Below are 1,120,733 nucleotides of genomic sequence, written 5' to 3' on the forward strand. Positions count from 1 at the left end.
TTACTTTTTGATAAAATATTAATGTTATTAATTATACACACAAATTAATAATAAAGTAGTACGTACATAATAAAAACGATGTCTCCACGACTGGACTGAATATATAAATATTTCATAAGAATTGTATTTGACATAAATTTCTTTTTAATTCCTCATCATATTTAATATTTATGTTAAATTAAGGTTCATAACAAAATTCTTAATTCAATAAAATTTAATTTAAATTAAATATTTTATTGTTTTTTCAGTTTTACATTAAATATATTAATTCCATATTAATTTAAAATAAATATTTTTATTGTTTTTTTTTTTTTAATTTTAGATCAAATATATTATTATTATTATTTTAATTTAAATTAAATATTTATTGTTTTTTCAATTTTAAATTAAATATATTAATTATTATTATATATATTTTTTAATTTTAGATTAAATTTATTATTTTTTCATTTAAATTAATTTAAATTAACAAATTATTTTATTTTACAAAATAAATTAAACACAAATTAATATATTCCATTTTTATTTAATTTTTCCAAATTTTTTTTTTTATAATTTAATAATTAATGAAATTTTATATTATAAACAAATCTTTAGCACAACTTTGTCCCAATAATGATTTAAATAAAATTCCATTTTTTGAATTTTCTATTTTAATTTGAAAACATATTTTATTGTTTTTTTTTTTTTAATTTTAGATGAAATATTTTATTACTTTTTCAGTTTTAAATTAAATATATTAGTTTAAATTAATTTAAATTACATATTATTATTTTTATTTAAATTAATTTTAATTAAATATTCTATTGCTGCTTTAATTTTAAATTAAATATTTTATATTAATATTATATTAATTTAAATTATATATATATATATATATATATATATATATATATATATATATATATATATATGAATATTTCAAAAGAATTGTATTTGACATAAGTTTCTTTTTAATTTCTCATCATATTTAATATTTATCTTAAACTAAAGTTCATAAAAATTTCTTAATTCAATAAAATTTGTTAATTTTTTTTGTTTTGACTGTATTCACTTGATATAAAAAATTATCATTTTTTACTACATATATTATTGTTATTTTGTTATTATTATTATTGTTATTAATATTATACTATACAGCAAAATTTTGTATATGGAAAACTGCCAGCATTACCATAGTATTCAAAAGAGATGATAAGTCTAATTTTAATAATTACAGACTCTATCTCTATTTTATTTGTTTTTGTGTCTATTTAAAGTCAATTCTGTAGGACATTTATTATTATTATTTGTAGTTATTAGTTCAACACATCAAGAGTGTAATTTAAAATATAAAATATTTAAATTAAATTTATTTAATTACAAGCACTAGTACAATTGAAAGAAAACGAGTAACACAGCATGAAATGGGAATTGTATTATCCCAAGTACGATTATACACAAGCGATGTTTCTAATTACATCCACCTCAAAATTATAAATACACAATTTAAATTAAGTTTACTAAGAAATATTATTATAACTTTATAAAAACACCGTACATTTAATGTTTATGTTTACTGAAATGGTTAATATAAACATGCTTAATGAGAATTTCTGTATTTGAATATTCAGATATAGGTCATTTCTAACTACACCTAGACGTTCAACTAAATAAAACTTGGCTGCACGTTTCAGAAGTTATTAAAGTCGTGCATTTAAGATCGTTAATAATTAAATTAATTTCCACACAGACTACTTACAGTTAGTTAAAATCAATACACATGTAAAATAAATAGAATTTGAACGCAAAATTAAATTACGTTTACTTGGCAATAAAAGTCTGTTCATTTTCACACCAATATTGTGTGCATTTGACAAATCTAAATTAGTGCCTGTGTGCGGTTTCACAATAAACTAGGCAAAAATAAATTGTCGGAGTAAAGTAATATGTCTACGTATATGCATTACGTTTACGACCATCGTAAACTTTTATGTTTGACATTCATACACGTTCCTTACAAACAAACTGTAAAACACACACATCACATCGAAAGCCAAATTGTCTAATCTGACTTTCTAAATGCACTCCAATGAGTTGAAATAAAATTTTGTTAGATGTAATGGTGAGAATTACTTTATGTTTAAATAAGTATAATATAAATTAAGGATCTCTGATTTAATTATAATTTTAAATTGATTTTTAATCACTTAATTTTAAAATATTAAGTTTAATGGTTATGTGAAATTGATGTTCTAATTTTTAATTTTTCAAGAATTTTTGTATAAAAAAATATAATATCAAAAGAATGGGAAATACTTTGGTATCACTTTCTTATTTAAATTAAACAATTTTTAATTATTTTAATAGTATTATTGTTTTCATCTATATATCCAATATGGTAACTAACAAGTTATAAATTAGACTTTACTGCCATCTTGCTGTTTGGTATAAAATCTATTTTGACGTGTATGTGTATAAAAGAATAGTCGAAAAGTCGAATGCTTTGAACAATTTTCTTTTTATCAATTTTCATATTTTGTTATAATTTGTGTGCCCATAAAATTTATATGGATTTCTCCGTTTTGATGTTGAACCTATTATAATTTAAATGACTAACGATAAAATCAAATAAAATTTAATTTTTTTATTTCATAATGCAATTATGTATTTGTTAATTATTAAATATTTGACGTCTATTAAATAATTAGTAAAATAAACATTAATATTGTCAATATATTTTTTCGTTTATTCTTTATTCAAGTCATTTAATTTAATAAATTTAATAAATTAATTAATTTAAAATGTACCAGAAATATCGCCATTAAAATAAATGTGTGCTCCTATTGTATTTTAAACTTAATTACATGTTAATTTTTTACTAATTTCCATGTAAAATAATTTTGATTTAAACAAGAAAATTTTCATTTAATTTAAACCACCTAAAAGTTACCCAAACTTGCTACAATGGGCTTTGAAAGACTAAATGGATTAAAAAATATTTATTTGGTTATAATAAATGAGTACTTCCATTGTTTTTTAAACTTAATTGCATGTTTATTTTTTACTAATTTCCATGTAAAATAATTTTGCTTTAAATAAGAAAATTTTTATTTAATTTAAACCACCTAAAAGTTACCCAAACTTGCTACAATGGACCTTTAAAAATTAAATGTATTAAAAGGTATTTATTAGGTTAAAATAAATGAGTACTTCTATTGCTTTTTTAAAGTAAATTGTATGTTTATTTTTTACTACTTTCCATATAAAATAATTTTTATTTAAGTAAACAAATTATCATTTAATTTGAACCACCTAAAAGTTACCCAAACTTGCTACAATGGGCTTTGAAAGATTAAATGTATTAAAAGGTATTTATTAGGTAAAATAAATGAGTATTTCTATTGTTTTTGAAACTTAATTGCATGTTTATTTTTTACTACTTTCCATGTAAAATAATTTTTATTTAAGTAAAAAAATTTTCATTTAATTTGAACCACCTAAAATTTACCCAAACTTGCTACAATGGGCTTTGAAAGACTAAATATATTAAAAGATATTTTTTAGGTTAAAATAAAAGAGTACTTCTGTTGTTTTTAAACTTAATTGCATGTTTGTTTCTTATCAATTTTCGTGTAAAATAAATTTGATGTAAGTAAGAAATTTTTCATTTACTTTAAACCACTTAAAAGTTACCCAAACTTGCTACAATGGACTTTGAAAGACTAAATAGATTGAAAGTTTATTTTAAATTATTTTACACTATTTAATAGTTAAATAACTGACTAACTAATTAAGTTTAAAACGTTTATTTCAAAAAATATTTTTAATTAATTAATTCATCCTTAGGTGAAAAAACAGTTTTTTAAATAACAAAAAAGATGATGATTTATTTTGTACTGGAATATAATATTCACATTATAATACGTATTAAGTAGTTGAGCCAATTGATCTATCAAATTTGATAAAGGCCTTGTAAACCCAATACCCCCGTAGTTTGTGAATATAAATTACACCACCGCCAAGAAATAAATAACATCATGTTCGCTTACCATAACAATATCTCAACAAGTTAATAAAATATCAACAGTTTGTCTACAAATTTTAGAAGACGCGCTTAAATATAATTTACAAAGCGTTAGCCTGGTGGTAGTTTTGAACCATTACATGGATAATTTAACACTGCATTATACTGCGAGATAATGACCGGTATCAAGCACTTAGTGAGAGATTATTCGGGAATATATACGGGCTTTTATTGTCGGTCTTTGTAATTTAAATATTATGACCACTAGGTCTACCGCAACACCTGTAAATAATAATTTATGATATTACCACCACGGCTAACTGGAATCAGTTGCTCATTGCTTTAACCTTAGCGAAATGCAGTACAGTGACTGCACTCAACTAATATTTTAAATTTTTAATAAATTTTATTTTAATTTTAACCGCATTGTTTTTTATTTAATAATAGTATTAGTAATAGTAATAGTAATAGTAAAAGTAATAGTAACGGTACTAGTAATAGTAATAGTAATAGTAATAGTAACGGTAATAGTAATAGTAATAGTAATAGTAATAGTAATAGTAATAGTAGTAGTAGTACTAGTAGTAGTAATAGAAATAGTAATAGTAATATTAATAGTAATAGTTATAGTAATAGTAATAGTAATAGTAGTAGTAATAGTAGTAGTAATAGTAATAGTAAATAAATAGTAAATAGCAAACAATTTTTTTATCAATTCTCATATTTTGTTATAATTTGTATGCCCATAAAATTTATATGAATTTCTCTATTTTGATGTTGCTAAATGAATCCATTATAAATTAAATGAGTAACGTCAAAATCAAATAAAATTTAATTTGTTTATTTGCATTGCAATTATGAATTTGTAAATAATTAAATATTTAACATCTATTAAATAAGTTGTAAAATAAACATTAATATTGTCAATATATTTTTTTGATTATTCTTTATTTAAATCGAGTTAAATATAAAAAAGTTACAGGGGAGTCCCCATATTGAATCCATTCTGTATAAACAGTGTCAATTAATTTTTGCATGGACGTGCAAGAATATTAAATTTAATAAATTAATTAATTTGAAATGTACCAGAAATATTGTCAAATTGCTACAATTTACTATAAAAGAGTAAATAAATTAAAATGTATTTATTAGATTAAAATAAATGAGTGCCCCTATTGTGTTTTAAACTTAATTACATGTTAATTTTTTACTAATTTCTATGTAAAATAAATATAGTAAATAAATAGTAAATTTTGGTTTAAGTAATAACATTTTCATTTATTTCAAACCACCTATAAGTTATCCAAACTTGCTACAATGGACTTTGGAAGAATAAAATTATTAAAAGATATTTATTAGGTTAAAATAAATAAGTACTTCTATTGTTTTTTAAACTTAATAGCATGTTTGTTTTTTATTAATTTCCATGTAAAATAATTTTGATTTAAGTAAGAAAATTTTCATTTATTTTGAACCACCTAAAAGTTACCTAAACTTGCTGCAATGGACTTTGAAAGACTAAATGGATTAAAGATAGTAATAGTAACGGTACTAGTAATAGTACTAGTAATAGTAATAGTAATAGTAATAGTAATAGTAATAGTAATAATAATAGTAATAGTATTAGTAATAGTAATAGTAATAGTAATAGTAATAGTAATAGTAATCGTAATAGTAATAGTAATAGTAATAGTAATAGTAATAGTAATAGTAATAGTAACAGTGACAGTGACAGTGACAGTGACAGTGACAGTGACAGTGACAGTGACAGTGACAGTGACAGTGACAGTGATAGTGACAGTGACAGTGACAGTGACTGTGGTAGTGACAGTGACAGTAACAGTGACAGTGACAGTGACAGTAACAGGAACAGAACAGAACAGGAACAGGAACAGTTACAGTAACAGTAACAGTAATAGAAATAGTAATAAAACAAAGATTAAACAGTAAACAGTACTTAAGGTACCGCCATTGAGTAGATTCCAAGATAGCAAGTGTAAAAGGGATTCCAAACTATATTGCAATACAATTCGCCAATGACATAAAATTGAATACCTTTGTAAAGAACGTGGAAAAATGACAACGAAATACGACTATATTGAAAATAAATTAAATTTCAGAAATTCTGTTGATGTGGAGCAACACGGGTCAGTTTGGAACTGCTAATAAATATGGTGTCAATAGGTCAAACGTGACTCTATTCGGAGGTCGCTTCCGTAACCAAAGTATTGCGATAACTCAGACTGCCGACTATTGAGGTGTGCACTATATATTAAAGTCGTGATTTGATTTTATATAATTCCATTTTATTTTACGTCCCTCCTTTAAATTAACGGGAAGTGGTTCGATTCATTTTATAACCGTCACTATTGAATTTTATTACGCGTTTTAATTGGCCTCAAATTTTTATTGTCGAATCTCGATTCGTATTCAGTTTTTCTATTTTAATAGTAGTGTTATGTATAACCGTAAAAGGAGGAGGAGTGGGAATGAAATAACTTCCAACAGTCACCTCATTTTATTAGTCCGTCTACGGCACAACCTGGTGTCGTCAATTTCTGATTTCTTCTTGGCATTAAAACTAAATATTTTATGTGATCAGTAAATGTCCTAAAGCTCAACTAATAAATTGCCAAAAAATGCTCCAGAAGTTCTTAAACTAGATCTTATAATACGACAGTTGTGTTTGCTTTTTGTGTGGAGTTAAAAAGTTTTTCGTACGCATGTAACAAAAAAGAAAAGAAATTTTATCCTTGTACCGGTAATTTATTGCAGCATATTTTTTCCTCTCAAGTCTCGGTATTCCCATAGTCTGCCTTTAGGTTCAGGTATGGGAAAGATACATTGTTTAATTCCTCGGGGAAATTGAGCATAGAATTGTGTTTACACCCGCCACATTTAAAACTCAATCGATACATCAAATTGACAAAATTTTATGTAAATTAAGTACTTTTACCGTATTTTTCAACTACTTAATATTTTTTATGTATTATTCACCTTATTTAGGAAAATATGCTTAATATTTAAGCTTAAATAAAACCTTTACTCGTGAGGTAATAATATTTAAGCCGATTAAAAAGCTGTAGAAGTTAATTTTGTTATTTTGAGGCCAACAGCATTGAGTAAATAAGTAAATAATTCAGATAAATTCCACTAATAATAATAACCATCTCTAGAATTTAAAACTGATTTTATTTAAATAAAGAAACAGTTAAATTTTAGCAATAATTCGTGCAGAAAATTCAGCTGCAGGAGATATATGGATTGTGGATCTAAAACATTTCATGAATAAATGGTTTAAAGCAAAAGAAACTATCTAGAGACTAAGTCCAAATCTGTTCGTCTCACCCAGGGGAGTGGTGCGGCTTACAAAATCTCCAAACAAGTAAGAGTAAGAGAGTAACAGGAGAATATAAAGCGATACGACATTTTCAAGATTTGCACAAGAGCCCTTAAGTAAACAAAATCCATATAAACGTCTTGTTATATCCGAAAGAGCCGGTTAGTAGAGGTGAATCACCTTAGCACGGCCTCGAAGGATCTACTGCGTAAACATGCATATGCATAACATAATATACTAATATAATACTCTTCTATAAGGCAATAGTAACGGGAAGCTTCTTATTACGTCGCGTATCGTGGATGAATGGAAACATTTCTTTTTTGCATGTTTGCGCACACATAAGCTCGCTTATGAAAGATAATTCTCAAAAGCCTCTAGGTAAGTTACTAACTTGACTGGTAAAAATACGCTCAAAATGTGGATGAAAGTGTTGTTGTGAAATTCAGCTTTGCTCTTATGTAGCTCGGTTTTAGTTAATTATACGAAATACTAAAGGATTTTGAACCACATGTGACTGAGGAAGATTAATTTCTCTGATAAACTTTTTAGTTATACAATAATTATTGACATGTTATATGATTTATTGTTGGTGTATGTTTTTCAAAAATATAATATACATAGATAGGGTGTTTTAAAACATATCCGATATTTTTTAACCAGACCTAAATAATAAAACTTATTAGAAAACCAAATAAAAATGTTAAAGTTTGATTGTTTGGGTTACATTAATTGAAAATGTTAAGAAGCAAATACTGCATAAAAAAGAACAAAAGTAAGGTTTGTTACAAACTTATCCCATGTTCTGTTGGACTTTTTTTAAAAAATTGACTTATTATTGGAAATTTGGAAAAGTGGAGAATTGGAAAATTTAAAAATTGGAAAAATGATAAAAGAGAAAATTGGAAAAATGGAAAACTGGAAAAATAGAGAAATGGAAAATTGAAAAAATGGAATGATATAAAAAGGAAAAATGGAAAATTGGAAAATTTATAAAAAGGGAAAAAGGAAAAATGCAAAATTAGAAAATTTCTAAATAAGGAGAAAGGAAACAAACAAATAAACCTTAACATTTTTTATCTCGTTTTCTGTTGGATGTTTTCTTAAGAAATCGACTCATTATTTAGAATTGGAAATTTGGAAAAATGGAGAATTGGAAAATTGAAAAATATTAAAAATTAAAAAATGGAAAATTTCTAAAAAAGGAAAAATAGAAAATTAGAAAATTTCTAAAAAAGTTGAAAAAAAAGGAAAATCGACTTATTATTTAGAATTGGAAATTTAGTGGAGAACTCGAAAATTGAAAAATTGGTAAAATGATAAAATTCAAAATTGAAAAATTAGAAAATTTGAAAATTTTAAAAAAAGAAAAATGGAAAATTAGAAAATTATTAGAAAGGAAAAAAGTAGAAAGAAAAAAAGAAACAAATTTTAACATTTTTTTTCTTGTTTTCTGTTGGATTTTTATTAGATTTTTTTTTTAAGAATCGAATTTTAGAATTGGAAATTTGGAAAAATGTAGAATTGGAAAATTGAAAAAATGATAAAATGGAAAATTGGAAAAATAGAAAATTGAAAAATGAAAAATTAAAAAATTTCCAAGAAAGGAAAAAAGTAGAAAGAATAAAGAAAAAAGAAAACAAACAAACTTTAATATTTCTAATCTCGTTTTCTGTTGGACTTTTATGAGAATTTTTTTTGAGAAATCGACTTTTTATTTATAATTGGAAATTTGGAAAAATTGAGAATTGGAAAATAGAAAAATTGGAAAAACGATAAAATGTAAAATTGGAAAAATTGAAAAATGGAAAAATATAAAAAACAAAAAATAGAAAATTAAAATATTTCTAAAAAAAGAAAAAGAAAAAAAATAAACAAACAATCGAACATTAACATTTTTATCTCGTTTTCTGTTGGTATTTATTTTTAGTTAAAAAAGAAGTTATAAAACACCCTGTACAATATATTTTAGAATTAATAAAATTTTAAGTGGAATATTTATATTTCTTTTTATTAATATAATTAATGTATAATATAATTTAATTGATTTGAAAATAAGTGTTAATTTCTGTACTTAGTTTAATACTCTATTAACAAAATATTTTGTTTTTCTTTATCATACCAAGACAGTAAGAAACAGCCACCCTTGTATAAATATACCACTATATATATATGTTCGTTCGTAATTTATCATTGAAAAAGTATAAATAAACTCAAATCTAATAACGTTTTCGAGTGTGAATTAAAAACTAATAAAAAAATATTCTGAGATGACAAACTTTTATTCAAATACCACAAATCAACTCAATAATATACATTTGAAAGGAAAACCTAAAAATTTTTTGTACTTGTTTAATTTGAAATACATTTTTTAACGGATTTAAAATGTTTAAAATTTTCCACATGTCCACATACATTTACAATTTTTAATCCTGTTAATACTAAAAAATATTAAAAGTTTTATATGTAGTATTATTTTACATATTTTTCATACAGGGGCGCATCCACCATTTATTCGATAACGTAATCAGATCAAATTATATATTTTTAATTTAAAAAAATACGTAATAATAATGTGATGATGAATTATAATTAAAATTTTGTATAAATATTAATTATATAAAAAAATTATTCAAAAACAATTTAAATAGTTTAACTCAAAACAAGTTTTTTAACGTGATGTTTAAAATTTATTAAATACACAGAAATTTATAATTTTCCAACCTGATAATTCTAAAAAATATTATAAGATAAATAAAAAATTTAAAAACAAGTTAAATAATTTTTCTTATTGTTAATGGCAATAATAGAGTGATGAATAATTATGAAAATATGTCGCCCCAAATTGATAGGCAGCACTGGATGTCTACAGGTGTAATTAACATCTCAGTTTGCTCCGAATTAATGAAAATTGTAAACATGAACTGAATAATAATTCCAAATTGAAAAATCTAACACAATGAGAGATACTGGAAACACGAAAAACAAATTTACTGATATGTCCAATCCACTATTTTAAAATTTAGTAAATATTTTGATCTGCAATTGAAGTTTAACAAGGAAATATTTTAATTTTTCGAACATTCAACATATAAACTGTTTCTATCAACTAATGCAATTACTATTAACATAAATAATAAAATAATAATCAGTTGCTACTTAATTTATTATTATAATTTACATATAATTCTAGTCAAAGATGATTACTGAATTAAAGAACTTTTACATAACATTGTAAAATGACAATGTCTAAAGTAATTGCACTGTCTGGTGAATATACCAGCTGTCAATAAGAAGTAATGGTTTTTATATGCAAATCTTCCAATACCTCTCTAATTGGGACTAGCAAATGTCAATTAATATTCATCGAGTTACCCTTGACCAACCCCTTAGGCTATCCCCAAACCCAATCTTGAGTGAGCAGTATCGAGCGACACGGAGGACAGAATTAATGATATAAACACATAACCGCATCCCATAAATTACAAATTTAATCATACTAATAGATACTCCCATGTCTTGTGTCCAAGTGTATTTACATGTATCTTAAGGTAATGCATTGGTCTGTTTTCTTCAAATGAAAATTACCATATCGATATAAGAGTAACGCTTAATAAATTTGTAATAATGTGGGCTCATTTTTGGTTATTTTATCGGTTTTTATAAAGGAATTGTATTAAAAAAGCATATGTTACTTTTTCTAAATAATGTATAACATTTCACGTTACGTAATTACCATAAAAACATTGCATATGCAAACAAAACGTTGCACAGAAAATATTATTGTTTCATACATTTAAATTTTATCAGGACAGAATAATCTTTAAAAGATATTTGCACAGAAATTAAAGTATTTTATATGTAAATTATTTTTTGATTTAAATACAAGCTTCATACATACAGACGAGTTCTTTTAAATTGTTACATCTATTATAATTCTAAACTATCTTAATAGAGTTTATGCACATGATGTTATCCAAATATTTATTCGCTGCTGTTTAACACTTGCTATGATAATTTTATTGTGATTTTGTGAAGTTAATTTAAAATTATGACCCTTATCTCAAACTATATGTTGCCGTTTAACTGTCAAGTTTACAAAATATGTGAATCCAGATAATTTTTAATTGAATCTAAATTTTCAAGTACAACATTCATGTCTCTCAGTCTTTTATCTTGACAATTATAAAGAGTAATTAGGAAATATTTGTAATTTTTAAATAAACGTAATTTATTTTATTACTTTCATAATTAGAGGCAAATCAAATTATCAAAATCAAGTGGTAACTTGGGAGGCGGTGACATGCTTTTATACGAGTAAATGTTAAATCCAGCCCATAAGTGGTGTATTTAATATAATTTTCGTGCAGACAATTTAATATCGTTACTGTGTAGTTCAGTATTACGTAATTAGCAAAGTAAAAGTTGGCACACAAATTAGCTCGCAAGTTTCCCTGCGACAAAAAGCATGCGGGCTGAAAACTCTTTGAAAAAAATTAAACACTCATGTTAAAGTAATTACCCTCAAAGCAAAAGTTTAGATTACTTTTCTCGGTGGAAAGTTATTGTTTTTCAAGACTATCAAATAAAACGGTAAAATCAGACATAAAAGTATATAAGGAGATGAGCAACAGTTCGGAGACAAATGTTGACATAAGTTTTAAAAATATTTCTCTTTTCCTTAACAACACATTTAAAGTTAAAGATATTTATGTATTTCTTTTGTCTCATCATTTTTATCTTAATTAAATTAATAATTTGAAATAATAATACAATTGGTATGTTATACAGGAAGGGACAGAGGATATCTTTGAACTCTTATTTTTATTGAAGTGAGTCTAAAACATTTATCTCGTTTCATAATAGAAATAATGCTGTGCTGGAGGAAATTATTTTTTTCGATTTTATTAGCTATCACAATGAAACACTGAAGACTCTTAGAAGCACTTAGAAGATTCATATAAACAAAAGTTTACATGAGTCTTCTATGCTCATCAATTACTAACTTCAAAATATTTAAATATTTCTTTTGTCTCATTAATTTTATCTTAATTAAATTAGTATGTTAAGTAATAATACAGATATTATATATTTTTTATTATATTATACTATATTATAGATATTATACAATGAGTCTGAGCCATTTATCTCGATTAATAATAGAAATAATGCTGTGCTGGAGGAAATTATTTTTTTAGATTTTATTACCTATCACAGTTAAACACTAAAGACTCTTAGAAGCACTTACAAGATTCATATAAACAAAAGTTTACATGAGTCTTCCAAGCTCATCAATTACTACCTTCAAAATATTTAAATATTTCTTTCGTCTCATTATTTTTATCTTAATTAAATTAATATGTTAAGTAATAATACAGATATTATATATTTTATATTATATTATACTATATTATAGATATTATACAACGAGTCTGAACCATTTATCTCGATTAATAATAGAAATAATGCTGTGCTGGAGGAAATTATTTTTTTCGATTTTATTACCTATCACAGTGAAACAGAAGACTCTTAAAAGCACTTAGAAGATTCATATAAACAAAAGTTTACATGAGTTTTCTAAGCACATCAATTACTGCATTAAAAATATTTAAGTGTTTCTTTTGTCGCATTATCATTATCATTATTATTAGAATGATTAGATTTTTGCTGTGCTTATTATTGGATATATATGAAAATTTCAGGTCAAAAGAAATCACCTCGTATATTTAACTATAAATATATGTATAGTAAATATATTTAAATTCATAAAACTACATTCTTTTCTGTCGCGGGTGAAAAGATATCCCCTTCAATTTACGAAATTTAAGAGTTATTCCCGAATTTAGTACAGATACGTATACATAATCTATGTAAATTTTGTCATATTGCGTAAAGCTACGAGCGAATTTTATGCGTTTTAGCTACACGTATAGCGTACGTTTGTACACGAGTGTAAATACCTACGCGAAAACAAGTTTAGCATTGCATTTATATTTTTTTTTTATTTCGGAGAATATGAGAAAATGGAAGAAATGTGTTTATTGCATAATATGCAAGAACGTAACAGCAAATTTAGATATTTTTCGTGTGTGTTTAACAAATTTTCTACTACATTATTTAATATTTTTAAAATAATTTTTAACTTTAAGGAACATTAAGATTAAATGTGAATGAATATCTTTTAGACATAATGTGAACTATATTTAAAGAAAACTATAGTGTTTTATAATAAGATAAGGATAGATTTTTTAGATTTTTTAGATTCTTTGGATTCTTTAGAGTCTTTAGATTCTTTAGATTCTTTAGATTCTTTAGATTCTTTAGATTCTTTAGATTCTTTAGATTCTTTAGATTCTTTAGATTCTTTAGATTCTTTAGATTCTTTAGATTCTTTAGATTCTTTAGATTCATTAGATTCTTTAGATTCTTTAGATTCTTTAGATTCTTTAGATTCTTTAGATTCTTTAGATTCTTTAGATTCTTTAGATTCTTTAGATTCTTTAGATTCTTTAGATTCTTTAGATTCTTTAGATTCTTTAGATTCTTTAGATTCTTTAGATTCTTTAGATTCTTTAGATTCTTTAGATTCTTTAAATTCTTTAGATTCTTTAGATTCTTTAGATTCTTTAGATCCTTTAGATCCTTTAGATTCTTTAGATTTTTTAGATTTTTTAGATTATTTAGATTCTTTAGATTCTCTAGATTCTTTAGATTCTTTAGATTTATATTTACACATGCAGTTGAATGTGTGGATAATGGTCAAGGCAGCAGATATCGACTACAGTGAGTAAACTTCCTCACAATTTAAGATCATTTACTTTTTTACTCTTGATGTTTAATGCAATACTTGATTGATTAATAAATACATATTTACTGGTCATTAAAAACCTACATTACATTACATAAACGTGATAACATTGGGGAAAAATTTAGAGAAGTATGGTAATCAAATGAATAAATAAAGGAATTAATCTATTTTCCGAATCTGGTGACATAAGAAAGCCATTTTACGAAAGACTGCACATAGATATTCTCTAGTAATTTCCTCCACAAACACGATTTGTGCAATTCATGAAATGTAGTCTTTGTGAAAAATCGCATTGAGAAAGTTCAATATCTTTGTAAAATCACCCCGGGGTAATAAATTCTCGGTTGATGTTCTGTACGACGTTAAATCGTTTTATAATTTTACGCTTTATGCCATTTATATTATATTATTTTATTTATTATTTATTATTTAAGCCGTTCATTTATGTGGGTGTACACAGACATTATAAATTAAACGGAGCATCATAAGTGTTGATACTAAATAGAAATGTTTTTCACATGTGCCTCCGAAAATTGATTTGTGAAATTTCATTCGTTCAAAGTTCCACACAAAATGAACGCCGCCTAAAATCCAAAATTCCACTATATTAAACCATCTGCTGTTTTATTTGCGACTGCGGATGCACACGATATCTAATAAAAGTTTTTTCACGCTCCAGTTAAACACTGCTGTTAACGATTTGCGAACGTGATCTGGTTACCAAATTTATATACAAAACTATTGATATTTTATGTGAGGGCTGTCTTTACGGATTTATTTATGGCTTGTATCTGATCGAGGTCAAATTCAACTTCCGGAGATTCTATAAATTATTATATATTTCACAGTGACAGATTAATTGCCTTAAATATGAATTTGCAAAATATTAATACATGGAATCTATAAATAAATGAAATATATTTTATTAAAATATCTGGCTGTTACTGTGCGACTAACAGTACTGACCGACTTGGTACAACATTTATCAAGAGAAAACCTTAAATTATTTATTTTTGAAAAGAATATTTTTTACAGCTCCTAATTACTTCAAACAAATATTAAATAAAATAATATGTATTAAAGTTTTAAATAAATTAATGTATTCAATTAATAAATTACTACAAATAACACAACAACACTCGGGGCGTTTCTTTTCGATTTTTGTATTTCGTTTTTGTGATTGCTTAAAAAATGGTTCGTCTGTATCAGCGCTGTATCCATCAATTACAACTCGTTGAAAAGTCTTAGGACTTGTGGGCTTAGGTTCTGCTTGTACAAATACTGGAGGTGAACCTGGTTTCATTTTCGGTGGCGAAATTGGCCTCTTAACATCTCTTACATGTTTTGTAAATTTTGTTATTTGTTTCGTTTTGTCTTTAATCCCGACCTGAAAATCTATTCGTGGTCTAGGTAGACCTTGAAACTGTGGTGGATGGTCAAATTTGGACGGTGGTAATGTTTCAGGTTCAGTGGAACGAGATCTACCAGAAGATGTTGCTTTCGGGGCCTTAACTCTTTTGTAGTTAGGTTCTTCTGTGTCATTGGCACATGATCTCCATTTAGTGGATATTCGGACAGACTCGAAATCACTTTCATTATCACTGTCTGTAAGTTTCCCTTTAATAAACTTAGAAGGCGTAGGTGGTGGGGCAAATCTTGCGTATCTAGGTTTCTCCGGATCAGGTTTGAATTGGAAAGGTTCTAATTCAGGGAATCTTTCAAACGGTTTGGAGGGAATTTCTTTTATTTTTTGGTGGGCTCAACATGTTTAATATGTTTAAGTGGTAATGGAGAAGCTTGTCGGAATTCTTCTTTAGGTGGAAGAGGTGGAGGGATAGAATCTTAAGGAGGTGGTGCATATGCTATTTCTGCCGGAGGCCCTGGTTCCAAGTACACTTCATCAGTTGTGTCTTGTACAGATACTGGTCTTATTGAGAGGTAGTTTAAAGAGTCTAAAGTCTTAGGCTCAGGCGCCACATAAGGATGTATTTCAGGTACTGGTGGAGGTATAACTTGTTGTTTAACAGGTGTCGGTGGCCAAGATTTAATTATTTCTGAAGGATTGACATTCCTGTCTTCAATTACTTGTTCCTTCCCATATCCAGATGTATGTATTTCGTAGTGTTCGGTTTTATCTGAAGAGCTTTGTAAAGTTTGTTCTTTCATCATATTGCTTTCGTGATGAAGTCCGGTAACTTGACCAATATAATGTTGTACGTACTGTGGAGAATCTACAACAACAGTTTTGGATTCTTTACTATTGTTGTGTGATTTAATTTCAGGAGTCCACTTATTTTCTAAAGTACTATGAACAGAATATTATGATGACATTTGGTCTCTTCTGGAATCCAAATTTTTGCTTTGGAAACTGGAATATGTTGATGATGATCGGTAGTGGAAGTTATTACTGAGGGAGGTTTGTCAATTTCTACTTTTGGTGTCCACATTTTTTCCATGTGAATTGCTTCTGGTCTTGGAGATAGTGGCCTACCACTTGACTCAACATGTGATTGAGTATGTGATGAAGAAGATGAATTAAAAGTGGCTAGATAAGATTTTTCAGTTTTTTCTGAAAATGTCTGAACAGGTGCTTGGTATGTAGATGGAAAAATTTTTACACCACCCTTGAGGTACCTCATGTGGAGGTAATTCTTTTTGACACATGTTCCGTCTTCGTACTTTCAACTTTAGGAGAATAATATAACTCCGCTGGTGGTTCATGTTTTAAATTGTATGTTTCAATAGATGAGTAATATGATAAATATTACTGAGGAATTTATTGGCCTTGTATAATTTCTTGAGAAGAGAAATAAATGGAAAGTTTTGTGGATGGAGAAGCTTCAATTCAATTATGTTTTGAGCTGAAGATATATTTTAGATTGTGTTACTTCAGAAACTGACTGTAATTTCATTGGTACAGAAATTTCTTTCTGAGAGTGAGTTTCCTGACATTGAAATTCCTGATAAACTTCCGGCTTTATTGGTTCCGGAATGGATATTTCTTTTGCAGGCATTTCAGGCTCTCCCCCTTTAATCTTTTTAACAAAGTATTGCAAAGATGATTGCGTCGAAATTGAACTTGTTTCAATTCCGGTATCTTGAATCTCAATTTTCTTCTCTTCCAATACTTCTTGAGCTGGTTGTGGAGGATGAAAAATTTGATATTCCGTTTCTCGTTAAGTTTTTCTTCTCTCAACTGGTTTCGGCATTGGTACATCTAAGATATTTGGTTCAAGTTTAATTGTTTTAATATGTTGAGAAGTTTTCTGTTCGGTAACAGTTTGCGTTTCATATTTTGATGACATTGATTGAAAGATTTCACTTGTAAGAATTGGTGAAGAATCTATGGAACAAAAACGTTTCATTAATTACTATCTCAATATAATTTAAAATAAAAATAACATCTAAAAATCCAGAGTATGCAACATTAATGTATTTTTTAATCATCATTATTCTGATAAAACTATCCTTGAACAGTATAAAAAATAATTTACTTAAATGCGCTTCAGGTAAAACAATTTTATTGAGGACAGTAAAAGTTGCGATTCCGGCTCGTTTCTTCGGCATCTCATTGTTTTAAGAGATTTATGTAACATGAAGTAACAGTTTCTGTTATTTAAAATGAAATTGGACAAGACTGGATGAAAATTGAATTAAAAAATCTCCCGGCTAATGCAAACTAGATTCAAAGGGAACTTCGTCGGTATCGTATAAGTTTTCAGAATCTATAAAGGTAGATAGAGATTTCGAACGTTCATTAATTTAATTGGGTTAAGTGAAAGGTCTGAAAGGGGCTGAGGCGGTATGCAGTTCATTCCACCTATTGTATTTTTAAATTACATTCCTCTACGTTTCTTAATAATTGCTGATATAATTAAAGTCGTTCATTAAAATTCCCTGAGAAATATTAATCCCCAGTTATATTAAATGAATGTGCACAATTAGATACCAGATCAAGAATTGTGTGTCTCCCAACGGGACTGTTAAGGAAATTTTATAAAATCAACAATTATTAAATCGTTCAAAGAATTATTTACCCTCATTAATGATAATTTACAGGAAAATATAAGTAAAATTTATATTTCATTTGCTTAATAAATTACCATAGGGATATCGTAAAGGATAAAAAGGTTTAAAGAAAACGCCGAATACATCGAATTCTTCTAGTATATTTGCTTTTTAGACCTTCTTTATGTACATTCACATACATGATGAAAATATCCACTATTTAAGCATGGGTCCGCTATAAATCCGCTTGCGATTACTTTTCTCATCAGTAGAAAACATTTTGTGGCAAACTCAATTCGATTTTCCTTTAAATATAAAAGCACCCTGGAAACCGCTGACCAACCGGACTCCCTTTTAACAAAGTATAAAATTCGATTAATCTGAACAACATTTCAGCAGCAACGACCGCCGGTTGCATAAAAGCTCTGATCTTCACCAATAACCCTCTCTTTAGCGCCCCACGAAAAATCCCTGTTGGCTGAATGTTATTTGCCCAACTGGCTGGAAAATAAGAGAAATTAGTTCTGATATATTTAGGAAGGTCTAGTAATATAAAGTGTTTTATCCGAACACTTTATTTCAAAATTAAAGTAGTTTCTGATTTGTTTTATGGTCTCGTACTGGAGTTTTTGTATTAGTTTAAGTATTTTAATTCTATTTCATTTAATAATTTAATTTTCATATTAAATTAAATTTATACCATTGCTTTTTTCTATTTTTTTCCCGTCAATAATGTACTACTTATCAATAAAATTGTCCAGAAATAAACCTATATCACTACAACTTACCATTTATTTGTAAATTATTGTTCATCATTCTATTATAAATATTTAATGAAATTTGAGTTGAGGTTCAGTTGGCTTCATACAAAAGGATCATACTGATATATACAGTTATCAGGTAATTGAAGTTCATAGTCTATAGAAACAGGAGAAGGTCGTACCAGAATCTTAGGACGACCATAGTGTACTAAAAAAATTAAATTTATCAACATCAATCTAGTTTTCATATCTATTGACACTCCGAACAACAATTTGTTTATGTTCACATGTTTATATATTTTTTATTATTCAGATATATCATAGGTTGTACAAAATCATGACAAAATATAAATTATATATATATATATATATATATATATATATATATATATATATATACAATTCAATTGGAATAAAAATTAATATACAATCATATTATTTATGGATAGTATTTGTATTTACTTAAATTTCAATGTTCTTGATTTTTAACATTATTTTAATTGTTTGCACACCTTTGTTGAGGTTATACAAAATAAGTATGTTTTACTTTTGCTTAATAAACATCTCTTATTCGATTGTAATTGGATCCAATGTTTCACGAAAAATGAAGAGCAATTACAATACTTATTGCTAGTTAGAAGTGAATACAGAAAAAAATTGCCAAATTGTAGTAATAGTCTGTTAGTGTAACGATATATACTACTTTGATTATAATAAACAATCATTTTTTTAGTAAAAATCTATTTATTTAAATAAAATGCTTAATTTTAAGCAGTAAAATAACATTTATTTAATAAAATTTTTAGTTTTCAGCAGGTAACTTATGATCTGTATAAAATATCAAAAACTTTTTCGGAGATAAATTATAGGAAATTGAATTCTCTACAAAAAATGTCATATAAAATTTTCCCAAGTTGATGGTTGCGTCAGAAAATGAGAAAAATGTCAAAATTTTAAATCAATCCAACTTTAATGTTAAATAACTTTAAAAAAAATGAATATATCAAAAAACTGTAAGAGATATTTTTTGTAGAACGTTAAATTTTCTATAAAAATCTGTTTTGATCATTTTGAAATATTATCTCTAACGAGAGTTAAAAACACCGTACTCATGTTATTTAAACGGGAAATTAAAATTTAATATTAATATTAAGAGCTGTAACTTTCACAGTATTTTTTTACCATTTCCAACAAGATTTTCGATATAAAGAAAAAAAAATGTCGATTTTTTTAAACAGTCCGGCTTAGCTGGAGGTCTTTAACGAAACCATTGCATTAGTAAAATTTTACCTGATTTCAAAATACTCTCAAATGTACAGCTGTAACTCACCCTCTAGTTCCTGGATTTTATTCTTAAGGTTGTTTGGCATAATATAGGAAGTAAATCAATTATTGAACAGTTAACACTGAAAGATAAGAATGTCATGATCATGATTTGGAGATGTACAGAAACTGTTAAGATGTCCAAGAATTTTACCACCTTGCTTTGATCACCTCTTGTATAATACATATATGGCATTCCCCAAACTCTGGAACAATTGTAGCCCAAAATTCAAGTAATATAGAATTATTTGTGCCTGGAATAAATTAATAACCTGATCCAGAATATGCCGAAACAAGTAGTTAAGTTGCATATTATATAATACCTATGGAGCTCTATTTTTAACAATAAAAATTGTCAGGTTTTTATATTTAAGCAGTGTAATTATTCAAAAACGAAACCAATTAAATACATACATATTTTTTATACAGTCCCATCTTTCGACGCTTTTTTTTTTTTGACGGATGGCGATATATAATTGTCTGCGTGTGCTTTTTCAGTTATCGTCGCAGGAGTAAACTTCCACTAAAGTAAATGAGTCACCGTCGAAATGCGACAGGTCCATTTTTCTTCGAACGCACTTTTCCCGGGAACAGGAAACACTTGCCCTTCTGACATCCAATGTCAAGACTACAGAGATATCGCATTCTTTAGGAAGAGTTATCGATGATACGTCATTGCCTTCCACACTCCACGTTTACGAAATCCCTCCTAAAAAATACACTCAATCTGTTGTACACCATTATTATAAATAATGGTCCTTTCACCATCGCCGTGTAACATTTAATTTCGCTGACAGTTTACACACCAAATGCATTTTAAGAATACAAACGCACTATGCCATTTTTATCGAAAAGGGATTTGTTATTTGTAATCAGGATGTAATCAATCATTTGCTCACGCATCATGTGTTTGGATAATTTGCATCTTACTACGTGACACGTGTTGTTTTGGTAATAAAATAAAGGTTGTTATAATAATATATTTCAACTAAACTGACATCATAAGCATTCTTCATTTATATATTGTATCAGTAATCACTGACTCCTGTTTTCAGGTCATTTATAAAAAAATAAATACAATAATAAATTATATATACATTTTAATTTTTGTTCCTTGCACATCAATTTTATTCATTTCTTTTAATATTTAGATGATGTTGTGTTTCCGAATATAATTTATAATTGTAAGTTATTTATAAAAAGTAATGTTGAATATTTATTTACATATTTTATACTTCTTCTCTTACAATACTTAAAGAAAATAGAGTTTTAAGAACGAAAGTGTTGAGAACTTTGAAAATATAAGAATTGTGTTGAATGCAACATTGAACCAACCTGTGATTTTAATTTTTGATTTTAATTAAATGATTAACTCAATATTTCAAACATATAATTTCTCTGCCCATCTCATCTGTTATAAAATTACGGTATAATTATTTGAACATATTTCCACAAATACCCTTCCAAATATTACTGTTATCAATTAAAAACTAAATGCATCTCCCTTTTTATCGAATTTCATAAATATTAATAAAATAATCATTACGTATAAGTACGATCAAGTACAATTAAATTGGACCAATTTTAATTCATAAAACATTTCAAACTCATCATTAAAATAATGAAATTACAATTCATTATAAAATAAAAATTAAATATTAAATATTTATAATTTGAATATATTTATTACTGTTAAAACTCATAAAATATATAATTTTTATTCCTATTTGTTGTTATCCAATATTCTGAATTGTGGGAGTTAGACATAAATATTTGGGACTCCAAATTAATCGAGTCTAATAAAATTATAATTCATTATAAAAAAAATAAATATTAATTATTTATAATTTTAATAATATTTATTACTAAATGTATTTTACAGCTAATCAATCTTTTTCTAAAACTCATAAAATATATAATTTTTATTTCTATTAAGGGAATTTTTTTCATAGAATTGATCAATAAATATTTGTTTGTCTGAGACTCGGTTATCCCATATTCTGAATTGTGGGAGTTCGACATAAATATTTGGAACTACAAATTAATCAAATCTAAATAATTATAATTCATTATAAAATAAAAATTAAATATTAAATATTTACAATTTGAATATATTTATTACTAAATGTTTTTTACAGCTGATCAATATTTTTCTAAAACTCATAAAATATATAATTTGTATTACTATTAAGGGAATTTTTTTCATAAAGTTGATCAATCAATATTTGTTTGTCTGAGTCTGGGTTATCCTATGTTCTGAATTGTGGGAGTTCAACATAAATATTTGTTACTCGAAATGAGTCAAGTTTAATAAAATTATATTTATTATAAAATAAAAATTAATTATTAAATATTTTTAATTTCAATATATTTATTACTAAATGTTTTTTATAACAGATCATTTTTTTATAAAATTCATAAAATATGTAATTTTTATTCCTATTAAGGGACTTTTTTCATAGAATTGATCAATTAATATTTGTTTGTCTGAGCCTCGGTTATCCGATATTCTGAATTGTGGGAGTTCGACATCAATATTTGGAACTCCAAATTAATCCAGCCTTTATGTGTATTTAGGATATTCCGTTCTATCCAATGGTAGTTTGAAGGAATTTTTTTAATATTAAATTAAATGGACTCAACTGTAATGATTATTAAAAGCTTATAACAAAGGTTTATTAATATTTTTTACAATAATTTAACACTTTTCCTAATAGTTAGAATTATATATTATTGGGAAATATTTTAAAAAAAGTAAAAAATTAAAAATAAAAATATAAATTCAAAATTAATACGACATAGAAGTTCGGCCGTCACATAAAATTATTATCAAAAAAGTAACGTTTAAACCGTGGGGGAAAGCAAAAATAAAAATGCGAAAGTAAAATTTAAATCAATTTTGAAAGGTGCAATTTGTTCGAGGCGAAATTGAAATTGGTGTGTGCGATTCTGTGCTGACATATGGAAATAGATGCGATATGTTTGTGAGATTGTTCGGCACTAGACGCCTCAAACTCGCCGCCCGTTATGCCGGTCACGCGCCCAGACGTCACGTGGCCAACACACATGACTAATGTCTTTCAGTATCAACCATGTAAATCATACTACCTTCCTGATCGCACACATTTTATATTTCACTGCGATGTTCGCCTGGCCGCGGAAAACGGAATGAACAAACGTTTTCTTTTTACACGACATGCAAAATATTTTGTACAAGACTCGAAGAGGACAAAAATACTTATTTATATTATTACACGTGGCGATTAACTTAACTTATTGAAGTGAAAACGTCTTTAGCCGCGTTGGGTACTTTTTGGTAGGGGAAAATCTTATGGGTTCGCGTCACCAACATGCAAGTCCTCCTTTTGTTTATAAATTCAGACAAAAGAAAAAAGTTGTTGATTTGGCTGGTAACTTCGGTTACTAGACCAACAAACTACGTGTCTGCCGTCGTTTCAAGCGGTACCCGAAAATTAGACCTTAAGAATAAAATCTCGGAACTAGAGGGTAAATTACAGCTGTACATTTGAAAGCATTTTGAAATCAGGTAAAATCTTACTAATGCAGTGGTTTTGTTAAAGGCCTCCAGCTAAGCCGGAAATGAGTTTGACGCTAATATCTATTACTGTTTTGAAAGTAGAGGGTTCATAGAGGAGAATGCCGTCTGAAAGGAATCTCAATATAGAAATATTTGAAATTTTCAGGATCATCTTTATTTCTGATGTACTTTTCGTCGAAAAGTAATGCATCATATATATATATATATATATATATATATATATATATGTCGCAACGCGGTCAGGATTATCGGCCATTTCGAATATTAAATAACACGCAAATAGTCCTTACAATGTAATTGAACTAACAGGCACAGGATTATAACTAATAGTCAAACAATTAGGAGTCGTATGAAACGCGGTGATCCCGACGGCTATGCCAAGCCAAGCCAAGACTTCTACACAGCTTCCCTGAGCTTAACTGTCCGCCCTCGCAGGTTTCCTCTACCGTCACCCTCGGTTCGAGTACCATCCCCTGCTTAGCACTTCCGCTGATTCCACCCAAGTACTATAAGTATGCAACCCATAGTACTACTTGCGTTTCACATGAACCCTCCGATATATATATATATATATATATATATATATAATATATATTAGACTGTTTCAAAAAAATCGAGGTGCCGCATCGTAAATTTTAATTTCCCGTTTCTCTTGGATTTTGAAATTTTTTAACTCTCGTTAGAGATAATATTTCAAAATGATCAAAACAAATTTTTATAGAAAATTTAACGCTCTACAAAAAATGTCTCTTACAGTTTTTTGGTATATTCATTTTTTCAAAAGTTATTTAACATTAATGTTGGATTGATTTAAAATTTTGACATTTTTCTCATTTTCTGACGCAACCATCAACTTTATGGGAAAATTTTATATGACATTTTTTGTAGAGAATTCAATTTCCTATAATATCCGAAAAAGTTTTTGAAATTTTTTGCAGATCATAAGTTACCTGCTGAAAACTAAAAATTTTATTAAATAAATGTTATTTTACTGCTTAATATTAAGCATTTAATTTAAATAAATATATTTTTACTAAAAAAATTGATTGTTTATTATAATCAAAGTAGTATATATCGTTACACTAACAGACTTTTACTACAATTTGGCAATTTTTTTTCTGTATTCACTTATAACTAGCAATAAGTATTCCACGAAAAACGAAGAGCACCGGTTGTACATATTTTGGTTCCAATTGCAATCGATGGAGGGATGTTTATTAATCAAAAGTAAAACATACTTGTTTTTTATACCATCAACAAAAGTGTGTAAACTGAAAATTAGCTTTTCCTAATAAATAATTATAGATTTCGTGTATTTTTAGAAGTGAAAACTTCTTCAGTCGCGTTGGCCACTTTTTGATAGTGAAATATTATGCGTTGGCGTCATTGACATGCTCATGGCTGGCGCACGCGCAGTGTGATGTGCGCCTCAGACACTTTTTGGATGGGTGAAATAGCTATACAGTTGACGTATAGTGCTGTGTATATCTTATAAGTGAAATTGAATGGATTTAGTGAAAAATTTATTTAAATATGCCCATTGGTCGAAAACTCAGTACTGCAAAACATAAAATGACAATCGCTGCCGCTTTTACGCCATACTTAGATAAATTTGAATCAAACATTTTCATTTCTTACTTTAGTTACCATAAGTCCATTGTATCTTTTTTAGAACAAAATGAAATAATTGAAAGTACAAAAAGTCTAAGTATTGTTGAAATTAATGATGACAATGATGCAAACAATTTAAATAATGTTAAAAATCAAGTACATAATAAAAAACCACATGAACATGCATAAAATTGTTGCTTAGAGTGTTAATAGATGTGAAAACCAGATGATGCTGTTGATAATTTTAATTCAAACATTATGAAATTTCAAATTTTAATACTAAAAGTTCACTTCTATCGGTAGTCTCTATAACTGTCAATTTTATTTTTTTATTATTATTATTAAGCCTTTCGTATTCATTGCACAATTTAGAAGAAAGTTACTTTACTCAAGGCTGCTTTTGAGATATTTCAGATATAATGTTTGAAGAAAGTTAAAGTGTCGTAATCATAATTATGGCACTTGCGATTAATGAATAAGCTACACAATAATATTTTATTTAAAAAATGTCCATGAACATTTTTTACTTGTAACTATGTACTTTTAGGGAAAAAATGGGACATTTTTTATTGTGTGATTAACCTGATTTAGACTCCGCATGTATCCATGGATACATAAAGGGACCGTGACCAAACGTATTACATGAGGTCCATTTGAATGACAGTTATTGTTAAAAAAGATTTCTCAAATTTGACATATGGATCAATGATTTCTGGATAAAGCTTTCATAAAAACAAACGTTACTATGATTGTATATTAATCGTTATTTCAATTGAATTGTATTTATATTTTATCATAATCTTGTACACCCTGTAATATATTTAAATAATAAAAAACCTTATAAACTTGCATAAAATTGTTGCTCGGCGTGTCAATAGATGTGAAAACCAGATTGATGTTGATAAATTTAATTCAAACATTATGAAGTTTTTACTTCTATCCTCATCCTCTTTAACTGCCAACTTTAAATTTTTTTAATCAATTGTTACTCTGTAATAGATTAATAGTTATCTAAAAAAATTTGGAATAAATTAATTATTTTTATTATAAGCAAAATGTACGACGATGTATATGATAACCTAAACCCTAGATCTTAATTATCTTCTCCATAATAATCTAAATTTATGAGCCGAACGAAAGGAAATGAAACTCAATTGACTGGGACATAAAATCGAGTAAAACGGTGTAAGCCATGTAACACATTTCCCCGTCTCCGAAGTGGGTATCTCATGCACTCCTTAAGTGACGACATGGCGAAAATAACAAAGTATCGGAACTATTAACACGTTGACAAGGATTTTCACTTCAACAAGGAGCACTGGACTATTCCCACGCCTCACTCTTCACCGTTTTCCGACGAAGGATGCGCCTAGAAGCACACAAAGAACCGAATTAGATTTCACCCAATTAATGTCAAACGGTTTTTACAATTTTATACCATGTTTGCTTTAAAACTCGTGTGATTGAACGTAGTAACTCTAAACTATCGAGGATTTGTTTGGATCTTCGTGAGAGACTGGTCTCTAATTGTGTTTGAATTGTTTAGATCGATCCGTTCCGTTTTTAACGTAATTGAATTTTAAATCAACGTGATACGTTGCATTTTTAGATTGCGTTAGATGGTGTCTAATATCTTTTGAACTACTATGCTTAACCTCAGATACATTTTTTTTATTTTTAATTATATATATTTTTCTATAATTAAAACTATTTTTAAATAATGAGAGATTCCCACAAATTAATTGATACACTGAATTTTTCCAAATTGTGAAGTTGTTTTTATTAATTATTCTTAAAACCTTATGTAATTATGCACAGCTCACTTTTTCTCAATTGTCCGAAAAATAACTAATTTGAATATTTTAGTCAAACTTAAAACAAGAATAATAATAAAAAGATTGAAATGATTATGATATGATGGAAATTCAACAAATTTCACACATTATATTAACAAAGATATGAAAGATTCAAAATAAAATAGAAAACTTGACATTTAAACAAATAGAACAAATACAGATATTATTAGAACAGGATAATTTTCAAACAAGAAACATAATAAACATAAATTTTCATACCAGTTCAACGGATGAAACCAAAGGGATTGAATCGTACTAGTCAAGGGTCGACCTACCCTTTGCTATTACCTACTTGAACAAAGGAGGGAAACAATGACAACAAAGAAGAGTAATATTACATTAATTAACTCAAATCCCTAAACAGTATACAATAAAAAACAATCGTGTAAAATTGTAAATATTTTTTGGTGGCATCTTATGTTTTTAGCGGTATTAACAATATTTAGACCTTAATGTTTCATGACAATCATTATTTCCTTCTCTTTTGGAATCCATTATTTGTTTCTTCACATTGAAGGTGTATTATTTAATAAATAATAAATTCTTAAATTTTTGTTGTTAATTTTATTCTATTTCCCTTACAACCGCTGTATAAAGAGGTACCACCTCCTTTTATATTTTAATAACATACAAAATATTTTTGATTTGATAATGTGGAAGGAAAAAATAAAACTGAAAGACCAAGAAAAACCAACGTCTCGTCAAATGGATTAATAAAAAAGTAAAATGGACCTTATTACAATTATGCCAAAGGTATGTTTTTAAATAATATCAATCATATTTTTTATAGTAGTATAAATAGTACCAGTTAAAAATGGATCTAACAGTATATAAAATAAATTACTTTTAATATAATCAACTTATTCTTAGAATTTGTTTAATAATAATTATTGGATTGGAGGCGCATTCGCCATTTTTTTAATAAGCGTTGTAAAAATGGTGGATGCGAAACAAAAAACTTAATTAAAATATTCAAATGAATTAGGATAAAATATTTGAAAACATAATTAATTAAATTAAATTAATTGCCTTTTGGATGTAGTTGTAATTATATAATTTGTTTGCGCATTCACGATATTTAAACATTTATTAAACATCAAAATCATATTTTTATAGTATTTCAAAGGTTACTTTACTGATTAATTAAAAAAAAAAAATTAAATAGTACCTGTTAAAAATGGATCTAACAGTGGATAATATAAATTACTTTTAATATAATCAACTTATTCTTAGAATTTGTTTAATAATAATTAATTATTGGATTGGTTGCGCATCCACCATTTTTAACAACAGTTGTAAAAATGGTGGATGCGAAACAAAAAACTTAATTAAAATATTCACATGAATTAGAATAAAATATTTGAAAACATAAAATTAATTGCCTTTTGGATGTAGTTGTAATTATACAATTTGTTTGCGCATTCACGATATTTAAACATTTATTAAACATCAAAATCATATTTTTTATAGAATTTTAAAGGTAACTTCACTGATTAATTAAAAAAAATTAAATAGTACCTGTTAAAAATTGATCTAACTGTGGATAAAATAAATTACTTTTAATATAATCAACTTATTCTTAGAAATTGTTTAATAATAATTAATTATTGGATTGGTTGCGCATCGACCATTTTTAACAACAGTTGTAAAAATGGTGGATGCGAAACAAAAAACTTTATTAAAATATTCAAATGAATTAGGATAAAGTATTTGAAAACATAAAATTAATTGCCTTTTGGATGTAGTTGTAATTATACAATTTGTTTGCGCATTCACGATATATAAACTTTAATTAAACACCAAAATCATATTTTTTATAGTACTTTAAAAGTTACTTTACTGATTAATTAAAAAAAGTTAAATAGTAACAGTGGATAAAATAAATTATGTTTAATAATTATATTAATTAATAGATACAGTAAGCCTGAAGATAATAATTAACCAATATGGTTATTGATTTTTTTTATATAGTTCTTTATTTTGTCAACTAGGAACATATAACCCGCGAATAAAGAGCTTTTGCTGTATTAACATAAAAGATTTTATTAATCAATAAAAACTGAAAGATTAATAATTAGAACGGTATTGAAATTTTTGTTATTAAATTCTGAATTGTGTTTTCATTTTAAATTAGTAGTGCAGAGCTTGCAAAATCAAAATAGAGAATTGAATATTTATTATCTGAACGAATCGGCGACGAACGAATGTCTTCAAGTGGAAAAGCCTGGCGGCTTACCTCTTTAAACTTCAACTGCACTTGAGACTGTTTTCGACGTACCGTGTTTAATGTATATTCATTCAAGTTTCGTTTTATTAAATTTCAGTTGCAATTATTTCTAACTAATTTTAAACTTAAAATGTCTCATCAATTTTATTATTCTTCATAGGTTGAGAATTAATTCATTTTAATTGTATTCAATAAACACAATATTTAGTTAGTAAGTTAGTTAGTTAGTTAGTTAGTTATTCAATGGTTATTTATAACATATAGGAAACGTAGGTGTGCTTGCATTTCACAAACACCTGTAAATATATTACCATTATGTTCATTAGATTAGATGCATTATTACAATAAATCCTAATAACCGCCGTTGGTCCTTTTAATTAAGTGTTTAACACGCAACACTAATATCGATAGTTTGTTAACCTTCTACAAATAGACACAATGTGTAAGCACTCAGGTAATAAACTCCATTAACATGTAATTGTGATGTATGTGCAATAAAGCAAATAAGTTGTTAATTAAATTTATTGTAATGCTTTGGTGGCCATTTGCGTTCGTCCCGTACGTTCGCAAACAAAATATCCGGATTTATGAGCGCGTCGGAGATTTATGCATACAACTGCAGGAATTATATTGCGTCTTCATGTGTTTGACCAGTTGTATATGTAATGTAATGCGATTACCACATCTGTTACTACCATCCCCATTTATTTTACACGAAATGCCCAAATATTAAAAATATAACTCTTTGTTATACACATAGGATTATAATTAAACAGAATTATGTTAATTAAAAAAATTTTACTCATTAATATATCAGGCACAATTTTTAACAAGGAGCGGAATTATTACATAACACAATTATTTTTATCTGATGTGAATATTACAGGGGAGGGGCCTTTGCTGCATTAATGAGCTTAATAAATTTAATTTTGTCGTTTTGAGTTAATTAATTATATTGCTCACTTTTTTCTGTCAACATCAATTATTTTTATAATGTGAATCTAGGAATAGCTCACTGGGGAGATATTTTCATACAATTACTCCAATTTTGGCAACTAAATAGTAAATAAAGTTTCCAATTTAATAAAGAACAATATGTGACGTGCTCTCTAAAAACTATTTTGTTCATGTAAAGGTTGATGGGACTTTCGTGACCATTGTTCCTATGTCTATAGTTGTTTGGGTTTATTGGTCGACGATTGTTGGAATTATTTCCTAACGTTTCACTAGCACGAGTGGCTGGCATCTTCAGAGGTCTGATTTGGTTCGTGTCTCTTTGAAATCAGATTGACAACTAAATGGCAACATAGACAACTGATGTTCTAGAAATTATGTACTGTTCATTGGCCGTTCTTATCTGCTTAGAGATTTTGGTGTTTTTGAGCACAGGTGTTCATATTTTATCAAGCTTCAATGCTTCTTCTTTTCTGTTAAAGTTGTTTCCGTGTTTATGGATTTCAATTGCTTCCCTAATCATTCTCTTGTGCTATCCAGTTGTCGAGGCAAGCAATTGTGTATCTTGGAATTTTATCTTGTCATTTCTATCTAACAGTGCATGTTCAGCTACAGCAGACTTGTCTGATTGTCCTAGGATGCAGTTTCGTTTGTGTTCCTTAATCCTAGTCCTTATTGAACGTTTTGTCATACCGATGTATACTTTTCTTCAAGAGGATGGTATGCGGTATATCCCAGAAGCTGTTGATGGTCTCTCCTATCTTTGACAGATCTGAGACTGTGTTGAATCTTCCTTGTTAGCATAAAAACAATATGAAAGTTAAGTTTTAATAAGATTTTTCCAATTCTATTGGTAACTTTACATATTTATGGGAGAAAAGCTTTACCAATCGTGGGCTCACTAGGTGGTACTTTATTATTAGTATGAGGTCTCATTGTACGTCTTATTTCTGAGCATTTGTATCCGTTGGCCTATGGTGATTTTTCTAAGTGTTCTTGTTCTTCAGCGAGGTGGAGTGTGGCACATATCCTTTTGGCTCATTCGGTTAGTGTTTTGATGACTCCTTGTTTTTGACTAGGATGATGGTTAGATAGTTCACGTAGATACCAATAGGTGTGTGTAGGTTTTCGGTATACTGTATGGTCTAAATGTTCAGCCACTCATTTTACTAAGACATCCAAAAAAGGTATTTGGTTCTCCTTCTCCAATTCCATTGTGAATTTGATATTGTTATGTTGAGAGTTTAGGTGTTTTAGAAACCGATCTAGTTTTTCTTGTCCATGTTTCCATATCACGAAAGTATCAACCATGTAACTATACCAAACAGAAGGTTTGTGTTTGGAAGTTTCAATCGCTTTTTGTTCAAACCTTTCCAGAAAGAAATTGGCGATCACTGGACTAAGAGAACTGCCCATTGCTAATCCTTCAGTTTGTTCGTAGAATTTGTTGTTCCAAACAAAATAGCTTTCAGTAAGGCACGTACGGAAAAGATCCACTATATCTGGAGAGAATATTTCTGATATCATGTTTAAGGAATCATTGACAGGAACTTTAGTGAAAAGTGATACTACGTCGGAACTGACCAGACTATCTTCTACATCAAGATGTAATCCTTTTAATATCTCAACAAAATGATCCTATATCTTTGATAAAGGTTGAGGTGTTTCCAACATGAGGTTGTAGCAATTTGGTAAGATACTTAGCTAAGTTATATATTGGTGACCAATTACTAACGGTGGCTTGAAGTGGTACATTATCCTAATGATTTTGGGCAGACCATATAAGCGAGGTGGATGTGCTTTTGATTTGACTAATTGTATTTGGTATAGATGATTTCTTTATTAGGAGATTGGTTTCTTATCTTTATCTGTGTTGGATCGATAGTTTGTCGACTTTAGCAGTTCTTCCATCTTGCTTTTGTAATCCTGATAAAGTTGTAATGCAGCCTCAGTGTTGGTAATACATAAATCAAATTAAAAGCTTTTCCATGCTAACAGATTATTGTAATATAATAATATATGCTAAATGAAATTGTAACAGGTTTAATTATTTATAGGACAGAAATTTGTTATTAATGTGTTATGACTAATTAAATTACAATTGAAAATTGTTAAGAATATCAGATTTTCAGCACTTTTAATGATGATGCCAAAAAAATTTGAAACTTCTAATATTTAATACATTTTTCGACGATACACAAAGAAATTTAACGGTCATCCAAAGATGAAAATAACAATAATATGAAAATTGGATAAATTTGATAGTGAATTTATAAAATAATAAATGGAATGGAAACATATTTACAGTAACATATACATATAGTTTTTTGAAAAAAAAAGAGTAAGGTTTTAAAACGTCATCTATTAAGCATTATTTAGATAGTAAGTAATAAACTTGATGATACAACATCAAGTTAAGCCTTAAAAAATAACCGAGTATAAAATGGTTTACAATCATCATTGGGAATTAAAACAGAAAATAGCGATTTAATGCTTGAATATGTAGTTATTTCCAAACTAACTAAACCTTTACATAACAAATATTGGAATTCACTCCAGAGTAGAAAATCGCGATCAGTAATGGAGTTTTTAAAAACCTGTCGGCATTTTGCAGATTTATTAATTTTATAATCCCTTTTCCCATTCCAATTGTTGGTTATTTATTTATTCTACATTACAAAATTCACATTTTAATATCAATATTATATTTTTTGGTGGAATTAATTTAATTATTTATAAAAATATTTATTTAGAATAAATTGTTCTTAATAGATTCCCCAATAAAATCAAAAACGTTTTTATTGCACCCCTACAAGGTAATTTATCAAAGCAGACATACAGATATGAAAGGAATGTCGGATATTAAGAGTTCAGTATGTAGAGGTAAAGCACCTTCCCTCACATAATAAAAGAGCCGGTTTCTAGTAACGGAACCAGTTGCATTTTCCGCTTAGGGACAACTAAAGAAATTTAGTCGTTCACACTAAACGACTATTCATACCATTTTACACCAACTCAAATCCCCAAAGACAACTTCTTTTCATTTGTACCGGGACTCCATCTCGATATTTAAGTTGCGATAGAACATTTGTTAGTCAGCTAAATACATCAATTGTGATGGACTTTTTCCTTGAAAGTTGTTATAGGATTTACCCGAAAGTGACAATGTTTAGAAACTATTCAGGTTCAGACTTTTTCTCGTAATGGTCTTAGAATTTTGTCAGTAGTTAACTAGTTTTAGGTTTTTAATTTAAATATCCATATATAAGAATAATTTTCTATGATATTATTCAGCGGAACAACGATTCCAATTTGAAAGAAACGAAAACGCACACAATAAGTCAAAAATATGCTTTATGTCACGTTTTCATCCCTCATTTACAAACTTTTTATCGAAAACCAATATTTCACGAAGTAAAATAATTATCCGGATTACAGTGTTTCTTTTATTCGTCGTCAAAGACGAATAATAAAATCTATTATTTGTTGGTGCGTCTTTGTAAAAGTGTATAGCCTCGGGACATGAATTGAGAGAATTAAATATAGGTGAAGCTGAGGAAGGAATAGGGAAGAATGGGAGCCTGTACATATCGGGAATTCAATTTCGATTGGTGCCCCTGGCAAGTAGTTAGCTTGAACGTCTGCTCCATTCGAGTCGTGGTGATCAACGTTGTCGATAAAACGAAATTTAACGTTTGTTTTTATGAAAGCTTTATCCAGAAAGCATTGATCCATATGTCAAATTTGAGAAATCTGTTTTAACAATAAATGTCATTCAAATGGACCTCATGTAATACATACATACGGAGACTAAATCAGATTATCCACACAATAACAAAAATCTCTGATGAAACAATATCCCATTTTTTTACTAAAAAAGTACATAGTTTATATTCAAACTTGAAAAAAACAAGTAAAAATGTTCATGAACATTTTTTAAATAATATATTATTGTGTACCTTATTATTCATTAATCACAAGTGCCATAATTGTGATTAGGAGACTTTAACTGTCTTCAAACATTAAATCAGAAATATCTCAAAAGCAGCTTTGACTAAAGTAACTTTCTTCTAAATTGTTCAACGAATACGAAAAGCTTAATAATTTAAAAAATAAAATAAAATTGGCAGTTATACAGACTGCTGACTGATTAAATTTATTAACATCAATCTGGTTTTCACATCTATTGACACTTCGAGCAACAATTATATACATGTTTAAGTTTTTTATTATTCAAATACATTACGGGCTATACAAGATGATGACAAAATATAAATATAATTCAATTGAAATAATAATTAATATATAACCATATTATTTATGGATAATATTTGTATTTACGTAAATTTCAATGTACTTATGGCTTATGGTAACTAACATAAGAAATGAAAATGTTTGAAGTATCAGCTAGAAACAGCATCGATTGTCATTTTAAATTTTGTAGTTTTCGATCATTGGACATATTTAAATAAACTTTTCACTAAATCCATTCAATTTCACTTATAAGATATACATAGTCAACTGTATAGCTACAGATATACTAGGATAATCATGTCGGTGACGCGAACGCATGAGATTTCACTCATCCAATATATATATATATATATATATATATATATATATATATGTATAATATCTCTGAGAATTTTAACACATTACAATTGCAGTAATTATAATGCAAATTTGATTAAAATTAAATAATGATCTTCTAATAAGCATACACTTTAGTAATAGATGTAAAGTTTCATTAAAATTTAAATTATAAGATCATTACAAATATTAGAATAGTCAAAAGTGCTTCATATGCATATAGACGTACTTTATCACAAATCTTAGCGTTGAGATGCCTTGTAAAAAATGTGTTTGCTCATTAAGGGTGTAAAAAACTCTTTACAGCTTAGACTGGCTAATGAAATGCAAAGATTCAACTTTAATGTTCCTATTGCATTCATTATACATGTAACTTTCCTAAAAAAAATATCACTTAACTACGGCCATCGTTTGCTCCTTTATCACGCGGCTGTTTATTTAATTTTTAAATTAAATTATACGTAATTATAACGGGTTTTTTTTATTAAAGTTCCCGTTTCGGTGGTCTTTAAATTTTATGTGGACATGATTAATTATATTAAAAGCGTCTTAATGGATACAATACGTTTTTTTTTTTGGTCGTTCGTATTTAAGAGTTTCCTTTCAACATTATTGACCGTTCTTCTTTTCATTTATACTGGTCTCATGTCGGGAAATATTGCAAAGAACCCATTCTCCCCAGTGGTTATTTACAATTTACTAATGCAGATATTTTCCTTTAAGAAAACCTCAATGATATCTGGAGCTTTTGTACAAATTAATAATTCTTTGGGTATGGAAAACCGAAAACGAATTATTAGAGTTACAACCGAAGCGTACAGTGATCCCTACACAGAGCTTTTAGATACAGACATTTATTTAACTGAATATGACACAATTATTCGATCATCATGACTTTGTTCTTTAATAAAACTGAAACTGGAGGACTGTCTAGAACAATGTATGTATACTTGTTTGGCCAAATTGTTATTAAATTTCACTTCCTGTTTGCCAAGTAAAACTAAAAGTTGTTTCCAGCTTCAGCCTCTCAAAACGGCCTTTTAATTCGAGGTGCTTGATTTTCACTTTTCCAGAAACAGCAATTAAAATTTCACCATCCAATTTTATTAAACCAAATGGTAATTTTATAGCAATTTCTAACGATTATACAGAGTATTAATAAAGCTCATCTTGAAACTTTAATTGAAATCAAAATTCAAAGTGGAATAATTAAGAAATAGAAATGCAAAAGAGAAAAGGGTAAAAGCGCAAGGATGAGAAATGACCGTCTGAAATCTGGAAATATAAAGACCGTGGAAACGCCGTAGAAGTAAAATTAAAATACAGCTGAAATATGCGAAGCTAGAATTTAAAGTAGATACGTATGTTGAGTTCGTGTTACAATGAAAAATATTCAGCCCCAAATTTTTAATTCGGTCTGAAAATTTTGAGTACTGTGTGCTTTACATATTTAAATATTAATATGTGTGCCATTATTACATTTATGGTGTATTGTTAACATAATCATGTTTCATCTATATGTATAGGCTATTAGATTAATGTTACGCATAATATATTTAAGTCAATTAATTTAACTGCGTCAAAGCTAGTAGTAACTGGTGAACTAATTGCATTCAATTATTATACCTAACAAAGTTATGCATCACAACGTAATGTTAAAAATCAACGAGACTTTGTAACGTCCTGTAACAAATTTAATCGAATAATTCGAATTATTTTGGATGTTACGTCAAAAACAAATATAAAAACTAAATTGTAAAATAGACCTGAAAGCCCTTATTGTTTTTTTTTGCCAATTATTTCAGCTGCACATGTTTTTCACTGTAAATTGTGATTTTTGTTGAGTTTCAATTATTTTTTAGCATGTGCCTCTAAAGTGTACTTTAGCAAAAGTGTAAAGAAGCAAAGTCTAACGATGCAATGAATATTTGATTAATGTGCTCCTTTGACATCAGCTTTCAAGTTCTGATGAGTTAGTGAGTTCTCCATATGAGAATCTTATTTCTGAGAATATAAAATGCGACGTCTAAAACCCCTTTTAAAACTTATTACTTTTTATCAGAAAATCCATTGATCCCGAATACATTATGCTACGTCCCTTGTTATCGTTATTTTCGAAAACATTAAAATAACGTTAACACTAATTAAGTCAGCGCAAAGTTTGATATTTCACGTGGATGTAATTTAAATTATGTTACATAGTAATAGAATCAAACCTTAACAACAACTTGTGTTATTTGATTACGAAACAGAACAGTTTAATTTGCATAAACTCATAAGGTGAAATGTTTAGTCTGACTGAATTTATAGACATGTTAATGTATTAAAACACTCATTGTGTAAAGCTGTCTGCTGCAAATCCGTTCGAGTGAATGTCTTGAAGAGATAATATTTCTTCGGTGCGCTGCTCCGCTGAAAGCCAGCAGGCTGTGCCGACGGCGAAGGTGTCACTGGAAAACCGGGCGGCGTATGTAAATGGTGCGGTGCAAGACGCAACCCTAGATAATGGACTCCTTAATCCGCACCACTACCGGTCCAGAATAAACACTTCCAGATTTACATTTGCCGGTTTCCTAGCGTCAAATTAAATACGTCATCTTGTTAGCCGTTCTAAATCTCTCGGGCTAATTAAAAGGGTGCATTCGGCGACGACAAAAATTAAGTGATTTAAACTGTCTTTCAGGAGATCCAGATTAATTAAACTGAATATTATAAAAATAATATAATACTGTATTATATTATTTTTGTTAAAAATTAATTGACTAAATGTCTGTATGTACACCATGTGCTTCAGATTCTGTAGGTGATAATTGTCACCAGATTAACCACAATATTGCTAATGGCAGCATTAATGCCGTATATTATCAATCAATTGAACTCATTCAACAGCTAAAATCAATTAGAATGCCCTAGGCATACATTTCCGTAACCGTTATCTTCCAGTTAGCATTGTAACATAATAAATGATCCAATAATACCAATATCAACATGGGATCATCCCCTATTTAATAATTACGTATGTAGTATTCAATTTTAAATCACTCCAGAACACAAAAACTGAGATATATTTGGATATTTGAATATTATAAGCTCCACGCAAATATTTTAAGGTGTGGTTCTTTCGATATGTTTGTCTTAATAATTACATAACAGATTAGCAATGAAAACAGCAATGTTATTCGTGATAATAAACAAGAATTTCCGGGATGGTGTACTCTATGTACATCAGACATAAAGTAAACATTTGTGGGAGTCTAACAAAACAAGATTAACAGTGTTTAATTATATACCCAGAATTAGGTAGTTACTCAAACAAATCGAAAATTACTAAGTTTTAATTGTGTGATTGTACAACCGAAAAAAAAATATATATTCAAGGTCTTATAATTAATATAATAAGAAGCATTTTGCATAGGAGGTTTCTTGGTAGTACATTATGTTAAGGGTTGAATAAAAATTCTATAAAATTAAATGAGCCAATTGTAAATCAAGCAGTAAGCAATTTACTCTTGATTGGTATCCGATGAAGTGGAAGGGCATCGATGACTAGGACAATCCAAGCGTAAGGGAAGGTCAATTGGTGGTTTTACAGTGAAATATAACTTATTTAGTTAAAGGCCTTCTTTGACACTTAAGCCTCTCAATATTTTCAAATTCAGTAGTGTAACATACTTTTCATCAGAATTATGTCAAAAAAAAATTAATGATAAAATAAGTTGAATTATATTTTACTTTATACTGGTATAAACAAATTTATAAGGAATAAACTCCCTTTATGTTCTTCGTTTTGTATTATTTATAAATTTACAATGATTACTTTAATTTACTGTATAATGGGAAAATTTATTATATATAAAAGTGAACATTTATTGTTCAAGCCAGTGTAATAAAATAGTTGTAATAAAAATCTCAAAAAGCCAATACTAGGAAAGTAAAGTTTCCGTTATAATAAGAATCTTAAATATCCACATTAAATGGTTTCGCAGTAAACATTTTATTACCAAAAGTCGTTAAAGGTTAAAATTATGACACGATTCATTTTTTATTATATATCTAACTCTAACTTAACTTTGATCTCTAATACATGGGAAGATAAAAAGGGCATTAAATTAATAATAAAACAATAAATAAATCACCAACATCTATAACAATAAATATCATTTGTGAGATATCTAAGATATAAAAACTATAAATTAGTAATTTTGACTTTATAAATATTAATTTAAATGTAATTCAATTTTAATAGTCTATTGTACTAATGAAATGTATTTTTAACAAGTATTATAAATGGACAACATTTTATGCAAATGTTTTAATGAAGTCTGAACTTAAATAAGATAATCAAATTGGAACAAGGAATGTGTGGAATCAAGAATAACTTGAATTTAATTGTATTTGCCTCGTTATAAACTTTTCATTGTCACCTGCTTCTTAAATATATGTATATAACAGTTGTTCCCAACCTATTAATATTTCCTTAATAAAGTAAAATACAATATTATGTTGACAAATATAAATACTTTTATCTCAATTTGAATTGTTTTATAACCCAGAAATATGAATCAACTTCCACAAAATAATATGATCAATTAACTAACAGCTGTAACGTATATTTATCATTCATGAATTATTAAATTGTGGGTAAAAATATTCGAAGTAATTTTGGATCAAGGATTTATAGAATTAAGAACACAACTTGAATTGTATTTACCTCATAATAAAATTTTCCTTTTCACCAGCTTCTTAAATATAATTATAAAGCAGTTGTTCCTAATTTAATAATATTTTCTTAATGAAGTAAAATAAAATATTTGTATAACATAAATACAATACAGTGTATCTAACTATATTATGTTTGAATAGTAAATAAATAAATATATACAATTAAAATAATATATAATATATAATGTATAATGTATAATGTATAATGTATAATGTATAATGTATAATGTATAATGTATAATGTATAATGTATAATGTATAATGTATAATGTATAATGTATAATGTATAATGTATAATGTATAATGTATAATGTATAATGTATAATGTATAATGTATAATGTATAATGTATAATGTATAATGTATAATGTATAATGTATAATGTATAATGTATAATGTATAATGTATAATGTATAATGTATAATGTATAATGTATAATGTATAATGTATAATGTATAATGTATAATGTATAATGTATAATGTATAATGTATAATGTATAATGTATAATGTATAATGTATAATGTATAATGTATAATGTATAATGTATAATGTATAATGTATAATGTATAATGTATAATGTATAATGTATAATGTATAATGTATAATGTATAATGTATAATGTATAATGTATAATGTATAATGTATAATGTATAATGTATAATGTATAATGTATAATGTATAATGTATAATGTATAATGTATAATGTATAATGTATAATGTATAATGTATAATGTATAATGTATAATGTATAATGTATAATGTATAATGTATAATGTATAATGTATAATGTATAATGTATAATGTATAATGTATAATGTATAATGTATAATGTATAATGTATAATGTATAATGTATAATGTATAATGTATAATGTATAATGTATAATGTATAATGTATAATGTATAATGTATAATGTATAATGTATAATGTATAATGTATAATGTATAATGTATAATGTATAATGTATAATGTATAATGTATAATGTATAATGTATAATGTATAATGTATAATGTATAATGTATAATGTATAATGTATAATGTATAATGTATAATGTATAATGTATAATGTATAATGTATAATGTATAATGTATAATGTATAATGTATAATGTATAATGTATAATGTATAATGTATAATGTATAATGTACAATGTACAATGTATAATGTATAATGTATAATGTATAATGTATAATATAAATAAAGGACACATTCTATAATTAAAAAAAAAAAACAAAATAATTTTATTTTACTAGTTTATTCTAATTTAAATTTCAAAATCTAACTTTTCGTCCAATTCTGTTTAAGTTTAAATGTTACAAGAAACTTAATGATTTTCATACGATACAAAATCAAGTAGACAATCAAAATTAAACAAGATTACGTACCTGTTTTCTTAATTGGAAAAGATATGGAAAGCTTTTTTAAAATAAAACCTCTTCCTTGGGTTAATAAATCAGGAATAAACAATATTTTACTGTTCTAAGTCAAATAGGTACATACTTATTTGTAATTTAAATATTATTCAAGAGATCGGACAGGCGAGGAATCCTAAATAAATTAATTGTAAAATAATGTAAATTATGTGGCATCTTAATGATTTCTTTAATTAACCCTAAATTAATTTAATTCCTTACTTCCTTTAATTTCAATAATTAGTGTTAGGGTTCATCAGTTCCCTTTCGCTACTCCTTCCTTCTTATCAGCTTCGAGTGAAATGTATTATCAACTTCATTTAATTTCAATTACAAATTTCAAAACACAGAATTATAAATAAATATATTAACGTAATTAAATATAGAATTTGTTATAAATTAATAAAACACATAACATAAATGTATGTATTTTTTAAACCCACCATTGTTTAACAAAATTTACGAATAATATTATTTTCTGAATGAATATGTATAAGATCGTTTAAATATTATGTAATATTTTGTTTAATTATTAAATCAAGCTATCAAGTATATATTTATACATATATTGAGCCAACAGTTGTGTAAATAAACTGTAACTTTATACAAATAAGAGAACCTGACCTAAACATATTTATTTAATTATAAAACAACATACCTTATTTACGAAATAATGTTATATAAAAATTGATGATGCAATTTAACATATTTAAACAAATATTTCCCTTGAATATAAAATACGACAGATCCGAATAAATCATGAACTAAGCCCAAGTTAATATGTTAATGGATACATATTAACCGGTGTGAAAGACATCATACCTGTCCTGATAAACGCACATACTCACACGTATATTTAATTACAAAAGGACAAGTTTCAGCATTAAATGGGATATGAATTTTAATAATGGGGTTAAAATATGCGGATAAAATATCTTGCAGTCTTAATGAGCCTGGTGGCTGACCGTGGTCACAGCAAAACCGTTCTGTGCCGTGATGTATGGAGGTGATAATGTGGCTGCCCAAAGCGGTTGTTAATCGTGGCTGGTACGTACTTGACCGCCCGGGCGCTGTCTTTCCGGCTCTCCGGGCCTCTCCCCATGGACGCCGTGCATTCCTGGGCAACATCCGGATTACATGGCTAACTTTCAACTTTGCGTGTCGATAACATCTGTCTAATCTTGTTTTCGCTTTCGAAAATGCACTAATTGGTCCCTGACCAAAGGAACAAACGCTAAAAATACATTACTTAACCTTTCATATTAAATTCATAAACATTGTCAATTGATAATGTTGGATAGGTGGTGGCAGGTTGTTTTAGTAAAAAGAGGTTAAGCAAACAACATTTCGTGCTTAAATGTGGCGCATCCACCATTTTTATAGGCCATAAGTTGCCCAATAAACATATGAAATTTAAACTTAAGCATTTTTGATTAAATGGTATAAAAATATTATTTTAGGTATAGTTAAATAAATATATAGTTAAAGTTTAATTATTCCTTCTAATTTAGGATGTTAATGTGCACTTTACGCCTTCTGTAAAATTATACAGCTTTAAACAACATATTTTTTTCATCTGGTTCATAATTGGTATTAATTATTAACTAATTATTGATGAAAAATTTAGTATGTAACTATGTTTAATGTATTTAATTAATTATTTATAAATCATAAATTATTGAATTTATTTCTTCCTGTCAATAGTATTTGACACCTATAAATTATATTTGATTCATGTAGAATGTAATAAGTTGTTAAACATATGAAATTTAACATCAATCATTTTATGTATAGTTAAATGAATATATAGTAAAAGTTTAATCATTCCTTCTTATGTAGAATGTTATTCCTAACTTCATGTGTACTTTACCCCTCTTGTAAAATTATATAGTTTCAAACAACACACATTTTTTTCATCTGGTTCATAATTGCTGTTAATTAATAGCTAATTAGTGATGAAAAATTTAGTATATTTCGTGTTAAATGTGTTTAAACATTTGTGCATCCACCATTTTATCGGAGATAAGTTACCAAATAAAATAACGATGTTGAATATATTTAATTAATTATTTATAAATCATAAATTATTGAAATTATTTCTTCCTGTCAATAGTATTTGACACCTACAAATTATAAATTACATTGTATTCATGTAGAATGTAATAACTTGTTAAACATGTGAAATTTAACATCAATCATTATTGATTAAATAGTATAACAATATTAGTTTATGTATAGTTAAATGAATATGTACTTAGGGTTTAATCATTCCTTCTAATGTTGGATGTTTTCCCATCTTAATGTGCACTTTACAACTACTGTAAAATTATATAATTTTAAACTACACAATTTTTATAAGTTAATAAAATATCTATATAATCAATTATTTATAATTCATAAATTATGGAAATTATTACTTCCTGTCAATATTAGTAATATTTATCGTACTATTTAAATCACAACACAAATTTTTGATTAAATGGTATAAAAATATTAGTTTAGGTATAGTTAAATAAATATATAGTCAAGATTTAATTATTCCTTCCAATTTAGGATGTTTTTCTAACTTAATGTGCACTTTACAGCTCCTGTAAAATTATATAGATTTAAACAAAACAATTTTATTTCATCTGGTCATCTTTGTTATTTTTATCGGATCACCCGGTATATTTTTAGAATTTTAAATTCCACATATATATAGAATGCAAATAAATGATTATATTATATCTAAATCCAATTGTATCTAAGTTTCTTCCTTTTTTTTAATTTTTTAGAAATTTATTGTATAATTAAATGTCTATAAAATCTCTATTTTTGATGCTAGAAAGTCCATTTTTGGCATATAAATTAACCAATGACTATTCTATAAGGAGTTAATATTAGTATCTCTAAATTTGAAACAGGGTGTTCATTATTTACATTTCATTTTATGCCTCTCAAAACTTTGTTATTTTCGATTAATCGCCATGTATATTTTAGCATAATTAAAATGATCATTTTCCTATGTGTTCATTACATATAATATTGCATTACATTTTTGGTAATATTCATTTTATGTATAGAGAATAAAGTCGAAAAGTTTATTCAATTTTATTATACACACATATCATATTTCAATAAATTGTAAATAAATTTTATTAAAAAAATATTTTATATATAACCTTTCCTCGAATGAAAAGTTTTATTAGAGTCGAGTACATCGATTTCTGTTTGATAAAAGTTCAAACAATGTACTTAGTATGAAGTTAGCAAAGCACCTAAAAATTAAAAAAAAATGAGTGACAAAATTTGTTCACAACTAATTAACAACTAATTTAAGTCATTTCATCATTTTTTCACGTGGTTGATTTCTAAGTTCATTTCTTAGGGAACTTATTTTATATTTAAATATCAATAATTTTAAATATAGAAGACAAAAATTGTACTTAGGTTAAACGTGTGCTCAATCCAGAAACAATTCAGAAGCAATTAATCGTTTGTCGTATCTGATTTACCAAAATGAATTCGAAATAAGCGGTGCGTAGGTAAGTTACACCATATATATCAACTTGATATATTAATACCGAGTGTTCGTGCCACGATATCATTTGAACATATCTAACCAAATGACTGGTATGTTATTTCTCCTGTTCCCTTTTAGATATGTCCTAAATATTCCAATTAGTAAGCATGCAGTAAATTATAAACTTTTTAGATTACGCATTCAGCATTCCTCGTATGCGTGTACCACAGGATATCTTATGGGCCGAATGTAACGCAGTATTGTTTGTATAACAGTTTGCACGAAAAATATTTACTAAACTAAACAGTAAATTTAATGAATTTTGAATATTAAGGCGTATAAATGTGACCTTTCTTTTACAGTAATAATGTTTATGAATCTCTGTATTTTGTAAAAGAACCAAATCAAAACGGGACATGACTTAATCGACAAAACTGCGTTCAAACCTGTGGACTTTGATCAAATAAATTTTATTAAATACGCCAATAGCTTGAATTTTACTTGTTTATATGCGGGTTACCCCGAAAGAGGCATGACAGAATTACTCGGCGGGGCAGTTTAGTCACCCCAGGAGAGCCTGCGACCCATTTCAGCTTAGTTACTTATGCAAATGCTCACAGCCAACGCCGAATGACGGTCACTTGAGCTTTCATTTTTGGCACTTACTTTCTGACTTTGCATGTATATTTTAGGCCCGGACCAACATAATTTCATTAGGTACCAGTCCTGTTGTATATAATTCAGTTTGAACGTTTTGGATTTTCATTATTTGCATACATATAAATGAAGAAATAAAAATGTTGTGCTTGGAAATGTATGTAATTAATGTAATTCACAAGGTAAATGTCAGATGTTGGAATAATAACTCTTTGTATTAAAACCACTTAATTCTTTCTGTCTTCTCTACTCTGCTTCTAGGTTTTAATGATATTTGAAAAATAGAAATACTTAAATATAGTAAGCAAAATCATACTAAAAATTTATAATAAAAAAATTTAAAATTGGCAGTATTTAAATTTGAAATTTCATGTTTGAATTAAATTTATCAACATCAATATGATTTTCACTTCTATTGACACTCCGACCAACAATTTTATGCATGTTTATATGGTTTTTTATTATCTAAATATATTACGGGCTGTACAAGAACATGACAAAATATAAAAAATGTTTAAAAAATTTTTTCTTATTTATATCGAAAATCTTATTGGAAATGGTAAAAAAAATGCTGTGAAAGTTACAGCTCTTAATATTAATATTAAGAGGTGCCGCATCGTAAATTTTAATTTCCGTTTAAATAACACGGGAACGGTGTTCTCTTGGATTTTGAATTTTTTTAACTCTCGTTAGAGATAATATTTCAAAATGATCAAAACAAATTTTTATAGAAAATTTAACGCTCTACAAAAGTGTCTCTCACAGTTTTTTGATGTATTCATTTTTTCAAAAGTTATTTAATATTAAAGTTAGATTGATTTAAAATTTTGACATTTTTCTTATTTTCTGACGCAACCATCAACTTTATAGGAAAATTTTATATGACATTTTTTGTAGACAATTTCCTATAATTTATCTCCGAAAAAGTTTTTGATATTTTTTACAGATCATAAGTTATCTGCAGAAAATTAAAAATTTTATTAAATAAATGTTATTTTACTGCTTAAAATTAAATATTTTATTTAAATAAATAGATTTTTACTAAAAAAATTGTTTATTATAATCAAAGTAGTATATATCGTTACACTATATATATATATATATATATATATATATATATATATATATATATATATATATATATGTATATATATATATGTATATAAATTTATTTAAATTAAAATAAAATTATTATATTATATTTAATTTAAATTAATTTAGGTAATAAAAAATAATAAAATTAAAAAAAATTAATTTAAAATTGAAAAAAACAAAAATTAAAATGTTATTATATATGTTATTTAAATTAAAATAAAATTAATATATTTGATTTAAAATTTAAAATACAGTAAAATGAGTAATTTAAGTTAATTTAGATTAAAATTAATATATTTAATTATAAATTGAAAAAAACAATGAAATATTTTTAATTACGAATATATATATATATATATATATATATATATATATATATATATATATATATATATATATATATATTATATGAAAAGGTTACTCGGTTTTCAAACATCCATAGTGAGAATCACGAACATTCTATTTCGTGGTCACCATTTTACATCCAAAATGGATTGGGAATTTCCTTGGCCAACGTCCACACCTTCCAACTATAAATTTGAGATAAAGGTATCAACCTACATTAATAATATTAAAGCTGCTTATCGATTATTTGCTTCCCACAGTTATGGATTTTAAATAAGTCAGTTTAGAAAATTTATTACCAAATCGAAGCAGCAGCATTTTACAATGTTATCCGGTAGTGATAAAAAATACTGGTGCTTGAAGGGTAATTAACAAATTAATAGACGCAAATGAGTAAGTTTCATCATTAAATTAATGCATGCTTAATGAATAATGTAATAACGCTAAGTGAATGTGATTTTAATTTAAGAATAATAAAATGAGTAATTAGCCCGGGTCATTTATTTTACCGTGTCACATTAGCACCTAGTGACATTATCTAATGTACACAGAAAATAAACAGTGTGATTCAATTATATCATAGAAACTGTGCATATATTTAATAAGTGTTCGAACAGTAAAACACCAAATGGGGTGTGGGGTGGGTATTATGTAATATTAATATTAACTTAACGCTTCCAGACAATATGTCATTTAATTATCGAGTACCTACACCACTGTATCAGGTTTACTTACTTATTTCAACACGGTTGCGGTTATTTTCCATATGAGGAAATCTAAAAGCCTTTATGCCTTGCTTCATATATTCACCACATGTGCCTCGGTCTTACGAGCTTTCTCCTAAATTTCAGAGACATATCCATTATGCACTAGAGAACGGAATGACGATTAGACGCAACGTGTGCTGTAGGTATGAATAATAAATTTCTTAAAAACGGTTTACCAGTTTTTTATTATATGAAGTGCCCCGAATTGTAACCTTTGTCAAATAAAACGACCAAACACTGCATTATAATTTTATAATTTCAATCTCTACATTTTTTGAAGAATTTTCTTGTATTTTTTTAGAGACAAAATGTTAAATGTCACATGTTGTTAATATTCGTACAATGAATGTTAATATTCGTACAATGAATTATTCTTTTTAAATTAACAGGTGTGAAGATTAAAATTTACAAATTAATTTAACATTTTCTTCATACGTAATAATATATTGGATATTTTCATAAAAAAATTACCTTAATTTACTTTTTATCTTATTTGTTGTGGTGTCTTGTCACAAAGTATTCATTCAATCCTGCTGGTTCTACATTAATAAAAATAGACACTTCATTGAGCTGAACACATTGATGATTAGAAAACCCAGACTCAGCTCGACTATCAGACGAGGCAATAAATACCTTACCAAATTCATGAGCAAATTGATCCAAGATATCTTGAGGACTAATATATGTTAAGTAACGCGATCATCCCTCATTGCTGGACATATTCTAGTAATGCCTTGTTTTCGGTGAACGAAATTTCAGAATGACTTGTTGGGATCAGTGGCAATTCCAGCCTCAGAAAGACGAAGATAATGCTGGTAGGATTCTTCAGTAATAAACTTTAAGATGGACACTATCCACTAAAAAGTTGTCAATTATGTTGTACACTCTAAAAATTGTTTTACATTATCAGTTGAGTTGGCAAAATTATTTTTACAACAGTGAATTTTTATGGCAGTTATTAAGGAACTGAAAATTTAATGTACATTTTTAATTGGAATTTGGTAAATTAGACTGCGAGAAAATGAGATTAAAAAACTTTAAGAATCTGAATAAAGCCCTTACTTTATGCGTTTCTTAAAATTTCATTTTAATAACGCTATGCTATACTAATTGAAATTAAATGCTTCTGGTGAAGGATTTTAAAAGTTTGTAATTTACAGCTTTGGATACAAAAATAAATTTACATTTTATAGGCATTGATATCAAAACTGTATCAAACAAGATTAAACAGTTTTGTCGACTTATCGGTAAAAAGCTCTCCTGCTTATTTACAGATTAATATTCTAAAAATAGCTTTAATATGCTACACTGTTAAGTTATTTAAATAATTTTAAACAAATGCTTTTCCAAGTAAAGTTTTTTATACAAATTTTTTTTGAGACTTGACATTTTATTAAATACTGAAATATTAAATAAATTAACAAATTATTAACATAATTATTCGATAAAACACACGGGTCTAGTAAATAAAAACTTTCTAGTCTTATTGCAGTTAGTTGTCTCAACTAGATTCGCTGAAATTTATACAGTTATAATGAAGGATCTGTAAAACTGTTTCTGCAATGCACATTTTAACCCATAATTTTCACATTACAATACGTCGTTAGAATGCGCGGAGCTTAGCACTATATGACATTCACATATACTGCATATATTATTTTAACGATTTCCCCATAATGCCGGAGAATAATTTTACTCATTGGATCTGCCAACATTCTGAAAGATAAAAATATGGTAATTTAAGTGTAATATAAAATTTCTTACATCTGAAAAATAAAAAACTAAAATCGTTATAATGTATAAATATTCTAATTTTAATTAAAATTTACTTACTATTTACATATTTACATAATTTACAATTTTACAATTTTGATGATATATTTAATTACTAATTTATGTTTATTTTATTTCGTAAAAAAATTAATTTGTATTAATTTCAAATAAAAAACACTAATAATAAATAATATATTGAATTTAAATTAATTTAAATAAAAAAACTAATATATTTGATCTAAAATTAAAAAAAAAAACAATAAAATATGTAATTTAAATTAAAATAATAATATATTTGATCTAAGATTAAAAAAAAACAACAAAAATTTTTATGTAAAATTGATTTAATTAATTTTTTTTTTTTATTTAAAATAAAAATTACTGTTTTTTGTTATTTAAATTAAAATAGTTTACAAAATTACAACAAAAGTTATTATTATTGGGACAAAGTTGTGCTAAATATTTTTTATAATATAAAATTTCATTAATTATTAAATTAAAAATAAAAAACTTGGAAAAATTAAACAAAAATGAAATTTATTAATTTATGATTATTTTATTTCGTAAAAAAATTAATTTAAATTAAAAAAATAATAATAATATACTGAATTTAAATTAATTTAAATTAATATATTTAATTTAAATTAAAATAATATATATGACATAAAATTAAAAAAAAACAATAAAAATATTTATTTAAAATTAAAAAACAATAAAATATGTTATTTAAATTAAAATAAACCTAATATATTTAATTTAAAATTTAAAATACAATAAAATGAGTAATTTAAATTAAAATAAAATTAATTATTTTTAATTTAAAATTGAAAAAACAATAAAATATTTAATTTAAATTAAAATAATAATAATAATATATGTCATCTATGACAAAAGTTTATGAGAAAATTTAAAAAATGAAACTTTATTTTAATAATTATTGGGACAAAGTTGTGCTAAATATTTTTTTGTAATATAAAATTTCATTAATTATTAAATTATAAACAAAAAATTTGGAAAAATTAAACAAAAATGGAATTTATTAATTTATATTATTTATTATATTTATATTATTCATTATATTTATTTAATTTTCTAAAAAAAATAATTTAAATTTAAAAAAATAATAAATAATATATAATATTTAATTTAAAATTGAAACAGCAACAGAATATTTAATTTAAATTAATTTAAATAAAAAGAAAATAATAAATTTAATCTAAAATTAAAAAAATCAATAAAATATGTAATTTAAATTAAAATAATAATAATAATAATAATATATTTGATCTACAATTAAAAAAAAACAATAAAAATATTTATTTAAAATTAATTTAAATTTAAAAAATAATAATATATTTATTTAAAATTAAAAAACAATAAGTTATATTATTTAAATTAAAACAATTAAAAAAATCACAAAATTCATAAAAGAAAATTTAAAAAATGACATTTTATTTTAATCATTATTGGGACAAAGTTGTGCTAAATATTTTTATAATATAAAAATTTATTAATTATTAAATTATAAATAAAAAATTTGGAAAAATTAAACAAAAATGGAATTTATTTATTTATGTTTATTTTATTTCGTAAAAAAATAATTTATGATAATTTAAATTAAAATAAAAATACTAATAATAAATAATATATTGAATATAAATTAATTTAAAATTGAAACAGCAATAGAATATTTAATTTAAATTAATTTATTTAATTTAAAATGCATTAATATGAGTAAGTTAAATTAAAATAAAATTAATATATTTAATTTAAAATTGAAAAAAACAATAAAATATTGAATTTTCAAGCATATTTATATTGTTTCAAAATAAAGATGATACTGCTAAGCACATAATTCTTTCCTCTGTTTAATTGTTTAATACTCGAATCTAGGAAACAACCCTAAAATAATAAGTGGCTAAACCCCTTGATTAAATTTTGTGTGGCGTCTGCAGACGTCCTCGCGCCAAAACGAATTATTGTTTGGGGTTGTTGTTTCTTCCGCTAATAAATAAAATTTAACAGGAACACTTCATGTCTCAAAGTGAAACAGACAGTTGTAAATAAGATTATTGATGAAGAACACTTCAAGTCGGGACCAGACATCTTCTCTTCCACGGTGCTCTGACATGGCTTTGTTTTCTTTGATTTGGCGCCTGGGGCATCCATCGTTCAATCCGAGGAGGCCACGAATTTACGATGTTGCGAGGAGAACAAGCGTTTTGTTTGGACGTCAATTGTTTTATTGTTCGCTGAATTATTAACTAAAACTTAGAAAAGCGATAGTTGACGAAAGAGTAAAAACGTTTCCATTAAAACCTTATTGTTTCCTTGCCGAATTTAATTAATATATGATTCGCAAACGGAGATATACTATATTGAATATTCTGCCTATACAGAAGTAGAACTTTTATTGTATTGTACTGGTTAACAAATTTCATCCTTTTACTTTACATTTTTCCTTGTAATTTGTGTTTTGTGGCATACAGAATAAACGACAAGATTGATAGTGATGAATAATGGGGTTGGAAACTAACTGGGAGGTCAAGTTTCATCCAATTTTTGAAGAATTTCAGTTAGTTTTACTCTTTGGATTTATTGAAGTGAAAAATTCTTTAGCCGCGTTGGGCACTTTTTGGATGGGTGCGTTCGCGTCACCAACATGCTTATACCAGTATATCTGTAGCTATACAGTTAACTATACAAATACTATTCATAAATAATATGATTGTATATTAAATGTTATTTCAATTGAATTGTATTTATATTTTGTCATGATCTTGTACAGCCCATAATATATTTAAATAATAAAAAACCATATAAACATGCATAAAATTGTTGCTCGGAGTGTCAATAGATGTGAAACATTATGAAATTTCAAATTTTAATACTAAAATATTCGTTAATATTCGTACAATGAAAAGCTTATTCTTTTTAAATCAACTGTTGTGAAGATTTAAATTGAACATTTTCTCCATACCCATTAATATATTGGACATTTGAATTAAACACCTACTTACAAAAAAACTTAGCTTAATTTACTTTTTATCTGACTTGTCGTGGTGTCTTGTTATAAAGTTTTCATTCAACACCGAAAATAGTAGATAAATAAATTTAATATCTTGAAATTGTCACAGGATTTTGTTATTTCAAAACTCTTATACATTTATACCATATTTTCGGCTTAATATATGTGTGCAAAGACACTGCTGACACGGGAATCGTAGCTAATGCATTTTTGGCACCACTTCTATATATATATAAATTCTGATCTCCTGCAAGCGTATATTAAAAATCTCCTGCGTATTCTTTGCATTACTATATTACGACTGGAGGAAATGTGATTATATCTCTCTTCTTCCGTTCATGTTCACTCTATTAAATTCATCAACTTGAATATCATTGAGAAACTTAATTTATTTTAAAAGCGAATTTTTTCTTCTCCTTTATGGAATAGAAATAATTTTTACATATACAGGATGGACTTTTTTCAATATTTTAACACGTGAAGATTGAAACAGTCATTCTTGATATATACTTTAATAGAGTATCAAGAGTTATTATTAATCCTGCTTCCAAATAAAACATGAAACATGATGATTTAACTCAAATTCTCAAATATTTCCATCTCTTTCCGGTCATCTTTAATAAGATTGTATCAGTCTGTATAGTATTATAGTGACAAATAAAAAAATAAATAATTTCTATGTTCATGGTGACAGAATTAACCAGAATAAGCTTTATCATTGACAAGTAACATTTTAATCACCCTGTGCTACGTAGGCTCCTATAAAAAAATGGAAAACTTTTGGAGGTGTTGACATTGAGACAAACCATTCAATTGAACATCCCTCCAATTTATATTTGAAATAAATCCGAAATGCTTGTAGCCAAGCATTTAATAAAAATATATCCCGGTGAATAGGCGGATTCCTGGTGAAAAGGGGTTAGAAGTTGGCGGGGTATTGCTAAGACTCGTGACGGAAGTTAGTTTTAGAATCTGGCGGGAACTGATTATGCGGATCATTGTATATAGGTGGAGCGACTGAACCAGCAATTGGGCTGCTTGAAGGCGATAACAGCCCCGTGATGTTACAAAGGAACGTCTAGATGGGTGTCACACTCTCAATAACCATGAACACTATTTCAGTAAGGGTGAATAGAATGAATTCAATTAACATTGGGTCTAGTCTTAAAGGTGGTAGTTGGATTAATTATGCAGATACTTTGAGTTTATTTGGAAATGAGGAAGTACTAAATGTAGTATGGAAGATTAAAGACAACAATATGCGGCTCTATTCATTCTCAGTTTCTTTAAGGAGTCATGGAATTATTTACAAACAACATTTGCTCCACGTTCAGTGCTTTCAATAGATTTTTTAATATCCTAAGCTGATATCATTTATTCACCCTAAATTAAAATGGAAATGAGGACAAATACAACATACTGATTAAAGTAGAAATGCATACGTTGAATCTCAAAATAGAGAAAGAGAGTTAATAGAAGTATGTGATGGTCTTGAAGCTAATCAAGTATGCAATGGTTTGAAGTGGGTCACTACTCGAGTATGATTATGAGTCCCCGTCTAAGAAGCTTGAAAATTAACAGATGATTTCATTCAGCTCGTCTATTAGCTTTGTACACAGAGAGTGTCTATTTTGTATGGTTGGCTTATTATTGAAACGATTAAGTAATTGATTACCCCCTTTCAAATCAGTATTCCTGTGTGAAATTTCTATGCGTTCTCCATCACAAGGTGCCTGTCACCCATTCAGTTCCACACACTGGAAAATTTAATTCCATTTGATACATTTACTTGAAAATGTATTTTTCAACCTTCAAATGGAAACCTTGACAATACATATTTATTAAGAACAATTTGGAACCATATAGGAAATAGATATATTTCGAATTATTCTATTATAATATTGGATATTTTCACCTATATTTTGAATTGTCTAACCGTCAGTTCATACTCAAAATCAGTGTTTTGTTTTGATTCAGATTATTCCAAATTTCGACAAGAAAGCTTTGCTCTTCCCCCAGGTTCTTTGAAAGGTTTGTATTGTCACTTAATCATCTCCCAAGCATATCCATGGCCAGACCAGCCAGATATTTTTGGACCACATTGGGTCAATATAAGGTGCATATTACACAACATATTCTTCCAGAATGTCTAAAATTTAAAGAGTTCAGCATTAAGGTTGCATATAATTGAATATATTTTTCAACCTACAAATGAAAACCTTAACAAAACATATTTTTTACGAAGAATTTAGAACAAAATAGGAAATAAAATATATTTCGAATTATTCTAGTATAATATTGGATATTTCCACCTACATTTCAAATTATCTAACTGTCAGTTCATATTCAAAATTAGTGTTTTGTTTTGACTCAGATTCCAAATTTCGCCAAGAAAACTTTGTTTTTCCCCCAGGTTCTTGGGACTCACTTAATCGTCTCCCAAGCATGTCCCAGTTACGTTCGATGGAATTAAGATCTGAATGGCAACATGGCCAGTCAGATAATTTTGGACCACATTAGGCCAATATAAGGTGCATATTGCACAACATATTCTTCCAGAATGTCTAAAATTTAACGCTGAGCATTACAATTGCATTTACTTGAAAATGTATTTTTCAACCTACAAATAAAAACCTTAACAATACATATTTATCACGAAGAATTTGAAAGAAAATAGGAAATAAGATATATTTCGAATTATTCTATTATAATATTGGATTTTTCCACCTATATTTTGAATTGTCTAACCGTCAGTTCATACTCAAAATCAGTGTTCTGTTTTGATTCAAATTATTCCAAATTTCGACAAGAAAGCTTTACTCTTCCTTCAGGTTCTTGGAAAGGTTTGTATTGTCACTTAATCATCTCCCAAGCATATCCCAGATACGTTCAATGGAATTAAGATATGAATGGGTACATGGCCAGGCCAGCCAGATATTTTTGGACCACATTGGGCCAATATAAGGTGCATATTGCACAACATATTCTTCCTGAATGTCCAAAATTTAAGGCATATATTTTTTTATCATGCTGTAATTCTAACCTTCGTCCTCTAACGAAACACACATTACGAGTTTTAATTTCTTGACTGGTATACAATAATTTAAATTTTTCAAAATTAAAAGATCAGTTTATATACATATATACATATATTTAATTATTTATTTTATGTTAATTATAGTTTGACTTCGTGAAAATATATTTCAACATTATTTATAATATATTAAATTTTGTGACATAATAAAGAGAAGTTTACTTAGTTATAAACATTAATTTAATTATTTGGAAAACACAATAACACTACTATGAAAAGGATTAATTGTATACCTACTGCTACCCATTGTTCACATGAAACTTTCTATGGAATTTAATTCAGCTAAAATAAACATTTTAATACAAAAATAAGTTATAATTAAAATAATGATTTTAATATAAGAAAGTATAATTTTAATTATTAGAAAATACAAAAATTTTACTGTTATGAAATAAATTCCGCTTCGCTGAGCAATTAAGAAAACCGATGTGTAAATATATCTGTTAGAATTTAATCAACTTTTGACTGATATTCAGTGCAGCTAATTAAACTTCCATAGTCTACTATCTTCCCGAGCCTGCTTCGCAGACTTGAGAAATTGTTAGACATTTGTTTTGGATGGTAGAGTGTTCTACTTTGCTCAGTGAAATTTGTATAAAGTGCTTAATTAATGCTTAAAAACTGTAATTTGTAATTAAATAATTGGATTAGCTTAAATTTGTTCGTGCATTTATGGAAGACGATTCCCTAAGAATTTTGTTGATAATTAACACTGTAAAGAATATTACATTAAAACAGATTTATTATTATTACAAAATTTAATAATAAATTACTCGTTACAGATTTATCACTGATTCTATTTTTTATATCTTAATTCCAAAAAATAATTAATCAATTATACAGTTAAAAATACAAACTTTTAATTTGAGATTTTTCTCTTCGTATTGAGAATATATTATTCGTATATTTTTTGTTTAGATTCGTGTATTTCCACCATCCAGGGATATGTAACCTCTCAGCTATTAAGAATCAAAAAATAGTGTGCACATTATCTCCGTTCGGAGCTTTGTATGCGGTGTCCCAGAGCTTTACAAAGTGTGAGTTGTGGATCTTATATCGATTTGAAAGCAGCCTTAATCACTAGCTTTTAGCAACACTCAATTGTTTAGATATCTTATACATTCTACATACAAATGGGATAATAGTGTATTGGTCATTAATTTATATTAAATTATTAGTTATTGATTTAGTAAGTCATCCATTTCACTAATTACTAAAATCTACACACGAAAGTTTTCATAACTGATTCAAATGTGTAGATTCCTAAACTTAAAACTTTCAAATGAATGTTAATTGTGTAAATGTCCTCAATTATCAGGAAAGGAAATATCAAATCTACAGCAAAACAGAAAACAATCATGTTTTAGATGAGTTTAATGCGTTGGTCAAAGTTCGGAAGTCTATTTTAGACGAAACTGTTTGCTTCTAACATGACAAACTCACTTTGGAAACGATGACCAAATATAATGAGTCAGTGTGAACGAGGCAACTTGTTTAATCTTACTAAGTTGGTAACAGAGTAGTTAGTGATGCAGTAACGAGATTGCTCCTCTCTGAGGTCCCACTCTTACTTCGCATCTTCCTTTCTTGTCTATAAATACATCATGTGCTGCACCAGTTCAACTAATTTGAATTTCAATACGAATTATTCGGCTCCCCGTTATCACCTTCCACATGAAAGAATACTCTCCTCTTTGGTAATCTGGGGGACTTGTAACTCCATCTTAGATTTAATTCGATGTAATTATTTAAATTTCAATTTGCATTTTGATTTGTTGACGACAAATAAATTTTCAATTGAATATTTTTACGTAACTATTACTACTATACTATTAATAAAATATTTAATAGAGGAACACTGATGTTGCAGGTTACAAATGAGATTACTTTATAAACTACATAGGTTTATAACAATAGTCCGGAAAGACTGCATAAGCCAGTTAAGCTATCACGTTCCTTAACGGCTTATTTATAATGTGTGCAATATTACGAATACAGAAAACCTTATTTGCTGTTACAAGTTTCGCATTATCATAACTTACTTATATTCTCTTACAATTGCTATAATGGTGTTTGTCAAACGAACAGTGAAAGTAACAATAAATCTATAAAATGTATTTAAAGACATTACATACATCTGGCGATGGGCCACAACAATGATGTCATATTTACCCGACAAAAAATAACTAAAATTCAATTACCTTGTTTAAAAAAAAGTACTTACACTAGTTACAATAAAATGGTGGTAAATGGGGTGCGTATATACGAATTAAAGGTGGCCATTGGACAACTCGAAATTATAAAAGTAGTAATTTATGCCATTTGAACGGGGATTTAAAATGCTAATCCGGTGTCAATTTTTGCTTTCGGAATTGAAAATTTGCAAACGCTGCTACAAATGTTAAATGGAAACGCATTAAATATACTCAACCTGACTGTGGTGTATATTTTCATTTTTCGTCGGGTAATCCCTTTTATTTTGCTTTTTATTGCGATTGTGTGAAACACCTAGCTGCGACACCTGCTTTCGTTTTTATTATTCAGTCCCCTTTTTAAAACGTTCGTATTGAAGAAGGGATGTGCTGATTTTATAATTATTAGAATTAATTGAATGTATGTTAGGGACTTGATATTATTATTATATATAAACATTATAAAATATTTTAGGTAATATCTACATATATTCCTATATTAGTATGCATACATGTTTCTGGTGGCTTTTTCATACAAGTTTACTGAAATATTTTTTCTATGAGTAAATAATTATAAATTGACGTCCACTTATTTAAGTTAAATCGAGTCACTGATACAACCTTAACCGGATTTATCTAAAATACATCAATGGTTGACTCGATTGTTAATTTGGATCGATTGCGATTCATTCGATTGTTTCGAACATCTCGGGATCGTCCATCACTAAATAAAAACATTGAAATCAATGAACTTTATATTTTTAAAGTCAAAAATAATAATAATTTTACAACAATTATCTTAAAAAAAAAATTCAGAAAGATCTTAGAAACTATTTCTTGCCTCCTTCTAAAAACTACGAAATGTTTAGACAACATGATTTGAGGTGAAAATAAAATAAAATATATTTTAATTATACAGATTTCTCAGATAAAAGTTCGAATATAATAACTATAATTAAAAATCAAGTAGATTTTGTTTATTAAATTTAATTTTAGAAAATATAAATCAATATAACTTAGCATAAGACACTGTTCTTCCTTCCCTAAATATAATTTGTTAGATTTTTTGAAGAATATGTTTTATTTTTATACGTTTAATATATATGAAATAATTTTTAATAACAAAAGTACTTTTAATTGACATGAGGTTTTTGAACAAACAGTTATTACATTTTTTATACAACTTTTAGATGAATAAAATAATTTTTGATTAATATTTAATTGTATGATTATCACCTAATTGTGTAATAATTTATCCCATACCAATTTCTGAATAAAAACGAAGGCAAATTAAAGTAACAACTCTACGTTTTCATATAATAAAATTAATAATTAAAAGAATTATATGAGGGGCTGTGACTTACAAACAGTGTAAAAAAGTATATTATGTGTACAAGTAATTGTTCACTCATTTATATAGAATAGAAAAATTATAATTCTAAACAAAAACTGTAAAGAAAATATATACTTATAAATTTTAATTTAGTAGTGTAGTTTTATGTACATAAGAACACTTTATGATACTAACATTTACATTACTAGGTTATTAGAAATAAAACTATTGTAATCATTAATGTTTACTTCTATTGAATTGAATAAGCAATAAATATACATAGAAATGTCATTATAAACCACACATAAACGTAACTGCAGCTCAAGGTACAAATATTAATATTGTAATCTATCATAGTTCACTTTGGATAATATTAACAGAGTTATCATTTATTCCTACATATCCATTACTCCAAAGGAATGTTCTTGTTGTATAGGAGACCAGCCCCACAATCACAGTTGTATTAAATAAAGATAATGCTGTTAGGATTATAAATAATACAATATCTAGGTTTAGTTAAGGATTCAACTAAATGCTTTCAAATTAAAATAAAAATAAGATATCAACAAATAATATAAACAACGTAATAATAAAAATATTTAACGTATTGGTTTTTATTTCAAAGGATACGAAACATGGCTCTTTCCCATTTTTCTACCATAAATAATTCGGTAATTAATAGGTACCTAAAATACCAGTAGCTTAAAATATTATTTGGTTTCTCCATGTTCGTTGAATTAAACACAATTAACACAATTAATAAATTCACACCCAAAATCTAAATGTAAACAAATGATATGAGGTCACAGAACAGTAAAATGGTTAAGGTTATGTCGCCAGGGAGCCAACCTATTCAAGAAAAAATACCAACGTATTCACTAGTCTTTCTACACGAAAAATAGTTAATTATATTATTTTAAAACATTACCCATTAATTGTTTGTACATATACAATTACAGCCTAGATATACATGTAGACAAAACCACCAAATCTGACTCACGTTACAATAATACGCACACACTATTAGAATCATTTATACATCCGACACGCACAGAGTATATTACAAAATCATAAAGGCCGGGTAAATAAAAATGGAGTCTGTTCAAAGTGAAAACGCATGTTCGCCAGCCAAAAAGTTAAAAGTGGATGACTGTGTGAAAGAATACGTGCATGACGATATTAAAGACTTATCGGAGTTTAAATTAGACAAAATCATTAACAACAATACCAACAGAAAAAGTGTATGCTTAAAAGGAACTTTTGCTTCAAAAACGGGTGATGCCCTAGTACTTTTAGAGAAAACTGCTTTTGCAGAAGAAAGTTTACTAAAAGACAACAGTTACTTCTCCAAAGATTGTTCTTTAGAAAAAATATTTCATAATGATATTTATGGCGATTACAGATATTTTCCCAAAGTGGAGCTAAATGGTATATTTTTTTTTTTTAAAATCTAATTAAATTATTACAACTAAATTGTTTCAGGGATTAAAGCCACAATCATTCATCCCGCAACCGAGAAGCATATTGTAAAATTCTCAGCACAAAAATTATATATTGTTGATGAGACTCCTAAAATATATAACGAAATTGTCCAACCATTTTTGATGAAAGAACAATTTAATTTACAGGTTAATATTAAATTTCTTGTTACTGTTAGAAAAACTCTATTATATATAATTTTGATTTTAGTGGGTGTTTAATATTTTGGAGCATAAATCTGAAGCAGACAGGATTGTGTTTGAAGATACTGATCCAGAAACTGGTTTTGTTCTTATACCTGATTTAAAATGGAGTGGTGAATTAGATACGTTTTACCTTTTAGCTATTGTAAATAAGAGGAATATTAAATCACTTCGTGATCTTACTCCAGAACACCTTCCTTTGTTAAAAAATATTCAAGAAAAAGCATGTGTAAGTAATGTATTATTTCATGTTTGTAAAGTTAATTACATATATATTTTTCTTTTAGAAAATCATTGAAGAAAAGTATAAATTGGAAGCTTCGCAACTGAGGATATACTTACATTATCAGCCATCATTTTATCATTTACATATTCATTTTTGCTATCTGAGGCATGAAGCTCCTGGTATATTGGCTGAAAAAGCCCATTTACTAAGTAATGTAATAAGCAATATTGAAATAGCACCTGATTACTACAAGAAGGTCACATTGCCATTTACTGTCAGAGAGAATGATAACTTATTTACAGAACTAGTAAAGGCTGGAATTGTTAAGAAATTTTCTTTAAACAATGACTAACAAAACAGATAAGAGATTTTATAATTTTCTAGTTATAGAAATAAGACCAAAGTTGCAAAGTGTCAATGTTTTTATATCTTTACAAAAGCCTTTAGTTAACCCAATTGTAAAATTAAATGAAAATAATTTCCAATTTTGTATTGGTGATGATATTTATACTGTAAATTGCAAGGACCTAAAACTTAAAACAGGAAGCTTAACTTCACTGAGGATCGACTCAAATTTCCTATCGTTTCGATGTGCCACTGAAACTACAGAACGAAATCAAGGTTCATTTAACCAAGAGGTGTTGCAGAATGTTAGTGAAAGTATGAAACCGTCGGTATTACCACCAGTTCTCACCAATTCAAGCTGTGTTATGAAATGTGGCAATTGTGACAAGATCATATCTAAAGTAAACACAAAATTCAATCGAGTGTTACCATTACCTTCAGAGAATTCAGATCCATCTGACTGGTTTTGCCATGGCCATGGCTCAACTCAAAAAGTGAATTTAGATCCAGGAAGTTTTGATGCCTTCACATCATGTTGTTATGTGCATTTAAATAAAGGTAATTTGGTTCATGTACGGATTAATAGTAAAATGATGGTGTGTGATTATTGTTTAAATTGGTTAGGACTGAATTTGAATGACAATTCAGTCAGGTTGTGGTTCAATACTGTTAAATTTTTACAGAATCAATCAGAAGTATTTACCAACCCTATAACTGATGTCTTCATATCCATAAATGAATTATTTCGTAACGTTTTCTTTGGCACCATGAAAGTTATATTTTCTTGTCAGATAACAGAATCTGTAAACAATTATATATTAATATGGATTTTAGAGAAACAATTGAACATTTTCTATGACCACTCCAAATTGGAGAATCATAATGTTGCAAAAGTTCTTTTCAAATTCATAGAAGGCAGTGATCCATTGTTGGAAAGTTGGGAATCTGATCAATTGACTCAAAGCATTCAAATTTCAAAACCAATGGCCATTGCAATTTTACATCATTTACATAAATTTAATAAAGTGTTTCCACCGGAGTTTAGAAATTCCAATTCTATGAATGTGTCTTATTTGTTTATGTACAATTAGAAATATATATTTTTAAGAAAAATTTGTATTTATATGTTTTATATACCCGAAATAGATTGCAAAGTAATTAGTTATACCTCATTATATTTTTTGTAATAATATATCCATTTAATGAACTATTTCTAATAATTTTAATTTTGCCAAGACTTGTTTACATTCATTACTTTGTTTACACGTGAATTTAGACTAAATTAATACATACCACCAACATAATTTCAGGCCGCTATAATGCAATTTTCCAATTAACTAATCAAGTAATTAATTCAATTAAATAATTCATTATTAGGTATTATTAATTTTATGGATTCTATATATTTTCTACAAAAATTTTGGTTCTAAAATTCAGTTGTGCCAATCGCAACTGTGACAAACTAAAAATTCCCTAGTTGAATTTGTGTTTTGACATAAAAGGATTTTATGAGTGTTTTTGTCAATTATTAGTGCTGTGTTGTCATCTTAAAGGAATTTAATATTTCTCACAGTTACTCGTTACAATGGTGATTGACGAGAGTCGTATTAAATATTGGTTATCTAGGGTATTGTGATTTGCAAATTTTATGTAACAATAATAATAATATCCAATTTATTCTTTCAGTATCAAAATCCCAGTGCTGTCTTTAGAGACATACAAACTGTTACTACGTATTATCAAAGTCTCGTACCAGGACAAGAAACGTACAGTAAGTATTCCATTAATTATCAAATATTTTATCATAAATAAGTAACATAATTTCAGTGTTTAACGATGGAAGCACAAAAGAATTGGTAAATCTAAGTGGTACAATTCCTGTTAGATATAAAGGAGCAACATACAACATACCAATTTGCATTTGGTTGGTTGACACATACCCATGCAATGCCCCGATTTGCTATGTAAAACCTACTTCTGATATGTCAATTAAAGTCTCAAAATATGTGGATCACAGTGGCAAAGTATATATGCCTTATCTTAGTGACTGGGCTCCAGTAAGATTCATAATGTTTTTATTTATTAATTTTTTGGCTAATCAATAATCTTTTAGGCATCTGAGCTGCTTGGTTTAATTCAGATAATGATTGTTACATTTGGGGAACAACCACCAGTATTTGCAAAGTCAAAGGATAATGAACCACCATATCCCACAAACTGTAAGTTAAATTACACTTAATTATTATTTATTTTTCATTTGAAAATCTTTGGGATACAAATTCAGTAAATGTGTCTGAGGCACATTTTAATGAGTCTGTATAATCCCAGCCTCACAGAGACACTGCCTTATAGGGTGTTCTCCTAACTTCATTCATTCTTTTTTTATTCTTTAAGTTACATGTAGTATTAAAGATTTTGTTTTGTCTATATGTTGCTTGTTATTAAAGAATCATTATGTGCTTCAAATTATTGAGGTTTTTGAGTTAGTTTGAAATGCTAAAATTCAAGAACATCAGACAAAACGTGTTGGGAACAATAATGAACTTTAAGTTACAGAAGTTTGACTGAAGAGTGTTTTAATTTCAGCTTTCATGCCACCAATGGGAGGAAACTTTATGCCTCCATATCCTCCTAGTGCTTACCATTCATCCACGACAGGCTACACTGGATATCCACCATATCCACAAGGTTCAAACACTGGCTACCCACCTTATCCAACTCCTTATCCTCCATATCCAACACCTGGAGGTTATGGACAACAACCATCTATGACACCTGATATGACTGCCACTGGTACAATTAAAGATGAACATATAAGAGAGTCACTTCTCACTGCTATTGAGGAAAAATTATTGCGAAAAATGCGAGAACAATTTCAGCAAAATCAAGCGGAACTGGATACTCTGAAAAGGACTCAAGAAGAACTTAAACAGGGAAAAGTCAAACTTGAGGGAATACTCAATAAAATGGAAAGGGAACAAGTATGTTTCATTAATTGCTTTTAAAACAATAGCCAATATGTTAATATAATTCGAACACAAAGAAATTGATGGTGCGAGTTGGTGCTAACTAAATATTTACTAAAATCTAATTGTAGAATGAATTGGACAAGAACATCACCATTCTTAAAGATAAAGAACAGGAATTGGACAAAGCTATTGAAAAACTGAGCAATCAAGAATCAATAGATGTTGATGATGCTGTTACTACCACAGCTCCACTTTACAAACAGTGAGTTAATTTGTGATAAAATTAGTAGTTCTTTAATATTAAAGCGTGTTTGCCATATATTTATATTTATATTTTATACTTCATATTTTATATTTATATTTTATGTTTTATATTTATTCTTTATATTATTAGTTGACTATAAATTTTAAGCTTATCATTCTTCCAGATTACTGAATGCTTTTGCCGAGGAAGCTGCCTTAGAAGATGCAATTTATTATATGGGAGAAGCATTACGTTGCGGTGTTATCGACTTAGATATATTTCTCAAGCAGGTGAGAACATTGTCAAGAAAGCAGTTTACGCTCAGAGCTATTATGCAAAAATGCCGTCAAAAAGCCGGTTTATCTTGCTAATTAATTTATGCAGTTTATATATTTAAATATGTAAGTGATATTTAATGTTTTTAGATTATATATTCACCAATATTTTAAAAAATCAATATTTTAATAGTAATAAAGTTCTATAATCTTCACTGTTATATATTAAAATAATAAAATAATTGAAAGTAAAGTTTAGTTTATTCATTTTTAAAAATATTTTAGTTGTAAAAGTTTCCTTAACAGCTAGAATTTGTCTTCCAAGGTTAGGTAGCACTTCTTGGTAAATCCTGCTGTCTGTAGATTAGTTAAGAAGTTCAATTAAGTCAGTTTAAAAAGGGCTTAAATATTCCGAAGTAAATAGGCCAATATGAATTTTTATCGTTTATTGAATAACTGAACAATAACAATGGTCTATAAACAATTTTTTTAAAAATATATTTTATTTGCACCTATATTTTCTCTCTCGATTATTTTTAAAAATTTTGTCCATGACCATTGAAAATATTATATAATTATTATAACGACTTTAAAATAAATATAGCACTGCACAAACAAACAAATAAGTCAATGAGTAAATATATTTCGTATACAATTAAATTTACTGCAAAGCAAATATTCTTCATATTTTTCGTATTCGTATTTTTGAGGCACAATCCTCACTCTAAATAGGTACATTCTTAATCAGTATCACAGTACGTATCCTTTTTATAAGAATTCATGTTCCTGTTGTTTGTATTAGAGCCATGTTATTACAGTGGATTATTCTTGTTTAGCTCGCAATTCGCAAATCGTCATAACAACACTCTAATACGAAACAACTTTTTGTAAGTCCATTATCGAGTAAAAAATATATCTAAAATTATGTACATCTAATATAGTATTTATAGTAAGTCTATTTAAATAGCTTGGTGGCATAACACCATATACGGAAGAAGTACTCATCCTTCTTGAGTAAGTTTCCTTTTGCGTATGAACGAATATCTGCATCCATATTTGCTTCACGTAACCAAGACGATGTTGGCAAACTTTCTGAGCTGTATGATGTGGGTTCGTGTTCGGTAACTTCTTTGAATTCTTCTTGATCGGCATCTAGAATATTTAAAAAAATACTTGGATATTGTTCACTCACAAACGTGGATATATTCCGTAATTTAACATTTTAATACTTTTGAAGAATATAATATTTTAAACTCACCTCCTGATGGTAGAACCTTAAATGGCTCATCTGATTCCAGCGGTTCACTTAAGCCGATCTCATTCTTGGCGAATATTCTTATCATGTAGTCATGGTCCTCCTGAAGATCTCGAATGGTGTATTTCAGAACACCCTTGGAAACCCTACCGATTTCCATCCACATAGTCTTTCTGGTATCTCTAATGGCAATATTGTAGCCAGTTAATGGGGAACCACCATCCGATTCTGGTACTCCCCATTCAACAACAATTGCGTTTGGTCCAATCGTTCTGATCTCTAGAGGAGGTGTTGGAGGCGACGGCACAGCTAAAATAACACATGTTGTACTTCTGGGTTTTGTTTTTAATTGGATGTACTTACTTGCTAGAGATCGCATCTTAACAACTTGTGAGGTAGCCGGAGGACTTAATCCAACAGCATTTTCTGCGAAGACTCTAAACACATAGTCGCTCTTCTCTTTCAAGTTTTCGAAGGTGTATTTAAGCGTATACGCCTCCAGCGTAGCAACTTTTTCCCATTTTGGCATGAATTCAAGTTTCTTTTCTACGACATATCCTATTATCTCAGATCCACCATCGTGTAAAGGTGGTTCCCAAGTCAATGTGGCACTTCTGCTTGTTATATCAATTACTCTAACATTTTCTGGTGGAGATGGTGGGGCTGCAATTTGATCATCACAGTTAAAATATGTCAATAAAGTGTTTCAGACTTACTCTTAGATTCAAGCTTAGCTGGAGGAAATATGCCTAATAAGCAATAAAGCGAATCATCCGATACCTCAAAGTGGTAGTTAATCCCTAAATAATGTTAAGCATTTATTAAGCCACAATCAGCATTTTATTAGTTGTATTAAAGTAAATAATAAGAAAAAACCTATATACTTACTAATTCGTGATCCTGCAACAACAGTCTCTTCGGGTAAGTACGGGTCACTAACACCAATGGCATTTCTTGCAGTAATCCTGAAGTTATAACCTTTATCTTTTTCTAAATAATTAATTGGAATGTTTGTAACGTCTCCCTTTGTGGCGCCGAATTTCTTAAACTCCTTCTTAGATTTGGCTTCCTTTATTTCAACAATATATTCTATTATCGGAGCTCCGCCATCACTTTCTGAAGGCTGCCATTGTATGGTGAATGATGTAGCTGACATACCGGAAACTTCCAGAGGACCTCTTGGTGGTGATGGTTTATTTGCCACCTTCAGTTTAGAAGATGTTGATATTGTCTCCACGGTACACGTGTACTCAGCTTCATCATCAGTCGTTGATTTATTTACAACCAGTTTTCTGAATGTACGCTCGGATGTTATTGTGTATTTAGAAGATGATTCCAAGACCTTGCGATTACGCAACCATTTAACTTCAGCATCTTCTCGAGATATTTCTACTGTAAACTCGGCGTTAGTGTTTGTAGGGACAATTGTCCATTCGGGCAGTTCTGAGAGGAAGAGGATAGTTGGAATTCTAACTTTCAGATTTGCAGTGGAATTTTGTTGTCCAACCTAAAATATTACGTTAAAAATGTTTGTTTATTTTAATAGTAAATGTAAAATACAAATATATTACCTGTACTTTATAAACCCCTTCGTCCTCTGGTGTACTGTCATATATCTTGAGTTTTTGTCTCTTACCGTCTATTGACAATTGAATGTGTTCAGAAAATTGTATTTCAACGTCATCCTTGTACCATTTGGTTAAAGCATCCCCTTTAGAAATTTCAACCTCAAATACAGCTTTCTCTCCTTTCTTGACAGTCTGATCTTGCAATGGTGTAATTATTTCGGGTGCAAGTTCGATTACTGTTAATTCGCATCTGCATTCTTGCTTCTCTAAAGTACATGTGTACTCTCCTTCATCATGGATATTTGTTTTCCTAATAATAAGTTTCCTTATACCTCCATCCTTTTCAAATGTATATTTATCATCTAAGTTATTCAAGGCTATTCCATCTTTACGCCAGACAACATCAGCTGTGTCTGAAGAAATTTCAACTTCTAAAATAGCCAGTTCCTTTTCAGTCACTTCTAAGTCTTGTAGTTTGCGAATAAATTCGAGTTTCACTTGTTCGACGTTGACGGTCGTTTCAGTTTTCTGCTTTTTAACAGTACATTTGTAACTTCCCTCGTCATTCTTAGTGATTTTCTTGATTATTAATTTATGTGTCCTGCCATCTTGAATTACAACTCTGTGATCTAACCCAGTAATCTCGGTATCATTGTACCACCACTTCGTCCTCACCGAATGCGAAGTCTCACATTCCAATTCAACAGTCTCTCGTTCGATGGTTTCGTAAACGCGTTTCAATTTCTTCGTGAATTTAACCTCGTCCACTTCAATTGAGACTTTAGCTCCGTGAGATGCTCGGCCTAGTGGATTTGTGGCGATGCATTTGTAATCACCAGAATCCAATTCGGAATTGGTTTCGTGGATGATTAGTTCAATGTTGGTACCATTAAAATGAATCTTTACTCGGTCTGATGGTTCTATTTTCTTGTTGTTTCTTAACCATGTTATTTCTGGAGTTGGATTACCTGTTACTTTGGCGCTTAACCTTAGAACACCCTTTTCTGGAACGTTTTGTTCTTCGAAACGCTCAACAAATAGAGGTGGTTCAGCATCTTCTGGGTAATCTAAAGAAGAAAAAGATTTAACCAACTTATATACACATGCTCTTTTTAGGGAAAAATTAAAAGTACCAATTAAATTATGCTTTATTAAAAAATATACAACAGAAAATAAGTAACAATAATAAGCTTCGTCGACTAATTACTAAAAAAATATCTGCAAAAAGCTTAAGCAAATATATATTAGCATAGCAAGCCTCAAAAAAAAAAAAAAATAATAATAAAATTAATATAAATATATAATAATGTATAATATACTTAGATAATTACCTTCAACAGTCACTGATGCAGTGGTAACTACAGTACCATTTCTGTTTGTAGCTTTAATGGTATATTCTGCGGTATCATCCAATGTTGCACGATTAATATTATAGTAGTACGTATCACCATCTCTTTTCGCATTTTCTTCTGGAAGTGGCTTATTATTTTTAAACCACTTGATTGTAGGAATAGGTGAACCACAAATGGTGGCCTTGAGAGTTACATTATCTGATTTCTTCACCGTAGTTGATCGTAAGGGTTTAAGAATTTGTGGTGCCTCATCTTCACCTGTTTCTACTTTTATGATGAACTTAACAGACGCTTCACCAACTTTATTTTTGGCAACTACTTTATAAATTCCTTCTTGAGTCTTTTTGGTCTTACTAATTTTAAGAATACTTGTGTATTCGTGATGGCGTGTTGTTGTAGTTTCAATCGTAATATTTTCCTTTGTAGTTATTCTCTTACCGTTTCGGTACCACTTAACTTCTGGTTTGGGCGAAGCTAATAATTTAGTTACAACTGTGGTTTCACTACCTTCATTAATAATGATAGATTTGGGCTCTTCTGTGAATGTTGGGGGTAAACCTTCGACGATATCACTGAATGACGCTTGTCGATTTAATGATTTTCTTGTAAACACGGTTAAATCTGTTCCATGATTTGATAGTGGATATTCTACAGTAAGTTCAGTTGAACAAGAAGCAAAACCTGCTGAATTCTTAGCAACACACGTAAAAGTGCCTGCATCTTCTGGGAATACCTCTTTTATAATTAATGTAGCTACATTTTCTTCGTCGTAGTACATTTGGTAATCCGTTGACGATTTGATTACTGAAGTTTGTTTGAACCACGTTATTTGAGGTCGTGGGAAACCTTTAACTTTAGTTTTGAATACTACGGTATAACCATCGGGAGATGAAATAGGTTTCAACTTCTCAACAAATTTAGGTGCCTGAGGTGTTTCTTCCAGTTTTGGCTCTGAAATTAAATAAGAATTATATTTTTATTATATAATTATCTATTTAATCTTTGTATTTATCTAAATTTTTAGGTCACTTACTTTCTAATATGGGCAGTTTGTCTATTTTTTCATTTAGTTTCTTTTGAACATATTCGATATATTTTTCCTCCTCCATGAGTATTTGAGCTGGAACCCATCCAGACTCATCAGTTAGATGTTTCTTGACGAACCACCAATCTGTACTGTGAGCTTCAATGACATATACTTTCTCTCCTTCAACCATGTCAATAGCTTGACCAGCTTCTGCTTCGTAAATGTAAATGGCATAATAAATGTCTCCCTTATGAACTTCTTCAATTATTTTTTCCGTTTCCTTAATTATTTCAACTTCTTTTGTAATCTCCAAAGACGCTGCTTCTGTAATATACACGTTAGTATTCGTTAAAAATTGTATGATTTAAATACAATCGAACTTCTATAAGTTGAACTTATGTTACTTACCTTGATCAAATGATGGTTGTGAAGGTTTGCGTTTAGGTTTCAATGTAACAGTCTGTTCTTGGTACTCTGTAGATACATCCTCTTGTTTTACGGGTTTCTTCAAATTCAAACTAACGTCTTCTTCATTTTCTTCCACAACGGAATATTTACGAGATGGTTTTCTCTTAAATACAAGGTGGAAATTTTCCGATACTTGGTCGTCATCATAAGGAAGTTCCTCGGCATCACTACCCTCATCAATAATTTCTTCAATAATAGGTCCCTCATCTTCAATTTCCTTTGTAATTTTGATGGAAGCTTCTCCACTTTCTTCTGCATATGTTGATGGCCTTCTTGAGGGTAATTTAATTTTGCTAGAAAGAGATATTTCTTCTTCTTGATATTGATCCAAAGAAATTTTAAATTCTTGTTCAACTTCTTCTTTGGTTTTCTTTGAACGTGGTTTAAATGTAACTGTAACAGGTTCGTCTTCTTTCTCTTCTGGCTTTGATGGTCTTCTGACTGGTTTCAGTCGTTGTATCGTGATTTCTTCCGATTCTTCTGCAATTGAAGGTTTTCTTTCGGGTTTCTTAGAAATTGACAGTTCTTCCGAGGGCTCTGGTCCTTTAGAAGGTTTTCTAATAGTTACATCAGCACTTGGTTCTTCTGGTTCTTCAGATTTCTCCGGTTTCTTTTTAATAGTGACAACTGCGTCTTCAACTTCTTCTTCCTTTTCAGTTGGAACAAATTTCTTAATAGATATTTCGTCACTACCCTCCTCTGGGATCTTTTCTTTAGATTTCTTTAGACTTAAATCAGCAGATTCATCTTCAAGTTTGGGTTGGGGAACAACTTTTGTTATAGTCTCTTCATCATCTTGAGGTTCTGGTTTCTTTACTTTCTTTTTCTTAATTGTAATTTTTTCTTCTACGTTGTCCTCATCCGATTTCTGAGGCACAAGTTTCTTTACTGTTATTTCATCTTCAGCTTCATTATCTGGTTTTTCCTTAGGTTTTTTCAATACTAATTTTTCTTCTACCTCATCTTCTTCTCCCTTTGGTTGTATAATTACTTCGGTGTCTTCTTCTGTTGTTTCAGGAACAACTTTTTTAATAGTTATTTCCTCAGCAGCATCTTCTGCTGGTTTACCTTTCGGCTTCTTCAATTGAATAGTTTCTTCCACAGAATCCTCACATACCTTGGATATAGGAGCAGACTCTGTGTCTTCAGGATGTGGTTTTTTCTTTTTCGGGATACTAACACTGATTTCTTCAGTTTCTGGTGATTCTACTGGTATTATTTTTTGCACAGTAATTTCGTCTGAAGCTTCTTCTGTAGGGGGCTCTTGCGGCTTTTTAATTTCAATAGTCTCTTCAACCTCGTCTTCTGTTTTCTTCGGTTTTGGGAGAATTTTTGTTTCTTCTTCCTCTGTTACTTTGGGAGTCTTTTTCTTTTTTGGTACCTTTACTTTAACTTCATCTTTATTTGGCTCTTCTTCTGGTTCAACTGGTACAATTTTCTTAATGTTAATTTCGTCTGCTGCTTCATCAGTTAATGGTTCTTGAGGTCTCTTTATTTCAATTGTTTCTTCGGTTTCATCTTCTTCTTTTGGTTTAGGAAGTACTTCTATTTGTTCTTCTTCTGTTTCCTTCTTGGGTATTTTAAATTGAACTTCAACATCTTCTTCAGGTTTTTCTTGTGGTTCTTCAGGTACAATTTTTTTAATAGTAATTTCTTCAGAAGCCTCCTCTGTTGGTGCTTTTTTAGGTTTCTTTATTTTAATTGTTTCTTGAACCTCATCTTCTTTTTTCATTGTTTTAGGAGGAACTTGTACTTCTTCCTCTTCTTCAACTTTAGGAGATGTTTTCTTTTTAGGTATTTTAAATTTGAGTTCCACATCTTCAGTCGTTTCTTCATCCTTTTGTTTTTCTGGTTCAAGTTTTTTAATAGTAATTTCATCCGCAGCTTCTTCAGAGACTTTTTTGACAGGCTTCTTTAATTTAATTTCCTCAGCTGTCTCATCTGGAATAGGTATTTTTATTTCCTCTTCGGTTTCCTTTTTAGGCTTTTTACGTTTTTTAACGGTGATTTCTGTTTCTTCTTCTACAGTTGGCGCTTCTGGGATTTGTTCTTGAATAGTAAACTCTGCTTCTACTTCATCAAATTCTTTTTGAATTGTAGGTTGTGGTAGTTCCTCTTTTATCGTAATTTCTGCTGCGACTTCATTGTCTTCGGTAACAGGTGGCTTCTTCTTTTTAATAATTACGGCAACTTCTTCTTCTTCTTCTACTTCTGGAGTTACTATTTTCTTTGCAGGTTTTTTCTTCATTACAAATTCTGCGGGAATATCATCGGGAATATCTTCTGACGGAATCTTTTCTTCAACCGATTCCGGAATTTCTTTCTTAGGTGTTTCTTCCTGTGCAATGGGTTTTTCTTCTTCATCCGGAATTTCTTTTTCAGGTATTTCTGGTTCAGGAACTTTTTTAGGCTCTTCAGATTCAACCACAGATACTTCTGGTTTAGTATCTTCTGGAGTTTCCAAACGTTTTACTTTCGGTTTCTTTTTAATTTTCTTCTTTGCACTTGTATCGTCAGGAATTGGAATCTCTATTGACAAATCCTCATCATCTTTTCTTTCAACAACTTTAGCTTCCTGTGGTTCAGGTCTATATTCAGTAACTACAAACGTTTTCTCTTCTTTAGATGGTCTTCTAAACGGTTTTAATTTAATTTCTTCAGGTAGTTCCTCAGGTTTGGGTTTCTTGGGTATTTTAAATTTCACTTCTTCTTCTTCCTCTGGTTGTGGTTCTTTAGGTTTGCCTTTAACTAATGGAATTTCTATATTTTCAGGAGTAGGTTCCTCTTTTGGCTTCTTTTTTAATTTTGATTTTGGTTTTTCTGGTTTTTCTTTATCTGGTATCTCCTTTTCTGGAGATTCCAATTTTTCTCTTTCAAAATCATCTCTTTCAATTTCAAATGGTTCAAAAGGTGGAACTTTTTCACTTTCTTTTTCAGATTTTTCTTTAGTTAAAGGTATGTCTGGTTTAACGATCTTTTCTTTAACTGTGTCTTCTGTTACCTTTTCCTCCGGTTTTTGAGGAGTTTTCTTGAGTTTAACTGTGTCATCAACATCTACAGGTGTATCTTTCTTCTGACCTTTACCTATTTTCAAAGTTGTATCTTCTTTGGTTGTTTCAGGTTTTTCTTTAGGTTTCTTTTCATATTTAAAAGTATCATCGACCTTTTCTAGTTCTCTTTTCTTCAATTCCTCCATTTCTAAATCTAATTTTTCTAAATCTGTAAGTACTTTTTCATCATCTTTAATTTTTTTGCGTTTTGGTTTTTTCAATTTCTCAGCTTCGGCAACATTGCGGGATATTATACCATTTTCGACCGTTACCGGTTTTAAAGTTGTTAAAATAGGCTTTCTTTCAGCTTCTGAAATAGGTGGAAAATCTACATGAACAATCCTGCTCTTAAGCTTAGGTAATTTTGCTTTCTCTTCTTTTTTGGGTGGAATTACTTTCTTCTTTAAAGGCTTTTTCTCTTCAGGTGTCGGTTGAATTTCTTCTACTTTAGGTTCCTGTTTAGTTATTTCTTCTACTGTTGGTTTTAGTTCTTCAATAGGTTCTTCAACTGATGACGGTGTTGATGGTTTTGGTTTCTCTACTTCTTTTTTAGGTTTTTCCTTAGGTTTCTTTACATATTTAAAAGCATCATCCACTTCTTCCAGATCCTTTTTCTTTAATTCAGCCAGCTCTAAATCTAATTTTTCTAAATTATCAACCTCCTTTACCTTTTTCTTTTTTGGCTTTGGTACTTTATCTGCCTCTTTAATATTTCTTGATAGGACTCCAGCTTCAGTGTAAACTGGTGGTAATTCACTAATATTTGGTTTTCTTTGAGATTCAGAGGCAGGAGGAAATTCTATATGAGTAATTCTACTCTTAAGTTTTGGTATTTTGTCTTTCTTTTCTTTTGTCAATGGAATTTTAGGTCTTTTAATTGATTTTTTCTCTTCTTCTTTATCTTTAATTTTAGGTTCCAATTTAGTTGTGAATTCAACTTCTACTTGTCGTTCTTCCTCAGGCTGTTCAGGTTTCTTGAATGGTTTGAGTGTTATTTCATCTGGTTCCTCTTCGGGTTTCTCTTTTTTAGGAATTTTAAATTTAACATCATCTTCCTCAGTTTCAGGTGGTTGTTTTGGTTGTCCTTTTATCAATGGAATTTCTATGTTTTCTGGTGTAGGTTCTGTTTTCTTCTTCCTCTTATATTTTGGCTTTTCTTTCTCTGGTTTTTCTTCAGTTTCACTTTCAGCTTCCGGTTTTTTGTATTCAAGATTCTCTTGTTCATCTCTATCAATATCGTAGGGTTCATAAGGAGGAACGGTGACAGTTTCGTCTTCTTTTTTCGGTTTTTCATCTTCATTTTCTTTTTTAAGTTTTTCCGGCACTTTGGTTGGCTCAAGAATTTCTTCATCTACTTTTGTAGGACGTTTCTTCAAAACGATGACTTCATCAGCATCATCAGGCTTAGTTGGTTTTTTACCTTTTCCAATTTTGATAGTAACGGATTCATCAGGCTTTTCTTCCTTTTCCGGCTTTTGTTTTCTTTGATACTTTGGTTGTTCCTCTGTTACATCTTCTACTTCAGTCTTTTCGGGTTCTTCGATCTCAAATTCTGGTTTTTCTAGAGGTATTTTTTGTTTTTTAATCACCTTCATTTTTCGTTTCTTTGTCTTTATTACGTCTAAAGCATCCTCAACGTTTCTTGAAATCACTCCATTATCCTTAATCACAGGTTCTAGTATTGTAATAATTGGCTTTTGCTCACTTTCTGAAAGAGGTGGGAAATCAACATGGACAATTCTGCTTTTTAAAGTAAACTTTGGTAGTTTTACACTTTCTGGTTGTGCTCTGTCAGTTTTAGTGGGTTTTCTTAACTTTATCTCAGCGAAGTTAATCACATCAGTAGTAACATCTACAATTTTTGGTTTTTGTGGTGCAATAGAAATGCGTACGATTTTCATAAGAACAGGTTTCGCTTTTACTTTCTTTTTAGGCTCAGGTTTCTTTCTAAACTCTTCATCTACTTTTTCTGGTTCATATTTATATTCTTCTACTTCTTTATCTAGTTTTTCTAATTCTAATGATTTTTTAACCTTACGTTTCTTCGGTTTTATAGATTCAGCTTCTTGTATATTCCTTGAAAGAATACCATTATCACGGACTACTGGTTCAAGAATTGTGATTACAGCCTTTTGTTCTCTTTCGCTGTGTGGTGGGAAACCTAATGGTTCTATTCGACTTTTCAGCATAATTTTAGGCACCTTAGTTGTTTCTACTGTTACAGATTCCTTAGGTTTTGATTTCTTAAGTTTTATTTCAGCAAAATTAATTTTTTCTGGTTCTGTAATAAGTAATTTTGTAGGTTTATGGCTAATCCTGTCTCTCTTTATTTTCATTAAAACTGGTTTTTCATCTTTTACTTCTTCTAAAGGTTTTTCGAGTTCTTGACTTTTAACTTTTTTGGGTTTCTTTTTCATTGGCTCAGCTTCTTTAATTACTGTAACCTCGTCTGGCTGAGGAGTGATTGATTCTTCTGTTTGCATCTCAGGAACTACAATTTCTTCCGGTTTTTCTTCTATAATTTCCTCTGTAATATCTTTGTGTTCTTCTGATATTTCCGGCTTTTCCTCAACTATTTTTGGTTTTTTAATAATCTTTTTCTTAATGATTTTCTTTTTATCTTTTTCTTCTATTGGTTCCTCAGTATCCACCAAACTAATAATTATAGATTGAGGAGTTGGTGCTTCTTCTACAGTAACTTTAAATTCTGTATCTTCTGAAGTTTTCTTGAAGGGTTTAAGCTTCATATCGTCAACATCTTTATCGGGACGTTCCTTTTGTTTGTATTTTGGTTTTATTTCTTCACTAGGCTCTTCTATTTTCTGTTTAGGTTTACCTTTTTCAAGAATAGATTCAGTAGTTTCAGGTACAGGTTTTTTACTCTTTTTCTTCGGTTTATCTGAGGTTGGTTTTTCTTTTTCATCCTCCTTATCGTCATATTGACCTGGTTTATATTCATCTAATTCAGTTTCTGGGCGATCAATGTCATATAATTCTGGAAGGGGAACTTTGACTGTATCTTTATCAGGTTTAGTTGGTTTTTCTGTGTCTAACTCACTCTTTTCAGGTTTATTCTTTTCTTTAGGAATATCTACATTTTGTTTGTCTTCTGGAACTTTTTTCAGTTTAATCTCCTCATTATCCTCAGTTTCTTTAGGAACTTTACCTTTGCCAATTTTTAATTTGGAATCTTCTTCTGTTGGTTTGTCTGGTTTCTTTTTTGGTATTTTCTTTTTATATTCATCATCAACTTTCTCTTTTCCTTTCTTCTTTGCTTCTTCTACTTCCAAATCTAATTTTTCCAAATTCTTCAAATCTCTTTCGTAGTCTTTTACTCTGATTGGTTTCTTCTTTTTAATTTTATCTGCCTCAGCTACATTTCGAGAAAGTTCGCCATTATCTCGGTACACAGGAGGAAGTTGCGTTACTTTGGGTATTTGTTCCACTTCATTTATAGGTGGAAATTGAACGTGAATAATTCTACTCTTTAACAAGAATTTAGGTTTTTTGTCCACTTTGTCCATTTTGGGAGGTATTACTTTTTTCTTAGGTTTAATATCAATTACTTTAGCTGGTTCTTTCTCCAATTTTTCTATATTTTCCTCAGTTACTTTCAGCAGCTCCTCCGGCTCTGTAATTGGAGGTTCTTCTTCTGTAATTTCTTGAATTACCGGCTTTTCCTCTTGTTCTGCAATTTCATTATTTTCAATATCAACTTGCGTTTTCTTAATGACTTTTTTACGTTTCTTTTTAATAATTGATTCTTCTGAAATACTTTCTTGTGGAAGTTCTTCAATGGGCTCCTCAATAAGAGGTTCAGGTGATTCATCTTCTTCTAAAACAATATCTACTACTTTACACTCTTGACTTTCTAATTCTTCAAATTCTATTTGCAATTGTTCTTCGGATATTTCTTCTTCAACACTTGTTTTTGGTTTTTTTATCTTTACTACTTTCTTGATTTTCTTTTTCGTTACTTCTGGTTGTACGGAGTCTTCCTTTAGTTCATCATCATCATCATAAACCTTTAAAACAACAGCTTCTTGTTTTTCTGTATCTTCTACATGTACTTGGTAAGTTAGTTCTGGGCTTTTTTCTTTCTTTATTGGTTTTAATTTAATTTCATCATCTGGTTCCTTATCTTTTGGCTTTTGTTTCTTTTTCAATGTTATTTTTAACTCTTCTTCGTCTGGAGTTGGTTTTGGAGTACCTTTTTCCAAATTTATTTCAATTGTTTCTGGTTCCGGTTTTTCTTTCTTTTTCTTCGGAATCTTTTTCTTTTTAGGTTCCTCTTGTTCATTTAATTCTTTTTCTGGAGGAATAGGTACATATTCCTCTTTTTCAGGTTCTTCACGTTCTATATCAAATGGCTCAAATTTAATTGGCTCCTTTTCTTCATTATCCTTTAATGGCACTTTTTTGACTTCTGAAGGTTGTATTTTTTTTAGTTTTGCTGTTTCATCATCTTCTTCTGGGACTTTACTGGATTTAACTGGCTTTAGCTTAATGTTGTCAGGTTCTTCAGGTATTTCAGGAATTTTGCCTTTGCCAATTTTAACTTTCTGAGGAGAATCTTCGGCTATTGACTTCTTTCTAGGTTCAGGCTTTGATCTGTAATGATCATCAACCTTTTCTAGCTCCGGTTTCTTTAATTCTTCAAATTCAATATCCAATTTTTCTAAATCCTTTAGTGATCTATGAATGTCTTTTAGTTTCCTTCTTTTTGTTTTTGGTGCCTTCTCTGCTTCTTGAATATTTCTCGATAAAACACCATTGTCTTTATAAACCGGCTCCAAAATTGAAATTCTTGGTAAAGTTTCTTTTTCATTAATAGGTGGGAAGTCAACATACCTAATCCTACTTTTCAACAAAAATTTGGGAAATACTTTCTCTGCCTCTTTCTTAATAGTAACTTTTGGTTTCTTTAGTTTAACTTGGGGTAAATCTTTAGTTTCAACAACTTTTACCATTTGTGGTTTCATTTCTATCCTTTCAATCGGCATTAAGACTGACACTTCAGCGCGTTGGTCAACTTTCTCTGGCTTTGGCTTTTTAATTGTTTTCTTTTTCGGAACTTCCTCAATTGTAATACTATATTGTGGTTCTTTACCTTCTTCTTCTACCGTCATTATCTCCATTTCCTCCTGTTTGCTACCCTTACGTTTGGTAATAATTTTCTTTTTTATTAATTTCTTTTTCGGTGTACCTTTTTCATTTGTTTCAATGATTTCTACATTTTCTGGTATTTCTTCTATTAATGGTTTAGATTCGAAATCATCTTTAGGTAGTTCTATTTCTTCTATGGTTACAGATGTTTGTGGCTGCTTACCTTCTTCTTCAATCGTCACAATTTCTGTTATTTCTTGTTTATCACCTTTTGGTTTTTGAATTACTCGCTTTTTAATGACTTTTTTAGATGGTTTCTTATTTTCATCCAAAACTTCTATGATCTTTACTTCTTCAGGTTGTTCTTCAACATAATAAGGTGTAAACTGAGGAGCACTGTCTTCTTCTGGAATATCTAATTCTTGAACAGTGACAGACACTTGAGGTACTTTTCCCTTCTCTTCTACTGTTAATAATTCTGTTATTTCCTGCTTACTACCTTTCCTTCTTTTAATTGTTCTTTTCTTGACAGTTTGTTCAGAGCGTTCCCCATCTTTTAATGTTTCTATAACTTGCACTTCCTCTGGGAATTCTTCAGTAATTTGTGGCTTGAAAGTGATTTCTTCCTCGGGTATATCCATTTCTTGTACAACAACAGCAGTTTCTGGTTTTTTACCAGTTTCCTCCACAGTTACAACTTCCGTCATTTCCTGTTTACTACCTTTTCGCTTTTTGATTATCCTCTTTTTAATTGTTTTTGTAATTGGTTCTCCTTCATCTGTAATTGTTTGTATGATATTTATTTCTTGTGGTAATTCTTCTATATATTCTGGCGTTTCAAAATGAGGTTCAATAATTTCCTCAATCATTACAGATGTTTTTGGTTCCTTTCCAGGTTCTTCAGTGGTAATTAGTTCAGTTATTTCTTCCTTACTTCCTTTGCGTTTTTTAATTACCCGTTTCTTAATCAGTTTTTTCTCAGGTAGTCCCTTTTCAGAAATTACTTCCACTACTTTGACTTCTTCAGGATATTCTTCTACTATTTGTGGTTTAAACACCTCAGAAATTTCTTCTACTACAACTGATTTTTGAGGTTTCTTACCTTCTTCTTCCACCACAACAATTTTTGTAATTTCTTGTTTGTGTCCCTTAGGTTTTTTAAATGCTTTTTGTTTGATTACAGTTTGTTTAGGTTTACCATCCTCTATGGTTTCAATTACATGCACTTCTTCAGGAAGTTCTTCGATATTACTTACTTTATATATAGGTAATGGTTCTGAAGATTCAATTTCTTCTATTGTTACTGTAGTCTCCGGTTCCTTGCCAGGTTCTTCAACTGTAGTGAATTTGATTATTTCTTTTTTATCTCCTTTGTGTTTTTTTACTGTCCTCTTTTTGACAGTTCTTTCTTCTGTTATATTTATCTCTTCAGGTAATTCTTCTATGTAAATGGGTTTAAATTCTTCATCTACTGTGGTAACTGTTACAGCTGTTTCTGGTTTTTTACCCTCTTCTTCAGTGCATATGAGTTCCGTTATTTCTTGTTTATCACCTTTAGATTTCTTAATTATCCTTTTCTTAATTCTTTTTTGTCTAGATACACCATCTTCATCTTTAGTTTCTATAATTTGAATTTCTTCAGGAAGTTCTTGAACAACACATGGTTGATACTCCCGTGGAAGTTCCTCCTCTTCTATGATGACACTAGTTTGAGGTTTTTTATCATCTTCTTCGACAGTCACAAATTCAACAAATTCTTGTTTACTGCCCCTACGTTTCTTTAATATTTTTTTCTTAATCACAGTCTTTTTAGGAATTCCTTCCTCAGTCACAGTTTCAATAACTTCAACTTGTTCTGGCAACTCTTCGATAAAACTTGGTTTAAATTCGGGAAGATCCTTTGGAAGAGGTTCTGTTACATCTATTTCTTCCACAGTTACTGAAGTTAAAGGTTTTTTACCTTCTTCTTCTACTGTGATTAACTCTGTTATTTCGTGTTTACTACCTTTACGTTTCTTTAGAACCTTTTTCTTTATTATTTGCTTCTTTGGTAAACCCCTTTCATCTATGGTTTCAACAACTTCTACCTGTTCAGGTGTCTCTTCTATGTCAGTAGGTTTGAATTGTAAGTCTCCTTTAGGTTTTTTAATATCATCGATTATATAAGACACTTGTGGTAGTTTGCCTTTTTCTTCTCTCACTTTTTCTATTATTTCTTGAGTAACTTCTTTTTTAATAACTTTTTTCTTTAATTGCTTCTTTTCTTCTTGTAATGGTTTCAACTTTTCGAGAGGTAACTTTTCTGGTAATTCAATTTCCTCTATTGTTACTGTTGTTTCCGGTTTCTTTCCTTCTTCTTCGACTGTTGTAAACTCGGTAACTTCTTGCTTACTACCCTTTCGTTTCTTTACTATTCTCTTTTTAATTACTTTCTTTCTTGCTTCATCTCCTTCAACAATAGTCTCAGTAACTTCTTCATGTTCAGCTTCATCAGTATCAAAAGGTTCAAATTCAATGATTCCCTCAGGTTTTTTAATGTCATCCACGACATAAGATTTCTGTGGTTTTTTACCCTTTTCTTCTGACACTTTATGTATTATATCTTCTACTTCTGGTTTTTTAATTACTTTTTTCTTTAGTGGTTTCTTTTCTTCAGGAATTAATTCAACTTTGTCTTTTTGAATTGGTTTAGGCAATTCAATTTCGTCTATTAATACTGTTGTTTGAGGTTCCTTACCATCTTCTTCAACTGTTACAAATTGAGTGATTTCTTGTTTACTTCCTTTTCGTTTCTTGACAATTTTCTTTTTAATAACCCTTTTTCTAGGTTCGCCTTTTTCATCAATTGTTTCAGTGACTTCCACCTGTTCAGCCTCTTCAGTCTCAAGCGGTTCAAATTGAATGCCACCTTCTGGTAATTTAATATCTTCAATTACATAGCACATCTCTGGTTTCTTTCCTTCTTCACCTCTGACTTTACCTATAATTTCCGGTTTTTGTTCCTTAGGTTTTTTACTTTTAACTTTTTTCTTTTCAGATGGTTCACTTGGTGTAGGCTCTTCCTTAGGAATTTCTATTTCTTCAATAACAGCAACTGTTTCAGGTTCCTTTCCTTCCTCTTCGACAGTCACCAATTGTGTTATTTCATGTTTACTGCCTTTTCTTTTTTTAAGTATCTTAGTTTTAACTACTGTCTTTTTAGGAGAACCTTTTTCATCTACAGTTTCAATAATTTTAACCTGTTCTGGGAGTTGTTCTATAGATTCTAGTTTTGGAATTTCTATTTCTTCTATTGTTACACTAGTCTGAGGTTTTTTACCTTCCTCTTCTACAGTCACCAATTCTGTAATTTCTTGTTTACTACCCTTCCGTTTTTTGAGAATTTTCTTTTTGATAACTGTTTTTTGAGGTACACCCTCGTTATTAATTGTTTCTATTATTTGTACTTGTTCTGGAAGTTCCTCCACAATTTGAGGTTGATATTCAGGTTCTTCTTCGGATAACTCAATTTCTTCTATTGTTACCGATGTTTCTGGTTTCTTACCTTTTTCTTCTACTGTTAATAACTCAGTAATTTCTTGTTTACTTCCTTTTCTTTTCTTCAAAACTTTTTTCTTTATTGTCTTTTGATCCTTTACTATTACTTCTTCTGGCAACTCTTCTACGTACGTTGGTTCAAACTCGGGAATATCAATTTCTTCAATTGTTACTGACGTTTGTGGTTCTTTACCTTCTTCTTCTAAAGTAGTAAATTTCATAATTTCTTGTGTGCTGCCTTTCCTCTTTTTAAAAATTTTCTTTTTAATAATTTTCTTTTCGGGAATGCCATATTCATTTATTGTTTCTATTACATTTACTTGTTCAGGCAATTCTTCTATGTAACTTGGTGTATATTCAGATATTTCTTCAGGTTCAGTAATCTCTTCTATTGTTACAGATGTTTCAGGTTGTTTACCTTCTTCTTCGACTGTCACGATTTTTGTTACTTCTTGTTTATCTTCTTTAGTTTTTCTAAGAATTTTCTTTTTAATGGTTTTTTGTTTTGGTATACCTTGTCGATCAATTTCATTAATTATTGTTATTTCTTCAGGTAACTCTTGTATAAAGTCAGTTGTGTATTCTGGTGTTTTAATTTCTTCAACTGTTACAGTTGTCTGGGGCTTTTGTCCTTCTTCCTCAACGGTTAAGATTTGAGTAATTTCTTCCTTACTTCCTTTACGTTTCTTCAGGAGCTTCTTTTTCAGTACCTTCTTCTTGGATTTTCCTTCCTTATCTATTGTTTCAATTATTTGTACTTCTTCAGGTAATTCTTCTACCAGGTTAGGTTCATAAATTGGTTCATTTTCTGATACATCTATTTCTTGAATTGTTACACTAGTTTGAGGTTTCTTTCCATCCTCTTCTACTGTTACCAGTTCAGTTATTTCATGCTTACTGCCTTTACGTTTTTTCAATATCTTTTTCTTCACTAATTTCTGCTTCTTTTCTCCGCTATCACTTAAAACTTCTACTATTTGTACTTCTTCAGGCAGTTCTTCAATATAAGTTGGCTTAAATTGTGGGACTTCAATTTCATCTATAGTTACTGATATTTGAGGTTCCTTATCATCTTCTTGCACAGAAAGTACTTGGGTTATTTCTTGAGTACTACCTTTTCGTTTTTTAAGAACCTTTCGTTTAGTTATTTTTTTATGAACTCCTTTTTCATCTTCAATGTCTTCTACTTCAATTTCTTCTGGAACTTCTTCTATTAAAGTAGGTTTGAATTCAATGCTACCATCCAATGATTTAATTGTTTCTATGACATACGATATTTGAGGCTTCTTAAGCTCTTCAAGAATGACCTTGCGAAATACTTCCTCAGTTTCCTGTGGCTTTCTCCTTACAGTTTTCTTTTTAACAGTGACCTCTTTAGTTGTAATTTCTTCTTTTTCCGGAATAGCGACTTCTTCGATAACAACACTTGTTTGTGGTTTATTACCTATTTCTTCAGTTGTTACTAGATGTGTAATTTCCGTTTTACTACCTTTGCGTTTCTTAATAGTTCGAGTACGTATTATTTTATTACCCTTTTCTTCAATAACTTTTTCTGGAAGTTCTTCAATGTAAGGACCTTCATCTTCTGGAATTTCTTCTATAACTACAGTAGTCTCTGGTTTCTTTCCTTCTTCTTCAGTTGTTACCAACTCAGTAATTTCTTGTTTATCTCCCTTTTTCTTTTTAATAACCCTTTTTGTGACAATTGTCTTTTTAGAACCTGTACTATCAATAGTCTCAATGATCTTAACTTCCTTAGGAAGTTCCTCAATGTCACTTGGTTTAAATATTTCAATTTCCTCTGGAACATCGTATTCTTGAACTGTTACACAAACTTGAGGCTCCTGACCTTCTTCTTTCGTGGTTAGAATTTCAGTTACTTCTTGTTTGTTACCTACCTGCTTCTTTATTACCCTCTTCTTTATTAATTTTTTATGTATTTTTCCCGACTTGTCTTTTATTTCATCCTCCAGTATTTCTTCGGGTAATTCTTCGATATATACCGGTTTTTCTTCTAATTTTTCCGGTGCTTCTATTTCATCTATAGTCACGGTAAATTGAGGTTCTTTTCCTTCTTCTTCAACAGTGAGAATTTGAGTAGATTCTTGTTTGCCACCACTTGTTTTTTTGATGACACGTTTTTTGACAATTTTTTTGTGAGGCGTGCCTTGATCCGAAATAACTTCGGTTATTTTAATTTCTTCTGGTAATTCTTCAATGACTACTGGCTCTTCAGTTGTTATTTTCGCTAGTTTAGGTGTAATTTTTTTATCTGCTATGTCTTTCTTGGGAACCTTTTTTGGACTCACGTCTGCGGCTCTTTGTGATTCCACTTGTTCAATGATGACATGTTCATTTAATTCTTGAACTCTACTTCCCTTGGCTTTTACAGCTTTTTCAGTAAGTTTACCTAAAAAATTATATAAATTTATGTTTGAAAATAAAATAAATAAAAAGGAACAAACATATTTTTATATATTTTAATCTTACCTAAAGGTGTTCCTTGTGTTTGTTCAGTGGCGTGTACTTCTGTAACTGTTTTTGTGGATGTTAAAGGTGATGTGGAAGTAGGTGTTATAGATATAGAAGGTGAAGTAAAATCGAAAGGTGTTAAGAGCTCTTCTAAAAGAGGCTCCAGCTCATTAACGTCAGTGGTAAAAATGTTCACAAGTGTTTTAGGTTCCTTATCGTCTTCAGTAATTGTAATTACTTCTGTTATTTCAGGTTTATTGTCCTTTTGTTTCTTAAAAAGTCGTTTCTTTATAGATTTTTTAGTAACTTTTCCATGTTTAATTTCTTCGATTTCGTCAATTTTTTCAGGTAATGATTCCAATATTTCACCTTCACAAATTTCGGGCGACTCTTCCGTAATTTCATTCACAGTTACTTCAGGGCTTTGTCCCTCCCTTTCTATTATTTCAATAATTTCTTGGGGATGGCTTATCTTTTTAATTTTTCGTTTTTTCGTTATTGATTCTTGAGGTCCTTCTTCAGTATTAATTTCTGTAATTACAACTTCTTCGGGTAGTTCAACAACAGATGGTTTAATAGCTTTCAATTTAGGTTTTTTAACATGTAAGGTTTCTGTTTCTTCATCTGGTTCAGCTTCAGAAATCGTACATTTTTGAGTAACAATAGAAATATCTGATGGGGATTCCTGTATTTCAATAATTTCAGTTTTATTTCCAACCTTCTTTTTATATGTTCTTTTCTTTTTCTTGGTATCAGTAGATGGTATTGAAGGAATTTCTTCAAGAACAGTACCTTCCAGAATATCAGCAATATCCGAATCAACCTCTTCTATGGTGACTTGTGCCGTGGGTTCTTCTCCTTCTTCATAAGTTGTGACAATGTTAATATTTTCTTGTTTCGGAACTGACAACTTTTTAATTATTCTAGTTTTTGTTGTTTTCTTAACAGGATGACCATCTTCGGTTTTGATTTCTGTAATTTTAACTTCTTCTGGATACTCTACAGTAAGAATTTCTGGTCTCTCAGTCTTATGTTTCTTTGACTTGAACGGTTTACATGTCTCTGTGAAATCTTCTAATGTCACATTTACTTCCACTTTTGGAATTCCATTTTCATCTTTAGTTAATATTTCAGTTATTTCTTGTTTGTCACCCACTCGTTTTTTTAGTACCCGTTTACTTATTTTCTTTCGTTTTACTCTGTCTTCATGTTCTTCCTCTAACAAATTGGTCTCTTCTGGCAACTCTTCTATTGGTTGTTGTTCGATAATATCTGCCAAATCTGGAACTTCGTCCAATACTGTCACAGTTGTTACGGGTTCTTTGCCTTCTTCCTCAACAGTTTCAATTTTAGTTACTTCCTGTTTAGGTGATATTAATTTCTTTATTTTTCTCGTTTTGATGACTTTATTTGATTTCGTTTGAACTTCCTCTTCTGGTAATTCAATAATAATAGCTTCATCCTCTCTGGGCATCTCACATGTTGTTACTAATATTTGAGGTTCCTTTCCATCCTCTTCAATTGTAACTATTTCTGTAATTTCTTCTTTAGGTCCTCGTCTCTTCTTTAATACTCGCTTCTTAATTTTTCTTATTACAATCTCATTATCAATTACGTCTTCTTTTATTTCACTTTCTTCTGGATATTCAAGGATTTCAACAGCCTCCGTCGGTTCCTGTTTATCAGGTACCTGTTCAACAATGGTTACTCTTGTTTCAGGTTCACCTTCCTCAGGTATGATTTCTTCTATTGTCGTAACTTCATCTAATGGACCCTTTTTCTTTTTAATAACCCTTTTCTTTATAGTGGTTTTTGATGGTTTACCAGTAGGAGATAGATCAATAATTTTTCGTACTTCTACAGGAAGTTCATATAAAACAGTAGGAATTGAACATGGTATTTTTACCGTGCCTCCCATTTTGTAAATGATATCTTCTGAAGGAGTCTTTTTGAATGGCTTCAGTTTAATATCATCTTTGGGTTCTTCAGGTCGCTTTTTCTGTTTAGGCTTGAATTGTTTTTCTTCCGGTGTGTCTTCGGACTCAGGTTTAGGTGTTCCCTTAATTAATTCTGTTACATCTGATTCAGGTTCTTTTTTAGATTTCGGTTTTCTTTTATACTTATCTTTTGGCTTTTGCGCAATGTCTTCCTCCTTTTCATAATCAAATTTCTCTGGTGACATTGTCTCTCTTTCTGGTCTTTCTATGTCATAAGGTTCAAATTTAATTTTATCTGTTTCTTTTTCCAATTTTTTCGAAATTGGACTCTCTTTTGGTGTTTGTTTTGGTTTAGTTTTATCTTCATCCACAATATCTTCGTCTACTAATTTCTTAGGAATCTTTTTCAGTTTCACCGATTCAATTCCATCTGTTTGTTCGGGAATTTTTCCTTTGCCTATAATAATATTTTTCTGTTCTTCAGGTATTTTTTCAATTTTCTTTGGAGTCCTTTGATGTTTTGGTTCGTTAATGTCTTTTTCTAATTTAGTTTTTTCAGGCACATCAATTTTCTCTACTTTTTCCAACTCCGGACTCTCTCTTTCTGGAATAGTCTTCGGTTTATACTTCTTCCTTTTTAATATTTCTTGCGCATCTTTAACATTTCTGGACAGAACTCCGTTATCTTTGACTGATGGATACATTGTAGTAATAACAGGTTTCCTTTCTGTCTCACTATCTGGTGGGAACGTGATGAATCGAATGCGACTAGTCAAACGTATTTTAGGAAATTTGGGTGTTGTATCTTTCTTTTGAGGAACTTTTGGTTTTCTAAGTTTAATTTGCGATAATAATGGTAATTCTTCTTTGGTTACAATTTTGGGTTTAGAAGGTTTTACTTCTACAATTTGAAGCGGCTGTTTAATTTTCTTCAGTTTTTGCTTTAGTTCTTTTTCTGGGTATTCCTTAAGTGTTACTATTTGTTCAGGTTCTTTGCCATCTTCCAAGACAGTTTTAATTTCTGTAGCCTCTAGATTAGGACCAACTTTCTTCAAAAGAGTTCGTTTTTTGGTAATTTTCTTTTTAGGAGTCTTTCCGGCTGTACTGATTTCAATTGTTTCGATTTCTTCAGGAAGTTCAATCATAGGTATTTCTGGCAATTGTTCTAGTGTGTCTAAGGGATTTACTTCTTCCACAGTAACTTTTACTTCAGGTGGTACTCCAGGCTTTGAAGTAGTTGTAATTGTAATTATTTCATCCTTGCCTTTTTGCTTCCTTTTAATTTTTCTTTTTCGTACCTCTTCTTCTCCTGACGGAGTTTGAACGACTGTAGTTTCTTCTGGAAGTTCAGAAATATATGATTCTTTTACCATTTGTGATAAGTCAAGTTCATCAGGGTATTGTGGCGTAGGGTGATCTAATGCTTTCTTCACAACCACTAATCTAACTAGATCTAAAACTTCTTCAACACTAGGAGCTTCTTCTTTTTCAGATAAAGAAGGAATAAATAATATCTCAGGTTCATGAGAAACAATTGTTTCCTTTGAAGGTTTCTTTGTTTTCTTTTTGGTAATTTTCTTAGATGGCTTTGGAATTTTTTCTATTGAAACTGAAATCTGGGGTTCTTTTCCTTCTTCCTCTACTGTTAATATTTCCATTATTTCTTTTTCTTTTTCCTTTTGATGTGCTATTTTTCTCTTTTTAATAATTTGTTGTTTTGATGTTCCTTCTGAATCTATTGTTTCTATAATATGAGTTTCAGTAGGCAACTCCTCAATTTCGGGTAGGTCTGTAACTTCTTCATCTGATATTTCGACTTCTTCAACGGTAACAGTAGTTGTTGGTACTTTACCATTTTCTTCAACAGTTACTATATTAGTAAGTTCTAGTTTATCTCCTTTTCGCTTTTTTAATGTTTTCTTCTTTAGAACTTTCTTTGATGGTATTCCTTTCTCATCTACTGTTTCAAAAATTTCTATCTTACTTGGAAGTTCTTCAATTTCTTGAGGAGTGTGAATGATTTCTGTTGATTCTATAGGCAATTCTTCAACTGTAACAGTTGTTTGAGGTTCTTTATCATCTTCTTCCACAGTTTTAATTGTGGTAACTTCTAACTTATCACCTCTTCTCGTTTTGATTACTTTCTTTTTAATTTTACCTAATACTGGTCTACCTTCTGGAGTAACAGATTCAAATGGTGTTTCTTCTTCCTGAATCTGTTCAACAATAACAGGGGTCGGTTGGTAATCATCAGGCGTTATTTCTTCAACATTTACAACTGTAACAGGTTGCTTTCCTTCCTCTTCTGTTGTTAATATACTTGTTACTTCTTCTTTATCTCCTTTTGGTTTTTTGATAACCCTTTTCTTTATTGTAGTCTTTTTTGTTTCGCCTTCCGGCGTCTTTATTTCGATAGTTTTAATTTCTTCTGGTAACTCATGAATTTTTAAAGACAAATCCTGAACAGTCTTCTTTTTCTTTTTCTGTTTTCTGGTTACTTTTTCATCCACTACAGTACTTTCTTGTTCTTGCTCTCTTGGTGCGTCTTCAGGTTTTAACAATTTTTTTAACATTTCAATTTTAATAAGGTCCATGACTTCTTCCGCATCATCTTTTTTCGCCAAAGAAGGTACGTATAGAATATTTTCCTTTTCTTTTTCTACCGACTTCTTGGGTTTCTTCTTTTTCTCAGTTGATTTCTTTTCTACATCTTTTACTACAACTGTGGTTTTCGGTTCTTTACCTTCTTCTTCTGTTGTATGTATTTCCGTAATTTCAGTTGAGTCACCTTTGGGTTTCTTTATCACTCTTTTTCTAATAACTTTTTTCACTATTTGTCCATCTTTGATATGTTCTACAACTTGCACCTCTTCTGGCATTTCTTCAATTTCTTGCGGTTTAAGTGGTATAATTTCGTCTTTAGGTACCTCACTAATGGTTACAGTGGTTTCCGGTTTTTTGTTATCTTCTTCTACAGTGACTATTACTGTTGCCTCTTGTTTGTCACCCTTCTGTTTCTTAATGACTCTCTTTTTAATAACCTTCTTTTTGCCCTTATTGTCTTCAATTATCTGAACCTCTTCGGGCAATTCTTCTATAAGTTCCGGTTTATACGACAAAATTGTCTCAGGAATCTCTTCGACAGTCACTGTAGTTTCCGGTTCTTTTCCTTCTTCTTGTGTTGTTATTATTTGTGTTGATTCGACTTTGTCACCTTTTTGTTTCTTTATAACCTTTTTCTTAATAACTTTTTTGATTTTCTTACCATCTTTAATATGTTCTACAACTTGCACCTCTTCTGGCATTTCTTCAATTTCTTGCGGCTTAAGTGGTATAATTTCCTCTTTAGGTATCTCACTTATGGTTACAGTAGTTTCTGGTTTTTTACCATCCTCTTCGACAGTAACAATTTCTGTTGCCTCTTGTTTGTCACCCTTTTGTTTTTTAATTACCCTCTTTTTCACAACCTTCTTTTTACCTTTAATGTCTTCAATAATCTGAACCTCTTCCGGCATTTCTTCAATGAGTTCCGGTTTATAAGAAATCATTTTTTCAGGAATTTCTTCAATTGTAACTGTTGTTTCAGGCTCTTTACCTTCTTCTTGTGTCGTTATTATGTGTGTTGATTCGACTTTGTCACCCTTTTGTTTCTTAATGACCTTTTTCTTAATAACTTTTTTGATTTTCTTGCCATCTTTAATATGTTCAACAACCTGCACCTCTTCTGGCATTTCTTCAATTTCTTGTGGTTTGAGTGGTATAATTTCCTCTTTAGGTATCTCACTGATGGTTACTGTAGTTTCTGGATTTTTACCTTCTTCTTCTACAGTAACAATTTCTGTTGCCTCTTGTTTGTCACCCTTTTGTTTTTTAATTACTCTCTTTTTCACAATCTTCTTTTTACCTTTATGGTCTTCAATAATTTGAACTTCTTCCGGCAATTCTTCAATGAGTTCCGGTTTATAAGAAATCATTTTTTCAGGAATTTCTTCAATTGTAACTGTTGTTTCAGGCTCTTTACCTTCTTCTTGTGTCGTTATTATGTGTGTTGATTCGACTTTGTCACCCTTTTGTTTATTAATGACCTTTTTCTTAATAACTTTTTTGATTTTCTTACCATCTTTAATATGTTCTACAATTTTCACCTCTTCTGGCATTTCTTCAATTTCTTGTGGTTTGAGTGGTATAATTTCCTCTTTAGGTATTTCACTGATGGTTACTGTAGTTTCTGGCTTTTTACCTTCTTCTTCTACAGTAACAATTTCTGTTGCCTCTTGTTTGTCACCCTTTTGTTTTTTAATTACTCTCTTTTTCACAATCTTCTTTTTACCTTTATGGTCTTCAATAATTTGAACTTCTTCCGGTAATTCTTCAATGAGTTCCGGTTTATAAGACATCATTTTTTCAGGAATTTCTTCAATTGTAACTGTTGTTTCAGGTTCTTTACCTTCTTCTTGTGTCGTTATTATTTGGGTTGATTCGACTTTGTCACCCTTTTGTTTCTTTATGACCTTTTTCTTAATAACTTTTTTGATTTTCTTGCCATCTTTAATATGTTCAACAACCTGCACCTCTTCTGGCATTTCTTCAATTTCTTGTGGTTTGAGTGGTATAATTTCCTCTTTAGGTATCTCACTGATGGTTACTGTAGTTTCTGGCTTTTTACCTTCTTCTTCTACAGTAACAATTTCTGTTGCCTCTTGTTTGTCACCCTTTTGTTTTTTAATTACTCTCTTTTTCACAACCTTCTTTTTACCTTTAATGTCCTCAATAATCTGAACCTCTTCCGGCATTTCTTCAATGAGTTCCGGTTTATAAGAAATCATTTTTTCAGGAATTTCTTCAATTGTAACTGTTGTTTCAGGTTCTTTACCTTCTTCTTGTGTCGTTATTATTTGTGTTGATTCGACTTTGTCACCTTTTTGTTTCTTTATAACCTTTTTCTTAATAACTTTTTTGATTTTCTTGCCATCTTTAATATGTTCAACAACCTGCACCTCTTCTGGCATTTCTTCAATTTCTTGTGGTTTGAGTGGTATAATTTCCTCTTTAGGTATCTCACTGATGGTTACTGTAGTTTCTGGCTTTTTACCTTCTTCTTCTACAGTAACAATTTCGGTTGCCTCTTGTTTGTCACCCTTTTGTTTTTTAATTACTCTCTTTTTCACAACCTTCTTTTTACCTTTATGGTCTTCAATAATTTGAACTTCTTCCGGCAATTCTTCAATGAGTTCCGGTTTATAAGAAATCATTTTTTCAGGAGTTTCTTCAATTGTAACTGTTGTTTCAGGCTCTTTACCTTCTTCTTGTGTCGTTATTATGTGTGTTGATTCGACTTTGTCACCCTTTTGTTTCTTAATGACCTTTTTCTTAATAACTTTTTTGATTTTCTTGCCATCTTTAATATGTTCTACAATTTTCACCTCTTCTGGCATTTCTTCAATTTCTTGTGGTTTGAGTGGTATAATTTCCTCTTTAGGTATTTCACTGATGGTTACTGTAGTTTCTGGCTTTTTACCTTCTTCTTCTACAGTAACAATTTCTGTTGCCTCTTGTTTGTCACCCTTTTGTTTTTTAATTACTCTCTTTTTCACAACCTTCTTTTTACCTTTAATGTCCTCAATAATCTGAACCTCTTCCGGCATTTCTTCAATGAGTTCCGGTTTATAAGAAATCATTTTTTCAGGAATTTCTTCAATTGTAACTGTTGTTTCAGGTTCTTTACCTTCTTCTTGTGTCGTTATTATTTGTGTTGATTCGACTTTGTCACTTTTTTGTTTCTTAATTACCTTTTTCTTAATAACCTTTTTGATTTTTTTACCATCTTTAATATGTTCAACAACTTGCACCTCTTCTGGCAATTCTTTAATTTCTTGCGGTTTAAGTGGTATGATTTCCTCTGTTGGTATCTCACTGATGGTTACTGTAGTTTCTGGCTTTTTACCTTCTTCTTCTACAGTAACAATTTCTGTTGCCTCTTGTTTGTCACCCTTTTGTTTTTTAATGACTCTCTTTTTCACCACCTTCTTTTTACCTTTAGTATCTTCAATAATCTGAACCTCTTCCGGCAATTCTTCAATGAGTTCCGGTTTATACGAAATCAGTTTTTCAGGAATTTCTTCAATTGTAACTGTTGTTTCAGGCTCTTTACCTTCTTCTTGTGTCGTTATTATTTGTGTTGATTCGACTTTGTCACCCTTTTGTTTCTTTATGACCTTTTTCTTAATAACTTTTTTAATTTTCTTACCATCTTTAATATGTTCTACAACTTGCACCTCTTCTGGCATTTCTTCAATTTCTTGCGGTTTAAGTGGTATAAGTTCCTCTTCAGGTATCTCACTGATGGTTACTGTAGTTTCTGGTTTTTTACCTTCTTCTTCTACAGTAACAATTTCTGTTGCTTCTTGTTTATCACCCTTTTGTTTTTTAATTACCCTCTTTTTCACAACCTTCTTTTTACCTTTAGTGTCTTCAATAATCTGAACCTCTTCCGGCAATTCTTCAATGAGTTCCGGTTTATAAGAAATAATTTTTTCAGGAATTTCCTCAATTGTAACTATTGTTTCAGGTTCTTTACCTTCTTCTTGTGTCGTTATTATTTGGGTTGATTCCACTTTGTCACCCTTTTGTTTCTTTATGACCTTTTTCTTAATAACTTTTTTGATTTTCTTGCCATCTTTAATATGTTCAACAACCTGCACCTCTTCTGGCATTTCTTCAATTTCTTGTGGTTTGAGTGGTATAATTTCCTCCTTAGGTATCTCACTGATTGTTACTGTAGTTTCTGGCTTTTTACCTTCTTCTTCTACAGTAACAATTTCTGTTGCCTCTTGTTTGTCACCCTTTTGTTTTTTAATTACTCTCTTTTTCACAACCTTCTTTTTACCTTTAATGTCTTCAATAATCTGAACCTCTTCCGGCATTTCCTCAATGAGTTCCGGTTTATAAGAAATCATTTTTTCGGGAATTTCTTCAATTGTAACAGTTGTTTCAGGTTCTTTACCTTCTTCTTGTGTCGTTATTATTTGTGTCGTTTCAACTTTGTCACCTTTTTGTTTCTTTATAACCTTTTTCTTAATAACTTTTTTAATTTTCTTACCATCTTTAATATGTTCTACAACTTGCACCTCTTCTGGCATTTCTTCAATTTCTTGTGGTTTGAGTGGTATAATTTCCTCTTTAGGTATATCACTGATGGTTACTGTAGTTTCTGGTTTTTTACCTTCTTCTTCTATAGTAACAATTTCTGTTGCTTCTTGTTTATCACCCTTTTGTTTTTTAATTACCCTCTTTTTCACAACCTTCTTTTTAGCTTTAGTGTCTTCAATAATCTGAACCTCTTCCGGCAATTCTTCAATGAGTTCCGGTTTATAAGAAATGATTTTTTCAGGAATTTCCTCAATTGTAACTGTTGTTTCAGGTTCTTTACCTTCTTCTTGTGTCGTTATTATTTGAGTTGATTCGACTTTGTCACCCTTTTGTTTCTTTATGACCTTTTTCTTAATAACTTTTTTGATTTTCTTGCCATCTTTAATATGTTCAACAACCTGCACCTCTTCTGGCATTTCTTCAATTTCTTGTGGTTTGAGTGGTATAATTTCCTCCTTAGGTATCTCACTGATTGTTACTGTAGTTTCTGGCTTTTTACCTTCTTCTTCTACAGTAACAATTTCTGTTGCCTCTTGTTTGTCACCCTTTTGTTTTTTAATTACTCTCTTTTTCACAACCTTCTTTTTACCTTTAATGTCTTCAATAATCTGAACCTCTTCCGGCATTTCCTCAATGAGTTCCGGTTTATAAGAAATCATTTTTTCGGGAATTTCTTCAATTGTAACAGTTGTTTCAGGTTCTTTACCTTCTTCTTGTGTCGTTATTATTTGGGTTGATTCGACTTTGTCACCTTTTTGTTTCTTTATGACCTTTTTCTTAATAACTTTTTTGATTTTCTTACCATCTTTAATATGTTCAACAACTTGCACCTCTTCAGGCAATTCTTCAATTTCTTGTGGTTTGAGTGGTATAATTTCCTCTTTAGGTATATCACTGATGGTTACTGTAGTTTCTGGTTTTTTACCTTCTTCTTCTACAGTAACAATTTCTGTTGCTTCTTGTTTATCACCCTTTTGTTTTTTAATTACCCTCTTTTTCACAACCTTCTTTTTACCTTTAGTGTCTTCAATAATCTGAACCTCTTCCGGCAATTCTTCAATGAGTTCCGGTTTATAAGAAATGATTTTTTCAGGAATTTCCTCAATTGTAACTGTTGTTTCAGGTTCTTTACCTTCTTCTTGTGTCGTTATTATTTGAGTTGATTCGACTTTGTCACCCTTTTGTTTCTTTATGACCTTTTTCTTAATAACTTTTTTGATTTTCTTGCCATCTTTAATATGTTCAACAACCTGCACCTCTTCTGGCATTTCTTCAATTTCTTGTGGTTTGAGTGGTATAATTTCCTCTTTGGGTATCTCACTGATGGTTACTGTAGTTTCTGGCTTTTTACCTTCTTCTTCTACAGTAACAATTTCTGTTGCCTCTTGTTTGTCACCCTTTTGTTTTTTAATTACCCTCTTTTTCACAACCTTCTTTTTACCTTTAATGTCTTCAATAATCTGAACCTCTTCCGGCATTTCTTCAATGAGTTCCGGTTTATAAGAAATGATTTTTTCAGGAATTTCTTCAATTGTAACTGTTGTTTCAGGTTCTTTACCTTCTTCTTGTGTCGTTATTATTTGTGTTGATTCGACTTTGTCACCTTTTTGTTTCTTAATGACCTTTTTCTTAATAACCTTTTTGATTTTCTTACCATCTTTAATATGTTCAACAACTTGCACCTCTTCTGGCAATTCTTCAATTTCTTGCGGTTTAAGTGGTATGATTTCCTCTTTTGGTATCTCACTGATGGTTACTGTAATTTCTGGCTTTTTACCTTCTTCTTCTACAGTAATAATTTCTGTTGCCTCTTGTTTGTCACCCTTTTGTTTTTTAATGACTCTCTTTTTCACAACCTTCTTTTTACCTTTAATGTCTTCAATAATCTGAACCTCTTCCGGCATTTCCTCAATGAGTTCCGGTTTATAAGAAATCATTTTTTCGGGAATTTCTTCAATTGTAACTGTTGTTTCAGGTTCTTTACCTTCTTCTTGTGTCGTTATTATTTGGGTTGATTCGACTTTGTCACCTTTTTGTTTCTTTATGACCTTTTTCTTAATAACTTTTTTGATTTTCTTACCATCTTTAATATGTTCAACAACCTGCACCTCTTCTGGCATTTCTTCAATTTCTTGTGGTTTGAGTGGTATAATTTCCTCTTTAGGTATCTCACTGATGGTTACTGTGGTTTCTGGCTTTTTACCTTCTTCTTCTACAGTAACAATTTCCGTTGCCTCTTGTTTGTCACCCTTTTGTTTTTTAATTACTCTCTTTTTCATCACCTTCTTTTTACCTTTAATGTCTTCAATAATCTGAATCTCTTCCGGCATTTCTTCAATGACTTCCGGTTTATAAGAAATCATTTTTTCGGGAATTTCTTCAATTGTAACTGTTGTTTCAGGTTCTTTACCTTCTTCTTGTGTCGTTATTATTTGGGTTGATTCGACTTTGTCACCTTTTTGTTTCTTTATGACCTTTTTCTTAATAACTTTTTTGATTTTCTTACCATCTTTAATATGTTCAACAACCTGCACCTCTTCTGGCATTTCTTCAATTTCTTGTGGTTTGAGTGGTATAATTTCCTCTTTGGGTATCTCACTGATGGTTACTGTAGTTTCTGGCTTTTTACCTTCTTCTTCTACAGTAACAATTTCTGTTGCCTCTTGTTTGTCACTCTTTTGTTTCTTAATAACTCTCTTTTTCACAACCTTCCTTTTACCTTTAGTGTCTTCAATAATCTGAACCTCTTCCGGCAACTCTTCAATGAGTTCCGGTTTATAAGAAATGATTTTTTCAGGAATTTCTTCAATTGTAACTGTTGTTTCAGGTTCTTTACCTTCTTCTTGTGTCGTTATTATTTGGGTTGATTCGACTTTGTCACCTTTTTGTTTCTTTATGACCTTTTTCTTAATAACTTTTTTGATTTTCTTACCATCTTTAATATGTTCAACAACCTGCACCTCTTCTGGCATTTCTTCAATTTCTTGTGGTTTGAGTGGTATAATTTCCTCTTTGGGTATCTCACTGATGGTTACTGTAGTTTCTGGCTTTTTACCTTCTTCTTCTACAGTAACAATTTCTGTTGCCTCTTGTTTGTCACCCTTTTGTTTTTTAATTACCCTCTTTTTCACAACCTTCTTTTTACCTTTAATGTCTTCAATAATCTGAACCTCTTCCGGCATTTCTTCAATGAGTTCCGGTTTATAAGAAATGATTTTTTCAGGAATTTCTTCAATTGTAACTGTTGTTTCAGGTTCTTTACCTTCTTCTTGTGTCGTTATTATTTGAGTTGATTCGACTTTGTCACCTTTTTGTTTCTTAATGATCTTTTTCTTAATAACCTTTTTGATTTTTTTACCATCTTTAATATGTTCAACAACTTGCACCTCTTCTGGCAATTCTTCAATTTCTTGCGGTTTAATTGGTATGATTTCCTCTGTTGGTATCTCACTGATGGTTACTGTGGTTTCTGGCTTTTTACCTTCTTCTTCTACAGTAACAATTTCTGTTGCCTCTTGTTTGTCACCCTTTTGTTTTTTAATTACTCTCTTTTTCACAACCTTCTTTTTACCTTTAATGTCCTCAATAATCTGAACCTCTTCCGGCATTTCTTCAATGAGTTCCGGTTTATAAGAAATCATTTTTTCAGGAATTTCTTCAATTGTAACTGTTGTTTCAGGTTCTTTACCTTCTTCTTGTGTCGTTATTATTTGGGTTGATTCGACTTTGTCACCTTTTTGTTTCTTAATGATCTTTTTCTTAATAACCTTTTTGATTTTTTTACCATCTTTAATATGTTCAACAACTTGCACCTCTTCTGGCAATTCTTCAATTTCTTGCGGTTTAATTGGTATGATTTCCTCTGTTGGTATCTCACTGATGGTTACTGTAGTTTCTGGCTTTTTACCTTCTTCTTCTACAGTAACAATTTCTGTTGCCTCTTGTTTGTCACCCTTTTGTTTTTTAATTACTCTCTTTTTCACAACCTTCTTTTTACCTTTAATGTCCTCAATAATCTGAACCTCTTCCGGCATTTCTTCAATGAGTTCCGGTTTATAAGAAATCATTTTTTCAGGAATTTCTTCAATTGTAACTGTTGTTTCAGGTTCTTTAGCTTCTTCTTGTGTCGTTATTATTTGGGTTGATTCGACTTTGTCACCTTTTCGTTTCTTTATGACCTTTTTCTTAATAACTTTTTTGATTTTCTTACCATCTTTAATATGTTCAACAACTTGCACCTCTTCTGGCAATTCTTCAATTTCTTGCGGTTTAAGTGGTATGATTTCCTCCTTTGGTATCTCACTGATGGTTACTGTAGTTTCTGGCTTTTTACCTTCTTCTTCTACAGTAACAATTTCTGTTGCCTCTTGTTTGTCACCCTTTTGTTTCTTAATAACTCTCTTTTTCACAACTTTCCTTTTACCTTTAGTGTCTTCAATAATCTGAACCTCTTCCGGCAATTCTTCAATGAGTTCCGGTTTATAAGAAATGATTTTTTCAGGAATTTCTTCAATTGTAACTGTTGTTTCAGGTTCTTTACCTTCTTCTTGTGTCGTTATTATTTGGGTTGATTCGACTTTGTCACCTTTTTGTTTCTTTATGACCTTTTTCTTAATAACTTTTTTGATTTTCTTACCATCTTTAATATGTTCAACAACTTGCACCTCTTCTGGCAATTCTTCAATTTCTTGCGGTTTAAGTGGTATGATTTCCTCCTTTGGTATCTCACTGATGGTTACTGTAGTTTCTGGCTTTTTACCTTCTTCTTCTACAGTAACAATTTCTGTTGCCTCTTGTTTGTCACCCTTTTGTTTCTTAATAACTCTCTTTTTCACAACTTTCCTTTTACCTTTAGTGTCTTCAATAATCTGAACCTCTTCCGGCAATTCTTCAATGAGTTCCGGTTTATAAGAAATGATTTTTTCAGGAATTTCTTCAATTGTAACTGTTGTTTCAGGTTCTTTACCTTCTTCTTGTGTCGTTATTATTTGGGTTGATTCGATTTTGTCACCCTTTTGTCTCTTTATGACTTTTTTCTTAATAACCTTTTTGATTTTCTTACCATCTTTAATATGTTCTACAACTTGCACCTCTTCTGGCATTTCTTCAATTTGTTGAGGTTTTACTAATGTTATCTCTTCATCTGGCAAATCTTGAACAGTTAGAGCAACTTCAGGTATCTTTCCTTCCTCTTCTACTGTGACAATTTCTGTTTTTTCAACTTTATCCCCTTTCTTTTTATGAATAACCCGTTTTTTAACTGTTTTCTTTATAGTTTTACCGTCTTCATTAGTTTCAATAATCTTAATTTGTTCTGGCATTTCTAATATTTCTTCTGGTTTTTCATGTTTAATTTCTTTAATTGTAACTGTCGTTTCCGGACTCTTTCCATCTTCTTTAACGGTTACTATTTCTGTAGATTCTTTTTTTCCATCTTTTGTTTTTTGTAATACTCGTTTCTTAATAATCCTCTTACTTGTTTTACCATCTGGTTTGACTTCTTCAATCACTTTTACTTCTTCGGGCAATTCTTCTATATTTTGAGGATATAGAGGTTCTCCATTATCTACAATTTCTTCTATGACAATAGATGTCTCCGGTTGTTTTCCTTCTTCCTCAATAGTTACTATTTCAGTTGCTTCCTTTTTACCATCTTTACGTTTAAGTATAACTCGACGTTTAATAAGTTTTTGTACTTTTTTGCCATCTGGTTTAATTTCCTCTAGAATTTTTATCTCTTCAGGCAATTCTTGAATTTCTTGTGGTTGGAAAGACTCATGTTCAAGTTCTTGTACGGTGATAGTTGTTTGTGGTTCTTTACCTGTCTCTTCAACTGTAATAATTTCTGTAGCTTCTTGACGATCACCTTTGGGTTTTTTAATAACTCGCTTTTTAACAATTTTTTTAATCACTTCACCCGAGGGTTTTATTTTTTCTGTGATTTTAATTTCCTCGGGCAATTCTTCAATTACGTCAGGCAAATTCTGAGTTGGAATTTCTTCCACAATAATTGTTTGTTTGGGCTTTTTACCCTCTTCTTCAACAGTTACAATCTCGGTTACTTTTTGGTTCTCTCCAGATTGTTTCTTACTGATACGCTTTTGAGTAGTTTTCTTAATTTTGCGTCCATCTTTTATTTCTTCAACTATTTCAACTTTTTCTGGAGATTCATATGTTATTTCTGGTTGTTCATTTTTTATTTCTTCCACTGTAACAGTCATTTCTGGTGTCTTCCCTTCTTCTTCTACGGTTGTAATTTCAGTTGCTTCTTGTTTATCACCCTTATGTTTTTTAATGACACGCTTTTTTATTAATTTCTTAGTTTTCTCTCCACTTAATTTGGTTTCCTCTATAATTTGAACTTGTTCGGGTGACTCTTCAATTATTTCAGGAACATCTTCTGTGATTTCTTCGACTGAAACGGTCGTTTCGGGCTCCTTTCCTTCTTCCTCCACAGTTACTATTTTTGTTTCTTCATGTTTATCACCAAGGCGTTTTTTAATTACTCTCTTTTTAATAGTCTTCATTACTTTCTGGCCATCTGGCTTGACTTGTTCAATTACATGCACATGTTCCGGTAATTCTTCAATTTCCTGGGGTTCAAATGGAAAACTGTCTTCTTTAATTTCTTTCGTGGTTACAGTTGTTTGTGGCTCTTTCCCACTTTCTTCAACTGTCACTATCTCTGTTGCTTCATGTTTATCTCCCTTACGTTTTCTAATGACACGTTTCTTAATTTTCTTTTGAATTTTTGTTCCTTCATCCGACTCTTCTTCGATAACTTGAACTTCTTCTGGTAATTCTTGAATTTCTGTGGGTTTATCTTCATCTTCAAGCAATTCTTGAATTGTTACTGTAGATTTTGGTTCTTTACCCTCTTCTTGAACTGTAACAATTTCTGTCTTTTCTTGTTTTCCACCTTTATGTTTCTTTATGACACGTTTTTTAATAATTTGCTTTTCACTTTTTCCATCTTCTGATACCTTTTCCAAAACATGTACTTCTTCGGGCAGTTCTTCAATATGTTCAGGCAGCAATGGTAAAGTTTCTATTTCTTCAATCATTGGACTGGACTTTTCTGGTATTTCAGTTGGTGTTTCCTCAAGTATTTCATCAATAATAACATCATTTACTGATTTGTCTTTGCTTTTAACTATTGTACGTTTGGTTGTTTGAGAACTTATGTCACTATCCGGGCTACTTTTAAACTTTGTAATAATTTCATGTGTCACTTCAGTGTCTGTATCTTGTCGAATATTGGGTATGTGTTTTTCTACGTTGTGGGATGACGTGCTTGTTTGTGTTATTCGGGCTTGTGTTTTGTGTGGTTCTGTTTCATCCAGTGGTCCTGTAATTTTATTGTGTTAGTTTATTATAGTAATTTTTGGTAACGTATGTATTTTGTTTGCATATGTGTATCTTGTGGTGTGATTTGTAGGGGTGATGTGATGTGCAGTGAATGTTCGTTCATTCATACCTACTACTGTAGTTATAATTATGAACATGTAAAACTTACCTGCGAGCTCGTGTAGTTGTACTTCACTTATCTGCAAACTTGGAGAAATATCCAGTAACACATTTACGGTCTTGGACTTTGGTTTCTCCAAAAGTGGTTCAATATCTTTTAAATTACCTGTCGATTTTTGTTCAGTTACTAGAAGTCCATGCTTTTCCAAACCAGATATATCTTTCTTTGCAAAAGATGTCTTTTGCGATTCATCTTTCAATAGTTCAGGCCTCTCTAAAACTAACGTTTCCTCATGTAGACCAACAGACATGGTTTGAAGACTTTTTTCAGCAATATTTTCTTTTGCTGTTAACTCAGTCACTCTCTTTCCAGTTGTACCTTCTATATTTGTTTCAGTTACTTTTAATCCTTCATTTAATATCAGTAATATATTAGCTGTCTTCGGTTCTGCCTCATCCTTTGGCAATACATCTGTAGAACCATGTAAAAATGTGTCTGTGCTTAATACTGATTCCCGAGAAGATGTTTTTATATTCGCCGTTTTTAAACCTTCCTGTTTAATATTTAAATTTTCCACCAATTCAAATGCAGTTGGTTGAAACTTTTCAATGCCTTTTAGATCATCTATAAAACTATTGGCTTTTGTGACATTTATCTTTTCTTCTTTGAGTTCCGTTTCTACTTGGGATGTAAATGTTTCCGAAGTTACAGCCGTTTGTCTAGGTTGCTCAATTGATTTTTCAACGCTAGTAAATGAGGGAACTTCGTCACGTTTTAAATGACGTTCCGATTCGTTTGTAATAATTTCCGAAACCTCCAATGGATTCACTGGCACTTGTTCAATATTTGCTTCAGTTAAATTGGTTTCCTCCTGTTTTAAAGGCTCGATACCTTGATGAGACTTAACTTCGGTGATTTCTTGTGCATATTGTGGCAATAATGTTACATCTACATTTGATTTGAAAGGCTCTTTCTTCAAAATGGGCTGTTCAATCTCTGTAGATTTGGTTTCCGTTATTATAAGATGACTTTTAGGGAGCAAACTGAAATCAGCTTTCTCTGTCGTAACAGGAGTTTCGGAGAAACTTTTCTCCTTTTCTTGTACCTGGTCAGTGGTCACAATAATTGATTCAAAGTTACTTTGAGTAGTTTCAGCTTGCTCTTTAAGTGGTAATACAGTTTTTATTTTATTAATGCCTTCTTCCGTTTTGATTTGAGTTTGTAAAGCCACAGGTAAACCTGTAATAAGATCTTTATTGGCCGTTTTTGTTACAGGTTTTACTTCAGCTTCGTCGCTTGTTACCTCTTGTTCATCGTGAACTTCCGTAACACTGAGTGGTGTAATCTGGTCGATAACTGTTTCTGCAATTTTTTTATCAACAGATGGTTGACCATCAAAGAGTGTTTCGCGTTCACCGGTTATTGGCTGACTACAAATTAGAACTTTGTGAGTATCTTGTAAAAATTCTGCTTTTACAGATTTGGTCTTATCTTCATCGCTTAAATTAACAATCCCTTCCGAAGGGAATACTTCTGAAGTCTCTAAAGATTCCAAATTATTAACAGAAGATTCAGCAGTAGTAGATTGGAATTTGAACTCTTCTAAGTTCACTGGATTTATTTCAGATTTTACTTCTGAGATATTAACATGCGTCATCACGTCTATTTTCGATTCCGCTGAAGTTTGAGACGGCTTTACTTCTCCTAAAATCTCCTGAATACTTTCAACTGCTATTTGCTGATTAACTTTAATGCTTTGTAGCACATCTTGGGATGCAGTTGATTCTGCAAATGTGAATCCTTCAGTTTTTAAAGCTTCCACATTCATTATGGACATTACTTCACTGGTTTCCGTTGATATATTACTTGTTAAGCTTTTAAGTGCTAAAGCTTCTTCTGGCTTTTTAGAAATCAACAATTTAGATTCGCTTTCCGCAGCAATTGTTTCGCTCAGTGAAGGAACCTTGATTTCCTCCACAGTTCCTTGAGCAACTTGTGAAGTTCTATCTATACTGCCTTCAAAGACATCCTCTTTTTCCATTATATCAGGGACTGATTGAATAACTTCGTCAAATCTTGGGTGCTTAATTGTGGCATTTACGTTCTTTATTTCTGATTCAGATGTTTCTTTAACTGAAGTTTGTGAAAATATTTCAGTAATCTGTGGAACATTTACAGGTTCTATGTCTATAGATGCTTTATGATCATCAAACTTATCGATAGAAGTGAAACTTGTTTCCTTTTCTTGACTAGTAATTTCCTCTATATTTATTACTTTCTTTCCTTCTTCCAGTGAAGATTGTGCCGTACTGGTAATAGGTTTAAACTTATCAGTGAACAATATTTCCTTTTCTTCTGAAATATTTTCGCTTATAACCAAAGGAATTAATGTTGTGTCTAAGGGAGTTGCCACTTTTCCTTCAGGAATATTGGTAACAATTTTGTTTAGATGTTCCGAAGTTTCAGTTAAAATAATTTCTGCGATTTTATGGAAATTGTCTATAGAGGGCTGAGCATTTTTCTCTTGAGGATATTTTAATTGCTCTAAAGCATCTTCTTTTTGAGCTACTACTGATTCTTCAGTTATTATTCCAACTGAATGTTCAAAGTCAACTGAAGCTGTTACTGATGTTGGTTTGGCACTTCCTTCCAACTCCTTTTCTTTTTCACCCGCCACCTGTTCTAAATTTATTACACCACTATGTGGAATCGTTGAACCTTCAGCTAAGCTATGTTCTGGTTTCTTTTGCTTGAAGTCTGTGACATTATCAATGGCTTCAGTAAGTGTTGAAATCGGTACTTCATTAAAGTCATTCAGGACTAAGTTTGCCATAGTTAGATCAAGTGACTTTTCAGAAAATTTGTCTTCCCGTTCATGTGGTAATACTGATTCTATCACGATTCCTTGCTCCTCGTTAATTATTATATTACCTACTTTACCTTCTACAGGCTCTTGATATGAAAGCCGCTCAGATTCGTGTGTAATAGTCTCTTCAACTAGTAGTGAATTTATAGGTACATAATCTCCAAATGCATAATTATCTTGGGGTTTAGTAACGGACAAATCTTTCAGTGCTTCCTGAGAAGTTACTATTAAACTTGTTGGTGCCTCTTGTTTTTCAAAGTCAACATTAACTTTTTTATTCGCTTCCGTAACTGGAGTATCAAACGTATGTTCTTTCTCTTCCGTATTAATTTCAGTGATAGACACACTCACTCCTTCTTCGAAAACTACAGCGGCAGCTTTTTTATCAACAGGTGTATCTTCAAACGGCTTCTCGCTGTCATGTACTTGGGATTGGGTAAGACTAATACTTTCTAATGGAATTTGTTCGAGTTGTGCATTTACACCTTGTGGTGTTTCTGTAGGAACCTTAGTTACATTGTCATTAACAATTGCTTCAGTTGTTTCAGCCACGAATTGGGCGTCAACATTAACATTTGCAGTCTTGTTTTCCACTTTTTCAGTTGATTCCCTTTGAGTCTCCTTTTCCGAAGCTGTAACTTCCGATATTTGTGTGGCTGTCGCTTTTTCAAATTCAACAGCAACATTTTGAAGCGATGGAAGTTCCTTTTTACCTAGAATTTGTTCAGTTTCTCCTAGTACAGTTTCAATATTTGTCAAAGCTTGTTGTTCAATGTGCGATTTAACTGCAGATCCAGTTGGGTGCTCTGCTTCTTCTATATTTTTAGTGCTGTACTGAGTAAATGTTTCGTTTACTTGAAGCTCATCTTTAGGCAAAACATTTATGAGAGCATTTCTATAATCAACAGTATCTTTGTCTAAAGTACTTTCTTTGTAAGCAGGTGTTACGCTTGTAATGGATACTCCTTCTCCAATTTCAATATCCTTGACTGCAAAGTTTTCTGAAGGTTTCACCTCTATTAAAGCTGACTCACTCTCAGAAGGGAGCATTTCTGATGTAACCAAACTTTGTAGGTGTTCAAAATTGGACACTGCATTTCCAGTTTTATGATCAAAATCCGTTAAGGGTCCTAGTGAATTTTCAGATAAAGTTTCCTGTTTTATGGCGATGGTATGAGGAATAATAGAGACATTACCGAGTGTGCCTTCTGGCATCACAGTGTCCGGCAAGGTGTTCTCAGTCTCATTTGATTTTACTTCTAAAACATTAATACTTTGCGATTCTAAATAGGTGACATCAACTTGTTTTAAGTCAGGTTTAACATCCGCCATCTTTTCACCTTCCTTTTCACCAGGTGTGAAACAAGTTTGTACCAATGAGTGCAGTACGTCGTGGTGCTCAGAAGCATTGAATTTTTGAGCATCTTGTTTTTGATACTGTTGCGGCTGATCACTGGGTATTATTACTTCGTTAATTGCCACTTGATTTTCACTTATGTTCACATTTGCTTGGGTTGTATCAGGAACAGAAACATCCAATCGTTCCTCTTTTTGATTAGCTGTTATTTCTGTGACAGATATTCCTTGGTCAGGTAAAATCTCTACGTTTACTTGTTTAGAATTGGGGAAAGTATCTGGTGCTAATGTCTTTTCTACTTCCACGACATTAGTTTCAGTAACAATTAATTCATCTTGTGGTCGTGTATACTTCTTGGCACGACCTGTTAAAGGTTCAGTTTGTTCGATGTTATCAGCATGTACTAGTGTTTCAATTTCAGATTGAACGACTACATCTTGCATAACAATATTCGGTAGTGCAGTTATTTTTGTGGGCTTAGCATCTTCAATAAGATTTTGTTCTTTTTCATTTATTAGTACTTGGGATATGTTTGCCCCTAGGTGTGTTCCAGTTAGTTCTATAATGGCATTCTTTTTATTTACATCATCAATAATGTATTCTTTTTCTTTTTCAGCAGCATTGCACTGACTAATTTCCACACTTTCCAGAACATCTTGTTGTGTATTGGCTTGCATCTTCTCAACTTGTGGAATTTTGAGGTTATCAGTTGATATCTGTGAATCAGCTATTGATTGACTTGCTATAGTCTGTCCGTCAATATTTACAACAGCTTGCTGCCCAGAAGGAACTAATTTTGGATTATAGTCTTGCTCTTTTTGATTCAATATAATTTCTGAGACATTCAGCCCCTGAATTTCTGATAAAGTTAAAACAGCTTCTTTAGTATCTGGTTTAATCTGTTCAACTGTACTTGTATTTTCCAAAGGAATAGTGTCACTGATTATGGTTTCAGTCTGATAATTTTGCGACATTTCAGCAGTGCAAATATCTTCAGAACCCAATTTCAGCTCTGCAGTCTCCGACGTAATATTAGTTTGTTCTGTTATTCCTGTTGTCAACATATGTGTAATAACCGATTTACTTTTATGACTTTCCGGAATTTCAAATTGTTTTAAACTCTTTTCACTTTCTAAAATGTGCATTTCTGATACTTCAATTTCTTGTTGTGGTTTTGTAAGACCTGCATCAACAGTTTGTGTAGTGGGTTGCTCAGTTATAAATTTGCTTTCTGATTCCCCAATGGTCAATTCCGTAACATTTTTAGCTTCAGTACTTATTATATCAAGAGTAGCTTTATCAGTTTTAAATTTAATCTTGTCTGAGAACACATCAACGGTATCGCTGGATAATGTCTCAGATATATTAACATATTCGTTTGGTTTAATATTAACATTTGCCAAAACCTGCAAAGGTTTAGAGTCAGGTACAAATTGATCCTCAGTTTCTTGAACATTCACCTCTAAATGCGAGCCTATGTCTAAACACGAAATATTAGTTTGAGCCTTTAATGTGTTTGGTTGAGGTGCACCTTCATACAAGTTTTCAGACTCCGCAGGAATAACACTTTGTGTGATAACAGATTCTCTAGATATATAATCTATATTTGCCTTTTGTTTATTTAATTCTTCTTTGGTCATATCTGTGTGAGCCTGTTGTGAATCAACACTTGTAACATATACGCCCTCTGAAAGAATCAAATCTGAAGATACGTTCATTTTTTCAGGACTTTTCTCTTTTTCCAATATGTTTTCTTTTTCTTGTATTTGAGTTTGCTCAATAGTAATACTTTGGCCGGTAGTAAACTCCACGTTTGCACTTTGAGAAGGTGGCAATCTCCCAGGAGAATAGTCACCCTCTTGTTCAGGTGCCACAATTTCCGATTGCGTCAGTGATTTTTGAGGAATCACTTTTTCGGTTGCTACCTCGGTGGGTACAAAGGCTTCTGGTAGATGTTTTTCGGGCTTAACTTCAGGCAAAACTTCTTCCACAATGACTGATTCATTGGTATCGATTTTCATTTTAGGTTGTGCTGTCTGTGGTTTTTTAGTAACCAGTGTTTCTTCCGACAATTTGGGATATTGTTCTTCAACATTTATACTTTCATTAGTTGTGAATGTGCCACTAATTTTTACACCTCCGGGTAGTTCAAATTCATTCATTACATTCTCTTTGTTGGATACCTGAATTTCAGAAACTTCGGTGGCTTGTAATTCATTTACGGACACCTTAGCCTGAGAATTAATTATATTTTGCTTAATAATATCGGACGTTTTATCATCTGCATTAACTTGTTGTACAATCAAACCCTCTTGAGGAATGATATTCTTAGTTGCATTCGATGTATTTGGTCTGAAGCTGGCGTCAAATTCGCCGGGATTATTCTCAACATTTTGTTCCATTATTTGTAAAGCCTCCAATTCACTAAAGGTTTTGGAAGCTGATTCAAACGTTGTGCTTTGTTTCGAATGTTGACCTTCTTTTTCCTGTAACAACGTTTCCTCTTGAATAAGAGCGGAATGGGGATGCACGTCTATTACAACATTTTCCTTTACAATATTTTCATTCATTTGAACCACATTATTTTGAATAAAGGGCTCGGCGTTCAAAATTGGAGTGTTAACTAATGAACCGGTTTTTAATGTTTTTTGGAACTGCTCTAACTGATCTTCTTTTTGGGACGGAATAACCTCTGAAATAACTTTAGCAGTTTCAGGCAACCATGAAGATTCAGCGACGGATTTACTAGTTTCTACTTCAGTTAATTGACTAGAACTCTGTTGTATATGAACTTCTTGTACCACCAAATGTTCTTGTTCTGAAATATTTTTTTCAGCCGTAGATGTTTTTGGAATAAATTCTTTGTCGAATGTTACTGGAACTTCATGCGATTGTCTTTGTGACGTTTCATAAGCTTCCAGCATATTTAGAGTAGGTTCTGCAGTGACAGGTTTCATTGAGAATGGAAGAGTCTCACCCTCTTTTTCTTGACAAACTGTCTGTTCTTGAGTAATAGCCGTTTGTGAAGATAAATGTTTGTCAGCAGTTTGTGGTGAAATGTCTTGGTCTACATGCGTTATTTCTAAGGTAGACAAAGCCTCAGAATATTGTTGTGCCAAATTAGTAGGAAACTCTTTACGCGAAGAATCTTCAATCGGAGACATTTCCGTAACATTTTCAACATCCGTTGGTTTTACTGCGTGCGTAGTCGCAGACAAAATTTTCTCAGTTTCTTTGAGTGTAATTTGTTTGTGTTTTTTGACTTTTTTAATTTTAGCAATGGACTCTGTTTCAGTATCTGATTTATCAACAGGTAATTTCGTAATATCTTTTACTTCCTTTACAGATTCTGTAGACTCAGGATGTGCAGATTCTCTCTTTTTCACTGTAGAACGCTCTTCTTCAACTTGAAGGGTTTCTGTGAAAGTGTAGGTATGATAGTTTTGTGTGGAGTTTAATACAAGATTAATGTAAAGGTTTCGTGGCTAAAGCATAGCTTAAGCCTAATTTCTGTGTTCTAGTTGTACAAGCATAGAGTTTGAGAAAAATTCCAAAAATATAACAAATAAACTCACCTTAAAGCTAAGCCGAAGCACTAAAAAGCCATGCTCATGAAACAACACTGCTCTAATAAATAAAAAAATAACGCAAATAATAATATGCGTTTAATTGCACAATAAATAAATTTTGTAACCGAAAATTAGCGATTGTTATGGCGTAATATATGCGGAAATAATAATTATATTTGGTCCTATTATGTAAGGACATTCATATTTCAGAAGTGTACTTACCAACACTTTGAAATATAATAAATTTATAATATTTTAAGCTTATCTCACAAAAAATCATGAAATTAATGATAGCTTACCACTAGTTTCTTCTTTCTTTTTGATTTTCTTCTTCACAATTTTGCCCGTATCTGGTTACGAAAGAAAAAATAAATTCAATATTTTATTTAAGCCATTTATTAGTACAAACAAAACAACTATTTTATGTTTCAGGTATATCACATTAAAAACATTGACCGGCAATACAATTGTTCTCGATTTGGCATAAAGCAAAACACACACGGACTCACCTTCTAGCACCTCAACTTCTTCGCTGATAGTGACCATTTCTTTAAATGTTGGTTTAATAGTCTGAAAATGAATATTCGTTAGGATTTTTACTAATACTATTCTAATTTCAAGTTACCTCTAAGACTTCAGTTGATTCCCAAGGACTTTGCATAAAGTCTTCCGGCTTAAAGTCAGTAATAACCTCTTCGATAGTGACGTAGTTGAGTTCTACCATCTTCATAAATGCTCTGAACCCAACTGTAGCAGCCAATTTGGTTTCATCTATTGTCGTTTCTTCCGTAAGAACTTCCGTTATAAGAGGCCCATATCCTTTTCTTTCAACAACGTTCACCAAAGCTGATTGCACATGTGGTGTCTTTAGAGAAGGAAATTTGTCTTCGTCATACAAAATCGTGACTTCCTTTATGGTGATTCCGTTCCTTAATAAATATCCAATTTCGGCGATTTCACGCAAAGGTTTTTCGCCAGGGCCAAACTCCTTTGCTTTAATCAAGTCCAGAAGTTGTGAAACTTCTTTGGCCATTTTCAGTTCTCCTTTCTTGACTATAGTTTCGCATTTGGTGACGATTTCTTCAAGTCTTACTTGAGCAAAATCGGCGAATTCCTCTACAACCTTTTGTATATCTGTCTTGGCAATTTGATCTTTGGGAATGAACTTCTCAAGGTCTTTCAGGGTTTCTTCTAGAATTACTTGCTCCGAATATGTCGGTTCTTGTGGTGAAATCAGCTCAGTGGCTTTTTCTTCTGGTTTGTCTGGGGAAGGTTGATCTATCTTTTTGGACGAGGCAACAGCTTCCACTTGGACTGGTTCTTGCAATTCAAGCGTCGGCTTTACCTTTTCTTCTTCGACTACCGATTTGGTGAACTCCTCCACTGTTTCGGTGGACTGTACGCTGGTTACTTGTAACGGTTTTGATTCCTCCACAGTTATTGATCCGCGTTTCTTTCTTCTTTCTTCGCGTTTCTTCTCAACCTTTACTTTTTCTTTGATTGTTATTTCTTCTTTCTCTTTGGCTATTCTCTGGAGAATTTCTTTCTTCTTGGTTTCGGGTATTTCTTGGACGTACAGTTTTGCTTTCGTGGTAGCCACACCGAGGTCACTTACGGCCTTGCAGACGTAAGTGCCAACATGCTCAGTGTCTACCTCTGATATTGTGCAGCTTGTTTTATTGTCTTCTATGCGAATCTTCACTTTGTCTGTGTTTCTTATAATTTTGTCATCATGATACCAAATAACATCTAAAATGAAATTTAAAGTAAGTATAGAAGTTTTACTTAAATTGAGACAAATATATTACCTGGTTTAGGTGTTCCAGAGAATTGACATTCAAATTTAATAGTCTCAGCTTGAGTAGTTCGAATATCTGTGAATTCTTGAACAAATGTTGGAGCACTTTGTGCAGCTGTAACATTTGATGATATTTAATGTATTTCTTACGCACAATACATTAATGAATACATTCCTTGCAGTCAGAGAGGGATAATGATTATAGGTCATGATGCAGTCATATTAACCAATTAAATTTAACGTGCACATGATTAATTACTGAAAAGAACGAGTAGTGATGTTTTAGGAAGTTTCAGGAAGAAGTTTCGACAAAATATTTAAAAAAATATTACTCTTCATAATAGTTTAAAAATTGGGGAATGAAAACAAAAATTAATGCACCAACAATCTTGCAAGGAAGGCATTCCATTCATTTTAAAATGATCAATTGATTAAAAAAACTGACTTTTGCTGATCATTTTAATAAATATTGTTGTTTAATTTTACCTGGATATAAAAATATTGCCTGGCCATGCTCTCGGGGGTATTTATTGGTCTGTTCAAAGCAGAAAACATTGCAAAAGTATTAGTAAGCACGTCACACAATGCGGGTTAGATTACCTTTGGTTAATGAAAAATTTGATCCGAGGTCGCCAACTTTTGGCAGAAAAGCTGTGGCCAAACCTCTGCTCCTGTTGTCATTCATGCATTCACTTTCTAGAAGCAAGAACTCCTGTAATTCTTCCTGACTGTCTGCCGTGTGTAATTGGAAAAATGCACTCGGATCTAATTCTCGAGGCTCCAGAGGATACATGGTATTTTCATTGTAATAATTCTTGTACGGATTATTGGATCCTAGTTCATTTTTAACGCGTGGGAATGTTTGACACTTTTCTGGGTAATAGCTACTGTTATCATATTCTCGAGGAATGGCGTTACAAGAATTAGAAAGCTTAGTAAGATTCCCATCATGGTTGTGTCTTCGTTTATCTGACCCGTTGCTTCCTCTAAAACTGCTACTCCTGGTTGAAGGTTCACTTTTTTCTTCTATCGGAGATAATATATAATATGGTTCCATACTCTCATTTGGTTCACTTTGCTCATATATTTCAACATCATTATCGACAAGATTATACTCATGTTTTATTTCGTGATCATCTTCTTGATCACCTTTGTATACGTAGTTTATATCTAACAGACTTTCATATTTACAATGACCAGACCCAGATCTGTTTCGGTCTGGTAAATCAATGAGTTCCATCACGGAACTTAACGAATGTCTGTGAGAATTTAAATAATCCGACATGGCAGACTGAATAAAATCGTTTTTCGACTTTGAGTATTGAATTGGGTCACTTTGAATGGACATGTTCGAAAGTGTCGGCGACTCTTCTCTTCTCATATTTTCATTGATGTAAAAAGATTTCTTCTTTTCTTCGGTGAAATTCGTAGATGCATCTATCTTACCTTTAATACTATGTTTGGGGTTCTCGGATACAATTATTTCTAAACTATCCGTTGACATATCAAACGAGTAAGCATGCGGCACATTGCGTTCTTCATTTGATTTACCTGATAGTGCTTCTTTCAATTCTTCCATGTGAGTTACCCATTCTGGCTTCCTGTATTCTTTGGTACCCAGAATACCTATAACACAGTAATAAAAATTAACACATTGATATAAATGAAATGAAATAAGTGGACTAGGTTTTAAAATATAGTGTTTGATTGTATATGAGGTAATTATATAAAGGAAGGGAAGGGTTCAACTTAAGTACTACAAATGCTGAAAAAAAGATTAACTTATTTTTTACATATTAATTAATATACTTTAATCCACATACCTTCAGTTGTCTCTACTAATAATTGAGTAGTAGTTACAGCGACTCCTAGTGAGTTTTGTGCCTCATATGTAATATCTCCCGTATCATCAGGGTAGACTTCAGAAATTGTGAGTACAGAAGTACCATCCTCATAGTTTTCTATAATGAATTCACTGGATGGGACGATTTCCTCTCCTTGCTTTAACCATTTGCCTTCTGGCTTTGGTTTGCCTGTTACCTGTACCTCCAATCTGTAAAACAGTAGAAAATATTGTTTTCCCTTTTTTTCTTATGTTGTTTTGAACATACCTCGTAACATCTCCATCTTTGGTGGTAATAGTTTCTGGTAGTTTCTTAATAATTTTAGGTGCAGTCTCAATTTCTGTATCTGATGTAATATCAAGTACTTCTTCACTTATTGTCTACAATAACAAAATATACAGTTAAATAAAAAACAAAAAATTTTCAAATGTACCTTATCAGCTAATAGATCCTCCTCTGAGCCAGTCAAGTGACCCAATTCCGAGTCGGGGACGTACTCATAAGCTTCTACTATTAAGGATGATTTACAAATAGCTTCGCCAACTTTATTCACAGCTTGACAAGTGTATTCGCCAGCATTTTCAGGGAATACTTCCGAAATAGCTAAACTGCATACACCTTCAGAGTCTTGGTAAATTACGACATCTTTAGCATCAACAACAGGCTTGTCGTTGTGGTACCATTGAACCTTTGGAATTGGTTTTCCAGTGACCACACAGTTAAATGTGACCTTTTCTCCATCCATAACGCGTACAGGTTTTATACGTTGAACAAATCTGGGATATTCTACCTCTCCTGCTTCCTCCCAAACAGTTTCATCAACTAAACTCAACGTAGCTGTGCATGTGACAGAGCCCACGGCGTTTTCAGCTCTGCAAGTTATGGGTCCTGCAAATTCTGGAGACACTTCACTGATGAGCAATATTGATTTGTTATCCATCGTCACAATTCTTGTGTCAGGTGTTGAAGTAATTGGCGTCGATTGACAGTACCATTCAAAAGTGGCGGTGGGGTACGATTCCACAGTGGCTTCTAGTATTACCACATCACCTATGCTTACTATTTGAGGTTTGATAGGTTGAATGAATTGAGGAGGTCTGGCATCAGTTTTTTCATCTGAAATTATTACGGTTCCTGATGAACGAGCCTCACCCTTTTCGTTTTTAATGACAATTTCATATTTTCCTGATTTCTGTTTCGTTTTTGTTTTCTTGTTTATTTTCAACGTGCTCTTCTTATCGTCAACAATTATGTTATAGTTATCATCTGTTTTAATGGGTTTACCATTTCTAAGCCATGCAATTTGTGGCTTTGGTTGACCTTCTTCAAAAACAGTTTCTAATACAACATCCTCACTTGATGTAGCTACAGTGGCTTTTACAGGTTTCACTATGGAAGGTGCATACATTACAGTTGGTTGAGAAACTAATACAGATTTTGAAATAACCAAGTTGGCCCGACATTCTGCCTTTCCGAATTTATTATCAGCAGTAACTTTGAAGATAGTTTCATCTTCAGGCGTAGGCTCTAAAATTTCCAATGTGGCAACGCCAGTTTCTGGATTGAAGCTTACTCTTCTGGACTCATTGGGCTTAATTTCTTCATTTCCTTTATACCATTTCACGTTAGGCGTTGGTGTTCCTATTACTGTACACTCCAAAATGGCCATTTCTGTTTCTTTTACAATTTGAGGTTTCAATGGTTGAATAAATTTAGGAGCAACTCCTGTTTCTTCTTTTTCTGTAATTAAAACATATATTAGTTTTGTATACATAATTTGATGAAACATACAACAACAAAAAAAGAAAGCAAATCATAAATTATATATTTTCAAATTACAAGCAAAAAAACAATGTCAATTCATATGCCAGGTAATAAAAATTAAACCCTCCTCGCCTAAAAATCCTAAATATAATAATTAAATAGTATATTTTAACATTACAAGCAATAAAAAGTCACAAACAATGTTAATTCATACGCCAGATAATAAAAATTACAAACTCCACACGTAAGTATACCTAATATGACAAGGTTGGCTGTAGAAGTCGCAACACCTGCCGGATTGCTTGCCTTGCAAGAATAAATTGCTACATCTTGAGGCTCTACTTTGGAGAACTCTAATGTAACTGTGTCTTCGTAAACATTTATAGTTACTCTTTCGTTTCCATGGAAAACAGCTTCGTTTTTGTACCATGTAATTTCAGGAATTGGTGTACCAATAACTTTACATATTAGTTTTGCAGGTTTGTCTGGTTCAGCAACAACTGGCTCGACACGTTGGGTAAATTTAGGTGCGACATTCTTTTTCCTAATTTTTTCTCCAATGGTAGTTTGTATTAATGATTTCGTAACTGTTTTGCTTTCTTCTATATTCACATCTTCTTTCATATCTTCTTCTGGTAACTTATCAGTAGTTTCCACTACTCTCTTTTGTGAAATTATTTCTAATTCAGGAATAGGTTGACTGTCATCAAAAGGTAATGGATGAAATGGTTCGGTTTTAACCTTCTTTGATGTAATTTTAACATCGATTTCCTTTTGGAATTCTTGGGTCTCTTCTTCTTTGGGCATCTCGTCTGATTTTGTAATCGTTTTTGTAACCTTCTTTTTCTTGTCCTTTAATGTAATTTGTGTTACAACTTCTACTGGTTCTTCTGCAATCTTTTGTTCTGTAGTATCTACTAGTTGTGTTGGAATGAGTTCTGGAGCTTCCTCTTCAGCTAATTTTTCAGGAACTTCTTCCTTTTCTTTTAGTGGTTTCTTACCTCTTCGCCATCCTCTGACTTCTGGAGCAGGTTGCTCGTCAGGATATTTTATTTTTATAGTGTCATCAGTTTCTTTTGAAGGAATTTCCTGAGGTGTTTGATATTTAATTTCTTCTATAACCACCTTTTCAGTAGGCGTTTTATCTTCTTCCTTTTTAATTGGTTTGAGAGTCACAGGTTCGGTTACTTTTTCCTCTTTGGGCAAACGTTTGCCTCTAGGCCAATCCTTTTCTTGAGGAATTTCCTCTTCCTTCAATTTGGGTGTTCGTCTCCATGGAGCACGAGGTGCAGACACCTTTTCTTCTTCTTCAGGTTCTTTTTTAGGAACAGTTTCATCCTCGTCTTCTTTGACCGGAACATTTTCTGGTTTATCTTTAACGGATGGCTTAACTTGGATTGGTTCAAAATCTTTAAACTTCAATTCGGAGTCTTCTAATTTAATAGGCTTTGATTTATCTACACCTTTTGTTTCATGAGGCTCATCTTTTCTAACTGGTTTAAGGGTAACCTTCTCTGGTACTTCCTCATCTTTGGGAATAATACCTTTGCCTATTTTAAGTTTCGGTTCCTCTGGCTTAATATCTTCAGGTTTAGGTTTGACTTCCCGACGCCACGGAACTGCAGGTTTATCCTCAACATCTTTAGTTTTTTCTTCAAATTCAATCTTTTCTGGTTCTTCGGGAACATATTTTTCTGCATCTGGAATTTCTGGAAGGTCTACTTCTTTCTTCTTTATATGTTTGGTTTTTGGTGTCTGTTTTAATTCTTTAGCTTCTTGAGATGTATCTTGTAAATGCTTAAGCGTGACGGTTTCTATCTCTTCTGATGATTCTGGTATTTTATGTTTTGGCGTAGGCTTAAGTTTTATTTTATCAAATGCAATAGTTTCCTCAATAATTTTTGGAGTAGGTTTTATTTTTGTTTCTTTTGGCGTCTTTGGTTTTAATTCTTCCTCCATAGGTTTTAGAACAATGGTGTCTTCAACTTCAGTTACAGTCTCCACAATAACAGTTTTTGGTTCCTCCCCAATTTCTTTAGTTACATCAATATTTTCTACATCTGTTTCTTTAGTAGTTTTGGATATTTTCGTTCTCTTAGGTTTCTGAATTTTATCTTTCTCAGTAACTTTTTCTAACTCTTTAATTTCAACCTCCTCTTCACTTTCAACTGTGATTTGATCAACAGATTTTTTAACAGGTTTCAGATCTACTGTTTCAATTTCTGATTTTTCAGCAACTTTTACAGACTTGGTAGTCTTTTTAAGTTTTACTGCCTCTTGAGTCCAAGGAACAACAGTTTCATCTACACGACTCTCTGGTTTTTTCTTGTCTATTGGCTTAAGTGGCTCAATAGTCTCGGACTGTGGTTCCGACGGACGGAACTCTTCTTCTTCAGTCTTATAAACAACTTCCTGAGGCTGCTTTGGTTTACCTCTGCGCCATCCTCTTTCTTCTAACAGTTGTTCCTCTATTTTTGTAGGTTTTACATCTTCAAATGTTTGTGGTGTGTCAATTTCTGATTTTCCAGTAACTTTTGGATGTTCAGTTGCCTTTTTGGGCTGTATTGTCTCGGATTGTGGTTCTGACTGGCGGAATTCTTCTTCTTCAGTCTTATAAATAACTTCCTGAGGCTGCTTTGGTTTACCTCTACGCCATCCTCTTTCTTCTAATTTTTGTTCCTCTATTTTTGTTGTTTTTACATCCTCAATTGTTTGTGTTGTGTCGATTTGTGATTTTTCGGTAACTTTTTGACGTTCAGTTGCCTTTTTGAGCTGTATTGTTTCTTGAGTCCATGGAATAACAGTTTCATCTACACGACTCTCTGGTTTTTTCTTGTCTATTGGCTTAAGTGGCTCAATAGTCTCGGACTGTGGTTCCGATGGACGGAACTCTTCTTCTTCAGTCTTATAAATAACTTCTTGTGGCTGCTTTGATTTACCTCTACGCCATCCTCTTTCTTCTAATTTTTGTTCCTCTATTTTTGTTGTTTTTACATCATCAATTGTTTGTGTTGTGTCGATTTCTGATTTTTCGGTAACTTTTGGATGTTCAGTTGCCTTTTTGGGCTGTATTGTCTCGGATTGTGGTTCTGACGGGCGGAACTCTTCTTCTTCAGTCTTATAAATAACTTCGTGAGGCTGCTTTGGTTTACCTCTACGCCATCCTCTTTCTTTTAATTTTTGTTCCTCTATTTTTGTTGTTTTTACATCCTCAATTGTTTGTGTTGTGTCGATTTGTGATTTTTCGGTAACTTTTTGACGTTCAGTTGCCTTTTTAAGCTGTACTGTTTCTTGAGTCCATGGAATAACAGTTTCATCTACACGACTCTCTGGTTTTTTCTTGTCTATTGGTTTAAGGGGCTCAATTGTTTCGGACTGTGGTTCTGATGGACGGAATTCTTCCTCTTCAGTCTTATAAATAACTTCTTGTGGCTGCTTTGGTTTACCTCTGCGCCATCCTCGTTCTTCTAGCGGTTTTTCTTCTGCTTTGGCAGGCTTCACATCTTCTAATACTTGTGCCTGCTCAGTTATTGTTTTTTGGACAACTTCTTTAGTCGTCTTTTTGAGTTGAATTGATTCTTCAGTCCATGGAACAACAGTTTCAAGTTTTTTCTTATCTACCGGCTTAAGAGTCTCAACTACTCCAGATTGTGGAATGAACTCTTCTTCTCCAGCTTTATGAATAACTTCTGGTTGTTGTTTTGGCTTACCTCTGCGCCAACCTCTTTCTTCTAATGGCTGATCTTCTGTTGTAGGTTCCGACGGAGTTAAGTCTATTTCTTCAATTTTATGAGTATCATCTTGAGGTTGCTTTGGTTCACCTCTACGCCATCCCTTTTCTATTAGAGTTTCTTTTTTAGTTTCATCAAGAGTAGATTTATCTTCTTCATATTTTTTAACTGGTTTTAATTGAACATCTTCAATCTTTTCAGTAATTATCGCCTTCTGTTGTTTAGTTGTTCGTTTTAATTGGATTTGTTGTTTATTCCATGGAATAGGTTCTTCTTTGTCCTTTTCTGGAATTATTTCTTCTAATTTTTTATGTTCAACTTCTTGTTCTTTTGATTTTGGTTTACGCCAAGATTTTGATTCCACAGTTTGTTCAACGACAGTTTGCTCAGTTGAATCAACAACACTTTGGAGAGGCACAACTGATTCTATTTGGTCCTTAATTAGTTTAGAATCCTCAGTTGTAGATTTTAATTGAATGCTTTCCACATTTTCTTTCTCCACCTGCTTTCGTTGTATTTCAGTTTTCTTTAATTTAATTTCTTGTTTATTCCAAGGTATAGGTTCTGAGGGTTTAACTTGTTCTATAGCAGGTTTGTCTATAGATTTAGGTTGTTCTTCTGTCTCTTCAACAATATGTTTCTGAGGCTGTAATGGTTTTTCCTTTTCATCCCTTGGCTTACGCCAACCTTTTGGTTGAAGTTGCTCAGTTCTATCTTCAGTTTGAGTTACTTTTAAAGATTCACTTTCTTCAGTATGTTGAACTGATGACTTAAGAGGCTGTTCCGGTTTTTGCAAAGGTTTTTTAGTTTCTTTATGTTGTGTAATTTCCTCTTTTTCAGATATAGTTAAGGTTGTTTCGTCTTCGGTGAATCGCTTTCCTATTTTTTGAGACTTTAGTGTCGTCTCTTCCAATGTCTGCGAAGGTATTACTTTTTGTTCACGTGTAGTTTTCTTAAGGACAATTTCTTGTTTATTCCACGGTATTTGTTCAGGTTTGGTTTCTTGTGGTTTCTCAGGTTGCTCAACGGTTTCTGTTTTAGGTTTACGCCATCCTCTAACTTCTGCTTTCTCTTGACGGACTTCTTTCTCGTCTTCAGACAATTGTAGCATAGTTTGATCTTCTGTAAACTGTTTTCGTTCTAACTGCTCCGATTTTTTACCTCTTGCCCAACCTTTAGTAATCAACTTTTCGGTTTGTTGTGTATTTTCTCTTTCATCTAAGGTTAATAGGGTTTTATCTTCAACGTGTACTCTTTTGTCAACATCAGCCTGTTGCTTTGTTTCTTGCCTGTCATCAACTTTTAATCTCTGCGTTTCATCTATTTGACTAGTTTCAATTATTAAATCTTTTCTTTCTTCACCAGTTAAATTACTAACCGAAGTGTGAGTGGTTTTTATTTGATCAGTAACTTTCCTAAGTGAAACACTCTCCAGTGTTTCTTTAGGTATTACGGATTGTTGGGGTTGACTGGGTTTCAAATCCACCTCTTCCAATTTTTCTTTAGTCACTTCTTTCCTCTCTATCTGCGTTTTCTTTAATACAATCTTTTCATTCGTCCAAGGTTGAGCCTGTTGTTGCTTTTGAACCCGCTCATCTGTTGTTATCTTTTGTACACCCAATGAGCTCTTTCTTGATTTAACTTTCAGAGTAACTTGACGCCATGGTAGTGATTCATCGCCCACGGGTAATTCATCCTGATCTAAAGGCTGACCACCGCCTTTTGATCCATCTTCTGATATTAATTTTTTGGTACCTACTCCCGCAGGTCCATGGTCAGATTGTTGTTTTGTAATAGTTTGAGTTTTATCGGTGCTAGATGCATCTATTTTCGACGATTTACGGTACGTCCCTGGTCGTTCTGAAATAGTATTATAAGCAAAAACATTTAACTTAAATCAATTGCCAAGTCAAAAACTATTTTATGCGAATATATATATTTATATCGTATAATCAACAAGTAACTTATAATTTATTTTATAATTCCTACGAATTCAATGTATTGAAGAAATATGAACTAATTTTCTAGTTATTTATTATTATTTTGATATAATAAATATAATTTTAATTATAATAAAACAATTAATAAAAAATAAATAAATAATAATATAAAATTATAATTCCTTCTAATTCAATTTATTAAAAGAAATATAAAGTAGTTTTATAGTTATTTATTATTTTTGATATAATAAATATAATTTTAATTATTATAAAATAATTAATAAAAAATTAATAAATAATACAAAAAAATTTATAATTCCTTCTAATTTAATTTATTGAAAGAAATATAAACTAGTTTTCTAGTTATTATAATTTTTGATATAATAAATATAATTTAAATTATAATAAAACAATTATTAAAAAGTAAATAAATAATAAAAAAAATATAATTCTTTCTAATTTAATTTGTTCAAAGAAATATAAACTAGTTTTCTAGTTATTTATTATTATTTTGATATAATAACTTATTAACTTATTTTGATATATAACTATAATAAAACAAAAAATTAATAAAATAAATTAATTAATAAAAAATAAATAAGAAATTAAAAAATAAATAAAAAAATATATAATAAATAAATAATTAATAAAATGTAATTAATTAAATTAAAAAATTAAAAATAAATAAATAATAAAAAATAAATAAATAATAAAATATAATTCCTTCTAGTTTAATTTATTGAAAAAAATATAAACTAGTATTCTAGTTATTTATTATTACTTTTACTTAATTACTTATTAATTATAATAAAACAGTTAATAAAAAAATGTATAATTCCTTCTAATTTAATTTATTCAAATAAATATAAACTAGTTATTTATTATTATTTTGATATAATAAATATAATTTTAATTATAATAAAAGATTTAATAAAAAAATAAATAATAAAAAAAAATATAATTCCTTCTAATTTAATATATTGAAAGAAATATAAATTTGTTTTCTTGATATTTATTATTATTTTTGATATAATAAATATAATTTTAATTATAATAAAACAATTAATAAAAAATAAAATAATAAAAAAATGTATAATTCCTTCCAATTTAATTTATTGAAAGAAATATAAACTAGTTTTCTAGTTATTTATTATTATTTTTGATATAATAAATATAATTTGAATTATAATAAAAGAATTAATAAAAAAATAAATAATAAAAAAAAATATATAATTCCTTCTAATTTAATTTATTCAAAGAAATATAAACTAGTTTTCTAGTTATTTATTATTATTTTTGATATAATAAATATAATTTGAATTATAATAAAAGAATTAATAAAAAAATAAATAATAAAAAAAATATATAATTCCTTCTAATTTAATTTATTCAAAGAAATATAAACTAGTTATTTATTATTATTTTGATATAATAAATATAATTTTAATTATCACAAAATAATTTATAAAAAATAAATACAAAATAAAAAAATATAATTCCTTCTAATTTAATAAATTGAAAGAAAAATAAATTTGTTTTCTTGTTATTTATTATTATTTTTGATATAATAAATATAATTTTAATTAAAATAAAACAATTAATAGAAAAAAATAAATAATAAAAATAATGTATAATATAATTTAATTTTTTGAAAGAAATATAAACTAGTTTTCTAGTTATTTATTATTATTTCTGATATAATAAATATAATTTAAATTATAATAAAACAATTGGTGAAAAATAAATAAATAATAAAAAAAAATATAATTCCTTCTAATTTAATTTATTGAAAGAAATATAAATTAGTTTTCTAGTTATTTATCATTATTTTTGATATAATAAATATAATTTTAATCATAATTAAACAAAAAATTAATAAAATAAATTATTTAATAAAAAATTAAAAAGAAAAATAATTAAAAAAATAAGTAATAAATAATTAATTAATAAAAAATAATAAGTAATTAATAAAAAAATAAATTAAAATAATAAATAATAAAAAAATTAATAATTAAATAATTAGTAAATATAATTTTAATTATAATAAAATAAATGTGTATATATGTAATGTAAACATAGAGAGGTTGTTGGACAAATTTATCAGATTTAGAAATATTAGAAAATATTATTTTATTATATAAAAATTGATATTATAAAAAGAACTAGGTACAACTAGAAATTGATGTTCATCACAATTAAATAACGAATTGAACATTAATAATTTAAAAGGTAATTAAATTGAAATTCAATTCGAATTTTGTAGAATTATTTTTACAATAATGATTAAGCTGTTCCAAATCGAGTCATCAGTCAGTCACTGGCAAAGTTGCCATAAAATTTTGAACAAGTTTAATTAAAGCTTTATTGTTCATAGGTGTCCAAGGACGCATCCGTCAATGAGCCACACGCTCGAAAATAATACACAAGAACAATGTTTACTGTGTAAGTTCTATTTCGGGCGTTACGCGGGAGATAATAATCACGTTGGTAAACGTACTATTTTGGTATTCCCTCCAAGAGGCTAAATTTAACAGGTGAGTCACTTAACAATACGTTGAGGGAACACACGCAATGCGTATCACGCATTGCTTTTGCTTTTTTCTCGGAGACGGACGCGTTACCCCACCACAGGTTTGCTCTGCATAGGGAACCACGTCTGGTCCACGCTCATTACTCAAAAGACCTGCAGTTTGGACGGTAGTGAGGTGTGTGTGTGTGTACACGGTGTTGGTGGCTTTGTGACTGTGTTGTTTACTTAGTGACACTGTTTTAGTAAACTAAGCCGGGTACAATAGGAAAGTCGAAAGCTTTTTCTACTTTTGTTTATTGTACCCGGCTTTAATGAAACCCTCCAGGGGGATTTTTGAATTTAAAATTTTTGTTAAAGTTCCAAGCTTTGATTTTTGTTAAATGTAGTCCGGAGTCAGAGCTAGTTACTTACTTTTTATTTGTAACCATTTTACCCACCTGTATTCTCTTTAATAAAACTTCTATTTTAATTTATTGTAATTGATATTTCAGTGTTATCCTTTTAAGCCGACAATGTATTCTCTTGTATTTATATTTATAAAAGAAATTCAGGTGAAAAATGTTTGGACTGTCTCCAAACTATCAGATTCTCCTCGTTAAAATTCTGACTCAGACTACGTGAGACCCCGAGTCGCCTTTTTATTTTGATATTACATCGATAACGGATAATCCGTGCCAATGAAACTGCTTATTAATAAAATTGTCGGCCTTCCACCATTTTATTTTTGGATATTCACCAAGGATTGTATTAATAAATATATGATAGATCTACCGAAAACTGTTTGTTTTATTTAACCACACCTAGAGATTGAAAGTTTATTAAAATATGTTAGTAAAAAGACACATCTGGCAAGGTGCGGAAAGTTCAGAGAGGTCTCCAAATTTAGATCGGTAATGTTATACACACGTAAGTTTAAAATAGTTCGGCATGTGTCATACTGCACACGAACCCAAGCCCGTTAATATTCTTTAAAATAAGTTTATCTTTCATTTAAATGTGGAGCATGAAGATGATATATTCGGAGATAATAATATCTGAACCATTTAATTTATTTATGAATTTAATTGGTATAACAGGTGTAATAGGCACAGGTGCATTGTGCACTTCATTTATTTTTAGATTCAAAAACACTCAAAAATTACTGCTAAAAAATGCAGTGACTTATAAAAAAATATCAGGTGTAATATACTTGAAACTCAGGTGTTTATCGTAACAGCATTTTATTAATAAATTATTGCATTTTTGGTACATTTTTTATGACAAATATAATAAATAAACAAAAGCCAGCATTTAGCTTATTAGTGCCAAAGCTGTGTTCAATCCTAAAAATATCATCACTTGGAACTTGAACAATAAGACTGTAAATCCACCACCAACAATCTACATCTAATGGCTGCAGTTTTAGATGACCACTAAGTCAAGTGATAAGTAATTGTTAAAATTTTTCAATATATCGCGGTAATATTAAAGCTATGAAATTACAATTGCTAGACTAGAATAAACAAAAAATAAGTATATAACAAAAATTTTGAGAGACTAATTAGATCGTCATCTCGTCACAGTTTGTACAAAAATCAAATATGGAAGTGGGTTTATTTCTTACTTTTAACGATCAACTTTGCTGATTGCTCTACTTGACCGGCGGATGAGGTGGCTCTGCAGCTAAAAGTGCCAGTGTCTTCTTCATAAGTCGTAGAAATCAGTAAAATGGCATTATTTCCCTCTTGGATCATCTGGAATGAAAATAAATATTTTTAGTATTGTTTAGTTTTTACTTTATAGTTTTCTAATTAAAATCTACTATATATAAACTTACTTTTATATGTAATAAATAATTATCACGAATATTGCTCATGTGTTCAGATCATATAGAATTTCAACAATTAAGTTTTTATTTGTATATAATAAAAAAGCTATATAATCTAAATTTGTATAATTCTGTCTTACATGTATATTGGTAAGTTCAATGGACGAACTCAGATGTCTGATTGTTACAATGTTATTATAAATAAATAAAAATAACATATGCAGATGTATTTATTATGAGTCCTTCTTAATTTCACCCCCTTCTTTTTAATTATCAGTGTAAATGGAATAAAATCTATAAAAAATTTCCCTCACTGGATAAAATAAAATAATTATTATATTTATTTTTAAAATTCAGCTATTCTCGGTCTATTTAATTGAAATTTACCAATTAAAAAGTGGAAGATAATTTATATATCATGAATCAGATACCATAAGTCAGATTTTTAAAAATAGCTAAATCTAACGTGTACAATGTTTTTGTAAGTCACAGTTGATAAATATATATATTACGATTGTGTGATTACTGATAAAAATATACATAATAACATAATTTTTATAAAAATAATTAGTATTTTTTATGAAATTAAAACGTTTATAATTGTAAAATATTTGTATTTTCAGAACAAAGTAAATTATCTTTCACCATACTATAATTAATTTAATATTCATAAAATTCAGCAGCCAAAATACTCCTTTAAAAGACAACAAGTTGTGTGAAATAAATATTCTGAACTTATAATTAAATAATCTTTTTATTAAATTAAGACGCTTATAATTTTAAAATATTTGTTACATTTTCAGAACAAAGTAAATTATATCTCATCATACTATAATTAAATTAATATTCATAAAATTCAGCAGCCAAAATACTCATTTAAAAGACAACAACTTGTGTGAAATAAATATTCTGAACTTACAATTAAATAATCTTTTTATGAAATTAAGACGTTTATAATTTTAAAATATTTGTATTTTCAGGACAAAGTAAATTATCTCTCACCATAATATAATTAAATTAAAATGTATAAAATTCAGCAGCCAAATACTCATTTAAAAGACAACAAGTTGTGTGAAATAAATATTCTGAACTTATAATTAAATAATCTTTTTATGAAATTAAGACGTTTATAATATTAAAATATTTGTATTTTTAGGACAAAGTAAATTATCTCTCACTATACTATAATTAAATTAAAATTCATAAAATTCAGTAGCCAAAATACTCATTTAAAAGACAACAACTTGTGTGAAATAAATATTCCAAACTTATAATTAAATAAGCTTAAAAATAATAATAATTTAATTGATAAAAGACAAGTTGGCACCTTTCTGTGTAATTTTTTAGTCTCAAACAAAAATAGAGTAAATTTGATGTGACTAGACCTATGGTAAGTGGGTAAACATTCGAATAATGTTTGTGATATTTGTATTTATAGTCCAAAGATAGTTTATAAGTAATATTAATATTCTGTTGTATAAAACCATAGATTCATAAAAACAAAAGTAGTTGGTAACAATTCTAGGAATCATTTCAGGCCCTCAGATAAATTTCCTGATACCATTAACAGTTTGATAATCTCAAGATAATTAGTGACAGAAAATTTGCCTCTAATGAAGCTTTCCTATACTTATTGAATAAAATGATATTTATATATAGATTATAATTAAATAATTTTATATTTATTTATAATATTTACCTGAAAATCTGGTGATTCTGGTATGAGGAAACCTTCTCTTAACCATTGGATGGTGGGTTTCGGTTTTCCAGAAATAGTGGTTTTGAATTGAGCGGGACTTCCTTCAGGTACAATAACGTCTTTCATAGGAGTCAATGAAGGGGCGACGTCCTGCGATTCCGGAGCAAGAACTTTAAGTTTACTTTGAGCACTTGTCTTTCCAGCCGGATTTTCCGCCAGACATTTGTAAACACCTTCATCTTCTGGGAATGCTTCGGATATTCTAAGTGTGTAGTAGTCCCCATCTTTGGTCATTTGGAAATACTTTGACGGTTTAATAACTTTGTCTCCTTTCTGCCATTTCACGGTGGGTGCTGGTTTGCCGGAAATCTTGCATTTGAAAGCGACAGCTTGACCTTCTCTGATGGTCTGGTCTTTAAGTGGTTCTACAACAGTTGGTGCCTTCTCGCTTCCGGGTGTTGTGGGTTTGGCTGGCTGAGACGCTGTTTTCGGCTGAACAACTGTACATTCAGCTTCGCAACGGGCCTCTCCAGCATTATTCATGGCGACACATTCATACTTTCCGGTGTCTTCAGGTACTATTTCTAAAATTATCAAGGTGTACACTTCATCTTCTTCTAAGGTCTTATATCTAATATCAGATGTAATTTTCTTTCCGTTCTTTAACCACATAACATCGATGGGTTTGGTACCATTAATTCTGGCGTCGAATCTTACTAATTGGCCAACGTTAGCCGTAGTACTTTGAATGGTAGTTACGAAGCTTGGTGGAATTAATCCCCCACGAGCTGAACGCCTTCTTTCTTGAACAACCAAGTTGGCACTACACTTAGCGGTACCTCCTCGGTTTTCAGCAATTACACTGAAGACTCCTGAATCTTCCATAAACACTTGCCTTAAGACAAGAATGGATTTTGTACTAAACGTATAAATTTTCAAATCAGGTGAACTGGTTATTGGAAAATCTTCTCTGTACCACGTAACACTTGGAAGTGGATCTCCATCGAATTCTACTTCAAATCTGGCTGAATCATTTTCAAAAGCACGGCATGGCTTGATTTTTTTGGTAAAGAACGGAGGGTTTGATGGAAGTACTTGACCCTGAACGACACGTTCCTGAGTCTTTGCTTTGTGCTCAACGTCAGTTGTTTCAGTGGTGGTGATGTTTCTGGTTATTTCCACATCACCACGTTGTTCTTTCTGGGTTTGTTTCTGTTTCGTGACAAAGATTTCACGACCGTGCACACCGGATTCAGTTGGTTGCGGCGGGAAAGCTCCTTTTTTGGAATCGATTTGGACGTCGCGTTCAATTTGCAGTTCACGTCCCTTTTCCGTCTTTCTTAGTTGTACATGATGTGGATGGTCTTCCGGTTTTTGTTCCCTGAAATGAACAATGAAATTTTATTAATTATATTATAAACTTAATCAAAGAATCTTTGTTAAAATAATGAATGGAAACTTACAAGCTTTCTTGATATTTCTGTGCCATTCCCTTTGCAATCGAACTGCTCACAATCTTTTCACCAGGAATGGCAAACTGGTGGCTTGCTTCACGGAGTTTGACTTCTTTTGTTACTTGATCATTTTCAAGTTCTTGCAGTTTAGTATAATATTCCTGTCCTTTCTTGGTCTTAACTGTTTGTTGCCATTCTGTGTCAGGTTCTTTGTACTCTTTGCTCTGAATATGTACGCCAGGAACTTGAAGTCCACCTTCACGGAGAGCAGTGTTACGCTCATCGAATACTCGTTCGAGTTCGGTTTCATTACGCTCTTTCTGATATTGGGATAATTCGAGATCATACCAAGCTAACAAACATTAACGAAATGAGTAAACTTTTCAAATTCATCGCAACACATGAAAAACCTTGAATAAAAAATAATATTTCTTTACATCCTACCAGTTGTAATTTTTTATTTAATATCAATATTTGATATTCAAGGTATCAATGAAAACAAACAAATACTTTGACAATACAGATGACAATACAATACACATAATGCACAAAGGATGGGTACATCATGCACTACACATTACCATAAACAGCATACCTGAATTTTATTTCCTTCAGAGGAAAGCATGAAAACATCCGTTGATAAAGACTTCGAAGCAAAATGATGAATTGGTTTGGGACAAAGGGATAAAGTGTAGATGGGTCTGGGGTCAGTTTAATTACAGTGAATGTGCATATATGCTTTGCTTGTAATTAATTGTGCATTGTGTATAGTACCTTAGTAAATGTAATTTAATTGAGTCTTTAGAGTAGGTATGTAACTTACGTCTAGGCGAATTTTTAAGAACTCCTCTATAGTCATCGTGCCTGGGAATAATTTTCAGTTCTGTTTCAGCAATAGCTTCACCCACGGAACTACGTGCGATTACTTCTATTTTACCAGTGTCGTACTGGCGAGTTTTGGGTATGTCCAAGTGATACATTCCATCGTAAGTGAGTTTGTAGCGGGAACCACTGACTACAGTATGTCCATTGATGAGCCACATAACACGTGGTTTTGGATGACCAGTAACACGGCAACAGAATCTCGCCCATTCACCTTCTTCCACTTGTACAGGTTCAGGTTTGCTAACAAAAGCGGGGGCGGTTCTTGGTTTTGATTCTTCTTCAATTTCTTCTGGTACCCTATAAGGTAATTTTAACTCAATTTTATTCAAAAATCATTATAATATGAACTTACGTTTGCCAAGCAGCTTCTAATTCACGGATTTTCTCGATACTCTTCATGCCTTTAGGCAATTGAGAGTCGTAGATAATTCCTGGTTTGCCTGCAGTCTTTATGACTGCTCTTGTTTCATCCATGCCGTATAAATTGGTGGCACGGCATACATATTCTCCACTGTCTTCTGGGTAAACCCAACCAAAGTTCATTGCGACATAGCCAAAATCGTAAATAGGTGTAAATCTATTCTCTGTAAAATAAAATAAAACTCAGATAAATAAGTTCAATAAATGTCACCAATAAAACTTACTGTGAGGCAGTGGTTTTCCATTCAAGAACCACTCTACCTTCATGTTAGGGTCACCAACAGGTGCCAGTTGACATTCAAATTTGGTCGTTTGCATTTCTACCAGCTCAGTTTGGTTCTGTATTTGTGTCACGAATCTTGGAGGTTGCTTCTTTTCGATGTCGTAGAGATCATCTTCCGTCAAATACACCTCAGAAGTGTATTTTTTAATGGCCGCCTCCATCTGCATTAAGGTTTCAGATTTCTTCATGCCCTTCGGTACTTGATTCTGTAAGATGATATTGGGTAGCTTTTTGCATGACACACTTGCTTTAGTGAAGTCTTCGCCGTAATCGTTTACAGCCCTGCAAACATATTCACCGGAATCCTCGGAGTAAACATTGAGAATTTCCAATGACACAAAGCCCATGTCATAAAGTGTTCTGTAGCGGTGTCCAGCTGGTAATAATTTTCCGTTTCTGTACCATTCAATGCGCAGTTTTGGATCATCTTTGGGTTCCACCTTACATTCGAATCTGACTGATTCCGATTCTTCCACTGTACATGACTCAATGTGGGTAATGAATTTGGGTGGAGAGTACACTTTATCTTCTTGTGGCGCCTGAGAGACAGGTCCACGTTCTAGCTCCTTCAATTTTTCTGCGCTCATGCCCGCAGGTAACTGGGACTCGAAATCGATGTTACGTTTAGATTTGGATGTAACGGTTGCTTTGGTCGTACAAGATCCCCATTTATTCGTGGCTCTGCAAATATATTCACCTGCATCACGGGCATAAGTATAGTCAATGTCCATGGAAATAAATCCGAAATCATTAACTTGATGTACTCTTGATCCAGTAGCGAACGGACGTCCATTATGGAACCAGTCAATACGCATTGATGAGTCGTTGGTAGGTTCAACTCTGCAATCAAAGTGAACTGGGCCGCCTTCAGGAACGTCAATGTTATCCTTGATTTCAACAATGAATCGGGGAGGGTTTGGAGTTTCTTCTTCAGCTGTGATTTCATCCTTTTTGTATAGTTGTTCTTCCAATTTTTGAATACTTTCAGTGCCAGTACGGAAGTTAGACGGCAATTGTGGTTCAAGTATAATTCCTTGTCTTCCTTTAACTTGGAGTTTGCATGATACACTAGCTTCGCCATGCCTGTTGGTGGCTTTGCAAGTATATAATCCGGAGTCACGTTGATAGACTCCGGCGACTTCAAGGATTACAAAACCAAAATCATTAATTGTCTTAATTCTTGAGCCAGCCCAAAGTGGTTTACCATTGTGGAACCATTCGACTCTCATACTTTGATCATTTACAGGTTGCAACCTGCATTCAAAGTGAGCGAGAGAATTTTCTCCAAGTATTAAATCAGAGGGTTGTGTAATAAATTCTGGTGGTTTGCCGATGTCATCATCAGGGCTGACTGGGGCTGGTATAGCACCAAGACCCTCCAATTCAGCAATGCGGTCAATTGTTCCTTCCATACCCTTTGGTAGTTGAGAATCAAGGATAATGCTTCTCTTTCCTTGAACTTTCATTGTAGATGTTGTAACAGCCTCTCCATATTCATTAAAAGCTCTACAGGAATATTCACCAGAATCTTCCGGATATACTGGAGATATTTCAAGGATGACAAATCCAAAATCGTGGAAAGTTCTAAATCTGGAGCCAGTTCTTAATGGTTTTCCATTCCAGTACCATTCAACTTTGAGTTTCGGATCATCAGTTGGAATCAAACGTGCTTCGAAGTGTGCGCTTTCACCCTCTCTTAAGCTGTCAATATTTGAAAGTGGTGTTGTGAACACGGGAGCTCTTCCCTTTTCTTCAACTTCTTTTTCGTCTCTTGTTCTGATTAGAGAGTCTTCCAGATTTTGTATTTTCTCTAATCCACCTTCCATGCCCTAGAAATGAATAAAAATTATATTTATATTTATCTTTGCATTAAATTGTATTATCTTACCCGCGGGAGTTGCGAGTCCAGGATCAAATTAGTCTTCGAGACACATTTCAATGTTGCTTTCGTTGTATCTTCCCCATATTTATTGTAAGCCCTACATTCATATATTCCAGAATTTTCTTCGTAACAATAGAGAATGTCAAGGATAACGATTCCGAAGTCGTGGAAAGTACGGTACCTGTGTCCGTGTGGTAGTTTCTTACCGTTGTAATACCATTCTACCACCAGGTCAGGGTCAGTGACTGGAGTAAGTCTAGCTTCAAAGTGAGCACTTTGCCCTTCAACAAGTTTTGTAATATCTTGAATCTGAGTAATAAACTTGGGTGGTTCCGTGACTGGAGTGGATGGGGCTTGAGCTTGTTGCCCTTGTAAGCTTTCCAGTTCTCTAATTTTAGCCAATGACTCAGGTTGCAAACTATCATAGAACACACCACCTTTTCCTTGAGCGTTAATGGTAGCTCTGGTAAAGTCTTCGCCGTATTTGTTCCAAGCTCTGCATACGTATTCTCCAGAATCGTGGTCTTGTATATAAGATATATCCATTACAACGAAACCAAAGTCGGAAACAGATTTAATGCGATTTTTGTCCAAAAGAAGTTTTCCATTGTGATACCATTCCACTTTAAGGTCTGGATCATTTACTGGAATCAATGTACATTCAAAGTGGGCAGATTGTCCATCTTTAAGACCCACAATGTCTTGAATATGAGTGGTAAATTTAGGTGGTTGACCTTTCAATTTTTCAACACACTCTAAGGTCACACTTTGCTCAGCCATACCCCATTTGTTAGTTGCTCTGCATGTGTAGGTGCCTGAATCTTCAATCTTAACGCCCAAAACATCCAAGACAACCATTCCAAAGGCATGTACAGTTCTAAATCTGTGTGATGCTTCAATAGATTTACCATTGTAGAACCATTCAACTCGCATTGTTTGATCCCCGATTGGTGTAAGACCTGCTTCGAAGTGAGCGATTTCTCCTTCGGTCATGTTGACCAAAGCGGTGAATTCTGAGGTGAAGACAGGTGCATGACCTTCTTCTCCTTCAGCTAATGGCATTTCTGGTCTGTGAAGAGAATCTTCAAGATTTTGAATCTTTTCAAGTCCTTCTTGTCCCTTAGGATGTTGAGTTCTTTCAATTAAGTTAGACTTAGATGTGCAATATATTGTGGTTGATGTAAAGGCTTCTCCATGTTTATTGGAAGCCTTGCATGTGTAGACACCTTGATCACGTTCATAAATATCAGTCAAATCAAGAGTGACAAATCCAAAGTCGTTCGTGAATTTAAATCTGGAACCGTGTTCTAATGATTTACCATTAAAGAACCACTCAATCTTGAGATTAGGATCTTCTTTAGGTATTACAGTACCTTCCAAATGTAGAGGTTGGCCCTCAACAAGTTTAAATTCTGGATTAAGTGGCACAATCCAAACTGGTTTACCATATTCTTTATCCATTCCAATTTCTTTAGGTCTATTCTTAGCAGCGAAAGCTTCTTCAACGTCTTGTACAGCTTCTAAACCAGCCTTGCCTTGAGGATGTTGAGTATCCAGATATATACTTTGTTTAGCTGTGCAACGCAATGTACCTGATGTTGAGGCTGATCCCTTGCTGTTGGTAGCTTTGCAAGTTATTATACCAGAATCTTCTTCATAAGTATGAGAAATATCTAAAGCTACATAACCGAAGTCATATGTGGACTTATATTTGGCTCCGGTAGGCATAGGTTTGCCGTTAATGAACCATTCAATTTTCATAGTAGGATCTTTGGATGGTTCAACATTGCATTCAAAGTGGGCGCTATCCCCTTCCATACATTCAACATTGTTGAGATGACTGATGAATAATGGAACTTCGTAAGTTGGTTCCGCCTTTTCAGGACGACCTTCTGGTGGTTTCTCAAGAGCTTCCAATTTGGGAATTGCATCAGGGTGAAGGGATTGACCCAAAAGCCAATGACGATCTTCAATTTTAAGGGAACATGTGGAAATAGCTTCGCCAAGTTTATTTGTTGCTTTGCATGTGTAAATTGCGGAGTCATCATCTCTTAGACCGTTAATTGATAAAGTCACAAGGCCAAAATCGAAAGTGCTTCTCAAACGGGTTCCAGTATTCAGTGAAATGCCATTTTTGAACCATTCAATTCTTAAGTTGGGATCTGCCCTAGGTTCAACTTGGGCTTCTAAGTAGACATGTTGTCCTTCAATCAGGTTGTCGTAACTCTTGAGGTGGGTGGTAAATACTGGTGGTTGTTGAGGAGTAGTGTCAATGAACATTTCAGGAACTTTATTCATTTCAGCTTCTTTCAACTGAATCTTCTGCCAAGCATCAGGATGCAACGGCTCACCAATAATATTAGATTTAGATTTAACTTTCATTGAAATCGATGAAACGGCTTCTCCTGAGTTGTTGATTGCTTTGCAGGTGTATACACCAGAATCATTGGGAACAGTAGACATGATGTCGAGTGTGACAAATCCAAAGTCATGAGTTACTTTAAATCTAGATCCAAGTTTAAGTTCTACTCCGTTTACATACCATTCGAAACGCAAACTTGGGTCACCAACCGGGACAACTCTGGCTTCAAAGTGAGCATGTTGTCCTTCCCACAACTCTGTGGGGCCCGTAAGCAATTGGGTAAATATTGGTTTTTCAAAAAGTCGTTCTGGTTCTTCAGGTCTTGGTGCCAATGGTTGTTCAAGTTGAGCAATTTTCCTTTGAGCTTCTGGATGTTGAGTGTCCAATTGAATGCTGGCTTTGGCTACAAAGAAAAATAGAATAAATAGATTGAAATTGGAAAAAAGAAATTGATATAACTTACTTCTAATTTTCATAGATGCAGTCGTAACAGCTTCTCCAAGTGGATTAGATGCTCTGCACATGTACACACCTTCATCTCCTTCTCTAACGTGCTGAATATCAAGAGATACAAAGCCAAAATCGTGTACTTTGGTGATACGTGAGCTATCTTCTAATGGTTTTTCATTTCTGAACCATTCAACCTTCAAAGTTGGATCACCAACTGGGATAAGGCGGCATTCAAAGTGAGCTGTTTGAGCTTCAAGAATTGAGTCAATATTTTGAAGTGGTTGAGTAAATACTGGGCGTTGTCTAGTGACTTGATCTTCCACTTCTGGGCGTTTGTAAGGTTGATGTTCTTCAAGTTGTCTGATTTTATCCAAACCTTCTGGTCTTTGAGAATCCAAGATAATATTGCTTCTTGGAATTACTTTAAGTTTAATAGATGATGTACATTGACCGAGGTTATTAATTGCTTTAACTGAATATTCGCCAGCATCTTCTGGTACAGCTTGACCAATGTCAAGTGCAACGTACCCGAAATCAAAAGTAATATGGAATCTGTTTCCATGGGGCAATGGCTTACCGTTATGATAGAATTCAATTCTAAGATTTGGATCATGAATAGGTTCGATTTGTGCTTCAAAGTGAGCAGTTTGACCCTCATAAATTTCAGTAGTACCACGAAGTTCAGTGACAAATCTTGGTGGAGTAGGAACTGGTTCTTCAATTTCTAGTCTAGCAGGGTGACCCTGAGCTTCAAGTTCTCTGATTTTAGCGAGACCTTCGGGGTGATGTGTATCTAATAAAATACCACTTCGTCCGCCAACTTTAATGGTGCATGTATTAACGGCCTCTCCAACCAAGTTGGTTGCTTTGCACATATATGTGCCACTATCTTCTGGATAAGCATACAAAATGTCTAAGGCGACATATCCAAAATCGTGGGTTGTTCTAAATCTGTGTCCAGCGCGTAATTTTACGCCATTTACATACCAGTCAATTTTCAAATTTGGATCGTTGATTGGTTCCACTCTGCATTCTAAATGAGCATGTTCAGCCTCTTTTAGATTTTCTAAACTGGTGAGAGGTGTCAAAAATACTGGTCGTTGAGGGGCAGCTTCCACTTCTTCACGTTTTGGTCTTTCATATGTTTCTAACTCCTTTAGTTTCTTAAGACGTTGTTCATCCATGGTATCTAAGTAAAGACTCTGACTTTTAACAACGGATACAGCAGCTGTAGTAACAGCTTCGCCAGCTGCATTTCTAGCTCTGCACATGTAAGTGCCTGAATCTTCGGCATAAGCATACAGAATATCCAGGGCAACATAGCCAAAGTCATAAGTTGTTTTAAATCTGTGTCCGGTTTGGATAGGTCTTCCATTACAGAACCATTCTACTCTCATTGTAGGGTCATTAACTGGAGTTAATGTAGCTTCTAAATGAGCACTTTGACCTTCAGGAAGATTTTCAATTGTTTTCAGACCACGACCAAATTGTGGCTTTTCTAAAATAATAGCATCTTCCGTAGCTACCTTCTTGTATTTAGAATCATCTTCTAAGTACTGAATCTTTTGTAGGGCTTCTTCGTGTTGAGTTTCACGAATAATAGCTGATTTTGCTATATAAATACATAAAATATTGATTATAAAATATAATATAATATTAAATATTAACTAAAATGTTTATACTTACATTTAACGTTAGTTACTACAGAAGATTGAGCCTGGCCAATTCTGTTGGTGGCTCTGCACGTGTATTCTCCGGAATCTTCAGCATAAACAGACAAAATGTCAAGACTGGCGAATCCAAAGTCATAGGCTGTACGGAATCTGTGTCCTGTTGTTAATGGTTTTCCGTTATGGAACCATTCTACTTTGAGGTTAGAATCTGGATACGGCTCAATTCTGCACTCGTAGTGAGCACTTTGTCCTTCAATTAATTCGGAAGGTCCATTTAAGTGAGTTGTGAATATGGGGGCTTGTGTAACTTCATATTCAGTCTCTTCACGACGTTGGTACTTGCTAGAATCTTCCAATTGTCGTAGTTTTTGAAGAGCTCCTTCGTGTTGACTTTCAAATTGAAGAGAAGCTTTAGCTAGAATTGTAAATGTTTTATTATAAAAGTCAGTTTATAACTACAACTACTTACATTGAACAGCAAGTGTTGCAGATGTAACAGCTTCTCCCAATTCATTAACCGCTCTGCATGTATAGGTACCAGAATCTTCTGGGTTAACATACTTCATATTAAGGGCGACATAACCAAAGTCGTGCATTGTTGTAACGCGATTTGCTGTAAAAATTAAATATAATTAGTTTAATGTTAATGAACAATAAATAGCAATATTTACAGGCTTGAATTGGTACTCCATTCCTAAACCATTCTACTTTCAGTCTTGAGTCGCCAACTGGAATTAATCTTGCTTCGAAGTGGGCGGCCTGATTTTCAGCTACCCTTACGTCCTTGATTGGCAATGTGAATACTGGGGCTTGGTTAATAATTTCTTCTTGGACTGCATGTCGTTGATAACGAGATGTGTCCTCCAACTCAGTGATACGTTCCATGGCTCCTTCATGTACGGAATCCAAATAAATAGATTTCTTGGATTGAACGGCACATACAGATGATGTAACCGCTTCTCCAATAGCGTTTGTGGCTCTACAGGTGTAGGTTCCTGAATCTTCTGGGTAAGTATATAAGATGTCAAGGGCTACGAAGCCAAAGTTGTTAGTTTCGGTAAACCTGGAGCCAGATTTTAAAGGTTGTCCATTGTGGAACCATTCCACTTTCATTGTAGGATCTGATACTGGAATCAATCTACATTCAAAGTGAGCTCTTTGTCCTTCTTTGATGTCAATATTTTTCAATGACGTTGTGAAAACTGGGGCTTGTGTAGTTGTTTCTTCTACTTGCTGAGAACGTTGGTAACGTGAACGGTCTTCAAGATGTTGTATTTGTTGAATACTTTGTTCATTTTGTGTGCTAGTAATAATTTGACCTGAAGCACGACAGCGGAGAGAGCAGGTTACTTCATCAGAACCAATAAGATTGGTTGCACGGCAAGTGTAGGTGCCTGAATCTTCAGCAATTAAATCAACAACATCTAATGCTACATATCCAAAATCGTGAATTGGTCTAAATCTGTGACCAATAGTTACGGGACGACCGTTTTTAAACCATTCAACTTTAAGGTTGGGATCAGTTACTGGTTCAATTTTACATTCGAAGTGGGCATGACGTCCTTCAATCAGGTTATCCAGGCTCTTAGGCTTGGTAACAAATCTAGGTTTCACTGTAACTTGTTCATCAACGAATTCGGTTCGTTTGTACCTAGATGCATCCTCAAGGTGTTGAATCTTTTCTAGACCACCTGGATGTTGGGATTCAAAGAGCAGGTCTTTCTTGGCAATAACTTTAACGGAACATGATGTCACAGCCTCGCCAAGCTGATTTCTGGCTTGGCAGGTGTACACACCGGAGTCGGTTGGGTAAACTCCAAGTAAATCAAGAGCTACATAATCGAAGTCATAAGCTGGTCGGAAACGGTGACCTGTTTTAACTGGAATACCATTTACGAACCAGTCTACTCTCATGGTTGGATCACCAACTGGTTGAAGACGACATTCCATATGTACATTAGTTCCTTCAACAGTTTCGATGTTGTGCAAGGGCCTAGTGAATTGTGGAGCTTGAAGCACAGTTACATCTTCAACAACGTGCTTGCGATAACGAGAAGAGTCTTCTAGTTGTTGGATTTGTTCCAACGATTGTTCATGTTGTGTATCGGTGATGATGTCTGATTTGCCGATGACTCTTACGCAGGCTGAGGTGTGTGCAGATCCAAGATGATTTACAGCACGAACTGTATATTCACCAGAGTCCATTGCAGTAGCATGAATGATGTCTAAAGCTACAAATCCAAAATCGTTGTATGTCCTAAATCTTGATCCTACTGTTACAGGTCTTCCGTTACAGAACCATTCAACTCTCATTGTTGGGTCACCCATAGGTTCCAAACGACATTCCAAATGTACATTTCTACCTTCCGTTAATGGTTGTGGATCAGAAAGGGGAACAACAAATATTGGCTTTGATTTGGATATTTCTTCAATGTGATATTGTGGTTCCACGAATTTCGAGTCCTCAATATGTTTAGTTTTATCGTAAGCTCCACGGTGCATACTTCTAGTATCAATACTTGCACGGGCTAAAAATAAATTAAGATTACTTATTTATTTAATTACTAAATAAAATAATGACTTACTTTCAACAACCATGCTGGCCGAAACTTGTGCTTCACCTAAGGCATTCCTTGCAACTACAGTGTAAGTACCGGCATCTTCTTCACGAACACTGAGGATATCAAGTGCTACATATCCAAAGTCGTAATAGGTTTGAATTCTGTTCGCTGTTGCTACTGGTTTTCCATTGAAATACCATTCAATTTTCAGTGTGGTGTCGCTTTGAGGTTCGACTCGTGCTTCGAAATGAGCTCGTTGTCCCTCAACAATTCTGTTGGTGCCTTTAAGTGGTCCTAAAAATCTTGGTTTTTGTCTTACAGTTTCTTCTTCTTTAGATTGGCGATTGTATCTGCTGGAATCTTCAAGGTGTTGAATCTTTTCCAAACCACCAGGATGTTGAGAATCAAAGACAATGTCTTTTTTGCTAACAACGCTAAGTTGTGCTGTAGTGGTGGCTTGTCCCATTGCGTTCCACGCACGGCAGGTGTAGTTTCCAACATCGTGAATGGTGACATCCTTAATTGTAAGAGCTACATAACCGAAGTTAAAGAAACTGGTTATTCTGGAACTAGCTTCCACTGGACGTCCGTCCTTAAGCCATTCCACTCTAAGTGTTGAATCGCCAACGGGTTCTAATCTAGCTTCAAAGTGGGCGAAACCACCTTCGCGCACTCCTTGTTGGTCTTTGATGGGAGTTTTAAATTCTGGTGGTTGTGAACTTTCTGGGGTTTCTACCACGTATTTTTGGTGCTGTTGCTGTTGGTATGCTTCTAGTTCCTCGACTTTTTCGATGTATCTTTGTTGTTCTGGAATACCCAAATCTCCAGTTACAGTTGAGCGACTGAATACGTTAATGGTGGCAGTGCTTATCGCTTCCCCTAAGTGGTTAACAGCCCGCACAGTGTACGATCCTGCATCTTCGGCCCGTAGGTGCATGATGTTGAGAGAAACGTAGCCGAAGTTGAAGATGGTGGTGATTCGTGAACTGGCGGTGATCGGTCGGCCATCTTTGTACCACTCCACTCTCATGGTTGGATCACTTACGGGGGTAAGTTGGGCTTCGAAATGAGCATTCCTACCTTCTTGTAATTCTCCAAGGTCTTGGAGTGGTCGGATGAAGTGGGGTTTTTGGTTACTCTTTTCCTCAATGCTATCGGTTCTTTGATATTTGGAGTAGTCCTCCAACTGTTGAATGTATTGCAAACTATCTGGATGTTGGCTAGTTTGTTCGATAGAAGCGCGGAGTTTGACGGTAAGCATTGCTCTGGATTCAACACATCCAGTCGCACTGGTGACACGACAGACGTATTCACCAGTGTCATTAACGATCAGACTAATGAGATCCAAGGCAATAAAACCGAAACGGAAAATGGATGTGGCTCGTGAACCTAAAATAACAAATTATGTTATATGTAAATTTTCAGACTATATAGCATACTAATTTCAGTCGTTTTCAGATACTTACTGGCTGCCATGAGTCTTCCATTGAAAAACCATTCTACACGCATGGTTGGATCGCCAACTGGTTCAATTCTAGCTTCGAAGTGCACTTTACCTCCTTCAAATTGAACAGCGTCTTGTAAAGGAACAATGAACTGAGGTGGTGGATAAACCCTATCTTCCTCAGATGGGGGCAAATGTGGTCGTGCACGTTCAACATGACGCAGGTAAATTACTTCTGGGCCAGGTTCGGGTCTAAAAAAAAATATTAACTATTCAACTCAACAAATTAAAAGGTATTTAAGACGTACTCAGGTTCGATGACTTTCGTTGGTCTAGGCAGATGCAGGCGTCTTGGTTCGGGTGTTGGTCCTTGAGGTCTTTCGACAAACAGTCTTCCACGGGTTGCGGTGGAACCGGCTACATTTTGAGCAGTACACTGATACCAGGCGGCATCAGAAGCTTTGGCACGTGGAATATCTAAAGTGGATTCTCCACCGTCGAGACTAATGCGAATATCGGGGCTACTGATAAGTGGAACACCGTCCTTCTGCCAAGTGATTCGTGGTGTTGGGGTACCAACAGCTCTTGCATGTAATACCACAGGTTCTCCTTCTTTAACGTTGACCGTTGTGAATCGTTCTACGAATTTGGGCGCAACCACTTGTTCTTTTTCGATTACGTTCAGGTTACACTGGAAGGAGGTCTCTCCTGTTTTATTTCTAGCAACGCATGTTACTACACCAGAGTCGTTTCGGCTTACGTTTGTGATCATGAGGGCATGATTACCGGATTCATTTACGAGAATTTTATGGTTATGGTCATCAGTGACTTGTTGGCCGTTAATGTACCATTGCACTTCTGGATAAGGGCGACCGGTGACGCGGCAATCAAACCGGGTCATCTTGCCCTCCGTGACGTCTCTGTCGCCACAAACTTTAACAAAGTTGGGAGCTAAATTTTTCCCAGTATCTGTCGATTCTACTTCCGTCAGCTGTTGTGATTTAAAGGTGGATTCATGGATCAAACCTTCTTGAGTGGATACGGGTTCGATAGCTAGGAACGCGGAAGACACCACACATCCCTGTGGATTTTCAGCAAGAAGAGTGTAATGACCTGAGTCATCGGAGCTGGTCTGCTTAACACGCAGGGATGCCTGATTGTTTGTGAAAGTGGTTTCGAATTTTTGAGAATCTGTAATTCTTTGTCCATTCTTGAACCATGATAGTCTAGGTCTAGGATTAGCAGATACGTTAGCAGTGAAAACAGCATCGGAGCCTTCCAGCAACTTGGAATTGCGAGGCTTTTGTGAGATTTGTGGCGGTGCAGCTGGGCCGAGAGACCTCTCAACTGTGGTTGAAATTTGAGAGTCTTTTTCGTAGGCAGTTCTTCTGGTTATCGATTCTCTGAAGGATGTCTCCCTAAGGAGTCTGTACTCGAACGTTTCTATCCTAAATTCTTCGGTGATTGTACCGTTGGAATATGAAGTAGACGTCGTCTCTTGGATGCTTTGTTGGAAACCCTTTTGCATCTGTGGCATTGGCATTCCTTCTGGTTGGATGAATACTGAGCAGATTGCTGCTCCATATTGATTTTTTGCAGTGCACACGTATTCCCCTTCATCACCGGGTCCAATTTGGCTTATCTGAAGTTTGATGTCTCCAGTCGATTCGTTGTATGAGAGCTGATGCTTTTGAGAATTTAGTAATGGTGCACCTTTTCTGGTCCACGATACTTGTGGCTGTGGTTTACCAGTGACTCGGCCTTCAAACGCAGCTACACCTCCTTGGGCGAACCTTGCGTTACTGAACACTTTCTCGAAGACTGGTGGTTGAGCATTCGGTCCAAAGCCAGAGATTTGTTGGAAAGCTTGCTGGCTTATTTGACCGCCTGAAATAAAGCCATTGATTAGAAATTTAATTTAATAATCATACTACTTTAGACTTGTTAGTAAATTTAACTTTAAAATATTAATATATTTCATTATTATAAACGGATAAATATTTAAATAATATGTTTCTTGTTAAATTCATATAACACTAAATTTCGTAGTTTCACAAACATATACAGTTTTAGCATTCCTAATATTTCTACTAAAATACAATGTCGGTTACAAATATGTAATAAAATTGCTCCCATAAAATAATTTTAATAATCAGGTCAAATGCTCTCTTCTCGGTGCATTTTTCTTAATTGTGGGTAACGAAGCGTAGACAATTACGAACAAATAGAAATCATGAAAATGAAAAAATTGGAATATTAAAAGAAGTCTTATAATTTTACTTCTTATCATTAAAATAGTAGTGACTGTATTAATTAATTAGTATCGTCGTTAAAAAAAATAATATTATTTTAAAATATGTTTACTGAATTAAATTTTAAAAATGAAATATCAATTAAAAGTGTGTCAGAATAATTAGAAGAATATAAGATCCCTGAAATAATTTTTATAATCAGTTAAATTATATATTTTTTTAATTGATTGTGTGTTATTAAATTTATTAATTTAAATGTTAATTTATTTTATATAAAAAATTTCACAAAAGTTAAATGTGTCAGGTCAAATGGTTTTCATTTTAAAATATTTTTCTTAATTAAATATTTTTAATTGTGTATTTATTAACATATTTCTTTATTTATTGATTAAATTTTTTATATAAAAATAAAAAAATAACTGCATATAATATCAAATACTTCTAATGCCCAAAATATTATGTCTAAAAATAAATGCCTTTTTTACTAATATTTTTTATTAATATTTTAAATTATACAACATATTAAATATTTTGTTAGTTACTGATTACCCATTCGGAGACATGTGAAGAATTTTTTAGTTAAATATGTTAAAATATTTTTTATTAAATTTATTTATTAAATTATAAAATTAATTTATATAAAAAATATCACAAAAGTTAAATGAACTCAGTGTCAGGTCAAAAGGTTTTTATTTTATAACAATTTCTTAAATAAATATTTTTAATTGTATATATATATATATATGACATATTTTATTTGTTAACATATTTCTTTATTATATTTAAAATAACTACATATGATATTAAATACTTCTGATGGGAATTATATGCCCAAAATATTAGGGCTAAAAATGAATGCCTTTTTTACTAATATTTTTAATTAATATTTAAAATTATATCAACTTATTAAATATTTTGTTAGTTACTGACTACCTTCACGAAGCCAGGTGAGGAATTTTTTAGCTAAATTATGTTAAAATATTTTTTATTAAATTTATTTATTTAATTATAAAATTGTTGTATATAAAAATATCACAAAAGTTAAATGAATTCAGTGTCAGGTCAAAAGGTTTATATTTTATAACATTTTTTTAATTAAATATTTTTAATTGTGTATATATGTCATATATTATTTGTTAACATATTTCTTTATTTATTGATTAAATTATTTTATATAAAAATAAAAAAATAACTACATATGATATCAAATACTTCTGATGGGAATTATTTGCCCAAAATATTAGGGCTAAAAATAAATGCCTTTTCTACTAATATTTATAATTAATAATTAAAATTATACCAACTAATTAAATATTTTGTTAGTTACTACCTACACGGAGCTACATTAGGAATTTTTTAACTAAATATTTATATATTTTTTATTAAATTTATTTATTTAAATATAAAATTATTTTATGTAAAAAATATCACAAAAGTTAAATTAATTCAGTGTCAAGTCAAAAGGTTTATATTTTATAACATTTTCTTAATTAAATATTTTTAATTGTATATATATGACATATTATTTGTTAACATATTTCTTTATTAAATTTAATTATTGTTTAAATTATTTTATATAAAAATAAAAAAGTAACTACATATGATATCAAATACTTCTAATGGGAAATATTTTCCCAAAATATTATGGCTAAAAATAAATACCTTTTTACTAATATTTTTTATTAATATTTCAAATTATACAACATATTAAATATTTTGTTAGTTACTAACTACCCATACGGAGCCACGTGAGAAATTTTTTAGTTAAATATGTTAAAATATTTTTATTAAATTTATTTATTTAATTATAAAATTATTGTATATAAAAATATCACAAAAGTTAGATGAATTCAGTGTCAGGTCAAAAGGTTTATATTTTATAACATTTTCTTAATTAAATATTTTTAATTGTGTATATATGACATATATTATTTGTTAACATATTTCTTTATTAGATTTATTTATTGTTAAAATTATTTTATATAAAAATAAAAAATTATCTACACATGATATCAAATACTTCTGATGGGAAGAATTTGCCCAAAATATTGGGGCTAAAAATAAATGCCTTTTTTACTATTACTTTTTATTAATATTATAAATTATACTTATAACATATTAAATATTTTGTTAGTTACTGACTACCTACACGGAGCTACGTGAGGAATTTTTTAGCTGGCGTTCATGAGAGATTGGGATCCGGGAGTGTTACAATTTTAGATTCTTGGATCGCGTTACAGTCTCCCATTTTAGGAGCAACTATTTTTACTGAGCCAATGGTAGGCAGCTCTTTCTGTCGTGCACTTCGCTGCTATTTAACATTATTCTTATTCTATGCATATTTTTTTCATCTCCAAATTCATTGGAATCAAGCTGCAATGACTTATTTTATTAAAAGTTCCAAAAATTTCAAATTTATATGTATTATAATTATATGTACATTAACCCCTAATAAATTAATATTTATTGTAAAATTTTTAATTTAAATGTATATTATTTATTTTATTCTGAGAATGACATAGACTAAGATGAACAATACTTAATTATATTGACATAATTTAATATATATTTTAGAGTTCAATTCATATTCTGACAAGTAATTACAAAATCATTTTAAGACCAATATTATTTATATTGACGTCAAAATAGCAAAACAAAATAATGCTAAGTTAAGCAGGTTAACAATATTTCATCATATCATTTTAAATAATATTGCTATAGTCTTTAGTCAGAATTTATTATTTACAATATGTAGTAAACTGTGACTATAAATTTTTGTTTTAAATCGGTTATCAACAGTTTTCTCTAAATAATAAGTAATAAAATTTAACTGTACTGGTAGAGGTAAAAATGTCAGAAATTAGAATTTAATTAGTTTACGGTAAGTTACATGATGGTAACTGGAGTATATAAAAACACGTAATTCTCTTCGCTTCAGTTCAACTTGTTAGTACCTAACACAACATTCAATGAATACGTAGTTTCTTTATTTTCCATATTAAATTGCACCAGAATCGAATATTTAAAAGACACTTTATAACAGTTGGTTAAATTAAATAAAAACAAAGACTATTTTTTAATTAATTTATTTAATGTTTAATAAAATTCTTAAAAATTAAGAAATTAATAAACCAAATTATATTTTAACACCATAGGTGCATTTTTGGCAATAGTAAAACTAATTCGTCCATGATTTAATTTAATACAATCCACAGATTTTTTCGACAAAAAAATTATAATATTTAATTAATACAAAAACTTACTAATGATATTAAAGCTTATTTTCTTTAGAAACATAAAATAATTTAAGAGGAACAAATTGTTTCCTTTTCAAATATAAATATTTTCAAAAATTTATTTTGGAATTAGACTCATGCTAAATTAGTCAGCTGTTATTTAAAGGTGGGGGAAAGGTATCAGTTTCCCCCCTCTTTAAATATATAGGTGCCATCTATCGGTAAATATTTACAAAAAATGCCCGTCATACTTAATTTTTGAAAATTTATTATAACTACCAATTTTGAAGTACAATATTAGTACCCTGAAATATTTATGTTTACTAGCTGATTATGATTTCATGCGTAAGGTTAATTATGATTTTTTTAACTTGAGTAGTAAACATGCAGCGATTATAATATAATAAGCGTATTTTGACAACGTTTGGACCATGCACAATCGAACGCTCCTAAATAAACTGATGGGTGGTTAGAAGCGTGAAATAAAAATGAAAATCTCCTAACCTGTCGAATGGCCAGTAACTTGACGAGTTACATGTTGCTCAGTACGGGTTACCCTCTGTGTCGAAGTTTGCTGAGACTGACTCTGCTGAGTCTGGGAAGACTGAAGCTGCTGTTGACGATTCATCTTATCACCACAATACTTCCACAAATCGAAAAAATATTATTGCGTATAGCACAAAAACACAAAATCCACAACACGGCTATATAAAAATTAGTCTATAGAAAAAAAATTAACGAACTAGTCTCTCTGTATATGTACGATATTTCGTTGCCATCCACGGCTTCAGTTAGCAGAAGTTCAAGTCATAATCCCCGATATCTACCAAGACGTCGGTCGTTTGCGAATTGCGAGCGAAGAATGATGGGAGCACGGTCTCCCGCGGCGGACGCCCCTGAAAAAAGCCGTGGTGGGGCCGCGAAACGAGCGTCCCCGAAGCGTTTTTGGGGTTATTTTGGGACGCGCATTCGATTTGTTACGCGACACCGACGCCTTCGGACCGTCGAGACGCTGCGCTGCGCTTGAGTGACTCACGGGCGCAGAACGGTGATCAAGAAACATCACTTTATTTTATTACTAATTATTTATTTAATCTGACCTGTTTAATTATCTTATTAAATTTAGATTAAAAAAATCGATATTTAGGCATTTGGGATACTTTAGAAAAACACAGTCCATCAGTTATAGTTAATAATGATGGGATTCTTTCAATTTGTCAAGTAAGATGACAAAAAATAATATTTGTTGGTTATAATCATCACGAGTTAGAAATGAAAGACAGAAATGTATACCATCAGACAAACTGTTCTTAGCTTGTGGTAAATTATGGTGTTGATATTTTCACCTTAACAAAATCAAACAACTATTGAATCACTCAAAAAAATAGACAGTATATAATTCATATGGCGATGTGCCAAGTGATTTTGTTCCTCTTATTTACTTTTCGTTACTAGATGATGATCTAGCACCAAAGCAAGTAAGGATTATCATATTACAATGCTATATCTGGAAGGGTTCACGAAGTCCTAACGATATCAAAGACTTCCCAATATTCATTTTTATAATCCAAGTTAACAATGTAGATTTACAACAATATATTCTCATACTTAACATGTAACATCATGAATAATTGGAGAATAGGTTGAATTATAAGTTATTTTTATAATGTAATGAACAAATATTGTTTTGTTTAACAATCAATATGATGTGAATCATATTTAATCAAGATTGATATGCATATATTAATTTTCTTATATTTCAATTAACAAATAAATTATTTATAACACTCGACTTACCTATAACATTATTTATTATATTATAAGAGATTATAATCAATAAATTATTGAAAAATATGTTATTAACAGATTTTTGAATCAAAACTAGACCTATTTTTAAATTATTTCCAAGTTATCTGAAACCTTAAAAGATATAAAAACCGTAACTAAAAATATAATTTCTACATCTCAGTCTTCATGAAAAAATTTACTTTGTAATTTATTTTCGAAAGGCATTTTGTTATTTTCGTAATTTAAAAAAGAAACTAAATATTTCAATTATTTTAATATTATTCATATATTTCTATATAGTTTCCTATTATAATAAATAAATTTAATTATAATATCTATTAGTATAATACTGAGTATTGACAACAATATACTCTCATACTTAACATGTAACATCAGGAATAATTGGAAAATAGGTTGAATTTAAGTAATTTTTGTAACGTAATGAACAAATATTGTTTTATTTAACAATTAATATGATATGAATCATATTTTATCAAAATTGATATGCATATATTACCTTTTGTTATATTTCAATTACTAAATTATTTATAACAGTCCACTTACCTATAATACTATTTGTTATATTATAAGAGATTACATCAACAAATTATTGAAAAATATCTTGTTAGAAGAGTTTTAAATCAAAACTTGAACAATTATTACAAGTACCTTAAAAGATACAAAAATGTTACTAAAAATATAATTCGTAAAATGATTATTTTGAAAAACATTAATTTGAAAAATATGCTATCAATATTTTTAAAAATATTTTACCAATATCTATCATAAATTATGAGATAAAGACCCCTCAATTTTTCTATAATTTTAATATACTATTTAAAATGTAATAATATTGTACAGTGCACAAATAAAAATCTTGAATACTAAAATTGTAACATTAAAAGTTAAAATTAATATAATAATAGGATAGGATCAAATATAAGACATAATTTGTCCCCACATTTTATAAATCTACTTCCTTCATCTCAGCAAAGTCTTCATGAAAAACTTACTTGGTAATTTATTTTCGAAATGCATGTTTTTACTATTTTCATAGTTTAAAATATATATTCTCTATAGTTTCTTATTATAATAAATAAAATAAATTATAATATCTATTAGTATAATGCTGTTACCCTTATGTTAACTGTTCTTTACATATTTACAACTTCAGAATCGTAAGTAATTAAAGTCATTTTAATATTATCAAATGTTTATTAGTTCATTCCTTATACAGTTTACCATATTAATGTATTATTTCTGTTTTTAATTTTAGTAATAGTAGTAGTATTTGTTGTTCAGTTGCAATTTTCTAGACGGTAGCGTAGACCATTTAACTTACCGACTTGTTGATGCCTATTTTCAGGTGAATTTGGTCGGGTGTAAAATTGCATTTCCGGGGATGAACTCCTTCTGGTTGTGTTTAGTTGTCTGTAGGTACCATACATATGCGAGGGAACTCCTGTTAATAATAAACTTATTATAGAACGAACTTTTAACTCTTGTATATAACAAAATTTATAATTATATTGGTTAAAATACTGTAGTAAAATGACTTAATCGATACAGATTAATGTCATAATAAAAACATGTTAAAGACATTGTTATTTGCTTTAGAATAATTTTGTGCTTGACCGTATAAATCCGTTTAATGCTGTGTAATTTACTGTTTCCACTTCTATTTTGGTACCAAAAGTCACACCAAAATATATATTTATGGTAGCTAAATATATGTATATACGCCACATTTCATCCTGTTTTTAATATGGCGAAGTTTGGGTTATTATGACATGGGATTATTTTGGCATAACACCACGTGTTCTAAAATGGAAAAATATATGAAGTTAAATTGTTCTTAAAATGGCTGTTATTTTTTCACTAATAAAGATTATTAAAAGTGCTATTAAGTTGAATGAACGGTAATGATAATTAAAGAAATAAGTTTAAAGATTTTTAATCATGATGAGTTTTTTGTAAATAATAATAATAATGATGATAATAGTAACAAAAAATAAAAGAAGGCTAAATTTGAAAAATTTCAACTTAAATAATAAATTTTTAAAAGCGTTTTCCATGTTTAGTTATACTAAAATTAAGCTAAATCGTAATCTAATCTTTGTTTAAAATCAGAAATTTTTTTCGTAATCATAATTTTGCATATTTCTCATAGAATGGATAAGGGGTACCATTGTAACTGCTTTTTTTCACATTTTAAAGTTATTTTTATTTTATTTGAAACGTCCCTTTTATTGGTTGTAGTGAGATTTTGGAAAAAAATCAAATAAAATTCTCCGCAGAGGAGACAAATAAATATACGTCATTTCTTATTCTAGAACTTTTATTTATAAATTCACAAGAATTCAAACACAAACGCCATCTTTTTTCCTTTGTAATTCGATATTTTACCGATAATTGGTGTTAAAAATGTCAGGAAACTCCATTGTCGTATGTCATAGAAAAACAATCTATTCTGAATTCATTCGTAACACCTCAACTGAAATATTTCATAAATGAGTATATGTTCGTCATATTCAAAAAAATTTCAAGTATGACTTATCAATTAAATATATCTAAACCTAATTTTTTATTTTTAGTTAACCTACGCTGCTCTGCAACGGATTTCAAATATTTATTTCTTACATTTTTATTAAGAATCCAATCATGTTTTTCAACACAAAATTGTTATTCATCTAACTTCAGGAAAAAATTGTTTGTTTTATGAGCCATTTGGAACAAATTAGGATACATTGACGTTAAAATCATCATTTTTTAATTTAAAAAGATTTAAAATTAACTACTCACTTTCATTTCAAAATTACAAAAAGAGAAATTATAATAGTTTAAAATTTAATATTTTAAAAATACACATCGAAACAAAATGTTTATTTTTATTTTTTTATTTAATATTTCCTATGGACAATCACTGTATTGTGTTAATGAAATTATATATTATTAGATTATCGATTAATTTAAATCGATTTTATAAATAAAAGGACCTTTTCAAATTATTTAATTTAAATACCTTTATACACAAATTATTTTAATCAAAATATGTTACCTATATACCTATAGAAAAGGGTTTGATTCAACTGAATTATGAGAGAAACGACAGAGACAGTAAAGGTCTGAAAGTGTGCCCCTTAGTGGGAAACTTTAACTATCTCTGTCATTCATGATGTCTCTTTCAAAATTCAGTCGGATCAGACACTTCGATCGGTATCTAATAATAATATAATTTAGAAAAAATTACAAAAAGAGATTTTATTTATTATATACAATTTATATTTTTGGCCTTGAATTTAATTTTAACCTCCAAAATGAATTAAGTTACATATTTGTATATTTTAAATTATGTAAAATTGTTTAAATTCATTTTTTTATTAAATCATTTTTTGTATATAATTTGAACAAGAATTATCTACATAATATACTATAATATTTTCTAGAAAACAATATTACAGCCAATAGACTGTACCACTTTATTATTAGGACGCGCTCACCTGGTGATTCATTTAGAGATTGATACTATGAGTTGTCTCTCATAAATATAGATATAACGTATTTGATTTCGAAACTGTTTTTCGGTACTCCGTTGGAAAATCTTTTATTCTGTAATAGTATTACATTTAAATGAGACAAAATTTATATAAACTAGATAATTTTACACGAAAATATTAAGTATAATTTTTTAACATATTTTCTGTTATTGTTTGTATTATTAAGTAATAAAAACAGTGTTTTCTATGAAAAAAGGTTTAATTACATTTATCTAAATGTGTTTTTTTTTTGTGTATAATCAGTAACATTTTAAAATTTGCAGTGTTCTACCAAAGGCGAAACTACCATAAATATGTTCACAGTTTATGCTGTTAGAGTGTGTGGAATTAGATATGAATGCCTCACGAAGTCTATTTTAAGAATTACTTTGGGCAATCTTCCATAATATGTGGGGATAAAGAATTTACTCTTAATTGTTTACCGGTCTACTTTTGTTCTGAAAAATATTATCGTTATGTCGGCCAAAACTCTTAAATTCGATAAGGTAATTGTTTTACTTAGTTTGATTTTTGACATTTCATTGAAACACTGAATTTTGCCAAACTTTTCTGTTGCCTTAAACTGAAAAATGATTTCAACAGTTGTATAGCATATTGCCAATTTCCGTTTTCGAAATTGTCCTTTTATTGATAATTTCGAGAAATTGGTTTTGGCAAAATTACTGCAAAAATGAAGTTTAAATGAGTTTTGGTAATTTTAGAAATTTTATTACACAGTTCATCTTATAAACACAAATAAATTTATTTATTTATTTAAATAAACTATATATAACATTTTTTATTTAGACGATATAAATACTAGCAAATATGCCATTAGTCATGACTACTTCAGTTACATACACACCATAAAAACTATATCGATAGAAATAGTAACGAATGAAATAGTTTTCATTAATTTATTCGTATAAATTGATTTGATACTTGGGTGTATAATAAAACCATGAGTTTGGAAAAATATATATGAACTGCCTTATTTGAGAATTTTAAAAACGTAATTAAAATGATACATGTGTGCCCCTATAACTTTATTAACATATATTGATACGTTCAGTACTCTCATACATACATATCGTGAATATTTCTTGTATTAAAAATAATTCTGTAGCTAACAGAATTATTTTTAATAATTAATTAATTTTCAATATATATTTTTTTAACATAATAGCCAAGACAAAAATTATTTGAATTTTAAAAAAGTTGCTCTACTTTCTTCCTATACTGTATGTGGGAACAAACACTGTTATAATAAATTATTTTTAGAGCAGGATAATGACTTGTGTTTTTTCGTTTAGTTATAAAAAGTCATTTTATATCATTTTCATGACCCTTTCATCCCACTAAATGTTTATTATCCATATTTTCGCAGTCTCACATTCCACTGAATTTTTAAACACTTTAGCTACATTTTTGTGATACAAAATCAGGCCTTAATTAATAATTTTGGGTGAAAATTATAGTTTGAAGCACTACAAATTTAATAAATATATAAAACAATAATTTGTTTAATATGACAATACCTATGTAAGTGGTTCAAATAAACAACAATTTTGAAATTATTCAAAAATAGTAAAATTTATTTGTATGCTCATCTGGCAAAGTAGGCCAACATATCTTGAACAAAAATAATAGCATGTGTGTTTATATCTACTCTTAGATATTGCTTCTGCCAACTGATCAATTTTGATTTTTTAAATAGTTAACTTTAACTTATTTTAATAACAATTTACAGCAGACGACATTTAAAATAAAAATTAAACGATGTATTAATTCTAAATAGAATTAACTTCGATATTACTGTGAGTACATTAATTTTCTTTACAAATTAAAATATGATTTTAGTTACTAGTTTGTGGTACCGATTACAAGTACTAAGTTTCACAACTTAACACAAAATTGAAAAATAAAACTAATGTAAAAAAGTCCAACAGGATAAAAAGTAATGTTTAAAACTCAGTAAATTTAAAATTTTGTTACTTGATGACTATTTGGATACTCATCCTAACCGATAAAAGATTATACTACACCATGATAAAAATATAATTGCTTACGTGGCTATCTATAAACAGAAGTGGGTAATCCCATCATCCGATAGCTGGCAAATTTGGGCATTACACATGCAGAATAAACTCTGATTTTATTTGTGGAAAAAAATCTACAAAATCAAATGTAGTATTAAAACTAATTTTGATAATTTCAAGAATATAATAATGTAATAATTTCCTTACTTAAACAAAAAGCATATAAACGAATGTTTATTTATAAGTTTATTAAACTAGGCCAATTAATAGCAGATTGGTACCCACATATTATATAATTTGTATACATATCCAACTAAAAAATAAAACCAAACCTTAGACTCCCTTATAATAGGCATAAATTAAATGTGCAAGTGAATGATATTTTCCAAAAAGATTTGGAAATTTAGTTTTGTTTACTATAAATTATTTATAGTACAAGAAAAGTTAATATTAACTCAAGAAATATTTAAATAGTGTGTTCCGCGTAGCTCACATATTTCGTCTACTATGCGTGAGTGCGTAGTCACGTGCCCACTTTCCAAGCCAACTATTGGTTTATTTATGATAAATTGTGAGTTGATTTCTGACTCCGACATTCATTCATACGCAAAATGTGCTGTGCGTATGTTTTGTCGTTTCGTGCCGCAATTACGAGTTCCAAAAAACAAATGTTGGGTGAACCAAATCATTTGACAAGCAGGTTTTTTAACAGGTACAAAGAAATTGAAATTTTAATTGTTTAAATAGTTTTCTATCACTTCAATATTATTTATTTATATGAATATTATGAACAACTCATTTAAGGGACAATGTTTCTCTCATTTCTTTCAGTGCTATGGAGTTGGCCAATCTAACCAATTTATAACTTCAGTGTCAAATAATTGAAGTGCTTCATCAAGTTTGTCTGCCTTAACATGTCACTGTATAAAGTTTTAAGATACGAATTTCTATATAGGTTCTCCAATTTGATTGTTAACTTTTGGAAATCACCTCCCGGCGCATTCACCATTTCGCATATACCAATCGAAAATCGTTTGATCTGACTGAATTGTGAGAGTGACAGTAAAACTCTGCAATTTACTTCGTAGTGAGAATCTTTTACTGTCTCTGCCATTCATGATGTCTCCCTCAAAATTCAAAAACTTTCCAAATCTTCATGATGATGCACCACAATCACCATTTACCTTAACCATTATTTTTTTATTCAACGGACCAAAAATAGACATTTTAAAACAAAGAAATAATACTCATGTTTCAAGTCATAAAATTGTACACACCTACAAATTTGTAATTTCTTGGCAATTTCTAACATTTGATGTTACTCACACGTTGGCATCTATTTTTGTGTGATCAATTGAGGTGTTCCGAAAATATATATTTAACTTAGCACTTAGTATGTGTGTTTATCAAATAATATAAAATAATATTTTAATTGAGGACAGTGATGTAACTTACTTATATTCAGAGAATCTGAACAAGTAACTTAATTAATAAACAATATTTGTATAAAATATGTGTCTGTAATTTAATGAATCATCTTTAAAAATACTTACTTAAATATATGGAATATATGGAGTATATGTAATATATGGAATATATGGAATATATGGAATATATGGAATATATGGAATAAATGGAATATATGGAACATATGGAACATATGGAACATATGGAACATATGGAACATATGGAACATATGGAATATGTGGAACATATGGAACGTATGGAATATATGGAATATATGGAATATATGGAATATATGGAATATATGGAATATATGGAATATATGGAATATATGGAATATATGGAATATATGGAATATATGGAATATATGGAATATATGGAATATATGGAATATATGGAATATATGGAATATATGGAATATATGGAATATATGGAATATATGGAATATATGGAATATATGGAATATAAAGTTTGTATGTTAATGTATTTTGCTTTACTAAGTTTCAACAAGTTTTATTGATGATAATCAGCGTCAGATTTTACTTTCACATTTCACTTGCAATGTATGAAACATTTGGTGATACCCAAGCGGATATTGGGTGGAATTCGCAACGTCTTATACATTTAGAAATTAAAACATATTATTACAAATTATTTCTTTCTTCTACTTATTCATCGAAGAGTACTTCTTATAGTTATGATGTATATTAATAAAAAGAAATAAACAAATTTCAGTAAAAATATAAATGAATATCAAAAAATATATTTTGTTACAAAATGTTCAAAAAGGCTCTATAATACAAAATGCTATACTAGATACTAGTACAATTAGTTGAAGTAGAATATTATTACTATCGTTATCAAAAAAGCATTGCTAATATCTATTGTCTTTAGTAGAATAGTGTAAAAGGATATTCAATATAATATTAGTAGTACTGTATTATGATATATTTAATATTAGCAATATACAACTAATATTTTTCATTTCACATGAGAATAAAAATTGAAACAGAGTAGAGAGTGGTGTAAATATTTATTTACATCTAATTTAGATGTGGATACGGAATAAATCTTACTGTTCTATACTACATTCTAACGTGAAATGAACATTATATAACTATAGGTACTTACCGATAAACCACACCACATTAATAGTATTAAAATAAGACAAGGAAAAGGAAAGGAAACCCCACACAAGAAAGAAAGTTTAAATGCACAAAAGCTTTAATTATTTGTAATAGTAACACAATAAATAAATATAATAAATTACAGTAACAAATATAAATATATGTTTTTATAAACTAATTGCTAATTGACCAGAATAATTTGATACAATACACATCAAAATAATAAAATACACAGAAAAAATTGTATTCGATTATTTTTATTTTTATATTTTTCGATTTAAAGCAAAAACTAAACTAAACACTTCTTAAAAAGACATTTCGAGTTTCGTTAGACTGCTTAATTATAATGGCAGTGCAATTGAGTTTTAGTCATTTTGCATAGACTAGAATTAATTCCAACCTTCACCAATAGTCTATTTTAGTTTATGTACATTGACCGACGCTCACCTGGGACTTGTAGAGTTGCGGTCGTACTAGCAGTACCGACTGAATTAGTGGCAGTGCAAGAGTATGTACCAGCATCCTCTGAAACAAGAATATTCGTTTAATATAAAACTATAATGCTTGTAGTAGTAACCACATCAACCTTGATTGAAATGTGGATCACCTAAATAAACAACGTTATAACCTTTGCCTGTTTAAAAATATTACACTGGAGTGCCAACGAATAATCTTACCTGGATACGCTTGCGAAATAGTTAGGCGGCAGACCCCATTTCTGTAATGCAGTTGATGGTCATTGGAGTTATCAATTATGCGACCGTTCTTTGACCACAAGACATTTGGTGAAGGTTCGGACTGAACTATGCATTCAAATTTGGCCGACTGGCCGCTTACTACTGCAATATCTCGCAAGGGCTGTAAATAAATAAACATTATTGTTATTATATTTTTGTCCTTATGTGGTATTATAACGTACCGTAATAAAAACAGGTGCTTTAGCTTGAGCAGGATTCACCACACGTCCATGAGCACTACCGGGGGTGCTTGGGCAACTAGGAGGTGTTTCGGCCCCTTTAGCTCTGCCTAGAAGACCAACAACATTTTAATTATACATGATTATGTACGGATTACATAAACTTAATACATTTTTAATGCTCACGACATTTAACAAAGCTAAAATTATGCTTCACCTGGATACCACACCAATAAGAAGCACCACTTCATGTTAATAAGCAGAAAGTAAGTTTAGCATTAAAATGTCAAAGTCAAACCACACCAAGTACCTGCGAAAGTATTATTAAAAGCTGGAGAAGTGCTAGGCAAACTAGGCGACAACGACATAGGACTACATGAAGATGGTTCCCATCTCGAACCTTGTACGTTGCTCCTTTTTTTAAACTCCCCTTCATATTCGGACATTTCACTTTCAGACGTGGGTTCCCACTTACCCCCCGCTACGAACTTCTTGGGTTTAAACTGGGGTGTGGGGGCTTGTTGGGTTTTTTGGGAGGATTCGTGGTAAACGGGCATCTCTATGTCGTGGGTTCGTTTAGGTGGTTCGATTATGGTTTTCTTGGGCACAGGAATTTCACCTTTTTTACTTTCACCAGGTAAGATGATACCAAATTCATAGCCAAAATCATACTTAAAGTATATTAGGCCTGTATCTGGATCGACATGTTTGGTGCCTGAAGAATAATTAGTTGTGGGTAAAGGGTTAGAAGTCCCAGTATTAGAGATAAGTTTGATGTTAAAATATAAATTTATAATTATTAATTTATCTTAGGAGAGTATAAATTATAATTTATTAAATTTCAATGTATTAATGTGTATATATGTGTATAAATGTTTAAAATAATTCTTACCATATTGTGCGGCTCTGGATTCTTCCCTGTAAACTTGTGCGTCTCCATCGCCTGACTTCAGAATAGGCTTCTCACTGGCTTTCTTATTAACATCGTTCATTATGTCTTGTGCAAATCTAGATGTTTTAGATTTGAACGTATCTGTCATGCTGTCCATATACTGCGAAGCTATTTTTGTTGCAGAGGATCGGGTCAATTTTTGATCAGCAACATAGCCGTATGTAGCTGGAGGACCAGGTTGAATATATGTCTTTACTGGAGGTTCATATGAATGGCTCCTCTTCATGATTTGTCCAGATCTGCTCTCCGAGAAGCTTTTGTACGATGTAGATTGTTCCCTTCTTGTTTCACCGTCAGTGTAATCTCTTGAAACACTCATAACAGGTGGCTGAGTATCAAATTCCATTGGAGTCATCACCCTTTCAGATGGAGGTGGGACACTAGATGAACGTGTCGAAGATGGTGGTCTCACTCTTCTATATTGAGAATTTTCTACTGGTCCACTAGGAGTCCATTTCTGTTTAATTCTAGTACTCTCCACTTCGCTTTCGTAGTCACTCTCCCTAAATTCTCCAGGCACAAACTTACTGGGTGTAGGTGGTGGGGGAACACTTCTTCCCCTAGGTCTTTGAGGTTCAGGTTGATAGGGGAATGGTTCCAATTTTTGTTCCTTTTTCGTGTATTGATCTCCAAATTTAATAACTTTGTGTGTTTGTTGGAAGCTAGCCGTTCTGTGACAGTGTTCAGTGGATTCATCGAAGTGTACAATATTCGAAGTTTCTGTTTGAATGGCGTTATGGTACGGGGCACTTGTTGTAGATCGATAAAACTGAGTTTTTTTTGGTCCTGGAGCATAGGCAATTTCAGGCGGTGAACCAGGTTGAATTACTATTGTTTGAGGAGGAACTTCTCTAGGAACTATGTAATTGGAGGGTGCTGGTTGAATTGGTTTAGGTTTGAACATAACAGGCTTTGGAGCAGGCTGAACTTTTTCAATTGGTTCGAATTTTGGTCTTGGTGGTCCGGTACTTACAGGAATTTTATCGAATTCAGAAGGTGGGGGTGGAGTTGGTCCGGTGTGTGGACCAGCATGAGATGAAGTAAAAACGGGTTGAACGTGTTTATAAGAAGTTGATTCATTCAAACCCCATACAGTTTGGGTTCTTCCCTCATAATCACTTTCATAATCGCTTTCACGAAATTCGCCTTTGACGAACTTGGAAGGAGTAGGTGGTGGTGGGCATTTTGGTTTATGGGGTTTAGGTGTTAAATCAGGTTGGTATGGGAAGCTTTCCAATTTTATATGTTTATCCTGGTTTTCAATAACTTGTTCAGATGAAACGCTTGTGATTATTGGCGTTGATACAAGTTCCTGGAAAAGATATTATGAATTAATAGATATTTCGTAACATTATTTTCAAAATTCAAACAATTATTGTTATACAATATCTACATTTAATTTGTTAGATAAAGGAAATATTAGTATGGTATGTGTATCTAGTCAATTGGTGATTTGGCTTTTAATATTATGAACATACATTTTGTCAACTTTTATTTTTTCACATAACTCCAATAGAATAGAAAAACATAATTTTAATAAATTGACTAGTTTTAATTGTACATGCTGACTTGGTACAACATTTAATCAAGAGAAAACCTTAAATTATTATAGAATATTTTTTAAAGCTCCTAATTACTTCAAACAAATATTAAATAAAATAATATGTATTAAAGTTTTCTCCGAATACCATATACAATAAATTAATATATTCAATTAATAAATTACTACAAATAACACAACAACACTCGGGGCAATAAATCAAGCGAACCTTCTTTGATGAAGAAAACGTCGATATACGTTTCTTTTCGATTTTTGTATTTCGTTTTTGTTGTTGCGTAAAAAATGGCTCGTCAGTATCAGCGCTGTATCCATCAATTACTACTCGTTGAACAGTCTTAGGACTTGTGGGCTTAGGTTCTGCTTGTACAAATACCGGAGGTGAACCTGGTTTCAATTTCGGTGGCGAAATTGGCCTCTTAACATCTCTTACATGTTTCGTAAATTTTTTTATTTGTTGCGTCTTGTCTTTAATTCCGGCTTGAAAATCTATTTGTGGTCTAGGTGGACCTTGAAACTGTGGTGGATGGTCAAATTTAGATGGTGGTAATGGTTCAGGTTCGGTCGAACGAGATCTACCAGAAGAAGTTGCTTTCGGTGCCTTAACTCTTTTGTAACTAGGTTCTTCCGTGTCACTGGCACAAGGTCTCCATTTGGCGGGTATTCGGACAGACTCGAAATCACTTTCGTAATCACTGTCTGTGAATTTCCCTTTAATAAACTTAGAAGGTGTAGGTGGTGGGCCAGATCTTGCGTGCCTGGGTTTCTCCGGATCAGGTTTGAATGGGAAAGGTTCTAAATCAGGGAATCTTTCGAATGGTTTGGAGGGAATTTCCTTTATCTTTTTGGGGGGCTCAACATGTTTCATAGGTTTAAGTGGTAATGGAGGAGCTTGTCGGAATTCCTTTTTAGGTGGAAGTGGTGGAGGGACAGACTCTTGAGGAGGTGGTGCATATGCTATTTCTGCCGGAGGCCCTGGTTCCAAGTACACTTCATCAGTTATGTCCTGTACAGATACTGGTCTTATTGAGAGGTAGTCTAAAGAGTCTAAAGTCTTAGGTTCAGGCGCCACATAAGGATGTATTTCTGGTGTTGGTGGAGGTATAACTTCTTGTTTAACAGATGCAGGTGGCCAAGATTTAATGATCTCTGAAGGTTTGACATTCCTATCTTCAATTACTTGTTCCTTTCCATATCCAGATGTGTGTATTTCGTAGTGTTCGGTTTTACCTGAAGAGCTTTGTAAAGTTTGTTCTTTCATCATATTGCTTTCGTGATGAAGTCCGGTAACCTGACCAATATAATGTTGTACGTACTGTGGAGAATCTACAACAACAGTTTTAGATTCTTTACTAATACTGTGTGATTTAATTTCAGGAGTCCACTTCTTTTCTAAAGTACTATGAACAGAATATGACGATTGACTTTTGGTCTCTTCTGGAATCCAAATTTTTTCTTTGGAAACTGGAATATGTTGATGATGCTCCGTAGTGGAAGTTGTTACTGAGAGAGGTTTGTCAATTTCTACCTTTGGCGTCCACATTTTTTCCATTTGAATTGCTTCTGGTCTCGGAGATAGTGGCCTACCACTTGACTCAACATGTAACTGAGTATGTGATGAAGAAGATGATTGATAAGAGGCTAGATAAGATTTTTCAGTTTTTTCTGAAAATGTCTGAATAGGTGCTTGGTATGTAGACGGAAAAATTTTTACACCACCTTGAGGTACCTCATGTGGAGGTAATTCCTTTTGTGATTCAGAAATCTTTTTAATTCTTTCTGACACATGTTCCGTCTTCGTACTTTCAACTTTAGGAGAATAACATATCTCCGCTGGTGGTTCAGGTTTTAAATTGTATGTTTCAGTAGATGACGAATACGCCGAATATTGCTGAGGAATTGATTGGCCTTGTATAATTTCATGAGAAGAGGAATAAGTTGAAACTTTGGTGGATGGAGAAGCTTCAATTATGTTTTGAGTTGAAGACATTGTCATTTTAGATTGTGTTACTTCAGAAACTGGCTGCAATTTCATTGGCACAGAAATTTCTTTCTGAGAATGAGTTTCTTGAGATTGAAATTTCTGATAAACTTCAGGTTTTATCGGTTCCGGAATGGATATTTCTTTCGCAGGAATTTCAGGCTCTCCCCCTTTAATCTTTTTAACAAAGTATTGCAAAGACGATTGCTTCGAAATTGAACTTGTTTCAATTCCGGTATCTTGAATCTCAGTTTTCCTCTCTTCCAATACTTCTTGAGCTGGTTGTGGAGGATGGAAAATTTGATATTCCTCTTCTCGTTTAGTTTCTCTTCGCTCAACTGGTTTCGGCATTGGTACATCTAAGATATTTGGTTCAAGTTTAATTGTTTTAATTTGCTGAGAAGTTTGCTGTTCAGTAACAGTTTGCATTTCAGATTTTGATGACATTGATTGAGAGATTTCACTTGTAAGAATTGGTGAAGGCTGAATGAATTCAGGCTTATGAGGTTGAATGGATATAGGTTGTTGGGTAGTAGAAGTAGTCGATACCTTATCAGCAGCTGATGTCTATGTATGCATGAAATAAAGAGTAATACAAGACAAAGATCAGATTAAATATACTACAGAGACTTCAGAATATAATAATAATAATATATGAGTAAAATAACATCTTACCAATGTTTCGTGTTTGCGGACATCCTCAAACACAACAGTTTTGACAACTTCCACCATTGTATCAGGTGTTGGTTCAAAAACAGCAATATCAGCAATACTTTGAGCCTCACCGCCTTCATTGATTGCTCGTACCATGTATTTACCCTTATGATGCATATCAGCTAGAAATACATAAAATTAATATTCATATCGATACTTGAAGTGATTAATTTACCTTTTTCAATTACCAAAGTATGTGATAAGCCGATTGAATTTATTTTATGATCACCCTTAAGGCACTGTTCAATGGGAATTCCATCTTTGTACCATGTTACAGCTGGCTCTGGAGTACCTGTTACTTCAACGCTCATAATAATTCTTTCTCCTTTTTGTATTACTTGAGCTTGTAGTCTCCTACCAAAGACTGGTGGGAATATTTTCTCTGAAAATTGACAAGTGAATAAATTTGCATCTTATTTTTAATAAACAACATACTTCGAACAACTAAATCGGCAGTACTAACAGCAGTTCCAGCCTCATTCTTTGCGGTACAAGAATAGCGGCCAGCGTCGTTAACATTAGAGTTTTTAATTTCTACACTGGTGCGATTGTTTTCCCATGTAATCTTAATACGATCTGACGGTAATAAATCTTCTCCATTTTTGGTCCATTTAACGTCTGGTGTTGGTTGGCCATCAAGTATTCCTTCCAGCACTACGTCAACTTCCTGATCAATAATTTTTCCCATAACAGGTGTCATGAATTTTGGAGGACGAGTTTTAATGGTGATGATGGGTCGTTGAACTTCCTGAAGTGACTTAGATTGAGTCTCTGACAGAATGCTACTCGAGAAGGTGGATGAGGATTTTTCACTGATTACTGGCGGTTGGTTACCAACTTGATGATATTCGTTGACCTTGTGTACTTCTTGAATATTGGGAGGTTGTTGATTGATCTGACTAATTATTTGCGAGTCGTGTGCCGTATAACTATGTACTTCAGATTGTGGTTGAATGACTTCTCCTGATGATGAAATAATTCTGCTGGACGTGGATGTGGAAGATTTTGTTTCAACTTGTCTGTTTACATTATATGATGATTCAACGTGTTGGGTAATTTCTTTGCCAAACTGAGCATCAGGTAGTGTTATAGATGCGGCTGATTGTACACACAAATTGGCAGCACAACTTGCTTTCCCAACTTCATTTTCGGCAACACAAGTGATTGTTCCTTGATGTTCCTTTTTGAGTTCTGGTATGGATAGAACTTCACGATCACCCGAAGTAGAAATTAAGAAGTCTTTGCCAGAGATCATATTTCCATTAAACAGCCATTTGACTTTGGGTTTAGGTTTTCCAGTAACGATGCATTCAAATTTAGTGGGAGTATTTTCGAAAGCAACACGATCGTGGAACAGTTCTTTAAATACCGGAGCACTTTTAGCTTCTTCGTGTTTAACGGTTTCTTGTGGCTTGAATGACTTGACAATTAATTGTGCGAAACATTTAGCTTCCCCTGAAGGATTCGTTGCTTTTACTGTGTATACCCCTTTATCTTCGGGTTTGACACTGTCTATTTCTAATTTGAAACTGCCGTCATCGTCGTAACTAATTTTAAAATGTTCTGGATTAGAAATTGGCAAATTGTTTAGTAACACTTTAATTTCTGGCTTTGGCTCTCCAGTTACGTTTCCTTCTAAAATAACTCTATCTCCTTCCGACACGAGGACGTCAGTGAGAAGTTTGCTGAACTTTGGCGGCGATCCAACAGGTTCGGCTTTTTGTTCTTGCGGTTTCGAATCTGCGTCTGACTCACCAGCTGGAGTAACACTTAATATACATTTACTGGACGCCTCTCCGGCTGAATTTAGAGCTATGACCTTATATTCACCCGCGTCTTCGGGCAGTGCTTCTTGTATTACAAGTGAACACCGATCGCCTTGGAACAGTAACTGAAAATCGGCCGATTCTTTCACCGGTTTTCCGTCGTGGTACCATATCACTTCCGGTTCGGGTTGACCCACAATTACACAATCGAGACGTATACGATTTCCTTCGGCAATGGTAATATTTTGAAGAGGCAATTGGATTGATGGTTTAATTGGTTCTAAGTCACTGGCCATTTCTGAATCAGACGTTTCGTTCGGCAAACGTCCCTTCACGGAAACACTACAAGAACTGACGGCTTCACCCACAATATTTTTTGCTGTTACGGAATAAGTACCAGCATCTTTTGGGAATGCTTCATTAATAATGAGAGTGGTTGTGTTGCCCTCGAAGAGAAGCTAAAATCAAACAAATTCATGCTTAGTGTAATTATAGAAAAGGCGTGAGTGTTATTTACACATGCAATTTGATTGAATTTTTGGGTTAAGTGTAAAAATAAAGTTCATAATTAATGAAATGGGAAGCATGCCAAACGTACATTTAACACTCATATTTGTTGAAACAATCAAATTACTCACATATTATACTTAATTAGAGGTAATTAAATGAACTTATATATAATAAAATTGCAACATACGTTATATTTATCTCAAACGATTATGCTCACCTTAAGTTCGCGCGTTTCCTTCACTGGTTTGCCGTTATGTGTCCACGTTAATATTGGAAGGGGCAATCCTGAAACCTCACATTCTAATTTTATTTTCTGTCCTGCTCTCGCCATTATATTAGACAACGGCACCACAAATGCTGGAATTTCCGTAGGTTCAGAAGCTAAAAATTATCACGTAAATATTTAATAATTATAAACATAAAAATCATCAATACTTACGTGTTATTACTAAATTGGCACTTGTTTGGGCAACACCAACTTCATTCGTCGCTCTACAAGAATATTCAGATTTATCAGCCAAACTAACTCTTTCAAATTTAAGAATGGCTTCTCCATTATTATAGGTTATGACGTAATCCGGTGAATTATCAATACATTCAGAGTTTTTGAACCACTGAACGGTCGGCAGAGGGTTTCCTTCAACTTTGCATTCGAATTGGAATACAGAACCTTCTTTCACAACTGCCGGTTGTAATAGTTTGGTAAAGGATGGTGCTATTAATTGTTCTTCGGGTTCCGCCTCTTTAACGGACAGAGAAGCCGACGTTTCAGCCAAACCTGCGATGTTTGTAGCTTTGCACGTGTATCTAGCAGAATCTTCGGCGAAAGTTTCCTCTATGGTTAAGGTACACAATCCATTATCGAAAGTTGTTAAATAGTCAGGATTATTTTGAATGGACATGCCATCCTTGTACCACGTAACCACCGGAAGCGGGTTTCCGATTACGCGACAAATGAAAGTGAATTTTCCGCCTTCCTGTATCACCGCATCACTTAAAGGTGAACTGAATTCTGGAGGTTCCAGGGATTCTTCGATGATTGGTTCGGGGGTCTTTCCAGTTTGAATATGTTCGATGTTGGTGACTTCTGTAATTTGCACTGTTTGAATTTTTTGTATTTCTTCTTTTCTAGCTTTTTCTTCTTCAACTTTTTTGGCTTCTTCTGCCTTTCTTGCTTCTTCGATTAGTCTTGCCTCTTCAGCTTTTCTGGCTTCCTCAGCTCTTCTTGCCTCTTCAGCTTTCCTTGCTTCCTCAGCTTTCCTTGCTTCCTCAGCCTTCCTTGCTTCCTCAGCCTTCCTTACTTCCTCAGCCTTCCTTGCTTCCTCAGCTTTTCTTGCTTCCTCAGCTTTCCTTGCTTCTTCAGCTTTCCTTGCTTCCTCAGCTTTCCTTGCTTCTTCAGCTTTCCTTGCTTCCTCAGCTCTTCTTGCTTCTTCTGCTAGCCTTGCCTCTTCCGCTAATCTTGCTTCTTCTGCTAGACGTGCTTCTTCTGCTTTTCTTGCTTCCTCTTCCCGAGCTGTACGTAAGTCATGTACCAAAATGTCGATGTCATGTCTCACCGACGAAAATGATGAAATCAATTCGTTGTTTTCGTTTATAAGAGAAGTATACGTCGTGTGTTCTTGATTATATAATTTCTGTGAAAGTTCAGATACTTTACTAATTCTTTCAGACTGTTCAGTTTCAGTGCGAAGGAAATGATTGATTTCATTGAGCAATTCATTAGCTTCCTCTGGATGTTTGGCGGAAGATGATTTTCTTGCAATGTTAACCAATTCGCGATTTCCCTCTCGAATCCATTCCTTGCTCTACAAAATATGTACTCATAAAAGGCTGATTTAAATTTAAACACGATTTACAGGTATTTTAAATTGTACGGTGACTGGGTAGTGTGGGCGCTCTTGTTTATATTTAGATCCTAATCTTTTAATAGATGTGTCAAATGTGGTTAAAAACTATATGCACTCAATGTTTTATATATACTTATTGTTGTAGTAATAAATGTGAAATAATTTAAAAAATATGTGGTAATGCATAAATTGTTTAATATTCTTATACCACAAGGGCAAATATAATTTTAAAATTAGATTCGCATCTATAAATCTGTCGGCGTTGACTATTAAAATTTTTGTTCCTTACAAAATTGAATAATCACATATTTATATTAACTTAACAATTACTTAAAAAATTGGATGGTCCATTTCTGATTCGTCATCAATTAAAATATATTTGAAAATTACCTGCTCTATTAATTGGAAGTATGGGAGGCTCATATCAATAAGACCTCTAGTTATTTCAACTTCCTTCAAGACGCTGGCCCACATATCTTGAACGTCGGTTATTTTTTGTTTGATTTGTGAAGACTCTGGATGGCGATCTGCCAACAATTTCTCCCCGGTATTCACAAACGTTTGGATGCGTTGCTCCAAAGTCTGAAATAAAGATTATTATCGGTATAGCGCATTATTAGCTGCATGTGGCCTGCTTATTACAACACGCTTGCCAAGTTGGAAGATGATGAAGAGAATAAACGCCTAATTGTGTGATATGTGCAGATTTATAAAAATTATTAATGGGATAATATAACGAAATATGAATGGAAGAGTATATATTTATACATTTATCAAATTATCATAAATCTCATTTAGAGGAAGATTTGTAGAATTAATTACAAATGTAACAATTAGCAATTTTTTGTGTTAGTTGTATTTATAAAATTCTTCTAGATTGTCTGAAGTTTAATAGTTATAATAGCTTTATTTTCTCTTCAGTTGTAAAAACTAAACAATTTATATATTGGTAATTTAAATAGGTTGGAAAATCATGTGAGACCAAAAAATATGTCTATTTCTAAATAGTATTTTAGATTACATCAACGAAATCAGATACATTATATTTACTTTTTTAGATATTTTTAAAAACATAAACATAGTGTATAAAACTTTCTGATGAAGCATTATTCAGAAGTTAGATATTACGAATACACAAATAACTATCGAAAAACAGTAAAAAATATTATGGAATTCGTCAAGTATTAATTTTTTATTATATTAATAAAATTTTTATTACACAAATAATGATTTGGAATTTACGATAGGACTCTAAGATAAATTCTGTAATTTCAAAAAAATTTTGATGTCCACAATATTTTCTTTTAATAAAATAAGGGGGACGGAATTAAATTAAATGTTAGAGAGTTTCATACTGTATTACAAAATATATGCTAACTATTTATCAGATCTAAAAAAACATTTTTTAAACTAATAATTAGTTGAACTTCACGATGAGCCAGGCAATCACTGTCTCGCCTTGACTTTGATCTAATGAGGTGGTGAAGGCAAGGCTGAATTACAAAACATCTTGTTTCCTGTCAGGATGTTTAATCGGTGATTAGTTTGAAGATCTTATTGGCCATGGCAAAAAAAAAATACATCGAAATATTCTAAAATTCTCTAAAGTAATTTGCAGGTCGAGCATTGTCCTGTTGGCAAAATGAATTTTAAAGGAACCCAGTGTAAGCCACACAATTTTCTCTGTGTACTTTTGAGGGGTCAAATTAATCAGCTTACCATCAGCTTCCACACGACGATTTAAACTTTTCTCGTGTAAGCTTTAGCACAACCAAACAAAAGTGAGATACACTACTCCAATATATGACGATGATATTAATGTAAGAGGAAGCGCAAAACGTAGACGTTAAAAAAGAATTCCAAATGACTGTATTATACGTTAAACACTGATTGCAATTTTACGAGTGATCACTAAGTGATCTTGTAAATTTTTACTAGTTTTAGACGCTTCCGCAATTTAAGTTTTTTAACTTCAAGGTAACAAATATACACAACATTTACAATTTTCTTGCTGATTCGTCCAAAAGCAAATAGTAATAATAATAATTTAGTCCGAAATAATATATATATATATATATATATATATATATATATATGAAGAGTTTTTTGGGGTAAACAAGTTTAATGAATATGCAAACCTAATATAATTTATACCAATTATAAACAAACTGTATACAAACATATCGGTGAATATTTCTTGTATTAAAAATAATTCTCTTCTCTACAAATCAAAAAACTAAATATTCGACTGGCAAAAAGTAGAGCAATTTTTTACAAAATGTCACTATTCTCTACAAAATCCACAATAATTTTTAGTTTCATAGTATACACCAAAATAAACTTAATATAGTGGAAAGGAAAAAGAAAAAGTGGTGTGGAAGGAAAAAATAAAACTGAACGACCAAGGAAAACCAATAGATTTCAGGATAAACAAATTTTATCCTACTCCAACAAGATCCGTTCTTGAGTTCCATCACAATAAAAGGTCTACTTGGACTTTAAATGATTGGAAACGAGCGATCTGGAGTGATAAAATCAAGTTTATCTGGTTAGTAGTGATGGGATTGTATATGTAAGGTGACCTATTTATGAAAAGTTTAACCCAAAGTGTACCATACTCATTATTAAACATGGCGACAGGTTGGTAATGGTATGGGGCTGCTTTTCAAGATTTGGAATGGGTCCCCTTCTTTGAATAGAGGGTATCATGGATCGTTTTATATATAAAGAAATATTAAGAAACAACATGGTACCGTATTCAGATAAAAATATGCCACTAAAACTTTATTTTCAACAAGATAATGACCCGAAGCACACTTCAAAATATTTGAAGCAGTGTTTTTTAAGGGAAAAAATTAATGTTATGAACTGGCCATCCCAATTTCCCTATCTAAACTTCATTTAAAACTTATGGAAGATAGTGAACAACAAAAAAGACACAAGAGTATAGTAATCAACAAGATTTTTTCACGATTCTGCAAGAATCCTGACAAAATATGGGTCCAAATATTATTGACCATCTGTTGCTTTCCAATTAAAAAAGTGTTTGGAAATAATTCATAATAAAGGAAATTTTACAATATGTTAGTATAGAATTAATTAAAATACTAATTACAAATTATTTGTAGTAATTATACTTTAAATAGCATAAGTTGCTCTACTTTTTGCCAATCCAAAACAAATAATCCTCAGTAAAATTAAACTCTTTATTTTTTTATTGTTTAATCCTGTAATTGTTAAATTTATAAAGGGAAGTTAATTTTTAATGTACATTTTTTAACATATATAACCAGGAGAAAAATTATTTGTAACCTGAGGATAATTCAATCGAGTGTTTTATCATGTTTCACCAAACCAAAGAAAAGAAAGTTCGATGTTTTTCATTATAAACATAGTATGAAACTATTGAACATCGCTGAGAAAAGTATAGCTCTCGTATTTTTAAAATGCATTATTTTGCAGATCATTGTGAAGAATATTTCACTATTGTCAGTTAGAAGTAATTTATAAAATAATACACAGTTGGACGAAGTAATAATCGTAAAATTCGGTCAGGGAAAAATTGTTACGAAAAACACATTTACTTGATTAACATTATTCCCCGCTAAACGCATTCTATCTCATGAGGATTTAAGTTACCTATTTAATTTGTTATGTTATTATTATTTTTTCTGTTTGTAAACACACTGAGTTCAACACAGACTCAGATCTGCCAAAGATAGGAGAGACCATCAAACAGCTTCTGGGATGTACCGCATACCATGCTCTTCAGGAAAAGTATTCATCGGTACCACAAAACGTTCAATAGGGACTAAGATTAAGGAAGACAAACGAAACTGCATCCTTGGACAATCAGACAAGTCTGCTGCAGCTGAACATGCACTGTTAGATGGAAATCGTAAGATAAAATTCCAATACAATTGTTGCCTCATCAACTGGATATCACAAGTGAATGATTAAATCGATAAACACGGAAACAACTTCAACAGAAAAGAAGAAGCATTGAAACTTGATAAAATATGGACACCGGTGCTCAAAAACATTGAATTAGTTTAGCAATTCAAAACAAGTTCAAATAAAATAGAGTCGTGGTGATTTTTTGTTTGTAACCGCATATTTTCACCATTTAAAAAGCAAAGATTCGTTAAACTAGTTTTCAGGTCCAATTGTTTACAGTTAATAGTTTTGGTATTTTGAAATAGAAAGGTAATATTTACCTTAACTACAGTTTCTACTTGTTCAAAGACTTGGGAAATATTCTTAGATGTAGTAACGGATTCGCCATAATTTCCTTTGTGATCGTCCAATTTCTTATGAAGGTCGACAAGTGTCGAACTGATTTTATCATATTCATTAGTAAACTGGGATAGCTTCTGTTGCAGCAAGATATCATTATGTTGTTGGTTCCACTGGGACTCGTATGCCTCTCTTCTCAGTTCCAAAATGTGTTGCAGTTTCTGGATGTCATGACTAGCTGCTTCTTCAGGTTCCTTAAATAGAAAAAATAAATCGTAAAATATGACGTAAAAAGGAAATATTCTAAAATAGTAACAGAATTTTAGAATGAAAATTAAAATTACTTATGAATTATCATATAAATTAATTTTTTTAACTATAAATTTATAAAGTTTTAATTTATAGTTAGAATGTCCTTTGTTAACTAATAACTAATATCTGTGAAGGATAATCTTATTTTTGTTTTAAATATTAATGGAAAATTAAAACATCCTAAAAATTGGCATATAAATGATTATTTACTGTCTAATTTTAATTTCTATTTTCGAATCAATCCTACACAATAAATATTTCTGATATTTATATAGGTCACCCACAATTTCATGTGTAGACATCAATTTGTATCAATGAAATTTTGTTGTTTACGTTAAAATAATTAACTATTATTCCAATTACCTGTTTGCTAATCCTTTCACTGATTTGTTGACACTCGCTCTGGGCAAACCTAAACAGCTCCGTGATCGTTTCCTTTGACAGTTCATGTTCCCTCAAAATATTTTCCACTTCACCAGCAGACCTCAGATTCTTATCAAACTGGGCATTCAAGTTTTCAGCCTTCTTGTCAATTTCCGCCAAGTTTTTGAAGTAACCAATCAAAACTTGTAGTAAAATTTGGTATTCGGAATTTGTTTCGATGAGTCGCTGTTGCACTTCGTTTAATTTACTTTTGACGGCCACAGTTTGATCATCGGAGGCTTGAGCCTTGGTTATCAGTTCTTCGGTTTTGTGGATCTTTTCTTCGAGTTCGTGTTGGGCTTTTTTGATTTCAGGAAGAACTGTTACCAGTTTGTTCTCTAATAATTCGATTATTTCGGATGGCTTCGTCGAATTGGTGGTTATTATCGGGTATAACTGCGAGTCCAGTTTGGATACCCAAGAAATTGTCTGGAAAGTAAAAATAAATATTAAATCTTTTTTTATAAACATTAATTCAGAAAAAGTTTTTATGAAGAAAATTGGTATTTAGTGAGAGGTTAATAAAAAGTGGCATCCTAATATAAAATATGAAAGGAAGAAGTAAATTATGTGTTTATGGTCTAGTGAGGCATATGTTGGGTTAGACAACCCTAAACTCTATTTTTGACCACGATCTAATAATAAAACGAAGAAGTAATGTTTTAAACATACGTTTCACATTTATTCAAGGAAGTTTAAATGAACTTCTCCTAGTAAGAGGAAGAAGTTAGTCTTGCTTGTAACACACTTCATTGTTTTAAACTTCCATCTTATTATTTATTTTTATTTAAAAATAGTTTAGAAAAATTGATGTACACAATTATATATTTACATATGTTTTCAAAATTTAAAATGCAATAAATAAATAAGATACTTAAAAATATTTATAAAAGTGTCTAATTAATCTGAAACTTTTATTTTTTATTTCGTAACTATGAAGACAAAAACCCACTTAAAAATGTAGTTATTTTTACATGATAAAACAGCTGCATTTGAACATTTCAATTGTGTTGGACAAATTAGACACCATGCCAAAAACTATTTAAAGTGTGAAAATTAGAAAATAACGAAAAAGAATTAAATGTGTTGTGGTACTGAACTGTGAAATTTCGCTGGTTAAATGTAATAAAACAATAAGCCAAAATTAACTATGATCGTTGTTTCAAAAATAAACGAGCCTACACAAAAACTACATTTATTTCTTGCCATATGCGAAACTTTTAATTTATTTTATCACGTTCCTGATAGAAAACTAATGCACCGGTTAAATTAGAATGGACCATTCAACAGGTGTATTCGCAACAGGTTAGCAGGTTGGCTAATATTCAGGACGGTACGGTCACGTGAAACTGAATTATCGCTGACAAGATAAGTGCGGACTGACAAAGTCAATCTGTTAATTAAAGGCAAGAAAAGTAATTAAAAAATTACTGACCTGCGTACACTCCTCCATGGTCTTCTCGAGGCGTACTAATAATTCCCGTTTTTCGGTCACTTCGGTGTTGAAGGTTTGCCAGTTTCTCGTCACTACTAGTTGTCTTCCCGACAATCTCTCCAGAATGGATTCCACGCACGCACAAGCACGCTTGGTATCGAGATGTGGTTCGGATACCTAGAAGATAAATATAGCACTTAAGAGAATCTCGACAAGTAAATCTTTTACGATCTGATTGACTGGGCTTATTGTTATTTGAATTTATTGGTATCGTCGGTGTGTGTATGTATTTATAACTATTAAATATAAAACATGTTGAGCAAAAGCGTTTTTTATATTTATCTACGTATACCGTCGCATTCACCAATTTTTGATATGAAAAAGACAGTATATGTCAAAAGATTCCTGTCGGGACATTGCATAAGACAGAAATTGTGGAGTTATTTATTTTGTTTGAGCAAGTGAAAATACATAGAAAAAATCAGACTATTATTTTGACTGGTTGTACACTTTAACTGGACTATTTTATCGAATTTTGTTCCTATTATATAAAAATTAAATGAATTAAAAGTATTTTTTAAAAATTATATAATATAGTATTTTATTATTATATAATAATAAAGAAAACAATTTAGCAAGTTATTAGTTTCAATATTATCTGTGATTTAGTGACCCTGTTTGATCCATTATAAAAGAATATAAAAATCACTGCCTTATAATATTTTCACAATCAGCATATTGTGTATAAAATTAATAGACAATTTATTTTGTCCTTCAAAGCATCATTAAAATGTTACCACAGATTTGTGGTGTTACTTTCAAATCCATTGACTGATTCCACTAAGTTTGCAAATAGAAAAATTGATTACTCGTCTATTTATAGAAAATCTTGACTGACTGTAATCTGTATAGTAGCAAGTGTTGGATATAAATCTATAAATATATATAAATAGCATTGGCGGCATGGAGATGTTATGTGTTATTGTACACAACCATATTTATAAATATGGTTTACCCGGGCATTGACAATATATTCTAACATTGTTTTTTTTAATTTTCTATTCAATATACACAGTATCTGCTTCAAGAAAACCACTTTAATATTATTTTGTTATTGAGCTGTAGAGAATAAAACTTTCTGGAAGTAATAGTTTAAAATTGTTTTTATTTAAACTTGAAATGGAAATAAGGACGATTTTTTGGAAAGAAAAATTCAATAAATTTTTACAATACAATAACAAACTAAGAGCTTCTTAAAATTTTTAATTAGTTTCCTCAAAAATTTTGGTACTGCTGATAGATTTTAATTTAAAATATTATTCTTTTATGACAACCATAAAATTGTTATTGGTTAAAATTATCGACCACTGACATATGATTCTGATAATTAAATGTTTTAAAGTCATGAATATTGAAACATTCAATTGGAAATAAGGATGATTTTTTGGTAGAAAGAAAAATTCGTTAAAATTTATAATACTATAAAAAACTGAGTGCTTAAAACTTTTAATTAGTTTCCTCGAAAATTTTGGTACTGCTGATAGATTTTAACTTAAAATATTATGACTATCATGAAATTGTTTTTGGTTAAAATTATCGACCACTGATATATGATTCTGTTAATTGAATGTTTTTATTTTTTATTTAACATTAATATATAAAATTTTTACCTTTCCTACATTATTTCCTCCAAATGGTAAAATTAGAATTATTAACATTTTCTTGATGATTCTTAAATATTGCCAAAACTTTGTATTTACAGGAATATTTATGTTTTGTACTTTTTCCTGATTAATATAATTCATTACACGATTTATTTAACTTTTTTTTAAATTTATAAATATTGATAAATAATAAAATAAAAATAATTAATTGACAGATTCATATCAAAACAATTTTAAATAATTTAAAAGTTTGTGCTAGTCATTAAACAATAATATTTTAAGAATTATCATGAATATAAAAAACATTTAGAAAAATAAAACAAAAACTTTTTTTATTGTAAATTCAAAAAATTTCGTTGGTGGTGGAATCTAATTTTAAAATGTTAAAATCCCACTTACATATATTATAAATATTGAATAAAACATTAATGATGTTATGGCCATATGAATAATAAATAAATCATCCATATGTATCCATTTGGGTCTTGATTGTCAGTTATTTATTTTCGTTTATATGTAATATCTATTATTACATAGACTATTTAACATTTCAATATATATTTTATGAAATGTCCCCTTTTTATAAAATTTTAATTGCTATAATTAAATTTCCATTATAAACGTAATTTTATACATATTTTTTACTTTTTTATTTAATTATTTAAAAGTGACATATGATGATAAAGATATGCTATTAAATTATTTATATTTTGCTCTTAATTTTAATATTTGTAATTTATTAATACTATGTTTAAGGTGTGTAAGTATTTATCGTAAATAATATTTGGACTTTTATAAAAATGTTTTTAGTTCTTCAATAATATTTGATCTTTTTAGAGATGTGTCAAATGTTATTTAAATATAAATTATCAGTTTCGATTTTAAGAATGTGTTTTGAAATCATGTTATTGAATCCCTTTCTGTGGTTTTAGTGTCTATATCATCTTTAAAATGTGACATTTAAAGTTTAAAAATATCCCCCGATTTTTTTTATTTTTTCAATCGGAAGGAATGACCGAAATTTCAAGAGTTTATTAATATTATATGGATAATTAAATCTATTATATATTGTTCTTATCCAAACAAAATTACTTATATTAATGTAATCTTTATCTTCGCCATCTTCAGACGTAATAAATAAAAAATGAATATAGGGGCTGTATAGTAGATTCTTACAAATAATAAATTCTCCAAATACCCAATCATTTTACCTTTAGAAATAAGTACTCACCCTTTGAGCCAAATTGATGAAAGTTAAGCCGGTATTCTTCGCTGAATTATATAACGGAACAACGGATTCAAATTTCTCAGATATGCTGTTAAGCATTCTGTCGTCGATGCGGTCACTATTTTGTCGCAAAATAGACTCCAACTGGTCCATTTCTTTATTGACAATGTCAGCCTCCATTTGGAATTTAACGTACACTTTAGATAAATCTAGCCTAGTTTCCAAAACATTCTTCAAATGCATCCAGCGATTGTGAAGCTCCTCCACTTTCGAGTCCACATCTCTTCGTTGGTTATCTTCTAAATATTCCAAAATTGGAGGGAGGGTTAGTAGAAGCGAGTTAATTTCGTTTCCTTTGGTCTGAAACAAAATAATGCCAATAACAACCAACTTGAAACATAATAAAGTTAATTGTTGTTTTACCTGTAAATCATTTTGCAATTGGTTATGCAGATCTAAGAAATCCTTTGACTGGGTCGAATCGCTGCCCATGTTACTGCGCCCCTGAAGAAACGCTTCCGCAATGGTGACTAGCCAAGTGTATATTTCGTTGTGCTTTTCAAGGAAGTTATTAAGTGCCGTATTAATTCTTATGTTCTCTTCTCTATGAGCCACACACAGACCGTCCAGTATAATTTTCTTGTTTTCCAGTTCCTCCACCATACGCTTGACGCCTTCGGTACCGGGACTTCCACGTCCCGCTAGGTCGATGATTGCGTAACCTTCTTGGATGGGGACTGCGGTGGCAGCCTCCACCGTGCTGGCGCATTGTGCATGCAGTTGGGCGAGTTGGGGTGATGTTCTTGACAGGTCTGTGGTCTGCAGTTGGATTTCGATTTGGTCTAGTTTATTAAGAACCTGTAAAACGAACGATATCCTTAATTCATTCTAGAGTTAAGATGTGTCTAATTGTCCAGTATTAAAGGAATGAACTCGACTCATCTTTTTATGAAACACAAAATCTAAAATGTATTAGGTAGTTGACACTTCATATTACTACAACAGAGGGAAATTCATTATTTAGTGTTTCATAAATTTAACAGAGCACAAACAATACTGTTTTATTGAATAGATAGTCATCAATTCCACCTTTACAGCTAAACAACGCTATTACTCAGCCTACCATGCAATTTCAATATCCTTCATTTAAAAATAATTGGTACAGTTATTATCTAAGATCAGTTATGTAACCTGAACAAAACAAACCAATACTTAAGGATGCGATAGTGTCTAACTAAAAATATGATTTTGGTTCTTGTATTCGATTATTATTTAAAAATCTGGTGGATTATCAACTTCATGACTTGACTTATAAGTGCTGTCACTTAACCTACCGTTTGTGCTGTGCGGAAGAAGTTGATCACTCTCTCCAGTAAAGCCTCCCTATTTTGCAAATCTTCGAGGTAATCAGTCGTGGCTGATAAAACTGTGTATGACTGTTGAGTTGCCTGTTCGCCTGCGAAGCATCCTGAAGCCACCAACTGCTCAGTAGCTTTCGTTATTTTTAGAGCCTTCTCCTGTAATTGCTGTGCTTCTGGTAATAACTTCTTATGCTCGTGCAGAAGCAATTCAGCACTTGACGAAGAATCACCTAAAATTAGACAGATGATAATTTATAATCTGTTGTGAAATTACAGAACATGTTTCCGCGTCTGTTTTGTTTCAAACATTCGAATGATGAAAAGTTGAGTCACATAAATTAAAGGGGTCAGTAATAATAAACTAAGACAGGTGAGATTAACGTTTAAAGGAAAGTGGATTGCCAAATTCTTGTAATACAGTACATGAGATGATGTGTAATCCTTACCTAGTTGATTACTGTTTAATAACATATCCCTCCTGTGATGTACTGTTTCCTCCAGTTCTCGTAAATCAGCGGCTAATATTGCTAAAGCTAAGCATTGCTCCAACTGCGCCTTTCTTCTATTGAACATGGTTTCGAGGACCTGTCTTCTTATATGCAGCTGATCCATCCAACCCTGTACTTGTGATATTGCTACAACAACAAATTAAAAATAAACAAATGCACGAATGCTTAAGAAGTTAATAATTACCTTGATTAACAGAAATTCGAATTCGGTCGGGTCTCGAATCGAGTGTGCCATCGGCTCCAAGTTCCTTGAGTTTGCCAAGAAGAGAATTTCCTGTTTGGAGGGCGCTCATCAACGATTCTAACAGTGCCCTCCTAAGATCGTGTATTACGGTCAGGAAAGTTTTAACAGCTTCGATGTCGGCTGGTACCACGCTATCTGTGCAAGAAGATTCCAGTTTGTTCATGTTGTCGAAGAACTCATCTGCTTTGGTGTGATATTGTACGTTCAAATCGAGAATTATCTTTCTCAGTTCAAGCAATGAATTTATATCTTTCCATGCCCTTCCAAGAGATTCTGCCATTGCGGCATAGACTTCCGCTCTCGGTCTTTGTGTTGCTATCAATTGATCTGCTTGTCGGAGAAGTTCTTCAACCGGACTTTGTTTATTCTAGAATAAAATAAATATGTTATTCTTAATGCAAGAGACAAATATACTAAAAAAGATATTTTTAATGAGTTTAGGTTTTTGCAATCATTAAACATTTGCGTTTCGTAACGTTTCTGCATAATTAATGTATGTCGACGTTTCAGCTTTTCTGTTGAGATGATTATTCTAGACATGGATTTGTATTTTTCTGTTACAAATTAACTGTCAGTAGTTAGACTTCAAATACATGTCAATCTGCTGTTCACACGATCTTCTGTTTAGGAGGTCCAAAAGTATAAAATAACATAATTTTTTTAAGTGTGTAAAATTAAATTTTTATATGTACTTTATAAATTAAATACTGGTTGTTTTAATGATAAAATCTAAAAGCAATAAAGTTCAATGCTAAACTGAAATAGAATTGTGTCATATATATTTTATTCATATATGAATAAAAAATGTTTACAGAATCTTGTTTTTTTAATTACCGAGGATAGTCCACAGAAATATTCTAAGGTCAAAAATTTTCTTCATTCAATTTTCAAATTATTCGATTCTTCTCAGTATGTGTAACATGTTGCGTTTAGATTACACATACATTCCAAACATATTGAATTCTAATAACCAATAATGGAGCCACTGGAAATTTTAAACCACAGCTGGTACGTATTTATAGTTATACAAATGTTTCTGTTCGAATATAAATAAATACTCTGTTAATTCAAATAAACTATGTTGATGCTATTGAAATGAATTAATATTGACGTAAATTTCGTAGACATCATCTGGGAGTCCATAATTTTGGAATTTATTTACAAAATTATAAAATAAATAAAGTATAAATATGTCAATATCCTGTTTTATACTGAATATCTAAATTATATTAATAAAATTATAAATAATTGTAACACCTATTTTGTTAAAAGAATACATACCTGTAATTGTCTAAGGACTTCATCGTGTGCTTTTTGTAATTCCAATGCCTCCGGAAGAGTGTCTCCCAATGAAGTTAATTCTGGAGTTATTTCTAAAACCTTGAGGTTGATCCAATCACCACACTGAAAAAATACCAAATATTAATTTGATTTTAATATATTCCGCACTTGAAACATAGAAAAAAGTTTATAAAAAGATAAACAGATTAAGTAAAATTACTTTTAAGCAATTGTCGAATTTTATCTAGTTAATATAAAATATAATATGAATATGCTTCAAAAATGTACATTTGATTGAACATACAAACATTTCGAGAATACTAAACATCCTGTAAGTGATATTAATATTGCTGCAACATATGTATTTATGAGAAACAGTATCAAAATTTAGTGGTAGGTAGTTTATCAATTAAATATATTCTTTTTAATGCTTTTAATATGTAATATTCTGTGAACTATATTTTAATTTTAAGCATCATTCCAATTATAATTTATTAACGATTTTAACCCAAATACAACAACGATCAATGTATTATAATTTGGCATTGTTGTCTATGGAGCCATTAAATTGTTTAACTGGATATTTATTGTCATTAAAAGAACGTCTAAGACTATGTATAATAAGTAAATATTGATACAGCTTTTGAATATTATATCAATATACTTTATGACCAAAAGTAATTTAATCTTTTTCTTTTAATTTACTGTTTGTTTGTGAATTACTTATTAGGTTTTACAATGTATTTGTCACGTACCATTTTAAAGACTAGTCAAGGTATCAATTACAATAATTTATTACAACACACTTTTATTAAAAATGCATTAAAACACTTAATGAATTCTGTTTTTTAAGCATTCTTCTGCTGTTTGAACTTCAAGTATAGTAAGAAATATTAATTTTTAATAAGCATATTCCAGTAATTGCACTAATTGATTTAATATTAGTATTTATAGTGTGTAGGCCGGGTAAAATGTGCCACAATCCATTGCCAGGTACTATAAATAGTGACTGATCTTACGTTTATATGTATGGTATAAAATGTATACATTCGGAATATTATTGGCCTTTACTTTCTATCTTATGCAATAATCCAATGGGGACTGCACAATGTGACGGGCACATGTAACACCATATTAAAATTTTGATTCATATTTTTAATACACGAACATGAATCAAATTTATTGGCAAAGCCAATTTATTTTAACATTTAAATGGCATTACACAAAAACAATATTGGTTGCACATGGTAAATATATAAAATATTAATTTTTTCCTTTGCATCCTACGCTTGTCTGCTAAAAATATGTAGGTGATGGTTTAACGACGTCAGGTCAACAAGTACGTAACTGCAAATAAATCTATTCCTGTGTAAAGTACTTTGTTTAAAAATAGAAAATATTAATGTAAACACCATAATGTAAAATTTTATCCAAATTAATTAGCTAAACCATAGTTAATATACGAAATTACATTTATCAATATAATTAATAAAGTGAAAACTTCTTTAGCCGCGTGGTAGGGGAAGATCTTATGGGTTTGCGTCACCGACATGCTCGTCCTTAATATGAATGTATATTAATTATTATTTCAATTGAATTGTATTTATATTTTGTTATGATCTTGTATATATTTAAATAATAAAAAATTACGTTCTTATGAATTTTCTTCTTCTACTTTATTGATCCAACAAGATGATAAATTGAAATATTCACCGTGTCTGAATTAAAAATATTAAGCACATTAACGTAAGTATGTCACGTACGTTTGCTAACACTAATTAAGTGATAATATGACATACCCTTTGTATAATTTTTTACAAAGTTAGAAAATTATTCCATGAATTTATTAGGCATTTTTTAAATTTGTCGTAAAAAAGGAGAGTTGAAGGTGTCTACAATATATGAATAGGCAAACGAATTTCCTAAAAAGGAAACTAGTCTGGTGAATTCACGAGTTGCTATTCAAATTAATTTTGAAGGCGATTTTATTGTAGCAAATGTTGGCACGAATGTCTAAATTTATTTAGGAATTTCTTTATATTAAAATAATGAAATTTATTATGATAATTTGTATGACTGAACTATTAGTAAAATGTGTTGCATCACAACAGATTCCAATTTAACCAGAAGTCCATTGAACTAATGTAATTTTAACATTAATGAAATATAAATATTTGCAGATTGCTCTTTTGCTTTAATGTAAGTAATTGTGCTCAGTATTAGTATTGGCTTAGTTTCAATAACAATATAATAACATGTGTTTCACACAAGTAATGGCTGTTATAGCATATGGTATGTTGGATAATATACAATCCTATTACATAACTTTTTAAAAGAATATTTCAATTTTATCATTAAAAATAATTGATAAATACGTCTACGTAAGTGCACCTATAGTTTTGCTTATTACCTTTGCCTATCACATATACGCAATAAATATTTATAATTATCTACAACATGAAATGTTTTTCGTATATTTTTAATACCAATGACGATATTGGTTATAAAAGAATTCTGGAATATATTATACAATAAAATTATATTCAATATCTTAAAAGTGGTTAGTAAGTACAATACAAAAATTTCTAATATTCATATAAATTAAAAGTAGACAATTCTATAATTGTTTCTAATTTTTTAAATTAATTATAAACGTGTTTAAGTTTAAAGTTTAAGATGGCGATTGTTGGGTTCATCACAAGAACAAAATAAAAAACAAATGAATGTAAACATCCTCAGTTTCAAAAAATTATCTTCTCATAATATCTGTGATACCACTCTAGATATTTCAATGAAATTTTACCTTACTTTTGAAGCACCCTATACGTATATACACACATGAACAAATTAAGGAAAATGAAACTTCGCATTTTCATTAACAAATTTTCCCTTTAGCGTACGGTCTTAATTCATTTTCACCTTATGTCGAATACTAAATTACGAAAGTTATCCTGGCCATGTATGTACCTGAATAATTTTCTCTTTAAAAGTAAATGGATATCCCTAATGCCTGAGGCGACGTCTTTAAAAGAACCAAATTAACATAATCATCTGATTTCACATGGAAAAACGAGAAATAATCTACACGCTTCCACCAGGAGTATTAGAGACAATTAAAATTGCAACACAGTGTTGTAATATAGAATTTTAGCACCATAAAAATATTGTTAAAAACAATATTTTAATTTATGGGTAAACAAAACGTTTTTATCTCTGAGCAATGTCATATATTGAGCTAATAAATCCAGTCCCAAAAATAACATTTTTGTAACCTTGCAATTCTATTTAAAGCATTAAATTTAATAACTTGAATTAAACAAATTATATGTCATTTTATTGCCATGCCTTATTTTTGAATAAAACAAGATTAATTTAGAAATATTATATATTTAATGTAAGTAATCTTATTTAATTATTATTTAGTACATTTTTCAAAACTAATTTTGTGACAAATACAGATAAGTCTGTAGATTGTACAAGTAAAATTCACTGTCCCATTAACAACCAATATTTAATTATGCATTGTTCCATTTTCATGCCTACGACTTGTTAGATTATCAAGATTCGTTACAGATTACCATAACAAATTAGGTTCAATGATTTAAGTACATATTTTGTAAATTATTAGATAGTGATTTTAAGGAACATTGAAAATTATAAGTAAACAATGACAGTATACAAGACTCCATTAATTTTGTTTTATATTTAACTTGTCAAATTAACCTTGACCACATTTTGCAATAATAACGTTTTGACCGAGTGTCGGCTACAGATTTATCTATTTATGGCGAATTTAAGACAACGACAATTTTTACGTGTAAACATCTTTTTAAATTATTACTTTTATACAATTTATCCTAAATTATGTCTTACGACAATTAAATTATTGAGTAGATACTTAATTAATTTAATAATAAATTTAAAAATAAATAAATAAGCAAAATCGTAGACCCGACTCCCACAATTTTAACTAATCTATTATTTTGTATCACTTATTCGAATACTCATTCATCCGCCCATATGATGCGATAAAAGTTGGGTGTAGCTCTTGAAATCCGTTCAGTTCTTGTTTCATTACAATGAACGTGATTTAACACACTTATTTTTATTTTGAGGTTGGCCCCGACGAAAACCAAAACCATTTATCTTGCGGTTCGTGTTAACCCGAAAATACCTATGATGAACACCGGTGGTAATTGATTTCCTAATGAAATAATTTGAGATAAGTGCACTTCTATTGGGGTCATTGCCAGCATCTTCTCGTCCATTTACATAAAATACAATTTCAAGTGTGATTTATAACATTTTAATTCAATTATTTCGGTAAAGCCTACGACAATTTTGTTTAATAGGACGAAATATGCAATTGGATTATTATAACAATCACGAATAAGATTAACAAGTATGCTCGTTAAAGATATGCATATCTCCAATTGGTTACGAAATTTGCATAACCTAAAAATTAGTAACATGCCCACGTTTGTACATAATACAACATCACAAAACCTGTCAGGCATTCAAGTGTTACGTAAATTTTTCTCTGTTAAAAAATAATCGAACACATGGTCGATAAAATGTTAAACATTCATTTCGTCTTTTGTTTTAATGTTTTATGTACACAATTCTCGATTACTAATATTGTCAATAATCGTAGAAAAAGTACATTGAAAATTCTGACAAATATTTATTCAATTCCAGTATAAGTATTTTTTGATTAAAAATTAAATAATAATTAATTTGTAAACATACCCTGAAATCTTGTAAGTTTAAGATAGTTCTTATTTTTGCAAATGTTAATAAAGAAAAAAAATGTATAATAAAATCGGAAGTATACATAAATTAAAACTACTTCGTCAATTTGCAGAATGATTTGTATCAAAATTAGCTATAAAAATAAGAGCAATGTTTTTTAATAATTGTTTGTCATGTTTAGAGCCTTCAAATTCTGTCAATATTTTTACACCTTTTCAGTGTACCGGTTAGACCATAGTCCTTTCATAATTATTCTGTATAATTATAGCGTTTTGTTATAATTACAGAAATAATGTTATTCTAGGAAAGACCGATGACACCAAATTATACGAAAGTATATCGTGGAAACGCTAACTTTACATTTGAAAGTAACAATGAATAACAGTTATTTCATCTTTCACGTATGTACATTTTGGTGGCACTTGAGAGAAGGCTGTTATTAAATCTCTATTATCTTTTAAACTGGGCTAGTTTAAGAGTAGATGATAATCATTTGTGTATACACATATATGTATTTAAGTATGTGTTAAGTAGTAGTGTTTGTTTTCATATTCTGAATATTTTGTTGCAGTAATTTAAAATAATAATTTATTTCAAAATTTTTAATAGTTCCTATCTTTCTCCTCAAAACATGTACATTTTTTTTACCATCGAGGAAGTCATATTGCTTCTCAAAATAATAAGCTTTGACAAATTTTAAGTAAGTAAATGTTATTGTTGGGCGCTAATTGATATTCACTTAAAAATATGTCAGAGTATTCAATGAGATTACAATTTGTTGAACTATTTTTACAAGGAAAGTCTATTTCTTTATAATTAGTGAAATAACATTATTTCTCAGAATAAAAAGCTATAATTATGTAACGTTATTGTTGGGCGCCATTTGAGACAAATTAAAATTCACTTATAAATATCGTATGTTGGAGTATTTAATGAAATTACAATTTCGTGAATTATTTTTACATGAAGAGACTACTTTTTTGTAATCAATGGACTCACATTGTTTCTCTGAATAATAAACTTTAACAAATAAATTCTGAGTAACCAATATTAATGTTGGGCGCCATTTGAGACAAATTGAAATTCATTTATAAATATCGTATGTCGGAGTATTTAATGAAATTACAATTTCTTGAATTATTTTTACAGAGAGAGACTAATTTTTTTATAATCAGTGGACTTACATTATTTCTCAGAATAAAAAGCTTTAATAAATTTTGAATAAGAAATGATATTGTTGGGCGCCATTTGAGACAAATTGAAATTCACTTATAAATATCATTATCAGAATAGTTAATGAAATTACAATTCTCAAACTATTTTTACAAAAAGAGACTACTTTTTTATAAACAATGGACTCATATTGTTTCTCAGAATAATAAACTTTGACAAATAAATTTTGAGTAACCAATGGTAATTTTGGGCGCCATTTGAGACAAATTGAAATTCACTTATAAATATCGTATGTCGGAGTATTTAATGAAATTACAATTCTCGAACTATTTTTACAAAAAGAGACTACTTTTTTATAGTCAATGGACTCACATAGTTTCTCAGAATAATAAACTTTGACAAATACATTTTGAGTAACCAATGTAAATGTTGGGCGCCATTTGAGACAAAATGAAATTCACTTATAAATATCGTATGTCGGAGAATTTAATGAAATTACAATTTCTTGAATTATTTTTACAAGAAAAGACTATTTATAATAATCAGTGAACTCACATTATTTCTCAAAATAAAAAGATTTGACAAATTTTGAGTAAGTGACGTTATTGTTGGGCGCCATTTGAGACAAATTTAAATTCACTTATAAATTTCATGTGTCTGAACATTTGATGAAATTGGGTTGTAATGTTTACAATTTCTTGAACTGTTTGTACAAGGAGAGACTATTTAAAGAACATAAGACGTATGACTTTAACACGTTCATCTCTACATTCATTTCAGTCAATAATATAAACTCATTCTTGATATAATTTATAATAAAAAATCAATAGAATTTATTTATATATTTATTTATTTAATTTTGTATTTGAGGAGGTTATTTGTCAAATTATTACTGAATTCTATAGAAAATAAAAATACAGCTAGCATTATAAATATTAATAAATTTGAATACAACTTATTTTAAATAATTTCAAGGGTATATGACGGTAGACAAATATTTTAAGTACACGTCAAAAAATAAAGATTTATGGAACAAGGACTAAAATAGTAAAACAAAAGATGTACACGTAAATAAGGAAATACTTAAACATATAAATAAAGAAACCGATTGATTGAATCAGATGTTAAAATTAGAAATATTCACGTATGAGTGTAGATTTAAATAAGAACTGCATTGGTGTGATGAGTGGGGATGTCAAATTGGAGAAAAAACACCTACGTGCAAAAGAGCAATAACGATCCTAGTTTTTCCACTTTGGACTGCTATGGTGCTTATGGTGGTGGTTTTAGCCATAGCTGCAGAAGACGAAATGTCACCTTCCAAAGTGCCATTGTGAACAGAACCTTTATCCATTTCGAAATAATGTGTGGGGTACAATCACAATAAATTACAAAAAACAGCACATAATCACAGTCATGAGGAACTAAATGAACACAACGATTTGTAATCGGAAACACAACATAAAAAATATATAAATCGGATGAATTGAGTTTTTGGCAAGTTTTTATTGTTGCGTGGTATTTATTTTTGTCGGTCAAGTCTACGCGGACTTGTTTCTTGCTCGAAACCTGCTCGGGGGAGCCGCGGTACACACTGATTCAAGTTTCGCGTTCGGCCTCATGCTAGTTTTACAACATTCAGATGACCACATCATCAGCAGGTTTGTCGAGTGCTTCTGCTGGTCGGGTCGGGCTCGGTGAGTCTGTCTAATGTTCGTCGCGCACCGTTCAAGATAAACGTTTTTACGTGATATTTGCTAATTGCTCAACGTAATTAATGACACATGCAAAGTGTTTTTAAAAAATTACCACGTATCGCGAAAGGAATCAGTTATCTGATAATAAATTTACTGTAATTTTTATTGCACACAATACATTTTAAATATTTTTTTCATCAAATGAAACATTGAAGCATATCGTTTAATTGTGTAATTCATGAACTTATATTATAACATAATTAAGAAAAAAAGTATAATAATACAATAGTAAAACATTTCATTTAATTGCAACTTCTAAGTATCAATATTAATGAATAATTGAAAAAATGTTGTTTATTTAGAATATTCATAAATCTCAATAAATGAATATGCTAGTAAGTTCAATTAGATAGTTCTTTTTAATATATTTTTTAAAAATTATGTTTCCTCATCATCAGAATTTTTCACTAATAATTTTTGATGCCAAACAATATTTATTTCATACTCAGTTTTATGGTTTATCATGAATGCAACCTATTTACGTCCGTCTGTTCTCTATTTTGTTTCTGAAAATAAATTTCGGCAACTGTGTTTATTACAGTTTTAACTTAGGATGTGTAAATTCACACTGTGCTTTATTTTTGGCATACGTATCATTCTTATTTATAGACTGTTCTGATTACAGTTCAGGGTAATTGAACAATTTTATAAATCGAAACTTGCTTTATTAATTTCATAAAAATTGAACATTTTACTATTAATGTATGTATTTATCTAACAACAAAATATAATTGAAGATTTTTCACTTCTAATTTTAATTGAAGAAGTTTCTTCAATAATTTGATAATTATATCAAAATATTGAGATATATAAATATTTCAAATATAATATTGTATCTAGTAGAGAAGATAGAGACACATTCAAATTAAATTCTACCACTTAATTCTCTATTCATTTTTTATTTTCAAAACACGTTGAGGAAAAATTATTTTTTTTTTATCTAAAGTAACCTTTTAATTTTCATATATTTCGTCTGTAAGTAATTTATGTTTATAAACTAAAATACGAAGAAATAAATTTCCTTTAACCCAGCAAGTTTGATAGAAGGCGAAGAATGAGTTTAAGGGAAGCTAGTTTCTTATTCAGATGAACTGGTACAAGATGAATAGGAATGTCGATACCGTGGTACATTATTGTATGGTTTCAGAAGGGTTGAATTCAAAGATCAAGGACAGGACGTTAACTTAGAATAACAAACTGTGAAAATCATAAATTTTGATTTTATGGAACCACTTCATAACCACAATAAAGCAGAATTTGAAAAAGATATTTAGAACCATTTTTAGGTATTCTTGATGACAAGGGTGAGGAGGCGACATGGTGAAAGGCAAAATGATCGTTAGTTTCAACAACACAGCTGCATTTTGAAAATAACCAAATTGATTTGTTGCCTTGACTGTCAAGAACTGGTGATCTAACTCCCATTGAATATGTGGAATATGATGGGTAGACAATTACAAAGTCTACTCATTCCTCTACAAACTCCAGCTGCACTTCGTCACTAGATACAGTTAGCTTGGGTTGATATTGCTCAAAAGGAAATTGATCATCTATTATTATTATTTTTCAACATTTAACTATCCTTCAAAATTTAATCGTTTAGTTAATTTACACATATACATAAGAATTTATTGTTTTTGACTAAATACTTGTGAATATTCAGATTTCTGTGTCACTTAATAAATTTTCCTCAATAATATTGACTAGTTTTTAATTGTTTTATTACTACTAAAATTGTCATCACATCTAATCAGAATAAATTATGATAAAAATTGAATCTGTTTTTTATGACTTTTCCTAGATAGACAAAAAATAATAGTTTATATCAACTACATATTTAACAAATTATTAATATTTTTTTCTCTTAGTTTTTTACTTAATTTGTTATGTTAGCCCCATCGCCCTGAGAATGTTGAATAGAAAGGTATATTATAGGCAACCCAGATTACACACATGGGAGTTCATTGGATTTATTATTTATATTTAATAAATTTTACACAAGAATTCGAATATATATTACTTTTATTATACTTGGTGATATATCCAACATATTTAAACTGGAGGCAGATCATCGTATATGGTTTTAATGAATATGCTATTTCTGTTTAAATTCGCCTCCAATGTAAAGTTGCCAAATTTCATATTAGGATTTTATTTTTTTTAATTTTATTCATAGTTATACGTATATATTTTAAAATTAAAAATAATATACAAAGGGAAACATGAACAGAAATCTAGAATAATATATTTTAATATACAAATATTTCAATTAATATTTATATGTTATGGTATACAGTCTACTGCCCACATACACAAAAATATGCGAAGTATAAATAGATAAACCAAACATACAAATTCTATTTATAAAATATTGCACTAAATTATATAATTATTGTACCTATTAATCCAAATGAATTGGTTTATTAAGTCTTTTTACATATAAATGAGTAGTAAATATTATACAAAACTATATTTTATTACAATATATAAAAATGTTTTTTTTTTTATAAATTTGTCTAAAAGTCATCCAAATAATTATAATTATTTCTGGAGATTTAAACTGAACATAGACGTTTAATATCTCACTCAAACATACTTACCTTAATATTAAAAAGTAAGTCACACACATGTTAATTCAAACAAGACAAAATAAAAAATAAAACATATATTCAAATAAAATACAAATAAAAACAAAATTAAAATAAAAACAAATATTAATTACACAAAACAGACATATAATAAAAATAAAACATTAATAATCGAAACTTTAAATAAAAATAAAATATAAATATTTAATTAAAATCATAAACATTATGTAATTGTGTAAGTGACACCAGAGCAGCTTGTGCACGTGCGGCAAGCTTTCTATATCAAAATATACAGATTATAGTTAGTAAGCATAAAAAAACAAGACAATAAATATCGTGTTCACTTTCTTCTACGCAATGTACCTACTTAACTAATAAGTTAATTAGTCTTATTACTGAATATATGAACGATTTGTTTTGTTTTACTGTTTGATAAAATGTAATGCATGTTTATTATAATTCGAATTCTTATATTACATAATCTCAGATTTCTTAAGTTGTCATAAGTATTAAGTGCATATTTATGTAAACAAAATATTATCACAATTTTTTATCCGAATGCACTTAAAATTTAATCCGATCATTTGTAAATAACAATCAATTTTTAGAGATTATGTCGAGGAGATCATCAGATCGATTTGCTGATAATTTATTTGCTATTGATGTTTACAATATAAAAAGTGTACAGCATTTATTAGTCGATAGGTCATACTCATATGCATTTAAAATTTGACTGAACCTTGGCACATAAGATCACATCTTTCCAGATTTAAATTTTGTCCACGTAAAATTAAATAAATCCCTTTATAGCTTGTTTAGTAACTTTGTGATACGTTTTCCATGCTCCATCATCACAATAGCCTACCTCTTTAATTCGTCTCTTGTATTCTTCTTCGTCAACACTTTTATCGGTTGATATAACTTGTTCGTTTCCCTCATCCGTCCCTACTCTTATGATTTCCTCTCTACTGGTTGAACCAACCGCATTTTTATCCTTGACAGTTTCAGAAGACAGCACAAATGACTTCACACCCATCGTGTGAGAATGTTGTACCTTCAAATGGGTGGTTTCGATAACTTCATGAACAATTTTGCCAGGTGGAACTTCAGGTGATGGTTTTAGCACAGTCTTGGGCAACGGCAATTGGGGAAGACCCACTGCAAGTACCATTTTTTCCTTAGATATGTTGTCGCGTTTGTCTTCTTTATCGTACTCCCACCAAGGAGCATAATGTTCACACTCTGAGGCTGTGTTATATGAAGACGATCGTGAATGCTGTATCGTGCATTCTGAGGCTGTGTTGAATTCCTCATCTGATTTTAAATCTTCGGATTTTTGAGTCTTCTAAAACAAAAACAAGAAAAGTTTGTATTATTATATTCTCCCGTTAGTTGTCATTAGGTTTGTGGTATTTAAACCTTAATTATTTTAAATTTTTGTTATTTAATTATTAACTTATTTCATATTTATTTATATATTATATAACATGTTTTCAATTTCTGGAATATTAATTTTATAAAAATAACACTTGACATTTGACACACGTACACATTTTTATTTAATATTTGTTGCATTGATAAAATATATAGATTATTATTGATAAGGGCATTTGATTTTTGAATTGGATTTGCAACATGACACAATTTCAGTTTATAACTGTGTTAATATTACTATCTTTTACCATTTTGCATATTATTACCAATAATAAGGCGTGCAATTTATTTCTAAACTTGTCCCCTTCAATCTATTAATTACCTATATCTATAATTGTAATTAGAATTTAATGTCGCATTACCATATTATTTAACGTTAACATAACTCCTAAAAAATAGAGCTGTTGTAGTAAACGAAAGCAATTTACTGAAAATAGTCTAATTTATGTAATAAGTAGAGACAAATAATTATATATTCAAAACCTTTCACGCAAATTTTACTTTATATACCACCAACGAATCAATTATAGTCAGTCAATTTTCAGTACTCAACAAATACACATAGGTACCAGATAATCATGATTGGTAGAATTGTAAGTAAAATATTTAAATAATAATTTTAAATTTAATTAAATAATTATTAAATCATAATTCATAGAAGAAATTATATTAACGGTATTGTTAATAATTTTTTAAGCTACCCCTTTTTTGAATTTCTTAATATATTCATTATCGAAACCAAAAATAAATTTGTTTTCTTTTGGCAAGATTTATAATTAAATTAAGTAACAGTAAAGTTTTATTTATTGACACATTACATTTGCAAAGCCATTACATAAAATTAATAACTTAAAAGGTATGTAAATTTAAATAAACAAAATAATATCTGTGTCATTTACTTTTAATAAATTATAACTTTCCATTAATTAGCATGCATTCAAAATATTTTATTTTTGATGTGATTATCAAAATAAAATGTTAGTTTATAAAGTATTTACTTTCATATTTGTTTTGTTTGGTGTATCTCTATAACTCCGATTATATCTCAAATAATTTAAGTTCGTTACTTTACAATAAATATTTTAAATATTAATTTTATACCAAATTACAATAAAATAATGAAAAGTGGTATTAATGTCATATTTACATTTTTCAGGTCCTAGCTTTTCTAGTCATAGCCGTAGTCGCTGTAAATGCTCAATTAGGCGGACATGGATTTGAACTAGAAGGATTAGGAGGAGGTGGAGGCGGAGGTGGTGAACACCACCACCACGCTCAAGAATATATCGACTACAGGGTATGAAAATAAATAGTATATCATAATTTTAATTATTTACAAATATTGTTCGATTTCATAATCATTTTAAGATGAAGGATATCGTTTAAAAAGTTTACACATTGTGACCCTTTTTGAATATTTCAGGCACCACCTCATTACCACTGGGATTACGCAGTCCACGACTTGAAACACCACGACATCAAGAACCAATGGGAAGTCAGAAAGGGCAAGGAAGTAAAGGGACGTTACGAACTTGTCCAACCTGATGGTAGGAAAAGAATCGTAGAATACGTCGCCGGTAAACACGGAGTTGACTACAAAGTAAGATACGAAGGTCATGGTATCCATGGAGGCGGAATCGGAGGACTCTCCGGAGGCGGTGGTCTCTAAATTCAGTATTATGCTCTGTGGTTGATTTCTATCATCTTTGACTATGCTACCTATGTCGTATTTTGTTATTTAATTTTATTTCGCAATAAAACAAGTTGACGTTAAGTGATGTTTTTATACCATGCCATTAAAATGATCTTCAGAAATAATTAAAATTAACAATTTAACTTCGACAAAACTTACATCTCCTCCTGATGTTGATGGCTCGGTGTCCATGATTCTCCTTAGAAAGCTTCCTGTGCTTAAGTCTTCAGACAGATCGTCACGGGAATTACTTAGAATGGAACAGTCTTGTTGTGCACTTTGCAAAGTCTGATCAAGTTCCTCGGCTAATCCGGTAACCTCACTCAGTCGTTCGGATATGGCCTCAACAGCTATATCATTATCTTCCACCGAGTCAAAGGATTCTTCTTCTGAACATGGAAATCTGCAGGAAATCACAACATTTTTTAAACCAAATATATAAAAATATGATATATGTTAATAAAATCAAAATATATGTAAATATTTTATTTAAAAAATATTTTTTATTTTGTTAGTGGTTTTATTTACGGTTAGATCAAAATATTTAACGTTTAATCTAGTTGAATCAAACAATCAGAAAGATAAAAAATTCAAAAATAACAGGATATCATTATTTTTTTTTTGTACGAAAACATAATCAATGTTTTTAATAAATTTTGTAAGTACCTAAATGTATTAATTGGAATATTTTAAAGTAGTCGAAATATAATTTATCATGCCCACCTGGAGAACACCTGAGAAAACAATTAAGAATACTTATTGATATTATCTATAAAGTGATTTTTAAAAATTAACTTAAAAATATTAATAAATATCAATGTACTTTTTGGATGAATATATAATATGTGCATAATTAATGAAATGGTAATCCTCAACTATTTAAACATTAAAATTCTTCACTGTTTATAATCTCCCATATTTTAAATAAATTTAACGTTGTTTAAAGTTGTCCTACTGAGCATTATAATACGATTCAATCCAAGATGACATAAATGTGATTGTTCTAGAATTTTCGCCTAAGCTCACGGTTTGAATATCGTATTATTTTGATTCGTTTCATATCAAAATAACATGAGATTACAAACAAGTTCAGATAGAACTTGAGATATTGACCCTAAAACACAAACTAAAGTACTTTTTTAATTTAAAGGTTCAAGTTATTTAAACAAATAAATGTTGTGCCTTTGTAATAGAATGTAGATTAAATATTATTTTATTAAAACTAGTTTGTCGATACAGTCAAATGTTTGAAGTATTATTTTAAGTAGTAGCATTCGCCATAATAAATAGTCAATGTACTATACTAAGTACTTTAAAAGTTATTTAATTGAAACCAATGAAGATCATATTTTCTTAGATGAATTTTCAGAAAACTTTTATTAATGCTTGTTATAAACTGTTTCTTTTTTAACCATTTTTGATAATATATTAGTTAAATTAAAGGAATTTAAATCATTAGTGGTTAATAAGAGTAACTAAATTATTGTAATAGTAAGGAAACAATAATTTTTTATCTGATTAACATCCAGGATGCATTTGACGAGACAATAATAATTTGCAGTGTGTTTCTAATGAATAACAATTTAAATTGAACCTTTAATTTATATAATAGTCAATGTACTATGCTAAGTATTTAAAAGTTATTTGATTGAAACCAATGAAAATCATTTTTCTTAGGTGAATTTTCAGGAAACTTTTTCACAATATTATGAGATATTCTATTTAAATAGGGAAGGCAATGAATAATCTATTAATACTTGTTATAAACTGTTTCTTTTTTATCCATGTTAGATAATATATTAATTAAATTAAAGGAATTTAAATCATTAGTGGTTGGTAAGAGTAAATAAATTATTGTATTAGCAAGGACACAATTTTTTATCAAATTAACATCCAGGATGCGTTTAACGAAACAATAATAATTTGCAATGTGTTTCTAATGAATAACAATTAAATTGAATTTGTATACTTAATAATATAGGATATATAAAGTAAATATTCTTTCATATGATTTACTACAGGAAAATGAAACATTTTTTAATAACAGTCAAGAGCATGGAAATTTGCCAAAGTGCATCTGTTAAATAAATACATATTTATAATTTGTAATCTTCTCAAAGTTTCCCATAAAAGTTATTAATCTTATTAAGACACAACAAGTGGTTAATTATGATTATTTTTTATCGGTAAATCTAAATCGTACCATATTCTAATTAAGACATATTAATGTATTATTCTTAATAAAGAAACGGATCATTATTAGAATTACATTTAGAATTAAAAATATTTAGTCATCTCATTTATAATTATGAGTTAATAGTTTTTATTCCATTCATTTGAAAACATATTTTACTTACACTCTTACGTGTTGGAGTTTAACTTGGGCCGGTCTAGTCGCCACTGCCACATTTATCCACCCCACCACATTCAGTTTCAAAATTAGATTCAAAAGTATATGAACTCAGACATGTACTTTACGTAAAACGAATACTATTGCCTTTAAGTTGGTTTCAACCATTTCAACTACAAATTCAATTTGAATGAATAGAGGCGCGTCTTTATTTACTACAGTTTTATTTTTATACGATAAAAAATGTAAATGTAAGATGACATCCCAAAATTCAACACAATCTTAACAATCATGTGATGAGTGATTGTAAATTTATTAGAAAAATGATTACTTGCATATTGTTGTTAATGTTCCAATTTATTTTGTGACCCTTCAAAAAATTTTCATAGAGTAATTTTTAAGGGGTAAACACTTAAATTTATCAGTTATTTTAATATCAGTAATAGAAAATTTTCAATTTTATTTTTAAAAATTCCATTGCAAACATTACAGATAAAAAATATCTAGTAGTATTTTGTTTATTTATTTTTTTAATAAATTAGATTTTTCCTATTTCATGTTAATGGGAACAAAGTTTTACACTTGACTTAAAGATTTAACGTAAAGTAAATAAATCACATTTGCTTTATATGAAAATTGGTGCTACATAATACAATACGATATAATTTAATAAATAATATTTAAAATATAAATTAGAAAATTTGGATTTAAAAGTACAAATTGTTATTGTTATGTAAAATATGTAATACTCACTGCTCTTTAAGTCTGGTTCTCAACAATCTTCCAAGTCTGACCATTCTGCCAACTTCAACTAACAGTTTTTCTCTACAATTAAAATAGTGAGCAACCCTTGATTTTTTCTTCGTTAAATCCATTAAAGGAATTGTGGCAACAGCTTCGCGAAGATCCCTCAATTGGTTGCACTGTTCTTCAACAGACCGATGAAAAACAGCGGACACTCTTAATCTTGTCATTTGTTCTTGACTCACGCTGAGAAGTCTTTGCCAAGAATTTTTGAGTTTTTGATAAAGATTATTGTGTTCCTCTAAGGGTAGTTTACATGACTGTCTCAAAACTAAAGAAGCGTTAAGTAATTGACATCCATAGTGAAAAGTATCCTGTAAACATACAAATTATAATTATAAATTATCTATGATTTCTTTAACAAATAGATTAATAATTTTGTATTTTTGTAGTTATTTTCATCGATCGATTAGAATAACTTTCTAATAATTCTCCCAAAGTCCAAAGATATAAATTATAAACAAAAATTCAATATTAAATGGTTGTTTACAAGTTAAAGTTCAATTGTCAATTTTAATATTTTTATTATCAACTGACATATGCATCTATATTTTATTTATTTATTTCGCATAAAAAATTTATATTTTAAATATTGTCTCACCTTTGCGGTCTCTTGAAAAACTTGATGTTCTTCCTTCTGAGATTGAATTTCATAAACGGAGCATCCCACATGACAGTGATATTTAAGCATAACTTGCAACAAATCATCCAACCATTGGACGGCTTGATTTGCATCCTTTTCGTAACAGTCGATGTGTGTGATTTGTTCCAGAGTTAATTTCTGTAATTCGACACTGTCGCTAAAAATATTTTTTCTTGCTGTGGTCGCGTCCAAGATGTCTCGAATGTTTACTATGTCTTCGCTGTAATCAACTGTTATTTCTCTGCCCAAGGCGTCCTTAACCGGCATAGACAACATATCCGACAACTTTTCTCCTTCTTTTAGTAATTCTCTTTCTATTGAATCTAAAAATATGTACAGACAAATTATTAATATGTACTTACTAGCAATTACTAAAATGTGTAAAATAGCTTACCTAAATTTGCTTGACTGTCTTGAAGTTCTTTTAATTTAAGACCTGCCGTTTGAAACTCGATAACTTTATTGCCCATAACTAAAGAGTCAAATACTTCTCCGGTTTTGTCGAAGTATTTTGCCACCAGCCTAAAGAATCTCAAAGAGGTAATCAAAATATTTCTTCTACGTTCCAATCTTAAAGCAAAGCTTCTACATACAAAATCCATGAAATCTTTCTGAGACAGTAAATCCTTGTGTTGTTCAGTTAAGTTGTCTTTAGAGAAACAATTAATTTTGTGAATGATTTCAGCATAAGCCCCATATGTGTTCCAACACTGCAGCTCTATGGCTTCATGTTCTCGACGTAATTCCTCCGCAGACGAAACGTCATATCCAACTTTGTGACGTGAATTGAGCAAAGTTTCTGCATGCCCCAAAATCCAATTCGTTACCCTAACAACTCCCTCCTCTAAGTGACTTAAATCTTTGGCATTGACAAAAGTTCGCTCCATACTGGACCAGGCTTGTTCAATGGTTTGTTGTTTCTTTCTAATCGTATCTAAGACATCATCTATTCTTTCTATTGTGTCTAGCACGTCTTGTGGCGTGGAAATTGACTCGAAATCTTCCGTCGCAAATTTTCTAGTGCGAATTTCGTACTCGATATTTTGAATCAGTTCTCGACCTAGAATTATAAATTAAAACTCTAAAAAAATTGGTTGAACCATTACAGAGAATATTTTTTACATGCACATAGTTCTACACACTCCTTTCAGTCCATATATGTACAATAGTTAACTGCAAAATTTTCACAATTTGTTACACTTGATGGAAACTTGAATGATTATATTTCAATACCAATTTCACTGTCTGAGTCTTAAATCTCACTTTCTTCGCCCGAAGCAATGAACACCGTTATGTATCTTTCCAGAGACTATCATACCGAAGTGGGTTCTTCAATTATCCATATTAATAGAATAAATAAATCGTTTTAATAATTATTCAATAAAATTCACATTTTGCAGTAACGTAAATTATAAATAAGACAAAACGGGAAACTTTCTTAGCTACTTTCGTTGTTAGAACAATCTGGGCGTGTTAATTTGAATTATTTTATTTTAAACTGTTGATGTTCATCTGGGTCATTTTACGTTCTCAAAAGTTAACGGTTTTATCAAGTTTTTATTAACAATTAAACTAAAGACAGTTAAACGTAACTTCCCAAACTTGTTCCGTCGGCGATTCTTGTTCTCACAATTATAGTGCAAAATACTTCAGATTTTTTATTAGATTTTTTTAATGTGACTTGGTAGTTAAATTGTTTATGATCTAACTATTTTCTTCATTATGGAAAAATCTAAAGTTAAAAAATTAAAAATTATTGTGGCGCCCAACAAATTGGCAAAATTTATAAAATCCATAAATATAAAGTGAGCAAGACACAGATAACAACAAACTTAAACTGCCTCTGATTGTCTCCATAAATCAGTAGATATCAGGGTAGTTTTATCATTTGGAAATTACTCCAACTGGCAATATCCTTTTACACAACCTTTTTTAAAGTTCACAACATAAAGTCTAAAACGACTTACTTGTAAGAATATTTTATTAGAATTTTTTAATGTGACTTGGTAGTTAAATTATTTATGATCTAAACTATTTTCATCATTAGGAAAATTCGAAAATTATTTATTAAAAATTATTGTGGCGCCCAACTAATTGGCAAAATTTATAAAAACCATAAATATAAAATGAGTAAGACACAGATAACAGCAATTTTAAACTGCCTCTGATTGTCCCTATAAATCAGTAGATATCAGCGGTAGTTTTATCATTTGGAAATTACTCCAACTGGCAACATCCTTTTACACAACCTTTTATAAAGTTCACAAGATAATGTTTAAAACGACATACTTGTAACAGTATTTTTTCCATTCATACTTTATTGCCTACCTGTTTCCGTGGCATTGTGGACAAGCATTTTAGCCGACTCGGCCATATCGGCACTGGTATTTATTGCATCCTCAAATTGACTAGCTCTTAACGTTTGACTTCTAAGTAAATATTGATGCAGCTCCTCGAGATCTTTTAAGGTCGTTTCAACGTCCGCGTAGAAATCTTCCACTTTCTAGACAAACATCAGAAAACAAATTAATGCTTGATAATGTGGATACTTAACATTTAATCGTATTATTCTAATAATAATCATATAATTGGATTAGTTATTTATCTCATAATTTACATTTTTATAAAACTTTTCTCCAAGAAAAATATAGTCCAGTTTTTAAGTATTAGTAATATTTATTATATTTTTACTATAATAATTAAATTCAATTTTTAATTAATTTTATCAATAAAATATTTGTTTTATTTTGGAAATTAATAGGTTTGTTAAATTAACTATTTTCATTGTAAACTGACAACAACTCTTATTTTATGGTTATCAAGTTAAGTAAAAAATTTCTGTAATATTACAATATTGTATTGGCAAGTCTCTACAGTTAAGTAAATCTTCAATTGAAACAGTAAAATAAATTCTAACCAGATCAGATCAATTATTATAGCTTTGTCCATTATACCGGAACAAATTTCTCATTTTATTTCACATGGGAATACGCATTTTAATTTAATCAGTTTCTGTGGTAATTGTCGTTTACATTTGAACAAATTTTGAATGAAACATACAATAGTTACATATGTGGAATGTGGCGCAACTGTATTGAATTGAACACAATATTGAGAGTGAACGTCCGCTGGAAATTAAATAAAATGGATTTACAAAGGACGTGCAACATATTAAAAAAGGTCACCACATTAAACCCACGCAGTGTGTTGACTTTATTTGTGGTAAATATTCAGTGATGATATCAACTTCCGAAACAACTATGATCACATTTTTAAAATGCTAATTATGTATAAAAAATATAATTAGAAAAGTCATTTTTTATAATATTTATTATTAATTTATAATTAAAAATGTTACATACATTGTTATTAATTATTTTTGAATAATGAAATTATATTTTATTTTAAATTTAGTTTCTTCCCAATAAATTAAATGATAGAATTAAAACTTATATATTATATTCTATAAATATTTATGAAGCTGGAAACACAAACTAAGAAAATTTCTGGGGGTTATCAACATATAAAGTTATAAATTAATTATGTAGAATAAAAGTTTTAATTTTATCAACTAGTCTCAATGAAAATTAAATTTAAAATTATATAATATGCATGTAGATTAATTATTTGAATTAATTGACCTGCCTAAATATTAAAGTGGAAATAAATAGTATCATTGTCAGAAAATTTCAGACCTAATAAATATAATTAATCAACGGATGTAATTTTTAACTAATATATTATGTATAAAATAATTTCCGCAATTTCTATGTATGCATCCGGAACATTGGCTGATTCGACTTAAAACATTATGGGTCATACCTGTCTGTTTTCGATCCACTTGTCGTGATTATAGATGAAATTGCCGCCAAGTTCGTGTAGAAGCTGTGACTGGTCCACAAACTTGTTTAAGCGGGATCGTGGAATGAAGATAACCTGAAAATGAACCATTAATTATGTTAAAAGGAACCAGATAATTTAAAATAAATTGAGAATTTTTGCTTTAATATGTAGTGAACAAGACAAACAGGATTAAAATTCTTGAGTAGAAAAAGATTAAGTAACCATTTTTATTATATTCTTGCATTTGATATGTGGGTCATGATATCATAATAATTTGTAATTTTTCCCTGCTGAATTAAAGCAAAATTCTCAGTTGAGAAACTGATAAGAATCCACATTGAACTCATATCTAGGCCACGATAAATTCAACAATATGCACACAATGGTCACGTAGATGCAGTTAAATATTATTGCCTAGGTGTAGGTTTGATAATGACACTATAATATGTGTAAATTAGTAATTACAAATTATGATTTTAAGATTTAAAATTCAAATAATGACTATTTGTTATTTACTTAGTGAGCAACATTTAATTTAACCTGATTCTCCTTTTTAGGTAACGATGTGCAATTTTCCACTCTTTGTTTGTCCCAGAAAGCATCGGGCCTTAAAACAATTAACTGGGCTAGTTCGTCGGCTTCAAAGACAGCCGTTACTTGTTTTATACACGATCTAGCAACTTTCCAAGGTCCTTTTCTTGCATCTAGGATTGTTGTAATTCCTCGTGAACGACTCGTTTTACTGTTAAAGTTAAATCCATTAATATTTACATTAGAATTAAGCAAAAACTAATTTTAATACATGTATTACGTCCAGCAAAATTTTAAGCACGTACCTAAATATGGATAGTAAATAGTGGAGTGGACGAACAATATCCAGGGGTGGTGTCTCCGACGGTATTGTAATGGAAATTATTGGTCTTCCTTCCTTATCATGTACCCCTGGTAAAATGACGGTTTTACCATGGAGACATGATAAGTCGAGGCGGTTTTCCATCACCTGGAACAAAATATAATATGAATTTATTTATTACATAACAATATTATCGAGTAAGGGTGTTATTTTGCTTATAATTAACAGCCGCAAGACGCGAAGAATGCATATGCAAAATTGTATCACCTATTATTTAAATCTACAAGTCACTATTTATTACAGACATATGCAAATCTGTCGTGAAAGCCTCAAAAGTATAATCGGTCTCTCCACTCCCAATATGTCAAGTCGCGACAATATCTGAGGTCATATGCGGGGTGCGGCGAAAATGTCAATATATTTCTTTAATATTGGGTATCATCAGTTTATTATTTTATACATGTGTCTCAAGGAAAATATTCGATTTGGTTTATCTCAAAAATGATCTGTTTTTGTGTGATTTTGGTCGAATACATCGAGAAGACTTTAATTGGGCAGAAAGATCCAAGCACAATATTTGATATTTAAATACACATATTTATGGAAAATCACGTAGATACTCGAATTGAGAATGCATACAAGTTACGTGAATTTGTACACGTGTCATGTATGGAATATTGAATTAAATTTTTGTGGAATTTTAAAACGACAAAACGTGTTTCAACTTAAATTAGGATAAAATTAAAATTACCCTAATTATTAATTTTTATTATTATGAGTGATTTAAATATTAAAATTTAATAAACACAAAGTTGTGGGACACTAGAAATATTTTTTTTTAGATTTTAATAATTTGAGAAACATTCAGATTGGAAATGAACAAGTTGAGACATTTTATTAAAACTAAATAAAAATTATTAAATACTGATACTAAATAATTTCAATTAAATATTTTAATAGTTTATATCAATTTTGTTTTGTATTTTATGCACGTTTTATGTAATGTAAATCATGAGATTTCCTATAAAACTATAAATAGTTGGATGTACTCATCATTGTTTTTTCAAATATTTCAATAAAAGATTAAACATTTTCCACATGTTCTAAAAATAATTAATGACAAAAACATTCATTGCATAATTTTACTTTAATTAATATTTATGTAAACTAATTTGAATTTTCCCCCAAAAAAATAGGTAAGCATTTTGATAAATTAGAGTTCGTAAGTTTTTAGAGATTATAATTAAAAGCAACGTGACCACCACAAAATTATAAATAAAAATGATTAAAAAATATCGTAATTCAAGGCTGACTTGCAAAACTTTAAAAATTGCAAATAACTAAAATTTCCTTCCCTTTGATTACTAACAATTAGACTAACGACAAATAAATTAAATTATATATAAAAACCAAACGAATAATTAACGACTTTGACCTTACCTACAGTATTAATTGGGTATCCAAATACTATAGCCTAACACACATGGTATACCGACACAGAGACTCATGCACTGGCACTCACGTGGTACCTTCACCGGTACCATCATGGTACTGAGTTGGTAGTGTCGGCAAGAATTGGCCACACGACCTACCTATCGATAGGTTCTGGGCTTGGAGTGTGTCAACACAACACAGCCTTTGCTACTTGATGTTTGGTTTTTCAATAATAATCTGCCATCAATGAACATGACTATTGTTTTTATTATCGCTTTGCTTTGTTACATATAAAATTATGTTACAAGTTGTTGTTTATACCTCTAATATTGTCTATATACTAATTCAAAAATGTGTTTTTAAGAGAAAGATAAAAGTAACATTTAAAACAAATCTTTATTAATAATAAAAGTTCTATTTCATATTTTATGAACTGATTTGATGAATAAATTTCTTACAATAAAATAGTCTGTGAGAGACAAATATTTTAAAATATATATATATATATATATATATATATATATATATATATTATTATAAGTATCTAATATTTATATTCATGTTATTTAATGGAAATATCACTAAAATCTAAATCTGTTTTCTCTGTATTAACAAAAAGAAATGATAAGATATAATAATTTAAAGAACCAAATATACTAAACAAAAATATAAAATAAATCTTATTATCTTAAAATAAGCAGTAACAACAAATTAATTTTATCGCTTTTAGTAGAACATTTTAAATAAAAACAATTTAATAAAGTCGTGTGAAATCTGAGAGAAACATTTATGAATCGAAAACAGCGGTCTAAGAAATGAACAAATGTCCGCAGGCTACATTCCAACGGTACTCTGGCACCGATCACTTCGCACTTGTACTCAATGTGGTCGGTGCATATGAGAAATTTCGTAAATTTATTTATCAGGATGGAAAATTTATAAAAGAATGTTATGCATGAAATTTTTGTAAATGTATGGTTCCAGCAATTCAGTATACGAATGTTTATGCATAAAAATAATAATTTTTTGTGTACCAGAAATTTGTAATATTGATCCTGCAATATTGTACAATTAATTTTTTTATTGATAAAAGTTAACAAAAGTTCTTTGTTACTATATTCTAAATTTTTTTCATTCTTTACTTGCTTTACAATTTTAAATTAATTTTGAAATGCAAATAAGATTATTGTTGTTAGTATAAACATAGAGAGTTAGTTTATACCGAAAATCTGTAAGCATAAATTCAATTCAAATCAAGTCTACCCTCCAGTCTTTCTATCAACCTCAATATTAGAGACAAATGTATAGAAACTCAAGGAAAAACTATTTTGTGGCTGTATAGAAAAAAGACAAGAATGTCAACTTTGAATGTGTAAATAATTATAATGCAAAATATTTGGAATAAAAATTAAATTTAATCCCTAATAAGAATACGAAAATAAATGAGTAATCCAAATTTACAAGGGAGTTGGAAATTATTTTACTCATGCATGAAATTATGAACAATTATGAAAAAAACTTCACTGGAATCTTCAATGAATGTTATGACACTGGATGTTAAATGGCACATATGTTCTAGGGTAATCTAACTAATAATCTACTACCATCTGATATTTAAGAATTAACAGAATATTTACTTATAAATCAACAAACTAATCGATCAATGTATTGATTTATAGTAAGTGAGTATTTTATCTTTATGAAAGATGCAATAGTTGATAAGCACCATTATCTAATAATCTAGCACAAGCCATTTTATAAAATATTATTTTAAGTGTTATTTATTATCTTGAAATAAACACTTGAATAACTTATACTTTTATAAGGAAAATTTAATTAAAGGATACAAAAAAATAAATGCTTTTGTATCCTTTAATTAAATGCCACTTTTCTTTATACAGGAGGTGGGCTATAGTTGTTTGGGAACAGATAATTTAACCCAAAGAATATATGAAAATGTAACTTCTTTATAGTAAAGTAATTTCATATTAAACTTGTCTATTAATTTTTTAAATTTATCACCTATAAGATGACCTTTGTTAAAATACAGTCCTTGAAGTAGTCGATGATGAATTTCTCAAGTTTTCCCACCTCTACAGTAAAAAGTGGAAAGTTATTAAATTAGTTTATGACTCAATTCAAGATCCCTCCACAAGGAGCTGAAAAATTTATCAATACTGACTACGTTGAAAGACATAGATTCTGTAGACATAAAGCAACACTATTATATGACAGTGAATTAGTACAACATTTTATGTCTTTTAGATAATGAGTAAAAAATATTTAATTAGGACTTATTAAATTATAACACTAATCTAAAATTCTTAGTATTATTTTTTTACATTACTTCATGGCATTGTTAACCGAAAGCGAAGGGCTAAATAAAATTTATAAATATAAATAAAAATATTGAAAGCTAAAAAAAATACTAAAAATACATTATTTTTAATAATTTATCTAAAAAGTTATATTTAAGTTAAGTAATCATCTTGATAGCATCAGATAAAGACAATCAATTTACTATATAAGCGAAAGCATTTTAACTAAAAAACATATTCAGTTGAATATTCATCTAGAAATCAAGGCAAGTATTAAGAATTTACTTAAAATTTTTGATTAATAGTATTTTTATATATGACTGTATCAAAATATTATCTTTATATTAATAATGTTATTCATTAATTTCAGATGAAAATCTTACTAATCCTCTCACTCGTTTGTGTGTCTGCTTATGCAGCACCAAGGTCTCAAACAAAACATGTTGAGCATGTTAAATTGAAATCTTTAGTTGACGATCTTATTGAATTCTTGGCTCTTATCCCTCTTGATAAACTCAAGGAAATTAGTGACGAATATTTGAAAAACGACAAAGAATTCTGTGATGTCGTCAGGTACCTTCAAGGAGATGACTGGGCTGCTTTGGTAAAGGAAGTAGGAAGCAAACCAGCTGTACAAGATTTTGAAAAGTACCTCACCGATGCCGGAATCCCAGTTGACCTCATTATCGCACTCATCCATGAATTGATCCAGAATGCCGACCCACAAGCCGTTACCCTTAAGCCTGTCAGATCTTTGAGAAGTTACTTGGACGAAATTGAAGCAGCTCTTCCAATTGATGACCTCATAGCACTGTTGAACGACAAAATGAAAAACAGTGCCGACTTCCAAGCCCTTTACGCTGAAGTCTCCAGTGAAAAAGCTCACGCACTGGTAGAAGAAGTCCGTGCTTTGGATGAAGTACAACGTTTGGCTGCAGAATTGAGATCCATGGGCGTCAAAGTTGATGAAGTTTTGGCTGTCGTCTACGAGTTCCTTGGATGGGGAGCACCCGTTAAATCCGTGAAATCCCTAGTTGATGACCTTCTCCAGTTCCTTGCCCTTATTCCTTTGGATAAGCTGAAAGAAATCACTGATGAATACTTGAAAAACGACAAAGAATTCTGCGATGTCATCAGGTACCTTCAAGGAGATGACTGGGCTGCTTTGGTAAAGGAAGTAGGAAGCAAACCAGCTGTACAAGATTTCGAAAAGTACCTCACCGATGCCGGAATCCCAGTTGACCTCATTATCGCACTCATCCATGAATTGATCCAGAATGCCGACCCACAAGCCGTTACCCTTAAGCCTGTCAGATCTTTGAGAAGTTACTTGGACGAAATTGAAGCAGCTCTTCCAATTGCTGACCTCATAGCTCTGTTGAACGACAAAATGGAAAACAGTGCTGATTTCCAAGCTCTTTACGCCGAAGTCTCCAGTGAAAAAGCTCACGCACTGGTAGAAGAAGTCCGTGCTTTGGATGAAGTACAACGTTTGGCTGCAGAATTGAGATCCATGGGCGTCAAAGTTGATGAAGTTTTGGCTGTTGTCTACGAGTTCCTTGGATGGGGAGCACCTGTTAAAACCGTAAAGTCCTTGGTTGATGACCTTCTACAGTTTCTTGCTCTTATTCCTTTGGATAAGCTGAAAGAAATCACCGACGAATACTTGAAAAACGATAAAGAATTCTGCGATGTCATCAGGTACCTTCAAGGAGATGACTGGGCTGCTTTGGTAAAGGAAGTAGGAAGCAAACCAGCTGTACAAGATTTCGAAAAGTACCTCACCGATGCCGGAATCCCAGTTGACCTCATTATCGCACTAATCCATGAATTGATCCAGAATGCCGACCCACAAGCCGTTACCCTTAAGCCCGTCAGATCTTTAAGAAGTTACTTGGACGAAATTGAAGCAGCTCTTCCAATTGCTGACCTCATAGCTCTGTTGAACGACAAAATGGAAAACAGTGCTGATTTCCAAGCTCTTTACGCCGAAGTCTCCAGTGAAAAAGCTCACGCACTGGTAGAAGAAGTCCGTGCTTTGGATGAAGTACAACGTTTGGCTGCAGAATTGAGATCCATGGGCGTCAAAGTTGATGAAGTTTTGGCTGTCGTCTACGAGTTCCTTGGATGGGGAGCACCTGTTAAAACCGTAAAGTCCTTGGTTGATGACCTTCTCCAGTTTCTTGCTCTTATTCCTTTGGATAAGCTGAAAGAAATCACCGACGAATACTTGAAAAACGATAAAGAATTCTGCGATGTCATCAGGTACCTTCAAGGAGATGACTGGGCTGCTTTGGTTAAGGAAGTAGGAAGCAAACCAGCTGTACAAGATTTCGAAAAGTACCTCACCGATGCCGGAATCCCAGTTGACCTCATTATCGCACTCATCCATGAATTGATCCAGAATGCCGACCCACAAGCCGTTACTCTTAAGCCTGTCAGATCTTTGAGAAGTTACTTGGACGAAATTGAAGCAGCTCTTCCAATTGCTGACCTCATAGCTCTGTTGAACGACAAAATGGAAAACAGTGCTGACTTCCAAGCTCTTTACGCCGAAGTCTCCAGTGAAAAAGCTCACGCACTGGTAGAAGAAGTCCGTGCTTTGGATGAAGTACAACGTTTGGCTGCAGAATTGAGATCCATGGGTGTCAAAGTTGATGAAGTTTTGGCTATTGTCTACGAGTTCCTTGGATGGGGAGCACCAGTCAAACGAGTCTAATTTACCATTATTAATGTATAAACTAAATGTAATTTGTTTTATATTTTTTCATATTTTTTTAATATTTCAATAAAATTTTAACTTTAAAAATTTATTGTAGTTTGACTAAAATGAATTTAACAAACCAGAAAATCATTTGACGGGAATATCACAAAAAGTATTTTTTTGATACTTTATGTAGATATGAATTTTTGAATGGAATCAGGTAGTTAACATAAGCTATCTGCCCAAAAATGTTCATGCAGTATTTTTAGATTAAACTAGAAACATATATTTCACAAATTCACATTGAAAATTCTAATTAATTGGAAATTTCCATTTTCAATATTTTTTATGGTAAGCATATATTTTTATTGCATATATTTCGAATCAAATTATAAAAAAAATTGTTCTGAAGATGGATTATATTGGACATTTTTCAGAAAACTGTTACAGTTAAAATAAAGAGAAAGTAGAAAAATTTCTGAAACAAACAAATGTAACCGGACCTTACAAAAAACGTAGAAATTCAATTAAAAGCTCCTCATACATTTTAAATTAAATAAAATAAAGAAGTTTATCAACAATTTTAAATATTAACTTTTTATTCTTTCTTCAAACCTAAGATACTGCAATTATTTCTGGTTGAAAAAAAATTATCAATCATGGCTGAATAAGACGGAATTAAAATTCTTACAAACACAAAACACTGTACAACATTAACATAATAACAATAAAACAAATTCGTTTAAAAAACTAAATGTTTTAATTTGGTTCTCAAAACTAACCATCAGTTATATATGAAAATAAATGTTCAACAATTGAAAAAATATGCGAAAACTTATATTAACATTAAGAAAACCACAATCAATATTGTCTTCTATAATTATTTTATAAAGTTCTTCAGGAATCTTCTTTTAACCTCTTCTTATACAATGAACTTCTAAATGGGGAAAATATGGAATACTTTGGGGGGTCAATATGGTTATTGGTTAAATTGTTTTCTATCTTGTGGGTAACTTATTTTTAGTACAAAGTTAGTCAGGGTGTTTCAATCAAAACCTTTATTATTTTTATGTTAAATTTAATGTAGTAGATAAAACGTATATTTTTTATTATTTTGTTTTCTGTAATCAACTACAGATCATAACCAAATTACTCATCTCGTTCTAAATAAGTGCAAATTCTAGATTAAATATTGTAACAATTGTTACTATTTTACATCAAATAAAGGTGTTCTAATTTAAATTCATATTCCCGGTATGGTAGTCACCTAAGTGTTACCATGGGATTCACGTACCAAAAGAGGATCAAACGATCATTCTGTATAGGACCATCGCTATATTCACATGTTAACGACTTTTGATTACAAATTCCTTTTTAAAAACATTTTATTAAGATTACTAACATTTGTTTGCAGTTGTAATTTCTTCCCATAAATTTGACTATGGAGAATTTATGTGATGCCCTTTGATTTTTGATACCGTAGGCCCCTTATTACCTTGTTTAATGACTAATCAGCCATGTATATCGGAGGACAAAAGCTAACTCATTCTAATTATATTTTTTTGTGTTTCATAATTATTATTCGATATTATTTCTCATGAAAGGCGTAGAAAATGGTTGTTATTAAGAAATAGTCAAATAAAAACAAAAAAGATAAGAAAATGTAACTTTTTTTTATAATAAAGTAATTTTCTATTAAACTAATTTCTGTTAAGAATAATTATTTGAAAATCTCGTCAATGAACTCTTAAATTCCTTCTTTGAAATTGCCATAGTCGTTTCTTATTTTGTGAAATTGTTGCTGCTTAATTTTCATTAGTGAGTAATTCAAGTGGAAAGTTATCAAATTATGAGAACTTCAAAACTGAATATGTCTAACTCAATATATCTCAATAAAACCTTTAATTGAAGAAATAACAAACCAGTCACGAGTTTATCAGTACTAGCTACAAAAGTCTACATTTTCTAGACTATAAGTAATACTAAAACAGAAAAGCATGCCAATTTAACTGATGTAATTTGTGATACTTAAAATAATATGAAAATTCAAAACAATTAAATTTTACTACAAATCTCATTAAGCCAGAGAATAAATAAATAGCCATAAATCTAGAACCTTCAACTGACAGGTCAAGTGGCTATAACAAAAATTTAAATAAAAAATATTAAATGCTACTTGAAATTTTAAAAACAAATTATTTATAATAATTTATCTAAATATTCAAATTAATATTGATTGATAGTATTAGATAAAGTCAATAAATTTACTATATATACGGAAGAATTTCAACTGAAAAACATATCCAGTTGAGTATTCATCTAGGAATCAAGGCAAGTATTAATAATAATTTACATATATTTTTTGAATAAATAGTGCCTTTGCATATGAGTGTATCATAATATTATCTATATATTAATACATATTTATATTTTTTCCAGATGAAAATCTTACTAATCCTCTCACTCGTTTGTGTGTCTGCTTATGCAGCACCAAGGTCTCAAACAAAACATGTTGAGCATGTTAAATTGAAATCTTTAGTTGACGATCTTATTGAATTCTTGGCTCTTATCCCTCTTGATAAACTCAAGGAAATTAGTGACGAATATTTGAAAAACGACAAAGAATTCTGTGATGTCGTCAGGTACCTTCAAGGAGATGACTGGGCTGCTTTGGTAAAGGAAGTAGGAAGCAAACCAGCTGTACAAGATTTTGAAAAGTACCTCACCGATGCCGGAATCCCAGTTGACCTCATTATCGCACTCATCCATGAATTGATCCAGAATGCCGACCCACAAGCCGTTACCCTTAAGCCTGTCAGATCTTTGAGAAGTTACTTGGACGAAATTGAAGCAGCTCTTCCAATTGATGACCTCATAGCACTGTTGAACGACAAAATGAAAAACAGTGCCGACTTCCAAGCCCTTTACGCTGAAGTCTCCAGTGAAAAAGCTCACGCACTGGTAGAAGAAGTCCGTGCTTTGGATGAAGTACAACGTTTGGCTGCAGAATTGAGATCCATGGGCGTCAAAGTTGATGAAGTTTTGGCTGTCGTCTACGAGTTCCTTGGATGGGGAGCACCCGTTAAATCCGTGAAATCCCTAGTTGATGACCTTCTCCAGTTCCTTGCCCTTATTCCTTTGGATAAGCTGAAAGAAATCACTGATGAATACTTGAAAAACGACAAAGAATTCTGCGATGTCATCAGGTACCTTCAAGGAGATGACTGGGCTGCTTTGGTAAAGGAAGTAGGAAGCAAACCAGCTGTACAAGATTTCGAAAAGTACCTCACCGATGCCGGAATCCCAGTTGACCTCATTATCGCACTCATCCATGAATTGATCCAGAATGCCGACCCACAAGCCGTTACCCTTAAGCCTGTCAGATCTTTGAGGAGTTACTTGGACGAAATTGAAGCAGCTCTTCCAATTGATGACCTCATAGCACTGTTGAACGACAAAATGAAAAACAGTGCCGACTTCCAAGCCCTTTACGCTGAAGTCTCCAGTGAAAAAGCTCACGCACTGGTAGAAGAAGTCCGTGCTTTGGATGAAGTACAACGTTTGGCTGCAGAATTGAGATCCATGGGCGTCAAAGTTGATGAAGTTTTGGCTGTTGTCTACGAGTTTCTTGGATGGGGAGCACCTGTTAAAACCGTAAAGTCCTTGGTTGATGACCTTCTCCAGTTTCTTGCTCTTATTCCTTTGGATAAGCTGAAAGAAATCACTGACGAATACTTGAAAAATGACAAAGAATTCTGCGATGTTATCAGGTACCTTCAAGGAGATGACTGGGCTGCTTTGGTTAAGGAAGTAGGAAGCAAACCAGCTGTACAAGATTTTGAAAAATACCTCACCGATGCTGGAATCCCAGTTGACCTCATTATCGCACTCATCCATGAATTGATCCAGAATGCCGACCCACAAGCCGTTACCCTTAAGCCTGTCAGATCTTTGAGAAGTTACTTGGACGAAATTGAAGCAGCTCTTCCAATTGCTGACCTCATAGCTCTGTTGAACGACAAAATGGAAAACAGTGCTGATTTCCAAGCTCTTTACGCCGAAGTCTCCAGTGAAAAAGCTCACGCACTGGTAGAAGAAGTCCGTGCTTTGGATGAAGTACAACGTTTGGCTGCAGAATTGAGATCCATGGGCGTCAAAGTTGATGAAGTTTTGGCTATTGTCTACGAGTTCCTTGGATGGGGAGCACCAGTCAAACGGGCCTAATCTACGACTACGCCTAAAGAAAATATAATATGTTTTATACTGTTTTATATATATTTTAATAAAGTTTAAATAGAAAAAAAAGATGTTTAATTATTGTATACGTGTATTTATTGACCAAGGCGTATAAAACCATTTTTGAGAAAAACTTTTTTTTTTAATATTGTCAGAAGAGAACTATTTGATTCATATGATATATATCAAAAATAAACGTCATTGTCGAGAAGAACATATTGCAATTTATTTCATAAATAGATAAATAATAATAAAGGAACCACCCAATATAGTTACTAGTTATTTGTTTGTTTCCGAAACTAAGTAATCAGAATTTTTGTCATATCATTTAAAAAAATAATTAATACAATATTAAAAGAGGTAATAACAAATAATTAAACGTAGAAAATTACTGCTCTCCCGATACTTATATAAAGTGACTCCTCCAAGCAGTTGCAGTTTAGTTGTTGCTGTGTTCACTTAACAGTAAAAAAGTAAGTCCACTAAGTCCATTACTTACATAATGCAATTATTTGTTCACATATTTGTTAAATGAAATAATAAATAGACAAATCTAAGAGGATTATTTAATAGTTTATTGGTATTAGACATTTTTATATGTTATATTTTAAAATAATTATTCTATAATTAGAATCTAATTGTGAGCATAAATGTTACAAATGTGCAATTATAAGGAAGGTTAAGCAAAGTCAAGCATTTTAATATTTATATTTCACTAGAATTAAAATAAAATAAATAAAAATGTATATATTTTCTTGTTGTAGATGAAAGTGTTACTAACATTCGCAGCATTTGTTGGCATAGCATCTTGTCAAGTCAACAGAGGAGGAATTTTGGTAGAATTTCTAGATTTTATGCAAGTAATCCCTACTGCCACCGTCATGGAGGTTGTCCAAGATCATTTGGATAATGATCCGGAATTTGGAGCAGGTGTAAAATATCTACAAAGCAAGGAATGGCTCGATTTAAACGACAGATTATTCGCAACACCAGAATTCCAAGACTTGAAAAAACATCTAACCACAATCGGAATTCCTATAGATTTTCTGCTAAGGTTTACAAGAAACATGATGATGAGAGCCAAGCCAAGTGTTGTTGGTGATACTATCAACTTTGAACCATTTATTGAAGATATAGGTAATGCCATTCCCTTCGATAAGATTTTAGCGGTGGCTAATGATAAGCTCCATAACAGTGATGTTTTCAAAAGCTTCTACGATGCAATTTCCAGCAAAGAAACCTATAAGCTGGTTGAAAAAGTAAGGCAATTACCTGAAGCTAAGTTAATAATGAGTCAACTTATGAAAATGGGCGTGAGAGTTGACGAATACATCAGATTCATTTACACTTTCTTCAATTGGGGAACACCATAAAACAATGTATTTTGAATATTACTTTGTTCAATATACTTTCATACACACAACTTGTCTTTTATTTTATATATATATTGGATGACTTTTTACAAATATTACAATGTATTAATAGTTATAATTATTTGTTAAATAATTATAACATAAAAATACATACATTTCAAAATTTGACAGTGAATTGAACTTAAATACAAACTTGTGTCACAAATTAGTTATGCAATCAAATTACTAGATTTATTTCAATTATGAAAAATATAGGTTTCATGTGGGAATTTGAGAAGAGAAGTCATGCTTTAATTATGGTGTAATAAAATAACCTGTAATTTTATATTTCCTTTATATTCAAGGGCATCTAATTATAAAATAATTAAACCATTAGAAATCTTTTCACTATATTTATCACATTTATTGTAATTTTATTTAGATAGGACGTCTACATTAATTTGTATATGTATGAAATAATTGCAGTTTGTCACATTTATTATTGCATTACCATGTATGCAATATATAATGCCTTTGCATTAAATTTTCTTACAAAACATCATTAATAACATAATTAAAAATGTTTCAACATTGACATAAATCGTCACAATTGACATTTAGCGAAATATAAAACATAAAAAAATGTAAATTATTGGTTTATTTTCAAGAGTATATAAATTAACAACATAGCAAAAAAATGTGCTATAAATATACTTTTGTTGTTAATGTAAAAAATAATTAAAAATAAATATCAAAATTCCTGTTAGACCTGTTAAAATTAATTATATAAAATTAAAAGTTAACATTATTTCCACCCAAGGAACATGTAGAGACCATTTACAGATTGATCTAGTTGCAGACCCATTTCGCTTAATATTTTTATTATATTTTTGATTTCTGGAATTGCCAGAACCTTCTCAATCAAGCTGCGAGTTTCCGTACTAGCCAGTTTGTCATACAATTCACGAAACTTGGGATTATTGGTGGTGCTTTCTCTCAGTTTACTAAGAATCATGTCCGTTGGCAGATTCTTCTCCAAATCAACAATGAACGGCTTAAGGTCCTTCTTGGTTCCAACTGGAACATCGGGGATTTCTAATGTGGTGAATTGATTTTCAACGCAATGAACGTAAAGGTCAATATCGATGTCAATGGTTTTTAGAAATTGTGTAAATTCGATAAAATCTCTATTTTGTTTTAATTTCTCTATTATGGTTTTCCACTCGTCACTTCTTAAATAGGTGACGGCTGCCTGAAATCCTGTATCGTTTATTAAGTGATTATTGATGATTTCCTGAAATTTGCCTTTGGGAATTAATTCCAAAAGCTGAAAACCGAATTTTGGTTGCTTAATTTGTCTATAAATTAAATAGTGGAGCTTACATTATTCATGTCGCTTTTGATTTTATCCAACTTTCTTGAATCAATCGGCGGCGTAGGTAAAACGATACGAATTACAATGAGCAAAATATATAAATACCCATTCTTAATCATTTTCATTATCACTGTCGAAGCTTTTAATTCAAATCGGATATTCCAGTCAACTATTTGTTTGTGTTTAGGGGTTGCTATAGAGATTACACGAGTGCTGGATTTTAAAAATTTAAAAAGTAATATACAAGGTGTTAAAAAAATATTTGAGGACTTTTTTAACGCCCTGAATAAATTTCTCCAGTTTTTCGAAAATATGTTTTGAATTATTATTCATTAAAATCGACTTATAAATAAAAAATTGCGTGGGTGTTTCCAATTTAAAGGAGCCACTTTATGTGTCCACAGTGCCAAACATTTTTATTGGGTACATTTAAATTTCATCGAAAACAAAACATAATAATACCTACGTTTAGTTCTTAGACTACGCGACAACTTTGAGTGTAAAAACAAAACAAAATAACCTGCGCATCCTCCATTTAGGATGGAAGTAAATAAGTCATTTCTAATATAAAACTGCCGGAGATAAAATTTTCGGCCGGCAATGTTGGCACAGTTCTAAAATTATACATCGGGCTGGGTTAGTAGTGACGTTTTTTCAGCATGACAGTGTGCTATGGGGAACACACATGTCAAACCCCATCCCCGAACAAGAAAAAAACAAGTACATTGGAAAGCGGCAGGTAAGACTTTTTCCTATTGTTTAACCAGTCGTTTTCTATTAGTTTGTTTCTTGCAATGTCTGAATGTGAACTATGCGTGTTATTTTCGTTCGGTCAGTGTGTTGAAATATATTTATATCGTGTCATGTAGGAAATATACTCGTATTTTATACACAGTTAAAATATATATATAATTTTTTGAAGTTTTGATTTTTGATGTAAAAATAATTTTCTCAGATATTAAGCTATCAGATCATAAACAAATAATATTTTTCTTACATTTCGTTGGATTTTCTAATAATGGATAAAAATTAAAAAAAAATATTGTATTATATTTAAATGTATGTTTGCAACATATCGAATAAACATAATTTTAAAGTATACGACTTCTTATTAACTCACTTGTTAAAATAAAAATAACATGAAATTTGATATTTTTTACATCACAAATGCAATATGACATAACAAAAATTGGATGAGTTTAACTTTCTCATTTACATGAGGATAATTAAACACAATATTTAAAAACAAATGAATATTCTAACAATAGAACTGGAGAAGCTCCCAAAAATAGAATTCAACGCAATACGACGAATAGGTTTTATAAATGAATACATGTCAGAATCTTGTCTAAAAAATCTCATTATATTATCTAATTATCAATTTTTCTTAATATTATTAAAATTTAAATGATAGGTTAAGTATGTAATTTATATGGTACAGTCAACATCATTTATTTATATATAATAACCACCCAACTCAACTTTCTCAAATTGGGGTACCACTTGGGGAACGTCAGTTAACCGTAGTAGGTAGATTTTGTTTCACAAAAGCTTCAGTAAGCTTCTATCCATCCATCACATTAATTATTAAAAATAATATGTCTGTCCATTAATATTTCTGTTTTGATAAAATGTTTGTTATATGGTCAGTTTTTTTTAAAAGCATTCGTCGTTGCTTTGAATTTATTTATGTTAAAATTTAAATAATAGGTTCAAGTATGTAATTTATATGGTACAGTTAACATCATTTATTTATATAATATAATAACCACCCAACTCAAACTTTCTCAAATTGGAGTACCACTTGGGGAACGTCATTTAATCGTAGTCTTTGTTTCAGTAAGCTTCAATCCATTCATCACATTATTTATTAAAAATAAGGCCCTTTTATAATTATTTATGGATAGTATTTGTATTTACTAAATTTCAATGTACTTGAATTTGAACACTATTTCAACCATGTACAGTATATACACATTGAACTTTTCACTAAATTCATTCAATTTCACTTATAAGATATACACAGCACTATACGTCAGCTGTATAACTACAGATACGCTGCTATACGCATGTCGGTGACGCGAACGCACGAGATTTCACCCATCCAAAGTGTTTAAGACGCACAGAACAGTGCGCGTGCGCCAGTCATGAGCATGTCAGTGATGCGAACCCACCAAAAAATGCCCAACGCGGCTAAAGAAGTTTCCACTTCAACAATATTTATTAACTAAATTACAGATCGACCGTCACCGCCTGGTAAACCGCATCTGGTCACAGAAAATGAGGCCACCCCCGATTTAATAACAATCCGCTGGAGCAAACCAGTTAAAGATGGCGGATCTCCAATTTCGGGTTATCTGGTTGAGCATCGTCGAACAGGTTCCCCGCACTGGGTACGGGCAACGCCATTAATGGTACCGTTTCCCGAGCTAACGGTCAGCGGTTTGGAACCAGGATGGCGATACCAATTCAGGATCAGCGCAGAGAACGCAGTTGGCTTATCAGATCCAGGGGAACTCTCAGAACCTATCACCGTAACACTACAAAGGTATCAATAATACCAATAAATTTTCATTTATTGCCAAGGTTTGACCTCCTCCATAGATATTTAAGTAATATATTTTAGATCGGCTATTACGGCACCACGATTCACCGAGGAACTTAAGGATGCCACAGCACTTGAAAATGAAAAAATCGAGTTCGCCGTCCACTTTCTCGGGCAACCCGCTCCGAAGGTGTGCTGGTTCAAAGATGGCTTTGAAATATTTAGTAGCAGGCGAATTAGAATTTTAACGGAACATGACAAAAGCATTTTAACTATTCACCAGTGCGCTCTGGCTGACGAAGGTGAAATTAAATGCACAGCCACGAACAGAGCCGGTCATGTTTCCACCAAAGCCAAACTCACATTAGAGGCTCCTCCAGCCATTCGACTTCCCAGGCAGTACGAAGAAGGTTTATTATTCGAAATTGGCGAAGCGATACGATTAAAGGTATTTATTTGTTCGAGTTACTCATACCTATTGTGTATGTAAAATGTTTTCTGTTAGGTATCAGTCGCCGGACGTCCGACTCCGTTGGTCTTTTGGAGCCACAATGGAGAATCAATTCAGAATAACGATCGACAAGAAGTTGAATATATCGACAAATCTTCTGTTTTAAAAATAAATGAAGCAAAACGATCGGATCGCGGCGAATATCAAATTAAGGCTGTCAACAAACTGGGTGAGGACCACACCTCGTTCCTAGTCACAGTAACTGATAAACCTTCCCCTCCTGGTAAAGCAAGAGTAATAATGACTTTAGGTAGATCAGTTACTTTGTCGTGGTCTACACCTAACGATGATGGAGGATGTAAGATTGGGAATTACATTATAGAATATTACAGACTAGGCTGGAACGTATGGCTTAAAGCCGCAACGAGTAGACAACTAACTACCATGCTTGGTGATTTGATTGAAGGTAGTGAATACAAATTTAGAGTCAAAGCAGAAAGTCCTTATGGGATCAGCGAACCCAGTGAGGAAACGGACGTTGTTTTTATTCCCGATCCTAAAAGAGGCATTACGCAACCTAATCAAACCAGAGGGCGCAGTCAACCAAGAGATATTTTAGATGATATATCCACGCCTGTAGCAGTAAAACGTAAAAAGCCAAGGTCACAATCTTCTGGGAGAGCGGAAGAGAAACATACTGAATCAAATATACAATCATCCATTTTTAATGCCGGAATACCTAAGAGGCCTGAACGAACAAAAATTAAAAGCCCTCCCAAAACACCAGAAGTATCTCCTATGCCCACTAAAAAAAGTGTGGCAAATAATATTAACAAAAATATATTTGACAGATCATCAATGACAAGGGAACTTTCTTATGGAAGCCCTGAGATAAAAGTAAAAAAAGAGTTAGATTTGCCGGATAATTATTTATTGAATTATTCAAGTTCTGAAAAATCAAAAACACCTAGTCCTATATTAATGAAAGATGACTCTGAGCAACGACCTTCTAGATCTAGATCTGTCAGCTTCTCATCGCAGAAGAGCCTATCTCCAAGTCCAGAACCACCAAAAAATAAATCACCTAGGGAAAATAATGAAAATATTACTGGTAGTTCAGAATTTATGTTGGTACTTTATCCAGATGGAAACCAAAAAGGTAATAATTACTGAAAAGGAAAGTGTAATCTTTAACTAAATTCTATAAATCACTTTTAATCCACTAATTTGGTAATTTAGTCTGACACTACAAATTTGATAATACTGATAAAAATGTTAAAAACATTTATGAACGAACACACTTGTAAATTATTTACACACTTCATAGTTTTATCACGATTACAATTAAAGATAAATTAGATATTTTTTTAATTTTCATTTAAAAATAGGTGTGATTAAATTGTTTAATTATACTTTCAGGTCACGGTGATGAATACTCTATAGATTTTGACGAAAATTCGGTTCCCCCTCCAATATCCCTTTCTGCGCCAGAACTGAGTAAGGAACCTCCTGAAATGTTGCATTCGTTGAGAAATTCAGCTAGTTCCTCAGAACTTCTTCACGAAAGAGCCATGATGAGATTCTACCAGGCTGCTGAAGCTGAAGAGGCCGAACTCGAAAAGAAACGGAAACTAAATGAAAAAAGAAATAGTGTAGATATACCAAAGATACAAATTAATTCACTAGATGATGCCAATATAGTCGGATTGGAAAGAAAACACTCCCTAAGGAGAAGATTGTCGTCTGGTGGAATATCCCATTGGCAAGCGATGGAAACTCAAAGACGTCAAAGTTTGAAAACTCCCAAAGAATTAGCCGAAGAGTTGTTGCAAAGTAAATTGCAGAAGTTTAGTCCGCCGGAAAAACGTGAACTAATGATGTTACGTCAACGATCAGAGTCTGAAGAAAAAGAAGAAATTGAATTTGAGAAAGTCCGCAAGAAAATGCAAGATAAAGTTAAGTTTGAGAAAAAAGTTATAAAAGTGGCTGATATGGAGAAATGGAGTGACGATTACGAAGAAAGTACTGAAGAGGAAACTGAATCTTCCGAAGATGAACGACGTAACTCCCAGACTATACATCACTATGACTTAACTGATGAGGAAGAAGTTACGTATCATCCATCGACCGTGGTGAACAATGACAACGAACCGTTTGAGATACTGACTAAACGTAAAAATTTGCCTGATCCAAATTTCGTACCAAAGCCAATTTTAAAGAAAAAAGATTACGAAGACATTAAATTTGTGGAGACCATTGCTGTTCCAGTAAAGGATAAAAAGAAACAAAGGTCCCATTCACCAATGCCTGCTGATGTAATGCAGCGGGAGAGATCCCATTCTTTGGTAGAACAACTAATAGATCCAATAACGGAGAAAATGTTTGGCAAGAAGCAGGACAAGAAAAAAGAAACCAATTCTAGACCAAGATCATTTTCTTTAATTCCTAATAAAGGTGGAGAAAAATTTCCCTCTTTAGAAAAAATTAAAGAGGAAGATAAGGTTTCACCGACACACAATTTAAAAATAGCAGCTGAATTGACTGGTATTACTGCCGCAAGTATTGTTATTCCAGAGAGATTGTTAAACAAGAAAAAAGATAACGAGGAGGCTAAAGTCGTAATTGATCATTATGGGGATATTCTTAAAAATTACAGTCAAAAAAAGAAATTAAACAAGGAAACTGCAAAGAGTTATACGGAAACCGAAACTGTATACACTGTCACAGAAGCAGTTGAACCATCAATTGAAAGTTTGTCCCAGATTGTGGAGATTATTGATGTTATACCACCAAAGCCAAATGTAATAAAGGAGCCACATAACACATTTGAAGAAAAAAAGGTGTATAGCAGAAGTGCTATAACTAATGACGAACAAAAAGATTGTGAACCTCTCAATGAGAAGAAGCGAGATTTTAACAAATCTCCGAAAAAATCAAGAAGAACTCCAAGCCAAAGTCCAGGTAGGCGTAACCACAGTAGAAGATCGGCTTCAAAATCTCCATCAAGGAACGAGAACTATTTGAAAATGGGCTCTGAGAAACGTCGTGGGAAAACATCTCCTTCACCAATGAGACATCCACAAAGAAATGTATCTCAATCACCCGCTACGAGTAGGAGAAACTCATCTAAATCGCCCTCGCCCGTGAATTCAAAAACGTATGAATATTCACGTCACCGGCCCCTGTTAAAAGAAATTATGACCCAAACATCTGTTGGTCTAGAGTCATTTTCTGCCGAGTCAAGAACATCTACGCCAACTGGAAGGTCTTCGAAACAAGAGGAGTTGATCGCCAGAGCAGAAATTAAAGTAAAAAGTGTTATCGACTATGTTACAGATTTAACTATGTTTTTGGTAGCTTGTTGGTTGTACGTATTCAAAAATGAACTATTGGCTATACCATTTTTATTGATAATGATTTATAGACAATTAACCAGTGAGATCAAACGAAGGATACCGAATTGGTTAGTCAAAAGGTTTTCAAAAAAGAAAGTATAACATTAGAATATATATTTAATATTTATAAACGTAGGAAATATTGATTATATCAAATATATTTTTTGATATTTCATAATATCATACCCCTAAATGAAATCTATGATTTCTGATAAAGAATAAGTTCGATGTATATATTATAAGTACATATTTACTGAATAAATTTTGTTTTAATTTCCCCGATTGTTTTTACTAATTTGAACTTTAATAGAATATTAAATGCAAAATTTTAGATATTTACCTTTTTAATGTTAAGGTGTTTTACATCAAAGGATTTTTATCAATCTACTTACATTAATTTTGTTTTTATTTAATGTTCTACATTTAAGGGACGAAAGCTTAGAACAGTACAATTTCTTATTCGTAAAACAAGAACGAATTCTATGTTTGTTGTAGCAACCAAATACTTCAATATTTGTAAACTTTTTTAGTTTGTAAACTAAATCTACCAAAGGCCATCTATTGTTAATAAGTGGAAACTCAAACATTACAAATCATAGCTCTCATAGTAAACTGTAAGCTGTAATTCATAATGTCTAAGAGTTTTAGTAAATATTTATTAATAAGAAATTAAATATTGTATTGGACACCTTTTTCTAAACGAATAATTTTACAAATATAAAATAAATAAAAGTTGTATTTGTTTGTAAACGATGCTAAGCGTCATCTATTGACAATAAACTGAAACATAATTTACTAGCTTTGGGAAACTATACACTACAAATGATTTATGAACTTTAGCAACAATTTATTAGTAACAAATTAAAAACTATAAAGAATACGTTTGTTATAGCCTTATAGCCTATAGTAGGATAATTTAAATAATTCTGAACCATTACTCTTTGATTTTTGCACATTTTGAGATAATTGGAATTTATTGGTCGAGTAAGGACCAAAATTACAAAAACAAACAAAAACAACATAGTGACAGTATTAAACATATTAAAATTTAATATTTCATTAAATATAAAATTTTAAACTTTAATATTCCAAAATTTAAAATTTAATAAACATAAATTTTAACATTTAATATTTCAATATTTAAAATTTATTAAATTTAAATTTTAAAATTTCACAATTTAAAATTTAATAAACATAAATTTTAAAATTCAAAATTTCTAAATTTATTTAATTTAACAAATATAATTTTTAAAATTTACTTTTATATGCCACAGAGTTCTTAAGTTCAATTTTAGTAGTAAATAAATTTTGTTTATTGAACCTCTTGTTTAACTAATTTTTAAAGAAAATTTCTTAAACGTCTGAACATTTTTTAGTTGCATAGAACAATTTCTTATTGCCTTTATGTTTTGTAAAATTTAAAAATAGCAGTTTTATATCTAATAGTTCAAAGAAATCTGCAGTTGTGTATATAAAATTTACATTGCAGACAAAAGTTTACGATCAGAAATATTTGCTTCTTGACGTACGGAGAGAATCGTCTATTTTTAAATCTGATTGGTACGTACACCCTTGATTTGCTAGAACAATTTGAATGAACCAAAGTGCTATAGCTGACCTGAATTATATTTTCGTAAAAGTGCAACCTGTTTTCAAGTTCATGTTTTAAAAATTAGTTTTCAAACACGATGAACTGCGGGAATTGTGCTGAAGGTGCTGTCGAGCCATTAGAAGTTTTATCTAAAATTAGTGGAATTTATAAATATTCCTATGAGGTAAGTGCTATTATTGCGGAGAATTTCCGTTTTAACAAAAATCCGTTTTTAATATTTGTTTTTATTGTCATATAAGCATATTAATATGTTACAAATTAATGCATAATTTTTAATATGTTCCTACTTACTAATTTTCAAAACAACATTCACATTGAAACGTTCTTAAAATAAACTTACCACAGTGTCTGTACAGTTTGTTAGGGGCAGACATCGCTCCTAAAAACTATCGATTATTTCATAAAGGGGCGTTTACTCGTCAATAAATTATTGACAGATAGGAATTATCTTTGCACGCACTAGAACATACACGTATAACCTTTTGCAAAACAGTTAGAAACCTCCAGTTTTAACGTATTAAAAGTCACTATTTTGTTTAAATTCTTATATTATTAATTAATTGTATTATTTACATGTTTTGACCTTAATAAACTAATTTGCTTCAAATAAATTATATAGTAAATTGGTTTAATCTTGAATTACCTGGAATGAAAAATATTATTATTATTATTGTTATTTAAAATAACATAAAATTTATTAGGAAAGAATATAAAAAAACAATGATCAAAAAAGACTAAGCGAAAAATACTTATTTCAGAAATATATTAAAATCATGCTCCTTTAACCTCCTAAATTGTATTGTAAAAGTGAAGGAATTCTTTCATCATTAACTCCGAGGGTCGGTCAGTCTTTTTTGATCACGTGATGTAATAAACTAATATGATATTCGTTTACAAATGTAACCGAAAAAGTAATATATTTTACATTCATATGGAATTTTGCATCATTTTATGAAACTTTTAGCAAAAGTTATTATATTAAGTAAATGTTAAAATACGTAATAGGATGCTCACTAATAAAATAATAAAAATTATAATATTAGCCAGCTATTTTATTTAACACTCATTCAAAACGATATTTTTTTAAATTATTTTGCACAGGAATATCAATATATTTTTACTGTTGATTATTGTTAAAAATTTTGATAAACATTTTTACACAAAATAGCCAGTCTAAAATACCACGAGTTATGTTAAATTTATCAAAATCCACTCGTTTAGAAAATTATTGGGCTTTGAAATACTAACAATACGTTTGATTAAAATTTCGATTTTTGTGTCGTGTATATTTCAGAGGTATATATACTTTCTTCTTGAATGGTTTAATGAATCTTTACAATTGTTGTTAATGGGCTATTCACATTCCAAGTATTTTCCATGAGACAGACACGCAAAAGTTCCAGAATTTGAACGTATGGGTTGGCATTTATGGAAATTCCATTGTAGGTCTTTTTTTTCCCTTTCATTAATAGATTTTCTTAAAAGAATTCCTCCGTAAATATTTAATTTTTTTTAATATTTCATGTATTAAAAATAATTGTGTTAGCTACATATGAAAAAACTACATATTCGGGTAATGTGGAAGGAAAAAATAAAACTGGAAGACCAAGAAAAACTAATAGATTTCAGGATAAACATATTTTATCCTACTAAAAAGATCCTTTCCTAAGTTCCAGCAAAATAAAAGCTCTACTTGAAACACAAGTTGGTATTAATTTTTCTTCAAGAACTGTAAGAGATAGATTACTACAAGGAGGTCTTCATGCGAGAAGCCTAAACTAAAAAAGCACTTCTATCAGAGAAGAAGAGACGAGCCAGAGTTGAGTTTACCAGGTCCCTTTTACCATGGACTTTAAATGATTGAAAACGAGTGACCTGAAGCTATAGAATCAAGTTTAATCTGGTTAGTAGTGATAGGATTTTATATGTAAGACGACCTATTCTTGAAAAGAGAAAAAAATTAATGTGATGAACAGGCCATCGCAATTTCCCGATCTAAACTTCACTGAAAACTTATGGGAGATCATGAACAACAAAAAAAGACACAATTACAAATTATTTATAGTAATAAAACTGTAAATAGCATAAGCTCTACTTTTTGCCAGTCCAAAACAAATAATCATCAGTAAAATTAAACTCTCTGTTTTTCTATTGTTTAACTATGTAATTGTTAAATTTAAGTTAATTTTCAATATAACCGGGACAAAAATTATTTGAATTTTAAAAAATTTACTGTACTTTTTGCTAATGTTGTACGTTGGCAAACAACAGTTTGGCTAATGCATTTTAAGTAAAATTAAATTGATTTTTGAATTTTTCATCAAACCTTTGTTATTTCAAAGTTCTATAATTTTCTAAACGGGTGGTTGGATATTTAATTTAAAAAGCAGCAACATATAGGAAATTAAAGGCCCTTTTAAATGACTTATCATTTGAAATAAAATTGAGGATGTGTACGTATTTGAAAAATATATTTGAATGGCACATTACCGCATCTTTCAATAGAGCGGCATATCGTTTTTTCGTAAACTCCATAAGATTTTCAACAAGTTCAGGATATGGCAACAAACTCTCCATAAAATCACTTCGAGACAATTTATACAGCTTACACTCTGTTATGGCCACAACAGTGGCAGTTCGTGGAAGTCCCAGAATAACACTGAATTCACCAAAGTACGATCCTTGCCCAAAGTGCGCTAATTCGTCACCATTTTTTGAAAATATTGCGACTGTTCCGGTGTGAATAAAGTATAAGAAATCGTCGGTGCTGCCTATTGTAAATACGATATCGTGTTTAAGGCATATATGTAGTTGCATCTTGTTAATCATGCTATAAAGACATTGCTTCGTGAGTAAATGATAGAACGCCGTGTTTTTCATAAGTCGCATTGTCAAATTCTCTTTGATGGATGTTTGTAACGACGGAGGCAAAATTGAAAGGAACTCCGTCTCCTGAATAAATTCTCCATTATATTTGAAGTCCACAAATTGCGTCACCCTCTTCTTCAACTTGAGGGGCGCTCCTTCCTTTTTTAAATAGCTGTTAATAGAATTCTGTAAGTTTTTGTGGGATGCATAAGTGTTGGTTAGTAACTTATATATTCTGACTACAGTTACACCAATCGCAATTTGTAAAACAACTCCAATAAACATTCCAAGAACTTTCACTAACATAAATCCTATCGTTTCTTGAGATAGGTGAAACTCCTGATTTACCAAAAATATTAACACAGTTACTTTTTTTAAAGTTGTCAAGAAGTTCAGTGGCTTCCTTTCTCTGCCGATTAAAATTTGAGGGCCGAAAACACTAACAAAGAAAGTACCCCACATTAGGCAAATTAACACAAGTAAAAATAGCTTTATGGAAGTGGCAATGTGATAAGGGACATTACACCATTCTTGAATTTCGTTTAAGTACATTATGAATGTTGGTAGTCTTATAAGTCTCATGACCATGAAAAAATCAGGAATGAATAGTAATTTTCTGTAATCATTTACGCAATATCCATAGGTATCAATTAATATTTCGGCCAAATCTGACCAAAAATAAGTTTTCATATAATGAAAAGTGATTTTTTTATAACTTAAGATTATTATTTTTTTCTTCGATAAATAGTATCCTGAGAAAAAGTTGGCAACTATATATAATATCGTAGAAACGTTTACAAGATGATCACCAAAGTATAATACGTACTCAGGTTGTTCTCGTCTATCAACATATGTGAGAGTATTAAATGTAAACATAAAAAAGAAAACCATTGTAACCATTAAGTTTATCAGCAACCTTAAAATACTGAAATTAATGAGAGTTAATTGGATTAATAATAAATATATTCAGTGTGATCCATTAAAGATTGAAATAGGAAATGGTGTATACCCATTTTATATCATGCATGGAGTTTTTTATTTTTTAACTTTTGAGCTATTACTGATTAAAATCTAGTTACTAATATAAAAGTTACAAGGAATTTCCATCTTAAGTAGCCACACTGTATATGGAATGACTGTAATTTAATATTAACTGACAATAAGCCCTTCTTGATTTAAATGTCAAATTAACTTTATTACAAGAAACAAAACTGTCATTTTGATGTTTAATTAAGTTAATACCTCATAAACAATCTAAATAAAAACAAACTTACCTGAATGGATGAATTATAAAATAAAAATGCATTAAATGACGTTCCCTTTCTAATTGTATGCCTTTTGAGGATGAAAACATTTCTTTTGTTAACGGATGATTTGGTGATATAAGTGCAAGTTTTTTTAATTTTCTTCTGGTATTTATGAACAATCCATAACATATATATTTTGATAACACATCATCTTCGGCTTGTAATTTACATTGATGACCTTTTATTTTCATACTTGAGTTACTCCATTCTATAAACTTAATGACATGGTTTCCAGGACAATATGTCAATTGACACTATCAACACTTAGTTAGAATAAAAGACAACGAAGATAATGGAAGTGTTAATATCTCTAAGTATAACAATTATTAATATACTGACGAGAGATAATCAAAGGTTATTGGTTGGTGGTTAACCAAATTTTTGCCCGTTTCCACTATTGTTAAGTATTTCTGCAGGATCTGCAAATTGTCATCTAGGTGTGCCCCTTATGAGTAACCATAAAGTGAAATCGTTAAAAAATATTAAATTAATTTTTGCAACTGTTAAATTTAATTAAACTGTGTAATAAAACTCTAAGGAGAGTTACCAAACAACCATAAATGACAGCTAAAACAATTCAATTAATTTTACATAAGTTTCGTTACCCAATGAAGTCTTTCTAATTTATTACCCGTCTTCTGTTACATCTTATACAGTATCAAAAATGATGAACGTGTCTACTCGCGTATTGAGACGGAACATCAATACCCCTTTGTAAACAAAAAAGAAAGATATACATGCAATTATGTGGGCGGGCCGGACTGACTGGAGGGGATCATTTGGTTTTGCTGCGTTTAGCATGCAGTTCGTCTCCGCAGACGAGACGGTGTCTTTGAACACTTTATTTAATTGTTTTTAGTTTTTTTATTTATGCATTTATTTATTTTATTTAATTTTTGGGATACATTTTTATTTTGAAAAAAGAAGTTTATTTTTAGAATACTTATTTTTGTTTTTGATATACCTAACCTACGGATATGGAGAGTTACTAAATGCATTCGCAAATTTATATTGTGCGCAAGCGCGCACTAGCACGGCGCATTTTCTCTTAGAGTGGGGATTCCTACTACCGGGCAAAATTTTACTCTCTTTGTCGTGCATCCATCTCTTACAATATCTAGACACGGAGAGTATTTTTCGTACTGTATACGTAGAACTTTAATATAAGTACGGGGTCCTTCGAAAATAATTAGTTTTATTTATTTCCACACTTAATGGAGAAACCTAGACGCTGGAAGCCAGTTTTTTTAGTTTCTCTGATTTTTCTGGTTTTTTTGATTTTTGAAAAATCGTTCCATAATCCAAATTTTGATATTTTTGATAGTTCCTGAATTATCTAAGAAAATTAAAAAAAAAAAACAATATTTGATAAAATCTCCAGATAATATATTTTCAAACGAAATACGGTGAAACACCAACTTTCATAATTTGAATTATTCTCTCGAATTTGTCATCAAATACATTGGATTTAACGCGCCAAAACTTCAAAAAGATTCAAGAAGCAGCGTTTCTCTCATCTTACCAAGACGTAGAACCAATATTCTAAGCCCAGTTTTCAATGTATCAATCGGAAACCTTTTGATCTTACAAAATTTTAAGAGACCATGTTAATTTTTAGACATCATGCACGATATGACCAGTAAATGCAAATTTTCAATATATATATATATATATATATATATATATATATATATTGAAATATTACTTCAAGAAAAAAAAAACGATACATTGATTTCTATAAAAAAATTATAAATATAAAAATTATTATTAATAATAACTACTAAAATTATAAAATTGTACTATAAGAAATATTGTGTATATTAATGTTGTGGTTTTTTATTCATTTAAAAACGTATTAAAATTTTTAAAATAATACAAGAGAAACAAAAAAATAAATTTATAGAAAACGAATTTTTTTTTACTTAGTTTTAGAAAACATACACACCAGTATTTTTAAAATTCTAATTTTTTGTATTTAGAACATAAAATTAATTAAAAATATTGTAAATAAAAGTGAAGAGAAACAAAAAAATTATAAAAAACGAAATTTGTTTAATTTTAGAAAATTCACACACCAGTATTTTATATTGTAATTTTTTGTATTTAGAACATAAAATTAATCTTAAGCATTGAAATATTGCGTCAAGAAAAAAATATAAATTTATATATACATATCGGTGAATATTTCTTGTATTAAAAATAATTTTTAGCCACAAAAAATATTATTAATAATAATTATTAAGATTATAAAATTAATTTAAAACAATTTTACAAGAAATATTGTGTACATTAATGTCGTGGTTTCCTATTCATTTAAAAAAATATTAAAATGTTTGAAATAATACAAGAAATATAAATTTGATTAAAGAATTATAAATTTTGTAAAAAAAGTTAAGATAAACAAAAAAATAAATTTATAAAAAACGAAATTTTTTTACTTAATTTTAGAAAATTTTTCACACCAGCATTTTTTATTTTAATTTTTTGTATTTAGAACATAAAATTAATCTTAAACATTGAAATATTGCGTCAAGAAAAAAATATAAATTTATATATACATATCGGTGAATATTTCTTGTATTAAAAATAATTCTATTAGCTATAAAAAACTAAGTATTCGACTGGCAAAACTTTTTATTAACTGTCACTAATCTCTACAAAATTCACAATAATTTTTTGTTTTATAGTATGCGCCAAAGTAAACTAAGTTAATATAGTATCTCGTGAAAAGAAATTATTTTCCAAATTATTAATTGTATCGTTCTTTCAAATCGATGAGAGAAACATCAATATCACTGGATTGTAACGCGTGTTTTACATTTTTCAAGAGTTGGTGATGTGGAATGAAAAAATAAAACTGGACGACCAAGAAATACCAATAGTTTTCAGGATAAACAAATTTTATCCTACTCTAAAAAAGATCCTTGCCTGAGTTCAAGCAAAATAAAAAGTCTACTTGAGCCACAACTTGGAATTAATGATTCTTCAATAGCTGTAAGAGATAGATTACTACAAACGGGATCTTCATGTGAAAAAGCCAGACTAAAAAACCACTACTATCAGAAAAGGACAGACGAACCATGTTGAGCTTACCAGGTACCTTTTACACTGGACTTTAAATTTAAAATGGAATAGGTCCTCTCCTTTGAAATATTGAGGAACAATATGGTACCATATTCAGATAAAAATGTGTACAATAATTAAACTAAATAATAAAGTTAAAAAAGGAGACTGGTTATTCATAATAATGGGAATTTTACAACAAATTAGTAAAAAATTAATTAAAATACTGAAGGCCATGAGACGATAAATATACCGAATCGGTCCCAGAAAGTGATCGGGCTCATAATTTCAGGGAATCTTAGTACTAATAAGATACTTCGATAGTGCGAGTTTCAGGTCTTTATCTATAACCGTTTCTGAGTAAATCGAAAATACTGAAAATTAGAAAAAAATAATTTTCTCAGCGCTGTGTGAATCGATTGATCTAGATGCCGGATATGTTTTGGGGGACGATGGTAGTTTTTCGAAAAAAAAATATATATCTCGCTATATCGGTTCACAAGGACCTTAAAAAAAAATGAGTTTATTTTCTTAATTTCATTTTTTAACCATCTTACGATTACGAAACAATTATGAAACTATTTTTTTTGAATTCCTCGTCCAATTTCCGATGAATATTTTGATATGAGTGTATCTAATTTTTTCTGTGGTGTTCACAGCTCAGTAATCAAATAAGTTCCGTATCATATCAATTCAAGAGTAAAATTATTAAAATCCCGATTTTTGAGCAAAAAAATGTATTTTATTTTTTTCCAATATGGCGTACCGTTTTTAAATATTCCAAAAGCTCATATATTCATCGGAAATTGGACGAGGAATTCAAAAAAAAAATAGTTTCATAATTGTGTCGTAATCGTAAGATGGTTAAAAAATGAAATTAAGAAAATAAACTCATTTTTTTTTAGGTCCTTGTGAACCGATATAGCTGTCATTTTTTTTCCAAAAAGCTATCATCGTCCCCCAAAACATATCCGGCATCTAGATCAATCGATTCACACAGCGCTGAAAAAATTAATTTTTCCTAATTTTCAGTATTTTTTGATTTACTCAGAAACGGTTATAGATAAAGACGTGAAACTCGCGCTATCGAATTATCTTATTAGTAACTAAGATTCCCTGAAATTATGAGCCCGATCTCTTTCTGGGGCCGACTCGGTATATTTATCGTCTCATGGCCTTTATAAAGGGAAGTTAATTTTCAGTACACTTTTTTAACATAATAACCAGGACAAAAATTATTAAGCCAATAGTAGTGTATATATATATATATATATGACCAAGCCAAGTAATCCCTTGGTTGGCAATCGACCACACCTCCAGACGAGCCACATCAAATAATTAATGAATTAAATTATTCCCTCTACTTTTGCGTGAAGAACCACGAGGAACACAGCAGCGCAGACAAAACATTGCGGCCCGTGTCGTTGCGAACACGCTATGATGACTATTTCCCCATGGCGTTGTCGGTGACTACCGAGCAATACGAAAAAGCACGTGTGTTCACAGTCGATTGTTTCGCGCGCGCCTTACTGGATGCATTACCAGCATTTGATAAGTTTATTGTTAATTACGGTGCTGGAAACCATTTGCAGTAAAATTCGCTAAACTGCCCTCGGAACGGCCTATACGAGCTGTGTGCGCCACACGATGGTTCTTGCAGTAGTTTCGACGTTTGTGCAACGGTGGATGTGATTTTGCCCACTTTTGTTGAGACGCACCGATTCAACCGACTTATTTGGTGTATAAATAAATACTAATGTTTTGTGTCTATATTGACGATGGCTTACGTCATTTGGCGAGTTGTTATGAAAAAATATTCCAGGGTTCGCTTAGGACTAACTGGACGCTCGGTAAGAAATATTATATATATAATATATACACTTTTGTGCTGTTTAATTTTTACACGGGTAGCTTCATATATAAATTAGTCAAATGTGACCAAATAAGGTCATGGACACTATATTAGCAGCGTATTTGCATTTTGCCAATAATTACTTATTTAATTTACAGACCTTGAAACATATACACTATAGTATTGGATTTTCACATGTAAATGAAGCAAAATTTTCCAATCATTTATATTCCAGGTGAATTTTGCCAATCTTCTATTTCTCCCCTTTTTAAAAAATGTTTAATTTCTACTGAATTCATGTGAAAATATAAAATTATTGAAGATCTAACAAAAAATGTATTTTATTGTTAAGATCGATAAAAATTGGTTTTATTTGTCTGTTGTTTTCTATAAATTAAATTATAATACCAAAACTAACCAATACAACAAATAAACTAAATAATAAAGTTATAGTTTCAAGAAGAAAATGGTCATTTTTGAAAATATCTGACATAATATTTTATTTTATTAATCAAAACTCAAAACAGTTTGTCACCAAATCAGTGACTTTTCGTCTATTTTTTCGTATGCATACAATAAATAGAGAAAACAAGAAGAAAATTCAAAACAGTTTGTCGCCAAATCAGTGTCTTTTCGTCTATTTTTTTATGTGTATATAATAAATAAACTAAATAATAAAGTTGTAGTTTCAAGAAGAAAATGGTCATTTTTGAAATTATCTGACATAATATTTCATTTTATTAATAAGATCAACTCAAAACAGTTTGTTATCAAATCAGTGACTTTTCTTCTATTTTTCATATGTATACAATAAATAAACTAAATAATAAAGTTGTAGTTTCAAGAAGAAAATGGTGATTTTTGAAAATATCTGAAATAATATTTTATTTTATTAGTAAGATCAATTCAAAACAGTTTGTCGTCAAATCAGTGTCTTTTCGTCTATTTTTTTATGTGTATACAATAAATAAACTAAATAATAAAGTTGTAGTATCAAGAAGAAAATGGTCATTTTTGAAATTATCTGACATATTATTTTATTTTATTAGTAATAATCAATTCAAAACAGTTTGTCATCAAATCAGTGACTTTTCTCCTATATTTTCATATGTATACAATAAATAAACTAAATGATAAAGTTGTAGTTTCAAGAAGAAAATGGTCATTTTTGAAAATATCTGACATATTATTTTATTTTATTAGTAATATCAATTCAAAACAGTTTGTCATCAAATCAGTGACTTTTCTCCTATATTTTCATATGTATACAATAAATAAACTAAATGATAAAGTTGTGGTTTCAAGAAGAAAATGGTCATTTTTGAAAATATCTGACATATTATTTTATTTTATTAGTAATATCAATTCAAAACATATGTCACCAAATCAGTGACTTTTCGTCTATTTTTTCATATGTACACAATAAATAAACTAAATAATAAAGTTGTAGTTTATTTTTGAAAATATCTGATATAATATTTTATTTTATTAATAAAATCAACTTAAAATAGTTTTGTTTTACAAACTGAACTACAATACCAAAATTAATCAATGTATCAAATAAAATAAACATTAAAATTGTATGTGCAAGAAAAAATGGTAATTTTTGAAAATATAAAATGTTTTTTAATATTTTAATTATAAAATCAATTCAAAATGGTTTAGTTTAATAACTATTCTCTAAAAACTAAACGACAATACAAAAATTGATCAAAAAATAAAATATATAGTAAAATTGTAGAAGCAAGAAGAAGAAAATGGTATTTTTTTAATACATCAATTGAATGAATTAGTAAAATATTAGTAAAATATCGTAAAGTTCAGTTTCACATATTAATTGTTTAAAAACAAATTAAATTTCGATTTTGAATTTGTAACCTTTTTTCTAGTCATTATACATTAATATTACATCCATTATAATTCCCAAAATACACGTTGTGCGTTGTTATATGATTAAAACTGTATTTAATTAACAATGTAATATCACCTTATCTTAATGATATTCTCCTGACTGTACATCAAACACCTCTCTTTAAAATTTCATAGGCTGGTATTTAATTTGCATATCTGTAAACATATCTAACACTTTAAATTATATTTAATATACGTTAATCGTTAATTGCAATTTATAAATTGTATTCTTGTTAGTAATCATCTCCTTTCAATACATTCAATAAAATCTAACATTTGATATTATATCTGCTCTAATTATTATGATAATGCCATGAGCAATTGATTGGCTGCGAAAGGTTAATCGAATCAATAAATTCCATTTTACTAATCAAATTATTACTTACCTGCAAACCTTACGATTACAAACATAAATGAAGCACAGCTACATAATAAAGTGGAATAATCACATTTATTTGTGAAATTTAATCTGCTTTTATAAATATATATATAACACGTATGTTATGTGAGTGGATGAGTCTGGAGTTTCATCCGGAAATGCTTTAGGACTGACATTTCACTTATTTTTTATACTATTCTGATTCAAAATTTAAAAATAAACGAAATATGTTCTAAAATCAGAATATTAGTACTTTTTTAAACATAAAAATCAACAAAATAAAATAAAATTATTGTTGAAGGAGAAATGTTTGTACCAATAAAATATTTTTGAACATAATACTGCCACATTTAAATGAGAAAAGTAACATACAGGTTATAATTTAGTAATTATTACTTATCTAATTAATTATTAATTAGTGAAATTCAAGTGTGAAGAATTTCTTACGATAAACCAAAGTAAATCAAGTTATATTACTTCATGTGAAATAATCGTTAGACAGATATTTATTTGCCCATATGTAGATAAATTAAATAGCTGAGAGTGAAACTTCGAGCATATACCTCCAGTATGACAACTATGGTGATAATAACGGTTATTATCTCCAGTATAATGGTAAATTAGCTCTTATTGCATGAAAGTAAAACATTGTGTGAATTTTCTTAAATAAATTGCCAGAGGAAAGTTACACGAATTAATTCTCTTTTAATTCTTCTTAATATTTATTAATCCACACTCTATTATACTACCATTGTGTGAAACGCATTCAATTCTTCAAAATAATTTCACTAAATCTTTGATGGTGAAGTGCGTTTTAATTTATATGATTTTTCGCACGCACATAAATTGTTAATTATGTATAATTACATAGGCGTCTAATTGTCATTTAATTTTTTAAACTTCTTTCATTAATTTAGTGTTTAAGTTGTTGTATGTTATTATTTTCAGTTCCATTGTGTTAAGTGAATATAACAAATGTTTACATACCAAGAGTGGTCGATATTATTTCGGGCGTCGTTTCTGTCTTCTGCTTATAAAATTGGATTTATTTACACTTCATCAATCCATCAAATATCTTTTGATTTATTTTATAGGAATAGGATGGAAATGTGTGGTGCAAAATAAACAGGTTTCATGTTCTAAATTTAGTACCGGACGCTCTGTAACGTAGAAAGGTTGTCCATTTTACTTTTAAATGAACTTTTATTTAGTCAACCACTACAATTTTAGTGTCTAATTAGTTTCTCTCATGATGATAGTTCAAATCGTGTAAGTAAGTAATGCAGCGTATATTAACATTATCTTCTTGTTTGTGCGTGATTTTTCAAAATAGAAAGTGTTTTAATTATGTAATCAAAACATAATATAATGTCATTGTTTCACCTAATTATAAAAGTATTACTTTTATTACATTCACATGAGTAAATTACTGATGAAAAAACATTCTTTATACATATATATTTTAGGTAAAAATACTTTCCTTTTTAATCTGTTTTCTTATAAGTTTGTTTAATTACACAGGGAATAGTAAAAATATATGCAAATACATTAGAAACTAAAAATGTGTAAAACAAAAATTACCGTTAAATTGTAACATTACAAGTAACGTTAACGCCACAGAGAATTTACAAATATACAATAATATTTAATTTTTTGCTAAAAACGTTTATTTTTTCAATACACTATAAATAAATAACTATAATCCATTCAAACTACGTACGGAGTAACTAATTTAATTGCTTGATAAGCTCATGATCTCAGCGATCCAGATTACTAGTTCCTTATTGATCAGTTTGGAAGGGTTGGCTTGTATTGATACTTATATTATAAATTTATTTAATTTATTATCATTATTATTTTAAATTAAACAAAATCAATTGCAATGTTCAATCCAGTTTAAAATTAATTATATAAATAATATTTGTTGTGTTGGCGGTTAAGCCATTATGTATTACATAAGTATTACAAAGTAATATAACAATTTAATTTTATATTTATGTTTATATAAAATTAAGCTGTCTTGTGCATAATCGTAATTGTAACTAGTTTAGCCAAAGTTTGTCATTTGTTGTAACATTTTATATTAATTTTGGTGATTTTCCTCACTCATTTTTGATATTTCTTCTTTTAAAGATTTGTTCAATTGGACAATGAACTACTATTAAATATAAATAACATTTGCATCAAAATGTAAAAATAAATAAAACACAAAAATAATTAAAATATATTTTAAATATACTATAAGTAAATAACTAGATAGGAAAATTAATAAGAATAATATTTTCAATTTTTTGAAGAGCTTTATCATTTATCTCATACCACATATAATTACAGTTTAAACTATCTTATGCATCGTTATTGTAACTATAATTTGGTCAAAGTAGTATTTTTATTTTTATAACAAAACTAGGAATACAGTTATAAAATTATGCATGAAAAGAAATGCACCTATTTCTGTCTAATTAGAATTAGAATACCCCAATATGCAAACTCAAACATCTAACTGTCCTAGTTTGCTATTCGTGCAGATTGCAGCTATTACATAATAGCAGTGTCACATTGTATACAACAAATAGTCCCGACTTTTCATTAATTAGTATAATGCAAGGCCACTGTCGGCAACAGAATTATACGTCATCATGACTTATCTTCAACAAATATACGGTTTTAGTAAGCTACTAAATTATGGTATAAAACCAGCCACTTTTTATTTACCCAACGTTTAATTTTATTAATAGACTAAATCTTAATTATGTCTCTAGAAAGGAAGTGATCGTTTTCATTATTTCCTCATTTTGATCAATTGACAAGAATTAACCGTGATAAATCAAATTACGTATATTACATATATCGAAGTCAATCTCTTCAGGTGAAAATTATTTGAAATATGATATTTGCTCATTATCTGGAACCGAAAAACCCACATGCATAGTTAATACACCGGAATAAACAATTTATGAAAGCAGAAAAATTTAACAAGAATATAATCCATGCACCTTTCAGCAATATATTTATTTCATATTAATAACACTTTCATTATTTCTTGGTTAGTCAAGTATGTATAGGTATACATAATTAATTGTGTTTTTATTAAATGATTTTGTAATTTTTGCCATAAACTAACGACGAGGAAAATTTACGTTTTTAATATAACTTAATTTATTGTATACATTATTGTGATACTTCTTATCAATAAGTACACAGTGCATTTGTTTAACTTGTGAAACATAATTGAGGTTAAGAGTATTGAACACAACCATACAGAAGCAAAATATTTTAAGTTGTTTTTCTAGCTTATTTTTATAATATTATAATAAGGCAATCTGTTATTGAATTATGATTAGCGATTTCATGCGAATACTCATCTAAATGCTACAATATTAATAAAATTGTGTGAACTATTATTAATATAATTAACGTGGCCGTAATATGTTTCAACATTAACAAAATATAACAGTGTTATTGCAATATAAAATTATTCCACAGGTAAATGCACCACATATCCGTTATGTTATCAAAATAAATTAAAATGAATGTTATATTGATATTAAAATAACCACAGTATGTACTGTTAAAATCTGATTATTATTTATGAAATAAATAAATAGCTATAATCATTTAACTGCTTGGTCATTGGCTGTTTGGAAAAAGTTTTTAAAAATAAGATAAAAAATTGAAGATGTCGACCCTTGTGTTGTTTAAAGAAAGTTTTTTAGATATGTGTCCGAAATTCCTGCTTTTCTTAGGAGTTCCCTAAGGAGTTTTAGTATTTGAGTAGGAAACCATTTTATGTTTTTTATTTTTTATAAGAAAACCGTTGTCAGTGGAAGAATAAACTCGAGATCAACTTTACTCAGTTGCAAATAAGAATTATAAATTAATTTTTATTATAAAAAATGCAAATCTCCACCGTAAAACCACTGGAAGATATATAAATACAGTATTGGCAGAAAACAGAGTAACTTTAAAAAAATATAAATTGCTATCGCCCTGTATAAGCAAATCTAATATAATTATTATCAATTATGAACACTTTGTATACAAACATGTAGGTGAATAATTCTTGTATTAAAAATAATTCTGTTAGTTACAAATCAAAATACTAAATATTCGGCTGGCAAAAAGTAGAGCAACTTTTTACTGAACGTCACTAATCTGGTAATGTGGAAGGAAAATATAAATCTGGAAGAAAAATCAGAAGGTTTCAGCATAAACAAATTTTATCGTACTCCAAAAAAGATCCTTTCCTGAGTTCCAGCAAAATAAAGACACAACTTGAAATTAGTCGGTAATGGTATGGGGCTGCTTTTCGTGATTTGGAATGGGTCCTCTTCTTTGAATAGAGGGTATCATGGATCGTTTTGTATATAAAGAAATATTGAGGAACAATATGGTGCCATATTCAGATAAAAATATGCCACTAAAACACCCGAAGTACACTTCAAAATATTTGAAGCAGTGGCTTTTAGGGGAAAGAATTAATGTTATGAACTGGCCATCTCAATTTCCCGATCTAAACTTCATTGAAAACTTATGGGAGATCAGAGTATAGTAATCAGCAAGGCTTATTCACGGTTCTGCAAGAGTTCTGGCAAAATATGGATTCAAATATTATTGGCCATCTGTTTATTATATATATATATATATATATATATATATATATATATATATATATATATATATATATATATATATATATAATAAACTCTTTATTTTTTATTGTTTAACTATGTAATCTAATTCTGTGTATACTTTTTTAACATAATAACTAGGACAAAATTTATATGAATTTTAAAAGAGTTGCTCTACTTTATGCCCCTTAAATATATGCCTCTCTTTTGAAATACCCTGTCTATATAGTTTAAGAGAGAGAAGTAAATTCACCGTTCTCCATGACGTAGTAAAGCTACATACAATACAATACTATTGTGGCAAGTTAACTTGGTGAACTAAGTGATATTCGTCAACACACCCTATTTTCGGTTTCATTAAAATTATTCATTGGTATATGATGTTTGTATGGTAATTAACGAAATTTGCAAGATGTCATGAATCACATCTTACGTAATATCCGATTGTTAATGTATTTCAACATTCAGTGTTTCTTCCTACATGGATATTTAATGTTATGTTTAACAATAGAACTACCTATAGGAAGCACATAAAATATTTTTTTACCATAAATACATTTTATTAAAAGTATAGATATGTTTTGTGAACATTTCCATTATAATAAATTGAATTTGAATTCGATCTTACACACGAGAAAAAATTAATGGAAAAAATATTCTCTCAAACCGCAAGAAAAATATTTTTATAATTAACATTTAAAACAACAATATTTACATTGTTATTAATGTTATTAAAAAGCATGTAATGAAAAATTTAGATGATAAATTGAAAAATACTTACCAGTGAAAATATCATGAGAAAGTAATGAAGAATGAATGGCATTATATGTTAATGTTATTTTAAATAATATATCTAAACAATTTTCAAGTAAAATGAGCCTACTGCGCCTGAGAACATTAAAAATAAAACACTCCAGTAATTAAGTATGTGGTGTCAAATTTAAAACAATGATCATTTTACTTCTGGTGAATGAATCTATATAAATATTCCTTCAGGTTTTGTACAATATACAAAATATATGTTCAACTAAAACATATCTTGGGTTTAAGTGTATATTAAGTAAATAGGGCCAATGTTATATAATAGTAACAATACTGATTAGAAAATATGCAATTTACACAATTATTTTTAATTCAATTTCTAATTAATGTATGTAATAATGGCCAGAGGCATAATTTTCTTGTGAAGAAACTGTAAAATTTGAGTATGCTGATTAAGCACAGAATGCAAGTTAACTATTCAATCAGATTAACATCCTTGATGTGTTAAAATATTGAACGCTTGGATAAATTTACTTTTAATTAAAAAATGCCTACACCCAAGTAGGCCATATATAGTACAACACGTTTCTTAGGTCAGTTTTTATATTTACAAAAACATTTTTAGTATACAGAATAATACTTTCAGTCACCAATAACTCCAGTTCACCCAAGTTCAAGTGGCAGCCCCCAAGTTTTAAAATCAATTTCGGTTACGTAGACATGGCTTAAATTCAACCCCGATAGGACAAGACTTCGTCGTAAACTTTAATGCTTTTATCGTCAAAGCAAAGTAGTAAAAGTCATATAATTCAAGTGTTACATTAAAGTTGATTACGACTACCTCCTGACCGCTCCTTTGTTTGGATGTCAGTGAAGCCGCCGCCGCCATGTGGGCGGTCAAATTGTTCCTAGAACAAGAGCCTAGCGCCGCGCCTTTTTAGGTTCATACATGAACTCCGACTATCGCATAGGTCAGTGTTAATGTAATTTTTATGCGCGATTAGATAAACGAAAAAGCCATTAAGGGGGGTATTACGTTCGTCCGTAACCAACGTTTTAAATTTTGTCACACACGCCAGTTGGTTATGTTGTATTATTTTATCACGGTCTAACTATGTTACAAAGGTTAATATTATTCGACGTTTCCTCTATGACTCGCAACACTCTCAATATAGCAAATGTTAATAAACATTCATCTGGCAAGGAGTGTGATAATAATAGACAAAGTTAGATTTATCAATTTTTATATTTACATGTCTCATGAAAATAATACATAAAATGAAGAATATAAATTAAACAGGACCAATCTTATGGCTGAAAATATCATTTCCATTATCATATTCGTTTTTACAACATTCCACACGAAATCCAGTAGAGATCCAAAGTACCAGCACTAATAATTTCGTTTTAACACGCTAACAGTTAACAAATAAGATTCTTTCTAAATTGAGCAAGCAAATTTGGCAATACAAACTTTGGAAATAAAATATTAGAATGATATTTAAAAAAACGTCCTTAATGATACAGCAAGATTTTATAGACCATGCCATGCACTTTTCTGCAAGCATTTAAAAAATGGAGGTTAATACTATATTATGTAAAAGTAAACTTTTTTATAATTAAATTATTATGTTTTTTTCCTCCACACTTTCGATTTTTTAATTCTTGATCAATTTCAAAAATGTTATGATTTTTTTCCTCCAAACTTTTCATTTTAAATTTTGATAAATTCATTAATAAAATGTATTAATAATTTTAAATAAAAAATTATAATAAATTAATGGTAAATAATTATAATTTTATGTGAATTATTTTTCTAAAAACATTTTTTTTCTAAACATTTCTGTACTTTCGATTTGAATAATTTCAAAAACGTTAAAAATGTTTTTAACTAAATATTCTGATTCATTTATTAATAAAATTTATTAATTTAAATTAATTTTTAAACAAGCAATTAATAAATTAATGATAATAATTTTATTATAATAAATTAAAGATTATTACGTTCTTTTCATTTTCAAATCAAAAACATTTCTTTGTAAATTATATTTACATATATTTGGATATATTCTGATTCGTTTACACTTTACCTAAGGTATAATGAATTAATTAACAGCAGAAAATATTAAAAGTAATTTTTAAACCGAATACAAATAAAATTATAAATATATCTAACAAATCCCTTTCGCTTATTAGTTTTAATATTAATTTATCTATATATCTATCTATTAATTTAAGAAAAATGCTATCACAAGTTTAAATTAAGTATAGTTAGTGTTTAAGTGAATCATTGAAACTCTCTTACTAATTGTAATTATAGAAGAAATTTTGCAAAAGGAATTTTAAATTTTTTTCCATAATAACGTAACGGAATGCAAATTATTACGGTCATTATTACTAAAGTCCCATTAACTCATTAAACAAGGTGTTCGTTTTCATCGAAATCAGTTTTCTTAGTCACGAAAACATGCAATTACCTGGTGCGATACAAACCAACTAGAGCAAAACATCTGCGACGCTACCGTTCTAGTTTCCTGCAGTTGCTACGTAGAATGCTCACAAAAAGCTTTCTAACACAATATTGTATACACATACAACACTGATATTTTCATTCTAGTTCAGCTACTGCCTTACAGATGTCACTGTATGTACAGACGCGTCCTTCTAAAAGTATTTGGGACGCCATTTAAATATCTAATACGGTTTCTAGACAAATATGCTCTTCTAAATAATTTATAAGATTCTTCGACTATAATAATATTAAAATTACGTAAATTAATTTGCATAAAATCTTGTTTTAATATCAGAATATTGATATTTCTTAAATATGATCCCATGAATGAAACGCGCAATTTCAAGTCAAGTTTATTAATACGTAAGTTGAAGAGAATTTAGTCATTAACATTTATAATAATACTTTTATTCACGGATGCGATTCAGAACCAGTTCGGAACCATTAAGCTTGAGCATTGAAGAAAACGACGTTCGCGGTCAATAAAATTCTGAATTTGTAGTAACAGTTCTGTATTCACGGATCACATCGGTTCTCACAGTCCTAGAATTTTTGTTAGGACTGATTCCGTTCTACAGTTGTCAGCTGTTAACTGTGTTTCAGACGTATTTATTTTTAGTTTACTTACTTGGTTTAAAAATTAAAAAATTAACTCTTTTGACATTTATTCTGTGAAGTCGTTAGATACAGTTAAATTTTTTTATTAGTTTTCTTAGTGATGAGGACATGAAAAATGTATTAGGATTATTGGCTAAAGTTCCTAGAAGTACTGCCTATTCTAAAGGTGGTTTATTTTACCTGAAGAAGCCTGAAAATTTATTAAAAAAATTTATAAATTAAAGACATCTAAATTTTCATTAGAGGGAAAATAAAATCCTGAACTGACTCAGAACCGGACATAAATTCTTTGAACTGCTTTTGAACCAATTTGGAATAGTTAAATAAAGTTAATATTGTATGACCTTATTATTCACATGCAAAGAAAGGGGAGATTAACAAAAGAAAAATACAGAACACCCGTTTTCCTCTTTACCTGCCGGTTAAACAAAGACACAAATTGTACGCTTTCAAAATAATGTCAGTCGAATCAAGGCTCACTGACAAAAGAGCTTGAGACTGGAACGATTGTTAAAAAAATAGTGTGAATGATAGTTCTAGAACGAATTAAAGGTACCGACGAAACTGTGATGCAATAATAACGCCGTGTCATGTCAAAGGGTATTTATCTGTGTGATGTTAGGTGTGGTTTAAAGAACACTACACCCAGACGTTGCAAAATGCAGTTTGCCCAGTGGTGTTCGCTCCAGTGGCATATTTACTATAAATCCTGACACTTACTGTTGCAGCAAATACTGCTTCGTCACTCATTATTGAAAAGTTAAACGGTAACTATAATTATATCCAAATATAGGTCGCCTACATTATCATTATTTGGCCCACTATTTTATTTCTTAAAAAAATTTAAAGTTGAGAGTAATAGAGACTGTCGATAGAAGTGAAAACTTTAAATATTAAAATTTGAAATTTCATAATGTTTGAATTAAATTTATCAACATCAATCTAGTTTTCATATCTATTGACACTCCAAGCAACAATTTTATGCATGTTTATATGGTTTTTTATTATTTAAATATATTACGGGCTGTACAAGATCATGATAAAATATAAATACAATTCAATTGAAATAACAATTAATTTACAATCATATTATTTATATTTACTTAAATTTTAACATTATTTTAATTGTTTGCATCATTGTCATCATTAATTTCAGCAATACTTAGACTTTTTATACTTTCTATTATTTCATTTTGTTCTAAAAAAGATACAATAGGCTTATGACAACTAAAGTAAGAAGTGAAAATGTTTGACAGGTATAAGCATGTCGGAGACGCGAACGCATAATGTTTCTCTACCAAAAGCTGCCGAAGATGATCCTGAAAATTTCGAAGATTTCCATATAGAGGTTTCTTTCAGACGGCATTCTATTCTGTGAACCCTCCACTTTCAAAACAGTAATAGATATTGGTGTCAAATTCATTTGCCAGATTTTCCCCTACCAAAAAGTGCCCAACGCGGCTAAAGAAGTTTTCACATAAAGTTTACGTACTTGACGCAAATTCAAAATTAAAATTATATTAACTACTGATTAAAGAAAAAATTGTTCTCAAAATCAACCTATTATGATTTTTTAATATTCCCATGGTGCGGTTGATTGTTAACATGTTACATTTGACATAAAACGAATGCAATATACCGCGATAGAATAAATTTAGTCTCTATAAGGATATGAACATAAGTATATGTTAATCTAACATTACGTTTTAATAGTAGATCGTATCTGATAAATCATTTGTTTATTGATTTATAAAATAACAGAGAAATGCGATCCATATCAGATATTACATTTTAATTAAAACGTTACCCAATTAAAAATTAATAAACCATTCTATTACAAAAGAGGTTATTTATTAATGAAAGATCATTTGAAAATAATTAAAACCGCTTGAATGAGCTTGAACATAATAAATATTATAATAATTATTGTTTAGATTATAAATTAACCGTTTCTCATAAAGGCATATTAGTGGGTAACTATTTAAATGTTAAAATTATGATTTTAATCCCATAATTTTGGATAATTAAATCGTGGCAGGAGAAAATTGAAAAACGTTATTAATTTTAGGAAACTTTTTTGACAGGTACCATTGTCAATTATATAATTTAAATAACCACTAAAGGTATTGACTTTAATATATAAATTAATTATTAATATTATTGAACGTAAGACAATAAAAATAGGTTAGGCTAGTTACTCAGTATTTTAAAGAAATTTAGAAAGATCGATAAGAAATAGGATAATTAAATTCATGCACTGGCAATTGTATTCTATAAATAGACAAATAGCGCACAACGTATGAAAATATCATTGTCAAACCTTTAGAACAAACACTGAAAGTGAATAACTTATTCTCATTCTCATTAGTCGGCACGAACAACGGCCTGAACACGATAAAACTTATTAATTATTTCAAAGCAGACCTAATTGTTGTAACGCAACGTATAAAATATACGGCCGTCCGTACGACAACCCATGGGAAATATTCTAACACTGCATTAAATCAATGGCGTTCACTAATCATTTCAATAGGCGTTTCTTATTGGTACACTTTATTATGTGTGTTTGGAAGAGATTGCAAGTGATAGTAAGTTTACAAAGCAAATTTTTGTTTTGTTGTAATCTTGCGTCAACATTATATGCATGCTAATTGTTGCAGGAATATTTAAATTTACATTGAATAGATTTTTGATTGAACTTTAAGAGACAATTTGAAAAATTACATGAATACAACAGTTTTGGATAGGTTCTCTTAATATTCTGTCATTTCAGATTTGGTTATAAGAGTGACCTCTCCATGTTTTCTATACGATTGATGTCTGAGATTGGGACGGTTCAGACGAAACATCGAGGATGTCTCTTATAATCAATCCATCACAATTTTGGATTGTGTTTTAGACCGTTTTCATGTTTACACATTTATTAAGAGAATCATTTCTTCAATATATGGAAGCAAATTGTTATTTAGTATATCCTTGTAGATGAATCAGTTGAAGGGGGCCTATGCCAGAAGAATTGTAGCATCAACATAGCCTAAGGGGGCCTCCACCATGTCTCTCTCGGGGTAAAACAATCTATTTATGTGGTTTTGTCTCTGTAGGATGTTTAACATAAACAGAATCATCATTTTTTATAAAAGAAATTTAGACTCAACCACACTGTTCTGTGGTTTACTTAGTGTAATCCTAGGCAAGTCAAAAAATAGTACTGATTGACTGATTGATTTAAATTCGTAGAGAGCAATGAAAGTAAAATGTTTTTATATTGTGTTAATTGAAAAGTGAAAAAGTATAGTACACACAACAATAACATAAAAAACGATTAATTAGAATTAATATACAATCATATTATTTATGTATAGTATTTGTATTTACTTAAATTTCACTTATAAGATATACACAACATTATATATAGCTGTATAGATGGATATAGATATACTGCTGGAAGCATGTCGGTGACGCGAACCCATAGTAAGTGTCAATATAAATCAATAACAATCTATTATTGAAAATCAATCACTCAATTGTCAGTTTTATTATTTCCCACCGCTGTATATTAAAAAAAAAACAAATTGTTACCCTTAGACATACAAAATACATCTGTAACATGCAGATAAATTATGATAATGTGTCCTTGTAAGGAAAACAGAATCGCCATCCTTTGAAGCGGCATAAAGCACAATACGTGAAGAAACAACTTTCTCTTTTACATTATGTCCATGCGGCTGAATATAAGAAAGTGTTTAACCAAGCAACTACTCAACATGCATAGAATCACGACTAGTCATTCTAATTGCATATGAACGACTGTTGAAGTGGAATATTTATCTATGATCGGTTCAAGTTCGTGGTCGCGGTCACACCTATTCCGTAATTTTTTCTTCTATGTCAATCGTGACAAATAAAAGTGCGGCTCTTTTTAAGTTTCCGCTAAATAAATGATCGACAAAATTTTTAATTTTATTATATCGACGTAAATTTAAATAATTAAATTCTTAACTTAACTTATTTCTGGACTGACTAAGGTTATTTTTTAATTAAACTGTTAATATACATACATGTGATTATCAGTAATCTTTTAAATAAAAAATAATGGATTTCACAAAATTTAATCGGCCATAAATATATTAAAATTATAAGGAATGTTTTAATTAGAACGTTTCTTGAAATTCAAAGATACAACGATACAATAATAAATAGTAATATTTTATATTTTTAATTTGGGCATATATTTTTATGGCCTTGTAAATTATACATCTAATTTAACACAGTGTCGTGACATATGTCTGAAATCTGATTCGTAGATACCACTAGAGGGTCAACAAATTAGTTCTTTGTGTTCACATACCTAAGAGTAAAGTCTGGGTAAGTAAACTTGCAGTGTCATTCACTGATACGTTCCTCAATGATTCTAACGGTATATCTTTTAAAACAAATTAAAAGATTCATTTCTGACTATGGTTTCACTTTTTATATTCTACACGTGGCTAGAAAGTGAATATTATGACGATATTTTATTGTAAATCTATAATTTAATTTTGCCTTTTTGTTGAAAAAATTAACAGATTTTAAACTCCACTCAATTTGCATATACGTAAACGTAGGAAAAGTCATTAATTACATCATTTAAATGCAATCAATTACTTATAAATGACAGAGGTTCCCTTATCAAACAAGGGTGTTAACGAATTTCGTTAAGCTGCTTTTAATACCATAGATAGGGGAATAATACAGTTGTTTGCATAAAGTGGACTCCCTTTCTCATTTAAAATTTTGGGGATGGGAATTGCATAATAGATATTGAGGGTATTAAATCATTCTTGATTAATTTTTCTGTACTTTTGTTTTAGTTTTATAATTTTAACGTAAATTTGCTTTTTATTGTTAAATATATTTGATATGATGTAACTGACATATGTTTAAATGCCTGATAAATAAATAATTGCGATAATAATAACGGTATAAGCCTCGTCTGAAAAGGTAAAGATTAAAATCGAAAGTCGATTCAGATTATAAAGTCATTGGATTCGGTTAAGATGCATTTAATATGTTGCAGATCATGCAATGACTAATCAAACACCTTCTAAGCTGATTAGGAATTTATCAGACGGTTATCTCTGATGAGTACATAATCTGAAGCATAAAATACAGTGTGTTATATTATCATTATCACCATTTTATTTTCCAAAATAAGTTTTATTAGAGATTAGAAATAGGAAACTCCAATTAGTTAATTCAATGATTTAGGTTACAGTAGTTAATGGCAAAAAATATTATCCTTTATTTCTACATTAAACAACAATCGAATGCAATTATTGTTTTATGTAGTATATAAATTAAACAATCAAGTAAATGAAAACGTGTCTGGCTGCACAACAAGTAAATGATTCGACTTCAAGAAAACCATAAAACGTTTTCCCAATATTGACTTTTACAACGTATTGTACATTATACAAAATGCAATTTACACGTTCACGCTGTATACATTAGAACTAACTTATTAAAATCGAAAGTTCGAACTTGAACGGCCATGAAAAAAACTGAATTATGAAAGTGGAAGCATTTGATTGACAAGAGATCGATTGTCGGGAATTCTTCTAATGCATTATAGTTAAGCCAACGTAATGTTACGCAAAGTTTCATTTAAGACAAAAGCATTTACTGTTTGAAGTATCTCTGTTAGCATATATAATCCTCTTAAAAGGTGGATCTGTTAAATGGTTTTTATGTTGTAATTAGTTTTATGAAATTGAATGTCTAATACTTCCGTTTTTGTAAAGTTACATTTAAATACGCTGCACAACTTTATTATTACATAGTAACTTTTAATTAAGAAGACCATATTTATATATCAAATGAACTGTATTTGGTGGCGACTGATGAAATCTTAATTTACTTTAAATACAACTATTACTGTTGTGTATTTCTTCTTATACGTTTAGTATTCTAGCTACTTATAATTTTGTCACTTTTGTTAAAGTAATAATATTTATTTACTACTTACAAATATTTTGTTTTGAAACTGATACTTAATTTTATACCGCACAGCAAATTAATAACCAGATAAATTATTTATACCATTAAAACTTCAACTGTATCGTTCGTCTAACCCCTCGAATCGTTACGTGTATTTATATTCTTGAAATCGGAAAACAGGCAATTAATTTCAACTCCATTCACAGCAAATAAAAACATTTACGTAGCTTGCGGCCAGTAATTAATCTTGAAACCTCTCTGTTTCCTCTTAAACTAATTCGCAAACGATTCTTACAGTCTTTGCACTTTCTGGGAGTCTCATTTGAGATTTGTGTAATAAAATGATTCATGTGACTGCGCAATATTCCCCATAAATTGACAAATTAGTTTTTGTCAAACTATTGAAATTATAGCCATGGATTTATTAAATACAAAACTAATTCAAGTTTTATATAAATTTATTCATTGGTCACAAAATTGGCGGATGCGCCAGTTATACATATACTTATTAACCAAGATTTTTAGAAATTGTAAATTGTATAAATTAAAATAAAATTTATAACTAGTTTCTTTGACAACAAAAGAAAGTTTTATCATTAAAAATTCTGAATATTGTTATAATAACTGTTTCATTATGAAAAGAAACTTATAATGAATAATTTTGTACAACTACGAGAATATTAATTTAAAAAATTAAATAACCAGAGTTGATTGAAAAAATAAAAATTGAATTAAAACAATTCACTCAAAATTGGCTGATTATTAGAATTCCTGCATATAGTTATAATGGATCTTCATGTTGTATAAGAATCTTATACCTGATATTTACCATTATGTGAAGAAACTTATAATGAATAATTGTGTACAACTTTGAGAATAATAATTTAAAAAATTAATTAACCAGAACTGATTGAAAAGATAAAAATTGAATTAAAACAATTCACTCAAAATTGACTGATTATTAAAAATCCTGTTTTATTATAACTTTAGGTTGTATAAGAATGTTATATCTGATATTTACCATCATGTGAAGAAACTTATAATGAATAATTTTATACAACTACGAGAATAATAATTTAAAAAATCAAATAACCAGAGCTGATTAAAAACATAAAAATTAAATTAAAACAATTTACTCAAAATTGGATGATTATTAAAAATCCTGAATATAATTATAATAGAACTTTAGATTGTATAAGAATCTTATAATGAATAATTTTGTACAACTACGAGAATAATAATTTAAAAAATTAAATATTCAGAGCTGATTGAAAAGATAAAAATTAAATTAAAACAATTCGCTCAAAATTGACTGATTATTAAAAATCCCGTTTCATTATAACTTTAGGTTGTATAAGAATGTTATATCTGATATTTATAATCATGTGAATAAACTTATAATGAATAATTTTGTACAACTACGAGAATAATAATTTAAAAAATTAAATATTCAAAGCTGATTGAAAAGATAAAAATTGAATTAAAACAATTCACTCAAAATTGGCTGCTTATTAAAAATCCTGAATAGAGTTATAATAGAACTTAAGATTGTATAAGAACCTTATACCTGATATTTACCATTTTGTGAAGAAACTTATAATGAATAATTTTGAACAACTTCGAGAATAATAGTTAAAAAAATTAAATAACCAGAGCTGATTAAAAAGTAAAAAATTGAATCAAAACAATTCACTCAAAATTGACTGATTATTAAGAATCCTGAATCTTATGCCTGATATTTACCATTTTGTGAAGAAACTTATAATATATAATTTTGTATCACTACAAGAATAATAATTTAAATAAGCAGTGATATTGAATTGAAATGAAAATATTAATTCAATTAAAAGATTCATTTTATTAAGGCGAGTGTCGCCTAAAATTAATTGCTGCAACAACAGAACGACATGAAAAACAAAAATAAAACTAAAGTTTACCATTAAAAAATTCTGAATATGGTTATAATAGATTATTCCGATTACAGTAATCTTTAAACCATTATGTAAAGAAATTTATAATGAACTATAAAAATAATAAATTAAAAATTAAAAAGATGAGCAACTAGAGCTGAAAAAAACATGAATAAAATTAAAACTAATTAGTTGATTAAGGCGAATATAAATCAAAGTTGACGGTCATAACATAACTGTATGAGAAATAATGGTCATAACAATAAAAATAAAGTTTATCATTAAACATTCTGAATATGGTGGAAATAGAAGATTCCAATTAAAAGAACCTTCAAATATGTACTATTATGTCAAGATATGTATAACGAATGTACCAAGATTAGAATAATAATTTAAAAATTAGAAAATAACTAACCAGAGTTAAGAAATTATTACAATTGTTCTTAAGGTGTATCCAAGATTGATTGCCATAAAAGGACGACACGAAAAGCAATTGTCATAACAATAAAAATAAATTTATAATTGAACCTGTTTATAATAGAAAATTATGATTAAAATATAATAATAATAATTTTGTTGAAGTTGTTGAAAACGTGAATTATGTTAAAACAATTCTCCTTAATAAGGTTAATGTTACCCAAAATTGATCGCCCCAACAAAACGACACGAAAACCAATTGGCACAACAATTATTCAAGCGCCGTCGGTGAAAGTGCAAAACAGCCAATTGAACGGCGACGCTTGCCCAGAGCGTCGGGGCGCTTGCCGCCGTCTTGAAGTCTACGCAGTGCGTGAAATTTATCAGAAAGCTCCGGTTCCGGATTATAACGCCGGCGACTATATTCCGTACCCATAAGGGACGTCGTAGCGGTGCCGGTGTGGTAAACTATCGCCGTCGTTCCCGGTATTTTCATTTCATCGGCCAAATCACTGCTTCGCGTGCTTTTGTAATGGGCGTGTGACTTCCAGTTATCTACGTTTTGGAATTGTTTACTGTGACAGTTAAACTAAATGAGTGTATGTGCAATTTATATGTGGTACTGGCGAATTTATGTGTTCTAGGGCCCTGTGCAAAAGTGAATCAGTTTAATTCTGCTTATTGAAGCTTAAGAATTTTTTTGTTAGTTATTGGCTAAGAAAAATATATTAAATATTGCTCTACATAAACATAAAATACTTAATAAAATAAAAGTATTGCTAACAGTGATTTCATATCAAATCATGTTTTATTCACATTGATTTCATAAATCTTTCATTGTATGGTTTGGGTCAATGTCAAAGTGTTTACTTACTTGGAGGTCTTCCAAGGTGTTTTGAAGAACTTCTCTTTCTTAAAAAAAATAAATACTTATTGTTAGCAATTAAATATTTATCAAAAAATAATAAAAAGTATAAGGTTTACTTTAAAAAAAAAAACGATATGACGCTATAATTAAGTGTGATATAAAAAATTTAAAATTATGGGAGTATTAATAAAATCAATGACGTAATAAAATTGTATTGTTTCGATTAGTATTCTATAATTTCATATTTTACATTAAATTTACATATGTTCATGTCACCTAACATAACTGAATTTCACTTTTACCATTAATTAGTCACATGATTTATTACGCCCCCAAGTTTCATTTGTATTTTAAAATTACCATTTAATTGAATCTTGAAAATGGGTTTTCTGTGTTGTAGATATAATTTGAGTCTGCCTGAATTTACCTAAAATTAATTAACTGAATTCAATAATTAATTAAATTGTATTAACTTAATTTATGTCTTAAACAATAAGAATATTGGAAATTTAAAATGTTATTAATGTAAAGATTATTGTACTCAAACAGTCAGCCAAATAATTAATTGAAATTACCTTGTGGGGATTTGACGTAAGTCTTAATTAAATCTTAAATATGTACCCCTACTAAAACTATTGATTTTGAATTTGAAGTCCAATCACCTAGGTCATATTTGGCTTGAACTCTAGAAAATTTAAAATAATGCTAAATTAATAAATAAAATAAGAAAGTTTATATCTGGCCATTAAAGTAATTATCGAAATTATTGATTTAACCTAAAACTTTTTAAGTGCTGCATTAAATCTTTTTAGATTAAATGGTTGCATTAGAATTATGTATAAGAACTATTATTTTTCAATTAACATGATGTTTGTAAGGTAATGTCCACACTACCAAAATATCGACCGACCTACCTAAAACTTGGCCAAGTAATGCGGTCACAGGCTATTGTTGAATCAATATTAGAAAAAGAGTAACTTGTGAATTATCAGGAAAAACATGCGAGCTACATATTTGTGTCAAACAACTTGAGTTATTGTACTTGATTTTGTAATTTATAGTTGAATTTCAGTGCATTTTCGTGATAATTTTTTGGTAATGTTTGTTCCTGAGGCCCATAAATTAAATAGATAACACGAATAACCTTGTTTACATATTGTGTAATAATTTAAGTGCACAATTCGATGTGTCTTCAGGCGAAGTTGAAAAAGGACTGACACTGATTTATATAAAAAATTGCCGGTACGGTTATAAGGGCAATAATGGTCACAATTTAAAGTTAATTGACTAGTGATGATGATCGAACTCTAATTTATTGCCGTACACACGTGTAATGTGTGCAAACGTTGTAAAATTCAACAGGCCTAAACATAATTATATGAATTATTGATTATTGAATGGACCTGGGCAATAAATTGTTCCCATAAATGTTTTAAAAATAATGCAACATAAATATAATCGATAGAATCTTGTGAACATGTTTTATGTTTATGGTAGGACAATATAGCAAACATAATTGAAATTATTCATTCTCTGCACGCAGTAGGGCCTAAATAATGGTTACGGATGTGCTCGGTGAAATGAAGTGTAACTAAAAGTGTGTAAACGCAGTATGGGATGTAGTTTTATCTACCTTCGCCACATAATATGATCAGGAGAAATAGAAAGGTAACTATAATTAAATTTAAATGCACATCCAAATGGCCGCATTTATACAACATAATAGCAAAGTGATTAAATATAAAATAATTTCCATAATCCTAATAAGGTGATGATGTTGTCTATCAACTGGGATCCTAAATTAGTAAATTTTTCTAGTAATTCAGTGGTATTTTTTCCACTTTCGATGTGCTACCCTTGTAGAATATATATCATAAAAAAACCCTCGCAAAAATAAAGCACAACATTTGGGAGTTTAGTGCACAGCAATAAGTTCATCAACCCCAATACCCGGTCACGAAACTCACAAGGAAAGAGAGATATTCGTACCACCATTAGGTCTTCGAAAAGTTTAAGTTAATTTATAACAGTATTATTTCTTATGTATTTTTAATGTATTAAATTCAAAAGTTTTAAATTTTGAGGTAGTAATAAATTTTCAAAAAATTATTTTTTCTTTCTTATTTGAGCCGTATATAAATAAATTTATAATAGTATATAAGTCTATTGTATAATAATGAACAAGGAACCACCATTAGATCTTCGAAAAGTTTAAAATAATTTCAATGTTCCAGAATCACAAATAAAAAAAAAAATAGTACCTTTTTCCTATTTGAGCTGTACTGTCCTTATATTAATAAATTTATAGTAGTATTATTTCTTATGTATTTTTAATTTATTAAATTCAGAAGTCTTAAATTTTGAGATAAAGAGTAATAAATTTTCAAAAAAATATTTTTTCTATCATACATGGTATAATAATGAACAAGGAAAGAGAGATATTCGTACCACCATTAGATCTTCGAAAAGTTTAAGTTAATTTCAATGTTTCCAGTATCACAAATTAAAGAAACAATTGTACCTTTTTCCTATTTGAGCCGAACTGTCCATATATAAATAAATTTCTAATAGTCTTATTAGATGTATTTTTAATCTATTAAATTCAAAAATCTTAAATTTTGAGATAGAGAGTAATAAATTTTCAAAAAAATATTTTTTCTATCATACATGGTATAGTAATGAACAAGGAAAGAGAGATATTCGTACCACCATTAGATCTTCGAAAAGTTTAAGTTAATTTCAATGTTTCTAGTATCACAAACTAAAGAAAAAATAGTACCTTTTTCCTATTTGAGTCGTACTATCCATATATAAATAAATTTCTAATAGTATTATTAGATGTATTTTTAATCTATTAAATTTAGAAGTCTTAAATTTTGAGATAGAGAGTAACAAATTTTCAAAAAATTATTTTTTTTTTCAATCATATATATGGTAATATAATAATGAACCATTTTTTTAATGCACATAAGGTCTGATTTCTTCAAATCTTTTACCTTACTTTTAAAATACTTTTTATTAGAGGGTTTCCAAAATTACAAAAGGCATTTTCGTAAGATTCCATCAAAACGGTAAGTCGGTGGAAAAAAAAACAGGCATCAAATTTGTTAAGAAGAGAATAAAAATTGAAAAAACCTTTGTTTAAAAATATTTATTTTGAGTCTCCCACTAATGTCACTTTAAGAAATACCATAAAAGAAAATACCTCTTGATGCTCAGTAACTATGTACCAAATTCAATTAAAATATCTAGAATAGTATCATAGATATTATAAAAATTTATATATTTTTTTAAAGTTACTACACAGTGTCCCAAAATTTAAAAATGAACGCAAAACGCAATAATCGTTCTTTCGTTTGAAAGAACGATTATTGCGTTTTGTAGTAAAATACTTTTTTCGCATTCCTAATTTTTATATTCATGCTATTAAACATCGATTATTTACTCCCAAATAACCCCGATACATTTCTGGGGTGTTTCCATGTTTACCACCGTTATTGTCAATAAATAAGTTCAAAAACTTCCTTTTTGTGTCACTTCTAAATTTGAAAACTCATTCCTATAATATCTGTAATACAAGGCTAGGGGCGGTGCATTGTGACGTGTACACTGGGGATGCAACATAATAGATGGCGTGATTAGAAGGAGTGATGGATGGATAACATAATAATGACTCGACGGATATTTAAAATCACGGATAGATAAGATCGTTGATTTCATACACAACGTTGAGTCGAATTAGTGGCGGATCATCCTAATCACTTATAGCTACCCCACAAAATAAAAATTACACTCTATGACTGTGCGTATCTTATGTTATACGAAAGAATCTGTAAAAAACAAACAGGAGTGCATCTTTTATCTTACCAATTGAATCGAAACATGCTTGTGCAAGGAAATTATGCATGTTTAAGGTGTCAAAATCGAAAGATTCACAATGATTAAAGTTGTTTTATATTAACACACGTTCATTGAGTCGGCTATTAAAAAAATGTTCTTAGTCTTTTTACTTCTATATATGGCAGGCCGAAGTTATCAACCACAAAATTAATTAACAGCTTTGATTGATTGTCGGTCGGAATGAAAGCATTGAAGGAACCGTTAGGCTACCCTTAGTAACCCAATACAAATTTGATGTTACGTTACATTATTTAATGTAATATTAATATATTATTTAAGGTAATTTATTATTAAATAATAATTTCATATTACATGTAAATATTAGGCACCAGAAAGAGTAATTTATGTATTTGAATAAGGATTTATTTGAATAAATATTCATATTTCTAACTATGCCATTTATTCTTTTTCTACTTAAAACAGATTTTGGGTTAATAATGATTTATTCCAGTGTAATCCGTGGATATGTGATTTATGGGAGCAAAATTCAGCTTAAAGTATCAGAAGATGCTATAAGTGATGAAGTTGATTAAAAAGTGGAGAGCCTTGAACAAATATATTACACATATATTACATGAGGATCACAAAATAAGATGTTTAATAATTGTTAACTTTATTGATTGTATTTCTTACTTATTCTTGCCAGTCTAGACAATTGATTCAAACTTGGAACCTATTTGGAACAGTAACTAAAGTCTTATCCTAAAATGAATTTTTATTATATATCCTTATATTTTTTAATATTTAAAGGTTATATTTTTTTCTATATTATTCCTCAGGATTAGAGTATGTGAAGGAGGATTAGGTTTTTCTATTCTTGTTTTTATAATTCGATTAGTTGATAATAACTATATTATGTTATCTTCAATATTATGATTATTATTTAGAATTTTTTTAATTCCTTTATGTTTTATGAGAGAATTTTGATTAGTTCAAATTATTCTTTTAATTATATCTTTAATTATTTATCTTTATTTTTAGGTTTAGATATATTGTCTTTTTTTTCGTTTTACTGAGATTTTGAATTTTATGCTTTATTAGTATTAGCTAGAGAAAGAAAAAAATAAAACTAATGAGTATTCTAATTTATTTTTAATAGTAATATTAGTTTTAATAATCAGATTATATATTACATTTAGAAGGATAAATTTTCTAATTTTTTATTTATTCTTGGAAAGGAAGTTAGTTTAAGGCAGGAATATATTTATTATTTTATTTTTTATTATTTTCTTTACCTTTAATAATTTCTATTTTTTGTTATTATTATAGAAATAGCAATAGATTAGAATTTATTTAAAAAAATTTGGATATTACGTATTTATCTGTTTTTATAATTATAATTTTTAAAGTTAAAATACCGTATATAAATAAGTTTTTAATAGTATAATTAGATGTATTTTTAATCTATTAAATTCAGAATTTTGAGATAGAGAGTAACAAATTTTCAAAAATATATTTTTTTTCAATCATATATATGGTAATATTATAATGAACCATTTTTTTAAAGCACATAAGGTCTGATTTCTTCAAATCTTTACCTTACTTTTAAAATACTTTTTATTAGAGAGTTTCCAAAATTCCAAAAGGCATCTTCGTAAGAGAATTGTTCCTTCCATTTTTTTGAATTTTATGCTTTATTAGTATTAGCTAGAGAAGAAAAAAATACTAAACTAATGAGTATTCTAATTTATTTTTAATAGTAATATTAGTTTTAATAATCAGATTATATATTACATTTAGAAGAATAAATTTACTAATTTTTTATTTATTCTTTGAAGTTAGTTTAAGGCAGGAATATATTTATTATTTTATTCTTTATTATTTTCTTTACCTATAATAATTTCTATTTTTTGTTATTATAGAAATAGGAATAGATTAGAATTTATTTAAAAAAATTTGGATATTACGTATTTATCTGTTTTTATAATTATAATTTTTAAAGTTAAAGTTAAAGTTAAGTTTATTCATATTTGATTACCCAAGACCCATGTAGAAGCAGCTGTAGCTGGATCAATAATTTTAGCAGGAATTATATTAAAGTTGGGAGATATGATCTTTGTCGTTTTATAGTTATATTTGTAAGAGTTGAATAAAGTATAATATTATTTTTATATTAATTTAGTTGGTGGATTAATTGTTTCATTTATTTGTAAAGGTCTTTAATAGCTATATATATATAAAATCTTTAATTGATTATTCTTCAGTATTTCATATGGGGATGGTTTTAAGAGGTATTGCTTTATATTTTATCATCACAATATATTTTTACTTGTATTGATGTTCCTATTAATTTGACGTACTGTCAGATACAATCACCTTTTCTATTTTGATATGTCAATGCTTCTACATGAAAACAAATTGTTTTTCTCTCCCTGCTTTTTTAATATATTACTGTATGATTTAATGGTGTGTGATATTTTCTGTCAGACTGTTTTATTAGATGTTTGTTGTTTGGTCGCTTACTTTACCAGAAATATTTTTATTATTTATTATAACATATTAAAAATGATACCAGATAATCAATTTTAAAATATTTTATATCATTTGAAAATGAAATTGCAGAATTATAAACTAGAGCGCTTAAAATTATTTTTCATTAGATATATAATTTTTATAGACAAATTGTTTCTCTTCGTTGCCTGTTTTTTCAATATCATATATCACTGCATGATTTAATGGCGTGTGACATTTTCTCGCAGACCGTTTAACTCGGTCCTGTGTGGTCCATAAATTAAATAATCACATAATTTACCTGTTATCATTTGGCCTTCTTTAAAAATAATCTCGTCTTACAAATGCAATATTTTAATCTCGATGTAATCATTATTTAACTAAAGAGGCCACGCATGGCGAAAAAAGACTTTACTTACACCACATTTGTCACCATCCTCCTTACAATTACGGCATAAGATGCGACTCTCCGCTTAAGCCTTATTGACATAATTAGGCCAAATCCTCTTTAATTCATTTAAATAAAATCTCGTGCAGCAAATGAAAAGAAATAAAAAAAGTACAAGGCATTTTAATCACCTGCTGACCCAATGGTCTTCATTTTCGAAGCATAAAATATTGCCGCCATTGCTTTAATAACTTTAGCCGTACCGAGGAATCAAATTTCAAACAGGTTATATCCGTTATGCCTGTAATTGAAATTAAGGCATCTCTGGGGGATATTCGAACGTACCTTTGCACCGCGTCATTAGTATGCGAGAAACGGCCGTCACATCCATGCATATTCATTTTAATCAAAGATCGGTTTTAAAATTTGTTCAATTATTTATTATATATTTTTACTCATATAAAAAAACAGATGTGTTTTGTTGAACTTGTCCAAAAGTCAGACATATTAAACTTCTTAAAATAAAAATCCATTTTAATTGTATTAATTTTTATAAAAATATATATATAGTAATGGCAAAAAGTAGTGCAACTTTAAAAATATATAAATTGCTACCGCCCTGTATATGCAAATCTAATATAATGAGCACACAAATATATCGGTGAATATTTCTTGTATTAAAAATAATTCTGTTAGCTACAAATCAAAATTAAATATTCGTCTGGCAAAAAGTAGAGTAAATTTTTATCACTAATCTCTATAAAATCGACAATAATTTTTAGTTTTACAGTATACGCCAAATTAAACTGAGTTAATATAATGTCTCGTGGAAAAAAATTGTCTTCCGGATTAAGATTACGGATTGTGTGTATCGTTCTTTCAATCCGATGAAAGAAAAATCAATATCTCTCGATTGTAACGCGTATTTTACAATAATTTTCAAGCTTTGGTAATGTGTAAGGAAATAATAAAACTGGAAGACCAAGAAAAACCAATAGGTTTGAGGATAAACAAATTTTATCCTACTCCAAAAAAGATCCTTTCCTGAGTTCCAGCAAAATAAAAGGTCTACTTGAGACACAACTTGTAATTAATGTTTCCTCAAGAACTGTAAGAGATAGATTACTACAAGGGGTCTTCATGCGAGAAGGCCAGACTAAAAAACCACTACTATCAGAGAAGAACAGATGAGCCAGAGTTGAGTTTACCAGGTCCCTTTTACTCTGGACTAAATGATTGGAAACCAGCGATTTGGAGAGATGAAATCAAGTTTAATCTGGTTAGGCCACCTATTCATGAAAAGTTTAACCCAAAGTTTACCATACTCACTGTTAAACATGGCAACAGGTCAGTAATAGTATGGTGCTGATTTTCGTGATTTGTAATGGATCGTTTTATGTATTGAAAACAAATATTGAGGAACAATATGGTACCGTATTCAGATAAAAATTTGTCTGTGGCTTTTAAGGGAAAAAATGTCATTGACTGATCATGTCAATTTTCCCACCTAAACTCTTTTGAAAATTTATGGGAGATAGTGACTAACAAAATGAGACACAATATATTAGTGTAGAATTAATTAAAATACTGATTACAAGTAGTAAAAAAACTTTAAATACTATTAACTATGTAATTGTTAAATTTATAAAGGGAAGTTAATTTTTAATATATATTTTTTGACCATAATAACCAGGACAAAAATTATTTTTTCTATACTGTATATATAAATTTTTAAAGTTTTTTAAAGAAGACAATACAATGTGCTGTTAGTTTATAATTACTAATACTAATTATAATTAGTATTTACCAAAATTCGTTCGGATAATTATGCCTCGGTGTATAATAACTCGAAATGAGACCTGTAGAACAATTGGAATGTTGGAATCTGGGATCAATCAGATTGATATCAAAGGTAGACTCAACAGTTGCGTAATGTATTTTGTACTCGATTTTATCAAACACAGAAAGATTACGAGCCCTAGAGCGTCCTCCATGCAAGTGGCCGGTCAGCTAGAGAACGCCATAGGAACTCGTATCGCTCCAGTTACGGTACAGGACGCTTGGCAACTGCATGTTTTCGTTTCCAAGGACTATTGTGGCGCTTACATTTGACCCTCGACCTTAACCAACAATGATTAGAGTGGACAAGGTCTCATGGTCACTGGATGGAAAAATAGAAAGCTGTGTTTTTCACAAATGAAAATAAGTTTGGGCTCTACAACGAGTTCCTGTTTAGTCCAGACGAGGTGTTCCACAAAATCATTGATGAGTTGAGGAAGTTCATTATGATATGGGGAGGAATTTTTTAGAATGCCTTCCAGACCTTCTAGCTCCATAATTTCGCTGACAGAGGAATCTATAGAGAGCATGCAAAAGAAACACTAATGTCCAAGGAGGACATAGAATGATCTAAATTTTATTTTATTTTAATTATAAACTAATTAAAAATATTACTGACAAAGTTAAAATTAAAATATATTTTATTCATAAGAATCCAATTTTAATTTAAAAAAGAATACTGAATCGGTTCCAGAAAGATATCGGGCTCGTAATTTCAGGAAATGTTGATACTATACTGTATTTGTTCATAAGAACCAAGAGTTAAATAACAAAAAGAAATCGATATTTGAATAAAAAATCGATTTTTAATTTTTCTCAATGTGACGTACCGTTCTAAAAAAATCCCGAACTTATAATTTCATCGAAAATTGAATGAGGAATTAAAAAAAAATAGTTTCATATTTTGGTTAAAAATCAAAATTAAGAAAATAATCCCGTTTTTTTAAGGTTCTTATGAACAGATATAGCTCTTATTTTTTTTTCCTAGAAGCTACCACCATTCCCCAAAATATATCCGGTATTTAGACGATTCGATTCACAAGGTGCTGATTTATTCAGAAACGGTAACAGATAAAGATTTGAAACTTGCGGCATCGAAGAATCTTATGAGTACCAACATATCCTGAAATTATGAGCCCGATACCTTTCTGGAGCCTTTAAAGGTAAAATAACAAAAAGTCAAAGATAACATAATTTTTACATAGTTTTTTTTTCAATTTTTGAACACGCCTATTGTGATTGAGAATTTTTCTTACATTTTTGCAAAATGTGGCAAGATTTTTCGGTGATAATTAGATTAAAAAAGGGAGAGGATTCATTAAAAAAAAATATGTGTAAATTGAGTTTTTGTTCGTGTTATTCGAATGTCACGCCGTAGACTCTAATAAGCACTTTCGATCTAGATCGTATGGTATTCCATTTCGTAATGACTTCATAAATATTTTTTTTTGAAATAAACATTCTCATGTCCAATTACCTTGCTCGAGATTAAATAAACAGCCGCTTCATAATTATCAAGATGTTTAAGGTATAATCAATATTATAGTATCTCCGTTTTTTCCATAATAAAATGAGCTTGTTCCGCAAAGACTCATGAAATGTTACGATAGATTTAAGTAACAGATAAACTTCCATCATGTCGATATTTGCAAACTAAAGTAGGTTTGCAATCAACTACAAATATCAAACCGAAATTAAAATTCCCCCTTTTATTATCGTCGCTGCGAAATTACATAACGCAATAGTAAATTGAAATTGTAGTAACGAAACAACAGTGCATTCTTTTTTAATTAATATTATAGTATTTAAATTTAGTGATATCCATTACTCGAATCATCACAATGACTGTGTAGTAAATGAAAGTTAACGCAAAGAAGTTTTTTACAATAGATATTCACTGACAGTAATAGAAGTAATAGGATAAACGTCAATCAATCTGGCAGTGTTTCTGAATAGTTAAAGGCATTCCAGCCAATTTCCACGATACGTTTCGCAACTGTTGTGAATGCCTTAGCCGACTTCTTACTGAGAATGGGATTGAAAATTTCAATTTATAGAATTTGAGTTCAGAAAGAAATTAAATACCACATTGTAAAATATGAGCCAGATTTAATTTGATTTAATTTATGCATTTTAGTTTTATAATCACAATCTCACAAGAGAAATAAATCGTCTACCAAGTTTCATAATTCAAGCAAGCTTTTAATGCATAATAAGACAAATGAATAAATTAGATTTACTCCAAGAAATATATTATTTTGTAGACTCATGAGCTGGTGCATAACTGCAATGAAATAATATGTCATAAACATAATAAATTAAGTTTCACTTGTACTGCCATGTAATTTGCCGGCGGCCCCCCGATTGCCACTCAGGGGGGATACAATTTTACTAAACTGCATAATAAGATTTATCTCTGTGTAAATATTTCCGACAATGGACAAAGAACGGGATCCGTTGACATATTTAGTATTTCACGTTTACTACAGTTCCTAAGGATTTTAATTTTTACTCATCTTTATGAAAATAGTGTATTTAATTTAAATCATCATAAAACACTTCTTTCCACTTGTGTGCGGCCCTTGTGAAGTCCGCAAGTAAAATTATTACTCGATAATTAGTATTTATTGAATGTGGAATATTTAACGGATGAATAGTACGTAGGTAGTTGCATCGGGCAATTACAGAATTCAGTCCAATCAGCTCTCCGGCATCGAAATAGTATTCCTTACATTCGTTAATTATCATTTTAGTTTCTCCGTTTATAATAAATAATATAAAAAAATTACCTAATAAACAAAGAAAGCTGTTTTCAGGAGCTAAGAATAGTTTTTGGATACGTAAAAGACATACAGTTAATTAATAATTACATTGCACATACTAATAAATACGGTAGAACAGCAACATAAAAGTTGTTTTTAGTATTTGAGGTAATTGTTATTAATAATAAACTAGAATCAGTTAAATTAATTCGCAATTAAAAACACATTGTTTAAAAAATAATAATTTCGAGAAAGCTCTCTATGCAGAGAAAGCAACGTGTCTGTCCACGTTATGCAAAATTTGCTGATTTACATAATATTGTAATTACAATTACTCACTTTAATACGCATTTTATGATCCATGCTTATAGTTTTATATTAATTTATTTGCTGCAATTATTCAATGTTTTTACTATTATAATATCTGCACAATTTAATAAAATTAATGTGTTTATTAATCTAATAATTCATTAGATATTTATGGAAACTATAGATGTTATTTCTGGCTCAAGTTTTTTAATATAATCCTATAAATATAATAATGAATTTGATTTTGAGTTATTTATTTTTTTCAAAAAGTTTTACAATTGTAATGATTTAAACTTCATTCATGGGTTTCATACATTCTTTACATTTTTTGCATTCTATACTTTATTTACATTATTTACATTACTTATATTATTTACATAATAATATAAAATAAATATATTATTTACATTATTTACTAAAACACATTAAAAAAAGCCTTTTAGAAGTAATTAATAGTATTCCACAATATTATATAGAGTGTTGGCATTTCCGCTCACTTTTTTTCTATTTCAATTGATAATAACTAAATGTAGAGAGTGTTCGGTGTATTCATTAACTTTAAATACCAATAACATTCTTATTTCAAATGAAAACGTCGTAAAATTTTCACGCTATTCGAATCATTTATTCTCTTTAGATTTATTGAAAAATACTTTATGTCTTTAAATATGTATTGTCACAAACATGATTGGAATAAATTTCAAATTTCATATTTATCAAAAAAAAATACATTAATAAAAATAATTATATATAGGTATTTCTGAATATTTTTAAATTAAAAGTTAAGAGGATGATATTAAAACAAAAAATTGATATATGCAATAAATATAATATATAAAAAGAATAATATATTAATATTATAATAAAGATCATTCTGATTTTTTTTTACATTTTTGATAAAAAATATGAACATGTGAATATAATATATAATTATAAAGAATAAAAATAATATAATATTAATAGTCTAACATATATACAGAAAATATTTACATTACAAATTAACAATAAGAAATTAAAATAATTAATTACTTGTCAAAAAATATGAATATGTAATTATATAAAATAAAATTAATGTAATATTATTATTATAATAAAATATTGACCTCTTTAACAAAAAATATAAATATATATTAAATTAAAATTAATTTTTGATAAAAAATATAAACATATGATAATATAATATTTAATTATAAAAAATAAAAATAATTCTGAAAATTTTTACATTAAAAATTAATAATAAGAAATTTAAATAATAAACCTATTTGATAATAAATATAAATATGTATTAGTATAATATTTAATTATATACAATAAAAATAATATAATACTGAACTTTTTAATATTATAAACAGATAAATTTGAAACTATTTAGAAAATCATTTTTGTTTTAATATCTTAGTAAATATTCATTTTAGCTATGGGATATGCTGCAACATATTAATAGGTAATGAAATTCTGCGTCAAGTGACATGAAAATTTTATTGCTATTTTATGTGAAATAAGAAAATTATTGACACTTAAAGTGAAAAAAAAAAATAATAAAAATAATAATAAAAATACACACATGTTTAAAATTTTAAAATACTATATATATATTTTTTTTTTAATTTTGAATTAAACATTTTTATTAGGTAACAATGTAATATTTTTTAAAAGAAATTAAATGTCTCAGAAACAAAAGAAACTGTCCCCAAAAAAATTAATGGTACAAAAGATACCACAGAGTTTAATAATGATATTCAACATACAAGTATATTAAACAGGCAATATTGCAAAACAAAAATCTTCAAAAGAAGAAAAGTCAATTGTTATTAATTAGTTTACAAAACAGTAGAGAATATCTATGAATCACATGAATTGTTATAAATGAATAAGCATAAACTACGAATGATATTAAATTAATTATAATTATAAACGATTTACTAAAGTTCTAACAAACCATAATTTCCTTATTCGGAGATCTTTGACAACTTGAGGTATGATACACTATTGTTTTGTTTTTGGGTTAATTCAAGAAGTCGTTTTGCGATTTCTAACGTTTCTATTAGTGGGTCGTGGGATTTTCTTTGATTCCGGATCAAGTTTAAAAATATCTCGGTATAAATATCTGGTTGTGATACAACAACAAGCTGTTATGCAAACAATAACATTGTTAACGATAAGGAAAACCATAACATGAAATTGAAAACGATTAATTTTAATACTTTCCTGTTTCGATTGTTTGTGAATTTTCCACAAAAATTATTTATTATTACATTAACATGGATATTATTGTTTGGATTATAAATCATTTCGTATAATAAGGAACTGGTTAAGTCATAAATTAGGGTGGTTCATAGTGAGCATTTATCTCCATTTATAATTGAACATAAATTTATTAAAACAACTAAAAATTTTAATATCTATTTTTATTATTCCATTTTATCAACATAAAAATATAATGTAAGTATTGCTCTTATCAAATAAAGAGTAAATGGTCATGTAGCTATGTTAAATACTTAAATTGCAAACAATCTCAGGAATGTCTCCCTGTAAATATTTTAGAATTATCTTGAAGATGTTAAATGGATATTATTTGTCATAAAATTGTATGTGCTGATAATTGCTAGTTTAATTTATGACCAGTTTTACATCTCTTACTTTAGAATTTGCGGTATACACTTATATCTCAATTAGCAATAGAATTTTGAAATAGTAATTTATCGTATGCATTTATTTTCATTTTAATATTATAGGATTAAGTAATTAATCTTATAGGAAGTCGTATGGGACTCATTAATTACATTAATTATCATGATAAAATATTTAACACTCACATTTTGCATTACTTTTTCAGGTGACGCCAACGGGTCGTCATGCCCTCGCATATGACGAAGAATCATGGAAACCCAACTCGGAGGACAAGCCCAAAGAAACCGACCTAACCCGTAACTCAGACATACGACAAAGCAAAACAAAACGCGTTAAAAACTACTTAAAAAAATGCAAACACGCACTCGGAAGTCGGTCAAACAGTTCAGAACAGAGCTCCAATGGAGAACCACCCGAAAGGTCGTCGTGGTATTTGGACAAACAATTAGAGGCGATCATTAATGAGGGGGAAGTTAACGAACTTGAAGATGTGTTCGAGGATGCACAGAGCAGTATTGACTTGGACGTCCGCGATGGTTTGCCTCAAGTGGCGAGTGTGATTGAAGTTAAAAGCAACCGTGATAGTAACGAATCGGAAGAAATCGACGATGTGGTAAAAGCTGTTCCTTTAGACGAAGAGACTTTCTCGCCTCCCTTGGTCCCAGTGCAAGAGACGGTTGATGAAAGTGGCAAAATTCCCGTTGATGTGGAGACAGCCGAGGAAGTGAATGATTCGGTATGTTATAATTTTTATATAGTTTTGCTCCTCCAACATTTTATCGAAGATGTTTTCAAACAATTAAATTTAAGAGTATAATAAGCTTTATATATATATATATATATATATATATATATATATATATATATATATACATATATACAGTATCAAAAATGATGAAAGTGTCTACTCGCGTATTGAGACGGAACATCAATACCTCTTTGTAAACAAAAGAGAAAGATATACATGCAATTATGTGGGCGGGTCGGACTGACTGGAGGGGATTCATTTGGTTTTGCTGCTTTTAGCATACGGTTCGTCTCCGCAGACGAGTCGGTGTCTTTGAACATTTTATTTAATTGTTTTTAGTTTTTTTTACTTATACATTTATTTATTTTATTTAATTTTTGGGATACATTTTTATTTTGAAAAAAGAACTTTATTTTTAGAATACTTATTTTTGTTTTTGATGTCGCATATGGAGAGTTACTAAATGCATTCGCAAAGATTAATTTTTATTGTGCGCAAGCGCGCACTTGCACGGCGCATTGTCTCTGAGAGTGGGGATTCCTACTACCGGGCAAAATTTTTCTCTCTTTGTCGTGCATCCATCTCTTACAACATCCAGACACGAAGAGCATTTTTCGCACTGTATATTGATTATCAAAAATTTGCATATATTTTAAACGAATTATATCAATTAAAAATTATAATTCAAAATTCGAATAATTCGAAAAAAAAAATATATATTTAAATATAACTTTTTCAAAAGTAATTTATGTTTCGATAATATATTTTTTCAATTTTTTCCCCTCAAAAATTTGGATTTTTTGACCGAGTTCAACATTTTTTTTTCAATTGTAAAACATGAAAATATGTACTTATAGTTTTTTGAACCAAAACCAAAACCAAACCAAGAGTGCACCCTTGATTTTTCGATAATTATCGAGGATTGCCTGTGAAATTGACGATATATTATATCTATTAATAATTATAGATATGTCTGAAAGATAAATAAATTTCTAAAATAAAACATTCGCGAAATTCTTTCAAATTAGCAGAAATCAGTCAAAGGAAACGCGTAACACCACACATTTAGAAAGTCATCAAAACAAAAAAAATCGAGAAAAATATTGAAAAATCTAATTAAAACCGCAGACTCGTCATTTCTTTGACGCCATTACAAATTCATAGCCACCTTTAAAAATAATTTCCAATGTAACATACCCCTCTATAGCTTAATTGTCACCATAACAAATTTATAGATAAATATAAAAATATAAAATTTCTGTTTAAACAATAAAAAATTAAATATTGTTTAATACAATAGTAATGAGATCGAAATTGACTCCTAAGCTAACTTAATAATCAGTTCTATTAAACATACCTGGAATTTTGATTAATTTTGGTGAAATCGTTTTAAAATCACATAAATCAAACGAAAAACAGCGTAAAAGACGCGAAATATGACAGAACACCTTTACAAAGTTAACACATCAGAAACATTTGATAATTGTCGAAAATTATAGTAAAAATCGTGGACGTGTCTTTTCTCTGCAAAATTCACAAAACTGCAATGATTCAAATATTTGCCACCGACGCCGCTACTAATTCATAGTCAACTATAAAAATATGTAGCAATACAAGATACCCCTATCTAATGTAATTGCCGTCATCCCAAATTCATAGCCAACTACGAAAATACATAAAATTTATAAATTTTATTTAATTTATTGGATATAAAATTATTATTAGATAATATGTTTAAAGGATAAACAAGTACATTTTGCTTAATACAATTGTAATAACACCGCATTTAATTTTAGTGATATTAATATTTTAAAATATATTTTAAAATATGAAAATTACATTTAACTATATAGACTAATTCAAATAAATAAAAAAAATCTTAAATACGTAAAATTTATAAATTGTGTATAATTTATTGGATATATAATTATTATTAGATAATATGTTTAAAAATAAACAAGTAAATTTTGCTTAATACAATTGCAATAATACCGCATTTAATTTTAGTGATATTAATAGTTTATAATATATTTTAAAATATGAAATTTACATTTAACTATATTGACTAATTCAAATAAACAAAAAAATTCTTTTAAATAGTTTATTATTAAGTTAAATAACTTTTATTATACAGTTAAATGCCTTTTTATAGTTTTGTGATAAACAATTTTAATATAACATACCGAAAATGTCTTCAAATTCGCAGGAAATTCTTGAAAATTATCGAAAAATCGAGCGAAAACCGCGGACGCGTCTATTCTATTTCGCCATTACAAATTCATAACCAACTTCGAAAATAATTTCCAATATAAGGTACCCCTGCCTAGCTTAATTGCCGCCATAACAAATTTACAGCCAAATATAAAAATATCTAATATTTCTGTTTCAACAATAAAAAAGTAAGTATTTAATGCAATAATAATGAGATCAATGCGTCTTAAAATAAAATTAATTCCTAAAATAACTTAATAATCAGTTCTATTAAACATACCTGGAAATTTGATTAATTTTGGTAAAACCGCTTTAAAGTCACACAAATCAAATGAAAAACACCGTGAGAGACGCGAAACATGACAGAACATCTTTACAAAGTTAACACATCAGAAATATTTATGAAAATTGTCGAAAATTTTAGTAAAAATCGCGGACGCGTTTCCTCTCTTCGAAATCCACAAAACTGCAATGATTCAAACATTTGCCACCGACGCCGCTACTAATTCATAGCCGGCTATAGAAATATATAGCAATATAAGATACCCCTATCTAATGCAATTCCACCATCCTAAATTCATAGCCAACTATGAAAAAGGTAAAATTTGTATATATGTATATTATAAAATCAGTATTCGAAAGTAATTAATTTTTCAATATACATTACATTAATATTTTTTCAATCTATTATTAGAATATAAGTTAAATAAATTATGTGAGCAATATAGATTAGATGACATCCTCCTGTCTTAAAATTTAATGTAACTTTTATAGTTAATATATGATTAAATTAATTTATTAAAATACTACCTGAATTAATAATTTCCATTTGGTCTATTTATAAAGGTGGAAAAAGGTGAACTAATCTGAAACGTGTTAAATAATCATTTTTAAGTAGTACAATCGATAATAATTACGCTCTACCGTAAACTATTATCGATTGGCTGCATAAAAATAATTATTTATGACGTTTCCGTGTAAAATGCGAGTGACCCAAAATACGATTCGCGTTTGTACGTTACCAATCTATACACATTCAGTCAATAGCCAAAGCACGCGTATCTAAACCAATGACTTTCTTGAATAGAGCAGTTTGCATGCAACAAACTAAACACAATGCATATGTATAAATTATCTTAAAACTTGCTACAAAATACTCCGATGACAAAATCTGGTTATACAACTACACGTTTGTCAATTTGCAAGTTCACACTTTCATCCTGGCATAAATTAAGTCAAGTTACTAGAAATTAAAATCAATACAAATAAAGGAAATACTGAATTGACTTTTTCGTGTCATAACTGGTAAAGTATACGGTTTGTTAGGAATTTATGTCGTTTTCAATATAATTTATTCCGATGATGGCTGAAGGATATAAATACACCCCTGCGCAATCCGCAAGGCAATTTCAGTTACTCAACATCTCTGTCACGTTGGGAGCCGTCGAAAGCAGACATAATTAATAAAAAGTTTGAAATTAAATGTATGGCTGTGTCACGTGAATCACGTTTATTGAAAATTCCCGCAATATTGCACTGCAGCCACACGTATTTAAAATCGTTGTTTAATTTCGCATTTGTTTCCTTATTAATAAACCCTTATAGGGCAATGTTGCTTCGAGTCTAATGACTGTTTGGCTTGTTCATGCATATATGGCGTAATTACTGGGGGTGTCGTTTAATAAAATGGTCCGTACCTTATGTAACATAAGTTTATTTTAATTGGTTTAATTACTAACACAACTACTAAAACTTGTAGTTCACAAATAAATAAATAAATTGCTTTTTATTGAACCATAGTTGAGAGTTGAGAAAATTATTGACTTCTTTGTTTTCTAATGGTGTTCAAAAAAGTGTTTCTACCGAGGTGTAAGTACTACCGCGAAAGTCGTAATTGCAAAATGATTTCTAATGAACAAGGAAGATCTGTGCGGGTGTTTGTAGCAGAGCTGTCTGCTTATGTAGTGGCAATGCAATAATATTTACATATGTGTTAATTTTCTCCAACACCAATGAATCTTCCAGCAATTTATTTACATAAAATTATTTCTAGTTGTTTTCATATACTTAATGTCAAAGTGAATTGATGAATTTGATTTATTTCGGCTTCCTCAACGGTAATTTTCAATTTAATAAAGATAAATGAGATGTTGTTTTAATGCTAAACAATAAATCACCAATTGTTTTTGTATTTTTATTTACTTGAACAGTTATTTAATACCATATATGTGGGTCCGTGCACACATTTATTCCAAATTACTGTTCCTCGGAGGCTTAAAAGGAGTTGGTCTAATCTTGCCTAATCAAATTTCCTATTTCGTACTGGAAATTAAGATATAAACAATACAGTATAATATTTTAGGTGGACACGAATAACATGTAATCAAAGTTAAACTGAATTTAAATAATAAATTGGGGAGATGAATGAAAATGGAATGACTCTGTACTCTGTATTATAGCAATTCAACTGTGCAACTGACAGTCCAGGAAACAATTATTTAAATTGAAATTATACTAATAAAGAATGAGCATAGTAAAAAAGCGGCATCGTCTACAGCGAGTAACCCAGTAAGCGGGGTCTAAGGTCGTATGGAGTGAGCCCGGAAGCTGAACCTGGGTCCTTTGGTGCAAGCACGAGCTCAGTGCACTTTCACCTCCTGGAGCCATCAACCATCCACTCATAAACATCGTCGGAGCAATAACTATATCTCAGTTAGAACATTTAAACGGCATTTTCCACGAATAATATATTTAATGCATATTTTATTTACATCGGTCTTATGTTTGGTGGTCTCAGGTCTGAGAATGTGACGTCTTTAACGTCGGTTTCATAATATGTGTATTACATTTTTTAACGTTGGTCAAAATTTGTCCAAATAAACTATTGGCAAAGTATAAATTTAATAAACACATTGACTTTGAAATGAGAGGAATTTATCTGGAGCCACGCAGCATATGTCATAATCAACCTGTCAGGAGAGCACCACAATAGTGTTTTAGAGAAATGTATGATAGTAAAAGTGATATATCGTATAGTCCAAGTCACGATGATCATTATTATTTAGTGTATCAGTTGTGCCATTTTCAAATGTCTTTGTGTATGTTCCTTTGCCGCAAGTGCAATTTTTAGTTCCGGCAGATGATTAATGTTTTCATTCATTTGTTTTATAAAAGACAGAACGATTTTTATCAACGTTGCCACAAGGGCTTTCCATTAAACATTAATTTCATTCGAGCTACCATAATAGTAAGCAGCAAAGATGATATGTGTATTAGTTCGTTCAACTTAACTAATATATTCAGTATTATTTCAATTATAGTAATACTATATGTTAAGGCACCACTAATAAAATTAATATCACTAAATAGGTTGAGAAATTAATCTAATAAAATTAATTAAAATGAAAATAAAAAACAGAATTTTAATTTAATTTAATTTTCCAATCAAACCTCTTTAATATACTCAAACTTAGTAAACGAAAAAATTCTTCACTAAGAGTCACAGAATCTAAGTAATGTTATGATTTTGCAATCATAGTTTCTCTGTTTTAATATGAACAACTCTGTGTATGTCTCTAAAGAAATTACAGGACCACCGCCAAAAGCAACAGTTGGAGTCATGTTTTGCTCATAATATATCCCATACCCATACAGTTATCTGAGTTATATAATGAGACTCATCTTCTCATCAATCTTTAACAGAGTATAGAAAATATTCTTTGGGGCATTTTATGGTGCTTAACAATAGACAAAATTAAGAAAGAACCAAATAAAATGTGTCCAAATTCAAGAAATGGGCTTTTTAGAAATGAAAATTCTACAAGAAATCAAATTTTTATTTTTATGTTATCAGTCGTCTCTAAATTATATTAAATGGAAGTTTTTTAGGTCTCTTAGATTTAATGTTTTAAGGAGTTATATCAATAATTAATGTTATACTTGATGAAGGACAAAGTGTGGCATATTGAACATCCACACCACCACCAAATTGGCCAGCACCATAATTAAAGCTTGGAAATCATTGATTAATAATTTTTTAAATTTTTTAAATTAATCTTAACCAAAATCAAATGATTTCAACTCCAAATTTATATTAAATGGAAGTTTTTTAGGTCTCTCAGATTTAAAGTTTTAAGGAATATCAATTATTAATAATATACTTGATTAAGAGTTTTTCTACGAAGGACAAAGTGTGGCACATTGAACATCCACACCACTACCAAATTAGCCAGCACCATAATTAATATTAGGAAATCATTGACTAATAATATTTTAAATTTTTTAAATTAAACGTAACCAAAATCAAATGATTTCAACTGTTATCAGTTCTCTCCAAATTTATATTAAATGGAAGTTTTTTAGGTCTCTCAGATTTAAAGTTTTAAGGAATATTAATTATTAATATTATACTTGATTAAGAGTTTCCTACGAAGGACAAATTGTGGCACATTGGACATCCACACCACCTCCAAATTGGGCAGCCCCATAATTAATATTAGGAAATCATTGACTAATAATATTTTAATTTTTTTAAATTAAACTTAACCAAAATCAAACAATTTCAACTGTTATCCGTTCTCTGCAAAATTATATTAAATTTTTTAGGTCTCTCAGATTTAAAGTTTTAAGGAATATCAATTATTAATATTAGACTTGATTAAGGGCCCTACGAAGGACAAAGTGAGGCACATTGAACATCCACACCACCACCAAATTGGCCAGCAACATAATTAATGCCACTAATAATATTTTAAATTTTTTAAACTAAACTTAACAAAAACCAAACGATAATAAACATTTCGAAATAAAATTGAATATAAAACGTGCTGCAAGTTATTTGCGTAAGTGGTTAGAAAACAGCACATCGACTATCAGAAGCATATTACATGCGGAAATAAAATAATTTGCAAATAAAAACGGCCCATAGAAGGAAAACCACTTCCAGCACTTTAAGTCATCGAAACCGTTCCACAATCACGCTTCCAATCATGTTGGTAATCCAATAATAGTCTATAAATCCCTAATATGTAAAGCTTTCTCCAAGATAAGAATCAGTCTGGACAATAAACCGATTCTCAGATGCTTAATTTCCCTTCAATAGTTTTAAATCATTGCTTTGCATATTCTAATAACCACGGTAAATCAATAGGTCTAGTCAATTAAAATTTAATTCATTTATTTATTTATGACTTTTGCCACACCTACTTTGTTGTTTCTTACTTAACACGTTTCCGATTGACGGCGAACTTTTGAAGAAAATGCAGTCCCGAATGTGGTATTAATTATGCCATTAAGTGTGACAACAATTCATAAAAAATATGAATACTAAATACTCACCATAATGTTGCAGCAGGCATAAGGAAATAATAAATTATTTTTTATAGCAGGTAACGTTTAATTAAGATGTATGAAATGACAAAATATAGAATTCCGCTACGTTTTATGTCAATCAAGTGCCCCCCACAGAAAACTAACGTTTTAATACTACAATTTTATAAATAAAATGACCAAGTGACTTTGTTAAGCCACGATTAATTTAGAGATCCAAATTCCAATTAATTCCAAACAGCAACCTCATTCGTCACGCAATGTGATGAATGTACTATTTGCAGTTTCGAAGATAAAGGTGTTTAAACAATTAGACGCAAAGTGGGAGGAATCTAGGGCCCACAACCACACCTGTTTTGTGGAGTGGAGCCGAGGACTGTTTTGAATATCGCAGAGTTCCCATATTAATAACAGAATGAGGCAGAGACAAATAAGCTTTCTGCAACTTTATGAATAGCATTAATGAAATCAGCCTACCGTGTCCGGACTCGGAAATCTTAATAGGGAATTGCGTCCAGTTTTTTATTGATTGTAGATTAAATTCTGTGGTAAATCGTCTAAATATTCATTGGGTTGATATTGCGACACATCTGACAAATGGGTATTCTGCATCAGTTATCGCGACTTTGCCGGTCGCTTTATCCGGGTATTTTCATTCCGTGTACATAATGGTGCATGAAGTTTTAATATTTAGTAAAAGGTTTATTAAAAAAGGGGGAATTGCCAACTAAAATTTTTCGCTCTGTTTCAATGAGATTTTCTTCTCATAATTAATTAATTAAAAAGCTACGTTTCTTCCAGTGGTGATTTAGATGTAATAGAAAATTGTAACAACATAAAAGATTGTCTAAATTAGGTGCACAATCAGAGTAAAATTGCTTGTTATCTCAAATGTCGGTCAGGCATTGTAACAAAAAAGTTGTTAGAAACAATTATCTAGTTATTTTCGTCTGAAGTGATAGTTTTTTGAAATGATAGTTCACACATCCCAGAAGGAAATTAATGTTTTTTTATAAACATATTATAGTTTAATAATACGTTGAAAGAATACGTTCATTAAGTGATACACAACATTTTGTGTCAGATTTATAACGAGCAATTTCTAGATAAATATGTTTTTCATTATCGTGTCCTCCATTTCCTAGGTATGGTTTGATGTTTGTTTAATTTGATACTTGAAATAACTTAATTACATTTTACTTTTATTAGTATCCCTCCGGTGCTAATTTATTATTTATTATATCCATAGACACATTACATGCTTATTTGTTTCAGAAAGTTTTATGAGGTGTTCATTTTTCCATTTTTACTTTCTTTCCAGTGGAGAAGAGAAAGTATGTTGGGGCCTCTAATGATAAAGTTGCCAATGTTTATTTTACAAAAATATATTTAATTGACAAAATCTTATAATTTATATTTATAAGTTTTCATAAAGGATTTAGAAAAATGTGTTGAATAACTTAAGGAGAGATGAAACTAAATTTAATAATTGTTGGGATTTACTGGGAACATTCCAAACAGAATAATAATAAATAATTGATTAGAAGATTATTAGCAATACGCGTATGAGAAGATAAACAGAATAAAAATGATTAAAGGGCATGAGAATAGGTCGGTGTTTCGAGGCTTGTCACACTTATAATTCAATAACCACAGTGTCACTTTAAACAATTTACAGTAATTTACCAGCTAGATTTAGTATCTGAAATCTAACTCTTTATTGGTTTGTTAAATGACTATATTTTAAGATTGTATCTCAAAGCAGAATTCCATTACTTCCCATGGGGATCGCAATACTGTAGATCGTGCTTGCAATGTCCCGATTATGGTGAATTTCTCTAAGTGTCAATTAAGTAATTTATTGTTGTAATGCGGGTCACCGCGATTTATAATGCATAACTTAACTTATGATATTACTTACCAACCATAATGTCACACGGATTATCTTACAATTTTTGGGATGCACTGTGTATCTATTATGGTATTTAATAGTCCTCAACATCTCTTTTACTGAAGTAAATGTGAAAATTTAACAGACGTAGCCACCGAGATACACTTGTATAATTAATTAAAACCACGAAAATCAAAGTTAAATAAGTACATCAAAGTCGAAATTCTTCTTTCGAATGCCACAAGGATCCAATCTTGGGCCACATCATTTTCCTTCTATTTATTAATGAATAACCATTGTCCATTAATTGTAATAATCTATTGTTTGTCGATGATTTTAAGATTTTCAGTTCTGACAATTCTGTCTTTGATTGTGTGGATTTACAATTGGTCATTTGTGATGTTGAGTGACTGGTGATCAAGAAATAATTTACATATTAATGTGTCTAAAAGTAGTAGTTGATCTTTCATTCATAGAATCAAACCAATTGTTTTTAATTGTGATATGTATAATTCTATTGTGTAGAGTAACTATTTTATTACAATTTTTGGGATGCACTGTATATCTATTATGGTATTTAATAGTCCTCAACATCTCTTTTACTGAAGTAAATGTGAAAATTTAACAGACGTAGCCACCGAGTTACACTTGTATAATTAATTAAAACCACGAAAATCAAAGTTAAATAAGGACACCAAAGTCGAAATTCTTCTTTCGAGTGCCACAAGGATCCAATCTTGGGCCACATCATTTTCCTTCTATTTATTAATGAATAACCATTGTCCATTAATTGTAATAATCTATTGTTTGTCGATGATTTTAAGATTTTCAGTTCTGACAATTCTGTCTTTGATTGTGTGGATTTACAATTGGTCATTTGTGATGCTGAGTGACTGGTGATCAAGAAATAATTTACATATTAATGTGTCTAAAAGTAGTAGTTGATCTTTCATTCATAGAATCAAACCAATTGTTTTTAATTGTGATATGTATAATTCTATTGTGTAGAGTAACTATTTTATTACAATTTTTGGGATGCACTGTATATCTATTATGGTATTTAATAGTCCTCAACATCTCTTTTACTGAAGTAAATGTGAAAATTTAACAGACGTAGCTACCGAGTTACACTTGTATAATTAATTATAACCACGAAAATCAAAGTTAAATAAGTACATCAAAGTCGAAATTCTTCTTTCGAATGCCACAAGGATCCAATCTTGGGCCACATCATTTTCCTTCTATTTATTAATGAATAACCATTGTCCATTAATTGTAATAATCTATTGTTTGTCGATGATTTTAAGATTTTCAGTTCTGACAATTCTATCTTTGATTGTGTGGATTTACAATTGCTCAATTGTGATGTTGAGTGACTGGTGAGCAAGAAATAATTTACATATTAATGTGTCTAAAAGTAGTAGTTGATCTTTCATTCATAGAAGCAAACCAATTGTTTTTAATTGTGATATGTATAATTCTATTGTGTAGAGTAACTATTTTATTACAATTTTTGGGATGCACTGTATATATATTATGGTATTTAATAATCCTCAACATCTCTTTTACTCAAGTAAATGTGAAAATTTAACAGACGTAGCTACCGACTTACATATGTATAATTAATTAAAACCACGAAAATCAAAGTTAATTAAGGACATCAAAGTCGAAATTCTACTTTCGGGTGCCACAAGGATCCAATCTTGGGCTACTTCATTTTCCTTATATTTATTAATGAGTAACCATTGTCCAACCTCTAAAGAGATCTGTATCTTCAGTATTATGTTATTGTAATGCATTATGTAAACATATTTTTTCAATATTTCTAATAAATTAATATATTATTATGTATGAATAGTATAGGTCAAATAAAACAAATGAAAAATAGTATGTGCAATGTGTTAGATTATTTTAATGTTGTATTGACATTTCACCTGAATTGTTTTGGAACCTCCATTTTAAGATATTGATTAGTTATGGTAAATTTCTAATACAATAATATTGCGTCGGTATTTATTTTCAAATTGCTAGGTACTGGTTTATCTTTCGCTTAATTCACACTTAATTAACATACAAAGCTGTTATATAACTAATTTATGCTGGTGATAAACATAAACAAAAGAAGAACAGTCAATACACATATAAAAATAACATTTTATACAATGTCATTAATAAATTAATACAAAAACCAAAATTAATCTTTATTCAAAACATTATTTTTATAATTATAGAAGGTAAAATATTTAATATAAGTGATTCTTAACCCAATTTGGGTTGTTCCATTAAAAAATATTATAAGTATAAAATAATATTATAAATCCTTATTGATTTACAGGTAGCAATTAATGGAAAAAATGTTAAGGTAAGCAAAACTGACTGTAAACTTTACCAATTAAATATTCTTTAAGCTTTTTTTTTAATTTAAATGCTCGTAACAATTTTTATGCTTATTTAGAAAACTGATACTTTAATATTTAACGGACAACTTGTGATAATATTATTTAGAGGTAAAGGTGGGATGCATCTGACAGCCATAAATAACGTCATCTTATTGATGTGTGCACTATATGATTCACGTCTGCAGACCGATTATTATATGGACTCAATACATAATAATGGACGAACATAACTACCGTATGATGTATTATTATGTCATAGGCTTAGTGGAAGTAGGATTAGTCCAATTATGGCAGAACATGTGATTATTATTTGGGTTAACATATGAGAATGAACTTGCTCTCAGCGATTTTATCCATTTCGGACGTTAATATTATTCATATAGCTACGCATCTTGTATATTCAAACAAATTAAGGTCAAAATAATTTGCACTACGTGTAATTTACTGCCTGTCACAATACGAGTGCAAAATAATGTTATAAATTCCTGACCTGCAAAAAATTGCGATCCTTTAACGATTCCTGCTGAAGACGTTAATTAGATATGAATTAATTAATAACGTATTGCAGGTTCCTTTTACGGAATCACCAGGAAACTAATTTAGGAAACGTAACTGGGCACATATAAGGCATTGAGGTTTATACATGTGTGTGTGTGTATCACCCTGTATAAATATATATACAGGGTGATTCGTTTCATGAAACTTTTATCTTTATATCATCAGTTCGTAAACATTTCCTGATGATTTTCTTGGTGGTTTGATGTTGCAAACCTTTGACCCAATATCGCCTTATTTGTGGGTGCCCCAAAGGATTTCAAATTAATAATCTGCATCATAACCACAACTCAAATGTGTTTATGTCCTACAGAATCATCAATAATCAGTTCTATCGTATAATTTGTTGTTATGAATGATTTGAGAACTTCACGATAAATACGCAATTAGATTATAAATAAAATGTAAAGTTTATTTAAATTATATTCATCTCTCAAAAGCTTAAGGCATCCGTTGAGATGTGGAACACAGAATTGATTTATTACGAACTAAGTTGGCTGTACGGGTTTAAGCAAGTGTAAAATTTTAACCAATGTAAAGTTTACAATTAGATTTTCTTATTTTTTTAATAATCCGATTACTTGAAGTATAGAATTAGCTTTGTAAATATACTTAATGAAATTGGAACACATACTCAATTGTTCAAATTAAACCAAATTTGGTACACACTCGTCCATATGAGGAAGACAAGATTAGAAGTAATTTGACAAATCCAATTGTGGACTCCATTTCTTGCCTTTCAAAATCCATTTTTTTAACAGGATAATGCCCCACCTTATATGGTATGGCTAGCAAGGTGTCCGAATTTATCACCTATTGAACACGTATGGAAAATCATATGCAAAAGATATCCAAAATAGGCCCTCTTCCACAGGACCTTCAGGATCAAATAGAGACGTCATGGAATGAGGAACCTAAGAACGAAATTGTTCACCTCATTAGATCAATGCCAAGGCGAGTCAGTTAGATCTTTATGAAGGTTCAACTCAGTATTAATTAAAATATGATACTGATCAATAGATTCAATATTTTTATTAGGATTACTACACTTTAGTAATTAATGAAATCTGACCATTAGATCTGTGTCCCATTTTTTTGTCTCTGATTGTAAGTATATTAGTAAAAAATGAGTTTTTACATAGTAAAGATTCGATTAAACTATTTTAATTATAAATCTAGAAAGATAAATATTTACAAAAAAGTATAACTGAACCAGATCCGAAAATTTGGTACTTTTACTAATTTATTTGCTTTCGTATTTTTCAACTTTACAGGTTTAAGCAAGTATAAAATTTTAACCAATGTGAAATTTACAATTAGATTTGATCTTTTCATTTTTTTTTAATAAACCGATTACTTTAAATATAGAATTAGGTTTGTAAATGTACTTAATGAAATTGGAACACATACTCAATTGTTCAAATTAAACCAAATTTGGTACACACTCGTCCATATGAGGAAGACAAGATTAGAAGTAATTTGACAAATCCAATTGTGGACACCATTTCTTGTCTTTCAAAATTCAGTTTTTGAACAGGATAATGCCCCACCTTATATGGTATGGTTAGCAAGGGGTCCAAATTTATCACCTATTGAACACGTATGGGAGATCATAGGCAAGAGATATCCAAAATGGGCCCTCTTCCATAGGACCTTCAGGATCAAATAGAGATGTCATGGAATGAGGAATCTCAGAACGAAATTGTTCACCTCATTAGATCAATGCCAAGGCAAGTCAGTTAGATCTTCATGAAGGTTCAACTCAGTATTAATTAAAATATGATACTGATCAATAGATTCAATATTTTTATTAGGATTACTACACTTTAGTAATTAATGAAATCTGACCATTAGATCTGTGTCCCATTTTTTTGTCTCTGATTGTAAGTATATTAGTAAAAAATGAGTTTTTACATAGTAAAGATTCGATTAAACTATTTTAATTATAAATCTAGAAAGATAAATATTTACAAAAATGTATAACTGAACCAGATCCGAAAATTTGGTACTTTTACTAATTTATTTGCTTTCGTATTTTTCAACTTTACAGGTTTAAGCAAGTATAAAATTTTAACCAATGTGAAATTTACAATTAGATTTGATCTTTTCATTTTTTTTAAATAAACCGATTACTTTAAATATAGAATTAGGTTTGTAAATATACTTAATGAAATTGGAACACATACTCAATTGTTCAAATTAAACCAAATTTGGTACACACTCGTCTGGATGAGGAAAATAAGATTAGAAGTAATTTGACAAATCCAATTGTGGACTCCATTTCTTGCCTTTCAAAATCCAGTTTTTGAACAGGATAATGCCTTATATGTTATGGCTAGCAAGGTGTCCGAATTTATCACCTGTTGAACACGTATGGGAGATCATAGGCAGGAGATATCCAAAATAGGCCCTCTTCCACAGGACCTTCAGGATTAAATAGAGACGTCATGGAATGAGGAACCTAAGAACGAAATTGTTCACCTCATTAGATCAATGCCAAGGCGAGTCAGTTAGATATTTATGAAGGTTCAACTCAGTATTAATTAAAATATGATACTGATCAATAGATTCAATATTTTTATTAGGATTACTACACTTTAGTAATTAATGAAATCTGACCATTAGATCTGTGTCCCATTTTTTTGTCTCTGATTGTAAGTATATTAGTAAAAAATGAGTTTTTACATAGTAAAGATTCGATTAAACTATTTTAATTATAAATCTAGAAAGATAAATATTTACAAAAAAGTATAACTGAACCAGATCCGAAAATTTGGTACTTTTACTAATTTATTTGCTTTCGTATTTTTCAAATTTACAGGTTTAAGCAAGTGTAAAATTTTAACCAATGTGAAATTTATAATTAGATTTGATCTTTTCATTTTTTTTAATAAACCGATTACTTTAAATATAGAATTAGGTTTGTAAATGTACTTAATGAAATTGGAACACATACTCAATTGTTCAAATTAAACCAAATTTGGTACACACTCGTCTGTATGAGGAAATTAAGATTAGAAGTAATTTGACAAATCCAATTGTGGACACCATTTCTTGCCTTTCAAAATTCAGTTTTTGAACAGGATAATGCTCCACCTTATATGGTATGGTTAGCAAGGGGTCCAAATTTATCACCTATTGAACACGTATGGGAGATCATAGGCAAGAGATATCCAAAATGGGCCCTCTTCCACAGGACCTTCAGGATCAAATAGAGATGTCATGGAATGAGGAATCTCAGAACGAAATTGTTCACCTCATTAGATCAATGCCAAGGCAAGTCAGTTAGATCTTCATGAAGGTTCAACTCAGTATTAATTAAAATATGATACTGATCAATAGATTCAATATTTTTATTAGGATTTCTACACTTTAGTAATTAATGAAATCTAACCATTAGATCTGTGTCCCATTTGTTTGTCTCTGATTGTAAGTATATTAGTAAAAAATGTGTTTTTACATAGTAAAGATTCGATTAAACTATTTTAATTATGAATCTAGAAAAAAAAAGATTTACAAAAAAGTGTAACTACTGAACCAGAACCAAAAATTTGGAACTTTTACTAATTTATTTTCTTTCGCATTATTCAAATTTATCAAACCTTCTTTAGTAACATACATAAAATAACAATATTACCATTCTTTGTACAAACAAATTCACAAATATTCTGATTTACTTGTGTAAGATAACATATGCTGTGATCCAGTGAGAGTTTCCCACAAGTCAGGAAAAGTGTAATTCTAACCCTCCTCAATTTTCCAACTACGTTACATTACGGATCATTAGGAAGACACAGCTATGGAAACGGGGTTCATGTCTCCCTATAATAACAAGCAATTTTAATTCTAGTGGATACCAAAGCAAACAAAAACTCATCCCTATCTATGGTTAAATTGGATAATTTATTTCGGATATGTAGGCGAACAAAAGCAATGTATCCGGCTCATTGCGGACCAAATGTTCTCCATTTGTGTGCATCTGAACGGAATACTTTTGTTGTCAGTCAGTTTTATGAACGATAACATTTTTGTTATTTTTGAAAGCAGATATTTACAAATTGGAATTTAGATACTATTGAGATGAACGACAAACTTTATGTGGTTTATCTTTTACTATATATTTTATATACATATACATTTTTTATTACGAGAAACATTACTAAATTTGATTTATATCCACACAATTAGTTTACTTTCATTTCTATGAGTAAAAGTATTACAAAAAACTTCAAATTGCAATGTAAATATAATCTTTGTATAAGAACATGTGCACACAATAATAAATTTCGTAAACAGCATCCGATAATATCAGTAACTCTTTCATAAATTATCATTAGCCTGATGTTAGCATGTTTCCATTTCAATTGTTAACATTTCATTACGAAAAATAACACCTCTCTACGATTTTTGCTGTAATTCAGTATGTAGATGTTACAGGTTGTTATTTATTATTGTTATACACTTTCATTTTCATATATCAGTTTCACTTTTAATGCACAACGTATAATTTGCGAGGAAATAATAAATTAAAAATAAAATCTCTGTTTCCGTGGATTATAATTATAAAATCAAGCAATCCTCGAATGAATGCAGATAATCTTAAATTATATTTATTATTGGACACTAATTAAAATCGTATGTAAAATGCCATACGAGATAAAATATGATGAATGCGTTTAAAACCACCGATTTATATCATCATGTTCACGATATTGACGCTTATTTGTCTTTCTGTCATGTTACGTGAGTTCTTGTCTATCAATATTGTGGCATGATAAATTTTGAATTATGGATGAAAACAAATTCCAACTACTCTGATGTGCAGGTACAATGTTTATTTTATGTTATATTTATTACAGGATATTTCAAAAGTATAGTAAAAAATCTATTAATTGAAATTTTGGGATTCAAATTAAGAAAAAAAAAAAAAATTATATACATTATAATTTTTGAGGTACAGAGTGGATCATTTTAGATATTTTAATGGAATTTGTTATAGAGTTACTATGCATCAAAAGGCATTTTTTGGTGTACACATTTTTATTGTTTTTTGAAGTGGGATAGATTTACTTTAATTTTGAAACTCCCTGTATATATTGAAGCACATAATAAAATATAAAACATTAATTATTATAGCACTGAAATTGTCAAGATAATAATAGGAATAACCCACGTAAAATATTTCTTTTGGACCCCTTAACACATTAAATAAATTATATTTTTGACAGAAAAACAAATAAAAGTAAGTGACATTTCTCACCACCACCAACAGTCTGGCACAAGCCGCCGGATATCCTAAACGTGTTGGGGCCGAAATTATGACAGTAGACGGAGAGCGCTTCCGGTTGGACAAAATGCATTGTTAAAAAGTTTAAGCTTGTCCGTCACATCTTCGAAGCACGAGCCCATTACAATTAAGGTTATTGTTGGTTTCATTATCATTTTATTCATGATATCCATGAGTAATCACGATGGTTCCACAATGGTCGATACAGTGCGCCCCAATCAAAGGTATTTTGTTATTACAATTATCCCATTATGGGCTTTTATTTATTACATTAGTACTTTAAACGTTATACACACAGGGTGTCCCATAAGCAATGGAGCGTAGTTATAACAGGAACGTATTATTTGGTCATTTATTAATTAGTTTGATTAAATACTACACCGGGTTTGGTTTTTTAAAGTAATTGATAATATAGGTCAATTGTATAAGTACTTACCGATAAAAATATCCCAATATCACTCTGATTGGCTGCTGATTAAATGATAGAAATATAACTTAATTTTAGTAACTTCTATTGTTAGTCATATTTTTTTAATTCAAAAGAAATACTATATTAATCATCTAATATAATTTTCTAGGAAAGACTTTTTAAAATATTGTTGAAGTTTGATTTAAGACTTTTATATACTATACCAGGTTTAGTTTTTTAAAGCAATTGACTGATAATATGGGTCAATTGTCTAAGAACATCCAAGTACTTAACCGATAAAAATATTCAAATATCACACTGTTTGGCTGCTGAAAAAAAAAGACAGAAATGTTAACATAATTTTAGCAAATTCTAATGTTAATCATATTTTTTTAATTCAAAAGAAACATTATATTAATTATCTAACACAATTTTCTAAGAAAGACTTTTTAAAAAATTGTTTAAGTTTGATTTAGGACTTTTAAATACTACACCAGGTTTGGTTTTTTAAAGTAATTGACTGATAATATGGGTCAATTGTCTAAGAACATTCAAGTACTTAACCGATAAAAATGTCCAAATATCACACTGCTTGGCTGCTGAAAAAAAAGACAGAAATGTTAACATAATTTTAGCAAATTCTAATGTTAGTCATATTTTTTTAATTCAAAAGAAATACCATATTAATCATGTAACCCAATTTTCTAGGAAAGACTTTTTAAAAAATTGTTGAAGTTTGATTTAAGACTTTTAAATACTACACCAGGTTTAGTTTTTTAAAGTAATTGACTGATAATATGGGTCAATTGTCTAAGAATATTCAAGTACTTAACCGATAAAAATGTCCAAATATCACACTGCTTGGCTGCTGAAAAAAAAGACAGAAATGTTAACATAATTTTAGCAAATTCTAATGTTAGTCATATTTTTTTAATTCAAAAGAAATACCATATTAATCATGTAACCCAATTTTCTAGGAAAGACTTTTTAAAAAATTGTTGAAGTTTGATTTAAGACTTTTAAATACTACACCAGGTTTAGTTTTTTAATGTAATTGACTGATAATATAGGTCAATTGTGTAAAAACATTCAAGTACTTAATCGATAAAAATATTCATATATCACACTGTTTGGTTGTTGACAAAAAAAGGCAGAAATGTTAACATAATTTTAGCAAATTCTAATGTTAATCATATTATTTTAATTCAAAAGAAACATTATATTAATTATCTAACACAATTTTCTAAGAAAGACTTTTTAAAAAATTGTTTAAGTTTGATTTAGGACTTTTAAATACTATACCAGGTTTGGTTTTTTAAAGTAATTGACTGATAATATGGGTCAATTGTCTAAGAACATTCAAGTACTTAACCGATAAAAATGTCCAAATATCACACTGTTTGGCTGCTGAAAAAAAAGACAGAAATGCTAACATAATTTTAGCAAATTCTAATATTAGTCATATTTTTTTAATTCAAAAGAAATACCATATTAATCATGTAACCCAATTTTCTAGGAAAGACTTTTACATACTACACCAGGTTTAGTTTTTTAAAGTAATTGACTGATAATATGGGTCAATTGTCTAAGAACATTAAAGTACTTAACCGATAAAAATGTCCCAATATCACACTGCTTGGCTGCTGAATAAAAAAGTCAGATATGTTAACATAATTTTAGCAAATTCTAATGTTAGCCAAATTTTTTTAATTCAAAAGAAATACCATATTAATCATGTAACCCAATTTTCTAGGAAAGACTTTTTAAAAAATTGTTGAAGTTTGATGTAAGACTTTTAAATACTACACCAGGTTTAGTTTTTTAAAGTAATTAACTGATAATATAGGTCAATTGTGTAAGAACGTTCATGTACTTACCGATAAAAATATCCAAATATCACACTGCTTGGCTGCTGAAAAAAAAGACAGAAATGTTAACATAATTTTAGCAAATTCTAATGTTAGTCATATTATTTTAATTCAAAAGAAATACCATATTAATCATGTAACCCAATTTTCTAGGAAAGACTTTTTAAAAAATTGTTGAAGTTTGATTTAAGACTTTTAAATACTACACCAGGTTTAGTTTTTTAAAGTAATTGACTGATAATATAGGTTAATTGTGTGAGGACATTCAAATACTTAACTGATAAAAATATCCAAATATTACACTGCTTGGCTGCTGAAAATATGATAGAAATGTTAAAATAATTTTAGCAAATTCTAATGTTAGTCACATTTTTTTAATTCAAAAGAAACATTGTATTAATCATCTAAGACAATTTTCCAGGAAAGACTTTTTAAAAAATTGTTGAAGTTTGATTTAAGACTTTTAAATACTACACCAGATTTAGTTTTTTAAAGTAATTGATTGATAATATAGGTCAATTGTGTAAGAACGTTCATGTACTTACCGATAAAAATATCCAAATATCACACTGCTTGGCTGCTGAAAATATGACAGAAATGTTAACATAATTTAATACATACTTAAACTATTTTAAAGAAAGCTACTAATAAAACAATCTGTACATCATATTCAAAATATTTTGAATAGAGTGAACCCTACGCTACTGATTCCAGGTTAAGCGCAGACTAATTAAATAGGCTCATAACTCATAGCGAAACTGTCCATAATCATGTTCGCAGACATTAAATGATCGAGCGTAAAGATTGAAATTATCGGGTCTTCTCATATGATAATTTAGTCATAAAGCGAATGCCTCGACGAAAATTCTTGCATAAATACAATAAAATTAATTAAAACAGGTGTAGAAATGACACTAATGCATTACTAAAATATTTACATGAGATTTGCATCACTTATTTGCAGTAAAGTTAGCTGTAGGTTTATACGTTTTAAATATTTAACGTCAGAACTATCCAAATGAGTAATGTATAATCCATTTAGGATTCTAAATACCGAATAAACCTACAAATGGTCAATTAAATCAACGACAACTCGAAAACATTTAAATTGTAATTATGTAGTTAATTTCGTTAATTATTCTAACTTATCCTTATAATTAATTTTTGTGAACGTCTGCGGCAAAGCATCTCGACGAAATTTACGAGTCAAAATTACCATCATTGACACAACGTAGGTAGATTGAAAAATAATTAAATTTATATTGATGAATACTCTCCCAGTAAAGCCACCGTCAAATATTCGTTTATCGGTAATCTTTATTGACAGGACATAAGTAACATTAAGTAACAATGTGACCCACAAACTAGTAGTGGACATGATCCAACTTTTATTTTAACTAAGAGGACATCCTTTGGGGTCCGGTTTGAAAATGTCATTATTTACGGCGTTCATAAGCTTTCGGCGTTTTAATTAATGCCTGGAATTCTATTTTTTATCGTCTTAACTTCAAATGATTCGGTGGGCTTTACACGTTATATCAAGAAGAGATACATATACACACGTATATGGTATACCATAAGTAAGTAAGTGATTTACAAAATATGAATATTCAGATTCCATAAAGCAAGTTTTATGGTATGTTAATTAAGGACTGGAACACCAAGATATCATATTCCATTAGACACATAGATTGTCATTCATTTGCATTATAAGTTATAAGCATATGTGTGCATCAAACAGAGTAAAACGTAATAATACATGCACAGCCTAGTGCGATAATGTAACAACAAATTAGTTACATAAGATACAGGGGTAGATAACGAAAGCCGCCATAATTGATGACAAGAAGACCGGAAGCTGATTTTCATCAAAAGTGGAGGATTATCATTAAAGTGATAACATCTTAAGCACTGGGGGAGATAAGGCAAGTCGTAACTGTTATAAAGTTAAAGATCCGTATAATTTAATTTATGCTCTGATTGTGAAAAGAGGGAAGAATATGTATAATTAACAGCACATTTCCCTGTTGGTACACATTTCAAGTTTGAGGGTGTTGAAGAGCAAATAGTGGGTGATGCTTATTGTTACTTTGAATCCAGAACTGATTTAATCTTTTTTTGGTCCTATCAATCACATCTACATGAGACTTTGAAGATATATAGTAATAAGTAAGATATTTTATTATTCAGTTGATTTCTTTTTCTTAAAAGTTATTCTCTTTTCTTAATACTCAAAAATAAATGAAAAAATGACAAAAATGTTAATATAATTTTAACAAATTCTAATATTAGTCATATTTTTTAATACAAAGAAATAATATATTAATCATCTAACAATTTTCTAGGAAAGACTTTTTGAGAAATTGTTGAAGACTTTTTAAAAATTTGTTGACGTTTGATTTAAGACTTTTAAATACTACACCAGGTTTAGTTTTTTAAAGTAATTGACAGATAATGTAGGTCAATTGTCATTTTTCTAGGAAAGACTTTTTAAAAATTTGTTGATGTTTGATTTAAGACTTTTAAATACTACACCAGGTTTAGTTTTTTAAAGTAATTGACTGATAATGTAGGTCAATTGTCATTTTCCTAGGAAAAACTTTTTAAAAATTTGTTGATGTTTTATTTAAGACTTTTAAATACTACACCAGGTTTAGTTTTTTAAAGTAATTGACTGATAATGTAGGTCAATTGTCTAAGAACATTCAAGTACTTACCGATAAAAATATCCAAATATCACACTGCTTGGCTGCTGAAAAAATGACAGAAATGTTAACATAATTTTAACAAATTCTAATGTGTGTCATATTTTTTTTTAATTCAAAAGAAATACTATATTAATCATATGGACAATTTTCTAGAAAAGACTTTTTAGAAAATTGTTGAAGTTTGATTTAAGACTTTTAAATACTACACCAGATTTAGTTTTTTAAAGAAAATTGACTGATAATGTATGTCAATTATCATTTTCCTAGGAAAGACTTTTTAAAAATTTGTTGATGTTTGATTTAAGACTTTTAAATACTACACCAGGTTTAGTTTTTTAAAGAAATTGACTGATAGTGTGGGTCAATTGTGTAAGAACATTCATGTACTTAACCGATAAAAATATTCAAATATCACACTGCTTGGCTGCTGAAAAAATGACAAAAATGTTAAATAATTTTAACAAATTCTAATGTTAGTTATATTTTTTTAATACAAAAGAAATACCATATTAATCACCTAACACATTTTGATGACTGTGAAGATATATAGTAAAAAGTAAGATATTTTATTTTTTCTTAATAATCAAAAATAATTCAAAGATATTATTTTATGATCAGCTTGAAAAATTTTATCCTTGAACATTTCCAGCAATGATTCTTGTTACTTAATTCTAATCAAGATGAAAAATCTCTTCGGCTGTATTTGGATATATAGTTTTCGAAAACTTTTTATAAAAGAATATATTTTACCCTTCAAAGAGAACAGATTACATGTTGATTATTGCACAGAAACATTCGTTTCACTGAGACAAGAGCAAATAAACAACAGCAAAATATGTCACTCTTTGAAGACCCATTTTATCTTGAAATTTGAACTTAGGTTAATCCTTCTAAAGTGACTGAGAAACGTTGGTCTAGGAAATTAGAATAACCAAGACAACTTACCCATAATTTAACTTTATTAATTATCATATATTAATAGAATATAAATTATTGTATTAAAATTTTCAAAACCATAAAATGGAATCATAACAATTCAAAGCATATAAATTTAATATTTGTTAATGTGTCGTGAATTATTTTACTGTTGAAGAAAGTTTAGTTAGTTCATCAAAATTTTATACATTTTTTTTTTTTTGGCTTTCGTTGATCACATATATGGAAATAGTGAAAAACCATAAATATTTTCATCAAATATTGCTTGAAATGCAAGGTGTAAAATAGTAATTGGCGCTTTCTACAGTTGTAAACTTTAATAATGATTATAACAAGTATTAAAATAATAAGTTGTCATGACCGTTAATCAATGAATATTGATATTTATTTTCATGTACGTCTGTCATGTATCAAATATATTTTATATTAATATTTTTAACGGAAATTCTGTTAGTTTATTTTCAAGTTATATTGAACATATCCTGGAAAATGGCAATATCAATTCCAGCATCAAGATCTAATATTTCCTCTTTAAATCAATCATCAGTCACATTAAATAGTAAATAGATCATTAGTATCGTATATACGAGGTCTATTACAGACAGAAAAAATTGCAAGATGACATAAACTATTACTACGCCTCTGGTACTGTCAACATAATCGTGATAAAATAATTTTCATTTGTCCGACAATTTAGAAAGCAGTACATTTAAATCACATTTTGTGTTCAATATGAAAGGATCAAAGAAAAATGGTCGATCTAAATACTCATGAATCACAGTAAATAAATATGATCAATAAACTTTAATATTCAAAAGACAAATTTAAAATATTTTGCAATATTAATTAACAATAATATATATCTAATTAATTGATGAGGTTGTACATCACAACGAAATGCCCAATTCAACAGAAGTCCTCCCACAATTCTAATATTCATAAATTATATCATTTGATTTCATTATAAAAGGGATAAAAACCAATGAATTTATGGATGCATCCCACACACGCATGTAACAGTCAACTCACCCCTTCCAGATCGTTTAAGACATTTGAAGAATTAATGTCCGGAAACTAAACAACCAGTCCAACATAGTTCACAATATTATTAATTCCTTCCATTGTTTAAATTCTCCCGGGAGCTTTTACATACTGATTTATATATTTGTTTGGACCGAAAATGCGATATTGTTCTTTAAAAGCATTGTGGTATACGCTTATTAGATACGTCGATAGTGGTGCACTAAAGGGTGGGGTAAGTTAGAAAATTGTGAGGGTCCATTGTTAAACATAAGGGGTCTTAATTATAGGGGAGCAGTTTTTATGGCGATTTTTTATGTACAAGACGACGCTCTCGTATGTTGTGTTACACGAGACGCGTGTAATTTTAATGTGATGTTTGGTTTTCTTGAATTATTACACCACCCACTTTCATGTTACTGGTTTCGAGTATAATTAGAATATGGGTAAAAATTGTGCGGCGTGGTTTCGTAATATTTTATTAATTAGTAATAAATTTCGTTGGTTTGTTAAATATTCCGCAGTAGGTATAAATCACTGATGGTATTGGACCACACAAAGTCGATAATTGCATCTGTATTTATTCTATTTGGTTAATGCCAGGTCCGTATTCATTTTAGTTGATAAAAACAATAATATATTTTGTATAGTTCACCTTGATTAAGATCAAATAAATAAAATATTAAATATTCTATAAAATGGGATTAGACAGTAAATAATACCTTCATCGTCCAGGGCTAGATTTCAAGATAAACAAATTGTATCCTTAATGTTTCTTCAAGAACTGTAAGAGACAGATTACTACAAGGGGGTCTTTAAGCGAGAAGGCCAGACGAAAGTACCACTTCTATTAGAGAAGAACAGACGAGCCTGAGTTGAGTTTACCAGGTCCCTTTTACACAGGACTTTAAATGATTGAAAACGAGCTATCTGGAGTGCTGAAATCAAGTTTAATCTGGTTGATAGTAATGGGATTTTATATGTAAAGCGACGTATTCATGAAAAGTTTAAACCAAAGTTTACCATACTCCCACGGCGACAGGTCGGTATTGGTATGGGACTGCTTTTCGGGATTTGGAATGGGTCCTCTCCTTTGAATAGAGGGTATCATGGATCGTTTTATATATAAAGAAATATTAAGGAACAATATGGTACCATGTTCAGATAAAAATATGCCACTAAAACATTATTTTCAACAAGATAATGACCCGAAACACAATTCAAAATATTGGAAGCAGTGGCTTTTAAGGGAAAAAATTAATGTTATGAACTGGCCGTCTCAATTTTCCGATCTAAACTTCATTGAAAACTTATGGGAGATAGTGAACAACAAAATAAGACACAAAGAGTATAGTAATCAGCAAGAATTATTCACGGTTCTGCAAGAGTCCTGACAAAATATGGATCCAAATATTATTGACCATCTGTTGATTTCCATTTATAAAAAGTGTTTGGAAGTTATTCATAATAATGGGAATTTTATAATATATTAGTGAATTAATTAAAATACCAATTACAAATTATCTGTAGTAATAAAACTTTAAATGGCATAAGTTGTTCTACTTTTTGCCAGCCCAAAACAAATAATCATCAGTAAAATTAAACTCTTTATTTTATTATTGTTTAATTATGTAATTGTTAAATTTATAAAGGAAAGTTAATTTTCAATATACATTGTTTAATATAATAACCAGAACAACTTTAAGTTACTCTACTTTCTGCCAATACTGTACATATTGTAATCTAATTCAATACATGTTAAAATATATTTATTCACATTTCTAAGAGATAAAGTTATAAAATAAATTTTATATACCAAAAATAGAAGCAATAATCATGAGACTTATATAACATAAAATGCATATGAATAACAAAACTATGAATATAATTCAATTAAGTTACCTTAGAAATGATGTAAATTTACATTCGGATGATGCGATAAATAAAGCAAACTAATTAGTAATAAATATGTAGATCTTAAGGTATTTCTCTTATGTTGTCATGTTCCTTCCATATCAGTTTTATAATCCATAACCTATCACTGCAGTCTCAATTATGTTTCATGAACTAATTAAATAAAGTAACATTTCAATGGTGAATGAGCCCGTTATCTTCGCTCGTTCCCATGCAACTCACATCGAAAGGTGGTAAATTTCTTCCAGTTTCCGTGGGCGTTGAGGGAAAAGCTCTACCAATTTAGTTATTTGATACATCATTGATGATTATTCGTTACGATCATAACTGTGGGCGACTACCCCATAAGATTGTATCGGTGCAAGTAACGGCATTTGCTTGTACGAGTACGTGTAACCAGTTACCTATGTGTACTTTTCATTTTTAATTTGTGTAGTAATTAAATTTTGACATCAGGTTGTCTAACCTTTCCTGCAGATTACATTGAACGACTTCTTCTTTAAAATATTTTAAATAGTAATTACTTTTTTATGTACGTGTATGGATGATTATTACACAAAAAAAGCGAAATCTTAGAACTTTTAGTATTAAAATTTGAAATTTTATAATGTTTGAATTAAATTTATCAACATCAATCTGGTTTTCACATCTATTGACACTCTGAGCAACAATTTTATGCATGTTTATATGGTTTTTTGTTATTTAAATATATAACGGTCTGTACAAGATCATGTTAAAAATATAAATACAATTCAATTGAAATAACAATTAATATACAATCATATTATTTATGTATAGTATTTGTATTTACTTAAATTCCAATGTACCTGATTTTTAACATTATTTTAATTGTTTGCATCATTGTCATCATTAATTTCAACAATACTTAGACTGTTTTTACTTTCAATTATTTCATTTTGTTCTAAGAAAGTGCAATTGGCTTATGGTAACTAAAGTAAGAAATGAAAATGTTTGATTCAAATTTATCTAAGTATCGCGTAAAGGCGGCATCGATTGTCGTTTTATGTTTTGTAGTACTGAGTTTTCGATCACTGGACATATTTAAATAAATTTTTCACTAAATCCATTCAATTTCACTTATAAGATATACACAGCACTATACGTAAACTGTATAGCTACAGATATACTGGTATAAGCATGTCGGTGACGCGAACGCAGGAGATTTCACCCATCCAAAAAGTGTCTAAGGCGCACAGCACACTGCGCGTGCGCCAGTCATGAGCATGTCAATGACGCGAACGCATAATATTTCCCTACCAAAAAGTGCTCAATGCGGCTAAAGAAGTTTTCACTTCTAAAAATACATTAAATCTATTATTGTTTGTTAGGAAAGGCTAATTTTCAGTTTACACACTTTTGTTGACGGTCTAAAAAACAAGTATGTGTTACTTTTGCTTAATAAACATCCCCCCTTCGATTGTAATTGGAACCTTATTTATATCGAAAATCTTGTTGGAAATGGTAAAAAAAAATACTGTGCAAGTTACAGTTCTTAATATTAATATTAAGATGTGCCGCATCGTAAATTTTAATTTCCCGTTTAAATAACACGGGGGCGGTGTTCTCTTGGATTTTGAAATTTTTTAACTTTCGTTAGAGATAATATATAATTCTGATCAAAACAGATTTTTATAGAAAATTTAACGCTCTACAAAAAATGTCTCTTACAGTTTTTTGATGTATTCATTTTTTCAAAAGTTATTTAACATTAAATTTGGATTGATTTAAAATTTTGACATTTTTCTCATTTTCTGACGCAACCATCAACTTTATGGGAAAATGTTATATGACATTTTTTGTAGAGAATTCAATTTTCTATAATTTATCTCTGAAAAAGTTTTTGATATTTTTTACAGATCATCAAGAAGTTTTCACTTGAAAAAGGTTCACTAGTACGTAAATTTGATGTGCCTGTTATGTTGAGTATTCAAAACTGTATGGCTCATAAATAACGACTGAAATAAACCTCAACCTGCAACCCTATCATTTACAATATTTCAGTACAGGCACAACGACTTATTGGAGATCGAAAGATCATTTACACCTTATTAATGTGCATTTTTTCACCTCAGATCCGGAGTGCGTATAACGCTACCTCCATAGGGACTTTAACATCTCAAATAGAAATATGTCAGTTTTATTACAGTTTAATAATATTTTCATGTATATTTATTTAAATATTCCTTCTTATAGTTATAAACAAATCAAATGTAATTTCAGTTTAAGTATTGTATTGTATAGAATAATACTTTGGTTAAGTATATGATCATCATACGCATACGGGATCAAATTTGGCCGGTTGTGGGTGTAACAATCAGCTGTCGGCAAAATTAAGTGCATTGGAGACGATGATGCATTCGGCACAACCTTTCGGGAACCGTTGAACCTGAAATATTGTGTTTCATGGTCTTCAATTACGATTTTCTCAGAACTGAAGCCGCATTTATCATATTTTGCATTTAGATTAATATTTTGTCAAACTTCATAATATAATTGTTTGACCTACGGCCTCAATCATCAACTACAACAGGTAAACGTATATATAGAAATAATTAAATAGTTCATTATCAGCAATTTTATAATTAAAAATAGTATTTAATAACAACTTTAAAACACAATATTTTCATAAAATAATTTCTAATTATGTGTTTGAATATTTAATGGTAATTCTGATTTGATGAATTTGTAAAAAAAATAATATCCAGCCAATTTTCTGGACGCAGATGGCTTTCTTACTTCTAAAACCTCAACGAACTCTTTACCAAGTATAATGACACGTACATATGTGCTTAATTAAATATTTATGTAATTTATGACTTCGTTACTTGCATACCCTTCAGTCTTCGCTGATAGTCGCCAAGATAAGAACGTATAAAATTGGAATTTAAAATGTTATAATCAGTTCATGTTAAGAGTAAATTTTATCACCTTAAGTATGTTTTCATTATGTAAACTGGTCATTATCACATCTCACTACCGTTAACCAAGCTTTGTAATTTTCAGCCGATATCGATTGGAATGCGCCGTCCACGCAAAGTGTGAATAAACCGGGCGCATAAATACATTCAATTTTAATTCGATTAAAAAGCTTTCGTCGCAATATTTGTTGAAGTTTTTTGTGATTAAAATATATTAAACGGTTTTAAAGAATTTTAATCATCCAAAGGTGTTTAAAATACTTTAAAAAGTTGAAAAACAAATATGACCAACGATTATTACAACTTACAACTTTGTTTTTTTGTTACAGATTAAGAGCGAAGTGGAAAGCTTGGTTGATAAATATTTCGGTAGTTTGTACAAGAATTATGAACGTTCCAGAAAATGTTTAATCAGACAGGCGAGAGATTTACTCGTTTGTGAGTATCACGGCTGTTTATACAACTTTGAGAATGACTTCTGCATACAAGCCTCCAAACTGCTGCAACGTATAAAGGTAAGTTGTTAAAATTATTAATATTTACAGTCAAAATCAAATTCAAACATGATGTTTATTTTTCCTTATTCACGGAAGATCTGTGATAAATATGATTTTTATAACTTAGTCGGCTGTAAATACACTTTTCAATCAATTGCATGATTGAGTATCGTAAAGATTGTTAGTTCCTGGAAACTGTAGCATTCCATTTGAAAATCTTATTGCATGAAATTGTCCGATTACGCATAATATCACATATGGCGTTTAGACTTTCATGCATTCAGTGTGGAGATTAGTAATGACCAACAATCTGAAGTAAATGTATCGATTTATTAGATTTATATACATTTTTTGCAATTGACATGAATTATTTCACACGCTCCAAAAAGTGTATAAAGACCTGGTTAACAGTATTTAAAATTTCGAATAAATCTAAACATTGACAGTACACTTAACAGGTATGATAATTAAACACTTAAAGTAACAAATAAAATTAACATTTCCGTTTAGTCATTATATGCTCAGTGTACTTAACAATGTACGTGAGCCACTTGATAAGCAGACAAGACGCACTATTTCCTTAAAATACTAATAACAACAGATATCTACCATTGAAATGTAAAAGTCTTGTTTTACATATGAATGGGGGATTCATGGCACAAAAGATAAAAATTAACATAAGAGACTTAAGTTCACAGAGAGTATTCAGTTAATAATAAATACTATGACACTAAGGCAATGGAGTAACGCCATCAAATAGGTTTAGTGTTAAGTTCTGTTGCTAATTTATTGATCACATTATTTAAAAATTTATGATATTAATTCAAAACTAAAATAATGTGAATTTAAGACAATAATTCTTTGTTTATGTTTGTTGGACGTTGATGGGATGTAGGCAACTAATCTTTCGTCCTAAAAATTAGCGTTACAATCATGGTTTAATTTAAAAACCATTAGATATTAAGTACTAAATAACCAATTACTGCAAACATGAATTTGTGGCATATCCATCTTTGAACCTGGCAAATTATAGAGACGGTATAAGCGATATAGAGAACACAGAATGTATAAATAATAACGAGCTACATACAAGGCCGTGTGTACCGTAATTGTTGCTAATGTTTCCGTACAGCACCGCTGCTTAATTGTAAGGACTAGTTTTATTTATACCTTTAAGTCCTTTTTAAATGCCAGTTAGAACAACTTTAAAATAGTCTTGTATGTCTGCCTTAATTGGTTGACTTCTTTTACAAATAAAAGCCGCACGCGGACAATAAATCCAGATCAGGTCAAACTAAACTTAATTCCAATTGCTTTCCGATTATTTTATTTTACGCATAATTTTCCACCTTTAATAATTATTACATTGTATTTATGTATTAGTTATATTTTCACTGTTAAATCATATAAATCTATCCAGATACTAAAGAAATGATAACTAATCTTTAATAATAAATTTCATTATAAAACATTATTGGCAATTACCCCATCTATAAATACCATAAGACGATCTATAAAGGAAATGAATCGACTTATATCTTCCGGTTTAAAACTAGCTTATTAAATCAGTGATACAAAACACATAACATAACATAAGTTGTGGCTAAAACGATTAAACCAGCTTTAAATATTAGTGCAAGATTATTAAAACACAGCATGACTATGTTGTTGATGTAATGTATCGATACTACCAATAATATACTTAATAGAAGAAATCCCAGAGTCGGTCCTTAAGAATCGAGAATTTAAATAAAAATGGTCTACTATTGCATGACTATGTCAGTTAAGAAGATACAGAGGCGGAATATGGGTTCATTTAAAGTGGGATTAACACCTAATTTGGACGTGTTGGTCAACTTGCACGTTGAAATTCTACTAAGATATTAAAAACTATAACAAAATTGTACTGTTATTTGATATACAAAAAATATATTTTAGTATGAGATTAAGAATTTTTTTGACATCTTCTACTAATAATTTTTTTTTTAAATTATTCTTATGATATTTTGGGCAGCATATTGATTTGAACTGAAACTCCTCGAAGTAGGTTACAGTTATATATATACTCAACCCTAAATATTTCTAACCGGTCCTGTTGGAGTGCCTGACTTGATTCACATATTCATTCATAATCTCGTGAAAAGTAATTAGGAAAAAATCTATTTAAATTTTAATTTGAGTCTAATAGTTATAGAGCATTAATTTATTCGACTATATAAAACTATGGCCTCACAAAAAGTATTAAACGATTATAATTGGCAGCCGCATTAGAAAGTGTAAGCTAATCTTCTGTTGATTCTAATGACCAAAAGATGAATGAGATAAGAGTAGATGTTGGGGAAATTAACATGATGATTTTTATATTTGAGAGTTTTTAAGATGTGTATAAAAAAACGTGTAGAATATTATCTAATATCTTTTACATTGAAGAAAAGTAATTTTAGGGGTAGTGAATACATTGTAATTAATAGAGAAGAGAGAATATACTACTTGATACTACTAAGAACAGTGACACCATCTCTAAAATAAGAATATTCAAATATATTTTTTATATATTGATTGGACAAAGTCAAATTCTTTTATTAAATATGTTCCAAAATATTTAATTACAAGTTTTGTGTATTTCTCTGAACGTCACAATTTATTTTAAAGTATAGTTTATTCGACAATTGATAGTCTAACGAATATTTTTAGAATATTCTTCTATAAATTAAGATATAATATCAACGAAGTATTGATTAAACTATTTCTTTATAATTAATACAAAAATTAATTAATTATTATTAATTATTATTAATCAGCGGATCGAAGCTTTATTTTTAGTTTATGTTTTTTTTACAGTGAATAACGTAGCCAGATTTCATTAACTGAACTTTAACTTCTCCACCCCACAGTTACGACTCAGATTTTGATCTAAACCCAGGAAAACGAATTTATTTTTTATAACATCAGTAAAATGTCAGAAACGAGTTTTCTATGGTCAGAAAGCAAAAGTATAATATTAAATCAGTGTTTAAGCAGTAATTATAAATTTACAACACTTAATTGATTAATTTCTAAGAAGAATAAAAAATCATAGACAGTAATTATCCCATCATATATGTATTATAAAATGCAAATTTAACCTATCATTTTATTTTAATTGTTACCAACTCAAATATATCATATACACACCTTAAATGGAACAAAGGAGGCTAATAAAAAATGAGATTGTTTCGTTGAAAGTGCAAATAGAAATAATTGGGATATTATCTAGTCATATACTCTGTTTAAAAAATCTTCCTATATTTTTATGCTTATATGAATTTATAGAATAAATAAAGAAATTATATTTATATGTGTCTCTGATCTTTTGATAGAAATTATATGAATTGTCCACCAATTACTGATGGTAATCAAGTAATAAACCAAAAATATAGAAGAATATAACACATAAATAATAAAAAAAAAATGAATTTTTATGAATATCAGTGTGCAAGTTTAGAAATTAAAACGAGGTCATGATCTACATTTACGTTCATTGATAAATGCTTTAGTATAGTAGTAGTATATATTCATTGATTATTTTTACGCACTCAAAATATCTTATTGTGAAGTTAAATGTAATTAAAATGTTATCTTTCCAATTATACACATTGGAGAATTTTTAGTCGATTTGCATAATTTAAGTTATAATTTAATGACGTTTTCTAATATTTAATTTAAATTCTAAATTTGAGCAATCAGTATAAAAAATATATTTCTTCATACGCCCCTTTTGCCACGCATCTTAAAAACAATGGAGGTAATACTCATTTGAGTCAGCATTTATTTTGTTTGAGATTTAATTTAAGGCAGAAATTATTTTAATTTAGGTACAAATGAATAATTATAGAAAAATGTGGTGTAATTATTTTAAATAAAATATAAAATATTTCGACTACTTTTATTTAGAGGTGTGCATTCCCTAATTTACAATAAATGGTAATGTAATGGCTACTTAAATTATTAAAAGACTCAATTTCTTATTTTGGTGGCATTTACATGACCGTTTTGTACGTTCATCATACCCATTGTCAAAATACCTGGTATCATACCCTATGCGTGTTTGTTGAAGGTGTTTTGATGGTAATCATTTATTTTAAGTCATGTCAAAATATGTAATTTATTATCCCAAAAAGGGCATGGCAAGTTGAAGTCAGGTAACTAACAAATTTGTATAATAAAGAAGGGTTTGTGGCCGCTTGAAACATTTCTATGAAATTTAGATAACCCTAACATATAGTATGGTACGTCAAAAATAGAAGAAAAGTAGTTTTAGGAGTAGTAAATAAATTTTAATTAATAGAGAAGAAAGAATATGCTTTGATATCACCAAAAAGCAGTGACACCATCCCTAAAATATACATATATAGGTATATTGAAAGTCATTTAACAAAATTTAACGATAAAATTTGAATACAATGTTCAAAATAACAAGAATATAAGGTTTTAGTTTCAATTTATAGTAACTAAGGAGTGCATTTATATGTAATCACTTCATCTATTTAATTTACACCGCCAATATCTATTAGAAATTGTTACAACGTTATAACAATCTTATAAATTGGTATAATGGACAGAACTATTGCCGTTTAAACTAAAATAGATACAATTACTTCTTATTATTACTTATTGAAAGTGATTCATACATATTAAAATTTAGTATTACCAACAATAAACAGATGTTTATAGAGTCGGTATTATTAACGGATATGATACTTTTTTAGTCAGATTTTATGGAGCAATAAATCATAGGCCCTGTTTATAGTCAATTAGAATAATCGGAATCAGAACAAAACAAATGATATCAAGAACAAAGCAACATACCTAAGGCAAAGATAGTGAGTGATGTGAGTATAATATATATTTTTTAAATCAAATGTGTGATACAATGTATGCATATGTATTTCGCTGTACTCGTAGTTCTGTTAATGGATACAGTGTTCTTCCTTATAGGTATACAGAAGACTGATTATTATGTCCATTTTAAGATAAAAAATTATATGAACGTATGTTCTAAATATCTGTTACTCAAAATTAAAGAGTTGTTCCTTACTGTATACATATTTAGCTGTTATAGCAGACATTTCGTATTTGAAAATAATCCTTTAATCATTAATGAATCTGAATTGGATGTGGACTGATTGATTTAGTACCCAAACAAAACAACTTTATAGGTAAGATTAGTTAAAGTAACATTTATCTGAATAGGACCTGTATAAAATATTGTGTATTGATTTTATACATACATATAAAGTATTATTTATATAAGTACCACACTGGAATTAGAAAGTTAGTATACTTCAGTTTTTTGCTAGTACTCTCCATAAAACCCAATGAGATTGACTACGCCATTGACTTTGTTTGACACTACACTTAGGTAACATGTACTAATATGATTTTTAACCAACAAATCAATAAATATTTACGTATTCAATGTATTCGATGACAGAACAACCTATTTAGGGTAATACTCTCATAACCTCAATGCTGTGATGTGAAGATAACAGAATGGCCCGTGGCCTGACAACGTTATAATTGCTTACATGTGCCTAGAATGCAATAACTGAATGTTTCCGTGTATACAGCCTTCATTTTTTAGCTTAAATGCATTTTAAACAATGATCTTATTTCTGTTGTGCGATATAAGATCATATAAACACCATACAACTATCACTTGGGGTATTTAAAAATAATTATTATATATAATGTATTACATGGATTATAGTAAAATTCATAATTAAAATAATAATCTGAGTGATTCAATAATAGTAGTTTACACAATTCTTCCTGATCTGCCCAATTAACTGCCTCCTTATTATTTGGAAGAATAATTATTAAGGTTTCTATTCTCTCCCAAGTCCCAAAATCATAATACCCATAAATTTAATTTATTTAGATTTTGACCGTATATGCAACTAGTCAACAATGTGTGACCAAGACCCGCCAATAAAACTTTTATTTATACCCAATGCCTTCGCAAACAGGCAATAAAAACCAACAAAACTCCGTTTAGAATTGGGCTCACATAAAACCAAATAAATCAGAAGTCTCACCGAAGGAACTTGGTAAATAGAATGAAGGAAAAAATAGTCTCGGACTTATTCGTTGTTAATGTGATGGAAAAAGATAAAAACCATCCACGGGTGGTCCATTTCAAGTGAGTGATTTTAAATCGTCCCGCCACTCATTAGGCACTGTTCTAAGAAAGCATAACTTTTAAACACCGTTTACAAGATTCAACCTTTTTTACCTTGTTTGTTATCTGCTGATCTCTATTTTTATCCAGCAACAAAGGCGCCACACTTAAATACGCATTCAACTCAAATAATGGTACTATAAATAATTGTTTCCATTGATTTGGTCTATAATAAATAGAAAACCCAAATTGAAATTTGTAACTTAATCACTTAACATTTTAAGTATTTTGACATATATGATGTGACAGATGCTGTTTACTGCTAAACATCCAATCAGAACTAAGTGAAATAAATTTAGATTAATTAACAGCTATTACTAACATTAAATTATAAATTAATTGGAATGTAACCTGATTTTAGATAAATAAATTCAATTGACATTCTAACGGTCAAACTACTGTATTAAGACCACAATAATTGTGTAATTTAAGTATCAAATGAGTCCTCTTGATTGGACATTTTGTTAAAACATCCGAAAATAAAATAATAATAATCGAGTATTCTAATGGGATTATATGAGATAATAAAAATGACATTACTATTCATAAAATGAACATAATGTTGGAAATACTTCTTTATTAATATTTGCGGTATTATATTTCTTACTTAGGGTACATTCTCAGATTTCTGATTGTCAGGAACACACATGAATAACAGTGTGAAACCTCTATACTATCAAATTTTATACATCTTTTAATGAATAAATCATAAATTTAATGGTTAACTGGCGGCAAAAATAGTTTTATGATGTTATAAAGTTATATAATATTTTTTATTTTAATGTATTAACTGGATAAAGTTCAGTAAATGCAGTCAAAATATAATTAGAGAAAATCAATTTTATGTGTAAATCCGAGATACATACATGATGAAGATGTTATTGATACACCGTTAATTAATTAAGAGAAAATCATTTTTATTTAGCTATAAATTGACGTCAAATTAACGTTTCACCGCCATTTAATACTCACTTGAATACTAAAACTATATCTGAGTGAATTAATTGACATAGTTCCCATTACTACAAATGCACAAAAGGTTATTTCCTCAGGTTATCCGACTATGTATTTATGAAGTAACGTATTGGACTTAAAACGATAAAATTTTAATAGTTATCGATTTATGTACCACTTTGAATTTTTTCAGGGAATAATGTCAAGAACATAATTCTCATTACAATAAGACAGGCTGTAAGATAAATAACGTATCTGTGCAAAAATGTGAATATATATATATATATATATTTAGTTCTCCATGGAAGAAATAAAAGATGTATTGTCCCTCAGACAATGCCCATTGATACACAGAAGTTGTAAACCAACTTTCATTAAAATATGTAAATTAGTATCATGATATAAAAAAGATAATTTTTAAACACTTCCATAATTTTTGTTTTCACAATGTAAAACATCCACATATTTATGGTTTTGTCATTCCAAATTTGGTAGTATCAACCATAAGAGAAATTTAGTTGTATTGATTGTTAGTGAGAGCGTAAATATTGTAGATAATTATAAGAAATTCATTAGTATTAGTAGTAAATTTATTGTGTGGGACTGCACGATACTGCAAATATTAAGAATTCAAAATTGTATTACTAATTAGTAAATAAAATTTTTATTGCTATTGGTGCATTGAACTTAAATTCTTCTTTTCTCCACTAATTGAAATAGAAATTTATTGTCAAGCTATTTATTTAAATAGTGTCATTCACTACCATATATTTTTATAAAGGTAAAAAAGCATTTGGACATCTTTTTTCTTAAATTAGAGATAATTATTTGACTTAATAATAAACGATAATGTAAAAAGACGTTACACATCTCATCATACCTAATTGCGATTAAATCTTAATTAAAATTTATACTTATTAGAGCTTTTAACGGAATTAGCATAAATAATTTATAACCGTTATAAGCATTGAATAATTTTTATTTTTTACACTATTTCAGCCCCCAGGGGGTCGTTAATATCCATCTTTATAATGTTTGTTCATCATTAACTCATGCCGACAAAAAGAGTGATAAAAGAATTACTTAACTCATTACATATACACATTAATAAAACGGTTAAGGCATTTAAACTTATGGCCTAACGACACTTTTCGAATATGTTTTTTTGTTCTGCCACAGTAAGCAATTCAAAGCTACCTCGGTATCAAAAGACACCACAAATACATAGTGTGTATAGTTTACGTAAAACAATTACTATTTCAAAAGAAAAAACTTTGGGATAACATGTTCAGGAATAAACTAACAATATCCAAGTTCACACTCCTAATTCACACCCATTTGGACTAAGATTTACGTTGTCTTGTCAATGAGTATTTGTATAAAATATATTTTCTTTTATACCCCTTTTCTTGTTCATTTTATGGCCATCCGAAGTCGACTCGACTATATATTTCATGAGATAGCCCAGGATCATTTGTTTCTTCTTATATGGGTCTCCGTTTATAATATTTCCCTTTGTGCCCCCTATTAAAATGTCTAAAGCCAATATGTTAATAAGATGGTGGTTCTTTGATATCTTTTTTATATTCCACCGGCACAGGTAGCAAAGCAAACCGCAGCGGCATTTTCAAATGAACGTGGTAAAAAGCAGCCTGTGACGAACGCCTACAGTCTATATGAATTGTAAATATCACATAGTGTAAAGAGAATTTGAAATTTGATTTCGATAACACTGTTTGAACAAGGTCCAACGTTTTATTATGATAGATGTAATTAATAATTTTTACAACTTGGAAATAAACAAGATACTTTACACCTGAAAATTTAGCATTGAACACTTATAACTATGGAAATAGTTTAAAATGATCTTTAAATTACATATCGTGTTTGGTATAATTAGTTTACAATTACTGCAGATAATTGTTTACGGCTAGACATTACAGTTAAAGGTTTAAACTAAAAATAGTAATGAACGTCATAGTTAATTAATGTTTCAGTGATATTTTTTATATTTTTAACACGTGCCTCAACAGAGAAGAAACTGGAATAGTTTAAATAATGACTTATTTGTTTGTGTGATCTGAGTCTAATAATATTTTAGGAATAAGTCATAAAACGATGGTATCCTTTTTAATTTAACATTGAACATAAAAGCTTATATATAACTAACATAACTAATTTGAAATTCAATTATTTTGCTGTGGTTGGTACCCACATATTTTATTATACGAAATGTATTTTCTATTTATTTTAGTAATTGTTGTGTGATCTGAGTCTAATAATATTTTAGGAACAAGTATAAATCAAGAAATTTTATGACATTCACACAATTAGGTTCTGTGCTATTTCTGTACTCAGAAGCAAATTATGGTACAATCAGTATCTTGTTGTAGTTCTGTTCGTCTAAATTCGTTTTAGACCGTGTTATAAACATCAGTATCGCCTTAATCGATAGACAAAGCATCTATTAAACTGTAGGTATGCACAAACAAAAATATATTGACAGTAAGAACAAACTAATCAAATTAAATATGATTGTGTGCACCTTTTGTGAATTGCCCCACAGCAATTTCGGACGATGTGCTGGTCCATTGTGTAATTACTGTCTCAAATCGACCCCACTAGCCCCTAATTCATCCTATCTGTTTATTTACTATTCGTTCACACGGCACAAACAGTGGCGCATCCTCGGGGGAAATAATGGGAAGTGCAATTTCAAATCAATATGCAGATGTATAATTAATCGAATTTTAGTGGGTCAGTTTGCTGGTTCTAAATTTAATAAAATTCATTGTGAAAGCCACTGAAAATTGATACTTCTATCATTATAACGTATGAGAATTTTCTAGCTATGTAAATTATTCGCTGATCAATATTCAAAACTATAATTACATTGAATATATGCATTAGAATGATTTTGCAATGTTGTTTATTTTATGTATGTGTTTTATTTTACACGTATCAATCCTCAATATTGGGTATAATCCGTTTAATTTACGATTTATTTGATTACTTGAGTGTAATAAACCGTGTCCATTTATTAATTAATAAAAGTACTAAAATTTAATTGATTAATTAATGTCTTGGTTTATTATGTATGCGTCACGTGTGATTTTCGCAATTTAACATCATTGCATATTTATAATCTAATTAATATTATGTAATCTGGCAGTTTGTGGTTTAAAGGCTAAAAATTTTAAATATCGGAACAGTACATTTTCTCTTTATTGCCGTTTTATAACTTGCGAATAGACGATATTACAAATATTTATGCAAATTCAACAAGAATTAATGTACTGGTCTGAGTACGTTACTGTAGTGTGCACTTAAATTTTGCTTTGAAAGTGTAGGCAAAGGGTTAGCCACGCATGGTTTATCACGAATTATATATAAATTGTATTGAAACACTTCAATCCCCCGTCGAGGGTGGGTGTTATCAAATCGTCTCGTAGCACGTCTGACCATATGCTTTTTGAAACTTTAGGATTTGAATTCAACTTATTTTACCGTATCATACATTAAATCTTACCATATTCTACTTTATGTGTATCAAAAAATTACATATTTGTCCATGGTTTAACTATAATATCATCGAAAAAGAAAAGGTATATTTTTAGTTGTGATTAAAAAGAAAATTTGAATACAATAAGCATGGATCACTTACATAGCAATGGTTTCCCTCTGAAAATTGTCTGTGCGTCTGAAATTTTATAATTAAGTGGTTTCTGAAATAAAAAAAATAAAATATTAATTATAAACATATGTACAATGTTCTGTATTTTTTTAACCATGACAAGGAATAATTAAAATGAAGAATTTTTCATCATATGAGACAGAAATGAAATAACAATAATTAAATATGCAATAGTACTAAATATTAAATTATCCTATAAAAATTGATTATTGCATGAGGAGGATAATTAATTTAGAAATCTTTTATATCATCAAACATTTACAGAAAATCGATAATTTTTATTTAATGATAATGACATAGAAAAGTAACTTTTCCAGTGTTTATTGCTTGAATTATATTTTTATTGTCATATCTCTGACATAATCATATATAAAAAACTATTGAATGTTTGTACGGATTTGATAACCATGTTTTGTTTTAAGTATTGTATTAGTGGCCCTTTTATTCAACTATTGATTTTAGATCTTTAACAAAAGAACAAGAAGTAAATTTTTTAATTTTTAATTCATTCAAGTTCACATTAATATATGTATTTGTCAAATAAAAAAGTATACAAAATTTCTGAACAAATTATGTTGGGCGCCATTAATCATAAGTTAATGACAGTGAGTTAATCAATTGATACTTAGCAACTTAGCCATATAATTAACACGTGGGATGAAAAATCAATAAATTAAAATAAAAATGTTCAATGTAAAACAATAACTTTTCGGTGTGGTCTTGAATAGCCTTATAATAGTTAAATAGTTAAAATAAAAAAGAGATAAAATGTCTTTTTTGACTCCAATATCATTGAAAAATTAATAAAAATATATGAAAATATAAAGATTACAAAAAGAAAAGGTATATTTTTAGTTGTGATTAAAAAGAAAATTTGAATACATTTTTCGTTGGGCGCCATTAATCATAATTTATTTGTTACTTGGTAACATGGCAACTAATTGGTACTTGGTATGCAAAGACAATGAATTAAAGTGAAAATTACAATGTTCAATGATAAACTATAATATTTCGCCTGCACAAGTGATTACAAAGGGCTCCACAATAGTTAAATTGTTCTTCAAATAAATTACAAAGCGAGAAATGTCTTTTTAAATTCACTAAAAGAATTGACAAAGAAAGTAAATAAAAAAGTTGAAAAAAGGTTTATTTATTCTTAATTGTTTTTATAAAGAAAAATTATGAACAAATCATGTTGGGCGCCATTAGTTATAATTTAATAACAAAAATTGATCAATTCGTCAGAACTAAATAATTTTTGGTTTAAAAAAGAATCATTGAAATAGAAACGATTATATTTAATGAAAAACGAGGATATTTCCTCTTTATAGGTGATCATAAGGGTCTCCACAACAGAAAAATAGTCAAAATAAAGTAAAACACAACGATGGAAGTGTCCTTTTTAATTTAACATTCATCATAAAAACTTATATATAACTAACTGGTTAATAAAAGGTTTATCTATTCTAAATTGTTTTTAGAAAGAAAAATAATGAATAACTAATGGCGCCCAACATAAATTGTTGGGCGCCATTAATTCTAATTTAATAAAAAGAAATGGTCAATTCGTCCAAACTAATTATATTTTAGTTAACAAAAAATAATTAAAATAAAAAATTATAATTTTATCCATGGTTCATTTGAAATTCAATTATTTTGCTGAGGTTGGTACCCACATATTTTATTGTACAAAATGTATTTTCTATCTATTTTAGTAATTGTTACTGGTTTTCTATTTTCTAGTGTGTACCACTAATTATTTAATTATTTGACGTACTATCTTTAAATAATGTTTATAACAAAATTGTTATTATTGTTATTAAACGCTGTTATCTGGTTAGTATTGTTCTATTATCAAGTACGTTAATTCGAAGAATTTCAATGTTGTGATGTGTTAGCCTTCAATAAAACCAGATAAATTTACACACAACACTTTGTGTCAAAGAACTTGGACGGTTATAAAAATAGAAAAAAATCATTAATAAATCTTAGGCCCGGCAATTTAGCTCCGTGTTTTAGATCATTAGTTTTTATCTCTGGGGCAATTGAATTCAATTATCTTATTAGACTGTGGGTGTATAAATATCGCATATCTCAAAAACTTTTCTAGCACTTAAACAACATGCTAAAACAATTTATTATAATTCATAGATTTGTTTATTTGCCATAATTCAATTATATTGACCATAATGCTTTCAATTTAGTGTTTAATAAATGCAGCTGACCGCATTAAATGGTCAATTGGCAGTAATTTAATTGTTGTTAATCCATTTAATTCAATTGAACTTATTGTCTGACTTGTATTTAATAAAATAAATCGCTACTGTTTCCTAGGTTATGAACATTTCTTCTATAAGTCCTAGATTTAGTGTTTACCATTTAATAAATTGCAATAAATAAACGGTTTTTGTAATAAATTATTACGGGTCAATATATACAATTAAGGTATACATTCAATGTATTATTTACTATACTATAATAATTAATAAAATTCAGTAAAATAAAAATATTACATGTAATACTATTACATATTACCTCTTAGTTTCTTGACAATGTTAAGAAATAAGTTACTTAAACCATTACAAAACACCATATGCTCTTATACACAGTGTTAGCAAAACGCATTTTAGTACTAACTTACAAATTACTAATTTCAACAATCCTGTACGCGTTAGTTACCGTACGTATGCAAATCAATTCGTGCTCAAACTACTATTCAGATTCGCGACAATTTAAAAAGCACTTGTTGAACCGGTTAATTATTTAAGAACAATGTCCCATTAATAGAGGAAGTCAATTATGTGCAATGTAAATAGCACGGTAGATTAAGATTTTTCAACAAACACAAGATTTTAATTAAATTTGCATAATTTACATATTTACATGTTCATTAACAATAAACGCCTTTATTTGTTCTCCCATAATGTCTCCCGGATTTGAGTGCAATGAGGTACATTCCGAAATAATGAAATGTCATATGGATGCTTTGAGTCTATCAATTACATTTAAATACCCGATGATGAGGACTAAACGTTTTAGTTTTTGTTTAAGTCACGCACATTTTCGATTCAATCTAAGGCGCGTGATTCTAAAAATGTAAAAGCTCTTTTGACGCCATAATTGACTGACAAATTGTTAAAGGAACAGAAAAAAAACAGATTTGAATTCAGATCATCGTTCTTGAGGTGGATAGTTTATGAATATAAATTGCTTTGTTGTGGACAAGGGATACTGTTTAAAAAACACATAATGGTTCTCTGTGTTCTTTTAATAAAGGGTAAATTAGCCGCTTCATTATATAATACTCGTAAATATATCTGAGGCAAGATATTAAAGTTTTGAATATCATCAAAAATGTTAAATTCCAGTCGTGGGGAAAAGTTCAAGAGTTAAATTAATGTATATCAATTTTATGAAAAGAATAATACTGTATTGTCCCAATTGTAACTGAAAATTTAATGGTTTTTTGTGTTGAAAATACAATTACCTTTGTGCCCCGTTAAACGTGTTGGATCTCGTGTTTGTTTAATTAAATAGTTAAAAAGACAGCCCACTCAACGTCGAACAAATGCATTATTTTAATTTTAACCTGCATGTAGAATGGGAATCAATATTATACCGTACGTAGTGGATTGCGGTTTGTTTAATCTTTATTATTATGGTAATGTTTTTTTTTTGAATATGTAAATAGGTCAAATATGGGACAGAACCACAAATTTCTAAATTGATACTAATAAATTCCCGTAATAAAATGTTAATTATGGATTGATAAACATGTATCACTTACATAGTAATGGTTTCCCTGTGAAAATTGTCTGTGCACCTGAAATTTTATTATTAAGTAAGTAGTTTATTAAATAAAAAAAAATAAATTATTAATTATTAACATATGTACAATGTTCTCGATTTTTTTGACGATGAGAAGGAACAATTAAAATTTAAAATTTTTCATCCTATGAGACAGAAGTGAAATTTTGTTAGATATAATAAGTATTAAATAATCCTATAACTTTGCATGAAGAGGATAATTTTTTATATCACCAAACATTTACACAAAATCGATAATTTTTATTTAATGATAATGATATAGAAAAGTAACTTTTCCAATGTTTATTACTTGAATTATATTTTTATTGTCATATGTCTGACATAATCATATAAAAAGTATTGGTTTGATAACCATGTTTTGTTTTAAGTATTAAATTCAACTATTAATTTTAGATCTATAACAAAAAAAAAAGAAGTATCATTTTTAATTTTTAATTCAATGAAGTTCACATTAATATAATATATGTATCTGTAAAATAAAAAAGTATACAAAATTTTTGAACAAATTTTGTTGGGCGCCATCAATCATAAGTTAATGACAGTGAGTTAATCAATTCGTACTGGATAACTTAACAATATAATTGCCACGTGGGATGAAAAATCAATATATTAAAATAAAAATGTTCAATGTAAAACAATAACTTTTCGGTGTGGTCTTAAATAACGTTATAATAGTTAAATAGTTAAAATAAAAAAGAGGTAAATGTATTTTTTGACTCCAATATCATCGAAAAATTAATAAAAATATATGAAAATATTAAGATTACAAAAAGAATAAATATATTTTTAGTTGTGATTAAAAATAAAATTTTAATACTGTTTTCGTTGGGCGCCATTAGTCATAATTTAATTGTTACTTGGTAACATGACAACTAATTGGTACTTGGTATGCAAAGACAATGAATTAAAGTAAAAATTACAATGTTCAATGATAAACAATAATATTTCGCCTTTACAAGTGATTATAAAGGGCTTCACAATAGTCAAAAAGTTCTTCAAATAAATTACAAAGCGAGAAATGTCTTTTTAAATTCACTAAAAAAATTCAAAATGAAAGTAAATAAAAATGTTGAAAGAAGGTATATTTATTCTTAATTGTTTTTAGAAAGAAAAATTATGGACAAATCATGTTGGGCGCCATTAGTTATAATTTAATAACAAGAAATGATCAATTCGCCAGAAATAAATAATGTTTGGTTTAAAAAAGAATAATTAAAATAGAAATGATTATGTTTAATGAAAAACGATGATATTTCCTCTTTATAGGTGATCATAAGGGTCTCCACAACAAAAAAATAGTCAAAATAAAGTGAAACCCAACGATGAAAATGCTCTTAAAATTCCTTATAAAAGTTATGATTAACTAATAGGTTTATAATAGGAGCTCCATAACAGATAAAAATTTAAAATAAAATAAAACACAAAGAGAGAAGCTCCTTTTTTAATTTAGAGTTTACCAAAAGTGGTTAATAAAAAAATGAAAAGAAAGAAAGAAATAATTATTATAAAAGGCATCACAATAGTTCTTCAAATAAATCACAAATAGAGAAATGTCTTTTTAAGATTAAATTCACTAAAAAAATTGACAAAGAAAGTAAATAACAAAGTCGAAAGAAAGTTTATTTATTCTTAATTGTAAAAAAATATATGGATAATTTATGTTGAGCGCCATTAATTTTAATTTAATAACAAGAATTGATCAAGAACTAATTAATACTTGATTAAAATAAAATAATTAAAAAAAAAATATTTAATGGTGAACGATGATATTTTATTTTATTAGGAGATCCTAAGGGTCTACACAACAGAGAAATAGTCAAAATAAAGTAAAACAAAACGATGGAAGTGTACTTTTTAACTCAACATTTATCGTAAAAGCTTAATAAGAAATAAATAAATAACAAAAGTTTTAAAAAAGAAAATTTGTAAACAATTTATGTTGGGTGCCATTAATTATAATTTAATGACAGGAATTGGTATTAACAACGAGGAAACTAATTGGAACTTGGTATGAGAAAACAATGAATTAAAATAAAAATAAAATTAATATCAACAGATAAACAGTTAAAATAAAATAAAACTTAGAGTTTAACTTTTGGTAAACATTTTTGTGTTTAATAAAAACAAAATGAAAAGAAAGAAAGAAAATAAATATTTTTAATATATTTGTATATAGATGGAATTATATATTATATTTAAAATTAAAAGAAACATTACTAATAATTAATTTAGATATTATTTAATAATATAATAATAATTTAATTATAATTTTATTTAACACTAATACAGTTTAGTTTTAAATAAACGTCAAATTGAATAGTATTTTCAAAAATTTAAATTCTCAAAACATGTTGAAAATATTGAAATTTTTTGCCTCAAATACTTTGTATTTTTAAATCTTTATAAATTAATTATTTATATAAATTTTATTAGTATGATTTTTCATCATTTAGCCTATATTTTAAAATTTGAAAATACGTTAAATTTAAATTTTTAACTTGAAAATGTTTAATAAAAAAATGAAATGAGAGAAAGAAAAATTGTTGACGATTTATGTTGGGCGCCATTAATTATAATTTAATAATAGAAACCAATCAAAGGGACATTTGACAATTTAGAAACTAATTGGCACTCGACGTACGAATACAATTGACGAAAACAGAAACAACCAACAATTTAATTAGTACAATAATTGATCAGAATGAGCAATCATCAAATCCACCGATATCCCGCATTAAACGGCGAGAAGTGAAATTGGCGATGAAGACGAATAGGAAATCATTCGCCAAAACATAATAAAACCGGGTTCGGTGGAATCGAGATCAGGGGCATTTTTCTTTACCGGTCCGCCGTTTAGTAAGCGAATGTGGTCTGTTCATCGGTTTGTCCGTTCTTTGTGGGGGAGACAGGCAAACAGAACCTTGCCGTCTCGTCGCGGAGTGCATTCACAGCAATCTACGATCAACTGTTGGTGGAGCCGAAGCCGCCAACTAGTTGAAGACCGTCTGTTATTATTGCTCGACACGTTGAATTGTCCGCATCGCGGTGTGCCTGCCTGGCCGGACTCTTACGCTCTTACGTGTTCCGCGTCCGATTCAGCGGTTCAGCTGTGATGTGCACTCTCATATTCGCATCGTTGTAAACTGTGACGGATCGCTCTGCTTTTATTAATTCGCCATTGATTTTTGCCGGTCCTGTGCATGTGTGACATTTAACTGGCCGATAAATAAAAATAAAACACTTGATTGGGTCGATTGGAGGTTGTACTGTGTGTTCTTGTTAGTGACTGTGTACTGAGTTTTGTTGTTTAAGCACTTTGTAGTTGCACATTGTTTGACTGGCAATATTTTTGGATTATTTTCTACTTTTAAGGTAGGAACGATGCGTTTTAATCCTACTGGCCTTGAAGCCGGTGGAGTATTCTTAATTTAACAGTTAATCACTGTGTATTTCAAAATTTACAAATATATTTTTGCACTCAAATTAAAAGTACATAAATTTTGAGACGTCTGACCTTGGCAAAACAAGTGCTTTCTCACCCTTTTTCATATTATAACTAACTGAATTTATTTTTCTAATGACATAGTCATGGCAAATAATTGTTTTACTTAACTTACCAATTTATTTTACAAATAATTTCAAGGTCAGCAATAATTACACGGGAAGAAAACCATAAAATCATTTTTTACAAACCTAGATATTTCCTGCCAATAAACTTTCATTTTTTACCCATCATCTACAATTATAATGCTTAAAATTAGTTTTTCTATTCCAATATTCCGTAACCAAACTAACCTCGATTAGCTGCTCTAAAAATCACTTCAATCGCCACAGTAATTATTATAAAATAATAAACAATTGCAATCCAGTTTCAAGATGAATTCTATTCATGAGATATTTATAAGTTAATTAGTAATAAATGTTTTTAATTTATTTGTGTATAGATGGAATTACAAACTATACTTAAAATTAAAAGAAACGTTACTAATAAATAATTTAGATATCATTTAGTAACTTCATTAATTATATTTTTATTTAAAATTAATACAATTTAGTTTTAAATAAGTGTAAAATTGAATAGTATTTTTAAAAATTTTAATTCTCATAATATATTCAAAATATTGATATTTTTGAGGCTCTATTCTGAACATGAATAATTTGAAAATTTTTTAAATTTGTTGTTGTTTTGATTGGTAAATTAAATTAACTTAATTAATTTGTAATTTATTTCTCAAAATTTTCAGATTATTGTAGAAATTGTTGAAAATAATTCATTTATTCATAAATTTCAAAATTTGGTGTAAATTCTTTAAAAATAATTCCATTAATATTGTCTATTTATTGTTTATTTATTTATTTATAAACTTTTATTAGTATGATTTATTAGAGTGATTTAATTTTATTATTTTGATTATAAACATATTTTATTTAAATTTGAATATTTGGTAAATTTTAATTTTTAAATTAAATTAACTTAATTAATTTGAAATTTAATTCTCAAAATCTTCAGGTTATTGTAAAAATTGTTAAAAATGATTTATTTATTCATAAATTTCAAAATTTAGTGAAAATTCTTTAAAAATTAACCATTAATATTGTCTATTTATTGTTTATTTATTTATTTATATAAATTTTATTAGTATGATTTATTAGATTGATTTAATTCTATTATTTTGATTATAAACATATTTTATTTAAATTTGAAAATTCGTTAAATTTTAATTTTTAAATTAAATTGATTTAAATAATTTGTAGTTTATTTCTAAAAATTTTTAGATAATTGTAAAAATTATTGAAAATGATTCTTTATATACTCATAAATTTCAAAATTTGGAGAAAATTCTTTAAAAATAAATCCGTTAATATTGTCTATTTATTGTTATTTATTTATTTATATAAATTTTATTAGTATGAGTTATTAGATTGATTTAATTTTATTATTTTGATCAACATATTTTATGTAAAATTTTTACATTAAATTAACTTAATTAATTTCAAAATTTTCAGATTATTGTAAAAATTTATTTATTCATACATTTCAAAATTTGGTAAAAATTATTTAAAAATAAATTCATTAATATTATTTCAAAATTATTTAAGGAAATCAATTTGTATGAAAATAAATTTTTCTTTTTGTAATTAATATCTATTATATTAAATTTTCACGACAATATGAAACTATGAAAAAAAAATGTCAATTTTACATTTGCTTAAAATTCATCAATTAAATCAATTAATTTACATGTTTTGACATATAAAATATCTAATAAAACATAAGATTTACCATATTTTGAAAACTAAAAAATTATATAATAATAATATATAATTTTACTATAAATTTAGTAAATATAAAGTGAATCTTATCGATTTTAAAAATATCTTAATGTTTAAAATTTAATGAAACTTAAATTTTGAATGTGTATATATAATCTATATAATAAAAAAAAATAAATCATAATCATAAAATTGTTAAATGTTAAAAATACAATGTGAGAAAAATATTTAATAATAATTTTCAGCATGTTATGATAATTTAAATTTTAAAATGGAATTAAATTTTACATTTATAAATAAAATTATTTAATAATTACAATTTAATATTAATTTTATCCTTCTTAATTATTAAAATAAATAGTTATTGCACATTTAAAAAGAAATTCACAAATACTGCAGATATTTGTTAAAAAATGTGGTTTTCTTAAGTTAATTTATTTAAGAGATTAGAAGTCTTATTTTAGAACATCGTCCAATTGGAAAATAAACGAAATAGTTGCATGTCTACTCTAACTATTTAAAGGCAATGCAATGAATATTATAGGAGAAAATCGTTGTATGAGATCAGACGCCACGATAACCATTATACAAAATAAGTTAATACTTAGTGTTTTCTATTTGCAATTATTTTTGTTAGATCACTTTCAGACGACTGGTTTGCTAAATTCAGTCTTAATTTTATTTCTCAACAAAAAACACTTAAATTTAATGTTTGCTAAAAAATGTGGGTATAATGTCTTTGCTGTTATGAAGTAAGCACTTAAAAAATAGATAATATTTCTTATACTTCGTAAACGAATGATTTTATATCTGTTAAATATCTGTTAAAATATTTTGGATGAAACTTAATCAAATACATAAAAGAACAATAAGATTTTGTGACCATTGACGTAGAATCGACCTCAAGACGTAAATTCAACAATCAATGTTAAAGTAAAGGTCACATATTCAAAGATCTGTAAGTAACCTTTCTCATGCATGCAACAAATTCTAAACATGAACCTGAAAATCAACGTCTAGGCGGCAAAATATGGTGTTCGAACCTACTTTCGATTACGTAGCAACTACTGTATCATTAAAATAATTTATTGTAATAAATGATAAAACATATGTTTGTACGGTTCACTTCGTTTTCATTTTTTATTAAAATCCAACACATAAATAATTGATAATAATAGTAATAATTTGGGCAACACTTCCATTCCACGTTATTATAAAAAAAGCCAAAGCTCCTGTGTTCCATTAGACACAATAAAGCCCCATAAAGTTTACCATCGGCGAGAAATGTATTAGGTAAAGTAAACACCAACATTTGCACACAATACCACTGAAATGGCCGTCGTTTAACCTTCAACCTTAATTTATCTAACAAATTGGGGCAGAATGGAATTAAGGGCTAAACCACAAGTCGATTGAACTTTTTCAGGCCATTCACATTGTGGTTTCGACAAAAGCAGATGGTTCATTACGGGCGCACTTTTCTTGGTCATAAAGAAACAGCTGCTGGCTGCCAATTTAGATACGTGCTTAAATTTGAATCACAACCCAGACAAATATTTTGCAACCAAATTTAATCATGAACGTATTGATTGATAGTAATGGCTGGGTTACAAAATGATCTGTATATTAACTGTAAATAAAAACTTGAAAAGAATAAAAGTTGCAATGTCTGCTATAATTTAGGTCTTTGTTTCTTAAAATGGTGTGGTGTTGATTATTTTTTATCGTAAGTATAACACAGTGTGATGTAATTTAATACATGGTCTAATTATTAACACTACCATTGTCGGTTAATAATTGAATAATAACATACAACATACAAATTAAATTACAAATATCATGTTACGTAATTCAAAAGCTACTTATTGTCATTCATACGTCTAATAGGAAGTAAAAAATTTATCATTTTTACTCATGTATACGTCGTGTCCCTTTTTTGGCATTCTTAAATGATTACAATATTACTTATTTCATATTATGATGGATGTGTATTAACTGGGAATATTTTTATGCTACTTAGAAAGGTGTGCAAATGATTTTCTTGAAAATTAAGTTCAAATTGCAACTGCACTTGTGTAGCAGTTAAAATGATTTATTGACTGGTTTTCCCCTACTTCTTAATTTATTTTTTTATTGTAATTATCATTAGGTAAATGTACTGTTTGAAAATCTTCAAGACAAAGTGAAAGGACTAAAGTTTCTGAAATAATTTTTATTCCATAACGGAAGTAATCATTTATTTTATTACATTAAAATATAATTAAAAACTGGGTACTAAAATATTTATATCGAAAATTTTAAACATTTATAGTATACACTAATTGAAACAAACAAAAGTTTTAATAAATATTGATGCCCCACTTAAATGTTTCAGAGATCAAATAGCATATTTCGTGCATAAAAAAAACAAATATGATATTGAACTTAAATTGACGATTGAAGTTTTTAATACAAAAGGATTTGTTCTGTCTGTATAGCACATATATACAAACATCTTTTTTATCATTTAGATTTTTCCAAAAAAACTTAATAAATCAAAGAATTTACTTGTTGTTACAACATCATGTTCAATATTCTATTATCAATTAATTTAATTGATGACTTTTAAACAAATATAAATTTGAAATTTAATTTTTCAGTTCTTATAATATGGTGAAAATTATTTAAATATTGTATTATTAACGTTGTCCCAATATTTGAAAAAGTAATTTTTCATTTTAAACAAATCTGATATTAAAAATTATATCAAAATTACAAAAAAAAAAAAATGACTATAATTTCAAATTGAGTGAATAAAATTTGAAATTTTTTATTTTTTATGACCAATATTTATTTTAATAATAAATTTCTTATATATTTATGTAATTAAATTAAATTTAATTATTATTTAAAAAATATTTCTTTAATTAAAATTATTGCAAAAATATAAAATTGAAATTTATCTTTTCAGTTCTTACAATATGGTGAAAATTCTTTAAATATTATATTATTAACATTTTCTCAGAATTTCAAAAAGCAATTTTTTATTTTAAACAAATCTAATATTAAAAATGATCTCAAAATTACAAAAAAAAAAAATGACAATAATTTCAAATTGTATAAATATAAGTTGAAATCTTTTAGTTTTTGTGGGCAATATTTATTTTAATAATAAATTTGTTATATTTTTATGTAATTAAAATAAAAAATTAAATTTAATTATTTAAAAAATATTTCTTTAATTAAAATTATTGCAAAAATGTAAAATTGAAATTTATCTTTTGAGTTCTTACAATATGGTGAAAATTATTTAAATATTGTATTATTAACATTTTCTCAAAATTTGAAAAAGTAGTTTTTTATTTTAAACTCTATTAGATTTGTTTAAAATAAAAAAAATAGAAAATTGTATAAAAATTTTCACCATATTATAAGAACTGAAAAAATAAATTTCAATTTTACATTTTAACAATAATTTTAGTTTAAGGAAAAGTTTTTTAGATAATTAAATATAATTTTGTTTTATTTACATAAATACAATAAATTTATTATCAAACAATTTTAAATTATTACCATTTTTTAAAATAATTTGGAATAAATCTTAAAAAGGAATCATTAAATTATGTGAAAATATTAAAAAATAAAAAAAAATTGCATTTTCAAATTTTTAATCTAATTACGAGAAAATGCTAAAACTAAATTTAATATTAAAATAAATATTGCTCATAAAATTGAAAAAAATTTAAATTTAGTTATACAATTTGAAATTATTATCATTTTTAAGATAATGGGAATATTCATAAAAAATTTCATCAAATTATGTGAAAACGTGAAACATATTTCTATATATAATTACAAGAACTGCAAAAAATAAATTACAATTTTATATTTGAAACTCATCAATTAAAGAAATTAAACTAATAGTTTTAATTAAATAATTCAGGGTCCATGTAACATACAACATTATTTTTGACAATTGTACGGTATATTACAAATAATTTATAAAATATACACGCAAATAATTTAATTTCAAGTTACTCCATGCTTATAAGATATAACCTAACAATGTAATATTTTAGTTTTTGTGGGCAATATTTATTTTAATAATAAATTTGTTATATTTTTATGTAATTAAAATAAAAAATTAAATTTAATTATTATTTAAAAAATATTTCTTTAATTAATATTATTGCAAAAATGTAAAATTGAAATTTATCTTTTCTGTTCTTATAATATGGTGAAAATTATTTAAATACTGTATTATTAACATTTTTTCAACATTTGAAAAAGTAATTTTTTATTTTAAACTCTATTAGATTTGTTTAAAATAGAAAATTGTATACTTAAATTTTGGGACAATGTTAATAATACAATATTTAAATAATTTTCACCATATTATAAGAACTGAAAAAATAAATTTCAATTTTACATTTTAACAATAATTTTAGTTAAAGAAAAGTTTTTTAGATAATTAAATATAATTTTGTTTTATTTACATAAATACAATAAATTTATTATCAAACAATTTTAAATTATTACCATTTTTTAAAATAATTTTGAATAAATCTTAAAAAAAAATCATTAAATTATGTGAAAATATTAAAAAATAAAAAAAATTGTATTTTCAAATTTTTAATCTAATTAGGAGAAAATGCGAAAACTAAATTTAATATTAAAATAAATATTGATCATAAAATGAAAACAATTTATATTTAGTTATACAATTTGAAATTATTATCATTTTTAAGATAATGGGAATATTCATAAAAAAAATTCATCAAATTATGTGAAAACATGAAATATATATAATTATTGAACTGCAAAACATAAATTTCAATTTTATATTTGAAACTCATCAATTAAAGAAATTAAACTAATAGTTTTAATTCAATAATTCAGGGTCCATGTAACATACAACATTATTTGTGACAATTGTACGACATATTCCAATTAATTTATAAAATATACACGCAAATAATTTAATTTCAAGTTAGTCCATGCTTATAAGATATAACCTAACAATGCTTGACCGCACAAAACATCAAAGGCAATTCCGTAAGTTATGCAATTCAAATGCCAAGATATTAATTTTCCATTATACCATTGTAACATGCAGGACTTGTGTATACCGCAAATAAATCATAATGTTGGATTTCAGCATTGAAACTAGCAAGCCAACGACTACTGCTTACCAGTTTGCCTTTAAGAGTAATACGATACTGAAAACCTTTCCTAGAATTGTCTCGATCATTCAACTCTGCTGTTTAGCCGCCTAAGTATTGTTATAAATTATTGATTGGATAGAGTCGTGTTCATCTCCAGGTCCTCAGACAGGCTGCTTCAGAACATCCCTCCGAGCTTTTAAAACGTTCACCGCACGCTAATGAAAGAGGCACGATATGCATTTCCCGCTAGCTTTTCAGACCAGTTAATTTGGAGTAGAGTGTTTCGCTGTTAAAACACACTATTTGCATGGATGGCATACTCTTTTACTCCAACTAGTCTTTTGCTGAATATATTAGTACATTATAATTTACAAAGCCAAACCTAACACAATTTAAAACGTGCAAAAACACTTTAATTAACCTAAATAAACTCCAACTTTCATATAAGAATTTTTTCTAGCCTTGCACATGTTGCATATGTATCAAATTATTTTAGAAATTAGCCTGCAAGTACAAAGTACGTACAAAAATACAATGAATCATTCATCATATGGTAATATCCATACAAATAGCAATGAATGTAGGGAATTAAGTACCAGACAGGTGTGTATCATAAAATTTGTAATTTAACAGTATATAGGTCCTGGCTAATACACATAATTTTGTTTTATTGCGAGAAAATTTGCTTATTTTCTAAAATCTTCTACACCAGAAGAGTGTAACTAAAATGTTATTAAGAATAAACAAACGAAATGTTATCTGAAATACAAAACTTATTTTTTAATGTGTTTTGGGAGAATGTTAATAATAGAATATTTAAATAATTTTCACAATATTATAAGAATTGGAAAAATAAAATTAAATTTTACATTTTTACAATAATTTTAATTAAAGAATAATTTTTTATATAATAATTAAACTTAATTTTTTATTTTAATTACATAAATAAATTACACATTTAATATTACAATAAATGTTGTTTACAAAAAATAAAAGAATTCAAATATTATTCGTACAATTTGAAATTATGGTAATTTTTTTGTAATTTTCAGATAAATTTTAATATTAGATTTGTTTAAAATAAATTTTGGGACAACATTAATAATACAATATTTAAATAATTTTCACCACATTATAAGAACTGACAAAATAAATTGCAACAATTTTAATTAAAGAAATATTTTTTAAATAATAATAATTATTATTATATAACAAATTTATTATTAAAATGAATATTGGTCACAAAAACTAAAATATTTCAATTTTTTTTTTGTAATTTTGAGGTAACATTTTCACATAATTTGATGAAAATTTTTTTTATAAATATTCCTATTGTTAATATTGTCTCTGAATTATTTTAAAAAATGGTAATACTTTCAAATTTTATTAAAAAATTTAGAATCTTTTCATATCTGTGATCAATATTTATTTGTATATTAAATTTATTTTATATTTATGCAAATAAAAGAAAATTAGATTTAATTATTATCTAAAAAACGTTTCATTAACTAAATTATTGTGAAAATGTAAAATTGAAATTTATTTTTAAAATTACAAAAAAAGACAATAATTTCAAATTGTATAAATAAAATTTGATTTATTTTAGTTCTTGTGATCAATATTTATTTTAATATTAAATTTGTTATATATTTATGTAATTAAAATAAAAAATTAAATTTAATTATTATTTAAAAATTGTTTCTTTAATTCAAATTATAATGAAAATGAAAATTAATTTTTCCAGTTCTTATGATATGGTGAAGATCATTTAAATTTTTAATTATTAACATTCTCTTAAAATTTATGTAAATAAAACAAAATTAGATTTAATTATTATATAAAAAATATTTCTTTAACTAAAATTATTGTAAAAATATAAAATTGAAATATATTTTTTGAATTCTTATAATATGGCGAATAATTTCAAATTATATGAATAAAATTTGAATTCTTTTAGTTTTTGTGATCAATATTTATTTTAATATTAAATTTGTTTTATATTTACGTAATTAAAATAAGAAAGATTAATTATTACTTAAAAAATGTTTCTATTATTAAAATTATTATAAAAATGTAAAATTGAAATTTATATTTCCAATTTTTATAATATGGTAAAAATTATTTAAATATTTTATTATTAACATTCTTTCAAATTTTGATAAAACAAAAAAAAAGTCGTTGGATTTTTTTTATTTTAAACATTTCTAATACTGTATACTTTATTTTTCTTAATTGGCTAAAAATTCACAATTAATTTTGTCTCAAAATTATTAAAAAAATCGACAAAAATTTCAAATTTTTATGGATAAAATTTAAAATCTTCTCGTTTTTGAGATCAACATCTATTTTGATTTTAAACTTAATTAAAATAATTAATTAAATCTAATTATTATTTAAAAAATGTTCCAAATAGTCAAGAATCATTAAATTCTGTTTATTTTCCAAAATTTTTCCAAAGTTTTTTTGTTTATAAAATTACTGATTTCAGTGTTACTTTTCTATGAACACAAACTTTTATTAAAATAAATTATTTAAAAAATTTGTAGTAGTTAACACGTAATAAATACTTCATAAATTACTTGGAATTTAACGTAGAATGACGATAAATAATATATAACATACATTGACGATTGAATATAACAGAACTGTAATATTTATTGCACCTCTGTTTCTGGAGGAATCTAAATCAATACGAATGGGATATTTATTTACGTTATATCATACACGGTGATGTATTCGTGAAAATGTGTTATGGTGCTATGAATAGTGGTCTAAAAATATTAGTCGAGGTCGTTATACTAACCACATAAATTCTTGTTTTGTCCAACAGACACTCACACGTGAATGCAATACTATTTTACTTGAAACTTTGTTATTAATCTTTTTTCTTTGGCGTGTTTAGTTCTAAAAATTAAATAATAGGTATATAGTTGTTATATTAAGGCAAAACCAATATGGATGGTTGGTGTTTCGGAACGGTTAAGTATAATTTTAAAATTGCACATCAAATTTGCATTTTAAAGTTCAGTTACCTGTAACCTTGACAAAACAGTTAAAAAGCAAAAGTATACGAAATGAATAATTCATTCTTAGGATTAGATAATGATCTAGTTAATGTTACAGGGAGCCACCTTTATATTTGAATGGCATGATTACCAAGTGGAAACTTTGACGAAATAATTAATAATCTGATTATTTTCATTCGTTTTTGTTTATTATGGAAAGGTAATTAAGTGTCGGAAAGTGTTTGATTCTACTGAATTTTGAGTGAGACATCATGTATGACAGAGACAGTAAAGCAAATTTGCAGACTTTTACTGTCTCTGTCGAGCACGATGTCTCTCTCAAAATGCAGTCGGATCAAACTCTTTTCGATTGATGTAAAAATATGATTAAATTAATATATTAAAAATTTAGTTGGAGAATTTAATCAAATAGTTATGTTAAATAAATGAGTAACTGGAAAGCCAGTGCATCTTCTCAGAATACAGAGTGTTGACAGGAAATTGTGTGTGAACGTCAGTCGTTAAATATAGGGGCCTATTCATAAAATTTTAAAACAATCACGTTTTGTAGCTAGCTTATAACACAACCACGTGCATCTTTATATTTACTTCCTGTGTAACTTGTACACAATATTTACCAGACAATTAGCTTATTTTTTAAATAAACTTCATCATTACATACATATCTCGAAGTTAATATGTATCTATCATATGGTGTGTGAAAATTATCAACCTCGAACCACTCAACGTCATAAACGTAATGTGGTGTTTCAGGTCGTTGCAGGTGTTAATTCGTGATTTTTATCAGATTGTATATCTATCAGTACGATAGTCCTACCTGGCTGCATAAATTCCAAGATTTTACGCTGACAGTAACCATAAAATGCATTGGCATTAGCTATGTCATAACATGTGTTGTTGCGCCCACTGTTGATAGGACCGTAACACAACATATACATTGTGATTGTAGAAACATTACTTGTTAATGTTACCTACATAGGTCGATGCTTGTTTACAAACAGAACTATTGTGCAATTGATATTAATCGTGTATGTCTTATGACAACGATTTTTAATACATAAATTAATTTGACAGAATTCATTCGTAGGCTGGGTTCTTGCCATTTTGTAGGTACACATTCCTTCATAATAAAATTATGTTTAGTATGTATCTGTTACAACGTGATTAATAGTCAACTAGGTATATCTATTAATTACATTTTTTTAATAAACTAGGTTGAACATCGGAGTGCCATCAACCGTTTATGTGTTCCAGCCTACTCGTAAATTAATTCTCTTATTAATTTAATTTTCAAATCTAATCACAATTTGGTAATTTTATTCACAAATTTCGTAAAAACCAGTTGAAAATTCTAAAATAACAACTCAACTTATACCTATTAAAAATTATATTAAATATATAATTGTAAGTATAGATTCAACTTATTTCGATATAAGTTAAACAAGATGACTTCCTTGGAGAAGCATGAAGGGCACTTCCAGAAAATATCAGTTTAAGTCTCAAGTTTCAAAAAAGTAAATCGATTGAGAGCCATCAACAGTGAACATTTTTGTAATTATATTTACAAATTTCGTAAAAACCAGTCGAAAATTCTAAAATAGCAATTCAAATTATACATGAAAGTACCTATTAAAAATTATATTAAATATATAATTGTAAGTATAGATTTCTTATTTCGATGTAAGTTCAACAAAATGACTTCCTTGAAGAGGTATGAGGGGTAATTCCAAAAAATATCAACATTTAAAATTTTAAGTCTCAAGTTTGAAAAAGCTAATCTAATTTAGAGCCATCAACAATGAACATTTTTCTAATTTTATTCACAAGTTTCGTAAAAACCAGTCGAAAATTCTAAAATATATAATTGTAAATATAGATTTCTTATTTCGATGTAAATTCAACAAGATGACTTCCTTGAAGAGGTATGAGGGGCAGTTCCAAAAAATATCAACTTTCAAAATTTTAAATCTCTAGTTTCAAAAAGCTAAATTGATTGAGGGCCATCAACAGTGAACATTTTTGTAATTTTATTGACAAATTTCGTAAAAACCAGTCGAAAATTCTAAAATAACAACTCAAATTATATAAGAAAATACCTATTAAAAATTACATTAAATATATGATTGTAAGTATAGATGTCTTATTTCAATGTAAATTCAACAAGATGACTTCCTTGAAGAGGTATGAAGGACACTTCCAAAAAATATCAACTTTTAAAATTTTAAGTCTTAAGTTTTAAAAAGTTAAATTGATTGAGAGCCATCAACAGTGAACATTTTTATAATTTTATTCACAAATTTCGTAAAAACCAGTCGAAAATTCTAAAATAGCAACTCAAATTGTACAAGAAAGTACCTATTAAAAATTACATTAAATATATGATTATAAGAATAGATTTCTTATTTCGATGTAAGTTCAACAAGATGACTTCCTTGAAGAGATATAAGGGGTAATTCCAAAAAATGTCAACTTTTAAAATTTTAAGTCTCAAATTTCAAAAAGCTAAATTGATTGAGAGCCATCAACAGTGAACATTTTTGTAATTATATTTACAAATTTCATAAAAACCAGTCGAAAATTCTAAAATAGCAATTCAAATTATACATGAAAGTACCTATTAAAAATTATATTAAATATATAATTGTAAGTATAGATTTCTTATTTCGATGTAAGTTCAACAAGATGACTTCCTTGAAGAGGTATGAGGGGTAATTCCAAAAAATATCAACATTTAAAATTTTAAGTCTCAAGTTTCAAAAAGCTAATCTAATTTAGAGCCATCATCAATGAACATTTTTCTAATTTTATTCACCAGTTTCGTAAAAAAACCAGTTGAAAATTCTAAAATATATAATTGTAAATATAGATTTCTTATTTCGATGAAAAATTCAACAAGATGATTTCCTTGAAAAGGTATGAGGGGCACTTCCAAAAAATATCAACTTTTAAAATTTTATGTCTTAAGTTTCAAAAAGCTAAATTGATTGAAAGCCATCAACAGTGAACATTTTTATAATTTTATTCACAAATTTCGTAAAAACCAGTCGAAAATTCTAAAATAGCAACTCAAATTGTACAAGAAAGTACCTATTAAAAATTACATTAAATATATGATTATAAGTATAGATTTCTTATTTCGATGTAAATTCAACAAGATGACTTCCTTGAAGAGGTATGAAGGGCACTTCCATAAAATATCAACTTTTAAAATTTTAAGTCTCAAGTTTCAAAAAGCTAATCTAATTGAGAGCCTTCAACAGTGAACATTCTCAGTAAACATTTAAAATCTTGGTCAAAATAAGTTAAACACTACTCTGGGAAAGTTTAGCCAAATTTTTCAATCGGTTCCTAACAGTGGATGAAATATGGGTTCACAGCTTCATATTTGTAACGAAAAAGCATGAACTAAATGAGAAGAACCGATTCAAATAAAGGCGAAAACAATTCTGACTGATGGAAAGATGATAAGTTACTTTTTTAGGCTGCACACAGGTTAAATTTTATTGATTATCTTCAAAAGGGAAAAAACCATCAATGGCGAACTTATTGCAACGTTTAAGCAATGAAATTAAGAAAGGACAGCCACATTTGGCGAAAAGAAAAGTGTTGTTTCAGCACGACAAAGAGCTGGTTTACACACCATTATTGCAAGGTCAAAATTAATGAATTAAAATTCAACATGCACCATTTTTCCTGAAACTGAAAGACGAAATTGTAAAGTATAAATGAATATTTTTGTTTTCTTTGTTTGGTCGTGCACTTTTAGAAATGCCCTCTTAGTGTATCCAGTGAAATTTCTGTAAAAAAGTCCCCTTGTATATTCCTTGTCTATATAATATCCTCATTTGATAAATTATCGATAATAAAAACTATCAATAAACACTCAATTCTTATTGCAGTACATTTTATAAATGACTATCTGTATTATAGAACTCCTCCTCCCCATATATCTAGAAAGCCACCGATCAATTTGTATTATTACTTTTATAAAGAATGACCATTTTTCTTTGTCAGGGGTTGCTAATGTTGCGCCTAAGGCACTTGCTTCTGGATAATAAGATTTCTCTTCTGTCAAATAATGGTTACACTTTTAAATAAATGATAGGTGCAAACGATGTGAAAATAGTCACGGGTTTTTTTTTGCACGCATGATAATGAAATTAATTTAATTATATCCTCACTCGAGGCGAACACACTCCAATTTTCTAAACATGGATACGTCACTCAACAATTTAATTGGTACCGGTACCGTTGTCAAACGTCTAAAATATGTTATTCTATAAATTCACAATTAAGTTAAATTTTACCATTATTAATTACATCTTCTTTCAAAACATTAACATAAAAATTAATTGAGTTAAGAAGATAAAAAGTTCTAAAATGGAACATAACTTCAAACGGCGATGAAGATCAGAGAAAAACGTGTCTTTGCGGCGTTTCTAAATTGTGTGGGCAGCTCAGTCGCATTTAACAATAAACACAGAAAGCTTATTATAATTATGCAAACAATTCTTAGAATTTACGGTGATTGTCTTTATTGTTATTTGCCGCATGATAATTATTATCTTGTTGTATTCTATCAACTTTTTTATCGTTTGTGACAGGAACCTTGTTATTTTTAACTTTATTAAGACGTATTCAATACTACAAAAAATTCATATGATTTATCTTTATTTAATCTATTTTATTACTGTTTATTATACTCTCTCTCTGTGTTAAAGTTAAAAAATTGATTGTGGTTGATTTACAGAGGTAAATTTCATTATTATTATTTAAAATTAATTCTATTCATTTGTTTTAACAATATGTTTGTAAAATTTACTTTATGTACGTTTAAATTAAACTATTTTAATAGGAATAATAAAGAAAATAGACACAAAAACCTCTCTGCTTCAAATAAACCAACTATCATCTAAATTTACCTTTTGGTGAGCTATTTTTATTAATTTATTTTCTTTATTTTCAGGTAAATATAACCGTTATACAGATACACGGTCCGTAAGTAATACTTTAAGTTGACAGTTTGGTGACAATTATGCCCGACACTATGTGGTTCTTGATCTTTGTGACGTTCATAGAAGAAGCAACTCATTAATGAGCCAGTATTAAGTAGTAATGAGAACTATGAGTGCCTTAAGGTAGTACTAAATATAAAAAATGAAAACGAAAGTCCTCTTAATAAGAATAGTGTACCAAACCATTTTCAGGTGAATTACACATAAGAAAAGGTAAGACCACAAAAATATATGTGAGTTTAAAAAGATATTATCTTGATACTGTCAGTACCTGCAGCAAACAGGTTCACTGCGTCAATATTTACATTTGACCTTGCTGGAACCATCACGATATTTATGAATTAAAAGAAAGAAATGCATTTGTGTGCTCTTTGTGCATGTTTTCTCCATTATTATTGGACTAGAACTAGAACTTGGCAAATCTTGAATTGTTGTGACACGGTTTGGTGAACTACGAAACATATATGTACTTGTTTATGCGATAATCTGATTTCTTCATTTGTAATATATTCATTCACTCTTCCGAGAACGAGAAACATGTGTATAATGAGAAGCTATCTATCTATTAGTATGTTCAACAACAATGCAAAACTATTGTTTGCGGGTAACGATCCATGAAAATACAAGCGGTTGCTTATCAAATTTGAAAAATGTATAAGATCATATAATACAATATTATAAATTTATTATATAATTGCCAGTGCCGTTTCTTGGATTGTTCCAACGCCCATGTTTCCAGAACTTACTTTCTAATGTGGTAATTGTATCAAAATAGCTTTTGGATTTGAGGTTGGACAATGAAGAATGTCCCAGGGAAATAGCACACATTTTTGGCACGTGCAGTTAAAGTTTAAGCTACTTGGTTATTTTTATTTATGCAATTTAGAGCAACTTTGATGTTTTTAGAAACATTAGGAGGGCTCAAAATGATGGTGGGATAAGTTTGGAATTACTGAACATGTTAATAATTAAAATAAAATTTTATAGCTTCTCTTAATTGTAATAATAATATTTATCGATCAGAATTAATTGAATACAAATTCGAATACATTTGATCAAGTTCAATCCTATTACGATAAATAATTAACTCCATTCTATTAGAAAAATTTTTATTTATTATATTATTTCACCATTAATTCATTGATTTCGATATCGATTAACCATTTAAACTAACAATAGAGGTGGAAAGAAGATTACTTTCATTTTTTAAAATAAATTTCATTGAATATGAATAAAGGAATTAGACATATATTTGTGAAGGTACAAAGCAAGTGAAATTTCAGCACAGATATGTATGCCTTATTGATTTTTTTAAAAGGTACATTGCGTAACGAATAATCTGTAATTACTAATAATTTATGTACTGTATTTGTGAATGAAATACTGAAGGCTTCTAATCTGTGTGTTAATTATTAGAATAGAGTAGATGAATATTTTTTCCACATACAATTTTTACGACAATTTAATTGATATTTTTTAGTTATTTATCTATAAATTATTCAAAAAATTATTGATATGATTTCTCATCCATATAAAATGGCAGAAACTGATTAACTCCCATAATTCTTAAAAGTATTCAGTTGACTTTGTTTAGTTAATTATCTACAAATATACCAAAAACTTGATATGATTTCTCACCCATATAATACAGAAGAAACTAATTAATTCCTATAAGAATTATCTGATCAATTTATTGAATAAAAACTTCTTATCTGTTTAGTAATTTTAGAATCAAAGTACATGTTTTTTATAAACAATATAGACATTATTACTACCTATAATTCTTAAAAGTACTCAATTGACTTTGTTCAGTTATTTATCTACAGATATACCAAAAACTTGATATGATTTCTCAGCATATAATACAGAAGAAACTGATTAATTCTTATAAGAATTATCTGACCAATTTATTGAATAGAAACTTCTTATCTGTTAAGTAATTTTAGAATCAAGATACATGTTTTTTCAAACAATGTAGACATTATTACTACCTATAATTCCTAAATGTATTCAATTGAATTTGTTTAGTTATTTATCTACAAATATATCAAAAACTTGATATGATTTCTCACCCATATAATACAGAAGAAACTAATTAATTCCTATAAGAATTATCTGATCAATTTATTGAATAAAAACTTCTTATCTGTTTAGTAATTTTAGAATCAAAGTACATGTTTTTATAAACAATATAGACATTATTACTACCTATAATTCTTAAAAGTACTCAATTGACTTTGTTCAGTTATTTATCTACAGATATACCAAAAACTTGATATGATTTCTCACCATATAATACAGAAGAAACTGATTAACTCCTATAAGAATTATCTGACCAATTTATTGAATAAAAACTTCTTATCTGTTTTGTAATTTTAGAATCGAGATACATGTTTTTTACAAAAATATAGATATTATTACTACCTATAATTCTTAAAAGTATTCAGTTGACTTTGTTCAGTTATTTAACTACAAATATACCAAAAACTTGATATGATTTCTCACCTATATAATACGGAAGAAACTGACTAACTCCCATAAGAATTATCTGACCAATTTATTGAATAGAAACTTCTTATCCATTTAGTAATTTTAGAATCCAGCTACAAACTTTTTTACAAACAAGATAGACATTATTACTACTTACAATTCTTAAAAGTATTCAATTGACTTTGCTTAATTATTTAACTACAAATATACCAAAAACTTGATATGATTTCTCACCTATATAATACTGAAGAAACTGATTAACTCCCATAAAATTTATGTGACCAATTTATTGAATAGAAACTTCTTATCTATTTAGTAATTTTAGAATCCAGCTACATACTTTTTTACAAACAAGATAGACATTATTACTTCTTACAATTCTTAAAAGTATTCAATTGCTTTGTTTAGTTATTTATCTACAAATATACCAAAAACTTGTTATGATTTCTCACCCATATAATACAGAAGAAGCTGATTAATTCTTATAAGAATTATTATTAAAACTTCTTATCTGTTTAGTAATTTTAGAATCAAGATACATGTTTTTTACAAACAATATAGATATTATTACTATCTATAATTCTTAAAAGTATTCAATTGACTTTATTTAGTTATTTATTTACAAATATACCAAAAACTTGATATGATTTCTCTTCATATAATACAGAAGAAACTGATTATTTCTTATAAGAATTATCTGGTCAATTTATTGAATAGAAACTTCTTATCTGTTTTGTAATTTTAGAATCAAGATACATGCTTTTTTTACATAGAAGATTGACATTATTACTACCTATAAATCTTGAAAGAATTCTATTTACTTTGATTAGTTATTTATCTGCAAATATACCAAAAACTTGATCATATGATTTCTCACTCATATAATACAGAAGAAACTGATTAACTCCCATAAGAATTATCTAACCAATTTATTGAATAGAAACTTCTGATCTGTTTAGTAACTTTAGAATCAAGATACATGCTTTCTACAAAGAAGATAAAACATTATTCAATTGACTTTGTTTAGTTATTTATTTACAAATTTACCAAAAAGTTGTTGCTAATATATTATTACCATAAAATTGTTCCGATAAATTTATCGAATAGAAACTCCTAACGCATTATTTTATTGTGGCATTCGACCCAACTTGTACGCAGCAATTTATCGCTTTAAAAACATTTTAAAATTCTGCACCACGTTTTCATTCTATGCAGACTATTAGACTATGCGACTGGCATTATACTTTTTGATTTAATATCGTCTTTTACGACCGCGGTCATAAAATAAATGATATATGGTTTGCGATTATTTCTTTTGCATTTGAGCTGATCGTTTATTCTTGAATGAATCAGTACTTCGCAGAAGAATCTAAAGTACTCGGGACAATGGAATGCGCCCAAACGGGTACATCTGATCATTGAAAATATATATAGCTCCGGCTACTTGTTCGACAGTTGACACCAACTGCACTACATTTACCAGCCGAGTTAAATGGTTCGAATGTGCTGCGGCGGATTTATTAAACCAGTCTGGAAATTTTAAGGATTTGTTTCGGCACACGTGATCAATGTCTGTGTCAGGTTTTTGCTAATAAATTGATTAATGGTATTAATTTGCACTCCATGAACTTGAGCAGGGAAATTCTCACATAAAACACGAGATTTAATCTATAATGGTTAGAGTCATAAACAATTTCAGGTTTAGTTTTGCAGACTGTGAACCGTGGACGCCCTATGTCCTCTAGTTTTGCTGAAGATTCTCTCAATTGAATGGTATCTTTATGTTGACTCATTCAGAGTTCTGCCTTGGTATAATGGTATTAAAACTGGCCGGTTTATTATATGCAAGCAGTTGAAACGCGTCCAGTCTTTCAGAGGACTCGTTTCCCGGAAAGATTTCATTTAAAGATGAAGCAAACGAGGAGCTACCATTACTGACATGGGTCAATTGAGGTCGGCGGAATACCAAGTAGTCGGCATTTCGTAACTAAAAAGGGCTTTGATGAAATTATTAATGGATTACAATTTGTGCAAATAAGTGTAGTGTTCTCAACACATCGAGAGTAAATCTTCGCGAGCTAATGTGTTTTTGTGAAGTGAGATCCTATGTAATGTTAATAATTACCAACTGTCTAATGCAAAGCGGTACGTCGTTAGTACTGGATTTTTATTTCTTCGCGGCACTCAGTCTTAACTCGGATGGATATAAATCGTTAGCGAGCATTATTTAAACACAACAGACTTTTACTATCATATGTAATTATTTGTCCTGGGTTAAGTGTACACAGCACACGTTTTATCATACGGCAAACATGTAATCTCTGCTGAAATTAACAACTGACACTTTGTTGGTTGATAACGATCTGAAAAATATGGATAATCTTGGAACACTTTCAATAAAATGGCCGAGTTGTTAAGAGGAAATTATAACCTACAAGCAAAGTTATTTCCAGGTGTTGTAACATTTATTAAAGAGGCTTCCAATAATTAATCAGCTTGTTAATATTTTTAAAGCCACCTTTTTCTCTTGTTTTCAGCGAAATTTTGAATAAAATTATCCTCATTCTATTAATTAACTTTCCACTTGATTGTACACGACTCTTCATTATTATTATTTTATAATTAATTTTTAATTATTTATATAAAAAATTAGTCCTTTGGATTTGACAATTCCACATATGTAATGAATTCAAATTCAAATGGAAATTCTCCTGGACATAGTCTAGAGTACCACAAGGATTCAATCTTGGTCTTCTTCTTCTCCTATTTATGTATAATTAATTATTATTATTATTATTATTATTATTTTTGTCATTATTTTCATTATTGTCATTATTTTCATTATTGTCATTTTTCTCATTATTATCATTATTATTATTATTATTGTCATTATTGACATTATTGTCATTATTTTCATTGGTCATTATTGACATTATTGTCATAATTGTCATTATTATCATTATTATCATTATTATCATTATTGCCCTTATTGACTTTATTGTGATTATTGACATTATTGTCATTATTTTCATTGTTGTCATTATTGACATTATTGTCATTCTTATCATTATTATCATTATTTTCATTATTTTCATTATTGTCATTATTGTCATTATTGTCATTATTGTCATTATTGTCATTATTATCATTATTGACATTATTATCATTATTATCATTATTGTCATTATTGTCATTATTATCATTATTATCAATCATTATTTTCATTATTGTCATTATCGTCATTATTGTCATTATTGTCATTATTGACATTATTGACATTATTGACATTATTGATATTGTTGACATTATTGATATTATTTTCATTATTGACATTATTTTCATTATTGTCATTATTTTCATTATTTTCATTATTGTCATTATTGTCATTATTGTCATTATTGTCATTATTGTCATTATTGTCATTATTTTCATTATTTTCATTTTTATCATTATTTTCATTATTTTCATTATTATCATTATTATCATTATTATCATTATTATCATTATTATCATTATTATCATTATTATCATTATTACCATTATTATCATTATTATCATTATTATCATTATTATTATTATCATTATTATCATTATTATCATTATTATCATTATTACCATTATCACTATTATCATTATTATTATCATTATTATCATTATTATCATTATTATCAATCATTATTATCATTATTATCATTATTATCATTATTATCATTATTATAATTATTATCATTATTATTATTATTAGTATTCAGAGCGTTAGTTCTTAGGACATCGAAATCAAACGTATAACCAACTTTTATCAAGATCATTAAACGAATCATATAATTTATAATGCTCATTAATACGCTGCTGCTATTATGAAGCAGTTAATTTAATGGTAGGTAACAAATTGTCATAAATGTAGTAAATGCTTCTCCAATTTTTCTTACTTTCTAATTTATGTGGTGGGCGAAGTTAATAAAAAGTATCGGTTAACTATAATTAAAAAATGTTACAGATGAACCAATTATATCCATATAAAACTTTGTTTCGGATCAAAGGTATAATTTTATACTTGATGTTTTTATTGAATGTAGTTCTGGACACCGCTATCATTAATCTTAAATAGATTAAGGTAGATTACTTACACGTTTTTATATATTATCAAGTAAATATAAAGGAACTTCCGGATAGAAGAATAAAATAAAGAAAGTTGAATTATATAATATCACAAATTTATTATGTATGAATTAGCAAATATTAAAACAGTTTAAATTAAGTTAAATGCAAAACGTTAATTAATGTTAATTTTGCTCCAAAATAATTTACATAAATAGCTACTTTCAATTTTGGCAAAATTGGAATTTCGAAAGAATGTTTTCTTATTGCAAACACAATGCATATAATTAGATGGTTCAGGAAACTGAAAGTGTTACATTGTTAAGTTCAAACAGTTCATATTTGTGGATGTGCACATTGTGTGATTAATGTACTTTAAGAACATGGCGAGGTGAGGGATTTTTTCGTCCGAAAGGCCATTATACAGAGTACATAGTTGCGCATTTGCTCAGTTGAAATTTCCGTTTACTTTTAAGGTGCAAATTCAGTCGTGAGGATAGTGTAAATATATATTTATCACACGTTCATTTTCAGTGCTTTCTCCAATTACTTTTCATCCTCTTTTCGCTGTGTGTGATGTGGTTTATAAATACAGCGGTACAGGGGAGTTCGTCTAGTTTCACGAACATTTTATGAAGCTGGAAGCAAGACTAACTAAGAAAATCGAAGACTTAAATGGGAACGAGGACACTTCTTGCCAGTCCAGTGAAGAAAAGAGCAGGCAATTAAAAATTGGAAGAGAGCTCGCGAGGAAAAAATTAATAGGCTGCGTCTCGTATTGTATGTGGCAGATAGAAAACGAAAATAACATAACATGTTTTTTTTTTGTTGTCCGTTGCACATTGTGATTTATCTGTCGACAGTTGTCAGGAACATCGGAGCAAATATCTGTAGTCCGAAGAAAGCAAACGCCATAAAATACATCGGGGATGTTATAAAAAATAATCATTCCTTATAAGTGACCAAAACACTTAGCACGTACAACTCAAGTTCAAGTTTCCGGTATACGGCTGATGAATGGGTGAGTCACTCGGGTGGCCGCACAAATCCGTAGAAAACACTTGTGTTATTTTACATCCGGATAAGAAGTGTACTACAGGGAACAATGAATAGAAGAAAATATCACACCAGGTTTCTAGTACCCAATACTTTTATGATTCCGACAAACACACTTCCTATAACCTTTTTCGTCTACAAAAAATCGACGGAACGAGTAAAACAATGGACTGTGGTTAAACAATAACATGACATTTGAATGTTGTTTAAACCCATATTCAGTGTTTTAAGATATGGTCATAAAATTTATTATCAAATGGGACTAGCACATCAATCGGTGTATCGGAATTTTGTGATAATGATCGATAATATATTGATTTTATACTGTTATGCTTGTCTATCAATTATTTAATTAACTATACTCCATAATTCACATAATCAGCAATGACATACAGACGTGAAGAGATTGCCAATTTCTTTCACACTTTGGTGGGCGGTGTTATCAACCAGATCAAATCAATTCGCCACATATTCTTTTGACCACTTCGAGATGTAGCCTCCGATATCAGTACAATCCTTAAATTTATCTCTCAAATCGCCACATCAATAGCCTTAGTAATTATAGACTTTCAATAGGAACCGCAAATTTTTCTCTTTGCTTTACGTCATTCATCTTTTTGTGTGTTGTTTGTTCCTTAACAATGTCAGTTCGTGAAAAAAAACGCATGATTATCTATTTTTCGTCAGTTGGAATGAAACTTGATATTCAGTTTGATAACATTTTTTTTTATGATTATAAAAAAGCTTTTTTTTTCGTTGGGGTTTTAATTGCTTCGACAAGAAGTCAGATCCCATGAAAATAAAAATGGCGTTACAGAAGTAATGTAAAATATTTAAAGGGGCAATTCTTGGATTTATTTTTAGAAAAAAAAGTTGGCAGTTATAGAGACTGCCGATAGAAGTGAAAACTTAGAACTTTTAGTATTAAAATTTGAAATTTCATATTGTTTGAATTAAATTTATCAACATCAATCTGGTTTGACCTCCGACTAACAATTTGATGCATGTTTATATGGTTTTTTATTATTTAAATATATTACTGGCTGTACAGGATCATGACAAAATATAAATACAATTCAATTGAAATAACAATAAATATACAATCATATTATTTATGGATACTATTTGTATTTACTTAAATTTCAATGTACTTGATTTTTAATATTATTTTAATTGTTTGCATCATTGTCATAATTAATTTCAATAATACTTGGACTTTTTGCACTTTCAATTATTTTATTTTGTTCTAAAAAAGATACAATAGGCTTATGGTAACCAAAGTAAGAAATGAAAATGATTGATTTAAATAAAATATCGCATAAAAGCGGTATCGATTGTCGTTTTATGTTTTGTTTTCGATAATTGGACATGTTTAAATAAATCCATTCAATTTCACTTATAAGATATACACAGCACTGAACGTCAACTGTATAGCTACAGATATACTGCTATAAGCATGTCGGTGACGCGAACTCATGAGATTTCACCCATCCAAAAAGTGTCTAAGACGTATAGCACACTGCGCATGCGCCTGTCATGAGCATGTCAATGACGCGAACGCATAATATTTCCCCACCAAAAAGAACCAACCCAACGCAGCTAAAGAAGTTTTCACTTCCAAAAATATATTAAATCTATTGTTATTTGTTAGGAAAGGCTAATTTTCAGTTTACACACTTTTGTTAACGGATATTTGGTGTATATATCCATTACTTTTAGACGAAATTGAGCGCGTTGGTAACAGATGGTAAGAGAATTAGGCGCCGATTTTGTCCTTGAAAGTACATCAGAAATAAAGATGATCCGGAAAATTTCGAATATTTCTATATAGAGATTCCTTTCAGATGGCATTCTCCTCTATGAACCCTCCACTTTCAAAATAGTAATAGATATTACTACTGAATTAATTAACAAAAGAAGGACGAGCATGTCGGTGACGCGAACCCACAATAATTTCCCCTACCAAAAGTGCCCAACGCAGCTAAATAAGTTTTCATTTCAAAAAAACCTTAAATTTCCTAAATATCTTAAAAGAATTGTCAACGTCAAGAGACATTTTCAAATGAAATATTTTTGTATCCCAAAATTTAGGACATACGTTCATATGATTTTGTATAGACTTACTTTTAGTCCCATTATGTTGAACTTTAAAATAAAATTATTACAAAGGAGATGACAAATTCCTTTCTGGAGAGTAATCAATTAAAACTGTGTCGATAAAGAATTGAATGATTTCAATTTTGAGCTATATTCAGTAAAGGGAATATTCGTGTCTCTAAAAAATATGTAACATGTGAAGAACAAATATACCAATATACATACATACCTATTTGATCCTTAGTGAAGATATTAGAGGTGGCTTTTGACTTCTAATTAAAGTTAATTTCATACATGTTATGGCTGTTTAAAGATGTACTTCTTCTGAAAAAAATATACAACATTTTGATATAACTTTTTGCCATTTTCTTATTAATTAATTATTTATTACGATTTGTAGTACAAACAAATCGACAATAAGATTATACAAAATAAATACTTAAGTGTATTATAATTTATTATTATTAATTATTAATTATTAATTTATTGTATATGACATTTTAATTTATATTTTCATAAATAGGTGATAAATATTATAAAACTTGATCATGATATTTAAGAAAAAATTAGTTTAATATAGTCCGACCATTATATTTTTTTAATTTATTTCATCCATGTTAACAAAAGACGTTAATTAAAATGCGAAAATGAAAAGTAACTCCATCATTTTTAGTCTGCGGAGACAATGCTCATACATTTATTGACATCAATGTATTTATTGTTTTTGAAACATCCTGCAATGATTTTACATTTATTGTTCTGCACCGAAAACCGCAAACTTCCGATGTGGTACGTGATAAAAGAATTGTTATTTTAAAAACAATTATTGCAAGATAATGTTGACCGGCTGAAAAATTGTCTCCTCCATAATGAACACGACTGCTCCCAAATTTATATTTCATTCCACATACGATGACAAACAGTGAAAAGAAATCTTAATTGTAGTTTTGTGTATATGATCATTCATAACTTTCTATATCGTCGTTGAAATCTAGGGTAAGTTCGTTTTGGTTAATGTTTTTTGTTTGTTTTCGATCATAGCCCAATCATTATTTATCTTGATTTATTAGTCTGTATTATAAATATTATGGGAACCCAAACATTGTTAAATAAATATAAAGAAATCGCATTAGATACCGTATAAGGTAACGTATTTACTTAGTATAAGCCAAACTGATGAAAAAGAAATTAATTATAATTTCATCACTTCTTCTAGTGTTGGCATTTAAATAATTACAGCACAATTTATCACATATTAATTCGAAATTACTTTAAATTGACTTTCGATTAGACAGGATTTACGATGATAGATGAGGTTCTAACTGTCATAAGTTTACGATGTTCTTTTTCTTAATTTTAAATCAATCAGTAACTCCGAAAGGTGTCCTCAAAAATCCCACAATTATGGTTGAACTTTTTAACTTTCAGGAGAATTTGCTCAATCTCTCAATCTTTAGGCAAAGAATATAATTTTATATAAAAACCAAAAGCTGAACATTTTCAAAGTGACTTTGCAAACTCAACCTTGAATTTAAGTACCACCCACAGCGACCATTAATATTGCAAGCTGCTTTTACGGTGGTCTACGTGTACCGACAAATCATTAATTTTTATGTAAAATTAATTGTTTTAATTTTTAAAGTGTTTCTGGTACAGTGATAAAAAGTAATATATAAATTAACAACTTGAGGCGTCGCATATTAAAGCCATATTTGGAGACGTAATTTTAATTAATTACTACATAAGAGCTGTTAATGAAAACGAGGTTGTATTATGCAAGAGGTTTTTTTGGCAAATCTGGTTGCAAAATGTTTTTTTTTTTTTAATTTTTAGTTACAACATGGAGGAATTAGGAAGTTAATTAGTTGAATTTTATGCTCATAAAATATGTGTCTTCGTCTTTATTTACACTAATTTAAATTTAAGTGAAATTTTAAGCTGTAGATTTATGTTGTTAAAATGTCAATTCTCTCACGTCTTACACAACAACAGATTATTTGGAGTATGGGATGTGGTGTATTTTTTTGTTTTCCTTCCACAGTATGAGAATCTGTAAATATTTGGCACTATATTACATCAACAGATGGAATGTACGGCACTTAAGAACAGGTCTTTTAAAGTTCAGAGAACTTTTAACCACGTGTTTTCGGCAATTTCAGCGTATGAGCTGTCCATGAATAAATTTTTAATTAAAATTTTATTACACTGATATATCAGATCGGTTTAAAATAAAAATTTCGTTGCTGCCAACAAATCAAAAATGATTTAAAGGTGTATACATAATGATTTCTGTCAACACATTGTTTTTAAATCCTTTGTCCATTCACATTACATAACAAGTTATTCATTGAAATCATACCCTGCTAATTTTTTATATTCTTTTTACATATGAACATAAGTAATGTTATTGTCAATGTACCCACACTGCTACCACACCAAATATATTACAAGCATCTTAATTTCTAGGTACGCCCCCTTTGGTAGCTCCTATTTTGTTTCCTCAGTGTAATATATAATGCGGAAAGCTAAAACTGAAGGTTGAATTTAAATAATAAACCCGACCTTGCTCTGAAATATTGAATGAATCATTCATTATGTGTATGTAGGTTTTAGTCTGTGTAAAAAGTCTTCTTCCACATAATTCCAAAACTCCATACAACAACATATTGATTGATATTGCACACATATGTGCACAATTCAAGGTCTGAAACCACAAGTAAAAGCCACTTATTAAATCACAGTGTTTATATTTGATATTTGATTCAATTATAATTGCAGAATAAATTGTGATCTAATTAAAGCAGTTAATAAAATGTTAAACAAAATGCAGGAAATGAAAATTTATTATGGTAGTTTTTAGGAGTTAAAAATCGACCGTTGCATGCACATAATGGCTGTAATTAATTTAAGTGCTGCTCAAGGTATTTATTGTCTAGAGTGGTACGCATGTTTATTAAGAAATATCATTATGCTAATGAAGACATTATACGGCACAATAAAAAAAGAAAATCTCATTCAGTCCAAATAGATGAATGAGCTTTTACCTATGATGATTTTATTAGCTTCGGGTATTTTACTAACTGGACCGTGTAATGGGGCAATTTTTAGTTCAGTTTCATACATTTTTCGTCAAAACACAAACTTTTATATGTTTGATTTTGTTGAGTGGGTGTAAATCTTGATTTATAATAAAGAATTAAAGTTGGCAGTGAGCAACAATTATATGCATGTTTAAGTGTTTTTTTATTATTCAAATATATATTTATTATTTTATATATAATATATAAATACAATTCAATTGAAGTAACAATTAATATATAATCATATTATTTATGGATAGTATTTATATTTACTTAAATTTTAATGTACTCGATTTTTAACATTATTTTAATTGTTTGCATCATTGTCATCATTAATTTCAACAATACTTTTGTACTACCAATTATTTCAGTTTATTCTAAAAAAGATACAATGGGCTTATGGTAACTAAAGTAAGAAATGAAAATGTTTGATTCAAATTTATCTAAGTATCGCGTAAAAGCGACATCGATTGTCGTTTTATGTTTTGTAGTACTGAGTTTTCGATCATTGGACATATTTAAATAAATTTTTCACTAAATCCATTCAATTTAACTTATAAGATATACACAGCACTATACGTCAACTGTATAGCTAGAGATATACTGGTATAAGCATGTCGGTGACGCGAACGCACGAGATTTCGCCCACCCAAAAAGAGTCTAAGGCGCACAGCACACTGCGTATGCGCCAGTTATGAGCATGTCAATGACGCGAACGCATAATATTTCCCTACCAAAAGTGCCCAACGCGGCTAAAGAAGTTTTCACCTCTAAAAATACAGTAAATCTATTATTATTTGTTAGGAAAGGCTAATTCTCATTTTTCACACTTTTGTTGACGGTATAAAAACAAGTATGTTTTACTTTTGCTTAATAAACATCCCTCCTTCGATTGTAATTGGAACCAAAATATGTACAACCGGTCACTTGATTTCAATACTGATTTTGAACGATTATTTGGGAGATTTACCCTCTAAACTTACCCCTACGATATATATATATATATATATATATATATATATATATTAATAATTGAGCGTGTTGTAACAGATGGTAAAAGAATTGGACGCTGATTTTTTCCTTGAAAGTACATCAGAAATAAAGATGATCTTGAAAATTTCGAATATTTCTATATAGAGATTCCTTTCAGACGGCATTCTCCTCTATGAACCCTCCACTTTAAAAACAGTAATAGATATTAGCGTCAAACTCATTTCCGGCTTAGCTGGAGGCCTTTAAGGAAACCACTGCATTAGTAAAATTTTACATGATTTCAAAATGCTCTCAAATGTACAGCTGTAACTCACCCTCTAGTTCCGAGATTTTATTCTTAAGGTCTAGTTTTCGGGTACCTCTTGAAAGGCCGACAGACACATAGTTTGTTGGTCTAGTAACCGAGGTTACCAGTCAAATCAACAACTTTTTTCTTTTGTCTGAATTTATTAACAAAAGAAGGACAAGCATGTCGGTGATGCCAAGATTTTCCCCTACCGAAAAGTGCCCAATGACGCTAAAGAAGTTTTCACTTCACAAAAGTAGTTAATTTTAGTTTATGTTTTACATTAAATGTATTCTACACATTATGAAACATTATTTTTCTTTTAAAAAACATAACTGATATTTAATGACCTGAATTAATTAATTAATTTATTGGTATAGTTTACCATATAAATATTAATATATAATAAAGAAATGACAATGTGATTTAAATTCACGATTTTATATCATGCAAACCGTTGCAAATTAACATTTAGATATAATTAATACAAATTTTCATAGTACAACATGAAGTACATAATAGTAAACATTTAAACACCACGCCCAACGTTAATTTACCGTGAACGGGCTGCATATTAGTCTTATTGTTGTATACCATGCAAAATCAATAGTGTAGTACATAAGTAATAGACAGATAAAATGCAATTTACTGTCGTATAACATAAATCAGAAAATTAAGTTTCCAAGTGACCTTTTCATTTAACCGATCAGACGACATATTTAGGGTAAACTACATCGTAATCATTCAATTATATTTATTAAGATGCTAATTTGCTGCAATCGAGATCCAAACCTCGACCTGTTATTAAAGAAATTTAAAAATGCAGTTCTGTAAATATAATCTATAATCATGTCCCGATTAACAACAGTAAATGCACTGCGTTACATAATTGTACAAAAACATGTGGAAAACCCGAAGCCACAAAAACTGATCTGGTTCTGTGTCCGCAATTAGAATTTTACACGGTCAATTTCAGAGTTTGCGGAGATTTGTTCTGCCACATTTCTTTCTTGGTTAAGTTGTCATCATTCAAATTGGATTGCACTTTTAATTTGATGGTAATGTTACGCTCACTTGAAACGAGTTTAACGACTTGTTTTTCACTGAAGAAGATTTGTTATTTATTGGGGTAATTTTATATTGAATTTATTGATACTGACTATGTTTTATAGGAATTCAAAATTAACATTTATTTAGCAATGCACAGCTAAGTTATGCACAGTAATTATGGTTTCATTATAAACACCTACATACACGTTTGATAATTGTTTCTGACACATTTCCAATTCGGCGATAGATTTTATGTAATAGAAAATTGTTTCGTTTACTTTAACCCACCACATTTTAAAATCTATATATGATTATGGAATCTAAACTCATCCTACTATTGTAACCTTGGCTTAATTTGACTAATGTTGTTAAAACATTTCAAAATATATTAAAGATTTCAAAACATAACATTTATAAATAGGCTTAATTGGTGCAAGAGGGACTTGTTCGGACGTTTTTCAGATTCCTCCTACAAATTTGTTTAACCACCTCTAAAAATAATTCAAATGAATCATGATCCAAATGTTAAGAAGACTGCAAGGATCCATTAGTCGCGTGACATTTTAGTTCTATTGCGTGTGCTGCATATATCGGTCATGTTTAGTGTGATCATTCATCAAAATGTAAGTGATACTAATTAAATAATTATATTATATATTTATTTTAATATAAAAATATATATTTATATATTAGACTGTTTCAAAAAAAACCACAATTTTTTTTCTTATTTATATCGAAAATCTTGTTGGAAATGGTAAAAAAAAATACTGTAAAAGTTCTAGCTCTTAATATTAATATTAAGAGGTGCCGCACCGTAATTTTTAATTTCCCGTTTAAAGGATACGGGAACGGTGATCCCTTGGATTTTGAAATTTTTTAACTCTCGTTAGAGATAATATTTCAAAATGATCAAAACAGATTCTTATAGAAAATTTAACGCTCTATAAAAAATGTCTTTTACAGTTTTTTGATATATTCATTTTTTCAAAAGTTGTTTAACATTAAAGTTGGATTGATTTAAAAATTTTTACATTTTTCTCATTTTCTGATGCAACCGTCAACTTTATGGGAAAATTTTATATGACATTTTTTGAAGAGAATTCAATTTCCTAAAAAAAATAAAATTAGCAATTTAAATTTATAAAATTAAAATATTCTAATAATTTAATTTATAATTTAACTTAAAATTTAAAATAACCAAATAAATTAAAATATAAAATAATTAATAAACTGTAATTAATAATAATAATTATAATTAATTAAACGATTTATAAAATTAAAATATTTATAATAATTTAATATTTTTAAAATTATATTGAACTGTTAATAAGAAAAATATAAATTATTACTATTTCATATTTAGAAAATTTCATTTTTCAATATTAATTTTAGTAAATTTATTTATTTGAATTTAACAAATTAACTAAATTAAATTAAACAAAAAAATAATAAATTGATAATTTAAAATCATAATATTTAATAAATAGTTTTGAAAAAGTAAAAGCACCCGTTAAATTAAAAAAAAAATAAAATTAATAATTACAATGAAAAAAATTTAAAATATCCCAAAAAATATGTTAAAAAATTATAAATGTATAAAATATTAAAAATTGCAACATTTCAAAACATAAAACAACAATACAACTTTGAATCTAATTATGCATTTTACAAATTATTTCAATTAGATATGAATTTAATTATATGTTTTACTTAAGTACCGTTTATATCTGATATTTAAATTACATCGTTATTAAACGCTGTAACAGAATCGGTTATAAGTTCAAGAATAAAGCTACATTAAAATTTTTGCAAATGTCAATGTTTTACTTGTACTGCATTTAATTACCTGGTCTTAGACCTACATATTTCTATTTCCATTTATGAAATAATAATGTAAAGGTTGATGGTTTTAGTAGTTGTATAATTTATGGTTATTAAATGTAACGATGCTACCATACCTTCAAGATTACAAGAGATGTTCTGTTTTATATCATCAAATTAATAAGACGTAATTCTTGTTTTAAAAAGTAAAGTGATATTTCTTCTTAGGTTTTATTTTGTAAACACTTTTTTAAGATAATAATTATTAATTGTCGTCTTATATATAATATTTTTGTGCATTTCGTTTATAATACGTATCTGATGCAGAAAAGTAGCAAGGTTGAAACCTTCACGATGGTAGTGGGAGTCTGCTAATGTTCGTAGGTGAAATTACTCAACGTATTAGTATTTCTTCATTTCAAATTATAACAATAGATGCGTACCCATCTGAAGATTTTGTGTCTAAAAAATGTTTCTTATTGTAATATTCATATTTCTGAAATTCGAATTTTCACACGATACTTACTAGGATTACAAAATTAATATAATTAATTAATTGAATAATTAAAAAAGTATATATATATATATATATATATATATATATATATATATATATATATATATATATATATATATATATTTATATTATAATTGAAATTAAATTAAAATAATAATAATAATAATAATAATAATAGGTAAATTAAAGTCATAATATTTAATTAATCAAATTAAAAATTTAAGTTTAAAAAAATAAAATAAACCAATAAATTAAAAAAAGAAATAAAATTATTAATTATAATTAGGGAAATTTAAAATAATCCAAAATAAATCTTAAAAAAATTATCTATATATAAAATATTAAAAATTAAGTTTAAAAATGAACAAATTAAATAAAAAAAAAAATAAAATTAGCAATTTAAATTTATAAAATTAAAATATTCTAATAATTTAATTTATAATTTAACTTAAAATTTAAAATAACCAAATAAATTAAAATATAAAATAATTAATAAACTGTAATTAATAATAATAATTATAATTAATTAAACGATTTATAAAATTAAAATATTTATAATAATTTAATATTCTTTAAATTATATTGAACTGATAATAAGAAAAATATAAATTATTACTATTTCATATTTAGAAAATTTCATTTTTCAATATTAATTTTAGTAAGTTTATTTATTTGAATTTAACAAATTAATTAAATTAAATTAAACAAAAAAATAATAAATTGATAATTTAAATTCATAATATTTAATAAATAGTTTTGAGAAAGTAAAATCACCCGTTAAATTAAAAAAAAATAAAATTAGTAATTACAATGAGTAAAATTTAAAATAATATCCCAAAAAATATTTTAAAAAATTATCAATATATAAAATATTAAAAATTAAGATTAAAAAATTAAAATTAACAAATGAAATTAACATAAATAATAAAATTAATAATAATTTAAGTTTATAAAATTTAAATAATTAAAATAAACAAATTATATTAACTAAGTTTAAAAATTAAAATCGACAGATTAATTAAAAAAATAAAATTACCAATTTAAATTTATAAAATTCAAATATTTATAATTTATATTTTTTTATTTAACTTAAATTATTTAATATTTATTAATTTAACTTAAATTTTAAAATTTAAAATAACAAATTAAATTAAAATATAATATAATTAAATAACTGACCGTTAAATAAAAATTATAATCATTAACATTGATAAATTTTAAAAAATTAAGAATTAGATAAAAAATATAATTAGTAAATTAAATTCATAAATTTATAAAATTAAAATAATTATAATAATTTAATATTCTTGAAATTACGTTGAATTTCGTATTGGAAAAACAATTAGATATAAAATACTTTTTTAAGATAAAAATTATTATTTAATTATCGTATTATGTATAATATTTTTTTGTGTGTGTATAATCAAATGAGAATTAAAATTTACCAATAAAATAAGAAAATTTAAAGTTTAATAGTTAATAAATCAAGTTAAAAAATCATATAAAAGACAATAAACCATTAAATTAAAAAAAATAAATAAAATTATTAAAATACCCCAAAAAAATATTAAAAGAAATTACCTATATATAAAATATTAAAAATTAAGTTTAAAAAATTAAAATGAACAGATTAAATAAAAAAAATAAAATTAGCAATTTAAATTTATAAAATTAAAATATTCTAATAATTTAATTTATAATTTAACTTAATTTATTTATTAAATAATATTTATTAATTTAACTTAAATTTTAAAATTTAAAATAACCAAATAAATTAAAATATAAAATAATTAATAATAATAATTATAATTAATTAAACTTAAAAATTTAAATTTCCCAAATAAATATAAATTATAATCACTAATTAATATTTATAAAATAAAAAAATAAAATTGGTAATTAATTTAAATTTATCAATTTATAAAATTAAAATATTTATAATAATTTAATATTCTTAAAATTACATTGAACTGGCATTAAGAAAAAAAATAAATTATTAATATTTCATATTTAAACAATTTCATTTTTCAATATTAATTTTAAAGTAAGTTTATTTATTTGAATTTAATAAATTAATTAAATTAAATTAAACAAAAAAATAATGAATTGATAATTTAAATTCGTAATATTTAATAAATAGTTTAAAAAAGTAAAATCAACCGTTAAATTAAAAAAAAATAAAATTAGTAATTACAATGAATAATATACCAAAAAATTTTTAAAAAATTTACCAATATATAAAATATTAAAAATTAAGATTAAAAATTTAAAATAAACAAATTAAATTAATATAAATAATAAAATTATCAGAATAAGCTGAAATTAATAAAATTAAACTTAAAAATTTAAATTTACCAATTAAATAAAAATTATATTCACTAATTAATATTTATAAAATAAAAAAAAAAAATTAGTACTAAATTTAAATTTGTAAATTTATAAAATAATAATTATATTGAATTGACTATACTGTCTTTCATATTGGAAAAACATTTAGATATATGACATACTTTTGGATATTTCTTATAATTTTTAAAAAATCTGTCCAAATTTGTATTTTCTATCCATTCTTTTATTTGTTAAAATATGAAATTAAGCTGCTTATTATTATTTCTTTAATTCAAGTTATAAAAGTAGAATCGTATCAGTTTGAAGATTTTTGTGCATAATAAATGTTCTTAGTGTCATACTGTTATTTTTAATATTCGAAATTTCACACGAAATTTGATTAACTCCTAAACTAGGTTTACGATGTCATTAAAATTGTCAGTTAACATTATTAAAAATTTACAGTAGTCTATTCTAGATTTTGGAATCTTTTTCAGGAACATAGAAATAAAGTCATTCAATATAATATCCAAACAACGAATAAATGTACATTCTTAACATTCATCTTGTGCAAATTTTAACAGTCGTCACCGTTACAACATTAAAAACTACAAACTTTAGATAAAAGATTTTTTATAAAATTTATATTTTTCATTCCGAGAAATTGCTCGCAAAAACTGCGATCCGTTATTTTATATAAAATTCTAATTAGACGTCACAAACAATAACCGTGATGGAAATTTCGTCACGTAAAAATTTCTATGATTTTTGCAACAAATCAAGTTAATTTTGCAAACTATGCTAATGATGTGGTCGCACTCGTTTATATCTAAAAAGGACAAGTAAATTTACTTTCTACATTGGATTACTACGTTTCTTTTCATAAAAGTATCTAGAAACTTATTTCCACATTTAATTTCGCCCCATTGTTTATTTACAAATGACAATTTGTTAGACAAACAATATATGATATGAAAAAAAAAAAATATTTCAGTCTCGCATAATCTGATATGACCTTATTGCGGTACAAAATGAAAAATTACACGGCTGAATGATTTTGATGTTTCGATATGGAAGACAAAAGTGTTTGATTGGGGAGGTGTAACAGTGTCCTAGAATTTGTAACGAGTTTATACAATGTGCTCCAGTTTTACAATAATTTTGAAAGTGTTGTAAAATTGCGAGTGAATAGAACGTTAAAAGTAACAACTGCGGCAAACTTTCAGCTCGCAAACAACTTTTCTTGGTGCATTTTAAATTCGCTGCGAGAAGATTTAATTACTTTTATTAAAGTTCCTACATTATATTGCACACATGCATAAATTTAATTACAATTATAGACTTTGGAAAATAAAATTCTCACTCACCTCGACTGTTTCGTATCTTTATATGTCTTATAAAATAACAATATTACGTAGCAGTACCAGTACCAGTATTTTTTATTGCTTTACTAAGAAAATTGTTCTAAAAATACAATGAAATTCGATATCACCGTTCTTAAGTTGTTAAAATAGGTGATGCAATAAAGTGAAGAATTTATTTTGCTATTTTTAACAAAACATAATTGTCTTTAACAACATGTGTTGTTACGTCAATTCATTTTAATTATATTGATAATAGTCGGATACTATAAATAATTGCAAATTGTGCAATCATTAACAATAAACTATAACATTAAATTGAAATATGCGGAAGTTCATTTATAATTTGTGAATTTTAACCATTTTCAATGGCAAATTGAAGATCCGTTACATTTTTCAAATGAATGTAATTGCCTATATCTTTTTCAATTAATATTTATGTGTTAGTTGTAAAGTCAAAATAATGACTATGGTGTAATTAGTATTTTGTACAAAAACCTTTATGACATACCTAACATCAAGGCTACATACAGACTCGACTTATGAACTATTGAAAACAATGAATTCATGTTTATTTATCACTTCCATTATTTCAATTTATATTACAATTTCATTTTAGTGACACAAAAATTATAATTATAACAGTGTAGGTTAATTATAATAATAACAGTAATGGCTAATTCATAAAATATGAAAATTAACAAAATACCTCCACTTTGTTGAATTAAATTAATAATTTAAGTTTAATAAAAAAATTATATTATTAGAATATTTTAATTTTATAAATTTAAGTTGCTAATTTTATTTTTTTATTTAATTTTTGCATTTGATTTCTTTAAACGTGGTTTAATTAATTTAATTTTTAATTGATGGATAAAATATGAAAATTAACAAAATATTTCCACTTTGTTGGATTAAATTAATAATTAATAATTTTATTTTTTTTTATTTAATTTTTGCATTTGATTTCTTTAAACGTGGTTTAATTAATTTAATTTTTAATTGATTGATAAAATATGAAAATTAACAAAATATTTCCACTTTGTTGGATTAAATTAATAATTAATAATTTAAGTTAAATAAAAAAAAATAATAAATTGAATTATTAGAATATTTTAATTTTATAAATTTAAGTTGCTAATTTTAGTTTTTTTTTTATAATTTGTTCATTTGAAATTTTTAAACATAGATTAATATTAATTTGATTAATTTAATTTAATTTTTTATTAATTGATAAAATATGAAAATTAACAAAATATTTCCACTTTGTTGGATTAAACTAATAGTTTAAATTAAATAAAAAAAATTATAAATTAAATTATTAGAATATTTTATTTTTAGAAATTTAAGTTTTATTTTTTTATTTAATTTGTTCATTTGATTTTTTAATCATAGTTTAATATTAATTTGATTAATTTAATTAATTAAATTTAATTTTTAATTAATTGATAAAATATGAAAATTAACAAAATATTTCCACTTTGTTGGATTAAATTAATAAATTAAGTTAAATAAAAAAATTAATAAATTAATTATTACAATATTTTATTTTTAGAAATTTAAGTTGCTGATTTTATTTTTTTATTTAATTTGTCATTTGATTTTTTTTAAACATAGTTTAATATTAATTTGATTAATTTAAATAATTAAATTTAATTTTTAATTAATTGATAAAATATGAAAATTAACAAAATATATCCACTTTGTTGGCTTCAATTAATAATTTAATTTGAATAAAAAAATTTATTAATTAAATTATTAGAATATTTTATTTTTATAAATTTAAGTTGCTAATTTTATTTTTTTTTTTTTATAATTTGTTCATTTGAATTCTTTAAACATAGATTAATATTAATTTGAATAATATAATTTAATATTTTATTAATTGATAACATATGAAAATTAACAAAATATTTCCACTTTGTTGGATTAAATTAATAATTTCAGTTAAGTAAAAAAATTATAAATTAATTTATTAGAATATTTTATTTTTATATTTTTTTTTTTTTATTTTTGAATTTTTTAAACTTAATTTAATATAATTTGATTAATTTAATTATTTATTTTAATTTAATTTATTCATTTTAATTGTTTAAACATAATTTTTAATACTTTATATATTGGTAATTTTTATTAATTTTTTTTTGATTTATTATTTTAATTTTTATTAATTGTAATTAATATTATTTTTTAATTTAATGCCAATATTATTTTTTATTTAATGTGTTTATTTGAATTTTTAAACATAGTTTAAATTAATTTGATTAATTTAATTAATTAAATATAATTTTTAATTATATTATATTTTTCAGAAGTTGCTATAAGAAATGATCAAACTGCTTTAATTAACCTAATATAAAATTGTTTGTTTCAAATCCTTAATTTTTTTGGTAATACTACGAATGATTTCCGTGTTTTATTAAAACTCATTTTTATATTCTAATAAAACAGAACAAAGATCGTACATAACATATAATTTAAACAATTATTTTTATGAAAGCTGTTTATTATTCTCAAAGAAATTGATATAAATAACAATGCAGTAACGAGCAATCACTAGCGGTGATCAAAATTCCTAATAAGCTAATTTCTCAACGACAATGAAATCTTTTCAAACCATATAGGGGACTTAATTGTAGATGTGGGTCAGTACAAGTGCAAGTTTCCAATAGTAAATTTTTATTGAAATTAGACAAAACCAATTAAAATAACTTCCTGTGACTTTTAAGTACACTTAATTGATACCAGTGAATAATGAATTTTATTGGCTGCTTTGTAATTTAGTAGTAACTCTTATGTCGAAAGAAAGTTTTTCAGGAAACACCACAAATCTGATTTCTTTAAACAACCTATTATGTTAATAATAATAATAAATACAGTGGGTCAATCTACTTTTTAATGTGTTAAATAAAATTCAATAGTCTTATTTTTGCAAATACTATAAATTAAAGGAAAGTGGATTTCAACGTTAATGAAACAATAGTTTTATATTAAAGACTTCCTAATGTTACTACTGGATCGTCTGTGTATTATTTAGGAAACTAAAAAGTAGGTTAGTTAATGTTAAAATTAACATTAAATATTTAAAAAAATTACCAATACATAAAATTTTAAAAATTAAGTTTAAAAAATTAAAATTAAATAAACAAATAAATATAGTAATTTAAATATATAAAATTAAAATATTCTAATAATTTAATTTAGAATTTTTTTATTTAACTTAATTATTTATTAATTAATATTTATTAATTTAACTTAAATTTTAAAATTTAAAATAAATTAAAATATAAAATAATTAATAAACTGAAATTAATAAAATTAAACTTAAAAATTTAATTTTATCAATTAATTAATCAATGATTATAGATTAATATTTATAAAATTTAAAAAATTAAAAATTAGATAAAAAATGAATACTTATGTTAATTTAAATTTATAAATTTATCAAATTAAAATAATTATGATTAATTGACAATAATTTGTACATTTAATAACAATACTGTCTTTCTTATTGGAAAAATACAGATATATATCGTTTGTGTATTATTAAATATTTACAAAGCCATAAATAAATTCATAACTAGTAGTAGTAGTAGTTCATAGATAATAAAAATATAACGAGTGTAGTATAACTAATTTATAGACTCCTAGTTTTTAAAATTGAGTAGTCTTGTCATGTCAAGAAAGTTGTTAACTATTTATTTAAACCAATAAAATAAGAAAGAAAGTACTTATTACTATTATATATTTAAGAAATTAAAAGGTGGGTTTAAAAATGTAAAATTAAAAAATTAAATTAAAAAAAAAAATAAATTGGTAATTTAAATTTATAATATTTAATAAATTAAGTTGAAAAGTCAAGTTTAAAAAAAATTAAAATAAATCATTAAAGTAAAAAATAATAAAAATTATTAATTACAATTAATAAAATTTAAAATAATAATAAAAACGAATAAATTAAATAAAATAAGCAATTTAAATTTATAAAATTAAAATTTATTTTAATTTATTTAAACAACCTTTAAAGTTAATAATAATAAATATAGTGGGTCAATTTACTTTTTATTGTGTTAAAATTCAATAGTTTTATTTTTGCAAATACTATAAATTAAAGGAAAGTGGATCAGTACGTTAATCAAACAATAGTTTTATTTTAAAGAGTTCTGAATGTTACTACATGATCGTCTGAATATTATTAAATATTTACAAAGCCATAAATAAATTCATAACTTAGTTCATTGATATAAAAATATAATAATAATTTATAGATTCCTAATTTTTAAAGTTAAGTAGTCTTGTCATGTTAGGAAAGTTGTTAACTACTTACAAACCTATAAAATAAGAAAAAAATAAATTATTACTATTTTATATTTAAGAAGTTAAAAACTAGGTTTAATAATTTAAAATTATCGAATTAAATTGGTAATATAAATTCATAATATTTAATATATTAAGTTGAAAAATCAAGTTTAAAAATATAAAATAAATCATTAAATTAAAAAAATAATAAAATTATTAATTGCAATTAATTAAATTTAAAATAATACTAAAAACTATTAATAAAATGAATAAATTAAATAAAATAAGTAATTTAAATTTATAAAATTAAAATATTCTTTATATTTATTTTAATTTATTACCTATAATGTTAATGTTAATAATAATAAATATAGTGGGTCAATTTACTTTTTATTGTGTTAAAATTCAATCGTTTTATTTTTGCAAATACTATAAATTAAATGAAAGTGGATCAATACGTTAATCAAACAATAGTTTTATTTTAAAGACTTCTGAATGTTAAAAAACTATTAATAAAACGTACAAATTAAGTAAAATAAACAATTTAAATTTATAAAATTAAAATATTCTTTATATTTATTTTAATTTATTTAAACAACCTATATTGTTAATAATAATAAATATAGTCAATTTACTTTTTATTGTGTTAAAATTCAATCGTTTTATTTTTGCAAATACTATAAATTAAAGGAAAGTGGATTTATACGTTAATGGAACAATAGTTGTATTTTAAAGACTTCAAAATGTTACTACTAGATCGTCTGTGTATTTACAAAGCCATAAATAAATTCATAACTTGTAGACTTCATAGATAATAGAAATATAACGAGTGTAGTATCAATAATTTATAGACTAGTGGTTTTTAAAATTAAGTAGTCTTGTCATGTCAGTAAAGTTGTTAACTACCAACTGATGGCCTAAGTTACATGTTTGCATCTTGCTAAACAATTTTTTTTAAATAAGATATGCAATGACACGACAAAAAGAGAAATTCATAAATCACTGATGATAAATTATCGTTAAGTAGGTAACAGAGTTTACAAAACAGTAGACGCATTAAATCTATCATCACAAGACCTTTTTCTTCAACACTATTTTATTAAAAAAGAAGTAAAAGAGTCATTAGTTAACAACTTTCGTAACTGTTAAATTTACTTCTAGCATAGCTGTTAATAGAAGAATATAAACACAAGATAAATATTTTTACAAATAATCCTTTAATTAAACAATCAGCGTTTTGAGCATATTTCATTCGTTTTTTGCACGCAACGTAATAACGTGATGCTTACACAATAGATAATTTAGTTAATTAAATAAGACGTTATCATCAACTTTTCATAACGGCACATCGCGGAGGAAGGCAGCTGAAGTGCAAGGGAAATATTTGACCTGCCATGTGAAGAAATGAACGATTGTCAATCAGTCTGTCAGTGCGATATATTTGCATACAATACGAACGAAAGGAGATGGTGTGCTTACACATGCTGCCCGATAGGCGTGCGTGATTAAGAATATTACTGGAAATAGAAAATCGCTGGTGTTAAAGTTCTTACAGGTTTATTGTTATTCTTCCTTAAACAATCCTGCATATAAAGTAGCTTTGTGTTTACCGTCTTCAAACACACATACATTCCCATGCGGTGCTTATCATGGGACTCCGGGAACATGAACCGTCGTGCTTATGATTAATATGCCCATTGGTGATCATTTTATGTATATTAGAGTCGATGGTGGTTTAAATACCCGGGCTTCGTTGCGGTTATTTTAACTTTGTTGTGGATTGAATTTCATCCTGCTTTTATTGCTCACAGTCGAATTTCCATAATTCCATACGATGGAAAACAATGACCTGTTACATTTCAGGAAGAGCCCGTTTCCAATTTAACTTCATACATATTCTCATGTTGTACACAAGGTTTAAGTGACATGAACCATCGCGGTTGTGATGAATTTGCCTGTTGGTAACGCCGATTCATAATCACGTATCAAAGCCGCACGCAGATATAATATTATGGATTGAGTGATGCATAATACGGATTACAATTGCATTGGCTTAACCGCAAAATTGTTTTAGAATTAACAAAAATATCGTAAGTACATGACATGGTTTGTATTTCATCACCTCAGATATAAAAACAATATTATTAAACGTAAATATTACATGATAAAAAAAATTAAAGTTGGCAGTCATAGAGGCTGCCGATAGAAGTGAAAACTTAGAACTTTTAGTATTAAATTTTGAAATTTCATAATGTTTGAATTAAATTTATCAACATCAATCTGGTTTTTACATCTATTGACACTCCGAGTAACAATTTTATGCATGTTTATATGGTTTTTTATTATTTAAATATATTACGGGCTGTACAAGATCATGACAAAATAAAAATACAATTCAATTGAAATAACAATTAATATACAATCATATTATTTATGGATAGTATTTGTATTTACTTAAATTTCAATGTACTTGATTTTTAACATTATTTTAATTGTTTGCATCATTGTCATCATTAATTTCAACAATACTTAGACTTTTTGTACTTTCAATTATTTCATTTTGTTCCAAAAAAGATACAATAAGCTTATGGTAACTAAAGTAAGAAATGAAAATGTTTGATTCAAATTTATCTAAGTATCGCGTAAAAGCAGCATCGATTGTCGTTTTATGTTTTGTAGTACTGAGTTTTCGATCATTGGACATATTTAAATAAATTTTTCACTAAATCCGTTCAATTTAACTTATAAGATATACACAACACTATACGTCAACTGTATAGTTACAGATATACTGGTATAAACATGTCGGTGACGCGAACGCACGAGATTTCACCCATCCAAAAAGTGTCTAAGGCGCACAGCACACTGCGCGTGCGCCAGTCATGAGCATGTCAGTGACGCGAACGCATAATATTTTCTTACCAAAAAGTGCCCAACGCGACTAAAGAAATTTTCACTTCTAAAAATACATTAAATCTATTATTATTTGTTAGGAAAGGCTAATTTTCAGTTTACACTCTTTTGTTGACGGTATAAAAAACAAGTATGTTTTACTTTCTCTTAATAAATATCCCTCCTTCGATTGTAATTGGAACTAAAATATGTACAACCGGTCACTTGATTTCAATAGTAATCTTGAACGATTATTTGGGAAATGTACCTTCTAAATTTACCCCCACCATCAGATCCATTACTTTTCGACGAAATTGAGTGCGTTGGTAACAGATGGTAAGAGAATTGGGCGCTGATTTTTTCCTTGAAAGTACATCAGAAATAAAGATGATCCTGAAAATTTCGAATATTTCTATATAGAGATTCCTTTCAGACGGCATTCTCCTCTATGAACCCTCCACTTTCAAAACAGTAATAGATATTAGCGTCAAACTCAGTTTCCGCTTAGCTGGAGGCCTTTAACGAAACCACTGCATTAGTAAAATTTTACCTCATTTCAAAATGCTCTCAAATGTACAGCTGTAACTCACCCTCTAGTTCTGGGACTTTATTTTTAAGGTCTTGTTTTCGGGTACCTCTTGAAACGCCGGCAGACACATAGTTTGTTGGTAACCGAGGTTACCAGCCAAATCAACAACTTTTTTCTTTTGTCTGAATTTATTAACAAAAGAAGGACGAGCATGTCGGTAACGCGAACCCCTACCAATAAGTGCCCAACGCGGCTAAAGAAATTTTCACTTCATTAATGGATATCTCGTATTTACTTATATGAATTATAAGTGAAATAATTATTCAACAAGCACATGTAGGTAGTCCCTAGGCATTATTCACAATGAATGGTACGTACTCATGCGCCTATATCTTGTATTTCTTATTATCAAGAAAGTTATGGCAAGTGCATAATACTGAAAATTATGTAAATATACATGTGGCTACCCAAGATCAATAATCTATTATATTATTACCGCTTAATACTTACTTATTAAGTATTTTCATACTGTGTAAAAGAGTAAACTGTTGCTTTCTTACTGGCTGTTGCTTAAAGCGAAATAACATGAATCAGATTAGATGCTAGTAATTACAAATGAATTACCTCGCAGTCCGTGTAACTGATACTGTTCGACAGTGAAATTTCATTTTCTTTAATTTGATTTTCATTGTAAACATGGAATTGTAACAGTGGAAAATAGTTAACATGTGTAGGAGAATAAAAAATATAAAACGTATGATATGAGAATGTTAAATACATTTATCTATTGGTATCTAAAATTGGTAATTTGTTACTAGTATTGACTCAAGTGGCCAGAACAACAACTGCTAATTTATTTTATTTATATTTAAAAATACAAAATTTTATATTCACTTGCGATTAAAGTGTTAATAATATTTGTCCCAACTATCATAATTGGTAGATTTATCATAATTACTAGTAAAATATATAATTATATATTTTTAGAAACCTTTAACATAGTCACAATTTTGTCAGAAACATTATACATTAATTAGTGATTAGTTTTAACATAATCACTAGCAAATAACTAGTAAAAATAAATTATATAGGACAAGTTATATATTTTTAAAAAACTTTTCAGACCATATAAAAAGAAAATAATTTAAATGGTAGTTTTAACATAGACACTATTTTGTCAGAAACATTGATATATATTAATTAGTGATTAGTTTTAACATAATCACTAATAAATAACTAGTAAAAATATAATATATGGCAAGTTATATATTTTTAGAAAGCTTCATTTTTTCCTATAGTTTAAAGAAAAATTACGAGTATTTCCAGACCAGATAAAAATAAAATTATTTAAGTGTTCAGAAAATGAAGGGAAACTAATAATTTATATTATATTAACCAAACTTTTTATTCACATGTCATGATTCATATGCTATTAATTCTTGTGTCAAATATCACAATTGGTAGTTATAACATAGTCACTATTTTGTCAGAAACATTGTTATATATTAATTAGTGATTAGTTTTAACATAATCACTAGTAAATAACTAGTAGAAATATAACATATGGCAAGTTGTATGTTTTTAGAAAGCTTCATTTTTTCCTATATTTTAAAGAAAAATTACGAGTATTTCCAGACCAGATAAAAAGAAAATGATTTAAGTGTTCAGGAAAGGAAGGGAAACTGATAATTTATACTATATTAACCAAATTTTTTATTCACACGTCGTGATTCATATGCTATTAATTCTTGTGTCAAATATCAGAATTAGTAGTTTTAACATAGTCACAATTTTGTCAGAAACATTGTTATATATTAATTAGTGATTAGTTTTAACATAATCACTAGTAAATAACTAGTAAAAATATAATATATGGCAAGTTATATATTTTTTTAAAGCTTCATTTTTTCCTATATTTTAAAGATAAATTACGAGTATTTCCAGACCAGATAAAAATAAAATGATTTAAGTGTTCAGAAAATGAAGGGAAACTGATAATTTATATTATATTAACCAAACTTTTTATTCACATATCGTGATTCAAATGCTATTAATTTTTGTGTCAAATATCAGAATTGGTAGTTATATATAACATAGTCACTATTTTGTCAGAAACATTGTTATATATTAATTAGTTTTAACATAATCACTAGTAAATAACTAGTAGAAATATAGCATATGGCAAGTTGTATATTTTTAGAAAGCTTCATTTTTTCCTATATTTTAAAGAAAAATTACGAGTATTTCCAGACAAGATAAAAATAAAATTATTTAAGTGTTCAGAAAATGAAGGGAAACTGATAATTTATATTATATTAACCAAACTTTTTATTCACATGTCGTGATTCATATATTATTAATTCTTGTGACAAATATCAGAATTTGTAGTTTTAACATAGTCACTATTTTGTCAGAAATATTGTTATTTATTAATTAGTGATTAATTTTTACATAATCACTAGTAAATAACTAGTAAAAATATAATATATGGCAAGTTATATATTTTTATAAAGCTTAATTTTTTCCTATATTTTAAAGAAAAAATACGAGTATTTCCAGACCACTCTATTTTTATTATATTTTGAAGACAAATTATGAGTAATTTCAGCACTGGCATAGAAAGAAATTAACTTAAGGATCTAGCAAGTAAAGTGACAATTTATTTTATTTTTATTTTTAAACCAAATTATTTACTCTCTTATGGTGATTCACACGTTAATAATTTTTGTGATAAATATTCTAATAGGAAGCTTCAACATGGCCACAATTTGTTATATCTTAATTAGTTAACCCATGACAAATTACATATTTTTAGAAAGTTTCATCTTTCACCATATTTTGAACACAAATTATGAGTGTATCCAGACTAGGTAGAAAGAAACTGAGTTAAGGGTCTAATGAATGAAGGGTGTAACTTGTTATTTATATGTTAATGTGTTAAATATGATAATTGGTAACTTTAACATAATAATAATTTGTCAGAAATATCTTAACTATAATAGTTGAATATATGACGAATTATATATTTTTAGAAAGCTTAATTGTTTCCTATTTCTATACCAGAAGAAATTCTCTTGAATGTCTAGAAAATAATAACTCATTTTATCAAACATATTGTTGTATGTTAACTAGTGATAATTTAATGTATGGCAAATTATACATTTTTAGAATGTTTTATTTTCATTCATTTTAAGTTTCGGGGATTGATGTGTGGTTTATTGTCAAATTCACAAATTGTAAAGTAAATCCAGAAATATGGATTACTGTCTATTCTTTGTGATATTAACTATTCGAAGATTTAATTTTTTCCGTTTCAGTTTCATCGAAAGCAGATGTAAGTAACTATCCCATTCGCAGTGATCTTCCTTTCTACCTAAAAACAAAAGCGCTCTTTCTTCCGAATGCATACGTATAAATGGCTGCTTTGAGATTCACTTATTGAATTTTCTCTTGTTCCACTGCCTGTTTTAGAATGATGAATTCTAGACTATTTAAAATTTAATTGCTGCTTAAACCACTTAAGGGTCCTGCCAGTCACGACGATATCCCTTGTTTTGGCGTGTATCTGGGACAATTATGTAGTGAAAACGATGTCACCAACCATTCTGCGTACCAATGAATTTTTTCACTTCTCCGTTCAGCCTTGAAGTGATAAATATTGCGCATCCTTAAACGGCAACTGAAATCAATCACATCGTAAAACAATGAATACATGACACCAGACTTCATATACATTATTTTGTCGATGTTTATGTGACTTTTTACATTTATGAACTAAATACCAAAAATAAATATAAATATGTCGTTTTGGATGGATTAAAAATTAAATTTTACTTTAACATTAAATCCAAACAAATTGCTTCGATACATTTTATGTTACAATGGAAATTAGACACGCCAACCCAAACTAAATAATTTTGCAATAAAAGTAAAACCTTGATCATACATTGTAGGATATCCTGGTCGCCTTTAAAACACTATTTATTAGATTCAAGATTGTTTGTTGTGCACTCATGCTGCGACAACCATAAAAGTAATTTGTTTAAGCAAATCATTGGAATTGAATGAGTGAATAAATCAGAGTAATTTATATTGAACGGCACCATTTAATAAAACCAATCCCATCCTACTTGAAAAGTTTACTCGGAAAATATTATGGTCGTAATAAAAGTATTAAAACAATACGGTTCAATGCTTATGGAAAGGCTTAAGCAATGAAATTCATTTAGCGAAACTAGCTTTATTGTTTCATTGAACTGAAGCTTGAATAACTAAATATATAAGACTCTTGGAAACACACAACTGTTCTTACAACATATGTACAAATTCTTCGTACCGTGTAAAACATAAAATTCTTTGCCACAGTATTTTAAAGAATGATTATTATTTAAGTTATTAATTAGCCTTTAATTAGAATTAGAAATGCGACGTACAATGTCATCGTTACAAGAATCGTTATCCTTTTGCTCCGAAACCGGATTCAATGAAAGTAACACCGCATCGGGTTCTTTGTTTATCGATCAGTGTACAAATGTTTAAACACGCAACGCCCCAACATATTAATCTTCAGCGTAAGGACTTCCGTGTGGATAATACAAGAATTCAAGCTAAAACTAGTAATGCACCCTAAAATGTACCACAGTCGATTAAATGTTCGGTTAAACATAAATAATAATATGCTTTTATTGTTTCAGGTAAATATCGGACACAAGGATCATTTAAAGGTAGACATCATCAATGGTATATTGTATTTGATAACAGTGCGGCTTAATGCGATCTATAGTTTAATTGTACGTTTAACCTTGTACAAACAAGTCTCTTGTGTCATTTTCCCAGTTCATTGCTTACAAACGATCATTGTCAAGAACAAATCGTCTGAATGATGTGATGCGTCACTTTTGAATGGAAATATTTTTGAAGAACAATTTTCCAATGGTGACACCTGATTGACAACCCCATATATCGGGATTTACATCGTATACGTCTATTTGAAAACACAACTATATTAACATAAGGATACTCTATAGTTAGTTTTTCTACAATTGTGAGTACTAAAGATATTAATAATAACAAATTCTATTCTATCATATATAAAAATAACTGTATAAATATCTAACATTTTAAAAGAATTAATCATATTTTTATCAACTAACAATGTGTCAAGAGTGTTTAAAAATAAAAATTATCTGCACATTGTATTTCTGTCTATAAATTGTTTAGTTTTTCTCCTTGTCATCACCAACATACATTTAATTGGCCTCATTATTTCCGACCCGTATTGGTGGTCTGACAGTTAATGAAAATAATATGCCCGAAGAAATGTCGTTTAAGATGGTATAATTATAAAGGCAAAAAAACCATTTGTCATTATTCTTCTAGTTGTAATATAAATTAATAATATGTCACTCTCTTAGTTAGATAACATTTCCTCTACAAATAATAATAATAGTAATAAAAAAAGTTATTTGTTAAAGAAATATATTTATTCAATTGGAGTAACACTACTTTAATGTGTACATCTATAAGGAAAATGTACATTAAAGTTATGCTATAAACTTCAAGGTGGATTAAAACAATTACACAATCCGTTAAAGGTTAATTACCTCGGACAGTGACTCTTATAATTTATAATTTACGTCTGATGCACATCAATTAATTAGATTGGGTATTTATACAGAGGTATTTTTAAAAGTGCAATGTAATATATTATGCAGTCCTATTGATATGTCGACACTTCTTTGTGTTAAGAGGCTGGTATTGTAAATTTTTAATTGTCACTATTCTTAATTAAAGGGAAATATGGGAATGCTCTTGAAATAATGCGGTTTTATGAGGTTAATTGGAAAAAGAAAAATCCGCTCTATTATCTTAGTGTTTAATATGTATAAGACTGGGAACCAAGTTTTCTTAATAATAATATTTATCTATGTATTATTAATTAATTATTGTATATATTTTGTTTGTAAAAAAATATAAATTAATTAAATTATAATTATATCCGTATAAGTATTTAGTTGAGAATACATAGATTTTATCTCTTTAACAATTTTACAGCTATTCAAATTTTAAATACTAAAGTTATATAGTTTATAAAAAGTCAAAATAATACCTTCAGTTATTAGTCATATTTTTTCATTTAGAATATTTTTGCTTCCAACTCAAATTCATATGTTTTTCTTATTTTCAGAAGCATTACATTTATCAAACTGGAAACCTTAACGTCTTTGAGAGTTTTAATTATAATTATATATCAAAATTCTTTACTTTGAAGTTTTCAATGATGTCTACAATGTGTTATTGTCCTGTTATTGTATAACTATTTAGTTGAAAATACATGGATTTCTTCTCTTTAATAATTTTACAGCTATTCAAATTTTAAATACTAAAGTATATAGTTATAAAAATTCAAAATAATACCTTCAGTTATCAGTCATATTTTTTCATTTAGAATATTTTTACTTCCAACTCAAATTCATATTTCTTTCTTATTTACAGAAGCACTACATTTATCAAACTGGAAACCTTAACGTCTTTAAGAGTTTTAATTATAATTATATATCAAAATTCTTTACTTTGAAGTTTTCAGTGATGTCTAAAATGTATTAATGTCCTGTTATTGTATAACTATTTAGTTGAAAATACATAGATTTTTTCTCTTTAACAATTTTACAGCTATTCAAATTTTAAATACTAAAGTTATATAGTTTATAAAAAGTCAAAAGAATACCTTCAATTATCAATAATATTTTTTCATTTAGAATATTTTGCTTCCAACTCAAATTCATTTTTTTTTTTCTTATTTTCAGAAGCACTACATTTATCAAACTGGAAACCTTAACGTCTTTGAGAGTTTTAGTTATAATTATATATCAAAATTCTTTACTTTGGTATCTACAATGTGTTAGTAGCCTGTTATTGAAAAAATGGAAGATTTGTATTCAATTATATCAGTTCTTAAAGAACTAAATATAATTTATTTCAATCTTGGAGATTTTTAATTATAAATATGTGAAAAATGTTTTGTTTTGAAATTTTCTATGAGTGTTTCAATGTGTTAGTGGTCTCGTTGGTAAAATAGATAAAGATAGATAAGATTATAATAAAATTGTCTTAAAAAATTCCGAAGGAAATTATCTAATAATATTCAGTACAAATATATTCAAAATATATTTTTTTGGTTTGTTCTGATTAGAGAATAATTTAATAAAAATTTAATAATGAGTTTAAAACACGAACAAACTTATTATTAGTAGAACAAACTTTTTACGCCCCACTTGTTCAGTTCCACTTCAATTTCATAAATATGTATTTTTCTTGTAACGGCCAATTAAGAAAAATTACCGATGACTAAAATGCAGAATTTTCGTGAGATATCACTATATAATTTCACAAAATGTGGCAGGATAATGATGCGTAACATTGGCTTACATCACTCACTGACATACTGCCATTCGTGTCTATAGGCAATTTCCGCCGAACACGAGTGAATTCAATAAAATTCCCATTTTACAAATGTTAATTTTGTAACTGTCCTATCTGGAATGGTACCCTGAATTACTTGATTATTCCCACGACACAAGTCGTGGTCATCACAGTTAGATTATATGCAGCATGCATCTTGTCACGGAGACTCAACCAATCCTAATACAGTCGTAAAAACAATACTTATAAATATTAGAGATTAAACATTCAACAAATAGTTGAGAAATCTTTAGATACATATTTACAGTGATACAGTTACATATTTAAAAATATTTTAAAGTAAACAAAACATCTCAAAATAAAATAAGTAATAAAAAGTTAAAGAGTTTTTTTAACTGTGAAAAGAAGAAACAAAAAATTCGTCTATAATAACAGTTAAATGTAATTAGCTTTGACAAAATTAGCACCAGTAAAAAAAACACAAAGTCTTGAAGAAACGAAGAATTTCCCACAGTTTGACACACTTAAATTTCAAAGAAACTTTAGTCACCATCCATTAAATTATTAATGTCCATTTTATTACTAAATATGTAAATCGCATCTAATAAATAGGTATGTTACTGAATAGCGCGCATTCTTCGTAACACACACCTTATGCTTCTTGCTGAAATATCTAATCAGCAATCTGAAATTCTAAAACTGTCCCGAAAGCTGTTATGACTCCCGCTTAATGCTTGGAATAGCCAATCCATTCCGCGCATTTATATACGCGTAGCTAACTCGTTTTTACTCTATCAGCGCCGAAAGATTAATGTCTTTGGCCAGTATTCACTTTTTTATTGTGCTGAGTTCATGCTTAACATTCCACGAAGTACATGCAAATACGTTTTCAGTGATTAAATGTGGTGGCTACATGCTTTCGCAGTTTTATACTAAACCGACTCATTCATAAATTTCTTAAATCATTTGTCAAACATCCCTGAAGTTGGAAGGAATCTTTTATTGTAAAAAAAAACAGTAATATCTAATCGGTTCCCAAATATATGCTTCATATATTTTAGTTTCTGGTGACATTTACTTAAAGTTTTAGTTTTCAGCACGAGATTAAATTTTTTCAAGTAAATAGTTAGTTATACAATAACAGGCCACTAACACATTGTAGACTTCACTGAAAATTTCAAAGTAAAGCATTTTGATATATAATTATAATTAAAACTCTCAAAGACGTTAAAGTTTTCAGTTTGATAAATGTAGCTGTTCTGAAAATAAGAAAAAAATATGAATTTGAGTTGCAAACAAAAATATTCTAAATGAAGAAATATTACTGATAATTGAGTATTATTTTGACTTTTTATAATCTATATAATTTTAGTATTTAAAATTTGAATAGCTGTAAAATTATTAAAGAGAAGTCCATGTATTTTCAACTAAATATTTATACAATAACAAGCCACTAACACATTGAAGACTTCACTGAAAACTTCGAAGTAAAGTATTTTGATATATAATTATAATTAAAACTTTCAAAGACGTTAAGATTTCCAATTTGAAAAATGTAGTGCTTCTGAAAATAAGAAAAAAATTTGAATTTGAGATGGAAGCAAAAATATTCTAAATAAAAAAATATGACTAATAATTGAAGGTATTATTTTGACTTTTTATAAACTATATAACTTTAGTATTTAAAATTGAAATAGATGTAAAATTGTTAAAGAGAAGAAATCCATGTATTTTCAACTAAATAGTTATACAATAACAGGTCTCTAACACATTGTAGACTTCACTGAAAACTTCAAAATAAAACATTTTGATATATAATTATAATTAAAACTCTCAAAGACGTTAAGGTTTCCAGTTTGATAAATGTAGTGCTTCTGAAAATAAAAAAAAAATATGAATTTGAGTTGGAAGCAAAAATATTCTAAATGAAAAAATATTACTAATAATTGAAGGTATTATTTTTACTTTTTATAATTTATTTAACTTTAGTATTTAAAATTTGAATAGCTGTAAAATTGTTAAAGAGAAGAAATCCATATATTTTCAACTAAATAGTTATACAATAACAGGTCTCTAACACATTGTAGACTTCACTGAAAACTTCAAAATAAAACATTTTGATATATAATTATAATTAAAACTCTCAAAGACGTTAAGGTTTTCAGTTTGATAAATGTAGTGCTTCTGAAAATGAGAAAAAAATATCAATTTGAGTTGGATCAAAAATATTCTAAATGAAATAATATTACTGATAATTGAAGGTATTATTTTGACTTTTTATAAACTATATAACTTTAGTATTTAAAATTGAAATAGATGTAGAATTGTTAAAAAGAAGAAATTCATGTATTTTAAACTAAATAGTTATACAATAACAGGTCTCTAAAACATTGTAGATTTCACTGAAAACTTCAAAGTATATAATAATATGATATATATGATATATAATTATAATTAAAACTATCAAAGACGTTAAGATTTCCAATTTGAAAAATGTAGTGCTTCTGAAAATAAGAAAAAAATTTGAATTTGAGATGGAAGCAAAAATATTCTAAATAAAAAAATATGACTAATAATTGAAGGTATTATTTTGACTTTTTATAAACTATATAACTTTAGTATTTAAAATTGAAATAGATGTAAAATTGTTAAAGAGAAGAAATCCATGTATTTTCAACTAAATAGTTATACAATAACAGGTCTCTAACACATTGTAGACTTCACTGAAAACTTCAAAATAAAACATTTTGATATATAATTATAATTAAAACTCTCAAAGACGTTAAGGTTTTCAGTTTGATAAATGTAGTGCTTCTGAAAATGAGAAAAAAATATCAATTTGAGTTGGATCAAAAATATTCTAAATGAAATAATATTACTGATAATTGAAGGTATTATTTTGACTTTTTATAAACTATATAACTTTAGTATTTAAAATTGAAATAGATGTAGAATTGTTAAAAAGAAGAAATTCATGTATTTTAAACTAAATAGTTATACAATAACAGGTCTCTAAAACATTGTAGATTTCACTGAAAACTTCAAAGTATATAATAATATGATATATATGATATATAATTATAATTAAAACTATCAAAGACGTTAAGGTTTCCAGTTTGATAAATGTAGTGCTTCTGAAAATAAGAAAAAAATATGAATTTGAGTTGGAAGCAAAAATATTCTAAATGAAAAAATATTACTAATAATTGAAGGTATTATTTTTACTTTTTATAATTTATTTAACTTTAGTATTTAAAATTTGAATAGCTGTAAAATTGTTAAAGAGAAGAAATCCATGTATTTTCAACTAAATAGTTATACAATAGCAGGCTACTAACACATTGAAGACCACTGAAAACTTCAAAGTAATGCATTTTGATATATAATTATAATTAAAACTCTCAAAGACGTTAAGGTTTTCAGTTTGATAAATGTAGTGCTTCTGAAAATATGAAAAAAATATGAATTTGAGTTGGAAGCAAAAATATTCTAAATGAAAAAATAGCTGTAAAATTGTTAAGGAGAAGTCCATGTAATTTCAACTAAATATTTATACAATAACAAGTCTCTAACACATTGTAGACTTCACTGAAAACTCCAAAGTAAAGCATTTTGATATATAATTATAATTAAAACTCTCAAAGACGTTAAGGTTTCCAGTTTGAAAAATGTAGTTCTTCTGAAAATAAGAAAAAAATATGAATTTGAGATGGAAGCAAAAATATTCTAAATAAAAAAATATGACTGATAACTGAAGGTATTATTTTGACTTTTTATAAACCATATAACTTTAGAATTTAAAATTTTAATAGGTGTAAAATTGTTAAAGAGAAGAAATCCATGTGTTTTCAACTAAATCGTTATACAATAACAGGCCACTAACATATTTTAGACTTCACTGAAAACTTCAAAGTAAAGCATTTTGATATATAATTATAATTAAAACTATCAAAGACGTTAAGGTTTCCAGTATGATAAATGTAATCATCAATAAGATCTAATTAAAAATAAAAATGTTACTGGTGTTTTTATATTAAATGGGCTACATTGTATGTATGTATAATAATGATCAGATATGTATTTTATTCCTCTACTTGTGTTGTACGAGTGTGCCTTCATTAATACAAGTACGGTCATATTTTTCTTTTACGTTTCTTAAGGGTAAATGAAAGTATTTTCTGTAGTCATTTATTTCTCTCTCACAAAAAAATCATCTTATTTTTTTATACTTTTAACATATGCATGTAATAAGCGTGAGTTTTTTATTTTAGCCATTTAAAACTATTGATTCATAAATCAATGTTCTGTTGACTACAATAAAATCTAGAAATAAAGAACTAATGAGTTTAATTAATTTAATGAACCGCCATAGAAAGTAAAATTAAATTATTGTTCTGCTTGAGGTCTATTATAGATATTATTTTATAGATTCATTTAGTAATCGATTTAGCGTAATAACTTAATTATTAACAATCTAATTCATTCATCTACCGTTAAGTGAGTGCAATAGCACTAACATAAGTACAACCAGTGTATTTACTTTTATGATATGATTAAGTGCTATTATCACAAAATTGTGCAACACGTGCTCAAATAACTGAACTATTTGTAGTTGTTACGTTGTCTTTGTTAATTCTTAGAATACAGTTGAAATCAAAGCTTTTCTAAATGTCTATTGTCCGTTTTAACAAATCGACCCTGACCTGAGTTAAAGTAATATTTCCAGTCTAGGACCCAGCGACGTGGTGGGTCTTTCTTTAACTTTAATGTACTGAGGTGAGATTATGTCAACATAAATTCTTCTCAGTATAAAAGTGATTTCTTTGACGTTCATATAATATAAAATTTACCACGCAACCGGACCTCCCCACATTTTAAAATCATACTCTTTAGTGCGTAAATGTAAAAATCTGAAACCATTTTACGACTACTTACTTACATCAATTGGCCAGAATGAACATGCGTTTAATAATCTATGTTCTTGCCTAGCCGTTGCAATCTCGCGACGTTTGAATGTGGAATAAAACATATTTTATTTTTATTATTCGAACTGACAGCTTCGCATTCAATAAAATATTTATGGATACTATTAAATTTTATAATAAAGCGTGTGTATGTAGATATAATTCATTCCTCTCTTATCAACATTACTTAAAAAATAATCATAAATTAAAATCTTTACTTTTAATCTGGAAATTTTATTACTACTTAATAATCTAGTTATAACTGATAATAAATAAGCATCCGTAGAGAAATATTGCATAAATTTCATACTTAATTTTATCCGCATAACAGTGTGAAGTTATATTTAATGTGTCCTTAAATTAAAAGCTTTCGATAAACACATCTTGACACAGGTATTTTAATACCACACGATTGTAGTACTAAAATATTACTAAGTAGTACTAAAATATTACTAAGTACTACTAGATAAATATCTATGATTGTTCAAAAATTATTCAAACATTTTAATGATGTTGCTTATGTTAAAAAAAAACTAAAAAGTACTATATTCTTATTCTATAAAGTGTTACTTATATTTTTCTAAATTGGGATGGTACCCCTATATGTAAATATGTCTCAAATGACCTAAACCTGCCACTATGAGCATAACAAACTTTTCTTGAAGTTTTGTTTGTGTAGAATGTTTATCACAATTTTTATATAATAAATATTAAAAATTATTAAAATATTAATATGAAAATATTTAAATAAATTATTTCGACAAGAAAAAATATAAAATTATCAAAGAAAACAAGTAAAAATGATAATAATAATAATGAAATTAACTTAAAAAAGAGTGAATAACAACAAATTTTATATAATAAATATTAAAAATTATTAAAATGTTAATATGAAAATATGTAAATAAATAATTTGGACAAGAAAAATATAAAATTATCAAAGAATACAATTAAAAATGATATTAATAATGAAATTAATTTAAAAAAAGTGAATAACAACAATTATTATATAATAAATATTAAAAATTGTTAAAATATTAATATGATAATATTTAAATAAATAATTTGGACAAGAAAAAATAAAAAAATATCAAAGAAAACAAGTAAAAATGATAATAATAATAATGAAATTAACTTAAGAAAGAGTGAATAACAACAATTTTTATATAATAAATATTAAAAATTGTTAAAATATGGAAATATGTAAATAAATAATTTGGACAAGAAAAATATAAAAATATTAAAGAAAACAAGTAAAAATGATAATAATAATAATGAAATTAACTTAAAAAAGAGTGAATAATAACAAATTTTATATAATAAATATTAAAAATTATTAAAATGTTAATATGAAAATATGTAAATAAATAATTTGGACAAGAAAAAATATAAAATTATCAAAGAATACAAGTAAAAATGATAATAATAATGAAATTAACTTAAGAAAGAGTGAATAACAACAATTTTTATATAATAAATATTAAAGATTGTTAAAATATTAATATGGAAATATGTAAATAAATAATTTGGACAAGAAAAAATATAAAAATATCAAAGAAAACAAGTAAAAATGATAATAATAATAATGAAATTAACTTAAAAAAGAGTGAATAACAACAATTTTTATATAATAAATATTAAAAATTATTAAAATGTTAATATGAAAATATGTAAATAAATAATTTGGAGAAGAAAAAATATAAAATTATCATAGAATACAAGTAAAAATGATAATAATAATGAAATTAACTTAAGAAAGAGTGAATAACAACAATTTTTATATAATAAATATTAAAAATTGTTAAAATATTAATATGAAAATATTTAAATAAATAATTTAGACAAGAAAAAATAGAAAAATATAAAAAAAAACAAGTAAAAATGATAATAATAATGAAATTAACTTAAAAAAGAGTGAATATCCACAATTTTTATATAATAAATATTAAAAATTATTAAAATATTAATATGAAAATATGTAAATAAATAGAGGACCTAAGTCTGCCACCATGAACATAACAAATTTTTCGTGAAGTTTTGCTTGTGTAGGATGTTTATCATAAACAGAATAAATATTTTTTTATCAATTAAGCTTTAATAGAAACGAGGATTTGGACGAAACCCCCATCAACATCTCTTCTTGTTTCTCTCGTGAATTATAAATTTTCTTACAGTTACACCTCGACTAATGATTAAATAATTGTAATAAACAAGTACTATTAGTAAATAATCGATTTAAAGTCACTGAAAGCAATAAAGGACCGTAAAATAATAACATATTTATTTAATAATTTTTATGATTAAACTTAGATTGACCAGTGTCATAATAAACACAAGAATAAGATAAAAAATAATAAATATTATACATACTGGGATCCAATTGAAGTAGTACAGCTCATATCATTGCTTTACAGATTTAGAACTATCCCCATTTATCAATATAGAGAAATTATCATTTTAGTAGGTCTAGTAGTGAACATACAATTTACGACACGAGACAAAATGTTTATGTCTTTGTATAGAATAAAGTCATTCATTGTCCGGTTATTTTAAAATCCTGCATAGGACATTATATCCTTTACACACATAGTCAACTAGAGCGTGGGCATTCCGAAACAATCAACACAAAGTTGTAATTTCATTCGTTTAGAAAATTTACAGCCAAAACCAAATATAGCAACTCAACATAAACATACCATCACAACGGTGAACCTCGTATGAAGAGTAATTATCCGCATACTTTCTAAAATTGTAGAAAAATAATAGACTCAACCTCTCTGCCCATACTTAAATGTGTACGTAAGTGTGCATATTCATTTAATTTTTTTCATGTGTTTTAAGACATCATAGTCACATCCTAGTTTTTTTTTTGGAAATGCAGGTTCCGTTTTATCTCTTCACACTTCAGGAGTGTCGGCTAAAATGGTAACTATTACTGGGTGAAAAGTGAAATGGAAACGTACATCCTAAATTATGAGTGAGAAACAATTTTATGAAATTTATTAAGAAAAATATTTAATAATGTGACATTTTACATCACGGATCTCTCCTTTCTATTACATTTCGCACTTAATATAATAATGCCTCATTCTTCTGCATCGTAAAAATAAAATTTTTTCATGATTGATAGGTATTTATATGTCATTGTTTAAATTGTTCGTAATTACAGTGCACAAGTGAAATCACAAAGAAAATTAAAGGTCTGAGTCGGTAAATCGTGACCGTGACATTGGCCTATGCAGAAAAACGAAATACTTTTCATTGCAACAGGTGGTCTCGATATTGCAATTTTATCGAGAATATATTGGGATGAAATTTAGAAAATGGGTTTTCGTCAATTAACTTTTAAATGTCACATAAACGATATTTTTATAACTAGGATAGTGGCATTAATAATCCTGAATGTAGATCGTGGGTGCAGTGTATGTGCATGCTGACCTACCTATTAAAAATATAAACGAGAAATTGTGATAGGAGAAAAATCTAATTAATGAGCCGCATGACCTTAAGGTATATGACTATTTATTCGTGAAATAATTAATTTGAGAGAGAAAAAACCTCACGAACCGTTAATGAACATGTTTTTTAATTAAATCATTAGAAAACATAAACGTTTTGCAAGACTTCGAGTGGTAAAATTCGCACTGCAATTAATCAAAAGATTGACGATAAAGTCATGAATTTCACTACCATTTAATTTAAACAATTAATTGTATTGTTGCCAAATTGTTTTATTTCAATTTGTTTCATCAGCAATATTTAAAGTATTGTTGCTTTATTTACTTAATAAAATAAAACAACCTGTTACTGCTTTTTTGTATGGAATGACTCCATATTTTATAATAATTCCAAATTATAAATTTGTATCCTGCAAACTGAAAAATAATTAATTGTTGAACTTCAATATATCCTATTTCAAATAAATCTAAAAAAAATTTTTATTTATTTTTAAACATATATAACATGACTCAATAACAGATCAAACAAAAAGATTAAAAACTATTATACATCATATAGTATATATCATACAATAATATAATTAAATTTTAATTAACATAGATAATAAGTGAAATAAATTAACACCCTCGAAAAATATTAAAATCCCTTGAGGTAAAAATCACATTTTTCTGATGAATTTATTCTTCTTATTATTATAATATAAAGTATGAAAAGAATATGAAAATATGAAATTGTGACTTAAGCCATCCTTATTTATTAATAACTTTAAAGCTATAAATGAGTGAATGGTCAAGTATGAAGTGATCTTGTTGGAAGTGGAATATGAAAAATATTAAAATTATATTAAAAATATTAACCATATTAAAAATAATAAAAATATTAAAGATATTCAAATAATATTAAAAATATTACAAATATTATGAATATTAAGAATATTAAGGAATATTAAGAATATTAAGAATATTAAAAATATTAAGAATATTAAGAAAATTAAGAACATTAAGAATATTAAAAATATTAAGAATATTAAGAATATTAAGAATATTAAGAATTTTAAGAATATTAAGAATATTAAGAATATTAAGAATATTAATAATATTAAGAATATCAAGAATATGAAGAATATTAAGAATATCAAGAATATCAAGAATATTAAGATTATTAAGAATATTAATATTAAGAATATTAAGAATATCAGGAATACTAAGAATATTAACAATATTAAGAATATTAAGAATGTTAAGAATATTAAGAATATTAAGAATATTAAGAATATTAAGAATATTAAGAATATTAAGAATATTAAGAATATTAAGAATATTAAGAATATTAAGAATATTAAGAATATTAAGAATATTAAGAATATTAAGAATATTAAGAATATTAAGAATATTAAGAATATTAAGAATATTAAGAATATTAAGAATATTAAGAATATTAAGAATATTAAGAATATTAAGAATATTAAGAATATTAAGAATATTAAGAATATTAAGAATATTAAGTATATTAAGAATATTAAGAATATTAAGAATATTAAGAATATTGAGAATATTAAAAATATTAAAAATATTAAAAATGTTAAAAATATTAAAAATATTAAAAATATTAAAAATATTAAAAATATTAAAAATATTAAAAATATTAAAAATATTAAAAATATTAAAAATATTAAAAATATTAAAAATATTAAAAATATTAAAAATATTAAAAATATTAAAAATATTAAAAATATTAAAAATATTAAAAATATTAAAAATATTAAAAATATTAAAAATATGAAAAATATTAAAAATATTAAAAATATTAAAAATATTAAAAATATTAAAAATATTAAAAATATTAAAAATATGAAAAATATTAAAAATATTAAAAATATTAAAAATATTAAAAATTTTAAAAATATTAAAAATATTAAAAATATTAAAAATATTAAAAATATTAAAAATATTAAAAATATTAAAAATATTAAAAATATTAAAAATATTAAAAATATTAAAAATATTAAAAATATTAAAAATATTAAAAATATTAAAAATATTAAAAATATTAAAAATATTAAAAATATTAAAAATATTAAAAATATTAAAAATATTAAAAATATTAAGAATATTAAAAATATTAAAAATATTGCAATTAATCAAAAGATTGATAATAATGTCATGAATTTCACTACCATTTAATTTAAACAAAAAAATGTATCGTTGCCAAATTGTTTTATTTTAATTTCTATAATCAGCAATACATAACGTATTGTTGCTTTATTTACTTAATGAAACAGTCCAACCTGTCACTGCTTTTTCGGATGTAAAGACTCTGTCTATACTTGTGATAATTCCTAATTATAAATTTTACAAAAAGTAGTCACTGATGGACTAATATTAATATTAACAGGCAAAGACATTTGACAACCATGGATGGTACTTTCGGAGATAATAGTGTTCTGGCACAATATCTAGGTTAAGTATGACTTCAGGACAAAATAACACTTTTATTGTTCTGGTATTGTAAAAAGTGATACCTGAATGAATGCGTGTTATTGTTGCATATACTATTATACATATAGAACAGTCATAATTAATTGTTTAAATGTTTGTCAGACAATATCCTCTAAATTGTTTTTGAACGATTAATAAGCAGTGGCAGAGAGACGTCCAGACTTTTACAATAAATCATCGGTGCAGAGTTCAAACAAACATAACAAAGACTTCGCAGTTCATGTTTTTAAGACACGATCGTTTAATTTTCTCCATAAAAACGTGTCCTAGTTTAAATTAGAAGACGAAATTAAATATTTAACGCAGAATTGGGGCAACGGAATGATAAAATTTAAAATTTGAATAATCAGAAGACGCTTACTATTATTAGTAAAATTAATTATATTTAGAACGTTAGAAAGTTCGTCTGGCAGAATTGCAATATTCAAGATAATGTATCAGTTATCCTCGTTATGTTCTATTATATTTATATTAATTACAGATATAAAACAATCGACCCTACACATCGCCGTTAATTAATATATTACGGATAATTAAATGTTGATCATGATTTTTTTCTGACGTTGCATGATAAATCCAATTATCAAGACGTACACTCTTCTTGAGATAATTGACACATTGGCCAGTAGTTTGTAATTATAAGTTAATTAATTTTACTTTCTTGAACACTTTTATTGGTTTATTAATAGACATCATACCTCATTGGCACCGTTCATTACTCAACTAGTTACGGCAAGCATTTAAGGTTGAATTTAAATATATTTTTTAGGGTTCATAAAACGAACGACTTCAGCCAAGTACTAAATTATGATGTTGTTAAGTTGGTTATAACGTATAACATAGTAACCTACCAATATCAATGTTACGTATACATAAATGGCCCCTAGAATATGCCCATGGTAATCGGCGACGGGTCTGTAATCATTGAAGATTACGACGCGACTCTTATAGGAGGGTACGTTTGTTCGCGTTGTGGACTACTAATGAGGACTATTTTCTGCATTAGAGCGCGCAATTATTTTGTTTGCTGTTTGATCACAAAATCTTAAGCGAATACTAACGTGAAATAATACCTGCCATGATTCCAATGAAATGATAATCATATTATTTATAGCTTTAAACTGCATATGCCTTGAGCCCCTATTTGTACCATCCATTTTTTAATGAATTCGTAACTTTTTCTAGTAATAATTGTTTATTACATTAAACAACTTAATTATTATTGCAGTTATTAACCAGTTTGCGTCAGTGGGTATTTACAGAATTATTGCTCCATAATAACAAAATTCAAAAATATCCTCTGATATATTGACAAAATTAATAATACTCCATTTCTGTGTCATTGAAAAATTTAAATTGCACCTTAAGAACGTCGAATCGAATTAATTCTTAAATGAAGTGTAATTTACAAGAATATTAAAAATATTAAGAATATAAAGAATATAAAGAGTATAAAGAATATTAAGAATATTAAGAATATTAAGAATAATAAGAATATTAAGAATATTAAGAATATTAAGAATATTAAGAATATTAAGAATATTAAGAATATTAAGAATATTAAGAATATTAAGAATATTAAGAATATTAAGAATATTAAGAATATTAAGAATATTAAGAATATTAAGAATATTAAGAATATTAAGAATATTAAGAATATTAAGAATATTAAGAATATTAAGAATATTAAGAATATTAAGAATATTAAGAATATTAAGAATATTAAGAATATTAAGAATATTAAGAATATTAAGAATATTAAGAATATTAAGAATATTAAGAATATTAAGAATATTAAGAATATTAAGAATATTAAGAATATTAAGAATATTAAGAATATTAAGAATATTAAGAATATTAAGAATATTAAGAATATTAAGAATATTAAGAATATTAAGAATATTAAGAATATTAAGAATATTAAGAATATTAAGAATATTAAGAATATTAAGAATATTAAGAATATAAAGAATATAAAGAATATTAAGAATATTAAGAATATTAAGAATAATAAGAATATTAAGAATATTAAGAATATTAAGAATATTAAGAATATTAAGAATATTAAGAATATTAAGAATATTAAGAATATTAAGAATATTAAGAATATTAAGAATATTAAGAATATTAAGAATATTAAGAATATTAAGAATATTAAGAATATTAAGAATATTAAGAATATTAAGAATATTAAGAATATTAAGAATATTAAGAATATTAAGAATATTAAGAATATTAAAAATATTGAGAATATTGAGAATATTGAGAATATTAAGAATATTAAGAATGTTAAGAATATTAAGAGTATTAAGAATATTAAGAATATTAAGAAAATTAAGAATATTAAAAAAATAAGAATATTAAGAGTATTAAGAGTATTAACAGTATTAAGAGTATTAAGAATATGGAAAATATTAAGAACATTAAGAATATTAAGAACATTAAGAACATTAAGAACGTTAAGAACATTAAGAACATTAAGAACCTTAAGAATATTAAGAATACTGAGAATATTAAAGATATTCAGAATGTTAAGAATATTAAAAATATTAAAAATATTAAAAATATTAAAAATATTAAAAATATTAAAAATATTAAAAATATTAAAAATATTAAAAATATTATTATAAAAATAAAAAAAATATTTGCGTCAGTGAGTATTTACAGAATTATTGCTCCATAATAACAAAATTCAAAAATATTGTCTGATATATTGACAAAATTAATAATACTCCATTTCTGTGTCATTGAAAAATTTAAATTGCACCTCAAGAAACTTAAATCGAATTAATTCTTAAATGAAGTGGAATTTATAAGAAAGTACGAATGTTTTCACAAATTGGCGGTTTTGTTCGTATCTGTATTGCGATTTTCTTAATGAAGATGCGAAAAAGCTGTATCGTAATGAGGCGAATTTCAGTTTCCTGTTTATCATTCCCGGTTTTATCTTCTGAAAATTAATAAATTCAATTTTATCCAGCGGATTTTACATTGCTGCAATTTTAAAATATTTTTAATTAGCATTATTTGCAACCCAACTGCCATGATGAAGTGCCTACTTCGGAACTGATTTATTGCTACATGTAATTATTTTATCATGTTTATAAATAAGTTATATGTTTATTTATTCTTATTTTTTGACATAATGGTTTCTATTCAAATTAGTACCATGGTATCAATTTGCATAATGTTAATATTATTCGATTATTCAACAGTGTGAGTCGATATTAAATAACCATTTTAATATAAAAAATTGTGACAGTTATTAAATAATTATTCAGGCAATAATGTTAAGTTTTTCCATGATTATGATTATTTTGAAAGGATGTATCACGCAAACTTAAAAATAAGCAAATTGTTGAACCTCAATACACACTTTTTCAAATAAATTTAAAAATTTATTTTTTTTTATTTATTTTAAAATATATTATAACATTTGTTAATATATTATAATATTATGTTAATAACATTAATTAATGAGGGAATTATAGAGAAGAAACATTTACACATTCGAAAATCACATTTTTCTGATGGATTAATTAATTAATTAATTATTAATTAATGTAAATAAGTGGACGAGCAAATGTGGTGTAAAAATCAAAATTGAACTTGTGATCTTCTTGGCAGTAACGGTTAAATATGACTTATGAAATATTTTAAAAATATTTTATTATATATTGAAAATATAGAAAATATTAAAAATATTAAAAATATTAAATACATCAAATATATATAAAATATTATAAATGTGAAAATTATAAAAAATATTAAGATATTAAGAATATCAAAAACATAAAAAATATCAAAAAGATAAAAAATATTAAAAATATGAAAAATTAAAAATATTAGAAAAAATTTATTAGTCATTAAAATTTTTAAAATATTAAATACTTCAAAAATATATAAAATATTAGAAATGTGAAAATTATCAAAAATATTAATGATATTAAAAATATAAAAAATATTGAAAATATCAAAAGTATCAAAAATATCAAAAATATCAAAAATATCAAAAATATCAAAAATATCAAACATATTAAAAATATTAAAAATACTAAAAATATTAAAAATGTCAAAAAATGAAAAATTATAATTATTAAAATTTTTGAAATATTAAGTACATCAAAATATATAAAATATTAAAAATGTGAAAATTATCAAAAATATTAAAAATATTTAAAATATCAAAAATATCGAAAATATCAAAAATATCAAAAATATCAAAAGTATCAAAAGTATCAAAAGTACCAAAAGTATCAAAAATACTAAAAATATTAAAAATATCAAAAACATCAAAAATATAAAAAATATTAAAAATAAGTAATTAAAAAAATTAAAATATTATAATTATTATAATTATTAAAATTTTTAAAATATTAAATACATCAAAATATATAAATTATTAAAAATGTGAATATTATCAAAAATATTAAAGATATTAAAAATATAAAACATATAAAAAATATCAAAAATATCAAAAATATCAAAAATATCAAAAATATCAAAAATATCAAAAATATCAAAAATATCAAAAATATCAAAAATATCAAAAATATCGAAAATATCAAAAATATCAAAAATATTAAAAACATCAAAAATATAAAAAGTATTAAAAATATTAAAAAAAAAAATAAAATTATTAGAATTATTATAATTATTAAAATTCTTAAAATATTAAATACATCAAAAATACATAAAATATTAAAAATGTGAATATTATCAAAAATGTTAAATATATTAAAAATATAAAAAATATCAAATATTTCAAAAATATCTAAAATATCAATATTAAAAATTTCAAAAATATCAAAAATATTGAATATATGAAAGGTGAGAATAAAACATGACTAAAAAACTTAAGCTAAAGTTTACCGTATCTGCTGATGAAAATTTGAAGTAATTTTATTTATTTTCCATAATTTGAATTATTTGTAATTTGTGTAATACTACAAAAACGGCTGAAAAATGTAAACTGTGGAGTCCCAAGCAATTTTTCATCTGGTAACCTTCACGATAAATTTTGCACAGTGTCAGAAATTCCCCGGCAAATACGTGTAAAATAAATTTCCTACCGCGCACAATTTCACACATCTCCTTTTACGTTATATTAATTAAGTGTTGCATTTAATTTTATAACAGCATGAACCATTAATATTTCGAACAAAGTAATACTCGAACGCCGGAAACCATGACAAATTATCTTTACCTGATGAATAAATAATTTATTTATAGGAAAGCTTTAATTTGCTACAACTATACGCAGGATTATAAGACACCGCATGCGAGGCATTCCCGATCTCGATTTTTATTCAGCCGCTGTGGGAAGATCTACATATAGATATAATGAACCTAATTTATACATTTACGTGTAATGAGATATACACGGGGTAAAATAACCGCTTATATTTTATGTTGTTAATTAGCGAAATGTGTGTTTAATCCAGCGACGTTGCGTTTAATGTCTTTATTTATATTTTTATTTTACTACTTTAATTTATAAAAACAACGAGAGAAAGACCGAGAACCAGAACGACCAGCTAACGTCATAATTTTACTTTCAGGATGATCAAACCGACTCCACAACATTGTCTACCGGATGGCCACTATGTCACGGAAAATCCGGTGTAGTCGCCCATCTAGGCCCGTTGGACCCGTCCGTCGTCCGTAACCGCGACTGCTACATCTGCGTCAGAACCCGCAGCGCACCCGGCCTGGAAGTGACCCTTTTCTGGCGGAACCGGCACGAAATTCACTGGCGCACCATCGCCGAATTTCGCGACCCCGTCCACAACTTAGATGACATCATGTGCTCGAGCCTGAGGTCGCCCTCGGATCTGGAGTTGAGCTCCTACGACGACTACGACGGCGCGGAGTTGCCGGAGTTGCTCCAGAACCTCCTGGTGTCCGTGGAGCACGCCATCAAGAGGGTGCCGCTGGACGACTTGGCCTTTCCCTGTCCGCACTGTCACCAGTACTTGCCTCTGGAACGGGCGGACGACGAGGTGTCCAAGTGCGTTTGCCAGTGCTCCTGCAGACTCCCCGACAGTCCGGTGATGAAGACAACCACTTCCATACAAACTAGTCCCATGTTTGAATTCGCCAATTCGATACCCCACATAGACAGCGACGAGGAGGAGGACAAGGAATCAATCAGATCCGGTAAGTGATATTAATTAATTAATTAATTAAGAAATTTTAACCAAAACCTTTTATTATAAACCAATAACTAACCTACAAAAATGTGTGTCAAATAAGAAAAAAAACAAAAGAAATCAATTATAGTTTCACTGTCCAAATAGCAGAGACAACACGAGAAATCATGTAACAAAAAGCGAAATTTTTCCTTACAAAGACTGAAATTATTTTAATCAGATGATGGGAAGTGTCCCAGACTCTAGGACCTGGAGCACGATTGCGATCACGATTAGTTGAGTATGCAAAAAATCGACTTGTGGTTATGTGGAGCAAATCGTATTGCACGTTACATTAAAGAAGACGGATAAACATCGCTTGTGGGTCTCACGAAGATTTAGAACAATCTGCCGCATTTTCTCCGGAAATTAATTTAATTTCGTTTTATGCGCTGATAAGACTGGCTTAATTTATGTCTTAATTAATAACAACATAAAATGAGCATTTAAAGAGTCGACAAAATATAATGTTTAGTTAATGGTTGATGGACTGTTGAAAGTTGGCACAGCCTGATTAATTGCGTTAAATTGTTAGTAAATATATCGCTGTGATGATTTGGCACTTTTATTTCATTCCATTTAAATAATCGAGGTCGTGGATTTATAAACAAATATTGTTTTCATTATAAACAAATATTATTTTCTACAAATCCTAGTTAACACCTGCTAAACATCAACTATAGTAGTAATTAAAAATTTGTTGTGTGCGGAAACGACGTTTGCTGCTTCCACTTGCTTCGTGTTGTGGAAATAGCCACACGTTTTATAAATTCTAAATGAATTGTGTGCGTATATATTATAGTTGTCTATAATAGGAAAATCTACTCCAACTGTTATATCAATATTTATTTATTAGCTGTTGCATTTATTACCACATGTTTATTAATAAACAATGAAACAATTACTTTAATTTATTGCATTTATATATTTTTTATTAAACTATTTTTATACATGTACGTAATGTATGTCATTTTAATATCTACAACAACTTGCAAATATGTTGTAAATATATTAATAAATAATAATTATGAATACATTTTAAACTTTACTCTCTAGGCAACTTCATATGCAAATTAATAAATGAATGTCATTTGGTTATAGCAAGTGTTTATTTAAAGCCGTGTGTGGGTTGTTAACAATCTGTAAGGTACATTTACTTTTGTCATTACATAATTTTTGACCATAAAAAATGTTTTTTTCCTTAGAAATATATGAAAATACAAATTATTTAAATATTAAATACTGAATTAAATAATATTTGCCTTTGATTTATAGTTTATTTTCGTAAATTTTTAAAAATTACTTTAAAATTTTTTTAATTAAAATGAATTCTTTGAAAGCCTTTCTATTTTTCTATCTCATCTCTATTTTTTTCCACATTAAAATAATTTTTCTGTATAAAAATGATGTGTTCAAGTACCATAATTTCTGCAAATTTGTTTTAACAATTGAAAAGTTTGTAAACAATTAATATTATACTAATATACTTAGTTTTACACTAATTTAATTAACGTTATTAGTTAAAAAAATCATCTATATCATAATAATTCCTATCGTCTCAAAGTTGCTGATTTAAATCTGGTACCATGTCAGTCCAGATATCAGTCAAAACTGATATTTTGTTCACTTCCACGAACCCAGAATTTGTTTCTCGTTGGCAAAAATTTGATGATTTCTTTGTTGAATAAAAGTTATTTTAAGAAAGTTTTGAACTTTGTAATTTATAAATCATACAATGTCACATAAATGTTGTTATACCTTGGGTAATAATGAATAAGATTTAGTCACGTTTTCATCTATATAAAAATACATTTAATTATATAAACTGAGGTGGTTGTGCAACAGTTTACTATAGAAAAAAATAATTATATAAATAAATTTTTATGGCTGTGCACCGTGGTGGTTATTAAAACTTAACTGATCAATAAATATTAGTTGTCAAACGATTTACAATTATGGTTTATTTATAAGGCATTCTCATAATAGAGCTCCTTCATTTCCTAATGAACGTACAATGTAAGTACAAGTTTGTATTATACGAGAATGCAATGAAAAGTATATAGATTATAATCCTGTAAATTATTTTAATGAGTTATTTACTGACTGACTTGATACATTTCAGTTAATCGAAAGACTAATCACTTAACTTTAATAATTAATTGTGCTGTCAATAAGTTCTTAGTAATTTTCAATTATTACGACAATAATAGTACACCTTACATGTTAAATTAAAGAAGTGATCTACTTTTTTATTTTAATTTCACTGTCATTATAAAATTGAACTGTATTTCAGATCTGGAAGATACACAAAATAGATAAAATTGAAATTAATTTAATTTTAGTAACATATTTTTAAATCGCCTTATTTTAATTTACAAAAGAGAAAATATGTGTTTTAGAAATATAATCACATAATAACCGGAAGCTAAAAAATTGATAATGTGTATAATTTATTGATTTTCCATTTTGATCAAACAGTTACTTGTATAGAAATTATTACACCATTTGGGATATATATATATAAGTTATATCCTGAAAATCCTGATATATCTCGAATTTCTTTTCAATTTATTCTCCAGGCAATAATATATATATATATAATTGTTATTTAATTTAGGTCGAAGAAAAAAATAAAATAAAACCAGTTGTTAATTTGTAAAGAAGAAAGACATTTATCAATCTATTCTTAAGTTTATATGTATTTATAGTTTGCAACAGTCAAATAAAACTATTAATCTAAACTATAATACATTTGCTAATGCAATTATTATTTATAAAACATCTAGCCGGCACTTTGAAGTATTAATAAATGTATAGTTTTGCATTGACCGTTATTACCATCATTCAAAAGTTGTTGCACCTTACAATCTTCTGTACGGTTTTCCAGTTTAAACTTTTCTATTTTGATCCGCGAAACTGATAAATAACAAACGGTGAAAAAACGCAGTCCGGTACAGTTACAGAATTACAGATAGCGTAACAGATTTATAACGATATTGCTACATATGTTACAGAGTGTGTGTAGGTTTAATGTGTTTGTTATTTCTTTTCGTTTTTACGGAATAGCAAATATCATGTTATCATTTTATGAATAAATCGCTTCCAGTAGGTTTATTGCAAATTCTGCATCGACGCCAATAAATATACAATCAACCTGTTCCGTTCTATCCGGTGTGTCCGCGACCAAATAAGTAAAACGCACAGGCGTACGAATTCCTATTTGGGCGGATGTAAGTCGGTGAAGGGCATTTGCAAAATATAGAAATCGGCTTCTTTTACAAAATTATGGTGGAACATATTTAGCTCTGATTAAACTTGCGAGTGTATTTTTAGAAGTAGTTATTTCCTTTCAAGATTAATTAGGTCCCATATTTTGAATCTTTTACATATTATACCTATTTCTGTTTTGATTAGTGTATTTGTTGGATGTAAATCGTTTTTAATGGACTCATAAAACAAATGCCATCCATAATATATAATCCTGTTAATATTCACATTTTAAATTACAATTTAATTATGCTAAAGCATACAGTATTGGCAGAAAGTAAACTTTAAAAATTTTTTAAATCACCCTGTATATGTAATCTGATATAATTTATACCAATTATGAACACACTCTATATAAATATATCGGTAAATATTTCTTCTATTCTAAAAATTTAAATATGGCCGATAGAAGTGAACTTTTAGTGTTAAAATTTGAAATTTCAGTGTTAAATGTTTGAATTAAATTTATCAACATCAATTTGGTTTTCACATCTATTGACACTCCGAGCAACAATTTTATGCATGTTTATATGGTTTTTTATTATTTAAATATATTACGGGCTGTACAAGATCATGATAAAATATAAATACAATTCAATTGAAATAACAATTAATATACAATCATATTATTTATAGATATTACTTGTATTTACTTAAATTTCAATGTACTTGATTTTCAACATTATTTTAATTGTTTGCGTCATTGTCATCATTAATTTCAACAATACTTAGACTTTTTGTACTTTCAATTATTTCATTTTGTTCTAAAAAAAATACAATAGGCTTACGGTAACTAAAGTAAGAAATAAAAATGTTTGATTCAAAGTATCGCGTAAAAGCGCCATCGATTGTCGTTCTATGTTTTGTAGTACTGAGTTTTCGATCATTGGACATATTTAAATAAATTTTTCACTAAATCCGTTCAATTTCACTTATAAGATATATACAGCACTATACGTCATCTGTATAGCTACAGATATACTGGTATAAGCATGTCGGTGACGCGAACGCACGAGATTTCACCCTGCGCATGCGCCAGTCATGAGCATGTCAATGACGCGAACGCATAATATTTCCCTACCAAAAAGTGCCCAACGCGGCTAAAGAAGTTTTCACTTCTAAAAGTACATTAAATCTATTGTTATTTGTTAGGAAAGGCTAATTTTCACTTTACACACTTTTGTTGACGGTATAAAAAACAAGTATGTTTTACTTTTACTTAATAAACATCCCTCCTTCGATTTTTTTCTGTATTCACTTATAACTTATAATTGCCAAATTGTAGTAAAAGTCCATTAGTGTAACGATATATACTACTTTGATTATAATAAACAATCAATTTTTTAGTAAAAATCTATTTATTTAAATAAAATGAATAATTTTAAGCAGTAAAATAAATTTATTTAATAAAATTTTTAGTTTTCTGCAGATAACTTATGATCTGTAAAAAATATCAAAAACTTTTTAGGAGATAAATTATAGGAAATTGAATTCTCTACAAAAAAATTTTCCCATAAAGTTGATAGTTGCGTCAGAAAATGAGAAAAATGTCAAAATTTTAAGTCAATCCAACTTCAAATGTTAAATAACTTTTGAAAAAATGAGTATATCAAAAAACTGTAAGAGATATTTTTTGTAGAGCGTTAAATTTTCTATAAAAATCTGTTTTGATCATTTTGAAATATTATCGTTAGCGAGAGTTAAAAAATTTTAAAATCCAAGAGAACACCGTTCCTGTGTTATTTAAACAGGAAATTAAAATTTACGATGCGGCACCTCTTAATATTAATATTAGGAGCTGTAACTTTCACAGTATTTTTTTTACCATTTCCAACAAGATTTTCGATATAAATAAGAAAAATAAATTGTCGATTTTTTTGAAACAGATTAGTATATATGTATATCATATATTCATTACTTTTCGACGAAATTGAGCACGTTGGTAACAAATGGTAAGAGAATTGGACGCTGATTTTTTCCTTGAAAGTACATCAGGAATAAAGATGATCCTGAAAATTTCTAATATTTCTATATAGAGATTCCTTTTAGACGGCATTCTCCTCTATGAACCCTCCACTTTCAAAACAGTGATAGATATTAGCGTCAAACTCATTTCCGGCTTAGCTTGAGGCCTTTAATGAAACCACTGCATTAGTAAAATTTTACCTGATTTCAAAATGCTCTCAAATGTACAGCTGTAACTCACCCTCCAGTTCCGGGATTTTATTCTTAAGGTCTAGTTTTCGGGTACCTCCTGAAACGCCGACAGACACATAGTATGTTGGTCTAGCAACCGAGGTTACCAGCCAAATCAACAACTTTTTTCTTTTGTGTGAATTTATTAACAAAAGAAGGACGAACATGTCGGTAACGCGAGACCATAAGATTTTCCCCTACCGAAAAGTGTCCAACGATTGTATTTAAAATGAGTATTGGTACATTTGTGCGTAGTTGACACATTTTTCATTAATATCCGCTCCAATATTCCGCAGTAGCGAAAGTAAATCTCTGGAAATTAAACCCACTCAAAAGTCGTTGCATGATAATGCGAACGCATAAACAGTTAGATGGGTGGGTAGAAGTATTCTATCACATACCCGACAATGTTTCATAAAGTAACGTTGGCGACTTGCACATTCATTGCATAATTCCCTTATTTTTAAAGCTCTCGTATGTATTTGGGACAGTCGTTTTGGTCGCTAGTCAAATAAATTGCAATTATTTTTTGTACGTTGGAGGTTAGTTCGTTTTTCACCAGAATTGTTGCTTCATTTAATTGGGTCGTAAATTTCCGCACACTGTCCCTAAGTTCGCATTAACTGGGCCAAGGTTTGACGATTTAACACGTAAATGCATCCATTAATTTTATTACGAATTAGCAAATACATTTTATAACTAAGTATTCGTAAGATTTATTGCGAAAATATTTTATTTTGTGTTTATAAATGCGTGTTTGCTAATTTTAATACATTTTTTGAAATATTGAAATTGTTTTATTTCATTTATTGGGAAACGTTATACGGTGCTTCAACTTCTTTATACTCTTCAGTAATGACATTTTCTGTGTGATTTGGATCTTCAACATAATTCTGACTGCCTTCAAACACTGGTTTGTGAAGATCCAGATAAAAGATTGCTGTCTTCTTCAATGAACGCCTCCACAACCTCCTCAACTGGCTCCTGAATAACAAAATCTGATTCTACATACTCTATATCCTCGGATTCAAGCTCAACAATCTCTGGGATTTGACAACCAGGTATACTACTTGAACTGTCGTCTGTAATTTCTTTCATATCAGTAACTTGATCTATCACAAGTGTTTCAATAGTTTTGTAGTCTTTTGACTCAGATTCAGAGTCTTCTGATATAATAAATTGATTACGTTTGCTGACTAGTACTGAATTGAATCACTAGGACTAGACTTTTCATCTTCTTCAACTGCTTGTACATAAAATTACTTAAAATTTAATAATTACAATACATTTTGAATCCATCATATAAGTAGCCTTAAATGCCTATACTAGATAATTTCCTACACTGTGAACACTTTTATGTTGATAAAATTAAGCTTTAAAAGTCATTGAGAAAAGTGTCTTTATATAATGTTTAAAATTTTAGAAAAAGTCATTATTTTTCCATATAGATGATTGACATTTTGACCTAGTGAGGAGGAGCAGCTTTGCCCATCTATTCGTCGCAGATTTTTATTAAAAATAATTATTTAATGTAAAATTGTTTTAAATATTTATTGAGAAATATTTTACGGTGCTTCAACAAAAATCTACACTCCCGTAAGCCATCTAATATTGCGATTGGATCATTTTTTGAAAACTTTCTCTGAGATAATGAATACCGCTTCGTTCCTCTATTAAAATTTGTATTTAATTGCTTGTGGCGACGAAAACATAAACAGTAATAAATATATTTTTTTTATATTAAATTTGTATAATTTCATCGATTGACTGTGGCCGGTGACTACAAAATGTTAATAAATATCTATAAATTTTATTACACACTATTAGATACATAAAATTGTTATAAAATCATTTTTCATTAAATCGACCATTAATCCGGAGACGTCGATGATGGATAAGACGACAAACACTGCATGAGTAATGATAAAAACTGTGTGTTACATAAACCTTAAACTGCCACTAATTGTAAGGTTTCGAATTATTCTAATGAGCCTCAATTTAACTATAAAACATGTTGGTTAATATAGCGTAATACCCTTAATTATATAACAAACAAAAATGTAGGAAGTTGATGAAGAAAGATCAAACGCATGCAACAATATTTATCGTCGCTTAGGTAAATATATTGTCAGTTTCACAAATGTATCTAAATAAGTACAATGAGAGAATGTCGAAACGGAGTAACTAAGGTATTTAAAACGCAATTTATTCAGAAATTCTTGATTATCGAACGACTGACTAAACAATGCAAGTGTAAGGAATAACAAATGTAATTTACTATAAATTGGTATTATTTACATAATTACATGAAAATTCGATTATAGGTATATGTATTACAAGAATTACGAATAATAAATAAACTTGTTCAAATTTTAATATTACAATTTATAGTGGGTAGTTGTAATGTTCACATATGTTGTTTCTTTTAACAATTTATTTAATGTGTGGCCCATTTGAAAGCGGGATACCCTCATAAAATTTGTATTTTTGTCCAATTTTGACTTTCAATTGTAAGGCATGGAAATATGTACTTCCAGACAAATTGTCATGTTTTTCGACCCAAAACCAAAACCTACAAGGCATTTTTAGGTATAAAAATTGAAGAAATTTGGTATAGAAAAGTTAACTACTTCTTTTTAGGATTTTTTTAATTAAGTACCCAAAGGAATGAGCTGTCAAAATTAGCACAAATTATCTTATTTTTCAAGAATATTCGAATGTTATACTAATAAAACTATACTTATACTTGTAGTAATAGTCTAATACCCAATTTTTATTAACTTCCATTATTCTACTGTTCAACTCAAAAAATTGTTTATATTATTTTTTTGTAAATGCTTGATTACCTTCCTTAATTATTCTGGAGTAGTTTCCCCTCATGTATCATTAATTCTACCAAGAATTTTAAGTGTATTAATACACTAATATAAGTATAGTGTAATTATTAATTTAATATTTCAATATTGTTGATATACTATAAAAAATTACCCAGTATTCCAAAAAACATGACATTTTTTCAGCCTTCAACTGGGCTACAGGGATGTGAAAGGAGGAATGAATATTTTTTAATAAATTATGGTAAAAACCAAAAATGACCCTCAAATATTCTGTTTAAGAACACAAAATCAATCACATTTTCTTTTAAAACAATGTACTGGGAGAAAAAAGAAGAAATTAATAGAATTGTTTTGAGTAATTTCTTCTTTTAAAAGTCAATACTATGATTTTTGTTTAAGGACAAAGCTAATATGACCAAACTATCAATTTTTATATTCAAAAATGTATTTTAATTATTTTTTATACAAATTTTCTTTTAAAATTTAGTCTAATTTTTAATTAGATAATAGTTAAAATAAGGTAACTTGAACTTTGAAGTTACAAAACCCTTAAAAAAGATTTTTCTAAATAATGGAATATTTAACTTATTTGACCTACTTCAATAATAATCTAATAATTAATTTAGTTAAACTGTATCCATTTTATAAAATGTATGTAATTAGTTGTCACCTTTTTTAGTTTCTCACCATTTTAACGAAATATTATTTATTACTCTTGAATAACTAAATAACCAAAAGTTTCTATATACTATAAAAATTTTGCTTGAATTATTTCTTCAATTTTCATGCCCAAAAAATTACCCAGTTTTCCAAAAAACATGGCATTTTGTCAGTCTTCAACTGGCCTACAGGGATGTGACAGGAGGAATGAATATTTTTTAATAAATTATGATAAAAACCAAAAACTACCCTCAAATATTCTGTTTAAGAACACAAAATCATTAACATTTTCTTTTAAAACAATGTATTGAAAGAAAAAAGAAGGAATTAATAGAGTTGTTTTGAGTAATTTCTTCTTTTAAAAGTCAAAACGATATTTTTTGTTTAAGGATAAAGCTAATATGACCAAAAATATAAATTTTTATTTATATTATGTATAATACAAAAATATTCATCTAAAAATGCACTTCAATTATATTTTATACAAGTTTTCTTTTAAAATTTAATCCATTTTTAATTAGTGTCTGATAATAGTTAAAATATGCTAACAAACATGAAGTTACAAAACACTTAAAAACATATATATTACTATAATATTAATAGGTGATTGAAAAAAGGAAGAATGAAAAGAATCTTATTGGAGTTGTTTTAATTAATTTCTATATTTTAAAAGTTAAAATGAGTTTTTTTGTAAAGTATAAGGATAATTTGATCAAAAATGATAATATGAATCTATCAATGACAAATATTAATTGTTGCTATAATTCTTATTGGAATATTTCCTAAACATATAATTTTTACCCTATTGGCATTCACTCACTGTACTTAAAAGTATATGATTTCAAATTGGCAATTTTTATTTTATTTAATGAAGTTATATCTATATAAATTGGTTTAAGATATTAAAAAATAGTAGTACAATAGTAATAACAACGACATGTTTCAAAATGAAATTAATTCCTAACCTAACCTAATAAACAGTCGCAATAAAAAGTATCCGAAATCTCACATTTCATAAAATCTTACCTTAATATCGCACAAATCAGTCAAAGACAGCATTGAATATCACACGACTCATTTACTAAAAATTTCGAAGATCGAGTAAACGCGTCCCCTCGTCTCGCTCTTATTAAAATCAGTTAAAAACGCATATGGTAACCGCCGATCAATAAAGTGCAGAACACCGGTTCTTGTGATTCCTGGAATCGACACATGCACGTGTGATCTATTTGAATCGTTTACATTTAATTTGAACTACTACAGTAGTAAAAATGTACTACTTTTATAATTTAAAACTACATTTAAGATAATTAATATAAAATCCCATTTTAGATATATTATTAATTAATTAATACCTCCATAAATTTGTAATTTTTGTTTTATTTATTGATGTTATATTTTATTGAAATTGTTGTATTGTTGAAAAAAATAATAATTACACATAATTTTCACCCTGGGCTGAACCAATTTGCTTCAAGTTATAAAAAACTCGAGTTAAACTCTAATTTTGACCCAAAATACTTAAACAAACCCATTAAAATTAACTTGAATTTTCTTCAAACTTACCTTAAAATCAAACACACTCCTCGGAGGTAAGATTGTCCACGTTCCTACACATTGTCAAAGTTAACACGATAAGAAAAATCACGAAAATTATGAAAAAAGCGGTCGGGGTCCGCGGACGCGTCCTACTTCATAAAAATAGGTTGAAACTACAATAATTCATGCGCCGCCGTCGACCAATAGAACTGCAGAATACCGGTTCTTGTAATTCCTGGAAGCGATACATACACATTTACTATTCAATTTGCAGTGAATTTAAAGTGTAGTAATAAAAATAATATTTCAAAATATAAAATCACACACATGTAAGTACATTAATTTCAATCAATTTTTATTTTATGTAGCCAAATTATGAACATTCATATTCATAATAGTGGCTTAGAGGGTTAGAGAGCATTGCTGTCTTAATACAATAATAATACCGCTAGGTGTCAAAATAAAATCTAACCTAATAAAAAACTTACGCGAAATTTCTTCAGTTAACACACAAATCTTACAATGAAAACCACACACACATTAATCAGAAAAAATATAAACAGCCACATGATACATTTACTAAATCAAATCAGTATAAAAATCTGTGAAAATTTGCGAATAACTAAGGTAAAACCGAGGAGGCGACTTGTCGCCACCAACTGTTAAAAATGCATTAATCCACTTGTTCACCGTCGACCTGTAAAAGGGTTGTTCAAATTATTTGCATTATTATTTTTAATTATGCTTGTAAAAACAATATTTTAATTTTTTATGTGTATAATGTAAGAAGAAAGGAACAATTTTAATTAATTTGTGTCTGTTGATGTTAAAACAAGGCTTTCTGGGGTAAGTTTAATTTGATTAAATACCAATATCATTTATTTTGTTGTAGATTTATTTATTAGGTGGTGAAAAATGAATAATCTTATTGGACTTGTTTTAATTAATTTCTACCTTTTAAAATGTAAAATGAGTTTTTTTGGTAAAGGATAAGGATAATTTGATCAAAAATGAATAACAAATATTTACTTTTTTTATAGAACACAAAAAGTTGGTCTGAAAATGTACTTCAGTTAATTTTAAACATGTTTTCTTTTAAAATTCAACACATTTTAGAGTTATATTAAAAATAGTTTGATCAATTTGTGCCCAATAAAAGTTAAAATATATTAATTATTTATTAATATTTATAACACCCTCGTTTCGTTATACCAAATTATTTAAACAATTTCTTGTTTTCTGAGGGATATCTGTGAACAAATTTAAGAACAAAGAAGGAAGAAAGAATAATCTTATTGGAGTTGTTTTAATTAATTTCTATATTTTAAAAGGTAGAATGAATTTTGTTTTGCTAATGGATAAAGATCATTTGATCAAAAATGAATTATAAATAATTACTTTTTTATAGAACATAAAAAGTTGATCATAAAATGTACTTTTAATTAATTTTAAACAATTATTCTTTTAAAATTCAATACATTTTATATGCAACAGAAGAAAAAAGATTGTAGTAATAGAGATCAAAAGATATTTTGATCAATTTGCGTCCAATAAAAGTTAAAATATATTTTTTTAAGGAAGTCTGTGAACAAATTTAAGGACACGTTTCATATTTACCTTTATATGTGTTATGAAAAGTTTGAGCAGTAAAATTTGCCAGTTCACATACTCGGACTGGCCGTTCCACACGTAGAACACAAAAACGATAAAAAACAACGATTATTGCGAGGAGAAATTGAAAGTTTTCTCGGTTGAAATATGATTGCTTTTCAGGAACTGATCATGTGCGTTTTATCAACCGGTCGCTTAAGGCGGATCTCCCTCGTTGCAGCTGCATTAAAAATAAGCCAACTACGATAAATAACCCGGCTTAACACTAAAAGGTGATACTTTCAATAACAGGAACTGACAGAAGCTCATTTTAATACATTTCTGTTATTCAATCACGTTTTCTTCGCGATAATTAAACATAATTAATTGGATTATCGCACCAAGCTTATTTAATCGTTTTTAGATTATAACTTAATCATTGTAAAGTTGCGGTAAGGATTCAGCGAAGCAGTTAATTCAATTTTGCCTCTCATTTTGTTATTTATATTCACATACATACATACACCTACATACGTATTTTAAATTATTTAACATTTTATTATATAAAAAAGACTATAATAGGATTAAATATAACTTTTGTTGGAAATATATTACAAATTGATACGATCTTTTATGTTGGAAATATTATTTTATACAGTTCTATATATAGACATAAAAAATAAAATATTTTTTAAATAGAGTTAATTAAATTTTAACGGCCGTGAAATTTAAATGAGAATCATAGTTCTAAATTGGCGGTGCTAATTAAATATAATTAGTCTATTTTTTGCAACAATTAATTAATTTCTTTTTGTTTTATTTCCATTTAAAATTACATTAAAACATTGGTTTTTGGCTGTTACGAGTAGAGAAAGACTAATACTTTGACTGATTTGTGAGATATCTACAGAAATTGATTTTTGACAGGTTTAAACAAGTAGTAACCTCTTTAATTTTTTCACAAACGATAAAAAATTTCTACCAATTCTATCTGCATTTTTTTTTTTCAAATGGAATTCGTTGTAGTTAAGTCTTTAAAATATCATATGAAAGTCTAAGTAAAAAATAAAATAAATTTTCTTAATTCATTTTAATTTATGTTTTTAAAAATAATATAATTTATTATATTTATGATACGATATTTTTTTGTTAAATACCATATATGATAACTTTAACATAGATATCTGAGAAAAATATTATTTTTTATATGTTGAAAACATTAGATATCTCAAAAAAGAAATATATCTGTTAAAGATAATTTATTTTTTCATAAAATCTTTTATAAATTTTATTTAAAATGTCTTTTCTGATTTTTATATTAATTAATATTAATTATTTGTAAATTTTTGCCAGTTAACAATATTTATAATATGTTGATCTTTTGTCAAATACCATATATGATACCTTTAACATAGATATCTATGAAAAATATTATTTTTATATGTTTCGTTAGTGACAGTATTAGATATGTCGAAATTTTCAAGAAATATCACTGTTAAAGATAATTTAATTTTTTCATATATTCTTTTATAACTTTTATTTAAAATATCTTTTCAGATTTTTATATTAATTATTATTAATTATTTGTAGATTTTTGTCAATTATCAATATTTATGATATGTTGATGTTTTATCAAATGCCACATACGATAACTTTAACATAGATATCAATAAAAAATATATTTTATGTATTTCATAAATAACAATATTAGATATCTCGAAATTTACAAGAAATATCACTGTTAAAGATAATTTAATTTTTCATAAATTCTTTTATAATTTTTATTTAAAATATCTCCAAATTTTTATATTAATTAATATTAATTAGTTGTAAATTTCTGCCAGTTATCAATATTTATAATATGTTGATCTTTTGTCAAATATTATATATGGATAACTTTAACATAGATATCTATGAAAAATGTTATTTTTTATATTTCGTAAATGACAATATTAGATATCTCAAAATTTACAATTTACACTGTTAAAGATAATTTAATTTTTCATAAAATCTTTTATATCTTTTATTTAAAATGTCTCTAAATTTTTATATTAATTATTATTAATTATTTGTAAATTTTTGTCAGTTATCAATATTTATGATATGTTGATCTTTTATCAAATACCACATATGATAACTTTAACATAGATATCTATAAAAAATATATTTTATGTGTTTCATAAATGACAATATTAGATATCTCGAAATTTACAAGAAATATCACTGTTAAAGATAATTTAATTTTTCATAAATTCTTTTATAATTTTTATTTAAAATGTCTCCAAATTTTTATATTAATTAATATTAATTAGTTGTAAATTTCTGCCAGTTATCAATATTTATAATATGTTGATCTTTTGTCAAATATTATATATGGATAACTTTAACATAGATATCTATGAAAAATGTTATTTTTTATATTTCGTAAATGACAATATTAGATATCTCAAAATTTACAATTTACACTGTTAAAGATAATTTAATTTTTCATAAAATCTTTTATATCTTTTATTTAAAATGTCTCTAAATTTTTATATTAATTATTATTAATTATTTGTAAATTTTTGTCAGTTATCAATATTTATGATATGTTGATCTTTTATCAAATACCACATATGATAACTTTAACATAGATATCTATAAAAAATATATTTTATGTGTTTCATAAATGACAATATTAGATATCTCGAAATTTACAAGAAATATCACTGTTAAAGATAATTTAATTTTTCATAAATTCTTTTATAATTTTTATTTAAAATGTCTCCAAATTTTTATATTAATTAATATTAATTAGTTGTAAATTTTTGTCAGTTATCAATATTTATAATATGTTGATCTTTTGTCAAACACTATATATGGATAACTTTAACATAGATATCTATGAAAAGTATTATTTTTTATGTTTCGTAAATGACAATATTAGATATCTCAAAATTTACAATTTACACTGTTAAAGATAATTTAATTTTTCATAAATTCTTTTATAATTTTTATTTAAAAATTGAAATAAAATAGTTACACATATTAACTTAAAATTTTAAGAAGAAAGATATTTTTTGAACATCCCATATAAAAATATGAATCTGAAAATATTTTACCTTTGTCAAAAAATCCTTTCTAAGAATTGGTATAATTGTCCTCTCAATTAAATGATATCACTTTTATTATTTGCAAGAAAATTTAAAAAAGTATCTAACGTGGTAGTAGTACATTAGTGACATTTGTAAAAAACATAATATTTTATTTACAGTAACAAATATAATCACAAAAATAATAATAATAAAAGTTACTTCCAATACAATTTTTATACAGATTATTGCATAAAAAGAGACCGTTAAACTCTGTTGTAATGATTTCAAAGAAATACATTTGAATTTAAATTAAGAAAAATCCAGAAACACTAGTTTTAAATTGCATAATTCTCCTTTGTGTAATAAAAAATGCCGACATTATATTAGGTTAGATGATGACCGACCAGTTAGGTTAGACAATGTTGGAATAGTCGTAAAAGCGAAACGCATCAACATATTCACCCACATTATAAGATTAAGTCTTTGATGTCATTCTATCAACCAACTATGCCTGGAAGAAACATAAATCAGCTCTGATCTAAGAATAAATTTACTAGCGTATCAAATTTACCCACAAAACACGAAGAAAACTTACTTAAAAAATACTAATAGAGTTTTTTAATTTTTTATTGCATTTTAGGATGACCATAAATATCTGAAATACGTTTGCAGTTGTGCAAACGGGTACCTATCAGATATCCATAGAAATTCAATCAGTTTAAAGTAGTTTTTAATTATGAAAGGCACTTATGGTGTTGGTAAATCGATGCTTGAGCAAATGCTTTGGATTTATTTGCATAGGGTGACTCTTTCTATAAAAAATCAACAGCTGTGTTTATTTAAAATGATTGACGTTGCTTTCATTACATAAGGTTCCTTTTAATATTGTTATTGGACGGGAGTCGAGTGTGAAAAACGTTTACATCCCATCTTGCGAATCCAAACATGATTTGTAAAAGTTAAGTGACTGAAACGAACAATCGGAATTTGAAGTCCTCAAGTTTACTTAAATGTTATTAAATACTGGTCTTTATAATCGTAGTTGTATAAACATTTTGCATGTAGATTGCATCAAATTATGATCATTACACTGAAAACAAGCTGTCCGACTGAAAAAAGCACTCCTTAACAACAAGGAAAGCAGAGGCGATTACCGAAATTACTATAATAATCAAACACCTGTAGTTTTTTTTCTAGAAAACAGGTAAAAGATGCAATTACGTGCAAAGGCGGTCGCAGTGAAAGTTCGGATGCGATATTGTTCAATAATTTGGAAAACTTTCAATCGGATAACAATTTTTTTTTTTTCAACGTCGAAGTTGCCAAACAACGGAACACCGCAATCGGTAATTAAATATCGCAATTTTCGTACTGGTTTTACTCGTAGCTGCTTATTCACCCGCAACACCAATCCCATCCTGGTCGACGGAAATGCAACGCGTCTCTTTTTTTCAACGTGGCACACTTCATTTTTCCCACGCCTAGATGCAATTGCCATTTCGTCAGGCGTGCAACGAATAATTGGATCCGTTTTAGAGTTGTCCCATATATAAATCAAAGCTGGCTGGTTACATGTCATTAAGCAATGTAAAACTTTACCAAGTATTGTTTTTCAATCTGTTTTGTTGATGATTTTTAGGAAATTTAGTGCCTACAATTTAATTGACATTCTTTATTGCAACAGTTGTGATGTTATTTATCAAAGTGTTCGTTATAAAATTTCTCCTAATCAGCACGGTTTTATGTTAGACATGTTCACCACCACTAATTTGAATGACTCTTTATATAATTTCGTCAATAGGTAGTAAAAATCAGATGGACGTCATTTATACACACTTTTCATACCATTGACCATGCTCTACTGTTGAACAAACTTGATACTTTTGGTCTTAGTGATAGTCTTATTAATTTAATTGAATATTATGTACGAAACAGAACTTGTTACGTCAACTACAACGGATTTAGATCTCACACATACACTGCATCTTCTGGCGTACCGCAGGGGTCTAACTTGGGACCCCTATTATTCCTTTTATTCATCAATGACTTGTTCAGTTTGTTCTTAAGTTGTAGTCTAGCCTATGCTGATGATCTGAAGTTATATTATCAAGTCGACAGTATTCTACAAACCCTTACTCTACAAAGAGATATTGACACTTTGATGCCACGGTGTCAGAGCAACAACCGTCAGCTAAATGTAAAGAAATGCTTTATTGTAAGTTACACCAAACGTAAATTGCCAGTAAAATTTTCAAACAGCATAAATGGATGCCTGCTGGTGAGGAAGGATTGCTGTAAAGATCTGGGCTTTTTATTTGACAACGAATTATCTTTTGTGCCACAAATAATGGAAGTTTCTACATCAGCTTCCAAGATCTTGGGATTTATCTTTCGAAACTGCAAATCATTAAATTCTCAAACTGCATTACAGACTCTGTTTTCTGCACTAGTACGAAGCAGTATTGTCTGGAATCCCATTTACACTTGCCATCAAATTAGCCTGGAATCTATTCAACGACGATACCTTAGGTACTTGAGCTTTCGTAAGAACAATGTATACCCTCCTCGTAACATTGATCACAATCTATTGCTGCAAGAACGTTCTTTGGACTCACTGACAGTAAGAAGAGAATAAACGTCAGCAAAGTTTCTTGTTAATATATTACATAGGGAAATTAATTGCTCTTATATACTAGCCAACATTGGATTTAACATGAAAATTACCTCAGTATTCAAAAAAGGTTAAGAGTCTAATTTTAATAATTACAGATCTATCTCTATATTAAGTAATTTCTCTAAAATATTTGAGCAGGTGTTATATTCTGTCATTTATTAAAGTGCTTGTTATAAAATGTTTCCTAATCAACACAGTTTTATGTTAGGCATGTTCACCACCACCAATTTGTATGACTCTTTATATAATTTCGTCAATAGGTAGTAAAAATCAGATGGACGTCATTTATACAGACTTTTCATACCATTGATCATGCTCTACTATTGAACAAACTTGATACGTTTGGTCTTAGTGATAGTCTTATTAATTTAATTGAGAGTTATGTGCGAAACAGAACTTGTTACGTCAACTACAACGGATTTAGAACTCACACATACACTGCATCCTCTGGCGTACCGCAGGGATCTAACTTGGGACCCCTATTATTCCTTTTATTCATCAACGACTTGTTGAGTTTGTTCTTAAGTTGTAGTCTAGTCTATGCTGATGATCTGAAGCTGTATTATCAAGTCGGCAGTATTGTACAAGCCCTTACTCCACAAAGAGATATTGACACTTTGATGCCACGGTGTCAGAGCAACAACCTTCAGCTAAATGTAAAAAAATGTCTTTTTGTAAGTTACACCAAACGCCAGTCAAATTTTCAAACAGCATAAATGGATGCCTGCTGGTGAGGAAGGATTGCTGTAAAGATCTGGGCTTTTTATTTGACAACGAATTATCTTTTGTGCCACAAATAATGGAAGTTTCTACATCAGCTTCCAAGATCTTGGGATTTATCTTTCGAAACTGGAAATCATTAAATTCTCAAACTGCATTACAGACTCTGTTTTCTGCACTAGTACGAAGCAAATTGGAGTATTGCAGTATTGTCTGGAATCCCATTTACACTTGCCATCAAATTAGCCTGGAATCTATTCAACGACGATACCTTAAGTACTTGAGTTTTCGTAAGAACAATGTATACCCACCCTCCTCGTAACATTGATCACAATCTATTGCTGCAAGAACGTTCTTTGGACTCACTGACAGTAAGAAGAGAATAAACGTCAGCAAAGTTTCTTGTTAATATATTACATAGGGAAATTAATTGCTCTTATATACTAGCCAACATTGGATTTAACATGAAAATTACCTCAGTATTCAAAAAAGGTTAAGAGTCTAATTTTAATAATTACAGACCTATCTCTATATTAAGTAATTTCTCTAAAATATTTGAGCAGGTGTTATATTCTGTCATTTATTAAAGTACTTGTTATAAAATGTTTCCTAATCAACACAGTTTTATGTTAGGCATGTTCACCACCACCAATTTGTATGACTCTTTATATAATTTCGTCAATAGGTAGTAAAAATCAGATGGACGTCATTTATACAGACTTTTCATACCATTGATCATGCTCTACTATTGAACAAACTTGATACTTTTGGTCTTAGTGATAGTCTTATTAATTTAATTGAGAGTTATGTGCGAAACAGAACTTGTTACGTCAACTACAACGGATTTAGATCTCACACATACACTGCATCCTCTGGCGTACCGCAGGGATCTAACTTGGGACCCCTATTATTCCTTTTATTCATCAATGACTTGTTGAGTTTGTTCTTAAGCTGTAGTCCAGTCTATGCTGATGATCTGAAGCTGTATTATCAAGTCGGCAGTATTGTACAAGCCCTTACTCTACAAAGAGATATTGACACTTTGATGCCACGGTGTCAGAGCAACAACCTTCAGCTAAATGTAAAAAAATGTCTTTTTGTAAGTTACACCAAACGCCAGTCAAATTTTCAAACAGCATAAATGGATGCCTGCTGGTGAGGAAGGATTGCTGTAAAGATCTGGGCTTTTTATTTGACAACGAATTATCTTTTGTGCCACAAATAATGGAAGTTTCTACATCAGCTTCCAAGATCTTGGGATTTATCTTTCGAAACTGGAAATCATTAAATTCTCAAACTGCATTACAGACTCTGTTTTCTGCACTAGTACGAAGCAAATTGGAGTATTGCAGTATTGTCTGGAATCCCATTTACACTTGCCATCAAATTAGCCTGGAATCTATTCAACGACGATACCTTAAGTACTTGAGTTTTCGTAAGAACAATGTATACCCACCCTCCTCGTAACATTGATCACAATCTATTGCTGCAAGAACGTTCTTTGGACTCACTGACAGTAAGAAGAGAATAAACGTCAGCAAAGTTTCTTGTTAATATATTACATAGGGAAATTAATTGCTCTTATATACTAGCCAACATTGGATTTAACATGAAAATTACCTCAGTATTCAAAAAAGGTTAAGAGTCTAATTTTAATAATTACAGACCTATCTCTATATTAAGTAATTTCTCTAAAATATTTGAGCAGGTGTTATATTCTGTCATTTATTAAAGTACTTGTTATAAAATGTTTCCTAATCAACACAGTTTTATGTTAGGCATGTTCACCACCACCAATTTGTATGACTCTTTATATAATTTCGTCAATAGGTAGTAAAAATCAGATGGACGTCATTTATACAGACTTTTCATACCATTGATCATGCTCTACTATTGAACAAACTTGATACTTTTGGTCTTAGTGATAGTCTTATTAATTTAATTGAGAGTTATGTGCGAAACAGAACTTGTTACGTCAACTACAACGGATTTAGATCTCACACATACACTGCATCCTCTGGCGTACCGCAGGGATCTAACTTGGGACCCCTATTATTCCTTTTATTCATCAATGACTTGTTGAGTTTGTTCTTAAGCTGTAGTCTAGTCTATGCTGATGATCTGAAGCTGTATTATCAAGTCGGCAGTATTGTACAAGCCCTTACTCTACAAAAAGATATTGACACTTTGATGCCATGGTGTCAGAGCAACAACCTCCAGCTAAATGTAAAGAAATGCTTTATTGTAAGTTACACCAAACGTAAATTGCCAGTCAAATTTTCATACAACATAAATGGGTTCGTGCTGGTGAGGAAGGATCGTTGTAAAGATCTGAGCTTTTTATTTGACAACGAATTATCTTTTGTGCCACAGATAATGGAAGCTTCTACATCAGCTTCCAAGATCTTGGGATTTGTCTTACGAAACTGCAAATTGCTAATTTCTCAATCTGCATTACAGACCCTGTTTTCTGCACTAGTACGAAGCATAGTGGAGTATTGCAGTATTGTCTGGAATCCATTTACATTTACCATCAAATTAGCCTGGAATCTATTCAACGACGATACCTTAAGTACTTGAGCTTTCGTAAGAACAATGTATACCCTCCTCGTAACATTGATCACAATCTATTGCTGCAAGAACATTCTATGGAGTCACTGCTAGTAAGAAGAGAAAAAACGTCAGCAAAGTTTCTGGCCAATATAATTACATGGCAAAATTGATTGTTCTTATATACTAGCCAACACTGGATTTAACGTGCCAAGACTTAATTCAAGAAGCAGCGTTTCTCTCACCATACCAAGACATAGAACCAATGTTCTACTAAAATGCTCAGTTTTCCAAATGTGCAGGAATGTTAACAAATTTTGAGATGATGTTTTTAACTATTTATTTGTTGTTGTATCTATTTAAAGTTAATTCTGTTGCACATAAATAAAATTTATTATCATTATTATTATTATATTGATATACCTAGAATTTCATCTTTTTCGTTTTCGTCTGCGCAACCCACTCAATAAGATTGCAATTTCGCTGCGTACATCAGTAGAAACCACACTATTTCCTAATTTAAAATACACGAACTCCGAAGTGGTATCAAGTAAATATCGACCTCTCCTCAATCATACATGCATATGTTCAAAGCCATGGGAATTGTTCAGTAACGGTCACCGCATTCATATGATACGGTATTAATATGGCAGTAATTGCTTACATTTCTATTCCGCTCCTCCGACCAACAAAAACAAAGATTTATGACAAACATCTCAGATAAATACGAATTAACCCAAATTATGTAAGATTCATCGGTATGCTTGTAAGTTGCAATTAACGAATTTTATTAGATTATTTATTTCTTTGTAATTTATTAGATAACCATATTAAATATGAGATATTTATATAGGCTGCGAATAAATTTGAGATTACTATGAATATTTTATAACTGCACCTGGCATGTACAACTCCATTATAGGGTCCTTCAATCACGTCACTCTATATTTTTGTTTTATGGCTTTATTTCTACTTTTTAAGGTGTTTTATTTGTATTAACATGTTAAAATGTTTGTTTTTAATGCTAATATTGGTTCTTGCTTAATAAGATAATTAGTGCGAGCAACAAACTTGGAAAACATGATGTTCAGGATATTAGTAAAAAAATAAAAATCCAGAAAGTTATTAAAGTGAAACTATGTAATTTAATCAGTATGAATTTAATCGTATGGATTTTAATCGTATGGAAGTTGATTGTATGGAATTTAATCCTATTGAAAATGATCATATGGGTTTTGATCGTATGGAAAATGATCGTATGGATTTTGATCGTATTGAAAATGATCGTACGGATTATAATCGTATGGAAAATGTTGGTATGAATTTTGATCGTATGGATTTTGATCGTACGGATTTTTATCGTATGGAAAATGATCGTATGGAATTGGGTCACTTTACGTTTTTAGTAATTTTTCACGTTTTTAATGAATTTTTGAGATTTTAGTAGTTCTTTTAGGTTTTTAGTAAATTTGTACGTTTTTCGTAATATATATACTGTATGTATACATATTTCTTTAAGTCGACGACTCGTAATTGTAGCAATTAATGCACCCAAGAAATTTCGAAAGTATGGCCCATTAGTATTTACTACTCATACGGGAAATTCTCTTCGAAACTAAATTGTTCGAGAGGACCGAAATTTCTTTCAATTTTGCTTTCACAAGAAATTTATTTCACAATAATTTTCACATAAAATATTTATAATTAAAAATTTTTTGGTGATTTTATTTATTGTTAACTAAAAGTGGGTCTAATTTTCAATATTTAGGGGAGAAATGTAATAAACAGCTTGTTATTAATCTAACAAATTTATTTCAAAAGAGGCTTCCTTTGGCTTAAATTTCCGTTTGTCAATTTTTCTCAGATACAAATTTCCGTCGAAGAAATTACTTTCCAATCGACTAATTTTCTACTGAACAAATTTCTGTTGCTGCAGGAGAACATTGTCATTGAAAGCGGAAATTAGGGAACAGTATAATATACAAATTGTCCATTATAATTTATTTTAATTGTATTTACTTTTTATACAACGTAATATTTTTCTGTTAAATACAGAGTAACATTTTAATATTAATCAAGGAAATTAAGTAATTGTATTATTTAATTTTAAATTGTTCCCTACAACAACAATTGCATTATTTAATAGTATACTAATAATATAAATGTATATCATTTAAATTGATCAGTGTTACATCAGTACATACTTAGGGCTATATTCAAGTTATACGCTATAAATTACTTTGGAAATATCGGGTTACGAGGTTTTAATAACAATTTTCTCTTTCAGGTTCATCAAACAAGCGATTGGAAATAGCACGACCGAAGAGGATAACAGAGCTACCGGATAAGCTTTTAATGTCCGGCATCAACTTACCAGGTAATTTATTTCATTTAATTATGAGGTGCCAATTTGCTTGAGATTTTAGAGGCCTAAACAATTTTGTCCGTCACGTAATAAAATGGACATAGTTAATTAAGTTACATATTTTTATAAGTGATAATCATTTACAGAGATTGATCTTTTAAATAAAATCCAACAAATCAATGTCAACATTTGCATTCGTTGAATAAACCTTATATGAGGTTACTATTTATTTAACAAATTACGAGTACACGGTAAGCCAATTAGAAAACACAAGTGTACTCAGCAAGAACGCAAGAGTTAAGAAATTATACAACTTAATATAAACATCACAGAACAGGCATTACAATATTATTATTTATATTATTTCCGGACCTTCGGCAAAAGTTTCACCGGAGCGTTACGGTCTTCATTTTCACTTTCAATGAATTTTATTATTTGAGTGCAATAAAATTTAATATGACACATTTAATAAGTGTTATGCTTATTGAACATTAAATTGCTTACTCGCTGATTTACACTATTATTTGTAGCAAGCAATAAAATCATTATTACCGATTGTTGGCCTCCGGCTATTTTGAAACTCGACTTTTTTAAAAATAGTTACCATTAGCGTTAGATAACGTTGTGTTTTACACTGTTATCAATCGTTATATTAATTTAAAACTCAAGTAATAGACGATTAACGAAGGGTTTTTTTCCTTTAGAATGTCTAAATAAATAATTAAACATTGTATTAGTTAAAGCAGAGTGAGACTTACAACATACATTAAACCTTACGCATGCAGTAAATTTTTAGCTTGCACTTCCTGATCTACAACCTAGCGGATAAGCCGTAATAAGGCACTGTTGTCCAGGAAAAACTTGATACATTAAATCGCTAATGCATTCTTCGGGACAATCTGAAACTTTTACCTGATCTGCATATGCTTGGACAGTCTCACCCATGTACCCGCGATGCTTATCAGATACACAATGTGTGTATTGCCAATAAAATAGACAATTTACAGTGAGCACTGATTACACTCAAGTGTGTGGTCTTACAATAATGACCTGAAAGAGAAATTGCCCCTACAAGTGTAGCACAATTACCGTATTCAATTTTATTCGGTTTAATGAATAAATAATTGCATACGGCCGTCATTACTGTTTTATGATGTTCTGGGTTTTCGATAATCGGTGAACGGTTGATTTAAAAATTTTATCGACGGTTGTGGTATTAAAATATATTATCCGAAGTAAGCAATACCTCATGAGATTGTCCTTTTAGTTTTACCAACCATATCTCATAAATATGAACAAACTAATTCCACTTCATTTTTGTCTTAAATATGTAAGTTAGGTTAGATTTGGTTAGGTTAGGTTAGGTTATGTTAGGTTAGGTTAGGGTATGTTAAGTTAGGTTAGGTTTTTGTCTAGTTTAATGTTTATAATTGCCTTTTGAGACAAAAATATTTTTGTAAATTTTAAAATTATTAAACATGTCAATGGAAATCCTTCTCATCAATTTAATCAGATTAAACTTAAACAAATTTATTTGTTATGAATATTTATCACTAATTATCTAAATTTTTTATCAAATGTGTTTAGTTTATCCATTAGTTTTATCACACAACTAATTGTATTTATTATACCAAATTAATTTATATTAATCATTTACATTTTTTGTCTGATTATTTTGGAAACTGAATGGAAGAGGAACTGACAGTTTTAAGTATCTATATTATATTCTATTAATTACTTGACAGCCATCTATAGTGAATGTTCTTGGTGAATTTTGGCCCTTACCAACCATATCTCATAAATATAAATAAACTAATTCCATTTCATTTTTGTCTTAAATATATAAGTTAGGTTAGGTTAGATTAGGTTAGGTTAGATTAGAGTAGGTTAGGTTAGGTTAAGTTAGGTTAGGTTTTTGTCTAATTTATTGTTTATAATTGCCTTTTGAGACAAAAATATTTAAGTTTAAGTGTATTTAAGAAAGATATAAATTTTTACAGGACCTTAGGCTTAGATTTTGCTGAGTTACATAGCAAAAAACTAATTAATCATAAAGTTTTAATATAATGTCAAAATATTACTTAATATAACGAATATGCACCTGATGCCGTATATATTCGTTGTCAGAAAGACATTGCCATTTTGAAATCAATTATAAGAATTGGCCGCAATCGTGAGGCACGCCCCCCGGTTCGTGATAGCATTGTTAGCTTGTTAACTGGGTATCTACTTTCGCAAACTCACTTTCAATCAAATTTATCGAAAAAGATAACATATACCAAACTATAACAATAAGGATTGTGGCGATGTAAAAAAAACGGTCGCAGTAAAATATAACCGGCAGACGGTATTGTACAAGATTCCTTCCTCTCTAAACAAAAGCTAAGCATTTCTCACGCTCTTTTATCTCGCTGAAAATATGGTTTATTGTTTTCATTTGCCAGACAGTGAAATTTATACAATTTTATGATTTGAAGGTAATTATGTTAATATCTAACCAAAGCATTGTTGACACGTTGATATCCATGAAATTAGTCAGTCAATTAGATTATTATTTTTAATTAACTGTGTAATGTATGATATGAAACTATGTTTCTTAAAAAAGATCTTTCAAACAAAAATAAGTATGTTTTGTTTTCTACATTTTTTTAATATTTTCTTAAGTTAAGTTTATTTTAACCTGACTTCACACAATCTTTCTTCACACGTAGTTACTGTGATATTTTATGTCTGAAATTTGTAGAAAACGTGACTATTTTATTTGATTATGCTAAAACGTATATGTTGTTCCACTAAAATTAAAGAAGTTTCAAGTTTTAAGAAGCATAAGGAGTCATTATGAGATGGTCCTTTGTTAATGTGTATGCCTAAAATGAATTTTCCATCGTCAAAATTGGTGGTTTTATAAATATTTTAGTAATATCATCAAAACTATTAAAATTTTTGGAAAAAAAATCAATAACTCAAAAACCACTGGATTTGGGTACAGGACATAGTATAACTTCAGTTTAACCAGAAATCAATTTTGCTTTAAAAAAGTAATTCAAGTCAAGTTATAATGTTCTCCATAAACTTCTACTCAATGAGTTAGCTTAATCACCCTGTATTTTACATTCACAATATAACATAAAATGGCGAAAATCAGTTATAATTGATTAGAATTTCTAATCAATATGTATGTTTTCCATAAATATTTATATATGCTTAAATGAGATGTCATAAATAAGAAAGCTTTGCCTCTAAGTAAGTGGGCGAATTTTTTTTACATTTTAATTGTTGTTCAAAATTGTTGTTTAACTATATTACCATATTTATCTGTTAACATAATAATAACTGTGTGGAGTGCAATTTGCTCTCGTAAATTATTCATAATACGATTATTAAATTTCTGACAACACATTCACCCGAAGCCATTTCGTTATAAAATCTTTCATCAGGAATGGTTACAGCTGTAGATTCATTTCATAAATGTTTTTATCTTAAGACCGTTAAGAACTGTGTATGTTATCCGCAGTATTTGATGATTCCTTGGGCAACACTTAAATATTTCCAATTTATCATAAATTTTCTGAACAAAACATGATTAATCATCAACGATGTTGTCTTTTATGCAGTTGAGTGTATGAGGAATACATGTAATTATAAACATTTATAGTAAAAGGATTTTAAAAATATACAGTATGGACATAAATAATGTTAAAGGCGCCTCTAACGGACTGTGGTATAATTAATGTCCAACACCAATTTATTGAATCCCAAACACAGTGATTAAATGGTTAACTTCAAAACTCTTAAGACAAAATATTTTGCCATTAATATTAATTAAATAATGCAATTTTTAATTTGATTCAAGTTGATCTGGATGTTCATTAGATAATAATAAAATATGTTAACGGATTTAAAGTTAACTAACCATCTAATTTTCAATAAAATTATAATTAATCCAAAGATACAGCAACGAGTGGTTAATTACTAAATTTATATTTATGGGAAGTATCTGTTTCAATGTACGTAAATGGATAATTTCACATAAATGTTTACCATTAATATGAGGCAGTTTGCAATATATGGTTGTTTACTATTTAAGGACAATATATTTAGAGAATCTGTTAAATAGAATTTAAATTTCAAATGTGAGAATTTTCCATCACATTAAAAATGCTTATTAACATTGTTAGCTACATGTAGCAGTTTATTTTTATTTTTTAAAAACAGGTGGATGCGCCTCGAAATTTAATAAAAATGTAATGTACAACTACTACTAAAGTCTTTTCTTTTTTTTTTTTCATTTAAATGTCGTACCTGCATTGTATTTTATTTTTAATAATAATATATTAATACATTGTATTTTTAAACGATGTATAAAATTATTTATTTGTCAGTTCTCACTAATTCTTTACGTTTAAATACAATTTATTCAATAAAAAGGAACCTTTATAGGTCGAAATTTTAGTATTTTATAAAAATAACAAAAGAGTTTAGAAATAGCACATTCACATATATTTATTATATTTACGTTTTGTGACAAGATTTTATTTTCACACATTCAATGTGAAGAAAGAAACATTGTAGTGCAAAGAAGAGGGAAATAATAATTAACATGAAATATCAAATGATTAAAATGCTATTAAAAATATGAAACAACACTCAAGTGAAGATACCACACAATAAGAAAAAATCTTATCAAAACAACAACTGGAAGAAACAGTCATCTGTTTGTCCTTTCTTGTCTTCTAGGCAAATAAAAACTGAATTAATTGAGTCATTCATAATAAGTCAGTCTAGTGGAACAATCAGGCATTGACTAAATGAAAGTATCTTGCAAGGAAGTATTTTTGGTATTAAAAAGGAATGGAAGAAGATGACTAAAATTTGCACAAAACTATATTAATATCCTCTAGAATAGAATATAATCAGATGGTCGTCTTCCTAATAAAAGTTTTGACCCTTCACTATAAAAGCTTTGAAACACGGTGGAGCAAACCTTATGATTTAGAATTCCTTTATGTTATATATCCCTAATTATTGATAATATATACATATATAATTTTCATTTGTCTTGATAAAAGTGTACTTTTAAATATCCATGTTATGAGTATGTTTGATAAAAACAATTCATCAATATATATTCAAGGGTCAAAAGTAGAACAACTTTAAAATAAAACAACTTTACGTACATTTAGACTTCATTTATTTAGTATCTAGTAGCATATCCATTATATTTAATAACTTCTAAAAACCTTTTCTTCATAGATTTTGGTGGCTTTTCTATAATCGTCCGAAATTTCTTTCGTGTGATTTTGAACTTCTTCACAGAGTGCTTTCATATATGACAGTCTTTTTGCAGTGATTTTCCGATCAATTTCATCTCGAAGGTTTTCCATTGGATTGTGCTGACCAAGGCTTGACACGTATTCTTTGGGAAACAAACCATTCTTTAACCAACTTAGAAGTATGTTTTGGATCGTTGTCGTACTGGAAGGTTCACCTGAAACTGATATTACCTTCGTCAAATGGAAGCATATGATTCTAGAGAATGTCACGATATCCATTATCCCGTTTAACTTACCCAGTGGGCCCATGCCAATCCCAGAAAAACAAACCAAACCATAACATCTCCTCCACCATGCTTCACAGTGGGTTTAGTGTACTTGGGATTATACTTTTCATTAATTGGTCCTCTCACTTATGAAATACCATCAGATTTGAATAATTGGACCGGACTTTCATCGGAAAACAAAATTGTTTTCCATTGTCCATCTGTCCAGTTCACATGTTCTCTTGCAAATAGTACTCTTGCTGCATAGTTTGCAGAAATGAAGGACTTCTTTGTTGGTTTTTTACCATAGATACCAGCTCTTTTTAGTCTTCGTTTTATGGTACTCACTAACATACTGAGTTCGTTTATTTTTTGATTTATGCGGGATGTGCTGATAAAAGCGTTGCGAAAAACATGCGTTTTTGTTTTCCTTTCCACAGCTCTCTTAGTCTTGCATTTTCTACCTCTTTTGGGAACTCCTTCCAGTGTATTCTCTCTGTTAAAATTGTCCAAACCGTCCTTGCAATTATCGATTTATTTAAATTTAAATCTACTACAATTTTACTCTGCTTTTCACCATTTCGAAACTTTTCTACAATTTGTTGTTTAATTTGTATGATTAAATGGAGACTTCTAGATATTTTTAGCTTTAAGGGACGCTGTCTGGCACAGAAATAAATTATAAAATCAATTGTATTGAATATAGGGTTTGGTTGCTTTACTTATGAACTCTGTCCGAAATAAAATGTATAAAAACTACGTACATAAAGATATCCATATATAAATTGAGGTACGAAAGGTTTAGACACTTATTAATTATAAAATTAATTCAAATTAAAAATAATTGTTCTTTTAATAAAAAGTTTATGTCTTTTAGTTACGATTTTAGTAATTTTTTGGGAATCCAGAAAGAATTAGATTTTTTTATTTTTACTTTTTTAATGATTTTTCAGAATATTAGAAAAAAAATAAAAATCCAAAAAGTTATTAGAATGAAACTATGTAATTTAATCAGTATGAAATTAATCATATGGATTTTAATCGTATGGAAATTGATCCTATGGATTCTGATCGTATGGAAAATGATCGTATGGATTTTGATTGTGTGGAAAATAATCATTTGGATATATATATATTATACTGTTTCAAAAAAATCCACAATTTTTTTTTTTCTTATTTATATCGAAAATCTTGTTGGAAATAGTAAAAAAATACTGTGAAAGTTAAAGCTCTTAATATTAATTAAAAGGTGCCGCATCGTAATTTTTAATTTCCTGTTTAAATAACACGGGAACGGTGTTCTCTTGGATTTTGAAATTTTTTAACTCTCGTTAGAGATAATATTTCAAAATGATCAAAACAGATTTTTATAGAAAATTTAACGCTCTACAAAAAATGTCTCTTACAGTTTTTTAATATATTCATTTTTTCAAAAGTTATTTAACATTAAAATTGGATTGATTTAAAATTATGATATTTTTCTCATTTTCTGACGCAACCATCAACTTTATGGGAAAATTTTATATAAAATTTTTTGTAGAGAATTCAATTTCCTATAAATTATCTCCAAAGAAGTTTTTGATATTTTTTGCAAATCATAAGTTATCTGCAGAAAACTAAAAATTTTATTAAATAAATGTTATTGCTGCTATTGCTTAAAATTAAGCATTTTATTTAAATAAATAGATTTTTACTAAAAAAATTTGAAAAAAAAAAAATGATTGTAAATATGAAGTGTCTGAAAGGAAAGAAAGTTAAGGCAAGGAAATTTGTTGAAGTTGAAAACGATAATCTGAATGCACTCTTACACAAAGATATGAGTGATTTTTCAAAGATTTTGATTTACCTTACGACTTCATTGATAAAGATGTAAATTCTTCGGCTAGTGATGAAAGTTTTGAAGAATGTGCGCAATTTTTTACGAAATTAACGGTCGTAAATGATGTGGTCGAACGTGGTGTTGCACTAATTGAACAATACAATGTGTTTCACAAAAATGAAGAGCAATTACAATACTTATTGCTAGTTATAAGTGAATACAGAAAAAATTACCAAATTGTAATAAAAGTCTGTTAGTGTAACGATATATACTACTTTGATTATAATAAACAATCAATTTTTTTAGTAAAAATCTATTTATTTAAATAAAATGCTTAATTTTAAGCAGTAAAATAACATTTATTTAATAAAATTTTTAGTTTTCAGCAGATAACTTATGATCTGTAAAAAATATCAAAAACTTTTTCGGAGATAAATTATAGAAAATTGAATTCTCTACAAAAAATGTCATATAAAATTTTTCCATAAAGTTGATAGTTGCGTCAGAAAATGAGAAATGTGTCAAAATTTTAAATAAATCCAAGTTTAATGTTAAATAACTTTTGAAAAAATGAATATATCAAAAAACTGTAAGAGACATTTTTTGTAGAGCGTTAAATTTTCTATAAAAATCTGTTTTGATCATTTTGAAATATTATCTCTGACGAGAGTTAAAAAATTTCAAAATCCAAGAGAACACCGTTCCCGTTCTTTAAACGGGAAATTAAAAATTACGGTGCTGCACCTCTTAATATTAATATATTTCATTATAGAATAATTATTGTTTTTATTTAATCAAAATTATATCAAGTCATATTTAATACCCAGGTGACAGTGTGCGTGGTATTATATACGATATGTAGGACAAAATCCTACATTCCCAATTCACGTTTTAATGCAGTTTACAAACCTTAATTGATTATTTCAGAAAGCGCATTGAAACAGTACCACTGAACTACGTTACAACTAGATAACATATGTGGCCGTTCGCGTTACAAGTTCAAATGTCTCATTTAATTTATTACCTGCTTGTAGTATTTGCGAATGCACTCATGACACATATAACACAGAAATATGGTAATGGGGATGGTTCGAAGATAATGACCGCTATGCGGAAACGGCGCCATGTCAAAGTTCATCCACACCTTGAGCCAAGTGACCGGATGCGGTGTTGTATCTGGTCATTGTGAAACCAGTATAGTTGTGCCGTGATAGCGAATGCGAATATGAAGAGGCTTTAAAGCGTTCGCTTTAATGTTAACCTAGAATTCTCTCTGAGAAATAATAAATATTCTTTTTAAATTATATGTCTATTTTATATGTGTATCAAATGAAAATTTAAACACTATTAGAAAACAAAATGATAATTTTTTAATGATGACAATAAAAATATTTCCATAAACATCAGACTGTGATTGCTTTTCTAAAAGATATTCCATATTTGTAACAATTTATTAAAAACAGCTGGACGTGAAAAGTTTCACTTTTGTCATATTTTAATAATCAATCCACTTTAAGATTTTTCAATATTGAGACATCCAAATCTGATAACATGTAATTTCTTAGTGGAAAGTTATAAGTTTAGTTCATTTCATTTTCATATAAAGTATCACAGGTCCTTAGGAATTCGTGTAACGATTTAATAATCCAAATTTCCCAAAAAAAGCTTCGCATATTAACCGACTGTAACATATATTTATCTGATTTTACTTTCGTTTGCTTGTAGGCGAAATTTCACAGATCCGTTGATGAAACTGATATGGAATTTCAATTTGGGTATCACAATTGCATTACTTTTATAACCGGATTGTTTTTGTTGTGGGTGGTCTTTCAATTAGACTGTTTTAATTAAATTTATGCATAGGCAACTTTCCGTTTCATTCAGAAATTCCACACTATTTATTGTAGATAAATATCTAGAATTTATATGAGTTCTATCCAATGGGTCGTCCCACATACATTAATATGTTTCAATGCCTTGACCTTCATATGGACACAATGCATCTAACGAAAGCTTTACAGTCAATAAATTACCCACATGTCGATATTTGTTTCAGTACTTTACATTTAGGACTTTTATTAACATTTATAATTAATTATTAGGAATATACCAAGAAAGAATTTCGATATTGATAAAATTACACAATTTTAAATAGTTTAAAAATTAATTTTTTCCTTCCATTTTTTATTTTTATCCAAATTAATAGTAATATTAATAAAAAAATCAAAGTAGGCTGATAGAAGTGAAAACTTAGAACTTTTAGTATTTAAATTTGAAATTTCGTAATGTTTGAATTAAATTTATCAACATCAATCTGGATTTCACATCTATTGACATTGTGAGCAACAATTTTATGCATGTTTTTTATTATTCAAATATATTACGGGCTGTACAAGATCATGACAAAATATACATACAATTCAATTGAAATAATAATTAATATACAATCATATTATTTATGGATAGTATTTGTATTTACTTAAATTTCAATGTACTTGATTTTTAACATTATTTTAATTATTTGTATCATTGTCATTATTAATTTCAACAATACTTAGACTTTTTGTACATTCAATTATTTCATTTTGTTCTAAAAAGATACAATAGTTTTCGATCATTGGACATATTTAAATAAAATTTTCACTAAATCCATTCAATTTCACTTATAAGATATACACAGCACTATACGTCAACTGTATAGCTACAGTTATGCTGGTATAGGCATGTCGGTGACGCGAATGCACGAGATTTCACCCATCCAAAAAGTGTCTAAGGCGCACAGCACACTGCGCTTGCGCCAGTCATGAGCATGTCAATGACGCGAACGCATAATATTTCCCTACCAAAAAGTGCCCAACGCGGTTAAAGAAGTTTTCACTTCTAAAAATACATTAAATCTATTTTCTGTTTAAACTCTTTTGTTGACGGTATAAAAAACAAATATGTTTACTTTTGCTTAATAAACATCCCTCTTTCGATTGTAATTGAAACCAAAATATGTACATACCATATGTATGGTATCTTGATTTGAATACTGATCTTGAACGATTATTTGGGAAATTTATCTTCTAAACTTACCCCCCACAATATTTGGTATTTATATACCATACATCAGATCCATTACTTTTCGACGAATTTTGAGCACGTTAGTAACAGATGGTAAGAGAATTGGGCGCTGTTTTTTTCCTTGAAAGTACATCAGAAATAAAGATGATCCTGAAAATTTCGAATATTTCTATATAGAGATACCTTTCAGATGGCATTCTCCTCTATGAACCCTCCACTTTCAAAACAGTAATAGATATTAGCATCAAACTCGCTTTCGGCTTAGCTGGAGGCCTTTAACAAAACCACTGCTTTAATAAAATTTTACCTGATTTCAAAGTGCTCTCAAATGTACAGCTGTAACTCACCCTCTAGTTCCGGGATTTTATTCTAGTTTTGGGATACCTCTTGAAACGTCGGCAGACACATAGTTTGTTGGTCTAGTAACCGACAACAACATTTTTTTGTTTGAATTTATTAACAAAAGAAGGACGAGCATGTCGGTGACGCGAACCCATAAGATTTTCCCCTACCAAAAAGTGCCCAACGCGGCTAAAGAAGTTTTCACTTCGAAAATAAAATAAGAAGAACCGATTTCTTTTGATAAAACATATGCAATATTATTTTGCCAGGTTCTAATAACCAATAAATAATAGAATGACAATCATGGGTAAACTCAAGATATCAAAACCTTCTGTAGAAACAGGGAAGTCCGTCCCGAAACATGGTCACAAACAAACAGATTACGAATTGGAATCACAAAGAGGACCCATATTTTCTTGTTGAAAGGAGTGAAGACACCACCGTTCTGTCCCACCTATAATACCACCTTAACAGTTGCCCATATACAAGTTGATTGCACAAACTACAAAATTTAATAAAAAATAACATGGAAGGAAACAAATGAAATTGTATAACTTAATTTAAACCTTACTTGAACTATACTTCTGTACTGTACAAACCCCTCAGGTTTATGCAATATTTGTTTCCAATTGGGAGTAATAGTTCAGATTAGAGGATACAGGAGAAGAGACCTTTCTATTACTAATACCCCAAACTTTGATTAGAGTTCAAATAATTTAAATATAAGTATATTGATCAAATAATTCATGAAGAACTTAAATTTTTATATATTATCTCAGAATTCTCAAAACTCCTTAATCTAAACAAAATAAATCTAAACAGAAACACAGAATAATTTAACATACAAAATTGCAATCTTGGATAAAATAAGAAAATACTTTACTCGTTTAGAAAATATAATAAATATAAATTCTCCAATCAACTAAAGGTCGTTAAATAAAACAAATTTGCTGTTAAACCCAGCTACCTTGTAAATGCTCACTCTAATGCACAAGTTACACAACTATCCATTTTCAATTATCATTTGTTTAACTTAGCCTTAACAAATCGAATAATTTATTTCATTAGAACGTTTCCGAATATCAATCAATGTAAGCGAGACACGTTATAATTGAGTTCCACGAGGGCCCGGGATCTCATTAGAATATTATCAAATGCAGATCGAGATTACTTTCACCGGCGTTTGAGAATCTCAATCGGTAAACATTATGTCAGAGTCTGCATAACATGCATAATAACCGGGATAGGCAGACCTCCCTTATGACAGCTCGGTGAATCGGACGTGGGTTGGTTCTACCAAGATCAACGGTATTCACTGCTGCAGTTATAATGGTAGTCCACAGGAATTCATGAAGAGGCGGAAAAGAGACCTTGATTAAAGGCAAATAAACCATAATTAAGTCGTTACTGCTACCGAACATGTTTTTATACACTTATCGAAAATATGTTTCTACCAAAATTATTCATTCTAATACAGAATAGAACATTTACCATTCCAAATAATCTATGATGTCTTCTATTTTTTATCGAACCACTTAAGTAAAAAAAATACTTTTTGTGTATCAAAAATAAGGTTAAATATTAAAGGGTGAATCTTCATATTTGGAAAAAAATAGATATTTAGATAAAAATTACTGTTTAAAAATTATGAAATACTTTTTATGACAAAAAATATAGTAAAATACCATATTTTTTTTTAAAAGATTTAGTTCAAATTCCATAAGAACTACTCTCAAAAAAAATAATCTTTTTTTTTACTTATAATCTACTCAGCAGTATTAATAGACACAAAAATATTTGCATTACACATATTTGTCTAAATTTGCTTAAATATAATTTTAAATAAAACCAAATGTCAAGTTTAATTTCATAAATAACTTCGTTGAATCCTTCTTTTGTGGGAGACTATTTATTACTTAGTTTAGTATACAAAATTTGTTAATAATTTAACAACATTCACTTTCTAATATAAATATCCCTATTAAAATTGGAATAGGGATAAATTTGAAACTGACCTGACCTTGTTTTCCCATCGCCTACGAAAGTGGTTGCACAATATAGACACAAGTATCCTATGGAGTTACAGACATTTTTACAATGTTAATAAATTGCACCCATGTGTGCTTCATCACCGAAACTATAAATATTTATACGTAATTTAAGACATATTGTGTATATATTTTATTATCTTTCTATTGTAGTTGATTAAAAAACAAAACATTAGTTTCCGATTAACTTCATTAGTAATGTATTTTAAATGATTATATATTGATTAGGTAGTAGATCACGAAAATGAAGCATAATATGCCATATGGTTTGACACCACGAACTTATGTTAATCTATGATCATAGGTCAGGTTACTTGTAAGTCGTGGGAAATTGATTAAAATTCATTATAAATAATTTAAATTAGCATTACACAATAAATAGTTGCGTGAAAGTAATTATATTTTATAGATATTTTAATACAGATCCACTCTGTCATTAATAATTAATTTTGTAAAACCAGCCTTCATATGTTTTACCGAGTGATTCCTCTGAGTGATTCCATAGAGATATGTTTTTGGAATTTTGAATTCTATGTAGGATTTTGGAATTGTACATTCTGAATCATTTCCTTATCTTCGTTTACTTTTGAGATGATTGAGATAATAAATATTTTCAGTTATAAATATATTGTTAACTAAAATACTGAAAAATACTGAAAATACTGAAAACTAGAAATTGATAACTAAAATACTGAAATACTGAAAAATACTGAAAACTAGAAATTGATAACTAAAATACTGTTGTGATGTGAAATTGAAAGTGAAATATTTATAAAAATATTCAGAATTCTACATTCATGTTTTAATATAAATATTTCTTTTGCCAAATAATTTAAATTTTGATGTATATTAGTTAGTTTCAATGAGCCTTATTAATTTGGCATATGGTACTATTCTAAGTACATATATTTTAATTTGTTTTTTGTTAAATTGTATATGTTCGTATCATAAAAGAATGTTATTACATGTTTAGTTAGTGATTTACTTAAGTGATTCAATAGAGGTTTGTTGGGGACCAAAATAGATTTTGGAATTTCTTCTTAAATATTATTTTTTAAAGTGAATTTTTATAAATATTATAGTATTTTGAATTTCATGTAGGGTTTTGGAATTGCTGCATTTTGAATAATTTCCTTATCTTCGTTTATTTTTGAGATGATTGAGGTAACAAATAATTTCAGTTCCAAATATATAATATTACACTATTTTTTTCATACTGTTATACAAAATATATCCACATAAAAGAGTTGTAACTGATAACTGCTAAAAACTGAAAGTAAAATATTTATAAAAACATCAAAATGTTATTACTTGTTTAGTTAGTGATTGAGTTAAGTGATTCAATAGAGGTTTGTCGAAGACTAAAATAGGTTTTAGAATTTTGGTTGCAGCTAAAATTTTTTCTAAAACATTGTTTTTTCAAGTGAACTCCTATAAATATTATAGTATTTTGAATTCCATGTAGGGTTTTGGAATTGTTGCATTTTGAGTCATTTCCTTATCTTCGTTTATTTTTGAGATGATTGAGATAATAAATATTTTCAGTTAAAAATATATAGTATTATGCTATTTTTTACATACTGTTATACAAAATATATCCACATATATACATCAATAAAAGTATTGAAATTGATAACTAAAATACTGTTAAAAATTGGAAGTAAAATATTTATAAAAATATTAAAAATTCTACATTTATATTTCAATATAAATATTCCAATTAATTTAAAATTTTGTTATATATTATTTAGTTTAAATGAGCCTTATTAATTTGGTATATGCTGTCATTTCAAATAAATATATATTAATTTGTTTGTTTATTAAAATGAATATGTACGTATCATAAAAATGTTATTACATGTTTAATTAGTTCGTAAATTATAGTATAATATAAGCTTTATCAAATTTTGCGATAAAATAAGATTCCAATAATACCAAGTTAATATTCAAATGCACATTTATGAATAATTTCTAATTATATAAATTAATTTAATTTATTCATATTATACAAAGGAAATAAATGAGATACAAAATAATACATCCTAAATATTAGTTAATATTCCATTATTTATAAACAAATAATTCCTAATATTTTTGCAATTTCATCAATTATTACCAATATCAATATTTATGTTTATTTGTAAGTATGACGTACATGTGAATATTTTAATATTACTTAAAAATGCTTTTATCATACAGATAAATATAGTTTAATTATTTACAAGATAATCGACCTGATAAGCAGTAGTTAATATAATTAAATATGAGCATTGTATTACTTTTTATTATTTTGTTCCAGGAACGGTTGATAATGAAGGAAGACCTGTTATACTATGCTATGCGGAATGTATAACAAGAGCCGGACTTAATAAATACGAAATTGCTAAACTACTTTTATATTATTCGACCATTCCTACGTAAGTATACAATACACATTTTTTAAAATATGCACCACGGATAAGTAGGTTAAGAAAACGGGGCAAACATTTTTAATATTTTGTTGGGTACCCTTTGTTCCTTATAATCGCCTATAAATGGCGAGGCATAAATTCAATGAGGTATCGGCAACAATCGTTTGAAATTACTTCAATTAATAACCACAATTCATGTAAATAAAATGGATTTTGGTATTTTAATCGAAACATTATATCATTTCATAAGTTGTCAATTGGACTTAGATACAGATTTTACAATGGCCAATCGAGATCTTCAAAATGATTACCTTTGACCACTTTTGAATAACGCATACTCCGGACCATTATCCTTCCTAAAAATCCATATAACTTATATATTGTCATTGCCAAATGTTCCATCACATCTTTCATGGTAGTTCTATATAGGAATCACTCCATGTTACACAGTTTTTATACTACCTCCACCATGTTTCACAGTTTTTATATTCTATCTGAGGTCAAAACTTTCATTTGAAGGACGACGATCGTTTCCTTTACCATCCAATCCTATTCTAGTATAAAGTTATCACTCCAAATTACTCTTTGCCCATATTCTAAAGGATAATTTACATATTTTTCTTCAAATTTTAGTCCTTAGATTCATTTTTGATACTAATGGTTTCAGTACGTCCTTACTGTTTTCGTCGACTCTTAAATTTCTATAAATATTACAAAATGGTTAATTTTAAATTGATATTTATGTTTGCTTCAGATACATTCTTCAATATTACAAACTTGAAAACTTTATAAATAAATGAATGTCATTGTATCAAAAAGCCTACTGACCATTCAAATAATGTCCGGCCCACTCATATTGATTAAAAATGTACTTCACGGTAACAGTTACTTCGTAGATAGCCCTTAATAGGTCACTTTATGCAACTCACTATCTATATAGTGTAGTTTTTCTGCATTTACCGTAAGTGACTGTCCATTTAATGACAGCAGTTCAGTAAGGCACTAGATAGATAGATAATCACATGTAAAATGCGGCAAACTACACTATTAGTGCATTAACATATTAGCGGTTCATATGTGGGTTTCAGCGACAAGCCCGACATTTACTTGTACCTGCCAATACATATTTACATACAATTCTTGTACAAATCAGTTTGGTCGACAAAGATCCTCATAGCCTCGAGATTTAATCGGCACGTTTCTTGTTATTATGCCATAAGGCTGTTTCAATCTTCATAATTGGGAAAGCTTAGTTGGAAAATTCATGTCACTTGACCACGATTTTTGTTCATTTACTCTGCCTTTCATACGTTTTCTGTAATTATTTATTTTACAAAATAATCTTATAATAAATACTTGGAACAGGAACTCCTGATATCTTATCGGCTTTCACATAGAAACCTAATATGTTGGATGTTTTCATTGTATGTATGGCATCAATTGTTTATTATTTATTTTAACTTGTACGCTGCGTATTTATACACAAACGTTGTCGATTTAATGAACTCTTATCTCTTATTATATTTGCAGGGTAGAATCAACTGAAAAAGGATTCATTATTTTATTGCTTGCTGAAAATGAAGCGGACCATAAAATCATTGAAATTTTAGATAAATCTGTTTCCTTAATATCAGCTTCGTTGACTGTGAGAAGATATTTGGTGTGGAGACCCGGCATCAATAAAGAACACGAAAAACATCTTCCTAGTAAAACTGAAGTAAGTAATTAATTTTTAAATAATGTGTTTTATATGTATTTAAAAAATAATTTAACTTTTCTAGGATACATTAATAGATTATATACATTATTCAATTGACCTTTTTAATATTAAGATTTTACCTACTGTTCCACCTGGTTTCCCAGTTTCAATCCTTTATCCAGACTGTCAACAAAAGGCAAAAACAATTTGACAATTGGCAAACGCCTAATTTTGTTGCACTCAACTTATATGTTCAAATTTCTAATGAAATTGATTACATGTAGCTCTTTCTAATGGTTTATTTTCAAAGAATTCAGTGTCACTATTATAAGTTTATTCAAATAAATCAAGAGACAAAACAAAATTGCTTTGTCCTGTGTATAATATTGAGACCACTTAATGTATCTGTACTTGTACCTGTAAAATACATTCACGTCTTACTTTTTTTCAATTTTAACATATTTTTTCAAAGATAGATTTATTACATGACCAGTTGAAAAAAAATTAAGTGAATCATGCATAATGATTAATAATTTAATTAATCAACTGCTACCGTAAAATGTAGAAACAACTAAAGTGAAATTCATTTTAGTGCTTTATCTTATGATGTTTTAGGTGTGAATATGTCACGGCAATTATATGAGAAATTTCAAGTCAGATATCACACTGTTTGACTTATTGCAACATGACATGTTATTTATAAGGTGTTTTGGCTATAAGTATCTTATCTGAACAAATGTGTTCCATTATAAGATTACATTATACATAATTTCTACAAGATTATTCAAAATATGCAAAAATATTTGAATTACATCAAAAATAACAATACCAGTGGTATATATAACAGGTGGGCTGTAAAGTTCGTAGGCTGACACATAAATAGCCCTACTAGTTTTAAATTGATATGATTTTCAGTTAAGCCCAATCTTCAAAAGACACGGGTATAAATTTGACAATTGTCGTACTATTAGTTTGTGAGTTCATTTTGAGTGAAGCAACTTTTGTTAGGTTATGCTGGCCTACGAACTTTTCAGCCCAACTGTTACATTTCTGGCCCATAAAAAATATGCATATTCATACTGCTGTAGAAAAATTAAAAATAATATTCTTACGAATTTATTTTGTTAAAAAAATTATCTTATTTTACAACATTACTGGAATATTAAATTAATAATACTATACTAATATGTTATATACTTATATTTGTACTCTTGAAACTCAAATTTTTGAAAGTTTGAGGTAAAGTTAATGAATCATGTTCGAAAATTACACCAGAATAATTGAGAAAAGTATCCACAAACATTTAATAGGTCAATGGATTTTTGGAAGTGAATAAAATTTGGGTATTAAGAGTATTAGTATAAAAATTGTATTACCTAAATTACTCAATTAAATTCTATCCACATAATTATGAATACGTATTTGGTATATACCCATTTGAGGGGCGTTCAATCCAGTAGGATAGTTAGAGTTTCTAAAAAAAAATTGCTAATAACAATGGTATATATAACAGGTGGGCTGAAAAGTTCGTAGGTTGGCACATAAATGGCCCTACAAGTGTTAAATACGTTTCAGTTAGCCCTAACATTTAATAGACACGTGTATAAATTTGACACCTGTCGTACTATTAGTTTGTGAGTTACAGCATTTTGAGTGGAGCAACTTTTGTTAGGTTATGCTAGCCTACGAACTTTTCAGCCCAACTAGTATTACATTTATGGCTCATTTGAAAACAGGACACCCACATAAAATTTGTATATTTTATCTACTTATAGAGTAAAGTATAAAGTTACCCTAAAATAACTGAGAAAAGTACTTATGAAACTATGAGAATAAGATAATTTGTGCTATCTTTTTGACAGTTTAATTTGTAGATAATATATTATATAATATATTATATAGAATGTAACATATAGAAGATATTTTAAATTAATTTAACCTAAAAAATTTAAATTATCTAATTCAAATATTTATTTATTTATCTATTTATTTATTTATTTACTAATTAATTATTTTTTATTTATTTATTTATTTATTAGTTATTTACATATTTATTTATTTATTTATTTATTTATTTATATTTCATGAACTGTATTTATTGTTTTCCAGATCATTTTCATACCAGACGAAAACGCTTTAGAAACGTTCTTGCCAATTGAACAAGCACCCGCCAGTTGTGGCGGCCCGTGTACACACGACCAACTGGAATGGGTTGAATTTTTCAAACAACTGGAACCGTTCATTGCCGACTGTAAAACGGCTGGCAGAAGTCTATTGTCGACGCTATCCCAATTGCGGAACGAGGAAATGCCCCATCAAATTACTAGAAAATTTCTCAGTCACCAGTGCAGGTATCTATTTTTATCATTATCATTATGTATCTTTTGATTTTTTTTAGATAAACCTTATCTTTATTAATCTCTCGAGAATCAGTGAGTTTCTGATTTTGCATTATCATATTCGTGTGAAAGTTAAATGTGATGTTTTAAAATGAAGAAGTAAGATTTACTTGTTTAATTGTTTTGTGTCGATTTTTCGAACGTATTCAATCATATTCCATTTGTAAACCCTTAGAAACTTATTTAGAATTGTAATTAAAACAATGTGTACTATGTACGAACTTTTTTGTTATTTATAAGGACATTATTGATAATCAATTTCTGGTAATTATTAAAACTTTAAAAGTTTCAATAATTTTCTCAGAAAACACTGCGAATTATGTCAATATTTACAGTAATTCTCCGATAATTATTGTATTCATTATATCATAAAAACTAAACATCCATTTTTAGGAAAAATATGAGGTACAGTTAATGAATTTAATTATAGTGCATTGCTAATTATAAATTAATTTATATGATGAACGTGCAAATATATTTATCATCATATACATATTTTTATATCTAAACTATTATTAACATATTTTTTATCTAAGGCAAATATCTAAGGCTCTGGAGTCTGAGAACGTCCAAATCCTAAAGCGAGAGGGAAAGAAGACTTTAAACAGCATTACCGAACGCAGCCAGTGGTTAGCGAACAGCAGGGATGTCAAAAGAGCCGTCAGCTTTGCCTTTGATTCCCACAACTCCGTGGAGAGGGTCACGAGAAGATTGGAACAGCTCAAACAGGAACGAATCGAACGGATGAAGGAATTGGCCCGATTCCGGACTTTGCAATCGGAAGCTGATGAGGTAATCTCACTGATATTTTTTTCTCTTATTATCACGGTTATCCTGTCTGCAACGCAATAAGGAAAACAAATATGAGTCATTGGTCACATACACAACAAAAAAGAACTACAAATTAGTGAAACGAGACCATCTACTTACTATAAATGGTTACACATATCTTTTAAGTTAGATGTTTCTAATAGAACCGTGTAAACATGTCGTTTCACATTATCCATCTATTTGAAATATTTGCCACGAATTCTATATCCTAATTTAATATTTAATGTATAATGGAATGTAGCTTAGATTCTAATATCAAAGCTGAGTGAATATTTCAACAATAATGCTTATTTATAGTTTGTTGTTGTATTATTTTCATAGAAATTTACGTTGAAACAATTTCAATGTTATCGCAATATATATTTAAAATACTTAGCAATTTAGTGATAGCTAATAATTTGCAGAGCCGTAATAGCAAAAATAACCTGAGATTTTTCAACGGCGTATGATTATAAGTTTAAAAAACGATTATAAAATTTACTGGATTCTTCTCCTCCCACCATTTTAGAGTTAATAACAATGCCTAATATTTAACATTATAAAAAACTAATTCTGGCTGGGTTCCTTAAATTTATTTATGTATAATGGAAACTATTTTTTGTTACATACATAGGTTTGTCCTTTTAGAATAAATCATTTCAGTTGTACAAAAAATGATAATTCAAATAAGGACATCGCAGTCCTGATCTGTAAGTATGATTAATTGCCGTGCTGATGATCCACTGTTAATCAGTACATTCATGGTAACAGCAAGCAAAGTGTACGTGCAGAGTGCAAATAAGAGCATAAGTGAACATAAATATACTTTACCTCGATGTTTAACCGGTAACCATATTTATACCAAACGTAAGTCACCTGTAAATAAAATGAAAGTAAAACATAATGTGAAAGGCTGTCACAGATAATAAAATAATTAACACAAGTTTAATCCAATTTATCTCAATTTCATCTTGTTGGACGAAGTGCGGCTCTTCGTTATTTATATTAAATATGGCAACATTTTGATATGCCTCTCGAGCCGTCGTGCAGGTCAGAACGTGGTTATTATGTTTCGATATATAATTACATGAAATGAAAACTTAATTTCAACGACGTTTAAAATTGATTGGCGTGAAAATGGTGCATTAAATTTAATTAAGATCTTCTCAATCGTTTCGTTCCTTCGTTCATGACGAATTTTACGTTCATCGAATCGTTGGAAGTTCCGGTTTATCGCTTTTCGTTTCAGTCCTGTCGTATGTGGCTCAAATTAATACACAAATTTAATATTTAAAAGTCACTGTTAATTGAAATTCCCACGGGTTTTATTCCCAAAACAATATAAAAATGTAATAATTTTAAACCTACACAAGTGTATTATAATTTTGTGTAATTTGATATTATTGCTGTTTCATATTAATCAGTTTGAAAGACGTATTTTATGAGGAATAGAAACTTTCAACACATTTACGAAGTCAGTGGGTTTCAAGTTTAAGAAATACTTTTACCTATGACAATTAGATATTTAAATTTATGAAAAATTAATTAATATTTACCATTTATTTACTTAATTATTAGTCACTCACAACTAACTTCTAACTTAGATCAGTTTACGTTTATTTAAAATCGTTTATTGGTTTATTTCAGCTTTATAATTGGATCTCCCAGACTGGAGAAGAAACCTTGACTGACCTAATTTCTCGTCTTCGATCTACTGTGAACGCAGCTGGTGCAAAGGCCGTCGCTAATGATTTTGAAAAGTTCTTCTATTTTGCTTGGGTAGGTTAATGATTTTAACCTGATACTGGTTTACCATAAGAATTGTCATAAATGGTCTACATTAAACTATTGTTCACAATTAATGTACTCAAACACAATTGCAGTGAAATTATTTACAAAAAATGATGTAAAAGCGTAAAGATTTATGTATTATTTATGAAATTATCTAATTTTTCTTAGATAATTTTATAAAATAAATATGGTCATATACAGTTGAGGATGTAACTATATTTTACTTTCACTTTCTTGTCATTATTTCTTTTGAAAACTGGTTTCAAAACTAAAAACCTTAGTTAAATTAATTAGAAAAGTTTTATTTTTTGATTAATTTAATAAAATTGTCTTTTAACAGAGGCAACATGAGAAATGCGAAGACCTTATCAAAGAATTCAAAAGCATAAAAGTTCCAAAGGGCCAAAATCTATCTGAAAACTCCCAGAACTTAGAAACACAAATGACATCATTCAAGGAAAAGCTAGAGGACACCAGAGAACGAATAGAAGACACATCCAGATGTTTCCTGTTGTTGGAATCGTGTCACGACATTTTGGAAGACGATAACAAAGAACAGGAGGAATTTATTAAAATTGCTATGAAGTCGAAAAATGAAAAATTACTGCAAATTTGCAAGGCAAGTTTCAAATTCTTTAATTTTATGGTTTACAGTCACTTTAAATACCAACTTATTACAGATGTCGACTAATATTGTTAATCAAAATTTAAACGTTTGTGTGTGTACAAAGTTTAATAATAAAGTTCCTGAACAATGGTAAGACTTTAGTGTTGGTTTGAATGTGACTTGCTTTTGCTATTAGTCAGGATTTAAATGATTCATGTTTTACAAACACATGTGCTGATGATTTGATAAAATAATATTCCGGCTCTCATCAAATATTCTATCAGTAATTATTCTATCCGACTTAGGGAGTAGATAATTTAAATTATTTTAAAAATAAAACAAAGGGCATTACATTGCAACACACATATGATCAACTAAATAATGTAATTTTCTGCATAAATTAAACAAAATTGCATCAACAACGAAACACAAGTAAAATAAATCAATATTCTGAAATAAAACATTGAAAATATTTGAAATACATACAATATTGAATAATTAAAACAACACACAAAATGACAATAATTAGGTGACAAATGAAACGTCAAATTTGTTTTATTTTAGTCTTTGTTAAATACTTCTACGCCTTAATTACTCATAAACAAATTTTAACGCACTAATTATTCGCACTATTATTTGGCTTATTTCGTGGAACTTTATTTAAACTTTGTGTTACTTAATTCATTAAAAAAAAACAGTTTATTATAAACATTTATTTTGCAGTCGGTTCAAAAGAACGAGGAGGCTGACCCCAACCAACCCCCCGACAAATGCAGCAAAGCACCACCCTATTCAAAAGATGAACTAAGTGCGACCAGCACCCCGATAAAATCGCAAAACACCTCGATCAGAAGGCGGTCAGTGAGTTCGGTTGCTTTCATCTACCACTGCAACCATCACGCAGCCGGAGAAGTGTGTAATTGTTACGAATCCGACGCAGAAAACTCCGTGTCGTACCATCTCAAGAAGAAATATATTGCGTTGCAGAACTGTGGTTGTGATGTGAATAGTGGTAAAGACACTTTAGAAAGAAAGAATAGCGGAGCTTTGGATGGCATAAAAGAAGAACGCGAGAGTATCGAAAATTTGTTTGAGAAAATTGAAACGGATCATAACGATTGTAGACGCTGTGATAGCGGGTTGTCCACAGCAGACAATTCGGTGGGTGAGGAGAGTGTTTATAATAAGAAAAAATTGCAGAGGACTTGCTCGTGTCAGCATTATAGGGAGAGCTGTACGTTGTGCAGTACAGGTAGCTCCAGTGTTGGTTCAAATCAAGATCAAATGGACAATCAACAAGATAGTATTATTGAGGAGGGAAGTGACGGCTTTATTAAAAGGTATATTTCATAGTGAAAAGTTTGCCCAAACATATTGAATGCGGCAAACTTAGTTTTCACCATTTTTAAGAGTTTTTAGAAATTATATAAATTAACTAAACAGAAAAAAATTGTAATTATATTGTAATGTAATATATTAATTGCAATTACATAATATATGTACATTTGTAGCAACAGTAGTGACGACATCGAAGACGACAACTATTCCGAAGAAAGAAGAAAAGTGCCTCCTATATCAGCCAATAGTCATTTACATTGTCACAACTCTACTTTCGATTTGCCTTCAGATGCCTTATATAACAATATGGATCCAAAGACTCAAAAGTACGTAATTACTCAACAGAAGGAACAAATTAATCTATAAAATAAATTAATTCCAGAACACTTAAATTTATTATAAAAGAGATGATAGAAACTGAACGAGATTATGTTAAATCCTTAGACTATATCATTGTAAATTATATACCCGAATTACAACGAGAAGATATTCCCCAAGCGCTTAGAGGCCAGAGAAATACAGTTTTCGGCAACGTAGAGAAAATCTACGAATTCCACAGTCAGTACTTTTTACATGAACTTGAACAGTGCGAAAATAATCCTCTATTGGTTGGTGATATATTTTTAAGACACAAGAAACGGTTTTATTTGTATGCCTTATACAATAAAAATAAACCGAAGTCTGATTCTTTAATGTCAGAGTACGGATCTTTATTTTTTAAGGTAAGATTTTTTAAAACAAAACGAAACTTCATAAATGGTTTCATAAATTTTCTCGTAGAGTAAACAAATAGAATTGGGTGACAAAATGGATCTGGCGAGTTATTTGCTCAAACCTGTTCAGAGAATGGGGAAGTACGCCTTACTGTTGCAACAAATGATGAAAGCTTGTCCTGATTCTTCGGTCAGTTACGGAGAACGAAGCATCCTTGGACTGGACGATTTAAAATCAGCGGAGGAAATGGTTCGGTTTCAACTAAGGCATGGCAACGATTTATTAGCTATGGATTCCATTAGGGAGTGTGATGTATGACAAATTAATAACGTATTTAGGAAAATAAACTATTGGATTTTTTTAGGTAAATCTCAAAGAACAAGGTCGATTGTTAAGGCAAAATGAATTTTTGGTATGGGAAGGAAGAAGTGGAAAGAAATCTCTTAGACAAGTATTTTTATTTGAGGATTTAATACTATTCAGTAAGGCTAGAAGGTTCCCGGATAGAAAGGTACACATTATAACAACAAAATGTATCTAAGATTAATTTGTTTATGTATTTCTAGAATCTAGATTTATATATTTACAAGAATAGTATTAAAATGACAGACATAGGATTAACAGCTAAAATAGGTGATAGTCCAACTAAATTCGAAATATGGTTTAGAAAACGAAAGCCCAATGATACTTACACTCTCCAATCTATGTCAGAAGATATAAAAAAGTTATGGACTGAAGAATTATCTCAACTCCTATGGACACAAGCTATTAAAAATAGAGGTAAGACTTTTGCCCTCTAATATATGTGTGATATATCTAAACATGTATATTTCAGCTATTAGAATGGCAGAAATGTCATCAATGGGAATTGGTAATAAGCCTTGCTTAGATATTAAACCTAGCGAGGACCAAATTAGCGATAGGTCAATAAGCTTCGCCCAACTTAACAAAAGTGAGTACCTAAGAAAACCTTCAGTTTCAATTGTGTGGAATAAAAATGTATAAATAATCGCTGCTTACATATACAACTAGTACAATTAAAGTGTACTAGTATTAATTCAGAAAAGATTTCTATCCCCAACATGAGTTTATTTATACGTTGGTCGTTGATCACAATGCGTTAATATATGGTTCTTAGGATCTATTTAGCTTTGCATTTGATAAAAAAGTATTCCGTGTGAAAGATTTCTTTCGTTTTATGCTTTACAGCATGTACTCATTTTCCAGCGGCACCAAAATTTAGAAACACAATTGCAGGACCTGTTGTGGACCTATGTCGCAATACCAGCAAACGACCTCACTCCGTAATTTCAATGTCGAGCGTTTCTTCAGGCAGCACAAGTTCGGCAGGTTCAGCTGGGACTCCGACCGGTCCATTAAATTCAAGCCTCAGCTTTGAGTCCGGTTGCGAGAGCCCCAAAGCCTATCATAGATCTGCCACATTAAATAGCCAATGTTCAATGGGTAAGTTAAATTATAAAACGAATTAAGTATTTAATAATTAAACATATAAGGCATTATATAGTAATCAACATCCTCGAGTGGTTGATAGGTGACGCGACTATAGGCAACCCAGATAACACGTTGTTCCTATATCAAACATAACAAGTATCAATTGAAATACAAAATACATTGTTATTCTTTATTAATAATTGAATTTACTTTTGTTTCAGAAAGTGGAATTATTGCTGATATGTCAGTAGGTTCAGATGAGTGTTCAGAGCAAGCACAAACTGGCCTTTAGAAAATCAAATTATTATTTTTATTAGATTTTGACTGTTTTAAGTCAATACACACCATGTGCCAGATATCTACCAATTAGTTTAAGTTATATATTTTATTATATTTTTAAAAATAAGTTTCGTATTTAAAGAAAACAAAGCTAGAATATTACAGAGTTTGTAGATATATTATTGACTACTCATAATTTATTTTGTTTTACTATGTTTCATTATTTAAAATTGTTAGTTTTTTTCGCTTTAACAATAATAAAACGATGTTTTAGTCAATTTTTGTACCTTGAAATTATTTTATAATTTGTACTTAAATTCATATTAACACCGATTTGTTCATGAAATAGACGTCAGGGAATTAAATACACTCATATATTTGTAAAATGTCTGTACCTTTAATAACCAGCATCAAACACTAATACTTTATTGTCTATCAGTATAATAAAATTGTAAACGCATTAATGATTTTAATAATTCACTATAGTCATATACAAATATACAAAAACTCTTATAGATTTGTGTTTTATTGATGACCCACCTTATTTCCTTTACTGTTTATTTCAGACAGCGTATTATATATTTATGTTAGAAAAACACAAGACGAATTGAATAATTTTATGTCTTTCTTTCCTGATGCAAATTGGATAATTAAACCACTTCACATAAATAAAAAACATCAATAACAAATTTTTAATTTGAAAGGAATAACAATAACGCTTTAAGAAGCGTTTTTTAATCTTAAACATTAATGTGCTTAACATAACATTTTTATTTTTAATAAATAAATATGAAGCAACAATAAAAACATAGCTATATTTTATTATATATAAAAATGTTAGAAAAAATGTCAAAGGGAATCATGATGTTACAGTTATTTTTTATAAATTATCCAATGTTCTTCATTTAATATTTTCTCTATATTTTTGAGCTCAACATTTTATTCGTTGATTTGAAATTTGTTTTTCATGAAAAAATCAAATTATGAATTTTATTTATTCTATTTATACATTGGAACCAGATTTTTAAATTGAGTTTTAATTCGATCTATTTTTAACGAATTTGTTTATGTACTGAAAATATCTATTTTTAAAATAGGGTATATGTTAAAATGATACGAATTAATTTTTATCTCGTGGCCACGTAAAGAGAAAAATATGAAATAATTAAATAAAATTTTCCTGTTAGGTATTTCTAAATCGATTTCCTTGGGTTGTTTAAAATAAAATTACTTAGTGTGATATAAAAAACTACTTTCAACTTGTTGTTGAAATGATGAGAAAAATTGCATAAGGTCCTTTTACTTGCTTAGTCAGTAAAGTCGGCGACGGATCTGTCAGCGACAGCGTTCCTGATTCACATTCCACAATCGACAAAACAGCAATTTAAATATACCACTCGGAAATATTTATTTTTTTTTTTTTTTTTCATTTTATTCTTTACACGAATTAATTACAGTTATAAAAATAATAGTTTAAATAATCAAATTAATCTTTTTATACAAAAAAAAAAAAATAAGTTTGTTAACTCATGTCTACTGGTTGACTTTTTTATTCATATAACATCCAATCAGTTACTGTTATACACTGAATGTATCCATAATAAATATTTCAATATACTCTTATTTTTCTCTTATATACATACATATACAGAATTTTATTTAATTTTCTACAGTAATAAGACGGACTACAAGAAATAGTACCTACTACACATTTATTATACCGATTGGAAAGCCTTTGTTTCTAATACATTTTGAGAGAGAAATCATGCACGACAGAAACAGTAAAAGAATCCTAATACGAAACAAATTTGCAGACTTGTACTGTCTCTGTCGATCATAATGTCTCTCTCAATATTCAGTCGGATAAAACCGATCGTATATCAGTAGTATACAATTAAAAATAATATATAATATAATAATATAAGAAAGAACTTTTCAATAAAATATTCTAAAAACACGTTTATTCCTAGTAAGGGTCCAATTTTTTTCAAATGCAAATGGGATCAAATGTTTTGAATTATCAATATATTTTTCGAATAAGTGTACTTCGTTCTTGAATTATTTAATGAATCGAAGTTGAAATATCCTCTAACATCTCGCGGAACGTTTTAGGTGGGCCACCCAGTATATATAATGTTTTATAAAACTTATTTAAAACAAGATTTTTTCCTACTTTTTATCATTGGGTGTACTTCATAGATAATTGTTGTACTTATTGCATACCCTTCGAAATGAACTTAACCTAGAATTCTGCCGGTAGCGTCCCCTTAGTTTTTCTAGTTTTCGCTTAATTTAAAGCACATAATTAATCGATTAAAATTGATTTAAGCATATACAATAGACATTATAGTAAGGTAAGAAATAGTTACTTACAATTAATTTATTTAGAGGCGTTTCACAATCGCCAATTCAAAATATTAACGACACGCTGCATCAGATGCCATAAAGCGGAGTATAAGCTGAGGTGTATATTATAGAATAGTAAAATCAACATTAATTATTTATAAAAATTCCAGATCATCGAAATATATGTAAAATAAATGTTACTTATTTCATATAAATTGTTCAGTTCGGTCACGTGACACGCACGCAGTCGTACTCAAGAGAAATTTATACTTACGGACAAATATTCCATTATATTGATATTAGTGAGAAAATATGAAGAAATTAATATAAAAAATTAACAGTAATAAACATAAATTAATAAAATGTGATATAATTTTATAAACGTAAACATTAAAGGAAAATGTTTTACATAACATTTAAAATAATTATATTCTTCCTACAATTGTTGTACCTAAATTAAAACAATTTCTACTTTAAATTTTAAATAAATAGCACACAAAAATATATGTTAGAATGAAAATTTTGTAATATAATGTGTCAATAAATTTTATAAAAAAACTAGTTTGTATATATTTTCTTTTTACCATAGAATACATAGGACTATTTGTCCGACATTGTATAACAAGTTAGAGTACTTTTAAACAACCCTGAGAGTTAACTCTCTCTATTGAAAACTGTGGTTCAGAAGAAGCCTAATTTTAAATTCTAATCCGCAGTACTTTTTTTATCAAAGACACAGTAGTGTCCAATTTCAATAATAACAAATTTCATGTAAACGATGTTTCATATAAAGCCACATAAACAGATGTTACCACTCGCTCTAGAAAGAGACGGGTACGTATTGCGTTGCCTTTGAATGCATGAACAGGGTAAAATTTAAAATAGAATGTGTATTTTCCAGTTCATATTGGTCTTTTGAGGAAACACTCAACATTTGTGTTACTTAACTATGCATTAAAATATCCTTGCCGCTGTATGCTCCAAAGATCCTCGCAAATGCGAATAACTGAATATTTTTTATTCCTTCAGTTAATTAAATTGGCTGCAAAACGTAGGTCCTTACCCACTTTTCACCACCATAACAGAATTATTTCCACGCAAAATAATATGAAACATTCAACAAGTGTATTAAAAAAAACTTGTAGTTAAAGTACCCGTTCCCTTTTTTTGCATGGATTCCCACTTTATACGTTCCATTTTGAAATTATTGTTTTTAGACTCCTAATACATTTTAAATTATTGGTTTCAATACTGAGATGAAGGAAATAAGCCGCAGTTGCTGCAACTTTGAGAATTCAATTTCTAAGTAAAACAATAGAATAACCCAAAATGTATGGAGGCTTTGTAGCAATCGGTGGCCGTTCAATTTGTTTAATAAATAAAACATTCAACAAGTATATTAGAAAAAAAAACTAAAGGTAACTATTTTTTATGTATATTGCCATTTTAATTTTAGACTGCCATTACATTTTAAATTATTGGTTTCAATATTGAGAGAACGGAAATATGGATGAATGAGCATATTGTACCGAATAATATACGTGATTGAGTTTATACAAAATTAACTGTAGTTACATACGTGTAGGTGATTTAGGATGATCGGGGTCATCGATTTATCTATTACAGTTAAATTACTTATTGCTTCCAAAACGACACACCAGCATTGTAAAAATAAATGAGAACGGGTGACATTTTATATAAGGAAACTAGGAAACTCATTTAAATTCTCTGTATTTATAAATTCATATTTCGGAAACCTTTATGATTGTGTGTTTGCCCCAGTGTTTTCTTTATCAGTTAGATTAAACAGTGAAATTAATCAAAGTGGGAATTAAGTTTAGAAACAGGGGTTTAAGTACATTGTGTACAACCCCAAAACGTGCCAAGTCTTCTGTTGTTTGAATTTAACAATTCATTATTGTACCCGGCAACGATAGATAAGAATATTTGAATTGCGTATGCCTTTTTAAAATGATGAAGTGTCCTAATTGTATAATTTAATGATTAATTTAATACTAATTTTGGACGTTCAAGTATTTGAAATTAATTAATTGTGATGAAAAATTAAACTGCCCTTGAAAGTTTATCTTCTTAAAGCCATTTCGTTCTGAAATACATTCTATCTAGTTGATGAATCCAATGTTTATATTTATTTCTGAAGCTTCCCAAAATTTTCTTCAATCAGACTTTACTCTGTTGTCTTTATTGTCACAGAATTATATCTGTCACAATGGGGAAGACTCTTAAAACTATACATTTTTTATTAGTTTTATTTATGTAAACGTCTACATCTTAGAAGATAAAAAGTGACATTTCTTTACATGATTATTTCTACTATCCATATTATTGTCAGTTATGCAGTATGTTTGATAAAAACAATACATCAATATAATTGTTTATTAGTGGGTTTAGTTAGGCATTTATTAATATTTGAAAAGTATTCAAACATATGATTCTAGAGAATGTCACGATAAACAAAATGATAGATTATCCCGTCTAACTTAACCAGTGGGCCCATGCCAAACTCAGAAAAGCATACCAAACCATAACGTCTCCTCCACCATGCTTCACAGTGGGTTTAGTGTACTTGGGATTATACTTTTCATTAATTGGTCCTCTCAACTATGAAATACCATCAGATTTGAATAATTAGAGCCGACTTTCATCAGAAAACAAAATTGTTTTCCATTGCCCATCTGTAGAGTTCACATGTTCTCTTGCAAATAGTAGTTTCGGGTCTCTATAGTTTGTAGAAATGAAGGACTTCTTTGTTGGTTTTCTATCAAAGAGATCAGCTCTTTTTAGTCTTCGTTTTATTATATTCACCAACATACAGAGTTCGTTTATTTTTTGATTTATGCGGGATGTGCTGATAAAAGTTTCGTGAACAACAAGCGTTTTTGTTCTTCTGTCCACAGCACTGTTAGTCTTGCGTTTTCTACCTCTTTTGGGAACTCCTTCCAGTCTATTCCTTCTGTTAAAATTGGAAATCGTCCTTGAAATGATCGATTTGTTTAAATTTAAATCTACAGCAATTTTACTCTGTTTTACACCATTTTGGAACTTTTCTACAATTTGTTGTTTAATTTGTATCGTTAAATGGACACTTCTAGGCATTTTTAGCTTTAAGGAGCAATGTCGGGCACAGAAACAAATTATAAAATCAATTGTATTGAATATAGGGTTTGGTTAGTATACTTATGAACCCTGTCCGAAATAAAATGTTGTATAAAAACTACGTAAATAAAGATCCGTATATAAATTGAGGTACGAAATGTTTAGACACTTATTAATTATAAAATTAATTTAAATTAAAAAGAATTGATCTTTAATAAAATGTTTTTTATGTGTTACTCTATGAGCCATATGTATATATTAATATGTTAATCAATTAGTGTTTGATCTGAGATTAAAGCAGCGTTTCATACTCATATCTGCGTTATTCTTTAGTTTACATATACGTTACTTCACTATAATTAGTATGCTTTTAATAAATTGGGTATGTCTTTTTGAAATGATGAAGTGCCCTAATTGTATAATTTCATCATTAATTTAATTCATTAGTTTTGTTGGGTTCAGTATTTGAATTTAAATTAAATTTATTAAACGTGCTGAAAAATTAATTTGTCCCTGAAACATTATCTTCTTAGAACAATTTTGTTGGATTTATTTGTGAATCTTCACCAGATTTCCAAATTTTCTTCTGATGTCTTTACATTCTTATCTTTAATTCTCTTCATCTGAATTTAAGACATATTGTCAAAATTTAGTCTTATGCTTTATACTTTATCATTTAATTTTCTATTCAATTTTTTCCACCACCAGTTTTCGGTTTTTTATTCTCCCTTTGTGCAACTTCTTTCCCCCTCTGTTAATTGGGACACGTATCGACGGCAATAACTGAACGGGGCTCAGAAATTTCAAATACATTTTTATTGGTGGTGTAACTATCTTCACTTTTTTCATATAAACCCTACATCTTGACTGAAGATAAAAATTGACACTTCTTTCGAATGAACCAGAATTTATTAGTTTCTAAATAACTTGTTCAATTTTTTTCCGTCAATTATGTTATCCAGATTCACTAAACGTTCTTCATATAACATTCTTCATACTGTAATTATCTTCAGTCTCTTTAAGATTGTAGGAAAGAGTTCAAAAGCCTTAATATTGTGTTCCCATAATATTTCCACTGTGTGCTCATTAGTGCTCATTAAAAATTATCAATTATGTTTTCAATAAAAGTATTCACTGACGGAAAAATTAATTGCAAGTATATAAACAATTAATATTTGATTTGCGCATAATCACTTCTGCAACATTTTTAGTTAGTGTATACTGTAATTAGTATGCTTTTAATTACTAGCTCATTATAATGATTTGTTCAGGTGTATACGTTCAATTTTGATATATTGGCAAACTAAAATTAAATATAAATAATAAATAGAGAAACTAATACATACAAGACTTTGTAATATTGGACTTCTAATTCAAGTTTTCGTACTTAAGTTTGATTTATTTAACGTAAAGCTCACTTTAAAATATAATAAGTGATAACTAATTTATATATAAAATTTGATTTTCATGCTATCTATATTGTGCATTAAAACTTTGTGCAGGAAGTGAAATTTGATGCCCCGCAAAACATGCAGTGCATTAAATTCGTTTTCAGATGACAAACTTCTACGTGGAAGCGCATGACGCCGACGAAAGCACATTGTTATTACGTTATTAATCATATTTCCATGGAGCCTGTAAAACCGAATTAAGAATCAGTTTGTTTTTGAAGCTCGCCTCGCGGAATAGCAAAACACAAATTAACGCCGAACTAAAATTCTGGTTTTCTGTCGAAAATCAACGTTAAATTAAATCCCCCTACATGTTTTCTAGACACTATAAATTAACAAACTTTGTACGTATGGAAGTTAGTTCATGAATTTAAACAATTACGGGCACAGCTGTGAAAAATACTGATCCGCAAAGTTTGGACAAATTGCCTTAATGAATAGAAGTCAATCATTCGCGTTTTCCGCATTTTCCTACGCATCTGTCGTCGCCGCACTTTAACCGTAGAATTATTTCCAACTAACTGTCCCGGCTACTTCAATTAAAATAAAATGTATCCACGTACACTATCACTCATATGTAGAGCAACTTTAGAAATTTTCATTTGTCCTGATAAAAGTGTTCGTTGAAATATCGATATTATTGTCAGTTATGCAGTATGTTTGATAAAAACAATACAGCAATATAAATGTTTATTAGTGGGTTTAGTTAGGTATATATTAATGTTTGAAAAATATTCAAGGGTCAAAAGTAGAGCAACTTTAAGATAAAACAACCTTACGTACATTTAGCCCTCTTTTATTTAGTTTTTAGTAGAATACCCATTATTTTTAATAACTTCTAGACACCTTTTTTCAATAATTTTAGAAGCTTTTCAATATAATCGTTCAAAATTTCTTTTCAGGGATTTCGAATTTCTTCGTGGTTTTCATTCATATTTGACAGTAGTTTTGAATTTCTTCTCAAAGGTTTTCCATTGGATTGAGGTCTGGATTTTGTGCTGACCAAGGCATGACACGTACTCCTTGAGATGCAAACCATTCTTTAACTAACTTAGACGTATGTTTCGGATCGTTGTCGTGCTGAAAGGTTCACCTTAAACTGATGTTACCTTCGTCAAATGGAAGCATATGATTCTAGAGAATGTCACGATGAACAAAACGATCCATTATCCTGTCTAACTTAACCAGTGGGTCCATGGCAAACCCAGAAAAACATACCAAACCATAACGTCTCCTCCACCATGCTTCACAGTGGGTTTAGTGTACTTGGGATTATACTTTTCATTAATTGGTCCTCTCACCTATGAAATACCATCAAATTTGAATAATCGGTGCCGACTTTCATCGGAAAACAAAATTGTTTTCCATTGCCCATCTGTCCAGTTCACATGTTCTCGTGCAAATAGTAGTTTCGCTGCTCTATAGTTTGTAGAAATGAAGGGCTTCTTTGTTGGTTTTCTACCATAGAGACCAGTTCTTTTTAGTCTTCCTTTTTTTGGTACTCACCAATATACTAAGTTCGTTTATTTTTTGATCTAAGTGATATGCACTGATGAAAGTATCGCGAAAACATCCCCTTTTTGTTGTCCTGTCCACAGCTCTGTTACTCTTGCGTTTTCTACCTCTTTTGGGAACTCCTTCCAATGTATTCCTTCTGTTAAAATGGGAAATCGTCCTTGAAATGATCGATTTGTTTAAATTTAAATCTACTGCAATTTTACTCTTTTTTTCACCATTTCAGAACTTTTCTACAATTTGTTGTTTAATTTGTATCGTTAAATGGACACTTCTAGGCATTTTTAGCTTTAAGAAACGATGTCGGGCACAGAAATAAATTATAAAATCAATTGTATTGAATATAGGGTTTGGTTGCTTTACTTATGAACCCTCTCCGAAATAAAATGTTGTATACAAACTACGTAAATAAAGATATCCATATATAAATTGAGGTACGAAACGTTTAGACAGAGTTTAATAATTATAAAATTAATTTAAATTAAAAAGAATTGTTCTTTTAATAAAATGATTATGTTTTTTAATTTGTTGCTATACATATAGCGATAGTGTATATTAAATTATTTAATACTTATGCTAAATGGTATTATTTAAAAATAAAATATTCAGACCTTAGAAAACACCAATAATTAGCAATAAATCTTATCTGATTAAACAATTTGTTTAATCCGTATTTAAATAGTGAATAGATAAATCTGTTCCTGTGCTAACATCAAACGTATGTGAAATGTGTATTTCATCACATTTCGACACACCTGTGCCTAATTAGCTTATTTTTAAAATTGTTCGAAGAAAAATTTCTTGGTTTCGTTCAACCGATCAGTGCAATAATACACGAAATATTTTGTTCGTATAAAGATTGAATCACTTTCTATAAATATAACTAATTAAATTGATAAATACGCAGTGACTATTAGACAGATTTTTATTTGTATTATTATAATAAGTTAGTAAACATATTCGTAAAATATTAATTCATAATTATAAAATTATTGTTAAAATATATTCAGTTAATATGCAAAATAATACAATGTTTTGTCCTGTTCGCATTCACATGAATCAAAACTATTCCTTTTGTTACTGGTTGTGTCAATTTCTGGTTCATAATAATAAATAAAATGTTGGACTATGAAAATTATAATATATAATATTGCGAAAACAATAATTATTAATTCCACGAATGTATTTTCCAGAGGTGTGACGATCCATCCTAGAAAAATGACATTTAAATTAATCGATTTATTAATAAAATGTATTTTACCTAAGTTGATAATTTGTAAAAGTACTGAAACTCCTGATATCCCAAGTCCAAGTAGTTCTACAAGTGGTCCCCAAATATTCCAGCCCAAAGTACACTTCCTTCGGAAGTTGTGTCGCACCTTTAAACAAAATTTTATACTTATTATACAGTATTGAACATAATAGTAATAAGTATTTTTTATCGTCCAGAACGTTTTATAATAATTTTATTTTACCATATTCAGCACCAAAAACTATGCAAAAGATAAAGATTTATCCATTATGATTTTTTAAGTGGTAGGGGAAAATCTTATGGGTTCACGTCACCGACATGCTCGTCCTTCTTCTGTCAATAAATTCAGACACAAGAAAAAAATTGTTGATTTGGCTGGTAAGCTTTCAGGAGGTACCCGAAAACTAGTCCTTAAGAATAAAATCCCGAAACTAGAGGGTGAGTTACGGCTGTACATTTGAGAGCATTTTGAAATCAGGTAAAATTTTACTAATGCAGTGGTTTCGTTAAAGGCCTTTAGCTAAGCCGGAAATGAGTTTGATTCTAATATCTATTACTGTTTTGAAAGTGGAGGGTTCATAGAGGAGAAAGGCGTGAAAGGAATCTCTATATAGAAATATTCGAAATTTTCATGATCAACTTTATTTCTGATGTGCTTTCAAGGAAAAAATCAGCGTCTAATTCTCTTACCATCTGTTACCAACGCGCTCAATTTCGTCGAAAAGTAATGGATCTGATAGATGGAGTAAGTTGAGAAGATAAATATCCCAAATAATCGTTCAAGATCAGTATTGAAATCAAGTGACCGGTTGTGTATATTTTAGTTCCAATTACAATCGAAGGAGGGATATTTATTAAGAAAAAGTAAAACATACTTGTTTTTTATACCGTCAACAAAAGAGTGTAAACTGAAAATTAGCCTTTCCTAACAAATAATAATAGATTTAATGTATTTTTAGAAGTGAAAACTTCTTTAGCAATATATCTGTAGCTATACAGGTGACGTATAGTACTGTGTATTATCTTATAAGTGAAATGAATGGACTACAAAATATAAAAACAATCGATGCCGTTTTTACGCGATGATTAGATAAATTTGAATCAAACATTTTCATTTCTTCCTTTAGTTACCATAAGCCTATTGTATCTTTTTTAGAACAAAATGAAATAATTGAAAGTACAAAAAGTCTAATTATTGTTGAAATTAATGATGACAATGGTGCAAACAATTAAAATAATGTTCAAAATCAAGTACATTGAAATCTAAGTAAATACAAAATACTATCCATAATTAATATGATTGTATATTAATTGTCATTTCAGTTGAATTGTATTTATATTTTATCATGATCTTGTACAGCCCGTAATATATTTAAATAATAAAAAAACATATAAACATGCATAAAATTGTTGCTCGGTGTGTCAATAGATGTGAAAACCAGATTCATGTTGATAAATTTAATTCAAACATTATGAAATTTCAAATTTTAATAATAAAAGTTCTAATTTTTCACTTCTATCGACAGTATCTATAACTCCCAACTTTAATTTTTTTTAGTAAACTTTTTTGCTGGGTAATTTAGAAGTGGCAACAACTTTAATAGCAATATTGGGTCTAAATTCGTTAGTTGGTTTCATTACCTGAGGCAAATATCTGAGAAAAAGAAGTAACCACTCTTCAAATCTGTGCACATAAATGACATCCAACCATTGTATGAAGCCCAGCATCTCCAAAAAATACGCTATGTTTGGCACAATTATGCAAAATATGACAATGACTTTCGCAGTAGTAGATAGTTTCTTGTCCGCACCGGGGTATCTGTTGGACTGTAGACACAAAATAGATGCCACAATAAATCCATGAAATGCAAATGCATTGTCAACGCCAGTTATTGGTATGAGTCCCTTTGGGTATCTCGTGCGATATTCCTCCTGTAACAAATTACGTTAGCCTAACTTATTGTTTTGAAATGTAAGGCTATTGAAATGTTTGGAACAACCCGTTCATAATTATATTATTGCCATAATAAAAGATAAGTTCGGCACTTTTGATGCAGAGTGTGTTTATTATGTTGTTTGTTCATCTGTGATGTTTACAGGATGTCTTAAAATAGTGAATACTGAGATGTTTGTATCAATTTTCTTAGACTTTGGTGCAACTAAGAAACAGAGTTATTTGTTTGCGTTGGCAATAATAAAATTATTTTTCTCAAACAGAATTAAAAAAATATTTCCTAGTTATACCTGAATGGAAAAATATATTTTTAGATAATATTTTTTAAAGAATGGAAAATATAATAATCAAGAATATCAATACATACCATAGACAAACAAGACATTTGTAGGGTATTGAACAACATTAGAGCCCTGGCTAATAAATTAAGATACACAAAATCATTACTCATCCCACTAATCTCATAAATGCTCAACCTGTCGATATCTTTTATGGTGTAAAGTTGTGGATACATAGACAAGGATATAATGATGTAAGAAAGCACTTTTAACAAAAAAATTATGTCCTCTAAATAAATTGAATTTACCACTTTGACGACAACTTCAGTAAATCTAAAAATAAATAGTCATTGTACTCAAAATTTATACGAATATGTCTATTAATATGTACCCTAATGAGTTGTTTGTTGAGGTAAAATTGATTGTTTCGATTCCAGTTTTTGTGCCTTGAATAAAAAATGTAAAAGTCACATTAGGTGCAGCAGACCTTTGAACATCCAAATATTTCGGATATACCTTCATGGTATTCTCGTTCCAATGTGCTTCTATATGTGCAGTGTCATTTTCTAAACCATCGCGATTGTTCCTTAAAGTAATTATTTAAAATTATTTAGTTTACGTAGCCACAAAATCTTACTCAAGGATCATCGATATATTTTCCCATTTAAGTAATTCCATTTCTATAGTAGTTTGCGATGAGTTTATGTGGAAACATTTCAACGCCGATATTTCTAAAAATAGAATTAGATTTTCAAAAATCAAATAACATTCTAAAAGTAATAATAAAATAGTAATACATATACATATACATATACATATACATATACATATACATATACATATACATATACATATACATATACATATACATATACATATACATATACATATACATATACATATACATATACATATACATATACATATACATATACATATACATATACATATACATATACATATACATATACATATACATATACATATACATATACATATACATATACATATACATATACATATACATATACATATACATATACATATACATATACATATACATATACATATACATATACATATACATATACATATACATATACATATACATATACATATACATATACATATACATATACATATACATATACATATACATATACATATACATATACATATACATATACATATACATATACATATACATATACATATACATATACATATACATATACATATACATATACATATACATATACATATACATATACATATACATATACATATACATATACATATACATATACATATACATATACATATACATATACATATACATATACATATACATATACATATACATATACATATACATATACATATACATATACATATACATATACATATACATATACATATAAAAATATCCACTTCAAAAGGTGGACAGAGTAAGTATTTGAACACAAAGCAAATATGTATGTTTAGATCGATAATCAAAATATTTGTTGAAAAAAGTAAATAACAAGTTAGCAACAATATTCACTTAAGTCAGATAATATGTTAATAAAAATACGCAATAAAATATAATACAAAACTATACAGTAACCAATTACAATACCTAATTACTTACTTTCATTTTTTCAATTAAAATAATTAATGTGACTTACTAATAATAAAAATGACAAAGAAAAACAGTTGTTTATACGAAGTTTTCATAACACACTTGTACCAACATGCAACACTTTTTACGGCAACTTGATAAATAATCTGTTGTGGTTAATCTACACATGTTTGCTTCATAGGTTTTCTTCTACAGTCATCGATAAGATTATAATCGCGTTATATGTATTATAAATCTATTATATTTTATTTGCAGGATTAACTGATATTGTGACTGAATTATTTATAGACGATATTTTCCAAATCTCTGATATTATACCTCCAGCAGTATGTGTTATAGATAATAATAACTTATTAATTCTCGATAATCCATTTTTTTTTTGTAAAACTCAAAATATAAATGCACCAAATAAATTGAGATAATGTTACTACTTAAAATATAAGAAATTATACATTATGGATTCGGCAAATAAAATCTCAAGGTGCATTGAATCCGATGAGTCCACTCTAAATATTTTTCCTTTGGATTAAAAGTCAATACTGACTGAAGTGTGTGCATATCAAGTTTTCCGCAGTTCTACAAACCTGTCCACCATTTCGAATTTATCGAGATATCAATAGGGATTCGATTTGCTGAGCAACAATTTTTCATTTCCCATTTACTATTTCGGCACATGTTTTTTAAGTTATTAAGTATCTTATATTTTTAGGTGGATAATTTAATTGTTACCATTTTAGCGACATTATAAATTATTATCAATTATATTATTTCCATTTTATTTGTCATAAATTAATTAATGTTGAAATTTCAATTGTTGCTGTTACTTAAAATACCAGAGCTGATGTTTTCATTATGTTTTATCTTACTCATATGTTTCCAAAGTACTCCCAACATTTTCTAAGGAATCTATAAATTCACTAACGTAACCAAAAAAGAAGCTATACCAGATAATTTTATTAAAAAAATACGAATACAATTTAATAGTTAATAGAAATTAAGCTTAGAAGTGATAATTTTTTTCGAAATTTAATGTGAAGAAAATAAATGATTTTGTGAACAGCATATGGAATATAAAACAATGTTTTCCTTCGTATTGTCAACCCCCTCAACTAAACAGATTAAATTAAAATTGAAAACTTATTGACTAAGTTGTTCAATATGTTACATATCCTGTTTTAATTATTGAAGATTTTTTTATATATTTTAAAATTGACAGGTTAATTCTGTTATCATTTTAGAGATATTGTAAATTATTTATTATATTGTATAAATGTCAATGTTAGACATTTTGATTCTTGCAGAAGCTAATTACTTTATACCTATTTATATATCATAAATTAATGTTGAAGTTTCGATTGTCACATTTGCTTAAAATAGTAGAGTGGTTCTTTACATTATGTTTTCACCTCAATGCTTTCAAAAATTATCAAATAGTCGACCAAAAAATACAAAAAAACTATTTTATTAAAAAGATTTACATACAATTTAATACCAATAGAAGTTAGTAGAGATTAATATCGATTGAGAAAATTAATATTAAGTAAACAAATGTTTTTATGCAATAAAGTTTAGTAACATTTAGTATCGGTAATAAACAACTTCATTCCTTGGAATGTCAAGACCTGCAACGATACGAATTAAATTAAAATTAAATTACTTGGTAAACACTAAAATCTGATTTCAAAGTTACCTGACAGTTGGAGTGCGCGTAAATATTAACGTATAATTTATCCAGGATAACTATTATTGTCTTTTAGATTTATTAATTAAATGGAATATGTTACATATTTAAGTATATATTATATATGAACATATTTCTTATTTGCCCCAATTAATATCGAGGTTAATAAGTAACAAGTAAGTAAATTAATTGAAGTTAATTAATTAATTCACTGAAAATAATTTCAAAAGTTCTTTCTTCAAATAATTAATTACAATTTTTTAAGGTGTACTTAAGTAAATATTGCGTTTGATATAATGTTAGAAAGTAGTAGCAAAATATATAAATTGCTACTATGAACACAAATTATGAATATCGGAGAATATTAACTTTGTATAATAATTGTTAAACATATAAAGGGAAGTTGATTATTAAAATATATTTTTTTGAACGTAAAAATCAGGGCAAAAAATATTTGAATTTTAATAAAGTTGCTATATTTGTTGCCTTTACTGTATATCCAAATGGTCAAAATTAATATTGATAAAAGTGTGTAAAAAATAAATAAAATAATTTAACTATTAATTGAAAATAAATTACAATGTTCCAAAGTGTACCGATCGAAAAGCGTTTGATCGTACCGAATTATGAGAGAGACATCATGTCTGACAGAGACAGTAAAAGTCTGAAAGTGATGAAAGATTTATCGACATCTATTGATATATTATGTAGGAACACATTTTGAGTGGCCCAAACTAATATTCAGAAAAATGAGTGACAAATACATAAATTAATTAAGTAGTTGAATATAATTTGGATAAAGAGTTTCTTTTTGTTTTAACATCTTAAAGATGTACAGTATTGGTAGAAAGAAAGTAGACCAACTATTTTAAAATTCAAATAATTTTTGTCGTTGTTATTATGTTATAAAAAATATGTATTAAAAATTAACTTCCCATTATAAATTTAACAATTACATAGTTTTTACAGTTTACACGATTTTCCCTCGATGCGGAAAAAGGGAAAGGGCGAACTAGTAAATAAAGCACGATTAACTCAAAAATGAACTCTTTATTGAGCCAAACAACAAAATTGCGAGCGAGAAAAAAAGGTGCGACCGTCGTCTTCGAGAGCTTGGGGAAGAAGGGACGCGGCGTGGCTTTAAGCTCAAGTGGCGCGCGACGCAAGACGCTTACTGCGTCGACGATGCACGCCATCTTCCGTTGTGCTTCGAAGTGAAGCTTTTGGCGCCACAAGTTAAACAATAAAAAAAAATAAAAAGTTTAATTTTACTGATAATTATTTGTTTTGGGCTGACAATAGTAGTGCAACTTATGCTATTTAAAGTTTTATTACTACAAATAATTTGCAATTAGTATTTTAATTAATTCTACACTAATATATTGCCTTTATTATGAATAACTTCAAAACACCTTTTTTAAATGGAAAGCAACAGTTTTTTTTTTTTTTGTTATTCAATATCTCCCATAAAATTTCAATAAAGTTTAGTTCCGGAAATTGAGAAGTCCAGTTCATAACATTAATTTTTTCCCTTAAAAGCCACTGCTTCAAATATTTTGAAGTGTGCTTCGGGTCATTATCTTGTTGAAAATAAAGTTTTAGTAGCATATTTTTATCTGAATACGGTACCATCTTGTTCCTCAATATTCAAGGGAGAGGACCTATTCCAAATCCCGAAAAGCAGCCCCATACCATTACCCACCTGTCGCCGTGTTTAACTATGAATATGGTGAACTTTGGGTTAAACTTTTAATGAATAGGTCGCCTTACATATAAAATCCCATCACTGCTAACCAGATTAAACTTGATTTCATCACACCAGGTCGCTCGTTTCCAATCATTTAAAGTCCAGTGTAAAAGGGACCTGGTAAACTCAACTCTGGATAATCTGTTCTTCTCTGATAGTAGTGGTTTTTTAGTCTGGTCTCCTCACATGAAGACCCCCTTGTAGTAATCTATTTCTTACAGTTCTTGAAGAAACATTAATTCCAAGTTGTGTCTCAAGTAGACCTTTTATTTTGCTGTAACTCAGGAAAGGATCTTTTTTGGAGTAGGATAAAATGTGTTTATCCTGAAACCTATTGGTTTCTCTTGGTCGTTCAGTTTTATTTTTTCCTTCCACATCACCAAATCTTGAAAACTGTTATAAAACACGCGTTACAATCGATCTATATTGATTTTTCTTTCATCGGATTGAATGAACGATACAATCCGTGTTTTTAATTTGGAAAATATTAACTTATTTTATTTTGGTGTATACTATGAAACTAAAAATTATTGTGGATTTTGTAGAGATTTGTGACATATAGTAAAAAGTTGCTTTACTTTTTGTCAGCCGAATATTTAGTGTTTTGATTTGTAGCTAACAAAATTATTTTTAATATATGAAATATTCACCAATATGTTTGTATACAGTGTGTTTCTGCCAACACTCTACCTAAGTACTTAAATACATATAATGTATGAGCAGATTTCGAATAAGCAAAAATTAATATTGAAAAATAAGTGAATTAATTTGTGTATTAACTGAAAATAATTCTGTGTTTCGTTTTAATTACTGTTTTAAATTATATACAAATAACAAAATAATAGACTTTTTAGTTTTACTGTTATATATGAATTGAATTATAATTAGCCAAAAATAATATTGAGGAAAATTAACATAAATAAAGTGATAAATGACATAAATCATGAGCAAAGACACGTTCGTGAAAAGCACCCCTCAAAAAGGAAACTTCTATCCGCATGAAACACCCCCCGTTCCATATCAAAATAATTTTTACAGTCCGTTGTCGGCATTTCGAAAATTTATAGTTATCAATAAAAATTCGATTTGCAGGACAACAGATTTTTCACCTGCGATTTATGCACGTACAGTTTCGAATTCGAACGAAACTCCCATGCGGATCCCGTGTCACTTGATGAAGTACTGTTTGACCGAAGCGCCACGATTAGCACCGACGCCGTTCGACGGAGCGATGCGCCAGTGTTTACAACGGGCGTCGCGACGTGTTTTCTTCAGTTTTCCGTTCCGCGCTCTCATTAGTGGACGCGTCCCCGAACCTCCCAGGTGGACTCCTGCCGCATACGCGTACGCACACCGCAAAACGGCCGTGACGGTTTTCACGACATTTTTTTTTGCCCATCGAGTTTTATCAGTTTTTGTGACTTTTCTGGGGAATTGCGCCAGGAAAAAGTTCTCATAAGGTACTTGCTGAATTGAATGCGATTTTTCTTGAACCTGATAATTTTTTATGTTGTCCGGAATACATTTTTTTTTTTGTCTGTAAAAATTACTGTTGTTCACATTTTCAGGTTATTTTTTGAGTTTTTTCAATTTCAGGATTATAATGCACATTTTGTATAATTTCCCAAAATATTAAAATTATAATATTAGTTTGTAGAATTACGACAAATAAAATTACTTAAAAAATTTAGTATATATTATTTGAAACCCGACGGCAAAATGTTTAAAGGCAGTTAAACGTTGACAAAAATAAACAGAACAAAATTCACAATATATTACATTTGCAGTGGTAAATTTCAATTACGTTTTATAGTTAATGAATTTACATGCCATAAATATAAAAGAGTTTATACATTTATAAATACACTTCTAAATATTTTCGCATCGGTAAAAGTTTTTAACGTGATTATTTTTAAGTCTTTATTAATGTAAAATACTTTTGAATGTATTTGCTTTATGTATTTCAAATGTGACAGATTTTAATTAAATTACAAACAAATGTTTTTTATTTTGAAACATAAATAATATGTGTAAAAATATTTCTTTTTCAATGTTGCATCCATAATTTTAATTATTAATATTAATCATAGTGTTTTGGAAACTAATTAAGTTTAAAAACACATTTCTGAAAAAATTGTGCATCATTACTGATTTTTTTAAATTTAGCATTGGAAACACTATTTTTAATATTTAAATTTATTAAGACGTCGTAGTTTTTAGAACTAATTTATAACTACATATTAATATTGTCTAATAAAAATCTAATAAATTATTTGTCAGATATGTCTGATATTTAAAATCAAAGTCGTATAATTTCTATTTATACACAATACACAAAAAAATGGAGGTTAATATTTATTTCAAACAACCATTTATTTAAGAAACAATTTTAAATTTGTCCAAATTGATAATTCTTATTATTAATTAGACCTTTCGATAATATTTAACGGGATTATTCATAATAATTCATGATAAAAATGTGCACAAAAACGGTAATAACATTTTGTTAAACACGAGCGGCCCTTAATAAAAGACCCCCGTTATAATCAATGCCTTTAATTATAAGTTTACCATCCTTTGACACCTAAATTAACATTATTTAAGCAAATTTCGCAAATCTTTGAAGTTTGGCACCAAGAGCGAAACATGTTTTTGAATTGCCGAACAAAATTTGATGAATCCGGCGTTTGTTCAGATCCAATTTGCCAATTTGAAAATAATTAAGGGCACAGAAACAAATTACGTTCGTCATTTGGATTTTAGTGCTTACACTTACACTCTCTGTGTGGTAAGTATAAGTGCACTCTTGTTGTTTTCTTATGCTCTTAGTTCATGATACTTTTAAAAGCACTTTAATTGTTTTTAAAGTAATTAAATGGTGTGTTATGAAGGGCTGGGCACGTTATCGTGTCTGGTGTTTAAATTTTTAATTATGATATTGTTTGTGTTTTCCCAATGTAGGCAAAAAATAAATTTTTAAATTTTAACAGGCAATTATTTGTGACTTTTATGTTCCAATAATTAAACTGAAACATGCTCACACAGCCTATATATATATATATATATATATATATATATGTATGTTGGAAAATCAATTCATATAAATTGTATTGGTGACTGTTTTATATTGTTTAAATTAAAAACATGCCGTATACAACAGCATCGATTTGTATAAAAATATTTTCATTTTTACTAAAATAGTTTACAATACATAAATTATCTAATAATGTAATGTATTTTTATGTTTGCTTCATTTGATGTTGTTAATCATAATATTTTCTTTCTTAAGTGAATATATGGCAAAATAACACGCAAGTTTTAAAAATAATTAAATTTGCATAATCTAAGACATAATGTACAATATTTTTAAGTATAATAAATATTTATGTGTGCATATTAAATATTCATTTAAATCGATAAAATGTTATGTCTGGTAATAAATTAAATACGTCTACTCAATTTAATCAACTATGTAGCTTGAGTAGAAGCTATTGAAACAACAATGGTAATTATAAATATTTTCTACTGAAATTTGAATAAATATATAATAAAATGATTTTCATATTAAACTTTATATTTTAAAAATTTTTGGCATAACAAGTAACTGAAAATTCACAAAAGATCTTTTAATCGTGTATTGCTAGTTTTAAAATTAATTAAATTCGCATAATAGAAAACATATAATAATAATAATTTTGAAGTATTAAATATTCATATCTATAAAATATTATTTCTGGTAATAAAATAAAATAAATAATTTAATCGACTATGTAACTTGAGTAGAAACTTATTGAAATAACAAATTTATTTATATATTCTCTACTGAATTTTAATAAAATACATAATAAAATGTTTCTCATATTAAACTTTATATTTCAAATTTTTTCCAGTTAACATATATATTTTATATATCTACAAATTTTTGTAAATTCATATGATGAATATCAAATACATTATGTATACTGAAAATATCAATCAACATCTTAAATATTTGTTGCTTTTTAACTTGAAAAATTCAAATATGTCGAGTAGGTATCCTACGAAAAAATGTTCATAATAAAAATTTAATCAACACGCCGAAGAAACACCAATGTTAAAATTAGTACGTCCCCTCCTTCCCACAGATGTGGTATGAAATTTTAAACATGAAATGAACCCTTATTATTTGTTGAAAATTCAAATTTTTCTGCTACGTTGGAGAGAAGTGGAAAGAAATACTAATTTTATCACATATTATTACTGCATTTTAATAAAATACTGAATAAAATGATTCTTAATGATTCAAACTTTATACTTATATTTTATATCTTTACACATTTTTCTAAATTCATTTGATGAATATCAAATACATTTTGTAAGTGAAAATATCTATAAATAAAAGAAACCTCCGAAACTTACACATTCAATTTAACCATATAAACTTAAATATTTGTTGTTTTAAATATTTTTTAACCGGGATGATTTTTTAAACATGAAACATTCAAAAATGTTGAGTGAGACAATATTTAAGATGAGTACGAAGTTATTAAAAAAAACAAATGAATTTATACATATTGTCTACTGTTGCTTAATAAAATACTGAATAAAATGTTTCTCATATTAAACTTTATATTTCAAAATTTTCTTGTTATATGTTTTATATATCTACAAATTTTGGTAAATTTATTTGATAAATATCAAATACATTCTGTGACTGAAAATATCAATCAATTAACATAAGAAACCACTCCAACCTGTACATTCAATTTAACCAAATAATCTTACGCTTTATATATTAAATATTCATATCTATAAAATATTGTCTTTGAATTAAAAAAATACTTATTTTAATGGACTATGTAACTTGAGTAGGAAGTTATTGAAAAAAACAAATGTATTTATACATATTCTCTACAGCTTTTAATAAAATTCTAAATAAAATGTTTCTCATATTAAACTTTATATTTCAAAATTTTTCTTGTTATATATTTATATATCTACAAATTTTGGTATATTTATTTGATAAATATCAAATACATTCTGTAACTAAAAATATCAATTAACATAAGATGGGTGGTTTCTTATGGAACCTGTCAATTTAACTAAATAATCTTAAATATTTTTTGTTGAAAATTCAAGTTTTGCAGTTAAAAATACATAAACTATTTCAAATAGTTTATGTATTTTAAATTAAATTAAAATTTGCTACATTGGGGAGACGCGGAAAAAAAGATTTTACCCCTAAGGTCGTAATTCCCCCATATTCTCTAAATTTTAATTATGCGACTGATTTAATTATAATGGACATTTTGAAAAATTTTACGTGATTTTAAGTGACATGGACATAAATTATTTAAATAATATTTAAAAAAGTGATGTATTCATTAATTTAATAAAGTAAAATAAAATAATTACAAACTAAAAGTGAACAGTTATAATAAATTTAATATTTTTTCTGTACACTTAATACATAAAAAAATTAAAAAATATGTATATTTTCGATACAAAGCAAAAAATTCATTATTTTTTGTTATTCATGATATTTTCATATTTCTGTGAATGTTGTTTATTCTCTTCTGTATTAGCAACAAAAGCAAAAAAAAAAAAAAAATGTTAAAAACTAGAAGACTGCAAATGGACAATTTAATCGTGGTGGTTCTGAAAGTGGTTAAAGTGAAACTAGTTTCACACTTTATGTTGAAACGACCGCTTTTAGTGGACTCAGTTCGTAGTTCGGAGAATTTTTGTTTGTTCTTGTTTATTACTTGACGACAAGGACCTCTGTCACATACACTTTTCCACTTTATTTATATGAATTGATTAAAAAATTAGGTAATTAACCAATATAAATGGTAAATGTAATTCATGGTCATTAACGGGTGCATCCACCATTTCTTTAATATAACATTACTAAAAAATTTGTAAAAAATTTTTAAATGGTTTAATGAAATATTCTTTATTATTATACTATATTTTAATTAACTTACTTATACTAAAGATTAATTTAAAAATTCGATAAACGAGTAAACGATTTCAAATCAAATAAATGCAGAATATTATTGCATAGTTTGTACACTAAAACAAACGTTGAAGGACGATTCATATAATCGAACTTACAAAAAAAGACTGCATCTCTATGCAAATACCAATGTAAATCAAAATAATCCGGGTAAAGTGGACGAATTCGCATTCGATACCCATGAAATGGCAAAAATGCCCTGTGGTCACAGAAAATAGGATTCGGTAATTTCCAACCGAAATAGTTGTTATTCCGGTAGCGAGTTACGGCGCATTTCTGTTTGGTACTTAATTTGTGTGGAATTATTAACGCATATTTATTTACCATAATAATATTACATTAGTTAACTGTAGTTGTTAAACAATTTGTCGTCTGTTTGTGGCATATCATTGAAATTATTGTATTTTTCACAAAAGTACATTTAATTTTTAAATTTCAAACATTTTGTTAAAAATATTAAAAACTGTAGATGTGTTATAAGTCATACTTACAAGAATTTATTTCATAGAAATAGTTTTTTTTTTTTAATTTTATGAAGTAAACTACACGATATAAGTTAAGAAAATTGTTAGTAAATTATAAATAAGCAATATTTAAATATCTTTCATTTTTTAAGTTAGATACTTATTATACAATTTTGTAATATCAATGTTTATTCATCTTTCAGTCATATACATAACTTATGTTTTCCAGTTTATATTTATTTTGTTCTTAAAAAAAGATAATTAATGGAAAAATTATAGATGTGTAATATAATTCTTATTTACAAGAATCTATTCCATAAAAATAGTTTGATATTCAATTTTATTAAATTTTTTGAAGTAAACTTCTCGGTATAAATTAAGAAAATTGTTAGTAAGTTATAAATAAGCAATATTTAAATATTTTTCATTTTTTAAATTAGATATTTATGATATAATTTTGTAATATCAATGTTTATTCAACTTTCAGTCATATACATAACTTATGTCTTCCAGTTTATATTTATTTTGTTCTTAAAAGAGATAGTTTAAGGAAAAATTGAAAATGTGTTTTAATAATTCTTATTTACAAGAATCTATTCCATAAAAATAGTTTAATATTCAATTTTTTTTTAATTTTTTGAAGTAAACTACTCTGTATAAGTTAAGAAAATTGTTAGTAAATTATAAATAATAATATAATATCAATATTTATTCAAGTTTCAGTCATATAATTAACTTGTATGTTCCAGTTTATATTTATTTTTTTCTTAAAAAAAGATAATTTATGGAAAAATTGTAGATGTGTATTATAATTCTTATTTACAAGAATCTATTACATATAAATAGTTTAATATTCATTTTTTTTTTATTTTTTGAAGTAAACAACTTGGTATAAGTTAAGAAAGTTGTTAATAAATTATAAATAAGCAATATTTAAATATTTTTCATTTTTTAAACTAGATATGTATTATATAACTTTGTAATATCAATGTTCATTCAACTTTCAGTCATATGCATAACTTATGTCTTCCAGTTTATATTTATTTTGTTCTTAAAAAAGATAGTTTAAGGAAAAATTGAAGATATGCATTAATAATTCTTATTTACAAGAATCTATTCCATAAAAATAGTTTAATATTCAATTTTTTTTTAATTTTTGAAGTAAACTACTCTGTATAAGTTAAGAAAATTGTTAGTAAATTATAAATAAGCTATATTTAAATATTTTTCATTTTTTATATTATAGTTATTTATTACAAAATTTTATAATATCAATATTAATTCAACTTTCAGTCATATAATTAACTTATATCTTCCAGTTTATATTTATTTTTTTCTTAAGAAAAGATAATTTATGGAAAAATTGTAGATGTGTATTATAATTCTTATTTACAAGAATCTATTACATAAAAATAAATTAATATTCATATTTATTTTTTATTTTTTGAAGTAAACAACTCGGTATAAGTTAAGAAAGTTGTTAATAAATTATAAATAAGCAATATTTAAATATTTTTAATTTTTTATTTTAGATATTTATTATAAAATTTTGTAATTTAAATATTTATTCAACTTTCAATCATATACAGAACTAATTTTTTGAAGTAAACTACTCGGTATAAGTCCTCCAGTTTATATTTATTTTGTCCTTTAAAAAAGATAATTTAAGAAAAAATGGTAGCTGTATTTTACAATTCTTATTTACAAGAATCTATTCCATAAAAATAGTTTAAATGTTCATTTTTTATTATTTTTTTTTTTTTTTTGAAGTAAACTACTCGGTATAAGTTAAGAAAATTATTAGTAAATTATAAATAGGCAATATTTAAATATTTTTAATTTTTTCAATTAAATACATGTTATATTATTTTGTAAATTCAATACTTATTCAATTTTCAGTCACATACATAACTTGTGTATGTCTTTCAGTTTTTAATTATTTCGTCTTAAAAGGAAATAATTTGGAAAAAATTAAAGGAATGATGATATTGTAAAACTGTTATTTTAATTATAGACACTCGTTTAAGATTAGATAAATATTTATATATATTTATTTTTTTATTTCTAGATATTCAGTAATTAATACTTGATTATTATTAAATAATTTTATTCAATATAATCAATCATGTATTACACTTTTAAATATTGAAATAACGAATTTCATTTTAATTTTTATTTACTGAAAAAGGGCAATAAAAATTCTAAAACACCTGTGCACGTTCCAATTGAAACAAATAAATTTAAAATTAAATAAATTGTTTCAATAACTACGTTGGTTTTTAATATCATATAAAATACACAGCATGTAAAAATTGTCTAAAAAATTTGCTATTTTTATTTTTGTTTTATACAAATTTACAAAGATATGTAAAAAAAAATCAAAATCCTCCGATAATAAGTACTTTGATGACCAACTAATTTTCATTTTTCGATGGTTCTTAATAATTTTCTGTCAGTCAGTACATAATTATTTACCATTACCAAATGATTACATTTAAAATTAAGTGAGAAATGAATGGAGTTAACATTTGATCATAAATTCGGGTTATTTCTATAATCCGGATTCTGCGATGAATGCATTAAACAAACATCATAAAACATCAAATGGCTATCAATTAAAATTGTGAATAAAACAGATCATCATTTGTATTCGAAAGTATGCACACATATTGTCAGCTAAATATTTACCTTGTTTGAATGTAAAATGTATATTTTTATCCCAATAGCTTAATAAAATTTTATGTCTATTTACATATTTTAACTTTCTACGTGTAGTTAATGTGTTAAAAATGTTAACATTAAAATAATAGTATTGTGTTTGTATTCATATTATTTAATTTTTATTTTAGGTAGGCAAAAACGGCTTTAATAGTGAGTATCTTTATTTTATATGGAGTTAGGTAAAATATTTAAGAATGTGATTCTTGGGTTCATTATATAATAATCAAATATATGTCCTAAATGGTCTAAATTTTGTAAGCTAATAAGATCAATGATTATATTTCATATATTTATTCATATATTTATTCATTTCTAAGCAAATTTGGTCTCCCCTTTTCCATTAACTTACAATGTTCTCGTAAAAAAATGGAAACATTTCTCTGCATTAAGCTGAAATTGAATATGAATTGTATTGAACAAAGAAATTATACTTTAATAACCACATTTGTTACAATTATTTTAATTTCTTATTAACTGTTAGTTCGTTTAATAGTTTTTTAATTCATACTTTTTATCTGATCGGCTTTGTTTCAATGAACGTCACTGATAAAAACCAGGTCAATCCAATTATTTCAAAAAATATATCTTGGTCTATTAAGGGAACTCACCAAATTTAAATAAAATTACTAGAAACGTTTATTCCTTATATTTTACCACCGTAGGAAACTCCGATAAAAATCCGCAATTTCGGACAAAACTCTGTTTTTTTTTTAATTAAACATAACTCACTCCTTCAAATTTTTTTTTGAAGTGAAAATGTTATGGGTTCGCGTCACCGACATGCAATAATATGATTGCATATTAATTCTTATTTCAAATGAATTGTATTTATATTCTGACATATACTATATTTAATATATAATATATTTAAATATTTATTTATTTATTTATTTATTTAATTTACTTATTTATTTATTTATTTTAAATCAGTGATTTGGTAAGTACTTAAATAAAATTTCTATTCAGAACCAAAATTTGTCAATTTTAGTGGAATATTTGGTTGACCAAAACGTTTTTACTCCAGATGTAATCAGAACAACTTTAGTTATCACAAATTATGTGCTGTGTGTTCTTAAAATTTAAAACCCATTAAGAAGCAAAAATATGGAAATTAAATTAAGAGATTAAGTTTAGCAAATTAATACGAATTTATAATTAAAACGAATTTTTACGTTGGCACATCGGGGTACCCAGAGTCCCATTCAAGTAATAATGGTACAAGGACAATTAATAGGATCACCGTGGCCAATCCAACTCCGCAGTTTAAGACAATGTTAACGTCTGCCGTTTTGTTTAATTGTCATTTAATTGTTATAGCTTGAAGTTTCGGCCTTTCCTCGTATCTACTAACTATGGACTCACATAACTGAAAGTTAAATATACACGTATGACTTGTTTTAGAATTAGTGGCCGGAATTGAAAATGGTAGAAACAGATAAAGGATATATTCCCTTGTCAATTTAGGACAATTTGCGGATTCCCGTTTTATAAATGGAAATTTAATAATACAAATTTAAGTCCAGATTAGTTTACCCAAGTTTGATACAAACATTCGGAGTTGGCTGACACGAGTTTACACTCCATCCGAGTCACACGTGTGTGAACGTGGTTTATGCAAATTACTTAAAATCTTTAATTATTTATAAGCAAACATTTGATGTTGTTGCTCTTGTCATCAATGTGCGACATTTTCGTAAAATACGTTCGACTCGGCGCGACGGAGTAAAACCCCATTTAGCACACCTTTAAATTATATAACGTCTGCGGATTTTATTATATTTGGGGATCGCCTGCCGCATGTTATTTTAATGAATTCCGCCGGGGCACTAATAATATGCTTATTAAATTACTAGGTGTTGACAAATTCTTGTTTCTTGGGAGTGTAAATTGTTTTTCCTCATAATAACTTATATTCAGGATAGACATGTTGTAAACCAGGATGTTTTATAATATAAAACTAATCAACAGATTAATAGCTACAATAACCCTTAATTATATTCCCAGCATGTGACCAAAGAAATAGCCAATTTCGACTTGTTTACAAACCCCAGCATAAGGGTACATAATAGTTGTGTTTTCTCTTCCCTTGTTTTTACTCACAGAGGCAATATATATCACACCGCTGGTATAATTTGTAACGGTTCTCTATGAGCTCAGAAACTTAACACTTGTTATTTTTAACCTAAAAGATATCCCATTTGCGGCAATAAGTGATCGTTATATATCGCTAAGGATATTGATTTTGTATCTTGTTTAATCAAATAGATTGATATGAGTTCAGCTCTATTGGCAAGTAATTTATTGGTAAAATTTCTTACTGACATACACGCATCAGCTCTTCAATTAAATTAATTCACTTGGTTGGTTAGTGTTAAGTATAGATTAGATTAATGTTGACGGCCAAGTACATATTTGTTAGTTTTAGTACTTTTCCTTGTCCATTTATATACGGCACATGGTCAACCAATCGTCCAATTTGCTTTGATCAATTTATCGCACATGTAGAGTAAACATCATTAATTTCAGATAGGTTGTAATTTAGATTGATCAAGATGCATGTTAAATAAGTCTTTGTTCTATAAATTTTGGATGAATCAGTGTAGTTCCTGCAAAATATTAAAAGATTTCAATTCAATTCAAAGATATTTTAAATTATTATAGAGTGACTAAACAATGAGTTTATAAGAGAAAGTGAGTCTAATCTATTGATTTAACAGAGAAAGTTAACATTATTGACAAATTATTATAGAGTAACTAAATAGTAATTATTATAGAGTAACTAAATACTGAATTTATAAGAGAAAGTGAGTATAAATAAAAAACATCGACCATGTTAAAAACTACATTCGGACAAAGTTAAAAAGAGGAGTCTTTATTCTATTAATTTAAATGAGTGAGTTGACATATAGTAATCAAAAAATATTGAAAGGGCTGCTAACATGAAGACCACATCAACAGGAAAGCCCTCTAAGCTGAAGTCTTCAAAGTATAATATTATTTTTGAAAATAATTTTTGTGAATATTATTACAAATTTAGAAAATGTTTTATACTTATTAATATAGAGTAATTTTTGAAATTATTAAAGAGTAACTAAATATTGAATTGATAAGAGAAAGTGAGTATCAATAAAAAACATCGACCATGTTAAAAATTACATTGGGACAAAGTTAAAAAAGGGAGCCTTTATTCTATTAATTTAAATGAGTGAGTTGACATACAGTAATCAAAAAATATTGAAAGGGCTTCTAGCATGAAGACCACATCAGCAGGATAGCCCTCTAAGCTGAAGTATTCAAAGTATAATATTATTTTTGAAGATAATTTTTGTGAATATTAATACAAATATAGAAAATGTTTTATACTTATTAATATAATTTTTGAAATTATTATAGAATAACTAAATATTGAATTGATAAGAGAAAGTGAGTATCAATAAAAAACATCGACCATGTTAAAAATTACATTGGGACAAAGTTAAAAAAGGGAGTCTTTATTCTATTAATTTAAATGAGTGAGTTGACATACAGTAATCACAAAATATTGAAAGGGCTTCTAGCATGAAGAGCACATCAGCAGGATAGCCCTCTAAGCTGAAATATTCAAAGAACAATATTATTTTTGAAAATAATTTTTGTGAATATTAATACTTATATAGAAAATGTTTTATACTTATTAATATAGAGTAATTTTTTAAATTATTATAAGGTAACTAAATACTGAATTTATAAGAGAAAGCGAGTATAAATAAAAAACATCGACCATGTTAAAAACCACATTCGGACAAAGTTAAAAAAGGGAGTCTTCATTCTATTAATTTAAATGAGTGAGTTGACACAGGAATCAAAAAATATTGAAAGGGCTGCTAACATGAAGACCACATCAGCAGGAAAGCCCTCTAAGCTGAAGTCTTCAAAGTATAATATAATTTTTGAAAATAATTTTTGTGAATATTAATATAAATTTAGAAAATGTTTTATACTTATTAATATAGAGTAATTTTTGAAATTATTAAAGAGTAACTAAATATTGAATTGATAAGAGAAAGTGAGTATCAATAAAAAACATCGACCATGTTAAAAATTACATTGGGACAAAGTTAAAAAAGGAAGTCTTTATTCTATTAATTTAAATGAGTGAGTTGACATACAGTAATCAAAAAATATTGAAAGGGCTTCTAGCATGAAGACCACATCAGCAGGATAGCCCCCTAAGCTGAAGTATTCAAAGTATAATATTATTTTTGAAGATAATTTTTGTGAATATTAATACAAATATAGAAAATGTTTTATACTTATTAATATAATTTTTGAAATTATTATAGAGTAACTAAATATTGAATTGATAAGAGAAAGTGAGTATCAATAAAAAACATCGACCATGTTAAAAATTACATTGGGACAAAGTTAAAAAAGGGAGTCTTTATTCTATTAATTTAAATGAGTGAATTGACACAGTAATCAAAAAATATTGAAAGGGCTGCTAACATGAAGACCACATCAGCAGGAAAGCCCTCTAAGCTGAAGTCTTCAAAGTATAATATTATTTTTGAAAATAATTTTTGTGAATATTAATACAAATATAGAAAATGTTTTATACTTATTAATGTAGAGTAATTTTTGATATTATTATAGAGTAACTGAATACTGAATTTATAAGAGAAAGTGAGTATAAATAAAAGACATCGACCATGTTAAAAACTACATTCGGACAAAGTTAAAAAAGGCAGTCTTTATTCTATTAATTTAAATGAGTGAGTTGACATACAGTAATCAAAAAATATTGAAAGAGCTGCTAGCATGAAGACCACGTGAGCAGGAAAGCTCTCTAAGCTGAAATCTTAAAAGTATAATATTATTTTTGAACATAATTTATGTGAGTACTAATACAAATATAGAAAATGCTTAACTCTTATTATTATAGACTAATTGGGATTATTATAGAATAACTAAATACTCAACTTGTAAAAGAAAGTAAGTATAAATAAAAATCATCGACCATGTTAAAAACTACATTTGGACTAAGTTAAAAATGGGGGTCTTTATTCTATTAATTTAAATGAGTGAGTGGGTACACAGTCCCCGGAGAATATCGAAAGCGCTGTCAGCATGAAGACCACATCAGCAAGAAAGCCCCGTAAGCTGAAAGCTTTCACATCAGTGAGCTTCGTTGACCGTGTAAAGTCCTGACTTTAAACACGTTCTTTTACTTTTTTTTATATCTTTGTTATACTTTTATCTAGTATTTACTCATAATCCACGTGCAAACTGATGGTATGCAAAATAAAACATTGCTTTTTAATTAAATGTATAAAAGAATCAGGGGTCAGTTAAATATGCAAAACCCTCACTTAAAATAAATTTCCAAACAAATATGTAAATTCCGTGTACGTAAATTTTTGGAACCGTATTGAATTGTTTACTCATGCTGCTCTCATATTTCATACAATAAATATTTATGTACTGCACACATGATTTTGATCTTGTTTATAAAAAATGTATTGTTTGAAAATGTTTGTTGGTGTTTTTTTTTTTAATTTATACGTATTTGATATGACAACAATATCAGATTATTTTTATTGACTAAAGCAATTAAAATAAATAAATTTAGCAATTGTGTCAAGATATTAATGTCTTCGTCCAATTCTGCAATATACAGTATTCGTTTTGTGGCAAAAAATTATGATAATAAACAATTTTTTACATCCCCTAACAGTTTTAATTAAATTTACATAAAAAATGCTTTGTTTAATCCCAACCCGTTCAGCAAATAGTTCGATAATACACTGGATTATTAACGACCGCAGCAAAAACAGGACATTTTAATTAATCCACAAACATTTGTATTAATTAAAACAAGTAAATACTACGGGGCAGAAAAAAAATTAAAAACACGTCATCTACTTTGGCCTCTTATCAAGATATTAAATAAAATAACATTATTTCAGTCGGGTACGGATGCGTGAAAAAATTACTCCTTATCACGCCACAATGTAAATATTTATTGCGTCACACATACATTTATTACCACGGATTTAGATTTAAAAATACGCCACCCCATACAGATTTTTTACGATGACAGCTTTAGTGTGGTGTTGTTCCACCTTTAATAACCGTTATTTTCTTATACACGCTCCAACCGAGATTGTTGATAATAAATTGACTTATTAACATTGTGGGGTTTATCGGCTTCCTATTGACCACTACATATGTTTATTATTATTATTATTATTATTATTATTACATCAGATGTGTTATTTATTTTAATAATGGCAAAGTATACACATATTTTATAAAGCTCTTTCCATTCAGTGTCGGCCATATTAATTAAATAAACATTGTATAATTTTCAAGCAATTCAGTTCTTTAAGGTTTATGTTTTTAACACACTTTTGCGATGAATCACCCGGCTGTAAATTTTCATTGATTTTCGAGGAAATGGTTTTTTCTTGCCAACTTTTAAATATGTTCTTTGCCTCGAATAATTGAACAAAAATATGTTAGACGTACATGTTTAGTTACTTTAAAGTTAAAGTTAAAGTTCTAGTCAAGAAATCGTCAACAACATATTTGATTTATTGTCTTTAAATTAGTTTTTAATTTTTAATCCATTCTAATTTTGAAAAAAACAGCATATTTTGGTTATTATACTTTTTTATCCAAATTGTTTGTATTAAAATAGACATATTAATTATTAAATAAAAGAATATTTGAAATACCAATTCAACGTAATATTAAATTAAATAAACCTCTATTATTATAACACACATTAAAATTTTTATATTTTATATATGTATTTGTTATTTCATTAACAAAAAATATATATTTAAATATGCAATTTCAATTAAATTTTGTATGGGATTTATCGCATGGTCTATTTGAGTAATAATTTTTATTAAAAACATTCAGCTGGATGGATTTTGTTAATCCCCTTTTCGATTTAATACGATTTACATATTCCATTTAGAAATCATGCTTAGCACGCCTGAGGAAAATTTGCAGAGGGAAATATCAATCTACATAAACCTTTTTATTATTATATCCGCAGAAACAAGATTCACGGTCAAAGTGTTTAATTTTTTTCATATGGATCCATATTTTTAATGGATTCTTTGTTTTATTTTTCCATTCATTATAATTTGCAAACGATTTTATTCGTGAAAAGGTTAAATTAATAACCGTTTGCAATTTGAAATCCTTGTTTTTCCTGATAATAAAAATATATACATTATTAATGTTATAAATAAATGTGAAACACATCAATTTTCAATAGTAGTTAAACCACTAAATTATTAAATATGAGTTATCCCTTGAAGGAGATTCAATGTATTTTCGATACAGGAAATCAATTCTGATCTTTTTTTTTTCTTTTATAAATTTTCTTAATAATTAAAGTAGGAAATTTATTCTGTTAGTCTGTTCCACACTGTATACACGATGTTTCAAAAGTAAGGAAACGATTCTAGGGTTCATTTTAAGAAAAATACTTCATATGAACGTTTTAAATTTTGAGTTATAGGATGGTAAAGTTCTGTGTTAATATTTGAAATGCAGTTACTTTTAAACACCTCTGTACATTCATTCTAAAATTATTGCGTAGATTTCAATTATTTTAATTTTTATAACACAATTCTGTACATCTAAATATATGTTAAAAAGAAAAAAAATTGAAAATACTTTGCAGGAAATCAATTCATGATCTAAAATTATATTTTTATAATTTTTTTTAATAATTAAAATAGGAAATTTAGTCCGATAGGCTGTTTTACACTGTATACATGATGTTTCAAAAATAATGAAACCATTCTAGGGCCCATTTTTTAATTTTTCTAACACAATTCTATACATCTAAATATATGTTAAAAAGAAAAAAATCAAAAATACTTTACAGGAAATCAATTCATGATCTAAAATTATATTTTTACAATTTTTTTAATAATTAAAATAGGAAATTTAGTCCGTTAGGCTGTTCCTTACAGTATACATGATGTTTCAAAAGTAATGAACCATTCTAGGGCCCATTTTAAGAAAAATGCTTTATAAGAACGTTTTAAATTTTGAAATACTGGTTGGTAAAGTTCTGTATTAATATTTGAAATGCAATTACTTTTAGAGCACTCTGTACTTTAATTTCAAAATTATTGCGTAGATGTCAATTATTTTAATTTTTATAACACAACTCTATACATCTAAATATATGTTAAAAAGAAAAAAATTCAAAAATACTTTACAGGAAATCAATTCATGATCTAAAATTATATTTTTATAAATTTTTTAAATAATTAAAATAGGAAATTTAGTCCGATAGGCTGTTTTACACTGTATACATGATGTTTCAAAAGTAATGAAACCATTCTAGGGCCCATTTTAAGAAAAATGCTTCATATGAACGTTTTAAATTTTTAGTTATAGGATGGTAAAGTTCTGTATTAATATTTGAAATGCAGTTACTTTTATACACCTCTGTACATTTATTCCAAAATTATTGCATAGATATCAATTATTTTAATTTTTATAATACTATTCTATACATCTAAATATATGTTAAAAAGAAAAAAATTCAAAAATACTTTACAGGAAATCAATTTATGATCTAAAATTATATTTTTATAAATTTTTTTAATAATAAAATAGGAAATTTAGTCCGTTAGGCTGTTCCATACTGTATACATGATGTTTCAAAAGTAATGAAACCATTCTAGCGCCTATTTTAAAAAAAAATGCTTTATAAGAACGTTTTAAATTTTGAAATAGTGGTTGGTAAAGTTCTGTATTAATATTTGAAACGCAATTACTTTTAGAGCACTCTGTACATTAATTTCAAAATTATTGCGTAGATGTCAATTATTTTAATTTTTATAACACAATTCTATACATCTAAATATATGTTAAAAAGAAAAAGATTCTATTCTAATACTTTACAGGAAATCAATTCATGATCTACAATTATATTTTTATAAATTTTTTAAATAATTAAAATAGGAAATTTAGTCCGATAGGCTGTTTTACACTGTATATATGATGTTTCAAAAGTAATGAAACCATTCTAGGGCCCATTTTAAGAAAAATGCTTCATATGAACGTTTTAAATTTTGAGTTATAGGATGGTAAAGTTCTGTATTAATATTTGAAATGCAGTTACTTTTATACACCTCTGTACATTTATTTCAAAATTATTGCGTAGATATCAATTATTTTAATTTTTATAACACAATTCTATACATCTAAATATATTTTAAAAAGAAAAAAATTCAAAAATACTTTATAGGAAATCAATTCATGATCTAAAATTATATTTTTATAAATTTTTTAAATAATTAAAATAGGAAATTTAGTCCGTTAGGCTGTTCCATACTGTCTACATGATGTTTCAAAAGTAATGAACCATTCTAGGGCCCATTTTAAGAAAAATGCTTCATATGAACGTTTTAAATTTTGAAATACTGGTTGTTAAAGTTCTGTATTAATATTTGAAATGCAGTTACTTTTATACACCTCTGTACATTTATTTCAAAATTATTGCGTAGATATCAATTATTTTAATTTTTATAACACAATTCTATACATCTAAATATATGTTAAAAAGAAAAAAATTCAAAAATACTTTATAGGAAATCAATTCATGATCTAAAATTATATTTTTATAAATTTTTTAAATAATTAAAATAGGAAATTTAGTCCGTTAGGCTGTTCCATACTGTCTACATGATGTTTCAAAAGTAATGAACCATTCTAGGGCCCATTTTAAGAAAAATGCTTCATATGAACGTTTTAAATTTTGAAATACTGGTTGTTAAAGTTCTGTATTAATATTTGAAATGCAGTTACTTTTATACACCTCTGTACATTTATTTCAAAATTATTGCGTAGATATCAATTATTTTAATTTTTATAACACAATTCTATACATCTAAATATATGTTAAAAAGAAAAAAATTCAAAAATACTTTATAGGAAATCAATTCATGATCTAAAATTATATTTTTATAAATTTTTTAAATAATTAAAATAGGAAATTTAGTCCGTTAGGCTGTTCCATACTGTATATATGATGTTTCAAAAGTAATAATGAAACCATTCTAGGGCCTATTTTAAGAAAAATGCTTTATAAGAACGGTTTAAATTTTGAAATACTGGTTGGTAAAGTTCTGTATTAATATTTGAAATGCAATTACTTTTAGAGCACTCTGTACATTAATTTCAAAATTATTGCGTAGATGTCAATTATTTTAATTTTTATAACACAATTCTATACATCTAAATATATGTTAAAAAGAAAAAAATTCAAAAATACTTTACAGGAAATCAATTTATGATCTAAAATTATATTTTTATAAATTTTTTTAATAATAAAATAGGAAATTTAGTCCGTTAGGCTGTTCCATACTGTATACATGATGTTTCAAAAGTAATGAAACCATTCTAGCGCCTATTTAAAAAAAAATGCTTTATAAGAACGTTTTAAATTTTGAAATACTGGTTGGTAAAGTTCTGTATTAATATTTGAAATGCAATTACTTTTAGAGCACTCTGTACATTAATTCCAAAATTATTGCGTAGATGTCAATTATTTTAATTTTTATAACACAATTCTATACATCTAAATATATGTTAAAAAGAAAAAGATTCAAAAATACTTTACAGGAAATCAATTCATGATCTACAATTATATTTTTATAAATTTTTTAAATAATTAAAATAGGAAATTTAGTCCGATAGGCTGTTTTACACTGTATATATGATGTTTCAAAAGTAATGAAACCATTCTAGGGCCCATTTTAAGAAAAATGCTTCATATGAACGTTTTAAATTTTGAGTTATAGGATGGTAAAGTTCTGTATTAATATTTGAAATGCAGTTACTTTTATACACCTCTGTACATTTATTCCAAAATTATTGCATAGATATCAATTATTTTAATTTTTATAATACTATTCTATACATCTAAATATATGTTAAAAAGAAAAAAATTCAAAAATACTTTGCAGGAAATCAATTCATGATCTAAAATTATATTTTTATATTTTTTTTTAATAATTAAAATAGGAAATTTAGTCCGATAGGCTGTTTTACACTGTATACATGATATTTCAAAAGTAATGAAACCATTCTAGGGCCCATTTTTTAATTTTTCTAACACAATTCTATACATCTAAATATATGTTAAAAAGAAAAAAATCAAAAATACTTTACAGGAAATCAATTCATGATCTAAAATTATATTTTTATAATTTTTTTTAATAATTAAAATAGGAAATTTAGTCCGTTAGGCTGTTCCTTACAGTATACCTGATGTTTCAAAAGTAATGAACCATTCTAGGGCCCATTTTAAGAAAAATGCTTTATAAGAACGTTTTAAATTTTGAAATACTGGTTGGTAAAGTTCTGTATTAATATTTGAAATGCAATTACTTTTAAAGCACTCTGTACATTAATTTTAAAATTATTGCGTAGATGTAAATTATTTTAATTTTTTCAACACAATTCTATACATATAAATATATGTTAAAAAGAAAAAAATTCAAAAATACTTTACAGGAAATCAATTCATGATCTAAAATTATATTTTTATAAATTTTTTTAATAATTAAAATTTAGTCCGTTAGGCTTTTCCATACTGTCTACATGATGTTTCAAAAGTAATGAACCATTCTAGGGCCCATTTTAAGAAAAATGCTTTATAAGAACGTGTTAAATTTTGAGATACTGGTTTCACCGTTTCAAAAGTAAGAAAATGATTAAGTGCTCACTTTAAGAAAAATACTTCATATAAACTTTTTAAATTTTGAGATATTGGTTGGTAGAGTTCTGTATTAACATTTGAAATACAATTACTTTTGAAGCAACAGTCATTCGAAAATTAATGAGTATAATGAGGAGATGTCAATTATTTTAATGTATATAACACTATTTCATACATCAAAAGATTTGTTAAAGAAATAAAAAAATTCAAAAATACTTTAAAACTTGTCTTCTGTTAGTCGACCAATAAAAGTTAAAAAAAGCGATGAACCTACTTCAAAGTAATATAAAAAAATTCAAGATTACTCCATTAATTAACAGGATAAATCTACATTTCTTTATTTTTATTTTCATTCTTAACCTCTTCCTTGCAGCAGGCAACCGAGGTCCTGCCTGCTCCACCGTTTCATAAGCGCCAAGCTTCAGTAGTTCAGTGGCGACCGTATTTACCGGGTCCTTTCATAAATTTGTTTTCCAATTGGCCACCATTCAATTTAAACAACACAAATGAATCAGTACATTTACTTTTCCTTCATATTTAACTTAAATTCTTTTATAAATGATCCCTTTCTTGCGTGTATGAAAAGAAATATAATAACCACATGTTTCCTATGTTAATATTTCTTGTACTATTCCGGTCGTTTCTAAAATGTTAATAAGACACTTTTTACGAGCTATTAATTTACACATTATCCGTCACGGTACAAAAGGCAAATATGTTCTTTGCATATTCATTACACGTATAAAACAGCAAAAGTAAAAATAAAATTTTAAAAGTATTTTAAGTAGTATCACACACGAAATACTGTTAATCATATTTCATTCTGTCATTTTTTACAAAAAAATTACGAAGATTGTGGTTTGATACTTCGATATCAATTCTTTATTTCTGTTGAATATTCATGTGATGGAAGAAATTGTAATTGCGGGTTGTTTTGTTATCATATTTGCGTAATAATTTTTGATTTCGTAGCAATTAACTAATCTAATAAATAACCTCATGTATTTCAACAGTGGACGGTAATTAAGGCCTTTCAATCGTGCTGCATTATTACTAAGAAATCAGAAAAAATGTTGAACGTCACCCAAATAGGAAACAAAGATAAATACTACAGTTCAATTTTAATTATTCATTACGCTGAATGTTCGTTGTTCGTTTGAAAGCCATAATGGCGTTCATTAAACCCCTATAATGGCAAGACAAATAACACTGTCTTTAGACCGTTCTTCTGGAAGACGACTACCGAAATAGCGTCTGATAATTTTTGTTTACATCTGCCCTTAAAGACCAGTAATGAAATTTCAGTGGAACAGAAACACATTATTTGATTAGCTGCAGCGATTTATTATTTGGTCAATCCCGCCAGCATACGCGAGCTGAAATGTTTGTTGCTTATGTTTGCGATCTGTATACAATCTTGTTTAACAAATAGTGGAGACTTAATATCTGTGTGAGCAACAGTTCTCAATATAGGGGCAACATGACTTTGCGTACCAATCTATTGGTGAGCATAATTTACTGTCATGTAAACCCACATTTACATCCAGAATTATTAAGTGCTGCATTCTGGAGCTTAACAATTTTATTTGGCTTCTTTGAACTTACATGTTTGTTACCGGGAACAACGGAAATAATGAATACATAAAATCAAATTGGATTTGTAAGATAAATTCTAACAACAACAAATGTTAATGATACGGTCTGTGTCAAATTATGTCTTCTGAGTGCATCTTGAATTGATTAAAAATGAAACAAATGACATTCCTAACATAATATACATGCTGTTTCAAAAGTGACGCAAAATATTCTTGGATTTATTTAAAAAATAAACTTTATATGAACGTAGGTCCTAGACGTATTAAAAACTTAATTTCATCGACAAAAAAAAAATTAAAGTTGGCAGTTACAGATAGAAGTGAAAACTTAGAACTTTTAGTATTAAAATTTGAAATTTGATAATATTTGAATTAGATTTATCAACATCAATTTGGTTTTCACATCTATTGACACTCCGATCAACAATTTTATGCATGTTTATATGTTTTTTTAAAATTTACATATATTTCGGGCTGTACAAGATCATGACAAAATATAAATACAATTCAATTGAAATAACAATTAATATACAATCATATTATTTATGAACAGTATTTCTATTTATTTAAATTTCAATGTACTTGATTTTTAACATTATTTTAATTGTTTGCATCATTGTCATCATCAATTTCAACAATGCTTAGACTTTTTGTACTTTCAATTATTTCATTTTGTTCTAAAAAAGATACAATAGGCTTATGGTAACTAAAGTAAGAAACGATAATGTTTGATTCAAATTTACCTAAATATCGCGTAAAAGCGGCATCGATTGCCGTTTTATATTTTGTAGTACTGAGTTTTCGATCATTGGACATATTTAAATAAATTTTTCACTAAATACATTCAATTTCACTTATTAAGATATACACAGCACTATACATCAACTGAATAGCTACAGATATACTGGTATAAGCATGTCGGTGACGCGAACGCACGAGATTTCTCCCATCCAAAAAGTGTCTAAGGCGCACAGTTCACTGCGCATGCTCCAGTCATGAGCATGTCAATGACGCGAACGCATAATATTTCCCTACCAAAAAGTGCCCAACGCGGCTAAAGAAGTTTTCACTTCTAAAAATACATTAAATCTATTATTATTTGTTAGGAAAGGCTAATTTTCAGTTTACACACTTTTGTTGACGGTATAAAAAACAAGTATGTTTTTCTTTTGCTTAATAAACATACCTCCTTCGATTGTAATTGGAACCAAAATATGTACAACCGGTCACTTGATTTCAATACTGATCTTGAACAATTATTTGGGAAATTTACCTTCTAAACTTACCCCCCACGATATTTGGTATATATATATATAATATCAGATCCATTACTTTTCGACGAAATTGAGCATTGGTAACAGATGGTAAGAGAATTGGGCGATGATTTTTTCTTTGAAAATACATCAGAAATAAAGATGATCCTGAAAATTTCGAATATTTCTATATAGAGATTCTTTTCAGACGGCATTCTCCTCTATGAACCCTCCATTTTCAAAACAGTAATAGATATTAGCGTTAAACTCATTTCCAGCTTAGCTGGAGGCCTTTAACGAAACCACTGCATTAGTAAAATTTTACCTGATTTCAAAATGCTCTCAAATGTACAGCTGTAACTCTCCCTCTAGTTCCGGGATTTTATTTTTAAGGTATAGTTTTCGGGCACCTCTTGAAACACCGGCAAACACATAGTAAGGTTACCAGCCAAATCAACAACTTTTTTCTTTTATCTGAATTTATCAACAGAAGAAGGACGAGCATATCGGTGACGTGAACCCATAAGATTTTCCCCTACCAAAAAGTGTCCAACGTGGCTAAAGTTGTTCTCACTTCTAGAAAATAAATAACATAAAACTGTGCTGATTAGGAAAAATTTTGTCCAACTTGTCGATACTATTTATTATCTCAGGCTCGTTCACTTCGTTGAATAGAACACATTGATGATTAGAAAACGTAGATAACCATACTACCAAATTCATGAGCAAATTGATCCACGATATCTTGAGGACAAGTATAAGTAACGCTTAATCCCTTATTACTGAAGATATTCTAGTAATGCCTTATTTTTGGTGAACGAAATTCCAGAAAAACTTGGTATCAGTGGGATTGGCAGCCTCAGAAAGACGAAGCTAATGCTCGCAGGATTCTTCAATTATAAACTTTACGTCTTTCATATTCAGCTAAATTCTTCATAAAATCAATAATTATACTTTTAGTAATACCCATTATTAAATCATTCAGTTCGATTAAAATTAAATTTACTGCATTATATATAGACTTAAATACAAGTACAAATATAAATAAATACATTAATCGTTTTTTCTAATTCATTAATAAGGTTTTGAATTGAAGTAGCTGTAGATCTAATCGCCAACATACCTTGAAAAAGCTTTTTAATTTCCTTATGCATGCAAATGGAAAATTAGTGAATTAATTATCATTAATCCTGCGATTTTTGTGCTGATGTTAACCACATTTTTATGCAAATTGTTTATTCATTTACATCACACTGTACATTCAGTTTGCAGATATATAATATTTATTTTCAATACCTTCTTTCTCATATTTTATATATTTTATTTAATCTTCTTAGCACTAATTACGATTTGAACATTTACAACAGGAAATTAATTTTGCATGGGTAATCTAAGTAGATTATTTGTAAATGTAAGGCAGTTTTATGATGTATAATTAGATTTATTATCGATTCCACGATGTTTTCTTAAGTAACAAGTTTAAAAATAAAGTTCTTCACCCTATTCATGTTAATAAAAATTAAAAATTAAATAAAATAAGATAAACCAAGACTCATTTTACGCATAATTTTAAATGTGCTAAGCTTTTACAAAATGTAAAACTACCAACCAGCTATTTGCAGAAAAAACAAAATAAATACAATTTAGTTTTACCTTTATTCGTATTTTTAATTCCGGGTGTTGGAATAAAGGTATTTGCATAAAAAAATATGTGCTGCGTCAGCACAAAAATCACGTTTTTAATGATAATTCATTAATTCCCTACTTTGCATGCATAAGAAATCAAAACCAGCAAAAATTTAACAACACCCTGTCCACGGTTAAATGCGTATTTTTTCTAATTATCGGTAATTATTTATGGATTTAACACCGTTGACAGTTTTAAATCTGTGATATTTACAATTAATATTCATCAATTATGGTGTTTGTGTTGAGGTATTTATTTTAGTTATAATTTCGTGTTGAAAGTCGGACAAGCAATAAGTCAAAGTGTTTGACACTGAAGATTACAGAAATAGAGCTGACATTTTTTATTTTTAATCTTCCTGAAATATTGCACTTTAACAAACATTCCTGAATTCCTTTTTTCACTCATTCATATTAGCTGGATAGATTTTTTACCTGCCCCTTTCGGCCATAAGTTACAACCGAAATAATATTTTAATATTCTATTTTTTTGGTTATAACGCGCTGCTTTAATTAACATTTTTTAATCAACTCATTTATTGGTCGAATATGAAAGGGTATGAAGTAGATAAAGCAGATCGGTATGTAATCTACGAGTAAATTTGACTATTTTATGTGTAAAAGTGGATTAAACCGTAAAACAAGTGGCGTTTAAAAGATTAAAATTTTAATTAAAAAGTGCACAAGTTTTTAAAGTACTTAAGGGGATTGTGGACCTACAACAATTGAAAATATGTGGCATATATGTACGCATATGAAGCCATTTTAGTTTTTTTCATAAAATTTGGTTTTAATATGATGTTTCGTTTCTCTTTTGTTTTTGTATTTAGGCTAAAAAATTAAAATAATTTTAAAATTTATGATTAAATTAGCAAAATTGGTTCATGTTATTAAAGCAGAAGTTTCGAGTACAAAAGTGCAATGAAAAAATAAATCACAGCTATAGAGTAACTAACTATAAAGTAAATATCCGCGTATCGTAAAACTTTGCACTCATTTTATCCCAAGTTTTCGAGACTTTTTACAGTTTCCTTATGCATTTTCAAAACTTTCAGCAGAATCGTATATATCATAGTTTAATACCGTATTTGTTTAATAAAACTGAATTGGAGAAGTGTCAGGTCATAATAATAGTAGTAATGACATCTTATAGTTTAAGGAAGTATTTGAAATTGTGAACTATTTTAACGTGACAAAGGCCATGAGACGATAAACATACCGAGTCGGCCCCAGAAAGAGATCGGGCTCATAATTTCAGGGAATCTTAGTATTAATAAGATACTTCGATAGTGCGAGTTTCAGGTCTTTATCTATAACCGTTTCTGAGTAAATCGAAAATACTGAAAATTAGAAAAAAATAATTTTCTCAGCGCTGTGTGAATCGATTGATCTAAATGCCGGATATGTTTTGGGGGACGATGGTAGCTTTTCGGAAAAAAAATGAGAGCTATATCGATTCACAAGGACCTTAAAAAAATGAGTTTATTTTTTTAATTTCAATTTTTAACCATCTTACGATTACGACACAATTATGAAAATATTTTTTTTGAATTCCTCGTCCAATTTCCGATAAATATATGAGCTTTTGGAATTTCTAAAAACGGTTCGCCATATTGAAAAAAAATAAAATCTATTTTTTTTGCTCAAAAATCGAGTTTTTTAATAATTTTACTCTTGAACTGATATGATACGGAACTTGCTTGATTACTGAGCTAGTGAAAACAACAGAAAAAATTAGATGCACTCATATTAAAATATTTTTTTTTTATTTAATATTTTTAACATCGATATTTAATGATGACTAGTCCCATTCGGAATGAAAATTCTTTTTTTAATAAAGCAATGCATACGGGTATCTTGAGGAACAACTACTAGATTGGATTAGAAACAGAACATAGACAACAATATCTGTGAGTTGCAACAGTTCTGTTAATTTGAACATTCTTCTGTATCATCATCACATACAACATCTAAATGATGAATCATCAGTGTTTGACTCATCTTCCACCGATGTTTCTTGATCCTCATCTTCAAGTTTCATTTTCTTATATTTTTTAACACGATGATTAGAACACAGAACGTCATCGACTGCAATTGGACACTCAAAAGCAGCTGAGAACTCTTCAGCATCTTCATCAGATTTTATACATTTTGGAGTACCTGGTGATTTTTTTAAGAATTTTGAACAAATGCAACACTTGGAATTATTAGTTTTAGATGTTGACATATTTTCACTTAAATAATAATATAGTCAAATAAAAATAATTATTAAATATAGATAAAAATACAGCCAATGCTTCTTTGGAATGTCAACAGTCAATAATTTTAAGGTTATCTACAGATAAAGAAAAAAAAACAGTATTACCTGTTTTGAATTACAGTTCCATCTTATGGTCATGAAATTAATTAAATATCGATACAATAGTAATGTATATTGATTTTATAATTTCAGTGATTAATAAAGTTTATAATAGTAATTAAGTAGATTAAATAAAAAAAAATTGATATGTGTGTAATTTAATTTTTCTGTTGTGTTCACAGCTCAGTAGTCAAATAAGTTCCGTATCATATCAGTTCAAGAGTAAAATTATTAAAATCCCGATTTTTGAGCAAAAAAATGTATTTTATTTTTTTCAATATGGCGTACCGTTTTTAAATATTCCAAAAGCTCATATATTCATCTGAAATTGGACGAGGAATTCAAAAAAAATAGTTTCATAATTGTGTCGTAATCGTAAGATGGTTAAAAAACGAAATTAAGAAAATAAACTCATTTTTTTAAGGTCCTTGTGAACCGATATAGCTGTCATTTTTTTTTCCAAAAAGCTACCATCGTCCCCCAAAACATATCCGGCATCTAGATCAATCGATTCACACAGCACTGAAAAAATTAATTTTTCCTAATTTTCAGTATTTTTTGATTTACTCAGAAACGGTTATAGATAAAGACGTGAAACTCGCGCTATCGAAGTATCTTATTAGTAACTAAGATTCCCTGAAATTATGAGCCCGATTTCTTTCTGGGGCCGACTCGGTATATTTATCGTCTCATGGCCTTTAAAAATAAAAAAATTAAAGTTGGCAGTTACAGAGACTGTCGATAGAAGTGACAACTTAGAACTTTTAGTATTAAAATTTGAAATTTCATAGATTTTGAATTAAATTTATCAACATCTGGTTTTCACATCTATCGATACTCTGAGCAACAATTTTATGCATGTTTATATGGTTTTTTTATTAATTAAATATATTACGGGCTGTACAAGATAATGATAAAATATAAATACAATTTAATTGAAATAACAATTAATATACAATCATATTATTTATGGATAGTATTTGTATTTACTTAGATTTCAATGTACTTGATTTTTAACATTATTTTAATTGTTTGCATCATTGTCATCATTAATTTCAACAATACTTAGACTTTTTGTACTTTCAATTATTTCATTTTGTTCTAAAAAAGACACAATAGGCTTATGGTAACTAAAGTAAGAAAAGAAAAGGTTTTATTCAAATTTATCTAAGTATCACGTAAAAGTGGCATCGATTGTCGTTTTATGTTTTGTAGTACTGAGTTTTCGATCACTGGAGATATTTAAATAAATTTTTCACTAAATCCATTCAATTTCACTTATACATAGCATTATACGTCAACTGTATAGCTACATATATACTCGTATAAGCATGTCGGTGACGCGAACGCACGAGATTTCACCCATCCAAAAAGTGTCTAAGCACACTGCGCATGCGCCAGTAATGAGCATGTCAATGACGGGAACGGATAATATTTCCCTACCAAAAAGTGCTCAACGGGGCTAAAGAAGTTTTCACTTCTAAAAATACATTAAATCTATTATTATTTGTTAGGAAAGGCTAATTTTCAGTTTACACACTTTTGTTGACGGTATAAAAAACAAGTATGTTTTACTTTTGCTTAATAAACATCCCTCCTTCGATTGTAATTGGAACCAAAATATGTACAACCGGTCACTTGATTTCAATACTGATCTTGAACGATTATTTGGGAAAATTAACTTCTAAACTTACCCCCTACAATATTTGGTATTTATATACCATACATCAGATCCATTACTTTTCGACGAATTTTGAGCACGTTAGTAACAGATGGTAAGAGAATTGGGCGCTGTTTTTTTCCTTGAAAGTACATCAGAAATAAAGATGATCCTAAAAATTTCGAATATTTCTATATAGAGATTAGATTTCTATATAAGATTTTCCCCTATCAAAAAAGTCCAACGCGACTAAAGAAGTTTTCACTCAAAAATTGAAGCTTATACATTTGAACAATTCTACATATGGCAATCAATAATTAGTTATTAAATGCAGCATCCTAAATAAATTAATGATTGACGTTTGATATCAGCAAAAAAAAAAATAACAATTTTGATGCCAGTTCCGATTATACAGGCCACTTCAAAATAAACTAATCATTGAACTGAATTTGATCAAAATTATTTCGAACTGTCTATTTTGACAGTGGAATTATTCAATATTGTGATCACATATGCGAGGATCATGCTACTGAAACTAAATATTGTAAAATTTAATTAGTATTGGATATCACACATTATGAAAATGTGTAATAACATGTATATAATAAACTGACATTTATTTAATATCTAAATAAGTCCGTCAAGACTGTTAAAATTCTTTTATGAATTAACAATATGTTTGGCGTTTTAATTTGCCTGTCAAGATCATAAACTGATTCCCTCGTATTGCACATAATGATATGTTAATAAAAAATCTCTTGATAAAAAGAAATTCCATATATTAATGGTAACACAGCATCAGTAATGGTGTAACGTGAAAGTAGGATGATTTATACGATTTTTCACTGGTAACTGTCAACAGCAAACTTCTCTAACTGACGATATGGCCATTACAGTATTTCAAAACTCCCATGCCGGAATGAAATACCAGAGTAAATCATCTGTGGAGATTATTACAGACCTACATGATTTACATATACATAAATAAATAATTTTTAGCAATAATATGTTAAAAGAATTAATTATTAATAAAAATACGTACATTATGCATATTTAAAGTTGAAATTATAAAATATACATTAGAGAAAAGGTATAAAATATGGTAGTTATTGATTTTCAAAGTTTTCTATATAAATATATGTGTTTGAAATTAATGTGTAACTAAAGGTTATATATAGATCAAAGGAAACAAATAACAACCACTTTATAAAAATTGCCACGTGTGTCCCCGTTATTCGCTCTATTTCTTAAAACAACATGCATTTTCACCTGAATGTGGAATCTAATTAAGTTTTCGCTGAACTGACAAATACGAGGAAAAACAATGACGAAAGATGATTTAATGGTGCATCATTATAAAAGTCTAGAGATCAAAGGTTCTTGAAACCAAATTAAATTAGCAACACTTGCCATGAAAATAAGGAAAACAAGTTTAATAAATAGTTTATACTGCATGAAAGTGAAATGTACGGTTTGTGGTCAAGGTTAAAAGGAAGAAATTATTAGATTTTCAAGCAGTATGTGGCAGTTAGTGTTGGGTGGAAATACGGGAAACGTTTCAGCTTAGGGAAATTATAGTTCTTTGGAAGGGTAGTTACTCCCATAGAAATTGTCATTAAGGCGAAAAGAACTGTACTTACTTTCATGGATTATTATCAGAAGTGGATGGTGGAGTACCTTAGAACAATATATCATTATTACTTCCAATTTTATTGGGCTTTTATTTTTTTAATTCTATGAAAGCATCAACATATTAATTTGTGAATATAAACAGACATTGTTTAATGAAATTGAATTGGATAAATAAATTTGAAGGGGATTTTATTAAAGTTGAATTTAATTTTAATTATTCTTTTAATTGGAACATTGAAGAATATATATGTATAATAAACGAATCTCATTTCATTTATGAAAAAATAAATAATGATCACTTTGAATATTTATGATTAATAGAAAACAAATTTACATTATAATATTTTAAACAAAATAATAATTTTTTATGAGATTTATTAAGATCATCAATTTGAAAATTTCTATTTTTGTAGTAAGTCATTCAGTTTTAAAGTAAATAGATACAAAAATTTGGGTAAATTATTCATCTAATTATTATCAATATATTAATGAGAGAGAAATTATTAGATTTTCAAGCAGTACGTGGCAGTTAGTCTTGGGTGGAAATATGGGAAATGAGCTTAGAAAAATTATAGTTCTTTGGAAGGGTAGTTACTCTCATAGAAATTGTCATTAAGGTGAAAAGAACTGTACTTACTTTCATGGATTATTATCAGGAGGGAATGTGGAGTACCTTAGAACAGTATAACATTATTACTTCCAATTTTATTGGACTTTCATTTTTTTAATTCTATGAAAGCATTAACATATTAATTTATGTATATAAACACACATTGTTTAATGAAATTGAATTAGATAAATAATTATGAAGGGGATGTTATTCAAGTTGACCTGTTAAATTTAAATATTCATTTTAATTGGAACATTGAGGAGTATATATGTATAATAAACGAATCTCATCTCATTTATGAAAAAATAAATAATGTTCATTTTGAATATTTATGATTAATAGAAAACAAATTTAGCTTATAATATTTAAAACAAAATAATCAAGTTTTATCAGATTTATTAAAATCATCAATTTTAAAATTTTTACTTTTGTAGTAAGTCCTTTAGTTTTAAAGTAAATTTATACAAAAATTTGGGTACACTAGCCATTTGATTATTATCAGTATAATTTTGCTTTAAATATTACATCAAACTGGAAAATAATACCTTAAAGTAAATAATTAATTGTTTTGTATAAATTAATTACTGATATTAACAGGTTCTTATGATCCTCTTTAATATTTACTCTAAAACTTTAACGTAAGTTTATTGATATTAATTTAGTTCTAAATAAACTTATAATTCTGTTAAATACAAGGCAGTAGTTAATTTAACGAAAACTTCGATAAATTTACTCATACAATCCGACTGTTAATAATTAAAAATACAAGAATTTAATTGTTAGAATTTAATTATTAAGAACATTTATTAAATTTACATTTTATTATTTATTCGCATGTCTATACATTGTATATGATACGTTAACAATAAATACATACATACATAAAGATAATACTTTAAATAATATTTTATGGGGAAATCTATACGATTTGGCAATAATAATAAATAAAAATAAATTTATATTTGGATTTATTACGTTTGTGGTTAGGTTGAAAAGAACTAAATGTAGCTTTTACTTACACACATCCTCTTTTGAGAAGCTTCGATATCTTCTTTCAATTTTACTTGTCATGCTGAAAAACATGGGAATTATTTCAACTTCAATATGTAACATATTAGAGCAGGAAAAGACTCACAGTATTATTTAAAACACCTTGATATACGAACTATTTCTCCTTTATATATGATGCACAGAACTTTTTGTGAAAAGTGGACACATGAGAAAGCTTATCAAATATTCTTGAATGTACCACCGAACAATTTATTATTATTATTATTTCCAATTCCCCTTTGATGTTAGTTTTTCACATCACTGAATATGTTATTAAGTCTGTAGCCTACTTTTGGAGTAGGATTGAAAGTTTATTTAAATGCATGGGTATATTATAAATATAAACTGGAAATGTTTAATTAAATTGAATTGCGTAAATAACTATGAAGGGGGTTTTATTAAAGCCGACTTCATTTATAAATTTTTAATTTCAATTATTCATTTAAATTGGAACAATGAAGAGCATGATATGTACAATAAACGAGTTTAATCTCATTTATGAATAAATAAATATTATTCATTGTGAATATTTATGGTTAATAAAAAATAAAGTTATTTTATAATATATGAAACAAAATAATCCGATGTTATTAAACCGGTAATAAGTTTAGAGTAAGTAATTTATTAATGATTTTGTATAAATTAACTTCTAGTACTTCTAGCTATTTAATAAGTCCTATTTACTCTATAACTTATCGTTAACCCAACTTTATTGATAGTAATTTAAGGCAAGGCAGCAGTTAATTTAACGAAAATTTTGGTAAATGTATGTAAACAACCCGAAGGTTAATAATCAAATATACAAGAACATTAGTTTTGTTTTGTTATACAAATATATGCATTTATTTAATTCCTGCTGGAACATATACTTTAATTGTCATATGGTACATTAACAATTTAAATTATTACAATATTACAATAAAATAATTATATCTTCATATACATATAACAACAGTAATAAACAAAAATAATGTTGTTATGTTGAATATATTCGGCTTTATTACGATTTTTTACAGGTTACCTTCATACTGAAATATTTTTGTCCATAAATTAGTAAATAATTTGACCTCTGGTACAAAGTACCAACAATAGATTTCCATCATTTGGTCGATTCACAGCTTTCCTATTTTAGTTGTTTTAGTGGCGTTGTCCATTGCTTTCAGTTTTCATCTGAATGCTTATAATAATTATATTTCATTTTTGTGGCAGTGTGACGAAATTATTTATTTTCCCAAAATATTGTTGATAATTCACTGAACTGTTGCCCATTCTTCTAAATCAATTGTGCCCAAAGATTTAATTCATTCATTCGTTGCGGTTATACAATGACCCAATTGAGGTTTATTAATAATATCAATTTTATTTGTTGTCAAACAATTTAAAACTGAAACTGTATTTAAACTTTCAAAATTTAAATTTTAAAATTTCAAAATTTAATAAATTTAAATTTTATAATTAATAAATATAAATTTTAAAATTTAAAATTTAATAATTCAAAATTTCAAAATTTAATAAAATTAAAATTCAAAATTAAAATTAATAAATTTAAATTTTAAAATTTGAAATTTATAAATGTAAATTTTAAAATTTAAAATTTCAAAATTTAAAATTTAATAATTTCAAATTTTAAAATTAATTAAATCTAAATTTTTAAAATTTAAAATTTCAAAATTAAAATTAATAAATTTCTATTTTAAAATTTGAAATTAATAAATTTAAAATTAAAAATTTAATGATTATAAATTTTAAAATTTAAAATTTCAAAATTTAAATTTTAAAATTCAAAATTTCAAAAATTTAATAAATTTAAATTTATGAATTTAAAATTTAATAAATATAAAATTGAAAATTTAAAATTTTTTAAATTTAAATTTTAAAATTTAATAAATATATATTTATAAATTTAAAATTTAATAAATATAAAATTTAAAATTTCGAAATTAAAATTAATAAATCTAAATTTTAAAATTTAAAATTTCAAAATTTAAAATTTCAAAATTTAAAATTTATTAAATTCAAATTTTAAAATTTACTATTTCAAAATTTAAAATTTATTAAATTTAAATGTAAAATTAATTAAATCTAAATTTTTAAAATTTAAAATTTCAAAATTAAAATTAATAAATTTCAATTTTAAAATTTGAAATTAATAAATTTAAAATTTAATAAATATAAATTTTAAAATTTTAAAATTTTAAAATTTTAAAATTTTAAAATTTTAAAATTTTAAATTTCATAACTTAAAATTTAATATATTTAAATTTTAAAATTCAAAAATTCAAAAATTCATAAATTTAAAATTTAATAAATTTAAATTTTTAAATTTGAAATTAATAAATTTAAATTTTAAAACTTAAAATTTAATAAATATAAAATTAAAATTAATAAATTTTTAAATTTTAAAATTTGAAATTAATAATCAGTTTTCATCTTAATGCTTAAAATTATTATTTTAAAATTCAAAATATCAAAAATTTAAAATTTAATAAATTTAAATTTACAAATTTAAAATTTAATAAATATAAATTTTAAAATTTTAAATTTCATAACTTAAAATTTAATATATTTAAATTTTAAAATTCAAAAATTCATAAATTTAAAATTTAATAAATTTAAATTTTTAAATTTGAAATTAATAAATTTAAATTTTAAAACTTAAAATTTAATAAATATAAAATTAAAATTAATAAATTTTTAAATTTTAAAATTTGAAATTAATAATCAGTTTTCATCTTAATGCTTAAAATAATTATGTTTCATTTTTGTGTGTTGAAATTATTTATTATTTTCCTAAAATATTGTTGACAACTTCCTAAATTGTTTCCCATTCTTCTAAATCAATTGAGCCCAAAGATTCAATTCATTCATTCATTGTGGTTATACAATGACCCAATTGAGGTTTATCAATAATATCAATTTCACATGTTGCTAAGCAATTTGATATTAAACAATGCACACTGTTGAAATTTAAAATTACATCAGCATCAAGTAATTCAACTGTATTCATAAAATCGAAACGATTTGTTTGTGTTCAAAGGACCCTCATTAAATTTAAGAAAAAATTGTAATTTAAACACACATAAAGAACAGTATAATTTTCTAAAACTTTTAGTTACTTAAAACAATAAAATATTTCAAAGTGAATAATTCAACACGGAAAAAGCTACAAAGTATTATTGATTTTATTTACATGTTTATGCTTTTACGCTTTTTAAAATGTTGCCTTTATTGTATCAATTTTTTGATTAATACACAAAACACATTAATACGAAAACTGTAATTATCATTGTTCAAAATGTTGTTTGAAGAATTACTTCGAAGGCCGTTTAGGGACCGTGTTAAAAATTCCCTAATTAACAAATTTAGCCTTAATTCCCTAATTAGGCGCGCCGACATACGCAAGCAACATGTTCTATAATAAATCACACAATTAAATTATGAGAACATTATAATTTCACGCTAAAATTGTTTACCCCTTCTCCGCGTGGCGTTATACGTTATATATAATGTATGCCGGCGTGTTATTTAAGAGGTATATCGTGCTTGAATGATCTCCCTTGTATATTTAAGGGTGAATCATGGTTCTGCTATCGGCTTATCTTATCCGTTGCGTGTGTCAGATCTTCGTTTTAGAAGCCATAAGCCACCTTTCGACTTTCAAAGTGGATCACATGGTATTCGAACAGTCTTTATCGTACAACTTTCAATACCGGAAGGAACTGATACACCAACAGTTGGAACGGTGCATCAACCTAGTGCGTATTTATTTTTTATTACTACTGATTGATATGTTCTGATAACATATCTTTTTTTCGTTTACTTGATAAGTTTTACGATGGTAAAATTGAAAGTCCAACGAGGAAGAAGTGTAGGAGGAAATTAAGTTTCCTGATTGGATCAAAATTTTAGTAAGGAACATGACTGTGTTTGAACAATCTTCACAAAAATATTACTCTTATATCCTATTTTTATTAAATGTAAATATCTGTGTAGAAATATTTATTTAGTAACTAACTCTTTTAAATAAATTTAATGAGTACACCTTTCCTATTCATTTACAGATAAATGTATAGAATTGTGGGAGTATTGCCAAAGAAATTTAAATTCATTTACACAGACAAGATTTATTTATTATAAACGTATTTTGTCCAAACTTAACTTTCCATTAATTATACATATAAAATTTTAAAAAAAAAAAAACGTCATAGGTTTGAAGGAATATGAAATATAAACGTAGCAAGTGTTGACAACAATTAATATTAAAAGATTTCATTCATAAATAATTTTATTTAATAAATACATGTCTCTATATTTTACAAAACGACTTCAAGAATAACTAAAATTTTCAAATTAATTTTAAACACTTAATGGACATCCTATTAATTAATTTGTAAGTGGAGGTTATATACTCATATACATAGGTTAATTTTCTGTTAATTTGTTACTACTGATATATTCTGAAAAAGTTACTTTTTTTCGTTTACTTGATAACTTAAAATATAAATAAATAAAATAATATAAAAATTAAAATTATAAGGAGGAAGAAGTATGGGAGTAAATAAAGGATGTAGAATACATAAAATATGCCAATATCTCTTTTTGAACAATCTACACAAAAATATTATACCTAATACATATTTTTAATGAATGTAAATATCTATGCAGAAATATTTATTTACTAATTTTTTTATTAATAAATTTTATGAGTCTCACTGTCTCACTCATTTACAGATAATTGTTTAGGATTTGGAGTATCATCAGAGAAATTTAAATTCATTTACAGAGACAAGATTTGTTTATTAAAAACATATTTTATCCAGTCATAACTTTCCATTAATTATATAAATAAAATTAAATGAACCTCAAAGGTTTGATGAAATATGAAATATAAACGAAAGAAAAGTGTTGACAGCAATTAATATTAAAAGATTTCATTCATAAATAATTTTATTTTATAAATGCACATTTCTACATATTTTACATAACAATTATTTTATAAAAAATAGTATTAATTAATTTGTAGATAGACGTTATATCTTCATACACATAGATTAATTCTCTATTCATTTGTTACTACTGATATATTCTGAGAAAGTTACTTTTTTCCGTTTACTTGATAACTTTGATGATATGAAAATTAATTTTATAAGGAGGAAGAAGTATGGGAGGAAATAAAGGACGAAGAACTTATAAGATATGCCAATACCTTTTTTTAAACAATCCACACCAAAATATTAAACCTAATACACATTTTTAGTGAATGTAAATATCTATGCAGAAATGTTTATTTAGTAAATTTGCATTTTTTTAATACATTTAATGAGTACACCCTTCCCACTCATTCACAGATAATTGTTTAGAATTTGGAGTATCGTCAGAGAAATTTAAATTCATTTACAGAGACAAGATTTATTTATTATAAATGTATTTTGTCCAACCATAATTTTCCATTAATTATATATGTAAAATTAAACAAACGTCGAAGGTTTGATGAAATATGAAATACAAGCAACAGAAAAGTGTAGACAGCAATTTATATTAAAAGATTTCATTCATAAATAATTTTATTTAATAAATATACATCTCTATATTTTAAAAAACATCTTCAGGAATAACTAAAATTTTCAAATTAATTTTAAACACTTAAAGGACATTTATTATTTCATAAAAAATACAATTAATTAATTTGTAGATAGAGGTTATATATTCATATACATAGATAAATTTTCTGTTCATTTGTTACTACTGATATATTCTGATAAAGTTACTTTTTTCCATTTACTTGATAACTTTCATGATATAAAAATTAAAAAGGAAGAGGTATAGGAGGAAATAAAGGATGAAAAACATATAAAATATGCCACTTTTTGAATAATTACAATAAAATATTATATCTAATACATATTTTTAGTGAATCTATGCAAAAATATTTATATAGTAAATTTGCATTCTTTTTAATAAATTCAATGGGTACATTTTTCTTACTCATTTGCAGATAATTGTTTAGAATGAGGCTTGTAAAAAATTGTGGGAGTATTGCCAAAGAAATTTAAATTCATTTACACAGACAAGATTTATATATTATAAATGTATTTTGTTAAATCATAACTTTCCATTAATTATATATATAAACTTAAAAAACTTTAAAAATTTGATGGATTATGGAATATAAACTATAGAAAAATATTGACAGCAATTAAAGTTAAAAGACTTATTTATTCAAATTAATTTCAAATACTTAAAGGACATTAATTATTTGATAAAGAATAATATTAATTAATTTGTAGATAGAGGTTATATGCTCATATATACAGATTAATTTTCTGTTCATGTGTTACTTTCTAAGGAGGAAGAAGTGTGATAGGAAATAAGGGATGAAGAAGATATAAGATATGCCTATAAATTTTTTGAACAATCTATACAAAACATATTATACCTAATACATTTTTTAGTGAATATAAATATCTATGCAGTAATATTTATTTAACAAATTTGCATTTTTTTTTTTTTCTAATAAATTTTATGAGTACACCTTTCCCACTCATTTACAGATAATTGTTTAGAATGAGGCTTGTTTAGAATTTGGGAGTATTGCCAGAGAAATTTAAATTCATTTACACAGACAAGATTTATTTATTCTAAATATATTTTGTCCAAACATAACTTTCCATTAATTATATACATAAAATTAAAAGAACGTCAAAGGTTTGATGAAATATTTAATATATATTCGAGAGAAAAGTGTTGATAGCAATTAATGTTAAAAGATTTCATTCATAAATAATTTTTTCTAATGAGTTCATAATTTTGTATATTTTTCATAAGTTTCTCAAGGATATTTTATTAAAATTAATTTTAAACAATTTTTTAAAAGCTTAATTAACAATTATTCCATAAAAAATAATATTAATTAATTAATTAATGATGGCATGGATCAATTATCTGTACGTACGTACGTTGAAGTAAATTACAATTTACTTAATGGATATTTATTTTGCCTCAGAAATTTTCAATCTAGTATGAAAGGAACTCTACCAAATAATTAATTGTTCAATTTATCATATCACTTATTTAATGCTTATATTTACGATGCAAATTGCTTTTCTAATATATTACTTCTTAATTTAGATGGCGAAAATATTAACTGGTCTATAAAGTGTAAAGTATCAGTCAGTTGCCTCTGTTTATTTACCATTTAATAAATTAAAATTTATTCAAGGTACATCTAATTATGTAAAATATTAATAAACAATAGATGAGAGCTTTAATAAACTACGCATTGTTTTGATGTACCTCATTGTCAGTGTATTTAACATAAATATTACAGACATCTTAAATATTGTTCCAACAGTGTTCAAATATAAAATATTTATTAAGAAAACTACATTAGAAATCTGTTTAAACTCTAAAAAAATCAAACGAAATGTAAGTTATGTAAAAACAATGTAAAGTTGTTAATAAAAAATATTTATTTGTTGAAAATATTTAATAAAATGAAAAAACTTTTAAGGTTTTGTTTTTGCAGTAAATGACGTTACACGTTAAATGCATTACGTTAATTTATATTTGCTTTAGTTTTTCCAACCTCGATTTGTTTTAAAATGAAAATTTTTTTGTTATTATAATTATGAATGTGCATTCTAAATAAAATTATAAGAGAAGTAGAATTCAACAGTTGTATATTTATTTGTGTTTTTTATATGTTATTGTTAAATAATATATTAATATTATGTGTATACATACATATTTAAATAAACATTCTATAAATAACCAAAATTTTAGTGATACAAACAAAAACTTTGATCACTATAAAGTTTAATTTATACAAAAAGGATTAACGTGGAAATAGTGTAGCTTTAATTGTAATTAAACCAATATATTTTATTAACTTAATGATTTACGGTTCATTGTACAATTGGTCTTTTAATCAATGATTCCAAATACAATAAAAATAAATGACCGACCGCATAAACTTCAAATTATTCTAACTGGAATGTTTATTTACTAATGTCGTTCGCGAACATAAAATTAATGTCTTTCCACTAAATTATTTATCACACTTCACATAAAAGCATATTATGTCCTTTCGTGTTGTTATTCTACGGTGTGTCCAACTCCCGTCACTATTGGAAATCGATTTTCGTCGCAGAGTCGAGAAGAATTGAATATTCAAAACACACATACATATTGAAATGGAAATTTATTATTGTTTATAGTACAATCAATGGGCTATTTGGAGTCAGCTTTTGAGAAAAATATTCTGGCTTTATTCAATAATTTGGAACATAAAGTTTTTTCTTAATACAAAAAATAGTGAATGTAAGACGTAGCAGACGCTTTTAGGGATAATTGCAAGAAGTCTTAGGCCACGAGTGGTGTTCTGAGCATAGGATGATTGAATATCTCACAGGGGTTGTTAGTTATGGGGTGGGGGGAAATGACTAATATCCGCATTGTTTTTTCAAGGTAATGCTACTACCTATGCATGGAAGGGAAATACCAATTGCTTCATCTCGGAAATTATCAGTACTTTAAAGTTAAAGCAAAGTTTAAATTCTGTAAAACGTAGTTGAATTGTATAAACAATAGTATTATATACTGATTTAATCATTATAATTAGAAATAAAGTTTATAATAATGATTAGAAATCAATTATTTTTATATAAGTGTTCCTATTTAAATTATAAAAAGAAATTGATTTTTGAGCTAAAAATTGTTTTTTAATTTTTTTCAAAATTCCTGAAGCTCATAATACGTCGAAAATTGAATGAGGAATTCAAATAAATTAGTTTAATATTTTTGTCGTTATGGCAACATGGTCAAAAATCAAAAGTAAGAAAATATCCTCGGTTTTTTAAGGTTCTTATGAGCAGATATTGCCATCATGTCCCAAAACATATCCGGTATTTAGATCAATCGATTCACAAGGTGCTGAGATTAACAATTTTTACTGATTTTCAGTATTTTTTGATTTATTCAGGAATGGTAACAGATAAAGATCTGAAACTTGGTACATCCAAGTAACTTAAATTATGGAATAAATCAATTATATTATATTTTTGCACTTGGTATATATACTATGGCTCATATGTTGAACAACAAATTAAAAAACATAATCATTTTATTAAAAGAACAATTCTTTTTAATTTAAATTAATTTTATAATTTGTTTCTGTGCCCAACATCGTTTCTTAAACCTAAAACTGCCTAAAAATATCCATTTAATGATATAAATTAAACAACAAATTGTAGAAAAGTTCCGAAATGGTGAAAACCAGAGTAAAATTGCAGTAGATTTAAATTTAAACAAATATATCATTTCAAGGAGGATTTCCAATTTTAACAGAAGGAATACACTGGAAGGAGTTCCCAAAAGAGGTAGGAAACGCAAGACTAACAGAGCTGTGGACAGGAGAACAAAAACCCTTGTTGTTCACGAAACTTTTATCACCCCATAAATCCAAAAATAAACGAACTCAGTATGTTGGTGAGTACCATAAAACGAAGACTAAAAAGAGCTGGTCTCTATGGTAGAAAACCAACAAAGAGGCCCTTCATTTCTGCAAACTATAGAGCAGCGAAAGTACTATTTGTAAGAAAACATGTGAACTGGACAGATGGGCAATGGAAAACAATTTTGTTTTCCGATGAAAGTTGGCTCCAATTATTCAAATCTGATGGTATTTCATAGGTGAGAGGACCAATTAATGAAAAGTCTAATCCCAAGTACACTAAACCCACTGTGGAGCATGGTGGAGGAGAAGTTATGGTTTGGTATGTTTTTCTGGGTTTGGCATGGGTCCACTGGTTAAGTTAGACGGGATAATGGATCGTTTTGTTTATCGTGACATTCTCTAGAATCATATGCTTCCATTTGACGAAGGTAACATCAGTTTAAGGTAAACCTTCCAGCACGACAACGATCCAAAACATACATCTAAGTTAGTTAAAGTATGGTTCGCTTCTCAAAGAGTACGTGTCATGCCTTGGCCAGCACAAAACCCAGACCTCAATTCAATGGAAAAACTTTGAGAAGAAATTAATCGGAAATTCCTTGCAAAAAGACTGTCAAATACGAAGAAGTTCAAAATCACAAATCGAAAGAAATTTGGAACGATTATATTGAAAAGCTACCAAAATAGATGAAGAAAAGGTGTTTAGAAGTTATTAAAAATAATGGTATGTTACTAGATACTAAATAAAAGAAGGCTAAACGTATGTAAAGTTGTTTTATTTTAAAGTTGCCCTACTTTGACCCTTGAATATTTTTCAAATATTAATAAATACCTAACTAAACCCACTAATAAACAATTATAGTGATGTATTGTTTTAATTAAACATACTGCATAACTGACAATAATATGGATATTTAAACGTACAGTTTCATCAAGACAAACGAAAATTTCTCTAGATATGAACGATAGTGTATGTAAATATTAAAACTTCAAAACTTAAATGCGTTTTGGGAACAAATCTCAGTTTTAAAATACGTTAACAAATGTTACATATTTATTATTTTAATAGCACTAAAACGTAAGCTTTATTAAAATAATAAAGCGATGTAAATTATGCGCCTACGTATGAAGTAATATTTCAGTAAGACATAATAAATAAAGAGGAACATCGTTAATTTCGTCACGATCAAGACAGAAATTACCTCGACGGACTAAATTTAGTTTGCATTATGAGTATCTGTTATTCAGGTGTGCGAAAATTATGACGACCAAAATTATTTTTCCGTGTATTTTTCGGTCGGCCGGAATAAAATATGGGTTCATAAATAAAATGGGATCATTATTACGTTTGATTTTGACCCAAATACGAAATTCCTGTCTGTCGACCTGTCTGTTAGTAATGATAAAGTGTTGTTTAAAAATCGGCCACTACAAAATATGCATGGAGTAGCAATTTGATTTTCATATGATACGATTTGCATTTGCAGACATGCATAGTGTTGCGGCTAATTATTTTAAAACGTTACGACAGTTCCGGTAATAAAAAACACTTAATAATACGTCGGCCAATTTTACGGTTTTTTTCATGAATTAATTTAATATATTTATAAATTAATTGCATACACATAGCAAATATATGTTAAGTAAGTGCTGTATTTGTTTAAATATTTATTGTGTTCCATATGTGTTAACTAGATGACCTACTTATGATGGGAATTTCATCGTTTAATTTTATGTTGCAATAACGATCTATACACAGAGTCTAAAATTGTTTTTTGGTGTAGGTAGTCAAAAAGGAAATACCGGGTTATCTAAAAGTCACTGGTTTAAGTAATTAATCACTCACACTTTTTTTAATGTTGAACTAAGTATGAAATGACTCTAACCATTCCAGACTATCAATTAATACTTGGCAGGTTCCAAAAATAATAACGATTTCCCGTTTTAACCAAAATTAATATTAATAATTCAGTAACATAATGTTTAATAAAATATTTTTCCATTCCTTTTAGTATAATTCCTGGAAGTCACTGGCCATTGCCTTTTTAAATGGCTGGGTCCACAAATAATAAATTTTTCCCTTATTTTTTTAAGAAACCAAAATTAATATTAATAATTCAGTAAGATAATTTTTAATAAAATATTCTGTTTGTTCCTTTTTTATGTTTAAAAAAAATCTTATCTCTCAGTAATATCTAATATTTTTCCTGGAAGTTACTAGTCATTGCCTTTTTAAATGGCTGGTTGTAAAAATAATAACTTTTTCCACTCAATAACATAATGTTTAATAAAATATTCTTTCCGTTCCTTTTTTTAAGTTTAAAAAAAAATCTTATCTCTCAGTTATGTCTAATATATTTCCTGGAAGTCACTGGTCAATGCCTTTTTAAATGGCAGATTCCAAAAATAATAACTTGTTTCTTACTTTTTTTAAGAAACCAAAATACATAATAATTCAGTAGCATAATGTTTAATAAAATATATTTTCCGTTCCTTTTTTATATTTCAAAAAAACTTATCTCTCAGTAATGTCTAATATATTCTCACATTGCCTTTTTAAATGGCAGGGTCTAAAAATAATTTTTTCTCTTACTTTTTTTTAAAAAAAATAAGATAATATTAATCATTCACTAATCTGATGTTTAATAAAATAATCTTTCCGTTCCTTTTTTATTTTTGAAAAAATCTTATCCCTCAGTAATGTCTAATATATTTCCTGGAAGTCGCTAGACATTGCCTTTTTAAATGGTGAGTTCCAAAAATGATAATTTTTCCTTTACTTTTTTTGAGACACCAAAGTCAATATTAGTAATTCAATAAAATAATGTTTAATAAAATATTTTTTTCGTTCCTTTTTTATGTTTAAAAAAATATTATCTCTCAATAATGTCTAATAAATTTCCTGGAAGTCGTTGGACGTTGCCTTTTTAAATAGTGGGTTCCAAAAATGATAATTGTTTCCCATACTTTTTTTAAGACACCAAAATCAATATTAATAATTCACTAAAATAATGTTTAATAAAATATTCTTTCCGTTCTTTTTTTATTTTTGAAAAAATTTTATCTCTCAGTAATGTCTAATAAATTTCCTGAAAGTCGCTGGACATTGCCTTTTTAAATGGTGGGTTCCAAAAATGATAATTTTTTCCCATACTTTTTTTAAGACACCAAAATCAATATTAATAATTCACTAAAATAATGTTTAATAAAATATTATTTCCGTTCTTTTTTTATTTTTGAAAAAATTTTATCTCTCAGTAATGACTAATAAACTTCCTGGAAGTCGCTGGACATTGCCTTTTTAAATGGTGGATTCCAAAAATGATAATTTTTTCCCTTACTTTTTTTAAGACACCAAATCAATATTAATAATTTACTAAAATAATGTTTAATAAAATATTCTTTCCGTTCTTTTTTATTTTTGAGAAAATCTTATCTCTCAATAATGTCTAATAAATTTCCTGGAGGTCGCTGGACATTGCCTTCTTAAATGGTGGGTTCCAAAAATGATAATTTTTCCCGTACTTTTTTTAAGACACCAAAATCAATATTAGTAATTTAATAAAATAATGTTTAATAAAATATTTTTTTCGATCCTTTTTTATGTTTAAAAAAATCTTATCTCTCAATAATGTCTAATAAATTTCCTGGAAGTCGCTGGACATTGCCTTTTTAAATGGTGGGTTCCAAAAATGATAATTTTTCCCTTACTTTTTTTAAGACACCAAAATCAATATTAATAATTCACTAAAATAATGTTTAATAAAATATTCTTTCCGTTCTTTTTTATGTTTAAAAAAATCTTATCTCTCAGTGATGTCAAATATATTTCCTGGAAGTCTTTTTAAATGGTGGGTTCCAAAAATGATAATTTTTTCCCATACTTTCTTTAAGACACCAAAATCAATATTAATAATTCACTAAAATAATGTTTAATAAAATATTCTTTCCGTTCTTTTTTATTTTTGAGAAAATCTTATCTCTCAGCAACATCTAATATATTTGCTGGAAGTCGCTGGACATTGCCTTTTTAAATGGTGGGTTCCAAAAATGATAATTTTTCCCGTACTTTTTTTAAGACACCAAAATCAATATTAGTAATTTAATAAAATAATGTTTAATAAAATATTATTTCCGTTCTTTTTTTATTTTTGAAAAAATTTTATCTCTCAGTAATGACTAATAAACTTCCTGGAAGTCGCTGGACATTGCCTTTTTAAATGGTGGGTTCCAAAAATGATAATTTTTCCCTTACTTTTTTTAAGACACCAAAATCAATATTAATAATTCACTAAAATAATGTTTAATAAAATATTCTTTCCGTTCTTTTTTATGTTTAAAAAAATCTTATCTCTCAGTGATGTCAAATATATTTCCTGGAAGTCATTGCTTTTTAATTGGCAAGGTCCAAAAATAATAACTTTTTCTCTTAATTTTTTAAGAAATCAATCTTTCAGTAATGCCCAACCTGCTTTTTTAAAAGGCAGACTCCAAAAATTCTAACCTGTGGAAACAGTTTTTACAAAATTTACATACAATAATAAGTAATGTTTAAAAAAATAGTATATCTGCCTTTTTAATATTATTGAAAAAATGTCTTGTGCATTTCCTAGAAAGTTTAATTGGTCAGGATTTATTTTTGTAATGTTGAATTCAATATAACACAATTTGATGTGACTATGTATATCACAGATATCAACTGATAATTAGCAGGTTCCAAAACTTTTCTTTAATATTTTTGTTAGACACGAAAAAAATTTAAAAACTTTCTCACATATGTTCTCTCTGTTTAAAATTAATAATCTTAATTTTCAATTTTAAAGAAAATGAAATTAATATCTTGCGAAAATATCATATTTTTCAGAAATATATTAATAATAAAATAATAACAATGTACAATAGAGTATTGTTTCTTTCCATTTTTTTATATTGAATAATCTGTATCAATAGTATATTGTACACTTCTTAAAAGTTGTTGGTGTGGTCAGGACTCAATTGTTTTATGTTTAACACAGTATATCATAATTTGAAGTCTCTAATCATTTTAGAAATGTCGTCTGACATTTGGCGGGCTTCAAAAATAAAACTTTTTATCAGATGTTTTTGATTTGCTTTTTCAAGACCTTTTTTATAAATCAAAGTATCAAGTTTGTCTCTAAAATATTGCAAAAATATCAGCTTTTTGGAAATTATAAAACAATAACGTAGAATATTGTATCCATTTTCCTTTTTATATAAAAAAAATATTTTCTATCTCTTCATAATATTTTGTATATTTTCTAAAAGTATTCACTGGGCTCAATTTCCAGTGTACCACAGATGGATGTGGAGGACAGTTCCAGACATATCAGTGATAAGCCTGGGCTTCAAAACAATGATTTTTTTCGCCTAATTTTTTTGTTATACATAAGACATTTTCTTCAAAACCTTTTTTACAGTGTAGATGGGACTATATGTAAGATAAAATTAACATCAAAATTGACATTAATAGAAGTTTCACACAGTCTTGTTCGATGGGTAAAAAGGCGATTAATCACATGGATATGACATCCAACATTTGTATGGTATATCCCAAATTGATTAATTTGGTTTTTCAGAATAAAAGTATACATTAGCGTAGAAGATTGAATTACGATACCTCTGACTATTTCAGTCTATTTCACCCAAGAGTGCCACACCTACTATATGTATGTAAAAAACATTCGTAGAAATGAAATAATCACAAAAATTGGTAGGTAGTTTTTTCCGGTGAAACATTTTGCATCACTGAGTAGTCTCCAGCACTAACCACGTCCTCATCAATATTGCTGCACTATTTTCATTGTATTTCATTTCGATTTGAGTTTTTTCGAATCAGTCAATAATTTGAACACTAGCTTCATTTCATAATTTACAGGATTACTGTCACAGCTTCAACGTTATTTCACAGAGCTTAGACCTCATTCACTGAAATTCAATGCATAATATACAAGCTAAATTTAACATACGTTACTTTATTACGTTGTTTCATTGTAATCATGTTCCATTCTCTGCGGGTCTTCCCATGGAAATCGCATTTTATATGACCATTGTTTCATCAAATTGCATTCTCACTTGCAAAGTAATGCATTAGAATAATCGTTCTTTTACCACAGACACATTATGTGTAACGATTTCATTTTACATTAATGTGGTTGTTTGAATATTCCGCCGTAAATTTTATATACAGAGTTACAAATAATAACGCAGAACGAGAAGTGAAATTCATGCTGCATTTATCCGCCATTCGAAATCTTCAATCCGGGGCACACGTGTATCGCAATCAATTCCATCGAGGAAAGCCCTAATTTCAAAACAACTTTTAATTTCGCTCAATACATTACATCGGACTGACAAAGGAGATTTATACGGGAGAAAATGAAATAAATGTAACAAGTTAAAGATTAATCGGTTCGTGGAGCCGCTTATATGGGAGCTCAGTCAAAAAGCCGATCCCGGCGAATAATTTGGCGGTGCAATGCATCAAAGCAGACGTTTTAAGCGAGTACATCTCCCCAAGGACAATTTCTGAATAGCGTCAAATCCTAACCGCGGCTCCGCAGGACCCGGCAGGACTTTAGAGAACTACATCGCGAACAAGCTTAATAAATATCATGTGTAACTTTACTGGTCTGTCGTGTATAATTTATTTCTATTGCGGCACAGCACGATCTCAAAAATAATATTCGTGGCTTTGGAGTTTTAAGGGTGTTCATAATTTATATATTGGGTCTAAACGACTCTTTCACGTATTACTAAGAATGGCAAGGCCTTAAATTTAAAAAAATACGAGTTAATTAGCTGTTTGTTTAATGTTTAATTATTATTGACCTTATTTAAATCACAGAGGGAGATAAATTTGTGAACTTAATCATTCTTATGTAGAGTCTAGCTATGGGAATATCTGAGTGCAATTAATTTAGTTGAATGTTGTAAGTACATGAATAGTTATTTGGTACAGTCATGTACGTAAAACAAATTGTCTAGCTGGGTATTAATTAAGTTAGGACATTAAGATCGCTTGCCATAGAACGGAGCAAATTTTATGACTATTATTTATTGTTTTATTATGTAAATCGATGCAATGCAAGGTAAAAAGGGCTACAAGATCAGAACGGAAGATATAGTGTCAATAATACGGTGGAAAAAGATTCTTGAGGAAAATTTACATAAAAACACAAAAAGCATAACAAAAATGCTCCGATGGACAAAGTACCATTTCATCATTTTTATTGCCCCATTTTCCTGTTTAACAGCTCTTACGTAGAGTTCGTGTAATTATACAACACATAAAATGTGAATCGCATAAATTAATAGCTATTTTATTCCGTCAGTGTTTATAAAAGACTTATGGCCCTTTAGATTACGACTAAGTAATTTATTCTTTGCTGTATTTATGTGTACAGGTAGGACTGTAAATGTCGGATCCTTCCGTGCGTTGTGCAAATATACCATCGGTAAACATAGATGTCCAAACAGGATGTTATGTTAGACTGTTAGAGCGTAAGATTTGTTTAACCCCCCCAAGCAGTCTATTTGATAACCTAACGAACACAACGGATTAAATCGCACCCATCGAAACGGAAACAATTGACCAGTGGTCAAGTTGGGACGTCAGTACAAAAATTGCCAACTCACCTATGGACTTGATATTAATTGCTGAGATCAATTTGGAACAGTTTAAGTTTTAACAGGTGCATTAATAATTTCCCCAGCTTTGGCACCACATCCAACTCTGTGACTTGTATCCAGATTGGTATTATAGTTTAGTCTGCCACGGTGCATATTTCTTCTAATTGGCGTTCGAACAAAACTCTGTTTGAAAAAAATTGACTCAACGCTAAACGAAAATATTTTTCTGAATTTATGGAAAAAGGGTCGATTTAATTTAAAATGAAAATTGTGTGCCGAACTTTTTCTTGTTATATCCGGATCCGTGATTTCTGCCTCCCGCTGTATCATATTACGTCGTCTTCTTTTTCAGACATCGCACTTGTTTAATTTAATTGAAACGAAATTGAATTCTGTTTTTGCACGAGTGATGGGGTTTAAAACGGCCTTCTCCATTTGTTTATATGTAAAAAAACATTAGCGGGGAAAATTAACCCGATGTGAAATATAAGCGATAAATCTTTTACGTATGACAAAAGTGAGATTAATGCCCGTGCTGGCCACGAATTCAATTGTTTTGAATCGATGATATGTACTGTTTTACCTATATGTAATTCTGAACACAAAAAGAACAAAGAACAAAATAAATGTGTGGTTTCACGACAATAGATTATAGGTGAATGTTAAATAATGGGACTCGGAGTGGATTAAATTCTGTAGTCACCAGAAGCATTGGGAATAAATGGCCGTAATCAAATTTAGTTTTTCTATTTTAATTTGCGATCGTTTTAGACTCTCTATTTCAATAATTACAATGTTACTAATTAAATGGTGTCCTGGAAACTTATGTATACTAACTGTATAAAAACACCCACAAAGCATTCAAATATTTTTATAAAATTTGGTATACAAATAAGTATCTCATCTTCGGGCAGTCCCGCTCCACAAGCCAGTGGTGGCGGGAGGCCGACGGATCAACTGCAAGCCCAATCCTCACCCAGGGAGGTTCTAGGACCTTCCTCAGATTGGGCTTGTTCTTCCGGGAACCAGTTGACAGGGGGCTGGCATCTTTGTCAGTCCCGTCTTCTGGTTCAACTTCACCCGTGTATGTATATACACGCCCTTTCCCCCATATGTGCTAGCACATATGGTTTCCAATTGGTTATGATCTCCGGATCGGTGCCCGGACGGGGGTTTACACTTTCCCCTCTCTGTCCCCAAAAAAAAAAAAAAAAAAGTATCTATTGAAATAAAAAATGATTAAATTTTTTAACTCAATCGGAAAACGTATTTTGTTCTTTTTTATTCATATCTTAACTTAATTCAAACAGTATTTTAATGAAAGACCCATTATTGGCTTCTGATAATTTATAGTTTTAGATTTTTGTTTAATTTTTTAATCAATTATTATTCCGTAATAGATTAATATTTTTCTAAAAAAATTTGAATGAATCAATCATTTTTAGGTGTTTTTTTGCACGCAGTATAGATTGTTGTGTTATGTTTAAAAACGTTAATTACCAAAATTTTATTAACCAATCATTCCAACTTATTTTTAATTTATATCTAAATCATTTATTAATTAAATTAATATATCTGTAATAGATGTTTTGTTTACATAAGTAAATTAATCTTAAATGTGTACAAAGTTTTTCTTACAATACAATACACAAATACTAAAAAAAAAATAAATAAAGTTGGCAGTTATAGAGACTGTCGATAGAAGTGAAAATTTATAGTATTAAAATTTGAAATTTCATAATGTTTGAATTAAATTTATCAACATCAATCTGGTTTTCACATCTATTGGCACTCCCAGCCAACAATTTTATGTATTTTTATATGGTTTTTTATTATTTAACAACAATACTTAGACTTTCAATTATTTCATTTTGTTCTAAAAAAGATACAATAGGTTTATGGTAATTAAAGTAATGAAAATGTTTTGTAGTACTGAATTTTCGATCATTGTACATATTTAAATAAATTTTTCACTAAATTCATTAAATTTCTCTTATAAGATTTACATAGCACTATACGTTAACTGTATAGTTACAGATATACTGGTATAAGCATGTCGGTGACGCGAACGCACGAGATTTCACCCATCCAAAAAGTGTCTAAGGCGCACAGCACACTGCGCGTGCGCCAGTCATGAGTATGTCAATGACGCGAACACATAATATTTCCCTACCAAAAAGTACCCAACGCGGCTAAAGAAGTTTTCACTTCTAAAAATACATTAAGTCTATTTTTATTTGTTAGGAAGGGCTAATTTTCAATTTACACACTTTTGTTGACGGTATAAAAAATAACTATGTTGAACTTTTGCTTTATAAACATCCCTCCTTCGATTGTAATTGGAACCAAAATATGTACAACCGGTCACTTTATTTCAATACTAATCTTGAACAATTATTTGGAAAATTTATCTTCTAAACTTACCCCCCTCACGATTTTTGGTATATAAATATAAATAAATATATATATATATATATATATATATATATATATATATATATATATATATATATATATATATATATATATAGCATGTCGGTGACGCGAACCCATAAGATTTTCCCATATCAAAAAGTGCTCAATGCGGCTAAAGAACTTTTCACTTGAAAAATATTGACAGTCACACAAAATAGATATTAATATAAAATAGTCTATAAAAATTTTCATTGATTTCTTAATCAACCTCATCAAATTGAACAGTTACTCACATTCACTCCATAACACAGTTTCCACCCAGTTACTAAATAATCTGAACCTTTTTATAAAACCATAAATTTGAAATAATGAACGTGGTGCGTTTCAGAACACATACGACTCTCAATAGGATCAACTGTATTTTTTTTAAAGAACGGAGAAAAAGCTAATAAAATGACAAATAAATCAAACGTAATGCAAAGAATATATGAATAACTAAAATAAATTCTAATTTTCCGGATAGGAATGAATTACAACGAGAAATATTTTCTAACACAGTTAAATTTCACCCCCAACAAATCATTGTGCTACACAACACACTGTTGGAGTTATTGCTGGGACATTGCACGAAACGCTTTATTTCATCATATAAACGCTGCGAAACGGCGCAGTGAGAGTTCACAGAATATTTGACTTGAATATACCACATGCATATGAAAGTTAAATTAAAAATCTTTTTTTCAATTGATAATTGACTTTGTTAATTACTTTCGGTAAATTAGTAATCAAGGAATATAAGAAATTAAACGGGTATGTAGGTGAATTAGGCTGTACAACAAAAAAATTGTATTGTGTGTAATATTTTTATAAAGGTATGAATGAAAATTTAATGATACTAAAAATCTGGTCAAGGCTCTACTTTCCATGAGACAGTATTTTTTTTATTCGGGATATCATTTCACAATATAAAATTGGTGTGTATATAAATATGCCCAATAATTAAAATGATTTATGGAATTTATTCCGTTTGGCTGTTCCACAGTTTACATACGTTTATATTTCGAAAGATATATTAGATACCAGAAAAGTAATTTATGTATGTAACGTCTAACTTCATAATAACGAAACTTTTTTTAAATTAACTTTTATTCAACAAAATAATCACCATTAATAACCAAAATTTTTTGACAACACTAAACAAATTCATGCCACAACCTCAGATTTGATCTCCTCTTCAGAATTAAGCCGTTTATTATGTAAACTATTAGACAAAAGTAAATAAGAATTATCAAGAGAAGTAAAATAAATGTGTTTATTTTTTAATATATAAATCCAATACACATATTTTGTACTTTTACTTATATTTTTATAATAAATATAATTTCTGTAAACAATTTTTTTAATACCTTTTTGCACACTTTTTAAATACGTATTTAATTGCGGCTATGAATTAGTAGCGACGTCGATGGCAAATATTTGAATCATTGCAGACGCGTCCGCGGTGTTCGCTCGATTTTTCGATAATTTTCAAGGATTTCCTGCGAATTTGATGACATTTTCGGTTTGTTTTATTAAAATTGTTTATTACAAAACTATAATAAGCAAAAAAATTGTTAGGGCTTGGGTTTAACTTAATAGTAAACTATTTAAAAAGATATTTTTTATTTACTTGAATTATATATATATATAGCTAAAATTAAATGCGATATTATTGCATTTGGGTATATCCCCAACGTACGTCACCGACAACCGGCGTGAGCTTCATACGCTGTGTTGCCATTCACATTTCGTTTCATTATTTTCTTCTTAGTCTTTGCGCTTTTGTGTCTTGTGCCTCGTTTTGTGTATTTGTATTTTTACATAGTTTTATTTGTTAATGGTATTTTTATATGTCTATTCTATTAAAATGTACTTATTATTTGATAATTTTCAGCATTGTTATTTCGTTCTTAAATTTTAAACATGTTATTTATTGAGGTAACTGGAGTCTCAAATGAAGTACCAAATTTTATATAAAATTTCTAACTAGTTTTTGTTTAATCACAGCATTTTTAATAATACCTAAATAATTAAATACTTATTGTATATTTAATTATTTGGGTATAAAAATAATAATAAAATACCTAAATAATTAAATACTTATATTTAATTATTTAGGTATTTTATTATTTAGGTTAGTATACTTTTCTTTCAAATTGGAGATTATATGTAATGTTTAGCTTTACATTTATGTTTCATATAAAACTTTTGTTAATTGTTTAGACTCGCAGCTTCTAATTTTGGCTGTAAAAAATAGAAAGAAAGACATTCTTCCTATTATTTTTTTCAAAATATTGTACTCGCGCCGAAGAGTATGTTTTCAACAAGTAAAAATATAGAAAATTCAATTTTAAGTTGAAAAATATTGACTAATGAGATTTTTCATTGAAATTTTTATGAACAATTTTTTTATACTGTGTGCCTATTTTTCTCAATAAGTTCAACAAAAATAGAATATATTCAAAAAAAAAAAAAATAATAAATAAAAACCTAATATAACCTAACCTGACCTATATTTTTTCAGAAAGTTCATCAAAAAAAATTGTTAATATTAAATTTAATAAAAATTACAAAATTTTCAAAAATTCAACAAAAATTGACAAATTACATTATTGACAATTTTTTTATATTATACTTTTGATGAAAATAGGTCAGGTTAGGTTACATTAGGTTTCCATTTCTTTTTTTTTTTTTTTTGAAAATATCCACCAGCAAAATTTCGTTCATCTTGAAAATAATATGGTTCATACTCAAAATGTTGAGAACATATGGATGCGATGCAAAAGGAAACTTCGTCACCAATGTGGAACTACAGATGATTTATTTCTCTCATATATGCATGAATTTATTTGGAGAAATAAATTCCGAAACGGGGACCATTTCAATGCCATACTTAAGTGCATTAGACAACAATATCCTCTCTTACAATAAATTTTAATTCCGTATTTATTGTTTCGTTTCATTTCTTTCGTATTATTTGCCACAACAAAGGCATGATATAATGTCAAATAAAAATAAATTATAATTTCTCCAAATACGACTTATAACACAAATTGGCAACACCGCCCGCAAATTAGAAGTAAAGCGGTCAGATAGCGACGTACGTTCTGCATAGGTTCATACTTATCAACCGCAAACACAACATTACCCTTTTACTCTTTTATCCTTTAAACATATTATCTAATAACAAGTATATATCCAATAAATTAAATACAATTTTTAAATTTTACGTATTTTCGTAGTTGGCTATGAATTTAAGATGGTCTCAATTGCATTAGATAGGGGTACCTTATATTGCTTCATATTTTTATAGTTGGCTATGAATTAGTAGCGGCGTCGGTGGCAAACATTTGAATCATTGCAGTTTTGTGGATTTTGAAGAGAGAAGACGCGTCCGCGATTTTTCCTATAATTTTCGACAATTTTCATAAATGTTTCAGATGTGTTAACTTTGTAAAGGTGTCCTGTCATGTTTCGCGTCTTTTACGGTATTTTTCGTTTGATTTGTGTGATTTTAAAGCGGTCCAAAATTAATCAAATTTCCAGGTATGTTTAATAGAACTGATTATTAAGTTAGTTTAGGAATTAATTTCATTTTAAAACGCATCGATCTCACTACTATTGCATTGAACATTTACTTTTTTATTGTTTAAATATAAATTTTACATATTTTTATATTTGAATATAAATTTATTATAGCGACAATTAATCTATTGAGGGGTACGTTACATTGGGATTTTTGAAGTTGGCTATGAATTAGTAATGGCGTCCAAGAAATGACGTGTCTGCGGTTTTAATTATAATTTTTAATAGTTTTCAGGAATTCTTTTGTTTTGATGACTTTATTTATAAATGTTTGATGTGATGTTTCGCGTTTTTTTGACTGATTTCTGCTAATTTGAAGGAATTTCGGGTTTGTTTTATTGAGATTGTTAACTTAATTTAGAAATTTATTTAATTTTGATTTCGATATTATTAAAATTGGACCAAACAATATGGCTGGCGGCAATTGTGCCAGATTGGGGTTACAATGAATTTATTTTTATGGTTGGCTGTGTATTTGTATTGACGTCAACGGCAAATATATGCATTATTTCAGTTTTAAGTTTTATCAGAAATACGATATAGGACACGGAACATGAAAGAAATTAATTATTATAATGGACAATTTAATCAGTTTTGAGAATAAGAAGAAACTGGAGAAATAATATAAATATTTAGAAATGTATATTATTATTTAATTATAATTTTACATTTTTTATATTTATTAATAAATATTATTGAAAAATCAATATTGATGTTTATATTTATTAAATTTAGATAAAAATTTAATTATCGAAATGAACAATTTAATTAATTTTAAGAATTAAAAAAACTTGTAAAATAATACAAATATTTAGAAATGTTTTTATATTATTATTTTATTATAATTTTACATGTTTTTAATATTTATTAATAATTATTATTAAAAAATCAATATTGAAATTTATATTTATTAAATTTAGATAAAAATTTAATTATCAAAATCAACAATTTAATTAATTTCGAGATTAATAATAATTTTACGTATTTTCGTAGTTGGCTATGAACTTGAGATGGCGGCAATTGCATTGTATAGGGGTATCTTGTATTGCTATATATTTTTATAGTTGGCTATGAATTAGTAGCGGCGTCGGTGGCAATTATTTGAATCATTGCAGTTTTGTGAATTTTGAAGAGAAAAGACGCGTCCGCGATTTTTACTATAATTTTCTACAATTTTCATAAATGTTTCTGATGTGTTAACTTTGTAAAGGTGTCCTGTCATGTTTCGCGTCTTTTACGGTATTTTTCGTTTGATTTGTGTGATTTTAAAGCGGTTTTACCAAAATTAATCAATTTCCAGGTATGTTTAATAGAACTGATTATTAAGTTAGTTTACTAATTAATTTCATTAATTCTCATTACTAATGTATTAAACAGTTATATTTTTATTGTTTAAACAGAAATTTAACATATTTTTATATTTTACTATAAATTTGTTATAGTGACAATTAACCTATAGAGGGGTACTTTATATTGGGACTCGTTTTTTAAGTTGGCTATGAATTTGTAATGGTGTCAAAGAAATGACGCATCTGCGGCTTTAATTAGATTTTTTTAATATTTTTCACGATTTTTTTTTTGTTTTTACGACTTTATAAATGTTTGGTATGATGTTTCGCGATTCCTTTGACTGATTTCTGCTAATTTGAAGGAATTTCGGGATTGTTTTATTGAAATTGTTGACTTAATTTAGAAATTTATTTAATTTTGATTTTGATATTATTAATATTATACTAAACAACATGGCTGGCGGCAATTGTGTCAGATTGGGGTTGCAATGGATTTATTTTTATAGTTGGCTATGTATTTGCAGTTGCGTCGACGGAAAATATATGAATTAATTCAGTCTTAAGTCTGATCAGAAATACAAAAATTCAGACGCGGAACATGAAAGAAATTAATTATTATAATAAACAATTTAATCAATTTTTAAAATAAGAAGAAACTGGAGAAATAATACAAATATTTAGAAATGTATTTATGTTATTATTTAATTATAATTTTACATGTTTTTTATATTTATTAGTAAATATTACTGAAAAATCAATATTGATATATATATATATATATATATATATATATATATATATATTATGTATATTACTTTTAAAAGTTAACAATACTGGTGTAATGATGTATAAATTAAAAATATTCTATAAGGTTTCGTATAAAATTTTAGTTAAATTTAAGCATAAACTGGCAACCGTAAATAATTAATATATTTATCTTCATCATTTTTCTACTACCCTAATTATGATCTCCGTAACTTGCTCCTAACAAAATGATGTTGGGGAACCTGGTGTACCTTTTTACAACGAAAAGACAGAACACGGCCCTATATTAATTAAAAGTTCATTTAAAATCGCAACATAGCTTGGAGGCTTCATTAATCCCTGCACAGACAGTACGCGCGTATACAAGAAACGGCACATTTATCAGAAAACTGAAACAATTTATTGTTAAAAATAAATAGTTGCAAAAAAAACACGAAATCACGCTGAAATGTGAGCTTAGCAACAGCCGTACGTGACACATTGTGAACAGTGAAACAAATGCAGACCCTCGCTCTTTCTGCCCGATTGTGAGTGGCTCAACTGCACTGTTGCAAACGGAACCGTTTCCAGAGGAATAATATTAGTTTTCACTTGTGCATTATTAAGATGGTGGATAAGCCACCTGCAAATCAATTCTATTAAATATACACGATTCCTTTTACTTGAATCCAACAAATAGAAAGAGATTGCTTCTCTGGGAAATGCGGCATCAATCACTGTATGCTGGAAAACTACCAACAACTAATGGATACTACTAATTTGGGCATTACTGAAAGTATGATTCAAATGAAAACTTAAACTTTGACGTGACGTGTGCGTGTTTTATTGACAATAAATTATTGTTTTATTACGAATGTAAATTCTAAACGAAAATAAATTAAAATGTCGACTAGCAAAGTAACGCATTGCTGTAAAATATCTCATCGAGTTCTGTTTATAAAATTTCAAACATTTTAAAAGATTTAGTGAATACACGAGACATCTGATACCAGAGTTATTGACCTATTAAACTTTAAATTCGACGTGAAGAATTCATTCTGGCAATGCCGGCATCTTAGAAATATTTCAGCAAAGAAAATATGCGAATATGTATAAATGGCAAAACAGGAAGAAGACTATGAAAATTCTGCACATATATTTATTTATATTTAATAAAGTTATCTTAGTAAGTAATATATTATTCATAAGTAAAACATATGCATAATTAAAATAACCGTGAACTAAAAATATTATCAAAGATTTATTTCATATGAAATTGCCATTACTTATAATTTTTAAATAAATAATAATTTCACCGTGTACACATAAAAACTTTTATGTAAATGTCAATATCACATGGTTTATTTCACAATACCGAAATATTTTTTATAAAATCCATCCTTTTTGTGCATTTCACATTAAAAACATAAAAAAATATAATAATTATAATTACAAAGTGACCCTTCGATTCGAGAATTTCCTCGGCGGTCTGATAAAGAGTCCAAAAAGGATGAAATCATATAAAATCACGATTTCTCCCCCCAGTGTATTGTCCAATTTCAGATAAACTCAACATTTACTGACTATGAATTGATAGAAGGAACGCCTCGAAATATAAAACACATTCTCTGGACCATTTAACCCTATGCTTATCTGTAGGGAATGACGGGAACGTAGACGAGTGTAAAAACTTTTTCTACTTCAGTAATTTTATGATTTTAGATTCAGTTTTTTACGCACGCTTAAGAGATAACCAGTAACTGTTTTATATGTGGATGTATGCATGTTTATTATATATACCTTTGCTCTGCCATATTATTTTTTATTTTCCGTTTATATTTTATTGCAAACACGTTATTTAAATTATTAAACTCATTTGTGTTAGGGTCATGACTTAACACCAATAAACTACGCTTAATAAAAGTAAAAGTGGATCAGACATCGTAAAGTGTGAAATTCCAGACACGAATTTGGTAAAAGAAATTCAGACATGAAAATTGTTTTTCTTTGCTCCTTTGTTCAGTACTTTATTTGTTACTTTGGCATGTTTATGATAGAAAAATAACGGGATCAAAAATATACAAGATAAGAGGTTTTTTCTAAATCTGTTTTTAAATTTACATCAACCTTCAACGGTGCTTTTTGTTAAACAAAATTACATAATTACTCTCCACTAAGTTTTAGTTATTATTCTAACCAGGAGCAGCTAAAAACGTAAGTCTTAAAGTGAAACTTTTGCTGTACATTGAAATATCGATTAGGCACACCAAATTATATTTTTCACAATACCCTTCAAAGAACTGATACAGACATTCAACTGAAAAAGCACATCAACTTGAACCAAATAAAACAGCATTAGCTTCTATTAAAACTGCATGTAGCTGGCTAGAGCTGTCAATAACAAACACGGTTTTTTTCAAAAGTAATCCACAAGTTATGCGTTTTCGGAGAACGTTCTAAAAGAGAAGGGGATGAATGCAGCCACCCCGAATGCGGACCCTGGACCGAGTGAAATGACAATATTTGTCCGCAAACACAACGGCATACATGACACCATTTGTATTTTATTTGAAAATAACCACAGAGAATTCGTATTAAGTTCAATATTAACTTTTAATTCGTCCACCACCAACAAAACAGTTAAAATTATGGGAATTACACGGTTAGATTATATTGTATGTAAATGTATATTCTACTTGTAATTACAGAATATGAATTTAATCCATTTAATACTAAGTGTATTAGTAGTAGTTGTTATTTGATTCAGGCAAATTAATTTAATACTATTGTTCGTATGGCTTCAATCCTTGCCCTGTGTACTCAAAATCAAAGTAATCAGGGTAGCACAGGTCATGTTGATGTCATGTTTTATTCATTTTTATTTATTTAATTCTAAGTAATAAACAACGAAAAGAAGAACAATCTTAGTTTTATGTGAATTAATAAATGTCCACTTTCTACACACATAAAACATTTAACAACATTGTTTAGTTTTATTTAAAAATTGCAGTCCCTCCATTGTGCTCCATATTTTTGCTCATTGCAACTTTATAATGAGTTATAAAACCGAATTAAAGTTGTGAAGTCTCAAGTCAGTAAAACGAGGACACTGCAGAGATCTTAAATATACTGCAATTCCATATGTAAAAATAGCACGTTCATAAAAGCTTCTTGTGATTGTTCATTACAAGAAATACACCCGAATTAAAAATGAACAAAGAAGTTTTATTTTATTTTCATTCGCAATTCTCTGTGCAATATAATTACTTGTTTTACGGAAACAGTTTACAAGAAATCAACTGCATTACATTAATTTCTCCGCAGCGGAATTGAACGAAGCTGGTTAAATACAATTGAAATAATATTGCGGTATTTAAATTGTATAAGGAACGAATACACAACACACACCGCAATTTCTTTACACCTATAATCACGCAACATTTAAAATAGCCACACAAATACCAACTAAAGTAAATATAAAATATTTATTTATGGTGAAGTAAATTTAAATTCATTATTTTTGTTTCAGGTGCAGTAGAACAGATTTTTTCTCAACGAGGTGAATGTTTAATCAGTTTAATTATTTTTTTAACCATAACGCTTAAAAAAACACAAGTGAAAACTAAATAATTATAAAACTAGCTAACAAAACCATGTTTGTTAAAAATTCATAGACAAAGGATTTATTAAAAAAAAAATTGAGATATGTTGTCATATTTAATAGTAATTTCAAGATGTTGAATATTGAATAATTTCTACCGCTATCCGGCAATTTTTTAAGATTTGAAGAAGTCAAAGAATACTCTCAAGTTGAAAACTAAGAGCCAATCTTCAGTATAATTAAACGTACCTAACTATTTTACTCTTAATACAAATTCAGCTTTTGAATTGAGACAAGAGAAGATGTCTGCTGAATATGTCACTCGTTGAAGCCATCTTCAAATCGGAAGCCCAACAAACTGAACTAATATCCTGCCTCTTAATACCCCCTACGTTTAACTGGCGCACCCCAAGTGTTACACGTACCCACTTTGAGCAACCCTGCTATAGTTTAATCGAAACAAATTTCGCATGTTTCATGAAAATTTATAATGGAATGCCAAAAACTTACACAATGAAGTTATTTTAATTATTTCGATACAACGGTAATTAAAACCAATATAAATCAATTTTCCAAATGGACTGACACCTTATTGTGTGCGTACACTAATGAAACCAACAAATAAAGGATTATTTATGCCCTTCATCAAACAATTTGATAATGGAGGCGTATCAGCCCTTCGTGGGGCGCTGTAAAAAAGTAATTGCGGTCATAAATTTGCGAAATTTAATCTTATTACGAGAATATTGACACATTTAATTTTTTCACCTCTCCAGGGCGATGTAATAAATTCCACATTAAAAGTAGATCTGAGGAATTCCAAATAACATTATAATTTACTGATCGTGAATTACTGCTTCAATGAAATATAAATTGCTTATTAAAATCAAAGATTTTCCTATTTGAAATTATACCTTGGCTAGTACAGTTTATAGATAGTTTATTTCTGGCGTTAATCCTGATTTATACATTACGAAATGCAAGTTTATAAGGTGAGTTTGGAAGATTGTGCCAAATATGTCACGTAAATGCGACAAATTGATATCGTATATCTTCTTAATAGCCATCGGCTACATTTAAAATTATAAAATATTACGTTACAATAGACACTTGTATTTTTGTACAATTTGTTAATACATTCTTAATGAAAAAGACTGCGACCAAACCAAACTTCTTATTGGAAAATAAACAATAACTGATACAAATGATCATCTATAAAATTCTTGTTAATAACCCAAAAACCAAATTTGATAGAAAGAAATAAAATTTTTAGAAACGAATCATTAAAACGAATTTTAAAATTCAAAATATGTACAAAATATTGCAAAATTGTTAATGTTTTATTATAAAATATCAAATTAAATATATATAACAAATACTAAAATTTCCGCAGTATGTGCATTACATTACTAAAAATTTTGTATTCAAAACTGAATTTAAAAATTTTTTTAAGTAAATAAAATTTTATGGTTACTTTACTAAATACAAAATTTGTAAAAGTACATTTGGATAGGTGTGGTATGTGAAATTTATAAACATCCTAGCCCACATATTTATCAAAAAATGCCGGGTTGCTACGTATGTAAATTTAACCGCTTAATTCCGCCGCAGAACCATTTGTTCATTTCACCCTGGGATTCGTTGAGTTGGAATAAAGGCTCCGTCGATAAATAAACAAAATTCTCAAGGATTACGTCGTCAATACGTTGTAGTTTAGAAAGGACGAGTAGGAATTCGTAGGAATGCGGGGTGTCCAATGGGACATCATCAGCGGGAAGCAAATTAACTCCGAAATCCCCAAAGACGCATAACTCCTGGTTTTATCCTTCGGTCGCAGAATGTCAAGTTGGTGCCCGACTCGGTCCTTTACACCGAGCCGATGTATAGCGATTGGGATTTATATCAACCTGAAATCTAATTATGGAAAACAGCTTGCGAAATCATGACAATATACTTCCCATTAAAATGAAATTTTAACTCTGCCGAGCCCGCTTTACCAATTTCTGCGATAAATTCGAGGCGGGGGATTAGGAAAAATATGCGACACATACTTTATAGAATTGGAAATTACGCTATAGATTTATTGCGGGGCCTTAAACATTTAAAGCAAACCGTCAGTGCAAAACCGTATTTATTATATAATCTGTTAAACGAGTATGTGACAAAGTATACTAACTGTAAGAAATACGCAACACCCAGAACGCATTCAGATGCTTTAAGAGTTATTTAATTTTTTAATCAATTATTGTTCTGTAATAGGTTAATATTTTCCTAAAAAAATTGAATAAATCAATTATATCTAAGTGTTAAGTTTTTTTACACGCAGTATATATCTCTAATTTACAGATTTTATACAATTCGAAAATGTTAATGTGTAAATTACAATACATGAAATTACATATTGATCTGTAGAAGCCATTTTTTGTACTATTATTTTTTCAATTATACCGCAAACACAGACTAACATTTTACACCATTATACATATCCATAGTAATTCTTTAAACAATGAGAAATTAAACTTAAAAATAGAATTATTTTGTCATCTTTCTACATGTTAATACAAAAAACCTTTAATTTTTGTACTTCTTATAATCAGTATACGTATAACACTTATTCTAATAGTGATTAAATTTTAGTTAAGATTGGATGAAAGTGATTTTTATTTGAAATTTAGAATATTGAAATGCAAATTAATATTACTTATTTTCTCTCTTGAGATTAGGAATATGTGTATGCTTTTTGTGTACTTCTTATAAACAATTTCTTGTGTAAATGTCAGCAATAAGCCTATGTCCTCCTTTCAATAAACTTACAGTCTTTAGTTTTTTATTAGGTTTGTGTGAAGAGAATTCAACAAGCTCTCTACTTGCTTTGTTACGAGCTGGATTAGCAACTTTCATGAATTTACTTTGAACTTTTTTAAATAAATAAAATTCTGATCTTGCACATTGACATAGTAATATCAATGACAAAAAAGAAGGATAATTTAGCATACATCAAATTATTGCATAAAAATGTATAAGACATTGGCATCTATAAAAAATCAAGTTTTATTTGAATTAGTTTCAGTTAGTGCACAAAATAAGGAAAAAGAACAAAAAGAAGTACAGTTTCAGTAAAATGTCTCAATTTTTATGTGGTACTGGATGGATTATGGACTCAAAATTTTCGTAAAAAAGCATTTACCTCATTTCTTAAACCTTGAATATTAGAAAATATGGTTAAGAAAAAAGACAATTTCCTTTTTCATATTAGATTATCATACTAACATATCAGATATGGATTTATCATTTCTCTACAACAACAAAAAAAAGTACTAAAATATTATTTTTACTGATATTATATGATTGAAACGGAGGGTAACTTAAAAAAACGACAACTTTGCAACTAAATAACTTCATTTCCACGTCTTGGATTTTTCATGTAAACCATTGTAGTTGTTCAATTACAATACGAAAGTTTACGTTTTTTTTGAGAGGGAGAAATTCTTAATTAAAATGAACATAATACAAAATTTTGGTGACTTATAGAATGTTATATTGGTTGATTTGAATTACCATATTCGAGTATAATGCAAAAATTGCGTATGTAAGCTGTGGCAACGTTATGAAAGTTGCTGTACAATTTTAATATCGTGTAGACTAAACAGTTTTATTAAAGTATCACTATCTCCATACGGTCGGGGATAATCGCCACATATGACAGGATAGCTTGCGGAGATCATCCGCTAATTCTCAGTAACAATCCGTGCTCGCTCTCACAAATCACTTAGCTCTGCAATTGGCTATCAAATTATGAATTTACGTTGTAAGCTGGTTGACAACAGTTAATTAAGATACACAGAGATTTGATTATCACATCGACGCCATCTCCAGTCACCAGAACTGATGACAAAAGTCGTATCCAGGACTGGAAGGGATTCCTAAATTATATTCCGGAGTTCACACGTCTGTAACTAACTGTTGAATTTACAGCTCAGTCTTAAAAGGCGTATTTGGATTTACTTTACATTCCGCTTTAATTGCGATAATATAAAAGTTTTACAGCCAACTTTATGCGACTGCTAAACATTATAAAATTTGCATACAATTCTCAACTGCAGTAAACTGAATTTAATTATAAATATGTTTATGATGGATGAACGTTCATACTCATTGATTGACCGTTTAATTAAATACGATATCACTAAAAATAATAAATGCGAATCCATTAATTATATTTTATAAGCGAAACTTTATTTTTGTCATTAAATCCTTTTTAGTGTTGTCACTAAATTAAAAGTGCGGTAATTCCTATGACACGTTGTTATATGTTCGTTGAAACATTGGATAAAACGAAAACGAAAAGGTTAAAACAACGTTTTCCTATTTATAAAACTTGGATCGGATAGTTTCCAGCTTTGGGTCAATCTACTTTGTCTTATAAGATCAAATAGGTTTAGACTGATAGTCTTGAAATATTGTGGCAGGAATAAGATGTTACCAAACCCTAAAATATATTGCGGAACATCACTATAACGTGTCAAATAAAGAATTTTATTGGAACTTTAGCCACGGTAAAAGTTCAAATTTCTTTCAAATACTTTCCAAATAGCCTACAAGAATTGAATATGTTCCTATAAAATGCCTTTATGGTGCATTTTGTTAGAGAATTTTATACACAATCGAGTTTTATTTCGTTTTGAAACACAATTGTAAATAAATATGGTTTATTATTTGTAAAAAAATACAAATTAATTAATTTGCAAGGTTTGGAAGAGACTGGTTTCCTTTTTTCATTTTACCCTGTTTTTTAGATAAATTGTATATTTAAATAACTTTGACAAAAAACCTTTTCCATTGCTTTTCTTTAAATATGATAATTTTCAACTTATTTGGATCATTCAACCTGTAACAAGCCAAATAAAATTGAAATTAATGAGTTTAGAAACTTGATCGGTGTTTAAACAAAGCAAATTGTAAATATTTTACTCTTTTGTTTTGTCCCTGTAGCTGTAGTTTAGTTTTTCAACAGTACTAACTTTACTAATTATCTCGATGATAATTAACTCTGTAGCCGCAAGTCATTTTTAAATACAAATAATGCCAGTGTAACCTAATCTTTTTTACTTAATTGTTTATAAATAATTAAAAGTAGTTAAAAGTCAACAATGAATTTTAAGAAGAAAATGACTACCTGCGCCTCTGAAAATCAACAATTCAATTATTAAATATTAAATATTTATTTTTTTTTAATCTACAAGTTGAATGTTTACGTCAATTTGGATTATCAGGTTTTGCCAGAATTTATTATTGTTGTGGTCAACCAATAATTTGTGTTATTTAGTAATTACACCCTCCACAAAATGAAACATATAATTCAGATTTATGGATTGAAACTGGGTTGAATATTAATACGAAATTAAAAGTAAAAATACTGAATATAAAAATATAAATAGTGAGAGAAAACGTGTTATTTAAATCAATTTCCCGTGAGTAATCTGGGCGTATAAATTTATAAGAATGAAGGTGCTTCTCTTTTTATCACTCAAATATTCGTAAGTGATTCGGGATTCAAAATGCAAACTGAAGTACCAAAGTTGTTACTTAACTTTAAGAGACGCGTCAAATACTTCAAACTTAGAGCTGCTAATATGTGCTTATGGCGCAAACAATGACTCCCTATATCTTTTATCTTGTACTTGACAGTCTTTTCAAAGTAAGGGTGTCATTTCGATGTGATTTAATGTAGATCACTGTACATTTCTTTTATTTAATTCAATTCATGTTATTTATTTTTAAAAATGTGCATATTAAAAAATGTAAAATTTAAAAAAAAACAATATGCTTTTTAAGCATTTCATTTATTGAAAAATATTGCGAAAATAAATCATTTTAATAACGACATGGATTAAAAATGCCTATTGTATAGGATTTAAATAAAACCGTTGTTTGTATTGCGAAAAATTTAAACTGGATAACCACCAAATAATATACCATTATTTTTTACCTGTATATTTGTTAAAAATATTAACATGCAACATAAAATGCTTGTTAATTAACCTTTTTTAATTATACTGATATATATATATATATTTTTATATATATATATATATATATATATATATATATATATATATAAAAATAACAAAAATATGTTTAAATAAATTTAAAAAATGACAATTTTAAATTCTTGATAATGTTATTTGTAACTGAACAAAGGATATTTGATAAATATTACTGATTTAAAGACAATGAAAAATATGTTGAGCAACCATAATAAAATCTAGATTTCTCCACAAGACCTAAGCCCATTAATTTGAAAGCTTCAAAAGCAAAGTAGATTAATTTGAAAGCACACCTCCAGTTGGGTTAACAGAACCGATGTTAGAATGTGCAGCTAATTAGAAAATTACCTTAGGCATGCACAGTTCTAATTACGGCATAATAGGAGTAATTATTGAAAATTAAATAGTCTCGTGCACTCACTTTTACAATTAAAGAGGGCGATATTTTTAATATTTATTAGAAAAAATAGCCGTGTTGTTCCAAATTATAATATTACTATTCAAAATTGTCAGTTAAAAATAATTATAATAAATAATATCTAATAACTCGAGGACAGCAAATGTATGATTTTTTTGTTAAACCGCTAATTATGAATTTAATACATTTTATAACAAAAATAATGCGCATGTTGTTAATTAGTATATCTGGTATTATTTGTATTTGCATTTTAATTAGTGATAATCCAAACAAAATTGACGAAACAACATTAACTGTTACAATAGGACAATAATTTCCAAATGAATGTTTGTATTAGTCTGAGTTTAGGTATTTTTTTACAAAGGTTATTTATACGTAGGTTTTTCCCTCCGTATTAATGCAATTTAAAATTACCAGGTGATATAATTGATATTGTAATCACAATTAAAATTTTAATTAGATGTGTGTATATTTTAGGTATTCACATTCAATTTCTCTCAATATCCAGCAGTGTTTAAATTAACAAATGTTTATAAATTGGGCTACGTCGCCCTTATTGTGTACTGCGTACTATATATACTCTGAATAATGAATTTAATTTTATTTAAATAAATTGTAATATATTCTTTCTACAATTATTTAATTAATAACGACAATTCATCAAAGTTGAATGGTTTTTGGAGTTTTAATCGAGACTACATTCGTTTAGCTTTCAATTGGATTTAGATACGAACTTCGCTGGCGAATTGAGAACCTCAACATGATTGAAAAATAGAAGTACACCATACCACAGGAACCGTAATCCGTAACTTTTCGTCCACCGAATGTCAAATTTTTTTATTGTATCTAAACTTTTAATTGGAGTTCAGTTATCATATTTTTATGCAAACTTGTTTGAATATTCTTTTTTCATACCTTTACGTATAAGATATGTTCATTCAGTCGACGTCTATATGATAGAATAAATTCATTTTTTATTTGCCTAGTGGACAAGAAAGGGTTTCGTTTACTGATTCTTCCAATTTGTCAGTCTATAAAAGGAGTTGTTTTTTGTTAGTATGTTTTCTAATTGTATTTTCACTGGACTGTGTTGTTTTATATTGTATTATTTATGTAAATCATTTGTCGGGAGTATCTTAAGTATTTAACGACGACAGCAATAGTTAGACCTTCATGTTTCATGTTAATTATTTAATATAAATCCTACGAAAAATAAATTCTTACTGTTAAGAGTATTCTCAAATGCTACAGCAAATAGTAAATACCTAAAGTAAATGTCCTATTTCTTTGGTCAACCAAATCAGACTAATGTATGTATTAAAGTAATAAAATAAAGATGTTTAGGATATTGAAACTTTTTAAACTGACTGGACAACATATGAATTAATTCCTTTTATGAATTGTTTAATTTTAAATTTTGTGCCATTTCTCTGGCTACCAGTGTCTTTTTTGATACACACTGATCTAGTTACGCTACTGATTGTTTGACTCAATGGTCAGGTCTACGCCACTGGCAACTCCTGGAATAAAAAGGGTGGGAAGTAGGTGGGTGTACAAATCCTGCACAAAGTAATTATTATGCACATCATTGCGTGACGACTGGCCAACCTCTAAGGAAGTTGTACAACGATACGTGCAATACCCTTCCTGATAACTCCTGTCTTGCCCTTCTATCTTATCTTTTTACAGTGTTTCTAGGTACAATTAAAAAAGAGACATTCATGAACCCTTTACATAATAATTTATGTGTACGGACTGTTGTGCTCTATTAATAAATTCGGTTTAAGAGTGCTAACAAGTCAAAAAAAAAAATCTGATTTTTTTAAATGGACACGCAACCGTATGTAAATAAATTTCACAAATTTGCATAGCAATTACGGCGCCGCTATCGAAAATTTACAATTTAGATATTCCAGACATAAAATTAATATACAACGTCTTGAAACATTTTAATAAAACACCGGTTAGGGTGTTAGGATACTTTACACCGCTTTTTCTTAATAAACCGTGAAATACGTTGACTTTTATATCCATGTTGGTCGTGACTACTAAAAGAAAATAAAAGTCCGGAAACTACACGAGTTCCTTAATCTGTAATTATCGTTATTGTAATTATATTTTTAATAATCGACATTGTTTCCTGTGCTTGTACGCAGTTACGTTAAATAAATTAATTATGGAGAAATTTGGCTTGTGCATGGGTGTAATTTTAATTACAAATTTGATATTCCAGACGTTGATGAAGTCTTAGAAAAGACTTTCTTCAAGTTCAAGAAACAATTTCAAAAGATATGGTATTTTGTAGATGATGCACAACTATACAATGTCCACTTAATACAATTTTTAGTATCACTAGCCTTTAACGATTATCAGCTTCTTCTAAGATTATACTCATTATTCTTAATATTTAACCCGAACAATAAATTGAAGTTAAATTTCTGACAAAATAATTGGTGATCCAAAACTCCTGATAATATAAATAATTGTCTTTGTTTTTAATTAACTTAGTTACGATTAAAAAATTAACTATAATAAATGTAATACATAAGAAATGTTCTCCTGAAAATTTAAGTAACATAGTAATGACTCCGGGTAGATTCAACAAATCATTCATCATTCATCTTACCCTTATCGAATAATAATTGTATAAATTATGTATGTGTGAATCACTGTAAAAATTAAGGCATATTTATTTAAACTCGATTGTTATCGATCGACGTTATGGAAACTGGAATATCAAATATGAGACACATGAAATGCAAGATAAACACACGTATGAGAGCACATGAAATATTAGCGACGTGTACGATATTGTCAAGTTTCATACAAGTTTCAATACACGAAAAATAAAAATGTTACCAACCGAATAAAAACGAATGCATGGCGAGCAAATCATATAAAACATCTGTATTTTTGTAACCACTTGCGTATGTGTTCTGTGTCATTTTACTTATTTTCTCCACGGGAATGTATTTTGATGAAGAGCCGAAACCACTCCATTTACTATTCATATATTTTCTAGTCAGTAAAAAAAAATAAACGGAATCGCTAGATTACATAGAAACTTGATCGAACAAATATGCAAATGAATTCGAAAACATCAATATCTGCATATGTATTCTTTGTGAAAATTGATATCAAACACTTGATGTCGACGGACACAAATATACATTAACAGTGAATTATTCAAGCACAACTTGAACTTTTAATAAACTCTAATAAGCTTTTGTAACTTATTTGATGATACACCAATTTTAGTTTCTTTATGGTCGACCAAAAAAATATTATTAATTATCTGACTTTGTTAGTGAGCCATTTAATTATTAACTGTTTGCATAGACAGTTCTTATATATACTACAAAAAGTTACTCACCTTTACTTTTTACTTAACCTTTTGATTTTATAGCACCTTACTAAATATTGCACTGCCAATCTCAAAAAAATATGAATATTTAAAAAACTGCATTTATATTTCAAATTATTGAACTATTCCTTTTGAAGATTTTTGATTTTTTTTTTTAGATTTTACAAATAAAATTTAAATTATAAGTACAATTATAACTTGAAAAAGAGAAAGGTGAAAGTATAATAATCTAATAAACAAATTCAAAAATCTAAGGTAGAAGTTAAAAAAATGTTTTTTGTACTTTTTAGAAAGTACGTAAAAGTTTCAACGAAATTTAGGAGTTTGTGTTCAAAAGTGGGTCGATATGGCTTGGACAACCTCATATATATTATGAATATATGATTTCTCCTTTATACACAAAAGGGAAAGGAACAAATACGAAATAAATATGTTATATTAAAATTTTTGTGGTTATGTATTATTATGACATTTGGATAATTAACAAGATTAAAGCTGTCCAAAATAGCATCATCTACATTTCAACCATTCAATTTGAGGCACTTAGTTTTACTAGAATTCAAAAATTATTAATTATCTGAATTTTTCTACGTACACTGTTTTAATGAGTCATTTAATTATTAAGTGTTTACATAGACAGTTCTTAAAACTATATATACTACAAAAAGTTACTTATTTTTACTTTTTAACTCGATCTTTTTGTTGTATAGCACCTTACTAAATGTTTCACTGCCAATCACTGAAAAATATGAATTTTTAAAATATTCTGCATTCATATTTTCAAATTAATGAACTGTACATTTTTTCTTTTCACGATTTTTGTGTCTTACAAAAATTATTTTGTAATAGTTTGCCAAATTTTATCATTTTTATTTTTTTCAAATAAAATTTAAATTATATATATCATAATCTGGAAAAGAGAAAGGTGTAAGTATAATAATCTGATAAACAAATTCAAAAATCGAAGGGAGAAATTAAACATTGTTTTTTGTGCTTTTTATAAAGTACGTAAAAGATTCAAGAAAATTTAAGAGCATTTATGTTCAAAAGTGGATCAATCTTTATACACAAAAGGGAAAGGAAGAAATACAAAATAAATATGTTTTAAAATTTTTGTGGTTATGTTTTGTTATGACATTTAGGTAATTAACGAAGATTAAAGCTGACCAAAATAATGTATATTATCTTTATTTCATCCATTCAATTTTAGGCAATTAATTTTGCTAGAGTTTCGACAAATATTTAATTTGCGCAATTTAAACATGCTATTTAGTTATTTAAAAATTTAATTGATTAATGAAATTATTTTGAAATTTGACCGTTCACCGTTTAATTTAATTAACATTTACAAGAGCACAATTTTAACTAACCTGGTAATAGATAAAATGACAATGAATGTTTGTACATGGCAAAAACCATAAATTTTCTTAATTTGGTAATTAATGGATTTGAATTTTGGAATTTGAAAGGGCAAAATTGCATTTAATAAAAAAATATGAACCAATTAATGGATAGAATTACATATATAAATATTAATTATGAAGGTTAATTTAAAAAGAGTAAGCAGTTCTTGTTTGTAATAGTCAATCAAAGCAAAATAGATAATCGTAGGAACATGTGGATATGAATACATATATCATCATTAAATCCACAAAATACAAAACTTCCATGTTCATCCATACGTTATCTGGTCTACATGTTAATAAAGCTAGCACTTGTTTTAAATGTAGAACGAATGAATTTGAAATTATGATTAATTGAAAAATTCGTGATATTATTTTACATGATATATTCCCATCATACATCAATGTTCCCCGCTTGAATGTACGTTTCAATAAGACAAGCACACACTTTATTAAGCACATTTTATTCAGTGGCATACAGTTTTCCCCTAAATCAAACGGGCCATTTATCATTTGCCTGTATTGGTTTACAATTTCCGTTGACCACAACTAAACATACGTACATGGTTGGCTAAAACATCGACCACAAGCAAGAAATACTAATTTTCAACATATTTTTTATCATTTACTGGTGTTTTTAATATTCCCAAAGTCAACTTTTTGATTTTATTCTTTCTCCATGGATTTGTGCAGCTTTGGTTACTGATTTTTTTAGAATATGTTTAGTTAATACCGACCAATTTATTGTTATTTAAAAGATGCTCCATAATTATTCTTTCACTGCAATGCAGAAAATAAAATTAACTTGAATAATGAAACAAGTTGTTTGAAGCAATATAACTTTGATAATTCAAAGTGCACATTCTTTCGAGTGGAAATGAAACATTCTTTAGAGATTTTAGGTAAATTAGAATCAGCATTCCGTATAGTATTTGAATTAAACTTGTCACATATTTTATATTACTGTTTAAAAAATATGATAAATTACACGTATTTTAACGTTGAACACAATTTTTATATTATAATATTGAATTAATTTCTTAACAAGGAAATAAGGAATTCGTAAACTAATGGATTTAATTCTAGTAATTAAATAGGAAATGCTTTACATATGCATATCAGCATTGCTACAATTTCTTATACAAAGAGGGTGAGTTAAGGCAAAAGATTTTTTACTTGAACTTTTATGTGTTTCTCTACTAATTCTATTAGATTCTAATGCTCTTAACGTATAAATACAATATTAGTATTGTTTAGAAGTACATTAATAATTAATTTACCTTAATTACAATATTAGAACCGAAATAAGTCAACGTCTCTCTATTTCACATATTAATGTGTTATGTTTTATTCATCACGTCGTACTATTCAGTATATAGTAAATTATTCCGCATATTTTTTACCTCACGCCATTTATAATTATTGAAATCACTCTGGAATAAAACTCAACAAAAATAATTTATTGGGCTAAAAACTTACATTTATAAGGGTAGAAATTATTATAATTTATGCAAAAATTAAAATTGTTTGTGTTTAACGTTTCACATAACTTTGTAACAGAGAATTGAATATTTATTAATTTTAAAGTTGAACGAATTTGGTAACAAACAATTATAAATTAATGTTAATATTTTTGTCATTATGTAATTGGTGCATGATAAAAAAAATTAAATAACGAAATAAAAGTACTTCATGATTAAGCATATAAAACTTCGACAGCTTTAATTACAGCGAAAGCTTTTATTTGAATGCAAATGAATTAGTCTTCTGGCAGAGTCTCTGTACCGGGAAACAATATAGCTTGATGTCGACATTTGTGGTGAATATCAATTTCTTTATTGCCCAGACCGAGGTGACCCCACTTTAACCCAGCATCAGGTGTGAGTTTTCGATATTATAATATATACAAACGTGGAAAATAGTCTATTGTAGTTCTTTCTCGTTTCAGCAGTTCAATAATGTGGAACTAAAATTAAAATGAAAGACTTGCATTTGAAATGAAAAGAATAACTATAAAATTTATGGCACCTAACTTATGTGTATATGTTTAATATACAGATATTTAATTGAAAACTATGAACAAACATTAATAGTATAACTAAAATCTGGTTGACTTTCCCGTGTGATGTACGTAAGAGGCTAAGAATAACTTAACATACCATACTCTCTATTAAGTTGTGAAATGTAGTTGACATGATATATTACCTGTAAAATACCACAACATCTGGCATATTTTTATATAACATCTGAAAATGTATTGTTTTTATAAATAATGGGCTAATGTAAGTTTCATGTACTCGTGATTTATGGACTTTCACTTTAAAAGATCCTTTAAGGATAAAAGGTGGCACAACTTTAATTACAGGACTAAAACTAGATATTCCTTTAAATATATATTCGGTTCAGTAAATGAACATGTATTTTTGACACATTTTAATTGTGTGTTCCAATCGCACTTTTTGAAATCTCTTTTTAACGAGCCGGAAATTGAATTTACAAGATCAGCATTAAATTGATGAGCCTCTTTCACTTTGAAATGAAATTCGGGAAATTTGATTAAACTCCGGTTGTCTCCGGATTAAATCCGAATGTGACAAAAATATACCATAAAATGCAATTATCTTTGTTTGGCAGTTTTTAGAATAGCAATTTCGTTTGTGAGTTTAACAACTAAATATACATATAACACTTTCATTTTTTATCATAAATAAACGGTTTAAAAATAAAGTTTTAATGATGAAATAGTGATGTAGTTACTCATATTTCGTTGGTAATGAATTTATTTTCCCTCAAAATTCCTCCAGACAACTTTTGGTAGATAATAATAAAATATTTTAAACAATATGGGGGTTACAATTAATTAACAATTATTATTATATTATTTTATTTATTATATTATTTATTTATTATAATTAAAAATATACACGACTAGGTTTAAATAAAATCTATATAAATAAACTAATCTGTTATATTTTCTATTTCTAAATCTGCCTTTGCTCTTTAGGCTTCAGTGTTGATACGTTGAGATCTTTGTCAACATTTCTGGCGTAGTCCCAAGTCAAACAACAATTAGATAAGTTAGGTAGATCAATTGTATGAGACATAAGTGTTTGCATTGTTTTAAAGAGCCAGGCTTTATGCCTTCCATGAATATAATTAAACTGGCAGCTCTTCAGATTAACTACAATATTTTGTTTACTTAACGTTTAATTAAAATATGAAGCATATAAAGAAGGAATGTGTATCTGTATTTCATTATATATATCTTTCTAGGAAACAATCTTCATTTATTAATAAAAAAAATTTAAAATGCTTTTGCAAGGAAATAAATGACACTGCAACGAAGCACATTCCCCAATAAAAAGGATGAATACGGTCTTTACTATTACGACACTCTGTTTTTCTCACGCGAGTTAAAAGCTATAACTGTTTCTTTCAACTTCACTGAAAGTTAACCAAGATAAAAATGGTCTTTTCTGGATGCTGCAGTAAAATATGTTGGCCTTCTCTAACAGTTTGACAAGACATACAGTCATGTGAAAAATAACGACACTTGTCGGTCTACAGAAAATTTGCAAATTAAACCAATGTTTTCAATAAGTTTTGAAAGGAGTATTTATTTTTAAATACTCTTATCTTCCTAGTGTACAAAAATTAAAAAAAAAAATAAATTCTTTTTAGAAAAATAATTGTAAATGTAATATAAAGTTCTTTAAATTTTCATGTAAAATAAATTAGATTCAGTAGTGATATTTCTATCCCTCTGAGCAATCTTCACAACGTGACACAAGTTCTCCATAGGATTTAGGTCAGGTGATTGGACAGGCCGCACGTTCTTTTGTGTAACTGTTTTTTAACGTTTGGATTCGATAGGGACAGGACACCTATCGGTCTTTTCGCTTGTAAATTATTCCTAATTAGCAATTTTCGAATAATCTAAGCATGAACGGTCAAAGTATATTCATTTTTAATATTTTTGACGACGGAAAAGGATTGTTATTCACAAATCTCGTAATGATTCGTTGAATATTTGGCGTTATTTTGGCCTTTCCTCCTCGTGTCCTTTTGGGGCTGTATTTCCGATATTTCTGTTCGTTTTCGGCTATTTTCCGGTATGAAATATCTTTTTTATGCAGTTGTTTTAATATAATATATATCTAATATATAATAATAACTTATACACCACATATTTACCGTTTATAAGTATTTTAGGAGCACAATATTAAAAGTGTAATTTTGAATAAATTTAGACAAATTATAACCTATTATTTTTCACATGACTGTATATAACAAGTACAAAATGATTTATAGAGAATAAAATGAATATTCAGTGAGAATATTGATCCATATTCATTACTTAACAAATAAATATACAAGACCCACAACTTGGGCAAGTTCCTGATAGATCCTACGGTCTAACTTCATTATAAACAAAAGTTATACATAAATTCTGCACCATAAAGGAATTATAAACCATAACAAAGGCCAATAAAAGTGCGGTTAGTCTCTTTATACCCAACAAAGGGCTTATTGCAAGGAATCACGATGGTATAGCGGCAAGTTCCGAAATTTCTAACTTTCAAACATCTATTCATCAATGCACTTTGAAGATGTTGTTTAAGCTAGTTTTACGTCTTCACCGTTTGTAGTTCAGACTTTTGATAAAAGTCGCATTTGCCGATAACCTATTAACAGTTTGCGTTGCATATTCCTCTCTTACTTCCTGTTAATCAGTTTCATGTTTCCTGAACATTTTACTTGTTATAAGACAATTCAGATTATACAAACTAATTTAGTTATAATGTTTTTTTAGGGTCTTAAACAGCACATGGATGGATATTCTGGAACTTAACAAGATCACCGTTGCAGTTCAAAAAGTGAAAGCAAACCAGCAAAAGTAAGTGTAATATTTTATGAATATCAAAATTGGTAAATAAGTTTAAAAGTCAATAAAAATCCATCACACAACTGATTTGTCGATGCAATTGCGCCATAACTGCTTAAACTCCTTAAAATACGGGGCAAAATTCTCAAACAATTAAAACCGAGGCAATAACAATTGAAGTTGTAAACTCCAATAATTTTCACAAGGTCTATAATACAAAAAGTTAACGAAAGCAGTGAACGTAGCAACAACACGCCAAAAATGAGCATTGATCTCGCCTAGACCGTGGCATAAAATTGTATTGAATGAGCTGGTGAAAACGATTGGCCCCGTCTATTTTACAATTACTGCGCCCTGGAACGGTATTAAATTCCGCTGCCTTCGAATCAATTTAAACAAAAGGCTATTCGGATGTCAGAATTTTTTCATTCATTCTTTCATTCCTCGCTTTGTTCCGCTTAGGTCGATGTATTCAATTTAAATTTGTGCGGTTCATATTAAAAACTAACAAAACGGTTTTAAAAATTAAAATATTTAATTATAAATAAATAAATTTTTGTTGGATTGTTTGCTGAACGGTTTTAATAGAAATATTAAATATATAGATTGGTGCATTGTAAATAACTAAATAGACTTACCCTAAATAAAATTATAAAATATCAAACGGTAAACAAATTTTAATTACAAAATGCTGAATATAAAATGCGGCGTCAACAGGAAAATGGACCTCCATTTTTTCTCTTTATTACCCACTTGCAAACTGCTAACTAGCAGTTATCTATACAATTTTATTTAAAAAAAAAGTTGTAAAACACAGTAAAATTTTCTTGAATTGTCGATAATTAAAATCCGCTTCTGGCGACTTGGCTTTACATTACCTTAATTAACATTACCTTCATCCATTCATTCCTTTAGGCACTAGAGCAGTGTTTATATTTACTGAGCTTTCAACACGAGTAACTAATTACTCATCAAAAAATCCAATTAAGTAACATGTTAATCATGACGAACCGCTCATTTTTTGGGGGGATAATTTTAACATGACGGTGACCTGTAATTGATACCGGCGTAATAGCGTGTCCACAGTGAGAGAGTTACAGATGCGCTTCACGCCTGATGATGGATTGCTTTCTAATTACATTATTCATTACCGATTGACAGAGCAAGAGACCACCTCATGGACGCACGGCGTCGCTCAACGACGCCTGCAGGCGGTTCGTCGCGTTGTGACCAGAACAAGCTAACGGTGTTATTTACAACTATCACGTATGGGACTGGCTATGAATTAATGCTTTTAACTGTCCATTTAATGGACAACCTGGAATATGCTGATGAAGTTTGCACATAAACAATTACGCAAATGACGCGAGAAAATATATTGACGTCTAATTTTCTGCATAACATCGTGTGATGATGTATTTATGGAAATTGGGCTTGAAAACAATTGTCACGTGTTCTTGTGAAATTTCCAGCAAAAGATTTTTATCTTGGTGGTTGAAGTATAAAAATATCTCAATCAGTTTTTTAATTTTGTTTGAATTTTAGCTATCACCGTTCTTCATACATAAATCCTGCATCGAATTTATATTGAATAAAATTGATTCTTTTACTAATTATATTTGAATTTTTACTCAGCAAATATCCATATTTTATCCCATCTATGAATCGTTTAACAATCAATGAAATTTACTAATTGGAAGACACTTCATAACTATTTCAAATATTGTTTGTTACTAAACTCTTGAATAATTATGTGGACAAGAAAAAGAAAAATTCTCTGCCGAAATGATTAATTTTATGATTTAAATAATGTAGTAAAGTTGAGTGTTTTTCATAATTCATTTTAAGTATGTCTTATATTACTTTAAACATTAGAGTTTAGTGTAATTACTAATTTAGGTTAATGATGTCTATGTAATGGACAATCTACAATATATTTACGAAGTTTGTACATAAACAATTACGCCAATGACGCGAATGAAATAATTTTCTGCATAACGTCATGTGATTTATTTACATTTAGAAAAATAATGATTAGACAAAGTAAAAAACAATTTTTAAATGTTCTTGTAAACTTTAAGTAGGCGAAGTTTGAAAACCAATTTATACTAGTTTTTTTTGAATTTTTACTTAGTAAATATACACACTTCTCTCTATATATAAATTATTTAATATTCATTGAAGTCTACAGATCCAAGGACGCTTGGGAGTTATTTCTCATAATATTTGTTTCTTAACTCTTGAATAATTATACAAATAATGAAAAGTTCTCCGTCGAAATTATTAATTTTAATATCCAAATGTATAATAAAATTGATGATAAGATGTTACTTCATATTACTTTAGATAACAAACTTTAGAGTAATTATTAATTTAACTTAACTCCTTCCTCCATGATTTACTCTATGATGTTTTTTAATTGATGATAACAATATTTATATTTATGGAAATAGTGTGTGTGTGAGTGTGTTAATGTTTTTGTAACTGTATCCAAAGTTAAAGAGGTTAAAGTTTGAAAATCAATTTATGCTAATTTTATTGGAATTTTTACTTACCATTAACATACACATACTTTTTCCCATATATAATCATTTAATATTCATTTAAGTATATTCTTTCACTCTTAGTAATTATTTCAAATAATATTTGTTTCTTAACTCTTGAATAATTATGTAAATAATGAACAGTTCCCACATCATTTGATGTTTTTTAATTTAAAAAAGCTGTTTTTGAATGATTTTTTGGACTTATTATCAAAAGTTATTGTGGTTGTTAGAAAAAAATAAATACTAATTTTATTTGAATATTTATTTAGCAAATATACATACTCTCATCACACATAAATTATTTAATATTCGTTCAAGGACCCTTAGAAGTTATTTCTCATAATATTTATTTCTAGACTCTTAAATAATTATGCAATAAAAAGTTCTCTGTTGAAATTACTAATTACAAGATTCAAAAAGTGTAATATTTTTTTGCTTCTATTTTAATTATACCATCTATGTAATAATGTACTTACAACCCAGAATATACTGTTGAAGTTTACACATAAATAATATATGAAAGTTCCCCCATCGAAATTATTCATTTCAAGATTCAAAACGTGTAATATATATTTTATGAACTAATGCTTCTAATTCTAAATATACCATACCATCTGTATAATAATGTAGTTAACAATCTAGAATATACTATTGAAGTTTGCACATAAATAGTATGAATATCATGTGAAAAATGTATGGACAATCTAAGAAATTTCAGTATGTCATGTGATTTATTAACATGTAGGATATTCTTAATTAAAACAAAATAGTGACGAAAATATTATCATTTATGGAAATATATAGTGTTTTTTTTAACATTTTGACAAAATTTAAAGTGGTTAAAGTTTAAAAATCAATTTATACTAATTTTATTTACTTTTAGCATATAAATCATTTAATATTCGTTGAAGTATATACATTCAAGGATTCATGGAAGGAAATTATGAATAGTTTCCCATTATAGATTTTGAGATCTTAATGCAGTAAAGTTGACTATTGCTGCTTTCATTTTAAGTTCACATTATATGCAAAAGTTTAGGCTAATTATTAACTTACACTTTAAATAATTGAATTGAAACAAAATTAAAAAAGGCGATTTTCGTGATTAGTAGTAAGTTTATTCCATCATAGAAATGATCCAATTTTCGTTCAGGATGTCGACCCAACTTACACGAAAACGTAATTATTCTCTTCTACTATTCACTATTTACAATCTACGAGACTTATGTAAATATACTACACGCTTTAGCATACGAATTCATTCATAAAACAAACTTTATGAAAGTACAGTTCCAGTTAAAAACTACATTATAATCTTGATTTCCACTTGTTCCGCATGCAAATTAAAAACACGCTTTTTTGATGTTTTTCTCGTTATATTTTACGTTACATTTTTGCTTTTTTAATATGATTCTTTGCATATGAAGGCCACCATCTGGTCGGTTCCATATTTTCCGGCTGGAACAGTCAATTTCCCCGCTAATCGCAGTGTTCAGGACTAATCCTGTTAGCAACCGCGGCATGTTATTGTATAAATTTGCACGCGTGGCTGAATAATCGTTCCTTGTCCATTTAACGGTTTTTGATACCCTTGCCTTACACGTTAAAAATTTTTACACAACAGGATGCCCCCAAGAAAAGTGATTGATGATTTTCCTAAGTTTCTATATCCAAATTATAATTTTAGTTTCTTAAATGATGGTAAAAATAATGGGTAATAATTGTTACATATTGGACATTCTGGAAGAATATGTCTTAATATTGGCAAACATTTTTTACTAACACTGTTTTTTTACTAACTGGTACTATGACCTGGCCAACCCACAGTCCAGACCAAAGGCTTTCTTGTTGAGATTTAAGATAATGAATAAACGCTGTGAGGCTGTTATAGGAAATAGAAGTGGAAAAAACTTTCTTTCTTTAGAATGATTCGGAACAAAACACATTTTTATATAAATATACAAATAATCTATACCTTGATACTTTCCATTTACAGAAATATTATTGATCAGTTATATTTGTTGATGCTTTAATTTCTTGGAACATTACATATTCCAATTAGTGTTGAAATCAATAATGTCGAATGTTAAATGAAACACAGTAAAATTTATAAAATTCCACTTTATTATTATTATTTATTTTTATTAGACATCGACAGTTTTATCCCACCTATAAAATATATTCGCGAGAATACACCTAAATATATCTCTTAAAGATTAAAAGTGACAGCAACGATATGATATACTTAAAAATAGACACAACGGTGTACGTTTCTAAGACGTTTCAGGTTGTTTGGCACACGTGTAGTAATAAATAACATTATTTTGTTAGGAAATCGAGTTTACATCAATATATTGGGCTAGAATGCAGTTTAGATTTAAATAGTTGTTTTGAAGATGCAGTACTTAAAATACGCACAACAACCATAAATTTATCTTGGAGTACAGATTAAATATTTAGAATGTTAGTTGAATTTATTTACTAAGCCTTCTAAGTATTTTCATTCGGGACCTAATTTATATCCAGTTTTACTTTTACTTGTTTATTATAATAAAACTATTAAATTCATTTTCGTAACAGTATTTTCATAGATGTATAGTTCTAATTAATTTTTTAATTATCATGTTAAGTTGAACGGGAACATTTAATTAGTTTCTAAATGATAAAAGTGTATAAAACTCTCATCAATGAAACATAAACCATTGTTTTAGTTTGACTAGAAAGTTTTTCCAGTAGAACTTTGACTAATGTGCCTTAATGTTGTTAAAATATACGGACAAAGTAGGAATAAACGATAAAAGTTTATAAGTAAAATATTACCATTTTGCAGGCGATTTATATAACGTCTGTCAAGACGGATTACTTAAGGAAGACCTTCAAAAAATATACAGCGAATGATGTGGGGGTTTATTCGAAAACTAGGAAGTGAGCTTAGCTTATCTTTTTGTACCATGAAACTTTTACAAAATACTAAAAACTTACCTACCTTGAGTTTTGGAGACTTTTAACAAACATTCCAAGCTGTGTTTTTCACTTCGTGGAGACATGACACTACGATGGAAATAATTAAATAACTTTTGGAAGCAATAAATCTAATTGTAAAGCAATTTCTTGAAAAGAATATTGATGAAATAAACGAGCCCCAACCATTATTCCTTTTCTGTATATCCAAGAGCAAATTATAAACTCAGTTTTGAACAATATTCAAATTAACTTTTTATATTTTTTACACACGAGTTCGTTACAAAATTAAACGCAAACAAAGAAAATGTTTGAAATGTTCTGCTTTCACAAAGCTTTTAATACAACATGTCTTTTACAATTATTGGCGTTCACATTTTACATAATAATTGCATTAAATGTTTCAAATTGATAGTGAATTAGAATTAAATGGAATAATAGAGAAACGTCATGGGGCTAATTGTAAGTTGAAATCATCGTTTCCACCACATTTATTTTATTTATCTTTATTTTGACCACATTTAAGATTCATGATATTCTATTTAACGTCATAACTGTTTTAATCTTAGTTTTACATCTGTCTATGAATAAAATTATCAAACGAAATTATTGCTATTACAATCCTAAAATATAACAATAAACACCAAATAAATAAATTAACTTGAAATACTGTTGGCCAATTCCCAAAGTTGTTAAATTATACGAAAAGTATTAATTTAGGGGATATAGAAATGGTGTGAGTCATAATCTAAGTTGTTTTCAATCGGAGTAATAAGAAGTTGGCGGCTGTTCAATTGCAGCCAGGTAGATTAAAATAAAGTTCTGGCCTCCATAGTTTCTCATAATTGCGTCCGTATTACTCATTTTGTGTGGGTTTCCCTTTATTAGACCGACTGTTTTGGCACGTTAATGTTCCGAGTGTATGATTCACAGACGAAAACACCTTGCGCCAAGGTATTTGTATGGATTTTTTTGTTCAAGTCATTCTTTGATTTTGACAAATGGCCCCTTTGAATTGGTTATGTGGCACGGTACAGTTTTTTACAACAAACTTTCTTACATTGATAGGCATGCAATTTTCCAACTCAACTGGGCACGGTAGTCTAAAAAAGTATTGAATGAAAATAAATTGGGGTAAAAAAGTCGTCTGTAAAAAATTTAAAATCAATATCAATAATTATGGATAATAATCGTTTTTTACACATTATTATAATGATATTTTTATTGAATTTATCTTCACAGATATCTACTGTCTCTATCATGCATGATGTCTCTCTCTAAATTCAGACGGGTCAAACGCTTTTCCTTTGCTGTTAAACATCAAACTTTAAGTAATATGACTTAAAAATGTCTTGATTCTACATAAAATAGGTGTCTCTCAGGAGCCATATTGTACTTATTTATAAAGTGTGAATATTTATAAATGATTCAAGTTAAATCAATTTGCATGCACACACTCACACAATTTTACTTTGCACAAGCAACGGCAAAATCATATTCCATTGTTAGCGCTTTCTATCCAACCGGGACTAACAGGCTATCAATAAAAATAAGAAAATTGGAATTTCCACGTACGTTGACTTTTATTCAATATGTGCATGAATTTATATGTATACAAAAAAAAATATCAGTGTTCGTATAGGTATATATCAATTTCAATCGATCAATGAATAAAAATAATAAAACTGGATAAAAAGAACTTAGCGGTTTAAAAACAAAACAAAATTACAGACTCTGTCTGATATCAAATCAATATTCATTTTCGATTCGGAAATAAAAAACCGAAATAAACTATAAACTTTATTGAATAGTTATGATCTTCGGGGGAATTTAAGTCGAGTTTGAGGAATGTGGAATGTCATCCCAGGAGCACTTAATGGAAAAGTTGTCCAGGAAATGCCGAGCGTTTATTGGATCTTCATTGTCATGTTAATAAAATTTTCCCTTCGTTGTATCATTAAAAGTTGTCGACGTGGTTTTATTTGAATTTATATTACTCGCTACACGTTTACGCTACACACGTGTGCTATAAAAAATACCTAACCTCCTTTACCATCATTAATACTAAACGTAATTTGAACTTTATTATTTTTTTTATAGAAGTGGCAATCGGTATTATGCTTGTAGTATTAATGGTTTATACAGAAAATATTATATTTGAATTAATCATTCACGCTACAATAATTTGTGATCATTTTTATAATATGCAATTCAAACTATAATTATTTTTGGAATATGTAGTATAAAAATGTTAAAAAAATTGCAGAGCGATTCTAAACTGCAAATGTATAAACTAAAGTGGGTTTTTAAAATGATATATTGCATCAGCATCGATATTTCCAGCAGTTAATATTTTCGTAACATGATGAACATACAACAAATATGTATATTTATAATTTACTATATAAATATTTATATAGGTGTACTTCAAAAACAATTAATCTTTAGCAAAATTTGTGTGCGTTATGTCAGCGAAGTCATTAATGAATTCGTTTAAATGTATCGTTTTAATTTTACATTAATATTTATTGTCGGTGTCATTTGTATTATATGTCAACGGCAAAGGTTAATATATTATGCAATTGAATAATTAATAGTTAAATTTTGTTTTTAAATTAAATAACCTTAATTAAAATTTGTCACTGTATTATGTTTTGTAAAATTTTAATCAGATATTTAATTTATAGTCGTATTAAATTGATTATATGAATTGAAAACAGTTAAAATTTACACTGAATTATTATATTAAAAATTATCTATATGCAAAATTCTACATTTATTATTCATTCATTTTTAAAGAGAGAACTTTAACATATATATTTTAAACATAATGGATGTGAAAACTAAATAATAATTATAATTAATACTATTATAGATTTAGTAACAAAAACATCGCTATTTATAAAGAAATTATAAACTGTGTTGTAAGTTAAATTATACTGATTTTAATATTTTATTTTTGACAGTTAGTTATTCTAGTAACCTATAAAAATATTTATAAATCAGTGGCTAAGTTCCCAGTCATCAATATGACGCCTTAAAATGTAGTTGTAAAAATTTTATGATAATCTAACCTTTGGTTCAAAAGTTACGGTGATTTTAGTATTTATTTTCAAAACAATGGATTCGTATGTTGATAAAACATTGCTCTTTGATGGAGAAAAATACTGCTGAATCGAAAGCATGGCTTGATAAGTGTTATCCGGGCACCGCACCAAAAAAATCGACTTTTATTAACTGGTTTACTGAATTTAAACATCAATGATGCTCTATGCATTGGTCGATACTTCGAAAAATATCATAAGTCTTCAAAATATAAAGTGAGTTGCAGAATATAGCTAACATTCTAAACATATCAAAAGAACGTATGCTTTATTGTGCATGAACATTTCCTTATGACAAAGCTTTTTTCAAAGTAGGTCCCATCTGGGCTAACACCAAACTAAAAGTAACAACGAGTCTATAATTCAAACTATAATACCATAATACCCAAATAAAAGTCGATGAGATATGCCAAGACACATATTTGTAGTTCTCATGTGGTGATCCACTGTGGCAACTTGAAGTCGTCCAGACAGGAGTTATAAATGAAGTTCTCAAAAAGAACAGATAAAATCAGTTGTCTGGTGAGTGATAATTATTGGACAACTTGCTTCTTGTCGTCCAATATTTCCCACATTTATAAACGTAAACACTCTAGAAATAACATCTTTCAAAACACTGAAAGAAATCGTAAGATAAATTGAACAATGGGGGATCAATTTGAGGTATCTTCAAAATTCTACCAACATCATCTTGATGTTAACCAACGAACTTAAGGTTATTGAGATTAAAATGAAATGTGAAATAAACAACTCCTTTCTATGAAAGAGCTAAGTTCTTAGATATATAATAACAAAAAACAAAAACATTGTCTTATTTATTTATGTAAGTGACATACTTTAGGAATTTGAGTATTATTTTCATGGTATCAGTTTTCATTCCAGTCCTTATAGTTTATTATAGGAATCATTGTTTTGTTCCACTATTTAAAACTAGGTATATCCAAATAAATAATTGAAATATTCTTCAAAAACATTGTCGATTGTTAATATATAAGTGATAATAATTAATTAATATTAATTATTGATATTAATCTTCCCTATAACTTTGATTAAAATGGTGCTATATTGGGTACTTTCAATTTACATAATTTATAAGACAAGGGTCCAACAATTAATTGTCTCCTTTACTGGTGTTTGTTCCTAACAGATATTGCTTGTGTGAAGATATTTTGGAGCAGATGGTCAGAAATAAGGGACGCGGTCGGTTAGCGGAATTAAGTGATTTCTATCATCTTACGAAAAACTTTTATTAAGAAAATCATAAACTTACTTAAACTTTATCAAGATTTATCGATTTAATGGTTGTTTATATACCTAAAGGTATAATTTGACACACTACTTTCTCACAACGTCATCAACTTAAATGAGTCGTATCTATTAAATAATGTTCACACATACTTATATTTGCCATGTCCGTGTTATTTCTGGTCAGTAGTCAATGAATAATTTAACAGAAAAACTAATGTTTTTTTTTTAAATCACCATATTTTTATATATGGTTTATGACTATGAATTTGTTGCCACAGGAATACTTTAGTTTTGGTATGTTAAAAATCTTCCTCCATTTTCCCATGTTATACTTGCTTGAGATGCTTATATTACATTGTCGAGTAAGAACTTAATATGTATTGTTGGGAGAAATTGAGTTGGCATTTTCTGTCAGTCGCATGTGATGATTTCGGCTTGCTTGAAGCCAATTAACACCCTTTAAGGCCGCCATCTGGCGGTTCTGTAATTTTCTGACAAACTATTTCCTGTATAATCGTATGACGCTAATTCGAATAACATGAGATGAATGTCAATTATCAAATTATTGCATTGCCTGTATACTAAGGAGCTGCGACAGTTACTTACAAATCGATTTTGATTATCAAAATCTGTTTTATGCTGTGTACCATGTTATGTTGAACCTTTGATCATACACCTACGTAATATGTAACTTAAATTTAGTTTACTTATTATTATGTCGCCAACAGTTGAGAAAATTTTTAACATTAACATAATTAGGTAGTGGTAACAATCACAAAATACGACCGCAGTTCGATATAAAACGAAATAAATAGATTATAAAGATTGCATTGTCAAATATGCGAAGAAACGTATTGCCATAAGGCGATCTGCGACATATTTTTCACGGTTAGGCTCCAATTTTCAATATACCAACGCATTGGTAGCAGACTTAAATTTTTGGTGGATATCTTGGAGCTACACGAAATGCATTTTAGCTACGAGATGTGAAAAACAGATGTCGTGAAAGGAACCCAGCATGTGACATTGGATCTAAAGGCTGACAGAGTTTATTACTATAATATCTGCATAAGCGATATTCGTATGGTTTCGAAATTTTCATTTGACAAAGATATATGATGAGATTTATACATAAATATATTTTTTTTTATTTCTTCTATACATTTTTATTTTTTTTTTGTGATATTAAAAAAAATTAGTGAGTGTGTAAATGTTTGATTTTACTTTATTCAAAAATTAACCTTGTAAGAATATTTAATATATTGGAATATAAAACTGCTAATTGATGTTGAGGAAATGCAGTCATATATTAAATTACAATTTGTGTAATGTAAGTACTTACTGTACATATTGGGACTTCTAGGTCTAATTCGTTAGAAACAAGTATTAATTAAAACTATACTATACACATTTACTTTTTTGAAGATTCCAATAACGATGAGTTTCTGATAATATAAATAAATTAATTATTAAACTGTTTTCATGAACATTGTTGATTACTACAATATGGAATAAAAAGGTAATTTGTTAACCAATAATATTGGAAATAAAAAGGTAGCAAACAGAATTTTTTCGACAATAAGACGACGAAAGAGAGAATTTGTTAACCAATATTATGTCAGATATGGTACGTTAAAATGAGTGTGTAATGTAGTATTTAAATTTTTAATCAAATGGTATTATGTAACTCCTTCAAAATGAATATTTGAAAAGTGAAATAAATTGTTATATTATTACCATAAATTTAATGAAAGAACGATAGTCATAATTCCTTATTTAAAAAGTAAATTATCTCATTTTAATATTTTAATGAACAAAAGAAATTGTTGTTAAATCAAACAATTTTTAAACTATTTCTTGTTAATTTAATATTTAAATTTCTGTAAATATTATTTTATTCCTGTTGGAGATTTTAAAACATACAAACAAAGATTAAATAAATACATTTATTTAATTTAATTAATATTTTAAATTACTGATTCGAATTTGTATTTATTTACATAAAAAAATAATTACTAAATATATTAAATAATGTAATTTTATACTTTACTTTTTTTAATAAGGGTTTATGACTATCTACCAATTAATTTAATTTTTTTGTAAAAATATGTGACAAAAAATTGTAAATTAATTTTTAAACATTTATTTTATCATAAAATACCTTCATTTTTTATAATATTTTAATTTGTATTTTTATTACACTTATTACAATTATGTATACCTCTCAAAAATTTGTTTAGTTTAAATCAAAATATTAAATAGTTATTTAATATTTTTTGTAATGACCAGTTTAAGTATCTTACGCGATTCGAATTTACAAAGTTCGCACATAAGCACACTCAAATTTCACAGCTTCGTAAGTTTATTGTATAGTTAAAATGTAATAAGTAGGAAAACTATTTTGTAAGTTTGCGTAGTAAAAACGATAAAGCCCGGTATTATTATATTATGAGCACCTGGAATATGAGCATTTAATGAAAAGGGCGCCCGTCGTAACGGCAGGTGGGGGATCCCTAAGATCGTATAAGAATCCCAATATTTTAAAGTCAAATGGTTCGTCCCACTGTTTCATTATACGCGTGGCTTTGAGAAATATCGCACTTTAGCCAATTCCGTTTCCCGGTGTGAAACCTAATTTTCCACAACTGAGACAAACCCCATATTTTCAGCTACATTCCTTGATTGAATGATATGGGAGCACCGTGCATACGAATGGTGGCGAAACTGATACTTTCCCAAGTCGAATTTACTCGCGCAGGGATATTCTAAGATTTGTTATAACGTATAATTTCATTTGTGTTTCCAATTCCACCAGACGCGTTCGAGATTTAATTCTTTTTATACCTGCCTACTTTTTACCGGTTTAAATATTAAAAACGTTTTTATTCAGAACAAAGGGAAAATTTATCAAAATGCGTGCACATGAAATAAACTAAATTTGTGTAGTACAATAATTAAACTGTAGTCAAATTAATATTACAACAGGCGAAGATTTTGTTTTGGTCCCTTTACCTTTACGGAAATGAAAATTATCTTCAATTATTACAACAATTAATTTATAACTGAGTAAAGATGAAACAAAAGTTAAAATAGAGATATTAAAACTGCCTGATACATACAAAATTATTCAGAGATTACATGTTAATTTTAATAAATCTAACACATTGTATAATATAAAGAATATTGATCAGAAGCTATTACCAAGTTCATGAGAGATCAAATACCAACTAATTCAAATTTAAACTTTTTATGATTCTTTTACGACTTCGCCAGTTTATCCTTTAAATAAATAGGAGCTGTGAAATATTAGCGTGTTTTCCTCTTTGCGAATTTCCACCCTTTTCCATTTTTATCAAACATATTTAGTTAGTCTTCCTAAGTAATACACCGGCAATTTTGAGGTTAAAAGGATAAGCCCTTTATAGAGAAAGTATTCGGAAGTATGAAGAAGATTAGCTTTTTAAAAAGCCTCACTTATACCCCTTAAATTAAGTACTAGAACCAAATGGGATTTTTAGCAAGACACTTCAAAATGGAAACAGCGAAAGAATATATTTTTTAGTGCAATAATGCAGAAGGTTGCTGAAATGAATTTAAATTATCTTTTGAACGTGGAAGCGTATAAGGTCTTAAGTCTGATAATACTCACAAGTGCGAAAGAGTATTCTAAATTACGATTTTATGGTTCGGTGAAGTAGAAAGAAGTATCTCAAATGATTTAGTACATTAAATAAGTTACCATTTAGATGTAAATCGTGAACCTGATTTCTTAAATTGTTTCTGACATTTATATAAGCTATTGAATAATATTTCAAACGTCTCTAGAATCTCTATTGCATTCATTAGTTTCTATTTAAAGAACATTTTCACCATATCTGGTTTACAATCATAAATTTATCGATTATATTTGTTTAAATAACTCTTTATGCGCTTCTAAAAATGAAAATAATATTTTATTTAATATTTATATTAAATTTTAAATGTAATTTTTCACAAAACATTGAGTTGTTTAAATATATACGTACATACTATGTTAAAGGAGATATTCATTCAATTTTTAGTTTTTTTAAATTACTCCTTACAAACAATTTTTCATAGAAACTAGTGTGTAGAGTTTATTGTTCGTACTGAATTTTTAAAAACGTCAATAGTTGGTTTAGTTATTTTATTCATAAGTTTTGTCGGTCGACATTTTAAAAGGTAAACTCAATATAAAAAGTGCTTTTTTTAACATTTTTAAAATCTACTATATATCATAGATTTTAAAATTACTTCAATTCTTCAAACAACTCATCACTTATATATATTTCGAATCTGTATCAAGTATTAGCTTGACCTTGTCATTTAGGCCAATTTAGTATGAAAATTACTATACTTTATTTATACATCATTGTATTTTATAATCTTTTATAAATTCACAGCTAAACGGCCATGATTGTGTAATAAATTTAAAATTACTTCATCAAGCGTAACTTAAATCTCCACCGAAACAAATTTCCCAGAGTAATTTGTGCAGCAGAAAATGATAGTTTAGTGTTTAGCCGGGGTCTGGAAGACATATTTTAAATTAAGTTCCGTGAGGGTAAATCGACAAGCTACCCCAATGCATACGTACGCAACTTGGAGCTTAAACAGCACTTTTATCTTCTTAACACCTAAACCTGAATTGTAGTTGAGCTTAAAGTCGATTGAATGAGAAAATTGGAACGCTTAGAGCGCGATGAAATGGTCCAATAAGCTATTAGTGCGTCATACTGCTACGGTATTTAAAGGCCAGTCATCCAGTTTTTTTTACCTATAATTTTCAAGATAAAATTACACTGTGTGTTTCTACACGATTAATTAATTAAAATATTAATGGCGTTCAAAATTATAATGATTTTTATTTACCCATCTTTGTACACAAATCGTTGAAATGAATTGGTTTTACAAAATTGTAAATGATATCTTCAAATTACATCAACAATGCTTTTCAACTGAACAAACTAATTAGTTTATTTAATTGCGTTGCATCGAATCGATGAAAAGTTTATATTTTCTGCCAAAAGATATGTTAATGGGCAGAATGTAAATAGGCTATACAATAACCTATAGTTTATTCCAATAAAATGAAAAAAAGTAACATCATAGATAAATGGGCTCTTTAAATTTTTAATAGCTAATAAAAAACATATTTTGTTTAATGTATTAAACACTGTTAGCTGGTAGAACTTAACCTAGGCGTTGATGATGACACTCTGCATAAAGAAATTATCAGTGACATACAATCATGTGAAAAATAATAGGAACCTTTGTATCAAAAAAGTTGAAAATGCTCCTGGGTTACAATTTGTCTGAATTTATTCGAAATTAAATGCGATGTGTGGTTCCTGGTGGAGGAAGCGTGAAATTCAATTCTCCAGAAAACATGCTAAATGTTGATAGACTCGATGCCTCAACGATGTTATTAAAAATAGAGCAATTCTGAAATTGTCTCTATTTTATTTCACATGAAAATGTATTTTTTTTTATTTTTGTACATTAGGAGCATAGGAGTAATTAAAAATAAATACTCCTTTCAAAACTTATTGAAAACATTGGTCTAATTTGCATTTTTTCTGTATACCACAAGTGTCCTTATTATTTTTCACATCACTGTACGTATATAAACGTATAAATAGTTATTCTAGAAATTAATAGTTTCAATAATATAGTATACGTGTGTAGGTAGTTGAGTTATTAATCATAGAAACTAACGATTATTCCAAATTTAACTTCCGTAATTAATAAAGCCCGAAGCTAAATTTCAGCATTGTGTGAGTTAGTGAATATTGTTTGTCCTTTTATCAACTAAACAATATTTTTAAGAATTGTCTGATTTCCACTATAGTTCAAACAAACATAATTTTATCATAAATTTGATTAAAATATTTTATAGACTACCATATTTACGAAGTAACTTACAGAAAATATTCCACACACCCACTAATCGACTCTATTAACCAGTCAATTAGTTTGCTTGATGTTTCCTAAACAAGAAAACAAGTTTGAATATTATAAATTATGTCTCATATTTTGATAACCAAATAGATTATTTTAATGGATTTAATTAGTAAGTAAAAATAAATAGAAAATATTATAGATAATTTAGATAGATAGATATTATTACTTATACAAGTACAATTTGTACATATTCACATTTATATAAATAAAGTTTCTTAGTTAACCAAATTACAAAAACTTTACAAGGAAACAATTCTACATTCATTTAACTGTGACATTAGTATACATATTACCATTTTCTTTTATATTTGCTTCTTTTTTCTGTTTCCGGAATTGGCACATGAATTTGATATAAATTCATATCGCGTTAAATTGCACATAACAGTAATCATGAATGTTCAATGAACACATTTTCCCTGATATATTTGGCGAAGTGAATATCAGTTTACTCAATTCTTGAGGGGCCATAACCTCTTTACATAGCACCTAATAAAATTTGAATTTGCTGAGTTTTCTTACGTTTATGAACTCATAAAAGGCACCGATTTTATATTTTTTACTATTTTTTAATACAATAATTTCTCTTTATCAAATTACTGTGATAACTTTTTAATAAATATTATTCTTCTCATTTAGAATACTCATTACCTTAGAACCAAAGATCCCTAATGATAGTTCTTCTCTATACTTTTTCCATATCGACTATTGTAGCCTGAACCATTCGTACAACGTTACTTTATATTGGATCTGTAATTTATTTTTATAATACAATTTTTTTAGAAACTTTTCTGAAAACTTCCAAACAGGCTCAAATATTTTATGGAACAATGTAATGCTACATTTACATTTTGTATGTAAATCACTGAATTATTAAAACTTTTGTTATAGACGATGACTTTAGTTTATATTTAGTACTTTATTAAAATGTTGTTGATTAAAATCCTAATTGTTTTAATAGCCTTTTTAATTACCACTATGTGATTTCTTTGTGTTGGTATTTAAAGTCACTTTGAACATTTCTATTTAGTTTACTGCATTTGAATGTAAACTTGAAAATAACTATAATTTAATATTTTACTTAAAGTATTTAACTTTTTAAATAATGTATGCATGTAATTATAATGCATTCTTTTATTACGGTACTTTATTCAACATTCATATACCAATGGAATACGTTGTAGATAAATATATTTTAATAATATATGAGAAACAATTATAAATTTAACAAACATCTCAGCATAACCATAACCGGAACATTCAATAGATCAATTTCTACCTGTAAATGCATCAAATGTTTCGATGCACATCGCAATTCATTGCGTAGGACTCAAAATGCAAAGCGTGATGTAGTGTCAAAATTGGCGCATAATTTTACAATATCTTAATTGCCTGGTCCTATAGAGCAGTGCTGTGTCAGTTACATTGCCGCTGTGTATCAACTGTCACACCGCAATGCCGAATACAGAAATCAATTAACATTACTCTAATTAGGGTTATATTGTAATGTCAACTGGTGTAGAATTGTTGTCCAATACATATAGATACGATATTTCAATACATAAATCATTTGGGCATTATATTCCTTCCATAATTAAATCATTGCTCAATGAAACATGTGTTGATTTCAGGCGGGCATTAATTACGACCGTCTGCTGCGCTAAGACTACACCGAAATAGACAATACTTGTGAATATTGGTGGAATACGTTTTCGCAACTCGAGCACTTTAGAGATACTTGTTACCCTGAATTACGGTTTTGTGTCTATATGTACTTAATATTTAACGTTTAATTGCCTTAAGGAGGTGTTATAATTGCAAAACATATGTAATTACATCGTGTTTGCAAATGTAATGAATTTTTAACAATTAATTAGTAAAATACAAGTTTACAATACAAATTCTTAATTAATAAATTTTCTGTTGATTCTATCTGTCCCAAAATTGATGCTTCGGTTAACCCCTATTGAAAAAAATATAAATTTAAGTTCTCCTCTACTGTTTCATATATTTGTAATTCTGTCAAAAATTAACGAAATAACACAGATCTTTTTATTTTCGAATAAGCTTTACTATAAAATAATTTTTTTTTATTTTTTTTATTGACAGATAAAAGTTTCATTCTTAGTTTAGTATAAGTTCAATTACAATTTTGTAACAAGTTAAAAGTTTGAATTTCTAGTTGATTTGTTAATTTCAAATCTATATATATATATATATATATATATATATATATATATATATATATATATATATATATAAGATTTCATAATAATTTTCACTTTTTCGAAAAGTATTAATAATGTTATAATATTTAAAATTTCTTCACTTTTATTTTATTTTACAAATAAAACTTTCATTCATTCTTCATTTAATGCAACAAGTTAAATTAGTTCTATTTTATTAGAAGCAAGCTAAAGCCTACAGATTGAATAAGAACTGATTATATAACATTCCAAAGATGAAATATTAATAATGTATAATTTACAAAGAGACATACACAACTATGAATGAACATCAACCAAATTAAGTGAACTAATTTTCGCAAAGCCGCTTCCATGACGCCATTGTTTAAAGGCACTTTTGTATACGACATTTGTTGAAAGACACAAACCTCATCCCCAAAGTTCATATCATCTCGTGCAGGTTACGATGAAGTTATCGTTCGGCGCAATAGATATTAAGTGTAAAAACTCTTATTTAAACCCCGTTTCAATGCTATTCACAGCGTACTCTTCATTGTTGCATTCAGTGCACAGTGCGATACCAATGGGGCTCCGGCATTCCCGCTTTTAGAAATGAAGCAATGTAGAACCTATGTCCGACGCTTCCTGAAACTGGATGCCCGCCGTATTCATTGCAAGTTTTCCTGCAATAACTATGTCTGCATTTCTGCCGTAGATAGAGAGACTGGTTACAAATTTATTACCATGACTTTTAACTTTCTGTTCATATATTTATGTTTTTAGCACATCGATTTGGACGCTGTACATGAAATATAACTGCATTCAATACATTATTGTATTTATATTTTTAAATTGTTAATATTATTACTATATAAAAATTTATTTACCCAGTTCTAACTATATACGAAATATAATTTATTTAACATTCAGGCAGGGTATCAAAAATTTAAATTATAACATAAACTTATAAATAATAAAAACTTCTTCTGTGTATCAACTATTATAAAAATCGTGGAATTATAAGAGTATGTAATGCATATAATTACAAAAAGTCAATTTTCTTTATGTAACCGACATATTTCTAAAACTTAATTTAGTATTAATGCTTTATGAACATTCATTGTTAGGAAATAAATTACACGAGTGCCTCATGAATGAATTATATATAAATTTTCATTAATTTTAATGTGCAAACAAAGTTGATTACAATAGGGAAATAAATAGTGACAATATTAAATTTATAGATAAACTACATTTAAAATTTATTTGCAAACAAAAGATAATTTATTATTTGACATAATAAGCTTATACGTGTTAGTTTCCTGGTTAATTATTACAACTACATATCAGTGAATATTATTCCAATTAGTCTATAGTCAGAAATAGTACAATAATTGGTTTTTGTTAACAGAATTAGAACTAACCTATGTTATTTACGTTACAATTATGTAATAATATATAATTAAGCTTTGTTTAACTAAAAAACATAATGGTGATTTATTAACATAGAATGAGTTGTTTCACTGTTTCATATAATTATTTTCTCTTGTTGTAGTTTTATTAATGGAACATTTCGATTCGTTGTGGTATTTTATTATATTTTATTAAGAGAAAGGAATCTGGAATGCCTACAGAGCTACTACGAATATTGTCACAATCATTGTGTCCCATAATTTATAGCGATTCAGTGCACATGTGCTATTCAAGGGCAATATTAGCATTATCAAAGTCTTTTGCAGGAACTCTGTAAATCCTGTAAATTGTGTGATAGTATATTTACAAAACTTGTAAATATGTAGGGTTCTTTATTTTTTTTTTTTCTTTTTGTCCTAGTTCTGTCAAATATACATATTTAATATTAATTATTTTTCAAAGATAATTCATAAAACTTTTTAAATGTTAAATGTTATATTAAAATATCAAGGTTACTTTTGATTATTATTACTGTTTTATCATTAACATATTTGAAGAATTTACTAGATGTCAAAAGTAAAGCAAAATATTTAAGACGATGATTCTTCATTCATTTTAAGAAAAAAATAAACTTCATATAAATCTATGTATATAAATATACCCGTTTTAATATTTGTTATACAGGGTGGTAAAGTTTTCAAAGCTTGTCTCTTCTTTTGAGCAATGCCAATAAAATTGAATTGAAAACGTTTTCAAATTATTTTTTAAACCACACAAGAGTTTGCTCCGGCAATTTTTTTTACCTTATTTTACAAAAGGACATATTTATACCAATAAACCATGTTTCTAATTTTATCTTAAAGTTATGAAATTAATATATAAATAGAATTATCTACAGATAACATTTTTTTACTAAATGAAATAACATCATTTTAATTAAGTTTGTACATTTATAGTAATGGAGAATCGTGGTACCAATTTTATTGATAATTAATAATAAACGACCCACCCAATAATATTCCATATTGCTTGTAGATACGCAATCCAGATTATTAGACTGTGTAGTTAGACATGAAATTACTCTATTTCAAAATTATTGAAAAGGGAAAATGATATATTTTCTAATATAGGTCATTGATCTTCATATACATATAAAAAACTTATTCAGTATTCAGTAGTGACCAAAATTATATAGGAATCCAAATTCAATCAACCAAAAAGTATTATGAAGGATTCGTTATGACATGGAATTGCTTCTCTGGGTGTGGGGCCACTTCATTGAATAGAAAGTTATACAAACCGCTTTATGTAGTCATATTAAATGTCATCAACATCACATATTAACAAAACGATGCCACAATAAAATGTGACCACAGACTGGTGACAGAACAAAACATGCCTTGACCAGTCTCCAATTCTCAATCCTATTAAGAATACCTAGGCAGGCAAATAAAGCATGTGACCTATCCCAATTTAAATGAACTCTTCGGTGCTCTTCAGGAGCAAACCAATATTTGACTTTTTATACTATAATAAAGCATAAAGTAAATAAATTATATATGCATATACAGTAGTACCATAATAACTATGATTATTACTATATATTATACAGTGACATTAATAATATATTTTATGTTATATATAATATATTTTGGTATCATTATAATATAAATAAAATTAACAAAAATACTAATTTTGTTATTTTAACTGGACATTACCCTCTTAATTAATATTGCATGGCCTAATCTACCCGTTTTTGAACTTGGCAGTTTTCTGACAGGACCGAATAAATTACACCCTTAATAATTAGTCGATCCGCAGTGATAAATAAATAATGGACGTAGGTATACCTTTTTGCAGCATCTCGTAAAACTGATATTGTCACTCAATGGCGTACTTCGAAAACCATCAAGCCCATCACGTACATTTCATCGGACATATATGTGTTGCTGTATAATTTATTCGGTGCGTACATGGGTGGCAGCCGCATGCGAAAAAATTGGGGCCCATTGTTAAAAGTAAATCACGCCGAATGCATATTTGATATGTTGCTTCGTTGAAATCTATTTGTGTCCATTGTAGCCTGTTTTGTCACCGAATGAATCTATGCACTATAGATCTAATGACATTAATCAACTTGTGGCATGGCATGTCACTACATGGAATGCTTCGCTCTACTATTTAGATTTTTCAGGAAGGCGAATATCAAGTTTTTATATTAATTTCTCATGCACTTTCATTATCATTAACTTAAAAAAAGAAAAAATTCAGTCCATGCATTTATGACTGTTTTTTGGTTTTGAAATATTTTAACAGTCGTATGAATGTCAAAACCGATAGGGGTAGTTTTTTTAATCAGTCGACGTGTATTACAAAAATTCATAATAAATTATCACCTACAACACAACACAACTGGTAGTATTTCTACTGTGAACAGTTCTAATATTATTGTGTTAAGGGTGGGAAATATATGAGGGTTGCAATTTATGCAGAGAACGTTTATTCGCAACAACAAATTATGCTGTACTTGCAAAATCTTTTATAACAAATATAATTATATGTTTTAATTTATTTTTATCAAATTAATAATTGTCCTTAATACTTTTAAATGACATTATCAAAATAATTTTAATTAGATATTTAAGATATTGGATTGACATAAAAATCTTTTGGAAAAAACTTAAATAGTTGTATTATTTTGGCATGTTAGACAGTCCCGTCTGTCGATTTTACTTGTTCTTAAAGTTTTGGTGGATGCGCTCTGGCAGTTCTCTATATTTTAGAGACTGCCAGATAGCTGTGCCAGATAATGTGGTAAAATTTTTAAGTAACAGACAATAAATGAAGATATTTATTTTTGCCAGACTTAAATTTTCATAAAATATCTATGTCGATATTCAAGATCCCTCTAAAAGCTTAAGTAAAAATCATAAAAAATAATACTTGTAATAAAATACTTTGAGGAAATATTTAATACTAAACAGTTTAAAACATTGGCTCATATTCAAGTTCACGTTGATTTTTTTAACGTGAAACTTTTAAATATCTAATAAACATTCAACGACAAACATATCCATATTCAAAAATTCATCATTCCACAGGGGAAATATAGTAGTGTTAAAATGAGTGCACTCTCCCCCTCAAATGTGGCAGGGCGTAAGTTTAATTAAATATTAAATTAGGAGCCCCTATTTTATTGTTTGTTATTGCAGGTCCAAATTTTGCTGCTAAAAGCACGAACAAAAATTCAGTTTCCCTTTGTCACGCCTGCGGGGATGGAGAAGTTGGACTATGTACTTAATAGTAACATTATATATAATTTTTGTGACAAAACGACTGTATGTGTAATAGATGCAAACTGAAAATTGTTTTGTTTGGTGACAAGTTGCCATGTCAGATGCTAATGAAATCAACGTCATACATTATTACGTCTGACGAGAGATATCGCGTTGTGATTCACGTGGGTTAATATTATTCACTTTGTTCTAATCATTTATAAAAAAATTGTAAACCACGTGACAGGAACTGGCAAACCATTACGAGTGTCACACAGTAATACCTGCAGGAGCCCACCTAAAAAAAGGGGGACGCCTGTCTCCTATCCCTACCCTTCTATTTTATAAGGGTCTGATAGTCAACATGCTTCCGTCGTTTCTGGTTCAACCCTTAGTAGGGCTCCGGCATCCGTTGAGCGCGCTTCGATTCCAATGTACTGTGATAAAGACATTAAAAAGTTAATCGGCGCGTTGTTACAAATGTACGTATACAAGTTATCAAAATTGTTTGGGTTAATTGGTCAGTGATTTTCACAGCATTGTTATTATAGTTTCATGACAGTGAGTTTTTTATTGCAAAACGTTTGTTATAGTGTTTCGGAAATGGAAAATAATCAGTAACGTATTTTTATAAATGTGGACGGTGTATATTATATTCAATAAATTGTTTAATGTTTTTTTGTTGTTTATTTATTTTAAATGTTGTTATATATTAGAGTTTCTATTTGTCTATTTTATTACAAAATTAAAAAAATATTTGTTTATCATACACATCCATCCAATTATTTTGGTTATTTATTTTAATTTAATATACAATATTGTAGGTTCTTTAAAAAAAGTTTGAAATATGCAGAATAAATTGTTTTATTTTTTAATCCATCCTTTGTTTGAAATTTCCTATGTGTATGTCATTTTTTAATACGTGTATCATATATTCTGGTTAGTATAATATGTTGTTTGATAAATATTTAAAAAATATATGTAAGGATTAAATACACTGAAAGAAATAAAAGAAATTATACAAATTTAGTATTATTTTATTAATAAATTTTATAATATTTATACAACCCATTCTCCAATATAAATGAGTGAATAAATATTAATACAAAAACGAAATTGACAAAATAATAAATTCATTAAATAAAAAATACGTTTTGCACTAGTGATTGTTAATAAATAATTGATTTATTAAATTCATCAGTGTTAATTTATATTCGGCAAAATTATGCTATAGTAATTTAATCGAAAACTGTAATAAAATTTTCTATTATTTCCTTTGATATTGTTATACGAACAAAATAATATTGGTATGTGGAGGCACGTTTTATGCATACTTTATCACATTCATTCACTCATTTTAAATATTAAAACGTGAATCAATTTTATACGTAATTATATTATACAATATATTTTTACGAATCATTAACACTTATTACAGTTATATAAATGCACGTCTACACTCTTAAATAAAATAAATTCATAGTTTGAATATAAAATATTTTTCATAATTTTATATATTATATTATTTATAATTTGTTTAAAAAATTACTAAATCTATAAAAAATAAATGATAATTTGTATAGTTCTAAGTATACAAGGGTACATATTTATAATTGAAGCTAATGTCATTTTGAGCATTTGTAACGTTTTCAGAGTAGAAAATAGGCTTTTTGGTCAATTAATTTTCAATATACAGTATTTTCCTAGTAATATTTTGCAACAAATTTAATCATAATTATTGTTTTTTTTTTTTGATAAACTTTAAAATCTTTTGAAAGTAACTTTTTTGTTCAATTAATTTTCATCATACTGCATTTGTAAAATAAACTCCTAAAACAAATTTAATTGTATATATTTTTATTATTTGATAAAACTAATAATGTTTATATTTGTTTAATTTAAAATATAGAACAAAATATTGTATAAATTATTAAATGACAAAACTTGCCGTAAAATAAATAGAAATGTCTGTGGTACCTGAAAATATATAAGGATGGACGAGAATCTAAGGTACTCAAAATTATAATTACATAACCTTAAAGAAAAATATAAAAAACCGAAGCACTAAAATTAAAATTTCTTGCATAAAGAAGCCGATAATTTTTTTAATAATTGTCACATCTTCTTCATACTTGTACCACGAACATTATGTCAATAAATTAATTAAATTATTTTTCAATGTGCATCGATTTATAATTCATAAAAGGAAAAGATAAAAGAGCTAATTAACCGCGTTTCCGTTTTTTCCAGGCAAGCTGCCAAAATGAAGATGAGCAAAGTAGGAAACCAAACAAATTCGCAGGACCCTCAAGCAGTGAACTCGAGAGTTTTTGTTGGAAATCTAAATACATTCCAGTGCTCCAAAACGGACGTTGAAAGGATGTTCCAGCGATATGGGCGGCTTGCAGGTAAGCGCTCTTATTTTGATAATTTGCGTTATTTATTTTCATTCGTCTCATTAATTCGCGGCAACACAATTACCTTAATAAATTAGTTTTTGATACAATTTTAAGAGCCAAGTTTGTTTTGCAATAAAGAAAGCAGTTTCATGTTTGTAAGAGAGACGGAAATTATAAGTGGGAAACGGCGAAATTAAATTAATCTCAAATAAGCCGAGTAAAAATTGAAGTGGAGTTGGTATTTAAAGGAGTTCTCGGCTGTGTTATCATAAAAATTGTACCACACCTATAAAGTTAATATAATAATTTAACGACCGTACTAAACGTCACAACTGACCGTATATTTGATTATGAAAAACATAAAATTATGTTTTATAATATTTCGTATGTTAATTGACGATTTAAACTTATTTAATTTTACATTAATTGGATATAACAGGTTAAAATTTTATGCTAAAATATAAAACTACGTAGAATATAAAATGTTTACTTGTTTATTTTTGGTTTCCTGTTACTGAAAGCAAGATGTAGCGAAAGTAATAAATTTTTGTTAGGGGAATGTTAATACCGACAGCCAACGCACGCACATACATTCCCCTAATATATTATTATCCGCACAATTAATATTAATAACCGTCAAGAGATGAGACAATGATAAGAATATATTAGATTTACTTTTCCAGAATTAACAGATATGAAACACTTTGATATTAAAATCTAATTAAGATTACACCGAATAAACACATTAAACATTTTGTTGGTGATAACAGTCAAGGCTCACGTTGAAATTAATTGACATATGGTGCCATTACATTTAAAATATAAAAGTGCATCCACCAAATAATAAGATTAGATTTTATATATAAATTCATTTTTATTGCATTTTTCTTGGGGGAACTAATAACTAACAGGTTCTTCATATGATATATAAAAACACTTTATTACGGAAACAATATCAAATACCATAAAATAAAAATGGAATAACGAAATGTTTGAAGTATCTATAAAGACATTTTATTTTACGAATACAAAAATAAAACTGTATTTTGAAGGGAAGTAAAAACATTTGACAATTTTAAATTTCATCTGTGGACTACTAAATAAAATAAATATATTGTATTTTTATTTTAAGCAATTTTATATAAAAACAAATAAAACGTTAAAATTAATTACAATTAAAAAAGTATATAATTGGATATATGCAACTTGAAAATTGTACAAAGATAAAAAACCTAAATTGTGAGGCCAGTAATTAAGTTTATACCTAAGAAACCCGAAAACATCTTACCAGAGTTAATACATCAGAGCGTAAAGAACACGAGAGGCGATATTAAGAAATAAATTGTATATCTGTAATGACATATCTCTCTATAAGCAAGCAGAAAAGCGAATCAGAAAGCAATAAGAAAGTGTAGTGTTTTTTTTACAGTCGGTGGTAACGCGATTTCTGTTAGCAAGCCAATGAAGTGTCTTATCATGGTTGTTCAGTGCTCGCAAAGGCCTGGTAATTTCATATCACTAACCCAATTCCCTTGATTAGATTCTGGATGGGTGGCCAATAAATTGACTGGAGACTTCATCCATTTCTCATCGCTAACTTGATTGCCGTCTCGGGGACCTAGAATAGGATTTCATAGCAAAGTGGTTAGTCTTTGTTTCAGTTTCATTTCTTCGATTTAGGGCCCTTTATTACTTTAATAAGTGAATTATAACTTCATCTTGTAATTTTCTGTCTTCGAGTTTTTCTCAATTGGATTGTGATTAATCATTTTAAAGGGAATAATTTTAAATATAATCATCGAGTCAAATGCTGCATTTTCAAGATCTTGGGATGGGACCCCTTTCTGTCTTCCACTGAATTTACACAGCCTAATAAATTGCTATAAATAATCTCGATCGAAACACATAATGTATACGTGCCACTTCCTTGAAAAATGATGATAGTAAAAATGTTCCACCCTTTTTATTCATTAGACACGACTAAATACACATGCATTGACGTCAATTCCGGTGTTTATCATATACCTAGATTAAGTTTTTTGATCATAACTCGTCAGGACGGACTAATTTAAAAAGTAATTTATTTAATTACTGTCAAATCATTTTTAAATATTTAGAATATTATTGGCACCAGTAAACAAGATGTCGGATTAAAAGGGGAAAACCACATCATCAATGAGTGAGTATGTACACACATAAAAGATGTCAGAAAATGAATAATGACTTTGTTTCTTTAGAAAGTAATTTTTGGGTCATTTATTTTTAATATCATTGTATTTATAATCTGAAATTAGACTAGAATAATAAATAATATAAATTTACCCTATTTAAATTCACGTCAGTTTTCTCTATAGAATTTTAATTAGCAATTTGTTTAATTATTTAGAATATTGAAACATAAACTTTTTTAATCTAAAAAAGGGAAATACCACTCATACATTAAATAAATTGCCATTATTTTCGTGACATAATGATAACACCTACCTTGACAAGTAATTTTTTTAGGTCAGTCATTTTTGATTGCTCTGTAGTTACGTTGTATACATAAAACATACTAATTAGATATACTAATAACATTTTACAACACAAAACATACGTTGAAAAAATGTTTGTACACACTATTTATATAAAAGTACAATAAATTTAAATTGGGTAAATTCTTCTTTAGAATTTTTTATGTAAAGCTTAAAATAATTTCGAAAATTTATTATTATTAAAAGCATTTTAATTAAAGTAGCTTTTACAATATATTAATCACTTTTTTAATTTGAAGTACACAACGTGTCCGGCAGATTAAATTTTCTTTATTATTCATTACCACCGACGGACTAAATAAGCAGTAAAGAGATTTATTAAAAGTCCGTATGCAATCATACAAATGCCGAGAGTCTGTTCAATTTTAAATTTCTAATTTCCCACCAATTTATCAGCCGGGAAAATTTTATCACATTTCGCGTGAGAGGTGGTGGAAAAAACATGATAAACCAGACACACATAATATGTATGTAGTAGACTGAATTTAATTAAGAGAAAATTTATTTTTCGTATTGTTTATTTGTAATAATAAATGAATATTTTATCACAGAATAACAAAACGATTTCCAATTTGATTTCTGATAAATTTTAATAATAAAGTACATTGATTAATTTTTATTTATTTATTATTCGAAATAAAGTAACACTTTTTTAGTGGGAAAATACTGGTTGGTGGGTTCCATGTTATTCTTTTTATTTACACTTCTTTGAAGTGTTTTAAAAAACGATAGTTAAATATACTCATTAAACATTAAATAGTGTGATACTATTTTCACAACTGACATAAATGTTTTAAAGTACAGAATAAACAAACATACAGTTACATCTAAACTTTGACACTGCATAAATAGAGCCAGTCCCAAAAGCACAAACAACCGCCGCCGACACCATTTATTTCATCCAGAAACTTTGAAACTATCAGCCGTTCTTATTTGGCCTCTATGTTTAATTTATTAAGATTGCACATAACATGTGTACATTTCCGAGTGGTGTAATGATTACAAAATTATATTCATTACTACGGCACAATATAATTTTAATTAAAATTGTACAACATAATTTCAAACATCCAACTAAAACCAGAACACCAGACCTCATACAAAAACCATGCAAATTAAATAGAAAAGCAATATGAAATTCAGTGGGGTCTTGGGGGAGCATATGACATTAAAAACAATCATATATTCATGAAACGGCAGGTATATAAACCAGAGGATAGCACGAAACTTATGTCTCAAGCTGGCAGTAGTAAACTAAGAACGGTTGTATGCATTATTATGTGAACTCTAGACCTCGTAAATTCAAGTTATGAGAAAGTAAAGAGTTTACTTGGACATATTCTTTTATTGATGCAAATAAAATTGTAATTGTTTTTAGAGGGCTGTTTATAATTCTTAGCGGGTGTTAAATAATTCCTGACTAAATGTTTTATTGTAAAAGTTAATCTTCTCACAATTAAATAATAATTCACTTAATTCACTTCGCTTGGTCAATTACTAATACATCCATATTTGACAAAATCTCTTTCAGTTGGCATTGTCTGTTTTCTGTCATGGTTTAATATTTTACTAAATTTTGTAGTTCACTCGTTATCTTTCAAGAAAGTTCCACACTATTTTTCATTTCACATGTATACCATATATATTTGTGTTATTCATAACTGTTATTTTTGATCACGCAGTATATTTACTGTTAAGAAGAAAAACGTGTTTTTATATTCGTGATAGTTACATTTTAATAAATTTATTTTAAAATTGTTTGCCATAATACGACTTTCATGACATTCATAATTAAAATTAATCATAATTCATATTTTAAAATTTTTAATTGGTAATTATATTACTATTTTTATATTAGAATTCTCTATATTGAAGTTATTATTAAATATTTTTATATATTTATAAATAGTCACAATAATATGACGAAATAAATAATGTGTGTTCAAAAGGCGTCTCTAAAAAGTTCAACAACTCACAACTACTAGTTTTATTAAATTTCGTATATAAGTAAGAATTTTCGTGGAAATGTGCACAAAATTCGATAAGTATCAATTGTTCGTTGCCACCCATTTTCCAAACTGCCAATTTAGCTTCAGTATTAACCGGTCAACTTGTTCTGCGACAAATGAGGTAATTTCATTTACCACAAGTAATATTGAGGATTTCGATAGTGGAAGGTACATTTTAGTAGGTCACCAACTAAATACATTTTCTAACATGTGAATAACTTTACAACATGCTATATAAAGGAAATTAATTTTTGTTCAAATTTTAAACGAAAATATTTCAATGTTTCGTTCCAATTTGTGCATCATAAAAAGCAATACAATTACATGTTATTGCAGAACTTTAATAAACTAGAATTAACATTCGTAATTTGTGAATCTAATATTTCCAATATAATCCCAATAGTACTCTACCTAATTGATATTGCCGTTGCACATCATAAACAACTGATACCAACTTTCCAGCAGACGGAACTACTTTCATCTTCATTGGAACTGGTTTTTCCTCTTGTAGTTTATTGTTTAAATTGTTCTGTCGTCTGAGATGTGAAATGGTACACCTTTGTTTCATTCACTATTATATATAGACGCAAAAATCGGCTTCATTGCGATGAATGAAGTACATTGAAGCACCCATCTGACGCCCTGCCTTTCCATATCCAAATTTTCTATCATTATCACCCACTTCTTAGTTGACCATCATTCAAAACCATTTTGTGGATTATTTTAACTATTTCTGGTGATATCATTTTATCTTTCATTGAGATGTTCGTCTTTGCAGCTTGTATGGCTTCGTTTAAACTCTACCACCCAATTTTTCTATTGAAAACGAAGAAGCAGACTCATTCAGAACTGAATATTCAGTTTACGATAAATTGATATTGATTGGTGTTGAGTCGTGCTTACAAAATTCACCAAGATTAAATATTAATGAGTGTAAAATAATAAATTCTAATTACTGTGACATCTTGAAACTTATTAAATTGTACACTACTCATAAAGTCATCACCTACACGTTAGATCGAGTACTTTTGGGATTATTTGCTTAGCTGCATATTTTGTAACAGAGCTAGAAAACCGTTATTCGTAAGAGTAATTTTTAGACCACCACTTTGTTTATGTTCTCACGATTTTTTCAGATTTTTGATCGTAAAATAGTCATAAAATATTATTATTTATTTCAAAATATATTTCATATAATCTATTCGTTAGTCGATTTTTAACATAAGTGATATCTTTTCGAACCCTTATCAAGTGTCAGGGTGTGTTCGCACAGTGGTTTCGTGGTTTAAATGGTTGGATTTCGGCGTGTTCTTATGAATGATCTATTTAACAAAATATTCGTAAATTAATTAATTAAAAAATGGTTTTTCCTTATATAGTTTCTTATAGTTTGGCAAAAATGTTGAGAAAAAGAACATTTGTTTAGTTCATCTGATTGGTTGAAGTAGGATCGTTTTTGGGGACATTCTGTTTCTTAAGGGACTTAAATTACCACCAACTTCACCCCCTTCCTAGAATCCTAGTTTATAAAAACTCTGGGATTCATTTATTTTGATTTTACCAGAATTTTTCTAGTGTCAAGATCGAAATTCTTTTATTTTATTAATTACTCTTTGTCGAATCAATTGTTAAAATAATCTCGTTAAATTCAACCTTTTTGCCAAGTATTTAAGTCAATTTTAAAACATTTATTTTCATATTTTTATTTGTTATGTTTTTGTTTTTCTTATATTTATTTGATAATAAAGTTACGTTGTTTTAACCTCAATTTTAATTATTATTTGAGAGCATTAAAACAGTGAGTGAAAATTAACTAATATTTCGATTTGATATAAAAGTGATTCATCACATTAGATGAAGAAGATCTGTTTAACGAAAACTAAGGTTAGTGATATTGAAATTAATCATTGAACGAAAATTGTATAGTCGAACATCATAGACACCATAAATAATTATAATTATTCTAAATATTATATTGGGTCAAATGTATTAAAAGATATATTTGCATTATTTCCCATTTTTTTACACACGCCCATTTTTAAGTGCCTTTACATATATTACATTTATATTCTGAAACATTCACAACCACTGTTACAATACACCCTCCACAAAAAAAAAAACGAATTGAAAAACAAAATTTTCCAAATGGTGCGGGCCGATGGATAACGTTAATTATTCTAAACGCTGTTTACCCTACTCCGTGCATATTTCACTTTCATGTGTTTTGAGGTGGTTGAAATTAACATTGTGTCCAACCTCTTCAGATTATTATTTATCCCCGGAGTACGTACTCTGAATGGAAAATTATCTTTTAACCTATAGGGATTTATGCATTGTTTCCGAAAACGTTTATATTCATAACCGGGTCTCTGTTATATGTGTATAAAACCTTTGTATAAGATACAAAGGAATAATAAACTATTTTCCCACATTTCCTAGTCAACACGTTTTTTACGGCCATATTTTATGGTTTATGGAGGTAATATTAAAATTTGGAAATGAATATTGAGTATGACGTTTGAATGTGCATGGAGTTACGTGAATGCAAAAACGTTAAAGTATTCACGCTGTTGGGTAGTGCATAGATTTCCCATGTGAGCCAATTGGATTTTCTCATGGATGGTATAAATAACGTGACTTGATAGAACAACTCTTAATAATACAACCTAAAATGCGTTAGCATATTAATATTTTTCGCCTAGTTGATTTTACATCTTTTGAATATACAAACTAATTGCAATTAATGTCTTTCTAGTATTATCATTTTCATTCAAATAAAATACAAATGTTTGAGCCTCAAGGGTAACAAGTTGAAATAGTCATTCTAGTTAACTGTTCAATATTTTCGATTTCTTATTTATGGTAGAACTACAAAGTCCTGTAATTTACCACCTAGAAAGACGTTTTTTTAATTTATTGTTAATTTTAGTTTGCTTTAAGAGATAATTTGAACTTGAAGTCATTGATTTTCACCTGACATTAAACATCGCCTTGATGAAACAACACTTTTTCTGCTCACACACTAACACGATATCCTTACCAGCAAAAGAAACTGTCTTCGCCTTCTGTGATGCCGATTTTCCACTTTCAATCCATTGTTTCGTCTGTTCGCACATCTGACGTGATGTACCCATGTCCCAATCGATGCAAACACTCGATTGTAAAATATCTTCAGAGACTCGATTGAAACATTCTCACAACGCTGTTTCACTGTAAACAAAGGTGGTGCCAATCTCGTGTATAACATTCTCTTATTAAAATTTTCTGTCAATATTCGATATGTTTCAGTTTTTGAAATCCGACAATGTTCTGTCAATATTTTTCACAATTTCTGACATAGTATAGCAATAGTTTTATTGCTCCAAACATTAAGTTGTCTTTAATTTTTTTACATATTCTTAAGTTAAGAAGAAATTATAGGTAACTATAATTTCTTCTTTCGAATATTTTAAAATATATTTTCAGTTATAAATAAAAATTTGGTTTTATAAATTCGAATACGATTATTTCAAAACTATATCTGAAAATGCGTCTATTGTCTACATTTTCTAATTTTAACAATATGTGGTTGATAATCATTATAATTATAATTGGTGTAACAATTTAGATAAATTTAATGAATAAATTTTTAATTAAAACACGACAGCGAGTGTATTAATCAAAATCAATGTGAAATACGATTTTAAAAATGAATATCAATATATTTAGCAATTATTAAAAATTAATTAAAAAATTAATACGGGTACCTATGCCTTTATTGACATTCAGAGCCTCTAAAATGACCAATATTATTTGCTTTGATGTATTCATCACCGGTTAATTGCCATATTGATAATATATGTTGATATAACTGTTCAAACATCATGAGCTTATTTCAATGTATATCCTGCTTTAATAATACATTTATAAATATAGACAGACACATATATCTGAGAATATTTTTAACAATCTGTAACATATATAGCACAAAATTTGAATCTACGAAACATTTTGTAAAATATTAAAAACTCATGAATTTAATTTAAACAAGAATAATCAGACATCGACTAAGTGAACAAATCTTACAAGAATATATTGCAGTAAAGAAACTATTGGTATAAAAAATAATAATATTCAATATTAAAGTTATAAACTAAACTAAACTAAAAATATATGAATTATCCTCCATAATTGTAGAGTATTTTGGAGAAATTAACTCAAGTTCAATACACTACAACATTTTGAAATATGGTGAAGGAACTTATTTGTTTGGGGTTCCTTTCTTAGTATCGTATCAGAAAATCATTGGTAAAATGGTCCGTTTCATGAGAGATATAATGGAACCATTACCAGCGACATTCATAATTACCACTTACATTAACTTTTATGCATGGTAATTATCTGAAGCATGAGTTCAAAATTGAGTAAAAGATTGTCATATTCATAAGTCCTCGATTGGACAATAATACAATTGAAAACTATTATAAAATCAAAAACCATGAAAATTAGATAAATTATGACAATTAATTTCTATAACAAAGGGTAATAAACTGAAGTTATATATAAATTATCTATTTAAATATATACTTCTAAAATGTGTGTGATAAAAAATTTAATCTAGGTATGTGATAAACACCGAATTTGACGTTAATCAGCGTGAATTTAGTTGTGTTTAATGAGTAAAAAGGGTGGAACATTTTTACTATCAATATTTTTAGTATTTAATATTTAATATTTATTTAAAAGTATATTACTTGTACCGAATACACGCTATAATGTCTAATAAGACATTGAATCCGTGTTCAAAATAAGGCTATTACTTCATTATTCAGAACAGACGCTAAACTGCCAATCGATTATTGACAATTTAAACATGGATTGTGTACGCACTTCACATTTCACGCATCATAAATCAATTCAAATATGATTTTAAATTGAAAATGTATTGTAAATTTGTTCAAGATAGGCGTGAGACTTTATAAAAGCGATAACCTGATTTTACTCCCCTGCTATTTGATTTTCCACCCTAACTGTCTTCTAATATTTCACGAGTCAATTTGAATAGGTGTTGATAAATGATTTTTGCATAGAAACTTAATTATCGACTGGTGGCATCAGTTGAATTCGAAATTTTAATGTAATATTTTACTTTTCTAGGTATATCAATGCACAAAGGATACGCATTTGTGCAGTTCACAAATCCATTCGACGCAAGAAGTGCCTGTTTAGGAGAAGATGGTAGGACAGTACTTAGCCAAATATTAGGTAAGTGGTAATATATTTTGGCATAATAAATTGCCATTTAATAATCTAGAAAATTTTATCTCCGCATAATATAATTTATACGCGGCCAGATTCCAGTTATTAAAAGAGTCGCATCCAATTTACTGTCATGCACGCGTGTTATTAATTTTACTTTTATCATGTTTCAAATCTGTATAATTTTGTATCCCAGTGTTCCTCGTATTTTGATGGTGTTTGATCATGCAAGTCGTTAAATTGTTTTACTTAGTGGTTGATAAGGGATACCAGAAAATTATTTGTAAACATTTATTTGCATTGAAATATTACACTATAGGAATATTATACGTCTACAACAGAGTAAAGATTAATGATCGTTTCCATTGATTACTTTGAATGTTGTGTATAATAATCACTTTAAAATTCTGTCAGTACTGGCTTACTATATGTTGAATTTGATCAATTGCATTTTTAGAAAGAGTATTTTTAAAGACTAAATGGATATATATTTTATAAGACGTAAAGTAGTAGTAATAAAATAATTTTTTATCTATATTTTTATTGATGTTTGTTGCTTCTCAAAATTGTTCATATTCAATCATATTCAATCTTAACAATTAATTTTATTGCTCATCAATTTCTAAACAATCGACCAACATGTTTCTTTCTATTGAAAATTAATTTGTAAACTATCATAAATACTATTTAATTCAGCGTTTCCATTTTGATTAGTTATTGTTTCACTCGTGTAGATAGTTTTAAAATTGTACCTATATCTTACATAATCCATCATACAAATCCGACTGCATTAATTGTAAATATTACGCACCATATGAATATAAAAAAACTATTTTTCATTATTTTACCACAACTATGATAATTTCTTTAATATTTAAAATGCTAATTTACTAATTATAAATAATATACATCATGAAACTGTGAAAACATGTAATAATATATAATTAAATTAACTCATAGTGAAAATTATATTTATTTATTGAATATTAATTTATAAACTATAAATAATCCTATTTAGCTCCATTATTTTACTAAAATTAAAACCATTTTGTTCAGTTTTTGTTTCATTTCAACAATATAATAATTTCTTTAATATTATGCATGCTAATTCGACATGTGGTTTAATAGAAAAGAAAGGAGAGTTTTACTGCAACATAGGTAATTTAATAAATCCATCAAACAAGGTTCGTTACATAATTACTTTTTCTCGACAATAAGCAATTTAATTTAAAATAGCCTGATGAATTTATGTACATATATTATGCAGCAGGATTTAAAGGACCTTGCAGTAATATGTCGTCATGATTTACTAAACATAAAGTTCCCAGTTTTGATCCATAGTGAATATTTAAACATATGCAAAACAGATATATAAAAGATTAAATGATTAAATAACTAATTTCTCTAACGAATTATGTTGGAAAATATTAATTTCTAAATCCTAAATATTCTAAATTCAGTAAAAATTATAAGTCATCTACAATTAAAATATTTAATGCCTTTAGATAAACTATTAACTTTTAACATTATGCTGTTTTTGTATATGAATATATTTTCTAGGCGTGTACTAAATATCGTCAGTAAAAGAGACTTGAATATACATATTTTGGTCGACCTTAGAATATCTGCCTCGTTGAGTTTTATGTAATATTTGATGCGTCTCACTGAATACCTATGCATCCAGAAAACTGTTCCGTCTAAAATTATATTTAATCTTAATAAATTTGAATAAATCAATCTTAAATATGAGTCTTAATTTAAATAAGGGGTAAAAATCTAGTCATTTTTTGTGAGTTTTTTAAAACTTATCTTAAGTGATATTTATTATATTTGTAAATAGCCTCTAATATCGAAAATTAATAAAAAACTAATATTAAGACAGTTTCTATAAAAACAACACATAATTATTTAGTTACGTATTAATTAGACAGACACAAGTATTTTTCAATTTGTAATTTGAACATATTGAAATATTTTGTTTTTGTTAGTTTTGAATTTTGTAAAATTTATGTTTATTACGGATTATTAATTAGATTTGTAACAAATAAATTTATGAAAACATCCTTTATTCTCGTACGTTAAATTGTTTTATAATCATTAAATAATAACTAAATAACATACATGCATTGATGACAATTGTTTATAGACCTAATTAAAATTTCTTGTTTGTTCTATAATTTATAATACAATATAATTATAGTTAGTACCTAAATATACGAGTTTGAATGTTTTGTAGGCAATAATTTGTCAATTATTTATTTCACAACTAAATTTTCCCGATGGATTTAAATCACTTATATAAAATATGCAAATGTACTAATTATAAATTGTATACACGATGAGAGTATGAAAATATATAGGTATATATATCATTAAATGAACGCATATAGGTGAATAGCTCTACATAAAGATAATGTTTATTTTTATTATAATATAGGCATATACAAGCAGATAATGAAATTCTTAAAAATTATCAAAAGAGATCAGATTAGTAAAGCTTCATATCCTCCTCTAAAATAAATGAAGCGTTCTCTTTTTATTTTCTTTAAAATCCAATAAATTCTGTACATTATGGAATTAAATCTATTCATGGTACGTTTATCCCTGTTCTAGTTTATCGAATCTAAAATTCACCTCATAATACGGTTTAACTCGAAACTGCTAAATTATTCATTTATGCTAATTTTCCTTCTACTGACTAATATTCACAATAAATCGTCGCTTATAATTTACAAACATTAATTATAATTGTGTAGACCAAAAAAAAGGACGTGCCAGGAACTAGTTGGCACCCTGTTCGTGGGAAAACAAAAGATTGCAAGTGCTAAGTAGATGATGCTATCAGTCTTTGTTGTCTGTTGACTCAGGACTCGCGGAGATCATTCATTCGGGGCTCTATGAACAGAAAGCTCGGCGATTAACTTTACGATAGACTGCTGTAGTCATGCTAACATGATTTAATAACACCCATGATAAATTAGTCATATTTCAGGAACGATATTTAAGCATGAACTGCAATTTACGTTAATTACGTCGGTATCTGTCTATTTATTTTATGCGAAACAGGGAAATACACGGTTTTTCCCTGAAACTTCGGTAGCTATGTTATAATTGGCGTACAAGCCGAAATAATTGGTTGAACCTGTGACTGTTATACGTCATGACGCGTCACCGCATTCTACTCTATAATGCGGATGACTAATTTAATACAACTAATACAAGCTTCAGATCATCAATATCAGCAATGCGGAACTGAAGATTATGCATTAGATAAAATTAAATGTTAACACTAATTAATAATAATTATTATCTAAATAAATGTCACTATATTTATTTATTGTTGATAAAATCATATTTTAATATGTTCCTTAAATTTCAATAAAATATTATATATTGAAGCACAAGCTTATCTTATTATTATCATTATTATGATGTAATCAATTATTATATCAACTAATATTTGATTTAATAAATTAAGATTAAATAGTTTTTTAGTCAACAAGATTTGACTGTACTATCAATGAACTTACAGATTTTACAAGTTGTCTCTACCTCTGTCTGTACATAGTCCTTCCTCCCTTCCTCTGTGAATAGCATCCATCCTCCTTTCACATCAAACAACAATTTTAAGCCTTTGTGATAAATATTATAGTAATTTGAGCATATTACTTCCTCAAATCTATTGTCAAAAATTGCTTTATACAAAATTCTTATAATTTTTTTAAGTGGAATTAATTAATAAAAAGATGTACAATGTGGAAATTTTTGTCTTAAAATACAAACTAAAATCAGACAAAGACTAGTTACATCAATTGGGCGTTTACATGTGGGAATAACTTTAAAATTTAAATCCTATTTGACATGTAAGCAGAAACTGATTTTATGCGCAGACATTTCATTAAATAACTCATGAGTTCTCCTCGGCAGGTTTCATTAGTAAACGTCACGGGTTCAGATCCCCAATCTAATGTCGGGTATTTTCATTATTTCATAATAAATTATCCAGAACAAAAAAAAAAATGCAGTTAATTCATACTCCGAGGAAGCAGAGGCAAAAGGCGAATAGTTCTAAAAATTCTCTTTTATTACAAATTTGTATAATTAAATTTTTTAGGACATTTTTTTCTTGAAAATATGTTGGCATATATTAATATGATTTGATATGTCTGTGCTATTTGGTCTACGCATAAATATAGTTGCTTAGTTTTTAAATAATTAAAAATATTTTTAGCCATGCAAAAATATTATATTTGAAATTGTTCCAATCTACTTTTAACAATCTCCTAAAAATACTCAAGTGTGACACAGATATAGGTACAAATTAATTATATAAAGGTGTTGATGGGTAATTTTAAAACGTATACTTATTTGTGCACATAATAAGAATAGAAATTAATTGATTTAAAAATTTATTTTTTTACTAAAATTCCATTTATCTGTTATTTTTAATTTGTCTCATCATTGAATATTTTTTTCATTTCATTTACACGTAGTAAAGGCCAAATTTTTATCTGATTTCCTGTAGATAAGGTACAGACAGTGTGTCCCACGGAACACCCCCATAAAATTTGTATTTTTTGTCCGATTTTTATGAAATATATGGGGTGCTTAATCTAGTGGTGTTCAATTCAAATTTACCCAGTAGGTGTTGGTTTTGGCCCAGAAAAAGGGGCAATTTTTTATCAGACTTAAAAAAAGGTTTTTATGAGGACCCACCTTTTAAATGGGCCACACTCTATTTCATAAAAAAAATATTATTTCGTCTAGAAACTGAATACTTGTATTAATGTTAAAATTATTATATTTATAATATTCCAAAAATTATGAAAAAATATTTACCTACCAAGATAAGTGAACAATTTATTAACCAGGCAAATTTAAAATGTTTGTGGGAATAATTATGGTCCATATACATGCTCGCATCTATGAAGATAATAAATTTCATCTCTAAATACCAAAATAAAGTCTCGAATAGCGAGTTTGCATCATCCCAAACATATAAATCTTTGGAATTTAATACTTTTATATTTACAGTAATCCAAATAAATTCCCCTAGAGACCCAAATATACATAGAGCAAATCTGCCAGTGGCAGTAAGCACGGGGTATATATCAAAATAACAAAAACAAAAGCAAGTGGCGGTGCGACACCCTGTGGTTTGGCGGCACAACATAAGCCTTCCACTGATGTCCGGACGGAGTTATTGCCTCCACGGCCGAGCACGGGCTCAGAGAGCGGGCCGCAGACTCCATGACAATACCGCAACACTAGTTCGCCCAGAACGAAGGTGTTGTGTTGCTTCCCCATCGACGCGGCACGTTGAGTTATATGCCCAAAATGCAAATTTAAAAGGACGCCCCATGTTATTTAAATAGTTTGCTTGCCTTTCGTTATAGAGTCAGATTCTTGAATGGATGATCGAATGATTAATGGCAACAAGATTCGGATAAAATTACTGAAGCGAATTGAGTACATGCTCCTTTTATGCTATTTAAAATGGGGATTTCTAGCTAAATCGTTTGTTATTAATTGAGTTTTGATCATTCACACTTAAATTGTTATAGCTATCCACATTTTACATCCATGTTACATTTTGAAGCACAATCCATACATAAAGGAAGGTAACTCCTGACTGTGACAGTTGTACCATACATTTTTTTTCTTATTGATAATTTTTCAATCTAGTCAATTAGTTATTTGTTGGAACTTTAGAATTAAATTTAAATAGATAAATGCACTAAAATGTCTTTACTCGATTGGCTTATAAAGTTTTGTGGTCTATGTCAAGTTTTACGTTTTAAAATTTATTCAAATTCAAAAAATCAATGTGAGACACCGCAGCCTATTTTCATATTAGGCTATATTTGCTAAATCAAACGCAAGCAAACCTTTATCCAGGATAATTTCACTGCAAATACTTATTATTTTTATCGCATTTACATATCAAATAAGGGTTGTGTTTATACCTTCCCGTAAAAACACACGGTCCGTTGAAATAAAAAATCCTTTTGTAAAGGACGTGTAAATTTTAATAATAATTTTATGAATTAATGTACTTGACACACTATACCGTGCATATTGTTCCCAGAAACCCGGTAACTACGGCGAGACCACGAGACACGTGAATTATTTGTGAAAAATGCAAATTTCAAGGAACGCGCAGCTTTTTAACACAGGCTTACCGTACAGTTATGACTCATTCTTATTTGTATGATAAATAGTCCACTATTTACCAGACGGAAATTTGTTACAGTCTTCTATTTATTTAGCTATTTCTTTAGCAGACGGCTTTACGGATTTGCTTTCATGACTTTCAATAAACGTATAGCGTAAATAACATTAATTTGCCCGACATTTCCAAAAATATTATAGTTAGAAAATAAAATTAGAGGCATAGATTTGATTTAATATCTTTACGACATTTTTAATTAAATATAAACTGATTCTAAACATGAAATAATTCGTGAGAGTTGTTGTAATTTTAGTATATGTTAATGTAGAAAATTACTTTTACTGCATATGTTTTATGTTAAAGAGGCCTAATTACCATAGGAGATTATAACCAGTTAAATCTTAATTACTGGTTTAAAAGTACCAATATAATTGGTGATGATGATGTAATTATCTGAGGAAAGTACTGAGCAATAAAATTTTAAATACCAATTTAAAGATTTATAGGAAAAAACCTATATTTTTTAAAAATTAAATAAGTAATCAAAGGGACCAGACTTAAAAGTTAATCAGGGAAACTGCCTGATATAGGTAACATTTAATATTCTACAAGCCAGTTGATATATGAAATGCAAATAAATTATTAAATAAAAATTAATGGTTTAAACCTAATTTTTAATAATATCCATAAATCAGAGGAGTCTCGCGTTGGTTAAAATTAATCAATTTGTATTAATAAGAAAGTACCTGAGTTAAATCTTTGAAGCGCAGACTAAGTTTTAAATTATTAACAAATAAATTATAAATTGATGTAACCGTGAACTAACAAACCCAGAAATTATCATATAATTTATATTAATATACAATCGATTTCAAATATTCGATATTGACATTACCTTTATATTTAATGCATCAATTCCTTTAAAATATTTTAATATTTCATAAAGAATCAATTTCAAGCTTATAACTTATCTATGAACAAGATATTATTTAATATTCGCTTTGCATTCAATATGCCATTTGGCTCCGAATTATTATGAATAATTTATTTCAAATTCGACGATTTCATTTTGTAGTAATCTCAACTACAAATTGAATCAGTAACATAAATCAAACTTTTAAATTAAATTTACTTGTGCAAGTTGAAATAAAGAGCTCCGAACGCTTTACGATTTTATGAAAATGTGAATTGTAGCTCTATTAACTCCTTTTGGTCGGGGAAGTCGGGTGAAATATTTGACAGGAGCACCTTTTTATTCTTACACGTGCTTTATTTCCTTAATATCATTAAGCTATTTACGTGAGCTGAAAATATTTCTCCTTATTGCCGAACGCATATTTCACAAAAGCACAACGGCTTAATTTTACAAATTAAATTTCAATTGGTATTTACATTTTACAAATTATTTACATTAGCATACGAACAGAAAAATTAATTAATAATAATTAATAGTACAATTTAATGAATAGAAAACGTGCAATTAAAATTTACATAAATATTTTAATCATTTTGTATTTACAATTGTCGAGGTACGGTAAGGCTCCTTACCAATTAAAAGAGCTTTTCCGTATAAGTAGCTAAATTAATTGCAAATATGTTATATATAAAAACAATTATATACTTAACAGAAATGTTTTTATTTTTTATATTTTTTATTATTTTAATGTTTGAAACAGACAACTTATAAATAAATTATTATAAATTAAATGATTTTTGTTTAGGAGTGTTTGAAACTTTGCATGGATGCCTGAAAACACATATTATAAATATATATTTTCCAATGCTACGAACTTTCTTTTAGAGGGATACAACTGAAATCCCTGAAAGTTGAATCTAATTTTTCAGACAAAATCCGCATGTAGCGGCTGGTCAACAAAATTCCAACTTATTTTAGTTTGCGCGATAATGGTTTAGCAAAAATGCTCCCCTATTCTATAGACGATAAATCTAAGAAAAGCGGATTTCAAAACTTAAATTAGTTTCTAGTTTAGTCTACTGGGAGCACCAGGTAAAGTTCTTTGTGCAATTGGAATGTATTGAATGCAAAAACTGTACTCGAAAATGATCAATTTTGATGTAAATGTCTATTTAAAGTGTGAAATAAATTAAGCATTAAATGTACACAAATATAAAATGTTATTTAACACTAAAAAGTACTTTAGTATGCATAAGTTGGTCATCAGTGGGTTTGAAATATTTGAATTTCATGTTAATGAAAACTCACTGCATTTTCTTCCATAAAACAATATTGATTTTCAATTTGCAAATATATTCCTACTTACGTAAAATTGTAGTCTGCATGTTGCATAAGGTAGCAATATAAAATATTTTCTATCAGTCTTAAGTATCCTTAACAAACAGTTTTATTTTTACTTGAAAAAAATATAGTATAAAGTCTTTAATTTTACCCTACGTCACTATTAATTATTTTACGAACATTGTTTTTAAAAATACACATAATATATTGGTAGTTATATTGTTTTTATTTTATTTTTCTCAAATATTTATATGACAGACATATTTTACTAGGAACTATAAAACTTTTATAGAGTAAATGTATAATTGCAAGTTTTCTATGCCGACCACGTTCATGATCCAAATTGCTCCCTTAAAATTTATGTTGACATTCCCATTAACTTGATTTCGAGTCGAGTTTAAGAAGAATGTAATATTATAAAGTGTTGTCGGCAGCGTATATATGTACTGAAATAAAATAGAAACACTTCAATACTGCAAACAAATAAAATATTTAGAATTTTAGCCATGCATTAAAAATGTTTATTATTTTTTTATTTATTATATGCTATTACCCACAAAGTCATTAAGACTGCTTTTATGTTGCTTCAAATAAATTATGGCAATATTTCTTAATTCAAACGATAATTTCTTAACGTTTTGTTTATCAGCAGTATAATCTTTAGAGAAATCTTAATTGTCTGTACAATTCGACATTACAAAGAAAACTGATTAATGAATCTATATAATTAATTTTCATTTAGAAGCTGTCACAATTAATTTGCAGTTTATATTTTACTGTAAACACTGTTCCTTATGTTAAAGCAATCTTCCGTTACTCAAAGCGATTTCAAATAAAATTACATTGAAGGCATTATAAGTAGAAACTTGCAATTTAACTTAATAATCTTAACGTTTAACTAAATACAGATTAATGACTGCATTGTACTCAGCATAGCTACAAATGAATAGTCCTTACAATTCATATTTTTATTTAATATATAATATCTTAAGCATTATAAGTAATTATTTTTTGCATAAATTTATTTTGAACTCTACTATTTTTATATAATCAATGTGTTGATTTATGTAAAGACAACTTTTTTAAAATTGAAAAAAGTTCATTTTGTAGTTATTGGAAGCGTCCAACTAAACAATTGGGTTAGTAAAATTTTACCTGTTCTCAAAATGCTCTCAAATCTAGTTTCCAAAATATAGGGTTAAAAAACTGCTGATATAAATTTTGTGGAGATGTATGTGTTTTATTCTTAATTGTCCCGTTTTTATTATTATTCAATCATACTTAAAATTAATGAGTAACTATTGTTAGTTATGACTTATTAAGCAAATAAACTATTACTAAAATATCTTCTAACTAATAACTCCAAAAACATATGAGTACGTCACTGTCTGATAATAGATATTTCTGATTATTTTATTCTATTGTTTACTTGATCAGATGTAATAAATCATTCAAAAAAATTTAATTATTAATTTTGCTATAGCCGCTTCAGTATTTCTTAATGTACAACAATTTTGAAATATTCTATACCTAGTATATGATTACTGAAATAAAATGTAATATCCGTTAAATTACAATGTCAGTAATATACATATAAACGATCTACCAATATTGTACTTACACAATATCTTGATAATAAAAGGAAGGAGTTGATTTGACTAGATTGTTGGGTTTCCATAATAGCTATCCTTAACATGCGAGAAAAGGATAACTCGAACATTAGCATCCAATCTTGTAATTTCGATTTGCTAAAGGTCTCCGTTATGTACCTAATGAAGCTGAATAAGGTGATAATCACATGTTAAAAGACTAATTCAGTCAATTATATGAGTTAATTTCAAGTTAATACACACACTATTAGTTTATTAATTAAAAATATTACTGGTGGCCTATAAAAGAATTTACCCAATTATTTTTATAAGCAAAAGTATAGCTTTTATGTTATTCTCTTTACACGTGCTATAGACGTGAATTAGGATCCGTTTAGTTTACTTATTTAGGATATTCTAACAACATGATCTATATTTTGATTTGTAAACCTGAGTGTAATATGTTGCTTCTCAGGGAATATGTATACATATGCACGTATACTAAAGACTGGGTTAGCTATGCATAAGGATGTATCATCATTTGATTGGATCAAACTAAACTTTACGTAATTTAAACTGATTTAACACGATACTATAATAGACAATGTTAAACAATTTATACTTGTAAAGTCTCGGTTATTTTACAATAGGTACTAGGGTGAAACTTTAGCCGTTTGTATTTGACGTAAAATAGTTTTTTAGTATCGCTTGATTAAGTTAAATTAATTTTACCCGTCTGAAGTCTTTTCATTAACATCGAGTTTCTTAAACATTGAGCTAGACCGTGATCAAAGATATGTCGATATTTCAATCAACTTAAAACATAATGGAAACTAACAACTTTTTGTCGTATTTCCTGTCAAAGTCTTTATGCTACTTCATATAACTTTCAAGTATGCTTTTACTGATTAAATTTAAGAAACTGATAGGCATAATTTTAAAAAGAGAAATCTGTTATAAAGTTAATATAAAATAAGATTCAGACATAAGATGACTATTTTATGTATATTATTATCAAGCAAATGAAAATACTACATCTATTCTAAAGGAAACCATGAGACTGTTAACTGTACAAATTTACTATCCTAGAGACAGAGACACAATACTTGTGTTCAAAAGCCATTTTTATATGGTTACCAGCTAAAATGTACTAAAGAGATCCCTTGTTAACTGAAATTGTTTCACTGCTTTAATTCTACAATTTTATTATGACCAGGAAAAACTCTAGATGTATATGTATAATTTTGTGGTCTTAAAACTAAAATACAGTTGTGGGAATTAAATGAAACAACTTGTAAACAGTGCAAACGTAAATTTATGCCTTTATTCCAACTTAATCCAATTAGTGTTGATAAAATTTATTAATTTGATGATGGGACTTATTAAAAAGAAATATTATTGCAATTAACTTAATGTGGGTCAGCACATGCAAAAACTTTAAAATTAATTGAATTTTACGTAATTATTTAACCCTTTTTTACGACATATTGAAAAGGTACAAGAATAATAACACTTAAAACAGATTTATTATAGTAATATGTTATTGCGGTATCTAAATCATATGACATCACCTAAATTGTACACCAGCTGGTCAGGCTATTTTTCGGTAATTTATAAAATGTCATAGTGCTGTAACTTTAATTATATGAGCCATTAATTACTAAAATATATAATCGATGCAAGTGGATCACAATTTTGGGCCTCTGCATGTTACAGTTTTTTTATATTTATTTTAGTATATTACTCTGCATTTTAGGAAAATATAAAGCGTAATTGATATAAATTGTTCAAAATCAGTATTTAAAAAGACCGGTATAATTGTTTGTTTAAATTTATAATTTTTTTATTGATTAAAAATAAATTAAAATAACTAATCTTGAAAATATCAAACTAAATTAAAAAGAAAAATAAAATTAGGTACTTTAACTTAAATTCATAAAAATTAAAAAATTAGACTTTATCAATCAAAAATTATATAATATTATATATAATTTAAAATATTGAACCAAAAAGTTAATGAGTTATAAAAATATAAGCTAAAGAAAAAATAAAAACAACCAATTCAATTAAAAAAATTAAAAGATTTAATAATATATACAATAATAATTTTTAATTTTATAAAATTTAATAAATAAGTTTAAAAATTTAAAAATAATTATTTAAATTAAAAAAAAAATAAACAATTTAACAAAATTATTGATATAAATCATAAATTATAAAAAATTGCAAATAACCAACTAAATTAAAAATAACTCGATAAATTAAAAAAACATTTTAAATTGTTTAAAATTGGTATATTTTTTTCAAAAATTAATCTTTTTAGTTTAAGCTTATGATAAAACGTGTTACAACAAAGCCTGAAATCGTTGGAACGCATCTAACGTTAAATCCACTTTGCCATCCATTATGTGAGACACAACTACATCCTTTGACAAATATTAATGCATTTAATCGCAATAGCATTAAAGTCGAAAGTGAGGAGTTATAACTGATCCGAAGCTTTAATATAAATGAGATTCGACAGAACTTATAACACGAAGCCTTATACAAACTGTGCAATTTAGTCAAAGACAACCATTGACAGCGGTTGACCTGTAAATTCGACTGGTTCAAGTTACTGAGACAAGACGGTCATGAATACTGATGCGGTTCCGTTCCGCTGTGCCCCTCATCATGTCTGCCAACTTACGACCACATCCTACTTCCGATTTGTAACCTTCCGGAAGTCCTGACGTATTGTACACTATGTTAAATTGTTACGGAAATCGGAAAACCCTCTAACACAAAGAAAATAACTCGACTTCGATTCCATTGTCTCAGGTATTGGAAAGATTTATTCGGCTATTTTATTTCGTTCCGGTGAGCTTTACCACCCTTCCACTATCATATAAAATAGTTTCCTCCACCTTACGACGAATATTATAGCAGCACATTCGTACATTATATGGCTCTGAAGCATGCTATATCTGCGGTGTTAAATATAAACTGTGCACAACTGTCCGTGGCCGAGCTGATAAGAGAATTGCTGACCATGCACTTCTGCTGTCTAACGCTGTCAGTTTCAGACGATCTTGGACATATTTTTTTTATTTTGTATATACTTTTTAAAGTATGGACACGGTGAATATGTATCAGAGTACTTGAACTTTAAATTTGACAATAAAATGGATATTAATATTATACAGTATTCTTTATAATCTATCGGTACTAAAAACGAACTTTATTACACATTCATGTCTTAAAACTGTATAATTTGTTTAATGTATTTCCGAAAGCTTTTCACAATTAAATACCTCATAAAATTTCTTCATTCAATAAAACTTTTTTAGTTAAGGGAGGATAATAATTATTTGTTTCTATAGTTACGTATCTAGTTAAGTACAATTAAAACTGTATTTACTGACATAATAGCACAGAAACAGATTCGTTAGATACATAAATATACCTTAGTTAATACTTCGTAAAACATCTTCGTATGAAAAAGACTTTCGACAAATCCCACTTAAACGATTCAATAAAAACACAGAAGTCTCCACTCTCCACAAGTCGGGAAATGTCCTGATGGAAAGCCCTCATTTGGTCGCATTGGAAATAGCTCTTCCTCTTTTCGTGTTTGTCTTATATTTTTACCATATTTGTTCAGACAAATTTCAAAAAAAAATTCTTGTCAAAATGCTTAAATACTAAATACTAAAATATCCATCATGAATTTTTTATTATAAATATCAATTTTTTTAGAACTCAGTTATAAATTTCTGTTATAAAGTTATAAAACTCTGTTATAAAGAATTTCGTGAGAAATATTCAGCAGGAAAAAGTTAATAAAATACATGGACCACATACAGTAACCTAACTCAACCCAAAACCATGAAAGCGTGTTCGGTGGGAACACTGTTACACTTACAATTAACAGAATGCTTTAGTAACAAGTGCAAGTCTCTAATTTCATGCCCAGCTGCTCACTGGGACGGCAGAATAACCAATTATAACCTGGATTAAGACGATAAGAAGAAAACGACCAAAACACACGGGCTAAAGTATAAATTAATGCGCTTTTTAATGAAGTATATCTTGGGCTAGTATAATACGAGTAGACTACTGTCTCTCTATGGATTAGAGGTTTACGCTTCTCAGATTCTTAAAACGTCTTTAATCCCACATTGCATATAAATACGTAATGAGAATCCTCGATTATAATTTTATAAATATGTATGTGTACAACGACAAAAATGTCTTTTCATCAGTTAATTTATAAATTAGCAAAGAAGCCTAGCTAAAATCGTTGAATATCAAATCAACATTCAAATTAGCCATATTTCTTAATTACTTGTTGGCCATTTTCCATATGAGTTTACATATGTTGCCATAACACTCCATATCACATATACATGTGGTCTTTATGGCCACCTATATAACTTCATAAAAATGTGTTGGCCATTTGATAAGATCAATTAAATTATTTACTTTATAAATAACGTGTTGACAGAAATACGAAAGCAGAAAGATTTGATTCCATCGGCAGTGGTCTGTTTTAACTTAATATCCACTCACCTTTCCACTCTAAGAACTCAATAATTTCATTTTGAAACCGAGATAGGGAAACTTTGCTAATTCAGATTACCGCTACGCCAATCGATCCTATCGGAGAAGTTAATTGCATGAAACATATTTTTTAAGAGAAAGAAGAGAACGGTATCTTGAAAATGTCTTTTCCATTTGTCAATTTTATTGCGGGGACAGACTAAATGATATAAAAAGAAGGGAATTAAAATGCGTAAATGAAATTGTGACGATTTTCAGCCTAACTGCGACAGACTCCGCCAGTTTCACGGCAGGCTTCATCCGAATTGAATTTTAATGTCATCGCGCCCCGGAAATGACTAATTAATAACGGTTACTTGTCATTGGATGAGAATCTGACTCGATTGTTTATTTTTGAGTCGCTGTTTAAATCGATAATGAACGATTAAAAAATGTATTTCGTTTCTACCACCCCAGATTATTTAAAACAGATCGATTATTATTATTATTATTAACAAATTGATATTAATACTTAGTAAAAAATATATTAAATGTAACTTGTTGTATTTGAAAAATAACAAAAAATGGTTAATAGTAATCTTTCTGTAGAAATTAACGTTGAGCTTAATTAGACTCCAACATCTAATATTATAGTCGTCTGGGAACTTCAGTATTGATTGAACTGCGGCTTTTCAGTGAGGTGTACTCTATGAAATATTTCCGTAGGACTGAATTTAATGATATATTTAATGTATAAACAAATAAGATATAAATAATTATGTACATTCCACACGTGAGATATTTATGAATGAATTATTTAGAATATCAGAAATGGTTTGAAAGTTTTAGTGTTTTTTTGAGGAGGTGTGTATTTCGATTTGAGCGTATAGTATGTAAAGAATGTTTGTGTTTTTGGGAAGTAGATCGTCAATTAGGTACAACATTAAGTTAAATAAACAACAATTTACTTTAATGGTATTCGTAATATAAATAGTTTTAAATAAATATTTTATTAACCACAACTTTATTTTTTCTTTATTTAATCATTTGAAACTTTTGTGTTCACCTAAATATAATAATAATCACAATGTTTTGATATAACTGCAAATGCTCTTCCATAAAATATTTTATTTTCCCAGTCACTTCTATTAAACGACAAGCAAACACCTAAAGTCAACAATGAAACTCTCGTAATTACGTAGAGGTAAATATTTGCTCTAGTGTCTCATTATAGCATTTTTCTATATTCTATGTAAATTTATCGGCAACGTACAAACGAACCTTAAATTACTATGTAAAATTAGGTTTAATAAGAACATAGGTGCAGGAAATCCATGTTAATAAACAGCAACATGCTTATTTCGGTCCCCATTACATAACTTGACATAAATGCATTCCTTTGCATTTACCGCGAAACAGAAATTGACCATGTGCCAAATATTTTCGTTAATAAATTTCGAATATAGGTGCAAATTTATTGGTCGGTTGTTTCAATAGGGTATAATATACTTGTTTTAAAATTGAATGTATATTAATTTTAATTTTGCAAAATCTCTTTTGAATTTGGGTGTTACGAACATTTTCAGATCATGTAGACGTTAAGTATCTGGGACTCATTTTTTTAAAAATATTGATTGTGAACTTATCTACAATAACTGACTTTTATTTTTATCATTATTAATATTTTTACTATTATTATTATTTTTATATTTTTTGACAACAGAAAAAACTTCAGGTACCAATTACTTACCAATTTCAAAATAAATATTAAATATCTCTGGTTTATCTGGAATATGGTAAGCTGAAGATATTTTGTTACAAATTGTGAATTATACTTTTTATTTAAAGTGAAATAATGGTACTTATTATTTCGTAATTTTAAAAAGATATAATTAATTTGGAGTCAGGTTAGGTTGTGATATTACGTCAAAATACTTAAGATTAATACTTAAAAATTAAAATAAAACCAGTATTACTTTTTTCCAAAATATATCAAACGTTAGCTTTCATAGATTTGTCAAGGACTTTAAATTAAGCTAAGCTCTGAACTCAGCTTTTTTTAATGGTCTGGAAATACTCTTAACAACAAATATCAAGCAACGCTTCCGCATCTTAAAAATAGTATTACTTAAGATGTAAAGTATTTACAAATATAAATATTTGGTGCACACCAACAAGTATATCAAAAATTCGCATGTGGTATCAATTTTTCTCGAACAGTTTGACTTTTATGATATTTAAGTTATTTTTAAATTAATTTAGCTCTTGCAGTTAACCAAACAAATAGAATATTTTATTTAGATACACTTGTGAAAGATTAGTTTGTATATGTTAAATTTAATAAACAAAATCTATAAATAATATAAGGAATAACCTCACCATTAGCATTCCTAAATGCAAAATGAACAAATTTTGTTTGTTCGAAATTTCAAATTAATTTGTAGACCCATTTAATATTTACAGCAGTAGCCATAATTATAGCAACTTATAATAATTAAAAAAATCAAATTTTATAATTTCAATTGTCTATATTTAATATTTTATATTTTAGTTGTGTATACTGAATGTATTAGGTCAGTGTTTTCTAATTATTTAGCAACTTTTTGTTTAATAATAATTCTTTTCTCATTATAAGTAAAAGGGAATTATCCCAAAATATAAAGTTACTAATGATTCTCGATGAGTACGAAAAAGTTAATCTTTTTATGCAATAATAAAGCTTAAAAGTAAGTAAATTATATGTTATTCATAATAACATTAACATCGTATTCTTAAAATATTTTAATGTTAAAAAATTTGCTATTTAATTATGGCTTCTACTATATGTATACTGATTGGAAAGCGTTTGATCTTACTGAATTTTGATAGAGACATCATGCATGACAGGCAGTAAAATATTCTCTCTATGAAGCAAATTTGAAGACTTTTACTGTCTCTGTCGTTTATGTCTCTCTCAATATTCAGTCGTATCTAACGATTTTCGATTGGTATAAGTAAATAATAAAATCGAATTGATATTAATTTCTGATAAAACTTGTCTATTTTTATATTTGAATGATAAACAAAGATTAATTTATATATCCTCCCATTTTGTAAACAGTATCTATAAATAATTTATTTTTTTATATGTTTATTTATATTTATACTACCAGATTTAGGCTAAAAATTTCTCTGAATATTTACTTTTAGCCCACTCAAAGATTTTAGAATCAAAATTCCATTTAATTACGAGAATTGCATAAATGTACCTAAATTTTAATAATTATTATATATTAACTGTCACATTATGCACGGAATATTAATGAATCAACAACTGTTTTTATCGAAACAAAGTTTCCCTGAATATGCTTTTGAATTAAAAATATATTTAGTAATATTTGCAGCAGTAAACACCTTGCAAAATCCAATAGGCATAAATGTAACAACGAAACCAAAATATGTTTTTGTAAATATTGAAACATTACTTTTTAAATATTTGAATGCTAACAACCACACGAAAAAATAATTATTTATAAACCACGAACAAAATATGAACGTCGAGCAACAAAATAATATTTGGAATATTTTACAAGTGGGCAATAGTAATTTGATTTATTATCCAGCATTTCGGAATTGCGAACAAAGCCGGAACTAGATTTTAATACCGGCAAGTCAATTACAGCCAATATGAAAATGTCAACTTTATGGAACTGAACACTCGTAAAATTCCGTACAGACTTTTTAAATGCTTTAAAGCTCTGCACAACTTAACTGTATACGTATATATGTATATAGGACTGCTTTATTAACTTTTCTATAATATATTACCAATAGTGTATGCTTTTTTAATTATTAAGTAAAACAATAGAAAAATGTAAAATAAATGACGTACTAAATGTCTTCTAATTTAATTAAAACATCAAAATTTACTAATTAAAAATTATAATAACGACATTGTAAATAAATTGGTGGTTTACACAAATTCTCACAATTAGTTTCAAATCCTTTATAGCTTTGCACAGCTTAAGCATATTTAATTGTATAGTTAATTATTTTGACTTATGAATTTTAATTTCCATTTTAATTAGGTTAATATCCCTTTTAAAATGTTTTATACCAACTCCTTTATTATCCTATGTTAATTAATTTCTGATAAACCAAAGAAAAAAATTGTATCTTAATCTGCCATACAATATTTTTCAAATAGATGAATACTCCTCGGATAAATAATGTACTACATAAAACTATGTAAAATAAAGCAACAGAGGAGAAAAATGTAATACTGTCAAAAGTGTGCGAGAGTATTACTTACTGTAGCATTAAAACAAGAAGAAGTGCATGAAACTTTCGAAGCTACAAAATGGATTTAAGAAAGGGATATTCCATGTTCAAACCATCTGCAAAAAGTGCTGACGAAGTTTTATTTTTGCGGCTGTGATTGTGGAAAATATTTTTAGATTGATTCCGGCAGTTCATTTCAATACTTCGGAAGTTTCTTTTCTATTGAAATTTGATAGTCGCCAACAATTAACCTTTCATTTTTCACGATTTATCTCTTGTAAAGTTATTTATAAATATATAAAAATATGTATTTTTTATTATTGAAAGAAAACATAATATAAAAAGTTTATTGTGCCTTTCTTATAGTTCCGGCAATTTAAAATACCTTATATATTCCTGTAATTTATTAAACTAATTAGAATAATAATTGATTTTAATTTAGGAACTGATCAGTCGAAATACGAATATATTCAAGAATTTCTAAGATAGGACGAAGCTCTTACATCTTAATGAAATATTGGATTCCAATGGCACAATAGGCACACTTGTTGATTAATCCTTGATAGATTTTCAACACAATCGAATAATGGAACTCATTATGCATTGTACGTACTCAAAGCTATCGTTTCCCTTTCATAACGTTTCATTAAGGTAGTTGATATCAAGATTGTTGATTATGATACGATATACGACAAACGATCATTTGTTAACAAAGGTAATAAAATACTTGTGGAATAATTTAAAAGTTTTGGGGCTAATAAGAAGTCAGGACGCATCAGATACTAATAAGTTTTTGCTAATCAAAAATCTATTGGAACTAATTAAACATTAACGGGTATAATACGATTTACGAGCAGAGCGGTGGAAACTAAAGTGAAATTCAATGGCAAGCAAACGGTTTCAACGGAAATGTCTGATTAAAGTAGATGCATTCAACATAAAATCAATACTAAGGCATACTCTCCATTACTTACCAAATACATTTTATTCGCTTGTCGACTATAAAAAATCGTGGATTGGAGCTTTACAATGTTGTAATTAAATGAAAAGTCGTTAAAACATTTTCTGAATAAAAACGTTTCGGGTGTACGAATAATCTCCAAAAAATTACGTCTTAAATCTTAAAATAAATCTTTTGATGGAAGTCGGTTTCAACATTCTTATAAATATGCGAGATTTTTTAAAAATTTACTATTAAATATTTCCCAGAGTAATTTTTTGATTACAAATATCAGAGGTTTAATATGTGTTTAATTAAATTTCTATTGATATTAAATAAAGTAAATATAAATTTTATCATTTATAGACTCATAATAAAAGTATTATAGGAATAAAATATTCAAAATGATTTAAAATATGATGCAAATATATCATATTTTCACAAAATAAAGATTTAACGCATTAAATATGTGCATATAAATAGTTTTTAAATATATTCGTATAATTTATTCGAAAGACGTATTATAACAGGCGGCAGACCAAAAGGTCCACAGTTTGTATTCTCAATAATATTAAATGACAATTATTTGTTAAAGTAATTTGCTTGTAATATTTTTGAATAACTACATAATCCTAATAAGGGGCACATTCTGGCGATTAAACTCCATTCAAGCAATAAAGCTAAAACCTTCTATAACAATTTTAAATGCATTATAACAAAACCCTCGTAACTGCCAGCTACCTATCACGGGTAAGATTGAAACATAATAGAGATGAAACTTTATTACAGGGAGAGCGGAGAAAGTCACCTAGTTTTACGTACGTGTATAACGTAACTGAGTCGTCCTTATGAAGACCCAAAGGCGATTTTCACATCCCTACACGGGTCGTGCATTAGCGGAAGAAAGCCTATGGAAGTGGACTTGTTGGCTAACATCACTTACAGTGACGCAAGTCGTTTTATATATACAAAGTACGTGTGTAAGGGCTTAAAATTTATTTGGAGCTTTTTCGTACATTTTATCTCAATGAACCTCTTCAAGAGCTCTGACTGTCTGGTTAAAATCTGTCTTGATACTTTCTGTAAGATCTAAATTAAAGAATTTTTTTAATTTAATGAATGGAATAGAGTGAATAAATTTTATTATAAAAGTAGGGAATCTACAGTGGTGGCCAAAGATATACACCTCACTAATTAACCTTAATCAGGAAATGTTCATCATTAAAATGAATTAAATCCATTAAAAATGTTTATATTTTATTTAAAATAATTGCACTATACGTTTTCTACTATACTACAAGTATTCATTAAATTATATTAAATCTTAAATAAATACTTCTTTAAAAAATTGTTAATAGGTTCATGTCGTTCCACAAGTTTTTAATTGGTTTTAGATCTTTTGGACAAAACTTTCTTTGGTCAATCAAAACAGACTAATATATGTGAAGCAATAATGTACTTTTTTATGAAATAATCTAAAATTTTCCCTCAAAAATACTTTCTTGAATTCTGTTAAAGTCAATTTGTATACAGTCTTACTCGTTGAGGTAACTTTAACTGAAAATAACTAGTATCAAAAAACAATGAATTATACCTTTAATCCGACTGAATTTTGAAAGTGACATCACGCAGGACAATGAGAGTAAAAGATATTCACTACTGAGCAAACTCGCTTTATTTTTATTAATATTTATTATTATTGTTGTTATTGTATTGTACAAAGACAAGCATGATAATTAAATTAACAGATCTACTTAAGAGACACCCTGTATAAGCACAAATTAATGCAATAGCCCTAAATGTTACCCTTGAAATTAAGAAATCAAAACTCATAAAAAACGTCATAAATTCTAGAAAAGAAAGGTTTTATATTAATATTAAAAATGAAATGGATTTTCTGCTGACTCGTTTCTTGGTTATAATAACATAGTGTGGAGTGTAACATGTGTATGTCAAATAAAAACACTGGCAATTTTTCAGCAATATACTTAGACTTATTAAATAAAAAATGTACGGATGCTTTTCACTTCTGTAGCATTCGTAAAATTTATGGGATTAAGGCTTTTTTAGTACTTCGTAACGTATGCACATACAAAAAATATTTTAAATGCGAACAATTCTATAAAATTAAGTTATAGAACTAAACACATTTCAATGTATTTATGTTTAAATTGCTTTAAAGATTTATAAAATAAACATACATATATTAATGTAATGTGATTTTGCCTGCAAATTTCATTACATTAATACATTGATTTTTATTTCGTTATTTTAAAAAAAAATGTGCAAATGTTGGCTTGTATACATATTAAATTTACTTCTGTCCATTATTTTAACCAAGGATGACGCTTTTAAATACCTTGCTATTATATTAATTAATATGGCATGACTAGTGGCTACAACATACACTCATAAAAAACTACTTAGTAAATTAAAATTCTTTACTTCGACAAGAAATATAAATAAAAATACATTGCGGTTAATTGAGATTGAATATAAAAAGATTTTTGTAATGTAATAAGTATTCTTTAATCCCAAACACAAACTTCGTGAATAATTAAATGTTAAAAAGGGGAATCATTTTTGTAATGTATATTGCATAATGTTCTAGTTACGCATTTTACATAAATTGGACACAAGACATATGTTGCACAGATTAACTGATACCTAAAATTTAGACATTCACGTTGCAATAATCGATATAGACTGAATCTGACAGCCCTTTTTAAATTTAAAAGATATAAATATGTACCCACAACAGCACTACATTTCCGAAATAAATTTTATATAGCAAAATCTTGTACTTGAACTCGGTTTAAAAATATAGCTGCAATATCCAATTTATATCTTTAAAATTTTAATTTAAAATCAGTCGTCCGTATTACTTTGATGCAACCATCTTGTTGGTTCTAATGACTTTTGAATGCTACATGTCTATATTTATGGACTGAAAAACATCAAAAACTTATTTAAAAGTATTTCAAGTAAACATTAACTATACTTCTGGAAAAAATGAGAAAGTTTCTTTTACGTAGCAAGTTTAATTTTACGTTTTATATCAGTAAGGAATGTTTAGCGAACGTCTACACAAATACAAGGTAACAAAGGCCATTTTGTAGAAAATAGAAAAGCTTAACACATCCAAAATTTTAGTCGAAACAGGGGAAGAAATAGGATCATAAATAAATTAAAACGGTAATTGCAGACATGTAAGGTAATTCCCTTATATGTTTTCATTACTTCTGCTAATGTCTGTCCCACATTAATTTTTCAATAGTCGTTGCGAGCTTCGTTGTTTCTTTAATATTTATGTTCGTGAAATAAAAACTAAATAAACTATCGGATACGAAATAATTTATTCAGTGAAGCAATTGTAAACTGTTATCCAAGATAGAATTGTAACAAAGTAATTAAATTAATTACTTTTTTTACTACACCAGGTTCTTAACAAAAAAATTCACAATTGTATACCTTAAGTAATTTTGCTAAAATCATCATGGCCACAGACAGCAACAACCGTCTAAACAATTTGAGAACCCAATACGTAAGTGCGTGGAAACAAAACAGTAAATATTTATCAGCGGATCAACGGATAAATATTTAATATAAATTTGGTTTAGTTCCAAAGCAGAGATTAACTAATGAAGCAGTATTTCACACTACAGCTCGTGGTTTGCTTAATCCTAACAATGGTGGATGAATTATGGTCTAACAGGAGAGAACCAAGTGATTGCAATTCTGCTAATGTAACTTCGTTATTTATTACTAAATGGTTACAGAAAAGGAGCATAGATCAATTAATGTAGAAACAAAGATATTGCTTTTGAACCGATACTGTTAGTAAGCAGCTCACATAAAGAAGCATCGCCAATTAGCTAAAAATGTTTATTTAATGGAATCTTGTATAGGGACTGTATTTCGTCTGATGTGTTATTTATGTGTTTTTCGAAGGTGGACAACACTCAAAATAATTACTTACTGAGCCAAATATACTGAATTAATGTGTTCTCCGTTGACCACTTTTCTTAAATTTATAGAGGTAATTACGTCAAATATACCACTCCAAGTTCGATTTCCAAGTGTCTTTGTTAAAAGTAGGAGCAGAATACATAAATAAATAATAAATTATTGAAGAATAAAAGAATATTAAATAATTGCCATCGATATTAAAATTATAATTTATAAATTGGCTTGGCAGCGACTCAAAAGGAAATTTATATGGCAAGCAGTTCAATTTACATCTGAATAAGCTAACGCCGATAACATTTCCAACCTCACATTATGCAAAACACAACAATGGTACTAAATCAAAGGCATTCTTCCACGCTAACACCAACTTATATAAATTAATAGCGTACAAGATATCAAAGACAATGAACACGAGGTAGGTTTGTCAGTTTCTGAGCTCGTACCTTCAACAATTGTTCGAGATGTTAAAATTTGAATGAATCGTCTGTTTCTCTGTAACTGATATAATATACGAATGAACGGGCATACACAGGTACGACAGTTCCAATTTTCTATGAAACACCACTGTTTCGGGCAACAAAAGGCTCGACCTGAAAACTGGAGTCATTGTGAACCTGGTGCGGAGCTTATTGTCAAAGGCTGATATTGGATCCAATACTGGACGCGAACGTTTACCTCTTTTATTTCCCGACTGAGGGTAGGTATATGAATTTACTGGATTTACTGGATTCCACTTATTCCACTTCATGCGAATTTTGACTATGTATAAAAACAGGAAATTAGACCTCTTTGTATTAGTCTTAAATTAATTTCAGATACCAAAGTATTCGGGGATTTTCATCACTTCCACGTTCAAATAATCACAATCGTTTCAGTCATAACTCGACTGGAAATTTAATTAAAATACACTTTATATTTATTTCAAAACCAGATGGCTTAATCTAAAAATGTTTTCAAACGCGTACCTGGTACACCACAACACATAATTATGCACAATAAAAAAAGAGCCTAATTTAAAAATATTTAATTTACAGTTAATTTGAATAATTAATTTTTACTATACAGTTGTAATATTCAAAAGTTTTAAACAAAAAACTACAGGTGAGTCATATTTTTGATGGAGAACATGGTGTCACATATTTATCTGTAAAAAATACATTTTTTACATAGTTTTAGTCTGTTTTTTTTTTAAATTGCAGAGAAAAAATAGTCGAACATTTTATAACTCCTTAAGGAAATGTGTAATGTAATGTAAAGTCATTTTCCTATATTTTCTAATCTATTACAGTACAGAATATACAAAAAGTTTGAAAAGAAAAATTAAAAACTTTCTTTTTGGCTGATATTTCTAAAACGAGGACAAACTTTGGAAAACCATTAACATTTTATATTTCTACAAAAAATGCCTTTCAGAGATTGCATATGAAGTTTCTTAAAATCTATAAACTATGTTATTAACAAAACATAATTATCAGTCTTTTGTGTTTTGGAAAACTAAAGCACCAATCTAAATTAAATTTTATTATACACGTGTATTTTTTAAAATTTGCTGTGCAGATCAATTTTAACAGCGAAATTTGGCATTCAATACAAGATCGTATTTTCTACGCACGAATGAATGCAAACTTAGTTCCTTTCATAGTTATCTTACAATCAGAGAATCTCGAACAAGAGTCATGCACGGACAATCACAATATCTCTATCTTAAGACTTGAATTAATGTAATTTTCTTAAGTTGCAGTTTAAGACACTTGTTTTAGAACTTTTCATGATGCAGGCAAACATATTTATTTACTAAATTTTGTGTTCAAAAATGTTGTCACTTATTTTGAATTATATTAATTTCCACAATATTGTCTTTATTATTGAAGCTGCAATTTCAAATACATCAGTTTTACCTCTCAGAACTGATAATAACGAGAACTAATGCAAACTGAAATGCTTTTACTATAGTTCCAAACTAAATTACAAACTTGTACCAACAACTTACAGCATTATACACAATAAACTATTTTGAATATAATTAAAATAAATAGAAATATGTTAATGATTATCAATTATAAATATGTATTGATGTTGATAAGAACAACATTACTAAAGTACTGTTTCTTTATAGATGTAAATATGGTGGCAGAACCAAAGCCACATCAAACAGGACGAAAACGACAAAATGTTGCCAAAACTGGGAATGACTGGTAAGTATTTTTTTAATGCATGTAGATTCTAGCTCAATTTTTAAATTTTAATCGAATTATACTGATATGTTGAATATATAAATTATATTTGCAAGGCTCAATCTGTACTTAATTTAGATAGTTTTGAGGGAAGAACCACATCTTAAGAAATCAAACTGTTAACAACAAATATTTATAACGTGGATGTGACAAAACTAATAAATAAGAAAAGAAGAATAAGAGTTCTGTAAAAGTAAAGGAATCAAAAGAATTATGAACATGAACTTTCAATATTTTCAAAGAAATAGCCAAAAAGAAAGCACAAAGTGCTAAAGTAAACTACAGCTATTAGTTTCGCAATATATGGACACTGCACGCAGTCAGTTTGGCTTACGCTTTACAATAAATTTGTCTTTGATCTACTTTAAACCGATGTAAACTTAAACAATTCGTTTTGTCCTTTGTGATATGTACGCCTTTCTTAAGCTGCACCGGCACCGTTGAAAAATAACTGGATCCAAAAAGAAAAATGTTGATAAACGTGATACCTTAGTTTGATTGAAAAACGGCGCTCAAAGAATTTAAGAATTTTCTATAAAGATTAAAACGAATATCGAATTAACTGAACTTCATTAATGATTCATTATAAACGAAAGGTTTCCCTCAAATTATTTTTCCGGTTATTTAAACTACGTAATTTAATAATGGAGATTTGCTACAAAAGAAAAATGTAAAATACTCAGATTTTACTATCAATTTCTGTTATAATGCGAACAAATATGAAAATCTTTCTTAATAAAACCCGGGTTTTAAAGCTTGATAGGTTTCCACTATATCATGGTAAACCCTTGCCTTAACGAGATTCAGGGATACTAAAATGCCTTCCTAGTCACGGGACGAAATGGAATATTTGATTTCTAATTTGGCGGACGCTTCTGGTCGGAATTCCTATTTCAAATTATGCCGCAACTACTATTTATTCCTTTTAAATAAAATATTGTGAATTGAATGCGAATATATATTGCACTCAAATTAGAATTGTTAAGTTATGTCATTGTTTCAAGTCATATTCTGGTTTACGTATGAAATTTATATTTTCAAAATATTGATACATCATATATTAATGATTAATTTAATGTTTAGACCGTACTTTAATTATACTCCATTATAATAATTCGCAGCCAAAGGTAGTAAAATTAATGGAATCGTATTAGAATCAACAGTTCTTAATATAAATTATTCGGTGTAAGTAAATTCTCTCTTCATGTAATCAAATTTATCCTTACAAATAAAAAGTTAATTTATGTACTTCCTAATTTATTTGCAAAGAGCAATCGATTTAACAATAGACATCATTTCGAGAATAATGTAAATTTAATCTGCATAAGCTGTAAATAAATCGATAGCTATTCAATTACGAGCATAATTATAAATTTATAATATAAAATATAATCTGGTGTAAAGGCTGCAGTTATGGTAATGTAATGTAGCAGCTACCGCAAATGTCCGATATTATATTATTAATCGTTTTAAAAAATATTAACATATTTAACCACACTATGACTAGTTTTTTTAATAAAACCATTAGCATCGATTCCGCTAAAGTTTTGGTGAACCGAGTTTCCACAAAGGATTAAATAAATTACGTGGGCGTGTGATCTATAAATTTAACTAAGCATGTGCATCCCAATTCCGAATACCTGTACGATAGAACACAATTAAGGAAATCGTCACAAAACAACAGCCAGGATAAGACGCAATACGTGACTGTTGCGCAAGATTAAAGAACAAGCCACAATTAGTGAAGGCTTGCATTGTAATTGCGAGAAAGCTGGTAATCTATAATTTTATGTTAGTTCACAAGTAGGACGAACTATCTGCTGAAACATTAAACTTTCCGGCTTGCCATCCAATTGCTGGGACATAATTGTATTTATTCACGTACACAACATCATTTACACTTATGTTGCTGTTACATATGTAGGATTCTTACTGAACTACTTTAATTTCTTCCTCTTTGGACTCATGGTAGTATGCAAATAGAACTAAATTGTTTATAATTGTTTTACATGTATATTTCTAATTTGCTGCAGGCTTTTTACTCACGGAAACTTTCTTACGGGCACAATTTAAACTTTGGTAATTTACGTACTATTGTTTCTCACTGAACGTCGTCCTATAGAAATTCACTAACCCGGAATATGTCCATTTGTTTTGACAATATTGATTAGAATATTAAGTTGAAGTCATTTTGTCCCGGTTTATTTCCAATCTTTTAAATAATAATTTAGAGCAAAATTATTTTAACTCTTAAACGAAAACTCTTTATTTCAATAAACTAGTTTTATATCTGGTTTTAAAGTTTTTTGATTACTTTAAAATCAATTTATGGTTAAGTTTACTTCACAAGTTATTTTCTACATACTTCGTCGTAAAATAAATAATATCAAAAATCAATATCAAAGATTGTGAGGTCAACCACTTATGAATGAAATAAATAAAATCTCTCCTCAGTTTAATAATTTTTTATTCATTATTCCATAAAGATCTGTTACAATGAAAAGAAACCACACCAATTTTAATTTTAAATGAAAATATTGTTGATTTTTATTGAGAGAGGGCACCACTATACATAATACCAGATTAGGCAACTAGATTTTCTTATTTGAGTTTGTAATACCATTATTTTTTAAACATCAGTATTTAATTCAGATTTAAAAGCTATGTTGATATTGCAATTTTATTTGATTTATTCAGGGGATTACATTGTTTATTAAAATTTATTTTGATAATTTATATGTTACAATATAATGCCATTGGTATACTGATTTTTTAAATAATGCAAATTATCCACTTCAGAAGATATATTATATAATATTAAATTGTTAATGATTATTTAAAATTTATAAATCTACTTGTTTTTATTCATATTATAAAACAATGTTAAAATAATTTTAATTAATAATTTAATTTTAATTATGTATAATTTTACATTCAAATGATTCAGAGGACTTTGTATTTTGATTTAATCTAATTATTTATATAAAAAATATTTACTTATATTTCTATTTGAAACATTTTTTTATTTGTATTTAGTGACAATTTATCATAATATGTCCAAAAAAAAACAATTTGGGATATTCAAAATTAGAAATTTTAACTTATAAATACATTTTAGATCTTCTCGAATTTTACCGTTATATTCGGAATGTATTTTTTTCATTTTCAAATTCAATATTAAATATCTATTTTATGTTAAAGTTGGGTCACATATCGATTGTATAAAACATTCTTGGAAAGAGCTCGAAACCGCACTAAAACTGCTGCAGTATACAAATTAATGTTTATTACTCAGTCTTTATCAGAGAATGCAATACAACATTAACTTCTGAGGTTTCTGTTACATTTGCAACGTATAAATATTCCAAAATTATACGGATTCAAGTCCCGCTGATTCAACCCACTTTTAAATGATCAATTTGAAATAAAATTCAAAGTATAAACAACAATATTAAAAATAGCCTATTGCATTTCCATATTTAATAGACGAAATATTGATGCTACATTAGTAATTTGTTCAATGTTAATATTTATGTAATCAATTTTTAACGTTCCAATCGAACCGAAATGGAACAGACGGACTCAAAGATGAAATATGTATAAGATAGTTAGTTATTCAAGTTTTTCCAATTAGCAGTATAAAATAAACAGAAAACAATGGTCTGCCAAAAAACTTTTGCTTAGACAACGAAAATGAATTCGCACTTTCAAGCGTCCAATTGTGAAGCAATTACACAAGGCTTTATAATCTTAAAGGTTGCACGATGAAATAAGCGACAGATTGAGAAATTAATCTATCTCTGAAAATAAAATAAAGCCACTGTACGTCTACTAAACTCCTATTATTTCTCTTCCTATTACGCTGGAGACGCCCTTATAATCGGACTTGAAATGGGGAAAAAGAATTTTTGCGGGGGTAATGGAAAGCTTAAAATTACAGACGCCTCGGAAAATCCTACTTCTTTATTAATAAAAAATCAGTGTTAATATTTCTTTAAATTAGCAGGCTTAATGGCTTGGAAAAATTATGAGTAAATATTAAAATGAAAAAAAATTAGATATGTTAACATTTGTAATAATTAACACTCAATTTAACTAATATTCAAATAATAGGGCTATTAGGACAATGTCTATTTTAAGCCATTAATATTTCATTTTAACTTAAATGACTTTTTATTGAACCTTAACATAAAACTTTATAAATGTAGAATTTAAAAATCCATACTGGTGTTATTTCCGGTTAAATCAGCAATGATCCTTCAAAATAAATTAGAAAAGAAATTCACGACAGGTTATAATTGCTATAAAAATTTCAAATCAATACATTTTTTCATTCTTCATATACTTCTAATGAATAAGTTAGGTAAACCAGCTTGTATATTCTGTATAAATAATAATGTGTTAATAGAAAAATTATATTATTTTTAGTAAATTCATACAAAATTACGCTTTAGCCATTTCGAAATAACTTATTAATAATAAAATGGTTTTGAAATGACCGGAGATAGCCATTTTAATTAATATTGATAAAAGATGATTGTATAAATTATTAAATGACTTAAGCTGAAATAAATAAATCCTTCCGTGTGATTGTAATGCAAATGGGATTTAGTTGCCTAATTAGTAAAAGCTTGTTTAGTTGACATTATAATCAATGGAGTTGCCCGGCCGAATTTGTAACTTACTGAAAATCCGCATCAGTATTCGAAGTGGAATATATTAAGAAGATTATTTGAGGTTGAATTCCTGGATCATTGCTCAATTTCACGACCGTGATAGGTCTCATTACTTGAAACTCAATCTGGGTCCATTAGAATCAAGCGATACCCTGTTATCTGGTGACCATTGAAACCGATGTCTGCAAATGGTAAAATCAAACATCCAAACGAACGTGTAAATACACGGCAGGTTTACGTGAACTACGGACCCGCTATTATTTCCTTTTCAAATGGAGCATAATACACAAAAGGCCATCCACGTAAATGATAGATCATCAATCGATTAAATGTAACCGAAATTTATGATTAAAATTATTTTCCTCTTCAAAATTTTTTTACTCAACGTTTTCAAAAACACAAGGTTTTTGACCGGACCTATTTTGTATGCTTTCCAAATCGTAGAAAATTCTTTAAACTAGAAAGTAAACATGTAAATACGTTCTGTGGGTGTACGTGCGTCGATATATTTCAGATGGGGTCGATTTTGTTATGACTGCAACAAAGGGAACTGAGAGGATATTTGAATATGAATATTTTCAATATGTTACAAATGCATATAAAATATATGCACATGTTTTGCTGATGTTTACAAAACTATTCACTTCTTTTCACTCAATTTAAATTTTTGAGAATGCTAACTGATAATAAATATTATAATGTATATGTACAAACAACTCTATTATATTCAAAAGAGTAATAGAAAAATAAAAATATAATAATAATACATTAAATACTATGTTTAGCCTCTATACATCATTCTTATTATTTAACACTTCAAAATATTTTACTCCAGATTTAAAATGACTGTATAATGATAATGTATTTCATACTTCAAAAGTAAGCTAAAATATTGAAAGAAGTTATTCTGTAAAACTTAGAGCTGAAATTTAGTTACAGCTACTATTCATTAAGGGACATAATTTGAAGTTATATTCCTTATTTTGTATATTATTGTATTGTAAAGACTCCACTGAAATAAAAAAAAAATATTATACTTATGCAGAATGAGAGATATTTAAAGAAAGTTTTGTTAGTTTACGACCCATAAAATAAATACAATAAAATATTTTACCTTACTTTTGAAACACCCTGTATATACATTTTACATTTCTGCTTGCCATGAATAATTTGAGTAATTGATTTGAAGATTAAATTAATACATTTTAATTTGAAAACAGTTTTAAAATAATTTTAGTTGAACTATTTTTATTTTATTTTGGTTACACTCTAATTATTTGAGTTTTCCAGTATCTCTCAGTAATTTCCAGCTAACAAACAAACAAAAGAAATTGTTGCCATGTAAGCATTAAAAAATCTTGGCGCACTGTGACCATATAAGTATGACTCCTCATCTTCTCTTTTTCTGTATAGATCTAATTAAAAGCATAATTATCAATTCCTTTGTGTTCCATTTTAAATTTTTCCACGTTAGTCGAACACAACCACAAGAGATTAATTAAATTTACATTGAGTTTTTACTTTATTTTTTAATACACATTTCTCCAGAAAGGAAATACACAAGAGTAAGTGTTCTCATTTACGTATTAACTCAATTTATGTAAAATCAGTCGCTTTATGTACGTATTTAATTTTAAAATAACAGTGTACAAATATCGATTGATTATTTTTCAATAAAATTTATTTCTTGTAACCTTATTTTGTCGTTAATTTTAATGAATTCTGTAATATCTGAAAATAAGGATATAAACCTGAAAAGCTTATAAAACTCGACTCATGGTTCTTTCTGCACGTATAACCAATTAATCTCCGGAACCAGAATGCATGTTCGGTTAATAGAAATTACGAGAATTTACTAATCCCATATTAGTATATTTGCTGAATGTGTTCTGATATTACGTGTTGCGAATGTCTCGTGAATAGGTTTGTCTGAAATGTAAAACAGTTTATTGTGTCACGTCAAACAATAAACGCCTTTAGTAAATGTGGTTACAACCTGTACATGAAAATATATAGCAATAGTAAATATCTTTTGCCTATGACTATGACTATGACTATGACTAATTTTAATATGGCTACTGACAGTTTTTCCTGTTATAATTAATATTACCTTGTTTAATTAAAAATTAAAACGAATTATTAACAGGATACTCGTGCTAAAAATGAAAATATTCAAACAATATGCACTAATAAAAATGCTCTTCATAAGTGGAAACTCGTTTTAATGGTCATTTGCATTATACATCATATGTAGACATGAGAAACTTTATTTTTACTACTGCATATTTAAATACTCTTAGTGGTGGATCTGGTATTAAAAAGACCATATCACGTAATTAAATTATCTCCTTATTTGCAGTGTGGAAAATTCAAGTTAAATTATTTAGTTAACATGACGCACTCTTTATTTTTCAAGTCTCCATTATCGCCTCTAAACAAAACGTGTGTATGCTTCTAGGGAAATAAAAAATATATTTTAAGAGCAAAATATTTGCCCAAATAATAAGTAATATAATTTTAACCTTACTATCAAAAATATCTTGCCACATAACACAAAATATTCATCGATTAAGATCAAAGAAATATTTGGACATTCAGAAAAGAACTTCTTTCATCATTAGTTTCAATTGTAACAAAAGGAGTTTATGTAAAAAGAAGAGATAAATACTTAAAAAACGGTTCCAGCATGAACTTTGAAAAGCTCATCTAGTTTAAAATAACATGTTACTTTCAACTTGACTTGCCTTGTATATAATAAATATGGTAAAAGTATGTTGCTTTTTATTTTGAACAACACAATATAAATTAAAATATGTTACTACCTGTTAGAGCAAGACATTGTAGGTGTATAGAAATTATTAAATAATTAGGAATATTTAAAATTCGGCATATCCCGACTTTCCTTCATATACAATAAATATGGTAAAAATATGTTGGTGATTTGAGCATTGAAATATAAAAGGGAAGTACAAGAAGACAGTGTGACCGTATTGAAAATATTAGAAAATTAGTGGGTAATAAAGTAAAACAATATTTTAAAAATCTCATTTCCTCCGAGATACCACGGCAAGAACTGTAATGATTGATACAGAGTTTACAATGTAAGGATATAACCGCTATATTTCCTGTGAAACGGTCCGTGTAATTTAGAAGAAAGGCGCAATATCCAAGTGAAAACCACCTGGTTTGACATTGATGCAGTATCGCATATCCTTCAGCTGGTAAATAAAATGTGCTTTGACCGAAACACGAAAAATAAAAGGTACTAAATTGCCAAAGTGGTGAGATTACAATAAAAAATGTCGCTATTTGTGTGGCCGGGTCATTTTTTTCACGGGCCCCCAACAATGCACGATAAATACTTTGCTTTATGAGAGAAATTTCGGCAGAATTTCGGTCGAAATCACAAAAGCTGCAAACGAAGAACAAAATACCCCCCAATTCAACATGTGCACAGATTGTATTCGCCACCGGAAATGAAAAGTCCTCAACACACCGGATTTAGATATGATCTCCTGGAGGCGGCCTTGCATATAAAACAAAACAAATGAATGGCGCCATCGTTATACGAGGGTGGAATCTTATATAAGAAAATTCAAATTTACTCGATGCGCAATGTATTTAGGCCCATAAGCTATTTAATGCTACATTTGCATACTATTGTGCCAGTATATTGTTAGTACGATTTGTAGTGTTGGGGACTTAACCGCTTTAATAAATATTAGCTGTTAAATCGTTATTAATTACACATGTTCAATAAAATTATAATTTATAACTGTTTAGCTTACCCATAAAACTTTTAGTATTCTAATCAAAAGATTTCGTATTTGAAAATACAAAAATTAATTATTTTTATCATACAATTTCAATCAATAATAAAATGGTTTATAAAAATGTCTTCTGATCAACTACACTAAATAAATCATAAAACAAAATTCACAATTATCAGTTAAATCTTTATTAAATGCGTTATTCAATAAAATAAAATGTGTAATAGTTTAACATAACCTTAAAAATTGATTTTATATTTGAAAATACAAAAAATAATTATTTTTTATCATTCGGTTTCAATGAATAATAGATCAACAATAAAATGCTTTATAAAAATGTCTTCTGATCAACTGCACTACATAAATAATAAAATAAAATTCACAGTTAACTGTTAAATCTTTTTTATTACGTTATTTTGTAAAATTAAAATTTGTAATGGTTTAACGTAGCTTTAAAAAAATGGTTTTGTATTTGAAAATTCAAAAAATAATTATTTTTTATCAATCAATTTCAATGAATAATAGATCAACGATTAAATGCTCTATACAAATGTCTTCTAATCAACTACACTAAAAAAAAATCACAGTTTACTGTTAAATCTTTTTAATTGCGGTATTCAATAAAATTAAAATTTGTAATGGTTTAATATAGCCTTAAAAAATGATTTGAAATCTATAAAAAGTTCTATGAAAATGTCTTAAGATCAACTACTGCAAAAAAATTCATTCAGTTGTCATTTGTTAAATCATCCTTCCATTTTTTTATAAAATTTTAATAGTTTAATATATCTTTAAATTGATTGTGTATTTAAAAATACAAGAATTAATTATTATTTTTTATCATTCGATTTCAATAAATAATAGGCCAACAATATTCAATAAAAAACTTGAACTATGAAAATAAATGTGTTTTGATCAACTATACTAACTAATTCATTAAATAAAACTTACAATCAACTTTTAGACCGTTATTAATTGAACTTTAACTTAGCCTTAAAGCTTATAATATTAACAAAAACAAATATTTGAAATATTTAACATAAATTGAATAAAATAATTATGTATTTGAAAATACAAAAATAATTATTATTTTCAATAATTAAGGGCTCAAAAATATTCAATAAAAAGCTATGAAAATATCTTCTACCAACCACTAAATAAATTATGAAATAAAATTTTATTTAGTGCTTTTTAAAATATCTAGAGTGGTGTCATTAAATTTATGCGCTTTGTTTGTACCAAGTATTAAACTAATTATAAGACCTAATAATTTTGAAATATATTTTTTTTATTCTCTCATTTATGCAGATTGTAAAGGAAATAATTTTTGGGTATATTTCTTGTCATTTTATTTTTATTTTATTATTGTTAATATTGTTATTTTTATTATTATTGTATCAACAAATTGTCATTAATATATATTCAGACTAGTTGATTTTGTTTTTGAATTGTATTTTTATGTTATCTGTAATATTTAACATACACTGTTAAAAATCTTTATGACATATATACAAAAATATTTTATTTAAAAGAATGTTATTTTAAATAAAGCACAAGAGATTTAACTAACAAGGGATTTCGTTAACGAGTTCTTGAGCTCTTGGAAGGGTCTAAAATTGTTCAGAAGTGCTCTAAGAATCACTCCATTCATAAGTGATTGTTTGTTTCGCCCACTTGTTTGGAATACGATGTAATAAAATCTTCCTTTGGTATTTCCTATGAATTCATATTTTGAACTGTGGAAAATGTTTTATGCAAATAATTTACAGAAAATATTTAGCGTCCTTTATGCATCACGACGATGAATGTAGGTTACGTGTGAGTATTAAGTTTAATTTTAAAAATAAATAAATGTGTTACTTGCACTTAATTTTAGTTTCAAATTCAATTAAAGTGAAAATGTGCAAGGCTCGTATAGTGAGCGGGTGGAAAAATTTTCCCAACACGGGTCAAAACATTAAAACATTAGCCGACACTCCAGAATGTAATTTCTAATGAACATGCGCCACATGTGGTATAGAGTTACAACCACCAAAAGTAAAACACGCATTTACGACTGATGTTTATGGTTAACGTTATAAAAACAAACATCATGCATCCGAAGCACCTGAGCTATTCTATCGTAAAGCTTAATAGTCCCTTGGGAGAATTGATACTAAAACCAATCGTAAAAATGACAGTACCGCGTGTTCATACCTCATACTTTCCGTACATGAAAATTGTTTTATGCATCCATGTACTGGACCGAACTTAATTTAATTAAGCTAAAACATGGTCGGTTCCAAGTTAAACGACTAATAAGGTTTATTAATTGAAACTCCCACATTTACAATTACACCCTCAAATCCGTTTTACTTTGAAAATGTTTTATATAAAGGGAAGTTAAATAATTTACATGATATACCCACACATTCGAAATACAAAGTGTATTAATCTACTTTGTAGCCAAGTAAAATTATATATAGACATTGATAAGCGGTTAAATATCGTTAAAAGAAATTAGATGTCCTCCTTCCCTTAACATGATATGTAATATATAATAAATTATTGCATCGATCTTAGAAAAAGGGGAAAATCCGATAAAGTGGAGATTTTTTTAGTAATTTTAGATTAAAATATAACTCACAGTTAACTGTTAAATTTTTTTAATTGCATTATTCAATAAAATTGGTTTAACGGAGCCTTAAAAAATAAATTTGTATTTGAAAATACAAAAAATAATTATTTTTTATCATTCATTTTCAATAAATAATAGATCAACAATAAAATATTTTAAAAAATGTCTTCTAATCAACTACACCAAATAAATCATAAAATCATAGTTAAGTGTTAAATCTGTTTAATTGCGTTATTCAATACAAATAAAATTTGTAATGGTTTAACGTGGCCTTAAAAAATGATTTTGTATTTGAAAATATAAAATATAATTATTCAATTTCAGTGAATAATAGATGTACAATAAAATACTTTAATAAATGTCTTCCGATCAACTACACTAAATAAAGTAAAATTCATAGATAACATTTAAAATCTTTTCAATAAAATTAAAATTTGTAATGGTTTAAAGTAATCTTAAAAAAAATAATTATTTTTTATCTTTCAAATATAATATACAAAGTATATTGTTCTAGTTTATATCCAAGTAAAATTATATATAGACGAATAAATATCGTTAGAAGAAATTAAATATCCTCTCTTAACATGAAATACAATAAATAATAAACTATTTTTAAATTTATTGTAATATTAGGAATCTGTCATCTAAAAATTTGTATTCATTGAATAAATTATTTATATTTAATTTAAAAATGTCATATCAAAGTGACAAAAAGAATAAATTATATAAAAACATAAAATAAATATTTAAAAACAATGAAAAGAAAAAAAATATATTGGAAATTTGTCATCTAAAAATTTGTAGTGACCGTAAAAGTGACACAAAAATATAAATTGTGGAAAATAGATATTTACTTATTAAATATTTTCAATGATAACTTGATTATACATTTTGATGTCTTTTTTTCATAAAATTTGATGATTTATAAACGAATATTAACACAAATTAGTGAATCAATCAAAACTTCAAACAGTCGTATATCTGAGAATTACAACCAAGTCTTTATATTATAATTATATACCTACGAATCAAATTGGTAGATATAAATTGATATATAAAAATGAACTGTATGAAATTGCATGTGCCTAATACTCTTTGAATTTTCGCACTCTCCATGTATGTTCAATTAAAATCGATGTATGGAACATAATAAGAAATAAATGATTATAATTGCCACCACCACAGGTTGCTTCGTTTGACATTTATTCAGATTGATGGAATCATTTATTGAATGTGTCAAATCAGGCACACATGCAAGTGATTGGTTATAACGTATCGCCCCGTTTCGGGCATTAAAACATGGAACATGTGAAATTTTAGAATGTAGAAACAACAAATATTTCAAGCATGCACTGACATTTAATGTTGTATATTCGAATATATAATTAATTTATTTAATTGAAAATCAGAATATCAGTACTTTAGTTACCGAAGCAATTTCAAATTATAGAACTTCTAAATTAATTAATAAATACGTTACTAGTCAACGAAATTGATTATTGATCCCCTGAAGTATTTTATGAACGTAAAATAAATGTCTAACCAAGTGATTTTTCATCCTTTGGTCCTGATTGATCCGCTGCTATCCATTGTAATTGTCAATGTGGCAAGTTCTCTCATCCGTTCATTATTTTACCTTACCCTTGTCAAGAGGATGGTTCTTCTTTTTCGCAATTTGTTTTTAATGGTTTCGCGACATATCGAATTAAAGTTTAAAGGAATGGCGACGTCGGTGTCGAAGGGAGTACCATTGATCAGAGTCAAATCAATTTGTAAATAATCACATAACAGAACAAATTCAGATTTACATGTCCTTATATAAGTATATAGAAATTACTTAAAATATTGTATTCAATGTCAACAATAGATAAAATGAGAAGATCTTTATCTGCCTTTACAAAAAGATCATTTAGATTAGAAAGAATTTGAGCAGACAAAAGACAAAAACACTATTTCACAGCTCAGACCTTAATTAACGTGTGCTTTTCCTATCTCAGGTGCTTAAATCAAGCACGTAACATTGACCGAGATACATCGTACGGCAAGCAATAATAAAAAATGACGTGTAAAGAAATCACCTTGTAAACCAATCAGTTTTAACGACATGAATTGGTTGCCAACATGCTGAGTTCGCGGGTTGAATAGCGACAACCCGCAAAGTTAACCAACCAACCCTGACTGAGATTTGAACGAATGACGAGCTATTTGTTGAACGATCGGAGATCAACCATCAAGGCATTACATAAGTCTGCCAATTTCTTGGTTTCGATCGCCGGAAGACGATTCAACCGAAGACTCAGGTATTGTGGCGGCATTGACGCTTTCCCTCCTTAGTATTACGACCACGACCACCAACAAATTACTTTTTAAAATATTGATATTTCATAACATAAATTTAAAACAATATTACAACATAAATATTACATTAATATTACTCCAGTGCAGTTTTTGCTTTGATCTCGTATTCCTCTCAAACACATACATATATTATATTACAATATTAATTTTTATGATATAATGAAAATAATTTATTTTAATTTATTTAGTTGTAGCAACACACTCATGTGTAATAAACCACAATTACGTCAATATTTCCACGCACATAAAATTCAAGCCTAGAAATTAACGAATAAAAAATGATATTTTTTTAATCGAAGCCGAGGCTTTGAGAGATGTTAATCAAAACACATGTTGCACAATTTTAATTTAAATAGAGATTGTCTATTGTATATAATTGCATTTTGCGTACAACCTCGAAATATATTAAATAAATGTGAATTACGATTGGCCAGAACGAAATTTACATATTGATATGCAATGTTTCATTTTGATCGTTTGCGTCATCTGACTGATGCATAGATTGATAGGCCACTTTTTCAAAAGCTTTGTGTTAGTAGTGTGCTATTAAACGCTTATTAATTAACGTATTAACGTTGATAATATAATTTTTCATCACAGTACATACTTTATTTTTCTATGAATTAAAGTAAAATGTTAATGGAATTTGAATTCGCAGTTAACAGGATCGTCTTACATCCATCTCAATATAAAAATTTAATTTAACTATTGATTCTAGAATGTCTAATAAAAGACGTAATAAAAACCAGCATCAGAATTTAGTAGGGGAGTTCCAGTAACAAGCTCATATATCTTAAAGGAAGCTGCTTGTAAATTATTCATTCCATTATAAAACTCTTAAGATCGGATTTAATATAATTTCGGCATTGCTAAGCGTCGCAGAATTCCCTTTAATTGATAAAAGTCTTTAAAATAAAAGTACCTATTTACCAAACTGATAGGTCCGTTCCTTATAAATTTGAAACGGGAAATTGGCTGTGAAAAATCTTAAGTGACACAAACCAGAAATTTAAAAGTTGCGAATGCAAATGCACTGAATAATTTGTATTGCTTCGAATGTAAATTTTTCATAAATATGCTATACAATAATGGAATATAAAAAGGTTTGAATAAAACATGATTTTTTGAATTTTTAAATTTATTGTTAGAGTTTTAAGTACTTTTGAAAAATTTATTTGATCATTAATAATGGTATTATCGCCACAAATTCAAATCAACCAACTAAGACACAAAATGAATTCAATCTCTGATAACCACACTATAACATTGCCGGGCCAATGAAATAAAAAGTCACTTTTTGCAAACTCCGTTCGGGCATTACCCAAAATTGAATTGAATTGGGTGTCGCAGAGGTAAGACAATGATGCCTCTCGCGTACATGTAAAAGAAACTAACATGAAAGCAGTGGAACAAATAATAAAAGGGACCGAGAATAAATTACACACATACAAGGTTGTAAAGTGTAATACAACGCAAGCCCGGCCCCAATGGATTACGGCCTAGTTCAGTGGATGTGATCTACGAAAAGGATTGGATTAAGATGAGGTTTTTTAAATTGATTTGTTTGGTGTTTGGTTATTCATGACTGACGAGGGAAATGTCAGGGTGGAGAGTCCTCACCGTGTTTTATTTATAAAACAGGCCGGATTTTCTCGTCTATTTTAGTTTTAAATATTTTAGTTTTCCTTTATTAAAATAATTGCTAAACTTTTTTTTTAATTGATTTGCGTAGAATTCGGTTATTTGTGATCGTCGAGGGATATGTGGAGTGGTGAACTGATTTAAATTAATACAATGCAACATTTTTATTCTATATTATATTACGATAATCTGCCGCACATCTGCTAGATACTTCTACCATATTTTCAAAGATTTAATCTACTCTATATCGTGCCATTTAGCAATACTTACTTTTAGAATTATACATTGTTAAGTTTAAGTAAATAACATACACATAAAATATAATAATAAACCCCACGTGGGACAGTGGAAATTTCGAACAATTTACGACATCGACTGCCATAAAAAATAACAAACCAAAATCACAAGACCAAATCCACTCGTTATCAGCAAAAACCAAAACTAAATAAATCATTATAGAGAGGAAGGTAAGAAAAAAACGCGAGACGAGGGTATTCACAAGAGTGCAACAAGATTTTGTTAGCGCTAGCTTCCGCACGTCACAAGCACAAAAGTCGTATATAATTTCTGTTGGGGAAAAGCAGCTTTTCTCGGGGGGGAACAAGAAACGAAATGAATCAGTACAAATTTACCCGGACTAGATATTACTTCGATCTGCGGCCGACCCGGAACTGATCGTCGGTTACAATAGGAACGTTTGAACGTCGAATAAATTAGCTCAAGTTAATATTTAATCCCACTCTTCAGGAATCGTGATATTACCTAGACATTTTATTGCGGACTTTTTAACTTACAATTAGACAAAAAGTTACCTCAGACTTCAGGATCATTAATTTCTCTATGAAGAATTATTTCAATAAAGCTGATATTTATTATTAATTACATATGTAAATAAATAACTTCAGTGATGTGAAAGTTTTGCATAATTATTAGTAATTAAATTATTAGTTACTTGTAATGGTATAATATTTTAATTTTATTCCATTGTAATTCATTTTTAAAAATAGCATATTTTATAATGAAAACTTAAAAGCTAAAAATATTTCCCAAATTTTCTTGTTACCAATCATCCTTTATATTGCTTAGTGATAATGATTTAATAAAGCATGCATTAAACCATATTTAATTAATCCAAAAAGGAACGGGGTGATAAATCGATAGTGTAAACAATGTATTACAAAGAATACTAAACTCAATATCTGACTTGTCTGTTTGTTAACACAATATTTACTCATTGAATTAAATATGGTATGCAGACAAGTTGATACTACAATGTTAATAATTATTCCATACCTGCACAAAACCTTATTACATCAACTGTCCAAATAATTGCTGAAAAGTAAATATAATTTCCGTCACAACAATAGGCAATCCGTTTATGCTACTACAAACATTTGGTTGCTATATAACAAGACTCAATTGATTCAATATTTGTCTCGGAACTGAATTATTTTTTTCTGTGAACAATTACGCTTATTGCAAACATAGAGGCATCGATCTATACATACGAATTTTCGGATATGCGGTGACTCTGATAATTTGTTTTAAAATAGACATGGTATATATACAAGTTTGTATATAATTAATTTAATAAACATCGAGAATACTAACAATATTATCTTTATTAATGAATAAACAATGTATATTTGTTTTAAGTTATATTACAAATTACTGTAATAATATATGGAAAATATATTTAATATATTATGTTAAAATATATAATATATTTGGACTAAATCCTTCCTAATTTAAAATTTATAACAATCTATAATTTTGTTCAGTTTTTTGTTTTACAAATAATGTATTTTTTATTATTTTTTATGTTTGATTAAATAGAATTAGTAATACAGTGGACTTTTATTTCCGTTTAACACCAACAAAAAATAAAATTATACCCCCCTAACTTTACATTATTTGATTGAGTCACTTTAACAAAAAAGTACTGTAACTATGTAGATTATCCACTTTTATTAATGTGGTCACCATGATAAATGAGTTTAAAAGGTTTGTATTACGTTTACTCAGCTATTAACATTTAACCACCCTCAGTTAAGTGATATTTGAAATTATTTGCAGTCCAACTATATAATCAAAAAAGACAATTATATTATTCAAAGCTTTAGTTGAGACGAAATTAATTGATATTTATTGTGGGATTTTGGTTAAAGACACCAATTAATCTGAGGACCATAACCGAGGATTAGATCGACTTGTTTTCGCACAATTACAAATGCAATTAGCCGTCCCTTTTTATGAACAGTCGGACAAAACAGCCTGGAAAGCGGAGAAATCCTGAGCCTCATCTTAGGAAACATTTACTCAAGCACTTGAGGGCCGGTTATAATCAAGGTCCCCTGCATTCGACTACTTTGGAGTCAACATCTCACGTTTTGTGGTCAGCACTCGCAAGGGAGCCGGACGGTGTCCTTTATCTCATTTCCTTTATAAGGAAGCGTCAATGAATTCTCCTGGGGTACACCACTTATATTGTCAATTGGGAAATGTGGTTCTCTGATTTTACTCATTTCGAATCCGGTTATATAGTGTTACTTCGAAAAATTATATTCGTCAAACCTTTCTGGAATATTTTCTAATTAACTCTTAAATTACTTATTTTTATAATAATACGACAGTTATGATAAAAATTATTAGAAATTTGCGTATCCATTAAAGTTTTAAAAATATAATAGGAAAATAATTAGTTTTTGAATGAAATTTTAGGATGCAGCGCCGAGATGACAATCTTAACATAAATAAGATATTAAACAAAACAATTTAGCTGTTGCTTAAGAAATTCGCAGCACGGCGTTAATCTTATCAAAAACTTGTTATAATACAGAAGTAATCTTTCACAACATTAAGGTAGGTACATCAAAGATTGCTTTTCTCTCAGAAGACGAGAATAATTCAATTTTATTCTAAAAACAGGGTAAAAATCGTCTTTAAAATATCATTATCATACCATTTTCATGAAGATAATCTTTGTGTAATAATGCCTAGGTATTTTTTAATTGCTACTGTTTGCTTTATGTACGGGGTTAGTCAAGAGACATCCAATGAGGGAAATATATGTTATATATAGCGTTTTGGTTATGCTTAATTATTGTTTAAAATATATAAGATTATAATTACAAATATGTTTTTGATTTTTAAATATATATTAATATTTTGTATAACGTATAACAAGAATATTATTCCAGCATATTTTAGAAACAATACATGAAATATTTTACGTATCATATTAATGTTTTCTTTTTGTTTCAGGGATTATTACTATGACAGGTAAGTAATTTACAACTTGTATAACAATAATCTTTGTTGTCTCAAAATATCAATTTTGATAAAGAATGATGGTAATTAATTTATTTTATGCAATGTTATTCCATTAAAATATGTATATGTATATATTTGTTAAACAATTTTAATAGTATGAATCAAAAGATTGCCATGATAAATAAGTTTATTTGGGAAATTATAGATAATTACCTATCGAACCCAAATAATGTGCAATTATCAAGTGTATATGAGAACATTACAAAACCAATTTGAATAATGTTCTATGAACTACAGTGATATGTTTAGCGTTTAAAATGATGAATCATCAACAAATGCTAATGTTGTAATTATAAATTAATAGCGTAACGTCACAAACAGCCAGCGAATAATTCAGTGTGAAAGATATGTAGAACATAATGGTTTAAATATTTATGCGTCGAATATTGTATTACAATTTAAAATATTAGGCACTGCTGAGACATCATTTCATATCAGTATACTATTTAAATCTTCTTACTTAACGTCAAATATGCAGATTAACACTTAATACTAAATAAACCGATTTAACCTGAGCTGATTGTCAAAATTTTCCATTTTAAATTTGTATCTATTTAATAATTAGTAAGTAATTAATTAGACTCGAAATGTAATTTATAGATTAATTGTAAAATGAACTCTATGAAGGTAAAAGTAAAACACACCTTTATATTTGAATCTCGTATTCTCATTTCGCAGAATCATAGAAACAAATTTACCAGAAAATGTATACACGTAAAACGTGAACGTAATACAGGAAAAATTTACAACACGTCTAACAGTGAATATATTTGTGTGCACCGGCTTAACATAAGCCAAAACGAAACCGACGGGCTCGGTAAAACCGACAATCTTTCCCACCGACAAAATAGACTAACGGATTTTTCTATATTCCGTATCGCTCCCGTAGAGCTACCTCAAAACAATCACGATCCTTTATTTACATTTCGTGCATTCCGTTTTGAAAGGGGGAAATGAATACCTACAGATCACTGCTCTTCTTTATGGATAGTCAGCTTTTTACATAATATGTAGTGAATAACAAAATTACAGCTTTAAAATCGATATTTTCCATATGCTTGTCTCCTTTCTCTTCCACCCCTGCATGTAGATTTTAAATGGGATTTAAAAGTTTTTCGTTTAAGTTAAATTGAACTACTATGTTATATAATATATTAGTTTTCGACTTAAATATTAACAATTACATTGGAAAATAATATATAATTAATATTCCTAAATTACTTCAATCCATAGTTAATGTTAATGTCGGGACTATTTGAAATTAGAAATAAACCATTAACGCCCTAAAATATGTGACACAAAACACGCATCTGCATAATATATAAGTGTATAAATGGCACTTGTTCCGTGTAATTTGTCTATTAAACAAAGTTTTTCATTTGACTTTTGGTCGAGTAAACTTTTTCGGGCTCGCGTGGTTCATCAATTACGACCCCATAAAACTGAAATCATGAAGGCATGCAACCCTGCGTTGGTCATAGAACAAATGAAACCAAGATAATAAATTGTTGTGTAGCGTTATGCGTGCCTTTTTACAACCATCCCACATAAAAATAATGCAAAAATAAAACTACAAAGAAGCAAAGTTATGAACATGTTCTCTTTCATTCGTCTTTGAAAAGGCAAGTTTTCGGTGATACTTTGTTTTTATTTTCAGATGCACAATGGCATAAAAGTAAAAAAGAAAATTTATCAATTACTAAAGTAAATGTTAAAAATCTCAATGGGTTACTTAGCAGTTTTGACAGATATATCTTTTAAAATATGTTACATATTTATTTTATCAAGAAATTTTAGAGTATTATGTCAATTTACTTCAATTGTTTCCTTTATTGAGTTTGGGTTCTAAAATTCTCTCTACATTTTAATGGTTTTGTGGTCTAATATGATTCTATTTTTGATTTTTTATTCACGTAGTTACTTTATTAACTGTTGTATTTACTGTTATTAATGATGGAGTTGTTGGGATGATTTTTGTAATCACTTTGTTAATGCAGGGAATCTGACTCTATTTTCTAGGTCTTGTTCCAGCTTTAGTTTGTTCATGAAAACCACCAATTATCCGGTTTAGATGCTGTTATATTCATTTAGGTTGTAAGAAACTTTATTAGCTCCAGCTCAAATATACTGGAAGCAGTCTGGAACATTCTTAGAGAAACCAAAATCGAAAGAATGGAATGGCCACCACATTCCCTGGATATGAATCCAATTGAGTATGTATGGTATTACTTATCCAGATTAATTCGATGCCATTTAAATGCTCCAATGAGTATTCCAGACCTCCTACAGGGTGCAGTTGAGGATTAATATCCCTCAAGAATTTATTGATAATCTAATAATAGGCATGCACAAGCGTGTAAATGCTTTAGTACATGGATGAGGTATAAGTTCGTTGATGGTGAAGATATTTTACTACTTTTTAAATTTATAATTTTCTATTTGATCAATGTTAATACACATAATAACAAGTATTTGTTAATTTTAAATTAAATTATAGCTGGGTCAACTTTTTACTGCACTAAAATTGGAGATTTGTAAGTAAAGGGTGTGCTTTCCTTAAAACCACCTATTGTTGGGGGCTGGATGAAAGTTTATATCAAAATTGGCGGGCAATTTAATTTTAATAAAAACTCAGGCATTAGGTAAGAAGGTTCAAACACCCCAAAAAGAACAGATCACTTAATTCTAAATCCATTACAAAGATATAATTCGGGGTGAGGCGCGGATCCCATGCTTTTTTAGTGTTCGAGCCGCGAGCCTCAATGGTCGGATCAACCATTAAAGTTAATTGAATTTCCTTGGCGTCTACATGCGAGATGTTCAACCGCCAAATTGACTTGGAAATGGCCCCGAAGAAGGCAATGTATTTCGGAATATTTGAATGGTTGAGCACCTACAGACCTACCATGAATACTTCTAACTACCATCTCTGTCACTGAACAAGATTAAATAATCCTTGCACCACCTAAACTTTCAACACATAAAGCCGCAAATGTATCTCAATATCATGAATAAAAAGCTCCAGTTTATCCCGTTCGAATAAAAATTTACTTTCTATCTGTTTTATAAACATTATTTCCCTTTTTTTGTATGGTAACAGCTTTGTGTGATCGCCCTTCCGGGATGCTTTATAGACCACTCTAAATCATTTAAATACTCCACTAGTACCATATTATTTACATAAAGACTTTAATAATACATCAGTGAATAAACGAAATCAATATCACTTGAACAGCAAATTAACTATTTAAAAAATAATTTACCGCTGTTAATAGATTTGTAGATAGTTTAAATAAAATGAAATCAATTTATTTTTAATTTATCAAGTTTAAAGATCTACCTTTTAAACTGTTTCCATCGTTACCTAAAGCACACGTTGATAAAAAAATGTAGTAGCCCATAATATTTAAAAATTGTGGGCCTATGTAAATGTTCACATCATATATTTTCGAAGAACGACCCTGTTCCGCAAACGAGATGCATAAACACGAACTTGCACATTTAATTTACAACCGTTTAACACGCTTTAATGCGTCCAGAAGCTTATGTTTGACTCACTATCCAATTAGAGAGTAAAATTTTTAACTCGGTTTGGCTGGCGATTTTTCGGCACAATTAGCGAAAAGATTCAATGTATATAATAATTAGTTTAATAATTAGTATGCGGTCGTTAATTAATGCCGACAAATTATGACAAGATTAAGTGGTGTTCTCCAGCGGTAAAGTGGTGCAACGTGCAATGGAACTTTACAGGTTCAGCATGCTGCGAATTTAAATTATGAGGTCCTTAACATTTGCTTTTAGCTTAACCAACGGCAATTAATATTAATTATGACTTGTAATAAATGAAACGTATTATTTTTCATTTGACGATAAAAAGACTAATTATTAATTATTACGGTAGGATCAGGAATTTAATTAGGAACGCTTTCAGCGAAACGTAAAACGAGAAGATAATTAAACAATGATAACTTATTCACTTAGAACTGCCATTGGAAAAAGGAAATTGTTTTTAGAATTAGAAAAAAACGACTAACGTTAACCATTTTATTCCTTTCAACTTTAATTAAGTAATATGTGTTAGTAAATTTCATAAACTAGGTGAAATAATTAAAATGCATTAGCTTCGCATTCATAATGTTAATTTTTATGAGGACATCTAATTTTACGTTTTTTTTTTCTACACGAACCTATGGAGTATTAAAAATTATTCACAAAGCACATTCATTTATTTCGACTTTTAAATATTACACTTCAGGAATTTTGTCAATTAAGCAAATTGCCATTTAAATTGTTTGTTTAGTTCCCTCCTTGCATTCACAATCAGTTCGTGGTTCTCTTGTTTTTCTTGTGGCAATTAAATAGAATGTCTGTTTGACTTGGTTAATTTGCGAAAAAATAAATTCCGTAGGATTTGTTGATGGGCATTTTTAAAATGAAGGACTGTTTTGGTGCAATAATATGAGCGTACAAACTTCATTTCAAATTGCCCTTCTAACAATAACTTCAACACATTCAACGTCTGAGCAAAACTTTACTGCTACCATGGCTAACTGTTCTGCAAATGAAAACAGTAATTTCGTATTTTAATTAAATACCTAATTGGTTTCTAATCCACCACAAAGGTTTTAAAATCTATTTTCACCTAATGAGTACAATTTAGTTACAGATTGAAACAGACGAATGCAGTTAACGTCAAACGGGCTCGTCCTCTTAAATCATTTATAGTATCAGGCATTCTATAGAAATCTACTAAATTGAACTCTAATCAGTTTTGTATTAGTGAAGAGTCCCCACTGAAGAAAACCGTCAATTCAGTTCACGCTACACAATAACGCCACCCTTAAACGTCTAGTAACGATTTTAGGTGCTTCAAATTCCCTAAATCATATTCCCATGCAATAAAATGAGTTATGAATAAAATCGCCAGTTTATACATATTCAAACATATTGGCATCCTGTATCTTATTAATTTGTTGAATGATAAATGTGATTTGCTGTACAAAGTGATCCCCACATAATATATTGTATATTTATAATGTATAAATATTTATGCTATATTTTTTTATTTATTAGTAAATAAATTGTAGTTAGTCAGGAAAACGTAATGTGTCCAAAAAATTAAAATAGATAAATTACAATGGACGTTTAAATCCAGCGCCACTGAATAATGCATAACTTTTTAAAACACACAGCAAGAGTATAAACAGGAAATTAGCCTGAAACTGGAAAACTTTATAAAAACATTTAAAAATTCTAATTTAAATTGACATTGTGAAATGAGCTGGGGAATGCAATATAACCGAAGATGGTAGTTGCACAAAGTTTAAAATAATAAAACCTCTCGGAAAATTCCAAAGAAGAATAACTACAGCAATTTAATTTACGGCCGTGATATAAAATTATGTAGCGTTTAATTGTTTACTTATCAGTGTTTAATTGTATTCCTAAAAACGTAACTTCTTAAGTTAATCGTTCTAGCGAGTAATTACCGATTTGTCAATGAGCAGCGTTATAATGTCGGTCGATAATTCGACTCACTCGCAAACTTTTACCCTACTAAAAATTCCAGGATTCAACGTATACATCGATTTTCAATTATTTTTTTATAAGTTTACTCGCAAATTAACTAAATACTAAGTTGTTTGCTTTTTATAAGATGTTTCTTATTAATAGAAAGCATTAAAGATCTTGGTATTTTTTTACAATTAAATAACAAAAAATATTGGTACATTTTTCATGGATAAGGTGTTTCTAAAATAGGTGGTCAAAAGTTGGGAGTAGTTAGAACACGTCCAATGATGAAGAAATTCTAATCTTTCTCCCTTTAAATTTAAATTTAAAGAATTATTTATTTTCCATCTTTGATTCAATTGTGTTTAAATTTGTTATACATGTTATCATCCTAAAGCACATACAATTTTATGTACTACACTTTTTTCATTGATTCTTGAAGGTTTTCTTTTTTTTTTTTCAAACTATTTTCTACGACATTAAATATTTTTTTAAATTATTAAGCTCTTAATCACCTTTGTACTAACTAGAAAAAAAGTGTATCTTGATTAATTTTGATTATCAAAGCCATTTTTGAGATATTTCAGTTTCTTCATAAAATTTTTTTTACTAAGTAGAATTCAATTGCTCAACTTCATAGACACAGTCATAAAAGGTAGAATAAAGTGGCCTCCGCATCATAACACTCTATATGAGAGCATCCACCACTTTTTAAAAAATAATATTTATATTAAAATTAATAAATTATAATATTTAACATACTTTTTTAAAAAATTTTAATTGTTCCATTTTAATACCTCTTATATTAAAAATATGTATTCAATAAAAATACATCATTAACAGAAATAACTATATTTCGTATAAACTTGGTGTGTCTGAGCATCCACCATAATTTACAATTGTTTATTTATAAAAACTTCTTATTTAGTGTTTTCAATCGTATCTCTGCTAAACGAAAAATATTTTCTCCGAATAGTTTATAAACACATTGATACGGCATCGCACGAATGGGAGAACGTGCCTATATAGATTTTGATTTAAACACAGTGCAATTGTACGCGAGACCATTTGCACTATGAACTCATCTGTGCAAGTAGCGAAATACAAACATTCATATGCGGATAGTTTCCCTAGTGTCATATTTTAGCCGCCATAAAAACAGGCAATATAAACAGCGGAAAGGCGAGGTGTTCTTGATCCCTTATTTGCATCTGCAGTCTATTCAGAAAAGGTCAATGGTTACTAGAACGTAACAATGGGAGTCTGAACAGCAGTTACTGGAAATATCCTTTCCGCATACTAACAAAATAAGAGATAATAAGATGGTAACCCGGGCAGAGGCGGACTTTTTATCTCCGTGTTTGTTTGGTTAATTGTTGTTGTAAATTCACCTGGCACATCAAATTCTTCATAATAAACGGAATATTAGTGTAAAAACGTATTTGAGTAAATGCACCATAAAAATGACTTCCAGCCCTTCCTTCAGACTTCCTGAATTATGATAAATGACATGGCATAAATCAAAACCCCCGTATTTATGGTACAATAAACGTATATACCAGTGAAGCCAACGGTAAAACCTTAAAAACCTACATGCTAAACACATAAAATTAATTATTTTATTGTCTCCCTTTACTCCACGCACACACACAATTAAAAAATAAGTATCCAGGTTAACGGAACGGGTTAACTCCGACCCTGTTGTGTGGACTGAGGGAAACGCGAGCAACAGGTCCAACCGCTGCGGCAAACTATCTTGCTGATGTATGATCGCTGCCGGCTGTATGATGTCTATTCAATCAACTCTCCGTCCGACATTCGACTTCATTCTTCACGGCTCTTCAAATTTCATTTTTCCCCATTGATTGATTACGTTTTGCCTGATATGCGCCGGACTAAGCAATTAATGTAGAACGATGCGAGACCTGCTGATCATGCTGTTGTATTTATAGCATCCCTCGCTTGTTCTGTCGATCAACCGATTGTAATCTACTTTATGGACTGAACATTTATTACAGTGCTTTCAATACTTGTTTTCTTGTTCAATGTTAATGGACAATTCTTAATAACATAGTCGTGATACCTTATTTAATTTAGATACAGACATTAATATATAATATATATTTATTTATATATCTATTAAATATTTTGTAAGACAATATATTTGCCCTAGAGAATAATATAATAAAATATTTAAATACTAAAAACGATTAAACTAAATTTCCTTTTTTAGTTAGACACTGAAACTCGTAAAGTAAGTAGAATTTAGTTTAAACCAGTAGTTAAAATTTTAGTGTGGTTGAATTTTCTACATACAGTTGAAACAAAGAAAATATAGGGGACTTTTATTAGAAGCCTAAAGGTCTCAGAAATAAAATTAAAAAGTAATTTTCTGGGATATTTACTTTTAATTATCTTAAGGCGCGACTGAACTTTATTTTTCAATGTCTCCGACCATAAATCGGGACCTTCAATTTTTCTTGGCTCGACCTAAACATGCCAAAAGTAAATTCGTCAAACTTAATGAATTTTAATAAATTATTTCATCTTTTTAATAGGATTGTACTTAAATAAAAAATGTTTATTTTTGAAAGGCAAATACCGGAGGATACATTTAAAATTATGGTAACAGAATAATGCCGAAATATTTAATGCATTGTCCTAAAAATTATGAATTTGAGGTAAGAAAATGTAAATTCACAATTTAAAATCTATTAAAGGCAGCTAAAATTAATAAATTAAAGATTGGAATGATTGCCTGATCGAATTAATTGAGATGGTGAAGGGGATAATCATGTTACAGTTCTGTTTTTACCGTCACATTCTCCCAATTTATCCCAGATTGAATATGTGTGTAATATAACACAAATCAGAAATTTATTACCATGGACAGCAAGATCTCTGGACTTGTCACTGGTTGAACACGTTTAAAACCTCCTAGACAAAGTACTTCAGCTCTTTCTCCACAGACTTGGATGGACCTTAAGAGGCAAGTACAGTTGCCATGCAATGAAGTAACTCAAGACGATATTGACCACTTTATTAAGTTGCCAAGGCGACTCAATGAGCCTTTGGATCATCCTAAATGTCTAACTCATTATTAGATTAAAACTATTTACTAGTCAATACTTTTAATTAGTTTCTGCTCTCCATTACCCTAAATACACATCATATACATCAAAAATTAATGAAATCTTTTTTTTAAACATTTTTTACATTGTGACTTATCAATATACTCATTCACTTTTGACTTATTAATAGTTTTAAAAATAGAAGATATTTAACGTATTGAAATATTGTGTGATAAATTTGTAATGAGAACAATTCAATAATCGATTTGCGTCGCACAACATGTCTATCTTGATTTATCTTCGCGGTTTTAGAATATCAATAACCCCGCAAGTTATCCTTTCATACGGTTAAATCACTTTGAATAGACTTGTCTTCAGAAGTGATTGATATTCTTAAAACATCCGTATTTGATTTCGTGCCTTTAAACACTTGAAGGCCCGGGACAAGTAACATGTGTTTTTAGCTGATATATTGCTTTGTACTTTAACGTTTCTAAACACCGTTTTAGATATCATAAATAGCCAGCAGATAACATCTAATTGTATTCTAGCCTTGCTGATTTATTAACTGGTTAAATAACACGATCATAATTTAATCCATAATTAGAATTGTCTGTACTTTGCTCGCAATTAAAAGTTCTTATCCACACTGGGCATGACATTCATACAATGTATGTGGTTTTAATGTAATACGTATCGAAATTAGATTGCTGAATGCATAATTGTCACATTGGAATCACGTTTATGCCAAAACTGAAGGTAGTTAAAGTTGTTTATAAAACAAAGGTTCACAAAACTGATTTATTAAACGACTCAATAAATAACAATAACAAGATTATTGTATAATTAATATTCGGCATGAAGGTGAACTATAATTCCAACAATTTTAAATGGAGATAGTCACGAAAAATGAAAACAAACTAAAAGCAAACCCATTAACAAAATGTGCATTTTAAATCATTGGCATGGTATGTCTTTCATGTTTATTCCGACATTTATTCAGACAATTTACGGTTAGTAATAACTTATTAAGATCGTAGTTAAAAATTAAAGGTATAATATTTTCCGTAATACCTGTTTTAAAGTTAATAAACATTTCCTCGTTCAAAATTTTAACGACAATTTTTCTCTGTAAATAATTGTTTATGTAAGTTTATAGACCAAGTTTGAACATACACATATTGTATATGCAAGACTTTAAACAATCAGGAAGTTGTGGTCCCAAGTCCTCAATGCAGTAAAGTTTTAATATATTATATGGGAAAACTTTCTTAAAATTAAAACACTAAGATATGAAGAACAAACTAGTTCGCGAGCAGCCAAAACCTGACTAATAAACTTTAAAACAGAACAAAGTTCATCAGCCCAAACAAACACAGACAATCAGATTGGATAAATCACGTGGTAAGCATTCGCAAAGTAAATATAATTAAAACCAAAATTTTCGCCAGCGAAAAAGTACACCGTAAGAATCCTAATTAGAATAATAAACAAAGTCAAAATTTCTGGCGTAACGGGGTATCATGTAGAAGAGTGTGGAGCTAAAATGTGACATGATTAACTCAACACAAACACAACTCCATGCAAATGGCTATCAGAGCGACCCAGATCTAATCGTGCTTGCAAATATAGGTGAGCTTAATTACAGACTGTAAGTAGAGTAAATATTCCTTTATCGTTTCGAGCAGACCACAGCTTGTCGACAGATAACACTGATGAATATGTAAGAGGTCTTCCAGGATATGGTTAGTACCATAGTTGTTAAGAACTAATTTGATCAAACATTTCCATATTACACCCAAGAAAAGTATGAGAAGCTCTTACTCATTATTTACATTCCTTGTTCTCCCTTGTTATTCTATTGACTCAATCCTCAACGAAAAAATAATGGGGCTAACACATCGACAAATAAATTAAACGCTATCATTTAAAGTGTATATTTGATTTATTGGTATAATAAAGTATAAGACTAACACGAATACTGTTTAATTAGCAACATATGACCTTTACATTCCCTACAGCAGCAACAACTTCAATCTCTACTCTTGCGTTCATTGGCAACTTTCCCACTTGAAAAGCAGACCTTGCAGGGAAATCCTTCTTAAAAACTAAAAACAAAAATCAATCACACTAAGTGCTCGTGTAGGATTTTAAATAAACGAAGTAAATTGAAAGAATAAAAATAATTAAACTCACTGCGTCATTTAAACAGTTTCCACATTAAATGTCTTACCATAATAATTTTTCAAATACTTACATTCTTTATAAACTTCATTTATTTGTTGAAAATCTTGGATGTCGTTCAGGAAAACTGTCGATTTTATCACATTTTCATATTTTGACTCGGCAGCCTCTAAAACATGTCCCAGATTTCTCAGAGCTTGTCTAGCTTCATCAGCCACGGATCCCTCGACCAACTTATTTGTATCCTTGTCGACTCCGAGGCATCCGGAAACGTATACCGTATTGTCTAACACTACGGCTTGACTGAAAATGTTTGTTTAGAAAAATATTATTTAGGGAAAATGATTTGTTACTTATAAGGAGCAATTGGGACTGGCGCGTGTGCTGTTTTAATCAATTTCTTAACGGAAGCCATTGTTTTTGCAGTATTCGACACCACTCTCATCTGGATAGACAAATTTGACTGATTGTAATGACAAGTAATAGATGTTTAATGTGACAACCTTGTCAATTCTCTTTTGACTATTGTTTTTTTATTTGATGCTAGATATTCACGATATATTGAACAATATTCTTTGTAATTACTGGAGAGGTCCAAAAGTTTTTTATTTCTTATGGAAATATTTTAGTTTATCATATTTTAAAAAATCTTATCAAAGATGAACATTATTAAATTATGGCCCTTATAATTTTTAATGAAGTCGTGAAATTTTACAAATATTAATATTAACATTTGAGAACATCTGGACAATTTTTAAATTTTTTAAAAAAACCATTGATCAGACTTTTTAATATATGTTAAATTAATAATATTCTCATGCAAAAATGTAAAACTTACTTGTATGGAGCAATGGGAACAGGTGCCTTATTAGTAGAAATAATCCTTCTTACTGCAGACATAGTGCTTCTGTGTATTTATTATTGTTTAGTCAAACAGCTGTAATCGACTGTTTAAAACCAATTTAATGAATTGTATGTGACTGGAGAACGAGATAAAATCGTCTCCAAAAGGTCAGTCATTTGAATATGATAACGGTACATGACCCCAATTCCATTATTAATATGCGATGTCTAGCGATTATAGACTCGATACTAACTATTATTAGTTTCAAAATATTAATATTTTGCAACATATTTATCTCCGTTCCGTATAGGAAAAATTTTGACAAACATGTTAAACCTGCAGATACGTTGGGAAGGCTTAATAATAATGCGTCGACTTCGTTATTATAGTAAAAAATTCAGCGAGTTTGCCGCTTGTTTGTAAATATCTCATGTGTAATTCGGGCCCTATCAGTATGTATGCGAAGTTATTGCTACAATTCCTGTAGATCTACATTACAGTTTGCAAATCCAAATATAAATATAAATTCGTTCACGGACAACTAAATCCACATGATTTGATCCCCGTAATGGCAAGTGGAAATTGCATGGCGGTTTGTAGATACGGATGATAAATTTTATCAAACAACAGCCGATTGTTACTTCATACTCTCAAATTTTAAGATGATTTAACAATATTGCAATACACATGCCAACGTTGCTAAATCCATGAGGCAACTTATCAAGACAAAACATATTTATTACTTATTTTTAATCTTAAATAAAAGTTAATAACATATGTATTTTTAAACCTCTTTTAAAATTCTTCATATATTATCACAAGGATATATTTCTAAATATAATATACAACATAGTTGTGGAACAATCATATTTTGTTGATGTAGTAAATATCTGCAAGGTGAATTATAAATAAGATGTCTCAAAGATCTTCTTTAATTTCTTACTGAAATTCTCAAAATTTAAAATTAAATGATTTTACAATATTGCAGTACACATGCCAATATTGCCAAATGGTATAAGCCTATTTATCAACAATAATTATATTTGTTACGTTATATTTATCAAGTTTTTAGTATGAAAATAAGTTAATCCCAAATAAGAATATTGGAAAAACTTTAAAAAACCTGTTTCTCCATTAACTCAAGCTTACAATATATAGTATTGTTCTAAACCAACCATATTTTGGAGGTATAATTAATTTCTGTATATATTTATAGTGAAGATATACAAAAAATGCTGCGATAAAGCTCAGTTATATTATTTATTTTAAAATTGAGATTAAAAACTAGCCATAAACATTAAATTAAGTATCTTTATTGTAATAAAACCAAGGAGCATCAACAATTTGATCATCATGACTTTTTAAGAATCGAATACATCAGCTGAATTTCTATCTGCTTTAACAATTGCTATTATTATTATAATTAATGGCGGAAGATTAATTGCATATTCTAAAACATATGTAAATAATAAATAAAATAATAAATTATGTGGACACTACAAAAATCTTAATAGTTTTCAATCAACAGTCACGGCCAGAAGTATACAAAAACCCTTAGTATTGTAAAGTATACAAACGTCACGCAAGTTTCATAAACAGTTCTTTGGTTTACTTCAAATAAACCCCATTTATTCTGAATGTTTAAAAAATTATTCCATATATATACAGAAAGTAAAGTAACTTTTTTTAATTTCAAATAATTATTGTCTTAGTTATTATGTTTAAAAAAATTATATTAAAAATTAACTTCTCTTTATAAGTTTAACAATTATATAGTTAAATAATAAAAAAAAGTTTAATTTTACAGATTATTAATTATTTTAGGTTGGCAAAAAGTAGACCAACTTATGCTATTTAAATTTTCATTACTACAAATAATTTGTAATTAGTATTTTAATTAATTATACTATAATACATTGTAAAATTCTTCTTATTATTATTATTATGAATAACTTCCAAACACTCTTTATATATTATATTTTTAAAGTTGCTCTACTTTTTACCAATATTAATAATAATAATAATAATATAATACCACATGTTATATTATTATATTGGTATTATATTATTATATTGGTATTATATTATTATATTATTGAAATATACATGTGTACAAACGAATGGTGACGATATATATTTGACAATTTTGGACTGGTATTAAAATTGATAATTCAAACATTTGCTAACCTATAACATATGTATTAAAACCAAAATATTAATTGGGCAGTTTGTATCAACTTATTGGTTTCGTAATAAATTGAGAGTAATGTACTATTTGCATATACACCAATTGGCACATTAGTCTGCGTATTGTTAGTTTTTCATTTTCTCCATAACTGATAAAGTACACTTCATATGAACTTTAATCAAATATTTATAATAGGAAATTTAATTAGTTTGCATTGGCGGTGCCAGCACATAACCCGACTGCAAATTTTAGAATTAAACTGCTGAATTGGTATTATGTGATTAATAATGAAACTTGGTCGAGATAAAGTTATTTAAAGGGATTACATTTTTGGATCTCGTAAAACATCGAACACTAATTGAATATCTCATCGTGTATGGTAAGTTCTCTACGAAATTAAAGGCGGTAGTTTCAAGGGGACATCAATTACTTATAAGAATTGACTGATTTACATTTAATAAATTTCAATAATTGTATGGAAACACTCCGTTGTTTCAAACTGCTTAAATTTACTGGGATTTACATTTTTATATGTAGTCAAATTTACTCACAAATAAACTTAAAGTCGTCGTTTTATTGTACAAAAGAATTAACTCATGTTCCAGCTTTGCATTACTGCGGCCACATAATGTATTCATAACGTCCCTTGCGTTCTCGTGTATTGGTGATTATTAATCTTTCCGCTTGCCCCCTGATAAAATGCACCGACACGACGTACCGTAATGTGGCTGACAGAAACAAAAATTACTACCCTAATAGGTTATTAGGAGTGCACGACAAGAATAATGTACATTGTACGGATGTAAAGGAATTCACGTTATGCAAAGAAAAGGAGGAATTCTGATCTACTGGACTATGTAATGACCCTCATTCATAGAGCTCCGCCGTCTCGTAATAATTGTGGCCGTTACACGCCGAAATCCGGATACAATGAAGTCCGGAATGCGCCGTCTTGAGAACTACGCTCATAACTGTGGAAAGGGATTTAATTGTTTGTGTGTAAAGATGGGCAATCTGTGGTATGCAATTGGCTTCAGCTGTATATGGCGCTGATTTTTATACGTAAATCAGACTGCAATAATTTGAATACCAGTGTACACATTCACTGCTTCCTTAATTTATTGAAACGAATCTTAATTATTTGTAGGAACAAGTATTAATAAAGGGCACGTTTATTACATTGTAATTTGAACATAGGCACTTTGTGTATATTGTGAAAGATGATAAAGAAGAATGCGGTCATCCGATGGGTGAGTAATTTAAAATAAAACCTGCATTTGAACAACACGATCAGATTCCAAACAGACATTAGCAGCGGCGAGATATTCGATGGTGTCAGCGACGCTTGTAATAGCAGTTTTATTGGTTTCTTTTGCTTGTCATCCATACCCAGGGACTTGGAATTCCCCTGAACTTTTTTTATCTTGGGTGCAAAGCAAAAAAAAAACAATATTCGCAACGGATCGATCAGAGGCGTACGTATCGTTTTCAGCGGCTCGTTTCAGATTCATATTGTTGTCACATATGAGAGAATTGGTTGTCACTTTGCTAGTAAATATAGTCACCAGGGATACAAAATAATACTATTTGAGAACAGTGGTTGGTTCATATTTCAAACAAAATGTCTCACAATAAAAATTGTGTTATGTCAATTTTATAGACGCAGGAGATAACATAAATCAAGAATATTCGTTATTTGTGCTATAAAAGCAAATAAATTCCTTTATATTATATTTTATATTTAGGATATTAAAGGATCATAAATGGGAATGCGAACACATAAAAGAAAAAAGGATAATTTTAATATTTATCACACCATAAAATAACATGTATGATAAGATTATTATCTTTCGGACACAAAATCTGGTGTTCTCATCCCAATAACTTTAGCCCGCACATAAGCCATTTGATGGGTGAAAACAATAAAATATGTTTTGACGATTTAAAAAAAAATGAAAATTATTCATGGAAAATATTTTTTCTTTATGTATTTATGTACAAGGTGTCCCCGAAATGTCTGTACATCAATTTACGGGGTGAAAATAGTGCGATTTGCCTTACCTTAGTGCAAAAGTTGACAATTACGGAGATACAGTGCGTCAAAATTAATAATTAATTTTCAATTTTCTTCATTTTTTATTCATAGAAACGTTAAAGTTTAAAGTGAAAAATTCTAATATGTTAACAAGTTTGGTGTATGGCAACACATACAATACATGTTAAAAACAAATTGAGAAAGTGTTCAAAGTAACCATTTTAAAAATCTAATTGAATCTTGAATACGCCGCCATGTTTAAGTATGTGAAGTAAACTATTGATTTTAGGATATTTCCAAAAAATATTAAAAATAAATTATTACCTTTGATATCCTGTATCTTCGTAATTCTTTCGCTCTAGAATTTGTGACAGATCTCTTGAAAACACTCTGTATATATATAGAGACACATATGTAAATGTAATTAATATTATCCTATGTGCAAATTAACATATTATTTAATTTTGGGGATTTACATTAATTTACATATTATGGAACCATACAAAATTGCATCCAACTATACAATTTTTATTCTAGTCAAAATTATATCAAATATATGATGAATATATTATACATAACATAATAGATTCATATAAAATATCTTCACACATTTGTTTAGACGTGGCACGAATACGCCGGTGCTTTCATAACAATAAATTTTTCTAAATGTAAGTATGTGTGTTTCAAAAGGAAGAAATTACTCACAAGATAATTCTTTTGCGCTCAATTTCACTTGATTTTACTGCTATACAAGATTACTTTTGTAATTATTCGCGCCTAATAGCTTGGAACAGTTAATGTAACACTGTATCTGTTTACAGCTTCAAATTTTAATGGACCATTTATAACAAGGATTTTTCCATTATGTATTTTAGTTAGGAAGATAGGGATGAATACATTACTAACAGCTCTTTTATGACTGAAAATAATATAACTTAATGTACCTTTTAATTCCTTTTGCCAAAAGTCGTAGTTTTCAGTGAGAAGTTATATTTCACATGCTTCTAAAAGGAATTAGCACATTTAAAACGTTAATTAAAATTATTTTTTTTATTCTTATAAATTAGTTTTTTAACAAAAAATAATTATTTTTTGTTTACCAATGGAGTTCTTACTTATCCTTGTTTAATAATTAATTTAAATAACGTAAGCAGCTTGGTTATTTGTAGCAAACCGGTAAATGTGTAGTTTGGTGTGACAACTATTACCATTCCATAAAATTTACCTTCCCCAAATGATTCACCCACGAAAGAGATAGTGGGAAAACCTACGAGAATTACTTGCCCCTTGCAGTTAAAACACCGGCCATTAAAACTCGTTCAATAACGATAGCATAACATAAAACTGTACGTGCTGTCATGACAGTGCTAAGCACTATTAACGAATAAAATAGGAATTAAAACTTTTCCTATTTATTATGGACCTCGTAAATTTATTAATCCACTACTGTGTTAAGTGGAAACGGACCGAGAACAGACAGTGGAATGTCATTTTCTCGGCTTTTCGCGGCCTCTCTTTGTTAACTTGTCGACCGCAAGATATTTTCATCCCTCCCCGAAAATGTCTAAGGTCTGCGTCTTTTTCTCATCAGGCAACGCGGTCACGAATCAGACAGAGACGGGGATCGCAACAATGCCAGTACTTCTATGGAGGTTGGTCGCTCCTCTTCCGAGATGTATGGCAGGAATTTAACAGCTATTTTCTGAAAAATTCAATACACCTCTGCAATGATCTACGTTCACTTTCATTTTCAGGTGTTGAAATATTGGATTTTTATCAGATTAACATTGTCCAAAAACATATTTTTAAAAATAAAAATTTACCAAAATACATAAAAACGTAGTATAATAAAATAATTAATAATATAGTTTTATAATCTTATTAAAAATTTATTGCCAACAATTAATTCTATTTAAATTACTCTAATTTACAGTTAATTTTCCTTAACTAATTTAAGTATGTTAGTAAAACTGTAATTTATGGAATAATGATATAGTTTCTTGTATATTAAAAAATCGATAATATGTAGGTAAGTATTATTAAAATATAAATTGGAACATTTAAAAACAGTATGAGTAATTTTTTTAATTAATTCATACATTTAAAAATGAAAAGTAAATTAAGGAATTTTGTTTATAATTGATTTTTAATTTTTGTTTAATAAATATCCTTATATTTATTATAACTGAAAGGAAGGTGTCCTAAGTAAAAATTGATGTCATGCAGAATTCTACATTAATTACATTTTTTTACATCCTGCGTAAGTCCTTTGCGGTATTACTAATTTCTCTTCTAACTAGATTACAGTATAATTAATATTTCAATATTAAAATGTGATTAATACCAACTTTTGTCATTTTAAATAAATTTAACAGATTTTAATTAGAATTTTTCTAATTTTTCTGGGTTATATTGACTGATTTTATAAAATAACCGTATATATTTATTGATGCAGAAAACTAAAGCACATAATGAATAAATTTACTACACACCATTCATAATCAATTTGTTGACAATCAATATTTAATTTATTTTTAACAATAATGAATTTGTTTTGTATAATAATTTACAGGTCAATTTATTTTGAACTCTGTCTGTAAATTATTAATAAAAATGTATATGTTTTAATTAATTTTTGTAATATTTTAAATAGTTTACGAGTCATTGCTTAAAATGTTGCCATATTGAATTTTAAAAATTAATAACAGGTTACAGTATAATAAAAACTGCACTAATATATCAATTCCAACGAAACCGTTAAAAACTACAAACACATTAAGAACTCGTTATCAAAAGTTTTATCAATCGTTGAATAAATTACAATATTATTAGTATCAAACAGCTCGTGTAAAATATTCAAGAATAATTGTATTCGATTTCTTGAGTTGGGACTACTATTTTAGAAACTTTTAAATATATTCATTTCAAATTTACAGATGCAATAAAAGTTAAATGAGTCGTTTACCATATTCATGTCGTGAGAAAGTTTGTGTGAACGATCAACTTCCAATAGGAGTATGAAAGGTCTTTCCAAACCAAATGTTTTCAAAAGAAGATGGAAAGTTACTTAAAATAAACTTTAAGTAAATAGAATGAAAACAGAAATAATTTTCGTAAGATTGATCTAATTGGTTGCTTAAATTTTCTTGTACAAATTTAAATATTACAGCACAGAAAAATATATTGGTAAAAGTGCCAAAAAGATTTATCAAAAGTAAGGTGGATAAAATAAAAGAAACAAATTTTGTAATATTTTAATTCAATTAGTAGACAATAGTTTTAACAATTAGCAATAAAACAATAAAAACCTAATCACAATACGTGTGTTTTGGTTATCTTTCGGTTGATCTTAATCCCATCTTAATTTTACCATTATGCTTCCTCGCAATTTTCGTTAATTTAAATATAATGATAGCCCCGAAATGGTGTTAAACGGCTCAGTGAACGTAATCAGATGGAAGAGCAGTTTGCCATAATGCAAAGACGGGAACGGTGCAAAAGAACGTCGAGTGTTAGAATTCAGTGTGTATTGTTAGTGGCAACTGGTGTTGACACGATGATAAAACTAGCTCGTAAGATTTGTGCTACGTCATTAATGGCTAGTCTCAGATAAACGGCTTGTCCGTTGCACAAACGGCATATTGATTTTGGATTTGTATTAGATTAGAGTATTTTGCACATGACCGCCCCCATACTAAATGACACAAACAGTTCGTGACATCTTTTGTCCCAACTGTATGTGACCTCAACACTTTTATATTAAACTAGTAATAAATCACACAATTTAATTAATTAAAAGTAAAGATGCCTCAAAATAAATATAAAAAATATATAACTTAACATAATTAATTAACCAGGTCATAGCCCAGTATGTAGACATTATGCCGCATTGCAATCTCGAAAGTTTTGAAGTGGTCTCATTTATCCGAGCCAGTGGCTCCGTTTCCAACAGGTACATGGTTCTTTATGAATTACAAAGTTGTATTATGCAGTAATTAGAAAATCTAGATTGATTGCAAGTAATTTCACACTGACTTGCTCCGACACATAATTCTTTGAATATAGCACACAGTATTTAGCATAGTTTATAAACAAGTGGAATGAGATTCAAAGTGCACATCTTAGGGAATCATTTCCTCTGAGAGGATTACGGCGGAATTGCTTGAACGAAGTTTTGGAACCTAAATTGCTTGTTCGCAGCATAACATCGACACATCAAGGATTTCAAGCTTTTAACGCCGGTTTTAAGAAAAACAGAAACAATTATTTGACTTATCAAAGTGTTAGAAAGTACTAAAATATAATTTTTATTCCATCTTCGCTTTTATACAAATAAGACAACAAACATTAAATATAAATTCCTGTTTGTTTTATATCATTTATCAGTTTTCCGCTTTATTTATGACATTTTTTTTTATTTGCAGTTATTACGCTTCAACGGCATTCCCAGTTGCCCCAACACGATTGGTCCCTCCAATCAAGAGGCAGAGGCTGATGACAACTGCAAGAAATGGCAAAAACAATCAATCGCAGAAAACAACATCGATTCCTCCACTCGATCAACTAAAAGTATATAGTAAGTTTTATTTAGCAGAAATAACGAATCGTCGAAGAACTGTGTCAAATATAGATTTTATATAGGGCAAATTCCGTGAACTTAAACCAGCACAATTTTGTTAGTGGAAAACCATATATTTATCTTCTTTACCAACAGGTACTGTAAAACACAGCAAGATCCTAATTCTGCCGCATTTCATTAATCTTGTTACTTGTTGAACATATTAATTCCACCTAATAAAATGTGCTTAACGAGTAGATTTATGTGCAAAAAATTGAAATAAAATAAAAGTTTTAAAACATATTATGCCCACATGAAGAACATATTTAAATAGACAAAATATACCGTTAAATGTTTGAAACTTAATTAGCCCTAACTGAAAATTTAATTGAAAAGTGGCAAAAGAGGGAAAAGCCAGAAGATGTTACTTTTGATTATAAGTTCGCTGTAAAAATTAGGTTAAAGGCTTGCTCCTGCTTTTGATGAACGAGTTAGATTTTACGACATGCATCGATCGCGTCAGATATATAAATTATAATAAGTTCAACAAAATCTTAACCAATGAAATACTTGTGCCCAGTAATAACTCAATTCATTGTTGGATTAAACTTAACGGTCCAATTTCAATTTAATTCACCAATGACAATGTTGTAGTATTTAATAGTAGTGCAACGTTAAACTCCCTTCTGAAGATTGCTTACATTGTAAGAATTCATTCGAAATAAAATAGTTACTGTATTCCAAATACCATAACGCAAGAGCAGAGAGCCCATAAAAGCGAACATTTTCTCGAGTCAAAACTATTACGGGTAAAAGATGTTTACAACAATAAACCAGGACGTTTGTCAGTGTTAATACTTGAGGCTATTAACAGAATAATACAATTACTACAGGGTTTGTGCATTGTAACGCCACCAACTCGCTTGTGACGTCACATTACACCACCATTTTAAATATTAATCCAATTGAGATTAATATAGAGTGCTTATTACGCCCGTTAACAGCGACGCCCGATGTTATATAGCGACGCCGGCGTCAGAGAATCTCCTGCCCTAAGAACAGCTCAGCTTTTAAATTAGAGAACGGCTAAAGTATTATGCCGCAAAAGACAGGAGCAGAGATTCCTTCTGCAATCACATTCAAGTTGTTATAACTGTCGCACTTTTATGCCTGAAAACCTGTTGGAATAACTGTAAACAATTTCCTTAAAACAATACTGAAGAGGCCAAATAAGTATAAAAGACGGTAAAAACTAACCGACTAAACATGTTACTTTATGTATGTTTCTTTTTCAGGTAATCAGGACATACTAATATGTGGAAACTGCAGGGAGATGTTTTCCGACCTCCACGACCTTCTCGATCACAAGAAAACCTACTGCAAATTGCGATTTACCTGTAAATGCGACACGAATAAATCCAGTAAGTAATGTTTTTCTTCCCCAATTTAATTCCATAGCTAATGTTTTAACTATTTGTCTATATAAATTTTATCTTACGGCAAGATGACCACCTGCGCCTTCGTAAATTTTCCAACACTTAATCTCTCAAAATCCTGGTTTATTGCCACGGCTTTTCATTCAATTTAAGGGTTAATTATAAAATATTTTAACCCAAATTATAACGTACGTAGGTAATTTACTGCTACCATATCTACCCTTTCTTACGGTTTTAAATTTACCCCTTCATCCTTCGTCCTAATTAATAAAATATTAGTTCCGAAAATTGACCATAATTAATATAACAATTTGTTTATTTTAGAATCACCAACGGATGACAACACATCTGCATCACTTCTGTGTGTTCAATGCAAAGACTCTTTTCAAAATGCCTGGGACTTAATGGTGCACGCCCAAGCAGCACATATGTTAAACATATATGAACTAGGAGTACCTGCAATAGCAAACTGCTCGTCACCACCATTATCACCACGAGACAACACACCAGATAAGGTAAAAAAAGTTTAATTTCATTCCTTTCCACTTGTTATTTGTCTATGAAACATTTCCGTTCCATTTTCGTTTTGTCAATGTGTTTAGTGTAGTTATAGCAATGTAAAACAAAGTGCTTACAAATCATTCATTTTCCATTTATCATTTCGATTGTAGTATTGATAAAAAATTATGTGTGAGCCGAAAAATTGCGAGAGTGATACCAGTGTGGATACTAAATCATCATGGTCCATAATTGATTCGTCCTTAAAGGAGTCCAAAGATTTGCCTGACGAAGTCGTAAAAAATGAAACTGAAAGTGACATTGACTTCATTGAAAATTCATGTTCGAGTAGTCACTGTTCGTTGACGGAATTGAGGGCACAGGACTCGCCAAATGCGCAGAATACATCTGAAAATGGTAAAGCATGTGATGGCTTTTTGACGTTTGATGAATTTTATCAAACGTTTGATTCCGACGAGGACCGTTCTAAATCGAAGAAACAACGGAAAAAAAAGAAGGCCAAAAGTAGACTGTCAAAGACTGATACAATCAGCATCTTATCTTTGGCTGCTTCTGTTTTAACTATAACCGGTTTAACTTTGCTGATGATGATGTTTCCATCTTCTGTAAGCAAAACCGAATACGAACAGGTTCAAGATAATTACGTAAATATTATGACGTCGCAGGAATCAAACTTGGATGAAGTCATAAAAAATATCACAAGATCGTCAGAAGTTTTGGAAATTGCCCACAATTCAAACATGCTCAGCAACATGACAGATATTATTAAAAATGGTTCTGGGCCGAATGGTGAATTACTTAATGAAGACTTACTTTCAAATATCACAACAGAATTCAATGACAAAATCAATCAATCAGGTAATAAAAGAAAGACCTTTATGGACGCTATTAGAGCAGTAAGAAATAATACCGCTCCTCTTTATAAGAGCATATTTAGAGGTTTTGGAGTAACTACTGGTCACGCTATTAAATCTTTAGAGGAATTATTTGTTGACACTAATTTTCAACGCATTGTATGTACATTGCTTCAAGATGTGTGCTTGATCAAATTAATATATGAATTAAACAAGAAATTAGCTACAGATTCAACCAATCAAGTACATTCTACCAGAACTAACTCTAACGTAAGAAAATCGAAATCCAAAGGAAAGGTAACACCAACGACCGATTCGAAAAAACGTGCAAGCACACCTGACAAATTTAACAATAAATTAAATGAAGCTGAGAACAAAATTAAGGAATTACATTCACAAATTCAACATATTGGATCAGTCCACAGAAAGAATATTCAAAACGTCAAAGAAAAATACAAAGCTAAGCTCAACGACATTCAAAAAGAAACCGATTTAAAAAGCAAAAATAAACTAATTCAGCGCACGCACGATAAATACTTGCAAAAATTAAAATTGCACAGAGAAGATTATTTAAAGCAGCTGGAAGAGGTGAAAGAAGAAAGGCGTATAATAATGCGTGAAATATGCAATACAAAATGTCAGAAAGACAAGGGACAAAAAGATGAGTGCGTAGGAAATTATGGAGTTTTAATTCCGGGCTGTTATGATTTTCAAGAAAGATTAAAAGAGATGAAGAAAAATGCAAATCAAACATATTTACCCACAACAAACGTATCTTTATCGAAAATTCGCCCTTCAATTGAACAAATTAGGAACAAATCAATGGTGAATATAATTAGCAAGAACTTTAATGAAAATCATAAAGTTAATAATGAAATTAAAGATTCTGTAAAGAATGATGAAACTCCAAGGACTACCTGTTCTCTTGACGATATTATTTTAACTAATACTTCCAATACTTTATTACCGCTGAAAGAAAACGTAGTGTTAGAAAGTTATAAAGAAGTCCCGACTGCTGATTACAAATTTACCATCAAAAACAGATTAAAACACAAAAACCTGCAGCCTCTAGTATTTGATGAACCAGTTCAAATTCACAAAAAGGATTTAGAAAAATGGAAAAATAGACTTGACACGATTATGGCCATGGATTAGGATCGTATCTACATGAAAATGAATAGACTGATTTAAAGAGAGATTTTGGAAAGAATTATTGGATTTATTAGGATTCATCATCATCAATAAAAAATATTAAAATGTTCTAACGTTTATTTTATTCACATACATGAATATTACAAAATAAACATGACAAATTTTAACAACATTTAACCTACAGCGAACACATTCAATTAATATTTCGTTGACACATTTTATCTCACATGATCTATTCTATTTTGTATACTGTAATAAAATGGTAAAATGGAATGAATATTTTTTATAAATTAATAAAAATATTTGATAAATTTAATATTTACACAACATTAGGTGCAACTAATGTTGTTTACATTATTTATTTTTAGCCAATAATAATGGTGATTATTATGTTGTTTGGCAACATGCGTTACATATTTGATAAATAAAGGGCTCCATATGAGAGTTGAAAGGGTAAAAGTTTTATTACTAATGGAGTATAAATTTGTACCTCAAGTTAAATGATCTTGTCTGTTCCAAGCTGTATTGTAAATTATGGCACCCGCGAGCGCAATTAATGTTGATTAACTTCTACCCTAATTTTTCACGCGGTAACCTTCTAATGCACTTAATTCTGATAAATATATTTCCCTAATCATATTCTTTAGTGATTTCACGAAAAACATTTTACTTATAAACATAAATATTCATTAGACGCGAATTAATTCCTGTAATATGAGATGATTATTTAAAGTAGACAATTCTATTAAGTATATTCACTTTATTTCTTAGATTTATAATAAAACTGACATTATTTAAAGTAAGTAAGTGTACAATTGTTAGCATAGGCATTAATCTTGTTTAAAACTGTTGATTGCAAATAATCAATATACTTGTTCTTGTCGATTAAGGCTACGCAGGGAAATTAAACCGATGCAGATACCGAACACGATCATTCTGCGTTAAAAAGATAGCCCCATAAATTTCACCCCATAAGTAATTACTCATTGTGTTCTTTCACGGGGCAACATTTAATTTGTCAATTAGGATCGAATATCTGGCAATTTTCTCTTTTCCAAAGTTGCAACACACGATAATAGAACGCAGGCATGTAATAAATTATAGAGGCTCGTGTTCGTAATCATAGGGCACGCCTATTTTCTATAGGGTATAATCTATTGTATGATGTCTCTGTCCTGTCTGCCTTATTTTGTTGTGCGGGGCCAAGCCCCATGTCGAAAATATTCATCACTGATTTGTCAAAAATGACTGAGCTTTTGCATGCCACGATTGCGTTTGTGTCATCGGGAAGCGAAGTAATTAAAGTAAACATCGTGTTTCATTAATGGATTTTGTTCTGTCAGATAGAATGAAACATTATTTTTTATTTCTGGAAACGAGTGTGGTGAAAGGGACCATTGGTCTGACTATTAAATCTTTCTGACGTTTTTATATTTACCGATGCGCTTTATTTTTGTATAATTTACTCGACTAAACTATTTTTTAACCAAATAAATGTAAATATACATCGATATAGACTCAATAAAATTTTATGGCCAGGTTCGTAATATTTTTAAACTGCAATTTTAGCATTTTGTTTATTGGCAACTGATTTTCGTGACTTTTACATCATCTCTGGAAAAAAATATATAAATTACTGTTTTAGGCGATAATTGAGTCAATAATTTTTAATTTTATGAATTTACTATTCTCTACTTTTTATATAAATAATGAACATTCTACATTCTACACTCTATATAAATTTTTGATTCCTTCTTCTACAGTTTACATAATTATATTAAAATTTTCTTAAATATTTTATAAAATAATATATTCTTCCATTTTACAGGTATTCTAAATAAAGTAAATATATTCTAAAACACAGCTGAAATAAATAAAGAGAAAATTAATTATCCATGTTTTATTTCTCCATAAAACATATTTAATTATAATTCATAAAAATTCATTAATCATTCATATGGACAATATTTTAAATAGTTTATAATTTTGAGGAAAAACTTATATTCTTGAAAAATAACCATTATACAGTTATTTTACCATGAATAACATTTATGAATTAAAAGATACTGTGTTTTTAAGTTTCTCCCTTCTATATTGTTATTTAATGTGATAATACATTAATTATTTTCAAATTTTAAAGAATTTTTCTTAAATTATTTTATAAAATAATAATTCTCTAAATAATGACCATTCTACAGACAATATTTTCTAAAATACAATCTTGTGCTATAAATGAAGAGAATTTTTTTTTACATATCTCCATAAAATTTATCTAATTATATATATATTACTCATTCATATGGACAATATATAAAATTGTTTGAGGAATTATTCTTCTAAATTTTTTATAAAATCTTATACTTATATCTTCTAAAAAATAACTATTTTAGAGTCATACTAAATGATGTAATGGTATACTGAAATATGAGCTTTGCTTTATCCCTAGAACATTATTTTCATAAAAATTATATATTTATAATTTAATTTATAATACATTCCATAGTTTTTAAAATTAATATTTTATTATTTCATGTTAATTAGTTTTTTATTATTATTTTTCTATAAAATAACTTATAGTCCTGAAAAAATAACCATTATATAGTCATTATAAATAAAGTAATTATATTCTGAAATATGACCTTTTATGACAAATGAAATGGAAATTACTGATATAAATTATACTCTCCACTCTTCAACATTGTATTTCGGCGTCTAAGGCAACAAAAACCAATTCGCTAATTTAAATAAACATCTTAAAGTAATATTGTTACAAATTCGAATTATAAAGACGAGATCTCGAGATGTTATTGTTCTTACTGTCAGCTGCAAGTTCAAACCCTTAGCAACACATTTAAAGCTTTTAAACGAATTCTTCGCGAATATAAATTAGGAATTCATTCCGTATAGTCCTTTCAATTGGAAAACAAAGAGGGCCAAATCTAAACAGCCTTTAAAGGAACTAAAGACGTATTTACATAGTCGCTTAAAAACAAAAAAAGGAAATTGCCACTTAGATATCTACAGTCCGTGTTGCCATCTGCACGTTCCATCATGAACTAATCTGTAAATAGAGAAGGGGCTTTTATGTTTTACCTTTCTGGGAGTTATAGATAAGGCTCAAAGAAACCAATGCATGTTTAGCTTAGCTCTGTTTAAAAACAGTTCATTCGCGTTGTGCAAACTAATGTTTTTTCTTCCGGAATTTTGAAACGGTTCGTTTAAAATTCTTTGTTTGTACGCATGCATGCATTTCTTTTATTGTTAATATAAAGTGCAGTTTCACCAGTTCTTTTTGTTTGTCTATTATGCACGCCGCTCCACGCGCGTATCTCTTGTCAGTGTATACTCTATTCACTTTTCCTTTAAATGCTTCGGTGGGGAATGGACAATTTTATTTTTTTTTTTTTTATTTTTAATACACTAAGAGAAACTACATCGTGTAGGAGATAATGAAACTTAAAGAATCATCTGTAGTTTTTATCTGATTGATGGCATTAGATATTTTTAGAATGCGGATTAGATATGCTTTTAGAAAATGATGCACCTTAAGGGTATAAATTTAAAGTAGCAAGAAGCGTTTAGTCGTACATATCATTAAATTATTTTTCCTTGGCCAAACTTTAAAATGGATGTGCCAACAAAAGATTTGCATTTAAACACCAGCCACTACGTGTAAAATATCGGCTTTCCTAGAAACCATTTGCATGTCTTAACAAGGACAAAACATACAACAAGACAATTATCCTTATCTTGCACCTGGTAAACTGGAAGCTTGAGGAATAATTATGATAACTCGGAGAGAAATATGCGTTCCCTGGTAATGGTATCTGGGGAGCCACTTACGACGTTCTCGTTGTCAGCTTGACAATTAGCGTGAAGACGAGACGACGTACCTTGATCCTTAAACACACTTGGCCAGTTGAATCTATGCTTAAAGGATGTTTATCTTCTGTCTATAATTACATGGCTGCACAGGACCGCCATCTTATATCAATAAATCTGACATATACTAAAATGCACCTAAATCAACAGGAATTAACTGTGATGGCCGATGTTACGAGATTTGCTGTAGTTTAATATTATTAACATACTGTTACATTAACAAATTAATTTGTTAAAAATGTTAAAATGTAACAATGTGATGATAATTTATTATAATATATAGTGGTGTAGTAAATGATAAAATATTTATAATATAAATTAAATTATATACCAAATAATACCAATCACGGACTGACTCTGACAGATATAAGATATCTTTACCCAATCCAAAATATATAATTATAAATGGGATAATGCCGGAATAAAGTGAACATATAGGGAATTTTAATTTAAAAAGGAAAAGTACGGTAGTAAAAATGTTTTAATTTGATTGAAGCTACAGTGTTTTTATCCATAAGTAAGCAATTTCCGATAAAAATGCCCCGGAGGTTTGTGACTTGATGATTGAGCCTTTCATTTGTATCAAATGAACTAATGGATTGTGTAGGAATTGTGAAGAAATAGCGTGTGCATATCCACTTTCAATAAATAAATGACCCCCAGACAGACTGATAAGAGACATATAGTATTGATTGCAATAATATTGGGTAATCGTGATAAGTTAATAGATAATATGTGACACTTCAGTAAATAATTACACCTAATGGTAATACATATTAATACAGTAAGGATATATTTCAAATTAAATACAATTTATTGTCACGGCATAAATTATATTATCGTATTAATAGGAACATATTCTTTATCATCATTATATGGTTGTGTCTACTTATTGTTGTTTTTCTTGATTAATTTGGTTTCATTCTGTTGTAAGGATATATTTAGCATAGTATTAATCAAAGATGTGCGTGTTTGTGTTTAAAACTATTTTCCCGTGACAGAAGACTTAATGATTTTTTTAAACCACTCCTAATTTAATTCACGCATCTCATGTAGCACGGCACGTTTGTTACAAATTATACGTCTTTATCAATTTACGCTTGTAATAATTTATTTTACATGTATTTTAATGCACCTACATTTTGTTAAGATAAATTTTGATAAAATTGTCAAGGAGAAGTAAATTAAAATAGTTTACATTTGTTGTTTTAAATTAATATAACAGTCAAATGCTCTTATTACATTATTACATATGTGCTAAACACCCTTCGTATTGACAAATCATTTTGAATATGATTATTAATATAAACATAGAGTGATATGAAATATCTCAAGTTGTCATATAACCTTGGTAGTCAATGTTTTGAAGTACCTAAGGTAATTCGACTACTCCTACTCCCCCTTTACTGTAAATTATACTTATTTTTAACAAATACATGGAATTTAACAAACTAATTACTAAAATTTCTATGAAACCAAAACAAATAATTCAAAAAGTTCACACAACACAATTTATATTTACGGACATTTACACTGTACAACTTTATATTTAGGTTTAGAAGGTTTCAAATTAATTGTACTATTCCAGTTTCAATTTAAATTAACTAGTTAGTGGTTTTCTGTAAATGACATGTCCACTGGATTTTAATAAAGTCAAGTACACAGAATTTACACTAGGAGGAGGAACTAAGATTATTAACGTCATTTAAATTGTTGGTTGCTTAAAAAGCCATTATGTCATTATCCAAACATTTTAATAACTTTAAAAAGTCAACGGAAATGTTGCACCACCCTTTAGTGGACTCACTTACCATCCAATCTCTATACACTGATATGTTTAACTTACAATATATCTCAAACCGTCATTAAACTCTGAACCATCTGAACCGATTCCAGTTTCGGTTTCAATTAACTGCTGTATTCACTGTAAATGATATCATTTACATATTACGCCTAAAATATGACACTCAATAATCGTGATTAAGAGAATTTTTTTCATAAAAACAAGTATTTAATTGTAATTTTTCAGGGAACAAAAATAAGTAAATATTATCTATTTTTTGTAACCCTCCTTCAATCTGTCTCAGTAAGTATATAACATAATAAAGAATATTATAAATATAAAATATCATAAAGTATATACACTTATACAAGGTGTTTCACAAACATTTTGCATAAGAAACCCATTTAAAAAAATGTAATAGAAAAACAGGAAACGAGATAAAAAATAATTCAATTCATTTATACAAGCTTTGGCCCGCCAAATCCAATTCTAGCACACCGTTCTTTTTAACCTTCTATACATGGTGTTTCGTAAGTTATCCGACAAATTTTAACTACATACTCACTTTTGCAAGTAGTCGATTTATCATATTTTTTTTAAATAGACTTCTTAGATAACAGTAAGTATGTGTAAATTTTAAAAAAATAATTTCAAATTGGCTTTCTTTTCGTCAGGATATCCGCACGACGAGGCTTCTACAAAATTCCGTACCCCCCGGAGCAAATTGGCTTTATTCTTACATATACAATATGTTGCATAATGAGGTAAACAGTTTATTATTTTACATACGTATTTTTTTCTTGTAAATATTTATAATTTTAATCTTGTTCTGCAAAAAAATATATAGACAAGAACATTCTGTTTTATTATAAAATTAAAAAATGATTTTGTTTCGTTTGTTGATATTACAATTTAATAAATATGATAAAATATAAATACACGTTAGAGCAGAAGCAGGAGGACGGTAAATGCAATTCTATACTAAATATTCACCGTTACATTAGCATATTTTAACTTTAAATTACTTTAAATTGATAATATTTTCATATAGCATACTTTAAAGTCATATGTGGTTGGGCGAGAGCTCCATTTTGGTTGAACTTCAGTTTATATTAGATCTGAAACTACAGTTTAAACCATAAACTTCAATTAGTCCTCTAGTAATTCCATCTGGGTTAAATGAAATATTCTAAACGTTTATTCAACTTGTCACTATAAACACCAACGTTAAATTGTGAATATCTCCATTGCTGCATATTATTTTATCTCGTAGAGTGCATTTTAAATATTTTAATATAACATTGTTTTAGTTTCGTAGAATGTATTTACCGAATAAGCGAAATAACTATTCGAAAATATCCCCCTGATGGAAACTATATGGAATAACTACTAAGTTTTTAAATAATTCGTTCCAGAGTTTTATTTTCTATTATTATATGTATATATGCCAGTCGGAGTAATTGATTTTTATTCGTCAAAAAACATTGCAGTTGTTTAATTTTTATTACACAAATCATGCAGCCATTAATTTTACGCTTAAAGCCATTTTCTTTATACATCATAAAATCACAACAAATTGTTTCAGTTATAAAATAAAAAGGAAAACATCTGAAAAAGTTATGCAAATCTGACGATTATTTTAGTTCCATAGCTTTGGTGCATTATTATTCATCGCTTAAATTATTGCTCTATAAAACACTTTAAATGTGTTAAGTTTTCATTGTTCTATTTTTGCACCTCGCAGACATAGGATTTTCATATAATACTTGCAGTTAATTTTACGGTTTAAATTGTTACGGACAAGGACACAAATATAACATATGAACGTCATAAATGACATTTTTAAATAATTTTCTTTTTAATTATCTTTGAAATGTTGGAAACAAATGTTCAGTATAGTAAATAGCTCGTGCCAAATTTATGTAGTAATGTCTGAATAGTTCAACAACAATTTATTTACATATGAACATCCTCAGAACCATTCACGTAACTAAAACCCCAAAACAGTTTACTTAAACCTTGTCTGTCTAGATCCTCGACGCACAGTAGATCAAAATGCGTTAACCCAATTTATCAACATACAAATATTTCTCTGTTTTACCACTTTTTTATCTAATTTATTAGTATAAGTATTTATATTACACAACCAATTTTAATAAAATAATAATTAATTAAAATAATAAAATAAAGATTAAAGCTTGTTAGAAAATTAGGGCACATATTTTTCATTCAAATCAGTTAAAAGTAAGTTAATTTTGAATTTAGTGGTACGTCGTGTTTTCTGTTTACCACTTTGCGTTGGAAACTGGGACATGAGATGCCTTTAAGCCTGAAAATTCCTTCCTGTAATAATTTCAACTATATTCACAAATATCTTGCATGATTTATTTTTAGAAAATAATTTAAATTTAATTCTCTCTTCGTTTATTCGTTTGATTCTAAAATTTTTAATTGTTTAAAAGCTAATTAATACTAGTAAAGAGTTGTAATGGACCACCCCATTAGACAAATGGCAAGACAAGTGTCTCATTCACGAGGAGGTTCAATTAGTTACTTTAAAAAATGATACTGAATTTATTTAATATTTTTGTTAAATTATATTGATTTATTACCCTCTATTACCCCAAACTATGGACCACATATTATTAAAATGCTTTATGTTTTTGAAAAATAATAAATATTAATGGAAGAGATACTATTATCATCTTTTACATTAGTTATTCGAATCAATTTGTGAAGGAAAAAACATTTAGTCGTCTACAACTCTTAAAAAATAGTTCAATATTTTTAGTATCCTCTTAATGTTTCCCAAATTCTCCACACAACCGAACGATTTGGTGCAGGGTGTCGGGCAATAGCTAACCGTATGCAAATTGTTTCAGGAGAACAAGAACGAATCGACCCTGGACGGCGAGGAGGAGAACGGAGACGGCGATCACGAACCGGACTTCATGGAAAACGGCCGTGACGGGCTGACCGGCACGCCGGACTCGGCCAACTCTCGCAACGACAAAGAACTGGAAGACCTAATGGACGTGGAGCCCACAGCCAAGACCTGCATAATGCATGCCCTGAGCATTGTCAGCGCACCGGCCTCGCAGCCAGGATCTTCGCCGCCACCCCTGGCCGCCGTCGCGCCCCACACAGATCACGGGGACGCCTGGAAACCTCAGGGGCATACAAGGCTCTCCCCTAAATTGCAACATGAACCATATTAGTTACCTTTTCGGTTCACAAACTGCATAGACTAAATTCATAATTTAAAAGGTACGTTTTAGTTAATTAGCAGCTATTGTTTTTTGATGCTACCTTGTTTAATCCCGGATTCGTGAATTATAATTATTTGTGTTCGTTTCATGGATTTTTTTATTAATTGCGTTCGTGTCAAATAATTTAAACCATGGTATTGATTTTCTGTTGAAAACAATCAATCCACAACATGAAAGAAATTTGAATTGGTATTGTAATTATTACCCATAAAATGGATTGTTTGTTTTATGTCAATTAAAATTTACGTCAAACCTACTAGTTAATCCAATTTTCTCTTGCCACCACACAGAATTATTTAATATGAATATTTAATGACAACTTAGTAAATTATTTAAATTATTTCAGTTTCAGAATATTATCTTCTCATTCTTATCACAAATGCATGATGGGTATATCTATATAATTTATGACTTATTTATCATAATAATAACCTTTATTAGCAAAAATAAGCTATAAAAAAATAATAGCATGTATGCGTTTATTAAAAGGGAATATTGGAAAATAGAATACATATTTTTTGTGAACTGATATTGTCTAGTCAACATTTTATGTTCCTTCTATGTTTTTTCTATAGGATTATACAAAGTAGCTGGATTCCAGTTAATTTGGTAGGAGGTATCTATTTGTACAATCAAGAAAATATCAATTTATACATTTAAAATTGTTAAAATTATTTTTTAAAACAGTTTGTTTGTTTAATAAATTAAAGGAGAAATATAGAGAAGTAAAAATTTGCTATTTAGATTACCCCTGTACATATTTATGTAAAAAACAATTTGACATATCATAAAATTATAATTAAGGACTATATTTCTTATACAATTAATGTTTTGGGATTTAATAGAGGCCTAAAGATTACTTGTATATGTGAAAAACGAAACTAGAAACGTAGTATTTATAGTTAGTGAAATGCTGTGTTGAATATATTTATATAATATAGGTATATTGAGTGTTGGTAAATTACTAAATGACACTGACGTGGATATTTATAAAGCTAAAAGAGCGAAATAGTGTTTTCTTGTAGATTTCACTTATTCTCAGACATCCTCTTTGGAAATGTGTCAAGACCTAAATCTGGGAATCCGTGCAGATTGTGGCGATTTAAAACCGACAAATTGGAAAAACTTTTCTATTTGCCATAAAATTAGTAAAATGCAAGGAAATTATTAACAATTTATACTAAGATGGATGAAGGAAATCATTTATAAAGTGTCCCACCGAAAACTCTTTTATTAATTATTAGAATACATACATAATGAACATACTCGTGAATTGTGTCTAATTTTGATAATTTATCTAGTTTTCTCGACATAGTGACATTTTCGATATTGTGATATATTGAATTGAATTTTTGATTTGGATTTACTAACACTTTGCATTTTGCAGTTAGCAAATTTTTAAGACCAAATTTACTTTTAATAAAAATATAAAACTCTAAAAATTTGTTGCCTAAAATGTAAAATTATATAAAATGTGTGTACTGAATATATACTCTATTAAAATGATTTGTTAAAATGAGTTTAATTTAAAAATTAAACTTAAACACGTTTTTGTTACAAATTTTGTTTTGTTTTCATTTTAAAAATATATTATAAGAGGGCAGTTACTAATGAAGCAATTATTTTAGAACTGCCTAATTTACGTGAAAATGTTCGGTGACAATGTTTTTTTAAGAGTTGACCTTAAAATTTTTGATTCAGTAGTAATTGCCCTACGTATAACTTAAGCTGTATGAATGACCAATTGTTCTCAACCATACACAATCATGTATAAAAGTATGAAATTGCCTTGGGATTTATATAATAGGGCTTTTATTTCAAGTACGCTGACGACCATGTTATCTCTATGTATGTAAAGTATCTCTTATCATATACTAGTTATTAATAATATATGTCCTCCATTGTACAATGTTGTTTTATTTATTTTGACACCCCTGCTAAATAAACTAATTAGCCACCAACGGTAAGTAAGTACTTTTTTATTTGATTCTTAATACTAAAAAAAAATCGTTTACACTTTTATAATCAACCAACACAAATACAGCCCCGAATTTTAAAAGTTCTTTTTTATCATATTGCAAAAAAGCATACACATCAAATTTGCACACGATTGGACCAAAGATTACAGACATATGAGAAAAACGAAAAATTTTTAGATTTCGAATATGGCATGATGAAATTTTGTCCATCTATTTTAAGTATACATCCACTCAAGGTGATGTATGCATATTTGAACATTTCGATTTTTTTAATCAATAAATTGACTTCAGACTTACACTTTATTCATTTTTTGTGATTATATTATTATTATTATTATTTGATATTTTTTGTGAATAATCATTTTTTATACATTACTTTAAAATTCACATTAATTAAAAGTTGTTTTGATTATAATAAGTTTAAAAATATTTTCATTAACCCATATCATATTTATATGGTAATATAATTAAATTCGGAAAATTAATTAAATTAGAGATAGCTGTATCATCCTTCGTTCACTCGGGCTATTGTTTTAATTTCCCAAACGTTTACTCATCATGTTCAGATTACACTGAACGATAAAATCTGTTTAGTAGTATTTAGTTTAATATTCACTGGAAAATCATTTAAAACTTTGTATATTATATGACGTATCTTAATTGATAAATTCAAATTCAAAACATATATGTAACACGAAAGTGCAAGGACTTAACATAAGGAAGAGTTTTGTGCTAGGAAAAGATTTCTATTCGCTAATAGCACCACTTGAAATATATCCCGGTTATAGTGAGCATAATAATCGTGGTTTGTATCGAAATTCTGTGCACATTTAAACTTTGATTATAGAGCAGAAAAATTGGTGGGTTGGTCTCCGTCATAAAACACAATTAGTGAACCCGGTGCAAGCCGGTGAGCGGACGGGAGTGGTGATGAATGCTCTGTCAGTGTAATATAACGGCAGCACGCGACACTAGCAGTGGTGGAGCTGACATTTTCTCACCGTATCTACTTTTCCTCATCCGAAAAGTATTAATAACTTTCGAAGAGGTGGGAACGAATGAGCCAATTTTTATTTAATTTTAGAAATCAACCCTGAATTCATTTTTATGCAAGGGTATGATCTTAAAATATACACAATATTTATAAAGTATGAGAAATCTTGTTTCATTAGGATTATGTGTATTTTTAAATTAGGTTGAATTAATATTCATTATCTGATCTATTTTTAATCATCTAATTATTATTAGTTACACATAGATAATTTTTATCAATAGGCCACAAATTATAAATGCGTAAATTACAAATTCGTAAGCCCCAAATTAGTAATAAAAAAATTTAAAGTTTATTTATTTTCAATTATTTCATTTTGTTCTAAAATGAAAATGTTTGATTCAAATTTATCTAAGTATCGCATAAAAGCGGTATCGATTGTCGTTTTATGTTGTGTAGTACTAAGTTTTCGATCATTGGACATATTTAAATAAATTTTTCACTAAATCTATTCAATTTTACTTATAAGATATACACAGCACTGTACGTCAACTGTATAGCTACAGATATACTGCCATATCATGTCGGTGACGCGAGATTTCACCCTACCAAAAAGTACCCAACGCGGCTAAAGAAGTTTTCACTTCAAAAACATTTATCTAGAAAAATATATCTTCTTAAAACATAAATAAATTAAATTATCTATTATCTATCTATTATTAAATCTGATAGTTCAGTTTTCATAGATGTCTCAGAAAAAATTGAGCTCTAAACACTTTAATCAGTTTTTGTTTATCTACCTGTATAATTTAATTAAACTTTATATTGTTAAATTTGAGATACTCTAATACCTTTAATGGAAATTATAAATGGATAAATTAATTCGAGGCAGACAGAAATTTAGTTTCAGATTGAAATTTACTCAAATAAAGTAGTAAAGAAATTTCAGAAAAAAGTAAATTATGTCAAATGATCTAATTGCATAATAAGTAAAACCAGAAATATCTTAAATTACCAAAAAAAGTGACTCTAAAGAATAGAGCTTTGGACACTACGTATTCTGGGAATACTCGTAACAATCCATAGAAAATTGATATCAGCCAATATTAAGAGAAAGTTTGTATTGTAAAATTTGGGATATAAATTGAATAAAAATTATATGTAAATAAACTAATTCGATGCAGGCGGAAATTGAATTTCACATGAAACTTACTCAAATAAATTAGCAACAAAATTTTAGAAAAAAAAGTAAATTGCGTCCAAGGTAAATCCTCTAATTTATCAATAGGTATCACTAGGAGAAAGCCACCGGAGGCTGAATATGTGCAGCATGTAATCCCCTACGCGTAAGGAAGATCCATGGGGAACCCACACACGCGTTCCACTAAGAGGATTCTGGGATCCCCTGGGAGTACACTAGATTTATGTCGAAAGCGTGAAACGTCCCATTGCAGCTTTATCGCTATATTTTGATGTTTTCCAGACATGATTGCTCTAACTCCACACCATTATGCTCCATAGATTTTACATTTTTACACGACAACCAGCAAATTCTTTCAAAAGCCTGTCAATTACTGTACCACCACAAATGCACATACATATATGGACACGTCATTTTGTTTGTGTTTGGAACAAATGAGAATTTATTTGCATTGATGCCTGACAACGTTTTTTTACTGATTTAGTTTTAAGTTGCGTTCCCTTCTCTCAGACATTTCAGAATAACGATAAATGATTAAGTATTCAAATTACTTGTTAAAATGTCTTTAAGATTTATATCAAAATTTAAAAGTGTAAATAATTGAATACTTGAAATAACTTGGACACATTCGGTCTTACCCTTTTAAAATTGAAACACCCTTTTTTAACATTTTTATTTATAAGTCGATTTTAATAAGTAATAGCTCAAAACTTTGACATTAAATGAATCAATGTTGGACATGAAAAATGGTTTCAATATCACCCAACCTTCAACTATTTTTATAATAAAAAATAAGAAAAATTGATTGTTTTATTCTTTACAAAAAAAAAAATGAATATAACTTTCTACAAAGTGGGAAAAAAACATAAAAATTATTACATATAAATCTGTCTATTTGTGACAGTGCTAATAATCACATTAATCAATCTTTTTTCTTCCTGTAAATTATAGCATAATATAAAGTGTCAAAAATATCTGAGAATATCAAATAATGACCTAACGCATTCGTTTTCTCAAACAATTTAATAATTTAAATGCCTACAAGACCACAAATTCATTTTCTTTCATTTTCACTTCTCAGCTGCAGACTTTTAAAGATATTTTAACAGGCACTAAACTCATTGAGAACTTATTGTATTCGTTGAAAATGCCCTAATCAATTTTATCAATGATAACAGATAATATGAAAGACTTTGATCGTATAATGCAGAAAACAATTTTTATGGCATCCATGGAATTCCTTCTTGTCTGTCTTTTGAACTATTATTCATTAAGATGGTGTTAATAAAAAATTTAATTTAATTTTTTTCACTTTAAATGACCCACACTATTTGTATAAAGATGAAGCTAAGACGTCCAATATTCAATCATTAATTTGTCTTAATTACTTAGGGGTATTTGGACCATTTTATCGACCAAATTATTTTAATTTAGATATTGAAAAGGAAGTAAAATTTAGATGGTTGTCTATTCAAAAGTTATGCTACAACTTACAAAATGAAACAAATATGAAATAGTACAACAACAACAAATTAAAAGAGATTAAGAGTTCATAAGTAAAGCAACCAAACCCTATATTCAATACAATTTATTTTATAATTTATTTCTGTGTCCGACGTCGTTCCTTAAAGCTAAAAATGTGTAGAAGTGTCCATTTAACGATACAAATTAAACAACAAATTGTAGAAAAGTTCCGAAATTGTGAAAAACAGAGTAAAATTGCAGTATATAAAAATATAATAAAATGTATAAAGTGTGTATTGAAAACTGTATTTAAAATGTAAACATTGAAGCAATACATTATGAAGTATATACAAATACTTCAATAATTAAAAATTATAAAATTTTCAAAATATAGTAGGTATTTTTTTAAATAAAATAAAGAGAAGTGATCCCATTAATCAGCGGTCTTCGTTGACCCAATTAAACGACAAAAGTTTCAAAAACAATTTACAATTAAACATTGAAGTAATCCTTAAAATATAATTTCAGCATGACAGCCCGTTGATCAATTAAAAACCACTTATGCCGCTTATTCCATTACAATAACAAAACAAATCAAGCGGACGTAGAACAAAAGCAGGTTTGTACTCGTGCAAACAGTGATTGGTTTAGAAATAGTTGTGCTCTGTGAGTATCCTCGTCCGGGTCACATTGTAGGAATGTTGACTGTTAAAACTCTTCAGTCAAGAGGATGAACCAATTTCCCAGCTGCTCTCAATGTCGGAGGCACGAAACGGGATTTACGAATCTTCATTTCAATTCAATACGGCGACAATAGATGTTAATTAGATTTCATGAATTTATACCTAAAATCCAATTCATTATACCGAAACGTACAACATAAATGTTATTATGCCTGGGCTTTATGATTTTCATCAAACACTCGTGCGTATGGTAGGTACTGCAATTTTGTCGTCCACATAAATTTCAATTTCCCGAAACGTCGATTGTTTACAAATTAAACAATATCGCTGAAATTCAGAGATGTCACGTTACATATTATTATTGTGTTGTGTTGTGAACATTGCAAACACGATTTTTATGTTTCGTTGATTATTTTACAATTTTATCGTTTTTCAAAATATAAATTACTGGATTTAAATTTATTTATTATTACATTCATTATATACAGCATGGTGAAACTTTGATGTTAATGTAAAATATTTATTGGTGGAAACGTTTAGTCCTGCTTTATTCAAACCAAATTGTGTATAATTTAGTTTGCGCATATTTTTTTCTGTTGTAATTAAAAATTTAGTCTCTGCAAAAAAGTTATAAATATTCAATCAGCTTCGAACGGTACACGCTTAGGCACTTCCCTTTATAATAGGGTTTTATTTCTACAGTCAAATCTGTTAACATGTATTATTTATTCATATTTGCCGCTTCGGAAATTGATTTGCGATTTAATCCTCGAATTTTTTAAGTGTATGACAATCAAAAATACTCTTCCGAAAGATTTTCAAACACCAAGTGAGGGATGAATATTTTTGACGTCCCCTTTATAAAATTGAAGACGCTATTAATAATGAATTGTTAATTTTCGAAAATCGCTGCTTATTTGAGGTAAGCCGTGTAACGTTGCCTAACAAGACGTGAGCGATACGATGAGAGCCAAGTTAAGATCAATCTTTTGTTAAGAGTGTCATAACGATGTAAGTTATTAAAAGTTAAAATGGAGTGACTGGGGCAATTTAGACGATGGACGTGTAGCAGACATGCAGTCTCATCAATCATATGTTGAAGGATACCTAAGCACACTAGGTTCTAATCAAGAGTTAAGCTTCTGCTCATACTCATCCCTGCAGAGACTTCCAGGAGTTAATCATAATTAGTTATACATTGCGAGATCGTCATTAGGTTGTAACAAATAATTAAAACGTTTGCATTGTTTAAATTCATCCAATGAAGTAAACAGAAAAACTGTTTATTGTTAAATGGTAAGTTAAAATATATTCACTGGTGGTCTGAGGAATACCTCAAAATTTAAAATTACACGAAATTTAATATTCTATACGTTTCTTTGCTTTCTTAAAAACGACGTTTACTTTAAACTCAAATTAGTCTGATTTGGTTGATCAAAGAAATACCACATTCAAATATATTTAGTAACAGTCTTCATAGTAAAAATTCATTGTTAGTTAAATATATATTATTTTATTAAATAACTCACTTTCAATGGGAAGTAAATAACATTGCTCTCAAAAGAAAATAATATTACTGACCTTAATAAAAGCTTAAAATGCTAAAAATGGTTTACAAAGTTACAAATAAATAAAAAACAACGCACCCAATTGAAAATTCAATAAGAAAGCGACCTAACAAAAAACCAACTCGCTTTATATACAGACAAATTGGAAGAATCAATAAACGAAATACTGGCCAAAAAAAATGAATTAATTGAGTCTTGTCTGAGATTAAATAAATGAACAAAACTAGCAAGGATATATTTCTGTAAATAAATTACTGGTATCGAAAAAGAATATTGGAATAAGTTCGTAAAAAATATATTAATTATCCTCCAGAATTTAAGCGGAGAGTACATTGGGGTGAAGTGTCTTAATTCAATGGAATATGATCAAATGATAAACAATACATTCGTCGTTGTCCCAAATTTGGATTCTAGATATGCTACAAGTATTTTGAAAGACGGTAAACGAAATATAGGTTTCTTGACATGTTATAGTACCATTACAGAAAATTATTGGTAACATAAACCTTTAAATATATTATAAGAAATCTAATGGAACCATTTTTCAATGATAATTTGCCAGCATGCATCCAATATTGTTCAAAATTAGTTTAAAGATGTTGAAGCATTCGATTTACCAGAATACAGTATCTAAAACCAACTAAAAACTTATGGAACGACATGGAGTTCCATCAAATTTGGATGAATCATGGTTATTAATTGAAGAACAACATATTAAAAATCTTTTTTTTATTTATATATTTTTTCGTTATGTATTTAATAAATGTATATATTTTTTAAATGTGTGCAATTTCTATGACCAGTATTTGTTTTGTTTAATTTAATTTAATTAGAAATTATTATAATTTAGACACAAAATGAATAATTGTGGAAAGAATATACTGTACATAGAAGTAATATTAAATTGGCGCATCCACCATTATTACAACAAAAAGTAAAAGGTAATATTTTATAGATACTATCGCTCATATGTAGAGCAACAAATTAAAAAACATAATCATTTTATTAAAAGAACAATTCTTTTTAATTTAAATTAATTTTATAATTAATAAGTGTCTAAGCATTTCGTACCTCAATTTATATACGGATATCTTTATTTACGTAGTACGAGTTCATAAGTAAAGTAACCAAACCCTATATTCAATACAATTGATTTTATAATTTATTTCTGTGTCCGACATCGTTTCTTAAAGCTAAAAATGCCAAGAAGTGTCTATTTAACGATACAAATTAAACAACAAATTGTAGAAAAGTTCCGAAATGGTGAAAAATAGAGTAAAATTGCAGTAGATTTAAATTTAAACAAATCGATCATTTTAAGAACGATTTCTAATTTTAACAGAAAGAATACACTGGAAGCAGTTCTCAAAAGAGGTGGAAAAGACAAGACTAACAGAGCTATGGAAAGGAAAACAAAAACGCTTGTTGTTCGCGACCCTTTTGTCATCGCATCCCGCATAAATCAAAAAATAAACGAACTCAGTATGTTGGTGAGTATCATAAAACGAAGACTAAAAAGAGTTGGTCTCTATGGTAGAAAACCAACAAAGAAGTCCTTCATTTCTACAAACTATAGAGACCCGAAACTACTATTTGCAAGAGAACATGTGAACTCTACAGATGGCCAATGGAAAACAATTTTGTTTTCCGATGAAAGTCAGCTGCAATTATTCAAATTTGATGGTATTTCATAGGTGAGAGGACTAATTAATGAAAAGTATAATCCCAAGTATACTAAACCCACTGTGAAGCATGGTGAAGGAGACGTTATGGTTTGGTATGTTTTTCTGGGTTTGGCATTGGCCCACTAGTTAAGTTAGACGTGATAATGGATCGTTTTTTTATTGTGACAGTCTCTAGAATCATATGCTTCCATTTGACGAAGGTAACATCAGTTTAAAGTGAACCTTCCAGCATGACAACGATCCGAAACATATGTCTATGTTAGTTAAAGAATGGTTTGCTTCTCAAAGAGTACGTGTCATGCCTTGGCCAGCACAAAACCCAAACCTCAATCCAATGAAAAACCTTTGAGAGGAATTTGATTGGAAAATAAATCCCTGCAAAAAGACTGTCAAACATGAAAGAACTCTACGAAGAAGTTCAAAATCATTCTAAAGAAATTTCGAACGATTATATTGGAAAGAAGGTGTTTAAAAGTTATTAAAAATAATGGATGTGCTATTAGATATTAAATAAAATAAGGCTAAATCTCACCAAGTTGTTTTATTTTAAAAGTTGCTCCACTTTTGACCCTTGAATATTTTTAAAATATTAATAAAAACCCAACTAAACCCACTAATAAACAATTATATTGATGTATTGTTTTTACCTAACATACTGCATAACTGTCAATAATATGGATATTTAAACGTAGACTTTTATCAAGACAAATGAAAATTTCTAAAGTTGCTCTACATATGAGCGATAGTGTACACCAATTTGGATTGGAAATATTTAATTTTCGTAATTTTCCCTTGGATAAGCCATATAATATTTTTGAGGGTTTGATAACAAAAAGTTGTTTGTTCCGTGCAGTGTTTAAGGAGATCAAACATCAAGGTACATAAATTATCATAGCAGTAAGCCGACTACAGTAAATATTAAGAATGGTCTATACGGACTTTATTAAGCGGATTATCCATGAAAGTGAAGTATAAGATGCTTAAGCTAAGTAGAAACTTTTATCGTTTAACACGGACCCAAAATAGGAGTTCTTTTGCGGATTTTGCCAATGATATTTTTATCTACGTTTGAAAGATTAAGTAGTTCCACATTAGGCTCTTATAGAACAATGGAACTATGCTGGGTGGATTATAAAATTTTCAACTTAAACTTTTTAATTAATTAATTTTTTAGAAACCGACTGATTTTTTTATAATTATTAAATTGATTAATGATTATTATAAAAAAATATACTCAATAAATAATAAGTTTTGATTCAAAAAGTGGACGTCATTCACTACATAGGTTTCAAATTTAGATTAATTATACAGCGAAATCTCGTTTATGTTGGACCCTCATAATGTCTGTGCCCCAATTAGGGGACGGCTGAGCTGAAAGCAGGTGAGGACCTACGACCCTGCTTGCTTGAGCAACTGCGTTTTATAAGGGTGGTTTTTGACACGAGGTAACCGGCATATAAGAGTTACAAAGTGCTCTACATAAAATACGCTAAATAAATTAATCCGGCATTAACGACACTCTTTGTCTATTGCTCACACATTAAACGGTAAATGTTAACTGGAGTCGACCAACAGGAATTTGTGTTTAACAATGTATTTATTATTAATCAACCTTTATTCACGTTTAATCACAATTGTTGATTACACACAATTCAATTAGTTAATTAATTTGATAAGAAATTTCCCATTTTTATTTTGCGTTAGCCTTGATCAATAGTCAATATAAATATTAAGTCGAAAAATACATGAATACAAATAGTCGAATCAAAGAAAATGTTTCAATCACTGACAGAACGGGAAAATTTTGTATATCATCGTAATGAATTATTCACTAAGGAGCTAGTTGTTTTGTAACGAAGTGAATTTATGGAACAACACATCAATCATTCATATTATCCCGTCATTGCCATAATCCCCCGGAAAATTTCTTCGCTGGGCATTGGACGCGTTTCAATAACGTTATTAATTATTTAAGTTATAGATGTGGCCACTACTGCTCTAATTAACTATGTCCACAAAGTTAAATTAAAACACGTCTAGTACAGAATTGTAGAGCACTTTAGAAATTTCCATTTTTCTTAATAAAAGTGTACGTTTAAATATCTATATTATTGTCAATTATGCAATATATTTGATAAAAACAATACGTCAATATAATTGTTTATTAGTGAGTTTAGTAAGGTATTTATTAATATTTGAAAAGTATTCAAGGGTCAAAAGTAGAGCAACTTTAAAATAAAACAACTTTACGTACATTTAGCCTTATTTTATTTAGTATCTAGTAGCATATCCATTATTTTTAATAACTAAATACCTTTTCTTCATTGATTTTAGTAGCTTTTAAATATAATCGTTAGAAATTTCTTTCGAGTGATTTTGAACTTCTTCGTAGAGTTCTTTCATATTTGACAATCTTTTTGCAGGGATTTTTCGATCAATTTCTTCTCAAAGGTTTTCCATTGGATTGAGGTCTGGGTTTTGTGATGGCCAAGGCATGACACATACTCTTTGAGAAGCGAACCATTCTTTAACTAATTTAGACGTATGTCATCGTTGTAATGCTGGAAGGTTCACCTTAAACTGATGTTACCTTCGTCAAATGGAAGCATATGATTCTAGAGAATGTTACGATGAACAAAACGATCCGTATTCCCGTCTAACTTAACCAGTGGGCCCATGCCAAACACAGAAAAACACACCCAACTATAACGTCTCCTCTACCATGCTTCACAGTGGGTTTAGTGTACTTGGGATTATACTTTCCATTAATTGGTCCTCTCACCTATGAAATACCATCAGATTTGAATAATTGGAGCCGACTTTCATCGGAAAACAAAATTGTTTTCCATTACCCATCTGTCCAGTTCACGTGTTCTCTTACAAATAGTAGTTTCGCTGCTGTATAGTTTGTAGAAATGAACAGCTTCTTTGTTGGTTTTCTACCATAGAGACCAGCTCTTTTTAGTCTTCGTTTTATGGTACTCACCAACATATTGAGTTCGTTTATTTTCTAAAAGTGTCGCAAACAACAAGCGTTTTTGTTTTCCTGTCCACAGCTCTGTTAGTCTTGCCTTTTCTACCTCTTTTGGGAACTCCTTCCAGTGTATTCCTTCTGTTAAAATGGGAAATCGTCCTTGAAATGATCGATTTGTTTAAATTTAAATCTACTGCAATTTTACTCTGTTTTTCACCATTTCAGAACTTTTCTACAATTTGTTGTTTAATTTGTATCGTTAAATGGACACTTCTAGGTATTTTTAGCTTTAAGGAACGACGTCGGGCACAGAAATAAATGATAAAATCAGTTGTACTGAATATAGAGTTTGGTTGCTTTACTTATGAACCCTGTCCAAAATAAAATGTTGTATAAAAACTACGTAAATATACCGTATATCGGTATATAAATTGAGGTACGAAATGCTTAAACACTTATTAATTATAAAATTAATTTTATTTAAAAAGAATTGTTCTTTTAATAAAATGATTATATTTTTTAATCTGTTGCTCTACATATGAGCGACAGTGTAAATGAACCAAGTTGTACAATCACCTTTTCATTCGTGCTCTTATGATGATAAATTTAATAATTTAGTCGAAAAAAGCTGGCAAAGAAAGGGTTATCAAATATGCCCAGTAAAAAGGGAAAGATATACAACTAGAGGTGAAACATTTGCAGTAAATTATTTATGTAATTTGGGAATTTCTTCTAAGAAAATGTTGCTGAATGTTTCAGCAATAGTGTAGTGTTCAATTTCGAATTATTTCCCGCATGGGAAAACTTAAGGATTAAAAGAAAGGACGCCTAAGAAAAATAATATTTTATATTTTATTTATTGGACATAAATGTCAAGTGCGGAAAGTAGACTAACCCAACTGTACGACGATCTAAAATTTATAACCCATAAAGAATGAATAATATAATTCCACTTGTGGGTTCAATAATTTGTACTATCGGAATGATAATATAGTACATTAGTTCATTAACAATGATATACAGTAGCCATAATTAACATTTAATATTATTAATTGCATGACTTGGCCATCCTTTATCTTTACCTATTACGTTGTTACAATAATTTGTGATATTATAACTTGTTTAATAACTTGAAGAATACATGTCTAAAACACACATAACATTTTATATTCTTGTAAGTGTTTAAATCGTTCCGAATATAAATTTAATTTTAAGGAAACACTTAGGTTTAATAATGCATTTTCTGAAGAGAAGAATAATAGAGTTTTTTCTAAAAGAAATTCTTGCAAGAAACTTGTTAAAGTAGAATGTGAAATGTTACACATCTATGGTTTTCATCTGGCAAATAAAAAGCTTGACTTGACAAAGATATTGGAACACATTATTAAAAGTAGCCTCTAGGTTAAAATTAATTATAAACTTTACTTTGATAAAAGTTCTCTCAAAGTAATAAGAACCCATTTGTCGACTTCCTGAAAGAACAAAACATAAGAAATGCCCTAGGCCAGACGTATTGCTGTGATTAAAATCACTTTGAAAATGTCCCCTAATATTACAAGGATTATTATTAAATTATAGTGTCTCCCATGAACGGGGTTTATAAAATCATTAGAGCGAATAATATTTCTACACTTTAACACCTATTATTAATTGCATACCATTTAAACTCAAAAGATATGAGCGTTCTCATGTGATGCTTAATTGCGGTGCTAACTTTGATGCTAAATAATATATTTTATCTTTATCTTCGCATTTTAATTAGATCCTAGACGTATATCAGCAATTTTAATTGCCACGTGATTAACACACTTGTTTGTTTTATTGTGACGTACATGTTCATTATCTAAATATAGTATTGTTACCTATAAATATAAATAGATGCCATAAAAACAATTTGAATAATGTTTTTTTGCATACTTTTATATTTCAAATATATGAAGTTATTGCTAAACTTTTATTAATTGCTCGTATAAAATTTTTTTGAAGTGAAAACTTCTTTAGCCACGTTGGGCACTTTTTGGTAGGGTTCCCGTCACCGACATGCTCATGCGTGGCGCATGCGCAGTGTGCTGTGCGCCTTAGACACTTTTTGGATGGGTGGAATCTCGTGTGTTCGCGTCACCGACATGCTTATACCAGTACATCTGCAGCTATACAGCAATCTTTTACTGTCTCTGTCACGCATGATATCTCTCTCAAAATTCAGTAGAATCAAATAGTTTTCAATCGAACAATATTAAATAATGTTGTTGTTTTAAGTAAATTAATGGTATCTATTTCATTGAGAAGTATGTTTAAAAATAAATAAGAAACTACTAACTAAAATGAAGCAAAACTAAAATACCTACACCATAAAATTTATACTTGCAGAGTAAGTGCGAGTAAATCAGAAAGCTACGATTTACGAGACACGGTCCGCTTGGACACGAAATTTATCTAAACCCTTGTTATAAATTCTGCAGACTAGCTGTTAGGAAATTGGGTTGAAATTATGGAATTTCACATGAAAATTGGCGAGTTGTTGACCGCCAAGCTAATTAAATTATTGGGACATAAGCAGTTTAATTCGGACAATGTGCACATGTCGCATTGACATAATAAAACAAAGATCATGTCACAATTTCCATATCCGAATTCGGATGGTAGTTGATCAAATATCCGGAGGGTTTTGCTTTGTTATACGCGAGGAGACAAAGCGATAGTCCATGTTGTGGTTAAGTGTCCGCTGCCCACTTCAACAAAACCAACCGAACTCCTCTTTCCTATTAGGCAACCACAAAAGCACGCCGTCCGGCACTTTATTATTCAGTATGTTGTTCAACATTTCATGTTTAGTTCCAACGAAATTAATATTATACTTCCTTTAATTCGCAACAAACTTACGGAACGTACCGGTCAACAAATACCGTCATCATATCGTTGAATTTATTTACGAACTACGACTTCTGCTGCGGTTATTAAATTTAACTACACAAATAGATAGATACTTGAGTCATATAAACTTATTTTATAAAAAATTTATTCTCTTGATAAAATACAAATATTTAATTTTAAAATGAAATAAAATGTGGTGAAATGCTATAAAGATAAGTAATTATATATAACAATTAAATTTTATAAATTATAATATACATCTATATAATAATACACTAATTTACAGTTAAGACTACTCAAATAAGGCAGGTGAGGCAGTGCTTCACCCAAAAAAGTTATTTTCTTGACCCAATGTGAATATTAAAAAATACATTTTTTATGTTTTTATTCTTTAAAATGCTTAATATTTAAACAAAGGTGGAAGGGTAATATATTTTAAAAATATTTGTTATATTTATTATATTATTTGTTATAATTGTTAAAATTGTTATAATTGTTATAATTGTTATAATTGTTATAATTGTTATAATTGTTATAATTGTTATAATTGTTATAATTGTTATAATTGTTATAATTGTTATAATTGTTATAATTGTTATAATTGTTATAATTGTTATAATTGTTATAATTGTTATAATTGTTATAATTGTTATAATTGTTATAATTGTTATAATTGTTATAATTGTTATAATTGTTATAATTGTTATAATTGTTATAATTGTTATAATTGTTGTTATAATTGTTATAATTGTTATAATTGTTGTTATAATTGTTATAATTGTTATAATTGTTATAATTGTTATAATTGTTATAATTGTTATAATTGTTATAATTGTTATAATTGTTATAATTGTTATAATTGTTATAATTGTTATAATTGTTATAATTGTTATAATTGTTATAATTATTATAATTGTTATATTTGTTATGTTTGTTATATTTCTTATATTTCTTATATTTATTTGTTACATTTGTTATATTTTTTATATTTATTTTATTCGTTATATTTCCTCTTTCCCTTTTCCTCTTGTTTTCTCTTCCTTATCTCTTATTCCCCTTTTTTCCCTTTTTTCGTTTTTTCGTTTTATCGAATATGGAATATCCAATATTGAATTTCGAATATCGAATGTCGAATATCGAATATCGAATATCGATCATTCGAGTTCCACATTGTTAATTACGTGTAAATAAAAATAAAATATCGTCTCGTCACAAAAAGTATCGCATAATTGATTTATATTATTATTCTTACCTTCTAAAACTATTCGGAAGTGGCAAAGGAAGATTAATAAAAGTTTATTGCATTAAAATTTAAAATTAAAGAAAAAATAACAAAATAATGAGAATAACAGTAAATCACCAAAATCAAATTGAGAAAAAAACGCTCATAACTTCAGTTGAAACATTTTAAATTCTGGTCTTTGGCTCTAATGACATTCCCCATTTTATGTGGGAAGTCCTTTATAAGATTTCTAACGTAGTTATTTCATTTAAAACGTCTCCCAACTCATCGAGGCTGACTGAGGCAAAATTACAGGTTCTTATTCATCCCTGCAGGTGATCCCAAACATGCTCGATTGGATTTTGATCTGGACTATTCACTGGCCAACCTAAAACAAGAATTTCAACCCTTGAAACACTGGATGCTGTTGTATACTTAAATTAACAAATAAATTAAATGTAATTTAATCAAACAATTTTAAAGTAAAAATAAAATTTTTCACAGTATTTCTATTTTGTTTCTTTTTATTTTCTTTATACACCATAATTTAAAACAAAAATAAATGTATATCAGCTTAACTAGCTTTATTATTTTTTTTTAATATTTAGAGAAATTGTCAACATGTTAATCAATTTTAACATTAATTAAGATACGTGGTTCTAAATTTCCTAGTGTGATCCTACGTTCCGTTAAAATTACACATGAGTAAAGTTAATTTTCAGGTGAACGAAAAGCTGAGTTGTAATTATTCTGTTAAAATTACTCCACCGTAAATTCATATTTAATTATTCAAGTGCCCGTTACATACGTAAATTTTTCGCACATGCATTAACTCACTGTGGACCCTTTTTTAATTAATCGATTCTTATTTATAAAGCACATTATGCTTTAGGCCATTTATGTTTTGGACCCGGTAAATTGATCAGAAATGAAAATTTTGAATAATTACAATTCATAAAGACACACTGTGTACGAGTAATTTAACTGTTTTGTCATAGGTTAAAATGAAGTCTTTCGTCACCTTGTAAATAATGAAGTTATTTGCTTAAATTCAATACAAACTGTATACAGTACGAAAAGAATTTGATCCATATGAATCCTGAAAGAGACATCAGGTACAAAAGAAACAGTAGTCTCCCAGTACGAGACAAACTTCTACTGTCTCTTTCATACATGATGTCTCTCTCCAAATTCAGACAGGTCTTTTCCTACTGTATGTATGTAAATGAAGAATGCCTCTTAAAGACCTTTTACTGCTATTACTAAGGCATAGAACATCAATAATAGAATGGACCGATGTTGATCAAAATTAGATTTTGTTCCAATGGTCAAATGTTTTTTTATCGAACTAAAACGGTGATCGTTCTTCGTCAAATTCTAGTCTGGAGAGGAAGAGGAACATAGCAACGAATCGAAGTGGTCGACATTGTTATGCTTTAAGATGAACTACCTCGATACAATGATTGGACAAATTTACATAGATCTTATAATTCGACTTAATGTACAATCAGTACAAGAGGAGGTTGTTGAAATCAAAAGAATGGAGTGGCCAATACTTTCCCTCGATATAAAACCATGCTCAGTTGGTATGTGACTACTTATCCAGATTCATTTGTCGTCCTTTTATGCTACTCTGAGTCTTCCAGGCCTCCTATACAGACTGCAATTGAGGAATGGAATAATACCCCTCAAAAATTTGTGGATAAGCTAATAAGAGGCATCTACAAGAATGTACATTCTTGTACATATTTTATTAAAATATAAAGGTAGAAATATAATGTACTAAATTAAAAAGAGAGGGTAGAAATTACTCCACTATTATACAAACATAATTAAAATCTTGACACTAGATTTCTATTTCTATAGACTGAGTGAGTAATTATTTATAAAAATTATAATAAAATATAATATAAAAACATAAATTTAGTCAAGTAACACCATTTTCCTAATAATTTACCAAAAGCCTTTTTGTGCGGCAACAAATTGTTTCTTTAGAATTATATTCAAGTATTTTTCATTCTATTTGTCACAAAATCATATATATCAACATTTATAGGAAATTAATCAATTTACAAAAAAGATAAATCATTTTATAACAAGAAAGAACAATTAATTTTATTAAAAATCCAACTTTGATCATAAATAACTCGAAAGCGAAATTTTTATTCATAGTCTTATATTCAAATATGTGTATTCTCGTACATTCGATACTGCGATTTGTAAGAGAGTAGACAGAAAAAAATATTGTATATAAAATAATAAATTTTATCCTCTTGAAACTTGTGATTTACTTATAAGAATTTTCAAAAAAAAAATTAAAGGGACTGCCGATAGAAGTGAAAACTTTTACTTTTAGAATTAAAATTTTAAAATTCATAATGATTGAATAAATTTATCAACATCAATTTGGTTTTCACATCTATTGACACTCCGAGCAACAATTTTATGTATGTTTATATAGTTTTTTATTTTTTAAATATATTAAGGGCAGAACATGATCATGACAAAATATAAATACAATTCATTTGAAATAACGATTAATATACAATCATATTACTTATGAATAGTATTTGTATTTACTTAAATTTCAATGTACTTGATTTTTAACATTATTTTAATTGTTTGCATCATTGTCATTACTAATTTCAACAAATTGATTCAAATGTATCTAAGTATCGCGTAAAAGCTGCATCGATTCTCGTTTTATGTTTTGTAGTACTGAGTTTTCGATCATTGGACATATTTAAATAAATTTTTCACTAAATCCATTCAATTTCACTTATAAGATATACATAGCACTATACACCAACTGTATAGCTACAGATATAGTGCTATAAGCATGTCGGTGACGCGAATGCACAAGATATCACCCATCCACAACACACTGTGTTGTTCCCTACCAAAAAGTGCCCAACGCGGCTAAAGATGCTCTCACTTCTAAAATACATTAAATCTATTATTATTTGTTAGGAAAGGCTAATTTTGAGTTTACACACTTTTGTTGACGGAATAAAAAACCAGTATGTTTTACTTTTGCTTAATAAACATCCCTTCTTCGATTGTAATTGGAACCAAAATATGTACAACCGATCACTTGATTTACAATACTGATCTTGAAAGATTATTTGGGAAATTTACCTTCTAAACTTACCCCCCACGATATTTGGTATAGATATACCATATATCAGATTCATTACTCTTCGACGAAATTGAGCGCGTTGGTAACAAATGGTAAGAGAATTGGGCTCTGATTCTTTCCTTTAAAGTACATCAGAAATAAAGATGATCCTGAAAATTTCGAATATTTCTATATAGAGATTCCTTTCAGACGGCATTCTCCTCCATTAACTCTCCACTTTCAAGGCAGTAATAGACATTAGCGTCAAACTCATTTCCGGCTTAGCTGAAGGCCTTTAAAGAAACCACTGCAGTAGTAAAATTTTACCTGATTTCAAAATGCTCCCAAATGTACCACTGTAACTCACCCTCCAGTTCCAGGATTTTTTATTCTTAAGGTCTAGTTTTCGGGTACTTCTTGAAACTACGGCAGACACATAGTTTGCTGGTCTAGTAACCGAGGTTAACAACTTTTTCCTTTTATCTGAATTTATTAACAGCACACTGCGCATGCGCCATTCATGAACATGTCGGTGACGCGAATCCATAAGATTTTTTCCTACCAAAAAGTGCCCCACGCGACTAAAGAAGTCTTCACAAAAAAATGAAATAACTTTTTATATTCTCATTTTAAAACTACGCTACTGCCTCTTGTAATTTGAAGTGAAAGGGTAATTATAAATATACTCGATCTTGTTTAGTAAGTGTTACTGCCGTTTTTAATTAGTCAATTATTGTACAAATTTTGTAATTTAAATTCGCATGTCTGACCGGTAGTGAGGAGGAAATTAGTCTGTCAGTTTGAAATCCTCCCTAAAATGCAGATAACGTTCAAATTCGCAGTTCTTCCTTTATCATTACAATTTGACATCACAATAATTATGTGCAACTGTTAACTAACTTATCAGACATCCTCTTTTCACACAATTAGTCTCTATAAAAAGCACCATCATACTCGCTTATTTTTTGTAACTTTTGAGAGCGTATCCCGTGAACAAATTAACTTATGCATTTGATACTGTATTAAAACCACCGAAATGCAAGAAAAATGTATCTCTATGTAAATTACTGTGCATTACCGTGCGGAAAGTTTTGAAACAATTAACTACATAATGTAATAAAACAGCCGAAGGCATTCGGGAATAACTGCTAAACGTATGCAAATCCCAAACTTGATTGATTGAGTTACTAACGCTCCATTTATGAAGACAACATCTTCAAACATAATCTGAGATATTTCATCTGCATCTCAATAGATAATTCGGGCTGTAACAACAATCTCATATTAAATCAATAGGACTTTATTAATTGAATCATACACCTATTTAATTAAATCCATATTGAAAGCTTTGAGGAATTGTCCTGTATGAATTCCAATTATTAATGAACAAGAATACCTTCGGATTTGCTCGAACGCCTCCGGCCACGTTTTGAGTAAATTAATAACTTAGAGCCACTGGTGATGTTGCTTAGAAGCTCTTTGTTCCAATGGTAAAGAACTGGGAGTACGCTTTAGACTCTCTATATTCAATTATATCCTTTGTTATCATGTGAAATTGTATCCCAGCAATTCAAGCATCCCGTGCATAGTGATTGTTTTACATTTGTCATTCCACTACTATTAGTTTAATTAGATAAACCACATACACCATTTACACGATGGTCTCAGATCTCTATAAGCATTTATTAGATATACGTTAATAACTTCTACATCTTTTATATGTCACATTTTAATATATATATATATATATATATATATATACACAGCTTTTTTATTAATTAATTGTTAATACTATTTTCGTATAATTCGTACAAAAGAACATAAAAGTAAGTTACATATAAAACTACAGTCGGTTAAATAAACTCTATTGTATTGATTATAATCAATATTCCAAGCAAATCGGTAACTGTTCATTGAAACGTGTACAAGTTGCAATTAGAAACTGTTCGAACGAAACTCTCAAAGGTTTCAATACAATTTCACTAAAATTATTGGTCATCTAATTGAGCAATCCACTCGTGGGAATAAAACCATATGTCGCATTCAATAGGTTTTGACTCCCCGAGGGAAACACTCTACATGCGTGCTGTCTTTTGGAAACTCGTTCTCTATTCGTAATATGTCGAAAGATTTTCCAACCAGTAAATAAATACTGAATGAATCGAACTGCAAATATTTTTGTTGAATTACTGTTCCTGTTTGTGTTCTTTTATCACATGAATTGTAATACTAATGCAGTTGATGGACTTTCACTGGGTTGTTAAAGAATTTATTTTCATTTGATTAAAAAATTCATTAAAAAATTCGTCACAAAACATAGATAAATAAATACGAAAAGGGACCCAGCTCCTCTCGTATTGGTTGTACATAGGATCTGGGTAACTATGTCCAGTTAGTGTGACGGGAACTTGTGCCAAGTAAGTTCTTTTTCCATACATGATTCCAAAGCAAAATAAGACGCTTCCTCCCCCATGTGGAACAATACATGCCACACTGGCAAAATGACTCCTCAAAAAAGAACATTTGACCATTGAAGAAAAAGGCAATTTTGATATATATGGGCCAATTCCCAACTTGATGTGCTGTGTCTGTGTAAAAGCCTAGGTACTCCTAAAGATCTACTTTGTAATCGACTACCGAGAATTCGTCTTCTGGTGGTTGCTACCCTCACTCGAAATGATTTGGTGGTATATAGACTGATAACCATTTGGAGTAAGTACCTTTCAGCAATTTGCTTGTGTCAAACTCGTGTAAAAAATAATAATAATCTAAAGTAAATAACTATAATTAATATTCATTTTTATTTTTAGTGGTTTGTTGTCAACTTATACATTGATATTTATCAATTTACCAATATAATACAAGAAAAACTATCAAATAATTATTGTTATTATTGAACTATTGTATAAAGAATGAAAGCATCACATATCCGGGTTGTAAGATGTTTAATATACAAATATATTGTGGAAACATCAAACATTTCCTCACCGCATATGAATATTTTATAATACTTGCAGCAGCATGTAAGGGTACATTTGAAAATAAGATCGTCATGACATTTATATTTTCTTATGGAAATATTGACCCTAAGCACATAAACATACGTATGTACGCATGTATGGAAGCAGTGAAGACGACATAAAAGTCCATATCGATAGGAACGATAATATCTAACTGATACAGTCTGAGACATAAATACGTTAAACGAAATTCCATTGATTAACGTCTGAGTACACTTTCAAGTGTGTTCAGTCGTTAGTAATACATTTTATACATAAAAAAGGTATTGTGCAACTGTTTGTGTAGTGAAGAGTCACTGGAATCTTTTGAGGATGGAACAAATTTTGCAATCGTTTGTCCCTATCGGATAGCAAATCTATTTGATTATCCTTAAAGTAGTCCAACACACTCGTGCATTATCTTACGGAAACAATGGCTTATTAAGGATCGTAAAGTAGACTGGGACATGTGTACCAACCGTGTCTTGAACGTAACGTTAGGGGGTCATGTTACTTCTGATTTAAATAAAAGGTGGACCTACCGCCATCTCCCAGAGCTGTTGTACTTGAGCAGCCCGTTGCCTGTCATGCTGGGATTTCCTGAAACAATGCCTGAAAGCAATGCATCACAGTATTGACACTCGTAGTCGTTTTCGTGGTCATTACTCTAAATGATCACCCGGGTTCTCTCGGAGCAATATGTATCCCACACCGTACCAGCTAAGACGACGGAAATACAGGCTTTTTATACAGATGCCTAAATTCTTTACAATGGTCAAAGACTTCTCAGCCGTAAATGATATTTGTACAAAAGATTTCATAATTATCCATTGCCCCATCTAAGGGTAAAGCCCTTAATACCCTGTACAAGATAAATATATATTTAATAACATTTTCTTATCACATAACATAATATTTTTGTACTACTGATTGCGAACGGATTTACTTGATATTTGTCTCTGCTATAATTAGAACTATAGTAAGTATTGATTATTTATATTTTTTAATTGGAATTTTAATTTATTACACGTGTATACTATAATATATAATATACAATAATATATATTGTGTTATTTTATTAATATATTGACCAGTAAGCATTATTTTTACTTACTCTATTATTACAATTTAAATAATAGAGTAATAATTATTCATATTAATAAATTATTCCATAAAACTGACACTATAATGCCAATAGATTAATTTCAATGTTTTAAAAACGGGATGACAATTGATAATGTAAATACCAAGTAACTTAATTTATTAACAATACGATCGATAAAATTTGATTCATATCTAATTTGGGAAATTTGAAGGAAGAACCTAAATATTATCAATTAGATAAATTTAGAATTTTGCTAGTCATATACACTATCGCTCATATGTAGAGCAACTTTAGAAATATTCGTTTGTCTTGATAAAAGTGAACGCTTAAATATCAATATTATTGTCAGTTATGACCTTTTCGTCATTGATATTGGTAGCTTTTCAATATAATTGTTCGAAATATCTTTCGACTGATTTTGAACTTCTTCGTATAGTTCTTTCATATTTGACAGTCTTTTTGAAGGGATTTTCTGATCAATTTCTTCTCAAAAGTTTTCCATTGGATTGTGGTCTGGGTTTTGTGCTAGCCAAGGCATGACACGCACTCTTTTAAAAGTGAACCATTCTTTAACTAACTTAGACATATGTTTCGGATCCTTATCGTCCTGGAAGGTTCACCTTAAACTGATGTTACCTTCGTCAAATGGAAGCATATGATTCTAGAGAATGTCACGATAAACAAAACGATTCAGTATCTCGTCTAACTTAACCAGTGAGCCCATACGAAACACAGAAAAATATATCAAACCATCACGTCTCCTTCACCATTCTTCACGGTGGGTTTAGTGTACTTGGGATTATACTTTTTATTAATTGGTCCCCTCACCTATGAAATACCATCAGATTTGAATAATTGGAGCCGACTTTCATCGGAAAACAAAATTGTCTTCCAATACCCATGTTCAGTTCACATGTTCTCTTGCAAATAGTAGTTTCGTTGCTCTATAGTTTGCAAAAATGAAGGGCTTCTTTGTTGGTTTTCTACCATAAAGACCAGCTCTTTTTAGTCTTCGTTTTATGGACCACAGCTCTGTTAGTTTTGCGTTTTCTACCTCTTTTGGGAACTCCTTCCAGTGTATTCCTTCTGTTAAAATTGAAAATCGTTCTTGAAATGATCGAATTGTTTAAATTTAAATCTACTGCAATTTTACTCTGTTGTTCACCATTTCGAAACTTTTCTACAATTTGTTGTTTAATTTGTATCGTTAAATGGACAATTCTAGGCATTTTTAGCTTTGAGGAACGATGTCAGGCATAGAAAAAAATTATAAAATCAATTATATTGAATATAGGGTTTGGTTGCTTTACTTATGAACTCCGTCCGAAATAAAATATTGTATAAAAACTACGTAAATAAAGATGTCCGTATATAAATTGAGGTACGAAATGTTTAGACACTTATTAATTATAAAATTAATTTAAATTAAAAAGAATTGTTCTTTTAATAAAATGATTATGTTTTTTAATTTGTTGATGTACATACATATGAGTGATAGTATATGTTCACCAACATAATTTAAGATAAAAAATGTTTGTTCCAAAAAACTTTGTTAGAGAAGCAATGTAGCACCATTACAAGGTGTAGCAAGAAGTTGAGTTTTTCATATCTATATTTCTCGTTTTCAAATTGTTTAGATGTGACTGTACATATGTAGAATGCAACGTACCCTACGGATTCACCTTTTAACCTCTGAAAAGCGAGTCCGTATCTAAATAGTTGCAGAAACGACTCCATAAAAATTGACGACATCCCATCTTTAGCTAGATAGAAGATGTCGGAATGCCACCTGGAAAATACCGCTTAAATGTTTGTTTGATGTGCCCTTATACGACAGTTAGCGTGAACTTTCGGAACGTATTACCACGATGATGTCGATATGTATCTTTTCATTTTCGATATACGCTTCAATAAATTTGTCTGTATGTGTTCGAGGTGCATTATAAAATTAATTTGAAATTGCTCGACGAACTATATATTTTATTGGACAAGTCTCTACTGCAAAAAAATTCAATCTGATATAAGGGAGTTTTTTCAGTAGATTCAGTAAATTTTATATATATCTCCGCGCTTGTTTAACATATTAAAGCAATTTTTTGCCGTTCCACCCATTTTCTATTATTCCTAGCCCTGGAATTGTTAAATACATACAAATCCAAATGCATCAAACAAAAAGGCGAAGCCCAGGGAATAATTCATGGGGTTGGGAGCGTAATCTGTGGTGAAAAATTAATAGGAACCGGTGCCGCTTCACGGTGCAAGTGATTTTATAGGTCGTAAAATTGTACAAAACCTTGATTTTCCAACTAAAGTTTACGTCGAAACTAGCGCGTCCGTGAACAGTTCAAAAAATCATCTGTTGTGTTATAAATCTAAATTAATGAATCAAAAATATTAAGCAAACGGGGCCAACTGCTCATGAAGTCACAGATCACGTACCAGGGTAGACACGGGCGGCTTTAACATTTAGAGGGGAAATGTCACCCCAGAGCTTTATTTGAATCCACAGACGCTGATGACTTACTGCCACGACGGAAAGGTCATTCGAAATTTATTATCGCCGGCCCGTCGTATTTTTGAAATATTGAGATACATAAGGTTCGAGTAAATAGATATGCATAAATTATTAAGACAAGCATGCCTCGAGTGTGCTATACGTGTATATAATATACAAATTGGATACACTCATGAATCATACGATCATCATATCATCATCAGTGGTTAGGTGGTCAGCCTAATTAATGACACGGATGTTTTTTTTACTAAATTTTTATATAATTATTTCAAATATTAGTCCACATTTAATAAATTGTTACTCAGAAGTAGAACGAACTTGTCTGAGAATTGTTATTGGCACATTTTTCGCATGATTTCAAATATTACTTTAACTATCTGGATTATATTGATTAAAACCAAACAAAATTAAATTGGTGAAGTACCTCATAAATCAATAATCTTATCTACAACATACATTTTCTGAAGACACACTTTACATGACTAAAGCGACATTTATTTTTCTTAATCCTGATTGTTTCATTTTAAATAATAAGTCAAAGATTTACAGAAAGAAATGTGTACATTTTTGAGAAGGAATAACTATTGTTTATAATTCTCATTTAATGGCTCATTTTATCGTATACATTCTCTTAACTTATTCGTTAGAAATTTGTGAAGAATAAAAAAAAATATTTATTTGATATTTCTATATCAATTATAACTTGACTTGAACTAATTTTCTAATTTGCTTTGAGCAAATTTTCATTTTTGGTTTCGCAGGAATTGATACCTTCATTGAAACAACCTGTATATTTTGGATTTTTCAATTCTACATGTAATACAAACAATGAAAATGTAATTTAAAAAATGTGTTTGTTAATACTAATTGATACAAAACTATATTTCATTATATCAAAATGGCCTCATTTGTTTATGAGTTGTTTTTCCGTTTAAATTTAAATATACCAGTTTACTAAAATAGTGATATGGTTGTTAAAAGTCCCGTTAATTTTAAATAAACATTATCATATCATACTGTGTCAATGACATCAATTTAATATTACATATTTTTTAAATCATTTACAATAATATATAGTCCCTTCAAAATTTAGTCACTCTTGTAACTTTTTTATTTATAATTCTATTTTAACAAATTTTTAAAATCACAGTTCTAGCTAACATTTTTCATACTGATATTTTTTTCCCAATTTTTAGTATAAAAAATCATATAATAATCCTTGAGAGGGGGTATAAAAACAATCTTTATTATTTCTTTTTCTGTTTAAGTATATTGAACAATTATTGATTAAAATATTATGTTTTTTTCATAAAAAAATAGTAAATAAGAACTAATTAAACTAATTTTACCACAGTGGTAATATTATTACATATATGTATATATGTATAATATCAATACTCTTAAATATAAATTGTAATATATATTACAATTTAATTATATAAATAGAAATAATAATATTTGTAAATCTGAAATTCTAAAGTTAAACTGTCTACCTTTAATATCAATAAATCAATCCATCAAAACTCATAGAACGTAAGATAATATTCTAATTTAGTGTAGATTAAATGTGAACAGGTATAAATAGTCGATGAACGTATTACTGGAACTCAATTGTAATCATGCAATTAAAGTTTGTGCTCCTTGTGGCCTTTTTAGGCCTCGCGACTGCCAATAGGAAAGAATACAATGGGTAAGTACTTTGAAATTAATTGAAAATGTGATACGTGATACAATATCGTGTTTTTAATTAATTTAATACAATTTTGATAGAAAATTGCCATTAAAAATTACACATAAACAAATGTGATAAATACATTCCAATAATTTTGATTATTTCTAGATATTCCTTGTTTGAAATTACACCCAAAGATCAGCCAGAATGGCACTTGGTGATGCAATTCCTGGACAAACCCGGCTTTGATTTCTTTGCTGCTCCCAAAGAATTTAACAAGCCTATTACCGTCCTAGTTGCTCCAGAAGTAATGGTTGGTTTCAAATCAGTGTTGACTCTTCAAAAAATTGAATATAAAGTTATCATTCAAAATTATGAAGAGTAAGTATCATAAAATATTAAAATATGAAGTTCACTCATTTTAATCTTGCAGTGTGGTACGCGCTGAAGATGAGGAATTGGCCAAAAAACCAAGAGACCTGAAGGCTGATGCGTCTTTCACTTCCTTCATGACTTATAATGAAGTAATACGTTGAAAGAATTGATTAAATTTTAATACAATTTATCTATGTTTATTTTAGATCATAGCTTACTTGAACTCATTGGCTTCCAATTACCCAAATATAGTTTCTGTGAAGAGCATTGGCACAACTTATGGAGGCAGAGCTATTCCTCTGATCAAAATCTCCAGCGGAGGTAGTAACAAACCTGCTATCTTGGTAGATGCCGGCATCCACGCCAGAGAATGGATAGCTCCACCAGTAGCCCTTTACATCATTAATCAACTGGTTGAAAACCCTGACAATGCAGCTCTCTTCGCTAACGTTGATTGGTACATCATTCCAATACTCAACCCCGACGGCTATTCTTACACACACACTTCTGTAAGTAAATTATTAATTAAGTTATATGTGGAAACAGTTGCTAATAATCACACTTTAAATGCAGGAACGTTTGTGGAGAAAGAACCGCAAGCCCGGCTCCTACTGCTACGGAACCGACTTGAACAGAAACTTCGACTTCCACTGGATGGAAAACGGCGCCAGCAGCAATGAATGTTCTGAAACCTTTGCCGGAACCAAAGGATTCTCAGAGCTCGAATCTCAAGCGTTGAGAGATTTCGTTCTTGCTAACGCCGATTCTATCAAATTGTACCTTACATTCCACAGTTACGGTCAGTACCTGCTCTACCCGTGGGGATACACCAGCGCTCTTCCAGACAACGAAGCTACTCTGAGGTCTCTCGCAACCAAAGTTAACGCTGCCATCAAGGCGGTTGCCGGTACTTCTTACACCATCGGTACATCCACCAATGTGTTGTACGCTGCCGCTGGTGGTAGTGATGACTGGGTTAAAGGTGTTGGCGGTGTAGAATTGGCTTACACAATTGAACTTCCAGCTGGAGGTTCCTATGGATTTAACCCCCCAGCATCTAGAATCTTACCAATCGTCCAAGAAACATGGCAAGGAATTTTGGTCTACCAGAAATACGTTGAAGAAAATTTCGCATAAATCTCTAAATATATAGTTAAGTTATAACACTGTTGTATTTATTAAATATTATTTACTTGTAGTGCTTTACAAACAAAATGTTCTATAAGTAACATATATAACTTTTGAGCAAAATTTCATCTCTCTCGTTCAAGCCTCTCTCGTTAGAAAAGTAATATTGGTGATTTGTCATCATCAAAACCAAAAGGAATTCATGTTCAAAGAAAATATGAATTTGGAAAGATAATCTCCACAATCCTTCAATAAAAATATAAAAAATAACACTTTGATAAGATTACATTTATTTAACTGTTAATGAATCATTACAAATTTTAAAAAATTCGTCGCTTAATAAAAATAAGGACGCTCACAGAAACTACTTATGTACAAAATCAGTATGTAACAGTGTAGCAATATCACATGTATGATTTATCAATACAAATTAGACATAATTATCAAACTAAAAAAAAATAATGTATAAAAAAATATAAAAAATAAATACAAACATTTTATATATACGTGGAATGTGATAAAAACCAGAAGTATTTTGATTTAAAATCAACAAAAAAAAACATCTTCTGGAGTACACCTTCAAGGGGTCTACTCTCTTCACATTATTCTGCTCATTCTCAATAACTTAATGGTAATTTTAAAATAGTAAGTCATGCTGCATAATAAATCTATCAGATAATTTAAACTACTCAAAATAATATATGACGCATCCAGACAAATTAAATCATATCTTGACAAAAATTGCTAAGAAAGTCTAAAATTTTACTGCTGAAAAATAGTGAAAATTGATACATTGAAAGAATTTATTAAAACCACTTTTAAATAGTAAACACAGAGATGCACTGTTATACCTATGTTAAATGTTATCTCTTTGAAACTTATTGACCCTATACAAATTTTACATATGTTATTTTGAGTAACATTTGATAAGTAAATACTATAAAAGTATACAAATGTATGACTCCATACAAAATAGAATGAAAATCAATTTCTTTCTTTCTTAAACCCAAAAAGTCTTTTTATAGATGAACCAACGTCCCCCAGGAGTTTAGTAAACCTAAACCCATTATTGGTGTTTCCTGGATTTCCAAATACATACAACTCTTTGTGCAAATTTGGATTACCATTTAATTGGTTGGCTGGTGTCCCTAAACTGGGTTTAAGGGAGTCATGGTGATGAATTGATTTCCGTCCAGAAATTGGTATTCCTAATAATGAATGTTGTCCCTAAAATTATACATTAAAACATTTTAACAGTAGGAATATAGTTTATTTACAGTACTTACATCAATTTTTCTTTTTTTCATAGGTGTTGCTATTACACATGGCTCATTATACTCCAGTATATCTTTTCTTTTGACTGGTCTTCTTGAAGAGCTTTCTTTTCTTAAAGTTTTCCTATCTTCTATGTAATTGTGAATGGCATTATCTAACGCTTCTATCCACATTTTGGTTTCATTAAATTTATCATGGTATAATATGATCTCATCATCTTGACAGTTTATTCGAAAACATCCTTTATCTAGTATTTCAGCAATTTTACATTTATTTAAAGGAAATATTGAAGAACATTTCAATGAATTCACTTTTGGTTCATCTTTCTTCATTTTATTAAACATAATTATGTCATTCATAAGAACAACATATAGTTTTTCACTGTGAGATTGTTTAGAGGACATTTTCATCAAGATTCCTTCTTTTTTAAGGGTTCGGCCGGGCGTAATTATATTGGGTTCCCCACTACATAAGCACCTTTGCAATTCCAATAACCTTTGAGCATTCTCTTGGTTGTCAACAACCTTGTTGATATGCTCAGCAGCATCTTCTATTTTTTCAAGACATTCTGTAATTGATATAAAATTATGAAAGGATATTAAATAAAAAAATAATTGTACATACCAACTATTAGATTGTATTCTTTTTCTTTAGTAGATGTAAGTTCCTGGAGGTGCATCAGCAGCAACTTATATCGAGGAACTCTTTGTATAGGTGTTATCAACAATGATGACAATTTGCTCTGAACTTCTGGTCGAGTTTCTTGCATTTCAACAAATGAAGCAAATTTTGGATTTAGGGATCTTGCACTCTAAAATATTCATATTATTTATATATACATTATAATATGCCATAAATGAAATAAAAAATATAAATTAAATTGTTGTTTATTTAACTTACCTGAATTATTCTGAGGGCATTTTTAAATTCTGAGGCATAAACTGAGTATAGTTTAAAGAAAGGTGCAAACTTTAAGAAGGCATTAGCAACATTATTGTGCCCCTCATCCAATTCTTCTAACAATTGCTTGTTAATATTGTAAATAGTTTCAATGTTACCAAACAATATATTATAATCATCTTTTTTTAAAAGTTTTCTATCCAAAGTTGGCTTCATAAAATAATTAATTATTGTTTCTAATTGAGAAACATATTTCATTTCACTGTTAATAATTTCTAAGAGTGCTTTATTCTTTTTATAATTTCTACTTTCCTCCTCGGTCTTATTTTTTATGTCATCCAGTGCATCAAATACGACCTTTTTTGTTTTCGATGTTAATATATTCCTTTCATTAATTACTTTCTTCAGTTCTAAGCTAAATTCAATATTTGCTTTGGGAGTAACAGGATCAATGGGAATTTTTGCTTTCTTTGTGCTACTTCGAATCATTTTTAGAGCCTTTGAATCAATGGGTACTAATTTTACACTAACTGGAGTCATACCTTTTATTGAGCATTCCAAATCCTTTTTGGATTTAGGAGTTATAGGCTCTAATTTTATGGTCAAAGGAGTGACTGTCTGTAAGTTTTGATTACTGGGACTTTCAACTGTTTCTTCAGCTGGTTTCTCCATTTTAGTATCCATTGCTTAGTTACTTCAAGTCACCTCGAATCATCAAAAACATTAATTAAACACCACGTCTTTATAAATAAAATTTGTCTGCAGAAAAACCGGTAAACATCAGCTAGTTCCGCGAACCTTATTTACAAATCTATGGCAGGGTTGCCAGTTGTATATTTCGAGGGACGTCCCTTTCTATTCTCAAACATTTTTATTCAGAATTAGAATTGACGAATTGAGAATAATTAATAGTACTGAAGAAATAAAAATTGAAAAATATATTTGTATACATGAATCGTACTTTGCGTTAATTAAAAAAAAATAAAAAATATGTACTTCAGTGATATAAAAGGGTCACATTGGCAACATACAAAACTCGTTATTTTTCATTGTTGTAGAATTTAAATATTTAAAAATGTCCTGTTTAGAAAGATATTATGAAAAGGATTCCTTAACAGTAAAGCCCCAAAATGTTATATAAATACAAAACTAGTATAAATGGATTTGTGAATTCACTGCTTAGGGATCACATTAATTTAATCTACAAAAAGCAAAAGATTATTTGAATCAAACTTCCTTCAAAGGTATGCAAAGAAATAATTAGTTTATAAATCAATTTTACATATAAATGACTATTTTATAAAGGAAAATCTGTAATATGTTGACTGTGTTTGTTGAAATTAAATTTATTAAGAATATCATGATACAGTAGTATGCAATATTTTATTCATAAAATTATTAATCCTCTCTCCATCTAATACGTTCATCCAATCACCATTCTGCTTAAAATGTGATCCAATGATCAGAGCATCTGCCACTAAATAATCAGAGAGATTGTCTATAGTAACACCCGAACCTATTATAACTGGTAGCTTGGATGTTTCTTTAATTAATTTAAGATCATTAGCATTTGCTGGATCACCTGTAGCGTTTCCAGTTATAATCAAGCCATCAGCCAAAAAGAATTCCGCCGCCTTTGCAGTATCCACTAAACTTATATCACTAGTTACAGCATGAGAACTAAAATATCAGCTTAATTTTTTAAATATTCATTACAGTTATTATATTATTACCTGTGTTTTTTCTTAATATCCGCAAAAATCAATATTTTATCAGCATCTATTTGTTTCCTGTATCTAAGTATTAATCCGGCGTTTGCTTCAGTGTATCCTTCATCTGCAATATGATCAAACACAAACCCTTCACACCTAATAAAGTCCAGTGATGTGGCTTTCGCAATAGCCAAAGCTTCTTTATTTCCTGCAGCTAAAACCTGCAACCCACATGGAACTGTCGGTGGAATGATTTTTCTTAATTCAGTACATATTCTGCTCATGGTTGCTGTTATTTCTGGTCCCAGATATTTAGCTTGTATGTAGGGTATGTCATGCATATTTTCAATAAGTATTCCATCCTAAAAACACTTTTATTCATATATTATGTATTTTATTAATTTGTAAGTTACAATTAAACTATTGCAATGGTTTTACACCTCAAAGGAATTATGGATCCATAACATATTTGCATTTGTAATAATTCTTGACCAATTAATAAACTGTTAATATACATACAATGTTATTTTTTAGGTATGTCTCAGTTTCTTTGCAAGCCTTAGAAACAATATCGTCAACTGAGCCAGAAAAACGTGGGGTTCCTACAAGAACATACATTTCATTAATTATATTTATATATACAAATATTTTAAAATGGGTAAAATTTTTCCTGTGATGATCATAACTATTTTTACCGCATTTTCATATTAACTTGACTCCTAAGACGTTTTTGAGATACACATTTTCTAGTGGAAAGAATATTTTTTAATAAATAAACAAAGTAAAATTTGCCATTATATACACAGGTTGGTAACATATTTTTTAATACAAATGTATTTATTAAAAATTAGATAAGATATAAATAATGTGACTAGATTTTATTAGACATATTTAGTAACCTTGGTGACGATTATGTGATGTTTAAGGTGACAGAAACAAATTAAATCGGCGTTGAATTTTTCGCCTCTAAAATATTAACTAATTGTTACCTGGTAGTGCATTGACGTGAACCATTCCAATTACTGAACATCTTTTCAGTTTAAATAAACTCTTGAACCTGTTCATCTTTGCGAGGTAAGTATTATCATAATTTTTAGGTTATATACGATAACTTCATTCATTTCAATATTTTGATTTATCTGTTTTATGTCATTATATTATGATATGTTAAATGATTTCTGCATGCACTATTTCAACTATTTACATATTTATTTGTAACAATATGTGTTACAATAATTAGTACGCAGATCATGTATATATGGCTATATGTGTACTACTCACATTAAAACCGTTTAATTTTTAAGTTTTACTTAATATGATTTATAACAAGTTATTGGGAAAATATCAAATTATATTTTATTAATTTGACCTGTGTATTGCTATTAAATGATACATATTTATATTGTTTTTTGAATGTGAATGAACATCAGTCATAAAATGACATAAAAAGTCAATTTAAAAATGTCTAAATTGAAGTCCTAATACATTCTAAAAAACTGAAGAACTAGAACTAGTAACCAAAATGCGCGATACCTTTCAATTTATTCATAAACTCAAGAAGATTTTTGGTAAAATTTAGGGAATGCTTATACCATTTATTCAATTTAATTATACATGGTGTTCCCATAAAAATAACAATGTTATTGATGGTTTAAGATTCACAAAATTAAACGTAAATAACGAACACCCTGTATAAAATTGGAAATACTAATAATGTCTCCATAAAGGACGCCACTTTGTTAACGTGTATTCCAAAAATGAGCTTTCCATCATAAAAATTGGTGGTTTTACAGATATTTTAGTAAGACCACTGACACTGACATCATTTTTTGAAAAAAGTCCTGATACATTCTAAAAGTCTGAAGAAGACCAACTTTCTTATATATACAAATACGTAAAAATTTTTATTTGTAAATCAGATTTGAAAGGAGTCACTGTCAAATAAATTTGACTTTAGTATAATTGTCTGTTTACTAAATTATTTCAGTTCAATTAATCATTTCTAATGTGGCAGTATAATTGTGAGGAATTAGTGGGAAATAAAATTCGTTTTAACATAATTAATTTTTATTGTTTTCAACTTTTTATAACATTTTTATTTTCATTCTTTAGAATTCTTAACACCACATGTTTCGCACTTGTAATAAAATTTAGCAATGAACTTGAAACCTTACACACTCATTTACTTTTTAATTTAAACACACTACTCATACATTATTAAGAAACTACCATCTAGTCGTGCATCATACATAAGATTAATACATACCATTAACTTACAAAGAGCTACAGCTCTCACCTATCAAGCAAAATTTACTTAACATACATAATAAAATATATATAGATTATTTAAACTGATATTTATTGAGAATGCTTGTCAAAATTAGATTTTTTTGGTCCAGATTGTGTGTGAATATTTGAAGACTTTGAAATCAAATTGAATTATACATTCTTCATAAATATCACATCAGAACAATCTTAGGTTACACACATACAATCATTCAACCAATTGACTGCATATTCTATAAGAATAATTAATAAAATTTATTCGCGAAATGAATATTTTTTTAATACTTTTAATCAGCTTATGTGCAAAATAATACATTTGCATGAATGCTTTTTTTATCAGTTTTATTGACTACTGCATATTTTCATCAAGCTCAAGTGATTGAAGATCTTAATTACATTTGAAAATATAATGTTTCCTTTTTAATAGATACAACATTCAGAAAACAATTACGATTATATTTTATGTGTTTGGATCGGTGTGAGGATGAGTGATGAAATAATTATTTTTGTTTTTTGTACTGTTACAGTGACAATTTGCTGAAAAACTGCACTGACTTAACGTCATATTTATTGGATGGCTTTTAACTAAAGTGTGGAAGTCACGTCAGCTGCAGTTTAAAAGCAAATGTTTTTTTCATTATCTAACTTCATGTAAAATCGGCAGCAACCATTACAGACCTATAGAGTAGCTTCTGTTATGATTACCTATAACTTGTTCAGTGATTTTGAATATTATTTGAATATATCGAAATCATCAAACAATATCGAGAATGACTTAAATATTGTCAATAATAATTGTGTTTCAATATTTTTATTGAGTTCATGAACCCAACAACTAAAACATGTATTTCACATCAACTAAGAGCTTCATTCAATTACCTGTATGCCACAACTTCCAATTTATTCATAAACTCAATAAATGGTGCAACAAAAAAGTTATACTAACCATTTGAAAATATACATAAACAACAAAAATAATTTACTTTAAAATAGTTTCTCACTAAAATAATTATAATAAAAATATACTTTTCTCTGTATGTACAAGAATCACATTACACAAATATACATGAGACTGGCCAGTTAAATACGAATGCCCAGTTTCAACAAACTATTCAGATATATTTATAAAGCGGGTAATGTGACACATTTATAAATAAAAAAAAATATATGAAAGACTTACTAAATAAACTACGACTCTCACAACATCTAACGATGAACGCGTATTTTACCTGACACAAAAATTCTCAAATTTTAATGAACACAACACGGTGCTTTGGTTATTATTATTTATATAATTTTTTTTGATCACACGTGCTTTTTATTTTGAGATTTAACATTCTATATTCATTCAAGACTCGTAAATAAATACAACTACGTGAAGGGATTTTTAATTAATATTCCCTTGTCAAGAATTAATAAATTCCATAGATACATACATGTACACCTACAGATCAAAATGAAGTCCAGAATGAAAAAGACGATAGAAAATACGGGGACGAATAGATGTTGTGAAAATGAGATCAAGATGCGTTATTTGTGCTCAGCACTTGCGGTTATTGTTGGCGTGGGAACGGTTAGCACCTTGGGACCGTTCCCCGCGCCTTTGTCGCCGATTGCGACTGTTTACTTCACGAGCCTTATTGTTGCGGTCCAAATGCCCACGTTTGATTGCCTGACAAGCTTTTTGCATTTGCACCTGAAACCATTTAACGTTACGGTTAACGTCGTTCCAATTAATAGTTTTAATTACGTTCAGTACCTTTTGAGCATGCTTGCTCTTCAGTTTTTGTCGTTCCTGTTGATGCAACACCTGCTCCCTGTTCACTCTGGGCGTCCTGCGGTGGACGATGGCGACCTGCTCCTCCTCAACCTCCTCGACCTCGAACGGTTCCGGTTCGCCGGCTATGGAGGGGGAGTTCGAGCGGACCGAGGGTGAGTTCGAGCGTAGGGAAGGTGTACCGTGCCTCCTGTGCAGGTGCGAGTAGTAGACGCTCATGCTCGGGTGCTCGATGAGGAGGTTTTCCAGCGGTGACGTCTCCAGCAGGACGGGTCCCGCCGACGTGAAACAGGGTGGCGGCGTGAGGAACCAGGATTCCTCCATGTTCGTGCAGGGTATAGATGATGTTGAACTACTCCTATTATCATAAGTTGCGGTTATTACATTGAAATATGATAATAGTTGTGTATTACCTGGTAATGTTTGGTAATGGTACGATTCGGTCTTCATTTTCGTCTTCGTTAATATCTAAACTTTCTACCGAACTATTATCGGTGTTCCCCTCGCTGTCTCTATCGACCAAAACCCAGTCGTCCTCCGACTCCACCGATCTCAACCTGGTGCTGCTGTCTTCGACCCCCTCTGCCGTTGCTCCTTGTTCTTGGTTTATTACTGAGCCCAGCAAGTAGTTGGCTAAGTTTTGGAACATTGTCTGAAAGATACATGTTTCATTTAATACGATATAAACGATAATACGACATTGTTGGCAATACTTCATAATCTTAAATGATGCATAAATGTGTTATTGAACTGAAAATATTTTTGGCGCACAGCAAGTCAAATAAATATTGTGTTAAAATTCTTACTTATTGTCGAAGTACGTTTAAAAACACGTTTACATTGCTACATATTTAAAAATAACCCAGAAATATCCACTTAGTTGGCAACGTATAAAGAACTTACTGATAACTGTTGTTATAATAATGTAATAAATTGTATGCTCATTTATTATTAAATTAGATGTAGTAGAAAATAGTACTGAACGGTTTATGAGACACTTTGGCGAATGAAACTATGTAGTTACGTAAGTAACTTACAAAAATATTATTGAAAACAAATTATTGAAAAATAAAAATATTAATGTGATAACACTACACTCCTCTAAATAATTTACACAGCAATTATAAGTATGTTTTTCTTTTGGTAAAATTTGTTTTTAAAACTTATTTATCGTGTCTTTTACTTATTATTTTTATTATATTCATGAACTAGATTAACATAATTTATTCATAAACTTAAGAAGATTTTTGGTAAAAATTCTGTTAAGTTTAGGGAATGCTTATACAAGTCGAAAGATTTTTTAATATTAAATTTAATTATGCTAAAACATACATGGTGTTCCCATAAAAATAATAAAGTTATTGATGGTTTAAGATGCATAAAATTATACGTAAATAAGGAACATTCCGTACAAAATTTGGGAGTACTAATAATGTTTCCATATAGGACCCCCCTTTGTTAACGTGTATACCAAAAATGAGGTTTCGGTCATAAAAATTGGTGGTTTTACAGATATTTTAGTAAGACCACTAATCTGACGTTTTTTGAAAAAAAATTAATTACTCGAAAACTATTGAGTTTAAGCATAGGACATAGTATAGTCATTTTATTTGAAATTATAGGTAAAATTTAAAATTTCAAAAATATACAGGGTGTTCCATTGAAAATAACAAAGTTAATGTCAAAATAAATTTGAGTTGTTCAATTCAATTTATAATACTAGAATTTAAAATTTCGAAGTATCAATTGATATGTTTTAAAAATGCGTTTTAAACGCCCTGTATAAAATTTGGAAATACTAATAATGGCTCCATATAGGACGTCACTTTGTTAACGTGTATAGCAAAATTGAGCTTTTCATCATAAAAATTGGTGGTTTTACAGATATTTTAGTAAGACCTCTAATCTGACATTTTTTGAAAAAGAAAAAATAATTTGAAAACTATATGTAAAATTTAAAATTCCGAAAATATACAGGGTGTTCCATTGAAAATAACAAAGTTAATGTCAAAATAAATTTGAGTTTAATTCACTATATAATTGCTTTAAAAATTTCAAATCAATACCTTTTTCTAATCTCCATAAACTCTTAATGAATAAGTTAGATAAATAATGTAAATAGAATTTATATACAATACTAGAATTTAAAATTTCAAATTACCAAATGAACTACTCCAAATTCCAATAACTAACACATTTAATAACATTCTTCAGTTGTTATTATAAATTGTTTTAGCACTATTATGTATTATCCGAGTAGTCAAAAATTATCTTATCTGCAAACCAATGTTTGAAGGTTTGGTTTTTAAAATAAATCGATAATCCCTCTGACAAGAAACACAAATTTACTATTTATTTACAAACTCTTATCAATAGCAGATTTTTTAGTTTTGAACTTTAGTCGTCTTATTTCATTAAGATTATTTTTAAAGTGATTTGCAATATTTATATCAACAATTTTTAAATAATTTAAACTCATAGTTCTTATAGTATTAAATGGCAAATGCTTACCAACTGGAATTATATGTTATTGGCCTTCAATATACTTGAAATGAAGAAGTCCTTGGTGTCAATAATGACGAAATTTTATATTCAGTTGAAAGTGCCCATCAAGTTATTGATATTATAATTGTTTTTAAAAACTTAGTTAAATTTGTCTGGCTCAGTTACTTAAATATTTTGCTATAATCGCTTGTAAAATTGTTTTTGTCTGCGTTTTTTAAATAAACTACCGGTTGTTTAAATTTGAGGCATTAATTTTTGACTTTTTATCTGAAAAAGTATAATTAGGGACAAAAATGTGATTATAAGATGAGGAATCAATAATTATTTACTACTATGGTGGTGTAATTAAAAGAATGTTGATATCTGTTTAATGAATTTAACTTTAATTCCAACTAAACTACTGGTTGTTTAAATTTAAGGCATTAATTTTTGATTTTTTACCTAAAAAATTATAATTACGGACAAAAATGTGATATTATAAGATGAAGAATGAATAAATATTTACTTCTATGGTGGTGTAATTTAAAGAATGTGGTAAATCTGTTTAATGAATTTAACTTTAATCCCAACTGGGAAAATATTATCATAGTACAGTAATTAGAATAGATGTTTACACAAAAATAGGACAAAATCATTTTATTTTAAACATACATATATTATCATAATTTATATAAATAATTTAAATGTTTCCATGCCCATAAGTGTGCAAACATTGCATAATTTTCACGGGCAGTAGCTCATCAACAAAACATCAAACATTTTAATTAAATCTACAGGCGATGACAATAGTGAACGGTTAACGCGCAATTCGCCCGCGAATTATAATATTTGCCATCACCTAGACGCGTGACAATCTGGTTTAACTTCTGTTTTGAATTTTTAACTGTACGTCATTAAGCGTCATGCAATCGGTAGCAACATTAGAAAACAAAGAAACGTCGAATAAAAATATAATTGTGAAACTGTGCTTTGTAGATGTTCATTAATAATCTCGACCTTGATCTTGCTACTCTGTTTCTAGGTGTAATATTAGAAATGTTCTAAACAAATATAAAACGGTATTGAACTGACATCAACGGTGGTGACATGTATAAAATTTTTACGTCAAAACGTTTCAAACAAGATGAATCGTCGGCTAATTTGATAATGAGAACGTAACATTAATAAAGCCTTGTGCAATTTTAAGGCAACGCTAATGAGATTGCATCATCTCGTCTCCTTAACAACGAATTATGTTGTGTTTACCTATTTAAGCTACATGTATACAAAGCTTGTCCTTTGTTTATAAACAAACAGCACATACAACGAGACACGTAGGGCCAATAAAGCACTGCACCACTCACATAATTACAAGAAATAAATAAAAAAACCCACTTACGTCTGAACAGTCTCGCAAGAACAGGACAAAAGCACAGGTTGTCAAGTGTTCTATACCCTATTACAGGATTCACTGTCTGTGAAGCCACAGAAAACAACACACAATTGACAGGGACAAGCGCCTTGATCTCAGCTGATCGGATACGTTTTTGGGAGAGGGAAGCGTGGGGAACAAGGTGCGTCAGCTGTTTCGTTTGTTCACGACCAGCTGGGTGATTCTGGTCATGCGCTCTGGTCGTACGCTTTGTTCGCGTTCAGTCCATTCGATAAATGGTTGGGCTCGTTTCAATATCGTTGCCTCGGGCAAAATGCATTTGCCTTCAGGTCCCTTTTTACAACTATCATGACTGTCATCCATGGATGCCCCTTCAACTGATGCGCCAATATCTTTAAATACTAAATGCTATTAAATACTTTAGATCCCAAGGGTGTATTTATTTTAAAAAGGACGAACATTAACAGTTCCTAATTTGCAGAAAATGGCTGACGAATTACCAATAAACCAAGAAAACGCCAAGAAAGAAAACAAAGAAATCGTAGACTCCGAACCTGACACCTTGATCACCCTTACGATAAAGACTACAACCATGAAAGATTCGGTGAAAGTGTCCCAAGACCTAACGGTGAAGGAGTTCAAAGACGTCGTGGCGATTAAATTCAAAGCAGAACCCAAAGACCTGGTTCTAATATTCGCGGGCAAGATCATGAAAGACGAAGACACGCTCAAGCAACTTAAGGTAAAGGACGGATTGTCCATCCACGTCGTGGTTCGCACCGAACCCCAACCAACTCCGCAGCCTTCGTTGAACTCCAACTTGGACAGTCCCCCGGTTAACGTCGAAGCCCCGTTCGGCAACCTGGGCATCAGCTCCTCGCTGTTCGAGGGCCTAGAAGACTCCCAAAGGCAGACTTTGGAGCAAATGAGACCGATGATACAGCAGCTGCTCAACACGCCCTCCATGCGCCTGTTAATGGAGGCCATGCAATCAGACCCGAGCGCCATGAACTACTCCGCCATATTGGAGCAGATTCCGCACCTTATGCCGCAGGTCGAGAATCAGGACATTCAAAATTTGGTGTCGTCGTTGAGCACCTACGTGCAGGAACTGAATACGAATAATTTGGCGCCGAATAATGCCCAACCGACTGACCCCATGCCGCCAATTATCCCGATCCTACCGACTAACACCGTACCCGCGACCAATCCTGTTGCCCCTAATCCTAATCCGGCGGCCCCTAATGTTCGCACTGACACTTTGGCGGAGCTGTTTTCGCAAATGATGTCGGGCATGATGCAGAATAACAATACGCCACCTGAGGAGCTGTATCGTAGCCAGCTGGAGCAGTTGGCGGAAATAGGGTTCACCAACAGAGAGGCGAACATTCGAGCTCTGGTTTCGACTTTTGGCGACGTCAATGCTGCAGTGGAAAGACTGTTGACGCAAGATGAACCCCATGCGGATCAACCGTAGATATAATATGAGTAATTGCCTAATAAGTTTTACGATTCTTACGTTTGCTGCAAAATTATACAGTTTTGTTTCGTGATATATTACATAGTATAGCCGTTTAGTACTCACATAGATAATGTTTGATAATTTGAGAATAAAAATATAAAAATGTCATCTATATTTTTAAAAGATCTCATACTACTATAGCTCATAAACAAACCACTAATGAATGTAAGATAAGTATAATTTAAGTCTCGTAGACAAAATAGAAACACCAAATTTCATGTACTTTTATATAAAGATATGTAAACTTATTTATTTAAGTGGTTTTGACTGGAAATATGATTTCAGTTTCATATCACAATCATTTATACAATGAGCAATTAAATTCATATTACAGAGGAAAAATCTTTTTTGTTAATCTAAATTCAAGGTAAGTCAGAATTGTGTTTTGATTTTACACTTTTATAATAGTTGTTCTTTTTTACTAATACGCATATTAAATATTAATTTTTAATTGTATTATATAAAATAAGGGTATTTAACCAACTTATTCATTAGAAATTAATGCACAACTTATTCATTAGTTTATTATTACTTATTACTTATCTCATTTTCTTTTTCCTGTCTATTGATTATTATTTTATTGTCTTATATTTAGTCTATATATAATAAAAGCTGACTAATAAAATAAATAATATAAACAACTTAATTTACATAAAAAAAGTTTTTGGGAAAATATTCTTTACAGATATTTTAGTAAGACCATTAATCTGACATTTTTCGAAAAAAGGTTAATAACTCGAAATCTATTGAGTTTAAGTATATGACAAGTATAATCATTTTATTTGAAATTATATGTAAAATTTAAAATTCATATACAGGGTGTTGTTGAAAATAACAAAGTTTAATGTCAAATTTATATCAATACCTTTTTGTAATCTCCTTAAACTTTTAATGAATAAGTTCTATAAATAATGTAAATAGAATTTATATACAAAACTAGAATTTAAAATTTCGAATTATCAAATGATATGTTTTAAAAATGCATTTTAAACATCCTGTATAAAATTTGGAAATACTAATAATGTCTCTATATAGGACGCCCCTTTTTTAACATCTATACCAAAAATGAGCTTCATAAAATTTAGTGGCTGTACAGATATTTTAGTAAAACCATTAATCTGACATTTTTTGAAAAAAATATAACTCGAAAACTATTGAGTTTAAGTATAGGACATAGTATAGTCATTTTATTTGAAATTATATGGAAAATTTAAAATTCCGAAAATATACAGACTGTTCCATTGAAAGTAATAACGTTAATGTCAAAATAAATTTGAGTTGTTCAATTCAATTTATAATAGCTATGAAAATTTAAAATCAATACCTTTTTCTACTCTCTATAAACTTTTAATGAATAAGTTAGATGAACAATGTAAATAGAATGTATATAAAATACAACTAGAATTTAAAATTTCGAATTATCAAATGATATGTTTTAAAAATGCGTTTTAAACACATTTTATTTGAAATTATATGTAAAATTTAAAATTTCGAAAATATACAGGATGTTCCATTGAAAATACAAAGTTAATGTCAAAATAAATTTGAGTTGTTCAATTCAATTTATAATAGCAATAAAAATTCAATACCTTTTTCTACTCTCCATAAACTTTTAATGAATAAGTTAAATAAATAATGTAAATAGAATTTATATACAATACTAGAATTTAAAATTTCGGGTTATCAAATGGACTACTCCAAATTCCAATAACACATTTAATAACATTCTTCAGCTGTTATTATTAATTATGGTCTAAAGTTATTTTATCTACAAACCAATGTTTAAAGGTTTGGTTTTTAAAATAAATCGATAATTGTTAGACAAGGAACACAAAATTACTATTTATTTACAAATTTTTATCAATAGCAGATTTTTTAATTTTGAACTTTAGACTTCTTATTTCATTTTGATTATTTTTAAATTGATTTACAATATTTATATAAACAATGTTTAACGTATATGTAAAATAGAAACTTTCCAGCATCAAAATTACTATATTAGACCATCAATCAATCAAAAAAATACTCCAAAAACTATTGGAAAATTAAATTTAATATTACTATTAAAATTTTAAAACAATATATTTTTCGGTTCTAATGAATAATTGAATCAATCAACCTATATGCCAACATAAATTTAATATTCAAAGATGGTGCATTTGCAATACCCATTACTTTTAAACGCAGTTAATATTTTAAACAGACATACGTGAGTATTTTTATTAAACAAGGACACAATATCTTATTTTGGTCGAAACTGATAAATATTTTATTTAGATTGCAATATGAGCAACCCTCGCACATGCTTTTTTACCAATACTTTAAATAGATAACACGTTATCAAATTTAAAAGTAGACTGCTTGTTTTTCGATAGTCGAGTATTTAAGTACGATGACGTTTATGAACAATAGAAAGTTGTAATATTATAAAAATAGTAAATTTAATCGTAACCCATAAACCCCTTTCTCAATAAACTGGCGGAGAAATTATGCTCTTTCAATGTAACGGTTTTATGGAAGCTTGAAATTAAACAACCAATGCTGATTGCTCATTGTTTTGTTTTTATTGATGTGTTTGTTTAGGAGTTCTTAACAAATATTGTGCAATATTTTGCATGTAATCATCGTACAATTTAGTGTTTAGTCTTGAAGAAATAAAATTCAATAAGAGGTCAGTTCTGTTTGTTTGTTAATTTGGATTATTATAATCCAATTTTTATCCAACGAACACCTAAGGTCGAATATCAGAAATTCAGACAAAAATGGTTTGTCGTCACATTAGTAAATAACGCAGTTAAATATAACGCAGATTGATGCAACAACGATTTACTTAGAAACATCTTGCAATTCTTTAAGTAGGTCATGACTACGAGCATACTTATTCACTCTCAGAAAATTTATTTAATCTACACTTCATCTTGATAAAATAATTTAATTATAGGCAATATTAAAAAAACATAATAATTGGCTAAATATTTTTATTATGTCTAATCGTCTAATTTCTTTATGCGAATTATGTCGACAGTCACTTTCGACGGATCAGGTGCACCGCCATCCGCTACTTGCAAGGACAACAAATTTAATTTGATTGTTGCTATTCAAGTCGATGACTCATTGCGTAGATTGTGCATGTTTTGCTCAAAATTATTCAAATCCACTTTCAAGAACTAATTCAACCAAATCAAAGTGATTTCTCAGCTAACAGCAACATTTTTTATAGCTTTGACCTGCAGTCGAAACATTATTTATTTAAAATTATAAATAAAAATAAATTATTAGTCACAATTTGTCATTTTACTGGGCTAAATAATAATATAGAAGTATTGAAAATATTTGAGTTAAGTATCATTTAGGTTTTATTTGGTTTAGTGTATAATGTACTCATTGAATTAAGGTTAATTTAATTAAGTGGAGCAACTTTTTTAAAATTGAAATAATTTTCGTCCCGGTTATTATGTTCAAAAAAATGTATATTGAAAATTAACTTCCCCTTAACAGTTACATAGTTAAACAATAAAAAAATAAAGAGTTTAATTTTACTAATGACTATTTAGTTTGAGGTGGCAAAAGTTGTATTAATTCTACACTAATATATTGTAAAACTCCCATTATTATGAATAACTTCCAAACACCTTTTTTTCATGTAAAAGCAGTAGATGGTCAATAATATTTTGGATACATATTTTGTCAGGACTCTTGAAGAACCGTGAATAAATCTTGCTGATTACTACACTCTTTGTGTCTTATTTTGTTGTTCACTATCTCCCATAAGTTTTCAATGAAGTTTAGATCGGAAAATTGACACGGCCAGTTCAAAACATTAATTTTTTCCCTTAAAATCCACTGCTTCAAATATTTTGAAGTGTGCTTCGGGTCATTATCTTGTTAAAAATGAAGTTTTAGTGGCATATTTATATCTGAATACGGTACCATGTTGTTCCTCAATATTTCTTTATACATAAACCGATCCATAGTACCCTTTATTCAAAGGAGAGGACTCATTCCAAATCCCGAATAGCTGCCTCATACCATTACCGACCTGTCGCCGTGTTTAACAGTGAGTATGGTGAACTTTGGGTTAAAATTTTCATGAATAGGTCGCCAACATATAAAATCCCATCTCTGCCAACCAGATTAAACTTGATTTCATCACTCCACATCGCTCGTTTCCAATCATTTAAAGTCCTGTGTAAAAGGGACCTGGTAAACTCAACTCTGTTCTTCCCTGACGACAGTGGTTTTTTAGTCTGGCCTTCTCACATGAAGACCCCCTTGTAGTAATCTATCTTTTACGGTTCTTGAAGAAACACTAATTCCAAGTTGTGTCTCAAGTGGACCTTTTATTTTGCTGGAACTCAGGAAAGGATCTTTTTTGGAGTAGGATAAAATTTGTTTATCCTGAAATCTATTGGGTTTTCTTGGTCTTCCAGTTTTATTTTTTCCTTCCACATTACCAAATCTTGAAAAATGTTGTAAAACACACAATCGAGTGATATCGATTTTTCTCTCACCGGATTGAAAGAACGATACAATTCGTGATTTTAATTCGGAAAATATTTTTGTTCCTCGAGGCATTATATTAACTCAGTTTACTTTGGTGTATACTGTAAAACTAAAAATTATTGTGGATTTTGTAGAGATTAGTGACATTTAGTAAAAAGTTCCTCTACTTTTTGCCAGCCAAATATTTAGTATTTGATTTGTAGCTAACAGAATTATTTCTAATAGAAGAAATATTCACCGATATGTTTGTATACAGTGCGTTCATAATTGGTATAAATTATATTAGATTTGCTTATACAAGGCGGCAGCAATTTATATATTTTTAAAGTTGCTCTACTTTCTGCCAATACTGTATACGTAGAATTTAAAAATCCAAAATTATACTGGATGGTCTATTGAAAATAACCGACAAAAGCTGAAGTGAAATTTAAGTAATTTAAGCAAAGTTAATATGACTATAAAAATTTTAAATCAATATCTTTTCAACCAGTACTGTATGTGCAAATTTACAACTAATTACCTTCAGATGGTTTCATTTAATGCTGTAAAAAATAATGAACTGAAAAGGAGATCTTGAGAAAGTGATTTCCTTTTAGAAACTCACAACTGTGTTGTACTACTACTAAATCTAAACAACGTGGCTTTGTTGGACGTATAAACACTTACCACACAAAGTTAATGTAGAATCTAAATTAACAAGTAAAGTGTGCGTTTTTATATTTACCTTACGATTGCAAGACTAGTTTTCTTGTGTGCTTGTTTTGTAGCTGGTTCCAAAATATCCCTGATTGTTTAATTTGATTTTGTTACGAAGGTTTTCGAATATGCGAGTTATTTATCTGTAACAGAAAAGAAAAGTGTGGTAGGTTTCGAGTTCGTCGACCCCGCAGATTAATGTTTATATCTTAATTAGACGAAACCTCCGCGACTTTCGACCGAAGAAATTGGCGCCTTCGCTAATGAAATGACTCCATTTAATAATTGCGTATTAATTGACTGACAGGTATAATACTCAGTACCTTAATCTGAGAGAAAAATATATATCCAGAGTTCACCGAACAGAAAACATGGCCATTGTCACTGAACTCAAAACTTGTGTGTGCCTTTATTAAACTTTTAAAGCGAACGCAAAAATAGTAACGACGTCTACACGGTACGATTAATAACTGGCGTTTGTGCGTATTATTTATCACAAAAAATAAACAACTACTTTGTAAACTACTAAAATATTTTTCTCGGAAATTAAAAGAACGCAGTTTATTTATATGCCGATGCTGATTCCTATTTTTGCTAGTTTAATACGACATAGGATTACGACATCTGACGAAAAATTACGTATCCATATTCCGTTATACGAATTTTGCTTTACTCCATTAATATGTAAACTACAGTTCAACTTCCATAACTCGAACGGCGATTTGCCACAAAACAATTCGAATTGTTAAGACTGCATAGAAAGTTATATAAATATTACAAAAGATCAAAAATAATAATACAATCTATATTATTATTATTAGGTATTATATTATGTCAAGTTTTTATTTTAATGCAAAAGAATTAGATATTTGTGTTTAACGAAATGATTTTTATTTTCATTTTTAAAAAAGCTACCATTAAACACAAAGTCTAGTAAAATATAAGCATTACCATTGTTGGGGTTATTTTTAAGACAATTAATTGGAAAAACCTTTAATAAAATTTACTTCCATTTAGAATTTTGGATGTTGTAATCATGTAAACACCATAAAGTAAATTCTGGGACTAGAAGTAATAGAAGTTTGAATTATCAAGTAAAAATTACACATAATTAATATTCATCCTGGACACCATTGCCAACACGGTATAATCATTATTATATTTGCAATTATATATAGAATTTAAAAATCCAAAATTATACTGAGTGTTCCATTGAAAATAAACGACGAGCTACGATTAGACACGAAGCCTTTTAGCAAAATATAAGCATTACCATTGTAGGGGTTGTCTTTCAAACAATTAATTGGGAAAACCTTTAGTAAAATGTACTTCCATTTAGAATTTAGGATGTTGTAATCATGTAAACACCATAAAGTAAATTCTGGGACTAGGAGTAATAGAAGTTCGAGTTATCAAGTAAAAATTACACATAATTAATATTCACCCTGGATGCCATTGCCAACACGGTATAATCATTATTATATTTGCAATTATATGTAGAATTTAAAAATCCAAATTTATACTGGGTGTTCCATTGAAAGTAACCGACGAGCTATGATTAAACACGAAGCCTAGTAGCAAAATATATGCATTACCATTGTAGGGGTTGTCTTTAAAACAATTAATTGGAAAGACCTTTAGTAAAATTTACTTCCATTTAGAATTTTGGATGTTGTAATCATGTAAACACCATAAAGTAAATTCTAGGACTAGAAGTAATAGAAGTTTGAATTATCAAGTAAAAATTACACATAATTAATATTCACCCTGGACACCATTGCCAACATGGTATAATCATTATTATATTTGCAATTATATGTAGAATTTAAAAATCCAAAATTATACTGGGTGTTCCATTGAAAATAATCGACGAGCTACGATTAAACACGAAGCCTAGTAGCAAAATATTATCATTGTAGGGGTTCTCTTTAAAACATTTAATTGGAAAAATTAAATTAGTAAAATGTACTTCCATTTATAGTTTAAGATGTTGTAATTATGTAAACACCATAAAGTAAATTCTAGGACTAGGAGTAATAGAAGTTCGAATTATCAAGTAAAAATTACACATAATTAATATTCACCCTGGACGCCATTGCCAACCAATTTGCTTCGAGTCTTCGAAGTTCGACAGTTAAACAATTTTAATTACTTCTTCTGTTCTTAAGATTTTTGTAATTTAATCAATTTATATGGAGAGAACTGAAAAAACAATATGTATCACTAAAATATATTATATTAATAAGTGACTCTGACACACGTATCCAATTTGTAAATAGGTTCTAATCCTTTGAAAAGAGACCAATCGCGATCGACGTTATAATTGGCAACTCGCAACCTATCCAAATTATTCATACGAGAATAACCCCGTTAATTAAAGGCTGCGCATAAATTGGATTGGCGGCTAATTTATTATTTTTCGTGCGCTAAATTTTATATAATTTCATAAGCCTAAAGATAAGTAATAAATTAATTAACTTGATAAATATTTATCACCACAACAGAACATCGAACAGTCCAGACTGCGTAATATTTTTCTGAGTTAGTGTTTTGGATGCGAAATAATGTTTTGAATTCGTTCACAGACTGGTGTATTTCTAATCAAACGTCACAAACCCAAAAATACCTTGACACTGTGGCCAAAGTTTTCACACAATCCGCCAAAATTAATTTTGGATGAGCCATTGAAATATTTGTTATGGTCCCGATGAACTAAAAGCGTATGTATTCACGTTCGAACACGTAATGCCATCGTGAACATGACGTCAATTAATTATTAATATACAAGGCGCAATCTAACCTAACGATGATTATAAAATATTATTGTTGTGTGGAGTTGTTAGTTAAAATTAATTGTTCATTTAAAATCAATTAGAGTGATATTGATTGTTTCAAGATTCATTTTTAAAAAGTTTTATTACGTGAGCAAACGCTTAATTTAAAATTGGTTGAATTAATCACCACCAATCATCAAAATCTTATGTGCAGATAAGTAAAATATATACAAAGTGTTTCAATAATATCCTTATTGTATATAAATATTTAATAAGGCGATTCTTGGATTCATTTATAAAAAACGTACAGTATTGGCAGAACATAGAGCAACTAAAAATGTATATTGAAAATTAACTTTCCTTTATAAATTTAACAATTACATATGTTAGTTAAACAATAAAAAAAATAAAATAAATTAATTTTACTGATGATTATTTGTTTTGGACTGGCAAAAAGTTGAGCAACTTATGTTATATAATAAACAAATAATTTGTAATTAGTATTTTAATTAATTCTACACTAATATATTGTAAAATTCCCATTATTATGAATAACTTCCAAACACCTTTTTTTCATGTAAAAGCAGTAGATGGCCAATAATATTTGGATACATATTTTGTCAGGTCTCTTGAAGAACCGTGAATAAATCTTGCTGATTACTACACTCTTTGTGTCTTATTTTGTTGTTCACTATCTCCCATAAGTTTTTAATGAACTTTAGAGCGGGAAATTGACACGGCCAGTTCAAAACATTAATTTTTTCCCTTAAAATCCACTGCTTCAAATATTTTGAAGTGTGCTTCGGGTCATTATCTTGTTAAAAATGAAGTTTTAGTGGCATATTTATATCTGAATACGGTACCATGTTATTCCTCAATATTTCTTTATACATAAAACGATCCATAATACCCTCTATTCAAAGGAGAGGACTCATTACAAATCCCGAATAGCTGCCCCATACCATTACCGACCTGTCGCCGTGTTTAACAGTGAGTATGGTAAACTTTGGGTTAAAATTTTCATGAATAGGTCGCCTTACATATAAAATCCCATCTCTGCCAACCAGATTAAACTTGATTTCATCACTCCACATCGCTCGTTTCCAATCATTTAAAGTCCTGTGTAAAAGGGACCTGGTAAACTCAACTCTGGCTCGTCTGTTCTTCTGCAGCGGTTTTTTGGTCTGGCCTTCTCACCTGAAGACCCCCTTGTAGTAATCTATCTCTTACGGTTCTTGAAGAAACACTAATTCCAAGTTGTGCCTCAAGTAGACCTTTTATTTTGCTGGAACTCAGGAAAGGATCTTTTTTGGAGTAGGATAAAATTTGTTTATCCTGAAACCTATTAGGTTTTCTTGGTCTTCCAGTTTTATTTTTTCCTTCCACATTACCAAATCTTGAAAAATGTTGTAAAACACGCAATCGAGTGATATCGATTTTTCTCTCACCGGATTGAAAGAACGATACAATTCGTGATTTTAATTCGAAAAATATTTTCGTTCCTCGAGGCATTATATTAACTCAGTTTACTTTGGTGTATACTGTAAAACTAAAAATTATTGTGGATTTTGTAGAGATTTGTGACATTTAATAAAAAGTTACTCTACATTTTGCCAGCCAAATATTTAGTTATTGATTTGTAGCTAACAGAATTATTTCTAATACAAGAAATATTCACCGATACGTTTGTGTATAGTGCGTTCATAATTGGTATAAATTATATTAGATTTGCTTATACAGGGCGCTAGCAATTTATATATTTTTAAAGTTCCTCTACTTTCTGCCAATATTGTATACGTAGAATTTAAAAATCCAAAATTATACTTGATGGTCCAATGAAAATAACCGACGAAAGCTGAAGTGAAATTTAAGTAATTTAAGTAAAGTTAAAATTACTATAAAAAATTTAAATAATATATTTTCAACAAATACTGTATGTGCAAATTTACAACTAATTACCTTCAGATGGTTTCGTGAAATGCTGTAAAAAATAATGAACTTAGGAAAGGATCTTTTTTGGAGTAGGATAAAATTCGTTTATGTTCTGAGATGCACAATAACGAACTCCTTGTATAAGATTTGGGAGTACTAATAATGGCTCCTTATATGATGGTACTTGGTTTACGTGTATACCAAAAATGAACATTCTAACGTCAAAATTAGTGCCTTTATAGACAATGTAGTTAGACCGTCAAATTTTTTGAAAAAATATTAATAATTCAAAAACTGTTGGGTTTAGATGTAGAACATTTAAATTTAAAAATCTAGAAATATACAGGGTGTTTAATTTATCATATTCAAAATAATTTAGAAAAATAGTCCAAATCAAGTAATAATTGCTAAACAAATTTTAAAGCAACACCTTTTCCGGTTAATCTGCCACCAGCAGATAATTTTCGAATTTAAACATTAAACAGCATTAACTTTATTTATTTAATTCGATTTCTTAACACAACCACTTCTATTTTTGGAAATGAAGTAAATTAAAAACAAAAAACTAATCTATGATCACCGCAGTCTAGACCAAATAACACAACAGTAGAAAAATCAATTTATACAAAAAGTTCTCGTGATTTAATGCATAACAAAATAGTCCCATTACGTGGTGTAACAAATATAGAATAATCGATACTGAAATCACAATGTTAAAAGTTTAAAAGAACAATCTTTCTATTATTAGATTAAATTATTGGTGTGTCATTTTCTGTACTCCACTGGTCTACTTTCTACGCAGTAGATCACATCTACCTGGGGATCCCAAATTGTGTACAAACTTGTTGTGAAGTACCTGCAAGTCCACTTCGCTAGTCATTAGAGCTAGGTTGTCTTGCAACAGAGTCAAGCTAAACCAAATAAAGAACCTGCACGAAAGCTAAACGTGAAACTTTTCTACACGTTCCACTTACATGACTGAAATAATTTAAATTTCAGTAATAATTAGGAATTACACATTTAATTTTCAGAAAAAGCTGATACAAAGTGGAACGGACTTTCGCGTGCGCTTATTTATAGACGATTGCGTAAAGTAATCACAATTTGGCAATGTACACAAAACTGTCCTTTAAACGTTTAACCTTATCTATTTCACTAGGTGAGTCTAGTTTTTTATAGCACTAAAGTAGTGGAAAGTTTTGTTACTGAATAGCATAGTTGGTGGATGTACGAATTTGTATGATAAATCTGATGAAAAATATTTTAGTTTGCACGTTATTCTTTTTAACAGTAGGCGGATGGGTATTTTATAATTTTGTAAGACACGTGGTACTTTCTCGAGTTGTGGGCGGTGGAGACGTAATAAATTTGGTGGTACAGGGTCATATAATTTTTATTTAACTGTTGTTAAACTTAATACACGCTTTGTATAAAATTTGGTAATACTAATAATGTCTCCATATAGGACGCCCTTTTGTTAACGTGTATACCAAAAATGAGCTTTCCATAATAAAAATTTGTGGCTTTACAGATATTTTAGTAAGACCACTAATCTGACATTTTTTGAAAAAAAATTAATAACTCTAAATCTATTGAGTTTAAGTATATGGCATAGTATAGTTATTTTATTAAAAATTATATGTAGAATTTAAAATTCCGAAAATATACAGGGTGTTCCATTGAAAATAACAAAGTTAATGTCAAAATAAATTTGGGTTGTTCAATTCAATTTATAATTGCCATAAAAATTTCAAATCAATACCTTTTTCTACTCTCCATAAACTTTTAATAAATAAGTTAGATAAATAATGTAAATAGAACTTATATACAATACTAGAATTTAAAATTTTGAATTACCAAATGATATGTTTTAAAAATGCATTTTAAAGACCCTGTGTAAAATTTGGAAATACTAATAATGTCTCCATATAGGACACCCCTTTGTTAACGTGTATACCAAAAATGAGCTTTCCATCATAAAAATTGGTGGTTTTACAGATGTTTTAGTAAGACCACTAATCTGACATTTTTTGAAAAAAAAAATTAATAACTCTAAATCTATCGGGTATAAATATAGTATATAGTATAGTTATTTTATTAAAAAGTATATGTAGAATTTAAAACTCCGCAAATATACAGAGTATTCCATTAAAAATAATAAAGTTAATGTCAAAATAAATATGAATTATTCAATTCAATTTATAATTGCCATACAAATTTCAAATCAATACCTTTTTCTAATCTCCATAAACTTTTAATGAATAAGTTAGGTAAGTAATGTAAATAGAATTTATATACAGTAATAGAATTTAAAATTTCTAATTACCAAATGATATGTTTTAAAAATGCGTTTTAAACACCCTGTATAAAATTTGGATATACTAATAATGTCTCCATATACGACGCCCCTTTGTTAACGTGTATACCACAAATGAGCTTTCCATCATAAAAATTGGTGGTTTTACAGATATTTTAAGTGAGATCACTAATCTGACATTTTTTGAAAAAAAAAATTAATATCTCGAAAACTATTGAGTTTTAGTATAGGACATAGTACTTAATTTTATTTGAAATTATATGTAAAATTTAAAATTCCAAAAATATACAGGGTGTTCCATTGAAAATAACAAAGTTAACGTGAAAATAAATTTGAGTTATTCAATTCAATTTATAATTGCTGTAAAAATTTCAAATCATATCTTTTTCTAATCTCCATAAATTATAAGTTGTGGGCGGTGGAGACGTAATAAATTTGTTGGTACAGGGTCACATAATCTTTATTTTAACGTCGTTAAACTTAAAACACTTTTATGAAATAATATTAAACTAAACATGTTATCTGTGAAACCTGAATCTTTGTTCCAATTTATAATAGTGTCGATGATAATAAACAATAATTAGAATAAGTGTCACAGTAATTACTAATCTGCAATAGTTTATTAGCTTATCAGTTTTGTTTTGCGACATAATTACCTACATAGAAGGTTAAAGTTGACTTTTCTTTTCTCTGAAAGTTCTGAGAATTAAGTAAACCCAATTAAGCCTTAGCTTAACATGGTTAGTAAATTATTAAAGTAATAATTATTAATAACACAGATAATGGAAGTTGCTTTTACCCCAAACATCAAAAAAGTATCGCACATACTAATTAACCAGTGCGTGTGGTGAATGGTAAATTTAAGTCACCTTGAATATCCCCCAGTGTAGTTTTAATAACCATGCCGACCCATTAGTTTGATCAAACCAATATAAAACAACTCTTTAATGAAATGACTGCACTCACAACTTTTTTCTGTGCTGCTGAACTTTGTAACATGAAATAATAGTATTGTAATTTAAAATCAATATGCTGAATTAATTTGAATTTCAGTCCACCTTGTAAAGTAAATTACTGCCATCAACCAGTCATTTCTTCCTTTCGAATATAGTCATAAGCTTTTTACACTGGCGATTGTAGTAGGAGCGTAGTTGCAATAGACTTATTTCTCTTTTTATGTCTAGCAACTTTTTTGTGGTCCATTGTCAATACGCAGCATCTTTATGCGACTACATTTTGCTCAAAAATTGGAGCCAATGCTCCCTTAATTGTTGGATAAATAAATTGTTTTATTTGGTAATTTATTTATTTATTTTTTCTGATATTGTATCAGACTTCAGTACATTTTGTTTCATATTTACTAAGCCAGGTTTTTATCATCGTTTTATAATTGTTTGTTGTTTCACTGAGGTCGTTACTAACGCATTTATAATACACGTAGTTTGTAGATGTTTCATACGAGTCGTTTTCTTGTAATCGTTAATAACTAATTAATGAATGAATTCCAGTTCTGCAAGTCTTATTTTTTCTTAGATTAGGATGATCAAAATTATTTGCTTCTTGTTGTGTTGTCATCAATTAATTTATACAGTTATAATCATAAATTTTAATTTTGTTTTATGTCGTAATCTTTGTGCAATAATGGAATGTTTGTATTATTTTCCAAAACAAAATTCCACAGATATGCCAAATTTAATATTTACCCAACTTATTTACAGATGGATATTTTAGTAATCGTTAAGAACTATCAATTAAAATGGTTTATGAAAGAAATTCCCTTTTTAAATTTAGTTTTCAGGACTAATTAGTGACGTTTGTGAGTACCTATGGAGTGGAACATTTAACAAAATAAAAAGTGACGCGACGTTCGTTATCGCTTAAAGTTTAACAGTTACTCAAAATAAATAAAACCTCGATTTAGACAATGCCAGGCAGTCTGGTGCGTCCCCCGTTAAATTGAATACACACAAAACGTCACATTTTCACTGCGCACGCGGAACGCTCTTTCTTTGTTCGGAGCCCAATCCGTCGTCCCGAATCGATCTTTCCGTCCTCTTTCAACCCGCAGTGTTGCATCATCGATCGAAAGCCGCTGGTTTCAAATCGTAAACTTCGAAAAGAACAAAGAACTTTACAGTTAACCGGAGGTAAAATAAAAACGCGCAGCTTATTAATTATCCGTGTTCCGATTACACAGACTGACGTCACGATGTGCTTTACTTTTCGGACGATGTCGGTAAATAATTCGGTTGGCATCAGCTGATTTAATTGTTGGAAGAATGAAAAGTTAAATGACGTTCAATCAAATCGCGGCAGGTAATGGAAATGTGGCTTACCTTATTAATTGGTGCGGGTCTAGGAACGGAACAACGGCCTTTGGGGTCGAAAAACACAAAGGTTGTCAGGCTCCAGAGGACACTTCAGCATTCAGCCCGGTGCAGGCGCTGAATAAGCGATCTCCTATTCAAAGGGCAGAAAATACAGCTGTGCGGGCATGGGGAAATCACTGTGATTATGTCGGTCTCTTTCTCGCGACCGTTCTTTCCGTTGATTCGTCCTTGTCACTTTTCAGTGGATGTTGACTTGCGCATCTATTCCTATACATTAAACTGCGTATACGGCGTACTTATTTATTATTATTATTTTTTTTCTAGGTCGCCAATCATGGTTAGAAGTAGACTTTTTGGATCGTTAAGGAGAAGCACGTTTTTTAAAAATTTTAATGGTAAAAATTGTCGTTTGGCTTTGTTGGGCACTGGGTGCTTCAGTACATTTGCGTTTGTTACCATTGTTCACAGTAAAAATTCGCCAAATACAGATAAACAATGTACTCCCGACAAGTGTGAACAAGAAGTTCTGAATGCTTCAAATTTCACCGTTGATAGTGCAATTCGTTTTATGAGGTGAGTTAAGGATGTGTTTTAAAAATATTTGAAGGTATCGGACACCTCCGTTTCTCTGAAACCTTTTAAAAACATATTTCATCAGATTTTTACAGTAGTTAAGTTCTATAAACAAATCTTCATGAAATTTTATAAATACAAACATATTCTAAATTCGACAAATAACAAAATAAAGTACACAAAGTAAATCTAAATTAAAGTTGTTTTATATTAAAAACCTTAACTTTAAACTTGTTATAAAATTAATTAAGTTTTATTAACATCTGTTTCTTTTATAATAATGTAAAATAAGATTTTTTCAGATTTATTATAATAACTTTCCATTCAATTTAATATAAGCAACATTTATTATTATTTACTCCCAATTACAATTAATTTTTCAAATTTCCAATATTGAAAACAAGATAAAATCCGACAGATAAATCTGAATAATAAAACTTAAAAATAAGATTTTTTATTTTCAATTACAAGTTAATATAGGCAACATTTATTATTAAATAACAATAAATGTTGTAAATACTCCCAATTACAACTAATTTTTCAAGTTTCCAACATTAATTGAACCAAAAACAAGACAAAGTCCGACAGATATATCTGATTAAGTTTAATTAATATTAATATTTGTTTCATAATTTTACAAAATAAGATTTTTTCAGTTTTATTTTAAATAAATTAATATTAAATATCATCTAAGAGACATTTATTATTTTGTATTTTCAATTACAACTTATTTTTCAAATTAATAACAATAATTAAACTAAGAACAAGTACGATAGGTAAGTATAATTAAGTTTTATTGATATATATTTTTTCATAAAATTGTAAAATATTTTTTTTATTTATTTTTTGCTCTCAATTCAACTTATTTTTTAAATTTATAGCATGAATTAAACTAAATAAACAATAAAGCACAGCAGTAAATTAATTTAATTAAGTTTCATTGATTTAAATATTTATTTCATAATATTACAAAATAAAATTTTTTCAGTTTTATTTTAAATACCTTAACATTAAATATCATATAACTCCGACAGATAAATCTAAGTTTAATTAATATTAATATTTGTTTTATAATTTTTTAAAATAATATTTTTTCAGTTTTATTTTAAAAAATTTAATATTAAATATGATTTAGGAGACATTTATTATTTTTTATTTTCAATAACAACTTATTTTTCAAATTAATAACAATAATTAAACTAAGAACAATATAAAGTACAATAGATAAGTATAATTAAAATTTATTTATATATATTTTTCATAAAATTGTAAAATATTTTTTTTTATTTATTTTTTGCTTTCAATTCAACTTATTTTTTAAATTTATAACATGAATTGTACTAATTACACAAGTACAGTAAATTAGTTTAATTAAGTTTTATTGATATAAATATTTATTTCATATGTTGCAAAATAATTTTTATAGTTTTATTTTAATTCTCTTAACAGTAAATATGATATAGGCGACAATTATTATTATTTACTCTCAATTACAACTTATTTTTCAAATTTAAATATTAAACTAAGAACTAATAAGTAAACTAAGAACAAAATTAATTATGACAGATAAGTACAATTAAGTTTTATTAATATATATTTCTTTCATAAGATTTTAAAATATTTGTTTTTGCTTTATTTTAAAAACCTTAATTAATTGATTGATATAAATATTTCTTCATAAATGTATAAATCATAATATTGTAAAATATAATAAAAATAATTTTATTTTTAAGGTCCATCAAGATAGGATTTTCGGTTTCTTTGGATTACTATTTTTCCGAATTAGGTTTAACAGAAAACACTCCGAATTACAACATCATGATGAGTCGAATTCACCAAAGAGCGGCTAATAAAATCTTGGAAGGGTGCTTGCTCAATGGCGGTTCGTATATTAAACTCGGACAAGGTTTGTGCTCAATGAGCCACATCCTGCCTCCGGAGTACGTTAACACGTTGAAATCGCTGCAGGATAAATGTCTAATGCGAAAGGAAAACGAACTTAATCAAATTTTCGAAAAAGACTTCGGAAAATTGCCAAATGAAATATTTAAAGAATTTGATACCACTCCAATTGCTGCAGCCAGTATTGCTCAGGTAACTTACAAATGTGTTCCTTATGAACTTATGGGCATAAGTGTTGAAATTTCAAGGTATTTAAAGCAAAAACCAAAGATGATGAAACGGTAGCTGTGAAAGTTCAGTATATAGACTTACAAGAACGTTTTGAAGGTGACGTGGCAACTATTAATTTTTTATTGAAAGTAGCAGGAACATTACATCCCAGCTTTAACTTCGATTGGGTCCTCGAAGATTTGAAGGCATGTTTACAACAAGAACTGGATTTTGTGAATGAGGGAAAGAATTCTGAGAGGTGTGCCAAAGAGTTACAACAACTGAAGTACGTCTATGTGCCTAAAGTAAATTGGGAATTAACAAGTAGGGTAAAAGGCAACTGCTTCTATGTGACATGTTTTATAATTTGCAATTTCAGAGAGTGCTGGTGACTGAATTTATTGAGGGCCATAAAATATGTGATGTAGCTAAAATAAAGCAGGATGGATTATCGCTGGCTGATATAAACACTAAACTATTTGAAGCCTTTGGTCACCAAATTTTTCAAACCGGATTTGTTCACGCCGATCCCCATCCAGGAAATAGTAATTTATAACAATTTTGTTTACAATATTTAACTAATTTAATATTTTTTTTAAGTTTTAATAAGAAAGGTTAATGGGAAAGCCCAATTGGTGCTTCTGGACCATGGACTGTATCAAGAAATTTCTGCCAAAGATAGAGAAGCATTAAGTTACATGTGGAAAGCAATAGTCTATAAAGAGTACGACAACATGAAGAAATACGCCAATCAGTTAGGAGTTACCGGTATAAACAATTTGCTTTATCCTAAAACCAAATAATTCTTTTGTTGTGCTTGTAGATCATATAATTTTCGCCGAAATTCTAACCCAGGCTCCACTTAGAACACGTGGTTTCAATTTAAATTACAGACTCACTGAACACGACTTACAACAAATGACCCAATTTGCCAAAGAAAGATTTGAAGTTATCATGAAATGTTTGAAAGAAATGCCTCGTTCTCTGCTTTTAGTTATCAGGTATTGTTTATTAAATCTCTCGAATTATTTAATATTTCAGTAACTATTTTTAGAAATTTAAATACCATTAGAGCTATAGCTCAGGATCATGGGAATCCCATAGATAGGTACACTGTTTTGGCAAGGGTGGCAACCAAGTGTATTTTCAGTAAACAAGATACTTTCTTTAAAAGATTGAGCAATATGATAGGAAGACTATATTTTGAATTAATGTTACTGTAAGTTTACTTAGTAATTTTTAATTTCCATTTTAACTTAACTATTTTTTTTAGAATAAATAAAATATCCACTTGGTTTACGGAAATTATGATAAAACTTGTAGATAAATCAGGAGCAGTGGAAGATTTACAGAGGGAGTTCTCCAGTATCAACACTTTATAATGGTCTATTTTTAAAATATGTAAATAGCATAATACTTAATATAATTTGTTTTATTATAAATTGTTTCAATTTCCTGTTGAAGATAAATTTAATACTCTTAAACAACCAGATTTAATATATTTTACTATAAATAAAAAGCATATTAGCACTTTATATAATTTATTACAAACTTTCAGATGGTTTACACACAATTTCGGAAAATACTTGATAAGGATATTAACTAAAATTATTTAACATTAAATAAAACATGTTCTGCCAGTAATTGTTTATTAACAATTGTTCTAAAATTATGGTACACCTAGAACCAGCACTGTTTCATTAAAATATAAAAGTGCCGTCATATATTCGTATAAATATTGCAATTCCTAACTTATCACCTAAGCCGTTTTTGCTCGAATGGCAGCACGTTTTGAAGTAACAGCCTGTAAAAAAGTATATATGTTAATAAACATTGAACCTTGATTGCAAAAAATTATATACAAATTAACTGTAATCAAACTTACCTGGAAACCAGATTTGATACTAGCAACAGAGCATCTTGATCCACAAGTCTCACACTGAAGGAAGAACAATCTGGTGTCTTTTTGCAAGATTGTGTCTGGTGATCTGCAGGTGTGGCAGGTTACATATTCTTTAATATATCTGAAAGTTACATTAATGTTATTATACGTGTAGTACATTCCCAGTATATATAAAATTAATAAAAGCATGAAAATTTAATTACCTCCTCAATACGTTTTCAATTTGTTTCTGTTGGAATCTACCTTTGATGATAAGTTGACTATTACCATCCACTGATCCACTTGTACCCAATTCAGCTAATAAGAAATCCAATAAATGTTTGGGCTGCCGATGCAACATTTTACATATCTCAGTAAAGTTGGCAAACGATGTCTTCTTTGCTCCGATTTTAACAACTTGAGGTGGTCTCATTACGAATTTCTGCTTCTTACCAGCGGCCATATCAGGGTTCTTGTCCCGCATAATTTCAAAGGCACGATTTAACAATTCTTCATAAGTATAATCTCTGTCAGAACCCATCCAGGTGATTGCATTGTCATCCACTAAAATAATTTTTAAATAATTAAATAATTATGTCGAAATGAATTTTAAGTATACTTCATGATTGTTAAAAGAAATCCAATACCTGTTTCAGAAACCCTCTCTACTAAATGGCAGCATGTATTTTTAAACATTACATTAAATTATGAAATATTATATTCTTTATGTTAGTCAATTAATAAAATTGAAGGTATATAGTATGAATTAAATAATGTAAAAATTTACTAGTAATTATCCTATGTACCAATTTTCATAAAGAACTATAATCAAAGCTTGAACATGTTCATAATACCATGTTTATTTTAGTCTTTTATAATAACCCAAATTAATTAACATATACTATTAAGTGAAACAAATTCTATATAATGTTTAGTATAGCAACTGTAAAATTAAGCAACATACCATTCTCTTTATCTTCCGACTTTTCATCAGCTTCGGCAATTAACTCATCCAAATTCGTCTTCTTCTTTTTCTTCTTTTTTGACTTGCTGAAGTCCAACAGGTCCAAGTCAAAGTCATCATCCGCAGCACCCTCTTCCTGATTCGCACCTACAATTTGACAAATACATATTTCAATCAACTTCTAATAATAAATACACACCATCAACATTTTCATCATCTTTCACATCAGGAAGTGCCGCATCTAATTCCTCAGTAGAAAAGGGCTTCTTTTTCTTCTTCTTTTTTCTGGTAAAATCTAAATCGAGATCTATGTTTTCATCGTCTTTTTCTTCTTCCTTGGCTTCGCCTTCATTGCCACCTTCCTGGGTGTCAGCAGTTCCTTCCGCCAATGCTGCTTCAATATCAAAGGTTGTCTTCTTTTTCTTCTTCTTCTTTTTCAAAGTTGGATCAAATATCTGTATTAAACAAAATACTGTTTGTATTAACCAGTTTTGCAAGAAAATATCAGAATTTATTAAAAGTATTTTTTATAAAATATTTAAATTAGGAGATATCAAAATTTACATATCAAAATAGTATTAAATATATTTTTTAAGAATTTTAAATAATAAAAATTAAACCAATTATTAAATTAAAATCTAATTTTTTTATCATACATACATACATAAATAAATCAATCTTTATATTTATAAAAAATTTCTTTGCTAATTCAAATGGATCTATGATATTACAGATATTTATAAAATTATTTATATAAATAAAATACACTATTGCTCATATGTAGAACAACAGATTAAAAAACATAATCATTTTATTAAAAGTACAATTCTTTTTAATTTAAATAAATTTTATAATTAATAAGTGTCTAAACCTTTTGTACCTCAATTTATATGCGGATATCATTATTTACGTAGTTTTTATGCAACATTTTATTTCGGACAGGGTTCATAAGTAAAACAACCAAACTCTATATTCAATACAATTGATTTTATAATTTATTTCTGTGCCTGACATAGTTCCTTAAAGCTAAAAATGTCTAGAAGTGTCCATTTAACGATACAAATTAAACAATAAATTGTAGAAAAGTTCCGAAATGATGGAAAACAGAGTAAAATTGCAGTAATTTAAATTTAAACAAATCAATCATTTCAAGAACGATTTTCAATTTTAACAGAAGGAATACACTAGAAGGAGTTCCCAAAAGAGGTAGAAAACGCAAAACTAACAGAGCTGTGGACAGGAAAACAAAAACGCTTGGTCGCGACACTCAATATGTTGGTGAGTACGATATGATAGAAAACCAACATAGAAGCCCTTCATTTCTGCAAACTATAGAGCAACGAGACTACTATTTGCAGGAGAAAATGTGAACTGAACAGATGGGCAATGGAAAACAACTTTGTTTTCCGATGAATGTCGGCTCCAATTATTCAAATCTGATGGTATTTCATAGGTGAGAGAACCAATTAATGAAAAATATAATACCAACTACACTAAACCCACTGTGAAGCATGGTGGAGAAGACATTATGGCTTGATATGTTTTTCTGGGTTTGGCGTGGGCTCACTGGTTAAGTTAGATGGGATAATGAATCGTTTTGTTTATCGTGACATTCTCTAGAATCATAAGCTTCCATTTGACGAAGATAAATCAGTTTAAGGTGAACCTTCCAGCACGACAACGATCCGAAACATACGTCTAAGTTAGTTAAAGAATGGTTTACTTCTCAAAGAGTATGTGCCATGTCTTGGCCAACACAAAACACAGACCTCAACCCAATGGAAAACCTTTGAGAAGAAATTTATCGGAAAGTCCCTGCAAAAAGACTGTCAAATATGAAAGAACTCTACACAAGAAGTTCAAAATCACACGAAAGAAATTTAGAACGATTATATTGAAAAGCTACCAAAATCAATGACCAAAAGGTATTAGAAGTTATTGAAAATAATGAATATGCTATATACTTGATACTCAATAAAAGAAGACTAAATGTACATAAAGTTGTTTTATTTTAAAGTTGCTCTACTTTTGACCCTTGAGTACTTTTCAAATATTAATAATACCTAACTAAACCCACTAATAAACAATTATATTAATGTATTGTTTTTATCAAACATACTGTATAACGACAATAATATGGATATTTAAATGTACACTTTTATCAAGACAAATGAAAATTTCAAAAGTTGATCTACATATGAGTGATAGTGTATATATTAGTTTGATAGACTGATGCATATAATTTTCTGGCTTGCAAAACAATTTTCCTACAATTCTGGAACAGAGCAATACCCAATACAATATACCACCTTAGTATGAAAAATACAGGGTACATTCAGAATTTATTTTAATTTTAAATTTATACCATATTTTCAGACAGAGAAAGTGTAATATTAAAAATTGTTGCTCGTCTTATAATAATGTATGTGAGGATATTTTTGTTAAAATAAATTAAACAGTTATAAAGTTAATATATACCAAGAAAATTGAGTTTAAAAGTCACCATTATAGTAAATCAAGGTGCTCATTATTTGGTATTGTATCACAACTTCTTTAATATCTATTTGATGATTTTGATGAATTAAGCCTTACAGACACCTAATAAAGCCTAAAATGACATTTTTTTACATAAATTATGTTCAATATGTCGTCACACGTTAAACCTAACCTAAACAACAGCCCTAATTACTTACCGCTTCATCTTCGGCCATGGTTTAAATCACTTTTATTAAAATTTAACTCTTGATTTGCTAAAAGTGCAAAGTATTTCAAAATTAGCGATTAATTTCACAAAAATTATTGCATCAGCCAAACTCACTGTCGAACTGTCACGAAACCACATGTACGCAAAGGTATGGATTCCACTGGAATCGGTAAAACAGAATTTCTTATGACATTTTGCCACCACTTTTAAAATACTTATTTGAAAGAGGTTTTAACTTAAATTTTCATATTTATGCCAAAATTATATAAAATATAAACGAAACCAGACATTATTGCTTTGATATTATTGCTTGTTTGTATTTATAGAAATAAAATAAAAATTAGTGTAGCTCGATTGATATTACAGTGTCTTGTAATTTTTGTACTACAGATCTCTGTGTCTTGTGTGTTAACAGGACCGAGTGTCAAACACAGAACAAATATGTTTCCTTGTCCACTTTTGTGTGACACCGATTTGTTTACAGAATAATGTAGAATTACATAAAATAATATAATTTTAGACAAAATAGTTTGTTAAAGAAATATTTATTGTATATTTTTTGGACAAAATAGTTTTAACATGTAAGTTTTATTTGTTACATTGTGTTCTAAATTACATTATTTGTATATTACATTTTATGGTTTAGTTTAATAATACATTTAATATACAAACCACATGTTCAAAATGTTGAACTTCTGTAATGGTTTATACAATCAATTAAATAGGCATTTTAGATAATTTTACATTCATTTCATTTATCATGTTCAACAGGAAACACAACACCAGGAAAAGTTATTCTTTATTATAAAAATTATAAATTCACAATCATTAACTAATCTAAAAATACTTTTCAGTGCAACCATGGGTCAATTCAGTGATTTCTTATCAAGAAGCAAAAGTGCTGGTTATATACCAGAAATGGAACAAGTGATTAGTCAATTAGAAAGGGGCACTCTGGTAACAAAATATTCATGGAAAAAGAAGGCTGAACGAAAAACCCTTGCAATTAGAAGGGAAACAGGACAAATAACTTGGATAAGACCTACAGCAACACCAAAAAACACATTTGATGGGGCAGTCAATATAAGAGAAATTAAAGAAATAAGACCAGGCAAGAACTCAAAGGATTTTGAAAAATGTCTGGAAGACACAAAACGAATAGAAAGTCAAAAGTGCTTTGTAGTATTTTATGGATCTGAATTTAAATTAAGGAGTTTAAGCATATCAGGTTAATTTCAAATTGATTATATCTGTACACAAAATAATAAGTTTTAATTTTACAGCTTTGACTGAACTTGAGTGCCAGTTGTGGGTACATGGTTTAAAATATTTATTAAATGAAACTAAAAATTCTTCTTATCCTCTTCAAGTTCAAAGATGGTTGAGAAGAGAATTTTATTCAATGGAAGGACCCAATGAAGTGTAAAAGAAATTGATACAGAAATAATAACAGATTTGAATTTTTTTTTTTTTTTTTTTTTGTAGGATAACGTTTTCTGACATGAAGGCATTTCCACAAAGGCTTAACTGCAAAATTCAGACAGCCAAATTAAAAGAATTATTTAATGAAGTTGACAACAGGGGTTGTGGTGAAATAAGTTTTGATGATTTTGCTATTGTTTACCAAAGAATGCTTTTTATTGAAGATGTAAGTAATTTTGAAATTCAATCACTTTGTGAAGATCTATGCATTTTACACTATTTATCAAGGAATAAACTATTTTTTTATGTATTTTGAACAAAATTTAATTTCCAGTTAGGCTGGAAGTGACATGAACTTTGGTATTTTTAATAGAACACCCTGTATATTTTTTTATTCTACATGTTGCAAATAAAATGGCTCTATCAAGCTCAATATTTTTTGAGTTCTTAATTTGAAATCTCTTCACTTCAAGTATAGAAAATGTTTATATGAATTAATATGTTAATATATTCAATTTAACTAAGTTAAAACATAAGTTGTATTACATTGAAAATAACAAAGTTATTGACGTAAATAACGAACATCTTGTACAAAAATTAGGAGCACCAATAAAGCTCCTTATATAAACTTTCCAGGATCAAAATTCAAGACGAATTACTCAAAAACTTAAACTTTAGGTATGGGATATTGTTGATTTTATTTGCAATTACATGTGGAATTTAAAAATCCAAATATGTGTTTCACTGAAAATAACAAAATTGATGCCACTACCGTCAAAAAATTGAAATTAAATTTTGTTCAAAATAAATTATAGGTAGTTCAAATCAAGTTATTTTATTATAAAATTCTCAAATCAACATGTTTTTTCATTCTTCATAAATTTGAATGAATGAATCATGCTGTATAATTTCATGTGTTCATAAAACTGTAGATTTAATTATTATCATTGACTGATTAATACATAATGCTAATTTTATTATATGATGATTTATGTATGAAGAACCTGATATATTTGTAATTTAAATTATAAGACCAATTAAAAAGTTTTATTTAGGAATGTTCCTAAAGTACACTAACAACTGTAAACTGAAGATTCATTAATTCATGAAATTAAGTTGATTCATTATAACAGTCCCAACAAACCATATTATTATCTAGAATAGGCAGTACTTAAAACTTAACACTTGATTGAATTGTTACAGAATGTTTCTGATATATTTGACAAGCTTCCTCAATATTCAGCATCAATGCAACATTTAACGCTCCAGGAGATTTCTAGTTTTTTTGTTCAAGAGCAAAAGGAATTTTTAGAAAATGATGACCGACAAGTTTCACAGTTTATATGTGATTTTTTGAAAGATGGAGAAAGAGATATTCAAGAGCCATACTTATATGTGTCAGAATTTATTGATTTTCTCTTTTCTAAACAAAATGATCTGTGGGATCCCAAAAAAGATACTGTCTATCATGATATGTCTAAGCCTTTGGCTCATTATTGGATTGCTTCATCGCACAACACGTATGTTGAAAATATTATTTAAAATTTTATTATATTTTCATTAATATATTATTCATTAGATACTTGACTGGTGATCAGTTATCCAGTGAGTCATCACTTGAAGCTTATGTTAGGTGTTTGAGAATGGGATGCAGGTGTATTGAACTGGATTGTTGGGATGGTCCCGATGATATGCCTTTCATATATCATGGTCACACGCTAACGACAAAAATTAAATTCATGGATGTAATAAGAACCATCAAGGAACATGCTTTTGTTACATCTGAGTATCCTGTGATTTTGTCTATTGAAGACAATTGCAGTATCCATCAACAAAGGAAGATGGCTACAGCAATGCAGGTAAGTCATCTAGCAAAATCATTAATCAAAATATACTTTACAATCGGCTCAAAACTACAATTTAATGTTTTCATTTCAAGGAAGTCTTTGGTGACATGTTAATTGTTCAACCAGTTTCCCCCACAGAAACTCAGTTACCATCCCCTTTTGCGTTGCGTCGGAAAATTATCCTTAAACATAAAAAATTACCAGAAGGTGAAGACGAATTTATTATGCCTTGTGAATCCAACGAGCTAGATTTAAGAAAATCGGTTCGTAATGGCATTGTGTACATTGAGCATCCAGTGGAGGAGTGGAATCCGTTCTTCTTTGTCCTAACCAACACTAAATTATTTTATACTGATGGTTACAATTTGGATAATAATGAATCTGAAAGACAAGATGAGGAGGATGAATCTCTTAATAATTTATCTCAAAGAATGGCCCTAAATAACAATGTGCCAAATGAGGAGTTGCATTTCAGTGAAGAATGGTTTCATGGCCGCCTGAAGAAGAATAATAACAACAATGCAGGAAGGGAAGAGGCAGAAGCTTTACTAAAGGCTTATGCTCACTTAGGCGATGGCACATTTTTAGTCCGTGACAGTGTAATTTTCGTAGGAGAGTACAGTTTGTCGTTCATAAGAGAAAACAAGGTGTACCATTGTAGGATAAAATCAAAACAGGAAAAACAACAAACCAAATACTACTTCATTGAGAATAGAACGTTCGACAGCCTTTATTCCATCATTAAACACTACAGACAAAATGAATTGGTGACTCCTCAGTTTTCCGTGCAATTAAAAACACCAGTACCTCAACCGAAATTACACGAAAACGAAGAATGGTATCATAAGAACATGGGTAGAACCGAGGCTGAAGAAATTTTAAGGAAAAACAGAGTTGAAGGGGCATTTCTAGTACGTCCAAGCGAGAACGACGCGAACTTCTTTACTATCAGTTTTAGGTAAGGAACAATTTCATCTGATTTATTAATTAACAGACTCCATATGAAATTGGTTTCAGGGCTGATAGAAAAATAAAACACTGCAGGATTAAACTTGAAGGAAGGCTATACACTATTGGAAACGTGGAATTTGAAAGTTTAGTGCAGTTAATTAATTATTATCAAACGCATCCACTATACAAAAGAGTTAGACTCAGTTATCCAATAACGGCCGAAGCAGTAAGGATTATGACATCGGTAAGTTTTTGTTACGTTAATATTTTGATGCATGTGCAAGTTTTATATAATTCTTATTTACATAATTTAAACATTTTTGAAGAGGATGACTTTAAATTTTAAATTATTTTATATATATATAGATCAAATTTAGAAATTTTCATTTGTCTTGATAAAAGTGTACGTTTAAATATTATTATTATTGTCAGTTATGTAGTATGTTTGATAAAAACAATACATCAATATAATTGTTTATTAGTGGGTTTAGTTAGGTATTTATTAATATTTGAAAAATATTCAAGGGTCAAAAGTAGAGCAACTTTAAAATAAAACAACTTTACGTACATTTAGCCTTCTTTTATTTATTATCTAGTAACATATCCATTATTTTTAATAACTTCTAAACACCTTTTCTTCATTGATTTTGGTAGCTAATCGTTCAAAATTTCTTTCGAATGATTTTTAACTTCTTCATAGAATTCTTTCATATTTAACATCGGATCGTTGTCGTGCTGGAAGTTTCACCTTAAACTGATGTTACCTTCATCAAGTGAAAGTATATGATTCTAGAGAATGTCACGATAAACAAAACGACCCATTATCCCGTCTAACTTAACCAGTGGACCCATGCCAAACCCAGAAAAACATACCAAACCATACGTCTCCTCCACCATGCTTCACAGTGGGTTTAGTGTACTTGGGATTATACTTCTCACCTATGAAATACTATCAAATTTGAATAATTGAAGCCGACTTTCATCGGATAACAAAATTGTTTTCCATTGCCCATCTGTTCAGTTCACATGTTCTCTTGCAAATAGTACTTTAGCTGCTCTATAGTTTGCAGAAATGAAGAGCTTCTTTGTTGGTTTTCTACCACAGAGACCAGCTCTTTTTAGTCTTCGTTTTATGGTTCTCACCATCATACTGAGTTCGTTTATTTTTTGATTTATGTTTGGATTCGGTGATAAAATTGTCGCGAACAACAACGTTTTTGTTTTCCTGTCCACAGCTCTGTTAGTCTTGCGTTTTCTACCTTTTTTGGAAACTCCTTTCAGTGTATTCCTTCTGTTAATATTGAGAATCCTCCTTGAAATGATCGATTTGTTTAAATTTAAATCTACTGCAATTTTACTCTGTTTTTCACTATTTCGGAACTTTTCTACAATTTGTTGTTTAATTGGTATCGTTAAAAGGACACTTCTAGGCATTTTTAGCTTTAAGGAACGATGTCGGGCACAGAAATAAATTATAAAATTAATTGTATTAAATATAGGATTTGGTTGCTTTATCTATGAACTCTGAAATAAAACGTTATATAAAAACTACATAAATAAAGATATCCGTATATAACACTGTCTCTAAATTATTTAGGGGAAACCTTACACAACTTTTTCACTCTTATCATCAACTTTACACATACTTACCTATTACATAAATATTTCAATAAAATAAATAAAATAACTTTTCATTCATGTTTTAATGTATGAAACTCGTTTTTTTTCTTACATGTAATATTTTAGTTATCTTTTATTATGAAATAATATTAAAAATCATAAAACTATCAAAATTTTACATTAATGCACACTTAGCACAATATTTCATATGATTAGTAAGAGCATATATTATTTACTCAATTTACTGAAATATTACCAACAATTGCACAAACCGACCCATAAATTTCTTAGAATAAATTTAATATCTTATTTAGTGTGTTTTAATCACATATATAATATGTTATTCCTACTAATATAATTAAATAATTACTTTAGCTTTGCCCTATTAACCTATAATTAATCTATTCAGTCTTAAAGAATAATATTAGTATGTACAGTTTTTATAATATAAATAAATTAATATAATAAATAATCTAAACAAAACGTCATACACAACAAAAAATAATATTTAAATAATTATACAGTAACATCATCCAAATTTTCATCTTTAAAATTTTGTGTGACTGCATACTTATTGGGCACCGCTAGAGCTTTTATAACATGAAAAGACGGCGAATATGGCACTTGGACATTTACAGTACTGGGTTGTAGATCTTTTGGATAGTAAGCAAACTCGTCAAATCCCCAAGTACTTTTCACTGGTCCCCCATTTTGACTGTCATAGGGCACAGGCACGACAAATCTGAGTTGGTTTTGGAAAAGCGGCCCGACATTTGGTTTGGACGTAGTTGCCGTGGTGGTCGTTGTACTTTTCTCGGTGGTGGTTGATGGGGACCTGTAAAAGGCGAAGAAATTCCGGATGTCGTATCTGTTATAATATGAACCGGTGGTGGTGTGTGGTTGTTCAGTGGTTTCGACGACCTCTTCTTCTATGCTGGACTCCGTCGAAGGTTTTTGTGTTTGCATTGCCGTTTGTGCGGCGGGATATGCAACAGCACTCGGGAGGCTTTTGTGCCAGTAGTATACGGTTCTGCCGTCACTTAAAATTGTTTTCTGTAAAATTACTGGCTCCAAACGGATGTACTTTACGTTTGATGTAACCGGTGTAGGTGTTGTTACTGGTTTGGCAGTTGTTGTGGCTTGTGTGGTTATGTAGAATCCAGGTCTGGTTGCTGGGAACCGAGGCGAATGGGGCGGGGTGGGTGGTACATAAACTGGACGCTTCTTTTGCTCAAACATTATTGGTCTGTAGCCTATTTGAAAGTCATTCTTTTGTGGTAACGGTGGTCTGGTGTCCTGCAATCTTGATGTGTTAAAGAACTTGGCGAAATGTTGACATTTAATCCTTAATTCCTCTAAGCTCATTTTATCCATTTCCTTGTTGTTAATTTCCTTGTGTTCAGCATCAAATTTTGTGATTACAGGATACTCCTGATGTTTTGCTTGCTCAGAAACAATTTTCTTTACGGTTTCGGTTTGTTTCAACATCATATCGGATATTGATCTGTTTTCCACAGTTTCCGTCTCTGGTATTGGTGTTGTCTCTATCAAACTCGGGGTAGTTATAGGAGAACAACAAATCATGTGGCAAACAACAAGTCCAAACTGAAAATACATGTTACTATAGAAAAAATAATCGAAACCTAAGATGTTAATGACATATAATGTATATTACAAAAGGAAAAAATTTAATTTACACATACATAATACATTATAATATAATTATAATAAATTTTTAGCGACTATATTTTATATGATCTGCTAAGATTGTCTTTAAATTTTTAGAAATTAGTTACAGAATAGACTCCCAGAAATGTATATACAATTCTTGGGATAAATTTATTAATTATATTTGAATGTATTAAATTATTTATGGACAAGGAAAAAAATTATAGTATGTCACGATGGTTCTAATTAATTAAATGATGAATGAATGATTAAATGTCCATTCTGTATTTCCATATTATTGTCATACAGAAAAAAATAATATTTTCTATTATATGGTTTTTGAATTACTTTCTTAATTAATTTGTCTATTTTATTTAGTTTTATAAATTTATTAAATTGTCTTTAAAAGTTATACATGTACCACATACTGAAATATTAAATGTATCTTGTATAAAAGATTTAATAATTAATATAAAAATTAATAAAGTCTACAAAATAACACGAATTTAAATGGACTTACCAAAATACGAAAACAGCTCTCCATGGTTAAGCGGACCCACTGTTCGTTGCGGCTGGAGCCCTTTAAAAAGCGTCCGAACAGGTGAAACACAATCAACAATACAACCTGTAAGTTTACACTGAATGGTAAAAATCAGTGTCTGTGACTCCCTCATAGTTTTTTAACCCTTGGCTGGAATGTAACGCCCCTGCATGCCCCCGCCACCCCGGATCTAGTATTCGAGAACCGCTTCTTCAAAGGGCGCATCGAATGCCGTGAACCTACGACGGCGGAACATAGTTTCGATAGGAACGGTCGGTGGGTTCTTGTGGGTGCGTAAACGGTGCCACTCTATATTTACTTCGTTTCTGTGAACAGGTTCCCGTTGAGTTTTTTATGCCCTTTAATCATTGAATTACTAGGAATATAGTAGAAGGCCCCTTCTAATTTGAATTTCTATTTTTTATCTTTCCCTTTATCTGTTACATGAAATTTTACGGGTTATATTTCTTTATATTTTTTCTGAATATATTATCGAAGTACTGTTAGTCCGCTTTATTACTAAAATTTCTTGTTAATGGATTAAATATTTATGTATTCCAAATGGGTACTGTGATAACATACACACACAAGTATTTAGATCAATTTAAATTGTTTCTCTCTCGTCTCAGAATACCATGAATATTTTATGATTTTAAAGTCTTGTGCATTATTCATAAACATACAGGGTGATTTGGGGAAAAGGTATTGATTTCAAATTTTTAAAGCAATTATATCAACGGACAATTAAAAATCCTTTTCCACGTCAAATAAAATTTAAATAAAATAATAATATATAAAACAAAATCAAACAATAAAATAATAAGATAAAAAAAAGTTTCAAATCAAATGCACTATACATGTAGGAAATTGAGCGAGCATTATTTTTATATTTTTTTTATAATATTCAATTTATTAATTTTGATAAAATGTACTTCGTGTTAAATTGAAAATAACAAGTTATTGATGTTCTAAGATGCACTAAATTAAATGTAAATACCAACACCGTATATAAGATTTGGGAGTACTAGTAATAGTACTTTATTCGATGATCCTTGGTTAACATGTATGTATGAAAATTAATTTTCCAGCATCAAAATTTCACCATCAATCTATCAAAATTAAAAAAAAAATAGATTCAAAAATGGTATGGTATAGATATTTTATGTAGAATTATATGTATAACACAGGGTGTTATCTTGAAAATATCAAAATTGATGTCACTTCGGCGACATAAAAAATTCAATTAAGTACCATTTTCCATAAACTTCTAATGTATAAGAAAGTATTATTTTTGATTTTATTTTACTTACTAGTTACTTGATTATATATTTTATCATTTGTCTTGATAAAATTTTACGTTTAAATATCCATATTATAGTCAGTTATGCAGTATGTTTGATAAAAACTATACATCAATATAATTGTTTATTAGTGGGTTAAGTTAGGTATTTATTAATATTTGAAAAATATTCAAGGATCAAAAGTAGAGCAACTTTAAAATAAAATAACTTTACGTACACTTAGCCTTCTGTTATTTAGTATTATTTTATTAATATATTGACCAGTAAGTATTATTTTTACTTACTACATTATTTCAATTTAAATAATAGAGTAATAATTACTCATATTAATAAATTGTTCCATAAAACTGACACTATGATGTCAATAGATCAACATCAATGTTTTAAAAAATGGAGTGGCAATTGATAATGTCAATACCAAGTAATTTATTAACAATAAGCTCGATAAAATTTGATTCATATCTAATTTGGGAAATTTGAGGGAAGAACCTAAATATTATTAATTAGATAAATTTAAAGATTTAGAATTTTGCAATACATCAATATAATTGTTTATTAGTGGGTTTAGTTTGGTATTTATTAATATTTGAAAAATATTCAAGGGTCAAAAGTAGAGCAACTTTAAAATAAAATAACTTCTAAACACTTTTTTGTCATTGATTTTGGTAGCTTTCAAATAGAATCGTTCGAAATTTCTTTCGAGTGATTTTGACCTTCTTCGTAAAGTTCTGACAGTCTTTTTTCAGGGATTTTCCGATCAATTTCTTCTCAAAGTTTTTCCATTGGATTGAGGCCTGGGTTTTGTGCTGGCCAAGGCGTGACACGTACTCTTTGAGAAGCGAACCATTCTTAGACGTATGTTTCGGATCGTTGTCGTGCTGGAAAGTTGACCTTAAATTGATTTTACCTTCGTCAAATGAAAGCATATTATTCTAGAGAATATCACGATAAACAAACGATCCATTATCTCGTCTAACTTGACCAGTGGGCCCATGCTAAACCCAGAAAAACATACCAAACCATAACGTCTCCTCCACCATGCTTCACATTGGGTTTAGTGTACTTGGGATTATACTTTTCATTAATTGGTCCTCTCACCTATAAAAAACGATCTGATTTGAATAATTAGAGCCGACTTTCATCGGAAAACAAAATGGTTTTCCATTGCCCATCTGTCCAGTTCACATGTTCTCTGCAAATAGTAGTTTCGCTACTCTATAGTTTGCAGAAGTGAAGGGCTTCTTTGTTGGTTTTCTACCATAGAGCCAGTCTTCGTTTTATGGTACTCAGCAACATACTGAGTTCGTTTATTTTCTGATTTATACGGGATGTGCTGATAAAAGTGTCAACAAGCATTTTTGTTTTCCTGACCACAGCTCTATTAGCTTTTTCTACCTCTATCGGGAACTCCTTCTAGGATATTCCTTCTGTTAAAATTGGAAATCGTCCTTGAAATGATCGATTTATTTAAATTTAAATCTACTGCAATTTTACTCCGTTTTTCACCATTTCGGAACTTTTCTACAATTTGGTGTTTAATTTGTATTGTTAAATGGACACTGGGCATTTTTAGCTTTAAGGAAAGATGTCGGGCACAGAAACAAATTATAAAATCAATTGTATTGAATATAGGGTTTGGTTGCTTTACTTATGAACCCTATCCGAAATAAAATGATGTATAAAAATTACGTAAATAAAGATATTCGTATATAAATTGAGGTACGAAATGTTTAAATTAATTCAAATTAAAAAGAATTAATGTTATTACATTTTTATTGTAATGAGAACAAATTACACTATGTAACACAATCCCCTCAAATTCTACTCATTTCCAAATTTGATATTTGATGCTAAAATCTTATAATATCCATGACGTGAGGACAATGCAATTAAAAGTTTTTATTTGTGTTTCTATATTGGAGTATAATTAATTGGATAATTTTGTTTTAAATATGCAATTCTTCCGCAATGTCTTGTGACGAGTTTGTTGATATTGATTGAATGAATTTTTTTTAATCACTGATTGTATAAATATAAATATTGTTTCAGGAGAACGATGAAGCAGGTGCCTATAGTTCTCCATCTTACATGGACCCCAGCGCTTTCGTTCCTAAAGTGACTGTAAAAGCATTACATAATTACAAAGCGACAAGGCCTGATGAGTTAACATTTTGTAAGCACACTATTATTACGAATGTAACCAAGTGCGACGATTCATGGTGGAAAGGCGATTTGGGTGGTAGAATTCAACAATATTTTCCTGCCTCTTATGTTGTGGAAATACCATCTCAAAATAATTTAGAAGAAGGGGTGAGTAAGTGTTAACAAATTTAGATTCTTATTTTAAATGTCGTAATTATTTAAGACTGACGAGGGTTCACCTACCACCGGAAACATAGATTTAAATGGGGCTATTGTGAAGATGTACGAAAACACCAGCGCATCAAGCGGAGTTAAATGGATTTTAAAAGTGGAAACACCGACAGGTCAAACTCCTTTTGAATTTGGCCATCAGAGTCGCGAAGAAGCAATGGAATGGCATGCGGCAATAAGCGAAGTGGCACAACGAGCATGCCAACTGGAGAACCAACATAGAGAATTAGAAAGGACGTTTAAAATCGCCAAAGAAATATCCAATCTTATCATTTACTGTCGGTCGATCACTTTTAATTTGGAACGGGCTAAAGAGAAAGGTTTTATTCATTACGAGATGTCTTCTTTCATTGAAAATAAAGCAGAAAGGCTCATATGCCAGACAGAAAAACGATTTTTCTTAAATTATCACCAGGTTTGTATTCTTACAATGCATCTAACTAGCTGACTTTATTACCCTCAGATGTGTTACTAACGTTAGGATTATTCCAGCACCAGTTTTCAAGGGTGTATCCTAAGGGTCAGCGAATTGATTCTTCCAATTACAATCCAATTAACATGTGGAACTGTGGCTCGCAAATGGTGGCCTTAAATTATCAAACTGGCGACAAACCCATGCAGTTAAACCAAGCTAAATTTCGGGACAACGGCAATTGTGGCTACCTTCTGAAACCAGATTTTATGTTCAATCCCGACTTTGATCCGAATGACAAGAACACTCTGGTTGGCGTCGAGCCCGTCACCGTTTCCATTAGAATTATCGCCGGTCGGCACTTGTGCCGCTCTAAAAAAGGAACAGTTAGTCCATTTGTAGAAATTGAAATTATAGGAGCCTCTTTTGACTCTGGCGTAAAGAAGGTCACTAAGAAAATAGGTATGCTGTTATTATTTGTTTTTACTTGGATTTTAAAAAATCAAATAATGTATCTTATCTGTTATTTATGTTTTATTCATCAGTCAGTAGATAGTTTCGTGGTACATGAAATAGTCTACTCGAAAGTTGCTTTATATGTATAAAAATTACTCTGCTTTGCTCATTCTCAACTATTTTTATTTGTCACAACTAAAATATTAATTCACTCTTTTGACAGAATAGATTTATAGTACGACTATAAAAAACAAATTAAATAAAAATATTCTAAAAATGTAATATAATTTTATTTTTATTGTTTTATATTTACTATTATTTTGTAAGTTTCTATATACGATGTAAATTAATTTACAGTTGATAATGGATTTAATCCCAAATGGAATGAAGAAATTTGCGAATTTGTAGTAGCAAATAAACATTTTGCACTTCTGAGATTTTTAGTTCAAGATGAGGATATGTTTGGAGAGCCTAATTTTATTGGTCAAGCGACATACCCTGTAAGTAGCTCATTATTTTTTTTAACCCAAAGGCTTCATTAGTTTAATTATCTCCTATTTTCAGATAACATGTTTAAGAACTGGCTACAGAAGTGTTTGGTTGAAGAACGGATTCAGTGAAGATATGGAGCTAGCATCTCTTTTAATACACATAAGTATAAAAAATTAGTCTGTTCATTAAGAATTTTAAACAAAAATATTTATTGTTCAATTTTCATTGTACATTTCCAATCATTTTAAGGTGACAATAACTCGAAGCACTTGTTAAAAAACCTACTTGTTAACTAGAAATAATAATAATAAAATGGTAGCATTTTTAATAACGTATATGTGCAATAACAATTTAAAATTTAAGTCCAATTAATTCTCAATATATTCATATCATAAATCATATGTATCAACAAACAAAAATTTTATGAATAAATTTATTTGTATTTTTTTACTTATACCTATCTACATTTTAAGAATCTCATGAATGTCAATTTAAAACGTAAATATTTTTCTGTGATTAAATGAAACTCAGTAACAAATTATTCAAATCTTTTCATTTATGATTGAATTAACAAATATGTTGAAAGTATGATAGTATTATATAGAAAGATGTAACTTCTGTTTATTTTAATGCATTTATTTATTATTGCATTTATGTACATTTTATAATATTTCGAATTATTTAAAAATTTATAAATATGTGTAGTATGATTCATAAGCTCTATAAGTAAACATAAAACTTTTTATTTGATATTTCAATATATATTTGTTAACAAAACTAAGAACTAGTTTTCCCAATTTACCTAAAAAACTTCTTAAAACTATTTATTTACAGATATACTTTGTAATTTGAGTCATTTGAGCATTTAAAGTTTATTTATATATTGAGCTTGTGTAACAAACAATGTAATTGACTGAAAATAAGTTAGAATAAGTTTATAATCATTTTCGTTATTCAGTGTTATTAATCAATTATGTAAACATATTTTATATGGACTAAAATATACATATCATTGATTAGTGATTACACAAAAGTTTTTTTATATTTGTGATAGTCAATATAAATAGATATCGATATAAAAAGTTCGAGATGTTTTATCATTTTGCAAATAAAAAACCTGTGTATTTTATTACTACTGCTCAATTTAATGTATATTTAATGTTGAAATAGATTATCCATATAAAAAATAATATAAGTTAAATGTCATGAAATTATATTTAATAAAAATGTTTCATAAATAGAATATATTTTTTTATTTTGAATATCACAGTACTACCATTTTTATTTCAAAATGCAGTCTAACTCGAACTTGCCACCAAGAATTCAATTTTGAAAAATTAAGTAACTTCAGCATTAATGCCAAAGTTATTGAAGTTTGACTAGTTACAAATGAAATACTCAAATCTATATAATTCATATTTATATTGAAATAATATAATACAAAATAAATTAATATTTTAATTTTGTTTTTCCTTTCCTCTTTGGATTCCCATCATTACATGTAAATCAGCAGGTCGTTTAAAACTATCTTCCATCAATATTATTTCCTGTTTTTTATATATTTCATAAAGACTCTCTTTCCAAGGCATATAACTATTTTGTGGTATATGAAATACTTCACCAGCTTTACAAACAAGTTTTCTCTTTGTAAATGGTAGTGTTCCATTAAATATCATAACATACTCCTCCCTTCGAGGATAATTGTAAATTCTAACTGGAGCCTTTCCAGATATAACCTGAATGGATAAAATAATTCCCACTAAAACGGTAAAATACACATATATTTCATTATCCACTGGTCTTGCCTTATTGTACAGAGGTTTCATTCTTTCATGTCGTTCAGAATCTTCCAGCAGAACTGATTCTTGATTCAATTTAGCTACCAGCATAACACCTGCTGTAAACGCAGTAAGAGTTGTAGCTACTTGACCAAGTATTAAATATCTTTCTAATGTACTTCTATATATTAACTTGTATTCATCGGGAATATTATCCTTAATTTTAATATCTCGCAATTTGGTTCTCTTGAAAAATGTGAAAAATGATCGATTTTGTACGCACTTATTCACAGTTTTTGGGTAACTTGTGTGCTGAAGTATATTTCGAAAAATCCCGGAGCTTAAATGCTCACAGGATTTCCTAACTATTATAAACAGTGACATTATTTATAACTCAAATTTGTGTTTAGGTTATGAAAGTTGTTAGGTTAATCTACTTCTTCCAGTTTCCTTATTGTTAAAACTGGTTTATTTTCAAAAATGCTTGTACACAAAATTTTTAACTTTTATTCTCATGTGTTTTAACATTTATTACTACATTTAATTTCGAATTTTTCAGACCAGTCTAGTGAAACAAAAACAGGGATTTTGAACTGATATATCTTATACAAATCTATAAATCTTTACGATAATAATTAATAAAAAACTTAATTAACTTGTATATTTATTCAAAAGTACAATTCAATACATGGCCAAACTTTTAAAACAAACTTTTAATATAAGAACTTATATCTTTAATTACATTCCAAACACTTGTTCCAATTTGAGTAATAACTTGCACAATTTTCTTCATCCATTGCGATAACATCTTAAAAAATTCATGAAAGAATTCGGTGAATTGTTTCGCGAACTCCAAAAATTCGTTTTGTTGATCAGAGGGTATTGATCTTAATATTCCCCTGGCCTCTTCACGTTGTTTGTTTATAGTTTCGATCACACCATTAAACATATCATCTAACTTCCTTTCATTATCTTCAATTGTTAAATTATTATCGGGCATACCTTTTAGTACATCAGTAATAGTTTCTACACTGTTGACATTCGTTTTAGAAGCTTTTTTAAAAAAATCATTGTCTTTCACATTTTTTATTCCGTGTAATGTACTTGATTGATTTTTTAATTTTAATACAATTCGTTGACCTTCTTGGGTGATGGTTTCAGTTATATCAGACATTTTAAAACTTTTGTGATTTAAGCACTCCGTGTGTACTATGTTCACCGCTGCTCACAGATCACTGTTTAGCACGTAAGTAATATTAAATATGAGAACATTATTTATCAATTATTTCATAAAAAGGGTATTCCCCTATAATGCTTAGCACTTTGGGTGAATCCATTTAAGACTATATGCAACCACGAATACTGCTTGCGTTTCACATGAAACTTCCGACATACAATTAGAAGAATTTCATAAAATAATTTTTACATTGTTCATATTCATGTTAGTCAGTATGGTCATTTGCTAATATACATAGCAAAAGGAAACAATTTAAAAATTAAAACATACAATGTTAATTTATTGAAAATTACAATAAACGTAAATATGTGTTACATATATATAATAAGTAAACGTATTTTAAAACAAGCTTCGGATAAAAGAACCTATTGAGCATATTACACTCCAAACAGATTTTGCAATAACAACAACAGCTTGTATAATTTTGTGAAACCATTCTGACAGCATCTTAAAAAGACCTTTAAAGAAATTCATAAATCCATGCAGGAACTTCATGAATTGATTTTGATGTTCAGGTGGCATTTGTCTTACAGTCTTCTTTGCCCCCTCTCGTTGTTCATTTAGTTTATAGATCATATCATCAAATAATTCATCCACCTTCTTTATGTTCTCTTCTGTAGTTGAATTATTGGTAGCCATTTTTTCCACTTCGCGACCAATATTTTCAATATCTTTAGCATTCCGGTCTGAGGCATTTTTCAGGAAGTCGGTGCCAATGTTTTTTACTCCGTCTAAACCACTGGATTCACTTTTCAATTTTAACACTATTCTTTCACCTTCTTGTGTGAGGTTTTCAATAGTTTGTACTTGCGCCATAATAAAATATTTGAATAGTACTGTGTCCAACCTCACCCGCGCGACTATATCTGACTAAATCTGATGACTGCAATCATACATGTCTAGTAAGTTGCTGGTAGCTAGCAGCAACTGCCTTCATAGAAATCAGTGGCGTAGATATCATTTATTTCGTAATATTTTGTAGTATGTTATTTCACAAGTTATCTAATATTTAAATATATTATAAAATTCATATATACATATACATATATACAATAAGATATTGCTTGTTTATTATGTATGTATTTCTTCACCTATTTAAATTTACAACCAGATCTTAAAATAAATTTGAATTTACACGCACATGAATGTTATTTATGATGAGATGAGATCTCATCCATTTATTCGACGTAATTAAATATTTCGCATGAAGGGTAATCCCCTGTAAGAATAATACGTAGTAAATGGTGGCGGCGAGTCAGCAACAGCGTTCTATTTTGGTTTGTTTATTTGGATATTTAACAACGTACAATTCGTATGATTAATGCTTTTATCACATAAATCCCCTTTATACAAAATATCTTTCGAATCCTTCCTTTGTAAATTAAAAGGCCAAAAAAATAAATTATTGGATTGGATGGTCTAATTCTTAACAACAAATATTTTGTCAGTGCAGTATTGAAAACATTTTATCATTGAATCAGTAAGACGCATATATAACCATGCAGTTTTTGAATCTAAAGAATCGGCAATGTTCATTGAATTCTAATATAAATCTGGTATTGGTTGTTTAATTGTCAGTTTTATAACACATTACTTCGTTAATATAAAAAATACATTTTTTAGGTTTTTATTCTTTAAAATAGAAAAGTAATATTTTGTAAAACTGACAATTTCAAAGGTGAGGCACTGCACATGAAATCATTGAGTTAACATTCTCAACAGATTTTCCAAGGCAATTTTATTTAATTGTTTTTCCAATGAATTCCCTTTCTACACAAATTATATCATATTCGGATTTCAATTTGCCACATCTATTATACAAAACTAGTTGTTATTGTTAAACGTACTAAAAATTAATGCATTTTTTCATAAATTATGCTTCAGTTTAAAGGGCTTTACTATTGCTTCTAGGAACCCGGCAATTTCAACAATTTTAAAATTATTTATAATTATTATATAATTAGAAAATAAAAAACTATAAACATTAAATATAAACCATAAAAAATAAAAGATTAAAACATACAAGTTAATTTATTGATAAATACAAAAAATGTAAACAGATATTGTACATGTATAATACGTAAACGCATTTTAAAACACACTTCTAAAAACAGAGCCTATTTTTTCTATTACCGGCATAATCAGTTTTTTAATTTGATCATTAACAACATGTATGAGTTTTTTAAACCATCCTGTCAGCATCTCAGTAAGTTTTTTAAAGAATTTCATGTATAGACCCGTGAAGTGCATGAATTGATCTTGTTTTTCAGGTGACAATTGTGTTACAGTCTCCTTTGCCTGTTCTCGTTGTCCATTTATTTTCTCGATCACACTATCAAATAATTCATCTATCTTCTTCAGTTTCTCCTCTGTTCATACATTATTATTATTAGCCATTTCTTCCACTTCATGACCAATATATTTAAATTCTTCAACATTACTCTCAGAGGCATTTTTCCTTAAAATCACAGCCAATGTTTTTTATTCCTTCTAAACTGCTGGATTTACTCTTCAACTTTAACACTATTCTTTCACCTTCTTGTGTGAGCTTCTCAATAGTTTGTGCTTGGGCCATAATAAAATAATTTCGTTTTACTTGAATATTACTTATACTGCGTGCAACCTCACTTGCACAATTATATTTGATGACTACAATCATAATCTTGCATATTTAAATATTTCGCATGCAGGGTAATCCCCGGTAAGAATAACACGTACCACACAGTGGGGGCTCGTGAAATTTGAGTTTAGTGAAGAACCATATATAAAACAAAAACAATATTTTATTTTTGTTTACGCATAATTAAAAAGATACAACTGGCACTTGATCGGTGCTTTTATCACAAAAATCTCCTCCACACCACATGTCTACCTACATTTTGAACATAAAAGTCAGTAAAATAATTGATTTATTACTGTACTTTACGTTAACCAATAAAATTTATGGTTCCAAGTTATAGTTAATACGTAGTTTTTATCCCGTATTTGTTAAAGTATTCAAATTGGGTATTGGAAACAAAAGAATCGGCAATGTCAACGAATTTTAATATAAAACTGGTGCATATTGCTTGTTCAATTGTTAGTTTTACTTTCACTCCGTTAATATAAAAAAAAACATTCTTTAGGCTTTTATTCTTTAAAATAGAAAAGTAATATGTTGTAAAATTGACAATTTCTGCACTACTACAGTACAATCTACAGATATTTATGCAACTAATTTACAAAATTAGTTAAGTGGCAACCACTATTGTAAATTGATTTGCATATTGTTTAACAGTGTAAGTCATATAAATAATAAATTCTAACTGAAATATTATATATGTGATAAAAGTTGTCTGTTACAGCCTCAGAACTCTAACAGAGATATTTAAGAAAATAAATTTAAAAACTATGGGTATGTTTTATTTTTAAAATATAAATACAATTTTTAATGACGGATACATACAAATACATATTACAATAAAAAATATAATACTAACCACACTCAGTAGCATTCAATAAAAACATATATAGAAATATATATATATATATAAAATAATCATTATTCTAATCTATTTTATGTTTGACGCTAGTTTCACCTTTTTAGATTGGAGTTTTACCTCTTTGACTCTAGAAGCAAAACGTAATGAATTTATACTTTCCAAATAATTTTCTTCAAATGGAGCTATATTTACAAACATTAAGGTCTTCGAATTTCCGCCTAAACAGGATTGCAATAAATATGTCAGCTTCGAGTTTCTGTAGGGAACATGATTCTCTTTATTGCACAGAGCCAACATCACAGTTCCCAAACACGACAAGCTTTTATTTATGTTTTTGGTTTCGACAATCCTGTCATTGGCACTAGTTTTGGCACTTTCTGAACCGGCCAAATCTACCAAATTAACAGAACCAGAATAAACGCTATTTGATTCTTGATGACTGCACTCTAAATAAATTTTCGTAACAGCATGTGATCGAGAACTGTGCTCATTGAAGTCAGTTGCGGCAACTGCTCTGTTTTTATGAGACACTCTCATGTAATGTCTCAGTTCTTTGGCAGACTCGATTGGTTGAATGGTTAAGTTTGTTACAGTGGTTCCTTTCCCTTCGTTGTATCGTATTTCGCAGACTTTGTTACTTTTATGGTCTAGCAGGTCTCTCACGTTTTCGTTGTATATTTCTAGGAAGCTTGCGTGTACTTTGTAAGTCCAGCCTTCTTTCTCCAACTTGTGTATTGTGTCAAAAATCATGTCAATTGTTCTGGGAATCATGCCTGAAAATATATGTAAATTAATAAACAGACGAACATTTCAAATTTTAATATTAATAGCCAACTTACCAAAATGTTCTGGATTGGTATCACTACCCTGCATTGTGTGCGTCTTCCCGGATCCGGTCTGGCCATAAGCGAAAACGCATACATTATACCCATCCAGTGCAGACTGTATTAATTGTGCCAGTTCCTCAAATACCTCCAGTTGTGTGCTTTCAGGACCAAACACCTTATCAAACGTAAACTCCTGTTTTAGGTCTTGAATCTTAAAAATAGATGTGGTTAAAAAAATATAATTAATTAAATATTGTTTACTTACCTTTCCACTTACACTTATGCTTTCTCGAGTTTTTCGTATCTCTAGACAATTTTCGTCTATATAATTTATCACACATTGGATTCGGTCTTCCTCCTCACTATTAATGGGAGGCCGAACACGTGCGATCACACGAATGTTACCCTTTAGATCTTGTATTGTGTTGTGTAACAATCTTCTTTGGGCAGTGTTTTCTTGAAGTCTTTGAGTCAAAATTCTCAACATATTTTCCAAGTCCGCATTTTTTTTTAATTGTTCTTCCAACGATATTGACAAATTTTCCTTTTCGACGCAAATTATATCATAGTCAGATTTTAATTTACCATATTTATCCTGTAACACTTTATTTTCTTCGGTCGTTTTTGTTAACAATTCACTTGTTGTTGCTTCCTTTTCCACAAGTATTTCGTGTTTAGATTTTAATTGACTATACTCTTTTTCTACAATTTCATGTTCAGTCAGTAAGGTCTCGTACTTTGGTTTAATGGGTCTTAATATCCCCAATTCTGATTCATATGTTTTAATTGTTTTTGAAAAACCAATATTCTCTGTATGTAACTTTTCCAAATCTGTCTGGAGTTTTTCATAGTTGTCTTCAATTTCAGAAAGACCTGAAATAGAAATTAATTAACTATTATAATTATAATTTTAAAAAATCGGTTTTAAAATTAAAAGGCACCTTACCAGACAATCGATCTTTCATATTTTTTAAACTTTCTTGTTGGGCCGAATATTTTTCGCTGAGTTGTTGAAACCTCCCTTTATAATCCCAACTAGGTAATGACGCTTGTTTGGCTATTTTCGGTTTTGATTCTCCCGCTGGTGGCTTCTGTGCAGGTCTCTTGGTTGGTGCCATTTTATTTTCTTTACTTATCGTTTTCTTTGGAGCTGTTTTTGATATATCAGTAATAGATTTTGATCGGCGTCTCAGTTTACTGTTGTTTATTTTATTTTCTGGAATTGTCATTAAAGGTTTTTTTCTTTCAAAAATTGACTCAACTTTGGTTAAATTTGAAAGGTCGGAAAAAGATTTTGATCTTCTGATTAATCTTTGTCCAGTGCTGAGCGTTTGCAGAGGAGGTTTAGAAGGTTTAGGTATGGGTACAGCACTTTTCATCGTTGGTAGTTTTGATGGTTTTGGCAACTTACTTGTAGTAGTATCCATGATTCCCTAAAACTAACGCCCGTTTTAATACAGTGTCCTAATATTAATTGTCTTCAAATTTATCCACGTATTAGAGCAACAAATTAAAAAACATAATCATTCTATTAAAAGAACAATTCTTTTCAATTTAAATTAATTTTATAATTAATAAGTGTATAAATCAGATCGTTTTTTATAGGTGAGGGGACCAATTAATGAAAAGTATAATCCCAAGTACACTAAACCCACTATGAAGCATGGTGGAGGAGACGTTATGGTTTGGTATATTTTTCTGGGTTTAGCACTGGTCAAGTTAGACGGGATATTGGATCGTTTGTTTATCGTGACATTCTCTAGAATCATATGCTTTCATTTGACGAAGGTAACATCAGTTTCAGCACGACAACGATCCGAAACATAGGTCTAAGTTAGTTAAAGAATGGTTCGCTTCTCAAAGAGTACGTGTCATGCCTTGACCGGCACAAAACCCAGACCTCAATTCAATGGAAAACCTTAAGAAATTGATCGGAAAATCTCTGCAAAAAGTCTGTCAAATATGAAAGAACTCTACGAAGAAGTTCAAAATCACTCGAAAGAAATTTAGAACGATTATATTGAAAAGCTATCAAAGTCAGTAACGAAAAGTTGTGTAGAAGTTATTAAAAATAATGGATATGCTACTAGATACTAAATAAAAGAAGGGTAAATGTACGTAAAATTGTTATATTTTAAGGTTGCTCTACTTTTGAACCTTGAGTATTTTTCAAATATTAATAAATATCTAACTAAACCCACTAGTAAACAATTATACATATACTTTTATCAAGACAAATGATGACATAGTGTATTTGGGTTTTATAAAAGATATATAACATTAAAATAAAAATACCACATATAATATTTAATTTATTGTAAATTATAAATAAAGAGGAATTAATCACTAATCCAGTGAAGTCATAATGAAGTTTTTAATTTGGGAAATTTTAAGATTAAGTTATTTACTCAGTTTGTCATATTTCATAATTTATAGCAGCAAAAGCTTGTAAACTTTCTAAACAACAGATACATTAAGAATGAACAAAATAAGATGTGTTCAAATCCATAAAATGTGTTTTTGGTAAAAAAAATGTTACAAGCAAAGGCATGTTGTTTATTCTTATGACTATTAAATTTACAAAAATTAAAATAAATTTAATATGCTGTCCGTCTAAAGCTGTAAATATTCCAATAACATTGATAATAAAAATTATCCACTTCAAAAGACACTCATTGTTTAAGGAAGGCAACATACGTGGTAAATTAATTTCGAAACATAAATTCAGACAACTTTAATTGTTTCTTTTAAATCTATATTTGAACATTGTCGATACTTAAACAAAACCTTTTAAAAATCTAATTTTCAATTAGATTCTTTTAGAAATGGCTATGAAATAAATTTACTTATATGAATTGTGTTTGATTATATTATTATAATGAATATTATGAATTGCACTATTATTGTCCCTTCTGACTGTTCTCTTGCAAATTTATACCTAGATACGCAGGTAATCGGCACTGATCTAAACCTTCGTTTTCTTTGGTCCATGGTTATATTTATTTGTGATATTATTGTTTTTTCTTTCATTTTGTATTGGTGAGTACACAAGAAAAATATATGTAGTTAATTTTAGTTTTCTTTTTAAAGTTTGTTTAATTCATAGAAAAGCTGTAAGTTCCAACGAAACATGTATTTTAATTGCTTTATTTTGAAAATTTGTATAAATAAGCCAAATATTAATTTTAAATATGATTTAAAATAATAATATAATAAAAATATAGATTGTGCAGCGAAACATCAAATAAATTATGCAGCAACATCTTAATTAACGGTATATTTGTGACCCTTTTAAGGGCTGACAACACATATTTATGGGATATTTCAGTCAGAAATGAAAAATGGTTCATTGGGTTATGGAGTCCATCATGTTGTAGATTAACTTACAAATATTCTTTTAAAATAACAATTGAAATTTTCAAAATATTAGTGTTTTGATTAACACAATAAGTACTGTAAGCAGAAGTAGATAATTTACACTAGAAAAACAAAATAGATATAAGAAATTTTAATATACATTTTTTGTATTTGAGAAAAAGGTAAAATTAAAGCGTTCTGATTGGCTGAATAATGTTTATAAAGAAATTGTTCAACACATGTATATTTACAAACTGAATAAACCCGAGGCTTTATAAAGTGTTTCTTACTGTTATACAATTCTTGAAATTTGAATTCAATGTTTGGCTTCCAAGCGGACGTTTAATCTATAACCTATTAACACAAACATCAAAACAATTTAATACTTACAGTAAACATACACTACGATCCACAATTACTCTGAATAAGCTGTTAGTAGTCGTATTAAATAACCACAATTACGAAGCTGGAATAAGCATTAACAACCACACATGCAACGAAACAGTAAAAAATTTTAAACTTCTTTGATTTTAACGGTTGACATGCGCAATAGATGCTAATATGGGATTATTTTTAACTATTATGTTGGCAATTCGAAACCGTTGGCATTCGAATTTAAAGAGCCCGTTCGGTGATGATCTGTGTGTGAACGTTAGTTTGAACAAAAACACCGTTTATGTATTAAGAAATGTCTGAACACAGAGGTTTCGATTCGGGAAAGGAAAACCAACACCTCAACCAAAAGAAACCAACGAAACATGTGGCCCCAATTAAAACAGCTTTGGTGGACATTCATAATGTGAAACCTGTAGAGACTGCAAAGAACAATGGGCAACATGAACCTAAACCAAAGACATGGACTTTGGACGACTTCGACATTGGCAAACCGCTGGGAAAAGGGAAATTTGGAAATGTGTATCTTGCTCGTGAGAAACAGTCTAAATTTTTAGTTGCACTGAAAGTATTGTATAAAACAGAAATTAAAAACTACAATAATCAACATCAAGTTAGAAGGGAAATAGAAATACAAAGTCATCTCAGGCATAAGAATATCTTAAAATTATATGCTTACTTTCATGATGAATCAAGGGTTTATATTATATTGGAATATGCTCCAAATGGTATGTAATGAATTATCATATTTTTTATACTTAAATAATAAATTTCTTATTTGCGTTAAGGTGTGATATCTAACAAATTGATCTAATTGGTAAAAATGCATGTATATTTCCAAGTTACAAGTAAAAATGTCTACCTATTTGAGTAAGATCAATTTTATATATATTTATAATTTTGTCATGTCAATCTTTAACCTTTATGGAATCAAAGATCATATGTATTAATTAAGTTGTTCACATTAATATTCAATTATCTCATAATATTTATTTTGTTTTAGGGAGTGTATACAAGGCTCTTCAAAAACAACCGAATAAAAGATTTTCTGAAGAGATAGCAGCGAGATTTATAGCACAAATAGCAGATGCATTAGATTACTGCCACTCGAAGGATGTAATACATAGAGATATTAAACCAGAAAACTTGTTAATTGGTACAAAAGGAGAGATAAAGATTGCTGACTTTGGATGGTCAGTACACGCGCCATCATCCAAAAGGGAGACTCTTTGTGGCACTTTGGATTACTTATCGCCGGAGATGGTACAAGGTGCCACACACAATCACAAAGTGGACTTGTGGAGTTTAGGTGTATTATGTTATGAATTTTTAACGGGAACACCGCCTTTTGAGGACAAAGAATTAAATATTACATATAAAAGAATAAGTACAGCCAGTTATACATTCCCTGAATATCTGTCTGATGGTGCTAAAGACTTAGTTTCAAAATTGCTTGTTGTTAATCCAAATGACCGGTTAGAATTAGGAGGTGTATTGAAACATCCATGGATTTTAAAGTATGCCAAAAAGCTTGAAGCTTCAACTGATAAGCCTGTTGCTATGTGATTTAACTCTGTGTTATATTTATATAATGTTTAATGTGGTTAGGATTACATTTTATATTTAAGAATTAATTGATGTATTGGTTGTAACATATTTTATTTCAAATTTTGTGGTTGATGCTATTTATATGACATAATCTGTAATTTTTTTTAAGTCCTTGTTAAGAAGTCTTATAATAAATTTATTTAAGAAGTGTGGTTGTATTATTAAATAGTCCCTAAAAGTATTCCTAAATGAAATATATTACTTGGTTTGTAAAAATTAAAGTAAATATGTCTATGACAAACTTTGTTGTTCATTCAAGTACAAAAAATAAACACGAAAATAATTCCCTATAGATTATCTGTCAACCAACTAATCTATTATACTCAAATTGTACTTCTTTTTTCAAAAATGACAAATTGATTATAACAATTTCAACAATAAAAATGTTTTTGAGTTCTGATTGGGTATATATGATATTTATATAAAAAGCATTCCTAATGAATTTGTAACTTTTGAATAAAACCACTTATTTTCACCAGAGAACATATTTTTTGTAGTATCCATAGAAACAACATATTCACTTCTAAGACCATTTGAATTCTCTATAATAAATATATAGAATAATATAAAAACGGATGAAATGAAATCAAAGTAAAATGTTATTTAAAGTTTTTTATTGTCACTTATAAAATATTTACTTCTTCTTAGGTGCTTTCTTTTCTGGCTTTGTTGGCTTTTGCTTTTTGCTAGGTTTTGGCTTATCACCACCCTTTGCCGCCTTCTTTTTGCCATACAAGGTACCATTCCTTGATGAAGATTTCTTCAAGTTTAAGAAAGCAATTGTACGAATCTTGTTCCTACGTGAACGAGCCCTGCGCAACTTGAAACGATCGAAGTCGCTCAATTGGGCACGCTGAAATAATATAAAATATATTAGAATTTCTAGTATTCAATGATAACGTATATTGTATTTTATTGTTTAAAATCAGTAAAGAATATAGCTTCAGATATGTATCAGTCGGCAATTCCTATCAAATCTGGTTCATCACATTAAATAAACTGTAAGGTAACAATACTAATTAAAGTATTGTAAAATAATTAAATTTATTTACCTTTTCCTTGGCAGCAACTTTCTTGGCCCATACTGAATCAGCCCACTTCTCATCAATTTTGTTGTCATTCCATGCTTTACGGACAACACGGGTGGAGCCAGTGAAGGGGAATTTAATTCTGAACTTGGTCAAGTGTAATTGGTTGAGCCTCAGTTGACTTCTGGGTACGTTGCTGTTGGGTCCATCAACCAAAACCTTGAGGTAAAATTCAAACATTTAGTCCAAATAGTCACACATAAACAAATCAATTTTACCAAAACATTTATTCAGAAAATTGAATTGGCTTCATTTATGTATCAGCCGGCAATTCCTATCTAACCGAGGATCATCATTTAGATGCACATTTTAAAAATATAAAACTGTAAATTTGTACTTACTCTGGTTTGGTCAATCACATCAACAATGCTGACAAGTTTTCCTTTGTGTGGACCATCGGAAACAACGGCCACACGGCCAGACTCCACGAACCTTTGGAAAGGCTAAAAACAAATAAAATATAATTAACACAGATACTCACATCATATGCCATGTGGATAGTAAATAACCAAAAACTAACTTGTTAAATGTTTAATATTTTTAAATTACATTATGAATTAATAAATATTAGTTTAAATGCAAACGAAAAATAATACTTAGGCGTATTTATTATTATTATTTAATATAAATTTTAAAGGTAAAAATATTCGGATACTCACCATGCTTAGTTGTAACAGAAAAGAGTGATGGCAGTCGATTTGCCGGAAATTCTCCTTTTTGACAGAGGACTCTGCTGTCAACTAATCATCTAAAATTTTTAAAAATATTAAAAGCTTTTATAATATTTCAATTAATTGTTATAATATTCATAAAATATTATTTATTTATTTATTCTCTTGTAACAAATGCAATATTTGTAACAATTATTTAAATTTTAACTTATTTAGTTCTGGATTTGACTAATTTCTCTTTAGTACGTCTACCAACTTAAAGAATTTGTTATAATAAGGTGTGTGATGCGACTTGTCAAAGTGTTAAATAGAAATATCAATTTGTTAAAAATAATAGTGACGGTCCGAATATCGTTTGTTACTTAAAATGAATTTTAACAAATGTAAGATATTCATATTATTATCATATATAACTTTTTTTTAAAATACAATTTTAGATCACTATTATGGACATACCCCTCAAAATTATGGACAACAAAATGCCCAAAATCGTAAGTTTTTTTTTTTATTTTTTCATTGATTATTACAGGATTAAATTTTCAGAGCAATCTGGTTCTTATGTTAATTATACACCAATTCCACCACAACAATTATCATATACTTCAACAGGTATTCTATATACATATCCATATGGTAAACCTTGATCAATGCTTTTATTATAGGTTACAAAAGTAATTTAAATATGCAGAGTGCTTCAGATCAAAAGGTGATTCCATCAAAAGTGTTGGTTAATCCACATTTTAAAAAGACTGTATACATAAATCGAAACTTCCAAAATGAAAATAAATCAAAGGGCCTTTACACTCCAAAAATACATGTTAATCCAAACAATCCAAAGTTAACTAGTGCAATGCAGAGGGTAATAGACTTGTCCAAAACTCAGTGTAAAAGTAATGAAGTGAACATTCCAAAGATTCATATAAATCCCAACATGAAGAACAAAATTGACATTCTGAAGGAGATTTCAGAGCACAATACTGTGCCAAATATTAAAAATGATATTAAACCCAAGGAAATACATGTAAATCCGAACATACTACCTAACATTGGGCATAAACCAGTCAGTAATCTCCCTCTGCAAGGAAAAAAGATAATTTCTACAAAGAACAAATTGATTAGACTTCCTGTCACTAAAATAATCCACACTCCAACTCCAATGAAAAAGAGGAATTCTTTGGTGACAAAGTACAAATTAATCAAATCATCTGTGATATGTAATAATAAAAATACTAAAATTAACAAATTTAGGATAGACAATAGAATTCCTGTTAATAAACAAATGTTAAACACATCTGTAACACAAAGAAGAAAATATGTATACACAAATAAGTTGCAAAGCTTAAGTGAGATTGCCAAATCAAGATTATTTAAAACAAATAAAATGAGAACTGGATATGTTGAGATTGGAGGAGTACGGTATAGAAAAACTGTTAATTCTTTGAGTAGGTCTGTGACACCATCCATTAAAGGAAAGAAATTAATTCATAAGTTAGTGAAAATAAATCCTTCCAAATTAGTGACTTCTGATGTTAGAAAAGTTACTTTCAAACAATCCAATACTAGGTTTGTCTTAAAATATTGTTTGAACTTTTATTAAATATTATGGTTTTAGGAAATCACTTACATTTGTCAGGAAATCAGTTTCATCTAAATTAAAAAAGTGCAATATCCCTTGTCCAAATTATAGAAAATTCGGTCGTTGTCTGCGCAAGGATAAAGGAAAATGTTATCATAAACATGATCCCAATCAAATAGCTTTATGTACAAGGTACTCAAATGTACAGAAATAGTAATATTTGAATATAATTTTATCTGTACTATTCCAGATTTCTTCAAGGAGCATGCATTAATGACAAATGCTTACTGTCCCACAAAGTTTCAGGAGAAAAAATGCCAACATGTAAATATTATCTAGAAGGTTCTTGTTCTAGAGATAATTGTCCTTATTTACATGTGAAAATTAATCCAAAGGCTGAAATCTGTAGGGATTTCTTAGAAGGTTACTGTCAAAAAGCTGGACTGGTATGTTTTATAATCTCGAATTATTTCTTTGTTATTCCATTCCAACCCAGTGTTTTTCTATAGATAATACAGACAACTATGTTTGATGAACCTGTATTTATTAAAATAGTTACATTGCCTTAAATAGTCATGAATATTATTGTGTGCTCTTTATTGTTACTATTTCTAGTGCGACAAGAGACATCAGTTGCTTTGTCCCGATTATGAGAAGAATGGTTCCTGTCCAAAACGTAGATGCCAGTATCCCCATGGTAATTTGGTAAGAAAATATACAGTACCTGAAAATGTTGCCAAGAAATGTTCAAACGAAACTGGCAGATTGGTTCATAAACTACACATACAAAAAGAATTGCCGTCAAATGTGAATGGTAATACTGTAGAAATTCCTAGATGCTTTAAGAATGAAAATATTGTTGAAAAAGCACCTAGGTATTATCTTGGTAATGAAAAGTTGAACACATCTTTGTGCGTTTTAAATAAATTAAATGATCAAGAAATTGACATTCGATCGCGTCCAAAATTAGGAGATTTACCTTCTTATATCCCTCTATCTGAGGAGAACATATGAATATTTCTTGGTATAAATTTTATTATTTAATTTATACATTAGGCTGAAATAAAATATTTTTATAAAACTGTTTTTTATTTTCCATAAAATATTTAAAACATCAACAAATGTATCACAAAATTTATTTATTTCTTTGGATAAATCAATGCCCAATTTGAAGGTTCATTGTAAGCCAATAGTATAGGTACATGTAGAAGTAAAGAAGTAGATTCTTTGTCAATTTGTCTAGAAATTTTGATCCAGTCATTCAACCACTTCACCATATCCTCAGTTTTCATGTTTTTTGGGTTTAGACCTGGCAGACAAAAATTGTTTATATAGATTATATAATCATTTGATTAAATATATCAAATATTTTTATTTAAGGTAAGTTTTAATTCCTGTCTAAATTGTATTAGTAAATGTCTTACCTCTTAAAAGACAGGCGTTTTGTAAAGCATTTAGTGGCAAATTGTGAACACCACCTTCTCTCATTATGGCTTGGTCCATTTCTATTAAAATTTTTGCTCTATCTGATAACCTAGTTCTTTTAAACCATCCAGAATGTAGGTCATGTATTTTAATGAGATGCTTCTATAATAAAAATATAATGAGCAAATAGATAAAATATTGCCAGCAAATTGATTGTACTTACTATATGATTTCTACTTAGGTAAAATAAGTGGTATGGCTCATCACAGAATAGTTCCTTGCACTCTAAAATTTGATCTGGAGTAGGATGTACTCCACTACCTAATTTGCCTAAAACTTGAGCCCAAGGCATAAATAAGGGGTGACTATTTATTTTAAGAAAATTAACTTGTGACTGTAGATGCCTAAATATTGGTTTATTATGTAAAAGGCGTTTCCTTAATAAATCTTGGGTGTATTGTGACTTTTGTTCTGCACTCCAAAAATGTGAAGTTAAACATATTTTGGGGAACATATATGCTAGTGGAAAGAATATATATGGCACAACTGGTAATGCAGCAATTACCAAAACAGGTGCTACCTTTCTCATATCCTTTGGCATTTGGTGGTACAGCTCTAGATCTTTGCGATTAAATTTGTTAAGGGTATGTCCTTGGGTATGTATTAGTTGCATTATTCTAAAGTAATCCCTCAAATCATTAATAAACAGTTTTAGTCCATCAGCAAAAACCCTGTATATTCTGACAGGAATACTCTTAGCCATATACTTATCATAATTCTTTAGGTACTCTATGTATTTGTTTACAACAAAAAATTTTATTCTCTTTGCCTCTTCTGTCTTGTAGATGTTTCTTCTGTGAAGGTGTCGAAGAGGTTGGACAAACCTTAAATCAATAAAAATTGTGACTTGTAGATGAAATCCGTCATCGGATTTCTTTTGTTTAACGAGTTCATTTATTTATATGAAATGTTCATAGGTACCTGGGAATATAACAAGTTGACATCATTTTTGGGATTTGCATTCCCAAAGGATTCATTAGTCTTAACGAATGCATTTTCATCCTCTATTTAATATATTTCCTTAAGTTATATTAGGATTTATCATTTTCTTAAATAGAAATTAAGGAAGTCTAACCTAAAATACATTTGGGTTTTGAAGGTTATCAATTCACAGCAACCTTATTGGTTGGTAAGGTGACCCGATTCGAACGCATGTGCTCTATTTCAAAAACTATTAATTCCGTTCGGTTACGTGTAATTTAAGCTGGCAGACAAAAGATATCCCAAATTATCGTATTGGTAACAAATATGACTAATTTATTACTTAGGTAATCCTGACTCGTGTAAACAGTATTTAAATTAAAATTAAGGAACATTTAAACTACTCATTTTATTTAATATTTAGGTGTAATGAACATTTTAATGAATGATACAGATGTTACATAAAAATATATGTCATTATCGATGTAATTATAAAGATATTTATATGCTGGCCATTTTGACTTCTTATTACACCCTGTATATATATACAAAAAGCTCACAGATGAATACCATAATTTTTGTTTGTAATTACTGAACTAGTTTAGAATAAATATGATAAATGTTGAAAAAACAGGGAAATTATGTTGAATTTATAACATTCATTCAGTTTCCTTGTTTGTTGCCTCAGCAGGCACGATGCCCACCCACACACTTTTAATAACACAGCCTCCACGACAGCGTCCCGACGCGTCGGCTTCTGGCGCATTTCGATGTAGTAAGCCTCACAACGTTGGTTTGACAGCGTTGTCGACGTCGTTTTCCATAATACTGATAAATAAAATGTTTTGTAAGTTATCACGAGTATTATAGTACGCTACATTATATTTTTCACTTAACCACTTGCAAAATAACATGTAACTTGTTTAGGTTTATTAATGGCTATGGACAAATTATTTATATGTAATTTATATCCATTCGCATTTCAAACAAACATTTGTCTATTCGAAGTTAGTTGAGTGATGAGCCAAACATATAGTGGTTTATCTTGCTTTTTATGCTGCCATTATGGTGCATAAAGTTATTAGAAATTGAGTGCAAGTGCATGCCTAGATTAATTCTTTAATCCCATATGTTGAGAACAATCGATCCTCGGGATGCTGTAACCTTGGTCTTATAAACTATTGGACATTTAAGATATTCAAATATTCTTATTTAAACTTAATTTATTTTAGAACCAGGTGCATAGTGAACTTAACAATAACAGAAAAAACAATAAACTTATACTAGAATCCACTTCAAGTATCAGATCTCATAGTTTTAATTCCTATAATTAAGACTTCTACTGTATAACATAAACATATTTATTATTTTTTTATTATGTTAATTAGTTAACAGTTAGTTAGAACATATTCTATTAATTTCTAATCATTTTTTAAATTATTTTTTATGTTGAAGCTTTTAAAAGTAAAATAAATTAAAATAATAAAAAGAAAAAATAAAATAAATAATTATTAAAATGTCCAGAAAATTTTTTGCCTTACATAATTTTATGGTATGGCTGTCCTTATACTAGAATCCAATTCAAGTATATCACATCTCATAGTTTTAATTCATAAATTCCTATAATTATGACCACTACTGAAGTATAACGTTAATATATTTATTATTTTTTTATTTTAATTAGTCAACAGTTAAAATATATTCAATTAATTTCCAATCATTTTTTATTTTATTTTTTATGTGAAAGCTTTTAGAAGTAATATAAATTAAAATAATAAAAAGAAAAAATAAAATAAATAATTATCAAAATGTTAATTTTTATCCAATATACATTGTTAACAACGATTTGTTGACATTTTTTGGTCAGTGACTGCTTGCTTGCTTTACATAATTTAATGGTTTGGTTGTCCCATACTAGAGTCCATTTCTCATAGTTTTAATTCATAAATTCCTATAATTATTACCACTATTGTATAACATTAACATATTTATTAATTTTATATTATGTTAATTAGTTAATTGTTAGTTAGAAGATATTCTATTAATTTCCAATCATTTTTTATTTTATTTTTTATGTTACAGCTTTTAAAAGTAAAATAAATTAAAATAATAAAATGAGAAAATAAAATGTTAATTTTTATCCAATATCCATTGTTATCAAAGATTTGTTGTCATTTGTTGGTCATTTACTAGAATATTTTTTGCCTTACATAATTTAATGGTTTGGTCCTCATATTAACAAACATGGTATCTCACTTTCAAGGTTCCTCTACTCCTTTGAGGGTATGAATGTGGATTTATATTACTTATTATTTATTAAAAAAACTTCTTAATACAATTTGCGTTTTATGTCGGTCAACCACTATTTTTAATAGCAAAATTATTATGAAAAGAACAATATCTCACCAATTTTAAAAAATTAGAATTTTTTGAGACATTATTCGATTAAACTGAACGTTGAAATATATATTTATAAAAGTTTATATGTACTTTTTTGTAATAAAATATTCATTTTTTAATAATATTTACAAATAATAAAGAAAAACATATAATTTTAAATTTTTTATTAATATTCACACCTTGTAAACAAAAAATTTAAATATTTTATTTTTACATCACTTAGAAAAAATATTTATAAGTACTTATTTTTTATGGTAAATTAAATATGGTAATTATTTTATTGTAGGACGATACATCTGGGATATAAATCACAAATGGCTGTTGATATTCTAGACGAGGATCACTTTGCAATTAGTGCAATAGTCACTGTCTCTATGCAAATTATATTTTTCTTAGTGGCAGCTACATTTCAAATGGATAAAGTTACGGACTTTGCTGGAGGCATAAATTTTATAATCTTAGCTTTACTCACATTCTTCCTGGGTCAAGGGGGAAAGGTGAATTTATAAATTAAACCTAACAATAAAAGATGATGGTACATAAAATATTTTTCCTTGTAGAAAAGTTACGACAGTCGACAACTAATGGTTACAATATTTGTGTGTCTATGGGGAATGCGACTTTCTGGATACCTTTTGTACAGGATCATAAAAATAGGCAGAGACAAACAGTTCGAGGATAAAAAGAGTAATAATATTAGGTTCGCAATTTTTTGGACATTTCAGGTATCTTATAACGGTGAGAATGTTATGTTATTAAGTTATTAATTTTCGTACTGCTTTGCAGGCTGTCTGGGTTTATGTGGTTAGTTTGCCTGTAATAATCATAAATTCACCAAGACACGCAATTCCAAAAGCACCGAAAACTATGACCACATTAGATTCTACAGGAACTTGTCTATTTGTCGTTGGATTATTGGCTGAAACTTATGCGGATCTCCAGAAGTTTTCATTCCGTCAAGATCCCTTAAATCAAGGAAAGTGGTGTAATGATGGTAAGTTCCTTAATCCAAGCCATAGTTATATAAAATGATTTATTAATTACCCAATATAATAATTTATTTATGTTATTAACTATGATTTGATCAGAGCAAATTGATTGGTTTTAGGTCTATGGAGGCTTTCTAGACATCCAAATTACTTTGGCGAAATATTACTCTGGTGGGGAATTTTTGTGGTATCACTAAATGTCATAGAAGGAGTAGAATGGGTGGCAATAATGTCTCCTTTATTCACTACATTAATAATATTGTTCCTTTCCGGCATACCTCTTCTTGAACGGTCTTCCGATGAGAAATATAGAGAGTAAGCAACTTCTTCTATACATATATGGGAATGATGTTTCTTAATTTCTTTTTTAGCATATCCGAGTATAGATTTTATAAATCTTCAACGTCACCTCTAATACCAATACCTCCGGCCATTTATGAGGAGGTGCCCCAGTTCCTAAAATTCATTTTGTGTTGTGAATATCCCATGTATGATTCTTTAGATGAAAAAATCAAGACCTCGCACATCATTAAGGAATCCACCAGTGCGTCCTTGGCTATGGCTTCGCAAACATAGCTATAGTTTCCTGCTGATCCTCAGGTCAGCAATTTAATGGAAAATAAAATTCAAGTTACAGCTCTGTGAGGATTTATGTGCATTTATAGAATATTAGAAGTTAAATGTGCCTAGGTACCTAAATGTAGAGAAATTAACAATTTATTGATAATTTCTCTTTTATCATTTCTGTATCAACAATTGAAACATATCGTCATTTTCGGAGGTACGACTTTTATATATTGTGTCAAATTAACTTGTTAACAAGAAATTTTAATTTTTTGTGACATGTGTTTAACATATATTTGTTTTGTTAAAACTTGATAATTAAATATTTTGACGAAAAGAGAGAAACAACAATATTGTTTTTAAAATTGTACATATGTTTTTCATATAAAACTTAAAACATAAATAACAGTTAAATATTTAGCAATTACCTCATAAAATTAGCCTAAACAACATTTAGCTATCTAACATAGAATAAAGGTTGTGTTTAATTTAAATTTAGGTAACAATAATTATTACTTAATTATTCGTTATCGTTGAGGTAGGGAAATTTAAAATAGAAAAAATTTGGAAGTAGTACACTACAGGAAAAATTACAATTAATAATAAACCAATGTGATTAATTGGCTGATGAAATGGCCGATCTATTGCTGGATCTATTAGCTAAATCAATGAGATACACTAATTTCTCAATGTTCAAAATAAAATGTTATGCAGCAGAGTTGTTTAATTTAATATTTTCTTGTACATTCCTTGTCCTCATATTTAGATTCCTTATACATTTAATAATTTATAAGTAGAAATTCCTTTAATTTTAACATTCAATATACATATATAAATTTTTATATTTTTGCTAAAAAGATGTAGAATTCAAAATACTGTCCAAACATTTAGTAATTTTTCAATTCATGATAATTGACTCGCTCATGATGTAACTCTTTGATGAAGGAACTTCAAGAATTTCTATCTTGTAAATTTGAGAAATGTGGAATGTCAAAATTTGACAATTGCTTTTGACATTATATTGACTGATTAAAAACATTCACACCTGAAAAATATACAATAAGAATTAGGTAATGGGTTAGAATGGAAATCCATTCAATTTCACTTGTAAGATATACACAGCACTATACGTCAACAGATATACTGGTATAAACATGTCGGTGACGCGAAAGCACGAGATTTCACCCATCCAAAAGGTGTCAAGGCACACAGCACTCTGGGCGTGCGCCTATCATGAGCATGTCGATGACGCGTATAATATGTCCCTACCAAGAAGTGCCCAACGCGGCTAAAGAAGTATTCACTTTTAAAAATACATTAAATCTACTATTTGTTAGGAAAGGCTAATTTTCAGTTTACACACTTTTGTTTAAAAAACATGTTTTACTTCTGCTTAATAAATATCCCTCCTTCGATTGTAATTGGAACCAAAATATGTACAACCGGTCTTGATTTTTACCTGATTTCAAAATGCTCTCAAATGTACAGCTGTAACTGACCCTCTAGTTCCGGGATTTTATTCTTAATGTCTAGTTTTCGGGTACCTCTTGAAACGCCGGCAGACACATAGTTTGTTGGTCTAGTAACCGAGGTTACCAGCCAAATCAACAACTTTTTTCTTTTGTCTGAATTTATTAACAAAAGACGGACGAGCATGTTGGTGACGCGAACCCATAAGATTTTTCCCCGCCAAAAAGTACCCAATGCGGCTAAATAAGTTTTCACTTCAAAAATAAAAAAACAAACTCAAGTTAACTGACAATTTATTATAGACTCTCAGTATATACATTTGGTTAAACATGTTAAATATGCGATTAGATTATACATTACACATTTTAAGAGTTTCACAGTAGCATCATTAAGACTTTCAGCGTAGACATTTTGTTTTGATTGAGTGATTAAAATTATACATTACAAAAATTATATAAGGTAGCATTACATTATTAATCTCTATGGCAAACCAATTGTGACAGAAACTCCACAAGTGTACGTGTAGGGCGACCAGTCATACCTCGTCTTAAATATGTATAATCTGAGCCATCAGTGTGCATTACACCATATGTATCAATGTGCAGCCAATCTCCACATGGAACAAACTCGTTCAAAAATGCAGCCACTTTACATGCACCAGCACAACGTGGTCTTCCTCCTCTACCAAATGTTTTTACATCCACATGGTGATGACCCGCAACTAGTTTGGTGAAATGTTCCCATAACGGGAATCTCCATACTCTATCACCAGTGTGCATGGAAGCTGCAAGCAAATATTCCCAAAGAGCTTCGGAGTTGCTGAATACTCCACTCGCTGCTGCTCCTAAGGAATGTTTCATATCGTTCGTCATGGTACCTACGTCAACAATAAATCGGGGCCAGAAATTTTGAGCATAAACCAGAGCATCGGCTATGCAAAGTCTTCCTGCTGTGTCGGTTGATTCAATTTTAATGCTCTTACCGTTAACAGCTTTTACAATGTCGCCTGGCCTCATAGCAGCACATCCTGGCATGTTTTCGCATAGAGGTATTAAACCTCGAATATTTATTGGCAATTGTAAGCCAGCTACAGCTCTGCAAGCGGCAACAACGCAGGCCGCACCACCCATATCTCCTCTCATAAATCTTTGTTTGTTGCACGGCTTAATACATAAACCGCCACTATTATAAGTTATACCTTTTCCAATCAGGACCACAGGTCTTTCGTCTCTAGAAGCACCGTAATAACTCAGCTCCAAGAATATGGGAGGTTCACAGGAACCTTGAGCCACGGCCAAAAACGCATACATTTTTTGAGTTTCAGCCCAGCCTCTAACTTTAACTTCCACGTTTACACCCGACTTACATAGCACTTCTACAGCATTTTGTGCAAAAGACGTAGGTGTCATAAGGTTTGCCGGTGTGTCCATCAATTGGCGGGCTAAATTCTGTGCCGCTGCTTTCTGTAGTCCAATCTGCCATCCGGTCCAGTCGCAATCATCATACAATTCTAGTTGAGGAACGGTCAACTGATTTTCTTTAATTTTTTTCTCTTGGTACAGCCATACACCCAATGCGGATCCTTCGGCAGAGGACTCCGCGTGTCCAAAACTTTCAATAAAAATTTTTCTAACGGATAGTTTTTGTAAAGCTTTTGATCCCAGGGCTGCCGCTGTACGAATACTTTCTTTACCTTCGTCCATTTGCTCGAAGACATCATATCCTTGGCATTCTCTTCCCAAGCCAACGACTGTAACTGCGCTAAATTCTTCATCGATGTTGTAAAATGTTCTACTTTCCCCATATTTAGGGGGCAAGCCGGAAAATTTAATAAGTTCAGTTAATCTTTGGCATACCAAGTCGTCGTATCTTTCTCCAGTTGGTGTAAGTTTCCCAGCATCCAAATGATCATCTGGATTTGTGTAAATGCCAAGTACCAGACCCTTGAACAAGTTTGTTCGGCATGGGTCCCTGTCCTTTTTCACACATTCTGTAGACTGTAGTCGTTTGCTGGCGTTGATAATTGAGGATAAATACCTCGGGGATCGTACATAAAGAGCCATAACTTTTGATTATTCTAAACTTTTACAATTTTAGGTGTTTTCATACTCTCAAATTTTTGCTTATGTAGATTCTAATGTGAAACTCTGACTCAATAATGTTTCTATAGTGAGGGCTTTTGTTAATAAACATAAAATTGTTTTATGCAACTATGATTAAGTAATAGATTTAATTTTGTTTTAGTATCCAAGCAACTCCATATTTTTGTTATTATATAAACAAACTGTTTAAACAAAAGAAATCTTTTAAAACAAAATAAAAATGTTCACAGATAAATTATTGTTTGTATAGTTAATAGCCATAGAAATTTCATACTTTGATTTTAATTTTTTTTTCAATCATGCTTAACTAAGAGAAATATATCAATTTGGTTTAATTATTACTTACTATTTATTTGATATTATTGAAAAATATATATTTTTTTTAACAAAGAGGGGAAAGTCTTGTAAAAGATTTAAAACCCCTCTACGGGCACCGATCCGAAGATCATAGTCAAATGGGACACATATATGAGAGCTCATATATGAATGGCAAAGGGTATACAGTACAAAAAGAGTTTGATCCATCTGAATTCTGAAAGACATTATGTGCAATAGAGACAGTAAGTCTCCCCCTGTGGGACAGACTTCTGCTGTCTCTGTAATGTATGTCTTTCTCTAAAGTCAGCTCAGTACCACCGCCACTGGTTTGTGGAGTGGTACTAAGCCCCAGAACCATGACAAGGTGGATCCATCCTGGGGAAAAATATTCAATTTCTTGTTAATATAATAAAAATTAATATTTAAAGCCAGTTGTTAATTGTCAACATCGACAAGGATTAAATAAATTGATTTAAATGGAGATATTACTTTAAAGTCTGATTTGGTTGGCTAAAGAAATAGCAGATTTTAATATATTTACGTTTCGTAGCACTATCTAACAATACTCTTAATAGTAAGCATTTATTCTTAATAAAATTTATATTATTTTACTCTATTTATTTTATTATAATAATTTACTTTTTAGTGGGTTAGAAGAAAAAATGTATTATTAATATTGTCCTTCAGAGAAAAAGGAAATAGTAATTAACATGAAAAATAAAAGCTTAAAATGCTCCTGAAAAGTCATTTACAATGTTATTAACAAATATGAAACAATACGCTCATTAGAAAATACAATAATGAACAAAATTATAAGGTATGTATTTCAATAAATAAACTGTTGCCATCAAAATAGAATATTCGAACAAGTTTGCATATAAGCAATAATAAAAATAAAAATGTAATTTAATTGTCTAATGAATGCCGACACATGGTTATCTATGTGTGCTTAGTATTTCGTCTATCTATGATTAATTTTATATCAATGATTGTCCTTCGCATTCTATTTGGTCTGTACTTCTTCTTCTATAGTTCCGTCAAAATAAAGGAACATGCGATAATTTAAAATAAAATTTTATATTTATTTTATACAAAAAAAAAATTAACATAATGTTAAGATTTACAAGTTTTTCGAAGATAAATGTCTGTAGGAAGTCCTTAAATAATCTTAAGGTAAATAATATCTTAAAACTGTTATAGGTTAAGTTACAAAATACATTTTTAGGATTTTACTAAGTCCCAAACAGAATTAATAAATAACATTAAGCTGACAAAACAAATTAAGGTATTTAATGTTTTAAAACTTGACAAAATATTCATTTTTATTAAATTTTAGAAAGTCATTGCTGGAACACAAGTTCAGTGTGAAAAAGATCCTTCACCAGTGGTTGAAGATAGGTCAAAATACACGGTACAATATACAAAACTAAGTTGAAGTGCCTCTTTTCTACTATTAACGTTTTAGATATTAAAGTCAAAAAATATCGTCAAGGATTTACAAAAATTGTGTAATAGGTTACAAGATAGGATCAGTCAGAATAAATTAGTATTGGCTGCTGCTGGACTTTCAATAGATCCTACAAATTCAGCAGTTCACGATGTAATTCCAGAACCCCCAAAAGTACCTGAAGGTACTGAGGAAGTTGTGAGCCAATTAAATGCTTTGGGTGAACCAACTTTTTCTTCCATGGGAATGGGAGGATGGTCTCCAGTTGGAATTACTCAGAATTGTTTTGAATTTCTACATGTTAATTTAGGCATAGAATGGTGGGGTGTAATTGCAATAGGTATGTTTAAATTGTTGATAATTTATACATCAGTTAGAAAATTTAACTTTCAGGTACTGTCGTGGTCAGGATGTTATTGTTCCCTCTGGTAGTGGTAGCACAGAGAAATGCAGCAAAAATGAATAATTACTTGCCACAAATGCAGGCAATTCAGATGAAAATGACTGAAGCTCGTCAGACAGGAAACCAGTTGGATGCTGCAAGATATTCACAGGAAATGATGCTATTCATGAAAGAAAAGGAATTAAATCCTTTAAAAAATCTGGTTGTTCCTTTGGCACAAGTATGTAAAAATAAGTAATTTATAAATGCATACTACTGATTTATTTGTAGATGCCTATATTTATTTCGTTTTTTATGGGATTAAGAGAAATGACAAATGTTCCTGTACAAAGTCTTGAACATGGAGGTCTATGGTGGTTTACCAATCTCATTGTGCCAGACCAGTATTTTCTTTTACCAGTTATTACCAGTGTTACATTATGGGCTACCATTGAGGTAATAATCCTTATAAAAATATTAATGTTGCAACTTAATTACAATGTTGTGTCTTATCTTCAGTTGGGAACAGATACAGCTAGATTATCTTCACAAAATCTACAATTAATGAAATATGTCTTACGAGCTTTACCAGTAATTATATTTCCATTTACCATGAACTTCCCTGGAGCTATTTTGGTTTATTGGGTGTCAAGTAATTTTATTTCACTTGCTCAAGTGGGAGTACTTAAAATCCCAGCAGTAAGAGATTATTTAAAAATTGAGCCATTATTAAAACATCAACCTCAATCTCTGCCAATGAAACCCAAAGGCTTTAAAGAGGGATTGCAAGATTGTAAGGATATGGTGAAAAATAGTAATTATTTATAACATATTAATACATTTATTTCAGCTTGGACTAACATGAAAATTACCAGGGAATTAGAGGAACGCAGGCGATTAGACGAATTGAAATTTCAAAAAGCAGGCAAAGGACCAATTGTAAAAACGTATAAGCATGATCCTACAAAACAAGTTACAAGTATGGACGCCAAAAAACGATAGATTTTGTTAATGTTATTATTTTATAGAATAAAATTAAAATAACAAAATTTTTAGTAGTTTTAAACACCCAACTATTAAATTTATTCGTTAAATATAGAAATATTTCCATCTTAAGCGTATTTTACATAAGATTCATTGCTAACGTTCATAGCATTTGTCCTATTTTTGGTTCCAGATAAATTATGTGCATTACAACCACTTATTAGTTAAAAACTGCAAATATTTGTAGTTATATCCTTGTGAAGATTAAAAAAAATATTCTTTGACATGTTGTAATCAATTTATTATTAAACAATATATGAAGTATACAAGTAAAACAATAGGCCTGCAATATTTATATTAAAAATTATGAATAGTATATAGAAAAGTAAAATCCATGGAATTGGTGCTAATAAAAGTTTACTACTTTCCAGTGGATTAATTATATTATACCCCAAAAATGTTATATAATTATAATAAATAGCACTAAGACCATAGATGGTATTTCCTAAAATCATAATCAGGTAGGGATAATTATTTGACCAAAAATAATAAACAATTTGCATCAATTGATGAAAAACTAATGGTACAAATAAAGCATTTATATGAATGTCAAAAGAATACCCCCATTCTATGTGATTACCCCCAAAATTCAATATTGTGTTTGTTAATGACCATATGAAGGTGGTAATAATACATCCAATTCCTAAGAAGTTACAAAGTATGAAAATGAATAAAAATTTTAGATACTTGTAAAACGTTAATTTAAAAGATATACCAAACACAACAGATTCCAATAAAAGAATGCTGATGCAAAAAACCAGAAATGCCGGATCATCCCTGGCATATTGTGATTTAGATTGTTTGCGTGCTCTAAATATTTTAGACAATTTTTGTGGTGCCATGAAAAGATAACAAATTTGCCATGATGCAAACTGAAAATCCATTTGATTAAATTTGACTACTTTCCTAAAAAATTTTTTCAATTTATTTATCCTGTCTGTTTGAGTCACTGGTAGAGGTAAGTGGGTTAAAGTGATTTCAGGCATTTTTAAGCTCGTTCTCTTGACACGATACACTGATTAATGACTTTTATCAAATTAGAGTTTTCTAAAGCTGCAGCAACTCTCTCTTTATCAGCTAGTTGTTTATTTACTGAATTTTCAGCATTGTGAGTGCCAGGTGTAACGACAACTTTTACTTTAAATCTTGCAGGTAAACTTCTTAAAAGTTTCACGCGAATTGACAATCCAATTAATGTAGCCATACTGCAATGAGGAATAGTTGGAGTAAAGTTGACGTCGATAATATTATTCTCATTGTCAACATATATTAAATCCTCCTGCACAACTCGAAGTTCTTCCAACGATAAAGGATGTTCTGGATCGTTGATGTCACGAATTAAATCTAAAACAATGAAATTAATAACATAAAATCGCATAAAATAAAATATGATACCAAAAATTTCCCTTCTATCAAACTCGTCGACAATAGTGTCATCCTCTTCGTCAATTGTCACAAGGCGATCCTCAGTTTTATTGAAAACATTAGGATTTTCGTTTTCTAGTTGATCGAATGTCATTATTACAACAGAATTGTATTTAAAGTAAACGTTTCGCTTTAAGGAATTTTAAGGAAAGTGAGGTTATGTTTTTTATTTACTTCGGTAAAGTTCGTATAAGTGTGTTAATTTTTTTTATTATTATTACAAGATTTTAAAGAATAAGCATTTTATTTGATTGATACCGATTGGATTTTGATTTTGATTTTGTTTAATGAAAGACCTATAGATCTAAAAGAAATATTAATGAAATGAAAATTTAACTTAAATCTTTAAGGGTGAGTTCTCAACTGAATTGAACTAAGGCAAAATAAGGTAAAAGATCAAACGTGGTCATTCATATTATTTGTATTCATATATTGAGGATTTTGCAGCTGATATTTATTAAATATTTCAGAAAATTAAAACAATGTTGCAGTATAATTTTAATGAAAATTAGATGTGAATATGAATGGAAATTAAATAATAGGGAGCGACCCGTTTTTATAAATCATCTATAATTAAAATTCTGCAGCTACTGTTTATTGCATATACATGAAAATGCTTAAAATATGTATAAAATATCTCAAAATATCTATCTACATATTATTTTCTTGTAAACGTAATCTGTTCCAAATATTCAGTAAGAATATTGTCATTTCATCCAAAATTTTTTTTATAAGCAGTAATTTGGGTGTTTTATTACAACTTCTTATTTGTGACGTTTGTGAGTTCATTAGTTCTTTTAATAAAATTATATATTCAAGACAAAGGTTATTGTTCAAAAATTTTCAAACTTTTATATAAATTTCCTTTGACAAATTTGATTAATTAAATGATACCAAATTTATACTAGAATTGTGATATTCCTTGGACTGACAAGTCGCCGAAACCTCTTCGACACTGAAGAAATTTGATACATTTTTGTTTATCAAATGAATTTTTATATATTTCGATTAGTCGACATTCTCTGATTTGCAGTAAATAAAATATCTGAGGCTACAGGTACGCAAAAATTTATTTTATGAACTTGAATTTTAAATTGTGCAGCGGTTATACCGACTGGAAAGTCTTTGATCCTACTGAATTTTGAGAGAGACATCATGTATGACAGACACAGTAAACTATTCCCACTACGAAGCAAATTTGCTGACATTTACTGTCTCTGTCGTGCATGATGTCTCTCTTAAAATTCAGTAGGATCAAACGGTTGTCGATTGGTATACTCCGAGTGTTTAGTCAATAATAGTTAATAACAACATGTAGGAAAACTATTAATATCAGTGAGCAATGAACAAATATACACGTTACGATTGGTGATAAGAATTGATAAGGTAATATGGGACAAATAAATAGTTACGAAGTATGAACACTTAACATAACGTACTACATTCATATTTATGTGTTTTGTTTATATATTTTTACACTCCTCTTTTTTATTTATAATTCGATTGTAATGATTAATAGCTTAAAAGATATACAATTAAAAATTCTATATACATGCTGTTGTATTTTAAGGATACACAACATGGATAGTTTAGAGAAGCGGCTTTGAAGGTTTTTTGATAATAGGTCGTAAGCAAAAATTTTTATGCCAAATTGTAAGTTACGATTGTTTGCACATGCTGATATTACAGTTTGATTAAATGTAAATTTTCTTTTATCATAAGCGCCAGTCTTTTTTTTAATTTTGCGTTAAGCCCTAATATAAACTCAATAATAACTACAATATGCTGTCACACGTATTATTGGCTGAAAATGTTCATGGTTTATGTAGTGGTAATCATAAATATCGACGCCACTTATAACGACAAAACCCTTGTAAAAATGTTGAATTTTAATCTTCTTCAAAGATTTTATAGTTGGTCCAAAGTTTGGTCTGAGTTCTGTTTATTGTCACTTATGCGATTCTCAGTATTCCCGATGACCAAGTTGTGTATTTACACCTAACCCGTTTTTATTTGTCTTTTGTCATGAAACGTGTTGGTTTAAATAGTTCTCAAATAGATGATTGCAAATGGAGATGATTTTGAATATGATTGATAAGCATGAATAAAATATTATAAAAGGAGATATAAGTGGGTTTATAAGAGGAAGGACAAACCATCGTCCAAACCAAAAATAGCATCATAATATCATAATCAATGACTATATACACTTGACTACTGACTCTTGAATTCGTTTGAGAGACAATTTGTGATGATGAGATTACTAAAATTGTATGATTTTGAACAATTTAAGGAACAAGCAGGGTTTTCCCGAAATTACTGGATTAGAACAAAAATGGTATTTTATTTCAACAAAACACTTCTATTTCAACTAACAATGAACGTTTAGTATAATTAATTAGTACCATTTGTATTAGTTGATAAATAGATGTTTAAATTATTTAAAACCTTGAAAACATTTAATTTAATTTTTAATTTAGTTTAAATTGTTTAATTAAAAAATATTATTTAAAAATCACTTCAATTATACTAGTAATATTTTTTCATTTTAAATATGTTTAAAATGATAATATTGCACTTATTATCACATATTCCATATTGTTTATTATTATTTTTGATTCACAGTGCCAAAAAGAAAGTTTTTAAATGGGTGAATATTTTTTTATTATATATCAATCAGTCTGGAACTATTAGCCTTTTCAATTATATTCTTGTAGGATGATTAAATTTTACTGATGTAGAATTTACCATTTAAATATATAAATATATGTGTGCATTAAGTTTCCATTGCTGTATTTTCGTGATTAATTAAAATTTAAAAACAAACATTTTATTGATACACTCATATTTATTGTATATTTTTCCAACTGCACAATTCGTTAATTAAATAATAATCATATGTTGTTTCTGTACACTACTGCTCCGTATCTTTGTTTTTAAATATCATTATTTGTTTTAATTAAAGGGCCACGTCCTTGCTGATATGAATATAAAAATCAATTAGAGAATTAGAAGCAAATTAAATGGTTGTTCAATAAATGTAAAACATATTTGCTAACTATAATATATAAGATAATCATATCTATATGTGATAATTTTGTGTAATCTTAATATTAATCTTAATAAAGTCATCTTTAAACATATTGACGCCTATTTGTACCTATCCTCATTAAGACCGGCAATTTATAGTTCTTCAATGGACAGAAGATGATAGATGCAAGATAACAATCTCCGTATGATAGATTTAATTGTTTATGTGAAGTGGGTGAATTTCCCTGAAGACACGCCTACCCGTTACGAGAGAGGGGAAAATAACGAGAAAGGTCTTGTTTAGTGTATTGTGCAGTTCGCTTCCAACAAGAAACGTGTGAGGTTACGAAATGTTTAGCATTGTTGAAACTATGTAACGGCCTTCAAACAATAAGTAATATTTAATACGTGGTAGTTTTGCATGTGTTTAGAAGGCAATCTGAGTAATCGATAATTCGCCGCATCTCACTCCAAGTATGTGCTGCGAAAGAAATGTCAGTCCGCTTTATGTTTTCGCATCTGTGCTGAGTTCGTTATCTCTTTGTTGAAATGGTTATTTGGGTATGTACCTGTTGAACTGTTTGATAAACTTTATTTATTATCATTATTGATAGATAAATTTAAAAACATCTTTCAGTATTATTTAGTAAATGCATAACAACTGTGCGTGTTAACCTAACCTAATAAAATTCTACAACCAAGGGTTCTATAAACCTACTTAAATTGCAAACAAACAAACTAAATTGGTATTACTCACATTCACTCTCCACCAATTTATCGTTTTATTATTGCGAAAAATCAATATTATTCTCTTAATAAAATGTCACTTACCATAAAAATTTGTATTTAAATATCAAAACCGGTATTATGGCCACTGTTTTTTTGGAATTATTTAAATTATTATACCTGTTTGAAATCTCTTGTTGATTTTAAGTTGAAGTGTTTTTTAAAATATTGATACATATCATTTGAACTGATAACAATATGTCAATTTAAATACTATGTTATCTTAAATTACAAATAATGTCAGTTTTTAAGAATACAATACAATGTACAATTAAATAATATATAATAATAATATTACACATTAAAAACTATATCTTTAGATATAATTCAAAATTAAACCGCTTCCTCTATTTAATTAAGTTCAATTTGATAACATGAAGAAATAGATATTTTATACTATTCAATATTCATTGTGTTTCTTGAATATATTTTCATGATTTGACTAATTTAATTATGTATTTGTGTTAAAAAAATATTAAATATTTTTTTGTGTCAACTTATCGTGATTTATCATTGTTTTTTATCAACTCAGAACGGATGAAAGGTGTTGTGACAAGTTCCTCCTAATATATTTGTAATGAAATATGTGAAATATACAAGTATATTTAATTAAAAGGATTCTTTCCATAAGTAAGTATCTTAATATACAATAAAATATCCGTATGATTTTTACTTGTTCAAATTTTATATATAATATGTAGAGCAACTTTAGAAATTTTCATTTTTCTTGATAAAAGTGTACGTTTAAATATCCATATTATTGTCAGTTATGCAGTATGTTTGATAAAAACAATATATCAAAGTTCTTTAACTAACTTCGACGTATATTTCGGATCGTTGTCGTGCTGGAAGGTTCACCTTAAACTGATGTTACCTTCGTCAAATGAAAGCACATGATTCTAGAGAATGTCACGATAAACAAAATGATCCATTATCTCGTCTAACTTAACCAGTGGGCTCATGCCAAACCCAGAAAAACATACCAAACCATAACGTCTCCTCCACCATGCTTTACAGTGGGTTTAGTGTACTTGGGATTATACTTTTCATTAATGTGTCCTCTCACCTATGAAATACCATCAGATTTGAATAATTGGAGCCGACTTTCATCGGAAAACAAAATTGTTTTCTGTCCAGTTCACATGTTCTCTTGCAAATAGTAGTTTCGTTGCTCTATAGTTTGCAGAAATGAAGAGCTTCTTTGTTGGTTTTCTACTACAGAGACCAGCTCTCTTTAGTCTTCATTTTATGGTACTCACCAACATACTGAGTTCGTTTATTTTTTGATTTATGCGAGATGTGCTGATAAAAATGTCGCGAACAACAAGCGTTTTTATTTTCCTGTCCACAGCTCTGTTAGTCTTGCGTTTTCTACCTCTTTTGGGAACTCCTTCCGGTGTATTCATTCTGTTAAAATTGGAAATCGTCCTTGAAATGATTGATTTGTTTAAATTTAAATCTACCACAATTTTACTCTGTTTTCACCATTTCGGAACTTTTCTACAATTTATTGTTTAATTTGTATCGTTAAATGGACACTTCTAGGCATTTTTAGCTTTAAGGAACGATGTCGGGCACAGAAATAAATTATAAAATCAATTGTATTGAATATAGGGTTTGGTTGCTTTACTTATGAATCCTGTCCGAAATAAAATGTTGTATAAAAACTACATAAATAAACTTATCCGTATATAAATTGAGGTACGAAATGCTTAGACACACTTATTAATTATAAAATTAATTTATATTAAACAGATTTGTTCTTTTAATAAAATGATTAATATTTTGTAAGAAATTTACACAAGACATAAACATCTCCTTTCTAAACTTTTCACTAACATAAGTTTAATGTTTGTACAACAATCCAGGCATTTATATTGTAGCTGAACAAATTATTTATGCAATTACTTAATTTTGTCCTTACTTTATTAAAAAATTGTTACTACACACAAATATACCTATACAATTAAATAAAAATATATAATAAGAATATTACACATTAAAAAGTATATCTTTAGATATAATTAAAAATTAAGCCACTTCCTCTAATTATGTTCGATTTTCATTTTCTAATCTTGAAGGATATTTTATACTATTCAATGTTCATTGTGTTTCTTGAACATGTTTTCATACTTTGACTAATTTAATTATGTATTTGGGTTAAATATTATTTTTTTTTGTGTGTTTAACTAATTGAATATATTAATTCAACTTATCTTGATTTATCATTGTTTATACAAACTCAGAACAGATGAAATTAAGTGTTGTCCTCCTTATAATATATTTGTATTGAAACATGTGAATTATACACAAGTATATTTATATATAAAACATTTTTTATATAAGTAAGTAGCTTAATATATAATAAAATATCCGTATAATTTTTATCTAATGTTCAAAATTTCGTTTTACGAAATCACCATTGTTAACGAAACAGGACAAGTATTGATATGATATGCACAAATTTTCATTGTACGTTTTGTAGAAATTCATTTCATACCGAATTACATAATATGTATCAATTAAGTTTAATTATTTGAATAAACTGTACTATTATTAGGTCTCACAACACGTCAGATTATCGATTTCAAGAGCAATTACACTGAAACTTTCTTTGTATGCATAAATAATCAGTATAAAATATTGATTAGGTCGGTCATTTATCGCTTTAAATTATTTAGGAAAAATGGCTACAGGTGTATATTTTCCAAAGAATAGTCATAAGTTTATAATTTTAAGCCACGTGGCTAAATTCGGAATTTATGTTAAATATTTGTTTGTCTTGTTAGAATTTTATATACAATACTCCCTTATTCACTTCAATAGTACAGTATAGTAGATAAATTTTCAATTAAAATCATTTGAATAATATTTAAATATCGACCAAGGCTTTGGCTAGGTTTAAGTGACTGCTATGTTTGTCTTTATAAATTGCACACTAACAAAATTTGCATAGAAAATAAATGATGTTTCATTTCGCATTAAAATCTAATTGTTATAATATACGTATATGTAACCTCCATTAGAAAATAAATTTTCTACATGGAAAATATATGTGTTGTTATATATCATTGAACCTAATTAAGTAAAAATAGAACATCGCATGCCATTGTATTTCTATTAACAACTTTAGATTGTTTCAATTTATGTTATCTTAAATTATCACTTTTAATAGTTGAGAGAATGAATACCTACACTGCCCGAAATTGTGAGTAATACAACACGCCATTAAATCTTCTTTTTCACCATTGAGAAAAAACAAAATCCTATTCTTTTATGGGCATTTTATTACAATACTTATTTAAAAAATAACGTCATATAAAATAAAAAAACATTTTCTTTATGTAGGTAAATAAACTTTTTGTATTATATAATGTTTAAATAAATTTAGACAGTCTACTTTTTAAATTAATTATATTTATATATATTTATACATTTTTGTCAATTTTTATTTTGAGCTTATAAGGTATTGTTCATTTACAGGATCGATGACTTGAAACTGGACAATGGTTGAAAAAAGAATCTACAATTTGTTGTTAATGGTACTAGCGTCAATTTTATGTTTGACGATATGGATGTACGGATTGAACGAGCCCCCTGCCACCTTGGCTGTGTACCAGCTTCATACAACAAATAGCAGCTACTCCCACCCACTTTATCTACTTCCCAAAGACGACTATTTTCAATTAATTGATTTGAATTTTACGTTTCGCATATTGAATTTACCTTGTAACGAGTCGAATCCTTTACTTTTGGTCTTGGTGCATTCATCACCGGAAAATTTCGCAAAGAGGAATACTATTAGAGAAACATGGGGAAAGAACGACAACGAGGTAAAAATCTTATTCGTAACTGGTGCTACAAATAACTCTTCAATACAAAAGAAAATTGATATGGAGAACAGGAGGAACGGCGACTTTATTCAAGGCAGCTTTTTGGACGCGTATAGAAATATGACTTATAAACATGTTATGGTACTTAAATACGCAGTGTATCATTGTCCTCATGTGAAGTACATTCTCAAAACTGACGACGATGTCTTTGTACACATGCCAGCGATGAAGAATTTTCTCACAAATGATTTATCATCGTATGGGGCTAGTAAAGTTTTATTTTGTACTATAAGAAAGAATATTATAGCTTTAAGAACTTATCGTTCAAAATGGAGGGTATCTTTTTCTGAGTATCCTGAAAAATACTATCCTAATTACTGCCCAGGGTGGACCTTACTTTATTCGCCTGACATAGTTTTCCATCTTTATAAAGAGGCCCAGCGGACAGACTACTTTTGGATAGACGACATCCACATAACTGGTATATTAGCTAAAAAATTAAATATTGTTCATACAGATATAGAACCACTTGTTATATCTAGACAAAATTTGAAATATGTTCTTGAAAATTCTCATAACATTACAGAGCCATTTTTATACGGAAGATCAGATTTAGATGAGGATGCCATTCGGGCCCTTTGGAGATATGCTACGTCGCATACAACTCCGAAATATATTTTAAAAAATAATCACTAATTATTTATTTATGATTTGACTTTTCAAAAATTTTCATTATTCGGTTTAGTATTACATTAAGTATCATTTTAATGACATGAAACTTGATCTCGAAGCAGTTCCTTAAAACAATTTTTGCTTATCAAGTACTTATCTTATCACAGCCCGGTTGAATAATTACTTAAAATAAAAATCTGATTTTGCGTAACTAGCGGATCATTTTAGTAAAAAACTAGGGAAACAAACCTGGTAACATCTTTGATTATTACAGTATATGAAAAAATTATAAGCAAATAACGTTTAGATTGATATATAAAAAACTAGAATGAGACTGGATATGCCAAGTAGTTTATTAAAGATAATATCAAAAACTCCACAAATTGTTGTTTCTTTCAATATTAGTTTATATACTTACAATGTGATATATTTATTTTTTACAGTTTGTGGAACCTTTTTGAATAGGTTACGTATATGATATAGAAAAGTGCCTAATTATATATAATTGCAAATGTTAATATTTATAGGTATTTGTTATATTTTGTACTTAGTAAACCTTTTAGCAGTTTAGACTGTTATTCTTGTGTCATTAATATTTATTCAATTATAAGTAATGTATTATGGTTTATATATTATTATTTAAATATGAAGTCGGTTTGTTTTGTAGTTTTATGCAAACCATAGTGCATTATTTGGACTGATTTATTTTTTTAAATAATGAAGAAATGTATGCACTTGTTTTCGCTCATGGACTCTTATAAAATTTATGAAAAAACATTTTTATATGATAAATATTAAGGTTCGGATTTTTTACAATGAAGGATAATATTTATTCATATTGTTGAATATATCAATTATTCGAATATTTATTTAAATAGAATAGTTTAGAGTCTATAATTTGAACATGAAAATTATTTAATGTTAATATTCAAATATGTGCTTTTAAAGATTTGAATTATATATATTCGAATTTCATTCCGAACCTTAGTAATTATGTGGTATCGTATTATATTTTTTTCTTCACATTGAATCATTTATATATTTACTAAATATTTTTTGTAATTAATCTGTGGTAAAAGTTATATGTTTCTTGTTGACTCAACGGACTATTTCGATTAAGTCAAAAAATTAAAAACATATTCTGAGAAATAGTTCATTTTGAGTTTTTATTATAATTCTATTTCGGATGGTAATGTCGATGACATAATGAACAATCTCTGTTTTATCTTAATTTAATTTGACGAGTATTAGATAATTGGCTTTATCAAAGTGTTGTAATTAGAATCAGATAAGATATATTCTCTTGTTAAATTACTTTTCAAATATTTGTACTTATAGATGTATCCCATGAAATTAAATAATATATGTCCGTGTATAATTAACAAAGAATATTATGGAATTGAAAGCATATATGAATTGAATTAATTATTACCAAGGATTGAGTACAAAAATATGTCTACTTGTTTTAGTTCAGTGTTGAATGAATAAGTATTTTAAGCACAATAATTTATTTTTGTTATTCATTTTGTTGTGATACAAATGAAACATTGCTACTGATTTTCAATAATTGTTAATAATTTTAAAGTATGTAATTTTCATGTTGATATGTGCCAATTTTAATAAACAATTGTATATGTCTATTTAGTTTTGGTACTTACCTTTTTGGCAAATAAAAACAAATAGGACATAAGGATTTTATTTACTGATATATTTATTTATGTAAATTATAATGTATTCAAACAAATTATTAACTAACACAGTTCATATTAATCTCAAAAATGTATATTATAATCATTCCTATTTCAAATAAATTTATTATAAATATCATTTATACAATTTAAATGATAAATTGTATTTATTTATTTTGTTACCTTTTTCTTAGCCTTCTTTCGTTTGTCATTACATTTAGATATAAGACTGTCAAATAGTTTGTCTATTTTCTTAAAATTATTTTCTGTAACTCGATTTTTTAGATATGGTTGTTTTATATCATCTGTCGTACATTCTATTAATGTTATTTTTCTATCAGTATCATTGCCACTTAAGTCTAGTAGATTCATGTTTATATTATGTCTGGAAGTATTTTTTATATGGAACACAAATCGGCCACTTATTTTTATTATAAATTGTGTTTTAGGGGTGTTTTGAGGTTTAACCTATAATTCTGATTTTAAAAGACAGTCAAATTATTTCGAAACACGGAATGGTAACTTACCACAGAAAACCAACCCCCCAAATTAATATTTATTACCTACAAGCCAGGGATTCACTTGCATTTTATTACGTACGGCAACCCACATTACATCATCAAGACACGATAATGTCTCAATATGGCGGCAAAGTTTCAAGTTATACATACATTCGTGACTTAACTGGGAGACAAATGCCAAGAATTATATTTTAACGCAGTGTTTGAAATAAATATATGCATTAATGCTAAGTGGTCACTGTAAAATATATAGTACGCTCATTTTCGATATTTTTCTTGTAGCTGTAGATATATCTGTTGATTTCTCTTGCATTTAGATCAAGGTATGTGCGCTTAAAAATATGTTCTTAAGAAAAATAATATCAGACCTCTGGTACAGAGAAATACTGAAGTTAAATTTGAATATATTGAATAATATTGAATACATAACAATTCTTGGGTCTAGGCAACCCACATCATATTTAGCTAACGTTTAGTTTAATTATAATTTTTGATCCTTAAATTTATAGGATTATGTTAACCAATTATTGCGAATAATTGTTTAGTTTAGTTTAGTGAGATTGTAATGACACTTTACGTTTCATTTATATTTCAAAGACGCATATAAAGTTCAAATGTATGTTTGTACAACAGTATATAGAAGAGAATACAGTAACTATACAGGTGTTGCATTTGAACCACTCTAGTAAACATCTTCTGTTAGTTACACATATTTATCTTAAATATCCTGTAAATTAGAGAAAACATATTGATCTAACCTTTTAAAGAAAACTGTGTAAATTTTTAAAATTCTTCGGTTCAAACAAAATAACTTCAATGAATGGTGAAAGCTTATTATTATTGTTAATTTTTATATTTTTTATTATTGGTGGCTTGTATATTTTTTACTACTGCGAGTGTAAAATTGATTGTTTCATAACTAGTGTAACTCATTTAAAATAATTTAAAAATTAAAAATCTTATATTCAACCCAATTTCTTTATTTCTGGAACTATGCCAAACAGTATATAAAAATGACAAAAGTGACACTGTAATTACATGTTATTACAGGACATATTGTATATCTTCTCCATATTAGTAAATCATGTTTTGATCTTTTATTACCTTGAATTTAAAATCAATAGGTACGTTAATGTTGCGTGACAGTAATTATTGTTATATTATCTGATTCCATCCTTTAATACAATGAATTAAATATCAAAGTCTAGAAAAATAATAAGTACTTTAATTTTTTATTAGTTTTAATTTGTAGTGTTCAGTTTGGTAGGTAAGAAATATGTCACAATGAATAATAATAATAATAATAATACTAATAATAGATATAAAAATTAGTAAAAAATTATTTGAATTGAATTTGAAAATATGACCTAATATATTTGCCAATGGACAGTCAATTTAGTATTAGAAATTGGAACATGCTTTTATAATATCACAATAACACCACAATAAGATTTTGAAAATGACCACAACTATAAAAAACATTTGACTAGGAGTAAGAAGAGTCAAATACGTACACAGAAGATTTATATTCGAACAAAATTAGTATTTTTTCTATTTATTCTATTTTAATTTAACTATTTAGATTTATAGAGGCAGAATTTTTTAATACATTTAATACACATAATATTAAATAACCAGTTAAATTATAGTCATACATATGTCTGAAGAGTTTTACACAAATTGTTATTATATGAACAGATTAGATTTTTAAATAAATTGTTAAGATTAAAACTGTGGAAGGGATAAAGTATTTAAAAAACTGGACGTTAAAATATTATTTATAATAGATATAAGATAAAATGAAGTCAATATTAAATTTTAAAACCTATATCCATTATGAAACAACATGAGTTATTAAATTTTTGTCGAATTTAACATTTTTGTTGAATTGGATTATCAAATTTTTGCTTCAATAATTTTAAATACACAAATTTTGTTTATTAATTCAATTTTGTGATTTTATCCTGAGAAAACGTTTGTTCAAAATTGTCAAAATCATTTATCAATCTCACATTATTTAATTCTGTAAATTTCTTTTACATTTTCTCTTTTTAAAAATAATATTATATTTATTGTAAGTAAAACTGAAATTTGCCAAGTTGGTACATCTATTATTTGACACGACATGGTCATGCCTAAGATTTCTTAGTTGCTGCTAAAAAATGGATTCAGATAAGTGGTAATCGTATTTAATCCACAGTTCCCCTTGAATGGATATAAATAAATGACACGATCGTGTGTTCACTCACACATGTAAACAAAAAAGTTACTCAGATAATTAGGAGGCTAATAGATGTGTTTCGTGTTTGTATTGGTTAATTTTTAATAAATTTATGTAGTATTCGGTGATTGCCAGATTGAAGATGCGAATTAACAGGTGTATTATTATATTATTATTGAATTAAGTCTAATCATCAGTATTAGAAGTTAAATAAACATTTTCCTGAAGGATAAATAAAAGGGCTCTTTTTAAACTATAGTATAATCAATGTCAATTATCTGAAGAAAAGCTGTTAACTCTGTGTATCTGAAATTGATTATTTTTCAGTGTGATTGTCATGTTGCTAGGCAAATTTCTCCAATATTTTAGTACTAATGGATTTCAAGATAATATGCTCTCAAGTTTTAAAGTTTAATTAATACCAGACAATTTATTTTACTAGATACTAAGAATTTATGTGTGGAACAAATTTACGATAGGGTAAAGTTTTATACATACTGAAAATATAATGAGTCTTTACAGAATCTACTTTAAAATTTAAAGGAAAGATACATTGTGTGTTTTAAAAATCGTTTCGATCTAGTTTTATAAATGTACAACCACAGTAGAAGAAATTTTTTTAGACTCTTTACCGGTCTTGGGTTTAATATATTAAAAAGCTTTGAAGAATATGTAATTTCGGAGATAATTGGGAAAGCTTTATATTATTGAAGTACATTAAGACAAGTACTTAAACAGCAAGTTGACTTCAGTAAGTCACATAAGTCAAGCACAAGAATATTCCTTACCATAAATCGAGTCGCAGCAAGTTCCTTGAACTTAAATAGTAAAAAGCTGGACACGACTATTCATGTGCACGAGCTTGCGCGGTTGCAAAGAATAGAAATACGTGGCTAATACAACTGTAGTCTACATCGTATGTTGATATACAAAACTTGCGGTAAAATTCCCTTTAATTAATCAACCAGCATAATCGATACGTTATTTTTATTTATAGATTCGAATCGAGATTAACTTCGTTGGTTAATAAGATCACAAGCAAAGTAAGTGTGTAATTGTTTTGGACACTTAAATGTTAGTCGCACTAATCTAAAAATAAATAAACGCTTCTCAGTGATGCAACTATTCGCCAAGTGCATTTCAATTTTATTGCGGTTATAATTACAATGCATCTGGACATTAATAGCACAGTTTGTAAATGTTTCCAAATATGAAATGAAACTCGATCATAAATTGTGCCTTGTTCTTTTTCTTTATCATTTTGTTTCATTTTATAACAAAGTTCTAAATAAATGCAACAATTTTGACTATTAAATGTGTAAATTTTTGTGAAAAAGTATTGCACTGACATTAGAAGCACTATAATTTTTATAATATTATTTTTTATTACTCAATAAATAAATTTGTTCTCAGTTTATGTCTTATATTTACAAACATCAAATACATATTTTATTCATTTTTATGATACTCGAAAATTATAAATTTTGGAATCCATCTATCGCTGTTAAAAGAAAATTAAATTTCAATGAAAATAGTAAAAAATAAAGTATTTCATGTTTTGTCAATATTTTTGTATACAATAATATATTGGTAAATTAAAAAATTCTATTGTCCTTAGATTTATATTATTAAATGCCCAACTGTAAAAAAATTAGAAAATAGACGAAAAATTTGTACGAAGTAATATAATTTATATATTTGACGAATTTTGATGTAGCTAGTTGATATTTTTTATATAATTTTTAGGTGGCGGCAGTAGAAACAAAAGTATCCCCGTCAAATATGTCCACAGCCATTATAAATGGGCATCAAGCTAGCTCGGAGGATTTTACTAAGCATGTATTTGGAGGTACGTTATTTGTGACCAAGTTTCTAAGACATTTTGCTAAGTTTAACAAAAAAAAAAAAGAATTCTGAGGTTGGGGATTAAATAATGACAATTGATTCTTTGTTTGTAGCTCATGAATCAAAACGGGGTAAGTCTGTCATAGATTTTGATCACAGACACATAGTAATAGTCTTTAGATTTATTCACACTTCATAGAAAATTAAAATCACTTCTGTAATATTTAATACTTTAACTACTTCATTAATACCCCATAAGTATATACATTAGTATATTAATTAATTTTAAGTGAAAATAAGTGCGGAAGTAGTTAAAAAGTAGGTTTTATATTTTGTATAATTAATTCTCAATCCTCTCCTACCTACATTGACGTTTGTTATACTAACGAATCACAGAAACTTTCGACTTAAGTTATATGTCTATACACTTCAATTTAATATGGGAAACGTTAAGTTGGAGTGAAATTTGTCATGTACTCACAGTTGTTTCATCCTCGACTGTTTTCATAATTATATTCCCCACCTGTTCAATCTCGATTTGTCTGGATATTCTTGTGATATAACATTAACCAGTTGCAGAAGAATTTTGAATATTTGTGTGATTCAAAACCCCAAAGAAAATCAGTTTTGAATGCCAATTAAAAAAGTAACAAATTGTGCCACTGGTTTTTAGCAACTGGCAAAAAATAGACACACTTTTGTTGAAATTAACATTTCTACAGGAATAATATTTATTTGATTTATAGACTTGTATAGATCAATATTCATTCCTTATAAATTTATTTGCTTTTATATAATTTAAAAATAAATACATATACTATGTATTTTTATTATTTTTTAATTTTCAAGTTGTTCAAAAATTGTTGAAAATGGTGAATGCGCATATTTATATCCACGTGGTATTGAATTAGGTTTGGTGTAATTAATTTTATTAATAACAATCTTATTAGTAAATTAATATGTAAGAATATATTAAAATCAATGGTAATGACGAATTAATTTCCTGTAACATCTATAATTTATGGATTTATCCTTGAAGTAGTGGTTGATAATCAGATTATTGATTGCCAAGAATTTTCTATTGTAAAATTGTATTACATTCTATATTTGAAAATTTATTGAATGATATAGATAAGTGATTTATAAGACACAATTTTTAGATTTTATTTATTTGTTTTATCTTACTCATCCTCAACTGATTTATTTCTCCAATGTTCAAATAAGATTTAAATAAACGTAATATCTAAACATCCTATCTAAAATAGCTTAATTTTAGGTGGTATTGACTTTTTAAAATTTGATATCCAGGTTTTTAAAATGTCGTAAAATCTATTAATTTCCCATTATGGTAATGATATCTATGAACCACCGAAGTGACTCTAATTGATTTTTAGACGATTAACCTACATTATTATTTATAAGAAAAGAAGTCCTCCAATTTCATATAGAATTCAAATAAAATTTAATTTTATTATTTATATAAAAATCTGCGATTAACAATAAAATGAAAGTATTATTATTTAAGGAGGGTATATGACCATAAAAAGCGACGGATCATTTATTTATTCATTGCCAAGAATTATTGAAAACCGTTAACGTGTTTATTCATAGTTAACAAAGTAAACACGGTTAAATTTATTTAAGCTGCTACAATTCAATTACAATTCCGACTCATAGATTTTTTGTGCGATATTATCGACGTCCAGGTTTATTATTAATGCACAATAAAATCCATAACTCTCGTTTTGTCACACGGCAACTTAGTGTTTCTATGAACGTCACGAGTTGTGAAATATAATAACCGTAATTGTAATGGATAAACTTTCGGTTCCGTGCCGTTTATACATTTATTATTAGTGCCGAATTAAATAATTAAAAGCTTTTTCAAGCAATACACAAGGATACCTACATTTATAAAGAGTGATTTTAAATAAAATGAGTGAACTAATTAACATGCTTGAAAGGAATAAATCATTTCGACAGTTGTCTTCTTCAACAACGTCAATGTATGCCAACGGTAATTATATACAGTTGACATTAATTATTCATTTATTATAATTTTCATATCAATTTAAATTTTATTGTAATTTTTTTTATAATTTATGTTGATTGATTCTTAAGCTTGCATAAATAACAATGTTGATTCATTATTTAATTTAGCTTTACATAAGGGCGAATAAATTCATTAAAAATAAAAGGAAGGGACTTCAATTTTAAATATACATAATATGAATTTAATTCCTACTGTATTTAATTCGACTTTTTAATTAATGTTTATATATAATTAGAGTTTTACTTTACTAAACATATATTTAAAGAGCAAAGACAAATAGACTCGTTTGACGTATAATGAATTAATTACGTACTTCCTTATAATTCGTTAAAATAATAGTATCTTATTTGTGTAGCTTAACCTAATCTTGGAAAATATTATTTTTTAATAGATTCTATATAATAATTATTTTAAAATTTATAAAATTTTTAGTTTCGTTTTATAATACTGTTTAACAGGTAACGAAATTTTAACTGGTGTTATTTATTATTCTGGATGTGCAATGTAATAAAAATAGTAAATAATAATGGTTATTACAGTATGTAATGAATGTCTAGAAATTTTTTCCTCTATTAAATGATTCAATAAACAATCAAATTTGATGTCAATTTGATGAGTCTATTATAAACTTTTGTTATACATGTTATGATTATGCATATCCTGTATACATGGTTGAAACGAGTCCTAGTTTTAGTTAAACAATATATTTCTAATTCATGATACAATTTAATTTTCATTGAGTGCTAATGGATGTAGTTAACATTCACCAACTAATAAATTTCCCAAAGGACATAGAAAAACTAAATTCACTAAAATCTATACTGTTTTAAAAGGTAATTTACTAATGTGTTTGCCCAAATAAAAATTTAAGTTTTTTCATTCATTAAAATTTTAAAATTGTGCATAGGTTTTGTTAAATTTGTGAAACAGTCAATAATGCTTGCAACTAACATGTTTTGTTCATTGCAGAGGGCGGAGGATCAAAATAAATTAATAGTATTATAAAATCAAATTTCAATTTAATTAATGCAAACAAAAATTAAATCAAATTGTGGGAACTCGCTTTTAAATGTACAATAATAATTTACAACAAATGGAAACTGAATTTAAACTTGTTTAATATTATATCGATTTTTAATTAGAGTACGTAATTTTGTCTGCTGATGCTAAATTACTGAAAACATTTTTATGTTAATAATAAATTATTTATAATTTGTTGACGAATATTACATTTAATGTTGAGCTTATAATTTTATTAGTTTTGAAGTTAAAAAAGGAACTTTCCTTTTCAAACAATTTTTATTCTGTAATTGATTAATATTTTCTAAAAAAAGAGAATAAATAATATCTTTAGATTATTTAGATACTTTAGCTTTTTTAAATTCTTTAGATTATTTATATTCTTTAGATACTTTAGATTCTTCAAATTCTTTAGATTCTTTAGATTCTTTAAATTCTTTAGATTCTTTAGATTCTTTAGATTCTTTAGATTCTTTAGATTCTTTAGATTCTTTAGATTCTTTAGATTCTTTAGATTCTTTAGATTCTTTAGATTCTTTAGATTCTTTAGATTCTTTAGATTCTTTAGATTCTTTAGATTCTTTAGATTCTTTAGATTCTTTAGATTCTTTAGATTCTTTAGATTCTTTAGATTCTTTAGATTCTTTAGATTCTTTAGATTCTTTAGATTCTTTAGATTCTTTAGATTCTTTAGATTCTTTAGATTCTTTAGATTCTTTAGATTCTTTAGATTCTTTAGATTCTTTAGATTCTTTAGATTCTTTAGATTCTTTAGATTCTTTAGATTCTTTAGATTCTTTAGATTCTTTAGATTCTTTAGATTCTTTAGATTCTTTAGATTCTTTAGATTCTTTAGATTCTTTAGATTCTTTAGATTCTTTAGATTCTTTAGATTCTTTAGATTCTTTAGATTCTTTAGATTCTTTAGATTCTTTAGATTCTTTAGATTCTTTAGATTCTTTAGATTCTTTAGATTCTTTAGATTCTTTAGATTCTTTAGATTCTTTAGATTCTTTAGATTCTTTAGATTCTTTAGATTCTTTAGATTCTTTAGATTCTTTAGATTCTTTAGATTCTTTAGATTCTTTAGATTCTTTAGATTCTTTAGATTCTTTAGATTCTTTAGATTCTTTAGATTCGTTAGATTCTTTAGATTCTTTAGATTCTTTAGATTCTTTAGATTCTTTCTTTAGATTCATTAGATTGTAATAATAATTATATTTAGGAGTTGTGACGTCTAAAAAAATTTAAAGAGGGTTATAATTAATAAAATATTTAATATTAGCGACCAAGTACTGCTGAAAAATTGCTTCAATTAATAAATACATAAGTGATATATAAATTTAAATAAGAACAAAGTAAAACATTCATCCATCATCATGAGTATGTATCAAATTGTAAGTAAATTGAGTTATTGGAATATATTTTACAATGTGTTTGATACATTTTGACAGATAACAGGTACCTTAATATTTTTAATATTAGTAGCAGATGTACCTTAAATAGCATTTAAGGATTCCATTGCTAATATGTTTAAAAAATAAAAAAGAACTACTGTGCTTACCTTAAACTTAAAATAAATAATAAATAAAATATATTACGTGGATATTTTTATGTTATGAATTGATACAAACAAATTTGTTGTTAATTTTAGTAAGTCCCATATGATAAATAATATGTATGAACCATAATTTGGCATTAAAGGTTTCTATAAATTTTTCACACGATTATCATATATGGTACATTCCCATTCCAGGTCTTTTGTAACATTTACGAAAGTTTACTTTGGCAATTTAGACCCAGCTCAATTTTCAAGCCAGTGTTAGTTTAGCTGAACTAGTTAGAGCAATCTATCTTTGTTAAATTCGACAGATTACTTTGCCCTCTTCCAAATTACAACCATTTAAACGCCAATTTATAAAAGCTGTATCACTAACAATAAATAATATTTAAATAATTTAATGTGTCAAGTTTATGTTGTATACTCATATGAAATCCTTCAGATACAGGTTTTCAATAAATTATATTTTTTAGAGTATTCTGATGTCATTTAATGTGGCTGTTTACAGTAATAAACTAAAAAAGGCTGATTATAACCGCTTGAAAATCACGAAGAATAAATTAATAAACACAATTCATATAAATTTGATGGTTTTTGGTGTTTTAATTGAGACTTCATATCGTTCCATAAGTTTTCAATTGGATTTAAATTCGGATTTTTCATTGGCCAATCCAGAAATTAACATAATTACCTTTTAACAAATTTTAAATAACTTTGGACAGATGATTTGGATCATTATCGTGCTTAAAAATCTATGTAATTGGAATGTTATCACTGCCAAATAATTCTATTACATCCCTTATGATATATACATACATAAAACAGCTCATGTTATAAATAATCTAATGTAATAGTATTTATACCATGCCAAGAAAAGAATCCTCACTTCATAATGACTCCTCCACCATATTTTAAAGTTTATGTAGTGTGTCTAGAGTCCAAACTTTCATTTGGAGGATGACGAATGCATTGTTTACTGATTCTATTTTATTGAACTTGGGCGGACAATTAATATATTTTTAGTCTTGTTTGAATATATTTTTCCATACCAATGGCTCCTTTATTGAAGTACATCCTTGTTAGTTTTGTTCATTCATTCGACGTTCTACTAGACACATTGATATTAAATGACTCAATTAATTCATGTTTTATTTCCCCAATAGATAAGCAATTATTTCATTTACGGATTCTTCCAATTTCTCTGTCGATTTTTTGTTAAGATGTTTTCTTATTGTATTTTCGAATAAGTGTGTTGTCTCATATTTGTTAATAGTATTGTCAACCATTTGTCGCCACTATCTGAAGCTTTTAGCGACCTCAGAATTGAGACATTAATTTTTTAGGTTGATTATTATTTCCCTTTTTTCTGGAGTGCATTATTTCTTTCTCTCTACTAGAGTTCAATAAATATGTTAATATAAATTCTGCCTAGAATCAATTCTTACCATTAAGAGGCTTATTAAATAGCAACAAAAATATGTAATTATTTTCAAATTAATACCCATTTAAGAAAAGTAATAGTACTAAGAATATTTTAGTATTATTAATATCTCTTACAAACTTGTCGATAAGCTGTAATCCAGATGAATTCTTTATTAATTGAATAAGTTTGTCAAAATTTAAGTTCTCCTGTTACTCGATCGTTTAGGATATACATTTAAAAGATCAGCAACATTGCTTAGAGCAACAACGCATATTTGGAGACGCACGTTCTCCGGAGTCCTTTCCCTCGTATAATCTTTAATAAACATCTTACAGCAGCGAGTCAATTTATGCAGATCCCGCGAAAGGCGCCCGATCCCGCATCATTTATCCCATTAACCCCCAATAACGAGTTATAACAGTAACCTAAGACCAATTCGAACATCTTCCGGCAGCAGCTTTACTTCTGTGCGAAAGGCAATTGTTTCAGTCGGCACAATTCGTCCCAAATCGGCAAATACGCGAAGAAGCAGGGCGCAGCTTGATAAAGCAATCCTTTCGAAGCTTCACACAGTGTTGCTCCGCTCCCGTATGCTGGGCATGTGTTCTCCGGATCTCTTATCAAACTGAACGATATATCCAATAAAATGACTGAAGGTTAGTCCTTTATATTTTTTGCATGTCACGTTTGTACCTCACTTTTCCATTAGTTTCAATGTCCGTGATTATTTTTTTATCGTAATGGTAAATTAATGGGAGTTATTCGAAATGTTGCGCACTACGAAATGTAGTTTGAAAATTTCAAAGTTTACTACGTCATGACGTCATGTGCACCGATGACGTCAAAGACGAGGCTTGTTTAATTTTAACTTACTCTAAAAATAACTAACAGATTAAATTAAGTGTCTTTTTTAGTTTTATGGACTTTTTTCGTTATTTGAATTAATGCTCCGATATTTTAATATTTAATTAATTACAATAAGATCATTAAACTTCATTATAGAGATAATTATTGAAATTAACTTTTCTAAAAATAATAAAAGTAATTATCTTCTAAATGGTTTTATAATAAATATTAAATTAGTTATTAATTATAAAATATTAATAATAATGTTATATAACAATAATAATATAGAAATATTATTGTTAATAAAATTTTAATTTAATTTTTCTTAATTATTGAAGTATTTTATGAAAAAATCTTGTTTAATTTGTGCAATAAATTCAGAGAAAATGAATATAAATATAAAAAATTTGTTAATTTCTTTTTCTAATTTACGAAGTCATTACCTGTTGAGGATAGCTGATCTATAAAATGGTATAGTATAAAACGCCCCCATATTCTTTTTGACCTCTTGAAAGTGGCTGTGGTATCTGCCTGAATACATTAAGGGCTCTTTTACTCTTTTTCCGGTCTTGAAGTTTAATATATTATGAACATGAACATATAATATATTCTAAAGGTGTTCTATAAAATTTATGTATGTACATATATAAATTTTGGGTGCATTCTATATATTCATATGATAAGTGTGCATATTTCGCATAAAAAATTACAATCCAATTAAAGTTGAAATCTGTACGAACTGAAAGTTTCACATTTTTCAGTTAATTTTAATTTACCAACTTCTATTGAGGCTGTAACTAGAGCACATCTTCCGGGATTTACCGTTTAAGTGATAATTGAAATTGAAATACATGAAAGTATTTTATATCAGCAAACATGATTAATTTTATTTCGTACATAAAACCAATTTCCATCACTGTTAAACTATTTCGAAAGTTTAAATGGGATCCCATACGCTGACTAAATTCAATTATATCACTATCAAATGCAAAATTTTGTTAGGGCATGTTCAGATGTTTGAAAATGTTTAATTTGTTCTCGGTAAAATAATTAAATGAACGCGACACACTGTACGTAATTTTTGATGTTCATTGGATTATGAAAAAAACTACTTCAGATTCTTTATATTCTTTAGATTCTTTATATTCTTTATATTCTTTAGATTTTTTAAATTCTTTAGATTCTTTTCTTTAGATTCTTTAGATTCTTTTCTTTAGATTCTTTAGATTCTTTAGACTCTTTAGATTCTTTAGATTCTTTAGATTCTTTAGATTCTTTAGATTCTTTAGATTCTTTAGATTCTTTAGATTCTTTAGATTCTTTAGGTTCTTTAGATTCTTTAGATTCTTTAGATTCTTTAGATTCTTTAGATTCTTTAGATTCTTTAGATTCTTTAGATTCTTTAGATTCTTTAGATTCTTTAGATTCTTTAGATTCTTTAGATTCTTTAGATTCTTTAGATTCTTTAGATTCTTTAGATTCTTTAGATTCTTTAGATTCTTTAGATTCTTTAGATTCTTTAGATTCTTTAGATTCTTTAGATTCTTTAGATTCTTTAGATTCTTTAGATTCTTTAGATTCTTTAGATTCTTTAGATTCTTTAGATTCTTTAGATTCTTTAGATTCTTTAGATTCTTTAGATTCTTTAGATTCTTTAGATTCTTTAGATTCTTTAGATTCTTTAGATTCTTTAGATTCTTTAGATTCTTTAGATTCTTTAGATTCTTTAGATTCTTTAGATTCTTTAGATTCTTTAGATTCTTTAGATTCTTTAGATTCTTTAGATTCTTTAGATTCTTTAGATTCTTTAGATTCTTTAGATTCTTTAGATTCTTTAGATTCTTTAGATTCTTTAGATTCTTTAGATTCTTTAGATTCTTTAGATTCTTTAGATTCTTTAGATTCTTTAGATTCTTTAGATTCTTTAGATTCTTTAGATTCTTTAGATTCTTTAGATTCTTTAGATTCTTTAGATTCTTTAGATTCTTTAGATTCTTTAGATTCTTTAGATTCTTTAGATTCTTTAGATTCTTTAGATTCTTTAGATTCTTTAGATTCTTTAGATTCTTTAGATTCTTTAGATTCTTTAGATTCTTTAGATTCTTTAGATTCTTTAGATTCTTTAGATTCTTTAGATTCTTTAGATTCTTTAGATTCTTTAGATTGTAACAATAATTATATTTAGGAGTTGTGACGTCCATAAAAATTTAAAGAGGGTTACAATTAATAAAATATTTAATATTAGCGATCAAGTATTGATGAAAAATTGCTTCAATTAATAAATACATAAGTAATATATAAATTTAAATAAGAACAAAGTAAAACATTCTTCCGTCATTATGAGTATGTATCAAATTGTAAGTATATTGAGTTATTGGATTATATTTTACAAAATGTATTTGATACATTCTGACGGATAACAGGTAACTTAATATTTTTAAAATTAGTAGCAGATGTACGAAGGTAACAGCATTTAAAGATTCCATTACTAATATGTTTAAAAAATAAAAAAGAACTAATGTGCTTGCATTAAATTATAAATATAAAAATAAACAATAAATAAAATATATTAAATGGATATTTTTATGTTATGAATTGATGCAAACAAATTTGTTGTTGATTTTAGTAAGTCCTATATAATAAATAAAATGTAAATATATACATGTATTCTATAAAATGTATGTATATACATATATAAATTTTGGGTGCATTCTAGATATTCATATATGTGTGCATATTTTGTATTAAAAATTACAACCCAATTAAGGTTGAAATCCGTACGAACTGAAAACTTCACATTTTTCAGTTAATTTTAATTTACCAACTTTCATTGAGGCTATAACTAGAGCACATCTTCCGGGATTTACCGTCTAAGTGATAATTGAAATTGAAATACATGAAAGTATTTTATATCGGAAAACATGATTAATTTTATTTTGTACATAAAACCAATTTCCATCAATGTTAAACTATTTCGGAAGTTTAAATGGTATCCCATACTCCGATTAAATTTAATTATATCACTATTAAATGTAAAATTTTGTTAGGGCATGTTAAGCTGTTTGAAAATGTTTAATTTATTTGATCTCGGTAAAATAATAAAATGAACGCGACATACACTGTACGTAACTTTTGATGTTCATTGGTTTATGAAAAAAACTATTTCATGTAGTCGTCGCTGCACTGTTTTAATACCTGCATGTTTTCCTGAACAATCGTACACACTAACAAAAGGCAGAAAATGAAATCAGAAATGTATGTTACAGAGCAAACTACTCTGTGTTCCATTAATATTAATTCAAACTTAGGTTCCATGCAAATGAAATTCAGCCTTTCATCGCCAATCTTTGGTTATTTTTTGTAGAAAAACCAACGTAATTATAAACTTCAAAACATTTTGGGTCATTTGAAAAAAAAATCTTTTATTATGTTTTAAGTACTGAACATAGATGTGAAATTTTAGACCATTTTTTTCACTATTACAAATAAAAATTTTGCTGGGGATAAAATTTAGTATGTTGAGAACAAATGAAACAACAATTAACAACTGCAAATAAAAATGTGGATTTGAACCTTTTTTACATTGATCAATTAATAATCATTTTAACTCCGATACTCAAGCGGCCATTTTAAATTAAATTAGTCCGTCAACTTGTAAATTGAACAAAATTGAGACATCCCTCTACTGGAAGTCGGCACACTAATTCAATTTTTTAAAGCTAAGGTTTTAATTAAATGCACTTGCCTTTTGGAATTGTTGGCAAACAATAATATTGTCACCGTTTCAATTAATTTAATTAATAGTTGTTTCGGACTCCGTTCCTGTCATGGATTCACAAAAGCCCTAATCAAGAAGCAAATGCTATTTAACCCTCTTCGTGAAGCTTTGGTAATGTTTAAGTCACAGACATAGGACTAAGTTTATAGTTTTGAACACCGTAAATTCATTTTATAATTGTAGTTAAAGCTAACTAATGAACTAATTTGAAAATGACTTAACTAATTTAGTTAATTTTTTCTCAGACCTAAAGCTCAAAATACCACAACTGAATCAATATTGTTTGTGTGCCTTTATGGAATACTCTCACAATTAGTCTAGGTTGCAAAGAACTTGAGAAACAGTTGGTATTAGAGTTTAATGAACACATTAGCTCACGAATGATAGAAATATTGCTGAGTCTCACATTCCCTGACGTTCTTCTAATCTAACTAAACTTGAGTTTTATTTCAAGTGAAACGTGCTTGAAACTTGCCTGTATTCTATCACTTCTAACATTATTTTATAATATATTGGCATACAACTAAACATGACATTAAAGTCGCTTTCATAAACTTAACAGTGAATAAAAACTGAAGACATTGGAAAGTATACAAATTATTTGTTATTTTGACTCTTTGTGTTGTTATTGTTTTAAATTACAAAATGTACAAAGCAATATGATTGCAGCTGGAAAGTATCCATTCGATCCACCTACACACATATACAATTTTATAATGAGTGAACAACATTATGCTTCTGTCCCCGTTGTGTCTTTATGTGATAGCAACTTTGTGTTCTAAACAAAACGTACAGTTTTGTATTTCATTTTGCTCCAACAAAGTTTATTCCAAAGCACAGGAAAAAAAATTAAAAAAAGTTACATCTCATTAATACATATCAGGTATGTTTAAAAATATAAAATCACGAATTATATTTGATTTTATTAATAGTTGATTACATTTCATTTAGCTGGTTTAATAAAACTTCTTGGTTTACTTTCGTGTAACATTCTATTAGGACGAGACAATTACTCTAGTTTTAATGACACTAACTACTTACTTAAGGTATCCCAGAGCACCCAAAAGTTTAATTATGTAATAATAGCCAGGAGCTGTTTAAATAGTAATTATAGACTACACGATAAATTTAATGATTTACCCCATACCCACGGTTATTGTAAAACATATGGGGGTGTTGTGATAAGAAACTTTTTATTTATTTATATTTATATACATTTTAACAACAAAAATGAATTTGTAGTTCTCAAGTGTACACTGAGGTTCAGATACTTTTGAGACTATTTTTCTCATCAATATCTCAAAATACACTAAAACATATTTGGTTGGAACCATGAATAAAAAATGAAATATCACACTAAACATATACAATAGAAAAAATATAATTTTTGATCAGATTTTACACGCATTTTATGTGTTGTCAGCAGAAACATAAATCTTTTGATGTAGAATGGAAAGAGTGCTGCAGTGATTTGTTGATCTTTCATCTGGGGTTCACATATGACCGTCGGTCGAACAGTTTAGATAACGTTTCAACATTATTCTGCGACCCAAATGCTAATGACTTGCATTAATTTGTCAACCTCTACGCTTAATTGTCACATTAATGGTGATTCTCTGACATTTTTCGAAATTAATAGTAGAAAACATGAACATTTAATAATTTTTGTACATATTTATTAAGATAAAGTTATTTTGTAATACGTACAATTTCTTTACTAATTGTTTTATTATGAAAATATAACGTTTATTACCACTAGAACATTAGGAATGTTTAGAATTTCATTTAGTAAACCATTTATCGTTGCGTTAAAACGTGACTCTAAATAGTGTTGAATAAATTAATAGTATTAGCTGAGTTTATCTCTGTCATGCTTTCATAAATCCTCTAATCAAAAGTGCAGGGTTATATTTTGTGGCTGGACGGTTACAACCGCATGCTTTTGTGCTGGTTCAGCCGGCTATTGATCAGCTTAAAGTTTAATATCTGATTCTATAAAATTTTACTTAAAATGGTAAATATAACATTTTATTAATTAGTTATTGAAAAACTAATTACTATTTCACATGATTTCACATTTAAGCATTGTTTATTAAAACGTCTCCATTTTTTACATAAAAATCGAATTACAGTCTATCAATTTAGTACATCAGTTTTTAAAAACGAATATATTGTATTTAAATTTTTAGAAAATCATTCAATAATTAAATTAGATATTGCTAAAAATTTTGAAATTTTATGATTCGGATCCAATCTAGATAACATGGTTGAAATTTTCAGAAATTACAACTATGCCAAAAGTATGTTTTTAAATAATATCGATCATATTTTTTATAGTATTTTAAATGTTAATTTACTGATTAATTGAAAAAAATTAAATGGTACCTGTTAAAAATGGATCTAACAGCGTATAAAATAAGTTACTTTTAATATAATCAACTTATTGTTAGAATTTGTTTAATAGTAATTAATTATTTGATTCGTTGCGCATTCGCCATTTTTAACAACAGTTGTAAAAATGGTGAATGCGAAACAAAAAACTTAATTAAAATATTTGTTTGTGTATTCACAATATTTAAATATTAATTAAACATCAAAATCATATTTTTTATAGTATTTTAAAGGTTACTTTACTGATTAATTAAAAAAAATTAAATAGCACCTATGAAAAATGGATTTAACAATGGATAAAATAAATTACTTTTAATATAATCAACTTATTCTTAGAATTTGATTAATAGTAATTAATTACACATTGGATTGGTGGCGCATTCGCCATTTTTAACAACAGTTGTAAAAATGGTGGATGCGAAGCAAAAAACTTTAAAATATTCAAATGAATTAGGATAAGATATTTGAAAACATAAAATTAATTGCCTTCTATATGTAGTTATAATTATACAATTTGTTTGTGCATTCACCATATTTAAACATTAATTAAACATCAAAATCATATTTTTTATAGTATTTTAAAGGTTACTTTAGCGATTAATTAAAAAAAAAATAGTATCTGTTAAAAATGGATCTAACAGTGGATAAAATAAATTACTTTTAATATAATCAACTTATTTTTAGAATTTGTTTAATAGTAATTAATTATTGGATTGATTGCGCATTCGCCATTTTTAACAACAGCAAAAATGGTGGATGCGAAACAAAAAACATATTCAAATGAATTAGGATAAGATATAGTAAGCCTGACAATAATAATTAATTAATATGGTTAAAACCTTCAATTAAATTGAGTTTTTTATATACTTGTTCTTTATTTTGTCACCTAGGAACGTATCCCCTATAATCCCATATAAATTACCATTTCATATACACGGTTTCTGTATTCGCGACATATTTACGGAACATATAACCGAATAAAGAGCTTTTACTGTAATACTTCAATTTACATAACGCTGCTTTCTGCTTTCTACTAGTTTTTATTATTGTAAAAAAATTTGAAATTAATAATTACCAAGAAAGTAAAATAATAAAACATATTTCTTTTCCATTTTGTCTAATAATAATAATAATAATAATAATTTGACAAATACGTTACGTGATGTACTATGATGAGAAGTTGATAATTAATGAAGTCCAAATTGATTGAATAAATTAGATTGTTATATTCTGAATATGTACAAATAAAATTAGATTCCCGATATATACACTAGCGCTCATATGTAAAGCAACTTTAGAAACATTCATTTTTCTTGATAAAAGTGTACGTTTAAATATCCATATTATTGTCTGTTATGCGGTATGTTTGATAAAAATAATACATCAATGTAATTGTTTATTAGTGGGTTTAGTTAGGTATTAATTAATATTTGAAAAATATTCGAGGGTCAAAAGTAGAGCAAGTTTAAAATAAAACAACTTTACGTACATTTAGCCTTCTTTTACTTAGTATCTAGTAGCATATCCATTATTTTTAATAATTTCTAACACCTTTCATTGATTTTGGTAACTTACCAATATAATCTTCGACATTTTTTTCGAGTGATTGAGAACTTTTTCGTAGAGTTCTTTCAAATTTGACAGTCTTTTTGCAGGAATTTTCTGATCAATTTCTTCTTGGATTGAGGTCTGGGTTTTGTCTTGGCCAAGGTATGACACGTACTCTTTGAGAAGTGAACCATTCTCTAACTAACTACGTATGTTTCGGATCGTTGTCGTGCTGGAAGGTTCACCTTAAACTGATGTTACCTTCGTCAAACGGAAGCATATGATTCTAGAGAATGTCACGATAAACAAAACGATCCATTATCCCGTCTAACTTAACCAGTGGGCCCATGCCAAACCCAGAAATACATACCAAACCATAACGTCTCCTCCACCATGCTTCACAGTGGCTTTAGTGTACTTGGGATTGTACTTTTCATTAATTGGTCCTCTCACCTATGAAATACCATCAGATTTGAATAATTGGAGCCGACTTTAATCGGAAAACAAAATTGTTTTCCATTGCCCACCTGTCCAGTTCACATGTTCTCTTGCAAATAGTGGTTTCGCTGCTCTATAGTTTGCAGAAATGAAGAGTTTCTTTGTTGATTTTCTACCATAGAGACCAGCTCTTTTTGGTCTTCCTTTTATGGTACTCACTAACATACTGAGTTCGTTTTTTTTTTGATTTATGCGGGATGCGCTGATAAAAGAGTCAACAACAAGCGTTTTGTTTTCCTGTCCACAGCTCTATTAGTCTTGAGTTTTCTACCTCTTTTGGGAACTCCTTCCAGTATATTCCTTCTGTTAAAATTGAAAATTGTCTTTAAAAAGATCGATTTGTTTAAGTTTAAATCTATTGCAATTGTACTCTGTTTTTCACCATTTCGGAACTTTTCTACAATTTGTTGTTTAATTTGTATCGTTAAATGGATACTTTTAGGCATTTTTAGATTTAAGGAACGATGTCGGACAGAAAAATAAATTATAAAATCAATTGTATTGAATATAGGGTTTGGTTGCTTTACTTATGAACCCTGTCCGAAATAAAATGTCGCATAAAAACTACGTAAATAAAGATATCCATATATAAATTGAGGTACGAAATGTTTAGACGCTTATTAATTATAAAATTAATTTAAATTAAAAAGAATTGTTGTTTTGATAAAATGATTATGTTTTCTAATTTGTTGCTCTACATATGAGCGATAGTGTATATGTGAAATTCATGGGTGGTGACATATGATAAATAGAAGCAAAAATGTAATACGAAAGTATTGATTCCATGACAACGGTTTTCCATTTTGAAGGAAAGTGATGACTCTTACGGTTAGAACTACTTATCCTGCACAAAAAACCCAAGTAAAAAATAAATTATTTTCTGATTAATTCAATAATTTGTAATACTGAAATTATTTATTCTTCTAGCCGAGCAGGTAGTCGAAGAATCCAAGACTTGTGGGAAAATATTAACTTTTTTATCATGGATCGTTGTCATCCTCACGATGCCATTTTCTTTACTGGTCTGCTTTAAGGTAAGTGAATTTTTATATATTTTATTATTTTTTTTTTTTGATAATAATATTAGCGTTGTTACTGCCGTTACTATTTTTTTATTTGTGTAATGTTTTATTTATAGCTTAGCACTAATTAAAATCAGTAATAAAAAGTTACCATAAAAGATATTTATGGTTTAGTTATAATCTGCCAAATTATTATCCTGTCGTAAAACATATATGTGATAAGTAAAAATGATACTTTAAAATAATAACTCATCAAAATATGTATTAATTTAATTAACGTGTCGAAATTTTAAATTATAGGACAGTTGGGATATCGAATATCATCTTTTACAACTTAATCCTCTAAACCTATTATTTGATTATTTATGGGGATTGCCTAAACGGTTACAAAATAAGGGTAAATTTATGCGAAACTGGTTTATATTTAGTTAATTCGGTATTATATATAAATGTGAGTCGATGCTCTACTGCTTTCTAATGTACCCCATCAAATCCATAAATTAAAATATACTTCCGACTGAATCTGCAGAATATTCAGATTGTTTTATTGCTGAAAACCAATATTTTAATTAAATAAGCCGTCATGGGATAATACGTTTTGTTAAATTCTCGCGTATTTGCTACCAGCACTGAAATAACTTTTGGAAATGACAAAATAATTTACGGCGTCGAGAAATCAACTTGTCCGGTCTTTTATTTTGACTCGGCTGTCGGAATAAATTTTGAAAGTTACACAGAACGTGAATTCGATTTCTGATTCGGACGTATTGGTCATATTTTTTAATATCTCGTAGCCCCGTCCAAAAACAATAAATATAATGCCTAATAGTAAAATTCAGTATGCGGACCATGTTGTTTTTGTGACTCGATCAATGCTTGTGGCTTTGAGTATTTCCATATGGTGCAAGAGGGAATAGACTTTTATTATTATTTTCTTTGCGTTTGCCCAGGACTAACTTAAAAAGTAAATTACCCTCTTTATGGATGTCAGGTCATACGTGAAATAATAAAGGGAGTTTCATTTTACTGCGTAAAAATAACAGGGGTGTCCGTAAAAACATGAAATATCGTCTTAATCAGAATTGTAATTTGCTACTAACTGGATATGCTACATACGCGCTATATACATTCAAAAACTCATGGAATGTCCACTATGTTTATTGTTTATTATCTTTTTCGTTGTTAAATTGTTGAGGTAATAATTTGAAGTAGAAAATATAAAATATTATTTACCATAAATAAGTGAAATGTTAAAAATTTTGGAGATTGATTTTTTATTGAAATTTTACAACCAGGTTAATAATTTAATAAAAATAATGACAAATTTTATTTACGTCCAACAGAATTAACTTTAAATAGACACAACAATCGATCAGAAACTCTTTGATACATTTTGAATTTTGAGAGAGACATCATACATGAGTGAGACAGTAAAAGATTCCCACTTTGAAGCAAATTTGCAGAATTTTTCTGTCTCTGTTGTGTTAATTAAAAATTACATAGTAATAATTGTTTACATACATTCAAGAAATCATGAAATGTCCACTATGTTTATTGTTTATTGACTGCTTCGTTGTTAAGTTGTTAAGGTAATAATTTGAAGTAGAACATATAAAATATTATTTACAATAAATAAGTGAAATGTTAAAAAATTTGGAGAATAATTTTCTATTGAAGTTTTACAGCCAGGTTAAAAATATTATAAAAATAATAACAAATTAGATTTACGCCCAACAGAATTAACTTTAAATAGACACAACAATCGATTGGAAACCCTTTGATCCTATTGAATTTTGAGAGAGACATCATACATGAGAGAGACAGTAAAAGATTCCCACTTAGAAGCAAATTTGCAGAATTTTACTGTCTCTGTTGTGCATGATCTTTCTCTCAAAATTCAGTAGGATCAAACAGTTTTCGATTAGTATATAGTTATAATATAATATTTGTTAATTAAAATATCATAACAATAATTGTTTACATATATTCAAAAAATCATGAAATGTCCACTATGCTTATTGTTTATTGACTGTTTCGTTGTTAAGGTGTTAAGGTAATAATTTGAAGTAGAAAATATAAAATATTATTTATCATAAATAAGTGAAATGGTAAAAATTTTGGAGTATGATTTTCTATTGAAGTTTTATAGCCAGGTTAAAAATATTATAAAAATAATAACAAATTATATTTACGTCCAACAGAATTAACTTTAAATAGACACAACAATCGATTGGAAATCCTTTGATCCTATTGAATTTTGAGAGAGACATCGTACATGAGAGAGACAGTAAAAGATTCCCACTTCAAGTTAAATTTGCAGAATTTTACTGTCTCAATTGTGCATGATCTCTCTCTCAAAATTCAGTCGGATCAATTAGTTTTCGATTGGTATATAGTTATGATATAATACTTTTTAATTAAAAATATAGCAATAATTCTTAGCATTCCTGCACATTTGGAAAACTGGACATTTTAGTAGAACATTGGTTCTATGTCGATATGGTGAGAGAAACGTTGCTTCTTGAATTAAGTCTTGGCATGTTAAATCCAATGTTGGCTAGTGTATAAGAACAATCAATTGCCATGCAATATATTGACAGTAAACATTGCTGACGTTTTTTCTCTTTTAACTAGCAGTGTGACCATAGAATATTCTTGCAGCAATAGATTGTGATTGAGCAGGGTATACATTGTTCTTATGAAAGCTCCAGTTCTTAAGATATCGTCGTTGAATAGATTCCAGGCTAATTTGATGGCAAGAGTAAATGGGGTTCCAGACAATACCCCAATATTCCAATTTGTTTCGTACTAGTGCAGAAAACAGGGTCTGTAATTTAATTTGAGTATTTAGCGATTTGCAGTTTCGTAAGACAAATCCCAAGATCTTGGAAGCTGATGTAGAAACTTCCATTATGTGCGACACAAAAGATAATTCGTTGACAAATAAAATAACCAAATCTTCACAGCAATCCTTCCTCACCAACACCTATCTATTTATGTTGTATGAAAATTTGACTGGCAATTTACGTTTGGTGTAACTTACAACAAAGCATTTCTTTACATTTAGCTGGAGGATGTTACTCTTACACCAGGTCACAAGTGTCAGTATCACTTTGTAGAGTATGGGCTTGTACAATATTGTCAACTTGTTAATATAGCTCCAGATCATCATAAAAACAAATTCAACAAGTCATTGATCAATACAAGGAATAATAGGGGTCCCAAGGTAGATCCCTGCGGTACTATTTCGTACATAACTCTCAACTAAATTAATAAGACCATCACTAATGACAAAGAGACAAACGTTTTCTTTAAATTTTCAGACACTGTTGAGACAAACATTTTTTCTAATTCTAAAAAATAATATTAAAATTTGTCTCATTTAAAAAAATTAAATTATGTATTAAATACACCAGTAATTCATGAAAACATGTTGAGTAATATATACTGGGTATTTTGAATATAAGGAAATATTCATTCCTCTAAGAAATAGACGAACCACAACTATAATAATTGATTATTTCTGATTATGGAAATTCAAAAGTATAATATGTCACTCAAGCATGTCTCAGATAATCGATGCATTAGTAAAAAAATGTTGGCCATGCCATGCCTCAACGACTTGGATCAGAAGTTGTAGCCCAGTGTATGCTAAGTCCTGCTCTTCTGGTCTGGTCACTAGTTTCCTAGTACTGTTGTAACATTCGGGAAATGTTGTATGTGACATATCAAACCTTTGGGCTATCCTGGGGTAACATCAATTTCCTTCCAATAACAAAACAGCTTTGCCACATTGATCATGAGTTAGTTAAATTTCCAGATTGGCGTTACATATTGACCATTTACTCATTTACTTTAATTATTTAGTTCTAAAGAAACGATGACACGACGTCTTACATCAGAAAATATTTTTTTTATAATATGTATGACAAATATTTTCATGAAATTAATATTTTGTAAATTTTACTTTTTTCTATTACATACCTTCATTTTTCTTTTAAATTATTCCAAGATTTGCCTTCTTAAATATTTTACTTTATTTTTGAAACTGGATGTAGTCGCAAAATGAATCTTAGACAATTAAAAAATCCAATTCTGACCCGTTAAAAGTAAAATTGTCACTTAAATAAATGGCTCAATTATAATATAATTTCTTACTTTATTTACATATTTTAATTTAATATTGGTATGCTATTTTCATTCGTACAAGTCTAAAAACACTGACCATGTTTTAGTACGTTCAGTAGTTATAATATAATAGTATAATACAACCCATGCTTGCTGTTAAGTCTCATTCAGTAACCACAATACCTTTGTCCCATAATACCTCAAGGGATTAAAAGTCATACAACGAACTGTTGCAACGACCGACCTCAAAATACCTCCGCAACTTATAATGTGATCATACCAGGTAGCCAGTTGAACCCAAGTATAATTTATTTAAAATATGACCCGCGGTGGTAATTTAGTCTTATTAGCTTGTAGAAAACGTCTCCAGATACTTAAAACTTTTCGTTCGAACAAAAACTTTTTAATTGTTAATTCATTATTAATGTCCCAAATTATTTAAAGTAAAGGCGACCATTGATTTAATTATATAAAATTTTGGGGTCACCTTAGCTGTCTAAAATTACTTTTATGTACAGTACTAATTATTCGAACTTTATAGATATATCCAATCGATGATAACCATAATTGGCAATCATAATTAAATAAATCGGTTTATTGTGGGCGAAAGGAAATCGCAATTAGTGTGGCTCCTGGAAAATTGAGGTTTATGATATTTACTCAAACACAGATCACTGCTTCACTTTAGCCAGGAGGATGCCATTTCGGTTCTGATATTGCGTAATTTAATGTTTGCCAACAAACTTGATTACGTCGCTTTGAAGTGAGAAAATTGAAAATGCGCAAATGCCGGCGTCGACCTTAAGGGCAATTTTTCTATGGAAAATTGGTTATTTGTGCTACATATGCTTTCGTTTTTCTACGCAATTGTTTCGCAGCAGCTCCGCGGGATGTTGGAACAATTTACGAAAAATGAATTTCAATTAAAACCGGTGCATTCTGATTAACTGCGTATGCAGAATTCGGTGCGCAGCCCTTCCGGGCAAACACCCCTAACGCGAAAATATAATAAATGGGGGCGTCCTGTAACGGCTGATAAAAAAGTACGAGTGCCGTTTTTGGCTTATTATTTATGAGGATTTTTTAAGTGGAGTGTGTGCATTCGGTGTTTTATAATTGTAACAAACGGTTTCATATAGTCACGTAATGTTCTATAAAAGGTGGCGTTTGTAAACACTACACTGTACGAGTTAATTGCGACATTCAGGACTCCATTCCGCTGTCGTGGAATTCTATACGGTTACGACTGTTTACTTAAGATGATATTTGCATGTTGGCTTTATAAGCCTTATCAAATTATCAAGTCCCCGTTTTAGATCTTGCCGTTGTTGTTAAGTACATTGTGACACCTTCAGAGATGCTAATTTGGGCCAACTTAAATATCATAACTTAGTGCAACTAATTACGTTTTAGTACAACGAAGCATTGAAACCAATTAGCAATATAAAAAGCTGAAATTAATCTGTACGTTTTGTCAGATGAACATACTTTTGATACCGTTTCAGTTTCATGTTTGGTTGTGGCATTTCAGTTATTATGTTTTGCTCTCTGATTAATGTAAAATTGATATAGGAAATTAATTAAAGTTCCAATTAGTCCATGATCTTTGTGTAAGCCATAATATTCAGTTTGCAATGCGATTAACATGTTTAATAGATTGATTGGTATTGAATTTGCAACGATATTTGTTAATATTTGGTAGTTATTGATATTTTACTACAATGAAAGCATGTTTATTTTCAATTATAAAATATTATTCAGTTCATTAAAATCAGCTTAAATTTCAAAATAAATGCAGAATTTAATAACTGGAGTTAAAAATGAGGCAGCTACAAAGAAAAACAATATGGCCTCTTTAAGCAGATTTACATGTAGTTTTAATTAACTTTTTTATTGGAGAAACAAAAACTAATCCTGTTTGTGCATTTACATTGTTTGTAAGGATTCCATCCAATTCTTTTTAATTATATTTTTTAATTAAACACACCCATTTTTAGACTAAAATATATTTTCAATTAAATATACGTTGATCAAAATAAGGGTTCTTGCTCCGTGGCAGTAAGATTTTTATATGGCACATATTAATATTTAATATTTAATATGTCGAACCGACAGCGTCACAATTTAATTTGGGTACATTAGAGAACACAACAACAAAATGAGGGCGTAGATTTGAATTTTTTGGACCCTTACTCCTTGTTTTAAATTGGAAACTTGATTCTTGATTGTATTTCGTAGTCAGCAACGTCACAACAAATTAAATCAATTACTTTTCCGAAGTTAATTTACAATAAATTCGGAACACACGGCCCGGTGTCCCCTCATTTAAGTTTCGTTCAAACTGTACGTTGTTAACCCCCTAATTAGAATACCGGTAGGTAAACTTGCTTTGTCAAAGTCCTTTATTTGTTGTATGAATCGTGGCAGATTATAGCTACGCGATTGTGAGTATTTATACAATGCTGAAGCGTATGTGTTTGTTTATTATATAAAAAGTCAATAGGAAAGTAAAAGTTGGTTAATGAATAATTCTCTTATTATGCTGTTTTTTAGTTTGATTTATTGTATAAAATACTTTAAATAGTTAATAATAACATGTTAAATGTTTAATGTGTGTCACAAGTAAAACAAAATACTTCTGGAAGACATAGAAAAAAATGTACATATTGGTGTGTATCAAATTTTATTAAAATTAAATTTTGTTGGGTACCCTTTGTTCATTGTAACTGTTTGCAAGCTGTGAGGCAAATATTCAACGAGGTATTGGTAATTAAATTCTATGACTTTTCAATTAGTAGCTTATTCATCTAACTTTGATGGTTTTTGGTATTTTGATCGACACTTCATGTCCATATATTTTCAATGGGAATTAGGTCCGGACTTTGCGCTGACCAATTGATTACCACCTTGATTATATTATAATTAATTTTGAACAACTATGGATCCACGTTTCAGATCGTTATAATGCATAGAAATCCATATAATTGATTACACCACTCATGATATATCATAAAACGGTACATTTCACCAATAATTTTTTATAATGGTTTTATACTATGTCAAGGTAAGGAACCCCAAACCAAAACTTTCCTCCTACACCGTGTTTCGAAGTTTTTGTGGTGTATCTGGGGATCCAAACTTTTATTAGGAGGGTGATGAATGTATATTTTATCATCTCATCTTGTTCTATTGAACATGGACATGAACATTTACGTCAAAATTTTGGTGTATAATTAATTCATTCCTGTTTGAATATTCTTTTTTGATACCGGTGGTATATAATATATAATGTAATATATCCTTGCAAGATTTGTTCATTCAGTCGACGTCTGATTGTCCTACTAGACATATGGAATGAGTGAGTTATATCATGTTTGTTAATAAGTATTGTAAATCATTTGTCGAAAGCGTGACAAGTTTTAGCAATATCAACAATATTTAGACCTTGATGATTCATATTAATTATTAATTTCCTCTTCTCTGGAGAGTAATATTTCCTTCTTCTGATTAAAAGTGAATTTATTTAATAAAATAATCAATATTTTACTAAAAATAAAGCTGTTTCAAAGTTTTTGTATTGAATCTAGTGCCAAAGCCTTTATTTTCAGAATTAGAACGTTTTGTTTATCATCTAATCCTATTCTATTGAACTTCAAAGTACTACAAGCGAAAATTCTGGTGGAAAATTAATATATTTTTGTGAAAACTTTTGTCTTGTTCGAATATTCTTTTTGATACCAATGATTTCTTTACTGAAATAGATCCATGCAAATTTTGTTATTTTAATCGATGTCTGATTGTTCTACTAGACATATTGATATTGTATGACTCAATTAATTAATTATTTATTTGTCTACTAGACAAGAAAGGACGTTGTTTGCTGATTCTTCCAATTTTTCTGTCTGTCTGTAGAAAGGGTTGGTTTTTCGTTATGATCTTTATTATTGTATTTTCAAATGAGTGTGTCCTTTCATATTTTTAATAACACAGTAAACCATTTTCAGGAGCATTTTAAGATTTTAACAACGTCAGTAATATTTAGATCCTGATATTTTATGTTAATTATTATTTCTCTTTTCTCTGGAGGGCAATGTTTCTTTTTTTCCCCTGAAAAAGAAATATTATAATAAAGTAACGTTTAATTTTAAATTTTGAGTTATTTCTTTGCTCATCACGGTATACTGTGGATTTTATAATATTAACAAACCGTAAATTTATGAATAATAAAAACCGTAAAATTATAAATAATTCTTGAAATAAAATATTTTATTATGTATTAGTGATTTTGACCTCAGATGTAGTAAAATATTATCCACATGTTTAGAAGATCATTAAATTATTTCTTGAGCATTAGATATTGAAATTTATTTACAAATACTTAAATATATAACTTTTGCGACTTTTAATTTGAAGAAAATTTGTCTAATTCGAATATACGAATTAAATTTATAAAAGGATAATTAATATATATTACAAATATATGCGCATTCACCATAATTTAAAATTATGTCATGTGATATGCCTTTGCGTTTTATTCAATTTTTTTAGTTAAATTATTTGGGTTCCGTATGTAAAGAAAGCTTATCCATTTTAACTGTTATAACTGCTATAATAAAAATAGAAAAAATTGATATTAGATGGAGAAAACAATAGTTTCAATAACGAAAAATATTGTATATACTTTTAATAATACGGTAAACAATTTTCGGGAGCATTTTAAGATTTTAACGACGTTAGTAATATTTAGATCTTGCTTTTTTATATTCATTAGTATTTCCCTTTTCTCTGGAGGGCAATATTTCCTTTTTTCACTGAAAGAGAAATAATAAAGTAATATTTAATTTTAAATTTTGGTTTATTTCTGTGGTTATCAGGGTATACAGTAGATTTTATGTTAACAAACCGTAAACTTATAAATAATAATAATGGTAAAATTATAAATAATTCTTGAAACAAATTATTTTATTATGTATTAGTCATTTTGACCTCACATGTAGTAAAATATTATCCACATATTTAGAAGATCATTATATTATATCTTGAGCATTGGATGTTGAAAATTATTTTAAATATTTAAATATACAACTTTTGTGACTTTTAATTTTAAGAGAATTTGTCTAATTCGAATATACGAATTAAATTTATAAAAGGATAATGATATTTAATTACAAAAGATATGCACATCCACCATTATTTATAATCATGTCATGTGATATGCCTTTATGCTTTATTCATTTTTTTTTAGTTAAAGTATTTGGCTTCTGTGTGTAAAGGAAGTTATGTGTAGTGTGTAGTTTTATTTTCATTGTTATAACTGTTATAATAAAAATAGAAAAAATTGATATTAGATGGACAAAACAATAGCTTCAATAACGAAAAATATTGTATATACTTTTAATAACACGGTAAACGATTTTCGGGAGCATTTTAAGATTTTATCGACGTAGTAATATTTAGATCTTGCTTTTTATGTTCATTATTAATTCCCTTTTCTCTGGAGGACAATGTTCCTTTTTTTCATGAAGAAGAAATATTATACTAAAGTAACATTTAATTTTAAATTATGGATTATTTCTCTGGTCATCACGGTATACTGTGGATTTTATAATGTTAACAAACCGTAAATTTATGAATAATAAAAACAGTAAAAGAAGTAATATTTAGTTTTAAATTATTGTTATTTCTCTGGTCATCACCGAATACTGCGAATTTTTTAATTTTTTAAATTCAGTTTTATTTTTTTTGTTTCAAGAAATATACTTTTTTAGATTATTCAAGTGAATAACTAAGCCGAAAATATGAGCATAAGAAAATATGCGGGGTATGACATATATATGTGTTTTAACCTAAATTACTGTATTCAAGTGGGAGTACTGAAAACTAATTTAATGACATTAAAACATCATTAAACCAATTTCAATACCCTACCGTGTTTAAAGTTGTTTTCATAAACTATCTCCATAGTTCGCTATTAGTCGAATACATACTTTGTCAACTAGTTAATAACATTAACCGAGTTTGAATATTTAGAGATGCCACACGGATAATTTCGCCAGTGTATACACAACCTCACTAATGTAGGACACCAAATAATCATTGCAGTATATTACACGAATTTCAAATTGTAATTGCATTACATGTATGTTCATCAAACGTGTTTTATGCCACATGTTATGCACTACATCCTTTTACGCACACTATTTTATTATTTTCTATCAATTGTACAACGAAATAATTTAAATTAATTGGTTAAATGACACGTGTGATTTGTTTCAGGTGGTTCAGGAGTACGAGAGAGCGGTCATCTTTCGTCTCGGTCGCTTACTTTCAGGAGGAGCTAAAGGACCAGGCAAGTTAAATACTTCGAACTCAGCTCTATAACAAGTTTTCCAACTTATCGATATTGAAGTGGCCCACTCTCTTCATATGTTTAATCAGCAATCTAAGTTTCAGACTCTTGTACACAAAATTAATTATGGTTTCAATACTACATAAGTAGTAGTACATTGATTATTAATTAATGTGATTTATACAGAATTATTTATTATATATTATCTACATACGAGGAAGTAAGTGCAACTAAAATATATAGAATAATAAGGTAAAAGGAAGAGAATTTTATAATCTACTCAAAAACAAAAACTTTTACGGTATTACTGAAATCTTGTGTTAACAATTCTCGGGAATATTTGAATATTAAATTACGAGAAGCAAAGGAGGTTTCTTTAACAGAAAAATTACTAATAAAAGTAAGCATTTCGTTTCATAAAAATGTGTATTACTTGCTGAAAAGATATCCGGGCCATAAAAATGATTTTGAATTTCGCAATAAAACTGGCAAGAGAATTCAATGATACCACATATGTTATTCAAATAAATAAAATATTTGCATTTTATTTTTCAGGTATTTTCTTCATTCTACCTTGCATAGATGCATATGCCAGGGTTGATTTGAGGACACGAACATATGACATCCCACCACAAGAAGTAAGTAATTTTAATCTTAATTTTTGACAAATAAAACGTTATTCTCAATAAATATGTAATATTTTTCAAATATTCAATACGTGTTGCTTATTAATTATTATACGAATTGATTATAACTGATTATTTAAATACAATAAAAGCTCTGTATTCCCGACTAAAGATTTCTTTATTCGCAGATCTAAATCTGAATATCGGTATGATATGCTTTGTAAACGCGCCATCAAATGAACTAATAAAAAAGTAAAATAGACCTTATTACAACTATGCCAAAAGTGTGTTTTTAAATAATATCGATCATATTTTTTATAGTAGTTTAAAGGTTACTTTACTGATTAATTAAAAAAAATTAAATGGTACCTATTAAAAATGGATCTAATAGCGTATAAAATAAATTACTTTTAATATAATCAACTTATTCTTAGAATTTGTTTAATAGTAACTAATTATTAGATTGGTTGCGCATTCGCCATTTTTAACAACAGTTGTAAAAATGGTGAATGCGAAACAAAAAACTTAATTAAAATATTCAAATGAATTAGAATAAGGTATTTGATAACATAAAATTAATTGTATAGTTATAATTAAACAATTTGTTTGCGCATTCACGATATTTAAACATTTATTAAACATATCAAAATTATATTTTTTATAGTATTTTAAAGGTTACTTTACTGATTAATTAAAAAAATGTTAATAGTAGCTGTTAAAAATGGATCTAACAATGGATAAAATAAATTACTTTTAATATAATCAACTTATTCTTAGAATTTGTTTAATATTAATTATTTATATATTGGATTGGTTACGCATTCGCAACAGTTGTAAAAATGAGAGGACCTTCCTATTAAAATTATGAGCTCATCTGGGAGACAATTTTTCAGTGCCGGAAGTATATACAATATTTTAAATTGTGCCATTTACAATTTTTGTTTTTTCCTTTCTTTTGAATTTTTCATTATTAAATCTACTCTTTTGTCCATCTAATATCAATTTTTTTTTATTTTATAACAATCAAAGTAGATAAACTTTCTTTACAAACAGAACCCAAATACTTTAAGTAAAAAAAATTGAAAAAAGAGCGTAATTTAATATAAATATCATTATCCTTTTATAAATTTAATTCATATGTTCGAAAAAGACACATTCTCTTAAAATTAAAAGTCACAAAAGTTGAATATGTTATTTAAATATTTGAAATAAAGGCCATGGGACGATAAGAATACGGAATTGACCCCAGATAGGTATCAGGCACATAATTTCAGGAAATGTTGGTACTCATAAGATACTTCGATGCTTTCAAATCTTTATCTATTGTCGTTTCTGAATAAATAAAAAAATACTGAAAATCAGTAAAAATTGTTATTCTCAGCACCTTGTGAATCGATTGATCTAAAAATCTATAATGTTTTGGTGCATTATAGCTTCTAGGAAAAAAAAATAAGAGTTATATCTGTTCATAAGAACTTTTAAAATAGATTATTTTATTAATTTTGATTTTTAACTATGTTACGATAACGATAAAAATATGAAACTAGTTTTTTTTTAATTCCTCATTCAATTTTCGATGAAATTATGAGTTTCGGGAATTTTTTAAAACGGTACGTCACATTGAAAAAAAAAAAAAAATAAAATTTCTTTTTATGATTTAACCGGTATTTAGATCAATCGATTCACAAGGTGCTGAGAATAACAATTTTTACTGATCTTTAGTATTTTCTGATTTATTCAGAAACGGTAACAGTTAAAGATTTGAAACTTGCAGCGTCGAAGTACCTTATGAGTACCAACTTTTTCTGTAATTATGAACCTGATGTCTTTTTGGGGCCGATTCGATATTTTTATCGTCCCACGGCCTTTCCTCATCCAAGGCTCAAGAAATAATATAATGATTTTCTAAAGATGTGAATAATATTTTACTACATCAGGTCAAAATCACTAATACATAATGAAATAATTTGTTAACACTATACAGAAAAAAATCGTAATAGGTGTTGTTGCCACTTTAATTATTTCCAGCTTTTCTAATTAGAACAGGTCCCACAACTATGCAATTACCTTTAATTTTCATCCCATAATAGAATTATAAATAAAGTAGGTGACTTTAACTAAGCAATAAACATTTATATACGTTTTGACAAAAACATTAACGTTACTTAATTTTTTCTAGACTCAATGTCACTGTTACTTAAAATTGACTCCATTCAACGGTTCCTTATTTATAACGTTGCCCATCATCCATCTGGGGAAAATCTAATTGCCAAATATTACTGACAGTTCAAATATTTGCCAGCCATCAGAAGCGTGTTCTGTTTTTCTAGTTATCCTACAATAAAGTGAGTGGAATTTAATGTGGTCACGAAACGATGGTGTTGGAAATAAAACTCCGGTTTTCTAATTACTTTAACATAAATAACGCAAGGAAAAATACGATGTTGTTTTACCAAACAAAATTCGTTAGCATTAAACTACAATGAATGGCTTTTTCTGGAACAAAATTATGTTTACGCTGTTTTTTTTTTCGCGTTTTACCTTGTTAAAAATGTCTCAAATAAAATTTGCATCACATAAATAAATATGATATAATAATACCTTATAAATAAATTTCAATAACATAAAAACATCAATGAGACGGACTTCCATTGATCATGAATATAAAATTTAAAATTTGCATAATGGGCCTCGTGGCTTTAGCAATACGAGATTTCTCAACTTCATTTTAAATTTATTCCGGAGGAAAATAAAATTGCCTGTATGTGACTTCCAGCTTTTAACATTCCTTTTGTTTGTCGACTTGACAAAGATCGATCTACCTAAGTTTATAATATGAAGGTCTTTACCACAATTTTCTTGTGGACATTTTAAAAATATATTATTATCATACTTTTAATGGCCCGATTATTTTAAATGAATTTTTAACACGCAAAGTTTTAGTATTAATTAAAAATTGAAAAGTTCACTTGTTAAACAGCCCATAGCCACACCTATACAGGGAGTGGCACAAATAGGATAATGCTTATACTCTGCTAATTGTTCATTCAATGGAAAAGTAATTATTTCAATAAATGATATTCGATTTTTCGATTTATACTCATATATTTGAACAATTAAATAAGCCCATTCAAAAATTATGAGTTGAAAGTTACTTTTTAATATACGTAATTCATAACAACAAATTTTAAATGTACAGTAAAAGTTCTTTATTCGTGTGTTATATGTTCCGTGAATACAGAAAACGTGTATATGAAATGGTAATTTATATGGGATTATAGGGAATACGTTCCTAGGTGACAAAATAAACAACAAATATATAAAAAAAAATTAATTTAACTGAAGTTTTTAACCATATTGACTAATAATTATCTTCAGGCTTACTGCATCTTATCCTAATTCATTTGAAAATGTTTTTTGTTTCGCATCCACCATTTTTACAACTGTTGTTAAAAATGACGAATGAGTAACCAATCCAATATGTAATTAATTACTATTAAACAAATTCTAAGAATAAGTTGATATTTAAAGTAATTTATTTTATCCATTGTTAGACCCATTTTTCATAGGTACTACTTAAATTTTTTTAATTAATCACTAACGAGTAACCTTTAAAATATTATAAAAGGTATGATTTTGATGTTTAATAAATGTTTGAATATCGTGAATGCGCAAACAAATTGTTTAATTATAACTATATCCAAAAGGCAATTAATTTTATGTTATCAAATACCTTATTCTAATTCATTTGAATATTTTAATTAAGATTTTTGTTTCGCATTCACCATTTTTACAACTGCTGCTAAAAATGGCGAATGCGCAACCAATCCAATAATTAATTACTATTAAATAAATTCTAAGAATAAGTTGATTATATTAAAAGTAATTTATTTTATCTATTGTTAGATCCATTTTTAACAGGTACTATTTATTTTTTTTTAATTAATCACTAAAGTAACCTTTAAAATATTATAAAAAATATGATTTTGATGTTTAATAAATGTTTAAATATCGTGAATGCGCAAACAAATTGTATAATTACAACTACATCCAAAAGGCAATTAATTTTATGTTATCAAATACCTTATTCTAATTCATCTGAATATTTTAATCAAGGTTTTTGTTTCGCATTCACCATTTTTACAACTGCTGTTAAAAATGGCGAATGCGCAACCAATCCAATAATTAATTACTATTAAATAAATTCTAAGAATAAGTTGATTATATTAAAAGTAATTTATTTTATCCATTGTTAGATCCATTTTTAACAGGTACTATTTAATTTTTTTTTAATTAATCACTAAAGTAACCTTTAAAATATTATAAAAAATATGATTTTGATGTTTAATAAATGTTTAAATATCGTGAATGCGCAAACAAATTGTATAATTACAACTACATCCAAAAGGCAATTAATTTTATGTTATCAAATACCTTATTCTAATTCATCTGAATATTTTAATTAAGTTTTTTGTTTCGCATTCACCATTTTTACAACTGCTGTTAAAAATGGCGAATGCGCAACCAATCCAATAATTAATTACTATTAAATAAATTCTAAGAATAAGTTGATTATATTAAAAGTAATTTATTTTATCCATTGTTAGATCCATTTTTAACAGGTACTATTTATTTTTTTTTAATTAGTCACTAAAGTAACCTTTAAAATATTATAAAAAATATGATTTTGATGTTTAATAAATGTTTAAATATCGTGAATGCGCAAACAAATTGTATAATTACAACTACATCCAAAAGGCAATTAATTTTATGTTATCAAATACCTTATTCTAATTCATCTGAATATTTTAATTAAGTTTTTTGTGTGCAACCAATTCAATAATTAATTACTATTAAATAAATTCTAAGAATAAGTTGATTTTATTAAAAGTAATTTATTTATACGCTGTTAGATTCATTTTTAACAGGTATCATTTAATATTTTCTAATTAATCAGTAAAGTAATCTTTAAAATACTATAAAAAATATGATCGATATTATTTAAAAACATACTTTTGGCATAGTTGTAATAAGGTCTATTTTACTTTTTTATTAGTCCATTTACAAAGAATATTGTACCGATGTTCAGATTTAGATCCGCGAATAAAGAAATCTTTAGTGTATTTACCTGACTAAAACTACCCTAAAAAAAGTTTATACACTGTTGTTGTAAATTATAGTTTTTAAAACAAAACAAGTTAATAGGAAATACAAAAAAATATGGAGCTTCAATTCAAAAATAATTTTATAAAGTTCATGTAACAATCAAATACAAAACCTATTTATATAGATATAGAGGAGTATTATAACAAACAAAAAATTCAGCGAAATCCAATGGGGTTAGTCAATTTGAGGTGGAATGCCCCATATGTACCATGTTATAGCTTGCGTCGTGTTTATAAGAGTTTTCTGAATTTCGGCGACACAAAAGAACGACACGTGTCGCAAAAGAAAAGCAATTTTACCTCTACAAGTTGTTACAGTAAATCATATTCATGTTCCAGGTGTTGACAAAAGACAGTGTCACAGTCTCCGTGGACGCCGTTGTTTACTACCGGGTCTCGAACGCGACCGTATCCATAGCGAATGTGGAGAATGCACATCATTCGACCAGACTGTTGGCGCAAACGACCCTGCGAAATATTATGGGCCAGAGACCGCTTCACGAGATCCTGAGCGAACGCGAAAGTATTTCTCAACATATGAAAGCGCTACTTGATGAGGCCACCGATTCCTGGGGAATCAACGTGGAAAGGGTCGAAATGTAAGTCAGATATATTTTATTAGCGAACTTTCACAGTCCTTTTTGGCCGATTTCACGCCAAAGGGTGCGTCTAATTCCTGGATATTTCACGATCGAATTTCAATCTACCCACGTTTCCATAATTGAAAAATTATTTCCGGACCATAAACTTCCAACAATTTTTTCTTTACAAAATTAATTACATTAATACACTAATATTTTCTATTCAAATAAATGACACTCCTTTTATTCTTTACAAACGAATTTGAATGATATTTAATTTGTTGGCAACTTAAGAGAAATATTATTGTTAAAATCAAAATGTGCACATTGAAAAATAAATATTATTATACGTTTTAAAATAACATGGTTATATGTAGATTCCAACATTAAAATTTAATTTTTAATTTAAAATAGCCTAAATAAATATTTTTCCTGATCCCGCAGGTTCACTTATTTCATATAAATATTAATTTTAAATTAACATGTAAAGAGGAATTTATTAATTTTAATAATAAATTTACTTTGATATTATTCATCAAATACTAATTTATTAACAGGAAATTAAATTTACAATGGACTAAATTGTTAAAAGACAAATTAGAGACAAATTACTCAGTCACATTCACAAAGAATTTGAATTAGAGAAGATGTACGATTATGACCTACTATTAATTTGCTTTGTACGATATGTCGAGGGGATTAAATGTAATTTATTGATGTCTTTGATGTAATAAAAATAATAAGCTTTCTGTCATTGTTGGCAGAGATATTTTATGATATTTCTTAATTATTTCCAACGTTCCATACATACGAGAATAGTCCCTCGATCTAACAAAGAAAATGAAATAAATCGGAACAATTTATTATTTCTATACATAGTTTTGCTATTTATCTTTTAGAATTTTTCTTAATTCTATTTTAATTTATGAAAAGGACAGATTCTTTCGTCCAATGAATATGAGACCTTACTCATTCCAAAGGTTGTTTCTTAAGGTAACCTACCAACATTTTACTGTGGCAGAGTAGAATATATTTTGATATTGGTTGAAAAGACATTTTTCAAATGAAAAAGAGTTTTCCAAAAATGTTTAACAAATAAATATCAATTAATTTAACGTTTTGAAACTTGAGGCTTTCGAAGGTTGACTTCCAAGTATTTTTTAAAGGTCAAGTTATTTCGTATGTATTATGGAAATTCTACATATTTGTGTTTATATTATTTAGAGTTAAATTAAATACACAGAAATATCCAGCAAACATACTGAACATATATTAAATTTAGCAGTAATGTGGGACGTTTGTACATTGAGGTTGAAAAATGTAATTTTGAAATATATTTACAATTCTTCTAACTTATTAAACCTTCCACGAAAGACTGCGTACATAAACATATTTGTATATAAAACTCCTCCACCATTTTATTCTAAATTCCTTATTTTATTTTGAAAGAGAAAAGTTTATGGCAGTTTAAAAGTTTAGCATTTTGATGTATTCAGGTTTCAGAATTTATAAGTCGACATTAAATATTGAAAGTTGGTAATTTATACTTGACTTCTCACAAAACTTCGGTATTTAACCTTTGCTTAAGCCTTTTCGATGGTTTATTGTTTACAAACACTATGCACTTAGCTATTAATGTTTTATATTGATTTTATACTATTATAATAATAATAAGAATAGTAATAAATTAAACTGGGCTTTTTAGTAAAATATTGGTTCTATGTCTTGGTATGTGATATTGTATATATATATTATATAATATATTTTATTGCCTTTAATCAGGACAAAGCTGGTGTAATTAATTTTAGTAAATTGATAAATGTAATAAAGGTACAAGAGAAAGTATAATAATATTAATAAAAAATATTTTAATTAAGATATGGTTGTTTTAAATTAAAAAGGATTTTAAATTACCTTTTATACGAAGTAGAAATTAATTCATTAATTTTCTGCCTAATCCGGATTGTCTTAAAATTAATTTACCAAATCATTCATGATTCTTGCAAAATTAATAAAGGATTAGATTAAAATAACATACGGGGATTTTTAATGATTAATGAATTCAAGGATAATTTCAAGTAGGAAGTTAGTGATAATTCATAATAAATAAATTATGTTAATACACTTATTAGAAAAACGAGTCCTCAAGGTAAATATACATCAGGTCCAAATGCTTCGCACGTCAGTATATTTCAAGAATTTCGAAATTAATTCTGATCTACTGAACATGACATACATATTTAAGTTGTGGCGGCAATTATTACGAAATTTAATGTATTGGAACAGCATATTTTTTCGAATAATATTTCTTAATCAAAATATTCAAATAATCAATACGTATATAAATAATAAAGCAGTGAAATAGGTAATGTATTGATTTAATGTAAATGTTGCTTATTATCCATTTTTGTAATTATCTTCCTAGTATTTTCATATTGCATACGTGTGGCACAATACAGTGCGTAAAGAAATTACGTCAATATATAATTAAAACTCTAGAGTCTTCTAATAAGAACAGTCTTAAAAGTACTTTCAAGTTTTCAGAATAAAAGTAACTATTTACAAGACATAGGACTTAGGTATTTTCACTCAAATATTTAAACTTTTGCATCATTGATTTTAATAAATATCGGCTAAAAAATATTCATATAACATACAAAATGGAGATGATTATATATATATATATATATATATATATATATATTTATGCAGATCGTTCAAAGTTCAAAGATCAAACTCGCTTAATTGGCTAAAATTGTTTCTTCTTCGTACTCTAGGTATGGTATAGCATTTGGTATAAATTACTCAATAAAACAAATTGTGATGAAAACTAAGTCCACGCTTGTTTGACCTTAAAGATATGAAGAAAAAAGAAACAATACCTTTTTCAGTTTTAATCATATCTTATTTCAATAGGTACCTACGTTATTTAAGTTATTAAGTTAGTATACATTTAAAATGAATACATCACATCTCTCAGTATTTTATAGATGATTTAGGAAGTGTATGTGTATAAAATATTGCGACTGTTTAGTTTGTGCCATTAGTTATTTAAATTAATAAACTATATTGTATTAAATTAGCAAAAGGTTAAAATTATTATCTTAGTCTACTTATATCGTATATCAAAGCATGGCTCATTAATTTCCCAATAGGAAAGAGAAAGCTTAATCAACAATCTGCACAAAGGAAATGCTGGAACATTAGGAAATTTGGGTTTCGGCTGAATGTAAAGTAAGGAGAAAGCCATATCTCAAAGTTTAAAAATGCGTATTACTTTAAATTGAATTTATTCATGAAATCCAAAGTTTTGTTGAAAAAACTAGACTAGGATTTTATTATGGATGGTGTATTCTTTGTTATAAAGTTTTGTGTATATTATTCATTCGTCAAATATTTCTAAAATTAATTGTTAATTACCCTATTAAATATTAAATAAATAAATTTTTATAACTATGTATCAATTATTTTTTAACATGACAAACGACGTATAAGAAATAGATATATAAAATGTGTAAATAAAGTACCATATGTCAAGTTCAAGATACAAATAAACAGGAGCTGAAATATACGTTGAAGAATAGTTTTCCAAATAAACATTATTATTTACAAAATGTGGAACATGTGCATTCACTCGAATATTTGGACCTTTGCATACTTGTGATCGTCGATTCGAATAAACACGAGTCAAAAAATCATAAGGCTTACGTAGATGACACATAAATTTATGAAAATGGTTTGTCGTATGGTTATGTATTAGTATAAATATTTACAAGTCTAATAAAACAGATATTTTAGATGAACACATCCCATTTCTCCGTACTTTACTGATGTCTTTGATAATGTATCCGTATATAAAATACTGAGAATTTCCTGTATCGTGTTATTTTATGGCATTAAATTGTTCACAATAATAAACTGAATTATATTATGTTAATACATAGCACGTGTTACAATTATTACGTTAGTAAACAGATCTATGTTTATCGTATATCAAAGTGTGAACATGTGTAAGCTCTTTAACACCCTACATAACTTCCCAATAGGAAAAAGAAAGTTTAACCAACAATCTGCACGTCACAATGGAAATGCTGGAGTGTCAGGAAATTTTGTGTATGTATTGACTGAATATAAAGTAAGGAAGAACCAACATTTCAAAGTTCAAAAAATGCGTATTACTTTAAACTGAATTTATGCTGAGTTTTGTTCAGGAGAAAACTAAACTAGGGTTGTAATATGGAAGTATTATTTTTTGTTATAATATATTATATTTTTATATATTATATTATTTGTTATAATACAACATTCTTTGTAAACGTGCCGTCAAATGGACTAACAAAAAAGTAAAATAGACCTTATTACAACTATGCCAAAAGTATGTTTTTAAATAATATCGATCATATTTTTTATAGTATTTTAAAGGTTACTTTACTGATTAATTAAAAAAAATAAAATGGTACCTGTTAAAAATGGATCTAACAGCGTATAAAATAAATTACTTCTAATATAATCAACTTATTCTTAGAATTTGTTTAATAGTAACTAATTATTAGATTGGTTGCGCATTCGCCATTTTTAACAACAGTTGTAAAAATGGTGAATGCGAAACAAAAAACTTAAAAATTAAAATATTCAAATGAATTAAGATAAGATATTTGAAAACATAAAATTAATTGCCTTTTGGATGTAGTTTTAATTATACAATTTGTTTACGCATTCACGATATTTAAACATTTATTAAACATCAAAATCATATTTTTTATAGTATTTTAAAGGTTACTTTAGTGATTAATTTAAAGAATTTAAATAGTACTTGTTAAAAATGAATCTAACAATGGATAAAATAAATTACTTTTAATATAATCAACTTATTCTTAGAATTTATTTAATAGTAATTAATTATTGGATTGGTTTCGCATTCGCCATTTTTAACAGCAGTTGTAAAAAATGGTGAATGCGAAACAAAAAACTTAATTAAAATATTCAGATGAATTAGAATAAGGTATTTGATAACATAAAATTAATTGCCTTTTGGATGTAGTTGTAATTATACAATTTGTTTGCGCATTCACGATATTTAAACATTTATTAAACATCAAAATCATATTTTTTATAGTATTTTAAAGGTTACTTTAGTGATTAATGAACAGAATTTAAATAGTACCTGTTAAAAATTGATCTAACAATGGATAAATTAAATTACTTTTAATATAATCAACTTATTCTTAGAATTTGTTTAATATTAATTAATTACATATTGGATTGGTTGCGAATTCGCCATTTTTAACAACAGTTGCAAAACATATTCAAATGAATTAGGATAAGATACAGTCTGAAGATAATAATTAATCAATATGGTTAAAAACTTCAATTAAGGACATAAATAAAATTTATTTTTATTATATCTATTTATTTGTCAAATATTTCTAACTTTCACCAGTTTCACTTTTACATATCGGTGATTAGTTACATTAAGCACTATTTGATTAAAATAACTAGTCTTATTATGAAACTCGTATATAAACTTCCAGATTATACACACGTCTGCATATTGCCGTAAATTATAATTAACCTTAATTCCTGTAACTTTTTGCTACAATCCTTTATTACAACGTTTCAACATTTCGACGCACAGCGTGGCGCTCCCGGCGAATCCAGAAAGACTAATCATCATAAAGAATTTCTACTAAATTAGATATGTCTGTTCTTTGCCTTCGTACGTAATGTATGGTTGCATTTACCTCTTCCCCGTTTAATAAAGTTTGTGTCTGGAACACGTTGATACGTAAAGAATAAAATATCAAGAATTGAGTGAAAATATAAATTATATTTATGCATGGACCGAGTGTAGTTGACATTATGTATATTAAATGTGTCCATTAAAATCCAGTGCAGCTAACTGTTATCTACTCCCAGCTGCGTCTGACGTTTACCACGTCACCGAGCCTGGAACAACGAATTCATTAACGCTCCTCTCGCCGTTTCAGAAAGGATGTTCGTCTGCCGATTCAGCTGCAACGGGCCATGGCTGCGGAAGCGGAGGCTGCACGGGAGGCCCGCGCCAAAGTCATCGCCGCCGAAGGTGAACAGAAGGCCTCGAGGGCTTTGCGCGAGGCGTCAGAGGTAATAGGGGACTCTCCGGCGGCTCTTCAGCTCCGTTATCTGCAGGTAGGTGCACACGCAAGCCGTAGACGTCGTAGTTGTTTCATGGTTTCGTTTGCATCGGAACTTACTTCAACTCTATGTTTGCTCAAATATTTCGTTGATTATGAGTTTCGAATTTGTAAATATAAAAGAGAATACTCAAGACAATTAAAAACATCAGGATTTCTAAAATAGATATGCTCCAACGATTTCTTCAATTAGGCTTTACAGACATTTTAATTGAACCGAAGGTGTGTGCGAGAACACATTTTTCTTAAAGAAAGAAATAAGTAAAAAATTGGATATTTTCGAATTTTTTCTACGATAGTCCTAAATCAGTTGCAAATATATAAAAAAATCCTGCCAAATTTCAGCTCTTAATATTAATATTAACCCGACCCCAAGAGTTAAAGTTTTAAATGTAATTAACATGGGAAAAGTTCTGTTGTTTATTTCGAATTTTTTATCTCATTAACTAATGAACGAACTATATTAACATATAGGTATTCTTATAGAAAATTTTATGCTGTATAAAAATTGTGTCTTATGATTTTTCACTAACTATACTGGTTCGAAAGTTAGAGGTCAAAATTGATTTTATAGACAATTTAATTTTTTTTTTCACTTTTTTCAAGATATCTTGTAATGTTTCAGAATTCAAAAATACTTGTAATCAATAATTTTTTGTGGTGATATTTATACTTCAAAGATTTTTTGAAATAAAAAATGATGTGGATTATGACTTATAACATGTTTTTTATTTTTTAATTATTACATCATGATTAAAATGAATCGAATAACTTTTGAACCAGTATAGTTAGCGAAAGAACAATGTTCCAAAATTCAAAAACACTTGAAACTTACGTAATTTTGAGGATTAACAATAAAAAAATCATTTTGAGGATTAATAATAAAAAAAAATTGTTCAATCAATAATTTTTTTAGACACAGTTATACCTCAGAGATGTTATGAAATAAAAAATAATGTGGATTATGAATTATAACATGTTTTCCATTTTTAAATTATTACATCCTGATAAAAATTAAGAAAAACATGAAATTATCTATAACTTCAATTTTGACTTTGAATAACTTTTGAACCAGTATAGTTAACGAAAAATCATAAGAGACCATTGTTGTAGAATGTCAAATTTCCTATAAGAATAATTATGTGTTAATATAGTTCATTGATTAGCCAATGAGTTAAAACATTTGAAATAAATAACAGAATAATGTTCCAAAATTCAAAAATACTTTAAACTTACGTCATTTTGAGGATTAATAATAAAAAAATTGTACAATCAATAATTTTTTTAGACACAGTTATACCTCAGAGATTTTCTGAAATAAAAAATGATGTGGATTATGAATTATAACATGTTTTTCATTTTTAAATTATTATATCCTGATAAAAATGAAGAAAAACATGAAATTGTCTATAACTTCAATTTTGACTTCGAATAACTTTTGAACCAGTATAGTTAGAGAAAAATCATAAGAGACCATTGTTGTAGAATGTTAAAATTCCTATAAGAATACCTATATGTTAAAATAGTTCGTTGATTAGTCAATTAGTTAAAAAAATTGGAATAAACAACAGAACTTTTTCCACGTTATTTCCATTTAAAACATTGACTGTCGTGTGTGCCGGGTTATTATTAATATTAGGAGCTGAAATTTGGCAGGAATTTTTTATATATATTTGGGACTGTCGTGGAAAAAATATTCAAAATAAGCACTACTCGTGAGTAACCGATTTAGACGCCGTATTTTGCCTTAGAAGTTCATCAAAAACAAAGATCATCCTGAAAATTTGAGCCTGATTCGATCAATTTATGTAAAATAAAAAAATAAACAAATATTTTTGGACGTATTCTATCTACCCCCGAATTTACCTAGCCTTGTATAACTTAAAAAATGCCTGTAAAAATTATCAATTTTAATAGAAATTTCGGAAATGGTTGGAGGTATCAAAATTGAAAATTTAATTCACTTTTTTCTATCTAGTCCTATTAACCTATTTTGGAACACCATGCCCACAAAACATGTATTTTCTATGACTAAACTCTTGATCAACAAGATATTTCACATTTACTTTATGCGATGTATTTTGATTCGGCATTGTTATGGATAATTGTAAACTTACTGCTAGATAACAGCTGTTATCTAAATCGATCTGAAGTTATTCAGATGCACTTACTGCATGTCAAATATTTATATCTTGGCGCACCTTTTCCATACGTATGCGGCATGTGATATCCTTTTTCAGCTTTATCTATTTCTATCATATTTTGGCTTTTAGAGTTTTATTGAGTTATTAAAGTTGTTTATTCCACTTTCAGTTCCTGAAATATTTTTTGAGGGATTACATTAAAAATAACTTTTTTATTTATAATTTAATTAATAATAGCTCAAAATATAAACAATAAAAAGTCTTATTCATGCTAAAAAAATTGTTTACCATACAATTACTGAAATCTGGGGTATATTTTGAGAAATAATAGGTACTTCATTGATTTTCGTACCCAAATAAAATCAAAATAAGTTGCTATATCTTTTGGATACTTTAGTAAATTTTCCTCATTTTTAGACTGTAAAAATGATATGATTTAATAGATGATGTATGTCAGTGACAATTTTGATGGCATGCAATAAATTTTTTATTCTCAAAAGATAGTGTTCATTAGTTGTAGTTTACTTTATGTATATTGTAGTATATGTAGTTTACTTTATGTATATTTATAACGTAATGATTAAAAACTTTAATGACTCAATAAATTTAAGTATGCAATTTTATAAATCATTAAATAATTTCAATTAAATCATCTTTTTAAAGTTAAAACTCGTTATTTAATAATTTTGGTTTTAATACTTTTTTTTGTAATTTAATGTATATTTTATAGAACGAATTAAACATAAGGGCGCAGTAAATTCATTTGTATTTGATATAAATACACTTTAAATAATGTGTAAAAAACAATACTTTATTAATACATAATATTTAATTACAGTGTTTACTGATAAATGCTATTAAATTATAAATTAGTTGTTTTTTGCACAGTTGTATAAAGATTTAAAAATATAATAATGAGTTATTGCCGCTTTTATTTGTACACATTTTTATGTGAATGAATTCTTAAACTTCCCTAGTAAGTACTTCAATACAGCTAAAAGTACTATAAAGAGATTTAATGTAGTTTTACGACGTCGTTACTTCAAATAAGTATTTCCGTATTTTGTACAATTTAATACGAATCCCTAATTATATTCCATGATAATTAGAGACGAATGTTGTTGTTGAATATACGGGACAATTTAAATAAGCGAAATGACAAAACCTTGTTTGGATTTAATCTCTCTTCATATTACGGTGTTTATTTTTAGATATACCTACATGTACTTAATCAATTTGTTTTGTTTGTTTTACCATTTCTCTTATCTACTTGTGGACATTATTTTTAATATCGGTAATATTGGTTCACATGACTTAACTTCAGATTAAAAACGTTGATGTTTTTGTTTTTTTTACCCGTACAACGATTGATATACTGATAAATAGAGTGGATTAATAATATGATCCTTCTTTTATAACAGAAAAAAAAAAAAAAAAATAATTTAAAATTAAAATTTTAAGTTATAAACAATTATTTGTTGACATCTAATTTTTTACTTTATCTAAATTAATTTACATATACTGTATGTCATTTATCATAGTGGAGGTACGTTCAACTGATGTCACTTTATAGAGTATACAATTGTTCTGTTAGACTGATCCACCCCAATAATCTCGAGACATTTGAAATTATGTGTTGAAAATAGATTAATTGCATTGTTCATTTCTGGATACGACATGAATGCGTCTAGTTTGTCAAATTAATTGTTAAATAAGCATGTCTACTTGAAGTAAATTTTACTACATATTCCTCATATTATACAAACTTCGTCAAACGTGAATTTGAACGAATTAAATAGTAATACTTATCTAATAAAATTATATGAAGAGGAATTTAGTTATTTACATTGCTCAAATAATCTATTTTTGAAATGATTTATATAGAAGAATTTTTGTTAAATCATTTAAAAAATATTAAATATTTCAAATGGTCGTTTGAAATTAAATTCCGCAACTCTTCAATTAATAACCAAACTTTATTCGAATTTGATTTGATTTTTGGTGTTGTCCTTTAGGTTTCATATCGTTCTATAAGTTTTCAATTAGATTTAAATCCGAACTTTACGATGGTCAATCGAGAACTTATACATGATTATCTTTTAATCAATTTTGATTAACTGTGGACGCATACTTCTGAAAATTATCCTGCATAAAAATAATGTAACTGCTGAATTACGTTATCAAATCTCTTTTAACATACGTAAAATGTGTGATATCCGTCATTTTTAAGATGTGTGACTAAAAATATAGAAAAACATATAGAATATTGAAATATGTTTTATTTACTTATAATGTTAGACAATTTTGAGTTAAATGAAGTTCAATTAACAATCAAAATTCATTTGAATTTGATTTGATTTTTGGAGTTTTGCTTTATGTTTCATAGTTTTCAATTAGATTTAAATCCGGACTTTCTCCGTTCCGTTTTTAAGATGTGGATTATGAATTATAACATGTTTTTCATTTTTAAATTATTACATCCTGATAAAAATGAAGAATAACATGAAATTGTCTATAACTTCAATTTTGACCTCGAATAATTTTTGAACCAGTATAGTAAACGAATAATCATAAGAGACGATTGTTGTAGAATGTTAAATTTCCTATAAGAATACCTATATATTAATATAGTTCACTGATTAGTCAATGAGTTAAAAAATTTGAAATAAACAACAGAACAATGTTCTAAAATTCAAAAATACTTGAAACTTACGTCATTTTGAGGATTAATAATAAAAAAAAATGTTCAATCAATAATTTTTTTGGTCACAGTTTTACCTCAGATATTTTCTGAAATAAAATAGATGTGAAATATGAATTATAACATGTTTTTCATTTTTAAATTATTACATCATGATAAAAATGAAGAAAAACATGGAATTGTCTATAACTTCAATTTTGACCTTAAATAACTTTCGAACCATTATAGTCACCAAAAAATTATAAGAGACCATTTTTGCAGAATATTAAGTTTTCTACAAGAATACCTATATATTAATATAATTCATTGATTAGTCAAATTTGAAATAAACAACAGAACAATGTTCCAAAGTTCAAAAATACTTTAAACTTCACTTTGAGAATGAATAATAAAAAAAATTGTTCAATTATTAATTTTTTTTGTTCACAGTTATAGTAACTGCTGAAATACCTTATCAAATCTCTCTTAGTATACGTAAAAAGCATACATTTTTAAGATGTGTGACTAAAAATATAGAAAAACATATAGAATATTGAAATATGTTTTATTTACTTATAATGTTAGACAATTTTGAGTTAAATGAAGTTCAATTAACAATCAAAATTCGTTTGAATTTGATTTGACTTTTGGAGTTTTACTTTATATTTCGAATCGTTCTATAAGTTTTCAATTATATTAAAAATCGGGACTTTTTCCATTCTGTTTTTAAGATGTGTGACTAAAAATTCAGGAAAACATATAGAACATTGAAACAAATAAATCCCTTTATCCCTGCAAAAAGTTTAATATATTTTGTGCTGTTTATCTGACATCCATTCTATATTTTGATTTTTGACTTCTTTATCCATCCATTCATTGTTTAGCCAATCTGGCTTTCCTTAAGGATATGTACGTAGATTTTAATATAATAATAATAATATAAAATACTGTATTTTATTTATTTATCAGTATTTTATCAGCAAAATTATATTATATCTCTTTAAAGTACTTTTTTTATAAATATGCATTGTTTGATTGAAAATTATCGTAGTGTGTAGTTAAGAATGTTTAAGTAGTGTAGCGTTAAAATTGTGAACCGTGACCTGACAAAGAACTTTTAAATATTTATAACATAGAAGCTTGTTTCAATATGCTTTTTCTGTTATGTGGTTAAAAGTTATTATTTCAGAAAAAAACATAATAATATAATACATATAATTATTTATGCATGCATTAGGACTCTTTTAAAACTTTTTAATTAATAGTTTCGTACTTCGAAAATTTTTAATATTCTGTTTAAATATGTTTCATAAAACTAACAGAAACATTATATATATACTTATATTTTTATTGTATTTTCAAAAGTATATAAAATAAAAATTGAATGAAGAAAATCAATACATTTGATCACTAGATTAGACTTGATATTTTAATATTTAATCTTATATTCTCATTGGAATTTAAAACAATTTATAATAATCTATATTAACCAAAGTCTAGGCAGATTGAATGTTTATAAATGAACATGCTATTTGTTAAAAATAACATTTTTGATTAAAGTCAAAGGTAGGTAAAATAAAAGACAAGTGTAGCATGTTATACAAATACTGTTTAATTTTTAATTTTATATTTCCTTAATATCACCTTAATAACGTTTTCAAAATAAAATAATGTTTAATTACTTTAAGTTTAACATTAGTCTAATATTTTAATTATTTTTTATATTAATGAGCTTACTAATTTTTTTTTTATTAACGCCTTATATTGACTAACAATTGTCGTTCTTAGTCAGGTCATATTAACAATTTGTTTATAACTCTACACTTAATCATTAATTTATTAATTTTCGTCAGACACTGAACACAATATCAACTGAGAAGAATTCTACCATCGTATTTCCGCTACCCATTGACATACTTTCGTATTTCATGAAAGCTCAACAATCATTGGTGGAATAATATAAGCTTTGACAGTACTAAGGTTCTTTATGAGATAATCATATTAACGAATTTTTGTGTATTATTTGTTACACGTTGCCGTTAGTGTCTTTCTCTCGTCCGAAACATTCTGTAATAAGCACTTTATTAAATAACACAGTGGTTACCAGGAACCAATGCAAAATCAAACCAATGTTTATAAAATTCAGTCAAATCATTTTTCATGACTGAATGAAAAACTGAGAGGCAACATCTAAGAAATAAATGCACGATCATACTATCGATGTTTTTTCGATTGTTTTATAGAATTATATTTTAGCAGTATTATAGGTCACTGTATTTGCATTTTAATATTAAGACTTAAGATTACTAGACGGCCAAAGATTTTTATCACTATCACGTTTTAGTAAGTATAACTGACGATTTTATTACATTTTGTAAAAACGACTAATTTAAATTGACCAAATATGAAGATTAATATAATAAAATAAATATTTTACTATAATAAACTAATGATATAAATATTTTAATATCATATCACATTTGAGTTAACAACTATTTGGATATTTTGTATCAATTTTTATTAAAAATTTGCCACTTTGAACAATCAAACACCTATTTTCCAATTTTAATGTTATCAAATAAAAATGATTTTATTTTTAATTGTTATAGCATCTATTTTATGTATTAGTTGTTATTAAAATAAATTACAGGGTAAGTGAACTCAAAAAGTCTTCCTTAATATGTGATATATTATTGTATTGAAATTTATTAATTTTTGAATATTTGAAATAGGATCACATATTTATGTGGATAGTTTTCGTTTTCACTTACATAGTTAAATTAATATTATATATTAATGAGAATTAAATAATTGAAATGATTATTGATTTATTGAATATCTAGAGTACTGAGAAACTCTTGAAACGTCCACGTTATTATATTTTATTTATGACAAAATTGATTCCTTTTGTTTAATTAATATTACATTGAGGGTGATTCTGCTCAAAAATCAATAAGTATTGATTAAAGGTATAATGTTACTAAATAAGTAGTCTATCATATTCACAGTTAATGTGCAGATTTTTGCCATAGCTTTATTTAATTAATTATGTTGATTAAATAAAATACACTAAACATAAACATTGTAAAAATATTATAATATACTAATATAATAAAAATAAAATGTGTGTACTTGGTTAATTTATTAAAGTTTTAATAATATTAGCATGTACTTGTTTGCACGATATTTGAAAGCACATTTTGATGTTTTACGTTATATTGGAAAGGATATAAGTAAATCTTAACACGGGGAATGAAAGTTATTTGACAGGTCACGGTTAAATTTGATATTGTAAACTTCAATGTAATTTTCACGCTTTGGTGAATGATCAGTTCAACTAAGCTATTCAATAATCACTTTGAACTATTGTCATTGTTGATTAGGATTTCCCAAACAACTATTTTCTTCTTTAGAAAGTTTCCTTTTTTCTAAAATTTATCTACAGTCAGTCAAATTTTTATTAGTATTAAATAAATTCAAGCAAAAATTTATGTACAGGGTATTCACGGCTCAGTACTCAACTTAAATATCTTATTGGTGTTGCGACTATTCATAACATAAATATAAGTTAATTAATATATGTCGTGTATTCTATGGCTATGCAATTTAATGTTAAATAGCGTTAGGATAGAAAATTAGATATTCACCACATGTACATATTAATGTTCTGAAAGGAATACCACGTAAGGTATTTTAATTTAGTATTGAATATACTGTATATATTTTTAGCTCGTTTATAAAGCGAAAAACACAAGTTAAATGTCTGATTTTGAAGGCTTAATTGAACTTTACTGTAATTGACTTTACACTTTGATGTCAAATTAAATTGCATTCTTTATTATTTTAAACAGACTCTCACGAAAATATCATCTGGAAAGAGCTCAACGATAATATACCCAGTACCCCTGGACATGATATCATTGTTTATGGGCAAAAACGCTGAAAACGAATAAACGAGACTTAAGTTAAATAATTTGAGTTGGGAATGATCGAAGTTACAGACGTAACCATTTTAACAGAATTTTATCAGTTTGTCTTAATCACATACATGTCTCATTTATTTTTTAGTTATATAGAATATTTAGATAATATATTTCTTCTCTTCCATGAAACGAAAGGCATATAACATAACAATATACAGATATTACTTTTGCAAAATTTGGAAAAAATATAAATTGACATTGGTGCATGGACCATTATACCTTATGAGTGAAATTCACTTTGTTATAGGGTATTTAAAATCCAGTATGTCTTACTAAATCAATACCTGACAAACTGATAAGTATAAACAAACCATCTATCACATAACCTGACGTTAACTATTTTCAGGCAAGAAAATATATCGAATTCTTAGTGTGATATAAAAAATAGTTTAGTAAAACACAAAAAATAAATAATAACTGTGATTCAAGGGAGTTAAATTCATGTTTTACTTGTAAATAAAAAATAGTTACCAAGCACCAATATTAATTTTGACAAAAAGAAAAATGAATTGGAACTAGAATTAAAAAAATATTTATTTACATGAATTTCTGTTACTGTGGTCACCATTAATGTAACAGTTGAATTTTTAAATAAAGATTTTTATAAATAGATGTTTGACATCAACAAATTTTATACAAACTGGTTACACAATATTTTTAAATAAAATAATATTATCCAGTCATAAAATTTTTTGTTCCAAATAGGTAATATGATTTTTATGTAGAATTTTTTGTAACTAAATAATATTAATTAGTATTAGAAGTTGAAATTTAGAAAGTAGATATGTATTCTATATTTTTTTTTTGTATATAACGTACAAATTAATATTCTTAAATATATTCATTTCATTTATTTTATGCTACCAGTTTATCTGAGCAAAAGTAATGCCATGGGAATTGACGACATCAAACAAAACATTATAATTAATAACTCACAAATTATGAAAAAGAATATAACCTATTTTAGGGTCGAAGGAAAAAGTACTTTAAATTTCTTTAAATTATTGTGGTTTATTTGTATTAAATGATTCATTTGAAATACAATTTCATATTTCATCAAAAGATTTTTGGAAATTAGAAATTCTAATGATTTATGGTAAGGAATTCAATGGTAAACTTAAGTTGATTTTAAATTTTTGTTTTATTTATTACATTTCTATTTTAATTAAAATTACTCATCATATATTCATTTATTATCTCCACACATTTAGAAGCTTGAAAATGTTCAAATTTTTATTTACGACGGTAGATCACTTTATTAAAAATTTAAATTTTATAATGGACTCATTCAAGTAATTAACACATACATATGCCTAAGGGATTAGTTAACCATAAACATATTCATATTACATGAGAATTTGTGCATATTTGCCCTCAATGTTACTATATATTGACCATGCTAATATTATAATCAACTTCATAATGCAGTAATAAATATTTGTGCACGCTTGTTACTTAACTAAAGTACTGTTACTTTATGTGTTGCAGATAAATATTGTGTTACTGTATTTTTTTGGCTCAAAAATATGTGTTAAATCTGGAAAGAATACTTTCCAAATTAAGTTTTATTTAAAAGTATTTAAAAAATTGCACTCTGAAATATGTCAAAATGAGATTATTGTTGTTAATTTGGAACATCTTTCTAAGATATTATAATAGCTGTTAGATATAATGAAGTGTCAGTATTACTGTTTACTTAGATTTTAAGGCACAATATATAAAAGTGACTGTCATATGAATTCTACAAGTGTATATTTAACTAATTGTGGTACAAAATGAATCATAATTATCATTTGTGAGTGTGACACAACTTAAGTACTGTGCACGCATATAGGAACCAATTTTGAAGATAATCCAAACATTATTGAGTCTCATTCATTTTGTAACACATCATTCATGTTTACTATTTCAACACAGTGTTATAAAAATGTATTCAATACATTACTTACTAAGCAATATATCTTTGTTTTTCTGCTATCACATTTCTACAGCTTACAATCATCCTTTCTTTCTCCTTGTGCTTTTTGTTTAGAATTCTAGAACTGAGAAGACACTAATTGAAATTCATTAAAACTTCACTTATATAACTATATTTCTTTTGTCTCAGTTCTAGAATGTTTCTGAAAACCAAACTGATTGTATTTGATTTTAATTATGCAGACTCTGAACACTATATCTGCAGAGAAGAACTCAACGATTGTGTTTCCTTTGCCGATTGATATGTTAACCTATTTCATGAGGGCCCAAGAAGCAATGAATAATGCACAGGGTTGAGCCACCAAAATTGTTTGAAATTTTCTTAGTATTTGTTAGCTGTTAATGTACTAAAAGTAAGTATTATCCTAAAATCACCATTTCGATTTTTACTCGATCAAAAATTAATATTTAAGTAAATAAGTAAATAAAAATATTAATCTGAATATATTTTCCGATAACACTAAAGTAAATAAGTAAATAAAAATATTAATCTGAATATATTTTCCGATAACACTAAACTACCACTAATGCATTAAATTTTTAGTATGCATATTTAAATATTAGTTACTTATAGGAAAAGAAGTGGATAAAATTTTTTCTCATGAATTTAAGATAGAGGTGTCTCGACACAAACCTTTTATTATTAGGTAATTTTTAACTTGAGTATTTGTTTAATTGCAATTTAGTATTTTTAGATTTTATTTACTATGTCACATAAATTTTAATTATGTAATCGGTAATAATAATAATAATAAAAATAATAATAGTAATTAATTTTCTATGTAACATAGAAATGTAATAATTGATATATGAATAATTTACGTGAATAAAGTGCAAAATAAGCTATTTATATTTGGGTCTTTAGAAACAGATATTGAAGGAGATATTGGCTAAAATGATTGGAACATTTCAATATTATATGTTTTTTATTAAATTAAATTTAATTAAATTAATTTAATAATTTTTTATTAATAAATTAAAAATTTATTAGATAAATTATATTAAATTAAATTACTAAGTTTGACTTGGTTTTAATTTTTATATATAACTATTTTTAATGTTTATTTTGGGTTGAAGAAGTTTTAAAAAATTTTAAAATGTGGTATACAAAATAATATAAACTATGAGAGAAAATATCTGTCAGTGCAAAGTACAGAAATGCCACAGTAAAAATTATTTGTCTTGGAAAATTTATTAATTTATGTTAATTTTTATTTTTTCGTGTGTATAAATAATTTTTATTTTTATAATGTTCCTTACATTTTGACCAATCTCTGTAAAAACTAATATTACAAACATTACGATAACATGCACATGAAATTGTTAATAAATTTTAATAAATAAAGTTTGTAAAATATCTTTCAGAGTTTTAGTAACCAACAAATAATTTATTTTCATATTAAGCCAAAACGTACCAGGTAAGTACTTATATATATGGTATTTGTTGTAACCATGTTGTTGTGTGTTATCGTGAGTGTGTTTGTGATGTGATTTTTTTTAATTTCATCTGAAGAAATTAAATTGTTGTCTTTAAGATTTTCAGAGAAAAATTCGTAGATTCAATATTTTTTATTTATCCAACGTTGAGAATATTTTTATAATTGTAAGTCAAATTTTTAATACTTTAATACTTTTAAATTCATTAATTCATTAAGGATTTGATTGTAACCCAACAAAAATTTATTCTTGTAATCTTGCAACAAATTTGGTAAAAAAATTATTATATAACTGAGTACTTACCAAATTAGCAACTTTTTCATTTAATGTTTTAACGAAGAATCTGAGGCAACAAAACACTTATAGGATCGATTAAATTTTTTCTTTGTACAAATTTAATATATTTTTCAGGTTCCAGGTTATACCAAGGAGTTGATGGTTTTTTTACATACTGTAGGTGTGTTATACTATTCACATAAAAGACAAACAATTTTTGTTTTTGTAGTAATTTTGATACTGAATTTTATTGAGTAATAATTTCAGAGTTTCATGTCTCTTTGTAATGGATAGAGTGAGCGATGGACATAAAAACATGAAGGTAGGATAAAGGTTTTAATAATGGCACGAATATTATTATAATACACTCTATATTTTAATTAAATTACAAATTTACGTACAAAATAAATTGTGTTCCAAAGGTTAAAAGGAGTTGTGTGTATTTTGTACACTAAAAATTAAATCATCAAATTTTCCAATGACTTTTGATGATGCATATTTATTATGTGGGTAGTTCAGAGACTAAAAATTAGATTTAGAAGAGTTATAGGTGTTACGTGATCAAAAGTGTTGCTCAATTCACCTTTAAATATACTATTTTATATTTTGCGTTAAAATTTATTATGAGTAAAATCATCAATATAGTTAATTTCATTATTTAAGATCACAATTTAATACTAATATAACAGGTGGACTGAGAAGAACTATAAAAAAATATTTTTTCTATGCTAACCTACGAATTTTTCAGACCAACTGTTATGTAGAAATGTATAAGGTATTGTGACAGGAAAAGTAAAATGCATTTCAATAAAGTGCTTTATTATTAAACAAATTCAATTCTACCATCAGTAACTATTTAAAACCATAATTTGAGATAAACTCAACCTGTTAGTCTGTTTCAAATTACAACATGTAATTCGAAAATTAAAAGAATATATATTTTTAAAACGTCAAACAATAACAGTAACAGTAACAGTATAACTTGCTTCAATTTTTTCATAGAAAACAATAACAACTGTCAGGTCTTGAAATTTCCAAAAGGGAATTTTTCTAAAACAATTTTCTCGACCCGGTTTCTCCCTCGAAAGTATCAATAATCACCTAATGTTACGATAAATTGCTTGTGCACGGTTGTTGAACATAATTCAAGCAGAACCCACGGTTTGATATATCAGTGGGCGCCTCAACACCGTCCGTGTGAAACCACAATCGGAAGGGCTTTACGTTGCCTAAAATAATTTTATTAAATAAAGTGTGACCTTAAGGGGAAAGTTAAATTTCCAATATTGAATATCGTTATGAACTAACTACTTACTTCGGATAGGAGTTGGATTTAGGGAAACATCTGCACTGAGGGTTCCCCCGCATATTCTATCAACGTTGGCTGAAACACCCGTCACAGGTCTACCTACGTTCATTGCCATTGGAATAATTAAATAATCCGCCTGACAAAAATTGGCACTGCCAGTGCTTCCAACCATTGCCTGAATTGGATTGTTGGTGTTTCCTGATAAAGTGAACGACTGTGTTCGGTTATGAACTGAAAACAGAACACAGTACAACAATATAAAAAGATAATAATATTCGTAGCTTGGAGTTACTGAGTTTGTTATTAGATGATGCTGGAGATTTCGCTTAATTAACATTATTAATGAGACAGAATGGGTGTTCATTACCTGTATCCGGACATTGGTTGTACTGTATACCGCAGAAATTCCGTTCCGTCCTAATGCATATGCTGTAATCTTGATTAGAAAGTTGTAAACCACTATTTAGGTCGTAGTTGAAAGATTTAATCTCTCCGGCAACTCCGGTAAAGTACTGTAAACAGCCCTCCTCAGCTGAAACATTAATATTCAGACAATCGGATTTATTACAACTGAACATTCTTTTTAGTTCCTCTGTTTTTATTATTATAAAATGACTTACGTATTATTGTTATGTTTGATCGTACTTTGAAAACGTTTTACCTTCGTAAAAGTCGGATTTTCCAGGAAAACATTTCACTTATGGTAAATTAAATTTATTTACCTTTGTACGAGGAAGAACACAAAATCTGCGTCACTCTGATTTTCCAACTTCGGGGAAACGAAGGTCCACTTGTCACTATAGTTAGAGTAATTGGACTATTGCCAGCCCCTGCGTCGACATATACTGAAATTTATTATAAAAGTTACTTTGCCTTTTAATTGAATTTATTTTCAAAAATAAAATGATGAATAAAACTGATACTGTTATGTCAAAACGGTCGATATTATATTCAACAACGTCAAAAGTTAACGTTTTATTACATATTATATAGTTGCAAGGTTCAACTTGAAATAAAGGTTAAATTTTAATGATAAATGATACATTCAATTTATGGACCAAATAGCACTTGTTGAATGTTTTTAGTCACGCTATGCCTTTCATCATATATATAATTCAAAACAGATAGGTACAGAGATAAACATTTTAACCCCAAGTTACTTGAAGTCGAAAAAATAATATTAATTTAATTATAAAATAACTAATAAATTTAATTGATGAAGGCATTAGATAATTTTGGAAATATGAAATGAAAAATTATATTTTTTATCAATTATGTACTTCACAACGTAAATAATAATAAATAATGTATTTATTAATTTTTAAACTAAAACTGTGAATGAACATTTTTTTTTTTTAATTCACTGTTACTTTTTTTAAAATATGTTTTAAGGAGGAATTCATCAATCAAAGGAATAATCTGCTTTAGAATTATTTTTTTTTATTGTTATTACCTTCATCTATTACTAATATTTAATTGAATTTATGTGTGAGAAATATATTCATCTGTAATGTTTATATGGAATAGCTTAAAAGAAGCTATTCTATACAAACCTCAAACCAAAATTGTTTTAATATAAACATAAAATGAGCATTGTTTTCTTTAAAATTTACAATTAAAATATGTTTTAAGGGGGAATCATCAATCAAAGGAATAATCTGCTTCAGAATAATTCTTTTATATGGTAATTATCCTCATTTATTACTAATATTTATCTGAATTTATGTGTAGCCAATATATTCATCTATAATGTTTGTATAGAATAGCTTAAAACAAGAGATAAATACTGAAATATACAGAACAGTACTTACTGTGATTTCCCATATTGGTGCCACAGATTGGAGGTATTGGACTGCCCCCAGAGACAATAAATTGATCATTGTTACACATATTGTTTTCTGTCTCCGGACCCATTATGCTAAATTGCTCGAAGTCTAACCTAAAAATCATTGTTGGAAATTTGTGCTAAAAAAGCAGCTTCGTTTCATTTCCTAATTTCACAATTTTTTCCTAAGTGACGTTACAATTATTAGTTAAGAAATCGTTTCATAGAAAAATGTTTTACTTGGATGAATTACACATTATACGTTTTACTACGCTATTTACGAATATTGGAAATGATGTGCGGTTGGAACTTTTACAAAAGGTTTATTCAAAGTATTCTTTGCTTAACTTCACAAGGTATGCTCATAAATCTTTATTATATACGTTGACTATTCACCTGTGGCTGAAGGCAATTTATTACTAAGTATACTAAGTAAAAATAAATGCATACACAAGCCTATATGACAAAAACTTTATCTGCTATTATTGCTGTATATGAATATATTTTTACCATACAATCAGTCCGCATAAAAATATTTTCCTTTAGATTTTATGGATATCTGACAAATATTATCATATAACGTTTCTAGGCTAAAATTTTTAATTCACAGTAAATAGATTAATTCGTCAGAAAATAATTAAATAAAGGAAACTAAATATAAAATAATGGATGCCCATAAACATGTCATTTAATACTTGTTATCCATTAATCTTAGCAATATTTCTTTCAGTATCCCTTATAAGCTATAACACGGGGTGATAAGCGCAACTTCAATAAAGTAAAAAAACATTCTTTTTCACTTCCACTTTTAGTATACTGCATACATAGTATACTTTGTCACATTGTGAATTACACCAACTCTATGGCTGTTTTAATGAAATAATTCACTTGACAATCAACTATAGTCTGTTAAATAATTGTTATTTTACTAAACTGTTATAAAATTTTTCAAAGGGGTTCATGAATAAATGAAACTTTGTTTAATGCAACAAATAAACCACTATAATCCCATTCATTTCATATTTCTTAATTAGAACGTATGTTTTATCATTTTTTCTCAACTTAATTTTGTTACCAAGCTTAGTTTACACTTGATTTTATGCATAGCAGGTTAAGTTTTCTCTAATTTGGGACATTCATATATTTAATATTTCGAATGATTGGACTTGTTGCATTAAACTAAAGATTCATCTCTTTTCAACAATCAATTTCTTTTTAAGTACCCACTAATTGCAGGACTAGATAAAAACTGTTGAACCAAAGTTGTTAGAAAGTATTCCTCAGAATGAATTCTCTTTAGAATCATTCAGAGAGTATTCAGATGTTGAAGGTGGTACTTCTTTTACATTGGAGCATCTGGATCTTGGTTATTGTTGATAAAAGAATATATAACAGGATATAAATGATGATAGAAAGTTGTGTTACTATATAAAAATTGTGACTTTGTAATTAGTATAGTTAAAATGGCGAAATTTGAGAATTTTTTTTTTTTTTTGAAAAAGTCAAAAATCTTGTACTATATATTCACATTGTTTTTGTAACTATAATATCTAAAAATTTGAGAAAAATCCTAGGAAGTCGGGTATAAACCACTCCATGTATATAAAGCGACCAATAATGCTTCAAAGTAAATTATGTTAAAAAAGAATAGTCAGAATAATCCGTCAAATATTGGGCTTAAAAAAATTCACTCAAGAGACTTGCCCTCGATACACCAAGAGGACCTTAAGCACATACCCTTTCAGTTTGTGTTCAATCTTTTTCCTTTAGTGTTTTATATACGCTTTAGAAGTACATCCATAAAACTGAAGAATTACACTGCGCCCACAACACATTAATAATAGTTGTACTCTCTTCTGGTGTGATCCAACTTGACCTCCCCTTATTTTAACAAGCGAAAAAGAATCTCTACGCACTGTCAAGGTCAAGTCAAGTTAGTTACTTTTTTGTTGAGATCCATCCATTTGTTAGGACTGCTGCTTGAAACTGCACATGAAATATTGCCTATGGAGATTTACCCTCAACTTTTAGTGGTTTTACTCGGATTTTGGGGAATCTTTCACATCATTAGACATTGATGCGGATATAAATTGCGGAGCTAATTTCAAGGGCTCGCCTGTAACATTATCTTTTGGTTTTGATCCAGCAAATTTATTTTTATTTCCTCTCTAATTATATGTTTCTGAAATTTGACTAATCTAACGACATATTTTGTATTAAATACATTTTTAATATAACATTATATTATGATTTATATCATCAAAATTTAATAGTATCTGTTATAGTTGTTACTAATATTTAAATAAAAATTTACTAAATCAAGATCCTTTATAACGGCCGCATTGGATTTGGGATCAATCTTCTAGGCAATTTTCCGGAAACTCCGGTCGACCTCGGTTCCGTCTAAACCGGATAATCCTTCTGTATTCCTTAATATAATTTTTTATTAATATTGATTTCAAAATAATTAATATTTTCTATAAATATATTATTGACTTGAGTTATGTAAATTATTCTCTAAATATACAGTCATTATTAAACAGAAACTTTAAAGTTGCACAAGCAACTTGAGGTCGAATTGTTCTTCTTACAATGAGAGACATTTTAGTCTCTAGACGTCTTGATCTTTGGTCAAACGTTACTAGAGCTCTTATTTTGATAGAAAATGTCACAAGGGTTGCCATTATTTTAATTTATGTTCCTCCCTATATTAGTTTTCAAAATTATGTGTTCACGTTTGAATTATTTATGTCCATGGAAGTTTTACATAATTATAAAATATTTTCTTGGACCATTTTAATACGCTTTTGTAAATAATTCTGTTGAAAGACATGTGTTTTAGGAATTAGATCGAATACTGGATCTAATATTATCTAATATTAAAGAGAATGTATGTAGAGGATCTGATCCTACACCACCCAACCCTCTTGTTGGGTTAGAACATTTCAATAATTTTCAAATTAGAAGAATTCCTTTCAAGTATGCCAATTCTTATAATTTTAAAATTATTTACTCCCTTATTCAGAATACACTTTTCTGGATAAGGGAGGTCAGGTAGATCCAATCTATTTAGATTTAAAAAGTTTTGATTTTATTGAAACTCTTTATTTTATTAATGTCATCTTATTTGTTTAATAATAAATAATATTTTTGCTAAATGCGGCTTGAAACGGGGAAAAATATTTAGGGTCACATTAAATATGAAATTTACAGTAAATAATTACATAATATATAATAAAGTAAGAAAAAAATTGATAATTAATTAAGGATTAATTACTACATCATTAAATGTGATAATTCTGCACACGAGGACTACATTAGTAAATAAGCGACAACCGCAGTTACAGTCGCAACAACGATTAACACTAATGCATGTTTGAAATTTGTGATAGCAACCTATATCATATGTAAAATCAGATGTTATTTACCTGTACTGGCAAACGTCAGGATCGGATTTTACCAGAGTGACTTGACAGGATCCCGTTCCATCATACTGATTAGGATATCCATTATGAACGAAGTAGGTGCCATTTGCTCTAATGGTTGTTCCGCACGAAGCCAAGACTATAAAAAACCAAATGAATGATATTAGGTGTCCCAGCATAAATACAAAACAATATCTTAAATTCATGAACTTTGGGAAACCGTATTAAATGTACGAAACAGCTTTTAAACCAGGTGAACATCGTTTGTTTTATGCACGATGTTCGTGTTACGCGTGTAATAAATAATTGCTGAACGAATTCCCATAACATTTTTGAACTGAACATGTTTACGGTTAAAATTAAAAAATAACTTTAATGGAAATCCGGAAAATACGGACTGCCAAACTATTGCCTACAATACGTTTTGTGTTACTATTTTAAAAAAGCCAACGTACAAAAATGTGAAATAATATTTAAATCTGGTGGTACAGTTGATACATATATTTTTAAAAATTCGACAACGTATTTAAATTCGGGTTCATGAAAATCCCCTGAATATCATATTTCTGGAACGGCACGAAATGTTTTTAAAAAGTTTTAAACAAATCTAAAAAAATTGTATAAAGTACTTTTTACTTTTCGGTTCATAAATAAAGCAACCAAACCCGATATTCAAAACAATTGATTTTATAATTTATTTCTGTGCCCGACATCGTTCCTTAAAACTAAAAATGCCTAGAAGTGTCCATTTAACGATACAAATTAAACAACAAATTGTAGAAAAGTTCCGAAATGGTGAAAAACAAAGTAAAATTGCAGTAAATTTAAATTTAAACAAATCGATCATTTCAAGGACGATTTCCAATTTTAACAGAAGGAATACATTGGAAGGAGTCCCAAAAAAGGTAGAAAATCCAAAACTAACAGAGCTGTGGACAGGAAAACAAAAATGTTTGTTGTTTGCGACACTTTTATCAGCACATCCCACGTAAATCAAAAAATAAACGAACTCAGTATGTTGGTGAGTACCATAAAACGAAGACTAAAAAGAGCTGGTCTCTATGGTAGAAAACCGACAAAGAAGCCCTTCATTTCTGCAAACTATAGAACAACGAAACTACTATTTGCAAGAGAACATGTGAACTGGACAGAAGGGCAATGGAAAACAATTTTGTTTTCCGATAAAAGTTAAGGACCAATTAATAAAAAGTAATCCTAAGTAAACTAAACCCACTGTGAAGCACAGAGGAGGAGACGTTATGGTTTGGTATGTTTTTCTGGGTTTGGCATGGGCCCACTGGTTAATTTAGAAGGGATAATGGATCATTTTGTTTATCGTGACATTCTCTAGAATCATATACTTCCATTTGACGAAGGTACCATCAGTTTAAGGTGAACCTTCCAGCACGACAACGATCCGAAACATACGTCTAAGTTAGTTAAAGAATGGTTTGCTTCTAAAAGAGTACGTGTCATGCCTTGGCCAGCACAAAACCCAGACCTCAATCCAGTGGAAAACCTTTGAGAAGAAATTGATCGGAAAGTCCCTGCAAAAAGACTGTCAAATATGAAAGAACTCTACGAAGGAGTTCAAAATCACTCGAAAGAAATTTCGAACGATTATATTGAAAAGCTACCAAAATCAATGAAAAAAAGGTATTTAGTAGTTATTACAAATAATGGATGTGCTACTAGATACTAAATAAAAGAAGGCTAAATGTACGAAAAGTTGTTTTATTTTAAAGTTGCTCTACTTTTGACCCTTGAATATTTTTCAAATATTAATAAATACGTAACTAAACCCACTAATAAACAATTATATTGATGTATTGTTTTTATCAAACATACTGCATAACTGACAATAATATGGATAATAACATTTTAGATGGTTTTTATAAGGTAGACATCTTATTCAAAGAAAGAAAGTCTATCTAAGAATGTCATAATATGGTTTTTACTATATTTTTACACGTGTTTCTTAAAAACTCGTAATTTTTGGGTAAATAATAGGGGATTAAATTAAAACCAACAACCTTGCACATGTATATATATTTTACAACACGCACAGAATGTTTTAGACAATCAGAAAGTTCGCTGGAATATTCAGGAAATTGGTTAACTTACTCTACTTTTTGACATGGGTATACGTCGAAATATATTTCGAATAAGAAGGGATATTAATAATGAAGCAGATTGCGGTTGAAATAGATGGGAACTTGGTGAATAAAATATTTAATTATTGTTGTTGTTAAAAAGGATTGAATGTCAATTACAGCAATTTTTGGTTATCATTTCATATAATTTAATGTGCTTTTTGTAGTGTTGGAATTAATCTAATAACATTGAAAACTATTTTGTATAACATAAAAAATCAATTTTATTTACTCATATCATCAAAATAGTGAGGTTTGGTCTATTTTGGTTTACTTGATTGACACGCACTGACTATATTTAAACTTATTATTACCATATATCATTAATTGTGTGTGTTCACTTAAATGAGTGAATGTAATTTGTTTGTCAAAACACAAGGTCAATTTTTTACCATAAAAGTATTTTATCGATTGTGTTAATTAGAATCAAAAATATACATTGATTTTATGGTTCTATTCTAATATAAAACAATTACTATCGTATACCAACAGGTTCTTCACATGCAATTTACTTTATTAAATTCTGTAACAGGGGCAATATTTTATAAACGTAGTCTTTTGTTACTTAGGTCTTTAATAAAGCCTGTTTACGGGCATCAAATATTACATTGCTTCACTTTGATCTTGCCTGTGTTTTTAATTTAAAATATCGCTTGTGTAAGTTACTTTAGAACTAATTTTTAAGAGGTGAACATTTTTCTGTAAGTTTCACTGAAATATATACATACAAACGTGCAAAATTCCTGCCCGAAACAATGTTCCACGTTGTAATAAAATTCAAAATCAATCTCAACAGGGGGTCCCACTGGCGATTAAGCATCAAAATGGATTTATTGACATTTTATGTCCGTTTATTTGATTGTCCAGATTTCGACGTTATTATTGGCTTTTATTGTAATTGGGCAGTCGTTAACTACAGCCCTTTAATTGGGACACACATTTACATACGTATTTATTGAATACATTATCTTTTAAATTGAAGGTGTCAATAAAATTAAAAGGCACAAATCAATATTATAATGGATAATGAAAACGATCCTACTTACAAATACAACACGTTCCGTATCCATTAGCGCAAGGACCATTCGCCAATCCACCCCTTTGGTTACATTCCGATGCGGTGACGCAAGTGCCATTATCTCCTGTGGCGCTCAAACACTCTTGATTACTGAACTGGACGTACGTGAAGAGGGAGAGAACTAAAAATTCAATTACAAATGCATTATTCGACGTTTATATTCAAATAGGTTTTGTTGTAATAACGATTTCCAAGTTCCTATTTTACTCGTTTGACTTAATCGAATTGAAACACAGAATGTGTATAATTAAAATTCTAAGTATTTTATTTGTCAAATAAAATGGATTGCACACCGTTTTTTTTGGCGATAACAATTTAGCTGAAGGAAGAAATGATTTCACGAAGCGACGTGATAACAATAAAATTGCAAAAGTTTTATTGAATTTTAAATGCCATTTGGGAATGTTCATTTGTAAAGATTTAAGTATTAATTTGACATAATAAATCAATCCGTTTCAGTATTTTTTAATTAAAGTTTTTGAAAAATTTAGAATCAATTCACAAATTACGTTGGCATGTAAATTAACCCAATTCAATGACGAGAAATGTGGGAGCTAAAATCAAATAAAAAATATTCCACATTTGCATAAAAAATAATTGGAATAATGAGAACGAAATTTGCATGTCAAATGAGTATGTGTGAGGTAAGAGAGATACATATGACAATTAAATACTGAAGAACTAATTTATATTCGGTTTTAGTACGAATTATTTTATTTGAACTTAAAAACAATTTAATTATTATGAACAACAAATTTAAAACATTTCTAATAAAAATGTATAATTATATTTTAATTAAGTTAATTCAGTTAATACAATACTGATATTTTGATGACGCATTCGCCATTTTTTTAAATGTTAATTTACTTGATTCAAATTAATAATATTTAAATATTTGTTTTTAAATTTCTACGTTAGTTGATTTTGATTGTTTTCTTCCAGACTAGATCAATTTTTATTCAGACAAATATATAAGACGTTTGAAAATTGAGGTAAAATATTTAAGGGGAAGAAAACACTTTTTATAAGAGGGTCTTGAAAATACTAAAAAGCATGTTGGTATCAATTTTCAGGTAATAACAATATGACCAAGCAGAAAAATGTTTTTTTATACGATAACCATAAGTCAATAGAAGAAGATATTAAGAGATCAAATTTGTTCAGATTTGAAATGAAAATAATTTTTATTACTAGAAAATAAAAATATTTAGCTCCAGTGGAAGAAATAAAAAAAATTGTTGTGTATCAGGAAATAGCTCTTGACATATACATTATCTCTCATATGTAGAGCAACAAATTAATTAATTAATCATTTTATTAAAAGAATAATTCTTTTTAATTTAAATTTATTTCATTAATAAGTGTCTAAACATTTCCTCAATTTATATACGGATATCTTTATTTACGTAGTTTTTATACAACATTTTATTTCGGACAGGGTTCATAAGTAAAGCAACCAAACCCTATATTCAATACAATTGATTTTATAATTTATTTCTGTGCCCGACATCGTTCCTTAAAGCTAAAAATGTCTAGAAGTGTCCATTTAACGATACAAATTAAACAACAAATTGTACAAAAGTTTCGAAATGGAGAAAAACAGAGTAAAATTGCAGTAGATTTAAATTTAAATAAAGTATGTTGGTGAGTACCATAAAACGAAGACTAAAAAGAGCTGGTCTCTATGGTAGAAAACCAACAAAGAAGCCATTTCTGCAAACTATAGAGCAACGAAACTACTATTTGCGAGAGAACATGTGAACTGAACAGATGGGCAATGGAAAACAATTTTGTTTTCCGATGAAAGTCGGCTTCAATTATTCAAATCTGATGATATTTCATAGGTGAGAGAACCAATTAATGAAAAGTAAACCCACTGTGAAGCATAGAGGAGGAGACTTTATGGTTTGATATGTTTTTCTGGGTTTGGCATGGGCCCACTGGTTAAGTTAGACGGGATAATGGATCGTTTTGTTTATCGTGACATTCTCTAGAATCATTGCTTCCATTTGACGAAGGTAACATCAGTTTAAGGTGAACCTTCCAGTACGACAACGATCCGAAACATACGACTAAGATAGTTAAAGAATGGTTCACTTCTCAAAGAGTACGTGTCATGCCTTGGCCAGCACAAAACCCAGACCTCAATCCAATGGACAACCTTTGGGAAGAAATTGATCAGAAAATCCCTGCAAAAAGACTGTCAAATATTAAAGAACTCTACGAAGAAGTTCAAAATCACTCGAAAGAGATTTCAAACGATTATATTGAAAAGCTACCAAAATCAATGACGAAAAGATGTTTAGAAGTTATTAAAAATAATGGATATGCCACTAGATACTAAATAAAAGAATGCTAAATGTACGTAAAGTTGTTTTATTTTAAAGTTGCTCTACTTTTGACTCTTGAATATTTTTCAAATATTAATAAATACTTAACATAACCCACTAATAAATAATTATATTGATGTATTGTTTTTATCAAACATATTGTATAACTAACAATAATATAGATATTTAAATGTACACTTTTATCAAGACAAATGAATATTTCTAACGTTGCTTTACATATGAGTTATGTGGTTACATAACAAAGCTGTTACAAAAATTTTAGCACACATACCTTTATATGATTTTTTTTTTCATAAAATAGACCAACAATTTGCCTCCTTGAATATTGTTAAACTTTTTTGAAACATCTTTAAATTTACACATAATATATGCAACTCTTTTGTTTTAAATGGAAATCAGAATTAAATTTGCCTTCAAAATGTCGGAAAAAATTCAATACTTCCAAAAATATATAATGTATATTGTAATGATACATTAAATTATGTTTAGCTAATTGTAAGACGTAATATTTCTGTGAATTTCGTTTTTAAAAACTTAACCAAAACAAGTTATAATTTAACGCCACTTTGGGAGACTGTACATTAAAACAAAACAAAATTTAAGTACTCACATCGCCCACGCCTCGTCGCCGCAGATATGGAGTCCCCAAATAAATTTCTTTGTCGACCGTGGCTCCGATGTGATAGATTGTCCAACAATTCACAATTAATAGCAGCTGTCAATAGCAATAACAAAACGAGCTGATGGCAATACATTTTTCTTTGGTGTCCGCAAAATTAAAGTTTATATCCACCACACGATATCGAACAAAAATTTATAGCATCACAATGTTCCACTTTTAATGGAATCAAATATCGGTGTGGCTGCGGCGAGTTTTATAAGTTTCATGTCTGGATGTCTTCTTGACGGTGGGGTTAAAAGGCGGAACACGATTATACAATTATATAATGGGAAAGTATAAAACTGTAAGCAAGTAAACAAAGTACGGATCCGGAAAAGCTATTGGTGCAATTAAAATGTATTTAGCTCGTATTAAATGTTACAAAATATACTACATTGTTTACATGTTAACAAAGAGCATATCGTTTGATGAATTACTAAATGTTTTGTATTTCATATTGTTTTGCTCATGTTATAATGCGTTGGATAAATGTGTGTATGGACAGAATAATTCATATTTTGAAGCGTGATTCAGCAATAACATCGAAAAATCAATATTCGTCATTATAATCGTTATGAAACATATGGATAAAATGTACATATTCTATTTACATATGAAATAATTTAGAAAAATATTGAATTTCAATTCTCTCTTTATTTTCATTTTAATATTTATATAAATATTTTTGTAATAAGTTTCAAATGTTTTAAATGCAAACCATAAATATAAACTAAACGTTGAATGTAGTTTAAGTTGGTGTTCACAACCTAAACAAAGTAAAATTTTACTGACAAAAAAGGAAGCTGGATATTAGACGACACACATACAACATTAATTGTGAAATTTCTCAAAATAGCAAATAGGGAAGCGTGGGTTTAAATGTTTCAAAGTAACTTGATATGTTTACATTTTAATGTATATGTAGAATTTAATTCAGTTAATAAAATAAATGCCTGTTACGTATTAAAAAAAAGAAGTAATTTATTTAGCATCTCTCCCCGGACCTTTACCATTCTCATTCTCATTTGATTTATTTAAATAAGGTCGTTTGAGTTTAAGCTCTACATAAATAGAGATTATGCCTTAATTCATTATGATTATAATTATGAAAATATAGCATCGTATTCATTATTAAACGGTAACAGCCTTAAAAAATACACCGAGTGAATATTTCCATCAGTTAAATCAAAAGTACATGCAAGTATAAGCCTGGTTTTTACATATGAAATATGGATGAAAGAGATTGAATCGCTATTGCATATCACATTTTTTTTTTGTTGTTTTAGATACAGTTTATTCGTTTCGTAAATACACTGGATTTATTAAAATTTATTGAATTCCCGATTGATACGTTGAATATTTGAATACTGATTCTATTTTATTAATGAATTTTTTATTTCTTTGTCTACAAATCTGCAAAAATTAATATTTTAATTATAAACTGTCTGTGACCAGAATTTAATATATGATTATTTAACATTGTATTTGTATGTATTTAAATAAAATTATATTTAAACTTCTATATCAGTAATAATATTAATATCACCAATAAACTGTCTGTGATCAGAATTTAATATATAATTATTTAACAAAAATGTCACAAATAATTTTAATAAACAAAGTAATTAAATAACATTATATATATATATATATTTCTATATCAGTAATAATATTAATATCACCAATTTTTTTGTGAAATTAGTAAAGCAAAATCAAATTAATTAATATAGTAATACTATTAATAATAATAATAATAATAATAATAATAATAATAATAATAATAATAATAATAATAATAATAATAATATACATCATTGATGCTACAGTTTGGCACTAAAAAGTTCCTATATATTTTGAGGCTGGTTATATTTGTCTTTGAAGATGGTCTCACGAGTCTTCAATTGGACTACAATCTGGTGAACGTGGGAGCCACTACATCCCATTGTATGTCTGTCTATCTTCTGATAGTAGATAGATTTACAGTGATTCCAACGTCAGCACAATGCCTAGATGTAGATAAGTAATCAAGAACTTCTGGTTGTAGATTGTTCTCGACACTTAAGAAGAAATTATTCTTTGAGGCAATGTACGGTGCTAAACACCATATAAATTATGAATGAACCGAATAAAATATATGGTAATACGTTCAAATCCACAATATACGGTTTTTCGACATTTTACAAGAAATGGGAGTCTTTTATGTCGACTAAATATATAATAAGTAAAATCAATTATTTGATTATTGAAATATTGAACATATTTAATGTAGGAAATTGAAATTACCCATTTCAAAAGACCTTCAGTATTTTAAGTACACTTTATTATAGACGTAGTATGGGTTTCAATTTTCATATTCCCTCTCAGAAGGCAATTATTGGCATTTTTCTCACATTTTCCTCATGTAGACACGTCTGGTTTTGAATGGACGCTCCCAATTTATTATATGCATGTATATTATCCCAAAAAAAAAAAAAATGAAAAGGCACAAGAAAAATGATTTGTTTTAAAATTAAATATTCATTTATCATCCAGATTGACGTGTCTAAGGCAACCTTTAATAACTGAATAAAAATTATTGAAGCTATTTTACTTGAATTTTTAAATCATTAAATTATTAAATATGTAAAAATCGATGTGTCTACAGAATTTTCTCCTACGTGGGGCCTCAGGCAATTTATAGTTTAAACATATTTAATATGCAATAAGGTAAAATCAAAGCAACAACTTTAAACAACAACACACCGATGTTTGTTCTAAATTTAACCTGACCCTACACAATTGTTTGAGTTTTTATTTCCATAAGAGTAACCATCAGGTGAGTATATATAGTATTAAATATGTATGAGTATGCACTTATTGGTATTGTATTAATAATAGTTAGGAATGTCATCCCCCAGACTTTTTTAAATGGAGGAGAGTCAAGTGATACTTCATTGAAAAGAGTTTTTCTAATCCTAAAATTTACCTTATATTAAATTTTGGAATTATGGTAAATAGTTACATTATATTAATATTTTTCCAAAGAACTTCTAACGTATATAAAAGCCAACGGTGACTATTAAATTAATTGTTTTTGTTAATTTTGTATTCCGTTATAATTAATAAAAGTTTAAATTTAATATTGTCTATGCAGCTTAAGTTGACAACGATGAGAATTAAATTAATTGTTTTAGTTAAATATGTTTCCCGCGATAATTAATAAAAGTTTAAATTTAATGTTGCCTATGTTGCTTAAATTGACAAAATTAATATTGCAGGATGAGTTTTTATCGAAGACACTTCAGAGTAATGCAATTAATTTACTGATGATTATGTGACAAACTTAACCAACAGTGCGACAATGACAAATTGCTGCAAAATATTCACGGAACGGAAATTTGTGTTTATGGTTTAATATTCAAATCGAAAAAAGTTTTTGAAGAGATAAAATAAATCAATTCAGTCCCATGTTGTAATTTTTTAACAAATATAATTTAAAAAATTTCATTAATTTCATAAACAAACGTAATACTCTCACAACTATCATAATTAGTAAAAATTACTACGTTTAACGACCATGTATTTAGTTAAATGTTTCCTCAAATATTAAATAACAGAAGCCATAACAATAACAATCGGTGACACGTTTTGAATTGAGAGTAATTTCACTTTCTTCGGCTCTTAATATACGATGTTCGAGTTTGTTGAATATAAACAAAGAACAGACATACAAAGATGAGTCAAAGCACTCGAGCGAGTAACCCTTCTATTTACTGCTAAATTTTTGGTTACTGGTGTGTGGAGTGTCTAACGTTCGCTCACACTGTTGCGCAAATTCTGTAAATAACTTAAATTAAATTTTGTGGACTTTGTAAATAAAAAATGGATCATAAACAAGTTGGCAGGATAATACAAATATTACAATGCTGTTTTGTAAGATAGGGGAAAAAGATAAATTGTGATTATCCCATCATCTTTATAAATTGATGCGCATTGTTAAGATAAACATGTTTAAATAATTAAAAATTATAGGTCATTAAAATTTTAATGTACTCTCCAATGTTGCTTGTGCCTGTCATAAAATGCGAATGTGAATTAACGATGTTACTGAAAGCCCTTGTTTTTCGTATCATTTAAACGCTGTAAATAATATTGACTTAAATTTCAGTGTCATTATTTATTTAATTTCATTGTAGTGTAGAATATTACTAACAATTGTATAAATAAAAGAAAATTAATCTACATAATTTTTTGATTTTTTTTATTTTATGTCTTTTCAAATTAGTTACGTTTATATTATTTATAAAGTAGTTAAAAAGTAATGATGGATAATGTGTAATTTTGGAATTATTCTTTCTTAATATAAAACTAAAAAAATTAATTTAATGAGTCTTCTTCAAAATATTTCAAAATAGTACGTAAATATGTAAAATTAGCATTAATTTTTAAAATGATTGTTTTTTTTATAATAATTTCGAATTTTTTTAAACAAATTTAAGTACAAAGATCATTAATTGTTTAAAGAGAAGGAGAAATCTGTAAAAATTATTTAGACTTGAAGATTTACTAGAGATTTTTCAAATGGAAAACTGTACTCCTCAAAATTAGGTATTACGTTTATCCGATAGATGGCGCAAGTATTTAAATATGTGTAAGGTCTCCGTATCGCTTATGGTGTGTAGCAAAAGTCACTATGGATTTATAACTACAACAAAATTAACATTTATTTGATAAACAAACTTTCACATACTCACCTGTATATCTATCTAGACATAGTAGGTTGTTTTATTTAGTTCGATAGGTATAAGTTGAACTATTTTAGTTGATGTTTTATTTAGTTCGAAAGGTACAATATAAATTGAACTACTTTAGTTCTTGTATTTAAAACAAGCATCTAAACTGTTTAAATAAAGGGCTAAACTTAGATAATAATATTAGTTAAATAGCCGTAACAAATATAATTAACAAAAAGCAGATCCCTACACCAGCGGATGTTTGCAGTCAACTTTAGGTTTGTAATTAAGTTATTAAATTTGGATATAGTCCGTGTTATAATCTCTATTATTGTTGATCTATGTAGTTTCACATTAATATTCATTAAAAATTTTCTGCGGTCTTTGCCTTTAAAGAAAATAATTATATAAAATTGCTAACGATAATATTTATATGAGAATTTCATTAAAAACACTTATTAAAACCTATTTATACGTACAATAAATCTTTCGGTGGCCGTTTTAAACCATTTAACTTCCTTAATTTTCTTCCTGCACTGAAAGTTACTCATGAGTTAAATTAGCTTCTAAACATTTATGGTCATTATGTTATTTAATGTATTGGTAACACATTGGCAGGTAGTTTTAAGTTCGTGCATCCATTTAATTGTCTTTACCAATACTGTAATTCTAGAGGGTGTAATATAACGTTTTAATTACGGCGATTATCTTGTGTACAACCACCAACTGTGCCATTATTTTAATATAGACTTAAGATTATGGCTGGCAATTTGGTTTATTGATAGTGAGGTAATTATGAAAAAAATTTGTAAGGCGCATAACAAGTTTTACTCACGTATTACCTGACAGTAAAAGCTGATGATTACATATATTGTAAAGAAGGTGCACCAAGTGATGTATAACCACACGTATTAAAGTTTCATAGGAAGTTATAATTAATTAACTATATACATTTTATGTTAATGGTATGAGCAACGCATGCACAAAATTTTATGTCTGACCTTCTCAGAATTGACTAAGTCAAAAATAAAAATTATGGTAATTTTCTAATTTAATTAATGCATATACTATTATTCCCATAAACTTTATTGTTGAACCAACAACAAGCTTTGCCCTAAAATTAAAATCCACACACAAAAATATTTTTGTATTGATTAATACAAATTAAAAGGATCTGTTGTAAATTCATACTTATTTTATTGTATTCAAACACTGTTTATAAAATTTTCTTTAGTTTATTTCACAGTAACGATAAAAAAGTGCGAATAAATCTGCATTTTAAAAATAGAGGGTATTAATTTTTCTGTGGAGGTACTGTGTAATTGGCAATTGCAGTATCATTTGTAGGCTTTATTTATAGTATTTTTTTACAAATGTAAAAGTGTTATTATGCATGTTGGTTATTATTTTGCATGTTATGGTTAAAGCCTTAACGTCTTGTGAACTTTATTATCTTCATGATTAATAATAAAGTAACTGGCTTATTTTATGACTACACTTTAAATATTTATAATAGAAAACGTACGGTGCTCACTTATAATTCATTTTATATAAATAAAATTAATATTTAAGTAGTTCAAAACGGAAACTGTTCTCCGTCACGAAGGTTATAATACTATTAAAAATTGTAAAATGCAATGTCCTGGGGTAAATTTTACATATTTATTGATGCGTTATACGTTTATTTTAAAATTAATCAGTCGCGTGTAAATGCTGGAGCCCAGATCTTCAAGTACACGGGGTAACGTCGTTAGTCTCGTTTAACAAGGTGTAAAATTAATCACTTGCACTTGAATAAGCTTTTAGAGAAAACGAATTATTTATTCGAAAAATAGTCGGGCGAAAATTATATGTTTTTTTAACACGTGTATCGATTTATTAGATAACAACGATGTCGTACGAATATTTTTTGTTATTTATTGTTTATCATATTATAATTAATAAGTTTCGATGTAAACTCGTCTAATGAGCATAAAACAACTGTTAATTATGTAATATTTAAAATAACATTAAATAGATAAGCAGCGCGTGATGGACTACTGAAAGAAAAGTATGTTCGGTTTTGAGGAAGCAATTTTTCTCGACTATCTACGATCTTGAAGCTCTTTATACTCAAGATGTTTTTCACATGTATATTATGCATTGAATGAATACGCTTAACGGTGCTCTTTTAAGCCACACAATGATTTTAAAATAAATAAAATGGCTAATTTTAAAATCAAAATAAAAAAATATTTATTATTTTGATTTTTATTATCGAATCGAAATGAAAAAGAATAAATAATTCGAAAGATATAACGAAAATAATGTTTTAACATAATATATTTTTTATATGTATTAAGCTCTTCCAAATTCAAAAAGTACTGTTTAAAGTGAGTATTTTTCGAAAAAGAAAACTTAAAACTTTGGTAAAAAGCTTTGCAAAAAAGAGTTAAATGTTCTACTGCCAAATTGTTTCTTACAATTATTTGTAGTCAAATATACCAAATATATAAAAATTGTTTAACCCCCCAAAAAAGCTATTACAGTAGCAAATGAAAAAGTTCTATATTTCAGCGAATTTGCATTAAAAAAAATTATTAAAAATATTTCTGTAAAAATATTAGTTATGTGATTAAGTTTTCTATTTTTTTGGTCCTCAAAAAATAGCAATTTTTAAAATTTAAATGGAATGTTTTGTATTTTTTCGCATTAAGTAAGTATTTTTGATTATATTAAATTCAAAAGTTTTTATTTAAAAGTATTTTAAATATTTTGAAATTCCTAATTATTATAGTTTATTATGAATTGAAGATTCAAACACCAAAAGACAGAGAAAACCTTTCGACCCTAATAAAATAAATAAATATATAAATATTTTTAAAAAATATAAAGTGTCAGAATAGAGAAATTTATGTTTTTTAGAAAAAGAAATATTTTTTAAAAGCTTATTTTAATCATTATATATATCTTCCTAACCAAATTGCTTGGAAGTTTTTTGTTTATAAAAATAAATAATTTGTACTCAATTTTATTAAATAAATTAATATCAATCCATTCCATCGAATTTAATTTTTTTCTAACTATTACATTTAAAGAAAATTAAATTAAAAATATTTCTGTAAAAATATTAGTTATCTGATTAAATTTTCCATTTTTTTAGTCGTCATAAAATAGAAATTATTAAAATTAAAATGTAATGTCTTGTATTTTTTGCATTTGAAAATATTTCTATTTAAAGTAAGTATTTTTGATTTTATTAAAGTTTTTATTTAAAGGGGGTACTTTTCGAAAAAGAAAACTTTAAATATTTCGGAATTCCCTCAAACTGAATTTGATGAGAAGCTCTGTCAAATTATTATAGTTTATTATGTATTGAAGATTCAAATACCAAAAGGCAAAGACATTTTTGTGACCCTCAAAAAAGTTATTAAATATAGAAATATAGTCAGAAATTAATAAGAAAATATATAAATTTATTTAAAAAATATCTCTATATTTGGTAAAATAGAGAAATTTATGTTTTTTAAAAACGAAATATTTTTTAAAAGCTTATTTTGATCAACGTATATTACTTCCCAACCGAATTGCTTGGAAGTTTTTTGTTTATAAAAATAAACAATTTGTGCTCAATTTTATTAAATAAATTAATATCAATCCATTCCATCGAATTTAAATTTTTTCTAACTAATGCATTTAAAGTAAATAATATTAAAAATATTTGTGTAAAAATATTAGTTATGTGATTAAGTTTTCTATTTTTTTGGTCCTCAAAAAATTGCAATTATTAAAATTAAAATGGAATGTGTTGTATTTTTTGCATTTGAAAGATTTATATGTGTAACTGTGACTCTTTTCCATATTCAAAAAGATTCTTTTTAAAGTAAGTACTCCTGATTTTACTAAATTCAAAAAGTTTTTATTTAAAGGGAATATTTTTCGAGAAAGAAAACTATCCCCTTCCGAAATATTTCGGAATTCCCTCAAACTGAATTTACAGTATTATAACCAGTGATGGTACTATACCAGGAAAATAAAATTTTATCTACCTACTTGAATACTTTCCTTATATTTATTGTTGATCACTGAAAACTATAACTTCAGGGAATAATTTAACATACACATATTATAAGTAAAATTTTTAAGGACGTAATGAAAGTCTAGGAAGATCCTGATTCTTTATGAATTTATGTCCTACGTAATATTAAATCATGTATATTTATAGTTAAATATAATAAAATAATATAAAAAAATGAAAAGTTTAAAACAAGAATATAACGATATTTTTTCTTATATTATTTAAGGATTTGTGATTTTATTTTTGAGGTCAAAATATAAACCGAGATCATAAATTTCTAAATGTGACATATTTATAGTATTTATACGATTTAATTAGAAACAATAAAATAATCTATTGTATAAACGTTGGCCATTAGGTTGTCAACACATATTTTTATAGTTTTTTGTATATTTTAAAGTAGTTTATAAACTTGAATTTAATCTTATATTTATTAACCAATTAAATGGATCAAGAAAATCTTCCGTTAATAAATAAAATATATATTAGCATTAAATAAATTTCTAATTTAATTGTTATGTATTTTCGTTTATATATTTTTTTAAATATTAACTGTATCAATTAATCTCCATTTAAGTTTTTTTAATTTTAAGAGAATCCTTAAGTAATATACATGTTGAAAATTGGTCATGAACGCGTAATTAATTCTAGTCGTTTGTATAATTAACATATCAAACATTCACGACGATTTTTGAAGCAATTTATTTACGTGATATGCGCAATAAATTGTTTAGTAATGTCGTGAATGTAAAGCTATCTCGAGGTGACGGATATGGATGTGTAACAACAGCTTCTCCACCGACTTCTGTCCAGCATTTCAGTATCTCGCGTCAATGCTGAACCGTTGCCTTACCGAACACCAGATCGTGGGAACAACCAGATAAAACAAAATGCTGAATGGGCATAAAAATAATACACCACAGCTCCTTCGATGTCCCCACCTTTTTAAGTGATATTCGTCATTAGTTTTGGGTCATTATTAATTTGTTCCTTAAACCATTACCTATCTATATTGGTTTTATTTTATTTAGTTAATTTATGCATAATGTATGTGCTTTCACTAACAAATATTTAATGTGGACAATCCTACAGAACGTCTTTGTTCATGTCAAACGAATTTAGTACGGTTGTATTTTGTATGTAATTGATAAAGAAGTGTATTAGACGTAAATTCAGTCAATGGTTGGACTTGTACTTTACACGTTTAAATTTATTTTCCCGACATACAGAAACAAAAAGTCCTATTAAATTACAACTTTGTGGTTTCAGCGGGATCCAGTTTCTCACAGTTCATTGAGAGATTTAGAACTAAAAAGGCAACGCCGTAATTAATTGACCACAAAAAAGACAAATGGTGAAAAGTTTAATGGATGATATTTGGAAACGTTCGTAAAAATTCCTAAAACTCCATCTCGGTGAGTGGATCAGTTTCGGATGTTCATTGATGTCAATATAAATGATACCATCTAAGGTATTCGGGATGGGTTTCGGTCCCCTATCATTTTATTGTCGCTACAACTTTATACATTTTACCTAAAGTCAACGAAACTTGTTGTTATTTCAATATTTTAACGTCTTTATGGGTCATGGGTTTTATAGTATACTAAAATAAGTGGGCATCAAAGTAAACTAATAATTATTAAAAATACTAATAATTGATTATTTTATCGAAGTTTTACTTTCAAATTTTTTGTGTTCTTAATGGTTTTTGATTTCATAAAAATTAATGTACATTATGTGTCACTATTTGCATATAAATCAAGCGTTTTAACATTTAAATATTGGCTTAGATAAGTTGGCATATAAACACATTTGCATTTAATGACTTAATTCGTTCAGGTATATAGAGATAAATTATGAGTGTAATTCTGTAGTCTTATAAAAAATAGGGAAGTAATATTACTAATTATCTAATAATAATTAATAAATAATATTTTTTATTTTTGTTTAATTAAGTAATTGAGAAACAACTTAGAATGTACAACACAACAAAATTTCATCGAAATTTAAAAGTACTAGTTTTGGCATTGATTAATTTAAATTTACGGAGTGGAAAGAAGCAAAAGTGTGGCTTGAAAATCTATACATTGAAACTCTTCAGTAACATACTGATTGGGAAGACTTTGATCCTACTGAATTTTGAGAGAGACATCATGTATGACAGAGACAGAAACAGATTACCACTACTAAGCAAATTTGCTGACATTTACTGTCCCTGTCGTGCATGATGTCTCTCTTAAAATTCAGCAGGATCCAACGATTGGTATATATATTTTTTAACAAATGGTACTTTAGCAGAACATTGAAAATGATTCATTAAAAGCAATTACAATTTAAAAACCTAAGATGTTCATATAATTTAACGTATATTTTTTGTAATTTGGTGTAACAATTTTCTCTCTTAACATCTGGATTATCTTATTTAGATCAACTGGTTTCATATTCTCTTCGTAACGGTCCACGAAAGGCATCATTAATGGAATATTATCGCAATTTTCTACGACTGCGCCTAATAGTAAATTACCCAAGTATTTTTTTTTCTTCCAGAACACACTTTTAATTCAAAATTTATTACGAACAAAATAACGACACAGTTAACACAAATCGTGAAGCCGTTACTAAGTGAATTAAATCGGAACAGTTGGCTTGCAAATCACCGTTTGGACTAAACTCCGGACAAATTGTATACACAGGTGTCATCTTGCAATTACTGGATGCATATTGCTTTGCTGCCCATTATGTACGATTCCTAGATGGTGAATCACAAAATAGCAGTATTAATAGGTCAATAATCATCATTTATTTTTGTTGAAGAAACTGAATCTTGTTTTTCAGATTATAAAGACTAGATTTAATATAATTTATATTAAAATCATAATATTAATAGGTCTTTGGATAACTTAGATTTTGATTTTTGAAAAATCATCATTTATTTTTGTTGACAAACTGGTCCATCTTGGTTTTTGGAATATAAAGATTAGATATAATTTAATTTCTAAGTTCTTAATATATGCATGTAATAAAAAGTCGCAGGATAACTGAGCAAATAATGTCAGATTGTTGGTTAAATTCGGATTTCCTATATGGTGAATCCCAAAATTATATTATTATTATGTCTGTGGTTAATTTAAATTTATATTTTTGATGTGAAACTATGGAATTATTTAATATTTAATTTTATAAACAACATGAAGACATGTAATCAAAAATTGCAGGAGCACTGAGCAAATTACTATGACGTCCGAGAGCGGATTAAATCTGGATTTCCGCTTGTTTCGGCAACTTTTATTGCTGTATTCCGTCGTTGTTAAAATTCTTTTTCCGTTTTAAATTAAAACATTACAGTTTCCTTTAACACCAAAAAAACTTGTTTCGTTTACTTCTCAACAGACATATAAATTCGGATTTTTATTACATGTAAAGTAAATATTATTATTAAAGGAAACGTTAATTTAAATTTTTTAATTAGAATCAAGTTATGCCCTGCCAACTTATTATTTATACGGTGCAATAAAAGTTGCATGTTTTACACAAAAAATAAAAACTTATTATATAAATATGTTAATTTTATCCGTATGTATAAAAGATAATTGTACAATTTTTCCATTAAATTAAATATTCTGTTAGGGTCTAGTTGATCATATTAACAAGCGTGTAAAATAAAAACAACTCGCTATTTATCATATATTTTATAAGCAGGTCAATCAAAAACTTTTTCAGTACGCATATGTTAACGATGGAATCCAATTTGCCGTTTTCGGATGAGTCTTGTTCAGTATAAAACACTTCGGAGGATGTTTATCAATTTTATTATTTAATTTATATCTTTTTTTTTTTCAACGTTTTATTCCATTTTATTATACACCCAACCCAGACAACTTGTCCGAGCCCACTAAAACACGAAAATCGGCTCCTTTGACAAAGACCGATACTGCCATCACATCAAAGGAGTTTAATCTAGTACTATAAAGTAACGGTGATCTGTTATAGATCGCTCTCTAACAGATAACTTCGTTTGCTTTAATGTGCTACCGTTGTCATTCGGATTTTTATTGTTCCGGTTCGATCTCGAAAATGGGAATTTCACTCTCCGGCACGACTAGTTAAAATTTCGTCGATCGGACGCAGGGTTATATATTTTTTCTAAGTAACGAAGACGTCACCGACAGTTTATGGGGCCGATACTGCAGAACTATAAAAACATTACGCGTTTTACGACCCAACATTTTGAGTGCCTGTCGTTGAAACTCAATTTGATGTGTTTTATAAAGTAATAAAGTTTATGTTTAGAATTATGTCGTAAATTATTGCAAATTTCAAGTAATTTACTGCACATAAACCATCAAAATTTCTCAAACCGTAGGGTCATAGTACCACTATAACAATCCAGTACAAATGTTTTATGATAATTCATTCATTAACATATTCTAAACAATCAGTAAATGCTTTTTTAATTTATAGTTTAATTCATATGCAAAATATGATGATTAATATATTTTTTATTATTTTAATCACAAATAAAGTGTTTCTACTTCATTTGTATAAACATCTTACAAACATTCCCTACTTTAGTTACTTTTAGTTACAAAAATTGAAATAAAAAATGTGTAATTTTCAATATTCAATTTTAAAAGTGGTTTTATAAAGGGTGTTTCAAAATTCTTTGAAAAAAAGCTTCATATGAATAAATGTTATAAATATCTTAAATTTTGAGATATAGAGTGATTTATAAATTTATCTTTTTTTTAATATCTATGTTATTAGTCTAGACATTTTTATGAAATGTAGTACACAGTTACTTTGTATCAAGAAGTATTTTTATATATATTTTTACTGTTTTACCGTTATTATTACCATTATCATTATCATTACCGTTACCATTATCATTACTATTACTATTACCATTACTATTACCATTACCATTACCATTACCATTACCATTACCATTACCATTACCATTACTATTACCATTACCATTACTATTACCATTACTGTTACCATTATTATTACCATTACTATTACCATTATCATTACCATTACTATTACCATTACTATCACCATTACTATTACCATTACTATTACCATTACTATTACTAATTATTATTATTATTATTAATTTGACGTTTTTTATAAAGTAATGAAGTTTATGTTTAGAATTATATCGTAAATTGTTGCAAATTTCAAATAATTTACTGCATATAAAGCATCAAAATTTCTCAAACCAAAGGGTCTAATCTAATAATCTAGTATAAATGTTTTTTGATAATTTATTCATTAAAATATTTTAAACAATCATCACCATTACCATTACCCTTACTATTATCATTATTATTACCATTACTATTATCATTATTATTACCATTACTATTACCATTACTATTACCATTACTATTATCATTACTATTACCATTACTATTACCATTACTATTACCATTACTGTTACCATTTTCATTACCATTACTATTACCATTACTAATACCATTACTATTACCATTACTGCTACCATTATTATTACCATTACTATTACCATTATCATTATCATTACTATTACCATTACTATTACCATTACTTTTACCATTACTATTACTAATTATTATTATTATTAATTTGACGTTTTTTATAAAGTAATGAAGTTTATGTTTAGAATTATATCGTAAATTATTGCAAATTTCAAGTAATTTACTGCATATAAAGCATCAAAATTTCTCAAACCAAAGGGTCACAGTACCATTATAATAATCTAGTACAAATGTTTTATGATAATTCATTCATTAAAATATTTTAAACAATCACATTACCATTACTATTACCATTACTATTACCATTATTATTACCATTACTATTACCATTACTATTACCATTACTATTACCATTACTATTACCATTACTATTACTAATTATTATTATTATTATTATTAATTTGACGTTTTTTATAAAGTAATGAAGTTTATGTTTAGAATTATATCGTAAATTGTTGCAAATTTCAAATAATTTACTGCATATAAAGCATCAAAATTTCTCAAACCAAAGGGTCTAATCTAATAATCTAGTATAAATGTTTTTTGATAATTTATTCATTAAAATATTTTAAACAATCATCACCATTACCATTACCCTTACTATTATCATTATTATTACCATTACTATTATCATTATTATTACCATTACTATTACCATTACTATTACCATTACTATTATCATTACTATTACCATTACTATTACCATTACTATTACCATTACTATTACCATTACTGTTACCATTTTCATTACCATTACTAATACCATTACTATTACCATTACTGCTACCATTATTATTACCATTACTATTACCATTATCATTATCATTACTATTACCATTACTATTACCATTACTTTTACCATTACTATTACTAATTATTATTATTATTAATTTGACGTTTTTTATAAAGTAATGAAGTTTATGTTTAGAATTATATCGTAAATTATTGCAAATTTCAAGTAATTTACTGCATATAAAGCATCAAAATTTCTCAAACCAAAGGGTCACAGTACCATTATAATAATCTAGTACAAATGTTTTATGATAATTCATTCATTAAAATATTTTAAACAATCATTACCATTACCATTACCATTACCATTACCATTACTATTACCATTACTATTACCATTATTATTACCATTACTATTACCATTACTATTACCATTACTATTACCATTACTATTACCATTACTATTACCATTACTGTTACCATTTTCATTACCATTACTATTACTATTGTCATTATTATTACCGTTACCATTATCATTACATTTACCATTACTATTACTAGTTATTATTATTATTAATTTGATGTTTTTTATAAAGTAATGAAGTTTATGTTTTGAATTATATCGTAAATTATTGCAAATTTCAAGTAATTTACTGTATATAAAGCATCAAAATTTCTCAAACCAAAGGGTCACAGTACAACTATAATAATCTAGTACAAATGTTTTATGATAATTCATTCATTAAAATATTTTATACAATCATTACCATTACCATTACCATTACCATTATTATTACCATTATTATTACCATTACTATTACCATTACTGGTACCATTACTGTTACCATTATTATTACCAATACTATAACAATTACTATTACCGTTACTGTGACCATTACTATTACCATTACTATTACTAATTATTATTATTATTATTATTAATTTGATGTTTTTTATAAAGTAATGAAATTTATGTTTAGAATTATGTCGTAAATTATTGCAAATTTCAAGTAATTTACTGCATATAAAGCATCAAAATTTCTCAAACCAAAGGGTCACAGTACAACTATAATAATCTAGTACAAATGTTTTATGATAATTCATTCATTAAAATATTTTATACAATCATTACCATTACCATTACCATTACCATTATTATTACCATTATTATTACCATTACTATTACCATTAATATTACCATTACTATTACCATTACTGGTACCACTACTGTTACCATTATTATTACCAATACTATAACCATTACTATTACCGTTACTGTGACCATTACTATTATCATTACTATTACTAATTATTATTATTATTATTATTAATTTGATGTTTTTTATAAAGTAATGAAATTTATGTTTAGAATTATGTCGTAAATTATTGCAAATTTCAAGTAATTTACTGCATATAAAGCATCAAAATTTCTCAAACCAAAGGGTCACAGTACCACTATAATAATCTAGTACAACAATCAGTAAATACTTTTTTAATTTGTAGTTTAATTAATATTCAGAAAAGATGATGTATATATTTTTCCACATAATGATCTCTATAATTATTTAATCAGTTAGAGGTGTTATAATAGATTATTGTTAAAAATTATACATGTATATGCATTTCAATAATTATTAATCGGTTCACCCATCCGCCCCTTATTCATTTTAAATTTCAAATGAAACATATTGAGCAAAATTAGCATAAGAACAAAAGGAACGGTCCCCCGAACATGTATAAAGATACAAAATAACACGCAAACACCTTTTAGTTATTCAGCATGTTTTTTTATCAAAAATTTAAGTGCGAAGGTAATTTTTTAATTAGAAGGCGCAAGTCTATAGATAAGGTCTTAATTTTCTAATCTGTTACATTAAAACTAAGTTGTTACACGTATTTATTAAATACTAGCATTAAATTGGGGATCACCTAATCTAATCGGATGTTATATCTTAATTATTAGTTGAACTGATTTAATAAATGTAAATTAACTTATGCGAATCTTCGCTTAGTCAAAGATAAACAACCATAAATATTCATCAACACGTGAATTTAAATTTTTGACGTTAGACAAATGGAGATTAGAATGCTAAAATTAAATGTGGAAATCGTGAAAAAATCAAAGTACTTAAAGTTGTATGCAAAACATTACTAATTACAATTATCAGCAATTATCAGATGGTATTGTCCGAAGCCACCACTCATTCAGAATTCGACGTCCTGTGGTCTGGGACACGAGCGGAAGACCGCAACTACCGTTTTTCTAATTAATGCTAAATAATTCACGATATTAGGAACAACGTAAGAGAGAGCAGGTCATTAACCATTTCGAACCCTTAGACGATTCAAAATAGATAAACTGTTTAAGGGTGTCCGGTATAATAGTTAAAATTAATAACCATAAATTATAGATAAAACTCATAATCAGATATATATAAAAAATTTTATATGCGTGACATTTACGAGGTAAATATTTTGTAGGTACGTTTGTAATAAATAGAAACTTATTTGTATAATTCAATATGTTATAAATTAAATTCGGTTTTGAGTTATTTAAACAAAAACCAAAAATATACAATCCAGTGTTTAAACCATTTTATTAAGTTGCATTTAAAATTTGTAATCGCATAATCAGATGAAATATGAACGTCAACAAAGCCGCGGTCAAATATTATAATTAGCATAATAAGATTTATTATTTTATTATAAAATAAATGAAATGCTTAATTTCTGAACCATCGCGTATGTAACTTTAATACTATATTTCAGTATTAACAATGTAATGATTCATTGAAATTGGTGTGTAATTGAATATTTCGCTTGAAATTTAATTAAATCATGAATAAAATCGCCTATAATTCCTAAATCCAATACACGAAATGTACTATAAATATTCTTGACATATTAATGACGAATTCGTTATACAACTATTAATTCATTGTTATAATGATATTTAAACAATTGATGGGAACAGTTTTGTGCAAATACATATAATATGTTATGGAAAAGTTCATTTATATTAATATATCCTACGCAAATATTAATATTATTTATTACTATTATTACTGTTGTTTTCTTAATTTTGACTCTATATGGTGTACTACAACTTCCAAGAAAATGCGTCTGTTCTATAATTAATATGTCTGTCCTAACCCTTTCATAAATAAATTGTCGGAGATTGTGGTACAACCCAAGTTTTTTTCTTAATCCTGATAAAGTCAGCAAGAAAAAAAATGTCACTGTCCATCTGTTAATGCAACGCCGAACATGGGCTATCAAGGTGACAGTTCGGTATAGATGCTGCATCGACTGTTATCAGCACTGTTTCAAGTCATCCCATCCATCTTTGTCATCGATAAACTGTCATCAGGCGGACTATGATTTTGAACTGTTTTTTCACTGATCGGTTTATATACGAGCAATATTTATATAATAAGAGTCAATCGATCTGCTTTGATATGTCTCACTGAACTGTAACCGTAGACGTGCCCAATTCAAATTAATTCTAATCACAATTAATGTTTAGTTTTTAAATTTTGTTTAATCAATCAAGTGTCTATTATTCAGGGTCAGCTAATGTGAGCTATATTTATATATACATCTTACAAATCAGTTTATTCGTCTTACAAATCTCCCATACTTTAGTTACTTTTAGTTTACAAAAATTGAAATAAAAAATGACTAATTTTCAATAGTCAATTTGAAATGTGGTTTTATAAAGGGTGTTTTAAAAAAAGCTTCATATGAACAAAAGTTATAAACGTCTCAAGTTTTGAAATATAAAAATAAATTTATCTTTTTTTTAATATCTTTGTCATTACTTTAGATTTTTTTGTGAAATGTGGTACACAGTTACTTCGAATCAAAAGGTATTTTTTGAAATTATTTTTATAATTCTCACTCACAGATTTGACCTGTTGATTTTTTACCACTGACTGATTACATGTAAAAAAAAGAAATTCTTCTTGTAAAATGTATTTTAAAAATATGGACAAAGATTTGAAGGAACAAATCATTATGTAATTTTAAAAAATAATTCCGAAATTTCAGAATTTTCTAAGATTTAAAATATTAACAAAAAGTAAGTATTAATAAGAATTTTTAAACGTTTCTACGTCTTTTCATATTTGAAAGTTGTCTTAGTGGGTCAAGATACACTTTTTAAAAAATAGTGGGGCTGTACTGAAGTAATGGAAGGACAATTCATTCAATTTCTTTTTTTAATTTCTTAATTATTTCTTAGTTATTTCAATTTGTTATATTGTTTTAATAGTTTCAACGTCTTTTCATACTTGTAAGTTATCTTAGTGGGCCAAAATACACTTTTTAAAAAATAGTGGGGCTGTACTGAAGTAATGGAAGGACAATTCATTCAATTTATTTCTTTAATTTCTTAATTATTTCTTAGTTATTTCGATTTGTTATATTGTTTTAATAGTTTCAACGTCTTTTCATACTTGTAAGTTACCTTAGTGGGCCAAGATACACTGTTTAAAAAATAGTGGGGCTGTACTGAAGTAATGGAAGGACAATTCATTCAATTTCTTTTTTTAATTTCTTAATTATTTCTTAGTTATTTCAATTTGTTATATTGTTTTAATAGTTTCAACGTCTTTTCATACTTGTAAGTTATCTTAGTGGGCCAAGATACACTTTTTAAAAAATAGTGGAGATGTACTGAAGCAATGGGAGGACAATTAATTTAATTTGTTTCTAGATCTAATTATTTCAATTTGTTATACTGTTTTAATAGTTGTTTAATTCATAATTTATTTCAACGAACACTACTGAAAACCAGTTCAATCCAATTATTTTAAAGTGTATATCTTGGTATACTTACTAAATTTTAACAATTATTTATATATATTTTTTTTCATTTATTTTTAGTATTTTTAAAATAAATTAGACCTATTAACTTTCACTAAGTTTTGACAAATATAACATAATTGAATTTATCTATTTAATAAAATATCAATTTAAGTTTTATATATTTTTTTTAAATTCTTATAATTAACACTGTGCTTGAATTTGATGAATTTTCTCTTAATAAAGTCTTTATCGTTAATTATTTTTTGTATTTGATATATTTAAAATTTTAAAAATATATTTGTTTATTTGTTTAGTTTTTATATATATTTAAATATTGTTTATTATTTCTAGTTTTTATTATTAATTATTATTATTATTATTTGTATTTCATATGTCTCAAAATTTAAAAAAAAATATATTTAATTATTTATTCATTTATTTTTTAGTATTATTTAAATAAATTAGACGTATTAGTATTTGTTAATGATAAAAGTTACTTTTACCAACTTCAATATTATTATAATATAATTGAAATAAAAAAAATTCAATCTAAATTTTATTTTTTTAAATAAATTAAACCTATTGTTGTTAATGAAGTCTTATTATTATTAATATTATTATTGTTTGTATTTCATGTCTCAAAATTTTAAAAATTATTTACATGTTTATTTTTTTCACTTACTTTAACTATTATTTAACATAAATTTTTGACAATATTCTAATTGCATTCACCTTAATCCTTAATTGATTGATATAAAAAAATATCAATTTAAGTTTTTTTTAATTTTTAGTTTTATAATTCTTAACTTTACACAGTGTGCTGAATTTAACGAATTTTGTCTTAACAAAGTCTTTATCGTTAATTATTATTTGTATTTCATGTGTCGTATGATTATTATGATTATTATGATTATTATGATTATTATGATTATTATGATTATTATGATTGATTATTATGATTATTATGATTATTATGGTTATTATGATTATTATGATTATTGTTATTATGATTATTATTTTATAAATATAAAATATTAATAGTATAGAAAGATTAGTGTTTCTTCAAACAAATCTTTTATTAATTTTTATTATTATTCATATAATCATCATCATTGTCATCATCATCCTCATCATTATTATTTGAAGTATCACAATTTTTTAATTTTTTTCTATTGATTTGATATAGGAAATTATTATTATTATGAATAATCTACTACCAAATAGTTAGATTTTAAGAAATCTGTTAATATTATGACTACAAGAAACAAATATTAATACACACGAAAATTTTGCATATACATCTTTACCAGAAGAATAATTTTATTATAATTAATGCAATGATTTAAATGAATGTATGTATCATGGCTACGAGTAGTTAAACCAATATTCCAACAATGTACGTGGTTGGCAGTTACATTGGAAAGTCATGATATTTTTACGGTGAAATATCAAAATCACATATTTCATTAGCCGCTTACCGAGCTAGAACGTTTCATTCACAACTTTACACAGGGCCTCGGAGAGACGAACACATTAAGATATCAGCCGGATTCCCACCGTAAAATATCTTCTTCCACTTATCTGAGGTGGTACATGAGGAGCCAAGTTTAGTCCCATGTCAGACGTCACGAGCCTCTAATGTATATCATTGTTTCGCAATGAACCAGAAAATTACCGGCGATATTTTAACAAAACGCACAGGTATCACATAAATCTTTGTGAGATGGGTTTGGGTCCCCCTGCCCATAGTGTCGCCAAACACTTAGGCTCCGCTTACTTCATCGCTGGAAGCTTACTTATAGAAAGCTATTCGTATGTGTAAAAAATTGGACTAAATATAATAAGAATCCGTAAAAATTATTGTTGTTAAAAGGACAATCTTTAAAATTACATAAGTTTAAGGAAAGAAATATTTTAAATTAATTGATCCAATTACGACTTGCCAACACTGTGGTTAGGAAAACTATATTTGTTATATGGTTTTAATCAAATTTAAAATTAATTACTTTACCACAGTTTATTTATCTTTCCATTTGTAGGAAATTTTCGGTTATGGTTTTTGGTAGCCGCATTTTATCTTTTTAGGAAGTCCATAAATTTAAAACGGTAAGATATATTTTCCTTTGGCGTAACAGCTTCATCAGGTATTTTACGGCAGATTTATACCTAAGACTTATCTAAATTTATATTGGACACTTACTGTATGGATGTATGGCCAGAATTAGCCATCGGCTCGACCGAAGAAGGTGCACCTATCAGGCAGGTGTACTTGTATCACTAACTAGGGCATTTGTAATATTTTTATCTGTGTGTTATGCCAGATCGTTGGTCAAGTGTGTTCGTTTCACCCTTTTACCAGTCACTTCCTGTTTGTTATTTCTAGCGGAGAGACAGACCGGCATCGATAAGGGTTGTTTTTAGGGACCGCTAATGTTAGTGTTAACTGTTCGAATGGCAACGACACCGTCAACAAAATTAGTGCATGTGAAATCAACAGTTTTGATGTGGCTTAGGGGTGGCCATTTTTTTATGATCGATGTGACGGGTTTGTAGCAGATGTACTATCGTCGTTAACGGGGCAATGTTAATCAAAACTAAAACAAACATGTACGTAATCCTATTTAAATTGGTTTCAAGTTGTAAATTGACCCAACTCAGAAATAAATTGTACTGATTATTAATAAATTTTATTAAAAACAAAACAAAAATAAAGACAGAAATTCTTAATTACGATATAATAATATTAATAAACATCACACGTCGATTTTACACATTGTTAAGTCCAAAATGAATGGACGCAAGCCCGTTTCCCAAGGGGTTGTTTAGTCGACGGGTGAGAATACCGCGACCCCTGCGGTGTAAATTGTAAGGTATATGCTTCTACACGTGCCCAAATCCTGGCTGGATACTTGCGTACAATACTTTGAAATCTGAGAGCTGACCACCCTTCGGAGTTCCATGAAACCGACAGGGCCCTTTCACTTTGATAATGAGACTTTAAACCCGTGTCTAGTGTGGATTTTGCGTTTTATTAATAATTAGAAAACACACGACGTAGAATGATAATTTAATTAATTACAATGAAAAAGGTATGTGAAAATATGTACCATTCATTCATTGCTTTTAAAATATAACAAATTATGACTTTAAACTGGTTTTAGGCTCTCGTTATGAAAAATAAAGTATCCATAATTTCAAATATTGTTAAAGTTCACGTCCAATTATAATTTAACGATAAAACTTAGCCTAACAGCTATATTAATTACTAATTTTCTGTTGACATAAGCTAATTTTCCACATGCTCCAACATACCGATTTCTAATTAATTGTCAAGTTTTTCTTTAACATACCATAAATTGCAATAAAAATTAAATACAAACCATGTGTAAATATTAATTAATTCCTTTATTAACCTTAATTTAAACAAAAGCTGTTAGTAGTTTTGTGAATAAATATAAATCTTAACTCAGGGGGTCCGTATATTAATGATGAGAAAGATTATATAATCTTATTCACATAATCTTTACAGCCATTCCGAGAGTCCCGATTTTGTTTACCTAATTATGACTTTATTCGTTAAAATTATATATCAATTAACAATAATACAGTCACAAAATAATTGCCTACACACTATGTGTAAATGTTTGCTACTCTACAGAGTATTAATTAAAAATAATCTTTTATTGGTGATGGTCGTATTGTTAGTTAAGATGTTTAAATATGACAGTAAAACTTTAAGAGTATAGTAGTTCTTTTTTGTATTAAATATAATTAATAATTATGTTTTAAGAGTACACAATTTAAATTTTTACAAAATTTAGTGCGGGCACATTTCTATAAAACGATTTGAATGGTGAGTGTCGTATTTGTTTCGTGGTGGATATGTGACAGAATTTTTGTGGACAAGTCAGTTCAAGAGTTATTTCAAGATCCTAAGATATAATGAATCGTGAGACTTGAATGGTGAGTGCCGCATTTGTTTCCTGGTGGATATGTGACAGATTTTTTGGGAGAAGTCAGTTCAAGAGTTATTTTTAGGTAATTTGACTGTCCTGAAAAAATCCAAGAAATTGTGAAACTCCATTTGTTGCCTTACCTTCGTATCCTAGTTTTCCAACAGGACGATGCAAATTTGTTGGCTTGGCCATCAAGATCCTAAGACATAATGAATCGTGAGACTTGAAGGGTGAGTGCCACATTTGTTTCGTGGTGGATATGTGACAGAATTTTTTGAGGACAAGTCAGTTCAAGAGTTATTTTTAGGTAATTTGACTGTCCTGAAAAAATCCAAGAAATTGTGAAACTCCATTTGTTGCCTTACCCTGGTATCTCAGTTTTTCAACAGGACGATGAAAATTTGTTGGCTTGGCCATCGAGATCCTAAGACATAATAAATCGTGAGACTTGAATTGTGAGTGCCACATTTGTTTCGTGGTGGATATGTGACAGAATTTTTTGTGGACAAGTCAGTTCAAGAGTTATTTTTAGGTAATTTGAATGTCCCGAAATAAATCCAAGAAATTGTGGAACTCCATTTGTTGCCTTACCTTCGTATCTCAGTTTTCCAACAGGACGATGCAAATTTGTTGGCTTGGCCATCAAGATCCTAAGACATAATGAATTGTGGGACTTGAATGGTGAGTGCCACATTTGTTTCGTGGTGGATATGTGACAGAATTTTTTGTGGACAAGTCAGTTCAAGAGTTATTTTTAGGTAATTTGACTGTCCTGAAAAAATTCAAGAAATTGTGAATGCCACATTTGTTTCGTGGTGGATATGTGACAGATTTTTTAGGAGAAGTCTGTTCAAGAGTTATTTTTAGGTAATTTGACTTCCCCGAAATAAATCCAAGAAATTGTGGAACTCCATTTGTTGCCTTACCCTGGTATCCCAGTTTTCCAACAGGACGATGCAAATTTGTTGGCTTGGCCATCGAGATCCTAAGACATAATGAATCGTGAGACTTGAATGGTGAGTGCCACATTTGTTTCGTGGTGGATATGTGACGGAATGTTTTGTGGAGAAGTCAGTTTAAGGGTTAATTTTAGGTAATTTGACTGCCCCGAAATAAATCCAAGAAATTGTGGAACTCCATTTGTTGCCTTACATTCGTATTCCAGTGTTCCAACAGTACGATACAAATTTGTAGGCTTGGCCATCAAGATCCTAAGCCTTAATGAATTGTGAGACGACACTTCACAGATTACTTCAAAACTCATCCGTCCCTTCAAAATAAGTAAAAAATATTGTTTTTTTTTTTAATTGACGACACATAATTATTGATGTACTGAAGAGTTTATATGTTCTTCACATAAAGGTGCTTTTAAAAGTACTTATACAACCTTGTTATGCTGATGCGGGAGATGCCTATACCTAAAAATACGGTTGCATAATTAATGAACTAATTAATTATTCGTATTATAAGGGTCAAAATATATTTTAAGTATTTAGTGCAATTTTCTGTATTTTAGTTTTAATGTCATTCTGTCTTTTTGTCCTATATGTGACATGATGGTAATTAATCATAATGGGTATTAATCCCGCATTGGAATTTTAATTCGACATTTCATGAATATACTAATATATTCAATACCTTGAATTAAATATTTTTAACATTTTAAAATAACAAAAAAAAAATAATAAATAAAATTTAATTTAAATAAATATTGAATATTCTTTTTACAGAATATGTTTTCACATATATTTAGTAATATTAGTAATATTTTTATTAATTTATATTTATCTAGTTTTAGTTAGTTTGTTTAGTTAGTTTTTATGATGAATTTTTTATGAATATAAAGTAACAAAAAGTGTTAATAATTAAAAAATTTCAATTAGAAAAATTATTTTATGGGAAATAAAAGCAAAAAGCGTAAGCAAAGTGGGGGTGTCTCCCTCCAAATTTTTTCTATTGAGAATTGAGGTTAAATCATACATCATAGGGCCATATATTGATGCTTAGTTTTTGAAAATCGAATCACTTTTTTAGGAAATTATAGGGCTTGAATATCATAATCACAAAATACTAAAATGAAATATACAGGGTGTTCCAAAAATGGTACAAATGATGCCTAATAAAAGATCGATTCCGTCGCCGATTTGTTTCTTGAAAGTACATCAAAAATAAAGATGATCCTGAAAATTTGAGCCCGATTCGATCAAATCCGGGCACTGGAGAATTTTTTAAAATTTGAAAAAAGTCAATTTTTTAGTCATATTCAAAAATTTGTATCTCAGCTTCTATATTACTTAGAGATTCCGTTCAAACGGCATTCTTCTCTGTGAACCCTGTACTTTCAAGACAAAAATAGATTTTAGCGTTAAACTTATTTTCGGCCTAGATGGAAGCTTCCAAATAAACAATTGCATTAGTAAAATATTATCTATTTTCAAAATGCTCTCAAATCTACATTTCCAAATTATGGGGTTATATAATTACTGATACTTTTTGTGGCGGTGTATTCTGTTTATATCTGCCCATTTTTTCCTTAATTGTCTCCATTTTGTTATTCAAAGCCGATCGATTTTTCAAAAATCTAAATATTTTTAAATGGATGTAACTTTTTTATCGAAACACATCGAAAATTGTGTTTCGAATTAACTATTCTTTTACATCTGTTAATGACCTGCAGTGAGAGTGACTTTAGTAGTAACTAAATTTACAAACAAAAATTTTCTAAATACTTTAAAAAATCATTAACAATATTTTTAAATATTTTATTGAGATGTTGAAATAAAAAATACTATAAATTTAAGTTTAAGTTGTTATAATCTTTACTATAAAATAAACATTAATAAATTGCTTGTTGATTTCAAAGCAATTTTCGAGATATTTTAAATTTTATAACTCGGATTGAAACTCCATACTATAGTTGAAATTTTCAGGGGTTGTTGGGAATATAATAGACTAACTTCTCTGAAAATTTGAAGCAAATAGAAGTTTCGAGAAGTTACAGCCATTTAATAATATTTAGATTTTTGAATCTGCTTTGAAAATTACTAAGAAATTTACTACTAAAATTTAAAAAAAAATTCTCCAGTGGCCGGATGTGATCGAATCGGACACAAATTTTCAAGATCATCTTTATATCTAATGATCTACCAATTGTGCCACAAATAGGATAGTACTAAACACTTTCTATCTAATTATTGTTAGTACTTATATTATAAATTGTTTAAAAAAATATTTAAAAAATCATGTGGTTTTTATAAAACTTTTAATTTATTCATTTTTATTTTTCATAATTTTCGTGTTTGAGCAATTTTTGAAACACTGTATATTCTAGTACGACAGACTGATTGAGTAATGAACTTATTATCCAACTGACAGTTCAAAGCTTATTAATCTTATATATAAAATTCTCGTGTCACAGTTTTCGTTCCCATACTCCTCCGAAACGGCTTGACCGATTCTCATGAAATTTTGTGAGCGTATTGAGTAGGTCTGAGAATCGGCCAACATCTATTTTTCATCCCCCTAAATCTTAGGGGTAGTCCACCCCTAAATTTTTTTTTTTATTTTTTAGACAAAATTTTTAGTTTCTATTTTTTTATGATACAACATACAAAAATACATACAATCCTAAATTTTCACCCTTCTACGATCAACCATTATCAGTATTTCTTCGACGATATATTGGGTATCCGTCGACATTTGTGACCGTATCATTGGTAAAATCTTTAGGGAAATTTTTAGTACATTTTCCATTTGCCATGCAAGGCGATGAACTATTAAGAGTACCACATGGACCATGAATCATGTTTGTTGTAACAATAATAATAATAATAAAACAACGTTCGTCGGGTCAGCTAGTTTAAATATAAATATTTATAAAATGTTTATTTGCAGCACCACCGTGTATCTAAAAACAGTAATGTCTTCTCTTTTTCGGTGGCATTAACAACGATGCATGCGCCGCCGTTCCAAGCAAAAAGGAGACCGAAACACAATGGGAAAACTGTTCGCTGCAAATGAAGCGCGGACGCGTATAAAAATAAGCGTCGTCGTCGTCGTATTTTGTATGTCGACGGGTGACGGTCGACGGCTTTTTATGACACATTTCAAACGACGCCTTTCGGAATTCACTAATGAGCAGTTGGCTTGGCGTCGGAACACGTAACCATGGCTACGCCACCGCCTCCTCAGACTTCTGCGTCACGGCGTCTCCCTTCGATTTCTTGCAGTTGATGCAACACAAATCAACCGGTTAACGAGCAACTAAATCTTTGAAGTTACCTGATATGTCGGCCGTTTCAATTAACGAAAATTATTTTTTACGTAACCCGGACTTGCGTCGATTTTCATTGAAAAAAATTAAGACATGTGGTTGAGTATAAATTTTGTTGATTAGTAAAAAATAAAAATAGTCCTAGAAATCACAAAAAACTACTAATTCATTAAAATTACCAAAATTTACAACCAGAAATGAGTATGCAATTTATTAAATTATGGTGCTAATGTCGAGTCAGTATACATATTAAAAATTATTTATCACATTTCTAATCTGGCATTTAGACATTTAAATATAATACGACAAGAAAGAGATTGAAGTCGTTGATAACGAATATTAGTGGGGTCCAAAGTAATATTAGAATTACTGCACACCAATTTTCTGATAATTTTTAAATTAAACGCCAAATTTTCCAATTTCCTATTCACCTGTTTCTTTCAAATTCCACCAGAAACACCTGATTTTATCAAACACCGTGCAATTCTGACTCCATAAAATTTGGCAGTTTTTTTTTGTGGGCTATAATGTGACCTATTACAGCTAATAACATATAATTAAAGGAATGAGGCATAAATGATTATAATTACAAAACCACCTTTATAGTGGTCATGCTAGGTAGTAGGCATTTATATTCCTTATAAATTTTATCTAACGGAGCTTTAGTACTAGTGCCTTGAGTTATAACCTGATATTAATTGAAAATTATGATAATTCATTGGTCGGATACAATAAACGAGGTTACGTTTTAATTAAGTTAATTGCTTTGGGTGTATTACGAATTTTAAATGAACTTATGTGTAACCTGTAAATGGGAAATAATTTATAAAAAACGAATCCTTCATGTTTTCGTCCCGGCAATTAATTTTACCTACTCATTCATTATTTTTGTTTTTTTTTTTTCAAGTATAGTGGCGATGGGTAGTTTTTAGTGATGAGTTTATATTTAATTTATTTAAATATGGCCGTTTAGCTTATGTTATGTGTCCTACAAAGAAAAGATAATGTTTGTTAGACTGTGAAACATAGTGTTGATTTGATTGTGGTACTCATCTGCTTCTAACGTAACAATTTGCTTCCATATATTGAAGAAAAAAACGCAAGATTGATTAAAAGGTTAAACTATTTATGTTTTACATTCGCCGACTTTCCAGAGACCAATATATAGAAAACATGTAGGATTACATTGATAACCAAATTCAATATAAAAATTATAAAAATTTATACAAACACTTCACAGCAATTCAAGAAGCTTCGAGGAAGCATGTCATATATTGGAAATTGGGCAAGTTTTTGCCTCAGAGATGTGTTGAAATTATAAAGTAAAAAGGATATTATAAAATATTTGTCAAATGTCAAATTAAACGTTACTCATTTAATCAATAAAAATTCTTTTCAAAGTTACTATATACATATGTCCAGCTCAATTCAGAAAAATATATGTAACATTTTTTTAGAATAGAGGGTGAAACAATATTAGTAAATATTATGATAATTATCATATTAAATATAATTTTGAAATAATTTAAAAATTTAGTGATCAATAATATTATATATATTAATAATTAAAATGAAAAAATATATATTTTCTATATTTTCTTGACACATTTTGTCAATTACATTTAAGTAAAAAAATTTCACATATTATTTTGAAATTTTAACTACGTCAAAATTTGAAATCATAAGAAAACCTATTTTTTTAAATCTTTAAAATATTTGTCAAATAATAAATTAAACGTTACTTATTTAATCAATAAAAATTCATTTAAAAGTTACTCTATATATATCCAACTCAATTAAGAAAAATATATGTAACATTTAATAGAATAAGAAAATAATTAATTTTTAGAATAGAGTGTAAAGCATTATTAATAAATAATATGATAATTATCATATTAAATATACTTTAGAAATATTTTAAAAATTTAGTTATCAATAATATTTACCAGTACCAAATATTATTTTAATTAAATAATAGATTTCAATAATTAAAATGAAAAAATATATATTTTTTATTTTTTTACACATTTTGTCAATTATATTTAGGAAAAAAATCTGCACATATTATTTTGAAATTTTAAATACGTCAAAATTTGAAATCATAAGAAAATCTATTTTTTTTAAATCTTTGAATACTTCTAATATAAAAATACGAAAGTTTATATAAAAATTTAAACCAATTCTTCACAGCAATTCAAGAAGCTTCGAGGAAAACAGGCATGTCATATATTCGGAAATAGATCAAGTTTATGCCTCGGAGATGTACTGAAATTATAAAGCAAAAAAAGCAAAAAAATTAAACGTTACTTATTTAATCAATAAAAATTCATTTAAAAGTTCCTCTATATATATCCAGCTCAATTAAGAAAAATATATGTAACATTTAATAGAATAAGAAAATAATTAATTTTTAGAATAGAGTGTAAAGCAATATTAGTAAATAATATGATAATTATCATATTAAATATACTTTAGAAATATTTTAAAAATTTAGTTACTAATAATTTTTACCAGTAGCAAATATTATTTTAATTAAATAACAGATTTCAATAATTAAAATGAAAAAATATATATTTTTTATTTTTTGGCACATTTTGTCAATTACATTTAGGTAAAAACATTCCACATATTATTTTGAAATTTTAAATACGTTAAAATTTGAAATCATAAGAAAACCTATTTTTTAAAATATTTGAATACTTTTAATATAGAAATACGAAAGTTATTGTAAAAATTTAAACCAACTCTTCACAGCGATTCCAGAAGTTTATATCATATATTGGGGTGAAGTTCAGGACTCGGAGATGTGCTGAATTTATAAAGCAAAAATGATATTATAAAATATTTGTCAAATGTCAATTTAAAAGTTACTCCTTTAATCAATATAAATTCATTTAAAAGTTGCTATATGTTTTATGTCCAACTCAATTCAGAAAAATATACGTAACATTTTATAGAATAAGAAAATATTAGTTTTTAGAACAGAGTGAACAACAATAATAATAATAATTTAATTTGATTGAAATTTTAAATACGTAAAATTTTGAAATCATAAGAAAACCTATTTTTTTTAAATCTCTGGAAAAAAAAATTGTTAGAAGTTATTATTGATACTTACAATAAAATATTTAAAACTGTTCCAAAAATATTGTTAAATTTTTAATATACATTTATTATTATTCCTTCGGTTAAATATGGGGAAATTAACTTAAAGGAAGGAAAAAAAAATTTTTTATTTCTTGATAAAAAATTTGTTGCTATTATATCAGTGTTTTCATTTTGTTGTGTCCATAAATTTTTCTTTTGTCAGTTTTTATGTAAAATAAGCCAATTATTTCTTTCGTGTTATCTCAATATATCATAAATACAAATATGAAACTGCAATAAATTTTTTTGTGACATCGATTTGATCTTCGATATTTTACTCGTTGTTGAAATATCCTGTACCAAAAAAACAATGCCCTTTTGAAAATAATTATAAATCACCTGTCCATTTTTTTTAGGATCAAGCTGGTTTTGTTCGCAACAATAACAAATTCGACAGAAACAATACTATTTAAAAAAATACCGTTTAATTAAAATACTAGAGTATACGGTGGACACTGTGCCACTGAATTTCAACGTTAGAACATCTGTCTTACAATTCTAGGACACCTGTAATTTTATAATGTCTTGCTGTGAAAGAGGCAGCTGACGAGCACAGTCAAATAAGTACATGAATATTGGTGAACGGTTAGTATCTAATGATACTCAACCTCGTTTTGACAATGATTTAACTAGGCGTTTAAAATACAAAGTAAACAAGCAATAAAGAAAAATACTAGCTTAATGTGGGGTCTTCATAAATTAGTTTGTGGCGATGTGATATTTCAATAACCATTTATTATCCTAAAGTTATATATAAATATGTATTTTTAGTCTTTTGTATTGTTGGGAGTCACGAGTTTCACCGTCAGATTGTTTGATTTGGACCAACTTTTCACATAATATTGAGCATAATTCGTCTATCGCGTTCATCCGACAAGTAGCATTATTATATTCAGATGCGGCGAACAAATTTATTGAGAATTAGATCGTAAATGTTCGTGTTAGTATTTTAATCTTTGGCGTAACTTGCCTAACCACAAAAACAAGGTAGTGTACATGTTTCCTCTTATGCAAAGCTCTATGCAATCTCGTCAGTCACACGATACTGACCGCAATATATCACCCATGCTCCATGTATTTGCACTAGTTTGCGTCTTCGGTTGTTGTTTAGCTGATACACTGTTCTTATATTCGACTGGCGGATGCTAAGTTACCTGTAAATCATTCACATCCGACTGCAGAACAACCTGACGATTTATGATATGCCACATCGTGAACCTTATAACACAATTTATACTTTTCGTTGCGAATTCTAATTAAACTACGAATTTTTTAGACACCTAATTGGGTAAATTATGATACCATCGTTATAAAACTATAAATTTCCCACTAAGCCAATTTTTAGACGACATAGTTTTATTAAAATAAATTGAGTAACGTAACTGATCGTTTTCCATATGACCCAAGGTTGTGCGTTTGATTTTAAAACACATCTGTCAAATTTTTAATGTATTCAAAGCGGAATAGAGTTAAATGTTCCGTAGATAAAGTGTAAACATCGACGAGCGAAAACCAACCAAGGTATCAATCACTCCAATCGTTATTTCGATCAGTAGGAAAGACAGAACTATAAATAAACATGAATATTTATAAAATGTCAACTCGACTCATTTCACTGGATAATCTCGATGAGAGTAAACTTGACTGTTTCCTTTCTTAATGTTGATAAATTCTTAATGTGTAGTAAGCCCATTCACTTTATAGCGGATTGTAGTTTATCTATTAACATCAATGAGAATGATTCGGTAAAACTTTTTAAAATAATATTCATGTATTTTATAAAATTATTTCATTATTTTTTATTTTATAATTAAATGTGTAAATACTTCATATAAAAAGAATTTAAAATTTATTTTACTTAACTTTAGAAATTTTCATTTGTCTTAATAAAAGTGTACGTTTAAATATCCATATTATTGTCAGTTATGCAGTTCAGTTTGATAAAAACAATTCATCAATATAATTTATTAGTGAATTTAGTTAGGTATTTATTAATATTTGAAAAAGGGGTCAAAAGTAGAGCAACTTTAAAATAAAACAACTTTACCTACTTTTGCCTTCTTTTATTTAGTATCTAATAGCATACCCATTAGTTTTAATATCTTCTAAATACCTTTTCTTAATTGATTGATTTTCAATATAAGCATTCGAAATTTCTTTCGAGTGATTTTGAACTTCGTAGAGTTCTTTCATATTTGCAGGGATTTTCATATTTGCAGGGATTTTCTGATCAATTTCTTCTCAAAGGATTTCCCTTGGATTGAGGTCTGGGTTTTGTGCTGGCCAAGGCATGACACGTACTCTTTGAGAAGCGAACCATTTTTAACTAACTTAGACGTATGTTTCGGATCGTTGTCGTGCTGGAAGGTTCACCTTAAACTGATGTTACCTTCGTCAGTTGGAAGCATATGATCCTAGAGAATGTCACAATAAACAAAACGATCCATTATTTCGTCTAACTTAACCAGTGGGCCCATGCCAAACCCAAAAAAACATACCAAACCACAACGTCTCCTCCACCATGCTTCACAGTGGGTTTAGTGTAGTTGGGATTATACTTTTCATTAATTGGTCCTTTCACCTATGACTTTCATCTGAAAACAAAATTGTTTTACATTGCCCATCTGTCCAGTTCACATGTTCTCTTGCAATAAGTAGTTTCGCTGCTCTATAGTTTGCAGAAATGAAGGGTTTTCTACCATAGAGCCCAGCTCTTTTTAGTCTTCGTTTTATGGTACACACTAACATAATGAGTTTGTTTATTTTTTGATTTATGCGGGATGCGTTGATAAGTGTCGCGAACAACAAGCGTTTTTATTTTCCTGTCCACAGCTCTGTTAATCTTGCGTTTTCGACTCTTTTGGGAACTCCTTCCAGTGTATTCCTTCTGTTAAAATTGGAAATCGTCCTTGAAATGATCGGTTTATTTAAATTTAAATCTACTGCAATTTTACTCTTTTTTCACTATTTCGGAACTTTTCTACAATTTGTTGTTTAATTTGTATCGTTAATTGGACACTTCTAGGCATTTTTAGCTTTAAGGAAAGGTGACGGGCACAGAAATAAATTATAAAATCAATTGTATTGAATTATAAAATCAATTGTATTGAATATAGGGTTTGGTTGCTGTACTTATGAACCCTGACCGAAATAAAATGTTGTATAAAAACTACGTAAATAAAGATATCCGTATATAAATTGAGGTACGAAATGTTTAGACGTTTATTAATTATATAATTATTTGAAATTAAAAAAAAATGTTTTTTGAATAAAATGATTATGTTTTTTAATTTGTTATTCCACATATGAGCGATAGTGTATATATAATATTAATATTATATATTTATTATATTTAATATTTTATTCACTGATATTCTGGTTGACGCCACTGAAATTAGCTGCACGATGCACCAGGACGTAAACCGAATTTAAACCGGACGGCAAAAGGTAAATGTCTGACGCAAATATTAAAGATGCCTCATATAAAAGTATTACATCCTGTTTAATTAATTGCTTCCTCAGGATTAAAAAAAATCTCACGGTGGCATCTGAAAAAAAAAAACGGAAAAATCATCGCCGTTCAGGAAGGATATACATTATTGCAAATTTATCATTGTTGATATCTGACATTTGGAGTGTGCATATCTGAGCAAATGAAGCTTATCACCTGCAATATTTTCGAGTTTTTATTTTTTCTGGTTTTTAATTAATTTAATTGCAAATATGCAGGCAATATACGTCAATGTGATCGACAGTTCAATGTAAATTAATTAATTATGTTGCGAATGTCTTCTTTAAAATTGTGTGCACCACCATATTTATATTTATATTTTATTATAATTATATATTTTAAATAGTTTATGTAAATTAAGAGAAATATCTACAACCTAAATTAAAACAAACAAATTTGGAAAACAATTTATTACCATACTTTTGGCTCGTTATACTTTTTCCAACGATTTCCAGTAGTATTTGTATAAACTATTGTAAAACTAACTTATCAAAATAACTGCACACTCCATCTTCTTTTGACCACAAGTCTCCTACCAGCAAGTTTTTCAACAAATTTGAAGATGGAGTCCGGTGGTGTTGGTGTTTTTGAGCACTGGTGTCCATATTATATCAAGCTTCAATGCTTCTTCTTTTCTGTTGAAGTTGTTTCTGTGTTTATGGATTTCAATTGCTTCCCTAATCATTCTCTTGTCATATCCAGTTATCGAGGTAAGCAATTGTGTATCTTGGAATTTTCTCTTATGATTTCCATCTAACAGTGCATGTTCAGCTACAGCAGACTTGTCTGATTGTCCAAGGATGCAGTTTCGTTTGTGTTCCTTAATCCTAGTCCCTATTGAACATTTTGTGGTATCGATGTATACTTTCCCGCAAGAGCATGGTATGCGGTATATCCCAGAAGTTGTTTGATGGTCTTTTTCTTGTTGGTATAAAAACAGTGTGGACGTGTTGAGTCACCAACACATCCTTGCTAAGCTAAGTACCTTACCAGATTGCTACAACCTCGTTTGGGAACACCCCAACCATTCTCAAAGGTTTCACTCATTTTGTGGATTACATCTTGATAAAGAAGATAGACTGGTCAGTTTCGATGTAGTATGATATCAGAAATATTCCCTCCAGACATAGTGGATATTATTCCTTATGTGCCTTACTGACACTATTTCGTTTGGAACAACAAATTCTGCGAACAGACTTAAAGATTAGCAATGGGCAGTTCTCTTAGTCCAGTGATCACCAATTTCTTTATGTAAAAGTTTGAACAAAAAGCGATTGAGACTTCCAAATACAAAACTTCTGTTTGGTATCGTTACGTGGATAATACTTTCGTTATAAGGAAACATGGACAAGAAAAACTAGATCAGTTTCTAAAACACCTAAACTGTTAATATAACAATATCAAATACACAATGGAATTGGAGAAGCAGAACCAAATACCTTTTTTGGATGTCCTCGTAAAAAGAGTGGGTAAACATTTAGACCATACTGTATGCCGAAAACCTACACACACCAATCGGTATCTACATAAACTATCTAACCATTATCCTAGTCAAAAACAAAGGTCATCAAAACACTAACCGAACGAGCCATAAGGATATATGCCACAGACCACCTCGCTGAAGAACAAAAAAACTTGAAAAACGGATCCAAACGTTGAGAAATAAGACGTACAATAAGGCCTCATACTAATAATAAAGATCCACCTAATGAGTCCACGATTGGTAAATCTTTTCTCCCATATATATGTAAAATTACCCATAGAATTGGAAAAATTTTATTAAAACATAACATCTATACTGTTTTTATACCAACAAGGAAGATTCAACACAGTTTCAGATCTGCCAAAGATAGGAGAGACCATCAAACAGCTTCTGGGATACACCACATACCATGCTCTTGCAGGAAAGTATACATCAGTTCCACAAAACGTTCAATAGGGACTAGGATTAAGGAACACAAACGAAACTGCATCCTAGGACAATCAGACAAGTCTACTGTAGTTGAACATGCACTGTTAGATGCAAATCATAAAATAAAATTCCAAGATACACAATTGCTTGCCTCAACAACTGGATATCACAAGAGAATGATTAGGGAAGCAATTGAAATCCATAAACACGGATACAACTTCAAATGAAAAGAAGAAGAATTGAAGCTTGGTATAATATGGACATCTGTGCTCAAACACCAAAATCTCTAAGCAAATAATAACTGCTAAGTGGTCATTTAGTTGTCAATCAGATACTTCCTGCTGGTGTTTTGTTCTTTTTGAAGATAATTAATGAAAATAATATCTGTATTCTGGAATGGGAATCACTCCATTCCAGAATACAGATACCATCACCTTACCAATAAACGGAACTGTTTTTGCTTTCTTTGGAGCCGGTTGTCCCCTTTTAGTTCATTGTTTCCACTGTTCTCTTGTCTAATTACTGAATTTGTGGGGCCATACTTTATCCACAGCAAAATTGATCCAAGAATCCAATTTGATTTGATGGCCAACAAATAAATACCAATACCAAAGTTTTTGACTAAATAACTCATCGTTCAATAAGTCCCGAGACTAACCCCGAAGTGGTCCTAGTAGTACCAAACTGGCCACGTTTCCCTTTACATGAAACGTGTAAAAATTTCACGTCGATCGGACCACAAACAGCAGAGTTATTGAGGTTAGAGTAAAGTCACTTTGTAATTTGTTTGAAAAATGGAGAAAAGCGAGTTTTGTGTGTTTATAAAACATTGTTTTTTAATGGGTAAAAACACCGTAGAAGTCCAGCAATGGCTTGAAAAACATTACCCGGACTCCTCTCCATCCAAACCAACGATTTGGTGGTATGCTGAGTTTAAACGTGGTCGTACGGACACAAACAATGCGGAACGTCCGGGTAGGCCATTGGAAGCCGTTACACCGGAAAAAGTGAATGAAGTATTAAAAATCATAATGAAAAATCGCAAAGTAAAGGTCCGTGAGATTGCAGAAGTGACACAGATATCATCTGGAAGCGTATTTACAATCGTTCATGAAAAATTGAGTATGAAAAAGGTTCTTTCTAAGTGGGTACCGCGATTGCTTTCAGTGGAACAAAACAGCAAGCTACAAGTCCATGAAAACAAAGGCAAAATTGAACGAGTTGGGCTTTGATTTGCTTCCCCACCCCCCGTATTCGCCAGATTCGACCCCCAGCGACTACTGGCTCTTTGCTGATCTAAAAAAAATGCTCTGGGGAAAAAAATTTGGCTCGAATGAGGAGGTCATTGCTGAAACTGAATCCTATTTTGAAGCAAAGGATAAATCTTTTTATAAACATGGTATAGAAATGTTGGAAAGGCGTTGGAACGATTGTATCACTCTAAAAGGAGATTATATTGATGAATAAAAATGATTTTTGAAAAAAAAAAGTTGTTTTCGTTGTTAGACTCGGGACTTATTGAACGATGTGTTACCTTTGGGACTGCCCTCGTATCGTACCAATTTGAATAGCCTATTTTGCCATATAATTCATTTGATTTGGTTGGAACCACATTGCGAATATTATTAATTCATAATACTGCAAATTAATGCGCGTCAAGTGAACACAAGCGCATCGCGATTACCCACGATAAAAAATAGGTAGAGGATTTTAGAATAGGTCGGTTTTGACTTTACCACGGCTCAAAATCACGAATCGCACATTCAAATGCACCATGTAATTATAAACAATTTGCGAGAAAGAGACGGCCGACAGAAACTCCAGTTATGAGCTTGGCTTTGATTTAGCAGATTATTGTTGTTGACGATAGTGTGCTGCAGAATAATTAACCAGCAATTTTCTGTGGCGTCGTTAATGAATGAGTGAGATTATTTTTAATACGCTTTAACTAATTGCTCATTAAGAGGTGGTGGCTACAATGCCGTGACCGGTGTTGTGGGAGTGATTGTGAGCATCAAAGATGCATGATTCACACGCCAAGGCCGTCTGTCAATAGATCCAGCATCGCATTTGCATGGTACGAGCTGTGGATTTCATTCATTCATCTGGGTAATTCGTTTGCTTTGACTGATTTCCTTGGACCATGATGGATTGTTTCTGGCGCTTTTGATTTATTACCGATTGTATTAATGACCTTATTAAACAATTGATATATAACCGTAACCATGTTATGTAAATGTTATGTTATGAGATTGTTTATACAACTCTTTTATATAAAGTTGAAGTTTTTTACCGAATTCCTAGAAGTGTTTAATGGTAATCAACACTAATCTGTCTTTTTAAATTTTCACCGATTTCTGAGAGTGACCTTAATAGCTTCGTCGACATCTGTTTTATGAGAAATGGGTAAAAGCATCACTTCTGTATTCTTCAAATCTTAAAGTACTGTTGTTAAATTCAGCGTTGTATTGGCATCTGTCAGTGGATGATGTGCATGAACAACTCAGTTAATACACTAATTCAAAATAATAATGTAAGAAAAACCTAAAATATTTTAATTGATTATTTCCAGCCACTGTGTATTGAATACAACAAACTTTAATGCTTAAGGTGAGAAAGACATGTTTGTTTGCAAATTGATTGAATGCATGTACTAACAGGTGGATCATTTTCCTGTTATTATAAAATAGTTTATGCAGCTTTGATATTGCATGCGGATACAAAAGGGAATGCCATTAAAGGTACTTTGTAAATGATTAATTAAATTTTATCAGTAAGCCAAACTGTATTTACATAAGATCGACATATTGTTAATATTAGAGTGGTCTTAAAATTTGCAGATGAAAGAGGGTGCTACACCTTATCTGATGTTCGTGCTGAGAACGCTGTTTTAGCAAAGACGTCTTATTGATTTATCCCCTATGAAACAACTAAGCCTTTCTCACGTCGTATAGTATCTGAGACACAAAGCTTTATTTTTTTGCAGCAGCGGCGTACCACTATGGACTTATGTACTTTGGCAAAACGGCAAACTTGAAGTAAGTACTGGTAGGCAGTAGATATTTTTTATTATTAATAATATTAATGTTAATTCACATAAAATATACACAAGATAAAGTACAATAAAAGTTTTGATTAGCATTGTCTGGAAACTCTGGTTAATGGTACCGTAAGTACAGTTTAAAAAATAAAATATATGTAACCTAAAACGAATGTTTTCAGTACACTCTCCTGAATATAACTCCCATTTATTTAGTTTAGGCTAAACTGTGACGCTCCTGTCCAGTAAATTCATCTGAAACATGCGAAACTGCAGCTTATTGCATTATTTAAGTTACAAGCAAGACTATAAACTACTAATTGGTAGATTTTTATCACAATTGCGTGAACTGTAACCTGTAGTAAATGAATGCACTATTTATATCACGACCAGTTGCTTACAACTATCTAGGCAACTGTTTGCTATTGTTCTCGGATAGATTCTAAGAGGCTGGTCTTGCCCAGAGTGATATTGTATGCACGTACTAGATTTTCTAATAAGCTTGGTGAATGTTGTTGGTATGTGTCCATTTGTAAATTAAGTTAGAGTATAGGAAACATTATATAATGAAGTTTAAAAATTGATTATAATTATAGAGGAATTTATTAACAACAGCAATTTTCTCAAAAATATTCAATTTATTCATACGAATTGTGTGGGTATTGAATATCATACTACTTATTAAATTAGGTACATAATTTGAGCAATTAACATTTTTTATATTCTTCGTAAATAGATTATATTTTTTGACACGTCTGTGTAAATTAATTCTTTTATTGTTCCCTTATCCTCCTATAAAATGCCATCCAGATTTTTTAATAAGCGTGGTGAACATTGTTGGGATCAGTCCATATATAAATTAGACCAAAGTGCAGAAGAGGTTCTATATATAGCAATTCAAATTTATATTTTCAAAATGTGTCCTCCAAAATTTATTTCAAATTTGGAGAAATTTATTAACAACGGCAAATCTGTCTTAAAAATACTTATTTTATACATAGGACTTGTATGGGTATTCCATATCATATTATCTATTAAATAAGGCACATAATTTAAACATTTAAATTATTTTATATTCTTCGTAAATAGATTATATTTTTTGACATGTCTGTGTAAATTAATTTTTTTATTGATCCCTTATCCTCCTACAAAATGCCATCCAGATTTTTTAATAAGTGTGGTGAATATTGTTTAGGTCTGTTCATTTGTAAATTAAATCAAAGTGTAGAAGAGGTTCTATAAAGAATTTTTGTCAAAAAGATATATAGCTCTTCAAATTTATATTTTTAAAATGTGTCTTCGTAAACAGATTATATTTATATAATGGATTTCAGAGACGATACGTTTAATCGATAACCCAAAATAAAATTTACACAGTTAGAAAACAATCAGGATTATTCCTTATCCTCCTACAAAATGCCATCGAGATTTTTTAATAAGGTGGTGGTGGTGAACATTGTTGGGGCTGTCCATTTGTAAATTAAACCAAAGTATAGAAGGGGTTCTAAAAAGAATTTTTGTCAAAATATTTTCAAAATGTGTCTTCAAAAATTTATTTCAAATATGGAGGAATTTATTAATAACAGCAAGTCTGTATTAAAAATACTTATTTTATACATAGGACTTGTATGGGTATTCCATATCATATTATTTATTAAATCAGGCACATAATTTAAACACTTAAAATTTTTTAAATTCTTCGTAAATAGATTATATTTTTATGACACGTCTGTGTAAATTAATTTTTTTATTGTTCCCTTATCCTCCTACAGAATGCCATCCAAATTTTTTAATAAGTGTGGTGAACGTTGTTGGTATGACATCAATACAAAGTTTATTAAAAAAATGTACTTCATCAGATTAATATTTTTAAAATATGTTATCCAAAATTTATTTCCATTGTTGAAGGATTTATTAACATTTATATCAGTTTTAATTTAATTTTAGTATTGGCAAGTCTGTCTCAAAAATTTTGTTTTTATACACACCAATTGTGTGGTTTTGAATATCATACTCCTTAATTGAATTAAGTATTTAATTTGATCAATTTACCTTTTTATACTATACTCTTCACAAATTATATTTATCTTGATTAGCCTGTGTCAATGTTCTCTTATCTTCCTACAAAAGGCCATACAGATTTAATTGTCTATAATTGCAAATGTGACGGGTGCTTTGCGGTTAGCTACATTTGATAGTTGTGACATTCAACAATAGGTTGGCAAACCAAAAGAAATCAGATACGTTGAAAGCTAAAGGCTTAAACAAACCCAACTGAAAACAGAGAGGAAACGGCATATGTCTCCGATAATAACAGCCTTTGTGAATATTTCGATAAATATCTTACAATGTTAACTCCATTTTGTCTCACATTGTACAATTTGATATTCCGTTTTCGGTTATTAAATTCGGAATGGCACATAAAATATGATTAAGTGTGGACACTTTGTTGCAAATTGACTTCCTACATTATGCGAATGGATTGATTGATTGTAAAGATTTTATTACGAATCACACTCATTGGCAACAAACATATTAAAACAATATGTTTTGACAGTCGTGAAAAATTCAGGTTACAGTTAAACCACAATAAATAATAATTTAAGAACACATTACACTGGCAATTGTTGTACGATAATAACAATGAGCCGAGCATTGTGAAGTCGTCTTTAATGGCTCGTTTAAACAAACTCATATATCACTGAGTTACATGTGGCAATAAATCAGCTGTGTTGCCTGTATCGTACCTATAGCACCACGATTTTTTACATTAGAATGGATTTCAGAGACGATACGTTTAATCGATAACTCAAAATAAAATTTACACAGTTAGAAAACCATCAGGATGATTGCTTTTTTCTTTGGACTCGGTGTAGTTAAGTAAGATAGAATTTATTAACAACAGCAAGTCTGTCTTAAAAGTCCTTATTTTATACATAGGACTTGTATGGGTATTCCATATCATATTATCTATTAAATAAGGCACATAATTTAAACACTTAAATTTTTCTATATTCTTCGTAAATAGATTATATTTTTTGACACGTCTGTGTAAATTCTTTTATTGTTTCCTTATCCTTCTACAAAATGCCATCCAGATTTTTTAATAAGGTGGTGGTGGTGAACATTGTTGGGGTCTGTCCATTTGTAAATTAGACCAAAGTGTAGAAGAGGTGCTACAAAGAATTTTTATCCAAAAGATATATAGCTCTTCAAATTTATATTTTTAAAATGTGTATTCCAAAATTTAATTCAAATATGGATTAATTTATTAACGACAGCAAGTCTGTATTAAAAATACTTATTTTTTACACAGGAATTGTATGGGTATTCCATATCATATTATCTATTAAATATGGCACATAATTTAAACACTTAATTTTTTTTATATTCTTCGTAAATAGATTACGTTTTTTTGACACGTCTGTGTAAATTAATTCTTTTATTGTTTGCTTATCCTCCTACAAAATGCCATCCAGATTTTTTAATAAGGTGGTGGTGGTGAACATTGTTGGAGTCTGTCCATTTGTAAATTAGACCAAAGTGTGAAAGAAGTTGATAAAGAATTTTTATCCAAAAGATATATAATTCTTCAAATTTATATTTTCAAAATGTGTCTTCCAAAATTTAATTCAGATATGGAAGAATTTATTAACAACAGCAAGTCTGTCTTAAAAATTCTTATTTTATACACAGGACTTGTATGGGTATTCCATATCATATTATCTATTAAATAGGGCACATAATTTAAACACTTAATTTTTTTTTATATTCTTCGTAAATAGATTATATTTTTTGACACGTCTGTGTAAATTAATTCTTTTATTGTTTCCTTATCCTCCTACAAAATGTCGTCCAAATTTTTTAATAAGGTGGTGGTGGTGAACATTGTTGGGGTCTGTCCATTTGTAAATTAGACCAAAGTGTAGAAGAGGTTCTATAAAGAATTTTTATCCAAAAGATATATAGCTCTTCAAATTTATATTTTCAAAATGTGTCTTCCAAAATTTAATTCAAATATGGAAGAATTTATTAACGACAGCAAATCTGTCTTAAAAATACTTATTTTATACATAGGACTTGTATGGGTATTCCATATCATATTATCTATTAAATAAGGCACATAATTTAAACACTTATTTTTTTTTATATTCTTCGTAAATAGATTATATTTTTTGACACGTTTGTGTAAATTAATTCTTTTATTGTTTGCTTATCCTCCTACAAAATGCCATCCAGATTTTTTAATAAGGTGGTGGTGGTGAACATTGTTGGAGTCTGTCCATTTGTAAATTAGACCAAAGTGTGAAAGAAGTTGATAAAGAATTTTTATCCAAAAGATATATAATTCTTCAAATTTATATTTTCAAAATGTGTCTTCCAAAATTTAATTCAGATATGGAAGAATTTATTAACAACAGCAAGTCTGTCTTAAAAATTCTTATTTTATACACAGGACTTGTATGGGTATTCCATATCATATTATCTATTAAATAGGGCACATAATTTAAACACTTAATTTTTTTTTATATTCTTCGTAAATAGATTATATTTTTTGACACGTCTGTGTAAATTAATTCTTTTATTGTTTCCTTATCCTCCTACAAAATGTCGTCCAAATTTTTTAATAAGGTGGTGGTGGTGAACATTGTTGGGGTCTGTCCATTTGTAAATTAGACCAAAGTGTAGAAGAGGTTCTATAAAGAATTTTTATCCAAAAGATATATAGCTCTTCAAATTTATATTTTCAAAATGTGTCTTCCAAAATTTAATTCAAATATGTAAGAATTTATTAACGACAGCAAATCTGTCTTAAAAATACTTATTTTATACATAGGACTTGTATGGGTATTCCATATCATATTATCTATTAAATAAGGCACATAATTTAAACACTTATTTTTTTTATATTCTTCGTAAATAGATTATATTTTTTGACACGTTTGTGTAAATTAATTCTTTTATTGTTTGCTTATCCTCCTACAAAATGCCATCCAGATTTTTTAATAAGGTGGTGGTGGTGAACATTGTTGGGGTCTGTCCATTTGTAAATTAGACCAAAGTGTAGAAGAGGTTCTATAAAGAATTTTTATCCAAAAGATATATAGCTCTTCAAATTTATATTTTCAAAATGTGTCTTCCAAAATTTAATTCAAGTATGGAAGAATTTATTAACGACAGCAAATCTGTCTTAAAAATACTTATTTTATACATAGGACTTGTATGGGTATTCCATATCATATAATCTATTAAATAAGGCACATAATTTAAACACTTAAATTTTTTTATATTCTTCGTAAATAGATTATATTTTTTGACACGTCTGTGTAAATTAATTCTTTTATTGTTTCCTTATTCTCCTACAAAATGCCATCCAGATTTTTTAATAAGGTGGTGGTGGTGAACATTGTTGGGGTCTGTCCATTTGTAAATTAGACCAATGTGTAGAAGACGTTTTATGAAGAATTTTTATCCAAGAGATATATAGCTCTTCAAATTTATATTTTCAAAACATGTCTTCCAAACAACAGGAAGTTTGTCTTAAAAATACTTATTTTATACACAGAACTTGTATGGGTATTCCATATTTATATTATCTATTAAATAAGGCACATAATTTAAACACTTAAATTTTTTTATATTCTTCGTAAATAGATTATATTTATAGAATGGATTTCAGAGACGATAATTCAAAATAAAATTTACACAGTTAGAAAACAATCAGGATTATTGCTTTTTTCTTTGGACTCAGTATAGTTAAGTAAGCTAAAATTCCACAAGGTCTATTTGCATACTATGATACCAATAAAGTGGGTAATTGATCTGTTTCAAATTCCTAACCATTGCAAACGCCTATAAGTGAAATAGCAATAATAAATGTGTAAAGTAGTTGCACGTTTCTGTATTAATTACACATGAAGCTCGGACATAATGTTGGTAATAATTTAATGTAGCAAAGGATATAAATTAAAATATTCGTTGAATGAACGATATAATATTTTATTGAACATAGATGTGGGAACTGGCGACTACTGGTATTTAAAGCTGCCGAGTGCCTGATGTTGCTTAGCCATTCATTTTCCACGTACAAGGTGTCAATCAACGGTGGCTGAATATTGACAGTTGCAACGCCTACCGACGTTTGCCTTGTGAAACAATAGGTCGTGGTGGCATACCTCTGGTATGCTGTCAGAATAATAACAATTTTATAACATAATGCATATTCAGAGTCGTAGCGTTCTCAATTTTATTTATTCTTCAATTAGTTGGCACAGAATCCGCTTTAAAAATCTTCACTAATCATTGCCCATTTTTCTACACGTAAAAACAATTAAAATTAAGGTATTTCAGCGGACCGGTCAGTCGTGTTGTCCGACGCAAAAATCCTCCGGCATTCACTCATTAAGTGAAAACGCATTTTTAATATAATAAGAAGCTCCATCAGTCGAGGATGTTCATCTAAATAAAAATACATCATTATGTTTAACTCGGCGGTCACTTAAACGACCATTGATAACTTTCATGTTTGGTCCATTGATGCCGACGATTAGTGACGGTAATTACGGAGACGGTAGCTGTTGATGGTAACAGTCGGCCTTAAGTAAAGCCTACTTATTTATCAGTTATGGATTAGGTGGCGTGTGTGCGTAGCCGGGTTAACTGCACAAGAATCGGTTCCTCACCTGCCCCCCTAACTGACCGTTTAGGGATATTCAATGTCCGGCAAAAGAGATTAGCGACTGATTGTGTGTTTTGGGGGATTTGGCTGACAACTGACCACTTCGGACATTTGCAGTTGACGTCGAATTGTTTACAAGCCGTTAAATGGGAACAAAACATCTAATTTCAATGCCAAACAGTCGACACCCTTCTATTCCATTATTTGTCAGATTTGTTTTGTTTGTTATAATAATTATTTTAATAATAAATTGTCTTTAATATTCTATACTTCGACAAATATTAATTGACTCTGGAAATGCAAGAAAACTTTACGTACCTATTTACATATACAATAAAAATATTTATTTATTCCCTCACGTTTATTAAAACATGTTAAGTAGTATTATCATCCACAAATTAATGCATACAACTCTCCAGTATAGGGGACATTTTTCATATGCTTACATTTGCATGTTCATCTGTTCTTAATTACTACTAGGTACTATATATTTATAAAAGATGTGTACAAAACTAAATAAAGTGTAAATACACAGCTTTTACACATTATCTTATTCCTTATTAATAATTAAAAAAAATAAATTATTAATTTTAGCTAAACTAAACTAAATTATAAATATTTTTTTCCATTGAACTTGTTTAATTTTTAAATTCAGGTTTCCTTAATTACTTTAAAATTTTCATATTTTATATTTATATTCATCCATCATTAATGCTAAAATATTAAATAATATATTTCAATGTTTATCCTAATTATAAGAATTTATTTTAAATTTCAAACTGTAATAGACGAGAATGTTCAGAAATTTTTTTACTACAAAATATGTTAAAAGCAATTTATTTTAATTGAAGCACAATTTATTTTTTCACACAAATTAATATTTCATTTACACAATGACAATTAAATATACCTAATGAAGCACTCTACAAAGCTTACAGTGAGTAAACTACTGTGTGAAACCATCGATTAATTTCAACTTCACATTTAACACTGACAAAGTCGTGTCTAATAATTGGCCTCCTAATAATACTTTTAGTTGATTAAAAAAATTAGCTTGGTTATTTAAAATTACATCCAAGTCACGTTGTGGAATTACCCGTGTTGGGAACTTAATTAAATGCATAGTTATAATTTTATGTAATTGATTTTTATACCATTAATTTTATTGATAGCAACTACAGTGGGCATTTTTCTTTGTTCTATTTAAAAATCTTAGTCGCAGGCACATTTTATAGGGGGTATCAGATACTATAAATTTAACTTTTTGGTTAAGTTTTCAAGTATCCGATGAACATCTTAATAACGCACGAGCAAACTTACATTTGCTATCGGAACTCCTGATTTATAAGGGCGCACATTGATGTTATCATCGGTTGTTTACTGGTACTCACGTGAATCATTTATTACCATGTGATGGTTTTTATCTAATTTTAAAATCATCTTGTAAATTTATTTACTAGGACTTTTTCTTATTTGTGATTAAAAACAATTAAAACTTTAAAGAGTCCACTGTGTTTTCAAATTTCATTAGGAATTTGGTGTGATTACTCAAAATAAGATTAGATTTTTCCTGTTATTGTTGTGTTTACTATGTAACTGGACAATCTAATGTAATTCTTTAAAAAAAATACAGAGGACTAAATTATAATAATTTTTTAATTTATGTTTTTCCATTGCTCTCTGTGAATTTAAATCAATTACTTACTAAAGGTCTTTACTTATTATAATTATTTAATCATTGGTCGAAGTAAAACTGTACAAAATTATAATTCAACTCACAATCAAGTCAAGTAATAGTTACGAAAAAATTTGTCGTTCGATAAACTTATTCAGTTTTATCATCAACAGAAATTAAAGCTAACCTGAAAGAAATGGGACTTGCTGAAATTAATTCATGGACTGTTAGAAGATAGTTATTGATTGGTTCTAACTAAAAATGTGAAATTTACAATCACATTCACTGGATCACAGAACAATGGACAGGAGTTTTTTTAGTGACGAGTCTAAATTTAATTTATATAGAAATAATGGTTCTGCTTATGTTAAACATTCTACAGGACCAAAATTACACAAAAAGTTTGTTATACCCACAGTAAAACATGGTGGAGGTTCAATTATGCGATGGGGATGTTTCAATTCATCTGAAGTAGACTCTTTTAGTCTGATTTATGTACAGGGGAATATTAAACAACAGTTTGCTTCCACATATTGAATAAATTACGCTCGTAATAAATGTGTTTTAATATGAAAACTATTCGAAACACTAATCCAAACTTTTGATGGATTGGTTAAGAAACTAAAACATCAAAGTTTTGTCTTGTTCGTTCCAATTTCCAGACTTTTAATTCTATAGAAAATATGGAGGATCACGTTTATAACCAATTCAAGAAGACTTGTATACTCGAAAAATGGGCCAAAATTATAAAATAAATAGGAAATATCAACGTTCAATTAAAGTTGCTATAAAAAATGTCCAGTCCAATTTAGAAATATATGAGTAACATTTTAATAGAATACAACAATAACAAATTAACATTATTTTAATAGTTCAAATTAAATAAAAGGGTTATGGAAAAATACATTACAATTTATCTCTTTTTCATTATTTTTAACCAATTTGAAAAAAATTTGTCGTTCGAAAACTTATCCAATCTTTTCGTCAACTGAAATTAAAGCTAACCTGAAAGGAATAGAACTTGCTGAAATTAATCAAGGGCTGTGAGAAAATGGTTAGTGGTTGGTTTCTACCAAAAATGTGAAAATTCAAATTTTACTTACTTACGAATGATTTTACGAGTTAGGAATATTTCAGACATCTGTCAGATAATCAAATCAATCAATAATGTGAAGAAATTTGTTGATCAAAAAACTTATCCAATATTATCGTCCATTGATATTAAAGCTAACCTGAAAGAGATGATGGTTAGTGGTTGATTTCTTCTAAAAATGTTAAAGTTCAATTTTGACTTACTTACGATCCCATTCACTGGACCACAGAAGAGTGGGGAGAGGTAGTTTTAGAGTCTAAATTTAATTTATGACAAAAAAATGGTTCTGCTTATGTTAAACATCCTACAGGAGCAAAATTACAAAAGAGTTTGTTATACCCACAGTAAAACATGGTGGAGGTTCAATTATATGTTGGGGATGCTTCAATTCATCTTGAGTAGACTCTTTTAGACTGATTTATGTACAGGGATGTATTAAACAACAATTTGCTTTCATATATTAAGGAAATTATGCTCTTAATAAATGTGTTTCAACATAAAAACTATCCAAAACACTAATCTAAAGTTTTGTCTCGCCCGTCCCAACCTCCAGTCTTCTAAAATATGGAGGTTCACGTTTATAACCAATTCAAAAAGTTGAAGGAATATATATAATTTGAGTTAATGTACAAAATACACAAAAAGTTGTGAACAATTTTTTGTTTTTTTGGTTTTTTGGATTCCTAATATTTGAAAGTTAGAAAATATGAAAGATTGAAGGAATATAGACTTGTATACTTAGAAAATGAACCAAAATTATAGGCAAAATTTTACTAGAATAGAAATATAGTAGTTTTTATAATATTGCCTAAAAAACAATAACAAATCAACATTATTTTAATAGTCCAAATTATATTTAACCAATTTAAAATATTTTGAAAATTCCGACTCGAAGTACTACCGGAGCAGTAGGATTTTATTTTCCAACGAGAAATATATTCCAACTCAGCAAAATGAGAAATTGCTGAAAATGAGTTTATTTTCTGTGCTTGAAAATTTTGGAAAATATAAAAAAATATATTCTTTCCTAAATCATAAGATTGTACAAAACAATGGTTTAAAATGTTCATCCATTTGCTATATGATTAATAAATCAAAATTTGTTGTTTTGACAAAGAAGATTTAATAAGTTTTATCAATAATGTAAAATAATTATATTCAAGTGTTTTAAAATATTAAATTGAAAGATGCTGTTACACGTTTAATTTAAACTTATTAAACACGAACGATTACTTATTAATTAACTGTAATGGATAAAATAAAGTATTTGCAAAATAAATCACAAACTTGTAGACATCTCTAATAACTATAATTTATATAATATTACTTTTCTTGTATAACCGAAGCTATGATTTATTCGACAAGTTTGAGTTTTTTTCAAAGAGATTTATTAATTATAAATAAAAGTGAGTTGAGAGCATATACAAAGAATTCCAATATATACAGGATTTTTTAATTTGAAATGTAAAGGCAACTTATCTGTATCTAATTTATAGAAATGTGGTTTGCTATGCCGTTTTTGACGTAAACAAAGTGATCGAGTTTTGAAAAGCTACAGCAGAATATTTTTGCCCAGCTCAAACCAGTAGCAGATTGTTAAGATACCGTCAGATAATATTCCACACTACGGTAATAAGCTTGGTTTATAATGCAGGACCGCATTAAGATTTATTACCCAACCAATTCCCGATTAATCGTCACTTACATTTATAATCTTCAATTTTATTAATAATTTTCGTCACCTGATCACTCCGCATACCAATAAATTGGTGGTTGTTCCTTAATACCATTCATTACATTTTGTTCATGTGAAATGTGCGCAAGTGACTGTAAAATTTATCAATGTTCTTCGGAATCGCTTAATTTAATGGGTCCTCTTGAAAATGCGAGGAAATTATGATCATTGCCTCAACCATAAATGATTGGCTTAATGTGAGAAGTTTATTATGTCCACTAATTAAATTAACTTTGTAGATATTGTGTGTATATGTGATTAAAATCGGTATCCGTGAGCGAATATAAAATATAATTTACTTTCCACATCCGAATATAAATACATGTAGACGGTGATGTCGCATGGGAAGTGAAGACGCCAGTAAAGTAGTTACGTTGACCAGTTTTTCAAGAAGTTCATATTGGCATCCACTATATTTCATCGAACTGATTTGTATAATGTCCTAACAAGAAATTTCAATTGCAAGATATGAGGCAGTAATTATTGCTTTTTAGTTCGTTCGATTCTTTGTTTTTTATTTTGCTAGATATAGATTGACTTTTATCTATACCGCCTTCATGACTGGACCGTTTTTCCTTTTTATTCACTTTGATATTCATGTGTTTCTTGGTTATTTCATTAACGTTTACTATTTTTTAGGCACATTATCATAATAATCTATATTAAGCAGGAAAAGTTCTTAACATTTTCATTACTTTGTTTTAAATTAATATATTATTTTTCCTTTTTTTCTTTGAAAAATGATCGGCTCTTTGTTATTTAATATTTCTGTCTTCTTACATTTTTTATATTCCCAAGTAATTACAACAAATGTAAGGGTGAAATTGAATTATTAAAATTATTAAGTTTGAAAGGAAAAATTGAACAATAATATCAAAAAAATTTGGTCTTCGCTTGGTATGGTATTTAAGATTACCGACATACTAATCCATATTTTAATTAACAAGATGAAAGAGAAATAGATAGAAATAGAAATAGAGGACGTAGCATTTAAGTTTTAGTCCAACATCAACTTGAGAACACCAAGAACAGATTAAGATCTAATGTACACTTCCATAAATTATTTTTAGAATATTACTAATATTTCTACATTTATATACTTGTAATTATATATTTATTCTTAAATGACTATTAGTCTATCAATTTATATATAGATCCACAATCATCAAATGAAACAAGATTAAATCTCAGAAAATGCTATGTTTATTATTTTTTTAATCATTTTTTAATTTTGTCTAATTTGTTTATAAAATAAAATACTATTAATATACAAACAATTCTGAAATTTCGCCAAAAAAATTAGTATTGAAAAACTGTATTTTTTCGTTCTCTTTTCTATATTTTTTACCTTTTAAACAAGAAGCAGATCAAAACCAATGCATATTTATTATACTCGTGTAGAGGACAACTTCTTGAATAATATTATAATGGTTTTCATTAATTTCTTTTTTTTTTTTGTAACAAGTTAAAAATGATTTGCAAGGTAAGTTTACCAAATTCACTTTCTTCAGTTTGACCAGAAAGAAAGGTTTGAAATAAATTTATGAATGTTGCAGGCAAGTCAGGCTCTGAAGATTTTAAATGTGAGTTACAATGCATTTGAATATTTTTTCATAATTTTTCTGTTTCATTTATGGAACATTAAAGAACAACTCTCAAAATTGTAAGTTGATGACTAAAAATTACATGAAAATAATATATAATTTAAGGATATATTGTTGATAAATTATGTGAAAATTATCAAAAGTTTACTGCTTTTAAAACTAGATGATGAGAACTTAGATGTTAATATGTCCTTAAAATACATTATATGCTTTAACTCCTAGATTTCTTTCTTTTCCAAGGTGAACAATTTTATCTATTTAATTAATATGGAAAGAAGTTTTTTGTTGGATAGGTATTCAAGAAAATGCTTATTAGAATCAGACACACACTTTTCTCAATGCAATATAATTGATAATATTCTGAATTATAATATTTTAAATTGAAAATTAAATAATTAAAATGTTGATTTAATTTGAGCTAATGCACAAAATACATAAAAAGTTGTGAACAATTTTTTGTTGTTTTTGGGATTCTTATTATTTGAAAGTAATTGTAAAGGTTAAAAAAGGCTTTCGTGACTGTGGTTTTATGAAAATATTTATTTGTTACCGTTGGACAGTGATTTAAAATGTTCCCCTAAGATTCTTTGATAATTGAAAAAAATATCACGCTACAGACTGGATTTTGTCTACCAGAAATTAGATATTAGTTTTTTAATTTTGGAATATTTTGAAAACAGAGGCTAACCAATAACAACTTCAAATTCTTTGAAAATTTTTAGATAAAAAAAGAGTGTTTTATGGATATAAAATATTTCTATACATGTGATCGGATTATTAATCAAAATAAAGGAAAAATTGTAATAATAAAACACTCTTATTTACAGATGTGTTTTTAATTTTCGTTAATTAATAAATATTCTATAACAAGAAGATTCGAAGAAAGACCAAGACTAAGAAGTAAAAACAGGAAAATCTTTAAATTAGAAAAAATTAAAAGGGAGTTTTTTAATCATTTAGAAAATAATTTTATTCAAATATATACATGGTTCATATCTTTATTTTATATTATTTAAGAAGTAGGTTACATAATAAAACTGATTTAGAGCAATTTTTAAGAAAAATTTTATTTAAATTTTATAGAGAATAAAATGTATTATATTTAGAAACGTCTAAATAATAAACATCAATTGTCACATTATTTAAAACCACATAAATTTTAGTAACATTTTAGTAACAAGCTTTACATTTTTTAGAAAATTGTTTTTTTTATAAGAATTCATAAATTAAATAGAGAAAATAGATCATTATTATTTTAAAATATTAATCTTTATTGTCTAGCTATTTATGTTTATCATGTTTAAATTTAATATTTATATAGCTTTTATTTTGACACAAATCTTACGACTTTAGAGTGGTTTTGGTCATCATTAGTTAGAATTTTTTTGTCAGAATTGATATTTTATTATAAATTGGGATAAATATTTAGATATATTACTTTACACGATGTTCCATTTTGTTTGATTTTACCAGTTAGGAATATTGTAAACATCTGTCAGATAATCAAATCAATCAATAATATGTAATTTGAAATATGTTAAATTATCTAACTAAGATATAATGATAATTCTGTTAGATTTTGAGATAGTTAATATTAGTGTGCATGAATCTTACAGGGTCAGGTCACCGACAATTTATTTTATTTATGTATTTAAACTAATTTTATATTTATTAATTTTAAACAAATTATTAATAATTAACATTTTCACAGAAGACAACACTAAATATTTAAAAATTTACTAGAAATGCCTTAGCTACCAGTAACTTAATATGCCAAAAGTAATAAACAGTGGTAGAAAAAAATATGGAATATTTATTTACTTGTTACAAAAGTTACATAATGTTTTTCCAAATCTGTTGCAAATCTGAACAAATCAATCAATATCAATTTGGCCTGGAAAAAAGTATGGAATATTTTATTAATATTCACAAAAAATTACCAATAACTAAAATATTTCAATATTTCGTGGTGTAAAGTATCAGTGGTTGGCATCTTTCTCACAAATGTTCTACCATTCACACAAAATTTATTTACTTTCACAAAGTTCAACTACTCTTTTCTTAAATTAAAGTGGAAAGTAGTGTTGAAACCGACCGAAAATGTTAAGAATTTAGATACAACTAATCGCAAATAAAAAAATATTCCATATGAAAAGTCACAAGGGACAAAAATCCAAATTTTGAGAATATTCCATACTTTTTTCCACCACTGTATTTTTGAATAACTTTTTTTAGAAAAAAGTTGCATAAATTATCTCGAACATTTAAGCATCAATTTTTGCAAAAATAAGTTAAATAAAAAAGTTAGTACTTTATTTAGAAATCTTCCAGATTTCAACAAATTCTGTTGATTGCCCAGAAAGCGCAAGCAAATATGAAAATACTGTTTGTAGCAATGATATTAGTCGGCCATGGACATTTAAGTCAGTTTTTGTTTGTATGCCACGACAATTAAATAACAAAATAAAAAATCCAATCTTTGGGAATATTCCATACTTTTTTCTACCACTGTAATTTTGAAAAACTTTTTTTCAGAAAAAAGATTGCATAAATTATATCGAACATTTAAGCATCAATTTTTGTAAAAATAAGTTAAATAAAAAAGTTATTACTTTATTTAAAAATCTTCCAGATTTCAACAAATTTTGTTGAATTTTACAAAAATCGCCAATATAAAAATACAGTTTGTAGCAATGATCTTAGTAGGCTATGGACATTTGCATTTGGAGTTGCATAAATTATTTCCAACATTTAAGCAGGAATTTTTGCAAAAATAAGTTAAATAAAGAAGTTATTAGTGTATTTAAAAATTTTGCAGATTTCAACAAATTTTGTTGAAGTTCAGAAAGCGCAACTATGAAAATACAGTTTGTAACAATGATCCTAGTAGGCTATGGATATACGTCAGTTTGTGTTTGTATGTCACGACACTTAAATAACAAAATGTCGATTAATGAATAAATATGATGAATGTAGAAAGAAGCACAGACCGATATTCAGGATTGTATTGAAAGCAACTCCATGAGAAAAAAGTGAATACCACATCAAATCCAGAACGATTTATCTATTCCGCACATAAACAAATACTATCTAGATTCGGATAGGATAGGTGAAGCCCTTCCAGTCGTCTTTTAGGTGTCCCCCACGGCCCCTCTCTATCGCGGGGCGGAGTCACGCGGTTTCGTTCTCCTCACATGCGCCAAGGCAACAGCCGCCCGTGTACCGCCGAAGTGCGCGGACGCTATACATCTAATATTGCCATGTGTGTGTAGCCAAGTGTCAGCTACATCTAGTGACATGCGCGACGGTTTTATTGCCAATTGCTCATTACATGTATTTTTTGCACGTTTGTTTACGGAATAGCTCTACATTCAAGTGCATCGGTTGTTATGTAACACCAAAGACCTTTTGAACTGTGGAATTTACACTTCGAGTGCAGACAATTTGCGTTGTTTGTCGGCCGAAATTTTTGACTTTTACTTTCGCGCGACCCCTCAACTCACCGCAACTCCTTCACGAACCGGTGACAACCGTCCGCCGACGTCGCTCAGTGTTTTGACGGTGCGGTGACACTCGGCCGGCATGCCCGCGGACGCCGTCGTGTTCTAAGAAGTCGGAGCGAAGAATAAAGCCCAAATACTTGTTTGTTAATATTCCGCGAGTGAATTTTGTTGTATGTTTTTGGTGTGAGCCGACGGACCCTGGATAACCGTGTCAAGATACTCCGTCTCAGCGGTCCTGCCGTCACTGCAGATGGGAGTGTTTGAAGAGAGGCCTTCTTACACGCCCGGGATGCATTGGGTGAGAATCGTAATTTATTCGCAATATGTTGACGTTCGCCGGTAAATCTGGAGTTGGAACGAAAGCGCGGGAACTTCGCCGCAACATTTCAACCACCGCTGGCGCGCATTTCTTTGTTTTTGTTTATTTGGCGATGATTTAATTCTAATCGTTAAGCCTTTGCTTTTTTTTTCTTTAATTAGTTTGATTTTGCTAATGATGCCGGTCAAAGAAAGTTCAAATTTTATTGGTACTATTTTAAGGTTTGCCATTTCCTCACAAATACCTGGCCAAATAAACAAAATATAATCTCAAAACTAAAAGACACATAACTGTTAAATTTTAAGAAACATATGTACAAGAAAGTTTCCGTTCAGGTAATCCTGCGAGCGTTATTCCACTTTGCGACGGTGGGTAGTACCCACTGACTACACTTTGTTACACATTTTGTTAACGGTTACAGATTTAATTGTTTTAAGAATAATGCTGTTACGATACAATTGTTGTATACATATACCCAGTGTAATTAATTGTAATTTATCCTATTGGAGTACTACCCAAACTACTTCTTGAAAAATTTTACTTCAGTTATGTTTACAAATATGGAAATCTTTGGTGGTTTTTGATCTGCATCATCACCTATTTTTGATGGACCTGAAAAGTAATTAAATAAATATCATATTTATTTTTTATTCCTGTTGTAAATGTAACGTAAATAAAAATTAATAAATATTATTTATATGAAAAATGTATTACTTTTTATTGTGGCATTACTGGTGATAATTTAAAGGAATTAGTTACATACTACTTAAATTTAATCCTTATATAGATATTGTAATATTTATGAATTATATATTCCAGTTGAATAAATGATATTTCTGTTTAATATGTATATTTATAAACATATAAATGTAAAATGTATGTAAAACTTAGAGGGAGTCACTGACATTTAAAAAAGACTAATTTGCAAAAACTTGAGACAAATTTATTGAGTTTTAAACAAATTATAAATGAGAAGACAACATTAAAAATCTCAAAATCTATCAAAAATACATTATTTAATATTTTTGGAAAGTTCTATTTTCTAATATTCTTAATTGTGATACTAACTGAATACTAAAAAATTAAATATATAAATCTAGAATTATTTTTAAATTATTTTTTACCTACAATGATTTTCAATCTCATGTTTAGTTTTAAATTATTATATATGAGTTATGTTCATAAATGAATTTTTAACTTCAAATTAAATGAATATGAAATCCTGAAAATATGGAAATGTACACACATATCTGATTAATAATTGAAAAATTATTTTCTAGTAAAATTTTAATTGAAAATCGTATAAACTTTATTTATTCATAATTTGGAAATTTAAATATTTAAAGTGGGAGGTCTAATTGCATTTATTTTTTCATTTTTCTAACAACAAAATTACTTCAAATCCTCATTTATCAGTTTTCCAACCGATTCCTTTAGAATAAAAATGGTCCCCACTGTCTTATATTGAGACCATTAATAAATTTCAGTAATTAGATTTCAGTATTACTTGTTTTTGTTAGGACCTTAAAATTATTATTTAAATCTCTCCCACAACTCAAAATGATAATAAATAAAATAATAAAAATATGAAATTTATCATAATTTAGAAAACAATTTAAAATGATAATAAATAAAATAATAAAAAAATAATGGTCGATTTTAATTGATTTAGTTTTGCCTTTTTATTGTGTAAATGGGCGGAACATTTTCAGTAAATGTATAATTTAGAGTGTATATTCATATGGATGGATGGATAAAATAAAACATTTAGCTTAAATATAATCATTTATATTTTTTAATACATATATTTTTTAAATTTTGTATCTTTAATTAATTACAATATTACATTATTTAATATACCTAATAATAAATTATTTTTAATTGAAAACATAAATGATAAAATCTATCAGTTATATATTATTTTTTATATAAAGAAGTATATATTTTTTTAATTGTAAGTTTCAAATATAATCCATTCGCATTATAGACAGGTTAGATCAGTTTAGTTACATACTAATTAAATTCAATCTCTAAATGTAATTTTAATTCAATGTAATCTTTATGTATTATAAATTCCAGTTGAATGATAGATATATCTGTTTTAATATGTATTTTTTATAAACGTATAAAAGTATAAATAACACGTAATTACTAAATAATCATGTATTAGACCAAAATCTAATAAAATATAATACAATTTTTGAATTACTTTGTTTGTTAAAATGAATTTTTAATTTAAATTAGATTCTGAAATTTATTTTTTAAAAAAAGTATTGAAGTATACATTAATTATGTCGTAGTTCTTCTCAGTACACAAATAATTACAATTTATTGTATAAATACATAAATACATTAAACAATACATACAATAATAAAAGAAAAATTTAGTTGAACTACGTAAAAGGGCTTATTGGATTTATATTTTATTTATACAATTTAATTTGTTTATATTTAAACCATTTTAATGCGTTCCTTATTATTAATTATTTTATGTATTTGTGTTTCAACAACGTTTTTAATGTTTTATAGTTTTAAAATTATTTTATTTTATATATATGTGGTATAAATATGCTTTTAGCAGGACCGTAGATTAATATATTTATATTATATTTAAATCTTTATTAGTAACATTCTAAATACACAAAATGGCAATGGCAAATTCATGATGGTTGCTTTTAATTGATTTTGTTTAGTCTTGCCAATGTGTAAATGGACGGAACATTTTCAGTTAATCATTTTTAATCAAACTGTATTTTCATATAAATGATATAGGTGGGATATGGACTGTGTATCAAGTTTTAAATACCCTTTACATAGTTCATATTTCAAAATCTAATTAGATTTCATTGTGATTTCTATTTGTCTTAGTTTTTCTTATATATTTCTACTAAAAGACTTTGCTATACGTTGAAACAATCGATTTGTTAATTCATATGAATCTTATATACAATAAATAAAGTTATATCTACAAAAAACTAAAAACATTTTATCAATAGATGAGAACATGAGACAGGGTGTCCGTGCATTATTTACAACGTGACCCATAAAAAATTATCTCCGATAGACAGATACTTTTGACCCTTAACGTTTTAAATAAACTGATGATTTACAATCGAGTCTAAAATAAACAGAAGTCAAACGGTTTTGATAACATTTGTCATAAAACGATTTAAATCGTGATTTATTTAATTTTAATAATAGAAATTATAAATGTAAAAATAAATACAATTTATTAATTGATTGCTAGTAAAGTCAACAAACTAGATTGAAATTAAAACACTCGTCTGCAGCAGTAAAAAGCCAATACCCGACGAGGTGGATTAAAGGCAACACTCGAATGTTCGTATATGACACATTAATTTAATTCGAATAAAGTTGGTGTGCTCAAATTGAACACGGTGGTCTGGTGAATGAATAGATATACAATTTCATTCGATCGACTCTGTTTAAATTATTTTTTACATTTTTTATGTGTCAAGCGACGTAATTCGTTATTTTGTGGAAAGCCCAGTCATTATCTGCACTCTTGTCTGCAATTTTGAGCCATTTTAGGGATTGGCTGTTTAATCTTTAATTTAATTGTTTAAAAACGCTGTGAATGACAAACTTTTTATCAAAAGTTTCAAAATGTTGAACGTTTTTATTACAAGGATCTTTCTTAGTTCTTGTAAAATAGTTACATTAGTTTTTAAGTTGTAAAAAGTTCGTTAGGCTGTGACCCTAACATAAAATCTATGAATTTTAATTATATTAAGATTAATAACGAAAGATGTGGAGATAATAAAAATATTTGATGTAGTCTTATAAGCCTTCTAAGAGACATATCGCAGGCGTTTTAATTTGTTAAATAAAATATTTGCCACCTTTTTGAGTGTTTATCATATTTATCCTCATGATATTCTTAGTTTCGTGAATGTGAAAAATATGATTTTGTATTTTTTATTCTTAAATGTGCTATTCCTATTATCAAATAAATTATATTGATAAAATATTTAATAAAAATTAATTCATTTTGTATACTTTTCGAAACGTTTCATTTATTAAAACTGTTCATATTTAATAACATAAATATTTTAAAATATCACCAAATTACCAAACAACAGTACTTTAAACATTCATTCGATTACAGTGTTTTATGTGATGACTGACTGGACTTTCCGTGGAATATGACGTATGATATTAATCTAGAAATGTTTCTTTAATTCCGATTTTTGACATCAGTACAACTAAATCGAGATAAAATGTATCGAAAAAATGAGATAATATACAAAATATTTAATGCAGTAACTGTGTTTTGGCACAAAAATTATTAATTTTAAGGTGTTGTGTTCAATAATGTCTAAAAAAAAAACATTATGGGGTATGTATGTAATACCGAAACTATTTAAAATATTCTAGCTGCTATTTTAATTGCAATACATACAATAAATAAAATAATTCTATAAATGTTAGGATGTGCAATTTACCCAAAAACTTTATTAAAAATAAAAATGAATATATTATTCCACATTATGGAAATGTTTAAGGATATAAACACACAAAATTATAATTCTACGTTAACCTTCGATACGTGAGTTACATTTACCTTATGTTACAAAATACAATGATTAGTATAAAGAAATGATATATATTGCCATTTTTCAAATATTTCAACATACCGAATATGGGACACATTAAATCTTTATTTTAAATATTTCTCCACTATGTCGAATAGATTCTTTGTTTTAGTTGATCTATTTTGTGAGTAGGGATAGTTGAGAAATTATTGAACATTGATTATTGATTATTTGACACTTACATACCTTGATAAAAATATACGACAATCTGTATAATATACTACATAGTAACATAGTATTTAATTTTGAAGTGATTTAGATTCCAAAATGTGTATTATTTCTTCACCCTCCTCAAGAGTGATGACCAGCACTCATTTTAGGGCATTTTAAGCATAGGATATATCATCAGCTTAATAGGTCTTTAAAAAATCTCTAACTAGCTAAATAATAATTATTGAAATTTACAATTTGTCTTAAGTCATTAATCTGAATTAGGCATTTGTTGCCATTTCTTAATTACTGCAACACTGACATATTTGTACATATTTTGCGAGGCATATTTTAGCCACTCACTTCTTGGTATTTTAAAATTCCTGGTTTTATTTCCACAAACAGAAAACTCGTACGAAGCCAAGATGTGATTGACGTGCACAGTAGCCACACAATTTTCAATTATTAAATTTTTGTTAAATTGAAATTAAATTTTCATTTGAGTTGCCTGACATCGGTATTTATTAATTAATAATTATCACAATATAAAAGGAATAGGCAAGTTGCATACGCTTAAGAAATGTTATTAACTTGAGGTGACTATGCAATTTTTATTCAAAATTGTTTTATAATTATAATATAAATATGCAACCAGGTGAAGTAATTTTAATTATCGTATAATTTTACCACCTTACCTTAGCCGTTTGTTTCAGTAATTTAACAATTACATTCTTAAAATTGGGCTTATTCATTCCTTTGTGTTTGTTCTTTTATCGGAGCGATTTACATGATCTCGTATTAAAGAAAATTATATAGAATTGGATGGATATTACCAAATGATTTCTGAGATTGTCTTGATAAAATTCATGGGTTTAGTTATTAAATTAATACCTGTTGCGTTTCTAATGACATTTAATTATACTGGTTACTTATAATGCTCTTATTATGAAAAGTTACCGTTCACGTTAAAAATATGCTTTAATTATTAGGTCAAATTTGAAAACTAATAATGTATTATCCTCCGTTGAAACAACAAAAATTGTTTAAAAACAAAACGCAGTCAAGTAATAGGCATTTCCTGTGAGGGGTGTAATTGAGGGGTGGTTTTGTTAAACTGTAACCCTTAATTTTCTCTATTTTTACAACAAGTAACAATATGCGTTGTGTAGTTTCATTAATAAGTTGCATTTTGAATGACATTAGGGGTCAAATTTATTTGATAAAGCTACCTTCAATATTGGGTTTCGTCTGCCACATCATTTCCACGAAAATGTTGTTTGGTGTGAACTGTTATGAGTTATTTCCTTTGTACACATCTAGAACATTGTAATTTGTCAAAAATACTTACAAAAATACCTTATGTAAAACAGGAAGTTGTCTATGGTTAAGGTACCCTAAAATTGGTATCTCTAAATTTAATTCCGAAGGCTTCACCAATGGGCAAATTAATTAAAAATGGTGCATTTTATAAAAAAATAGATTATTAAGAAACCTCCAATGTATATTTGCTCAAGTTTTCTGGTCTAAATTCGTGAAATGGACCAGATGGGTTTATGTTTACGTTCTGATGAAACCACTGAGTAATTAGTGGCGTTGCAGCGGCTAAGTACAAGATTATTGGTTTCCAACTTGATATCAGGCTTATTATAAATTATATTACATAATAAACCACTATTTTGTGATACAAAAATTCGTTACTTTGATAATGTTTCCAGTATCTTGTTTTCTTGTATGATTATCGTTCATTTCAAACTCTCCAACGGATACTCTCTGCTCATATCCGTGGTAAAACCAAAACTAAAATTAGCAAAACCATAAACGACCGTTTTTTCCCCAGATTGGCAGCTGCAATCTAATTGGTGCAATTTTTATCACCAAGAGCAAGCATATTTCTACGTTTGGTTCAAGGCATGGTTCGTTTATAATTCGACTTACAACTACACACTGCTGTACAACTACAGCAATGGACGAAGGTTTTTTATGCAATTTTCGTCTTTTTCTAACTGTGGGATACGCCCTTTGTATGTTAAAGTAGTTCCTCCAACACAAGCTAGTATTGGAGGTTAAAGGAATTTAATTTGACTTGCATATGATTGATACACGTAACATATTTAGACAGGAAACTGAATTAAGTAGTCCTAATAAGCTTAACTAACAAAAAATTTACTTAATTATTCAAATTTGAAGAGATGATGAGCCAGGTATACTACTTCATGGACTGAGGAAGTAGAGATTGGATATCATTTGTTCATAAACTGATTGAACCTTTTGAAATCGTTTTCGTTATGTTGGGGTCGCCTTAAGCAAGATAGAAATAAAAATGAATTTATTTATTGTAAACATTAATTTAATTAATGACATGACATGTGGCTGTTGGACTCATTCGCCATTTTTGTAGTGAACTAGGAAAACTTTAAATTATTCTTAATTTATTCATGATTTAAAACAAAACAAAAAATTTGATAGAAATTCATTGAATATTTATATAATTAATATTATTCATATTTGTGAATATAGATCTCTGTTATCCCATAGATGATCTGTGACTCTTTCTGGTATTGTTTGGGAAGCATAACTCCTCCCCTTGTCTTAAACATTTCTATATGTTGTATGTGAATTACAAATCCTTCTTTTTACTTACCTCAACATACTGAAAGAAATAAATTAATTAAATATAATACAATGTAATTTATTACTTTCATTTTTATATAAAACTTTTTGATTTAAATTCTTCAGCTTCATTCAATAATATTTTGGAAGAGTGATGGTAGCAGGAAATTTATTATACATAATATGGTATTGTCTTTAATGAGTCACGTCTTGCATATGTTAGTCTAACAGTTGTGCAATTTAGGTTTCTGTCATTTTACCTACCACAGAATTCATTAAATATTCCAAAGTGATTAGTTAGGTATAAAATACAGTTTGTTTTAAAAAACATTAATTAAACGTGATTGACAGCCCAAAACAACCAAACTCTTTAGATATTTTAGAATGCCTATTTGTTACATCATTAAATAGGATCTAAAATTGAACTTCTATAAATACATTTTTTATAAGGCAATCTGTTCCCCGTAAATTGTAAGGTTATAATATAATAATAATTATAGTACGCGACAAATATTTTGAATCAGCGAAAGTGCTGTTGTCGAAGAGTTTTTTGCCGGTTACAAAAAGTAAAACAAACTTGTAACGTCTATATAGAATAAGTAGTATTATACGTCCTTAAGACGATTTTCGCAATTACAACGTCTTCAAACTGTCAATCAAAATGAGTGCATAATTCCTGCTTAATCGCAGCTGCGAAATTTCTTGTCGGTCGACTAAATAGGAAACTGTCACCGGCAGTGATGCCAACATCGGGTTCTTTCATAACGAATGTTCCAATTAATTGCTCCAGTTCTCTAGTGAATCCATTCAGAACTCACTGTGATTATCTTTAACCAAATACGTGCAAAATATTTATGTTTCGCACACCCAACCCACTTATTACATATTTTAATAAGAGCAGTGTAAAAAGTGTAAGTATGCTGCTCCTCAACTTTCATTTTTTAAGTAATAAACGAAAAATGACTCGCGAACATAAATATATAAAGTTATCTTTATGTCTTAACGATTTTGAAATACCTTAGTGCTGGGTTTGCAATTATTATAATTAAAAGCGTTTTCTGACTAAAAGCCACTGTTTTATTCCTTTTTAACTGCCCATTGAAGCCTTTAGCCTCGCCAGAATTTATTTATTTCAAGAAACCACACCGATACACGTTCACCGGTGCCAATGTACATTTTTAATGTTTTACCGTTAAAAATCCACTGATAGAGGCATTTTAAAAAAGTCACGATGTAAGAAGATTGTATATTGTGAGGTGCTATTGACCTCTTCATATTGGCGCAGATTAACAGGTAAACCGATTAAAGTCGAGCACCGGTTGCCCTGAAAGCCTGTCGGCATTTCACATGAGAGAATATTATATAGGATGAGATGGGACGGGACACCTTGTAAATATACCCACACTTTTCCATTTCACACTCACACAATTCTTCCAACGGCAAACATTGACGACACTCTAATTTAAATATTCTTTATTCATCGGTGCATCCGAGATACCGCACTGAACTGTTTAGTCTTCTCATAATTTGTACGCACAAACAAAGGAATTGAATTACAAACATATCATTTTAATTTGTTGATTTCTAATTCGGATCCTTTGAGGGATAAGGGTTAGGATTTTTTCTAATTTTAATTTAGGAATAGCTAGAAATTAGCTTGTTGGCTGTTGAACTTATTTACTGAAAGGGTAATAAGTCATTGGTAAGATGAAACGTAGCTCAATGTTTGTGGTTAATAGTAGCCATGAAATTTGTTTGGATACGATGGAAGAAGATTAATGATTAGAAAGAATAAAAGCCAGAAATGCCTTTTCATTTATTTCTATTTTGTAAATTACCTCTTCGGTACTCCAGCGACCATTTATCGTTATCCAAATATACCAGCTGATGTCATTCTGATGAGATTTTGCATAGATTTTAATTATAAAAACTAAACATTGGTGTAAAAGTCTTTGGTTACAGTTTAAAAAGCACATGGCTATGATTTTTTTCTAAATTTAATTTAGGAATAGCTAGAAATTAGCTTGTTGGTTGCTGAACTTATCCACTGAAAGGTAATACGTCAATGAAAGGGTGAAACGTAGCTTAACGTTTGTGGTTAATGGTAGCCATGAAATTTGTTTGGATACGATGGGAGAAGATTGATGATTAGAAAGAATAAAAGCCAGAAATGCCATTTCATTTATTTCTATTTTGTAAATTACCTCTTCGGTACTCCAGCGACCATTTATCGTTGTCCTAATATACCAACTTATGTCATTCTGATGAGATTTTGCATAGATTTTAATTATAAAAACTAAACATTGGTGTAAAGTTCTTTGGTTACAGTTTGAATAGCACTTGGCTATGATATTTTTCAAAATTTAATTTAGGAAAAGCTAGAAATTAGCTTGTTGGCTGCTGAACTTATCCACTGAAAGGTAATACGTCAGTGAAAGGGTGAAAGGTAGCTCAATGTTTGTGGTTAATGGTAGCCATGAAATTTGTTTGGATACGAAGGGAGAAGATTGATGATTAGAAAGAATAAAAGCCAGAAATGCCTTTTCATTTATTTCTATTTTGTAAATTACCTTTTCGGTACTCTAGCGACCATTTATCGATATTCATATATAACAACTGATGTCATTCTGATGAGATTTTGCTTAGATTTTAATTATAAAAACTAAACATTGGTGTAAAGGTCTTTGGTAATAGTTTGAATAATACATGGCTATGATTTTTTAAAAAATTAATTTAGGAATAGCTAGAAATTAGCTTGTTGGCTGCTGAACTTATCCACTGAAAGGTAATACGTCAGTGAAAGAGTGAAAGGTAACTCAATGTTTGTGGTTAATAGCAGCCATGAAATTTATTTGGATACAGTGGGAGAAGATTGATGATTAGAAAGAATAAAAGCCAGAAATGCCTTTTCATTTATTACTATTTTGTAAATTACCTTTTCGGTACTCTATCGACCATTTATCGTTAACCAAATATACCAGCTGATGTCATTCTGATGAGATTTTGCATAGATTTTAATTATAAAAACTAAACATTGGTGTAAAGGTCTTTGGTTACAGTTTGAATAGTACATGGCTATGATATTTTTCAAAATTTAATTTAGGAAAAGCTAGAAATTAGCTTGTTGGCTGCTGAACTTATCCACTGAAAGGTAATACGTCAGTGAAAGGGTGAAAGGTAGCTCAATGTTTGTGGTTAATGGTAGCCATGAAATTTGTTTGGATACGATGGGAGAAGATTGATGATTAGAAAGAATAAAAGCCAGAAATGCCTTTTCATTTATTTCTATTTTGTAAATTACCTTTCCGGTACTCTAGCGACCATTTATCGTTATTCATATATACCAACTGATATCATTCTGATGAGATTTTGCTTAGATTTTAATTATAAAAACTAAACATTGGTATAAAGGTCTTTGGTAATAGTTTGAATAGCACATGGCTATGATTTTTTTCTAAATTTAATTTAGGATAAGCTAGAAATTAGCTTGTTGGCTGCTGAACTTATCCACTGAAATGTAATACGTCAGTGAAAGGGTGAAACGTAGCTCAATGTTTGTGGTTAATAGCAGCCATGAAATTTGTTTGGATACGGTGGAATAAGATTGATGATTAGAAAAAATAAAAGCCAGAAATGCATTTTCATTTATTTCTATTTTGTAAATTACTTTTTCGGTACTCTAGAGACCATTTATAGTTACTCAAATGTATCAGCTGATATTTTGCTTAAATGTTAATTATAAAATTTTATATTGGTGTAAAAGTTTTTGGTTACTGTCTGAATAGCACATAGCTATTATTTTTTTGTAATTGTAGCTATAAAATTTGTATGTAGACGAAGGCAGATTGACCAATAAAAAGAATAAGAACAAGAAATACTTTTTTATTCATTTCTGTTTTGTAAATTACATCTTGGGTACTCTGGCGACCATTTATCGTTACCGTAATACACCAGCTGATGGTATTCTGATGATATTTCGCATAGATTTTAATTATAAAATTTAGGTGTAAAAGTTTTAAGTGGATAACTGTTAATTGATTTCTTTCAAATTTAAGTTACTATGTTCTATAACTGTACGTCGAATGTGGCATTTCCAATTCAATTGTTGTTAGAAGATTACGGAATATGTATTCAACTATTAATAACTAGTACCATAACAGAATACAAATAATAGTAAGCTCCAAATTTAAATTCTAGTAGTAATTTTATAAATTATTATTATTTACTATTTTTTTTTAAGAATCGATGAATGTAGGTTAAATTTTCAAGTCAAAATGTTTTAGTACCGTTTTTAAAAATCTGTTCAAACTAAATAGCTATTTCAAAAAAGGATAATAAAAGTCTAAGATGTTAGGGTCGATTTTAATAAATTTTAAAATGGTCTTTCTTGTTTGTGTTAGAAATGTAGTCCTGCTAAGGATTTCTATTTTTACCAAAATTAGACAAAATATGTACACTAAACAGTTGTATAATGGAAGTTTTAAATAAATATATATCCCAATATTTTATTTTATATACTAATTATTAATTAACATGCAAAATCTAATATGTACACCAGTTCACTGTCACCTTACTATAATTTATTGAGAAAGCCTGCTTTTTACAGACCCATTGATTTTTTACGCATTTCAATTTCTTTTAGATGAATATAAAAAAAGACTGGCACGGAGGTGATGCTGTATAGAAAAAGGTAACAAATGATTCTGTTTTTCTTTTTGCACAATATGTTACACACTAAGAAATATTTCGAATCATAATGTAATGCCATAAAAAGCATCCTTTGAGAAAAATTACAATGAAAAAAAAGTAATGTAAATGGCATAAAATAGATGTAACTCCATTTGCGTCGAAGGAGTGCGTATGTTGGAGACCTAATGTGCAGAATAATCTGATTTTGAAATGTTGTAGATAGGCTGAAGGCATAATTTAACACTAATAAGGTGAAGTGAGTTCGTTGGGTATTCCGCACCGTCCTGAATTTTACATTTGTCCAATCAGGAGATACAAGCGATTCCATTTTCATTTCGTTATATATACAGATGATACTTTTTAAATTGCAATGGTGCACGCAAGGGTCAACCGAATTACGGTACCTACTCAATGTTTACACAATAAATAATTTCATTTTCAATGTTGCAGTACAACGATAATAAATTCACTGTCAAAATTGTCAACATGCACATGTTTGTCACATTTCCTAATTATTATTCAGAAAACAAGGTTCTAACATATATTAATCGATTAAATAAGAATGGTGGACTTAGATCCACTGACTTATTTGAATATATTTCGAAGTTTGTCACTAAAATCTAGAATTCAAATTGATTTCATATCTAAATATAGTTTATTTAAATATCAGTACATATTTTAAAATTTTACTATACCAACTTCATTCTATTGGAAATGAACTAAAAATATAATATAAAATATATTATAAATACATAGAATTTGGTTTTGTAATTTAGACTTGTGTACATAAAACAAAAATCAAAATTAATTTTGAAATAGAGTTTAGGATATTTCCAATAATATTACTTGATTTGTGGATTATTTAAAACAGCCTACTTCGTTCAAAATAATTATTTTTGTGTGAAATATTAAAGTTCACATATATTTTAACAATTATATAAAATATGTATGTTTATAAATCTACAGAAATCTATGAGTATTCAGTTTTGTAATTTAGACTTGTGTTCATAAAACAAAAATCAAAATTAATTTTGAAATATAGTTTAGGACATTTTCAATAATATTACTTGCCTTGTGTATTATTTAAAACAACATATTTCTTACAAAATAAATATTTTTGTGTCAAAAATTAAAATTCACATATATTTTAACAATTTTACAAAAATGTATGTTTATAAATCTACAGAAATTTATGAGCATTTTGTTTTGTAATTTAGACTTGTGTTCATAAAACAAAAATCAAAATTAATTTGGAAATATAGTTTTGGACATTTCCAATAATATTACTTGATTTGTGGATTATTTAAAACAGCCTATTTCGTTCAAAATAATTATTTTTGTGTGAAATATTAAAGTTCACATATATTTTAACAATTATATAAAATATGTATGTTTATAAATCTACAGAAATCTATGAGTATTTTGTTTAGTAATTTAGACTTGTGTACATAAAACAAAAATCAATATTAATTTGGAAATATAGTTTTGAACATTTTCAATAATATTACTTGCCTTGTGAATTATTTAAGACAGCACATTTCGTACAAAATAAATATTTTTGTGTCAAAAATTAAAGTTCACATATATTTTAACAATTTTACAAAAATGTATGTTTATAAATCTACAGAAATTTATGAGCATTTAGTTTTGTAATTTAGACTTGTGTTCATAAAACAAAAATCAAAATTAATTTGGAAATATAGTTTTGGACATTTCCAATAATATTACTTGCCTTGTGGATTATTTAAAACAGCACATTTCGTACAAAATAAATATTTTTCGTGTCAAATATTAAAGTTCACATATATTTTAACAATCATAATTTTTATTGCACAAAAGGAATGCTACTGAACAAGGTCTATGTATATTTAGTTTTTATTGTGGATATTGCTTAAAAAATAGTGTTTACTATTTAGTTTTATGTAATAATGCTCATGTAATTAGTAAAGTAATTAATTGTGGAATATTTACTAAGATGAATGGTCACTGGGATATGTGTAATTTGAAATTTTTTCTAGAAACTATGATTTATTCTAGCTGCTTAAACTGAAGGTTTATTAACGTAATAAATTAAAGAGTTTAATTACAAGTAGCACCGTCGGATGAATTTTAATTTGCATATTTTTATTAGATATTATATTTTACACTTTTTTTATTATAAATATATTTATAAATACTGTGGTGTGGTGGTTTCTTTAATTTACATATTAATGCTAATAAATCAAATTTAAATTAATCTAAGTTTCATAAGTATGGTTGCTTCAAAGAGGAGATTATTTGGAGATATTACCACTCGATAAAAACTAATATTCACCGGGTAGCAATTAAACGACTTAAAATAAACCTAACCAATATTATTATAATTTTATGTAGAATCGTAAAAAGTGGTACAATTATCTCCAGCTGTATGTATAATTATTTATTGAACCAGGGCTGACTATTTCACAATTTGGAATTGGAATCACCTGTCGCACATAAGTTAGGAAAGGCAATATATAATCTCCAAATAAGGATCGTTGTATCCCGCTGACTTACATATGTTGGAATTTCAGAGAACATCACTTTATAATTTTGACACTACAAGAGGCTTCAGTATAAACGGCAGCAATTACCAACAATGACTTCCAATTTTTATTTTTTGGTACTTCTTGGACATCTATATCTGTCAGTAAATTGATGTTGGACTATGAATGTCTAAATGTAGTTATTGCCAAATTGCATGAAGTGATTTATTTTTGCTAAAATTGCTTATTTAAAATACTGACGTACCGTACGACATCTTGATGAAAGTGGTTCAATTAACCTTGAAATATTTTTATGAATGCAGCAATAAAATTTATAACCGGTTGTGGATATGAAATAGTAGAAAACATTTCGTCTATCTAAAAGCTGACTTATTAAATACACTTGCATTGAAATACTCCCTTTGAAAGTATTTTCAAAATGTATCAATTTGTCACTGACTGAAGTGGTTGCTGGGGTTTAATACTTGTTAGAAACTCAATAAAGACTTGGCACCAACAAAGAACTTTTGACATTTTAAAATGCGTGAGTAAGTAAAACGCATTTTACCAGGTTCTCACAGAAAATGTAAAAATAAAATATGTATTAAATTGTCAGTCAATTCTTATAAGTTAATAATTTTAGTGGCAGCCGTATCCAAGGCTTTTGCAATAGACTGCATCGAATCGTTTAATTTTATATTTAAATGTCAAATCATATCTCCCGAACACAAAACTTTATTATAAATGTTACCCATAAATCTGGTTTAGAAACGAGTATGTAACTGATTAAATCAACTTATATGAAATGGTGTTTCATGGTCTGGTGTTTTTGTGCGCCGGCTATTTATTTGGTATTAAGTAAATTTAACTTTTCCAAAGCGCTGAAAAACGAAGATTAATCCATTTTTCGTTTCAGATGCCATTTTTAATTATTTCTTTCAGAAACAGCCTGCCTTTTTAGGTAATCGCCATTCGCATGTGCGCATATTAAACGCCGCCTTTTAATACGTTAGTTTTATAAGAAAAGGAAACTCGACCTGAATGTGTAACTAACGTGCTGAAAATACCAATATTGTAATAAATTCTCACTTCGAAATGAATGAAAAAAGCGTCCACGTTTGTCGAGTGTTAAAAATGGGTCTGAACAAGTAATCGTGGCGTGCCAGGCGGATGTAAATAAATATATAAATGAATTTGAAAACAAGAATGCTTACCATTGATGCCATCTAAGACATTGTATAGTAGTAATTTCGAATGAATTAACGCGAACTCTCGTGTATAATACAACAATTTTCTTATGGTAGCATTTCCTGTCGCAGTCGCAGTTGGTAGTTAAAAGTTCTTCATTTAACGCAATTTGTACACTGTGCGTCTGAAATTCGCCATTAAATTTAACGCAACTGCATTTAGATTAAATTTATGCGACTCGACTATCAAGTGCAATTCATTATTGTTGTTTATCGGTTTCTATGAAATACTTTTTAGATTGTTTGAGTTGTTTAAGGTAATATAAAGTAAAAAGTGTATTAAAATCTTGTTCAATTCAAAAACTACAAATATTAAATAGTATTTTATTTTTAATAAATTTTATATGGTAAACATAAAGGAGTTTTAATTATTAAATTCTTTAAGTTAATATATAATAATATATACCGATCGAAAATTGTTTACTCCTTCTGAATTTCAAGAAAGATATTGTGCACGACAGAGACAGAAAAAGTCTTCAGTTTGCTCCACAGTGGGAGAATGTCCATGAAGGAAGGAATAAAATAAAATATGACATAACTTAATTTATGAAATTTTAAACATTTTCTCTGATATTAAAATGACATAAACAAAAATTACATTTCATATTTTTAAAAATATGCTATTGAAGCAGAATAAAATAAGTAATTTCTTGGAAATTATTATATAACTAATTCCTATTTTATATGCGTTTTATTTTGGAAGAGAGAAGATTTTCTTTCTTATAAATTACCAAAAATATCTTTTGACTCTTTTATTTCCCCCCAGCAAAGAACAATGAGCCAACATTCATGCAAATTCTTTAAGTTAATATAATTTTATATATTAATATATTAAAATAACATAAACAAAAATTACATTTCATATTTTTAAAAATATGCTATTGAAGCAGAATAAAATAAATAATTTCTTGGAAATTATTATATAATTAATTCCTATTTTATATGTGTTTTCTTTTGAAGAGAGAAGCTTTTCTTTGTTATAAATTACCAAAAATATCTTTTGATCCATTTATTTCCTCCCATCAAAGAACAATGAGCGAACATTCAAACAAATCCTTTAAGTTAATATAAATCTGAATTTTAAGAGAGATATCGTGCACGACAGAGACAGAAAAAGTCTCCAGTTTGCCCCACAGTGGGAGAATGTCCTTGAATGAAGAAATAAAATAAAATATAACATTTAGCAAAATAAAATAAGTAATTTCTAGAAAATTATTATATAATTAATTCCTATTTTATAAGTATTTTCTTTTTATATAATTAATTCCTTAAAATTTTTATATGTATTTTCTTTTGAAAAAGAGAAGATTTTCTTTCTTATTAATTATCAAAAATTTGAGTATTTTATTTCCTCCCATAAAAGAACAATGAGCCAAAAATCAAATAAAAAAAGTAGTAATTTCTGAAGACTTTTTTATAATTATATTCTACTTTTTATATATTTTGGGTTCGATGAGAGAAAAAGTTTAATTTTTTCCTAAAGTAAAAATTTCCAATCGTAATTTTAAATTTCTGTGACTTATATTGAGGGAATATAGAATATACAATTACCAAAATAACTCACAAGTTAATAAGTTAAAATTTCCATTCTGCTGCATTCCTTGTTTTAAAAAATATTTACTTAATATATTGTATTAATTGCTTTACTTTCATAAAAGAATAATGAAGCAACTTTTTATATCATTCAAGAAAATTCAATCCAATAATAAAAAGCAGTAATATTTATAAGACTATTTTATATTTATTATATATTTTTATTTGAAAGAATCAATACATTTTTCTTCTTTGAAAGAAGGAATTAGTGCTTTTAACATTTACAAATTTACAAAAATATTTTCTCATCCCTTTACTTTCTTTCAAAGTAATTTCTCCCAACTTTAAAATTTCCATTCATAATGTCAATAATATTATAAGCAATTAATCACAAGTAAATCGTTAATTCTCACAATTTTCTGCTGCATGCTATATTTTTAAAAATATTTAATTATTAAATAATTTAATTTTAAATTCTACTTAAACTCTACTTAAAAGATCAATATTATTTAAGTAAATCCAGTACAAAAGATATAGATATGTATTCTCTATCTGGTATTGAGGATTTATGGATATACCTATTATACGTAAATGATTTAGAAATCTCACAAACTCAGGTCATTTATAAAATAAATAAAAGTTCACATTATCTTTTAGTTTCGTTATATGATACTCTTCCATAATTGATCCCTACATAATTTATATAATGTAATTATTTTCAGGAAACATATTTGTTATAATGCAAAAAAATGTTTTATGTAATTAATTTACTTTTGTTTTAGGTAAGGAGCCTTCCAACAAATCCATGCAAAATAAGGAAATTGGTAATAATTTTAAAATCTCATAGTAACTTGAAACATTTTTTGCAGTGATAATAAAAACCTAGTTAATTAATTCGACGGGTGATAAAGAAGATTCTATTGTTAAGTGGTAAATAGATATTTGAATTGCATGAACTGACAGCAAGCGAGGAAACATGTTTCTTGTAGCTTTTTGAAAGTAAAATGTCCAATACTTGTTTTATACGGTGGTTGCATACTGAAGTGTGTAAAATTATATACAATAGAAATTCATTTATTGAAGAATGAAGTAGTACTGGTAGTGTCGGTGAATTAAACATCGACAATATGGATAATTATAAACTCAATGGTTCTGAAGCCACTTGGTATGTGACGGGATACCATTACTAGCATGATATTATGGCAAAAAAGACCCACAACGACCAATGGCGGTGGCATTTTATGAATTATGAAACAGGAAGAAGTATATTGAATCTTAATATCGATTGCTTCCAATGATATTGGCCATTTATGGTGTTCCTTGTACATGTGTTGTACCGAACATGCCTAGCAAATATATTTCACCAGTTTTTTCTCGAAATCAATTACAATTGATACGTGGGAAAGCTAATTCTCTACAAATTTAAAATTCTGTTCCACTCTTCGCTGACTTTTTTTTCATTGGCCGGCGACGCTCATAAAATTCCGCAGTCATCTTTGGACTTCAGTATTTATTACTTTGGCGTTTGTTCGCCATTTCGATACTGGTACTGTTTGATATAAATCTTCTTCCTTTTTGCCTCGGTGAATTCTTTATATTTTACTTCTTATATGGATATTGAGAAACAATGAAGGACTATGTTGCTAAAGCTTCTTCTCGTGTATTTAATAATTTTGGAAAATTTCCAATAAATATTCTGATCCGTACAATTATTTTTGAGTATAAGATTAATTTCATATTATTATTTTTGTTATAGATATTTATATAGATAGATAGATTTATGGATATCTCTTATTTTTTTCTTAAGTGTTTTAAGTGCGGGGGCTGAGATAGTGTTATCAATATCCAGCCCGTTTATCAATTACTTCAGGAAGTTAACACATTTGATATATGACGGCGGATGTATACGACTGGTTACACTTATGCTTGCAATTGATATTTTATTTTTTATTAGTATTTTTTTAATTAAATGTGTATAGCGCTCATAGTTTTTTTAAAAAAAACCGCAGCGTCCAAAACACAAATTTAGAAAACAATATGTACAAAAGATGTCATTCCTGCATAAAAACAAATTACTATGCATAATTTATGGATTCTCTCCTCCACCTCGACAACGTTTATATTTGTTCGTGTGAGTATAAATAACTTAAGTTACAAGTTTGACACTCCCCAAATTTATTGTGTGAAATATTATGCAGTTCTCGTTTGAAAAATGTGACTTTAACATCGTTAATTACCGGGTCCACCGTACGTGTCACTGTGTCGCTGAAGTCGAGGCAACCGCAGACAAATGACTGCAGAAATAATTTATCTACTGGACTTTTTGGATCCGGAGAACGTCCGTCTACGTTAACGGGACCAAAATAGAATTTACCTGTCAAAATTATTTTCATAAAGTCGAATGTGTAGTTTTTTTTATCTTACGTGAGGTAAAATATATTCAATAGACTTTACATTGTCTAAGCTAACTGTGTAATTGAAACGCTTCAAGAAATCCTCTAGAACGATTATTGTTAGATGGCGAATTAAGATAAATTCCTGGGTTAACATGATATTTTTATGCGAGTCTTGAAGTGGTGCTCAAATTGCGATTCACACTATTTAAGAACAAATTGCCTTTCTCAAATGAATTACAGTTGTCTGGCATGTGTTGTGAGTGAGAATCCTGTAATTTTCAGTTGCATATTACAATTTCAGTGCGGCGTTGAAGCATTTCAAAATATAATGTATCCTTCATGTTGGTTCCTAGTATATATACTAACTGTAAAAAACACCCAGAACTCACTGAAATATTAAGTTAGACAGAGGTGGAATAGAGGGTCTGGATGAAGCAGAAATTTCATTTGAAAAATTGAACAGAAGTGTGAGTATTGTAATACGATGTTGGAAGTCATGGGGTGAAGAGAGCAGAAGAGGTGGAGCAAGAGGTTCCGGAAGACCCACAGCTACCTTAGAGCCACAAGCCCGTTGTCTTAGATTATTGGTTCTAAGGGACAGCATGACTTCAACGTGGATGATTGCTGATGATTATGTTTAGCCGATGAATGTAGGCCAATTGGTATTCGACCTGTTTACCTTCTTATAAGGTCTTTTGCCATTTCTTGGACCTACTTCTACCAGCAAATCATGAGGCCAACATAATGAGTGGTGTAAGGGACGTCAACAGTGGGATAAGGAATAGAACCACATTGTTTTTAGTGATAAATCATGCTTTTCCTTCGACATGCACGATGGTCATGTGTTACTAAGACGATGACGTGGTAAAAGACATGTTTCTCTCTTTTCTGTAGAGAGTCATATTCATAAAACTATGGATTTAATGGTATGGGGTGCTATTGCTTATGATAGCAGGTCACTTTCAGTTTTCATTAGTGGCACTATGACGTCCCAGAGATATGTGGATGACGTTTTGGAGCCTTGTTTTGATCCCCACATAAGAAGAGATCTCGGACTAATTTTTCAGCAAGATAATGCCCATCCACACATTGCCAGGAATACATTAAACTTCCTGGAAGCCTACGATATGAATTTATTGCCTTGGCCACCCAGATCTTCAGACCTTTCCCCAATCGAACATGTGTGGGATATTATGAGGCCATGCTTAGGAAATTGACAGTGCCCTCCACCGACTCTTAATGAAGTAAGACTTAAGATTCAGTACGTGTGGGATAAGACACCACAAGAAAATGTTGATAATCTTATTAAATCGATGCTACGATGCTTTAATGAATGATTATTAGCTCCTGACAATTATGTTTAAATTTTATAATCAATTATTATTCTGTAATAAGTTAATATTTTCCCAAAAAAAAAAAAATGGAATAAATGAATTATATCTAGGTGTCTTTTTGTACGCAGTTAAATACTTGAAAAAAGATATAAATTAGCCAATATAGAATGGTTTTAAACAAATAAATAAATAGGCTAAGACTGACAAACAAAAACGGCTGATTCCTCAAGATTTAGCTCCACCTTTTATTAATACATTGTTTATCTATTCAAAGTTCTTTTAATTCACACCGACGATGTTCGTGTGGCAAACGTAAAGCTAAGCTAAGCGCTAATAGTTATAGCCTGACGATTGCAATAGATTCAGCTTCATTGCATATTCATAGACCTACACTAGTCTCACATGACTTGTAATTAGAATTATTTGCACTTGGATAATAAATTGATTATCTGCTTTAACACGCAGACCTTAACAGTAATATCATGTATTTTTTAAGATTTAGTAATTTTATACGCTTTAAAAAAATTGGGACGAGGCATAAATAAAATAAAATTGAAGTGAGCATTGGCAAAAATAATTTATTAACATATTTAAACTATTTTCTCCTTTGTGATAAGTATGGCAGGACTTTTTTATGTCAGTAATGTTATTTGTATAATCTTATCTCTTTTGAATATATTTGAGTCGGAATACATTTATTGAACTCATATTTTAAATCACATGCCATTTGCATTTTAGTCTAAAACGTCATTTTTTGCATATTGCTTTTTGAAACTTGTTACTGAAAAATTTGAAAAATTTCTATTCAACAAAATGAATGATATATGGCACTGATACTGGAGAAGTACTATTTATTGAAAAAATATTAAACATAAAAATGTGGCAACGATTAGTTAAATACCACAGGTTTAGCGTGGGTATTCGAAAGAAGCCCCAACTGATAACAAACACGTGCTGTTGATTTTAATTATTGTAAGTTTTTACACTAATTATTTCACGGCTACAATTCATATTTTGTAAATAAAACATTGTCAACATATCTATTGCGCTTGCAATCGTAATAATGCCGACTGCGGATGAAGAAATTCCCCGTTTCAGTTTTTACACCCTAATGTGTCGAGCTAAAATAAATGTCATGCAGTTTTAAATAGAAATAAAATGTTTCACCTGACAGAAACATTATCTATTACCGCTAATGATACTTTAACGACTTAATAGATACAACAATGATTAATTTCATTATCTGCTTGGCGTTTTCATTGAGTTGCAGTTGTAGGTAATTGCAGTCCTGTAATGATCTAATTTTGCGGAGGGTAATTGTTTCTGATTGCCGCACAATGAGGCTTATACTGTCTTAATTTAACTCCCGTGGAGCCATTCAAACTTACATCAATTTACTATATACGTTCACACTTATATTTCGTCCGATTTGCATGATCAATTGTACATGATGAAATAAATAAATTTAAATGTCTATCCATAAGTTATTATGAGAAATTTATGGCGTCTACTTGTTATCGCTTAGTTAAAAGTTGTTGGGATAAAACTCGGAGCACCGTATTTTCCTAACCAGATCTATTAGGTTGACTGGCCGACACAATTTCGCTCTAGTTTTATTTATTTCTATTTTATCGTTTAATGGTTTCATATGTACATACGTGCGCATAAGAAGTTTGAAATACTAAGTCTTAGGGTCAGTAATAAATTAAAACGTATGTTAATATCGACTAAGCGTTACCTTCAGAGAGCAATTCAGTTAATTCGTGACATTGTAAATCTTTCTTATCATCATCACCTATAAGCCTCTTCCTCATTCTTAATTGCCTCACACATATTATCATATGTCAGATTTTATAATCTTCATATACCGGGTATATCTTCTCTTGATTATGACAGGAAATCTACATATTAATGGAATTATGATGTTAAGATCTTTAACCAGGGGCGATGCATTTCTATTGTGTGGAAATAAAAGTGAGCACTGGGTACATGCCATGAAATGTTATTTTAAAAACTGTAATTATATTCCTTAAGTTCAGTAACAATAACGTAATCTTATGCAAATTTTCCATCATTTTGTGTACAAGATACACAATTGTTTGCCGTAATTATTAATACGATTCCGTATCAGTAGTAGAAATATGTAATTATCTTGTTAGATGGTTATGCTATCTTTTATTTATGTTTTATAAGTGCATAATAACTAAACCATACGAATCACTATTATTTATTAGGTTGATTTTCGTCTTGAGGTTCCTGTTAAATTTTAGTTTTATGTGTACATGTGTACAAAAAGAATAATTTATACATTTTCCATTAATTAAGTTACTTTTAATTATAGTACATATCAATTTTGGAATGATCTTATTTTATTTTTTCGTTAACTTACTTATTAACAGAAGAAAAGAAGGTTCATACATTTTTATGAATATGGAGAAATCATCTCTAGGGTGTTGATTTTCATGTTTTGGTTCTTGTTAAATATTACTTTTATGTGTATATACTACAAAAAAAAAAAAATCATAACTTTTCTTTTAATTAAGTTACTTTTAATTATGGTTCATATCAATTTTGGAATTATTTTATTTTATTTTTTCATAGCTTCCTTATTAAAATAAGAAAGTAAAGCTGATACATCCTTATGAATATGGAGAAATCACCTCTAGGATGTTAATTTTCATGATTTGACTCCTGTTAAATTTTACTTTTATGTGTACATACTACAAAAAAAAAAAAAAAATAATTCATACATTATCTTTTAATTAAATTACTTTTAATTATGGTTCATTTCAATTTTGGAACGATTTTATTTTATTTTTTAATAGCTTACTTAATAATATAAAAAAATAAAGCTGATACATCCTTATGAATACGGAGAAATCATCCCTAGAATGTTAATTTTCATCTTTTGGTTCCTGTTAAATTTTACTTGTATGTGTACATACTACAAAAAAATAATTCATACATTTTCTTTTAATTAAATTACTTTTAATTATGGTTCATATCAATTTTGGAATGATTTTATTTTATTTTTTCATAACTTCCTTATTAATATAAGAAAATAAAGCTGATACATCCTTATGAATACGGATAAATCATCTCTAGGATGTTAATTTTCATGTTTTGGTTCCTGTTAAATTTTACTTGTATGTGTACATACTACAAAAAAAATAATTCATACATTTTCTTTTAAATAAGTTACTTTTAATTATGGTTCATATCAATTTAGGAATGATTTTCTTTTATTTTTTCATAGCTTCCTTATTAATATAAGAAAATAAAGCTGATACATCCTTATAAATACGGAGAAATCTTCTCTAGGATGACATTTTTCATGTTTTGGTTCCAATTGAATTTTACTTTTATGTGTATATACTACGAAAAAAATAATTCATACATTTTCTTTTAATTATGGTATATATCAATTTTGGAATGATTTTATTTTGTTTTGTAAGAAAATAAAGCTGATACATTCTTATGAATACGAAGAAATCATCTCTAGGATGTTAATTTTCATGTTTTGGCTCCTGTTAAATTTTACTTGTATGTGTACATACTACAAAAAAAAAAAATAATTCATACATTTTCTTTTAATTAAATTACTTTTAATTATGATTCATATCAATTTTGGAATGGTTTTATTTTATTTCTTCATAGCTTACTTATTAATATAAGAAAATAAAGCTGATACATCCTTATGAATACGAAGAAATCATCTCTTGGATGTTAATTTTCATGTTTTGGTTTCCGTTAAATTTTACTTTTATGTGTATATAGTACAAAAACAATAATTCATATTTTTTCATTGATTAAATTACTTTTAATCATGGTTTCGTATCAATTTTGAAATGATCTTATTATATTTTTTCGTAGCTTACTTATTAATAAAAGAAAAGAAGGCTGATAGATTATTGAATTTATTGTTAATGATGACTTTTTGAAGTCACATTCAATTCTGGTCAACGTCTTATTTTGTTTTTTCGTTAGGTTATTGTAATATTATGTTGTAATCTTATGGGGAATGACATTTCTGTAAGAAAAGAAGACTGATGCACCCTTATGGAAATGGGGAAAGCAGTAAGTTTTAATCAGCAATAAACTAATCATACAAATCTCTAGAATGTTAATTTTCATGTTTTGTTAAGTAATTATTAATGATGGCTTTTTGGACTCACAATCAATTTTGGAACAACTTTATTTAGTTTCTTTGTTAGGTTATAAGCGTATATAGTAATTGAATAAGGAAAGAAGGCTGTTGCGTCCTATATATTATCAGGAGAATAATTCATCCATTTTTAAAGATGACTTCTTGACTTCACAATCAATTCTGGAACGATTTTACTTATTTTTTTGCGTCTAGTAATTGAATGGGTGGCCATATTTCTATAAGAAGAAGAGAAGGCCGATGCATCCTCATAGATACGGAGAAATCAATAAGTGGTAATCAGCAATAAACTAATAAAATAACAACGGAAGATGAAAAACTCTCCTCGTGCTGGAGTCTGTGAAGTGTACATAATACCCAATCCATGGATAGCTGATAGTAAACCGGTAATTATTGCTTTAGCCTTAAACAAACACGAATGCCGGTAACGCGCCGGGTTTCATAATATAATGAGAGCTGTGTGATGGGTTCCTATCGGGCCAAGTCGTGCGGACTGGCCAGGTCGTGAGAGTGATACCTGTCAGTGTATGTTTGGTCTGCCAGAGGCTCTTGCTTAACGTGGCGGAGGGCGGGGGGCCAGTACCATGGGGCCCTGCTATAAGAGGGTCGTGACCTAGCGCAATATCTATAATCGTCCTGTGTGGCAATAGGCACGTGTTTAGCTAAACATTGCGAACGCAAACCCGAAACGATCGGGTCTGGAACCCAACCGAGAACCCCACTAAAATATTAATGTCAGATGCGCATATTTAGGTTGGGTTCAATTTTAATGTACTTAATCTTTTGAGGTACCCGTTACGTTGAATCATTGGGAAAAGTAATTAGACCACACTTGGACCCTTTTGGAGGTACCAAGACTGCATCTTCAGACTTAAGTATTCACAATCAAACGGTGTGTGACCTTTAAAAATTTTGGATGAATGAAAGTGACCGGTCGAATCGGCGGCGACACACCAGAAATGTTGACATTGGCTTAATGGGAGAACGTCAGTTAAACCAGAGAGGCGAGAGCTCGCAGGTTTGGCCGGCTTTTAAAAAATGTATCAACAGGTGCCCACTACTATAACTTTTAGCGGCGGCTCCGTTCGTACTGACATAATAAATATGTATTCGTGTCAAGTGTCGGCCACTTTATGAGGCTCATAAATAAAAAAACCGAACGCGAAGGAATAATCGCACTATATTGCTTTGTGTAAATCAAAATATGCGAAAAGTTTAATCTTGCATTGCGGCCACTAAATAAGAACGGTACTGCGAATGAAATAATGTATGAGCTATTGCTCGATCACTATGTATACGTCTTGAAACTTGTAAATTTTTTGAACGACTGAATTATAACGTAATATACATTATATACACAAGCATTTTTTTTTTCTCGTTCGTATGGCCAAGTTGGCAATAAATTGCGATGTCTGCGTGCGTGAACTTTAATTAAAATAAAAATTTTCGTGTATGATTAGTATTTTTGGCCATACGATTTTATTTTTTACTTGATTGAGGCTGTGTCCGTTGAACAGCAATTATTTTAAATGTAAAAATTGACAAGAATAAATGTAAATTGTTTAGATTCACAGTTTTCAAACTAAATTTGGATATAATAAACATACCCATCCAATGTAAATATAAAATAAATTCCATTTTAATGTAAAATATTGTAAATATCTTGGAATCTACCATGACAACTTTCCTTTGATATAAATAAACATGATTATGGAATATTTATTACATAAAATAATACACCGAGAACTATGAGACTATAAAAGATTAGTATTTTTTATTCTTTGTATGCGTTTTCAGTAGGAGGAATTAAAAAAAATAATGTCCTTGAATAAAAATATGTTTCGAATCTGTAACAAAAATAGAGGCTCCCATTTTAGGTTTAAAGTTACTAAAGTTAAATAAGCTTCTAACTAATTGTATTATGACATATTTTTGTTAAAAAAAGTACACCATTGAATTTTTCAGCCTTCAAAACCAGTGTATATCAAAATTAATTAAAATAATTACATATTTATGAGTCTGTGATAAAAATAAGTAACATTTTTCTAACGAATTTATTCCTTCCGATCTAGTAAACCATAGAATAAAAGGTCAAAATATTATAAAATATCGGATAGGGATATAATACATTAGTTCTCAGTTGATGACAACATAGTTGTGACACAAGTTTAATTTTGTCTATCTTATTAGACTAATGAAACTACTCAGTTACACGTTTATAATAAAGATATTTTATTACATACTAAATTGATTGAGAAAAATAACTAATTAAGTCAGTTAGTCATATTTTGTTTCATGAATTCGTTAGTTTAGTTTTGTTAGGAAAATGTCATTTTATAATTCGTTATAAATTTTGAAAACTAAAGAAATTAGACAGTATCTAATAATCTGAGTAATCCATATTTTATTTGATAATTTGGTTAATTTAGTTTAGTTTATAATTCTGTTAGAGATTTGCACAGTTTGTAAGTTGTTATATTCAACGAAGAACTTACTTAAATGTTAAAAGTATTCGAATATTTTTTGCCTAAATTTTGGCAAATACTAATCTAACTGTGAGAATTAATGAATAAACCAGTATCTAACAAACATCTTTAAATATTTATATTTTAGTCCATGATTTGATTAGTTTTATTAGAAAAACATGGTTTTATAATTCATTTACTGATTTATACATTTCGAACAATGTTAAAATCAACCATAAACTTATTTTATCCTTAACAATACCCTAATCAATAATTTTCATTTTTTGATAAACACCAAACTGATTATGAAAACTAATGAACTAAGTCTGTAACTGGCTTCCCCTGTTACTTACATTTTATTCCATTATCTGGTTAAGTTAGTGTCGTTAGAAAAATGTGGTTTTATAATTCTGTTATAGGTTTACATATTTTGAAGGATGTTAAAATAATTTTTCTCTCACTTTTTTTTGATACAGCTGAATGGTTAAATTTTTATTGTCTATCTTTTTAAAATGAAGTAAAAATTATTCGAATATTTGTTTTCCTAATTTTTTGACAAATATTAATCTAATTGTGATAATTAATGAATAAACCAGTATCTGAAATCTTTAATTATTTACATTTTAATCCATGATTTGATTTGTTTTATTAGAAAACTATGGCTTTATAATTCATTTATTGATTTACACATATTAAAGAATGTTAAAATCATCAAAAAACTTATTTTATCCTTAACAATACCCTAATCAATATTTTTCATTTTTTAACAAACACTAAACTGATTGTGAAAACTAATGAATTAAGTCTGTAACTGGCTTTCCCAGTTACTCATATTTTAATCCATTATCTGGTTAGCTTAGTGTCGTTAAAAAAAAATGTGGTTTTATAATTTTGTTATAGGTTTACATATTTTGAAGGATGTTACAATCATTTTTCTCTCATTTTTTTTTGATACAGCAGAATGCTTATATTTTTTATTGTCTATCCTTTTAAAATAGAGTAAAAAGTGTTCGAATATTTTTTGTTCCTAATTTTTTTGGCAAACACTAATGTAATTGTGAAAATTAATGAATAAACCAGTATCTAACATCTTTAATTATTTACATTTTAATCCATGATTTGATTAGTTTTATCAGAAAACTATGGCTTTATAATTCATTTACTGATTTACACATATTGAAGAATGTTAAAATCAACAAAAAACTTATTTTATCCTTAACAAAACCCTAATCAATATTTTTCATTTTGTGACAAACACTAAACTAATTGTGGAAACTAATGAATTAAGTCTGTATCTGGCTTTCCCAGTTATTCAAATTTTATTCCATTATTTGGTTAGTTTAATGTCGTTAGAAAAATGTGGCTTTATAATTTTGTTAGGGGCATATTGTATACTAAATTATACAGTTATAAACAATTTATCATTCGACTTTAAATGCTGATTACACTTAAATTAAATACTATTTTTAATTCATTAATTGTTTTTCAAGCATTAAATTATTATTAGCAGATTAAATAATTTTATATTCTCTAATTTGTAATTGATATGTCTTTTTTTATTGAAAACCTTAATAATTTGGGCCAATCAATAATTATTTTTAAATATGCATAAATAACGAAACGCTGATGTGTACAATTCAATCAACACGGACAAGAATATTTTGCAATTATAATTCCGTGCATATATTTCATCAATAACTCCGTTGCTGGTAGCAGTAAAATTTATATGCATTAAATCAGTCGCGGGTTATGCGTTAACACGATCAACACAACAATGTGATATTAATGCACAGGAAAAATTCAACGTTAAAGTAGGAAGTAGTTCCCCACAGCCCTTGAGTTATACCTTCCTAACGCGGCCTGAAAACCAGCTCCTCGCCGCTGGTCGCCGCTGAGCCAAGGTTTGCATGCAGGAATTCTGCTATAGCTACCGGATGACCGGTCCATGAATTATGGTCCTGTAACTCACTTTCCTGAGATTAGAAAATGTAAATCATTTTGTCTCCATCTGAGTATAAATCAAAGTGAACTAATAGATTGGCGAGAATTTATTTACTTATCCTACTTAATACCGTACAAAATGCGTTGACTTATTTATTTATCACGGTATAGACGAATCTTACGAAAAATTTATTGGTTTGTTTTATTTACTGAAGATAAGTTTTCATTTGCTTTAACTATAAGTTTATAAAATGCCTTAATTAAATTATTGATCAAAGATGAGGGACAGAATTAATGTCATTGCCAAATTTAATCTTTTAAAACCAGAACGGTTCACATTTAATATGAATAGAAAAGAAAACGTCAGGTGGTCACCGTTATTCTTCACAACTACGTTCTCCATGTAATAATTACTATGGAAAATCTACTTGTTTCCAAAGTAATTTATAATTTATTTTCTACAACACAGTGGTTTTTACTTAGTTATAATTTCATTTTAAGTTGCATTATAAATTTTTATTCAAAACGTTTTCTAGTTCTTTCACTTTACTAAATGTCCTGTCTACTTTAAAAAACAGCTGCATAATTCACTTGTAATTCTAAATTTCATGGACAGCAGTTTAGTAAATTTAGAAATAATTTAGATGTAAATTAACACAAAATTTACCGTACTGCTCAACAGGATGTTCTTCAAGAAGTCAGAATATTCAATTTTTGGTTGACATTTTTAAGAACTATTATTAATATGATTTATTAATTATTTCACAGCAATTAATTAATTATGAATCGATTGGGTAACCAATTTTTTGTATCATATTTTTTTAATCTATTGAGATTTTGAACTTTCAAATATAATGTAATAATCGAGATTTTTCTGCTGGATTACCTCTTTTATGTCTTCTTAAAGTGCTCTAAAGAAAAGTGGTTGTAATCTAAGTCACACGGTGCCATTCTATATACGGTATATTGCAGAACATCGAAAACACCGTCAAGTTAGCGGGTAACGTGGCAGCATCTCCTTTTTCTTATTTTTCCGAACCGTTTTTGTTAGTTTAACACAGCGACGGGGAATTTAAAATATCCGTTACACAAAAAATAGAAAGTAACTGCTCTTAATTAAAACGGAATAATTTGTCAATGAAACGATACGGAGTAACTAAAACCAAATATCTAACGTATTCACACCAACCAGTTTGCCATTAATTTAAATCTTTGATTCCCATCAGCAGGATATTACGCTACAGGTTAGTCAGAGTAAATAATTAATTGTAATTTTTGTGTTAAGGTTAATTAATTTATATTTTATACTATTGTTTATCAACTACCGCAACAATAAAGCAGATAAAGATGCTGCGATTATAATTTCGTGAATATTCTTATAGATAAACATGGAAATATTAACGATAACATATACTTTCACATAATTAATTAAAATAGTATTCTATTATGCAAATCAACAGATAAAAGGCAGTTGAAAACTACCGAAATACATAAAAAATTATGGTCGTAACTGTTTAACATTCTGAGTTTCTGGGAATGGAACACAAATTCAATTTGTTTATTGGAATATAATAACGGAACGTGCTGTAAATAAATTCGTTTAAAAAATTTTAAATCACCTTGGGATACCACTGATTTATGGGAATTTATGCTCTTATTGATTTATAGAAACTGCAAATTATACCTACATTATAATACATTCTAAATTAAATTAAAACATTTATACAATATCACTGGAATGTAATATAATATCATTCAAATTTATAGTTCTCACATGATTCTACTTTAAAAGTTTTCCCGTTTACTCATAACTTTCGCATAAATTTTCAGTTTAAATGAAAACTTTGATGAAATGAAAACGGTCCAGGTAATTTAAAAATCGGTGAAGATAAGAGGCCAAGTGGTGATAATACGCAGCCTTGAGAACAGATCCCGATTGTGACGCCACTGCTAAAACGCTTTCTAAAGCCCTGTAAAATGAAAGGCCTCTCATCGCCGTTTATTTATGTCGCAATAAAAGGTTTATGCTCAGCCATCTCTTGCAGAATCTCAAATACACGCTGACCGTATCTTAAATCTTAATGATATGTCCTTAACATACATTTATGTCATTATTGTAATAGCTCAATAATCATAGCAGCTTATAAATTATTGTTTTTTCTTGGCTCTTTCTGAATGCGAGATTCTTATAACGATATTTTAGACTTGCTCGCTGATTATTAAAGCTGTGTAATAGTACATAAGCTTTGAAAATGCATCAGATAAAATGTTCTTGGCTAAGGCGATTCTACGGACTTTCTTATTTATTCAATACGAATTAGCATACCATGGATTGATGTTCATCAAATATAATATTAGATACGCTTAACTGATAAAAATGTTACTTTTTTCAACGTAATGTTCACGGAATAATAATATGTTTAGAATATTTTACATAAAATTATTATTAATTACATGTAATTTTATACCTGGGGTAAACAATGTTGGTAATGTGCAAATGCTGTAAATTGATTGAGTTTACGAGTAAACTGATGTATAGTATGTGTTTGATTGTACTTGATTGTACTTTTTCCAGCTTTACATTTACAGTCGTATTTATGTATATACAATTAATTTTAATTAGACACATGTTATAAAGTAAAATTATAACACAGAAATGCTGCAAATTAATGCCATTTTCCACTTGATAATTGTCTATTTAATAAAGAATCATATTTAATTTTACAAATGTTATTTTCAATTGTATTTATTATTTGTTCAAATCAAAATAGTATATCTCAGATCAGATTTAAAATGAATTGTTTTTTATTTTAAATGTTTCTAATTCTAACATACTAAAACTGATAAGCAAAAAATCAAATATTAATTTTTTAATCTTATTTTTTTGGCGATTTTGTTGTTTTTATAATAAATATAATTCGTTAGTTTAAAAATAAAGGAAGTTATTGTATTGTCTAAACAGTAAGTCAATTATATTTATAATTCTAGAAATGTCTATTACTCAAAGAAGTCTGGGCTACAAAAATATAATGGTCAGTTTATTATTGGAATAAATGCATTATAGTTAATACTTAAAATATAAAAAATAATATTTTGATAATTTGTTTTACTCAATACCAATATAATATCCATGATTAATTAATTTTAGTTTTAAAATAGTAATTTTGTAGGGTGGTATTGTGTGTGGCAAGATTTAAAAAATATGTTGAATATTATATTATGAATATTATTTAATTTATTTTAATTATTACTTTTTTCAGTCGTTTTTACATAATTAATAATTTGTTTTACCAATATTCTTCGATTAAAAAACAATCATTTCATTTTACGTCTCAAGTCTAGATATTTAATAGATTAAAATTTGTTATTTTAATTTAAAATGTTTTATGGGGAATAAGTCGCAAAGTTTAAATAATATTTTACCAATATTTATTAATTACTTCACGACCACATTTTTGAAGTAGATTTTATATAATTTTAATATATATTGTCAACATAAAAACAAATAAGAATATCTTAGATTAAAAAATAATATATTAATAATTTGTTTTTACCATTATTATTTGATTAAATTAATAATATACTGATAAGTAACAGAAGTAATTAAGTGTCAAATATTTATATTAGATTATTTTAAAAAATATCTTTATTGAGGATTTATTACACCATATTGTGTTCGAAAAGAATTAATGTAATTTTAATCAAACATTACTAACTCAGTAATTGCAATTAAATATTACAATATAAATCTCAATTTAATAATATTAGTACATTAACTTTTAAGAGATACTAACTTTTACAGAACAGACATTATCCAATAAAATATTTGATTATATTTATAATATATATATATTAATAAATATATAGTTAACTAGGTATTTATTTTTTATTCGTACAATATATAATACAAGTAATATACAATATTGGCAGAAAGTACAGTAACATTAAAAATAATAAATAAAAATACTTCTATTACCTACAAATTAAAAAAATTAAATGTTTAGCTGATAAAAAGTAGAGGAACTTTTTACTAAAATCCATTTAAAGTATATACCAGTATATGGTAATGGTATAGGGCTGATTTTCAGAATTTTTTAATAGGTCCTCTTCTTTGAATAGAGGGTGTTATGTATCATTTTATGTATAAAGAAATATTGAGGAACAACATGGTATCGTATTCAGATAAAAATATGCCACTAAAACTTTATTTTCAACAAGATAATGACCCAAAGCACACTTCAAAATATTTGAAGCAGTGGCTTTTAAGGGAAAAAATGTTATGAACTGGCCATGTCAATCTCACTATCTAAACTCTATTGAAAACTTATGGGAGATAGTGAACAACAAGATAAGAATCATCAGTAAAATTAAAATCTTTATTTTTTTTTATTGTTTAACTATCTAATTGTTAAATTCATTAAGTTACTTTTTAATATACATTTTTTTGAACATAATAACAAGGACAAAAATTATTTGAATTTTAAAAAAGTTGCTCTACTTTTTGCCAACACTTTAAATATATTTAGATAGTAATAGTAATTAACAAGAGTTTATCAATAATAATAATAAATAAATTGTTGTTGTTGTGTTTCAGCAGCAGCACGAGCAATACATAGGCCCGGCGTATGACCCATCCCGCGACCTCTCGCCGAACCTCCCCTCGTGCGACTCGTCAATGGGGGACGTAGACCCCAGCATCTCAAGCGGCAGTTCTTGCAGCACGCCCTCCAACAACAACCACCAGTCCTGCGGCTCGGACATCTGCAGGCCGCCGCCGACGTCGTCGTCCCATCTGCCGCCGCATCCGCCCCAATCGGTCACGCCGGCGGAGCTCTGCAGGCCCCACTCGTCCTTCGAGCATCACATACCAAAGTTAGAGCCCCTGCAGCCGAACTCGCCGCCGACACCCCCGTCGAACTGCACGGAAGACGGCACCGCGATCTGTGCGGGGTGCGGACTGAGGATCACCGATAGGTTTTATTTGCAGGCGGTGGACAGGAGGTGGCACGCCACCTGCCTCCAGTGTTGCCAGTGTCGGAACACTTTAGACGGTGAAATTACTTGTTTTTCCAGGGACGGGAATATTTATTGTAAGAAGGATTATTATAGGTATGTTTGTCTTACAATTTTACTAATTATAAAATATTTAATAGGGCTCGACCGATAAATCGGTATCAGGTACCAAGTGTATTTGCCTATTTTCTCTTCTGTGAAATTATTTTTTTCTACATTTTAAATAAAATAATTTATTATTTTATTATTATTTACTAAAGAAAACATTTAAGCGAATTATTTGTGGTTTCATTTTAAGAAAAAAACTACCTAAATTTTGGATATACAGGGTTCAATAATTTTAAAAAAAGTTTGGTTTACTAAGAAAATTTAAAAAATTTGAATAAAATTTGCTGAAACGTTTTAAAAATCTTATTAATAACACATTTTTTCTTTCTCATTAGCAAATTCTGAGGGAAAGTCTGTAATTTTGAATACATATCTAGGAAATGTTTTTTCAAATCTTTGCCTTACTTTTAAATCACTTGTTTATAAAAGATACTTCAACAGGCATATTTGTATCAATTTTTAGGAAATATTTCTTTGTTTTTTAAACGATATTCCTATGTTGTAAAAAAAATCAAAGATAAAATTTGTCAAGAAGGAAATGAGATTACTAAAAATAAATTTTTCTTAAAAAGTATTTAGTTTAAATCCCACACGAACGCCCCTGAAAGAAAAAAAAATGTTATTCATCAGAAAATGTTTTTTGACGTATAATAGCTGTGTACCAAATTTTTTTGAAATATCAGAAGTAAATGAGAATTAAAAAAATAAATTTTTATTAAAAAAATATTTGGTATAAATCCCATACGAACGCCCCTGAAATGAATAAAAAAAAATGTTATCCATCAGAAAAAGGTTTTTGACGTATAAGTAGCTGTGTACCAATTTTTTTAAAAAATATCTAGAGAAGCATCACAGATGTTATTAAAAATTTTATTTTTTGAAAAATTTACCAACCTATGTCACAAAATTAAGACGTTTAGGACATACTTTTTTCATTTGAGACATGAATAATGGGAAATATGTTGTTAATTTTTATTATTACTGTAAAATTTAAACAAGTATCTTAAGTGAAATTTATTTTTATATGGACATATTGGTTTTATGATTTTGTTGGCAATTAATACCGTTGGCAACATATGTAAGAAATAAAGTTTTTGACAAAATTTTAATAGTAGTAACTGTATATAATTTATATATAAATTAGAATATGTTCTAGTATCCTTTTAAATCATTTGCCATCGGCAATCGGCCGCTGGGTAAAAGTCTATCATCGGTCGAGCCCTAATACTTAAACTTATCTGATACTACGTGGTACTTTTTATATTATTTCATTTAGTTTTTATTAATAAACAGAGTAATACTGAATTACAACAAGAAATTACAGAACAGAATCTTGTAAATTAGTTATCTTGTTAAATAAATTGAAAACCAATTGAAGAAGGTGGATTAATGTATATGTTTTTGTGTAAAACAAATTGAAATAAAGAATCCTGTACTTGCTTGTAATTAATAATCGTAAGTAAGTGAGCCAGATGAATAATTCCGAGACATGTAATAGGAATATTTTCAGTTTCTTTGAGTAATAACTAGATGATGTTTTTATCGATACAGTTATTTTATTTCAATTAAAAAGCAACACAATTTTTACGAAATATTTCTTAGTTGTTTAAATAAAATTTCTAAGTTGGTACAAAGAATCAATGGATTAAATCTGCTCAGAAGGAAATGAGAATTAAAAAAATAAATTTTTCTTAAAAAGGTATTTAGTATAAATGCCACACGAAGTTTTTTGACTTATAGTAGCTGTGTACCAATTCTTTTTAAAATATCTAGATCACAGATGTTATTAAAAATTTAATTTTTTGAAAAATTTACCAACCTGTGTCACAAAATTAAGACGTTTAGGACATACTTTGATTTGAGACATGAATAATGGGAAATATGTTGTTATTTTTTATTATTACTGTGAAATTTAAACAAATATCTTAGGTGAAATTAATTTTTTTATGAACATATTGGTTTTATGGCTGTGTTGGCAATTAATATCGCTGGGAACATATGTAAGAAGTAAAGTTTTTGACAAATTTTTAATAGTAGTAACTGTATATAATTTATATATAAATTAGAATATGTTCTAGTATCCTTTTAAATCATCTGCCATCGGCAATCGGCCGCTGGATAAAAGTCTACCATCGGTCGAGCCCTAATACTTAAATTTATCTAATACTACGTGGTAGTTTTTTATTATTTCACTTAGTTTTTTCTGCGTAATACTGAATTGTAATAAGAAATTACAGAACATAATAGTTATCTTGTTAAATGAACTGAAAATCAATTGAAGAAAGTGAATAAATGTATCAGTGGTGTTTTGCCCGTTCAGTAAGTTAGTTATCAAAATCTCTGAATCAAAACATGTTTGTTTAAAACAAATTAAAATAAAGAATTCTGTACTTGTAATTAATAATCTCAAGTGAGTCAGATGAATGATTCCTAGATATGTAATAGAAATAGTTTCGGTTTCATTGAGCAATAACTAGATGATGCTTTTATCAGTTTATTTATTTTAATTAAAATGCAATACAAAATTTGTATCAAAAAATAGTTTTATCCTAATCCAAATAAAAAAGATCACACATAAAACCGAAAGTAGTATTTACATATGTAAATTTTATAGAATGTTTAATGAAGCTGAGAAAGTTTTTATTAGAAGTTGATATACATAAATATGTAAATAATTTGCATCAAATGCTCATTCATGTGACACTTTCGTAATTCTCAAGATATTTAAATGTATGGAACTAGTTTATATTATAAATAATTTATTTTATAAATTTAATATTCGATATAAACCAGATCGTCATATCGATCCAGATTTTCCTTTTACTATGAACTAAAAAAAATTTAAAATCATAATTTATTTAAAATTATTATAATTTTTTTTAGTAATGCGACTTGCATTAAAATAAATTAGGATAACAAAATAATGTCCATGTTACTTCTTATCGGTTAATATTAGAATTAAAATAAAGTTAGTTAGAAATGTACGTCTTTTAGAATGGTGTCATCAAAAGTCCTAATCCATATAAACTTTTACCCGTCACATATAAAATATAAACAATTAAACGTAATAATGTATTTCTTAAATTGTTATTAACCTTAAGAAAACCAGTTTATTTTATTTTAAAATCACCGGGAAATATTTATAGACATTATTGATTGCCTGACCAATAATACTTATTTTTACTGCTTCTATTTCTCGTATAAAAAATGGCTCGATTAAATATTCACCTGTAGTGAAATGTAGCTGTGTTATTTTGCATGCAAAATGCAAATTGTTCCTGGCTCAACTATGAAGTAAGGCGTTACAAGTCTAATTTTAGTTTTATGTTTATTTAATAGATTTAGTTTATGTATATTGAAAAACTAAAGTTGCAAGAAATATAATAAAATATTTATGTGGTGCATTAAGTTTTTATCGATTTCACCATGTCTTACACAATAAAAATATAAACATATTTACGAGTTATAGATGTAAACAGGTAATTATTGAATGCAAAATTGCCTTTACATTATTGTGGCCGATGAAATCTTCAAGAAGAGAGAAAGAAGGTCACAGATATAATATGGGTCACATTTTGGAAATCCGGTTTATATAAATACGTTCAACAGTGGACCGTAAAAACAAATAAACGTATCTGAAATTAATACATGATCGGTTTCAGTGTTTGTGGTTCTTGTATTAAATTTCAGATTATATTTTAACACTTCGCAAAAAGTCATTAACTTATCTTCCCTGACACATAATATCCACTAAATATAAAATCATTTAAATGGCTTAATATACGTCCCGCAATAAAGAAGGTCGAAGACTGACCAGTGACCAGTGACACCAGTGATGAATCCTTATAAAAACCCCACATCATGAGCGAACACTTTGTGGGATTAAACTCATAGATACTCAACACAAAGTAAACTGTTTGTTTATAGCCGTTTCGTATTTTTACTGACCTTTTGCAAATATGTGGATAAACACACACTTATGTAAAAAATATTGTATGTCGTGATAAAAAGCACCCACAAATATAACTGCTTAAGATAATGCTAACCTCTATCGACCTCATTTATTAGACACAACAAGTGTTGATTACACTGAATGTTTTAAATATTTTTGTGTCAGAACTTTCCTTGAATCATTTAGACTGGAAACATATCGTGAAGTGATAAACGATTCAAATTTTGTTTTAGTAAACCCTTTAACATACTAACAAAGCCTTTTTACATGTGCAGCATTTTAGAATTGAAAGTTTACGTTGACGCAAGAGCTTTTACCGCTATTCTCCAAAAGGAAAATGAAAACGCCGCTCAAACAAGTATACTACAAGCAACGGAATGAGTGATCTTAGTGTTTCAACAAAGACAATATTGAATGTTAATAAAGTAAACAAGTCAGATATGACCTAGAGCGTTCTGCAGTCCTAATAATTCAAGAAGTTGATATACGGCGGAATTTGCAAAACACACAGTGTAAAGAGCATCTTTTGCTGGATATTCAAACAATCTCTCGTTTACGAACATACCGGCTACTCCTGTGAATAACAGTTAGTCTGGGCATCTAAAGAATACGCGTCGCTACTGTTTAATATGACCATTTGATTAATTATATAACCAAGTTTATTAATGTCCGTAAGCCAGCCTCTTTCACTACCGTTTATTACCGTGTTCTTTGGAATGTCGGTTATCTCACTCAATACATTTTATAAGAACCGAAAGTATTATAACGTTCTTTTTTTTGTTTGTTGAAAAAATCTGAAAGCATACTGGGTATCTCCCAGAATTGTTCTCAGGCCTTATCTTAAAAATATTTTAGGATCTTTACGTTGGAAGTCCTCCGGTATAATTAATTCAATGCGGGCACAGGCGTTATTAAATTAATTACGGAGAGCAATACTGATCAAAAAATGATTGATAAAATCGCAGTATGGTTTCCGTATTACGGAAAATATTGCCTCTAATGGTCGTGATATTGTTCACATGGTTCACCACAAGGCAATAAAAATTAATTTGCGGTACGTATTTCTTCAAAAACTCAATGCTATCAAATATATAATTTTCTCTTGTACACTTCCTACCAGATATTGCGAGTTTCCTGTGGATTTGAATGTGCCTTGTTGCGATAAAAATTCAATGGCTAATTTTATCAACTCACGTGATATTTATGTCATAATATATTATGATACGTTGTGGGTGTTTACTTTTTAAATTTGAGGAATAATTTATTGAATATGTGCTTAAATACGAAAGTGTCTTCTTTCATAATAAAATAGAATTAAATTATTTGCAATGAACTGAGTAGGTTAAATCTCTGAAACTCTAAATTGAACAGGTAAGATTGGGTTATGTTATATAGTTTATAATATAAGATATTTTGTTTGTAATTTGCAAATTAGTGCATTAAAATATCAACCTGGGAGGGTTATTTGCAGATGCACAAAATAAGGGCATCTAAAATGAGTTGTTTAACTTCCTTCACTTAAGAAATATTATATAGAATTATCTTCTATTCTTCTTCTGTATTTCATTTGATGATATTTGAATCTCTGCAGATTTCGTAGTTCAGTCAATATATGTTAAGGTGGTACAACAGGAGGGGAGGATGGTACTTCGACTCTCTTTAAGCAGTAATTATGAATCAACAATAATACGATGTTGGGGGTAGACTTTTCTGGTTTTACTGAAAGTTTGAAATCTGGAAGATGAGTGTTTCCAAATCTTCCTGTGTCCATTATCGGAAGAAATAGTTTCTTTGGAAGAGTGTCATCGGTTTCATTTCTTGTGATACCAATATGTGATGGTGATGGTGTTCAGACAATAAGCGACTTTAATTCAGAATTGAATTTATTGTTTAATATCAAATAATGAGCTTATTAATTAAACTTTTAGGAAGATTAAAAGTATATGATCAACTGCTTTATAAATTACGAATAATTCAACTTTATAGTTTTACTAAAGGTTTGATTATCTTCATTATTGTTGAATAATTGTCATGTTTTTTTTAATTATTGGAATCTGACGGATGAGTGTTTTCAAATCTTCCTGTGTCCATTATCGGAAGAAATAGCTTCTTTGGCAAGAGTGTCATCGGTTTCATTTCTTATGATGCCAGTATGTAATGGGGATGGTGTTTAGAGAATAAGCGACTTTAATTCAGAATTGGATTTATTGGGTAGATTTAATGTCAAATAATGAATATAGCTTTGTAAATTACGAAGAATTTATCAAAATAGATGAATTTGAAGAGGACTGTGGGTCAATAAAAATTGATATTTTCGTAGGTAAAGAACTCTTACTCCTTCTAAAGTATTCGAAGCATCGGTGAAAAACGTTTTGATGATCCAATTTGGAAGAAGAATATGCTTGTAATTTTATTACTTCATTTATTTGGTTAATTTCTTTTAGTTTAATAATAGTATTATAATGGGGATGGTTTTTGACTGTTGGACAGGACATAATCATTGTTTGGCAGTTCTTGTATTGCTTCTATTTTACTAGCATATAAGAGGGAAAGTTTTTTTTTTCTATCTTGTACTTTGAGTTGTCTATCGATGCTAAATATTTTAAATATTTGTCTATGGAATAAAGTGGTGATTGGTGATGATGTATTTAACATACTAACTCATCAGATTTCGATGAACATAGTATCAAAGAAGAGCATATTAATAAATTCACTAATTTACATATACATATTGTCCTGAAATGAAAAATATTGTATGCTAAGGACAGTTAATGAACTAAACTGGTCATATTCTAAAAATGTGTATTTTTTAACTAAAGAAGTACCAAAAACAAATTAAAAAAATTATAAATTGATTGTGGAAGCCTAAAACTTTCAGTATCTGATATGCTTTGATCCCAGTTGGTTGGTTATTCGAAGATACTGAAATTGATGAGAGACAAAACGCAACACAGTATTATATGTTAACTATGACATCCATCACACAACATTTTTGAAAATTGAGATTTTGATGATCCAATTTGGAAGAAGAGTATGTCTGTAATTTTAATACTGCATTTGTTTGGTTAACTTCTTCTTTTAGACAGACTTCGATGGACATAGTATCATAGGAAAGAGTATTTCTGGTTCTCTCATGGTCACTTTTTTTACCCACCAAAGGGGTAAATTAAGACCAAAATTGTTGGTAAAAGTTTCACAATAAAATCTTCCATGTTTCATTGAGAATCACTGTTATTCATATTTTTTATAACAATTTTTTTCTTATATTCTCTAAGACTAATATATTTATATTGGCACAGATGTTTTTTATATTGGTACATTAGTGATAACATCGTTAAATACTTTTAATCAATTAAATTTTAAAGATTTGTACGATTACTGTATTACACTTTGAAAATTTTCCGTTAACTATTCAATGATGTACATTTAAAAGTAATTATAGGCAGTATAATTAAATAAAGTACATTCCATAAGTATGATTTATTCCTTTAAGATAATAATGCATTATTTAAACTTGAGTCTTAAATTGAAATCATGAGATGGTAGATTATCAGTGGTAAATACGGCGACCATGAAGTTTTAGCAATATTGAACGAACATCCGTGTTCTTGTAATTATGTCTTAAGAGCAGATTACTTCATAATCATAATTTAATTTGACCCAAATACCGGGCAAGATGAAAAATGCCCCGTACACATCGATATTGTTACCGTAACACGATTCTCCGGCACATAAAATTTTAAAACTCACGTCGGAGAGCGTCACGTCGTCGCTTTCGCAGTCAATAATATTGCGGCAGGTCTTAGGCCTGCGAAACTAAATTACATAAGGAAATCAATTAGTTGCGGCGAGTTTTCCTGGCAAGGGACCCCGACGCGATTGTGTACATTACCCAAGCCGGCGTGCGCTGCCCGGACCCCGGAGTAATGGTCACGACTCGACCATTTACCTCCGGCCGAGAGACTTATCGCCGGATAAATTGCGGCCGCTCGAATTTTCATGTCAGCACACAATAGATCCCAGATACAGGCTGCCTGTGTGAGGTATATTGACAGTTGTATGATCTGCGGGTGCTCCACGTCCATACATCAAACACGCTGATTGATCGCTACATTGTCGACACCGAACTATTTCCCCGTTGTTACACTTTCTACTACAACGTCCGATTTTTTCAACGTGGACCACTTCGCCTCTTCTGAGTCACCACTTTAAAATGCGTTTAATAAATAAGGGAATCACCTGTATTTGGAGCTCTTAAGAGGTCGTTCAATATTAATTTTCTACGCCTTTATATCCATACTTTCCATTAAATATTTAATTGCCAAAGCCATTCAGCCTATGCCGGGTATTTATAATTCGAAAGTTAGTAGCAAAGATAGATAAATATTGATGATATGGAAGCAAGCATCTGCAACGCGATTTTACTACTTAGATATCCAGTTAGAAGTGACAATAAACGGCCTGAAAGATGAGAACCAATAAAATTTTATAGTTTATTGATCCAGAATCTTTATTGAAATTTTTCCGGTTATATCTTTCGTAAAATTCGTATCAAGAAAAGCAGTGATGTAAATATTTTAGATTACACGTGTGTTGTGTAGTAAATTGATAAGTGGTTCAGAGTATTAAGTTGCTTAAAAACACTGCAAAATTCAACAAAACAAACATGATATTTATGTGGGAATTTAAGAACCAGTGGGAGTCAATTTCCTCCTACTTTTTTATCCATTTTTATAATTTATAATTTAAAAATTATGCGAAAAATCTTGTCATATGTCTAATGTGTCTAAATTATTCATTATCGTTCCTGTCTAACGTAATTAAGACAATCTTTGATCTACGTTAGTGGTCATTATCATTAGATTTTTGATTCTGGTTATTTTCCACACTCAATAACCTCCTTACTCTAATTTTACTGCCACTCTTGAACAAAATGTATCAGTTGATTTGGACCTAATTATAAAAGTGACAATGACCCAGTGAAAACCGGTTGCATCAGTTTTATATCTTAAAACAAATGGTCAAGATTCGGTCTGTTGTATATTATAAAGTTAGTTTATTTTACGATTATTTGTATTTATGAATACAATTATATTAGTATATACACTAATTTACATACTCTTTGTCCTAAAATTAAAAATAGTTGCAGCCGTTTAAAAGTGAACCAAATTGGTCACATTCTAGAAGTGCATATTTCTTGACTAAAGAAGTACAAAAAACCATTAAAGTAATTATAAATTGATTGTTTCAGCCTGAAACTTTCAGTATCTGGTATGTTTTGACATCAGTAGGCCTCACTGATAATTTTCTACCCTTCAAAATTCAATGTTTAGTTCTCTCTTGCTTTTCTAGAGGGTAAAATCTATTTTCAATCATCCTGTTCCTCAATTAATTACAAGGGAGCAATTTCGGCTAAGTTATTCTCGTCATATCCAAAAAATAAGAAAAAATTTGAAAAAAAATTTGTCACAGAAAGCTGTTTGAAATTTTAACACTGCATTTGGTTGGTTAACTTCTTCTTTTAGTTTCATAATAGTATTATAATAGGGGTTGAAGGCATTTTATGGTTTGAAGTATTACTGACTCTGTTGGATAGGACATAATCTTTGTTGGGCCACTTCAAAATTCAATGTTTTGTTCTCTCTTGCTTTTCTAGAGGGTAAAATCTATTTTCAATCATCCTATTCCTCAATTATTTACAAGAGAGCAATGTCGGCTAAGTTATTCTCGTCATATCCAAAAAATAAGAATAAATTTGAAAAAAATTTTGTTACAGAAAGCTGTTTGTAATTTTAACACTTCATTTGGTTGGTTAACTTCATCTTTTAGTTTCATAATAGTATTATATTGGGGGTAGAAGGCATTTTATGAATTGAAGTGTTACCGACTCTCTTGGATAAGACATAATCTTTGTTTGGCCACTTCAAAATTCAATGTTTTGTTCTCTCTTGCAGTTCTAGGGGGTAAAATCTATTTTCAATCATCTTGTTCTTCAATTAATTACAAGGGAGCAACTTCAGCTAAATTATTCTCGTCATATCCAAAAAATAAGAATAAATTTGAATAAAATTTTGTCACAGAAAGCTGTTTGGAATTTTAACACTACATTTGGCTGGTTAACTTCTTCTTTTAATTTTACAATAGTATTATAATAGGGGTTGAAGGCATTTTATGGTTTGAAGTGTTACTGACTCTGTTGGATAAGACATAATCTTTGTTTGGCTAGTTCCAAATTCAATGTTTTGTTCTCTCTTGCAGTTCTAGAGGGTAAAATCTATTTTCAATCATCTTGTTCTTCAATTAATTACAAGGGAGCAACTTCGGCTAAGTTATTCTCGTCATATCCAAGAAATAAGAATAAATTTGAACAAAATTTTGTCTCAGAAAGCTGTTTGTAATTTCAACACTGCATTTGGTTGGTTAACTTCTTCTTTTAGTTTCATAATAGTATTATAATGGGGGTTGAAGGCATTTTGTGGTTTGAAGTGTTACTGACTCTTGGATAAGACATAATCTTCGTTTGGCCACTTCAAAATTCAATGTTTTGTTCTGTCTTACAGTTCTAGAGGGTAAAATCTATTTTCAATCATCCTGTTCCTCAATTAATTACAATGGGGCAACATCAGCTAAGTTATTCTCGCCATATCCAAAAATTAAGAATCAATTTGACACAAAAAGCTTATGTTTGAAATTTATATCTAAAGCATTGTGCCCAACACATCTCTGATAATTTACAGATCTATAAATTAAATGGTGCCTTTCCCGAAGATCCCAGATAGTTTTTGTATTGGCCTAACAGTGTAAGATCTACTCCACATTGAATTCATTTTTTCCAATTGATCACCATACATTCCATTTTAGACAATCGTACTGCGCCTTGACATTATACGTCTATAATAGTAGCTAGTTTTATACCCGTCGGGTTTTTCCTTTATGGTTCTGATAGTTTTATCCCATTGACCATTGACAGCGTATGCGGTATTCAATGGGTGCTTAGCGTGGTCAAGCGCGACCAACTCTTATTTATTACATATTTTCTTCTTTTTAATCGTTTCGACATATTTGGAATTTTCGCAGAATGTTTTGTAATAATTTATAGGAGTCAGCTTCCTTCGTGCCAACGCTGGCAATTTTTTGTAATTATTTAATAGGAAAAACTAGTACGTTAGCTTGAAGCTTTCAATAATTACACAAGGGAATATATTAGTTCCTTTGTTGACTGCCAAAACCTGTCCATATTAAATCCCCAGAAGCTCCAATGTTAAAAAATGTCTGTGTATTCAATATAAAATACACACAGTGTGTTACAGATAGTATCAAAACAATAAAGACGTCGACAAATGGTATTTTTATTAATATTGACCTTATTTAAAAACACCAAAGTGACAATTATATTAATTAAAATGATCTCATTAGAACGCTAAGTACAAATATATTGTGGCTGAATAATCTCTAGATTGCACATTGACAACACCTGTAACGTATTTAAATTACAAAACGCCTTCCAAACACCTTCTTTAAATAACCGAATAAATTCAATATGAATATGTTAATCAAGTCAGGCAAAAGGTTCACAGTTGACCGCAACGTCTAAGTAAATTATATCACCACAAGTGAAATTATGGAATTTCTTTAAATAACATGGCCCATAATCGGACCGCTTTATTCATAGTTGGTTGTACGTATACAAGGTGTTTTTTTTATAAATGTAAACGTCTTAATGCAGACCAGATTCGATAACCGGAGGCGTCCGTGATCAAAGAAAGTTGAGACAATTTCGACATAATCTATCGCAGACTTTTTAAACTGAATTAATTTTGTCATGTGTACATTTTCTCTGAAATGTCTTATCAATTTTGGACTTTTTATTAGAATATTTATAATTTTTCATAAGGTATTCAAGTTATAAGTCATTGTACCTCAAAAAGTATTTAGTACTGCATTGTAATAATTTTATTATTGCCATTCTAAACATACAAAATCACTATAAACTCGATATATTAAAGGTTCATCAGTCAAGATGAATTTACTAAACTCAATTATTCAATTCATTACAAAAATATCAGTTATGTTAAAATTGCCGTACCTGTTTTCAATGGGAATGTTTTACAGTTTTAAAATTTTTATTCAAGATCCCATAATTGATAAAACAAGTAGTATTGAGATTAAAAGTTCTCAGAAAACACGATAATAAAATAGGGTAATTTTTGTATATAAAAAGACGATTTCAGCCAAAATTGCACAAGGAACAGCATTTCTGAGTATAAACAACTTGTGTGTAAGTTGTATCAGATACATTAGGTATTTAAATACAGTTTTATTAAGTTACTTTGATCATTTTGTGTCGTTTCATTTGCATGCAACACAGTAAGGCGTTAATAATAAAAGAAAAGAATAAAAACAATAGTGAAATATATGTCTGCATATGTTTCATGATTATTTGAGTTTTATTGAGTATTAATATTGACAAAAGGCAATGGTCGTAAGACCAATATACGTGCATAATCCGAAAATTAATCTTCAGATTTTTGTATCGACTTTCATTTTATATGTGCTGAAATGCAATTAATAAAATTTATTCAACAGCTATAAAATATCGTAAGACAAAAATAAATACGACTGGATGTATAGATCATATTAATATCCATACGCAGGTGCGACTTGCTTGCAAAGTAAGAATTGATGAGAAATGTACTAAATAAAATTTATATCAAAGCGTTTAGATTTATACAATGATATAAATCGTTGAAGATAAATAATGTGGGTTATTTAAAAACTCGCATGACGTATGGAGTAATATTTTTGAATATATGCGTATTCCTTTTTTGTTCGGTACAACCGAGCTGAACCAAAGGTTTATTTGTGTTGTGTTCGTGTTTGTTCAAATACAAAAGGTAATCTAGCAACTAGACTAAAAAATAGAGGACGCTCATCCGTGTCAATCCTTGGAAAAGCGGTAATTATAATTAAAATATTGCTCAGGTAAAATTTCACGTATATACTTTGGTCAAAAAGGCGGTCAATAATAAGCAAGCTCAGTCTGTAATTTTTAAAGGTATTATGTAAATAGCCCCGGAATTTGCTGTGTAAACTATTATAATTTTTATAATTATATGTAATTGCTAAATGACAGCTTATTTTTCTGGAAAACAGAAATATCACGTTAACGCAGTCCCTTTTTCACCTTATAAATGCAAAAAAATGTGCGCAGATAATCATAGCATGCATTTATAACCGGTTGCAAATTACACAGTTATTGCACATTCGAATTAATTGATTTCGATGTTTACAGTGTGCAATTCGGAATAACGTTTGTATTACTTGGAGGCTTCTGTTCAATCGAGGTTAAATGTCGGGAAATAATGTGCAGTCGGAATTTGATGGCGTTATTTTGTCTACGTTATCACTTTGTTTTGGAGATCTAGAGAACACCGAGACCGATAAAGATGAACGACTCATCATCACAGCCAGAAATTATTCGAACGGTTCTAGAATCTCAATTTTCAAATTGATGGTAATCATAGTTAACATAATATTGTAATCTTTTTACCTCTGTGGTACTCATCAATTTCAGTAACTTCGAAATAAATACACGCGAAATTTTGATCAAATTTATTCTTATTTTTTGGATATGACGAGAATAACTTAGCTGAAGTTGCTCTCTTGTAATTAATTGAAGAACAAGATGATTGAAAATAGATTTTACCCTCTAGAACTGCAAGAGAGAACAAAACATTGAATTTTGAAGTGGCCAAACGAAGATCATGTCTTATCCAACAGAGTCAGTAACACTTCAAACCATAAAATGCCTTCTACCCCCATTATAATACTATTATGAAACTAAAAGAAGAAGTTAACCAACCAAATGCAGTGTTAAAATTACAAATAGCTTTCTGTGACAAAATTTTATTCAAATTTATTCTTATTTTTTGGATATGACGAGAATAACTTAGCTGAAGTTGCTCTCTTGTAATTAATTGAAGAACAAGATGATTGAAAATAGATTTTACCCTCTAGAACTGCAAGAGAGAACAAAACATTGAATTTTGAAGTGGCCAAACGAAGATCATGTCTTATCCAACAGAGTCAGTAACACTTCAAACCATAAAATGCCTTCTACCCCCATTATAATACTATTGTGAAACTAAAAGAAGAAGTTAACCAACCAAATGCAGTGTTAAAATTACAAACAGCTTTCTGTGACAAAATTTTATTCAAATTTATTCTTATTTTTTGGATATGACGAGAATAACTTAGCTGAAGTTGCTCCCTTGTAATTAATTGAAGAACAAGATGATTGAAAATAGATTTTACCCTCTAGAACTGCAAGAGAGAACAAAACATTGAATTTTGAAGTGACCAAACGAAGATCATGTCTTATCCAACAGAGTCAGTAACACTTCAAACCATAAAATGCCTTCTACCCCCATTATAATACTATTATGAAACTAAAAGAAGAAGTTAACAACCAAATGCAGTGTTAAAATTACAAATAGCTTTCTGTGACAAAATTTTATTTAAATTTATTCTTATTTTTTGGATATGACGAGAATAACTTAGCTGAAGTTGCTCTCTTGTAATTAATTGAAGAACAAGATGATTGAAAATAGATTTTACCCTCTAGAACTGCAAGAGAGAACAAAACATTGAATTTTGAAGTGACCAAACGAAGATCATGTCTTATCCAACAGTCAGTAACACTTCAAACCATAAAATGCCTTCTACCCCCATTATAATACTATTATGAAACTAAAAGAAGAAGTTAACCAACCAAATGTAGTGTTAAAATTAAAAACAGCTTTCTGTGACAAAATTTTATTCAAATTTATTCTTAGTTTTTGGATATGACGTGAATAACTTACCTGAAGCTGCTCCCTTGTAATTAATTGAGGAACAGGATGATTAAAAATAGATTTTACTCTCTAGAACTGCTAGAGAGTACACAAATTGAATTTTGAAGTGGCTATGGATAACCAAAAAGTACTCTTTCCTTTGATACTATGTCCATCCAGGTCTATTAAGTTAAAATGTTAAATACATCACCACCAATCACCATTTTATATTAAAAATTCCATAGATAAATATTTAAAGAACTAGCCTCGATGTACAACTCGAAATACACTTTAGAAGATAGAAGAACATAAGCTATTTGTGTCAAAAAGTTATTCACATTTATTCTTAATTTTTGTATATGACGAGAATAACTTAGCTGATATAGGAATTATAGAATAATGTTTAAAATTATTTTCATCGAAAATAACATACAGGTACTAACTTTAATATACTGTATGGCCCTTAAACAACGTGCATTAATTTTGTTTTAATTTTTAATAATGCTCTGTCTCAATTGTCGTTATTAAACAACACATTGAAGGCACGGCATCCTCGATCTCAATTTCATAAGTTCCACAGCTTTCAAAATTTAGTTCAAGTGCATCCTCGATGTAACAGGTAACGGTATAAACAGTAAACGTTTGCGGTGTAATTTTAGATTAAAATCAAATTTAATTACGATTTATTTATGTCAAGTTTCAATTATAAATGTTCACAATACCTAGATTTTTGAAAAGATTGAATATAACAATAATGATTGCCTATATTTAACACAGACCAACTTGTTCGCTGTAATTAAGGAAAACACGATTGCCAGATGTCGCTTTAACGTTTCTATAATGTTTAACAGTATCTGGGGGATTTTTTTTAAATATAGTCCTATTCATGGGTCAACAGGATTAATATGATGGTGAATTCATTTTACTGTTTATTACATTTAAATTTAAGTAGGTTAATAATCGATACTGTTTCCATGTTCGTTACCTTGTTGCAACAGCGATAAAAGTTCCAAGAAAAAAATATTTTGTTTGTGCCGATAAATGTAACTCTGCACAAAGTGAAACAAGATTTTGTTGATGATACTTCTACCAGATTTGACCTTTGACCCCGTGTTATATTTATGAAATAATCTAGAAAAAATCCTCGTATAACACTGATAATGGAGTTATCTCTGCCTCAAGAGCCGTTTATTTATAATCCTCACAATTCGATGTTTTGTTATGGTCAATTTAATAAAATCACATTTTTTGGATGCATGTTTACAAAGACAAAATAAAAATTTGTAATTTAGATAAGCGTTTTTACTTTTTTATGAGATAAACAAATGTTATGATTTATGGGCTTGTTTGAGTAATGACACATGGATTTATATTATATTATGGTATTACAGTATTTAACTTAATAGTTTGTATTTAATCGGGTTATTGAATTGAAGGAATTACTTTTCTAGTGGTTCAAATAATTGAATTTTAAAAAATTCAACTAACAAAACAAATCAATAACATGAAATGCATTAAATTATCGAATATTGTCAAAGTATTTACTTAAATACCTGTATTTTATAATGTTTTATATTTGCGCTCTGATGGTTACGTACTCATGCATATTTTTATATATTTATTTATTTTTGTTGATTTATATATATATATATATATATATATATATATATATATATACAAATATTGACTTTAGTAAAATTTGACTATTATATAAAATATTGAAAACAAGCTTTTTTTTTTAAATAAATAATTTATTTCCCAGACAATGTTCATCCATATTGATATTTACACGATAAATCAAATTTCATGATATTCAGCTGGCTCCGCTCTCCATATTATCTCAGCATATTGAACATGTAGGTACACATTGATAAAACATTTGGTGGGTAGAAGCATTTTAAAGAATTTATCGTGTTATGTCACAACCACATATATCCTGCACAGAACGAAGGTTAAGGTTAAACACATATCAAAGCTAATCGACAAGTGTTTACTCTATTTCTGTTGCATGGTGACAAAATTATCGAAATGTGGAGTGAAAATGATTGTTCCTTAATAAATGTCTACATTACTACGATGATGAGTCAGAATGTATTTTTACATTTTTCTGCATAAAAATATTTCTTCCAACGTTGTTCTAATAGTTCCACTAGTGTTGCAGACAAACACAATTTACTGACACTTACGTTAAACAAAGAGAATTTTATAAAAATACTGAATTTATATTGAAATCCATAAATTGACAATTATTTTGAATAAATTAAGTTTATTATGTGTTAAATTTATTTTATTTGTTTCAGGTAAGAACTATATGCATATGTAAAAAATTAAGTAGTAAGTATTTAATTTTTGCAATTTTTAATTAGTGCATACATATTTTTATTTTTTGATGGTGACCCCATTTAAATGGCAAATATATGGTGTCGATATCTTATTTTCATTTTACATTTGTATGTTTTTTAACATGCTTATCGCATTTAGACGGATGTTGTACGAAAAATTAATTTCCGCAATACAAAAATAAAATAATTTCATTTCGATATTTCATTAATTATTATTAGTTTATCATTTATGTAGCTGAAAACGAAGAATATTAATTAATTTGAACTGACGGTTACTGTAATGTTTGATTCGAATGAAACAAAGTGGACCGTGAAGCTTCTTAACATTTCGTAGAACCCACGTGGTCCCAATTTAACACGGGAATCCTTAATAAAATAACAGTGATTTCGAGTGCAGTCGTCCGTGCGCCATGTGTGGCCCTGATTCGTAAAAGACAAAGCGAATGCAAGCGCCTCCTTTATTCGATTGGTTTGTGCAATCAGTTCGAGGAAATGATCGACCATCGACAGACTTCTTCCTAAGCCATCTTGCACTCACCGCATGCTTGTGGTTTTTATCACGTTTGATCTTAATGTCATCAAATTGTTGGTCGCATTGGCATACGGAATGGATTTGCATTAGTGATAGTTCTCTAGGTATGTTCCAATTATATTTGAATTCTAGAGATGTAGATACGTTTACGTGTATGTAATCTCTAATGAGTGACTACTTGCGACGCATCAGAAGGAATTCCTAGAAAATTATGAATATGTGCTCTACGTACCGGGTAACATACAAACACAAAAATAATTTTTAAAATGATTTGGTACTATTATGTAATTTTTCACCAATAAAATTTTTTAATAATTTCTAATGGAATTGTATATATTTTTATATTTAGATTAGTGGCAAGGCTCATCTATTCACATCTTTTTTATCATTTGAAATATAAATTAAAATTTGAAAATTATATTGAGATACATATATACAATGTGGCCCATTTGAAAGAGGTACGCTCCCATAAAATTTGTATTATTTCTCTGATTTTCACAAACTTTTTTTCAATTGTAATGCATGAAAATATGTGCAAATTGTTAAAATTGAAGAAATCATTTTGTCAAATTATTTATATAAAATCTAACTACACCACTGGATTAAGCACTCCCTGAAATAGGTATATACTAAATTTCATACAAATTTATAATTTTGTAAAATTTATTAAATATTTTTTTATCAAGTAATTTATGGAATAAACTATCAATAATAGCATAAATTATCTTTTCTTTTCAAGAATATTAAAGTATTATGCTAATTATACTATACTTATACTAATACTCTTAATACTCAAATTTTATTTACTTTCTCTAATCCACTGTTCAAATCAAGATATTTATTAAATATTTTTCATAAACTCATGATGATCTTTCTCAATTATTGTGGGATAATTTTCATACATTATGCACTAATTGTACAACTAAAATACTCCCTGTAATGGATATATATTAAATCTCATAGCAAAATTATAGAAATTTATAGAAAAATTAAAAGTTTTATTTTTAATAAATATTTTTTTTTAATAAATTAACTATTATTTTATTTTTCAAGAATATTAGACTGTTATGCTAATAATAATATACTTATAAAAATACTCTTAATACACAAATTTTGTTTACTTCCCCCAATCCACCGTTTAAATCAATGTGTTGATTAAATATTTTTCATAAATTCACCATTACCTTTCTCAATTGTTCTGGGATAATTTTCATACATCATTCATTCATTCTACTCCAAAAATATAAGTTGTAAGAGTACTCTAATATTGTTTAAAATAAGATAAATTGTACTATTTTTGACAATTTATTTCATATACTACTTAATAAAAAAAAAATAAAATCCTAATAAGAATATGATTTTTATGAAATTTTGTATATATTCTTTTCGGGAGGTATTTAATCCATTGGTGAAGCTAGATTTTACTTGTAAAGCATGAAAATATCTGCTTATAGACAAATTGTTACGTTTTTTACCTAAAACCAAAATTCTTTAGATATTATAATTGAAGAAATCATAAAAGCAAATTTTTTATATAAAATGTAACTGCGCCACTGGATTAAGCACTGTAATGAACAAATTTAAAAACTAAAAATATAATTTTTATTAAGTATTTTTTTAATAAAATAGTTTATGGAATAAATTATAAATAATAGCAACAATTATCATATTTTTCAAGAATATATGTTATGTTAATAATAATATATTTATAAAAATACTCTTAACACACAAATTTTATTTACGTCTCCAATGCACCGTTCAAATCAATGAAAATAAATATTTTTCATAACTTCATGATTATCTTTCTCAATAATTGTTCTGGAATAATTTTCACGCGTCATTCATTATTTATAAAAAAAATGTAAGTTTTAAGAGTAGTCTAATATTGTTGAAAAACAAATTATTCTGTGTTATTGTTGATAATTTATTCCACAATTTAAAAAAATAAATTCCTTATAGACAAAATGTTGCGTTTTTTGGCCTAAAACCAAAATCTACAGGGTAATTCTTTAGGTATGACAACATATTAATAAATTTTTATATAAAATCTGACTACACCACTGGATTAAACACTCCCTGAAATGGGTATATACTAAATTTCATGGCAAAATTTACAAATTTTGTAGAAAAATTTATTAAATATTTTTTTTATCAGGAATTTATGGATTAAACTATCAATAATAGCAAAAATTATCGTGCTTTCCAAGAATATTAGAATGTTATGCTAATAATACTATAATTTTAGTAATTCTCTTAATACTCAAAATTTATTTAGTTCCTCCAATCCACCATTTAAATCCATGTTGTGAGATAATTTTTTCATTAATTCTACAACAAAAATATGAGTTTTATGAGTAATATTGTTCAAAAATAGGAAAGAATAATTCGTGTTATTTTTGCTCATTTATTTAAATAAAAAAATAAATTCCTAAGAATATGATTTTTAATTTTTTATGAAATTTTGTATATAGCCTTTATCTGATTAGTATAATTTAGAAATAATTAACCTCAAAAATATGCCAACTTAACGATTTTATCTCAAATTCTTCATTTTATGATTTAATTATGTTACGTTATTTTTTAAGAGAGTAAAGAAAACTGTTCTTTTTTCCTAAATATATCGATTTTCATTGAGACAAAGTTGTTTAACGTTTAACACGTTACCGCCACTTCAAGTAAGAGATACATTGAAAGATTTTAATAAGATAACATGGTAAATAATCGAATATCTTAAATGTATCTTTACTTGGTATCTTCGAAAGTTATTTCTGATAACAGTTGAGTATTAGACTTCCAATGGACATCGTAAAAACTTAATTATAGACTACCTATTCAATTAGTAATTATTTACATATATTTTTAATTTATTCGGCCACCAAATACATATGAGCATGTATATATGTGAATAAAGAATTCGACAAATAGAAGAAAAATTCAGTTTAAACAATTTTTCAGGTGTCCCTTGGTGATTATTAACTTCAATTTTTTTCTCATTAAACTGTCCACTTGTACTTCCTTTTGCTCCACGGCTTATGAGAAAATTATATAATTAAAAAATCAAATCATTTAATTGGAACATAAGTTTGTCAGATTCCCACAACCGGCACAAAAAAACAAACTAAGCATATTTAAATTCAACAAATACGGAAAAGGATTAACATATCCAAAGTCGTTCACAGTAGGCAGCGAGCATTTATGTTTACATTCCGGATAATTTCTAATCAACCATCAAACTTTGCAATAATAATTATTGGTGGTATAATTTATTATCAGTGAACTTCAATTACGTTGAGAATTTATGTTTTGGTATGTAAATTACTTTAGATTTTTGCTCAGGTTTGTTACATTTGTATACACTGAATTTTCCTTGCTCAATGCTCAATAAATCAAGTGTGGTGATTTCATTACTTAATGGAATCTAGTCCGCAATCATCTGTATGTTTTATTGCTATTTTGTTTTATTCCTCTTACACCTGTATGGAAAAAACATAAATTAATCACATCTTTAATTCCCCTCGTCGTTTTATAAAAATACAGTAACTAGGTGTAATATTTTCTTGTCGATATTAAACAGTAGTTTAATTATTTAAATACGCAATAAAATGAATCCTATCTATTTCTAAACATTATCTGTACTTTCTAATTAATGTTCACTAAACGGTGAGACACTCAATTAAATCCAGTTTTCCGGTGTATCCGGTTCTCATAAAAAATACAAGTATTAAATTGAACACGTTAAACAGAATGCAATCATAATTCATATAAAAACAATTGCATTACCTCACCCTCTTTCATATGTCTTAGTGCTGTAAAAATTCTCAAGCTCCACTGACCTTGTGAATTTATCACGGAGATTAACCAAATCTCATGAAATTGCAAAAAAGATTTTAATTCATGTGTGGTTTTACTCATGTAGAGTAAAATACCGTATGAGATTCATAAATAATTCAACGTATTTATATATAAATGGGTTGTAGACATGTAACTCTCTCATTGTTTATTTAAAAATTGCTCTAGCATTAGTTGTAGTCGGTTTTTTTTTATTAAATAAGCCTGCACTGGCCCGAGCATGTAGATCTTTGATGTAAAAGTACTTAAGCTGATTACAATTCAGACCTTGATCATAATGTATAATATGTGTAAGATTAAAATATTATCGTCTTACATATTTAGTAGGATTTCCGCAGCCAACATTTTTACAAATTTGACCATCCGGTTTGCAGAGTATTGTGGTCTATATAACTAAAACTAAAACTGTATTCTTAAAACTAAATTGTTTTGGTGATAAATTAATTCTATAAAATAACAATACAATTAGTATTTGTGGTTTCTGGTCATAATTGCGGCTTTAATCTGTTAATCTTTTTCTGGTTAAATAGATAACAAAGGAATTATAATATGTTTATACATTTTAAAATTCAAATTTTTCTATTTTTTTGAATAACTCAGTCAATTTTTGGATGCAATTATTTATGATTAACATAATTTAAGTCAAAGTACTCATCAATTTTTTGTGTAACATAAATTTGCTTAAACCTTAATATTTTATTTCTATGTGACATTTTACTGAAAACCAAAAATATATATTTAGATATGTTAATAATATAATAATCTTGAGAATTATTACAACACATATTTTTAATAAAAATTTAAAAAACACACAATATAAATTATCTATTTAATTGAATGAATTATTTTCAAATCGATAAACTAAAGGCGTGTAGAATAAATATAAATAATCAAGTTGTTATTGGCGATAAAACCTAATTCTTACTAAATTTAAAACCCATTACAGCTTCCGAACTTAATCAAGTGTCATTTGTTAATTACTAAAGATGAAGCCATAGTACTTCTTAGAATTAATTTGAAATATAATTAATCAAGTTAATAGTCTATTTGCAAGTAATTATAGCAACATAAAAGATAATTGGTTAAATATAAATCTATAAGTGTTAATTTACCGATTTTTATCTTTTTAAATGCATAATTAATTAAGAACTAAGATATGTTAATTATTTTGTAAATATAGATGTACTTTTTTATTGTGTGACATATTGTTTGTTTATTTTAGATATACTATTTATTTGTAAATTATTTCTATTTCCCGTTCGTTATAATTATAATGAACATTATTAATTATCAAATACTTCATTTGGAGGACTATTTTTATAAATTAAATTTGCCTGTGCTAGTTACAATTTAAATTTAAAAATAATGCTAATTTAATTAAAATAAATTGACGCGTTTTATAATAAAACAACTGTACGTCTCTTTCACTATACAATTGTGACTTTCTCATAATAAAACGTTGCAGCCATTCATATAAAATACGAAACGCTCGCAGAATAAAAACTCAGAATCCTGTTACAAGAGAGAAAATACGAATCCAACACAGATTTACATCATTTAAATCCGTATACGTGTTATTTTACTTGACAGTGAATATATGATTTGACTGTCATATTTTAAGATATGTATATGCAATCAATTCTACAGCTATAGCACTGAATATACCGAATGTCCGTCCGTCAGTGGATTAAGATGTTAGACAGTTATGCGAACGAGATACTCTCTCTCTACTACGCCTTGTTGTTGAAATGTTGTTTGTAGTTTATGTTTTTTATTAAATATGTTAATATGAATAAATGCTGAAAATTATTTTTAATCTTATTTTTTATAAAACAACTGTTCTTCTACTTGTAAATCGATATTAATAAGAATAAAATTGGTACCTGTTACTTTTTTATATTAAATTTTTCATTTAGAAAATTAAGTATTAAGAATCAGAAAAATTAATTAAAATCAATATATTAAAATAAAGATATTTTAATTTTATTAATATGTCTTTGTGGATGAACTGTGCTAATTTAGAGTCACAATAGTTTCATAAAACAGTTTGGGGCACACTAAGGAATTATGATAAAATTTCAGGACTGCCTGAAATATTTGAATTCTCTCTCCTATATATAAAATGTTATGGTAATTTGGAGCTTGTTTGTTTTTTGTTATAACAAAAGCTAAAAGTAATTTCCTATCCAATTATTTATTAATAATTCTGTACGTAAATATGCTTAAAACGTAAGATTTGAACAGTAAACATGTCTGAATGACACTTGGCTCGAGGCTAACAATATTTTTAAATTTATATATCTAAAGGGTGGTTACAACATTTATATTTAATTAAATTAAGGTTAAAATATTAAAAGTATCAAATTAAATTGAATTATTTTAAATTCATAAAAATTAAAAATTCTCTGTTAAATTAAAACAATAATAATAATGAAATTATAAATTTAAATTTGCCTAATTTAAAAAATATAAAATAATTAATAATAGACTAAAATATTAATTTAAATTTATTAAATATAAAAAATTAAGCTTAAAAACTAAAATAATAAATTATATAATAGCAATATTGATATTATTATAAATATAAAAAATTAGGCTTAAAAATAATAATAAACAATTAAAATAAAAAAATGTACTAGTTTAAACTAAAAAAAATTAAATTTATAAATTTAAAAAAAAATAAGCTTAAAAAATTAAAAAATAAAATTATTAATACAGAATTTACAAAATTATAAATAACCAATTAAATAAAAAATAAAATAAAGTTGTTATTTTAAAATTATATTTTAAAGAATTAAAAATAACAATTTAATTTATAGAATTAACAATTATTAACATTAACAATTTAATTTATAAAATTAAAAAAATTAAAAGTAACTATTTAAATTAAAAAATAAAATTGTTAATTCAAAATGTACAAAATTCAAGCTTACAAAAGTGTAAATAAAAAATAAAATAAAGTTTAAATTTTATATTTATATAATTTAAAATATTAAGCTTAAGAAATTAAAAATAACAATTTAAAATAAAAAATGTTAGAGTAGTTAACTTAAATTATAAATTGTAAAATTATTAATTCAAAATTTACAAAATTTAAACTTACAAACTTATAAATATTCAAATATTTAATTATAAAATTTAATAGGTATTTTTTAATTTATAAAATTAAAAGAAAATAAATAAATAAAAAAAATGTATATAATTGAAATAAAAAATAAAATAAATTAGAGTCGATAAACTTATAAAATTTCAAAAATTAAAGTTATTAATTTACAAAATTTAAGCTTAAAAGAAAATAAATAAAATTGTGTATTTTATATAAATTTTTATAAATTTAAATTATTTATTAAATTTAAAAAATTAAAAATAAAATAAACAATTAAAATCAAAAAAATGTATTATTTTAAACTAAAAAGAAAGTTAAATTTATAAAATTTAAAAAAAAATTAAGCTTAAAAAATTGAAAATAACAATTTAAATTACAAAATACAATAAAATAAAATATATTTGTTAACTTATAAAATTAAAAAAAATTAAAAATAACTATTTAAATTAAAAAAATTAAATTGTCAAAATTTATAAAATTCAAGCTTACAAAATTATAAATAATCAATTAATTAAAAAATTAAATTTAATATTCTTTTTAATTTATAAAATTAAAAGAAAAAAAATTGTATATTTTATATAGATTTTTATAATTTTAAATGATTTATAAAATTTAAATAGTTAAGCACAAAAAAATAAATAAAAACTAATTATTAAAAAAATATATAATTGTTAATTATTTTAGGAAATCTATTCAAATATTTATTTTTAGTTTTCAAAATATGTCTTGTTTCAGAGAAGTTCCAATAAATTTTAAACTAATTTAGATAACAACTAAAATTAATTTTAGCACCAGTCATTCATTAATTTAAATTTACGGTATTATAGTTCTAAAAACAATTGCTTTTTTTTCTAAAAAATTCTACAAGAAATTTTCAGTACATCAAATAACTTAAAACAATTAACAGATAAAAAAATATTGCTTGAAAATTTGATAAAGAAGCTTAAAAATTAATTGAAATTCAGAAATGATGATTGAAATAGATTTATTTCAATTCACTTCAACACATGACATTTCCAATGCTTAAGAAACCCACTCGGACCTCGTCAATTAAACAAGTCGGTTACCTAATGGGTCCGCCTTCTGCGGTAGAACAATGTGCTTCCCCATTACCCGACACGCTTTAAAAATCCACAAAATAAACACTTAGCTGTTTAATTTGTTTATTAAAAAGCGCACGATATTGCAGTCGATAGAGGAGCTCGAAGTTAAATAACCGTAACAAATGAAGCAGCAGTATCAGTGACGGTGCAAACAGAACCAACCGGAACTAACTGTGTGATGTGCGACCGACACCGTATTATTTCCGCTGCCTTTGCACACCCACGTCATTGTTAATCTGATCCTGTTTGATGGAATGGCGATACCATTTACACCATTATTTAATAAATCACGTTGTACGCAGACGACGATGGTTATGCACAATAAATCTTTTTCATTGCTGATATTTGATATCTGAAATTGAATTAACACATTAAACTGTTTCATTGTGTCGCAGCGGTTCTAACGGTAACGGTCATTTCTTTTTCCACCTTCGGGAACACGCCACATTCATTATTAATTATTACCGACTGATTCACTTAGGAAATTGTCTAATTTGGTTATTTAATTGCACTATTTAGGACCGTGCGAACAATATTATTTATGTCACATTATTGCTCGTATGTAAATTAAAAATTAACATATTTTGCAGAACGTTAAACACTAATTAAGGATTAATTATGAGGATGTGAGCTTCCAAATACGCTTCAACGGAATAAGAAACTTTTAATATTGGGAAATTCAGGAACAGGAAATTATTACTATTTGCATTTGATTTGGACTTACATTTCTTGTCTGGTTATTTACGTGGCACATTTAGTTTGTTTAAAAATTGCACGCTGTAAACTATTAACAAAACTAAACCGAAAAAGTCGAAACGATAGATATGTAATTGAAATGCAAGGACATCAGTACAATATTAAAATAAAAAGGAGATAACAATAAATAGTTCATTTATTGTTTTTTACATTATCAAGTACTTTTTTAATTACTTGGCCTATATGACACTAATATTGATAAAATATATTTTTATTCGTGTTAAAGATAGCGACTAACATGTTTCTAGCTAAATAGGTATAAACACGTAAATAGAATAAAATGGACAAACTGTCATACATAAAAATGACTTCAAACTCCAATATATATATATATATATATATATATATATATATATATATATATTCAGTTAAAATTTCTACTACTTTAAGTAATTTTTAGTTTTTCTTTTAATTGGTAAATATGTGAACCCAAACAAAAAAAACTGTATTCACTTATCTCGTTTACCAATTAGCAAAAGTTGTTTTTGTTGACCAACAAAACTCCTGCAAAGTTTAACTAATTTTCAATTGAAATAATCAAACTTGAAGAAGTCATTGTGTCATGTGTGTGTATGGTGTAATTATTATTGAGCAGTCATAGAACGAACGTTTAATGTGATTTATGCGTTTTATCTATCAATAAACATATGTAATTGTTGGTAAATGCAAAAACATTAATATTTATGCTTAATAAAAGACAATGCGTATAGTGTAATCCTTTCCTTTATTTTACGATAACTTATCTTGAGCACAACAGCGTTCTCGGAATAACTTTTATATTAAAAAATATGATACATAAAAACTTGTACACTAAAAATATATGTAGCTAATAAATGAAGATTACACGCATTCTGCTTGTGTAACAAAGTATAATAAAAGTTTCGTATTCTCCGGGCCCCCCTGGGGAGAGCTAAGATGTTTCCACTCGGTTTCATCTTACAATCTTGATCAACATCTCGAATAATTTACCAAGAAACTCATCATATATCTACGGTTTTTTCATAATCGTTAATTAAACACATAAAAATCGTATTTTACTTGGGGTGTTTTAAAAATTGCATGTCAATATCACCCGGCTCTTGCAGTACCTTCCATTACTGTATTTCCATACATGGGTTTATTTCACGTTTACAAGTCGGAAGATATCTTATAAATTTTGTGAAATAGATATTAGGCTCACAATAAAATTTTTAATACATGTAAAATATTAAATATCAGTTAAAAAATATATTTAAAAAACTATTCTTTGTTATAATTTTTCTATTATTTGACTAGTAATTCAATCTAATGTAGATTATTAATAAATATTGTTTCCTAGTTTTTGTAAGGCACCATTTAAATGTTTATTGTCGTCAATTTGTTACACTTTTTTTCTTGACAATAAGATTATGAATGATGGATCTGTATTAGACTTTTAAAATCTCAGTTAATTAGTATTTTTTGGAACTGGTCCAGTTATCTCATTTGTACTTTCATTATTTCTATGAGAACTATTTATTTTTTTATTTATGTACTTTTCAGACTGAAATAATTGTCCTTTGATTAGTTTGAAGAATATTCATATGAGTGCAAATAGTGCTAATTCCGTTTGATATAGACCAGAATGTTTCTGGATCAGAAACCACCTTTAATTGATTTGTGTGATGTGTTTTTAGCTTCTTAGTATTTTTTGAGGCATAAAAGATGTTAGTATGAAGAATTATAAATTGAGCTTTCTTCAAGACTACTTTAAACTAATCAAACAGCAATTATTTGACTCTGAAAAGTATTATCACAATAAAACTGTTCATATTGAAATAATGAGAGAACTGAACAAAAGTAAATAATAATCACGTGAAAAAATATCTATATGGTGAAGCTTGGTCCAATACACAGACATCAAAATCTTGGGTAAGACTAAAGTCTTCCAACAGGTTTAAGAGCTTCAACTTATTGTCCAAACCAACGAAAATTGTCGTAATCATTTTCGTCGCATGTAACAATACAATCAATAGAAGGCTAATTTGTATTGCGTGCAAGGAGAGAATTGCCAATTGTCAAATGAATAATTTTGTTATCATGACTTAATTTGTGGGAAATCAATTTATCGATTAATTTAATTAATCGCAATTAAATGGCTATTTTCAAATGAGTTTCAGGAAGATTTAGGTGGAAATATTTTTACTCACTGACAAACAAATGAATTTAAATAGTTTAATAGTAGGGGAAAATAAATAGGATACATAATTAGAAAGAGTATAAAAAATCTTTCAAATAATGAGTACAATTTAATACAAAAGAAAAATATTCAAATATAACATGATCCATAAACGTAAATTACATTTTTCAGTACCGAATAATAAGACACGTTTTTTTCAGTTTTAATTCTCATTTTGTGCGTTTGAAAATGTCTTATATATTTAATATTAGACATACAATATACATACAAATAACATAATTTTATTATTAAATTATTATATTATATATTATTATTATTATTGTTATTAAAAATAATAATTATAAATTTTATATTATATTTCTTAACTAAATAAATACACACCATTTATTTGATATTATTTGTCATTTGCAAATTTTATATTTTTCAAGAAAAATTGCATAATTTTATTATCTTATAATAAAGAATAATTATTATTAGAAATAACAGAAATAAGTCTAGATTTTCTTTATACATATTTAAAATATATATTTCAAAATTTTAAGGTAATCTTCATATTCATTCTTGTTCTTCATTCTCCATTGTTCATATTTAAATTTATTTATAAACATTTACTATATTTTGCTAAATTATATGTATATTTTAATTACAAATAGTTAAAATATATATTTAGAATTTTTATTTTACAGTTCATAAGTTTATTTTTTTATTTTATGACAATAATTTTTCTTTAATCTAAAAATAATTAATGATTATAAATAATTTAACGAAATATTATAACTTATATAATAATATTTCAATTATTAAAATTTATTAATTTAGAATTTATACATAAATATGAATGAATTTATTTGATATTATTTATCATTTGCATATAATTTTATTATTTTAAAGGTTAATTATACATTTTATATTACATTTTTAACTAAATAAATACATATAATTATATTTTTATAACCAAATAAAGTAAGTAACACACAAATATGACTCAATTTATTTTGATATTATTTGTCATTTATAAATTTTATTTTCTCTAAGAAAAATTACATAATTTTATTATTTAATAATAAAGAATAATTATTATTAAAAATAAATAAAAAGATTTTACATATGAATATATTTAAATCATATACAAGTTTTATTATAAACAATTACATTAACTTACACACAAATGTGACTAAATTTATTTAATATTATTTATCATTTTTATATTTTATTTTCTAAATAAAAATTACAATAAATGTAGTCCTTCTTCAGTATTAAAATTGTTCATATTTATAAATTATAAAATAAATAAATTTTTATACACATTACAATGTAAATTTTATATCAAAATCTTTCAAAAAAATAAATATACATGAATATATATTTATAATAATAAAATATTTATGAAGGGCACAAATATGACAAATTTATTTGACATCATTTGCATATTTTATTTATCCTTAGAAAAATTCAAAGGACTATTATTAACTAATTTATACAAATAAATTTTGTTTTTGACAAATTATATCTTTAATTAATTTCAATTTTTTATGGCATTAATGTAACATTTTCTAGAAACAAATATTCTATATACAAATAAATATAATTATATATTTAAAAAATGAAATAATTAGGAATTTCCACACATAAATTATTTTCCCTAAGAAAAATTACATAATTTTATTATTCTAAAAGACAATTATTATTAGAAATTACATTACATTATAAGAATTTACACAAAAATGTGTATTAAAATTGTTTATATTTGAATTTATTTATATACATTTTTTACTAAATTTACATTAAAGTAAAGGTATTTTTTTATAAATATGAGTTATTAGCTCTTAGTAACTTGTTTATTAACTATTCTTTGAACGTACCATTATAAATTTGACCCTTCACTATTAATTAATGATAATAAATAATATTTATAAATATAATAACTCATTTATTTAAGTTATTTTCATTATGGTGTCCATAAAAATAATATTTTCCATAAGGTGTTCATATAACTAACTATATATGGTTTTATTTCATGTTTAAGATTCTGAAAATAATTTAATAAATCTTCAATACTTGACTGACAATAAAATATTAAATATATCACCAAGACACGGAACAAAAATATAAATCCGTAATAATAATTAACATTAAAGTGTGATTTATTGTATTGTATTATAGATACATTAATGTTTATGCATATTGCTTTTTGTAACAAATTAATATTGGTTTAATGGCATTATGTTAGATATAAGTTTCGATTTATTTTATTTTCTTGACGAGTTGATCTCATAATTCAAAAGCACCATCAAGGTTAACCGTTTAATTATAAATGCAAGTGGATGCGGTGGCACCATAAATTTTCTAATAAAACACATTTTTATTCACAAGTAAGAGATTTCATGTTCAGGAGCAATAGAAAAAATCACCAATAAAAATGTTCCGTGTAATTTAGTGTCATGAAATCCCCGAGGAGAGTTTATTAATAAATTAAATTCCTGCAACATATGTTTACGAGATCGTTTCTTTAGTGGCGAAATAAAAATCAGTTAGGAGGCGCACAGACTATAATTTACATTACGGTCCGGAGCATCAAAGAGGTATATTTACCACACCAACACTTGAGCGGAATACATTAATAAATAGCAATTTTTCGCGGCAGAAAAAATAAAAATGTATGTGATGCACGTTCGTAAAAAAGTGTGTTTATTGACATTATGAATATGAAACGTGTAGGAAAATAAAGAACCGTTGTCGGATGTGCATGGTGGCGTGCCAAAAGCTGGCGACCTGAAACTCGCGTGTGTGCCAATCGGTCTGTTGCAGGGGATCCCACCTGCCCTCGCGGCCGCCCGAACAAACAGAAACAGATCGGCTGCCCTGCGGAGCGCGTTTCCAACGCTTCGACCGCGACCGCAACGAACCCGCGTGGCCGCGTGGCCGCGTGGTGCGCCCGCAAATTACACGGACGCGCCGCCGACCGAACTACGCTGATTTGACACACACATGCTACCAAAACTGTGCGATCGTACGCAAAACGATTTATAAAAATAATTACGCCGACACTACTCAACGCACCACTACGACTGGACTCGTTCCGAGGAAGGTAATCTAACAACAAACTTGCGCTGAAGCGCTTCTAAGGGTTACAAATCCAACTAGTCAGTTTGGGATTTAAAATATACTCCTAATATAATATGAACATGTAGATATTCGAATATTGGAAAAGTTGCAAGGTAAAAACAATTTTACTTTTGAAAAATTTCCATTGAATTCAGAATTCACATCGAATTATTCGAATATTTGAATTCTTTCTAAAAATGTATAAATAAATAGAATATATAAATATTTGAATATTAATATTTCTAAAAATATTGTACAGAAATAAAATAACTAATCTTTGGAAAAATTTAAGAAAAATTTTTAATAAAATGTTTTAAACTGTCTAATCAAATCGAATTATTCGAATATTTTAAATTTGAATTCGTTATAAGCGAATATATAAATAAAAAGGAAAAATGAATAATATCATAATATTAATATTAATATTGTACAGTAAAAATAATTGAATTTTTGAAAAATTTTAATAAAATTTTTAATAAAACGTTTTTACCATTATAAAAATAAGAATAATTAGATATTTGAAAAGTTATTTAGTAAACATAGTTTATTTTTCAAAAATTTTAGTAAGATAAAATCGTATATTTTAAGTATAATAAAATAAATTAATATTTTCTTAACTTCTTAAAATTACGAATCGAATTCAGAATTCAAATCGAATTATTCGAATATTTTCTATTTGAATTCTTTATAAGAGAATATATGAATAAAAAGGAAATGTAAATAATATTTGAATATTAATATTTAAAAAAAAAATGTGCAGCAAAAATAATTGAACTTTTGAAAAATTTTAGTAAAATATTTAATAGTCTTTTCTAAGTAGTTTAATATTATGAATAGAACTCAATCCGAATAATTAGGTATTCGAAAAGTTATCTTGTAAAAATCGTTTAATTTTCGAAAATTGTAGTAAAATTTTTAACAAAGTAAATTAATATTTTCTTGACTTTTTAACATTATGAATTGGATTCAGAATTCAAATCGAATTATTTGTATATTTTCATATTGAATTCTTTATAAGAGAATAAATAAATAAAAAGGAAATGTAAATAATATTTGAATATTAACATTATAAAAAAATTGTGCAGTAAAAATAACTTGAACTTTTGAAAAATTTTAGTAAACTATTTAATAAAAAGTCTTTTCTAAGTAGTTTAATAACATGAATAAAACTCAATCCGAATAATTAGGTATTCGAAAAGTTATCTTGCAAAAACCGTTTAGTTTTGTCTTTTTGAGCTGTTTAACATTATAAATAGAACTAGAATAGTCGAAAAGATGTCTAGTAAAAAGTTTAATTTTACAAAATTTAAATAAAATTTTTAACAAAATACATTATGAATCGAATCCAGAATTCAAATCGAATTATTTGAATATTTTAAGTTTGAATTTTTTATAATAGAATATTCAAATAAAAGAGAATATATTTGAAAAATTAAATATACTATGTTGTAGATGTAATTCAATATGAATTGGACTCGGAACTCAATTTGAATAACTGATTTTCGAAAAGTTTTTACTAAATAAAAAAATAAAATAAATTTTAATATGAATCGAATTCAAATCAAATTTTTATTATATTTTAAATTATAATTCTTTATAAAAGAATGTGTAAATAAAAAGGAAATATATTTGAAATTTTGTATTTTTAAAAATGTATAATAATTAATTTTTGAATAATTTTAGTAACATTTTTCAGTTATTAGTTGTTATGAATTAAGAATTCCAACACTTTTTTAACTGTTCATTTATTTGAGTATTGGAATAAAAGTTATGTAGTAAAAATAATTAAACTTTTAAAATATTTTAATAAATTTAGACTTAAAATATGGTTTTAGTATATAAATTTGAATATCCGGATATTATATCACATATTCGAAAAGTTGTGTAGTAAAACATCAAATGTAAAATTTTTAATAAAATAAATTAATTCTTTCTTGACAGTTTAACATTATCAATAGGAATCCAATTAGAATAATTTGAATATATTAAATTTGAATTCTCTAAAAACATATTTCTACAATCATCATTTTTATTACAGAAACTAATTTTTAGAGCTTCTTAAAAAATTATAACATACTTATAAATTATAAATTATAAATAAACAAATATCAAATTATATAATATAATATTAAATTTGCATATATATTAAATATTTTTAATTTAAAATAAATGAATCTTTAAACTAAGATTTAAGTTTATATTGACTTTTAGTCGTGTGAATAAATTCATGATTTTTTACAAATTTTATTCCAATTTTGTTAAAAATATGTATATGACACAAAAAAATTTGTATTCAAATAAAGTTTTAATATGCATGAAGGAATAAAGTTATCTAAAGAATTTTTAAATAAGTGATAGTTATTTTGTAAATCCAGTGGGAAAAATAGAAATGCAAATACATAGAAAGGTGTCATAATATTCTTGTTGTATCTACTGTTATAAATTATTTATGGTATATAAGACGTCCTTATCTGCAAATTTACATTATCGCATTTCTTATGTAAAACAATATGCATATGGAGCAGGTACTTTACACAATATTTTAATTGTTTTTGTGGAATTAAGTAACATTTATTTATGCTGAATGCAAAAAAAAAAACCTTAATGAAAATGTGACTAACTGTCCACCTTTTACTGCAGTAAAGCAACATGTCGCTAAAAGCAATTTTTATTTTCATTGACTGATAATGAAACCACCATAAGAGCTTTTATAGATACGCAACATTTTGGTAAACATTTATCTACAGGAAAATAAACTATGCATCGTTGATTTAATAATAATAATAATCTTAATTTATGCCACTTTTTACTACGCCGATTAGTATTTAAATCAACCACTAAAAACTGTAAAATATGTCTTATATAAATCATAAAAAAGCCAGTCAGTCAACATGAAACATGATACAAGGAAAAATAGATAGGAGCAGTAAAAATTAAAATTCCCGTACACCGTCGAGTTTACCTTTTTGGGTATTTATTGAGTCATAATAACTTGTCAAGATCATAAACAAAATTGAATAATCTGGGAGCTATTCACAGTGTCAACCTTCCTCTCCGTCTCCCACAGTTACCTCGTACCATTGGCGTTCTTCCACCATACTCACACAAAGTCGGGAAAAAAGGTCGACAACCTTTAATTTTCCATTTTTAAAAATAGTATCACATTATCGAAATAGATAGAAGATACCGTTAAAGTGAACTTGAATTTGCCCCACAAAACTCGGTTAATTAAATCATGTACATCGAGTGAAAAATAAAAAAGCTACGCCACTGAAGCTTAATGTTATATAAAGTATTTTTTATCTGTGACACATCTTATCAAATATATTACACCTACTTGCTGGAGCTTACTATATTTTTTACTGTCGCACTAGATTTGCGACGCTTCTGGTTTTATTTTTGAGTATTCTGAAAATAAGATAATCATCGGTGATTTAGTAGTAGGCTCATGCATGCTGCATGGTCCTTTATTTACTTTGCAATTAGACATTAGAGCAAGTTATTGAATTTGTTTATGTTTATTTGATAAAAATTATCACCACCACAAGTAATTATGTGATATTTATCAACCACTTACTTACAATAATGCGGCAAAATGAGTTTGCATTTAGTGCTGTCGAGGTGTTCATGCGATTTTAGTCAATTACGGACGTTGATACACGTCAATCTCCCATTTTAAAAACACACCGTATTAACTACAGGATAATTTCTGTTTCAATAATAAAAATCTGCACATTTAATGATGTCAATTTCCATTTTCTGCGGTAAGTACAATAATTTCAGACTTGTTAACACATACGGTACAGGAAAAAACAAGTTAAATGTATAATTCTTTCACAAAAAAGTTATGCAAATCGGGGCAGCAGATTTTATCGTTTCGCATTGTAACATATTCACATGGTGATTATATGCATGGGTGAGATTTCATTCACTTAGCGTAGTTTGAACTAAAATATGTCTTGTCTACGCCTAATTTCAGGATTGCACCATTAAATGCAGATTTCGTTCGTTCGAGCAAATTCGCATGAACGGAACACTATTTAGTTGTTCACATTATTGTCTTGTTTGTTTGTTGGTTCGTAAATTCGTCAACAGAATTTGCACGTTAATTTTAATAACCCCCCGAATGGGTTATCGTCTTCACGAAGCTAGTTTGCCATCTGCATTTGCCAGGCCGAGGTGTTCTTTCAAAGGCTGTGAGAACACACATATCTCGTTGGCCGTAATTACTTATTTACGTACGATAAATTATTACGATAAAATAAAAAATACCGTTGATATTTATAATTAACTTGTTACAGTACATCAAAATGACATTTAATTTCGTTCTTATAAAGCAATTTGACTGACACGCCCCTTACATATTTTTTGTCGCTCACCGTGTAATTCGAAAGTGTAGAAGCGCCTCTCACATGTCGATAAACATTTCCTTGATACGATTTTAATAGACCAAAAATTATAAACATGTGTAATTTAATTTGAATCCACCTAACTTGTAAAAGTCCCATTGTTTGTCGTAATTAATAGCTGAATTAGTTTTTCTGTCATTTGGTGTGTACTGTGGTTAGTTTGGCATTACGTCCGGTAATTTGTTGGGTTTTTTATTAATTAAACGTATTCAGTGTGTGACTTATAGTGTTTTTTTCTATTGCCTGGGGCCTATTATATTAAGTCATTATTTTGACAGTGTGTTTTCGAAATTGGTATCATGACAAATTGCATTTGGTTTTTATTCGTGTTAATAAAGAAATTACGGCCCATTGTCGGATGTGTCGCCATGGTCGGTTAATATCTAGTTAAAAATAACGATTCAATTAACTGGTAATTGCGAATAAATTATTAGGTACGAACTTTTTTATCGATAGAAAAGTCAAATTATTTACTTGTTAACAAGACAATGGTGTCTTCTAATAATGTAAAGACATCTGCTCAAAATGCCCTCGTGTTTTCATAACGCACCCATTAAAATCGGTTACGGTTTAAGTAAACTAGCAGTACCATGCAACATGTACACCTCAAAGTACCAAAGGCAACAGTAGCCGGCAGCTGGTGGCAAGCAGTGTAAAGTTAACCTTCTTGGCGACGTACATAATAAATATAGCTGAACAGGCAACGGTACGTGGAAAGCGCGAGCGGCGAGCAGGCACTTGATTATGCAGATTGCACTGCGAGTAGCATACAATGGTGCATTGTCTTTGGTCATTGCGGTGGAGAAGGCTGTGGCCATGCGAGAGGGCCGGCACCGGGAACAGGATAAACTGCGGGATAAACTGTCGAGACAATTTCAACTGTCACAACTACAGTTATGCATGTGCTGATTTCAACCGGGTTTTTGCCAACCGAAATAACGTTACTGCCGACGAAAATATATGAAGAGAAAAACTCTCGTTTAAAGTAATACGTTTGTTTCAAAACGTCACATTAATTGTAAATTGTGAATTAATAAGCGATGGTGAAGATGAAAAAAAAAATTAAAATTTGTGTGCCATTAAATCACATTTTTTAATGTAATATGTTTAAGAGGTATTTAACATATAATAAAAGGAAAACGGCTAAATTTGATTGAGTTCAAATAAATTACTAATATTACTCAATCAAAAAAAAAAAAAAAAAAAAACAATCATATTTACACAATTATGAATTCATTTTAACTTCGTAATATTGAATTACTTCAGCCAGAAATATTATTTATATTTTTCCAATTAAATTTGATATTTTTAAATTTTATTAGTATAAAATTTATCATAAATATCATAGGAGAGAAAATCATGAGTTGGATAAATTGTTGGATAAACTTTAGAGGCATTTTTAACCGTCACAAGCGTTTAGTTATGCATTTGTAAATTTAAACCAAATTATTACTAATCAAATTAATCAAAAAAAGGCAATCATATCAACTTAATTGTGAATTCATTTTTGCCTCGTAATATTAAATTTCTTCAGCCAGAAATATTATTTATATTTTTTATTTTTAAATTTTATTAGATTAAAATTTATCAAAAATGTTATAAATATCATAGTTGAGGAAGCTGCCAACATGAACAAGATAAACTGAGGGATACACTTTAAAGGCATTTTTAACTGTAACAAGTATATAAAATTATTACTAATCAAAATAATTTTTATGGTAATGAAAGTATAAGATACGAAATCTTCGTTTAGAATGACAAAATTGTGACAAAATGTCACATTAATTGTAAATTGTAAATTAATAAAGTAATCGTGAAGATTACGTGATGGAACAAATGTATTTAAAATAAAAAGAGGAAAATGGCCAAATTTTATTGAAGTTAAAATAAATGATTAATATATTAAATTTAATAAAACGGTATATCCAGAAATATCATTAAGAAAACAATCATTTCAGCTTCATTGTGAATTCAATTTAGTCTCGTAATATTAAATTTCTTCAGCCACAAACATTATTTCTATTTTTCAATTAAATCTGTTATTTTTAAATTTTATTAGATTAAAATTTATCAAAAATGTTATAAATATTATAGTTGAGGAAGCTGCCATCATGAACAAGATAAACAGAGGAATACACTTTAAAGGCATTTTTAACTGTCACAAGTATAGTTATATATGTGCAGATTTTAATAAAATTATTACTAATCGAAATAATTTTTGTGGTAATGAAAGTATAAGATAAGAAATCCTCATTTCAAATGACAGGATTGTAATAAAATGTCACATTAATTGTAAATTGTAAATTAATAAAGTAATCATGGAGATTTCGGCCAAATTTTATTGAAGTTAAATTAAATTATTAATATTTTAAAGTTAACAAAACAATTTATCCAAAAACATAATTAAGAAATCAATCATAATATACTTAATTGTAATTTCATTTTTGTCTGGTAATGTTTAATTTCTTCAACCAGAAATATTATTTCTATTTTTCCAATTAAATCTGTTATTTTTAAATTTTATGAGAGTAAAATTTATCATAAATGTTATAAATATCATAGTAGAGGAAGCTGCCATCATGAACCAGATAAACTGAGGGATAAACTCTAAAAATATTTTTAACTGTCACAAATATAGTTATGAATGTGTAGATTTCAATAAAATTATTACTAATCAAAATAATTTTTGTGATAATGAAAATATAAGATAAGAAATCCTCGTTTAAAATGACAGGATTGTGATAAAATGAATGTTAATTGTAAATTAATAAAATAATAGTGAAGATTTGGTGATGGGGCAAATGTATTCAAAATAAAGAAGAAAACGGCCAAATTTTATTGAAGTTAAAATAAATTATTAATATATTAAAATGAAAAAAAAAAAAAACAATTTACCCAAAAATATAATTAACAAAACAATTATATCAACTTAATTGTGAATTCATTTTTGTCTCGTAATGTTAAATTTCTTCAGACAGAAATATTATTTATATTTTTCCAATTATTTTTAAATTTTATTACAGTAAAATATATCACAAATATTATAAATGTCAAAATATCATAATGGGGCAAATGTATTTAAAATAAAAAGAGGAAAATGACCAAAATTTATTGAAGTTAAAATAAATTATTAATATATTAAAGTTAACAAAACAATATATCCAAAAATATAATTAAGAAAACTTAATTGTGAGTAAAATTTATCATACATGTTCATAAATATCATATTTATGAATGCAATAAAAACTCATAATTTAAACCAAATAGTATATTAATCTACCGTTTCATTAATATTTAATGTAAATCTTCAAAAATAATTTTATAAATATGTATTAACAAAATATTAAACTTTATTGAATATAAACCAAATATTAATTATTGAATATTAATTCATACATACATATTGACATGGAAAAACATATTTGTTCAACATCAATAATGACATTTCTAAACTGAAATATTATTTGGTGGTAAGATTAATATTTTAATATTAATTTATTAAATTCAAAGAGGTGATATTTATACACATATTTAGTCAAATTAAATTATACAAGCTCTTTTACTCATTGGATGACATTCAATGTCATGAATTTATTGTAATAATTTTTGGTTTGCAATATCAAAACAGGTATATTAAATGACTGTAATTTTATACATGAACAATCTATATTGTGGCTTTAATTTATATAAATTATAATAGATTGCCAAAGTTGAAAACAAAAATAAAAACATATTTTTTAATATAATTTCTTTTTTCGTGATTATTTTGCTTTCATTATGACATAAAATTCAGTTTTTTTATAAACAGTAAATCTGACGATTAATTTAGATATATAAATATGAATAAATAAGTACATTTTAGGGCAATTTTTTAACGCTGTGTAATGTTTATAATGTCATCAAATAAAACAACTAACAGCACATTAAAAAATATATAGCAAAGATCTACAAATACAGAAAATTATTGAAGGTACACCGCAAGCGAAGGGGACATTTATAAACCTGGAACAAAAAGTCAAAGTCGCATAAAACATAAAACATTAAGTAGCTTAAAACAGTATATCTAAAATATTTCATTATATCGCTCCTTAACAACGTAATAGTATGAGGCCGTAATCTCAGAATTAATTTTACGAGACGGCTTTTGGCATTGTGGGAAAACGAAGATGACGCGTATTTCACAGTTGCTTCGGTCCAGACCTGGTCGTATATTATATCTTAACACAGCCGGGCTCCGTATACACAGTAGTAATTAGAAATACACATTAGGAAAGTTTATGTTTGAGTATAAAGCGGGAATTTGTATTCGTGGAGCGCCACTTCACCATAGGAGGGCCATACACAGAAGTTCTCGGACGTGACAACACGTTACTAAAATATAGAAATTGTTGGCGTCCTGGTTTGTTTTATTTTTTATCTCGGCTTCGCATCCTCAAGAGACATGCACGATAACCGCTTGTTGACCCCGAAAAACGAGTAAAAACAACGCTTGTCAATGTTGTGTAAAACGGCGGAGGAGATTTAAATTTTGATGACAGGAAGGCCGACCGTTATGGCCAGGTAATTATTACTAAAATTTGTATGGGATTGTTTATCAGTAATTAATTGATTTTGTAAGCCGCAGATTGTGGTCACTGGGGACGAAAGGAAGTTAAAAATATCATAATTATGATTATAATCGTCTAAATTGTATCCTGCTTTTTCCATTAAATGTTGGTTTACCTTGTTGAAGATCCATTTTTAGGTATGGAAGCAAAAGTTATTAACACGGAATAAGATTGTTAATAAACTACAAGAATTATTACCAACCCATTAAATTTTAAAACATATCACAGATTCACATCAAACATACTTGTTTAAGGAGGTATATCTTTGAAAGCTTCTTCTGCACTGCTGGAGCTTAAAATTTGAATATCGTATCGAGTTTCATATTATGATTAGCACGTCTAGATGATGAGCACAAGTACATCAGAACAAGAATTTTTATTATGTTTGTGCTGGTGCCTTGGGATATTTTTATTACTGATGATTTTTAAAGATTGTGTCTCACATTTGATATCCACTAGATGTGTTCTCACATTAAATCACAATTTATATTGCTTATGACTGAACATTTTTTCTCACAAAATGTCGATGCCGTGAAGTAAATGTATGTTTCTTTGTTTCAACATTGATTTGTTACTTGTTTGTGTGGCGCACTTTGCTTTATTGATAAGAATATAAGTTATGTACCATTCACTGCGTCTAAGTAAAATCATTTCTATGTTTCTCTAGGCATATAAAAGTAAAAATATTAAGTGAAATATTTCCAACTCAAATATGCAATATTTATGCATTTTTCGTTTATAAATTATATTTAATTTAACTGACCTCAAAGACTCTTGAAGATTCAAATAAACATTTTACTTCCCTTTGAGGGAAATTGTGATTATTCGTAAAATTTGAAGTCATTCATCAAATTCTTTATATCAAAGGGTTCAGTCAATTATAAGTTTCATTATTAAAATATCTAGAATGTTGTGTAAAAAACATATTGTCTAAGTTTTGAAGAAGACATTTTGTAATCAAAATAAATTAGGTAACAAGTGACTTGGAAATGTAAAGAAAATGAAAATATATACGATAGAGGCTATGATAATGACAACTTATTAAAATATATTAAAAATATGAGATGTACTACTTGAATTGGAAGTCAGTACTCATGATATTTATTGTTTTTTATGTTATTGTTTTATTTACTGGTCAACTGGTCAATCTAATTTTATTTTACAATGGAAAAAATTATAAAACTTTTTACTTGTTGATCTTTTATTGCTCTGTTGATAAGAGTATAATTTATGTACCATTCACTGCGTCTAAGTAAAATCACTTCTATCTTTCAGTAGGCATATAAAAGTAAACATATTAAGTGAAATATTTCCAACTCAAATATACAATATTTATGCCTTTTTCGTTTATAAATCATATTTAATTTAAATGAGCTCAAAGACTCTTGTAAATTCAAATAAACATTTTACTTCCCTTTGAGGGAAATTGTGATTATTCGTGAAATTTGAATTCTTTCTTCAAGTTCTTTATATCAAAGGGTTCAATCAATTATAAGTTTCATTATTAAAATATCTAGAATGTTGTGTAAAAAACATATTGTCTAAGTTTTGAAGAAGACATTTTGTAATCAAAATAAATTAGTTAACAAGTGACTTGAAAATATAAATAAAATGAAAATATATACGATAGAGGCTATGATAATGACAACTTATTAAAATATATTAAAAATATGAGATGTACTACTTGAATTGGAAGTCAGTACCCATGATATTTAGTGTTTTTTATGATATTGTTTTATTTACTGGTCAACTGGTCAATCTAATTTTATTTTAGAATGGAAAAAATTATAAAACTTTTTACTTGTTGATCTTTTATTGCTCTGTTGATAAGAGTATAATTTATGTACCATTCACTGCGTCTAAGTAAAATCATTTCTATCTTTCTCTAGACATATAAAAGTAAAAATATTAAGTGAAATATTTCCAACTCAAATATGCAATATTTATGCATTTTTCGTTTATAAATTTAATTTAATTTAACTGAGCTCAAAGACTCTTGTAAATTCAAATAAACATTTTACTTCCCTTTGAGGGAAATTGTGATTATTCGTGAAATTTGAATTCTTTCTTCAAGTTCTTTATATCAAAGGGTTCAATCAATTATAAGTTTCATTATTAAAATATCTAGAATGTTGTGTAAAAAACATATTGTCTAATTTTTGAAGAAGACATTTTGTAATCAAAATAAATTAGTTAACAAGTGACTTGGAAATATAAATAAAATGAAAATATATACGATAGAGGCTATGATAATGACAACTTATTAAAATATATTAAAAATATGAGATGTACTACTTGAATTGGAAGTCAGTACCCATGATATTTAGTGTTTTTTATGATATTGTTTTATTTACTGGTCAACTGGTCAATCTAATTTATTTTACAATGGAAAAAATTATAAAACTTTTTACTTGTTGATCATTCATTGCTCTCTGTGAATTTAAATTATTTACTGGTGGAATTTTGATTATTATAATTGTTTAATCATTGGTCGAAGTGAAAGTGTAAGAAAAATTATATTTCAAGCTAATCAAGATGGAGAGAAATAAGGAGATATGGCTAAGAGCTTACGACTAAAATAAGTCAGTCATTTTACTAATTATTAAACAACTTATTGTGAACTGAAATTAAAGTCAATCTGAAGAAACTGTACTTGCTGAAATTAGCACAAAAACTGTGAGATGATGCTTAGTGGTTTGACCCCAAACCTACAAGAAAAACCCGGATTTAGGTGTTTAGGATCACAGAACAGTGAGGACGAGTAGTTTTTAGTAACAAGGATAAAATGTAATTTATAAAAAAATAATGATTCTAGATCCTTCAGGAACAAAACTACTCACAAAGTTTGTTATATCTACAGTGAAATATGATGACGGTTCAATTATTATGGGGATACTTCAATTCTTATGGGGTAGGAACCCTTAGACAGGAATATATTAAACAACAAAAATAGCTTCCATATATTGAAGAAATGATGCTCTTAATAAATGTAAATGATCCCAAACAAAAAACCAAAATTGTGATGGATTGTTAAAAAGACTAAAGCATCGATGTTTTGTCTTACATGTTCCAATCTCCACTCATCAACCCTATAGAAAACAAGGAGCATCACTTATAACCAAATTTGATATAAATTTTATAAATTGGTCGAGTCTATGACACGAAAATGAGTCAATTTATAAAACAAAAAGGATATTGTACAAAGTTACTGTACAAAAATAAAATTGATTAAGATAAAAAATATTTTTGGATAATCATACATTTTCAAAGGGATATTTATTGATCAGATAAATCATTAATAGGATGGCAGTTATGTTTTTCTTTTATTTGTTTTTCTTTGCATCATTTATTTGGTGATTTAAGGTAAAATGTCTCAGAAACAAACGTTCAAAATTTGTTCGTCCTGCTGATTTACGATAAGCGCTTGCCAGAAATGTATTTATGTTCCCTGTGTTGTTCTAGTATACTACAATACCTCCAAACATAAGATTTTAACTTACAACAAAATCAAAAAATAAATTTACCAAATTGTTAAATCTAAATTGATAATTTTACTATGAGTTACTAAATTAATAATTAGGGTAATGATATAAAATTAGTATATATTTGAATTTGACTATTTTTTTCAAGGATTAAGTTGCATTTTCAACACCTACGGTTATCTATATATGTATGCAAAAGGCCCAGCTACTTTATGTCTCACTGTGATATTTTGTTGCAGTTCCTGATAACAAATTTCTACGAATTGATAAAATGACATTGATATTTGAATAATCCAAGTCGTTCGCGTACTAGGAACACCGTTACCACGAACATCATCAACTCAAAGAAAACCCACGTAAATTAGGCCAGTTGTAAAGTAGCGTGCTTTATTTCTGGGCGCGACGAATGAATCCATTCATCACGTCTCACGTCAAATGTTAGAGGTTAGGACAGTTCATCCTGCTGGTGGAACTTTTTGGTCGCGGGAGAAAACGCACCGCAAAAAAAAAGTTACGTTCAAAGGAGCCTGGCTGGCATTTGCTGTTATGTCAAATTGGATGCGTGTAATCACGTAAAGGCCGTATTATTTACTAGAACGCGCCGGGGCCACTTAAACGGGTATTTTTGGAAAGCGGATCCGCGATAAAAACTGGAACGAAATAAAAATCAAGACTACAGACCAAAGTGCGATCGTTGCACTGAAAATTGTTTACGACAATTAAACAATCCACGATTGAAATATAAATTAAAATTTTCAGTTAACATGATGGAGGCATATTAACATTTCGAAACGTTTTTGGTTGGTTTCAATAAGGAAATCAGTGAATCATCCCGAGCCACATTCTTGACGGCATCGAACATGGACGATCCATTCCACGTTTTTCTAAAAAAAACTTGCTTCGAATTTGATTGGTGCAATTGAATTGGCGACTGGTTTTCGTTTTTGTATCGCCAACAAGGGACACGCTGTCTTTTGTTCTTTCACGAATGGATTATTTATGAGCGTATTTTTACAATGGTTCTCCATAATACAATTCCACGGTTTTGTTTATCGTCTTCTTTAGATCATACAATAAATTTTTGCCAATGGGAAAAAAGCGAATTGGAAGCGCAGATGCTGGGACACGAAATATGTTATTCAACAATGGCCAGGACCTATTGCCTACAATTTTATTAATCTTTTTCCTGCACCAATCTGATTTAATATAAACGTCGCAAACTTTATATTTTGAACTATACAAATTGCCATCTGCAGCTGTAGCTAATAATTATTATTTATTTACAAAATTTTACACTAACCAGAAATGTAGTTTTAATGCAATAAAAAGTTAATTTTCTACATATACTATACTATATCATGTGAAGAATTTTTTTTATTTCTTCAAGAACGACACTAGAAATATTTTTAATAATGTACTTGTAGTTTCTTTGGTGGATCTACAGATATACTCTATGGATAAATAATATTTAGTACTTATTCTAAAATTAAATAGTTTTTTAGTGAAGAATCATTTCAATTAGTATAATTTGTAATCGATTTCAAGCGAAGGAAAATTTTTATATCTTCCAGTACTATCCTATAAATGTTTCTAATATTGTTTCTATAGTTTTTTTAATATACATATATTCTCTATGATCAAAATTGTACATATACAGTACAAATTTTAAAATTGGCTGACTTTTTCAGTGACGAATCATTTTAATTAGTATTAACTGTAATCATTTTAAAGATAAGGAAATGTTTTTTTGCTTCGACAACTGTCCTAGATATATTTTTGATAATTTACTGGTAGTTTCTTTGGTGAATCTACAGGTACACTCTATGTATGAATAATATTTAGTACTTATTCCAAAATTGAATAGTTTTATTAGTGAAGAATCATTTCAATTAGTATAATTTGTAATCGATTTCAAGCGAAGGAAAATTTTTATATCTTCCAGTACTATCCTATAAATGTTTCTAATACTGTTTCTGTAGTTTCTTAATATACATATATTCTCTATGAACAAAATTGTACATATACAGTACAAATTTTAAAACTGGCTGACTTTTTCAGTGACGAATCATTTCAATTAGTATTAACTGTAATCATTTTTAAGCTAAGGAAATGTTTTATTGCTTCGTCAACTATCCTAGATATATTTCTAATAATTTACTTGTAGTTTCTTTGGTGAATCTACAGATATACTCTATGAATAAATAATATTTAGTACTTATTCTAAAATTAAATAGTTTTTTAGTGAAGAATCATTTCAATTAGTATAATTTGTAATCGATTTCAAGCGAAGGAAAATTTTTATATCTTCCAGTACTATCCTATAAATGTTTCTAATATTGTTTCTATAGTTTTTTTAATATACATATATTCTTTATGATCAAAATTGTACATATACAGTACAAATTTTAAAATTGGCTGACTTTTTCAGTGACGAATCATTTTAATTAGTATTAACTGTAATCATTTTAAAGATAAGGAAATGTTTTTTTGCTTCGACAACTGTCCTAGATATATTTTTGATAATTTACTGGTAGTTTCTTTGGTGAATCTACAGGTACACTCTATGTATGAATAATATTTAGTACTTATTTCAAAATTAAATAGTTTTATTAGTGAAGAATCATTTCAATTAGGATAATTTGTAATCGATTTCAAGCGAAGGAAAATTTTTATATCTTCCAGTACTATCCTATAAATGTTTCTAATACTGTTTCTGTAGTTTCTTAATATACATATATTCTCTATTAACAAAATTGTACATATACAGTACAAATTTTAAAACTGGGCTGACTTTTTCAGTAACGAATCATTTCAATTAGTATTAACTGTAATCATTTTTAAGCTAAGGAAATGTTTTATTGCTTCGACAACTAACCTAGATATATTTATAATAATTTACTTGTAGTTTCTTTGGTGAATCTACATATATACTCTATGTATAAATAATATTTAGTACTTATTCTAAAATTAAATTGTTTTTTAGTGAAGAATCGTTTCAATTAGTATAATTTGTAACCGATTTCAAGAGAAGGAAAATTTTTACATCTTTCAGTACTATCCTATAAATGTTTCTATTACTGTTTCTGTAGTTTTCTTAATATACATATATTCTCTATGAACAAAATTATACATATACAGTACAAATTTTAAAACTGACTGACTTTTTCAGTGACGAATCATTTCAATTATTATTAACTGTAATCATTTTTAAGATAAAGAAATGTTATTGCTTTGACACTGCCCTAGAAATATTTTTAATAATGTACTTGGTTGGATCTACAGATATACTATATTGATAAATAATATACAGTACATATATAACTCTCCTAGACATTTCCAATAAATACTGTTTTTGTGGTTTTTTTGATCTACAGATATACTTTATGGACAAAAATGTATAGAGTACATGTTCTAAAATTGACTGATTTTTTTAATGAGACACTTCGATTGGTATCTTCTGTAACTGTTTTGAAGCATTAGAACAATGTTGGACCTACACGTAGAGTATAATATTAGTATGGAACATTTTTCTCATCTAAACCACTGACTTAACCAAGATTAACCATCAAAAGGTTTAAATTTTATTTATTGGCAGGAGCATTCCCAAAAGTAGGACATATGTGTTTCATTTTTGCCATAAGCACGATTAAAATCAGACAAGCTTCGACATTTAGCTAGAACATCCACAATTAAATATGCACGTAGATTAGAGTAAACAAAAATAATGACACATACAAGAACAATGTGAGCACAAATAAAAATTCCTGTTGTGTCGTTAGTCAAGTGGCGGATTGTGAGCGTCCAGTTTCACCCACGTGATGCCATGTAGGGTGTCCGAAGCGGCAGTAAAGATATGAAGATAGCGTGTAAGTTGATATAGAACAAATTGTAGGTGCACTGCTGCCAACATAACTCCACTATCTGATGACAGGACCAATATGATAACACCACGGCCTGAATGCAAATATCACTTTGGAGGTACCTCATCATTTTTTTTTTATTATGCATATCTAAGGTTATTTACCAAAATGTTGATGGTTATCTAGAATTTTTATAGGCACGGTATTTTTACTGTTTCTGTCATATTATAAATCATTTTAATATCCTGCTAATTACGTTATTTTCTTAGACTTCCTGCCTTAATACTTCCTCCAGTTTTATGTATGTACATAATTATGATTTTATAAAACAAAACAAATTTTTTTGGATGTACGACTAAATACGGATATAGTTGTATAATAGTAATAATGCTGCTTATTCAAGATTTCGTTACGAACGGGTTAATGACTTTTATGTTAATTACGATCATAGAAAAATCTCGTGCGAATTGATGTGATCTAAATAAATACTAACCAACTTGATGAGATTGTAAACAAATAAAAATAAATTAAATTTAGATAACCGAAACAAATTTAAATTTAAATTTCGTCAGATAATTTTCTCAGAACAATGGCACATTCATTACGTATAGTTGCCATATATTATAGGCTGGATGTGTTCCAAGACATTTTCATCGAAAATTTGCGCACCAGTTCATGTTGTGTTCCTTTTTTATTTGGTTTTATCACGACATTCTAGAATATAATTAACACCTAATTCTGGTTGGAATTTTTGATGCTAGATTGATAATTATCTTATTGTCAGATACACAATGTGAGCATGAACACCATGGTTTCAAGATATTCACATTAAGTGCAAATAATTTGGAACGAAGAGGCACATTGAAAAGATAAATCTAAGATAAATTTTCATCAGAGAACTCTCAGAGACCAGTCAATTAATCTAACCGATCAAAATCCTTTAAGTATATTACTTGTTGCCAAATTTCGTCAGGAACATCAAAATGAATATTCATTACACATACAAAAAGAATTTACGAAGTAGCAAAAGCTATTACATAATTTTTGTACTTAAAATTTCCTCCGTAGGAAGCCTTGTACGTGTTTACATACTGTGAAATCGCTGAATATTCATACCCACGTTATTTATATCGTGTCCTAACCCAACATGGAAATCATGTTTCTGATTGTTATTGATCTAGTTTCTACAAGTTTCTTTTTTAATGCTGCATTCTCTGAACATATACGTTATATCGGAATTAATATTTATGATTAAGACTTTTTTACCAATAGAACTTGTATTTTATTAGGTCGTAATACGCTGAATATATTTGAGGAAGAACCTTCGAATGCAAAGTATGCGTCAATATTAAAAGTACCCGAGATCAACTTTATAACCTGTTTAATATACGCAAATAAAACATGTAAATATTATGGTTAAAAAATTGTTTAATTTATGCAAATTCTGATATACTAAGTTATTAGCGAATTTACAATTAATAGGAAACGCCGAAGCCAATATATTATGGGATGTGAGTAGTCTTTGATGTCACGTTACTATACATTTCTATTTATATATTTTATATTTTTAATCCATTTTACTAATACAACTTTAATAAACAAAAAATATTATTTTTTTTTTGTGAATGTATTGTATATTCTTAGTGTCGGTACCCAAATATATTTTTACCCACTTTTATTTCACAAAAAATATTAATATATATTTTGGGTCAAATGAAGATTTAAATTCAAATCTTTCAGTATCAAAATATTCTTTCTTTTAAAGAAATATTTACAAATTAAAACATTATAAAAAAATTTTGATTTTATCACTTGTTAACAACATAGTATTTTTTCCTTCCATTTAAATTTTCAATTTAAAAACTTAAATGGAAAATATTATTTTTTTTTTCTTTTACTGCATAATATATATTAATTAATGTGTAAAATGCTATTTTATTATAAATAACAGAAAAGTTGGGCGCCAATTGGATTGATAATTTCAATTTCTTCTTAATAAGTTTAAAATTTAATACAATTTAAATAAAATCGTTAATTTCTATTAATATTTTAGTCAATTTTCCTATTACGTATTTGTTAACGAAGCCCTAAATTATAATTAATATTCAAAAGTTGGGCGCCAATTGGTTTCATAGTTTCAGTGTCTTCTCAGTATGTTTCAAATTTAATTCAATTTTAATAAAATAGTTTATTTCTATTAATAATTTATTCAATTTTTCTATTAGATATTTGATAACGAAGTCCTAAATTATAATTAATATTCAAAAGTTGGGCGACAATAGTAAATCAGAAAAGTCGGGCGCCAATTGGTTTCACAGTTTCAATGTCTTCTCAATATGTTTCACATTTAATTCAATTTTGATAAAATGGTTTATATCTATTAATATTTAGTCAGTTTTCCTATTAAATATTTGATAACGAAGTCCTAAATTATAATTAATATTCAAAAGTTGGATGCCAATAGTAATTCAGAAAAGTTGGGCGCCAATTGGTTTCATAGGTTCAGTTTCTTCTTAATATTTTTTAAATTTAATACAATTTTAATAAAATGGTTTATTTCTATTAATAATTTAGTCAATTTTCCCATTAGATATTCGATAACAAACCACTAAATTCTAATTAATATTTAAAAGTTGGGCGCCAATGGTAATTGATTATTTTAGTTACTTTCGTTAGTTTCATTAATTAATGATTAATTTTCAAATAATTCTAATAATAAAATTGAAAAATCAACTAATAGAATTTACACAGTGAAAAATATTATGAATAATCTTGAATAGGTTAATTAATATATCTTTCTAAGAATTAATATTCCTTCTCTGATTCTATTGTATGTTTTTTTCTATGAGCACTCAAATATATTTTTTCAGTATTTCACAAAAAAATGTTAGAAGATATTTTCGATCAATTTAAAATTTAAAATCAAATTCTTTTTTATTTAAAGAAATATTTACAAAACCAATTAATATAATTAGTTTTCAAGATATTATTTTTTTTGTTTGATTATTGTATTGTACATTTTCAATATTAGCACCCAAACATCGCCATTTCACTAAAGATTATCAGACATTTAGATTAAAATTCAAATCTTTTTAAGAATCAGTTCTTTAAAAAAAGTACTAATAGGATGATCATCGATAAATGCATATTAATGTTATACAAATCCAATTAAGTAGTGAACATAAATTAATTCAATTGAATAGATATAATATTATCCCGTAATATTTAGGAAATCCTGCCACTTAAGCGTTGACTCGAATCGCTTTGGGAAAAGACGAATATTAAAAGAAGTGATTAATGTTTTGTGCGAAATTAACATTCCTGTAGCTGCAGCGTGGCCTCTACGATTTCACAGGAAGGCATCTAGATGGATGGGAGTAATTTTTCGCCAGTGCGCTTGTAGTTTAGTGCTGCATGGTTGGTAGACAGAGGCGCCGCTACTACTTACTGTCTTTTCATAAAAACTGGTCAGAACATTAACTTGAATAATTGTTATTTGCTGTCCATTCTCTATATTTGTGTTAAGTACGAAAAAACGCACTTTAACGGCTTCGGAAAACCATTTAACAATATATGCACTCCATTAATAATAATAAACGCAACCATAAATGTCTATTTTCTTTATAGATAGAACTTGTAAACATGTGTTCTATGTATTGCTGAGTCCACTTCGATTTTATTAGGCTTATATTGAAATCTACTTTGTAGGTTTATTACTTTTCTGAACCAAGTTTTTTGAGCTTAACCAGGGACTATAACTGAAATAGGATGGATCTAGATTTTTAAACAGGTTTATATTCCTTAGATTATTTCATTCTTTTCCGGCGAATAATAAAAAGAATTTGTTAATATTTAATATTATATTATCTAATTAATATCCACTTAATCTACTTCAAAATTAAATTAACAAGTATGTATTAAAATATATCTGTAATAATCTATCTCAGTCTCAAATTTACATAGCTTTAATTACTTTCATTTTATAAAATTTATAGTTTTTAAGTACACATGTTCCCAAACTTCCTTTGGACTTTTATCATGAGTCTATCATGTATGAATAAATTATATCATTATGGAATGATATTTTATTCATAATTGTAAATTAAACTCATTGTAATAATTAAAATTCATTCATGTTTTCATAATGAGTACATTAAGTTTGTTATTTAGTGAGTGATCTTAACCTGTTTTATATAAAAGTAATTTTGGTTGTAATGAGACGATAACAATATTATTTATATTATATATTATTTCACACATTATATTAATGACATTCATAATTAATTATTAAAAATTAAGAATATGAAGTAAAAGCTGAATTATTCATGCATTTGTCAATACAAACAACACTATGTTTAAATGTTAATTCAACCAGAACTTTAATTAGATTATGGCAACCACAGATTTTCAAAAACGTATCTTGAATATAAATCATGGCAAGAACTTCGAGATTTCCCTAGAGAGACTAAGTAATTTATTCTAAAGCGTCTATTTCCAGTAAATTAACTGTAACTTTATTTAAATCCAATACCCGGAAATTGTGTTCAGTAATTGTTTTAAACAAATTCATGATGTATGTACATGAATTTGCTCTAAATAAGTCTGTGATTTAATTACGTATAATATGCAAAATACGTTTCCTATGAGAATTTAAATAAGTTGTTGTACAACAAATTATTTCACACCCAGATAACAGACCCCAATCAAAGTTTCAAGGTACACTTCAGATTAAACTAAACTTATTAGTAATTTTCCATAGACATATTGTTATTGTGTTTATTAGTAATTTTTCATAGAGATATTGTTTCTGTTCAAATATTTTTTTAGCTGGAACCACCTGAATGTGGTGTTAGTGTTTATTCACTTCACTTTACCATAACTATCTACCTGAAATATCAAAATATTTAATAAAAAAGTACATATTAAATAACGTGCCCAGTATTTAACTATTCATTATACTTATCTATCCATCTTTTTAAAATTTAAATTTTAAACATTTCTAAATACCACCTTGGATGTTATGAATTAAATTATGGGCTATGCATAGTGAAATATAACTGTTGGTTGCAAATTGAAATAATATTAGTTTAAGTAGGATTAATAATCAGTATATTCAGTGCCATGAAAATTATGCTTTTCTTATTCTTATCCTTGGTAAATATTGTAATGAAACTGAAGAGTTTGTTTACATTATGCATACGTTACCTTCCCTGAAAGGTTCCGTCCCTTATTTTCACCCTTATTTGCATGTAGAATTGATAAATTTTTCAGTCGAATAAACCCCAGTTGGTGATAAATACCCAAAGAATAACACAAATAAAGATTTGATTTGTCCAGGGAATAATGGTCTGGCCTCCTGCGGTGAACTATGTAGCATATGCCCGAGTGGGTTCATTCAGATTATCGGCTCATCGTAACTGTTACACGTTCATATTGTGATAAAAGAGGCCGCAAAGCACCATATATATTTCAGCCACTCAACAAACTAATAATCCACTTCAACACTATACTAATCTTGTGAATTTACACAATATACCACATAATTCAACTAAAGCCGAAATGCAATAAAATTTCAGTAATTGGAAATTAATTACATGAATTTATTTAAACAATGTTATATGTTAAGTATGTCAAGTAGAAAATTTAGTCTTAATGGAGCTTTAATAATTGAAATTTGCAAATTTCAGTAAAGTGGTTGTAAATATTTAAAGGAAAAAATATATCGTAATTGTCTCGATTTAATTATACAATGTAAATGTCTGAAAACAGTTTTTATATTAAAAGGATATGCATAATTTAGTATGGTAATTTATTTAATGATAACAATTATCTTCAAAATTTTGAAAAATTATAGTTAAATTACATAAATTGTAATTACAAATGTTTCAATGCAATTCGTGTAATTAAATTTGACATTTAAGTCTATCGAAGATAAAAATGAGATAAACAAAACGTACATTATTTAAAATAATAAAACAAGTCATAGATAATAAAACATTCGAATAACAAGCACAATTTGTTGTCTGTACAAATACTGCTAGATGTGTCCAGCATGAATAAACAAAATTTAGTAAATAGTACATCACGTGAAGTTTTGCCGGAACATAAAACTCAATAAAACACAGTAAGTACCACATATTTTTAGCAGATGCATTGAAATATGAAAGTACTATTCTAAATTTTTATCTGCAATCTAGCTTCTGTAAAATAAAAGTACCTACAATAAATCTCAGTAAGATAAGGTATGTCACATAACGTCATGAAAGGCCATAAAAACCTTTATCGTGGCATTACATACATAAATGCGGGCTTAAAAATTACACCCTTTCATGTTTTGACTATCCAGTTAACATAATTTCTCATAGTGTATCCATACATTAACATGTCAAATATAATCTCAGTTACCCCAATTGTTCGGGGTCGGCCACTGTGAAAAGTGGGTCGAACATTTACAGCCTGTATTCATTCAATTTGGCTTATACGTTTATTATTTATAGAGACATGTAAAAAGGGTTCATAATGTGTTATTGTTTGAACACTAACAAATTGTTGTCAAATAATTTTATTAGATAAAGTTAAATTAATAATAAAGTATTACGTATGTGGTTTATTAAATTCTATCTATTAAACAGCAAGTAAGGTTTGCGAATAAAATTTTCACACGATGAATTTTATTGAAAAGCTTTATCGTGATTAAAGTTGTGAATACAACTCCATCTATTAGCGCTACTAATTACCTGCCCATGGCACTGTGGATTCTCGCACATATTTCCTCACCTCGACCACTTGATGAAAGACTTGTCGAGGTGGTAGAGGACTTCGCGACTTGTTGATTTATTTACGAGTTACGAGGAGTTTGGTGACTATAAATGTTCGCACCAGGTATATTAGCTGAATTTATTTTTAGAATTACATATTTTAATATTCTCGATGAACTGTACTAGATTATAAAATCACATCATGTGGAAATAACTTTCCTATAGTAAAATTTCACAAAATTCGAAAATTTTAATATGTTTTTGCTGTTTTTGAAATGTCTTCTTCGAAATATTTTTGACGTACTATTTCTACTGATGCTTTAATCTATTTTTTAAGTTAAAAAGCATTTCCAAATATTATATCTAATATGAAAAATGGTATTTTATTGTATTTTTGTTCACATTTTCTATCTTTTAATCATTAAAAATCTAAGATAACATAATAATTCTAATGCTTGCTTTACTTGATTATACAGAAGGTTCTTCTACGGATTTTAATCCCATAGACACGCATTTAGCTCTTCGCGTAGGATAAACACGGCTATTTTACTGAAAGCTTGTGAGCAAGATTAGAATATTATATACGTTCCTTTAGTCAGTAAGAAAAGAGTTCAAAGTAAGTTGATGCAGGTTGTTAATCCAGCTGTTATCAAATATTAATAATATTAATACCCTTTTTCAGAAACAGTATTTTTTATTCTTATGTTTTGGTTCCAATAATAAATAATAGTTTGAGTGAAAAATATTTATTATAATATAAATATTTAAAATTTTAAATTAATTGAAAAATAAAATAAATATATTTTATTATTTAATAATAATCAATTATTAATAATAAACAATATTGTAATAACTTGAATGAAAATAAATTTTTATAATAAAATTTTATTTTTTAAATATATATTACTATTAAATATATATTATTATTATTATTTTATTTAAAAGATTTATAATAATTATTTTATTTAACTTTTAACTTAACAAATAATTGTTTTAATAACATAACTATTATAATAAACTTTTAATTTATTAAATATAAATATTTTAAACATTATTTTTTTTTTAATTTTTAAAGATAATATAAAAAGAATTCAATAAATTTAAATTAAATACAAATCAAATGTCAAGAAAATTAGAGCTATGTATTTTTACATTTTTAGTTATAACTCTGTTAATATTAATTTTGTGTATAGAGAATGGATACCAATGGAAAGGCTTTTTAATATTCAATATGCTAAAACATACAACGAATTACACTGAAAATAACAAAGTTATTGGTATATTAAGATGCACAAAATTAAACGTAAATATCGAACACACTATATAAAATTTGGGGTTACTAATAATGGCTTCTTATAAGATGATCCTTGATTATCGTATGTACCAAAAAAGAGCTTTGCAGCATCAAAATTGATGGCTTCAAAGACATTTTTAGTTAGATCACAGTCTGATGAATTTTTGAAAAAAATTTTTAGAGATAATATAAAAAAATTCAATAATATTTTTATATTAAATATAATTCAAAAGTCAAGAAAATTACAGCTATGTATTTTTACATTTTTAGTAATATCTCTGTTAATATTAATTTTGTGTATAGGGAATGCTTTTACCAATAGAAAGGTTTTTTAATATTCAATTTAATTATGCTAAAATATATATAATATTCCATTGGAATTATAAAAATTATTGGTATATTAAGATGCACAAAATTAAACGTAAATGTCGAACACACTGTATAAAATTTGGGGTTACTAATAATGGCTTCTTATAAGATGATCCTTGATTAACGTGTATACCAAAAATTAGCTTTCCAACATCAAAATTGATGGCTTTACAGACATTTTAGTTAGATCAGCCTGTCAGAATTTTTGAAAGGATTTTCATTTAAACAAAATAATTGAATGGATTTTACTCTCGAGGAAACCAGAAATGAACTTTTATATAAATAAATTAGAAGGGTAGTTTAAGTCAATGAATATGTTATTTAATATTCAATTATTAAAGGTATTTTATTAATTTGTATTTTTTGTTCTAAATTAATCTATTTATATAAAGGATTTTATTCTTAATTTATGTATTTACGTAATTCTGTTCTGTCGTACAATTTATTTTCTTAAAATCAACAGTGATAATTCTAAATGACTAAAAATATTTAATTATTAATAAAGTATCTTTTACATAAATATTTCATAATTATTTTATTTTTCAACGTTTAACTTTTTATTAATGAACCAAAGACATCGTTAATACTAAGAAATATTGCAGAAATTATGTGTAATTATAATTAAATAATAATCACAAAAAAATTGAAGAATGTTTTATTTCCAAGACATTTTGATTCGAGCAAATAAAACATGCGTCTATAATATATTTAATAAGAGAAGGATGTAAAAGAATACTATTATAAGATAATTGTAATTAAAACATTCCTTAAGTCTACTGCGAAAGATTACAAGTATTTAACCAATTATTTAACTTAATTTTAATATTAAATACTTTATAATTGCGCAGAAGACTGTTTTACAGAAATCCTTTTTTTAACTTGAAAATCTCATAAACAAATATTTTGCTAATAACAAATTCTGTAACATAATATAAATTATGCAATTCACCCCAGGGGTGCCAAAAATTAATTAGGAATAAAAATTCAGTAGTCGCAAGACTAGTTTAAAAGACTTGTTTCTACAACAAAAAGTGTTGAAATTTTTACTTTATCTAACGACGCTGATAAAAGTTATAAAAAATTAATTTGCATAAAAAGTCCGTTGCTCATTAATTTTATCAATCACTAGACAATTATGTGGAAGAAATATGTTTTATTATAAAACGATATTTTCATTGTCCACAAAAACATAGTAATAAATTAATAATGTGGTTGTTATTACCAGATTACAATCTATAAAATTTTTAAACTCCATGTTACAATTTTACATCCTGATTAAGACAATGTAAAAACGCAGATTTGTGAATTCTTCACACCCAATATGAAATAATACAGAGCCACGTTTCCTTGTACTAAACCGCTGCTATTAACAATATTAATCCAAGCGTGAGAAAACCCACAGCACAGAGTGCCTTCCTGGCATTTGTAAGTTTATTAAGGTATTCGAAAAAATTATCTGTCTGTGCTGTTGCAATATAAATTATTGGAGATATCTCAGTTATGAATACGCGTATAATTGGGCGTTAAAATCTTTATTATGGAGGCTCAGTTTGAAACTTTTCCCTGTATCTTAGTTAATTGTCGCAACGGAAGTTGTGAATATAAATAAATAGTGCTGTTTTTTATGCAACTACGTATGTTGTTTTCAAATAAAGTATATGAAGTCCCCGTTGGAAACAAAGTGGTGGTAATAAGTGGCTTAAATTTAATCACCGCCTGGAACGGTTTTTTTTTTCGGTGGAGCAGTTAAAGCAAAACAACTGTTAACATGATCCTATTGCAGTGAGTGAAAGACGAATAGTATGTGATTAGCATACCGGTGACAGAGTTGTGGGTTAAAGAAACACAAGACTCCTCGGGCCGCAGCACGGTGCGATACAAGGAAGTTCCTCATTAAAGATCCCGATGCCGACGTTTAACTAGAAAAATAACACGCGTTCTTTTCGTCGGGTATGATGTGCAGTTATTTTTGGTGCATTTGACATCGTCCAGGCCAACTGAAATTTCGTGTTTTATTTTCAGAGATATGCTGCCCTGTTTCCTGTGTGTACTAATTACACGGATTACGGGACTTTGCCAATATAAACAAAAAAGACCATTAAAAATTCTGCCAAGCGTGAGAATACGTAATTTACACTTTACGTTCTAGTAATTTATCAGTTAGCATTTAGGAAATTTGCGGCGATATGTGTTGCCGTCAATATTTTATGTTCCGCGTATGTCATTCAGATATACCAAATATGCACATATCAAGAAACTAGACTGTTTATATCGAAAAACTTGTTGGAAATGGTAAAAAAAATACTGTGAAAGTTACAGCTCTTAATATTAATATTAAGAGGTGCCGCATCGTAAATTTTAATTTCCCGTTTAAATAACACGGGAACGGTGTTCTCTTGGATTTTGAAATTTTTTAACTCTCGTTAGAGATAATATTTCATTTTTTATAGAAAATTTAACGCTCTACAAAAAATGTCTCTTACAGTTTTTTGATATATTCATTTTTTCAAAAGTTATTTAACATTAAAGTTGGATTGATTTAAAATATTGACATTTTTCTCATTTTCTGACGCAACCATCAACTTTATGGGAAAATTTTATATGATATTTTTTGTAGAGAATTCAATTTCCTATAATTTATCTTCGAAAAAGTTTTTGATACTTTTTACAGATCATAAGTTATCTGTAGAAAACTAAAAATTTTATTAAATAAATGTTATTTTACTGCTTAAAATTAAGCATTTTATTTAAATAAATAGATTTTTACTAAAAAAATTGATTGTTTATTATAATCAAAGTGGTATATATCGTTACACTAACAGACTTTTATTACAATTTGGCAATTTTTTTCTGTATTCACTTATAACTAGCAATAAGTGTTTCACGTAAAATGAAGAGCAATTACTACTTTGATTATAATAAACAATCTATTTTTTTAGTAAAAATGTATTTATTTAAATAAACTGCTTAATTTTAAGCAGTAAAATAACATTCATTTAATAAAATTTTTAGTTTTCAGCAGGTAACTTATGATCTGTAAAAAATATCAAAAACTTTTTCGGAGATAAATTATAAGAAATTGAATTCTCTACAAAAACGTCATATAAAATTTTCTCATAAAGTTGATGGTGCGTAAGAAAATGAGAAAAATGTCAAAATTTTAAATCAATCCAACTTTAATGTTAAATAACTTGTGAAAAAATGAATATATCAAAAAACTGTAAGAGACATTTTTTGTTGAGCGTTAAATTTTCTATAAAAATCTGTTTTGATCATTTTAAAATATTATCTCTAACGAGAGTTAAAAAATTTCAAAATCCAAGAGAACCCCGTTCCCGTGTTAATCAGGAAATTAAAATTTACGATGCGGCACTGTAACTTTCACAGTATTTTTTTATCATTTCCAACAAGATTTTCGATATAAATAAGAAAAAAAAAAATTGTCGATATACACACACACCTCGTCACTGAATGAGCCAAGTGATGAAAATTTAATTGTCCATCCAGATCATAAAACTTTAAATTATCCTGTTTTTATTATGTATTTCACCGTCGTAAACCAAAACGCATTTATGTTAAATAGGCCACTCGCATAAAACGCATTATCACACCTTTTTTTTTTTTATTTTGGTGTCGATGAAACATTTTAAAAATATTCAAATTCTTTACCTCATTCAGTCGGCAAAAGCATTTTGCCCCCCGCGGCACCATTGTGCGGCCGCATTGCCATTCTTTTCCCAAGTAGTACCCTATTTAAGATTTTTGTGGGTTTACGTGAGATTTCCTGGAGAAACCCGAGAGGAGATTTCGACGCCCAGCAACATGGACTGCGGCAAACCATTGACTGGCATTAATAGAATTCCGCTACATCTGTATTAAAATCTGCTTAGGGTCGGTTCAGATTCGGTGGATGGATCCGTGTTTGTTCAATGAGCGGCATTGTATATGTGTAACGTGGAACATACGTAAGCCACTGCGGGGGGTCAGGCACACCACCCGTCGCTTTATACACAGTTGCACTCCGTAGGTTATTTTTTTGCCTTTTGTTCATTTCCTATTTATACAAATGTTTTATTCTGTTTGTTTCTCGTTTTCCCCTTTCATGTGAACGGTTATATGGATATTGAAATTTCGATGTTTACGGTCACACCCCTAACAGTACTTGCCGCCGTTACGTTTCGGCTGCACTGTGGGGTATCAGGTTTATGCAAAACAGTTCAATTATCACCATCGTTTTCGGTGGTCAACTGTTATATTTCTATTTAAAGGTATTTATGCGTTTAAAATTGATAAAGGAAATTTTTATTTAGGGGTAAATTTGAATTTTTAGTACACATAACCGATATTGTGTGTTTATTTATTTTATCACAATACGCCTCTACCGGGTATTTTTTTATTAATTTAATTTTATTATTTATTTTTTATGTAATTTGTCAAAAATACATAATAAGTAAACTTTTTTATATATTTTTCCATAATTAAAGAAGAAAATATTTGTTTCAATTTTATTAATAAATAAAAATAATATATTCAAAATAAATTATCAGTATTAAACAATTAATTAGAGTCAAATTGAAAATTATGTAAAATTCGGTTCTTAAATTTGTTTATTGCATGTTAAAATCAATTAATTTTAATTATCTATTATTAATACATAAAATTAACAAAAAAAATCTATTTCAAGTATTTATTAAAATCAATATAAAAATTGCTATATTTCATTTTTATTATTTATTTAATAATATTATAAATATTTTAAAAGTAAAATGTTTATTGCACACTAAAATATATTCATTTTTTATTTTGGTTTAATTAATAAATAAAAATGTTTATAAAATCCTTTTTTATCTGTTACATATTAAAATAATTTAATTTAATTTTTATTATTTGATAAAAAAATTAAAAAATAAAATATTAAACTTTGACTTTTTTTACACATTTAAAATAATAAAATTGATGTGATAAAATTAGTTAATTAATTGAATTACATATTTTAATTTTATTAATTAAAAAAATTAAATATTGAATATACTTTAATAAAAGTTTATTTTGAAATTTTTTCAAAATTGTTTTCTTTGAATGTTTAGTATATTAATTTATTTATTTTATTTTAAACAATTAAAATAAAAAATAAATAAATAAATATTATAAAATATCATAATGTTCTAAATTTTGGATATATTACATTGTAAAGACGCTTTAGTCTTTTGTAAATTAATTTCTCTAAAGACTGAATTTTGAAATTCCTTAAAATCATTTCATTTCATATTGTATATTGAAATAGATTAATTTGTTTATTTACTTTAATTAATTAATAGCAAATAAAATGTTTATAATATCATATTTATTGCGTATTAAGATAAATTAATTCTATTTTTATTATCTGATAAAAAATAATAAACCTAATAAAATTAGAGTTTGAAATTTTTTTTCCCATTTACAATATTAAAATTGATACGATAAAATTAGTTAATTAATTGAATTAGATATTTTAATTTTATTAATTAAAAAAATAAAATATTAAATATACTCTAGTATAATTTAATTATGAAATTTTTCAATTTTTTTTCTTTTGTATTGCGTATAGTATATTAATTTATTTATTTTACTTTAATCAATTATTAATATTCAAAAATAAAAAAAAAAAATAAATAGAAATTCTAAATTATGATATATTGCATTGCAAAGCCAGTTCAGTGATTTAGATATCATAATTTTATTAATAAAAAACAATAATAATTTAATAATTAATAAAATAAATAATGAAATATTCTTTATAACATAGTAAAATTAAATTTTTTTATACATTTTAAGTAATAAAATTGATGCGATAAAATAAATTAATTAATTGAATTAGATATTTTAAATTTATTAATTAAAAAAATAAAAATTATAAAATAAATTCCAAATTTGTAAAGATAATTTATTAATTTAGATATCTTAATTTTATAAATTAAAAATAATAATAAGAAAATAGTAATTAAATTGTAATACAACTGTATTTTGAAATTAGTTAAAATTATTTCTTTTAAATGTTTATTGTATGTTAAAATAAATCAATTAATTTAATTAAAATATCTATAAAACTAATTAATAATAATACAATACCATACTGTAATAATTAAATTTGAATAATTATTGTGTATTAAAATTTGTTATTTTTTTATATATAATTAATTTTTAAAATGCTAATTATTTTTCAATAGTATTATATTAATATTAATTCTAAAAATTCTTATAACTGCATACAAATTGATATTTTTATGTAAATTGCATAGTGACATCAATTAATTGGTTTAAAAATTATCCTTATCAGTATGTTAATGCAAATTAAAATAAATTAATTCATTTTATTAATTACAGAATTTTAGTTTTTGTATAATTTTAATTTGAAACCTTTGAAGATTAATTCTATTAGGTTGTAATTATTTTGAATAAATAAAACGCTTTGATATACTAATAAAGATTTTAAATTGTTTGTTTACTCATACATGGACAGATTATTATAAATAAATTACCATGCACTTAATCCAATCATAATTACATCCATCTGAATAAGATTCTATCTGATCATTTTTACACGATACATTTAATATTATTAAATTGCCAGTTATTAATTCCTAAGTAAATTACTTAATATTAGAACATTAAAGAAAAAGCTATTAAAAGTAGATTATATTGAGATTCAACCAGTTTTTATCGTACTAGTTACAGTAGGATACTTTACGGCCCTATTTATTATATTCATTTGATAAGATTTAAATGTGTTTCTATCGGAATTAACGAAACGGAAATTAATGCACATTAAAACAACAAATTCAACATTTATTCATTTAGTTTTTTAATTTTCTTATTAGTGTATTTAATAAATGACTTTGTGATTATTTTTTAATTTGATAATTTGTTTTCAAAGGAACTATAATTTATCAACTAAACTAATCGAAAATCTAAGTAATGTTCAGAAAACAGTTTTACATTTTGTGGCGACTGTAAAAACTAGTTTTATGACCACCTACACCAAAATATCGACGAATTTGATATAATTTAAGATAAAATATTAAAATGTGTATTATCCTATAGATTTATTTTTGGATTTGTCGCAGATATGCAAATTTCGACGAATAAATAAAACCCACAATAATATCGTGAAACAAAATACTATATTACAGTTATAATAGTCAACATATATTTGCATTGGATACACTATTATAAAAGTACAAATAACATTTACAAGTGTCCAGAGACTATTTACAAGATCAGACCGTTACAATAAATGTCTACTGTGACTATTTCTACTTTGCTTTAGACAGGAAATCTAATTCCGATTGACACCAACCTACAGATATGCAGTTAACTTGTAAAATTATGATGGCTTTTATGCAAATTCAATATTTACGCGGTCAGCTTGGCTGAATATGTCGATGAAATCCAATCGTAACTTAGCTAGAATATTGCTCTGAAGAAATTGGATACGCGATACCACGCAATCACTTTTTTTTATCACTTAAAAGTGTTTAAAAACAGTTTATGTGAAGGAGCTTTAACCTGGTTCAAACCTGGGAGGATTCTAGAGATTACTCCACTTCAAATTGGTTTTGTTTTACGTTTATTAATTGTGTCTTCTCCGTTCCAGATTATTCGGAATGAAACGCTGCGGCCGATGCCAGGCCACCATCCTCTCCTCGGAGCTGGTGATGAGGGCGCGCGAGCTAGTCTTCCACGTGCACTGCTTCTCGTGCGCGGTGTGCAACTCGCACCTGACCAAGGGCGACCACTTCGGCCTGAGGGACGGCGCGGTCCTGTGCCGGCTCCACTTCGAGATGCCCATGGCGGAACCGGTGCCGTCCGGCATGTTCACGCCCGGCCTCCACCACTACCCGCCGCCGTTCCCCAGCCCGGAGTTCCACCATCACGCGTCGGGGCCGCCCCCCGCCGCCGATCCCGTCGGCAAGGTGCCCTTCTTCAACGGCGCGCCCACCACACCGCGGCAGAAGGGCCGGCCGCGGAAGCGCAAGCCCAAGGACCTCGAGGGGATGACCGCCAATCTAGGTAACTGACTTTACACCCCAATATTTTTGCCGGGATTCATTTTTTTTTTTTCGAATTGACATTCTAAGTTTAATGATAATCGTTTACGGTTGTTGTTGAAATAAATTGAGGTCCACGGAAATATATAATTATGTCTTACCGGAAGCCCAAAGATCACGAGAAAGAAACCACAAATCCGGGTAAGGGTAAAATTATTTATTGGCCGGTCGGTCTGCCGACACAACGGGTTTGCGGTTCCCGTGTTTGTTTTTGGAACGGCTTACTTACCAATTTCTCCTGCGTAATAATAGCCTTAGGGATTATAATTTAAAATTTGGTTTTTTATATAAAAATTTCGCATTAAAATTGATGCGGCAAATTATAACCCTTTTAAAAGTTCATCAACTGATAATGGTTATACAATCATTAAGATAATTAAAATTATATATTATTATGTAAATGATAAGTGACGTTACATGTATACTTGTACAGTTTGCAATGGGTATATTTTATTTATTTTTTAATGACATTAAATTTCACCAATATTTATTCTGGCTTCGTTTATCTGATGTGATCTTAAATTAGCATGCACTCAGGTCTCTTAACAAATTTTTTACGATATTTTTATTCGCTTATCTTTATGCAGAAAAACATAAACGTTCATTAATATTATTTTCGAGAATACACCCGTGTAATTTTATTTTTGCCCAACTTTACAGCAACTCAATTTAACATTTAAAAGTTTCCCGCCTTATCCACTATTAAAGTCTCCCGTTTAAACACCATTGGTTTCAGTAACTAGCAAATCTACACTTGCTGAAACAATTTTTTATTGGGTCACTATTAAAAGACGAATGTTGGACGTGTCACCCTTTGATAAAGGCGCATTGTCAAACGTGGCTGAACTTTAATGGTGCCGATAAATAATTGTAAAAGAGGTCGGCTGACATTTGTTTTAGGTCCTTTTATAACTAGCTTTAACGACAGTTGTGGGAAGACCACTAAAAGCAAACAACTTTTTTATGTGTACGGTTTTATTGGAAAGATCTTCGGATAAGGAGCAAAGTTCCAAAGGAATTGAAATGTTTCAAATTTTACGATTCTTTTTTCGGCTTGTAAATATTACGATCTAAGCATTTCCACCAGATAAGCATTCGGTTTTATGTTCCGAACTAGATATTTATCGGAATGATTGCGATTGTAAAATAAAATTTTACTACCGCTTCCAAGATCAATACGGCGAAATGGTACGACCCACATGTATGTTATCTCACAAAAAAATATATATACAATATATATAAACAATTTTCTTTTAAAAATGCATCAAAGCTACGCAACAAACACAAACACAATAGTGTTAAAGGACATAATTTGAAATTCTTAGTATAACACTTTTATTACAGCAATAATTGTTGTAGACTCTTCAGCCAATTAAGTAAAGTTGTTTATTGGTTTTTATTGTGTCACATTTTACTTGTCGTCTCTTAACGTGTTTTAAAATGGCCTGTAATCGTTAAGTATTCCATTACCATATGGTTACTATTTTTTAATGTCTTTTTCCGTCGTACACGCCGATCCATATAAGGATTAATTTTACATAAAGAATTCTTTGGTAGCTCTGTCGGTAGCGATCAACCGACTGTCTTCAAACACCCACCGAACAAGTGCTTTTGTAATCCTGCTTGTATTTTATTGTACATTCGAAATCTGTAATTTGAATATAATAAGGTTTATTACACAAGAAAAGTGTTAAACGAATATTAATATATCGGTTTAATCTAAAATTAATTTATTCATCTCGTCACTTTGTATTTTAAATTGGAAAATCATTTATACGTTTGAATGATAGGACACAAAAACCTTATTAAATTGAGCAGTTTAGAGTTTTTTTTATTGTAATTAGTTATTACTTAAACTGAACTGCACTTTGTTATTTAGAGTTTAATGATTTTGATAAAATGCATTTTTAATTTCTGTTACTTCAACTTATCTATTTGTCTTAAATGAGTTGTTTAGCCCCTTTAATTACCTTATAATAACGACTATAATTTTATATTTTCTGTTCTAAAGGTGCCTTGTATAAGAAGTCTCTTATAATAAGGTCACATACTTCTTGTTTTAATGATTTTCAAACAATTTCTTGTCAAATAAATTTCTCAAATTCTAATGGCCGCATTCCGCAGCATTTAAGTGATTTAGATGAAATATATTTTTTCTATCCGTTTTTGCAACTGGTCTATTTGTTTTAAATGAGTTGTGTTATTATAAGAACTGTTTCAGTTAAACATTTTTCCTGTATTTATTTTAATCAGTTATGTATATGTATATCTTTAATTACCACAAATATGTTTTTGCTTTGTTGATATTTTGAGTAATATCCTATTCACCAAGAAAAATACCTTTCACTTCAGAGATAAAATTTATTATATGTAAATTAGTGAGTTTAATTTTGATAAAAAAACATTTAATTTTTTCTTCTAATTTCTTAAATTGTGTTAATTATGTTAAAATTTTGATGATTTTGGTAAAATACATTTTTAATTTCTTTCATCTCAAAGATAATATTTAATATATATGAATCAGTATCCTTAATTTTGATAAAAAGTATTTTAACATAACATTTCTATAAATGTATATGTATATGTTTAATTATCTCATAATATCTATATTTTTAAATTGTCTGTCTTATGAGTATTTATTTATGTATTCGGTTGTAATAATAAATCACATATATATTTTTCCTTTGATGATATTTTTGAGTAATATATTCAACAAGAAAAATACTTTCCATTTCAAAGATAATATTTATTATATGTAAATCAGTGTCCTTAATTTTGATAAAAAACATTTAACATAACATTTTCTGTATCAACTATTTCTGTAAATGTATATGTATATCTTTAATTACCTCATAATAACAAGTATATATTTTGCGTTGGTGATATTTTGAGTAATATCCTATTCACCAAGAAAAATACCTTTCATTTCAAAGATAATATTTATTATATGTAAATCAGTGTCCTTAATTTTGATAAAAAACATTTAACATAACATTTTCTGTATCAACTATTTCTGTAAATGTATATGTATATGTTTAATTACCTCATAATAACATGTATATATTTTGCGTTGGTGATATTTTGAGTAATATCCTATTCACCAAGAAAAATACCTTTCATTTCAAAAATAATATTTATTATACATAAATCAGTGTTCTTAATTTTGATAAAAAACATTTAACATAACATTTTCTGTGTCAACTATTTCTGTAAATGTATATGTATATCTTTAAGTACCTCATAATAACAAGTACATATTTTGCGTTGGTGATCTTTTGAGTAATAACCTATTCACCAAGAAAAATACCTTTCATTTCAAAGATAATATTTATTATACATAAATCAGTGTTCTTAATTTTGATAAAGAACATTTAACATAACATTTTCTGTATCAACTATTTCTGTAAATGTATATGTATATCTTTAAGTACCTCATAATAACAAGTACATATTTTGCGTTGGTGATCTTTTGAGTAATAACCTATTCACCAAGAAAAATACCTTTCATTTCAAAGATAATATTTATTATACATAAATCAGTGTTCTTAATTTTGATAAAGAACATTTAACATAACATTTTCTGTATCAACTATTTCTGTAAATGTATATGTATATCTTTAATTACCTCATAATAACAAGTATATATTTTGCGTTGGTGATCTTTTGAGTAATAACTTATTCACCAAGAAAAATACCTTTCATTTCAAAAATAATATTTATTATACATAAATCAGTGTTCTTAATTTTGATAAAAAACATTTAACATAACATTTCCTGTATCAACTATTTCGATAAATGTATATGTATATCTTTAATTACCTCATAATAACAACTATATTTTTATGTTGTCTCTTTTATGAGTATTTAATTATCTATTCGATAAATTACATATATGTTTTTGTTTTGGTGATATTTTTAAGTAATATTCTACTCACCCAGAAAAATACCTTTCACTTTGGAGATAAAATTTATTATATGTAAATTAGTGAGTTTAATTTTGATCAAAAAACATTTAATTTTTTCTTCTATGTTCTTAAATTTTGTTAATTATGTTAGAATTTTGATGATTTTGGTAAAATACATTTTTATTTTCTTTAGTTGTCTATTTGTTTTAAACAACGTGTGTTTTTGTAAGAACTGTTTCACATAATTTAATATTTTTAATTTGATAATATTTACGAGTAATTCTCTTTCACCAAGAAAAATCTTTCATTTCAAAATATGATATGTACATTAATGTGCTTAATTTTGATAAAAATATTTCATTTCTTTCTTCTAACTTTATTAATTATACTAAATGTGTGCCGCAGAACTTTGATGATTTTGATAAAACACGATACGTGATATATATTCGGGTAATCCCCTATTTATTTACACTTTTAAAATAGTACTAAATATGATTCTCAGACTCTCTTATTGTTGGTATTATTTGATGTAAAATCTTCTTTCATCGGAACACTGACCTAAATAAACTATTTCAGTCTCCAATCATTAATCTTTGTACATTTTACAAAAAGCCAAACTAAAAAAATGTTAACATCCCATACAAATATGATTTATTGAATATTAATCTTTTGAATGCAACATACATCGGGAATGTTGGTATTATCATGATTTATTTACCGTCGATTGCACGAGGTTGTACCGGCGAAACTATCGGCCGGTAAATAACAGCATGGGTAGCAAAATTAATTAAATTGATTTCGTCTATTTATTAACCAGTGGTATATCATTGCGAATAAAAATCGTCTTTCATGAAGATCATTGTGCACGTACGTGAATTTATGCGTCCAGTGAACGACTTAAATAACTGATCTTATTCGATGAATCGGATTTATTCATATGAGGAATTTCGAAATTGATTGCATCCATGCAATTTCAAACGTTCGCATCGCCTCTCATTGGGAATCAATATTCACTGCGTGATACTATTTATGCAAGTGTGAATTCACAATCACAGAACAAGACCACCGATTTATGGGAATCCTTCAATTTAATTAAAAAATCTTCATTTTTACCTTTTTATTTTTTACCAATAAAAACTGCCTTTTCATACGACCTCATGGTTTACCGGCACAACACGTGATTATGGTTGTTGTAAAATGTATTTTAGATATAAACCAATAAACAAGCCCACAATAGCCTGCAGTGGTAGCCAGCTAAAACCGAGGCTGATAAATCTGCCCATCTAATAATATACTCTTTATATAATATGATGGCTATTTACGCCTCATATCAGCACAGGGTCATTAATCTTCATACATTCTCAAAATGTGTTCAACCTGTACGTATTTACGTCCACCGGTACGAATATGATTTATCGATTATTAATTTCTTGAATGCAGCATTGAGCTTGTTCGTTGGATTCGTCGGTTTATAATTACATTTTCAACGGTCTGAGATGCCGATGTACAAAGCAAACTATTACAACGATAACGTTGCAGATTTTATTTATTTAAGTCTTATTTTTTTGTTTATATATCAATGATTAATTATTAAATTGAATTAAAAAAGGAACCATTACCGGATAAATTTGAGTTTTGTTGGTTTTTATTCATTTAAAATTATAGGAAAAAAATGCAAGTGCATAAAATGATAATTTATAGTTGTGAATAATCAATAAGTACTCATAACTAATGATACCAGGATAGTTTTGCACAGTAATTATTTAAATGTGCTACTACACACGTAACATTAGCTTTATTGATGTGTGTAATAGTACCAAGATAATTTGTGAGATTTATTGGTAGCATTTAGTAAAATTATGCAAAATAGGCCTTAAATATCAATAAAACCGTAAACAATTCAACCATATTATATTGCTCAATCTTAGCACAATTGTTTAAAATACAAGTTGCCATAGTCATTTGATTTAAGTTCGATTACTATAATTAAATATAATTTGCATAATTATCGTATAATTTATTATTTTTAACGTTATTTTTTTTAATAACTCACAGCCTGTTATTATACCAGCTACTGGTTTTAGTTGCCTTGGCTTTTCAACTATTAAATGGGAAACAGAGGATGTCGATATTTCAGCGACGCGACGATAAAAAAAATATTATCTCTATTTGTACAGATAAAATAATTATAATTGACCATGAGGTAATTTTTTTAATATTTTAAACCTCATTTACATCGACTACCGTTTAATTTCAATATTATACGAGCGACATAAAAATGTTAAACGTAAAACAGGATCTTAGAATCATTAACAGAATCAGAAAAATCCAAGTTTCTCATGTAATTGAAATTATTTGGCATACTTAGAATTTATCGACTCCGACAAGTGTAACCAATTTGAAATGATTATTTTGTCAAGGCAATAACAGTTTCATAATAAATATAAATTTCGCAATTATCCACGCTAGTTTGGTCATCTAGACTTACATAGTTTGAATACTATCACCATATTTCAGCCGTGCAAGTTTCCCATCAATTAATGGAACAGGTTACAGCATCGAGTGCTTAATACGTTGATATATTAATCATTTCCCACAATAATCGGCAGAACGCATCAGAATTAATTTTAATACCCAATATCAAAACAGAGACCGATAAGTATCTCACTTTTATTATCGGTCATCCATCTGCTCTCGAATCACCCTCGAAATGCCACGCGTTGTGGGAAAACTTTAACCGCACCGGAACCCTTTACCTCACCTTTAATATCCCTGTCCGTGATTGTTGGGCTCACAACGAAATACTTATTGCCGACCCTAAAAGACCCTTCGTGCACAGTGGGGCAAAATAGGTGGTGGGAGCGGACGAATATATTTAGTACTAAATTATTGATTTGTATAAGGTATTAATGTTTAGTTACTGTACGTATTTACAACATGATTTGTCTTGTCTAATCACTTTGACAACCTACAACAAATTAGAAAATTGTTTAAGGCTTTTAATTTTTAAGTTTAGCCCATGGTGCGATTTTTCTGACGCAGTACTTGTCTACTAGTTTATGGTTACAAGGGGCTATTGACGTTATAAAGTTTTACTCATGTGTTAACTTCTTTCAAGCTTTTTATTTTTCGTTTATTATTGGATCATTCCTTATAGACGCTTACAAGTCATTGGTTCATAAATGTTTTAACTGGTTTTCTCAGAATGTTCAAGATTTTTATGAGGTATGAAAAGATATAAAGTAATACTTTAAAAGGGTAATACGAAATCAATGATATCAAAGCATTGTGTGCCACGTTTTGTGAAACCTTTGGCTCAGACTTACAGTTGAAGAAGCTGCTTATTAACAAACGTAATTACAAAAATATGATTAACATCAAAATGATTGTTGATAGTCAAGTAAAGAAATAATCCGGGGCGTAAAAACGGTTTTAAAAGTATTCAGCGACTGTAAATCCAGAAAGCACCGACCGTAATGAAAATAATAATCCTCCCAGTCAGCTGATACGCCAACGTTGATTATCAGGATGATTTATTTGCAAATGCACGGGAAGACTGTGTACACGAAGACAGCCCGGCACTAATTAAACAACCGGGCTGAGTACTGTCTATGCGTGGCGCAGTGACATAAACACGGATTAGCTGTTTGAACAAGGTTTGATCGGATTGACGGCAAATTAATTGTGCCACATGACGGTGGAGTGGCTTGTGCCGGGGACCTTCTGCAATCCGCTTTCGCTAAGCTGACTGGTGTTTGGCGTACCCGCCCGCTGAATGGGATTACGTTTGCCGTGCGGGTCCTGAGCGGGCGACTTCCTACCGCACGTCACTACCCCCATGCCTGGAAACGTGGATATTTTTTTTAAAATCTGATTAAGCTTTAATTTTCCAGGTTCCAGTTTTTCTCAGCAAACATTTGAATTTTTACTGTTTTACTATGTAAAATGGTTTTTCAGTGGGTTTAGAATTTTAACGTAAGGAGTATTCATTGAATGTTTGAATTTGTATAAAAAATTGATAAATCGTGATTCATGGTTAAAAATATGAAATAACAAATATAACATATTTAAATTAATACGTAGAAATAAGTTTTTTAAAGTAGCCAACTTGAATTTTTTTCATTATACAATATATTTCTCAATATTTCTCTCGGATTATTAAAATTTTAAATAATGAAATAAATTCACATAATTTTTTTTACAGTATTACATTTTTCTATCCAATATTTGAGTTTCAAGTCATTTAAGATATGTTATGTTAGTGGTGAATTGTGGATTGACTATAAATTTAAATTTCAATTATGTGTATTTGATTGAGTGAGCAATTGTTAATCTTGATCATGACTTGTGATAATGTATTATTTAAAATGTAAAATATAATTATCTACTTTCCAAATAATAATTTCGAAAAAAAAAATAATTTTGTTTAAATTTTGGCCCCTTAATTCTTTTTTATATAAAAAGTTAATTTTATTTTTGTAATATTAGTGTACAATGAAAATATATGTTGAAAAGATATAAAGTATTACTCAAAATGGTAAATTTGCAAATCATTTCAATAGAATTTAAAAATTTATTAGCATTAACAAAAATAATAAAAAGAAATATATACGAAAGTACATAAGTAATAAAAATGGTTCACAAGTGTTTATTATTATTAATTTTTCAAAGTCTACATATTAAATAGTTAATTTTAAAATAAATATGAAAAGTAATGCATGAAAACTTTTACACATAGTATTATATGTAATCAATTTTATTTTTCTAACTATAAATATACTATATATATTTTAATTATTTTTTATGTATTTTATTATTATTATTATTAATTTTTCATAGTCTATAGATGAAATAGTTAATTTTAAAATAAATATGAAAAATAATTTATAAAAACTTTTACACATGATATTATATGGAAAAAAAACTTTCTAAATATTAATTTTTTTTTATGTATTTTATTATTATTTCTAATTTTTCAAAGACTGTAGATAAAAATAGTTAATTTTAAAATAAATATGAAAAATAATTCACTCTTACGCATGATTTTATAGGTAATCAATTTTATTTTTCTAACTAAAAATTTTAAATACATTTTTTCTTAGTTCGTTATATTACATATAAGATTTCAGATTGTTTCACTATTTTTATTATAAACTTGTTGAAAAAAAACTTTCTTAAGTATTAAAATTTTAATTATTTTTTTTTTCTCGTTATTTTTTATAGTAAAATGTGTTTTTTATGTTTTTAAATAAAGTTTCTATTTGAACGTTATTAAATTATTTACTAAACTGTTAGAAAAAGTTGATAATTTTGTAATTCTGTCAATTATTAATCAAATAACTCCATAATAATTCAAGCTGTTCATTTTTGAATAAACATTTGAATTACAAAAAACACAAAAATCATTTTCATAAAAAAATATTAGCTTTCAGTTGTTTTCATTTGTATTTTTTTTTCCAGGTCATCATCATCTTATATTTAATTTTTTGTTATTAGAACAAGTGTATTATTAATTTTTTCCCAATTCAATTTTGTTTTTATAATATTACTTTACAGATAAATTTTAAATTTAAAATCATTTCCATATTTAAATTAGACAATTGAATGGAATTTGAAATTCTTTCACAGGCAATTCTGATATGTTTCATTAGGCAAATGAATTTACCTTTTATTTATCTTTTTCAGGGTATAATTTTGAAAAAGCTGAAATATAACGTTAACTAACTGAATTGCTTAAATATGAGAAAAAATAGTTTTTAATATTCAGTCAACTGAAATTAGTCTAAAATGTGTAAAAGAATAAGTTTACATATTTTCATTCTAAATTAGTGTTATATAAACAAATTTAAGTTGATAAAAAAAGATAAACCAAATCAAATAGAATCCAAAATTGGTCTTTGGATGAATTTGTAAAATGTATTTTTTTCAAAAATTATAAAGCTTCTTTTTTGTTATTGTTTATAACGTTTATTAAAAAATGAAATATTTATAAAAAAGTGACAATTTGGTTAATTTTTTGTTAGCGTGTTGATTATTCGTAGAAGTTAGTGTTGTATTTTTTAAAATACCATTGTTTTTTCAACGATTTAGTTAAAAAAATGCCCCATATGTATTTTATAGCACTAATTTGATAATTTAAACATGCAAGTGTAATAAATAATAAAAGAAGAACATTTAAAACACCAATATAATAGAAAGCTTGAACTAAATATCCAATCATAAGTACAATGTATCAAAATTGGAAACTAAGCTAACAAAACAAAATAATTTTGTTTGTTTATTTTAATTTACTACGTTTACACCTGCACGTAAAGCTGACAGGAGGTGATATAGATAACACCATAATATAAAACCCTTATATTTAATGACGTTAATAAGTGGTCATTAATGAAGTAATTATCAAAACAAATTCATTAAGTATGATTAAGAACAAGTAACAACAACGAATATCTACGTGCGACATTACCTTTATTAAATAACATGTTGTAAGCTACAGTTGATGTAAGATAGAAAATTGTTATTATTTTATTACAGCGCCATTAAGGAAATTTATTTTTATTACTTATTATGGTATAAAATTGTAACATCTCAATGTAGATATACGTATGCGGTTGTGTTGAAAAATATAGCCATTAAATATAACAATAAACGGCAGATAATCAAAGTTTATCAGTGGCGATTGTTTATGTTATTCAGTTACTGATTTACATTTAACAATAAGCGATCACCACGATACAACGGCAGTCACCGTAAAAAGAAAACTATAAACTAAAACAATCATAAAATAAATCAAGAAACAATAAATGCTTAACCGGATTTTTACGCCATTGTATATGTCAATAGTCCACCCGTAATTTATTGAAGACTGTTCTGTTATCTAGAAGTATTATCAGGAAACAGAAGAAGTAGCTTCTTCGCCCACCATATACATTTACTTTTTGTTACACCCATTGGCTCAGACGGTCCGCCTTGTATTGGTTTTCAGTGAACGATTGGAAATAATTTATGGCTGTCGTGGTTCAAAACGAATTGTCTCTTATTGTTTTTAATAAAGGCGACACCGCCACAAAACCAGCGTCCGTACAAAATTCAAAATGACAATAATTATGGCAAGTGCACCTTGTTTGTACCTAAATCAATTTTACTGCAAGGTATCTTTAAACTACAGTTACCATAAATTAACATAACACGATAGCCTGCGCAGAATGTATAATTGAAACGTGTTACTTGTTATTACCGAAAATACATAATGTATACGATTCATCTCTTCACGTCCCTTCGACGTAACGCGAAACAATTCCAGTATAATCATCACAAAATTATATAAAAAATGCGTCTTTTTAATTTTAATTGCTCGCTTTTATCATGTTGGTATTGCGGCGACTTGCAGAAATAAATAATTCATACCTCAAATGTTTTATTAATATGAAATTGTACATGTCCTTCAGTAAATACGTTCATGGCTATCTTTGCATCTAATGCATGCATCGGGTTTTGTACTTATATCACAAAAAAACCTTGTACAAGAATTATTCTATATAAATAAACATTTCTCAGCACAAATCACGGTAGGGACCTAATAAAAATCAAATATATTCTGTTCCAGGCAGGAAGTATTTGCGTTTCACACGTAACTGTAGTCAGTCATTTGTTTAAAAATATCAGAGATTAAACTTGCCAGACATTTTTTTTTCTTGTTTACCGGATGATTCTCGAAGTGCATTGTTATCCTAGCGAATGTGAATATTTGTTTATTAATATATTTAATGTTACATGGGTTGAAGTAAACTTTCTTTCAAGTCTTGACAGGACTATATTATTGATATTTCCCTCCCTGGTATCTGATGTGATCAAAAATGATTTACTCATTTTCCTGTTTATTAATACTGAAATATTTGGAAAAATGAATCCTAGAATACATATTAAAATACATTATTAACATAGTTACCAAAATTTGTTCTTACTATCTGCATTTTTCAGGAAAACAGAGGTAACAATATCTTATAATCATAAGATTTTTGAAAACTGTTTTAAGAAAACTAAAAAAAGTGCTAAACCAATATTAAATTATAAATATTAAAACACCCCGGAAAAGTAAGGAACAAATTATTATACTTTAAATAAGTATATTAATTATTAAAGTTATTATTTAGCAAAATTTGGTCTATGTTGACTTGAAATTTTTGCTCTCTTATGCTCATCGAATATTTTGTTGATTTTTACCAACAATAATCGAAATTCAGCATTTTTCATAAAAGTAGTATCAGTTAATCTCTTTTGATAACATGAACTGAAAAAGGTACTGAACCAATTTTAATTGATAGACATTATAAACACTCCGGAAAAGTAAGGAACAAATTATTATAATTTGGCAAAATGGTAGGGTTATTATTTAGCAAAGTTTGTTCTATTGTGACATTTGAAACTTCAGACTTAGCCCTCTTAATCTCATCGAATTTTTTGTATATTTTACCAACAATAACTAAAGTAATTAAAGAGTAAGTAGATAGTCGAGTTAACTTGAAATGGAAGTAAACTTTAAGATTATGAATGATTTGCTATCAGCACTTTTCAGGAAAGCAGTATCGCCAATCTCTTTTGATAACATGATCCTTGTAAATTGTTTTGTAAATACTGAAAAAAGTGCTAAACCAATATTAATTTATAGACATTAAAAATACTTCGGAAAAGTAAGGAACAAATTATTATAATTTGGCAAAATGGTAAGGTTATTATTTAGCAAAATTTGCCCTATTGTGACATTTGAAACTTCAGGATTTGCCCTCTTAATCTCTCGAATTCATAGTTTATTTTACCAACAATAACTAAAGTAATTAAAGAGTAAGTAGACAGTCGAGTTAACTTGAAAACGAAGTAAACTTTAAGATTATGAATGATTTGCTATAAGCACATTTCAGGAAAGCACTATCGCCAATCTCTTTTGATAACTTGATCCTTGTAAATTAAGGAACAAATTATTATTCTTTGGAAAAATGGTAGGGTTATTAATTAGCAAAATTCGCTCTATTTTGACATTTGAAACTTCAAGCTGTACCCTTTTATTCTCGTCGAATTCTTTATTGATTAGTAACAAGTACTTAAAGAATTAGTAGACAGTCGAATTCACTTGAAGACGAAGTAAACTTTAAAATTATCAATGATCGATGTGATCAGGGTGTAAAAGCGACGGAACACATTTACTATCAGCATTTTGCAGGGAAGCAGTATCGTCAATCTTTTCTGATGACATGATTCTTGAAAAATGTTTTGTGAAAACTGATCAATGTAATTATTATTTAACAGAGTTTGTTCTATTTTGACACTTGAAACTTCCAAACTTTGCCCTCTTAATCTCATCGAATTCTTTGTTTATTTTTACCAACAGGAACCGAAGTACTTAAAATAGACAGTCGAGTTAACTTGAAAAGGAACTAAACTTAATATTATGAATGATCGATGTGATCAGTGTGTAAAAGCGACTGAACACATTTTCTATGAGCATTTTTCAGGAAAGCAGTATCTGTAATCTCTTTTGATCACATGATGCTTGTAAATTGTTTTGAGAAAACTGAAAAATGTCCAGAAGCAACATTAATTTAGATATATTAAAAAAACTAAAGGATTATTACACGATGGAAAAAGATAAGTTTATTATTTCTATTTTGACGTTTTTTACTTCAAGCTTTCCTCGAATTTCCTTCCAACAATTTCCCTAAGTACTTAAAGAATAACTTTGGTTAGACATTTGGTAACCTGAAAACTATCAGCATTTAATAATAAAATGAAAAACAATTATTTGATATTTATTCTACAACAAAATAGTAATGTATTTACAGTTTATGAGATTCTAAAACTATATAAGTAAAAAAGTAATTTATAATAACCATAAATATTGAACATATATGTACTGTTTAAAACATTATTACCAATTAAAACATCAAAACAACTACAGAAAAATTCACACGATACATATTTGTGAAGCAGCTTCTCTAATTAATTTCTAACAACAAACCAAAGATCAGCCATTCTAGACTGCCATTTTCAGAACACAATTATTCAAATTATCGTCTGGAATCGTTATTCATTATACAATGCCTTGGCATTTTTCTGAGATCGTACGTGCATTTCCATGTTCACACAACTTAATAGCTTCATTCAACAACATCGGAGAAAAAAAAATGAAAACAAGTTCTGAGAAAGTGAATTATTGAACTTGTATTCTTTAGCTGTAACAACGCATTTTGCTCCATAAAAGTGATAATAAAACGTGTCACGCAAATTATACGAGGCATCCGCAAAACTGCCGCAATTAATGTTGTGTGTGCCTCATTTATGTCATAAATTAGCATTCTCTGTTTTATGAGTAACAATCATTTTGCGGTTCACTGAACAGATAACTCTTTGTGTTTGTTTAATGTAATTCAATATGTTTTTGTAAACTTTACAATTAGTTTAATGAATAAAATATCTGTGAGATTAAAACGTCTACGCCACTGCTGGGCAAGCTCTTAGAAACACAAGGTCCTTGCTACTAGCTAGAGTCGCTCCATATATTTGGTCCAATATCGACGACACCCGATGACAGACTTGCCATAAACGTAAATTACTTACCACAGAAAACGTACCGCTTCTATGGCCTGCCCGGATGAATGTATCAGGCTATTATTAACTGTCCACTGTAAGAAGCCGCCATTGATAAAGCTATCTAAGAATTTAGAAACACCGATTTGTATACGTTCATTCTACTCTATTTATTAATCACTTGTAAATTGCCGTTTAAGTTAATTAACACAATTAACGTTAAAGTATGTCACCCTTTTGCATATGTTCATTAGGTAGTTTGATCTTAATGTGTTTTTCAACAGTCCATAACAACCACGGAAACACTCAATGACATTTGTTGAATAATTAGACTATTTGTTCAACGCAAACTATTATGTGGTAGTTTCTTTAATTTAGATTATGTCGTCTCAAATGTCCTCCCTGTAGTTTTACCTAATTTAACAAGAACTGGACACATTGGTGGTTGTGGTGGTGTCCAAAATATTGATCAAATTATATTTTACGGTTGCCTATTTATAAGGTTGATATAAAATGTAAATTTATTAACAATTGTAGCAGAATGTATTTACAATTCAATTAAATATGCATATGCAAACAGGTAGACTAATAATAATTATTATTGTAATAAAATAATATCAACCGTACGCAATTTTCTAATTAGTATATTAAACTCGATAACACATAAGATAACAAAATTTAATTTCATGCCGTTAATTAAGTATTCATGAGATTCAATAATTCGGTTAATATAAAAACTCATTACACTAAGTGTATTATATTTAGTTGTTTTATGTATTTATAATATTACAATGTTTCCCATGCACCCATAATTACTTATTACTAATTAAATCCTCTCCGACGACCAACCAGATCTATAAAGCCATAAGCACGTTTGATTAACTGGCGTACCAAGTTATGGTACGTAAAACTTGTTTAACTAAACGTCTATTTGAACCGAGATTTATTTGTTACCGGGACAAATATTTATTTTGAATCGACAGCCAAATATATTTTAATTTGGCGATGAGGGTAACAACCACGGAATGTGACCCATCGCTGGCATCTAACCTAATTAAAATCAGAACCGTAAATTTTTTCGGGTTGGACGTTTTTTTGCCCATTTTGTGTCCCACATGCTACATCAAAGTCACAACAAATAGTAATAAACCGGGAAAGCATCGTTATCTCGGCGAAATCTTGTTTTTATAAATGGAGACGTTTTATTGATTAAGGTTAATCAACGATGCGCATATGTGTATACTTTAAACAGTAGATAAATTAGTACTGATATTAATTAACATATTAGTTTCAATTTGTTGGGAGACTATGGATTTTTTCATCGTTAATGGACACTTTTGCATTTAAATTTGATATTAAATGTCGCGACATTATTTAATATAACGCCACTCGGGCTCAGAGCTAATAGTTTTGGGCTATAGTAGCAATAAAATATTTTATTTATGTCAATAAGCAGTATAAATTAGCTATTATTGTAATGCCTCATCCACACACGGTTTAATGTTTATTAATCTTGTTAATACCAATTTATTTTTGTTTCAGATTTAAATTCAGACTACTTGGACATGACCTTTGGACGTTCTCCAGGTACTCCCGGAATGCACGGCTCCAATCAAAGGACGAAACGAATGAGAACATCTTTCAAGCATCATCAGCTGAGGACGATGAAATCGTACTTCGCAATCAATCACAATCCTGACGCGAAGGACCTGAAGCAACTGTCGCAGAAGACTGGATTGCCCAAGAGAGTTTTGCAGGTAAGGCCGCAGTTTCAGCAATTCGAAAGTTCATGATTAAAACACATTTGTGAAAGCTGCATTATCGATTCACAACGAAAACGTTCAGTCAATCCGGCAATGATTAAAATTTGTGCTGAAGCAGGTTATCCGGGCACGCGGCGTATTAATTCGAATTGCGAGCGAATAAGCCAACAACGGACGGAACGGAGGAGTGCAAATTCAGCTCTTTTCCATTATTCCATTGATAAACAATCAATCCATCGGAGCGTAAGGCCGCCAGCTCTAAAAACTGGGCCTATTAAAATCTTTCACTCGGCTGAGGTTGTTTGTCTTAAGCTCTCGTTAAGGTTGCAGGCCCTAAGGCTTCGATATTTCAGCGAGACGAGCGCTCGGTGATTTGTAGCAGCACATAAACTCCTTATAAATAATACTAATGACAAAGAAGATTGAATTACCTTTTGGCCACACATTAATTCCGCCCAAAGTTTCATTTCGACAGCAGTCATTGATAAAACTGTTAGCGGTTAAGAATTATTGGTCTGCGTTCGGACGGATACATGATAAAAAGTAGGAGTTTAATAGTCACATGCCACTAGATACTGTTTACCACGCAATAACTAATTTTCTTACTATTCTACATATAATTAAACAAAATTATTGTCTTTATTTGATTATATATTAATAAAAATACCTTCGTAGGTTCTGTGAAAACAACACAAAAACCATTTTAAAACAAATTACATTTTAAACAGGGCGTGTAATTATCAAAATTATTATTATGCTTATTTTAAGAAGATAATTCTGTCGGATTAAAACGTGAACAAAAAAGTAATTGAAATAAAAATATATTTTTTTCCTTTAGTAAAATATTATATATTAGTATTATTATCATCGTCCTTTTTCAATAAGTTTAGAAACCCTAATTGGATTTAATATTTAATTCATACTGTAAATTGTTAGATTTCCTTACTTTATTTAATTTTAAAAACATGCATCAGTACAATTATGTATATAAAGATGTTCTAAAAGAATTTTCTTTATATAATTTGATACAAAATTTTAACGAATATATTGTATTTGACCTTTTATGTATAATCTTTTATTCTTATATTTCTTTTTATGTACTTTTTAATAACAAACGAGTTTTATTTAGTTTAGGTCTTTTTTAACAAAATATTATTGAACATTTTATTGAACGAATATTTTGGTCCACAAATCATTGATTAATCTTAATATAATTATTATTTAATAATTATTAAAGCTTAAATTTCTGAATATTTATCAAAATCAATGATAAGTATTACAGGATAGGAAAAAGTTTCAAGTTTTCTCCATATTAAACAGAGTCCGTAATTGATTAAGTAATATTTAATTAATATTTCAAATTTTTAATTTTTTTACTTGATTTAATTTTGAAAATATGTAATAATGTAATGTATAATAATATATAAGTATTTTGATAAACTCAATTATGGAAAATATTATGGGATGAATTTTTTGGAGAAGTACTCAAATTATCAATTCATCTTAATATAATTATCATTTGATAATTATTAGAGTATAAATATCAGAATATATATCAGAATTAATGAGTATTATATGATAGGAATAAAAAGTTTCAAGTTTTAATAAACTCTATATTAAACTGAGTCAATAATTGGATTTAACAATTAATTAATATTTCAAATTTTTAAATTTTTTTATTTCATTAAATTTTGAAAATATGTAACAGAGTAATTAAGGTTATTCTAAAAGTTTTTTTCTACATATAATTTGATAAAATTATTATAACAAACGAGTTTTATTTTATTTAGTTTTTTTCTAACAAAATGTCATTATTGGACATCTTATTAAGTGAATTTTTTGGAGAAGTACACAAATTATTAATTCATCTTAATATAATTATAATTTGATAATTATTAGAGTATAAATATCGGAATATACATCAAAATCAATGATAAGTATCACATGATAGGAATAAAAAGTTTCAAGTTTTAATAAACTCCATACTAATTAAACATATTCCGTAATTGGATTAAATATTTAATTAGTATTTCAAATTTTTAAATTTCTTTGCTTCATTTAATTTTGAAAATATGTAATAGTATAATTAAGCATGTAAGGATATTCCAAAAGTGTTTTTCTACATATTATTGGATAAAATTATTATTACAAACAAGTTTTATTTGATTTAGGTTTTTTTAACAAAATGCTATTATTGGAAATCTTATTAGATGAATATTTAGAGAAGTATACAAATTATTAATTCATCTTAATATAATTATAATTTGATAATTATTAGAGTATAAATATCAGAGTATATATCAAAATCAATGATAATTATTACATGATAGGAATAAAAAGTTTCAAGTTTTAATAAGCTCCAAACTAATTAAACAGATTCCGTAATTGGATTTAACATTTAATTAATATTTCAAATTTTTAAATTTCTTTATTTCATTTAATTTTGAAAATATGTAATAGTGTAATTAAGCATGTAAAGATATTCGAAAAATGTTTTCCTACTATTATTGGATAAAATTGTTATTACAAACGAGTTTTATTTGATTTAGATTTTGTAACAAAAAGCTATTATTGGAAATCTTATTAGATGAATATTTAGAGAAGTACACAAATTATTAATTCATCTTAATATAATTATAATTTGATAATTATTAGAGTATAAATATCAGAGTATATATCAAAATCAATGATAATTATTACATAATAGGAATAAAAAGTTTCAAGTTTTAATAAGCTCCAAACTAATTAAACAGATTCCGTAATTGGATTTAACATTTAATTAATATTTCAAATTTTTAAATTTCTTTACTTCATTTAATTTTGAAAATATGTAATAATCTAATTAAGGATATAAGGATATTCTGAATGTATTTTTCTGTATATAATTTGATAAAATGATTATAACATACGAGTTTTATTTGATTTAGATTTTCTCTAACAAAATGCCATTATTGAAAAATCTTATTACATGAATTTTTTGGAGAAATGCACAAATTATTAATTCATCTTAATGTAATTATAATTTTATAATTATTAGAGTATAAATATTAGAATATATATATCAAAATCAATGATAAGTATTACAGGAGAGGAAAAAGTTTCTAGTTTTAATTAACTCCATATTAAACAGAGTCCGTAATTGATTAAGTAATATTTAATTAATATTTCAAATTATTAATTTTTTTACTTGATTTAATTTTGAAAATATGTAATAATGTAATGTATAATAATATATAAGGATATTTTTTTGTATTTTTCTACATATAATTTGATAAAATTATTATAAGAGTTTTATTTGACTTATTGGAAATCTTACTAGATAAATTTTTTGGTGAAAAATAGAAATTATTAATTCATATTGATATAATTATCATTTGATAATTATTAGAGTATAAATATCAGGATATTTAACAAAATCAATGATAAAATGAAGGATAGACTAGAATTTAATATATAGTTAATATCACAAATTATTATATTTCTTTAGTTTATTTAATTTTGGAAATTTTTATCAGTGTAAAGTACAAATTATTAATTATATTATATAATTATCAGGGTACAAAATCAGGATTATTATTTCTTTATCTTCGTCTATTTTTATATTTCATATATTTTATTTTTTAACAACTGACAGATTTTGATTTTGACCAAAAATACCATTAGTAAAACATTTTTTGACAAATTTTTCACAAATTATTTAATTATTTAATTTAATAAACAGGATAAACTTCATATTTGACTTACTGGTACATAATTGGATTTAATACCAAAGTTATTGTTACAAATAACATAAAATATAAATTATATTAATAGTAGTCCAACTCATGGATATAAAAATAATAAATTCCTGGAAACGAATCATTTAAATTGGGGACACTTTTATTTAACAGATGCATGCATCTCCCCCCAACTCCACCGAATAAATCAGTTAGGTATAACATAAAGCGTGTCCTGTGTGTGCGTCGAGCTTTTTATTATTTTTATTTTGGATATGTACAACTGTGACCAGTCGTTTAGCGTAATTAAGAAACTGCAGCTTGTGCTGGTCTATGAAACTTGAAAAGAGTTCAAACAAGCCGCATGATGCATTAGGCTGGGTTGAAGTTGCCGGCCCGCGAATCTATCACTCGACTGAATCCTTCGTATAGTCGCCCACATTAAACGTCGTCTAAATATACTAATTGCACGGGCGGAGTTAACGTATACACCGTACAATTTGTAAACATCATTTTAAAAAATATATTTTCCTGGCGACAAATTTAAATTGAATAATTGTTGTGATTTATACGACGATATTGTCATCAATTACACTCAATGTATTGCGAAACATTAATTGGTTGATTTGGAGTCCGATTTTTGAAAAATAATTGAGTCATCAATTTATTTATTATTATTAATTTATTATAAAATTATTATTTGTACTCTTTTGTCGTCTCTTTCATAGCCGTTGCTGAACTTACATGAAAGTCTAAATAATAGACGAAGACTCTTTGTGAGTATCTCCACAAATTATTGGAACGTGTGCCCATAAAGCAGTTAATATTCGGTTGGCCCGCTGTACTATAAAGAACGTTTGAGTCTAGCGACTATTTCTATTTCTGCTAATTGCTGAAGGCGGCTGTGTCGGAATGTTTGCGATGAGAAATGACTGTCGGCTGACTGATTGCCATGGAGACCGCCACCACCGCTCACTTGATCTTGCTTGTTCTCCTGCTCACTCTATCGATCCATATAAAGGACAAGATGGCCGTGTTTGTATAGCGTTTATAAATTATTTATCGGAAAGAAATCTCAAGGAATTTTGATCGATTATGGCTTGAGTCTAACATAAATTTTAATATTTATGACGATAAAAAGCTTGCAAAGGTCAATTGAACTTTTAATAGATTGGCTTCGTGTCTCGTTAATATTTTCTTCATACTGTGTCAATACCACCATCTTCTTCTTCAAGAATTTTTGGTTTATATACATATCTAGCAAAGTATTCATGTCATATACAAAACTGCAATTTTGCTTCTTCAAACAATAAATCACTTTTATTTCTTAGACGTGGAGGCGTTTCTATTTAACAAATTAGTCAAAGAAGCCATATACCAACAATTACAGCATGGGTCAAAATTAGCAGCCAATTTCCAAGCGTCAATCAGTCATAACGTGGAAGTCGGCCCACGTGTTTGTATTAAATATATGTTTATTACTAAAACATGCAGCCGAGATTGATTATTAAAAAAAGAGCACCCCTCTCGGAAATAATATATCAAGCGCGATGCGGCCAAACGGTACATTTATTTAGACAAACGCGGCATTTATCAAGTGAGGTTTATTTCTAGAGCGCTAATCTGCGCTCTTTGCCTCACATAGTTGATTAATTTGGAGAGCAGTAGATGCAAGTCGAGTGTGCTTAAAATGGATAAGTTTAAATTCTAAACAAACATGATTTAACACACAAACACTCGTTTATTACATACGTCGGGTGGCGCCAACATTCCAATTGATAACTGACAACACTGTGTAAGAATTATAAATAAGATAGTAATTTATAAAAATTTATTGAGTATTCAAATTAGAATTAGTAATAGAAACTCAAAAAATATAAGGAATCCGTATATTTATTTATTAAAATCCAGATTTTTCAAGTAGTACCTAGAATTTATAAGAATATTATAAATAAAACTTTTTCATTTCAAAATTTGTCATATATTATGGTGGAATATATAATTTTAATCAACATATCAATATGTCAAAGTTTTATTCTAAACCTTAGAATCTATTTAAAAATTAATAATTACATCAATAACCCCATATAAAGAATTTAAATTAGTAATATTTTTATATTATATTTATTTACTGAAAATTTTGGGAATCCATATATGTATTTATTAAGTACCACATATTTGATGTAGTACTTAGATTCTATAAGACAATTATAAATAAAACTCTTTCATTTCAAGAAATGTATATTATAGTTTTGCTTTTAAACTTTACATACGTCAAAATCTATTATTTAAAAGTATTCATTGATATGAAAATACAATTATTATAGTAGAATGTATATATATAATCAATATATCAATATGTAAGTGTGTTATTCTAAACCTTAGAGTCTATTTAAAAAAATAATTACCTTAATAAACTCATATAAAATACATATGTTAAGTTATTAATATTTTAATATTATATAAATAACAAATCAATTTTCAAATTATAAATAGTTATAGTAGCTTCTAAAAATTTAATTTATTATTTACTTATTACAGGAGTCCATATATTCTATAAGAAAATTATAAATAAAACTCTTCAGTTCAAGATATGTATGTTATATTATAGTTTAGCTTTTAAACTTTACATTTGTGGAAATCTATGAATTCCCAAACATATAAAATCATATAAAAGTAGGCATTGATATGAAATTATAATTAGTATAGTAGAACGTATAATTTTAATCAACATATCAATATGTAAATGTATTATTCTAAACCTTAGAGTCTATTTAAAAAAATAATTACTAAATAATCCCATATAAAGAATATAAATTACTAATATTTCAATTTTCAAATTGTAATGTGTAATTTTAATCAATATTATTTATTTACTACAAATTTCAAGAATCCATATATGTATTTATTAAATCCCAGATATTTTATGTAGTACTATATTCCATAAGAAAATTATAAATAAAACTAATTGATTTCAAGGTATTTTATATTATAGTTTAGCCTATAAACTTTACATATGTCGAAATCTATGAATTTTCGAAGATATAAAATCATATAAAAATATGCACTGATATGAAATTTACAGCACATACATACACAAGTTTCATCCTTTTTAAAAACTTATAGTCACACTTGTGGGCAGTTCAAATATTTATTAATAATTTTAATTACTGATTTAAACATTAGGAGTCAAAGAGGAGATATTTTTTAACACATTTATACAATAATTATTAATTTCAACACTAGTTTAATTCTTATAGACAAAGTTAAATCAATTTTAGTCACAATTAAACAATGATTTTTAGTCTCAAACACTTGCTTAATCCCTATAGTTATATGGGAACGAGTTTTAGAAATTACATACTAGTATTAGTAGTTTCATAAGTTCATAACACACACATGCACAACTTTCCACATCCTTTTTAAAAAACTTGTAGTCAAAAGTGGGCAGTTCAAATATTTATTAATAATTTTAAGCACTAGTTTAAACATTAGGAGTCAAAGAGGAGATAATTTTTAACACATTTATACAATAATTATTAATTTCAACACTAGTTTAATTCTTATAGACAAAGTTAAAATAATTCTAGTCATTATTAAACAATAATTTTTAGTCTCAAATACTTATTTAATTCTAATAGTTAGATAGTTAGATAGAAGAGTTTTAGACATTACATATTAACATTAGTAGTTTCATAAGTTCATAACACATATATGCCCAAGTTTCAACATCATTTTTAAAAACTTGCAGTTAAATGTGACAGTTTAAATATTTATTAATAATTCTAAGCACTAGTATAAACATCAGGAGTCAAAGAGGAGATAATTTTTATCACATTTATACAATAATTATTAATTTCAATACTAGTTTAATTCTCATGGACAAAGTTAAAACAATTTTAGACACAATTAAACAATGATTTTTAGTCTCAAACACTTGCTTAATCCCTATAGTTAGATGTGAAAGAGTTTTACACATTACATATTAGCATTAGTAGTTTCATAAGTTCATAACACACAATTTTCAAAGATATAAAAGCATATAAAAATATGCACTGATATGAAATTATAATTATTACAGTAGAATTTATAATTTTAATCAATACATCAATATGTAAATGTATTATTGTATACCTTAAAGTCTACTTATAATTACCAAATATCCTCATATAAAGAATATAAGCTAGTAATATAACAATTCAATTTTCAAATTATAAATAGTTGTAGTGGCTTCTAAAAATTAATTCTATTGTTATTTATTTACTACAAATATGAGGAATCCATATATAAATATTTATTAAATCCCAGAAATTTTATGTAGTTACTTTCTATACATTCTATAAGAAAATTATAAATAAAACTCATTCATTTCAAGGTATGTTTATATTCACTGATATTTAATTATAATTATTAATCAATCAATTTCTAAAAGGTATCACCCATAAAGCGAAAAAGTTCAAAAAACAATCTATTTAAAAATTAAAAGTTTAAAAAAAAATATTAAAACTCAAAAAGATCTAGAAATATTAGGTAAAAATATTTATTTAATATGATGTTTATTCGTGTTCTGTAAAAAAAGCATATATAAATTGAAATTATAATGATTACTCACTAATATATCAATTTTTAACTGTGTTATCTGATATAAACATATAAATAGTTCTATTTAATTTTAATTAATCGGTATTAAGTAGAAAAAATGGTTTTCCCTTACAAGATGGTACTTCCAACCGATAATGTGTTCCGAGCCAGGAAAGCAGGAAACGTATTCGTATCCAAATCAATACACCCGAAAAACATTTTCGCACAGCACACGCCTTTTTAAACCCAGCCAGCCACCCACGACCGAAAATAAAATAAATCAGCATGACTGAAACGTGGCGCCCCTGCCACAGTTCCCCCTTGTCAGAGAGATGCGACGGCTCCAATTACTCCGGGAGTCGTCTTTAAATTTTCTACCCTCAAAGTTCCCAAGGGGTTTTCGGGCATATTGCCTTTCGTTCCTGCCGCTACTGCCGCCGCTATTGAACGCCACGGAACCCCCTTTTCACTCGACGCCATTTTCTTTGTATGCTCGTCAGATAAAAACGCCACGATGCTTACTGCTGGCGATGTTCTCAACAAAAACATTCCTTTTATCGAATTACCCGCGATTTCCGAGGAAGTTTTTCGGCTGGTTTATACAAAACATAATTTGGTCTTGAGCAAATATTTTCATTTGACGAAATTTCCTACCTTGTTCTTTATGTCCAAAACGTGTATTCATGTTTAGTACCACTATATTTTCAATGGTTCTTCGTGTAAAAAGTAAAATTCACAAAGAAGTAGTAGTTGTGAAAGTAGAATTTTGTCCTTTTACTAATCCGAATATTTCATCAAGGCGGCAACAAACGTTACGTGTAGTTACTATATCATTTTAATTTTTGTTAAAACCATTTTTATCTCGAGTCGCAGGGCTTTGGAACGGGTTTATTCATTAAATTACGTGAATCGAAGTTTTCAGGATCTCTAATTATACTTACAGTTACCTAAGGAATGCTGTTTCATGGTAACAATGGTTATTAATTTTTAATAAAATTATAATATAGGTTTCTTGCTAGATCCACTGCGATAATACCGGCTTAATAATGCCTTCTGTACAGCAATTTCTTTGCATTAAGGAAATAAACAGGTAATTTGATGAAAATTACGTTTCATAAGCCGAAGTTTACTACTGACATAAATTTGGCGATTGAAAGCCTGATAAGCTTTAGTTGTGAGTATTTTTATTCATGGGGGTCTCAAAAATTATTATCCATCCAATGTGCTGTACAAAAGTTATGTTTTAAGATGAAAAGAGGTTCCAGTACATATTGAGGGTTAAAGGTATGGAGCCTTTTTGCTTTGGAGTAAAAGGAACAGGTTTTCTTTTATAATATCTACATATGCATGAAAGCAATATCAATGCGAGACAATGGCCGGTCCTGGGATGGCAGTAAAATATTTACAGTGATTCAGTGGAAGCTAAAAAAGGAATGGTGGGTCCCACGATAGAGATTTTGCAAATTCATAGAGAAAAGACAAAGGAGCGACGATCGACCGGCGTTGGTCGGCATAAAGCCGGTAGCCGGTGGAGTTTTTTGCTCGTCGGCCATACTGAAAGCGCTAGCGTTAACAAATGATAATGGGTAGTTTGGAATTCCTCCACGACGTTGTAAGCGACCATCGCGCCGATGATGGTCCGGTTCTTGTAATACTATTATCGCCACATTGAGTTTATTGTTATTAATAGTAGTGGCCTTATTAGGAGTTAAACAGCCGCTTTCATAGACGTTTTAGTCACCTGATTAGTACCGTCAGAAACGATGTGCTCATGTAACTTGCATTAACCGCTGCTTTTGCCATTCCCTGAATAATAAAATTTAACAATTCTGTTTTATGGGCGCCGTTTCTGACGTTTAATGTAATACCTCTACCTTCGGTGCACTTGTTCGACACACACTTTGATGTTTTCTCTATGCGAATTGATTTGCCATTCGTTCCTTACAAACTATTACTTGCTATTGTATTTCAATGATCTCTCTTTCGTTTAATCTTCGCTCGGGATTCCTTTGGCGGCCGCCAGTAATAGGCACTTTATGATAATTCTAATTTACTCCAAATATTTACATATATAACTGGTACCAATGGTTGTCTCGTTTGTTTCAGGTGTGGTTCCAAAACGCCAGGGCGAAATGGCGACGGATGATGCTGAAACAGGAAGGTAAATCGGGCGACAAGTGTTCGGGTTCGGAGAGTATGAGCGACATGGACATGTACCCCCATGGTCCGGGTTCGATGGGTAGTAGCATCTCGATGGCGCCCCACAGTCCGTTCAACATGCATCCCGGCAGCCCGTCGTCGCTAGACTGTTCATGAAAAAATCAACTTTCATTGGGATTTGGTGACCGAAACGACGTTGGGTTGTGTACGTGAAATAAATCAAAGAGATGTAAACTGAAATGTTCGGAACAGGAATTGCTGGAAATTATCTTTGAGACTGAGGTTTAAGGGAACATTTATTTAACTTTTAATTATTTATTATTATTAGTCGGCACAAAAATTATTATATATAGCATTTCAAAATGTCACATTTTAAATTATTTATTTTTTAAAAATTAATCTATTTTTAAAATCATTAATAAATTCCTGCCAACATTTCAGTTTATTATTAAATTCGTTAAAAATCACGTGAAGTAAACAAGTATTTATTTCTGGTGACTACGATTGTGATGAAATTGATTTGCTACATAATGTTATGTTTTACTTTAATGATACTATTGTAATTTGTATATTTAGGAAGTGGTTTGTACTTATTGAATAGAATAATTATGTTTAATTCGTCGAGGACATACTACACAATTTTGTTGTATTACGAACTCAATTCTAGTCTCTGGGTTAAATTAATATAATTACAGAAGATTAAAATTTCAATAGAATGTTTATGTATTTCTCTGTATAACATACTCGAAGTTGTGTAGGTTGCCCAAGTGGGACACATTTCCTATAAAATAGTGCAAAAATAGCAAGTACCTTAATAATTGTCCCAGTGTGAAAAATGATGAGCACTTTATTAAAGTAATAATTCTGTAACAGACGTCTGACTGTGACAGTGATTAATAATTTTTAACTTATTAAATTGTTCCTACAAATAATATAAGTATAAGAGCACTGTATATAATATAAAGTATTTATATAAATCTTTCGTTTTCTATTCAATAGTCTTCCTGTATAAAATACAAAGAGAGTAATCACTAGCGTTTGAAAATAAAATTTTTATAAAATTTTACACTGAATCTCAGTCATAGTCTTCCTCCTGTTTGCCAAACAATTTCATTTTAAATTTGTTTAATGGAGGACATTTTTACTTTTTCATACACAAATGTAATTTATAGTTTTCCATATTGGATAAACACTATTGAGTAAATATGTCTTCTGTACTTTCTAATAAACACCTCGTGTTTAAATTTGCAAGGAAATACACAATTTTTAAATTATTAAAAACTCATTTCTTTGCAAATGTGTAAGAAAGGAAGTCTAGTGTAAATGGCTTTGATGTATGATAGTGTATGTTAGCGCTACCTCAAAATTTATTGTAAATAAAGGTGGTAGCATATTCCTATTAATAAATAACTGATCAATTCATAAATGTGTATTATTTTTTTATTTATTTTTATTTATTAATTGAAATTTATTTTCCAAGTAATGGTAAGTAGTTAAAATATTACTAAATCTTAACTTGTTGAATAAATTAAAGATTTTTAGGTAAGTAAATTAATTGTTAAGTATATTATTAAATAAAAACGACAGAGATAATTAACAATTCATAAAGTTTTCACTCAAATTATCGAATAAAATCAGGCATTGTTTGTCAACAGTGTTATTTATACCCATAAATTTTACTTCTATATTAAAACATCAAAGGCAAGTACCTAAACCTTTTATCTAGGGAACATTATTTTAACATTAGATTTCTGTTAGGAGTCAATAATGTGCCGTGTCGCATCGGGGGACCGAAAGACAGAACTAGATCAACCATGAAACCTACCTAGTCCATAAAAAGTGTCAGGTAAATCAGACTTTACATGATCTTAGTCTAGACAGTGACATTTCTATTTTAGATGAGGCCATGATACTAAAGAACAACACCATAATTTAATGAGGAATTTGCAAAATACAAGTTCCGTGACATCCTGATTTTAAAGTCTTTTCAAAATGTCGTAATTGTCACAATAAAAGTTAGACGAGTTACTATAAATTTAAGTGGTTTTTGAATTCAATAATAAACTCATAATAATTTAAATAATACAATAGATCCTTCTACGACAACTTAATTTAATGTTAATTAAAAAAAAAATAATCAAAAATAAATTATATATAGAAAACTGAACCTGAGAAATCCAAATATGTATACCTAAAACTGATACTTCATAAATGTAGAGTCAACGTCAGTGGGACCACTAATATCAAACCCAAAATCTTTCCAGTACGAAAAGTTTCGAAAACACTTGAAAACTTGTTCATCACGTTATATTGCAAAAAGTGTCAAGAGTCACTTTAAACATGGTTTTGTCTAGACAGTGTTATTTTTACTCGACATCTTTGTTTTATTCTAGATGTTAAGGATAGATAAGATCCGGAGATAACGCGAATCAACTTGTGTTAAAAATACTTACCTACATCACGAAGACAGTTTATTCCTTCCTTATTTTAGTGTGGTTTATTATTTCTTGGAAATCTAAATAACCTTCAAGACACACTTTATTATTACAAGGATGCAGTAAAATGTCTTTTAAATTATGAACAAAAAATTTACACTCACATAGTGGTACTGTACCCATTTAACTGACAGTGCTAAATGTCCTTAAATCCGTTTCGAATCTTATCTCTTAAAGTCATTATATTCACACTTGTCTTACAATTAGATATTTTAAATAGATTATTTTCTCCGTATCTAAATCTGTTTTGAATTAATTTAGTATTTATAACAGTAAAATTAGCATAGACGACTTAATTTATTACGGGAAAAATTAATGAACAACAATGCTTTATAATTAAGAAGTAAATTGGTTTCTCAAAGCCTATCTTCATTCTTCTATTATTTCATCGCGCTCAGTCGGCAGCTGCCACATATTCGGGTGTAACGAAAACAATTAATTTATAGAATTAAACCGTAACCCTCCACAACAAACCGTGAACATCCTTTCATTGCCGAAAATTTATTAGCACTTAAGGCTAAAAAATGTCGTCAATTGCGTTAATCAACCCGTTCAATGAATCAATTTGGCTGTTATGGAGATGTTATCTGCTTTGCACCCTCTTGTCATATCGATTCTCCACACCACTAACGATCTGGCGGTCGTGAGTATTGTGGAACCTCCATTACGCCTTGCTAACATATGCCATTTTAGGGGGCCAAGTGTCTAATTATTTGCCTTTGTGCCCGTGTTAAATGTGCTTTTTTAACATCCCTTTCGTTTTCGTGTCAATTTATACGTTTGTCGAACTACTGGTATCCAATAAATACGATTTGATACAGTGCCTAGATAATCATTGAATTTTTATTTCAAATATATTTTTAATATTATTTTAAATGAACTAAACTAATACCTAATAAATTAGATAATTAAATGTCTATAAATTAGGACTTCTGTGACAACTAATTAGAAAACTTTGTAACATTATTGATTTACTTTCAATGAAATGCAACAAAAATAATTAGAAAAGAACGTGCTTCTGAAATTTCCATTCAAATTCCTAAATCAACTAATATTACAACATAGTGAATAAGTAAAAGCTTCTGAAATTCAGATGACACAGAAGAAAAATGAGCCGCACATAAATATAAATGAAGCATATACATAATGGCCACTTAAAGTTTGGTTTTGTTAATAATGAAATAAGCCAGACCGATTATCAAGCTATACGCATTCAATCGACATTTTTCACGTATAATGCATGTTTTATTTTACTTTAAATTAATCTTTATTAATTTGGTATCGGTTAACGTGGGCTTTAATAAAAATGCCGACGATGTAGTTTGTAAATATTCTTTGCGGTGAACATCGATCCAATTCAATTAAAATTCGAAGGAATTAAAGAGCACGTAACTGGTTTAATTACATGTAATTTGTTATCGTTGCAAATTAGACCATTCGGACCGGTCCTAGCGGAGAACAAAAGTAAGGTGGCAAATTTTTCTTTTGATATGGGACTTTTTCGGAGACGGCAACTTTCCTTATATGTCCGCGATACATCGTTTTGTTAATATGAAATGAACAATGGTCGTACGCTTGACAATGCTGGCGTATCCGGTTTTCGATTCTTACTTATTTATTGGTTCGCTTTCAGAAGAAATAAGAATTTATCAATAGTGAATGTAAGCGAACCGAATAATGGTTTATTCATCGATCTTTGATAGAATACCAACGAGGCTTTGCAGCTACCGAAGCCCTAAATATGTCCATTCTTCATTTTATGAATTCTGTCAATTTGTTTTTGGTAATAGCTTTATAGAAACGTTGCGGCCATGATATTTTCATTGTAATTCAATAGTTTTGCACTTGGAATTTCGCTCGTATCAATTAACTTTTTATCTCTGTGTCGTATTATAAAATATGAGGCACAATTAAGACTTTAAGATACTTATTTATATCCAACTACTACATTAATACAAAGTAATACTTATACATCTATAGTATGGTCCATTTGAAAACAGGACACTCCCATAAAATTTGTATTTTTTGTACGATTTACGATATGATGAAAATACGGACTCATAGAAAAAATATCACGTTTTTTAAACAAAAACCAAAAGCTTCTGGTTAATTTTTTATATAGGAAAATTGAACAAATTATCCAACACAAATGCTTATAGGAAATTTGCATAAACTATTGGATTAAGTAGCCCCTATTTAGATATATTCCAAATTATGTACATTCATAATTCTGTAGAAAAAATAAAAATCATATAAATTTATTTTTATTTTCATAATACACTATGCAATAATCAGTCCAAAATAGCTCTAATTATATTACTTTTCAACAACATTGGAATATTATACAAATAATACTACTTATACTAAAACTCTGTACTATTTTTGACAGTACACTTGATTAAAAAAATAAATTATTTATTAATAAGATGAATATTATTTTTTACTTTTCCATAGAATTATGAATATACATATTTTTTTAATGAAATGTGGTATATTCCCACTTCAGGAACTACTTAATCCAATGGTACAGTTAGTTTTGCTAAAAAAAATTTGTAATTGTACCAATCCACCGTTCAATTCAATGCATTTGTCTTATCTTTTTTGTTAAGTATGTGGTTATCTTTCCCAATGACTCTGGGGGTAATTTCAGTAAATTATTGAATTAATTCTACAATGAATTTGAAAAAGATAATTGAATGGTGAACTGCTCATAGCATATTATTAATAAAAATATACTATTATCAGAATAATATTCCAATTTTGTTAGAAAATAAAATAAGTTAAGCTATTTTTGACAGTGCATTTAATTAAAAAAATAAATTATTTATTAATATTAAGATGAATATGATTTTTAACTTTTCCATGGAATTATGAATATACATATTTTTTTTATAAAATTTGGTATATTCCCAACTTCAGGGACTACTTAATCCAATGGTACAGTTAGTTTTATTACAAAAAAATTGTAATGGTACCATGGTATCATTAGAATTTACTTTTATTTTCATGAAAAACTATGCAATAATCTGTCCAATCTCTAAATATCTTATTTTTCTACAACATTGGAAGATTATACTAATAATATTACACTTATACTAAAATTCCTAATACCCAAATTTTATTTGTTCACCAATCCACCATTCAATTCAATGTATTTATCATATCTTTTTTATAAGTATGTGGTTACCTTCTCCAATGACTCTGGGGTAATTTGAATAAATAATTCATTAATCCAAAATGAATTTGAAAAAGATAATTGAATGGGGGATTGATCAAAGCAAATAAAAATTGAATATTATAAGTAAAAATACACTATTATCATAATAATAATAATGATATTCCAATTTTGTTAAAAAATAAAATAAGTTAAACTATTTTTACAGTACACTTGATTAAAAAAATTATTAATTAAATTATTTATTAATAAGATGAATATGATTTTTAATTTTTCCATAGAATTATGAATATACATATTTTTAATAAAATTTGGTATATTCCCACTTCAGGGACTACTTCAATGGTACAGTTAGTTTTGTTATAAAAAATTTGTAATGATACCATGGTATCATTAGAATTTACTTTTATTTTCATGAAATACTATGCAATAATCTGTCCAAAATAATTATCTTATTTTTCAAAAACATTGGACTATTATAGTAATAATATTACACTTATACTAAAACTCCTAATACTCAAATTTTATTTGTTCACCAATTCATTGTATTTATCATATATTTTTTGGTAGTATATGGTTAACTTCCCCAATGATTCTCCAGTAATTTCAGTAAATAATTCAATAATTCTACAATGAATTTGAAAAAGATAATTGAATGGTGAATTGATCAAAACATATAAAAATTGAATATTATAAATAAAAATATACTGTTATTAGAATAATTTTGTTAAAAAATAAAATAGGTTAAGCTATTTTTACAGTACACTTGATTAAAAAAAATAAATTATTTATTATTAAGATGAATATGATTTTTAAACTTTACATAGAATTATGAATATACATATTTTTTTATAAAATTTTATTTGTTCACTAATCCATCGTTGAATTCAATGTATTTATCATATCTTTTTCTGTGTGTGGTTACCTTCCCAAATGGTTCTGGGGTAATTTCAGTAAATAATTCATTAATTCTACAATGAATTTGAAAAAGATAATTGAATGGTGGATTGATCAAAGTAAATAAAAATTGAATATTACAAGTATAAATATACTATTATCAGAATAATATTCCATTTTCGTTAAAAAATAAAATAAGTTTTGTCACTACACTTGATTAAAAAAATCAAATATTTATTAATAAGATGAATATGATTTTTTCCATAGAATTATGAATATGTTCAACATAGCAGACAAATTAAACAAAGATATGAAATTAGAGAAAACCCGACATTTAAACAAATAGAACAAATACATAATAAATATAAATTTTCATGCCATAATTTTATTACTCTTCTCGACATCTTATTAGTTGAACAGTTGAAACCAAAGAGGTCGAATCGTACTAGTTGAGGGTCGTACTACCCATTTCTGTTACAAACTTGAATAAAAGGGTGAAATAATAACACCAAAAAAGAGTAACATTACATTAATTAACATGAATCCCTAAACAATATACAATAAAAAACAAATTTTATTATAATAACACATATTTAAATATATATAAATAACAACAATATTCATAGTTTTTTAATCCAGTAATTAATTGCGTAATTATCGCGTATTGGTCGAATCGCTTTCAAATAGGCCACACTGTATATTAAATTCTTCTTATTCATCAAACATTAAGTAATAATAATCTGTGGAAACCATAATTGTTAAATTAGTATGTTGTCATAACTTCATAATTTGAGTTAAGGACCCAACAAGTAGATAAAACTTCTGCAAGCGAATTTCCCTTTCATCTGGTAATTGACCACTTGAACTATGGAAAGCCGGTTGGTCATTGAATTAGACACAAGGGAAGTTAACAATATCTTGTCACGGTTGATCATCTGACAAGCGAGCACGGCCCTTCTTGGGTCCGCAACACTGAGGGGTTGACAGAGGATTACAGGGGGTTGTATTGAGGTAAGCCCGATTAAGCCAACTGGGACCAAGCATATGCTGCTTGTTAGGGTTAAGTCAAGGATACTTCTATCTGTTACAAGTATCTTTGTATAATAGTCGCTAAGAGATCATATTCCCGATAATATGACAAACTGCATTGCTGTTGTATTTAACAAGTTATTACTAAATGTTGTAGATGGTTCTTGAGTTTCTATCAGGTCCGAGTATCAAATTGATTACTTTTTTCATTATTTAAATTTAATTGACATGTGTCGCTGCATTGTGTTGGAACAACACAACGGTCATTTAATAAAGCATGTGATACTACGAGACAGTTATTACAGATTTAAACATAGCAGAACTGATATTTAACATTGTTACAGTATATGGTTAAATATAATTTACGAACGCACATCTTATAATTTTAAATATGTTTTCATAATAACATAAAAAATCATTTTCTAATTAAAAAGCACGTAATAATGGATAGATTATTTTTTAAATAGTAATCTAACTACAGATCTTGCATAAAAACCAAATTAAGCTCATATATTAATCATTCTTAAAGAGCGCATAAATAAAATGGCATTAAGTTGTAAATATATTGGAATTAACAGACATTAATTCTAAAAAATGGCTTACACTTCCTTTATCTGTGAATTTATAGGTCTAATATAGAGCAAATTCAAAGCAAGAGTAATTTTTAATAGCTACAACAATATATGTATGTATGACTGCGCTTGTTATCTATAAAAATGCTTTGTTGATTACCGCAATTTATAATTTGTTGGAATAATTAGAATATTTTAAATTAAATGCAATACAACAACAGTTGATAAAGTATGAGCAGTATAAGTTTCCATTTAAAATTAATACTGTATTATAATATTATACTTTATAATTTATTGCTCATAAAAAATTTCATTAATTAGTTATCTTACCTTCGTCTCTTTGATTCTTAACATTTTTTGTTTAATTAACTCATAATAAGAAAAAAAAACAATTTTAATTTTTTAATTAATAAATTATTAACTTTTTTAACCAAATATAGTATGGCCGATTTGAAAACGAGAAACACCTCTAAAATCTATATTTTGCGTCTGATTATTATGTACTTTTAGACAAAACTAAAACCTACATTGTAATTTTTTATGAAAGAACATTGAAGAAATTATACTGACAAGCTTTTTTACAGAAAATCCAATAACACCACTGGATTAAGCAAATCTTGAAATGTATACCATATGCTCCAAATTTCATAAAAAAATATTTATATTTATAATTCCGTGGAAGAATTAAAAATAAAATATTCTTCATAACATTTCTGAAGAGGTTTGTAAAATTGGACAAAAAATACAAATTTTATGAGGATGTACCACTTTCAAAGGGTCCACATTGTATAATAATAAAAGTCTTATCTAATTTAATCCACGATGTAATAATTATGATAAAAATAAATAATTTAATTAAGTAATATGAATATCATAAATTTAATAAAACTACGTGTTTACACAACAAAGAACTGAAAGTATATAAATATATTTATTTTAATAGAAGTTACAAATTATTTTTGATAAAAACATTATAAAACAACACCAATGGATTAAGCACCCTCTGAAATATCTACCATATATACCAAATTTCATAAAAATTTATGTATATTCATAATTCTGCGCAAAAAATTAAAAATCAAATATTCTTCATAAGATTTCTGAAGAGATTTGTTAAAATTAGGCAAAAAATACAAATTTTATGAGGATGTACCACTTTCAAAGTGTCCACATTGTATAATAATAATAGTCTTATCTAATTTAGCCCACGATGTAATAATTATGATAAAAATAAATAATTTAATTAAGTAATATGAATATTATACATTTAATAAAACAACGTGTTTACACAACAAAGAACTGAAAGTATATAAATATATTTATTTTAATAGAAGTTACAAATTATTTTTGATAAAAACAATATAAAACAACACCAATGGATTAAGCACCCTCTGAAATATCTACCATATATACCAAATTTCATAAAAATTTATGTATATTCATAATTCTGTGGAAGAATTAAAAACCAAATATTCTTCATAAGATTTCTGAAGAGATTTGTTAAAATTAGGCAAAAAATACAAATTTTATGAGGATGTACCACTTTCAAAGGGTCCACATTGTATAATAATAATAGTCTTATCTAATTTAACCCACAATGTAATAATTATGATAAAAATAAATAATTTAATTAAGTAATATGAATATTATAAATTTAATAAAACAACGTGTTTACACAACAAAGAACTGAAAGTATATAAATATATTTACTTTAATAGAAGTTACAAATTATTTTTGACAAAAACAATATAAAACAACACCAATGGATTAAGCATCCTCTGAAATATGTACCATATATACCAAATTTCATAAAAATTTATGTATAATCATAATTCTGTGGAAGAATTAAAAACCAAATATTCTTCATAAGATTTCTGAAGAGATTTGTTAAAATTAGGCAAAAAATACAAATTTTATGAGGATGTACCACTTTCAAAGGGTCCACATTGTATAATAATAATAGTCTTATCTAATTTAAACCACGATGTAATAATTATGATAAAAATAAATAATTTAATTAAGTAATATGAATATTATAAATTTAATAAAACAACGTGTTTACACAACAAAGAACTGAAAGTATATAAATATATTTATTTTAATAGAAGTTACAAATTATATTTGATAAAAACAATATAAAACAACACCACTGAATTAAGCACTCTCTGAAATATGTACCATATATACCAAATTTGATAAAAAAATATTTATATTTATAATTATGTGGAAAAATTAAAAATTAAATATTCTTCATAAGATTTCTGAAGAAATTGAACAAAAATACAAATTATATGAGAATGTACTACTTTCACATTGTATATTAATATTAGTCTAACCTAATTTAACCCTCGATGTAATAATTATGACAAAAATAAATAATTTAATTATTTATTTAATAAAACAACGTGTTTACACAACTAAGAACTGAAACTATATAAATATTTAAAATTAATTATAAATATTTAATCTAATAGAAATTTCAAATTATTTTTGATAAAATTACTATATTTATTGGTACGTCCTTCATCCTTTTACATTTTTATGTAAATGGCCCTTTAATATTTTTAAATAAGTTAATTTTAATATTTTTAAATAATATACAAAAAGCAAATTAAGATAGAAAAATCTCTAAGTATGCTTAATCTGTGAGGCTATGAATTTACTTAAAAATTTCATAAAAATCTTTATAAAAAGAAGTCAGTTCACAAGAATTTATTGAAGTGTATATATCGATATTATGTGTTTTGCAAGACCAGTTTTAATTAAAAATATATACAATATGCATATTCTTATCTGCTTCATACCTGCACAAATGTAGAACAGACATGGATACATCGATATATCGATGGGATGGACCACCTGCAGATGACTACCATTATATCTCAGCATGTGCATGTCCTCATGCCCCATGCATGTCGCGTTGTGGTCCACGGATTGCTGCGAAATCACAATTCCACAAGTTCCTTTTTTTTTAAACGACATACAATTACTGGCAAGTGTAAAGGGCATTAATTTTGTTTGTTATGGATGCCATAATGCAACTTGAATATTATAATTTACTCGAAGATTTATTAATTTAAAATCGAAAAATATTTAAATAAACGTATAAATATATAGGAGGACGTGGAACAGCTAATGGTTTATTTTACGATGGACGGTTGCGGCGTGTAAAATTAAATACGCTGCCCGCTTAAAATAAACAAACTGCTCTTTTATATTTCGAGCATAAATTTGCCGTACATGCAGAAGTTAACCTGTCATCCATTGTAGATTGCTAGGTAGGTAATTCTAAAATAAACAGGATTAACTTATTCACTCACACCGAACATCCCTCTGTTTATTTAGCAGATTTATTTTACACTCCATTCTTCTCGAACACTTGTATGTTTTATTTATGCAAAGGATTTCTATTAGTAACGATTTTTGACGGATGTATTCCGGATTCTTTTGACGTTCATTTAAATGGCTCAAGTGACCTTCTGTTAATCTGTTATTTTTACAGTTTATTTCACTACTACAGTACTCGAAAAACAATTAGGAAAGTGAGTTTTAAGAGGAATAGTGTCAAAGCTAAGTCCTAATATGAATTTTAAAGGATTTAATCTTTTCAAGTTTAGTTCAGTTGATTGATTGAAGTTCGTAATGATGTTTTACGTTTCAAATTTTATACCCAATGGTCTTTGACTCACCTAATAATTCTCTTCGAGTAATTAATTACCAACATCATCTTAACTTAGCCACGGGTCAGTGACGTCATCAATCATCGAATCTCAGAAAGCATATGTAGAAACATGTGCTTAACATGTGGAAGTTTTTGTAATATGCATTTCCCATGGTTTGTTTATGGTTATCAAGAGACGACAAAAATTTGTTTTTTTGATTTTAAGAAATTCAATAATTAATCAAATTACATAAAAGATTCTTTTGAAATTAACTCTAAGAAATAAAAGTTAACACAACTTAAATATTTTTTTTATGTAGTCTTTGAATTTTACACACAGTGCAAATTAAATTAATTATTCATTTCATACTGTGAAGATAATAATTTCTTCGTTCATCGTTGGTACATACACGTATATTGTTACAACATATAGTAAAAAGCCACAGTACATTCTTTTAATTAATCCAATTTAAAAATCAATTTAATGTCAAACAGAAGCTTATTCGACGCAAATAAAACAAAACTGCAGAATTTAATTGGAACTAAAAAACGTATCACCTTTATGAGATCATAAAATTGTGGTTAATGCGAACCATATTGTCTAGCTGTTTAGAATAACGACTCATTTACTTTTATAATGTCTTTCATCTGATATTCATTTCAAACCCGAGACATTGTGTGTTTTTTATAAAACACGTAAAAGTTAGAGAACTACAAAGCAGAATTGGTGTATAATCGTAAATGTTTTTACAAGTCTAAAATACAGTAATGTATATACTGGACCACCTATAATCCAATGACATAATAATTAGATGCGTTATTAATAGATGCTTATAAATAGATAATTCAGGCAATTTAATCTTGCCTATTACTGAATCGGATAAGTCAGTTTGTGAAGTTATTGTTAATTTATTTTACAGTTGTGTACAACGGGTCTGTGAGTAAGCTGTTTAATGTATAAAATGCGTTTGTTGATTAAAGTGTCAAGCATTCCATCTGTCGATTTTCTCATCCAAAGTATTGAATCGGAATTTTTCATAGATACTACCATTCTTCCATCCGGCGGGTTTTGCTAGTTAATAAGACTTATTGTTCCTTATAATAAGATTATTTTCAATTACCATTTGTAGGTTAACAGAAGTAGGTAAGCTGAAATTTTCCACATTAATATTACCAACATAATTATGAATTAATTCCATAAATATAAATAATATTTTAAGGGAATAGTTTTTAGCTTTGAAGAGTGAAAAATCAACATGTCAATTAATAAGATTTACATGGTAAATTACCAGTACAAACCCCATCTAATCTTTCAAACACACGCCAGGAATTCGCATGGTAAATTCATGCGAGACATATGAAATGTGTCGTGTCAGTGGCGTTTACCGAGGGTGAATTTGAGCTAATAATGGGGACTATATGAGCGTAATTTCACAGTCTCTTGATTTATTACTTATCCGGTTCGGATTACCCCAAATTACAATGGCTTTATTAACTTGACGAGTCGGGTTTCTTGAATCATTTCGAACGGGCATTTTGAGTTAATTGTTTAAACACCCTATAAATTGACAATAATTAAGAATCGTAAATTACGAAATATATTTTATTTGGGGCCGATCACGTTTTGTGTGTAACTGTTGAGTTTTATTTCAAACCGCGAAGATTAATGGCATTTTTCCCAAAGTGATTACTAAATAACTCACGGCAAACGTAACAAAGGATTGTACGTTTACTTCGTTACGTAAGTATTGTGTCGGATCATGATTATCGTGATATTTGTGTACATTATCCTCACAAGGGCAAATAGGCGTGGGTCAAACGGCTTTTGGTTTGGAATATGAATCGTGCGCGAACACCGAGATAAATCTCAATCAGACATAATTAATTTCTCACGGGTGCGATGAAAGCCACAAACGAACAAGAGTTTCTTGATTGAGACGTCAAACTCGGCATAAAACGGTATAATAAATTACCGAGCTTACCCTCTCCTTGCCAAAGGACTATTCACTGGACCACAACGTCGGAAATATGAGAATGAGTTAGCGTTATCACACCTCTACGCCGATTTAATTATTGCTTGTTTCAATGACATTTATTTAAGCGGGGTGTCGTACTTCTCCACAATCAACAGCTGTTTCGGTGTTTATTTTAGGTTTCCCGTTGAAACCAGTGTACTGTGGTGTTTCAGCGGAATAACTTCTGGCAAAAATTATTACAAAAAAAATTTGTGGTCTAAAATGTTAGTCAAAGATGAGACTTGTCACTCCAGTCAATTTAAAGCCTTCCTAGTATTGGGGACCAATAGTTTAAAAGCTTGGGTATGCACTGAAATTTGTGATGAAACCTCTTTCAAGTAAAAACTATCTAAAGCAAAATCAATTATTATCAATTACAATCAAAATAAGCAGAAATATTTATGTATAATTTTTATATAAAATTGTGTAATTATTACTGAATATCTAAACAATCTTTTTATGTTGATAAGCAAATACAAGAAAATTAGTTAGAGGTGATTCAACTGACACATATATGGGTACAAATTTGCCAGATATAGAGAATACTCTATTTCAGAGACTCTTTTAAACAAAAAAAAGAAGGACGGTTCTGTCTATCATTTATACTTTGAAACTTAATCTTTTTCATTTAGAATTAAAAAATTCACCAATCTGATATTTTATTTTAACTTAAAATATTTATCTCAGTTGTTTGGAAAAACACTAAACTTTCATGTACTAAATTTTACAGAAACTAAAGAAAAGTAGATAGAACTGAAAGAAGAATCTAAAAATTTATTGTATAGATAGCTATTAAGCAGAAATATATATTTATAGTTAAAATACACTTTTTATATAAAATTGTGTAATTATTATTGAATATCTAAACAATCTTTTTATTTATGTTGTTAAGCAAATACAAGAAAATTATTTAGAGGTGATTCAACTGATACATATATGGGTACAAATTTGCCAGATATAGAGATTACTCTATTTCAGACACTCTTTTAAACAAAACAAAGAAGGACAGTTCTGTCTATCATTTATACTTTAAAACTTAATCTTTTCATTTAGAATTAAAAAATTTACCAATGTGATATTTTATTTTAACTTAAAATATTTATCACAGTTGTTTGGAAAAACATTAAACTTTCATGTACCAGATTTTACAGAAACCAAAGAAAAATAGATAGAGCTGAATGAAGAAACTAAAAATTTATTGTGCAGATAGCTATTAAGCAGAAATATATATTTATAGATAAAATACACTTTTTATATAAAATTGTGTAATTATTATTGAATATCTAAACAATCTTTTTATGTTGATAAGCAAATACAAGAAAATTATTTAGAGGTGAATCAACTGACACATATATGGGTACAAATTTGCCAGATATAGAGAATACTCTATTTCAGACACTCTTTTAAACAAAACAAAGAAGGACTGTCTATCATTTATACTTTGAAACTTAATATTTTTCATTTAGAATTAAAAAATGCATCAATCTGATATTTTATTTTAATTTAAAATATTTATCCCACTTGTTTGGAAAAACAATAAACTTTCATGTACCATATTTTACAGAAACCGAAGAAAAATGGGTAGAGCTGAATGAAGGAACTAAAAATTTATTATGCAGATAGCTCCTAAGCAAAAATATACATATATAGTTACAATATACTTTTTATAAAAAATTGTGTTTTAATAAATATTGAACATCTAACAAATATTTTTTTGTTGATAATGAAAAACAAACATTTTTTTTTAGAGGCTGACTGTTATTTTTTGTTTTAATTTAAAACAATACATATCATCCCCTATTATGTTAACAGTCAGCCACAGTTAAAAGTAAATTTTTAGAACTCCTAATTATACTGTATATTTTAACTTAACAATAATTTTATTTATTAATTTTTTGTTGAGGACACTCGACTAAATGTCAGGATTTTTAGTTTTTAGTTAGTTTCCTCATTAATGAACACAAACAATGTCGACAAAATAATTAATATAATAATTTATTTTTACACAATTTTTCTAGCCTCCATAAAAGTTGTTTATCCTTAACAATTGATATGGTAATCAAAATAACAAAACCTTTACGATCCAAAACGTGGGCAGTGCATATATTAGAAATAAAAACCAAAACAATTGCACCGCCCGAAACATAAAAATAAGGGAGTTGTTATCCTGGGAACGCGGCAAAATCAATTGTGCACCCGAAATAAAAAGGAAACGGAGGACTAAATGAAGTAGGTCCGTCAGGAAGGCCATAACGGAGCCACTGGTCCGTAATGTGACGTGCCGTATTGAAAGCACTTGTAGATCGCATTATTTTTGATCCTGCATGTTTTGTGCGTGTACCGGTGGCCTGGAAGCACGTGTCCGACACGCGTATAATGTAAACCCATTCATTAGTGCAACCACACCGAAAATCTGAACTGCAGTGAATGCGGAGCGCACCCTCCCCGGGATTTCCACCGGTGCTTCGAGGGTCGTTCAGGCCTTTTTAATGCTACTGCTTTTTTTTTCGAGTAAAATTAGATTCGTTATGAGTTGTTGATAGACGTTTACAAATTAATGATAATGTGATACGAGGGATCGTTACTTGTTTGTGAGAAAAAATGCCCGCATTTAATTAAACTAACACGTCGGTTGTTTCAGAGTGATTATTTTTTTAGATGGGCGCCACAGGAACGTGTTCGTCAAATTTGCATTTTTATTAATCAAGAAATTTGCCGACGTAGCACACGGATTTTTACGGTTTATAAAATTTATACTGATAATTTTGGCCAATGGTTTTATAAACGAAACGATGCTGACATCATTGAATAAATTATCTCAAATATTGTAAGATAAATAGAATCATATAATATTTAAATAAAACTGTTTTAAAATTATCTGAAGGTATAAAGTAGCTGACACATTAACTAAAATAAATTCAACAGTCTAAGAATTAATGACAATTATAGAAGGTCCAGATAATTATTTCTTTCTATAATATTAGAGCAATGCTTTAGAAAATAATAATTTCCTATATACAGTTCTATATAGTGTCTACAATTATAGAAACTTATATGGCTTAGAATTTATGGCTAAATAAGTCAATCGTTTCGCGTATTATTAAAAAATTTTTGAGAAACTGGCCAAGTGGTACCTAAAAAAAATTGTGTGAATTTTAAAAACTTGAAAGATAATTTATAACTGGATAATTTGGATAAAAAACAATTTAATCTTATCGTCAACTGAAATTAAAGTCAATCTGACTTGCTGAAATTAATTCAAGGACTATAAGAAGATGGTTAGTAAATGAGAGTTTGTCTAACCCAATATGTATAAGAAATACTCTGGTTTCTACTAAAAATTTTGACTAACTTAGAATCATTTTCACTGGACCACAGAACAGTGGGACGAAATATTTTAGTGACAAGTTAAAATTTAATTTATAAAAAATGATGATTCTCCTCATCTTAAACATCCTACAGGAACAAAACTATAAAAAAAAGTTTGTCATACCCACAGTGGATCATGGTGGTGGTTCAATAATGCTATGGGGTTTCAATTTTTCTGGAAGAAATGACTAATAAATGTGTTTCAACATGAAAACGATGCCAAACTCGAATCCTAATTTGTGACTGATTGTTTAAAAGACCAAAGCATCGATGTACTGTCTTGCCCATTCAAATCTTCAGACATTAATCTTATAGAAAATTTGGGGTCACGTTTATTGCCAAATTCGATATAACAAATTTAAATGAACACATCAGAGCAAGTTAAGAAACTTGAAGGAAATAGAATCGTATAATATTTAAATGAAACTGTTTTAAAATTATCTGAAGATATAAAGTAGCTGACACATTAACCAAAATAAATTCAACAGTCTAAGAATAAATGATAATTATAGAAGGTCTTTCTTTAACATTAGTGCAATGCTTTAGAAAATAATAATTTCCTATATACAGTTCTGTATAGTGTCTACAATTATAGATACTTATATGGCTTAGAATTTATGGTTAAATAAGTCAATCGTTTCGCGTATTATTAAAAAATTTTTGAGAAACTGGCCAAGTGGTACCTAAAAAAAATTGTGTGAATTTTAAAAACTTGAAAGATAATTTATAACTGGATAATTTGGATAAAAAAACAATTTAATCTTATCATCAACTGAAATTAAGGTCAATCTGCAAGAAATTAGACTTGCTGAAATTAATTCAAGGACTATAAGAAGATGGTTAGTAAATGAGGGTTTGTCTAACCCAATATGTACAAGAAATACTCTGGTTTCTACTAAAAATTTTGACCAACCTAGAATCATTTTCACTGGACCACAGAACAGTGGGACGAAATATTTTTAGTGACAAATTAAAATTTAATTTATAAAAAATGATGATTCTCCTCATCTTAAACATCCTACAGGAACAAAACTATAAAAAAAGTTAGTCATACCCACAGTGGATCATGGTGGTGGTTCAATAATGCTATGGGGATGCTTCAATTCTTCTGAAAGAAATGATTAATAAATGTGTTTCAATATAAAAACGATGCCAAACTCAAATCCTAATTTGAGACTGATTGTTTAAAAGACCAAAGCATCGATGTACTGTCTTGCCCATTCTAATCTTCAGACATTAACCCTATAGAGTCACGTTTTTTGCCAAATTCGATATAAAATTTTTACAAATTTACATAACATACATCCCTTAAAGTTTGAAACATATTTATTAAGATTTTTCACCATAGTTTAAGTCAATTTACATCCCTAAAGTTTGTTATTTTTTACATTGTATACCTCAGTACTGACACATAGTGAAAATATTCAAAATATTTAGAACTTTTTACTAGTTTAGTTTTTATTACTTGCACCTATATTAATAAAATGCAATTGGTACGAAACGTTGACAATAAAATTGAATGTTAACAGCTGCCTTGTTAAATGGGTGAAAGGAAAACATCTATTATACAAATACATAGGAGCATCAAATTTTACAATCTAATTTTTATGCAGATACATACGTGTAACGTATGAAGATGGCTGCTCATTTATTAAAACTTTAAGTTGTTTACGCATTTTAAAGCAGATTAAAATGATAACTGCTACATAAATATTTATCATATACGGAACATAATTACAAAGGAGAATTTATACCTAAAAAATGTAAATTGCATAACACACTCCGAGGCCGAAAGACTATTTGTTCAAGCCATAATATTAAACCAAGTTCGGTGCACGGCCGACATTAAATATGCACGTCAAGTCCGGGCTACAGGTCAAAAATTAAACATATAAATAACAATCAATTACATTTCAGGCGGATGTGTAGCCTCCCAGACGGACCTGGCGGGGGCCCATGTTTCGGGGCACCCGGCAAAGACCAGTCAAAGGCACCCCCCAACTGTTTTATCAGCCCTGAATGATAATTACATGACAACACGTGGTTTATAGAGCAAGGCAGGCCGTTACTGTGAGCGTCTCGCAGATTTATTATGGGAATTTAAGGTTCGTATGGACCTCAAGCTACGTGAAAATTAAAAACTGGCCCTCATTTACTTTAGAGAAATTGTGCTCGTATGGGGTCCATCATGATTTACTTACATTGTTTAAGTGATGCTGTACAAATTAAATAAATGCCTGTTTAATTGTTTGCCTTCGAATTATTTAGCACCACAAACATTTTGTGTTTGAACTATTTTCTAATATTTTTATGCTCAGAAGTACAGACACAAATTTGGGTAAATATATATTAGAGTCAGATTGTTTTCTTTAAGTAAGTCAGGTAGTATACGTAAATAAGTTTTTCACCTCAGGTTGTAACAGACACCTTGTGCTGCCTTTCAAAGGTTCAGTTGTTTGCTTAACATTTCTTATTATTTATCTATGAAAACTAATATAGTATATTAATATTAACAACTTTTAATACATTTTATATTAAACAAATAAATATATTGCTGCTTAACTAGACCATACAGTAATAATTTTAAGATGTATTTAACTAACTTGGTACAGTTGGGTGGAGTTGAAAATTAACTTTTTAACTTTTATAAGGATTTTAACTTTCATTAAGTTCAAGTGGGAGTTACGGAATTATGAAAAATAATTTAATAACCATTCTGAGAGTGTAGATTAATCTTATCGTCATCTGAAATTAAAATCAATCTGCAGGAAATTAGTCTTGCTGAAACTAGTTAAAGGACTGTAAGAAGATGGTTTCTACTAAAATGTGTCCAATTTTGACTAACTTAGGATCATTTTCATTGGACCACACACACAGTGGGAACGAAATATTTTTAATGACAAGTTAAAATTTAATTTATAAAAAAATGATGGTTCTCCTCATCTTAAATATCCTACAGGAACAAAACTATAAAAAAAGTTTGTCATACCCACAATGGATCATGGTGGTGGTTCAATAATGCTATGGGGATGCTTCAATTCTTCTGGAAGAAATGATTAATAAATGTATTTCAACATGAAAACGATGCCAAACTGTTTGGTCTAAATGTTACTAGAACATCCAAAAAAGGTAAATGGTTCTCCTTCTCCAATTCCATTGTGAATTTGATATTATTATGTTGATAGTTTAGGTGTTTTAGAAACTGATCTAGTTTTCTTTGTTCATGCTTCCATATTACGAAAGTATCATCCACATAACGATACCAAACAGAAGGTTTGTGTTTGGTCTCAATCGTTTTTTGTTCAAAATTTTCATAAAGAAATTGCTGATCACTGGACTAAGGGCACTGCCTATTGCTAATCCTTCAGTCTGTTCGTAGAATATGTTGTTCCAAACGAAATAGCTTTCAGTAAGGTAGGTACGGAAAAAATCTACTATATCGGGAGGAATTATTTCTAATATCATGTTTAAGGATTCATTGATAGGAACTTTAATGAAAAGTGACACTACGTCGAAACTAACTACATCAAAATGTAATTCTTTCAATATCTCAACAAAATGAATGGAATCTTTGATAAAGGTCCTAAGCTAAGTTATAAGTTGGTGACTTAGGAGTACCAACGATGGGTCGAAGTGGTACGTTACCCTTATGTATAAGTGCTTCTTATTTGCTTGTTTTTGGATATCTATATTTTCTAGTTCCTGACAGCCTCAGTGTTGGTAATTACATCCTTCACCGGTATTTCACAAGGAGTAATAGCTTTAGTTTCCATCTTAGGCTCATTTCTCGAAAAACCAGCAAATATGGACTTTGCTGGAGGAATGAACCTGATACGAATATTAATGACTATCTAATAATTATGAAATAATAGTACTGAATATTTATTTATTTAAGTATTTTTTCGTAAGTATTAAATTTTACTATTTTATATGTTTTATTATTATTAAATAAATACATTTTCGACTGCTTAATTAAACCTTTCAGTGACAACAAATTCGTTGTCTTGGTGGGCTGTTCTATACCATAAATTAACCTCAAATTCAATGAATTTACATATTTTAAAAGTACACCTCTTGTCAGGTAAAGTAACCCAATAATTTGAGTACATATATTGTTTTAAAATATATATACATATTTATATTAGAAAAAATATTTCATATTTCTTATAATATATTCTACTAAAATTAATAAATACTGCTCTTTCTGTTTATAGTATACAATAAAATAAAAAAAAAAAAAAACATTTTTGTGAAATAAGTGTTTTGATATAATTGGATAAATAAATAGAATTAATTCAGGGTCTCAAAAAATTTAAGTAGACATTTTTTTAATAAACATATAATTGTATATTTCTAATAATATATTATTGATTTTATCTCAATTTTATTAAAATTAACAAATACTAGTCTGTCAATGATTTAGTTTATAAAAAACAAGTTTAAATTTAAATCATAAACTATTTTATGAGTGTTCTACAAATTATTGAGTTAAAATAAAGTTATATTATTATTTTTGATTTAGTTAAAGTAATAAAATTTTTCTAAACTTGAAATATATAAAATTTTAATTATTAAAGACGTCTTTATAATAACAAAACAAAATATAGTATACAATAAAATAAAAAAAAAACATTTTTTAAACCATTTGTTAAATAAATAGTATGATATAATTGTATAAATCAATAAAATTATTTCAGTCAGTCTCAAAAAATTTAAGTAGACATTTTTTTAATTAACATATAATTGTATATTTCTAATAATATATTATTGATTTTATCTCAATTCTGTTAAAATTATCAAATACTAGTCTGTCACTGTTTTACTTAATAAAAAACAAGTTTAAATTTAAATTACAAACTATTTTATAAATGTTCTATAAATTATTCAGTTAAAATAAATTCAAATTATATTATTATTTGTGATTTAGTTAAAGCAACAATATTTTTCTGAACTTGAAATATATTAAAGACATAATTTTATAGTAACAAAACGAAATATAGTATACAATAAAATAATAAAAAAAAACATTTTTTACACAATTTGTTAAATAAGTGTTATCATATCATTGGATAAATCAATAAAATTATTTCAGCCACAGCCTCAAAAAATTAAGTAGAATATTTAATCCCAATTATTATTACAATCTTTAAATTCTAAGAAAAAGTAGACCCAACCTATGCTTAAAGTTGATTCCATTATTATTAGATTGATTTAAACATCAGGACGACACCAAAATGTAAAGTATAGTTATTAAAAATACCCATTACTATCTATTGTAGTACTAGTAGTAAATATGTCGTTCGATAAATCTAATTTTAAACATATTTTTGAAAATTTTATAACTTAATACTAAATTAGTATATCCCTTATTTACTATACTTGTCCACTGTGTACCTATTTTTGGTGTACTGGACGGAGCTTATCGATAGTTGGTCACATAGTATTTTGTTTGCAAAGTGGTAATGCCAATCTGCAGCCGACTGTATGTATTACCTATACTTGGTAGAGTGAGAAGAAGTTCAAAGTTAACAACTCTTCTAAGAATTTTAAATTAAACTAAAATTTGGAACAGCTATATATTTTTACATTCATAATATATTATGCTATATATATATATTTATATTCTTAGAAATTAATCAAAACTTATAATTACAAAATAATTAATCTAGCTGCGGAAACGTCACGGAACAAATTTTATAAATTCTTTAAGCCAACACACACTCCAGCCTTTAGAAAAGCTGAAGTACGTTCCAACATAATATTCACGTGTCGACATACACAATCCCCTGCTACGTCGACGTACGCCGATCAACAAGCCTGCAAGTGCAATTTGACACATGCCATCATTATTTCGCAGGATATTCACTGCACTAATTGGCGAGGGGGAAATGCGCCCTCTCACGGTCCGCCGTCTCTCAATTCATCCCGACATCGGGACCCGGCCCGTGAAAACGATCCCCCGGGATATCATTATTGAGAATCAGAAAGCATATGGTAATAAGTCATGAGGTTCGGGCAAGTTGAAATGTATCCCCGACTACCCCAAATGGCTGCCGGGATTAAATGGCCAGAAAATGCCGGAGCTTAAAAACAATGAATCGGATTATTTTGCTTTGTTCCACGTCGAGTCACTTTAAGTTGATTTTTATCTATGCCAAAAAAATCATTAAAAAAAAGTATGCCTTTTAATTAGTTGCCAATTTAATAATTCGTTTGAACTGCACAATAAAAATAAATGGCATTTAGCTTTCTATTTATAATATTGAATGAATACGTTTGATGTAGAGTAAAATTGGTGTGCATAATTTTGATGACTTTATTTCCATATTTGAAATAAAATATCATGTATTCAAAATGAATATATAGTGATAAAAATTGTTTGGATCGAATGGATAATTTTGTTTGTAGGCAATATGAATATTAGCCGGACGAGTAAACTAATTTTATTATTTTAAACGAAGTGACCTGTTAATAACTCATTTGATACCAACAACTAAAAAAATAGTGCCAATGATTCAACCCAGAGAACGGCAAAATAAACATAAGCGCCATTATAAAAAAACAAGGATAAATAAAGCAAAACAATTCTCCATAAAAGTCGGATCATAAAATATCATATTTTCTATTTCCTAACAAACATATCCTAACCGCAGACTAACCAGAAACATATGATACCCTTCGGCATAAAACTTTTACAGTTTTAGTGCTGTCTCAGTCGCTCTATCCACTCGTCGCTTGTAGTTGGAGCTGGATGGAGGATACCGCATAGGAACAAGAGATTTGCATTTAGGGCGGACCTCATGGATCATTTGAACCCTAAACTCGAGCAGGGCAGGGACTTTAAAAACTAATTGAAAACTGTACAAAATCAGATGGCGTTTACGCAGTGGTGTGACGGAATTTATTTGTTATATATTATTAAGGAAAAATGGTTTCCAAAATGTATTTCAACAGCAATTGAAACATTGTGGGGACAGTACAAATAAAAATGGTTTAAAAAATGAACAAATATAACACAATTTTCAAGAGGATTAGACAGTAAAATCGGTAAAGAAACTTTTAAATACCGGGAAGTAAATCCGCGAGTTATGCAAAGAAGTTCCAGACAAAGTAATTCCTCATCAAAACAAATATCCAACGTCAATGCGGCAGGAACTACAGAGACGCCTCTGATCTCTCTTTTCGGGCTAATTTAGCATGCAAGAAAGAAGTGAGACGGATCGACACACTCAAAGGAACTTTTAATTAAGATCCGGATGTTGTAGAAGGTCACATTCTAGGCGCCGTTTCGGCTACAGGCTGAATTAGATGCACCATCTCTCTATTTTTTTTTTCCATCTCTATGATATATGGCTTACAGACACGAATGTTCATATTTCATCCAGATTTAATTTCGGCAAAAATAATAAACCTGCCGTCGTAAATCGTTCTTTCTGGGTACGGGCGCTGCTTTGTGTATTTTTATTAACAATTTAACATGATAATGTTGTGTGATTGGTTTTAAATCAATATTTATGTTTCAGCAATATTTCGATGGACATTGTAAATTAAAGGATTGCATATTATATCTTAAAATATACAATATACAAAGCTTACTCTTAGGATGCACAGTATTGGCAAAAAGTAGAGCAACTTTATTAAAATTCAAATAATTTTTGTCCTGATTATTATGTTCAAAAAATGTATATTAAAAATTAATTTCCCTTTATAAATTTAACAATTACACAGTTAAACAATAAGTAAAAATAAAGAGTTTGATTTTACTGATGATTATTTGTTTTGGGCAGGCAAAAAGTAGAGGAACATATGCTGTTTAAAGTTTTATTACTACAAATAATTTGTAATTAGTATTTTAATAATTTCTACACTAATATATTGCAAAATTCCCATTATTATGAATAACTTCCAAACTCTTTTTTCTCATTTCTCAAAGCAACAGATGGTTAATAATATTTGGATTTATGTTTTAGCAGGTCTCTTGAAAAATGAATAAATCTTGCTGATTATTATACTCTTTGTATCTTATTTTGTTGTTCACTATCTCCCATAAGTTTTCAATGGAGTTTAGATCGGGAAATTGACATGGCCAGTTCATAACATTAATTATTTCCCTCAAAAGTCACTGCTGAAGTGTGCTTCGGGTCAGTATCTTGTTGAAAATAATGATTTAGTGGCATATTTTTATCTGAATATGGTACCAAATTATTCCTCAATATTTCTTTATATATAAAACGATCCCTAATACCCTCTATTCAAAGGAGAGGACCCATTTCAAATGCAGAAAAGCAACCCCATACCATTACCGACCTGTCGCCGTGTTTAACAGTGAGTATGGTAAACTTTAGGTTAAACTTTTCATGAATAGGTCGCCTTACATATAAAATCCCATCACTAGTAACCAGATTAAAGTTGATTTCATCACTCCAGATCGCTCCTTTCCAATCATTTAAAGTCCAGTGTAAAAAGAACCTGATAAACTCAACTCTGGCTCTGTTCTTCTCTAATAGTAATGGTTTTTTGGCTGACTTTCTCGCATGAAGACCCCAATTGTAGTAATCTATCTCTTACGGTTCTAGAAGAAACATTAATTCCAAGTTGTGTCTCAAGTAGACCTTTTATTTTTCTGAATCTCAGGAAAGGATATTTTTTGAAGTGGATTAAAATTTGTTTATCCTGAAACCCATTGTTTTTTTCTGGTCTTTCAGTTATACTTCTATATTGATTTTTCTCTCATTGAATTGAAAGACCGATACAATTCGTAATTTTAATTCGGAAAATAATTTCTTACCATGAGGCATTATATTAACTCATCAGTTAATATAATGCCTCATATAATGTTATATAATGTAAAATTAAAAATTACTGTGGATTTTGTAGAGACATTTAGTAAAAAGTTTCTCTACTTTTTGCCAGCGGAATATTTAATTTTTTGGTTTGTAATTAACAGAATTATTTTTAACACAAGAAATATTCATCAATATGTTTGTATATAGTGTATTCATAATTGATATAAATTATATTAGATTTGCATAAACAGAAAGGTAGCAATTTATATAATGTTAAAGTTACTCTACTTTCGGCCAATACTGTATACTACTTTTCATTTTTGTTGGTTAATAGATTGTTCAATTTTAAGTCAGTCTTAGTAGAGTTTCAAAGCAAATTTTTAGAAGAAAAAGAAGAAAGCTTCAATAAAAGTTGAACAAGAATAAAACAAATTATTTGCATTTTACTATCACGTTACAAAATTTCAATATACAGGGTGATTTCTAAACCATTTTCAAGATGAAAATAGATCGATTTGTCTTATTTTATCTTAATACAAAAGTTAACAATTACAATCAATTTTTTATTGATAAAAAGATGTCACCTTATACAAAGTATATAAGGCATTTTTAAGGTGAAAAATTCAAGTTGTTAACAAATTTGATATATGATATAGAAGGCACCATATACAGAGAATAGAGCTATGAACAACCTACATAAATCTTTTGCCATTTACTTCACATAATTCTAGAATAAAAATGAAAAATATGATTTTTATTAATTACATTAATTTAATTATTTGTCTAATTAAGTAAGTGTTCAAAATATCCCCAGTTTTTATTTTTTCATAGATCAATACAATAAACGGCAGTATAGGCTACAATTCCACAACTTGCTTTAAAAAAATGAAAATAAATTATTAACTTTGACGCCTTGTATGTCTGTACTTGTTAACTTTTATAATAAGGTATAATAAATAATAAATGAATCTATTTTCACCTCGAGAATAAGGGATAGAAATCTGTAGACCTTTCTGGGACACGCTGTATAACAATTAGGTATATTATATTTTGTCTCCTCTATTATTTATTTTAGTAAATAAAATACAATAATCATAAAACAAAATGAAAAATAGAATTTGTATTGATAAATTGATTGTTTTAATTTAATTTTATAATGCTTTAATTTGTTTTCTTTCGAGTTATTGCCTGTTCATTAAAAAAAATCAATTTATTTATTCACTGAGTATATTGTAATTTTATTTAGCATATTAAAAGTTGTTTTTGCAGCATCAATAATATCCAATCAATAGTGAATTTTGCTTTCAATGCATAATTACTAAATGCCAGTTTATTTTTACAATATAGCTGATATGAATATTTCCAATTGAATTTTTCTTATTGCATTTACCATGCACACACTGTTGGATGCTGAAATTAATACTGTTATTTAAGAAAATACATTAACATTGCACTAACATGTAACTGCCGAGACTGTGATGAGAAGCAAAACGACAACTCTTAATAGATATTCAATTTAACATCTGCATAAGACCATTTCTTGTTTAAAGCGTAAACGGGAGGATTCACATTTCATTAAATTCACCGCTGTGCCAACCAGGATGTAAGTAATGTTTAACCCATTAAAAAATTACATCAATTTTCCGAGTAAATGAGCTCCAAAGGAATCGTGGAAGCAGTTGAGCTATGATATATACATTAGTACTACCTGATTTATACACTTGCAACTGTTCAAACAGTGTTACGCTCAAGCTCCAGTCGCCGGGGATTAAGCCACGTCAAACTGTAGTAAATCCGCCGTGATTTAACAAGTTTAAAATTCGCCAGATGAAACACATGCGGAGGATGTTTAATTATGCTAGAATTACGCAATAATAAAAAATGTAATCTACGTTACAGCGATAAACTAAATTTAATTGATGCTCCTCGACATAGTCACGAACTTATGTTAACTGGCTGCCCTTTTGACATGTAACTTGGGGTGGTCTAGCGTCATTGTATCAAACGTATCACTGCACCTGAGACATCAAACACACTGATCTGATGATTTGGGGGTGAAATATGTAAGCAGGGATTATAACTATAACGTGCTCGTTCATGTGCGATGAAACGTACCAATTGATTAATATAATAGAGGAGCAGGTGAACGATATATCAAAGGGATCTTTCAGTTCTAACTCCCAACGAAAATAAGATGGCAGATAAAATACACTTTATTAATTAATTATATATTTTATATTACTTATTAAAATTAAAATTCACATTTTTCGTCCTTTATGTGAAGTGAATTGTAACAGTTTTAACAGTACCCGATATGCAGCAAAGCACATCTAACATCTTAGTCATCGTGTTACCGGTGTTTGTAGTATCACACTGTGAACCACTGACTATACAAGAAATTAAAACAATGACGGTATTACTGTTTACTATCTGCGATCTAGATCTGGAAGGTGCACATCAGCTGGGCGCGTCTGACTATTTGATCGCATTACTATATTTCGTTATGCTTTCATTATAGATATCATCTCCGACGACTCCCCTGATAGACAACCGTTTAGTGCGTCAAATGAATTGTAAGCTCTGTTTAAAATATGCCACCAACCAAGCCAACTTTGATGCAATTTACTGTTTTATTTGTACACGACCAAATTGAAAGTGGTCATTCTAATTTATCACACTATATATTTATGTAATTGTTACAATTAATGTGCGTTTCCTCTTTTTTTAAGTAAACAAAATGGAAGGAATTTTAAAATGTGTACCATTTAATAATTATCTACAGTATTATCGACAATTTGACTCCCATATCACATGATCTGTTCATTTGCCTAGAATAAGTAATACCACATACTCTTACATTAACACATTCAGATTAGGTCAGGTTAAGTTGGATTAGGTTAAGTTTGCGACTCCCTTTTATTTTTCTATTACCATAAGGAAACAAAAGAAAATAAATTTTAAAATAGGAAGGCATTGTTTTTCATGTCCTATGACACATGATTTGTTAACTTCATTTTTATGTTCAGGTTAGGTTAGGTTAGGTTAAGCTAAGTAAGTATTTCAATTTATTTGTAGTTTCTTCTTTTCTTTTTCTATTACAATAAGAAAACAAAATGAAAGAAATTTTAACCTTTGTTTTTTAATTATTATTGTTAAATTAGGTAAGTATTTCAATTAATTTGCAGTTCCATTTTCTTTTTCTAGTACAATAAGGAAAGAAAAGAAAAGAAATTTTAAAATGTACAACCTTTATTTTATTATCTGACCCAAGATTTGATCATATTCCTAAAACAAGTAAAACCACATACATCTATTAATCCTCAACAAGAATTCCTGACTACAATGTGGTTTTTATTTTATTAACAGGTCATGTACTGACAAAAAATTGATCGATTTTAATGTGTCTTGTAAACTAATGGTATTTTATTAAATTTTATTGTTATGTTCAGGTTAGGTTAGGTTAGGTTAAGTTAAGTATTTTAATTAATTTACAGTTCCATTTTCTTTTTCTAGTACAATAAGGAAACAAAAGAAAAGGAATTTTAAAATGTACAACCTTTATTTTATTATCTGACACTGATTTGATCATATTCCTAGAACAAGTAAAACCACATATGTCGATCATTCCTCAACAAAAATTCCTGACTACAATATGGTTTTTATTTTGTTAACAGACCATGTACTGACAAAAAATTGATCGATTTTAATGTGTCTTGTAAACTAATGATATTTTATTAATTTTTATTGTTTTGTTCAGGTTAGGTTAGATTAGGTTAGGTTAGGTTAGGTTAGGTTAAGTTAAGTTAGGTAAGTATTTCAATTAATTTGCAGTTCCATTTTCTTTTTCTAGTACAATAAGGAAACAAAAGAAAAGGAATTTTAAAATATACAACTTTTATTTTATTATCTAACACATGATTTGATCATATTTCTAGAACAAGTAAAACCACATACATCGATCAATCCTCAGCAAGAATTCCCGACTATAATGTGGTTTTTATTTTATTAACAGACCATGTACTGACAAAAAATTGATCGATTTTAAAGTGTCTTGTAAACTAATGGTATTTTATTAAATTTCATTATTATGTTCAGGTTAAGTGAGGTTAGGTTCAGTTAAGTAAGTATTTCAATTAATTTGCAGTTCCATTTTCTTTTTCTAGTACAATAAGGAAACAAAAGAAAAGGAATTTTAAAATGTACATCCTTTATTTTATTATCTGACACATTATTTGATCATATTCCTAAAACAAGTAAAACCACATACATGGATCAATCCTCAACATGAATTTCAGGTTACAATGTAATTTTTATTTTATAAACTGACCGTGTGTTAATAAAAAAATTATTGATAATAATGTGTCTTGTAAACTAATGATATTTTATAAATTTTTATGATTTGATCATATTCCTAGGACAAGTAAAACCACATACATGGATCAATCCTAAACATGAATTTCAGGTTACAATGATCGATTTTAATGTGTCTTGTAAACCAATGATATTTTATTAATTTTTATTGTTATGTGCAGGTTAGGTTAGGTTGGGTTAAGTTGGTATTAATTGGTATTTTATTAAATTTCATTGTTATGTTCAGGTTAGGTGAGGTTAGGTTCAGTTAAGTAAGTATTTCAATTAATTTGCAATTCCCTTTTTTATTTTCAATTACAATAAAGAAACAAAAGAAAAAGAATTTTAAAATGTAAAGTCTTTGTTTTATTATCTGACACATGATTTGATCATATTCCTAGAACAAGCAAAACCACATATATTGATTAATTCTCAACAAAAATTTCTGGCTATAAAGTAACTGACAAAAAATTCATTTATTTTAATGTGTTTTCATTTTATCTAGAATATTTTCGTCGTTTCGCCCACTATGACATAAAACTCGATCATTTTCCTAGAACAAGTAAAACCACACACATCAATCAAACTTCAACAAGAATTTCTGACCACAGCGTAATTATTTATATTATTAACTGACCGTGTACTGACAAAAATTTGATCGATTTTAATGTGTCTTGTGAACTAATGGTATTTTTATCAAATTTCATTGTTACGTTCAGGTTGTAAGGAAACTCCACTCATAAGTTGACTCTATTAATCTTGTCACCGTTACGGTAGCAATGTAACATAATATAGGAGATTGTGGGGACATTCGTTGTATCCAGCCACAAACGTATTAATTTTGGGAAGGCACAAAAATCTTTATCTCATGTAGATAATCAAGAGTTTTAATGTTTGATATCAAATGCGCAGGTAAGAAAATACTTACGACAAATAAATTTTAAATATTTAAACAAATTGATGGACGTACATAATTATAACTTTTTTACAGACAAATTTATAAACATTTTGACGCATATGGAAAATAATTATGCAAAGCATCGTTAGTAGACAATCATTAAAACAAGCATAAAAATAATATACATACAATTAATATTATAATGGCGTTTTATACAATGTTATGAACGTACCATTGGTCTATTATCAACACACACCATATCATTTATAAACTGAATGTTTTTCCTGCAGTTACATATTTTATTTTTTTATATATTAAGCAGCAGAAATAAATTGTTTACTGTTAATTAAAATTTTAATAGCAATTAATTAGCCAATCAAGAATGCAAATTTAGAACAAAATGTTAATACATGACTAATTTTATTATTAATCATATAATAATAATAATAATAAATAACAATAAATATGACAGAAAACATGTTCATAGGGGCTGAAATTACATTTTAATCATAAGACCTGGACAAGTTAAGTAGGTTTCGAAGGTTACAATGGTCACAGTAAGTACTTTGTACGTAAAATATCGCTGAACATGTGTTTAATGACTGTTATTTTCAAATAAATGGAAAAAGTTGATGCTTATAATGCTTAATTATATGCTATATAGTATAGATTACTAAAGAGTTATATTGAACGTAGTGCTACCGGTGGAATGGCAATCTAGGCAAGAAAATAGTTGATTCATCGATAATGGTAGCAATTATTTTACAGATAAAATATATTTAGATCTACTTGATATTACTACTGTTTTAGTTTTATTGTGTTACGTAACAAAATTTATGTGCTATTAAGTCTTTGCACTCAGCATGCCGCAATATGCATTTAGATGTTCGACATTCACTTTGTTATTAGTTGTATAATACAACTTGTGTCCAATATATGCAAGTCTTAATAACCTATTTTTTTGTTGGCTTTTAAATTAACATTCATTGGTTATATTCCACTGTACCTAAAACATTAATTTGTTGAATTGTCCTTTTATTGAGTGGTGTAAGGTGACCTTTTCTTTTATCATTGAGGATGAAACATAGAAACTTTAAAATGTTATCTTATAAAGCCATACGTATGTTGGGAACTCGACCAAAGTCTGAATGGAGCTTATCAGATATAACTACAATACAATTGGTAAAAAATGTGAAACAAAATTCACTCAATCATGTCACTAAAGAAAGATGCAGTAGCCAAAACGCGATCATTCATCTTTAAAAAATGTGTCGATGAGACGATGATGCTGCTGAATTCTAGAGTCTGCGTCAATAGGGCATGATGACAGTTAATTTGGGGGGCTACAGTTCAACAGTTGACAGTCGGTATTTGGACTTATGACAGAAGGCCACGGCTGTAATTTATCAAGAAACCCGCGACTCGGTTCTCTCAGGTAGACGTGGGAAATCGTCAGCTAACTCTATCCTCCCGCTTCTCATGAAGTGATAATGTGTAATGTCATTCCTTTTAAAATTACTTCTAAATTACTTTCTCTCCCATAAAGGCACTCCGATACATTAGCTCTCTTAAATTGAACAAGTTTTATAGCGAATCCTGAAATATTCTCATCACCATTTATATACCTTAAATGCTTCCTGCGAACCCACAATAAACTTCTAAATACAGTGTTTACTATAGAATTTCCTATACAAGCTTATTATAAAAAATCACAATATTGAAACAAAGAATTATATTTTTTCTTGGGCAACCTTATGTAGGTGTCATAATATTTAATTGCGGTGAAATACCGGCAAAGGCAACTTTTTTGTTTACTGCCAAGATCTACTTTTTAAGTTGTTCAAGAACTGCAATTTGAGAATAAATAACATCCGCATCTCCACAAAAAGTGATTCTAATAAATATTAATGTGGACGCCTTTTGCACAACAAAACTTGGCACAGAAACAAACGGCGTTTGGACAATGTATCATTTTAAAGTGTAACATGGTTTTGATTGAATATTTAGACTTGTCATTGTCGGTCTGATTGTTGGTCTAAGTGACCCGCAGGTGGTCATTTTCCAACGTAGCCCACAAACAGCGGTTGTAGATGAGATCTGCGGGATACAGGGTTCACCACGTGCTCAGATCGTCGGCGATATATCAAATACAACGTTCAATGTCTTTCTCTAATCACAATCAGAAATAAAATGTTCATTATACTGTACCTATAATACTTGAGTTCACAATGGGTTCAGGAACTGACTTTTTCAATTGATCTTGCCCGTTTTTATGTTTGTTATAATTACTCTATCTATATGGTCTATATTAAATCACAAAACTCTAATATTGATATAAAAAATAAACATCTTTTACCATAATTTATTTAATTTTAACTTAAAAAAAGGAATATATAAATGATTAAGTATACAATAGAAAGAATACATAAAGAAACGTTAGTACAAGTAGTTTGCATTTAATTTTCTGTGGTATAAAGTGAATGACTGCTTCTGTCAAACAAAATGGAGTGTAATTCTGCTACAAATTCTACAATTCAAGAGTTAGTGATTAAATATTAATTGTCGTGACAATACATGGTATAAAGGGGAAAATTTCTGATAAGGGAAATTTACTTTTCTATAGGAATAAGAGATTATGAATACAGTTATGCAAAAAAGACAGAAGTACATTGACACAAGTTCTAGTTGAGTTTGTCGCAAGTGGATTAATAGATGTGAATTTAGATTGTATAATGTTAAATCAGTATAAAATAATAAATGTAAGGTCTAAATTTTCTTATAGCTAGAGGAAAAGTCATTTTGGGTAAGGGTCGTGATTAAAACCCACGGTAAAAGGCGTTTGATTTGAGATTGTGGCATCTTCAGAATTTCAATTATAATGGCAGTACTGTAAATAGTCAAATACCAACAAATTTTCTAAAAGAGTCTGGTTCCAAGCTTAGAGAAGCTTACTTTCGTTGAGAACAGAGTTAAGGAACGACCCGTTATGGATATTGTCAGAATATTGGCAAATTTGGAATGACTTTACAAATGTTCTCTTGAATTCAGGCAGTAATTAGAACAAAAGACGATGTCTTTATATTAGAAATAAAAATTGTACCTTGTCCCAAAATAAACTATTTTTTTCTATATTTGTTACAAGGGCATAAATGTTTGTTTTTATATTTTGTTAATTGGTCATATTTATTGCCAATAAACCTCATATATAAAATTATATAAAATATTTTTAATACGGTACATAATTATAGTATATTTGTGATGATAATATTGTAATATTCTAAATTTTCTTATAGCTAAAGGAAAAGTCATTTTTAATGGTAAAACAAAAGAAAACCAGGCTTAACTGGGTAAGGGCCAAAGTGTCTTGGACTGTAGAATATTGGCCCAGAGATATTTTAAGCAACGAATTAAAATTTAACATTTGTGATTGAAACCCACGGTAAAATTTGTTAAAGAAGTTATGATTTGAGGTTGTATAACATCTTCAGAATAAAGGTATTTCAATTGTAATGGCAGTACTATGAACCTAGTCATATACAAAAAAATTTTCTAAAACAGTCTGGTGTCAAGCTTAGAGAAGCTTAATTTTGTTGAGAATTACATCCTTCAACAAGGTGGGACAGTCTGTTACACAAGCAAATCAATATAAATCTTCTTTCTTAGCCCCCTACCAGTTCTGATTTAACTGCCATTGAGACTATTTAGCATAAAATGAAACAGAGTTAAGGAACGACCCGTAACGGATATTGTCAGAACATTGGCAAATTTGGAATGATTTTACAATTGTTTTCTCGAATTGAAGCAGTAATTAGAGCAAAAGACGATGTGACTTCATATTAGGAATAAAAATTGTACCTTGTCCCAAAATAAACTATTGTTGTGTTTGTTTTTATATATTGTTAATTGGTCATGTTTATTGCCAATAAACCTCATATTTAAATTTGTATAAAATATTTTTAATACGGTACATAATTATAGTATATTTGTGATGATAATATTGTAGTATTCTAAATTTTCTTATAGCTAAAGGAAAAGTCATTTTTAATGGTAAAACAAAAGAAAACCAAGCTTAATTGGGTAAGGGCCAAAGTGTCTTGGACTGTAGAATATTGGTCCAGAGATATTCTAAGCGACGAATTAAAATTTGACATTTGTGATTGAAACCCACGGTAAAATTTTCTAAAGAAGTTATGATTTGAAGTTGTATGACATCTTCAGAATAATGCTATTTAAATTATAATGACTTTACAAATGTTCTCTCAAATTCAGGCAGTAATTAGACCAAAAGACTTATATGAAATTATATAAAATATATTTTATACAATACATAATTATGGTATACTTTTGATGAATATTGTAGTATTCCATATTTTGATGCTTCTGGAATATAAATTAGAAGAATTACTTCAATGTTATACCACATTCTGAAAATATAATTAATTATAGGCCAATATGTATTATATAGATTAGGAAACTGCATGTCTTATGACTCTTTAATCTCTATTACACATCTAATCACATTATAAGCGCACCATTATGCCCCGCAATTCTTTGACCACGGTACGTCATATTTCTTAAGAGAACAAATTCTCATCCGAATACAATACTATTGTGTTTGCATTTAAATTTTAGTATAAAAACGTAAAGTCACGACTCCAACTTTCTTATGTAAAGCTAACGGCATGAACAACCCGAATAATCCCTGAAGCTGAAATTCCATGCAATTACGTCTTATTTGATTATCTACACCATAAACTAGAAGATGATTAATGAACCCGCTAATACTGTATAAACAACAATTTGGTTTTTAGTGGTGCAGTATGTAGAGGCATAATATCCAGAGTTTTTCTGTGTCCACCACGATTTGCTTAGTCACGAAATCCGTATCAATCAGGCGCCAGAGAAGGCAGAAAAGGTAGCCGATGACATTCTATGAATAGAACTTGCCAGTTCGGCTCACCTTGCCTTCACAATTCGAATGTATGTAGTATGCAATCACGTCATCTTCAAATAAGTTAATTGTTGAGTGTATAAGCTTCATCCGTTGGTGGGTCGTCTTCCCGGAATCTACATTTTGTCTGGGTTGTTTTTTTTTTTTTTCATTCCATCTGGCAATTTCGGGGTGTACGAATGCTTATTATTTTTGTGCCATATAATTACTCAAATATTTAATGTGGAGGTTTAACAGTAAGGTGACCAAAGTTTAAATTTTCTTCGAGTAATAAAAGTGTCACAGTTTAATTATTTAAACAACAAACAGGAGTAATTGTAGAAATGTTTTTTGTTTTTTCTGTTATGAAATCACTACAATTTTAGATGACATTACTTTATAGAAGTACACATTATCCTTAGGACATTTTCATTATAATCCACTAGTAAAGTAAAAAATGCTTTACAGCTATAAACGCGTGACTGTACAATAAAAGTCTGCATGCAACACACAAGTAGCCATTACTAATATTTGCGTAGAGCAGGAATATAAAATGCACTATTACTCTTTCGTCGTTACAAACTCCAAGTAATTTCATTTTTTACCGCGGTTGAAACAAGACGTAATTTATGTGAGAGGCGTGCCGACGAGTCGTAAAATAATATTTTGGTTTCATTCAGACCTGAACGTATATATGAAGCACAAAGTTTATACCTTTGGGTGTATTTGAATTTAGGCCTTGTGCACTACGACATAGGTACGATGGGGTTTTTACAGTACTCCTAAGGGGCGCCCTCGGAAGATTGCTTTTTAAATAGTAATCTAGGTTATTAATAAATAATAAACTAAACAAATATTATGAACGAATTATAATTTTAATGAATATATAATGGCTTAGGCGCATCATAAATTTTATTTATTTGTTTAAAGAAATTGGACTCAAACATGATATACTGTGCCATATACCCTTTGGTTCTAAGCTATAACTGGACCGTTAATGGTTTTCATGTAAATTCCCTCCACATTTATATTTATTGTAATTAAAAACTCAATTATTATTACGTTGTGTATCTAATTTGCATTTTTACCTTCAGTTGGAAGGTATAATAATTTTTATTCGTCTGAAAAATACTTTTCTTCGAATACCTTTACATATTACTCAGACTTTGGACCATTCATACAAGTTTGAGGCGAAATTTTAGTAGTTATCTTGAACACGATCTTATATACATGGTAAATGCTATTAAGAGGTATGAATATGCATTGTATTGTAAACATGTTTTATCTAAAAACGCTGATGAAGGTAAATTACCTAAACTTTAGTCGGCAATTCTGTTGAAATTTAACATCCTGCTGAAGCGGAAATGACATTTGGATTTTTTGTTATGTAAAAAAATAAAGAGAGAGATGATATTTGTATTTGTACCAACCAGTTCTTTTCGAGTTCAATCCTGTCAAATAAATATAAAATATAAATTGATATAAAAGTGTAATATCTATTTCTTTATAGTAAATATATCAAGTAATTATCGCAGTTCCAAATAATTTGCTTTAATGTTGGAGGTTGCTTTAATTACGAAATTGTTTTTCTCATTCCTGAACTCATTAATTTTTAAAGGTTACATTAAAATATGTATTTCTTTATAGTAAATTTATCATGTAATTATCGTAGTTCCAAATAATTTGCTTTAATGTTGGAGGATGCTTTAATTACGAAATTGAAGCATTTATTTTAAATATTATTTCTTCAAAACTATTTCTCATTCCTGAACTCATTAATTTTTAAAGGTTACATCAAAATTGAAACATTAAAAAATAGTAGCTTCATTTATTTTGCTTTTTTAACAATGGCAAAGAAATTAAAAAATATATATAATATAAAATTAATCGTTTAACTAAAACATTAATGATGATGACATAGTATATCACTATATCAATGATAGATCCAATTACTTATTCAACAAAATTTAGATTTTCAGAAAAAATATTTTAAATCTTTGAAATTTCATCTAATATTAAATAAATAATAAAATTTTAAAGTATCTTGTACTTTTTTTATTTATAACTAGATTTTAATGTATTTAATGTATGTAATTGCATTCTTTAAAAATTGGGAAATAACTTTATTTAACGTTATTCATAAAAATAGATAAAAAAAGTTATGACAATGCTCATTTTAAATGGGAAATTCAAAATCAAAATATATTATACTTAGTGTATTTAATTATATCTTAAATTATTTAGGTTTTTTAGTTAAATCTTTATTTAATTAAAGAAAATGTCCGAGTTTTAATTTTAAAACAAAGAAAAGAACATAAAAATATCATAATATTGATCAATTTAAGTTTGAAACACATCTATAACATTACATCTATAGTTTACTGAGTAGTATCTCAAAAGAGAGAAAATAAAAAGCTTTATACATTCCTTAAAATTAAGACAAAAATTGTATTTATTCATTAAATTGATTTTTTTATTCCAATTACTTACTCAAGAAAATTTAGATTTTCAGAAGAAATATTTTGATCTTTGAGATTTCATCTAATATTAAATATCAAAATAAACAAAATTTTAATGTATCTTGTAATTTTTTCAATTGTAACTAGATTTTAATGTATCTAATATATGTAATTGCATTCTTTAAAAATTGAGAAGTAATTTTATTTATTGTTATTCATTAAAATAAAATTATAAATCAAAAAGTTATGAGAATGCTCATTTTAAATGGCCCAAACTGTATAAAAATATTTTTATGGAAAAGGAAATGTCAAAATCAAAATATATTTTACATATGGTACTGGATTTAATTATAACTTAAATTATTTAGTTTTTGTATGTTAAATAAAGAAAACGTCCCAGTTTTTATTTTAAAGCAGAGAAAAAAACATAAAAATGCTAGTAATTAAAAATTGTATTTATTATTATTTAATAAATTGGAATTAAAAATAAAAAGTTACAGTAGTAATTCTTGAATGGGCCACACAGTGTAAACGTCTTTTTACTAGAAAATGGAGATGACACTACGAAAAAAAGTTTTTTTATTCGATTGAATTGATATTCAAGTTAACAATACTTAGTTTTTATGTATTAAATAAAGGAAATGACTGAGTGGAATGTAAAAAACTTCACAAACATTCATAAAAATATGTACGTTTAAAACAAATGTACTGTAGGTATACCTATCGAAAAGTACTTACTTAGTCTTTGTCGTGCTTGATGATTCCTTAAATTATAGTCGGATCAAACGCTTTTCGATGGGTATATTGTATATTGTATACTGTACAAAAAGAGTTTTATCCATCTGAATCCACCCATTATGGGACAGACTTCTACTGTCTCTGTCATGCATGATGTCTCTCTCTAAATTCAGATAGGTCAACCGTTTTTCCAACTGTATACTGTAGTATGTTCAAAACGTAAAATAAGAACCTGATAACATATGATTTAACTTACAATAACTTACCTATTAGAGGTTTGGAACCTTCACCTAGAATTGAGACACTTTTTAAATACTTCAATGTTACTAGTGTCAGTTCTTGAGTGATTATTCTTCACTCTAAGCAAAAGTAGAATTTTGAAATCACTGTCTGCCAAAAACGACAGTTGAGGAAACTCTGAGAATCCTTTAAGCTAAAATATTATATAAAAATTGTATATTCATACAGCTACTATGTGTACTTACTAACAATAAAAGTGTTTGATGTCTGAATACTTAGGCATTGTTAGACAAAACACACGTTGGTTTCTTTTGATCGTCTCTAGAACATTCATTAAATATAGAGGGTACATTCATAGACCGATTATCGTATTATATGAACATGTAAGAACAAAATGCACTCACATATTTTTATTGTTTAAGCAATCAAAATACTGCCAATAATTGAGGTTATGTTTGTCGAACTGCGTATATACGAAACACGGTATGTCCATCTCTTTCTAGCGTATGAGTACAACATAACTTTGGCCGGAACGTATTTCTTGCTATTACAATACTGATAAAATAGATTTGGGACGGTGTTATGTTATAAAAAAGAAAACATATAACCATTAAAATTTTAAATATCCCGATTTTCAACACGTTCTTAAGGTGTTTATGACCACTAAACGAAATTATAAATCAAACATGTTAGACACAATTCTATCAATTTCTGCACTAACGGCATTCATGAGCATTATGCATTCAGATATTTAGTTTTGTCACATTCAACATTATTTTATTTATAAATGTATACAGAAAAGCTACTAGTAAATTATAAGGAAAAGAGTAAATCTAATTTTTAGAAGTGGGAAGAAACAGTTCGAAATCAATTGTACTAACACCTCGAACGTGACGGAAAATCAGGAAACGTCACACATTATTGCGAAGTCGAGGCGATTTAGCGCAACACTTTTATCCGATTTAACAATAATGATTTCATTGAAATTGTTGGCTACCAGAATTTCTCAAACTATTATTCGTTATGACAATATGAAATACTTTATAGAAATGTTACGTGCTTTGTGAAGCAGTCAGACTAGGAATGATAATAACAGTTTTATTGAAGTAAAAAACCACCTGTCAAAAGTTAACATATACGTTTGCTTCCACGCCACAAAAGTAGCTCAAATGCTTGACAGCTTGAAGTAACTGTAGCCCATTTACGTACTATTCAAATTAATGGATTGAATGAGGCGGACGTGCTGTTAATAAATATTGAATATATTAAGATATAAATTTTATCATTTTAAGTGACATTAAACTTGTACACAACTCATTCATGCTTTTACTTTAAAATTGATAACATCTATTAACAAATTGAATATGTATGTAAGTACTTACTACTAAAAATATTAATTTACATATGTAAATAACAGAATTACAATATTTTACAAAAAGAAAAATATTAGATTTAAATCACAAAAATCCTTAACAGTCTCATTTAATTCTTAAACAGCTACTGCTAATTGATTTCATAAATTAATTATTTCAATTTAACTATTTTGCTGCTGACTGATTTATTTAAATACAAATTAAAGCCAATATAGCAATAAATTTTATTTTAAGCTTCTTATAACTGATGGATTAAATGAGAAAATGTTAAAGTAATTTATGTTTCGTTATTACCATAAAATGTGAAGAAAAAATATTTTGTCTCTTATGCCTGACGTTTAAGTTGCAACTCAATTAATTAATTAATTTACGACTTTCTCCTTTTTCATTTTTTTACAGGTCACATCCATTTCTCTCGCAGTTTTCACTATTTAATTTAATTTTCACTTTATAAACACCTTGTCGTATTAATGTATTGTATTTAATATTTCAGAGTCATATAAATGATTAAATTACAACAAATATTAATAATAATAAATAGGCATATTAATATATGTTTTAACAGAATTTCTAGATACAATCACTACGATATATTAAAAACAAGTCGTGTTTAATTTTAATTAGTCTATGTCCGTATAATGCAACTACGTATCAAAATTATAATTACAGAATTATAAGTGCCATGATGGCAAGTGTGGTCTAATAATCTCGATCGTCGGTGACATTTGTTTTTCTCGCTAATTGCCAGTTTTCGACATTAGTGCATAATTATCTCTGCGTTTTTTGTCCGCGCACTGTGGCATAATAAAAAAGGCCGTGCCGCATCTGCAACTGTTGCTCAAAGATGTTAAAAATTAGTTGCAATTAGTCACGTGTGCGATGCCTCTAATGAGTTGACACAGATAAAGTATGCCTTATTGATCCTTGATCGAGCGAATAAGACCGCGCTCGGTGGAATGCCGTCTCCGACAAAGGGTTCGCAACCAGCCATCAACCTGCCAATACAGATAACTCCTCCCAAATTTACCAAATACATACGGACGACTCCTGCGGTACCCTACTCTTGCCGTATTATTCGACTGCCATGTTCTTGTTTCTGTACGTAAATAATTAATTATTAAATAATTATATAATTAATTAATAACCACTATATAAAATTTTATATGTGCCTAATAATGGATCGTTATTGAAGAAATTATTAAAATTGCGTCTAAAAACATGTTTCATTCATCACTTTTTAGTGGTCATAAACACCTTAACTAGGCGTTGAGAATCGGGATATATTAAATTTAAATGGATATATGTCTTTTTCATGTGACACCGTCGCATATCTGTTTTCTCTGTATTGTAATAGCAACGAAATACGTTACCGACAAAACTGAATTGTTCATATGCACTAGAAAGAGACAGATATACGGTCGTTCGTATTTCACACAGATTAGTAAACATAACCACAATTATTGATGCAGTTTGTTTACATTATTGTAAAAATATTTTAAATAAAATGTAAGCGTATTTGATGTGTATATTATTATATAATTCAGAAATAGGGCTGTGAAAATACCCCCAATGAATAATACGTGTATTAGAGGTGGATTAAAACAAACCAAAACGCTTTTTATTCAACAATGTAAGTATTCAAACAGTTATTTTGATAAGATTATTGCAAGTACACATAAATACCATATATGTATTTTAGTTTAAAGGATTTGCAAAGACCCTTTAATTGCCACACTTTCTACCCACATTTATTTTCGATATAACTTCTACATTTGCCTACATAAATGAAAATAGTAGAAACAGTGAATACTGTGTGAGAATAGCTGCTGTTTTAACATAGTTGCAGTAAAGAAGTATACAAAAATAATAATCACATCTCAAACTATTTAAAAAGTATCTCAATTTTAGCAGTGGCAGCTACACAGATGATGCTGGTGAGGCAATTGCCTCATCTATGAAAACGATTTTATTGACATCACGTTAATATAAAAAACATATTTTATGTATTTATTTTTAATATTTAAACAAAAGTAGAAAGGTATTATGTTGCAAAACCGTAAATTAAACAAGCAATTACAATTTTATATTAAATTTCAATGAATATTTTCTGCTCAAGTTCTTCTGAGACACTTTTTTAGTGTTCAAACAGTTGGTTTGATAAGATCATTACAAGTACACATAAATACCTTATATGAAATTAGTTTAAAGAATTTGCAAAGACCCTTTAATTGCCACACTTTGTACCCACAATTATTTACGATATAACTTCTACATTTCCCTAGAGAAATGAAAATAATAGAAGCAGTAAATATTATGTGAGAATAGTTGCTGTTTTAACATAGTTGCAGTAAAGAAGTACACAAAAATAATAATCAAATCTCAAACTATTCAAAAGTATTTCAATTTTAGCAGTGGCAGCTACACAGATGATGCCTCATTTATGAAAATGATTTTATTGACTTCAGATTAATATAAAAAAACACATTTTGTATTTATTTTTTATATTTAAACAAAAGTAGAAAGGCATTATGTTGCAAAACCGTCAATTAAACAAGCAATTACAGTTTTATATTAAATTATCCTATCTCAACCATTTAAAAAGTATCTCAATTTTGGCAGTGGCAGTTACTCATATGATGCTGATAAGGCAATGCATCTACGAAAATGATTTTATTGACATAACACTTTAATATAAAAAAAAATATTTTAGGTTTTATTTTTTATAATAGAATAGAACTTAATATTTAAACAAAGGTATAAAGATATTGTGTTATAAAACCGTCAATTAAACAACCATTTACAGTTTTATATTAAATTTCAATGAATATTTTGTGCTCAAATTCTTCTGAGGCATTTTTTTCATAAGTAAATCTTGAATATTTATTTCTATTTGGTTCCAAAACCGTCCAATTCCTAATTTGAATATTTTAACAAATACAGGACAAAGAACCGGGGATTAACTATATCTTGGGACCCTAAATTTTATTGGCTAACGTGAAGAAGGTATTGAACATTCTTATGTATTTTTAATCTTTTACACTCCATTTAAAAAGAAAGCTCTGTCATTTCTTTGATTTAAAAAATAAAAACCAGTTAGTAGGAACTATTAACGTTGTATTGACTTCATTTTCTAATAAAAATATGATGTGGCAAATTTAATAAAAAGCCGAATGAGTTGGTAGGTATAAACGTAGTAACTAGCAAGGTTATGAGATTAAACAGCTGGATTGAACATATTTTTTAGTCAATTTTAAAGCTACAAAGTAATTAACTCATAATTACAATTTTATTATGTCCTGAAAATTCTCATCGATAAATTAGTATGCACTAAGTATATTTAAATTAAATAATTTAATATCCGTTTGGACATATATGAAAATGCCCCATCATATTTAATAAATTTGCATATCGGCTTATTTTTGATATACTTTCTTTGTGTAAAATATAATGATTTCACATTAATAATATAATTATAGGAGTCATGAATCGTAACACGACGGTACGCCGGTGCACCGGTTACTTCTCTTACCAACATATTAAATGTATATAAAGTTGTAATAAAACGAGACATCATACAAGTTTGCTCCACAACTAAAGTTCATTAGAATTATAAACAACACCGCAAAAGTTTTCTTCTTTTTAAGGTTCTAAAATACGAAAATATTTAATATTCAAATATTATTAATTTAACTTTAACGTTATAAAATTGGGAAGGCTAGAATAATATAGATTTACCTATATAAAAAATTGGGATATAATTGTCGATGAACAGTTGGCTTTAAAAAAATATTGAACAGAAACAGAAAATCGGTGAAGACAATTGCGTTTATGAAGAAAAAAGTGTAACCACAGATATTCGTGACCGAAAGGCCCATTTCTCGTAATTTAATATAATCACACTCTTTACACGGCCACTTACAATATTAGGAAGTAATTTACGTAGCTGCAGGTAAAAAAATGATCGATGTGAAAATAAAACGGAAACGGTGGTGATCCTGGCCGAGTTGTAAAATTGTGTGGCATCACGTAAAGTAGATGTCGTGCTCCGATTTCCAGGGAAACAATTTCTTCGATGTCGTCGTCATCTCCAATTGCCGACTAAGAGGGCCCGCTGCAGTTGCATCAACTTCACAGGACACGCACAGAAACTAATTGCATGTAATTGACAAGATAGATACACAGTCATTTCTGGCTTTTTTTCTTTTATCCAATTACTGATAGTGCCGACAACTGCTGTCGGGTTTCACACAGAAAAAAATCAATTTAGAATCGGCATGGCGGATTGAAAAGATGTTCAGAATTATGTGCCATTATTGTGAGCTGCTTCATTGCTTGTTGCTCACTGCTGTAAGAAGCGCAGCGATCATACGTTAAATTTATGACAGCTTCTTCGTTCTTTCCAATTAAAACTGTACAACGCTACGGTTACAGAATCCTTATGTACTTTGCTCACGACAAAAATCGGTTACGACATTTTGTGTTATTGGACGCGGCTTTAGGGAAATTGTGTTTGTCTAAGTTTAAAGCTTTAATATTGTGTTAATGTCTCATGTTTTTTCATTTATCTCCGTTTTTGTAAAAAAATCTTAATCGATAATTTTTTTTATATAACCATTTTTTTGACATCTTTTAATTTTCACTTAGTAATGGCAAAAGTAATGTTAATAGTAACGATGTGAATTGCTGCGATTCTAAAATCATTAATTTCTTCAATTTTATAAAAAATTTGTATCCTAAATTTTTTTTTGTTTGGTAGGCAAAAAATGTTTGAAAAACTATTGAATTAAGATAAAAATTATTCTGTCTTAACAATTTTGATTACCACAGAAAACATTATTTTTTTTTTCAATTTAATTTTACAGAACAAAATAATTATATATGATCTGTAATTTAAATATTATTAATTTTTTATTATAATATTTATTACTCAAAAAATTGTTCAATTTATTAAGTGTTCATAATACATTGATTTCACAATAATGATAATAAGAATAGTAGTGATAATAGTAATGTCACTATAAAATAATTTTTTTTAGGTTTTCTGCCATTCTTAATTGTTTAAAATCACTTTTACAGAGACTAAAACCATGTTTTCAAATTTTACAGAATTTTTTATCCTAGACATTTTTTTTGTTTTGAAGTAACATACATACAAATTTTGAAAAAATATTTTATTAAGATATAAATTATTCTATTTTAACTATTTTGATAACTATAGGATGCTTTGATGTTTTTCATTATTTGATATTTTTTTAAAAAAAATAAGAATTTATGATCTGCAATTTGTAAATTAAATATTATTATGTTTAATTTATAATAATAATAATAATAATAATAATAATAGTAATGACACTAAAAAATAAATTTTGTGATTTTCTGCGATTCTTAATTGTTTAAAATATTCCTCCATAATTAAAAATTTATTCTAGAAATTTATATAAAAATTTCTGCACACAGACTAAAATTTTTATCCGAAACATTTATTTGTTTTGGTGTATATAAAAGTTTTGAAAAAATATTGTACTAAAATAAAAGTTATTCTATTTTAACAATTTTAATTATCATAGGGAAAGTGATATTTTTCAATATGACATTAAAAAATAATTTTTTGTGGTTTCCTGTGATTCTTAATTGTTTAAAATATTCTTGTATTTCCTCTATAATTAAAAAATAGAGTAAATTTATATAAAAATACCATTTCTACAGAGACTAAAACAATTATTTTTTTTTTCGACTTTTATAAAAAATTTTATCCTATTTGTTTTGTTTTGGAGTATATAAAAGTTTTGAAAAAATATTGTATTAAGATAAAAATTATTCTGTTTTAACAATTTTGATTACCATAGGACAACTGTTGTTTTTCAATATTTAAGTTTAGTTAAATATTATTAAGATTTTCTTACAATATTATTTATTACTCAATTTTTTTTTAATTTATTACAAGTGATTTAAGAATAATAATAATAGTAATAGTAGTGATAAAGAGACTAAAAAATAAATTTTTGTGGTTTTCTGTGATTCTTAATTGTTCAAAATATTTTTGTTTGTTTCTTCTATAATTAAAAAGAAATATAATAAATTTATATAAAAATACCATTTTTGCACAAACTAAATCTATTTTTTTCGAATTATATAGAAATTTTTATTTTAAACATGTTTTTTGCTTTGGGTATATAAAAGTTTTGAAAAAATATTGTATTAAGATAAACATTATTCTATTTTAACAATTTTGATTAAAATATTTAAAATTTTCAAAAAAAAAAAAAAAGAATTTATGATCTGCTATTACTAAGTAAAATATTATTAACTTTTTCTTACAATATTATTTATTACTAAAATAAAATTTAACTTATTGCAACTGTTTATAATATACATATATATTTAAATAATAATAATAATAATAGTGATAATAGTAATGACACTAAAAAATAAATTTTTGTGGTTTTCTGTGATTCTTAATTGTTAAAAATATTCTTGTATGTATCCTCTATAATTAAAAACAATAGAGTAAATTTATATAAAATACCATTTCTACAGAGATTAAATCAATATTTTTTTACGAATTTTATAGAAATTTTGTTGTTGTGGAGTATATAAAAGTTTTGAAAAAATATTGAATATAAGATAAAAATTAATTATTATTATTATTATAAAAAGTATTAGTATTATATTAATAAAAAATAATACTTTATCAATTTTTATTACAATATTTAATATTTTCAAAAAAAAAAAGAATTTATGCTATTGATGAGTCAAAAATTATTAATTTTTTTACAATATTATTTATTACTCAAAAAAAAAATTAATTTACAACTGTTTTAATATATATTTGATTTCAAAATAATAATGATAATAACAGTAGTGATAATAGTAATGACACTAAAAAATAAATTTTTGTGGTTTTCTGGGATTTTAAATTGTTTAAAATATTCTTGTATTTTTCCTCTATAATAAGAAAAGAATAAAGTAAATTTATATAACAATAACACAATAACAAATAAAAGCTTATGTTATTCTAGATATTTTTTTGGTTTGTAGTGCATGAAATTTTTGAAAAAACATTGTATTAATATAAAAATTGTTGTATTTTAACAATTTTAATTTAATATTAAAAAAAAACATTATTAATAATAATATTTATTTATTACTCAAAAAATTATTCAAGTATTTCAAAATAATAATAATAATAATAATAATAATAATAATAGAAAGTAGTAATAATAATAATGGCACTAAAAACAAATTTTTGCGGGTTTTCTGCGATTCTTATTTGTTTAAATAGTTTAAATATATAATAACAATAAAGGCAACATAGACCTTTATAATTAAAATAGAATAGAGCAAATTTACATAAAAAACACTCTTACAGACACTACATTTTCGAATTCCACAGACATTTTTTTGCAGAACAATTTTTTTAAAATCACATTAAGATAAACACTATTTCCAAAATATGATATTATCAAAAGTAAAGAATTTTTAATCGGCAAGTTAAATACTATTAGTTTATTCTTATATTGAGTAAAAAATTGTTTAGTTATATAATATATTAATTTCCATATTATAAATTTTATTTTTTTTTTATTCTCTAATTCAAAATATCAGATCGGGTCAAGCTTATCTATGTAGTTGCATCTAAATACTAAAAATAATCTTCTAAACATGTAATTGTTTTATTTTTTTACATATTTTGTCATTTTAATCATAGATTTTTACTTACTGCAATACAAATAATGTAATACAATATATTTCTTGATTAAAAATCCAGAATTTGTTTCGCAGAAGGCGTTTCATGGACTTAACACAATTCGAATCGGTACGCCGACCCGATTGGGGCCCGAATTTCGCTTCAAAATTTCGGTAATTATACCCCGTGCTAAAGTCACTTTTGTTGTCTGCAGCAGATTTGTGACGAGAGGTGTGATATAACAAATGTAGTAGGCGTCGAAGTCGGTCGTATGGCGCCAGCGGGGCTACCGGCGGCCGCATTAACTTAGTCAACAATATAGGATTTCAAAAGAAAGGGCCATCAAGGTAGCGCTTCATTTGAATATTAAGCAATTTAAGCGGGATATTTTCCACCTTCTTCTGGTTATCGGTTTTAAATAAATGGGAATCGGTGTTGAAAATAATACTTTTTGACAGATCCCATAAAGTCCACGTTTTAAACTGTTCGGGTTTCCGGCCGCAAAATCGCACATTAGGACCCGGCTTTGTTTTATTTATTTGGTTTTTTAAACGTGTTTATGCGGGACCGGGAATTGTCCGAACATCTAACGAATTTTTGTCACCGGAACAGACTCCGATGAAGCTCACATTTTTGTTAATTGTTAACGGAGATTTATTGAAATGACGACAGTTCAGATTAAAACTTTTAATGTCCATTCCGAGAAACGTCCGGTGACAAAAAAAAAAAAAAGAAAATGGACAATTATTCAACTAACCACACCTAAGTTAAACATTTTTGTGACAACTCTCGAAGTGAGGAAATTTATTACATTTTCGTCTAAATATTACCACAGCTACACTCACGACTACGCTCATCTTTTACCAGCTACTTGACGTTTTTATTGCACATGAAATTTAAATTTGCTAGTTTAGTTTTATAAACAAAAAATATGGTATAAACATTACGAGAACACATTAGGTGGTCCGGGTCGCAATGAAAAGTTATCGCGTAATTTATAGCGCCGACAAGGAAACCCATTCATTTATTTTCTAAAAGAAAAGTACATCAGTTAAGTGGCATAACAAAACAACTGTGACGTCACACAAGCCAACTTTGACTTTGATTTTTGCAAATAAAATATTTATAAAATAAAATTTACTCGTTGAATTCAATTTTATTACTTAATCTTGCCTTTTGGTCTGCCAAGACTCCTGTATTTGGGATGGGGACCTCTTTAATTGCGGCACTAAATTTAAACCTTATAAAAGTCACAATTTTATTACAAAATTTGTGTTGGGATTTATGCAAATTAATTTTTATTTGTTTTTGTTCGGCGTCGTGGTCAAAAGTAGATTTTATAGATTAGGTTATTTATGGTGCTGGATTATTCGACTTTTATGTAAGGTACAACTACTGTTTAATTAATATTTGATATCAATATAAGCAATTATAGGTTTAATTGCATCATAAAATGTTCTTTATGTGGTTCCGACGTTAGAATATTTTCAATACTCTTAGACCACAAATTAAAATTTAATAAACAAGCTTCGACTACTCCAACGACGACATACCAAGGAAAATGTTTGACTTATTAATATTGCGAGTTACGAAATGAATTATAATGTAAGTATGAATGTAGTAGGTGGCCAAATAATGTATAAATAATAATTTATTTATTAATTTTTACACTATTTTTAATAACATAACTTAAAATAAAAATTAATTTTTTCTCAAAAAATATTGTATTAATAATAAATAAAAATAGTTTTTTTAATAAAATATAATTCGAAATATTTTGGAGATATAAAATACCTAAAAACACATAATATGAAATAAAATACTGATTTATTGCCAAAAAAATTGATACTAGTAGTTTCTACTAATTCATTTTGTCTGTGATAAATAAAAATATTTTTTTTAATAAAATATATCGAAATATCCAAAATTGACTTATCGAAATACGATTGTATATATAAAATTTTATATAAAAAAATTATATAATAATACTGAAATATTTTGGAGATATGATTAAAATGCCATGAAAAAATATTTAGACATTTTGGAAAAAATTTAAATAGAAGTAACATTTATACAATTTTACAATATATTATAATACAAAATAAATTACTGATTTATTGACATAAAATTTATTTACTACTTTAATAGTTTCTACTAATTTATTTTCTCTATTATAAATAAAAATAGTTTTTTTTTTTTTTTAAATAAAATATTCTAAATATCCAAGTTTGACTTATCGAAATACGACTATATATCTACAGTTTTATAATAAAAAATAATATAATAATACTGAAGTATTTTGGAGTTATGATTAAAATACCATGAAAAAATATTTAGACATTTTGGACAAAATTTAGAAAATATTGTATTAATGTTTTAAAATAGAAGTAACATTTATACAATTTTTAATATATTATAATATAAAATAATGTACTTATTTATTGATATTATTATTTATTACTTTAATAGTTTCTACAAATTTATTTTGTCTATTATAAATAAAAATAGTTTTTTTTAATAAAATATAATTCAAAATATCCAAATATGACTTATCGAAATACGACTATATATCTGCAATTTTATAATAAAAAATAATACAATAATACTGAATTATTTTGGATTTATGATTAAAATACCATGAAAAAATATTTAGACATTTTGGACAAAATTTAGAAAATATTGTATTAATGTCTTAAAATAGAAGTATCATTTATACAATTTTATAATATATATATATATATATATATATATATATATATATATATATATATATATAATATAAAATAAATTACTTATTTATTGACATAAAATTTAATTATTACTTTAATAGTTTCTACTAATTTATTTTGTCTGTTATAAATAAATAGAAAAAACTATTTTATAATATATTTAATATAAAATAAATTACTTATTTATTGCCATAAAATTTAATTATTACTTTAATAGTTTCTACTAATTTATTTTGTCTATTAAAAATAAAAATATGATATCGACTGTATATCTACAATTTTATAATAAAAAATAATGTAATAATACTGAAATATTTTGGGGATGTGATTAAAATACAAACTTAACAAATTGTTGTGTAAATGTCTAATACAAAAAATATTGATTTATTGTTATAAAATTTAATTATTGCGTTAAAAATTTCTACTAATTTATATTATCAGTAATAATTAAAAAAAGTTTTAATAAAAATAATTCGAATATTAATTTCTAAAATATGACTAAAATACTATTTGAGAATATATATATATATATATATATATATATATATATATATATATATATATATATATATATATATATATATATATATATATGTATATATAATAAATAATATAATAAATATTATTTAAAATTGATAGTTTTTATTATTTTTCAGTTATAATTAAAAATATATATATTTTAATATAAACAAAAAATAAGTGAAAAAGGTATATTGTATGACTATTAATTATTTGCAAATGAATATTGCAAATTTCTCAGCATCAAATCACAACCAAAATAATAAAAAAAACAGTAAGCAGAAGCAATAAAAATACCAAAATGTCTTAAGTATTCATAAATATCTCAGTTTTATATTTTCATAAAAAAGCACAGTGCGTCAGTAAAAACTACAATGGCATTTCATGCTGTTCTCAGGACATTTTTATTATTTGTTAACAGTCTTATGAAATAAAACAAAATTATGAGCATTATAATAACGTCTAGCCTAGGAAGGGAACGGGTAAAATTTATAACTTTATACGTTGACCGGGCCGTGAGTGCAGTACATGAAGAATGACGAGATCCGATGATGCTGTGACACAGAGAATGCCATTACGTGTGTCTCCACCATCAGATAAGAGCACGGTAGGTCACAGGTCGCTATCGCGCTGTCGACTCACTGCACCTTCCTACCAGACAACGACCGAATCTTGAATTTTTAATTTTTTTTGAAATCTGATACTCCCACCGTCAGATACTGACCCCGTTGTCAGTCGGTGGGTTCATATTCATTTCGGCAACAGACCGTTTTTGCGTCTTACAGATTACCCACGAATCAGTTTATTAAATAATAAATTGTTCATATTTATATATAAATAATTTCTGTGAAGCAAAATTTATGGCGAACGTATAGAATACCGTGCCCAACAATTTCTAGTTTCTTTGAAGAAATTTGATGGATAACCAACATCTATAACACCCAGAAATTTAATTTGCATACATTATGGCCGACGAAAATTCATAAAATAAAATTTGTTTTATTTTACGTCTCCTTTATAGTTTTATCTTCATGAATCTCAGTCTGAAAGATGTATTTAACGCCGCATACAATTTGTCATAACCATAATTTACTTTAACTTTCAGAAAGATCTTATGGCAGATGCTGTTATGGACACCCAACACAGATCTGACAAATGTCATGTAAGTTACTTTTATTGCCTTCTCGCCCGTCTTTTCAGTGGTACCCAATCCCCGCTGGGATGCAACCTTCATGTGTAAATTAAATTAGATACTCCTAAGATTTTTATATGAAAATTCCCACAGCACTACACGGTTAGGAGTATTTTAAATTACAGCACTAAATTTTAGGAACTGTGTAGATGGGACTTTTAGGTATTTTTAAGAAATCTTAATTGATAATAAACAATGTAAAATCGAATACGAATAAAATTTTAATAATACAAAGCAATCTAAATAAAATCTACTGCTATAAAATTTCTGTTCTTGTTCAATGAAAAAGAATATATAGGTACTCATATTAGTTCTTCATTTGATTAGAAAAATTATTAAAATGGACCAATGGTCACTATTATTACTATTTTTAATGGGATCAATCAAAATTAAAACCAACATTTTTGATGAAAAAGTCTTGGGACAGATTTGTCTGACATAATCTCATAAAAAACCTTAGAATGTATTTTGAAAATGTTTACTTCTTTTTATGCTGAATGTTGTGTGAACACTATTAATATCTTATCTAAATATCAGATACTAATTAGTATTATAATCATAATTATTGATCTAAATTTGATTTTGAACAGATATCACATTTTTTTATAAAATGAGGTTAACAAGAAACTTATAACTTTAGTACTTACCACAAGATATGCATATGTTTAGAAACTATTTATTAGTAGAAAATAAAAATGGACATTTAAGAATTCATATCAGTTCTTCTACTGATGAGAAAAGTTATTAAAATGGACCAGTGGTCACTATTATTACTATTTTTAATGGGATCAATCAAAATTAAAATTAACATTTCTGGTGCAAAAGCCTTGGGACAGATTTGTCTGACATAATCTGATAAAAAACCTTAGAATGTATTTTGAAAATGTTTACTTCTTTTTATGCTGAATGTTGTATGAACACTATTAATACTAATCTTATCTAAATATCAGATACTAATTAATATTATAATTAGAATTATTGATTTAAATTTGATACTATCAAAACTTTTTTTAAAATGAGGTGAACAAGAAATTTATAACTGTAGTACTTACCACAAGATATACATATGTTTAGGAATTATTTATTAGTAGAAAATAAAAATGAACATTTAGGAATTCATATCAGTTCTTCTACTGATGAGAAAAGTTAATAAAATGGACCAGTGGTCACTATTATTACTATTTTTAATGAGATCAATTAAAATTAAAACCAACATTTTTGGTGCAAAAGTCGTGGGACAGATTAGTATGGCATGATCTCAAAAAAAACCTTAGATTAGAATGTATTTTGGAAATGTTTACTTCTTTTTATGCTGAATGTTGTGTGAACACTATTAATACTAATCTTATCTAAATATCAGATACTAATTAATATTATAATTAGAATTATTGATTTAAATTTGATACTATCAAAACTTTTTTTAAAATGAAGTGAACAAGAAATTTATAACTGTAGTACTTACCACAAGATATACATATGTTTAGAAATTATTTATTAGTAGAAAATAAAAATGAACATTCAGGAATTCATATCAATTCTTCTACTGATGAGAATAGTTATTAAAATAGACAAGTGGTCACTATTATTACTATTTTTAATGGGATCAATCAAAATTAAAACCAACATTTTTGGTGCAAAAGCCTTAGGACAGATTTGTATGATATAATCTCATAAAAAACCTTAGAACGTATTTTGAAAATATTTACTTCTTTTTATGCTGAATGTTGTGTGAACAGTATTAATACTAATCTTATCTAAATATCAGATACTAATTAGCCTTATAATCATAATTATTGATTTAAATTTGATACTGAACAGATATCACAACTTTTTATAAAATGAGGTGAACAAGAAATTTATAACTTTAGCACTTACCCAAGATATACATATGTTTAGAAACTATTTATTAGTAGAAAATAAAAATGAACATTTTGGAATTCATATCAGTTCTTCTACTGATGAGAATAATTATTAAAATGGACAAGTGGTCACTATTATTAATTACTATTTTTAATGGTATCAATCAAAATTAAAACCAACATTTCTGGTGCAAAAGCCTTGGACAGATTTGTCTGAATTAATCTCATAAAAAATCTTGGAATGTATTTTGGAAATGTTTACTTCTTATAAAGTTGAATGTTGTATGAACACTATTAATATTAATGTTATCTAAATATCAGACACTAATTAGTACTATAATCATAATTATTGATTTCAATTTGTTACAGGACAGATATCTCAACTTTTAAAATGAGATTAACAAGGGATTTATAATTGTAGTACATACTACAAGGTAACTATCTATTAGTAGGAAATGAAAAAAAATGAACATGTAAGCACTCATATTAATTAAAGATTTGTCTCATAAAAAACCTTCGAATGCATTTTGGAAATGTTTACTTCTTTTTATGCTGAATGATGTGTAGGCACTATTAATAATAATCGCATTTAAATAATGGGTACTATCATAATTACTAATAAAATCATGATTATTGATTTTAACTTGACATTAAAAAGACATTTTTAAACTGAAACTCAACACAAAAAATGTCTAATTGTAGTATTTTTTATGGTTTCAATAGACATGCCTTCCCCGTACGTTTTATTTTCGGTTACTTCCTCACATAAATTAAGCCCGCCAGAATGTTAATTGCTACGTGGCAGCCCGTTTCGGGCAAGTTACGAGTGCAAAGGGGGTTACGAACGTGGAAACAATTAATTACATCATCTGATTGTATAATTTGGATGAACCTGCGATTCCCGAACGAACCCCTCGGATTATTGAATAACTTCATTAAAATTCCTAGGCGCCAAATTTAATGTTTCCGATACTTCATCAAGAGAGTGGAAGTGGGAGGTGCGGACCAACATAAATCCCCATCGGATGACACCCAGGCATCAAAGCCGGGCTGAATTATGAAAATCATTTACATTTAAAACAAATATTAACTTTATACCGATGCGCTTTATTATTTATGGTCCCAGCGCTTGGACGCCGTTACAAAGATTATTTAAATATTTGTTTGTTATTAGCATATATTCGATTGGTTTTTTTTTTGTATATATATATATAATTTATCGAAGGTTATTGAAATTTAATTAAGCGAGATTTATGGAGTTGGAACCCCATTAGGATTGAGTTATTTTTGCCGAAAAATAAAACGTGTCAACACGGACGCCACTTTATCTTTTTAATAATATTTAACAGGCAGGTTAGTTTCCTTAAAAATAAGATAAATTCCTTCGCCAAAGATGGCACATGCTCAGATTTATGAGTAGTTTGCGCAAAATTTATTTGTTAATCATCATCAAGTGATCAACATCAAACAAAAGAGTCTTTGACTAATACCACAAAGATATAATTTTGCATTCGGTTCAAAGAAAACCAAAAATAGTTGAAAGAAATTTCCAGTGGCATTCACTTTAGCACAGCTGGTTTGTTATTGCTCTCAAACCCGCATTGCCTTGCTTGTAAGTAGGTTTTGGCTCGTGCGGAGGCATTGCTAGGCGATAATTCCCTTTGGAACGGCACAAAGCCGAGTAAGTTTCCAACCCCCGAAGAGCTAAATCCCTGTGAAACGCAAATCTACTCTTCTTTGTTCTGTTGTGCACTTTTATACAGCATATGTTTCGGACTTAACATTAAGATTTGCGTGCGGCTTTACGCTTGACAATTCTACATCGGCCCTTTTAATTATGATATCTGTTCCTTATTTTCTTTTGCAACTCCTTCTCATCTAAAAAAAATCTAAAATTAAGTCAAAATAGTAAGAACTTAACATATTCTTATAAATTTCATAAAAAATTATGATAATATTAATTTTTAAATATTTAAATTAAGCTAGTATTTATTTTATTTAATAAATTTTATTGATGTGGTATTTTTAAAATTGGTTAAAAATTAGAGACATCAAGAAAATGAATGAATGAACAAACTGAGTCATTTTTTCAATTTTTGACTTTTCAATTTCAATTTTTAGTTGGGTGATAAACAAAACACTTTTTATAATAACTAAATTCTAATAACTATAATTTATAATTCTGCAAAATGGATGTATACCAAACTTCACTAAAATTGTTACTACTTTCCATACTTTCAATACTTTATTTCAAAATTAAAATTAATATTCTTCTAATCAATTTAATTATTTTGTTCAACGAAACCATAATGTGTTAAAATAAAGTTAAAAGAATTTAACTGAAGTAAATATATATCATAATCACTGAAAAGGTACATGATAACTGAAAGGTATGATTAGTGTGAACGAAACATTATTTGATATTTTCTGATATGTTTGGCACCTTATTCCTTGATTTGGTTGTTAAAAAAAAGTAACTCATTGGAAGGATACAAATTTAATGAACAAACTGAATCATATTTTTCAATTTTTGACTTACAAAATTTTAGACCTCAGTTCCATGATATACAAAGCAATTTCTACGGTATACATAAAATTAAATTTAAGTGCTTTCATCTTCACCTACGACTTCATAGGAAAGTAATTCAGAAAACAGATTCCAAAATATATAAAATAATTTATTACTAAATAATTACAAATAGGAAACAAACGATAATTAATAACATTTATACCAATTTACCCAAAGGGACACCTCTAAGGAAGGGGATGACAATTTTTGGTATTGTAGTTAATTAAATAATACACGATAGTTTATTAAACATGATCCCTACTATTCATCTATCCAACATGAAGTATAATCCGAGTCTATGTCAAATATAATGTCATTATAAACAACGATAAAATTCACGAATGTCTATCCACATGTAACAATAGTTCTTTTAATTGCTTTTAATTTTTTGTCCTAACTATTCTCCTTACCATTTTTTACTTGCTCTAAATCTTATTGATGTGGTATTTTTAAAATTGGTTAAAAATTAGACATCAGGAAAATGTTGAGACAGTTTTATAAAATTTATAAAGTTTTTGGTCATCTGGACTAGCTAGCAACATAACAGATAATTTAAGGCTTAAGTTCCCAAATGATCAGTTCCTGTATGATATAACATAAATTATGGCTTGAAAACAACGTGAAAAATAAGCTATTAAACATTAACTATGTTGTCTACACTCTGTATATAAGAAATTACCGGAAAGAAACGATGTACAGTAAAGAAATTTTAAGCAGCCCAACAGTGTTACTAGTCCACACCTCCGAGAAACTGTGCTACCGTTTAATTAGAAATCGCAGCGTTATTTATAATTTTTAATTAAGACTTACGACAAAACATATTATTATGATTTCTATCACGCACTTTGTTACTTGAAATTTTAATTTTAATTAGAATAAGCTCCGAATCTAGACCAGAATAAGTGAATAAGTTGCATCAACGGTATAACGGTGTTGTGGAACAGGAAAGGGCGTCGAAAATGTGTCAAATTGATTAATATATTTTCTGTTTTGGCGCCCATTAAGCCTTCTGACTGCTTCTTGTAACGTAACGTATTATTATAACAAACCATTTGGGTTTTTTAAGGATTTTCCGCATGAGATGTAAATAATAAAATTTATACAAGAACATCGTTTGCTACGTGTGCAATAAAGATTGTTTTAATCAAACGTTAGATGTAATCTTTCTAAATTGGATTTACAAAACATGTCATTATTTTTATCATAATTAAATAAGTTTTTAAAAATATAAACACGATTATTATAATAACATGAAACTCTTGTTTTATCTTTTGTTAATCTTAAAATTTATTAAATGAGGTTGGAACTAATAAAATTTGTCAGTTATGTTAATTTATATTATATTATATAATGTGACAAACACTTTTTTTATTAATAACTTAATTTTAATGACTAAATAAGTTGAAAAATAGGCAACAAAGTAATATATACATTCAACGATTTTTTACAGTAAATTTATGAGTAAAATTGAAAAAATATGTTTTCACATTTTATCTTAAAAAATGGATGTATATCACATTTCATAAAAAATATTGTTAATATTTGTAAATAAGTATTTAAATAGTGAAATAAAAATACCTGAACAACATCCAATAGGAGTGATTAGTTTATTGTAATTGTAATAGTATATTTTTGGCAATAATAAGAGAACTAATGACTAATTTCTTAATTTAGTTAATTAGGAAAAATAATTCAATAGAAGAATGTGTACTTTTACTCAATAGATTTTAATGAAATTTGAAATAAACTTATTTTGAAGAATATGAAGGAATATAATTTTAATAAAAAAGTCTTAATAATTTTTTTTAAAAATTATTTATTATAAAATAATATTAATAAAAAATAAATGAATTTTTCAAAACATCAACACATTTATTTATAACATTAACCTTTTGTTTTATCTTACATAAAATTTATAATTTATTAGAAGTCCTATTATGGAACTAATAAAATTTATTAATATAATATTTAATATAATTAAGGTGGATTTAGTTTCTTTATTATTCAATTTTAATTAATGAGAGGTAAGAAAAAAATCTATAAATTAAGTATAAATATGTGAAAATAAAAAATAAAATAGTTCTGCATTGAATTCAAAATTCTGAAAAATGGATATTTAAATTATTATATTATTATAAATTTATTATTATTATTATAAATTTATTTCTTCTGATCAACCAAATCAGAGAACAGAAAGTTTAAAAAGTATCTGGCAAAATCTATTAAGTGGAAACGAAAAATACTAGCTACAAATGGATATAAAACAACTTCAATAATTAAAAATAATTTAACAATAACAAATAGTGACACTGGATCTCATAATCAGAAGTATTTAATAACTGAAACGTGTGATACTGTATATAGTGTATCAGACAAAATTGTAATTGTGGGTGTGCTGGAAATAAGAAAACAGTTTATGAGGACTAATCACTATTTTATAATCTTAGATACTTTCAATACCTCAGGAAAAATAATTGGTAGAATGTAATTTTTGCTCAACATTTTTTTATGAAATTTGGTAGGTACTAATTTCAAAACTTGAAAATTCAAGAAAAACTTAAATTTAACTAAAATATTATCCAAATAATTTTTTCTCAATTTTTGATTGGATGGTATACAAAACAATTTTTATAATAACTATCATTAAAAAAAACTCAAATTTAATTATTTATTTATAATATAAAACATTTGTTTTATCTTATCATAAAATTTATTAAATAGTAGTCCCATCATGGAACTGACAAACATTTGTTAATTAGGCTAATATTTTACTTTTTATTTTTAACTCAATTTTAATGAATCATAAGTCGAAAGATTTGGTAGGTAATAATTTCAAAATTTGAAAATTCAAGGGAAACTTAAATTTAAATAAAATATTATCCAAATAATTTATTCTCAATTTTTAGTTGGATGATATAACATACGAAACACTTTTTATAATAACTAAGTCCAATTATTTAGTTATAATATAAAATATTTGCTTATCTTATCATAAAATTTATTAAATGGTAGTCCCATTATGGGACTGATAAAAATTTGTTAATTAGGTTAATATTTTTACTTTTTGTCAGTCAATTTTAATGAATCATAAGTCGAAAGATAGACAAGAAAAGAATCATCAACATTCTATGAAAATTGTTTTCTATGATCTTCTATAATAATTTTTTATACTTCTACATCATTGAATTTATAATCCTTCAAAATGGATGTATACCAAACTTTAGTAAAATTGTCTCATAATACTTTCAATACTTTATTTCAAAATTAAAATTAATATTCTTTCAATCAATTTAATTCTTCTGATCAACGAAACCATAAAATAGAATGTGTCGAAACCATCTGGGAATATGTCTTAAGAGGAAACAAAATGTGTCAAATGTCTAGGAAACAACTTAAATAATCAAAACATATTTGAACAGTATCAATTAGTAACTTAACTTAAGTAAATAGATCTCATAATCACTGAAAAAGTACATGATAACTGAAAGATGTGATTAGTGTGAACGAATCATTACTTGATATTTTCTGATATTTTTGGCACCTTATTTCTTGATTTAGTTGTTCAAAAAAAGTAACTCATTGGAAGGATACGAATTTAACGAACAAACTGAGTCATTTTTTCATTTTTTAACCTCAGTTCCATGATACACAAAACAATTTCTAGGGTATACATAAAAATAAATTTAAGTGCTTTCATCTTCACTTATGACTTCATAGGGAAGTAATTCAGAAAACAGACTCTAAAATATATAAAATAATTTATTATTAAATAATTACAAATAGGAAACAAACGATAATTAATAACATATATACCAATTTAGGCCAAGGGGCACCTCTAAGGATGGGGATGACAACCCATACATGATTGTATACGCTGATGGTACTCGTCTATCCACTATCTAACAATTCCCAGTCACATCAGTGTAATGTTTTTGGTATTGTAGTTAATCAAACAATACACGATTGTTTATTAAACATGATCCCTACTATTCATCTATCCAACATGAAGTATAATCCGAGTCTATGTCAAATATAATGTTACTACAAACAACAATAAATTTCAGGAACGCCTAACTATCCACATGTAACAGTAGTATTTTTAATTGCTTTTAATTTTTTGTCCTATCAACTTATACATATCGTAGAACGATTATTTTAAGAATTATTCTCCTTAACATTTTTTACTTCCTCCAAATCCTTTAGCAACAACAGCAGTTGGCTCAACTGGTTTTTTCACCGGCATATCATTCACATTACCTGATGTAAATCTTTAAATTACTTCAGATTAAGCCCGAGAATCATTATTATTGTGACACTCTTTTTAGTTCATAAATAATATTTAAACATTTAACCTGTCATATTTCAATTTTCTTTTGAAATATTGCCTGTCGAATACCGCCCACTGATGTCTCACATATGCGTGCGTTGAATCTATGATTTACCACAATTTTTCATTTAACCAGCTTGATGTTATAAATCAGATAAACATATGAATTTTAATCAGCACAGGTTTAGAAAAAAAATAACGATTTGCATACATATGCTTAAATTAAAAATTATACCGACTTCGACGAATTTCAGACGTGCAAGAAAGTATTTGTGAATCAAATTAATAACGTGGACTTGTAAAAAGTCTGGTGTTTAATAAGTTAATTGTAAGTGCATTAAGATGCTTAATTCTTAATTTTAAATGACAAAATACAACTTGTACATGTACTATCGGATGCATAAGTGGTCTGCCACTTTCGGAAACGCTTGACCTCGACAGTCACATTCTGTTACCGTGCATCGTTTAGATTCAAAAACTGAATCAGTATAAGTTTTGACACTGCCTGAAGTGTAACGAAATTACAGAATAACATTTTATACTATAAACAGGACTGCAAGGATTGAAATACGGCAAATTATTAACTAATTTTGTAGGCTTTACTCATTCAGATAATATTATTTGTGTTTTGTTGAAATTGTCATAATAAATACATTATTTAAAGCGATTATTTAAATAACAAATATGAAAATAATCTTAATTAATATTATTTTGAATTATTTAAAAATGATTTAAATTAGTATTTGAACTAATGTGATATATTTTAAAAATATTTAAAATATTACATACAAGAAACAAAAATTAATTATTTTAGTAACAACATCAAGTATTTACGAAACGTAAAATATTGGATATTAAAACATTTTGAATGTTATAATAATATATGTTATGAACAAATATAATGAAAATGATCGAGTGATTAGAAATTGTTCGTGCCTGAGTAAATTTCACGATACACGACAATTACTTAAATGTTATCAGTTATTTAATAATAATGGCAAATTGTTAATTGTATTTACTCCTATGCTGTTAAATAAATAGTTAACAGTCATGATTCACAACACTCACTTACGTTTTTAAAACTTCATTTTATGAACAATTTTGCTATTAATTTCTTTATGTGGATTAAAATTAAAACAATAAAATAACAATAGTTATTAACAATATAACATAGATTTCGTTGTAAGTGACGAAAACAGAATTTGGATTTATGGATTCAAAAATACCACTTTGGTTTGTTCAAAAAAGATCCTTACTCTTGTTTTTCAATTATTGTTTCTTTGAAAATTATTTGTTATTGTCTCTTATAACTCATTCATCATTTGTAATCTGTTTCTATAAATGATATTCTTTAAATGTTGTTGCATACAGTTTAAAAAGCATCGAGTGTAAGGTATTAAAATGTGTACATTAGGTTTTCATATTATATTATTTTGTAATTACTATTATTTAATTTTTTTATAATTAAACAAATAATTTGAATATCAATATTGTAAATGAAAATAAAAAAAATAAGATTAAGATATAAGATATTTATTGAGTAAACATATATAATAATACTTATTCATTCTATCGTTTCCAAATTCTCTCAGTTACACATATTGTGTACTTTTTTTCTTTAAATTGTTTATAAAATTCTGTACGTAATATTATACAAATATTTAATAATATGACAAAAAAATAAATGATATTTTGACATATTTTTATCAACAATGGATTTTTTAAAAATTATTTATGTATATATAGTGTTTCTTTTTGACTTTTTCATTGTTAAAAGTGAATATAAGAAACCGGCTGCGAATCTCCAACATTGTTGTTGATACATAATTTGAAATTAATATATGACGTATAATTCACAAAATTCACGTCGCGTTTCGATTGGATTCTTAAATCTAAATCATTTTAGACCTCAGAAAGTCAGTTTGCAGAATGGCCATAGTGTTTCCCAGTCACAAAATTATATTTATTTTATTATATGGAACATTAAATTGCAATAAGAATTTTTAAAATTAAAGGACTTGATAACAAATGTTACATTATAACGAAAAAACTAAAAATTAAATCATATGTAGAGGTTCTCTTCCTTCGTTACATATAAAATTAATTTTTTTCCGTGTTCTTTAAGGAAAATTATTCGCATACGCGTTTTTTCGTTTAGATTCATATTTGTTAACTTCTTTGTATTCGCAATAACAATTCACATTGAATCGACACATCTTACGGTGTGTGTGGAGTAGACAGTGCACAGTAATACAGAATGTGACCGTATAACCGCCTGACGTCAATGCATGCGATAGTACTGTGACTACAGACTCAAGTCTGTAGGGACGACTTAATTTTTCAGCAAGTCATAATAAATATCAAAATATAAACAAATAAAGAAAGGATATACACAATTTACATACGAGTATTTATAATTAAAACTGTGTAATATTTGCTCAGAATAATAATTCAAGAATATTTAAGTGTTCCTAGTCGTCTACCTTGTTGATTAATGACTTATGAAGAATCTTTAATGGCGAGATTTATGGAAGCCATAAACTTATTTTATACGTCGAAAAAATCTACAAGTAATTAAAGTATAATTTATTCCAAAATTACTTAACCGCTGAAACTGCGCCGTGGAAACTGAAAGCCAACAGTAATACAACAGTAACGTCGATCTAAAACTAGAATTTGTCGTACCTGAAAAAAAAAAAACACGTCGATGCTTCACAACAAGACGGCGTCCTATTATTTTACACGTTTCCTGAAGAGAGTCATTCGGTGACACGAATTCGCCGTTCGGCCTTTTTGTGAAATCGATCCTGTTTGTCTACGACCACAAAAAAAGCTGTTCCGCATGTCTCCCCGACAGAACGAAACGGCGCATCATATGCGATCGGCCGGAGGAAGGCACCGCGTACCCAAAAAAAAATCATTGTTTTCTTTTAAAATTATGTTGTATCAAGTTGTAGCCGGTCGATGTTGTTACAAATGGTCCGCGTTCTAAGATTTTCACATGTCGCCGTTTTTCTCGGTATTCAGTTGTGGCTGCTGCGTCTGTGCCACTTACACAACATCCATCAACGTCGCCGGTTCATCAAATGCTTGTTTAACTGTGTGAAATTCGTTACATTCTGGCTAACGGGCTGGATTTTTTAATTAAGTTTACTTGAATGTTTAGTTTTAACTGCATCGCGACCACATAATACGAATATTTCGCTTCCTAATTTAGAGTGAAATTATTATAATGGTCGTGCGTTGTGTTTTAATCAATGTCCGATTTCTTCACTCTTTACCTATATTTGTTTGATGAAACCTCGTTTGGTCGGAGTTGTTAAAAATAAATTAAATTCTAAAATTTTGACGCAATAACGTGGTTACCAACTGAGGTAAAAATACCACAGGTGTGATCATTATTCATCACTGTTGATTTATAAAAACAAACAACAATTTAATGCCGATGGTATGGAACATTTAATTTGCTAACTAAATTAGCATTAATTACTTATTTTATTACAAAATAACAATGCAAATAAATTTATTATGATTTATATATTAAAATTAAAAAAAAAATAAAGTTCGCAGTTATAGAGACTGCCGATAGAAGTGAAAACTTACAACTTTTAGTATTAAAATTTGAAATTTCATAATGTTTGAATTAAATTTATCAACATCAATCTGGTTTTCACATCTATTGACACTCCGAGTAACAATTTTATGCACTTTTTTTATTATTTAAATATATTAAGATCATGCCAAAATATAAATACAATTCAATTGAAACAACAATTAATACAATCATATTATTTATGGATAGTATTTGTATTTACTTAAATTTCAATGTACTGGATTTTTAACATTATTTTAATTGTTTGCATCATTGCCATCATTGATTTCAACAATACTTAGACTTTTTGTACTTTCAATTATTTCATTTTGTTCTAAAAAGATTCAATAGGCTTATGGTAACTAAAGTAATAAATAAAAATGTTTGATTCAAATTTAACTAAGTCTCGCATAAAAGCGGCATCGATTGTCGTTTTATGTTTTGTAGTACTGAGTTTTCGATCGTTGGACATATTTAAATAAATTTTTCACTAAATCCCTTCAATTTCACTTATAAGATATACACAGCACTATACGTCAACTCTATAGCTACAGATATACTGCTATAACCATGTTGGTGACGCGAACGCACGAGATTTCACCCATCCAAAAAGTGTCTAAGGCGCACAACACACTGCGCGTGCGCCAGTCATGAGCATGTCAATGACGCGAACGCATAATATTTCCCTATCAAAAAGTGCCCAACGCAGCTAAAGAAGTTTTCACTTCTAAAAATACATTAAATCTATTATTATTTGTTAGGAAAGCCTAATCTTCAGTTTACAAAATTTTGTTGACGGTATAAGACACAAGTATATTTTACTTTTGCTTAATAAATACCCTCCTTCGATGGTAATTGGAACCAAAATATGTACAACCGGTCACTTGATTTCAGGGCTGATCTTGAACGATTATTTGAGAAATTTACCTTCTAAACTTTGGTTTAGGTTGTTGGTCTAGTAATCGAGGTTACCAGCCAAACCAACAACTTTTTCTTTTGTCTGAATTTATTAACAAAAGAAGGACGAGCATGTCGGTGACGCGAACCCATAACATTTTCCCCTACCAAAAAGTGTCCAACGCAGCTAAAGAAGTTTTCACTTCAAAAATTAGTTCTTATTCCTTTTTCCTATTCCTTCATTATCTTCGTTCTGAGACTGCAATTGTCACTGATCACCAAAAACAAAGTATTACTAGAATACCTCCAGTAATAAGGGATGATAGCGTTACTTATACTAGTCCTCAAGATTTCGTGGATCAATTTGCTCATGAATTTAGTAGTTTTCCCATCTATATGGAAAAGTGCCAAAATTCAAAAAAGATGATAAGTCCAATTTTAGTAATAATTTTTCCTAATCAGCTCAGTTTTATGTTATTTATTTTATTGAAGTGAAAACTTCTTTAGCCGCGTTGGGCTCTTTTTGGTAGGGGAAAATGTTATGGGTTCGCGTCACCGACATGCTCGTCCTTCTTTTGTTAATAAATTCAGACAAAAGAAAAAGGTTGTTGATGTGGCTGGTAACCTCGATTACTAGACCAACAAACTATGTATCTGTCGGCGTTTCAAGAGGTACCCGAAAACTAGACCTTAAGAATAAAATCCCGGAACTAGACTAGAACAATTTTACATTTTTGAAACCAAAACTACCAAAATTACTATTAAAATTAGATCTCACACTTACACTGTATCCTCTGGCGTACCGCAGGGGTCTAACTTGGGACCCCTATTATTCCTTTTATTCATCAATTACTTGTTTATGCTGTAGTCTAGCCTATGCTGATGGTCTGAAGCTATATTATCAAGTCAACAGTATTGTACAAGCCCTTACTCTACAAAGTGATGTCGACACTTTGGTTAAGTTAGGTCAATATATTACATGGCAAAATTGATCCTTATATACTAGCCAACATTGGATTTAACGTGCCAAGACTTAATTCAAGAAGCAGCGTTTCTCTCACCACACCAAAACATAGAACCAATGTTCTGCTAAAAATCCAGTTTTCCAAATGTGTAGGAATTCTAATAAATACTACGAAGTTAATTCTGTTAGACATAAATAAAATTAATTATTATTATTATTATTATTTTTATTTGATTACACAATAACAATGCAAAAAAATTAATTACCATTTATATATTAAAATTCAAAAATAAAATCTTATTCCTTTTTGCCTAATTTATGAAAATCCTTCTTGAACCTTTGTTCATTTTTATGTCAGTATGTGGGCACATTATGCAAAGCACAGTAGGAGTTTAATAGCCATCATTCATAATACTAAAAATATTAATTATGAACAATTTAATTACAACCATGTATCTTCCTATGTTGATGAAACGCTACTGAACTTTTTCGGCGGTAATAAAAATTAATTACAAAACAAACCCATCTTCCTACTCCTTTAAATAACATATAAATCATAACAATTAATTAAAGCATTGAATCGAAATCCTTATTTAAAATCAAACTGAATATTTATGAGGAAAGGAAAACTTCCTCGAATATAACGTAAATACAAACGAACCAGATGAGAACCATTAAATTTGTAGATAAAGCGAAGAAACGGAAGCGGAAGATTTGAAATATCGATAACATTGTGTTACATTTAACCTGATTTTATAATATCGCAAAAACAATAAATCACCATCTCCAAAGCTCTGTGATTAAATCCGCTTGTAAGTGGAGAATGTGCCTAGATAAAATGCGCTGCAGCTTGCAACTACTCTTTCATGATCTTGTAGAAAGTTGAGACGGTTTTTGATATTTAGATCTATTTTAATCCATACAGTTTCTGTCAGATTAATTAATAAGCTTTTCGGTTTGTTTTGTTTGAATCACATTTTCTTTCTGAAATATCAGTACGAAGGAACACTTAATGACAGATATGCACTATATAAGAAAGAAAAAACTGGTTCATATAATGCTGCAAAAATATTTCTATTCGATTATAATTTTAATTTAATTAAAATGTTATTTTTAATTTATATTATTATTTTTTTTTATTTAATTACATCTATTTTTACAGTTTTTTCACAAAAATAATATAATGACATAAATATAATTTCACCTCATTTAATCCCATTTTTATGGAAAAAAATAGGAATACGACATATAATTATTTTAAATTTCACCACGTTATATTTTTTTAGATAAAATAATAAGCTCTGTAGAGCAGAGACAATGCTAGAATTAATTTATCACGGTAATTTAATTCTATTACGATCTAAACAAAAAAATATTGCTCTTTTATCTTAACCAAAATTCAAATTTTTAGTGTTTAATGTATAAAATCTAAACGAGAAGGGTAAGTTAATTATGTTATTTATGCATATATTTTGTCATATATTATTAGAAAAATATATCAAAATATGTTTCAGTATTTAGGGAGTTAAAGATATAACTGACGTATACAAAATTATGAACCATTATTTGTCAAAAATCTTAAAATTTAGTCCCAGAAATAGCCCTACTTAAATTAATTGTTTTATACGCTTAAAATGGATATTTGAAATAAAATTATTGAGTTATTTATGTTCAAAATTTGCAAATTTCTAAAAGAAATATTTTAAATATGACTAACTATTTATTTTAACAACTGATGAAATTAAAATTATGCGTTGATGAAAGGTTATCATTCATTAAAGAGTAATCTTTATTGCTTCTTATTTTATTTCAAATATTTTAATAAAAAATTAGTTTTTTTAAATGTTAATTTGAATGTTAATAGTTAAATTTTCTATAGTTAACTACAATTTAAGTTAGGAAAATGAATTAAAAGAATTTTTAACTATGTATTTTTCAGATATTTTCATTTAAACAAACAATATAATTACAATTATTGTATTGTAAGGTTTGTTATTATTTTTTTGAAATAATTGAATTTTTTTCCATTTCTTTTGATTTGACGTAGTACATAAACATATGGAAACTGATAGAATCGAACAAATGTTTAATATTATGTTACATAGTAAGTATAAACAATAAACATATTTCTTGGAATTCTATCACATCAATTAAGTCAGAAAAAATAAATTAGTAAAATTTTTAAATTTATTTCATTTCATTGCATTTGAATACATAAAACAATAAAATGTTTAATTATTTTTACAAATAATTGTGGACTTTTCCATTTTTTTGAATTTCCATTACTTAATATAAAATCTAATGGAAACAATTCAGTTTGAAGTTGCTGATATTCTTGATCAAATTTTAATATTATGTTAACTATTAAGTACAAAGAATATATTTTTTATAATAATCACACTAATTAAGCCAGAAAAATCGAATTAGTAAATTTTTTAAATTTGTTTTAGATGTTTCAATTCAATTAAAAAGAATAACTTTATCATGGAATATATAACACATAAAAACTTTCAACAATTTTTTTTGTATTGTTATTTTACCTTATAATAATTAAATAAATACACTATTAAGATTTTTTTAAAATTTGTATATTTTATTTAGGTTAGGTTAGGTTAGGCAAAGACAGCAGGATCTTTCCTTTCATTTCCTTAAAAAAAAAGAATAAGTTTATCAAACTTTTCAACGTTTTATTTAACTAAATATATTGTTAAAACAAAAAAGGTTGGATTAGGTTAGCCTAAGTTGGGTTAAAATCTGTTTTTAATTAATTGTAGATAAATCCATTCTTTTAAATCTGGGATATATAACATATAGGCACATAAAAAGTTTCATCAATTTTTTGTTTTGTTATTCTACGTTATAATAATTAAGTAAATACACTATTAAGATTTTTTTAAAATTTGTATATATAATTTAAGTTAGGTTAAGCAAAGTCAGCAGAAAAGGTTAGCATAGGTTGGGTTCATATGTGTTTTTAATTAATTGTAGTTCTATCTGTTCTCTTAAATCTGGAATATATAACAGGTCCTTCGCTTTCTTTGAATTTGAAATTGTACATATTGAAATTATAGTTTTAGAAAAAAATATCGTTTATTAAGAAGTTATCAAACATTTCAACATGATAATTAAGTAACTAATATTTAAGTATTAATTAAGGTTAAATTAGGAGAAATTATCACAGGTAAGATTAACAATTTGACCAAAATTTCAATATCATGTTAAATTGTTAAAAAATTGAACGCCATCATTAGAATAGAGAATTAAAATTTAATTTAAATATTTCCATTTGGTTATATTTGAAATTATGTACACTGAAATTGGAGTTGGAGAAAAACTATAATATGAAGAGTAAAAATTCTGAGTAAGTAAATAAATAGTTTTTTATGTGAACAAGGGTAAATTTTTAAAATTTAACCATAAAAAAATTATTAAAAATTAGTTAACGACAGGTTAATCTAACAAAATAATATTTTTAAATAATTATAGCTGTTATTTTTGTTAAATGGTTGTTAAAAGTAAAATTATCAAAATTTTAAATATTTTTTGAACAAGTTTGACCATTATTAATAATTAAATTAGATTAGTTAAGGTTAAATTAATTCATTTAAAACAATTTAATCACTTATTTTAAACACATAATATATGAGGAAAATCCCTAAAGGACTTTTAAACCTTTAGAAATTGAAAAGAAGAAATTTCTAAAATTTAATTATTAGTTAAGTATAGATTAGCTGAAATTTATGTCCTTTGAGGAGTAAAATTGACCATTTTTTACACTAAATTAGTCATTAGTTAACCTATTATTAGCTATTTTAGCTAACATATCCATACATTTGAAAATAATTCAAAAATTGTTGCTACAAGTAAAAGTACTAAATTTTGTACATTTTTAGAATTTGACTGTCTTTAGGGTTAGATTAGTCCAATTAAAATACATTTTTCTCATATTTTAAACACATAATATAGAAATAAAAAAACATTTTTAAAACTTGTGCATAGTAAAATGTACAAACAGCATAAGTACAAAAATGAAAACTAAATGAAAACAAAACAGGTAACTAGCAAGAAAGCAAAATGAAAAACTGGCTCCAATGCCACTTTCCTTAGAATTAATTCATTTTAATTAAATAAGACCAGAATCTTAACAAGTATTGTCAACCATCATTAAAGTGAACTCGAATCTAAAAATACAGATAATTTCTTTTTTACAATTAAGCAGAAAATCATATTTTGTTTCTTCTTATTTAACGAGCAAAAAGCATTAAAAAAAAAAAAGAAACGACGTCGGGGCCGTAACATCCACGGCTCCACGGCCCGCTATGTGTGCATAAACGCCAAACTAGTACGAAAGTCGATCGGGACACGGACCGAGGGCGTCGCGGTATTAGTAGAATATTAGAAAAGTGGCGGGGGTGACACTACTGGTGGCGACGATCTGCGTGATTGGAGAGTTCGACACTCGTAGCAACGGGTGGGCGTGACCGTGCGTGTGGTTCAACCCATTGGTGGAGCGTTCGCAGCATCACCAAGAGAGACGCAGACAGCATTTAGATGCGTCACTCTGCCGACGGTAAACCGAAGAGATATAGGTAGGCCGTGACGGCTTAAGTGGGAACTACTGCGTTTAGTAATAGAAAGAAGCGATGTTTTGTTAGTTCGCAATTATTGCAGGCCGTGTGATTAGATAAGCGATTTGACATTAACGTACGGCTGACGGACACCGCGGACACTCCGGTTCCGATCAATTAAGACGCTGCGGTTTCGTTGTGATGTTGGTTTTGTGACAGTGTTTGTGCTTCTTCATCGTCTGACACAATAGGTACGTTCAGATTTTTTGGACTATACATTTTTTTATTAACTGAGGACAAGTCTAAGACATAGTACCTGGATAAATAAACGTGTTCAGCCCACTAGACTCAATGAAACATGTACGGTACTCCAAGAATCAAGGAAACAAAATAATAATCAATAATTCCTGGAAGTCAGAATTAGTTATAAACACATAATTATTCACGCAATTTAGACAAAATAATTATAGGCCACCTATAGAACTCAGTTTTCCTTATTTTTCATTAATAAGTCCAAGGGTGTGTTATCACAACATAGTGTTTAGTATGAACCGTTTAGAGATAAATTACTATAAAACACGCAAGGCATTCCAACAGGTATTTGTAATATGTCCACATAATGTTATTTTTCACATCTACTTCCGACACATTTTGCATTCAGAATTTTAAAAGTGAAATTTTCAGAGCAATTTCTAAACCAAAGAGAAATCAAATCGGTAACGTATGAAAAAGCGTCGCCGTGATAAAAATCAATGTAATTAATGAAAAACATTTAATCCGACTGCTTAATAAAATGAAGTGGCAATGATAATTAATAACCAAAGCAAATTAGTCATTTTCGTTTTGTAGTTCCTGTAAATGAAAATTAATAGACTAGCACTGAGCATAATTCAATTAATAATATTAAATTAGCATTTAGTTAGTTGAAATTAATAGAATACACAATTAGTTATGGACGTTGTCACTCCTACGCATTTCTTAGTATAAGATTTATGTGGTACTAAATCAACAAACACACTCATTAATAATTTGGAAAGGTACTTGTTTTTTATAAAAGTAAAATAATTATAATTATTACTATTATTTATTATGAAGATAATCATTTGATAACACATGATATAAATATATATTCAGTTAATCTGAATAATATATCATAAATTATAAAATTATATATAAGGTGGTAAGATATGATTACAACCCTCATTGGTTTTAATAATGGGTGCTGCCATCTACTGACACTATCACTGACAAAATTTATTAGGTACCGCCGGAAATTTTATCATTATAATAAATACCCTAATTTTTGATATATTTTTTGTAATTTAAATTAGCAATAAATAAATAATTTATGCGCAGAATATATATTAATTGTTTACCAAATTTTTCAGTAATTAAAATTAATATTCATGTTAATAATTTACTTTTATTAGTTTTAAGTTAAAAATAGTTTATCATTATTATTATTATTATTTCATATAATTATAATCCTAAAAATTAATATATCACATAAACACATGTTCTGAGTGTTTTATTTAGAATGTCTTGTGTCTATTTTCTATTTTCTTTACCTGTTATAAATAATCCTGTAAATGAAAGTTTACATGTTTTGTTCTACAGATTAAAATATTATCTTTATATATTTGCTATTTTAGATGTTAACTATATAAATAATTTGAATTAATAAAATATAGCAATTTTATTTATTATTGTGGTTTATCTATTTTATATAATATATTCGTATTATTTTTTTATAAAACAATTATTGCTAGCTTTAAATTGTTTTATTCCCCTTTAATAACTGTGATATTTTTTTTATTTACTAAAATATTTAATTTTGTTTGGAATATTGTCCTAATTTTTGTCACAAACTATAAATTACTTTATTTGTTAGACACAAATCAACTGAAAATAAAAATTTGCAAAATATATAATTATCTGCACATAAAATATTATTTTAAGTTTTGTTATTTATACAAATTAATTTATTAATATTAAATAATTATAATATATTTTATTAATATCTAAATATATATTTGTTACATGAATTTATTTATTAACTGAAACTTTTTTTTAAAGTTTATCTTAATAATATCTAAACAATTCTAAAAGTATTTTTTGTTTTAAAATAAAATATTTTTTTTGTTAAATCTGTATTTAATACAAATTTTTGAATTTTTTAAATTAAATTTAATTAAATAAAAAATTAATTAAATGTTTATACAAAATATTAAAATACAAAAAATCTATAAATATTTGTTATATTTATTTATTTATTAACTGAATAATATGAATTATGTACAACATAAAAAATTTATATGTGAAAGTATTTTTTATTTACTATTTCTTTAGTTTTTATTGGCTTGTTTTAAAATAAAATATTTTTTTGTTAAATCTGTATTTAATATAACTTTCCAGATTTTTTAAATTAAAATTAAATAATTGTTTTCGAAGGAATATTATATAAAAATATTAAAATATATTACATAATATGTTTTATTAATATTTAAAATTTATAAATATTTGTTATTTTATTTATTTATTAACTGAAAATGATTTGAATGATGTAAAACATAATGAATTTATATTTTTTAAAGTTTATCCTAATAATATCTAAAGAATTGCTTATAAAAGTATTTTTTATTTATTATTTCTTTAGTTTTTTATTGGCTTGTTTTAAAATAAAATATTTTTTTGCTAAATCTGTTTTTAATGCAACTTTCTAAATATTTTAAATTAATTTTAAGTAATGTTTTATTATTATTTAAAAATATATGTAATATTTATTTATCTATTTATTAACTAAAAATAATATGAATCATGTAAAACATAAAAAACTACTTGAAAAAGCGTTTTTAATATTCCTTTTTTAATTTTTGTTAGTTTGTTTTAAATAAAATCTCTTTCCTTTGACAATCTGTATTTAATTCAATTTAACTAACTAATTTACATTAACTTAAAGTTAAATCAATTTTCATGAGGGATTATTATATAAAAACATTACATTATATCAAATAATAATTTTGATTAATGTCTAAAAATCAGTAAATATAAATATTTGTTATATTAAATTATATTATACAATGTACAATAAATCTATATTTTTTAAAGCTTATATTAAAAATGTTTAAAATACTACTTGTAAAAATATAATTTATTGGTTCTTAATTTTATTATTACCTTGTTTCAAATAAAATCTCTTCCTTTTTAGTTAATTCACTAAAAATTGATTAAAATTCATGAGGGAATATTATGTATTAATAATAATTTTTATTAATATCTTTTAATATATTACTTAAGACTTGTCTAATAAATAGTTTTATTCTCTAAAAATTTTATTTGAAATATTTTTGAAATTAAGTAGTTATATAATAAAAAATAAATCATATTACCATTCTAATATCAAAAAATAATTAAGTATTAATTAATATTGTAGAATTTAAATAATAAATTCAGTTGGTGTCCATTGTTAATTGAAATTGTGTTTTTCATTGCGTATGTCCATTACGCGCTGCCACTGTGGATGTGTTCAAGTGTAACAAATAACTTGTTGCAAATTGCATGTTGGTAAGCTCTATCCAATAAATCGGTTCATTTTGCTTGCTGTTAATTGATCTAATTAGCAAAAGACCAAGAACTTAGTGGTTCAGCCATCACCTCATGATTAATAATGTATGTTCGATGTGTGTCCACGCTCACAATCAGTAGCGTTGTTGACGTTCGATGTGAGATTCATTATTTCATTCTTATAATACTAAAACTAATTTACTTTTATTGGGTTCTAAATATCTACACTCAAATTAATTTAATATATATAAATATAATATAATATCGAGTTGTTCTATTTCGAAAAGTAACTAAAAATATGAATATGTTAATTATAAATTTGGCGAATGCGCCTCACTAAGAAAATTATTATAGTTGATTGTTAATTTTAGACTAAATGAATTATGGACGCAAAATTTTACTCGTGAATATCACAAATTCATAGATCGCTATATTTACAATACGTTCAATAGTTAGTCTTAAGTATAATATTTTTTTAATTCAAATCCGACGGCGATGATAAATAATCATAAAAATTAATTCTAAAATCATATATTAATATGTTAAAATAGTTATATAGTTAATAAGAAGTTCTAAGGTGTTGAACAAATATCATCAAATTTTATTTCATTATAATATTATTTGTTAATAAATACTTTTATAATATAAACTTTTTTCTATATTTTTCTGTAAATTATTATATATTGAATATTGATTAGATTTTTTGGTTAATGTTTCTTATAATAAGGTTTGGTAATAATTACAATAATTGTTTCAACCTCAATGACAATTTTGTTAGAAACCTTTTGTAATAATAATAATAATAATAATAAGAATAATTAAAACATAATATTTCTTTATTTAATATTCTATTTGTGTATGTTATTTGAATTAATATGTGTGACTACAAAATTAAAATCTTATATTCAGGGAATCCATTGATAAATGTTAATAGAATAGTAAATAAAACAAAATTGTTTGAAGTCAGTCAATAGTTTAAAATAAAAAATCCAATTTTGTTAATTCTGTATTTCTGTAAGTTTATTAGGAATGTAAAAATTATATATTAATAATATTCAAACCAATATTATGTAAAAACTATACGAAAAAATATTTTTTTCTATTTCTTTATATGTTTATTACTTTCTTTAAAATAAAAATTTTCTACATACTGTACTTTAAACATTAAAAATATACATAAAAATAATAATTTGTGATAAATAACATACAAAAATTATTTTGTTTTGAATTTAGTTTCTAGTTTTATTTATAATTTAATTTTTATAGTTTATAATTTAGTCTTTTTAATTTGTTTGTTTAATTTTTTTTTTTGACTTGCGTGATATTTAAATAAAACAATAAAAAATATATTAAAATAATAATATAAAAATAATTTTGGTTTCATTTTAATTTCTAGTTTTTATATTTAATTTAATTTTCTAGTTTTTATCTTTAAATTTTTTATTTATAAATTTAATATACAAAATTTAACATTTTTAATTTATTTGTTTAATTTTATTTTTATTTTTTGACTTGGAAATGGTTCATAGTTGCGTGATATTCATATAAAAAATTTGTATTAATTTATCTAAAATTTACTAAAATATATACGAAAATATTTCTTACTACTTCATTCATTTTTTATTACCTTTTTTAAAATTTTGTTATACCTGTAAGTTTCTTAGGAATGTAAAAATTATATATTAATAATATTAATAATATGTAAAAACTATTCAAAAAAATACTTTACTTTTTTAAAACAAAAATTTTCTGCATAATACATACTTTAAAGAATAAATAAATAATTTAATTTTCTAATTTTTATCTATATATATATATATATATATATATATATATATTATATAAAAAAAAATAAATATAATAAAAATATATTAAATTAAATAATATTTACTAAACTATATACGAAAATATTTCTTTCTACTTCCTTAATTTTTTATTACTGTGTTTATATAAAAAACTCATATTTTTTATCTTAAAAATAATTAATTTCTTATAATTAAATATTTTGTTTTAATAATTTGTACTAAACTTCGTACAAAAATATTTTTTATTACTTCCTTTGTATTTTATAGTCTTGTTTAAAATTAAGCCAATTAACTTAATTTTCTAGTTTATTATTTCATTAAACATTCTTATAACCAAATTATAAATATTATTATATATAAAAATATTTCTTACTATTTTTTTAAATTTGTTATTACTTTTTTTAAAATAATTATTTTACCTTAAATATGATTAATTTCTAATAATTCAATATTTTTTATTAATAATATTAATTAAAATACATACAGTATTATTATTTACTACTCTATTAGTTTGAAATAAAAAATTTTCAAGTCTTGTTTTAATTTAATTATTTTAATATAGCCATCTTTTTTATATTTTATTTTGTATAATCTTAATTAAAGTAAAAACATTAAAAAATTAGTAATTGTTTATTTAAAAAAAATCTATTAAATTAAATAATAATTGTTATTACTTAATTAGTTGTTCGTTTAAATCACAAAAAATACCCTAATATCAACATTTAAATTACTTGACCTTATTACTTACGTTACTTATTATATATTAATTAATTTCAAATAAAATCTACTTAAATTAATACATATTTTTTTATTTATAATTACTGCAATTTAAAAAATAAATAATAAATCTAAAATATAAATAAATGTATTATTATAATATGATTTATAGACCAATGATCATCTAATTATATTTTATGTCTTGGTAATCAAATAAATTAATCAATTTCAAAACAAATTAATAATACACAATACAATTTAGTTTTATGTTTTTGATTTACAGTTAAATTATTAGCGTAACTCAAAATGTGGAGAAAATAGGTATACATGTAAATTTTCGACTTCTGCGATTTATTATATATAAATAGAACAAAGAAGAACAATACGTGGTGCTGAAGGTCACTTAAAAATAACCATAAATTTTCGGAACCAATAATCGCCGAATAAAAATACATTAACCGTTAATCGGACATATAAAATATAAGGCGAAAACGTTACATTTCCGATAAACAGGCAAAATAAAGTGGAAACCGATGCCAGCCGGACTAGAGACAACATCGAAACCGTCATCGCGATACACTAGGCCGGCAGTCTGGGCGCCGAATGCGGAATCGTCTTTGACCAACTAAACTGTTATTAATGTTTATTAACTCAATTAAATTTCACACCGTTTTTTCGAGAGGCTCCACGATTTTTGCAGACGGTACCGTCTCGTGTGTGTGCCGCGTACAAGAACGTCGGCGTACCGTGCTCCAAGATCAGTACGTGGTTGATATCAAGGAGTACGCCACTTGCGCAATTCCCGGTACTTGAATCTAAATCTCTGCCGGCGTTACTGGTTGGGGTGCATTTTTATGGCGACGTAACTGGAGTTTATTATTTACCTTTTTCAGGGCTGATCCTCCTTCATTAATATAAGCATCAAGTCGGCAGGGAAAGAAGGACAGAATGCTGAAGGACCGGGAAAGCGTTGAAAGGGGCTCTCCGTGCAGCAGTTTGCACAGTAAGTACCGCAACGGTCGTAACGTTTCCTTAAATTATGAACGAAATTCTCCGGTTACGTAGGTGGTTCCACCGGGCACGATGTGACATCTTGTGCAGGATGCGGAGGCAGGATCCACGATAGGTTTTATTTGTTGGCCGTGGATAGACAATGGCATGCGGCGTGCTTAAAATGCTGCGAATGCAAGCTACCATTGGACACGGAGCTCACCTGTTTCGCCAGGGACGGGAACATCTACTGCAAAGAAGATTATTACAGGTAAGTCAAAGATTTCGTGTTTCTAAACAGCAACAAAGGTCAGAAAAATGTCGTGCATCCCGTCTGCTTCCACTTAATTAAGTTTTCATGAGACATCAAGGCCTGAATTTAATGCCAAACAAAAAAAAAATAATAGAAATTGCTGCCATTTATTCATTTCTTCAGCGAATAAATTGAATCACCTGTCGATTTCCATGGTTAATTAAAGTAAAAGAATGTAAAACATCAAAGCTGGTGAATTAATACCACCAATTAATTTCGAAGCACCACATTATATTTTTTGATTTCTGAAACATGGAAGCCTAATAATTATAAGAATTTTAATGAATGTATAGGTGGAATGTATCCTCGTTATTTTCGTTACGTAACCTATAAAAGATTCGGATTTGCATAATTCGAAAAAGGGACTGAATGAAAGAAAAGTGTGCCTTGTCTTCGTCGCTCGGATTTACTACCACAACTTTTGAGATGAATGAGTATTCCAGTTGGCTGGAATTTTTTCAAACAAAGAATATCAATTTCAACTAATTGGACTCACAACTCGATTCTCCATTTTATACACTCCTAAGAATGTTTTTTACTGTCGGGGCCGAGCCGGTGATATTTATAAATCAGTAGCTATCAATTAGGTTTCGAAAATAACGTGGAAATAATAAAAAATACGGGATGGTCTAGTTTATTTGGAATTCTCACAAATGTGGTATAGACAAAAATGTCGATAAATATATGCAGATATTTACCTTATATCGAAATGGTTTTTTTTTAGGTACTAAAATATAAATGTTTTGCTACTTGATTCAATTAATTAGTATATTTTCCACATTTTACTGTTAATTTATTTTTTATAGATTGATTTTTATGTTATACATTATGTTGAAAAAATTCAGACTACTTTACTATAATATTTTTTAACCAAAAAAAAAACAGATTAATAAAATTAAGCATCTCAATTCTAATAATAAATATTTTTCTACTAATTGGTATTTTTTCACATTTTATAATTAATATATTTTCAAATTACACATTATTATTTAATATATTAACTTAAATACTGAAATATAAATATTTTTTATAATTAATATATTCTTTATATATTGAGTTTCAAGTTATATGTTATTATTTAATATATTCATAAATAAATAAATTGCTTTTATCTAAATCTTAAAAAAAACCCTCGTCACTTTTTATTTTTAATTTGATTTTCGTGAGTAATAAATAACTCAAAACATGGTTGATAAACAACATTTTAGATGTCATAAAAATTCTTAATCGTTCCTATTATAACATAAAAAAATAATAATTTGTAAAACTAAGAAACCTATATTAATTACTACTTTATTTATTTATTTTTTTAACTTTTTTTTATCAAGTAAATCATATAAAAAATGGCAAGATACAAGATATATTCTTAGTTGCTAAAATAGAATTTTCTTTTTCTATTTAATTCAACTAATTAGTATTTTTTCAAATTTTTTAATTAATATATTCTTTATATATTGATTTTCAAGTTATATATTATTATTTAATGTGTTCATAAATAAATAAAATGCTTTAGTAACATTTAGTAAAACTAAGAAACCTATTTTTTTATTTATTTTTTATCTTTTTATTATCAAGTAAATCATATATATATATATATATATACATATCCTTAGATACAGAAATTTAAATATTTTTTCAATTTAATTAGTTGAATAATTAGTAAATTATTTAAAATATTCACAAATAAATAAATAAATTTCTTTTATATAAAATATAATTTAATTTTTTATTTTTAATTTGATTTTAGTAAGTAATAACTCAAAAAATGGTTAATAAAGAACCTTTTGGATGTCTCATAAATTCTTATTCGATCCCACTATAACATTAAAAAAAAAAATTAATAAAACTAAGAAATGTATTTTAATAACTACTTTATTTATTTATTTTTTTATATTTTTAATATCATAAAAAAATGACAAAATGCTAGATATATTTTTAAATACTGAATAAAGATTTTTCCTATTTAATTTAAGTTATATATTATTATTTAATATATTTATAAATAAATAAATTGCTTTTATATAAAATATATAAAAAACCCTCATAATTTTTAGTTTTTAATGAGTATTAACTCTATAGATGGTTAATAAAGAACTGTGTGTATCCCATAAAAATTCTCATTCCAACTAAGAAACCTATTTTAATCATTTATTTATTTATTTATTTATTATCAAGTAAATCATAGAAAAAATAACAAGATACTATATGTATTTTTAGATACTGAAATATATTTTTTTCCCTTAATTCATTAATTGGTATTTTTACATATCTATCTTTTAATTAATATATTTTTTTATATATTGATTTTAAAGTATAGTATATATTATTTAATATATTCATTAATTTAATAATAATTTTAATACATATTTTATACAAATAAAAGATAGAAATACTATCGTAATTTTTTTATTTTTCATTTTATTTTAATTAACTGTATATGTCATAAAAATTGTCTTTTTATCGTATTATAACCATTTTTATAATAAAATAAAACTATTAGTAAAAGAAAACTATTAGTTAAATTAAAAATTTGTTCTAACTACTACTTTATAATCAATTCTAAATTTCTTTGTTCAATTCATCTATACTTTAAAAAAAAATTAAAAACAACTTCTAAGAAGTTGTATCTTAACTAATAATATTATTTTCATTGTTTATTTGAACATAAGAAATAAATTTATAAAAAACTCACTATTCTTAAATGGGCTACATTGTAGGTCATTTATAATAATTGTAATTAAAATGGTAGAAAAAAGTGTTATAATTACTAATTGACTAGCAATTAGTACAAAAAATAAAATGCATATGTAAACCATACAGAATTTGTGAAATATAATTAAACTTGGGAAATTACAGGTGGTGTATTTGTAAACTTAACAGCCTTAACGGTCTTGTTTTGATAACGGTAATGATATTTGTGGAAACCTCCTCAAAATATTTTGATAATATTACAAAACACAATCAATATTTGTACATACTACATGTGTTGCCATTTTTTCAATTACTTTACACCTATTTTGTGGTTAATTTAATTGTAGTTTATTTATTTTTCTTAATAAATTATTATTTGAACATTTAAATAGTTGTAACAATAGACTTTTAATAAACAAGAAAGGGCAACTTAAAAATTTAAAAATGAGTTTTTGTCTAAAGATGGTAAATAAAAATTTTAAAACCTTTTTCAGTATTCATTTGAAATTGTTAAAATTATATAAGAAAATTAACTTTTTTGAACTGGCTTAACAATCATAAAGAAAATGTATAAAGAATAATATTCTTTTACTTTTTTTGGTTGTTTTGTTTTATTAAAAACGTTAACACAGTGTCAGCTTTTTTAATTCAATAGAACTTCGCCTCAAGTCCAATTTTCCTCAATGGAACGTGAAAAAATGAGCTTTTGTTCGTCGACATCCACGTTTCTGGTGCGGGCCAAGAACGTCCTGCACACATATCCACAATTTATTAAATCGCTGAGGGTACAATCCGTCATCGGATTTGCACGGGTGAAAAAAGTATATCGTTAGTTGTCATGTTAGCTCATCACTAATTGTGTTCCCGTTGTTATGACAAGCACCGATAAGTTATTTTAATACTGACAAACACTATCGGGGAATCAATCACTGTTGCCGCCGGACCTGTCCGTCCCATAACAATCCATATCTATAAATCGGTTAAACATGGCGTCCACGATTTCGTCTTTATTATCGGGGCATTGTTGGATTTTTTTTATTATTATTTTCGCCCTCGTTAAGTGACATTTAGCTTTAGTGAACCTGTCCGGCCGGTGTCAGTTGTGGGCCGTAGATTTTACACTCCGATATTATTATTAAAACATGCGGGGAAATTATCGTACGGGTGTCATTAAATGGTTCAGTTTTGGTGGGTCAGCACCCCAAAATTACTTTCGTAACGTGACGGCCTCAGTTGTTGGTGCCCTTTATTGAATAAAGAGGGGGGAATGCAATTGGCAAAAATAATCTTAACTTATAGATCTCGTAAATATGTTAAATAATTGGTGACCATAACGTCTTAAATGGTCTCCAGCGATTCTAAGAACGCAGTACCTGTAAATAACAATTTTTTTTGGAACAAAATATGAAACCAATTAATTCTCATAAACAAAAGAATGAATGAAAAAAAAAAAAATTGTGCTTCGTATTCAGTCGGTTGGCATTCTAGATCAACGGTATGTCAAGTCCCTGCCTACCGTATACATAAACTTACGTTGCGAAGTAGTTCTTATTTTTCCATTTGAAAAACCGGTACAGCATTTATGTTCTGTATTGATTTATGTCCATTTATCAATAGTCTTGCCATGTAAGAAAATAAAATTAAAACAAATTCCTTATAGATAAAAACGAAGGATAAATTTAAAGCCTAGACAGGTGCTTTTCTGGGCATGGTCATTACATTTACGTGGAAATCGCTGTACAGGATGTCCAATTATATCTTAGATCAGAAATTTAGAAATGGAGGCCTTCGCGAAAATTACTCGAAGCCATATAGGAATGCTGACCATATTGCCAATTTATTATAAATTAAAAAGGAATACAACATTGCGATAGCCAAACAAAATATGCTGTTGTTAAATGTAATATTTCCATTTGTAATTAGCGTTATGGTATCTTTTGAACAGCAATTATTTACAAAAAATGCCTTTTATTATCATGTACTCCGTAAGTTGAATTGATAAATAAATATATATACGTTTATTTGTGTAATACAATTCGATATGTTTATTTATTATTAATGCCGGGAACGATTTAATTGGCCGTCAGTTTTCTTAAACGCCAAAAAGGACATAAAATAATTGCCGGTTTTTGTTCTAGAATGTTCGCCGTAACCAGATGTGGCAGGTGTCATGCAGGCATATCGGCAAACGAATTAGTAATGAGAGCACGGGAGTCCGTCTACCACCTGCATTGTTTCTCCTGCACGTCCTGCGGAATACCGTTGTCCAAGGGCGACCATTTCGGCATGAGGGAGGGCTCCATTTATTGCAGGTATTTGTCATCTTGCAGCCCCCCGTCCCCGCATTAACAAACTCTATGTAATTTAATAGATATTGCATTTGCTCCAGACCGCACTACGAGCTACTCGATATGTGCGATTCGAACGATCCGATGGATATGATGTACAGGGGTGGCGAATCGCCCGGCTACTATCCGAACACGCCGCCGCAACAGCACAAGGGCAGGCCCAGGAAGCGGAAGATTCAGCCCGAGGAAAACTCGCCCTGCGGGGAAATGCCCGTTTCGATGCGGATGGCTGCCGCAACCTTGGGTGAGTTTCTAATTGAATTTTGTCATAATTTATTGGAGGAGCATTTAAATAAATAAAATATAATCATCTAATTTTTGTTCTGATGAAATTGGTTTTTTAAATTCTTCTCTTAAATCTTAGTTTTATTAACTATTAAACAATATTTAATGTTTATTTTTAAAAATTTAATTATTGTACCACATATTGGTAGTTTGATAAAATATTACTCAGGAAAATTATGAGCTATATCTAATTTTTGAGACACCCAATTGTGGTGAAATTTATTATTATTTTTTAATTCCTCTCTTGAACGTTTATTACATTTATTTATTTTAATGAGTATTGAAGATTATTTAGATGAGTTACATCTAATTTTAGCATCACCCACTTTTTAGGAACTTGACTCGTTCTTCCGTCCAATCTTTAATGTATTAAATATTAAAGGTTATTTCAGAAAAACACGATCTATCTTTAATTTTATATAATAGGAACATTTTTCTTAATCTTCTTTCATGCAAAAAGGAATTTTGTTGATATTTTAAAAAATATTTATTTGACGTGTTACACCTCATTATTAAATTTTAATGAAATTAATAATATTTTTAATTCCCCTCTTCAGCATTTATTTCAGAAAACTATTTCCAATTTATGTACCTCTTCGAATTAGATTAATGAAATACTTTTCTCATTTTTCTATCAAATATATATTTTTAACGAGTATTGAAGACATTTAGAAATAGGATGACTTACATCTAATTTTAGAATCACCCAGTTTTCAGGAAAAGTAAACTTGACTCGTTCTTCTCTCCAATGTTTAATGTATTGGATATTAAAGATTATTTTGGAAAAAAACACGATCTCTCTTTAATTTTGTAAAATTTATTATTAATTTGAAGAAAGTTGGAGGATTTTTCTTAACTTCTTCCAAGCAAAGAGGAATTTTGTTAATATTTTTCAAAATATTTATTTGACGAGCTACATCTTATTTTCCCTTCATTTAATTTTAATGAATTATTGATATTTTTAATTCCCCTTTTCAGCATTTATTTCAGAAAGCAAATGTAACTTTAAATTTTTGTACCACTTCTAATTAGTTTAATGAAATATTTTTCTCCTTTTTCTATCAAATATATTTTTTTAATAAGAATTTAAGATTATTTGGAAATAGGATGAGTTATATCTAATTTTAGCATCATTCAATTTTCAGAGAAAGAAAACTTTACTCGTTCTTCTCTTCAATATTTAGTATATTGAATATTTAAGATTAATTTGGAAAACACGATCTAACTTTAATTTTTGGATACATTTATTTATAATTTGAAAAAAGTTGAAGGATTTTTCTTAATCTTCTTCCAAACAAAAATTTTGCTGATATTCTAAAAATATTTATTTGACGAGTTACGTCTCATTTTTGCTCCCTTTAATTGTAACGAAATTATTAATATTTCTAATTCTTCTCTTCAGCATTTATTTCACAAAACAATTTTACCTTTCAATTTTTGTAACACTTCTAATTAATTTAATAAAATACTTTTCTCATTCTTCTATCAAATATATTTCTTAATGAGTATTGAAGATTATTTGGAAAAAGAATGAGTTACATCTAATTTTAGCATCATCCAATTTTTAGAGACAGAAAATATTATTCATTCTTCTCTTCAATATTTAGTATATTGAATATTTAAGATTAATTTGGAAAACACGATCTAACTTTAATTTTGACACATTTATTGATAATTTGAAAAAAGTTGAAGGATTTTTCTTTCTTCTTTTTCCAAACAAAAATTTTGCTCATATTCTAAAAATATTTATTTGACGAGTTACATCTCTTTTTTCTCCCTTTAATTGTAATGAGATTATTAATATTTCTAATTCTTCTCTTCAGCATTTATTTCACAAAACAATTATTCCTTCCAATTTTTGTGCAGCTTACAATCAGCTTAATGAATTACTTTTAAATAGGATAAGTTACATGTAATTTTAGCATTAACCAGTTTTCAGGGAAAAAAAAACTTTACTCGTTCTTCTCTTCAGTATTTCAGAATTAATTTTGTAACATTTACTGTTAATTTGAAGAAAGTTGGAGGACTTTTCTTAATCTTCTTCCTAACATTTATTATTCATGACCACTTTAGCTTATTTAGAAACAATGAAAGATATTTAGAAAGTTCCTTTGTTCGTATGCCTTACTGATTTGTTCTGTGTTTTTTTTTAATTAGTTATTGGTAACAAGCCGATAGCGAAGCAATAAAATTCGAACAGTCTTAATTATTCAGAGCGCATCCTATCGGGGGCCTTTATCTGGAAATGAGTTTTTATAGAAATGTTATCGGAATAAAGGATTGTCCCATTCGTTGAATGATTTGTAGCGGTCGAGTGTCGGCAATAGCGGATCCGATAGATGACGATAGGTCTAAAAGAATGTACATATTTAAGCAGCCATAGCGTTAGTCCAATTGGCTACCGAATTGTAGTTATCCAATCCCCGATCTTGGGATACTTTTCAACTGTCAGCGGGTCCGTATTCGGCCACCCACCGGTTAAGCAAACCTATAAATAACACGTCCGATACCGATTCGATACTTACTGTTGTCTGTGGCTGGTCCTTGTTGTTTCCACGGTCCAACTCGTTTTCAGGAATAAAATAAAACTATCGATTCGGTTTGGGATTTAGTCGCGGCTGTTTTGGTAGCCGCACCGATTTATTCACCATTTCTGTCCAGTGGCGTGTACAACTCACCACAAAATCCATTAAATGGCTCCACTTTTTGAAAACATTTTTCTATAAAATAAGCCTCACCACACCTGCCAGAAAACAGTATTTAATTGAACCTTGAGGACATGGATTCGATATGAAAAAGAATCTAATTAATTTATATTTCGAGTGGCACAATAAAAATTATCATATGATTACAATAAAATAACTGTTTCAAAAAGATAAATATTTAGATTAAATAAATTTATTTAAATGTCTGCGGTAATTTGTTATTTAATTATATAATTTTAAGCTACACCATTTGAATCCATAAATATAATTTGCACTTCATATAAATTAATCTGAATTTTTTTGCAAACTATCCATAAATTTTTATGGTAAATAAAAAGCTAGAATGTGTTTCAGTTATGGCTTTCCAGGCAATTTACTTTGAAAATAAAACAGCAATAAAAATTCAAAAGAAGACCGTTCCTAACTTTTTTTTGATGAAAGGACTTTTATGTTTCTTCTGCGATAATCACTAAAACTTAAAGACTGCCTTTTTATTATCGAAAAAAACTTAAGTGTTGTGTTTTGGGAAGTTTACGAGTTCGTTGAGGATGTCCTTAAGTAATGCATATTAAAATTTCCAAAATGACTAAACTACTTCAGTAATAATCCTACATACCAAAGATGACTATCTCAAACCTAATAAGCTCAACTAGAAATCATGAATGAACCGGGAGCTGAGCCGAGCAACGAAAAATAACAAGATATAATAAGGCCTCACCGGATATAAAGTTATGTCATTTCTAGATGGAAGACTGATAACAAAGGTTAAAAGAAACGCTTTGTAGGCTCAAGCACCTGGATTTAACATCCAGAACTAGTCACAATCTGTGAAGAACCTATTAAGGACGAATGTGGAGAAATAATTGGGAACGGTGTTGGGGCTGCAGGTGTAATTTCGTAATAAATTGTCAACTTAGGTAGCCAATCCGGGGTGGGACTTGATTTGGGCGATAAGTAGACCAAATAGTTTCCAATTCGGATCGTCTACTAATTAAGGTGTCCACGGATTCCTAGAACATTTAGGGAAATTTCGGAAATATCACCTTCAAACGTAAACGGCATGTGGAAGACTTTAAGATGTTTATCGTCGTCGGTTTGGGGATATTTATTGTCTAATTACTTTGGCCTTTAATTTATGCTTCCAACTTCACACTAATGTGTTTGAATAAACAATTATAATATGCAAAAAATGTAATAAAAATGATGAATTATTTATCTACATTTATAAGTTAACAAATTTTAGTTTTAAAACGTTTAATGTTAATCAGTCTTTGTAGTTTCATTTGCATAGCCATACAAAGCATTAGAATAATTTATTCAATTTTATTTTTATCATCAATGCACAGGAGAGATTTTAAAATTCAGTCGAGGTGTACCATAAAATTAATATTTATAAAAATAACGGGATGTAAGTTAATTGGTAGGAACGTAAGTGAATATGGCGACAAAATAATAGGGCTCAGACATTAGCCCATGTCAGTAAATCAATCAATATGATGCAGTCACATGTATCCAGACAGACGGCAGCAGAGCACCGCCAATTTTATATATCCCAGCTGCATCTGATTTCCGCAACTACCGGTTCTCTGCGACAGAACTAGTTTTTACTTAGTTCCCAATCATTGGTTTAAAAATAGTGGGCATTTTACAGATGGAACTTTTTTTGGTTAAATGGAAACGATTAGTTAGGCATTTAGATTAAACTTAATTATTATGGCCGTTTTTTTTTTCGTTTTTCTTTGATCCTCGGTCTAATTCAAAGTGATGTTATCGAGGTTAGTTTAATAATCGATTAAAACTTGACGATAATACGCATACTAATTTACTTTCATTATGTCGGTATTCGCACCTAAGGTAAGTGAAGCTTAAAGTTTAATCGAGGAAGGATCTATAAATTATGAAAACGACAAAGCAGATCGTTCATTAATGGCGCAATGTCTAAAGGGAAAAATGCCAACTGACACTTCTTTAATAATCATTGGGTTATAATTTACTGGATTATTGAACAAAATTAAAATATCTTAAGGAAAATTGTTAAGAGAAAATTTTCATATTTTAATAATATTATAAAAACGACACACTTACATCATTATCTTATCGCGAATGCAAATAGTGAGTAAGCAAACCTCCATAGGTGTGTATTAATTATATTTATTCAGAACTGCGTACGCTGCGCTCAAGTGCACTCGTACTAGCGGGTGGTTGGAGTATCTCACGGCATAGTGGAGTGCAGTTCGCTAACAACCCCTAGAGACGTGCTTGAGAGGCCGAACACAGCACAAACACTATTAGAATGGCAAGCTTCTGGGTCATTCCTCGTCAAAATATACGTTCGTTAACCAAAAAATACGCATGCAGTGAACACAAATCAATTTTACATAAATCACTACTTGATAGTTTAATTTTTAACGTGCCACGTTTCAGGCCTAGTAAGACAATTTTTTAAGAGAAAACATAAATCTTATGGGTTCGCGTCACCGACATGCTCATGACTGGCGCATGCGCAGTGTGATATGCACCTTAGACACTTTTTGGATGGATGAAATGTCGTATTTCTGTAGCTATACAGCTGACTTATAGTGCTGTGTACATCTTATAAGTGAAATTGAATGGATATAGTGAAAAGTTCAAAATTTGTATACTGTGCATCGTTGAAATAATGTTTTTGTTTGATTATTATTTGAATGGCCATGTCCAATGATCGAAAACTCAGTACTACAAAATATAAAACGACAATCCATACCATTTTTACGTGATACTTAGATAAATTTGAATCAAACATTTTCATTTCTTATCTTAGTTACCATAAACCTATTGTATCTTTTTTAGAACAAATTTAAGTAAATACAAATACTGTCCATAAATAATATGATTGTATATTAATTGTTATTTCAATTGAATTGTTTTCATATTTTATCAAGATCTTGTACAGCCCGTAATATATTTGAATAATAAAAAACCACAGAAACATCCATATAATTGTTGCTCAGAGTGTCAATAGATGTGAAAATCAGATTGGTGTTGATAATTTTAATTCAAACATTAGTTTTTACTTCTATAAGCAGTCTCTGCAACTGCCAGTTTTATTTTTTTTATCTAAGTACATTTTGTACTGAATATTTCTTGGTTATATACATACTTATTAAATTATTGTATAATAAAATTATTAAACAAATAAAAATATGGCGTTGGAGTAATTGGAACGACTCTATACATCAACCCCTATTTACTTATTGCAATGAAGCACTATTTGATAATACAATACTTGCTACCTTGCCATATCAGGATAAAAGGAACCATTGTACACAACTCTAATCGTTTTGATGTATTGTGTGTACAATTTTAGTTGTGAATAAATATAATCAATTTCAAGATGTATTGTGGGATTTGAAATATATCCTTTACGAGACTCAAGTATGGTACAATTATTGTTTTCAGTTTCACCAGGTTAAATAATAAGTACACTCATTTTAATTATTATGAATTCAAGTAACAATATGTTACTTCTTAAATTATGGCCTAAAATTGAAAATTTCTCAAAGGAACGTTTAATTAATTTAAAAAACTAATGATTATGGGAGAACATAGCCTTAAAAACATTTCCTCGAATTGTTTCAATGGATGATTACAAATTGGAAGTTAAAGTCATCTAAATAGTCATTAGATAAATGTAAATAATTTAGGTAGTAGTACCCCCCTACATAAAAGCCTTTAACCTTAACTGATCGTTAAAATAATTAAGTCAGTTACTGTAAAGATCATCAGAGCATTTTTAAGTTAATTTATTCCACTAGTACCGATAAATGGTACCACATTTCTTAAGATATTATCACGTTCGGTTTTTCGTATTTGAATTTATAAACGACGTTACATTTTTTGTATAATGTTGTCATTTTTCGTTTGAAAAGAATTTCCGAAACATATTTCAAAGCAGCCACGCATATTTCATATTGCGTTACCACATTAATAATAATGATTTTATCTATATTAATTACTGAATTCAAAGTACAATAATAACCTACAATTACCCGTTCGTTAAATCGAAAATATGTAGCAGATAAATTATATAAAAACGTGATAATAATAGCAATAAATAACAGTTTTTGCCCCACATTACATTAATTAATATAATCAATATCATTTTTAATTGTCTCGTATGCAAAACATTTCAAGGCTTTACCCATAAAAAAAAACTTTTGTTACAGAAATGCTGCAAGGTGAGCTTTCCTCATCGATGGAATCCTTGTCCTACGACTCGTCAGTTACATCACCCGCATCCAGCAACGGCCATCAAAGTCAAAGAACAAAGAGGATGCGAACATCCTTTAAACACCATCAGTTGAGAACCATGAAGACATACTTCGCAATAAACCAAAATCCCGACGCCAAGGACCTCAAGCAACTGGCGCAGAAGACCGGTTTATCCAAAAGAGTGCTCCAAGTAAGTCCAGTTTTACTTTAATATTGTTAAAATATTTTATTAATAAACTCTTTCTTTCTAGGTGTGGTTCCAAAATGCCCGCGCCAAATGGAGAAGGAACATAATGAGACAAGAGGGCTCCCAAAACAACAACAATCAGCCGCAGGGACCAAACGTGTCGCCTTCGAGTGGCTCCACCATAATGGACACCAACAGTATGTCCCACCAATCGCTGGATGACTTACACCATCATCTACATTCCCAAAATTCACAAACATTGAACTTCAGTGATATTTATTAAGTTGCATCGATGTAGATTTAAACACACATGTTCCTTTTATTAGTGATAATTGTAAAACTATTATTTTAAATAACGTTCAGTATTAATTATCCTTCTATTAATTCGTGGCACAGTTTTCAACGTTGTTAAAGGATGTCTTAAGAAGAAATCAATTTACTTTAATCGACAATAATAATTTGATTATTATCACGATCTCATAATCCATTCAGTATGGTTAATTAGAAGGAATTATTTAATACAAATTACAAATATTTATAGTAGTTTGCACGATTTTAAAGGCAAGAATAGAGCTGGTTGTTTGTATATAATACTTGTGAATACATGTGCAATTGATTTCGCATAGTATATTTGTACAATTTTTGAACTGTATAATGTATTATGGTTGTTGTAAACAAAAAAGTGTATGTAAACCTTATAAAGCCATTTACACATGCATATATTTATTAAATTATTACTTATTATTTACTCTATTGTAAATGACTTTACTTGATTTATATATTCCTTAATTTTATTGTATATAATTTGTAAAATAAACTTTTTAACATAAAAGTACGTTTATATTTTTACCCAAAAAATTAATGGACATGAATTTGTCACTTATCTGACAAGTGTCTAATTTTGAAATTCATGGCTACTGGCCTTGAAAATGAAAAAGCCCAAACTTATTTAATAAACGTGGTCATTCTGGAGGGTAGGCATTATATCTGGAGTAATGCCACAACAGCCGTTGTAGTCAAAATAAAAAACAAAAAGAAAAGCACAGCAGTAAGATATGGTACCGATAATCCATATTACAATGAGGTACACCCCAAAATGTTTTCAATAGTAGTGATAATACCCTCTTCAATTTCAGTATTTCGTCTTTGAATTCAATACAACCCTGGAAGCATTGCTAGAATATCGTCTATCAATAACGGTATTGGTTTAATTAATTTTAACTTTTAAATTACCACGGTTAAACCTTAGGTTATACAACCGAAAACGATTTTTAAGAAAAGAAAAATATTGGGCTCAGTAGAATTTGACTTGTTCTATATATGGCTTCAACCAGGTTAGTCAAAATCCCTCTAAAGTTCTAAAAATAGATAGTTGTTTGTAGACCATCAGTTCTATCATAAGTGGGCCACCCTAGCTTGTCCAAAAACAGAAGAAACTAGGATATTTAGGGGTTATTTAAAAGTTGATTTGCACATAACCAGCAAAGGGCATGCACCGAGGTTTCCAGTCAACGTACAAAACGATGAAATTGAGGGGTATTTATAATTTTTAAATATTTTCCTCTATAGACATTAAAAATATATTTTAGAAACTTGTTGATTCAAGAAGAAGGTATTATTGAAAGTCACCCAGCAATATTTATATTCGATGTTTTTAAATGTATCAATTTGTCTAAATATTCTAACATTGCATATGAAAAATTGCGTAAAGACAGTAAAGATGTTAACCCCTCCGGTTATGTCGAAGTTATATTTGCCGGAAAATCTGTAATTAGATTCAAAATTATGTATTTTCGAATATTTATTATTTCTTTACAGATGAAAACTAATGTATTTTATAATCAAAGAAATCCTGTAATAAATCAACGGTTGGTTATCAAAGATATGATACCAACTGTTTGCCAAAGATTCAAAATTAGATTATATTACATCAACAGCCAATCGAAAGATGATTATTTATCTTACAACATGAACTTAAAATTGATATCTAATTTCAAAGAAGATGGATTTCTTCCTACCTTCGGACCTACGTTTATTCATCTTTATACAAAACAAAACTCCGTATATGGAGGCTCAGTACTTATTGGAATGTCTACAGAAATAAAACACTTTTCTTTGAAAGGGAATTATTTGGTACCTAGAGAAATACCAAAATCCGTACTAGATGTAAGTAAATTAATTATTTCTACATATTCAAAAAGACATTTCGTTAATTTTTCAGGGCGTTTCTTTACCAATAACTAAAACATATTTATTCATTATCATCACAGAAATATCATTAATAAGTAAAAAATATGCAGATAAGCCCTTACAATTTATGTTGACTCATGGAAACTACGAAACATCTTTTGAGGAAAGTTCCTTCAGTTCTTCATTCCCATTGAAACGGATTAACTCGAAGTACTGTTATTTGAAAATAGAAGGCAAAAGACCTTGTTTACATTTACCAGCAGAATGGGTTGATTTTAGAAGAAAACTGTTTAATACTAATATTTTAGATAAATTGGCTAACAAATTAGTAGTTTATTGAATAAAATTTAAAGACCAATTACTATATTGTCAACTTTTTTTAGAAAAGACGAGTGTCACATATAGAAAACTTACTAAATGAAGGAAAATATTCTGAAATCAATGGCTTAATGGATGCGTCTATTGATGATTTACATTACAGTGCCAAAAAGTATTTAGATATTGTTTCAAGATACAATGTGGATGTGGATGGAACAAATTTAGAAAAAGAACGAATGAAAATGTGTACACGAGAGATGGTTGGTCACAGACTCCTTAAAATAATATTTTATTAATATATTATTATTTTAGAAAAAAGTGGTAAAAACAATATCTGAAACCCGCAGTGATGCTAACAGGAAGTCGGATTTTAAAAAATTATTGAAGACAATTAAAATTCTGGATCGAATAAAAGAAGAAGTAACATTCAAATTTGATTACTATTAAATTATATATTGTTAGAAATTTTAGGCACAAAACATTTGGCCCGACGTTATCCTTTGGATGGTTTATAACAATAAGAAAATAGCTGGCGTCCAACTATCATCAAAGGATATAATTTATTCAGCTATTGAAGAAGAGTGTGGTACCTTAAATAGTGTGGAACATACTTTGTTTTTAACTGTAAATAACTTAATTAAATTTATAACAAGATATAATTTGTAACATTTTACAGAGAAATAGAAGGAATACCCCCAACAATTTTGCCTGTAAAATAGTCGCCAAATTTTGGTTAGGATTAGAGCAACAAAGATTGTACTCACTCTCAGCAATTCCTGATGGTTTCTCCTATGAGGAAGATACAGTCCAACCGAAATATATTAGCTCCAACGAAAGCTATGTGTGTAAAATACAATTATATAATAATTATTATTAATGTATGCTATTTTCGTAGACGTTTCAGTGTAGAGTACACATTTTTCAAGGAAAAATAATCCCCGGATTTGATGTAAGTGGGTTAGTTGACACATTTGTTGTTGTATACGTTAAAGATAAATGGAACAAGACACGTGTGAGACAATTGTCAAAACAAACACTGACTAAAGAAAATTAAATAATTTCGTTTCTAGGTAAAATATAGTACACTGAATCCTGTTTGGGATGAGACTTTAATTTATAGAAATATAACTTTGTATGGATCCAAAGAATATATAAGAAGTCATCCCCCAGATATTATGTTGGAAGTCTTCGACCAAGATAAATGCGTAATACAGTTTAATAATTCAATACTTATTCTTCATTAAAAAGACCAAATTGTTTTTAAGAAAAATGATGTTATCGGACGGGGTATTTTTAAACCAGTTGTGAAAATGAAGGAAGATCCATATGGTCCTCCATTGTTTCCTCCTAAATTAACCTGGCACGAGATATATTTTAAAGATGAATTGTGCGGTGAAATTCTATCCGCCTTTGAACTATTAGAAGTAAATCACTTTAGAACTACACCATTTAAATATTAATTAACTTCAACATTACAGTCATCTTCTGATGAAATTGAAGAAACGGATTCGGAACCATTATTATCCAAGTATGTCGTAGATATTCCGTCAAACATAAAGCCTACTTTTAAAACCTACCGAATAGAGGTTTATTTTTGGGGTGTGAGAAAATTGAAACAAATCAATACTGTTCACATTAAAAAACCTAGAATTGACATATTAATTCAAGACCAAATTCTGTCTTCAGATACAATAACCAATGCTAATAAAAATCCTAATTTTTCAAATTGCATTAAATATAGCGACATTGTAAGTGTTAAATAAAAGTGTTGGAATTATTAAAAAGTATAATATTTTAGAATTTGCCAGATAAGGAAGAATACTGTGGACCAATTCGAATTAAAATGTATGATAGCAGATACTTTGGTATATACGTTTTTTGTGGAACTTACATAGCAAAAATTCAACCGTTTATAATTAGCTTAATGACCAAATCAGAAAGAGAAAATGCTTTGACACAAATTGAAATAAAGTCGTTAGATATAAAATACCAGAGTAGGACAAATCTCTCAGTAAGTATTTTTAATAGAGAACTTTTGCTATTTTTAAAATGACTGTTACTATTACAGATTGATTATGAAAAGTCTATAGAAAATGCTAGTGTTATAGCTATCAAGAGTCAAGAGGATGCAAAAGCTCCAGCAACTCCAAAGATGTCCTTTAAATACATGTTACAGATATTGGAGGAAATTATAATTTTTCTAAAGCATTGTGGAATTATAAATGAAAATGAATTAGAAACCAAGACTGCCTCTGAACCCCCACCAGTGGTGAATTATGAAAATACTGAAGATTATGACTGGTGGACTAAGTTCTACGCATCAATTAGGGTTATAATTATACTCATTCATTTTATTAAATAATTGTAATTGTTCATGTATATTTTAGGAAAGGCCAAAAGTACCCGATAAAGCGTTGCCAATTGCACAAAAATATAAATTAAAAGTAAGAACTTTTTCCAGAAAAATAATAATACATCCTATGAATTATTTCAGGTTTATCAAAGCGAATTAGAAAGCCAGCCAGAGTTCCAAGGTTTTACTGACATGCTCCCGTCTTTTGAAATATTTAAAGGAAAGCGAACGGGAGACGAAATACTAGACGAGGATAATGTTATGGGTGTGTTCAAAGGACAAATAAAGGTGTATCAGTGGCCACCTGAAGACGAGAGTGTTGAATATGTGACGTCAAACGGCATGGCAATTAACGATGGTGGAGTATTCCAAACCTTCCCGAATAATAACATTCTCAGATACGTTTTAAGAGTTTATTGCGTGCAAGCACTAAACTTGAGACCTCTCGACATTTTGGGTAGGTCAGATCCATATATTGTGGTGAAGTTGGGTAATCAAGTAATAAACGACAAAGAGAATTATATTAAAAATCAAGTTTTACCAGTCTTTGGAAAGTATAATTTTAAAGATGTTTCAGAGATTAATTTGTTCATAATTTAATTTTTATTTAAAGGTGTTTTGAATTTAATGGAGCTTTTCCCCAAGACAATTCTCTCATTATTGAAATATGGGATTACGACCAACTCACTGAAGATGACCTGATTGGAGAGACGGTAATCGATTTAGAAAACAGATTTTACACACAATACAGAGCGAACTGTGGAATTCCTGATACCTATCAGACGTAAGTCAAAACTCTTCAAATCCAATTTCTCTAACTCCCTCTATAATACGTAACAACGTAAGACTGACAAAAAAGCTCAGACGATCGGTAATCTTTTTGAATAAGAATCTCTGAAATTGGGCAATTACGTAACAGAAAAGTTTTATTGACTTATGGATAATTGTCCTGCGCCTTCCCGAGTTTCAAATCAATGCAATTACAATTTATTCCTCCAAACATGACTTCGACTTCTTGATCAGGGCATAATAAAAAGTTCTAAACTTCGTTACCGACGCCGAATCTTGGAATAAATTTAAACAGTTTTGAAACTCGTTCTTTCATTTAAAAATGTTAACGTAGTTGCTTTAAAAAATAATGTTTCCCTTCCACATTAGTCCATTGGAGTTCTTTAAAATTGGAGTTATGGAGGCTCGAATGTAATTAATCATTAGGTTTAGGTAATGTTAGTTTATTATGCCCAGATCTGGATATTGCCAATGGAGAGATTACCAAAGACCAAAGAAAATACTACAAAACATATGCTTTCAAAACGGATTAGAACTACCTGAGTACGCAGAGTCATCTGTTAGAATCGGCCCCAAGGTGTTCGAAATAGATCCAAATGAAGGTAACGATCGAATCGAAACCTGTTATTCCGGTCTGCTACACTTGAATCTCTTGCAGTTCGAATCGATCCGGCGGAAAACAAACAAGTTCTGGCTTTGAACGCGCTGCGGCGCTGGAACGAAATGTCGCTTGTAGGTTTCAATTTAGTTCCCGAACACGTTGAGACGAGATCCCTGTATCACCCCAAAATACCGGGTATAGAGCAGGTGGGTGAATAATTGCGATAAGTACGTATGATGAATTATGGATGTCGGGATCTACTGTCGTTTTTGACCTACATTTTGCGCATCCTAAGGTCACTGTTACAATCGATCAGAATAATAATTTATCATTTTCATGACTGTTTCTATGGATAAAAATTCGCATAATGTGTCTTGTAATAGATAATTAAAAGATACAGGGTGTCCCGATTTTTAATATAAGAATATAACTTTATTGGTCGATTTATTATCTAATGAAAATTATAATTTCGAAAATAGACATTTGAAAAACTAGGTGTAAACCGTTGTGATCAATCAAAATCAATTCTTGAAAAGAAATTTAATTCAAGTTTGTCTCATGTTATATCTTCTTATGAATTTGATAACAGGATTTTATCGTTTTCAAAATTGACAAATTTTGGTAAATGTACTGATGTGATGTTAAACATGAGCTGAGTTATCCCATTGTTGGGATAATTCAACCTTCCACAGCATTCAACTGTCAATGTATATTGTTCATTCTATTTTTGGACGTAAAATAAGTGGACAAAAAAATAATATGCATATTGCACATTCTCTAACTTTTATTTAAAATTCTTAACGTTTTGGCCTCAAAAATCATAAATGATTTTTCATTGTCTCTAACAGGGCTTCAATAAAACATTCATGAATAATTTTGTGGTTCCACATTTATATATTGTAAGTCTTGACCCACTCTTAAAATTGAAAAAAATATTTGAATTTACAAATTTACCCATTTAAAGAAGCAGAATCAAACCGTCGTGATCAATCAAAATCAATTCTTGAAAAGAACTTTAATTCAAGCTTTCAAACAAGTTCGTCTCATGTTATTATGAATTTGATAATAGGTATTTTACCGTTATCAAAATTGACAAATTTTGGTAATTGTACAGATTTGATATTAAACATGAGTTAAGTTATTCCATTGTTGGGATAATTCAACCTTCCACTGCATGTCACTGTGAATGTATATTGTTCATTCTATTTTTTGGACGTAAAATAAGTAGACAAAGAAATAATATGCCTGTTAATAAATAAATTCTAATAATACAATCATTTGTTGATTGATGCCAATGGACTTGGAATAAACACAACACATTTTAATAACAAAATGGAATGATCAAAATTATAAATAAATTATTTATTGTTCTAACAAAACGACTAAAATTGTAAATCATATGAATTTTGCGTTTATATTTAATAATTTATCAAATATTGCATATTCTATAACTTTTATTTAAAAAATGTTTTGGTCTCAAAAGTCATAAATGATTTTTCATTGTCTCTAACAGGGCTCAATAAAACATTTATGAATAGTTTTGTGGTCCCACACTTATATATTGTAAATCTTGACTCACTCTTAAAGTTGAAAAAAATATATATTTGGATTTACAAATTTACCCATTTAAAGAAGCAGAATCAAACCGTCGTGATCAATCAAAATCAATTCTTGAAAAGAACTTTAATTAAAGCTTGCCTCATGTTATACCTTCTTATGAATTTGATAACAGGTATTTTATCGTTATCAAAATTGACTAATTTTGGTAATTGTACAGATTTGATATTAAAATTGAGCTGAGCTATTCCATTGTGGGGTAATTCAACCTTCCACAGCATTTCACTGTCAATGTATATTGTTCATTCTATTTTTGGACGTAAAATAAGTGGACAAAGACATAATATGCATGTTAATAAATAAATGCCAATAATAGAAACATTTGTTTAATGATGCTAATGGACTTGGAATAAACACAACATATTTTAATAACAAAATGGAATAATCAAAATTATAAATAAATTATTTATTGTTCTGACAAAACGTCTAAAATTCTAAATCATATGAATTTTGCGTCTATATTTAATAACTTATCAAATATTGCATATTCTCTAGCTTTTATTTAAATTTCTTAATGTTTTGGCCTCAAAAACCATAAATGATTTTTCATTGTCTCTAACAGGGCTTCAAAAAATATTTTAATTTACTAATTTACCAATTTAAAGAAGCAGATTCAAACCGTCGTGATCAATCAAAATCAATTCTTGAAAAGAACTTTAATTAAGGCTTATCTCATGTTATACCTTCTTATGAATTTGATAACAGGTATTTTACCGTTATCAAAATTGACAAATTTTAGTAATTGTACAGATTTAATATTAAACATGAGCTGTGTTATCCCATTGTTGGGATAATTCAAAATTCCACAGCATTTCACTGTCAATGTATATTGTTCATTATATTTTTGGACGTAAAATAAGTGGACGAAGAAATAATATGCATGTTAATAAATAAATGTTAATAATACAACATATTTTAATAACAAAATGGGATTATCAAGATTATAAATAAATTATTTATTGTTCTGACAAAACGACTAAAATTCTAAATCATATGAGTTTTGCGTTTACATTTAATAACTTATCAAATATTGTATATTCTCTAGCTTTTATTTAAAATTCTTAATGTTTGGCCTAAAAAATCATAAATGACTTTTCATTGTCTCTAACAGGGCTTCAATAAAATATTTATAAATATTTTTGTGGTCCCACACTTATATATTGTAAATCTTGACCCAAAAAAATTATTTGAATTTACTAATTTGTCCATTTAAAGAAGCAGAATCAAAAAATATTTGGTAAGAGGTTCAAATATAATAAGGAAGAACAATATAATTTTTAATAGGGCACCATATTATGTATTATTATCATTATTATTATTATTATAAATTATGTATTATTAAAATAATATATTATTTTATAACTAGGGAAAACTTCAAATGTGGGTGGATATTCTACCATTCATAGACGACCGCCCCCTTCCCAACCCAGTTGACATAACTCCAAGAAAGCCCGTAGCATTTGAACTGAGGGTAATAATATGGAATACACAAGAAGTTTTGTTGGATGAAGATGACTACTTCTTAGGGGAGAAAAAGTCCGACATCTACGTTAAGGGGTAAACACACTAACGCAATGCAAATAGTGTTGTAGGAAAAGGAATTTGTGTAATATACGGCGCGAGACACGAAAATATATCACTGAATTGAGTAAGGCATTCCTGTGCGTCGGAATGAATGTATTTGAGTAAGAGTAATTTATTCGTCGTATAAAACTTTAAATATATTACATACGGAAGAAGTGCATAAAAGTGAACGCTAGCAAGCAAAATAATTGAATTTAAATATTTATGTTGCTCTCTAACTTAACACACTAGCTTTATTCTGGAAAATATTCATGGAAACAAAGGGTCTATTTGCGCAACTATTGATCAATTAAGTAATGAATACCGGTCACTAAACGGTTTTATTTTATTAAGCATATTTGCCTTGCATGTTTGAAACAGTACAGAGTAATTGATTTTAATAATACATCTGCAATTAAAATGCTTTTACCTATTTTTTATTAAAATTGAGGTATATTGATTTTAATTTTTAGTTGGTTAACAAGTACGGACGATGCCCAATCAACTGATGTGCATTATCGATCGCTGACTGGAGAGGGAAATTTCAACTGGAGGTTCATTTTCCCATTTGAGTATTTGTCATCTGAAAATTTAATTGTAATCAAGAAAAAACATCATAAATTTTCGCTGTCTGAGAGCGAATTAAAAGTACCTTGCATATTGAACCTGCAAGTGTGGGATAATGATACCATTTCTGCTGATGATTTTATAGGTATCAATCTGATGTGATTAAACTTACACACAAAAAACATTTATGATTAATAGTTTTTATTGAATTTAATTTTTTCTTTAAATTGAATAATAAAATAAAGGCATGTTCAAATGTTAGGGATATTGAAAAAAGTTATCTCTTAGGATTTTTCAATTATTTTTATTTATATTTAATAATTTTAATATATTTCATTCTTTAATCACGACAATAATGGGTCTTTACTATATAATCAAAATCTACTTCAACAATTTCTTTCCATAATTTTGGTAATAGTTCTTATGTTGGCAATCTTAAATGAGTTTCATGTAAATCACGACCTTCTTCACTTAAGTGTAGCACAGACTACATTAATATGTAATAAATATGTGGTTGTAGTCCTGTGTGGTTGAATTTTATCGTCGAGGAACGAAAGCTTATTTCTATTACTTGACCAAATATGTCCTATCCTGACAAATTTAATGAATCTGTTTTCCCCGAAACATATCCCAGACCAATTCATAATAACACCACTTCATAATAATAATAATTCTTAATTTCCTTGAAATTGTCAATACTTGTACTGGTTGGTCTTGAATATAAGCAAAAACGGGTCTCCTCCATGAATAGTATTGATTGTGAGTGCAATTTGTGTGTCTATTAACATGTTTTTTAGCCCATGCTTTCACTTTTAAGTTGGAGAGTACACAGTACTTCTCAACCTAGATACATTTTAAAGCATCCCTATACCTTTACTAGCTCCACATTAAGACAGTACACAATAAATATTTTTACGTAGAAAACATGTCAATTACAAGTCAGGTAATTGAGATTGATCAATCGATAGATCAATAATAAATGTGAAATAAACAACTCGTTTGTATTTTATTAGGTTTTTTTAAAAAATAATTGGATTCTTAAGTCCATAATATCTCATAACATTGCATCTTTTATTTATTAATGTAAGTGATTAATAATTAAATTACTTGTTCATTTTATCAGTATTTAATCTACTCTCAGCCACATCATTAACTTACGTCACACAATTTATATTAAATTAAACAAGTCTCCACAATTAAATAAAATATAGTACATTCAATTAATAATATTGTGTATTTTTTAGGAACTATGCATCTAGAATTGGCGTACATGCATAAAGGCGCCCCATCCCCTGAAAAATGTGATTTATCTGTTTTTGACTCGAACGCAAGAAAAATAAATCTTTTCAAAGTAAAGAGAACTAAAGGATGGTGGCCTTTTTATAACAAGGATCCGGGAACTAATTCAACAATACTTGCGGTATGTACACTTGTAATATTGCAAAATGTATCATTACAACGACGTAATTTCGATGCAAAGTGTTTTATGTTTCATTAGGGAATATTGCTTCATTGGTGCGAACTAATCAAAAGTCAAATATATATGCCTCACTATTGGGGAATAACAAATCATCATCAGCAAAACGTCAAACTAAGCCAAAGTGCATATGCACCCAGACGAGTTTATAAAATTACTTATTTCAGCAATTATAATTAATTTAAGTTAACACTAAACTAATTAAAATTTACTTTTAGTTTGATTGACATGTAATTTCTCAAGTATGAAATCCAATTTATATTCTATTAATATAATTGTGTGTGTTTAATATTACTAAATTCCTATTGCATGATATTCTAATTTATTTTTTACATTCCAAGATTTTATCCACTTATTGTTACTTAAATAATTAAATTAAAAAAACACGTACAAATCCATAAATCGATAATTTTTATTTTAATTATATTATAAGTAATAGAGTTTAAGCCTGTCAGTGTTTTAAATACACAAACATTTATTTTAGGGGAAGTTGGAAGCCGAATTAGAAATATTATTATCGAGTGATGCAATAAAATTGCCGGCTGGATTAGGTAGAGATGAACCTCAAGCTCTTAAGGCTCCAAAGTACGTATTTTTATTAACCTGAAGAAAAAGAAGTTGAAAACACACTTGAATCACTGTTGGTCAAATTAAGAAAATACGTTTTTACCATAAATATTTCTAATTGTTTTTTTACTTACAGTAATTTATTTCTAAGTGAAATTACTAAATAAATTACTGTGCTAAATATTACAACAGATAATTGTCTTTCTAAAACTACAAAAGGAAGAAATGTCAACTCTGTTGTTACAATTTAAAAAAAAAATGGTGAATGCGCAGGTTACATTTACACATTAAAATCCTCAGTAAATAAAGTAATGTTTTTTGAAATAAAACTTTTGGCTGGAAGGTTCTCATATATTTCAAACAATTTACAGCAAAATTTGGCAAGTATCCCAATATTTTGCCCGTTCTGGAATTCCATCAATTGTTTTATAAACGTGCGGAGCATGCACCAACTTCCTGAAATAAATTTGTTTTAATAAACAACCACCAGACAAATTGTGTCAAAACAAGTAATTGTCGGTCTTCCTGAAAGGAAAGCTTCTCGACTGTTCTAAAATGATCACCTTCGTGGGGCTTCAGTAAATTACCAGCCACTAAACGAAATTATGTTGACACTAACTTAGGTCATGACTTTTTAAGATAAATTGAACCATTGACAGAGTTCAAAATCTTGTAAGTAATGATAGATGACCGACAATAATTGATATAAATTGTGGTATCGTTGAGAGATGTCTTTAATCTTGGATACTGTATATGTAACTCACGTGTCATTATCCACGTGTCATTCACTCCATATATCACGTTTAATTCCGATGCACTTGCTAAAATAATTATTTCGTTTTCAGCCGTCCGGATGTGTCTTTTTCCTGGTTTAAGAATCCGTTAAAGGCATTAAAATTTTATTTCTGCAGTTACGGCATCCGTTATTTGCTGATTGGCTTGGCATTCATTCTTATCGGTGCTTTTTTTGCCGCCGCCATTTACGCTTTACCTGGATATACTGTGAAGAAGATCTTAGGAGCATAAAATTTTATAAATAATCTATGTTTGTACTTGTTTATTTTATATTTAACAAGTTTATTTTATTAATAAATTTTTATAGCAAATGGTATTTATTGTTTTATTTAACTATTTAATCATACAATAAAGACACTTATAGGTCTGTACTAGAAATAGTTCAGTGGGAAATTTAAAAGTCGACACAAAAGTAGACCACAACCTGTTCTAACTACTAACTAAATCTCATTATCTGAAACTATCCTTCCTCAATATACGTGAACATTTAGAAAATACAAATCTTCAGCACACATAACATACGAGTAATAAAGTATTCCTTTTTTTTGTTTTAATCCTTCAGAAAAATGTCTCTTCAATTAACTATTGTATATTTTGACTTTCTAATATAAAGTTAACAATAATTTATTTGAGATTGGATAAAATAAATTAATTTAAAAGTGATAACCAACTTCAAATGGAACTAAGATTTATCGAAAAGAAGTAAAATGGCCTCGAGGTATTTCAATTTAATTCCATTAACAGTGATTGTTTAGGGACAGTTGGGATTGAAAGAAGTGAAGACTGAAAGGTAGCTTTTACCAACGGTTACAATACGTATTTATATTTAAAATTATTTTTTGTTTTGTATGTTTAATTTTAATTTAATTTGATCAAAACATTTCTGTTGGTTTGATCACGAATAAATATAATAAATTTTGTAAAATTGTCGTTCATTCATTCAGCACTTCATACATTAGTTTGTAATAAACGAATTAAGCAAATTGTGGTATTTATTGAAAAATGAAGTCGATGAAGTAATTTATAGAATGCCAGTTAATTACATTCGATCATGTGGCATGGTCAGAGAGTAATGTTGATTCAGATGGGTTTGCAATATCGTAAATAGCCTCAACTAACACACGTGGAAAATAACATAATGCGCGCTAGATAAGTTCGATCGTTTTATCGAGATCACTCTTGTGGTCATGGATATGTTGATGTAGACGTCACTTTTTCAGGGATGACACCACATTTCATAGTGCTACATTCGTGTCGGGGAAAGCGTCACTCGTTTTCTACAGTGCAGTGAAATTAGTTTTATTAATACGGACCTCTTAAGTAATTGAGTAAGTAAACGCATTTAATTTTTAAATGTACATATATTTTATATGATTAGTGACATTCTTATGATAATTAAATAGTAATTAACTATTTCTATTAATCATTCTTTTTATAGTCAACAAATGAGTAACAACTTTATTGCTTTTAGTTAAACATATTTTTTTATAAAAATGTGTAATGATTAAATCCCTTTTGATTAAAATGAGACTAACTAATATAAAGGTGTGTTTCTTAAATGGAGAACAAGCACTAACATATTCCATCTATCTTAATAGCAAAATGTCTATTGAAAAAAAAAACCTTATAGAGACCAATTTATAAAGTGTTATACGTTTAGAAACATTTTAGATTTGCTATAAAACTGTATTACCAATTTCATTCATACTAAGTCTATTACATAAGCTATGTAAAAGAAATCTCAAAACTAAAAGCGTAGGAGATTATAATTTTATTTTATTTTCTGTATATTCATATTACTGTCATCGACTTTTAAAAAGATCAAAAGGTTAAAGAACGTGATTTAAATTAATTCTGGCAAACACCATACGAAATTGTGGAATAAATATAACGTACAAATCTTTGAAAATATTTAATTAGTAATTAAATTGAAAACTAATTTTGAGATTTATACTAAAAACTTTCTTATAATTTATATATTAATTGTTAATTAAATCTATTAGTTATTTTGTATCAAATAATTGTAACATTACAAAAGTAAATAAGTAATATTAAGAAAGAAACCTTCAAGCAGTATGAGTGGGAAGGGATTTATATTACATACGATTATTTTTGCAAGAGATAAATATTTCTGTTTCTGTTTTTTAATCCTATTTTTTATTTTTTTTACTTATAGTACAGGGTACCAAGTTCCTATATGCTTTTCCTATACTATTTCAAAAGTAAATAAGTAATATTAACAAAAAAATCTTCAAGAATTGTAACTAGAAAGAGATATTTCGTATAAAAAAAATATTTTTTTTTTATTTCTTTTGTTCCAAAAAGATTATTATACATATTTAATTTAAGTTTTTTACTATTGCTACTACAATTTTTAAATAATTTTATTATTTTCTTCTTGTTTTTAGTATAGGGCAGATAAGTCCAACTTATGAATTAATTGTTAAATCTAAAAATCGAGTACAAAATTGTGGTATAAATACCGCGTACATATCTTTGTAAAAAATATTTAATTTGTAATTAAAGAATTTTAATTTTGAGATTAATGCTAAAAGGTTACATAAAATTAAATTAAATTGTTCAGTAAACTTCAGCCTATATTCAATATAATTGATTTTATAATTTATTTCTGTGCCGGAAATCGTTCCTTAAAGCTAAAAATGCCTCGAAGTGTACATTTAATGATACAAATTAAACTACAAATTGTAGAAATGTTCCGAAATAGTGAAAAACAGAGTAAAGTTGCAGTAGATTTAAATTTAAACAATTGATCATTTCAAGGACAATTTGTTCTCTTGCAAACTACTATTTGTAAGAGAACATGTGAACTGGACAGATGGGCAATGGAAAACAATTTTGTTTTCCGATGAAAGTCGGCTTCAATTATCCAAATCTGATGGTATTTCATAGGTGAGAGGACCAATTAATGAAAAGTATAATCCCAAGTACATTAAACCCACTGTGAAGCATGGTGGAGGAGACGTTATGGTTTGGTATGTTTTTCTGGGTTTGGCATGGGCCTACTGGTTAAGTTAGACGGGATAATGGATCGTTTTGATTATCGTGACATTCTCTAGAATCATATGCTTCCATTTGATGAAGGTAACATCAGTTTAAGGTGAACCTTCCAGCACGACAATGACCCGAAACATACGTCTAAGTCAGTTAAAGAACGGTTCGCTTCTCAAAGAGTACATGTCATGCCTTGGCCAGCACAAAACCAAGACGTCAATTCAATGGAAAGCCTTTGAGAAGAAATTGATCGGAAAATCCCCGCAAAAAGACTGTCAAATATGAAAGAACTCTAACAAGAAGTTCAAAATCACTCGAAAGAAATTTCGAAGATTATATTGAAAAGCTACCAAAATCAATGAAGAAAAGGAGTTTAGAAGTTATTAAAAACACCACAACATTTCTAAAGTTGCTCTACATATGAGTTAGTTTATCATTATTAAAAATATGGTATAACAAACATCATTTTGCCTTAAATAATTAGTTATATTAAACTGAAAGTAGGATTTATAATTATTAATTTCACTAATGTACATGAAATTTGATTTGTTTTTTCTAATATAAAAAAATATATAACATTTAATTATGTTTGTATATTTCTATTTGATTAATCATCATGTTTAAAAATGACTATAGAAAAGGTTGAGTTTATTATATCTATTATAATTTACATAAATTTGTCTGCTGCACCCCGTTCATTTTATTCAGTTTCCAGAAACACCAAAACATATTCTATTCACAAACTACGCAAGTTTATATATTGTGCACATGGATGTGTAGTCTATGCACACTAGTAATCTTATTGCCAATAACTTATTGGAGACAAGCCCTAATACTTTGTCCTTACATTATGGTATTACTTTGAGAACGCCTTGTCGAACTTTTATTTATTATTACGTATTCTGCTTTCATGTTTCGTTTTAAAATATTTTCAACACATCTGGAAATATAACATTGAACTTACTTACACACTTCAGCATTGTGGCAACTTGCTTTACGAAGGTTAAAAGTTACCTATAATTATCCCCTAAGCAAGACACCAAGTTTCTCGTTTTTATAGTAGCCTTATTTAAAAAAAACCAATAAATGGATACGAAGTAAAGAACTGCTATAAATAACCTGGTTATTGCAAGTAATACACATGCCTACGCGAAAGTACAAATCGATTTTAATGTCCGCTTTGCCAAAGAATTTAATAAAATATGTCTGTTTCCTTCGAAATTTTAAAAAAATGACGTTCCCAAATCCAATACTTCGTAAAGTAGAGTAATATGCATGGAAGAATTAAGACCTCCCCTTGTTATTTTTAATTCAACAAAATTTATGAATGAAACCGTGGTTGCGTATGAATTTCATAAAAAATATTTCCGAATTACTCTAAATTTTTTCTATATTATTGAGGAGAACTGACAACCGATTATAAAACATTATTATATTTAATTTTCCTAAAAATCAACAAAAATATTAAGTAATATTAAAACAGCATTACAAACATAATAAACTAAATTCGTGTGGTTTCTATTTATTATTTTGTAACGATTATAACGATTAAGGCCACGTCAAAACTCTCATATCTTTTGTAACTAATAAGATCCTGAAGAATTGACAATGAATACCCCTCTACAGTCAGATCATCTATATGTATGATTTATTAATATTCATATCACATTTAAATTTTTCCTAAAAGTCAACGAAAATTATAATATTATCATATCATAACTAAAAGTGTGTGATTAGTATTTATAATTTTGCAGCTAAAACTATTAGGATCATGCCCAAGCTATCAGACCTTCTGCAACTCATAAGATCGTGGAGAATCGACGAAGAAGATCCCATCCCGATTAGTCCGTCCACGCCCATCATTACAGTTCTTCCATCAATTGAGGAGCCCGGGAAAACTAAAAATGAGAACGCACTCGAAAAAGCGCAAAACGAGGAAGAAATTAAACACAAAAACAACACAATGGCAAGTATTTGTTATCGTGTAGGTACACCTACTAACGACCCTGTTGAGTGTGTTGACACCACATCATAATATGGGTTTGTATTAACTATTTGTAAAAGATGGCCTAATTGGATGGACATGTTTACTGAAGTTTAGATCCATGTAACTCACATGACAGAATAGATTAACAACCTCTTCATTCCACCATCTATATTATCCAACCGTAAAACAGAAATTATTGTCTTTCTGATCATAAATATTGGAGAATTGTCATAAAAGCAAATATAAAATTAATCATCTGGTTGTATTTCAAACCATATAATAGTTAAATACAAATATTTAAACAAATATACGAGATAAAATCAAATATCCTTAATACAATTAGACGATAATTACATTTGATTCTGTAAATATTCGAACGGGCACGTGAACATAAGTTATTTGTTTTAGTTTAAGTAGTACTGGTACTTAAGAAACGTTTATCGAATCGTACATTGTACCACGTGCTAATACGCTTTAATAAAAAAATGAAATGATTTGATATTTAATTGTAATTGATAATTAATGTTATTACGTATAATTTTATATGTCTCCACGGTAAATTAAACTTTGTTTATAAGTTTAAAATATTTTATGTGTTCGAAAAACATTTATGTCCATCAAATTTAATTTTAAAATAAACTTTGTCTTTTATAAACGTTATAACTGGATATTATATCCACTCAAATATATCTAAACATTCAAAAATATAATACAGATAAAAATAAAATTATAAATTATAATGTAAGAAACACATAAAAGTGAAGTATTAGACAAACAACTAAAACTAATATTTTAAATTCGTTACCGAAATTTAAAATTGTAATTAAGTGTTTTTCAACATTATCAATCAAAAAGGATTGCGTGGGACCCGAGAAAAATTTTTTGTAAGTTTGAAAGCTTCTTTCTACATCAACCACGTAATCAGTGCAAATTTAAATTTGCTAATAATTGCTGGATCCGTTGTTATTTTTTCTCCATGAGTTACTCGTCATACATTGGATTTTTTGTAAGTAGATTTAAGTCCCCCATTTTTTATAAACCTTCTTCTAATTTAGCTTTAATCTGGTGTGCTGTTGTACATTTAATACTGCTGACTCTTATTTTTAAGTTTATAAATAAATTCAGATTCAGAGAATTTCAAATTTTGTGTTTTTAGTTTCTTTAATTAATCACTGACAAAAGCATAAGTGGTAACTTCGACAAAAACTAAATCTCAAAACATTGTTTAAGTGTTATTTAATATAATTTTGCAACCTGGATCATTAAATGTGTTGCGTTAAAATTCTATAATCGTTTCGAAATTGTCTGCGTACTCCACCCGGAAATGGAAGGACTACTCCGGGTAGTTTTTCTGTTTTGAGCTTTAATATGTCTCTTATCTTGGTAGCTTTTGCTTTAATACGCCATCTTTTGACAGAGTTCCAACACAATTGAACTTTAACCCCAACTTGTTGGTAATGAGGAACTTGAGAATATTAATCTTTACTAAGTTTAATGTCGCACCTCACACTGCAACAACTCCAAATCCCTATGAACAAAAATGTCAACTAGATATTTTGTTAACAAGTACTTCATCCACAAATGTAATGTAAATAATTAATTTATTTAAGTTTGAATTAGATCATTATGATTGACTGGAATTTCCATCATCACATTTTTTAAATATTTAAATTGCGTGACTGTTATATTAATTTAATATTTTCCAGCGAAAACTTTTAGACA

At 28.3% G+C, this 1,120,733-nt stretch overlaps 38 protein-coding genes and 4 long non-coding RNA genes across 78 annotated transcripts; 21 read left to right on the plus strand and 21 right to left on the minus strand.

Annotated features, from left to right (window-relative positions):
* Positions 1-59,198: 59,198 nt before the first annotated feature.
* LOC126264636 (uncharacterized) lies at positions 59,199-59,816 on the minus strand. The gene is made up of 2 exons (XR_007547312.1): positions 59,595-59,816; positions 59,199-59,470 (listed from the first exon to the last, which is right to left on the minus strand). It is a non-coding gene; the product is annotated as an uncharacterized LOC126264636 (long non-coding RNA).
* A 130-nt stretch (positions 59,817-59,946) lies between these two features.
* Positions 59,947-62,330, plus strand: LOC109602175 (m7GpppX diphosphatase). Its single transcript, XM_020018503.2, has 4 exons — positions 59,947-60,392; positions 60,447-60,592; positions 60,654-60,875; positions 60,934-62,330. Exons 1-4 carry the CDS (start codon positions 60,056-60,058, stop codon positions 61,222-61,224), a joined length of 996 nt encoding a protein of 331 aa, XP_019874062.2. The 5' UTR covers positions 59,947-60,055; the 3' UTR covers positions 61,225-62,330.
* A 373-nt stretch (positions 62,331-62,703) lies between these two features.
* LOC109602176 (tumor susceptibility gene 101 protein) lies at positions 62,704-64,958 on the plus strand. The gene is made up of 7 exons (XM_020018504.2): positions 62,704-62,844; positions 62,904-62,988; positions 63,045-63,274; positions 63,331-63,436; positions 63,804-64,198; positions 64,315-64,448; positions 64,615-64,958. The coding sequence occupies exons 1-7, from the start codon at positions 62,803-62,805 to the stop codon at positions 64,799-64,801; spliced, it is 1,179 nt and encodes a 392-aa protein (XP_019874063.1). The 5' UTR covers positions 62,704-62,802; the 3' UTR covers positions 64,802-64,958.
* Positions 64,959-65,136: 178 nt separating this feature from the next.
* On the minus strand, positions 65,137-145,725 carry LOC109600780 (titin). The gene is given in 39 exon segments (XM_049962688.1): positions 65,137-65,857; positions 65,964-66,269; positions 66,324-66,623; positions 66,849-67,467; positions 67,532-68,595; positions 68,860-69,831; positions 69,914-70,231; positions 70,316-84,478; positions 84,559-89,344; positions 89,771-90,196; positions 90,623-91,474; positions 91,901-92,202; positions 92,248-95,482; positions 95,690-100,974; positions 101,143-108,735; positions 109,186-109,456; positions 109,512-110,635; positions 110,695-110,799; positions 112,236-112,310; positions 112,508-112,737; positions 112,796-112,908; positions 112,962-114,268; positions 114,547-119,883; positions 122,461-122,484; positions 124,088-124,226; positions 126,000-127,380; positions 127,463-127,805; positions 128,277-128,635; positions 128,691-128,922; positions 128,983-130,870; positions 130,930-133,688; positions 133,749-135,347; positions 135,422-135,823; positions 135,878-136,021; positions 136,080-137,936; positions 137,994-139,358; positions 139,436-139,665; positions 139,722-141,300; positions 145,406-145,725. Coding segments are annotated over 39 exon segments (63,405 nt in total). The 5' UTR covers positions 145,530-145,725; the 3' UTR covers positions 65,137-65,660.
* A 2,159-nt stretch (positions 145,726-147,884) lies between these two features.
* On the minus strand, positions 147,885-201,230 carry LOC109600781 (titin). 7 transcript variants are annotated; one of them, XM_049963404.1, is made up of 32 exons: positions 201,123-201,223; positions 199,666-199,829; positions 199,370-199,571; positions 198,809-198,922; positions 197,315-197,489; positions 195,381-196,046; positions 194,945-195,309; positions 194,293-194,657; positions 191,349-191,592; positions 188,928-189,407; positions 177,793-177,915; positions 176,452-176,878; positions 176,205-176,393; positions 175,732-175,988; positions 174,821-175,255; positions 174,401-174,757; positions 171,506-171,682; positions 170,011-170,499; positions 169,317-169,589; positions 165,490-165,681; positions 163,692-165,057; positions 163,470-163,633; positions 161,412-163,200; positions 161,152-161,358; positions 160,938-161,098; positions 158,493-160,829; positions 156,664-158,035; positions 156,172-156,486; positions 155,775-155,881; positions 155,533-155,713; positions 155,303-155,380; positions 147,885-148,151 (listed from the first exon to the last, which is right to left on the minus strand). In XM_049963404.1, exons 2-32 carry the CDS (start codon positions 199,824-199,826, stop codon positions 147,988-147,990), a joined length of 13,932 nt encoding a protein of 4,643 aa, XP_049819361.1. In that variant the 5' UTR covers positions 199,827-199,829; positions 201,123-201,223; the 3' UTR covers positions 147,885-147,987. The 7 variants fall into 7 exon arrangements, with proteins under 7 accessions (XP_049819361.1, XP_049819360.1, XP_049819359.1 ...); XM_049963403.1 differs by having other exon boundaries at positions 156,082-156,486; positions 188,928-189,404; positions 201,123-201,219; XM_049963402.1 differs by having other exon boundaries at positions 156,082-156,486; positions 201,123-201,219.
* On the plus strand, positions 189,975-191,270 carry LOC109600774 (adult-specific cuticular protein ACP-20-like). The gene is made up of 3 exons (XM_049963407.1): positions 189,975-190,089; positions 190,653-190,793; positions 190,920-191,270. The coding sequence occupies exons 1-3, from the start codon at positions 190,075-190,077 to the stop codon at positions 191,163-191,165; spliced, it is 402 nt and encodes a 133-aa protein (XP_049819364.1). The 5' UTR covers positions 189,975-190,074; the 3' UTR covers positions 191,166-191,270.
* A 2,559-nt stretch (positions 201,231-203,789) lies between the features above and the next one.
* Positions 203,790-211,797, plus strand: LOC109600785 (uncharacterized). The gene is made up of 4 exons (XM_049962689.1): positions 203,790-206,138; positions 206,576-206,581; positions 208,656-210,356; positions 211,139-211,797. Exons 1-4 carry the CDS (start codon positions 203,805-203,807, stop codon positions 211,745-211,747), a joined length of 4,650 nt encoding a protein of 1,549 aa, XP_049818646.1. The 5' UTR covers positions 203,790-203,804; the 3' UTR covers positions 211,748-211,797.
* A 569-nt stretch (positions 211,798-212,366) lies between these two features.
* On the minus strand, positions 212,367-213,272 carry LOC109600786 (uncharacterized). Its single transcript, XM_020016964.2, has 2 exons — positions 213,110-213,272; positions 212,367-213,053 (listed from the first exon to the last, which is right to left on the minus strand). Exons 1-2 carry the CDS (start codon positions 213,224-213,226, stop codon positions 212,532-212,534), a joined length of 639 nt encoding a protein of 212 aa, XP_019872523.1. The 5' UTR covers positions 213,227-213,272; the 3' UTR covers positions 212,367-212,531.
* Positions 213,273-213,649: 377 nt separating this feature from the next.
* On the plus strand, positions 213,650-219,769 carry LOC109600777 (titin homolog). The gene is made up of 5 exons (XM_049962855.1): positions 213,650-213,840; positions 215,340-215,649; positions 215,728-216,094; positions 216,152-217,256; positions 217,517-219,769. Exons 1-5 carry the CDS (start codon positions 213,774-213,776, stop codon positions 219,592-219,594), a joined length of 3,927 nt encoding a protein of 1,308 aa, XP_049818812.1. The 5' UTR covers positions 213,650-213,773; the 3' UTR covers positions 219,595-219,769.
* Positions 219,770-221,131: 1,362 nt separating this feature from the next.
* LOC109601686 (puratrophin-1-like) lies at positions 221,132-432,055 on the plus strand. Of its 6 annotated transcripts, none has more exons than XM_049962639.1 (21): positions 221,132-221,267; positions 264,664-265,194; positions 276,972-276,998; positions 295,001-295,186; positions 381,125-381,722; positions 405,149-405,238; positions 420,340-420,457; positions 421,982-422,168; positions 424,260-424,501; positions 425,086-425,341; positions 427,007-427,138; positions 427,491-427,769; positions 428,481-429,097; positions 429,269-429,421; positions 429,478-429,817; positions 429,876-430,121; positions 430,174-430,320; positions 430,376-430,589; positions 430,645-430,761; positions 431,019-431,273; positions 431,483-432,055. In XM_049962639.1, the coding sequence occupies exons 1-21, from the start codon at positions 221,181-221,183 to the stop codon at positions 431,551-431,553; spliced, it is 4,893 nt and encodes a 1,630-aa protein (XP_049818596.1). In that variant the 5' UTR covers positions 221,132-221,180; the 3' UTR covers positions 431,554-432,055. The 6 variants fall into 6 exon arrangements, with proteins under 6 accessions (XP_049818596.1, XP_049818598.1, XP_049818600.1 ...); XM_049962641.1 differs by having other exon boundaries at positions 431,037-431,273; XM_049962643.1 differs by having other exon boundaries at positions 431,067-431,273.
* On the minus strand, positions 221,672-225,471 carry LOC109600778 (uncharacterized). The gene is made up of 3 exons (XM_020016955.2): positions 225,247-225,471; positions 223,595-223,934; positions 221,672-221,747 (listed from the first exon to the last, which is right to left on the minus strand). The coding sequence occupies exons 1-3, from the start codon at positions 225,468-225,470 to the stop codon at positions 221,733-221,735; spliced, it is 579 nt and encodes a 192-aa protein (XP_019872514.2). The 5' UTR covers position 225,471; the 3' UTR covers positions 221,672-221,732.
* Positions 285,164-287,917, minus strand: LOC126264480 (uncharacterized). The gene is made up of 3 exons (XR_007547183.1): positions 287,872-287,917; positions 285,700-285,734; positions 285,164-285,198 (listed from the first exon to the last, which is right to left on the minus strand). It is a non-coding gene; the product is annotated as an uncharacterized LOC126264480 (long non-coding RNA).
* An 8,826-nt stretch (positions 432,056-440,881) lies between the features above and the next one.
* Positions 440,882-444,033, minus strand: LOC109601685 (cystinosin homolog). The gene is made up of 5 exons (XM_049963512.1): positions 443,845-444,033; positions 443,543-443,786; positions 442,863-443,153; positions 441,231-441,348; positions 440,882-441,179 (listed from the first exon to the last, which is right to left on the minus strand). Exons 1-5 carry the CDS (start codon positions 443,973-443,975, stop codon positions 440,980-440,982), a joined length of 984 nt encoding a protein of 327 aa, XP_049819469.1. The 5' UTR covers positions 443,976-444,033; the 3' UTR covers positions 440,882-440,979.
* A 5,739-nt stretch (positions 444,034-449,772) lies between these two features.
* On the plus strand, positions 449,773-640,585 carry LOC109597540 (heterogeneous nuclear ribonucleoprotein C). Of its 4 annotated transcripts, none has more exons than XM_049963507.1 (12): positions 449,773-449,962; positions 509,976-510,005; positions 526,093-526,176; positions 551,127-551,284; positions 560,955-561,062; positions 586,881-586,959; positions 605,325-605,342; positions 625,654-625,805; positions 627,083-627,208; positions 627,548-627,738; positions 636,088-636,177; positions 638,296-640,585. In XM_049963507.1, the coding sequence occupies exons 3-12, from the start codon at positions 526,112-526,114 to the stop codon at positions 638,629-638,631; spliced, it is 1,323 nt and encodes a 440-aa protein (XP_049819464.1). In that variant the 5' UTR covers positions 449,773-449,962; positions 509,976-510,005; positions 526,093-526,111; the 3' UTR covers positions 638,632-640,585. The 4 variants fall into 4 exon arrangements, with proteins under 4 accessions (XP_049819464.1, XP_049819467.1, XP_049819465.1 ...); XM_049963509.1 differs by lacking the exon at positions 449,773-449,962 and adding an exon at positions 507,294-507,632; XM_049963510.1 differs by lacking the exon at positions 636,088-636,177.
* LOC109597537 (putative protein tag-52) lies at positions 574,963-671,388 on the minus strand. Of its 2 annotated transcripts, XR_007547339.1 has the most exons (5): positions 670,411-671,388; positions 670,135-670,321; positions 669,522-670,078; positions 668,601-669,462; positions 574,963-574,973 (listed from the first exon to the last, which is right to left on the minus strand). XR_007547339.1 is itself a non-coding variant. In XM_049963500.1 (4 exons), the coding sequence occupies exons 1-4, from the start codon at positions 671,092-671,094 to the stop codon at positions 669,220-669,222; spliced, it is 1,671 nt and encodes a 556-aa protein (XP_049819457.1). In that variant the 5' UTR covers positions 671,095-671,388; the 3' UTR covers positions 668,503-669,219. The 2 variants fall into 2 exon arrangements, 1 of the variants encoding a protein (XP_049819457.1); XM_049963500.1 differs by lacking the exon at positions 574,963-574,973 and having other exon boundaries at positions 668,503-669,462.
* On the minus strand, positions 615,905-617,142 carry LOC109597561 (rutC family protein UK114). Of its 2 annotated transcripts, none has more exons than XM_049963521.1 (3): positions 617,001-617,142; positions 616,236-616,465; positions 615,905-616,086 (listed from the first exon to the last, which is right to left on the minus strand). In XM_049963521.1, exons 1-3 carry the CDS (start codon positions 617,060-617,062, stop codon positions 615,968-615,970), a joined length of 411 nt encoding a protein of 136 aa, XP_049819478.1. In that variant the 5' UTR covers positions 617,063-617,142; the 3' UTR covers positions 615,905-615,967. The 2 variants fall into 2 exon arrangements, with proteins under 2 accessions (XP_049819478.1, XP_049819477.1); XM_049963520.1 differs by lacking the exon at positions 617,001-617,142 and adding an exon at positions 616,516-616,667.
* LOC109597539 (carboxypeptidase B) lies at positions 666,680-668,250 on the plus strand. The gene is made up of 5 exons (XM_020013256.2): positions 666,680-666,750; positions 666,901-667,113; positions 667,166-667,256; positions 667,314-667,616; positions 667,681-668,250. Exons 1-5 carry the CDS (start codon positions 666,680-666,682, stop codon positions 668,242-668,244), a joined length of 1,242 nt encoding a protein of 413 aa, XP_019868815.1. The 3' UTR covers positions 668,245-668,250.
* A 339-nt stretch (positions 671,389-671,727) lies between the features above and the next one.
* On the minus strand, positions 671,728-673,249 carry LOC109597550 (uncharacterized protein F13E9.13, mitochondrial). Of its 3 annotated transcripts, none has more exons than XM_020013266.2 (4): positions 673,112-673,249; positions 672,642-672,724; positions 672,144-672,484; positions 671,728-672,090 (listed from the first exon to the last, which is right to left on the minus strand). In XM_020013266.2, the coding sequence occupies exons 1-4, from the start codon at positions 673,185-673,187 to the stop codon at positions 671,769-671,771; spliced, it is 822 nt and encodes a 273-aa protein (XP_019868825.1). In that variant the 5' UTR covers positions 673,188-673,249; the 3' UTR covers positions 671,728-671,768. The 3 variants fall into 3 exon arrangements, with proteins under 3 accessions (XP_019868825.1, XP_019868826.1, XP_049819474.1); XM_020013267.2 differs by having other exon boundaries at positions 672,563-672,724; positions 673,112-673,177; XM_049963517.1 differs by lacking the exon at positions 672,642-672,724.
* Positions 673,069-700,257, plus strand: LOC109597548 (uncharacterized aarF domain-containing protein kinase 5). Of its 2 annotated transcripts, XM_049963498.1 has the most exons (9): positions 673,069-673,196; positions 696,461-696,709; positions 698,443-698,803; positions 698,860-699,150; positions 699,201-699,366; positions 699,422-699,589; positions 699,645-699,822; positions 699,876-700,040; positions 700,095-700,257. In XM_049963498.1, the coding sequence occupies exons 2-9, from the start codon at positions 696,471-696,473 to the stop codon at positions 700,201-700,203; spliced, it is 1,677 nt and encodes a 558-aa protein (XP_049819455.1). In that variant the 5' UTR covers positions 673,069-673,196; positions 696,461-696,470; the 3' UTR covers positions 700,204-700,257. The 2 variants fall into 2 exon arrangements, with proteins under 2 accessions (XP_049819455.1, XP_019868824.2); XM_020013265.2 differs by lacking the exon at positions 673,069-673,196 and having other exon boundaries at positions 696,321-696,709.
* LOC109597551 (tumor protein p53-inducible nuclear protein 1) lies at positions 674,172-696,275 on the minus strand. 5 transcript variants are annotated; one of them, XM_020013268.2, is made up of 5 exons: positions 696,143-696,275; positions 686,812-686,926; positions 676,599-676,837; positions 676,168-676,543; positions 674,172-676,104 (listed from the first exon to the last, which is right to left on the minus strand). In XM_020013268.2, the coding sequence occupies exons 3-5, from the start codon at positions 676,832-676,834 to the stop codon at positions 675,949-675,951; spliced, it is 768 nt and encodes a 255-aa protein (XP_019868827.1). In that variant the 5' UTR covers positions 676,835-676,837; positions 686,812-686,926; positions 696,143-696,275; the 3' UTR covers positions 674,172-675,948. The 5 variants fall into 5 exon arrangements, with proteins under 5 accessions (XP_019868827.1, XP_019868831.1, XP_019868832.1 ...); XM_020013272.2 differs by lacking the exon at positions 696,143-696,275 and adding an exon at positions 687,107-687,223; XM_020013273.2 differs by lacking the exon at positions 686,812-686,926 and having other exon boundaries at positions 696,143-696,224.
* On the plus strand, positions 680,547-681,539 carry LOC109597536 (ubiquilin-2). Its single transcript, XM_020013254.1, has one exon. The coding sequence runs from the start codon at positions 680,547-680,549 to the stop codon at positions 681,537-681,539; it is 993 nt and encodes a 330-aa protein (XP_019868813.1).
* Positions 700,258-700,425: 168 nt separating the features above from the next.
* Positions 700,426-704,600, minus strand: LOC109597554 (eukaryotic translation initiation factor 2 subunit 2). 2 transcript variants are annotated; one of them, XM_020013277.2, is made up of 7 exons: positions 704,486-704,600; positions 704,361-704,417; positions 701,867-702,122; positions 701,668-701,814; positions 700,928-701,267; positions 700,707-700,845; positions 700,426-700,625 (listed from the first exon to the last, which is right to left on the minus strand). In XM_020013277.2, exons 2-7 carry the CDS (start codon positions 704,376-704,378, stop codon positions 700,581-700,583), a joined length of 945 nt encoding a protein of 314 aa, XP_019868836.1. In that variant the 5' UTR covers positions 704,379-704,417; positions 704,486-704,600; the 3' UTR covers positions 700,426-700,580. The 2 variants fall into 2 exon arrangements, with proteins under 2 accessions (XP_019868836.1, XP_019868835.1); XM_020013276.2 differs by having other exon boundaries at positions 704,361-704,500.
* Positions 704,601-704,802: 202 nt separating this feature from the next.
* On the plus strand, positions 704,803-717,908 carry LOC109597552 (1-phosphatidylinositol 4,5-bisphosphate phosphodiesterase gamma-1). The gene is made up of 13 exons (XM_020013274.2): positions 704,803-704,952; positions 705,226-705,599; positions 705,655-705,793; positions 705,857-706,019; positions 706,997-707,313; positions 707,373-707,652; positions 707,733-708,598; positions 708,658-708,835; positions 715,771-716,031; positions 716,087-716,509; positions 716,587-716,968; positions 717,320-717,462; positions 717,527-717,908. Exons 2-13 carry the CDS (start codon positions 705,233-705,235, stop codon positions 717,629-717,631), a joined length of 3,624 nt encoding a protein of 1,207 aa, XP_019868833.2. The 5' UTR covers positions 704,803-704,952; positions 705,226-705,232; the 3' UTR covers positions 717,632-717,908.
* LOC109597553 (uncharacterized) lies at positions 710,307-712,521 on the minus strand. The gene is made up of 2 exons (XM_020013275.2): positions 712,400-712,521; positions 710,307-711,816 (listed from the first exon to the last, which is right to left on the minus strand). Exons 1-2 carry the CDS (start codon positions 712,421-712,423, stop codon positions 710,728-710,730), a joined length of 1,113 nt encoding a protein of 370 aa, XP_019868834.1. The 5' UTR covers positions 712,424-712,521; the 3' UTR covers positions 710,307-710,727.
* Positions 717,909-718,858: 950 nt separating the features above from the next.
* LOC126264677 (uncharacterized) lies at positions 718,859-719,675 on the minus strand. Its single transcript, XM_049963519.1, has one exon. It carries the CDS (start codon positions 719,614-719,616, stop codon positions 718,912-718,914), a length of 705 nt encoding a protein of 234 aa, XP_049819476.1. The 5' UTR covers positions 719,617-719,675; the 3' UTR covers positions 718,859-718,911.
* A 4,174-nt stretch (positions 719,676-723,849) lies between these two features.
* On the minus strand, positions 723,850-728,658 carry LOC109597559 (protein claret segregational). The gene is made up of 5 exons (XM_020013283.2): positions 728,526-728,658; positions 725,725-726,217; positions 725,044-725,651; positions 724,791-724,989; positions 723,850-724,724 (listed from the first exon to the last, which is right to left on the minus strand). Exons 2-5 carry the CDS (start codon positions 726,203-726,205, stop codon positions 724,021-724,023), a joined length of 1,992 nt encoding a protein of 663 aa, XP_019868842.2. The 5' UTR covers positions 726,206-726,217; positions 728,526-728,658; the 3' UTR covers positions 723,850-724,020.
* A 75-nt stretch (positions 728,659-728,733) lies between these two features.
* LOC109597560 (aurora kinase A) lies at positions 728,734-730,284 on the plus strand. Its single transcript, XM_020013284.2, has 2 exons — positions 728,734-729,256; positions 729,532-730,284. Exons 1-2 carry the CDS (start codon positions 728,824-728,826, stop codon positions 730,092-730,094), a joined length of 996 nt encoding a protein of 331 aa, XP_019868843.2. The 5' UTR covers positions 728,734-728,823; the 3' UTR covers positions 730,095-730,284.
* Positions 730,285-730,733: 449 nt separating this feature from the next.
* On the minus strand, positions 730,734-731,982 carry LOC109597544 (60S ribosomal protein L14). The gene is made up of 4 exons (XM_020013261.2): positions 731,884-731,982; positions 731,566-731,667; positions 731,189-731,383; positions 730,734-730,989 (listed from the first exon to the last, which is right to left on the minus strand). Exons 1-4 carry the CDS (start codon positions 731,884-731,886, stop codon positions 730,771-730,773), a joined length of 519 nt encoding a protein of 172 aa, XP_019868820.2. The 5' UTR covers positions 731,887-731,982; the 3' UTR covers positions 730,734-730,770.
* Positions 731,983-732,188: 206 nt separating this feature from the next.
* LOC109597541 (zinc finger CCCH domain-containing protein 3) lies at positions 732,189-734,568 on the plus strand. Its single transcript, XM_020013258.2, has 7 exons — positions 732,189-732,278; positions 732,333-732,386; positions 732,439-732,504; positions 732,558-733,458; positions 733,508-733,663; positions 733,722-733,917; positions 734,087-734,568. The coding sequence occupies exons 1-7, from the start codon at positions 732,263-732,265 to the stop codon at positions 734,483-734,485; spliced, it is 1,788 nt and encodes a 595-aa protein (XP_019868817.1). The 5' UTR covers positions 732,189-732,262; the 3' UTR covers positions 734,486-734,568.
* Positions 734,540-736,113, minus strand: LOC109597542 (LETM1 domain-containing protein 1). The gene is made up of 4 exons (XM_020013260.2): positions 735,878-736,113; positions 735,120-735,780; positions 734,896-735,058; positions 734,540-734,780 (listed from the first exon to the last, which is right to left on the minus strand). Exons 1-4 carry the CDS (start codon positions 735,955-735,957, stop codon positions 734,611-734,613), a joined length of 1,074 nt encoding a protein of 357 aa, XP_019868819.2. The 5' UTR covers positions 735,958-736,113; the 3' UTR covers positions 734,540-734,610.
* A 239-nt stretch (positions 736,114-736,352) lies between these two features.
* Positions 736,353-740,546, plus strand: LOC109597547 (uncharacterized). Its single transcript, XM_020013264.2, has 6 exons — positions 736,353-736,724; positions 738,564-738,774; positions 738,838-739,002; positions 739,064-739,271; positions 739,386-739,581; positions 739,638-740,546. The coding sequence occupies exons 2-6, from the start codon at positions 738,592-738,594 to the stop codon at positions 739,840-739,842; spliced, it is 957 nt and encodes a 318-aa protein (XP_019868823.1). The 5' UTR covers positions 736,353-736,724; positions 738,564-738,591; the 3' UTR covers positions 739,843-740,546.
* Positions 740,547-741,576: 1,030 nt separating this feature from the next.
* Positions 741,577-743,455, minus strand: LOC109597543 (cytosol aminopeptidase-like). The gene has a single exon (XM_049963501.1). It carries the CDS (start codon positions 743,361-743,363, stop codon positions 741,774-741,776), a length of 1,590 nt encoding a protein of 529 aa, XP_049819458.1. The 5' UTR covers positions 743,364-743,455; the 3' UTR covers positions 741,577-741,773.
* A 1,288-nt stretch (positions 743,456-744,743) lies between these two features.
* Positions 744,744-746,598, plus strand: LOC109597546 (mitochondrial inner membrane protein OXA1L). The gene is made up of 8 exons (XM_020013263.2): positions 744,744-744,893; positions 744,946-745,005; positions 745,057-745,131; positions 745,186-745,507; positions 745,561-745,790; positions 745,841-746,005; positions 746,069-746,342; positions 746,400-746,598. The coding sequence occupies exons 1-8, from the start codon at positions 744,831-744,833 to the stop codon at positions 746,549-746,551; spliced, it is 1,341 nt and encodes a 446-aa protein (XP_019868822.1). The 5' UTR covers positions 744,744-744,830; the 3' UTR covers positions 746,552-746,598.
* Positions 746,599-746,809: 211 nt separating this feature from the next.
* Positions 746,810-748,182, minus strand: LOC109597545 (MIP18 family protein galla-2). Its single transcript, XM_020013262.2, has 2 exons — positions 747,989-748,182; positions 746,810-747,937 (listed from the first exon to the last, which is right to left on the minus strand). Exons 1-2 carry the CDS (start codon positions 748,110-748,112, stop codon positions 747,582-747,584), a joined length of 480 nt encoding a protein of 159 aa, XP_019868821.1. The 5' UTR covers positions 748,113-748,182; the 3' UTR covers positions 746,810-747,581.
* A 3,190-nt stretch (positions 748,183-751,372) lies between these two features.
* On the plus strand, positions 751,373-757,979 carry LOC109597558 (beta-1,3-galactosyltransferase 5). 2 transcript variants are annotated; one of them, XM_020013280.2, is made up of 2 exons: positions 751,373-751,609; positions 755,318-757,979. In XM_020013280.2, exon 2 carries the CDS (start codon positions 755,341-755,343, stop codon positions 756,361-756,363), a length of 1,023 nt encoding a protein of 340 aa, XP_019868839.2. In that variant the 5' UTR covers positions 751,373-751,609; positions 755,318-755,340; the 3' UTR covers positions 756,364-757,979. The 2 variants fall into 2 exon arrangements, with proteins under 2 accessions (XP_019868839.2, XP_049819468.1); XM_049963511.1 differs by having other exon boundaries at positions 751,373-751,522.
* A 3,682-nt stretch (positions 757,980-761,661) lies between these two features.
* On the plus strand, positions 761,662-813,919 carry LOC109597555 (band 7 protein AGAP004871). Of its 5 annotated transcripts, none has more exons than XM_020013278.2 (10): positions 761,662-761,709; positions 761,767-761,812; positions 762,516-762,618; positions 762,728-762,745; positions 778,660-778,766; positions 789,159-789,231; positions 789,787-789,869; positions 795,362-795,621; positions 801,591-801,771; positions 812,744-813,919. In XM_020013278.2, the coding sequence occupies exons 3-10, from the start codon at positions 762,552-762,554 to the stop codon at positions 812,855-812,857; spliced, it is 903 nt and encodes a 300-aa protein (XP_019868837.1). In that variant the 5' UTR covers positions 761,662-761,709; positions 761,767-761,812; positions 762,516-762,551; the 3' UTR covers positions 812,858-813,919. The 5 variants fall into 5 exon arrangements, with proteins under 5 accessions (XP_019868837.1, XP_049819471.1, XP_049819470.1 ...); XM_049963514.1 differs by lacking the exon at positions 812,744-813,919 and adding an exon at positions 810,452-812,541; XM_049963513.1 differs by lacking the exon at positions 812,744-813,919 and adding an exon at positions 808,454-809,143.
* A 1,347-nt stretch (positions 813,920-815,266) lies between these two features.
* Positions 815,267-827,169, minus strand: LOC109597535 (uncharacterized). Its single transcript, XM_020013253.2, has 8 exons — positions 827,025-827,169; positions 824,032-824,184; positions 820,836-820,971; positions 817,394-817,521; positions 816,305-816,427; positions 815,950-816,114; positions 815,589-815,813; positions 815,267-815,502 (listed from the first exon to the last, which is right to left on the minus strand). The coding sequence occupies exons 1-8, from the start codon at positions 827,167-827,169 to the stop codon at positions 815,381-815,383; spliced, it is 1,197 nt and encodes a 398-aa protein (XP_019868812.2). The 3' UTR covers positions 815,267-815,380.
* A 55,590-nt stretch (positions 827,170-882,759) lies between these two features.
* On the plus strand, positions 882,760-1,010,849 carry LOC109603894 (protein apterous). Of its 5 annotated transcripts, none has more exons than XM_049963502.1 (6): positions 882,760-883,330; positions 901,483-901,524; positions 917,596-918,110; positions 982,270-982,685; positions 998,752-998,966; positions 1,009,376-1,010,849. In XM_049963502.1, the coding sequence occupies exons 1-6, from the start codon at positions 883,283-883,285 to the stop codon at positions 1,009,583-1,009,585; spliced, it is 1,446 nt and encodes a 481-aa protein (XP_049819459.1). In that variant the 5' UTR covers positions 882,760-883,282; the 3' UTR covers positions 1,009,586-1,010,849. The 5 variants fall into 5 exon arrangements, with proteins under 5 accessions (XP_049819459.1, XP_049819460.1, XP_049819461.1 ...); XM_049963503.1 differs by having other exon boundaries at positions 917,599-918,110; XM_049963504.1 differs by lacking the exon at positions 901,483-901,524.
* Positions 1,010,850-1,048,505: 37,656 nt separating this feature from the next.
* Positions 1,048,506-1,049,339, minus strand: LOC126264584 (uncharacterized). Of its 2 annotated transcripts, none has more exons than XR_007547265.1 (4): positions 1,049,293-1,049,339; positions 1,049,070-1,049,236; positions 1,048,804-1,049,004; positions 1,048,506-1,048,626 (listed from the first exon to the last, which is right to left on the minus strand). It is a non-coding gene; the product is annotated as an uncharacterized LOC126264584 (long non-coding RNA). The 2 variants fall into 2 exon arrangements; XR_007547264.1 differs by having other exon boundaries at positions 1,049,289-1,049,320.
* A 2,573-nt stretch (positions 1,049,340-1,051,912) lies between these two features.
* Positions 1,051,913-1,102,001, plus strand: LOC109603808 (LIM/homeobox protein Lhx9). 3 transcript variants are annotated; one of them, XM_020020313.2, is made up of 8 exons: positions 1,051,913-1,052,046; positions 1,062,457-1,062,513; positions 1,088,299-1,088,408; positions 1,088,471-1,088,666; positions 1,093,538-1,093,711; positions 1,093,771-1,093,991; positions 1,100,943-1,101,178; positions 1,101,240-1,102,001. In XM_020020313.2, exons 3-8 carry the CDS (start codon positions 1,088,354-1,088,356, stop codon positions 1,101,456-1,101,458), a joined length of 1,101 nt encoding a protein of 366 aa, XP_019875872.1. In that variant the 5' UTR covers positions 1,051,913-1,052,046; positions 1,062,457-1,062,513; positions 1,088,299-1,088,353; the 3' UTR covers positions 1,101,459-1,102,001. The 3 variants fall into 3 exon arrangements, with proteins under 3 accessions (XP_019875872.1, XP_019875874.1, XP_019875873.1); XM_020020315.2 differs by having other exon boundaries at positions 1,093,789-1,093,991; XM_020020314.2 differs by lacking the exons at positions 1,051,913-1,052,046; positions 1,062,457-1,062,513 and adding an exon at positions 1,081,370-1,081,570.
* An 84-nt stretch (positions 1,102,002-1,102,085) lies between these two features.
* On the plus strand, positions 1,102,086-1,114,284 carry LOC109603807 (otoferlin-like). The gene is given in 25 exon segments (XM_049962691.1): positions 1,102,086-1,102,259; positions 1,102,312-1,102,374; positions 1,102,425-1,102,509; positions 1,102,558-1,102,711; positions 1,102,765-1,102,942; positions 1,102,994-1,103,341; positions 1,103,749-1,103,943; positions 1,103,996-1,104,103; positions 1,104,155-1,104,307; positions 1,104,360-1,104,524; positions 1,104,579-1,104,695; positions 1,104,754-1,104,888; positions 1,104,949-1,105,431; positions 1,105,482-1,105,694; positions 1,105,752-1,106,012; positions 1,106,071-1,106,127; positions 1,106,178-1,106,590; positions 1,106,650-1,106,820; positions 1,107,282-1,107,427; positions 1,107,484-1,107,632; positions 1,110,410-1,110,600; positions 1,111,080-1,111,318; positions 1,112,418-1,112,593; positions 1,113,135-1,113,235; positions 1,114,063-1,114,284. Coding segments are annotated over 25 exon segments (4,656 nt in total). The 3' UTR covers positions 1,114,244-1,114,284.
* LOC126264539 (uncharacterized) lies at positions 1,103,274-1,103,833 on the plus strand. Its single transcript, XR_007547230.1, has 3 exons — positions 1,103,274-1,103,341; positions 1,103,397-1,103,693; positions 1,103,749-1,103,833. It is a non-coding gene; the product is annotated as an uncharacterized LOC126264539 (long non-coding RNA).
* Positions 1,114,285-1,120,733: the final 6,449 nt, after the last annotated feature.

The sequence above is a fragment of the Aethina tumida genome, chromosome 2 (assembly GCF_024364675.1).
Source record: "Aethina tumida isolate Nest 87 chromosome 2, icAetTumi1.1, whole genome shotgun sequence".
Lineage (NCBI taxonomy): Eukaryota > Metazoa > Arthropoda > Insecta > Coleoptera > Nitidulidae > Aethina > Aethina tumida.

Bases quoted from the DNA above. Each gene is read 5' to 3' on its own strand.
- LOC109602175 (XM_020018503.2), top strand. From the start codon at position 60,056: ATGGAGTCTGTTCAAAGTGAAAACGCATGTTCGCCAGCCAAAAAGTTA. The intron at 60,393-60,446 runs GTATATTTTTTT...AAATTGTTTCAG, and splicing joins TCCCAAAGTGGAGCTAAATG to GGATTAAAGCCACAATCATT. The intron at 60,593-60,653 runs GTTAATATTAAA...TTTTGATTTTAG, and splicing joins AAGAACAATTTAATTTACAG to TGGGTGTTTAATATTTTGGA.
- LOC109602176 (XM_020018504.2), top strand. From the start codon at position 62,803: ATGGTGATTGACGAGAGTCGTATTAAATATTGGTTATCTAGG. The intron at 62,989-63,044 runs GTAAGTATTCCA...ACATAATTTCAG, and splicing joins ACCAGGACAAGAAACGTACA to TGTTTAACGATGGAAGCACA. The intron at 63,275-63,330 runs GTAAGATTCATA...ATAATCTTTTAG, and splicing joins ATCTTAGTGACTGGGCTCCA to GCATCTGAGCTGCTTGGTTT.
- LOC109600774 (XM_049963407.1), top strand. The intron at 190,794-190,919 runs GTATGAAAATAA...TGAATATTTCAG, and splicing joins AAGAATATATCGACTACAGG to GCACCACCTCATTACCACTG.
- LOC109600781 (XM_049963402.1), bottom strand. From the start codon at position 199,826: ATGGAAAACCGCCTCGACTTATCATGTCTCCATGGTAAAACCGTCATT. The intron at 198,923-199,369 runs GTTAAATTAAAT...GTTCATTTTCAG, and splicing joins TACCTAAAAAGGAGAATCAG to GTTATCTTCATTCCACGATC. The intron at 175,989-176,204 runs GTAAGGATTACA...GTCTAATTTTAG, and splicing joins ATTAAACAGTAATCAACTAG to GTGATTCTTCGTCAAGTGCT.
- LOC109600785 (XM_049962689.1), top strand. From the start codon at position 203,805: ATGAAAATCTTACTAATCCTCTCACTCGTTTGTGTGTCTGCTTATGCA. The intron at 210,357-211,138 runs GCCTAATCTACG...TTCTTGTTGTAG, and splicing joins GGGGAGCACCAGTCAAACGG to ATGAAAGTGTTACTAACATT.
- LOC109600786 (XM_020016964.2), bottom strand. From the start codon at position 213,226: ATGAAAATGATTAAGAATGGGTATTTATATATTTTGCTCATTGTAATT. The intron at 213,054-213,109 runs GTAAGCTCCACT...TTCGGTTTTCAG, and splicing joins TCAAAAGCGACATGAATAAT to CTTTTGGAATTAATTCCCAA.
- LOC109600777 (XM_049962855.1), top strand. From the start codon at position 213,774: ATGGGGAACACACATGTCAAACCCCATCCCCGAACAAGAAAAAAACAA. The intron at 213,841-215,339 runs GTAAGACTTTTT...ACTAAATTACAG, and splicing joins AGTACATTGGAAAGCGGCAG to ATCGACCGTCACCGCCTGGT. The intron at 217,257-217,516 runs GTAATAATTACT...TTATACTTTCAG, and splicing joins TCCAGATGGAAACCAAAAAG to GTCACGGTGATGAATACTCT.
- LOC109601686 (XM_049962639.1), top strand. From the start codon at position 221,181: ATGAACTGCGGGAATTGTGCTGAAGGTGCTGTCGAGCCATTAGAAGTT. The intron at 381,723-405,148 runs GTAAGTGATATT...TTTCTCTTTCAG, and splicing joins CAAGGAATCAATCAGATCCG to GTTCATCAAACAAGCGATTG. The intron at 430,762-431,018 runs GTGAGTACCTAA...TATGCTTTACAG, and splicing joins CTTCGCCCAACTTAACAAAA to CATGTACTCATTTTCCAGCG.
- LOC109600778 (XM_020016955.2), bottom strand. From the start codon at position 225,470: ATGAAAATAAAAGGTCATCAATGTAAATTACAAGCCGAAGATGATGTG. The intron at 223,935-225,246 runs GTAAGTTTGTTT...ATGTCTTTATAG, and splicing joins TTTATAATTCATCCATTCAG to CATGATTAACAAGATGCAAC.
- LOC109601685 (XM_049963512.1), bottom strand. From the start codon at position 443,975: ATGAAGGTATATCCGAAATATTTGGATGTTCAAAGGTCTGCTGCACCT. The intron at 443,787-443,844 runs GTACATATTAAT...ATTTATTTTTAG, and splicing joins TCAACAAACAACTCATTAGG to ATTTACTGAAGTTGTCGTCA. The intron at 441,180-441,230 runs GTAAAATACATT...TCATTTTTCTAG, and splicing joins TTTACAAATTATCAACTTAG to GATGGATCGTCACACCTCTG.
- LOC109597540 (XM_049963507.1), top strand. From the start codon at position 526,112: ATGGATATTCTGGAACTTAACAAGATCACCGTTGCAGTTCAAAAAGTG. The intron at 551,285-560,954 runs GTAAGCGCTCTT...TTACTTTTCTAG, and splicing joins GCGATATGGGCGGCTTGCAG to GTATATCAATGCACAAAGGA. The intron at 625,806-627,082 runs GTAAGTTTTATT...TTTCTTTTTCAG, and splicing joins CGATCAACTAAAAGTATATA to GTAATCAGGACATACTAATA.
- LOC109597561 (XM_049963520.1), bottom strand. From the start codon at position 616,607: ATGAGAGTGGTGTCGAATACTGCAAAAACAATGGCTTCCGTTAAGAAA. The intron at 616,466-616,515 runs GTAACAAATCAT...AAACATTTTCAG, and splicing joins GTCCCAATTGCTCCTTATAA to TCAAGCCGTAGTGTTAGACA. The intron at 616,087-616,235 runs GTAAGTATTTGA...TTTTGTTTTTAG, and splicing joins AAATGAAGTTTATAAAGAAT to TTTTTAAGAAGGATTTCCCT.
- LOC109597539 (XM_020013256.2), top strand. From the start codon at position 666,680: ATGCAATTAAAGTTTGTGCTCCTTGTGGCCTTTTTAGGCCTCGCGACT. The intron at 666,751-666,900 runs GTAAGTACTTTG...GATTATTTCTAG, and splicing joins AATAGGAAAGAATACAATGG to ATATTCCTTGTTTGAAATTA. The intron at 667,257-667,313 runs GTAATACGTTGA...TGTTTATTTTAG, and splicing joins CCTTCATGACTTATAATGAA to ATCATAGCTTACTTGAACTC.
- LOC109597537 (XM_049963500.1), bottom strand. From the start codon at position 671,094: ATGGATACTAAAATGGAGAAACCAGCTGAAGAAACAGTTGAAAGTCCC. The intron at 670,322-670,410 runs GTAAGTTAAATA...TGAATATTTTAG, and splicing joins ATGCCCTCAGAATAATTCAG to AGTGCAAGATCCCTAAATCC. The intron at 670,079-670,134 runs GTATGTACAATT...TATCAATTACAG, and splicing joins AGAATACAATCTAATAGTTG to AATGTCTTGAAAAAATAGAA.
- LOC109597550 (XM_020013266.2), bottom strand. From the start codon at position 673,187: ATGAACAGGTTCAAGAGTTTATTTAAACTGAAAAGATGTTCAGTAATT. The intron at 672,725-673,111 runs GTAACAATTAGT...ATGTTCTTGTAG, and splicing joins TCACGTCAATGCACTACCAG to GAACCCCACGTTTTTCTGGC. The intron at 672,091-672,143 runs GTAATAATATAA...CTGATATTTTAG, and splicing joins GATATTAAGAAAAAACACAG to TTCTCATGCTGTAACTAGTG.
- LOC109597551 (XM_020013268.2), bottom strand. From the start codon at position 676,834: ATGTTCCAAAACTTAGCCAACTACTTGCTGGGCTCAGTAATAAACCAA. The intron at 676,544-676,598 runs GTAATACACAAC...TTATGATAATAG, and splicing joins CCATTACCAAACATTACCAG to GAGTAGTTCAACATCATCTA. The intron at 676,105-676,167 runs GTACTGAACGTA...AAATGGTTTCAG, and splicing joins AGAGCAAGCATGCTCAAAAG to GTGCAAATGCAAAAAGCTTG.
- LOC109597536 (XM_020013254.1), top strand. From the start codon at position 680,547: ATGGCTGACGAATTACCAATAAACCAAGAAAACGCCAAGAAAGAAAAC.
- LOC109597548 (XM_020013265.2), top strand. From the start codon at position 696,321: ATGTCGGTCTCTTTCTCGCGACCGTTCTTTCCGTTGATTCGTCCTTGT. The intron at 699,823-699,875 runs GTATTGTTTATT...AACTATTTTTAG, and splicing joins TCTCTGCTTTTAGTTATCAG to AAATTTAAATACCATTAGAG. The intron at 700,041-700,094 runs GTAAGTTTACTT...TATTTTTTTTAG, and splicing joins TATTTTGAATTAATGTTACT to AATAAATAAAATATCCACTT.
- LOC109597554 (XM_020013277.2), bottom strand. The intron at 701,815-701,866 runs GTGTGTATTTAT...GTCAAATTGTAG, and splicing joins AGATGATGAAAATGTTGATG to GTGCGAATCAGGAAGAGGGT. The intron at 700,626-700,706 runs GTAAGTTTGATT...ACTTTTTTACAG, and splicing joins GTATCAAATCTGGTTTCCAG to GCTGTTACTTCAAAACGTGC.
- LOC109597552 (XM_020013274.2), top strand. From the start codon at position 705,233: ATGGGTCAATTCAGTGATTTCTTATCAAGAAGCAAAAGTGCTGGTTAT. The intron at 705,794-705,856 runs GTAAAAGAAATT...TTTTTTTTGTAG, and splicing joins ATGGAAGGACCCAATGAAGT to GATAACGTTTTCTGACATGA. The intron at 707,314-707,372 runs GTATGTTGAAAA...ATTATTCATTAG, and splicing joins ATTGCTTCATCGCACAACAC to ATACTTGACTGGTGATCAGT.
- LOC109597553 (XM_020013275.2), bottom strand. From the start codon at position 712,423: ATGGAGAGCTGTTTTCGTATTTTG. The intron at 711,817-712,399 runs GTAAGTCCATTT...ATGTATTTTCAG, and splicing joins AGAGCTGTTTTCGTATTTTG to TTTGGACTTGTTGTTTGCCA.
- LOC126264677 (XM_049963519.1), bottom strand. From the start codon at position 719,616: ATGTCACTGTTTATAATAGTTAGGAAATCCTGTGAGCATTTAAGCTCC.
- LOC109597559 (XM_020013283.2), bottom strand. From the start codon at position 726,205: ATGGATACTACTACAAGTAAGTTGCCAAAACCATCAAAACTACCAACG. The intron at 725,652-725,724 runs GTAAGGTGCCTT...TTTCTATTTCAG, and splicing joins TATGAAAGATCGATTGTCTG to GTCTTTCTGAAATTGAAGAC. The intron at 724,725-724,790 runs GTAAGTTGGCTA...ATATATTTTCAG, and splicing joins TACCAATCCAGAACATTTTG to GCATGATTCCCAGAACAATT.
- LOC109597560 (XM_020013284.2), top strand. From the start codon at position 728,824: ATGTCTGAACACAGAGGTTTCGATTCGGGAAAGGAAAACCAACACCTC. The intron at 729,257-729,531 runs GTATGTAATGAA...ATTTTGTTTTAG, and splicing joins ATTGGAATATGCTCCAAATG to GGAGTGTATACAAGGCTCTT.
- LOC109597544 (XM_020013261.2), bottom strand. The intron at 731,384-731,565 runs GTAAGTACAAAT...TTTTACCTCAAG, and splicing joins ATGTGATTGACCAAACCAGA to GTTTTGGTTGATGGACCCAA. The intron at 730,990-731,188 runs GTAAATAAATTT...ATATTATTTCAG, and splicing joins AAGTTGCTGCCAAGGAAAAG to CGTGCCCAATTGAGCGACTT.
- LOC109597541 (XM_020013258.2), top strand. The intron at 732,387-732,438 runs GTAAGTTTTTTT...TTAAATTTTCAG, and splicing joins ACAACAAAATGCCCAAAATC to AGCAATCTGGTTCTTATGTT. The intron at 733,459-733,507 runs GTTTGTCTTAAA...TTATGGTTTTAG, and splicing joins TTCAAACAATCCAATACTAG to GAAATCACTTACATTTGTCA.
- LOC109597542 (XM_020013260.2), bottom strand. From the start codon at position 735,957: ATGAAAATGCATTCGTTAAGACTAATGAATCCTTTGGGAATGCAAATC. The intron at 735,781-735,877 runs GTACCTATGAAC...TATTGATTTAAG, and splicing joins TCAACTTGTTATATTCCCAG to GTTTGTCCAACCTCTTCGAC. The intron at 734,781-734,895 runs GTAAGACATTTA...TTTGTCTGCCAG, and splicing joins AAACGCCTGTCTTTTAAGAG to GTCTAAACCCAAAAAACATG.
- LOC109597547 (XM_020013264.2), top strand. From the start codon at position 738,592: ATGGCTGTTGATATTCTAGACGAGGATCACTTTGCAATTAGTGCAATA. The intron at 739,272-739,385 runs GTAAGTTCCTTA...GATTGGTTTTAG, and splicing joins AGGAAAGTGGTGTAATGATG to GTCTATGGAGGCTTTCTAGA. The intron at 739,582-739,637 runs GTAAGCAACTTC...TTTCTTTTTTAG, and splicing joins TCCGATGAGAAATATAGAGA to CATATCCGAGTATAGATTTT.
- LOC109597543 (XM_049963501.1), bottom strand. From the start codon at position 743,363: ATGGCTCTTTATGTACGATCCCCGAGGTATTTATCCTCAATTATCAAC.
- LOC109597546 (XM_020013263.2), top strand. From the start codon at position 744,831: ATGTTAAGATTTACAAGTTTTTCGAAGATAAATGTCTGTAGGAAGTCC. The intron at 745,132-745,185 runs GTACAATATACA...TTAACGTTTTAG, and splicing joins AAGATAGGTCAAAATACACG to ATATTAAAGTCAAAAAATAT. The intron at 745,508-745,560 runs GTATGTTTAAAT...TTTAACTTTCAG, and splicing joins GTGGGGTGTAATTGCAATAG to GTACTGTCGTGGTCAGGATG.
- LOC109597545 (XM_020013262.2), bottom strand. From the start codon at position 748,112: ATGACATTCGATCAACTAGAAAACGAAAATCCTAATGTTTTCAATAAA. The intron at 747,938-747,988 runs GTATCATATTTT...TCATTGTTTTAG, and splicing joins TGATAGAAGGGAAATTTTTG to ATTTAATTCGTGACATCAAC.
- LOC109597558 (XM_020013280.2), top strand. From the start codon at position 755,341: ATGGTTGAAAAAAGAATCTACAATTTGTTGTTAATGGTACTAGCGTCA.
- LOC109597555 (XM_020013278.2), top strand. From the start codon at position 762,552: ATGTCCACAGCCATTATAAATGGGCATCAAGCTAGCTCGGAGGATTTT. The intron at 778,767-789,158 runs GTAAGTGAATTT...GATTTGTTTCAG, and splicing joins CTTTACTGGTCTGCTTTAAG to GTGGTTCAGGAGTACGAGAG. The intron at 789,232-789,786 runs GCAAGTTAAATA...TTTATTTTTCAG, and splicing joins AGGAGGAGCTAAAGGACCAG to GTATTTTCTTCATTCTACCT.
- LOC109597535 (XM_020013253.2), bottom strand. From the start codon at position 827,169: ATGTATTGCCATCAGCTCGTTTTGTTATTGCTATTGACAGCTGCTATT. The intron at 817,522-820,835 runs GTAAATAACATC...AATGATTTTTAG, and splicing joins CCTGACGTTTGCCAGTACAG to GTTAGACTTCGAGCAATTTA. The intron at 815,814-815,949 runs GTAATGAACACC...TTCTGTTTTCAG, and splicing joins CAACCAATGTCCGGATACAG to TTCATAACCGAACACAGTCG.
- LOC109603894 (XM_049963502.1), top strand. From the start codon at position 883,283: ATGGGAGTGTTTGAAGAGAGGCCTTCTTACACGCCCGGGATGCATTGG. The intron at 883,331-901,482 runs GTGAGAATCGTA...CTTTTGTTTTAG, and splicing joins ACACGCCCGGGATGCATTGG to GTAAGGAGCCTTCCAACAAA. The intron at 982,686-998,751 runs GTAACTGACTTT...TTTTTGTTTCAG, and splicing joins GGGGATGACCGCCAATCTAG to ATTTAAATTCAGACTACTTG.
- LOC109603808 (XM_020020313.2), top strand. From the start codon at position 1,088,354: ATGCTGAAGGACCGGGAAAGCGTTGAAAGGGGCTCTCCGTGCAGCAGT. The intron at 1,088,409-1,088,470 runs GTAAGTACCGCA...CCGGTTACGTAG, and splicing joins TCCGTGCAGCAGTTTGCACA to GTGGTTCCACCGGGCACGAT. The intron at 1,101,179-1,101,239 runs GTAAGTCCAGTT...CTTTCTTTCTAG, and splicing joins TATCCAAAAGAGTGCTCCAA to GTGTGGTTCCAAAATGCCCG.